At 44.5% G+C, this 1153433-nt stretch overlaps 1 protein-coding gene and 7 non-coding genes across 9 annotated transcripts; 2 read left to right on the forward strand and 6 right to left on the reverse strand.

The window, feature by feature from the left end:
* Positions 1 to 61015: 61015 nt before the first annotated feature.
* On the forward strand, positions 61016 to 903888 carry GRID1 (glutamate ionotropic receptor delta type subunit 1). Of its 2 annotated transcripts, XM_029061434.2 has the most exons (17): positions 61016 to 61436; positions 65840 to 65995; positions 357928 to 358212; positions 504336 to 504541; positions 700182 to 700235; positions 730851 to 731021; positions 749724 to 749885; positions 751016 to 751135; positions 811544 to 811645; positions 812453 to 812650; positions 815357 to 815681; positions 817047 to 817185; positions 851032 to 851227; positions 885376 to 885542; positions 891102 to 891342; positions 891577 to 891668; positions 903204 to 903292. In XM_029061434.2, the coding sequence occupies exons 1-16, from the start codon at positions 61358 to 61360 to the stop codon at positions 891664 to 891666; spliced, it is 2691 nt and encodes an 896-aa protein (XP_028917267.1). In that variant the 5' UTR covers positions 61016 to 61357; the 3' UTR covers positions 891667 to 891668; positions 903204 to 903292. The 2 variants fall into 2 exon arrangements, with proteins under 2 accessions (XP_028917267.1, XP_028917266.1); XM_029061433.1 differs by lacking the exon at positions 891577 to 891668 and having other exon boundaries at positions 903204 to 903888.
* Positions 161996 to 162133, reverse strand: LOC114810591. The gene has a single exon (XR_003758287.1). It is a non-coding gene; the product is annotated as a small nucleolar RNA SNORA7 (small nucleolar RNA).
* On the reverse strand, positions 218571 to 218708 carry LOC114810626. The gene has a single exon (XR_003758321.1). It is a non-coding gene; the product is annotated as a small nucleolar RNA SNORA7 (small nucleolar RNA).
* LOC114810945 lies at positions 292057 to 292194 on the reverse strand. The gene has a single exon (XR_003758634.1). It is a non-coding gene; the product is annotated as a small nucleolar RNA SNORA7 (small nucleolar RNA).
* LOC114810956 lies at positions 432629 to 432766 on the reverse strand. The gene has a single exon (XR_003758645.1). It is a non-coding gene; the product is annotated as a small nucleolar RNA SNORA7 (small nucleolar RNA).
* On the reverse strand, positions 447808 to 447945 carry LOC114810902. Its single transcript, XR_003758592.1, has one exon. It is a non-coding gene; the product is annotated as a small nucleolar RNA SNORA7 (small nucleolar RNA).
* On the reverse strand, positions 601553 to 601692 carry LOC114810758. Its single transcript, XR_003758453.1, has one exon. It is a non-coding gene; the product is annotated as a small nucleolar RNA SNORA7 (small nucleolar RNA).
* On the forward strand, positions 629443 to 629580 carry LOC114810583. Its single transcript, XR_003758279.1, has one exon. It is a non-coding gene; the product is annotated as a small nucleolar RNA SNORA7 (small nucleolar RNA).
* Positions 903889 to 1153433: the final 249545 nt, after the last annotated feature.

The following is a 1153433-nucleotide window of genomic DNA, read 5'->3' on the forward strand; positions in this document are numbered from 1 at the left end:
TGCCCACAAGGAGATAATGAAAGTAGTTTTGAAAGAGAGAGGATTTCCAGCTTGAGAACAGAATAAGAGAAACTGCATGTGCATTACTAATGATCAAAGCTTTTGTCTTAATGCAGGTACGGGAAGTAGTGTTTGGAGCAGATGCCCAAACTCAGTAAGTTGGGAGAGGTCAGCAGCCCATGGCCCCAGAGCCACAGCTGGCCCTTGGAGCCAAACTTGGCTATCAAAAAGGGTCTCTGGCTAAGTGGGACTCCGCTGAACACCCACCGTGAGAAAGGAGTCTGATCGTAAGTAAAAGTTTCTGATTGGGACCAAATGCACGCACCACTGCCCCCGCCTACCAGAAAGTTGCGTCAGCCGGGGCCGAACCAACTTCTAGAAGGCCACAGTCTCGTCTCCCAAGTAAGTGGTCACCATTCCGTTCACGCACCCTGCACTGTTCTGAGAGGGTAATGCTCACCCCCTTCTAACCCTGCCACTTCACCCCTGCTCAATGGTTTGTAAAAGCCAGGAAGGGAGGAGCAGGATCTCTCCTGCTCTCTTTTCCCCTTCTCTCCCCCCTCCTCTCTTCCCCCGTGCTGGCAGCAAGAGCTTTTGCTATGAAGCGGTCAAGTGGTCAAGTGATGTCATCATGTGCTGCGCCCAGCACGGCATAATGGGGTCATGTGTCGGGGAGGTCATCGGTTTTACCCCTGAACTGCGCAAGGCTTGCCAAACTTTGGGGTAGTGGTCGGCAGGCTCAATTGCTTAGTGAGCAGGAGAATGGCTGTTCTGGACCTTTCGACATGCTTTTCAGCATCTGTATGGAGAACAATTAAAATGAACCTGGAGAGTTAGTACAGATTAACTAGTAATTCTTACCTGTTTCTTTTTCCCAGCACTTAGTACAGTGCTTTGAATACCGTTTGTGCTTAATACTATTAATACATTAGAGCTAAAATAGAGTGGAAGAGAAGGAAAATTCCACTCTGCGGCATAAAAATCTTGTGGCAAGTGTGATCTCCTTGCATGACCTTCGCCAAAATGACTCCTGGGCCACTGACTTGCTCTTTGGAAGGAAGCTTAGCAAGACACACAGGCACTGCAGTAGGTAGGCTGCTTTTGCTAGCTGGGATTTGCAAAAAATGACAACTGTCGCAATTCTCAAGAGGAAATGTTAATCCTGCCAGTTAAGATCCCGAAATTGCATTTGCAATAGAATGGATTAGACAAAGTTGTACAGTAGCAAGTACTTTAAATGCATCTGAGGTCCATTTCCAGAGTATGGTACTAGGTGATGAAGCTATTAGAAAATGCATGGAAGAGGCCAATTTTTGGAAGGGAGTTTAAAAAGGCACAGGAGCATCCTTGCAGGGTGGCATTAGAAGAAGGAAAATAACCAGTGCTTAAATTGTTAGTGGGAGATATTAGAAATAAAAATAAAATACTTTTTTTAGGAGGCAGAAATCTAGACACCAGACTGACATCATCCACTACAACTTCATCCCCATTCTTTAATTCTGTCCTCTCATCTGCCTGGCAACATCCTTATTGATCCCCTCCTTGACTCCCCTGCTCATTGTGCAACAGCTGTTTTGGAATTTTAACTCTCTCCTCAAACACCTCTTTCCCCATCTCTTGGCCCTAATTACTTAGCCACACACTTCGTCAAAAATTGAAACCATTGGTAATGGTCTCCTAAAATCCCTGATCCTTTCCAGGCCCTCTTCCAGCCCATTATTCATTCATTCATTCATTCAATAGTATTTATTGAGCACTTACTATGTGCCGAGCACTGTACTAAGCGCTTGGAATGAACAAGTCGGCAACAGATAGAGACAGTCCCTGCCCTTTGGCGGGCTTACAGTCTAATCGGGGGAGACAGACAAGAACAATGGCAATAGATAGCGTCAGGGGGAAGAACATCTCATAAATTCTTCTCTCCTATCCTTCCTAGTAGTATCTCAAGGTTTCCCACCTCCTCTCAAATTCCCCTTCACCTGGGCTTCTGACCTCATTGCTTCTCACCTTATCAAAGCAATTGCTCCTTTCCTCCTTCCGTACTGTTTTCAAGCATGTCCAGGTATCCCCATCCTTAAAAAAAAACAAAAAACCACAGAAAGCTCCCTTGAAACCCACAGCTCCTACCATTCCTCTCCAAACTCCCTGAGGAAATTGTTTACCCTTGCTGCCTCTACTTCCTCTCCAAGTACTCAACACTCTGAAGTCTGGCTTCCTTTCTCTTCATTCCTCTGCACAACCATCTTTTGGGTCACCGTTGACCTCCTTGTTAAATCCAGTTGCCTCTACTCCATCCTAATCGTGCTTGACCTTTCTGTTGCCTTTGACATTATGGACCATCCCCTTCTCCTATATTAGCTAGTCTTGGCTTCACCGGCACTGTCTTCTGGTTTTCCTCCTGTCTCTCTGACCACACTTCAGTCTATTTTGCATGATCCTCATCTGCCTCTCACCTTCTAATTGTGCTATTGCCTCAGGGTTCAGGTCCCATTCCCCTTTTATTCTCCATCTACATCCACTCCCTTGAAGAACACATTCGCTCCCATGACTTCAACTACTGTCTCTAAGTGATTTATTTCCAAATCTGCCTCTCTCCACTGCAGTCTTGCATTTCCTCCTGACTTCAGGACATCATTAATTGGTTGTGCTCTTTGATCTGTCCAACTTAGCATGTCCAAAACCAAACTCATCTTTCCACCTAAACCTTATACCCATTGACTTTCCCATTGCTTTAGACAGCACCACTATCTTTCCCATCTCCCAAGCCCATAACCTTGGCATCTTATCCTTGACCCAGCTCATTCAATCCACTCATCCCATCTATCACAAGATCCTGTCAGTTCTATTTTCACAAGCCTGGAATCCACTCTTCTTTTATGGAACCTTGTGATGTGCTGATCCAAGCACTTATTTCCCACCTTGACTACAGAGACGCAGTGTGGCCCAGTGGAAAGAGCCCGGGCTTGGGAAGTAAGAGGTCATGAGTTTGAATTGCGGCTCTGCCACTTGTCAGCTGTGTGACTATGGGCAAGTCACTTAACTTCTCTGTGCCTCAGTTACCGCATCTGTAAAATGGGGATTAACTGTGAGCCTCATGTGGGACAACCTGATTACCCTGTATCTACCCCAGCTCTTAGAACAGTGCTCTGCACATAGTAAGTGCTTAACAAATACCAACATTATTATTACTATTATTATTATTACTGCTTCAGCCTCCTCGCTGACCTGCATGCTTTCAGTCTCTCCCCTCCAGTCTATACTTCATTCTGCTAACCAGATCATTTTTTCAAAAAAAAAACAAACATTCAGTTCATAATTTCCCACTCCTCAAAACCTCCAGTTGTTGTCCATTCACTCATCATCTCTAAGATACTCAATCAGCTCTCTCCCTACCTAACCTGGCCTAGCTACTACCACCCAACCCCTACACTCTCCTTTTTTAACACCAACCTACTTTCTGTACCTTGGTCTCCTCTATCCTGCCACAGACCCCTTGCCCACATTCACCCTGTGGCCTAAAACTTCCTCCCCACTTCATATCTGACAGTCCGCCACTCTCCCTGCCTTCAAAACCCTCCTAAAATCACAGCTCCAAGAGGCCTCTCAAGACTAAACCCTTTATTTGCCCTCTCCAGCCTCCCCTCTGCATAGACCATTTACTTGGCTACATTCCCTTTAAGCACTTGAAAGTGACCCTAGTCCTTCAGTACTTATGTAAATATTCTTATATTCTTCTATTTCCCTTATCCGTAATCTATTTTAATATGTCTCCCCATGTAGACTTTAAGCTCCTTGTTGGATAGGAATCGTGTCTATCAACTCTATTAAATTGTACTCTCCCTAATGCTCAGTGCAGTGCTCTGCACACCATAAACTCTCAATAAATACCATTGACTGTGGTGAATTTGTATGCTCAGCTCCTCTCAAGGAATAGTTAGGAAGATGAAGACTTGGAGCCACACACTGAACCTTTACGACCATAAATACTTTGAGGATCACTCCCTTTAGCTGGAACAGAATGTCACTTGCACTCAACTTATAACACCGATGGAGACAAGTCACTGAGGTGAGCCTGTGGCTTGAAATTGCCTCAACTTAATTTGTCCCAAGTACCTAATTATAGTAAAGGAGAAAATTTTTCAAGCTCAAGGAAACTAAGTAGTCTAAGTGACTGCACATAAACCTCATTTCATAACCAGTGAGAAGAACAGGGCATGTTCTCAGGGAATGAGATTTTCTCTTGACTGGGTAAAAGCCTTTCTCTAGAATTGTTGGAGAATGTCCGGGGAAGTTAGAGGCTGTGCCTTGATAGCTTTCCTACACACTGCAAGATGCATTTTCTTCATTTGGATTTTAGTTGCGTCTAGGATTATTTTGTCCACTTACAATTGTAATTGAAATTATACTTACAATTTAACTGCTGTTAGAGAGATCATCCAGTTCTCCATTGTTTATTGCCCCTGGGAGTATGTGTGTTTGTATGTGTTTCCCCGTGGCTGCTTTTAATCTGTATAAGTAGATAGACTCTACACTTTGCATTTTACAAATCTGTCACTACATCTTGAAAACTAAAGTGATCACCATAGCAGTTATGCAAAGGTTATTGTCCACCCATTATGTAAAGTCTGAGAAATTTATTTTAGCAAATAGATTTAAAATTATACTTTCTCTAGTACTTCTTCTGGGTTTGTCCATTTTAGAGGTTGAGAGTACACCCTGTTCTTCCATAATGCAAGTTCTTTGTACATGTTTTGCAAAGAAGGTTGTCGGGGCATCTGGTACAGTTCTGCTTGTAATATCTGTGTCTGGAGAGAATGTCTCCAAAGAAACAGTTGCATGTAAAGCCCATTAAGATACACTTAGTTAAACACAAACTTTCCCTTAATGTGGGATTTCCCAGGAACATAACCGCTGTTACAGGAGACCTAAATGTATCAGTAAGTGAAATAACCAGTTGGCCTATGTGATAGCAGAAACAGGAGCCAACTTCTCACTCTAAGTAGGGGTGAAAATAGGGGGCTGAAAAAGCTCATAGGCCAGGAAGCCTTTATTTGGGGTCTTTTTTTTTTCCTCCATTGGAAACAAGTTCTATCAGAGTCATGGGATGAGCAAATCAGAGAGTTTAGCTCAAAAAGCATATCCATCACTTCCACTGACCCCATTCCACAGGGGCCCCTGTGGGTGGGTGTCAGCATGACAGTGAAATGACACCCAGCTAGCAAAGAAACAAAACTCCTGAAGACTAAGATATTCTGGTGTGGCCCAAACTTTAACTATTCCTTATCAAAATGAATTTGAACTCTTCAAGTGAAACAGAATGTGGCCTTGAGGATTTGGGGCTGTGTGGCCCAAAAAAGGGGCAAGGTCCTGGAAAGTGTGTCTCATGTACACTCCCAGGCACTAAACACAGTTTTGTGCCCACACTAGGTACTCAATAAATAACCACTGATTGAGAAGTAACAAGATAGCTTACTATCAAGGAGGGACAAGAAGATTGTTGAGAACTGGGTTAATTTTATAGGCTTAGAAGGAGGTCTGTTTTGGAGGACAGGGTGATTTTCTGGTTCATGTGCCAGGTTGGGAGGGATAGACATACCATACCAGACAGTAGGGTCATGACCATCCATCCAGAGAGCCACACAACAGGGTCAGGTAATAGTGGAAGAGGCTGAATAATTAATAATGGTATTAAGCATGTATATGTCAAGCACTGTTTATAAGTGCTGGGGTAGATATTATTTAATCAGGTCAGATAGCCTGTCTCCCCACGGGGTGTAAGTAGGAGGGAAAACACAGGCTTTGAATCTCCATTTTACAGATGAGGAAGCTGAGGCACAGAGAGGTGACTTGCCCAAAATGACAAAGCAGGAAAGCAGCAGAGCTGGGATTAAAACCTGGGTCCTCTGATTTCCAGGCACATTCTCTTTCTACTAGGCCATGCTGCTGTTGAGTAATAATTACGATATTTGTTAAACACTTACTATGTGCCCGGCACTGTACTAAGTGCTGGGGTGGATACAAGTAAATTGGGTTGTACACAGGCCCAGTCCCACATGGGGCTCACAATCTCAATTCCCGTTTTGTAGATGAAGTAAGTGAGGCTCAGAGAAATGAAGTGATTTTCCCAAGGTCACACAGCAGACAAGGGGCAGAGCCAGGATTAGAACCCAGGCCCTTCTGACTCACAGATCCATGCTCTTTCCACTGTACCATGCTACTTCCCATGCTTTGCCATGCTGAGCGGACTCTCGCTCACTTCACTCTTCCACTTTTCCGCGGAAGGAGGTTGCCTTGTACCCTCCATTGAGTGGTTCTTATAATTTCAGGCCATAGCAAGGGTAGTCTTGATGCTTATTTATTTCCCTGTCCTTCTTATCCAACTGAGTGGTCTGATCCTCCCACGGGTGTCAAATCCCATTTTTAGCACAGTTCCAACCTCATGAGCCATCCTTAAAAATCAAGTAACAGGATGAGATTGCAAGTAGTGAAGCCTTTGATGAAAGTGATTAAAATGGCGATTAAGACTTTGAGACTTATGTGGGGCAGGGACTGCATCTAACCTAATTATCTTGTATCTACCCCAGTGTTTATTACAGTGATTAACACATAATAAGTGCTTAAGGAATACAATAGAAAAAAAAAGTCCACCAATATCGGGACTGTGCTCAGGGCTACCTTAACACTGTTCTGTGAGGAGCTGAAAGAAATGGGGTGGTCATAAACAGGACAGTCAGGGTAGTACTTTAAAAGTCCCTGTGCAGCAAATAATGTGGCCTACCAGTGGGCAGACAGAAACAAGCCCATCAAGTAGATCAGTCCGATCAAGGAGGCGGTCAGAAACGGGCTGTCTTGGAACGAAGCCTCCAGAGAAGTGGGACTCCAAAAGGAACTCCAGAATGGCACCAGGCACAAGGACTGCAGATGCACATGTAGCAAGGGGCACTCTTTGTCAGCAACCCCTGCAAGAGGGATTATCAATCAAGTGTCAAACTCAATAATCAATCAATTATATTTATTGAGTCCTTACTGTGTGCAGAACACTGTACTAAGTGCTTGGGAAGAGTATAATACAGCCAGGCCTGCAAACTGATAAAGTTGCACAGTCGGTTATATAGTCTTTGAATCTGAAAGACAGCTAGGTATGCCAGTACAGTTTATTTGGGGAAAAGAATGGGTTTTCTATTTGAGGCTTGGAAAAACTGGCAGCAGTTTGAATAAATGTTCTGTTAGAGCTCTACAGACTCATCATATGAACAGTGGGCTGCACACACGGCAGGGAAGTCAGGGGAAGAGAAGGTGGTGTATCTCATTATCGTCTGTCTCGCCGTCGACTCTGGCCTGGAACTCCCTCCCCCTTCATATACAACAGACCACCACTCTTCCCACCTTCCCACCTTTATTAAAATCACATCTCCTCCAAGAGGCCTTCTCCAATTAAGTCTTCATTGCCCTTACTCCATCTCCCTCTCCTGCATCACCTGTACATTTGGATGTGTGCATGAAGTGATGGTAGATTGATTTAAATCATAGGCCAAAATCTGCTTCTATCTTCAGTGACTATTACCATCAAGAAGCTGCCCTCGAGGCTCTTACAGTCTAGTTGGGAAAACAGGCATTAGTCAACCATTGGTATTTACTGAGTGCTTGCTGTGTGCAGAGCACTGTGCTAAGAGCTTGGGAGAGTACAGTAAAACAGAGTAGGTAGACATGTGCTTTAACCACAAGGAGCTTATAGTCTAGAGGAACTCTAAGACATTAAAATCAATTTCAGGCTTTGGAAGCAGCAAAGCATAAAGATGTGGACTTCAGTGTTGTGAGGGTGGGACGAGCATTAAAGTCCTTACGGGCTACTGACCCAAGTTCATAGATGACTCAGAAGGGTGAGAGGAAAGGGTGGGGAAATGAGGAATTAGTCAGGAAGGCTTCTTGGAAGACATAGGATTTTAGGCTTTGAGCTACTATGGACAATCAATTGTATATATTGAGTGCTTACTCTGGGTGGAGCATTGGGCTCAATGCTTGGGTGAATACCATGAAGTTAATAAAAATGAAAACAAGGAGTTTACTATCTTGGGAAGACAAACTCTAATATAAATTACAGGTGGAGGTAAGAAACAGTTTAGTGCTATGTTCATATGTGCTCCTGAGGCAGTACCCAAGGATTTAGGGGGTGATCACCTTAGTGAATAGGTTATAACTGAAGTGGCAGTAAGGGGTGGGTATATGAGTTAATTAAGGAAGGCCTATTGGTTGGAGGGGGTAAGGCCTGCAATTTTAGGAGGATTTGGAAGATGGGAGAGAAGTGGTCTACTGAATGTGAAAGGGGTGGGGGTTCAAAGCAGGAAGAAGGGTTTGAGTGAGATTTTGACAGAGAGAAAAACGAGGCACAGTAAGTAGGCTGACTTGAGAGGAGTGAACGTCAGCTGTGTGGGTGAACAAGGATAAGTTCTTTTGAGGGCTGTGGTAGGAGAGGAGCAAGGATAAGTAGTGGGGAGGAGAGAAGTGATTGCATAAAATTCAGTGGTCAGGAGTTCCTGCTCGGTGCAGAGGGAGATGGGTAACCTTTGGAGGAAATTGAGGGGGAGGCCAGTGCAAAATGATGCTTTAGGATGGTCATTAATCCCTCAACTCAGGGTTGTTGCATGCTGAGGGTTTATGTCCAACTTTATCTTCAACTGATTCAGAGCCAGACAGGCACAGCAGGGCCAGATCCGCTTCCCCACAAGTTGTTTTGCCCACACCTATGTTGGACATTTAAATCAATCAGTGGTATTGATTGAATGCTTACTGTGTGCAGACCACTATACGAAGTGCTTGGGAGAGCTCAATGTAAACAGAGTTGATAGACACATTCCCTGCCCACAACCTGAACTGGGAATTCTGCTTTTTTATTGATCATGGCAGGCAAAGGGGTGAGATGAGGTACACATTTAGATAATGACTGATGACTGGGATAGTGGAGAGTTCTGAGATCAAGCCCCAGGCTGGGGCATTCTGATAGTAGGCAGGGGAGGGTCCTGATTCAATAAGGTGAACAGAACACCCAGGACCAAAGGTGGGGATTGGGCTACTCCAGTCTCAGTGATCCCCGAGTGCAAAGTTCAAGATGGATCAATTGATTGTATCTCTTGAGTGTTTACTGTATGAGGAGCACTGTACGAAAGTCTGAGAGAGTACAATACAGCAGAATTACCAGACTTGTTCCCAGCCCAAAACAACATGTAGCAACATGTGGGGTGAGAAACTCTCTGGCTTCTGTCCCTGTGAGTAAAGTTCAAGGTTTGTAGGAAGCAAAATAGAGCATTCACAGTCTGCTCTAACATAATGAATCCTGAATCATGAGACCCAGTGGGCAAAAATCACAAATTACTCCTTCACCCTTTGTTTAGAGGTTGTGATTATGGGCAGATAATTCACTGAAAGCCCAGGGGAGAAGTGGGGAGTGCAGTGGGGAGTGCGGAGCCTCTTGACTAATTCTCAAGGACCTCAACAGTCTGAGGTTTAGTAGACTGTAAGCCCCTCCTGGTAGACTGTCAGCTTCTTGTGGACAAGGATCAGGTCTACTATTGTATTGCACTTCCCCAGTAATAGTGCAGTGTTCTGCACAGAGTAAGCACTCAATAAATACCACTGAGTGATTGACAGGGAAAGATCTATTGCCCCAGTTGTCTGCCTTGTGATGAAAGCCCAGTAGGTGAAGAGTGAGTTTGTGGAGATCAGAGATGGGAGGCAGTGGGTAGATGTGATTGGTTAAAACTGTTTATGGAGGAGACTGAATGGTACAGTAGAGACCTTCTTATCTATCCAGGAGGGTGGGGTCAGAGCTGGCCAGCAAGTTAAATGTAATCATTTAGCTGGCTCTCCATCAGAAATAAAGCCCCTTTAAGACCTGTTTAGCTCTGAGGGAAGAGAGTGGCTCTCCGACCATGTGAATCCTGCCTGAGTTATTGTGGTATTTGTTAAGTGCTTACTATATGGCAAGACTCTACACAGCACTGGAGTTGATGCGTGATTACCAGGCTGGACTCGAGCCGAGCTTTGGTTCAGGCATACAGAAGGCAGGGCCACCACAAGTTCTGATGCTGGTTAAGTCAATCGATCAATCATTTGGTGGTATTTATTGAGCACTTACTGTGTGCAGAGCACTGTACTAAGCACTTAAAGTCAGCCACTCCTGCTTGGTCTCTGGAGGTATTTCTCGGTGGGTCATCCCAAGGGGTCCTGGGAGCTCATGCAGCTGGTCTTTACCAGCCCCTTCCCATCTCCCCAAGGGGGCACCAGGGGGGCAATCCCCCCCACTGGTCTACAGGGACACCTCCATTCAGTGCCAGGGCCCACAGGGGTTTCCAGAGGGGCTGGTGACAGGAGTTCTCCAGTTGGTGGAGGTGCCTGCTGACCCAGCGCTCACTCTGTGCTGATTATTAACCGCAGATGCTCAAAACTGCTTGGAAACCCACGGTGAGCAAGGGAAAGCTTATTGTCCTCTGCTTTTTTCCTTGCTTTCTCTTGATGTTTAGGTTTTGAAAGACTAGAAGATGGAGTGGAGAGGCTTGGGTCAATCGGTAAGCTGAGGGACCATCTGGAGCATGAAAGGAGCCCCTCCTCCCGTTTGCCACCTTTGGGTTTCTCACTGGCCTAGTCCAACCTCATTTTGGAGAAGGGCAACTGCAAACCCGGTTTGCTCAGTTCTCCATGTCCTTCCCCCGTGGGAACTGGCTGAGGGCCCAGATCTAGGGAGGCCTGCATAGTTCTGCATGGTGGCAGGGCGGCTCCACTGGTGCCCACTGAAGTGGCTAATGAGGTGGGTGTGGCCAAAGTCTGGGTGCTGAGACTGGCTCTGAAACCAACAGGCATCACCCCCAACTCCAGGCAGCTGGATGCAACCCAGCTCTTTCAGTAGCTGGCAAAATTGCACTTTACCTAAAGCCAGAACTCTGCTGCAGCCTTTCTACGTGTCGATACCAGATAGAAGCAGCAGGAAAGGAATGCTGACTCGAGACAGATGCACGGCTCTCTTGGAATCTTAGAGTCTTTTCACGTCTCTGTTTCACCCAGGTTCCCTCCCACTCATAATCCCCAAATGGGTTTAGGGAGTGCCTGCTCGGGGCGGAGCTCTGAATCCAGTGCTGGGGCCAAGAGCCAGAGAAGGATAAAACATAATTCCTGCCCTCAAGGGGCTTAGAATCTAGTGGGGGGCGTGGCAAGCAAGAGCCAGGGGAGAGCATCAAGATGTTGCCTGTGTGTCCCTGTGTGTGTGCAGACTCAGATGTGCTCACAGATTAAAAAGGCTGAGAAGATGGTGGCTGAGAGGATGGGGCAACATTCGTGGGAGGATGGTATGAGGAGAGATGGGAGTCTAGTAAAATTAAATAAATAATGGTGGTATTTATTAAGCACTTACTATGTGCAAAGCACTGTTCTAAGCACTGGGGAATACAAGGTGATCAGGTTGTCCCACGTAGGGCTCACAGTTTGAATCCCCATTTTACAGATGAGGTAACTGAGGCACAGAGAAGTTAAGTAACTTGCCCAAAGTCACACAGCGGGCAAGCGGCAGAACGGGATTCGAACACATGACCTCGGACTCCCAAACTTGGGCTCTTTCCACTGAGCCACGCTGCTTCCCATAGTAACAATAATTCCCGTTAGTAATAATAATAATGGTACTTGTTAAGCGCTTACTATGTTGCCAAGTACTGTTCTAAGACCTGGGGAAGATACAAGTTAATCAGGATGGACACAGTCCCTGTCCCACATGGAGCTCACAGTCTTAATCCACAATTTACAGATGAGGTAACTGAGGCCCAGAGAAGTGAAGTGACTTGACCAAGGTTACACAGCAGACATGTGGCAGATCAGGATTAGAACCCAGGTCTCTGACTCCCAGACCCGTGCTCAAGCCACTAAACCACACTGCCTCCCTAGAGGGGAAGGTAAGGTAGGTGCTTGACAAGGCGGAGCTAAGGTTGAGACGGGTGTCTGAGATGAAAGACTGCAGAATGGGATGAGATGGGCTGGGGGATGGGGCATAGTGTGCACCGAGAAGGGTGTGCGACCTGAGATAGTGTTTCCCCAACTCTGATCCTGAATTCACCACAAGCACCAGACTCAAATTTGATTTCATTTCAGGGGTCACCTCCTCAGCTAACTGGGAACTCAATGGGTCATGTGAGTCGGTCCCTGGCTCAATCTTCCAGAGAGTGGGATTGGAAAGCACAGTGGCAAGCCCAGTGCTCCTAGCATTCCTGGGTGCTTCCAGTGCTTCCAATGCACCCTATATCCTTGGCTTCACCCTGGCCTCATCATTGATTAGCTGATGGGGACACCCCACTACCCCTGGCCTGGTCTTCTTTCCCAGAGTTGGCCTTGCCCAACTTCAAGAAACCCCCAAACACCCAGATGACATTGGTCTGGCACCTGGGAAGGCCTTGATTTGGGTGTGGGGCCTCATCTCTGCCCTGGGTGTTGCTTTGGTCTCCCTGCTTGAAAAATGGGCCTAACACCTGGGACCCAGGACAATGGGTTCCTTCCACAATCCTGCCCTTAGCATGGGACTCACAACTTAGACATCCTTAGCAGCCCTGTTGGAAGCAGCCCAACTTCTCCACTGTCTCTCTGTGACCACTCCCTGACCCCTGGTTTCAGGAGGGACTACAGGGGTTGGATCAGTGGTGACCGGGATGACTGTCGCTGGAGAGAATCCGTTAGCTGCCCAAGCCTATTGCCTGAGAACCCTTCCCGCTGAGGACAGTGGACGTGATCCTTGGGGAAAGATCGGCTGCCGGTGTAGGCGTCTTGAGACTCTTGCTTCCCTGAACTGGTGAACTGCCTTTCTGTTGGTTGGGGCCCTGTATCCCAAGGGAAATTCCAGGACTTGTTTGTCTGGGCCTGGGGACAGGCCAAGCTGATGGGCCGTGGTGCTGCCTCAGCTGGTTATGTGGAAAAATGGATTGCGGCTCCAGAGCCCTTTAGCTGCCGGCCTTGAAGGAAGAGCAAGGCCGTGTTTCTATTTCAAGAAATACTTAGTAGGCCATGGCAGGGGAAAAGGACTAGCAGTTACTAATCCCTCCCTAGTTCTCCCCTCTGTAACTCCTCTGAGTGGACCTGGCTCTCCATCCTCATGTGGACTCTCCGCCCCTTATTCATTCATTCAGTCATATGTATTGAACGCTTACAGTGTGCAGAGCACTGTACTAAGTGCTTAGAAAGTACAATACAGTGGACAAATCACTTAACTTCTCTGTGCCTCAGTTACCTCATCTGTAAAATGGGGATTAAGGCTGTGAGTCCCCATGTGGGACAACCTGATTCCCCTGTGTCTACCCCAGCACTTAGAACAGTGCTTTGCACATAGTAAGCGTTTAACAAATACCAACATCATTATTATTATTATTATTAAAGAGAGAAAATCCCTGCCCACAACTCTTATCTCAACTCTTCTCCCCCAAATCTTCCCCCAAACTGGTTGGTTTACTCCAATCAGCTGGGTTTCTCCAGGGACCAAGCAGGCAGATCCCAGCCCTCAAAGACAGCACCTCAGTTCTGCAGGCTGGAGGGTCTCAGACAGATAGACAGACAATGGAACTCTGAATCCAGTGCTGGGGCCAAATAGCCAGAGAAGGATTAAAACATAATTCCTGCTCTCTCAGGCCCATGGTTTCTCCACAAAGCCACACTGCTTCTCAAAAAGACAAAGGGTGGACGGAGTTAGGGTGGGAAGATGAGGCGTTCTTTTTTTGGACACTCATCAATCAATCAGTCGGTTAATCAGGGTATTTATTAAGAGCTTTTTGAGTGCAGAACACTGTACTAGGCACTTGGGGGAATACAGTATAACAGAGTTAGTAAACATGAGAAGCAGCATGGCTCAGTGGAAAGAGCGGACTTGGGAGTCAGAGGTCATGGGTTCGAATCCCACCGCTGCCACTTGTCAGCTCTGTGACTGTGGGCAAGTCACTTCACTTTTCGGTGCCTCAGTTACCTCATTTGTAAAATGGGGATTAAGACTGAGCCTCACGTGGGACAACCTGATGACCCTGTATCTACCCCAGCGCTTAGAACAGTGCTCTGCACATAGCGCTTAACAAATACCAACATTATTATTATTATTAGCTTACAGCCTAAAACCCTATTAAGGGAGAACATGTGAAGTTTGAGGTGTCAGTGGTACATCCATGTAGAGCTGTCCTGAAGGCAGGAGGAAATGTGAAACTGCAGAGAGATCAGGACTGGAAAGGTGGATTTGGGAATCATCCATGTAGAGGTGGTAGTTGAAGTCATGGGAGTGAATGAGTTCTCCAAGGGAGTAGTGGGTGAAGATGAAGAATGGAAGGGGACCCAGAAATGAAGCTTGAGGAACTCTCACAGTTAGGGGATGGGAGGCAGAGGAGGAGCATACAAAAGAGACTGAGAATGAACAGCCAAAGACAGAGGGAGAACCAGGAGAAGATGGTGTCAGTGAAGACAAGTTTAGATAATGTTTTCCAGAGGAGTCCACACTGTTGAAGGTAGATGAAGCCTCCTGTCTGGTGGTGGTGGAGTAGGATCCGGGACTCTTTGGGTAAGTCTGACTATTCCCCCATCCCATGGAAGCTTCCGGCCAGGAACTAGCAGATGGATGGGAAGTGAACCAAGGGAGCACTGGGCTGGTGTGGCCATCTGTCTACATTTCTGTAAGTAGGGAATATGGGTCTTGGGAGGGCCCAGATTGATGATCACAGAATCCCCAACTTGGGGAGGGCCATCCAGTGAACATGGATAGAGGTCGGGACAAACGGGGAAAGAGGAGACACTCCGAGGGGGCGCTTGGCATCCATTACCAAAACCTATGTAAGTGCAGGTTTATGTGTGAGTGTGTGTGTGTGACTGTGTGACCTGTGATTGTGAGTGCTGTGTGTGAGTGCTTGTGTGGCTTGGAGACTGGGGCACTGTGCCTATACCGGGGAAGAAGGGAAGTCAGAGGAGAGGCTGAAGTCTCTGGCTCCATCTCCCCTCACCCTGCCCTTGCCTGCCTGATGGGGCAGGGAGGGGCAGGGCTGACAGGGCAGGATGGGGCAAGGGAAGCTCTGGAGAACAAGCCTGGCAAGCATCTGTCCTGCGGGCCAGGGAGCCGGGGGCAGATTTAAAGGGTCCTTGCCTCTCTTGGTTGGCCCTGGCTCCAGCTGCACCACAGGTTGGGTGGGTCTCATTATGGGTTTCATTAGCCAGCCAACCTAAATAATGTTAATTGGGGTATTTGTTAAAGTGCTTACTATGTAGATACAAGCTAATCAGTATGGACCCAGTCCCTGCCCTACATGGAGCTCACAGTCTAAGAAGGTGAGAGAGCAGGTGTCAAGTGATTTTCCCCAAGTCACATGGCAGGGTAGAGGCCGGGCTGGAATGTGTCCAACCTGATTAGCTTGTATCTACCTCAGTGCTTAGTACAGTGCCCAGGACATAATGAGCACTTAAATAGCATAAAAAAAAAATAGAACCCAGGATCCTGATTCCCAGCCGTATGCTCTACCCACCGGACCATGCTGCTTTTCTCCAACCCCGACCCCGGAGAACAGTCAGAAGGAGATTGCCCCGGGGACTACAGGCTCAGAGAGATTATTCCCAGTCAGCGGCAGCTACAGGTATGAGAGAATTCCCCAAGGCCTCCCGGAATCTCTGGGTAGCGAGTCTCCTGGAGATCTAGGCACACAGGGTATTCAGGCTAAAGGAGACACTGGATACTGTCGAGACCCAGGAAACAAGTCTCAAAGTACTACCTCCCACCTCCAGGTGCCTTCCCTGGCCCATGCTTCTCACGCTGACCTGGCAATATCTAAAAAGGCCCAGAGAGGGTATGGTCTGCCCCCAGGTCACACAGCAGGTTGGTGGCAGAACTGGAATTAGAACTCCCATCTTAGGAGTTGGTTTATTTGCTCATGACTCCCTCACCCCAGGCTGCCACCAGGCTGCCCCAGCCTGGGACATGGAGGATACCTAGTTCCTCTGCCAACCTATGGGAAATAGGGCTAAATTAGGGCAGATGGTGCCATTTCTTCTGCAGGGTCATCACCCCCTGCTCAGTTCAGGAAAACAGCCTCGGCTGCCCAGACCCTCACAGATGTGAGCACCGGTCTTGGGGGACTTGTGTCCTTGAGGCAAACTCACCCAGGGATCCTCCTCCTTTAGCAACTCTGGGCTTCACTGAAAAGCTGGGGGGATCCACCCTGAACTGGGCTTTCCTGCCCTAAGGGGAGAGTGAGAGAGAGTGTTTGTGACCACTCGTACCCATATCAGTAAGGGAAGCAGTGTGGCCTGGTATGAGCCTGAGTCAGAGGACCTGGGTTCTTATCCCAGTTGTGCCACTGACTTGCTGTGTGGCCTTGGGCAAGTCACTTAACTTCTCCGTTCCTCAGTTACATTGTCTGTAAAATGGGGATTCTATACTTGTTCTCCCTCCTACTTAGACTGTGAGCCCCATGTGGGACCTGATTGTGTGGTATCTACCCCAGAGTAGAGTACAGTGCTTGGTAAATAGTAAGCACTTAACAAATACTACTATTAGGTAGTAATCGTAGTTTATGAATGTGTGTGTATATGTGTGTCTGTGTTTATTTGTGTGTGCTAGGGGTTCTCTCACTCCTGCCGGGTATTCTCCTCTTGGCTGAGTCTCACTAACTCACCCGCCGAGCCTGGACACTCTGGCTGCCAGTCCCTGTTGCTTCAACCCTGAAACTCTCGTTTCTTCTCCTAAGCCTCTGCCTTGTGGGCCTAAGCCTTCTGCAAAGACCAACTTCCCTTCCTGGCTGTTTGGCTCTCAGCGTTAGTCTGCAAATCCATTCTGCAGTATCAGTCTGACAAGGACCAGAGAGGCAACTATGACCTTCCTGCCACCCTCAACCTCTCCTTGCCCAACCGGGCCCAGCCTCACCCCATCCCTTGAGTACTTGGCAGGTTACAACCACATTCTTTTGCATCAGCAGTGAGGAAAAATCAGGAAAGGAGAGGGAGGTGCAGAGGAGGGGGCTGAGGGCAAAGGGTTGGGTGGGGTGACTCCTGGAGGAGCCCCAGTTGTCTTGGCATCCAGGAGGGGGATATCTGGGATGCTGCCCAGAGCCCTGAACCATCTCCCATGGTTGGGCGGGGTCAGGGATCCCGACCCCACCAGTAGGGCTGCAGATGGACACCTACCACAAGCGGCAAGAGTGGTGGGACTCTCAAGTCCTCATTCAGGGCCAGATCCTGTGTGACAGCTCCTAGGGAGCTCTGAATGCACATGCTCTGGGCATGTGATTCCAGTTTAGGGCTCCCCTCACAAATGAAGAGAGGAAAGACCTAGTAAGGATTGAGCACTAGAAGCTTATGCTGCAAGCCCCGGCCAGGGCAACCCATGTGGTTCAGGCACGGTTGATCTCTAAAAAGCCGCAATGTTCCCCAGGCCCCCATTGCTCTCGGTTCCAGCCAGCTCCCTGATAGAGCCCTGGTGTCACATCGATGAATGGTATTTATTGAGCACTTACAATGTGCAGAGCATGGTACTAAGCACTCTTACAATATAACAGAGTTGGCAGTCACATTCCCTACTCATACGAGTTAGCAATTTGGAGGAAGTGGTCCGGAGGACAGTCGGGCGAGTGGATCCCGGGTCCACCACTTGTCTGCTGTGTGACCTTGGGCAAGTCATTTCACTTCTCCGTGCCTCAGTTACCTCATCTGTAAAAAGGGGGTTGAGACTGTGAACCTCATATAGGACAAGCAAATCCTGTATGCACCCCAGTGTTTAGTCCAGTGCTTGGCACATAGTAAGTGCTTATCAAATGCAGTAATTGTTGTTATTGTTAAAGGGATGGAAGAGCGGGCTGTTTAGGAACAGGGAAAGTTTGGGGGAGAGCAGTGGCAAAGGGAGGGCTGAACCACCTACCACAGTATGAAGTCTGAGAAGCAGCATGGCCCAGTGGATAGAGCACGGCCTTGGGAGTCAGAAGGACCTGAGTTGTAGATTCAGTTCCGTCACTTGTCTGCAGTGTGACCTTGGGCAGGTCACTTAACTTATCTGTGCCTCAGTTATCTCATATGTAAAATGGGGATTAAGACTGTGAGCTCCATATGGGACATGGATTGTGTCCAGCCTTATTAGCTTGTTTCTACCCCCTACACTTAAGAGCTTGGCACAAAATGAGCACTTAACTAACATTATATTATTAAAAAAAAGATATGCGGGCCTGGCCTATATCTCCCAAGGACTTGTTGTGAGCAGGGAATATGTCTACGTACTGTTGTACTCTTCCACACAATGTTATTGTGTTGAGGGTGGCATAGGTGCTCAATAAATATCAGAGATAGAGGACTGCAAAGCGGCAGTAAGAGTTACTTGGGTTAGATCCCAGATGGAAGGACAGCAGTGGGACCAGGATCGACCATCAGGGTGAGGTACCATTGGAGTGCCACCATCTGAGCCACAGGCTGAGGATCAGAAAGGTGGCGTGCTGTTCTGGCACTGCCGTGTTACTTTAAACAAGCTGCTCAGCCCTTCCTCTGTGCCAATTTCATCCTCTATAACATGGAGACATGACTCCGCCCCCCATATTGCAGAGTGACCTGGGGAGAGTTGATGGGATGTGAAAATCTTCAAGGGCTGGAGCTTCTCAGAGGGCTATCTTTACCCCAGGAAATGCCAGGGTCATTGACTGTATAAAAATAGGCAGCAGTGCTGTGGCTCAGAATCACCCAAAGCTCCTTGCACCTGATCCATTTGGGGTTCCCCCAGACAGATCTGCCACCTACGAAGAAAGTCATTCCAGGAGCGTTGGGGATGGTGAGGGTGGTTGGAGGAGTGCCTCAAAATAAAACTGAGGGGAAAGATTGACTGAATCCCAGTCTCCAAGGCTGCCCATAGCAAGGCAGTTCACTAAACTGCCTTCCGTCCAGTGTAGAGTTTCTTTGGACTCTCTAATCACCGTGCTGCTTGGGGATGAGGGCCCCATTGCTGGGCCAGGTTGTCCTCTGTGCCCTGAGTGCCCCCCATATCTCTGAGAAGTGTGACAGTCCCTAATCCCCACCTCACTGCTCTACCTCAGCCAGGAAGGGACTTGAGCAGGGACCTGTCTCTTCAGAGGGGTTGGAGGGTGGGCCTCCCCTGGCGGGCTTCACCTGGTAGTCTAGGGCTGGGCCAGGATCTGATTGTTTAGAAGCCCAGTCTACTTCTGGGACCTCTTCCTCAGGCTGAGCCAATTCTTTGGGCATCTTCCTGCCGCCTCCATTAAATCTGGTCAGCCACCTCTCCATCGTCTGGTCTTTTCTCCCCTTTCCTTCTCCCATTTTTGGTCCTGGACAATTTCTCTTTGTGAGTTGGGAGAATTCATTCAGTCAGATTTATTGAGCCCTTACCGTATACAGAGCACTGTACTAAGCACCTGGGAAAGTATGATGCAGCAATAGAGTGACCATTCCTGCCCTCAACGAGCACACAGTCTAGAGGGAGAGTACCTGAGCACATGAAGTTTGTAGTGGCAGTAGTGGAAATGTATTTATTAAGGACCCACATAGCTGGTGCTTCAAGCATGCCACTGGCTGGGCAAAGGAACAGGATCCCCCCTCCTTCCAGGGGCTTGGTGAGCACCTCCCCTTTCTTTGACAGGTTTCAGCCTGACATGGTCCTGCCAAACCTCACCTCTGGCCCGGCTTTGTTCCATTCTGGGGGCAAGACTTGGTCAGAGCAAACTGAAGGGTCCTCACCCACAGACCTGGTTAGTGAATCAGTGACAAAGCTGCAGGGCTGAGCTCCCCTGCCCCTCCCCCTCTGTTTCAGGATGTTGTAATCGTAAATTCATGGTCAGATACTTATGGGGAGGCTGGAGGCTATTGGCCCTGTGGCACTCCAAAGGGGGAGGTGACCCAAGCACCCCAGAGAAGGAGGTGATCTTAGCTCCTTCCAGGTGGGGGGACGGCCCTAGCTCCTTGAGTGGAGAGTGGAGAGGAGAGGAGAGTGGCCACAGCTCCCTGGAGAGAGAGTTGGCCCTTAGCTCCCCAGAGACAGGTTTGGTAGTATTGGGAATTTCTCCATCTGCCAGCCTGGGAGCAGGGCCTTCCCTGGGACTGGGGGAAGCCTTAGATGACTCCCTTAAGATTCCTGCAGCTCCTGAGAGCCTATGACTCAATTTGGCAAGTCCTAGATTCCTGGGTAGGGGGCAGTTCAGGACACCCAGGAGCCTGGTTCGAGCCCTGCCTTGTCCCCGCCCAGCAGGAGACCCAGGTGAGCTCTCCTTGCTCCTCCCATCCTTGGGAAATTGGGTCAAGTCACCCCACCCCCATGCCCCACAGCTTCTTCATCACTGAGGCAGGCCAGGAACACTGAGTGCTCAGGCCCAGCCCCATCCAGAAGCTGATTAAACTGGAATTTCCAGCCAGGCTGGTTCCCCGGGGTATCACCGGGCGTTGGGCGTCTTCACTCCAGACACCTTTACCTCCCACTAAGCCAGCTTCCCGATTGGCTGGTTGTGGAGAGCAAACCCAGGGGGAACCCTCTAGCCCCCTGTCCTGCTTTTCCTGGAGCCCAGTTTCCCAGGGCCAGTCAGAGCTAGTAGGGGCACAGGGAGGACGCTGGGATCCTCTTCAGAGCCTTGACTGCAGCCTGAAAAGTCGCCAGCCTGCTCAGTCTCTCTTGGCTTTGCCCATACAGTAATTTCCTGCATGAGGCGTGCCGTTCACATTCCTGCGGGGGAAGCCAAGGCCGATGGGGGAGCTTGGAAATAGCAGCCCATGGCACTTGGCAACCACCTGGGGGGTAAGGGCAATATGGGGCTCTTGTCCTGGGAAATATTACACTCAATGCAATGCCTGGGAAAGCCAGTGTTCTGCCCTTAGGAAGCCAAGCAATAAGTCAATTAATGGTATTCAGTGAGCATTTACTGTCCAGGGGCACTATACTGAGTGCTTGGGAGAATACAATACAGTGGAGCTTGTAGACATGTTCCCTGCCCACCATTCATTCATTCAGTCGTATTTATTGAGTGCTTACTCTGTGCTGAGCACTGTACTGAGCGCTTGGAAAGTACAAAGTGCTTTGGGGGGGGGGTAGAGCAGAGGGAGGGAGTAGGAGCAATGGGAAAGGGAAGGCTCAGTATGGGAAGGCCTCCTGGAGGAGGTGAGCTCTCAGTAGGGCTTTGAAGAGGGGAAGAGAGTTTGAAGGATGTGAAAAGGGAGGGCATTCCAGGTCAGAGGTAGGACATGGGCCATGGGTCGATGGTGGGACAGGTGAGAACGAGGCCCAATGAGGAGGTTAGCGGCGACAGAGGAGCGGAGTGTGCGGGCTGGGCTGGAGAAGGAGAGATGGGAGGTGAGGTAGAAGGGGGCAAGGTGATGGAGAGCTTTGAAGCCAATAGTGAGAAGTTTTTGCTTCATACGAGGGTTGATGGGCAACCACTGGGGATTTATGAGGAGTGGAGTGATATGCCTAGAGCCTTTCTATAGAAAGATAATCCAGGCAGTGGAGTGAAGTATAGACTGAAGCAGGGAGAGACAGAAGGATGGGAGATCAGAAAGGAGGCTGATGCAATAATCCTGTTGGGTTATTATGAGAGACTATATCGGCAAGGTAGCAGTTTGGATGGAGAGGAAAGGGCAGTTCTTGGGGATATTGTGAAAGTGAGACCGGAAGGTTTTGGTGAAAGATTGGTTGTGTGGGGTGAATGAGAGAGCAGAGTCAAGGATGACACCAAGGTTGCGGGCTTGTGAGATGGGAAGGATGGTGGTGCCGTCCACAGTGATGGGAAAGTCAGGGAGAGGACAGGGTTCGGGAGGGAAGATAAGGAGCTCAGTCTTGGACATGTTGAGTTTTAGGTGGTGGGAGGACATCCAGGTGGAGATATCCTGCAGGCAGGAGGAGATACGAGCCTGGAGGGAGGGAGAGAGAAAAGGGGAGGAGATGTAGATTTGGGTGTCATCTGCGTAGAGATGATAGTTGAAGCCGTGGGAGTGAATGAGTTCATCAAGGGAGTGAGTATAGATGGAGAACAGAAGGGGACCAAGAACTGACCCTTGAGGAACCCCTACAGTTAGGGGATGGGAAGAGGAGGAGGAACTCACGAAGGAGACCGAGAATAAGCAGCCAGAAAGATATGAGGAGAACCAGGAGAGGATGGAGTCCATGAACAATAACAATGTTGGTATTTGTTAAGTGCTTACTATGTGCCGAGCACTGTTCTAAGCGCTGGGGCAGACACAGGGGAATCAGGTTGTCCCACGTGGGGCTCACAGTCTTAATCCCCATTTTACAGACGAGGGAACTGAGGCACAGAGAAGTTGAGTGACTTGCCCACAGTCACCCAGCTGACAAGTGGCAGAGCCAGGATTCGAACCCATGACCTCTGACTCCCAAGCCCGGGCTCTTTCCACTGAGCCATGCTGCTTCTCTAAGCACATGAAGCCAAGTGTGGAGGAGAAGGAGATGGTCGACAGTGTCAAAGGCAGCTAAGAGGTTGAGGAGGATAGGATAGAGGAGGAGCCATTGGATTTGGCAAGAAGGAGTTCATGTGTGACCTTCGAGAGGGCAGTTTCGGTGGAGTGGAGGGGAGGGAAGCCGGATTGGAGGGGGTCCAGAAGAGAGTTGGAGTTGGTATTTGTTAAGCGCTTACTATGTGCAGAGCACTGTTCTAAGTGCTGGCTGAGATACAGGGTAATCAGGTTGTCCCACATGAGGCTCACAGTCTTATTCCCCATTTTACAGATGAGATAACTGAGGCACAGAGAAGTGAAGTGTCTAGCTGGGGTAGATACAGCTAATCAGGTTGGACACAGTCCCTGTCCCACATGGGGCTCACAGTCTAAATTCCCATTTTACAGATGAGGTAAATGAGGCACAGAGAAGTTAAGTGACTTGCCCAAGGTCACACAGCAGACAAGTGGAGGAGCAGGAATTAGAACCTGAGTCCTTCTGACTCCCAGGCCCATGCTCGGTCCCCTAGGTCATGCTGCTTCTCTGAAACTACTCATCTTGCCCGCTAGATTCAATCTAGGAATTTCCACATTTCATCAGTAGCATCGCAAGTTTCCTTAAAGTCCACAACTTCGGTGGCAACCTCAACTCCTTGCTTTCTTTCAACTCTCCCATTCAATCTATTGTCAAATCTGGCCAGCTCTTCCTCCATGACCTCTCCTAGATCCAACACTGTTGCCTGTCACGCGGGGATGGTTTCGAAGACTGGCGGGGCGAGAGTGAGAGACCGGAGTCAGAAAGGCTGAACCATGCGAAATTTATTCTGTGTGGTGAATTGAACTTCCCTTTTGGGAGGAATACATTTATTTTTAGTTAGTCGTAAGTGGCAAATTGAACTTCCCTCTTGGGTGGAATACACTTTTGCGTTACTCGCAGGTAGTGAAGCACCAAGCTCCAGCCCACGAATGATTTCCACTCAGGAGGAATTCACTTATGCATTATTCACGTGTGGTGAAGCATCAAGCTCCCAACCATGAACTCTTCCCACTTAGAAGGTATTCACTTATGTGTTACTTGCACGTGGTGAAGTACCTAGTTCCTGCCCACGAACGCTTCCCACTTGGGAGGGATTCACTTATGTGTTACTCGCACGTGGTGTAGAATGTAGCTCCCACCCACAAACGTTTCCCACTCAGGAGGAAATCACTTATGCACTTCACGGATGTGATGAAGTGCCCTAGCTTCCAGCCCCATGAGTGTTCAGCAGGATGGTGCCCTGGCTTCCAGCCCCATGAGCGTTCAGTGTGGGATGCTCACCTATCCCACGGCTCCTCACTCGGCTCAGACAGAGTACACATCCACATTCTGGGCAGAGGCAACACACAGTCAGCTGCTGCAAGTCTTGATCTGCTACACTGAACTTCTGAAGCAGCAGGCATTTATTACCTGTCTGGGCCGTTCGGGCTTCTGGTTACTGCTTGTCCAATCTTTGACTCTCCCCCACAACCTCCTCCATATCTTATTTGGTTGGCAAGGGGATGAGGGACAACTTCTGTATTACTGGCCTTGGATGTCCAGGGGTTTCGCTTGCGGGAGTGGTGTTCCACCTGCATTTCTGAGTTCCGCTTTGTTAGCTTGAGCGGTCACAAGTTGACATTTGACTTTGAGATGGTGGTTGCCCTGGTTCACTTTGGAATAACCCTTTCCTCCCCACCCAAAGAGCTATCACCTTGGTCCACACTCTCACTGTAGCATGGCTAGACTGCTAGGAGCCTCTTTGCTGATCTCCTTGACCTTATCTTCTCCCCCACCCCTTCAATCTACCCTGTACAGTACTGCACGGATCAACTTCTTGAAGCAATGCTCAGCCCACAACTCTTCGCTGCTCAAAACGCCTCCACTGGCTTCCTGTTTCCCTCCATAGCAAACAGGAAGTTGCTCACAGGTATTTAAGTGCTTACTATACACCAGCCACTATACTAAGCGTTGGGATAGATACAAGCTAATCAGTTTGCACACAGTCTATATCCCAAGTGGGACTCATGGTCTTAATCCCCATTTTACAGATGAGGCAACTGAGTCACAGAGAAGTTAAGTGACTTGACCAAGGTCTCACAGCAGGTGAGTGGCAGGGCTGGGATTAGGACCCAGGTCCTCTGACGCCCAGGGCTGTGCTCTTTCCACTACGACATCCTACTTCTCGATTCTCCACCAACTCTCCCCATCTTATGTATCAGCCCTCTTTACCCACTACTCTCCAGCTCACACTCGTCATTCTACCCAAGCTAACCCAGCTGTACTTTGTTTTTGATTATCCCGTCTCCATCCCCTTGCTCACACTTTTCCACCTGTCCGGGACTCTCCCACCAACCCTCTCGATCTGATTGACTCCAGCTTCAAGGCTCTCTTAAAAACCCTCCAAGAAGAAGGATTTCCAATCTCCACTTTCTCCAACAAGCCCTCTCCAATTAACTGCCAACCCCCCAGACCATATCAACCCATCAGTCACCTGTAGCACTTCCATAATGATTCATTTATACCCACACTCACCACTTAAGTATAATCGGTTGTCCTGTCTATGCTACTAAATAGTTTCTTGTCTTTCTTTCCCGTTAGAATGTAAGCTCCTCATGGGCAGAATACAAGTCTCACGTGTCTGTGGTACTTTCCCAAGCACATAGTACAGTGCCTTGCAGCCAGCTCTATTGTATTATATTCTTTCAAATACTTCACGTAGTGCTCTGTTCAAGTAAGTACTCAAGAAATACCAATGGTTGATTGATTGGTGCTGTCAGCTGGACAGGCAGCCAGAGGTTGGAGCCCAGGCCACATTCTGCCTGCCTTCCCCTTTTCCACCCCGGTGGAAGGGCAGATAGAATTAGCACTAATCTCAGTTGAGAAAGGAGACCCAAGAGTTGGGAACAAAGGGCTCTGTCCATTTGCCTCAGCAGGCGGGGAAGACCTCCTTGGAGGGTATCGCTGTCAAGTGCTGGACTCTGGTTTCCCTCTGCCAGCCTAGCTCTGTCCCTGCTCTGGCCCTCACATGGACTCATTCATTCATTCATTCAATTGTATTTATTGAGTGCTTACTGTGTGCAGAGCACTGTACTAAGTGCTTGGAAAGTACAATTTGGCAATAGAGGCAATCCCTACCCAACAATGGGCTCACTGTCTAGAAGGGAGGAGACAGACAACAAAACAAAACAAATAGACAGGCATCAATAGGAGAATGGCTCAGTGGAAAGAGCACGGGTTTGGAATCAAAGGTCATGGGTTCTAATCCCAGCTCTTCCGTTTGTCAGCTGTGTGACTTTGTGCAAGTCACTTAACTTCTCTGGGCCTCACTGACCTCATCTGTAAAATGGGGATGAAGACTCTGAGCCCCACGTGGGACAACCTGATGACCTTGTTCCCCCCCACCAGCGCTTAGTAAGCGCTTAACAAATACCACCATTATTATTATCATCAGTAGCATAATTCCAGGCTATTGACTGTGGGAGGCGGCTGGTGGAGGGGTCAGATGCATTGGGGTGGGTGGGTGCGTGAGTACTACCATGAAGGGGCAGGCTGAGGGTGGGAGGAGGAGGAGCAGTGGGTCTGGGATGAGGGGAGCTGGAGGTCCAGGAATGGTGGGGAGAGGAGCAGCTTGGCCAGGAGAGAACTGTCTGTGGTTTTGATTGGCCCAGACAGGGCCAGGATAACAGGGAGAGGTTGATGTTCTTTGATCATTAGCAATGACTGGGACTGAGAGTGATTTAGGTCCTTCTGGGGGTGAGGACCAGTGTTCCAAATTCCCCAAGCCTGGGAGGAGAGGGAGACCGGGTGGTCCAGGGGACAGTGCTCAGATCTATTCAGTGGACCTCACTGCTCATTCCTCTTCTGCCACTAGGTTGCTGGGTGATCTTGAGCTAGTCACTTGACCTTTTTGGACCTAATTCCTCAACTGTAAAATGGTGAAAATATCTGTCCTTGCTTAATAATCATGATAATAATGATAATGGTATTGTCAGTCAGTCAATCATATTTATTGAGTGCTTGCTGTGTGCAGAGCACTGTACTGGCTTAGTGGAAAGAGCATGGGCTTGGGAGTCAGAGGTTATGGGTTCTAATCCCAGCTCTGCCGTTTGTCTGCTGTGTGACCTTGGGCAATCCCTTTAGCTTCTCTGTGCCTCAGTTACCTTATCTGTAAAATGGTGATTAAAACTATGAGCCCCATATGGGACAACCTGATTACCTTGTATCTACCCCCAGTGCTTAGAACAATGCTGGGCATTTAGTAAGTGCTTAACAAATACCATCATCATTATTATTAAGTGCTTGGGAGAATACAGTATGACAATATAACAGGCATATTCCCTGCCCCAAACCCACAGTCTATTGGTAAGTGCTTATTACGTGCTAAGCATTGTGCTAAGTGCTGGGGTAAGTGGAAAGCACCAGTTACAGTCCCTGTCTCACATGAGGCTCATAACCTAAGTAGAAGGGAGAAGAGGTGTTGAATCCCCATTTTACAGATGAGGAAACTGAGACAAAGAGAAATTAGGTGATTTACTCAAGATTACATAGCAGGCAAGAGCAGGGATGGGTTTAGAACTTGGACCTCTGACTCCTAGTCCTGTGCTCTTTCCACAAGGCCACAGTGCTTCCCTTGATGAGAATGTGTTTGAAAAGTGAAAGGGCTTGATCCATTCAAGGTGTGGTGGAGGTGGTGATTATTAGTAAAACTCAGGTGATAAATTCTGCCCCCTGTAGAGGAGATGTTCTTTGATGGTCTCCCTTCTAGCCTTGTAAGCTCCTTGTGTGCAGGGAACATGTCTACCAACTGTGTATTGTACTCTTCTCAAGTACCTAGTATAGTGCTCTGCATTCAGTAAGCACTCAGTAAATATCGACTGATGCTTTCCTGGGAGTTTCCACCCCAAATAAGTCAATCAGTGGTATTTATTGAGCACCTACTTTATGCATAGGAAAGAACAATAGAAAGAGAAAGTGTGGCCTGGGGAGAGAAAAATGAATTGGGGAAGGCTGCCTCCTGGAGGAGGGGGTTTCCGAAGGGTTTTGAAGATGAGAAGAGCTGTGTCCTGGAGGATTTGAAGGGGAGGGAGTTCCATGTTGGAAGAAGGGTGTGAGCCAGGGCTCAGAGGTGGGTGAGTCCAGAAGCCAGGTGAGAATAATAATGTTGGTATTTGTTAAGCACTTACTATGTGCAGAGCACTGTTCTAAGCGCTGGGGTAGATACAGGGTAATCAGGTTGTCCCACGTGAGGCTCACAGTCTTCATCCCCATTTTACAGATAAGGGAATTGAGGCATAGAGAAGTTAAGTGACGCCCACAGTCACACAGCTGACAAGTGGCGGATCTGGGATTCGAACCCATGACCTGTGACTCCCAAGCCCGGGCTCTTCCCACTGTAAAGAATGAATGAATGAGTAGGTGAGCTGAGGTTTAGTAGGAGAAGAGAGTGATTGTGAAAGAGTGAGATTGCTGGAGTGCCTAAAACGCAAAGGTCAGGCAGGACTCTGTTTGATATGCAGATGAATGGCTGACCCATCCCCCAACATGGTAGCCAAAACCAGTTTGTGGTACTTAAAAGGAATCTGAAGGCAGGAGAGAGGCTGACCCCTTCTGGGGATCTCTCCTTGGGCACCAACTCTCTCCCCTTTCTGGAATCTGCCTAGCCTGGGGGGGGCGGGACAAAGAGGAACACCAGCCCAGGCGGCAGGAGAGAGCCCAATAAATCAGTAAATTAGTTTTAATGTGGTAAGAGTTTGCCCCTTTCTTCCCTCCACCCAGATTCTCAGAGTCAGAAGGGTAAGTTTTAATAATATTGTTGGTATTTGTTAAGTGCTTACTATGTGCAGAGCACTGTTCTAAGCGCAGGGGTATACAGGGTAATCAGGTTGTCCCACATGAGGCTCACAGTCTTAATCCCCCCTTTTACAGATGGGGTAACTGAGGCACAGAGAAGTTAAGTGACTTGCCCACAGTCACACAGCTAAGTGGCAAAGCTGGGATTCGAACCCATGACCTCTGACTCCGAAGCCTGTGCTCTTTCCACTGAGCCACACTGCTTCCCTTTAATAGTGACAGTCTCAGAGCTGCCTCTCAATCAATAAATCGATCTTATTTATTGGGTGTTTACTGTGTGCAGAGCACTGTAACTAAGCACTTACAGCCCTCCTCTACTCCATCTACTGGTTCAAGGAACCGATGGCCCCGGGCCCCCCAACCAGTCGTCCAGAGCACAATGCGAGCACGACACCGGCCGGGATGGAACCTGTGGCAGTGGGAATGTGGAACCCTTGTCGTGAGAGTCGCCCTGGTACGGGAGCGGGGATGGGGATAGGGATGGGGAGGAAGCCAACCCAGACTTCCCTCCTCAGGCGGCCTCCAGGACCCAAGGAGAGACAACCACGGTCGGGCCTCTCACAGGATGCTTAATAGGGCAGGGCTCACCGAGCCTCCTTTTGGTAGCGCTGCTGGGCATTAGCTAGGGAAGTCAGCCTGGCCCCACGGAGAAGGCCAGGCAGGAGAGCTGAGAGATGTGGTGGGCCACGCAGGATGGGACTAGGCAAGGCTGACTAGGGCAGGGGAAGGCTTGGCAGGGCTGAGCCAGGCAGAGCATGACAGGACATGGCTGGGCAGGTCAGGCCCAGGACCAGGCAGGGAAGAGCGGGCCCGAGCCAGGCAGAGAAGGACAGGCCAGGGCAGGGTGGGACAGAAAAGGGCTGGGCAGGGCTGGATAAGGCTGGGCAGGACTGAGCAAGGCGGAGCAGGACAGGAAAGGGCCGGGAAGGACTGGATGGGGTTGGGCAGGGATAGATGGGGCTGGGCAGGGCTGGATGGGGCCAGGCCAGGCTGGGCAGGTCAGGGCACTCTGCTCACAGTGCCAGAGAAACTGAATCAATACCACTCTCCAGGCTTGCAAAGTGCAGGTCAGGATAACCTCGCTGCCTGAAATACACGCTTTGCCAAATGCGGGACAAAGGGCCCTTGTGTGCAGTTGGGGACGCACAGAGCCAGGCCGGGGCCGAAACCCGGATTTCCTTCCTGGCCGGTGGCCCTGCTTACCGTCTCCCAGCTCCGCCCCCGGGGGCCCCGGCCCTCAGCCTCCCGCCCCTCCCCCCAGTTGCCTTTCTCGAGGGGCAGGAGCAGGTGGGACACACCCTGAGGCTGGCCCTGGTTAGTCCAATTCTCCTCCCAGAGTCCCAGGCGAGGAAGGGTGGACCTGGTTGGGCCAGGTCGTCCCAGACCGTGGGAGAGAAGCTACGTGACTTAGGGGAAAGAGCCTGGGCTTGGAAATCAGAGGTCGTGGGTTCTAATCCCTGCTCTGCCATTTGTCAGCTGTGTGACTTTGGGGAAGTCACTTAACTTCTCTGTGCCTCCATTCCCTCATCTGTGAAATGGGGATTGAGACCGTGAGCCTCACGTGGGACAAACTGATTACCCCGTAATAATAATAATAATAATGTTGGTATTTGTTAAGCGCTTACTATGTGCAGAGCACTGTTCTAAGCGCTGGGGGAGGTAGAGAGTCATCAGGTCATCCCACGTGAGGCTCACAGTTAATCCCCATTTTACAGATGAGGTAACTGAGGCACAGAGAAGTTAAGTGACTTGCCCACAGTCACACAGCTGACAAGTGGCAGAGCCGGAAATCGAACCCATGACCTCTGACTCCGAAGTCCAGGCTCTTTCCACTGAGCCACCCCAGAGCTTAGAATAGTGCTTAGCACATAGTAAGTGCTTAACAAATACCATCATTATTATTTGCGAGGAGGAGGAGGAGGAGACCAGGTGATGGCTACTGAAGGTTCAGTCTGTAGGGATGACTGGACTGGGAATGTGCCTACCAATTCTTTTTTGTTTTTATGGATTTGTTAAGGGAATACTACATACCAAGCACTATACTAAGTGCTGGGGTAGATACAAGATAATCAAGTTGGACACAGTCCCTGTCACCTATGGCGCTCACAGTCTTAATCCCCAATTTACAGATGAAGGAACTGAGGCACAGAGAAGTTCAGTGACCTAACCAAGGTCATGCAGCAGACAAGTGGCGGAAGCGAGTTTAGAACCCAGGTCCTTCTGACTCTCAGGCCTGTGCTCTATCCACTAGACCATGCTGCTTCTCAATATAATTCTCCTATAATGAACTTTCCCAAGTGCTTAATATGCTCTGTCCAAAATAAGCACTCAGTAAATATGATTGATTGATTAATTGACTGCATTGCGCTCCCCATCTAGTTTAGATAGGAAAGCACTCTATGGGATCAGGGTTCCAGCCTCCACCCGTAGGTGACAGCGGGGACATGACAGCGGGGACTTCTCCCTGACCTGGGAATGCAGGCATCCATTGGGGTTGGGTTGGGGAGACCAGAAACTTCGGAGACCAGATGTCCTGGGAATCCCTGCTGGGCTCCGGCTGCGCCATCCAGGCCTTTCCTCGGATCAGTCATTCAATCTATCAGTGCTCTTTATTGAGATGCTCCTGTGGGCAGAACAGTCTACTTAGTGCTTGGGAAAACACAAGTGTTGGTAGACCTGATTCCTGCCCTCAAGGAGTTTGCAGTCCGGTAATGCCCTGGACCTGGGGATTATTTGGTGCTGGGGTTGAGGGCGACCTGGGCTAGCTATGGCTGCACTGATGCACTGAGATTTTAGAGCCTCAGGAAGGCTTTGGTTGGGAGTGGACCCTGGGTGACCTCGGCGGCCACACCCTGAATCTCCCACGGGTCCCCTCTGCCCCCTGGGGTTATGAGACCCTGACCTTTGTCTCTCTTCCATGTTGTTTGTGTTTTTGGGCTTCTGTTGTTTTCATCCTTCCAACATGGGGTAGTAGAGGAGCAGCATGGTGTAGTGGATAGAGCATAGGCCTGGGAGTCAGAAAGTCATGGGTTCTAATCCTAGTTCCACCATTTGTTGACTGTGTGACCTTGGAGAAGCCACTTCACTCATCTGGGCCTCAGTTAGCTCATCTGGAAATGGGGATGAAGACTGGGAGCCTTGTGCAGATAGGGACTGTGTCCAACCCGACTTGCTTGTATCCACCTCGGCGCCTGGCACAGAGTAAGCGCTTAACAAATAGCATAATTATTATAATTATTATTATAATTATAGGTCGGTCCTCAAGCCATTTCCCCACCTATCCCTAGACAGTGAGTCCTGTCTAATTTTCTCTTTAATCTTTTTCTAAGAGTTTAATACAGTGCTTAGCACCCGGTAGGTGTTCAATAAATACTCTTGCCATTATTAAAATTGTTCATTGTGTAACCCTCTTTGGTCTAACAGACCCCTGGCAGGGAAGAGGGTGCTGTAATAAGAATCAGTAAAAATCCTGGGTGATTCAGGAATTAGGCCTATTTTGTGCTTCGGGCGGGACAGAGGTTGGTTGGCTGGGGGAGCTCTGCAGGGCACCCAAACCACTGCTCTGCAGTGGAGCCAAAATGGGATAATAGTAGAAAGGGCGGATACTATAAATGCTTTACGTAGATAATTACTGTTCTTATTCAGTGTTTACTATGTGCTAATTCCCCCCCCCCCCAACAGATTCTGGCCCATGCCTCATTGCAGTATGGGAGTGCGAAGAGCCAAAAGTAGGCAGTAGGGAGGCAGCACGGCCTAGTGGAAAGAGCATGAGAGGGTGGGAGACAGAAACCCCTGGGTTCTAGTTCCTGATCTGCCACCTTCCTTCTATGTGACTTTACCACCCTGTGCTGCAGTGAAACTGTGATAGACTGTGATTCTGGGGTGGGACGGCGACTGTGTCCGATCCGATTACCCTCTACCGACCCCAGTGCTCAGCCCGTAGTCATTTCTTAATAAATGCTGTTCTTGAGAAGGGGAGTGGATGCTGAGGCTGAGCCATTGGAGAGTTTCTAATGGACCAATCACCTAGGGCATCTAGCAGGGTGCAGGAATCCTGACAATATGTGGCAAATGCGCGCAGCGAAAACTGCAGCAGCTTCCGAGGGGGTTCATTCATTCAATAGTATTTATTGAGTGCTTACTATGTGCAGAGCACTGTACTAAGCGCTTGGAATGTACAAATGGGCAACAGATAGAGACAGTCCCTGCCCTTTGACAGGCTTAAAGTCTAATAGGGGGAGACGGGCAGACAAGAACAATGGCAATAAATAGAGTCAAGGGGAAGAACATCTCATAAAAACAGTGGCAACTAAATAGAATCAGAACGATGTACATCTCATTAAACAAAATAAATAGGGTGATGAAGATATGTACTGATGAGCGGACAAGTACAGTGCTGAGGGGGTGGGACGGGAGAGGGGGAGGAGGAGAGGGAAAGGGGGGAGAAGAGGGTTTGGCTGTGGAGAGGTGAAGGGAGGGGGTAGAGGGAACAGAGGGAAAAAAGGGGGGAGCTCAGTCTGGAAAGGCCTCTTAGAGGAGGTGAGCTTTAAATAGGGATTTGAAGAGGGGAAGAGAATTAGATTGTCGGAGGTGAGGAGGGAGGGCATTTCAGGACCGCGGGAGGACGTGGCCCAGGGGTCGACGGCAGGATAGGCGAGACCGAGGGACGGTGAGGAGGTGGGCGGCAGAGGACCGGAGTCTGCGGGGTGGGCAGTAGAAAGAGAGAAGGGAGGAGAGGTAGGAAGGGGCAAAGTGATGGAGAGCCTCGAAGCCTAGAGTGAGGAGTTTTTGTTTTGAGCGGAGGTTGATAGGCAACCACTGGAGGTTTTTAAGAAGGGCAGTGACATGCCCAGAGTGTTTCTGCGGGAAGATGAGCCGGGCAGCGGAGTGAAGAATAGACTGGAGTGGGGAGAGACAGGAGGAAGGGAGATCAGAGAGAAGGCTGACAAAGTAGTCTAGCCGGGATATTACGAGAGCCCGTAGCAGTAAGATAGCTGTTTGGGTGGAGAAGAAAGAGCGGATCTTGGCGATATTATAAAGGTGAGACCGGCAGGTCTTGGTAACGGATCGGATGTGTGGGGTGAACGAGAGAGATGAGTCATAGATGACACTGAGGTTGCGGGCCTGAGAGACGGGAAGGATGGTCGTACCATCCACGGTGATAGGGAAGTCTGGGAGAGGACCGGGCCTGGGAGGGAAGATGAGGTTGTACTCATTCATTCAATCGTATTTACTGAGCGCTTGCTATGTGCAGAGCACTGTACTAAGTGCTTGGAATGTACAATTCAGCAACAGATAGAGACACTCCATGCCCAACAACGGGCTCATAATTAATGTTTGTATTTGTTAAGCGCTTACTATGTGCCAAGCACTGTTTTAAGCGCTGGGGTAGACATAGGGGAATCAGGTTGTCCCACGTGGGGCTCACAGTCTTAATCCCCATTTTACAGATGAGGGAACTGAGGCACAGAGAAGTTAAGTAACTTGCCCACAGTCACACAGCCGACAAGTGGCAGAGCTGGGATTCAAACTCATGAGCCCTGACTCCAAAGCCCATGCTCTTTCCACTGAGCCACGCTGGCTCATAGTCTAAACAGGGGAGACAGACAAACAAAACAAAACAAGTTGTACCCATAAACACTTTGCTGTTCACCCCAACCCAATCCTCACAGCACTGATGTCTATATCCTTACACTCTGCTACTTGCCCTACCTATCATTTAGATTAATGTGTGTCTCCCCTCACTAGACTATAAGCTCCTTATGAACAGAGGGATGTTGTCTACCAACTCCACTGTATTGTACTCTCCCAAGAGCTTAGTACAGTGCTTTGCACAAAGTAATCATATGGGCGGGGGTTGTGTCTGCTAATTCTGTTGCATTAATAATGATGGTATTTGCTAAACACTTACTATGTGCCAAGCACTGTTTTAAGCCCTTGGGTAGATACAAGGTAATCAGGTGGTCCCATGTGGGGCTTACAGCCTTAATCCCCATTTTACAGATGAAGTAACTGAGGCACAGAGAAGTTAAGCGACTGGCCCAAAGTCACACAGCTGACAAGTGGTGGAGCCGGAATTAGATCCCATGACCTCCGACTTCCAAGCCTGTGCTCTTGCCACTAAGCCACACTGCTTCTCCCAAATGCTTAGTATAGTGCTCTGCAGACAGTAAGTGCATTATAATAATACTAATAATAATAATGGTACTTATTAAGCACTTACTATGTGCCAGGCACTGTACTGGGGTGGATACAAGCAGTCCCTGTCCCATGCGGGGCTTACAGTCTCTATCCCCACTTGACAGATGAGGTAACTGAGGCCCAGAGAAGTGAAGTGACTTGTCCAAGGTCACACAGCAGAGAAGTGTTGGAGCGGGGCTTAGAACCTATGACCTTCTGACTCAATAATTACCATTGATTGATTAATTAAATACCATCTGTTGATGAATGTGAGGGGGCCAGCCAGACGTATAGGCAGACCTCTGAGTGGCCAGCAGGAGACCCCAGGAACCCTCAATCTTGCAGGAGGAAAGCCTTTTGTCACAGAATGGCCGGTTTGGTTGACTATCTTACTGTAGTTGTGTGTCTCCCCCACTGCCCCCCAAATGCTCAAAACTTTGGAGCAGGCTCATTCATTCATTCGTGTTTATTGAGCACTTACTATGTGCAGAGCACTGTACTAAGTGCTTGAAATGTACAATTCAGCAACAGAGACAATCCCTGCCCAATGATGGGCTCACAATCTAATTGGGGGAGACGGGCCTCTTGGCCCTTTGGCTGTCCATTCTCCAGCCACAATGATTGCCCCTCTGAATCCCAGACAATTGGGACAGATCAGTCAGTCAATCTACAGTACTTACTCATTCAATCGTATTTATTGAGTGCTCACTGTGTGCAGAGCACTGTACTAAGCTCTTGGAATGTACAATCAAATGGAGAAGCAGCGTGGCCTGGCAGATAGAGAGTAGGCCTGGGAGTCAGAAGGATCTGGGTTCTAATTCTGGCTCTGCCACTTGTCTGCTGTGTGAGCTTGGGTAAGTTACTTCACTTCTCTGTGCCTCAGTTGCCACAACTGTAAAATGGGGATTAAGGCTGTGAGCCCCATGTGGGACAGACTGTGTCCAACCCGATTATCTTATATCTACCCCAGTACTTAGAACAGTGCCTGGCACATAATGAGCACTTAACAAATACCATCCTCATTCATCGGTATTTATTGAGCACATACTGTGTGCAAAGCACTGTACTAAGTGTCAAGCACTGTTGTTTCTCCCACTTAGAACTGTGAGCCCCAGAAGGGACAGGGATTTTCCATGCTTAGTACAGTGATTGGCACACAGTAAGAGCTTAACAAATCCATCATTATTGTTACTATTATTACTAAGTGCTATATATTCGCATATTCAACCAAACATTATGTTTTAACTCTTCTGATTTTACTGCTTGCTTATTTCTAGGTCTCTCTCCTCCATTAGCGGGTAAGCTCCCTGTGGACCTTTGTACTCCCCTAGGGTGTAATACAAGACGTGCTTTCAGTAGGTGCTCAGTAAATTCCAATATGTTTACGTCTACCACTACTTTGCTCCTCCCAAGCCCAACTCCTGACTGTAGCCCTTAATCATGTTGTCCTCAGGGCCTGCAGCTTCCTTCTCCCCTGAATGGTCATTATCAACATCATCATAAAGCCCTTCTAAAATCCCAGCTCCCTCTTCCAACAATAATAATAACAATGATGGTATTTGTTAAGCGCTTACTATGTGCCAAGCACTGTTCTAAGTGCTGGGGTAGATACAAGGTAATTAGGTTGTCCCCCGTGGGGCTCACTGTCTTAATCCCCATTTTACAGATGTGGTAACTGAGGCACAGAGAAGTTAAGTGACTTGCCCAAAGTCACACAGCTGACAAGCGGTGGAGCCGGGATTAGAAACCACAACCTCTGACTCCCAAGCCTGTGCTCTTTCCACTAAGCCATGCTGCTTCCCCGACCTAATCAACAGGACCTCAGATCATCTCCTCTTGCACTTACGTATTTATTTATACCCATCCTTAGCCCTTGTGTTTGTATATTTTTTTGAGCATTCAACTGTATTTGTTCTGATTCCACCATTTGTGAGTACTTCTATCTTTTCATTTTTTAGTGGTATTCTTAAGCACTTACCTTTTATGGTATTTGTTAAGCATTTACTGTGTACTAGGCACTGGGTTACATACAAGATAATCAGATTAGACGCAGTCCATGTCCCATATGGTGTTCACTGTCTTAATCCCCATTTTACATATGAGGTAGAGTCACAGAGAAATGAAATGACCTTCCCAGGGTCACGTAGCAGAAAAATTCAAAACTGGGATTAGATTGTATTCTCTTTCCACTAGGCCACACTGCTTCCCTATCTCTCTCTCATGTTAGAGTGTAAACTCCTTGAGGGTACGGAACCTGTCTCACGCTTCTTTTACACTTCCCAACCTCTTAGTACGGGGGCTCAATAAATACCCACACACTTGGCTCCTCTAATGCTAACCTTCTCACAGTACCTCCATCTGGTCCATCTTGCCACCGACCCCTCGCCCACTTCCCGCCTCTGGCCCTGGAAACCCTTCCTCCTCAAATTTGACTGACAATTACTCTCCCCCTGTTCAAAGCCTTATTGAAGGCACGTCTCCTCCAAGAGGCCTTCCCTGTCTAACCCCTTATCTTCTTCTCCCACTCCTTTCTGCACCATCTGACTTGCTCCCTTTATTCACCCCTGTCCCAGTCCCACAGCACTTAATAATAATAATGTTGGTATTTGTTAAGCGCTTACTATGTGCCAAGCACTGTTCTAAGCGCTGGGGTAGACACAAGGGAATCAGGTTGTTCCACGTGGGGCTCACAGTCTTAATCCCCATTTTACAGATGAAGCAACTGAGGCACCGAGAAGTTAAGTGACTTGCCCAAAGTCACACAGCTGACAAATGGCCTAGCCAGGATTCGAACCCATGACTTCTGACTCCATGCCCGTCTCTCCTCTAGGCTGTAAGCTCATTGTGGGCAGGAAATGTGTCTGGTTATTGTTGTTTTGTACTCTCCCAGGGGCTTAGTACTGTCTTCTGCACACAGTAAACGCCCAATTCAAATGAATGAATGAATGAAGGAAGGAAGGAATGAATGAATACCCTGAGCTCTACTATTACTATTGTCCTGCTCAGGACCATTTTGCGTTAGGGATCTGCGAGCTGTAGTTCCCTCTAGTGGAGAACCGGCTCCGACAACTTTAAACAATAGCATTTCCTCCAGCCCACGTTAATCAATCAATCAATCAGTCAATCGCATTTATTGGGCACTTACTGTGTGCAGTGCATTCTACTAGACGCTTGGGAGAGTACAGTATAACAATAAAAAGACGCATTCCCTACCCACAACGAGCTTACAGTCTAGAGGAGGAGACAGACATTAATATAAATAAATAAATCACAGATATGTAATAATAGTGATGGTATTTGTTAAGCGCTTACTATGTGCCGAGCGCTGTTCTAAGCACTGGTATAGATACAGGGTAATCAGAGGCTCACAGTCTTAATCCCCATTTTACAGACGAGGTAACTGAGGCACCGAGAAGTTAAGTGACTTGTCCGAAGTCACACAGCTGACAGGTGACGGAGCCGGGATTAGAGCCCATGACCCCTGACTCCTAAGCCCGTGCTCTTTCCACTGAACCACACTGCTTCTCTAAATACATAAGTGCTGTGGGACTGGGATGGAGGGGTAAATAAGGGGAGCAAGTCAGGGCAAGACAGAAGAGAGTGGAGGAAGAGGAAAAGAGGGCTTATTCAGGAAAGATTTCTTGGTGGAGATGTGTCTTCAATAAAGCTTTGAAATGGTGGAGAGTGACTGTAGTTACTTGGCTATGAAGAGGGAAGGCATTCCAGGCCAGCAGAGGGATGTGGGCGAGGGGTAAGCGGCGAGACAGACAGTGAGTAGGTTGGCATTAGAGGAGCGAAGTGTGCAGGCTGAGTTGTAGTAGGAAAGTACCGAGATGAGGTATGAGGGAGCAAAGTGATTGAGTGCTTTAAAGATAGCCCAGGTAGGCAGGTTTGGGTTGGGGGAAGGGAAAAGGCAGATCTAGGACTCAGTGGCTCTCCCTGAAGATAGGCACTTCCTGGTCCCCACAGAAGGGAGCTCAGGTTTGAGAAGGTTGCTTTGTCCACTGGAAATCACTGCCACGGCAGTCAGCAAATTCCCTTTCTCTCTCTCTCTGCAGTTAGCCCCAGAACTAGGGTGGACATGGTATTCTTGTCTGCAGGTTCTTATGTGCTTCCTTTATGTGACCATATGAGTGGGGAAAGAAGGGGTTCTCACTATTCTTCAGGGTTCTGAGGTTTACAGACCGCAAGTCCCAGAATCCCTGGGAGCCAAAACTGAATGTGAAATGAGCATATACCAGCCCCCACAGGGACATGGAGCAATTACAATAAGCACGATCAATCGTTCAATCAGTAATGCTTGGTGAGCACCTTCTATAAGCAGAACACTGTACTTAGCAATTGGGAGAGTACAGCAGAGTTAGCAGACATGATTCTTGCCCTCCAGAAGCTTGTGATCTAGCAGCAGAGACCTGGAAATAATTTACAGATAGGAGGAAGAAGTGGAAAGTCACGTGAATAGTCCTTAAATAATAAGGTAAGTTAGTTGACATGTCTGGAAGCATTGAGGGAAGTTTTTTTTTACGGTAGTTGTTAATATTGGTATTTGTTAAGCACTTACTATGTGCAGAGCACTGTTCTAAGTGCTGGGGTAGATACAGGGTCATCAGGTTGTCCCACATGAGGCTCACAGTCTTAATCCCCATTTTACAGATGAGGTAACTGAGGCACAGAGAAGTGAAGTGACTTGCCCACAGTCACACAGCTGACAGGTGGCAGAGCCAGGATTCGAACCCATGACCTCTGACTCCCAAGCCCAGGCTCTTTCCACTGAGCCATGCTGTTAAGCACTTACTGTTTGCCGGGCATTGGTTGAAGGCAGTTGTGAGTACAGGTTGCAAACTTAATGCATGAGACAAGCAGACAAAAGAGAAAGCAGCACTGGGCCCATGAATCCCTGCAAACAGTAAGCATTCTATAAGGGACATCTTTTCTGTGTGCACAGTGAGGCCTGCATTGGGGTCCCACAATGGCCTATCCAGCCACACATGCACTTATAGGTGAACTTCATCTTCGGTGCTGGCATCTTTTAACGTGAAGGACAATCATGCATGTTAGTTGTTACAGAAGTGCTGAAGTGGTAGTTGGGATGCAACCTGGGAGTGGGGGAGAGAAATAAATTGGGGAAGGCTTCCTGGAGGAGAGGAGGTTTTAGACCATGGGGAGAGTAGTGGTTTGGGGTGTGACAGGAGAGGGAGTTCCAAGCTGGAGGAAGAGCATGGGACACTGTCCCTGTCTCTTCTCCTGCTCTGTTCTGTCCTCACAGAACTGATCTGAGATCAAAGGAAGCAATGTGGCCTGGTGGGAAGAGCACAGGCCTGGGGCTCAGAGGACCTAGGTGCTAATCCTCGCCCCTCATTTATCTGCCTTTTGACCTTGGGGAAGTCACTTCACTTCTCTGTGCCTCAATTACCTCATCGGTAAAATGGAGATTTAGATTGTGAACCTCATTTGGGACGCGCATGGACTGTTCTATTTGATTAGCTTGTATGTACCCCAGAGCTTAGTACGGTGCCTGGCCCTTAGGAATCGCTTGGCAAATACCTGGCCCTTAGGAATCGCTTGGCAAATACCATAAAACAATCAGACAAACCAGATCTTTCTGTGCTGAAGACCCTCCTCTTTTGAAAGGGGATTTTCAGCCCTAACCATTGGGGCAGGATCTCACTGTTTCTTCCTATCTGGGCCACGCCTATTCCAGAGCTTTGCCTCAGCCTCTGCCACCCTGACGAGGGGACCCCCAACTTGGCCTCATTAATTAATTAATTAATTCATTCATTCATTCATTTATTCAATCGTATTCATTGAGTGCTTAATCTGTGCAGAGCACTGTACTAAGCAATTGGGAAAGTAAAATACAACAATAAAGCGTGACAATCTCTGCCTGCAATGAGCTCACAGTCTCGGGGACAGATATCAATACAAATAGACATCACTATAAATAAATAAAATTACAGATATTAATTCATTCAGTCGTATTTATTGAGCAACTACTGCGTGCAGAGCACTGTACTAAGCGCTTGGAATGTACAATTTGACAACAGATAGAGACAATCCCTGCTCAACAATGGGCTCACGGTCTGTAATGGAGTGGGGGTTGTATACAGAAGTAGTGTGGGGCGGGGAGAGGGGGGGAGAGCAAAGGTGTCTCCCTACACACAGGGAAACGCCAACGATTCTGGGCAGCGTCGGGGCCTGAGGTGGGTCTGGCCTGACTGAGCTTCCCCTTTTCCCTCTGCTTCCTCTGCTCCTTCTCTGCTCCCCCTTCACCTCCCCTCAGCTAAGCCCCCTTTCCCCCCTTTCCCTCTGCTCCTCCCCCACTCCATTCCCCTCCCCTCAGCACTGTGCTCATTTGTATAGATTTTTATTACCCTATTCATTTTGTTAATGAGGTGTACATCTCCTTGAATCTATTTATCGTGATGATGTTGTCTTGTTTTTGTCCGTCTGTGTCCCCCAGTTAGACTGTAAGCCTGTCAATGGACAAGGATGGTCTCTATCTGTTGCTGAATTGTCCATTCCAAACGCTTAGTACAGTGCTCTACACACAGTAAGCGCTCAATAAATACTATTGAATGAATAAATGAATGGGCTTGAAAGGGGCATGAGTCAGGCTGCAGTTGGTTCTGAGCATTACCCTATTTATTTATTTTGTTAATAAGGTGTACATCCCCTTGATTCTATTTACTGCGATTAAGTTGTCTTGTTTTTGTCCGTCTGTCTCTCCTCCGATTAGATTGTAAACCCGTCAATGGGCAAGGATTGTCTCTATCTGTTGCCGAATTATCCATTCCAAACGCTTAGTACAGTGCTCTGCACATAGTAAGTGCTCAATAAATATTATTGAATGAATGAATGAATGAATGAATGAATGAATGAATGAATGGGCTTGAAAGGGGCATGAGCCAGGCTGCAGTTGGTTCTGAGCATTACCCTATTTATTTATTTTGTTAATGAGGTGTACATCCCCTTGATTCTATTTATTGTGACTAACTTGTCTTGTTTCTGTCCATCTGCCTCCCCCGATTAGACTGTAAGCCCGTCAATGGGCAAGGATGGTCAGTTGTCTTGTTTTTGTCCATCTGTTTCCCCTGATTAGACTCTAAGCCCGTCACTGGGCAAGGATGGTCTCTATCTGTTGCCGAATTGTCCATTCCAAGCGCTTAGTACAGTGCTCTGCACATAGTAAGCACTCAGTAAATGCTACTGAATGAATGTATGGGCTTGAAAGGGGAATGAGCCAGGCTGCAGTGAGTTCTGAGTATTACCCTATTTATTTATTTTGTTAATGAGGTGTACATCCCCTTGATTCTATTCACTGCGATTAAGAGAAGCAGCGTGGCTCAGTGGAAAGAGCACGGGCTTTGGAGTCAGAGGTCATGAGTTCGAATCCCGACTCTGCCACTTGGCAGCTGTGTGACTGTGGGTGAGTCACTGAATTTCTCTGTGCCTCAGCTGCCTCATCTGCAAAACGGGGATTAAGACTGTGAGCCCCACGTGGGACAACCTGATTCCCCTGTGTCTCCCCCAGCGCTTAGAACAGTGCTCTGCACATAGTAAGCGCTTAACAAATACCAACATTATTAAGTTGTCTTGTTTTTGTCCGTCTCCCCTGTAAGCTGGTCAGTGGGCACGGATTTTCGCTATCTGTTGCCGAATTGTCCATTCCAAGCGCTTAGTACAGTGCTCTGCACCTAGTAAGCGCTCGGGGAATGCTACCGAATGAATGTATGGGCTTGAAATGGGAATGAGCCAGGCTGCAGTGGGCTCTGAGTTGGTCCCGAGCGGGGTCTGAGGCCCGGGCTGGGAAGGGGAGGCAGAGGACGGAGCGGGCGCAGTGCTGCGGAGCGGCCAGGCGGGGGCAGCATTGCCTCGCGGAAGCTGCCCGGACCGGGCAACGAACGGCTCCTTTGGCCGGGGAGGCCTGGGCCGAGCCCGGGGTCACCCGCACCCCACCCCGCGCCGTTCTGTACCCTCCTAATAACCATAATCAGAGCAACAACAATAAATAATGATAATAATGGTGTTTGTTAATCGCTTCCTAAGGGCCAAGCACTGTTCTTAGCGCTCAGGGAGCTACAAGGTTGTGTCCCCCTTGGGGCTCACCGTCTCAACCCCCCAATTTACAGATGAGGGCACGGAGAGGTGAAGGGACTTGCCCAAGGTCACACAGCAGACAAGCCAAGCAGCGTTGGCTCAGTGGAAAGAGCACGGACTTTGGAGTCAGAGGTCATGAGTCCCAATCCCAGCTCTGCCACTTGTCAGCTGTGTGAGTGTGGGCAAGTCACTTAACTTCTCTGGGCCTCAGTTACCTCATCTGTAAAATGGGGATGAAGACTGTGAGCCCCACATAGGGCAACCTGATTCCCCTGTGTCTCCCCCAGCGCTTAGAACAGTGCTCTGCACATAGTAAGCGCTTAACAAATACCAACATTAACATTATAAGTGGCCGAGGGGGATTAGAACCCACATCCTCTGACTCCCAAATCTGTGCTCTTGTCGCTAAGTGACGCTGCTTGCTCTGCATTGCAGCGGGGAGCGTCTATCACGGCGCCCCCAGGGGAGCCGGGAACCCAGGTGTCCCCGAGCTCCGGCTCAGCCCCAGACCCCCTTCCCTGTCTGATCTCCCCTGGAGGCAGCAGGGGCCCCCTCGGTCTCTCTGTCCCTTCTCCCCCTCACCCTGCAGCGCAGAGACGCTCCAACTCTTGGGACGGGGGGACGGGAGACCTGGGTTCTAAGCCCAGCTCTGCCTCTTGCCTGCTGTGAGACCTTGGGCAAGTCATTTCCCTTCCCTCTGTGCCTCAGTTTCTTCATCTGTGAAACGGGGATTCTTCCTCTCCCTTAGGCTATGAGTCCCACGTGGGGCAGGGACTGTGGCTGATATGATTATCTTCTTTCTATCAAAGAGCTTAATACAGTGCTTAGTACATAGTGAGTGCTCAACAAACATTCGAATTGTTATCATTTTAAGCCCAGCAGGAACTCAGCAGAAGCTGGGCCTCATGAATGGTTCCAGGAGCCCCACCGAAGCTCATCTCTTTGGGGCCCAGCGGGCCCGGAGGAGCAGCCCCCACCACAAGATGCAAGGTTTCAGTTCCCTTCTCTAGGACTCCGTCTGGCAGGGACACTGGACCCCTGAGCCCCCAGACCCAGGTCTGGGGGTGGTGGTTTAGGGGAGGGGACAGGCCATTGCCTGAATCTGAATTAGTCGTCATGGCCCTTCCTCTGTCCCCACCTCTGCCCCTGCCCCTCTAGATTGTAAACTCATTGTGGTCAGGGAATATGTCTATTATAGTGCTATATTGTGCTCTTCCAAAAGCTTAGTACAGTGCTCTGCACACACTAAGCACTTGAGAAATGCAATTGACTGACTGTCTGACTGAGTGTCCCTGCGCTGTCTGTACCTGATCTTGACCCTGGCCCTCCCCCAGCCTTGCCCTATTTCTGCTTTGGCTCTCTGGCCTTGCCCTACACTATCCTTGCCCTGACACAGTCCTTACACTGGCCTTGCCCTGGCCCTGGTCCTGGCCCTGGCCCTGGTCCTGGTCCTGTTCCTGACCCTGGCCCTGAGGATTTTGAGGGCTGCCTCTCTAGAAGGAGATGGGCTGCAGATCCCTGGGTGTCCCTGTGGTGCCAGCCCAGCAGGTCCTTGTACCACATACCCATTCGGCCTCCAGGAGCTGGGCAGCATCCCAGCCCCCGACTGCCCCAGTGTGTCCAGGCTGTCACAACTGGCCAGCTATGTCACCAACAGAAAGTAGCTGGACATGGTAGGTGCTATTTAACTCCTCCTCATTCAGCTGCCACCCATGACAATGACAGAGCCCTGGTGGCAGGTTAAATAGCCCCCTTTCCCCACCCCCACGACCCCCTCAAGGGCTTTCCAGTCTAGTAATGTAGGCCCAGTGGACATACACACAAGCCCATAATGATGGCACAAATGCAAAGTCTTTAAATGGTATTAAATGTAGTGTTGGCTGATATCTTTAATGGTCTCACTCTTTCGGTGATACTCTTTTGTTTCAAATCCTTGCCTTAAGGATATGCCCATGGTGGAAGAGAAGGTTAGTTGTGTGCTAGGATTAGCAGAATTCAAGTTAATACTTAAAGCAGGGAGAAAAACTTTCATCTCTACTGCCGTAAAAGTTTAGGTTTGGTGTTTTTATGTATGTTCATATCAAGTTTGAAGTTGCCTGGGGACTTTCCAGACCCCCTGGTGATAGACACATGGATAGGATAAAGAGAAGGATACAATGACAAGGAGAAACAGGTTGGGAAATAAACAGGGTGATCTGGGAAGACTTCCTGGAGGACTTGGGGGCTGGATACAGTCTCCAGAAGGACAAGTCTCTTAGGGATTTTGAGGTCAGTGAAGGTGCCGGTTTACCTGGTGGTTCTTGCAGGCAGCTGTGGACAGGGAATGAATGTGTCTACCAGCTCTGTTGTATTGAACTCTCCTAAGCACTTAGCACAGTGCACTGAACACAGGAAGCACTCAATAAATGTGACTGATTGATTGATAAAGTACACAGAGGTGGGAAGGAGGGAGGAGTGGTGAAAGGCCCCCTGAGGGTATGCAAGTGGGAAGAGCAGGAGAAAGAGGGACATACACACTGTGTGACCTAGAGCAAGTCACTTAGCCTCTTTCTACCTCAGGCTCCTCCTCTGTAAAATGGGGCTGCTAACCCACCCTGGTCTCTCAAGAATAGTGTTATTTTTTTTTTTTCTGATATCTGTTAAGCACGCACTATCTGCCAGGCACTATACTAATCAGGTCGGACACACTCCCTGTCGTACATAGGGCTCACAGCTTTAATCCCCATTTTACAGATGAAGTAACTGAGACACAGAGAAGTTAAGTGACTTGCCCAAGGTCACACAGCAGAAAGTGGTGGAGCAAGAATTCTGTGTCTCAGGCCCATATTCTACCTACTAGGCCACACTGCTTCTTATGTGGGGAAGATCAAGAGGTCTTCCCTGATTAAGCTTTCTTTTCCCCAACTTCCTCACCCTTCTCTGTCATCGCTGTACTTGGATCTCTACCCTTTGGACCCTCGATATTCACCCCACCCTCACAGTATTTATGCCCACATCTGTAATTTATTTTTATTAATGTCAGTCTCCTCTTCTAGATGACAAGCTCACTGTGGGCAGGGATCATGTCTACCAACTCTGTCCTATGGTACTTTTCCAAGCACTTAGTACTGTCTCTGCATACAGTAAGTGTTCAATAAATACCTCTGATTGATAGGGAAGAGAGAGGGGAAGGAGAAAGACTCTAGAGGCAATGCAGAGGAGGAGTCACTGTAGATCTGAGAGAGGTTGGCTTGACCTTTTAGCACTCTAGGGAATCTTAGGTTGTGATTGGATTCTGGATGATCTGGGTAGCCACACACCTTGAGGCCCTGCCGGTCCCCTTGACCACTAGACCTGATGGACTCTTGAGCTTTGACTTTTATGCTCTTTTTGTGTTTCTCTTGTTTTCATCCTTCCTTAGGTGTCTAGCACCAAGCCCCACCCCACCTTATTGTTAGGGTGGGAGCTCCTGGAGGGCCAGGGACCAGTCTAACTCTCTCCCATAGATTTTTTTCCCCCAGTGCTTAGTACAGCACTTTGCACTCAGTAGATGCTTAATAAGTACTATTATTAAGACCAAAGACAGATAGGTGCTTTGGACTGCTGAATAGCTTCAAAAGGAGCCAGGTAATTACTTGAAGCTTTGAAGGGGATGGAATAGGAAGAAAGCTTGGAATGGAGACATTGGATGTGGGAGAGAATTCCTTTTAATCAATCGTATTTATTGAACACTTATTGTGTGCAGAGCACTGTACTAAGCACTTAGGAGAGTGCAATATAACAGAATTGGTAGTCACTTCACTTCTCCATGTCTCAGTTTCTTCATCTGTAAACTGTTCTCCATCCTACGTAGACTGTGAGCTCTAAGTGAGAACTAATTAACTTTCATCTACCCCAGTGCTTAGTACAGTGCTTTGCACATAGTACTTAACAAATGTCATAAAGAAAAAGAAGAAGAGCCATTAAGCTGTGGGTCAGCTCAGGGGCTGTGCTTCCAAACCAGTGGCCTCATAGCAAGGGGGGGGGGTGTCCATCCAACTGGGCCATTGGACAAGAATGGACATAGACTCTCTCCTGGTGGGGAGAGAGAAGCTGCAGGCCAGCTGAGCGGTAGGGAATCCGAGGCACAGGACCATTGGCAGTGCAGGAAGTCTGACCAGTAGCAGGGGGTCTGCAGCAGCATTAGCAGTAGGGGCTCAGTAGCAGGGGGTCAGAAGCACAGGATTAATGGTAGGGGGTCAGTGGCACAAGGCCAGTGGCAGGGAGTCAGTGGGAACGGGAGTGAGAGAGGGTCAGGGACACAGGGTCAGTGTTATTAGTGGTAGGGGGTCAGCAGCATAGGACTAGTGATGGGGAATCAGCGGCATAGGGCCAATGGGAGGGAGTCAGTGGCAGGAGGAATTAGGACAGGAGTTAGAGGCCTGAGGTGAGCACAAAGGGTCAGCAGCAGGGAAATGGGCTCCCAGGCCCCTGGAAATAGAGGAACAGTCAGTCGGTCTTCACAGGGAAAGAGTGGTGGTGGCTTGGAACGGCCCTGACCCCCGGGGCCGATGGGCAGCTTCCGGCTCCGAGGGCTGGGTGGGGTGGTGTGGGATGCAGAGCGCGGTCCAACCTTCTGGCGGTGTATGTCTGTGACTGTGTATGTCTGTGACTTCTGAGGAATGCTAGTCCAGTTGCCGTGATCCATTATTGAGATGTCCAACTCCTAGTTATGTCACAGGCCTTGGGTCTACCGCACTCAGACCGTGGATTCTGAATTCCCGGCACTTCAGGACACCTGGCCCTGATCTCTGGAAAAGTCTCATCTGTGCAGAATGGCCCTTCCAGGGGGAGTCCGTGTAGAACGGCCCATTCAGGGAGAGCCTATATAGAACAGCTCATCCAGGGAGAGCCTGTGCAGAAAAACCAGTCCCGGAAGAGCCCACTCCTCTCCAAGGTGACAGGGGGCCGAGAATTGTCAAGGGGTTGTGGTGGCTCTCATTTTCAATTGTAACTTATTGTTGGTAACTCACTTTCATTGTTCTTCCTGTCTGTGACCTACTTAAGATCAGGCAAATGGTGGAGCTGGCATTAGAACCCAGATCTCCAGACTCCCAACCCTGTGCTCTTTCCCTTAGGCCACACTGCTTCTCACCATCTCTCACAGCACCTATAATAACAGCAATAGCAATAGTCTAGGAACTGGGTCACTGGGTCCTCCTTCCTTTCATACTGGGGGATGGAGGCCTAAGGCCTTAGGCCCCTCAGACTAGGGTGAGATATCTTAGGCCCCTCTGCTTCTTCCAGGTTTGCTCTCTGCTGCTACCCCTTTCCCTCCTGGCCTCCAGGGGAGGACTCGGGCCCGCACTCGGGCCCTCAGGACTCTAGGGATGATGCCACCCCTGACAGCCCAGTTGGGACTCCTTGTGTCCATTCCTCAGGTTGTCCACAGTCCCCCAAACGTACGAAGGCAGTTGGGAAATTATATTTATTGAACACTTACTGTGTGTGGAGCATTGAACTAAGCACTTGGGAGAGTCCAATATAATATAACAGATACATTCCCTGCCCACAAGGTGCTTATGGTCCAGAGGAGCTACTTAGCTGCTGTAGGTTGGGAGAGCTTCCCTTTTCTTCCAGAATGTCCAGGTAGCAGGAGCAGGGGGTACCTCTGGGGCCCGAGTGGCCCGGATGATTGGCTGCTGGAGGATCTGCTGAGGGAGACTAGACTCAGTTGTATTTCGACCTCATCAGTGGGGGGATGAAGGCTTTCCCTTCCCCTTAGTCTATGAGTTCCGGGTGGGACAGGGACTCTGTCAGGTCTGCTAACAGTGCATCTATCCCAGCACAGTGCTTGGTCCGTAGAAGACACTTAAAACAAACCATAATGAAAGAGCAAGAGGACAGACAGCAGGAGCTGGGGTGATGTCTACAGTGCGCCTGGCTCTTTGGTGTCCTCAGCTCCTGGCAGGTTCACACTTAGCCTCGCGGGTCTGGCAAGGGCCTTGAGAGATCATTGAGTCCATCTCCCTACCCCTGGGCAGAGTGATGCCAAACAGTCTCAGATGAGGGATCCCCAAGGGGGCAGCCCTGCCATCCGTGTCCAAAGGACAGAGGGTCCCCAGGGCAAGAGCCTGGATGACTTTGGCCGGTCTGTACCTGGAGGTTTTGAGGAAGAGCTAAAAAGCCTCCCATGGCCTGTGCCTGTTCAGGTCCCGGGACCCCACGGATCTTGGGGCTGGAAGGTTGGGCACAGTGGCCAGAGACTCACCTTGGCCCCAGTGGCTGAAATCTTGCTCCTTTCGCATGGTGAGATCAGGAATCCAGAGTGAGGCTTAAAAAAAAAAATCAATCACCATTTAATTTCATTGCTGTATCAAAAGAGCAGTTTATATTACAGAAAAAAGACCCAGCCCTTGGAAATAGGCTCATTCTGTGGAATTAATTAAGGATTGCAGTCAATAGCAATTAATCCATTCGATCTGAAGCCTTTCGACATTAACCCGTTGGGTCCAGGATGCTGAGAGAAGAGTTGCTGGGCCCAGAGCATAATGGGAAGGGGGGATGGTAGCCTACTACTCTGGAGACTCTCAGCTCTAGTCTGTAAGCTTGCTGTGGGTAGGGAATGTGTCTGTTATATTGATATATTGTACTCTCCCAAGTGCTTAGTACAGTGCTCCACACACAGTAAGTTCTCAATAAATATGATTGGCTGTCTGATTGACTTGAGGGTGGCATTAAATGAGGAGGATGGTCGACTGTTGGCTGTATGGGCTGTGGCTGTACTTACTGATCCTTGACCACAGAACAAACCCACCCCTTGCCTGAAAGCACGGTGGATGCCACAGTGGTGAAGGCCACAATGTGGAGGCTGTGGTAGTGGAGGCCATGGAACCAGAAGCCACAATTCAGAGGCCAAAATCTGGAGACTGTGGTGCTGGACGCCACAGTGGCTGAGGCCATGGTGGCTGTTTCTGAGCCACTGGCAGTGAGACTCCCAGGTGGCAGGACACCGAGTTCAAAGAAGAGCCACTGCGGCAAAGAACTTTGAGAGGAAAGGGGATCCAGAGGTCCTGTCAACTTTTTGGCCTAGCTTGGGAGACAGGAAAGGCTACTAGCCCCAACAATGTGGCTGGATGCCGGTTACCCGGAGTTGGACTCTCAAGGCATTTCATCTTTGCACCGCATCCTCATCCGCCCACTTGGAAAAGAAACCACCAGATGGTATTTTATAGCCTTCATGATACCTCGGCCTATAAATAGATAGGATCAGGTGCGTAACAACCACACTGAAAGAATAGTAAATAATTCTACTCCTCCAGCCCCAAGTATTAATCAGCAGAGCCCACACACTGGACTGATGGCCCACCTGGCCTGGCAGTGAGGTCCCCCTGCAGAGGACCATCCCAGATGCAGGCACTAGCCAGGTCACTTCGTGCTGCTGATTCCATCGCCACTAAGGAATAATAATAGTGGTATTTACTATATGCCAAGCTCTGTGCTTGTCCCCTGTGAATCTGGGAGCAGGAACCATCAGGGGGAGAGAAACTGGGGAAAGAGGTTTTTTTTTTTTTGGATGGTATTTGTTAAGTGCTTTCTATATGCCAAGCATGATTCCATGCAAGAGAAGCAGCATGACCTAGTGGAAAGAGCACAGGCCTGGGAGTCAGAGAATCTGAGTTCTAATCCTGGTTTTTTCACTTGCATGTTATGTGACCTGAGCAAGTCACTTAACTTCTTTGGGCTTTAGTTTCCTCATCTGTAGAATGAGGGTTAAATTTCTGTTCTCCCTTCCACTTAGACTCTGTGCTTCATGTGGGATGGGGACTGAACTGATTATCTTGTCCCTACTTCAGCACTTCTTACAATGCTTAGCATGTAGTAAGCACTTAACAAATACCATAATTTATTATTATTTCTATGAATATGGGGCAAATTGGGTTGGAAATCCTTTCTGACCATCTTGCTGTGAACTTGGAATATGTACCTGCTGCCTGCTAGCCTGGGCAGGCTACTTCCACTCCTACTTTAGCAGACACACCTGAGAGTCCAACTCTTCCCCCAAATCACCAACCTGGCAGGCCACCCTGCCCCCAAGCTGGTTTGGGGGAAACAGTGGCTCAGTGGAAAGTAGAAGGGAGGAGGAAACAATAGAAGCCCAGCAGAGGAGAATGAAAGCCCCAGCCCCTTTCTTAAGCTCAGCCTCCTCACCCCAACAAGTCTTCAGGGCCCAGGAGATGTGGGGTGGGGTGGTCCCACATCTCCCTGCTCCTTGGGGATGGGACCGAGATGGGGAAAGGGGAGATGGTCTCCGGTCCCGAAACAGGACTTATTTTCCTCCTCCCTCCTTGACCTCAGAGCAGGACACCCGAGGACAGGGCAGGCCTGTTCAAAGCGATTGATGAGGTACAGACCTCTGATGTCTACTGAGGGCTAGGTGCCCCACGGGAAGGGAGTTGCCCTCCCAAAGTGCCAGACTGGTCTGCCCAGGGCAGGGCAAGAGGGGCTGGGGGTGGCCCTCTGCTGTTGGGAGTGGCTCTTTTTGTAGTCCCAGGGAGTGGAGGGGCAGGTAGGGACAGTTGGGCCTGGTGGAGGCAGACTTCTGTCCCAGGAAGCTAGAGTTGGACAGACCCTAGAGCTCAGCCCCTCCTTAAACCACTAACCCTGCCCCACAGGTCTGTCCCCCTTCCCTCCCCCAACAGAATTAGAATCATGTTGGATTGGAGGCACGTTTCCAGCTAACCAGCCAGGCAGGGCCTGTTCTGGGACTTTGAACCCACCCGGACTCCTGAGCACAGATCTTCTAAAGGCCTCAGGGGAAGGAAATGGTACCACTTGGTCTGATTTTCATATCTGCAGTGGTACATTACGGTCAATTTCTGTCCCCCTCTCCCTCAGCTTCCCAGTATCTGTTCACCTCAAATCAGCATGGTCTAAATAATAACTACTCTGGTATTTGTTAAACACCTACTAGGTGACCAACACTGTATTAAGCACTGGGGTAGATACAAGATAATCAGATATAGTCCTTGTCCCACATGGGGCTCACCACAACAGATATTGAATCCCTATTTTACAGATGAAGAAACCGAAGCCCAGAGAAGTAAAATGATTTGCCTGAGGTCACACATCAGGTAGGGTGATTTGCCTGAGGTCAGACATCAGGCAGGTGACAGAGCTGGGGATTAGAACCCAAGTCCCCTAACTTCCAGGCCCTTCACTTTCCACAAGGCTTTGCTTCTTTTCTTGGTAAAGCCCCTGAAATCTGGGCAGGGAGTGTCGCTATTAATGGGGTCCATGAAATTGGGGGTGCAGGTACAGGCAGGGAGCCGCTGTTCTTCACTAGCCAGTTTGTGTCTCCATCTCTGTCTCCCAGTCTCTTTCTGTCTTTGTCTCTTTGTCTTTCAGTCTTTTTGTCTTTTCCTGATTTTCCTTCTCCCTCCCTCCCTTTCTGTCTCTTTCTCTCATCCCCCTCTCTCTGTTCCTCCCCCTTCTCTCTTTCTATTCCTCTCTCCATCTGACTCAGTCTGCCTCTCTTGCCTTCTCTCCCTCTCCAACCCCCACCCCAATCTCCCTCTCCTGGCTTGGCTGCTCAGCCCCAACAGCTAAGCAGGTCCTTGGGCTCCTCTGAAGGGCAGAGGGAAGACGGCCGGTGACACCCACTCACCCAACCTTGGAGAGCCAGAGCCAGCTGGCAAAGGTCAAGTGGGAATGGTTCAGAAAGGGTAGGTCCATCAGTAGTAAAAGGGATGAATGTGAACCTCATCAGCATGAGCTGTTGCTCGGAGCCAGGGTCGAGCGGAGGTGAAGTTTACTAGTTTGGGGGATGCTGAAGGTCATGGTGTTCTGAAGGGTTTCCCTGTGGGAAAGGCTGGAGATCATGAGCAGTGTGGGCGTGTGCGTGCACTCGCTGCGGGTGGAAGGAGCCGGGCAATCCCTGGGCCAGGAGACCAGTGGACAAAGGAAAGAACAGAGAAGCAGTGTTGTCTAACAGTTGGAACATGGGCCTGGGAGTCAGTAGAACCTGAGTTCTAATCCCAGCTCCTCCGCTTGTCTGCTGTGTGATCTTGGTCAAATCACTTTACTTCTCTATGCCTCAGTTACCTCATCTGTCAAATGGGGATTAAGACTATGGGCCTTATGTGGGACAAGACTTTGTCCAACTTAATTAGCTTGTATCTAACCCGGTGCTTAGAACAGTGCCTGGCACATAGTAAGCGCTTAACAAATGCCAGTTGTTGAGAGGCAGGAGAGAAGGATTCCAGCCCCAACTGCTCCTGATATACTGGCTGAGGCAAGTGTAACTTTTTAGGGGCCCTTTCCCACCTGGGAATTTCTCTGACAGATAGGAATCTGCCTAGGGCAACCTAATCTGCAGTGCCTCTCCAGTGTAGTTGGGGCAAAAGCCAGACAGCCATTTTGGAACGACCTTCAAAGCCAACCTTTCCAACTGAGATGGCAGCTCATTCCTCTAAATGGTAGATTGCACTGGGGGCTTTACCTGCCCCAAGTCTTGTCATTTTGCCCTGCTGCTCCTGCTGCTGCTGCTGCTGTCAGCCAGTCAATCTTGTTTATTGAGCACTTACTGTGTGCAGAGCACTGTACTAAGTGCTTGGGAGAGTACAATATAACAATATTGCTGCTGCGGCCCTGAGTCATCCTGGTAGATCCCAAGGCCCAGGCAGCCTGGCAGCAGGGTGAGAGGAGCAACAGAGTTGCCAGCAGTCCAACTGGCCTGAGCTGTCAATCAGACAGTCTCCTAGACCAGTCAGGAGAACCATGGGAGATCCTAACCCCACAGTCATTTAAAACCCTGATTGCACTGGCTGAAATGAATGGCTGCCAGCCAATTAAAAAAACAAAACCAGTAAGCATTAATTGAAATATCCCTTCTGCTTGTAGATAGTAATAGTGGTGTTAGTTAAGCACTTACTAAGTGCCAAGCTCTGGGATAGATACAGGACAATCAGATTAGGCACAACCTCTGCCCCACAGGGTACTCAGAGTTTCAGGAAGAGGGACAACAGGTATTAAATCTCCATTTTACAGATGAGGAAACTGAGGCACAGAGAAGTTAAGTGATTAGCCTGAGGTCACACAGCAGGTAAGTGGCAGAGTGGAAACTAGAACCCAGGTCTCCTGACTTCCAGGTCGGTGCTATTTCAAGCAGGTCCTGGCTAGTTGGATGTTTTGTTTTCACCATTTAGAAACATGTGGGTTTGGGAGTTTTTGTTCAGATAAATCTGGAATTTGCCCAATGTAGCCCCAGAAATTGACTCTGGGCTTGCTATTTCAAGTCTTCCTTGGGTGGGTTTCTCCACTCCAGCCTGTGAACGGGTCACAGGCAGGTCCTCACTCTAGTCTGTGGCATTACCATTCTCATTTCCTACCCAGTTCCCCAGCCTGGCACAAGGAGAAGCTCCACAGACCCCCTCAGTGGTTCCCATAAAAAACTCCAGACCATAGCAGGTTAAAAATAGGGTTGCTCTCAATTTGGGGATTTCCTCCAAACTAAATGCAGGTAAATGGAATCCTTAGATGGCACCAAAGCTGTATTGCACCTTTTGCCTACTGCTTGACTGGGATTTGCATTCACCGCCAAAGACCGCAGCCAGTACGCCACCAGTTTTCAGCTTAAAAGGCTGCTACTGCTCCCCTAAAGAGTCACACTTTGAATTTGTACAGTGCTTTTATTTTTTCCAAGTGGGATCACATCAAACGACCTCATTTTATCTCTTCATCAGCCCAGTGAAGATTGTATAGATGGGAACACTGAAGCACAAGTCACAGAGTCAGTCAGTCACATTTATTGAGAGTTTACCCTATGTAGAGCATTGTACAAAGCACTTGGGAGAGGATGATATAACGATAAACAGGTGCATTCCCTGCCCGTAACAAGCTCACAGAGGGAGGTACAGTCTAGAAAGTGTGACTGGAGCCAGGACAAGAATCCCAGGCTCCTGACACTTGCTAAACCTTACTGCTTCTCCTAGAGCTGTATTCCCTCTGACTGCACTGCTCAGATGGCAGAGACAGAAGCACTCTAGGAGAGAAGAGACAGGGGAAATGGGAGGTGATATAGGGCTCTAGGCCCCCCCAGTTACACACAACCTGATTTTCAAACAGGCTGGACAGCCAAAGAGTGCAACAGGTTGTATGTGTGTGTACATGTGTGGGTGCACACACGTGCACACACGTATGGACAAGCAGAGCAATGGTGTTGTTTCTTCTCTTGCAGCTGTTTGGAATTCAACCCCTCTCCTGATGTTTCTATTATAAAGTCATCAAGGTGTGCAATATTGGGAGTAAAGCTCTGTTGCCAAGAAAACAGGAGGAAGAAATTCCCATCCCTCAGGATGTACTCTCTTCCAGGTGCATGAGGGGAATAATGGGAGACAGCATGTGTGGACCTCAAGTTCACAAATGAGCCACAGCATTCTTTCTATTGTTGGCTGAGTGTCCCAAATTTGCTGTAACATCTATATCTTCTTCATCTGGGTTCCTAGAGCAAAGAGCTTCCCATTTTCCCAAAGACCCCCAGGTTCACATAGGGCATGAACTCTGCCTAAGTAACAGAAGAAGCAATGCAACCCCAAGATGACAAATATATTAGTTATTATCCTACCAGTAATGCTTGTCATATCAAAGCATGGGGAGGAGAGAAAGTAAACCAGATCCTCTAGTTCTGTTTGACAGCAGAGAAACTGAGGCCGTAAACATTAAACCTCTCTCTATTCCTATCAAGGACTTGGGAAACTAGCCTGCTTAATTCATTAGTCTGCTCATGGCTACTGGGCAAGGAAGATACATATTTACCAGAAGAGAAATCTGAGGCCCAAAGAGAGCAAGTTACTGATCTCAGGGCATCCAGCAAGACTGGAGCGGAGTCAAAAGTGGATGAGGTGACCTATACTCCCTTCTGATTAAACCCCTACTTTGGAAGAGCTCCCAAGGGAATTTGTCAACCCTTCATCTCACAAGGCAGGCACTCTCTGAAGAGCCACTTGAGTAAGGCAGCCCTGATTCATCAGTCAATCAATCAATGGTATTTATTGAACACTTACTGTGGGGAGAGCACTGTACTGTCTGATTCTGTAAGGTGCTCCTGCACTATGGGTTTGTAACAGCTGTTTCTCCCACTTCAGGCTCATTCTGTTCATTCCACCCTACAGACCAGGACATTTCCTCTCTCTGTCTCCCCTCAAAATTCTGCCATTTCCGTTTGGTTTATGGCCAACTGGAATTCTGCAGAAACAATTTATGGAAGGACATTACACCAAACTAAAATGTAGAAAAAGTGCCCTGTAAGAGGAAAACCTCTTAATTTCCTCCGAGTCTTCCATTACAATTAGGATTAATGCAAAGTCTTTATTAGCAGGAGATTATTAATAGACCAGAAATGATGTAGCTTTTATTTTATGATGTAGTTTAAGCTTGGGATGACTTAAACAGCCAGAGAACACTCTTCTGCACACACACACACCCACACACACACCTCTCTCTCTCTCTCTCTGTCTTTTGCTTTTAGTTCTTAGTCACTGACCAGTTCATCTATAAACATTCCTAGCCTAAAAGAGGAGTGATTTGCAGTTTAGTGTCAATAGCTTACCATTCCCTAGGTAAATTTGGAACGCCGTTGTACCCCGAAACCTTTTTTTCATTATAAAATTGGTCATTCTGCATCAAATAAAAAGAAAGTTTTTCCCTAAGAAGATTCCTAGACCCAAGCCCTACCAGATCATTATCCAAATTGACCTGCTCCCTTGAGGAGCCTTATGTCAGACAGTGTCCATTTTAGGAGGACACGGCCAATCCATCAGGTTAGTCGAGTATTCCAGAGGGGCCGTGATGGTTAGAGAGTTGACATGGGGCTGCAAAGGAAGAGTCAGGTAGAGTCCCTGCCCTCCGGGGGTTCCAGTCAGAGATCATTTCTCCCAGGGTTTAACTACCTACTCCCCCATGGGCAATTCCTTCAGGTTATGGAGATTGCACATGCTATTGTGATTACACCAAGGCCGTCATCTGCACTAAAACACTTTGGCGTCTTTCGAGCTGCTGCTTCTTCCCAAGATGCTGGACTTACCAAAATCTGGATAAATGATCTGTATGTTTCCATGGGGCTGGGTGGGTTAATGGCATCATCAGGGCCCATGAGCATTCATGCTGTCTCCTTCCCTCTCCCTGGATGTTCCTGCAGAAAGCCCAGAAGCATCAGTTCAGGTGATGCTTCAGCATCAGCCCAGTGAAGATTGTATAGATGGGAACACTGAAGCACAAGTCACAGAGTCAGTCAGTCACATTTATTGAGAGCTTACTCTATGTAGAGCATTGTACAAAGCACTTGGGAGAGGATGATATAACGAACCCATCAGGGCTCATTTGGGGAGAAGGATCTGTTCTTCAAGCAGGAGATGCTGTCCATAGAAGGCCCAGCTCTTCTTGCTCTTGGCTCCTGGCAGTCATTCATCTCCCTCAGCACCCATATTCTGACTTCAAGGGCTTAAGCAGCATGGCTTAATGGATAGAGCATGGGTCTGGGAGTCAGAAGGACCTGGGTTCTAATGCCGGCTCTGCCACGAGTCTGCTGAGTGACCTTGCATGAGTGACTTAACTTCTCTGTGCCTCAGTTGCCTTATCTGCAAAAGGGGGATTAAGATGTGACCTCCATGAGGGATAGGGACTGTGTAACCTGATAAACTTGTATGTACCCTGACACTTAGAACAGTGCTTGGTATGTAGTAAGTGCTTAGTGAGTACCATTATTATTATTATTATTAATAATGATAAAGTGCTTGGCATATAATAAGCACTCAATAAATACCACTGATAGATGGATTGAATGATTGATTCTCCTTTGTACCCAGAAAGAAGTTGGGCCACATTTCCCTAAAACTCCTCAATGTGTTGGTTGCATCACAATCCCAGCACACTCTTGCTTGCTAGTAACAGTTGCCCCATAACAATTTGGCCCTGAATATGCCAGTCATAAAAAAAAAGCTGAGTCACAATATTCTCACTATGCAAAATGACAGCGAAGGGGTGGATTGGAGCACACAGCCCCTGAACCTCTATTATGTGCATTCCCAGCAAAACAGGAGGGTGCCTTGTTATCCACTGCCAGTCAGCAGCTCTGTCCAGATGAGGCCCAGAGGCCCCACAGTTCTGGAAATGTCGGGGTAAGGTCCCTAGATTTTCTTTATAATAAAGGAAACCTCTAAGAGTAGGGCGGGGAGGGGAGTTGAAGCAAATGAAATCGAGAAAAGTCAGGATTAATACTAGCACTGGGATAGAGTAGCAAGAGTAGTCCTAGCAGGACTGTGAGCCCCTTCTAGACTGTGAGCCTGTTGTTGAGTAGGGATTGTCTCTATCAGATGCAGAATTGTACTTTCCAAGTGCTTAGTACAGTGCTCTGCACACAGTAAGCACTCAATAAATATGACTGAATAAATGAGTGTAGGCTGGGAATTCCCCTCAAGCTAGAGGGATTTCAAATCAGGAATTTTGCCCAGATACTGCTGCACCTGTTATCCCAGAAACTCTAGGTGAAAGCTCTCGGCTCCTCTCCTGTACCTATCTTACAGGGGCCTGGAAGTCTTCTCCAGCTACCTCCTGACTTCTTACAAATTTACACCGAATGAGTAAAGAGTAGAGTCTAAGAGGGAGAAATGAAAACAGTGCCAGATACTAACAGGAGCAAATCTGGCAGTCCAGCAAGGGGCAATCTTTACCTGTAAATGATGGGGAGGGAATTGTGAGTCACCCACTACCCCGGGACACCCCCATAAGCATCTCGCTGTATCTTTAGCAACAGTAGCATTATCTTCGACCCCCAGGGATGGCTAGATGAGAAATAGTAGTTGGAAAGAAATCATCAACTTTGAGGGGATGCTTCACCCTCTAGTTGGTAACTCACGCCTGGGGAGATTCTGAGGTACCACAAATAGGGGTAGAAGTGAGTGTAATCCCGGGGAGGATCAATCAATCAACCATTCAATCATATTTATTGAGCGATTACTGTGGGGAGAGCACTTTAAGAAGCAGATTTGCACTTCCCGATGCCTATCAGGGGCAAGGCAATTTCCTTTCTACCCAGGACTTTCCATGAAGAGCTAAGGGGAGGTGTGCCTGCTAACCATTGTTTTCATTACTTATTACCAGTAATTCAGCATCGGCCTTTTGGGATCCTGCTGACATCTCTCCTCTGGCTCTGCGGTTAGGCACTTGGTGCAGAAGTCAGTCAATAGAATATTTAACTTGGGGGAGCCGGGTAAATAGAAACCAATGACCTTCCTCTTCAAAGCATCAATCGGAGAGCACATTGACTTGAAATAAATGAAAAATAGGATGAATTTTTACTTGTTAGAGGAGTCAAAAAAGTAAGTTTTCATCGATCTTCATCTCAGAAGCCAATGATTTGGATTAAGTGTTTTTATTATGTGAAATCCAACATATGGTACATTAATTGTTTGGCATTGATCCTTGAAGGGTCCAAGTGTAAAAATACAAGGAATAGTTAGGCCACTGATTTACTTGGAAAGAGGACACAGATCTGAATCTCCTCCTCCTCCTCCCCACCTCCCCTCAACAGTAAGGAGTTTAACTCTTAGTTTCCCTAGTTGTTGGGGGGGAGGGGGGTTGTGTGTGTGTGTGTGTGTGTGTGTGTTGGGGATGGAGGGAACCATCTGAGCAGAGACTTACTGGGCCTCCCCCGCCCTTCCAGGGTGCTTGGCCCCAGTCTAAAGGGTTTCCCCCAACCCAGAGTCCCTTCCCACCCACCTCGGGAAAACACCACCTCTATTTGCTGGTCTTCCCCGAGGCACCGGAGGGAAACTATCCCTTAAAAGTCATCTGGGGTGAACTTCAGAGTTCAACCTCTGAAAGGTCCAACAGGGTCAGGGCGTGAGGAAAGCAAGAAAGGGGAGGAAGAGGAGGAGCAGGAGGAGGGAGAGGAAAAGGAGGGTGGAGAGAAGGAAGGAGAGGAATGGGGGAGGGAATGGTTGGAAGGGGGGGGATGAGGAGGAGGGGATGGAGTTTCGTCCGGGGGAGGCGAGGACTGAAGGAAGGAAAGAGCCGATGGCCGGCACCGCTGAGGCCGGGCCCAGGGACCCCGCGGACCGACGGCTCGAAGCCGGCCTAGTGCCCCCGCCCCCCGCCAGTCCTCTCCCTCTCCCTCGCCAGCTCCCCGCCAGGATGACATTAGGCGGACATTTTGCTCAATAAGTCCATTCTTCGGCCCAGCTCCGCGCTCCCAGAAGAGTCCCGCTCTCGACTCAGTTCCCTGGCAGGAGTTTTAATTACGTTTCGGCCCCTTGAATGAATGTGTTTTCTCCGGGTCCGCGGCGTTATTTAAACGCTCCTCACGTCTGGATGCCTGCAATCACTGATGCGTTTGTTTTCGGGCATGAATTAGGCTTCTGAGGCCCGAGCACGCCCCATTCATGAATTAGATTTCAGTGAAAAGGCGGGAGGGGGGGAAGATGGGGGGCGCACAGGGGGAAGAGGGGGCAGAGGGACGGGGAGGGCGGGCGGGCTAAAAGGCAGCTTTGATGTGTGTGTGTATGTGTGTGTCCCCCCCCAAAAAGCCTCCCCGGCCGCGGGAGGTTCTAACTCCTCCGCTCGCCCCCTCCCCTCGGGATGGTGGGTGGGACCATGGAGCAAAGCCCAAGTTGGGAAGAGGGATGTCGAGGTGGTACCTCGGCTCCTTCCTCTGATGCTCCCTGCCCCCTGCCCACCCCCATCCCCCCGGACCGCCCCCTGCCCATCCATCCCCCGTCCCCCAGCTCCAGGCCCCCGGGCCGGGGGATAGACCAGGCTGGCCGGAGTGGGGTGGCCACTCCAGCCTGAGCAGGGGTGGGTTGCCCGGAGGGCAATAGGATGTTCTGCCTGCGCCTGAGAGCTGGGACCCCTCCATGGCCGCAGGGCAGGACAGGGCAGGGGAGGGGAGGGGCGTCCTTCTGCCACAAACTTTCTGCGGGGCACAGGCAAGGTGGGCATCGCCCCTGCCTCACCACCCTCAAGTCGGGGGCGAGGGTCGGGGGTGAGGGGGAGGGGGAGAGAGGGTTGTCTGGCTTTCCAGCCCCCTTTCCGTCCCCGCCGCCCCGCGCTCGGGCGGGCACCACGGTGCTGTCTGGCCAGGCGGCCACCCAGCGGATGCCACTTTGTGCCTCTCTCCCTCTCGGTCTAAGACGTCGACGTTGCTCCTGGGGCTCCTTCCCCGTTGCCACAGCCGTGCTCCTTCCCTCCACGGGATGCCCCTCTTCACCGTCTCCCCATCCCTCCGGGGGCGCCCCGCGCCCTGCGCTCCGCGCTCCGCGCCCTGCGCTCTGCGCCCTCGCCCCGCACGGAGTGGCGAGGCTCTGCAATCACGTGGCCCGGGCTGGGGGGGTGGGGGGAGAGGAGGATGGAAAGGAGGGAAGGGGAGGGAGGAGAGGGGAGGGGAGAAAGGGGAGGGGAAGGGAAAGGAAGGGGGAGGGGGCATCCTCCGCAGTTGGCTGTGTGCTGGGGCTCAGACACACACGGAGCCGCTGCCGCTCAGACAGCCCGGGGAAGGGGCATCGCTTGGTTCCAAAGCCCCTACCTCGTCCCTCCCTCTTCCTCCTCCTCCTCCTCTCCTCCTCCTCCTCCTCCTCCTCCTCCTCCCCGCCGGGTGCCCCCTCTTCCTCTCCAAGCCCCGGGCACCTCGGCTCCAGGACTGCGCTGCGGGCACCGCTAGCGGGGGGCACCGGTGCCTGGGGGAGGGGGGGTCCGCTGTCGGATCCTTTTTTCTTTTTTTTCTTTTTTCTTTTTTTCCTTCTCCCCTCGGTCTCGCCACCCACCCGGGCTGATGTGCTGTGCGAGAGGGGGGACATGGAAGTGTTGATGCTGTGGCTCTTTCCCTGGATGTTTCAGTGCGTCTCGGTGCGGGCGGACTCCATCATCCACATCGGTAAGAGAGGACAGCGAGAGACCCCCCCCCCGACAGAGACAGAGACAGAGACCGAGGGGCTGCCAGGCGGAGACAGAGACCGGAGAGGCAGTGAGACTGAGACCGAGAGCCTGGGAGCCAGAGACCAAAAGACCAAGAGATGAGAGACAGAGGCTAGAAGAGGGAGAGTCAGAGAGATTGAGAACCAGATTGAGAGAAGAGAGACAGAGAGAAAGGGGGAGGGGGAAGAGACAGAGAAAGAGAGGGTGTGTGTGTGTGTGTGTGTGGTGGTGGTGGGGGGGGGGAGACGTGGGAGACAGAGAGGGAGACAGATACTCAGCCTCCCTCTGAAAGGGGCCGATTCTCATCCAAATCCCGATCATGTCAGAGGAAGCAGAGACAGCAGGAGAGATGAACTCTGGAGGAGGAAAAAGAATTACAGCTAAGGGCGGCAGGTCCCTCCCCCACACTCCCCCCAGTCCCTTGCCCCTTCCAGATTGGCAAAGTTGGCACAGAGGTTGGTGGGGAGGGAGGGGGAGGACGACCCTAGTAGAGGGAGGGGCGGGGGTCTCCTTGACCCGGGGGTGGGGGTGGAGAGGAATGACCCCTCGCTCGTCCCGGCTCGCCCTGGGCCGGCCCCATCGCAGGGAAGAGGGTCTGACCAGCCCAGGGTCGCCAGTCCTCCCCCAAAGAGAGGATCCGGCAAAGGGCGGGGGGTGGGGGAGAGGAGAACCCAGGGGACCCCCGCCCACACTCTCCCCCGACTCCCAACCCCGGCACCGCCGAAAAACAGACATTCATCCATTCAATCGTCTTTATTGAGCGCTTACTGTGTGCAGAGCACTGGACTCAGCGTTTAGCACTGGACTAAGCCTGAGATCAAGTTGGCTAGGCAAGGCGTGGGGGGGAGAGCTAGACAAGAGCTGGGTGGCTGTGTGTGACTGCGTGTGTGTGACTGGGGGTGCGGCTGTGGGGGACTGGGTGTGTGTATGTGTGTGACCGGGTGTCTGTGACCGGGTGCAGCTGTGGAGGCTGCAGCCAGGGTCGCTGACAGGAGTGATTCTTCGAGGCTCGACGGCCTCCGACAGGGACGGCAGGGCTCGCCTTTGGGGCCGGGGAGGGGGTCCGAGGGAGAGGAGGAGGAGGAGGAAGAGAAAGGTCGGGGGGAGAGGAGGAGGAGGGTTCGGGGGGAGCCCCAGCGTGGGCGTCCCCGGGGGGCGCAGAATCCAGGCGGCATCTTCAACTAGCATTAAGTTGGAAGGGCCCGGGAGAGGGACGGATCGGTCGGCTGGTGCAGGGTAAGGGGATTCGCCATCACCTTCCTGGAAGTTGGGAAATTCAACTGGAGAATTGGAAGAGGGGGCTCCTCGCTGCCCTGGAGAGAGTGTCGGGTGCAGTAGCCTTGGGGGGGGGCGAATTGTCATGTATATACCCAAGGGCTTAGTACAGTGCCCGGCAGATGGGAAGCTCTTAAAAAATACCATTAAATAATAACAAGCCCCCCCGCCCCCCAAAAACACAACAACCAAAAGACAATGGAGTCTCCCATTAGGGACGAGGGAGGAACCTCGTCTAGGAGTTTACAGACCACCACTCACACCACTGCCAGCAGTGAAGCCAAGGCGAGGATAAGGAGCGACGGAAGAAACTTCCCATCTCTGTCCTCTGTCCGGGGCCCAGGGGAGGAAAAGAGGGAACGGGCCGCGCTGAGAGGGAGCACTGCAGGTCCTCTTCGAGAGCCGGGCACAGGGAGAGGGGTTGTGTCCACGGAGGGACCCGGGATGGCTCCCTTCCTCCCTCCCTCTCTCCCTCCTTCCCCCTGGGGGCCCGTGGAGAGAGGCTCATCCTGCCTTCCTCCTTCCCTCTCTGCCTCCCTCCTTCTCCCATGGGATCCCAGCCTCTTCTTGCGGGGAAGAAGGGCCATTCTCTTGTAGGGTCCGTGGCCGGACGGCTTTGGTGTGTGCGTGGTGAGTGCGTTGGGAGCAAAGACCGGGAAGCGATCTGTCCCTCTCAGGCTTTCCAGGGACCTGCAGATCGGATCTGCTGCTCCTGAGAAGGAGGAGGCGGCTTCTTCCTCGGTCCCACCCCCGCCCCAGGACCGGACCGGACCGGACCGGACCGGACAGGACCCTTGGGGCGGAGGCAGAGAGACAGAGCTGGTCTGTCCAGAGGCTGGTTCCGACCCGCGGGCGGCGCTCGGGTCCAGCGCTCCCCGTTCCTGCAGAGATGCTCAACCGCCCCCTGCCGTGAGCAGTATATCTCTCTCTCCGTCTCCATCTCCCTCCTCCGTCTCTGGGTCTCTGTCTACCTCTGACTCTGTCCCTCGGCCTCTGTCCCTCCCAGGAGGGCTGAGGTTACGCAAACCCCTGCGTTCCGCCCTCCCCAGTGTTCGAGGTGCTGCCTTGGTGCGCCCAGCATAAACTCTCCTCCCCACCAGTCGAAGCCCCTGCGTTCCCCTCTGGGGTGGAGGAGAGCGGCCGGATCGGACTGGCCCGGCTCCCTCAAGCCCTGTGCCCCCAGGCCCTGCACCCCCAGGCCCTGCGCCCCCAGGCCCTGAACTTGGAGGAGCTGTGCCCCCAGACTCCGCGCTCCGAGGCCTTGGGCTCCGAGGCCCTGCGCCCCCAAGCCTGTGCCCAGGTCCTGCGCCCCCAGGCCCTGAACTCCGAGGCCCTGCGCCCCCAGGCCCCGTGCTCCGAGTCCTTAGGCTCCGAGGCCCTGCTCCCCCAAGCCCTGTGCCCCCAGGCCCTGTGCCCCCAGGCCTTGACCGCCGAGGCCCTGCGCCCCCAGACCCTGAGCTCCGAGGCCTAAGGCTCCGAGGTCTTACATCTCCAGGCCCTGCGCCCTCAGGCCCTGCACTCCGAGGCCCTGCACTCCCGGGCCCTGTGCCCTCAGGCCCTGCGCCCCTCGTCCCGGCCTCCCTGACGATGCTCTTGCCCTCAGCCGTCCGGACCCCGGCGCCTCAACAACCGCCCGCCGCCCCGACGGCCGGGAAGGCGCCCGATGCTCCGAGGAAATTTCGATCCAGAAAGCCAGAGTGATGGCCGGCTCGAACCCGGGAGGTCCGGGGCCTCTCCGTTGCTGCGCCTCTTCGCTGCAGCCGGCACATGGGGGGACGCCGTGCCCTCCCTGTGCCCGCCCTGTGTCTCCCTGCGCGGAGGGTGTGAGATTTTGCGCACGAGGGACTGGGGACGCTTAGGCTGTGCTAACCTATGTGCACATGTTCCCTGGAAGCCCCCGCCGCGATTCCCCCGGCCAGGCCGGGCAGCCGGAGCTGTCCAGGCTTGTGGGGTGACCCCTGCCTGCTCTGCCTTAGGCGAGGAGACACCAGAAGCCCCCGCCCCGCAGATAACAACGCCCCACAACGACCCCCAGCAGGAATGGGGGCCCTGCTTCCAGCACGCTGACGGTGAAACGAGCACCAACATTTCATCCATTCGTCCCATCGTATTTATTGAGCCCTTACTGTGTGCAGAGCAAGCACTGTACTAAGCGCTTGGAAAGTACAATTCGGCAACAAATAGAGACAAACCCTACCCAACAACGGGCTCGCAGTCTAGAAGGGGGGAGACAGACAACAAAACAAGTAAACGGGCAACGGTAGCATCCATATAAATAAATAGAATCGTAAATATGTACACCAACACCAACAGGCTGTCGGATTCCGACGCCGGCAGTGACGGTGACACATCGCACGGGCAGCGGCACCGACATTGATACTGACACCAATACATTCATTCTTTCATCAACATATTTATTGAGCGCTTACTTTGTGCAGAGCACTGTACTAAGCGGTTGGAAAGTACAATTCGGTAGCAGAGACCATCCCTGCCCAACAACGGGCTCACCGTCTAGAAGGCCGGGGGAGGGGGGAGACAGGCAACAAAACAAAGCAAGTAGACAGGCATCAATAGCATCAATGTAAATAAATAGAATTACCCGGACCTTGGCCCTGACCCGGACCCTGACACCAATTTACCGCCACTCTCAGTGGCACGGCCACTCCCGCTCATCCTGACTCCGAAGATAATACTCGCACACTAACACTATGATACTGCTAATGGTTCGCAGACATTAACGTTGATACTGACACTAAAACACTGACTTTGATACCCTCCCTGACACCAACCCAGTAAGCGCTCGATAAATACGATTGAATGAATGAATGAACACACCGACAGTGCTATTTATACAAACAGACCCTGACAAGGACGCCGACATTGGCACTGTCATTGGCTTAAGACTGCGAGCTGGTGGTGACACCGATAGTCTGGAGGAAAGGGGTGGACGCTCAGCAGTAGTCCCAGGATTTGGGGAGAAGGGAGGCCTTTGAACTGTGACCTCTCTGACCCTTTAGCTGGAGTCCCAGTATTTTGGGGGAAGGGAGGCCTTTGACCTGTGACCTCTCTGACCCTTTCATCCTGCAGGTGCCATCTTCGAGGAGAATGCGGCCAAGGACGACGAGGTTTTCCAGCTGGCCGTGTCCGACCTGAGTCTCAACGATGACATCCTGCAAAGCGAGAAGATCACCTACTCCATCAAGTTCATCGAAGCCAACAACCCTTTCCAGGCTGTGCAGGAAGGTAGGTGTGGCAGATGGCCGGAGCCAGGCTGGGCCAGGGGTGGGGTGGTGGGGGTTCCTGCTCCCCACCGTCATCTCCGGCTCGGGGGTAGGAGTCCGGGGCAAGGCCGGGGAAGAGGGCGGCTGGACGCGCGCTGTTGTAGGTGATTGGCGTTTTATCCGGGCCCTGTGCGCCATTGCAGATGACGTGTGACCTGCCCAGGCCCTGCGCACTGTTGTAGGTGATGGGCATTCTGCCCGGGGCCCTGCGCGCCGTTGTGGATGATGCGCGGTCTGTCCGGGCCCCTGCGCGCTGTTGTGGATGATGAGTGTTCTGCCCAGCCCCTGCGCCCTGTTGTAGGTGATGTGCGTTCTGCCCAGCCCCTCTGCGCTGTTGGAGGTGATGCGCTTTCTGCCCAACCCCTGCACCCTGTTGTGGATGATGCACGTTCTGCCCAGTCCCTGAGCCCTGTTGTAGGTGATGTGCGTTCTGCCCAGCCCCTCTGCGCTGTTGTAGATGATGCGCTTTCTGCCCAACCCCTGTGCCTGTTGTAGGTGACGCGCGTTCTGCCCAGCCCCTGCACTCTATTGTAGGTGATGCGCGTTCTGCCCAGCCCCTGCGCTATTGTAGAGGATGAGCGTTCCGCCCAGGCCCAGTGCCCTGTTGTAGGTGGTGTACGTTTGCCCAGCCCCTGCGCGCTGTTGTAAGACGATGCACCTTCTGCCCAGCTCCTGCGCGCTGTTGTAAATGATGTGCGTTCCGCCCAGGCTCAGCGCCCCGTTGTAGGTGATGGGCCTTCTGCCCGGCCCCTGAGCGCTGTTGTAAATTGTTGTGCTTTCTGCCCAACCCTTGCACCCTGTTGTAGGTGACGTGTGTTCTGTCCGGTCCCTGCGCGTTGTTGTAAATGATGTGGGTTCCGCCCAGGTTCAGCGCCCTGTTGCAGATGATGCGCGTTCTGCCCAGCCCCTGCGCACTGTTGTAGATGATGCGCGTTCCGCCCAGGCCTAGCGTCCTGCTGTAGGTGATGTGCGTTCTGCCCAGCCCCCGCGCGTCTTTGTAGATGATTTGCGCTTTGCCCGGGCCGTTTGTTTCTGGCCCGGCCTCGGGGAGGCACGGGTGTTGCAAGAAGATGGTTCGAAGCGGTAAAGCGCCGTGGGCACGCACCCCTCGCTAAAAGAGAGGTTGCGTAGTTGTGTTGGAGAGGTTCTGTAAGGGAGATGGCGTTGGGAGGCTGTGAAGGAGAAGGTTGTGTAGGAGAGGTTGTGTCGGGGAAATTGGAGACGGAGAAAGCTGCTTCTGCTCCCTCCTTTCTCCCCATCCTCTGGTACGGAGGAAGCTTCTCCCTTCGGAAAAGAAGGGGTGATGGTGCCCAGGGTGCGTGAGCGGGTGCGGAGGGCTGAGGGGCTGGCTCGGGGTTGGCACAGCTGCCCGTGGGCCAGCGGTTGGCGCTGTTTCTCCAGGAAAGGAGCGGGTGGCTCGGGTGGTAATGGGGGGAAGGGAGGATGGGAGCGGGGGTGGCCGGGTGGCCTGATGGGCAGCCTGGCCGGAGCGCGGGGACCACCCAGGCAGCCCCGTGGCGAGGACCCGCCCGGCCGGTTGGCCGGAGCCCCTGCTTCCCCGGGCTGCGCGCCCCCGGGAAGGGCAGGGGAGCAGGGCGAACCCTGGGCATCCCCGGGGCAACCCTGGGCCTCGGGAACCTGACTTGGGTCGGACCCGTGCCACCCCCTGTTTATTGGACTCTCTGGTTTTCTGGACTGAAGTGAGTGAAAGCCTCAGGAACGGGCTCCCCCGTCTCTTTAACCTCCCCATCGCCCCCTCCCCTTCCCAGCGACGGGGCGCAGGGGCAGGAGAAGGCTAGGGGGGCTCTCGGATGGGCGGAGTTGGCACCACGGGGCACCGGGCTTCAAGGTCACGAGGAAGGGACTCCGGGCAGACAAGGTGCGCGGCCCCCGTCCGACAGAAGCATCTCTCTGCCGGGCTCCATAATTCGGAGGGGGCACGGCAGCAGCGATCCTAAAGAGTGCCAGCCTCCCAGCTGACAGTCGGACCAGGCTCAGGGCTTGGTGGGGGGCGGGGCGGGACCCTGCAGAGGAAGAGGGCTGGGGGAGGGGTGTGGTAGCACTGGACCGAACCAAAGTCCTTCCCTCCCTCCCTTCCCTTTTTCCTCCCCGCCAATCCCGCAGGCGGGCCACCTGAGGGAGAAGGCAGCCGTGCCAACCGAGAGGGGTGGGTGCCCCATCCCACCCAAAGGGGAGATCCCCTCCCTCTCCTCCCCTCTCCCTCCCGGCTGCCTCCACTCTGTCCCCACCCCCCTTCCAGCGCCTTCATTTCCCAGGCAGGCCCCTCGCAGAGCTTGAGTGGGTATTTCTGGCAGAACATTTTCCTGGAGTTTACAACAGCCGACAAGTGGCTCCTTAGGTGGATCCTTCCCGTTAGAAGGTTTGGGCAGAGGAAAAATGTCAGCGAGCGCTCGGCTGGCTCTGCCAGAAAGGATTTAACGTGATTTCTTGTGTGACTGGGCTGGGGGTGGGGAGGGGGATGGGGAAGGAGGGGAAAGAAGGCTTGCAAATCTTGGGAAACGATGTCTTACAGCAGCAGTGATCTGTCTTCAAAACAAGTGAGCAAGAGAGAGTGGCTCCCATCCTCGTGAGGAGATTTAGAGAATGAACTTCTCAACGGCCCCATCCTGTAACCAAACCAGAGAAAAATCCTTCCTGTGAGATACGTTCCAAACCCCTGTGATCCTGAAAGGTCAGTGCAGGGTGATCCCTGGTGTGAAGGGAGAGGCGTGAATGGACACAAGCTTCAGCCACTCTTTAGAGCTCCGCTCTTCACTGTCTCCGTGCTGTGGACACTAAGTGACCCGGCACCTCCATCTTCTGGGAGCATGAAGCTGCCGGGCCCTCTACCACCAGACCCAGGGGTCCCAGGTGGGCAGAATCAGCCAGGGCTGGATCCAGGACTGCAATCCGGCTCCAGGCTCCAGGGGCCGTCTGGGATATAGAAAGGCCGCTGCTGGGGGTGAGAAGAGCTGGCTCCCAGCTGCAGCCCTCAGCTCCCAGAGGTTGAGGAAACTGCAGGCAGATCCTATGTCCTGAGAGTCTTGATGTTCATGGCAGGATGATGGTACCCAGAAAGGAGCAGGAATGCCTATCCCTTAGAGGAGTTAAAGTTTCCCCATCTTTTCATCCTCTTTCCTTGGGATCAAGGCAGAGGAATTCCTACAGCTAGCATCTCCATATCTGACATGACCTATTCATTTGGTACAGTCCTCGTCCTCATCATGTCTCTCCCAGGGAGTTTCAACATCCCATGGGCATCAGCAGGAAGTTACCGCTCCTTGGCCCTGGCCCTGCCCCCTCTTCCTCCCGCCTCCCAAACTTTCAGACTCCACAAATGACTGACCCTGTTCCTCTCTGCGACATCAGAGAGATTCCCTGAGCTGTCTTTAGACATCACCACTGCAGTTGCCTCCTTCTCCCCCTCCTCATGGGTTTGGGGGAGCTTAAGGTCCTCAAGACTGTAATGTTGTTGAGGGAAGGGAATGTGTCTGTTAAACTGTGCTCTCCTAAGTGCTTAGAAGAATGCTTTGAGATGGAGACTGGACCTGTTCTCCCCAAGCTGCAGGGCCTTGCCCATATTCTCTCTCTCTCTCTCTCTCTCTCTCTCTGTTTGGTTTGACCCTGGAAAGGACAGTCTTGGCCAAGGCTGCTACAGCTGTCCCTGGAGGAACCTGGGCGAGGCAGGTTTTCTGGATGGCTATGAATCTCAGGAAACAGTAAGACTACTCGCTTCCACTTAGAGACCACGAGTATAGCCCCTCCTGTCTCCTACCTGCTGCTTCCTGCTTCCTTGTTCCCAGCTCCAGCTGCAGTCCCAGCTCCAACTTGGCCCCAGCCTCAGCACCATCACTTCAATCCTGGTAGCCCCTGCCACCTCGGGGGTCCAGGCGGTGGGGTAGCAGAAAGGTGTCTGCATTGTGCTGCCCTGGACCTCAGCCTGGATTATTTCCACATCTCCCCTGGCCCTAAACCTGCAGAAGAAGAGTGACCTACTGGAAAGAGCACGGGCCTGTGAGTCAGGGGACCTGAGTTCTACTCCTTGCCCCATCAGTTGTCTGCTGTGTGACTTTGGGCAAGTTACTTCTCTGTGCCTCACTTTCCTCTCATCTATACAATGGGGATCCTATACCTGTTCTCCCTCCCATTATCTTGTCTCTATTCCAGTACTTAGTAAAGTGCTTGACACATAGTAAGTGCATAACAAATACCACAATCATCATCACCCCAGTAACCTCTATGCAGCCAAATTCTCTCTCAGTACACTGCCCTCTTTTCCTCCTTGTAATCCATAATACATTGGTAAGAGGGTGCCTGGGTTGAGAAAATGTTGTTGAAGTTTCCTGGTTTACTATTGTGTGGAAGGCTCCCCTGGGGCACTGTTTTCTCTTTTTGAGGTGGGGAGCAGAGAGGGCATAACCAGATGCCCAAATCACAAAACCTCTTTGAAGCTAGACACCTTTTCTGTGCAAAGCCTGCAGCACCTAGGCCAGTGGCTTAAGTGTTGTGTGAAGTTAGTGACCTGATTCTGAAGAGACGACCCGATTCCCAACCTCTGCCCCTTTTGCAAAATGCAAAAAAGGATCAAGGACATTTCATATTTCTCTGGAGTCCCTGGATGTCTTGTGCCAGAAAAGTCCACCTTGTAGATAGTTGCTGGCCCCCTGCTTGGGATCAGTGACACGCGATGGAGGGCTAGTCTGGGCTCCCATTGATTTTATGAACTGTGGACTACCAGACTACAGGAATGGCATGATGGTTGAGGGTTTGTTAATTTTTTCTGTGTGTGTGTATGAGCTGATAAATGTTTTTATACTTTTCTCCTAGGTAGGGAAAAATGACATATTATGATCCATTTTCCCTGCCCCCTTTCATGTCCTGTGGTGGCTTTGTATAGTGGATTTTAGCTGATTGCTTGTTCTAAATCCTGTTGGATTTGCCGGTGCTGGGAGACAGTCTGCTTTGACAGGATTGGCGTAATCAGGGAAACCCAGGGCCCTTCAGCTGCCCAAGCTCTGCCCTGTCCCGTACCATGAATGGTCTCAATCAGTCAATCATTGGCATTTATTGAGCACTTACTGTGTGCAGAGCACTGTACTAAGTGATTAAGTGCTTGGGAGAACCCATTAATCCTTTTGTGCACTCTTTCTGGGTAAGCTGTGTGTGGCAGAAAGCTGGGTTGCAATCACTGGCTTCCTTACATCCAGGCTCTGAGTAGAAAAACTGATCCTCAGGCCTGGTGTGATTCCCAAATCCGTTGGCTGCTGGTGAGCTAGCTGGACAGAGGACAGGGAGGGTTCTTGGCTTGAAGGGGCTGGAGTGGAGTATGGGCAGGCTGGTCATAGCTTACCAGAAGCCACACCTGGTTTGAGGAGTGACTTTGCCGCCAGGTTCTGTGGGAAACCTTTAAGAATTCTGTCTGACAAGAATATGGGGATGAGAAGGGGGAGGAAGGGAAGTCTGAGTTCAGTCCAGGGTTGGCACAAGGTGTGTGGCATTGGGTATGTCATTTAGTTGCTCTGTGTCTCAGTTCCCTTATCTGTGAATTACTTGATCTTCCTCTTCCTCGAACTGTGAGTCCCATGAAGGACAGGGACTGTATCTGGTTGTACTGAAGGTGACACAACACTTAGCATAGTGCTTGGCACATAATTGGTGCCAAAAAATACCACAATTACTATAATTTCTTCATAGTAGTAACCCATAATAATAATAATAATGTTGGTATTTAAGCGCTTACTATGTGCAGAGCACTGTTTTAAGCGCTGAGGGAGATGCAGGGTAATTAGGTTGTCCCACGTGAGGCTCACAGTCTTCACCCCCATTTTGCAGATAAGGTAACCGAGGCACAGAGAAGTTAAGTGATTTCCCCACAGTCACACAGCTGACAAGTGGCGGAGCCGGGATTCAAACCCATGACTTCTGACTTCTAAGCCTGGGCTCTTTCCACTGAGCCACGCTGCTTCTCTGCACCATTGAGTGGTGAGTGCTTTTAACCTAAGGAGGCTAAGAATATGCTCCTCTCTCAGCCCAGCGCCCAGATTGGGGAGAGCATTTCAGGCCTCATGGTAGGAGCCTCTCTGGGGAAATGAACTGTGGGACAACTTTAAGGATAAGGGGCCCATCTCTTCTGGTTTCTTCTCTAATTGTTGTTATATTTGTTAAGTGCTTATGATGCATCAAGCACTGTTCTAGACAAAATCAGGGTGGACACGGTCCTTGGCCCTCATGAGGCTCACAGTCTAGAAGGAGGGAGAAACAGATGCTTAATCCTCACTTTGCAAATGAGGAAACTGAGGCACAGAGAAGTTGAGTGACTTGCCCAAGGTCACAGCAGGTAACTGGCAGGGTTGGGTTTTTAACCCAGTTCCACTGACTCCCAGGTCTATACTTTTTCCACTGGACCATACTGCTTCTTGTCCCTAAAAATCATAACTCTCACCAATGGTCAATGGTGGAGAGATGAGATCTTTCAAGAACCACCAGCAGAATTAGAGGAGGCCTTGAGCTCCAAGATAGCCAAGCTCCTCTTGGTCACCTGCCCAATAGTGGAGAGGGACTAAGCATGCCTGCTTCCCTCCCTCCAAAAACCATTGCACACCTGGAGTTTTTGCTCAGCCTGACATGGAGGCTGGAGTCTGGAGGCTGTCTCCTTTGAGACCAGGGAAGGAATGGCTCTCCTTTAAAGAGTGGGCATCAGTGATGGGTAGTGGGGAGTGGCAGCGTCTGGATCTCAGACAGCTGTGCTCTCTGCAGGCACATAGGCCGAAGTGCAACTTTCCAGCTGCTGAAGTTAGGCCCAGGATCTGGCAAGAGGTTTCTCTCCAACTGGGAAAAGAAAAGTCTCAAGGGGGAAACAGTCCAGCATGGTAGAGACAGGATTTTTCCCTGTCCACGTAATGCCAGCCACTGAGAAATGGAGAGGAGTCTTCTCCCCTGGCACAGCACCTGCTTCTTGGCAGTTTTCCTGTCGAGAGTCTTGGGTCACCCACTCTGGGAGTACACCTACATTGTCTGGGAGGCTGATGCCAGAGCTCTCCATCAGTCAGTCAATCAATGATATTTGTTGAGTGTGTAATGCAAGCAGAACACTGCACTAAACCCTTGGGAGAGTACAGTAGAAAACAGCGGGTAGACACGATCCCTGCCCAAAAGGAGTGTGGCCTAATGGAAAGAGTATGGGCCTGGGAGTCAGAGGACCTGGCTTCTAATCCCGGCTCCACCACTCGCCTGCTGTGTGACTTTGGGCAAATCACTTACTTTCTCTTTGCCTCAGTTACCTTACCTGTAAAAGAGAAGCAGCGAGGCTCAGTGGAAAGAGCCCGGGCTTTGGAGTTAGAGGTCATGAGTTCAAATCCCGGCTCTGCCACTTGCCAGCTGTGTGACTGTGGGCAAGTTGCTTCACTTCTCTGTGCCTCAGTTACCTCATCTGTAAAATGGGGATGAAGTCTGTGAGCCCCACGTGGGACAACCTGATTCCCCTGTGTCTACCCCAGCGATTAGAACAGTGCTCTGCACATAGTAAGCGCTTAACAAATACCATCATTATAAATACCATCATTATTAAAATGGGGATTAAGACTATGAACACTATGAGGGACAGGGATGGTGTCCAACTTGATTATCTTGTGTCTATCCCAGCGCTTAGTATAGAACCTGGCACACAATAAGTGCTTAAAAGATACCATTAAAAACAGGAGCTTACAGTCTAAGGAAGGAGACAGACATGGAAATAAATTAGAGATAGTGGAAATGGCAGCATCAGTGTGTTTGACTCCTGGCTCCCTCTGTAGACCATGATGTAGTTCTCTGCCCCTCCTGAAAATTTTTCCCTGACTTCATTTCTATCAAACTCCTGTCATGAGCTTGACTCAGCCTGGGTTTCTTGGGCCTGGATCAGGCTGGCAGCCCAAGGCCCTGACCAGGGCAGGGCAGGATGGTTCATCCCCTTGATTCTATTTATTGCTATTGTTTATGTCTGTCTGTCTCCCACGATTAGACTGTAAGCCCATCAATGGGCAGGGACTGTCTCTATCTGTTGCCGATTTGTACATTCCAAGTGCTTAGTACTCTGCACATAGTAAGTGCTCAATAAATACTGTTGAATGAATGAATGAATAACTTCTCCAACTGGCACCCACCTGACCCAGACTCTACCTAGGCCCAGGCTGAAAGCAGCTCACAGAGCTGTACTCACCAGTAGATATTTCAGAGCAAACATTCATTTTCACCAACCATCATCCTCAATGTTATTTACTCAGTGCTTACGGTGTGCAGAGCACTGCACTAAGTATTTGGGAGATTACAATGCAACATTCCCTGCCCACAGTGAGTTCCCTTGTGAAGAGTCTTGCACACCTGTGCCCACATCCCCAACACACACCTTCTGCACTTCTGCTTCTGGTTGCTTCTCAGCCAACTTCCCATGTATGTACAGGCTTTGTCTCTATTGCCTCAACAAGACCAAAGCAGCATCGGTGGGATGTTCTGTTTTCTTTGAAGGATTTTGAGGAACCCAGATCCACCGGCCCTCTTTCGACCCCTTCACTTGAACACGCTGCCCAAGCCGGTGGTGGAACATATTGGTAGTCACATCTCGCTGCTTTAACCTGGGCTTCTGTCCCCTTCCAGCTCCAGTCCAAGCAAGAAGGAGTGATGGAACCACAGATTTCCAAACAGCTTGCTGTGGTTCAAAGCCGCTGCACCATGGGGATATGCTCAACATCGTTCCCTCCCCAGGCCCCCCAGGTCGAACCAAGAGCTGCATATCAACACCACAGGGATGCCCATGGCCTTGTCATTTCCTTCTGAGGCAGTGGGTTTTCAGGATTCTGGAGCTTGGGATCGATCCCTTCCCCCCCCACCCTTGGAAAAGGGAACAGCTCCCAGACAGGGTGGCAAGGGTTGTGGGCTGGGGTTCTATCCTGTCCCTGACTCTCCTGGGAAAGGGAAATCACCTTCTCCTGCTGGAATCTTGTCCATCTGCTGCAGGGCTGTAGACAAGCAGTAGGAAGGCTAGGTAGGAGGTTGAGCTGGGATCTGCAAGGTGAGTCCTTATTGGCGGTCTCCCCTCCTCTGGATTTCTCAGCCCCCATCCCACTGCCTAACTACACCATGTGGCTTCAGCTTTTCCAGGATCTGCTGGGCAGGCTGCTCAAAGAGACACAACTTTCAAGCTTCCCTGCTCTCAAATCTCTTAAATAATCCAGTTTATTTTGGCTGGTGGATTAGAGGCTTTCTGTTCCTCTAGCTGGAGAATCAGGTGGGGAGAAACGAGTTTGTATTTGGACACGATTGATCATTTTGAGGTGGAGCCAGCTTGCTATGTGGGCTCAATTTATGGAGCTTGGAGCTGGTAGACTATTATCCTGCGTTATTAAAATCACGCATGACTTCCTATTTATTCAGCTGCATGACATAGATCAGAAGAAAACAAAGTACCCTGATGAGTCCTCTGGGAAGAAGCCTTTCTGAGCTCCTGGCGTGATGTTCACGGGGTCTGGAACACGCCAATTTGTGCTACTTTGCGCTGCTCCCCTCCCTCCCCACCGCCCCCGCCAGCAGCTTTTCCATGAGCTCTCAAGCCAACCAGTTCCTCTGCCTGGTGTGGGATGACCCCAAACTCGGGAATGAAGTAGTGACTGTGGGATACCAGTTTGGTCAGCATTGGATCACATCCTGAGCTTTCTTTGGGTACCACTCTGCTGCCCATCATCCTACCTCTAGAGCTTTCCGGAGCCGCTGAAGCAAATCCTGAGTGAGATTCCTGCTGGGCTCTATTTTCCCCCTTGCTGGCTGGACTGAAGGGGGTCAGTTTGCTATTTAAGTGTTATTTAAAGGGGTTGCTCTTTTTGGTCCCCCCAGGTCTTCTGTGGAGCGGCAGCGTGATTTCTGAAGGGACTCTGACTATTGAGGAGGGGGAGGGGGCAGCATACGACATCTGAGTCCTCCCAGAAGCACCGGTCTCCTTTGCTGGGGAATCGGGTGTGTTTCCATAAGGATAGGCCAGAGTCATGTTCCTTTCTGTAACAGCAGGCCCGCCCAGCTCCCCTTATGCCTTACAGGCTTCCCCTCTCACCCTCTCCTGCTCCTGCCCCCATCCCAGGTCTCCCTAAGTGCTCAATAAATATGATTGACTGACTGACTGACTAACTCTGGCCCAGACAGTCTCTGTCGATGCCAAGAGGGACAAAAGCACCCCAGTGGTCCTCAGAGCCAAGCCCCCCACCAGGGACCCCTCAGGGCATGAGGATGTCAGCAGAATATGAACAGGACCTGTGACTCCTGAGGCTCCTCCTGCCTGGGCCTCTGGGCTAGACAACTGTACCCAAAGAATGAAGTGCCAGTGTTACTCTCTGGGATCCACACACCAACAAGCATGAATTCTTGAACAGAAACCGCAGAGTGACTACTATTCAAACCGCCCCCAAAATATAGATTTTTTCCCGAATACCAATTTGTATCTTTGCTGTAGGGAGCAAGAGATAGGCAGTGGTTTTCTTTCACCCCCGGATACATTGATAAGCATATTTCTGTGAGAGGTGAACCCATGCTTTTTCCAGACACGGCCTTATCCAGGATGGATTCTGACGTGAACCAACAGCAGCCCTAAATCTGGTTCTAGCTGCGGGCGATTCCTTTATTTATTTTGTCTCACTAACCAAGCAGAGGGTGCTTTCTCACCCAGGTGGGTTGAGCTAAATGACAGCTGAACAGTTGCAGCTTTGTATCTGGCTTGGGGAGAGTCGGAAGATTCCAAGCCTAACTGAACTAGCGATTTCTCCTGAACAATCCCCCGTTAGCAGCCCTCTGATGGGAAGACCGAGGAGAGATGAAAGGGAGGTGGCTGAGAAAAATACCTGCTCCCTGCTGGCGGAAGCATCAGTCTGGCGGTATTTCATAAGGCACCTAGTTGGGGGGCAGAGTGAAACTGGGGCAATGAGCATGGTGGTTTTGGGGGAGATATGGAGATTTGTGTTACCTTTCAGGACCCTGCCAATCCTCAGGAACTGCTGCACTAGAAACTCCTTCCAGGGGTTGTTAATCCATCAATCCAACAGTCAAGCAAGCAATCAATGGTAATTGTGGGCAGGGAACATCCTACCAACTCTGTTGTACTGTACACTCCCCAGTGCTTAGGACAGAGCTCTGCACCCAGGAAGTGCTCAATAAATAGCATCGATTGATTGGTGAATTGATTTGTTGAATGCTTACCATGTTCAGACCACACAGCTTGGCCTAAGAGGTAAGCGGCAAGGCCTAGTGAATAGATCATGGGCCTGGAAGTCAGAAGTACCTGTGTTTTAGGCCTGGGAGTCAGATGGACCTGGGTTCTATCCACAACTCCATCACTTGTCTGCTGTGTGAACTTGGGGAAGTCACTTAACTTCTCTGTGCCTCAGTTACCTCATTTGTAACATGGGGATGAAGACTGTGAGCCCCAAGTGGGACAGGAACTGTATCTAACCTAATTAACTTGCATCCACCCCAGTGGTTAGAACAGTGCTTGACATATAGTAAGCGCTTAACAAATACTATTGTTATTGTAATTATTATTTCTAAGCCTTTGGGAGAGTACAATACAATAGAGAGGGTAGACATGGTCCCTGCCTTCATGGAGTATGCAGCCTACTGACTCTGGGAGTTTTCTGCCTGCTGGGAGAGGAAGTCCTATTCAGCTAATAGGAGTCTTAGGTGAGGGAGTTTCCTTCCCATCCTCCCTTTCTCAGCCACCAGGCCCCTGGCAAGGGGGGAGGCAACAGTGTCTCCCTCAGCTTGGCCCTCTATATCTCACTGGGTGAAGGACTCGGGCAGGTAGGGAAGGGTACACTCTCAGATTTCACTTTGCTGTGTAGTTCATTTTTCTAAGAACCTCCAGTGGTTGCCCATCCATCTTCACATCAAATAGCAGTTCTTTACTATCAGCTTTAAGGCATTCAATCAGCTATCTTCTTCCTATTTGACCTTGCTGATCTCCTAGTACAAGCCAACCCGCACACTCAGTTACTCTAACGCCAAGCTTCTCTCTTTACCTTGGTCCCATCTATCTTGCCACCCACCCCTTGCCCACATTCTCCCTCATCCTGGAACTCCCTCCTCCTTCATATCTGACAGACCACCGTTCTCCCCACTTTCCCTCCTAAAATCACACTTTCAAGGGGCCTTCCCTGACTAAGCCCTCATTTTCCCTCCCCACCCTCCCCTTTGCATCGCCTATATTCTTGGACCTTTACCCCTTAAACACTTGATATTCACCTCACCCTCAGCCCCACAACACTTATGTCCATGTCCTTTCACTGTGGGCAAGGAATATGTCTACCAATTTTGTTATTCTGTATACTCCCAAGCATTTAATACAATGCTCTGCACACAGTAAATGCTCAATAAAGACGATCAATCTACTCACTGCCCTAGGTGGCAGCTTGGAGAAGGTTCAATAGACAGGGAGAACTGGTTAAAGATGAGCTCCTGTTAAAGATGGAGATCTCACTTCATATTCTCTCCCAGTGGCTGTTTAAACAGGAAACAAAGGATAAGAGTCAGGGAGGTGACACAAGATTTCCCCCTCTATACCCTGATGAGGACTGTCAGAGAACAGTCGAGACCGAGGGTCTGCACAACCCTGGTTTTTCCTATCCCAGCTTTCCCGGATTGCAGAAATTTCTTCTTTGAGGTGACTCAGATGAGACAAAGGGCTGACCTCTAGCTAGGAGAATAGATGTGGGTGGACTTCTCTTGCTTTTGTTTCCCCTGCATCTCCTCAGTCTATCAATCAATCAATCAATCAGTGGTATTTATTGAGCGCTTACTCTATGTGGGGCAGTGTAGTAAGTGCTTGGGCAAGTGTCTCGATCTCTTGCTCCTGCCACCCCCAGGACCAGCTACTATCTTTTATGTCTTGGACTGAGAGCTTGTCTTTCCCTCTCTTCCTTGCCACTCACCCTGGATTCTACAAGATGAGGGGAGGATGATGGTGATTGGAGGGAAGAGGGGAGGGGTCTCCTCTTCCTTGAAGGGCCCCTTCCTCCTGATTCCATGCCAGGTTAGGAGACTGGGCCTAAGTCTCAGCAGTGGCTGGAAGCCCTGCTCCCCTTCAGTTGGGAGGAGGCACTTTGGGATTCCCAGAGAGCCCCCAATAATCAGCCTGGGAAAGGCCACTTTGGGGCAAGAAAAGGGGTAGAGTTGATGACTTGCAACGGGAAGCCAAACTGCCAACACAGTGGGGCCTGCAGAGCCTCCCAGAGGGCCAAGTTGGAGGATGATAGAAGCCTTTGGAAGCCAAATGGGTGTGTTCCCCCAACTCCCAGAGAGGACAGCCCATGGTTGCTGTCTGAGCCTGGAAACTGCACTGGCCAAAGAGTGTGGGAAGAACACTGGCCTGTGAGTCAGAGGCCCTGGGTTCTAATCTCGACTTCATCTGCCTGCTTTGTGACCTTGGGCAAGTCACTTAACTTCTCAGGACTTCAATTTCCTCATCTGTAAAATGGAGATTCAATGCCTGTTCTCCCTCCCGCTTAGTCTGTGAGCCCAATATAGGACAGGTACTGTGTCTGACCTGATTATATTCTTTCTACCCCAGACCTTAGAATGGTGCTTGACATATACCAAGCACTTAACAAATACCGCCATTACTATTATTATTGAATTTACTTACAACTTGGATGTTTGACTTGGTGGCTTTGCCTTTTTTAAAAAAATGATATTTGTTAAGCACTTACTATGTGACAAACACTATTTTAAGGGCTGGGGTAGATACAAGTTTTTCACGTTGGACATAGTCCCTGTCCCATATGGGGCTCACAGTCCAAGTTGGAGAGAGGAGGATTTAATCCTCATTTTACAGATGAGGTAACTGAGGCACAGAGAAGTTTAGTGCCTTGTTCCAGGTCACACTGGGAGAGCTGGGATTAGAACCCAGGTCCTCTGACTCCCAGGCCCGTACTCTTCCCACTAGGTTATGCTGCTTTTCTTGCCCCTTCTCTGTCAACGTCTCCCTTAGTCTCCCTCCTCTCTGCTTTTCTCTGCCTCCTTGTCTCCAATTCCCTCCTGTGTTTTGGATCCCCCTTTCTCCTCCCTTCTCCCCCAGTTCCCATAGCAGATGCAGGCGGATTATGAATATGCTCCTTTTATGGTCCCCAGGATAATTCTACTTCCGCTGCATTTTCATCATCATTACAGCAACATCTGCTGGACCCGGCACCCAGATGTTGAGGGGGAAACAGCTTCAAGGTTGGGAACATGGCTGCGTCTTTGCTCGGGGAAAGCCGAGCCTTCTCACTGCTGCTTCCCGGGCCCTTCCTGGCTACCACAGCCTGAGGCCCTTCTCGTGTTCTCAGGATATGGCATTTGGAGGGAGGTGTCCCTCCCAGTAGCTGGTTCACCGGCTAGTTAGCTAGGATTGGCTGAGTCTTACCTGACATTTAACTCCTTCTCCCTCCCTGGCTGAGGGCTGGGGAGGGAGAAATTGGGGTAGAAGAGTCTCGTGAAAGAGGAAACCCAGTCCTTGGCCTCAAGGAGCTTCCAAAAGGGGTTCAGCATGGGCAGGGCCCAAAAAGAAAGACTCCTTTTGCTTCTCAGACAGGGCAAGACACTGTATTTTGTGTTATACCCACACACACACACACACACACACACAGAGTCTCTCTCTCCCCTCTCTCCTCCACCTATTCCCCCCACTCTTCAAAGCAGGATTTCCCAAGGAATGCTCCTGTTACAGGACAGAAGTGTGTTTACTAAGGAAAGAAGGACTTTATATCTCTGAAATAGCAGAGGTAGTGAATGATTGGCCTTGTTTCTCAGAAACCTAGGAAAACCACCATTTTGTTTCAGTCTCATGGGATCACGGGCTGTCCACTAATCCCTTCCCCCAAACACTGTCATTCGTCTCAGACAGGGCCAATGCCAGACCTCTCCAGAATGAATGCCAGCTGGAAGGCATTTTGCCATGTACATGTTTCTTGAGGTGCTCCATGTTAGGAGGATTAGGCACAGTAGTTCTCAAGAGTGTTGTTGAGGTCATGCATCATGGGGCATTGGTGCTAAGAGTTTGTGGGCTTATTTGTGCCTTTTAATTGATCCAGGGGACCTTCTGAATGACAGTTGCAGCCTGTGGTTGCTGGAGACTTTGGGTTATGCACCTTTCCTGTTCACTGTCAGGGCTGGACTTGAGGGCTGGCCCGGCTTGGTTGGGGCTGGTATGGCTGACTTCCCATTGGAATTCGTTCTTCTTTCCAGAACCAACTTTCCTTCTGGAGGTTCTGGTTTTGCTCAGTCTTACACTGTAGAAGGCTGACCTCTGGGGAAGGGCTAGGGATCTGGAGAAACTGGGTTGTGGTCTCCTGCTCATCCATTAACTCATCTCTTGCTTCTAACCTGAGGCCACACCTGTTCTCCCAGCTAATAATAATAATAATGTTGGTATTTGTTAAGCGCTTACTATGTGCCGAGCACTGTTCTAAGCGCTGGGGTAGACACAAGGGAATCAGGTTGTCCCCACGTGGGGCTCACAGTCTTAATCTCCATTTTACAGATGAGGTAACTGAGGCACCGAGAAGTTAAGTGACTTGCCCAAAGTCACACAGCTGACAAATGGCCGAGCTGGAATTTTAACCCATGACCTCTGACTCCAAAGCCCTTGCTCTTGCCACTGAGCCACACTGCTTCTCTGTGTGCTTCTCTGCTTCCCTAAGTGGCCACTCAATTTGTCCTACCTGTCTCAGTGCCTGTTTGGGCCCCTACACATAATAATAATAATAATGTTGGTAATTGTTAAGTGCTCACTATGTGCCAAGCACTGGTGATGAACTTCACCTTTCAATCAATCAATCATATTTATTGATCACTTACAGTGTTCAGAACACTGTACTAAGTGCTTAGGAGAGTACAATACAATTACATAACAGGGTTGGTAGACATATTCCATGCCCATTCCATGCCCACAACAAGTTTGCAGTCTAGAGGGGAACATCTTCCAATACCTCCAGTCCCTTGTATTGCATAACTTCTTTCTTTTTAATCTCAGTTCAAGGTAGATTTCCCCAATTAAATCTGCTCTTTTTTTTAATCCACCAACATACGCCCTTCCCCTCACTTCTCCTGTATTTATTCTGATTATGTGTTGATATTTTTACTGTGTCCGCTATTGGATTGTAAACTCCTTGAGAAGGTGAGAGACATGTCTTTTGTTCAACGGGATCCAAAATCCCAGGAGAGAGCTGTGCCCTTTGGAAATGTGTGTGTGTGTGTGTGTGTGTGTGTGTGTGTTGCTGTCCATTTTTGAAGATGAGGAGATCCTGTTCATGTATGAAACAAACACACTCCCTTTTTTTCTCATAAAGACAAGTCTTTGCTTATAAAGATCATTTCTTGCTTGTACTAATTCATCTGCTCCATCCAGGACCCTTCTCTTTTCGAGCCTGCCTCCTGACCCCCAATCTTTCCAAAGCCTCTGCTCAAAAAGAGCAACTCTGTTTCCAGTTGCTGTCTCCCAGACTGATCCGGCTATTGTGGCTTCCAACAGTCCACCGATGGGTCGCAGCATTTGAGGCTGGGCTTCACTGGGTTTTTAAGTCATTTATTTTGCTTCTCCAGCTTGGGTGTTTTCCCTTTCAGTTCCCCACACAACAACTGCTAGGGTGTACTGCTTACATCCAGTCTCTTCTCATGTTCCACTCAACAAAGCTGTGTTGCTGTAAAGATTGCTTCAAAGATGGTAAGCAACACTCTTTCATTGCCAGTAATCCTGACCTGCCCTTTGATCCTGGCTATTTTTTAATGGTATTTTTTAAGTGCTTATTATGTGCCAGGTACTGTCGTAAGCACTGGAGAAGATTCAAGGTAATCAGGTATCAGGTTGAACACAGTTCAGGTCCCACATGGAACTCACAGTCTTAATCCTCATTTAACAGATGGGGTAACTGAAGCATGGAGAAGTGAAGTGATTTGCCCAAGGTCACACAGCACACAAACGTCAGAGCTGGCACTAGAACCCAGGTCCTTCTGTCTCCCAGGACTGTGCTCTATCCACTAGGCCACAATGCTTCTCCTGGCCATGGCTTGTAGGTGAGGCTGGCTGTATCGCTCAAGAAGCAGGTTGTGACTTTTGTAGTAGGTCCAGGCCACGTAGCCATAGAGAAGACACAACAGTCGAGGAGACCTTCAACTTGCCCACTGATGGGCAGTCCAAGGTATGTTATTAGAGGGAAAGTCAGGCCTGTGGAAAGTCAGGGGGTATTAGATGGGTGCCCAGGAGCGTAACCAGCAATCGTCACTTAGTGGTATTCATTGAGTGTCTACTATGTGTCTAGACTGGAATAAATGCTAGTACTGAAGCACTTTCACACAATTAAAAAAAAAAATTAATGGTACTTGTTAAGCGCTTACTGTGTGTCAAGCGCTGTTCTAAGTGCTGGGTAGGTACAAGGTAATGGGGTCGGACATAGACCCTGTAAGTAGTGGAACTGTGATTAGAACCCATGTCCTCTGACTCCTGTGCCCGTCATCTTTCCCCTAGGTCATGCTGCTTCTCCAAGCACCCTGATGCTGCTCTCAGAGGACAGAGTCCTGGGCTGGATGGGCCATTGGTTTGTCTGAAACTGGTCAGCCTATTATGTGTTCTCCCCAGTACATTTCCCAGAGTACCCGACTGGAGAGAATTCAGATTTGGGGAAAATAAGATTCAATGCAATGTATGTGGTAGTTTCTTTTCTTTTCCAAGAAGCCCACTGATTTCAGTGTTGGCCCTTTCAGCCCAGCTAAGCAAAGCAAAGTGGTACTGCCATAATGCAGGTGAAAAAAAAAAAGAATTCTTTGACAGATCCACTTTAATGCTCATAAACCAGTAAGAGATTATTTCAGCTCCTGCTTATTCCGCTCATCAAAGAACTCTGTGTTGACAAGCCCTCAGTGGGTCTCTAGAGCTGATGCCGCTCCTGTGGCCTACTACAATGAAAAAGTTCTGTCACACTAATAACATCTACTAGGACTCCCTATAATACCATGGGTTATATCTGTGCTAATTTTGTTGAATTCCAGCCAATCCATCCTTTTTTCCTTCCCTTCCACATTTTCCTGAAATGGTTGTAGCAAAATTCCTTGAAGCTCTTCATTTTACTATGCATCCCACTCGAGCATTTTAAGGAAGGGGTATGGGGAAGAGATATAAAAGCCACCAGGTGTTTCAGCGTTTCTGCAAAAACTTAGGTCATTTACTTTTTTAAAAAGGAAAGTAAACTCCAGTGCAGTCTTCCCACTAGGATCTGAAAATACCCTATACAATGCCATGCGATGGCCAAGTATGAATACATTTCAGACCCCAGGCTCCCAGTAGATGACAAACCAGACTCCATAATGAGAACATTCCCGCATTTTTTTTGTTTTTTTTTATAAATTTCTCTTTCCTCTGAGAAGTCATTTAAGGGATTTCAGAGAGGAGACCCTTGGAAGCCAGGGGATAATAATGATTGTAAAAGAACGTTCCAGAATCTGTCTTTTTTATAAACTTTTCTTTCCTCTGAGAGGGCATTTGAGTAACTTCAGAAAGGTGAGCCATGGAAACCAAGGGATAATAATGATTGTGGCACTTGTTAAGCATTTAATATGTGCTAAGTACAATACTAAGAGCTGGTATAATTATATTATATTATATAATTACATTGTAATATAAAAAGATAATTATATTATAATCTCTGTCCCATATGGAGTCTAAGTAGGAGGTATGGAGTCCCCATTTTACAGATGAGGAAACTGAGGCACAAAGAAGTGAGCCAGGATTCAAATCCAAGTTCTCTGCTTTCCGGGCCTGGGTTCCAGCGCTTAGAACAGTGCTCGGCACATAGTAAGCGCTTAACAAATACCAACATTATTATTATTATTCTTTCCAATAGGCCATGTGACTTCAACAAAGAACTTTTCCTGTGGTGGAAAGGACGTTTGACGCCCATGTCCTAGGCAAGTGAGTGGTTTCTTGGACAAACTTCCAGTGGAGATGAGGGATTTGTTACAGGTTTGGGAAGAAGTTGCCCATCTCTCTCAGATCACTCCTGAAAAGGATTAGGCAGTGGGAACTATTTCAGAGAAATTACAACCAATTCTCGGATCAGGGCTCAAAATGGACTCAGCTGGGTAGAGGCATAGCTGGTGGAACTGCTAGGTGGCCAGCCATTTTGTTTTCCAATGGAGAGTCCATTTTTCAGATGGCCTGTCCCTATCCATTTCTGATCCAGTACTAAATGCTTTTATGTCCAAAATGAAAAGGGTTTCAACATCGAGCCTTCCTCCATCTTACTTCCATCCCTGAGTTCTACCATTCAGAAGCAGTGGCTGAGTCCATATCAACCTGGAAGGGGGACCCAGAGGCATTGAAGGAAGGGTGAGGTTCAGGGATACCTATGAAAAAACACTCTAGAGATTCTACAGAAAGGAGGTTTTGATGGGATCACATCACTCTGCCTGGCGGATGTCCCACGTGTGAGCTCGTTGTGGGCGGGGAATGTGTCTGTTTATTTTTATAGTGTCCTCTCCCAAGTGCTTAGTACAGTACTCTGTACACAGAAAGCACTCAATAAATACAACTGAATTGAATTGAAAGTGCCTCCTCGCCCAGCATTCAGGAGGGTTGCTAGTGGTTCCCCTAGGTCCCGCCCACAGCACCCCTTTGCCCCACCTCCAGGTTGGACACAGTGGGGTCGAGCAGAGGTCCGCAGAAAGCCCATTTAGCTCTCAGGGGATCCCTGTTGCTCACAGCCCTTATCCCCCCCAGCATCTGGGGTCTCAAAAGCTCCATCGGAGTGCCAAAACCAGTACTCTACTCCCAGCCCTGCCAGACAGCTCTAGGAAGGAAATAGAAACTCAGATGCAGCTCAACCCATATCACTGTAGTGTGATCACAAAAGCTCATTGAAGCCCACATGCTCAGAACTGGGCCTGGTTCTCTCAGCTTTATCAATAACCGGATAAAATGGAGGTGACGTTCTCGCCGATTTTTAATTTATTAGCTCATTTTCTGGTTATGACTTTTTCTTCCTCTCTGCAGCTCATTTGTTATGGGTGGATGGGGCCAGGGTAGGACCACCCATCATGGGGGTAAGCTGGTCTTAGGCACCAGTTTCGAGCTTGGTTCTGGTAGAGACAATCCAATCTGATTGTCTTCGTTGTTGGGATTCCTCATCTGGACAGTGTTCCTACATACTGTTGGTCCTTGAGAAAGTTCCTTGCCCTCTTGGGGCTCCAGCTTCCTCATCTACTGTGGTATAATGGCATCTTCAGCTTCTCTTGGCTGGATCCTTTGTGTCTTGAGCACAACTCAAGGAAATGGCTCTTCTCTGAATAGACACTTTCCCTCGCTTCTCAGATCGATCCTTTGGGGTAATGCAGAAATGTGCAATTTCCGGGACAGGATCCATGGTCCTTCTCCACTTGCTTAATGCCCTGTTTGGGGTAAAGGATGGATATGTGTTTGTGTGTGTGTGTGCATGTGTGTGTATGACAAACTCATATCTGGACCAAATGTCCAGCTGGGTGCTACGCTGCCCATCACAGGCAGGTGAGATCAATCTTTATCCCAAGCCCACTTGAGCCCTAGGTAATCCTGTGATCCCCCTGCTACCTGATTCTCCTGAAAGGTGGGTTCCAACAGTACCTATTGATCCCTAGCAAGCAGGAACAGGGACTGTGTTCTACCTAATTAACTTGTATCTACCCCAGCACTTAGACTCGTGCTTGACACATAGCAAGAATTTAACATAGTAATTACATAATGATAATAAAAATTGTTATAATAATGATAACAACAACAACAACACACACCATGCTGTCATCTCCCCTCTGCGCCCACACCCAACCCAGATCTCGGTGAGCCATAGTGGCCCCGTTGCTCTGTCTGAGTTTTGGACCCCGGGGGAATCCAGTTCTGGGTTTAGATGGAGGGTGAAGATCCTGAAAGAGGAAATCAATCAAGAAGGAAAGATCTAAGCCCCCTGCCCCAGAGGGGAGATTACAGAGGGGGAGAACCCACATCAACTGTATTGAAAAAAATCCCCTAATTTCACGTTCATTACGGGAATTACTTAAAACTACGGGAATTACTTAAAACCAAGTCAAGGGCAACAGATCATGAGGGATTTGACATTGTCTAAGGAAGAAAATGGATGCTTTTGTCATGCATAATGTTTGGCTAAGCGCTCTCTGGATTTTGCATTGTGCAGCTCATCTTGTGAATATCGCAGGCTGCTATCATAACCTATTTAACATAAATAGATCAGTAAAGATCCTTGAGTTTCTTTATAAGACCTCCTGATGTTTATGGAGAGAGGCTGTTGCCATGGAGTCGGTGGGGAATTAATGTTGCTTTAATTAAAACCACTTTTTTAAAATAGAATGTCTATTTGTAATTAGGGTGCGCCATATATGTGTGTTTGCCTTATTAGAATTTAGGAAAAGCAAAACCATATTTAAGTGGGGACTTTTCAACCCAGTTATTTACAATGACAATCTCAGCGTCGCAAAGATACACAGCTAAAGGGCCGGTCGAAGACGATGATGGTAAACACAGATGACAGTTGATTCACTAGAGGTAATTCTCTCCTGGTTGAATCTGGGTCTCAGTGACAGCGACTCCATTGTTGATTTCATTGATCACCCTCAAGTCTTTGTCAAAGAGGGATCCAAAACTCACCCTCCACCTCCATCCCCTCCAAACTGTAAGCTCACTGTGGGAAGGGTATGTGTTTGTTCCACTGTTGAGTTGTACTCTCTCAAGTGCTTGGTACAGTTCTCTGTGCTCAGTAATCGCTCAATAAATATGATTGATTGATTGAAGGATTGCTCTTGCCACACATTCCAGGGCCCTGACTGGGATGCTTTCACAGACTGGAGGGTTTTCTTAGTGATTCAGGACTCTCTCAGCAGGAAGGAGCCACCCTGTCTCGCTATGTTTCTGCTGGGCTCATCTTTTCCCCAGAGTCTGTGTGAGCTGGAACATACCTGTGCCCGCACACCCACCTAAGCTTAATAGGGGTTTCCATTTCCCACTGAACTCAAAGTGGGTGGTCAGGGCAGGAAATGAGGGAGGAAATCTGGCATGTGCAAAACTACCGAGGGGGTGTGAGGCTCCTCCTGGCCCCCCAGGGAGAGGAGGCTAGGTGCCTGCAATGCCCACCTTCCACCTCACCAGAATTTGCTGTGCTGAACTTGCCTGCACCACGTTGAAACAATGTGAATGAGAAGCAGCATCGCCTAGGGGATAAAGCACGGGCTTGGGAGTCAGAGGACCTGGATTCTAATCCTGGCTCTGCCATTTGCCTGCAGTGTAACCTTGGACAACTCACTTAACTTCTCTGTGCCTCAGTTTCCTCAGTTGTAAAATGAAGATGAAATCATGCTCCCTCCTATTGGGCTTTGAGTCCCATGTGGGACAGGGACTGTGTCCAACCTGATAAACTTGCATTTATCCCAGCACTTAGAAAAGTGTTTGACACATAGTAAGTGCTTAACAAATACTGTAAAAAAAATGGGGAATTTTGGCTTTCCTGACTTTATGCCAAAGGCCATTTTTAGTTTGTGAGTCCTGAAAGGGGCAGAGACTGTGACTAATTCCCACCTGTGTATTCTTTTCCAGCACTTAGTACAGTGCTCTGCACACAGTAAGTACTTAATAAATACTATTACTATTAAAGGCCAACATCAGATACGATGGTGGAGGGAAGACTTTAGCCTAGGTAAGGAGGTCAGTGTCACAGAGAAAGGAGAGAACTGGAACCATCATTGATCTTTGCTTTCAGTCCAGTGGTGGGTCAGACTGATCCCAGGGTCCTGGCGTTGGTCCTGAGACCTTCCCAGGCAGGTTTGCAGGATGGACACGAGGTGTATGTACCATCTGGTTCCTGTTCCTGCCTCGGACACAGATAAAGAATAACAGGATTTTTCCCATTGTTAATGACAAAGAAATAAAACATGTGATCCATGCCCCTGAAAATTTATAAGTGAATTGGGGCGAGACTATACATACATTAAAGAATATTAATAGTAATCAATCGATCAATCATATTTATTGAACATTTACTGTATTCAGAGCACTATACTAAATGCTTGGGAGAGTATGATATAATAGAGGTGGTAGACACATTCCTGATTAATCTAAATCATAGACATGAGTGAATAGAAAAATAATTGGAGGTAAAAAGGCACGATGGACTGGCATGACCAGGAGGGAGGGAGAGAGATTATTCAGGGAATGCCCCCTGGAGGAGGTGAGTTTTGAGTCAAATGCATCACTGTCATTTCCTTTCACAATATTCTTGGAGTGAGGGTATTGAAGGAGACTTTCATTAGTGTGCCAGCATCTGAAGGAAAGGCGATGGGGCAGCCTGCTGATTTCCCGTGTCCTCTCTGTCATCCCAGCAATGTCAAAACCTGTTAGAGTAAAAATTCTTCTGAGAGATGGGGAGAAATATGTAAATGCATCGATGACTTAAGTGTGCTTATGAGTTTCAAACTTGTCAGGGACAGTTTAAAATAAAATCAATCTCCCTCCAAAGTGAGTCGGCTACTCAGAACTCTTTCCTGTCAGTCAGCCACTCTTAAAATGAGGCTCACTGGATTTCAGTGGTGATTAAATGTACTTCATATTCCCCAGCACCCAGAAGCCAATAGCACTCCATCCCATGGTCGTTATATCACTCTCATCTTACCGCAGTGTTCTGAAGAGAGAGAAGTGCTCCAGGTATGAGCCAACCCATTCATAGAGAGAGACCATTGACATTATCACTTGGGGGGTTTAATTTTGGAAACGACACTCCTGACTCCTGTCTGGCTCCAAAGAAGGCATGGGGATAGGCCATGATGGGCTGTTGCTTGATTCTTGGTCTATTGCTCATTCTATAATTCAAATAATCTAGCTGAATGGCTTTGGATGTACAATTTGGTATTCTCAGATCATTGTGGAATTCTAGGGGCCTTAACAAGAATGACACTATGGTGCTTTTCTTTTTCCAAAATGCTTTCACATAAATGACCTCAACGCATCCTCACAACATTCTTGTAAGGCAGCATGAGACAGATATTATCATCTCCATTTCACACATGAGGAAATTGAGACCCTTTAGATTGTAAGCTGTGTAAACTCACTGTAGGCAGAGAATATGCTGTTTACTGTTATATTGTTCACTCCCAAACATTTAGTACAGTAAAGTAAGCGCTCAATAAATATGATTGGCTGACTGATGGACTGAGGGTGGAGTACATGTGTCTTGCTTCTGTTGTACTCTCTCAAGTGCTTAGTACAGTATTTCTTACTCAGTGCCTGCTCAAAAAATGTTAATGACTGACTGATGTGACTAGCTCAGGATTACCCAGCAGTGAGATGGAACAATGGGTCTCCAATTCCTCCGGGGTCAGGAAAAGAGGAATGAACCTGTAGATCCTTGGAGGATCTTTTGTGGCTTGAAAGATTCAGAGAGGGGCTGCCGAAACTTGGAGTCTTCTGCCCTGTAGGTTGTGAAGAACAAAGCCAACAGACACCTCACAATCAATGAATCCATCAATCAGTGAGATTCAGTGAGTGACCTCTGAATGAAAAGCATGAGTGACCTGTGAATGAACAGTACCACACTGAGCATTTGGGAGAATTCAGTAGAAGCAAGCCACCCATTTCCTGCCCTCAATGGACTTTACAGTCTAATGAGGGCAGACAAGCTGGCCAAAATGATTTACAAGTAGTGGTAGCAGGAGAAAGGACAAGGATATAATGGGAAGGAGGACAAATAGGTCAGGATGAAGTTGCTGATTTAATAATTGGATATACAAACATCCCCATAAATCTACATAGGAAGAGAAGTGCTGAGGAGGGAAATTAGATGCGTTAGCATGAAGCATGGCCAAAGTTGGCAGGACTCGGGGAGGCTGGAAGAGGGCCATTGGATATCAACTGGACATCCCTTCCTGCCCTGAGTCTGTGGGGCCCCGGGAGTGGCTGTAAGGCGAAAGCACCGGAGCCTCGGAATGGAATTCTTTGGCTGATGAAGAAGAGGAAGGATAACTGGAGGCAGAGTTGACCAGAGCAGAAATTGTGTAAGACAAAACTGGTGAAAGAAGAAGGCAGGTGGTAGTGATGGTGACAGCAATGACAGCAGCGAAAAAAGGGTTGACCGGGCTGGCCGGGTGATGGTGTTTCTGAAGGTGTTGCTCATGCCCTCTATTTGCCTGACTGCAGCTCATCTGTCCCTTAGCTCTCTCCATGCCACCCGTGTGTCGGAGACTACCAGTTCCTCAAAAACCTTCAGGTGCTGTGTGGGTGCCAGCTGGCGTGGGTTAGGTTTCTGTTGCCTGTAGCCCTTTGTTTCTCCTCCCGGAGTCCAGATGTGGCCTTCAAAGGATGTTATCCTCTCTGTTGTCCTCTGGCCTGGCCCTATGACTTCCAACTTTTCCTTCCTGAGTTGCAATGAAATGTGTCAGTCAGTCAATCCTATTTATTGAGCACTTATTGTGTGCAGAGCTTGGGAGAGTACAATGTAACACTACGACAGACACATTCCCTGCCCACCACGAGCTTACAGTCTAGTGTGTGTGTGTATATGTGTGTTTGTGTGTCTCTGCCTCCTTTCATCTCTGTCACGCTCTAATGTCTCAATTAATCATATATATTGATTTATGATCGATGTATTGATTTATTTATTGATCAATACAATAGATTTGGTGAATGTGATCCCTGACCAGAAGGACTTTCCTTTTTTAAGGGGTTTGTTAAGTGCTTGAAATGTGCCAGGCACTGTACTGAGCTCTGGGGCAGATACAAGAAAATTAGATTGGACACAGTCCCTCTCCCACATAGGGCACACGGCCTGAATCCTCATTTCACAGATGAGGTAACTGAGGTACAGAGAATTTAAGTGACTTGCTGAAGGTCACACAGCCGACAAGTGGCAGACCCCAGGTCCTCTGACTCCCAAGCCCATGTTCTTTCCACTAGGTCATGCTGCTTATCAGCGTGTTTCTCTGCTTCTAAGAATTTACAGTTTCTTCTGCTCTCCCTGCTCTTCCCCACCACCCCCAATTTCAGTTTTCCTGCTAGATGACTTTGTTGGCTGTGTGTCTGTCAGATGGAAGGCCCTGTCAGTGCTTTCAGCCCCTCAGGCTTTCCTCCCTCTAGATTTCTTCCCTCATGGGCTGAGCCCCCACATCCCAAGAAGTGAGTCGGTTTGCCCCGACGTGGTTCTTCTTTCCCCAGCTTCTCTGCTCTAGAATCTTCTGTCTCGCCATCCCACTCATGTCTCCCCATCCCACTCATGTCTCCCCAATCCACTCATCATCACATATTTGCTAGAACTTTTCTTCTGTGCTCTTGGTAGCAGACTCAGTGGTCGGGAGGCTCAGCAGCTACCCAGTTCGGCGAGACGGATGAAGAGATGAACTCTGTGGCTACAAGCCTGGGGTTTGGGGGACCTGGGGTCTGGGGGACCTGAGGTCTGGATGCTAGGTGGCTCCCCTCCCCATCTTGGCTTCCCTGACCAAGCTGCTTTGGATGGCACCTCATCGGATGGGCAAGAGGAGGAATGAGCAACAAAACAAGGAAATGAAATGAATCCCAGTGTTGACCGACACATTTTGGAGGCACGATGAAGGTGAAACCTAGGTTTCCGGAGCAACACTGATCACTAAGTGGCCTGTGCATAGGTGGCATGTGGGGGCATGAAGAGAAATGAATAAAGGATGCTGAAGATTGGGAAATTTCAGAGCATTCATTTTAACATCTTTGTGTAAACTGTAAACTCCCTGAGGGCAGGGATCATGCCTACCAACTCCATTTTCCCAAATGCTTAATACAGTGCCCTGCACACAGTAAGCACTCAATGAATACCACTCATTATTTGGTCCAAACTAGCATGGGGTCAAATAGCTCCAGCAGCATGAGCCCACAATTACACCCCACCCCATGGCCCAGGGACTCCCACCAGCCCCCCTCCAGCCCCGGAAGAATCCACCTGGTGGCAACTTTTAGACCACTGAGAAGGCCACCACTCTGGCCACAGCAGTGATGTCTGTGACTGGTTGTTTGAGCTTTGAGGAGTCTGAAATCCTGCTGCTCCTTTCCCATTTATTGTCATCCTCAGCTTTTATATTTCTGTTTCAATATTCCTTATGTGTCTGTTACCAGTTCCCTCCCCGCCTCACTCTTAGATTGGGAACCCCTTGGGAGCCAGGGACCAGCATGCCACTTAATGTCTCTGGGCCTCAGTTACCTCAGCTGTAAAATGGGGATTAAGATTGTGAGACCCATGTGGGCCAGGGACTGTGTTCACCCCAATTTGCTTGCATCCACCCCAGTATTTAGTACAGTTCCTGGCAGATATTAAATGCTAAACTTAACTTAAAGAGAAGCAGCGTGGCTCAGTGGAAAGACCCCGGGCTTGGGAGTCAGATGTCGTGGGTTTGAATCCCGGCTCTTCCATTTGTCAGCTGTGTGACTCTGGGCAAGTCACTTCACTTCTCTGTGCCTCAGTTACCTCATCTGTCAAATGGGGATTAACTGTGAACCTCAAGTGGGGCAATCTGATTATCCTGTATCTACCCCAGCGCTTAGAACAGTGCTCTGCACATAGTAAGCCCTTAACAAATACCAACATTATTAAACAAATACCATTATTAATAATATTATTATATCTCACCTGTGTACTTCTTTCCCCATGCTTAGTATAGTGCTTTGCGTATAGTAAGCGCTTAATGCTGTTACTACTACTTTGTTTGGCCAAGGGAGGCATCTACTCTCTGCCTTCCCCATCTCCAGCAGGCAGTGCTGGGTTTATTCCTCCAAATCATGCCAAGCCCCTGCACAATCAGTCAATCAGTGGTATTTATTGAGTGCTTACTGTATGCAGAGCCCTGTACTCAGCACTTGGGAGAGTACAGTGAAACAGTACTGGTAGAAATGTTCCCTGGGCAGAGAAACCAGTAATACTAATTGCTGCCCCTAGTCTTCAGAGGACATGGGTGCTCAGGAGCCAAGCTGAGGATCAGGGTGGTTTATTAGTCTCCACAGGATTTCTGGGGTGCACGCACACCGCCAGACCCCAGCCATCATCACAGTAGAGTCGGTCAGTCATATTTACTGAACCCTTACTGTGTGCAGAACACTGTACTAAACGATTGGGAGTAAACAATATAAAAATAAACAGAGTCACTCAATCCTGCCCATAAACCGTTAGTTTCTGGCCAGGGAGCAGGATTTCCTGGCAACAGCTGCAGGTAGTTCTGGACATGTTGGTTATGGGCTCGTGCAGAGACAGCAGCCAGCCCTGCAAGGGATGCCAGTCTCCAATGCGGTTCCCAGTGCCTACTGGAACGGCAAGCCCACCCCAAGGGGAGCTGATTAGGGTTTCAGTTCCAATCAATCAATTGTAGCTATGGAGCATTTACTGTGCACAGAAAACTGTATTAAGTGCTTGGGAGAGTACAACATAAAAGTCGGCATGTAGGTACCCTGTCCACAACGAGCTTACAGTTGACTCTCTCTCTGTGACACTAGAGTTCTAGCAAACCTCCACCAGGCATCCTCAATGTCTACCCACCTACTCAGAAGCAGTGTGGCCTAATGGAAAGAGCACAGGCCTAGAAGTCAGAGGACCCGGGTTCTAATCCCCCTCTGTACCACTTGTCTGCTGCGTGACCTTGGGCAAGTCACTTAACTTCTCTGTGCCTCAGTTCCCTAATCAGATTTAATTCCTCTGGCCCCTCCTACTTGGACCGTGAGCTCCATGTGGGACCCAGTTACCTCATATCTACCCCAGTGCTTGACACATAGTAAACACTTAGCAAATACCCCAATTAATATTCCTTTTCTCCAGTATTCTGGTTTGCTGGTGGTGATTCATTCATTCATTGGTATTTATTGAGCGCTTACTATGTGCAGAGCACTGTACTAAGCGCTTGGCATATACAATTCGGCAACAGAGAGAATCCCCGCCCAATGATGGGCTTACAGTCTAATGGGGGGAGACAGACGGACAAAAGCAAGACAACATAATCAGTGATCCTTTCCCCCCGCATCAGCTATAGTTTCCTTTTTAATCCATGCACTACTTGGTAACACACTCGGGGGGAGAGGTCCAGCTCATCCTCATGGGCAATCTGATGGCCCTGACTTCTTACCCAGAGCCCCAAAGAGACAGTTATGCAAATCAGGGACCCTAAAGAGCAGTCATCTGGTGGCACTGTTCAACCACAGGATGGCAGCAAAAGCCCCTGGGCAAGCAAACTCCCTTAGTTACGGAGGATTGATTTTTTTTTTTCTTTTCTTCATGGTATTTTGTTCAATGCTTACTATGTGCCAGGCACTGGTCTAAACCTTGCAGTAGATACAAGGTAATCAGTTCATGTCCCACATGGGATTCACAGCCTTAATCCCCATTTTACAGATAAGGTTACTGAGGCGCAGAGAAGTCACGTGACTGTCTGAGGTCGCACCCAGCAGACGTGTGGCAAAGCCATGATTAGAACCCAGTAATATTAATTGGGGTATTTGTTAAGTGTTTACTGTGCTAATTATGAGTCAGGCATAGTAGTCACAAGATAATCGGGTCCCACATGGAGCTCACAGTCCAAGTAGGAGGGACAAAAGGAATTAAATCTGATTAGGGAACTGAGGCACAGAGAAGTTAAGTGGCTTGCCCAAGGTCGCACAGCAGACAAGTGGCCCAGAGGGGCATTAGAACTCAGGTCCTCTGACTCCCAGGCCCATGCTCTTTCCACTAGGCCCTGCTGCTTCTCTGGGGTTCCAGCAAATCTCAAAAATTAGCTGTCTTAATCAATCAATCAATCAGTCAATCAATCAATAAATAAAAGGCCTTGACCATTGAGGCTTGAACCTGGCTTTGTGGATCTTGCTAATAATAATGATAATAACGATAACGATAATAAGTATTATTATTTTTAATAATATTATATTTGTTAAGCACTAACTCTGTGCCAAGCGTTGCAGTAGATACAGGATAATCAAACTGGACCCAGTGCCTGACTCCCATATGGCTGAAAATCTAAGGGTGAGGGAGAATAGGTCTTTAATCACCATTTTACAGATGATGAAAATGAGGCTCACAGAAGTTAAGTGACTTGCCCAAGGTCACACAGCAGGCATTTGGCAGAGGCGAGATTAGAACCCAGGTCTTTAGTTCTGTGATCTTTCCACTAGGGATCGCTGCTTCTCGTATTAACCCCACCCTGGCTGCCCTGTTTGGTCTTGGGATCATGGGCACCCCCGACAAGGCCAGCTCTTAGAAGCTGGGGCAAAGGAGTGGGGCACATCTGTGAGGGCCAGGTCCTGGTCCCTTCCTCGAGAGCAGGTGCAGGTCAGCTTGGCAGGAGTGCGGTAGCCTATTGGACCAGCAAAGGGAGCCAATTCATCCTCTTGACTCAACATCCTCCCTCCAACCCCTGCTGGGGCCTGCGCAACTGGTAAATGATCTTAGCATTGATTATTGACATCAGATCCCAGATGCAGAAACTCAGCGAAAGGAGAACATATCCTTTCAGTGTGCCACGCACAACGGTTGTGATTTATAGACTTTGTCCTGTATATTTTACATCCAACAGCCCCAAGTCCCTAGGCTGAACTGGTTTCAATAGCTAAATTAATAATGGGTAAGCGAGCACAAGGTAACAGGTAATCCCCAGCCTGGCTCCATCTGCACAGCGTAATTTGATGTTCTAATGGGTCGTCTGGAGAGAGGGCACTTGCTTCCCTTCCGAACATCATTCTTTACCAGCTCTCCGTTCCCTCCCCGTCATCCCCTGGGAGAGGATGCTTTAACCACTCCCCTCCTGGAATTCTTCGAGCTGTTGAAACCCTGACAGGGAAGGATGCAGGCTAACCCTGACTCTCCCGTTTGCCCAGAGGAAATGGTCCTTCCCCAAACCTCCTTTCAGAGGGCTTTTAGTCTGATCCCTTGAACAGGGATTTGAGAGTCCTTCCCCCTGCCTCTGGACAGGGTCACCTTGAATCTGGCTCCTACAGTTGGAGAACTCCTGGGTCTTAATGCCTTCAGAGACAGAATTCCAACAGCTTCCCTTCGTCAGGAACGTTAGGGTTCTTCTCGGCTCTTCGCTTGACGGCCTCTGGAGTCTCCCTATCAATAGGAGATTATGAGACTAGTGAGAAGGTTGCAGTAGGAAGCACCTAAGGATTGAAAGACTGAAAGTGGTAGAAACCAATTGACCACACTCCCCCGACCCCTCTTTCTTTGCATGTCAATATCCAGAATTCTCTTCTGGCACAGATCCTCTTTCTGAGCCATCTGGCTTGAGGGTGGAGTTGTGGGAGGTCAGACCCACATTCTGTCTAATGAAAGCAGATGTCCAGCAAACAAGCCCCTGATGGAGTAGTTAGGGAGGTGAGCAGGAAGTCTTCCCTTTGCCCACTTTTTGGGGTGGAACAAGGGCTCCACTGTGGTAGTGCATTTACCTGAGGCTGAAGATGGTTAAAGGGATGGCTTCTGGCACAGGGCTGCCAGAGATTCGGTTTCAAATCCAACCAACCCATGCAGCCCTGAATGCTTTTGAGCTGCTGCTTCTCACTTTGATTGCCTTTCCTGGGAATGACCTGACTCACCCACGGCAGAACCGGATTTGGTGTGGGCAGAAGGGCCATGGAACCAGTGGTCAGGCCTTCCAACTTTGTGATGTGACATTTCCCGCCTGCTGTGGGGTGGATGTCCTCCCACTTCTTCACTTTTGGCACAGAAGAGGTGTGAGGACTTCAGCGTGTCTGTTTATTATTGTATTGTATTCTCCCAAGCACTTAGTATAGTTTTCCACACAAAATAAGCACTCAGTAAATACCATTAGTGATTGACTGACTGAATGGGTATAGCAGCACAGAGAGACTTTGGGTCTGGGTTTTCCCAGGCTAGGAGCAAGGCATGCCAGATGCAGAAGCAGTGGGACCTGCAATCCACCCATCAATCAGTCAATCAATAATATTAATTGAGCATTTACTGTGTGCAGAGCACTGTACTAAGCACTTGGGAGAGTACAGTGAAATAGAGTTTGTAGATACATTCCCTGCCCTCAAGGAGCCTAATGTTTAGTGGAGGAGACATATGCTAAAGCATATTCTAGGTAGATGGAAGCAAAAAAGTATAAATATATGTACATGGGTGTGGTCCTGGGTGTATAAGTGTACCCAGGTGTTGCAGAATTGCTGAACTGGCATTAAGGGTAGGGAATAGCATGTGGAAATGGGAGCTTAATCAGTAAGTGGTATTTATTGGGTGCTCACTATGTCCAGAGCACTGTACTAAGTGCTTGGGAGAGTACAATATAACAAAATTAGGAGATGAGTCAGGGAATGCCTCTTGGAGGAGTTGTGATTTCAGAAGGCCCTTGAAGGAGGGGTAAGCAAAGTTGGTTTGAGCCTGGGGATAAGGATGGGGGTGGCTAGGACTTGATCTTTGTGCCCATCTGCCTCTGCAAAGACCACATGGGACTGGACAGGGACTGGGGCTTCTGGAGATTTCCCATGGACAGTGTGGCCTAGAGGAAAGAGCATGGGCCTGCAAGTTGGAGGATTTGGATTCTAATCTCGGCTTCGCCACTGCTGTGTGATTGTTAGCAAGTCACTTCGCTTCTCTGTGCTTCAGTTAGAGAAGCAGCATAGCTTACCGGTAAGAGCACGGGCCCGTGAGTGAGAGGATCTATGTTCTAATCCCAGCTCTACCACTTTTCTGCTATGTGACCTTGGGGAAGTCACTCAATTTCTCTTTGCCTCAGTTCCTTCATCTGCAAAATGGGGATTCAATATGTGTTCTCCCTTCAATGTACACTGTGAGACTTATTTGAGAACTGATTGATTATTTAGTATCTACCACAGCACTTAGTACAATGCTTGATGTATTAGTGCTTAACAAACACTCCAACTATTATTATTATTTCTTTCATCCCCCAAAGGGGGATTAAATATCAATTCTCCCTCCCTCTTAGACTGTGAACCCCATCTTGGACTGGAACTGTGTCTGATCTGTGTCTGGAACTGTGTCTGATCAGGGAAGCAGCATGGCTCAGTGGAAAGAGCCTGGGCTTTGGAGTCAGAGGACATGGGTTTGACTCCCGGCTCTGCCACTTGTCAGCTGTGTGACTGTGGGCAAGTCACTTCACTTCTCTGTGCCTCGGTTACCTCATCTGTAAAATGGGGATTAACTGTGAGCCTCACGTGGGACGACCTGATTACCCTGTATCTCCCCCAGCACTGAGAACAATGGTCTGCACATAGTAAGCGCATAATAAATACCAACATTATTATTATTATTATTATCTACTTATCTTTGGTCTACCCCATTGCTTAGTGCCGTGCTGACACATAGTAAGCACTTAACAATGACCATAATTACTTTTATTATTATGGAGCTCCTGGACTGTAGCTGAGCAGGAGCCCAAGAAGGTGCTGGGTGGGTGTAGAGTCCCCAGGCAGGTGGGTCTTTGCTCTTTGAATGCCTGGTTGGGTGAGAGGGGTCCCAGGCTAGAAAAGGAGACAGAGGAGGCATTTGCTCCAGACGAAGAAAAAAGACAGCCCACCCTGAGGTCCCATTCAGCAGAAACCAGCCTGACAGAGATGAGCTCCTCCCTCAACTCCCCAGCACGTATGTCCACATCCATAATTTATTTATTCATATCAATGTCTTTCTCCCCCTGTAGACTGTAAACTTACTGTGAGCAGGGAACATGTCTACCAACTCTTGTTATATTGCACTCTCCCAAGCATTTAGTACAGTGCTCTGCATACAATAAGTGCTCAGTAAATATGACTAACTACCGAGCTTGAGTTTCCCAGGAATGGGCAAGATTTGAGGTGTTTCAGGGTTTGGGACTCCTTGAGGGAATTTACAATCTTTGGAGAACTCCGAGCTGGTTTTCTGTCTCCAATTCATTCATTCATTCATTCATTCAATCATATTTGTTAAGTACTTATTGTGTGCAGAGCACTGTACTAAATGCTTGGGAAAGTATAATACAACAATAAAGAGTGATAATCCCTGCCCACAGTGAGCTCACAGTCTAGAGGGACAATTCAGAGCAACAGTTGCTTCAGGAAGGTCGTGGAGTTCTTCCCCTCTCAGCCTGCTGGGAGCCCCTCCAAATCCTTGCCTCCTTTCCATTCCTGGGGATCTGGGACCCTGAAGGCAGTGCCCTGCTTCCTCTCAAGTTCAGACAGGGCCTGATCTTCTGAGAAGGTAGAGGGGAAAGTATGACACTGTTGGGTTTCTCCTCCTCCCTTTCCTCCTCCTCCTCCTTCTTCTCCTCTTCCTCCTCTTCCTGATCCTCCTCCTTCTTCCTCGTCATTGTCATCCTCCTCCTCCTCTGCCTCTTCCTCGTCCCTCGTTTCTTTTTCTCCTTGTTTCTCCACTCCCTTCCCTCTTTCCTACCTTCCTTTCTCCCATTCCATGCTCAGAAACTGTGTAGAATACAATTTAGCTGGTGACCAGGCAGCTTTGTGCTGGTCTAACCTCTCATCCTGAGTCATTCTCTAGGATGACTGCTGTTGCAGAGCCAAGATTTGCATTCAAGCATTCCCTTTCATCTGAGCATCCTCTAGGCCGGCTCTATATCTGCTCGGAACACACCTGGGGGAAGAGCACAAAGGAAGTACTCCAGGTCCATGCTCATAGGCCAAGCCCTCACACCCCCGGGCCTTCGAGCCTGGACGTCTCACCGGCAGTTGTCCATCCTCTAGCCCAAACCTCCTGATCTGATTTGTGCAGAAAAAGCTGGTTCTGGCAAGTGCTTTCACAGTGGATCTGCTGCATGAGTGAGTTACACTCCCCTTCCATCCCCCCAGCTCAGTCTCCCTAGACGGCCTCCAGGGCTGGAGATACAATTTGTGTGTAAGGTCCTGGGAGAAAGGGTCGAGCCAGTTCACTCACTTTATTTAACACCTAGAACAGTGTCACATGTAGGCAAGGGTTTAATCAACTAATCCTAGGACTCATGGCAGTGCCCGGGAATGATGAAAATGACAGTGGAGAAGTTAGTTAATAATGTTAATAGCGGTGGTGTTGATGGTAGCAATGACTACTAATCCTGCCTCCACCACTAGCCTGCTGGCTGACCTTGGGCAAGTCATCATCATCGTCACCATCATCAGTGGTATTTATTGAGCCCTTACTATGTGCAGCGCACTGAACTGAGCTTTTGGGAGAGTAGGATACAAGAGTTGGCCGACACTTTCCCTGCCCACAGTGAAGTCACTTAGCTTCTCTGTGCCTCAGTTTCCTGATCTGCAAAATACAGATTCAACACCTGTTCTCTCCCCTCCTTAGACGATGAGCCCCGTGTGGGACAACGACTGTGTTTACCCTGATTATCTTGTATCTACTCCAGCAGTTAGTACAGTGCTGGACATCTCGTAAGGGCTGAGAAAATACCACAGTTATTAATAACGATGTTAATGTGGTGGTATTCATGATGATGATAGTGGTAGAGGCTACGTGGGGATGCTGCTATTGAGGAGAATGATGATGTTGACCCGGGATGATGCTCAGTCTCTTTACTGGGAAGAGTAGAGTTAGGTGAAAGACATGCCTCCTCAGATGAAAATGCTCATCTCACACAACATGGTACTGTCCATAAAGGAGGGGAAATGGGCTGTGGAAGAGGCAATTAAGACTTCTCCATCCTCCCTCTTCACCCCAGGCTGGGCTTTGTACCTTCTGGGGCTGCCTGGTTTGAATTGATGAAGGTTCAGTTCAGAGTCTTACCTATGTCACTGTCACATAGAATTCAATCCTATGTGTGAAGGGAGGAATTTAAAGGACGTCTGCAATATGGGCCTTCTCTAAGTCTGGAATGGGGTGACTAGCGCTAGCCACTGACCATCCAGTGCATTGCTGAGCCCATCAAATGGGAACAAGTTCAATAGATCCTGGGCCCGAATGATGATGATGGTGGAATTTGTTAAGTGCTTATTATGTGCCAGGCACTGTTTGAAGTGTCATGGTAGATACAAGCTAATCAGGTTGTAAACAGTCCCTGTCCTACATGGGTCTCACAGCCCTAATCCCCATTTTACAGATGAGGTAACTGAGGCCCAGAGAAGTGAAGTGATTTGCCCAAGGTTACACAGCAGACAAGTGGTGGAGCTGGGATTTGAACCCAGGGCCTTCTGACTCCCAGACCCATGCTTTATCCACCAGGCAAATGTGCTCCCACCTTCATCCTTCTCCACCGCCCTGCTCCCACTTACACGTGATCCAGTATTTTCATCCACCAGAGGGCTGAGGGGGAGGGACAGTCCCAAGCTTCTCAGTAAGGAAGCCCCAGAAAGGGTCTCACTGCCTCTGTAACTAGACTGGTAATGACCCAGAGTCACCTAATGCCCAAAATACCATTTCCTCCAATGGAAGCATTTGTACTGTCCCAGATTAGCCTCCCCTTTTATCTCCAGAGAGTCTGCAAACATGGCAGGATGGCCTGTGGGGCTCCAATATTAGCCAACAAGAGACCTTCCTGCCCAGCAAGTGGTCTGAACCGCACAATCGTTAATGATCAGAATCGGAGGAGATTCAGTCAGCCCCAGATTGGCTCTCACAGCAAAAAGGGTCGAGGCACTTAGCTGGCACTAACAAAATTAAATTCATTAAAGGGAGGGAATCCAAGTTTGCAACGAATACAAGCATTCACCTTATCAGTGGGGCAGGGGTGAAGGGAAGGGGCAGAGCTGCCTGGAATGCCGATGGCCAGATGCCTGCTCGAGCGTGGCCGGGAGTGAGCGAGCTGTTCTGTGCTGCGTCACGGCTCCTTAAATGCCCATAGTCCTGACAGGTGCAGCACATAACCTGGTTCCTGGGTTCGCCCACTCCCACACTCCCACACACCAATCGCACCAATCACGAAGACCGCTCCTGTGCCCAACACGCACAAGTACCTTGCCTTCTTCTTTTATATTGCTTTCAGTTTTATTGTCTCACTTTTTCCTTTTAGTCAGTAGTACTTATTGAGCAGTGAACTGTACTAAGCACTCATGGGAGTTCAGTACAACAGAATAGGTGGGTATGATCCCTGTCCACAGTGAATTTTCAGTTTACATCTGTCGCCAGCACCCTCTCCCTGCCTTTATTCTTAAGTTGTAAGTAAATGTTCTGCCCATCTTCAAAGTCCTTCTAAAATCATATCTCCTCCAGGAAGCCTTCCGTGACTAACCTCTCATCTCCACCCATTCTTCCTCTCTCTTGCATCACCTGTGCACTAAAGTCCCCACCCCCGAGAAATTTGATACTCACCCCACAGCACTTTTTATGGTATTGTTCAGTGATTATTATGTGCCAGACACTTTTCTAAATGCTGGGATAGATACAAAGTTGAACACAGTTCATGTCCTACACTGGGCACACAGTCTTAATCTCCATTTTACAGATGAGGTAACTGAGGCACAGAGAAATTAAGTAACTCGCCCAAGGTCACACAAGAGACAAGTGGCAGAGCTGGGATTAGAAATCAGGTCCTTCTGACTCCCAGGCCCATGATCTATCCATTAGGGCACTCTATGTATATATCCTTATACTCTTCGGCTTTCCCTGTCTGTAATGTATTTTAATGTTTGCTCTCCCTCCCCTGCTCTCCCTCCCCCCCAATAGATTGTAAACTCCTTAAGGGTAGGGAGCATGTATACCCACTCTATTGTATTATATTTTACTAAGAGTTTAGCACAGTGTTCTTCACGCAATGAGTACTCAATAAACACCATCGATTGATAGATTGAGACCTTTAGGGGAATCATGTCTCATTCTCACCCGTGTATTTTTTCCATCCCTTATCATGGTGATTTGCCTACAGTAGGCCCTTAATAAATACTACTATAGTTATCCAAATGCACACACTTACATAATGGAACTTCCAGTGTAAATAACAGAACAGCCTCATTTCAGTTAAGTGAGCTTGGGGCTATGAATCTGCATGAAGGAACTGGTTACAGTCTTACTGATTCATTTGGGCAGAGCCACCTGCACTTTCTGGCCCCTGACAGTCACGTTCCCACTGAAGCAGTGGATGCAACAAGTGAGCCGGTTCATTCATTCATTCATCAATTCAGTCACATTTATTAAGCGCTTACTGTGTGCAGAGCACTATACTCAGTGCTTGGGAAAAGACAATACAACAGTAAATGGTGACATGCCCTACCCACAATGAGTTCACAGTCTAGAGGAGATGAAACGGATATCAATACAAATAAATAAAATTGCAGATATATGCATAGGTGAGGAGGGGCTGGGGGGGATGGGGAAGAGCAAAGGGAGCAAGTCAGGGTGAGGTAGAAGGGAGTGGGAGATGAGAAAAAGCGGGACTTAGTTTGAGAAGGTCTCTTGGAGCCTCATAATAAACCGCACAATAAACTGCATAATAAACAGCTCATCATAAACTGGACATACATATACAGGCATACACACGTACGTGACCAGATAGACAGACACCTGCACTTATACACACAGCTATACCAAGGATGGACCCCATCATACTGGTGTGGGAGAAGAATGTCTGGAGATGGGGTCTCCTGGAAACAGCCTGAGGGAGCAGAGCTCCAAATCTCCAGAAGGGAGAGCATTTTTCCCCCTCACTAGCCCTCAAGGAGCCCTCACTAGTGGATGGGATTTCAGGAAGGCATCCTGGTTTGTGATCCATGTCCAAGGGACAATTCTGGGCCACCAAGAATGTGAGCTGAGTCTCCAGCCCAAACCTGGCTCTAGGAGCCAGTTTCCAAAGCCTGTAGGAACCTGGCTCTGGGCAGATAGCTAACAAAACCCTTAACAAAAAGTGGTGATTCTAGACTGGGACTTGAGGGAAGAGGAAGGTTCTTCCTCTGCTTTGATTCTTCCTGGGTGAAATAGCCAGGGTTGGTGCCAGGCTGTTTCACCCTTGGAATCGCTGCTGTGCCAGGTATTCTGGCACCAATTGCCATCCCAGGGGCACTGTGGACCCTCTGAGGAAGCAGCTCTGGGCTTCCAAGGGTGACATTGATATTGATGCCTGTCTACTTGTTTTGCTTTGTTTTGATGTCTGTCTCCCCTCGTGTAGACTGTGAGCCCGTTGTTAGGTAGGGATTGTCTCTGTTGCCGAGTTGTACTTTCCAAGCACTTAGTACAGTGCTCTGCACAGAGTAAGTGCTCAATAAAAACGAATGAATGAATGAATGAACATTGGACCATGTCCAGCATATTGCCGCAAGGGGAACCATATGGGCTGAGGGTGGTAGTGCCTCTAGCTGGACTTTCCTCCCCACAGAAGATGTATCTTAGTTAGCTAGCCCCGATCCTTCCCCACCAGGAGGTAGGAGGCTTAGTGGATTGTCTCACCTGTATTTTAGCTGTTCATCCCAGTGACCTAGTGAATACAGCACAGACCTGGGAGGCAGAAGGACCTGAGTTCTAATACCAGATCCATCATGGATCTGCTGTGGGGCCTTGGTCAAGTCACTTCACTTTTCCGTGCTTCAGTTACCTCATCTGAAAAATGGGGATTAAGACTCTGAGCTCCATGTGGGACATGGACTGTGTTCAACCTTTTATCTACTCTGGCACTTAGTACAGTGCCTGCCACATAGTAAGCACTTAACAAATATCATAACCCCCCCCTCCCCCCACCAAACTCAGCCTTTGGCCAGGGATGCTGCTAAATAGCATCAGTATGAGCCAGGCTGAATGCCCCATCCTCTCTGGCCTGCCCTCCTACTTAGGTGCTCATGGGAGTGTGCAAGTCCAGAGATAGGTCATGGGAAGGAGAAGACACAACAGAGAGTCTGGATAATTCCCAGTGCCCAGTTGAGCAAGACGACTGGGCTGAACAAGCCCTCAAGCAGACATAGGCCAAGTCTGTACCAGCTGGATCCACCTAGCAACCTTACAGCTCCTTGTACACACTGGCTCCTAACCATGCTACCATGCACTCAGGCGGCCATGTAGGAGGGGAGGGACATTCATCCCTTTGCACACTTACTCAGCCCATCCTGTTTCTTCACAGCAGTACATTTGGGCTCTTCTCTCCAGAATCATTTTCCGCTCATCACACAACTGGGATCCCTGGCTTGCTCAGGGTCCTCCAGACTATCAGTGGTTGAGTTGGGTGATGGCCACTCCTGATTCACTGCTTTTTTTTTAAGGTATTGTTAAGCACTTACTAAGCACTAAGTGCTGAGATAGATACAAGCTAATCAGGTTGGACACAATCCATGTCCCACATGGGGCTCACAGTCTTAATCCCCATTTTATGAATGAGATAACTGAGGCATAGAGAAGTGACGTGACTTGCTCAAGGTCACACAGCAGACAAGTGGCCGAGGCTGGATTAGAACCCAAGTCTTTCTGACTCCCAGACCCCATGCTCTATCCTCTAGAACACACTGCTTCACTTGGTGATGGATTATCCTTTTTCCACTCCCCAGAGTATATTATTTGCCTCCAAAAAATGGGTATTTCAGGCTTAGCCAATACCAACAGCCTTTTCGGGGCCATCCGTGCTGAGTTCAGTCCCGCTGGCTCTCCCTGGCCCGGGTCTTATCAGAGGAAGCACCCGAACTGCTCTGGACGGAGTTCGACAGAAGGACTAATTGAATCTAAATCCTTTCCCCGCAACTGTTGCGACTGCAACACTGTTGCTTCTGGGGCCTCTACTAATCTCGTTAAAAAGTCTCCTGACAGCCCTCATTAGCCCGGCTTGCTGGTTTATGCTGTGCGTGAACATGTGAGGCGTTTATCTTTGTCAGAGATACTGGAAAGCCCCTAAATAGCTTTTTCTGCCCCTCACATATTTTCTGTTCTCCAGTGTTTCTCCCTTGCTCCACTGTCCACAGCAAGAGACGGGCCAGAGGAGACTGCCGACACCTCGCCTGCCTTAGTTAGTTCTTATTTAATCTGTTACGGTTTATTGAATTTAATTATTTTAAATTATTAACTTAAGCTGAGCAATGCTAGAGGGACGTAGCGGCCCTGGAAGGAGAACTGAGTGGAGCGGCTGGAATCAGCCACACACTTTTTTTTGTGGAGATTGTGGAGGGTGGGGGTGTGACTGATTGCCTGCCAGGTGGGATGAACACAGGAGGGGAAGTGGGAGCATTCATCATGATGTTCTGCGCTCCCCTTGTCCCTTCAATATCCTCCTGGAAATCCACCATGATGCCGGGGCCATCTTTTTAAAGCAGACTTGGCTTCTTGAACATAGCTAATCCAATCAATCAATCAATCTAGCCAATTTGTTGAGTACTTACTATGTGCAGAGCACTGCACAAGTGCTTGGAAGAGTACAAAACAACGACATGACAGACCCGTTCCCTGCCCTCAACAAGCTTAGTTTCGAAGATCAAATTTAGAGGTATGAAGAATTCTACTGGGAGGTCATTCATGGGCTGGAAAAGAAAACTTGGACAATTGAGAAATCCCAGTGGTTGGTGTGTGCCTCATTTAGGTTTTAATGGACTGGGTTAATGATCCCCAAAGTCCACTGAAGGCCAGCCAGGAAACACTTGAAGGCCAGGTAACACTTAATAATCATCATCATAATAAGTGTATTTGTTAAGTGCTTACTGTGTGCCAAGCACTGTTCTAAGCACTGGGGTAGATACAAGATAATCAGGTTGTCCCACATGGGACTCACAGTCTTAATCCCCATTTTACAGATGAGGTAACTGAGTCACAGAGAGATTAAGTGACTTGCTCAAAGTCACCCAGCTGACAAGTGCGTGGCTCAGTGGAAAGAGCATGGGCTTTGGAGTCAGGGCTCATGAGTTCGAATCCCAGCTCTGCCACTTGTCAGCTGTGTGACTGTGGGCAAGTCACTTAACTTCTCTGTGCCTCAGTTCCCTCATCTGTAAAATGGGGATTAAGACTGTGAGCCCCACGTGGGACAAGCTGATTCCCCTCTGTCTATCCCAGCGCTTAGAACAGTGCTCGGCACATAGTAAGCGCTTAACAAATACCAACATTATTAAGTGACAAAACTGGGATTAGAACCTATGTCCTCTGACTCCTAAACCTGGGCTCTTGCCACTGACCCACACTGCTTCTCCTTTGGCAGTTCTACTGGCTGCTTTCCTTTCAAGACTTTTACCTGGGTAGACTGAAGGGACCCCTTGCTCTGAGGCAGGTAATAAAAGCTAGTGTGTGTGTGTGTGTGTGTGTGTGTGTGTGTGTGGTTTGGGGGAAGGGCAGTCAGAGGGGATTGATCCACGAGAGAATGGCCAGTCGGCACTGTGCCAAACCTCAAGGGTGGTTGGGATTTGGCCAGTCTATTCCGGGGTGGTGGTTGAGGGAGGGACTGGGGCTGCCCATGAGTCCTGGGTTGACATAGAGCAGCCCTGGATGCCCCGCCACCAGGCTGACCCAGAAATGATCCTTCCTACTGCTGGCCCTCTGATCCAAAGCTAGGCCAATCGTGTCCTCGCTGGCTGGCCAAGATCTCTGGAAGGGGTGAATCTGGGGATGCGGAGAGGTGGCGTCAAGCTCCTAGAATCTGAGAATCCTGAGTGATATGTGACCATTTCATCCATCCCCCTACCTCCAGAATGGACCACTTACAGATATGTCCGGCAGGCTGCTGGCTGCCCTTTGGTGAAAGTTGTTGTCTGCACAATCCCAGAGTCTGGAGGACATTGTCTAGTCCCCCCTCCTGGGGCTACCTTGGTCCAGTGAACAGAGATGATCAGATGGTAAAGTTTGTTGTGGGAATAAGGATCACCAGACCCCTAGGGCTTGTCTTTTCTTAACATTTATGGGGAGGATGGAGATCTGGACCTAGGGACTGGGGAAGAGGAAAGGGGGTGCCTCAGGGCTGGTCTGCCTGCAGAAAGACACTCGTTTCACTTTCCACATAGGCCAACCAGCCTTTCTTCCAGACCTGGACTTGGTGCTTCTCTGTCTGTAAGAGCTACCCCAGCTCTCTTGGGGCTAGTGAGGTGAAAGAAATCTTAGCATTCAGCTTGACCTGCTGAATGACCAGGGTCCCCAGAAAAGTTTTCTTTCTCAGGCTTAAGAAACAGGGTTGATAAAGCCAGCTGTATGCTCCCCATCTGATTCACGAGTTTAATTTCTTAAACTCCTTCCATTAGCAAGATGATGGTGGTCTATAAAGCCTCCTGTGTTTTTATAATCTGATTTCAATTGTTTTAATTATACAGCTTGTATTATACTAGTAACATATCCACCAAAGCTAATGATCTTTGAAATCTTCCTTTGTTCCTTACACTATAGATACAGGTTTTTTTTTTTTGGTTTATGAGATTTATGTTATATATGGAAAACCAGCAAGGTGGCGGCAAGTAGCTTGGATGCTCTGGTGTGTCAGGATGACAAAAGCAAACAAATGTCTGCTGTAAACCCTAACACTGAATTATCTGACTTTTTCTCGAGTGCCTGAATGCTCCTCTGACAAGGTTTAAGCACACAAGATGTAAGACCACAATCTGCATTATTCTAGATTGCAAGCACTGGGCATTAAGGCACAAAAGAACAACACAGAAAGTGGTTCATGTGGCTTGGAGGTTATTTTTAACTCCCCTATTTTCCCCTGGCAGCTTCCAGAGGGCAAAAAGCATATAATTATTTTTGATTAAAAACTGGTTAGAAGATGTAATACTTCCGCTGGAAGCACAAAATCCCAAAAGATAACCGTCATATCTCCCTTCGCCTGGCCCCAGAGTGCCCACTTAGTGATGACAGGCAGGAGCAGCAGGCCCTCCTCCTATCTCTTCTGAGATGGCATAATGAGCACATACTTTGATCGACCGCTGCTTGCTGTAAATAAGTAGGGGGAGGAAGAGCCCAAGCATAAACTGGTTTCCTGTCTGGGGCAGCCCAGACCCCAGGAAGAGACCTGGGGAATAGCAGGATCCCAAACGCACACCCAGGAGTTCTCAGAAAGACAGCTCATGGGTGATGCGAGCATGAAGCTGAATGGATCACAGCCGTCAGTCCAGGGAACCAGAAGGCAGACAGGAGGCGGGAAGGGGGATGTATTTCTTAGGCACCAACTGTAGGCATGCTAAGGGGAAGAGAGGAGGACAGGGGCCATGTTTCCTAGGCACCCATGGTGGGCATGTCCAGGGGAAGGGAGGCGGGCAGGAGTGTTTCCTAGGCACCCATGGTGGGCACATCCAGGGTGACAGGCTGCCAGGAAGCTGGAAGATAGGCTGCAACATGGGAACTGGCCAAGGAGAGATCTGCAGGTGGAGTAAAGTGCGAAACAAAGTCGGATCAGAATTGTGTCCTCTGCCAAAGCAATTGCAGTCAGGGGGAGTAGGTGGGAATGGGAACGTTTCTGGGGTGCGGTGCTGGCTTGAGAACCAGAGGATGAGTGGGAAAAAGTGGCCTATTTTCAAAGGCAGCTGGAAAGACCCTGATAAAGGGGATCTCCTGGGGAGTGGAGGAACCCAAGCAGTGAAAGAGAAGCCCTGAGGTGCAAAGCCCTTGGGTCAACTCTGCCCCAACCGGGCTGGACTGATTGAATTGGCCAGACCCCTCAAGGCAGGGGAGAGAGGAGAAGTGGGAGTGGGAAGGGATGGTGGAATGGGGAAGCCGCTGATCCAGAGGATGGTGCTAGTCCTTTGGGAGAGCTCACCGTGGGCAGAGAATTTGTGTCTACAAACTCTCTTATATCGTATGTACATACTGAAGAGCTTAACTCAATACTCTGCACACAGGAAGCATTCAGTAAATATCACTGATTGATGGGGTGATTGATTTTAGCTGTTCCAAAGGGGGTGTCAGTTTTAGACAGTGTCAGTAGCCCCCCAGGAGTACCCCCCCACAACCCTTGCATCACAGCCTGTGCCTCAGCGACAGCAGCCCCTTCCCCGCAATCAACCCTCACTCCAGCCCAGGTTGACCATTTGGATCAGGATGGGGAGAGGCTGGGCCAGGAGCTGAGGCCAGTGGAAGGTTGTCTTGGGGCTGGGGAGTCCTGAGGCAAGTTCCTCTCCTTGATCAGACTGAGGACTTGAGGCCGCATTCCCTGCAGGATGGCTGAGGGAGGGGCCAGACCCAGCACTAGGTTGGCAGTGCATCCTGGCCCCCTTGATGTTCTGTAGTGCCTTCGCCCTCTTGCTTCTTTCTCAGTTCACCCAGGCTCCTGGGAGCACTAAGCCCCATCCCAGACTGCCCCGGAGAGGAGGAAACCACCCATTTCCCCATTTATCCCAGACCTAGGCGCCTCTGTCCACTCAAGAGCCTCTTGCTTTGGTCTCTCAGGAAATTTAAGGTCTATTAATCAGCTCCTCTGCTTTTTAAACTGTAATAAAATTCCTGCTGGATGCCAAAGTGTAGGGTGACTCTCTGCACAGTGATGTTAGTAGGTGCAGACAATGCCGTCTGCACCCCAGACCCCAGGCCTCCAGCTATCCTCTTCAGACCCAGAAGGTACCCCCCAGTGATCTCTCCTCACCTCACCCTTCCCATCTTTTCTTGACTTTCCACCTGGTCCACCCAGTCATTCTCCCCAGGGCCCAGTGGATTAAGGGGGTTAATGATGGGGAAAAGTAAAGTCTAACTCTGGCTTCAGTATTGGACCCTGGATCCCTTGACTAATAATAATGATAATAATAATAATGTTGGTATTTGTTAAGCGCTTACTATGTGCAGAGCACTGTTCTAAGCGCTGGGGTAGACACAGGGGAATCAGGTTGTCCCACGTGGGGCTCACAGTCTTAATCCCCATTTTACAGATGAGGGAACTGAGGCACAGAGAAGTTAAGTGACTTGCCCACAGTCACACAGCTGACAAGTGGCAGAGCTGGGATTCGAACTCATGAGCCCTGACTCCAAAGCCCGTGCTCTTTCCACTGCGCCACGCTGCTTCTCTAATGATGGTAATCATTATAATGATGGTATTTGTTGAGCACTTACTATGTGCCAAGCACTGTTCTAAGTGCTGGGATAGATGCAAGGTAATCAGCTTGTCTCAAGTGGGGTTTACAGCCTTAATCTCCATTTTAAAGATGAGGTTAATGAGGCACAGAGCAGTTAAATGACTTGCCCAAAGTCACACAGCTGAGAAGAGGCAGAGCTGGAATTAGAACCCATGACCTCTGACTCCCAAGCCCGTGCTCTTTCCACTGAGCCACCCTGCTTCTCCAGTCACACTAGTGGTCAGGTGATTCTGGACAATCCAGGCTGCCACTGGGCATTGTTGGGAAGGAGTGTGGCCCCATTTGCATCTGGGGCCCAGTCTGCTACAGTGGCTGAGAACTGGACACAACCAGGATGGGTTCCAGGCTGGGCTGACTCCACCTGCACAAGCAGGATGTGGCCTGGGAACTGGGGCCATCAGCTGCATCTTGTCACAGTGTTGTGAAGGAAAGCAGTTCATACCATCCTGCCCTTGTGCTTCCTGCAAGCTCCTTTCTGGTACTCTTAAGCGCTGACTGCTGCTGGGTGGAGCAAGCAGGCAGAGAAGCTGTGTTGTCCTGTGGAAAAAGCATGGGCTTTAGAGTCAGAGGGCTCCTGAAGCTTGCCTGCTGGGTGGGCAGCATGGCCTAGTAGATAGACCATGGGCCTGGGTAGTCAGAAGGTTCTGGGTTCTAATCCCACCTCTGCCACTTGTTTGTTGTGTGACCTTGGCCAAATCACTTAAATTCTACCCCCAAAAAACTTCTCTGTGCCTCTGTTTCCTCCTCTGTAATATGAGGATAAGATACCCATTCTCCTTAGACTGTGAATTGATCTACTATGTCTGATCTACTTACCCTATACCTTCTATGGTGCCTGGCACATAGTGCTTAACAAATATTTTATTATTGTTATTATTATTATTATTATTATTATTCAGGGACCTCAGTCCCTCCAATGGGCTGGCCTGGGCCCAGGATTTGCAGACCAGAGTTAGGTCTTGATAAAGCCACTGCTTTAAACATCGCCTGCTATTTCAGGCATACATTGACTCAATTTGGGCCAGGAGATTGGTGCACAGGGCAGAGAAGCCATTCCTTGCTCCATTGAGATAGAATTCTCCACAAATGGAATGCCTTCCCATTAGAGCACAATGGGAGAAAAGAGGTTTTCTGATTTTTTTTTGCTACCGTTTAGGAGAGAATGTGGGAGATGTAGTGTGTGAATGGGTGTGGAAGAGACTATTGAGAGACAGTGGATTAGAAGGTCAGATGTATCACAGAGACTGCCATACAAGCCCTGCTCCCCAAAAGTAGTCCCTCAGCCCATGCTGGAAGCCAACTCCCAGAAGTCATGCACCTATATGTCCCATCCCTGAACACGCCAACCTCTGGAAGCCCCTTCCATTTGAAGTTGCACCTGCCTGGGGTGGGGTGGGGAGATTTGCCCAATCTACTCTGACTCTCCGAATGCCTGCAATGAAAGCGTGAATTTCTCCTACATTCCATTAAGAGTTTGGATTCAAACCCCTGAGCTCCTCTTCTGGTATTGTGGCCCTGGAGTAATTATTTTGCCTTGCTATGTCCCAGCTTTCCCATTTAAAAATTGGGAACTATTCCTAACCTGCATGGCAGGGCCATCAGGCAGGGTAATTAATGTTTGAAGAGCACAGCTAAAAGGCCTAAAGTGCCAGGTGTCATCCTGATCGTTATTGAATTGTATATCATAAACTCAGGGAAATATTCCATTTAGAAACTACTTAGACTTTTGCATTGCTTAATTATCCCACATCACGTCTCGTCCTTTCTCACTGAGGGCTTTTATTGGAAAGCAGGGTCTGTGGTTCTTATAAATTCACCTAGTTTCTCTTCCAGGAGCATGTCATGATCCAGTATTTATGGCTTCCCAGTGGGTTGCTATGGAAATGATTGATTACATCATCTGCAGCAGGTGATTCACTCAACAAAGGATCAACTGGAGAGACAATTGCAATGGTACCTCGGATTACACCTTCCATAGAAAACAGGGAAAGCCCAGATATTTCTAGAACAGGGAATCTTCTCATTGCTACCCGTAATTTATTTTAGTGTCTGTCTCCCCATTAGACTGTAAATGCTGTGGGGGATAGGGGTTGTGTCCACTAATTCTCCTCTGCATATTGTTAGGGCTATATAAATGCTATTAATGATTAATTGAAAACTGGTTTGCAAAGACTGTCAATCACTCATCTAAGGACATCAACTGGAGCACAGCCAATGGCAGGGGAGGAATTGGGCAAGAAAAAGGGGGTTAGGGAGGTGGGGAAAAGTCAAGAGTGATGAGAAGAGGTAGTTCCTGCTAGGCTGCTGATGGGAGAAGGAATTATGAACTAATGTTTGCCAGGAAGATTGAGGATTGGCAGGGTGTGCTATCAGAGAAGGGGTTGTGGAGAATGTCCTATAGAAGAGTTGCTAAGGTAAGTAGAGTGGTACATTCAGGGGTACAGAAACTCCTGGGTTGAAGTGCAGAATAGATGCCAGATCAAGAATAGACAGGTATCACTGGATTTAGTTTAAGATTGGATTGTACAGCTGTTTTTACTGCTGGAACAATTTGCAAAGTAAAGACTAGATAATCTGGGAGGCCTAGTGGAAAGAGCACAGGACTGGGAGTCTAGAGTCCTGGGTTCTACTCCTGCCTCTGCCACTTGCAGTGTGACCCTGGGAAAATCACTTAATTTCTCTCTGCCTCAGTTTCCTCATATGTAAAATGGGTATTAAGTATCTCTTCTCCAACCTGGGAGCCTCATGTGGGACTGGGACTATGTCTGATTTACTTCTATTGTATCTACCCCAGTGCTTAGTATGGTGCTCTTTACAGAGTGAATGCTTACTACCATAATTACTATTGCTATTATCATTATTTCTAACTAAAGAGTGGGTCTGTATGATCTATGTATGAAACCCGCAGTATCAGAGAGCCATATTAAAGCAAGGGTCAGTAGGGCATTGTCTCAGATGCGTCAATCGATTGTGTTAGCTGAGTGCTTATACTGTATGCAGAACACTGTACTAAGAGCTTGGAAGAGTACACTACAACAGAGTAGGTAGACATATTCCCTGCCCACAACAAGCTCACAATCTGTGCCTTTGGGAACAACCAAAGCTAAGAGTAATAGTGTGATGGCAGCAACCACCTGACACAATCTAACCCCCCCCAAAAATTCCTAACTAGGCTATAAATTGCTGTGAGTTCTAGGACCTTGGGCTTAAAAGTGGAAGCAGCTTAGAAATTTAGAGAAGCAACGTGGCTCAGTGGAAAGAACTAGGGCTTGGGAATCAGAGGTCATGGGTTAGAATCCGAGCTCTGCCACTTGTCAGCTGTGTGACTGTGGGCAAGTCACTTAACTTCTCGGTGCCTCGGTTACCTCATCTGTAAAATGGGGATTAAGACGGTGAGCCTCACGTGGGACAACCTGATTACCCTGTATCTTCCCCTGCACTTAGAACAGTGCTCTGCACATAGTAAGTGCTTAACAAATACCAACATTATTGTTATTATTATTATAAGTGCAGCCTCAAAAGAAACTGGATGAAGAGGTGAAGGTGTTGGGAACTGAGGGCACACCAGTACTGAATGATGAAGGAAGTGTCTTATCATTAGAGAGAGGAGGATTTGATAAACACTACTCCTGTTGCAGACATCTTTCTTGAACTTTCTAGGAAAAGGTTTGTTGCTGAATTGTACTTTCCAAGCACTTAGTACAGTGCTCTGCACATCCAGTAAGTGCTCAATAAATACGATTGATTAAATGAATGAATGAACCTGCAGGGGTGGGAGAAATGTAGGCCTGTTGATGGGGGTACTTGGCTGGCTAAGAAGCATCATGACCTAGTGGATGGAGCAAGGGCCTGGGAGTCAGAAGAACCTGGGTTATAATCCTGGCTCTGTTACTAATCTGCTATAACCTTGGGCAAATCACTTTGTCTGTGCCTCAGTTTCCTCATCTGTAAAATTGGGATTAAGACTGTGAGACTTATGTAAGACAGGGAATATGTCCAACTTGATTATCTTGTATCTACCCTAGCAATTAGAACAATGCCTGGCACATAGTAAGTGCATATACTGTTATTATTATCAATAATAAGGATGATCATTTCACTCATACTCTCAGAGAAGAAAATTTGGCCCATTTGGGATGTGGTCCATTTGTTATGTCTTTGATTTATCTAAGAAAACCACACTCCCATCTATCTCAGCTAGCTCTTTGTTCCAGGAATATTAAATGGAGCTGGTTTCCCACACAGCTGGATGCCCCTCCTAACCTCTCCCCACCACAGACATTCCCAAAAGTTCTTTTGTTTTGAGGGTAATAAATGGGTGCTCAAAGCTTACTTTTACCTTATCTCAATGATTTATTTAATGATGCTGTTCTCCGTAAATGGCCTAAAGTCAAATACTGTCCTCAGTTTAGGAAGATCATTGTGTTGGGGGTGGTGACCCGAGATTTCACTCAACTAGGAATTAAGCTTCCAATTGTTCAACTCCAGAAGTGGAGTAGGTAAATTTTTCCTAATAGATAAATTTCCCCTAAGACCATAAACAATGTCTTCACTGGATTAGACCAGTGACTCTTTCAGCCTACGACAGTAACACCAGGAGGCTACTGTGCAATGGTTGCTCTCTTGGTTAGGGAAGGGTTATCCAGTGTCCCTGACTTCTTCCTCTACTATCCCTTATTTTCTCTAGTAATACATTCCGACCACTTGTCCATGAATTTATCCGAACCCCTCTTGAGGCTGCTGATATTTCTGACCTGGATAAGCAATTCGATTCCGTTCTATTGCTGATGATCACTCATTCGCATAACAACTTCTGTTAGGGAAGGTTTCCATGATGCCTCTCCACTGGATGGAGGCTGTCTTTCTTGGGATTGGCAGGGTGAAGTTAACCTGCTTTTTTTCCTAAGGACTACCACCAGACAAGCTCCTCAGTACTCTTTCAGGGGTGGACTGATGGATCCTGGTGTAATAACTAAAGCAATGCCCCTTTTCTCCCCAATGAAAAGCCTCCATTCTCCATTATCTTCGGAGAGGGGAAGTGTTTTCAGCTGAGTTTGTAGTCCCTATCTTTAAGAAGATATTGGGCTGTTTGCTCTGCCTGGCAAACTTTCCAAAGTGACAGAAAACCCATAGTTCAAAATGTCTATCATTCTTAGGCAAGACTCTGGACTTCCTAGAAATACTAATGGCAAAATGGGTGTCAGAATCCATTGCAGGAAGAGATGATATGCAGCAAAATTACTGTCAGAAGCAATTTGCAGATACTTCCACAAGTTGGGGAATTGGTTGGATTAGGAAATGTTCCCTTGTTTGCTGATGTCAACTTCTGGAGGACTGTATTTGTAAACTGGTCTGAATTCATTAATGTCTATTACAAGAGCCATGACTGTAGTTGGCTTGAATGCTACAGGGCTAGGTCCTCAAGTGGAATCTGATGACAGGAACAGATGGAGGAAGAGAGAGCATGGAGGGAATCTGCCAGTCTTGGGAATAGTAATCCCGCTGCCCCAATCTGATAGGATGTAATGGTCCCTAATTTTGTGGTGTGGACCTCCTCAGATCTCTTCATTCTGTGATCCAGCCAGATTTAGGGGGGGAAAAAAAAAGGTTGGTTTTTGCTACTTCTATTTAGTATGATTGAAGTACCTGATTGGAGACAGGAAACTGAGTGCAAGACCTCTGGAGGTCATTTTAGGTTGGGGTTCTCAAATGCTAATTAAAGTGGGGCAAACGAAACAAACATGTCTCTTCCCATCATTTTACTACCTGGGTCCCTTTGAGAGTGCAGATAGGCTGTTCATATTTGATGCTGAAGATGATAGGGATGTTACTAATGATCATGTCCACTAGATTGCAAGTTCTTTGTGGGCAGAAATCAGGTATTTCAACTCAACTGTACTCTCCCAAGCTCTTAGGACAGTGCCGTGTACACAGTAACCACTCTAAGAGCTGTTGATTGACGATAATAATAATAATAATTATTATTTTGGTGTTTGTATACTATGTGCCAGGTACTGTATTAAGCACTGGACAATAATGATATTAATGATGATGAGGATGGAGATAATGATATTACTTGTGATGATGGTGATGGAGGTGATGTTGCTGTCTTGGACCTTTCTCCTCAGGGAATGACCCAGTGGAGTTAACATGTTTGTTTTCCTCCTAATTAGCTGTGAGTATATCTCCTGATTATTCTCTACCTTTCTTGCCTTAGGTGTGAGTTGAGGGCTCACACTAATAATCCTTGACCACCCCAACACATTGTTTTACCCAGGTGCTGCCCACCATATTAGTTGAAGGAAAAGCACTTTGGCATGGACTGTAGAGATAAATAACTGAATTACAGCATATTGTCATTGGTCAGAAAATATTGCTTTGTGCCTCAAATCCCCCCACTATCTTTTAGTATTAACGAGAAAATGGAGGTTGTCGGTTCAGATACAAATCAATTGGGTTTTTTTGACAACAGTAAACACACTCGTGTTTTAATGGTTTGTACAACCAAAGTCAAAGCTTTCTATTTTAGCAAAAAAAGTAATTTCCCCAGTGCTTTGCCAAAATGTAACTTCATAAATATTGTAGTATTTTTGTATAGTCTCACAAATAACACAGCTCCGTTTAGGTTAAAGACTCCACAAAGAAAGGGTCAATAAAAAGAAACGACTCTGAAGCAGCTTTTATTTTCCTGTTTTAAAAAGACACCTTGGCCTAGCAGATTTATTCCCCAAAGGTACCTTGCTGGCTAGATTACATCAAGCAGATTTACCGGGCTCCAGGCACTCTCAAATACAACCTGGAGCTACCGTTTAGTCGCTCGATAAGTGGAGGGGAGCGGTGGTGGTATCTGGGAGCAGCTCAGTCCAGCGAACCAGGAACATTCGGTGATCTCTCTCTCTCTCTCTCTCTCTCTCTCTCTCTCTCTCTCTCTCTGATGGGAAGCAAGAATCCGCAGTTCAAGGTCAAAGGGAGCCTGACAATGATTTTGGATTCCCTGGGGAGCTCCCCAGACCTGCTCTCCACCCAGGCCCATGAGAGCCTCAGGCTGGAACTCTGCTGGGAAATGGGAGGGAGGGCCCAGCCACTTTGCAACTGCTGTTGCCCAGTTTCTTCCCACTCAGGGCAGGTTTAATGATCTCGCCAAGTTCTGATAATGTGTGCCAATTTGTTTTTGGTGGCTTTGGGCTGGGGACATGTCTGACAACTCTGTTGTACTCTCCCAAGTACTTAGTAAGTACTCAATAAATGCCAAGGAATTCAGTCCTCTGTCACCCCCCTGCCCCAAATCATTTGAGAACCAGCATGGCCTAGTGGATAGAGCACAGGCCTGGGAATCAGAATAACCTGGGTTCTAATTCTATCTCTACCGCTTGTCTGCTGTATGAACTGGGGCAAGTCACTTCACTTCTCTGGGCCTCAGTTACCTCAGCCGTAAAATGGGGATTAAGACTGTGAAACCCATGTGGGACAGGGACTGTGTCCAACCTGAGTAGCATGTAACCACCCAATGCTTACTTTGTGTGCATATTGTGAGCATTTAATGAATACCATTAAAAAATAATAAAAACCCCATATTTCTAATCGGAGTTGATGCTGGACCAAACCTAGAATCACAACAGGGACTAAGGTATTGGATGTTTTACACAGAAATTAGTTTTTAGTTCCAATGGGCAGATTCACTCGCCTACTGAGGAGTGCCTATATCCAAACATTTCTTTCATTTTAGTAACTGGAATAACTTTGCTTTTGGAGGGAAAGTTGGCATTGTTGGTCTGACTCAGTAGCATTAATAGGGCTGAATTGAGAACAGGTGGGTCAGAGTTGTCATTGGTCTAAATGAGGGAATGGCAGAGGCCTGAGCACTTCCCCAGGAAAAGGAAATGAGGAGTGTAAAGACCTGGGGAAGGGGAATCAGAATCCATCAGTCAATCAATGGTATTTGAGCACTTACTGTGTGCAGAACAGTTTACTAAGTGCTTGAGAGAATACAATACAACACAGTTGGTAGACATGTCCCCTGCCCACAGTAAGTTTACAGGCAAGAAGGGAAGACAGGCATTTTATATAAAGGAATTGATAATATATAGTTTTTACATGGGAACATAAGTGCTTGAGGGTGAGGAAACTGCACTGATCAGATGATGAAGATACTTCTATTGGAATAAATAATAATGGTATTTGTCAAGCACTGTTCTAAGCGCTGGGGTAGAAATGTGCTAATCAGGTTGGGCACAGTCCCTATCCTATGTGGGACTCACAGTCTTAATCCTCATTTTACAGATGAGGTAACTGAGGCTCAGAGAAGTTAAATAACTTGCTCAAGGTCACACAGCAGAAAAGTGGGGGAGCTGGGATTGGAACCCTTCTGATTCCCAGGTCTGTGCTGTATCCATAAGCCACATTAGACTGAAAAGAGAGGCTGGGGAGATGTAGGCTCAGCAAGAACAAGATTGAACTTTACCAAATCAGAAGGGCCTGGGCAGGGCAAACACAGTACTATTTTTCTCCAAATCCCTCAGAACTAGGACAAGTGGCAGCCACTGTAACTTGAAGGTAGGACATTCTCTAGACTTTAATCTGAATTGGGTATGGTGATATCCAAATCTATATCTCCCCCCCCCATTCTCTCTCCCCCGTCCAAGCTCTCATCTCCTCCTGCCTGCAGGATATCTCCACCTGGATGTCCTCCCACCATCTAAAACTCAACATATCCAAGACTTAGCTCCTTATCTTCCCTCCCAAACTCTGCTCTCCCTCCAACTTTCCCACCACTGTGGATGGCACTACCATCCTCCCCCTATAACAAGCCCACAACCTTGGCATCATCCTTGACTCTGCTCTCTCATTCTCCCCACACATCCAAAGGCTGCCAGCCTCACCTTCACAACATCATCAAGACCCACCATTTCCTCTCCATCCAAACCACTACCACCCTAGTACAATCATTTATCCTATCCCAACTGGATTACTGCATCAGCATCCTTTCTGTTCTCCCAACCTCCTGTTTCTCCCCACTTCAGTCTATACTTCACTCTGCTTCCCGGATTATCGTTCCTCAGAAACGTTCTGGGCATGTCATCTCCCTCATCAAAAATCTCCAGTTGTTGCCTGTCAACCTCCGTATCAAGCAAAAACCTCTCACTCTTGGCTTCAAAGCTCTCCATCACCTTGCCCCCTCCTACCTCACCTCCCTTCTCTCCTTCTACACCCCTACATCTATAATTCTACTTATTCTGATTTGTGTATATATCCATAATTCTATTTATTTATATTGATGCCTGTCTACTTGTTTGGATGTCTATTCCCTCCCACCCACTGTAGACTGTGAGCTGGTTGTGGGCAGGGGTTGTCTCTCTTTGTTACTGAATTGTACTTTCCAAGCGCTTAGTACAGTGTACATAGTACTTACTGTACTGTACCCAGTAAGCGCTCAGTAAATACAATTGAATGAATGAATAATCTCCTTATGGGCAGGGAATGTGACTACCATCTCTGTTGTATTGCACTCTTCCAAGCACTTAGTGGAGTGCTCTGTACACAATAAGCACTCAATAATGCCAGTGACTAAATCACTTTTTCACAAAGCAGCCAAACACTTAGGCTTTGGTCTATATTGAGTTAGTTGGGAGTAAATTAAGGCTATAAAGGGGAAAATTTAGGGACGCCAGTCAGCACTGGAAAAGTATGTTGCAAGTGTAAAGTGCATCTCAGTCATTCTAGTCTCATGCTCAGTAGGAGAGGGCATTTAAGTTGTCACCCTTCCTTGACAATGGAAGAAACCAAGTCCCAGGTAACACATCCAGTTAATTCAGCAGGGGTCTACTGAGCCCCAACAACAGGTGGAGTGTCAGGAACGTGTCTACCAACTCAGTTGAACTGTGCTTACTACAATGCTCCACACACAATAAGTGCTCCGTAAATACCATTGGTTGATTTGGGAGATTGATCAGAGTTAGACCTGGTCCCTGACCAGGTGGAACCCTCCAACTAAGGTAGGAGCCATCTCACTGCATTTTACCACCTTCAATTCCAACTCTTTTTGCCTCCTCTCAAATGTGTCAATGGTAATGGTATTTCTGGGGAGGGGTGGGTGTTCAGGAAGGATATGGATAATTGAGATTGTCAGTGCCAGCTTTTAGGCCCTACCCTGGGCATGGGAGAGTTACTCAGGACAGGGAAGAGTGGGCCCAAGTGGTGCATGGGCATTTGGAAAGAAAATAATAATAATAATGTTGGTATTTGTTAAGCGCTTACTATGTGCAGAGCACTGTTCTAAGCGCTGGGGTAGACACAGGAGAATTGGGTTGTCCCACGTGGGGCTCACAGTCTTAAGCCCCATTTTACAGATGAGGTAACTGAGGCCCAGAGAAGTGAAGTGACTTGCCCACAGTCACACAGCTGACAAGTGGCAGAGCCGGAATTCGAACCCATGACCTCTGACTCCAAAGCCCGTGCTCTTTCCACTGAGCCATGTGAGCAGGGAGCATCAAACCAATCTCTAGTTTTTACTGAGAGCTTACTGTTTGCAGAGCACTATACTAAGTGCTTGGGAGAGTACATTATAATAGAGTTGGTAGGCATGCTGCACAAATGTTCTACAGAGAGACATTGACCTTTTTCCTGCCCATCTTACCGACATTTTTGGCCAGGACTGCCATCATTCACTGGTAGAATTAGCTCTAATCCTTAGCGCCCTGGAGGGCAGTGGAATAACCCCCAGTGAGGAGGATGGGTGGTGAGTGGAGAAGCCAGCATCAAGAAAACCACTCTGGAGGGACCGGAAAGAAATTGGGACTGGATTTTTTTTTTCCTCCCCTTCCACTGTGCCATTTTGTCGGGCCCTACTTTACGACCTCACCTAGCACCTCACATCCATGCTGGCTATTTTCAGCCATGCTCGATGGGAGAGATGAAACATGGTATTTTAATTATATACCCTTGCCACCTAATTATAATTTTAATTGATATGTGAACAGGTGTTCTATTCTTTAAAGCATTTCACATGGGCCTGCTCTTCTGGAAAAATAGCACAGGTTGTTCTTCTCGTAAACCAAACAGATGGCTGAGTGCTGGCCGGACTGTTGCAGGAGAGGATCATGACGGTGCCAGCAATATTTTGCCGAGTGTGAAGTATTTAGGAATCAATAAAAGATGAAACACTCACGTAGGAGCATTGGTTTGGAGACCAGAAGGGCTCAGCAGATCTAGGAGCAGAAACCAGCCATTTCCGAGGCTGGGGCAACTGGAGAAGGTGAGGCCTCATGTTGGGGTCCTGGACTGCTGAAGGAAAAGAGAAGATGCTGGTTGGTGTTTCCATGCCCTTGGCACTTGGGTGCTTGGAGGGGACTTCAATAGAAGTGCCCAGCTCTGAGAGAGGTTAGCACCATCGTACTGAATTGTAAGCTCCTCACTAGACCTTAGGCTCCTTGGGGGTAGGGATCGTGTCTGTTGTACTGTACTCTCCCAAACTCTTAGTACAGTGCTCAGCATGCAGTAAGCACTCAAATACCACTGATTTATTGATTGGATTGATTATTCAATAGTATTTATTGACCGCTTACTATGTGCAGAGCACTGTACTAAGCGCTTGGAATGAACAAGTCGGCAACAGATAGAGACAGTCTCTGCCGTTTGACGGGCTTACAGTCTAATCGGGGGAGACAGACAGACAAGAACAATGGCAATAAATGGAGTCAAGGGGAAGAACATCTCGTAAAAACAATGGCAACTAAATAGAATCGAGACGATGTACATTTCATTAACAAAATAAATAGGGTAATGAAAATATATACAGTTGAACAGACGAGTACAGTGCTGAGGGGATGGGAAGGGAGAGGGGGAGGAACAGAGGGAAATGGGGGGAAAAGAGGGTTAAGCTGCGGAGAGGTGAAGGGGGGGCGGTAGAGGGAGTAGAGGGAGAAGGGGAGCTCAGTCTGGGAAGGCCTCTTGGAGGAGGTGAGTTTTAAGTAGGGTTTTGAAGAGGGGAAGAGAATCAGTTTGGCGGAGGTGAGGAAGGAGGGCGTTCCAGGACCGCGGGAGGACGTGGCCCAGGGGTCGACGGCGGGATAGGCGAGACCGAGGGACGGTGAGGAGGTGGGAAGCAGAGGAGCAGAGCGTGCGGGGTGAGCAGTAGAAAGAGAGAAGGGAGGAGAGGTAGGAAGGGGCAAGGTGATGGAGAGCCTTGAAGCCTAGAGTGAGGAGTTTTTGTTTGGAGCGGAGGTTGATAGGCAACCACTGGAGGTGTTTAAGAAGGGGAGTGACATGCCCAGAGCGTTTCTGCGGGAAGTTGAGCCGGGCAGCAGAGTGAAGAATAGACTGGAGCGGGGCGAGAGAGGAGGAAGGGAGATCAGAGAGAAGGCTGACACAGTAGTCTAGCCGGGATATAACAAGAGTCCGTAGCAGTAAGGTAGCCATTTGGGTGGAGAGGAAAGGGCGGATCTTGGCAATATTGTAAAGGTGAAACAGGCAGGTCTTGGTAATGGATAGGATGCGTGGGGTGAACGAGAGAGACGAGTCAAGGATGACACCGAGATTGCGGGCCTGAGAGACAGGAAGGATGGTCGTGCCATCCACAGTGTTAGGGAAGTCTGGGAGAGGACCGGGCTTGGGAGGGAAGATGAGGAGCTCAGTCTTGCTCATGTTGAGTTTTAGGTGGCGGGACAACATCCAGGTGGAGACATCCTGGAGGCAGGAGGAGATCCGAGCCTGAAGGGAGGGGGAGAGGACACGGGCAGAGATGTAGATCTGTGTGTCATCTGCGTAGAGATGGTAGTCAAAGCTGTGAGAGCGAATGAGTTCACCAAGGGAGTGAGTGTAAATGGAAAACAGAAGAGGGCCAAGAACTGACCCTTGAGGAACTCCAACAGTTAAAGGATGGGAGGGGGAGGAGGTGCCTGCGAAGGAGACCGAGAATGATCGGCCAGAGAGATAAGAGGAGAACCGGGAGAGGACGGAGTCCGTGAAGCCAAGGTGAGATAAGGTATGTAGGAGGAAGGGATGGTCGACAGTGTCAAAGGCGGCAGAAAGGTCAAGGAGGATTAGAATGGAGTAGGAGCCATTGGATTTGGCAAGAAGGAGGTCATGGGTGACCTTAGAGAGAGCAGTCTCGGTAGAGTGGAGGGGACAGAAGCCAGATTGGAGGGGGTCCAGGAGAGAATGGGAGTTAAGGAATTGTAAGCAGCGATTGTAGAAGACTCGTTCTAGGATTTTGGAAAGGAAGGGTAGTAGGGAGATAGGGCGATAACTGGAAGGGGAAGTGGGGTCAAGAGCGGGTTTTTTTAGGATGGGGGAGACATGGGCATGTTTGAAGGCAGAGGGGAAGGAGCCATTGGAGATTGAGTGGTTAAAAATAGAAGTTAAGGAAGGGAGGAGGGCAGGGGTGATGTTTTTAATAAGGTGAGAGGGAATGGGGTCCGAGGCGCAGGTGGAGGGGGTGGCACTTGCTAGAAGGGAGGAGATGTCCTCTGAGGATACTGCAGGGAAGGATGGAAAAGTAGGGGAGAGGATTGGTGGGGGGAGGGGAGAGGCGGAGGGGTGACTTTGGGGAGCTCAGTCCTGATTGTGTTGATTTTTGTGATGAAGTAGGTGGCCAGATCATTGGGGGTGAGAGATGGGGGCCTTGGTAGCCTCTGGGTGGGACTGTCAATCGGGTGGAAGGTAGGTGGACATGAGGAGGAATGAAAGTACTAGTGAGGTAAGTTCATTTCTTCTACAGTTCCCCTCCTGGACTGAGCCTTTGGGAGATTGGTTCCAGGGTCTGACTGGTTGTTGTGATAGAGGGGTCATTTGATCTGGTAGAGACATGGAGCCCAAGGGAATTGCCCTGAGTTACCCTACTCTTGTCACAGCCCCGGATTAGACCAAACCACTTCCTTTCTCACATGATCTTTATTTTCCTGGTTGTGTCCTAACTGCTGTCCAACAAGCTGAGGCACACAGGAGCTTGGGGTAGGCAGGGCTCTGCCTTGTTGGAGTTCCCTCCCCCTTCCTTCCCCCACCCTTTTGCCCTTGTGTCTGCCAGCTCACTTCTCTCCCACCTCTGGAGGCCCTGCTGCGGCCAAGCAATTGAGGTCAAGAGCCGAAACCATCCCCTGCAGGCAGCAGGCCCTGAAAGGTTGATGTCGATAAACAGATGCCACAAATTCATGTCTTGACTTTTGTCAGTGAAAGAGGAGCCCCCGTTTCTCCCCTTCCAATAAAGGCCTAAGCAATTAAACTCAAAATGAGCTGTTTCAGTCACAGTACAATGGATGGCACATTTTTCTAGAACCCTCACTACAAATCATTCTATCGTCAAACCAGCATCGCTTAGTCTTCCAAAGGGGACTATTGCTCTGGCAACCAAGTGTATCAGCTACTTCATTCCCAACATCCCCAAGCCCTCTCCTCTGGTCCCAAACAGCTGTGGGAACCAGCTCTTCTGGCTTAGAGGTGAAGGGAGACCAAGGGGTGAAGAGTGCTCAGGTCCAGAGTTCTTCTCTGTGCAGTTCTCCCCTGAGCTGTGTGTTATGATCCTGCCTGCCCTGTGCTTGGGAGTAGCTGGGGCGTCTCCACTGCTGCTACTGAGGCAAGACAAGAAAGGGTGAGAAGATAGATGGTCCCTTTCAGGCCTGGTGGTGAGGCAGCCCTGGAGTTCTTATGATTTGCCCGCTGAGAGGGAGGAGAAGGCATTTTGGGGCTTTGAAATGGGAGGGATGGCAGATGAAAGCTAACATTCTCAGAGTTAATAATCTTTATCTTCCAGCATAATAATAATAATGTTGGTATTTGTTAAGCACTTACTATGTCCAGAGCACTGTTCTAAGCGCTGGGGTAGATACAGGGTCATCAGGTTGGCCCATGTGAGGCTCACAGTCTTAATCCCCATTTTACAGATGAGGGAACTGAGGCACAGAGAAGTGAAGTGACTTGCCCACAGTCACACAGCTGACAAGTGGCAGAGCCAGGATTCGAACCCATGACCTCTGACTCCAAAGTCCGGGCTCTTTCCACTGAGCCAAGCTGCTTCCAGTATAAATAAATCCTCTCCTAGAGCTGGAAGCTAATACATTCCTATCCAGATCTTCTAGGCATTATCTGGGGGAGGGAAGCCTCAGGACTTCTGCTGCAGCTACAATGTGGGGATCGGCTATTTCTTTATCATCATTATTAGTGTTTGTAATAGCCATAACAAAATGTCCTTGTATTTTATTTTATGGTTATTTTCTTGTCTTTGATCAGCCCCTCTGTATTTCTTAGAGGCAGTAGATTTTTTTTTTTTACCCTCTCCATTTTCCTTCCTGCCTCTCTCCTGTAGGCCGTGGATCAATTTCTCTGTCCCTCATGCTTGTTACCAGCTCAGTTACCCGGGTCCTTTGACCTATGCTCCGAAACAATGATAGCAAAACAAAATGCAAAAGTAAACCTCTGCACGATTCAAGACCAAAGCCTAATTTATTAACCCAGTGAACTGAAAGCCAGACCTCAGTTATCCAGAGAGTTACTTCAGATGTTCACTTTGCTCTGACTGTTGAGGCCAGCCCGCACAGGGAACAGACTACCCGGATAAAAGGATGGTTGGGGAGGAGGTTGGGGGGGGGTGGGTATTGTGGTAAAGGAAATAGTTCATATCGAGGACCTGCATGACTGCCTGCGGGAACCTGTGACATTCAATCCCTAGAAGAATCATTAGAATTTGTATCTCTGGTCATTACTCTTTCCAACTACTCTGCAAGATGGACTGGCTTTGATAGTGGTAATGATAATAATAATAATTGCGGTGTTTTTTAAATAATTACTATGTGCAAGGTACTGTAATAACCTCTGGGGTGGATACAAGTAAATCGGGTTGGACAAAGTCTCTGTCCCATTTGGGGCTCACAGTCTCAATTCCCATTTTACTGATGAGGTAACTGAAGCACAGAGAAGTGAAGTGAATTTCCTAAGCCCACACAGGAGACAGAGGAGCCAGTATTAAAACCCATGATCTTGTGACTCAGACTTCTCATACTAAACCCTACCTTTTCCTCTGTTCCCCCTTCCCGCCCCAAAGCACTTGTGTATATAGGTATATATTTATAATAATTCTATTTATTTTTATTAATGATGTGTATATATCTATAACTCTTTTTATTTATAATAATGCTACTAATGCCTGTTTACTTGTTTTGATGTCTTCCCCCTTCTAGACTGTGAGCCTGTTGTGGGCAGGGATTATCTCTATTTGTTGCTGAATTGTACTTCCCAAGTGCTTACTACAGTGCTCTGCACATAGTAAGCACTCAATATATACGAATGAATGAATGAATGGCTCCCAGGCCCATGCTCTATCCACTGGGCCATGCTAGTCATTATCATCATCATCATCATCATCATCATCATCAGTGTATTAATTGAGCCCTTACTCTGTGGCTTCCTTGAGACCAGCAATCTAGTAGGTATTGGGGATATTACTTAGTAAAGTGCGTGACCAGAGTAATAATTATAATAGTGGTCTTTGTTAAGTGATTACTATGTGCCAGACACTGTATTAAGCGCTAGGGTTGATAGAAGCAAATAAGAGAGTTGGCAGACTTGTTCCCTGCCCACAGAAGCTAACAGTCCTACATTGGGAGATGTTCAGAAGCTGGTCAATCTAGCCCATCCTCTACTTCCAGCCAGAACTGCACCCTTTCATCCCAGAAGGACAATCAACCATCGATGAGCAAACATCACCGGAGAGAGACTCTCACCACACCTATGGCCGCAGGTTCTGCGCTCTCCCAGGCTTTATAAGTAGGAAGCTTTGTCTCTTCCATTAGATTGTAAACTCTCTGTGGGGAGGGTACCAGGTCTTCTATTCTTATTGTACTCTCCTAAGTGCTTAGTACAGTGTTCACTATGAGTACCAGTGATGGATTGAGTGATTGATTCATCATTGTTGAAATGGATTCTTCCAAGACACCAATTTTTCCCTATCTACTAGGAGCCGTGTTGGGAGAGAATAATCTCTCTCTGACCATCGATGTTCTGGGGATTGGTATGTAGGAGTAATGGACTAAAATGAGCTTCCTTGGATGGTTCTGGACTGCAGTGCTTAGCACATCCTAAGCACTTAACCGATGCTGCTACTAGCTTCTCACTACACCCAGTCCATAGATACCAAGGTCCTTCCTTTCTTCTCTTCTGGTTCAATTTTCACATTCCAGGGAGCAGCCAACATGGCTCCAACCAAGGATTGAGCCTGCTGGGGCAGGGTTCGAGTTGTTGCGCTGTCTCCTGTTTGCCAAGCAATGGATGGTCCATCTGAAAGGGACAGCTATGACCTTTGGGAATTCTCTGGCTTATATCTCACTCTTGCTAGAATGTCTGTCCATGCCCGCCTCCAGCTGAACAAAGTGAGCTGTTGGCACAGAGAAACTCGGGGCTGGGGAAGGGCCTTGGAGGGGCTGGAGAGGAGCCAGGGTTGTAGGGTTGGGGGGAAACTGGAGTCAAGAGCATCACTGAATCAGTAACCTGATTTTCTCAGCACTCCCCAGAAGACTTGTTCTGCAGAGGATGTGAGGCATGTTTTGGAGCTTACTAGCAGTTTAGGGTTGGAAAATATATTTCCTGGGAATTTATAGAGTCGATATTCTAGAAGCCAGGGCAAACTTTTTTTATTGTATTTAATTAAGCGCTTCCAATGTTCCAGGCTCTGTACTAAGTGCTAGGGTAGATACAAGCTAACCAAATTGGACACAGTTCATATCTCACATGGGACTCTCAGTCTAAATCCCATAGATGAGGTAACTGAAGCATAGAGAAGTTAAGAGACTTGCCTAAGGTCACCTAGCAGACAAGTGGCGGAGCTGGGATTAGAACCCAGGTCTTCGGACACCCAGTCCGGTGCGCTAGCTGCTAGGTCAGCTGATCAGAAAGCCCCACCTCCCACTGGGCTGAGACACGGCCTAAGGAAATTTATTTTTGCTGAAGACTTTGGTGGGAGGAGGGTTATTGCCTGATCGAGGGAGGCATGATCTGGGCTATGCAGCAATGAACTTCATTTAGTGACCTCAACCTTTGTGGCTTCCTTGAGACCAGAATCTAGCAGGTATCAGGGATATCACTCATATTAGGGTGAATTAGCTCCCCCTTGTAGATGTCAAAGACAAAGAATCAGCTTCTTTTCATATACCAATACCAGTACCAACTCCAAACCATGTGGTATAACCTCACCATTAAGTCAGTGTTGGTGCATGAGCTGTAGTCCGATATGTAGGTTGCATATAAGGCCTCAGAGAGAGAGAGTTCCAAGGAAATAATCAGTCCATCAGTAGTCCTTATTGACCACTTCCTGAATGCAAAGAACTGTACTAAGTGCTTGGGAAAGTACAGAAGAAGCTCAAGATACTTTCTCTTACCTCAAGGACCTCACAATCTAATGCCATTGCTTAAAAGCTATTTCTGATAGACTCCTCTGCTCCCTACCCTACCCTCACTTCTTGCTAAATCGTTTCTTTATAAAGGCTACTGGGTGTAGCATAACTGGCCTAATGGCTAAAGCATGGGCCTGGTAGTCAGAAGGACTTGGGTTCTAATCCCAGCTCCACCACTTGTCTGCTGTGTGACCTTGGGCAAGTCACATCTCTGTTCTCGAGTTACCTCACATGTAAAGTGGGGATTGAGACTGTGAGCCCCACATGGAAAAGGGACTGTGCTCAATTTGCTTGCATCCACCCCAGTGCTTCGTATGGTGCCTGGCACATAGGAAGCACTTAACAAATACCACAATTTTTGTTATTATTGCCTTTAGCAAGTGTGGCTCAGGATGTGGACTCTAAATGAATAGGACTTTTCTTCTGCTCCAGCGAGCCCATTCTCAGAAGCTAGAAGAAGTTGGACCAACTTTACAGTGGTGTTCTGTGTCTCTGAATTAAGTGTACCAAATGCACATTCAATAAATACTGTGATTGCAAAGTCACAAGTGGAGTTAACCAGACTAGTTATCCCTGGATAGATAATCAGCTGATAAAAAAAAAAATTCTGGTAGCTAGGAATTGTGTGACTTATGTTTGCCATATGAATAGCTGTAAAATTTCATTAAACACAGGTTTAATATTTAATTTTCTTATAATTAACAGCTAATGATATTCAATTCATGGAGAATTTACATCTGTGGATCCTTCACAGATCCTATTGTTAGATCCAGATTTATTTCTTGGCGATACCCTGATAGGCTCAGTTGTCTAATTAGACCTGATGTTGATCAAAATGATATAACATTTGTTAAGAGCTTTACTGGGTGCCAAGCACTATGGTAAGCACTAGGGGAGATGCAGTACAGTGGAAAAATTTGTTCCCCTTATAAAAACCAGGTAAGGTCAGCAAAAAATAATTTTAGAGTTGATTCATTCAATCGTATTTGAGCGCTTACTGGATGAAGAGCACTGTACTAGGTGCTTGAGTCTCATGAGGGGAGACTATCTGGTTAATTTGTGGAAAACACATGCCTTTCCCTGAAACATGACTATACCTAGGATAAAATATTTTTGTAGTCTTTATCCAGATATCCATCACAGTTCTACATTTATAAATAAATATTTGTAAAGTGCTTTCTATGTGCTAAGCACTGTACTAAGTATTGTAGTAGTTTCAAGAAGATTGGAGAAGCAATGTAGCCTAGTGGACAGAGCATGGGGCTGGGAGTCAGAAGAACCTGGGTTCTGATCCTGGCTTCACTTGTCTGTTCTGTGACCTTGGGCAAGTCACCTAATTTCTCTGTGCCTCAATTATCTTATCCATAAAATGAGGATTAAGACTGAGCTCCGTGTGAGACATGAACTGTGTCCAACTTGATTAACTCAGATCTACCCTAGTACTTAGTTCAGTGCCTGGCACATAGTAAGCACTTAACAAATACCAAACAAAAGAGTCATCAGGATAATCAGGGCAGAATAGTCCCTGTATCATATCATGTGGGGCTCACACTCTAAAAAGGAGGGAGAACAGGCAACAAATCTCCACTTTACAGATGATGAAATTTAGGTACAGAGAAATGAATGTGATTTACCCAAGGTCCAAAAGCAGACACACCCCCTAGCAAATTTAGAGCTGGCTCTGGGGTGTCTGGATGACCCTTCCTCCAGAACAGGGACATGGTGAAGTGAGAGGCAGAGTTGCATTTTGCTGGGGAATTGAGTGAATGAAGACAGCTCACTCAGATACTCCTATTTCTCCTCCACAATTTTTGCTTCTTCTTGCAGTTTGTCCACACAGCCCTGTTGCTCTACCAATCACAATGATTTTCAAGGATTTACTTGTTTATTGGTGAATGATTTATTTATTCATGTCTGTCTATATCTATTCTCATCTTATTTGCCAATGTATGTTTCCTGTCTCCCCCACATTAGACTGTATGCTCCTTGAAGGCAAGGATTGCCTTTTTAGCTTCTTTTGTGTGTTCCCCCAAGCACCTAATACAATGTTTTATCTGCAGTAGATATCCATTATGATATTCTGTCCAGTGCTCAGGGCAGTGTTTTGCACACAGTAGATGTTCAATAAGGTATTCATCAGGGACCCAGCTGATCTCTTTCCCCTTAAACTAACCCTACCCCTGCCCCTCTGATCCTCTCTGCTTCCTGAATTCTGCTGCCTTTCTCCCCATTCCTCCCTTGCCCTCATGTAATTTTTTTCTACAGCTCCAATCTTGCTGACTCCTACTGGAGACATTGCTGTTGTACAGCTGTCTTTGTCCCTTCCCCATTCCCTGATGATTCCACGACTTCTAGGCCCTGTCTTCTGGGACTGAAAAGTTGAGGGCATGACCAGGAAGGGGTGGGACTGGGGGAGAACCGGCAACAATGGAGAAGGAGGATGTGATGAAGAAGGAACCCAAGGAGAAGCTTAGAAGTTGAGGCTCAAGCAGCAGTCCCAGAGAGGAAGTGATTCCTTCCATATAGTGATGTAAAACCATTCACTCTAGTAATTTGCTCACAGTAGACACTCAGTACAGTGCTCTGCATAAAATCAATGTTCAATATAGTGCATACACAATATGTCCCTAGTACTCTGTTCTGCACACAGTAGGCTTAGATCGTGAGCTCTTTGTGAGACAGGGACAGTTTCGGACCTGATAAACTTGATCTACCCCAGTGCTTAGAACAGTGGTTGACACATAGTAAGCACTTAACGAATACCATTATGATTATCAGGCACCCAGAACAGTGTGCTTCACCTATCAGATTACTCAGCAAGCACAGCTGCTACTGATGCTGCCATTGATTCTGTAGGCAGCAAGACAAAGAGAAAGCAACCGAGAGCCCGCAGATTGTGTCTGCCTCTTTGAGGGGAGGTGGAATTGGCACATTTTCAATCCAGTGGACTGGGGATTGGTCCCGGAGATATTCCTTGCATCCAAGCCCTGTTTGCCTTAAGGCTCAGTTGGACCTTGATATTACTCAATCTTCTGGCTTTCAGATTAGGGTGGAAATCGGCATGATTGACTGAGGCTGAAGCCTGGGAGGGATGGCCTTTCCTTCTACTCCCCGCCATCCTGTAGGCAATCTGGCACTTACCCATTTGCCAATGCCCATTTCTGCTTTACTTCGATCTCTGGTGTGGACACTCTGTGAGTCTTTTCAGGAAAAGCGTTCTAGGAAATTCTCTCCTTTTCCCTGAGCTTCCCATGGGCCTAACGGAGCATGAGGGAGGCAGCAGAATGGAGGCCGTTTTCACTTTGCTCTGCCCACTAGTTTCCTATTTCCAGGTCGGATCCAGCTTCACACATAGTGGTTCTCTCTGGGATTTCTCCTTAGTGTGGTAACCCCACTTGTGCATTTTCCACATCCTACCTCTGTCCTGGAATGCCCTCCCTCTTCACGTCTGCCAAACTAGCTCACTTCCCCCCTTCAAAGCCCTACTGAAAGCTCACCTCCTTCAGGAGGCTTTTCCAGACTGAGCCCCCCCACTTTTCCTCTGCCCCTCTTCCCCTTCCCATCACCCCTACTCCCTCCCTCTGCTCTACTCCCCTCTCCACCCCACAGCACTTGTATATATGTACATCTTTATTATTTTATTTATTTTTTTAATGTGTATATATCTATAATTTTATTTATTTATATTGATGCTATTGATGCCTGTCTACTTGTTTTGTTGTCTGTCTACCCTCTTCTAGACTGTGAGCCTGTTGTTGGGTAGGGATTGTCTCTATTTGTTGCCGAATTGTACTTTCCAAGCACTTAGTACCGTGCTCTGCACATAGTAAGCACTCAAATACAATTGAATGAATGAAATGAATGAGACTCCCCCCACCTGATGCTGTCACTCTCCACCCTTTATCAATATTTTTCTCCCCACTTTCTCTACTTCATTCAGGTGACCAGAAAGGTCTTTCTGAATGCACCTGATGCTCCCGTTTTTATTTATTTAATGATTCATCTCTGGACTCGTTCAAAATGAAATGGAATTTCATTCCCAGCAGGGTTGACCTAAAAGTTTTTCCTCATAAATTTGTTTTACGGAGAATCTATAAATTGAGTTTTCGCACTTTGCCCAGTTGGCCATATCCGCCCTCCGCAACACACGCCCCCTCCCGCCTTCAACAGACACAGAGAGGTTGGCTGATGAATTGGTTCTTGACACAAATGCTTTGCAGTTATTGAAAAGAAATTGCTTATGGGTGCATTGCGTGGGGTAAGAACGTGCATGTGTGTGGAGAAGGGAGCTGGGGAGCAGTTTCAGCTTGGCTATGCCTCAGTGTTGTTAGGGTTTAGGGCCTAATTCCAAGTAAATGAGAAAAGGAGGAGGGAGAAGGGCAAAGGAGAGACATTTCTAGGCTTCTTGGGTGTCTCTCCAGGTCTGGTGGAGGGCAGTCTTGAAGCATGGCTGAAGGAGCGAAAAGACTTGAAGACTGGCCACATGCAGGCTAGCAGTGCAACATGGACTTTGTTCAGCTTATTTCCAGGGAAAAAGAATCCACTAGCTTCCATCATCTAGCTTTTTTTCAGGGGAAATGGCGGTTCCAAATTGTCATATATATTATTCTCTTCACTTTCATAATGTCAACGTGGTCAAGTATTGTGTTTGCCAGAGGCAAATTGCCTGGAATTGAAGGGGGGAGGGGGGGGGGAAGAAAGGATCCGAGTAAATGGGTAGTGCTGAATGGCTGTTGTGGTCCATACAGTGAGAGAATGTTTTTTGGTTGCTACTTAGGGTGTTCCACCTTCAGAATGGCAGGTTGGGCTCATGGAGCCAAGGCAGTATGTCTGTGTCATAGTTTCTTTGTGACTGCTCTATGATTGGCTAGGAAGATTGTTTGATTGACAGCTGATGACCATAGGGGTCTACTTTTTCCTACTTTCTCACCATGGATAAGGACTGTGTCTACCAACTCTGTAATACTGTACACTCCCAATTGCTTAGTACAGTGCTCTTCACACAGTAAGTATTCATTAAACGCCTCGATGTTAATGATGATATGACTAGCGACCCAGTGACATCAGGATTCTGGACATGGTTTAGAGAAGGGATCAGTGTTGCATGACTGGAGGCAGTGTTGCCTAGTGGAAATCAGTAAGTGGTATTTTAGTGAGTGCTTCATTCATTCAATAGTATTTATTGAGTGCTTACTATGTGCAGAGCACTGTACTAAGCGCTCTGATAGACAGTGCCTGCCGTTTGACGGGCTTATAGTCTAATCGGGGGAGACAGACAGACAAGAACAATGGCAATAAATAGAGTCAATAAATAGAGTGCTTCCTGTGTGCAGAGCTCTATACTAAGCATTTGGGAGAGTGTAATATAACAGAGTTGGTAGATCCGATCCCTGCCTACAGTGAGCTTACTATATAGAGAGGGAGACAGAGAGATAGATTAATCAATCATTTATTGAGCACTTCCTGTGTGCAGAGCACTATACTAAGCACTTAGGAGAGTACAATGCAACAGAATTAATTATAAATATGTATGTAAGTGCTGTGGGGCTGAGGATGGGGTGAATACCAGATGCCCAAAGGTCACAGATCCAAGTTCAAGGGAATACATGGGACTGAGAATCAGGAACCTGAGCTGATAATAATCTTCTGGGTCACTTATCAATGTCTCTGTGCCTCAGTTTCCTTTATAAAATTAGGATAAAATATCACCACACACAAAACACTCAAACACCACTGATTGATTGATTGTTCTCCCTGCCGCTTAGCTAGTGGTATAGGGACAGTGTCTTAGCTCAGTATCTTGTTTCTACCCCAGTGCTTGGCACTTAGTAAGTTCCTGATAAAAAATATAATTATTATTACACAGTCAAGCACTGGAAGTGGTACCTGGGTTTGGGGATTAAGCTAATCAGAAGAGTGGAAAATCCGATAATGGAGTGCTCCTCCATCCTTTTATGGTCTCCAGCTATCAGACCTGACCTATTGTCAGGGGAACAATCACCTTCTTTGTCATGACATCACAAACGGTATTGTCAAGCATTATTTTGCTTGACTATTTTGCTCAGAGCGCTGCACTGAGAACTTGGGAACATACAACAGAAGTAAAAGTCCTTGCCCTTGGGGGAGACAAGAGGACATAAATAGCCAAGTACACAATAGGTAAAAGAGTGAAAGAATCCCCATAAAAAACAGGCCCATGTACATCTATCATAATTAGCAAATGGCTAAGTATACAAGAGCTAAGGTGACTGACATGACATGTCCAGAAAGGGTGGATGTGTGTGTATGTGTGGCAGAAGAAGGGGGTTAGTTTGGAAAGACCTCCTGGAGGAAGGTGCTTTGAAGGCGGGAAAGATGTCCCAGACTTGGACATTTTTCAGAGTAGAGGATTCTAGCAGTGCAGGAAAGGGATATGTGAATCTCCAGAGAGGAGATTGATTTTTGTTCTGGCAAAAGCACTGCTCTAATGAATTGCACAAATGCACTGTTCTCATGAATTGCAGATGCCCCCTCTCCAACCTAAAGACCTAGCCAGATCCTTTCCTGACTCCTCTCCCAAGGTAGAGTTCACTTTTCCCACAAGCTGATTTGCATTTCAGACCCACCAAGATGAATGTTAGCACCACCTATTAGCCCGTGGAAGAGCTGAGTGAATAATATTAATAATTGTGGTATTTAAGTGCCTTCTAAATATCTGGCACTGTAGTAAGCTATGGAATAGATAAAAGATAATCAAGTTGGACATAGGCCCTATCCCACATTAGGCTCACAGTCGAAGGGTGAGGGAGAACAGGTATTTAATCCCCATTTTTCAGATGAGAAAGGTTAAGTGACTTGCCCAAGGTCACACAGCAGAGAAAAGGCAGGTCTGGGATTAGAATTCACATCCCCATGCTCTTTCCACTAAGCCACATTGCTTCTCACAAAGCTTGAGGATGAAGTCACTGACTTCTAGCTCTTCTTCCTCCCCAGCCCTGGACTCTGGGGGGAGCAGAATCACCCTGGGCAAACTGGAATTTGGACAACATTCCCAGGGCTGATTCCACCACTCGTCTGCTCTGTGACCTTGGCCAAATGACTACTTCTCTGTACCTCAGTTACCTCATCTTTAAATTGGGGATTGAGACTCTGAGCCGCATGTGGGACAGAGACTGTGTCCAATCCGACTTGCTTGTGTCTACCCCAGCATTTAGTACAGTGCCTGGCACATAGTAAGCATTTAACAAATACCATCATTATTACTAGTATTATTATTATTATGAGAGGAAAACATGATCAACCAACTAGGGGTATTTCTCTGCTAGGGTCTCCTGGAAATCCAGATTAAGGGTTTGGGGTTTGTTTGTGTGATGGCTGGGGGGTGGGCAGGGAGGGTGTCTATGGCAGTCTGGGCAGAGGGTCTGTCCACTGCCCCAACATGTGAGGTGGCTCCATTCTGCCTGCAAGTCCTCATTCAAGGCCACGCAGGCCAGAGACAGTTTGGGAGAGGGAAATGGCCCCATTCAGAGGGTTTTCAACACTTAGTACAGTGCCTGACACATAGTAAGTACTTAACAAGTACCATTATTATTTTCCTGGGCCCCTCTCTGAGAAAACAGCTGCCTATCAACTCACAGCAGCCAGGCCACCCTCCAGCCAAAAAGAACTTTTGTATGATGCCCTGTGCCCTTCCTGTGGTATTGCAGGCCTCTCTGACAAAATGTTCTAGGGGAATGTTGAATTTTTGATGCGCCCGCTGAAAATAGCATGTCAAAGTTATTTTGTGGGGGCGCTGACAGTTGCTGCCGCTGACAGTCGCTGGAGTTGGCCTGTAGCTGAAATTGGCTCCTGGGTGTGTCTGTGTGTCTGGATGATGAGAGGTGGGGGGATGGGCATCTGTGTTCCTGGCCCCCTCACTGAGGGCTGCGTTTGGGGAGCTGGCAGTGTGCTGAGTCCAGCAGACCTTCCGTTGGCAGTGGGGAGGCATTCTGCCTCTGCTTGGCACCAAACTGCTTCTTAGGACCCGGCAAGATGTCCCTGATGGTCTGTTCCTTATGCCCTGCCTCCAATCCAGAGTCTTCCAAGCTCTCCCAGGCTCCACTCCCAAGCTCGTTGTGGGCAGAGAATGTGTGTGTTTATTGTTATATTGTACTCTGCCATGCTCTGCACACAGTAAATACTCAATAAATACGACTGACTGAAAGAATAAATGCACAGGACTTTGTGCGGATCACAGCTTCTCCTTTCAACTAGTGCCCCGGCCTTCATTTTTGTGCCCTCAGTCTTCCAGAAGGCAGGTCGACATAGAGTGGCCACTGATCTGATTTTTATCTGACAGTCTGGTTTTCAACTGGGTTGTTCCCAGTCAGTTATGGAAGTGTAACCAGACACTTTAACGTCTAGTGTATACATCTTCAGCACTGATCCTCCCTCCACCACCTGCCTGCCATGTGATCTTGAACAAGTCACTTCTCTATGTCTATTTCCTCAATTGCAAAATGATGATTCAAGACCCACTCTCCCTCCTACTTATACCGTGAGCCCCATATGGGACAAGGTCTATGTTTGACCTGATTAACTTGCATCTACCCCAGTGCCTGACAGTGCTTAAATACAATGAAAAAAGTATAAAGATATACATAAGTGCTATGGGAAATTGTGAGTATTTAAGTAGTTAAGTGGTTTGGAATTGCTGAAATTGCTGATTGGGGAGAATAGAAGTCAACTGGAGAAGGCCTCCTGGAGGAGATGTGATTTCAAAAGGCTTTGGAAATGGGCACATTTGAGGCCTGACACGTGAAGAGGATGGCATAAGCAAGAGGTTGACTGCAGGAGAAATGAAAATGAGGCCCACTGAGTAGGTGGTCTTGAAAGGAGTGAAGAGTGTGAACTGGGCTGCAGTGAGAGAAGGAAATGGACAAATAGGAGGGAGATAGTGTAATCCTGGCAAACTGTTTAGAATACCGTGATTAGACACCCCAAGTAATAATAGATTCATCGCCTCTCCTCCAAACTGTATCCATGCCCCCATTTGAACAGAATATTAAGACTGGAACTTCACTAAGAAATGATTTGGATCATCCAGAACAAAACACATTTTCTTCTCCTTTGCTATCTTCTGCAAGCCTCATGGCATTCTGCTTCTCTGTTCTACTTTTTTTGTTTCCTCATTTGTCTCTTCCTCCTTCTCTTCTTTGCAACCCAAATCCTTCCAACTGAGCCAGGAGTGTCCATCCTGAACACACTGTACCTTTGTCTTTCTGCTATTTTTTTGGCCTAGATAATCAGGACAGGAATTGATTTGAAATGTTTCCTGCTGAAAGCCTGGGCCCTGGGATGAAGGTGTAATTTGAGGCTGGACAACCCCCTCTCCACAACCCCCCAGCTCTGCTCTGTGCCAGGGGATGGCCCAGGCTGGTGGATGGGTGAGCCCCAGATCGGGGGATTGAGTGGGATGTCCCAGGGTAGAGGGAGGGAACATGGGATCCATCCAGGGATGTGACCCAGCCCTGAATCTAGGATTTCACAGGATCTCAGATTGGGCTAAAGTAGTCCCACAAATTCTACAAATGAGAGAATTAGCATGGCCTAATGGATAGAGTGTGGACCTGGGATTCAGAAGGACTTGGATTCTAATCCCGGCTCTGCCACTTGTCTTCTGTGAGACTTTGGTCAAGTTGCTTAACTTCACTGGGCCTCGGTTACCTCTCCTGTCGAATGGCGATGAAGACTGTGAGCCTAATGTGGGCCAGGGACTGTGTCCAACTCTATTTGCTTGTATCCACTCCAGAACTTAGTACAGTGCCTGGCACATAATAAGCACTTAACAAATGCCACCATTATTATTATTAAATTCCCTGACGCTCCAGAGCTGAGAACCAGTCCCCGGAGACTTGAACTGAGAAAACTGCTAGTAGAGAGGGGCAGCCTGCCTGAGTGCCACCCTGCAGGCAGGTAGAATAGCCCTGCTGTTGCCTTTGGATGTAAGGCTGAAATGGCCAACAACACATATTGCTTGGGCAACCTATGACCGACCATAGCTGGGAAAAGCAAGGAGTACTGAGCCCATCGTTCCCCTCCCACCAGGGCTGTAGGATTCTCCTCAGCTTGCAAGATTGAGGGGTAACACTAGAGTCCCTGGAAAGGCTCTAGGAGTTAACTCCCCTCTAGTGTATTTCTCAAGCACTCAGCAGAGTGCTGCTCACCTTCAAAGCCTTACTGAAGGCACATCTCCAAGAGGCCTTCCCTGAATAGGCCCTCCATTTCCTATTTTCCCACTTCCTTCTTCATCATCTTGCACTTGGATTTGCAATCTTTATTCACCCCTCACTCAATCCCAGCATTTATGTACATATCCATAATTTATTTAATGTTTGTCCCCCCTTCTAGATTTTAAGCTTACTGTGGGCAGGGAACGTGTCTATCAGTGCTGTCATATTGTACTCTCCCAAGTGCTTATACAGCACTCTGCACACAGTAAGCACACAATAAATACAACTGATTGCTCTGGGTACACTAAGCACTCAGTGAATATCACTGATGTACTGATTGGCTGATTCCAACTGGGGATTCTGCCTTTGATGCTGATAGGTGATATTTGTGATTGTAGATAAGGCACCATATTTGCCTGTTCCCCAGTGTCTGTGTCCCAGGTATGCAACAACGTCTAGGTTTGCAGTGGAGTGACCCCCCTCGCAAACAAAAGGATTCTGGTCACCTTTCTTTATTCAGATTCCCCCCAAATAATCCAATGATTGAATGTCCGTCCATTAACCCAGCACCATAATCACTCTCTGGAAAGTTAACTCACCTCTGGTGGTACCTGCATCTCCTATGGAAGGACTGACACGCATCTCCCACGTGCTTAGTTCAGTAAGTGCTCAATAAATACTATTGATGGATTGATGTGTGCACCCCAGTGTCTACACTATGGATGGAACACCCCAGTGTCTACACTATGGATGGAACACCAAGGACTACCCATTTAATCAATTAGCCCTTCTAGATGTAAGCTCATTGTGGGCAAGGAACATGTCTACCAACTCTGTGTGTTGTACTCTCCCAACCTCTTAGTAAAGGACACTGCACACAGTAAGTATTCAATAAATAGCATTGGTTGGTGTTTATTGAGTCTTCCTGTGTGCAGACCACTTTACTATGTCATGTCAAACGCCAGCAGAGGGGAGACCAGCCCTTACCTGGATCAGCCTTTATTTGACTGTGAATGCTGAGTGCAATTATCATTACCTCAAAACTACTAATCAACTGTGCTGAGAGACTGTTTCATTTTCCTAGGTCTGCCTGAGTTGTCACTTTCCTCTTCAGGTTCCAACCCATCTCAGGAGACGAGTGTGTGTTTGTGTGTGTATGAGTGTTTTGTGTGTGTGTGCGCATGTGTGTGTGTGTGCGCATGTGTATGTATGTGTTAGGGGTGATAGTGTGATCTTGAATGTTCACCCCTGCGTTTTGCATGGTGGGGCCAGTAGCATTGGAAATTAGATTTTTAAAGGCTAATGTGTATGGTAATCCCAGCTTCTTGGGAAAACTTGTGTGGCTTAAAACCCAGGCCACCGGCGGGAGACCTGTGATCTCTGCTTCACTGCAGCAGAAGGAGCAGCTTCAAGGCGAAGCTGGACCCCAGTGTGGGAGGTTTGCTGTGATTTCCAGCCGCTTTGGCGCTGCTTTGTACGGTGGAAATGTGTAAACACAGTTTGCAAAATGAGAGACAGACTGTTTACATAATCACTTGGTGACAATATCATTTGGGAAAGAGGTTCTTTCCAAGGTGTAGCAAATAATATTTTGGTAAACAAGTTAAGGGACCAAGAAGCCGGCGTGGTTTTTCTTTTTGTCTTCTCTTATCTGCTCTACTTGGAAGGCCATTCTGTAGCCCCTCAATAGAGTTAATTGCCAGCAGAGACGTGGGTGTGCATTTTAATTTGGCGACAGGGAGGTGTGTGTGTGTGTGTGGGGGGGGTGCTGCCATGCGCACATCTTGACACATTTAGCGGCGACTCCATTGCTGTGCTAACTGCACTTGCAAAGAAGAATTATGTTCTAGACCAAACGAAGCTACTTTTTATTTTGCAGCTTAAACAATTGGCAGCCAAGAGAATAAAAGCTGGAGTTTTGAAAATACACAAATATATATATGCACTTGGAGTGTAGCCTTTTTCCTCTTTTGGAAATCTGTTAGCTCTCCAGCACTGGATTTAAATGTGGAAGATTGTCTTAGCAAGGCCTTCAGTCAGCCTCCAGTTTGCCTTCAGTCAGCCTCCACTCTGCCTTCAGTCTGCCAGCAGCAACAAAAGCACCCCAGCTCAAAACCACTTGTTTCTCTCCCTTCTTTTTTCAGACTGTGCTCCGAATGAGGGACAGGAACTTTGTCCTACCTGATTATGTTGCATCTACCCCAGTGTTTAGTCCAGTGCTTGGTACATAGTCTGATTATTATTATTACTAGGGGTGAGAGGACTTCAGAAAGTTTGTGTCCTTCACTGGTTTTTGGGGTTGGCTGCATCTTCTTAAAGTTGTAGCTGCGGTCATTTTCTAGGCCATCATGCAACACAACACACACACACACACACACATACACACACACCCCACCATCACCACACCATCACCTCTGGAAGCCTGCAGCCCTGCCTATGTGCCCTAGCAGAAGTGTGAGTCAAGAGACCTGGATTCCAGTCCCAGCTCTCCCTTTATCAATCTCAATTAGTTAATCAATAGCATTTATTGTGGGAAGAACACTATACTAGACACTTCAAGAGTACAGTAGAGTTTATGGAGGTGGTCCCTGCACTTGACAAGTTTACAATTTAGCAGGAGAAGCAGCCACTGAAATAATTTATGGGGAGGGGAAAGGAAAAGGGGTTATGAATAAGAGTTTGTACTTAAGTAATAGAGTATGTAAAATATGAATGTAAATACCACAGAGACTTGTGACTACACAAGTGTGTAGGGGACACAGAAGTGTTTGCTAATCAATCAACCAGTGGTGTTTATTGAGTGCTTACTCTGCAGAGCACTGTACTAAGCACTTGGGAGAATACACTATAGCAGAGCTGGTAGACGTGCTCCCTGCCCACAATGAGCTTAGAGCCAAGAGAGGGCATCAGACAATACTATAATTATTATATTATTATTAATTATTATTATTATGAAACACTCATTTGGGGGTATAATCTGGGGAAGTTAGAAATTTAAGTGGGGAAGGCCTCCTGGAGGTGGTATAAATTCACAAGGGCTTCTAAGAGGAGAAGAGCTATGGCTAGTAGGATTTGAGGGGGAAGGATGTTCCAGGAGTGGGAAGGGTGTGAGCAAGAAGAGTTGTGAGAGAGATGAGAATGAGGCACAATAAACAGGTTAGCTTGAGAAGTGAAGAGTGTGACCAGGGATGTGGCCTTGGCTCTCTGTATGCCTCAGTTTCCTCATATGACTACTGCTTTCCCTCCCTTTTATCTAGTGACTCCCATATAGGATAGGGATGATAGTTTAGCTGAATAACTTGTATCAACCCTAGTGCTTGACACACAGTAAGATCTTAATAAGTACCCTAATTATTACTGTAAAGGCTCTCTGTCCTCTGGGGAATTTTCTTCTTACCAAGGCCCTCAAATGTAGTTCATTTGACTGCCTGTGCCCTTTTGGGCAGAGCTGTTAGGAAGATACACTAAAGTCACATGAGCTGTGGAAACCTCAGATTTTTATCTCTCCTAGCATATTCTTTTGGAGGGTGTTATCCCTCCCCTCTAGAATATTCTCTTTTTTCTTAAACTGTCCAAAGATGAAACACCTATCCAACTTGGTTCTTACCCCCTATGCCCTTGGATACCCACCCCCACCATACTTAAGTACATATCCTTATACTTTGCTGCTTCCCCTATCTGTCATTTATGTTAAAGTCTGTCTTCCCCACTAGATTATAAAATCCTAGCTGGCAGAGATAATGTCTACCAAATTCACAGTATTATATTCTCCCAAGTGCTTAGTAGAGTGCTCTGCACATGGTAAGAACTCAGTGTCTGCCCCTGATTGCTTGCTTGCTTGATTGAAGTTGATTTATTTCTTTGGCCCAAACCCCTGCTGTTCCTAGAACAGCCAAGCTGGGGTTTTAACCTCAGCAGATCAAAGGCCCTGAACCTGGGAGAGATTGGTGCATTTCTGGAAAAAAAAAGTGGTATCTTGTTCAGATGCACCAGGAGAGCTGATCATATGTGTTTGTTTCCCAAAGGCTTTGGTCATCGCCTTCACTACTTTGAGATGCTTTCCAAAGATGGAGGCTACTACATAAATTCATCCCAATGAAAGAGCATTTGCCTACTGGCCCCTGTGCCTCAATTCAAAACTGCTCCATTGAATCATCTTTGGGTTTTCAAATAGAGGCAGAGACTGTCCTTCCTCCCAGCAGCAAGCAAATTCAGACGTTAATTTCATGAGCAGTTTAATCAGTATCAACCTAATTTGTTGGGAATCATTTCAGAAATAACCCAGACAATTTTTTGACATATTGATTTGGTGGTTAATCGTGGCTCATTTAATAGCATTCACCTATCACTCCAGGTTATTTCTGGCTTAAGACATTTTTGATTTATTTTCACACACTTTGACATCGGAGGGGCCCCAGGCCTCTCCCAATTTACAGCAGCAGGTGCTGCTTCTCTGAAGGAGGGAAGGTCGGTCTGGTGCATGTATAAAGAGGGTTTGTCGAGTTCGCTACGACCTACCCTTCTCTCAGGACTGACAGCCCCCTGAAGACATTCTGGGAAATAACCCAGGGGGAATTCTGGGTACTTTTGGTTCCAACTGAGTATGAGATGGGGAAGGGTGGAGCTGGGGGTGAGAGGAACATAAGAATCATATTAATCCTTCATTGTATTCTTCCCCTGGCCTGCAAAACCAGTCAACCAATTGTATTTATTAAGCACTTACTATGTGCAGAGGCAGTACTAAGCACCTGGGAGAGTACGATATGAGAGTTGGTAGACATGTTCCCACAATGAGCTTACAATGTAGACGGGGAGAAAATCTCTCCATTGAGCAGCTTGGATGATGGTGTCTCCTTGTCCTCACTATCAGAGGGACTGAAGGGATTGTGTGTGAGGGGCAAGCTGAAATCACGGAGGCTGGAATGGATGATCCATTGGTGACTGGCAAAGGCCTTGGACTCAGGAGTTCTGATGCATGACCTCCCCAGGTCTTTGAGGCAGCTTAGGACCGATCAATCGACAGTATTCATTGATCTCACAGAGTAGTGTACTAAGAGTTTGGGAGAATATGATAGAGTTGGTAGATTTCATCTCTGCCCTCGAGTAGCTTGCAATCTGGTGGGGTATGGGTGCTGCGGGTCAAAAGATCAAAGAAAGACAAAAAAAGCCTCTTAGATTCTCCACGTGTTACTCTGGGCAGACAGAGAAGGAAGCTCTCAACTGTGAAGTCACAGGTTGTAACAGGAGGGTGTTGTGAGGGCAGAAGAGGACTTGATTTGACTAGGAAGAAAGCAGTAAGAGCCAGAGGCCCTAGGGCTCTATATAGTTTGGGGTCCCTGGGTGAGAAAGGGAAGGAACTGGGGCCACATAAGGGAGGCTGTTAGAGCCTGAAGAAGCCAGGAGTGGAGGAGGGGGAGTTTTAAGGGCAGAGACTGTGGTGGTGGGGACAAACCTAGACAGAGGTATAGAAAGAGTGGTTTCTGGCAGCTTCTATCCCCAGTTCATTCATTCAATAGTATTTATTGAGCACTTACTATGTGCAGAGCACTGTACTAAGCGCTTGGAATGTACAATTCAACAACAGAGACAATCCCTGCCCATTGATGGGCTCACAGGCTAATCGGGGGAGACAAACAACAAAGTAAAATCGAACAAAACAAAAACAAGACAACATTATCACGATAAATAGAATCAAGGGGATGTACATCTCAACATAATAAATAAGGTAATAAATAATATATACAAAATAAGGACAGTGCTGAGGGGAGGGGGAAGGAGGAGGAGCAGAGGGTGGGGTGGGGAGGGGAGCAGAGGGGAAGGGGGGGTCTGCTGAGGGGAGGTGAAGGGGAAAGGGGGAGGAGCAGAGGGTGGAGGGGGAGCAGAGGGAGAAGGGGGGAGCTCAGTCTGGGAAGGCCTCTCGGAGGAGATGAGCTCTCCGTAAGGCTTTGAAGAGGGGAAGAGAGTTAGCTTGGCTCTGTCACTTCTCTTCCCTCACCATCTATTTCCCTACTTCGGAGAGTCTCCCGAGCTTCTCCCTTCCTCGTCAGGCCCTGCTTTGGCCTTTTCTGCCCAGCTAAATTCTGAGGAAACTTGTAAGCGGCAGCAGTATGCACTTGAAAGGCTGCTGGATACCTGTCTCACCCTGCGACAGGGCTAAGGGGGAGTGTGATGTCCTGTACACCGTCTGTCTTCAGCCTCTCCTCCCCTCCTCTGGATTCCACCACAACACTCTCCTTTCACTTCTGCCGAGAATGAAGCAGCACTTTGCTTGACTTCTGTGACCATTGCTGCGGCTACCTCTCAGCAGCCACCGTCTGGCCCAGGGCAGAAGCCAATTAGAAATAGCATACCCTAAAGCTGTCCGTGCCAGCTCCAAATGTCTCAGAAAAAAAACCTCGTTTCTCTGGGCAACTCTGCATTTGATTTTCCGGTCTGCTGACGGAAGGGAAGAAGAGATCAATTCCTTCACAGAAGCAGAAAACAATCTCTACTCCCCCTTTGGGACCCCCATCCCGAGTTCTGTTGTGATGAGCGGCCATTGGCTTGTGGGTCATCCAGACTGAAGGCAAATAACTCCTCCCCCCCCTCCCCCCAAAAGACACACTGCTGCATAAATAGTGACCTTGATTACTAACTCCTCAATAGGCATCTTTTTTTTAAATCCTGAGGAGGATTTCAGTTTGGGTTCGAAGACATCAAAGGTTTCTGGAAGCTGCTTAATCTAGGCCTTTTCAGGGTTTGCTGGATGGAAGTCTGGCAGAGTAAATGTCAAGGGAACCCCTGGCTTCAGATGAATGTCCCCTAGTCAGTGCTGATAACTAGAATGGGTAGGTCATCTAGCCTAAAGGGGGTGCTCTGAGCCCCACCAGCAGGTGGTATTGCCATTTCTCCTCTGTACCTCATTCAGATTGAGCAGAAATCACCATGCCCAAACAGGGCCAGCAGCCGGGAGACCATTCCAGTCTAGGGTTGTAGGAATAAGAGGGAAAAAGCAAAAGCAAAAAAACCCAACAAAACTCAGTTCATTAGATTAGTTAGCCTGTTTCCTTCAGATAGCAAAAGTTGTTATATGGGGACTGAATTTCTCTCAATTTTACTTTAGTTGCAGGGTTTTGTTAATGTCTCGTTGGGAATCCCTGTCATTATTACTTGTTACCAGTACGGATGCCCACATCATGAAACACCATCTTTAGCCTGACCATACCAAGCCATTCATCTCTCTGACTGGCCAAGGCCACTTGCTCTCTCCCACCCAGGATTCCCTGGGGATATAATTCTAAGCACCCAGTGCAATCTAAGCACAATATACAATCATTTTAGAACCCCAAAGGAGGCTCTATGGAGTATTCAGTTTAGTTTGGAAGAGTATCCTAAAATTAATTCTCAGATTTATGCATTGGAAACTTAAATTTTTCCTGAATTTCCTTTCTTCATTCCCTAGTAAGCAGACAGTGGTCTTTGGGATATTCTCCATAGCATCATGAGCAGCAGAGTTTATTGAGCACATTTGATTAAACTGCTCCCCTTGAGGTTTATTTTAGTCAATCTATAGTAATTATTGAGCACCTGCTGTGTACAGAGCACTGTCCTTACTGTGTGTTCGATCATTTGATTAATCTATAGTATTTACGGAGCACTTACTGTGTGTTCACCCACATCCTGCCAGTCACTGGCCTGGAACTTCTTCCCCCGTTATATTCGACAGTTGATCACTCTCCTCACCTTCAAACCCTAATTAAAAACACATCTTCTCCAAGAGGCCTTCCCCTACTAAGCCGTCATTTCTTCATCTTTCACTCCCTTTCCTGTCAACCTTGCATGTGGATTTGCACCCTTTATTCACCCACCCTCAGCCCCACAACACTTATGTGCATATCTATAATTTATTTATACTGGTATCTGGCTCCCCCTCTAGAGTGTAAGCTCCTGTGGACAATAATAATGTTGGTATTTGTTAAGCGCTTACTAGGTGCAGAGCACTGTTCTAAGCACTGGGATAGATACAGGGTAATCAGGTTGTCCCACGTGAGGCTCACAGTTAATCCCCATTTTACAGATGAGGTAACTGAGGTGCAGAGAAGTTAAGTGACTTGCCCACAGTCACACAGCTGAGAAGTGGCAGAGAGGGGATTCGAACCCATGACCCCTGACTCCCAAGACCGGGCTCTTTCCACTGAGCCCCACTGCTTCCCAAGATAGACAAGAAACATGTCTATCAACTCTATTTTACTGTACTCTCCTGGAAGGCCAGTTCCTTTCTTGAACTACTACTCTTTAGCCATATCCCCCAGAAATCTCTTCATCATCATCCTGTCTCTCTGTGGATATGCTGCCCATACAGTCTGCTCCTTGTCAGCAGAATCAGAATTCAGGATGTCATAAAGTAGCAAGAGAAGAGCTCTGATGTCGACTTTATCACCCCTGAGTCTATAAGATAGATGGACCCATAAATCCAGAAGGTGTCCAGGAGTCCAATGACACAGAATCACTCGGCCCCTCCCAGCATTCTGACAGCTCAAGGGTTTCCCGTGTATTTCTGGGACAGGCCTTAAAACTCTTTCCCAGCCCCCGCCTCCCCTCCCCAACTAGCTAGAGTGGAATATAAATAGCTTTCTATCCAGCACTGTCATCCGTCTGATGCAGTCACAGATCCCCATTTAACATCTGGGAGTGTCACAAGGATCTGCAGTTCGCAGTAATATATTCCAAACTGCTATGGGCTATCTTTGGATGGAATTTCTTACTAAGCCCGATTCAATTAGTAAATTCTGAGTTGCAGCCTTAAAGGGCAGCCTCTTTTCCTTCAGATACTGCTGCAGCAGGAACAAGGAGCTGTTTCTCTGTCACTTTCCAGGGGGCTCTTTGTTTCAGCAGGCAGGAATTTGTGGACCCAGGACCTGAAAACCCAATATCCAGAAAGGAAACCCCCTGAGTTATCAGGATCCATAGGCTCATTATTTTCAAACATATTTATTCCAACTTATTATTTCAACTTGCCTTTTTCAAATGATGGTTATAAGTTGTGAGTTGGGGACTGGTGTAGGGGCTCTTCCAAATGCCCCAAGCAGTGCAGGATCTGAACTCTTTCCCCAGAAGAACCCAACTCAATTCGTTCAGCAGATAGCCTCTCTTGAAATTAACAGATCTCCCCAAATGGGCAAATTATTTTCTGTTGGCTGGCCACCCGGCATTTGCTAATAGCAGCACAAATGATAATAATAATGACTACAAAAAAATGCACTGCCCCTACTTCCTCCACATGCTTCTTGATGGGGGAGCCAAACTTAAATTGGCATCTGCAGGGATAAGACATAATCATAATTTGAAAATGGCAAGTTGTAATGCAGTTGGGAAAGAATAAATATGTTTGGAAATAATTTACCAGTGGATCCTGAGAATTCAGGAATTTTCCTTCCTGAATATTGGGTTTTCAGGTGATGGGGTTTGAAGGTCTGGGCTACTGTTTGCTAATGGGCCGAAACCATAGATGGATTTATATATAAGATCTTTCTAATGTCCTTCATACTTGAAGGTGTTGTTGTGGATGGTGGCGATGACTAACGGGTGAAAGCGTGGCGGGAACGGTCAATGCCAGGCCAACATCTCTGACCCTCCTGTAGATTGTAAACTCATTATGGGCAGGCAACATGTCTAATTCTATTGTATTCTCCCAAACACTTAGTACAGTTCTCTGCATATAGTAAGCACTCAGTAAATATGTTTGATTGATTTACCACACTGGAGCAGCTTCTGGTATTACCTCTGCCTCACAGTCCCCTCAGAATTTCTGCTTTAAAAATGCCACTACTTTCTGGATTGTGGGGGCTGGGGGGAACAGGTGGTGTTCAGTCCTCTGACTTATTTCCCTGCTTTCAGCTGCGATACTGCATTATTCGTGCCTACACTTTACTGTGTCCTTGAATTGCTCCTTATGTCCCCCATTCTTTTGGCCTTTCCAATTCACTGTTTAATAATAATAATAATAATTTGGTAACAGCATTTTGGGTAGCCTACTGCCATCCACTCTGCGGTACCGAACTTGCACCTGTGTTGAGATGAGCACAGCTGTGATGCCAGGAGGTGGACTCTGTTCCCGGACTTCATTGGTGGTTTCAGTCCGGCCTAGCCAGTTGGTGGTCTGCGATGTGGACGTAACTGATCATGAAAAGTCTTGGGTGAAGAAAATTCTAAGAAACACCACTGCAGAGTAGGTTGGACAGCACCACTGCTCTGTATACTTCCAATTGGGCTGAAATTAAATCGGTTGGTGGTATTTATTGAGGGTTTACTATGTGCAGAGTCCTGTACTAAGAACATGGAAGAATACAATAGAATTAATAAACAAGATCCTTTCCTTCAGGGAGCTTACAATCTAGTGGCTTTTATGTAGTTTAAGCCCACAGAAGTTCAGGGAGCTTGGAGGGCCCAAGCTAGTGCTCTGAGACTTCTTTGGCAGTGCTCTTTCACACTCTGGCAGGACTAGATTATAGACTCTTTCCTCCATATACCCACAAGCATCATGCTCAAGAAGGATTTTTTTTGTTTGTTTTGCAGGGAAGAGAAGGGGGTCCCTGGACCAGAGGTTGGGAGGGAGTTGGATTCACCAGCTTGCTGACCCCTCCCAGCCCTAGAAGTGTAAGATTGGGACCAGAGTGGGGGGATTCATATTAACAATAATGATAGTATTTGTTAAGCATTTACTATGTGCCAGGCATTGTATTAAGCACTGAGGCACTGAAGACTCAGAGGAGACACCAGCCACCAATGACAGAGAGTGGAAGGGTTGTACAAGGGCCAGGCATTTATTCCTGCAGATAAAATCCCCAGAACAACGGAATTGATCCACTTGACTCTGCACACTGGCTAACTGGGAACATGTGGCCTTCGTTCCGCAGAAATGGAGCTGACCGTCTCTGCAGTTTTCTCCTCTGTCCTGGATAACGGGATTTACTCTCAGCACAGATGGCTTTCCGCGTGGGGGAGGGATGGTGCGTAATCCGAATTAGAAGCCGAGAACCCCTAGAGGCCCCTGTGGCTTGGGTCGTTTAGCCTGCCATCCGTGAAGCTCCATTTACATGAAAGCTTTGCTCCCGAGGTCAAGCATTTTAGACTCCTTGGCTCAGTCGAAGTGTTGACAGGAAGCATATCCCTAAATAAATAAATAATCCCTCCAAGAGATCCAAGGCATTTTAGAGGGCTTTTCAAAGACATTGGCCCTGATTCAGTGTGGATCAATTCTGAAAGCTCTTTCAGACAATAAATCTAATTAACCTCTTCTGCTCTGATCTCTCTGTTCCATGGCCCATGAAACAATAGCCTTGTCTTATGGTCACTTGGGGCAGCTGAGACGCTCACGACTCTGACACGGTGCTTGGTGGTTGGAGGGTGATGGCAGACCAGAAAGAAGGAAGAAACACTCTCTCTGGGAGTCTGGGGTTGATTTCTGAAAGTGGGGACTCCCTTGAGCAGGAGGGGAGCCCAAGCAATTTAAATGGTGAGGGGGAAGATGAATGTTTTTCTCATGTAGTGGGAGATTCTGCGTGGGCTACAGAAATGACCCTTAAGTTGGTTTGCACAGCACTTAGCTCATCTCTTGGCCCGACTCCCCTCATCCTAGAGCAGGGGGCTCTGAATCTGGTGTTTGGGAGGATTTGGGCTCTGGGATGGGGACTGCGTTTTGTTTGCCCTCCTGCAAGGTCAACATGAAAAGGGAAATTCGGGCTTAGATCTCAGACGACTGCTCAGGGTGGAACTCTGAGAGGAACTGATTCTCCGGAAGGGGCAGTGCTGCCGTGAGCTTTACTTCCTAGATATCATCCTCCCTGGTGTGATGGCCCCATTGGCACAGGTTCATGAGAGAGAAGGGTAAGGCAAAGGTGAGCAATGATGACCCAGGTCTCATGCCAACATGGGGGCCCCATTTCTGCTCAATTAAATTCCAGAAAGAATACGCAAAGCCAGGCTTTCCCAGTGGGCCTCTAGTCCAGACCAGAGGAGGAGGGTTTCCTCCCAGAGAAGGGGGCTGTTAAACTACAGTGAGTTTCTGAAGAATTTGGGAACTCTACTAAGTGAGTCACGAGTCCTATTTTCTTTATTCCCACCCCAAAAGAAGCAGCATGGCCTGGTGGAAAAAGCATAGCCCTGGGAGTCAGAGGACCTGGGTTCTAAGCCTAGCTCTGTCAATTACTTGCTGTGTGACCTTGGGATAGTCACAATTTCTCTGTGGCTCAGTTTCCTCAACTGTAAAATGGGGATTAAATCATATTAAAGCACTTAACCAATGCCATCAAAAACTGCCAAAGACAACTTCCCACAGTGCTCCACAGCTCCTCCACCCTACATCACTCCCCAACTCAAGAAACCAAACCACAAGGACTGGTACTTCAAGGGGAGAGAGGTGGGACATCAGGTTTTTGAACTCAGAGACCCCCAGCACTAAGCCAAGACCTTCATCCAATTGTCCCATCATAGTAGGGGGTTTGGAGTGGATTGTCTGCTCTTTTGCCTCCCAACTAGAGTGGCATTAGCATCTTCATACCAACCCACCAAGTATGTGTCTGTTGAAGATTCCCTTAGCAGTCTTCAACGTCTCTCTTTATATAACCTCAGATGAATGAACTATCAGTGAACTCTCAGTGTCATATCCACATCACCAGCTGTAATCCCTGCCCACAAGGAGCTCATGACCTAGTAGGGAAGATAAACTGGTAAAAGTTAATGACAACATTTAGGAAAGTAGATGAGAATGATTAGAAACATGCAGAAGAATGTTAATAAATGAAAAAGATAAATATATGAAAGTTCTGAGAGGATGGCCTGGGAATAGTGGGATATTAATCAGGGAAGTCTTCCAGGAGAAAGTGGCTTTCAAGAAGGTTTGAAAGGAAGGGAGAGACTTGGTTTGGAGAAGCCAAAGAGGTAGGGTGTTTGAGCTTTAATAATAATAATAATAATAATAATAATAATAATGTTGGTATTTGTTAAGCGCTTACTATGCGCAGAGCACTGTTCTAAGCACTGGGGTAGATACAGGGTAATCAGGTTGTCCCACATGAGGCTCACAGTCTTAATCTCCATTTTACAGATGAGGGAACTGAGACCCAGAGAAGTTAAGTGACTTGCCCACAGTCACACAGCTGACAAGTGGTAGAGGCAGGATTTGAACACATGACCTCTGACTCCCAAGCCCGGGCTCTTTCCACTGAGCCACGCTGGGAGCCAAGAGCTATAGGTCTGAGATGAAATTGTTGAGATTGGTGAGGAAATCTGTTTAGAAGGAGCAAAGAAAGACTTGTGATGGTGGGTGGGGATGATGATTCTCTTTCCTTTCTTCCGAGGCTAGACCACAGAGCTGAACTTCCCACAGTCAATCTTCTCCCCTTTTTCTCTGCCCCCAAAGCCAAACAATCCTCAGCAGATGAGTGCAGAGAGGAAAAACTTCGGGTCCTATTTCTGTGCTGATGAGCCACATGTTACCCCTCTGACAACCGCCCCTCCTCCCACCAACCCAGTCAGCCCCCGTCAGCCCTCAGATTTCAGGGGTGCCCATCTGACTGGACGATTTCAGAGTCACCCTTGGTAGCTCTGGGCAGCAGGAGAACAAAGCTTCCTGAGATAATTAATAAGCAAGGTGGGGAAAAAGTTAGATATTACAGACAAGACAACCCATCTAACATGCAATGGCAGGACAATATAACCCCTTCTTCTCAAGCCTGGAGTTTTCAACAATAGGTGTGAGATAAAGGACAGGCTTCTGCCCATTACTAATTAATTTGGCTGTTATGGAAGGGAAGAAAAATTTTTTTTTCTGTGTGATATAAGTGATAGGGTGCAAAGGACTCATGCCTCCTTTCTGTCCCCCACTCTGCCCCCGGTTGGCTTGGGACTTGGGGTTCCCTGAGTTCGCATTTTCTTCCCTCCCCAGCACTGGTCCCCTGTGTCACCTTAAACAAATTACCCCAGGAGGGTATAATGTCCAACCCCTATACCATTAAAACAGAAACAATGCCCAACAACTATACCATTAAAATAAAAACAGAAAAAAAAAACCCCTCTGAGGGTATTTCCTCCCATGGGCAGAGGAGAGTAACCAGAGAAGAATCAGGTCCTCTATTCTCCACTATGAACACGTTTCCAAAGCAATCTGACAGCATTAAGGGTCCGTTTTTCTACAAGAGAAAATGCAATTTCACGATATTGAAAACACAGTCAGAGTATTGGCCATAATCTTTACAAGTGCCAGAAACTTGCAAATAATCTGAGCTGCCTTATCAAATTCCCTCTGTCAGTCATACACTGGATTGTTTTTCCTGGGGCTGCTTTCATGTCCAGGGGCTGCACAAAAAAGACAGTGTCACCAGAGACACAGACCTGTCTAATAACCACAAGAAAAACAAGCCGATGAAGGGATTCCTGCCTGTGTGTGATCCATTTAAATAGAGATTTTTAGCAACAGGCATAGGTCGGCCTAGCTGAACAGCTTCCCTTGACAGCTGTTAAGAAGAAAATTTCCTCCATTAGGAATAATGGCTTTCAAGTGCTCAGTAACATTATGGTCCAAACATGGACAGTATCTATGTTTAATGGCTGCAACCTAGCCAACACGTTGAAACAGATTCACTGGCTTCAGCAGAGCACATTGCCTATAGAGGTGATTCGGTCACAACATCAAGACACATCACCCTTATCCTCCCTGGAATGGTCTGTGGGCTGGGCCCACCCAATACTAGGTACTTAAGGGTACCAGGGACCCAGGAAGCGTAAGTGCATGCTCTTACCAATTGATTAATCGGTCAGTGATTATTGAGTGCTGAATCGGTGAGAAGCAGCATGGCTCAGTGGAAAGAGCCTGGGCTTCGGAGTCAGAGGTCATGGGTTTGACTCCCGGCTCTGCCACTTGGCAGCTGTGTGACTGTGGGCAAGTCACTTAACTTCTCTGTGCCTCAGTTACCTCATCTGTAAAATAGGGATTAACTGTGAGCCTCACGTGGGACAACCTGATTACCCTGTATCTACCTCAGCGCTTAGAACAGTGCTCTGCACATAGTAAGCGCTTAACAAATGCCAAGATTATTATTATTATCGGTGCAGAGCAATGTTCTAAGCATTTAAAAAAGGGAAAATTAGTTAGGAGTCACAATCCCTGACAGCTAGGATTTTACAATCTAGCAAGGGTAGAAAGACATTAAAATAAATTACAGGATTGGGGAAGCAACCATTTTAAATATATCATCATCATCAATGGTATTTATTGAGTGCTTACTATGTGCAGAGCACTGTACTAAGTGCTTGGGAGAGTACAATATAGCAGAGTTGGCAGTCATGTTCTCTGCTTACAGTCTAGAGGGAGAGACAGACATTAATATAAATAAATAATTTATAATACATGATTTAACAATATGTAATACATGATTTAATAATATGTACATGACTGCTGTGAGGGAGGGAAGGGAGGGTGAGTACGTTAAATACTTTATGGGTTAAGAGCTTAATTCATAGGTGACACAGAGGGAAAAGTAGGATAGGAAAATATTAGTCAGAGAAGTCTTCCTGGAGGTGATGGGGTTTTAGTAGGGCTTCGAAGATGGGGAAAGTAGTGGTCTGCGGAATGCGAAGAGGGAAGGAGTTCCAAATAGTGGAGGAAGGGGATTAACTAGAGTATGATGGTGAGAGGGACAAGAGTGAGGCCCAGTGAGTAGGTTGGCCGAGTAGATTGGCATCAGAGAACCCAAGTCTATGGAGTGGGTTGTTGTGGGAGAGGAGTGAGGACAGGGAATGAGAAGAGAATTGGTTGTCTCAAAGCTGATGGCGAGGAGTTTCCATGTGTTGCAGAGTGGCATGAACAACTTCTGGAGGTTTCTCAGGAGTGTAGCACACCTAGTGAATAGAACACAGGCCTGGGAGTCAGAAGGAGCTGGGTTCTAATCTTGGCTCCACCACTTCTCTGCTATATTACCTTGGGCAAGTTATTTAACTTTTCTGTGCCTCAGGATCCTCATCTGCCAAATGGGGCTGAAGACTTTGAGCCCAACGTGGAACAGGGATTTTGTCCAACCTGATTAGCATGTATGTACCCCAGTGCTTATTACACTGCCTGGCACATAGTAAGTATTTTAAAAGTACCACCACCAGAAGAGTGGGTACGTGTGCTCCAAATGAGGTTTTAGGAAAATGATCCAGAGTGAAATTTGGACTGGAGAGGGCAGCCTCCTTCCGAATTTCCAGATGTGGAAGAAGCCATTGTTTCACTCCAAGCTATTTTGTTTGGGCTTCCACCAAGCTCAATCCACATCACTGATCAGACCTGTGAATTTTCAAACTGGTCTTTCTGACTTTTCAGCTCTTTGCAACCTCCCTCCCTCCCGAGCCCCAACTCACTTGTTTCCCCTCAAAGGCCCTACTCCTTTTCCACCCCTCCCTCTGGATAAAAAATCATCACTCCAGTACAGGAGAAGGAAAGACACAGACCGTGTCTCTGAGGAGCTTACTTGTAAATGGGAAGACAAGGAAGCCTAAGACAAAGAAACCACACTTGAAAGAGGGGGAGAATAGATACACATTTCAAATGCATGTGTATAAATAAATCAGTATCAAATACCAGGAAAGAGAGTGGTGCTGAGGTGGAGGTCCTTGATCTCCCATCCATGTTGGAGATGGGTATCTAGGCTACAGGATCACTGAACCCTAAGATCCAGGTGTTTGGAGGACTGTGGGTTTGGAAACTCACTCTGATAGGCTATTATCTAAATTGTCTTTGTCGTACTTTTGGAAGGCAACTCACCCTTCTTCTCCCCCATCTCCTGTTCCCACCCACACCCTGCCATTCTCTGCTGGTGAGAATTCCCCTGGAATTTTCTGGGAGATTGATAAATTCACTAGAGGCCCACTAATGAAATCTGAGGCCACACTGATTCCTTAAGTGGTCCTTTGTGGGGCACTTCAATCAATCAGCCAACCAACTAGCTAACCAATCAATCAATCGTCTTCTTTCTTTCCCCTTTTGTTTAATTTCAAATGGTTCAGTGTAGCCTGTTGACATTTATTTTTCTCTATGGGTCTTCCCCCCCAGCTCTAGAGTGTAGACTAGGAAATGTGTCTGAATTAATTGTCCATGTATTCTCCCCAGTGCTCTGTATGGTGTCTTAGGAATTACTGAGTGATTAACTGGTGTGTTTTGTGCATTCACAGTGAGTTTAAAGCTGGGTTAGGACCCTGTCCATACCCTGGAGAATATTCAGGACTTGCCTGCTTTATAGGATCTCACCAGCATTATTCAGGACATAGGATGAAGCAGCACTGAATTATTCCCTTGTTAAGGTGGTTTTGTTTAGTATTATGATTTTCTCTTTGGCACAGGGCCGGAAGAATGGAGGCACCTTTTTGGTAGTGCTGAGGAATGAGGAGTCTCTATTGCAAGTCTCAAAATAAGAAGAGACTCTATAGGGGGAGAAACAGCATGGCCTAGTGGAAAGAGCACAGGCCTGGAGTCAGAGGACCTGGGTTCTAATCCTAGCTCTGCCAAATGCTTGCTGTGTGACTGTGGGCAAGTCACTTAACTTCTGCATGCCTCAGTTTCCTCAGCAGTAAAATGGGGTTTCAATTCTCCTCACTATTGGCTTCAAAACTCTCCATCACCTTGTCCCCTCCTATCTCACCTCCTTTCTCTCCTTCTACAGCCCAGTCTGCACACCCTGCTCCTCTGCCGCTAACCTCCTCACTGTGCCTTGTTCTTGCCTGTCCCGCCTTCAATCCCTGGCTCATGTCCTACTGATGTCCTGGAATGCCCTCCCTCCTCACATCCTACAAACTAGCTCTCTTCCTCCCTTCAAAGCCCTACTGAGAGCTCGCCTCCTCCAGGAGGCCTTCACAGACTGAGTCCCCCTTTTCCTCTGCTCCTCCTCCCCTCCCCATCGCCCCTACTCCCTCCCTCTGCCCTACCCCATTCCCCGGCCCACAGAACTTGTGTATATTTGTGCGTATTTATTATTCTATTTATTTTATTGATGTTGTGTATATAGCTATAATTCTATTTATATATTTTGATGGTATTGATGCCTGTCTACTTGTTTTGTGATCTGTCTCTCCCTTCTAGACTGTGAGCCCATTGTTGGGTAGAGATTGTCTCTATCTGTTGTTGAAGTGTACTTTCCAAGTGTTTAATACAGTGCTTTGCACACAGTAAGTGCTCAATAAATATGATTGAATGAATGAATGAACAGATATTCCCTCAGTGCCAGCCCTGAGAACTGAGCAGTTTTTTTAATGGTATTTATGAAGTGCTTACTATGTGCCAGGTACTGTACTGAGCACTGAGATAGTTATGAGTTAAGATACAAGTTGTAAACCGACTGTCAGGTTGGACACAGTCCATGTCCCAGCTGGGGCTCCCAGTCTTAATTCCCATTTACAGATGAAGTAACTGAGGCCCAGAAAACCAAAGTGACTTGCCCAAGGTCATACAGCAGACAAGTGGTAGAGCCAGCATTAGAACCCAGGTCCTTCTGATTCCCAGGCCTGTTCTCTGTCCACTAAGCCACATTTTTGTGTTTTGAACCCAAAGTCCAGTGGGATATAGTGAAGTGTAGCACAAGGGATAGAGAGCCACAATGGCATGGAGGTCCAGAGTGGGATTGATGCCACATCCCCAACCTTGTTACCCATATTCTGTGCTATCATGCCATTTCCATGTCCTATAAACTCATACTTTACAGGATTCTCGAATCCCTGTGCAGAACATTTGGTATTAAAAAATCTTAGGTCTGATTTGCTTAATTGCTTTACCCCTTGAGCCAGAGTCATATCTTTGGTTTTCATCAATCAATCAATTGGTTGTGTTTATTGAGCACTCACTCGGCACAGAACACCGTACTTAGTACTAGGGAGAGCTCAGTAGAATCAATAGACATGATCCCTGGCCTCAAAGAGTTTAGAGTTTAGCCGGTGGGAAACAGAGAGTAAAATAAATTACAGGTAGGGGAAACAACTGAGTATAGAAACATGTGCCTGGGTGCTGAGCTGGAGACTGGGGCAGGAGCCAACATGCTTAGTGGGTATACACTCGAGGGCAATTTTCACTGTCTGGTTCCTGGCTCCAAACCCCACTGATGCTAAATGTCCTCCAAATGGTAATGACTAGGCACAGATGGTAGATGAGTGTAATCCATAGACCCTAGACTGTAAACTCACTGTGGTCAGGGAACGTGTCTACAAACTTATTACTGCACTGTGTATGTTGATCTGCACACAGTAAGTGTTCAATAAGCACAACTGATTGATAATCGCAATGTTACTGAGTGACTGAGACTTTACTTGTAAACAGTGGGTTTTTAATGGTATTTCATTCATTCATTCACTCATTCAATCATTTATTGAGCACTTACTGTGTGCAGAGTGCTGTACTAAGCACTTGAGAGACCACTTGGGAGAGTAAGTTGTTAAACGCTTATAATGTGCCAAGCACTGTTCTAAGATCTGGGGTAGATACCAGCTGATCAGGTTGGACGCAGTCCATGTCTCACATAGTCTTAATCCCCATTTTACAGATGAGGTAGTTTGAGGCACAGAGAAGTGAAGTGACTTGCCGAGGATCATACAGCCGACAAGTGGTGGAGCTGGGTTTAGAACTCAGCTCCTTCTGACTCCCGGGCCCGTGCTCTATCCATTAGGCCATTCCGCTTCTTACTAGGCCATGCTGCTTACTAAGCCTTGGTTCCTTGCTTTCCTACATGCTGTTGAAATTGTTCACGGAATCCCTCTTGGTTAGTGGGGATTTTTTGATTAATAATTAAATACATCCATTATAACTGGGTCCCCCCTACGCTCTATTTTACATGCTCAGAGATTTGGTGTTTATTGCCTGTTATGGTGGTAGACTCTCCTTCCATACTATATTAAGCACTGGTGGGATAATTCATTCAAAAGTGTTTTTACGGAATTGCACTATCAGTGTCTATTTCTATCTAATTCAGGTGAAGGAAAGGAGCTGTGAAGGCAAGATGTGGATTTCCTGGTAACGTTTCTTTCAGCTGTGGCTGCAACAGAGAGCTGGTGGCCCCTAATGGTTGCTCCGTAGGTTCCACACACTGTCTCAGGGACGTGGTATCTCCACCCACCCTAGGCCACTCTTTGATGCAGAGAATCATCATGACTGAGAAGCAGTGTGGTCTCCTGGAAAGAGCACAGGCCCAGGAGTCAGAGGACCTGGGTTCAAATCCTGACTCTGCCACTTGCCTGCTGTGCAACCTAGAGCAGGTCATTTAGCTTCTCTGTGCCTTGGTTTCCTCATCTTAAAATGGGGATGAAATCAATCAATCAGTGGTATTTATTGAGTGCTGACTGTATCCTGAGAACTGTTCTAGGCAGTTGAGAGAGAACAATACAGTAAAGTTGGTAGGCACAATCCCTGCCCACAGAGGGAGGCAGACACTAAGCAGTTAAGTACAATATGTGTAAAATAATGTACACATAAAGGAAATGAGACAGTATAAGGAATACGTATATAAATGTTGTGGAGCTGGGGGTGAGGCGAAATACATGTTCGCCCTTCCCCTTAGGTCATGTGTCTGACCTGGTTATTTTGCATCTCCCCCGGCGCTTAGCACATAGTAAGTACTTAACAAATACCACTATTATTATTATTATTTAGGAAATTTCCAGTGGTTTCAGTGGAGTTCTTGTGTCAAAGGGAAGTGCAATTGGTGAAAAGGGGCTGGAACTGATAAGGACCAGTTGACCTAGTGGAAAGAGCTTAGGCCTGGGCTTTAATCACAGCTCCACCACCGATCTGAAGTGTGACCTTGGGCAAGTCACTTTGTTTCTCTGTGCCTCAGTTCCCTCATCCATAAAATGGGGATTAAATCCCACTCCCTCCTTCTTAGATTGTGAGCCCCATGTGGGACAGGGACTGTGTCCAACCTGATTATTTTGCATCCATCCCAGCTTAAAACAGTGTTTGGCATACAGTAAGCACTTAAGTACAATAATAATAATGATAATTATTATCAGGGTTGGTGTCTGATCTGATTATTTCTATCTAGCCCAGTGCTTAGTATAGAGCGTGACACATAGTAAGCACTTAAAAAAAATTCCACATTACTATTATTTAGTAGTTATTCTAGGTATTTCCACTTTTATGCCCATAGAAAGTTGTGTTTCCTGTAGAGTTTTTATGAAGCAATCAAACTAACCAGTGTTAACCCAAGACCAGGCTCTTCTCTTCTAAACCCAGAAAACTCTCACTGGCTCCAATCTATTTAGTATTCTTGGGCTCGGTCTGTTCAGAAATGAGGATGTGGGTGCCAGGCCTCGTCTTATGCTGTAGAGTCATCTATAGCGACTCCATGGACACATCTCTCCCAAAACACCTCACTTCATCTGCAACTGTTCTGGTAGTGTATCTGTAGGGTTTTTTTGGTAAAAACACAGAAATGGTTTACCATTGCCTTCTTCTGCACAGTAAAATTGAGTCTCTGCCCTCAACTCTCTCCCATACCACTGCTGCCCAGCACAGGGGAGTTTTGACCTGTTGCAGATGGCCTTCCATTCACTAGCCACTGCCCAAGCTAGGAATGGAAAGGTTATACTTCTGCTTGTCTCTCCCTCCCATAGTCGAGTCTGGTAGAGTACTGGAAACTCTCCAGGTGCAATCTTGAGAGGGATTGGTGAGTATAGCAGTGGTAATAACTAACATTTATGGAGCCCCCCTAGGTGTATTGCAATAAGCACTAGGGACGTACGAAACAAGCAAGGGATACATTCCCTACTCACAAGGAGCATACAGTCTAAAGGGAAAGACTGTCATAAACCTTTTCTAGTGGAGTCAAAATAAATATTTGCATCTACGGTTGAGAAGCAGTGTGGTCTATTGGAAAGAGCACAGGCCCGGAGAGTCAGAGGATCTGGGTTCTAATCCTGGATCTGCCAGAATTGATTAATGATTGAGTGATTGATTGACAGAGAGAATGGTGGTGTTATTACCTGAAATAGGAAAGTTAGGAGGGGGAGGAGATTTTGGAGGGATGGATCCATCAATCAGTGGTATTTATCGAGTGCTTACCAAGTGCTTGGGAGAACACAACACAACAGAGTTGGTAGACCTGTTTTTTGCCCATGGTGAGAAGCAGCATAGCCCAATGGAAAGAGAATAGACATGGGAGAGAGAGACCCTGAGTTCTTATCCTGCCTCTGCCACTTGCTTGCAGGGTGACCTTGGGCAAGTCACTTCATTCCTCTGTGCCTCAGTTTCCTCAACTGTACAATGGGGATTCAATACCTATTCTCCCTCCTACTTAGACTGTGAGTCCCAGGTGGGGTAGGGACTGGGTCCAACCTGATTAAATTGTATCTATCTCAGTGCTTAGAACAGAGCTTGACACACAGTAAGTGCTGAACAAAACCCATAAAAACTGTGGTGAGCCCACAGCAAGCTGCCTTTTTAATGACTATATGTATTTCCTGTGAAAAACAACAAGGAAGAGACTTTGCAAAGGCACTGATGCATCTACCTGAGGCAGGTGATTGCTGGCCTGTGGGGGTTGGAGCATGGAGGGAGGCGGGGCTTTCTCTCCATGTTCTAATCAGTAATGGGCCTGGAACAATCAATGACTGCCCCTTGGAATCACAGCTGCCATGCCTAAGACAGATAAAAGGTGGTTGCTTTGAGGTGTGCATGGGGGTATCTGGAGGTATGGGAGCAAGTTGGAGAGCAATATTTGGAAGTGGGAAGAAGAAGAAGCATTGGCAGAACAAGCTCCTTTGACCACAGACTGATATTGGACCCTTGGGTGGTGGAGTGAGTGAGTGAGTGAGTGTGTATATATATGTATATATATATATATATATATATGTATATATATATATATATATATGTCAGTCCCTTGTATGCTGGTAAAACTAAGGAAAAAGCTTTGCACATTAACCTTGGCGGTCAGAGGTGTGGATTGAACTCTACTAGGTGTCACTGAGGCTCCCTCAGCCAAGGAAGGTCGTGGTTGGTACAAACTGGGGGGCTCATGACAAAAACAAAAAACACAAGAACAAAATGAACTTAGTCTAGAGGGGGATGATGAGCAGTTTGAATTTAGACATGTTAAGTTTGAGGGCTTGTAGGACATCTAAGTGGAGATATCCTGGATACCTGAGGTGATGCAGGAGTGTAGTTTAAGTGAGAGGTCAAGGCTGGAGAGGCAGATCTGGCATTTGACCACAAAGTGGGAGTAGCAGAAGCCACGAGGGTGGATTAGCTCCTTGAGAGAGTCATGTAGTGAGGAGGAGAGGACCTATAACAGACTCTTGGAGGACACTCACAGTTTAAGGATGAGAAGCAGAAGAGGAGCCAGTGAATGAAACTGAGAAGAGGAGGAGTGGGTTAGTACCAGGCCAGGTAAACTGAGGCCTGATTGTGTTTTTGAGTGCCTAGTACAGTGTTCTGCCTGCAGTAAGTGCTCAATAAGTACTATTGAGTCACTGATTGAGGAGGAGGGAATGAATGGTTCACAGTGTCAAAGGTAGCTGAGAGAGGTCTAGGAAAATAAGGGCATCTCTGGGATTCTGAGGCAGGACCAAAGCCCCAGGAAAATGGGTAGGAAGCCCTCCACTCTCCTGTTAGGAACCCACATGCCTTTCCCCTTGCTCCTTAGTAACAGCAGTAATTGTGTTATTTGTTAAGCACTTACTATGTACTAAGCACTATGTTAACCACTGGGGTAACTTCATGATGATTAGATCAGGCACAGTCCCTGTCCCACAGGAGGCTCACAATCTAAGTAGGCGGGAGAACAGCTTTTGTATCCCCATCTTACAGAAGAGGAAAATGAATCACAGAGAACTTGTGACTTGTCTGAGGTCAATAGAGAAGCAGCGTGGCTCAGTGGAAAGAGCACGGGCTTTGGAGTCAGAGGTCATGGGTTTGAATCCCTGCTCGGCCACTTGTCAGCTGTGTGACTTTGGGCAAGTCACTTAAGTTCTCGGTGCCTCAGTTACCTCATCTGTAAAATGGGGATTAAGATTGTGAGCCCCACGTGGGACAACTTGATTCCCCTGTGTCTACCCCAGCGCTTAGAACAGTGCTCGGCACATAGTAAGCGCTTAACAAATACCAACATAGCAGGCAAGAGCCAGAGCCAGGATTTGTTCCCAGGTTCCTTGAGTCCCAAGCCCACGTTCTTTTCCAGTAGGCCATGCTGCTTTTCACTTTCCTTCCGAGGAAGGGCAGTAAGTGTTCTGGGACTCAGGGGCAGCCAACCATGGTAGAGCCCCTCCAAGGGTCAGACCCAGATGGACAGTCGTGTTCTCAGGGGAGAAGTGAATGAGACTCTCTCTCCCTGTTCACAGCCAACATCCCTTCTAGAACAGGATTCAGAAGAAACCTGGATGTGGGGAGCCTTGGGAAGCCTGAACCAGGCCGAGGAATCCAGCTGGTCAGAGTTCCATCTGGTCAGAGTCTGCAGAAACCTCCCCATGAATGCTGAGAAGCAAATTCCATCAGAAAACGCCCCTGTTCTTTCAATTCCAGGAACCCGAGTGGGAAGACGATCCTGCTCCCTGCTCCTTTATGGAGGAGGCACACCACGCAGTCAGTTAAGTTTGATTTGTTTCAAAGTTCCCTAGCGCTTGGTTCTAGGTAGGAGCTGAAAAAGAGATGGGGGAGACTGCTCTGCTTCGCCTTGAGATCATTTCCATTTCCTACTTGTAATAAGACCCAATTAGGATCAGCTCGGTCCCTCAGTGTTCATAAATGCAGGTATCGGCATGCTAAAACATGGAGAGAAGACGGAAGAAAGCTCTAATTGTCTTGTTTGTCCTGACCGCTTAAACAGCCAGCAGCTTCGGTGTGTATTTAAGAAGGACTCTGTATATAGAACTAACTCGGCTTCTCTTCACACGGGTGCCATGCGACCGCCTAGTTATGCTGATGAAGCCGCTTGGAGAGTCAGTAACAATTTCTGTCACTGAGTCCTCGAAGCCTGGGAAGAGAACACGAATCAAGGGGAGGAGATGGTGGATGGAGCCCTGCCTTGTAAGTTTGTTGAACTGAAGAATCCATTTTCCACTAGTATCCTGTTGGTTAACTGAAAATCAGAGAAGCAGTGAGGGCTAGTGGAAAGACCATGAGTGGAGAGTCAGAGGGCAGGATGGCTTAGTGGAAAGATCACAGGCCTGGGAGTCAGGGGACCTGGGTTCGAATCCTGGACCTGCCAATTGACTGCTGTGTGACCTTGGGCAAGTCACTGCTCTGTGCTCAGTTACCTCACCTATAAAATTGTGGTTAAGACTGTGAGCCTCATGTGGGACGGGGACTGTGTCCAACCTGGTTATCTTGTATCTACCCCAGCACTTAGTACAGTGTTTGACACACAGTGAGCACTTAACAAATGCCACAGTTATTATTATTATTATTATTATTATTATTATTGATAATCCCATCCTTGCCACTTGCCTGTTCCGTGATCCTGGGCAAGTCAGTTGACTTCTCAGTGCCTCACTTTGCTCATCTGTAAAATGGGGATTAGGACTCTGAGCTCCATGTGGGACAGAGACTGTGACTGGTCTGATTATCTTGTATCTACTCCAATGTTTAATACAGAACTTGGTACATATTAAATGCTTATCAAGTATTTATTATTATTATTATTATCACAGCCAATGAATAATCCACAGCCTGAACCAGAGTCCAGAGGCCTTCCCAGACTAAGTCCCCCTTTTCCTTAGCTCCCCTTCCCCCCATAGCCTTGACCCTCTCCCTTTGCTCTACCCCCCTGCCCCACAGCACTTATGTATATTTGTAAATATCTATAATTCTATTTATATTAACGCTTGTTTACTTCTGATGTGCATATATATCTATAATTCCATTTATTTATATTGATACTATTGATGCCTGTTTACTTGTTTTAATGTCTTTTTCCCCTCCTTCTAGACAGTGAGCCTGTTGTGGACAGGGATTGTCTCTCTTTCTTGCTGAATTGTACTTTCCAAGTGCTTAGTACAGTGCTCTGCATACAGTAAGTGCTCAATAAATATGACAATGAATAAATGAAACCTAGTGTGTCGTTCAGTCTCACACAAATATGTTGTTAGCAAAGCATCAACAATATCAGTGCTCCCAATATGTAATTAAGTGCTTGTGCTGTGAAAAGCACTTTTCTAAGTGCCTGATGTGTTCAGAGCACTGTAATAATACAACTGAATGAATAATAATAATAGTATATTTAAGCATGTACTATGACTCAAGCACTGGGCTAGGTATAGTTCAATCAGATTGGACACAATCCTTGTCCCACAGGGGACTCCCAGTCTAAAAGGAAAGGAGAACGAGTATTTAATCACTATTTTATAGAGCGGGAAACTGAAGCACAGAGAAATTCAGTGACTTACCCAAGTTACATGAGGCAAATAGCAGTGGTGGATTGGAATTCAGGCCTTCTGACTCCTACTCTTTCCAATAGGCTTCCACTAGGTCATGCTGCTTCTGTACTGAACACTTACTGTGTGCTGAGTACCTACTCTGTTCACATCACTGTACTTCAATCTATGAATCATATTTATTGAGCATTTACTTCAGGTTGAACACAGTATTAAATTCTTGCGAGAGTACAATATAACAGAATTGTTAGATGCATTCCCTGCCCACAGTGAGCTTATAACGTAGAGGGAAAGACAGACATATAAATAAATGAAATACGGATATGTACATAAATGCCATGGGACTGAGATTAGAGTGAATAAAATGTGCAAATCCAAGTTTAAGGGTGATGGAGAAGAGGAAATGGGGGCTTAGTTGAGGCAGGCCTTTTGAAAGAGATGTGATTTTAATAAACCTATGAATAATAATAATAATGTTGGTATTTGTTAAGCATTTACTATGTGACAACACTGTTCTAAGTGCTGGGTTAGATACAAGGTCATCAGGTTGTCCCACGTAGGGCTCACAGTCTTCATCCCCATTTTACAGATGAGGGAACTGAAGCAACAGAGAAGTTAAGTGACTTGCCCAAGGTCACACAGCTGACAAGCAGCAGAGCCAGAATTAGAACCCATGACCTCTGACTCCCAAGCCCATGCTCTTTCCACTAAGCCACTGGAGAATGAATATTGAATGTGAAAAGGAAGCTAGGCCAGAGTGGCGATGAGGAATCGGTGGTGAGAGGGTTGGCATTAGAGGAGCAAAGTATGCAGGCTGGGTTGTAGTAGGTGATTGAGTGTTTTAAAGCCAGTGGTTAAGGTTTTTCCATTTGAGGAGGTGGATGGGCAACCACTGGAGGTTCCTGAGGAGTGGGGAAACAGACTGGCAGCAAAGTGAAGAATGGACTGGATTGGAGAGAGACAGGAGGTGGGGAGGTCAGCAAGGAGGCTGATGCAGTAGTAAAGGCAGGGTAGGATACCTGTTTGGATTAACGTGATAAGTTTGGATGGAGAGGAAAGGGTAGATTTTAGTGATGTGAAGGTTGAACTGATAGGATTTGGTGACAGAATGTAGGTTGAATGAGAGGGCTGAGTTGAGGATAATGCCCAGGTTATGGTTTCATGACATAGGGAGGGTGGTGGTGCTGTTTCCAAAGATGATAAAATCAAGAGGAGGACAGGGTTTGAGTGGGAAGATGAGGGGCTCAGTTTTGGACATAATTTGTACTTGTGTGCAGAACACTACCAGATGCCAGTTGAACAAAAGAGTACTATACTATGTTGCCTACTTAATGCAGAGTAATAATAATAATAATGTTGGTATTTAAGTGCTTACTATGTGCAGAGCACTGTTGTAAGCACTGTGCTGTAGATACAGGGTAATCAGATTGTCCCACGTGAGGCTCTCGGTTAATCCCCATTTTTCAGATGAGGTAACTGAGGCACAGAGAAGTGAAGTGACTTGCCCACAGTCACACAGCTAACAGGTGGCAGAGCTGGGATTCGAACCCATGACCTCTGACTCCCAAGCCCGTGCTCTTTCCACTGAGCCACGCTTGAGTACTGTATTGAGCAACTGGGAACCATTTAGAAGAGCTGTTGATACAGGCCTTTCCCTCAAGGAGCTCACAGTTTAATGGGGGAAAATCCCTGAGCAAGGGGGGAATCTCATTCTGGTCGAAACACACCCTGATTCTAGAGGGAAGGCTGTCCCTGGTGGATGGATTCAGAGTTGGATTTTAAAATCCCGGGGGCTGGATTAAACTCAAACTCCAACACAAAGCTGTCACAGAGATGGAGCCTACAATGTGGCAGTGTGACGTCAGAGACCTTCCTTTTCTATGATGCTTGACTCTCCTTCCTAAGAGAAGAACATCCCTAGTCCACTCCGCTAGCCTTCAGAAAGCTCTGAAACAGCAGCAGGTTCCCTCCTCAGAGTCTACCTGAGGGTCCTCCAAGCTTCAGGGATCTGTGTGACTCGAGGCCTCTGGGGGGCTGTGTGTGTGTGTTTCTGTATGTGTGTGTGTGAGTGGGAGGTGTCCAGCCTCTGGGGGTCTGTTAGCCGGGGGACCTCCAGGATCAGGGGTCTATGTGCGTGACTGGGTGGGCCTCCATCTTCCAGAGATATGTGTGTGTGTGTGTGTGTGTGTGTGTGTGTGTGTGTGAGAGAGAAAGAGAGAGAGAGAGAGGGGCCACTAGCACCCGGGGATCCGTGTGTGTGACCGACGGATGTGCTTTCAGACTCTGAGGGACCATGAACGTGACCAGGGGCCACCAGTCCACATGTGTGACCGGGGAGTTTCGAGCCTCTGGGGGTCCATGTGGTGACTGGGAAGCTTCCAGCCTTTGGGGGTCCATGTGTGTGACCAGGAGGCTTCCAGCTTCTGGGGGTCCAGGTGCGTGATTGAGGAGGCTTCCAGCCTCTGGGGATCCATGCGTGTGACTGTGGGGCCTCCGGCTCCAGAAGAGGGACAGCAATCCAAAGGCAAGGCCACAGTTCTCCGGGCTGACAGAACATCTTGATGTGCAGGAGGAGTGCCAGTGAAGTGCTCCAAGGGACAACGCTTGCTAGACTTGGCCAATGACCTGGCCGTAGGAGCGGGAGTCCTGTGATGACTCTGCTTTGGCTCCAACTGAATCTGCTCCTAACTCTGGGGCATGCAATAGAGGAGTCTGAAGTGGAGATTGGGAAATTGACTTGAAGTCCAGAGGGTGGAAAGGGAGCAGGGATTCTATTGGAAGTGGAGTAAGGACTAGGAGTGGTGGACTTCAAAGAGCTACTAGGCTGGAAAGCCTCCATTTGGAGTCTTCTCAGACCTGACTGGAGACTCCTGAAGCCTGGGGTGAGTGAGACTGGTTGTTCAGTTCACACAGCTATAGGGGTCTTCGCTCCCATCACCCCTATGGGCCTGAAAGCCAAGCCCTATGGGGGTCAGAGTACAGAAGGGAGGATGGTGACATAGAAAAAGGGGCATCAGGGAGGAAAGGGAGCAGACCAGTTCTGGGGAGTTCGCAATGCTACACTCCCCTCCTTTCCATCGGCATGGTCAGCAGAACCTCAATCTGTTACCTGCTTGCAAGTGAGTTGCCATGACAACTTCAACTGGCCCCCACCTGGGTCACTGCTTTGGTCCAGCCACAGATGGCAGGAAAGTCAGTCAGGCGCCATGGACCTGATGCCTCTCTCATCTAAGGGCTTTTGGGCCTCCATCCATAGGAGGGCAAAGGTTCCTCGGGCCCTGGAGTGGCTCAGGCAGAGGTCTGGGCATTGGGCGCTGGGGGTAATGAGGCTGTAAGCCCAAAGGCAGTGTTCTGGGATTGATTGGCGACTACCGGGCAAAGGAAGTGGAGTCATTAGGAGGAATGAGGGGAGAGAGACCAACTCTCTGGGAAAGGAGGAGGAGGGAAGAAGATGAGCACTGTCATTAGAAGGAAAAGACAAAGCAGGGAAAAAACAGAAAAGTAATTTTCGTGCATTAGGCAAGAGATGGGAAATGGTTTACGGATCATTTAGTTTACGGATGGGGATAGGTTAGGAGTTAGATTATCAGGCAGAAAGTCAGTGCAGGGAAAAGGGAATTAATTTGTGAGATTGTAAAGAGGAAAATTGTTTGCAAGAAATACAGGGTTTTTATTGGAATGGTGTCTGGTTTAGCAGAAACAAGTGACTAGAAGCACAGCTGTCCATCAGGGAGCAAATGGCTCTGATAAAATCAACATCTTTAAGCACAGAGGCACCTTTCTACTCCCTGGGTGGTACAATAATCTCTCAGAGTCTCTGGCAGGGGAAAAGGCCCAGGAATGGGAGTTAGGAAATCCCAGCTCCACCGCTTGTCTGCTATGTGAACTTGGACAAGTTACATGACTTCTGCTTCCTCATCTGTGAAATGGGGATTATATACTTGTGCTCCCTCCCTCTTAGACTGTGAACCCTGTGAGGGACAGGAACTGTGTCCAATATGATTATCTTGTATCCACCCCAGAGCTTAATATAATGCTTGGCACATAGTACTGAACAAAAATCATGGATTGTCATTATTATTTATTAGCAGCACAGGCACCTGAAGTCTGGAAGGAGAGAGGCCCTCTGCCTCACTTTCAAGTCCCTAGAGGCTCAGGACCCAGTGTGGGTCACATCACCTCCTTCCTGGTACCCAACATTTTGGTAGGCTTGTCCCAAGTCAACCTTTGGGGTCACAGTGATATTGAAGGTGTGAGTCAGAGAGCCACTAGAGAATTCCGAGAGAAGCTGGAGTTGGGTTTTTTGTCAGGAAAATAAGAGCCATCAATTAAATGAAATCCAGGGATTAAAGTCTTGATAACCATGGGCAGGGCAGATAATGCCACTGGCACTCTCCACAGGAAGTCTATTCTCAGCATGTTTCTCTCTCCTTTCTGACTCCCTGAGAGGGGATCTGAATGTTGGAATACCATCCAGCCAAAGCTTTCAGGGTGTTTCTAGGAGACTTAGGCTCAAGCAATCCATGCCCTGTTGGTTCCACTTCCTCTGAACATGAAGGAAGTCCAATTCACTGGCTGGGAAAGCCCCAAGAATCCCTGCCTGTGGCAGAGTTGCCACCCACTTTCATCAGGAGCCAATGGAGATTCAGCCAATTGTGACCTGGTTTCCCTGCACTAAGGGAGACACTTATGAAACAAGACAATCTCATTGACAAAACAGCAAGGAGACCCAAAAGGCAAATATGGTCAACTGAGGATTAGAGCACGTGGGTGGAGAAAATGGGCAGGAGGCGAGAAATCATGGCTGGAGGAATCACATTGAAGGGCACAGATATTTAAATGGGCCTTGAAGATGGAAATCAGAGCCAGGCTGCTTATTACTGGCTTTCACACATGGTGGAAGCCCAGGAATACACTGATTTTAAGGAGACTGCACTGAGTGTCATTCCGAAAGAGTTTACAGATGCAGAAACTTGCCGTCTAGAACCAGGGAGAGAGTTTGTAAACTCTGGGAGAGGAGTCTGGCTGTTTGAAAGAAGATCAGTTCTTGTGAACTCTAAAGTCCCCCTCCTCCATATGTGTTTGTGATGATGTGGGTGCCAGGGCCCTGTCAGCAGATTGGGTGTCCTGTGTATGTCCTTGGAGTCTGTGATTATTTTTACAGGGAAGGAGAAGAGTTGGAACAGGCTCTTCTGCCAACAAGCATCAGCAGGAAAGAACCAAGGCTAAATATCTCCCTTCCCTCCCCCCACAGGGTGCAAGCAAGGTGGGCTTTCAGCTCTCAGTGGAAGAACAGGACAGAGAGAAAAGAACCCAGCCTGTCTCTATTGTTTTGTACCCTCCTAATCACTTAGAAAAGTGCTTTGCAGACAATAAGTGCTCAATAAATATCACTGACCAACCAGCCCTTGGCAGTCCCTACTGAGGTCTTGGGTACATCAGGAGGATAAGCTGCATTTGGGGGTGTTGGGTTCAGCCTCTCAGACTCCCAGGGCAGTACTTGGCTGCAGCTGTCTTCCCATGTTGCTCTCCCAGTCCTTTCCACATTCCCTCTGGCTCAAGGTCTGTCTCCATCTTGCTTTGCTCCAACTCCAGGACCTTGTCTCATTCACTCAGTAGATCCTCTGGAGGCTGCCTGGAGGCTTTAGGACTACTGGGCTTGGGTAGAGGCCACCAGATTCCCAATAGCCTCTCCATGAAACTCTGTGGTCACCCCCACACTTGCTCCAAGATTGTGTTTGTTTGTTCATCCCTCCTCTGCCTGCTGGTTGGACTGGCTTTGCCCTCCCCTCTCCCTTTTTATTTTATGGCCTTTCCAAGAGAACGAGGCCAGTGATGCAGACCTGACTCCCAGCTTTCACTTTCAATGGGGCAGTGTTTCTTGGGGGTTTCCAAAGAGGTCCTGATCTTCTGAGGGGAACTACTGGCATATTTCATGGTATAGTCGATAGAGCACAGGCTCGAGAGTCAGAAGATCATGGGTTCTAATCCTCGCTCTGTCACTTGTCTGCTGTGTGGCCTTGGGCAAATCACTTCACTTCTCTGTACCTCAATTACTTCATCTGTAAAATGAGGATTAAGACTGTGAGCCCGGTGAGGGACAGGGACTATATCTATCCCAGGGATGTTGTATCTATCCCAGTGCTTAGAACAGTGCTTGGCACATAGTATGTGCTTAACAAATACCATCATCATTATTATTTCATTTCAGAGCAAATTCACAGAACCGACCCTGACAAGAGGCAGCCTCATCAATTGTAACTTATAGGAACCTGACATCTCTCAAGGGGGCTGGTTGGTTCTCAGGCGGCAGCTCACAGAGCGGGGGTCACCAAATTTTGTGGATTCTGAGGACTAACCCTGCCTTGGGTCGATGATTCTTTGTGTGAATCTGGCTCCAAAGCAAATCCAGAAGCCATGTCGGACTCTGCTTGCTCCCATCTGGACTGTTGGGCTGAGGGAAGCTGAAGCTGTGTACAACAATCCTTCTTCTCCCTTTTCTCAGAGGCAGCAGGACCCTGGGGTCTCCAATGTTTGGTTGGAGTTGCTCAGTGCCCTTGTCCTGAGCTAATCTTGGGTTGGCTGGCCTGTCCTTATTTTCCTGACACCCTGTCTTGGGCCTCTGTTTCCTCTTCAGTGAAGTGGGGATAAGACTAACCCACTGAGAAGAGCAGTTTGGAAGATAAATGGCTTGGGAAGTGGTTACATAACCTGGCCCCTTCTTGACTTAGCCTAACCTTCCCAATGCCTCCTCCACCTGAAATTTTCAGCCCCTCAGTCCTTGCTGAGAACACTCACCTAACTTGGGGTACTCTCCCCTCCCCTCTCTGTTTCACCAAAATTAGTCTCTTCCCTCATTCCAATCGTTCTCTCAACACCTTTCCCTAACAAGCCCTGAGAGAATATGGGCCTGGGAGTCAGGAACCCTGAATTTAATCCTAGCTTTGCCACTTGCCAGCTGTTTGACCTTGGTCCTGTCAATCAATCTATGTGTGGTATTTACTGATCCATTTACTGTGTGCAGATCACTGTACTAAGTGCTTGTGAGAGAATAATGTAATAGAGTTGGTAGACACATTCTCTGCCCACAAGGAGCTTACAGTTTTGAGGGGGATCCAGTGATTACAATAAATAAATGAATTATGGTATATGTGCAGTGAGGCCAAAGGTGGGGTGAATACCAAATGTCCAGAATCAATCAATCAATTCTATTTATTGAGCAATTACATTAAGCAGAGTACTGTACTGTACTGTACTGTACTTGGGAGAGTACAATATAACAGATTGGTATATACATTCCCTGCCCACAGCAAGCTTACACTTTAGAGTGGGGAAGCAGACATTAATATAAATAAATAGATTATGGATGTGTACATAAGTGTTGTGGGGCTTAATGGAGGGGGGGTGTATATAGGGAGCAAATCAGGGTGACTAGAAAGAAGTGGGAAAAGAGGAAATGAAGGCTTAGGGAAGGACTCTTGGAGGAGATGCACCATCATAAGGCTTTGAAGATGGGGAGACTAATTAATTGTCAGTTATGAAGGGGGAGGGTATTCCAGAGCTGAGGAAGGAAATGGGTGAGAGATCGGCAGGGAGATAGACAACACTGAGGTATAGTGAGTAGGTTGGCATTGGAAGAGTTAAGTATGGAGGCTGGGTTGTAATAGGAGAGTAGTGAGGTGAGGTAGGAGCGGGAAAGGTGATTGAATGCTTTAGAGCCTAGACTACGGAGTTTCTGTTCAATGTGGAGGTGGGTGAGCAGCCACTAGAGGTTCTCAAGGAGTGGAGAAACATGGACTGAATGTTTTTTGTAGGAAAATGATCTGGGCAGCAGAGTGAAATATGGACTGGAGTAGAGAGAGAGAGGAAGCGGGAGTTCAGCAAGGAGGCTGATGCAGTTATCAAGATAGGATAAAATAAGTGTTTGGATTAACATGGTGGCTGTTTGGAAGAAGAGGAGAGGGTAGATTTTAGCGATGTTGTGAAGGTCGGACTAACAGAATTTAGTGATAGATTGAATATATAGGTTGAATGAGAGAGATTAGTCAAGGATAATGCCGAGGTCCCAGGCTTGTGAGACAGGAAGAATGGTGGTGCTGTCTATAGAAAGTCAAGGGAAAGACAGTGTGTGGGTAGGAAGATAGGAGTTCTGTTTTGGAAATGGGTAAAGGATAAAGATCCAAATGCACAGATGACACACAGGGAAAGGGAGACAGGGAAAAGAGAGATTAATTGTGGAAGTGATCTTGGAGGAAATGTGACCTTAATAAGGCTTTTAAGGTGGGGCAAGTTGTGGTCTGACATATATGGAGGGGGAGGGAGTTCCAGGCCAGAAGAAGGATGTGGAAAAGGGTTTGGGGGCAAGGTAGACTAGATTGGCGCACACTGAGCAAGCTGGGACTACTGGAATGACGTGTGCTGTAGTAGATCATTGAGGTAAGACAGGAGGGGGTGATCTGATTGATTCTTTAAAGCCAATGGTATGAGGTTTCTGTTTAATGTGGAGGTGGATGGGCAACTCCTGGAGAATCTTGAGGAGTAGGGTGATGTGGGCTGAACGGTTTTTTAGAAAAACGATCCCAGCAGCAGAGTGAAGTATGGACTGGAGTATGGGAGACAGAAGACAAAGATGTCAGTGAGGAGGCTGATGAAATAATAATGATAATAATTGTGGCATTTATTAAGTGCTTACTGTATGCCAGGCACTGTACTAAGCACTGGGTTGAAAACCATGAGGTATATAAATGGGGATTTAGAACCGTGAGCCCCATGTGGGGCAACCTGATTACCTTGTATCTACCCCAGCACTTAGAGCAGTGCTTGGCACATAGTAAGCGCTTAACAAACACCATAATTATTAGTATTATTATTATTACAAGCAAATTGGTTTTGACACAGTTCCTGTTCCACGTGGGGCTCACAGTCTCAATCTCCATTTTACATATGAGGTAACTGAGGCACACAGAAGTGAAATGACTTGCCCAAGATCACACAGCAGAGTGAAGGAGCAGGATTAGAACCCATGACCTTCTGACTCCCTGGCCCGTGCTCCATCCACTATGCCATGCTGCTTAGTCAAGGCAGGATATGATGTGTGCATAATTGTGTATAAGAAGTTGCTTAACTTCTCTGTGTCTCAAATTTCTTCATCTGTAGAATAGGGGTCAAATACCGGTTCACTGTCTGCCTTAGATAGTAAGCCCCATGGGGGATAGGGACTGTATCTGATTTTTCTTTTATTTTATTAATGGTATTTGTTGAGCTTACTATATGCCAGGCACTGTACTCAGATGCAAGCATATACAAGCTAATCAGGTTGGACGTAGTCCATGTCCCACTTGGGGCTTACAGTATTAATCCCCATTTTACAGATGAGGTAACTGAGACCTAGGGAAGTGAAGTGATTTGCCCAAGGTCACACAGCAGCAGACAGGGGGCAGACCCAGGTTTAGAACCCAGGTCCTTCTGACTCCCAGGGCAGTGTTCTGATTGTATTGTATCTACTCTACCACTTAGCCTAGTGCCTGGCACATAATAAACACTTAAAAATAGCACAAGTATCTTTATTAACCGTCTGTTACCCTAGATCAAGCCACCCCAGATCACATTTAGGTTTTTCTTCTCTCTAACTGACTGTAAGCTTGTTGAGGGCAGGAAGCTGATCTAATACTTTTTTTCTAATTCTTCTCACTACACAAAGAAGCCACGGAGTGGTCACTAAACCAATATTACTGCATTACTATTATTTTACCGCTATTTCTTCTTTAATGATGAGTTTCCAATCTTCCTTCAGATTCACACCCTCTGCTATTTTGTGTGTGACCAGTTGACCTCCCCTAGCGAACACAATGGAAACAAGAAAACCCAGAGAATGAAGAACCATCTGTAGCTTGTTTAGGGAGGTTTTTTTGAGTTATCTTCATCCACCAAAATGTGATGCATTTGCATAAAGCACCCTTGTTGAAGAAAAGTACCAATTAGCACCCAGGAATGAAACAAAAGCAATTGTTTCTCTTTTGCTAACTAATGAAGGGTAATTTCAATACTCTAGAGAAGAATGATGGCTCTTTTTATTAGATACAGCAGAGGCATAAACAGAATTGGGCATCATAAGCCCAAACTTGATGTGCTTTTTTTTATCATTTTTCACTGCCATTATTAAAACGTAAATTTTTATCGAAATGGAATCTCTACTCAAAAGGCAACCTATTTTGGAGCTTCCAAGATTTGAAGAAAACTTAAAGCACCAGAAAATATTCTCAGAAGGGGAAACACCACTCTGTGTTTTCTTTTATCCCCATGATCAAACTCTCTTTGGTTTTTAACGTGCACCTTTCAGCAGGAAAAAATACCAAGGATTTCAGATGAAAAGGGATTTTGCAAAACATTTGAACTCCTGAAAACAGGGGCGTGTAAAAATGAAGGCAATTTATCCCCAAGCAGTGACTACCTTAAGTCGGTTAGTGGGATTTTTCAGAGAAGATCTAGATTGCTCCTTGTGGGCAGGGAATGTGTCTACCAATTTTGTTGCATTATACTCTCCTAAGTGCTTACTACCTTGCTGTACACACAACATGCGCTTAATACCTTTGCCTGATTAATTGATTACTTAGGGCTCTCTAGATCAGGGTTCTGTGTTGCTGAACTACTTAGATTACTTTCCTTGAAAGTGAACTCAAAGGATCCAGTTATTTCAATCAGTCAATCAGTGATATTTATTGAATGCTTGCTTTGGTGGTAGACACATTCCCTGCCCAGAATGAGCTTGCAATCTAGAGAATTGCAAGTATATTTAGATCTTCATTTGGACAAATAGATGGGAACCTCTCTGATTTTTGAAGCCCTCTATGGGGCCTAGGGGAGTGGGAGGAAGGAGTCCCTGGCTTGGAAATCTTCTCCAGTGCCTCTCATCTCCCATCTACTCTTTCATCTAACCTGAATCCCTCATTCTGTAGTTTCAGTTCACCACTCTGTTCTCTTTTCAGAGGAGTTGGAGAATAATTGACTATTGTTCACCTAACCAGGTCGAATGATACAAGTTTATCCCATCCTATAGAAGTAGAGTCCTTCATCCTATCTGGAAAAGAGTTGGTAGCTTGTAGTTTTGTTTATCACAACTGTATCCATTTGCCCAGAAAAATCTAGGGTAGGTTTGTAGAGGTTAGACAGCGGGCCCATGGGGGTGCCCTCCTGATTAGGCTGGGCTGCTCCCTGATTGACAGCTGATGTCTGAATGTTCTCCTCTCCCATTTTCTCCCACGTCCTTGGCTCTGCTTGAACCCTGTGAAAGGCTCTGAGGGACCCCTGCCTGCTTGGAGCATGGGGAAGTGAGGGCAGGAATGGCCATCTCTTTTGGGATGATGCTCTGATTCCCCGGCAGAGATAGGAGATGGAGTGACTAGGGACATGGAGTGAAGTCTACATTACCCAAAAGACCTTTAGAAGGAGGTGAGCAAGAGGTACCAGTCTTGTCCTTTAGAGAATGGTAGATGGAAAGCTTATTATGGACAGGGGGCATGTCTGCTAATTCTGTTGTACTGTACTCTCTCAAGTCTTAGTACAGTGCTCTGCAACATACTAAGTGCTCAATGAATACAATTGATTGACTGAATGGCGGCTAAAATGAATGTTTCTGTTGGAATTCACCCCAGTGGCCTCCCTAGTAGTTTTTTTGTGGCAGGTGACAGGGTCCAGTGGAAGGCAAGGCTGGAAATAAATATCCCCCTCTTCAACTTGCCTTTAGATAAGATCACCAGCCAGGGATGGACCAGGGTCTGGATCCGAGCCTGGACCAGGTTGGGCCTCCAGGGGCCCAGTGATGTGAGGACATGAAATAATGACTTAAGTCATTCAGGCCCCAAATACATACACCCATGCTATTCTTTTTTTATTAAAATTCCGTATGATGCAGAGGGCTTCCCCAGGAAACTTGACCCCACAACTTTTCACATCTTTCTCCCTTCCTGCATTCAGAGCTGATTCTCAGACTCTAATTAGACAAGAAGCAGGTTGTTCTGAACATTTTGTCCCCAAGCTTGCTGGAGTAGAATCAGGGGGACATTCAACTAGTGGGAGCTCCCAGATGTGGTTCTGGTTGAGCAGAGTGGATTGGGACATGTGCAGGTGGGGGATGGAGGACAAGGAAACCAGATCCTAGTGGAGGGGAAGTATAGGTCCAGACAACCTATCATCAAGCTTGTCATCATTCTAGAAAGCCAGCCTCTCTTCCCAGCAACCCCCCAATCGGACTTCTCCTCCTTACTCTCTCCACTCACAGCTCCTGTCCAGGGCCTCAGTCAGACTATGCTCTCTCAAAGAGATCCTTGTGTGAGGGGATCTGGGAAGGTTACCTTTGGTAGCTCACACTAAGGAAGATTATTCAAGACCTGCTCCAGATTTAAGACCTTCAAGACTCCCTGGCTCCAGATTTAAGACTTTTGCCAGCTCTCAACAGACTGGGGATGTGATATTCGCAGGCAGACCAGCCACGAAAGGGTTGGTGAGGTGAACGTTGCTTCCAGTTTTATTTTGTTGAAACTCCTAGATTAGGCAAGGAGAAATTTCCCACACATCCTATCCACGTGGCAAACTCAAGAATAGGCCCATAGGTCATTGTGTAGGATATCTGCCTTCTCTCATCCCCCTTGAGGTCTCCATATACAAAAGGAAACTTTAGCTATATTGCAAAAGAAGCAAATCCCAGCCAGAGGGCTCAGTCCTGGGAGAGCCTCGAGGAATGACTAGGTGAAAAATGAAAGACATCGAGGCCTCCAACATAAACATATCGATTATGTTTCCCAGGGAATGATTTTATCACTGAATAAGCATCTCATGATCCTGCAGTCCTCATCAGGCAGGTAACACCTCCAGCCACGGGACACAAACAGCATAAAACCGGAGCCCTCCCTGCCAAAATGAGGGAAAGGGGTGCTGTCCCTTTAAGAATGTAGTGATTCAGAGTCATTTTTATTTATAGAGTTTTGTTATGATGGATAACAAATTTTTATCAAACCTCAGCAGGCTGGAAAGATTAGATGCAAGAAGCTGGGATGTGAGCACAGGGACTTCGAAGAACTGCGGAGCAGGGCCATCCTGGGGGAGGAAGAGTAAACTGGCAGTGAGCTAGCTGATGCTGTGGAGCAAGGAAGCGATGTTCTAGCTGGTCTGGGTTACAGGGAGACCCATGGGGGTTAAGGGAAGCAGATCACATGGAGGAGAGAAAGATGGGTGAGGGAGAAGCAGGATCAAAGATGCACTTGAGTTCTGAGTGGTCAGGAGATCATGCAAGTATCTCTTTCCTAAAGTGTTAGGTAAACTCACATCAAGGTAGGAATGGGGTCCACTGTCGACCTGGGATCTCCTTGGGTCCCAGAAAAGGCTTCCCTGCCCCATCTGGAAATACCTGATTCCCATAGACAGTATTTCAAAATCCATTCAATTAGGAAAGCAGCCAGGCCTAGAGGGAAGAGAGCTGGGCTGGGACTCAGAAGTCCTGGGTTCTCATCCAGCTCCTCCACCTGCCTGCTCTCTGACTTTGGGCAAGTTACTTACCTTCTCTGTGCCTCAGCTTCCTCATCTGTAAAATGATGATGATGGAATTTAAGGGCCTACTTTGTGCCAAGCTCGGTACTGAGTGCTGAGATAGATACAAGATTATCATCAGGTCAGACACAGTCCTTGTCCCTCATGGGGCTCACAGACTAAGGGGCAAGGAAAACAGGAAATAAATCTCCATTTTACTGATGGAGAAATTGAGGGACAGTGAAGTTAAGTAGTTGCATGAGGTTACACAGTAGGCCAGTTGGCAGAGACAAGATTAGAATCCAAGTTCTGGGATTCCCAGGCCCGTTTTCCCTTTCTTTAGCTGGTGAGCTCCATGTGGGACAGTGGCTGTTCCCCTGTATCTATCCTAGTGCTTAGCACAATACTTAACACATAGTAAGAACTCAACAATAGTAATGATAATAATAATTGTGGCATCTGTTAAGTTCTTCCCATGTGCCAAGCAGTGTTTTAAATGCTGGGGAAAATACAAGATATTCAGGTCGGACACAGTCCTTGTCTCACACAGAGCTCACAGTCTAAGTAGGAAGGAGAGTAGGTATTAAATTTCCATATTAGGAGGTAAGTGAGGCACAGAGAAGTTAAGTGACTAGCCCAAGGTCACACAGCAGGCACATGGCAGAGTTGGGATTAGAACTCAAGTCCTTCAGACTCAGGCCGGTGCTCTTTCCAGTAGGCCACACTGCTCTCTAACAAATACCACCATTATCATTATTACTGAATTGGCTTCATCCAGGACTTCGTATAGAGGAATAGCGTTTAGGGGCTGATCTGGGAAGGGGAAGGAGCAAGGAGAAGGGGCGGTGTCTAAGGAAGGAGTGATTCTCCCAACCAGAACTTTAGCAGTTAACTGACCAAAGCCTAACATTCCAGTTGGAATCACAGATCTCAGACCTTGGCTCCCCTATCCCCCCGATCCTTTGTCCCTTTCCTACCACATGAGCCCTCTGGTGAACATTATCAGCAACCCTTCTCCCTCAGCCTCTAACCCATTTTCTTAACTCCTTTCCCCTCTTGGAGTGAAAGTCAACCTTCACTAGAAGCAGTGTGGTCTAATAATAATAATAATAATGTTGGTATTTGTTAAGTGCTTACTATGTGCAGACCACTGTTCTAAGCACTGGGGTAGACACAGGGGAACCAGGTTGTCCCACGTGGGGCTCACAGTCTTAATCCCCATTTTACAGATGAGGTAACTGAGGCACAGAGAAGTTAAGTGACTTGCCCACAGTCACACAGCTGACAAGTGGCCAAGCTGGGATTTGAACTCATGACCTCTGACTCCAAAGCCCATGCTCTTTCCACTGAGCCACGCTGCTTCTCATAGCAGACAGAGCACGGGCCTGGGAGTCAAAAGGACCTGGGTTCTAATTCCAGCTCCACCACAGGTCTGCTGTGTGATCTTGGGTAAATCACTTCACTTCCCTGTGCCTGGCATGGCTCAATGGACAGAGCCCGGGCTTGGGAGTCAGAGGTCATGGGTTCAAATCCCAGCTCTGCCACTTGTCAGCTGTGTGACTGTGGGCAAGTCACTTAACTTCTCTCTGCCTCACTTACCTCATCTGTAAAATGGGGATGAAGACTGTGAGCCCCACGTGGGACAACCTGATTACCCTATGTCTACCCCAGCGCTTAGAACAGTGCTCTGCACATAGTAAGCATTTAACAAATACCAACATTATTATTATTATCTGTAAAATAGGGATTAAGAGCATGAGTGCCATATGGGACATGGACTGGGTGCTACCTGATTAGTTTGTATCTACTCCAGCGCTTAGTAAAGTGCCTGGGAAATACTATTTAAAAAAGTCTGAGGTGGGGGTCTTCCTTCATCTGCAGTTGGATTGGCTGATGGGCAAGAGAGTCCCCGCCTCCCATGGGGCCCATTCATCAGGCTGGGGTCTTCCTTGATAAAGCCACTGGGATCCACCTTTCCACCTCCTGATTTCCTTCCTCAAGAGTCTGAACAAAACTGAAATGCTACTGTGGGGGACATGTTCTAGAAGCAGTGTGGCATATTGATTAGAGCATGGGTCTGGGAGTCAGAGGACTTGGGTTCTAATCTTAGCTTTGCCACTTGTCTGCTGTGTGACCTTGGACAAATCACTTAACTTCTCTCTGCCTCAGTTTCCTCATCTGTAAAATGGGAATTAAGACTGTGAGCCCCGTTTGGGATAGGGATTTTGTCCAATCCAATTATCTTGATTGTATCTACCCCAGAATTAGTATAGTACCTGGCCCATAGTTAGTGCTTAACAAATACCACAGTTATTATTTTTATTGTCGTTATTATTATTCTGGAGATTGTCCTGAGGGGCAGTGAACTCAGACTGTGAATAATGGGTTTAAATCAGGGGTATTCCCTCTGAGTTTTATACAATCATATAGGCAGGATCAATTCTTAGCTATCATACTCCAGGTACTCCCAACAATTGAAAGCAAATCAATAAATGCCCTGTGAGTGGCAGAATATAGCCACTGGGACTGCTCAGAAGGAAGAGCTTTCATTAGAGGTCAGAAGGGCTGCTGGTGGGATCTAGTCCATAATGAACTGGAGTTAAAGGTTACAGTTCAATATTTGCTAAGGTATACAGGGTTTGTCGGGGCCCCGCTCATCGTCTACCACTTCGCCTACTGCCTTTGAGTGTCGGTGAGGTCCTTGAGCTGTGGAGCCTGGCAGAGGTAGGGATTCAGTGGTCCTGCTTCCTGGGAGCAGATGGGGAGAGAAAGGGCTGGAAGATGGCTTCAGGACAAGTCCATAGGGCAGATAGGCTGAGGGAAGGCTAGAGACTTCATGGCAAAGGATGGGTTTCACCCTCCAGGGGTTTCCAGCTTCTAGGAGACGGGGAGGCTTGTGTGGTGCCAATTCCTCAGAGCTGGGTTCATTCATACTGAAAATCCTCCTCTGCAGGTCTCTGTGCTAACTTGGTACTGCAGGGCAGCATCCTGGGCTCCCTCCACAGGAGCCTTTTTCATTGTTTGTTGAGTGTGAATTGCCTTCCAAAAGAAGTGTAGTGAGGAAAATGGACTTCTTTCTCCACTAGAGAACTGGAAACAATGCATCAGGTTCTACCTCACATCCCACTAATGCTCCTCCAATAGACATTGTACAGGGCAGAGGAGCAGGGCATGGCCATTGAGCTGAGCTCTGCCCCATGCCCAAGAGAGCTGGATGGAGCTTTCTGCTCTCCTCATAGCCATGCTTGCAGACCCAAGATGACCCAGCTAATGGGTTGTCGCCCCATATCACGGAAGACTGCATCAGCCTCCTTGCCTACAGTCCAAAATTCATTCTCCTGGCCAAATCATGGAAACATATGATGTAGAAAGATTTCCTGTATTTCATTCGTTAAGTGCTTACCGTTTGTCAAGCGCTATACTAAGCTCTGGGGTCTATATGAGATAACAAGGTCCCACAAGAGACTCACAACCTAAGTAGGAGGGAGAATAGGTATTGAATCCCTATTTTGAATATGAGGAAACTGAGACACAGAGAATAATAATAATAATTGTTGTATTTGTTAATCGCTTACTATGTGCCAAGCACTGTTCTAAGCGCTGGGGTAAATACAGGGTAATCAAGTTGTCCCATGTGGTGCTCACACTTTGAATTCCCATTTCACAGATGAGGTACCTAAGGCACAGAGAACTAGGTGACTTACCCAAGGCTCACAGCAGGCCATGTGGTGGAGCTGGGATTAGAACCCAGGTCTTCTGACTCCCAGGACTGTGCTTTCTATTGGACCAGGCTGCTTCTCCTTGCTGTAGGAAGAAGTGGGACATGTAGATGGGGCTAATGCAAATTTGGAAAGGCCAACTGAACTAAAGTGAGCTGTTATCTATTTACAAGGCTGATGAATAAGGTAGGTCTACCTGTAGAGTAGGGTTACCTGGTTAGAGCTGTTTATAAGGCAGGATTATCAGGGCAACATGGAACCAAAGCCTCATGGGTGGGGTTTTGGGAAAGTCAGCTGGAGAATTTGACTGCCCTTTGCTGGGTTGTTTTGTCCTTTCCTCATTACAGAGCTCAAAACTCTAGGTAAAACTGAAGTGAATCTCCACTAAGACGATAAAGGGATTGAAGGCCGTGACCCAGGAAGAAAGATTAAAAACCTTAATACCCACATCTAATGGAAGACTGTGGGGACGTAACGATCTATGAAAAGTCAAAAGAAATGACAAAAGGGAGAGGAATTATTGACAGTGGTAAAGGAAAGTGTAACTAGGTGTAATGATCTGAAACTAAATAGGGAAATTTGTTGTATTGATACGGTTGACGAGCATGGGGTCAGTTAGACTGTAGAATTCCTAGCCAGGACCAGCCAGAAAGAGTTGGTCCCCAACTGTGATCTGTCTCTCCCCACTTATGTCCAAAGTTCACTCTGCTACCCGGGTCATTTTTCTACAAAAACATTCAGTCCATGTTTCCTCTCTCCTCAAGAACCTCCAGGGGTTGCCCATTTACCTCCGCATCCAACAGACACTCCTTACTTTAAAGCACTCAATCACCTTGTACCTCTCCTCTCTACTCTCCTGCTACAACACAGTCTGCACACTTTGCTCCTCTAATGCCAAAATACTCTCTGCTGACCTCTAGCCCATGTCCTGCCTCTAGCTGGAAAGCCGTCCTTCTTCATATACGACATTTACTCTCCCCACGTTTAAAGACTTACTGAAGGCACATCTCCTCCAAGAGGTCTTTCCTAACTAAGCCCTTCTTTCCTTTTTTCCCACTCCCTTCTGTATCACCCTGACTTGTTTCCTTAATTCACCACCCTTATGGACATATCTATAATTTATTTCTTTATATTAATGTCTGTCTCCCATTCTAGAATGTAAACTCACTATGGGAAGGGAATGTGTCTGTTATATTGTTGTGATGTCCTCTCCCAAGTGCTTAGTGCAATGGTTTGTACAGAGTAAGCTTTCAATAAATACTATCAATTGATTGATTGATTCACCTGAGGTGGACAAACGAGTGGGATTTAATTCAGAGGCCAGCTATTCTGTGACTGGTCATGAACTGCTCACCTAAGAAATTCTTATCCCACATAGTTTCAGAGCAAGATTCCATTTCAGGAGCTATTGGCATCTAAGAGAGGACATGGGGGTTTTAATTTGAATTTCTACTACCTCCCAGCAATCCATGGATGTCATACTCAAAGACATCTGGGAACTTCCTTGTGTATGTACATGGAAACATATTATTCTTCTGCTCTTACCAACTGCTCAGCTGAGACAATTAATGAAGTTCAGAAAAAAGCAATGTCCAAGGGATAGTCCCTCCTGGAATTTCTCTGAATTTCTCCTGGAACACCTATCCAGTCTATTCCCCTCCTTCTCAATCTGATGTCCTCTCTGGTTAACGGAAAAGCCAACCAAGTTGATTACCTTGGCTAATCCAGAGTTGATTGGAAGGTCTGTGGAGAACAACACTTGATATATGTGATATTGATAAGGCCCTGCTGAAATCAGTGGAGGCAGTGTCGTCTAGTGGAAAGGCCATGAGACTGGGAGTCAGGAGACTTGGCTCCAACACTTACCTGCTGAGTGACCTTGGCCAGGTCACTCATTTCTCTGGGCCTCCTTTTTCTTATTTGTAAAATGGGGATAAGATTCCTGCTGTCCCTCATTCTTAAACTGTGAGTCCTGGCTCGGTCAGGGAAGGTGATTATTCTGATTTTCTTTCATCTAACAGTACTTGGCACATAGTAGTACTTAATAATTGCAATCAGGAATGCTTTTCAGTTGATAAGATCTGTCAGAAATGGGGACAGGCCAGAGTTTGCCTGGAGAGGATAGGAAACTTTCTTTCCAGGGTGTCAAGGATAGGGCATCATTCAGTCCCCCTATAGGCTGTAAGCTCCTCATGGGTGGGAAACATGGCTACCACCTCTATTCTATTGTACTCCCCCAAATGCTTAGTACAGTGTTCATCACACAGTAAGTTCTCAATAAAAACCATTAATTAATTGATTTTTGGAGGTACCTTGAGACAGAGGAATGGTCCAAGTAAACTTTGGATCACAGATGCTTCCAGCATAGTCAGTGATTCCAACTCCTATTATTTACTCTGGCCTACCTGAAGTGACCAGATTGGCTTTAAAAGGAAGGAAACAGTTAATTCTTCCCAAATGGTCTGCCCCAATTAAGCAGGTGAGAGAGGTAGGAAGCAGGAGGAGGGTTTATCATGTGGTTCTCGGTTATGCATTCTGGTACTGTGCTGGAAACAACATTTCCACGATTGAGTCCATCTTATCAGCAGGGTACTGTTTTGTCCCTGACCTTGATGTGTCTCTGAGCCCATCCTCTTCTCTCCTGAAGCAGTTTATCTCAACAACGATAGCCTGTTTGGGACTGATTTGGTTTTTTTTTTTAATTGAAAGGAGGCGTTCAGGTGCCCAGATGGTGCCCCAGCACGCAGCAATTGATTTCCCATTAGGAAGACCTCTGAATTCATTTGGAATATTTTTGAACTCCGAGCCCAAGGATGAGTCCTTATTGAGTTTAATTGAATGGTGTCCCAGGGCATGGGGCAAGTCTGGCGGATAATATAGGTCGAAGAGTGGAGGGCAGTAGAATTGTCCTTCCAGTTTAGCTGGCAGCAGCAGGAGGGAATCTGTGACTGTGGCTGTCAAAACTAGGCACCAGAACCCACAGCTGAATTTGCCTTTCTCTGGTTTTTTGAGTCCTGTTTCCTCTGTTTGGGAACTGTTTCCATAATTACAGTCTTCTTTCCTTTCTAGCACTTTTACAGGACTCGGTAACTTTTTTCTGCCTCTGTCTCTCTCCTTCCATTGCTCATTCACTGCTGCCTCTGTCTCTGCCTGATACTACTCTCTCCTCAGTAACGTCCTCTAAGCAGGCCATATTGGACCAACCCAGGGCTGCATCTATTTCTCTGACTGACAAAGGGATTAGTCATCTTTCCATTTGCAGCCTTTCTAGAAGACAGAAGAGACTCTGTGCCCCCAGAGAGAGTCCCTAGGACAGACCAACCCAGGCAATGCTTGGGAGGTCCCTGTGACTTCCTCTGCCCCAGTTACTTCTCTCTGCCTGAGCAAGTTAGAAGAAAGTGACCAGTAATCTGCTGTTCTTCAACTCTGGGGATGACCAGATAAGAAGATGTAAGGAAGAAGCGTGCCTAGAGGAATTAGCATAGGCCAAGGAATCAGAGTACCTAGTTTCTAATCTTTTTTCTATCATATTGCTGTGTGGCCTTGGACCAGTCACTTAACTTCTGTATTCTTCAATTACCTCATCTGTAAAATGGGTATTAAATCATACTCTCTTCTATTTAGACTGTGAGTCCCATGTTGGATAGGGACTGTGTCCAACCTGATTGACTTCTATCTACCCCAGTGCTTAGAACAGTGCTTGGTACATAGTAAGCATTTAATAAGTATAATTATTATCAATAATAATGAATTGCAGTGGGATGGATTGAGATTAGTGGGTTTTAAGAGAGAGGTGGAATTCAGCATCTCACGCCAAAAAACCTCAGTCTGGACAGGGCCACTTCCTGCTTTGAGTGTGAGGACAGGAAGAGTAGCTTTGGGAGGAGCAGACAGGGGCCTGGCTTGATCATGAAATCAATCAGTGGTATTTGTTGAGTGCTTACTATATGCAGAGCACTGTACTATGTGCTTGGGAGAGTGCAATACAACAGACTTAGTAGATCTGTTCCCTGCCTAAAAGGAGCTCACAGTCTAGAGGGGAGGACAGACATTAAACAAATGTATTACAAACATGTGCTAAAGTACCGTGGGACAGGGTGGGGTGAATATCAAGTGCTTAAAAGGTACAGATCCAAGTGCATAGGTGACACAGAAGGGAGTGGGAGTAGAGGAAAATAAAGGCTTAGTTGGAAGAGGCCTCTTGGAGAAGATGTGATTTTAATAAAGCTTTGAAGGTGGGGTGGTGATCTATAGGTAATAGGGAGAGAGAGAAGGAGTTCCAGGTCAGGGAGAGGATGTGGTCAAGGAGCCAGTAGTGAGAAAAAGGAGATAGAAGTACAGTGAGTAAGTTAGCATTAGAGGAGTGAAGTCTGTGGCCTGGGTTTTGTAGGAAATCAGTGAGGGAAGGAGTCAAGCTGATTGAGTGCTTCAAAGCCAATGGCAAAGAGTTTGATATGGAGGTGGATGGGCAACCATTGGAGGTTCTTGAGGAGTGGGGAGATGTAGACTGAGAGTTCTTTTAGGAAAAATGATCCAGGAAGCAGATTGACTGATGACTGGAGTGGGGAGAGACAGGAGACAGAGAGGTCAACATGGAAGCTGATGTAGTGGTCACGGTGGGATATGACAAGTACTTGGATCAGTGCAATCAGAGTTTGGAAGGAGAGAATGGGTGGATTTTAGTGATGCTGTGAAGGTTGAACTGGTAGGATTTAATGACAGATTGAATATGTGGGTTAAATGACAGAGTCAAAGTTGGTTAAGGCCGAGGTTATGGGCTTGTGAGACAGGGTGGATAGAGGTGTTATCTAAAGTGATGGGAAAGGTAGAGTGAGGACAGGATTTGGGTGACAAGATGAGTTCTGTTTTGGACATGTTTGAGGTGTTGGTGGTTCATCCCTGTAGAGATGTCCTGAAGGCAGGAAGAAATGCAAGGCTGCAGAGAAGGAGAGAAGTCAGGGTTGGAGAAGTAAATTTGGGACTCTCCCATGTAGAATTGGTAGATAGAGGATCAGAACACTTGTCCTTTTAGACCAGAGCTCCATCTCCATCAGCAGCAGCAGAAGGCTTGGAGAAACCGTGTGCTGGTAGCCCTTCCTGAACTTATAGCCCTTCCTGAACTTACACCCTTATTCAGTTTGAACCAGGTGCAACATGTAAGTCTTCCCTCTAATTGTCCTTAACTGTCCCTCCAGTAAACTAGCATGGACCTCCCCATCCATGGCTCTGGCTAAACCTCTGTGACCTGACAGAGGTCTTCACAGGTTCCAGGGGAATTAATTTCACATGTTCACCACCAACCACTTGAAGTGTTTCCTTCACAGCTGGCCTTCACAGCTTCCAGGGGACTGAATTTCACATGTTCACTACCAACTGATTGAAGTGTTTCCTTTAGATGGGTTTAAACCTGCCATCCTCTGGCTCCAGGGATTTTCCATGGTGCACTCTGCACTCTGGTGATGTGGGATATGGGAAGAACAATGTGTTCACCAGACCCATGCTCTCTGAGAGGCAGGAAGCCCAATTCATCCTGGTTGGGCTGGAAAAAATGGTAAAATTTTGGGATCATCATGCCAAGACTGAGTGAGGGAAGAGACGTCCAGTTATCAAGGGTCATGCAGCCCAGAAGAGATAATGCTGATGAAATCAGGAAAAAGGGTGTAGAGGGGCAGAACAGAGAGGACTCACACTGGATCTTGAGCTTGACTGTAGGAAGCCGTGGACGTCACTTGGGGTAAAGCAGACTGTAAACTCCTTATTGCACTCCACTTTTTTTTAATGGCATTTATTAAATACTATGTGCTAGGCACAGTACAAAGCACTAGAGTAGATATAATCTAACCAGGATGGACACAGTCCATGTCCCACCTGGAGTCACAGTCTAAATTCCCATTTTTCAGTTGAGGTAACTGAGGCACAGAAAAGTTAAGTGACTTACTCAAGGTCACATAGCAGACAAGTGATGGAGCTGGGATTAGAACCTAGGTCCTTCTGACTCCTAGACCTGTGATCTACCAGTAGCCAACACTGCTTCTCTGTTTTGTCTGCTTCTCACGCTTTGTCACTATCGCTGGTATGTTCCTTACCATTTTTGGTTCCTCATACATATGCAGGGAGCCCAGATCTGCCTCCTCCTGGACAGGGCTTGGTTTGACTGGGTTGGAAAGAGGAGGTCAGAATTTCCTAACAGTTAGAGTTGTGAAACACTGGAATGTGTGTTACAGCACTTTCTTTGCAGACACTCTTTAGAAAAACAGTGCAGTCTCCTTTGTTGATACAGATTTCAGTGAGGCCTAGGGAAGCAGGGTGGGGGGACTATTTTAACACCTGGAGACCCAGACCTGCTCCAAATGTTTTGGATTCTCTGCTTTAAATGGAAGGATCAAGGTGGATGGACAAGCATATGTTAAAATTCTGAAGGCTCCCCACCCCAGTTCAATAAATTAATCAATGGTATTTATTGAGTGTTTACTGTGTGCAGAACACTGTATTAAGCTCTTGAGAAAGTACAGTATAACAGAGTCAGTAGGCACGATTCCTGCCCACAGGTAACTTACAAGCTAGAGTGAGAGAAAGACATTAAAACAGATTAGTGTTAGGGGAAATGGTAGAGTAGGGTGAGGGCAATTGTGAATTTGGGCAAATTTGGAATGGATATAGTGTGATGTTGTACCTTTAAAGAATTATAGCCAGAATAGAAGGAATACCTATGCATTCTCAAGGGAAGAGTGAAGTTATATAATTTTATATCTTCTTTTGTGCTATGGATGAGTCTTTAGCTACAGACCATTAGCACAACAGAAATGAAAATGAATTGAAATGAGGGATTGCCCCAGAGGCTGGGACAGATAGATGGGGCTAATTGATTCCAGGTTTTTCTTTGCCTGCCGCCTTAAACAGGAAGTCAATAGTCCATCCTTAGCAGATGCTGAGTTTTGCTTGCCCCTAATATTAGTTCTAAGAGTCCTGCTTATACTAGAAAACAAGATGAATCACACTATGCCTTGAAATTGGATCATTCCTCCTAAGTGCCTAAAGTTAAAATGTGAACCTTGGCATTTGTTAATGGGATAAATTAGAAATTTTGTTTTATCACTTTGCAGTCTCTCCCCTGCTGTGGCTCTGCTTTCTCTTCCCTGGGCCACTGTTACCCTATATGGGGGGGGGGGCAAAACTTGGGTGACCCTCTGGCCCACTTCTCTTTGCCTTTGGCTCCAGAATCCCTCTCCTCCGAGTCTCTCCTAGCCACTCTCCTCTCTGACCCCCATTCTCACCTCCTTTGCCTGGAGATGCCCATCCTCCTTCCCTGGATAGTGGGTGGTCAGTGTGGGCAGGGCTGGTGTGGCTCAGTGGAAAGAGCACCAGTTTAGGAGTCGGGGTCATGTGTTCTAATCCCGGCTCCACCACCTGTCAGCTGTGTGACTTTGGGTAAGTCCTTTAACATCTCGGTGCCTCAGTTACCTCATCTGTAAAGTGGGGATTAAGACTGTGAGCCTCCTGTGGGATAACCTGATAACCTTGTATCTATCCCAGTGCTTAGAACAGTGCTCAGCACATAGTAAGAGCTTAACAAATACCAACGTTATTTTGAGGAGCAGCGTGACTTAGCGGAAAGAGCCCGGGCTTGGGAGTCAGAGGTCACGAATTCTAATCCCGGCTCTGCCACTTGTCAGCTGTGTGACTTTGGGCAAGACACTTCACTTCTCTGTGCCTCAGTTACCTCATCTGTAAAATGGGGATTAAGACTGTGAGCCCCACATGGAACAACCTGATTACCTTATATCTACCTCAGCCCTTAGAATACTGCTTGGCACATAGTAAGCACTTAACAAATACCAGCATTGTTATTATTATTAGTGCAGAAGGGGAGTCAAGTTGGCAGCTTCCAGCATCCTTGGTAGGCTGGGACCCTGCAGAAGAGGAACTTCCCATCCCCTTGAAGTGGGTTGAGGGGGGAGGGCAGGAGGGGCTTTCTAGCCATAAGTCTTTCAGAGCTATTTCCTCCAAGCTTGGATCTCCAGCCTTTCTCAGCCCTTTCCAACCCTCTCCTTCCTGGGCCACCACACTTGGCCCAGGTGTGATCTCTGGCCATCCTGGACATGCCTGCTTCACAGCCTGGGGATGGTTTCTTGGGAGCAGCTCTTCCTCCACATCCAGCCATCCTGGCCTCTTCCGTCCCCAAGAAACTCCCTGGCTCTGAGCTCCTTAGAATGACCCATCTGGCCCAGTCAGCGGGCAATCCTAGCACAGGGACTGTGTCTCCTGATTCAAAGGTCAGACTTTACATCAAGAACTGCATAGTAGTCCTTCCTGCCCTAGTGTGGGCCAATCAAGTCTCCCATTCCATGATTGCCCAGGGTGCCTCAGAAAATGGAAAGCCCTGGGAAGTGTTAGAGGATGTCTAAAGCTGTTGACCTCTTAGAGACCAGGGAGCCCATCTTTCATCAGGTGAAGGTTTTAACTCAAGGTGAGCACTCTTGAGGAGTGTGTGGTTAAACTCCAGGCACCTTCTGTGAATCGCTGGCTGTGCCCAGCCACTTTGGGGAAACAGAAATCGGTGCCCTGGACCTCTGGCCAGAGCAATACACCCCAGCACTGGGTTCACCTCTGGGGCAGGATGGCACTTTGAGTCTGCTCCGCATCATGGGAGGGAATGACTCGACAGACAGTTTCCAAGTGCTTTCTTCCCCCGGGGGGGAGGTTTTTATTGTGTTTTAATATTTTAATGAATAAGCAGTTGCAATTGCCTTTTCCCTTGAAGCTCTGTGAAATTGCAGGTTGGAAGGTTAGGAACTGAAATAAATATAGAGGTTAATGAAGTGCCTTTCCCTACTTTCTATGAGAAATGCTTTCTAGAGCCCTCCCACCTACTTGCCAACCTGTGATAGACTCTGGGTTGGAAGGGACCTCCTGGAAAGGGGGTCATGTGATCCATGCCCCTGGCTTTGGGCTGAGCTCCAACCACAATCACAACCACTAGTTGTACTTTCCTGCGCTGTGATGCCATCAACTCCAGAGAGCTTAGTGGGGCACATCTGGATTTTTTATCGTCTATTTTTTAACATCATATCTCCTCCAGGAAGCCTTCCCTGGCATCACCTGTGCACTTTGCACTTTGCACAAGTCTGTTCCTCCAAGCACTTTGATATTCATCTTTCCCGCATCTCCCCAGTACTACTTGTGTACACAGCCGTATACTCTGTCGCCTCCATTGCCTGTTATTTATTTTAATATTTGTCTCCCTTGCTGTATTGGAAACTACGGAGGGCAAGGATTGTGTTCATCTACTCTATTGAATCCTCCCATTTACGACAGGGTACTGCACCCAGTAAGCACTCAGTAAATAGAAATGATTGCTGGAGTGGTTTTTTAGCACTGCTCTACTGAAGGGGGAATGCTGGAAGCTTTCCAGGCCCATTGAATCTGGGCATGCCCCACTGAGCTCTCAGAAGTTGATGGCATCACAGTGCAGGATAGCACAACTAGAGGCCTGGAGTGCCCTGCACCAACCACTGAAGCCAAGAAGTAATTTGCAACTGGCTGCCCTCTCCCTACCTGCCACATTTTTAGATTATTGATGTATCTATTCTGTTTGGTGGATTATAAAATGCTTTTGATGGCATTTCAAAAGATAAATAGCAGATGGAACACAGCTCCTTACCCGCTTCCTTCATTTGAAGAATAGCCACATACCGTTTCGCCAAGATCTGTGTTTTGAGAAAGAAATTTGTTTACCCAATGAAGTAAGCATCATCGTGCTGGTCAGAGAAACATGGAGCTCCCAGAGATGGGCTGACTTGATTGACTTTGTCTGAGTGGTGATGTCCTTAACGATAATAATGAAAGAATCCCTTTTCTTTGAAAATGGCTCTTAGAAGATGTAATCAATTCCAAGATGTTCTCCTTGGTACCTTTTTGCCAGGCTGGGAATTCCAACATGTTCTCCAACAAGCAGGAGATGTGCAGGTTGAATCCCTGCTAGTTTGAAGCTCCTTGAGGCAAGGGATAGGGTCTGCGTACTCTATTGTACTTTTCCAAGTGCTTAATACAGAGTTTTGGACAAATCTTACTTATAGGTTGATTGGTGTGCCCCCACAGCCTTGGGCACTGACCAGAATGTGCAATGGGCAGTGTGGTGGCCCCTGGGCATCATCTAGGAAGCAGCATGGACTAGTGGATAGACCACGGGCCTGGGAATCAGAAGGTCATAGGTTCTGATCCTGGCTCTGCCATTTGTCTGCTGTGTGGCCTTGGGCAAGTCCCCTCACTTCGCTGGGCTCAGTTATCACATCTGTAAAATGGGGATTGAGACCGTGAGCCCCAAGTAGTACAGGGACTGTGTCTAACCTGATTCACCTATAGCCAACCCAGTGCTTAGTACAGTGCCTGGCACATAATAAATGCTTAACAAATACCATAATTACTATTATTATTATCATCTAAAATGAACATCCAGATGGTTCTGGGAAAGAAAGAAGCCTTCCTCTTCTCTGGTGGCAGGTTCAGCTTCCAGGTTTGAATGAACAAGGGAAGGGGGAAGCACAGGAGCCCCTCCAGGGAGGTAAAACTAGCACTGAATTGTGGGACTGGGGCTTGGCTCAAGGGAAAGAGGGACCAGGGGAGGGATTGAAGGCCAATCCCTGCGAATATGCTGGCTCACTCTCCTGATCTATCCCTGTTCCCCCTCCCTTTGGAAAACCACACACATTAGGCAGATTAAAACATCCCCAGCAAATGAGAAGTCATAATAGTTTAAAATTTTGCTCCATTTAGAAGTCTGCATCATTAGCCTCCATCCTAATTATGATTGATAATAGCCTAGTTCTGATGTTTACAATATTTTTTCAGCAGGGGGTGAGGGGGAGAGGTATAAGCCCACACTCTCAGGCTCATGCCTACTTAATGAGTTCACTCTCTTCCCATCATGCTAGATTTGTACCACTGAGAGCTAACCAAGCCTCCTTCTGAACAGCCACTGCCTGTCTGCTGTGGCCCCTTTAGGTTGGACTGACGGAGTGCAGCTGTAGTCTGGTTCGTGGACCTTGGTTTTCATTGATGGTGAATCCCATCCCTGTCTGCTCGTGGGACTGAAGAGACCAATGTTGGGCCCATCCCTTCTTCTATGTGGGATGCTGGAAGGATTGTCTGCTGTTGCTCGCAGGGCTTGTCCCTGTTTTCCGATCTGCCTCTTGGCATCCTGATCTCCCAGAGGCCTCTACTCACATATAGCAATGTCCCTCCTGATTGCTGTCCACCAGCCTTGTCTGTCTGCTGCTGCAGTCTGCCAGCAATATGCTGCTGCAACTTGCTGCTTCCTAATTATGACTGTGGCATTTGTTAAATGCTTACAATGTGCAAAGCACTACATTAAGCTCTGGGATAGATTCAAGTTAATCAGGCTGGACTCAGTCCCTGTCCCTCATGGGGCTCACAGTCTAAGTAGGAGTGAGAACAGGTATTAAATCCTCATTTTACAGCTTCAGCAGTAGAGGCACCAAGAAATTAAATGACTTACCCAAGGTTACACAGCAGACAGGTGGCAGAGCTGGAATTAGAACCCAGGTTCTCTGACTTCCCAGCCCCTGCTCTTTCCCCTAGGTCACACTTATTCTCTGTGATAATAATGGTACTTATTATCTGGTACTTATTACCTCTAGATTGTGAGTTCACTGTGGTCAGGGAATGTGTCTACCAACTCTTTGTATTGTACTATCCCTAGTGCTTAACACAGTGCTCTGCAATCAATGAATATGACTAAGTGCTTACTATGTGTTTGGTATTGTACTAAGCACTGGAGTAGATACAAGAGAATTGAGGTTGAACACAGTCCCTGTCTTCCCTGTGGCTCAGTCTAAGTTTGAGGGAGTAGGATTTAATCCCCATTTTACAGGTGAGGAAACTGAAGCACAAAACGTTTATTGACTTGCGTGGGTTATACATCAGACAAAGGGTGGAACCTGGATTGGAACCTGGGCCTTGTGACAACCAGGCCCTTCTGACACCCAGACACCCATGCTGCTTTTCTGTATCTTTAAACTTTAAAAGTCTGCCCTCACTGCTAGCAGTATCCCCTTTCAATTGGTTTCCCAGCAGCTGCTTGAGAATATGCTGTCTGTCAATCATCAATCAATCAATTGCACTTATTGTCTGCAGAACATGGTATTTAGTGCTTAGGAGGGTACAATATCAAAGAGTCAGTAGAACCCTTCCTTGCCCACAATGAGAAATCAAGAGTATGTATTAAGCACCTACTGAGTGCAGGGCAAGGCACTAAATCCTGGGAGAAGTACAACAGAAATTAGTAGGTATGATTCCTCCCTTTAGAGAGTTTGCAATCTTTTGGAGGGATGGGGGGAGCAGTGAGTAGATGCAAAAGTAAATTAAAGATAGGAGGAAATACCCCAGTAGAGCATTTAAGTAAAATATGTTTGGAAATTCTTCCTGGTTGTGAGTACTTTAGAGGCATGCACAAACTGACTTGGAAATTGGGCGACATTCAGTGGGGAGGTTAGAAATGGATGGGAAAGCATCCTGAGGGTATTTCATAAAGACTTTGGAGATGGGGAACGCTGTGGCCTGGTGGATATAATAATAATAATAGTGGTATTTGCTAAACTCTTACTATGTGCCCAGCACTGATCTAAGCACTGGAGTAGATACAGGGTTACCAGGTTGTCCCACATGAGGCTCACAGTCTTAATCCCCATTTTACAGATGAGGTAACTGAGTCACAGAAAAGTTATGTGAATTGCCCAAAGTCACACAGCAGACAAGTGACAGAGCTGGGATTCGAACCCATGGCCTCTGACTTCCAAGCCTGTGCTTTCCCCACTAAACCATGCTGCTTCTCTGAAGGAGAGAAGATATGAAGGAGAAAGGGTCCCAGGCAGAGGGTAGAGCAGAAGCGAGTTGCTTTACTCTTTCTTACCTCACCTTGCTGCTCTCTTACTACAACCCAATTCCCATACTTTGCTCCTCTAATGCCAACCTACTTTACCTTGATCTCGTTTATCTCACCTTCAACCTCTTGCCCACATCCTGCCTTTGGTATGGAATGCTCTCTGTCTTCATATCTGACAATTACTCTCCCCACCCTGAAAACCTTATTGAAGACTCATCTCCAAGACTAAAACTAAGCCCTTATTTCCTCTTCTCCCATGCCCTTCTTCCCTTCCCTGATTTGCTGCCTCTATTCATCGACCCCTCAGCCCCACAGCATTTATGTCCTTATCCATAATTCATTCATTTATATTACTGCCTGTCTTCCCTTCTATACTGGAAACTTCTTGTGGGCAGGAAATATATCTTACCAGCTCTGTTATATTGTACTCTCCCAAGTGCTTAGTACAGTGATGTGAACATAGTAAGTGCTCAATAAATATGACTGATTGATGTGGAGAGGAATGGGCAGCCATTGACAAATTTTGAGATGTGGTGTACAGTTTAAGAAAATGCAAAGAGATAGGGGATGGGAGACAGAATTTCCAGAAAAGGTGTTGATAACTTGAATTACTTTTGGAAAGAGTTCCACACCAACACAATAGAGAAGAAAGAGGAAGGGAGGGGTTAGGTACTAACTACACTCATGGTGAACTAGTTCATTTAAATCCTAGAGAAAGGAAAGTGGTTTGTTTATTTTGATTTAAACAACTACCTATCTCTGGGATAATGCAATTAGAAGTGGGGTGGGGGTGGGGGTGAAGCTGCAGGAGAGGTAATTTAGCTTTCCCCTGTGTCTACCCCAGCGCTTAGAACAGTGCTGTGCACATAGTAAGCGCTTAACAAATACCAACATTATTATTATTATTATTATAGATGTGCAGCCCCCTCCCCCCCCAGCAATTAAGCCAGGTGGGTTAATTATGAGTCTGTTGAACCCCACCTGTATAATAAGGAAGAACCAATCATCTGAGGATTTGGAAACAAGGGAGTAGATTATGAAGAAGTTTAAAAGATGGAAAGATGAGCTCTTGAGGGTTGTTGAAAGAAAGCAACTCCTCTTTCATCCTTATGGTAAGGTCTTGAGGCTGCAGGGGAAGGTTAGAGATCTGCTTGGAAAGTAAGAGGGGAAGCCCTGTTGGTTAGTGAGCTTGTGTGGATTGTGGGATTAGTTAAGTGCCAAGCACTGCAAATTGGGCTGGACACAGTCCCTAACCCACTTTGGGTTCAGTCTTGCAAAATTAGGCATTGTCTTGTTAATTACTTAAGAATTTTGTACCCTTGTTAGATTAAGCTTTCTTTTACTCACTTCCTGCTGATCTGTTTTGGGAGGAGAGAGGGGACTGGCACCTAAACTCTTGAGAGAGAGAAAGAGACTCTCTCACATTCTCACCAAGAGAGGGTGATGCTTTGATATATTTAGTTAAGTAATGGTGACCAAAAAGGGAGCTGTGTGGGAGAGATCCTATACCTCACCCCACCTCTTGCATAAGGAGAAATCTCAGTGGGGGTTGATGGTGGGAGGAAGGGAGGGGTTAGGCATCTAACACTTGCCTAGGTAACTGGATTCCACAAAAATGACCCAAGAAGCTTCCCACAAGATGGGGATATCAAACAGGTCATTGGAGGTGAGATATGTGCAAAAAAGTGATCTAGGCAGCAGAGTAAACTATGGACTGAAAAGAGGAAGGACTGGAGACAGGTAGTCATTAATGAGGCTGACGCAGTAGCCAAGCCAGGAGGTGACAGATATCTAGACTAGTATGATGGCCATTTAATGGAGAGGGAGGGGATGATTCTGGTACTGAGAGGAAGAACTAATGGTATTTGACAACAGACTGAATATGGGGATTGAAAAAGATGGAAGAGTTAAAGATAACAGCCAATGTTGTGGGTTTCAGAGATTGGGAGGATGGGGATGTTGTCAACTGTGATTCATTCATCCATTCAATTGCATGTATTGAGTGCTTACTGTGTGTAGAGCACTGTACTAAGCACTTTAATGAGGAAGTGTAGGAAAAGATATGGGAGGGAAGATGAAGAGTGCAGTTTGGGACATAATTTTTTTTAAAATGGTATTTGTTAAGCATTTGCTGTATGCCAGGCACTGTACTAGGCACTGGGGTAGAGTCAAGCTAATTAGGTTGGATACATTCCATGTCCCACATAGGGTTCACAGTCTTAATCCCCATTTTAAAGATGAGGGACCTGAGGCACAGGGAAATGAAGTGACTTGCCCAAGGTCACATAGTAGACAAGTGTCTGAAGTGTTGGTGGGTCATCCATGTAGTGATGTCGTGGAGAGACATTAAGGCTCTAGAGCATTGGTGAGGCCAGGGTTAATGAGGCAGATTTGGGAGTAATAGCCACACAAGGGGCTTTCAAAGTCTTGGAAACAGTTGAGCTCCCCTAGAGAGTAAATGGGTATGGAGAAGAGAAGGGGATCTAAAGCAAAGCCTTGAGGGGTGGTGGACAGAGGAAGAGCTGGTAGAAAAAGTTTGAGGATTGGCCAGAGGGGTATTAGGAAAATCAGGGTAAAACTGTATTGGAAAAAACATTAAATGGTGTTTCCAGATGCTATTCACAAAGTTGAAGGCAGCCAAAAGGTTGAGGTGGATTAGGATAGATGACCCTTTAACATTTCAAACACTTGCCCAAGGTCATGCAACAGACAAGTCATTTCTCTGGGTTTCACTAATGTCTTCTATGGACTCTCAACACAAATGGCAGCCAGGCTCAACAGTCATGAAATGTTGGGACACAGTCTGTTCACAAGCCTTGAGGTGCTGCTCCCAAGATTAGGATGAATAGTTACCTCAATCAATCAAAGCTTATCATCAATCGTCATATTTATTGAGTGCTTTCTGTGTGCAGAACACTCCACTAGGCACTTGGGAGAGTACTCCTGCTGAGTAAATTATTTTGTGCAGTTGCTTCTTGGAGCCTGCCCCTTCTCTGCCACATTAGAAGGGTGGGGGCATTTAGGCTGTGCGGTTCCTGTCCCCATCCCTGACAACTGCTTCAAACAGGTGCCAGTTGGAAAAGATAGGAGCTGGTGAGTAGAGAGAGCCCCTTAATTGGACATGGGGCAGGCAAGGAGTGGTGAGAGGAGGACTGAAATTAGGGTGAAATCAGGTCAGCATGGGCTGATTGGCGCTTCTTATGCAAAGATAAGTCCCAGAACAGGGTTCTGGTGTGGATTCTATAGAGGGACTGAACCCAATAAATACAATTGATTGATTGAGGCTCTCTTGGCCACTCTAGGAGGGAACACAAAAGCCCCAGAGGTTAATGGGGTGCAGACATACCCTTGGCCAGACTCGAGTGGCCTGGGCCTAGGCTGTCTGTGGCAGCAGCAGTGGAAGGTCTGAGTCTGACAGGGCTGTGGAGTGGGAGGGGGCCCTCCTCAGTGGGATGTGGGGCAAGCAACCTGCTGCACCAGCCTTTTGTCTGGCTGGAGGGGTTGGGGGGGCGCTGATCCCTGGCCTCCGCGCCCACCCACTGCAGGGGTTCATGGTGGCAATGGGAACGTAGAGGGTCAGGGGGTTTGTACCTATTCCAGGGTCCTGGTCTGTACCTGGACCCCGAGACAGGAGCCGGTAGCGGGCCCCTGTGTCAGGCGTCGCAAGCCACAATGACATCGGGTGGGCTGCGTGATAGGCATTAAAGCCCATCCGCTGTCCTGAAGGAACCTGATGCCCACTGCCAGGCTGCGGACATCTTAAATGCCTGGAAATTCTGGAACAAAATAATTTCTACTTTCACCCCAGGCTGTGGAGGATTATTGCCAGGAACCTGTCAAGGCAGAGTGTGGGTAAGGAGGGGATGGGAAGCAAGGCTGACTGGGTGGCAGGGCATGTGCCAGCTCATGGGGAATCTGAGAAGCCAAGGAGTTGGAGGACTAGAGTCCCTCCTGGAAGAGTTAGGGGGGCATGTATGGCCCCCCACCCCAAACCCCTATCCAGTAGATCCACATCTCTTCTCTGGGCTCAATCTGCATCTCTGGCTCTTTCCCTTGTTTAGTTTGTAGGGGAGAAAGAGAAGGGAAAAATGTCAGACCTACATGCTATTTGTTACAGGAAACTGAGGCCAAGTTGAGCTGAGTTGCTTACCAAGCACTAACTTTTCCAGGAGGAATAAATACTAATTCCAAAAAAAACCCAAAAAACAAACTGCAGAATTATTTGCTCTTTCCCCCCTGGAATTGAGCTATGTTTTACAGATGAAATTCAGCAACACAAATGAAATTTTTATATTACCTGTATGCTGCAGGTTTATGTTGGAATTCATTCCTCCATCGTACGATACATCTAGGTTTGCTATTAAGGCTGAGTAACTCCAGAAATGGAGTTAGAAGATGAACATATAGACAGTTCGCTGCAATTTAGGGGGCATGATTGATTCACAAGGTCTTTCCTGTAATGCTTATGTTTGATGCAGGTAATGCAGGCTTATTTTGCCTTATTTAATTTTATTTTTTGAAATTCCAAGCCAGGTTACAAGCTTAGGATGTATGTTTCCCTCTTCATTGGGAGCAGAAAAACAGGTCGGCACACTTTGGTTCAGAGCTGAGCAATGTCTTTGAAGACCTTTTGCAGCTGCTGTCAGAGTGGTGTTTCAGGGTGTGCTACCCTGCAAAGTGACTTTAGCTGCTGAAAAATACAATTTAGGGCTTAATCAAAGGGATGTTTATAAACAGAGCTTGCCTTTATGAACAGGGCAGTTCCTGGCTATGCTCATGTCTCTGGAGTCAGTTATTCAATCAATTGTATTTGAGAGCTTTCTGTGTGCAGAGCATTCCACTAAGTGCTTGGCAGAGAACAGTATAACAGAGTTAGTAGATACCTTCCCTGCCCACAAGGAGTTTATAATCCAGAGGGTGACAGATATTTACATAAATTATGGATATGTTCATAAGGGCTATGGGGCTGGGGTGGGGGTGAATAAAGACTGAAAATCCAAGTACAAGGGTGATACAGTAGAGAGTGGGAGAAGAGGAAATGAGGGCTTGGGGAAGGCTTCTTGGCGGAGGTGTGCTTTTTAATAAGGCTTTGAAGGTGGAGAGAGTGATTGTCCATTATGAAGGGAGAGGGAGTTCCAGGCTAGAATGGGACATAGGTGAGGGGACAGTGGTGAGATAGGTGAGCTCGAGGTGCAATGAGTAGGTGGGCATTTAGAGGAGGGAGTGTGCCCCCATTTTGACCTTGTGACCCCAGTACTTCCCACTGCTCCTTGTCATTGCAGTCCAGCTGGGTAGTGGCAGTGGGGACTTGGCTGGGGTTGCTGGTTGTAAGTGGACTTCTGCCTCCCAACCTCCTTCCTATTTTGGGTACAGGATTGGAAATGCCAGTTCTGGACTCCAGAGTTATGGTTCTTGTCTTATGCTGTTGAGTCGTCCCTGACCCATAGAGATTTCATGGACACATCTTTCCCAGAATTCCCCACCTCTATCTGCCATTGTTTGGGTACTGTATCCATAGAATTTTCTTGGTAAAAATAAGGAAGTAGTTTACCACTGCCTCTTTCCATGCAGTCAACTTGACTCTCCACCCTTGACTGTCTCCCATGCCACATAGCACAGGTGAGTTTTGATTTGTAGCAGATTACCTTCCACTCACTAGTCTCTGCCCAAGCTAGGAATGGAATAGTTATGCCTCTGTTTGACTCTCCCTCCCATAGTTGAGATTGGTAGAGTACTGAAAACTCTCCAGGTGTGACCCTGAGAGGGGGTTATGAGTGACCCTGAGAGGGGGTTATGATTCTGGGTTAGACAAATCTTTAAATTGGCCTCAGATTGTTCTTCCCCACTCCCTGCAGACCTCTCTCGGGCTGTTTCCAGTTCACTTTTTGGCAGTGTTGGGGAGTTGCCAGTTAGGTGTGTCCTAGATTCCAGAAGAACTATCTTCCCCACTTACCCTTGCCCCAGATGCTGCCCACACTACCCACCCTGCCCTAGAAGGGGTCCAGTAGCAATTGGCCAAGACTAGCCACTGCTGTTTCCCAGTCCCCATATGCTTGGGTCCTGATTTGGCTGATTTGAGTGGCAAAATCTTCTGATGCACCTGATCCTAGTAGAGGGAGGGGTGAGAAGGAGCACGTCGACAGCTGGGTGATGTGGAGAGGGTGGAATAGGGTTGGATTGAGCCTCCTATTCATTTTGTATGTTTTCAAAACTTCAGTGACCTACTTGCTCTCCTTCCCTGCTCCCATCCCAGGAAGGAGATACTCTCTTTCTTTCTATTGGCTGTGCCCCTCCTCCCCAGCTCAGGCTATTGGCCCAGGGAGCCACAAACACGCAGATCTTAATAAGCACATCATGCATTTGCCCATGCCCATGTGTGTGTGTGTGACTGTATTGTGCTGCCTGATGCGTCACCAGATGCCAATTCTCTAGTTTTGGTGAAATGGTTGTTGAGGGTGCAAGGGGTCATTATACCAAATGCTGATTCTTGCTGATTCTTTTCTGCTAGTCTATAAGGGTTACTCTGCTTATATCCCAGAGAATCTTATTTGAAGGAGATTGTTTTCCAAGTTTGGTGGGCCATTTTCTAATGAAAAGCCATTTCCCCCTCTGATGTAAGTGAGAATTGATCCACACTCAGCCCCTTCTAAGTAGCTGTAAGCAGTCTCTCTTAATCCTTTCTCAGCATGGCTTGAGACCTTTATCTGTCTTTGGGACTTGTTAGCCAATGTTTGTCACTGTTGGGCCATTTCGAACTGCTCTCTGGAGGGCTTGCCCTGCTGAGAAATGGTGAGATTTTGCACTAGGCTCTTCCCTTCCAAGTCTCATCAAAGCAGATTTATTATTATTATTCTTATTATCATTAATAATAACAATAATTGTGATTTTTTTGTTCCGAACACTGTTCTAAGGGCTACGGTAGGTACATGGTAATCAGGTTGGTCATAGTCTATCCCACATGGGGCTCACAGTCTTAACCTCCACTTTTCAGGTGAGGTATCTGAGGCCCAGAGAAGTGAAGTGATTTGTCCAAGGTCTCACAGCAGACATGTGGCAGAGTGGGATTAGAACCCACATCCTCTGACTCACAAGCCCATGTGTTCATTGCACTATGCCATGTTGCTTCTTAGTGGTTAGTTTCACCATTTCAAGCTGGTTAGCCACCTCAAGAAGCTCCCTTCTCACAGTGTTTATCAATCAGTGGTGTTTATTAATAATAATGACGGTATTTATTAAGCACTTACTATGTGCCAAGCACTGTTCTAAGCACTGAGGTAGATATAAGGTAGTCAGACTGTCTCATGTGGGGCTCACAGTCTTAATCCTCATTATTCAGATGAGGTAACTGAGGCACAGAGAAGTTGTGACTTGCCCAAAGTCACACAGCTGGTAAGTGGTAGAGCTGGAATTAGAACCCACAACCTCTGACTCTCAAGCCCGTGCACTTTTCACTAAGCCATGCTGCATCAAATGCCTACCGTTTGCAGTACACTGTATTAAGTACTTGGGTTGTTGCCGACTTGTTCATCCCAAGCGCTTAGTACCGTGCTCTGCACATAGTAAGCGCTCAATAAATACTATTGAATGAATGAATGAATGAACAATACAACAGAGTCGATAGATATGTTCTCTGCCTGCAAGGAATGAGAGAAATTGGAGTTTTTTAGTCTGTCAGACCGAGGGCTGGCCCAAACCCGTCTCTCTTCTTCCTCTCCCTCCCTCTGTAGAGCCAGCAGGGAGGCTTCTCAGACCCTGTGAGTCGAAGCATGCAGACTCTCCTGTCACTGCTCTGGGTGGTTGATCCAGGATCCTGTATCCTGCAGAAGGGGAATTGCCATGGTGATGTTACCTTTCCTAGCTGTGCCCCCATCCCGTCCCAGTGCTTTACTTTTCATGCTATGTGGGCCTCAGCCAGTCAGAGCAAGAAATCCCTGATAACAAGTAGGCAAGGGAGGACCCAGATCAGCCATAATAATGGGTCGTTGGGCATGGAGGGGACAAGTTGCCTCGTTCTTTTTCCCGTTCCCTGTGAGCCTCTGTTTTACCCACCTCCTGCAATGAGAGGAGCAGGTGTGAGGGTGTTTGACTATTATCTAATTTTTTGTTGAAAGGAGGAGCAGATAAGGAAGCAACAGATAGCTCTCTTTACCTTTAACCTGTCACTGTTGGGTCTCACTGTTCCCTTAAGTCTCACTGTTCCCTTAAGCCTTCAGATTCAGTCATTCAACTGTATATATTGAGCACTTACTGTGTGAAGAGCACTATACTAAGCATTTGGGAAAGTACAATACAACAATAAAGTGGTATTCCCAGCCCACAAGGAAGATGTTAGTCCTCTTCTCCTTCCTGGCCAGAGGGGGGACTGACTTCTCAGGTGGAGCTTCAGAAGCTGCCCACTGTAGAAAACCACATTTAAAATGGTTCCAGAGTCAGTCCCCTCAGAACTCTAACCCTTCAGACCCTCAATCAATTATAGTTTGTGAACATTTACTCCATGCAGAGCACTGGACTAAGATAAGAATTATAGATATGATCTCTGCCCTTAAGGAGTTTTTAATTTAGTGGGGGAGGCAGAAACTAAAATTACAAGAAGGGGAAACAGTACAGTTTAAAGATGTATATAGTTGTGCTGGGGTTGAGAACTCAAATGCATAGGTGATGCAGTATTACGGTGAAAGGAGAGATTAGTCAGAGAAGGCTTCCGGAGGATGTGATTTTTCTTTTTGGAGGGCTTTGAAGGTGAAGGAGGTCTGCCAGGTGTGGAGGGGCAAAGAGGTCCAGGCAGTGGGTCGGAGGCAGGAGAGATAAGGTTGGCATTGGAGGAGTGAAATGTGCGGACTGGGTTATAGTGGTAAAGTAGTGAAGATAAGGAGGGTTCTTATTCAGTACCTAAGTGATTTGGACAGAGCTCTGTTGATCCAAGGACTCAGCCATGCATAGAATAAAAATAATAATAATGATCATGATATTTATGTGTTTACTGTGTGCCAGACACTGTTCTAAGTGCTAGGGTGGATACAAGCAAAACAGGTTGGGCTCACACAGAACCATCAGCTCCCAGCCTCTGATCCATGGCAATACCTCTGTTGGACCCTGGAAAACCCAGAGCCTTTTCCCCAGCCCTAAAATTCAGGGGGTGGCAGAAACCCCACCCTATAGATGCTGTAATGCCTTCCTTAGGGGCTCTGCAGGTGCTTTGGGCTGGCAAAACCCCACTGAGGGAACTCTATAATTTTTAGTGAGTCTGGCACTCATGAGGAGGGAGAGTGGCTGATTCTCACAATTTTAGTATGTGTAACCTCAGGGAAGAATCGTTAGAAAGGTTACAGATTATGGCAGAAGACAGGAAGTTCTGGAGAAAATATATCCACAGAGTCACTATGAATGGGAAATGACTCGATAATAATAATAACCTCAGGGGGAAATTCCCTTGCATTTCTCTCCGTTTTCAGGCACAGTCGTTGTTTCTCTTCCTAAGTTTTCACTTACTCAAAGGAGGGAAATATGAGGAGAAAACATATGAGGTATTCTGCAGGACCTCCACCAGTTGTGAAAATAATCTTGATCTTTGTGGGGGAAACAAAGCAGGAAGTGTTGAGGATAGAGTGGTTAAGACTCTTTAGTTCTATTTCCAGCTCTCTAGTTGATATGCTGCCTGACCTTGGACAAGTTCCTTAACTTTTCTGGTCTTTAGCTTCTCCTTGCTATGTGACCCACGATAAGTTGCTTAACCCCTCTCCACCTTAGTTTCCCCTTGCCCCAAATCAAGAAGAAAGGTAGGGGGAGGCATGGTGATGGACATAACATGATATGAACATGAAAACAACATAAAAGATGAGGATAATGATAAATCTAATGAATAGGAGAGTAAGTCATACTGATATCAAGAGAAACTGAGCCACTGGTCCATATTCCTCCTCCATCTTTTGTAGTCTATGGTTTTAGCCTAGCAATCATCTTCTCTTCCCTTTAATGCTGAAAAATTGATCAATTGAAAAATGATCAGCAAGACTCCACCCATTTACAGATGTGTTCCATTTGTTCCTATGGCTCTAAAGCCCTGACTCCTACTCTACATTTCTGGATTTGGCTCAGCTCAATCTCCACTCAAATTCCAGAACCCCTTGAGCCAATACCATCTCAGCCTGGAAGAGGTCAGCAGGGCCACCCCAGTTCAGGGTATTGGGACCTGTAAGTTTATCATCGAAAAACTCCCTCTGGAAGCCCTCAATCCAGTTCTGTCAAGGCCTTTGCTCCACTTCTTCTCTGAGTCCTTTTAGGGCTGGTTCAAGGCAGAGATGGAGTGACGTGCTGGATCAGACCTGGCAGGGAGATAGGTTCCCGGTGAAGTTCAGTAAATCAATCAATCAGTCAGTGGTATTCACTGAGCGCTTACTATGTGCAAAGCAGTGTATTAAGCATTTGGGAAAGTACAATCCAACAGAATTAGCAGACAAGTTCCCTGCCCATACGAGTTTACAGTCTAGAAGGGGGAAAAGACATTAATATGAATAAGTAATGCACAATATATAATTTAAAGATATGAACGTGAGTGCTGTGGGGAGGCAAATGTCAAATACCCAAAGGTCCTAGATCCAAGTGCATAGATGAAGCAGAAGGGAGAAGCACTGTGGTGTAGTGGATAGAACCCAGGCCTGGGAGCCAAAAAGCACCTGGGTTCTAATCCCGGCTCTGCCACTTGTCTGCTGTGTGACCTTGGGTAAGTCACTTCACTTCTCTGTGCCTCAATTCCCTCATCTGTAAAATGGGGAGGGAACTGTGAGCCCCATGTGGGACAGGGACTGGGTCCACCCTCAGAGCCTTGTATCTGCCCCAGCACTTAGAAGGGTGTCTGGCTCATAATAAGCGCTTAACAGATATCATTATTGTTATTATTATTATTAGAACAAGCCACAGGAAAGAAGTCTTAATCAGGGAAGGCCTCTTGAAGGAGAAGTGACCTTAATAATGTTTTAAAGGTGGAGAGAATGGTGGTCTGGCATATATGGAGGGGGAGGATGTGTGAAAGGGGGTGGTGGTGAGGTAGTTGAGATAGGGGCATAGTGAGTAAGCTGGAGCTAGAGGAGCAAAATGTGAGGGCTGGGCTGTACTAGATCAGTGAGGTAGGATGGGGCAAGCTGATGGTTTTAAAGCCAATGGCAATGAGTTTCTGTTTGATGTGGAAGTGGATGGGCAGCCATTGGAGGTTCTTGAAGAGTGGGGAGAAATGGACTGAATTTTTTTTTTGTGTGTGTGTTTTTTTTTTTTCGGTTGAAAAATAACCTATGTAGTAGTGGTAAGTATGGACTAGTGTGGGGAGAGACAAGAGACTGTTGGGGGCTTCCAATCTGGGAACACACAGAGTTTTCTCTTCTGGTAAGAGAGTGTCTCTGGAAAGACTTCTGTCCAGAAATGGGTCACAGCAGGCACGTTTACCATCTTTGTGTCCCCATTGCTGACTTGCTGAAGGGGCTGTTCCCTTGTCAATCTGGCTCATGCTGGGCATTGCCCATGGCCTGCTGAGCCAAGGGGACATGCCATGGGCAGCTTGGCTGGTTACAGAGGAACTTGGAAGATCTGAGCAAAGCTCCCCAGATTGAGCAGTAAGTAAAACTAGGTCTTCATGATTAAAGGCAGAAATGACCATGCAGGAATGCAATGTTAAATATAAAAAAAAATGAAAAGCAGGAGTGTTTAAGGAATACTCATATTTATCTTTTAACCTCCTCCTCCTCTTCTCTTCCAATTTTCCTCCTCACCAAGCCCTATACATCAGCTTTTTTAAAGAGCTGCCAGCCTGCCTCGTTGAGCTAAATGCGAAGAGTGGCTTCTCATGGGTTTTCCTGCATTTTCAAAATTTGGCAGGTAAATGGAAAAGGTTATTTGCACAAGCCTGAGATGAGCATGTCATGACCAGTTTAGGGTTTTTGCTTCTCCCAAGCTGACCTCTTAACTGTCCCTCCCTTACAATTTGCCAACATCTAGCCCCCTGCTCACCTCCTCCTCTTGATCAACCCATTGATCTTTATTGAGCCCCTGCTGCATGCAGAGTATTGAATTAAGCCTTCCTCCTGCTCCTTCAAATCTGCCTTCAAAATCCTCCTAAAGAACCAACTCTTCACAGAGATCTTCCCTGATTCACCCTCACTTGGATGATTAGGCCATTTGGACCATTTTCCACTTGACTGTGTGTGTGGGTTTTTTTTTTTTGGTTTACATAAGTAATTATCTCTATTTTTATAGCTCCCCTTGTTTATTCCTATTGTACATTTGACAACTTGTTTCCTCTTATCATCCATATTCAACTGTAAACTTCTTGAGAGCAGAGGATGTAGTTTTTACTACTGGTTCTGGGGGTAATGTTTATTAAGTGCTTACAGTGTGTAAAGCACTGTATTAAGTATTGGGAAAGCGGGTAGGCTATACACACCCTCCTTCTACCATACTTTCCCAAGTGCTTAATACAGTGCACTGCAGCTAGTGGGAACTCAATGAAAATTTTTACAACTACTTTCTGTGTGACCTTGGGCAAATCACTTCTCTGCACCCCAATTTTCTCATCAGTGAAATGGGGATAAGATACATGTTCTTTCTGTTACTTAAATTACGAGCCACTTGGACACAGAGATTGTGTCCGACCTGATTATTTTGTATCTACACAAACACTTAGTACATTACTGGGCACATAAGTAAGTGCTTAATAAATATTATTTTCATTGTTGTTAGTACTTTTATTCTTACTTAGTTTCTACTACTGCTAATGTATGTTCCCCACAGCTCAGTCCAGGAATGTTCTCCCAGGAGGCAACCAGTACATCACTCTTTACATGGTAGATGTTCAGTAATAGTCACAATTATGGTATTTAATCACTTACTATATCATTCATTAAATCGTATTTATTGAGCGCTTACTGGGTGCAGAGCACTGTACTAAGTGCTTGGAAAGTACAATTCAGCAACAGAGACAATCTCTACCCAACAACAGGTTGAAGGTCTAGAAGGGAAGAGACAGACAACAAAACAAATAGAGAGGCATCAGTAGTATCAATATAAATAAATAGAATTACAGATATATTCACATCATTAAAATAGATAGAATAATAAATACATACATACACAAGTGATGTGGGTTGGGGAGGTGGATAGAGCAGAGGAAGGGCATAGGGGCGATGGGGAGGGGAGCAGCATAGGAAAAAGGGGCTCAGTCTGGGAAGGCCTCCTGGAGGAGGTGAACTTTTAGTAGAGCTTGAAGGGGGGAAGTGTGCAAGCTTGGTGGATGTGAGGAGGGAGGGCATTCCAGGCCGGAGGTAGGACGTGGACCGGGGTCAATGGCAGGACAGGTGAGAATGAGGCACAGTGAGGAAGTTAGCGGCAAAAGAATGGAGTGTGTGGGCTGGGCTGCAGAAGGAGAGAAGGGAGGTGAGGTAAGAGTGATCAAGGTGATGGAAGGCTTTGATGCCAAAAGTGAGGAGTTGAAATGTCGCAAGCATTGTTCTAAGCGCTGTGGTAGATACAAGGTAATCAGGTTGAACACAGTCCCTGTCTCTCATGGGGCTCACACTCTTAATCTCCATTTTACAGATGAGGTAACTGAGGCCCATTGAAGTGATTGCCCAAGGTCACACAGCAGATAAGTGGAGTACCCAGCATTAGAACCCACGTTCTCTGACTCCCAAGCCCATGCTCTTGCCACTAAGCCATGCTGCTTTTCAGCACACATAAAGCTCTCAATCAGTGCTCTTGATGATGATGATAATGAAACAAAATTAAATCCCATGTTCATCTTTCAAAGAGGTGGAAGTTGAAACTCTTGGAGTAGAAAAGCTCCCCAAGGGAGTGAGTGTAGATTGAGAAGGGGACCCAGAGCAAAGCCTTGAAAGGATACCTAGAGTTAAGGAGTGTGAGGCAGAGGAAGCGCCAGTGGAAGAGACTGAGAAATATCAACCAGAGAAATAGAATGAGAACCGGGAGAGAAGTGTCAGAAAATCCAAGGGTAAATAATTTTTCTAGGAGAAGAAGGTGGTCTACAGTTTTGAAGTCACCAGAGCAATAGAGGAGAATTAGGACAGAGTAGAGAACGGTGGATTTGGCAAGAAGGAGGCTGTTGCAGACCTACGAGAGATGGTCTCAGTGGAGCCAAGGGCTCTACTGTGATGCAGAGCACTTACTGCATTTCTGCTATATTGAGAGCACTGTACTGCATTTTAAATCTTAATTAAGCACATGTTAATATACCTTATTAAAGCACATCTGTTCCAAGAGCCCTTCACCGACTAAGCCCTCATTTCCTCTTCTCCCCCCAACTTCTGTCTCTCTTGGACTTGGATTTGCCCCCTTTATTCACCCCTCCCTTAGTCCCACATCATTTAGGTACATATCTATAATTTATTTATATCTACTAATGTCTATATTCCTCTTTAGACTGTAAACTCACTGAGGGTAAGGAATGTGCCTACCAACTCTGTTATACCATACTCTCCCAAGTGCTTAGTTCAGTGCTCTGCACAAAGTAAGTGCTCAAAAAATACAACTGATTGATTAATCTACATAGAGAGCTGTACTGATCACCTACTAGGAGCAGATCACTGTACTAAGGGTCTAATACAATGCAGGTGAATTACATTTGAATCTCTGCTATGTGCAGAATACTGTACTCTTTACTTAGAGTACAATTGTATTAGAATAGTAATTATGGGAGTATTATGTGTTTAATGCATGATACATATTGCGATAGATAATCAGATTTAAGTCAGTCAACATCCCACACAAGGTAGAATAGTAATAATAATAATAATAATAATGATGATATTTGATAACCACTTACTATATGTCAAGCACTGTTTTAAGCGCTGGGGGAGATTCAAGGTTATCAGGTTGTCCCGGGTGGGGCACACAGTCTTAATCCCCATTTTACAGATGAGGTAAATGAGGCACAAAGAAGTCAAGTGACTTGCCCAAAGCCACACAGCTGACAAGTGACACCGTTGGGATTAGAACCCATGACCCATAGAACCCATAGAAGACATGAGCTCTGCACTTAGGGAGCAGTATACTGATCACCTGCTTTGTAGAGCACTGTACTGCACCCCTCCTAGGCAACTGTGCATTAAGCAACAAGAATGAAAAGCATGGAGCAGTGGAAAGACCAGGGACCTGGGAGTTAGGACCTGGGTTCTAAACCAAGCTGGGTTATAAACCTTGTCTGCTGTGTGACCCTGTGCAAGTCACTTCACTTCTCTGCCTCAGTTACCTCATATGGAAAATGGGGATTGAGACTGTGAGGGACTGTGTTCAACCTGATTAACTTGTATCTACCACAGTGCTTGGCACTTAGTATCGCTTAACAAGTATCATAATAATAATTATGATTATAAGAAGAGGTTGGCTCTGCTTCTCTGAATCCCTAAGACTTCCACCCAACCCTGAAGAAGCAAGGAAGGAGGTGGCGTGGGAGACAGAGGGGAGGGGGAAGTTAAGCAGTTATTCAATCATTTTTACTGAGCACTTACTGTGTGCAGAGCACTGAACTAAGCACTATGGAAGTACAATTCAGAACATGATGACTCCTGGTTTGTGGACCTCACTTTCACTGTACATTTCCCAGCCAGGTGTCAAGAGAGTTAGCTTTTAGGCCTTACTGGGAGTGGTTGGGGGCGTGAATTGCTGATCACTGAGGGAATCTGCTTTTCAGGTAGCTAGTGAGTCACTTTCCTGAGACCCTGAGGCTCCTTGCCTGTTTTGGCTGCCAGGACCATAGTGAGAATTAGAGCAGTGGGTCCCCCAGCAGGAAGTCTGGTCTTTGTCAGGAGGAGAGGAGGAAGGGAGCATCATTGGAGAACTCAGTCCTTCCCATTGGTTCTATAAGCAAGGTTTTTATGGAGACAACTGATAAATAGGGAGAAGGAGTGTTTAATGGACAATGAGGTGGGAACTAGATTGATATGCCTACTGGAACCATAGCAAAGAAACTTCCAAAGTTCTTTTAGGTCACCCCCATGCTTTCAAGCAAAGGAGAGGCATGGGAGGAGAAGGCAGAGGAAACTCCTTGTTTGCAAGCTGATGGTTTGGTTTCAATCTTCACTGCTGCAGTTGCAACTTGTTTTTTCTTGAGATGATCTTGGTTTGTGGGGGATGTTAAATTTGTTCCCTGCGTTGAGAAATGTTGTTTGCATTCCCAGTTCGGAGTCTCCTTGTCATTCCCTAGTTATGGGCTGGGTTGACTGTGCTTCATTTGTCTGCTGCAGGGCTGGTTGCCTTTAGAAACTGCTCTCTTTCTTTCCCGACCAAGCTTGAAAAGCAGTGGGTTTGAACCGTCTTGAACAAACTTTTCAAAATGCTAAGGCAGGGTGCCTCATGTTTTTTTAAATACTGCTCTGCTGCCTTTCCCAAGCTTGAAAGTAACAGAGTATTCTTTAATTCTCTTCCCCCCAGCCCTCATATATTAGACCAAGATTCTGCCTTTAATATCCTTCCCATTAGTTTTATTTCTCAAAGCACTGACGACAAACTGGGCTCTGACTCACTCATCCGTGTGAGGCCTGGAATATCTATATGGAAGTTCCTCAGGTCTCTTAAGGGGGAAGAATCCAGCCCTGTTGATGCCTGCCACTGCTCCATCTGGCTTTGATATGCTAAATTTGTAGGCTCCTCTCTTTGACAAATTTATCCTCCAAATTCCAGGGTGCTTCAGCGAAGCAAAGCTTGATTAGTAGGCTGTTTTGACTGATAAAGCTATCCATTGGTAATTGAAAATGTAATTCACTAATCAGACAGGAAGAGTGCTGGTGTGTATGTGTGTGTCTATATATCTGCAGTCTGTTGAGCTGGAAGAGGTTCCCAGAAGACAGGAAATGTATTCTGACACTGGGATCCAAGCTCCTGGCTGTGTCTGAAAGTCTAATGGCATAAGGGAGATTATAGGAAATGCACTGATTCTAGAATCCTGCTGGCCCTGAGGTGCCATTAGAAATAACCTGATCAGTTCCATCATTTTGGAATCAAAAGATGATATGGTTGAGCATCTCAGGTTAATGGAGCTCTTTTTTCAAATGGTATCTGATAAGCACGTTTGTGCCCCAACACTGTATTAAGCAGTAGAGTAGCTATATACTAGTCAGGTTGGAGATGAGGTAACTGAGGGACAGAGTAGTTAAGTGAGCTGCCCAAGGTCACATAGCAAAAAAGTGGCAGAGCTGGGATTAGAACTCAGGTATTCTGACTCCCAGGCTCTTGCTCTATCCACTAAGGCCATGCTACTTCTCAACTCAACAATAGCTGTAAAGGTCCTTGCCTCATGGATGGTGTTGAGGGGCAGTGAGGGAGATGTTGGGGAGCATGAAGTGATTGGGGAGATGGGAGGCATTTGGGGTGAGTGCTGGGGACATTGGAGTGGCTGTTAATGTACTGGGGAGATAGCTGGGGTACTTGGAAGAGGAGTGGAGGAATTGGAATGACCAAAGTGTTGTTTTTTCATGCCCTCCTCCTGCAAACAAATTCTACTGTGTTGTAGTTCAAGCCCTGTGGTTTTCTAGAAGCTCAAAGTTGATGATTGTAGTGTCTGATGGGTAAACTAAATGGCCAGTTTGCTGAAGTGTCATGCCCCCCACTCAGATCATCCTGGTCCTAGCCATATCTCACAGGCTAGCCAGCCAACAGCTGAACCCCAGGGGACACTCTTTCAGGGCTTCCGGATTGAGAAAAGAACCCCATGTGGCCTAAGTGTCCCCTTTCTTCTTCCTTTTGCTCAAGACTTGGCAGGTGTGTAGTTAGGCCCAGGACTCTGACCTCAGTGAAAGTTGAGGCCAAGACCTCTGTAATTTGGACATTTTTTAGGATTGTTATTTTCATTCGTTTCTAACGTCAGTTAAACACAAAGTTTGCACTGAACATTGAACAGACACTGGGGAAAGGAATGAGAATAGCGAATCTGAAAAGGTCTCCCTATCTCAGAGGGAAGCCTCGTGATCTGAAAGGTTGGTAGAAGTACAGACTTACTAGGAACTAAATTATCAATGAGGTTCAGTTATAAACCACCCACAAAATTTCTCCAGCACCAAGAACAACAGCAGGAGAACCAATGGGACATCCCCACTAGGAGGAAACAATCCTCGGGTTCCTGCCCGCTCCACTCGCCACAGGGCTATACCCATTCTACATCCCATCCCCACAGCACTGTACCCGTCCGCTCAACTGTATATATTTTCGTTACCCTATTTATTTTGTTAATGAATTGTACATCGCCTTGATTCTATTTAGTTGCCATTGTTTTTATGAGATGTTCTTCCCCTTGACGCTGTTTAGTGCCATTGTTCTTGTCTGTCCGTCTCCCCCGATTAGACTGTAAGCCCGTCAAACGGCAGGGACTGTCTCTATCTGTTGCCGACTTGTTCATTCCAAGCGCTTAGTACAGTGCTCTGCACATAGTAAGCGCTCAATAAATAAATACTATTGAATGAATTCAGATCCTTCCCACTGTCCTAACTGTTATTACAGAATATTCCACCCTCCTGCATCTCCCAGATGGGAATTCTCCAACACCAGTGATGCTGGGAGGGAGGAGAAGAGAGGGAAGCAGCATGGCTTAATGGAAAGAGCACGGGCCTGTGTATCAGAGCACCTGGGTTCTAATCCCAGCTCTGCCATTTGTCTTCTGGGTGACCTTGGGAAACTTCTCAGTGCCTTATCTGTGAAATGGGGATTAAGACCTGTGTCCTACCAGATTAGTTTATATCTACCTGTGCTCAGTACAGTTCCTGGCAGACAGCAAATGCTTTACAAATACCGTTATTTATTTATTTTTTTTAAAAAAAGGCCTTGGTCTCAGACATTGCCTTGGAGCACCAGAATCCCACTGGGAGGGAGCTCCAGATAGCATGGTGGCAACCAACGACTGCTGGTGCCACACTCCAGGATGCTGAGGTGAGTGTCTCAATGGCCATGGAGAAAAACTAACCAGTGCAGACCCACCAGAAGAGTATCCTTCCTTAGATGGACTGCAATGTGACTGACCCCTCTGCTTGACTGTTTCGGTGCCCTTATTGGATGGTGCTGGTTTTCAGGGTTGCATGGCCCTCCTCTGAATTGCACATTTCTTTGCCTCTCCCAGTTGAAGATCAAGTCCCTGAAAGTTACTTTATCAGAGATAGGCCTAACTCCCATGACATGGAAATTTAATGCTCTAGATGTCCAAATGTCTACGCTGTGCAGGGGGAGAGAACACCCAATATGGAAACTTGAATGTATCCATAACCCTGGGCCTCCCAGTAGTCATTGCTCCTCCCACCCCACAGCCCCAAATTCAACTTTGAAATGTCTGAAAGAGTGGCAGACTCCTTGGCTTCCCCATCTTCTACAAAATGGAAGTAATCCTAAACAGTGAAATGTGGCATGGCCTGGTGGAAAGAGCGCAGGCCTGGGAGTCTGAGGGGACCTGAGTTCTAATCCAGGCTCTGCCAGTTGCTTTCTGTGTGACCCTGTGCAAGTCACTTAACTTTTCTGTGCTTCAGTTGCCTCATCTGTAAAATGGGGATTAAATGCTCCTCCCTCCAACCTAGACTATGAGCCCCATGTGGGACAGGGACTAGGGTCAGTCTGATAAACTTGTATACTCAGTGCTCAGAACAGTTCTTGATACATAGTAAACACTTGGTAAATATAAAAAAATGGCTGCAAAGGAATGAGGAAGACAGGGACACAGACAGTCGTGTAATCCAAAGTGGATGTTTTATGTATAGATGCCCTGCCCCAGACAGCCATTTAAACATACCTTTGAATAAGTACACATACATATACAGCTATTTGTATTGCATTCTCGTAATATATAATGTTCTCCAAAGGGATATACTATGCTCTGGTAGTAATACAGATGTGTCTTGTAAGGCGGAGAAACTTTTCAAGTCCCTAATAAGGAGTCGCCAGCTAAATGGTGCCCTGCTGGCATGAGAAAGTTAATACAGCTTCTAGAGTGCCTAGCTCATTCCCAGAGCGCTCACTGCACTGGTGATTAATTTGCAATGAAGGAGGGACTGAGCTTCTAGTGATTAAGTACTTTAGGTTTTAAATATGTAATGATTTGAGGCATCCACCTCAGGCCAAATCTGCAAAGATTTCTTAGAACAACCCCTTGTGTTTTCTCTGCAGGGATCTGGGAGGCCAAGTCTTTCCTTGTCCTGCTTTGGGAGTAGTGGATGGGGAGAGGGGGCAGTGGGGAGGGATCTACTCTCAATATTCCTTTCTCCTTCCTGGGCCTAGGATCAGCCCCCAGGCCAAGTGTGGGGTTTGGGAAAAGCACAGGACTTTTATGGACAGTGATTGTCTTGGTTCCTGGGATTACATTGCTGTGCCGGCTGAGTTAAATGCAGGAGAAATTTGGATAAGATGGGAGCAGGTCTTGGAACCTAGGAGACAGTCTGATATTCAGACCTCGGCGAGTCCTCTATTAGTATGTATGTCAGAAGAATCATCCTCCCTGAGAGGTGATGTGATAATAATTCAATTTTTCCAGACAGGAAATAAACCTTTATTTTGGCAGCCTTCTCTTTCAGTCTGAAATTTTCCTATTGCGGGCAGGTGATTCCCCCGCCACAACTCTCCTGACCTCTCTCGACAGAATATGGGAGGAGAGGAGGTGAAGGATGGGTGGAGTTAGTACAGTGCTAAATTTTAGTACAGTGTTCTGCACCATCATCATTACGGTGATGTTGGAATTGCCGAAATGATTGCCAGCCCATGCAGGCTCCCATTGCCTCCCCTTCCTTGCGACTGCTCTCTGAGCCTCTAGCAAAGCCCCCACCTACCACCAGAACCCCAACTTTTCCTCCTGCCCCCTCGAGGTTCCTTATCTCGAGAAATTCTGCCGAAGGGCGAGCAAAACCTTGTTTAATTCCTCTGAGCCACCTGCCTAATTCTCGGGCAGGGACCTCTGTTAATTTATTCAATCTTATTTATTGAGTGCTTACTGTGTGCAAAGCACTATACTAAGCACTTAGCACTGTACTATGGCATATTTGTGGGAGTCAGCTGACATCTGACTCACTTGAATCAGGTGCTCTGCTGGGGAGGGGGCAATGGCTTTCACAGGATCAGATCTGAGCCAGTTGCATCGAGCATGTTAATGGAAGATGCAGCAGAATGGACTGGATTCAGGACAGCTTCTTCCACTGGGTGGAGGGAAGTACTTTATCTGCTTCTGCTGAGGGCAAGAAGGCAATACAGGGGCTGTTTGGGCCCTTCAGTTCTCCTTAACTTTTCTCTTCATTGAGACAAGAGCCTTTGGGATTTCATAGATCTTTTTTCTGAGAAGTCCCAAAGCTCTTTCTCTACTGTAATTTTTTCCCCCCTTCCATGTGCAGCAATAAGCCTCAAACCCATTTCTTAATGTCATTGGATCATCTTCAATCCATAGCCATACCATGGACACATCTCTCCCAGAATGCCCCACCTCCATCTGAAATCATTCTGATAGTGTATCAGTAGAGTTTTCTTGGTGAAAATATGGATGTGGTTTACCACTGCCTCCTTCCGCGCAGTAAACTTGAGTCTTCACCCTTGATTCTCTCCCATTACGTTGCTGCTCAACACAGGTGAGTTTTGACTTGTAGCAGATTGTCTTCCACTCGCTAGCCACTGCCCAAGCTAGGAATGGAGTGGATATGCCTCTGCCTGACTCTCCCTCCTGTAGTCGAGACTGGTAGAGTACTGGGAACTCACCAGGTGTGACCCTGAGAGGGGCAAGCCCATTTAGGAGAGGAGAAACTGAGACAAGAAGAATACCCTCTGGGCCCTGCCATCTCTCTTGGGAGATTCTGTTTGCATGGTTGAGTGGAAAACAGTTCCTTTGTCCATGTCAGCTATAGACGGAGGTGGGAAAGGCATGGGGTGAGGTAGAAGCATATTTGCTGAGATTCACCAGATGATGATGGGAAAAAGACTGTGGAACCAAAGGATTTGATTGACGCTGCAAGTCAAGTGGACCCTGGGGTTCCCCCAAGACACACTAGACACCCAGCTACAACAGCAAAAAAAAATCATAAAAAGAGAGACAGATGAGTCCAAAAGGTTAATTACTTCCATTTTTCACCCTTACGTATTTGTTTCATAATATGCTCTCCTGTGGCAGACCCTGGAGGTGCCCAATTAATCTTATGTACTTTCTTTCCTGCCAAGGCAGGGATGTTACAGCACACCTGATTGTTCTTTCTAGTAGTGTGAGCAAGTTTGGGGGAGGAAAAGAATGCTAAGAAGGTCTCAGTGCTCCTTGTCTTGAAAGCACCTTCCCTGGTTTTTTTGCTTCCTTGCTTTTGGATCAAGTGCAGGCCAGTAAGATATTAGAGCTTTAGTCAAGAAACTGGAAAATTGAGCTCTGCTTCATTTCCCTATAAGCTAATATTAAGCACCTTCAAGTGGTGCCACCCAGAGCAATTCAATCAACTAATATTTATTGAGCACTTACTATGTGCAGAGCACTGTACTAAGAGTACAATGCAACAGAATTAGCAGACACATTTAAGTCCCTGTGGTCTCTGTGAGCTTATTTGGTAGTCCCATTCAGTGAAATTCCTGACTTTGGGCACTGTCATATTGAGAGAGGTGGGCTTTGGAAAGGGCCACTGTCAGCTGGCTGCTCTACTGACTCACCGGAGTCCACCACACCCTCCACCCCAATCCTACTGCTCTGCATTCTGTCCCTCTTCACCCCACTTGGCTGATGTGGTGGCAGGCTGTATGTGAAAATCTGTGGAATTTGCATACCCTGGTTGGGAATGACCCTTGTAAGAGCTTTCTCTCTTTCCCAACTATGTACCAAGAAGGCTTACAGGATTTCAGGTCTATTCCCTCATTATGTACAGTATAGTGAATAAATGCCGTACAGTATAGTGAATAAATGCCTCTGATTGATGATATGTTAAGGCCCAGAAGTCACAGCCCTGTTGAATGAATAATGGATAAGAGGGCACACCCATTTGCAATTCAGCCATTTTGTGATTTCATCCTTCCCCCTAAAGGGGACTCTGGGCAGGTTAGATCTAAACTCTCAGCTCACTGTGGGCAGGTAATTTGTCTATTGTACTCTCCCGGTTGCTTAGTATGGTGTGTTGTGCACAGTAAGAGCTCAATAAATACAGCTGACTGACTAGTCACAGGCATTCCTAGTTCTTGGATGGGATATTGCTTTGGCACCAAAAGCCATCTTTACTGAGGGATCCAAGTTGCACGTGGAATTGAGATGTCTCCACTGATCACCATCTTGCTGCTATTAAACGTCTGCTTTGCAGTCTTCCCCCACCTCTGGACACCCCATCATGCAGTCAGCCACGTTTAGGAGGAGCTCCCCAGGCTCCACACAGAGAGGAGGTGCAATCTCGGCTATCAATCCAGGCTAGCCCCTAGGTTGCCTTTGGCTTCAGAGCCTGGCTTCTTACCATTTCATAATTTCCTTAGTCCCATCTGGTCAACCCTTACAGGGTTCCAGAGTGAGCTACCCATTGGCCATCTCTCTCCCTATCAAGTGATATGCCAGATTCTTTTTTTAAGGAATGGGTTGAGTGAGATACCTTAAGGGAGCAGGAGCTGCAGTGCATGAGGTAATGGAGTCTAGTGGAAAGAGTGAGGTTCTGGGAGTCAGGAAACTGAGGCTCCTTCCCCTTGTTGGACAAGTCACTTGACCTTTAAAGGTCTCAGTTTCCTCATCTGCAAAATGGGGAAAATAATATCTGCCTTTCCCTACTTCATAGGGGTTTTGAAAGGACCAAATGAGATAATGTGAAAGTGCTTTGGAAAAAAAATGGCTATACAAAGAAACTAAGTTTTTTATCATTATTAATTTGGGAAGGCCTGGGAAATGTTCATTTCCTCCAAGGAGGTAGGGCATTTAAGTCTTTTCCCATTGTTGATTGAATCTTGCTTGCCGGGAACCAAGGAAGCAAGTTCTTGTCCAGGAAAGGGGTGCCAGGAGTGGTGAGAGGATCTGGACCCCAATTTCACTTCCCATCCATCTGATTTCTGCTGCCAGGGCCCCCCTCAACATATGCAGCACTAATTTCTGGGCTGGCGACAGGTACTGAATGACTCTGATTGGACTCTTGGCCCGCAGCAGGGTCTCACATTAATGAGAGTTGAGCACTCCTCATTCTGCTCATCAGAGGACCAACCATGATGAAGGCCCCTCGAACCTCTCGGATGTCATGGCAGGGGGGCTGGCTCTGGCTGTCAGGCAGCTGCTTTGGCAGCCCTGGTTTCCTCCAGGGAACACAACAATCTCAGAGACCCTGTGGATTAGCTTCTGCCCTCACTTTGCAAACAAGTTGCCAAGTGGGGTGCTCTGTTTTCAGAAGCCATTTCCTGTCAGGAGCCCTTATCCCAGGGTTGGCCCTCCAATCAGTACCACAGCTCCAGAGCCATGTCGGGAAGGTGACCTCTAGAAACCTATCGACATCATCCACTTTGCTCTCGTTCTTGTATCGGTGACAACCCAAGGATGTCGTGTTGGCAGGGGAAATTACTCCTGGCAACGAGGCCAGTCCTTAAGTACGGGCCTTCATTACTGGACAGCTGGGTTTTTTTTGTTTCTTTGTTTTGTTTGTTTCTTTCCTATAGTCTACCTCTGGTTTCCCCCTCAAACTCATTTTCTTGAATGAGCTCTCACTCTGATGCTCTCCCTTTAGAACTTTTTCTCCTGCTATTGGCTATTCACTCTCTAACTAGAGATCCTGGTGACAGAGACCCTGGTGTGTCCTAGCTGAAACATCCCAAGCCAGTCACCGCAGCCCCTGCATGGAAGTTCCTGCTGACCCTATCCCCTGCCAAAGCTTCTGCACTCAAGCAGTGAGCTACAGACAGCTAGACTATACTAGAGAGCCACCGATATTCCATACAAACCCTGTATATCGCCTCCCAGGAACACAGCCACTGGAGTGGGAGTTACCACCCTTCTTGGTAGGCAAGGAATTTTTGAAGGAAGAATGGAAGGGAAGAGAGATTGAAGAGGGAGCCTGTTAAGGAAGAGAAGGAAGAAAGCAAGATGAAAAGAAGAAACAAAAGGATTTCCTCAAAGAAAAGGAGATTTTTCAGGGGTGACCCCCTCCCCCTCGAACACACACACATTTAGCTTGAATGTCCAGAAAGTTGAAGTTAATTCTGCAGAGTGCCCAAGGGGACACCAGCTGCTCCTGACATTCTGTAGGGAGGAGGAAGAGAAACGGAGGGCTACATTTCCCACACTTGGCTTGGAAATGGCCTTTTGCTTTTGTGATTTTTCACTCAAAGCCTCTCTGTTTCTCCTGAATGACAAGCAGTGCCTCCTTGGCCTTCCTGGCCTCTTAAGTAATTGTGACTTTCGACTGTGACACTGTTTTCCTGCTCTGAGGGATGTAAGGAGGAACGGATGGACAAGGAGGAATCATAACTCCTTTGGAGGCAGGTGGCCTCATGGCAAATCGAGGGCCAGGGCTGAAGCCATGGGGGCCAAATAAGCAAATTCTTGCAGAAATGATCCGGAAGCCCCATTTTTCTTACTGGTGGAAATGCCTGCAGCCTGATTTTCAGTACATGGAGCTGGGGATTTGCAATGGTGAAGTGCTTTCACTGTATGTGGTGATCAGCTGAACTCTATTTAAGCAGATGGATTTTTTTTATTTTCTCAAAGGATTGTGCCCTCGGCCATTGGACATTTGGTCCTAATCCAAGATGCTGGCAGGATTGACCCTCTGCTTGGGCATACTAATTCTGTTCTGATTTCTGAGTGGCTAATGGACTAACTCTTTTCATCTGCTTCCTTTTCTCTACCCCCAAGAAGGGATGAGCTTGGTTTGCTTGGTCAACTCCTCCCCCACAGCCAACTCCACTGGTTCTACTTTATCTTATTTATTATAATGATACTAGTATCTGTTAAGCATTATGTGCCAAACATTCTTCTAAATGACGGGGGTTTGATACAGCATACACAGATCAGACACTGGCCCTGTACCCTGTGGGACTCAAGGTCTAAGGAGGAGAGAGAACAGGTATTTAATAACCATTTTACAAATGGGAAAACTGAAGTACAGGGAAGTTAAGTGGCTTGCCCAAGTCACCCTGCAGGCAAGTGGTGGAGCCAGGATTAGAACCCAGGTCTTCTGACTCTGACTCCTGTGTTCTTTTTCACTAGGGCACACTACTGGGTTTAGATAATTCTTTCAAGAATAGGCAGAAGTACTCTGACAAGACAAATAGAGAAAGAGTGTGCCTTAGTGAAGAGTGTATGGACCTTGGTTCTAATCCTGGGTCCACCCACTTACCTGCTCTGTGATCTAGGGCAAGTCTCTTAAGTTCTCTGTGCCTCAGTTTCCTCATCTGTAAGATGGGTATTCGGTACTTTTTCTCCCTCCTACTTAGAATGTGAGCCCCATATGGGATCTTGTATCTATCCCAGCACTTAGTACATTGTTTGGTTTATACTAGGTACTTAACAAAAACATTATGATAATAATATATATTAGCAGCATTGCCTAGTGGTAGAGCATAGGCCTGGGAGTCAAAAGGACCTGCCTTCTAATCTTGGCTCTGCCACTTGTCTGCTGCGTGGCCTTGGGAAGTCACTTAACTTTTCTGTGTCTCAGTTCCCTCATCTGTAAAATGGGGATTGAGACTGTGAGCTCTATGTGAGTCAGGAACTGTGTCCAACCTAATTAGCTGATATCTACCCCAGCACTTAGAACAGTGCCTGTCACATAGTAAGGTGTTAGCAAATACTATAAAAATATTAATAATGGTAATTATAATTCAAATACTTTTTTCCTAGTTGTACATGATCAGTTTGACTAGATTTTGGTCTTCTCAGAGTTTCAGCTGGACTGGGGATGGATGGAAAGCCCTGAAAGACAATATGTCGAGTAAACAGTAATATTGACATTAGGATTCCCTTCAGAAAATTACTGTATTGTAATTCCAAATATGGTCCAGATGTTTGGCCCCAGAGGTTCTCAGATTTCTACTGGAAATAGCCATGAAAAATAGGCATGTGCTAAGTGTACTCTCTTCCTAGAATGGGATGGCTCGGGTTTGGGGGTGCACCTGTGAGATGAGTATCATTCCCTTAATGGGTTCCCAGAGTGAAAGAATCCCTTGGAAACACTGAACCACTGTTCACATATTTTTGTGGCACCTTGCACCTAGGGAACTCAAGTGCTCTCCAGGGATCCCTTGTGAAAAGTGGAACTCTCCTATTAAAGAATGGATAGCAACTGGGTGGACTGCTCTGAGGTCATTTGAGGATACCTGGCTGATGGAGGGGAGGGATGAGATGCGGGCCTGGGGGGCAGATTCATTCATTCATTCACATTTATTGAGGACTTACCGTATGCAAAGCACTGTAGTAAGTGCTTGGGAGAGTACAATATAACAACAAACAGATATATTCCTGCCCACAACATGCTCACAGTCTTGGGAGACTGCTACTTGGAGGGGCTGACTCTTCCTGCTGAAGCCTCCACCTTCACACTTCATCAGCCCCCTCACTTCTGTGGATTGTATTAGGGGCAGACTGTCCCTTAAAAATGGGGGAATGGTAGGATGTTAGTTTTTATGCCCATGTGGCAGGGAGATCAGTGAGTATGGGCAGAGAGTAAATGAAGCAACACGACTTTGTGAACCATGGGGGGTGGGTGTGAGGATGAGAATGGCCGGGATGGGGCTGGGGATCCTTTTTGTCGTGAGACATTAATACCAGGAACTAGATCTTTCCCTTTGTGTTGTTGCCTGTAAGAAATTCTCTAACTGAGTTAAATTGGGATTGACTGAAGACTTGGCTGTTCCCACATTCCTCAATCAATTCATGGAATTTGAGCACTTACTCTGTGCAAAGCCCTTTACTAAGCACTTGGGAAAATATAATATAATAGAGTGTGTTGAAACGATCCCCGCCCTCAAGGAGCTTAGACTCTAGTAAGAGCAATAGGAAAAACAACTCCTCCTCCATTTGAAAAGTTGCCCCTCTGCCAACTCAGAAATGGAGGGTGAGGGAGGATTTAGGGGTGGGGGGAAGTGGGCACCTGCTGGCTCACTTCCCTGGAGCAGCCAGGATCTACCCAATAGTACCGTTGAAAGGATGTCCACATCAATCAATAAATCATATTTATTAAACACTTAAAGTGTGCAGAGCATTGTACCATGAGCTAGAGAGAGTACAATAGAATAAATAGACTATCTCTCCCCTCAAAGAGTTAAAGTTTAGAAGGGCAGGTAGTGGCTAAAATATATTACAGGTAGTCAAAGAAACCAAGTATAAGAATATGTACACAAGGGCTGGGAAGCGGGGGGTGAGTACCCAAATGTTTAGTGGGTATGGACTCGAGAGTAGCAGCATGGTCTAGTGAACAGTGCACGGGCCTGGGACCACAGAAGGGTTCCAATCCAGGCATTGCCAGTTGCTTGGTATGTGATCTTGGGCAAGTCACTTAACTTCTTTGTGCCTCAGTCTCTTCAACTGTAAAATGGGGATACTTCTCCCTCCTACTTAGACTGAGCCCCGTGCAGCACAGATACTGTGTCCAACCTAATTAACTTTTACCTATCCCCGTTCTTGACATAAAGTAAGTGCTTAACAAATACCATTATCATAAAAAGAGCACGAGTGACTCATTAAGCAGGAAAATAAGGTGGGGAGATGAGAGGTGGGAGCTCCTGACATTTTTTTATGGTATTTGTTAAGGACTTACTTTGTGCCAGGCACCATATTAAGCTCAGAGCTAGGTACAAAATAATCAGGTTGGATGAAGTTGTTGTCCCACATGGGGCTCACAGTTTTAATCCTCATTTTACAGATGTGGTAACTGAGGCACAGAGAAGTTGTGACTTGCCCAAGGGCACACAACAGACAAGTGGTGGAGCTGGCATTAGGATACTGGTCTTTCTGACTCCCAGGTCTGTGCTCTGTCCACTAGGCCACACTGCTTCTCTGACTTGTGATTTGAAGTCTTCCCCTGACAGGTTGAAAGGCTTGAGTGAGGCCCAGGCACTGTGCCCACTCTCACCCAGTGGCCTATCACTGAGCTGAAAGCTTCATCCCCTCCCCCAGTCCAGGCTATTTGAAAGCAAATGGCTGAACTGGGCAGCATGGCCTAATGGAAAAATCATGGGACTGGGAAACAGGGGACCCATATTCTAATCCTGGCTCTGTCACTTCCCTGTGGTGTGACCTTGGGCAAGTCACTTAACTTCTCTGTTCCTCAGTCTCCTCACCTAAGAATTCATAATGATAACTGTAATACTTGTTAAGCACTTATTAGGTGCTAAGCCCTGGGTGCTTAGCAGAAATAATCAGGTGCCACTTGTATGCTGTGTGATCTTGGGCAAGCCACTTAACTTCTCTGTGCCTCAGTTACCTCATTTGTAAAATGGGGATTAAGATTGTGAGCACCACATGGGACAACCTGATTACCCTCTATTCTAGTACTTAGAACAGTGCTTAGCACATAGTTAAGTGTTTAACAAATACCATTATTATTATTATTATTATTATTATTATTATTATTAGATCAGACACAGTCCCTGTCCTACATGGACATGTCACAGTCTAAGTAGAGGATTCACCTGTTTTCTATATGCCCCTGCCATGGAGCAGTTAATTCAGTTAAATGAGAAGGCAGGAATACCTCTTCCTCTTCCACTTTCTTTTGTTAGTCTCCCTGGAGTCATCTCAGGGATGAGGTTCTTTCCCCAGGTCCAAGCTTGGCCTCCAAGGCCCCTGGGATAAGGCTGAAACTTTCCCCAGATTCCTCAGATGAACTGTTTCTCTCTATCAGTCAGCATCTGTAGCAACAGTCATATCATTCATTCAATATTATTTATTGAGCACTTACTATGTGCAGAGCACTGTACTAAGTGCTTGGAATGTTGATTCCCCTATGTCTACCCCAGCGCTTAGAACAGTGCTCGGCACATAGTAAGCGCTTAACAAATACCAACATTATTATTATTATTATTACAATTCGGCAACAGATAGAGACAATCCCTGCCCAATGACGGGCTCAATATCCTGAACCCCTACTGAGTGCAGAAACTATACTGAGCACAAAACAATGTGCAGTCACTTCTCCCAGGGAATATGTCTGTTTATGGTTATATTGTACTCTCCCAAGTGCTTAGTACATTCCTCTGCACACAGTAAGTGCTCAAAATATACAATGGACTGATTGACTGTGATATGGGGTTATGCCCTTTAAAGAATTTTGCATTAAGAAAAGTCATGTTTTAATTCTCACCCCTTGCCTGATGTCTCATACAACACACACACTGTGTTCTACTCTGATAGGTATGCAGTGGGAGAAAAGCATTCCCTAATTCTACCATTAGGTCCTAATAATAATAAGAATTATAGCATTTGTTAAGTACTTACTGTGTACCACACACTGTACTAAACCCTGGGGAGGATACAGTCCCTGTCCCACATAGGGCTCACAATCTTAAACCCCATTTTACAGATGAGGTAACTGAGGCCCAGAGAAGTGAAGTGACTTGCCCAAGGCCACACAGCAGACAAGTGGCAGGCCAGGATTAGAACCCATGACTTTCTGACCCGTCCTGTTACATTATGCCATGCTGCTTCTCCTATCCAAAATGCCTAGTAGAATCACACGTCATGGCAGAATTGACTATACCAGGAACTTGAAAAATATATAGAGAGGTTAAATGCCAGTTTTCCTCCCCTTAATCAATCAATAGAATTTGAGTTCTTGTGTGCAGAGCACTGTACTAAGCAACTGGGAGAGTACAATAAAATAGAGGGGTAGGCACGTTCCCTGCTCACAGTGAGTTTACAGTCTAGGGGGGAGTCAGACATTAATATAAATAAATATTTATATTTATATTAAGGAATTTACAATCTGAGGGAGATGGTCATAATTAGTGGCATTTATTATTGTTCAAAGTGAGAAAATATAGATTACAGGCTTAAATCAGTAAACAAATTAATCTGTGTGTGCTGAGGTGGCTGGGCATGATAATCAATCAGTGATATTTAATGAGTGCTCGTGTGTGCAGAGCCCTGTACTGAGCACTGGGGAGAGCACTATATAACAGAATCGGTAGACTTGTTCCCTGCCCACAAAGAACTTTCAGTCTCTAGGACAGGGAAAGTGAGGATTGAATCCAGGAATGCCTCCTGAAGGAAGTAGGTTTATAGGAGGGCTTTGGAGGAGACTCATGTTGTTCCAGGGATCTGGTAGTGGTAGGGGAGTAGCATACAGCGATTGCCTACTTGATGGGGTATGCTGGACTAGGCACTTGGGAAATTCAGAATAAAGAAATGATGTTTCCTTCCCACAAGAGCTTATACTCTTAAAGGGGAGGCAACATATAGATTTTTAAAACTGTAGGGGTCCAAATAAATACACTGAATGGGCATACATGGGTGAGTGCTAAGGATGCTATAAATAATTCGTAAGTACTAATGTTGGTTGAAGGGTTGATATGGCTTAAGGTGCTAGGAAATCAATCAGGGCAAGCTTGATGGAGTTGGGATTTTAGGAGAAGTTTGAATGTTGAGAAGAGCTGTGAGTGAGAGAGAGTTGCAAGTCAGGGGAACAGCGTGAATGAGGGGCATCCCCCCTCTCAGCTCCACAGTGCTTAGGTATTTATCTGTAATTTATTTATATTAATTGTCTGTCTCCCCCTCTAGACTGTAAGGTCCTTGTGGGCAGGGAATGTATCCATTTATTGTTCTATTGTACTCTCCCAAGTGCTCAGTACAGTGCTCTGCACACATTAAGTGCTCAATAAATACAATTGAATGAATGAATGAGGGTGGGGAGGGGGTTCTAAGTGTGGGGAAAAGGTTGAAGATGGGAGAGTGAGGGATCTTTCTCTGATGTAAGAGAGGGCTGTCATCAGAGTCCAGAAGTATTCTCATTGTAGGATGAGGAGGAAAGACCCTCTTCTCTCCTACCCATGCCCTGCCCACTTCCTACCTACAGCAGTGCCTATGTGGTGTTGGGGATGGGGAATCATTGCTATTTCAGCACATGTTGCTACTGCCGCTCAGCCTGGCCCAGGGTTTCCCCCTTGGGCCCGAAGGTTTTCCAGTGCTCCCACCCCCTGGGCACCCGAGGAAGACAGCCCAGCTCCCCTTGGGTGTATCGCCAATGCTCAGCTTGCTGCTGCTGGTTCAGAGCCAGGAACTGACAGGACTCTTCCATGCATCCCTAAACAATAAAGCCCCTGAAATCTCTGGCTGCTGGACCCACGGCCCCAAGGAATGGAGTCCCCAGAGAAACTCATGCCTCCCTGCTCCAACAGCTCAGGTCAGTGCTAACCCTCTGCTGGGACTGGCAGCAGCCCAGACTGGCACTTACTCTCTGCTAGGATTGGCCACAGCAGTTCCCTCTCCTTGGGGGCATGGTGAGCTTTGGCTTTGGGCCTGGGGCCTGGGGTGGAGGGCATTTTGCTAGGCACCGCTCATTACCACCACTGTTCAGCACCCAGCATACTCTTTATATTCATTTTTAATGAAAACAAAAAAAAAAACTATGTAAGACAACCCCTCCCCTGCCAGCTGCTCTTGTCCCTGAAGTCCTAGGTCCAACCTCCCCATGGACAGAAGGGGAAAAACATTCCTTCTCACCTTCACCTTGAGTTTCATTTGGCAGGAGGGAGTCAGAGTCTTTGAGAGGTCATGCACTTTTTTTTTCCAATAGTATTTATTCAGCACTTACTATGTGCCAGGCATTGTTCTAAACACTGCCCTTATATCTCCAGAGATTCAATTCCTCTGCCACCTCCCCAGGGGGCTAGCATGCCCCAGGGCTCAGGAAGGAAAAGTCCCCTCTTTTCCTTTCATTCATTCATTCAATAGTATTATTGAGCGCTTACTATGTGCAGAGCACTGTACTAAGCGCTTGGGATGAACAAGTCGGCAACAGATAGAGACAGTCCCTGCCGTTTGACGGGCTTACAGTCTAATCGGGGGAGACGGACAGACAAGAACAATGGCACTAAACAGCGTCAAGGGGAAGAACATCTCGTAAAAACAATGGCAACTAAATAGAATCAAGGCGATGTACAATTCATTAACAAAATAAATAGGGTAACGAAAATATATACAGTTGAGCGGACGAGTACAGTGCTGTGGGGATGGGAAGGGAGAGGTGGAGGAGCAGAGGGAAAAGGGGAAAATGAGGCTTTAGCTGCGGAGAGGTAAAGGGGGGATGGCAGAGGGAGTAGAGGGGAAAGAGGAGCTCAGTCTGGGAACGCCTCTTGGAGGAGGTGATTTTTAAGTAGGGTTTTGAAGAGGGAAAGAGAATCAGTTTGGCGGAGGTGAGGAGGGAGGGCGTTCCAGGACCACGGGAGGACGTGACCCAGGGGTCGACGGCGAGATAGGCGAGACCGAGGGACGGTGAGGAGGTGGGCGGCAGAGGAGCGGAGCGTGCGGGGTGGGCGGTAGAAAGAGAGAAGGGAGGAGAGGTAGGAAGGGGCAAGGTGATGGAGAGCCTTGAAGCCTAGAGTGAGGAGTTTTTGTTTGGAGCGGAGTCGATAGGCAACCACTGGAGTTGTTTAAGAAGGGGAGTGACATGCCCAGATCGTTTCTGCAGGAAGATGAGCCGGGCAGCGGAGTGAAGAATGCTATAATGAGAGCCCGTAATAGTAAGGTAGCCGTTTGGGTGGAGAGGAAAGGGCGGATCTTGGCGATATTGTAGAGGTGAAACCGGCAGGTCTTGGTAACGGTTAGGATGTGTGGGGTGAACGAGAGGGACGAGTCAAGGATGACACCGAGATTGCGGGCCTGAGAGACGGGAAGGATGGTCGTGCCATCCACGGTGATAGAGAAGTCTGGGAGAGGACCGGGTTTGGGAGGGAAGACGAGGAGCTCAGTCTTGCTCATGTTGAGTTTTAGGTGGCGGGCCGACATCCAGGTGGAGACGTCCCGGAGGCAGGAGGAGATGCGAGCCTGAAGGGAGGGGGAGAGGACAGGGGCGGAGATGTAGATCTGCGTGTCATCTGCGTAGAGATGGTAGTCAAAGCCGTGAGAGCGGATGAGTTCACCGAGGGAGTGAGTGTAAATGGAGAACAGAAGAGGGCCAAGAACTGACCCTTGAGGAACTCCAACAGTTAAAGGATGGGAGGGGGAGGAGGCTCCAGCGAAGGAGACCGAGAATGATCGGCCAGAGAGGTAAGAGGAGAACCAGGAGAGGACAGAGTCCGTGAAGCCAAGGTGAGATAAGGTATGGAGGAGGAGGGGATGGTCGACAGTGTCAAAGGCAGCAGAGAGGTCATCACTCTCTCCCTCCCATCCCCATCCCGGGAAAACAGAAAGAAAAGAGACCAGGAGGTAGAACAATACTCCTTGGAAAACGAGACAAGGTCATATGCTGGTGGAAGAAGTTGTCCAGGAAGACAGGGAGGTTTCAGAACCACTGCAGAGGCGTGATGAGAACCGGAGGAAATGAAACAGAAAGAATGTCAGCTAAGGCAAAGACAATGAGAAACCAAATTGGGAAACCAATTGGTCTCTAAGTTCATTATGCCCAGTGAGAAGAGAATACATTGTAAATTACACGGTGCGTCCTGTGGACTGTAGGAAAGCCGCGTGACGAAACTTCTCGCTGGACGCGCTCTTCAGGCCCAGAAGAAATCCATCTGCCTCAGCCTCTGTCCTGCAGGGAAGGCTAGAAATGGTTTTGTCAAAGGTGGAGGCTTTGGCTGGAGTTAGCTGGCATCTAGGTAAAGGTCAGGGAAGGAAAAGCACTTCATCTTCCTCAAGAATGTAGGCTAATTGTAATAATTGTGGTATTTAAGCACCTACTACATGCCGTGCACTGTACTAAGTGCTGGGATGGATACAAGCAAATTGGGTTGGACAGCAGTCCCTGTCCCAAGAAGGGCTCACAGTCTCAATCCCCATTTTATACATGAGGTAACTGAGGGCCTGAGAAGTGACATGCCCAAGGTCTCACAGCAGACATATGGGAGATCTGGATTAGAACCCATAACCTTCTGACTTCCAGACCCAGGCTGTATTCACTGCACCATACTGGCCCAACAATTTCCCTAGGTCTGATTAGTCCATAGTGGGGTTCATTTTCTGAGTGGAGACAGTGTGGTTTAAACCAAATGGCATCTGGCCAGAGATGCCTTAGGGTTTTTGTGATGATTGATAGTTTATTGGGATTGACACCAAGTCGTGTGGGGTGGGGCCCTGAAGCAGACATGGAGTGATAGTGGTGGTCAGTGGAGGGGGAGAGTCGGGGAGCAGCAGGAAGGTTGGATGGGTTCAGTGGGACAGCACAACATCCTCAACTGTCCTAACTTTGCTGGACTTCCAGCTCTCCGAGTTTGGCTACGGCAAGAACAGCAGGTCAGGGACCTCAGGGGGTCAAAGGCCTTCTTTTCAACATCTCCATTCTAAAACAAGAGGATGAATCGGTCTCGTACTGAGGTGAAAAGATGAGCTCCGTTGCCATAGAGATTGGATTTGTGCTGAAAGCATATATGGATGATGGGGGCGTATTACCTGCCCAGCGACATGATGCTCCTGCCTGCTTCCTTTTTCTAAGCATCAGGTGTTTGCTCAGAGAGGAAAAGAAGAAAATGGTGGCCCATGCCATGGGTGTTGAATGGACTAATTCTAAATGAGACAAGCCCAGTGTTTCTCCTGGTGGCATGAATTTAGAGAAACAGCATGGCCTAGTGGAAAGAACCTGAGCCTGGGATCAGAAGACCTGGGTGGTTATTTTATTATTATTATGTTATTTGTTAAGCGCTTATTATGTGCCGAGCACTTTCTAAGTGCTGGGGTAGATACAAGGTAATCAGTTTGTCCCACCTGGGGCTTACAGTCTTAATCCTCATTTTACAGATGAGGTAACTGAGGCACAGAGAAGTTAAGTGGCTTGCCCAAGGTCACACAGCAGACAAGTGGAGGAGCTGCAATTAGAACTCATGTCCTCTGACTCCCAAGCCTGTGCTCTTTTCACTGAGCCACACTGCTTCCATTCTAATCCTAGCTCTGCTACTTGTCTGCTTTGTGACCTTAGGCAGGTCATTTCACTTCTCTGTGCCTCAGTTACCTTGTCTATGAAATTGGGATTAAGACTGTGAGCTCCATTTGGGACATGGACTGTGTCCAATCTGATTAGTTTGTATCTACCCTAGCGCTTAGTACAGTTCCTGGCAAATAGTAAGCACTTAACAAATGCCATAAAAAAATTCTCAGGCTCCCTGAAAGTCTCCTGGTGGCTGTGAGGTTCTGTCATACCGGTTCAGAGGAAGGATCAGCTCTGACGCTTGGTGGATTTCCCTGGATAAACAACATCAAGACTCAGGCATGCTCCCCAGTGCAAAGAACATCAGAGTACAGAATGTCCAGCAATCTGTCAAACAGGAGCATGAAAGAAAGCGAGGGAAATGGTTAAGACATTTTTTAGTGTGCAGAATGCACTCTTCTCAGATTAAGATGTAGCCCACAGTTGGCTTTACCTAGAAGTCTGTGGACTACAGAAATCCTTAGCAAAATTCTGACTTTGCAGCTAGCTGACTTTCTAAAGAAAAGTTGAGTGGAGGAAAGAGCTGAATTATGTAACCTTGTGGAAATGGCCCCCCAGAGGTTGGAATTGATTGAGACATGGGGATTGTGGAAAGAAGTGTGTCTGGGTGGGGTCTGTTAATGTCCAGGGAGGGAGTTGTGGGAGGAAACTGATCCTATTAAAAAGTGGAGAATCTCTGTTTGTATCAGCATGTGCTTGCCAGGACAGGTGAAATTTGGCTATGGGTTGTCACTCACTGTGGCTGTTCCCAGTGTGGCATCTGGTACCCACTGCAGACTGTGGGTTTTGGCAGAGTGGGGACGTTTGAGGCATTGTTGAAGACATTATAACGCCTAGCAGATGGGGCTATCTCAGAATAAATCACTGAGATTCTCTCCTGAATGGAGCAGCCATTGAAACTGGGATGTGATCATGTGCAGAACATCTGCCCCAAATCCTGAGGGTTGCCCCCTAAGAGTGGATGAGTCAAAGTCCCAGGTTTTCCAATAGGATTGGAAAGAAAAGTTTGGATTCTGGAGCTGGACTGGTATTTCTTGACTGTGAGGAGCAGCATGATCCAGTGGAAAGAGCCCAGGGCTGGAAGTTAAAGGACCTGACTTCTAATCCCTGTTCTGCCAGTTGCCTGCTGTGTGATCTTGGGCAACTCACTTTACTTCTCTATGCCTCAGTTTCTTCATCTATAAAATGGGGACTTAATGCCTATTCTCCCTCCTCTTTAGATAGTGAGCTTCATGTGGGGCAGGCATTGTGTCCAACTTGATAAACTTGTATCTATCCCAGCACTTAACAATGTATAATAATTAATGATAATTATTATTATAATGTTGGTATTTGTTAAGCACTTACTATATGCAGAGCACCATTCTAAGAGCTGGGGTAGATGCAGGGTAATCAGATTGTCCCACGTGAGGCTCACAGTCTTTGTCCCCATTTTACAGATGAGGTAACTGAGGCACAGAGAAGTTAAGTAACTTGCCCACAGTCACACAGTTGACAAGTGGCAGAGCTGGGATTCGAACCCACGACCTCTGACTACCAAGCCTGGGCTCTTTCCACTAAGCCATGCTGCTTCCCAGGAATTCAGGAATAATTTCCCGAAGGCTTCTTCTGTGAACTATCCTAAACACTTAGGAGAGTTTAATAGAGTTAGTAGACATGTTCCTACCCTCAAGGATCTTACAATCTAGTGGGAGAGACATACATTAAAGTAGATTAGATGTAGAGGAAGCAATCATTTATGAAGACATGTACATAAATCCTGTGGTGGAGGGTGGGGAAAGTGCTTAGAGAGTAAGAGAAGCAGCATGGCCTACTGGCAAGAGCAGGGGCTTGGGAGTCAGAGGATGTGGTTCTAATCTCACTCCACCATTTGCTGTGTGACCTTGGGCAAGTCACAACTTCTCTATGCATAGTTACTCCATCTGTAAAATGGGGATTAAGACTGTGAGCCCCACATGGGACAACCTGATTACCTTGTATCTACCCCAGTGCTTAGAACAGTGCTTGGCAGATAGTAAGTGCTTAACAAATACTGTGATAACAATAATAATAATAATACAGACTCAAATGCAGAATTGATCCAGTTTAGGCTGTAAACCCATCAAAGGGCAGGGACTGTCTCTATCTGTTACCGATTTGTACATTCCAAGCGCTTAGTACAGTGCTCTGCACATAGTAAGCGCTCAATAAATACTATTGAATGAATGAATGAATGAATGCAGTAGAGAGAAAAGAGGAAGGGGAGATGAGAGATTAGTCAAGGAAGGATTTCCGGAAGAGATATTATTTTAGTAGGGCCTCGTTTTGATTGTGATCAAGATTTTAGAAGATCCAGAGAAGGAGTAGAAACCAGCCTCTCGGAAAGAGGTTAGAGGAATAGAGATGATGTTGACTGCTGTGGTCTGATAAAGGCAGACTGCCAGTTTCACGGTGGACTGAATGTTGGGATGGATCTGTGAACCAGTATAAACCCTGTAACCTCTCTAATCTCATTCCAGGGAGGGAAAGCCAAACCCAACTTCAGTGCCTGCCTGGGCTTTGCTCCATGCTTCCTGTATCATCAGTCTGTGGCCTGAGAATCAATCAGTGGAATTTATTAGTGCTTACAATGTGTAGGCATTGTACTAACCACTTTGGAGAGTACCGAATAGGAAGAACAATGAAATGAGAAATGAGCTCATGCCCAGGTGAAGCCTTTGCCAGCCTCAAACTCAAGCTGAGGCCCAGGGCTGCTTCTCAAGTGAGCATCTGGGCAGCGGGCAAGTGGGTAGCCACCTTTTCTCCTCATCACCCCTTCTGCTCCACTGCTGGGTCCACCTGCTCTTTTGGAGGACAGGGAGTGGGGGCCAGATGGGGGACAGCCTGCCTCTGGAGACTTGGCCAGGATCCTGCTGGGGCGAAGCCTGACCCCCTACTTTTCTCTCGGAGACAAATGGCAGTGTGGGAAGCTCAGTTCAGCCTCTCGGAAATCCTCCTCGCTGGATGCTTAATAGCCGGAGGAATGTATTGGTTTGGAAGAAGGCTGAGAGAGTTTAATGACATAATGAAAACCAGCTAATGAAATCATTTGAGTGGAAAAATATAGCTTACAGATGAAATAAAAATGTGATTGCATGAACTCTCTCAATGATTAATGGTCAAAAGCAGGGGCTCAATGGAGACGTTTTTTATGGGATGGGAAACTGGCAGCTTCCTAGAACCTAAAAGAAAGCATCCATCAGGTGGCCTCCCTGAAACTTAGTTGGGTGGTGATGGTGGTGGAAGTAGTAATCCTGTATCGACTGTAAGCTTGTTGTGGGAAGGGAATGTGTCTGCCAAATCTATTGTATTGTATTCTCCCAAGTGCTAAGTACAGTGGTCTGCACATACTGCTCAATAAATACCATTGATTGGTAGTAATAGTAGCAGCAGCATTTACTGAGTATCCACTAAGTGGAGGACACTGTACTAGATGTTAAGAAAGTGAAGTGAAACATTCCCTGCTCTCGCACTCTCTCGGTAGAGGCAAATATAAAGATATTTGCAAGTGGAGTGGTCAAAATAAATAGAGGGCATGCATATATGAGTCTCAAGGAAGCTGTTAATGAGTTCATAAGTGCTGGATTTGTAAATGGGGGTGATATGACTCAGAGTGCTGGGAAATTAATCCAGGAAGATGGGGTGTTAGGTAGGATTTGGATGTGGGGAGAGCTGTGGTCTGTCTGATTTGGGGAGGGATCCCTGACACGACGCAGGGTGGAAGGGGCATAATAATAATAATAATAATAATGTTGGTATTTATTAAGCGCTTACTATGTGCCGAGCACTGTTCTAAGCGCTGGGGGAGACACAGGGGAATCAGGTTGTCCCACGTGGGGCTCACAGTCTTAATCCCCATTTTACAGACGAGGTAACTGAGGCACCGAGAAGTTAAGTGACTTGCCCAAAGTCACACAGCTGACAAGTAGCCGAGCTGGGATTCGAACCCATGACCTCTGACTCCAAAGCCCGTGCTCTTTCCACTGAGCCGTGCTGCTTCCTCAGGGCATGAGGTCCCCTGCCTGCCTTCCTGCCTCTAGTCCAGCTCAGGGTCCTATTGTTACCTCCGGGCAAGTGTGGAGGGGATTCTGAGCCTAAGCAGGTGCTAGTAGGGATCATGTTCTCAGATGCTTCCATAACTCCAGCCTGGCCTTTGCCCTTGTGAGGTAGGGCCAGTTTTTCACTGACTCAGTTGAAAGCACCAATGGAAAGGGAAAGAGAGGCAGATTGCAAGCCCTGTCTTGTCTCTGGGGCCATTCTTTGGGAAGGAGGAATTCAGTGACTCCCAACTGCACACACCGAAGAGAGAAAGAGCAGGGCCGATCTTCAGTGGATGGAACTTAAAGTGCCTGAAAAGGGGCGGTTTAGTCAAAGTAACCAGCATTGGTATCATTTATCCTGGCTTAATGACACTTTTATCAATCAATCATATTTACTGAGCGCTTACCATGTGCAGAGCACTGTACTAAGCGCTTGGGAGAGTACAATATAACAACAGTGGTAAAAACTTTCCCTGCCCTCAACGAGCTTACAGTCTAGAGGAATCACTGGAGAAGTAGCATGTCTTAGCGGATAGAGCATGGGCCTGGGGGTCAGAAGGTCATAGGTTCTAATCCTGCCTCCAGCACATTTCTTCTGTGTGACCTTGGGCAAGCCACTTCACTCTATTGGGCCTCAGTTACCTCATCTGTAAAATGGAGATTAAGACTGTGAGCCCTGTGTGGGACAGGGACTGTGTCCAACCTGACTACCTTGTATCTACCCTAGAGCTTAGAACAATGCTTGGCACATAGTAAGTGCTTAATGAGCTCCATAATTATTATTACTATTATTATTAGCATCCTCATCCTAATCATCATTAGTTTTTATATGGTGCCTACTCAATGTGGAATGGAGTGTGATCAGAGTGTTGTCCTGGGGACCTGCTGTCCCAAGAAAACTATACTGAGGTGGAAAGCACTACTGCGTATCTACTGAGAGTAGAGTGCTGTACTAGGTGCCTACAGTGCTTGGAGCATTGTGCTGGATGCAAACTGTATGCTAAGTACTAAAGCACTATACTGGGCCCCACCTAAGAGCAGAGTTCTGGACTAGGTGCCTACCATTTCCAGAACACTACTTTGGCTGCCTACTTTATGCAAACCACTGTACAAGGCACTTGGGAGTATACAATAAAAGAAGACCCAATCTACCCCCTGAGGAGTTCAGTCCATCTGCTCCAGAGCAAATTCTCCTTGACTTTCTGTGAGATGGAAGGTTGGGCAATGACACCTTAGCCCTTTTCCCTGGGTGGGTAAACTGAGGTCCGGATTGGAGGCAAATGTCACCTATTTGGACTTCAGGCTTGCAACTCCTACATTTGGCAAACACTGTCTTGCTTTCCAAATGGCAGCTCTTTCTCTTTACCACATAAACACTTTATTCACTTGGATCTTAACCTGGGCCCTTACAGGAATAAGTGGAGTTTCCACTGAGGAAATGAGAGACTGGGAAATAGTCTCTGATCATTTTAGTGCTCTGACCTGCCCTCAGCCCCCAAATGGTGGCCTTGACCCCCCACAGAAAGACCCCCTGAGGCAGAACCAACTGTAGTTTCTTTATTTTTGAGAGTTGGTGACTCAGGGTTAATGCACTTAAACCTGTTGATGGTGGGTCTTGGCTCAGATGCTGTTGGAGGGGGAAGGTGCTCTGTGGATTCCTTCCACAGAGAAAGATCATGGCAACCTCTCTCCTCTGGAAACAAAATGGGCTGAGTCTCTGTCGCACTGCCGGAGAGGCCTCTCTGGGAGCCTGGTGGCTGATTTTTCTTCTTGTAGGTTTCTGGTTTTGTTGAGTTATGTTCTAAGGGCATAGGGCTCTACAATGAGGAGGATTTACAAGGGGTGAAATTGCACTGGGGTTTTGGCAGTTTCTGAAGCACCAGGTTTTTCCAGACATGGAGGTCACAGCAGAGCAAACCATGGTGTTACAGAACGATCACTGGCTCTTCGGTTCTGGTGAAGGCAGGAAAGACATCTCTCTGATTAGTTGAGCTGCAGACTGGGATGGCCCAGTGAGGACAGCCCTACACATTGATTTCTCACTTGAGAAAAACCTAGAAATTTTTAGAACAAAGGAGCAAGATACTTCTCAAGATTTCCGCTGACTCTCCCCAGTGTCAGTCACTCGCCCAGTGACATCAGCTGGTCACCAATTAATCAATCATATTCATTGAGAGCACTGTGTACAGAGCACTTTATTTAAGCACTTGGGAGAGTACATCTAGGAGAGTGGTGGGGAAACCCTAGTCATGAGGAGAATCAAACCAAAAATTAATGGTATTTATTGATGGTATTAGTACCTTTGCAGAGCACTGTACTAAACACCCGGGAAAGTATAGTAATAATAATATTGGTATTTGTTAAGTGCTTACTATTTGCAGAGCACTGTTCTAAGCGCTGGAGTAGATACAGGGTAATCAGGTTGTCCCACATGAGGCTCACAGTCTTAATCTCCATTTTACAGATGAGGTAACTGAGGCCCAGAGAGGTTAAGTGACTTGCCCACAGTCACACAGCTGACAAGTGGCAGAGTCGGGATTCAAGCCCATGACCTCTGACTCCCAAGCCCGTGCTCTTTCCACTGAGCCACGCTGCTTCTAGAGTAGGCAGACATGATCCCTGCTCTCAGAGAGTTCACGATCAAAAAGTTTGTGATAATCAAGTGAGGAGAAGGGAGTAGGTTAGGTTTCCCAAGGAAGTGCTATAATAGTAATAATAATGATAGTGGTATTTCTTATGCACTTGTGTACAGAGGCCATGTCTACCAACTATGCTATATTGTACTCTCCCAAGTGTTTAGTTCAGTGTTCTGCACAGAGTAAGCAATCAATAAATATGAATTATTGATTGATTTGATCGATGGGCCAAGCACTGTACTAAACACTGGAATAGATACAAAATAATCAGGTCAGAAACAGTCCCTGTCCCACATGGGGCTCACAGGCTAAGAGGAAGGGAGAACAAGTCTTAAATCAAAATTTTACAGATGAGGAAACTGAGACACAGAGAAATGAAGTGATCTGCCAAAGTGACATTAGGCATGTAGAGGAGCCAGGATTAGAACCTCAATTCTTTGACTCCCAGGCCCATGCTCTTTCCACCTGGCCACGGGGATTTTCAATGTGGAAAGCTGGAGTTGGGCAAGAAGACTGCTCAGCAGAGTGAACTGCCAGAGGAGGAACACCTGGAGACAGTGTGCCCAGAGAGAAACTCCACAGAGATGGATAATAGGGGTTCAGAAGTGTCCAGAAAGCTTTTCTGCTCCATTTTGGATGGAACTTTGCTGTGGTCTGAAGGCTCTTTAGTCATCTGACACAAGCTGCTTGGGATAGAGTGAGCATGTGTGTATTTATGGGAGTTTGTAAATGTGATGTGCACTGATCTCTGGGCCTACCCAGTGGCGGAGGATGGGGCCCTGCTGGGATCTCTCAGCCACTGGGTTTTGGAGTTTCTCCTCATAGCAGGTGTGTCAGTCTCTTCAGAGGAGGCAGCTCAGACAGACAGGTCATACCCAGGCCTCACACTTTCTGTTGGGGCTTGGGACCTAGGATCACCACACAGGCTGGGTGACCCTCCCAGGATATAGGAGGGCTTTGGTGTAAACGACTGGGGAAAGATGTATGGCTTTGGGAGGGCTTGCAAAAAACACAGGAGGGCAGGTGGAAAGCAGCCCCAATGGAAAGGCTAAATGAAAGGCAGCCCTGGCTACCATTTCCCTAGGGCCGTTGCCACAGAATGACATCATCTGCCACGTTGCAGGCCACAGCACCAACTGCTTATTGGGTGGGGATGGTTAGAGTAAGTTGCCTGTTGGAGGGGGCAAGGAGCAAAATGGGGGCAGGGAACTGAGTGACTTCTATTGCCTGGCACTCAGCTCCCACTTCTCCTTAGGTTTCCACTGACTGGATCAGTCAAGGTTGGTTGGCACAAATTCCTCTTTCCTGTGTGTTTAAAATATCAATCACTCTAATGGTTTCCTCCCTCTTCCCCCATCCCCTCAAAATTTAATCACTCAAGGAAATATTGGGCTTTTCACTGGCGGTTCACAGAAAATAAAAATAACATTTATCTCTAACCTCCCTAACTTTCCCTTCCTCCTCTCCAATTTTCCCTCTATGCTCATTCATGGATTGATCTCCAGGCCTCTTAATAAAGATACCAGATTTGTATTGAAAATGGGCAATATTGCCCATTTTACAGATGGGAAAATTGAGACTCTGACAGATTTCAAAACTTGATTATGGCAACAGTGCCCCTGTTGAAGGGCAGGAAATTGAATGTGGCATTTCTTTGTCATAGGACCAAGTTCCCAAGTTCCAACCACTGAATTTATTTAAACAGATAAAACTCAAGGGATGAAATGTCAGATTAATGGATAAATAACAGCTCCTTTTTTTTTTTGGCTCGATGGCAAAAACAACAGTGAGAGGTCTCATTATGAGCTACGCTTCCCCAAAGAAGCACGCATAATGCATAAATGGCAGAACCCAGAGATTGAGAGCAGAGAAGTAAGTTGTTGAAACGGTTCCCCTTCAATCTAAGAACAAAGATGTTGTCTATAGAATAAATTTATTCTTTCCCAGGGAGCAGAAGCCTCATTTTCCTCAGATAGATGCACTCTAGAAGTTCAGTAAAACACAGGCACTGGGGTGGCACAGAGAGAGGTGGGGGAAAGAGAGTACGGGCTCTCGTTATATCCCGGCTAGACTACTGTGTCAGCCTTCTCTCTGACCTCCCTTCCTCCTCTCTCGCCCCGCTCCGGTCTATTCTTCACTCCGCTGCCCGGCTCATCTTCCTGCAGAAACGATCTGGGCATGTCACTCCCCTTCTTAAACAACTCCAGTGGTTGCCTATCGACCTCCGCGCCAAACAAAAACTCCTCACTCTAGGCTTCAAGGCTCTCCATCACCTTGCCCCTTCCTACCTCTCCTCCCTTCTCTCTTTCTACCGCCCACCCCGCACGCTCCGCTCCTCTGCCGCCCACCTCCTCGCCGTCCCTCGGTCTCGCCTATCCCGCCGTCGACCCCTGGGTCACGTCCTCCTGCGGTCCTGGAACGCCCTCCCTCCTCACCTCCGCCAAACTGATTCTCTTTCCCTCTTCAAAACCTTACTTAAAAATCACCTCCTCCAAGAGGCGTTCCCAGACTGAGCTCCTCTTCCCCCTCTACTCCCTCTGCCATCCCCCCTTTACCTCTCCGCAGCTAAAGCCTCATTTTCCCCTTTTCCCTCTGCTCCTCCACCTCTCCCTTCCCATCCCCACAGCACTGTACCCGTCCGCTCAACTGTATATATTTTCGTTACCCTATTTATTTTGTTAATGAATTGTACATCGCCTTGATTCTATTTAGTTGCCATTGTTTTTATGAGATGTTCTTCCCCTTGACGCTGTTTAGTGCCATTGTTCTTGTCTGTCCGTCTCCCCCGATTAGACTGTAAGCCCGTCAAACGGCAGGGACTGTCTCTATCTGTTGCCGACTTGTTCATCCCAAGCGCTTAGTACAGTGCTCTGCACATAGTAAGCGCTCAATAAATACTATTGAATGAATGAATGAATGAATGAGAGAAAAGTGGAGAGAAGGAAGTACAGAGAGAGAGGTGGAGAGAGGGAAAGGAAGAGGAAGAGAGTCCAATTTGCTGATAAAGATTGGAGGCCTCTGGCCTTAGTATCAAGGGATTTGAGGAATAGAGTATCTCCATATCACACCTGCACAACTATGGGGCCAGGTCTCTGGGAATCTGGGAGCATGTGACACTTCTTCCTGGTTTTCCGAGGAGGATTTGTCCATCCAAACCACCAAACTCAAATCCAGTGAACCTTGAAGGAGTTGCAACGGATAGGCCCAATGAGGATTGAAATTTAGATCAAGAGCAGCCTAAATTAAACCTGTTTAGCCTCTAATTTATTTTAATGTCTGTCTCTGCCCACTAGACTAATGATAATAGTAATTATAATAATACGTGTGGTATTTGTTAAGTGTTTACTGTGTGCCAAGCACTGTTGAAAGCATTGGGGTAGATACAAGGTAGTTAACTTGGACACAGTCCCTGTCCTACATGGGGCTCACAGTCTTAATCCCCATTTTGCAGATGAGGAACGGAGGCACAGAGAAGTGAAGTGACTTGCTCAAGGTCACACAGCAGATGTGTGGCAGAGCTGGGATTAGAACTCACATCCTCTGACTCCCAGGCCCATGTTCTTTCCATTAGACCAACTCCTTGAGGTCCAAGATGGTATCTACCAGGTCTATTGCACTCTCCCAAGCACTTAGTATAGCACTTTACCCACAGTTACCACTAAATAATTACTACTGATTGATTGGCCCCACCTACCAGCACTTCACCTCTCCCCATATTCCCCCTGGATATTCAACTGCTTTGATTTCCTGGGAAAGCAGAGACTGATTGTCTCCCTGTGTGCTTGGCACAGAGCAGATCCTGCTGTGAGATCCCAATAAAAACTCAGTGTCTTGCCAGTCGACTGGCTTTAGATAAGAGATCTCTGAGTCTCTGCTCTACTGGGGAGAAAATCGGTACCGTTAGGCCCGATCTACCCTCACCAAGTCTGAAATCCCCCTATTTAATCTAAACCTCCTCACCTACTTTCTCTTCTACACAGCTCCTCCCTGAAAAACTGTGCAGTTGCCCCACAGAGACCTCCGATCTTTTCATCTCACCTAATTTTCTCAGGTCCCTCTGTCTCCCCCATCTCTTGCCCCTAATAGTCTGGCCACCTACTTTATTAAGAAAATTGAAACAATCAGGTGTGATCTCCCTAAAATCTCCTCTGCTCCTCTCCTTCCCTGATCCTGCCCTTTCTTCAACTCTCCCATCCTTCTCAGGAGTATCTCAAGAGGAGATCTTCTGCCTCCTTTTAAAATCTACCCACTCCACCTGCACATCAGACCCCATTTATTCTCCATATCCAAACTACCTTCCCTTGTTGACCAAATAAATACCTTCAACACCACCTCTCTACTGAACTTAACTCACTCCCTTTTCTCTTTGTCACTCTTGTGCCACCAACCCACAGCCCCGGATCACCTCCAAAGCCTTCTTCCTCTGCTCCTGTGTACAAACCACGGAGTGCTGCCGGTGGAAATCTAGATATCAGGCCAACCTTGACCAAGCTCACTGTGAGCAAGGAATGTGTCTGCTTCTTGTTGTACTCTCCCAAGCACTTAGTACAGTGCTCTGTACAGAGTAAGTGCTCAATAAATACGATTGAATGAGTGAACTTAAAGTTCTTCCTTGGGTGCTTTAACTCTGCGGGCAAAATTATTTCTACACCCTTATTGACACCCATGGCCCATTGCCAGTTTTTCAAGATTTTTAATCCCTTCCTCAAACCCCTGTCCCTCTGTCTCCCCCATCTCTTGCCCCTAATAGCCTGGCCACCTACTTTATTAAGAAAATTGAAACAATCAGGTGTGATCTCCCTAAAATCTCCTCTGCTCCTCTCCTTCCCTGATCCTGCCCTTTCTTCAACTCTCCCATCCTTCTCAGGAGTATCTCAAGAGGAGATCTTCTGCCTCCTTTTAAAATCTACCCACTCCACCTGCACATCAGACCCCATCCCTTCACACCTTATTAGAACACTTGCCCCTCCCTTCTTCTCTTCCTGACCACAATCTTCAAATGTCTGCTCTTCAGCGGTTTCTTCCCCACTGCTTTCAAACATGCTCATTTCTTCTCTATCCTAGAAAAACCCTCCCTTGACCGCCCGGCTTCCTCTAGTTATCACTCCATCTCCCTTCTACCGTTCCTCTCCAAACTCCTTGAGCAAGTTGTCTACACATGCTGACTCAAGTTCCTCTCCTCCAATTCTCTCCTTGACCTCTTCTTATCTGACTTTTGTCCTCTTAATGCCCCAGAAACTGCCCTCTCAAAGGTCACATATGATCTCCTTACCAAATCCAATGGCTCCTACTCCATCCTAATCTTCCTAGTTCTCTCAGTTGCCTTTGACATTGTTGCCCTTGACATTGACCACTTCCCTCTTCTGGAAACATTATCTAACCTCAGCTTCTCTGACATTGCCCTCCCCTGGTTCTTCTCCTATCCCTCTGGTTGTCATTCTAGGTTTCTGCTTTGGGCTTCTCCTCTGTCTCCCACCCCCTAGACATAGGAGTTTTTCAAGGTTCAATTTTGGATGCCCACCTACTCTCCCACCTACACCCATTTCCTTGGAGAACTCATTCACTCCCATGGCTTCAATGACACCTAAATGCTGATGATTCCCAAATCTACATCTCCAGCCCTGATCTCTCTCCCTCTCTGCAGTCTCACATTTCCTCCTGCCTTTAAGACACCTCTCCAGGATGTCCTGCTGACTCCTCAAATTTAACAGGTCCAAAACAGAACTCCTTATATTCCTACCCAAACCCTATCTTCCCCAGGATTTTCCCATCCTTATAGACAACACTACCATCCTTCCTGACTCAAATCTGTAACCTTCATGTTATCCTTGAATCGCTCTCATTCAACCCACATATTCAATCTCTCACTAGCTCTTTCCAGTTCAACCTTCACAACACTGCTAAAAAAAATCTGGCTTTTCCTTTGCACCCAAATTGCTGTCGTGTTAATCCAAACACTTATCCTATCCTTCCTCGACGATTATATCAGTCTCCTTGATGACCTTCCTGCCTCCTGTCTCTCCCCACTCCAGTCCATTCTTCATTCTGCTGCCCAGATCATTTTTCTACAAAAATATTCGATCCATGTTTCTCCACTCCTCAAATATCTCCCATGGTTGCCCATCCACCGCGACCATCAAACAAAAACTCCTAATCATTGGCTTTAAAGCTCTCAATTGCTTGCTCCCTCCTACTTACCTCACTGCTCTCCTACTACAACCCAGCTCACACACGCCTATCCTCTAATGACAACCTACTCACTGTACCTTGATCTCGACTGTCTCACTGCTGACCTCTCACCCACTTCCTTTCCTTCCTCTGGCCTGGAAAGCCCTCCCTCTTCATATCCACCAAACAGTTCTCTTCCCACCTTCAAAGCCTTATTGAAGGCACATCTCCTCCAAGAGGCCTTCCCTGATTAAGCCCTCATTTCCTCTTCTCCCACTCCCTTCTGTGTCACCCTTGCACTTGGATTTGCTCCCTCTATTCACCCCTCCATCAGCCATATTCATAATTTATTTAGATTAATGTCTGTCTTTCCTTCTAGACTGTAAGATCACAATAAGTGCTTAATAAATATGATTGATTGACAATTATATCGATAATTTAGGCCAAAGGATCAGATAATTGAAGAAGATGTGTCTGTCTGTCTCAGCGTGCTCTGTATGATCCAGATTGTCTATCTGCCTACTTGCTGAGTAATCATACCCTCTCAGTGCCTCCAGGTATAGCAAAGAGCTGAGGTCTGATTGGGAAAAAGGGAACAGGTGTAGAGGGATCCAATTCCCCAGCCTGATGTCCCTATCCCTTTCTCAGAAAAGCTGGACATCTCCTCCCCTGGAGCCCACAGGAATACTGTGCCAGAAGGAGGTGACTCTGAGGAGCTGGTGAAAACTGGGAGGAGGAAGCAGTGTGGACTAGTGGAAAGAGCACGGGGCCTGAGAGTCAGAAGACCTGGGCTCTACACCTGGCTCTGCTATTTTCCTTCTGTGAGTCCTTGGGCAAGTCAATTCTCTTCTTTGCACTTCAGTTTCTTCACCTGTAAAATTTGGATTCAATATCTGTTCTCCCTCCCAACTAGACTTGTAAGCCATTATGGTACAGGGTCTGTGCCCACCCTGATAATCTCATATCTACCTCACCTCTTAGCATCTAGTAGGTGCTTGACAAATACTCTATCTTTATTGTGATAAATCAATCAATAGAATACACTGAGCACTTACTATGTGCGCAGTACCTTATTAAGCAATACAACAGAATTAGCAGCCACGCTCATGCCCATAACGAGCGATTAATAAAGTCCACCTCAAGGGATTCAGGGACAGGAATGGAAAAGTCCAACCATCCCATGGTTCCAGAAGGTTGGGAACAAGTTTCCTTCAAAACAAGGTCAAGGTCCTCACTTCTCAGCTGACTCTCCCAAGCTCTTAGTACAGTGCTCTGCACACAGTAAGGGCTCAATAAGATTGATTGAATGAATCTCCAGCCCTGCCCACCAGCAAGAGAAAGCTCCACTCTCCCTGCTGGCTAAACTTAAAAGACAAACCAACCCGCTATTTTAGCTCCAGAAGTAATTATATTGATAACCCCTGCACCCTTCTGAATCAGGCAGCAGAACAGGTATAAACAACATAGATTTTTATCCCCCTGAGGAGCTCCTGTCTTCTGCAGCTCCCAGAATGTTGTGCTTTTTTTCCTCTCCAGTAACTGGTTCATGAATTTCTGGTCCCAGAAGATTCCCTTTTCCTTCAATTTGTAAATAATACCAACTTCGGCTGACAGAGGAGTTCTCCTTCAGTCCTTTGTCTCTTACTTTTTTCTTCTCATGTCAATCAGAGCAGGACTGGGATTCAGGGAAATCAATCTTTCTCCCCTTCAACCTTTACTCCTTTCCCGTACTTGTTTTTGGTATATAATTTTTTTCTGTCCCACTTTCTTATTGCCAGTTATCCCTTCTTTCTTAATAGTCTACACTTCTCTCCTAGCATCTACACAGGCCAAGTCACAAACCAGGTCAAGAGGGAACAAGAGATCCTAGCAACAAATTTAGAGTCCTTGAAAAAGTTTTATCTGTAGATGCCAAGTTTTCCATTTTGGGCAAGTAATTTGTCTGTTTATTGTTAACACTGTACTCTCCCAAGCACTTAGTTTGTACACAGAAAGTGCTCAATAAATATGATTGAATGAATATAGGGGCAGAAAGGGAATGAGACTTTTAGCAGTGGGAGACAGTGGGTTAAGGTCTGGGGTTGACAGGCATGCCTTGATGAGCTAAATATCAGAAAGTTGATTTTGGGTCATTGTAGTCCTATTCAGAAGCTCTTAGATTTTGTTAGAAAGCTGTGGCTTTACCTCCTCAGCTGGAGCCCCCTGATGTCAATGACTCCCAACATCCATGGGAGTGGGCATTTTTGGTTTTCTCTGGGGTTGTCCTTGGATGAAGCAGTTTGCTGAGTTCACGGGGTCACTAAGTGTGTCATTGCCTTGCACTTCCCATGGCTTTTTCACTGGAAGGCAGGCTGCTACTTAATGCCACTGCCAGTTTGGCAGGGGGCACTGGGGTCCAGATCGGTGCAGTCTGGGGTCTCTATGTGGCAGCAGCCCTCCTGCCACCACCTCTGCCGGTGCCATGGGCTTCCTGCTCCCCTCTCTGAGTCCAGCTTCTGCCCCCTGATTCCTGGAGCTCAGAATCTTGCCCACTGCCAGCTGATCAGCAGAGGTACCTGCTTGTCACCAGTTTGGTCTGTGCCAAGTAACCTGCCTGCACTTGGGGGACACTCTCTATGCAATTTCCTCTCCAAAGACTCCTGAAGATTTCCTCAGGGTTACCTCTGGCTGAGCAGAGACTGAGGCCAGAGATCCAGCAGTCTTAGGGGCGGGGGGAGGTGGTGATGAGCCCGGGTCACAAGGCAAGGCGATTCTTACCTCCTGGGGCCAGCAAGGGACAGGGCCGTCCCAGACTCCCTCCACGTGAAGACGTTCCTCTCATTTTGAAAACATGCGGTTCTGAAGCATCTCTGCAGGAAGGAACTCCAGCTCTTGCCAAGATCCATCTCCCACCTACCGACTTCTTGTTTTGTTCCAAATGAAGTCTGGAAACAGAAAATGTATTTCTGAAAACATGGAGGGAGTGAGAGATCTTTGTTCAGGTTCAAACAAAGAATACAAGTGGTGGTAATTGTGGAGAGGCTGTTTGTGAGGACTGCTTCCTCCGGGGACCTGGAGTTTTTTACCCTCATCAATGTCTGTTATCGCTGTGAAGACATTCTCACCCAGAAACACGAGGAGTCAGATCAGACAGTTATTTTCCATTTTGCAGAGACTCACATCTTCTCTCCATTATCCTATCGAGTCCCTCGATGCTTCCCGGTGACAGGTTCTGTGTGTGGGCTCGTTTTCTCCAAAGTATTATCTCCGTCCAAAAGGCAGCAATATCTTTCAAGTAGGATCCTAATCATCCTCAACCTTACCCCAGTCTCCGTACTTCCTCTGTTTAGGGGCGGACTGACCCCTGATTATGCTTGTCGAGAACACCCCTTTGACAATCCCTCTCCCTTTGCCCCTCCCCTCCCCAGGACCTGACAGAGGCTGGACCAAATGAAAACTAGGTTGTCCAGTATAAATCCAGATGAATGAGAAGCAGCTTGGCCTAGCGGATAGATCACTGGCCTGGAAGCCAGAGAACCTGCATTCTAATTGCAGCTCTGCCACTTGCTTGCTGTGTGACCCTGGTCAAGTCATTTAACTTCTCCATGCCTCAGATTCTTCAAATGCAAAATGGGGATTTGATACCTTCCTACTTAGACTGTGAATCCCTTGAGGGATGGAACTGTATTTGGCTTGATTTACTTGTGTTTTCCCCAGCGCTCAGAACAGTGCTTGACACATAGTAAGCACTTAAATGCCATAAAAAATGGCCACCTGGGAGGTATGACTCCTCAACCCTACCTTACATATAGTGTCTTCTTCATTTTCCTTTTAAACAAACCCTCAATCTTTGGTGGAAACAGGAGGCTACCTTATATGTCTCTCTTTATATGTCTGTCTCCGGTCCCCTCAGCCCCTCTTTATTTTCAGATTGTGAGGTTTCCCACCAAGGGACAGGGATTATATGTAATTCCTACCTGCACATTCATTCCCAGTGCTTAGTACAGGGCTCAGCACACTCTAAGTGTTCAATAAATGCTATTATTGCCACTGCTACTTTGGGTGCATTGGAATCGATCAGGGAATTTGAAGCCATTCTTGTGCCTGACCCCTGATTTAGACATATTTGAAGCAGGATATTGATCAGCTCAAGCAACTCAATCAATCAACCAACCAATGGAATTTTTGACTGCTTAATGTGTGCAGAGCATTGTACTATGTGCTTCTAAACAGATGTGACTTGAAATCTGATTGATCCATCTTGCACAAAGATCAGTGAGAGTTTCCCACTTACAAATAAGTTATGAGAATGAATTTGTCTCTCCTTTTCTTATTCTGCCCTGGTCCCTTCCCTACCACTTGCCACTTTCAGGTCAAATTTACTTGTGATGAGGTGGAGGTGAGAGTGCATGGAGATACTTCCAGGGTCTATGAGGGACCCTGTCATAGGGGAAGGGCTAGAAGAACAGGTGCCCTCAATATTGCTTGTTTCATCAAACTCAAACCTGGCTCTTCAGAGGCTTCCCTTTAAGTCTTTAATATGCCAAGTGGATAAGATCTTACCATCTGCAGCATCATCTTTGCAAGCAGAGGACAGCTGTCTATATGAAGGGGGAATTCTCAGTCTCCCGATTCTACTGCTGTCACCCTGACAATTCCCTAGGCCAGGGATAGAGTCCAAGTCACTTCTGACTCCTCTTTGTCTTCCTTGAATGCTCCCTCTGGTACTTCATCCATCACATCTCTGGTGTCATAGATCTGCTACTTCCTCTCCATCCCAGAAATTCCCCCTGGGAGCATGTCTCGGTCCTCTGTGGTCCCATTAGAGCCTCCTGTCCACAGATTTCCTTGTCTCTGGTCTCCTGCCATATCAATCATTCAAAAATGCAATCAGACCCCATTTGGACTGATCATCTCACCTTTGATACTCTCCTAGGACTCTCCAACATGGTCCTCTGCTCCAACTCTTGGAATGAGAGTTTTTCTCTACTGCCTCACTTCTCTCCTCTCTGGGGCTTGTGCTGACTGACTTCAGTTTCCTTCATTTCCACCAAACAGACATGCTCTCAGGGTCCTTCCTCTGCTGTCCACCCCAGATCAGACTTCACTTCCTCATCCTCCTTCCACCACAGCACACCATAACTCACCAAAGCTCACCTCTCACATCGTCCAGGAAGTCTTCCCTGATGAAGCCCCTGCTGAGGCTGTGTGAAAATCAAGGTCTACTTGGGGCTGAGAATTAGGATCTTTTCTCAGCAGAGGATAGAAATCCAGACTTGAAGGAGACAATGAGGGCAGCTAAGGTGCAGTTGTATCCTTCTAATATTGTTTTGACCAGTCTCTCCTTGCTCTTTCCAGATTGTTCCTGAGACCCCTTTCTCTCAAATCCATTCATACTGACCCTGGGAGTGACTGCTCCCCCTCCAGCCTGCAGAGGAACCGACTAGTTAGTCAGTCAATCATATTTATTGAGTGCTTACTGTATGAAGACCACTGCACTAAGCACTTGGGAGAGAACAATATAACAGACACATTCATGGCTTAGTGGAAAGAGCTCAGGCTTGGGAGTCAGAGGTCGAAGTTCCTAATACCAGCTCAACTGTGTGACTTTGAGCAAGTCACTTAACTTCTCCGTGCCTCAATAGCCTCATCTGTAAAATGGGGATTAAGACTATGAGCCCCACGTGGGACAACGTGATTACCTTGTATCTACCCCAGTGCTTAGAACAGTTTTTGGTACATAGTAAGTGGTTAACAAATGCCATCATTATTATTCTCTGCCCATAATGAACTTAGATTCTAGAGGGAGCTTACAATCTAGAGTTTATGGGCTAGTTGTGGTCAGGAGCAATTATAGACCCCTCCTGTGGTCTAAAATGGGAATTCTGAGCTGTTAAAAAAAAAGAGGGGAACATGAGAACCAGTGAGTTAAGACGATTAACCTGCTGCACACAATTGTTTAATATTCTGTTGGTATTTTTTTATGATATTTGTTAAGCGCTTACTAGGTCTCAAACATTGTTCTAAACACTGGGGCAGATACAAGTCAAGTTGGACACAGTCCCTGCCCCACATCGGTTTCACAGTCTAAGTAGGAAGGGAAAGAACTTGTATGTATAATAGCAGAGTGAATTATATAACTTCTTGGATGTGTTTTGCTTAACCAGACAAAAACAACAGTCCTGGCTAAGAGGACTCCTGTCCACTACTGCCCTTCCCTACCCCTTGCCACACAAAGTTCCCCACTTCCTCCCTCCTCAGGAATAGGTTCAGGCCCATGAAACTTTAAACCCTAGGAGGCAGGAGGAGTGCTTCCATCAGAACACAAGAGGAGAAATAGGAGAAAAAGTCTCTCTCAGAGTGAGGCACTATTGCAGGACTGCTAGTCAAGAGACCCAGGTTTGAGACTGAGTCTCAGGTCCATTAATGGCCTACTGTGTGACCTTGGGCAAGTCATGCAACCTCTCTGGGCTTTAGTTTCCTTATTTGTAAAATGGGGTTAAGATACCTATCTGCTCTCCAACCGCTTAAGAATGTGAATCCCATGTGGGACAGGGACTGTGTCCAATACCATAGCCTTGTATTTGCCCCAGTGCTTAATAGGTAATAAGCAATTAACAAATACCATAATTATTGTTCCCCCCCAGGAGACATTTGGGAGATGTGGTGGGTTATAGCTCAAGTCTCTAAGCTTGTAACAGCCTTCAATCCGACTCCCTTGTTTAGGCTGGGAGGGTTTTAGGGAAAAGTCTATGGATCCTCTATTGGTCATTTCAACCCTGCTCTCCCTGAAGCCAGAGACAATATTGATGGACCTGTCCCAGCAACTGGATGAACAGCAAATGAAAGCAATCAAAAAGCAATTTGCAAACCCTAAAGGACCCTATATATAATGTCTAGGAATCAGAAGAAAGAGCCCAGTAACTTTTATGCCCAACTCTCTGAGGTGCATTTCAGTGGAAAAATTCAGGCCCGGCTTTAATCAGTCAATCAGTGGTATTTACTGAGCTCTTACTAAGTGCAGAATACTGTACTAAGCACTTGGGAGAATAGAGTACAATGGAATAGAGAGACATGATCCCGATCCACAAGGAGGGTACAGACTAAATTTATTCTTTTATCAATTTCACCATGAAAATTCTAATTTCTCATTTGGAGGGAATCAATCAATCATTTATTGAGCACTTACTGTGTGCAGAGCACTAAGCAGTAAGAATACTAAGCACTCGGGAGAATACAATATAAGAGTTGGTAGATACATTCCCTGCCCACAGCAAGCTTACGGTCTAGAGGTGAAGGAAAAAAAATGCCTACAAAGTGTTGGACAGAAGGTGGGCAGCCATCTGCTTTCTGAGATTTTGCCTGGAGTCAACTTAGGCGGCAAAGCAGCGATAAGACAGCCAAGGGAGAAAAGGCAGAGTTGCCACACAAAACGGAACTGTATGTTACTTGGTTTCTATAGCTACAGTAAAAGTAATTACCAAAGTATAACCCTTTGGAAATTTCATCATAACCTCAGATAGCTAATGACATTTACCATTTTTTTTTAGTTATCTGGGACAAAATGCTCATTTCGGATTTAACATGAGTAATGCCATTTTCCATCTTCGTTAAGTATTTTGTGTCATAAAAGACTTATCTCCCCAGAGCCCGAGGTTCTGTCAGTAAACATATTACAAATATTATTACCACTTATTTTCTGGATGAAAGATGCAGTGTGGATCCAGAGAAGATGTTCTCCTTTACGCTGAAGGCTCTGCTTGGTACCGCCAGAAATTCAGCATGAAATCTCTGAAGAGAGCTTTCAGACTTTGAGCTCTTCAATACAACCAGTTAAACGGGAGGGCCCTCGGAGACCAGGATCCCCATCTCAGGACTACCGGCTGAGCAAATGAAGCTTTCCAACTCAGGGTAGTGTGTAATTGGGTTAACACTAAAAGGTGAGAAATGCCAATTATCTCTGGTCTGGAATAATTTAAATGGTTTCTTGGTTTTTGTTAAATTAGGAGATGTGTTTCTCATTCTGCTTTTTTCTGAAGATTCTCTTGACCAAGAACGACAGACTCTCAAATTGCTTGGATTAGGCAGTGGCCGCGAATCAGTGGTATTTATTGAGCACTTACTGTGTGCACAACACTGTAATAAGTTCTCAGGAGAGTACAATACAATAGAGCTGGTAAACACAGTCCCTGCCCTCAAAGAGCTAACAATCTAGCAAGGCAGACAAACATTAAAATAAATTACAGATTGGAGAAGCTACTAAGTGTAAGGAAGCAGCATGGCCTAGTGGATACAGCATGGACCTGGGAGTCAGAAGGACCTGGATTCTAATCCTGACTCTGCCACTTGTCTGCTATGCGACCTTGGGCAAGTCACTTAACTTCTCTGTGCCTCAGTTATCTCATCTGTAAAGTGAGATTAAGTTTGTGAGCCCAGTGTGGTACAGGGACTGTGCCCAACCCAATTAGCTTGCATCTACCCCCGCACTTAGTACAGTGCTTGACACATAGTGAATGCTTAACAAATGCCACTTAAAAAATTAAAAGAGAAAAGATTTATGTGTAAATTCTGGGTTGGTGGTGAGAAGGGTTGAGTACCTAAATCCTTGGGGATACAGATTCAAGATGCAGAAAGGAGGGAAAATAGTGTGGGAAGATGTGAGATTGATCAGAGAAGGCTTCCTGGAGAAGATGCTGGAATTCCAGGTTAATTCTGTATATCTGGGGCCCAGTCGTAACAATAATCATGATTGTAGTATTTGTTATGTATTTACTAGCTGCCAAGGGCTGGACTAGATAAAGGAAAATCAGTCCCTGTCCAAGATGGGGCTCACAGAATATTGGAGAGGAAGATTTAATCCCCAAATCAAGGCACAGAGAAGTTAATTGACTTGCCCACAGTCACACAACAGGCAAGTGACAGAGTCAGGATTGGAACACAGATTTCCTGAACATTAAAGTCTGGAAGCTTCTTGACGGAATCAGCAACGAGGCCATTTTTGAGGGCTCACAGTTATATCTCTCCACCCAGAGGTCTCAAGCCAACGTGGACCATTGCCCAAGGCAGAGACTTGCCCAAGGACACTGAGATCACTCTGCCAACAGGCCACAAACCAGCACAGACCATCAAACATTGCCTTACCATTCATCCACCAAGACTCTGTCATTTCATTCCCAAACTGCTGCTGCCAAGGCATGACCATTTCTTCATCTTCCCTTTGACCCTGCATCCCGGCCTTAATCACCAGTGGAGAACCTAGAGCAGGTGTGGCTGTCTGACACACAGGTGACAAGACCCAAATTTGTATATACCAACAGCTGCCTACCTGCACATCAACCCAGCCTCAGATTTACTCCCCAATTCTCACCTATTCACTCTGGAGGACCCAAGGACCTGCATACAATTGAGCAATTTACTTAGGAAACCACAGGATTAACAGTTATTACTGTTGATTTTCTCACCTAGGACCCTTAAACTTCTCTAAGGTCACCAAGACCACTCAATCCTCACCCTTCAGCCACCCCATCCCTGTCCCTCCTTATCAGCACCATCTCTCCTCCCCTTCCATCCAGCCCCTCCCCTCACCTTGCGTTGCTCCCCACCCTATCCTTGTTATCTTGTTCCAGCAGTACCCCTCACCCCCCTCCCTCAGCACCCATCTCCATCAACTCACTCCCATTCAACCCCTCCCCACCCTTCACTTTGTCCCCTCTCCCAGAAGCCCTGTCCCACCTCCCCCCTGCCCTCTCAACCAGCCTCAGCCAAGGCTGCCTGTGGAACCCCTGCCCTGTGATAGGAAAGCCTTTCCTTCATCCTGACTCAATCGTTGCTGCTCCTCTCCATCACTGAAACCTAGCTTTCCCCAGATGACCCCTTCTCCCCTGATGTTCTCTCTAAAGGGGGCCTCATCTTCACCCACTCGCCAAGACTCACTGAGAAAGGGGGAGGAGTTGGGTTCCTTCTCACTCCCCAGTGCCAGTTTCGCACCATGCCACCACCCTGCCCATCCCTCTCTTTCCCATTCTTTGAAGCCCATATCATTCTCCTCTACAAAAGAGCAGCAGCAGCATGCCGAGAAACAACTTGTCCTAGTGGATAGAGCATGGGCCTGGGAGTCACCCTCCCATTTGATCCTTTTCTCACATTTCTTCTCTCTTTCTCCATCCCTACATCAAGCCTTTGGGACTTCAATATCCACGTAGTTGTTCCTGATGACATTTCTGCTATCTGCTTTCTCTACCATATAATTTTGAGAAAATTTACTCTACCCTCTCCTCTGTCTGACAGAATTGTTTCTCCATTCTTGTTGACACCCATGCCCATTGCCCTCAACAGTTGTTCCAGACATTTAACTCCCTACCCAAACCCCCTGTCCAACTGCCTCCCCCATCCCTTGTCCCAATGACCTGGCCATCTACTTCCTTGAAAAAGATGGAAACTATCAGGTATCTTCTCCCTAAAATCTTCCCTGCTCCTCTCCAGTCCTTCTCTCCACCTGCCTCTTCTTCAGTTCGCCCATCTTTCTCAGCAGTATCTCAAGAGGAGATCTCCTGCTTTCTCTTAAAATCCACCCCCTCCCCCTCCACCTGCTTTGCATCTTAACAAAACACTTGCCCCCTTCCTTCCCTCCCTGACCGCTATCTTAAACTGTATGCTGTCCAGTGGCTTCTTCCCCACTGCTTTCAAACATACTCATGTCTCTTTTATCCTAAAGAAGCCCTCCCTTGACCACCAGGCCCCCCCCCCAGATATCCTCCCATCTCCCTCCTACCATTCCTTTCCAGATTTCAACTACTACCTCTATAAAGATGATTCCCAAATCTATATCTTCTTCAGTCTTACATTTCCTCTTGCCTTCAAGACATCTCTATTTGGATGTCCTGCAGTCACCTCAAACCTATATGTCCCAAACAGAACTCCTTATCATTCCACCCAAACCCCGCCCTCCCCCGAATTTCCCATCTCTGTAGACAGTACTGACATCCTTCCTGTCTTGCAAGCCTGTAACCTCGGCATTATCCTTGATTCCTCTCTCATTCAACCTCCTTTCAAGCCATCACTAAATCTTGTTGGTTCAGCTTTCACAACACTGCTAAAATCTGTCCTTTCCTCTCCATCCAAACTGCTTTCATGTTTAACCAAGCTCTTATCCTATCCCTCCTTGATTACTCTATCAGCCTCCATGCTGACCTCCCTGCCTCCTGTCCCTCCCACTCCAGTCCATAGTTCATTCTGCTGCTGAATCATTTTTCTACAAAAAACATTGAGTCTGCATTTCCCCACTCCTCAAGAACCTCCAGTGGTTGCTCATCCACCTCTGCATCCAACAACAGAAACTCCTTACTGTTGGCTTTAAAGGACTTAATCACCTTACCCCCTCTTACCTCACCTCCCTATTCTCCTACTACAACTCAACCCACACACTTCAGTCTTCGAATGTCAACCTACTCACTGTACCTTGTTTTAATCTATTTTGCCACCAGTCTCTCGCCCATGTCCTGCCTCTGGCCTGGAATGCCCTCCCTTTTCATATTGACAGACAATTGCTCTCTAGTCCTTCAAAGGCTTATTGAAGGCATATCCCTCCAAAAGGCCTTCCCTGAATAAGTCCTCATTTCCTCTTTTCCTACTCTCTTCTGCATCACCCCCTCTTGCTCCCTTTATTCACCTCCCCCTCCCACCACCAGCCCCATAGCACCTATGTACATATCTGTAATTTATTTATTTACATTTATGTCTATCTCCCCCTCTAGACTGTAAGCTTGTGGGCAGAGAAAGTGTCTGTTATACTGTCATGTTGTATTCTCCCAAGCACTTTGTATAGTGCCCTGCACACAGTAAGCATTCCATAAATACCACTGTTTGATTCTAAACCACCATCAGAAATGGGTCCATTACATTTAGAAAGAGAACAGATGGAGGAGAGCCTAGGCATATCTGGGTTCTCCTGCTGCTAGCAGATTTTTCACTTTAGGAGTGGAGATTGACAAGGAAACATGAAACATTGTGCAAGTGACTTTCTTTCCCAGTAATACAATGGTACCTTGGGCTCCCCAGTTATACATTGTCATCATTATTAACAGCTTTCTTTAGAAGGTTCTAGAGAAAGTTCAACTAACAAATATGCATCTAAATCTATAAATAGTGGCTTTCATAGTTGAAGGTGACACTACTGACAGCACAGTCTCCTGGGACCGAAAGTCTAACTGTCTGAGCACTGACTAAATGCTTATTTCAGTGCTCTTCATATAGTAGGCACTCAGTAAATTACATTAAGTGTGATTGACTCTCCATTTTATATTGTGTTCCTTGAACATTATCCTCTACATTGTCCTGATGTATTTGGAACTTGTGGGACCTTAGAGAAGTAGTGTAGTCTAGTGGAAGGAACCTGGGACTGTCAGAAGACCTGGATTTTAATTCCAGTTCCACCATTTTAATCAATCAATGAATTAATTGTATTTATTGAGCACTTACTGTGCAGAGCACTATACTAACTATACTCATTGCATCATTTGACTGCTGCAGGACCTTTGGACAAGTCCCTTGACATCTCTCTGCATCAATTTCCTCATTCTTGACATGGAGGATCCCCTTGCTTGATAGTGTACTGCATAGGGATTACATGATAGCTTGGCGACTTTCATGCCCATTCAAAGTAAATTTGTCATGATTCATTGCACTGATTCTCTGAGTGGAGACCAGGTAAGCTGACTTAGACCCCGTTCCCACCATTCTTTCTTTCCTGCTGCTGGGAGAGAAAGAAGATTCTTTCTTTCATTTTCCCTGTCTCCTCCTACTCCCACTGAAGTTTAAAAAATGTATCTCCTTGCAACTCCTGTGTGACCTGACACTCAGTGTTTCTGAATCCACTCCCACCCCCCCCACCATTTCTCCCTCCCACTCCTGCCACCACCTTATGCCCCTTTCCTTGTTTTGCCTTGTTCCATGGCCACAGCTGCTCCTAGCCTAGTTGCATACCCCTCCTCCAGGACCACCAAAGTCCTGGGAATTAGGCCAGACTGGAGTGTGGTGAGCCAGGGAAGAGGCCAGATGTGACATGAAACAAAATTCTAAAATAAAAAAAGTAGTGTGGAGCAGTGGTGGGAGAGGTAGGGGAGGGAAACTATTGGGGGAGGGCAGATTGTAGGGCACAAGCAGGGAAGCTTGAGAGCTGTGGGGAAATGGGGGAAATTGTTGAGTGGTGCGGAGCAATTAATGCAGTGCTTGGAATACAGTAAATGCTTAAATACCACAATTATTATTTTTATCATCATCATCATCTTCATTAATGTCAGCTCAAAGCACAGTGTGGAATCTGTAACACAGTTTATCAATCCCTACAGGTTGATTAACAGTATTTATTAAGCGCTTACTGTGTGCACAGCACTGTACTAAGCGCTTGGGAAAGTACAACAATCAAAAGTGACATTCCCCGCCCACGACGAGCTCACAGCCCAGAGGGCGGATGTCCGTCCGATCGGAAACTGTCAGTTCCAGTCAGAGTCCCGGCATGTCTGAGACAAGAAGTCCAGCCCAGATGGCTTTTGGGGGCTTTTGGCCCCTTGCAATGGGCTTCTTCACAGTTTAGAGTCCCCACCACCTCACCGAAAACCAACCACGCAGAAGACTAAAACTCTAAAAAGATATACTGATCTCTGAATTAGCTTCATTGTGATTTCGAACCTCAAAGCCTAGAGTCAGGACCTCATGGTTCATTTCTGAAAAAGGAAGCTCTTCATCGTCAAATAAACCATCCAGAAAATGAAGCTGCAGATTTTCCACATCTGGAGAATCAGTCTTAGATTCATCCAGAAGATCCATCTTACTCTGTTGAGAAGAAACTGCACTAGGAGAGCAGAGCAGAAGAAGTGACCGTTCAGTCCTTATGAATGGACTTCTGGGAAGCTCTCCAGGGCATCCAAGCAGGGTCTTGTTCATTCTTTCATTCATGCCGACTTGTTCATTCCAAGTGCTTAGTACAGTGCTCTGCACATAGTAAGCGCTCAATAAATACTATTGAATGAATGAAAGGGTCAGTCACCCTAAACGGGGACAGTCGGGATTCCCTGAAGTGGAGGAAAATGACTCAAGTTACAGGTCAAAGAACTGTAAGAACTCCAAAGAGATAACGTTGTCTCCCCCTACTCTACATTTAGGTTGGATTGTTCTAGATCATTTCAAATGGAAGTACGATTTTTGAGCCCTCCAGAGGCTATATAGAAATCACCTGATTACGTTTCATTCATTCAATAGTATTTATTGAGCGCTTACTATTTGCAGAGCACTGTACTAAGCACTTGGAATGTACAAATCGGCAACAGATAGAGACAGTCCCTGCCCACTGACGGGCTTACAGTCTAATTGGGAGGGACAGACAGACAAAAACAATAGCAATAAATAGAATCAAGTGGATGAACATCTCATTAAAACAATAGCAATAAATAGGATCAAGGTTTCATCTTTTCAGAAGCATCTTCAGGCCATTTAGATGGTTCTAGTCAAGGAAATAGAGAACTGAATAAGGAAAGCCAGGCTTTGGGAAACTGTTAGAGTGTGGCAGCAGAGTGGATTAGGCTTTAGGCCAAATTGAAGGGCTACAAAACTATTGCCATTGTTCTTGTCTGTCTGTCTCCCCCGATTAGACTGTAAGCTCGTCAAATGGCAGGGACTCTATCTGTTGCCGACTTGTTCATTCCAAGCCCTTAGTACAGTGCTCTGCACATAGTAAGTGCTCAATAAATACTATTGAATGAATGAATGAATTAATTGGCTGTTCCACATCCAATTCCTTGAGCAGTTCCATCAGGATCACATATGGGCTGTTTTCAACATCAGATGGCAAGACAGGATCACAATCAACAGAGTTGTGGAACCAGGTCCTTGAGCAGTTCCAGCAGGATCACATATGGGCTGTACTCTATGTCAAATAGCAAGACAGGATCACAATTAATAATTAACATTGTCTCCTAGCACTGAAGCTCTGCCCATCTCAACACAGCTGTTCTGAGTAGGACACGTGAGGAGAAAGCATGACAATAGGACACTCAAACAAGTGCTGTAGGATGGAACTGGAAGACCGATTGCAAAGAGGATAGAGGAAACACTTTGAAGATTCAGTAAAACAAAGTGTCTGATCATATGAAGACTCGGAGACAGTTTGGCCTAGTGGAAAGAGCAGTAGGCTTCCTCATCTGTAAAATGGAGATTCAGTACCTGTTCTTCCTCCTATGGGACCTGATCATCTTGTATCTTCCCCAGCACTTAGTACAGTGCTTGGCTCATAGTCAGCGCTTAAGGCATACTGCAGCAATTCATTGCAGTGAAGAAAAAAAAGTGGCTTTTTTGAGCAGAAGCTTTCAGAGGATCGTGAACTAAAGAGGCAAAATCAAAGTATAAGCTCTGTTAGTGTTAGTACAGCAAACAACAAAGGATAATCTATGCGTGGACAGTTTGGTCAGGACTGTGGGTGTCTTACATTGGTCTTTTCAGTTACACATGCACCAAGGGTGAATTTTGTAATCCCTGACATTTTTTTTAAATACGAAGGGCAACTAGGTATAATAGATGGGCCATAATCCTTGGAATGGCAGGGTGAGAGTTGACTGTGTAAACGCAATCTAGTTTTCACCCCTTCACACCACTGAGGCAGCATTCTCTAAGATAACCTTCATATAATCAAGTTGAATGGACTCTAATGTCTTATTCCTAAAAAACAATAATAATAAGAATAATAATACTATTTGTTAAGCACTTATTTTGTGTCAGGCACTGTACTAAACTCTGGGGAAGATACAAGATAATTAGGTGGGACATAATCCCTCTCCCAGTTAGGGCTCACAATCTAAGTAGGAGGGAGAACAGATATTGAATCCCCATTTTCAGATAAGGAAACTGAGGCACAGAGGAGTTGAGGGAGTTGCCCAAGGTTTTGCCACAGGCAAGCAGCAGAGCCAGGATTAGAAATCAGGTCCTCTAATTCCCACACTTGTGCACTTTCCACTAGATCAAGCTGCTCCTCTTTGACCTCTCAGCTACTTTTGACCCTGTTGGCCACTCATCTTTTTTGAAATATTGTCAGACCTTGGTATGACTGGTTCTCTTCTCTGACTTCTCCTTCTCATTAATTGCTATTCTTCTCCCTCTTTTGACCTAACATACTGTTCCTTGTCCCCTACTCTTTCCACTTCATATTCCTTCACACAGGGCTCATTCCCTAAGATGTCTTCAGCTACCATCTCTATGCAGATCATCCCAAATCTAACTCACTAACCCTGAGGTTTTCTCATCTTTATAATCCCCTTTCTCCAGAAAGAAGCTTTCTTCCCTTCAGGAATCTCCTTGTTCCCCTGGCACCCAACTAAATGTCTCATCTTCTCTCCTAAACTCACCATCTCTTAACTTGCCTATCTCTGTGGGTAATAGAGAAGCATCATGGCATAGAGAATAGAGCATGGTCCTGGGAGTCAGAAGGTCACGGGTTCTAATTCTGGCTCTGCCACTTGTGTGCTCTGTGACCTTGGGCAAATCACTTCACTTCTCTGTGCCTCAATTACCTTATCTGAGAATTGAGAGTGTGAGCCCAATGTGGGGCAAGGGACTGTGTCCAACCTGATTTGTTTGTTTTCACCCCAGCGCTTAGCATTGTGCGTGGCACATAGTAAGAGCTTAACAAATAACACAATTATTATCATTATCATTAGTATTAATACCATCCTCCCTGCCCATGGAGTCAACCCCCTTGGTGTCATCTTCAACCTCTTACAGTCTTCTAGCTCTTGCATTCAGTCAACTGCTAAATCCTGCTGGTTCTTCTTTGTTCCACGCATTTCTCTACACCACAGCAATCACCACCCTGCTTCAAACTCCTGTCTGAGCATGGCTAGAATTCTGTACCAGCCTCCTTACTGGTCTCCCTGCCTCCAGCCTCTCTCCCATTCAGTCTACATTAGTAGTAATAGTAATAATAATTAAATGCTTTCTCTGTGTTGAACACTATATTAATGTACTGGGAGAAAATATGCAGGTAGTAATTAAATACTGCTTCATGGATCACCTTCCTAAAATGCCACCCAGTAGACATCTTCCTACTCCTCAAACACCTCCAATGGCTGCTTATCTCCCTCCACATCAAGCAGATCCTCCTTACCATTTGCTTCCATGCTCTCCATCCTTTTTCCCCATCTTCACCCACTGCTCCCTAGTTCAACCTCTTCACTCCTCCAAGCTCTGGGACTAGCTGTACCCTGCTCTTGACTCTCGGACTTCTGGGTCACACTGTTCCCTCAGCCTGGAACTCCCTCTTTCTTCAAATCCACTAGACTCTAACCCTCCCTATCTTCAAAGCCCTAAAATCCTACATTCTCCAGGAAGTCTTTTCTTACCAATGCCCAATATCCCAAAGTGTATCAGCCCCACAGTTACCTTTGCATGCCTGTGTTTGTACTCATCCTCAACATTTGTGTTTAGCAATCAATCAATCAATCATGGTATTTATTAAGTACTGACTAAAACCAAACACTGTGCCAACCACTGGGGTAGATACAGGATTACCAAATTGAACACAATCCCTGTCCAACATGGATCATAAAATTTCCAAATTACTGAGTGATTACTGTATGCAGAGCACTGTACTAAGTACTTGGGAGAGTACAGTAAATAAAGTTGGAAGAAACAGTCCCTGCCCAAAGTGATCTTGCAGTCTAGAGGACTTTCCTAGCCAACACAGGTCCTAGACTTTTCATCCACAGATACAGGGCTTGGGTAATGACCTGCCCCCAAGCCCCAAACAGGAAGCTATTCAATGTGCAGAAGTGGCATTATTTGAAGCAGACAAATGGAGGATAAAGACTTAATTAGGAAACTTGTCTTGTCTGAAAGCTGGCTTTATTGGATCTGTTTGCTCCCCTTTGTGGAAGGCATGAAAAATGGGAGCCACTGATGAGCAGAGCAGGTTGTAGTGATATTAGAAAGGAATTTAATAAGCAAGCAAAGTGGCTCAGCAAATGCCATTGTAAAGTGGGGGCATATTTTAGCTGGGTTGACAGCACTTTCTGTGACTGGTAACCTTCTAGGGATTGAAAATTCCTTTATGTTGCAAAACAATGAAAGGGCAGAATGGAAGGAAGGAGCTGCATTTGGAAAAACTGTTTCCCACTCACAGCAAATCCCAGGCAGAGAAAGGTCCTCAGCTCTTCTTCTTCCCATGGCTTGGGAAGGGGCAAGCTTATCCTCTCCATACACGCTTCTGAAGAGGGCTTTCAGATTGGGAAGACTTCAAACTAGGCTGATGTGTGGTTTGAACCTATAGACTGGAAGAACAGGATCCCTATTCTGTTCTAGACCTCCTAGGCTCTGAGAAGCGAAAGTAACCTACTCCCCAGCCTTTCTGGAAATAGTGATGGTGATTCTGATCTTTCCAGCCCCCCTTCCTTCCTTTAGTCATCTCTTCCTTTATGTTTACTGGGACTTGTAGAGGACTCTCCTCTCCCAAGGAGGTTTCACAGTAATCATCTCATTTGGTGCTCATAACATCCCTGTGAAGGTAGGAGAGATAAGGGGTATTATCCTCATTTCACAGATGAGGAAACTGAGGCACCTAGAAGGTAAGGTACTTAACTGAGGTCACACAGAAGGCCAGTGTCAGAGACAGGACTAGAGCCCAGGTCTCATAACAACAATAATAAATTATAATACTAATTAAGTGCTTGGTATATGCCAAGCACTGTTATGGGTATAAGACAATCCGATGGGACCCAGTCCCTGTTCCAGAGAGGGCTCACAATCTAAGAGTAAAGAGAACAGGCATTGTAGTCCCCCTTTACAGATATGGAGACTGAGGCAGAGAAGTTCAGTGATTTGCTCAGGTTAACACAGCTGGAAAGTGGCAGAGCTGGGACGAGAAGATGGGTTACCTTACTCTCAGGCTAGTGGATTTCCCTCCCTTTACCTTCCTTTCTTCACCTATGGGGTCCATTGCCTTTCGACAAAAGAATGGTTACTGAACCAGTAAAGGTTCCAGCCCCTACATCCCCTTACCCCCACCCACTGAGGCTGGGCTGGTCACCCAGATTTTCCAGAAACCTGAGAATACTTCTGATGGAGTAGGTATTTCCGAAACTTTCCATCCTATGGCTTTTTGTCCTCTCTGGCCAGATCTTCTATCAGCTAATCCATGGCTACCTGTGGTAATGACCTCGGGGTTGGATTAAGCTAGGAGTGAAAGGAGTCCAGGGCCCCTAGCCTGACATCTCCAGGGCAACAGGATACCTGGGTTCTCATCTGAGCTCTTTCCTTTGCCTGTTGTATGATCTGTGCCTTAGTATCTCCTTTTAAATGGATGGGAACAATAATACCAGCCTCTTTTTACCTAGCAGGAATTTTTGGTGGGTGGATCCAATTAGGTTATTGTCAAAGTGCTTTGGGAAAAAAAAATCCTGTACAATTTTAAGGTGAGATGATGATTATGATGGTGATGATGATAATTATGCTATGCTAATTCTCATACCAGGCTTCAAGCTCATTATAGGCGGGGAGCATGTCTACCAACTCTGTTGAATTGTATTATTCCAAGCGCTTAGGGATTGGTATTTGTTCCTGGACCTACTTTAATCTAGTAAACACTAGTTGTTGGTTCATAACCAGAGTAAGTGCCTGAGTCACCTATTTGCAATCAGCATTCCCTTCAAGCCCCAGCAGCTGCTCTGCTGAGACTAGGACCAGGACTGGTCAGTTAAATCCCAAATCCCTCCTGTGCCTTCCTGTATACCAAAGGGAAGAGATCCCAGGAATGTGGCAGCAAATTATTGGTAATTGTGGTATTTACAAAGTACTTACTATGTGCCAAGCACTGAACTAAGATCAGGGATACATTCAAGATAAGCAGCTCAGACACAGTCCCTGTCCCACATGGGGCTCTCAGGCTAAGGGGCAATCTTGGTGTGCATTAGTGTGGAGTCTCAAGAGAGTCAAAGAATCAGTCATATTTGTTGAGCACTCACTGAGGGCAGAGCACTGTTCTAAGCACAAGGAAGGAGCAGAATGGAGTAGTGGATAGAACAAGGTCTTGGGAGTCAGAAGATCGTGGGTTCTAATCTCTGCTCTGCCACTTGTCTGCTGTGTGAGATTGGACAAGTCACTTCACTTCTCTGGGCCTCAGTTACCTCATCTGTAAAATGGGGATTAAGACTGTGAGTCCCATGGGGGACAGGGACTTTGTCCAACTCGATTTGCTTGTGTCCACCCCAGTGCTTAGCACAGTGCCTGGCACAGAGTAAGCACTTAACAAATACCATTATTATTATTATTATTGTTATTGGAGAAGCAGCTTGGCTCAGTGGAAAAAGCCCGGGCTTGGGAGTCAGAAGATCATGGGTTCTACTCCCAACTCCTGCACTTGTCAGCTGTGTGACCTTGGGCAAGTCACTTAACTTCTCTGTGCTTCAGTTACCTCCACATGAGACAACCTGATTACCTTGTATCTACCCTCCGCTTAGAACAGTGTTTGGCACATAGTAAACACTTAATAAATACCAATTATTATTATTATTATTGTTACAGTATAAAAGAGTTGGTAGACAAATTCCCTGCCCACAATAAGCTTAGAGTCTGGAGTGTACCACATACATGATCACCAGGACCCTGGGATTAAAATTGGCACCTGATCTCAAAGAGGGACCGGAATTGTTCCAGGAAGAACAGTCATGACACCATTCTGAGCCCCATCCATCCCTGGACTCACTGGTTTGGGAGCATAGGAATCTCCTGCTAACATGGAAGACTCAGAGTCGAACGGCCTCCTTTTTGTGGGATAGCTGGGAGGAATCGGCAGAAGGTGAGAGCCCCCTGCCCGAGGAGGATCAGGAGTGCCCTGGCTGGTCCTTGGGTCTGAGCCCCCTACCTTGGCTTTCCCCTCGACCCCACCTCCAGAGGAGGAGGTTAAAAATGAACACAGTGAATCAAGGAGACAGGGGCCTAATTACAGCGGAGAGAACCATGCTTCCAATTTTGGGCCCTGCTGCTCCCTCTAATTTGGGGTATTTAAATATTTACCTGAAATGGAGGAGAAAAATCACCAGCGCTCTAAGGCTATTTCAGTGGCGATTGATGGTGGCATTCATTAAAGCACAGTTAATTAGAGGATGAAAGATACATACATAGCTCATTAGTTCAACCCACATAATTTACATCTCTGAGAGGATCCAAGCACTGTCCTGTCTCGGTCTCCTGAAAATCATCTCCTGAAATGAGGCACGATGGAATTATGGGCAGGACTGGGCCATCGGTCTTACGACGAGGGGAGAGTGGGCAGAGCTGGGCTCCAGGCCCAGTTTCTAAAAGCTGGCAGAGTTCTTCACGCTGTCCTCTCTGCCCCTCTTTCAGTTGAGGGGCCTAGATTGAGGACACAGGGCCGGGTGAGATTTATGATGAATGTTTGACCAGATCGGGGCAATATTGTCTCGGTTAGCAAAATAGCCAGATGTCATAGCAGATTTCAAGCTGCACAAAATATGGCCTTTTGTTCAGAGAAGTTCCCCAATTGAATCTCTATCTGTTGAAGCAGTCTGGAGTAGAACATGTAAATCATCATGGCTCCTAAAAGTCAATTCCTTTCCTGCTGGTTCTTGCCTCAGGAATTTGGTGCTATGGGCACTTTTTTTAGTTCTCCATCCCCCTGTGGGAGTCAAAATTGCATGGACTTTTTCACTTAATAATGATGGTGTTCGTTAAGGGCTTACTCTCTGCCAAGCACTGTACTTAGCACTGGCATAGGTACAACATATTCAGATCCCACAGGGGACTCACAGTCTAAGTAGGAGGGAGCACATGTATTGAATCCCCATTTTGCCGGTGAGGGAAATGAGGCATGGAAAAGTGAAGTGACTTGTCCAAGGTCACACAGCAGACAAGTGGCAGAGCAGGGATTAGAACCGAGGTCCTCTGACTCACATGACTGGGCTGTGTTCACTAAACTGAACTGCTTTCCGAGTAAGGAAACCTATAAGTTTTTTCAGCTTCCTAGTAGGGAAACTTCTGGATTTTCCCTGCTTGTTGTTTCCACCGACCTGGATTGGAAAACTGCAGCAGCTTCATTCTCTGCCACTCTTTCCGTCAGGCCTTTATGTTCATTTTTTCCTGCCTAAAGGAGAACCGGATAGTCCCAGCCCATGGACGCTCTCGCAACCTCCCCATTAAAATTTCCTGTGCCTCCTCTCCTACTCACCAGGTGGCCAAGTTCTACAGAGTGGGAACTTGAGAGAGATTGGAGTTCCCTTCTTTAAAATTATTAAAACTAGAACAGTAGCTTAAATTCAGTCTTGCCCGGGGGCAAGGGGATTGAGTGGATGACTTTTCAAGGTTCTTGCCCTCCAAGAGAGTCACCCTTCTCTCCTTAAGTTGAAAAATCAGATCAGAGCAATTTGGCTGGGCAGGCACAACCAGTGGTGAACATCATTCATTCATTCATTCATTCATTCATTCATTCATTCATTCATTCATTCAATTGTATTTATCAAGCACTTACTGTGTGTAGAGCACTATAGTAAGTGCTTGGAGAGTACAAATCGGCAACAGAGACAATCCCTACGCAACAGTGGGTTCACAGTCTAGAAGAGGAGAGGCAGATAACAAAACAAAGCAAAACAAGTAGACAGGAATCAATAACATCAATATAAATAAATAAAATTATATATATACATCATTAATAAAATAAATAGAATAATACATATGTACATATATACGTGGAGGGGGCTGTGGGGTCAAGGAAGGGCTTTTTAGGATGGGGAAGATGTGGGCATGTTTGAAGGCAGTGGGGAAGAAGTCATTGGAGAGTGAGCATGCTTTCTGTGCTCAGGGAGCTTACAATCTAATAATAATAATAATGTAGGTATTTGTTAAGCGCTTATTATATGCAGAGCACTGTTCTAAGCACTGGGGTAGATACAGGGTAATCAGGTTGTCCCAAGTGTGGCTCACAGTCTTAATCCCCATTTTACAGATGAGGTAACTGAGGCACAGTGAAGTGAAGTGACTTGCCCACAGTCACACAGCTGACAAGTGGCAGAGCAGGGATTCGAACCCATGACCTCTGACTCCCAAGCCTGTGCTCTTTCCACTCAGCCTCGAGTCTAGTGGAAGGAGAAAATCAGGAAGGAGAACAGAATGGTGGAAAAAGCTGTGTCTTTCAGATTTCTGATTTCTTCTGCTTTCGGCCACCGTGAGAGCTAGAACATGAGAAGGAGGCTGTAGAGGGGATGGGGGAAGGGGAAATTCTAAGAAGCACCATCAAGGAGTCTCCAGAGAGGGAAGCTGAGTGTTAGGGCCCGCCTTTCTGTGCATGGCTCTGAGGCCCTCTGCTCTGCTCCCTCCACAGCCTCTCCTGGCACCCACGGCAGGCAGCACACAGCATGCCAGATCTCCTCGGGTTCATGCATCCTCACACGCTAAGACAGGGTTCATCCCACAAGCTCTGTGGTGAAGAACTTATACCTGAAAGCTCATTACTAATCAATTTTATTGTGGCTACAGCTTCACGCCGGTTATTCACTGATGGAAAAGTGAAAGCTTTAATTAATAATTAATAATTAATGCAATAATTAATAGGACCTCCCCAAAAGGCAAAATGCTTGGCAACTGAAGCCTGTCTCTCCCTTGGAGGAAAATGTAATATTACCAGGACAGGCAAGTCTCTGGGAAGTTGACTTTTGAATTATGACATCTCTACTGGACATTCTAAAGATAGAAGGGACTTCATCGATATTTGCTGCTAATCAATCAATCAATGATATTTATTGAGCAATTACTGTGTGAAGAGCACTACACTAAGAACCTGGGAGAATGCAACACAACAGGGTTGGTAGACACATTCCTTCACACAGTGAGCTCACAGTCTTAGTCTGGAGGCTATGGATGTAGCAGTGGATCAGTGGATAGGATCCTGTACCCATTTGCTCTGGGATCTCAATAATAATGATAATAATAATAATCATAATTGTGATACTTGTTTTGCACATATTATGTTCTAACTGCTGGGGTTAGCTTACAGTCCTCCAGACTGTAGAGATGGGTAGGGATTGTCTCTATTTGTTGCCGAATTGTACAGTCCTCCAGACTGTAAGCTAGCTGTGGTTAGGGAACGTGTCTTTTACACTGTTACATTTTACTCTCCTAAATGCTTAGCACAGTGCTCTGCACACAGTAAGCGCTCAATGAATATGATTGACTGGAGTAGCTTCAAGTTAATCAGATCAGAGAGGATTCCTTCCTGTACTATATGGGGCTCTCAGTGTAAGCGGAAAGGAGAACAGGCTTTGAACTTCCATTTTACAGATGAGGAATCTGAGGCACAGGAGAGTTAAATGACTTGCTCAAGGTTACACAGCAGGCAAGTGGTAGAGCTGTAATTAGAACCCAGCCTTCTTATTCACAGTCCTGTAGGTTATGTTGCTTCTCAGGACGTCCCTTTGCTTCTCTGGGTCTCTGCTTCCCTAGGTGTCCCTGATACCCCTCAGAGGTACTGGGGAGGTAAGGTGGGCAAAAGAACTTTAAGCCGTTCAGAGGAATGGCACCGGATACTTTTCATCTAAGGAATCCTTTCCCATTAACACTTAATTCAGTCAAGTATTTTACAAACCCAAAGTCAGTGTTTGTGGTGTTCTTTAAAATAACTTGTTCTTCTGTTACCGATTTGTACATTCCAAGCGCTTAGTACAGTGCTCTGCACATAGTAAGCGCTCAATAAATACTATTGAATGAATGAATGAAAAGAAGACTGTACCAACTGCGCCACTGGGGTTCGAGGAATGGGTAGGGGCTTGTTAATTAAGGGATCCTCTGGACTGTAAGCTCACTGTGGGCAGGGAACTTGTCTACCAACTCTGTTGTACTCTCCCGAGCACAGAGTACAATGCTCGGTGACACAGAAAGTGCTCAATCATTGTGGATGATGAGTTTCAGGAGTGGCTTAGCCCAAATAAAAGTATGATTTAGTCCACTGTGAGCTTCTAGGAATTCCAGCTCCTCTCCCAGAAGTCTCCCATGAGGAGCAAGCTTGATTCACATCTCCCAGTCCTTCAGGTTTGGAGATGATGTCTCTAGTGACAATATTGTATTCATGCATGTGTGTGTGTGTGTGTGTGTGTGTGTGTGTGCATGTGTGTCTGAAAAGAGCCATGCTTATGGACACATTCTTCCACACTGTGTGTGTCGAGCTATAGCTTTGTCCTTCAGTTCAAAAATGACACTTTTGCCAGGGAGGATCTGCCCAGGGTTGTGAGGGTCCTTAAGAAAATCATCTACCTGCTTGCCCATTTTGTCCATGAAAACACAATAGTCCTCTTTCTCTGGCTCCCTTCCATTTAGGCGAGTTTCTTCCTGAACTAATGAGATTGTTCCATAATTGGGAAGCAGCATGCCCTAGTCAGAAATGCACAGGCCTGAGAGTCAGGAGACCTGGGTTCTAATCCCAGATCTGCCACTTCTCTGTTGTGGGACCTTGGGCAAATCACTTTACATCTCTGTGCCCTAGTTATCTCATCTGTAAAATGCAGATTAGGACTGTGAGACATGTGGGACCTGGACTGTATCCAACCCGATTAACTTATCTACTCCAATGCTTAGTACATGCCTGGCATGTAGTAAATGCTTAACTAATACCATAAAAAGTGGTTTTTTGCTCTTTTCAGACCTGCCTCTTGGGACTCTTTTGCCAGTGGTCTGAAAGCGCATTTCTTGTTGGTTTTCCCTAATTACTTTCCTCTCTAGCCACCTTGTATACCCCACCCTCTGCCACTTCAGCACTTCCATGTCACCCAAATCCTGAGGTATTCACAGTCTCTTCACTCTGAACAATTTATGTATAAATCTTTATATTCTATTTCTGCCTTCTACCTTTAATTTATTTTAGTGTCTATGTCCTCCCTAGAGTGTAAGCTCCTTGAGGGCAGGGATCCTGTCTACTAATTCCATTATATGCTCCCAAGCACTTAGTACAGTTTTCTGCACACAGTAGGTACTCAATAACTACAGTTAACTGTTTGCTGGGCAGGACAGTATGCTGCAGAGGCCTCCATAAAACTCACTGCCATGTTATCTTTAAAGAGCCCAGGTTTCACTGCATCTTCACATTATTGCAAGATTTAAAAAGTTCATCAGATACTGGGGGGGCCAGTTTTGAGGTTGGTGAGATGGACAATGTTTCAGGCACTTTTTCTACTCTCTCCCCCATTCAGGATGAAATGTGCTCCTTAATAGGCTTATTCAGACACTTCCTTGCGCCTCATCATTGATACAAAGATGATACCTGTCCGCTTGCTTTGTTTTGTTTTGTTATCTGTCTTCCCCCTTCTAGACCGTGAGCCCGTTGGGTAGGGATTGTCTCTATTTGTTGCTGAATTGTACAAGGTCACAAGGTACAGTGTTTCCTTGAGTGCTCTGCACACAGTAAGCACTCAATAAAAACGATTGAATGAATGAATATCACCAGCTGTGTACTTGATGAGGACATTTTCTAAGGGTGAAAAAAGGGAATCCCACAATCAGCAGGGTTGCACTTGAATTATTTTCTAGTAGTGTTGACGGTTTGTGCTGAGCCAGTTACTACCCCTGCAACCCACCCCTCTTTCACCTGACAATAACAATAATAATAATAATAATATAGTAGTATTTAAGTGCTTACTGTGTGCCAGACATTGTATTAAGTGCAGGGGTGGATTCAAGCAAATTGGGTTGGACACAGTCCCTGTCCCAAATGGGGCTCACAGCCTTCATCCCCATTTTAGAGATGAGGTACCTGAGGCACAGAGAAGTAAAGTGACTTGCCCAAGGTCACACAGAAGACAAGTGGAGGAGGCAGGATTGGAACCCATGACCTTCTGACTCCCAGGCCCGTGCTACTACACCATGCTGCTTTCCCAGTTGACCTCCAGTTAGCATTGTGAGACAGCTATTATTCAAGGTTAAGGGTGAGGCCTATGGACAATAAAGATAACAATAATAATTTTAACTATTGTATTTGTTATGCACTCACTGTGCTCAGCACTGGCATAGATTTAAGATAATCAAGTCAGGCATGGACCTACATAGTAGAAGACACTACTATACCTTCATAAATTGTTACACTGCTGTTGAATGTGGCAAGTCAACTACCCTATACAAATTGTTGAAGCCTTTATTATAATAATTAAGATTGATTAACATTCAGTGCATTATGATCACTATTGCAGGGTGCCTCTCCCACATAAACCTCCCGCATCAGATCCTGTCCACTTCACAGCAAGAAATTCCAGTTTTTATCTTTCCGTATGGGTTCTAGGACCAGCTGTTTCACAAAATAACTGTTTACTCTGGCCAGAATCTCACTTCCACTTCTCCTCTTGAGGAAGTATTCAACCTCCCTCAGGGAGGATAATTGAAGTCTCTAATTATTGTTATCAACTCAGTTTCCGATCTCTGGATCCAGGCATCTGCCTATATTTTTGGAGTCTCACTATGAAATTTCGACCCAAAGAGACTCCCAATCCTCCTCTTGTTGTACGATTTTTTTTTTTCAGTTATTCCCATTCATGGTGTTCCTCACCTTCAGTGCCTTACTACCACCAGGCCTATTTGAATTCATAACAGAATCTTCTCTCTGCAGAGACTCCTTCCCCCCATACCTTGCAAAAATTTGTTTGGAGAAGGTGTATCATTTCCCATAACTCTGCAAGGACATCATTTTCAAGCAGTGATAATTACCTAATCCATTTATATAATAGCATTAAAATGCCTTAGTGACTCCACATTACTGTACCTCAATGATTTTACTGGGTGTGTATCTCCTCTGCAAGAAACCGAGCTATGGCTGTTGCCAAGGAGAGGGAACTGATAACGACTAGGAAATACGAACCATATCCCAGAGTAAATTAAATTAAATTTTTAAAAATGATGTTTAAAAGCTCTGTTGAAATGCACAGAATCCTGAGTGTCATAGGAGAGAATGTGGGCTAGGGTCAAAACCTTGCTGTTCAAGTCTTTTTGCAGTGGTGCTATGTTTTCTCCCAGTTTTCCAATCACTAATGACAGAGGGGACCTTCCCACAAAACCTGAGGATGTGGGATCAATCAATCAATCAATCAACAAATAGTATTTATTGAGTGCTTATTGTGTGCAGAGCACTGTAGTAAGTCCTTGAGAGAGTATAGTACAACAGAGTTGGTAGACACATTCCCTGTCCATAAGCGAGCTAATAGTCTAGAACCAATCAATTAATCAATGGCAAAGCACTGTACTAAGGGCTTGGGAGAATAAAATACATCTAAAGGAAAGAACACTTAGGGCCAGACATCAGGAAATCTGGATTCTAGGTCTCCAGGAAATTATACCCTCTCCCTGCCTCAAGGTCCCCATCCGTAAAATGGGGAAGTAATGATTTCCTCTCCCTAGCCCCCCAGAGTATGTAGTGAGGCTGTGAGATCATCAATTTGAAGGTTCTCTGACCTTGGTTGTTTGTATGAACTCTCCTTGGATCCTAAAGGGAAGGCATGTGGGCAACTTCTTTCAGGACTAAGGCCTTTTCCTGGCACAAAAGTGTTTGGTAGAGGCATTAGTCATAATTATGTAACTCTCTTGCCTTCCATATTATCTATATGTGGACCAAGCCGGGGCCTTTGTTAGCTAGGTAACTCTTAGTTAACAGGAATGTTTGGCTAACCAGAACTCCCTATTCCCCAGCAAGTTCTTGCTATTGCCCTGCCTGGAATGTTCCATCGATTCACAAAGATTCTTACTCAAGTTACCCAGTTATCCAGAGGACCTGGATTCTAATCTCTGCCCTGTCACTTTTCTGCTGTGTAACCTTGGGCAAGTCACTTAATGTCTCTGTTCCTCTGTTCCCTAATCTGGGCTGGAAACTGAGATGAATTACACAGGAAAAATAAGACCTGGTCCAGCCCTCAGGGGTCTTAGAATCCTCTAGGGGAGTCAGGAATAAGTCTCAATCAATATGCAGGTAGATAAGCATGGCGTAAGATATGAGACAAAAATGGCAGAGAAGCAGAAGCTCTCTGGAGGGGGTCTATACACAGTTTTTTCTGGAACACAAGTGCTGGTGACACTGTTGTGTTTGGGAGGCTCAAACAGATTAGGTTAATCCTGGTGGGCTCTGAGGAGTGGGTGCCCCTCCCCACCTCCAGAGGTTACTAAATGCAGAGGGATGTGAACTGATGGAACATTCCAGACAGGGCAATAGCAATAACAATAGCAGTGGTACACTCTCCCCTGGGCCTGGGGAGAGAAGAGTTAGGGGCAAGTGCTGGTCAGTGAAAACAAGTCACTGAATTTCTCTGTTCCTCTGTTCCCTAATCTGTAAAATGGAGAATAAGCCTTTGAGCTCCAAGTGGAACATGGACTGTGTCCAACCTGATTGATATATCAATCCCACCCTTAGTATAGTGCCTGACACATAATAAGAATTTAAAATACCATTTTTTAAAACTATATTATCTTGGCTGAAGCAGAGAGTGTGAGCATGTGTATGGAGGGGGTGAGGACACATAGAGCAGGAGAAGGATTGGTCAGTGCAGAGATGCAGCATGGCCTAGTAGAAAGAGTATGGGCCGGGTAGTCAGGAGGAACATGGGTTCTAATCCCGACTCTGCCACTAGTCCGCAGGGTCCCTCTGGGCAAGTAACTTACCTTCTCTGTGCCCCTGTTACCTCATCTGTAAAATGGAGATTAAGGATCGTGAGCCCCTTGTGGGACAAGAACTGTGTTCAACTCAATTATCTTGTATTTACCTCAGCACTTAGTACAGTGTCTGACACATAGTAAGCGCTAAACAAATACTATAAACATAAAGCCCAGGGCAATGATTTTGTTTTTGATTTGAGGGTCATCACAGGCATGATATGATAAGACTGGTGTCTACCAAAGTTAGTTCTGGCTGTTCTGGGAGGGATGGGATGGAGCTGGAAGCCAATGAGAGTGAGAGTGCCATGGGATTCCAGAGACATGATGGTAAGGCTTCAGAAGAGCAGAAGGTCCTAGGGTAGAGGAGATAGTGAAAGGAACATCTTGAGAGTGTTGAGGAGAACCAGAGAGGGAGATGAAGCGAAGGGCAGAAGGCTTTCCAAATTGAGAGGTCTGAAATGACTGAAGGAATGAAGATGGGTATTGTACTCTCCCAAATGCTTAGTACAGTGCTGTGCAAGCAGTTAGCACTCAATAAATGCAATCAATTGATTGGAGAAAGGACCTCAGGATCTGGCCAGTTGGAACCCTTCACTGGAGTGGGTCCAGGGGTGTTGAGGGCACATGCTTGACTGTCAAGGAGAGAGATGGGAGAGAGAGGAAGTGGGGTCAGAGGCAGGCAGCAGAATGTGCTTGGAGGTTTCAACCCAGCCACCAGTAAACAATACAGTCAATCTGACAGGAGGCAGTGTGAGCTACGCCTCGGTGTGGAGCTACTGCTCTGTCTCTAGTTGAAAGATGGGGAAAACTTTGAGAAAACAACACAGAGGTCTGACCACTGGGTGTGTGTGTTGCGGGAAGAGTGTGGCTCCATCCCCTCAAGCCTGCTCCGTGTGGTGCTGCCTTGGCTCCTCTTTAAGTTTATGTGTTTCCTGGATGATGACCTGGAGAAGCCTTAGCCCCACTACACATCTGGCTTTGTGCCCAAAGCATTACTGGTAGGCCTCCACTCCTCCCCACCTCTTTGAAGTCATCTTGGAATAAGGGTATTTGTGCTAGGGCGAAATTCCAAGATTCACACCAGGTGTGTCCATGGGCCCCAGAGGCAAAACTATCAAAGGGCACTTGAAAGACATGGTTAATCCAGCTTTCTCAGAGCAGTCTGACAGGCCTTTGATTCCTTCACGAGGAAGTCTATCTGTATGCACTGCGGTCTCATTTTTGCCCCTTTCCTTCAGCCTAAGGCTTTCCTACCACTGTGGATTTTGCGTTTGTTACGGCATTAATGTAGACTCAGGTGGTGATAGCCACCATTTCCCTCATCCCGCATCTCACCTCATTAAGGCACTCAACGGTTCCCGGGGTCCCTGGGACGACGGTTTTAATTCCAGTCAACATGACAGGTGCCAGGAGGAGGGTGACATATCTGGTGCCGTAACCCAGTTCTGCTCCGCCAGCTCCCTCGCCGTCCATCCCCTCAGTGGACATTAGTATTCCAAACTGCAAAGCAAGCTGGGTGGAAGCTGCCTAAATATTTATGGAATACTGCTGGGGTCAGGGGAACAAGAGCAGCAAATGAAATTAAAGATTTAGGCTGTGAAGCAAGCTGATGGATCTATCAGGACATAGCGAGTTGCTTGAAACCAAGATTCTTTTTTGTTTCCCCAGAAACTTTCTTTTCATGGATTGTTAAGGGCACAAAATTCAGCACCCTCACTTCCCCCTGCTGCTGCAGAGCAGCTTCCTGTCAGGTAAGTGGGTTGCAGAAGTTGCTGAGCCCTGAGCAGGTCTAGATTCCACCGACCTGCTCTCTCCCACCCCTCAAGCTTCACGTATTGATTCTGTATGGTCATCTCCACTCTTCTGGCCATCACCATTTGGAAGATTATGGCCAGTCATCTCCCATACAGTTTGGTTAATTATAGGCTCAAGGCATATGTGATTCCATCTAGGTCTCCTAATCAGTCAGCCAATCAATAGTATTTATTGAGGGTCTAGTCTGTGCAGAACACTGGAGTGTACTTCTTTGAACAAAGCTTTGTATGGAAAGAGAGATAAGGAGACAAAGGAGAAAATAGCTACAGGCATCTCAGATATTAAGTACAACAACACAACACAAAACAGGACAACCTTGCCAGTGTAACTGGAACTGTGATCCCACATTGGCCTTCCCAGTCATGCTTGCACTCGTAAAAGAAAACTGCATTACAAGTGGTGTCTGGTTTCAAAGGACCACCGTATATAATATACACACTCATACATATATATATATATATATATATATGTAGATAGGTAAAGATATAGTACTAATTTACATGGGAGAGAACAGTAGATTAGGAGATTAGTTGATTAGTTGAGGACCCCTGCCCTCAAGGAGTTTATAGTCTAGCAGGGGAAACAGACACTAAAATAAATTAAATATAGGAAGAAGAAATTTATATAAGGATGCATTCTATCTATATATAGATGCATCTCATATGTATGAGTTTGTGCTTTAGTAATATGATATGTAGTGGGAGATTGGGGAGGAGGATATAAACATGGTAGGCTAGAAATTAAGGCCCCCTGGAGGAGATGAGATTTCAGAGAGGTTCTGAAAATGGGAAAAACTACTGTCTGTCAGATTTGTAGGAAGTTGTTCCAGGCAGTGGAATGGGAGCACAGCATCAGGAGGGAATGAGGCACATTGAGTTAGCTGGCTTGAGAAGAAGGAAGAGGGCAAACTGGGGTGTAATAAGACAAGAGAGTGGGTATGTGGGAGAGAGAGACCTGATTGAATGCCTTAAAACCAGGAGTCAGGAGTTTCTGCTTGCTGCTTGTTATGGGCAGGGAAGGTGTCTGTTAATTCTGTAGTCTTGTACTTCCTTAGCATTTAGCACAGTGCTCTGCACATAATAAGTGCTCAGTAAATACCACTGATTGATTGACTGATGCAGAGAGGAATGAGAAGTCACTGGAGGTTTCTATGGAGTAGGGAGATGTGTGCAAATACTAAATTAGAAGAATATTCCAGACAGAGTGAAGTATTAACTGGAGAGGGGAGAAACTGGAGTCAAACTGGAGGTATTCATTTATTCATTCAATCATATTTATGGAACAGTTACTGTGTGCAGAGCACTTTACCAAGCACTTGGAGAAGTACAATACAGCAATAAAGAGTGACAATCCCTGCCATCAAGAGCTCACACTCTAGAGGGAGAAAGGTGAGGTGATTGATGCCATAATCAAGCTAGAGTATATGTTCCTGGACCAGCATGTTAGCTGTTTGGATTGTCAGGGAAGGCAGATCCTGGAAATGTTGCATAGGAACCTAGCATTTTGGGGCAGACTGAATATGAAAGTCAAATGAGAGGGAGAAGTCAAGGATAATGCCAAGATTGTCGGCTTCAGAGATGAGGAGGATAGTGGTGTTCTCAACTGTGATGGGATAGGTGAAAGTATCTCTATTAGACTCTAAGCATCTTGAGGGCAGAGATTCCATATTTTACTTTTTTGGTATATCACTAAGTCCCTAAAACAGTACCCTCTCAGGGTAGCTCCTGGAGAGTTTCCAGTACTCTTCCAGTCTCGACTATGGGAGGAAGAGTCAAGCAGAGGCATACCCATTCCATTCCTAACTTGGCCAGTGACTAGCGAGAGGCAGGCAATCTGCTACAAATCAAGACTCCCCTGTGCTGGGCAGCAGCAGCATGGGAGAAAGTCAAAGGTGGAGGCTCAAGTTTACTGTGTGAAAGGAGGTAATGATAAATCACTTCTGTATTTTTACTAAGAAAACTCTATGAATATGCTAACAGAGCGAATGCAGATGGAGGTGGGGGGTTCTGGGAGAGATGAGTCCATGGTGTCGCTATGGGTCGGATAGGACTTGACAAGATAAGACAAGACAACACCTAAAACAGTGCTTTGAACACAGTAGGTTTTTAATACAGTGCTATGCACATAATAGGCACTTGGAACAGGACTCTGATAGTGTAGGTACTCAGTATAGAGTTCTGTATGGAAATAGGTGCTTAGTATATGAGTGCTTAGTACAGTGCTCTTTTCCCAGGAGATACTCAATCTGTTGAATTTGATAATGCTACTAGTTTTGACATCAGACTTGTGGCCCAATTAAGCTTAGTTTTGGCAGGCTGCTCTAATCCCCCTGTGCGAGCTTGGTATGGGCAGGGATTGTCTTTCTTTATTGCTCTATTGTACTTTCCCAAGTGCTCAGTTCAGTGCTCTGCATACAGTAAGCACTCAATAAATACGATTGAATGAAATAAGAAGGGCAATTATAAAATCCCCTGGTAACTACCTTTGAAGTTGAAGCCTGAAAAACCTGCCTGCTCATATTGTGGTGGTCAGTACATTGTTTCTGGCTGAAGGGCAGATTGGAGGGCAGATAGTAGTTATTGCTGTATTATAGGAGAAATATCAGTTGGATAGACAGAATTCTGATCACGAGGATTTAGTTTAGTAGCTGCTCCCCCACTAGATTGTAGAATAGGGATTGTGTCTACTAACTTCGTTGTATTGTATTTTCCCATGCTCAGCACACAGTAGGCTCTCCATAAATACCATTGATTGATGATTTAGTTCTTCCAGGCTTATGACATGAGATTGGGGTTGCCCACTGTATCTGGCCAATGAGAGGCCTGAGCTTCTGGGGCCTGTGCCACTTCTTCCTACCTTAAACCTCTCCCAGACATTAAAAAGACTCCCCTCGTTCAATGGCGTGATTTTCTCTTCCCTGACAGAGAAATAATGTGCAACTTGGAAAGCCTCCGGTTACCCTGAAAAATGGTCTCCAGAGGTCCTCTGAGTTTCGAATTTTAGATGAAGGTATTTATCATTGCCGAACATTAATAATAAATGCAGCATAATTTTTTTTATTGAAGGAGCCACATAAGTGGAGTTGCTTCAACTTTGTAACTCTCGGGAAATCTAGGAGTTGTGTGCTGCACAGTAAGGAATGCAGCTAGATAATCAGCCCCCATTCATATGCAAAAATATTCGCCTAGTTTAGTGTTCATCAAAATGCAGTCATTTAAAGGAAAGATTCACAGACATGCCCTCACCATATACTGCCACGAGAAGTATGAAGAGTATGAGTGTGTTCAGGATACAAATTGTTAATGCTTGTAAAAGGCAGACTCCATTTCACCAAGATCAACAAAGCACTTCCAATTCTTTATGTAAAAGTAAAAGGTGGGCATTGATACTCAGGATGTCTTTTTCTTTCAACCTGTTCCCTTATTTGAAAGCGCTCTTAAAAATACCACCTCTTTCATGGAGCCTTCCTGATTGGAGATGTTGTCCGGACAGGGGAAAGTTAGGGATGTGGGGCAGAGGAAGAGCCAATCAATGAGACTGAGAAAGACTGTCCAGAGAGGTAAGAGAGCTAAGAGGAGAACAAGGAGACGACTGGGTCCGAAAAACCAAAGTTTAAAAACTTTTCCATGAGAAAGGAGTTGAAGGCTGTCTAGGGATCCAGGGGGAATAAGACAGAGTAGGATCCAATAGATTTGCCAAGAAGGGCTTCACTGGTGACCCATGAGAGAGTGATCTCAGTGGAGTGATGGGTCGGAAGCTGGATTGTAGAGGGCCGAGGGGAAGTGGAGGTATTTGTCAAGCACTTACTATGTGCCAAGCACTGAACTAAACACTGGGGTAGATACAAGATAATCAGGTCAGATGCAGTCCTTGTCCCACATAGGGCACGCAGTATAAGTAGGAAGGAGAACAGGTGGAGAAGCAGCATGGTTTAGTGGACAGAGCACGGTTTGGGAGTCAGAGGACAGGGGCTCTAATCCCGGGTCTGCCACCTGTCTGCTCTGTGACCTTGGGCACAGTTACCTCAGTTGTAAAGGAAGATTAAGACTGTGAGCCCCATGTGGGATAACCTGATTACCTTGCACCTGCCCAGTGGTTAGAACAGTGCTTGGCACACAGTAAGCACTTAACAAATATCATAATAATAATTATTATTAATAAGTGTTTAGTCCTCATTTTATAGATGAGGAAACGGAGGCCCAGAGAAGTTAAGTGATTTGTTCAAGATCGCACAGCAAATCAGTGGTGGAGCTGGAATTAGAACCTAGGTCTGAAGGGAGCTGTGAAGGGGTGATTTTGGGGTGCTAATTCATTCATTCATTCAGTGATATCTATCACTGAAAATGCAAAGCGCTATACTAAGCACTTGGGAGAGTACAATATAACAATAAACAGACACATTCCCTGCCCACTACAGCTTACAGTCTAGAAAGACTCATAGTTTCAACACTGTCAATAAAACTGTTGGCAAAGTAAGCTGGGACAAGATAGAGGCAAGGTAGGAGAACAGGAACTTTGAGGAAGGTATAAAGGTCTGGAATAGAAGGTTTTTTTTATGGTACTTATTAAGCACTTACTATGTGTTAAACACTGTTTTAAGCACTGGCGTAAGTACAAGTTAATTAGGTCAGATTGCTCCCTGGTGGGAGCAATGAGTATGGGAATTAATGAAGAATGAGCTGTAATGTTGCTGAGAAGAACGGAGTACAGAGTTATAGCAGGTGGGAATGTTTGAGGGAGCTTTTTGGGTTAATGTGAGATTAAGAGAGGGATAGAGGGGCAAGGGAGAATCCAAATGATAGTCTGGTATAAATGGCGGATGTAGATAATGGGGTTAGAAGTCAGAGGAGTTAGGTTCCAATACCAGCTCTGCCACTTAGGTGCTGTGTGACCTTGGGCAAGTCACTTAATTTCTCTGTGCCTCAGTTTCTTCATCTGTAAAATGGAGATTAAATACCTGATCTCATCCCTACTTAAACTGTAAGACCCCGGTGGACAGTATCCAAACTATCTTCAATCTACCTCAACACTTAATACAATGATTAACACTTAATTAACACAGAACAAATACATAATGATTATTATTAATGTTACCTTAAACTGAAATTCAATTGTAAAGACCCTTGAGAAGCAGCATTGCCTAGTGGGTAGAGCACAGATCTCGGAGTCAGAAGTACCTGGGTTCTAATTCTGACTCTACCACTTGGCTGCTTTGTGATCTTTGGCAAGTAACCTAATTTCTCTGTGCCTCAGGACCTCATCTGTAAAATGGGAATTAAGACAGTGTGCCCCATGTGGGTCATGGACTGTAGCTAACCTGATTAGCTTGTATCAACCCCAGTGCTTAGCACAGGGACTGGCACATAGTAGGTTCTTAAAAGATACCATAAAAAAGGGCTTGGGGCCATGGGTGTGCATACTGTCTCCCTTTCAGGACTGCTGGGTGGTGGGTGAATCAGAATTTGTTGTTGTTGATGTGACCCCAGGGCACTAGTGACTCCAAAGTTCTCTGACAAGTCTCTGACACATCTCAGAATGATTCTGCCCTTAGTGGGACATCTGAGCGGCTTAATAAGCTAAGATAAAAGATGGTGTCTTCTCTCTCTAGGGCACCAAGCCTGGGGTAGGGTATCTTTAGTACAGAGCAAGGGCTTAGCAAAGCACACAGCACTCAATAAATATGATTGAATGAATGAATGGATCAGAGGCAAACTCCCCTGCTCATCATGCTGCCACTAAGAACATGGCATATCTGCACCAGCAGACTGCTGGCAGGGGAAATCAGGCAGAGGATAATCTTGGGGGTTGTCATAGGTTTCAGAGAGCACTCATCATCTTTTTTTTCCTCTTGTATTTATTAAATGCTTACTATGGCTGAACATTGTGGAAGATACGAGATAATCAGGTTGGACACAGTTCCTGTCCCACGTGGGACTCACAGTCATCTTCATTGTCACCTTCAGCTCTGAGTTTATCCACTGGACCAGACATTAGATGAGTCTGCAGCTATGTCCTCAGACCTCTCTCATTAGCTGCTGAGGTAGCTTCATCCAAGTGCCTTATGCCTTAGGGGTGGATTTTAAGATTTTTGTCCTACACATCTTGATTTCGGCCCCCTTGAGCCATCTTTAAAAATCAGGGTTGGACCCAAACAGTTTGGCAAAGTAAAGTCTTCCTGAACCCTTTAAGAGCCTGAAATGGAATGAAGTAGATTTACGGCTCTGTCAACATTCTTCCACTCTAGGCCTTAGTCAACTTAATGTATTTGTGAGAGAAATTGTCAATATCTCCTTTGACGCCAATAGAATCATCACCCATGTGGGACTGGTTTCTCTGGATGGTTGGTTGTTTTAGATGGAACATAAATATGTTTTTCCTGAGATTGAGCTGTTGATCTATCTCTCTTTCTCCCTGTTTCTTCACTACTGATCTGTCCCAATCTCTGACCCTGTCTTCCTGCCTCCTACCTTCCTCCCCAAATCCCTTTGTCTTTCATGACCCTTCATCCTTTCAATCCTCTCACTCCTCCCCTTTTCCTCCCTCTGACACTCTTTGCTCCTCAATGTCAATCCCTCTCTGGCTCCCTCTCCTCTGTAGTTCTGTTCATTGTTCTGCTGTCTTTATCCAGTTTCATATTCCTTTTGCCCCTGGCATTGTTCCTCTGTGTCCTTCCAGTCTGTCCCTTTCTTTACCCTTTCCTTTTTCAGCTACTCACTGGTATCCTTTTTCTTTTCTTACTTTTTGCCTCTTTATTTCCTTGCCTCCCCACCTCCAACCAATTTTCTCTGGTCCTTATTGTTCTCCTAACTTCTCTTCCTAAGAGAGCTTACCCTCCCCAGAAGTTACTGGGAGTTCCACTCCAGCAGTGGGTAGGATTTTTTTGGTCATCAGTTACCCATCAGTGTCTAGGATGATGCTGACTGCCACAGCACTTCCCTACCGGGCACTTTATATTTTAATATTGATAAGACAAGGGCCAACTGTGGCTGATAGGGGAGGAGAGCACTTGAAGGAAATTTAACCATTTGATGTCTCAACTATTTGCCATCTGCTACAGAGAATTGTGGAAATGAGGAAGGGCCTGCTCCAAGAGTTCACGAGAGAGTAGAACTGCCTCACCTGAAGGTTTTTCACCAAAGTATCTCCAAGACCTTTATAGGAAAGGTCACTCCCTGCACAAATCTCTCAGAACAATGGGCAGCATTGTTGTTCAGTGTCTCCCCAGGTGGGCCAGCTCTCTTATCCAGTGGTATTTCAGATTTTGTCTTTCCTTGCACTCCCGTCTTTAGAGGCCACTATCTGGAAGTGAGTAGCGAGAGAATAGGCTGCTTAACCTGGAAGTGCAGTGAGCTGGCAAGGGATGGGGGCTGGGGAATGGAGGGAGAGAGGGGAAGGCAGGGTAGAGGGAGGACAATGAGGGCATGCTGTTCCTTCTCTGTCCTGTGTGCTGTTCCAGGGAGATCCCTATTGATATGGGTTCGATTCTTGGATAGTTCCTGGAGTGTCAGAGGGGCCTTCTTCCTAGAGCTCCTGGTTGAGTTTGTTCTGTAATTCAAGTGCTTGGCATCAGTTGCCAGAGGGAGCTAGCCTGGAAATGGGGGCTCACTTGCCTGGAATCAATCAATCAATCAATCATATTGTTTGAGGACTTACTGTGAGCACAGCACTGAACTAAACATTTGGGAGAGTACATTGTAACAGAGTTGTAAGATACATTCCCTGTGCACCAAGAGCTTATGGTCCAGAGGGGGAGACAGACATTAAGATAAATGATGGATATGTACATAAATGCTGAGGCTGGGGATTCAGATGTGACCAAACACAGAGGGTTAGCAGAAAAGAATTTTTTCATAGTATCGTCCAGCCTATTTTTCAGTTCCTAGTAAGTTCAATATTTACTTCCTTATGTTTCCATTTGGGACAGCTTCAGCTTGCTCTCTTCCTTTCTCTCTCTCTCCCGTTCCCCCAATGTCCCGCTTCTGTCTGTCTCCATATCCTGATAAGGATACCAAGAGCCTGACCTAAAAATTAGACACAGGCCTGGTATAAGATAAACATAACAGCACAACAAGGGACTATCCTTAGTGAAATTTATTTCTATTAATGATTGTGGTATTAAGAATTTCTAATAGACCACAGGCCTGTGAGTCAGAAGGTAGTGAGTTCTAATCTCGGCTCCACCATTTGTCTGCTGTGTGACCTTGAGCAAGTCACTCAACTTCTCTGTGCCTCAGTTCCCTCATCTGTAAAATGGGGATTGAGATGGTGAGTCCCAGTAGACAAGGGACTGTGTACCCACCCCAGCGCTTAGTACAGTGTGTGGTACACAGTAAGCACTTAACAAATACCACAGATATTATTATTCTACTAGTGTCTCTCTTCCCCACTAGTCTGTAAGCTCACTGTGGACAGGGAATGGGTCTGTTATTCTATTATACTGTACTCTCCCAAGCACTTAGTACAGTTCTCCGTACACAGTAAGCACTCAGTAAATATGACTGACTGACTCACTGACTAACAAAGCCCCAGAGAGTCTCCCAAGCAGTCTTTTCAGCTACACCTGCCATATTAGATACAATCATACCACCAGTACTGTTCTCTTGGAAAAAAGAGACCTAGATAATCTTTAGAAGTGACTAGTGAGAGATGTGTTCATTTTGAATGAACTATCAAATCAAGAGCCATCTTTTTCTTTTAACTAGACTCATAATTAGACCTGGGGGCAAGTCTAAAACTCCCTGATATTCAGGGGTAGATCTCAAATCCTCAATGACAACAGCCCAAGAAAGAGAATGTTGTGTGGAGGTGGCCTCTGATGCTGTTGGTTTTTTATTTATTTATTATTATTATTTTTATTTACTTATTCTTGTTTTTAAATGGTATTTGTTAAGAGCTTACTATGTGCCAGACACATAGTCATATAGTCTGGGGTGGATATAAGGTTGGACACAATCCATATCCCACATGGGGCTCTCAGTCTTAATCCTGATTTTACAGATGAGGTAAATGAGGCACAGAGAAGTTAACTGTCTTGCCCAAGGTCACACAGCAGATAAGTGGTGGGACTGGGATTAAATCTCAGGTTCTCTGACTCCCAGGCCCATGTTTTTCCACTAGTTCTGAATGGATGTTTGGAACCACTATTATACTCAGAATTGTAATAGTTACGGCACTTGTTAAGCACTTACTATGTGCCAGGCACTGTTCTAAACTCTGGGGTAGATACAAGTTAATCAGGTTGGACATAGTCCCTGTCCCACACTGGGCTCACACTCTTAATCCACATTTTTTACAAATGAGGTAACTGAGGCACAGAGAAGTGAAGTGACATGCCTAAGATCACACAGCAGACAGGTGGTGGAGACAAAATTAGAACTCATGACCTTCTGATTCCCAGGCCCATGCTCTGTCTGCTACTCCCTGCTGTTTCATTTCAAGGTCAATTGAGACTTTTTGGAAAAACACACATATTGATTACATTTCAAATTTAAAAATCATATCAGGCAGTTTGGGGATACCCTGTCTATTTTGATTCTATATTGAAAGACCCATTGTCATTCTGATCCCTTTGGAAGTTTGAAAATCAAAGGCTGTTCATTTTTCTCTCTGCTCTGTTCAAGGTGCTTCGCTGGACTTGAGCTCCTCTTGAGCTCTGTGTTACTACTGCAGAGGCTTTTATTGTTCAAATGAAGAAAAAGTGACCCTTGAAACCCCACAGGTCTCTAAATGGAGGGTTCTAAAGTGACTGTCTCTGTCCTCATTATAAACCACTCTGTGAGCCTAGGGCTGGACCATATGGATGTTATTCTCCAGCGACAAGCAAATCGATTTGGGCAACTTGGCCCGGGTTATGGTTGGCTATCCGATGTTCCAAAAATCAAGTGCAAATGAGAATCTAAAGCACAGATCTGAACGGTGGCTTTCCCTGTGTCACATGAGATAAACTTGGAAATATGTACTTTTGTAGAGTAAGGCATCATCGGGGAATCATGATTGGAAAGGGCTGTGTCAGTGAGCCTGAGTGAGCTAGATGGAGTGGGGGTGTTTCTCCAAACAACAGTGCCACTGCCCATCATGGCTTCCAGAGGTCTTAGGCCTCCACCCTGCATTCAGCCCCACAAGGGGCCCCCTATATGGTACTAAACCTCATTTGGAGAGGCTGATTAGTTACATAGACGGGAAACACTGCTTGCCTGCCCCAGGCCTCAACTGCTGCTCTTTGCTACCACTGTTCCTTCAGTTAGATCTGAAAGACTTCTCGTGTTAGCTGCCAAACTGGGAGTCAAATTAATCAATCCATGGCATTTATTGAGTGCTTTCGGTGTGCAGAGTAATAATAATTGTGGTATTTGTTAAACACTTATGTGCCAAGCACAGTTCTAAGCACTGGGGTAGATATAAGGTAATCCGGTGGGATACAGTCCTGGTCCCTCTTGGGGTTCACAATCTTGATCCCTATTTTACAGATGAGGTAACTGAGGCACAGAGAAATTAAGTGACTTGCCCAAGGTCACACAGCAGACATGTGGCAGAGCCAGGATTAGAACCCACGCCCTCTTACTCCCAGACCCATGCTTTTTCCACTAGGCCATGCTGCTTGTCTGAACTAAGTGCTTAGGAGAGTACAGTATACCAGAGTTGGTCTGGGAGTCAGAGGTTGTCCCAGAGTCCCAGCCCCGAGGGAAAATGTGGGCAAAGGGGCTGGTGGCAGGATAGAGAAGATTGAGGTACAATCAGTCAATTGTATTTATTGAGCACCTACTGTGTGCAGAACACTGTATTGAGCACCTGGGAGATTACAGTATAACAGGATGGACACATTCCCTGCCCAAAGGGAAGCTTACAGTCTTACAGAGCAGAGGAGTGGAGTTCAAGGGCTGGGTTCTATTAGAAAATCAGTGAAGTAAAGTAGGAGGGGATGAGTTGATTGAGCACCTTAAAGAGTAAAATATGGACTGGATAGAGGAGTTGCAGGAGGCAGGGAGGTCAGGAAGAAAGCTGATGCAGTAGTAAAGGTGGAAAATGATGGGTCCTTGAATCAACATGGTAACAGTTTGGATGGATGTCGTGAAGGTACAACTGATAGGATTCCAGAGTGAAGGGCTGATCCCTGCTTGGGTCTGTCCCATTCCTAGAAGAGACTACTGAGGCATAGGCACCTTGACCTAGGAGACTCCAATTCCTAGGGGAAAGAGGACTCTTCCTCAGGGGAGAAAGGGCAGGGGTTTTACCATCTGGGGTAACATCTTTGCTATTCAAATGGAGAAGCAGCATTGTTTAGTGGAAAGAGCACAGGCTTGAGAGTCAGAGGTTGTGGGTTCTAATTCTACCTCTGCCTCTTGTCAGCTGAGTGACTTTGGGCTGGTCATTTAACTTCTCTGTGCTTCAGTTACTTCATCTGTAAAATGGGGATTAAGACTGTGAGCCCTACATGGGACAACCTGATAACCTTGTATATACCCCAACGTTTAGAACAGTGCTTGGCACATAGTAAGCGCTTAACAAATACCATTGTTATTATTATATAATACCAGGAAATGCTGAGCTTTCCTGCTGCCCACTGAATCAACAAGTGGTTCTTAACGTCCTTCTAGAGGCTGCAGCATAGTGGCTGCAGCATGAACCAGTTGCCTTTGTTCCCTGTTGAGAGCCCAAGATTCTGGGCCTTTTGATGGTAAAGCATCCAAGGAGAAGTGAGGCCTTCTGCCCCACTTTCCTTCCCCAACTCACCTAATGCAGTAAATCATGATGTTTAGAATTAGGAACTCCTCATTCAGTAATTCATTTGGGCAGTTAAGAGAAAAGTACCATGGGCTGCTTATCAGTATTTAAAGACAGCTGAGAAAGAAATCCTCAAATCTCTGAAATCTGGAATAGGAGCCCTTAGGAGGAAACAGCATGGCCTAATGAAAGAACAAGGGCCAGGGAGTCAGAGTTCCTGGATCCTAATACTGGGTCTGTCACTGGCCTGCCATGTGACCTTGGTCAAGTCACTTAATTTCTATGTGCCTCAGTTCCCTCAACTAAAATGGGGGTTCAAACCTTGCTCTCCTTCTTATTTAGACTGTGAGCCACATGTGGACCAGGAACTGTGTCCAACCTGCTTAACTTGTATCTACCCTGCACTTAGTAATAATAATAATAATGTTGGTATTTGTTAAATGCTTACTATGTGCTGAGCACTGTTCTAAGCACTGGGGTAGATAGAGGGTAATCAGGTTGTCCCACGTGAGGCTCACAGTCTTAATCCCCATTCTACAGATGAGGTAACTGAGGCACTGAGAAGTGATTTGCTCTAAGTCACACAACTGACAGGTGGCAGAGCCAGGATTAGAACCCCTGACCTCTGACTCCTAAACCCGTGCTCTTTCCACTGAGCCACACTGCTTCTCAGTGCTTGACACATAGTAAGCACTTAACATATACCATAATGATTAGTCATTAGTTTCTGGAGGACTGGTTGAGTGAAGAGGGGATGGTTTAGGAAGACCTAGGAGGGTCAGGGGAAGAGTGTTCCTTGCACAGGCAGCATCTGGATACAGAGCCTGTCTGCAATTTGCAGTTTCATCTGGCTCTGTCTCACACTGCAGCTGCCTTATGCAGGACACATCTGCTGGCTTCCCTATCTTCCTTTGTGCTGTTCCCAGCCCGGATGACCCGGTTCTGCCTTCCTACATTGTGACCAGACAGCAGGACCAGCAGTGTTCTGCGTTTGGGTAGGGAAGGGGGCAGGGATGTCTGCTGCCTGCAGTCTGCCCCTTTGTCAAGCCCCTTGCAAGCCTGTAGAGGTGAAGCTTGAGAAACAGCTGATTTGAGGATCTAATTGTCATTTCCTGGGAGAATCATCAGTTCCAGGGCAGACGTGAGGTGAGGTGGAGCTGCCCGCAGTGGTGGCTGTTTTGTGAAAGGGAACATTTTTGGACAAACACCGATTACATGGCAAACTACCGTTTTAAAGCCCATGAAATCTGCCACGGTCCAATAATCTCATAAAGGCCTGATACTTTAGAGCTGCAAACACTGGGGATGGTCATGAGAAACAGCTAAGGGGTTGGGGCACAAAGGGAGATTTTCCTTCCTCCCTTCACTCTTTCCCTCCTCTTCTCATGGGGCAGGGCCTTAGAGAGCTAGGGAAAGTACTGGGAATTTTGGGGATATTGTTGGGATTCCCCAGTCTCCAAATTGGGGCCTGCTCTGTGCTTTTTTTCTGTGGTATCTTTTAAAGCACTTGTTATTTACTATGCACTGTTCTAACTGCTGGGGTAGAAAAAGGTTTTCAGGTTAGACGCAGTCCCTGTCCTGCTTGGGGCTCACAATCTAGATAGGAGGGAGTAGAATTTAATTCCCATTCACATGAGGAAACCGAGGTACAGATAATTGACTTGCCCAAGGTCACAGAGCAGACAAGTGCAGAGTTGGGATTATAACCCAAGTCCTCTGATTCCCAGGTCCAAGCTCTTTCCACTAGGCTATGCTGCTTCCCAGCTGAGGATCTACTCCATTGGTCCCAGAGGCTGGACTCGTGAATGCTCAGAGCGATGGTGTCAGCACTTTTGATTGTAAATTTTGATTGTAAATGCAATAGGGGAGGTGAGGAGGCTGCCACAAGAAGGACATTTGTCAGTTGAAAAGCTTCTGAATGTTTCAGATTGTTGATATGGAAGCTCTTTGAATTTAAACCTCTGACATGGTTGTCCGAGAATTGGGTGGTGGGCAGTTTTCCTTGAAACAGAAATCAGAACAATGTCCTAAGGAGAGGAAAGTAGTCACTTGGTGGTGTCACCTGTCAGTTTCCTCTCACTTTCCATCCAAACCTCTCCAGGTCTCTCTCTCGGTCATCAGTGCAAATCTTCTTTGGATTTTCCGAGAAATCACTGATGTGTGCTGAAGGATAGTATCAGAATGGCGTTGTGGAAAGTGCATGAGTCAGAAGACTTGTGTTCTAATCTCAGTTTTGCCCCATGCCTGCTATGTGACTTTAGGTAGGAGGCTGGTGAGAAAACTCAAAGAGGTAAAGTGGTAAAGTGACTTACCTAAAGTCACCAGCCTCACCAACCTCCTAGTGAAAATGGCCTTTATTTTCCATCTCCTGAGTTTTTTAGAGGTTTTCTATCTCCTGCCTTTTTGCACAATTTCTTGGAATTGGCCATGCTGCAGCTGATGTCATCAGGTAAAGGATTGACATGTAAGCAAATAGCTTTCCCTCTGGGAGGAGTTCTGTTCTCCCTCCTACTTAGACTGTGAGCTCCATGTGGGACCTGATTATCATGTATCTTCCCCTTTCTTTAGTATAGTGTTTGACACATGCGAGGCACTTAACAAATACCATAATAATAGTAATAATAATAATTTTACTATTATTATTAAAGGAGCAAGTGAACCACTTGTTCACTTGTTCTAAGATCTCTCAGACACTTCTACCTTTGAGAGACCTTATCTGGCCTGAGTCCACCACAAGTTTGATGGGCTCATAGAATTGGAAGGGTTTTGGGAGACATTAGATTCAGGAAGATTGCATTCCCTCCATCTTGTCTTATGCTGTCAAGTTGTCCCCGACCCACAGCCACTCATGGACATATCTCTCCCAGAATGACCCACTCTCCATCTGTAACTGTTCTGGAAGTGAATCCATAGAGTTTTCTTGGTAAAAATACAGAAATGGTTTACCACTGCCTTCTTTTGCTCAGTAGAGTCTCCACCGTTGATTCTCTCCCATGCCGCTGCTACCCAGCACAGGTGAGTTTTGACTTGTAGCAGATTGCCTTCCACCTGCTAGCCACTGCCCAAGCTAAAAATAGAATGGGTATACCTCTGTTTGACTCTCCCTCCCATAGTCAAGACTGGTAGAGTACTGGAAACTCTCCAGGTGCGATCCTGAGAGTGGTCCCTCCATCTCAGAGAGATTGAATCTCAGGGCTGGAAATCCTATAATCTCCCTTAGCATCCTCATTGGCCTGACCAGTGCCCCCTTGTAGCTAACAGATTTGCTTCAGATTTGGCCCTTTCTTCCTTGTTTGCCCTTTGAAAATAGAGGCAGATAATTCTTGGGCCACTTAGTGCTGTGCCACCGGGAACCAGTTGGTAAACTGTGTTTGTCGCTGACCCTTGTCTTGACTTTTAAGGATGTGAGCTTTTTCAGGGAGGATACTAGTGATGAAACGATAGCAATGATACCAATACTGACTGAGTAGCCCCACTGCTGCTTGAGATAAGCTATGGTGAGGCGGGTCTAATGAATCAGCACTTATTGAGAGCACTTTAAATGAATGATAAGGATGTTTTCTCCAGACAAATGGTTTAGATGAAAAAAAATCATGGCTTGCTTCTAAGCCTCCCTTAGACCCCATACAATTAAAACGGAGACAGGAAAATGATGTGAATTAAAATAGCATTGGGTAAAACTTAAAAGATTTGGTTTGGCTGATAGTATTCTGCACTTTCTTAATGCTTATTATCCAAGGAATTCAAAATTCTGTACAGTAACAAACATTACTGAAGAATTAAGGCTCCCATACTCCCAGTGCAGTCAGTGCTAGAACTGTCCATTCATTGATGTTGTTTATGGTGGTCCGCTTAGGCCTTCCCAACTTCTTCCGAGGCCTTCACAAGCTCCTTCAGGCAATTGAGTGGCCAAGTTGGGCTGGTGGTTGAGTAGGAAAGCTTTCATTGCTCCTGATCCAGGGGGACTTAAGAGACTTAATGCACTGGCATTCTTCTACCATTTCAATGAAGCTGCTGCCCATCTCCTAGGTCTGGGTGGAGCAGAAGGTGTGTTGTTGGGGCATGTTGGGTAAGGGCCACATATAGGCTCCTGGGGCATTTCCTAATAGCCAGTCACTCCACTGGTCAGCACTAAGATGAAGGCTCAGTTCCTAATAGCCAGTCACTCTACTGGTCAGCACTAAACTGAAGGCTCAGTTGAATGACAGAAGCTCTAGACATCCCAGCTCTGAAATCCCTCTCTCTGACCATAACCTTCTCACCTGCCTCATCTCTCACACTCCCTCCCCCTGCAAATCTTCGCTACTGCCCCACAGAGACCTCCGCTCTCTCGATCCCATCCGTCTTTCCAGTAGCATCTCTCCTCACCTTGCCACCCTGTCCTCTCTTCCCACTCTCGACGATCAGGTCTCTGCTCTCAACTCCACCCTCTCTACTCATCTCGACTCTCTCGCCCCCCTTTCCCTCCGCCGCTCTCGCTCCACTAACCCACAGCCCTGGATCACCTCCTCCGTCCGCCTCCTACGCTCCTATGCTCGAGCTGCCGAGCACTGCTGGCGAAAGTCCAAGCACCAAGCCGAACTCACACACTTCAAATTTATCCTTTCCTGCCTTAACTCTGCCCTCTCCTCCGCCAGGCAAAGCTTCTTCTCCTCCCTCATCGACACCCATGCCCGTCACCCCCGCCGATTGTTCCGGACCTTTAACTCTTTCCTTAGGCCCCCTGTTCCTCCCCCTCCCCCATCTCTCACCCCCAATGATCTGGCCACCTATTTCCTCACGAAAATCAACACGATCAGGTCTGAGCTCTCCAAAGTCACCCCTCCGCCTCTCCCCTCCCCCCCACCAACCCCCTCCCCTACTTTCCCATCTTTCCCTGCAGTATCCTCAGAGGAGATCTCCTCCCTCCTCGCAAGTGCCACCCCCTCCACCTGCGCCTTGGACCCCATTCCCTCTCACCTTCTTAAAACCGTCGCCCCTGCCCTCCTACCTTCCTTAACTTCTATTTTTAACCACTCAATCTCCAAGGGCTCCTTCCCCTCTGCCTTCAAACATGCCCACGTCTCCCCCATCCTAAAAAAACCCGCTCTTGACCCCACTTCCCCCTCCAGTTATCGCCCTATCTCCCTACTACCCTTCCTTTCCAAAATCCTAGAACGAGTCATCTACAATCGATGCTTAGAATTCCTTAACTCCCATTCTCTCCTAGACCCCCTCCAATCTGGCTTCCGTCCCCTCCACTCTACCGAGATTGCTCTCTCTAAGGTCACCCATGACCTCCTTCTTGCCAGATCCAATGGCTCCTACTCCATTCTAATCCTCCTTGACCTCTCTGCTGCCTTTGACACTGTCGACCATCCCCTCCTCCTCCATACCTTATCTCACCTTGGCTTCACGGACTCCGTCCTCTCCTGGTTCTCCTCTTACCTCTCTGGCCGGTCATTCTCGGTCTCCTTCGCTGTAGCCTCCTCCCCCTCCCATCCTTTAACTGTTGGAGTTCCTCAAGGGTCAGTTCTTGGCCCTCTTCTGTTCTCCATTTACACTCACTCCCTCGGTGAACTCATTCGCTCTCACAGCTTTGACTACCATCTCTACGCAGATGACATGCAGATCTACATCTCCGCCCCTGTCCTCTCCCCCTCCCTTCAGGCTCGCATCTCCTCCTGCCTCCAGGATGTCTCCACCTGGATGTCGGCCCGCCACCTAAAACTCAACATGAGCAAGACTGAGCTCCTCATCTTCCCTCCCAAACCCGGTCCTCTCCCAGACTTCTCTATCACCGTGGATGGCACGACCATCCTTCCCGTCTCTCAGGCCCGCAATTTCGGTGTCATCCTTGACTCGTCTCTCTCGTTCACCCCACACATCCTATCCGTTACCAAGACCTGCCGGTTTCACCTCTACAATATCGCCAAGATCCGCCCTTTCCTCTCCACCCAAATGGCTACCTTACTGTTACGGGCTCTCGTTATATCCCGGCTAGACTACTGTGTCAGCCTTCTCTCTGACCTCCCTTCCTCCTCTCTCACCCCGCTCCAGTCTATTCTTCACTCCGCTGCCCGGCTCATCTTCCTGCAGAAACGATCTGGGCATGTCACTCCCTTTCTTAAACAACTCCAGTGGTTGCCTATCAACCTCCGCTCCAAACAAAACTCCTCACTCTAGGCTTCAAGGCTCTCCATCACCTTGCCCCTTCCTACCTCTCCTCCCTTCTCTCTTTCTACCACCCACCCCGCACGCTCCGCTACTCCGCCGCCCATCTCCTCACCGTCCCTCGGTCTCGCCTATCCCGCCGTTGACCCCTGGGTCACGTCCTCCCGCGGTCCTGGAACGCCCTCCCTCCTCACCTCCGCCAAACTGATTCTCTTTCCCTCTTCAAAACCCTACTTAAAACTCACCTCCTCCAAGAGGCGTTCCCAGACTGAGCTCCTCTTCTCCCTCTACTCCCTCTGCCATCCCCCCTTTACCTCTCCGCAGCTTAACCCTCTTTTTCCCCTTTTCCCTCTGCTCCTCCACCTCTCCCTTCCCATCCCCACAGCACTGTACTCGTCCGCTCAACTGTATATATTTTCGTTACCCTATTTATTTTGTTAATGAATTGTACATCGCCTTGATTCTATTTAGTTGCCATTGTTTTTACGAGATGTTCTTCCCCTTGACTCTATTTATTGCCATTGTTCTTGTCTGTCCGTCTCCCCCGATTAGACTGTAAGCCCGTCAAACAGCAGGGACTGTATCTGTTGCCGACTTGTTCATCCCAAGCGCTTAGTACAGTGCTCTGCACATAGTAAGCGCTCAATAAATACTATTGAATGAATGAATGAATAGACATAGAAGTAAGAGACCAGCTGGGACTCCTGGATTCACCCATCTTTTTCTCCCCAAATCTTCTCTGAAGCCTCAACCAGAGTCCATTGGCCAAAGGGCCAATGAGTTTGGAAACGGAGTCCTTGTTCCCTGATGAACATGGTGGTGAACAAAGACAGGCAGGGTGGGAGGTAGACATGACTTGCAACAGGTAGTGGAGATGAGGGCTTGTGGGAGAGGAGAGGTATCAGGGGGATTGCTCAGGGTGGGCAACATGAGTTCCTGGCATGAGTCTGAAAGAAGACTGGGGGGAAGAAAGGAAGCCAGTAAGCCTAGGTTTTTAAGCACCTGCTCTACGCCAGGCACTACACTAAGCACTATGGTAGGCATAAGTTTGTCAGGTTGGACACAGTCCCTGTCCCTCTTAGGGCTTGAAGTCTTAATCCCATTTTACAGATAAGATAACTGAGGCATAGGGAAGTGAAGTGACTTGCTCAAGATCACACAGCAAGTAAGTGGTGGAGGCGGGATTAGAACCTAGATCCTTCCGACTCCCAGGCTCGTGTTCTATCCACTAGGTCACGATGCTTCTCCAATTTTCAACCACTGGGCTGACTCTTTAAGACTTTGGTGTTGGTTTGGTTTCTCCAAAGGTTTGGTGTTGGAGTGAAGGTTAGGATGATTTTTCCATTCATCTAAATCAGTTGTCCCTCACTGCTGAGTGCCTCCAGGTACCCAACTCTGCTAACTTGGGCTCTTTTTTTCAAGGAGATGCCAGTCTTCTGTTGAACCCATGAAAGGCCTTGACATTGTCCTGGGGGGATTTAGGGGGCTTTACCAATCTGATCGATGTGGCAGGTCTGCAGCAGCCTCACTGAAACATTCATCCTGGTTAGTAAACTCCAATGGGCTCCAAACTCCAGATTTCCATCTACCACATGCCTGCGATAACTACTTCAGGGAGCACCAGAACATTTCATTCTGCCAACCGCATAACAATCAGCAGTGCAATTCATTACACTGGTGACCTCTGGAAAAAGGAGAATTTCCAAGAAGGAGAATTTATGTACCATGACAGATTCCAGCCTTACATCTGAGCCTACCAATGTTCCCTTGTTCCCCCTCTCAGGACTCCTATCCTGTTCCTGATGGAGTCTTGCAAAGATCCAGAAAATACTAAAAGGCTCTGGCAGCCTTTGATCTTTGAGAAGATCTGCTCCCTGCTAATAATAATAATAATAACAATAATTGTGATATGTCTTAAGCACCGACTATGTGCCAAGCACTGTTCTAAGCACTGGGGTAGATTCCAGATAATCATGTCTGACACAGTCCTTGTCCTATATGGTCCTCACACTCCTAATTAGGAGGGGGAACAGGCCTAATTAGGAGGGGAACAGGGATTGAATAGCCATTTTACAAATGAGAAAATTGAGGTACGAAGAAGTTAAGTGACTTGACCAAGGTCATGCAGCCGGTGAGTGATGGAGTCGGGATTAGAACCCAAGTCCTCCGACTCCCAAGCCCATGCATTTTCCATTAGGCAACACTGCTCCTCGCCATTGGTGAGAGATGAGACCAACCCCATGCCTCCACCCACAATTTACTTCATTCATTCATTCAATAGTATTTATTGAGCGCTTACTATGTGCAGAGCACTGTACTAAGCACTTGGAATGTACAAATCGGTAACAGATAGAGACAGTCCCTGCCCTTTGATGGGCTTACAGTGTAATTAGGGGAGATGGACAGACAAGAACAATGGCAATAAATAGAATCAAGGGGAAGAACATCAATAAAATAATAGCAAATAAATAGAATCAAGGTGATTTACATCTCATTATCAAAATAAATAAGGTGATAAAGATATATACAGTTGAGCGGACGAATACAGTGCTGAGGGGATGGGATGGGAGTGGGGAGGAGCAGAGGGAAAGTGGGGAGAAGAGGGTTTAGCTGCGGAGAGGTGAAGGGGGGGGTAGAGGGAGCAGAGGGAAAAGGAGAGCTCAGTCTGGGAAGGCCTCTTGGAGGAAGTGAGCTTTAAGTAGGGTTTTGAAGAGGGGAAGAGAATTAGTTTGGTGAGGAGGGAGGGCATTCCAGGACCACGGGAGGACATGACCCAGGGGTCGACGGCAGGATAGGCGAGAACGAGGGAGGTGAGGAGGTGGGCGGCAGAGGAGCGGAGCTTGCGGGGTGGGCAGAAGAAAGAGAGAAGGGAGGAGAGGTAGGAAGGGGCAAGGTGATGGAGACCCTTGAAGCCTAGAGTGAGAAGTTTTTGTTTTGTGCGAAGGTTGATAGGCAACCACTGGAGGTTTTTAAGGGGAGTGACATGCCCAGAGCGTTTCTGTGAGAAGATGAGCCGGGCAGCGGAGTGAAGAATAGACTGGAGTGGGGAGAGAGAGGGGAGGAAGGGAGATCAGAAAGCAGGCTGACACAGTAATCTAGCCGGGATATTAAGAGAGCCTGTAGCAGTAAGATAGCCCTTTGCGTGGAAAAGAAAGGGCGGATCTTGGCGATATTATAAAGGTGAGACCGGCAGGTTTTGGTAATGGATCAGGTGTGTGGGGTGAACGAGAGAGCCGAGTCAAAGATGACACCGAGGTTGCGGGCCTGAGAGATGGGAAGGATGGTCGTACCATCCACGGTGATAGGGAAGTCAGGGAGAGGACCGGGCTTGGGAGGGAAGATGAAGAGCTCAGTTTTGGTCATGTTGAGTTTTAGGTGGTGGACCGACATCCAGGTAGAGACGTCTTGGAGGCAGGAGGAGATACGAGCCTGAAGGGAGGGGGAGAGGACAGGGGCAGAGATGTAGATCTGTGTGTCATCTGCATAGAGATGATAGTTGAAGCCGTGAGAGCGGATGAGTTCACCGAGGGAGTGAGTGTATATGGAGAACAGAAGAGGGCCAAGAACTGACCCTTGAGGAACTCCAACAGTTAGAGGATGGGAGAGGGAGGAGGAGCCTGCGAAGGAGATAATAATGTTGGTGCTGGTTAAGCGCTTACTATGAGCAGAGCCCTGTTCTAAACGCTGGGGTAGATACAGGGTCATCAGGTTGTCCCACGTGAGGCTCACACTCTAAATGCCCATTTTACAGATGAGGTAATCCTAGCTCCCCAATTAGCCTATTGGGTGACCTGGAGCAAGACACTTGGAGAAGCAGCATGGCTCAGTGGAAGGAGCCTGGGCTTGGAGTCAGAGGTCATGGGTTCGAATTCCGCCTCTGCCACTTGGCATCTGTGTGACTGTGGGCAAATCACTTAACTTCTCTGGGCTTCAGTTACCTCATCTGTAAAATGAGGATGAAGATTGTGAGCCTCATGTGGGACAACCTGATGACCCTGTATCTACCCAGTGCTTAGAACAGTGCTCTGCACATAGTAAGCGCTTAACAAATACCGACATTATTACTTAACCTCTCTGGCCCTCACTTTCCTCATCTTTAAAATGGTAATAAGATATCCTAGATCTTAGATTGTGAACCCTGGGTGAGTCAAGCCCTGCCTGATCTGATTAAATCAAATTTACCTGAGTAGCATGATGCCTGACACATAGTTACAAGCTAAATAGATACTGTCATTATTGTTTTAAATTGTTTCCCTAGAGTAAATGTCACTTGGGACCAATATTGGCTGATTTTCCTCAAGTTTTTCTCCTCAAATAATCATCTTTCCAGAGTTTGCCCCAAATCTTCTAGACTTTACCAGTCTCCAGTGAAAGTCCTGGTCTCAAAGGATGATGGCACCACGATCTCCATTTTGGGCAGGGAATGTGTCTGTTTATTGTTGTACTGTACTCCCCTAAGCACTTAGTACAGTGCTCTGCACACAGTAAGTGCTTAATAAATACCACTGAATTGAACTGAATGAATGAATCTGACCCAGAGTACTGACCTGCCCTCCTTTGACATGAAGGCTTGTGCAGGGGCTTATTGACTAGAGTCACCAAAATCATTGGTTTGGCTTGCTGGGTTGCCATTTTATCCATGACCTGTGACAATCTTCCATGTATTCACTGCCACCCAGGTTTTGGGAAATTGGGAGCAAGATTCCCATCTGCTGGATCCATGAGGGCAAATCCTGATGGGATTGGTTGAATAGGCACCTCTATATGCAGAGTCCTGTATGAGACCCCAAAGGGAGAGAAGGGAGTAACAGAAGACACCATTCCTGTCTTTGTGGAAGACTATCCAGGCTATGGAGATAGAAAACCAACAATTTGTTGAAATGCTCTTGAGCAATTGAGAAAAATGAGTTCATAATTTTCTTTTTTTCAAGTTCTGAGTTTGAAGTTAGAGGCCTATGGATAAAGTGTTCCAAGAGCCAGTCAGGATAGCCCCATTCAGGGCTCACAGCTTCTTCTGCACCGATGGTTTGGGAAACTTTTTTGCTTCTATGGCAAGCTCAAGGAAACATGGGAGAGTAAATGCCCGCCTTGAACCACTCATCCTCAGGTGAGGGAACAGATCACCTTTCACCAGGGCCCAACAATGCTCCCTGAACATACCCATGAATGAATGAATCAATCAGTCGAATTTATTGAGCATTTAATGTGTGCAGAGCACTGTACTAAGTACTTGGGGTCACCCACTCATCACCCATCTGCTCGAGAGTTAGGTCAATCTTTTCTCTTTTAGATTCAACTCCTTGTTCCCAAAGGGAGTTACCTGTGGCAGAATGGGAAGGGAAGGAAAGGAGCAGCTGGGTGAGAGGGGTGGGTACTGAAAAGGGCATAAATCTAGCTCACAGTTTGACTGTTCAGAGGGAGGCTAAGTGTCCTGGAGGACTGCAAACAGCAGAGGAGGGGGTTTGGCCTGCCATGCTAAGATGTCTAAGATAAATAATTTTTTCCCCAGTTTTACCCTGAGGTCAACAGGGTCAGAGGTGAGGTAGTAGTAGTAGTAGGAGGAGAAACAGAATGAGGCAGTGGATAGAGCATTGGTCTGGGAGTCAGAAGTTAGAGGATGGGAGGGGGAGGAGGAGACTGCGAAGGAGATCGAGAATGACCGGCCAGAGAGATAAGAGGAGAACTGGGAGAGGACGGAGTCCGTGAAGCCAAGGTGAGATAAGGTATGGAGGAGAAGGGGATGGTTGACAATGTCAAAGGCAGCTGAGAGGTCAAGAAGGATTAGAGTAGAGTAGAAGCCATTGTATTTGGCAAGAAGGAGGTCATAGGTGACCTTAGAGAGAGCAGTCTCAGTAGAGTGGAGGGGACGGAAGCCAGATTGGAGGGGGTCCAGGAGAGACTGCTTGACTCTCCCTCCCATGGTTGAGACTGGTAGAGTAGTGGAAACTCTAAAAGTGTGATCCTGAGAGGGGTCTCCCTGCCTGGAGGGCATTTTTCTTCCATCTCTTCCTTTCAGCCACACTCAATCTGCGTACTAATTACTGGACAAACACAAGCATTGGGAGCTGACTTAGCTCTGGGGGAAAAACCTAGCTCTCTGGCACAGGGAACTAATGCAATAGAACCCACTGCAGATCTCCACAGGAAATGATAAATAACACTGTATGGCCAATTCCCTTGGTTGGTGTTAAAGCTCACAATTTAGAGAGATCTCAACCAGGCTGGTTAAAGAAACTAGTGATTTTTTCCTCTGGATGATTATGATGATGGAAACTGCTGTAATATTGCCCCTTGGCTGGGTCGACTGACGTGGCTTCAGCACGTGAACACTGAAGTCGTGAAGTGCAGGACCAGGATTTTACTAGATGGGAATTTGCCCAAGGGAAATTTTATATTTCTTTGGCTGCTATGTCATCTATCCAAGGCACTGAAAATCATTGAAGGTGTCCTGCCATGGGTCATTAATAAGGGACAAAATTAGATTGGTCAGGCTATTGTTGGTAAAAAACTGGAAGATCAGGGCAGCAGTCCATCCTTAACACACCTTTCTCTTCCCTCTGCTGAATGAAGGAGAAGGGAGGGAAGAGGGCAAAAGTGAGTGAAGGGTTCAGACAACTATCATTCAGGGACATCTGTGCTTCAAGTCTCAGCATGCCACAGGAACTGGACTGAGCATGCTCCAATCTAAATGAGTTGCCCAAACATTTCCATAAGCCTCTGGTTAAACTGATCAGTTGAGCCAGGACAGTTCCATTCCAGGACGTTTGACTACTTTTTTGACATTGCCCAGGACAGCCTAAACCAATCTGGGATTCTCTGGCTTAATTGGGACACATGGTCAGTCTATGCTAAGGTTCTGGGACTAACACAAAGGAACCAGAAATGAAAGACGAGGGAAAATATGTCTTTGAACCATTTATCTAGGAGCTTTCTAAACCAGTAACTATCAACTGAATCCTGAAAACACAAGGTGGTATGACAATGATTATGAACCATTTTGCAGAATCAGCAAAGTCCCACAGGTTAGCAGTGCACCTGAAGAGGATCAAGAGAGTGTAACAGTAAAAGCCTACAACTCTCTACTCACAACCCAAAATACAGAGCTCTATCCTGCCTACGAAGAACCTAGGAAGAACCCAGTTAAATAAGAAATAGAAAAGTCAATCCAGAAATTAAACTAATAGTTTGGTGACAAACAGCATGGCCTAGTGGAAAGAGCACAGGCCTGGGAGTCAGAGGACCTGAGTTCTAATTCCAGCTCTGCCACTTCCCCGCTGTGTGACCTTGGGCAAATCATTTAACTTCTCTGTGCCACAGCTTCCTTGTCTGTAAAAAGGGGGATACAATACTTGTTCTCCCTCCCACTTTGACTGTAAGTCGCATGTAGGATAAGGACTGTGTTTGATCAATCAATCAATTGTATTTATTCAGAGAAATGCAGCGTGGTTTAGTGGGTAGAACATGAGCCTGGGAGTCAGATGGTCATGGGTTCTAATCCTGGCTCAGCCATTTGTATGCTATGTGGCCTTGAGTAAATCACTTCACTTCTCTGTACCCCAATTACCTCATCTGGAAAACGGGGATTGAGTCTGTGAGTCCCATGTGGGATAGGAACTGTGTCCAACCCAATTAGTTGTATCCACCCCAGCGTTTAGTACAGCACGTGGCACTTAGTAAGTGCTTAACAAATACCACAATTATTATTATTATTATTATTACTGAGCACTTGGGAAAGCACAATGCAACAGAATTAGCAGACATGTTCCCTGCCCACAACAAGCTTACAGTCTAGAGGGGGAGACAGACATTAATATGAATAAAAAAGTAATTTATAATGTATGATTTAAAAATGGCTGAGGAGTAGCAGTAACAGACCAGCTGGTGTGCCTCAAATGAAGAGTAGCTCCTCTAGAGTGCTAAGACTTGGGCACTCTAAGCTCATTGTGGACAGAGAACACGTTATTTTGGACTCACCCAAGCTCTTAGTTAAATGTTCTGCACCAAGTAAATGCTCAATAAGTAACATTGATAAACTGATGAAAAGGTGAAAAGAGAGAAGTGAAAAGAGTGTCCCACATTGCCACGTCACAGCAAAGGATGATGGCTTTGTGCGGAAGGGCTTTTCAATGGCACAATGATGTTTTCAGGCACACTTGAGCTAGGGAATACAGTTCAGTCAGTAGCACTGTCTCTAAGACAATGGATGGGAAGAGGAGAAATACACATGTGCACATGCATGCATAAATACACATACAGAGACCTCCGCTCTCTCGATCCCATCCGTCTTTCCAATAGCATCTCGCCTCACCTTGCCGCCCTGTCCTCTCTTCCCACTCTCGACGAGCGGGTCTCCGCTCTCAACTCCACCCTCTCTACTCATCTCGACTCTCTCTCCCCCCTTTCCCTCCGCCGCTCTCGCTCCACTAACCCACAGCCCTGGATCACCTCCTCCGTCCGCCTCCTACACTCCTATGCTCGAGCTGCTGAGCGCTGCTGGCGAAAGTCCAAGCACCAAGCCGACCTCACACACTTCAAATTTATCCTTTCCTGCCTTAACTCTGCCCTCTCCTCCGCCAGGCAAAGCTTCTTCTCCTCCCTCATCGACACCCATGCCCGTCACCCCCGCCGATTGTTCCGGACCTTTAACTCTCTCCTTAGGCCCCCTGTTCCTCCCCCTCCCCCATCTCTCACCCCTAATGATCTGGCCACCTATTTCCTCACGAAAATCAACACGATCAGGTCTGAGCTCCCCAAAGTCACCCCTCCGCCTCTCCCCTCCCCCCCCAACAACCCCCTCCCCTACTTTCCCATCCTTCCCTGCAGTATCCTCAGAGGAGATCTCCTCCCTCCTCGCAAGTGCCACCCCCTCCACCTGCGCCTCGGACCCCATTCCCTCTCACCTTCTTAAAACCATCGCCCCTGCCCTCCTCCCTTCCTTAACTTCTATTTTTAACCACTCAATCTCCAAGGGCTCCTTCCCCTCTGCCTTCAAACATGCCCACGTCTCCCCCATCCTAAAAAAACCCTCTCTTGACCCCACTTCCCCCTCCAGTTATCGTCCTATCTCCCTACTACCCTTCCTTTCCAAAATCTTAGAACGAGTCGTCTACAATCGATGCCTAGAATTCCTTAACTCCCATTCTCTCCTAGACCCCCTCCAATCTGGCTTCCGTCCCCTCCACTCTACCGAGACTGCTCTCTCTAAGGTCACCCGTGACCTCCTTCTTGCCAAATCCAATGGCTCCTACTCCATTCTGATCCTCCTTGACCTCTCTGCTGCCTTTGACACTGTCGACCATCCCCTCCTCCTCCATACCTTATCTCACCTTGGCTTCACGGACTCTGTCCTCTCCTGGTTCTCCTCTTACCTCTCTGGCCGATCATTCTCGGTCTCCTACGCTGGAGCCTCCTCCCCCTCCCATCCTTTAACTGTTGGAGTTCCTCAAGGGTCAGTTCTTGGCCCTCTTCTGTTCTCCATTTACACTCACTCCCTCGGTGAACTCATCCGCTCTCACGGCTTTGACTACCATCTCTACGCAGATGACACGCAGATCTACATCTCCGCCCCTGTCCTCTCCCCCTCCCTTCAGGCTCGCATCTCCTCCTGCCTCCGGGACGTCTCCACCCGGATGTCGGCCCGCCACCTAAAACTCAACATGAGCAAGACTGAGCTCCTCATCTTCCCTCCCAAGCCCGGTCCGCTCCCAGACTTCTCCGTCACCGTGGATGGCACGACCATCCTTCCCGTCCCGCAGGCCCGCAATCTCGGTGTCATCCTTGACTCGTCCCTCTCGTTCACCCCACACATCCTATCCGTTACCAAGACCTGCCGGTTTCACCTCTACAATATCGCCAAGATCCACCCTTTCCTCTCCACCCAAACGGCTACCTTACTATTACGGGCTCTCGTTATATCCCGGCTAGACTACTGTGTCAGCCTTCTCTCTGACCTCCCTTCCTCCTCTCTCGCCCCGCTCCGGTCTATTCTTCACTCCGCTGCCCGGCTCATCTTCCTGCAGAAACGATCTGGGCATGTCACTCCCCTTCTTAAACAACTCCAGTGGTTGCCTATCGACCTCCGCTCCAAACAAAAACTCCTCACTCTAGGCTTCAAGGCTCTCCATCACCTTGCCCCTTCCTACCTCTCCTCCCTTCTCTCTTTCTACCGCCCACCCCGCACGCTCCGCTCCTCTGCCGCCCACCTCCTCGCCGTCCCTCGGTCTCGCCTATCCCGCCGTCGACCCCTGGGTCACGTCCTCCCGCGGTCCTGGAACGCCCTCCCTCCTCACCTCCGCCAAACTGATTCTCTTTCCCTCTTCAAAACCTTACTTAAAAATCACCTCCTCCAAGAGGCCTTCCCAGACTGAGCTCCTCTTCCCCCTTTACTCCCTCTGCCATCCCCCCTTTACCTCTCCGCAGCTAAAGCCTCATTTTCCCCTTTTCCCTCTGCTCCTCCACCTCTCCCTTCCCATTCCCACAGCACTGTACCCGTCCGCTCAACTGTATATATTTTCGTTACCCTATTTATTTTGTTAATGAATTGTACATCGCCTTGATTCTATTTAGTTGCCATTGTTTTTACGAGATGTTCTTCCCCTTGACGCTGTTTAGTGCCATTGTTCTTGTCTGTCCGTCTCCCCCGATTAGACTGTAAGCCCGTCAAACGGCAGGGACTGTCTCTATCTGTTGCCGACTTGTTCATCCCAAGCGCTTAGTACAGTGCTCTGCACATAGTAAGCGCTCAATAAATACTATTGAATGAATGAACACACACGAGCACTCCACCAAGGGTCAGTCTTTCCCAGAATCCAGAGCCCCAGTAACAGTGAAAGTATTTAAGATGGCTATTCAGCATTAATGATCTCATCTCCCCATTACTGGGGAACAAGTCAACGGCAAAGGCCAGCCACAGGAGCTCTTCCAAAAAATGGCTCCTCGGTGGATCATGTGTTCACAGCCTGCACTTGTATGCTCGCTTGCTCCCTTTTCCCCAAGCACTCTCTGGGTCTTCTGGGTGTCCTGACTTGGAAGCTCTTCTGGATTTTTACCCTGCCTCAGGCAGGATGAGAAGGTAGAACTGAAACAAAGCAACTTGCTTCTCTTTCTTTGGAGACTGAAACCTGGAATGGAGACTTCAAAGGGTTAGTCTACTTTCCCTACTGGGGAGAATTTCTCCCTACCTGCCACCTGAACCTAGAGGGTTGTTGCTCATTTAGCCCCTTTTCAGGGACCTTCTAGACTGTAAGCTTGTTGTGGGCAGAGGAATGAGCACTGCCGTTGATTGATTGACCAGTGGGAGCTGGGCTGACATCAACCCGAAGTCTTCTCCTGCCTCTCCTCTCCCACCCTCTCCTCTCCTCACTGTATGTCTCACAGAGTTCTGGGAATGAACTTTGTTGCAGTAGAGTTCTGCTTTACTGTTCTCCTGATTGAGAATTTCTCCATGGGGCAGCTGCCTACACTCCCATCCCACACATGAAGCTTCCGTGGACCTTGCTGAGCATTTGTGCTTGGTAGTGGCCAGCATCTAGGTCAGCCTGTTCCAGTGTGGGTTCATCTTTCCCCTTATCAGAGCTCTGATCTGAGCTTCTTTCCCCCTAGCAAAGACCTGGTATGACCAGTAGAGTCCGAGGAGGGGGTTCTGGGGCTCTATCCCACCAACGAGTCCAGTATCATTGACTTCTTTTTGGGTGGATCAAAGAAAAAGCCAAGCTGGGTACCGCTCTCTGAGGCACTTCTAATCAAGAGGAGACATTGGATCTGTCTTCCTCCCAACATCAGTGGATGGGCCTAGGAAGAAGAGGAGGGGCTGGACAGCGGGTGTAACCTTCAAAGGTCAGATAGCATAAGGCCACTTTAGCCAGGGATCCTGGTCGATGCTCCACAAGGTTGTGGGGTAAGAAGCTGTCGATCATCTTCCCCATGGACACCAGTTGTGGTTGCTTTGGATTTTCAGAAGAGAGCAGAGGGTGGAAGAGGATGTGTCATTTAAATCAAAGCCGGAGACAGGTTTTAGGAGGAGGGAGCAGTCAACCCTGTCTAAGGCAGCTGAGAGGCTGAGGAGGATTAGGGCAGAGGAGAGCCTGCTGCTTTTGGCTGAGAGGAGACCACTGGAGGCTTGGATGAATTCAGTCTTAGGAAAGGGAAAGCATTAAATCCCGGTTGCAGGGTCAAGAAGAGAGCTGGGAGAAATTTGAGGCAGTGGATTCATTTAAGGAAGCAGCCCATTCAAGGAGTTTGGATAGGAATGGGAGCAGAGTTTAGGGGAGATTCAGGGGGAGGTGCAGTTGGGTCAAAGGTTGACATGTTTAATATGGGAGGGGCTTGAGCTTGTTTAAAGGTTGAGGTAAACAGGCAGAGAAGATTGGAAAGTTAAAAATAACAGTGAAGGGGGAGAAAGGTGGGAGTGAATATTTTTAAAAAGTGAGAGGGGATGGAGTCCTGGGTACTGGTAGAAACAAAAGCCCTAAGTAACTGCCAGCTTTTTCCAGAGTGACTCCCCCAACCCAGATGAGTAAGGTCTGTTGTGAGCAGTGAAGTTTCTGGTCTGGTTTGGTCTTTGCACAATGCTCCTCCACCAATGACATTCAAGGATTCCACCCCTGAATATCTCTGATTCTGAGTCATTTTAACAATACAACCACCTCGGGGTTACCAGATGTCTCCGTATTTACACTGCTGTGCCCAACGCTGCTTTAGCTATCTAACCACTCCTTCTCAGTTCCATTTACTGGCTCCCCTTTTACTTCTCATCCCCAAACTGGTAGTGTCGCCTAGATTTCTTATATCAGTCCTTTTCTTTCCACCCAAATAGTCATCACCCTGGTTTAAGCTCTTGTTATATCATGCTAGACTACCGATTCAACCACTTCTTATTGGCTTCAGGGCTCTCCTCTAAGCCTCCTCAATTTATGTGTAGTTCCCTTTACTCAATCCCCTCTACTCACTTTGTTTGTTCTTCCTAAGATCACCATCTAGCTGTTTCTTGTTTCCAATTTTTCTGTCTCTATCCCCTCAACATAAATCCAACCTTCTCACTCTGTCCTAAATCTACCAGATACCAGTTCTTTCCATCTTCAAAGCCCTACTAAAATCCTGCATCCATCAAGAAGTCTCCCCTCAATAATATGACAACCCGCTAGTTGTATCAAGCCAACTTAGCTATTTTATTTTATTTCTATATTCAGTACTTCTCTATGTAATTATGAATGTTTTATTTGCATGTTAAATGACTCATTCCGCTGTTTCATCCTGATATTCTTGAACTTCTCCTATGATATCCTCCTAAACACACAGGTAGCATCATGGCCTACTGGAGGGAACACAGGCCTGGGAGTCATAAAGACCTGGGCTCTAATCCCATTATGCACTTATCTGCTTGGACCTTGGACAAGTCACTTCACTTCTCTGTGTTTCAGTTACCTCATCTGTGAAATGGGGATTAAGACTGTGAGCCCCATGTGGAACAGGAACTGTGTCCAACCAGATTAATTTGTGTCTACCTCAGCGTTTAGTACAGTGCCTGGCATATAGTAAAAGCTTCACAGATATCATGAAAAAAAGATAGCAAACAATTTTGTCCATTGGCTTCTCCTTTAGACTGTGAGTTCCATTAGTACAAAGAAGGTATTCTCCTAAGTGTTTAGAATAGTGCTTAACATTCAGTAGGGGCTTAATAATAATAATAATATTAATGATAATTATGGTATTTGTTAAGTACTTACTGTGTGCCAGGCACCATACAAAGTGCTGGGTTGGGTACAAGCAAATCAAGATGGACACAGTCCCTGTCCTACATGGGGCTCACAATCCCAATCCTCATTTTACAGATGAGGTAACTGAGGCCCAGAGAAGTAAAGTGACTTGCCCAAGGTCACACCGCAGACAGTTGGCTGAGACAAGTTTAGAACCCATGACATTCTGACTCCCAGGCCCATACTTTATCCACTACATCACATTCCGTAATAAATACTACTGATTGATTGGTGTTTAATCTTAAACATTGAGCAATTCCAAGCTCTACTCTCTGACAACCATCTAAAGGACCATTAGTTTATACTTTTTACACCTTAACTCTTCCCTAGCTGAGAGGGAATCATGCAAGGTCTAGGACCAGGGCACTAGGGGCCAGAAGTAGTGGAGGCTTTAGTCCTACAAGCAGCCTCTCAGATGCCTCGTCTTGCAGCCTGAAGGCAAGGATAGAGACATGAATTCAGATCACTGACCAGTTAAACCCGTAAGAGATGCTGCATTAGTTCAGGATCTCAGCATCTCTTCAGTCAGGGGAAGGACATTGAAATGCCTGGGTATCTCCCCTCTCCAGAGCCAGGCCTGATGGATGTGGTGACCTCCCGGTTTTATGAACTTTCTCTCCAGGGAGAAGACGACAGTACTCCCTCCCCAGGTCGTAAAGGACTCGAAGGAAGGAGTCGTCATTATGGCTCAGTCCGGCATCCCTCCTGATTGCAGCATTCAGGAGTCACCTCTCAAGACCTAGGGGTCCTCTGTGCCCTGTCTGTACCCCTCTTGACTATGCTAATTGTGAGCAGAGACTGTGTCTGTATACTGTTATATTGTACTCTCCTAAGCACTTAGTACAGTGCTTTGCACACAGTAAGTGTTCAATGAATACAATTGACTGACTGACTGCAGCCAGGATACTCTGTTTCAGGGAAGCAGCATGGCATGGTGAATAGTGCATGGACTTATGAATCAGAAGGTCATGGGTTCTAATCCTGGCTCTCCCACTTGTCTGCTGTGTGACCTTGGGCAAGTCACTTCACTTCTCAGTGCCTCAAGTACCTCATTTGTAAAATGGGGATTGAGACTATGAAACCCATGTGGGACAGGAAATGTGTCTGACCCGATTTGCTTGTACACACCCCAGCACTTAGTACAGTCCCTGGCACATAGAAAGTGCTTAACATATTGTTATTGTTATTATTAAGGACTGGGCAGCAGACACAGTTTAATTGTCAAAAGGGCTGCTCCCATTTCCCTGTCCCCAGGGCCCTGGCTCTCCCCAGAAGTGGCCAACGTCATCGATCTCTCTTTATTGAAAGAGATTTGAACGTCATTGCAGCAGCAAGCTGGTACAGCACCAGGTGGACGTTGATTGAGATGGACTGCTGGACGCCTGGGATTTGGGAAGTTTGCTCTGAATAGCTCAAATTGAATCAAAGATGGTTTAATGCTCATATAGTCATCTGCACTTAAGAAAATTTGCAGGGCCTGGGTCAGCCATCTGAAAACCAGAACTCTAACTCCACTGAAGAGAAAATCAGCCAGGAGGGGCCCGGATCTTCTAATATTTGATTTGGTGACATTGATGGTTTCACACTTCGCAAGCCAAATGTGAGAAATGTGTTTCTCACAGGAAACGGGCCAGTTAAAAATACATCCAGAAAATTGTTACCCACCACAAGTTGTGCTGCTACCCCTTGCAGATGGATATCCATGTTTTATATCCTTTCCTCCACAGTTCACTGCCCTGGGATGCGTCAAAAACCATGAGGAATTTGGATCATCCACAGCCCCATGTAAAGTGAAAAAGAATTATAAATGGGAAAAAGAAAGGGAGGGTCCAGGGGGGCTTCACCCATTTGTTCAGGTTTTGAATTCAATTGATTCCATTTTGGTTTGATAGACAACCCCGTCTCTCCCTTTCTCCAGCCAGGCAGCAATCAGAAAGAGCTGTGAATCATCTGGCCTGGGTGACTGCTAGTTTGACCTAGGATCCAGCCGAATCCGTTAGGGATACACAGCAGGAAAGAGTAGAAGGGTGGGGAGAGGGGGTTTGAAGCACCAGAGCTCTGGCAAGATCGATCCCTCTCCAAAGGTCCAAGCTTTAGAAGGAGCTCTAAACTGTAAGCTCCTCTAGACTGTAAACTCCTTGAGGGTAGGAATTTGATCTACCAACTATATGGTACTCTTCCAAGCACTGAGCAGAGTAGCCTAGTGGAAAGAGCATGGACCTGGGAGTTAGAAGACCTGGGTTCTCTTCCCAGCTCCATCTCCTCCTCTACCAACTGCTAGCGGTGTGATTTTAGGCAAGTCACTTAACTTCTCTGTGCTTCAGTTTTTTCAACTCTAAAATGGGGATTAATTACCTGTTCTCCTTCTCACTTAAGACTGTGAGCCCCATGGGGGACTGGGACTGTGGTCGACCTAATTAACTTATACCTACCCCAGTTCTTAGAACAATGTTTGACACACTGTAAATGCTTAACAAATAACATCAGAAAAACTATCAAACACGAAGTACAGTGCTCTACACACAGTATGCACTCAATAAATACCACTGATTACTGATTGAGGCACAATAAGAAGGCCACAGGGAGCCACAGAACCCTTTGCTGATTGTCTTTTGGTAGCTTCTTTCCAAGCAGAAAGATAATGTTCCTTATCAACGTCCCTGGCCCAATGGCTAAACTGTCCCGTAGGCTTTCCAGCCACCAAGTTTTTAAAGTAAGTCCACGAGTCAGGGGCTGATTAACCCCACCTGGATTTAGGCCTCCTGACATCAGTCTGGCCCTTCTTGTTGGTGGCCATCATGGGATCTGTCAGTGGGTTGGGCATTTGAGGCTTTGGGCTCCAGAGCTTGGCCATTTTAATGGGCTTCACTGCCCTGTTGACCCATGGGTGTCCAGAGTTGGTGGCATTGTTCTGTCTTGCCGGCAGCTTCCCTTATCTTCCGTCAGGATGAAGACTCTGGCCTGAGTGAGTTCATCATTCCCTGATGCTTTATTAATTCATATTAATGTATTCATATTAATGTCTGTTTCCCCCTCTAGAATGTAAGCTCGTTACAGACAGGGAACGTGTCTGTTAATTATTTTGGATTGTACTCTCCCAAGCACTTAGTACAGTGCTCTGCATATAGTGAGCATTCAATCAATACCATTGATTGATTGCTGTCCCCATCCTGCCAAGAGAACCCAGAATGAGGGCCTGTAGTAGAGGTCTCCAAAACTGGGATCTCTCCCCAGCCTGGTCTTCTCTGCCTGTTCCAGCTGTGAGGTGAGGAGCTGTCTGGCTTCCCTGTTGCACCCCTTGAACTGCAAGAGGACCCTTTGCCTAATTTAGCTGATTGAAGAGTCTAGCTTCCCTAGTTTTGGCACCTGGGCTGGACTCTGCTACCAAAATGGTGTGATGAAAATGTTCTAAGGTATTACTCATCCCACATCCCTCCAACAGTCAAGATTTTAATGGCCCACTTGGCTGCCAATCAGTCCAGGGGTGGGGCATAAGCAGAATGCCCTTTTGATTGGTGAAAGGGCTTCTGGGAATCTTTGGTAACCAACTCTCCAGTGGCCTTTCCCCTTCTTCCAGCCCCCTCTTCCCTGCACTTACCTCTTGGCCTAATCAGCTTAATGATAGCAGCGGGTGCACTGGGATATCTGCCCTCAGACGCCGAGACAAAATGGGGACTGAAGCGTCTTCGGTCTGAAAGAGAGAATTCAGCATGCAAAACAGTCTTGTTTTTCTCTCCATCTGAATAAATGCATCTTGGGATTAGCACTCTTTCTCTCAGAGATGTTTGACAAAGTGAATAGGAATAAAATGCAAAGTATTAAAGCTCCTCCTGGCAGGGTACACATAATCAAATCAAAGAAAATGGCAAGAACATGGTATATTAATTCTCTTTGTATTATCTGGTGTTGACCTTTTGCAGCACAGTTTCCTAATTAGTATATGCAATCCTGCTGAGCTCTGAAAATAAATGGCAGGCATGTTACAGCCGGGGACAAGGGTGTCAGCTGCTTTTTGAGCTCAGATTGCCATGGCCACTGCCTAGCTCTGAAGCTTATTTTCTAAACATGCCACTAAAGGGGAGAATCCATTGCCCAACTCTCCTCTTGTCCCCGCCCCCCACCCCAAGAAGTCCAGGTTTGAATGACGAAGCTCCAAGTGGCAGTGACTTCCACAATCCTGTCCTGGGGGAGATTCAGGGGGTACTTTAATAATTATGGTATTTGCTAAGTGCTTACTACATGCCAAGCACTGTTCTAAGTGCTGGATAGATACAAGGTCATCAGGTTATCCCACTTGGGGCTCACAGTCTAAATCCCCATTTTACAGATGAGGTAACTGAGGTACCAAGAAGTTAAGTGACTTGCCCAAGGTCACATGGCAGACAAGTGGCGGAGTCGCGTTTAGAACCCATGTCGTCTGACTCCCAAGCCCGTGCTCTTTCCACTAAGCCACACTGCTTCACTTTGGGTGTGAGCTCGTTGAGGGCAGGAAAGATGTCTCTTTAGTTATATTGTACTCTCCCAAGTGCTTAGTGCAGTGCTGTGTACAGAGTAAGTGCTCAGTGAATATGAATGAATGAATGATAAGAAAGTGACGAGCAGCCACCTGCTGGGAAGATCTGCTTTCTCTGTGTCCCTGTTCTGCCTTTTTCTTTTCCTACAACCCCCTCTCTAAGATTCAGCAACAAGGTCATGGCTTCAGCACTGTGGTTTGTGATTTAAATGCAGAACATCCTAGCCTCAACCCTAGGTTAAGGTGGCCCTGGTTCCCCAGGTCAGACCGGCAACTTCTCAAGCTAATGGAGCCTTCATTCTAGGCACCAAGGGTTGGCTGCTGTGGCATCCCTGGTACAGGGCTTTGGGGACAGTTTGTCAGTCTTCCCTTGGTAGTGTGGTGGTGAGGAACTCCTGTTAGGGCAGGGGAAAAGAAACCTGGTTTGGGAACCATGATAGTCTGAAGCTGTTTGCTGAAGGAGGAGAACTCTTCTTCCCTCCTTGACATATCTCTTGTCCTCAGGTGACCATTTTTGTTTTTGGTAACAGGGTGGGGCAAGCAGTATGGCTTCCAGTGGTCAGTACCTCTTTGGGGACGGGTGAGATCGAAAAGTAGGGAAAAAGACAGAAATGAAGAAACAGAGAGAAGGAGAGCGAGGGGGAGGGAGAGCAAAAAAGAGGGAGAGATAGAGAATGAGTCGGATCCACAGAGACAGAACTAGAGAGACACATTTGGGCTGGATGGCATTGTCACATACACAAGCACAGGTCACACAGATGCAGACCCACGGTCCTCACTAGATGGCGTCTTCAATAATAATGCTGGCCACTCCCTTTATGGCAGCATTTAGTTACAGCAGTCCAGCCTTAGGCTTTTTGGATGGCTGTCAGAGTCCCTGGAAGCATGACTACCCTGTATATTTCAGGTTATCTGGTCACCTTAGCTGGTATCAATTAGATAGACTGATGGCTAGATAACCAAATAAGCAAAATCTTCCTCCTTCCTTTTAGGTTCCAATGAAATCTCTCTTTATTCCTATTTCTGTCTCTGTATTTTCCCAGTCGGACAATAGCCTCCTAAACTGCGCTTAGCAGAGCATACACGATGCTATTTAGCCAAATGATTGGCACATTGATTGTTCTCTCTCAGAACATGTTCAGTCCAAAATAATTCAAACAAGTTTAGTTCAAACAAGTTCAGTCCAAAACTCAGAACTGTTCAGTTCGTACATTCCCACTCTTCAAAAACTCCAGTGGTTGCCCACCCACCTCTGCATCAAACAGAAATTCTTTACCATTGGCTTTAAAGCTCTCAATCAGCTCTCCCCTTCCTACCTTAGTAGGAGTACAAATTCAACTCAACTACAGCTCAATCTGCACAGTTTGCTCCTATAATGACCATTTACTCTCTTAACTTCAGTCTCATTTATCTTGACACCAACCCCTTGCCCACATCCTCCATCAATCTTGGAACTCTCTCCCCTTTTTGTTCTGAAAGACCACCACTCTTTTCACTTTCAAAACTCTTCTAATATTACATCTCTTCCAAGAGGTCTTCCTGGACTAAGCCCTCATTCCCCCTACCACCCTACCCTGTGCAGCATCTATGGAATTGGCTGTGTACCCTTTAAAGCACTTTGATACCCATCACGGCCTCATGACATTTATGTACATATCCTTATAATCTACAATTTTCCTGCTCTGTGTCTGTCTCCTCCTGTAGACTGTAAGCTCCTTGTGGACAGAGATTGTGTTGACCAACTCTATTGTATTGTACTTTCCCAAATGTTTAATGCAGTGCTCTATATACGGTAAGTACTCATTAAAAATCATTGACTGGTTGGTTGATTTCCTCAGGCAGTGAGGTCCAGCTAGGACAGGGACTGTGTTTGATTTCATTTTCTTGTATTTACTCCAACGAGTAACACAGTGCTTAATACATTATTATTATTATTAACATTATTAATAATCAAGTGGAAGATCTCCCTTGGGAAACTGGAAAAGAGTTGGGAGTCCCGCCCTTCCTGATGCTAGCTCCATCCTACACCTCTTTCATCCATCCATCAATTAGTCAATCACATTTATTGAGCACTTACTGTGTGCAGAGCACTGTACTAAGTGCTTGGAAAGTACAATTCAGCAACAAATAGAGACAATCTCTGCCCAACAATGGTCTCGCAGTCTAGAAGATCCCTGCCCACACGGAACTTGCAATCTGGCAGTCCAAGGGACTACCCACGTTCTCTCTCTCCTCCTTCTCCCTCTCTCTGTCTCTCTCCCTTCTTTCCCTCACCACCCCCACTCTCTTTCCCTCCTTCCTTTCTTCCTTCCATCTTTCCATCCCTCTCTCTCTTTCTCCACACATTGCATCCCTCTGGAGTTAGTTGTTCTTGATCTCCCTTACATTAACACCCAGTGTCTCAAACTACCCCTCCCTGCCACCTCAGTTAATTGGGCAATCTATTTCTCAGTGCTGCTGTCTTCAGGCCATGGAAATTTCCACCCTCACAGACAACACCAGTGGCATCCGGAGCAATCCAGTGGCACAAGAAATCCATCTAGAGTCCTTGCAGAGCAGTTCTGAGGGGGAGAGAGAGTGCTAGGCTTGGGACCTGGGCCAAGCACTGGCAGCTTTTCCAAGCACAGTGTTCGAATGCCTGTGTTCTAATGTGTTAGTCAAGAATGCTCAAATCGAGCCATGGGAACAAAGGGAAGAGTGAAGAACCAGGGTCCCTGAATTTGTTGCTGAAAAAATCTCTCTGAACTGAGCGGGACATAATCAATCCAGTCATATTTATTGAGTGCTTACTGTGTGCAGAGCACTGTATTAAGCATGTGGGAGGTACAAATCAACAATATGTAACAGTCACATTCCCTGCCCACAACAAGCTTAAAATCTAGAGGGGGAGACAGACATTAATATAAATCAATGAATTATGGATATGTATGTAAGTGCTGTGGGGCTGGAGGAGGTGGGCAAAGTGAATAAAGGGAGTAAGTCAGGGAGATGCTGAAGGGAGTGGGAAAAAAAGAAGAGGAAGTCCTCTTGGAGGAGATGTGCCTTCATTTAGGCTTTGAAGGTGGGGAGAGTAATTGTCGGATATGAAAAGGGAGGGTGTGAAAAAGGAGGGTGTTCCAGGCCAGAGACATGATGTGGGCAAGACAAGTGTGAGAAGCAGCATTTCCTAGTGGATAGAGCACAACCTGAGAGTCAGAAGGACCTGGGTTCTAATCCTGGCTCTGCCACTTATCTGCTGTGTGACCAAGGGCAAGTCACTTCTCTGTGCCTCAACTGCAAAAGGGGGATTAAGACAGTGTACCTCATCTGGGGACAGGGACTGTGTCCACCCCGATTTGCTGGTATCCATCCCAGCACTTTATACAGTACCTGGCATGTAGTAAGCACTTAACAAATTCCAAAATTATTATAATTATTATTAGGTTTCTGGCAAGATAGATGAGATTGAGGTATAGTGAGTCAGCTGGCATTAGAGGAGCCAAGTGTGTGGGTTGGGTTTTAATAGAAGAGTAGCGAGGTGAGGTAGGAGGGTTAAAGGTGATTGGGTACTTTAAAGCCTATGTTGGGAAGTTTTTGTTGATGCAGAGGGGGATGGACAATCACTGGAGGTTCTTGAGGAGTGGGGAAGCATGGCCTGAACATTTTTGTAGAAAAATGACCCAGGCAGCAGAGTGAAGTATGGATGAAGTAGGGAGAGATAGGAGACAGGGAAGGCATCAAGGAGGCTGTTACAATAAAAGTGGGATAGGATAAATTCTTGGATTAACACGGTAGCAATTTGGATGGAAAAGATAGGATGGATTTTAGAGATGTTGTGAAGTTTGAACCAATAAGATTTATTGATAGATGTGGGTTGAATGAAAGATGATTTGAGGATAACACCAAGGTTGGGAATCATCTGTGTAAACGTGGTAGTTGAAGCCATGGATGTGAATGAGTTCTTCAAGAGAGTAGGTGTAGATGGAGAATAGAAGGAGTTCCAGAACTGAATCTTGAGGAACGCCCAAAGTTAGGAAGTGGGAGGCAAAGGGGCAACCTGTGAAAGAGACTGAAGAGACTGAGAATGAGTGGCCAGAGAGATAAGAGGAGAACCAGGAGAGGACAGTGTCAGTGAAGTCAAAGTTGGTTAACATTTTCAAGAGAAGGGGGTGGTAGACAGTATCGAAGGCAGCTGAGCAACCAAAGAGGATTAGGATGGACTAGAGGCCATTAGATTTGGCAACAAGGAGATCAATGGTAACCTTTGAGAGGGCAATTTCTCTGCAGTGAAGGGGATTGAAACCATATTGGAAGGAGTCAAAAAGAGAATTCAAGGAGAGGAGTTTGAGATAACAGGTATTGACAACTTGCTCAAGGAGTTTAGGGAGGAATGGTAGAAGGGAGATGTGATGTTAACTGAAGGGAGTCATGGGGTAAAGGGAGGGGTTTTTTTAGGACAAGGGAGTCATGAGCATGTTTGAAAGCAGTGGGGAAGAAGCCACTTGTAGAGCCAACAGTTGATGATGGCAGTCAGGGAGAGAAGAAACAAGAGGGCAAGTGTTTTGATAAGGTGTGAAGGGATAATAACAATAATAATAATGATGGTATTTGTCAAGCTCTTACTATGTGCCAAGTACTGTTCTAAGCTCTGGGGTAGATACAGGGTAATTAGGTTGTCCCACAAGGGGTTCAAAGTCATAATCCCCTTTTTATGGATGAGGTAACTGAGGCACAGAGAAGTGAAGTGACTTGTCCAAAGTCACACAGCTGATAAGTGGCAGATCCAGTTTTAGAATCCACGACCTCTGACTCCCAAACCTGTGCTCTTTCCACTAAGCCATGCTGTTCCTCTGGGGTTGCATCCCTGGGGATGGGGTCGGATGCATAGATGGAGGAGGTAGATTTTGAGAGAAGGCAGGAGAAATCCTCTTGAGATATTGCTAGGAAGAATGGGAGCGGTGAAGAAGGGGCAGAGCAGGGAAGATTTTAGGGAGATCATGTCTGATAGTTTCAATTTTCTCAATGGAGTAGGTAGCCAGATCATTAGGGGCAAGGGATAGGGTTTGAGGAGGGAGTTAAACATTTGGAACAACTAGTGAGGGCAATGGACCTGGGTGTCAATAAAGATGGAGAAATAATTTGTCAGGCTGAGGAGAGGGCATGAAACTGGCCTGATATGTAGATTTCCACCAGCGGTGCTCTGTGATTCAAGCACAGGAGAAGAGGAAGTGGATTGTGGAGGTGATCCAGAGCTGTGGGTTAGTGGTACGAGATCAATGAAGGTAGAGGGGAGAGAGAGACTTGTGTTCAGAAGAGAGCATGGAGTTGAGATTGCCACTTGGGTCATCAAGGGAAGGTAGTTTGGGAATGGAGGTTAAATGGCCTAAATGGGTATGAGGCTAAATAAACATTATAGATTCACAAATGTCCATATATAGATTCAAGGATAATCCCCTTTCTACCAGAATATTCCTGATTTGAAGTTTTGATTTTCTAAATTATCTAAAATTATATTATTAGTGAAACAGCCTTCTTCTCTCCTCCTGTCATTTAACGGATGGGAAAACTGAGGCTCAGAGCCATTCTGAACCTCCTTTCATGTCAGCCATTAGGAATAAAACAAATTTGGGCCTAGTTCCTAGTGGAAAGAGCACAGGCCTGTGAGTCAGGTGACTTGGGTTCTAATCCTGGATCCAACATTTGTCTGCTGTTTGACTTTGGGAAAGTCACTGAAGTACCCAGTGCCTCAGTTTCCTGTTCTGTAAAGTGATGTTCTCCCGCCCCTTTAGACTGTGAGTCCCATGTGGAACAGGGACTATGACTGACCTGATAATTCTGTCTCTACCCCAGTGCTTAGTAGAGTGTTTGGCAAATAAATAATAATAATGATTATTTTTATCATCATCATCATCATCATCTGTTCCTTAGGGGCCCCATCCTATTTAGGGACTGTTTCAGCACTGCTAATGTTTCTCCAGGATTTATCACCCCCTAAAGTAGTTTTAAATCATAAATCCTGTTTTTTCCAACTGAAAATGTATAGTCATGTATGTGTATGTGAAAAAACTGATCTGATATATATCCCTCAGATCTTATAAATACTGTTAATTCTCATAAGTACTATATTCCTAGATATTGTCTTTAAAACCCCACAGTTTAGTAATGTGCAATTTAAATGAAATGCAACTTGTTATTAATGTGCTTTCTTAACTGATTTCTAAACCAGAGAGAGGAGAGCAGCATCTGAGAAAAAAATATGTAACTCTTTCATACTTCCCTCAATCAGCCTTTTGAGGTGGTTTGATTAGCTGATGACGAAGTATGAAAATTGCCTCTTATTCGAACCCACTTCAATCACTAATTCTTGGCTTCTCATTTTATCTCCCTGATCTGCCAGAATATTTTTGCATTATGGAGTTGATCATTTTCTTTCTGCTAAAAATTATGGCAGCTAAACCCATATTAAGACCCATTTCTCCCTATTAGATTGTAAATTCCTTAAGGGGAGGGAGGAGTCAAGTACAGTGTTCTGCATAAGGTAGAAGGACAGTACAGTGCTTTGTCCCCAGTAGGTGCTCAGTACAGTATTCTGCCCACAGTAGGTGCTCCTTCAGTGCTACTGAGACTGATACATTAGACTGGTGAGATATTAATCACATTTGTCTGCAGTTCACAAGTGACGAGTGTAAAGCCCTTCAGCCGGTAATCCCTGCAGAAATGACATATTCTGAAGGGTTCAATTGGAGTTTTTCAGGGTTCTCGTCTTCATCTCCACAGAGTTCTTATATATCCCTGCAGAATTGAGGTGTTCTGAGAGGTTCACTTGGAGTTTTACGGGGTTCTTGTCTCCATCATCACAGAGCTGTTCTGTATAGAACACTGTAATAAGTGTTTGGGAGGATACAATAGAGTTGGTAAATGCGATCTCTGCCCTCAAGGAGCTTACAGTCCAGAGAAGGAGAAAGACATTAAAGTACTAACAGGAGAATTGAGAAAGTATAAGGACATGTTCATAAATCCTATGGGTGAGTATCAAATGTTTAAGAGGTACAGATCCTATAAATTCAAGGGCATAGATGATACAGAAGGGAGGGCAGGGAGGGGAAATGAGAGTTCTGTGGGGAAAGTCTCTTGGAGGAGGTATGATTTTAGGAGGACTTTAAAGGTGGGGATGGTGAACAGGAATATGAAGAGAAAGGGAATTCCCAGTCAGAGGGAGGATGTGGGCAAGGGGTTGGCCACAAGATGAGGTTGAGGTACAGTGAGTAAGTTGGCATAAGAGGAGCTAAATGTGCAGGCTGGGTTGTAGTAGGAAATCTGGGAGGTAAGTCAGGAGGGTGCAAACTGAAGGAATGCTTTAAAGCTAATGGTAAGGAATTTCTGTTTGATGAGGAGATGGATGGGCAACGACTGAAGATTTTTGAATAGTCGAGAGATATGGACTAAACTGTGTTTTTAAAAGAATGATCTGGAGAGCAAAGTGAAATGTGAACTGGAGTAGGGGGAGACAGAAAGCTGGGAGATCAGCTAGGAGGGTGATGCAGTTTCAAAATGAGTATCTGAACTGTCCTTGAATTTTGACTTCGACATTACTGACAGTAAAACCTTATCCATGCGTGTGAACACGGCAGAAAAGAATTATGTGGGATGGGGCCATCTACTCTATGTAAGAATTGCTCTTTTCAGCTCTGTCGAGTTTGTAGGCCTGACACTGTTTCAGAATCTGCCTCTTGATATCCCAATCTTCCAGAGGAGTCAGGTTAACCCCTATCCTGATTGCTGCTGCTGTTGTCTCTCAACAATCCTCTCCTCTAGCATATTTTTTGAAAATGTGCTTACTGACAGAAACCAAAAATCTCCTTAGCTCTTCTCCTGAACTGATCTCATGGGGGAACTCTACAACTTCAACCAAGTTCTTGGTGTGGAGTAGGCTGAGAAGGGGTAGAATTGATGTCTACAATATTATGAAGACTGTGGACATGATAAACACAGTTTTTTTTTAACGGTACTTGTTAAGCTCTGTGCCAAGCACTGTGCTAACCACTGGGGTAGAATCGAGATCAATAGGTTGGACCACAGTCCCTGTTCCACATGGGTTTCACAGTCTAAGTAGGAGGGAGTAGGATTGGATCCCCATTTTACAGATGATGAAATGGAGGTCCAGATAAGTGACTTGCCCAAGATTACACAGCGGGCAAGTGGTGGAGCCGGAATTAGAACTCAGGTCCTCTGACTCCCAGGACTATGCAATTTCTTTTAGGCAACCTGATTGATTTTTCACCAAACCCCACTTCACTAAGGCAAAGGGCCAACACTGGAGCTTAGAGAGAACTGAGCCCATGGGACTAATTCCCTTCAGAAGCTGTGCAGGCAGCAAGCATCCCCTGGTCCTAGAGGGGTTTGGATGTAAGCAGTTCATGCTGTATTACTCGGGGTGAGATTTGGGTTGAAGAGAGAGAAGTGGCATGGTCTAGTGGCAAGATCAGGGACCCTGGAGTCAGAGGATATGGGTTCTAATCCCGGCTCTGCCATTTGTCTGCTGTGTGACCTTGGGCAAGTCACTTAACTTCTCTGCGTCTCAGTTCCCTCATCTGGAAAATGGGGATTAAGACTATGAGCCCTATGTGGAACAGGGATTGTGTCCAACTCAATTACCTTGTTTCTACCCCAGTGCTTAGTACAGTGCCTGGCATATGGTAAGTGCTTAGCAAATACCAAAATTATTATTATTATTATTATTTTCCCCCCAAAAGACCATAGTTCATCAACCTCTCCTTGTTATTCATCCTGCCCATTATCCCTCAAATCCCTCAATTAGCCCCAGATGGGAGTGAAAAGAACCAGGCCCAGGGTAGAAAATACCATGTAGAGTAATTGCTGCAGGCTGGAGTAAACCACGTGCACCAGGAAGTTTGTAAACTCGATCAAGGAGCAGAATGGAATGATGAACGCTTGCATCAGAACCACTGTCTGGAAGAGCCCAAACTGATTGCCTAGAGGATGTTCCCGAGCGTGGAGGAAGTCTCCACGGAGGGAACATTGATCAGTCAGGTGCAAAGGACAGAATGCCTGGATAATCAGAAAGCACAAATAGAAAATCCAGGGAGGAAATGGCTTGCTGGGCCTCATAATATGCTGTTGATTTCCCTGACACTAGTGAAGATTAGTTGTTCACCGGGAATGCTGATAAATGTGGACACCTTGTGAGGGTTGTAATTTTAAATGTATCTGAGAGGGAGCCGATGGGCATTCGAGATAGTAAGTCTCTCTGGAGTTTCTTGGCTCATTCCCCTCCAGTGAGAGAGAGAGAGAGAGAGAGAGAGAGAGAGAAAGAGAGAGAGAGAGTGTTTGTTTCTGTGTGTGAATGGTGCTGCATCTTCTCAGAATCTTCCTCAGTTTTCCTGGGATTGTGGAGGTGTCATGCTGCTGGTACATTAGAACAGGTATAGAAAGGATTTATGTTCGTCAGTCTGCACAGCACCTTCCAATAGAATGTATGTTTTAGTCTTGTAGCTCTCAGAAACTAATTCTCCTCTTCAGGTGAATGGTTTCAGGAAGCATCGGACAAGAGTGCTGCTTTGGATTAACTAACAGCAGGACCTTTCTTTGTGGCTTTTCCAACAGGAACGTTGGAGTGTTTATTTTGTTTATGAATGTTGACCTGTTCTGAATTGGCCCGCCCAATCCTTATGCCCTGTGGCCCCGGCTAGACACATCTGATGAGTTTGGGCTTGTGGCTTAAAGATTCCAATGCCCAGGGTTTCACTTTGATGTACACTTAAAGGGGAGTATGGTGATGAGCCACAAGACATCCTGCCCAGGGTCCCTGTTGTTCTGCTGGGCCACTTTATTCTCAATTGGAAGAAAGGAATGAAGTCTTCACATCTGGCAGTGTGCAGTCAGGAACGTTCACCTAAGAGAAAGACTCTGACCTCCCCTTCCCTTTCTTTCCACTGTGGTCAGCAGACCTCTCAGTGAGTTTCTGAGGAACCTACCCCCTGAGTACTCATTCACAGATAGGAATCAGCCTTATGAGTCTTCTTTTTGGCTTTGAAAATTGGAGTCAAGGATCAGAGTCTTAGGGAAGATGTGACTGGAAGAAAGAACATGAGCCTGGGAATCAGAGAACCTGGGATCTAATCCTAGCTTAGCCACTGGCTTTCTGTGTGACCCTGGGAAAGTCACTTACCTTCTCTGGTTCTCAGTTTCACCATCTTTTTTTTTAAATAGTCATTGTTAAGCACTTACTACATGCCAGACACTGTACTAAGCCCTGGGGAAGATACAATACACATGGACACAGTCCATGTCCCACATGAGGCTCACAGTCTTAATCCCCATTTTACAGATGAGGTAACTGAGGTACAGACAAGTTAAGTGACTTGCCCAAGGTCACCAAGCAGACAAGTGGCAAATCCTGGATTAGAACTCAGGTCCTTCTGACTTCTAGGCCCGTGTTCTATCCACTAGGCCCTGCTGCTTCTCCATCTGTAAAATGGGGATTCAACACTTCTTCTCCTTCCTACTTAGACTGTTAGACTCATGTGGGACAGGGTCTGTGTTTGACCTGTTTATCTTGCGTCTACCTCAGCACTTTCTACAGTGCTTGGCACATAATAAATTATTACCAAACATTATTATTATTACTACTGTTGTTGTGATTATGACTGTTATTCCTCCAAGCATCTCAGTGTCACTTTTGGAGAGTCCTAGGTAGGCTAGGCCATGGATCTCTACTGCAGTTGTGTTCCTGTTGGCCTCAACCTGAGGGGCTATATGGAGACAAACTCTGCTGAGTTTTTCTGTAGACTAATACATGTTTATGGATTGGTGGAGCACCTGAATCTCACTCTCTTATGGTGACTGGTGGTTTTTATTTGGTTTCTTAAAAATGTTCTTTCAGCCTCAATGGTGAAACGTGGATGGCATCAGGAAGAGCATTGAGCAGTCAATCAGTGGCCTTATTGAGTGTTTTTCAGTGTGCAGAACACTCTATTAAGCACCTGGGAGAGTACAGTACAATGGAGTTGGTAGACAAGTTCCCTGCCCATAACGAGCAACAAGCAAAAGGCAGAGTTTCACCCCTAAAAAAATGAAGGTATCTTCAGTCTGAAATATCAAATGGTATTCCAATCTTAAAAAGTGCCAAGTAGAGCAGGAGATGATGCAGAGAAAGGCAATGAGGTTGATACAGAGGATGTAGTAGCTTTTTTATGGTATTTGATAAGCACTTGCAATGTACCAGACATTGTACTATAAGCCCTGGTGAAGCCCTGGGGTAGAAACAAGATAATCAGGTTGGGCACAATCCATGTCTTATATGGGGCTCACAGTCTTGATTCCCTTTATACAGATGAGTTACCTGAGGCACAGAGAAGTTAAATGATTTGCCTGAGGTCATACAGCAGACAAATGGCAGATCCAGGTTAAGAACCCAGGTCTTTCTGACCCAGACCCATGCTCTAATCATTAGGTCATACTGCTTCTCAATGAATGAAACACTTCTGAATTAAAAGACTCAGATGTGACACAGGCTGAGAAGAGACATGATTGAAGTCTATGAAATAATTTAGGGTATGGATAGGGAGGACATGGAATTGATGTTTTAGAAATTCCACAGCACCAAGATGGCTGGCACCCAGTGAAGTTTGGAGGAGGCAGTTTCAATAAAATGACAGGAAACACTCTTTACTCAGTGGGGTTAATATATGAAATCTGTTTCAACAAGAAACTGTGCAGCCAAAATGGTTAGCGGATTCCAGAGAGGAGTTTGGATGGATTCATGGAAGTGGTTCATGCTGACTCCCTAGAAGGAAAACTAAACATAGAGAGAGGAGAGGTAGAGGTGTTGTGATTATGATGTTACCAGGGATTCTCAGACCTCAATCCCCACCCCCCAAAAGCCCATAGAGTCATTTTAAAAGCACCCTGACCCCCAACCCCCTCACTGGGTCTGTTCTTTTTCTTTTAATTTTTCTTTGGGGAGGTGGTGGTATTTGTTAAACACTTACTATGTGCCAGACACTGTACTAAGTGCTGGGATAGATACAAGCTAATCAGGGTGGGTACAGTCCATGTCCCATGTGGGGCTACCAGTCTTATTTCCCTTTTTACAGCAGAGGTAACTGAGGCACAGATAATTTAAGTAACTTGCCCGAGGTCGGACAGCAGACAAGCAGCATAGCTGGGATTAGAACCCAAGTCCTTCTGACTCCCAGTCTCATGCTCTATCCACTAGGCCACGCTGCTTCTCGGTGGGATCCTTAAGTCCTTTCACTCCATTGCTGCCACCATCTTATGACCGAAGCCTAGACATCTCCTTGAAAGTGAAGGGGTCATCGGGTACTATTTTACCACTTCCTTCCTGGCACTGGCTACAGGAACCTTGTGTTGAAAGAACTCCCTACTGTACCTGTGGCTCCTCAAGGACCACATATCTCCCTAGCTCCCAGAATTTCTCCTCTAGCCCTACCACAGGCAGACACACCAAATTCTGAAATTTCAACGTTTTTTAATGATTTCTTAACAAGGTAACATTGAAAATGAATCCAGTTCAAACTGCCTTTCCCTGGATCTACTACTTTTCTCCCCATGACCCTCCCCATGATCCTCTGATCTTTCCGGAAGGTATCCGGGGCCCATGTTCCTCTGGTCCTTCCCTGTCTTCTCTCAAGGCATTTTAAGTTCCAATCTTTCTTTCTCCAAGTCGTTCAGGCATGGGGGGGTCCTTTATGTCCCTCAGGGGCAGAAGCATCACTCCTCTGTGTCATCTGCTAGGATTACTAGCCTCAAACCTCCAGGGTATCCCAACCCTAATCCAGAATCCTCTTTATGCCTCCATGCCCTGAGTCAGTTCAGAGTCATAGCACACACTCTCCCCATGCCCTACTCTCCCAAGCACTCAGCTAGCTATCCTTTGCCTCAAGATGGATGAGGGTCTTCTCTTTGACAACATAACCCCTTTACTTCTTCCTCAATCCTCTCTGTTTGGCTCATCTAAATCATGGAGGGGCTCCAGGGAGTGACTCCTATGGCAGCTTCCTTACCATCCTAAGTCTGGGATCCTGAAGGAACTGGTCATCTTAGTGGTCCATCTTTAACCACAGGAGTGTCCAGGAGGGATCCATCATACGGTAACTCCCAAGCATCCTGGGCTGGCCTGCTCTCAGAGGTGGACCCTTGGCTCATTGCCTTATGTTTGTTTGCATGATTGAGGATGTAGAATCTTCTGCATTTCTTTTTTTCCACCCACCTGGACCACATTTGGTGGGTGGTGAGGTACCCCGGGGATTTGGCCAGAAAGTTTGTGATTGATCAGTTCTCCAAGATTGGCAGGTACTGCTTTATGGGGGAGCTGCTCCTCATGACCAGTGGAGGGTCATTTTCACCTCACTGCACTGTGTATGCCTTCTCCATTAGGCCTGAGCAGTGGATCCTGTAGTCTAAATCAACTCTAAATAGCCAGGGTACTGTCCTTAGGCTAAAGAGATGACCCCAGGAAGCAGCATTTAGTTAGGCCAGTACTGGTTTTATACGGTAAAGAGTGAAGTGACCATTTCAGGACCCAGTGACCCAAGGGGATGGTAGCAGCAGCTAAATATTTCAAAACTCCATGCTCTAGTAGGACATGGCACCAAAGCAAACAGGAACCTGAGAGGGGAGCACAATGGCATAGGAGCAAGGGAGGGATTCCAAGCAGCTCTGGAGAAATGTTCTCTGTCTGGGAGTTCAAACTAACTTCAGTATCATATCAATACACTACACTGCTTGCATAAGCAACATCATGTAATGTTATCATACAGAATTTGGGTCAGGGTGTGGCCAATTTTCCCATCTCTGGGTAGCCAAATGTCTGAAGTCAGCCCTGTCTCTAGTGATTACTTCAGTCTACCTGTTTATAGGAAATAAATGAACCTCTTCCAATAGCAAGTATTTGGTCCATCTAGACCATGGAAAAGATTAAAAAACAAATCACTTCAGGCAAGTTAAAGCTTGAAGACAATAAGGAGAGGGAGCACACAGTGAGATAGGCTGTCTTCTCTGAAAGACAGGCCTAAGCCCTGAAGAAATGTTGGAAGGAAAGCTCAGGACTCACCTACCACATCTTTCATAAGTTCATCAGTGATTTGAGGATTTTGTTTCCTTTTTCAATTTTCTCCAAGCTGCAGCTACTGTGAAAGTTTTCATTAACACTAGCAAAGATAGCCTTTCCTCCCCAGCAGAACCACCCCCAAATCTGTTGCCAAAGAGGTATGTTTTTATTTCTCTATCTTTTCAAAAGCCCCAGGAGGTGAGGGTGCTTCATAAGACTTGGTATTGGCCTAACACCTTTCTTTCAATCATAAATGGGGAATTTAATTCCTCCAATTTAGACTGAGCTTCATGTGGGATAGGGATTGTATCCAACTTAATTTTCTTGTATCTGCCCTAGCGCTTACAACAATGTTTGACACTTAGTAAACACTTAACAAGATGCCATAATTGGTAATTATTATTATTTCACAAGGATGGGGAAAGGGACCCCCTGGAAAGATAGTGAGCTGGCTGGGTATCTGAGGTAGAACTAAACACTGAGGTCTGTTGAATGGGCACTTACCAAATACCCTGCCTCCAGGAAGGGCTGCCTCTTTCCCAAGCAAGGAATCCTGCCTAAAAAGCAGCAAGGCCTCATGGATAAAGCACAGTCCTGGAAATCAAAGGACCTGGCTTCTAATCCAGCTCTATCAATTGTATGCTGTGTGGTCTTGGGCAAATCCCTTCACTTATCTTTTATCTATCCCAGGACTTAGTACAGTCTTTGGCACATAGTAAAAGCTCAAGGTATTTTTTAACATTATTATTATTAAAAAGGTGCTAGAAGAAGATGTGATCAGCTCCCTTGGTAACTGGACTGGTATGGTCCTCATGGGTTTGTGGGGCTTTTCTTCCACCTCATTAACTTTCCTTTCATGAAGGGGCAATGTTTGACATACTCTGTTTACCCCTTTGGGATCATCCCAGTGCTCTGGGCAGCCCCCAAATTGATTCCAGCTCAGAGGGGAGGGGAGTCAACTAGGGAAATGCTGAGCTCTGGTATTTGTTTGGGTGGAGCATAGTGTTTATTTGCAAAAGATGAGCAAAGACGAGTGTGATTCAACACCACCAAAATGACTTTATTTTGGTTTGGCCAATATTTGATGGATGGCAGTGCAGTAGAACTATGAACTATTCATTGGTTCCTCTGTGGAAATGCTGAATTTTCTCTGGCTTGGGGAAATACCATGGAACACGATAAGCCAAGGTGAGTCCTTAATGTGTAGTTTATTTAGAAATAAGTTCTAGAGGCACTAGAATTAACCTTCCACATTGACAGGGATAGACAAGCAGTTGTCTCATGCAGCAATGAGGGACCTATTTCTGAAAAACTGACAATCTACTGGGGGAGACTGGCAGACACACCTTGTATACAAACATTGTGAACAAGAGAGGAAACCCAATTCATAGATAAAGATATATGAGTACTATATAGAGCAATACTAGATAGACATTATATGACCAGATATATGTACATATAGGAGTACTAAATGTGTAATCCTATAATACAGATTTGGATTCTTGCAAAACCCCATATTAAGGAAAAATCAGGTGTCGTACTCATTGTGTCCATCACCACATATACAAATGCCCACAAGTGTTCACATGCATTAAGTACAAACCATTTTTTTCTGGCAATATTATGTGCTGAATCCAAACAGGCTTGCAATGTTAAATTAGTGCTCCCTGATTCCCTAACAATGTTCTAAACAAAATACTTAGGGGAAACATGTATTATAGCACAACTGAGTAGGTATACACACACAAACTTATACACTCATACACATACACACATCTACCATTCATTATTGAAGATGCCATTACTGAAGGTACAACCTTAGCCATACATGTAAGTGTGACAGTAAGACAGAATTACTCAGAGTAGCTGATGAGATGATATGTCAGAGGAAGGTGGGAATCACTGGGGAATGCCTCTTGAAAGAACTGAAATTTCAGGAGGCTTTGGAGGTGGGGAGAGGTGTGATTTGGAAGATTTGAAAAGCAAGGGAGGAAAGTTGTGCACACTGGATCAGAGACAGAAGAGTCAAAAGCAGGGTACAGTAAGGAGGTTACACAAAGATTAAATTACTCTGTGTTTTGCAGATTCTGATTTTGGAACAGAAGCAGGTATTGATGAATGTCTAAACCAGAAGCTTTGCCATTTCAAAATATAGAGTCAGGTGGTTTGCCCACCTCCACATAGGTGGGGGGAAATGAAAAGTGTACATTATGTCCAGATTTTTCTTAGTCATTGGTTTTATCATTCAACTGGGTCCCAGCTCCCATCAGCATCAATCCCATCTTTAGCCATTGCTTTATGTCTAAATGACTTCGGCAAGGGTTAGAACAGCAAGGAACCCTCACTTGAAAATGCTTCTTCCTTTGGAATTGGAATTGTCCCTGCTTTGCAGTGTATTAGCACATTGCTGGGCACAAATGGGCCACTTAGCTGCTTATCTCATACAAAGCACTGAATGTGTTCATGGTCACTGATGTCGCTAGGAGACAGGATTGGCCAATCCTGTGCTCGGACTTTAGTGAGATCTGTACGGTTGTCTCTGGAACATGAGCTGATAATATCCACTTGGTGGGGAGAGGTTTTCTTTAAGTAGCCTGAATTGGGGGTGACAGGGGACACTGGACAGTGATATGCAGGCCATACTATCCACACTAGCCACATATTGGCCATGCTTCAACATATGGATCCAGAGAGGTTTTCAAACTAAGCAGGCTGCTGCTTCCAGCACTGTGACTTTCTCAGTTGCTTCTTTCTGAAGCTGCCCATAATTCTCACTCTGATTTTGAAAGAAAATGGGGTCCCAGATGAGAAATTAACAGATGCCAGATTGACAAGGGTTAGGCACTTAAGTCCCTCCACCCTACCCCCCCTTCGCTCCTCTTCCACTTCATCCCAACTAGATCACCTTGCTCCTCTCAACCAACCAGCTCACTGTTGCTCTTATTCTCACCTCTCTCGCCATCAAACTCATGCTCAGGCCCTCCCTTTGGCCTGAACTCCCTCCCCGTTCATATCTGGCAGATCACTGCTCTCCACAACTTCAAAGCCCTCTTAAAATTCTTTCTCCTTCAAGTGACTTTCCCTAATTAACTCTGATCTTCCCACCTCACTCAATAAATCTGTAGTATTTATTGAACTTTACCTATGTGCAGTGCACGGTGCTAAGCTCTTGAGAGACTACAACAGAATTAGCAGACATATTCCCTGCCCACAGTGAGTTTACAGTCTACACCTCCTACTTCCAATTCAGAACTCTGGCATCACCTAAGGATGAGGGTACTCATCCCCTTAGCACTTTGGAACTCTCCCCTGTTGACTACCTTTAAATTCTGTTGCTACTCACTCTAGTGTACTCTCCCAGCTGCTTAATATAGTACTCAGCAAAGACTAAGCACTCAGTAAATACTATTGGTTGATTGATTAAGCATAGCATGGAAATATAGCATGGCCTAGGGGAAAGAACACATGCCTGAGAGTCAGATGACTTAGGTTCTAATCCCTCTCCTCCACTTGCCAGGCTTGCGACTTGGGGCAAGTCACTTGGCTTCTCTATGCTTCAGTTCCCTCCTCTGCAAAATGGGGATTTAATACCTGTTCTCCCTCCAACTTAAGCTCGCTGTAGGCAGGGAATGAGCCTGTTAATTGTTATATTGTACTCTCCCAAGTGCTTACTACAGTGCTTTGCAAACAGTAAGCGCTCAGTAAATTTGATTGAATAATGAATGATTGAATGAAAGAAATAAAGTGTGAACCCCATGTGGGACTTGATGATCTTACATCTACCCCAAGCTTGCTACAGTGCTTGGCACATAGTAAGCACCTAATACATATCACAATTATTATTAATTGGGGAGGGCCTTGCATGGTTTCAGATAGCTCTTCTAGCACTCAAGACAATGGCTCCATCCTTCACACTGGGAGGAGTGAAGAGTTGAATTTTTCTCTAAAGGAGAGATGAAGGATTGGGCAGAAGAGGATGGGAGTGTGTGACGGTGAGCTGGAGAATGCACTCTCGGCCTGCTCCCTGGACCCGAGTTTATTGATCTCCTTTAGCGTTGGTGGCCAGGATTATTCTGTCTGGCAGATGGAGGCAGAGAGCCCCTGTCGATGCCTCTGAACTCTGAGCGCTGAATGTGTGGGAGGTGGACAGATTTGGATTGATTGTTAGTGAGATGGGTTGCAGCATTTTTTCAATTCCACCATCAATGCCTTGTATTTCATAATGAGAATCAATGGCCCTCCGGAGACCCAGATGTTAATACCTGAGATTGCTGGCGGTTCTAGATAGGATCTTAGAGGAAGGCCCCTCATCTGGGAACAGAGCAGCCTATGTTGACATTTTCTTGAAATAGTTTCTACTGGAAGCTGGGACTTGGTAAGTTTTCTTGGGTTCAGTAGCAGCCCTGCCTTTCCCTAAAGAACTCAGAAGTACCAGCGGTGGATTCAATTACCACCACGTATCCTACTTGGTGGTAGTAATTATGGCATTTATTAAGTGCTTACAGTGTGCTAAGAAAACACCTACTAGGTCCATTTGACTTTGATCTCCATTTGATTGCACTGGTTCAATGGGACAACAAGGCTATTGGTGATAATAATAATAATAATGTTGGCATTTGTTAAGTGCTTATTATGTGAAAAGCACTGTTCTAAGCGCTGGGGGGATACAAGTTGATTAGGTTGTCCCACATGGGGCTCACAGTCTTAATCCCCATTTTGCAGGTGAGGTAACTGAGGCACAGAGAAGTTAAATGACTTGCCCAAAGTCACACAGCTGACAAGCGGTGGAGCCGGTATTCGAAACCCATGATCTCTGACTTCCTAGCCCGTGCTCTTTCCACTGAGCCATGCTGCTTGTCCCAAGAATACGGTAGGAGGTCTCTTTCCCACGAGGACTAAAGAAGAAGGTGGTCCCCACAGCTATAGCAAGATAGGAGGAAAGTAAAAGAGAAGCAGCATGGCTTAATGGAAAGAGCCCAGGCTGGGGAGTTAGAGGTTGCAGGTTCAAATCCTGGCTCCGCCACTTGTCTGCTGTGACCTTGGGTGAGTCACTTCACTTCTCTGTGCCTCAGTTCCCTCATCTGTAAAATGGGGATGAAGACTGTGAGCTCTATGTGGAACAACCTGGTGACCTTATATCTACCCCAGATCTTAGAACAGTGCTTGGCACATAGTAAGCACTTAACAAATACCATTATTATTATTATTATTATTATTAATAATAATAATAAAATAATCTTTCCAGTAGGCCAAGAGAGGCAGCATGGTCTAGAGGAAAGAGCACAAGCCTGGGAGTCAGAGGACCTGGGTTCTGATCCCAGCTGAAGTCACTTAGCTTCTATGTGCCTCAATCATCAGCAAATGGGGTTTCAATACCTGTTCTCCCTCCTATTTAAATTATAAGCCCTATGTTAGACTTGATGATCTAGTATCTATACCAGTGCTTAATACGATACTTGGCACATAGTAAACACTTTACAAATACCACAGTTATTATTATTATTAGCAGTAGTTGGTTGTGCTACGCTTGGTTTCATGAGGTTGAGGAGGAGAAGATGCATGGGGTTACGTGCAATGGGGCTATCACCCTGTCAGCAGGACTCTGGAAATCACCAGTAAGAGCCTAATGGAGCCCTGCAGAATTATCCTGACTCTAAAATCATCTCCCAACCCTCATCATAGTTAGACTTTCAAGAGCAACAGTAAGGTGTTATTAGAAATCAATCAATCAATCACTGGTATTTATAGAACACTTACTGTGTTTATGGCATTGTGCTAAGCACTTGGAAGTGTACAGTATAACAAAGTTGGTAAACACATTCCCTGCCCACAAAGAGATTACAAGATAGAGGGGAAGACAGTCATTACTAGATATAAATAAATAATAGATATACACATACTTGCTGTGGGGCTAGGAGTGGAATGAATATCAAGTACTCAGAGGGCACAGATCCAAGTGCATGGGTGAGGCAGAAGGGAGACCTTAACTAGGGAAGTCCTCTTGGATGAGATGTGACTTTAATAAGGCTTTGAATGTGTGGAGCTTAGTGGTCTGATATATATGGATGGGGAGAGAATTCCAGACTAGACAGAGGATGTGGAAAAGGGGTCGGTAGTTTGATAGATGAGATTGAGGCACAGTGAGAAAATTGGCATTAGAAGAGCAAAATGAACGTGCTGGGTTTAGTAGGAAATCAAAGAGGTAAGGTAGGAGGAGGCAAGGTGATTGAGAACTTAAAACTAATGGTAAGGAGTTTCTGTTTGATGCAGAGGTGAATAAGCAACCACTGGAGGTTCTCAAGGAGTAGGGAGACTTCTTTAAGAAAAATGATCTGGGAAACAGAGTGAAGTAAGGACTGGAGTGGGAAGAGAGGGATTGGAGTGGGGAGGATGACTGGACTGATCCAAAATGTTCTATGGACATATTGGGTATTTTGCAGGGGATTCCAAAGCCTGGAAAGGTAGATGATTTAGAAAACATGTATCCCTGTTTTGATGGAATCATTATAGCTTCTGAATACACGATCATTCTGTAATGAATTCTAGGGGCCCAAAATCTAGTAGGCCATTAGAAGTGCCATAAAATTCATGAATGAGGAACCAGTAAGCTATAAATTAATAAATGAAAATACCACTTCTAATGATTCCTCTGATTACAATTCATATTCCTTGTGCATCATTTTTCATTCATTAATTGGAGAGAGTGTTTTGGAATCCTGGAGTTCATTTTAGTGCCTATTTGCTGCCTTTGTGTCCGTGTGTGTGTGTGTGTGTGTATGTGTTTGAGAGAGAGAGAGAGAGAGAGAGAGAGAGAGAGAGAGAAAGAGAGAAAGGGTTTTCTCCTTTGCTTCCAATAATCTTCCTGTATATTGTGGGTTGAGTGGTTTCATATTAGTGTTTTGGCTTTCCTCAAGAGGAGACCCTATGGGCCACCAAAATTTGGGCATTTATCCTCCACCCGTGTGGAACATCTTCTACCAACAGCGAGACTGTTGGATAGCTGTAGTAGAACAAATTGATGAAATGGTTAAATTGATACCTGACATTTTGGGTCTTCGTGAATCCCCTGCTGGTTCCATCTGAAATCAGGTCCAAGAATTGAGGGTCCCAGATGGGTGGGAAGTTTTAAAATGGCCAGGAGTCAAGGGTTTGATTTTATGAACTAGTGAGATAATGACGAATATTAGTGTTTGGCCAGAGGAAGCAAATTCAACCAATGTAGAAATGCACCTGCCATGATTGAAGAGTGATTGAAAAGTACTTGCTCTAAGATTTTACAAGAGAAGCTTTTGTAAACTGAATCTATTAATTATTATTCTTGTTCTGGCCAGTTAGATTACCAGACAGAATCATTCACTCCTCTAAATCATCATCACCCCCTAGTCACTGGGGACGAGGCACCGGACCGGAGGCTACCACCTGAGGATCATTTGGTCTCTGCTGAGTTTTCCAAGTCTTTTGCTGATGATCCGTCTATTAATGCAGCAAGGTTATTGGCTGGTAATCAAAGACTCCTACTCATGGGACTGTGGTTTCTGACCAATCAACATCAGCCCCGTCCCCTATCAACCAATTATTGAGTGCTTACTATGGGCAGAGTATTGGGAGAATACAGTGCAAGAGTTGGAAGATACATTTCCTGCTCATAAGGAGCTTACTGTTTAGTTGGGGGAGACAGACATTGATATAAATAAATAAATAAATTATGGACAATCATTCATTCACTCATTCAGTTGTACTTATTGATGCTTACTGTGTGCAAAGCACTGTACTAAGCACTTGGGAGAATGCAATATAACAATAACCAGGCACATACCTGCCCACAAGGAGCTCACAGTCTAGAGGGGGAGATAGACATTAATATAAACAAATAGATAAATAAGTCAATAAATTACAGATGTATACGCATGTGCTGTGGGGGTGGGAGGGAGGGTGTTTGAAGGAGCAAGTAAGATTGACAGAAGGGAGTGAGAGAAGAGGAGAGGAGGGCTTATTCAGGGAAGGCTTCTTGAAGGAGATGTGAAGTTGGGGAGAGCAATTATCTGCCTGATATAAGGAGGGAGGGGGTTCCAGGCCAGAGGTAGGATGTGGGCAAGAGGTTGGCGGTGAGATAGACGAGATCAAGGTACAGTGAGAAGGTTAGTGTTACATAAGGCCCTGGGGTCGAGGGTGGAGTGAATACCAAGTGCCCAAGGGCTGCAGGAGGAGCAACAGGGGGATGGGCGGCTAGTAGTGGGGAACTGAGTCTCTCCCTGGCTCAGCCAAGGAACTGGTGCAGTTGGGTTCTCCATGGCTGCCTTCCTCACTGGTCCTTCTTCCTCTCCTTCCCCCAAGTCCACTGGACAGATTTCTCCTATTTCTTCAATTGCTACACACTCCATCATCCCAACAGCTGCCCATGATTTGATGTCCTCCTATGGCTACTAAAATCTGAATACTGGCTCTGAACTAACAGAAAGAAATTGCCCATGCCCATTCCAACTCGATTAGAAGCTTTGGGAGGCAAATGCTTATCAGAAGGCAGCAACCAGAAAGCCATTCTGAGAATAGAGAAGCAGCGTGGCTCAGTGGAAAGAGCCCGGACTTGGGAGTCAGAGGTCATGAGCTCTAATCCCAGATCCGCTGCTTGCCAGCTGTGTGACTTCTCTGTGCCTCAGTTACCTCATCTGTAAAATGGGGATTAAAGCTGTGAGCCCCACGTGGGACAACCTGATCACCTTGTATCCCCCAGCACTTAGAACAGTGCTTTGCACATAGTAAGCGCTTACAAATACCACCATTTATTTATTTATTTAACTCTCACAATAGGCAATCTCTAGCAATTGACCCTTTAACCTGATGGTCAGAGGTGGATCAAGCTTTCTGAGGTGCATAAATAACCACGGGATCAATCAATTAATGATATTTATTGAGTGCTTACTCTACTAAGCACTTGGGAGGGTACAATACAACAGAGTTGGTAGCCATATTCCTTGCCCACTGCGAGCTTGGATCTTCCCTTTTATTTATGGAACCATAGGTATCTCCTGCTAAAATACTGAGTTTTCATCGTTAGCTTCTGGGTGCTCCATCTGGTCCCATTATACTTGCATTTTTCTTAACGTTTTTCAATTCTCCACCAATTTTTCCATTTTATGGTTTTGTTTACCTCTAAAATTGCTTAATAAAACATGAAACATGAAAAATATTTATACTGTGCAGATAAATAATTTACTCTAAATTCTGACAATACCCATCCACTTAATTATTCATTAACAATAAAGTATTTATAAATGCTACCTTAATTTAAGGTGTTGCCCATTGGAATTCAAATATTAATAAGTTCTGGGCTATTTCAATGGAGGAGGAGGAGGATTAAAAGAGAGGGATAAGGAAGAGGTGGAGGAAGATAAGGAGGAGGGGGAGGAGAAGAATGAATTGGAGGAAGCAAGAATAAAGATCGAGGAGTAATTTGGGGGTAATTTGGTTTACGAATGAGTGTGGCCATTAGGCATGTGTTGAGTTAGTAAATTAAATCTTATGTCCTGTTCTGATAACTTCAGGTTATGGTGGTGCTAGAGCCGTGAAAACCCAGAAGCTCCGAGGTCTGAAGCTTTCCTCTCTCTAGGGCATATATGTTCTCCCTTCTTCAAGTGCATGCCCACCCAGGCACTGCTGAGACTGTTTCCTCTGGTGGGACCATGGCTAAGACCAGAGCCTCACGAGGGCGGGGAGTACCGTTGGAATGGCTGTGGTCTATGGTGATGGTTGAAGTTTATCTTGTCTATCTCACCGCTGACCTCCCACCCACCTCCTGCCTCGGACCTGGAATGCCCTCCCTTTCATATCTGACAGGTGATCGCTCTCCCTACCTACAAAGCCTTATTAAAAACACATCTCCTCCAAGAGGCCTATCCTGACTAACCCCTTGTTTCCGCTTCTCCCATTCCCTTCTGTGTCACCCTTGCACTTAGATTTGCATACTTTATTCAATCTCCCTCAGCCCCACAGCACTTACATATATGTCCATAACTTACTATTGATATTAATGTCTGTCTCCCTCTCTAGACTGTAAACTCATTGTGAGCAGGAAATGTGTCTATCAACTCTGTTATATTGAACACTCCCAAGAACTCAGTACAGTGCTCTGAACACAACAGTGCTCAATGAATTTGATAGATTGATTGATGTTTGACTATTTGCCTTGGGAGCTCCACAGCTGTATCCTCAGAAAGGGCTTGCTGACTGACAGGGCCTTGGGGGAAAATGGAATTTTCTAATCCTGCTCTTTTGATCAAGATTTCCAAACATCACTTACCCCTCCACTTGTCCCTGCTTACATAGACATAACCTAGAATATTGTCTGTATTAACAACCAGTGTTAGAAGTGCCTTGGTTAGAATAATGAAGATTGAGATTTACTAGCCTCTAATGAACATCTTGGAGAAAATAAAAATGATTATCCCATTTGTTCATGTGAAGACTTTTGGCCAAATCCAGGTCACATAGTTGAACTCTAGATAGCCAAAGGAGAGTGAACGGGAAAAGAATTTAACGGAGTCCCAGCTGGGAGAAGATTAATGACCAAACGAGGAGAAACTCTTGATGGTCATGAGTCAAATACAAATTCTATTTCTGGGGCTACGATAATAAAGACAGGTCAGGAGTTCCTCCAAAGTAGCCAGTGCAAGGAGTGGCTATTCTGGGGTAGGAGATTGGTGATGCTGGCCAAAAAGAATTGCCTTTCCTTGAAATCTGATCTCTTGCAGATGCTGCTAATTAATTCCAGAGGAATAATGGGTATTTAAGGGGAACATCTCTTTAGAGTGAGAGGTCAAAATCGATCAATCATATTTACTGAGCACTTACTGTGTGCAGACCACTCAACTAAGCATTTGGGAGAGGATGATATAACAGAGTTAGTAGACATATTCCCTGCCCACAAGGAGCTTACAATCTGGAGGAGAGAATCAGGTTGGAGACAGTCCCTGATCCACATGAGGCTCACAGTCTAAGTGGGAAAGAATAAGATTTGATCCCCATTTTACCGATGAGGAAACTGAGGCACAGATAAGTTAAATGTCTTGCCCAAGGTCACACAGCATACAAAAGGCAGAGCTGAGATTAGAACTCAGGTCCTCTGACTCCCAGGCCCATGTTTATCCCAAATCCCCCAAAAGGCTCACGCATGCCATCACAGACTCTCCTTGACTCCCTGTTTGTCTTTCTCTCTGGAAGGGTTTGAAGAGGAAGCAGTCATTGTCGATTTGGCTGAGAGCTCTGGGCCCCTGAGGATGGCAGGAATCACTAGGTGTTTGGGGCAGCTGTATGGCAGGGATGACTGTTGATGCTGGACAGCAGCCAGGCCAGAGTGGGTAATCCCTTCATCAAGGAAGAAGCCCTGATGAGGTTCCTGGAAAATAGCAATAATATTGTGATATTTGTTAAATGCATACCATGTGCCAAGCACTGCAGTAAACGCTGGGGTATATAGAAGAAAGTCAGGTCGGGTCCAGTCCCCATCCCACAAGGGACTAAGTGAATGGATGAGGAGACCCCTCGCCTGGCCTGGCCCAGAAAGGGGAGAAATAGAGAAGAAGTGTGGCCTAGTGGAGAGAGCATGGGCTGGGAGTCAGAAAGACCTGGGTTCTAATCCCAGCTCTTCCACTTGCTTGCTGTGTGACCTTGGGCAAGTTACTTCTTCAAGTAACTTCTCTATACCTCAGTTACTTCATTTATAAAATGGGGATTCACTTATTCATTCATTCAATTGTACTTATTTTACGATGTGCAGAGTAAAATAGTAAACTTACGTTTACTATGTGCAGAGCACTGTACTAAGTGCTTGGAATGTCCAATTTGGCAACAGATAGAGACAATCCCTGCCCAAAAATGGGCTCACAGTCTAAAAGGGGGAGGGAAGACCGTGAGCCCCACGTGGGACAGGGACTGCGTCCAACCTGATTAGCTTGTATCTCCCCCATCATGCCTGGCTCTCAGTAAGCACTGAACAAATACCATAAAAAAAAGAGCCTGAATTTACTGCTTTCCAACCTCTAGGCTGGTTTCTGAGTAGAATACTTTAAAAGAGAGGCTTAGATCAGTCTGCTGTGAGAAAAGAAAACAGGAAATCTCTGTCTCTGAGATGGTCATTGTCAATTACAGTCTGCCCTGCTATTACTCTGTTCACATTCCCAAACCAACCTTCTTACATGCTTATGGTTCACCCCAACAGCCACAGCTAGCACTTATGTAACAATAATAATAAAATGATAATAATAACCACGAGTGCCGAATTGAAGGGAGAAGTCAGGGCTTCAGGTGTGCCTTCCTCTGTGTTTGAGGCGATTTTTGATCTCCTAAATATTTACTCTGGGCCAGGTCGTGGAGTGGGTACAAGTTAACCAGAATGGACTCAATCCCTTTCCCACATGGTGCCTTAAATCCAAGAAAAGTAAGAATGGAGATTTTAGACCTTGTCGAAACCGAGGTTTCACCCAGCAGGAAGGGAGCCAGTATCTCGGCGATCCCACGGGAGGATAGGGGAGACCAGAGCAGGCCACACCAAACTGTAGAAACCAGGGGCAACATATGAACCTCGTTTTGGGGTCAGGAGATATTGCCTAAAGTGGGGTGGAAGGAGAGTCTATTGGCAGGAAGGTACGTGCAGGATCCGGGGCCTGTGTGGGTACTTAAAGCGTCGTGAGCTTCGTGGAAATGGGAAAATGTTCCTTCGGCAACGCTCTCCAATGGCTACGGTGCCTGAAGCTTCCACGAGATGGCAGCACTGGGCCAGCCAGACAGCTTGGCTCAACCGCTCCGTGTGTTTTTGTTGTTACTCTTTTTCTGGATTTGGTGGGAGAGTGTTTTCAAATTCTGTTTTCAAGTATTAACGAGAGAAGGGGAGCTATTTACATGCTTCAGGAAATGGAATGAAAGGCACAGCCCTGGCTTTATCGCCTTGCCTCTGTTCTGTATGGTACAGTTCTTAATCATCTTAGTTTTATTTAGCTGCAATAAAGTCAGCCCGTCAGAGGACGAGAAGAGAATTTCCTCCCACCATCTTCCTTCTAGAACCTGGCCTTGACCATTGCTATCCTTCACTGTTGGTGCAAAGGTTAATCTAGCCAACATGGCTTTCTTGTTCTAACATGTGGCCCCTGCTTATTTGGGAGGCAGATGCGGAAAAGGCATGTCTTTGGTCATGGGATGGTTGTGGCTGTCAGAGTAACATCAGCTCTTCTATACCTCTTCTAGATTGTGGGACCGAGAGAGCGGGCATGGTGGCTTGAATGGACAGAGAGGTGCCAGTTGCAGGGCATGACAGATTTTTCCCTTTGTAAAAAATTTATACCTTCTAAAAGACAAAGTCATTGTTCACAGCAGCTTCTCGGGAGCATTAAATCACTGTCTATTTCCTCAATCTGGCTTTTTCCTTGGCCCCCTCTGCCCTGTGTGGTTCAGATGCTCAGGGCCAGAGGTGCTCATCCTCAGGGAAACCTTGGGGGCTGAGGTGAAGGGAGAAGTCAGAGCTTCAGTGTGTCTCCCTCTGTGTTTGAGGCATTTTTTGATCCCCAGCATGCAAAATGGCACCAGTACCTCAAAATGACCGGCAGACACCCCCAAAAATACTGATTCCAGAACTGTTGGGCAGTGGCTAAGGTATTAACCATTGGACTCTGGAGAAAGGGAGGCACATTTTTGTAGCAGATTGGGTTTGAATGAAAGCGCTGGACCTTTAGCAGTGAGTTTGGACTGTAAGCTCCTTGTGGACAGTGAGCATGACTAGCAAAACTGTAATATTGTGAACTCTCCCAAGCCTTTAGTTCAGTGCTCTGCATACAGTAAGCACTCAGTAAATATAATTGCTTGAATGATTGATTGTTTGGGAATGTGAGAATGTCCCACATTCAGAGGCCCTGAATAATAATAATAATAATAACAATAATAGTAATAATAATAATGATGTTGGTATTTGTTAAGCACTTATTATGTGCAAAACACTGTTCTAAGCACTGGGGGAGATACAGGGTGATCGGGTTGTCCCACGTGAGGCTCACTGTCTTAATCCCCATTTTACAGATGAGGTCACTGAGGCACAGAGAAGTTAAGTGACTTGCCCACATCACCCAGCTGAAAAGTGGCAGAGCTGGGATTCAAACCCATGAACTCTGGCTCCCAAGCCTGGGCTCTTTCCACTGAGCCACGCAGAATTTGCTCATCAGTTATCTGTGGAAGCATCTGGGTTTCCCAGGATTCCATTTCTCCTCCTGTCTCTGCGGGAGTGACAGCCAGCATGTGCTCAGGGGATTATCTGATTGACTGGCACAGCCCAGCCCAGATATGAAGCTAGATTTGGTATGATGTCTGCTTGGGGTGGAGCTGGAAGTGTGATGTTGGCAGAGTTGACTTCCTCTGTGAAATGACACAGTCCTGTCATGGAGTGCTGCTGAGGTCATAACTATCAGCTTCCAGCTTGGAATGAGCTAGAAGAACTCGTTCCCAAGATCCTTTTCTTAGCTTTGAGGAGTTGGGTTTGGCTGGGTCATTTTGAGTCTCAAAACGCCAGAGATGCATAAGAAAAGCAGCCCTGTCCGAGACAAATTCCTTTTCAGTCAATCAGTTAACCAATTGATTATTGAGAATTTATTCTACTCAGGGAACTGAACTAAGCACCTGGGTGAGTACAGTAGAGTTAAGAGGTACAATCTCTACCCTCTGGCAGTTTATAATCTAGCAAGGGAGGCAGACATTGAAATCAGCTGGAGAAAGGGAGAAGCATCAGAGCTTGGCCCATTCCTTTTCCACTAGTTAATGTACAATAGTGGTAGAGGGGAAAATAGATTTCAATCTTGGAGATTGAAACTGGCACCTTCTGTGGCTTGTCCTCTAGACTGTAAGCTCCTTGTGAGTAGGCATCATGTCTACCAACTCTATTGTATTGTACTCACCCAAGTGCTTAGTACAGTGGTCTGCATGAAGTGAGTAATCAGTAAATACCACCAATTGATTGAAATTGTAGACGGGGATCAGGAGAGGCCAAAGGTTCAAGGAGCAGTCTCCACACCCAACCAATGAATCAGGACAATGATATAATTTCCATTGGACTGAATCCCTGAAAAAGGAGGGATTCAGCTGCCATTCAGCAGTTGGCTGCCTTAAGGGATAGAAGGGGACAGGTTGGGATGCAGGGACTTTAAGCTCATTATGGGCAGGGAATGTGTCTATTTTTGTACTGTACTTTCTAGTGGAAAGAGCACGAGTTTGGAAGTCAGACGTCATGTGTTCTAATCCCAGATCTGCCACTTGTCAGCTGTGTGACTTTGGGCAAGTCACTTAACTTCTCGGTGCCTCAGTTACCTCATCTGTAAAATGGGGATTAAGACTGTGAGCCCAACGTGGGACAACCTGATTACCTTGTATCAACCCCAATGCTTAAAACAGTGCTTTGCACATAGAAAGCGCTTAACAAATACCATAATTATTATTATTATTATTATTATCCCGCCGTCGACCCCTGGGCCACGTCCTCCTGTGGTCCTGGAATGCCCTCCCTCCTCTCCTCCGCCAAGCTAATTCTCTTCCCCTCTTCAAAACCCTACTTAAAGCTCACCTCCTCCAAGAGGCCTTCCCAGACTGAGCTCTCCTTTTTCCTCTGCTCCCTCTACCCCCCCTTCACCTCTCCTCAGCTAAGCCCTCTTTCCCTCCTTCCCTCTGCTCCTCCCCCTCTCCTTTCCCATCCCCTCATCACTGTACTCATCCGCTCAACTGTATGTATTTTCATTACCCTATTTATTTTGTTAATGAGATGTATATCACCTTGTTTCTATTTATTTGCTATTGTTTTCATGAGATGTTCATCCCCTTGATCCTGTTTATTGCTATTGTTCTTGTCTGTCCGTCTCTTCCCCGATTAATAATAATGTTGGTATTTGTTAAGCGCTTACTATGTGCCGAGCACTGTTCTAAGCGCTGGGGTAGACACAGGGGAATCAGGTTGTCCCACGTGGGGCTCACAGTCTTAATCCCCATTTTACAGATGAGGTAACTGAGGCACCGAGAAGTTAAGTGACTTGCCCAAAGTCACACAGCTGACAAGTGGTAGAGCCGGGGTTCGAACCCATGACCTCTGACGCCAAAGCCCGTGCTCTTTCCAGTGAGCCACGCTGCTTCTCATTAGACTGTAAGCCTGTCAAAGGGCAGGGACTGGTCTCTATCTGTTACCGATTTGTACATTCCAAGTGCTTAATACAGTGCTCTGCACATAGTAAGCGCTCAATAAATACTATTGAATGAATATGTGCTTAGTATAGTGCTCTGCACACAGCATTCAATAAATGCGTTTGAATGAATAACCTACATCCCTTTCCCCAAATCATGCCCCTTGCCACAGCCCTGGCCACAGGTCGTCCCACATTTAGCGTGAGAAGCCGCATGGCTTAGTGGATAGAGCATAGGTCTGGGAGTTACAAAGACCTGGGTTCTAATCCCAGCTCTGCCACCTGTCTGCTGTGTGACTTTGGGCAAATCACTTCACTTCTCTGGGCCTCAGTTAGCTCATCTGTAAAATGGGGGTTGTGTGAACTCATGTGGGACAAGGACTGTGTCCAAACTGATTGACTTGTATCTACCCCAATATTTAGAATAGTGCTTGGCATGAAATAAGTGCTTAACAAGTACCATAATTATTATTTAGCACATCTTTGAAATAAATCCTGTGGACACTGCATTCCGAGTGCCCGGCTCACAGAGCCTTTCCAAAGGGTGCCAGGGATGTTGTTTTCCTATTTTCCCTCCCATTTGAGAAAGCAGTGTGGCCTACTGGATAGAGCCTGGACTAGAGAGTTTGAAGGATCTGAATCCTAATCCCTGCTCCTCCACTTGTCTGCAGTGTGACCTTGGGCAAGTCACTTAACTTCTCTGTGCCTCAGTTCCCTCATCTGTAAAATGGAGAGTAATACTGTGAGCCCCATGTGGGACCTGGACTGTGTCTAACATGATTAGCTTGTATTTATCCCAGTACTTAGAGCAGTGCCTGGCATATAGTAAGCGCCAACAAATACCATTTTTTAAAAAAGAATTAGAATGAGGACTGCATCTTTTGAACAGAAGGAGCGGAATCAATCCAGAAAGAAATGGTTCTCTTGGAGGCGTGTTGTTTGGTCACTCTCCAAAACAGCAGATCTTAGGTTTTCTTCAAGCGGGCTATTAGCAGAGAAACCTCCTGAATATCTAATGCTCTGTCCCTTGAAAGAGTCCAAAACCTTGATTAAGCTAACAGTTGATTTGGCTTTGATCTGATATATTTTGATCTTATTATTTTTATTTTAAGAGCCGCAAATAACCATCACTTTAATGTGCTCCAATTAGCAAACCGTTCAAAATGGATTTGGAATTGACTGATTCTCAGGCCTGTGGCATTAGCGGCCCAGGGGACGTGTTCGGAGCTTTAATTATTTCTGGCGGCCATGGGATAGCCCTGCCCCTGGGGCCTCAAAAAAACAAGTCTTCTGTGTTTGCACAAAGGAATATTGTGTTTGCTGAGCTCCGGGGAGAGGGAACTCTTCCTCTTTCACTTCTAACCAGGTCTGCCAGGGCAAATGAGACCATCACAGCAAAAAGGCTTGGGGCTCTCGGAAGGGAAGGGGAGGAATCCAAGATGGTGGCGGTGTTGGGATGGGATGGCAGAGAGTATTGTCCTGATCATTCAGAGATGATGCCATCTGCAAATTCGACTCTTTGGTGTAGGTATGGCTGACACGTCCCAACATCACTGGCCCACACAGACTGGTCTCTCTATAGTTAACCCGACTGCTGTTGGCTGTTTCTTGTCACCACTTCCAGGGTGATGGAGCATAGAGAGATTCAAACCAACAGCTGACCCCAGCTTTATTTTCACTCTCCTGCCCTCTCCCTGGAGGTTTTAGCACTTGTCTGCAGGCTCATGGTGCTAAGCACGTGTAGCGTATGTTTTGGGGATTTTTGTGGCTTGCCCATATACACGTTTCCACCCCAACTTCCCCTTTAACCTATACAGTCAACCTCCCTTTTCCTCCCTCAGTCTCCCCAGTGCAAAACATATAATAATATTAATAATAATAATAGTGGTATTCGTTAAGCGTTTAGATTTGTCCAAAGGTTCAAGGAGCAGTCTCCACACCCAAGCACTGTACTAAGTGCTGGGTAGATATAAGGAAGTTGAATTGGACACAGTCCCTGTCCCACAGAAGGCTTTGTGGTCTGTCATTAGTCACCGGCCGTCTGTCCGCTTCTGCAACCCATCACGGATTATTGGACCCTTTGGTCTCTGGAGCGACATGTGCCTGGTTCCTGATCCTTCTTAGAATGCTCCACTGGCCCAAAGACTTCTGCGGAGCACCCTTCAGTGACATCATCAAAGTCCTCTTCTTAATCTCCTCCTGGCTCGACCCGCCTTCTTTTCATTCATTCAATAGTATTTATTGAGCGCTTACTATGTGCAGAGCACTGTACTAAGCGCTTGGGATGAACAAGTCGGCAACAGATAGAGACAGTCCCTGCCGTTTGACGGGCTTACAGTCTAATCGGGGGAGACAGACAGACAAGAGCAATGGCAATAAATAGAGTCAAGGGGAAGAACATCTCGTAAAAACAATGGCAACTAAATAGAATCAAGGTGATGTACAATTCATTAACAAAATAAATAGGGTAACGAAAATATATACAGTTGAGCGGAGGAGTACAGTGCTGTGGGGATGGGAAGGGAGAGGTGGAGGAGCAGAGGGAAAAGGGGAAAAGAGGGTTTAGCTGCGGAGAGGTAAAGCGGGGGTGGCAGAGGGAGTAGAGGGAGAAGAGGAGCTCAGTCTGGGAACGCCTCTTGGAGGAGGTGAGTTTTAAGTAGGATTTTGAAGAGGGAAAGAGAATCAGTTTGGCAGAGGTGAGGAGGGAGGGCGTTCCAGGACTGCGGGAGGACGTGACCCAGGGGTTGACGGCGGGATAGGCGAGAACGAGGGGCGGTGAGGAGGTGGGCGGCAGAGGAGCGGAGCGTGCGGAGTGGGTGGTAGAAAGAGAGAAGGGAGGAGAGGTAGGAAGGGGCAAGGTGATGGAGAGCCTTGAAGCCTAGAGTGAGGAGTTTTTGTTTGGAGCGGAGGTTGATAGGCAACCACTGGAGTTGTTTAAGAAGGGGAGTGACATGCCCAGATCGTTTCTGCAGGAAGATGAGCCGGGCAGTGGAGTGAAGAATAGACTGGAGCGGGGCGAGAGAGGAGGAAGGGAGGTCAGAGAGAAGGCTGACACAGTAGTCTAGCCGGGATATAACAAGAGCCCGTAACAGTAAGGTAGCCGTTTGGGTGGAGAGGAAAGGGCGGATCTTGGCGATATTGTAGAGGTGAAACCGGCAGGTCTTGGTAACGGATAGGATGTGTGGGGTGAACGAGAGAGACGAGTCAAGGATGACACCGAGATTGCGGGCCTGAGAGACGGGAAGGATGGTCGTGCCATCCACGGTGATAGAGAAGTCTGGGAGAGGCCTGGGTTTGGGAGGGAAGATAAGGAGCTCAGTCTTGCTCATGTTGAGTTTTAGGTGGCGGGCCGACATCCAGGTGGAGACGTCCTGGAGGCGGGAGGAGATGCGAGCCTGAAGGGAGGGGGAGAGGACAGGGGCGGAGATGTAGATCTGCGTGTCATCTGCGTAGAGATGGTAGTCAAAGCCGTGAGAGCGAATGAGTTCACCGAGGGAGTGAGTGTAAGTTCTTGATGTCACCACTGCTGCCTGGCTCAACTCCAGGCCCAAGATGCTAAAAATCTTTTATGGGTCGGAGGGAAATGGTAACTAGTTCTGTATGGGAGTATGTTGCTGGAGAAGAGAGCCTGATTCCAGGGTTGGGCGCCCAGGGGCAGCAGGTCAGACTCCACAGTCCTGAATGGCCCGTCAAGTGGGAGGAGAGGGATTGCGTTCATGGTGAAGGAGGTTCAGTTCTCCTCTTGGTGCCTTTCTCTGGGGCTGAGAGAACTGGGATCATCACTTTAGCTGAGAAGGTTCCTGGAAAAATCCCAGCTTTCTGGGTACCAGCCTTGTTTTCAGTTTTTCCCCTAATGGTCTTGAACCTTTAAAGGCTTCTGCTCTAATAGCACCTCTCCTTTCTGAACCACAGTGCACTAGACTGGTCTGCCTGCTGCAGCTGTCTCCCAGCCTTCAGCTTTAATGCGGCATTGTCTGTATCTCTCTTCACTGTGTCCTTAAAGTGTTTCCTCTGCTCTCTTTGCCTTCGTTCACACCTTTCCAGCTTTCCCTTCAATAGCTGTTCTGATAGCTGACATTCTTCTCACATGTTCCATCAGTGGATCTGTGTTGAGGTTCTAGGAATTAAACTCTCACATAGTTTAGAGTTGTACTCACAAAGGGGAAACTGAGAAGGAAAAGAAGGAAGAAAAAAGGAAGGTATGTATATATAGAGTTGTTCTTCATGATACTCCTGAAGATGAGATTTGCCTTCAAGTCCATATGTGGCTTAAAAGGCCAGTGAGGGACCCGCAAAAGACTGTAAGCTCATCGTGCGCAGGGACTGTGTCCATTTATTGTTGTATCGTGCTTTCTCAAGCACTTAGTACAGTGCTTTGCACAATTGAATGAAAAGACAGTCCCTTGCAGTGGGGTTAATGTTTAATGTTTAAGAGTGCCTGGCACTGCTGTCTTTTTTTCCTCCCTAACTCTCACATAGGTCAGAGAAGGCATCATAAAGTAATAGTAGTAATAGTAATAGTGGTATTTATTGAATGCCCATGGGCCTCAATCAATCAATCAATCAGTCATTCTTTCTGAGAAGCAGCGGGCCTAGTGGAAAGATCATGGACCCGGGAGTTGGAGGATCTGAGTTCTAATCCCGACTTTACTAATTGCTCGCCGTGTGACCTTGGGCAATTCACTTAAATGCTCTGTGCCTCAGTTTCCTTAACTGTAAAATGAGGATTAAATACCTGTTCTCCCTCTGACAGATTGTGGGTCTCATGTGGCACAGGGACTGTGTCCAACTTAATTAACATGTATGTACCCTAGCGCTTAGAACAGTCTTTGACACAAAGTAAGTGCTTAACAAATACCATTAGGAAAATCAGTCAGTCCGTGGTATTTACTAAGCACTTACTGTGTGCAGAGCACTTTACTAAGTGTTTGAGAGAATAAAGACATGCATCAAACTAAGTACAACAGATGCCTAAACAGGATCCCTGTCCCAAAGGATCTTACACTCTAAAGGAGGAGACTAGAACTATATGCGAATAGTGTCTGAATCATTAAATGTCCAGTAGAATAAAAATGTACATAAGTAGTGAGGATGTTTATGAATAAACCAGAAGTGAGTGGAATACAGTGGAGACCGCAATTACAGAGGCCCTCTTGTTTATGCTGCTTTAGGTTTAGAGAGGGGTCTGGAGCTGAGTTTGGAGTTTGACAAGAGGGAGGCAGCATGGCAGAGTGAAAACACCCTCAGGCAGGGAGTTAGAAGATTTGGGTTCCCGTCCCAGTGCCGCCATTTGCCTGCTGTGTGACCTTAAGCAAGTCACTTAATTTCTCTGTGCCTCAGTTATGGGGATTAAGACTGTGAGCCCCATGCAGAACATGTTGTTTAGCCTCTCTGTGCCTCAGAATCCTAATAAGTAAAGTGAGGGTAATATTATCTGCCTTTCTCTAGCTCCCAAGGATGTGGGGTAGGGAAAAATGAAATATGTAAGGGGATAGCACTTTGGAAAATTGAAGTGTTTCATGAATTTCAAATTTTTATCATTATTATTTTTATTGCTGTTCTCATTATTGTTGGCAAAATGGGCAGCAGGCTGGGGTAGACGGGGAAGGCAATCATCTAAATTATTCTGACCCCAGCAGGGCCGAGCAGGGGCAAAGCAAGGGATTGGGTCTCTTAGAAGGCAAACATTGAGCTAGAAAACAGACAGGCTTCCTCTCGCGGACAGTGAGGGGATGGGGCCAGAAGTTCAGGATGTCTACCGGAAATAGAAGGCATTAAATCAAAGGACTTCCTAGATGAGGTTATTCAAGGACGATTTTAATCTGAATTAATGGGATTTTGGCACCAGGAACTATGGGAGGGATGGAGGGAAGGAGAAAGGGAGGAAGAGAGAGAAAGAGAGAGAGAGAGAGATATTGCTTAATTTGAGTTTGAAGACAAATATCGTTTGACTGAGTGTAATAAACCAAGGAACAGCATCATTTTGGGAATCATTGAAAAGCAGAAATTAATGACATTAAAAATACTTTGCACTGGAGTTTGTTTTGTTCTAGAATCTCCAAGAGGGGAGTCAATGCCAATTCTAAGAGTCCCTTGAACTCCCGGGAATATGGAAGCTGTTGTAGCCATTTTAGAGATGCAGAGGCTGAAGGCAAGGGAAATCATGCAGTCACCCCTCTTGGAGAAATGAGGCAGAGAAAGGAAAAAGCAGAGACAATTTGCAATCTTCTCCGGGCCTCTCCACCCATGATCTGCTAATAAAATGCACACGGAAGAAAAAAGTTCTCCATATGAAAAGGATGATTGCTGTAAACTAGCTTCTTTGATCCCCTCCTTTCTTTGAAATCAGCTCCGGCAAGCTAGAGTCAGGACAGAAAACCTTATAACCAGGTCTGCCTCAATATCAATATTGAGAAGAAACATGATCTAGTGGGTGGAGCATGGGCTTGAGAGTCAGAAGGACATGGGTTCTAATTCCAGCTCCTGTGTGTTTCTGCTGTTTGATTTTGAGCAAGTCACTTAACTTTTCTGTGGGACAGGGATTGTGTCCAACCTGATAAGCTTGAATCTACCCATTGCTTAGTACAGTGCCTGGCACATAGCATGCACTTAACAAATGCCATAAAAAACAAAAATATTGGCGCTTCAGAGCACTCTCCCACTTCACAACCTGTGCATGTCAGGTGGATATAGCTGTTTAAATAGCAGGAGTTTGGAAAGGGATTAAATCAGAAAGCAAAAAGTGGCATGCAAAAATCTGCAGCCGGATGACCCAAATACTGAAGGAGGAAGATGGAGGATTAAGCAATGATGGAGATCTTGAAGACTTCTATACCAGCAGCCCCAGGAGAGGCTCTCGGCCAGGCTCGGGAGCTGTTTGTTAAACATTCATGGGACATCCTGACCCAGACTGAGGGCTGGTGAGGGTACACTACTGAGGAGGCTACCAAGTGGGTATGAACTCTTCCATAGCAGTATCTTTGGTCAGGGGAATTGTATTTGAGTGATGAGGTACCATTCCTTTGAGGAATTCCAAGCACTCTGCACAAGGCCTTATTTTCACCCACAGGCTCCCTACCATCACAGCTAAAAGACAAACATTAAGATTGGGTTGAATGCATAAAAGAGACCCCTGGTGATCCTTTACTTATCTTAGACTGCGAGCTCCATGTGGGACATGGACAGTGTATATATACCCCAGCACTTTCTCTAATTTTTATGATATTTGGGTTTTTGTTTTTTAATGGTATTTCATTCAATAGTATTTATTGAGCGCTTACTATGTGCAGAGCACTGTACTAAGCGCTTGGGATGAACAAGTCGGCAACAGATAGAGACAGTCCCTGCCGTTTGACGGGCTTACAGTCTAATCGGGATATACACTTGTATGTACAAGGCATTGTATTAACCTCTGGAGTAGATACTCTTGGCTCCTCTAATACTAACCTACTCACTGTACCTCGACTAGGGCTATCTAGTTTCTGACCTCTCACCCACATCCTACTTCTGGACTGGAAAGCCCTCCTTCTTCATATCTAATAGACAATTACTCTTCCCATGTTCAAAGCCTGATTGAAGGCACATTTCCTCCAAGAGGCCTTCCCTAACTAAGCCCTCATTTCCTATTCTCCCACTCCTTTCTGCTCCCTTTATTTCCCTCCCCACAACCCCGCACACTGCAGCCCCACAGCATTTATGTACATAATTTATTTATTTACATTAATGTCTGTTTCCCCCTCTAGACTTTAACCTCAGTGTGGGCAGGGAATGTATCTGTTGTAGTGTTTCATTTATTCTCCCAAGTGCTTATACAGTGCTCTGCATAGGGTAAGTGCTCAAAAATACAACTGATTGATTGATTAATTGACACAAGCTAATCAAGCTGGGCCCAGTCCATGTCCCACTTGGGGCTCACAGTCTCAATCCCCATTTTACATATGAGGTAATTGAGGCACAGAGAAGTTAAGTAACCTACCCAAATTCACACAGCAGACAGGTGGTGGAGCCAGAATGAGAACCCAAGTTTTCTGACTCACAGGACCACACTCTTACCACTAGGCCACTCTGCTTCTCAAGAACTTACTGTATGTTGAGCACTATTCTAAACTCTGGGGGGAGATACAAGCTTATTAAGTTACAATATAGGGCTTAGTACAGTGCTTGGCCCATAGCAAGTGCCTAACAAATACCATAATTATAATTATGATTGTAGACTTGGTGGGTGAATTCAGTATCAATGATGACATGCCCTGGGGTCTAGTGACCATTTTTACAACTGGTTCATAGATTCAGGGGTCTCTATTGGGCCACGCTGGTTCTTAATGTGCATGATGCAGAGAATTACATTGAGGGGAGGAGGGGGGTTCTGGCAGTTCCATGGGCAGTGAACCACGGAAATGCCAGAACCCCCCTCCTCCCCTCAATGTAATTGAGGTTCTGGCAGTTCTGTGGTTCACTGCTTGGGAACAATGGCTGCTGATGAAGAAGCTGGGGGATGGAGATGCGATCGAATACATTAGATGTGTTGAGAGAGTGCTCCCGTTGATTCACTGGCAGAACATTCAGGAGGAATGGAGAACAGGCTGTGTGTTTGCTGGAAAGGGAATATGTCCATTGAGTTTTCTTTTTCCTCATAGCAACTAAACCAAAGGCCCATCCAAGTGGAAGCGTTAGCCTTCATCATCACCAACATCATCATCAGCATCGTCAGCATCGTCATTATCTTCAGTGTCATTACTATGAGCCCCATGTGGGACAGTGGCTGTTTCCAACCTGATTGTCTTGTGTCTACCTTAGCCTTTAACACAGGACTTGGCACATAGTAAGCACTGAGCAAAAACCACAGTTATTGTTCTTATGAGTGGAGGGTCTACTGAGGGCAAAGCACTGTTCTGAGTGCCTAACTGTGTATAGGACACCATTCTGAGTGTCCGTTTTGTGCAAAATACTGTAATGGGCATACTTCTTCAGAGCAGTAAACATGTATTTCACAAGTGTTTATTGCCGTGAAAATGTGCTCAGTGAGTTCTCAATAAATAGCATTGATTGACTGAGTGAGTGATTACTGTGGCCAGAGCACTCTATTGGATGAGTACTGTGTCCAGAGCACTGTACTGGGTTCCAACTGGGTGCAGAACATAACACTGAGGGCCTACTGTGGCAGAATTTTGTAGGAATGCTTATTGCGTGCTATTCTAAGCCCTTGGGATCTTATACTACAAGTCACAACCTATCTCACTCTCCTGAAGAGCTTGCGGTCCAATGGGAAAGACAATGACACAAATTGCCAGTTAAAAGCATGATTCATAGATTGAAAAGCAAAATTAAGTCAGAAAAGTTTTTTGGATGGTATTGGTTAAACACTTACTATGTTTCAGGCACTGTACCAAGTGATGATAAAGATACAACCTAATCAGGTTGGACACAGTCCATGTCGATATGGGGGTCACAGTATTAACCCCCGTTTTACAGATGAGGCACAGAGAAGTTAAATGACTTGGCCAAGGTCACACAGCAGACAAATGGCAGAGCTGGGATTAGAACCCAGGTCCTTTGTTTAAAATAGTTTTTATAAAGTCCTTACTGTATTCCAGGCACTGCACTCTACAAGCAGCCTGCATGGATATTCAAATGGCTGGGATGGGCTAAAGGAGTGTTTTGTGGTGGGGGTGTGTGGGGGTGAGCCAAGGTGTGGTTCTTGGAGGAGGCAACTCCATCAGGAGAGTTTGGAAGATGGGGAGGGAGTTACATGTGAGAGAAAAACATGTGGAAGGACTTGCACAAGGTTGAGTCCCAAGTGAGATGCAGTTAGAAGACCTACTTGGCAGGAAGGAAGAGGATGAGCTGGGTGTGGTGGGTTGGTTGGTGGGAGACAGCTGGTGGAGAGCCTTGAAGCTGGTGGTTGGGAGTTTCTTTTTGATGCAAGAGGAATTGGGGTACTTGGAAGTTTGAAACCCATGTTAATACAATCACTCATCCTATCCCGCCTAGATCACTGCATCAGCTTCCTTGCTGACCTCCCAACCTCCTGTCTCTCCCCACTCCAGTCAACATTTCACTCCATTTCCTGATCATCATTTTACAAACTTTCAGGATATGTCATCCATCTCCTCAAATATCTCCTGTGGTTGCCTATCCACCTATGTATCAAACAAAAACTCTGCACCATTGGTTTTAAAGCACTCCATCACCTTGCCCCCTCCTACCTCACCTCACTTCTCTCCTTCTACAACCTAGCATGCATACTTCACTATTCTAGTACTAACCTTCTCACCATGCCTCACTGCTGACCCTGGGCCACATCCTGCCTCTGGCCTGTAACGCCCTCCCTCCTCAAATCCGACAGACAATTACTCTCCCCCACCTTCAAAGCCTTACTGAAGGCACATCTCTTCCAAGAAGCCTTCCCAGACTGAGCCCCACTTTTCCTCATCTCCCACTCCCTTCTGTGTTGCCCTGACTTGCTCCCCACTCTCAGGGCCACAGTACTTATATACATATCTGTAATTTTATTTATTTGTATTATTGTCTGTCTCCCCTTCTCTAGACTGTGAGCTTGTTTTGGGCAGGGAATGTCGCTGTTTATTGCTGTATTGTACTTTCCCAAGTGTTTAGCACAGTGCTCTGCACACAGTAATAATACTTAATAAATACGATTGAATGAATGAATGAGAGCCAGGAAATTTCAGGGAAGCCATATTCTAACACCTGCAGGGCTCAGCTTGCTTGGATTAAGGGCTATAGGAGGATAAAAGAGGATTTGGGAAGACTAGTAAACCAGCTAAGGGCACATGGCTCAGGCCTTCTTTAGTCTCTGCTCTCCAGCTCTGTCCTTTCTAAAGCAAAGACAGGCTGGACTGCTGTCTGGGCTGACTCAGGGAAGTGTGGCAAGGTTAGGGAAGTCCCATTGAGGATGTGGGAAATAAAGAGAGATTTTGCAGAAGGGAAAAATCAACAGCAATTACATCACATTCCTTTGTGTTCTGACTGCATTGATGGTGAGCTCCTATCTGTGTATGTGCTTGTGGTTGAGAAGGCCACTGTGAGACCGACACTGCCTCCTTTATGGCTTGCATGTAAAAATAAGTCCTTTTTGTGCAACTGGGTCTGTCCCATGCTGCACCTCTGGCTGTTTTTGAGACTGCCTCCTGACACTCCCATCTTCTCAAAGCCTTTGCTCCAAGGTGAGCAAACCCTCTCCCAATTACCCACCCTGGCACTGCTTCGATAGGGGTAGCCCAGAGGGTGAGAAGACCTCAGATATCCCCCAAATTGATTATTGCTGGTTGGAAGGGACAGAACACTGCATGGAAAAACAAGCCTGCATCTGAAAGGGACGATCAATGCTTACTGGGGAAATGCACTCAGTGCTTTGCTGTCCCCTGAGGGAAGCCCTGTGCTAAACACCAAGAATCATGAAAACGAATGGGTGATTAGGGAGTAAGAAGACAAGTGGATGAGGTTGCTGGTAAAATCCAATCTCTGGATAATGATGGGTCAGGCAGATTTGGGGAGTCTTAAGAGAATTAACTAGCAAAGTTGCCGAGCAACTGGCTACTTTGGGAAGGATTGGAGAAATCCAGCTGTAATTGAAGGATTGCGGAGGAGGAGAATGGCGACTGGCACTGGCCTTCCAAGATGGAAAATCTGAATCAGAAGAAGAATTTAAAAAAATTAATCCTTCCTTTTGAGTCAACTGAGAAAAAGATTAATAGTAATAATGGTATTTGTTTAGTAGTTACTATGTATCAAGCACTGTATTAAGCTCTGGTGTAGATACACTATATGCGGATAAGACAGTCCCTGTTCCACGTGGGACTCATAGACTAAAATGGAGGGGAACAGGTATTCAATCTGCATTTTACAGATGAGGAAACTGAGTTACAGAGAAATTAAGTGGCTTTTTTTCTAAGTGCTTAATATGGGACAGACACTTTACTAAGTTCTGAGTTGGATACAATTTAATCAGATTGGGCACAGTCCCTGTCCCACCCAGGGCTTACAGTCTCATTTTACAGATGAGGTAACTGAGACACAGAGAGAGAATTTAAGTAACTTGTCCACAGGCACACAACAGGAAAGTGGCTGAGCTGAGGTGAAGTGGCACACAGCACCAGGAACTTGGGGATGCATAATCAGAACAGAATAATGTGTGCAGAGAGAGTTTGCTGGAGATCAAAAAGTAAGGCTTAGTAGGTTGGGCAGGGACAGGACAGAGTTCAGGTCTGGCCCTGTTATTAATGGGCTGGGTCTCCTTTCACCTCTCCGAGCCACAGTCTTCCCATCTGAAAAATTGGGGTGAGGGTGCTAATTATTGACCCAGGACTGATGGGTGAAAGACTGACAGGGAACCTTGGTGCTGTTCCAAAGGTGGCAGGACACTTGTGATCCACCGAGGGAAGAGTCTAGCTTTTGGTAGATGATTTGTTTGGAAATCAGTTAATCGGTCTATCAGTGTGTATTTATTGAGTGCTTACTTTGTGCACAGTACTACCCTAAGTTCTTGGGACTGTATAGATAAGATAATAATAATACTAATAATAATGGCATTTGTTAAGCACTTACTATGTGCAAAGCACTGTTTTAAGGGCTGTGGAAGATGCAAGGTGATCAACCTGATTACCCTGTATCTACCCCAGAGCTTAGAACAATGCTCTACACATAGTAAGCGCTTAACAAATACCAACATTATTATTATTTTTATTATTATCAGGTTGTCCCACGTGGGTCTCACAGTCTCAATCCCCATTTTACAGTTGAGGGAACTGAGGCCCAGAGAAGTTAAATGACTTGCCCAAAGTCACACAGCTGACAACAGCGGAGCCAGGATTTGAACCCATGACCTCTATCTAACTCCCCAGCCCGTGCTCTTTCCACTGAGTCATGGTGCTTCTCTAATCCCTGGTCTCAAAGAGCTTACAGTCTAGTGGGGGAGGCAGTCCCTAAAATGAATTATTGATAGGGAGTATAAGGAGGTGCACAAAATTGGGTGGGGTGTATACCTGATTGCTTAGGAGGAGAGGACTTGAGTGTGTAGGTCATGCAAAATGGAGGTAAAAGAGGGAGGGGAGAGTTTAGTCTGGGAAGGTTACCAGGAGATGCGAATTCAGTTGGTCTTTAAAGATGGGAAGCGTGGTGGCCTGTCAGATATGAAGGGAGAGGGAGTTCTAGGAAGGAGGGAGGGTGGGAGCTAAGTGTCGATGGTGACAGAGATGAGAGCGTGGCACAGTGAGTAGGCAAGTGTTAGAGGAGCTAAGCATGTCAACTGGAATGTAGTGGAAGAGAAGCAGTAGGCAGTAGGGGGAAGAAAAGAAAGAAAGTTCTAAAGAGAAATACAGAAAAAACTCCATGGTGGCTTAGATGGGGTAAAGGTCAGTCTCAGGATCAGCAGGTGGCTATTTACTTGGGGGATGGGGAGTGGGTTGGAAGGTGGGATCCTTCTCCCAACTGCCGTGAGTATACCGAGAAGATGCAGTATATGCCACGTTCTGAAAGCTTGGACACTGCGTGTGCTCATCGCTGCAACCAGCTAAGATAGGTCTCTGGGAGCTTTTAAGTCTTGGTTGCAGCAACATTTTCGAAATGAATGTTTATATTGCCTCTCAAGAGTCCTTTCAATTTCAGCTAATATGCAGGAAATGAAAGGCACCTAGGGGAACATTTTGTCCGTTTCTAGGTGAGGCAGACATGTTAAAATGGAACATTTTAATAACTACCCCATGTCCCTGTATCATTAACTGATTTTTCTCTGTTTTACTCTTCCCCCCTTCATCTTCTCCCTTTCTCTATTCCATTCCCTGCCTCCCCCAACGATAAATTCCCTTATAAAAATTTAAATCCTGTTACTGCCTTTTCAAAATTGTTGTTCGAAAACCTGCTTTCTGAGGCAGATGACTGGGTATTCTGGTGCTAGGTTTCAATCAAACAGTGGATCAATCGATCAGTCAATCATATTTATTGACTGCTTACTGTGCACATGTGCCCACAGTGAGCTTACAGTCTAGATGTTTGGAAATTACATCTGCTTTCTCAGATTCTGGAAGCCACATTAAATATTATTAATGAATATTTCATCATTATCATCATCATCATCATCAGGGATGACTACCAGTCACACACTACCGCCTTAGATATCTTTTACTTTTAGGTGAGTTTTGTCGCTTGACCCTTGGTGCTCTGATATCTACCTCTCTTTCTCTCTCCTCAGCCTGCGACCTGATGACCCAAGGTATCTTAGCCTTAGTCACATCCACTGGTTGTGCCTCTGCAAATGCCCTCCAGTCCCTCACGGATGCCATGCACATCCCACACCTCTATGTCCAGCGCAACACAGGAGGCTCCCCTCGCACCGCCTGCCATCTGAACCCCAGCTTGGATGGAGAGGAGTACACCCTGGCCTCGCGGCCCCCCGTCCGCCTCAACGATGTGATGCTCAAGTTGGTCACGGAGCTGCGGTGGCAGAAGTTCATCGTCTTCTATGACAGTGAATATGGTGAGTGAAAATGGTGTCCAAGGAAGCCAAGGACGTCATGCTGACTTAATTTGATCTGAACATCCGTTAAGTCCAGAGAGCTTTTGATTATCCTTGGTCATGATTTTAGAGAAGAGAGAGTGAGAAAGGGAGAATAATTAGAATTCACACATAATCCATATACTCTGCTTTAATAAGGACAAAGTTAAACCCGTGTGAGGTTTCCTCTCCTTGCCTTTCTCCTATGAGCCTCCTTCTCTCTGAGCTGGTAAAGTGAGCATAAAGAGTTGGGCAGGGTGGGAAAGGAATTATCAGGGACCTGGGAGAATCACCGATAAATAACTAAGGCAATTTCCATGCTCATATGTGACTACTTTCTTGGTTTATGTGCATTAGAGATGGGTAGAGTCTGTTCTTGAGGATCCCTCACTCTTGGTGTCTGAGTGGAAAGGAGCTGAGAAAAATCAATCACCAGAAAGCCCATAAAGTTGCTAAGCAACATAGCTTTGTCATGACAGATGAAGTTTGAGTCATTTCTGAGGTTTTCAATAAAATATTAATAAACTGCTGACATTGATGGGCAGGAATTCACTTGGACGTGCACTAGATGGAGACCCGGATTCTCAAGGGATCATGGGTAATCTCACTGTTACCACATATATCTCGTAGTGATTCCTTTCTGTCCAAAGGGGAATCATCCATATTCCTAGGACTCTTCTTTCCTGTCTCTCCCTTCCTGCTACCTGTTGTGACCTGTAGCTTTTTATCTTTAGTACTGTGGCAACTTTCACTTTTCAAGGGAAGGGTTGCGATCTGACTTTCTGGCTTTCTGCGAAATATATTTCAGTCAATAGTGACTCAGTGGATGGAAAGATGACACCATGCCTTCAGCTGACTACATTCTGCTTGTTGTGGAAGGCAGGATTTTGTTTTAAACATGCTACTTATTTGGCTTTCATAACATTGTTGCTAAACTTCAGTTATTCACCCAAAGTTGTGCATATTCCTGTTGCACAGCTGCAGCTTCCTGTCCGTAATGTGGCCACTCTCTGGAGGGAGGAAGCTGCAGCATGATCCTCTCTGAAATTTGCTTTACTTCTTCTGAGCAGTCACAAAAGAGAGTCAGTGCGGTGTCCGGTGGTGGGATTAGCACTGGCGAAAGCAGTTGAGTGGGAAGACACAGACGATGAAGTTTAAACATTCCATTATCCCTCAGTCAAATAGTCCTCGTTGTGTCAGTGCTCCCGTTCCAGCTTCTTGGCAACTGCCCTGTTTGCTGCAAATTCCTCAGGATGTCCCAGGATCATTTGGCTGGGCCTTTGGCATGCATAAGCCATCCTCCTAAGTATTTAGAAGCAGAAAGAACTAAGTGTGTGTTTGCATATGCCTGAATACTTTGCTTTCCTAAGACCTAATGTTGTTCTGATCTCTTGAGTAAATATGCCTTGTGGAGCCTTCTCTAAAGGATTGAAAGAATAAATAGAGGAACTGGGATGAAATGAAGATGAACTTGTGTGACCTTAACAAGGCAGGCCCTCATTTGGACAAAGCTTTCTTGGAAATGGAAAGCCCTCAGTAGGTTTCCCTGGCTACTGAAAGAACCTGCTGGCACAGTCCTGGGGTTTGCTATTTGCTTTGAGGCCAGTGTCATCACAATATGTATGGAGTAGCAGACACATTCTCTCTCATTACCCCCTACCTGATATTGTCTCAGTGGCCTAGGTCCTTGGGGTGGGTGGGGTCTACTGTTAGCCCTGCCTCCCACTGGGAAGAAGCACCAGGAGATATAGGGGAAGCTTGTGTGATTGAATGGAGATGCCTTTGGTGGGAAGACCATAACACCTGGCTTCTCCCTCTGTGTCTGCCCCTTATCTGCTAAATATCCTGGAGCAAGTTGCTTCCCTTCTAAGAGCTGATCCTAACCACCTCTACCTCTCAGTTTTGAGTTCTTAGAAAGAAGCGTGGATTTCCTACTTCATAATAATGGTAATAGTGGAACTGGTGGTTCATAACATGGAGGGATTATTTTGAAAAGCAGAACAGCTGTGTATCTGGGATTTAAAAAAAAATCACAACAGTAGATGATTGTGATGCATTTGCAATGATGTCAAAGTAAGTATTGGTTTTGAAGCGTTCTTGACCATGCAAGGAGGCATTGTCTAGTCCGTTGTCTTACAGTGAACAACTTTTTTTCTGCTAAAAGAGGATTGCATGAGGAGAGTGGTGAAACTGTAGCAAACGTCATTTCCCCCGCCATGGAAACATTTACCGTAACTGCAGCAGTCTTCACTCAAATTGATCAATCTTTCCTCTTTTTTTTCTTTTTTTAATGGTATTTGTTCAGAGCTTACTATGTGTCAAGCACTGTTCTAAACACTGGGGTCGATACAAATCAATTAATTTGGACAGAATACCTATCCTGCAAGGGATTCATGGTCTAAGTAGGAGGGAGAACAGTTATCCCCACTTTACAGTTGAGAAAAATGAGGCACAGAGTAGTTAAGTGACTTGCCCTTGGTAACACAGCTAGCAATTGGCAGAGCTTAGAACTGAGGTCTAGGATTAGAACCCAGGTTATCCCCATGGAAAGAAAAGTCATCACAAGCAGTAGGGACTGCCTGGTTGCAGAACTGGATAAAGGCAGGATTCATGTGGGCCAGTCTTGTCAGGCTTTTAACCCACAGTTGGGGCAGCAGTGATAGAGAACAAGCCAATGGCAGCAGAGACCTGGGGGTTGGGGAGTAGGGGGTCCATCAAACCCCCACAGGTCCTGCTTGAAATCTCATTTTATTAGCCAAGACGCCTTACTCTGGCTCCCCTTGAGCCTTGACCACCATTAAGAAGGAGCTGATAGGCTGGACCCCACCATCAGTGGGCATGATAAGGACAGACACCAACACCAAAACCTATCTAAACAGAAAGTGGCTGGCTCTCCTTTCCCAGAAGCCTTTACTCTTAGGTGCACTCTGGCATTACAGATGAAGCAGCAGTAATTGGGATTTGCATCCATTGGTGCCTACCTCTTGGTCCTCTGGTAGTGCTCAGGGGCAAATTTCCTAATAGGCAATATGGCCCCAGCCTCTAGTAGAACACTTTGAAGGTGGAGGGCAGGGGGTGGGACATATTTTCAAGGAAAGGAAATTTAAAAAAGCATTAAATCTACATCATGGCCTAGTGGAAAGAGCACAGGACTGGATGTCAGGAGCTTTGTATTCTAAGGGGAATACTACTATTACTGCTATTACTATTACCGCTTCTTTGGGGAAGCGGCGTGGCTCAGTGGAAAGAGGTCGGGCTTGGGAGTCAGAGTTCATGGGTTTGAATCCCGGCTCTGCCACTTGTCAGCTGTGTGACTGTGGGCAAGTCACTTCACTTCTCTGGGCCTCAGTTACCTCATCTGTCAAATGGGGATTAAGACTGCGAGCCTCATGTGGGACAATATGATGACCCTGTATCTACCCCAGCGCTTAGAACAGTGCTCTGCACATAGTAAGCGCTTAACAAATACCAACATTATTATTCTAATTTTGGCCCCTTGCCAGCTGTGTGACCTTGGGCAAGTCACTTAACCTCCCTGTGCCTCAGGTTCCTCTATGAAAAATGGGAATTAAATACCTGTTCTCACTGTCCCTTAGACTGTGAGTTGATGTGGGACGGGGACTGTGTATGACCTGATTATCTTGTTTCTACCCCAGTGCTTAATACAGTACTTGCCATATAGTAAGTGCTTAATAAATGCCATTGCTATTATTGTTATTATTTTTTTTTACCACCAATACAAAGCACCTAAGTATATTTTTAAAACTTCAATTTGTCCCTTAGAAATGATTAAGCCAGTTGTCCCCCAGTTAGTACTATGGTGGGGTTTCCCATCCCACATGGAGGCTCAGTTTGGTGCAGGGTGAACAGAAACAGAGTGTGGCCATAGGGTGGGTGGGTGGGGAAGAGCTAGAGCTGTTGTTGATTTTAATATGAGGGTTGGGAGAGAAAGGTTGTGTGACAGGCGCTTAGTGATGAAACAAGCCAGTGAAAACAGCGCTAGGGAAACGTGCCGAAATCATGCCATCGGCCTCCCCCGGAGTGTTGAGTCTTGGCAGAGAGGAGAGATAGGAATTTGTATGCACATAATTTGCAAGGTGCAAGATGTCCCTTTTGGTAAATGCTGTCAATACACATTTCCAAGCTTGTTGTGACAGGGAAGGGAAAAATAGAAGAAAAGCTGGCATGGTGGAGAGAAGATTTAAGTGAAAATACCAAAAGCTTGGATCAAGCTGAGAAACCAAGCTTTTATAGGATGGAGTGGAGGGGAGGGGATGGGGGGTGGGTGTTGAAAGGAGAGGAAAGGAGAATGATGGAGAACAACAGTTCCTCACTTTTGTCTTTTAAGTCAACAAAGATATTTCCAAGAGGCCTCAGAATGGCACCTTCAGCCATAAAAACTCTGTCCATCGACACAAAATCCTAGTCAAGTTGGGAGGATGAGGAGCTGTTTTGTGGAGGGTAAGCTCTTTCAAACCATTCCTAACCAGCAAATAAGCCTTTTTACCTCTACTATTAGTAATAATAAATGACATTTGTTAAGTGCTTACTATATATCAGCATTGTACTAAGTCCTGGGATAGATTCAAGCAAATTTGGTTGGACACAGTCTCTGTCCCACATGGGGCTCACCATCTTAATCCCCATTGCCGAGATGAGGTAACTGAGGCACAGAGAAGTGAAGTAACTTGCCCAAGGTCACACAGCAGACAAGTGGCAGAGCCTGGTACCCACTAGGCCCCATTGCTTCTCTAAGAGTCCATACCAGCTCTGGGTTAGGGTTGTATAGCCCCCAATTCCCAGGACTCTGCATACTGGCCCCTCTCAATAAAAGGACCAGATGGATTTCCGGCGGACCACAACTTTCTGAATCTTCAAAGCTTTTCTACAGCTACAACTCCTTTAGGAAGCCTTCCCTGACTAATCTTTCATCTCCCCACCCTATCTTCCCTTTCTACTGTATCACCTAGGCACTGGAGGCAATTCCACCTAAGCACTTAGGCTGAGGGTTGACTCGGAAGCAGAGAGAGAGAAAAAGAGATGCAGAAACAGAGCTAGAAAGGCAGCGAAATGTCACTGATCACCCTCCTACTTATTCATTCATTCACTCACTCATTCATTCGTATATATTGAGCATTTACTGTGCACAAGCACTGTACTAAGAGCTTGGGGGAGTACAATATAACAACAGACACATTCCCTGCTCACAGTGAACTCACAGTCTAGAGGGGGAGATAGACATTAATATACATAAATAAATAAATTAGAGATATATACATATTGCTATGGGGATGGGAGGGAGGATGAATGAAGGGAGCAAGTCAGGGTGATGCAGATAGAGTGGGAATATAGGAGAGGAGGTCTTAGTCAGGGAGGGCTTCTTGGAGTAGATGTACCTTCAATAAGGCTTTGAAGTGGGGGAGAGCAATTATCTGTCTGATATGAAGTGGGAGGGCATTCCAGGCCAGAGGTAGGATGTGGGTGAGAAGTCAGAGATGAGATAGATGAGACTGAGGTACAGTGAGAAGGTTAACATTAGAGGAGCGAAGCGCCTGGGCTGGATTGTATAGGAGAGTAGTGAGCTGAGGTGAGAGGGAGGCAAGGTGATTGAGTGCTTTAAAGCCAATAGTGAGGAGTTTTTGTTTGATGCAGAGGCAGAGGGGAAACCACTGAAGTTTCTTGAGGAGTGGGGAAGCATGGTCTGAATGTTTTGGAAAGAAAATGATCTGGGCAGCAGAGTGGAATATGGAGTGGGAGAGACAGGAGGCAGGGAGGTCAGCAAGGAGCCTGAAACAGTTAGACTGTGAGCCCTATGTGGGACTGTGTCCAACCTGATTAACTTGTATCTTCTTCAGTGCTTAGAACAGTTCTTGACACACAGTGAACACTTATCAAATATGATGATAATAATAGTAATAATAATAATGCCATCCTGATTAACTACAGAGGAGCTCAGAATCTATGAGCAGAAGCAATTCCTGATGTTTGGCTAAGGAACAAAGGTTTGGATGGTGCTAGGCCTAACCCAGTGCTTAACATATTTCTCTGCACATGGTAAGAGCTTGATAAATACCATTGATTGATGATTTGATCAATTGTTTGATCAATCGATAGCCTTCACCCATTCTGCCCAGCTGCAGACTTAAGGAGCAAATCAAGCCTCTTTCGAGCCAGGATACCAGCTGGAAAGTTTGGCATCTGCAAGCTGGATGTAAGAATGCAATATTTAGGTGTTTACTAGGAAGTCAGAAAGGTATAAAGAGTGGGGACCCTTTGGTTCCTAACTGTGGTCCTCACCTGATTTCATTAGACCTGACCTGTTTGGGGAAAGGCTGGTGTGATAGGCAAGTGCAGATTTATTTTAACAGATCTGTTCACTTTTCCCTACACACACTGCAAAACATGCTAAGGAAAACACTTGCAAATTGAGTAGACAGACAAGCAAGTTTAATATTGGTCCTCCCTCTATGCCATTGAATTGCTTTTGTGTAGGCCAGATACTAACATTTTTGAAAGGACTTACTACAGAGCTTTTCAGATAGTAAGCCCTCAGTAAATATGACTGAATGAAGAACGGTCTTTCCCCCATTTCCTGTCCCTACTACATTGCCTACACACTTGAATCTGTGAGCTTTAAGCTCTTAAGCAGCAGAATGGCCTAGTGGCCATGGATCTGGGAGTCAGAGGACCTGGGTTCTAATTCTGGCTCTGCCCATTGTTCTGCCAGTTGCTTGCTGTGTGACCTTGAGTAAGTCACTTAATAACTCTGTGCCTCAGTTTCCTCGACTGCAAAATGGGGATTAAGACCGTGAGCCTCATGTGGGACAGGAACTGTGTCTGACCTAATTAACTTTTACCTGCCCCAGCACTTAGGACAGTGTTTGTCACATAGTAAGTCCTTAATGATACCATAAAACAAACAAAATAAAATGAACGAAACCCACCCTCAGCCCCACATCAGTTATGTACATATCCATAATTTACTTAGTCTGTCTTGCCCTCTAGACTGTCAGATCATTTTGAACAGGGAAAGTATCTACTGTCTCTGTTGAATTATACTCTCCAAAGAGCTTAGGATAATGCTCTGCACAGTGTAAATGCTCAATAAATACTACTGATTGATTGGTTGGTTGAAGAGGAGGTAAGTGTTCACAAAGGCGAGGGTAAAGACACAGAAGGAGGAAGAGGCAAGAGTTTTTCCATATTATAAGCCATCTACAAAGTAATAATAATAATACTGGCAATAATTATGGTATTTGTTAAGTACTTACTATGCCAGGCACTGTGCTAAACACTGGGGCGGATACAAACAAATTGGGTTGAATACAGTCCCGATTCCGCTTAGGGCTCACAGTCCTAATCCCCATTTTACAGATGAAATAATTGATAAGTGACTTGCCCAAGGCCACACAGCAGACAAATGGCTGGGCCGGAACCAGAATCCATGACCTTCTGACTCTCAGGTTCATGCTCTATCCATTAGGACAAGCTGCTTCCTGTAGTAATTTAGATTGCAAATGTGGGCTCCCTGAAGACATTAAACTGAGGGAGATAAAGCAGAATGACCTATTGGAAAGAGGAAGGGCCAGGGAGTTAGAAGGCCTTGCTTTTAATCCATCCCAGCGCCTCCATTTGCTTGCTGTGTTGCCTTGAGCATGATGCTTAACTTCTCTGTGCTTCAGTTTCCTCATCTACAAAATGGGGATTAAATAAATGCTTTCCCTACACCTTAGACTTTGAGTCCTATGTGGGGCAAGGACTGTGTTCAACTTGATTATCTTGAAAATACCTCAGTGCTTAGTACAGTGTTTGGCACTGAGTTTATCAAATAGCACAACTTTTATTGTTAGGTAAAGAGGGGGAAATGGGAGGTCTGATCTGGAGTTTCACCATCTCATGCCTTTGTGAGGGAGGAGATGTGTTTTGGAAGTCACTAGGTAAATTAGAGCAGAAACGCTCCTCACTTACTCTGAGTCATTTTTTTCCAACCAGCCCTGCTCTACTTTAAATAAATTGAGCTCTTCTCCATAAGTAGGGATTTTCTCACATGAACTAGTCCATTTGTATTTATTAATAAAGTAAAAGAAAGCCTATTTGTGGTTACAGATGAGTCACTCATCTCCTAGTTGCCTTGAGTTCTGAATATGGATAGCTTCATTCCTAACAGTGTAGTCTTTAGAGCTCTTTGGGAGCAGAGCAGATCATAGCAACCTAGATTTGGGAGTCTTTGGGGAGAGCTTTTAGATTCACATCTCTCCCAGGGGCGTCATAAGGGCCGTCTCTCCCAGAAGAGAAGAATCAGAGCATGTTCCACAAAGACTGATTATCCATATTTGGAGGGAGCAGTAGGCAGGGCAGGCATCCAAAATTCAATCAATCAATCAATCAACCAATCCATCAACAGTGGCGTTGATTAATTACTTACTGTATGAGGTCAGGGAGAATAAAGAGTCCCAGGTGAGTGGGAAGTCTAAGGGTGGGATGGGAAGGAGGGAACAATCACACAGGGAAAAGAGGAGCATGTGAGAGACGAAAAAGGATAAAATAAAAGTAAAATGACAACAGGAGTGATAGCTGCTCATCACCGCTTGGAGGAAATGGGTGTCAGTACCCCAGCTCTTCCCAGTTCCAGGAAGAACCAAACCCCCCAGACCATCCCAATGCTCAAAATGTTGCCAGAAAGCATCCTGTGGTAGTGGGCAGATGGGTGGAGGGGGGTGCTTTCCCTCAGGATGCCCCTCTCCAACAGGGACCCCTAACCACCAGTAATGGATGCAGAGATGCTGGGCTTTGGATGCCCTGGGCAGGATGGACCAGGTAGAGGGCTTGGTGAAATCCCAAATGATAAATGGTATTTGTGGAGTGCTTACTGCGTGCAGGGCACTGTACTAAGTGCTTGGGAAAGTACAGTATAACAGAGTTGGTAGACAAGTTCCTTGCCCACAATGAGGTTACAGTCTAGAGTTTAGAAGAAGCGTGCCTTAGTGAAAAGAGCATGGGCTTGGGAGTCAGAGGTCATAGCTTCTAATCCCAGCTCTGTCACTTGTCTGCAGTGTGACCTTGGGCAAGTCACTTAACTTCTCTGTGCCTAGTTACCTCATCTGTAAAATGGGGATTAAGACTGTAAGCCCCAGGTGGGACAACCTAATTGCCTTGTATCTACCAGAGTTCTTAGAATGGTGCTTGGCACATAGTCAGCATTTAACAAATGCCACCATTATTATTACTGCTCAGCTCATGACCTTATAGGTCAGGGAGAGGCTGGGCAGCTCCTTCTTGGTGTCCATTGATCCCTGCCCTGCGGGGCCTCTGAAGATGTTCTGCAGTAATCCTAGTGGAAGGCTGTCCTGGACAGGCACAGGTGTCTGCTAAGAGCATGATGTCATATTGCCTAGAGACCTGGTGGTTCAAAAAGTCTTCCAGGTCACCCACCAGCGGCATCCACTCCCTAGAAAGAGCATTTTAAAATCCTAGAAGTCAGAAGAGAACATTGGTCTTTCAAAATTACCTCAAGGGGTACTGTAACATACCCTGCTTAATTTAAGTAATATTCTGCAGGGAGCAGTAGTGCTTAGCTCTTCAAGGATGGGAATCTGCCAATTGTAGTAAACTGGAAAGGGGTTACAGGAAGTGGAACCAGAATGTCAGAAGCCAGAAAACAATCAGCAGTATCATTTTGGTTCAGGCTTTTGGCCCACTTAGACCAGGACTTTGGTACAGTCGTCCAGACTGTAAGCTCGTCATGGGTGGAGAACATGTCTACTAACTCTCCCAGCTCTTCCAAGTGCTAAATACAGTGCTCAGTGCCCAGTAAGAACTAAATAAATACCACTGTTTATTGGTTGCCTGATTGACTCAGGGCTGGGTAGTGGCATGAAGGTGCTTGCAGGAATCGGATCATGGTTTCCCTCTTGAGGACATCCAACCTCACTTTTAAAGACAGGACATCCCACGGCAGTGACTTTCCCTTTTCCAACCCTCATGGATCTCTCAGCCAGGAATGTGCCCCAACCCTTCTTCATTGTACTCTCCCTTGGTTAGAATTGTAAACCCCATAGGGGACAGGGACTATGGCCAAATTTACGATCTTGTATGTAGCCCAGCGCTTAGTTCAGTAGTTGGCATATAATAAGCTTCTGACCTCTCTTGCAGAAGATGCAGAGTAATAAGCTTTCCATTGCTCATGGAACGTAGGTCTCATCTAGAATCCATGGTTCTTCTCTGCTATTTAACTTGGCTCAGCCTTGGAGGGGAAAATAGGTATCTGGGAGTGGGATTGCCTGGCTCAAGTGGTCTGTACAGAGCTCTGTACATAGTAAGCACTCAATAAATACTCAGAGAAGCAGCGTGGCTCAGCGGAAAGAGCACGGGATTGGGAGTCAGAGGTCATGGGTTCCAAGCCTGCCTCAGCCGCTTGTCAGCTATGTGACTTTGGGCAAGTCACTTAACTTCTCTGTGCCTCAGCTACCTCATCTGTAAAATGGGGATTGACTGTGAGCCCCATGTGGGACAACCTGATCACCTTGTATCCTCCCCAGCGCTTAGAACAGTGCTATGCACATAGTAAGCACTTAACAAATGCCATTATTATTATTATTGTTATTGAATACCATTGACTGATTGATTGAGGAAGGCTTTTCATTCTTCCTTCCTTCTCTGGGGGTTCTATAGCCTTATTAAAATCACAACTCCTCCCAAGGGACCTTTCCTGACTAAGCCTTCATTTCCCCAACTCCATCTGCCTTCTGCGTCACCCTTGCTCTAGGATTTGTACCCTTTATTCACCCCACCCTCAGCCCCACTGCACTTATATCATCCTAATTTATTTATATTAATGTCTGTCTCCCCATCCAGATCGTAAACTCTCTGTGGGCAGAAAACATTTCTACCAACCCAACTGTATTGTACTCTTCCAACTACTTAGGACAGTGTCCTGCCCTCAATAATGGATCAATAAATACAATTGAGTGATTGATTGATTGACATGGGAGACTCATGCAGGGTTCAGATGCCATTCTCCACCTTGGCAAGGAAGGTTGGCTTCCTCTGGGGATGCCAAAGCGGCAACAATGGTCCAATCTCTTGTTTTAGTGGGCCTCTGTTCCCTTCCCGCGCACTAGCACAAACTTCCTCAGAGACACATTGTTCCTGCAAGCCGTAGTGTGGCGACCCTCTGCCCTAGGACCCCAGCTCTACCATGAGCCAAATGCCCCTTCCAGGAGAGGGAGCAGAGATCCAAGGAAGTTCTGGTCGAACACTGTTTAGCATTCCCAGCCCTGGCATCACCTGCCAAGAGTATCCTTCAGCAGGAAGAGACTCAGAGAAGACTGTAACCTTGCTGTAGGCAGGGAATGTATCTGCCAACTCTGTTATATTGTATTCTCCCAAGAGCTTAGTACCGTACTTAATACTTAAATACTATTGACTGAAGCAAAAAACACCCCACCCAATGTCCCTCTTTCACAAACGTCTCCCACAGTCTATTGTATTTCAATCAATCATATTTATTGAGGCTTAATATGTGCAAAACACTGGACTAAGAACTGGTCTAAGCACTTGAGAAGGTACAATACAGCAGAGCTGGTAGACATGTTCCCTGCCTACAACAAGCTTACAGTCTAGAGGGGTAGACATTTGACATGAATTAGACATGAATGTATACATTAGTGTTATGGGGTTAAGGAAGGGGAAAATAAAGTGTGTAAATCTAAATGCAGAATGGTGCAGAAGGGAGTGGGTGAAAGGAAGTGAGGGCTTAGTTGGAAAATGACACTGGAGAAGCTATGCCTTCATAAGATTTTGAACTCAAAGCCAGATGAACTCAAACAAACTCATAAAATCTCAGTGAGAAATGGATGCATGAGTGTGGAAGAATTCTAGCCAATAGCAGAGCACCTCGATTTCCCAAGCACAGAGGCGGTCACTCATCTTTCAGAATCTGTTGCAGAGATTAGATCCGTTGCTTAGGAACCTTCCAAAAATATAATTTTCCTAAAGTGATAGAATTATCAGGGCTGATGTTATTTTAATCAATTCCACACTCCCTGAACACTTCCGATTTCCAGGCCCCTGGCAAACCAGTCTGAATGACTGAGTTTCATTGGAGGGGGATCTAATTAATAATGTACACAAGGTGATTATGGAATTAGTTTAAGTGGAAATAATAAATACTTTTTTTCCAGATGAAATGAGTAAGTGACTTTAATTGCTAGGAAACCATCAAGAAACCCTGCCAGATAACTTTCCTTGACTGCTGCTTTGGGTTTCGTTCCTCTATTTAATGACCAAGCAACAGTGCTTTGGAGGGCAGTATTGTAACATCTGCTGGAACACGCAAGTTTGTTCAACTTTGAAATCCATTGACCCCTCAGTTCTCTTTCAGAACTCTCTCTTCTGTTGAAGGAACTGCCAAGTGAAGCCAGGGTTTAGAGAGGGGTGAGAAACAACATGGCCTAGTGGATAGGGCACAGACCTGGGAGTCAGAAGAACCTGGATTTTAATCCCAGTTCTACCACTTGTCTACTGTGTAAACTTGGACAAGTCACTTAACTTCTCTGTGCCTTGGTAACCTCATCTATAAAATGGGGACTGAGACTATGAGCCCCAACTGGGACTTGGACTGTGTCCAATCTGATTAATTTGCATCTACCCCAGCACTTAATACAGTGCCTGGTACATAGTAAATGTTCAACAAATATCTTATAAAAAGTGGGTTGAGGGGGATGGGGAAAGCAGAGGGTCCGGTGGAGACCAGAAGTGCTCACAATTATTTTTGCTGACTTTCCTGTCAATGGCAAAGTAACTGGATCCTTATAAGACAGGACAGAGCCATGTCAAGGGATTTTTCTCCTTCACACAGTGCCCTATGCCATAACAGATAGGATCTCATGGTTGTGGAGTGTGGACAATTTCACAGTCTCTCCATGGCACATGACATAGGTGGGAAATGTATCTGTTATATTGTTCTGTTGTACTTTCCCAAGCACTTAGTACAGTGCCAGGAACGCAGTAAATACTCATAAATAAGGGCGACCCCTCCACCTCTGTCGACTGCCGAGATGAAGACCCCAGAGGGCTCAGTGATATCAACCTCAAGGATCTTCTGGGAAATCTTCATTGAATGTGCTGACTTTGAAATGAGGCACCTAACTAGTTTCCGGGCTAGACATATTGATCCCAATTATGTTTCTTTTTAGTGGAGATTTTTTAAAAGAGGGTAGTGTTTTACATTAAGTACAGTTTTTTTTTCAAATATTTCTTGCCCTTCCTCCTTTCTGCTTGGGTGAGCTGTAGATGGTTAATCATCGCCAATACTAATGAATGTGCATCTTTGCACAGCATGGCATTATTAATTAGTTATAGACTCTGGTCCATTAAGATCCAGGGGGTGGTTATTCTTTTCGAAGCGTGACTTAGACATTCCTTCTCTTTGAAGAACTTTCTGTTGCCATCATAGTTTAATAGACTTATAAGGTGTTTTCTCTCATATCTTCCCAGATCTTCCTATTTACAGATCATTTTAGTACTGTCACAATATGGGGAGTTTATGGGCTAGGTGGAGAAAAGGTAGCCTTGACAGTTCCTGGAAACAGGAAGCTGAGAGGATGTGGGTTCTAATCTGGGCTCTGGCACTTGTGTGCTGTATGACTCTGCCACTTGTGTGCTGTGTGACCTTGGGCGAGTCACTTAACTTCTCTGTGCCTCAGTTACCTCATCTGTAAACTGGGAATTAAGACTGTGAGCCCCAAGTGGGATAGGAACTGTGTCCAACGTGAATACCTTGTAACCAACCCAGTGCTTAGAACACATAGTAAGCACTTAACAAATGCCATTATTATTATTATTATTATTGTTACTCGGGAAGAGGAAAGGTAAGGGCGACAGATCAAGGCTACCACTGAATAGAGGATTTCTCTTCTTGCCTGGGCCCCAGTTCAAGCTATTTTGTGGAAGTTAAAAAGAGACGAAATCTTTTGGGTTCCGGTGCAGTCAGTTTCCCTCTGCTCTGCTAGACGTCCAACAGCGGGGAAATATTCATAACTAAATGCCTTAGATGTAAATCTGACTCACTGACCTTGCTAAAGTTGAGTTGACAACAAATTACATGTGAAGAGAAGCCCTAGGAGGCCCAGTAAGATGGGATTCTCAGGGCTTTTGATTTGCTTTAATAGTGTTGGGGGAATTTATAAAGTAGCTGAATTTAAAACCTGCATTGTCCCATCTGCAATCCAGGAGAGTTGTAGTATAGATTCATTCTGGGATTCTGGGATGCATTTGAATTTAATGATAATACTAATTATAGTATTTGTTAAGTGCTTACCGTGTGTCAAGCACTGGGGAAGATACAAGATCATCAGGTCCCACATGGAGCTCTCAGTCTAAGGAGGAGGAAAAACAGGTATCTGTGGTGAGTGCATAAACTGCCTTTTTAGTGACTGCTTGTGATCCTGTGAACAACAATAAGAGAGAGATTTTGCTAAGGCACTAATAGGCTCTATCTGAAACAGGTGATTGTGGGCCTGTGGGGGTGGAGCAGGGAGGGAGGCGGAGCTTTCTGTCCCTGTTCTACCTGGTAATGGCCCTGGACCAATCAAAGACTGCCAAGTAGAGTCACAGCTGCCCCACCTAAGCCAGATAAAAAGGAGGTTGCTTTGAGGTACCTAAAGGTGTGGGGAAGATGTGTCTGTAGGCAGTACATGGAGGAGTAGAAACATGTAGAGAAGCAAGCTGACAGTAGTATTTGGAAGCAGAAAGAAGAAGCATTGGCAAAAAGGGCTCCTTTGACCACAGACTGGTAATGGACCCTTGGGTGGTGGATTGAGTGAGTGTATGTATGTGTTACTCCTTTGCATGTTGGTAAAACTAAGTAAAAAGCTTTTCACAGTAACCTTGGTGATCAGAGGTGGGTTCTGTCTTTTATTATCTGTCACTGAGGCTCCCCTGATCCAGGAAGGTCCTGGTTGATATGAACTGGGGGCTTGCAACAGTATTGAATCTCCATTTTGCCGCTGAGGGAATTTAGGCATAGAGAAGTGAAATGACTTGCCCAAAGTCACATAGCAGACATGTAATAGAACCAGGATTAGAACCCAGGTCCTCTGGCTCTCAGGCCCAGGTTTATCCATTAGACCCCACTGCTGATTCTTGAAGATGTCATCTGATTCCAGGAAGGGGCCATGTTTGCCATTTTTCACAAACAGCTCAGATTAGGAGTCCTGATTTCTCACTCCCCACTGTGGAGAGTGACTGGCTGGGTCTACCTGAGGCACACTTATTGGAAGGTTGAACTAAAGAATTGCAAAATTGTCTGGGCTTTAAAACTGCTGTCACTGAGTCATGGGGCACTGAAATTAGAATTGTTGCTGAAATTAAGCCTACTAGGACTGAAAAACTTTGTCAAGCTGGTGCAGTGAGGTATTTTTGTTGTGAGATTGAAGCAATCAGTGCTATTTCTTGAACACTTTCTTGCAGAGCATTGTACTAAGTGCTTGGGAGAGTTCAGTGCAATAGAGTTGGTAGACACAGTCTTTGTCCACAAGGATTTTACAGTCCAGAGGAGGAGCTTCCTTATATGTACCTCCTGATGGGCCCAAGAGTGTGTATGATTTACAACAGCTGCCTTAGGGTTCAGGAATCCTGCCTGGCTGCCATCTCACTTCCAGTCTATTTCCTGCTATTGCAGGAGGAGATGGGGTATATTTAGAACATTTCTACTGGATACACATATAAGAGATAAGGCTTCCTGGTTTATGACTAAAAATGTCTTTAGGGTTCATTGATCACTATCACTGAGGTGATGCTAAGCTTGCCTGATGAAGATTTGGTTCTCAATTCTATAGAAAAGGGATCTACTAAAAACATTCTTATCCTGAGTAGACATCACTGAAGTCAGATGGTGATGTCACTATGACCTCTAGAATTTTTTTGGCCATGTTATTGGACCCTCTCCCTCCCACTGTCTCCCCAACCATTTCATTTCTGAGCACTTCTCCATTTACTTTTAAATTTAAACCCCTCACTCCCCTGAAATCAACTACTGAGTCAGTAGTATTTTTGAGCACTTGTAGAGCACTGTAGTGAGCACTTGGGAGAGTGCAATACAATATTGAGGGTACAGAAGCAGCGTGGTAGTGAGCTACCTACCTGAAATGCCAGTGTTTTGAATTGCTTAACCCAGACTTGTCAGTGGTATGAAGTGCTCAAACCAGAGGTACTGGGGCTATGAACTTCCCAGGCCAGAAGTGCCAGGGCAGCCCTGGGTTGCCAGAATTGATCGATGGCAAAATTGGCACTGTAGTAGGTAGGGAACATGTCTACCAACTCTGCTATATTGTACTCTTCCCAAATGCTTAGTTCAGTGCCCTGCATATTATAAGGGCTCAATATATATGATTACTTGATTGAAATTAAACCCCACCTGGAGTCAATGAGATATTCAGATTCAATTTCCACGGCTCTGAAATGGAGCTGGAGGTGCCTTCGATAACTCTGGAACAGATATCTCTGGGAAATGATGTCCTGTTTCTGGCTCTGTTGGCTCAGGAGACTGTAAAGATGACATTGCAGCTACGTGAGGTGACTAAAGCCTTTATGTCCACAGTGAGCAAGGCAGAGGCAAAACAATTAACTTGAAAACTGTCTGTTGAATAAATCTTTGGTGACTTGGCTTGGAAGGGTTAAACTGATTGGAGACATCTAGATTCATTACTCTGGCATCATTCAATCTCACATAATGACCGGAGACAGTGTGGGGGAAAGGGGATCATGCCAAACTCAGATGTGACTAGCAAATAACACTTTTGCTTGGATACTGCACTATTCCTACTTATGAGCTCAAATCACATACTCAAATGAAGAAGGGACTTGGTTTCACTTCAGCAGTTTTTGGTTCACATCTAGAGGATACACTAGATTGAAAGAAGGACAAAATGGGCCCTAGGAGACAGAGGGCTGTTCTCTTCTTTTTTTTTTTTTCTGATGTATCAGGAGAGTGGTAGGAGGTCGAGCTTCTTGGGAATGTGCAATCAGCCCCTGAAAATCCTAAAATTCCATCCTTACACGTTTCTAGTGATGAATCTTTAAGCAAACAGCATAACCCTCCTGAAGGGATCCCACTCTACCCACCTGAGGCCCCAGAGACTAAGCTGTTTTGAACCCAGTGCAGATAATGATGGCATTTTTTTAAGCACTTTGAGCTAGAGACAGTACTAAGCTCTAAGGTGGATACAATCTAATCGGGTTGGACACAGTCCCTGTCCCATGTGGGTCTCAGTCTCAATTCCCATTTTACAGATGAGGGAACTGAGGCCCAGAGAAGTCAAGGTCCAAGGTCACACAGCAGACATGTGGCAGAGCTGGGACTGGAACCCATGGCCTTCTGACTCCCAGGCCCATGTTTTATCCGCTATGCTACCTCCCAAGAGTTAAGAGACCTCTAAGGTTAAGGAGGAGGCAATGAGAGTAGGGAGGGGTTTTAGGGTGAAAGGGTTGGGGTCTGTTGGTAATTAAGTGTTTAAATTTAGAGTCGGTTTTGTGTGCTGGGAATACCAGCTGGCTAAGTTTGGAGTCCTTGCACTGCGATGTTTGGTATGTATTGGATAGTTGGCCTCGTAGAAAGAGCACTGGCTTAGGTGTCAGAAGGACCTGGGTTCCAGTCCCAGCTCTACCACTTCTCTGCTATGTGAGTTTGGGCAAGTCACTTTATTCTCTTGCTCAGTTCCCTCATCTGTTAAATGGGGATTAAGACTGTGAGCTTCTTGTAGGACCTGACTATCTTGTATCTTCTGAAGCATTTAGGACAGTGCCTACACATGGAAATCAATTACCATAAGAAGGGAGTCAGGGGTATTAGGTTCTAATCCTAGCTTCAACACTTGCCTGTTTGTGACCTCAGAAAAGTTAGTTAGCTTCTCTGAGCCTCAGTTTCCTTATCTGCAAAATGGAGATTAAAATGTCCATTCTCCCTCCTCCCTTAGACTGTGAGCCCCACATAAATCAGGGACAGTGTCTGCCCTAATTATCCTGTGTCTACCCCTGTGCTTAGACAGTGCTTAATGTGGCTTAGTGGAAAAAGCCTGGGCTTGGGAGTCAAAGGTTGTGGGTTCTAATCCTGGCTCCGCCACTTGCTAACTGTGTGACTTTGGGCAAGTCACTTAACTTCTGTGCCAGAATTCTCTCGTCTGTAAAATGGGGATTAAGACTGTGAGCCTCATGTGAGACAACCTGCCATGTATCTACCCTGGTGCTTAGAACAGTGCTTGGCACAGTAATCGCTTAACCAATACCATCGTCATCATCATCAAGCTAGAATATTTTTTCTTTCAGCCAGATCATAGGGAGTTAGTAGCCATGTGTGGGGAGCAAAACCTCTTGTGGTATTCCCAGCCTGGGCCCCTCACATTCTATTTACTAACTCATATTTCCATCTGGAAAATGGGAACATTCCCTTACCACCGGCTCCAATCGGCCAGCGTTTTGTCCGGTTGGTGAAAAGTCCCCTGAGAATTTCCAGATACTAAGTACAAAGCATGGCAGACACACATTTCTTTTCCCATTCTATCGCCACAGGCGGAAGGCTTGTTTACAGCCCATCCGTTTACAGTAGATGATGGTACAGTTCATCAACTCCTTTCCCAATTCTCTAGTGTTTCTTACTTAGCATCCTTGCAGCTAATGATAACACAGTGAAACTTCAGCGTGCTAAGAGTCACAGTTTCCCAGTGCATTGAGCTGGTAATGAGACAAATCTACCGTTTAAATAGGAGTCAGCCAGCTTCGTTTTGGAAAGGGAGGAGTGGTTCTACTCACTAGTTTCTGATCCCTCCTGAAATGAAGGTTTTCATCCTGACTGTGTCAGCTGAGACAGTTAGGTGAAGAGCTTTTGTGCTCACAGCCAGAGCTCAGTGAGGAATTGGGGGTGTTCATCGTACAGGCAATCTATTTGGAGGAGCCAGCTGTGCAGAAAAAAGAAAAGCCTTAGGCAGCCTACATCAATCAAGTTCCCCAAATAAATGCCCAGCCCTTCATTTCTCTGGGCCAAAGTCATGATAACAGTAATAATAATAATGATAAAATGATTGTGACATTTAAGCACTGTGTGCCAAGTACTATACTGAGCACTATACTGAGCACAGCATGGCTCAGTGGAAAGAGCACAGGCCTTGGAGTCAGAAGTCATGGGTTCGAATCCCAGCTAGGCCACTTGTCAGCTGTGTGACTGGGGGCAAGTCACTTCACTTCTCTGCACCTCAGTTCCCTCATCTGTAAAATGAGGATGAAGACTGAGCCCCACGTGGGACAACCTGATTCCCCTGTGTCTACCTCAGCGCTTAGAACAGTGCTCGGTACATAGTAAGCATTTAACAAATGCCAACATTATTATCACTATACTGACCAGTTGGACACAGTCTGTCCAACTAATTCACACAGGGGGTTAACAGTCTTACTCATCATCTTACAGATGAGGTAACTGAGGCACAGAGAAGGAAAGCGACTTGCCCAAAATCTCATAGCAGCCTCACAGGTCCGTGCTTTATGCTCTAGACTGTAGTTTTGTTGTGGGCAGGAAATGTCTGTTTATCCCAAGAGCTTAGCACAGTGCTCTGTACACAGTAAGCATTCAATAAATACAGTTGACTATCTGCTGGCCATCTTTAGATTTTCCTCCTCCCCACCACTTCCCCTACCTTCTTGCTCACCAGATTAACAGAAGAATAAGGATTAATTGTCAGAAAATTCACCTCTTGTCTCCACCCCCCGCTGCAAGTGCTTATTCATTTAGGTCTGTATTTGCGACTGGCTGGGAAGGACTCTAATTTATTTTCCAGTAAAAAAAGATCAGGAAAAGGTACCGGTAACCATTTATAGACAGCCTAAATGGATGTCAAAGAGATTGTGGGAATGTGTGGAGCGCGTGGGTATGAGACTATGTTAACAGTAATTATCTTTGAATATCCTCCATCTGAAACAGTGAAAATGTTCTGTTGAGGGACGTGCAAAAGAGGAGCCAGTGTTTTGATGTAGAAATGTGCAACCCAAATAGATGATTCTCTTGATTTCTCTTCCTTTTTTGGGTTGCTTTAAAGGGTTTGTCTTCCAATGTTCTTTTTGCAACTAACTTATGTAAAAGGAGACACTTGGGTAACACATGCAAGGAAGGTGTTTGGTGAGAAAGATAGATGAAAACCTTCAAAATTGAATCTGATTATGTGGCTGCCCATCTCAATTCTGACACAACAGGGGCCCAGAAACTACAGAGGCTTTGTGGCTTGTGCGTTATGTCAGAAGCTTTGGTTTCCCACTCTTGCTCTGGAGTTGGAGAGTTGAGTTACTGAACAGGCCTTGAAATGTGCCCTATATCTTTTTCTTTTTTAAATGATATTTCATAAGTGCTTACTATGTGTCAGGCAGTGTACTAAGCCCTGGGGTAGATACAAGCTAATCAGGTTGGACAGTCCATGTCCCACATGGGGCTCCCAGTTGTTACTTGTCATTTTACAGGTGAAGTAAATGGGCAAGTCACTTAACTTCTCCGTGTCTCAAAGTCACACAGCAGATCAGTGGCAGAGCTGGCATTAAAACCCAGTACTTCTGACTCCCAGGCCCATGCTTCATCCACTAAGCCACACTGCTTCCAAGAGAAAGCTTACATATAACCCTTCGGGGGGGCTTAATCCACCCCTTTTAATGATGACCCTTTTTACCAATTTATATACTGCTCCCAAGGTCCTTTGATATTTGTTAAGCGCTTACTATGTGCCGAGCACTGTTCTAAGCACTGGGGTAGACATAGGGGAATCAGGTTGTCCCACATGGGGCTCACAGTCTTAATCCCCATTTTACAGATGAGGTAACTGAGGCCCAGAGAAGTTAAGTGACTTGCCCACAGTCACACAGCTGACAAGTGGCAGAGCCAGGATTCGAACTCATGACCTCTGACTCCAAAGCCCGTGCTCTTTCCACTGAGCCATGCTGCTTCTCTTTGGGGAAGAATGCCTGTCTCTTGTGTCATAATGGTTGAATTGGGTATCAGGTACCCACCCATCACCCCAGGAGCCTCTGGATGTGCCAGACTGGGAAAGCAGTCCTAGAACTCTGCTTGCTCTGGGACTCAGTTTATTTAGCTAGTAAAACTGGTCCCTCAGAAAAAACATCCTCAGGACAGGGGGAAATAGTGTGAACGATGCCGCCTTGAATCAGACCAACTGTACATCCAGCCCAAGATTCTGTCTCCAACAGTGGAAGACCAGATGCCCTTGATTTGACTTCCTCTGTTGTCTTTCATGGCCTAGTGAAAAGACGATGGGCCTGGGAGCAGAGTTCTAAGCCTGACTCTGCCACTTACCTGCTCTGTGACCTTGAGCTAGTCAGTTCACTTCTCTGGGCCACGGTTTCCTCTTCTGTAAAATGGGGATTCAGTACTTCTTCTCACTTCCCCTTAAACTCTGAGCCCCATGTGTGACAGGAACTACATGCAACCTGATTGTCTTGAATTTACCCCAGTGCTAAGTACAGTGCTTGGCACACTTAACACATTGTATTTAACACAAAGTACAATTCTTACTAAATACTAATTTCTAGAGACGCAACCCTCCCCCACTTTCCATTTCAAACATCCAGTTGCTCTGAGATGAAATTCTTGGTGTCCAAATCTGACGTGGCTCAACTGTGGAGGAGTCCTTAAAAAGGGAAATGAAAAGTATTCCAGAGAAGAAGTCCTGGATACTCCAACTACTACAGCCAAGAGTTAATATCTCAAAATTGAAGATATGGATCCCCTGTGGCCTGTATAGTTCTGTGTTTCAAAGATAATGCCATTGATGAGGAATTTTTCCTTTACCCCTTCGTGCACGTGTGGTGGGAAGGCCAATACAAGACCTAAAGTCTCTAACACCATGTGTATATGTAGAGACTGTTGTATGTACATCATTCTGCCTCACTGGGCACTGTCAGTAAAGTGATGCATTATCCATTAGTGGGTATGATATATGGGAGGCTACCTATAATAATAATGATAATTGTGGTATTTGTTAAGCACTATGTACTAAGCACTGTATTCAGCAATGGGGTAGATACAAAAACATTGGGTCGCACAAGGGACTCAGTCTAATTACGAGGGAGACTAGGCATTGAATCCCCATTTTGTAGATGAACAGAGAAGTTATTTGCCCAAGGCCACACAGCAGGTAAGTATACTCTCCCCTAGTACTTAGAACAGTGCTCTGCACACAGTAAATGCTCAATAAATGTCATTGATGATGAAGTGGCATATTTGGGATTAGAATCTAGGTCCCCTGACACCCAGGTCTGTTCTCTTTTCACAAGACCACACTGCCTCTGTACTATCCAATATATAATATATGCAATCTTAAAACCTACCACTGCCTGTGTGTCCACATTCAGATCCTCAGGCCCTGCAGTGATTCAAGTCAAAGTAGCAGATAAAGGAAAGTCACTGCTGGGTTATGAAGACTGATAATTGCCACCTGGAGAAATTAAATAAATATGACTCCTTCTCGCTTGGGATTTTAATGAGGGTCATTGTGGCTCTCGGTGAAATGATTCCCAGAGATCTTAATCTACATCTTACCCTTTTTGGCAAGGCAAGTATGGCATGGTGGAAAGGAAACATTTGAGTTCTATCCCCGTATGATCTCTCTCCAGTGTGTGATCTGGAAGACAAAGCCCCTGGGAATTGTTGCCACATTTTTTTTTTAATACTGTGACTGTGAGGCAGGAAGATTGCCAACTACCTGTACTGCAAAGTGTTTGCTGCCATAGCAGAGACAGCTGACAAAACATGTCTGGTCTAGAAATGAGGTAAGCATCTTCCCCACTCCAAACTTCTCAGTGCCTCTGGAAAAGATAAATAGAAGCACACTTATTACACTTCGGCCCATAAAGATCCCAGACACCAGATCTTTTGTGGATTGCTGAGAATGGTGTCTAGTCGTTGTATTTATTGAGCACTTACTGGATGTGGAGCACTGTGCTAAGTGCTTGGAAGAGTATATAATATAATAATATAAAGATGTATTCCCTGCCCACAATGAACTTAGTCTAGAGTGGGAGATAGACATTAAAATAAATAAATTAGATGTGTACATAAGTGTGGAAGAAGAGGAAAGGAGGGCTTTTTCAGGGAGCTGTGCCTTCATTAAGGCTTCGAAGTGGGGAGGAGTAATTCTGTGGGATATGAGGAGGGAGGGCGCTCCAGGCCAGAAGAGGGAAGTGAGAGAGAGGTCAGCAGCATGACAGTTGAGTTTGAGGTACAGTGAGAAGATTAGTATTAGAGGAGCAAAGTGTGCAGGTTGTATTGTAGTAGGTGAGTAGGTAGGTGAGGTAGGAGGGGCTAGGCGACTGAATGGTTTAAAGCCAATGGTGAGGAGTTTCTGTTTGATGTGGAATTGGATGGGCAATTACTTGAGGTTCTTGAGGAGTGGGGAAACTTGCCCTGAACTTTCCCTGAATAGCATTTTCCTTTCTGAGGGGTCCACACCAGCTAATCTAGCCTAGTATCTGACAGGCACAGAGGTCCCAGCTTTTCTTAATCTAATTCCAGTGCACCCTCAGTTACTGAGTCCTCTCTCCCCACAATAGGGGCTCTAGACATTACCTCATAATTCCAGTGCATCCTCAGCTACCAAGACCTCTCTTCCCACACTATGGGCTCTAGACATTACCTCATCTTGCAATGCTCTCTCATCCCATCCTGACCCCCAGGGACCACTCAAACACATCCCCCAAGAAAGAGGCAGAACTGGACTCCGGGATTTTTCCGTGATGCTTAGAGTGGCCTATCGGGTGGGGAGGGGGTGGGAAGCCCCTGGTAATGCGGACCCAGAGATCTAAGCACAGTCTGACTGGAACCCCCTCCCAATTCTGTAGCTTGTGGCCCTCACCAGTCTGTTAGATGCCCTGCAGTACCCCGAGGGCTGCCACCCTGGAGAGGAGAGCCAGCCACTGGAGGGAGCAACTCCTTCACTGTCTAGAGAAAAGAACAGAAATGTGGGTAAAGTTCTGCCTCTATTTAAGGTCATGAGAATTTGAGAAGTTTGCAGTGGGGATGGGTGTGACCTAAAGGGGGAGGCCTTGGGAGTGCATGCCTAGTGGTTGGACCTTAGAGGAGGCAGGGTCTAAAGAGTTAAGGCAAAAGAGGGCCAGAGATAGAGAGGGATGATGTAGGAAAAAAAAATAGGGAGAGAGAGAAAATAAGGGGAAAAGAGGGAAATAGATGAATTGAGAGGATTTTTCTCTTCCTTCTCTTTGAATTCCCCTCTATTCACCTTATGCCATCCTCTTCTACTGTTCATGGCCCTTCTCTCAAATCCATGCACTTGATTTTCCTGTCCTGGGAGTGAGAAGTGCAGAAGGGTGGCAGCAGGCAACTCTGGCCTCCAGACCACTTGACCATATCCAAACTGGATCTCCTGGGCTGGTGATGGGTCCTGACTGGGCCCAGTGACACTGTTGTGTCTACCAGGCACTCTCAAGTCCTCATCACCCCATTCCTCCCCATCCCCATCATTTCCAGCTGAAGACAGTTAAGTGGTGGCCTCTGGCCCATCACCTGGTCCAAAAGCAGAACCCATAGCCTTTTTGGGGGTCCCAGTGCAAGACTGTCCTACATAAAGCAGTCCATCCAGTCACCTCCCTTCCACTTCTCCAAATGTATCAGTAAATCTTTCCCAATGTAATTTCTCTTTTTTATTCACTCTCTTTTCACTACCCTCATCCCCTGTTCATGGGAGTGAGAGTCTTAATCAGGATGGGGCTACTCTCCAAAAAGGGCATATCAAAGACTTGGGTCTGACGAACGAACGACCACTGTTCTTTCCTCTGGGGTGTGATGGTGCAATTATTATGCCTCTGCCCATGGACTAGCCCAATTGTGATTTTTTAATTGCCCAAACGTACTTTCAATGCTGTTTCGGTTTGTCGCTGGCCATTTTGGCCGGAATCAAGGAGAAAGCAGCCAAGTTCCTTTGGAACCCAGACCTCTCTTTGGATAATGGAAACCTGATTCTGCCCAGGGAAGGAAATAAAGGCCAGAATAATGGGGGCGGGCAGCCCTGCTGTATCCATTTGCACATTGGTATTATTATCACTGTTCCTAATGATGGGGGTGTTCACATTAACACGGCTTGGTGTTTTAAAAAATTGCACTTTATTGAGCAAAAAGAAACGTTCAAAATACCAGGGCAGTATGAGAGATTTAAGTGAGCTGGAAGAATTTACTTAGAAAAAGCAGGGGCCTGGGAGTCAGAGGACCTGGGTTCTAATTCTGCCTATACCACTTGTTTGCTGTGATCTTGGGCAAATAATCTAACTTGTCTGTGAGCCCAAAGGTGGGGCTTTGACTATGTCCAACCTGATTATATATACTCCAGCACTTAGTACAGTGCTTGGAACATAGTAAGCACTTAACAAATACAATGAAAAAACAGACAAAAAACTAGTTTTCTGGGTGGGGGGCAGGGGTGGGAGAAGAATGGTTGAGGGAGGTGCTGCCCCTGGAGCTCTTGCAAATAAACAACTCCCTGGAGAGGGGATGAAGGAGAGGCAGCAGCTTCTTCATTATCCCCCTCTAGACTATATGCTCATTATGGACAGGGAATATGTATACTAATTGTTGTATTGTACTTCCCAAGCACTTAGTACAGTGGTCTGCACATAGTAAGCCCTCAAAGACCAATGATTGATTGACCAATTGATAGGAATGGTCCATCTCCCTGTGAGAGGGAGGAGGAAGGAGAAGGTGAGGTAGTGGCCCAGCTGGAGTCCAGCACTGATGTCCTAGAGGCAGGCTGACTTGAGAAAGTTGACACTCTCTTTCCCCCACCCCTTCACCCCATCTCAGGGCTCAATCATCCCACCACAGTCACGAGATGGCAGCTTAGCCTAGTGGAAAGAGCACGGGCCTGGGAGTCAGAGGAACCAGGTACTATTCCTGGTTCTTCCACTTACTGGCTGTGTGACCATGAGCAAGTAACTTAACCTCTCTAGGATTCAGTCTCCTGCCAGTTGTGACCTTGAGCAAGTAACTCAACTTCTCTGGGAACTCAGTTTCCTCATCTGTAAAGTGGGGATTCAATACCTGTTCTCTCTCCACCTTAGACTGTGAGCCTTGTGTGGGACAGAGACTGTGTCCTATCTGATTATTTAATCTCTACCCCAGCACTTAATATGGTGCTAGACATGTAGTAAATGCTTAAATACCACAGCTATAGTTTTAAAACTTTCCCCTGGTAGGGAAACTTTTGCATGCAGTTGGCTATCAGCTGAGCAGAGCAGCACTTTGACTTAGAACTCTCCACTTCCACCTGCCTCACTAAACAAATATGGTGAGAACCCACAGAGAGATGGAAGTGAAGAATCTTGAGCTCATGGGTTGGCCGGTCTATAGGGATTCAAGGGCTGTTCAGAGCACATTATGTATATCTTCCTGCATTTTTAGAGCAGGTGGTCTCTCTTCAAATATGAAGCTGTCAAAAGTGGAGCAGTGTGGCCCTGCTATTGGAAAACTCAAGACAGTCAAGAGAGCTGTTCTTGGGATAGATCAATTTGAATGGTATCTTCAAGACAGAGTTTGTGTTGCCAGGGTCGGCCCGAGATTGCCTTGGGCCCAGAGCCGTGCCACAGTGTTACACTAGCACAGTCTCATGTTACAGTATCATAGAGGCTCCATGTCCTGTTGTCACAATATCATGCTACCCCAGAGTCATAATGTCAGTGTCACTATATCCTGGGATCCTGATGTCAAAATGTCCTGACATCCCACTGTCATGATTCATATTAGAATTGTTCTCATTGAGAGCAATGGACTTTAGTCAAAGGTCCTGAGACTTTTGCCTAGGACCTGTGAGATAGAATTGATTATAGTGACAGTGATTTTTCACAGTGCCACTCACTGTCTGTCCTGCCAGTCTTGTTGCCACTGGGGCATGGACTGTTACCATCCAGGAAGTGGGCAGAAGTGCAGCACATTGCAGTGTGCACAACTTTTTTTTAACATGCAAAATCCATTGACAGTCAGTGATCAATCAATCATACTTTTTGAGCGCTTACTATGTGGAGATCACTGTACTAAGCACTTAGGAGAGTACAATAAACAGAGTTGGTAGACATTCCCCCAGTGGGTTTACAATCTATACAGGGAGACAGACCTTATTATAAATAAATATTACAGATATGTACATAAGTGTTGTGGGGCTGAGGGAGGGTTGAATAAAGGGAGCAAATCAAAGTGTAAGGGTGACTCAAAGGAGTGGGAGAGTGGGAGCATTATTCTGATGCTCTGTTTTAGCAGCTCAGCCCAGCAGGCAGTTAATTACCTTGGAGCCACTGTGATCTTCCCCACTCATGTTAGGCAGCTATTTTTCAAAATTCTTGCTGGACCTATCCACCTTGCTGATGCCTTAGATGGTTCTTTGGTCAGAATCCTTCACCTCTGATGGCATAGTCCCAGTGGACATTTCCCCAGGCCTTCCAATTCCCCAATTCCAACTCTTTCCACTGGACCGATACCAGGGCTGATAATGTCATGGTGTTGGGATGATATGATGTCATGATGCCATGATGTCAGATATCACAGCATCCTGATGATGCACCTGTGTTTGAGAGTGGATGAATTCCTCTTCTACTGCCTTACCATGTTGTAGACTGTTCCTTGTGGGCAGGGATTGCATCTACCAACTCTATTATATAATAATAATTTTGGTATTTGTTAAGTGCTTACTATGTGCCAAGCACTGTTCTTAGCACTGGGTAGATACAAGGTAATTAAGTTGTCCCACATGGGGCTCAAAGTCTTAATCCCCATTTTAACAGATGAGGTAACTGAGGCACAGAGAAGTTAAGTGACATGCCCATGGTCACAGTTGACAAGCGGGGGAGCCGGAATTCGAACCCATGACCTCTGACTCTCAAGCCTGTGCTCTTTCCACTGAGCCACGCTGCTTCTCTAAAAACAATAATGGTATTTAAGTGCTTACTCTGTGCCAGACACTGTGCATGGCTCAGTGCAAAGCGCACGGGCTTGGGAGTCAAAGGTCATGGGTTCAAATCCCGGCTCCCTCACTTGTCAACTGTGACCATGGGTGAGTCACTTAACTTCTCTGTGCCTGTTACCTCATCTGTAAAATGGGGATTGAGACTGTGAGACCCACATGGGACAACCTGATTACCCTGTATCTACCCCAGTGCTTAGAACAGTGCTCTTCACATAGTAAGCGCTTAACAAATACCAACATTATTATTATATTGAACTTTCCCAATCACTTAGTACAGTGCTCTGCATGCAGTAAGTGCTAGGTTAAGACTGTTGATTGATTGGCTGGTGGGCCACACCAGCCTTCTGATGTGAGGTCCCATCTGGAGGCAGTGATGCCCCCTGTTGGCCCCCTACTATACTGCCTCTAGGGCTGGTGACATTTAACTAGCTGCAGCCTGACCCTGGGATGGGGGTGGGAGGGGCTGAGCAGCTGTAGACTCTTCAGATAGCAGGGACCTTGTTGGGTTCATTCTCAGTCTCCTTCGTGGGCTCCTCCTCCCCCTCCCATCCCCTAACTGTAGGGGTTCCTCAAGGGTCAGGTCTTGGTCCCCTTCTGTTCTCCATCTATACTCACTCCCTTGGTGAACTCATTCACTTCCATGGCTTCAGTGATGATCTCTATGCAGATGACACCCAAATCTACATCTCCTCCCATGTTCTTTCTCCCTCCCTTCAGGCTCATATCTCCTCCTGCCTTCAGGACATCTCCACCTGGATGTCTATCCGCCACCTAAAACTTAACATGTCCAAGACTGATCTCCTTATCTTCCCTCCCAAACCCTGTCGTCTCCCTGACTTTCTCATCACTACCATCCTTCCCGTCTCTCAAGCCCGCAACCTTGGTGTCATCCTTGACTCTGCTCTCTCATTCCCCTCATTTCATCTAATTCATCACCAAAACCTGCCAAGTCTCACCTTCATAATATCAGCAAGATCCGCCCTTTCCTCTCCATCCAAACTGCTACCTTGTTGATACAATCCCTCATCATAACCTGACTGGGTTACTGCATCAGCCTCCTTTCTGATCTCCCATCCTCCCGACTCTACCCGCTTCAGTCTATACTTTGCTGCCCGGATAATCTTTCTACAGAAATACTCTGGGCATGTCACTACCCTTCTCAAAAATCCCCAGTGGTTGCCTATCAACCTTCACATGAAGCAAAAACTCCTCACTATTGGCTTTAAAGCTCTCCATGACTTTGCCCCCTCCTACCTCACTTCCCTTTTCTCCTCCTACAGCCCAGCCTGCACACTCCACTCCTCTGCTGCTAACCTCACAATGCCTTGTTCTCTCCTGTCCCACCGTTGACCCCTGGCCCATGTCCTACCTCTGGCCTGGAATGCCCTCTCTTCTCACCTCCGCCAAACTGGCTCTCTTCCCCTCTTCAAAGCCCTACTGAGAGCTCACCTCTTCCAGGAGGCCTTCCCAGACTGAGCCTCCCTTTTCCTCTGCTCCTCCTCCCCTCCCCATCCCCCCATTCCCTCCCTCTACTCTACCTCTTTCCTTGCCCCACAGCAATTGTGTATTTTTATTACTCTATTTTATTAGTGATGTGTATATATCTATAATTCTAATTATCTATTTTAATGCTATCGATGCCTGTCTACTTGTTTTGTTGTTGTTTTGTTGTCTGTCTCCCCCTTCTAGACTGTAAACCTGTTGTTGGCTAGGGATTGTCTGTTACAGGATTGTACTTTCCAAGCACTTAATACAGTGCTCTGCACACAGTAAGAGCTCAATAAATGATCAAATGAATGAATGGTTCAGGGCCTGGGGCAGGTGACCTGGTTACTCCTTGACCTGGCCTTGGGTTCTGGAAGGACCTGGGGAAAGGACCTAACAGTAATAATAATAATAATGGTATTTGTTAAGCACTTTATGTCAATCACTGTTCTAAATCCAGGGGTAGATGCAATCTAATCTGGTTGGACACATTCTCTGTCCCACATGGGGTTCACAGCCTTAATCCCCATTTTGCAGATGAGGTAACTAAGGCATAGGGAAGTTAAAGGACTTGCCCAAGGTCAGACAGCAGACAAGCGGCTTTTCTGGGGTTAGAACCCAGGTCGTGCTGACTCCCGGGCCTGTGCTTTATCCACTAAGCCATGGTGCTTCCCAGAGGTGGGGAGGGAGCGAGGGAGAGAAGGGCTGGTGATTCCTTTGGGCTTAATCAGCCCCTTGCACCACAATTCTATTTTCACACCTACCCTGCCCTGTTTCATTTGACATGTTCTACCACATCTTGGGCCTTTCCTAGGCTAGCACGCAGCAGGCTTTTATGCACTGAGCTGCATAGTTGTCTTCAGGCCGGGACTGTGATTTCCCTGGAAACTAGGTCATGGTAATCTAGCCTGTCATAGGCGCTTATGGGAAAGTCTTGGGGATGGCGTGACGGCTGCAAAATAGATGCCGGTGGTTTCTGATAGCTTCATTTCCTTTGTTTCTTCCTTGCTGGTTTGAGAGGAAGAAACCTTTTGCTGGAGTGAATAAAGATGAAAAATCTGAAGCTCACTTGGGTTTGTTAAAATAAGCAACTCACTGGGTAGACTCGAGGCAGTCTAAAGAGCTCTGTCCATTGTGGGAAAGAATTGGAAGAATGCAGTGCCAGCCTTGATCACTTATTAGGGGACCTAATTCTGTACTAGCCCTTGGTATAATAATTATTCAGTTCCAGTTCTCCATTAGACTGTAACCTGCTTGAGGGCAGGAGCTGTGCCTTCTAAATCTATTGTATTGTATTCTCCTAAGTGCTTAATATAGTGCTCTGCACATAGTAGGATCTTAATAAATACCACTGATTGACTGTGACTACATACTGTACCCATTCTCCCAATCAGCCATCGGGTAACATATGCCACTCTCACTGGGGATTGTGAGAGTGTGGATGGTTCAGTACAAACCATCACCACAGTTCCTAAAGCAATTCAAACACATGTCCTCCTTGCTTAACTAGTGGTCTCTGAGCAAAGCTTACCCAATCGGTGAACTATTTGTATTTTCATGGACAAAGTGTACAGGTGTGCAAGAGGGTCTCAAAGTCATTTACAATCATGGATGCAGAGTCACCACCACCAGTTTTGTCTTTGAACAGAAAGGGAACTCTATTAGTGACTGACAGCCTTTGGTTGCTACTGCTTTCCTTTCTGGTGTCCCATTTCAGAGTTGCCTCATTTCAGATGGCTGTTGCCCGCTTAGATGATCTGACTGACACCTGGAGCAGCTCTATCAGTACAACTGCAGCACTGGGGAGCTTGGAGGAATAATGATGATGGTGATAATAATAATGAGATGCAGCATGGCTTAATGGGTAGAGCATGGGTCTGGGAGTCTGAAAACCTGGTTCTAATACAGGCTCCACCACATGTCTGCTGTGTGACTCTGGGCAAGTCACTTCACTTCTCCGTGCCTTGGTTACCTCATCTGTAAAATGGGGATGAGTGTGAGCCGCATGTGGCTCAGGGACTGTGTCCAACCTGATTAACTTGTATCTACCCCAGCACTTAGAACAGTGGTTGACAAACAGTAAGCAGTTAACAAGGATCAAAATTGTTCTTTTCATTATTATCATCATTAATAATAATCATGGTGTTTCTTAAGCACTTACACTAGACCAACTGCTGGGATAGATACGAGATAATTATGATGGATAGAGTTCCTGCCCTTCATAGGGTTTACAATCTAAATTTTTTATGGTATTTGTTAATCGCTTCCTATGTGTCAAACACTGTTCTAAGATCTCGGACTGAGACAAGTTAATTAGGTTGTAAACAATCTCTATCGTGCAAGAGGCTCACAGTCTAAGTAGGAGGGAAAACAGGAGAACTGAGGCACAGAGAAGTTGAGCAAATTGCCCAACATAACCCAGTGAGCAGTTGGCAGGTCCTCTGACTCCCAGGCCCAAGCTCTTTCCACTAGTCTATGCTGCTTTTCCAAGGAAAAGGGAGAGTGGAGTCTTCCGGCAACCTCTAGAATGCCGAAAAGTTTGTGCCCATTGGTAACCGGGCACTGGCCCGAGAGAGAGTCTGTGGACTGCCTGCTCTGAGCCTTGTTTGAGCTGCTTACTTTAATGATGGTAATTTGATTTGTTGTATCTTTAATTTATTCTCATTATGTCACATATTGTTCGTGATTCATTCTCACCATTCTATATGTCTGTTCTCCCCTACTCAGACTCTAAGAACCTGTGGGATAGGAGGGATCAGTCAGTCAATCATATTTATTGGGCACTTACTGTGTGCAGAGCACTGTACAAAGCTCTTAGGAGAGTATGATATAGCAGAGTGGTAGACATGTTCCCTTCCTATAAAGAGCTTACAGTCTAGTGAGGCCAGACTTGATCTGCTTATCCTCTATTCACCCCAGCATTTAACTGAATGTTTGATCCAGAGTAGCCACTTAATATAGTGACAAAAATGTTTTTTAATTCCCACCTCTGCATTCTTTACTAGTGCTATGTATAGTGCTGTGCACTCAAATGCATAGCAAATATAGATAAAAGTTTACAGAATGAAACCATACCTCTAGCCCTCCTTGTTACTCCCTGCCAAACCCCATCTCCTAGTGAAGCTCCATGAAGTCAGGTTCTGAACAGAGAAACCAAGATGGTCTGGGGTCAGAAATGGAGCTCTGACGGGGAGGTCCATTTAGCTGACCATGCCCACATTCCACCATCCTTCTCAAAATACAGGGCTTTGTGGGCCCACCCTATTAGCATGGCCCCACTGAAAGAAGGTGGAAAACCCCACACTGATTTTAGTCAGGCCTGCTGGAAAGAGCCCGGGTCTGGGTTCTAATCCTGACTTTGCCACTTGTCTGCTGTGTTAACCTAGGACAAATCACTTATATGTGCCTCAGTTCCCTCATCTGCAAATGCACATTCAGTACCTGTTCTCCCTTCTATTTAGACTGTGAGCCCAATGTGGGATTCATTTTGTAACTACCCCAGTGCTTAGAACTGTGCTTGGCACATAATAAGCACTTAACAAATACCCCAATTACTATTATTAATATTGTTAGGACCTACAAATTGCCTTTACAGCCTCATTTTTCTAAAGTAGCTGCTCAATCACTGGGTCAGACAGGCAACTGGTGGTCAAGACCCAAGATGAGGAAGAGATGCTAGGTCCCTCCTCTGAACTGCATCTGCCTCTCCAGGCTTAGATCCCTGGGCTTACCCTGACCTGATTACTCTACTCTCCCATGGGGAGAGGCAAGAGCAGCTTTGAACTGAGGTTTCCAATTCAGTATGTCATTACCAATGGTATTTATTGAGTGCTTACTATGTGCAGAGCACTATACTAAGCACTTGCGAGAGTATAATACAACAACGTTAGACACGTTCCCCGCCCACAAGGAGCTTGTACTCAAGGGGGGAAAACACCAGCAAGGCTGAGAGGCCATCCCCTCTCAATACCTCTCTTACTCTACCAAGGATTTGGACCATATTTTCTGGAATGAAGAGGGGCCCTTGGATGGGGCCTCTGAGGGCAAGGATCCTTGGGAAAAGGCTCCCAGGGGATGCAACTTCCATGGGGTTAAGGGCTTTGTGTGCAGAATAGTAGTGGGAGGGAAATATGAAAGGAAGACAAAATCAAGATACAGGGAGATATAGTAAGAAGAGAGACAGAGTGATAAGGAAATGGACTGTGTCCAATCTGTTTTCTATCTACCCTGGTAATAATAATAATATAATTATGGCATTTAAGTGCTTACTATGTGCCAGGCACCGTACTAAGTGCTGGGATAGCTGGGATAGATACAAGCAAGTTAAGTTGGACTCAGTCCCTGTCCCACATGGGGCTCACTGTCTCAATCTCTATTTGACAGTTGAAATAACTGAGGCAGAGAGAAGTGCCCAAGGTCATACAGCAGGCTAGTGGGGGAGTGGGGATTAAAACTCATGACCTTCTGACTCCCTGGCCTGTTCTCTTTCCACTACACCATGCTGCTTCTATGTTGTACCATACCGTGCCATGCTACTTGGTAGCACGGAGTTTGGGGCTTAACAAATACAACAGTCATTCTAACCACTTGTTAATAATGGAGAGAGACACAGAGAAATGAGAGGGAGAGAGAATTTATAGGGAGAAAATGAGGAGGACAAACATACATACAGAGGTAGAGACACACAGACATTGTCCATCTTCTGCACAAGGCAGTAGAAGCCACGGGTCAGCTGTCCCATACCCAAAGCTACTGTTGCCATCATCAGTGCCCTAAACTGCTAGATCTGCTCCTGGAGAATTCCCAGTTCAGCTGCCCTGCTCCTAGGTTGATCCCTCCCTGCCAGGTTGGAATTTCCCAAGAAGCAGACTGCAGAATAATAATGTTGGTATTTGGTAAGTGCTTACTATGTGCAGAGCACTGTTCTAAGTGTTGGGGTAGATACAGGGTAATCAGACTGTCCTACGTGAGGCTCACAGTCTTAATCCCCATTTTACAGATGAGGTAACTGAGGCACAGAAGTTCAGTGACTTGCCCACAGTCACACAACTGACAAATGGCAGAGTTGGGATTCAAACCCATGACCTCTGACTCCCAAGCCTGTGCTCTTTCCACTGTCACGCTGCAGAAGTGACAGAGGTTAGAGCAGTGGGGCAGCGAGCACGGTGGCAGGGGGATGGGTAATATGGATTGCCTCTCACTGTCTCCTCAGACTTGCTTTCTGCCATCACTAGCCCCCATTCTTCCTGCCTCCTCCATCAGAGCTTGAGGAGTAGGAGTCCCAGTGGCCATTCTGGGAGAGACAGGAGAGTTCACCATGTTATGGAAACCAGTGGTCAGAAGGCCTAGATCTTAACCCTCTGCGACAAGTTAGTTCAACCTCACTCTGCCTCACTTTTTTCCATCTGCAAACTGGGACAGTGTTTTCAGTGGTATTTTTTGAGACCTTGCTGTGTGCAGATAATGCACTAAGCATTTGGGAAAGTACACTAGAGAAACTGTGTGGCTTAGTGGAAAGAGCACCTGCTTGAGAGTCAGAGGTTGTGGATTCTAATCCCGGTTCTGCCACTTGTCTGCTGTGTGACCTTGGGCAAGTGACTTTACTTCTCTGGCCTCAGTTACCTCTTGTGTAAAATGGGGATTAAGATTGAGCCCCCAGTGGGACAACCTGATTACCTTGTATCTACCTCAGTGCTTAGAAACAGTGCTTGGCACATTGTTAAGCACATACTAATACCATTATCATTAATATTGAGCTCTTACTATGCGCAGAGCACTAAACTAAGCACTTGGGAGAGTACAATATAACAGATTTGGCAGACATGTTCTCTGCCCACAGTGAGCTTCAGAAGAGTGATATCTGCCCACAGGGAACTTATACTCTACAGGGGGAGGCAGACATTAAAATGAATTAGGGATAGGGGCAATAGTAAAGTATAAGACCATGTTATGGTAAAGTATATGTTATGTAGAGTAACAGAGTAGTATTGTATGTAAAGGGAAATAGTTAAGCATAAGAACACAAGTGTTTTTTTCCTAGCCCCATTTCAAAAGGACATATGTGGGACAATATAAATGAAGTCACCCAAGTCTCTTAGAATAATAATTATGGCATTTGTTAAGCACTTACTCTGTGTCAAGCACTGTTCTAAGCACTGGATAATAATGATTATAGTATTTGTCAAGCACTGTTCTGAGTGTTGGGGTAGATACAAGGAAATCAGGTTGTCCCACGTGGGGCTCACAGTCTTAATCCCCATTTTACTAGATGAGGTCACTGAGGCACAGAAAAGTTAAATGACTTGCCCAAAATCACACAACAGACAAGTGACGGAGCTGGGATTAGAACTCACAACCCATGACTCCCAAGCCTGGGCTCTTTCCACTAAACCACACAGTTTAACAATGAAATAATAGATTTGTGATTCCTCTGGGTAAAAGGGTGTATAGAATCACCTTGGGAGATATCATGGGAGAAGGGTGAACAGAAGGGAGATTTGTAAGAAAATTAGGATTTAGCATAAAAATTAGAGGTTGGAAGAAAAGCTAGGTGTTCCCTGAGGGAGGGATTAGGTAGACACCCTTATACTAAGACAATAGAAAGAAGAATCCTATCTAAAGGACTGGGACAAATAGGAACTGATGAAATATAAAGGGTCATTCTTCTTCCTTCGAGGCAACACCCCATCTTTTGTAAAGTCCTTGAAGCTAGGGATTATATCTACTGGACTCTCCACAGGGCTTGGGGCAGGGCTCTTTCATTCATTCATTCAATAGTATTTATTGAGCGCTTACTATGTGCAGAGAACTGTACTAAGCGCTTGGGATGAACAAGTCGGCAACAGATAGAGACAGTCCCTGCCGTTTGACGGGCTTACAATCTAATCGGGGGAGACGGACAGACAAGAACAATGGCACTAAACAGCGTCAAGGGGAAGAACATCTCGTAAAAACAATGGCAACTAAATAGAATCAAGGCGATGTACAATTCATTAACAAAATAAATAGGGTAACGAAAATATATACAGTTGAGCGGACGAGTACAGTGCTGTGGGGATGGGAAGGGAGAGGTGGAGGAGCAGAGGGAAAAGGGGAAAATGAGGCTTTAGCTGCGGAGAGGTAAAGGGGGGATGGCAGAGGAAGTAGAGGGGGAAGAGGAGCTCAGTCTGGGAACGCCTCTTGGAGGAGGTGATTTTTAAGTAAGGTTTTGAAGAGGGAAAGAGAATCAGTTTGGCGGAGGTGAGGAGGGAGGGCGTTCCAGGACCGCGGGAGGACGTGACCCAGGGGTCGACGGCGGGATAGGCGAGACCGAGGGACGGTGAGGAGGTGGGCGGCAGAGGAGCGGAGCGTGCGGGGTGGGCGGTAGAAAGAGAGAAGGGAGGAGAGGTAGGAAGGGGCAAGGTGATGGAGAGCCTTGAAGCCTAGAGTGAGGAGTTTTTGTTTGGAGCGGAGGTCGATAGGCAACCACTGGAGTTGTTTAAGAAGGGGAGTGACATGCCCAGATCGTTTCTGCAGGAAGATGAGCCGGGCAGCGGAGTGAAGAATAGACCGGAGCGGGGCGAGAGAGGAGGAAGGGAGGTCAGAGAGAAGGCTGACACAGTAGTCTAGCCGGGATATAACGAGAGCCCGTAATAGTAAGGTAGCCGTTTGGGTGGAGAGGAAAGGGCGGATCTTGGCGATATTGTAGAGGTGAAACCGGCAGGTCTTGGTAACGGATAGGATGTGTGGGGTGAACGAGAGAGACGAGTCAAGGATGACACCGAGATTGCGGGCCTGCGGGACGGGAAGGATGGTCGTGCCATCCACGGTGATAGAGAAGTCTGGGAGCGGACCGGGTTTGGGAGGGAAGATGAGGAGCTCAGTCTTGCTCATGTTGAGTTTTAGGTGGCGGGCCGACATCCAGGTGGAGACGTCCCGGAGGCAGGAGGAGATGCGAGCCTGAAGGGAGGGGGAGAGGACAGGGGCGGAGATGTAGATCTGCGTGTCATCTGCGTAGAGATGGTAGTCAAAGCCGTGAGAGCGGATGAGTTCACCGAGGGAGTGAGTGTAAATGGAGAACAGAAGAGGGCCAAGAACTGACCCTTGAGGAACTCCAACAGTTAAAGGATGGGAGGGGGAGGAGGCTCCAGCGTAGGAGACCGAGAATGATCGGCCAGAGAGGTAAGAGGAGAACCAGGAGAGGACAGAGTCCGTGAAGCCAAGGTGAGATAAGGTATGGAGGAGGAGGGGATGGTCGACAGTGTCAAAGGCAGCAGAGAGGTCAAGGAGGATCAGAATGGAGTAGGAGCCATTGGATTTGGCAAGAAGGTCATGGGTGACCTTAGAGAGAGCAGTCTCGGTAGAGTGGAGGGGACGGAAGCCAGATTGGAGGGGGTCTAGGAGAGAATGGGAGTTAAGGAATTCTAGGCATCGATTGTAGATGACTCGTTCTAGGATTTTGGAAAGGAAGGGTAGTAGGGAGATAGGACGATAACTGGAGGGGGAAGTGGGGTCAAGAGCGGGTTTTTTTAGGATGGGGGAGACGTGGGCATGTTTGAAGGCAGAGGGGAAGGAGCCCTTGGAGATTGAGTGGTTAAAAATAGAAGTTAAGGAAGGGAGGAGGGCAGGGGCGATGGTTTTAATAAGGTGAGAGGGAATGGGGTCCGAGGCGCAGGTGGAGGGGGTGGCACTTGCGAGGAGGGAGGAGATCTCCTCTGAGGATACTGCAGGGAAAGATGGGAAAGTAGGGGAGGGGGTTGTTGGGGGGGAGGGGAGAGGCGGAGGGGCTCTTCATTCAGTGAGTGTTCAGGGCATGCTATTGGTTAATTAAATTCTCATTGAGAGAAGCTGGCTAAGAACAAAGAAGGAATGCACGTGGGACTGACTTGGCAGGTGTTAATCGTTATCTAAAGCCCTCCTGAATTGGGAAGGGAAACTCAGAGGAGAGATTCAGGAGGAAGAGGTGTGTATAAAACAGACAGGAGGGAAAGGAAATGTGTGAAAAGGTTTTTTTGAGAAGCCCAAGGTTGGGGAAAGGAGATTTGGGGTCCAAAAGAGGAAAGGTAGATCTTTTTGTTGGCTTTGGCTATGGAGAATTTGGAGGTCATGCTCGGTTTCTGAAGAAAGAGCTTAGAACCCAGTCAGGAGGAGTGCAGTTGACCTCAGAACTGGTAAATTGAAATGAACCCATATCACAGGCTGGGGGAATCCCAGGAGAATACTTAGGAGGAGAACTGAAAGTGGAATAGGGTAACTAAGTGAGGGAGGTAAAACATTTGCATCAGGCTTTTGTTCTGTTTGCTAGCTGTGCACGAATAATACATAGTATTTAGCCTAAGTACATAATACTAAAGCTGGTTTAACTCACAACGGTGTGAAGGTGCTTTTAGAGAGATGAAAAGGATCCAGGCTTGCTAGGGAAAGGCATAATGCTGAGGAAAGGGGGAGAGAAAGCTAGAAAAAAACTTGCACAAACTAGCATTCGTTCTCTACTAATAATAACGGTTATCAAGTGTTTGTAATGTGCCAACCACTGTATAGAATACGGAGGTAAAATGAAAGATAATCAGGTCAGATTCAGTCTCTGTGTGGACTTGTCACAGGCCGTTGCTGATCAGAACAACGTGGCTTTGTGGAAAGAGCATGGGTCTGGAATTTAGAGGACCTGATTTCTAATCTATGCCATTTACCTTGGGCAAGTCACTTAACTTTTCTGTGTCTGTTACCTCATCTGGGGATTCAATCCTTCTCCCTCCCACTTTAATCTGAGCCCCATATGGGACAGGGACTGTGTCCAAGCTGCTGCTCTTAATAGAATTTAGTATAGTGCTTTAGCACATAGTGAGTGCTTCGTAAGTACCACTTTAAAAAAAACTGTTCTCTGCTTCTCCATACCCTCTGCATGAAACAGAAATTCCTTAGTATCTGCTTTAAAGCACTTAATCCCTTTGCCCCCTCCTATCTTATTGCCCTGATTTCCAACTGCAACCCAGGCTGCACACTTTGATCCTCTAATGCCAACCTACTCACTGTACCTTGATCTCATCTATTTAACTTCTGACCTCTTGCCTGCAACCTGCCTCTGTTCTGTAACTCCCTCTTTCCTATTTGAAAATCACTCTCCCCAGCTTCAGAGCCTTGTTGAAAACACGTTTCCTCCTAGAGGCCTTCCCTGACTAGACCCTTGTTTGCTCTTTTCCCACTCCCTTCTATAGTGGCCTCGTTCTTGGACTTGCACCATTTATTCACTCCTCTCTCAGCCCCACAGCATTTATGTACACATCTGTAACTTATTTATGTTCAGGTCTGTCTTCCTCTGTAGACTTTAAAATGCTCCGTGGGTGTCTACCAACTCTGCTATATTGTACTTTCCCAGGAGCTTAATATAATGCTCTGCACACAGTAAGCACACTTGATTCTTAACCCTTTCTAGAAAGGGGTGAGACGATGCATGGGGAATGGAGGAGGGAGAATTTACCATCAATCACTTGGACAAAGGCTTCTACTACTAGAAAAAGCAAGTCTGTTGCAAAGATTGAGGTGGAGGGGAAATATTGAGGAGCCTTAAAGTGTTATTTCAGAAAATCTAATAGGCCTCCAGAAATCGGTCAAGGCTACCAAGGCCTCTGCAATCCTCTGGAAGCACATCCCAGCCCTGGCCTGAGACCTACCTTTTGTAAACTGATGCTTATATAACAATAATGATGACATTTGTTAAGTGTTTTCTTTGTGCTAAGGTGGGGCGGGGGGGGTAGATAGAAGGTTATGAGAGCAGATAGCAGATGTAGTCCCATCCTACACAGATCATGATCTCAGCACCACTTTACCAAGGAGGAAACTGAGGCCCAGAGAGGTTAAATGACTTAGCCTAGGTCACACAGTAGGTCAGTGGCCAAGCAGAGACTCCAACCAGGATCTTCTGACTCCCTGTGCCAGCTCTTTCTTCCGAGCCCAACTGCCAGTTCTTGTTAATAAGTCAACTTTCAGGTCAATTTCGGACCTGACGGTTAGAGATTGAAATTTCCTTCTGGGAGAGGTGGGGGAGTTGCATCGAATCTGCAATCAGGAGAACTTACTCTCCACGTTAATTAGGCTTCCCGATTCATCCGTACAGTGTACTTGGGTACGCCCTGAAGATTTTCATGACAGGCAATTGTTTCTTTTTCCTGGAAAGATTAATTAACGAAGAATAATTGAAAACTGTGACCCAGTGCCTTCTCCTGCGTGCAAGATGCCAGTCTGCTGCCTTCTATGGGATGGATCTGGGAGTTGAGGCACTTAGCACCTGCAATTTCCAACTGCTCGTCCTGGGTTATAACCATCAAGCCTCACTGCCCAAATCCGATGGGAATTCCTTCTGAATTCTAGCCTCCAGTAACCTTTGTGAGTTGTAGTTTGGTAATATGGTGAACTCTGTCTCTCCCTCCCTCCTGTCTCTCCCTGTGTTTTGCATGCGTAGAATTGATATATGATATTAGGGAGTTGTGTCAACAGCCAATCGCTGGAACAGTCACGAGAAGAGAAATATTGCTTTATTGCATGCATGGATAGTTATCCTGGTGGTATCCATTATCTGGCCCAAGATGATGTATAGAGGAGGTAGGTTTTAGATGTGTATATAACAAACAGCTATTGTAATAGCTTCAGGCAGAATGTTCTATAATTAAATGCCATACAGTACAAATGTCCCACAAGCCATTAATATGTGTCTACCTGAGCGGGTTCCTCTCCTGGGTAATGAGGTAGAAATTAAAGGGTTCATCCCAAAAGGTCAGTTGATCATTTGAAATCAAGCTGTTGGGGCAATTTCCGGGTGACTTTTCTAGTCAGAGACTGCGGCTTTGTTTTGCTGATTCCTCCGCCTTGCCTCTCGCTCCAGACAGAAGCAGGCGGTGCCTCTTCATCTTACTGCAGCTTATAGTAAAACCTGTCATCTCGCCAAGGATTTAATCAAATGTGAATGATTATCAGAGCAGCGAAAGACTCTTACAAAAGTGGCAGAAATAAGAAATGAGCATCCAGGGTGCCTGTAGGTCTTGCCTTTTTTTTTCCCCCTTAGAAAGGATCAGGGACAGGGAAGGGTGGGTATCAAGTGTGCTGACTATTTCATGTCCTCCCCATGGAGTAGGGGTTATCAATCTGTACTGCCCCCAAAGCAAGGAAAGAAATCAATGTGTCCTTACTGCACTTTAGTTCTTCCTGACAGCAGGAAGGGGGAGGAATCTGGAGTATTCATCACTGAGTCCTCAAACGTATTTATTGCATGCTTACTATGTATAGAGCACCATACTAAGCTCTTGGGAGAGTACAGTACAACAGAGTTGGAAGACATTCCCTTCCCACAACAAACTAATTGTGCTATGTGTTGTTCTCTTACTATAATGATGATAATGTGGTATTTAAGTGCTTACTATGTGCCAAGCACTGCATTAAATGATGGAGTAGTTACAAGCAAATCGGGTTGGACAAAGTCCCTGTCCCACCTGGGATTCACAGTATTAATCCCCATTTTACATATGAGGTAACTGAGGGGCAAAGAAGTGAAGTGATTTGCCCGAGGTCACACAGCAGACAAGTGACAGCGGTGGGATTAGAATCCAGGTCCTTTCATTCATTCATTCAATAGTATTTATTGAGCGCTTACTATGTGCAGAGCACTGTACTAAGCACTTGGGATGAACAGGTCGGCAACAGATAGAGACAGTCCCTGCCGTTTGACGGGCTTACAGTCTAATCGGGGGAGATGGACAGACAAGAACAATGGCAATAAATAGTCGAGGGGAAGAACATCTCGTAAAAACAATGGCAACTAAATAGAATCGAGGCGATGTACAATTCATTAACAAAATAAATAGGGTAATGGAAATATATACTGTTGAGCGGACGAGTACAGTGCTGTGGGGAGGGGAAGGGAGAGGTGGAGGAGCAGAGGAAAAGGGGGAAAAGAGGGTTTAGCTGCGGAGAGGTGAAGGGGGGGTGGTAGAGGGAGTAGAGGGAGAAGGGAGCTCAGTCTGGGAAGGCCTCTTGGAGAAGGTGAGTTTTAAGTAGGGTTTTGAAGAGGGGAAGAGAATCAGTTTGGCGGAGGTGAGGAGGGAGGGCGTTCCAGGACCGCGGGAGGACGTGGCCCAGGGGTCGACGGCGGGATAGGCGAGACTGAGGGACAGTGAGGAGGTGGGCGGCAGAGGAGCGGAGCGTGCAGGGTGGGTGGTAGAAAGAGAGAAGGGAGGAGAGGTAGGAAGGGGCAAGGTGATGGAGAGCCTTGAAGCCTAGAGTGAGGAGTTTTTGTTTGGAGCGGAGGTTGATAGGCAACCACTGGAGTTGTGTAAGAAGGGGAGTGACATGCCCAGATCGTTTCTGCAGGAAGATGAGTCGGGCAGTGGAGTGAAGAATAGACTGGAGCGGGGCGAGAGAGGAGGAAGGGAGGTCAGAGAGAAGGCTGACACAGTCTAGCCGGGATATAACGAGAGCCTGTAGCAGTAAGGTAGCCGTTTGGGTGGAGAGGAAAGGGCGGATCTTGGCGATATTGTATAGGTGAAACCGGCAGGTCTTGGTAACGGATAGGATGTGTGGGGTGAACGAGAGAGACGAGTCAAGGATGACACCGAGATTGCGGGCCTGAGAGATGGGAAGGATGGTCGTGCCATCCACGGTGATAGAGAAGTCTGGGAGAGGACCGGGTTTGGGAGGGAAGATGAGGAGCTCAGTCCTGCTCATGTTGAGTTTTAGGTGGCGGGCCGACACCCAGGTGGAGACATCCTGGAGGCAGGAGGAGATGCAAGCCTGAAGGGAGGGGGAGAGGACAGGGGCGGAGATGTAGATCTGCGTGTCATCTGCGTAGAGATGGTAGTCAAAGCCATAAGAGTGAATGAGTTCACCGAGGGAGTGAGGTCCTTCTAACCGCCAGGTTCAGTAAGCACTGGGGTAGATACGAGATAGGTTGGATACAGTCTCTAACATCCCAAGTTTCATTAAATATTAACTCCTACGCTCAGCAATAAGTAGGAAAACAAGTGAAGCCTGGTGGATAAATGGAAGCAGTTCATCCCCTTTTGTTGGTGAAGCAGTGTTCTCCTGGGTAAAATGCGGGGGGACATTAGCTAAAATCACCAGGTGGTCTGCCAGTCTCTTTCTTGACTCTTGGGCTAAATATGCTCTATTTTGGCAGATTCCATATCTTCCAAAACACACTGTCCTTCTCTGTGCTGACACAGCCTCTGTGAGAATCAATTCACAATATTTATTGAGCGATTTACTGAGAACTATACTAAGTATTTGAAATTATGCAATCAATTTAGTTGATTGTCTCAGTCAATGGTATTGAGTGCTTACATGCAGAGCACTGTACTAAGCACTTGGGAGAGTACAATACAACAGAATTAGCAGACATGTTCCCTGCCCATAACAAGTTTGTGGTCCTCAAAGAGAGTACAAACACGATCCCTGTCCACCTTGAGCATATAATTTAGCTGGGGACATTGTTACAGATGGGAGAAGCAACAAGATATAAAGATATGTACAAAAACAGCTTGGGGGTAGTGATGAATACCGAAGTGCTTAGGGGATATAGAATTTAGTGCATAGGTGATGTAAAAGGGAAGGAAAATAAGGTGGAAAGATGAGACCAATCAGGAAGGCTTCCTGGAGGAGATATAGTTTTAGCAGGACTCTAAAAATGGGAAGAGAGGTGGTTTGTCTGATTTGAAAGGGAAAGAAATTCCATGTATCTGGGGCTGGGCTGGGTCCAGACGTCCTGGACAATCTGGTAAGACTTGAGACTGGCCACAGGGCCGAGGGAGTCTGAGGAGAGAAGCCCCTTGACAACTTCCTGCTGCTGGCTTCTAACTGGTCCAAGTAGCTTTTTCCAAACTAGGAACCCTGAGGAGCCAGCTGGAAGGATGGCACAATAGGGTGTAGCCTCTGAGAGTGCCTCAGAGGCAGCTCTGGCACCCTGCACCCCATGTGCGCTCCGACTCGGGTATTTTCCCAGTGCTGGAGGCTACTGTTGCAGTCGAAGCACCTAATAGCAAGCACTTTGGATTCCAGTCACTGGCTCCTCTAATATGCAGGAAAACAAGAGCAGAAGAGATTGATGGAAGAAAATGGGAGAACCATGTCCTCTCGAACTAGTGAAATGAACATGACTTCCAGGGATCCTTCCCAGACCTGACAATCCCTGGAGAAAGATCATGGACTGCAGTGACTGGGAATGCAAGGTGGGGGCAACTGGTGAGAAGGGGATGGTGGGGAGGAGGCCAAGCTGACCTTTCCCATCTGGGATAATGCTACAACCTTGACTTTCATGGTGGCTTCTCAGTTCTGTCACTGCTGTGCCTTCTATGGGCTAATACCCGAGTCTTCCTGGTGGGCTAGGACCCTGGAGGTTTCTATAGGTTGCCCCAACAACCACCAGTTCTGAAGGTCCCTAAGACTACACTCAGAGAAATGTAGCATGGAGAAGGCTGGGACAACAGATCACTCCATGTCAGGCACCTTTAATCCCACTCCTTTCCAGAAGAGTTCTTAGCACATAGTCCCCAGGCAGGATGCTGAGTGCCGGCCACTTAGTTGTATAAGGTTTTAACTTGCCAGTTACTTGCATAATCCAACCCCAAACTGACAGTCAGCTCTCCTTGTCCCACTCAAAGAAGGTCTCCTCTCCTTCTACCCCCTTTGCGATTCCTCATTAGTCCCCATGCTGTCAGTTGGGTTTTGTGGCTTCTTATGGGTAGTTGAGCAGGAAGTCAGCATCCCTCAATGTCCAATTGCCCATTTATCGTTTGTGGTCCCTCCAACGGTCCTGTTGATCTCCACCTAGAAGCAGAGCCCTGTGATATGGGTATTGGGTGGACATCCCCAAAATGCCAAGTTGTGGAGGAACATAGAAAGCTCGGGTTGCTCCCAAAATGCAATGGAGTGGGAGTTGGAGGTATCCTGTGGCAGCATGGAGATGCTATGGCCTGCCCTCTGCAGCAGAAGTTCGGGGGGATGCACAGTGAAAAGACAACAGGGTGTGTGGGGGAAGGGGGTGGCAGGCTTGGGCTGCCAGAGCTGGCAAGACAGTGGAGCCGGGCTCCAAGACTGGTAGGGGGTTGGCGAGTGCTGTTTGTGGGCATGGAGGCTCCAGAGTGCCGTGGAAGTGGTACGGAATGGTTGCGGTTCGGGCCATCAAGGCACACTCTGAGTAAGAGGGTGACAGGGGAGTTGAGTAGGGGTAGCGGTGTGCTGGTTCCTTGATGGAGACATCTTTGTGCTGCATGTAGGCCCCAGACCACAGCACTGAGTTGATGAAGTGGCCCGGATCTTTCTCTCCACCCCAGGGAACCGAAGAAGCGACTTGGAGCTCCTCCATATCACAGATTCAACTCAGAACACGGTTTGAAATTAGGAAGGGGAAGGAAGAGCAGAGTGGCAGCCTGGGGATGGCTGCAGCAGCACAGGGTTTTACTTGTGGGGCTCTGAGGCATGGAGGAAGGTAGGGATGGGGGAGGGGGTATATTGCAGACAAGAAGGTGAGGGACAGGACCATGGTGGAAGCAGATAGGGCCTCGCCCTCTTCCATGGAAGAGATGGAGGGAGAGAGTGAGATATAGACATTAACTTTTCCTATCCCTGTCTTGCTATTCTGGAACCATGTGCCTTTACCTCCAATTACCTTCCTTTATCCCACTTTCAGATCCAGAAAATATAGATGTCTTATTTTTCACTCAGTCCATTTTCCATCAGGAAAGTGTGGCTGGCCTAGTGGACAGAACAAGGACCTGGCTTTTAAACCCACATCTGCCACTTGCCTACTGTGTGACCTTGGGCAAATCACTTAATTTTTCTGTGCTTCAATTCCCTCATCTACTAAATGGTGATTGTCTTATACTCTGAACACAGTAAATGCTCAAACATTACTAATTGATATCTAGACTAAGCTCCTTTTAGCCAGGGAATGTCTGCCAACTCTGATATATTCTTCCAAGCACTTAGTACAGAGCTCTGCACACAGTAAGTGCTCTGTAAATATCATTAATATCTAGATTGTGAGCTCCTTCTGGTCAGGGAATGTCTACCAACTCTGTATTCTTCCAAGGACATAGTACAGTTCTCTGCACTCAGTAAGTGCTCAATGTATACGATTGATTGATATTCCTTTCTAGTTAAACTGTGAGCCCCAAGTGGCACAGGGACTGTTTGGTCTGATTATCTTGTATCTACTGCAGTGGTTAGTACAGTGCTTGGCATATGGTAAGCACTTGGCAAATACCATTATTATTAATAAGTGATAAAATCCTTGGAAGCAAGGTCCATGCTTTAAGATCATGGCACAGACTTTGAAGTTCATTGCCTTTTGATTTCCTTCCCCTTGACTCCCAAGTGGAAGAAAACAAAGATTGTCTTCCTGTCTCGGGAATGACGTTTCTTTAGGCAGAGTTGACATATCATGGAGTTTTGCAGTGGTCCTTTAATCAAATTGTCACTATTCATTTTTTATGAGCTGGCTCCCCTCTTTAGTCAATTTACTGTGATTCCAGGGTGTATATTTAGATATCTATTAGTGTGTGGTTTTGCCCTGCTTTCCTGAGAAGTGTTCCCACAGGAGGCAAATGGTAGCACAGTGATGTTTGTATTGTTGTTGTTTGTGTGGGAAGGCAGCAGGGCCTTTTTTGCCTCTCCCCCGGGCCTAAGCTGCCCTCACAGGAACACACTGCTCTCCCCAAATGCACTTAGGGCTAGAAAGGAGCATGCTGTAGGCATGGGTTTCTAGAGGGGTGAGAGAGAGACTGTCTTTGGGCCATGAATTTCTCTGTCAACCCTGCCTTCAGATGCAATTCACACTCTAATCTAGTTACAGAATAAGCCATGCTATGCCTGGAGTTAGGGTAACAATCACACATACCCCCACACACAAGTATGCACACATCCTCCTCACCCACACAGTGACGTGCATTCCCCCACCAAGGGAATGCCCTGAGGGAGTGGACTGGAGCCTCCTTAGTTGTCGCCACCAGTGCGCCTTCCACAAACTTCTCTACAGCCTCACTTTTGCCTCCAGATTCTGGTTGTTTTGGCGGTGGAGACAGGAGTTTTTGATTTTTTTTTATCTCTCCTGCTGCTGGAGCTGGTCTTTCTTCTCGAGCTCCTCGTGGAGGTGCTAACTCCAGAAAGTAAGCTGTTGTGGCAGCGTTTCTAGTCTCACCTACCACTGCTGCTCCCTTGCTTTCTGGGCTTTCCAAAGTTCTTCCCATGTTGTCTACCAACTCTGTTATATTGTGCTCTTCACACAGTAATCGCTCAGTAAATGCCACTGATAATCATCATACTCTGAATTACATAAAATTGCTGAGCGCTTTTACTTTCCCAAACTCTTTCACATCAATGATTTCATTCTTCTCTCAGCTCATTATGAGGAAGATAGTGATCATTTTTCCATTTTATCAATGAGGAACTCAGGGCACAGAGAAGTTAAGTGATTCATTCAATTGCATTTATTGAGTGCTTACTGAGTGCAGAGCACTGTACTGTAGCAGTGAGGCTTAATGGGAAGAACATGGGCTTGGGAGTCAGGACATAGGTTCTAATCCTGGCTCTGCCACTTGTCTGCTGTGTGACCTCGGGCAAGCCACTTAACTTCTCTGTGCCTCAGTTACCTCACAACCTGGTTATCTTGTATCTACCCCAGTGCTTAGAACAGTGCTTGGCACATAGTAAGCGCTTAACAAATACCATCATTGTTATACTAAGTGCTTGGGAAAGTACAGTACAACAGTAAATGGACACATCTCTCTCCACGAGCTCACAGTCTAGAGAAAAATGGGGGGAGAAAAATGAATACAAATACATAAAATTACAGATATATAAGTGCTGTGGGGCTGGGGGTGGGGGGAGAGCAAAGGGAAAAAGTCAGAAGGACACAGAAGGGAGTGGGAAACGAGGAAATTTGGGACTTAGTCTGGGAAGGCTTACAGGAGATATACCTTCAATAAGGCTTTGAAGGAAGGGAGAATAACTGTCTATTGGACTTGAGGAGGAAGGCATTCCAGGCCAGAAGCAGAATGTGGACTGGGGTCAGCAGCATGATAGGCAAGATCGAGGCACCGTGAGAAGGCGCTAGAGGAAAGTGTGCTGGCTGGGTTGTAGGAGAGAAGTAAGGTGAGGTAGGAGCAGGCAAAGTGGTGGAGTGTTTTAAAGCCAATGGTGAGGAGATTGTTTTATGAGGAGATGAATGAGCAACCACTGGAGGTTTTTGAGGAGTGGGGTGACATGTCCTGAACGTTTTGTGGAAAAATGATGCGGGCAGCAGAGTGAAGTAGGGATTGGGGTGGGGAGAAGCAGGAGGCTAGGAGATCAGCAAGGAGGCTGATGCAGTAATCCAGGCAGGATAGGATAAGTGATTGTATAAACATGGTAGCAGTTTGGATGGAGAGGAAAGGGTGGATTTTAGCTTTGTTGTGAAAGTGGGACGAACAGGATTTAGTGATGGATTGAATATGTGGGTTGACTGAGGAGTTAAGGATAACACCAAGGTTATGGGCTTGTGAGATAGGAAGGATGGTGCCATGTACAGGGATGGGAATATCAGGGAGAGGACAGGGTTTGGGTGGGAAGATGAGTTCTGATTTGGACATATTTGAGATGATGGGAGGACATCCAAGTAGAAATGTCTTGAAGGCAGGAAGAAACGTGAAACTGCAGAGAGGGATAGAGATCAGGACTGGAGATGTAGATATGGGTATCTTCTGCATAGAGGTGGTGGTTGAAGCCATGGGAACAAATGAGTTCTCCAAGGGAGTGGTTGTAGATGGAGAATATAAGGGGACCCAGAACTGAATCTGGAGGGACCCACACAGGGGGTGGGAGGCAGAAGAGGACCCCGCGAAGGAGACTGAGAATGAACAACAAAATCACGTAAGTCTAGTTGTAGGGCTAAAGATTTTTAAGGAGGCAACAGTCCTTGCAGTCTCTTTTCTACCATTTCACAGCATCAACAGTCTGAGTCTGTTCAGATACAGGTCACTGTGGGGTTGAGAGAGAGGACTTGTGGACACACGCCCGAGACATTCAATGCTACAACACATTTTCCTTAGTGTTGGGTTTTGCACTCTACCATTAAGATTGAATGAATAGATATAAATAGATGCACAGGTAAATAGGTATATAAATAATGCATCAAAATAAGTAATGTCCCTGAAAAGCTTACTTGTTGTCCCTAATATTGGCACAGATTGTAAAGTCTAACAACAGAAGGAGATGAGGTCTGTACCAAGGCATTTGCTATTTGATTTTTGGTTCTGAAGCTATTACACATATTGAGTTTCTATGCTTACTCTAGGACATTTTGGGAGCCAAGTTTCTGATTACTGTGCTCTAGCCTCTTAACTGTGGCTATGAAAATAGTGTATTGAGAGTGAGTAGAGAGCACTAATGCATTCCAAAAACACCTCCAAAATGAGCAAATGCATACAAATCAGTCAGTTGTATTTGAGTCCCTGTTGTGTATAGAAGCATTTAAAGCTTAGGAAAGTATGATATAATTAAGAGACATGACCTCTGCCCTTAAGGAACTTGCAATACAATGGAGAAGAGGCATCAAAATAGATTACAGGTAGTGGGAAGCAGTAGAGTATGATATATGCCACAGAGGAAGGAAGCGGTGTGAGTGCCCACAGAAACGCTGATGTGGCAGTATGGGTTGGGGGGGATGTGGAGTGGGGAGATCGATTAATCAGAGAAAGCCTCTTGGAGGAGATGGGATTTTAGAAGGGCCTTGAAAATGGGGCGAGTTGTGGTGTGGTGGATGTGAAAGCAGAGGGAGGTCCAAACAGTAAGGAGGAGTGTGACAGGTTGGCAGTGGGAGAGATAACAAGGCACAGTGAGTAGGCTGGCATGAGGAACAAAGTGTGTGGGCTGAGATGTAGTGGGAGAGGAGTGAGGATAAATGCAGGAAAGAGATGATTGAGGACACTAAAGCCTTGGGCAGTGAGGAACAGGCAGATGGATGATTTTGAGGAGTGGGGAGATGCATAGAGCAGTGATTTTTTAGCAAAATGGTTTGTGCAGCAGAATGAAGTATGGACTAGCAAAGAGAGAAACAGGAATCAAGAAAATGAGTGAGAATGCAGTGAAATCAGACCAGCGAAGTGGGAGTTTGAATGGAGAAGGGGCAGTTTCTGGAAATGTGGTGGAGGAAGAATGACAGGATTTGGTGGCAAACTGAATGTGGGGGTTGAAGAAGTCAAATATGATAATTTAAAGAATTATATCGTTATAAGATCAAATAGGAATATATACATCAATAATACACTTTGCATTATTTATATACATATATATACCTTTCAAAGTCATCTTTTTTGCATCCTATTTGGCCAAACGTTTTCTTTTGCTAACATTAGTGATCTATCATCATCTAATGTTCAAATAAGTTCATTTTGATATAAAGTTAATTAAATTTGAAGAACAGCATGGCCCGTGGAAAGAGTGTGGGCCTGGGAGTCAGAGGACCTGGGTTCTACTCCCAGCCCTGCCACTTGTGTACTGTGAGATGGCTTCACAGACTCCATCCTCTCCTGGTTCTCCTCTTATCTTTCTGGCTATTCATTCTCAGTCTCCTTCTCAGGCTCCTCCTCCCCCTCCCATCCTCTAACTGTAGGGGTTCCTCAAGGGTCAGTTCTTGGCCCTCTTCTGTTCTCCATCTACACTCACTCCCTTGGTGAACTCATTCGCTCCCACGGCTTTAACTATCATCTCTGTGCAGATGACACAAATCTACATCTCCTCCCCTGTTCTCTCCCACTCCCTTCAGACTCGTATCTCCTCCTGCCTCCAGGACGTCACCACCTGGATGTTTGCCCACCACCTAAAACTCAACATGTCCAAAACTGAGCTCCTTATGTTCCCTCCCAAGCCTTGTCATCTTCCTGGCTTCCCTGTCACTGGGGATGGTACGACCATCCTTCCCGTCCCTCAAGCCCGCAACCTCGATGTCATCCTTGATTCAGCTTTCTCATTCACCTTACATATCCAATCAGTCACCAAGGCCTGCCGGTATCACCTTTACAATATCGCCAAGATCCGCCCTTTCCTCTCCACCCAAACGGCTATCTTACTGGTACAGGCTCTCATAATATTCCGACTGGATTATTGTCAGCCTTCTCTCTGATCTCCCTTCCTCCTGTCTCTCCCAGCTCCAGTCTATTCTTCGCTCCGCTTCCTAGATCATCTTCCTGCAGAAACGCTGTGGGCATGTCACTCCCCTCCTTAAAAACCTCCAGTGTTTGCCTATCAACCTTGGCACAAAACAAAAACTTCTCACTCTGGGCTTCAAGGCTCTATATCACCTTGCCCCCTTCTACCTGTCCTCCCTTCTCTCTTTCTACTGCCCACCCCACATGCTTCGCTCCTCTGCCACTCACCTCCTCACCGACCCCATTCACGCCTATCCCGCCATCGACCCCTGGCCCACATCCTCCCGCTGTCCTGGAATGCCCTCCCTCCTCATCTCCGCCAAACTAACTCTCTTCCCCTCTTCAAAGCCCTACTGAGAGCTCATCTCCTCCAAGAGACCTTCCCAGACTGAGCTTCCCCTTTTCCCTCTGCTCCTTCTGCTGCACCTCTGCCTCCCCACCTTCACCTCCCCTCAGCTAAGCCCCTTTTCCCCCCTTTCCCTCTGCTCCTCCCCATCTCCCTTCCCCTCCCCTCAGCACTGTGCTCATTTGTATATATTACCCTATTTATTTTGTTAATGAGTTGTACATCCCCTTGATTCTATTTATTGCGATTAAGTTGTCTTGTTTTTGTCCGTCTCCCCCGATTAGAGTGGAAGCCTGTCAGGGATTGTCTCTCCTTTGCCGAATTGTACATTCCAAGTGCTTAGTACAGTGCTCTGCACATAGTGCTCAAATACTATTGAATGAATGAGATCTTGGGGAAGTCACTTAACTTCTTTGTGCCTCAGTTCCCCATCTGCAAAATGGGGATTCATGATCTATTCTCCCTCCTACTTAGACTGTGAACCCCATGTAGGAAAGGTACTACACCCAAACTGATTATCTTGGCTCTATCCCAGCGTTTAGTTCAGAGCATGGCACATACCAAATATTATTATTATTGTTATAATACTTCCCAGATTAAGGAGAAAGGAGTTAAGTTGTGATGAACTTTCCAATGGCTTCAAAAACTAGGGCATTATCTGTGAGAGCATTAGAAGAAATACCAGCATTAAAATTCAAAAGGCCTATTGTGAAAGATCATTATAATAGGGAAGCCCTGTAGAGAATAGCATTAGCTGTTTAGCTTAGGTCCTGGGATGAGAACAGTAGTCTTGCCATTTGTAGTTAAAACATGCTGAAGGCTATTGCTTTTTGACTGGCACATTAGTTAATGTACTAGCTGTTATTGGTGGATTCAATATTTTTGATGGATTACATTTCATTTTATTTGGGCACTATTTGTTGTCATGTTTAATACTACTGATCTATTATCTATTTGTGGAATTTGTGTAGTTCATGTAAATTTAGTGTTCATATTAGTCTGGATTATTAACCTATTTGGGGCTGTTATCGAGTTCTTATAAGGTACACTAGAAGTACCTTGAGTAGATAGAGTTGTCACAGATGGATTCAGGAATGATTCCTGCAATAGGAAATAAGAGGCTGTATTCCCCCCTACATGGAGTTTATGCATGCTTTTGGGGGTGCTACTCTTTGGGGTGCAAAATACTGAAATACAGGGCCAACCCATGGTACAAGAGGGTCAGGTTCCCCCCAGATAAGCTGTATCGGAGGGTTTGTTTTCCCAAAGACTTATGCATTAGAAATCAGGATCAATTCCAGAACCTCAGGAGAAGGAATATGAAATTGCTCTACACCTTCTACCCCAGAGGTGGCCAAGTCTCAGAAACAGAAGAGCCGCAAACCACAGATATGATATGGCTGAGAGGCATAGACCTCAATCAATTCCTGCAACCAGATAAGGGAGCAGGTATGGTCGGGTGGAAGTGTGGTGGCACTGGTTGGGAGAGGTGGCCAATTGGTGACTGTGAAGGAAGAAGGGTCTGGGAGAGGGACTGAATGTGATGTTCCTCCTGCACCCAAGCTTGCATGGGAGGGGAGATAGCAACTAAAGGGCTGAGGTAGTAGCCCATGGCAGCCTGATATTGTAATCCCCACAGAAAAATAATTTTCAAGTCCGAACGGCTGTTTAGGCCAGGATACATTATGCCTTCCTCCTCACTGCGAATCACCCAGCAAGTGAATACGAGTAGCATGTGACTCTCAAGAACCCTCTCAAACACTTAGTACAGTGCTCTGCACTGAGACTCAAGGTGCCCAATTCTGAGAGGAACCATAATGGGAAGCCTCACTATGCTATTGTTTACTCTTTCTTTTAAGGTAGCTCAAAGCGTGACATCACCATTTTAAATAGGAAGTTTGTGGCGTGAATTACCTCGGGCCTACCAGGAGTGAAATGAGAAGGAAAAAGCTGGGAAGTGAAGACCGGGAGATTAGAATGTGGCCCCTCGAAGTCAGGGATCACTTCCACGCACTCTATTATACTGTTCTCTCCTAAGTGCTTAGTATGGTGTGCTGTATCCAGTAGGTAAGCAAGACTCTTGAGTCAGCTTTAGAAATTGAGAAATGAAAGTTCTGATGACCATGGTAGTGTGGCTTTGTGTTTTTTTTTCCAACTCAAGTCCCACTAAGAGCTTTTCCAGTTTATTCTGAAGTGCAACCTCATACTGTGCACTGTACCAAATGTGCTTTCAGGGGTAGAATCAAGATTATGAAATTGGACACAGTCCTTACCCCATAAAGGACTGCCCATTTAGGTTGTCCCCATTATACAGATGAGGAACTTAAGACCCAGAGAAACTAAGTGACTTTCCCAAGGTCACAATGTAGGCCAGTGGCAGAGCTGGAATTTGAACCTAGGCTTCCTGACTCAATCCCGTGCCCTTTCCATGATGCTCCCCCCCCCATCCTTTTATTAAGTAACAGGCTCGCTCCTTCTGAATGCCTTTGAGCTCTTCTCTCCATTAGGGTTGTCTTCTCTGATTTTTACTGCATCTGGATTGTTGAAAATTAATGCAGGAAATTTTAATCCCAATATTTTAACAGGTGGTAGAGAAACCCTAACTACTTCACCTGTTTTGGTGCTGGACTGTGGAAGTTCAGTGAAGTACCTGATAGAAATGATTCCTCTGAATAAGATGCAATGAACTCAACACCTGCACCATATATTTCTGAATCAAGTCATCATTCCCATTCAGAAGTCTCTCTAACTGCTCAGGGGTCTCTTCGAAGCTTTGAAAGTGAGACAAAAAGCATGGGCTGAGCATCCTCTAAAATAGATTCATTATTAGTGCTTTATCTCAGCCCAGCTGGAGAATGGGCAGAAAGATTTGTTTACCTGTAATATTTAGTTGGAATGTTGGGATTAGCAGCTGTGTGCCGTCAATTAATCAAAAGTAGGTATTGAGAGCTTACTTTGTGTAGAGCCCTGGGCTAAGCACTTGAGGGCATGCAATAAAGTTGGTATAAACGATCCCTGACCTCTGAGTTTACGGTCAAGAGGGGGAGACACAATGAAAGGAATTACAAATTGGGGAAGCAGCAAAATATAAGGAAATGGACATAGAGTGCTTTGGAAGCATACAGGTGTTTCCCCTGGATGTTTGGATTGTGGAGTGTTTGTACCCTGGGGTAAGGCATCAAATAATAGCTGAACTCTACCTCACAGGGGTGTTATGGGGGGTAAAAAAAAATAACTAATAAAGGTGCTTTGGCAATAAAAGCACCAAATAGAAACCCTGTTTTAGGGAAAGCAGTGTGGCCAAGTGGATACAGCACAGGCCTGGCAGTCAGAAGTACCTGAGTTCTAATCCTGGTTCCATCACTTGTTTGGTCTATGACCTTGGGCAAGTCCCTTAACTTCACTGTACTTCAGTTACCTCACCTGTAAAATAGGGATTAGGATCGTAAGCCCCATGTGTAACATGGACTGAGTCCAATCTGATTAGCTTGTATCTACCCCAGGGTTTAGTACAGTGCCTGGCACATAATGAGCACTTAACAAATACCATTAACAACAACAAAAAAGTACAATCACATCTCTGGGTTGGCTTTAACCCAAGATATATCTGTACTGCAAATCAAACAGAATTATCCAAGCAGCACACAGTTACTGGTGTTTTCACTTTTCAGGCAGGTATCTCTGGCTGACTTGCCTTGGAAACAGATGCAGTAATTTAACAAGTGGCTGTCCTGATAGTGGCCAAAGTATGAGATGTGCACAGCCACAATCCTACAGTTCACTGTGGATTTTTTTAAACCCTATCCTTTTGGTTTACCCATCCTTTCACATGTGAAAACTCACTGGTATTCTGTGGTTCATAAGGTATGAAGCCAACCATATGGGGATGGGTGTTTTTTCTTTTAAAGTTCTGCCATGCTATGTAGCTCTATTACTGAGGGCTAGGCCAGGGGCCATGAAGATTACATTGAATGACAGATTCTCTACTGGGAAAGACTGCCCTCTGTCCCGTCACAGTGTTCTGGGTGTCAAAATTCCTTCATTTCCCAGGGCTTCAATCTCCCTTCTTTCCATATAAATAATTTGTAAATACTCTTTGTGTAGCTCTATAGTAGAACTAAAGGACAAGGCCCTTGCCCTCAGGAACAAAGAATCTATGAAAATCTTCCCAAACACCTATTACAGTGATCGTAACATAATAGGTACTCAATAAATGCAGTTGATTGTTTAAGAGCTGTATAGATTCCCATCTCTAAACTCCTAGATTTTCTGAGATATATTTCCGTGTGAAAGGTCCTTAAAACACTAAATGTAATGGAAATTGTCCAAAGGACCAAGCTTTTCCTTTACCCTTAAAAAAAGTCATCAAGCTTTTATCTTGAAACTTCAAAATGTTTTGAAAGCTTCCTACAGGTTTTTAAATCTTTGAGAGAGCTCCTGAAATAGATCTTAAGTCTGGGGTGAGTGATTCATCTGAATCTGGGAGCATCCTTGAAGATAACCTTGGTTCTGTTTTGAGACGCCCCTGCCGGCAGCTCTATCTCCGTTCCAAAATTCCATAAGTGAGACCGTTTCTGACAGTCTTGGGAGGGGTGGGAGAATCTCCCAAGTGCAAAGCTTCATCTTTCCCGTAAAAGATTTCCTCAAAACCTAAGGTAATATGTCTCTCTCACTAGACTGTAAGCTCCTTGAGGGAAGGAATCATGTCTATCAATCAGTTGTATTTTATTGAACACTTACTACATGCAGCGTTTGGGAGAGTGCAATGAAACGGAGTTGGCAGTCACAGTCCCTGACTGTAATGACCTTACAGTCTAACAAATGTGTGCCAACCAAATTATACTCTCCCAAGCTCTTAATACGTTGGTCTGTCCTCAGTAAATGCTCAGTAAATACTAGTGATTGATTGGATGTTCTTAGCAGAGAGGGTGAGGGGCCAGCAATCATTTCCCATTTCCACCCCGGATAGAGAAGGTAGATCTCGATGGCCTGCCAACTGAATGGGGGAAAGACTGACTAGCCCTCATCAGGGGTTGATGATGTCAGTCAGGGGCTTTCTTTTCCTTGGAAGTGGGTTCTTTGAGTGCCTCTTCCCTTGAGTTTCTTCAAAAAGAAGTGGGCTGGGAGCCTTTTTCTGTTTTTAAGGAAGAGACAGTGAGTGTGGACCTGAAGAGCAGGATAATGAACCTGCTGAAAAGGGAGTGGGTAGAATTTTGGTGAGAGGGGGCTCCTAGCCTTCCAAGGAAGGTGAGTTTGCTTGAAAACAAAGGACAAACTATGAATAATAAACCCAGGTTCCCAATGGAGCCTGAGCCTGTGTGTGTATCTGCATATGTTTATTAAAATGTTTCCAATGGAGAAATACAGCCCAGGCGCTTGGCCATGCTGCAGTGAATTCCAAATCAAACACTGGTTTCTGGAGGGATTGCAGTAGCGGTGGGGTAGGAAGGCACTGCTTTTGATGTTAATCAGTCTGAAAGATGTCCCTGCTTGGGTACTACTGTGTATGTTCCTTCACACCCACCTTAAGATTCAATCCTGCAATTAATTGCTGGAAATGCTGCTGCTACTGCTCTGAACATTCTCCCTTAACCCTTAAATTGCTCTGACCTCACCATGTTCCTTCAATCCCTTCTGTAATTATCCCCTTCCTGTTTTTAGGAATCACCACCTCCCTCCACGCCCGTCAGCTCACTCCCATGCTATGTGACCTTGAGCAATTCTCAATTTCTCCCAGCCTCAGCTTCCTCATTTGTAAAATAGGGATTCTGATAACTCACAGCCTTGGAGCACCTCCACACTGTTTCTTCTCCTGTGCTTGAGACTTGGAAGACAGCTGGTTGAAAAACAGACACCAGGCTGACCCCATCCATTTAAAACTCATCTTCACCTTCACCTTATGAGTCTTCCCTCTCCTCCACCCAGAAATTCCCCCTCCCTAATTGACTCCCATGCCTATTATCTGTACCAGTCGTTTCATACTTTTAACTCCCTCTTTAAATCTCATGTTTCCCCACCTCCACAATCTCTTGCCCCAGTGACCCTGCCACCTATTTCTTTAAAAAAAAAATAAATTGAAACCATCAGGCACAACTTTTCTAAAGTCACCCCTCCATTCTCTAGTCCCACCACCTCTTAAAATGTCTCCCCTCCACCCACACCTCCTGGCCCCATCCCTTTGCACCCTGTAGAAACCACTTGCCCCCATCCCTTCTTCCTTCCCTGATCACCATCTTCAATGGCTCACTTTCTAATGGTTCATTCATTGCTTTCAAAAAAAAACAAACCCTGCCTTGACCCCATGGCCCACTCCAATTATCACTCCATCTTCCTCCTACCATTTAATTCCAAACTCCTGGAGCGAGTTGTTCACACTCACTGCCTCTACTTCCTCTCCTCCAATTTTCTCCTTGAGCCTGTCCAATCTGGCTTTCTCCAGTTCCATTCCATGGACACTGCCCTCTCTAAGATTTAAGAGATTTGATCTCATCAATCTCGCCAAAGACACCTTGCCCATGTCTTCCTTCTAATCTGGAATTCCCTCCCTGTTCACTTCCAAGAGACCACAACTCTCCACCTGCAAGGCCTTATTAAAATCACATCTCCTCCAAAACCCCTTTCTTGACTAAACCCTCATTCCCCCAACTATTCACTCTCCCTTCTGCATTCACCTAGGCTTGGGTCTGTATTCATAAGCACACTGATTCTCTCCACATCCCAGCATTACATCACCTTTAAGCACTTTGATTCTTTCCCCTTACCATTTATGTAAATATCCTTTATTTTAATGTCTGTCTCCCTCACTAGACTGTTGGCTCCTTGAGGGTAGGAATCATATCTACCAACTCCCTTGCACTGTACATTCCCAAGTGCTCACCCAGAAGGGGTAAAGCTTGTATTACTCTCCCAAACTCAGCCCCCTGGCCCCACCCGGTCAGCCTCCTCCTATCCCTTCTCGTATCCCAGGAAGAATCTCATCACCCACTCCCTCTCCCTCCCCTTCTTTGTTACTCACTCTCCTCTATCAGTATGTGTGCCTCACTGGGGAGCAGAGGAGCAAAGCTAACTGTGGTTAGAAGACTGTCTTTTGGGAAGATGTTTCATGACAAACATATATACATTTCAAAGCCTCCTGATTAACTTTCTACTTCATTGCTCATCTTTTGAAGCCACCAAAAATATGCTTTTGTCACCCCCACAGCACGGTTTAAGATTTCAGAACCAAGCAGGCATGCAGGCACAGGACTCAAAACATATATTTGGAGGGCTGGGTCATTAACCTCTAATCTTCCATACATGGAGGTGCAACAGATGGTACTGTGATGCTGGTAGAAAGATAAAAATAAATCAGCCTCCACTCCCTCAGTTGCTGGATTTCCTTCCTCCCCCTTGCATTGGGCCTTAAAGACCTGGAGACTCCCGTTTTAGCAAGCCTTGAGTGTCTTGTGGGGACAGACATTCACCCTCAGATCCTATATTCTTATTTACTTATCCAGATGGCTGCTCAAATGTATTTCTGATTCCTAACTGTTCTTGCCCCAAATAGCAGAAACTCCTGTCTTCAAGGCTATTGGCCTGCTCTCTCTCTTTCTCTTTTATATCATCTCTCTTCTCTTCTGTTACTCCTCAGCTCGCACTCTTCCCTGGTCCCCAAATCCCCTTCTCTCTGCATTCTACTGTCCACTCTCCCCTTGCTCAAGCCGGTCTTAGACCTGGAGCTCCCTCCCCTTCAAATCTGCCAGGCCACAGCTTTCCCCATCTTAAACACCCTTCCTGATTCATTCTCACCATCTCAAGGACCATCATCCTCAACAGCCATTTTAGCACATATATTCTCAGCAATGCTTAGCACTTGTGTGTGTGTATATTTATTATAATATATAAGTGGTGTGTATAGATAGGCCTATGGTTGCTATTCATTTGTTCAATTATTCACTCATTTTTATTCTGAGTCAATAGTATTTAATGAGCACCTATTGCGTGCAGAGCACTGTACTAAGTAGACAACTTCAGTAGCGGTTAAAGACCCAATCCGTACACTCAAGGAGGATATAATCTAATGGGAAGCTAAGCCCCAAATATTTTATAGATAAGAGAAAAGGAAAAAAGGAAATGGGAAGAGATGTCTTTTGTTTCCCTTTTAGGTTCCTGAGAGCTCGGTCCTCAGTGAGTACTTGATAAGTATCTCAGATTAAATAATTGATGGATCTTAGTGACTGTGGAGACAATCACTCGCAGACTCTTCCTCGTGGAATGGCAAGTTGTAATTATCCTGATAGGGGACCAAGGGGCACCATTCCATATGTCCTGAGGGCCATGGACAGGCAAGGAGAGTCCTATAGAACTGGCCATTAGGGCAGGGGCAAGCCTGCCTCGTTGGCAAAGTGGCTGACTGGTGTGAGCATTACACTGGCAGCGAGTTTGTATTGTAATTGCAATCAGGACCCAACCTAGGGGTGGCTTGGAATCTCACTGGTCCTGGTGCCCACCAGAGGCCAGGAATGACCAGCTGAGTGGCCACAAGGAGCAGGTGAGGACAGGTTTCTGGTCCTGGCTCTCAAGCACAGACAGGCACCAACACACCGTGTTCTTCCAATAATCATAGAGAAGAAGCAACATGGCCTAGTAGAGCATGGGCCTGGGGGACAGAAGGACCTGGATTTTAACACTGGCTATGCCACTTGTCTGCTTTGTGACCTTGGACAAGTCCCTTAACTTCTCTGGGCCTTAGTTTCCTCACCTGTAAAATGGGAATTTAGACTGGGCGTCCCATTATGGGATATGGACTGTGTCCAAATTGATTAGCTTAATAATAATGGTCAGTGGTATTAAGCACTTACTATGTGCAGAGCACTGTTCTAAGCGCTGGGGGAGATACAGGGTCATTGGGTTATCCCACATGAGGCTCACAGTTAATCCCCATTTTACAGATGAGGTAACTGAGACACAGAAGTGAAGTGACTTGCCCACAGTCACACAGCTGACAAGTGGCAGAGCCGGGAGTCAAACCCATGACCTATGACTCCGAAGCCCAGGCTCTTTCCACTGAGCCATGCTACTTCCCTATCCCAGCACTTAGAGTATCTGGCACAGAGTAGGTGCTTAATAAATACAATAAAAAGGTGTGGAGAGCATTAAGCAGTGACCTGGTCTGTCACTGCTGAGCATGCTCCCACTCCATGCAGCCAGGAATGTTGTGCAGATGAAAGGAGATTACTGAAGCAAAGAACTTTACACATTTGAAAATGCCCTACCAATTCCTCTGCCCCTCCTCCTTGAGAGCTCATTTCCTGTGCGAAGCACTGGGTCGAGTTCTCACATATCTTCTCTTCCCTTCCACCTCCCTCTTCCGACCCATCTTGCTGAGGAGATGGGCGGCTGCGGATGAAGAAGCAAACCTTCCCTTCGGTCCATAGCATGTCTGGCTCCGTGACCACAGTTGGTATCCATCAGGAGGCCCAGCCTGAGCTGCCCCTGGACCAGGGCCAGCCATGTCTGTCTCTGCCAGCCCTGCACACTTCCCAAACGAGATCCGTTTAGCAGCCCATCGAGAGAAACAGAGCCAGGAAAATGTTTTTTTTCTGCAAAGGAGAGAGCTTTGTCTACCCCCCAAGGCTGCTCGTTAGGCCTAATGGGCAAGGTTCCCACACGCTCTGAGTGCAATCTGTGGAGAGGGGCCTGTGACTGGTGTTTAGCTGGAGCGCCTCCGGTCACCTCCTTCTCCCCTCCCCTTCCCTGCAGACTCCTAGCTAATGAAAGTGATTATGATGAAATGGTGGTTTCATAAGGGGTCATTCCGTCAGGGAGGACTCACAGGAATTTCCCATTTCCTTCTAAGCCTGAGCAGAGAAGACTATCGATCCTCATGGAAATATCCTCAACTCGGCCCGGGATGAAGCTCGGGGCTGCAGGAAGATCTTTTGTTGGAGGGCACAATGTTGTTCTGGGCTGTGAAGGTTGGGGAAGAGAGAATGCAACCAGAAAATTAAAAATCAGCTGACTGGTTGCCTCCCTTGACTTTGAATTCTCTGATGGATGCATTGAGGCCCATAGTATTCAGCTGTAGCTGAGCACTATGCTGAGTGTCTGTTAATTAGTTGTGGTATTTGTTTAGAGTTTACTGTGTGCCATATAGTCATTCAATAGTATTTACTGAGCGCTTACTATGTGCAGAGCACTGTACTAAGCACTTGGAATGTACAAATCGTTAACAGATGGAGACAGTATAATCAAGTAAGACACAGTTCTTGTCTCATATGGGTCGCACAGTCTGTCAGAGGGAAAACAGCTCTTGACCCCCCCCCCACCCCACCCCATTTTACAGAGGAGGAAATAGGGAAATTAAGTGACTGGCCCAAGGACACACACACTAGGACAGTGGTGGAGGCAGGATTAGAACCCCGGTGTTGCTTTTGGTAGACAGGCTGTGGACTTGACTGCTCACAAAAGAGACTCAGAAGGATCTGGGTTCTAAGCCCAGTTCTGCTGCTTCTCTGCTGTGTGGCATGGAGCAAGTAATTTGATTTTGTGATTGCTACCACATCTATAAAATGGGGATGAAGACTGTGAGTCCCATGTGGGTCAGAAACTGTGTCCAACCATGTTACCTTGTATCTACCCCAGTGTTTAGTACAGTGTTTGGCACACAGTAAGTGCTTAACAAATACCACAATCATTATCATTTTGCTTCAGGGCAGCAGCCGGTGTGATGAAAAATCCAAATAGGACTTTGTGTAATTGGATTCCTTTGAGCTACATTTGTTTTCAAGAAATATGTAAGTTTTAGGTGTTAAACTTAGTTTTGCCCTGAAAACTCCTATGTTTTACTATGTAGTGCTCTGCTACTTCTAGGTTATCTCTTCTTATTTCTTGTCGAGAGAGTTGTGAGGTCAAGGAAGATGACTGGCTCTGGGTTTCTGGAAATCAAGCAAACCATGGCATTTATTGAACGAGTGCTCATCGTGTGCAGAGCACTGTACTAAGTTACACTGTACTTAGTACAGTGCTTGGAAGAGTACGATATTACAGAATTAGCAGACATGCCATCTGCCCACAAGGAGCTTATAGTCTAGAGGAGAGCCACAAATGCTAGAAAAAGTGAAATCCTAATCATTCCCCAGGCCATTGGAAGTTTGGTAGTTAAAATCTCTCCCGACTCTACAACCATCTCTGTGCTTAGTTAAGCGTCTTAGATGGAGAGAGAAGTTTCTGCTACCAGCACATGGAGATGATCAGCAGAATTGGCTTCTGAAACCTTGGAAAGAAATGACTGGTTCATGATTCAGTATTGCTATGGTGCTATTCTTGTCGAGAGAAGAAAGTCAACCATTTACCTATGGAATTCTGATGCTCTATTAAAGTTGGCTTTTGGTGGGGCATTTTTCCCTCTGGATCAGAAATACCTTTATTGAAGAATTAGCAGTATCTCAGTCAAAGCCAAATCAGTTGTAGTGGAAGGGGGGAAGAAGTCTAGGTTTGATGTTACTCTTGAAACCTACAGTTTGGACTCCTTTCCTTTGGTCTAAAGCCAGCATTGAACTAACTTTCTGTAGCTGGGCAACTGCCTTCAGGATCAAGCACATTCTACAGTTATTTTTGCTTCAATTTTATTCTCGGTATCCCATAGGTGAATTTTACCAAAATGGTGTCGTCTTCAAATATTTTCTTCCACTTGCTTGCTTTGTGATCGTGGGCAAGTCATTTAACTTTGTTGTGTTTCAGGCTCCTCATCTACAAAAATGGGGCCTTATATGCCTACTTTTCCTTCCATTTAAACTGTGAGCCCAATGTGGGACAGGGACTGTGTCCAATCTGTTTATCCTGTACCTACCCCAGTGCTTGACACAATGCTTGGCATTTAGGAAGTGCTTAAAAATACCACAGTTGTTATTCTGTATGAAGGAGATATACATTATATATATATATATGTATATATATGCACATAAATTTAATTAGAAATGGGTGGGTGGGCAATACAAGGGAAGGAGGGTGGCCATTTGTCCAGTTTCATAATATAGTTTAACTGGCCTTGCCCCTGCCCAGTACTGTATGTGGGGTGGTTGGCAAAAGGAAGTCCAGTCTTTAGTGTCTTCAGCAGCCACCCTTGGGGAAGGGAGGAGGCCTAGAGAATCACCATTTAAAAAAAAAATGGAGAGACACAAATTTGTCAAGGGATATTATTTTCTTACTAGGGGGAAATAAATTCTGGAGCCAGAGATCAAAATGGAAAAAAAAATTGTGGAAAATGGAGTAACAATTCTCTTTATTAGAAGATTGGTAAAGAGTTAAAATAAAATTCGGTTCTATGATTCCAGCACTTCTTAGATATAGATGACTATATCAAGTAAGGTGCCAAATACAATAATTTTGTCTTCCCTTTGGAAATGTGGGGTCAGTAGTTTTGGGGGCAGAACATAAGGGGACATGAATAGGCAGCCAGTCAGGTAGCATTAAAGCCAGGCAACCATTTTAAATGGGCACAGAAGCCCTGACCTGAGTGGAGAGAAAAGTGCAGACCGAGAGAGCTCAGAGTGAGAAATTAATTATTGAGGCAGTCAGCTCTGGCTGAATATAAAACTTGCAGAGCTCAAATCTCTAGGGGGATTGAGGTTAGAGGATATGTGATTGCTGCCATGGAAGAACAAGTGAACAAAAAACACCTTGATTTTTAATCAAGAAGCACAAGAATGAGCAGGGAGTAAGTTGTGGCTTCACAAAACTAATAAAATCAGAGAATGCAAGCTGACTCCACCAGACTAATAAGAAGCACTGAGTCTTCAGGGAGGTTGGGGAATGAAGTCTCTTCCTGGCCCAGGAGACCAGTGCTACCCTGTGTGTGGTTATTGCTTCTGATGCACAGCCGTGTTCCATTGTGTCAGCCCAAAGGTGTCACTTTCAATTGGGCTGCCACATATCTTGCATCTCTGTTTCTCCTGCCTCCTTTTGACTCTGGTGTGTGAGGCACTGGGCTCGAGGGGCTGCGGTGGCAGGATCGAGGACCAGGACATGTGCCAGTCCCATCAGGCAAGCAGGAATCAGTCTGAGGCATGACTTCCCAACAAGAAGCATATAGTCGGGCTCCTGGGACATTCTCCTTGAGGACTGGAGTGTCCAGGTTTGGGTGCCTAGCATAAGTGTTCCTTCTACTGGCGTGGGGAAGGAATTGTGTTTGTGTTCCTGGAGAGACGAGGGCTCCCTGCATTCCTAGGCTTTGAGGATTGCCCCTGTGGAAGGAAGAGCGTTTTCCTCAGTCCAACCCTGATAAAAATCCCCATTAAGAATCTAGCAGGATCCCACTCCTCTGGCTTGCTCCATCCTGCTTTGGGGAGGGGGGAACACACCATGCTGTTCACCCCTCCTTTGGGATTCTGGGCAGCAGCACAGAGAGCCTTCTAGTCAAAGGGAGCAGAGTGGCCTTGTGCCCCTGGCCCATGTCCTACCACTGTCCTGGAATGCCCTTCCTCCTCATGTCCGCCAAACGAACACTCTTCCCCTTTTCAAAACCCTACTGAGAGGTCACCTCCTCCAAGAGGCCTTCCCAGACTGAGCTCCCCCCCTTCTCCCTCTGCTACCCCTCCACCCTCTGCTCCGCCCTCTTCCCCTCTGCTCCCCCTCCCCTCCCCACCCCACCTTCTGCCCCTCCCTCTCTCCCCTTCCCCTCAGCACTGTTTTCATTTGTATATATTATTTATTACCCTATTTATTCTGTTAATGAGATGTACATCCCCTTGATTCTATTTATTGTGATAATGTTGTCTTGTTTTTCTTTTGTTCTGTTTTGCTGTGCTGTCTATCTCCCCCGATTAGACTGTGAGCCCATCATTTGGCAGGGTTTGTCTCTATCTGTTGCCGAATTGTACATTACAAGCACTTAGTACAGTGCTCTGCACATAGTAAGCGTTCAATAAATACTATTGAATAAATGAATGAATAGCATCTCAGCTATAGAAGTTAGGAGACCCAGGTTCTAATCCCAGCTCTGCTACTTTGCCTGCTATGTGACCTTGGGCAAACTGCTTAATCTTGCTCTCCCTTAGTTTCCTCACCTGTAAAAGAAGGATCAAATACCTGTTGTTCTTTCCTCTTAGACCGTGAGCCTTGCAGGGGTCAGGGATTTTATCCAATGTGATCATATTCTATCAGTCCCAGTTTCACATAGTAAGCATTTAAGAAATACCATCATTAATAAAATTATTAAAGGACACCAGGACACATCCATCTCTCCTAGGCAGTGCTGACACTGGTTTCTGGAGGCAGTCGAAGAGCATCCTGTGGCTGAACTGTGATTTTTATGTAAAATGAGGAATTGGGTGTCTCTGCCGTGTACTCTCTGTTTCAGTGCAGAGATGAGAATCAATCAATGTTGTTATTGATTGAGCATTTGCTATTTACAGTGCACTCTACTAAGCTCTTGAGAGAGAATACAATGGAGTTAGTAGACACAAGGAGCTTCCCACGAGGAGCTTACAATCTATGGGAGAAGACAGATATTAAAATTAATTACAGATAAGTAAATAATATACAGAGCAATGCACTTAAGTTTAATTGTGCAAAAAATACAGATAGAAATGGTGTTTGCCAATGGTTTGTTCATTTTAAAAGCACAAATTAGAGCAGTCTTTATTAAGCACAATGATCCTAATTTTCCCAGTGCCTAAAGCAATCCTCTATTAGTTAATCATTTTGGTAAGGGCAATAATTCTTAATGATGCTGAGGCTTGGGTACGTAATGAGCCAGGAGTTCAGTGTTTAATAGATGCATCCTCTGGGCAAAGTCCCCACGAGAGGTGATGGCTGAGGAGGGGGTGGGTGGATGGAGGAGCCATTAGAACAGTGGGGAGGAGGAGAAGGTGTGTGTCCACCGAAGTTTCCCTACCCCACGCGCACACTCCCCCAACCAGAGTTCTCCTTCTGCCTGATCCTGGGAGGGACGACTATCCACGAGGAAGGAATGGAGTTTGCTTAGGGAATCAGTCAGTCAATCTTTATTATTATTATTATTGTTATTATGGTATTTGTGAAGCTGTTACTATTTTCCAGGCACTGTACTAAATGCTGGGGCAGATGCTAGCAAATCGGGTTGGTCATAGTCACCATCCCAAGTGGGGCTCACAGTCTCAATCCCCATTTTACAGGAGAGGTAAGTAAGGCCCAGAAAAGAGAAGTCACTTATCCAAGGTCACACAGCAGACAAATGGCAGAGCTGGGATTAGAACCCATGACCACCTGACTCCCAGGCCTGTGCTCTTTCCACTACACCTTGCTGCTTCTCTATCATTTGAGCAGTTACTGTGTGCAGAGCACTGTATTAAGTAGTTGGGAGAGTACAATACAACAATCTAAGACACATTCCCTGTCCACAATGAAGGTGCAACCCCCAGGCTGCCTAGTGCATTTGCTGAGAAGCAGCATAGCATAGTGGATAGACCACGGGCTTGGGAGTCATAAGGTCATGGGTTCTGCCTCTTGTCTGCTGTGTGACCTGGGGCAAGGCACTCTACTTCTGTGCCTCAGTTCCCTCATCTGTAAAATGGGGATTGAGACACATATGACATTTGCTGTGTCTAACCCAATTTGCTTGTATCCATCCTCATGCTTAGTACAGTGCCTGGCACATAGTAAGTACTTAACAAATACCATAATCACTATTATTGTTGTTTGTAATCCTTGGAGGGGGAAAAAGCAGGTCTTGGTGACCCAGCAGCTCTGCAGCCCAGAGGAGCTTGAAAATCCTGAGCAGCCTGATGAGGAAGCATTATTCTTTCTAGGCCTTGGTGACTTAGCAGATGCTCTCAATGGGGGAGGGCAACCCAACTTGATGTCCTCAGCATTTGATTGCCCATGCTTGACTCTCCGGTCTTGGGAACATTTAGAGGCAGAGTCCAAACACCCAACGTAATCAGTCATATTTATTGAGCACTTACTGTGTGTAGAGCACTGTAGTAACCGCTTGGGAGAGAACAAAATAACGATATGATAGGCACATTCCCTACGTACAGTAAGTTTACAGTCTAGATGGGGACATAGGATTACTATCCTATCCAGTAGCTTACCCTGTCAAGTTGACAGCCTAAGAGCTCGTCTGTAAACCACTGCCCTCTTCAGCTGACCTAATATTCTTGAGACCAGAATGCAAGGATTGTGTTTTTAACTTATCCCTAGCATCAAAATGGCACAAGCTGTCTTGTACCAGCCAGTGTAGCAAGGGCTTATATTTCCGCTATCAGATCCTTCTTGGGAAGAGCCAGGGAATGCCAGTCTTCATGCTACAAATTGATTATCCAGTTCAATTATTTTATCTAACAATGACATTTGTATTATAAAAGTCAGCCCCCAAATCAATGAGTTTTAAAGGACAAAATCAGTGGTAGACACAGACCACTGAATTAAAAAACGTGCTTCAACAGCCAGAAACTGAGTTAGTGCAGGATAGATAGGTGGGGCACTTCAGATAATCTCTTAGTTTTCTTAAAATGAGAGGTTTTCTTCAGGACCTCCAATCAGGTGAAAATTGAGTAGCAATAGGCTCAGAGCACAGATTTCCTTTCGGGCTGGTTGAAGAGCCCGATGGATTGTCGGAGGGCGTTTTTTTACTCTGGGCGGGAGTTGCATAGTTGGGGGTATTTCCTGGGAGAGGGGTTTACCATAACTGAAGATGTTGTTGGGGACAGAAATGGGACTGTCAAGGATAAAGGGGATCATGGCCTTCTAGGTCACTAAAATATAATCTAAGAGTGAGAAGAGATCTCACAAGTGTCCTTTATCTGGACCAGCCTACTGCTTTGAAGCAACTGAATGCCTAAACCACCACCTAAACCACCTAGGACATGCAGTTGTCCTCAGCTACCTCATCTCTAAAATAGGGTTTGAGAATGTGAACCCCATGTGGGACAGGGACTGTGTCCAACCCGATTTGTTTGCATCCACCCCAATGCTTAGTACAGTGCATGACACAAAGTAAGTGCTTAACAGATAGCATTATTATTATTATTTCTTTTAATTGCTACTCAAATACTGTTTGGATCTCTACTAATTAATTGCTTTTACCATGTGCCGGGTTGAGTGGCTTGGGAGGTACTAATAAAAGTGTAGTTTTAATATATTATTGTCCACTGAGTCAAATGCATCACTGGAGGTGAAATTCAATCAATCATATTTGAGTGCTTACTGTTTGCAGAGCACTGTACTAAGCGCCTGGGAGAGTACAATGTAACAGAGGTTGGCGACATGTTCCCTGCCCACAGTGAGCCTACAAGTCTAGAGCGGGAGACAGACATCACTATAAATGAATAAATCTTGTGTATGTATACATAAGTTCTGTGGAGATGAGGGCGGGGCACATAAAATCCATATGCAAGGTCAAAAATGGTGGTAATAATAATTATGGTGTCAAAGCATCATGCTTGCCACTGGTGGTAATTACAAGATACTGGTAGGATAAGTAGGCATCCAGGTTGAGTGTGGGGATGATGAGGGGGCTGGCATGGATAGAGCGTGAGGCACAGACCATGTTTGGTCCAGAGCAGATCATCACTTAGCTGTTGGAGGATGATGTGGCCGAGAGTTGAATTCTGAGGGGAGGAGCAGTTGGCAGACTTTTGAGGAGGGGAGTGTGGTAATGGAGTTGGCATTTCAGAAGGATGATTTGTGGGGATACCCACTGGAGGTTCTAAAAAGGGAGAGATGGGAGGTAGGAAGGCCAGCAAAGAGTCTTTACAGTAGCACTGTGAAACAGCCATCTGTCAATTGATGGCAATTTTTGAGCATTTACTGTGGGCAGAGCACTCTTCTAAGGGTTTGGAGAGTATAACACTGTAGGGTTGGTAGACATAATCCCTGCCAACAAGGAGCCTATGTGTTAAGGGTTTGTTTGAGGTGAGTGATATTATTAATATCGTTATTATTTCTGACATTTAAGGCTGCCTTCAATCAGTAGTATTTATTGAAGGATCGTGAGTGGTTTTTGGAAGGCCAAATAATTCTATGTAGATTAGCATATTATGGACTCACAATCAGGAGGACTAATTCTCTGGAGAAGACACTAATGCTAGGAAAAGTCTAGGGAAAATGTGGAAGAGGCAGATAGAGATGGATAGAGACCATAACAACGATAAGGGAAGAACCGTTATAAAGGTTGCAGATTATAACAGAAGACAGGACATTCTGGAGAAAGTGTATCCATGGAGTCTCTATGAATGAGAAACAACTCTATGGCACTTAATAAATAATGATAATGTGATATGTTGCACACTATACTAAACACTTTGGAGAGTACAATACAACAGAATGAGGAGATACATTCCCTGCCTATAGCGAGCCTTTAGTCTAGAGGCTGTAGAAGGAGACAGACATTAATATGATTAAGTGATTTACAATATGTAATTTAAAGATACATAAGTGCTGTGGGGCTGGGGGTGGAGCAGATATCAAGCATCCACAAATGCCTTTGTGTCAAACACTTTACTTAGCAATGGGCATAAGTCCAAGTATATTGAAACAAGTACCATGTCTGGCTCAAAAGGGGCTCACAGTCTAAATGAGAGAGGACAGAAAGAGGAAAATTCAATAAAAAAACCCAAAACCTTATGATATCAAATAGCATTAAAAAAAAGGCAGGAAATCACTATTGGGAGGAAACAGGCCTTGGACTCTTCACTGCTTGAGCAGAGTTGGGCTTTAGTCTCAAGTCACCCCCTTCCCAGCATTCCACCAGCTTTGCTTTTGAGGCCTGGGGCTTCTCATTAATAACATGTCCCCACTGCAAGTCCCAATCAGTACCTCACTCCTGCGTGCCCACACTGCAGAAAGGACCAGGGTTTGGAACACACAGAACAGAATTTTGGAAATCTCTGGCTGTTTAATAGCAAGCATGCAAGGGGAGAAAAGTTTCTATGTCTTCACTCCCAGTGAGTATTCTTCATGGGCATCTATGGAGCATGTAGTGATATTGGCCAGAAGATCATTTTGGATGGATGCTTCTCCAGGAACATCAAAGACAGGAAATTCTTCCCCACTGAAGAGTCTGTAACAAACTCAAAAAGCATCCTTTGCTAGAAATATGCAGAGGGCCGGTTAATTGTGCATCAAGTCAGCCTTGTCCACCAGTGTGGATCTTCCCCTTCTGAAGACTTTGGTTATAGAAGATCTGAGGTGGGTGTGGTTGGATTGCAGATTTTTCATTTGCTTTGGGAAAATGTTAGTCCTAGACTTATCCCATGAAATTGCGGGCCCTTTTCATGACCCACTGCCTAAGTGAATGGTTCCAGATCTTGGTAAAAGGTAATTTTTGAAGTCCATGGATGTCAGTTATCACTAAATGTCTCTTGCTGTTCTGGGTCTTCCTTGGTCTACTGAATAGAGCATTAGACAGAGCCCAGAGGTTGTAAGGGCGGGGGTGGGGGGGTGAGTGGAAGGAGAAAAGAGAAGGCTTCACTGCCTTAGAGGGAAAAAAAAAGTGTATTAAAAACAAGGAGGAACCCTGGATGGAGACCAACATCACTTGTTCTTTGTGGTAAGATTCCTGGGAGTAGTCTCAGCCCAAATCAGTCTCTAATTCTCAATTTTTCAAGAGCCAGTGCACATTTAGAAGGAATTTAATTTGTTTGAGACTAACTTGCATCCAATTTTTAGGAACACCTGCATAAATAGCACTTAAATGAGTAGCAGGTGGGTTGATCAGGCTTCCTAGGTGTGCATTAATTGATTTTATTTGTACTTTGGAAGAGGAGGATATCTTATCTGCATCTAGCCCATCATGATGATGGGTAGTTGGGGGAGAGAGACTCCGGCTGATGTTTCAAGGAGGAAGAAGAGCTTCCACTGGAATAGCAGAGATTTTAGTTGTTCAAGACTTTCAAAGTCTTTCAGAGACAGGGGTTTGTGTCCATAATCTTAAAAATACTCTACAAATAAAGTATCTGGGACTAAATTAACTTTGTAAATAATTTCCCAGCATCATCTATTTACCCCATAAAATTGACATTAGCCCCAACCTTTATTTCCTGACTTAAGGGTGGTGAGATACCAGGCTTTAGCTGCCAAAATAGCCCTCCTAGCTGCAGTCATTCCCAGTTATGGCTGTAGTTCTTCCCCCTCCTTGGCATCTCCTCTCCTTGGGTGCTCCCTCTTTGTCACCTCCCAGCACCTCAGAGGTCAAGAGCCTCGATAGAGCCTCACGGCCAAGGTTGGAAAGATGATAGCAGGGCCCTGTAAAGACAGTGATGATGGCTGCTTCTAGTTTCCCTCTCTAGGTACTGTTTTCCACCTAGCGGGGGTCAAAGTGTTTGATCCCATATTCCCATCATGTTTGTTGGAGCTTTGCTGGCAGGTCCCACAGGGTCTAGAGTGAGTCAATCATTTATTGAGTACTTACTGTGTGCAGAGCACTGTACTAAACACTTAGGAGGTTACAATAAAACAATAGATGCATTCCCTGCCCACAACAAGCTTACAGTCCAGACGGGGAGACAGATGTTAAATAAATTACAGATATGTTCATAAGTGCTGTGGGGCAATTGTACCACTCTACCTGTTTCCATTTAGCCAACTGCCTTCAACCTCTATCCACCTCATTTCCTCTTCCAAGAATCTTACTCTAGCTAACACATTTTGAATCCCATGTTGGGGTGGGGGGTGGGGGTAGGGTGTGTTTGTGTGTGTGTGTGAGAGAGAGAGAGAGAGAGAGAGAATGTGAGCATGCACACAGGGATGAAAGTTGGGTTGCCTCTGACAGGCCTCACTTATTCTGAACAAGAAGTCTACATGATTTATGCGCTATCATGGGCACAGTGTAGCATTATGATGCCAATTTTGCATGACCCTAGGCATTTCTCTGGGGAGCCCCTGAACCCCTCATTTGCTTCTGAGACTTTGCATTAATCTTCCATGACAGGACAAACCCTGGTGCCCTGTCGGAACTGTAAAGTGTTGCAGAAGGAGCTGTGACAGAGGGAGGCTCAAGCGGAAAGTATAAAGACTAGACATTAAAAACATCTGATTCTTTACTGGTGCTGGTTAGGGGGACAGAACAGTGGAAAATCAACTACCTGGTTTGAAACTAGACAACTAGCCCGTATGTGGGGTGCATGTGTATGTATGCTCCATCAGAGAACATTTTTTCTCACCTCACAAATCAATCAGTTGTGTTATTGATGGCTTACTATGTGCAGAGCACCATACTAAATGCTTGGGAGAGTACAATATAACAGAATCAACAGTCCTGTTCTCAGTCCATAATGAGTTTGCGGTATAGAGGATGGGACATAAATCTCCTTGATTCTATTTATCTTGATGATGATATCTTGTTTTTGTTTTGTTCTCTTTTCTTTTGCTATCGGTCTCCCCTGTTTAGATTGTGAGCCCGTCATTGGGCAGGGATTGTCTCTATCTGTTGCCGAATTGTACATTACAAGCACTTAGTACAGTGCTCTGCACATAGTACGCACTGTAAATACTATTGAATGAATGAGTAAACAAATAACTACAAAGCAGCTCAGAAATGGCAGTTAAGTCCCTTTTCTGTCTCATAGGAGGTTGGTGAGCACTGTGGTCTATGGTAGTGGATGCCATGGAGATAGCATGGATTGGTAGAGAGCACTTCCTGCAATCTTCCCGCGGAGACTCTGGACACTTGAGGAGAGCAGTCTTTCTTCACAGGAAAAGGATGGCTGTTAACAGGAATGGTTGGGGACAATGGGTCTGTTCCCTGAAGCCAAGTGATATGCTTATCCAAAGGCTGGGTGGGAGCTGAATCCACAACTCTGGGAGAGAGACTGAACATGATTGGGTAAGAGTGACTTAAGGATGTAGTCTTTTCCCCCTTTCAAAATGGGGGAGAAACACTCCAGTTTTCTTAAACTGAGCAGTGGTGCACTGCCCTGGGAGAGGCAGTTGGGCTAAGGTTTCTGTGCACATAAAGCAGTATATTGGGCTGGAAGGCCACTCTATTTTAGGTTATAAACTAAGTAGTCATGGATTGCAATACCAATCAATAACAGTGCTTGCGACACTTGTTGTAGTTAGAGCCCTTCATTTCATCCACCCAAAATTACAATCCTACTCCTACAATCCCCCTCCTACTTAGACTCTGAGCCCTGCACTGGACAGGAACTGTATCTGACCCAATTATCTTGTGTCTTCCTCAGTCCTTAGAACAGTGCTTGACACATGGTAAACACAACACTTAGCAAATCTTGTCTTATGCCTTCGAGTCGTTTCCGACCCATAGCGACACAATGGACACATCTCTTCCAGAATGCCCAGCTCTCCATCAGCAATCATTCTGGTACTGTATCCATAGTTTTCTTGGTAAAAATGCAGAAGTGGTTTACCATTGCCACTTTCCATGCAGTAAACTCGAATCTCTGCCCTCGACTCTGTCCTGTGCCGCTGCTGCCCAGCACAGGTGAGTTTTGACTTGTAACAGATTGCCTTCCACTCGCTAGTCACTGGCCAAGCTAGGAATGGAATGGTTAGGCCTCTGCTTGACTCTCCCTCTCGTAGCTGAGATTGGTAGAGTACTGGAAACTCTCCAGGGGAGACCCTGAGAGGGGACTTAGCAAGTACTATTATTATTATTACCAATAATAATAATCCATGCAAATAGACTCCATCCAACCTGCCTATTGCTTCTCTCTACAGTATATAACAAAACATAATTATTATAGTGATGATAATAGTGATCTTTGTTAAGCACTTAACTGTGCTGTACTAAGCACTGGGGTACATACAAGGTAATCAGATCAGACACAGTCCCTGCCTCATCAGGGTTACAGTCTAAGTATGAGGGAGAACAAGCATTGAAACCCCATTTTATAGATGAGGAAACTGAGTCAGAAGTTGTGATTTGTCCAGGTCATAGCAGGCAGGTGGCAGAGTTGGGATTAGAACTCAGGTCCTCCAACTCCAAGGTTTGTGTTTTTCTGCTAGGCCTTGCTGCTTCTCAATAGCCAATGCTGCTTCTTTATTCCTTTCTAGAGCTTTGCCATGAGTAAATTGTTCTTCTAATGCTGAGAAGATCCAAGGTCAGGAACTTTGACCTAATAATAATATATGTTCAGCACTTACTTTGTAGTAATAATAATAATTATGGTACTTGTTAAGCACTTATTATGTGCCAGGCACTGTACTAAGCTCTGGTTGGATACAAGGAAATCGGGTTGGACACAGTCTCTGTCCCACGTGGGGCTCACAGTCTCAAACCCCATTTTACAGATGAGATAACTGAGGCCCAGAGAAATTAAGTGACTCACCCAAGGTCACACAGCAGACAAGTGGCAGAGCTAGGGTTTGAACCCATGATCTTCTGACTCCCAGGCCTGTGTTCTTATCCACTATGCCCTGCTGCTTCACTAAGTACTAAGTACTGGAGTAGTTTGAAGATAATCAAGCTGAAAGAGTCTCTTTCCCACATGGGGCTCACAGTCTAAGAGGGAAGACAGGTCTTGAATGCCTATTTTACAGATGAGGAAACTGAAGCACAGAGATGTTAAGTGACTTGACCTTGGACACCCAGGAGGCAAGCAGCAGAATCAGGGTAGGGAATGTCTGTTTATTGTTATACTGTACCCTCCCAAATGCTTTGTGCAGTGCTTGGCACACGGGAAGTGTTCAATAAATACAATTGAATGAATAAATGAATGATGAGCTCTTGAAGAATGCCTGGGGCTTTCTCCGAACAAGGAACCCCCTTGCCCATTTTGTGGGAAGGCTCCTATCTGGTGTCTGGCTCCCATCCTATGACAGTTGTAGAAAAGGAGAGGGATTTAAGTCAGCAATCCCCAACTAGAAAAGAGTAGGATTGCTTCTTTAACCTAGATCTTGGTTTGGCTTTCAATGGAACCTGTTTGCACTTGCTCTAATTACCTTGGTCTCATTTTGGATGGTACAGGTCTCTGCATAAAATATTTACCTAAAGCATTTGAAAAATGCATGCTTAACTGTTGAGGATTCTGCGCCTGGTAACACTCAACCCAGTTTGCTGTACCTGACCCTGAAGTCGCACATGGGACTGACGTCAGCAGACTCAGTGGCTGAGATCACACAGGGCAAAGCCAAGGCTTTTTTTGCCAAAAATAGCCCCAAGTCCCCAGCTTTCTCACGGTCCCATGGGTCCCAGGTCTGTTTTTATTTCAAGCTTGAAGGAGATGGGCAAAAAGATTTCTCATCTTTTTTGGGGAGCCTTCGAAGACGATTACAAAACTATAGTTTGCTCATGTCTTCCCCACTCATAAACCTACAGTCTTTGCTTTATTCCTCTCTGCATCAAGTGATAACTCCTGATTGTTGACTTTAAGGCCTTCAAACAACAATCTTTTCCTTCCCATCACTACCCCGCCTCAGGCCACTTGCCCCTGCTCCTCTTCAGCTCACGCATTTCACACCTCATTTCACTGTGCCTTCCTCTCTCCTCTTTCATGGTCAACCTCTTGCTCACACCCGCCTTCACAGCAGATAGACCACTGCTCTCCCCATCTTCAAGGCCCTTCTGAAATCACCACTTCTCCAGGGGGCTATCCCTGATTAATTTCTCATCACCTCACTCTACCCAACCCCCATCCCCATTCTGAGAAGCAATCCTACTCTTTTTTAGTTGGGGATGCTGACTTAAATTCCTCTCCCTTTCTACAACTGTCATAGGATGGGAGCCAGACACTGGACAGGAGCCTTCCCACAGAGTGGGAAGGGGTTCCTTGTTCAGAGAAAGCCCCAGGCATTCTTTAAGAGCTCATCATTCACTCCACTCCAAAACTTCTATATCACCAAAGCATTTTGCTGCTCACTCTCCCACTCCCTGAGTTAGCACTTAAGTACATGTCTTGAAACTCTCTTATTTTCTCTTACGCATACTGTATTTGTGTACAAACTCCTTGAAGGCAGGGGTTGTATCTACTTACTCTTCTCTCCCAAGTGCTTAGGGCAGTGTTCTATACAAAAGTGTTCAATAAATATCACTGAATACCAGTTCATTCAAGCTGGAGGGTTTTGCCACATGACTTATCAAGCGAGCACATATCAAGCAAAAACTCCTCAGTACTGGCGTTAAAGCTCTGCATTGCCTTGCCCCTTCCTACCTCACCTCCCTTCTCTCCTTCTCCATCCCAACCCACATACTCCGCTCCTTTGGTGCTAACTTCTCAATGTGCCTTTTTCTCACCTGTCCCGCTGTCTAGCATACTTTCCCACTTCAAAGTCCTACTGAAAGCTTACCTCTTCCAGGAGACCTTCCCGGACTGAGTCCCCTTTTCCTCTGCTCCCACTCCCATCCTCATTACCCCCCTTCACTCCCTCTGCTCTACTCTCCTCCCCTTCCCCACGCACTTGTGTGTATATATGTACGTATTTATAATTCTATTTATTTTTAATGAGTCATTCCAAAGCAGTATGGCTCAGTGGAAAGAGCACGGGCTTGGGAGTCAGAGGTCGTGGGTTCGAATACCGGCTCTGCCACTTGTCAGCTGTGTGACTGTGAGCAAGTCACTTTACTTCTCTGTGCCTCAGTTACCTCATCTGTAAAATGGGGATTAAGACTGTGAGCCTCACGTGGGACAACCTGATTACCATGTATCTCCCCCAGCGCTTAGAACAGTGCTCTGCACTTAGTAAGCGCTTAACAAATACCAACATTTAATCATATTTATTGAGTGCTTACTGTGTGCAGAGCACTGTACTAAGCACTTGGAAAGTACAATTTGGCAACAAATGAGACAATCCCTACTCAACAACAGGATGTGTATATATCTATAATTCTATTTATGTTGATGCTACTGATGCCTGTTTATTTGTTTTGATGTCTGTCTCCCGCATTCTAGACTATGAGCCCGGTGTGGTATTTGTTAAGCACTTACTATGTGCAGAGCACTGTTCTAAGCGCTGGGGGAGACACGGGGGAATCAGGTTGTCCCACATGGGGCTCACAATCTTAATCCCCATTTTACAGATGAGATAACTGAGGCCCAGAGAAGTTAAGTGACTTGCCTACAGTCACACAGCTGACAAGTGGCAGAGCTGGGAATCGAACTCATAACCTCTGACTCCAAAGCCCATGCTCTTTCCACTGAGCCACGCTGCTGTGGGCAGGGACTGTCTCTATTTGTTGCTGAACTGTACTTTCCAAGCACTTGGTACAGTGCTCTGCACACCGTAAGCGCTCAGTAACTTCAATTGAATGAATGACTTTACTATCGACTGAGATATGTCTGACAGCTGCTGCATAAGTTAACCAGCCTGCCAAGAGTCTCCCAGGACAGCAGTAGGGTTGGGGGCTAGAAGAGTCTGAAGTGTTCTCCATTAGGCTATTCCATCATGCTGAGTCAAGAATAAGGTCTCTATGATAAGGCTTCAAAAAAAAACCGTTGAGGGCTTTGGAGAGGCAAGGATGTATATCTAGCCTCATCAGAGTCACCAAAAAGATGTAACCCTCATGAAGAATTGCCACTTCGAGTCACCATGTTCAGTAGACTGATTTTTGTCTGAACTGAAGAATGAAGGAAATAGAAAGTCCAAAATGTGGAAAGACACTTAATCCAACTTTCTGCCTCCTGTTACTCCCCAAACATTCAACATCATAACCCTTACAAAGCTTAGTTATTAAATCTAATGAACTTATCCAGTGTTTTAATGGACAAATACATTCAGCCCTGTGGAATTAAATGGGAAAATAGTATAATCATGCAGAAATTAGAGCAGTGTTCTCGTTAACGATAATATTGGTGGTATTTATTAAGTACTTATGTGCCAAGTACTCTGCTAATCACTGGGGTAAAACCTCACAAATAAAGATTTACCTATCTTCAAAGTAAAGGAGAATCTCAATTAAAATACTTCAGCTCAGTGATTCAGGGTGACTTCTTGGTGACCTGATTGGCAACAGTGATGGTAATCACAGAGTCATTCATTCAATAGTATTTATTGAGGGCTTACTATGTGCAGAGCACTGTACTAAGTGCTTGGAATGTACAATTCGGCAACAGAGACAATCCCTGCCCAGTAACGGGCTCACAGTCTAAACGAGGGAGGCAGACAGCAAAGCAAAACAGAACAAAACAAGACAATATCAAGATAAATAGAATCAAGGAGATATACACCTCATTAACAAAATAAATAGGCTGCTAATATATACAAATGAGCACAGTTCTGAGGGGAGGGGAAGAGGGAATAGCAGAGGGAGGGGAGGAGGAGCAGAGGGAAAGGGGGGGCTCAGTCTGGGAAGGCCTCCTGGAGGAGGTGAGCTCTCTCAGTAGGGCTTTGAAGAGGGGAAGAGAGTTGGTTTGGTGGATGTGAGGAGGGAGGGCATTCCAGGACAGCAGTAGGACCTGGGCCAGAGGTCGATGGTGGGATGGGTGTGAACGGGGGACCGTGAGAAGGTGAGCGGCAGAGGAGCAGAGTGTGTGGTGTGGACAGTAGAAAGAAGAGAAAAGAGAGGTGAGGTAGGAGGGGTCAAGGTGATGGAGAGATTTGAAGCCAAGGCTAAGGAGTTTTTCTTTCATGTGAAGGAGGGGGCTTTGAGTCTTCTCTGTTGGACATGTCCAGGTTTTGGGGTCTCTTCATGCACACTAGCTGTAAAGAGACAAATACATTCAGATCCCATTGATCCAAACCACAGGTTATTTGAACTTGGCCAGGGTAGTTCAGATGACTGGTTGGGATAATTGAAGGTGCACTGGTCCAAGGAACCTGAACTTTGTTATCTGACCTGGACTTGCTCCCATTGTGTTTGTAAAATTGGCTTTCTGCTGAGAAGTTATACCTACTTCTGACATCTTTGGAGTTTGCCTGTAGAGGCAGTGAACCACCAGCTCATTGTCCATCAGAGTTTGAAATTCACAAGAGCACTAAGCTGCATTTTGGTTGGTTTCCTGGCTTGAAAATGTGTTGCCAATTTTTCCTCAATTAAATCCATTTGAGATGGTAACTTGCTTACGTCAGTCTAACCATTTGCTATTTCACTCCCTTTTCCATTTTGTCACATTTCCTATATGTGGAGTTTATTACCACAAGGAGTCATGGAGGCCAAAAATGTCACTATGCTCCAGAGGAGTTTGAATAGATCGATGACTGAATGGCATATTTTGTGTCAAAGAAGAGATAGGGGATGGAGAACAGAGAATCAGAAATGTTGGAAGGTCCATCTCGAGCAATGAAGAAGCAGAGCAAGGGGGCAAACTGGTGCCTTTATCAGAGACAGAATGTTGGGCTGAAAGGCCTGTGATCTATCCTGATAGGATTCAGGATGAAAGCTCCAGCTTAAATTTTGAATTTGTTTTTTGTTTTTTCTAATTTTTAAAATGAAATGAATTTTAGAATTGATTCATTTTAATTTTCCTCTCAGCTCCTACGCCTTAGCAACCGATGTTACAGATTCTTTTCTAACAAATCTTTGTTTGACGAAGATGTTGTCCCCCAGATCTGAAATGCCCTGAAGATCCAATGCAGTCGGGCTTGTTGGTTTTCCATAAAAAGAAACAGATCGTTGGGGTTGCCCAAATACACTTGATGGGCAAGTGGGGATGTGGTTAAGGGCAGTTTGTGCTAAGATGTGCAGAAGCCAAGCCTGAGAGGAGGGAAGAAAGCTTTGAATTTACAGGATCTAATCTATACTAACTTAATCCAGTTCCTTTCTGCATTGTACAAAACCAAATCTTTGCTCACTGGGCACAGTAGCTAGTTTCTGGGGAAGAGATTTAAGTTCAGAACTTCTAGATAGGAACAACAAGAAATGAACAAGGTATCTACCCCAGTACTAAGAACAGTGTTTAGCACTTGTAAGCATTTAATAAGTACTTAGAAAAAAAAAATCAGAGCCAGGAATTCAAGCCCCCTTCATTCTGCTTTATGAGGAACATTTGCTAATATCTAGATCTTAAAATCAATTAGAGGAGGATGGTAATCCTTCTCCAATTCTTTCTCCTGTGGTTTGTTTTGGTTTTCAAGGAAACTTTTCTCATGGGGAGCTGCCAGTCTGCCCCAAGGCAAAGCTTTGGTTCTTTGATCCCATTGTGTGTTTTTTAATGTTTTTGTCAATAACAGTAATAATTATAAGTGCTAAATTTAAGTGCTTACTGTGTGCCAAGTACTGTACTAAGCTTTTGGAGTAGAGAAAAGCAAACTGGGTTGGACACAGTACCTGTCCCACCAGGGGCTCACAGCCTTAATTTCCAATTTACAGATGAGGTATCGGAGACACAGAGAAATTAAATAATAATAATAATGATGGCATTTGTTAAGCCCTTACTATGTGCCAAACACTGTTCTAAGAAATGACTTTCCCAAAGTTACACAACAAATAAGTGGTGAAGCTGGGATTAGAACCCAGGTCCTTCTGACTCCCAGGCACATGCTCACTATGTTCCAGGCACTGTACTAAGTACTGGTATAGATATAGATAAAAGGTAATCAAGTTAGACATAATCCATGTCCCTCATGGGCTTATAATATTAATCCCCATTTTACAGATGAGATAACTGAGGCTCGGAGAACTGAAGTGACTTGCCCATGGTCACACACCAAACAAGTGGCAGAGCAGAATTAGAACCCAGGTCTTTCTGAATTTCAGGTTTGTGCTTTATCCATTAGGTCTTGCTGCTTCTCATTTTGGAGTCAACAGAGGTGAAGAGGACCTGAGAAATAAGAGGGTGTCATAACAGACTTGGTGGCCTGAAAATAATATTTCTGGATGAAATGACATTTCAAAACTATTATTACAGTACTTCGAAAAATATATGTGTATCTAGGTATGTGTGTACATGTATCATTCTGTGGGTTCTAGATGGATTGAAATCAATTGTGTGTGTGCAAAGCACTGTACTAAGTGCTTGGGAGAGTACACTACTATAGAAGTGGTAGACACATTCCCTGCCCACAAGGAGCTCACTATCTAAAGGGGTAGCTGTCCATTTAAAGAATGGATAGCTAGTTTACAATATAAGTGCTATGGTTTTCACGACTATTTTCTTTTCTGTAAGCACACTATTATAAAGAGTTATTTGTTGCAAACAGCCCAAGGAGTTCACTTGATTAGCAGGGGATGTGGGTAGGGGAAGCTTCAAGAGCCCTTTCTGTATCTTCCAGCATGGCAGAAGAATAGTTTGAATGGACCTGGATCCACTACACAGCACTGCTTTACTCCTGGGGATAGCAGGAAGGGTCAGATAGTAAATCTTGAATTTTCACGAAACTGACTGGCCAAGGTCATCGACTAGGCCAAGGGATATTGGTTAACATAAGCTTGTCCTCTAGACTGTAAGTTCACTTTGAGCAGAGAATGAGTCTGTTTATTTTTATATTCTCCCAAGCACTTAGTCTGTATCTACCTCAGCACTTAGAACAGTGCTCTGCACATAGTAAGTGCTTAACAAACACCAACATCATTATTTAAAAAAGAGAAGCAGCGTAGCTCAGTGGAAAGAGCCCGGGCTTGGGAGTCAGAGGTCATGGGTTCAAATCCCAGCTCTGCCACTTGTCAGCTGTGTGACTGTGGGCAAGTGACAACTTCTCTGGACCTCAGTTCCCTCACCTGTACAATGGGGATTAACTGTGAGCCTCACATGGGACAACCTGATTACCCTGTATCTACCCCAGTGCTTAGAACAGTGCTGTGCACATAATAAGCGCTTAACAAATACCAACATTATTATTATTAGTCCAGTGTTCTGCACACAGTTAAGTGCTCAATAAATACGATTGAATGAATGATGTACATATCCATAACTTATTTTAAAATCTGCCTCCCCCTGTAGACTGGAGACCCCTTGGGAACATGTCCATCAACTCTATTACACTCTACTCTCCCAAATGCTTAGTACAGTACTCTTTATAAAGTAACCACCCAAATACAATTGATCAATTGTTTACTGTGTGCCAAACATTATACTGAGCACTATGGTAGGTACAGATCAGACACAGTCCCTGTCTCTCACAGTGCTCCTAGTCTGGGAGGGGGGAGAGAAGCTATCTTATCCCAGTTTTTAGGGGAGCAAAATATGTTTAGTGATTGTCAGACCTTGCAATCTTCTGGATGATGTCAAAATGCTTTGGAAAAGTTAGTGAAAAAGATAAATAGCAGAGGTCTTGGTGCTGCTCTCTGCATTTTTTCTTTATCAGATGTGCTAAAGCTATACTGGAATGGAGGTAATACCTTGTTGATGCTCTACTTTGCTATCCAGAAGGATTTTGACCAGAATCTTGATAGCAATAGAAAGCATTGAGGTATCTCAACTTTTTACCATTGGCCCTCTCCACCAAGTTGATAAGTGTAGCCACATCTTTGATGTCTTGTGGTATTTCCTTGGAATTATTAATGAACCTCGTGAAAAGAGCTGGAACTATCCCAAAGGAGAGATCTGGTTGGCTGTTTGGCAGGGAGAGAAGCTACCTTTCACTTTTCTTATGTCAGACCTTGCCAGATCCAGAACTCCATACAGTTGCTTGCAAGGAATAATCATTGAATCCTCTTTTTCAAATAGTAAATAGGGGTGTTCCCAAGATCTTTCCTTTTCATTTCAGTGTGTAGCCACCAAACAACTAGGCTCTACTTTGCTTTCTGTGATTAATGCCATGATCACATCGAGCTCCATGTGAACTGTGGGAAAGGAAATCGATTTATTAATGGAAGACAGTTCCTATACACTGGGATTTTAAGTAGATTACCTTCTCAGGTGGCTTAGAGATGCCTTTACTCTCTGACTTCTCCCTAGAAAGATGTTGGATTTTTTTCTTCCTTCCTGATGAACTTTAACCTTGGCAGAAGATGAGGCAGACAGTGCAAAGGAGCTCGAGGCCACTGGTGAGGTTGTAATTAGGAACCTGCACCTCCAAAGGGAGAGCAACTCAAGAAAGCAGACAGATGTATCGGAGACAATGCCTCCCTAGCCTAGTGGAGTTTTTGTAACATCTGTTCTCCCCTTGCAACAGTGGAGGAAGATTCCATTTCCAAGGCATGATAAAGATGTTTTGCTGTAATCATAGTGGAAGGCTGTCCTGGGCAGGCACAGGTGTCTGCCAAGAGCATGCTGTCATTGCCTTGGGATCTGTGGGATTCAAAAAGTCTACCAGGCTTTAGTACCAGTGACATCCACTACCTAGAAAAAGCACTGCTAAATGCCCGGAGTCAGAAGGGAACATTGCTCTTTCAAAATTGCCTCAAGGGGTAGTATAGACATGCTCTGCTTATTTCAAGTAATCTTTCACAGGGAACAGTATTTCTTAGCTGTTCAGGGATGGGAATCTGTCAATTGACGTGAAATCAGAAAGAAGATACCTGTGGAATAGAATGCTTAAAATCATAAGACAATCAGCGTTCTTGATTCAGCCCAATGGTTCATTTGGACCAGTATTCTGTTACAGTCCTCTAGACTCTATGCTCACTGTGGGCAGGGAACGTGTTTACCAACTCTGATGTATTATACTCTCCCAAGTGCTTAGTACAATGCTCTGCACAAAGTAAGCACCGAATAAGTACTACTGATTGAGTGACTCTGGGCTGGGCAGTGGCACAAAGGTGTTTGGAGGAATTGTAGAGTGATTTCCCTTAAGGATATTCAACCTCATTGTTAGGGATGGGACACCCTACAACAGTGACTTTTGCTTTTAGAACCATCAGTGATCTCTCAGCCATGAATGTATTCTATCCCTACTTGAATGTACGCTTCCTTCATTACACCGTAAGCTCCATGTGGGACAGGAACCACATCTGATCTATTCCATTGCTTAGTCGCTTACATGGCATATTGTAAGCGTTAGAGAAATACCATTATTATTTTTATTTTAAAGTGGGTCTTCAAGCCTCTCGATTGAGACAGTGGGGTACAGTTCATAGGTTAGGTTGGCTTTTTCCTCCAGGGTCAAGCAGATTCTGGAGCCAATCAGAGTGGTTGGGTTAAGCTTAGTGTGAGGACATATGCTATCAACTCCAAAGACATTAGCCTAAATCCATGGGAGAATAAAGATGACAGGAAAGAGGAATTAGAACCAATGCTGGAATCTTGGGCAAAATGAATATTCAAAAGGAACTGTAATATGGGTCCAAAGGGAATCCATATATATGTCTTTGCCTGGGAAGATTCCACCAAAGAACCCATTGAATATTTCTTTGTTATCACCATGTTGGAATTAGAGGAAATTTATCAGAGCCTTTCCCTATCACCATCCAAGTAAAGCAGGGTTGTGTACTAAATCCAGCCCTGTTCAACTTTATTGATGAAGCTGGGCTCAAGGATATAACAAGAGATCTGGAACTTGAGGTTAGAATATAAATCTAGGCTTCGGGGAAACTCTTTCAACTTATCAGGCTGAGAGCATGGTCCGGAGTCCTTGAATCACTCGGCAGGAGTTCCAAACTGCTGCTGATTGAGTTTAGAAGCACACGGACAAGAAGACATAAAGATGATTAGAAACCACTTTTCAGAATCAGCAAAATTAGGTGGATTGACAATTAGTCTGAAGAAGACCGATGTTAGGGACTTGTTCAAATTTGGCAAACCTACAGACAACCAAGAATCAACATTAAGGACATAGAATTGAATCTTGTCACTGAATTCTGTTTCCAGGCTAGCTTATTTATTGTCCAGTGATGCAAGGATGGAGAAAGAAGGTGAGTTTCCTTTGGGAAACTTGGCACCAGAAAGGGGCATCAACATGACATAATTTAGATAAAATTTAAAATTAACCCGTGGTGGGAAATAGACTGCCAAACTGTCAATTGTATTTGAGTGCCTATTGAGAGCAGAGCACTCTAGTAAGTGCTTAGGAGAGTACAATATAACAGAATTGGTAGGAGTGTTCCCTGCCCACAATAAGCTTACAGTCTAAAGGGGGATACAGAGATTAATATGAATAAATACAATAATGGATTTGTACAGGGGCTGAGAGAGGGGTAAAGGTGCAAATCCTAGTGCAAGAGTGACAGAGAAGGGAGAGGGAAGAGAGAAAGTGTTGGCTTAGTTGGGGATGGCTTCTTAAAGGAGGTACATTTTTAATAAGGCTTTGAAGGTGGGGAGATTGGTGGTCTGTCAGCTATGAAGGATGGAGAAATAATGTTGCTGGGCAGGGTAAATGGTAGAGTTAAAACAGGCAAGGATGAACTTGTAGTGGACGAGGTTGGCCTGATACCTGGATTTCCACCAGCAATGTTTGTGACTCATGCACAGGTGCAACAGAAGTGGACTGTGGAGATGACCCAGGGTTGTGGGTTAGTGGTATGAGATGGGTGAAGGGGTAGGAGAGTGAGTTGAGTTCAATAGAGAAGATAGTATTGAATGTGTCAGTTTAGCCATCAAAGGAAGGTAGTTCGGGTATGGAATCTAAATGAAGCATGATGACTTGAGAAAATTGGATGGGGTCAAAACATCAGAGGTCTCTGTGGGGGCACATGACAGATTTGCTGTGAGTGATGTGTGCGGGAGAGATGGCAGGTGAAGTTGTAGAGGCATTTCAGAGTTATTGGTAGAGATTGAACAGTGACTAGAGATTATGAGATCAAGTGTATGTCCAAGTTGGTGATTGGGTGAATGGATAGAGCCCACATGGATCTATCTTCTAATCCCTGAATGGTTTAAGTAGTGGCATTGTCATCTTTTTAGATTTAGCTTTAATGTTGCACATATCTTGAAAACCTCAATTTCCTCTTCCTTGTGTGATTGGGAGAAACAAGGCCAAAAGGCTCATCACAGCATTTAGTCTTCACTCCTCCCTCACCTTAGGTTTTGATGTAATTGTAGTGCCCCTCTCTGAACTTGTCTTTTGTTGGTTTTTTTATGCTATTAAGCAATTACTATATGTAAAACACCGTTGTAAGCACTGGGGCAGATTAAGTTAATCAAGATAGACACAGTCCCTGTCCCTCATGGGGCTCACAGTCTAAGTAGAAGGGAGAACAGGTGTTAAATATTGACTCTTCATTTTGCAATTGAGGAAACTGAGGTACGGAGAAGTTGTTTGCCCAAGGTCATGCATCAGGCAATTCACAAAACCTCTTCCTCCAGACTTGTGTTTTAACATTTATTCAATCATTCAATTATCTTTACTGAGCACTTACTTTGTGCAAAGCACTATACGTGGCTCAGTGGAAAGAGCATGGGCTTTGGAGTCAGAGGTCATGGGTTCAAATCCCAGGTCTGCCACTTGTCAGCTGTGTGACTGTGGGCAGGTCACTTAACTTCTTTGTGCCTCAGTTATCTCATCTGTAAAATAGGGATTAAGACTGTGAGCCCCACGTGGGACAACCTGATTTCCCTGTGTCTACCCCAGCGCTTAGAACAGTGCTCTGCACATAGCACTTAACAAATACCAGCATTATTATACTAAGTGCTTATCCTTGAAAGGAAGACTGTATGGGGAAGAAAGGCAATCCAATTCTCTTCCAAATCTCATGCTAATACTTCAGTGTGCAGAGAAAAGGAAAAAGACTCAGAAATTTCTAGAGTAGAGAAATCAATCAGGACCCCTTCCAAAAGGAAGATTTTTTTAATAAGATGTCATTGTCATGACTGTGACCCCTATGTCCAACCTGATTAACCTGTATCTACCCCACTGCTTAATCTATGTCTGGCACCTAGTAAGTGCTTAATAAATACCACAGTTATCATTATTAATCACTCATCTAGTGACATCAGCTGGAGTCCAACCCATTACAGGGAAGCAATTGAGCAAGGAGGAGGGTACTAGGAAATTGAGTCAGAAGGACCTGGATTCTAATCCCTACTCTGCCACTTTGCTGTGTGACCTTGGGTAAGTCACTTAACTTATCTGTGCTTCAGTTATCTCTTCTGTAAAATGGGGATTAAGATTGTGAGCCCCACGTGGGACAGGGAGAGCCCCTCGTGGGACAGAGACTATGTCCAACCTGATTAGCTTGTATCTACCCCAATGCATAGAACAATGCCTAGCACATAATAAGCACTTAAATACTGCTTAAAAAAAGGAAGAAAATTTCAGAGCAGTGTGAAGTAATCCATTTCCAAGAGGAAAGGGTGAGGGAGCTAGTATTTGCCAGAAAGGCTGGGGATCAGGAGGGTGGCAGAAAAGGAAATGTAGCAGTGGGTTCCGAGGGGCAGTTAGCTCTGGGTTTGTTGGGAATAAATACCAGACAGGGATATGAAATTATATTATAAACTATTGAAACCCTTAAACTGCCATTGGTTATCTGTTTCTGATCCAAGAGTGTCTGGATCTGTAATCTGGGCGTGGGGAAACTACTTCTTAATAGAGCTATCCCAGCAGGGAGTGGAGTACCTGACGGGCCTTGAAACCTCAGGATCCAACCCATAGGAAGCAGGTCTGGCTGGGAGAACCACGGAAGTTTTCCAAGCTTCCTGGGAATGCCAAATCTGAGTCATGGGATAATAACACTAGTGAAGACCTCCCCGAAAAATCCTAAACCTGGGGGTAAGCAACCTCAAGGACTAGTAACCTGGTGCTATCCCTTGGTGCCGGACCTCAAAGAGTGACTGAAATATCACCCTCTGAACATCTGGAGGAGAGTAAAAAGGACTCAATACATGACCATCATTACCCCCAGAACTGCACTCCCTGTGGAGGAAAGCAGCCAAAACAACACCGGAAGTAAAGAATTCAGTCAAAGGATTTGATACCCTAGCTTACCCTGGGAGCCCCTGCCAAATAAACAGACAATTGTATCCTTTTCTTCCTCCTGATGACAGGATTTGCAATGGAATAATCACATTTCTTTCCTAAATGAATTTTATTGCTCCTTCAGAAGGGGATTAATCCTGAATGGTTTCTAGGGTATTCATTTCCTTCTAAACTGGAAATCACTGTAATCAAAATGAAAACTCTGACACTGATTTCAAATTTGCATCTGCTATTTCTTTGAGAAAGTTGGTTTCAAAGGCAGCTGCAGTTAATGAGAGTAAGCCCATTGGATACTCTGCAAGAAATGGGAAAACTGGCTAATTCATTCTGAACATTATCTCCCAGCAGAGGCAAGATTTTGGGATGGGCCACTGGAGGATGAATTGGGAGCGGTGTGCTTTGCTTCCTCATCCATCTGATTACCTCCCAAACTTTTTCAACGGTTGGTTATGACAGCACTAGAAAGGATAATAGTTTTCAAAGAGCCTGGTGGAATTTTGCTAATCTCGTTCCCTTAAAGGACTCTAATAACCCAATCCCTTTTCCTCATAGCATTTTAGCCAGAGATGTCAATCATAGGGTCCCATCTGTTTGCATCCTGTGTTTTGTACTGGAAGGAAGTAGATATAGACCGTTAACTTGTGTGGACGGGGAACATGTCTTCCACTTCTGAGGACTGTACTCTCCCAAGCTCTTAGTACAGCGCTCTGTTCGTGGTAAGTTCTCAATAAATACCATTGATTGCTCACTTGGGGAAAGAGCAGGGGATTGATCATGGGATGACTAGTCATATGCTGTCGAGTCCTCTCTTACCCAAAGTGACTCCATGGACACATCTCTCACAGAATACCCCACTCTCCATCTGCCATCTTTCTGGTAGTGTATCCGTAGGGTTTTCTTGGTAAAAATGCAAAGGTGGTTTACCATTGCCTACCTCTGTGCAGTATACTTGTCTACACCCTCGACTCTCTCCCATGCTGCTGCTGCCCAGCACAGGTCAGTTTTGACTTGTAGCAAATTGCCTTCCACTCGCTAGCCACTGGCCAAGGTAGGAACGGAATGTGTATGCCTCTGCTTGATTCTCCCCCTTATAACCGAAACTGGTAGAGTACTGGAAACTCTCCAGGTTTGATCCTGAGAGGGGGGATCATGGGATACTGTTCAACTAATTCCTTTTAATGAGTAGAGCTGCCTGTTATGGTTTTCTCATTCTTCCTAGAATTGCTTCTAGTGTACCTTAGGATTTCTCATTCAGCAGTTCAGAGATTGCTGTGAGTGATTGTCCCAGGCTATTTTTGAAGACACTCCAACGATGGAAGGGAGACATGGATCCCTGAAGAAATGTTCTTAGATGAACAAAGAGAAGCAGCATGGCCTAGTGGAAAGAGCACGGGCTTTGGAGTCAGAGGTCATGGGTTCAAACCCTGGCTCTGCCACTTGTCAGCTGTGTGACTTTGGGCAAGTCACTTAACTTCTCAGTGCCTCAGTTACCTCATCTGTAAAATGGGGATGAAGACTGTGAGCCCCACGTGGGACAACCTGATTCCCCTGTGTCTACCCCAGCGCTTAGAACAGTGCTCGGCACATAGTAAGCGCTTAACAAATACCAACATTATTAGTGGATAGAGCATGGGCCTGGAAGTTAGAAGGACCTGGGTTCTAGTTCTGACTCTGTCACTTGCTGCTATGTGACCTTAAACAAAAAGTCATTTCACTTCTCTGGGATCATTTACCTCTTCTGTAAAATGGAGATGAAGACTGTGAGACCCATATGGGACATGGACTGTGTCCAACTTCTTTACCTGTGTCAACACCAGGACTTAGAGTGTCTGGCACATAGTAAGCACTTAACAAATAACTTGAATAAAATGATGTTTCAGGACATCTCTTCATATTTGTTGGGAGCACACATTGTGACCCCTTAGAGACATAAAAGACTATCGTCTGCATTACCAGCCCAGAAAGTGCAGAAATTGAGGCTGACAGTGCCTCCTTCTGCCCATTCTATTTCCAATTTGTACTTGTAGTTCTATGTTATTGTGGATGAAGATGTTTGGCTGTCTGTAGATCTACAAGGTCTATCCATTTGGCCTATTCAAGGATGGGTGGGAGCAGAAGAAATGACTCATGATATGCTACTTCTCGAAGAAGTTGCTCAATCTCATATGCCTCCATTTACCCATCTGCAAAATATGTCAAAGCTTGCCTCCTGTTTATTTCACTGGATCTTTGTAAAGATCAGTAGAATACTCTGCTTCATACTTTTGAAGTACAAGGTTGTGATTGTTTTTTAACATTTTTCTCTATTGGGGCCATTTCCAATCACATTTGCTAAATCATAACGCAGTCTCTAGGTTAAAACTGGCAAGGCAGTGGGTCTGGGAGAGGTGGGAGAGAGCTGCGGTCTTCCCTCCCCATTGGCTCTGCCCTTATTTCTGGCCCTAATGATTTTCCTGAAGCTGGTCATTCTCAATCTGCAGAACAGCCAGTTGCCTATGCAAATGTTCCAAGGTCACCGGCTCCCATGTGAAAACTTACACATACACATGGAGATGTTGGAAATGGGTTGGGCGAGCAAGCTTCCGGGAGACACCGTTAATTTGCAAACTGTAAACAATGACTACATCCCGGACTATTTCAACCCACCTCGCTTGCTTCAATGAAGGCACTTGATTGCCTCTATTGGGGTTTTTGTTGGTTTTGATTAGCTGTTTTGTGCGATCCTATTAGTACTTGATATTCGGCTACTGTCGGGCTGCATTTATCATTTCATTATGGGCGGAATGGCTGCATAATCTGCAATGCATGAGCCCAGAAAACCATTTCTCCTTCCTGCCCTGGGTGATTGATGAGGGCCTGTAGACCGGGGCCCTAATTTATCGCTGGTTCGGGCCGTGAGGGTGGGTGATGGATCAGAGTTGGTCATGGTATTTCAGAAGGAAAGTTCAAATTATATTTCAAAATAATTCCCCCTCCAGCCCCCCCACCCCATATCTCATTTGTAATCTTCTCAAGAGGTTATGGAGGGGCATGATTAAGTTATGATTGATAGCCTGGTTGTCCCATTAGACGAGCGGCATTTGACAGTATGGCTTTTTAATTAATATATATGTTTAATTTCGTGATTTAGAATTGATTTTTTTTTAAGCCACAACGGGAGTGTTTTCTGAGAGTTTCTGACTGCCTGGTCTTCAATCCTGAAATGTATTGGATTCAACTGCTCAGGCGGTAAGCGGCATCTCAGGGCGTGAAACGTAGCAAAATGCAAACGACTTTCATCGAGCGAGAAACTCGATTATGAATCGTGTTTTTTTTTCCCCATCTTCCATTCTAATTATATAGTGAAGGAGCAGGCTGGACTGCCCAGGAAGCATCAGAGCTGTAAGCCCTACATCGACATCCACTGACAAGGCTGTAGGGATGGGGAAGGGAAGTTTTCCAGAAACAGATTGAACCAATGGATCTGGATGCCAATCAATCTAGCAGTGGTTTTTATTAAGTACTTTAGCTGTGCAGAACACTGTACTAATAATAATGATGGTATTTGTTAAGTGCTTACGATGTGGCATGCACTGTTCTAAGCAGTGGGGTAGATCCAAGGTAATCAGGTTGTCCCACATGGAGCTCACTGTTCTTAATCCCCATTTTACAGATGAGGTAACTGAAGCACAGAGAAGTGAAGTGACATGTCCAAGGTCACACAGCAGACAAGTGGCAGAGCTGGGATTAGAACCCACACCCCCTGACTCCAAGGCCTGGGCTCTTGCCACTAAGCCACACTGCTTCTCTGCACTTGGGAGATGAAAATAGAGACATGATCCATGCCTTCAGGAAGTTTTTTTTTGTGGGGGGAGGGCTGGGAGGGACATTTAAGAACTTACTGTGTGCCCAGACACTGTTGTAAATGCTGGAGTAGCTACAAGCTAATTACAGTGGACACGGTCCATGTTCCACAAGGAGCTCTTAGTTTTAATCCCCATTTTATAGATGAGGTAACTGAAGCACAGAGAAGTTAGGTGACTTGCCCAGGGTCATACAACAGAAAGTGGCAGAACTGGGATTAGGAGCTAGTTGCTTCTGACTCCCAGGCCTATGGTCTATTCTCTAGGCCAAGCTGATTCTCACAATCTAGAGAGGAAGAGAGGCACAAATAACAGGTAAGGGAAGGGTCAGAGTATAAGGATATTGTACAGAGTGCTGTGGGAGTACTCAAGTGCCTAGGGGATACACACTTAAGTGTCTAGGTGATGCAGTAGGGAAGAAGAATCGGATATGAGATGAGAGATTAGTCAGGGAAGGCTTCCTGGAGAGGATGTGGTTTGAGAAGAGCTTTGAAGACTGAGAGAGTCATGGGTTTTGATGTAAAGGGAGGGAGTTTCAGGCAGAGAGAGGACATTAGCAAGGGGTCAGCAATAGGAGAGTTGAAATCGAGGTACAGTGAATACATTAGTGTTAGAGGAGAGAAACGAGTGAGCTGAGGTGTAATTGGAGAGAAGCAGAAATAGATATGGTGGAGTGAACTGATTGAATTCCTTAAAAGTGAGGTAAAATTGCATCTCATGCCTGGGGAGAAACTTGGAATGGGATTTAATGGGAATGGGATTCCAAGATTTATCCCAGCTATGGTGGAGTTAGGAGGCCAGTTTGTCCAAACCTTGGAAAGCCATGACCCCCTCTCCCGACCATGCCCCAACCTCAACACTTCCCTTAGCTGGGAACTGATTTTTATGGTTTTCAGATTTAATCGCTAGAACTGGTGGCTTGGATTGGGAAACTCTCGCCAAATCAAAGAGGTGGCCAAATTGATTCAATCAAGAATGAGTGTTCTTCAAATACAATCCTGTGGTTGCTCTGCTAAGTAGAGCCTATAATCCTGGCCATGTCCTGCCTCCTATCAAGATTATAAATTGTGTACCCCAGTCCAGGTTTGGGGAAAAGAGTGACTTTGCTGGCATCCTGGTTGGGTCGGCCATCTGCTGGCAGGCATATGTGCGTGGGCTCCTCTATGGCAGTCTGACAGCAAGAACCCTGTTCTACTTTTCATTTCTTCTTCAAAGGCAATTTTCACAGGAAACACTTTAAAGTTGGGTAAATATCCAAAAGTCATTAAATAAATGAAGGGATGTTTATCGTTCAGTAAGAAAGATTTTATTCATTTTCATGTCATGATCTTTGGGTCTCAACGACAACTCAGGTAGAGCTGCTGCCCAGAAGGCATAGAGCTGAGAGCGTGATGGTTCCCACAATAAGCCAAGGACTAGGAAATCACCTTTCACACTTCGTTCATCCTTCTTCCTCCCTTTCTTCTCGAAATACAGAAGTTGAAATTGTTTTGGGGAGCTCAGAGCTGAACAGTGAATTGGACTTTTATGTAGTAGGCTCAAAAAGGAAGAAAAGAGAAACAAAGTTAGGTGGGGTTCAGGGTTGGGGGGAGTAGTGCAGGGAGAGAAGCATTTGTACAGCAGGGAACGGCACAGGTGACAGACAACTTGCTTAAAGAAGCAGCATTCTACTTTCCTACCCCTTCAAAGTCTTTTTGAAGATGCCTCTCCTCTAATAAGCCTTCCCTGACTGAGCCCTCCTTTCCTCTTTTCCCATTCCCTTCTGCCTCACCTTGGCCTGCTCACTTTATTTATCCCCCCACTTCCAGCCCCATAGCACATACATACATGTCTGTAATTTATTTATATTAATATCTGTCTCCCCATCTTAGACTATAAACTCATTGTGAGCAGGGAATGTGTCTATTGTTATATTGTACTTTCCCAAGCACTTAGTAATAATAATAATAATGTTGGCATTTGTTAAGTGCTTACTATGTGCAGAACACTGTTCTAATTGCTGGGGTAGATAAAGGTAAATCAGGTTGTCCCACGTGAGGCTCACAGTCTTAATCCCCATTTTACAGATGAGGTAACTGAGTCACAGAGAAGTTAAGTGACTTGCCCACAGTCACACAGCTGACAAGTGGTAGAGCCGGGATTTGAACCCATGACCTCTGACTCCCAAGCCCGTGCTCTTTTCACTGATCCACGCTGCTTCTACAGTACTCTGCACACAGCAAGCACTCCAATATGATTGATTGAATGAGTGAATGAATAGGGGGGACTTCTTGTTACTCAGGATTAGCCTCTCCCCTATGGGCATCAACCCAGGGATGCAGGCTTTGTCTCCACAGGATTGGAAGCTGGGAATACCTCTCAGAAAACTGGATGTGAAATTTTGGAAGCAAAGCCGGGTGCCAATAGTGAGGCACTTCCAGGTTTTCAGGATCTATTTGTGACCTTCATTTTTCATGGTTGAATTTTAGAGCTGGGTTCAAATCCCAGGTCTGCCACTTGTCTGCTGTGTGACCTTGGGCAAGTCACTTAACTTCTCTGTGCCTGTTACCTCAGCTGTAAAATTGGAATTAAGACTGCAAACCCCAGTCATGGACTGAATCCAAACTAATAATAATGTTGTTTAAGTGCTTACTATGTGTCAAGCACTGTTCTGAGTGCTGGGGTAGATACAAATTAGGTTTGACACAGACCCTGTCCCACATGGGGCTCATACTCCTATCTCCATTTTACAGATGTGGTAACTGAAGCACAGAGAAGTTAAGTAACTTGCTCCAGATCACACAGCAGACATGGCATGAGAAAATATTGGAGTTGGTACTAATGAACCCTGCCCTCAAGGAGCTTACTATAAGGTCAAACTGGAGTATTTTTATGTGGTAGAGCAGGGTCCCAAAGTTTATGTCCTTACTATTGTGGAATGTTTTCATCACTTTTAAGTCTAGATCTTCTGGCATATGGCTGTCAACTGGGTTCACATCTCTATGGATTGGGGTTTTCTAGAGCCTTTTGGACCGTCCTACTAACTGGAATTGTCCTGCTTTTTTCATGGAAGTTCAGGGAAATCAAGTGGCCCTGAGAGAGCCCATGGTTGACCATCATCAGCCTGGTCTGTTGACCCCAGGAGAAGCTCTCTGCTGCGTGGAAGGTGCAGCACTGTAAATTTGACAAATGCCCCTGCTATGGTACTGTGCTGTGTTATGATGCTTTACAGAAACCCACCTCAGGATGCAATGCAGTGATATATTTCACTGCAGGGTGAACCCCGGCCTTAACTCATCTCAGGAACAATCCAGCTGGGTCCTTGCAAAGCTTATACCAGGAGCTTAGCCTGGAGTATGAACTAAAAATTGTAGCTAGCAATTCATCACTAAAACTACAGATACAGAACTTCTCACCTGCCTTCCCAAATGTGGCAAATTTTTTGGCATTTGCAATTACTCTCCTGGATTCTCTTCTGAAGGATGAGAGCTGTTTCCTCGTGAGTGTGGGTCCTGGACCTGTAGATGCCATTTTGTGCTTTCTAACTTTGGGTCCCTTTTGGGTTGTTTGAATGACTTGATCGGTGATTACAATTTGGTGGGAGTAAGGGCGTCTCCCTTCTCAAACATTCAGTCCTACTCAACTTAGCCTGAGGGTCTCTTACCACACCCCTTCCTATTAGTTGTGAGTAGCTTTCTGATCTCTTGGGAGGTAGTCGTGTAGACATTCAAGGTGAAGATGGTATCAACTTTTACCTAACAAGTGGCCTGAGATATCTGTGAAAGTGGTATCCTTTGGACATTGATCCCATTCTCTTTCACTTTCAGTGTGCCTTTGATGGCCCGTTCCAATCAGTCAATCCATGGTATTTACTGAGAGCCCGAGCCGGACACTGAACTATTAAGTCTGAACTGCATCAAATAGTGATAATAGTATTTGTGGTATTTAAGTGGTTACTGTGTGTTAAATGCTGCAGTAAGTGCCGGGGTAGATGCAAGATAAGATAATGCCCAGATTATTTTTCTACAAAACTGTTCAGTCCACATTTCCCCAGTTCTCAAGAACCTCCAGTGACAATCAACTTACCCCCTCCTACCTTATGTCCCTCATTGCGTACTATCATCCAGACTGCTGCACACTTCACCACTTCACTCCTCTGTTAACCTATTCAATCTTCCTAGATCTCATGTATTTCTCCACAGGCCCCTTGCCCACATCCTGCCTCTGGTCTGGAACACCATCCCTCTTCATATTCCTCACACTATCACCTTCCCCACCATCAAAGCCTTATCAAAGGTACATTTCCAAGAGGCCTGCTCTGACTAAGCCCTCATTTCCTCTTCTCCCAACCCCTTCTGTTTTGCTCTATCATTTGGATTTACACCCTTTATTGCTTTTTTTTTTGTTTTTTTTATTTTTATGGTATTTAAGTGCTTACTGCAAGGAACTGTACTAAGCACTGGGGTAGATACAAGTTAATCGGGTGAGACACGGCCCTGTTCCACATGGGGCTCACAGCCTTAATCCCCACTTTACACATGGTAACTGAGGTACAGAGAAGTGAAGTGATTTGCCTAAGGTCACAATGCAGACAAGTGGTGGAGTCAGAATTAGAACCCAGTGTGTCTGACTCCCAGGTCCATCCTCTATCCATTAGGCACACTATTTCACTCCACCCCTTCAGCCCCACAACACTCATGTTTATATCCTTAATTCTTTTATTCGTATTTGTTTCCCATCTAGTCTGTAAGTTCACTGTGGGCAAGGGACATGTGTACCAACTTTGTTATATTTTACTGTCCCAGCTGCTTGGTATAGTGCTCTGCACAAAGTAAGCACTCAAATATGATTGACTGGGCGAGTACAATACAACAGAATTGGTAGACATGGTTCCTGCTCCTAAGGCCTTACCATCTAGACAGATATTAAAATAAATTACCCATATGTCCAATAAGTGCTATGTAGCTAAGGGCAGTGTGAATATCAAGTGCTTAAAGGGTTCAAACCTAAGTTCATAGGAGATACAGAAGGGAGAGGGAGTAGGGGAAAATAAGGACTTAGTTGGGGTAGTCCTCTGTGGAGGAGATGTGATTTTGATAACTCTGAAGGAGGGAAAAGTGATCATCTGTCAGATGAGGGGGAAGGAGTTGCAGGACGTGGGCTGGGGGTAGGTGGTGAGATATTTGAAATCAAGATACAGCGAGTAGGTTGGCATTGGAGGAGTGAAATGTGTAGGCAGAATTGCATAGGAAATGTGAGGTAATATAGGAGTGGGCAAGGTGATGGTAAGAAGTTTCTTTTTGCAGAGGTGGATGGGCAACCTCTGGTGGTTTGTGAGGAGTGGGGAAACACAGACTGAACTTTTTTTTAGAAAAGAGGCAGGGAGATCAGCAAAGTGGCTGATGCAGTAGTAAAGAGGAAAAGAATAATGATAATGTTGGTATTTGTTAAGCGCTTACTATGTGCAGAGCACTGTTTTAAGCGCTGGGGTAGATACAGGATAATCAGGTTGTCCCACATGAGGCTCACAGTTAATCCCCATTTTACAGATGAGGGAACTGAGACCCAGAGAAGTGAAGTGACTTGCCCACAGTCACACAGCTGACAAGTGGCGGAGCCGGGATTCGAACCCATGACTGCTGACTCCCAAGCCCGGACTCTTTCCACTGAGCCACGCTGAATAAGAGCTTCGGTCAGCATAACAGCAGTTTGGATGGAGAGAAAAGGGTGGGTTTTAGTGATGTTGTGAAGCTTGAACCAACAGGATTGGCTGACAGAATGTGTGAGTTGAATAAGAGAGATGCATCGAGGGTAATGCCAAGATTACAGATTTGATAGATGGAGGACCACGGTTTTGTCTTCAGCGATGGGGAAGCCAGCAAAGAGAATAGAGTATGGGCTGAAAGATGAGGACTTCTGTTTAGGACATGTTAAGTCTTAGATGTCAGCAAGGCAAGAGGAAATGTGAGACTGCACAAAAGGAGGAAAGGTCAGGGGTAAAGATGCAGATTTGAGAATCATCCACAAAGAGATGGTAGTTGAAGCCATGGGAGTGAATGAATTCTCTCCAAAGGAGTGGGTTTAGATGGAGAATAGAATAAAGAATAGAACCGTTTTAAGGGAACCCCACAGTTATAGGGTGTCAGACATAGGAGGAGCCTGCAAAAGAGACTGAGAAGGAGCAGCCAGTGAGATAGGAGAACCCAGAGAGGACAATTCATTCACTCATTTGCTTAATCATGTTTATTGAACACTTACTGTATGCAGAGCACTTTACTAAGCACTTGTGATGTCAGTGAACCTTGCCCCCATAGTTAGGAGGGGAAGGAGAAAGAGAGAAGACTCGTTCCATGGTTCATTTCCCTGAGGGAAGTATAAATACTAAGCCAAACCGATTAGAGAGGAAAAATTAGGGAGGCAGTAGGGGTGCCAGGAAGCTGTGAATGTCTCCTAGACAGTGAGCCCACTGAGGGCAGAGATTGTCTCTGTTGCTGGATTGTACTTCCCAAGTGCTTAGTACAGTGCTTTGCACACATTAAGTGTTCAATAAATACAATTGAATGAATGACTGATGGTGAAGGAGACCCTTGGTCATCCAGAGCTGAGAGATTGCAAGCTGGGAAAACAGGATACAAAGAAAGTTCATGATGTGACATAGGGAGGGGTCAAAGATAATCCTGGAGAAAAGTGAGGGTACTTAAAGTTAAGATATCCTGGAAGTTCGGGTTCGAGTTAGGACTCAGGAGCTTGAGTGAGTATCCTGACCCTGAAATGGGGAAAGGACACTAAGAGACCCTGCTTCTGAACAGACTTGGAGAGAGTGACTTCAGAAAAGTACAGAGGAGTGATGAGGATATAAATTCTAGGGAAAGGCAGTTTGAGCAATATTTTTTTTTTAAAAGATTTTTTTTTTTTCAGATAAGCACTGAACTAAGCACCGGGTAGATTCCAGATAATGAGGTTGGACACAGTCACTGTCCTACATGTGCCTCACAGGAGTGATAGGAAGGAAAAGAGTTATTTAACCCCCATTTTACAAATGAGGTAACAAGCATAGAGAAGTTAAGTGACTTTCCCAAGGTCAGACAGAGGCCAGGTGGCGGAGCCAGGATTAAAATCCTGGGTTCCTGACTCCCAAACTGGTACTCTTTTCACTAAACCACACTGCTTCCCCATTGTTACTAACATAAAGTATTAAATATTATTGAGCTTTCAGATCTTGGTGTCTGCTTGTAGTAGGGGCTGGAGGAGAAGCTCCAGATGCTGTGGAGATGGTTGAAATGGGGAGTTGGGGAGGTGTGATGGTCCCTTATAACCCTTAAAGGAAACAGCTAGACTTCAGTCATAGGATGAAAGCAACAATACACATGTGGTCTTGGGGTACACTGAGCAGAAAAGTCGCCCAAACTGGCATTACAAGAATGGAAGAACTAGATGGCTTTCGGACCTAACAGAGGCTGACCGGAATCAGTTATTTATGACTCAGGAGTCTCTGCTGGGGTTTAGGGCTGACAATCAGTAGCAGTGGCACAGTGCCAAAACCCTGACTGTCTGGTGTCTTATGGTAAGGAATGGTATTTTGTTAAAAGGTGAATCAGTGAAGTCAGGAATGTTCATTTGAGATAGTTTGGGCATGGGTAGATTGGTGGCTTTAGACAGCATCTCTGATTATCTGAAGGACCTAAGGAGGCTTGTAAATCTATGATTATAATTAGGAATGGCATCCCTTAATAATCCAAAGGTTTGAACCTTAAGCATTTTCTAAACGAGCTGAGTTGGGGTTGCCAGCTCCTTCTTCTCAGTGTCTTGTGGAAGCAATGGATTTTTCCTGAGAGTGTAATAATCATATGTTCATTTACCAAGATAATGAAGACACTACACTTCATTTTATAATGCCAGTTATTTATACTGATTAAAAATTAATAGTTGCTAATGACACACATCACATTTTAATACTGTTTGTCTTTGTGCATTACAAACAATGCTCTAGCAAATGACCCAAATATTTAAATCTGTCTACCACTGGTATTAGTATATCGCTGATTCGTGGGCCATAATCTTTTTCAATGGGTTTTAACTTGGACCACATTTTCTCACTCTTCCTAGGCCCTGGGCTGGGCATTCAAGTGTTATCTTCTGCTTGGGGTGGATCTTACATCCTCATCCCTCCCAAGGAGTTCTGGAAGATAGCAGTTCTGTCAGTTATCTAGAGAAAACCAGGATAGAGAGGTTCCCTCTTCTATTTATCTTTTATTGCATCTCATTGCTGCTAAATATGCACGTTCTGGTTGGTTGTCTTGATTCTCAGATTCATTTGTACTATGTGCATCAATTAATGAGCCCTTAGAAGGAAAGGGACCAGATCTCATTCCCAACTATGTATTCTTTCCCACTGTTGAGTACAGTGCTCTGCACACAGTAAGTGCTTAATAAATGCTATCACTACTTCAGATTAATGTTTCATACAGCTGGCAATTGAATAATGTGAAAGAGTGAATGGAGTTTACCCTGAGCCACCCTGGGGAATCTTGGAGCTAGAATAGTCCTTTTTTTTTTTTGTTTTTTTAAACTGTTACTTGCTAAGCACTTACTATGTGCCAAGCACTGGGGTAGATACAGCAAGGTCAACAGAAAAGCAGCAGAGGAGCTTAGGGAAAGAACATAGGCCTAGGAGTCAGGAGACCTGTGTTCTAATCCTGGCTCCACCATTTGCCTGCTGTGTAACCTTGAGAAAGTAACTTCACTTCTCTGTGCCTCAGTTACCTCATCTGTAAAATGGGGATTGACTATCAGTTGTATTTACTGAGCACTTACTATGTGCAGAGCATTGTACTAAGCACTTGGGAGAACACAGTACAACAATCAACAGACACATTCCCTCCCCACAATGAACTTACAGTTTAGAGGGGGGAGACAGATTTTAATATGAATAAATAAATTACAGATATATACATAAGTGCTGTGGGGCTGGAGCAGGGATGAATAAAGGGAGCAAGTCAGGGTGACAGGGAGAAGAGAAACGAGGTCTTAGGGAAGTCTGTTGGCCCCATGTGGGACACGGGCAGTGTCCAACCTGATTAGCATGTATATACTCCAGCGCATAAGTGCCTGGCCTATAGGAAGTGCTTAACAAATACCATAAAAATAAATTAATTCTATCCCAGAAACTGCTTCATTTTTTATATCCAACAGTTGAAGCTCAGGAAGGAGGGGAGCACAAAATCAATTTCAGTCAATCACTTTGAAGCAGTGTGGCTTAGTGGAGAGAGCACAGGCCTTGGATTCAGACGGACTTGGCTTCTAATCCTGGCTCCGCCACTGTGTCTGCTGTGTGACCTTGGGCAAGTCATGTCACTTCTCTGGGCCTCAGTTCCCTCATCTATAAAATGGAGATGAAGAGTTGAGCCCCATGTGGGATGGAGACAGTGTCCAACCTGGTTAACTGTATCTAGAATAGTGATTGACACATAGTAAGCGTTTAACAAGTACCATAATTACTATTATAATTAACTTCCCAAATATGGCCAGTTAGAATATAGAGTGGATTCCAGAACTTCTATGGTGTCATCATATACAATCAATTGAAATGATTCTTTGAAAGCAGAGTTTTAAGAAGATGGAAATACCAAGAGGAAGAGTCAGAAACAGTGTCAAACACAGAGTCTTAGCAAATGATAATAATGTCTGTCAGTGTGGTTTGGCAACCACACCCTCAATCATGGATAATGTCTCAAGCATGAAATATGGCTCTGAATAAGTATGGTTAATAGTAGTGGTATCTACCAACTCTGCTATAGCGTATTCTCCCAAGTGCTTAGTACACTGTTCTACACACGGTAAGTGCTCAATACATTTGATTTCTTGATTGATATTTATTGACTGTCCACTAAGTGCAAAGCACTGTTCTAAGTGCTCAGCAAAGTCCATCAGATTTACAAGACACATTCCCTGCCAACCCAAATTTATATTCTTGGAGTGAAAGACTGGACTTGTCTTGGCCTGGCAGTTTTCTTGTGGATGTTTAGAATTTCATGTACTTTCATGGGCAGACTTGAAGCCACACTGGGTATTCAGGTCTGAGAACAAGCAGAGCTGTGTTTGCACCTAGGAAACTCCCAGTCCTAATGAGAAGGGCTAGAAATTGAACAAAGGCATAGAAAGTCAAACCTATTGTCCATCTGAAATCTCCAAGAGTGGCAACAGGTCACTTGGAAAACCTACATGTTGGAGAGTGAGGACTGCTGTGGATAGTAGGGTTTGTTTCTTTTTTCACTAACCCATCTATAACATTGAAGACACTGAAGCATTGTGGCCTAGTGGATAAAGCACAGGCCTAGAAGTCAGAAGGACCTGGGTCCTAATGCCGGCTCCGTCACTTGTCTGCTGTGTGACTTTGGGTAAGTCACTTCACTTCTCTGTGCCTCAATTACCTCATCTGTAAAATGGGGATGAAGATTGTGAGCTACATGTGGGATAGGGTCTGTGTCTATCCTGATGAGCTTGTATCTACCCAGAACATAATAAGCGCTTAAACACCATTTAAAAACAAACAAAAAAAGAATACTGGCCCCTGCTTCAGGGTAAGCAAAGTAAAAATCAGTTGGTGGGGTCCACCTTCTAGTTCTAATTAGCTTATTTGTGCATGTAGACCTATCTTTAGCATTCTGAGTAATTGCTTCCCGTGAAGATTGTTTACTTCCACAGTCAAAGTTTTTAGACCTCAAACAGGGAAGGGTAAAGTGGTCCTTTGTCAAACACCATAAAGTGGTCCTTTGTAACAAAGATAGTGTTTGCCTTCAAAAGGATCCCAAGATCTCAACTACAAATTTTACCCCAGTGGCACTCTAATGTAATATGAAATTATCCATGAGAACATTCTTTTTTCAGACAGGGTTTCAGGTATTTCATTGAAGAAAACTATTAGGGTTTTGTTTCAAAAGTTTCTCCAATTCTACCCTTCAGATCAGCCTGTGGGTACAGCTGCGTCTTAAAATGAGATTACCCACTATTGCCCAGTTCCCTGCAGGCCAAATTTTAGTTGTTCTGGAAGTGTATATTTGTGGGACAAATTCTGAAAGCTCTTAGCCCACAACTTGGGGAAGGAGAAGGCCCTATCCAGTGGGGCAGAGTGTGGCCTTGGGAAATTGGGGAAGAGTTAATATACGTTTTATGGATTGGGTAGAATTATATATAATGACAGAAGCCTCAGCATCTCTTTGGCGCAAACTAGAGTCCTGTGTGCTCCATCCCAAAGTCAGGAGGCAAAAGATGAGAAGGGATCCACTATCAATCAATCACATTTATTGAGTGCTTACCTTGTGCAGAGCACTGTACTAAGCATTTGGGAGAGTACAACCTAACAGTATCACTGACACATTCCTTGCCCACAGTGAGCTTACAGTCTCTGCTGTAAACTGCTTGAGGGCAGGGATCCTGTAAATCAATCAATTGTATTTAAGGGCTTACTGTGTGCAGAGCTGGTAGACATTTTTCCTGCAGAGAAGGAGCTTAAAATATACCAAATCTAGTATACCGTACTCTCCCAAACCCTTAGTACAGTGCATTGCACACAATAAGTGGTTAGTGATTAACCCTGCTTAACCTCAGAATATGCTGTCTGGGGGTGTGAAGACAGCTCCAGTTGAAACTTTGCTCCTTTGGAGACTTTATTTTTAAGAATTTTCTATTCAGGACTTTTGAAGCATGGCTATTTTGAGGTAATTGTGAGATGAAAATAGATTACATTTATCATTCTTTGCTATTATTATTCTTGACATTTTGATGATTTATTATTTAGATATTTTCCTTTAATGTGGAGTATTTTCAATTTAAACACCCCGCCTCCCTCTGCCTTGGATCCTGCTCTCTGCCTAGGCACCACCAGGCTGCAGGAGACCAGCTGATCTTCCTGTCTCATGGATACTAAAGTCCTATTGTTCTGACATTCAGGAGCCAACATTTCAGGCTGGGAAAGTTGTTCCTGTGAGAAATCTGTATCTTTCCCTTTGACCAAACTGAGTTTTTTTTTTGCAGGAACCCTTGTTGTGTCCCTGGTTCTCTTCCACACTGGGGCTAGACATAATTGCATTTGAATCATATGCCTGCCCCTATCATGGGAGAACAGATCTCTCAGCTTGACAACCTTGTGCCTCCGTATCATCAAAAGGGCTCTCCTGTTGCATTTTCCCGATTTTGAGATCCAGTTTCTGCTCCACTTCCAATAGGATGTTTCCTGGTGTTGAATTGAAAATCTGTGCTACCTCTCTTGGATCTGAATAAGGCTCGTTCTGTTCTTAAAATTTAGGGGCAGCAGAGAGGCTTTTCCCCTCTTTTGCCCTGATTCATCCAGGGAGACATGAGGGAGTCTGGCCATGGAGAGCTTGCTATACTGACTCTGCTGGTGGGGCTGTAGGCTGAGCTCCAAGCATCCCTGCTAACCCAACAGTACTTTTTAGTATTATTAGTATTACTATTATTGTGTTTGAGAAGCAGCATGGCATAATAATGTTGGTATTTGTTAAGCGCTTACTATGTGCAGAGCACTGTTCTAAGCGCTGGGGTAGACACAGGGGAATCAGGTTGTCCCACGTGGGGCTCACAGTCTTAATCCCCATTTTACAGATGAGGGAACTGAGGCACAGAGAAGTTAAGTGACTTGCCCACGGTCACACAGCTGACAAGTGGCAGAGCTGGGATTCGAACTCATGAGCCCTGACTCCAAAGCCCGTGCTCTTTCCACTGCGCCACGCTGCTTCTCGCGCCACGCTGCTTCTCATAATGGTTAGAGCACAAGTCTGGGATTCCAAAGGATCTGGGTTCTATTCCCAGCTCTGCCAGCTGTCTGCTGTGTGTTCTTAAGCAAGTCACTTAACTTCTCTGTACTTCAATTTCCTCATCTGTAAAGTGGGGATTAAGACTTTGAGTCCCCTGTAGAATGGTGTTTGGTATATAGTGAGTGCTTAACAAATACCACAATTTATTATTATTATTATTGTTAATAATGAAATTGCTAAGCACTCACTATGTGTGAAGCACTATTCTAAGGGCTTGGGAAGATACAAAATTTAACAGGTTGGATGCAGTCCCTGTTCTACATGGGGCTCAAGAGCCAATGGCTCCTTGTGGGGACCCTGGAGCTTAGGGCAGCATGGAAAAGCTGGCAGCCAACTCCAGGGGTGCTGTGTCTGAGCCAGAGTGGTTCGTGCTCTTGGGTAGTGGAGAGAGGAGGCCAAGTAGGCTTCCCTTGAAGAATCTACTGACCCAAGACCCCGTCAGTGTTTCTTGTGAGCAGGAACCTTTGCAGCTCAGCTTAATAATAATTATAATAATAATAATATGAATTTGTATTTTATAAACATTTACTGTATATCAAGCACTGGTGTAGATACTTGTTGATCAGATTGGACACAGCTGTTGTCCCACAGAGGGCTCACAGATAAAGAAGCGGCATGGATTAATTATTCTCAATTCCAAAGCCTAGAACAGTGCTTGAGACATAGTAAGTGCCTAACAATACCATTTTTTTAAAAAAAGCATAAGCCTGGGAGTCTTCTGACTTGGGAGAATACTAGATAAATTTCCTACCCATAAGGAGCTTAGAGTCAATAAATACGATTGATTGTGGTCGAAGAACCGAGGCTATCCTGACTTTGAACTGCCCGTGGCTCTTCTCCTAAGTGGTGCTGTCTTCCCTCAGGGGCACTGAGGAGCAGGCTGCATGTGAGGAGGGCATTTGGAGGCTTTTGCCAGTGAAAACCTATGGAGGGAAGAAGCTGGAGGGTAGGGTTCGCTGAAGCTACTTCGACTTCCTGAGACTTAAAAGCCTGACTTTAGAAACTTATTCTCTGATCTTGGTTTCAGTAGGTCACTTGAAAGAACCCAGGGCAGGCTTGGCTTTGAAAGGCAATAGCCAGGTGATCTGATTTTGGTCTTCATATCTGACAATCACTCTCCCCATCTTCAGAGCCTCAATGAAGGCTCATCTCTTCCAAGAGGCTTTCCCGACTAAGTCCTCGTTTCATCTTCTCCCACTCCCTTCTGCATCACCCTTGCACTCAAATTTGCTCCCTATATTTACTCCTCCCTCAGCCCCACAACACTTATGTTCATATTCATAATTTATTTGTAGTAATGTCTGTCTGTCTAGGCTGTAAGCTCGTTGTGGACAGGGAACATCTTTACCAACTCTTTTGCATTTTACTCTCCCAAGCACTTGGTACAGTGCTCTGCACATAGTAAATGCTCAATAAATATGATTAATTGATTCTGTTCATCAGGGAAACTGCAGCAGGAGGCTTAGACCCTCTAGGCCTGCTGGTCCTGCTGGAAGATAGACACCTGGACTGGGTGGACTATGGGCCCAGCCCGGGAATGTTGCTGCTTGTGATCCGTCTAATGTTGAAAGGTTCTGCCTCTGCAGGGTAGTACGTAGTGACTATTTGTCCAGTGGAAATGGCCAAGGGTCAGCTATCAGAGATGGCAGGGGTCAAGGGGGTCTCCACTGATTTCTACAGTACCAGATGAGAGTCAGGAGATGCAGAAGAAACTGAGAATCTGTTTTGGTCAGGCAGAAACCAAACTTTGGAAGGGTTTTTCTCCATTAAGCATGTTAATCTCCACCACACGATTGTGCTTAAGTCAGTACTAAATTCCCCTTAAGTAGTGAGGTGATGAGAGCATAAAACTTGGTTATTTTTGAAAATTCTGTGAAACATTAGCATAGTACTGATTTTTTTTTTTTAATACAATCCTGCTTGGTTGACTGAAGGGAATTGCAAATCAAAGTGACTATTTATTGCAGTGGGAATAAGGGACCAGCTAGCTTAAAAAAAATGAAAGCAAAGAAGCTGAAGATTTGAAACATAAAAACACTTGCTGAAAAACATCATACAATTTTCCCGAATACTGAATACTGACACCAGGCTGGAACAGAAGTCAGTGAAGAATTATTTTATAAATCCATTTTCATCATAACATGTGTAAAATGCAAATTCTGATCATTATGTAAATTGTTTAGTTGATGTAATTTGCTTAATTCAAAGCACTTAATGCAGCGTGGTGTGTGTGTTTTTTTTCCAAAATGCCAGGGTAGACATTTATTTTAAATTGTTTTTAATCTAGATCTTCCAGCCTAACTGATTATTTTAACCATGTTTTTTTCTGTGTGTGTGTGTTTGTTTTTAAACCTGGGAAGACCAGATCTGGGTGAGAAATGCAAGATATTATCATCTAAAGCTGGCCTTTTCACGGTGAAGGATGAAAGAAAGAAAATGAATATGTGAAAATACAAATATTAGCTCTGTTTTCCTTTTTGTTGGATACCAATTTTGGACCATTTTGTGCCTGATTCTAAAACCAGTTTGTGGGTTCCAATGACATTTTGAACTAGTCCCAGTGAATAATATAATAATAATGTTGGTATTTAAGCGCTTACTATGTGCAGAGCACTGTTCTAAGCGCTGGGGTAGATGCAGGGTAATCAGGTTGTCCCACGTGGGGCTCACAGTTAATCTTCATTTTACAGATGAGGTAACTGAGGCACAGAGAAGTGAAGTGACTTGCCCACAGTCACACAGCTGACAAGTGGTGGAGCTGGAATTCGAACCCAGGACCTCTGACTTCCAAGCCCGGGCTCTTTCCACTGAGCCATGCTGCTTCTCTAATATATAATTCTTTAATATATAAAGTAATGGCTGAATATTTGCCCTATGGCCACGAGTGGTGCTTCCCATTAATAGTAATAATAATAATAATGTTGGTACTTGTTAAGCGCTTACTATGTGCTGAGCACTGTTCTAAGCACTGGGGTAGATGCAGGGTAATCAGGTTGTCCCAGGTGGGGATCACAGTCTTAATCCCCATTTTACAGATGAGGTAACTCTGGCACCGAGAAGTTAAGTGACTTGCCCAAAGTCACATAGCTGACAAGTGGCGGAGCCGGAATTAGAACCCATGACCTCTTACTTCTAAGCCCATGCTCTGTCCACTAAGCCACGCTGCTTCATTTTAGTGGTTTGTTAGCCTTAATTTGAATAATAGAATAATCACGGTGGCAATTTCCCTCAGTCATTCAATCATATTTGAGCCCTTATTGAGTAAAGAGCACTGTTCTAAAAGCTTGGGAGAGTACAATACAACAGAGTTGGTAGACACACTCCTTGCCCACAATGAGCTTGCAGTCTAGAGGGAGAAACAACGTGCCAAAAAGCCCTCATGATGATGATATTAAAATGCTTTAGAAAATTTTTTAGGATTTTATGTCCCTTTGCAATTAGTGGTGGTGATGAGCATTTCTTGTGCTTGACAGGTTTCCCTGAAAGAACAAAGAGGGGATATTGTAGTGAGTTGCTAGTCTTTCCTTCAATATCACCTCTGAATTATAATTTCTTACCCATAGGGTCGCACTCAACTGCTTCTTAACTGTTCCGATCAAGAAGATGTCATAATTCCTGGTAGAAGTTATTGCCTAGTGAAAAGAGCATGGACCTGAGGGTCAGAGGACCTGGGTTCCAATTCTGGCTCTGCCACTTTCCTACTATGTTATTTTGGGCAAGTCATTTAACTTCTCTGTGTTTGAATCCTCTCATTTATAAAATGGGCATCTGGTACCTGTTCTCTATCTTTCTTAGGCTGAGAGCCCTTTGTAGGACAGAGACTATGTCCAAGCTGGCTATTTGGATTTTGCTCCAGTGCTTAGCACATTACTTGGTACATAGTAAAATTCTTTGTGGTTAGGGACCATGCCCACCAACCCTCTGAGAAGCAATGTGTCTAGTGGAAAGAGCATGGGTCTGGGAGTCAGAGGACCTGAGTTCTAATCCTAGTTCTGCCCCTCGATTGCTGTGTAACCTTGGGCAAATCATTTACCTTCCCTGTGCCTCAGTTAACTCACCTGTAAAATGGGGATTAAGACTGTGAACCCCACATGGAACATGGACTGTGTCCAAGCTAATTAGCTTGTAAAATACCCCAGTTCAGTTAGTGCTTAGCAAATAGCATATAAAAGACAAAAAAAATTCCCCAGCATTTAATACAGGGTTCTGGACATGCCATAAGTGCTCAAAAAATGCTACTAACAGATAAACAATTATTATTAGAAGAAAATGGGGTCCTAAAAATGATCATGACATTCTCATGAGCTTGGGTGGTGGCATAGTTTCTGGGCAATGATTTTCAGAATCTCTTACAGATGAAAATGGGGTCTGAGACCAAGCCCTAATCTTGGTGGTGACTGTGCAGTTTTCACTGAACCTAGGATAAGGGCTTGGATTTGGATGTCATGGGAGATAGGATGCAGTATTGTTTTATTACAACAGCAAACACAGACTGTCACCCCAGGGTCCAAAATGCAACCCTCCCTCTTAAAGAGTGACCACCTTACCATATGGAGAAGCCTGGGGTGGGACAGTAGTAGTAAAACTATTTACTGAGCACCCAGGGGGTGCAGTGCACTGTACGAGGAACTTGGGAAGTACAAAACAGACAGGACAGCTTCCCTGCTCACAGAGTGTTTACAGTCGTAACAGAGAATAAGTTGGGAGAGACTTAGTTGGGGTTACAAGAAACCTGCTAAAGTGCATCCTTTTTACAAAATACCAGCAGCAGCACCATTTTTGGGGCAGATAGATGGTCTAGACTGTGACTCTGGCAGGGCCATCAGAATGCTTGCCCTCCGGCACCTCCTCATAGTTAGGAGGGGCCATCCAACACCTCAGATGGACCTACTGTAATCTACTTTCCATGACCCAGCCTGGACTGTTCATCCCTGAATCTCTCCAATTTCCTTTGGAGCCCGCTTCTATTTCTGAATTCCTGAGGGAATAAATTCCATGTTCTCACTCCTTGCTGAATAAAGAATGATTTATGCTAGAACCAGGACATCCATGAGCACCACAAACTAGTGGAAAGAGCATGGGATTGGGAATCAGGAGATCTGGGCTCTAGTGCTTGCTTTAGTACCTTCCTGCTTTATGACCTTGGGTGAATCACTTAACTGCTCAGTTACTTAGTTTCTTCATCTGAAAAATGGGAAATAAAATAACTGTTCTCCCTTTTAGGCTGTGAGCCCCCATGTGGGACAAGGATTCTTGTATCTACCCCAGAATCTATGACAGTACTTGACACATAGCACTTAAAAAATTTATTATTATGATCATTAAAAGCTAACATTGATAATAATAGAGTTTGAATGCCCAAATAGAGCAGAGCTTGGGATCAGAGCAAGCAACCTTGGTGCAAGAAGAAAGAGTAGTTTGTTTTACCTGCTGAGCACTAGGAAGCTATTATCCTGAGTAAGTTGGGTGACACTGAAATAAGTACTTCAACCTCATTTACGCCCGAGACCCAAAGCAAAACATTTTCATGTCAAAGCCCCCTCTGGTTTTTGATAGAGAGCAAGTGAAATAAGACAAGGGGCTTGACCGAACCTACTTTTATGAAGGGTTGATAACAAGGGTGTTGTTTCAAGGGTACAAGGTTCCTCCATGTGAGATTTCTTGTTCCTCCTTGGAGAAGTAAGATCTTTCAGGTCGGAAGAGAAGGGCTGTATAACCACTTGCTGACCACACAGGTTAAGTGCTGGTGACCCAGACTCTTTGACAATACAATGTTTGGGTGGGTAGCTGTTAATCTGAAAACTCTAAGAGAAGCTTGAGGTTTGTCTGTTTTTGTTCAGATTGGCTTCAACATCTGGAAACAAAACAGTATCTCTCTGTAGAGCTTCCTATCCACAAACCCTGACTTCTGGCTGTCCATCAAATCATATGGGCTTGGGGTTTTCAGAACAGGGAAAATAACTCCTTGGGACCAAAGAAGGGCAGAAGTAGACATCTTTGACTGGTGTCATCCTTGACTCCACTCTTTCATTCACCCCACATCCTTAAATCCATCAAACAATCACTCTTTCCCCCCTTCAAAGCCCTACTAAAGCCTCACCTCCTCTAAGAGGCCTTCCCCGTCAAAACCCCCCTTTTCCTCAGCTCCCCATCCCTTCCACATCACCTCGACTGCCTCCCTTTTGCTCTCCCCCTCCCTAGAGCACTTATGTGTATATGTATATATCTAGAATTCTATTTATATTGATGCCGGTTTACTTGTTTTGATGTCTCTCTTCCCCCTTCTAGACTGTAAGCCCGATGTGGGTAAGGGTTGTCTCTCTTTACTGCTGAATTGTACTTTCCAAGTGCTTAGAGTGCTCTGCACACAGTAAGTGATCAATAAATATGATAGAATGAATGAATGGACAGGGAGATCTGCCTTCACTTGTTTGGTGGCCAGCCTTCAAGATTAAGTGGTCTAGGTCTATGGGGCAGAGTCAATCAATTATATTTATTAAGCGCTTACTGTGTGCAGAACACTATGCTCAGAACTTGGGAGAGTACAGTATAGCAGAGTTGGTAGACATGTTCCCTGCCTACAATGAACTTAGAGTCTAGATGGGGAGGAAGCCATAGATATAAATAAATAAGAGATATGTGCATAAATGCTGTGGGGCTGAAGGAGGGGTAGATAAAGGGTGCAAATCCAACTGCAACGCCTGATCCTTCTTCAAAGAGAATGGTGTGAACCAAAGCAGGAACTGGTGAATTGAAGGGACATCTCTGGTTGGGAAGAACCAGTTGGTTTTCCTCAGGTGAGGAATCTTTACCTCTCAAGCAGGAAATTGTCATCAAATTCTATATATTAAATGATCAAGTGAGCCCAAAGGCAGCCTCGATGTGGTTCTGAAACATGGAAATGAATGGGTGGTGGTATTTATTAAGCACTTACTATGTGCCAAGCACTGGGGTAGATACAAAGTAATCAGGTTATTCCACGTGGAGCTCAGAATTCTTAATCCCCATTTTACAGATGTTAACTGTGGCACAGAAGTGAAGTGACTTCCCCAAAGTCACACAGCTGATGAGTGGCTGCAATGGGATTAGAATCCACAACCTCTGACTCCCAAGCCCATGCTCTTTCCACTAAGCCACGAGCCTCAATTAGCAGGAGGAACTTAAAGGAGCCAAGAGAATCCTTTTGGGAACAGGTGATTAGAGTAAGAAGATTTTTAGGTTGGCTATAAATTTCACCCTGTAGAATTTGCCCATTAAAAGCAGTCCTGACACTTAAGCACATTAAGGAAAACTCACACTATAGTACTCTCATCTTGATCAGTGGACACAACCATGTCTTCTGAAATCACATTGTGTTCTACCTAGGCAGATACACATTCTTGGAAGAGCGTTCCATAGTAGTAGTAATTAAACTCTCTCTATGTCCAGAGCACTATACTAAGCATATACAGAAGGAATATAAAGGTGGGAATTAGACACAGTCCTTGTCCCTCTTGGGGCTAGCAACCTAAAAGTTTAAGTGGAGAGAAGGGATTGGAGACAGACACACATCAGGAATGACAAAACATTAAAACACAGACAGACAAAATAAGCTCTAAGTTTCTGCAGCCATGAAGGAGTCCAAGAGCCTGTGTTGGCATGCCAAAAGCAGAGCCCCTCTGTGGCAGGAGTCAGTCAGTCGTACTTATTGAGCACTTACTGTCTGCAGGACATTGTATTAAGCTCTTGGGAGAGTACAGAATAACAATATAACAGACACATGCCCTGCCCACAACAAGCGTACAGTCTAGAGGGAGAGACAGACATTAATATAAATAAATAAAATTACACATATGTACATAAATGCTATGGGACTGGGAGTGGGGATGAATTAAAAGGATCAAATCAGGGTGAAACAGAAGGGAGTGAGAAAAGAGGAAAGGAGGGCTTAGTCAGGGAAGGCCTCTTGGGGAAGATGTGCCTTTATTGAAGCTTTGAAGTTGGGGAAAGTAATTGTCTGTCAGATATGAAGAGGGAGGTGTTCCAGGCCAGAGGCAGGACATCGAGGAGAGGTTGGTGGCGAGATAGATGAGAGTGAGGTACAGCGTGAAGTTTAGCATTAGAAGAGGGAAGGTGACAGTTACCTCTGCATTCCCCAACAGCGTTCTATCCAAAACATGTAGTGAAAACCTGGATACATTGATGAGACTTGTCAATGCTGGAAGTTGAAGACATTTGAACATATGCATCTTTCTTTACAAGTCCCATCTGAGGCTACCTTTTACCTAGAAATTGAAAGTACTGAGGGAAGTAATTTGAAAGGTGTTGCTGTAGCTCATTTTTCTCTTTTGTAAAGGTATTTAACATGCCTGTCTCTGATAATTTTCTTCTTCTTGGTGATTTAACACCACAGGGAACTGGGGGGATATTAATAACATCTTTCACTTTTTGATTTTGAGAACTTGTACAAAGCCGTGGTATCTAGTGATCCGCTGCTGAGTTTTGTCTTCAGATGGTACAACTTTACCCCAGAGGAATGGGAGATATTGTGATTTTGCTCTACAGAGGCACATGATGCTGGCAATGGAGTTGAAAGTAGAGGTTTTCAAGCCTGCTGCTTGAAAAGTCTTTCAAGTCTCATTTCAGTGGAGGTAGAGTTGGGGTTGAGGGATTTTTTGAGTCCTAGCTGCCATCTTGCTATGTTGTTAGGGTCCAGCTAGTAGGACAATAACTCAGTTGTGAAATAGTCTTTGTGGGGCCCTCAGACATACATGTTACTTTCCTATCAAGTGGTCAAAATTCCCTGAATGGTATTGAAGGTCATGGAATCAGGGCTATTTTCACAACTTTGAGGTTTTTAGATATACATATATTGTATCTTATACTGTAAAGTATATTCTTTTTTTTGAGGCTGGGACTTTTTTCAGAACATTCCAGCTCTACTGAGAAATACTATGTGAGGTCATTTACTACAGGAGTGGTCGGAAGGAATTGATGCTTCTCTTGAGTAGGAAATCATTTTCTTTTTCCCTTACCAGAGGGAGACTCAGGCTGACTATATTTGATGGGCCTGATTAATAAGTTACACATGAGCACACCCACAGAGATTAAAAATTTAATCAAAATGATTTGAATGTCTTTTCTCTTGTTAGATATACATGCCACTGAACCACTGAGATTTAAGGCCAAATGGGACATGAATCTAGCCATCCACATCCATACTCCTCTTCAGCCACAGTGTTGGATTTGATGAGCCTGTCTGTAATTTAATTTTTCAGATGAACTTGGTAGGGGTTTGAAGATTTCTATGTCCAATGTTTCCCTTGTGTATTTCCAGTGGAAAGGCTATAAGAATGAAGAGAGGGAGGGGTTTTGCTAAGGGGGCCAAGAAAGGTTAGAGAGGGACATGTATTCTGAGAGAAAAATAAACATTCTTAATTATATTTCTACTATTTACACCTCATTTATGCTGTATAAATTATTAAGGACAGAGAGGTAATCTCCCTTTTTATTCAGTTATAAAAATGTATGGTGTCAAGGGTGGATTGTTCTGCTAATTCCTCTTCAGTAATAATTATCACTACAAATAATCCTTCACAATAGTAGGGTGAAGAAGAATATAAGATATATTTACCATTACATTCTGGCATTCAAGTGAATTTGAGAAGTAAACACAGCTGTAGAGGATTGCTAAGAATCCTGTATGTGCTCCATTTTGTGTTTCTTACTTTATTAATATATGTAACACAGACTTCTTTGATACCATCACTTAACCTAAACTGGGAACATTTTGGAAGAGACAAGCATAGCTTAGTGGATAGACCTGGGTTCTAATCTCCGGTGTGCCACATGTCTGCTGAGTGACCTTGGGCAAGTCACTTAATTTCTCTGGGCTTCATTACCTCATCTGTGAAAATGGGGAGTATGGGCCTCCTATTGGTCAGGGATTGTGTCCAACCTGATTGACTTGAATCTACTCCAGCATTTAGAACAGTGCTTGGCATATAGTAACTGATTAAGAAGTAGGATTATTATTATTATCATTAGGAGAAAGTCTATTATGCAATGGTGTTTATTGGGCGTCTACTATGGACAGAGTATTGTTAAGCATTAGGGAGAGTAGGAATTAGTACTCGCATCCTTGTCTTCCAGGAGCTTATGATCTAGCAGGGGAGACAGATTTTATTACAAATTACAGATGAGAGAGATCAATGAAATTTATTGAGTACAGTACTAGTGTTTGGGAGAGTACAATACAAGAGAGTTGATAGACATGTTCCCTGACCACAATGATCTTACTAGAGGGAGAAACAGACATTAATATAAATGAATTACAGATATGTCCATACGAACTATGGAGCTGAGAAAGAAGGGACAAGGAGGATATCTATGTGAGTTGGTACTAAATAAAGGGTTGCATAAGGTACATACATTTCTACAGAGGTTGAGAGCATCTAGGTGACTATATGGTATGGAAGTATAAAGTGGCAGTTGCAGGGGGCTATAACATGGGAAGATTTGAAATTAATTGAGGAAAGCCTCCTGGAAGAGGTGTGATTTCTTAGAGTCTATTGACTGTTAGATATGACAGGGGGAGGAAGGACCAGTCCTGTAGGGGACATGAGTAAGAGGTCAGTGCAAGAAAGATGAAAATTAGGCTCAGTGAGTTGGTTAGCTTGAGAGGAATGAAGAGTAAGAACTTGAGGTGTAGTGGGAGAAGGGAGTTGATAAGCAGGAAGGAGAGCGAGCCAAATAAGCGGCTTAAAGTTGATGGCTGGGAATCTCTTCTCAATGAGAAGAAGGATGGGTAGTTGTCTCATGAATAGGGAGATGTGTGCAGAATAAGGATTTAAGAAAATGATTTGGGCAGCAGAAAGAAGTGTGGTTTGGAGAGGGGAGGGATTGGAGGCAGAGAAATCAGTGAGGAGGCAGATGCAGTAGTCAAGCTGGGATTTAAGTGTGTAGACTAGCATGGTGGCTATGTAGACAGAAAGAAGAGGACAGATCCTGGAAACATTGAGCAGGAATTGCCATTAGGATTTGGTGGTGGATTGAACATTTAGGGGTTGAAAGAGGGAGGAGTCAAGGATAATGTCAAGGTTTTGGGTTGGAGGAAGAGCAGTGAATATTTTAGGATGAGATTAAGAATGAAGTAGAGTTTGCCCACGGTGCAATCACTTCTAAATAGATTCTTCTCTAGCATGGAACACTAAGCAAATGTGATGGCTTTCATCCATCCTTATGGTCATGGAAAGTGGTGGCATTGAAAATGTAACTGTGGCCAAGGCTTCTGGTTTTCTTGCAAATAAACTTTCTCAGAATCCCAGGGGAGGGTGACTTACCCTTCAAGGTTTCCCTGTCCTTGTCTCACCAATAATTAGTCCCTGTAGTCAAGATGATCCCTTTTGGACTGACTGGCCAAGACTCCTAAAAGCCCATTGATTATCCCTCGATCGCTCCATCAGACAATGAAATGAATGAAAGGTTAAGGTCAAAAATCTCCAGTGGTTGCCTATCAACCTCAGTATCAAGCAAAAATGCCTCACTATTGGCTTCTAAGCTCTCCATCACCTTGCGCCCTCCTGTCAGTGTCGCTCCATCAGACAATACCCTGAGCACATCAAGTGGTGTAAGAAGAACTAAGTGGAACTCAAAACCAGGAAGAACCTGAATAGATGCCTTTCTCTGTCCACTACCAGATTCCTTCAACAGCAGGAACTCCCAGTTTCTCCAGCATTTATGATAGCTGACATCCAGACTCAACAGCCAGGATTTCAGAATATTTTCCCTATCTCTTCATCCTTTCTCTTTCCCTTCTGCTGCCCAGTCCCTGGACTCCCTCACTGTCAGCATCAGCCTCTATATCTCATTCCTTCCCTATGACGTCACTCCCCATTTCCTGTTGATGCTTCACCTGATGGGAAGTACTTTCTGAGAGTGAACCTCCTGAGAACCCACTTTAGAGAACCTCAGTTGCTCAAGTTGCTCAGGCTGTAGGTAGCAACGGACACCTCTCCCTCCTCCTGGGTTCCCTTGCCCCAGGTGGTTGAATTTCTGCACTTCCTACTTTCTTCTCACTGCTGACTGAGCTACTTAATAATAATAGTTGTGGTATTTAAGTGCTTACTATGTGCCAGTACTGCTCTGGAGTAGATAATCAGGTCCCGCATAGGGCTCATCATCTAAGCAAGAGAGCAGTTATTGAAACTCCATTTTGCAGATGAGAAACTGAGGAACAGAGAAGTTGTGACTTGCTCTAGGTTATCCAGCAGACATGTGTTGGGACTAGGATCGGAATCTAGGTCCTCTGACTCCAAAGCCCAAGCTCTTTCCACTAAGCCATGCTGCTTCTGTACTTCAATCAGAGAGAGACATTTCTCTCTGTTCTGCCTTGAGGTGCTAAGGAGCCAATCCTTCCCCCCCTCTCCCCCCCCCCCCCTCCCCCCCCCCCATCTCCCCCATCCTGCCCATTGATTAGCAGGGATGGAAGGTTTACTGTCATTTCTAGGGCAAAGGAAATGGTCAAGTTGCTTTCTTGACTAGTTCCTAAAGAATGTGAATTTAACCAAAGAATGGCCTTTGTGATCACATTGCTGTTACTCAAGGGAAATGAGTTGGACAGAGGGTGACATGTACAGAGAAGCAGCGTGGCTCAGTGGAAAGAGCCCGGGCTTTGGAGTCAGAGGTCATGAGTTCAAATTCCGGCTCTGCCACTTGCCAGCTGTGTGACTGTGGGCAAGTCGCTTCACTTCTCTGTGCCTCAGTTACCTCATCTGTAAAATGGGGATGAAGTCTGTGAGCCCCATGTGGGACAACCTGATTCCCCTGTGTCTACCCCAGCGCTTAGAACAGTGCTCTGCACATAGTAAGGGCTTAACAAGTACCATCATTATTATTACTCAGGGGACTTGTCTACCAAATCTGTTATATTTTACACTCCCAAATGCTTAGTACAGTGCTCTACACACAGTAAGTGTTCAATTAATATGGTTGACTGACTGGCTGGGAGTTCCCAGAACTTCTTAAGTTGGGAACTAAGATTTGTCTCAGATACCAGCAGCTGACTTCCCATATTCATTCACTCATTCATTCTGTGTGCAGAGCACTGTACTAAGCACTTGGAAAGCACAATTCAGCAACAAATAGAGAAAATCCCTACCCAATGACAGGCTCAAAATCTAGAAAGGGGGAGAGAAACATCAAAGCAAGTAAACAGGCATAGCATCAATATAAATAGAATTATAGATATATACACATTGTGAATTAAATAAATAGAATAATGAATATGTAGATATACACACAAGTGCTGTGGGGCAGGGAGGGGCGTAGAGCAGAGGGAGGGAGTCAGGGCAATGGAGAGGGGAGGAGGAGCAGAGGAAAAGAGAGGCTTAGTCTGGGAAGGCCTCCTGGAGGAGGTGAGCTTTCAGTAGGGCTTTGAAGGGGGGATGTTTGACAGATGTAAGGAGGGAGGGCATTCCAGGCCAGAGGTGGGAGTTGGGCTAGGGGAGAGAATGAGGCCCAGTGAGGAAGTTAGTGGCAGAGGAGCGGAGTGTGTGGGCGGGGCTGTAGCAGGAGAGAAGGGAGGTGAGTAGGAGGGGGCAAGATGATGGAGAGCTTTGAAGCCAATAGTGAGGAGTTTGTGCTTGATACGGAGGTTGAGGGGCAACCACTGGAGATTTTGGTCCTTAACCTTTCATTCATTCATTCATTCATTCATTCATTCATTCATTCATTCATTCATTCAGCGCTTACTATGTACAGAACACTGTACTAAGCGCTTGGAATGTCCAATTTGGCAACAGAAAGAGACAATCTCTGCCCAACAACGGGCTCACAGTGTAAACAGGGGAGGCAGACAACAAAACAAAACGAGCTCCCCTATCCTAAAAAAACCCGCTCTCGACCCCACTTCCCCTTCCAGTTATCGCCCTATCTCCCTACTACCCTTCCCTTCCAAAATCCTAGAACGAGTCATTTACATTCGCTGCTTAGAATTCCTTAACTCCCATTCTCTCCTGGACCCCCTCCAATCTGGCTTCCGTCCCCTCCACTCTACCGAGACTGCTCTCTCTAAGGTCACCCATGACCTCCTTTTTGCCAAATCCAATGGCTCCTACTCCATTCTAATCCTCCTTGACCTCTCAGCTGCCTTTGACACTGTCGACCATCCCTTCCTCCTCCACACCTTATCTCACCTTGGCTTCACGGACTCCGTCCTCTCCTGGTTCTCCTCTTATCTCTCTGGCTGGTCATTCTTGGTCTCCTTCGCAGGTGCCTCCGCCACCTCCCATCCATTAACTGTTGGAGTTCCTCAAGGGTCAGTTCTTGGCCCTCTTCTGTTCTCCATTTACACTCACTCCCTTGGTGAACTCATTCGCTCTCACGTCTTTGACTACCATCTCTACGCAGATGACACGCAGATCTACATCTCTGCCCCGTCCTCTCCCCCTCCCTTTAGACTCGCATCTCCTCCTGCCTCCAGGATGTCTCCACCTGGATGTCGCCCCGCCACCTAAAACTCAACATGAGCAAGACTGAGCTCCTCATCTTCCCTCCCAAGCCCGGTCCTCTCCCAGACTAACCTATCATCGTGGGTGGCACGAACTTCCCTATCACCGTGGATGGCACGACCATCCTGCCCGTCTCTCAGGCCCGCAATCTCGGTGTCATCTTTGACTCGTCTCTCTCATTCACCCCACACATCCTATCCCTTACCAAGACCTGCCGGTTTCACCTTTACAATATCGCCAAGATCCACCCTTTCCTCTCCACCCAAACGGCTACCTTACTGCTACGGGCTCTCGTTATATCCCGGCTAGACTACTGTGTCAGCCTTCTCTCTGATCTCCCTTCCTCCTCTCTCGCCCTGCTCCAGTCTATTCTTCATTCCGCTGCCCGGCTTATCTTCCTGCAGAAACGATCTGGGCGTGTCACTCCCCTTCTTAAACACCTCCAGTGGTTGCCTATCAACCTCCGCTCCAAACAAAAGCTCCTCACTCTAGGCTTCAAGGCTATCCATCACCTTGCCCCTTCCTACCTCTCCTCCCTTCTCTCTTTCTACTGCCCACCCTGCACGCTCTGCTCCTCTGCCACCCACCTCCTCACCGTCCCTCGGTCTCGCCTGTCCCGCCGTCGACCCCTGGGCCACGTCCTCCCGCGGTCCTGGAACGCCCTCCCTCCTCACCTCCGCCAAACTGATTCTCTTCCCCTCTTCAAAACCCTACTTAAAACTCACCTCCTCCAAGAGGCCTTCCCAGACTGAGCTCCCTTTCTCCCTCTACTCCCTCTACCGCCCCCCCTTCACCTCTCCGCAGCTTAACCCTCTTTTCCCCCCATTTCCCTCTGCTCCTCCCCCTCTCCCTTCCCATCCCCTCAGCACTGTACTCGTCTGCTCAACTGTATATATTTTCATTATCCTATTTATTTTGTTAATGAAATGTACATCGCCTTGATTCTATTTAGCTGCCATTGTTTTTATGAGATGTTCTTCCCCTCGACTCTATTTATTGCCATTGTTCTCGTCTGTCCGTCTCCCCCGATTAGACCGTAAGTCCGTCAAACGGCAGGGACTGTCTCTATCTGTTGCCGACTTGTTCATTCCAAGCGCTTAGTACAGTGCTCTGCACATAGTAAGCGCTCAATAAATACTATTGAATGAATGCATCAATACCATCAAGATAAATAGAATCATACATATATACACATTAATAAAATAGAGTAATATATACAAATATGCACAAGTGCAGTGGGGAGGGGAAGGGGGAAGAGCAGAAGGAGGGAGTAGGGGGAATGGGGAGGGGAGGAGGGGCAGAGGGAAAGGGAGGGCTCAATGTGGGAAGGCCTCCTGGAGGAGCGAGTCTGGACCAGATTGAAACATGGACTCCTCCCTTTAATAAGGCAAGGTCATCAGATTGTCACCTTGTTGTGGGAAGGAGACGTATCTGCCAACTCTGTTGTATTCATTCAATTGTATTTATTGAGTGCTTACTGTGTGCAAAGCACTGTACTAAGTGCTTGGGAGAGTACAGTATAACAATTATTCTTGCCTCATGGTCCACAAACCAATTTGTAGCTTTCGCTTCAAGCCTTAAAGTGGCCATACATGACAGTCACATACACCTTTTTTTTTTCTTTTTGTTTTTTCAGTGGAATTTGTTAAACACTTATTGTGTGCTAGGAATTGAACAAATAGCTGGTATAAGCAAATTACAGTCCAAATCTAACATGAGGCTCTCAATCTTAATCCCCATTTTTCAGATAGGGTAACTGAGCCACAGAGAAGTTAAGTGACTTGCCCAAGATCACCCAGCAGATAAGTGGAATTAGAACCCAGGTCCTTCTGACTCCCAGGCCCAATCTCTGTTCATTAGACCTTGTTGCTTCTCTGTAATTAAGATCCTTAAACTGTGATTTTTATGAATGTATGCAGACCACGGGAAGAATGCAGCAAACCAATGTAAACAAAACATTTGATAAATAAAAAACAGCAAATGGCTACAAACCTGAAGTAGTTAATTAACGGATGATTACACTAATGTCAGCACAAAGAAGCAGCAGTCTAGTGGATAGAGCTTGGATCTGGGAGTCAGAAGGACCTGTGTTCTATTCCTGCCCTGTGACCTGGGGCAGGTCACTTCACTTCTCTGTAGCTCAGTTACTTCATCTGTAAAATGGGGTTTGACTGTGAGCCCCATGTGGGACAGGGACTGTGTCCAACCCATTTTGCTGTATCCATCCCACTGCTTAATATAGTGCTTGTCACATTTTAAGTCCTTATAAAATACCAAATTATTATTATTAAGCAGCAAATTAATAAGCATTGTGTACTTCCTCAAGCCATGACCAGATAGTTACTGGTACATCCACGGAGCCTGATACCAAAATGTGTTTGAAGCTTTATTTTTATTAGCATGATAAGCAGACCAATGTAGGAAAACAGAAGAATATCTAGCCACTTGAATCGGAAGATCTATCCCTCCAGATAGCTACCTATGTTCCACTCTTGAACCCTGAGAGATATTTGGAAATGTTCAACTCCCTTAATTCTGGAAAAATTCCCCCCCAAATCGGTGTGAACATTCCAACTATGGCTGCTCAGAGGTTTGAGTTGGAACTTTATTTCTCATTAATATAAGCAAACCATATAAACAAGTGCTATATTATGATGATACCCTCTATTAATAACTACTGGGAGGAAGACTGAATTGTGCAGTTAGTTGAATTGCCAAGAGAGTCGCTTTGCTTTCTCTTTGCCAAATAATAGCTTCTTGTAGTGAACCTTCCTGCTGGAGTTTTTTTCAAAGTAAAAGCAGCCCCTCTATTGAAAATGAATAACATATCACTTATTTATTTTATAAATCAGGGACTTGGCCCCCTACTGCCAGGCTATCTAATAGATGCTTATTCCAGATGACATTTTGGACTTAATTTTGACTTTCATATTTTTTGAAACTGTTAGCAAGATTCTAGCCAAGGAAGGGAAGCACTTTTTCCTTTATACTTCAGTTAAATTCCTGTGCTGTTGTGGGTTATGGGGAAACTTGATGCTACTTGTGATTTTGTTTCTGGAAACCACTAAGAACATTTTAATGTGTGGACTGTTGTTTTGTGATTATTGTCAAAACATAAAAATGCATTTTTGTTAATGCTTATAATAGTATTGGTATCAAATGCTTACTATATCGCGAGCACTATACTAAATGCTGAGGTAAATACAAGAAAATCAGACTGGACAACTTTCTGTCTCACATGAGGGTCACAATCAGAGAGTGAGAACAGGTATTTTATCCTCATTTTACAGATGAGGACAGTGAGGCATGGAGAAGTTAAGTAACTTCCCAGGTTCTCACAGCAGACAAGTGAGAAAGTCAGGGTTAGAACCGAGGTGTCCGAAATACCAGTCCTGGGCTTTTTCCATAAGGCCACATTGCCTCACTGCCTAGTGGTCTCCTGGTTCTCCTCTTACCTCTCTGGCCGGTCATTCTCAGTCTCCTTCTCTGGCGCCTCCTCCCCCTCCCATCCTTTAACTGTTGGAGTTCCTCAAGGGTCAGTTCTTGGCCCTCTTCTGTTCTCCATTTACACTCACTCCCTCGGTGAACTCATTCGCTCTCACGGTTTTGACTACCATCTCTACGCAGATGACACGCAGATCTACATCTCCGCGCCGTCCTCTCCCCCTCCCTTCAGGCTCGCATCTCCTCCTGTCTCCAGAATGTCTCCACCTGGATGTCGGCCCGCCACCTAAAACTCAACATGAGCGAGACTGAGCTCCTCATCTTCCCTCCCAAACCCGGTCCTCTCCCAATCTTCTCTATCACCGTGGATGGCACGACCATCCTTCCCGTCTCTCAGACCCGCGATCTCGGTGTCATCCTTGACTCGTCTCTCTCGTTCACCCCACACATCCTATCCCTTACCAAGACCTGCCGGTTTCACCTTTACAATATCGCCAAGATCCACCCTTTCCTCTCCACCCAAACGGCTACCTTACTGCTACGGGCTCTCGTTATATCCCGGCTAGACTACTGTGTCAGCCTTCTCTCTGACCTCCCTTCCTCCTCTCTCGCCCCGCTCCAGTCTATTCTTCACTCCGCTGCCCGGCTCATCTTCCTGCAGAAACGATCTGGGCATGTCACTCCCCTTCTTAAACAACTCCAGTGGTTGCCTATCAACCTCCGCTCCAAACAAAAACTCCTCACCCTAGGCTTCAAGGCTCTACATCACCTTGCCCCTTCCTACCTCTCCTCCCTTCTCTCTTTCTACCACCCACCCCGCACGCTCCGCTCCTCCGCCGCCCACCTCCTCACCGTCCCTCGGTCTCGCCTATCCCGCCATTGACCCCTGGGCCACGTCCTCCCGCGGTCCTGGAATGCCCTCCCTCCTCGCCTCCGCCAAACTGATTCTCTTCCCCTCTTCAAAACCCTACTTAAAACTCACCTCCTCCAAGAGGCCTTCCCAGACTGAGCTTCTCTTCTCCCTCTACTCCCTCTACCACCCCCCTTCACCTCTCCGCAGCTAAACCCTCTTTTCCCCCCTTTCCCTCTGCTCCGCCCCCTCTCCCTTCCCATCCCCTCAGCACTGTACTCGTCTGCCCAACTGTATATATTTTCATTACCCTATTTATTTTGTTAATGAAATGTACATCGCCTTGATTCTATTTAGTTGCCATTGTTTTTATGAGATGTTCTTCCCCTTGACTCTATTTATTGCCATTGTTCTTGTCTGTCCATCTCCCCCGATTAGACTGTAAACCCGTCAAACGGCAGGGACTGTCTCTATCTGTTGCCGACTTGTTCATTCCAAGCGCTTAGTACAGTGCTCTGCATATAGTAAGCGCTCAACAAATACTATTGAATGAATAGTGGTCTCATGCAAGGGGCCTCTCTGAGTATTCAGGACATTCACATTTTGTCTTTGGAGGTTGGGGTGGAAATTCTGTTTTGCAGAAAGTTGATTCTAAAAGACATTCCTGGAGATAAACTGGGCCAGGATTCCAAATATAATCGTAATAATAATATTAATGATAATAATGATATACTGGTTATATAGTGCTTTTATTTCTAAAAAACCTCCTTACTACTTTGGTCAGTTGTGCCCTCAGATCATCCCTGGGATGTAGGGATAGGCCGGTACTATTATCCCCCTTTTGCAGATGAAGGAACTGAGGGTCAGAGAAGTCACACAGCTGCTAAGTGGCAGAATTGGGACTAGAATCTGAGTTCTTCTACTTCTAGGGCTATACTCCTTCCTGTGCCTCTCCTCCAATTTGGTGGATCCTCAGAAAAATAATAATGATTAATAGTAATAAAGATATTTGTTAAGCGCTTTCTATGTGCCAGGCACTGTACTAAGTGCTGGGATGGATGCAAGCAAATCAGGTTGGACACAGTCCCTTTTCCCACGTGGGGCTCAGTCTCAATCCCCATTTTATAGATGAGGTAACTGAGGCACAGATAAGTGAAGTGACTTGCCTGAGGCCACACTGCAGACAAGTGGCGGAGGTGGGATCAGAGCCCATGATCCTCTGACTCCCAGGCCAGTGCTCTATTCAATTCATTTCAATAGTATTTATTGAGCACTTCCTATGTGCAGAGTACTGTACTAAGCGCTTGGAAAGTTCAGTTTGGTAACAGAGACAATCCCTATCCACTACACCATTCTACTTAGAGAAGCAGCGTGGCTCAGTGGAAAGAGCCTGGGCTTGGGAGTCAGAGGTCATGGGTTCGAATTCCGACTCTGCCACTTGTCAGCTGTGTGACTGTGGGCAAGTCACTTAACTTCTTGGTGCCTCAGTTACCTCATCTGTAAAATGGGGATTAACTGTGAGCCTCACGTGGGACAACCTGATTACCCTGTATCTACCCCAGTGCTTAGAACAGTGTTAGGCACATAGTAACCGCTTAACAAGTACCAACATTATTATTATAATTACTTCTCCATACCCCTATCTTCATAAATATCCCAAAATGATGGTTTTAGCTCAGATGGATCAAACAGTATTAATAAAGAATTATTGGTGGGCTGTGTGTTTGTGTGTAAAACTGGTGTGTGGATGGCTGAAGTGGCATTGTTTGTGACTGTGTTGTGTATGTATGTTAGTGTTTATATAGCCTTGAAAATAACTACTCATCCAGAGGTGAGTAATTATTTTCACTGGGAAAGCAGTACAGACTGTCAATTTAACTTATTTTGAACCTAATGTTAAACTATTATGGACTACTAAACGTTTATCCTTTATATAAGACACGTATGTGCCTATATCGTCATGGATGCACATATAAGCACACACAATATAACATTACGGCACCACCGTTACCAGTAACATCTTCCCAGCTCTCCTATTCATTTTTGGTGGTCTAGTCAAAACCTTATAAAGGAACTTTTTTACTTCCACTTTGCTTCTTTTAAAAAGAAGACACACTGCAGCCGTACTGTTCATAATACAGGCTTTGTTGTTAAAAATAGAGATGCATGTTCTCCTAGGGAGATTCTGCCCAGGCTCTTCCCCTCCCTACTCCACACCCGGAATTCCTCTCCTATCTTAATAACTGGAGGGGGCGTGTTGGAGGGAGGAGGGAGGAGAGAGAGGGTGACAATGCACTTGTGGGTATTGCTTAATAAACATTTCAATCATCTAAACATGGGGTCGCTTCAGAGAGGTGAGCTGCAGTTTTCCTCATGCCAGCAGGCTATTTAAGGCAAAAGGAGAATTAAAGATGCATAGTGCATCACTAAAAGGTTGTTCAGACATCTGCCCCCTACAGCCAACAAGTTTTTTATACTATATGCATGCTGGAATGAAAAGAAGCAAAATTGTGTTCGATCTCTAGTTTTGGTAAATTCAGGAATATCATATCTATTTAGCTCCTGCTTCCCTGCATCACAGCCATACCTTGTTTCCTCAGAGAAAACAAAAGTGGGATTGGGAACCCTAGATGGCCCTGAAACCCAAAGCTACTGGGGAAAAATGTAAATGAAAAGCTGGACCTAAGAAGGAGATCCCCCAAGATTCTCTGCACTGCTGCTGTGTGACCTTGGAAGTGTATCAAGCCCTCTCTGTGCCTTCACTTCATCTGTACCATTTTCTTAGGGGACAAATTGGTCAACAGTGCATTCAGGGGGTGGCAGGCTGGTAGAGTCAGAGTGCCAAATTAAGGCAGTGCCATTATGGAAAAAAAATAAGGCATGGATGGATCCTGCCTTTGGAGAGCTTGAAATCTCATCAGATGTTGTAAGAAAAGGTTCAGACAAATTGCTTGCAGCATATTGGTCTCAAGCAGTCATGTCATTTTGAATATGTTGGCCTTGCCCACTGTTGCTGTCATTTATTTTCTAGATAAAGTTGCAGGCTCTTCACCTTTGCGGACCAATTTTTTAGCCTCTTTGCTCCTAACACACATGATGACTTTCCTCCTTGAAAAGCCCCTCAAACAGATGAAAAGAAATCTCTACTGAAGTCACTTGCCCCCAAGTCATTGAAAGTTGTGGGAAATCAATGGCTTCTTTGTGATTGGAACATTTTCCTGGAGGCTAAGGCCCAGTCAGCTATGAAGGGAAGATGGACATTTTATCCCCTCAGCTCAGCTGACCCCGGACAAGTCTTTTAATACCTTTATCTCAGCAAAGTGATGGTGATAGTGGCTGCTATGATAATGGCTGAAATGGTGAATGACCAATCAAATGAGCTCTTTACACTAAAGGATTTGGATGTCCAATAAATATTGATAAACCCCAGGGTGCAGCGCAGAAGGAAGACTGTTTCCTCCAGGTCTGCAGATGAGACTTGATTTTTTCTCCCTGGAAATTCTCTAGCTACTCAATCTTAAAGGTGGCAGATGGTTCCAATGGATAAATACCTCTTTTATCATCATTTCTCCGAGCCCAGAGCTGAGACATTCTTTATTTTATATAGTATTTAAGCATTTACTATGTGTTCAAAGTAAGGGAGTAGATAAAGTTAATTAGGTTGGACACAGCCCCTGTCCAGCATGGGTTTCTAAGTCCAAGTAGGAGGGAGAACAGGAGAACTGAGGCACAGAGAAGTTGTGATGTGTCACTCAGCAAGCAATTGGAAGAGCTGGGATTAGAACCCAGGTATATTAACTCCCAGGCCCATGCTCTTTCCAGTAGGACAAGCTGCTGCCTTTCGTTCTTTGATTCCTCCTTCTATTTTCCCCAACCAGTAGCATGCCGGTTTGGAAAATTCAGTCCTGTACAAATCAGATAAGCCCCCCATGTTTGTCTGTCTTTTAGGGAAGCAGCGTGGCTCAGTGGAAAGAGTCTGGGCTTGGGAGTCAGAGGTCATGGGTTTGAATCCCAGATCTCCCACTTGTCAGCTGTGTGACTGGGCAAGTCACTTCACTTCTCTGTGCCTCGGTGACCTCATCTGTCAAATGGGGATTAAGACTGTGAGCCTCAGTTGGGACAACCAGATTACCCTGTATCTACCCCCAGCGCTTAGAACAGTGCTCGGCACATAGTAAGCACTTAACAAATACCAACATCATCATCATCATTTAATTTGATGTATTTGTCCTGTCTGGAAGGGAGTCACTTCAATTAGAGGCCATTTGCATACAGGTTGAAGTTGGCTCCCTGTTGGAGTGGGCTGTGTCACAATCATTTGCTCAGATCAAACTGAAATAGAAACATCACTTGGGAAACAGCCCAGAGTAAAAAGACCTCTTGATAACAAATACAATTCTTCAGGGTGAAGGAATGCAGACCCTAGAAGAAGGAAACATGACTGGTATTTTGGGAAAGAGATACTTTTCATGAGCTTGTAGCTGCAGTAAGGGAGAAGGACGTCTGCTGAATGACATGGGTGATTTATTGCGGAGAAACAAGTGGCCAGAGATTGCGACCGGCAGAAATATTGAATGGGAGGTTTGACCTTCCAGCAACATTCCATCTCCTGATCATTGGAGTCATTGTGTGTTTCAGTGTGTATAGGAAGGTGCGTATCTTGGCAATATCCATCTGAATAGAACATACTGAAAATCCTGCAGAAGAGTCCTAGATTAAATATGAAAAAAAAAGAATGGTTACTACCTCAAGAGGCTTTGTGTGGCAGCTAGGATATTTGGGAGAGAGCAGTCTTCAAACTGGATCAGCCATTTCCAAAAGAGAATGGCTGCTCCTGACAAGGAACTGAAATGATTAAAGATGTTTTCCTGCCTGTGATCTCAGGAGGAAGGAAGCCAGGGAGAGAAAGTGGGTATGTGAACAAGAAGTAGTCGGGCACCTTTTCCCTCTCTACATCATTCAGGAAATGAAAATGATGAAGTGAGGCTCTCCAGCAGTTGTGCTTCCCATACCTATATGCTCTCTTCTCATTTCTCTCTTCTAATACCAACCTATTTACTGATTCTCGATCTTATCTATCTTGCTGCCGATCCCTTGCCCATGTTTTGCCTCTGGTCTGTAACGCCCTCTCCCTTTATATCTGACAGACCATAACTTTCCCGACCTTCAAAGCCTTATTAAAATCTCATCTCTTCCAAGAAGCTTTCCTCGATTAAGCCTCCATTTTCCCTTTTGCCTCTCCCTTCTGCATCACCCTTGCACTTGGATTTGTACCATTTATCCACCCTAACCTCAGCCTCACAGCACTTATGTACATATCTATAATTTATTTCAATGCCTGTCTCCCCTCTAGAGCATTAGCTTCTTGTGAGCAGAGAACTTATCTACCAACTCTGTTATAATGTTGTTTCCCAAATGCTTAGTATAGTGCTCTGAACACAGTAAGTGCTCAATAAATAGGTTTGATTCCTTGATTGTGATTCCCCTGTTCACTCTTTCCTCTCAAGATCACTATCTAATTGTATTTGAACCACAAGTCTTCCATCGCCAACCCATTGTTTACACATATTCCCCTGCATGGAACTCCCTTCCAAATTCAAATCCGCCACACAATGATCCCCGCAAAGTTTAAATTCTCCTAAAAAAACCACCTTCTTCAGGCCTTCCCTGATTTATCACCATCACCTCTTCACCTCTAGACTCTAAGTTCACTGGAGGCAAAGAATGTGTGTACCAATTCTGTTGTATTCTCCCAAGTGCTTAGTACAGTGCTCTACGAAGAGTAAATAATAAATACAATTAATGATGCCCTCCACATTAGCCATCACAGCTCTATTTGTTATTTTTTGTTAAATTACTTTTGCTTTTTATCATTTGTATTTACACCTACCCATTTAAGAATTGAATATATAACTCTATTTTTTGCCTGTGCCTCCATTTTATGGTTTTCAAGTGCTGAGAGTGTATCTTTAGTTTCTATTATACATTACCTAGCACAAGTAAGCCCCCGACCAATAATAATGATGATCGATCAATCATAGTGCTCAATAAATATGATTGAATGAATGAATATTGAGTACTTCTGTGTACGGAACACTGTACTAAGCACTTGGGAGAGTACAATATATAAAAGAGTTGGTAGGTTCCTTGCCCACAACTAGCTCACAGTCTAAAGAGGGAGACAGACATTAATAAATATATTATGGATATGTACTTAAGCTTGTGGGGCTGAGGGAGGGGTGAATGAAGGATGCAAATCCAAGTACAAGGTCTATGATGAAAATGAGTGAGCAGTGGAGAGGATTATTTTGATGTAATAAAAGAAGATTCAGAAGAAGCAGCATGGCCTAATGGATAGAGCAGGGGTCTGAGAGTCAGAAGGACCCGAGTTCTAATTCTGGCTCTACCACTTGACTGCTATATGACTTTGAGCAAGTCATTTAACTTCTCTATGCCTCAGTTACCTCATCTGTAAAATGGGGATTCATACTATGTCAGAGGAGTCACCTTGGGCAAGGGTCACTTAACTTCTCTGTGCCTCAGTTACCTCATCTGTAAAATGGGGATTCATACTATGTCAGAGGAGTCACCTTGGGCAAGGGTCACTAAACTTCTCTGTGCCTCAGTTACCTCATCTGTAAAATGGGGATTAAGACTGTGAGCCCCACGTGGGACAACCTGATTACCTTGTATCCACCCCAGTGCTTCAAACAGTGCTTGGCATATAGTAAGTGCTTTACAAATACCATAATTATTATAACTGTTATTGTTATTATTGCTATGAGCCTGATATGGAACAGGACTATGTCTGACCTGAGTATTATGTATCTATCCTAGTGCTTAGTACAGAGCCTGGCACAGAGCAAGCGCTTAATAAATATGATTTTTTTAAAAAAAGGCAGGGTCTGAGGCTTTTCTTTATTGTCACAGGATCATGAATAGTTTCTCTCACACAGCAAGCCCCAGAAGAATGCTGGTCAGACCCTTTCTGCCCAAGTGCATATTGAGACATTTAAGATGAGTGGATTAGCAGATTCAATTGTATTTATTGAGCACTTACTCTGTGCAGATCACTGTACTAAAGGCTTGGGAGAGTTCAATACAACAATAAACAGACACATTCCCTGCTCAGAATGAGTTTACAACCTAGGGGGCACGGGGTGACAAACATTAATATAAATATATAGATTAGTTGTTATGTTAGTCAAACCTCTTAGCCCTTGAGGATTTGCCAGTCCTTTCTCACTCGACTTTATTATGAGTGGTAGCATAGCCTAGGGTAGAGAGCATAGGACAGAGATTCAGGCAACCTGAGTTCTCAACTATCAGCTAAACTGATCAATCCAACAATAGAATTGGTTGAGCACTTACCGTGTACAAAGCACTAAGTACTAAGCACTTAAAAATAATGTTATTGAGCACTGACTGTGTGCAGAGCACTGTACTAAGGGTTTGAAAGAGTACAATAGTATTAGTGGACATGATCCTTGGCCTCAGGGAACTTACAGTTTTGATGAGAGAAGACAGACATTAAATTATATTATAGCTAGTAATAGAATGTATAAACTATGTGAGATAGAGAACTCAAATGCTAAAGTGGCATGAAAGTGATAGCGTAAGAGTTGGGGTGCATACAAATGGAGGGATTAATAATTAATAGGGGAAGGCCTCCTGAAGGATATGTACTTTCAGATGGGCTTTGAAGCTAGGGAGAGCTAATGCTTGTTGGATGTAAAGGGGAAGGCAGTCCTTCAGGGGAGGGAGAATACGAGAAGAGGTTGTTAGTGGGAGAGGTGAGAACAAGACATGCTGAGAAGGTAAATTTGCTCAATCAAGCACTCAGGCAGTGGTATTTACTTGAGTGCTCACTGTGTGCAGAGAACTAGGAAAATACAGTTTTTTATGATATTTAAGTGCTTACTATATCCCAAGAACTGTTCTAAGCAATGGTGTAGATACAAGGTAGTCAGGTTGTCCCAAGTGGGCCTCACAGTCCTAATCCCCATTTTACAGATGAGGAAACTGAGACACAGGGAAGTTAAGCGACTTGCCCAAGGTCACACAGCAGAAAAATGGCAGAGCTGGGATTAGAACCCAACTCCTTCTGACTCCCAGACCCATGCTCTATCCACTTGGCTTTGCTGCTTCTTGGTAGATGTGATCCTTGCCTACAAGGGAGCGTGAAGTCTACGGGGGGAATCCCAACATTAAAATTAATTACAGGTAGGGGAAATAGGATATCAGGATGTTTAAATAAGTGCTGTGAGGCTGGGGTGAGTATCAAAGTGCTAAAGCGGGACGCATTCAGGTGCCACCTGTCAGCTGTGTGACTATGGGGAAGTCACTTCACTTCTCTGTGCCTCAGTGACCTCATCTGTAAAATGGGGATGACGACTGTGAGCCCCACGTGGGACAACTTGATTCTCCTGTGTCTACCCCAGCGCTTAGAACAGTGCTCTGCACATAGAAAGCGCTTAACTAATACCAACATTATTATTATCATAGTTGACACAAGGGAGGTGTGTAGGGGAAATGAGGGTTTAAGGGATGAAGAGAGTGAGCTGGGATGTGGGGAGAGTGGATAAGTAGGAGAGGGAGAGCAGAATCAATGTCATCAAACCAATTGTCAGTAATTTTTGTTTGTAGAGAGGAGTGGGAAACTATTGGAAATTTTTGAGGAGCGAGGAGATGTGAGCTGAACAGTGGTTTAGAAATCTGATTCAGGCAGCACAGTGAAGTATGGACTGAAGAGGGGCTTGACTGGAGACAGGGAGTGGCTTTTAGTGGAAAGAGCATGGGCTTGGGAGTCAGAGATTGTGGGTTCTGATCCCAGCTCTGCCACTTGTCACCTGTGTGACTTTGGGCAAGTCACTTAACTTCTCTGTGCCTCAGTTACCTCATCTGTAAAATGGTGATGGACTGTGAGCCCCACGAGGGACAACCTAATAGCCTTGTTTCTATCCCAGCACTTAAAACAGTGCTTGGCACATAGTAACAGCTTAACAAATACCATTATTATTATTATCAGTATGGAGGACTGAAGAGGGGAGTGACTGGAGGCAGGGAGATCAGTGAGTAGACTAATGCAGTAGTGTAGCTGGGATATAAGTGCTTGGACCAGGATGGGGACCGTCTTGACAGAGAGGAAGGGGTGGATCCTGAAAATATGATCATTCTACCACATTATCAATCAAATAACAAATAGCCAGCCATTAACAGAGGACCTTGGCTGAGAGTCAAGTAGGTGGGTACCGTACCAGCAGCAGCAGATGTCCAGAAGTAGTGATGGGTCACTCAAGGCCATCCACACTCTTTCACTTGGTCCCTGAGTGAGCAGCAGCAGACCTTGCCAGCCAGCTGATGAGGCTTGGGGTGTAGCCAGTGTAGTGGGATAGGACATCTCTGTGTGCCTTTGGCTGTAGCAGACATTGTTCTGTCACTATGGGTGAGGGTGGCACTCACTTTCCCTGTGAAAATTGTTGGGTCTTTTTGTTTCTATCAAGACACTGTGTTTAGAGATTACTAGTTGAGTCTGTACTTCCTCAGATATGAATTGATCTATTTAAGGAAGCTGTGGAAGATAAAAGGGGAGAAAGAAGGGAGTTAGATGACAAAATCAGTTTTTGGCCTGAGAACTTGCTCTCAGAATATTGTTTTAAAGAAGTATTCTTACTCTTCACCTTCTCTGTTCTCAAGCGGCTCTACCTAGATCAATCCATCAATGACATTTATTGCATGCTTATTGTGTGCAGAATACTGTACTACGCACATGGGACAGCACAGTATAATGGAGGTGGTAGACACTGTCCCTGACCATAAGGAGTTTACAATCTATAAGTAGAGACAGGTATTAATATAAATGTTACAAATGCATACAGCGATGTGGGGATGAGGGTGGGGTGAATATCAAGTTTTCAAAGGTCACAGATCCAGGTGCAAGGAATGCACAGAAAGGAGAAGGAGTTGGGGGAAAGAAAGGCTTGATCAGCATAGGCTTTGAAGGTGGAGAGAGCAGTGGCCTGCCTTATGTGGAGGAAGAGGCAGTTCAGGCCAGAGGGAGGATGTGGGAAAGAGGTTGGCGGCAAGATAGAAGAGATCGGGGCAAGGTGAGCAAGCTGATGTTAAAGAAATGAAGTGTATGGGTTGGGCTGTAGTAAAACAAAAGTGAGTAAAGATAGGATGGGGCAAAGTGATGGCTTCAAAGCGGATGGAAAGGAGTTTCTGTTTGATGGGGAGGTAGATAGGCAAATACCAGAGGCTCTTGAAGAGTTGGGAGACATGGATTTTTTTCTTTTTATTTTTAGAAAAATGACCTGGGGAGCTGAGTGAAGTATGGACTGAAATGGAGAGAGATACGAGGCAGGGAGCCCAGCAAGGAGGTAGATGCAGTAGTCGGGGCAGGATAGGTTAAGTGCTGGATCAGCATACTAGCAGTTTGGATGGAGAGGCAAGAACAGATTTGAGTAATGTTGTGAAGGTTGAACCCTGACAGATTGAATATGTGGGTTGAATGAGAGAGAGGAATTGAAGATAATGCCAAAGTTAGGGGTTTGTGAGACAGGGAGGATGGTGGTCCTGTCTATAGTGATGGAAAAGTCAAGGAGAGGGCAGGGTTTGTGTGGGAAGATGAGGCATTCTGTTTTGGACATGTTAAGTTTGAGGTGTTGGCAAGACACACAAATAGAGATGTCCTGAAGACAGGAGAATATGAGACTGCATACCAGAGAGGTGAAAGAGAAGGCAACAAGACTAATCAAGTAGACAGGAGGCCATTTCTGCTGGGAAACTTCAGAGGGTTTCCCAGTAGCTTACTTTAACCTTCTCACCTAGCTCCTTTTAACATGTCTGCCCTCTTCACCTGCTACTTTTCACTCGGGCTCTACACTCCTCCCAAACAAACCTGCTCACAACCCTTGATCTCACCTCTCTTGCTTCTGGTTCTTGGCTTCTGCACTCTCCCCTGCCTGCCTCTACCCATTCTCAAAGCCTTATGAAATCCTATCTCTTCCAGGAGACCTCCAATTAATTTCTATCTCCCCTGGTCATATCCTTCTAAGTGCCACCTTTGCACTTTTGCACCCAACTCACTGCACTAGTCTGGCTGAGTGGGACAAATCAGGAAAATGGAAGATAATAGGTTCCCTAATAGGCACTGTACAGTGAATGCATATGGGAGCTGAGAAGACCGAACAGAGAATTTAAAGATAGAGTGAAGCCCAGTTGCAAACAATGTGAGAGACCCAAGAGGTTGCTGGGAGAACAATCACAGCAGACAGAACAATCTGGCATGAACAGATCGAAAGAGAGCAACCTCTTTTCTAGCAAAGGCTTCCAGAAGATGGAGTTATTAAGAGACAGGCTTGAAAAGAGAAATAGACCTTGTAGGGCTAACTGCATTTTTGTAGCAAGGATCCACATTTCCATGCACAAAATGGGAAACAGTGTCAGGCATCACTTATTTCAGCCCGACACAAAATAGGATTCTACATTAGTACTGTTATCTGTGAAAGCCAAGGATAACTCTACATAGAGAATTTATCCAAAAAACTACCTTGGTGCTTTTTCAAACTCTCTTTAGAGATTCAGGTGTTACCTAATTCCAACGATGGCCATCGTTTGATAGGGAGGTACAGCCTGTGAATTCAGTTTCTTAGAGTGCGGTTGAAAGAATAGTTACTCAAAAGTCATCTGATACACTTTATTCATTCAGTCATATTTACTGAGTGCTTATTGTGTGCAGAGCACAGTACTAAGTGCTTGGGAAGTACAGTTCAGCAACTAAGAGAGACAATCCCTGCCCACAATGGGCTTACAGTCTAGAAGGGGGAGACAGGCATCAAAACAAGTAGACAGGCATTGATAGCATCAATTTAAATAGAATTAGAGATATATATTTACACACATCAAAACAAGTGATGTGGGGAAGGGAGTAGAGTAAAGGGAGAGAGTTGGAGCGATGGGGAGGGTAGGGGGAGCTGAGGAAAAGGGGGGCTTAGTCTGGGAAGGCCTCCTGGAGGAGGTGAGTCTTCAGTAGGGCTTTGAAGAGGGGAAGTGTGATTCGTAGATTTGAGGAGGAAGGGCATTCCAGGCCTGAGGTAGGACATGGGCCAGGGTTTGATGGTGGGACAGGCGAGGTTAGCTGCAGGGGAGCATAGTGTGCAGGCTAGGCTGTAGAAGGAGAGAAGGGAGGTGAAGTAGGAGGGGGCAAGGTGATGGAGAGCTTTGAAGCCAATAGTGAGGAGTTTTTGCTTGATACTGGGTTGATAGGCAACCACTGGAGATTTTTGAGGAGGGGTTTGCGTGTGACTAGTGGGGAGTTAATTTTTAAGGCTTTCCTTTTTCAGACACTGGACTTTTCTAAGAACCAGAATTGAGCAGAGGGGGAGACGCTAATGTAGCACTTTCCAAAGTGAAGCATTCCATTCTGTTGGTTGCCCACATGCACCTCTAAAAAGCACACAGGGCAGAGCTAAGGCCACAAATATCTGGACCAGAGTAGGAGGCAGGATGCTTCAGCCTCAACCACATAAACTGTCCCAGCATAGTGAATTAATTGCAGTGCTGGCAGGCACTGAGATCCTGGACACCAAACTCAAGTCTGTGAGTCTAGAGACCTGAATGAGAATTCCCAGTCCTTTTCCTACCCTGCGTAGTGATGTTAGGCAAGTCACCTAACTTCTCTGTGCCTCAGTTTTTTTATCTGTAATACAGACATAATAATGAGATCATTGATGTGAAAGCCCTTTGGAGGAATAAAAGCCTTGTATAAATTCTAGGCTTTTTCATTGTTTACCCCAGGAAGCTGTAGAAGCTTCTGAGAATGAGGAAACAGCCCTAAGAAGCAGCTAAGCTTAGTAGCCAACTTAGAGAAAACAGTGCAAAAAACGTTCTTACCAATGAGTCTAAGGGGATTGGAGAGAAAGATGTGAAGTTCCACTCCCATGTCCCACTCCCTCTGAACCCAGTGACCATCTGGTTTCGTTCCTTCCAACCGAGTTATAGACAGTTATGAATTGGGACAACAAGGGGGAGTTGGGGAGGAAGACATTTAATAAGAGTTTTGATATTTATTAAGGACTTACCATGTACCAAGCACTGTAGTGAGCGGTAGGGTAGATACAAGATAATCAGGTCCCACATGGAGCTCACAGTCTTAAGAAGGAGGGAGGCCAGGCATTGAATCCCCATTTTTGTAGATAAGGGAACTGAGGCACAGAGAAATAAAGTGACCTGCCCAAGTTCACACAGCAAAGAAGTGGTGGAGCTTGGATTAGAATCTAGGACCTTCTGACTCCCAAGTCCATACTTTTTCCACTACTCCATGCTGCTTCCCAACCTTCACCCCCTAGCTCTAAAGCTCTTCTCTGAGGGAAATCCTCTGTAGTTCTCTAGTTAGTAGGTCTGCTGACATTTGGGAGTTACACACACGCCTGGTAGTAGCTCAGCTTTCTGAAGCTCAGAGAGGTGCTTGAGTCTGAGCAGGTTGGCTTTCAGAGTTTCTGCAGTGGGAGGCCAAGTGAATTCTGCTCTCTTTGGATTCTGTGGCAAAAGTCAGAAGCAGCAGCAGCCATTTTAAAGAGAGACTTCTCTTGCACAGGAAACCTTGAAATCCAGGATCCCGAGTTCATCTACTGAGTCTGCTTTGGTGTTTCCAGGACCCACTGGGTCAGAATAGTAGTCATAACTACTATTAGTAGTGGTATCTATTGCTTTCTTTGCTCTTCCCTGCTCCAAGCCCCACAGCACATAAGTACATATCTTTAACTTTATTTTTTATTGATGTCAGTCTCTGCCCCACCTCAGACTGTAAGCTTGTTGTTGACAGGGACTATCACTGTTTATTGTTGTATCGTACTTTTCCCAAGCACTTGGTAAAGTGCTCTACACACAGTGAGCCCTCAATAAATGCGAATAGATGAATAAATGAATGAGTGCCCACTGGATGCAGTGAAATGTACTAGGTGTTTGGTAAGTACAGAATAAGGAAATGACCTGTTTTCTGCAATCAAGGAGCTTATATTCAACATAGGAACTTCACCATTTCCTTCAGTTGTTGGGTCACAGTACTGACAGGTGGGCTCTGGGTTGGATGGTTTAAATGGATATTTCCAGGAGAATCTGAAGTGTTCCGGCACCATCTCAGCTCCCATCTTTCCATCTTTCCTGCTTCTCCATGTTCCAACTTGCCTTTTGAACTCTAAAGTCCCTAGATGGGTTGCCCATCTTTTCGCCTGTCCTCAGGCAATCAGAAGAAAATCGGTGGTCCCTGAATAAATTTATATTTTCCAGGGCAATTGGTTTGAGTGATTATTGCTTCAAAAAACAGAATTAAATTACTTCTGCTGTAGGTGACCGATTGGCTGATTTTTTTTCCTGAAGGGTAATTATTGCTGTTTTCTGAATATCAATTAATCATACTTATCTATCAGTGCAGCTTGAGAATGGAGGAGGCAGATCATTCTGGGTAAATCTAAACACAAAAAAAGACATTTTCTTGTCTTCCCTCGAGACTGGAGCTTATCTAATAGGATCATAATATTTGCTGCTTCCCTTTTGCCCCTATCATTTTATTTGACATGTCTTATTTTCTGCTGCCATTCTGTTTCTATTTGTAGAGTTGACTAGTGTTTAGACTGTTGTCCTCTGCCTTCTCTAAATGCTCCCCTTTTCTGGGTGACCTTGTTACTAAATCATTCCCTGCTTAATGCTATCAATCAATCAATGGCATTTATTGAGCAACTATTGTGTGCAGAGCTCTGTACTAGGCATTGGGAAAGTACAGTGCAATAGAGTTGGTAGATACAATCCCTGCCCATAAAGAGCTTACAGTCTACAGGATGCCAGGCACTAAAATAAAAAACAGATAAAGGAAATTATAAAGTATAAGGGTATGTGTCTAGGTGCTGTGGAGCTGAATGACTAACAAAGTACATAAGTGCATAGTACACGAAGAGACAATCAGTCATTTGAAGATATTTGAGCACTTACTGGGTGCAGAGAACCGTACTAAGCACTAGTATGGGATCTTAGGAGCTTAGAGTCTAGAGGAGAAGTCAGATATTAAAATAAGTTATGGATATAAATGTAAATGCTGAGTGTGGTGTGAATATCAATTGCTAAATGAGTACAAATCCAAGTACAAGAGTAACAAAGAAGGTAGAGGGAGTAAGGGAAATGAAGGTTTAGTCAGAGAAGACTTCCTGGAGGAGATGTGATTTTAATAAGGATTTGAAGACAGAGAGAATGATGTTCTGTCATAGATGAAGGGGGAGGGTGTTCCAGACTGTGTTCCAGGAAGGCTGTAGGTAAGGGATCAGCAGTGAGATAGATGAGATCAAGGTACCTTAAGTAATTTGGCATTAGATTGCTATTGTTTTTTGTCTGTGTCCCCTGATTAGACTGTAAGCCCGTCAAAGGGCAGGGACTGTCTCTATCTGTTACTGATTTGTACATTCCAAGCGCTTAGTACAGTGCTCTGCACATAGTAAGCGCTTAATAAATACTATTGAATGAATTGAATGAATGAATTAGATGAGAGAAGTGAGTGGATTGGGTTGTAGTAGGAAATCAGCAGGGTAAGATAAAAGGGGCATGGAGACTGAGTTCTTTTTTATGGTATTTGTTAAGTGCTTACTATGTATCAAGAACTGTTCTAAGCACTGAAGATACAAGTTTATCAGGTTGGTCCCAGTCCCTGGCTCATAGGGATTAACAGTCTAAATTCAAGGAAGGAGTATTTCATATAGAAACAGCATGGTGTAGTGGATGGAGCATGGTCCTGGGAGTCAGAAGGTCATAGGTTCTAATCCCAGATCCTCCACTTTTCTGCTGTATGACCTTGGGGAAGTCACTTCACTTCCCTGGGCCTCAGTTACCTCATCTGTAAAATGGAGATTAAGAATGTAAGCCCCACGTGGGACAACCTGATTACCTTGTATCTACCCCAGTGCTTAGAACAGTGCTTGGCACATAGTAAGCACTTAACAAATACCATCATCACTATTATTATCCACCCTAGAGCATAGTAGTGTGCCTGGCACATAGTAAGTGCTTAACAAATACCATAATTATTATTACACATGGTCCTTGTCCTCAAGGACCCTACAGTCTGAAATGTACTGGAATGGGTGGTCTGGTCTGTGGAGGTAGTGGTAGGGGGTGGGGCATAATTATTCATTATTATTATTAATTCTTATTTTACGGAAGAGGTGACTGAGGCCAGAAGAGTTAAATACCTTAACCAAGGTCACAAAGTGAGCAATTGGCAGACCTGGGATTAGAACCCAGGTCCTCTGATTCCCAACCATGTGCTCTTTGCATTAGACCATGCTGCTTTAAAGCCAATGCTAAGGCATTTCTGTTTGATGTGGAGTTAGGTGGGCAACCACTGGAGGTTCTTAAGGAGTGGGAAAACATGGACTGAATGGTTTTATAGAAAAATGATATCCAGGAGCAGAATGAAATATGGACTAGAGTAGAGAGAGATAGGAGGAAGGGAGGTCAGTGAGGAGGCTGATGCAGAAGTCTAAGTGGAATATAAGGATGAATGTTGTAGCAGAATGAAGGGGGAAGGTGCAGATTTTAGCAATGTTATGAAGGTAAAACCAACAGGATTTGATGGCATTGAATATGTGGCTTGAATGAGAGATGAGTCTGATAATTCTGAAGTTATGGGAGTCTGAGACAGGGCTGATGGTGGTGCTGTTTACAGTGACGGGAAAGACGAGGGGGGAACAGAATTTGGGTGTGAAGATGAGGAATTCTGATTTGGACATACTAAATTTGAGGTATCAGTGAGACACCCAAGTAGACATATCCTGAAGGCAGGAGAAAATTTGAGACTGCAGAGAAGGAGAGAAGTCAGGGTTAGAAATATATATTTGAGAATAAACTGAATGGAGATGGTAGTTGAAATCATGGGTGCAAATGAGTTCTGAGGGTGTGGGTGTAGTTTGAGCACAGAAGACGATCCAAAACTGAGCCCTGAGGGACTTCCACAGTTAGAGGATGGGAAGCAGAGAGGAGTCCATGAAAGGGACAGAGGGTAGATAGGGGAAAATGAGACCTCAGTCAGAGAAGCCCTATTGGAGGAGATGTGATTTTACTATATTCATGGCACGTAGTCAGCACTTAACAAATATCATTACAACAAAGAAATAGGGTCTTTGAAGTGGGGAGAGTGGTGGATTGTCATATTTGAACAGGGAGGGAGTTCCAGGCCCAAGGGAGGACATGAGGAAGCAATGGGTGGCAGGATAGTTGAGATAGAGATTTAGGGAGCAGGTTGGTGTTAGAGGAGTGAGGAGTGCAGATTGGGTTTTATGCAGATGGAAGACAATACTGCTTCAGAACAGAGCTGGTGTACAATCGGTGCATAATGTGGGTAGGGAGGAGGTAGCTCACTATGGAGCACTGTCAGCAGAAGGCATTTTTCTTCACCCAAGTGTTCCAAGTTATCCTTCCAGAATCATCTGGAATAGCCCCAGACCCATTTGGGTGTGAATGGCCATAGGTCCAGAGGTTTTTGGCCTTTTCTGTTATATATCAATTAACTTGTGTTTACTGAATGCTTACTGTGTTGAATGCTTAGGAAAGTACACTGCAGTAGGGTTGGTAGACTAGATTCCTGCCCACAAGGAGCTTACAGTTCAGAGGGAAAATGAGGGTTTATGGGAATTTAAGATGAAGGATAGGGGCTTTTGCTTCTGGGTGAAGAACATTAGCTCTTATGAAATTCTTTTGCCTCTTGGGTTTGCTTTCAATTTTCTTTTCTCGTGATGTTGGCCTAGAAAAATGTGCTTTCATCTTGTGGGCTGTCTTCTACTGTCCTCTATCTGTCCTTCCCAGCTTTTCCATCACTGTGGACGGCACCACCATCCTATCCATCTCACGAGCCCGCAACCTTGGTGTCATCCTTGACTTCTCTCTCTCATTCACCCCACATATCCAATTTGTCACCAAAGCCTGCCAGTCTCACCTTCACAACATCACCAAAATCCACCCTATCCTCTCCATCCAAACCACTACCACGGTAGTACAATTTTTCATCCAATCCCAACTGGATTACTGCATCAGCCTCCTTTCTGACCTCCCAACCTCCTGTCTCCCCACTTCAGTCCAAACCTCTCTGCTGCCCAGATTATCTTTCTATAGAAATATTCTGGGCATTCACCCCCCCTCTTGAAAAATCTTCAGTGGTTGCCTATCAACCTCCATAAAAAGCAAAAACTCCTCACTATTGGCTTCAAAGCTCTCCATCAGCTTGCCCCCTCTTACCTCACCCTCCCTTCTTCCTTCTACATCCCAGCCCACACACTCCGCCCCTCTGGTGCTAACCTTCTCACTGTGCTTGGCTCTCGCCTGCCCCGCAGTCGACCCTGGCCCATGTCCTACTTTTGGCCTTGAACGCCCTCCCTCCTCAAATCACACTTCCCTCTTTCAAAGTCCTACCAAAGGCTCACCTCCTCCAAGAGGCCTTCCCAGACTAAGCCTCCCTTTTCTTCAGCTCCCCTCCCCTCTGTGTTGCCCCGACTCACTCCCTTTACTCTACCCCTCTTTCTACCCCACTAAACTTGTGTATATATGTATGTATCTATAGTTCTATTTATTTAAAAGCCTGTTTACTTGTTTTGATGTGTATACAGCTATAATTCTATTTATTTTATGCCTGTTTACTTGTTTTGATGTGTGTCTCCTCCCTTCTAGACTGTAAGCCCGGTGTGGGCAGGGATTGTCTCTGTTGATGAATTGTACTTTCCAAGCACTTAATACAGTGCTCTGCACACAGTAAGTACTCAATAACTATGATTGAATGAATGAATACTAAATTCTGGGATAGATACAAGATAATCTGACTAGATATGGTCACTGCCCCACCTAGGGTTCACAGTTTAAGTAGAAGGGAGAACAAGCATTGAGTCCCTATCTACAGATGAGAAAACTGAGGGCCAGAGAAATTAAGGGACTTGCCCAAGGTCACACAGCAAGAAAGTGACTGAGTTGGGATTAGAACCCAGATCCTGTGATTCCCAGACCTGTGCTCGTTCTATTAAGCCTCACTGCATCTTTCTACCCGGTTCTTCCCTTGTTCCCTTGGGTCTTCTAGTAGGCCCTCTTCACTGTAGGGGTCCAAACAGCAAGTAGATACAGCATGGACCGGGGATTTAGGAGGACCTGGGTTCTAATCCTGATTCTGCCTCTTGTCTGTTGTGTGACCTTGGGCAAGTATCTTCTCTGTGCCTCAGTTACCTCACCTTCAAAATGGGGAATAAGATTGTTAGCCCCATGTGGGACAGGGTCTGTGTCCAACCTGATTAGCTTGAATCAGGGTGTGTGTGTGTGTGTGTGTTTGTGTACATGCACACACGTTTGAAGCTAGTAGTTCCAACTGCATCTCATCCTCCTCTATCTTTCTATTAATCGACATCCATGTTCCAGGACTGTGAAATGTGGTTTCTCATAATGAAAACTGAGGCCTTTAGATTACAATATGAAAAATGATTCAACTCACATAGAAACCCAGGGAAGCTGTGTATTGGAACAGCTCAAGATGTGGCTAATAACAACTTTTATCTTTGGATTCACTCGGGTTTATGTTAGCCTGGCAAAAGTCAGACCTTTCCTGAGCATTCATCCATCCCCATTAGATATAAACTCTACCTATTCTTGCTCCTGGCACAGACTTTGACCCACCTCTTCCCTCAACATACTGCTGTTGATTATTCTGTTTATCCTTACAGATTTATGGAGATTTACACATTTGTCCAGCCACCCATAATTGCAAGTTCCTCATGGGGGAAAAAAATACTCTTATTCTCTAAAATGAATTTTATTTGACTGTGCTTTGCCCTTTGAAGGTGTACAATAAATTCTTGGTGACTTTTTTTGGAATTCCTTAAATGGGCCATTTATTTTTGGGGCACAGCGACCCAACTGGAAATAAGATACCTGACTGATGTGTCAGAAACTCCCACTAACTCCCTGTGCAATTTTCAGGCAGCCACTTAATAATTTACTAGAGCAGTAGGAGCCAGAGCTGTCCTGAGCTGCTGTTGGCTGCCTGGGAATTAAAGGGACTCTTGAGATGGTAGTAAACTAAAAGCAATCGATAACCAGTAGTTCTGCATTGACTCATCTGTTTATCAATGGCTACAACATTTGTAAGCTCGTCTGTAGACACGCTCCCTGCCCACAACTTTGTTGAACTGTGTTCTCCCAAGAGTTTAGTACAGTGATATGCATACGCGATTGATTGATTCTTCAGCCATCAAAACCTGGTCCTCGTCTTCACCCTAACCCATTATGCATCCCTTGCCCAAGACCAAATTCTAGCTAATCCCAAGGCATTTTTTGTTGACCTGTGACTGTAGATTTTTGATTTTGGAAAGTGACTGAAAAATCAATCAGTAAAATGTATTGAATTTATTGAATACCTATTGTTTGTAGATGTCAGTACTTCATCATTGGTGCATGATTTAGCACCAGTCGAGAGAGACTTTATTCTCATCAATTTCGTTTCTGTAGCTGCCTTTTTTGTCTCTATCCCATTCCCATCACAAGCCCAGTGAGGGTTAAGTAAGACGTTTTAGGTGGAAAGAGCTGAGAAGCAAGAAGATGCCATGGTGAAGGTCAGAAACTGGGTAAATACTGAGACAGGATCAGGACAGTATACTTTCTAGTTATAGAGAGGAACTTTTCTCCAAAAGATCCCCAGCTTTGCCTGCCTGATGAAACTCCCCAAACCACCTTGGGCTACACAGAGGACATGAACCATAATTCTTCATTTACAAAAAGGGACAGTGAGGTCCTGGAGGACCAGAGACTGGCCCTGGTCACCAATATATCAGTAGCTGGACCAGGCATTCCTCCCATGTCGTAGACGGTTCAGCAGATGGCCTAACTGGCACTTCCAGCATCTCCGTCTCTAATTGGGATATTGAGACCAGATCAACCCCACCCTTGGCAATACTATGGCAAGAACCCCCCAGTCATTGTTTAGAGACTTAAGAAAAAAGATGGGTTGTGGGCAAAGCTAGGGGCAGGAAAATTTTGTTTCTCACCCTCCCTTCTCTCCTCATATCCATTTGCCTTTTTGTCATCCTCTTGGAAAGATGATCCCATTTTAGAGGTGAGGGTTGTCCCACTATCTGTCCCAAACACCTGCAGGTGCACATTCTGTGGAACAGAGGGTTGTTCTTCATCAGGTCATGGGTTCTCATTCTGCCTCAGCCACTTCTGTGATGTATGATCTTGGGCAAATCACTTATCTTCTCTGTGCCTCAGTTACCTCATCTGGACATTAAGACCCTGAGCCACATGTGACACAGGGACTGTATCCAACCTGATTAGCTTGTACCTACCCCCAGCTTAGAACAGTACCTGACACATAGCACATAACAAATACTATTATTATTATTATCATCATGAAAAAGCGGCACGGCGTAGTGGATAGAGCACAGGTCTAGGAGTCAGAAAGTCATGGGTTCTAATATCGACTCTGCCACTTACCTGCTGTGTGATCTTGGGTGAGTCATTTTACTTCTCTGGGCTGCAGTTCACTCACCTGTAAAATGGGGAGACTGTGAGCCCCACTTGGGACAGGGGACTGTGTCCCACCTGATTGGCTTGTATCCACCCCAGCACTTGGTAAAGTGCCTTGGGACATAGTAAGCACTTAACAAATACCATCAGTAGTAGTAGTATTAGTTTAACCCTAGTTATATCTTCACTTTCTTCTTCCCCTCACTGTGAAACATTTCTTTCTCTCCTGTCTTCCCCAGGAGATTGCAAGGACCTTGAGGGCAAAGGACAATATCTACCTTTTAGTGCCCTCTCAGGCAGGCAATATAATACTTAGCATACAGTAGGTACTCAGTAAATATGTTTAGTTAATGGGAAGTATTGGCTAGCTCCTGTGTTATGCTTTTTTGGTTGTTATACCCCTTCTTTAACTGTAAGCTCCTTGAGGGCAGGGATCATGTCTACCAACTGTATTGCATTCTCCCAAGCACTTAATACTGGACTCTGCACGAAGTTCCTCTGCAATAAACATCATTAATTGCTTGACTGATCTCTCTTTCTCTCTTAATGGATGACAGATATCCGTGGGCTTCAGAGTTTTCTGGACCAAGCCTCAAGGTTGGGGCTGGACGTCTCCCTGCAAAAGGTGGACAGAAACATCAGCAGAGTGTTCACTAGCCTGTTTACCACCATGAGGACGGAAGAGCTGAATCGCTATCGGGACACATTACGGAGAGCCATCCTTCTGCTCAGCCCCCGGGGAGCCCAAACGTTCATCAATGAGGTCAGTGGCTCTGGTTTCTTCTGTTGGTACCACACAATGACAATATTTTGTGTGGGATTGTGATATCTATGATGATCTCAGGCTGGTGTCAGGTTTCTGTCGCTATTTGGCTGAGTTGTGTGCAGAGTAGTACATCATGGACCAACGCATCATCTCTGAGTCTGAAACTAGATATTTTATGCACCCTTGTTTTCATATTGAAACTCTGTACATTTGGGGTGAAACTGTTTTGGTCCACAGAAGAGTGCGGTGAAGCCTGAGGAAGAATGTCTTCAGGACATGGGAGAAATGGTGAAGTTTTTGTGATGACTGCTCTTCTGAGAGGGACCGAAACAGGTCATCTGGGTTGGTGGCCGAATGAGGACTGTCAGTGGAGGATATAGGCTAACCTTTGGCAGGAGAGAAGTGTTGGAAAGGCTGTCTGTTTGGCTTAGTGCCTTTGGCTTTAAAGTCTTCCTCCTGCGCTGTTTTTTTAACAGCCTTATGGAAGAATATTAATTTCAAAGTGGCTTTTGCAGTCAGTGCACATATATCAGAGAGTATGTCTGAAATGAGCTCAATAATTACTTAACTGGTCTTGGGCTTGGGTCAAGAGATTTATTAATAAACAAGGACAAAAGGTTGACCTCTTCCCATGAAGGAAATACATTTTTAACACTGCCTGAATGCAGGATCAAATGATGAGGGTCAGTTTTTTGGGGCCTGTGCTGCCTCTTCACCCTGACTAATGATAACAGGCTGCTTTGGGATCATACCTGTTATTCTGATTGAACTAAATATGGCACCCTACTGATGAGGACTATGCTTGCCTGCTATACCTCTCCATGAGTGTCCCATCACATGCTGAGGTGACGATCCCAGAAACCAGAGTGTTGAGAAGCAGAGTGGCTTAGTGGAAAGAGCCCGGGCTTGGGAGTCTGAGGACATAGGTTCTAATCCCGGCTCCACCACTTGTCTGCTGTGTGACCTTGAGCAAGTCACTTCACTTCTCTGGACCTCAGTTACCTCATCTGTAAAATGGGGTATTAAGACTGTGAGCCCCATGTGGGACAACCTGATTGCCTTGTATCTTACCCAGCTCCTAGAGCAGTGCTTGGCACATAGTAAACACTTAAATACCATTATTATTATTATTATCTTGTTGAGACTGATGGGAACTAAGACTTGACCTAAGAGGACAGGAACCCCCTAGGAGCTTCTGTCATGATGGAATGCTGATAGAATTCAATGACCACTCCCTGAATTCCCTTGATGGAATTCAGAAGAGCGTGACCTCATGGATTCAGGAATGAGCTTCAGTTTTCCCAAGCGGACTCTTTCGAAAAAACTGCAACTCTGTAACTGAATACGTGGCTCTAAGAGGAGTGTGTTGTCTTCCTCAATTCGTAGATGAGAATAATACCTATGTGAATCATATCTTCCCATTAAGGAAAAAACAACTCATTTGCAAAGAGTAATAATAGTGGAAACACAAATGAAAGCTTAATAAAGTTCAAGGTAGTAATTATGTGGTGTTTGGGGACAGTAAGGCCTGTTAACAGAATTTCCTAAGCAGCCCAAAATGTTTTTCCCTTACTGTAGGCCATTAGGTGATTTCGGGCATAAGTGATTGTAATTACAAGCTAAAAAATTGCGCTCTATACCTCTCTCAAATAAGACAAGCCCAAAAGAAGTAATTGGTGGCTGAGCCCATGAAGACTAATTCCTCTTCTCAATTAGTCATCCCTCTACTACAGGTCCAAGTGTGCTGAAACTGAATCATTTGGTTCCATCAATTACCAGACTTATTGGAGAAATAGCATGGCCTAATAGATAGAGCACAGGCCTGGGAGTCAGAGGTCCCAAATCTGCCACTTGTCTGCTGTGTAGACTTGGGCAAATCACTTCACTTCTCTGGGCCTCAGTTACCTCATCTGTAAAATGGGGATTAATATAGTGAGCCCCATGTGGGACAGGGACTTTGTACAACTGGTTTTACTTGTAATCACCCCAACGCTTGGTTCAGTGCCTGGCCTATAGTAAGTGCTTAGCAAATGCAATTTTTGTTATCATTATTCTTGGATGTTGAAGACCAGCATGGCATTCTGGGAGGCCAGTCAAGGCCTGGTCCACAAAGGTAAATCCTCCCATTTAGAAAGAATCTCCAGTCTATAAATTTACTACATCATGGAAATCAACATCAGTTTTGTTTAGCCTGCAACTAATTTCCCATTCCCAGCTTCCACTTGCTAAAACCCTACAGCCTTAAGGCTGGCTGAATCATGTTGCAAATTCTAATTAATTGGTGCAGTGAGACCCTGACCCGATGTATTCCCTCAACAACCCGCAACATAGCAGACTTTACTTCCTTTATTCCCCTGCATCCTTAGCGCATACCCTATTTGTCTTACCCACCAGTAGCTTCCACCTCCTTGCCCCTCTCCCTGACTGGGGCCCTGTCAAAAAAAAAGAGCTGATGCTACTTTACGGAAAGGCTGATTGGTTGCTCTGGAGAGGTGGGACTCACTATCCCCACTCTTCTTTAGTAGTCCTGGCCTACACAGGCAGGGCCCAAGGTCTTGAGAAGCATAATCATCATCATCATCATTGGTATTTATTGAGCACTTACTGTGAGCAAAGCACCATACTAAGTGCTTGGGAGAGTACATGTTCCTTGCCTACAAGCTCATGTTTTAGAGAAACAGCATAGCTTAGTGGACAGAGCCTGGGCTTGAGAGTCAGAAGACCTGAGATCTAATTCTAGCTCTGCCATTTTCCTACAGTGTGACCCTGGTTATGTCACTTAACTTCTCTGAGCCTAAGTTTTCTCATCTATAAAATGGGGATTCAATACCTGTTCTTCCTCCTACTTAGAGTGTGAGCCCCATGTGGGTCAAGGACTGTGTCCAACCTGATTAATTTGTATCTACCCCAGGGCTTAGAACAATCTTGACATATAGTAAGCAATAAACACATATTATTATTGTTATATCCTTTTTCTGTCCCAGAGGGCTCCAAGGTGGGTATGCAGAGGTCAATGCCTACATACAGTATTGAAAGGCTGTTTTTTTATGGTATTTGCTAAACACTTACTATGTGCCAGGCACTGTACTAAGCATTGGAATAGGTACAAGCTCATCAAGTTGGGCACAGTCCATGTCACTACTGGGGCTCACAGTCTATTTAGGAGGAAGAACTGGTATTGAATCCCCATTTTACAGATGAGGACACTGAGGCTCAGATAAGTGACTTGCCCAGGGTCACACAGTAGATATGTGACAGAGGCATTTGTGGCTGCTGTGGCTTATACCCTCTCTTGGTCCTGAGGGATCTTGGAGAGTTTGTAGAAATGAGACTGAGCTTTTGTGCAATGCAATGGAGAGCTGAGATCAGGTGCTCTCCACCTTTCCTGAAATTTGATTTTTCTTTCCGTCCAAGAACGTCTTTCCAATTAAAATGAATTCTCATCTGGATGCACGGTTGTAAGCAGAGACTTGCTTGGAGTCAAGGGGATGGAATTGAGAACCTCAGGAAGTCCATTGAAACCCCAGGAGCCTACAAATGGTTGAATGGGCTCAGGCAACAGTAAGCAGTGTGTTGCTGCTTCTGATGGAAAGTAAAACGAAATAATTTACTGAAGCAGAGGAATTATGCTCATTTGAAGTTCTCACCTTGCTTTCCCTGCTTTAACTCCTTCAATTAAGTTTTACAAGAAATAATGTGACCAGAATTAGACCCAAGCACAAAGTACATAATCCTACATAGCTTGAACAACTGACTGGTTGATTTTGTAAAATTACCCAGTAACCCTGAAGCATATTTTTCAGTGGCTACTAAGATCGTTTCAAAGGTTCAGGTTGTGATGTCCTGATCATTTCATGAGTAGGTTTTATAGCATTTTGTGCCAGAAGATATTTTCCCATTTAAAATTAGGTGGCATTGTAATGGTTTGAATAGCAGTATTAACATTAATATTTCTCAGAATCTTTCCATAAGGCTAACCAGGTTACCATTTTTTCAGGGATAACCTCTCTTCTATGCCATATCAACCCAAAAGGAACTACTTGTTTAGTCCATAACAAACTTTTTATCGCTTGCATTCCCTCTTCAATTTTAGAATATTTCTCTTCAGATTGATTATGATTCATATTTCCTTTCCCCTGGCCTAGTCCCAGGCACCACTAGGGATTTAGTAAATTGTGGGGATTGATAGCTACAGAAGGCATTATTTCCAAATGGTTAACTCGGAAAACTCTTTCATTGCTTTACTAGCATTTGCACATGGTTGGTTACAGACAAGAAATAATTTTGGCCAAATAACTCTTCAGAATCTAACAGACCCTGTTTTGACAAGTGTTTGTCATGCTAAGTATTGAATAACAGTAAAGTACTAGGAATATTTACTTTTAATGCTTTCCAACACATTTGGCAAAAGGAACAGCTGGGAAGCCCTGTCGTCGCCTGGCTAGAACAAGTTCCCAAAATTCAGGGACAACCAGTCCTCTGGTGGACCCTTCTGACCCCGGCCCCCAGGAGGGGAGCAGGCTTTCTGTGGGGAGAGAGGAGTTAGCAGTGAGCGAGCTTACTTTCCTGGGGTGAGTGATCAGGGAGAGAGCCAGCAAGCCATGAGCTTACAGTCTTCTAGACTGTTCTAAGAGCTGGGGGGAATTCAAGGTAATCAGGGGCTCACATGGGGCTCACAGTCTTAATCTCCATTTTACAGATGAGTTAACTGAGGCACAGAGAAGTTAAGTGACTTGCCCAAAGTCACACAGCAGACATGTGGCAGAGCTGGGATAAGAACCCATGACCTCTGACTCCCAAGCCCTTGCTCTGAGCCACGCTGCTTCATTCCCACGATGCACCTCTTTTCAAGTCATATTTACAAACATTTTCAGATCTCCCAAAGAACCAATTCAGATGGATCTGACCCATAAGCCGGATTTATAACATTGGACCCCGGGCTCTGAACTCTTTCGGATCATGCCTACACCACCCGCGATAGTCATTCAACAGTATTTATTGAGCGCTTACTATGTGCAGAGCACTGTACTAAGTGCTTGGAATGTACAAATTGGCAACAGATACAGTCCCTGCCCATTGCAGGGCTTACAGTCTAATCGGGGGTGACAGATAAAAACAATAGCAATAAATAGAAACGAGGGGATGTGCATCTCATTAAAACAATAGCAATAAATAGAATCAAGGTGATGGACATCTCATTAAGAAAATAAATAGGGTAATAAAAATATATACAAGTGAGCGAATGAGCACAGTGCTGAGGGGAGGGGAAGGGAGAGGGGGAGGAGCAGAGGGAAAGGGGGGAAAAGGGGCTTAGCTGAGGGAAGGTGAAGGGGGGGGTAGAGAGGCAGCAGAGGGAAAAGGGGAAGCTCAGTCTGGGAAGGCCTCTTGGAGGAGGTGAGCTCTCAGTAGGGCTTTGAAGAGGGGAAGAGAATTAGTTTGGTGGAGGTGAGGAGGGAGGGCATTCCAGGACCGTGGGAGGACGTGGCCCAGGGGTCGACGGTGGGATAGGCAAGAACGGGGGACAGTGAGGAGGTAGGCGGCAGAGGAGCGGAGCATGCGGGGTGGGCAGTAGAAAGAGAGAAGAGAGGAGAGGTAGGAGGGGGCAAGGTGATGGAGAGCCTTGAAGCCTAGAGTGAGAAGTTTCTGTTTCATGAGGAGGTTGATAGGCAACTACTGGAGTTTTTTAAGAAGGAGAGTGACATGCCCAGAGCATGTCAGATATGGAGAGACTCAGGACAGATTTTAGAGGTAGCAATCACTTCCCAGTCCTCAAAGCACATTTCATTCCAATAATGTCACTTTGATCCTTTGGGTGGAGAATAAAGGGCACATATAAGAAGCACATGAGAAGCAGCGTGGCTCAGTGGAAGGAGCCCGGGCTTGGGTGTCACAGGTCATGGGTTCTAATCCCAGCTGACCACTTGTCAGCTGTGTGACTTTGGGCAAGTCACTTAACTTCTCTGGGCCTCAGTTACTTCATCTGTAAAATGGGGATTCAGACTGTGAGCCCCACGTGGAACAACCTGATCCCCTTGTATCCCCCTAGCGCTTAAAACAGTGCTTTGCACATAGTAAGTGCTTAACAAATACCATCATCATCATCATATAAATTTGTCATCTGTGCTTAGTACAGTGCTCTGCACACAGTAAGTGCTTAATAAATATGGTTGAATGAATCTAAAAGACACCGCATCTGAATTGATCTAAATTCAGCTCAGATCCTGTTCTACCTCTTACTTGGACTGTTAGCCCCATGTGGGAGCTGATTATTTTTTATCTTCCCCAGTGTTTAGTACTGTGCTTGGCACATAATAAGCACTTAATGAATACCACAATTATTATTATGGAGGATTTCTTAAGTTTGGCTTGTATACATAATAAAATATGTAGAGCCTGTGGGGCATGTATAGAACTGAAGAATTCTTGAATGAGAGAAAGTATTTACCTCTGTTGTATTCTGGACAGTGCCAGTTCTTGAGAAAAGGATTTGTTCTCCTGAATGTCCCAAGACAGAGGAAAATCACATGAAGAGCAGGTTTCAATTTGATGGATCTCCCACAGTGGATGGAAAGTTGTAGTCACCTTCAAATTTTTGGAGGTGGTGGGGGAATCATATTTATCTATATCTTTCTCTGAATCACTTCGCTATCAGAGTGAGCATTGCCTGGAAGTGGAAGTTTGACAGCCTGTGTTTCTGCAGTTGACACAGTGTTTGGAGGATTAAAAGGGGGGAAAAGCCGAAGTTCTAGAACAGAAAAAGAAGGGGCAGAAGAAGTTTATGTAACTGTGGATTAGGGAACTTGTCTTGTTAGACTGTGGGCCTTAGAGCTGTCTTGCAATATTAGTGATGTCAGTTGGAGAAAACCTCTGGCTGGTGTTAATGAGTGGATATGCCCTCTGATTGCAATCCTACATGTGATTGCATAGGAGATTTTTATCCTCTGATTTCCTCAGAGGTCAAATGTCAGGCATTCAAGCACACAGAACCATAAAGGGAATGTGGGTATATTCTCCTATTCATGATTGTTTCCTAGTCTTGTGCTTGAAACCAAGGTCTGTTGAACTCAATTAAATCAGTGCAATTGGAAGAGTTGATTACTTATTGTTCTGCCCCTAGAACTTTGCTTTAGAAAATTCAAGCCCAGTTATCTTTGCATTCTGAGAGAAGAAACTCTCAGTTGTAGGCTGTCAGCCAAGAAGAGAAAATTGTCCTTTGCAGTAAGATAGATCTCAGTGAGAAAGTTTTAAAGGAAAAGTAGGGAGGGGGTGGGGGAGATGGAGTCTTTATTGGAGAAAAAATTAAAACCTTCGTCAGAGTTGGCTCTGACTTTAGCTGTTGCTGCTCCGAGTGGGTGGATGTCAGGGGTGCTGAGGCTGGCTGGGTAATGTAGCAGCGTTCCTCTCTCTGGATGGTTTATCCCGAGAAGCATAAGGGGAGAGGAGCCAATCTGATCCCTAATAGATGCACAGGTTTAGGTTCATTTTTCTGGGTCTAAATCAGTTCCGGCTTGTAGTTTGCTGCAGTGACTGAGCCCCTGGCAATTTAAAAATAAAATTTATGCTCCTTAATGCATTATTGAGCCCAGGTAAATGAAGTAATCTGAATTCTGTGCTGTTACACAAAATATATGCAAATATTCCTTTTGTCAACACAGTGAATCTTTGGTCGATGACTCTACCATTTATAGCTAGGATAATTTTGTGCAATTTCAGTATCATTTACCAGAATATTTTAAATTACCAATTAATTATGGAAGATTAATTTTCAAATATGGCTCTGTTTGCATTTAATTATATCCCATCGTTTACTGATTTTAAGGTGTAATGAAAGGGCTGCAATTTTTTTGCTCTTGGAAAATCTCAGAAATCTAATGATAAAAGCAGAATTTTTCCACAGATCTATGAGGAAGGCTCAGCATTAATCTGATTCTGGAATTAGTTGTAGACACAGAACATGAATTCACAGAAAGTCAGTAGAGAGAAAATTTGTCAAATGTCATGCCACTGGAATAGAAAACCAGAAACTCCTCACTTCCTATCATGCTTTTGGGCTGTCTCCACCCTTACGAAGCAGAATGGAATTGCCAGGTGTTGATGGAGGTAATTTAGTAAAATTTGAAAATTCTGCTGCTGAGGAAATGAAAGTTCTTTTGGCTTGATTTTTCCAACTTGCTTTCTAGGCATCCTGAGTTCACCAAATGCTTGTTTCCCACCATCCACAAAGACCCCCCACTCCCCACCTTTAGTTCCATGAATCCATAGTGAGAAAAGGCAAATACAGGGTTTCATCTCTGGGAAATGTTGCTGCCTCTGGGCCATAAACATTTAACATCTCTTGAAATTCTACAAGTGTCACCTTCCAGAAACTCATTCTGAACCAAAGAGTGTGGCTCACTTTAATAAACCCGGTTGTAATAAAAAGAAAATAATAATAATGATGTTGGCATTTGTTAAGCACTTACTATGTGCAAAGCACTGGTCTAAGCACTGGGGGGATTCAAGGTGATCAGGCTATCCCTCATGGGGCTCACAGTCTTCATCCCCATTTTACTGATGAGGTAACTGAAGGCCAGAGAAGTGAAGTGACTTGCCCAAAGTCACATAGCTGACAAGTGTTGGGCTGGGATTAGAACCCATGACCTCTGACTCCCAAGCCCGTGCTCTTTCCACTGAGCCAGAAAAATAAGCCTTTTCCTTTTCCTGATGGATTCTGAAGAACTGTGAACCCATTCAGTGAGTTTTCTGGATGAAAGTTTGTTGATTATTAGGTAGCAATCCCTTTGACTCTTTAGGAAAGAGACCTGGGAATTAGGTTCAGGCATACTATACCATTGAGGAGTAATAAGTTTCTTAAAAATGTGGATGTACCATGATTGCTGATATCATGGGGTAGGTTTTCCCTTAGAGTTGCTGTTATTGGAATCTATTCTAACACCTCTGGAAAAATCAATCAATGGATGTACTTATCGAGTGCTCTCTTTATCCAGGGCAGTGTACTAAGCTTTTGTGAGAGTACCCTACAACAGAATTGGTAGGCATGTTCCATGCCCATAATGAGCTTACAGTCTAGAGGTAATATGAAATTCCCTTTACATGCAATATTCTGCAATATTAAACATCACTAAAGCATAATATTACAACATTAAGCAAATAAGGAGCTGTAATATGACCATTTTTCTTGATAGGCTGCAAAAATAGAAACTTGCTTTGCTAACTTGCAATAGTTTTTCAACTTTAGTTGAAAAATGTATCCAGTGTAGTTTCAACAATAATTATCATCTTTTTGCAGTAGGCTAAATCCTTCTGAAGATCTCTGCATCCGTTTAACTCCTCTTTCTATTAGTGACCTTGTTCAGTCATTTTTAAAAGTTCCTCTGCTTTCTTGAAAATTGATGCAAGACATTGTGTCACTTTACTTTGTACCTCACTTCCCTCATCTGGAAAATAGGGATTAAATATCTGTTCTCCCTTCTGTTTAGACTGTGAGCCCCTTGTGTCTGATCTGGTTAGCTTATATCTAACCCAGCATTTTGTAAAGTGGTAAACAAATACCCCAGTTCTTGTTATTATAGTTATTTGAATATAAAATTCTTAGCTGGTGTAGACCTAATATTCCAGCCTTAATGGCAGGATTAAAGCCTCCTCCTCCACTCCTGGGAAGCAGGGTGTCTTCACTTTATCCAAAAGCATCACAGAATTGGGGTGAGGAAAAAGGGTAGGGATTTTAGACAGATTAAGTAACCTTGTCTATGGTATCCCAGGTCTCTTATGCTTTCAGGTAGAGAAGAGAAGATAGCTTTCAGGTGGTATTCAGGGAGGAGCAGGGAGAGTGGAAGGTCACAGAGCCTGAATGGGGACTTCCTCCGTTTCACTTTAAACCAGCAAAGTACCAGAATGAGGAAGAAGGTAGAGCTTTTAGAGCAAAGGGCTCAACTTTCAATTTGTTCTTGGGGTGGGGCAGGATTGGACATTTCTATGGAAGGGACTTATGAATCCCGGGTATGTCGGCAGGATATGTATGACATATCTTCTATTATTGTGTATATCCTCATTTGGAATAAAGGGTATACATATTTAGTGGACAGAGCATGGGCCTGGGAGTAAGAAGATCAAGGGTTCTAATCCTGGCCCTGCTAGTTGTCTGCTGAGTGACCTTAGGCAATCATTTCACTTCTTTATGCCTCAGTTACCTCATCTATACAATGAGGATTGACATTGTGATCCCCATGTGGGATAGGAACTGTGTTCAACCTGATTTGCTTGTATCCATCCCAGTGCTTAGTACAGTGCCTGACACATAGTAAGTACTGAACAAATACTGCAACTATTATTATTATTGCCAACAACTTTCACCTGTCAGCACTATACAGGGCTTCCTATAAGAGAATACTCTGAAAAAAGGAAAGAACCCACTTGTAGTCTCGGTATATTAACCAACCTGGGAATGATATGACACATCAAGAGGTCCACAACAAGGCAGTTTACTAGCTCGCCTTTACACTGGTTTAGGGACCAGTGATTTCTGGCCCTCAGAGCCAAGACCATTGTTCCTAGGTTCCTTTTATACCCTCTAACACTCCATTTCCCCCCCCCAGTCCTGTCCTAAAGGTGAGCCTCCTCACTTCTGACATCAATGGATGATCTGGGGCATTCCTGAGGTATGTCAGCATGTTTTGGGATGTCTCCTGATTTGGGATCTGCCCAGTTCTTGCCACAGGGTCATGATTGTGTATGCTAATATGATCTTCTTGTGCTGATTATCTGGGAAATGTTTCCCATTCCCCTTCAATACTGCCAATCTCAATAGCTTTCCTGGTGCTGATGGGATTATCTGTTCTTTGTTATAACTCCTTAGTCCCTTCTCTAGTGTGTTGGTAACTGTCCTGATCCCATCATTCTTCTGTATTCTATGAACTATTGTGTGGTTCTTGATACCTGCCTTTGGGTTACCTCCAGGAACTTCCTGTTCCTCCCATTCACCGGCTCTTTTCAGTATTCCCTATACATACAGTTTTAGTAGCCCATCAGCAGCCATAGGACCCCTCAACTTCAATGACTAGCCTCTTTAACATGTATTACAAAAGGTCACCCGATTAGAGTGACAAACTTAACCTGTGTGCCCAAGCCACCTGATGGTGTTTCCATTTTAGGAAGTGCTGCATATCTGAGGAAAGGGTGGGAAGGAGATGCAGGATGGGCAACAGAGGTGAAACCAAGTTTCAGGTGGGATTATGGGAGAGACTGGAGGGATGAGTATACAGTTTGTCATGTAAAGTAGAGGTTAGCGAATGAATTCATGAACTACTGAACTGCATGTGGTACAGTACCAGCTGCTTAGGTCATAGGTTTTACGAAACTTTCTCCTACAGTGAAGTGTTCAGAGTTCAATTCTCTACTGTAAAGAATGGAAGAAAGGAGGATAAAAAAGAGCAGTATATGATCGCTTTTTTCATGTTAGACAATGATGAGGCTTCAGGCCCCTGATAGGAGAATGGAAGGGGTGTTGGGTGGACCAGGCAGAAGTTTTCAGTAGCCAAACATCCCAAAACACAAGTTGCAAGCCACCTGAAACCAATTTGATCATTTCAAAATTTCTCCATCCGTACAACCAAAAAAAGGTGGGTGGTAAGGCCGAGAAGAAAGTTAGTGAAATTAATTTCCATTTTTAGTCATCTTAGATCACTACAAAATACAACTTATTGAAAGATCAATGGAGACGCACCAGTGATTAAATAAGACACTAATGGTGGTGGTGGTGGTCCCTGTCTTCCAGAAGCTTAGCTTGTAAAAGGCCTATATAGCTGTTATTGCAAATTATTATTATTAAATTATTATTATTATTATGATTTACTTGTGTTCTATGTGCAAATCACTGTGCTAAGTACTGGGATAGATACAATGGAATCAGCTCAGAGACAATTTCTGTTAACATAGAGTTAATGGTGGAGGGAGAACAGGTATTTAATCCCCATTTTACAGAGTATGGAAACCGAGGAACCTAGAAGCTTGTCCAAGTTCACACAGAAGTTGAGGATTAGAACCCATGCTTTTCACTCCTTAGCCTGTGCTCTTTCCACTAGGCCACAGTTTCTCTGCCCCAGAGATGAAGCTCTGCACTCCTCTGGTCCACATAATTTGTGTTTAAATCTCTTTCACTGATGTATGGAAGGACACCCAGTTGACCATGGTAAAAGCAGTCAGTGTGGAGAAGAATGTCCTCCATTTTCTATACTATAAGCCTGGTGTGGACAGGAATTGTCTCTCTCTCTTGCCGAATTGTACTTTCCAAGTGCTTAATACAGTGGTCTGCACACAGTAAGTGCTCAATAAATACAATTGAATGAATAAATGAATTTTCTCAGTGAGCTAGTGGCCAGGTTTGCAAGGGGCAAAGGTGATTGAAAAAGTTTCCCAGATTCTGACACTTTTACAACAGCACTATCAAAACACGCAATTTTGTATAGCCGGCATTTGGGGATTTCGTTATTATTATTATAGTAAAAGCTTTGTGCACTGAACTAAGTGCTGGAGTAGACACAAGATAGGTTGAACACAGTTCCTGTACAACTTGGGGCTCACTGTCAAGGTAGAGTATGGTTTAATCGCCATTTTACGGAGGAGGAAACTGAGGCAGACAAAGGTTAAGTGACTTGCTCAGGTCACAAAGCAGACAACTGGAAGAGTTGGCAATAAAACACAGATCCTCTGACTCCTGGGTCCATGCTCTTTCTAGAACCAGCTGCTTCTTTAATGTATCATAGGGCTGAGATTGGGTCAGTGCAGATAGAATGTTTTTTCTTTGAGATTATAGAATCTTATTTCTCTGTTAACTGGTTTAGGCCACTACCTGATTGAAAGCTGCTCTCTCTGGTGGGTCTGATTTCCCCTCTATCCTCACCCTACTGGAAGCCTCCTTGGGCTCTGCCAGCCTCCCTGTTATCTGACCCTGTCCCTTGAGGCCCAACACTGGGAAGGAAAATCCAGAAACTCTGCCTATTAAACAGGGATGCTGGCCTCAAAGTTCCTAATACAGTTCAGAGATGGAATTAGATTTGTGTGGCTTCAAACATGCCAGACTCGTGTATATGGCACAATCACTACCAACATTTATGTGGCCATAGTCTGATCAAAAATGGAATGCTCTAAAGGGGAAAAATAAACTCTTCCAAATTTGGCCATGCAGCCCCAGCCATTCTATAGAAGGCACAGGGAAAAGACCATTTTAATCAAGATGGGACAAAACTGAGGATAAAATCTTGGGATGCATGGGCCATCTTTATGTCTGATTTGGAAATACACTGTTGGTGTGATACTGAGGACTTTATTGACCGACATGGCTGTGTCCACCTATCCCTCTTCCTGGTGCCTGCAGAGGACCTTTTTGTCAGTCCTTTATCCTGTACCCAGAGAGAAGACTCAGGATATAGTCAACCAACCAATGGTATTTACTTAGTGCTTGCTGTGTGCAGAACACTGTACTAAGCACTTGGGGCATACACAATAATAACAGACACATTTCCTGCCCATAACGAGTTTACGTCTAGAAATGGAGACAAACATTAATAAATCTATTGTGGATAACCTAGGATCTAAGAGTCCATAGTTTAAAGCTTGGGGGATCAAATGCTGGAGCATAATGACAAGGTTATGTATGCTTGAGATGGATGGTTGGATGGGGAGAGAAAATGGTATGGTGAAATGTGAAACTTTCTAGAACTTGACACTCTGCTTAAAGTGCCAATCACAGCCTGTAGAAAGTGAAGCTTACAATGCCACTGGTTTGGAAAAAGAATCCTTTGGTAAAGCCTGGGGAAGAAAGACAGACAAGATCTCACCGACTCCATGTATGATCAGTGATTTTATTTTTGAAGAAAAATTTTCCAGAACAGGTTATCTGAGGAAAAATTGAAACTGGCAGAGGAAGCTAAGACACTGGATGTTTTAGTTTGAAATGAAATGGAAAGACTTTTCTTTTTGGATCCAAATGAACTTGGAAGTGGATTCAGGCTGAGATAATTGCCCTGAGAAACTGGCAAGAGAGAAATTGAGTATAAAATAATTGTTTGAGCAAAGAGAAAGGCTGCTCCCTTGGCTAGAGGACAGGTGATGAGGTGGCTTTGATTTGGTTTCTGGCTTGGAGCACAGATCTGAAGAAGACAAGGCAGGGAACGTGTCTGCCAACTCTGTTGTATTGTACTCTACCAACTGCTTGATACAGTGCTCTGCAAATAGCAAGTATTCAATGAATACAGTTGATTGATTGATTGACAAGGTGGCATAAGACATGGAGGAAGAGGCCTGGATACCCTCTTAGGGTGGCACCTGGAGAGTTTCCAGTGCTCTACGAGTCTCGTCTGTGGGAGGGAGAGTCAAGCAGAGGCATATCCATTCCATTCCTAACTTGGAAAGTGGCTAGCAAGTGGAAGGCAATCTGCTACTAGACAAAACTCGCCTGTGCTGGGCAACAGCGGTATGGGAGAGAGTCGAGGGCAGAGACTCAGGTTTACCGCGCGAAAGGAGACAATGGTAAATCGCTTCCGTATTTTTACCAAGAAAACTCTATGGATACACTGCCAGAATGATTGCAGATGGAGGTGAGGTTTTCTGGGAGAGATGTGTCCGTGGTGTCGCTATGGGTCGGACACACTCGACAGCATAAGACAGCAACGAAAGGCGTGGAATACCTCGGGCAAATAATGACTTGGGAAATTGATGGGGATAGTCCAGATGAAAGCATATGTGGGACTAGGAAGATGAAAGTTGCATCTCAAGCCAATAATAATAATAATAACAATGGTATTTGTTTAGATCTTACTATGTGCCAGGCACTGCCTTTGCCCTAGGTGTGCTGGGATGGATGAGGCAGCTGATGATGATGGATCCTTGGAAGAGGGACATGTGACATGGCCACTTATTTGTCTAGGTGCCTACCAGGGTAATGCCATTGCAGGTGTGTGTGGAGTCAATCTATCCATCACTATTGCTTACTGAGCACACACTTTGTGCAGTCCTTGGGAGAATCCCATATTAGTAATCATGATCTTTCCCCTCAGGATCTCATAATCTAATGTGGGAGACAGACATTAAATTACAGATAGGAAGAAGAACAGAATATAAAAATATATTCATAAGTGAGCAGCAGCGTACCTGGTGAATAGAGCCCAGGCCTGGGAATCAGAGGGACCTGGGTTCTAAACTTGATTCTTCCACTTGTCTGATGTGTGATGTTGAGCAAGTCACTTAACTACTATGTGACTGTTACGTCATTTGTAAAATGGGGATCAAGACTGTGAACCCCATGTGGGACATGGACTATGTCCAATTTGATTAGCTTGAATCTACCCCAGTGTTTAGTACAGTGTCTGACATGCAATATGCACTTAACAAATAACATAAAAAGGGTTCTGCAAGGGTCAGGTGACTGCTCGAGTGTTTGGGTGACATACAAGTGCTGAAGTGGCAATTTTTAGGGGGATACAGGGTAGGGAGATTGATAAATTAATCAGGAAAGGTCTCCTATGATTTCAGAAGGCCTTTGGAGATGGGGAAAGCTGCTGTGATGGGGGAGTATGTACAGGCAGAAGGAAGGCTAGGTGCAAAGAATTGGCAGTTAAGGAGGTAAGACCAAAACACAATGAGTAGGTACCTTTGAGAAGAGTGAAACGTGAGTTGGGGTGTAGTTGGAAGAAAGAAGAAAAATGGCCTGGAGGATGTGAGCAGAGAGGAGGATTGGAGTAGCAGCGTGTCTGATTCATTCATTCAATAGTATTTATTGAGCGCTTACTATGTGCAGAGCACTGTACTAAGCACTTGGAATGTACAAATCGGTAACAGAGACAGTCCCTGCCCTTTGAAGGGGTTACAGTCTAATCAGGGGAGACAGACAGACAAGAACAATGGCAATAAATAGAATCAAGGGGATGAACATCTCATTAAAACAACAACCAATAAATAGAATCAAGGTGATGTACATCTCATTAACAAAATAAATAGGGTAATGAAAATATATACAGTTGAGCGGACGAGTACAGTGCTGAGGGGAGGGGAAAGGAGTGGGGAGGAGCAGAGGGAAAGGGGGGAAAAGAGGGCTTAGCTGAGGGGAGGTGAAGGGGGGGTAGAGGGGGAGCAGAGGGAGCAGAGGGAAAAGGGGGAGCTCAGTCTGGGAAGGCCTCTTGGAGGAGGTGAGCTCTAAGTAAGGCTTTGAAGAGGGGAAGAGAATTAGTTTGGCGGAGGTGAGGAGGGAGGGCATTCCGGGACCACAGAAGGACGTGGCCCAGGGGTCGACGGCAGGATAGGCGAGAAAGGGGAACTGTGAGGAGGTGGGCGGCAGAGGAGCGGAGTGTGCGGGGTGGTCAATGGAAAGAGAGAAGAGAGGAGAGGTAGAAGAGGGCAAGGTGATAGAGAGCCTTGAAGCCTAGAGTAAGAAGTTTTTGTTTTGTGCGGAGGTTGATAGGCAACCACTGGAGGTTTTTAAGAAGGGGAGTGACATGCCCAGAGCGTTTCTGCAGGAAGATGATCCGGGCAGCGGAGTGATAGTAGTTTGGGGAAGCAGAATGGTCTAATGGATAGACCATGGGCCTGGGAGCTAGAAGGTCCTGGGTTCTAATCCCAGCTCTGCCAATTTTCTGCTGTTTGCTATGTGACATTAGGCAAGCCACTTCACTTCTCTGTGCCTGTTACCTCATCTGTAAAATGGGGATGAAAACTGTGAGCCCAGTGTGGGTCAGAGGCTGTGTCCAATCTAATTAACCTTGTATCCACTCCAGCGCTTAGTACAGTGCCTGGTGCATAGTAAGTGCTTAAAAAATACGACAATTGTTATTTTTGTTGTTTGATTTCTTAAAGCTCTATATATCACACCTCTGCTAGATGGGTCATGTGATGAGAATGCTTACAGCAGGTTCCCCGAAGATCTACTTTAGGATGAGCTGAAATGGGGAAATCTGTAAACTCAGAAGAAAAAAAGAGCAACTTAAAGATTCCCATGGACTAACACCTCGAAAATGGGCCACAGTCATGGACGGTTGTGAGGAAGGAGCAGATAGAGACTAGCCTGGCATGTAGCAAGGAATGGAATAATAACCCTAGAGCAGAGGCTTCGGGAAAAAGCTGACCCTAAAAGTAAAAAGCAAAAGAGAAGTCAGGCATTGTAAGTAATAAATGCCACAGAACACCATGGGACAAACTTTTCACCATAGGCTTTAGAAGAGGCAGTAGGTCCCTTGTCAGTTTTACCAGTTCCAGTCAAGCATGTAGATTTAAAAATCTCACCATTTTTGAATACAAACGAGGTTCATTTATACACGCACAAACACACCCACCTCCCTAAATTCATATTGATAACAATTCCCAGATGAAATGCTCAGAGAGAAAATTTATTCCCCTTGTAGCCATCTTATTTGCACAGCCAAGAAAACAGTCCCTGGTTTCCAGCCCCAGGTCTAACAGACATCAGACTGAGAGTTTAATGACACTCCAGCTACAGAATTGTAATCTACTCACTTTTTCCAAGTTGCCCCTTTCTTTCTGTTTTCAAGTGGTATCTGCTCATGTGCAGAATTGGAATTCTGGCCTGAATGCTGACTGGTCATGGAGAAGGGAAGTAGCTTCTTAATCCTTTTGGTAATTTAGATCTTAATTTAGATCTTCTCTTGACAGGAGAGGCTTTGGAGAAGGGTTATTAACACCCTGTTTTAGGAACAAAACAAAACACTTGACCAGGATTTCTCTTCCTCCTTCTTCCAGTGTGCATTATACATCTTACCACTGCAGGATCTGTCTGGCACTCTGGTATGCTAGTTTCCTGGTGTCCAGCTGGATGCCTATAGATTAGCATGCTTTTTCTTGGGTATTTCAAAAGAGGTGGCACATTGGGAAATGCAAGACCTGCTGAATTTCTCCTGGAGGGAACAAGAATGCCCTATGACATTCTGGGAAGCTCTTCAGACCAACTCTCTTAAAGAAATGCGTGGTGTTATTGAGATGGGGTTGGATCTAAAACCCTCCAGGTTTCTCCATCTGCCCAGCTCCTCCTTAAACCAGCACTTCCTCTCCTCTCTTGTCCCTCTTCCTCATCCCTCTTCCTCTCCCCTCTTGCCCCTCTTCTTCTCCCCTCATCCTTTCCTCTTTCACCTCTGGTTTTCTCCCATCTTTCACCTCTACCACTACCCTCTTCCTTTTCCCTCTCACCCCTTTTCCTTTCTCCTAATCTCTCTTCTTTTTTCCTCTCACTCTTCTTCCTTTCCTTTCTCACCCCTATTCCTTCCCATTCTCCTACTTCTTCCTCTCCCTTGTCAGCCCTCTTCCTTTCCCAGAGTAATACTCCATCCTCTCCCTGTAGCCAATTCAACCCCTCCTAAGCTTCTCCTCCCTTGCTCTATGCTGTTACCAATGGGTTGATGCAAATTAAGGAATGTCCCACCTTTTTCAGATGGCTGTTGTTCCTCTAGACAGATGAACAAGTGCCAAAGTGGTATCCAAAGTGGCAGGAAGGAGTTCTTCCCAAATGCAGAGAAACAACATGGCCTAGTGGAAAGAGCACAGATCTAGGAGTCAGAGTACCTGGGTTATAATCCTGACTCATCCAACCGCTTGCTGGGAGACCTTGAGTAGGTCATTTAACTCTGTGTGCCTCAGTTTCCTCACCGGCAAAGGAGGATTAAATACCTGTTCTCCCTTATGTGAGTCAGAGATTCGGTCCAAACCTAATAAATTTGTATCTGCACCAGAACCTAGAACAATGCTCGACACAGAGTAAGCACTTGACAAATGCCATTATAAAAAATAGTGCAGAGGGGACAGTAAAGAAACCTGTAACTGGTGGGACCCTGAGGTGCTATCTGGATTCCTTGGGGAGGAGAAACCCAGATGCAGGTACCTATTGTTAAGGTCCAGAAGTTTCAGGTGTGTGATAGTAGTGGGTGGTTGAGAAGAGGAATGTTCAATAAATTGTATTTATTGAGCACTTACTGTGTGCAGGTCACTGTACTAAGCACTTGGAAAAGTATATTATAGTAGAGTTGGTGGACACGTTCAGAGCCAAAGGACATGGTAGCTGTGGAACATGGAAACACTCCTAAAAATTTACCAAATCAGGGTTTTCAATCAATCAATAACTCATTGTACAAAACACTATGCTGAGCCCTTGGGTGAGTAGAATAGAGTAAGAAGACATTATCTCTGCCCTCAAGAAGCTGAAAACTAGTGGCGGGGTTGCTAAGAGTTTTCTCATCAACATCAGCGATTGAGAATCAAGACTCTTTGTAAATCGACTGTACTGAAAGCCAACTGTACAGACCTCAACACTTTAGATCTGCAAAAAGTCTCCAGACCCTCGATCAGAAAGAGGAAACCCGGCTCCTTTCTCTCGAAAGCAAGCTAAGCAATGTGGTGGATCAGTTGCTCTGGCACAGTCTCATTTGGCAAACTTGGAGCAATCAGCTTAAAAAGCTTTACACTTTACTGATGGAAGGGAAATGTAGCCTGTCCTGATTCAAGGACACTCTTTATGGCAGCACCTTGTGCCATTAATCTAGGTTTTCAATTCTTATTTTGCGTTCCATTGAGTTTTTTTTATGGAAAGATCTTGTACAAATGATGTTTGATTGAGGGCTGAGGTGTTCGTTGGGCTGGTTAATGAAACCATCCTGAGTCTCAGGGGTTACTAATCGTGAAGAAGCATGGCCTATAGGAAAGAGCCAGACCTGGGATTCAGAGAATCTGGGTTCTAATTCTGACTCTGCCAGTTGCCTTCTGGGTGACCCTGGGCAAGTCACTTCACTTCTCTGTGCCTCAGTTCTCTCATTTGCAATAAGGGGATTCAATATCTAGGTTCCCTTCTACTGAGACTATAAGCCCATATGGGATTTAATTATCTCGTACCTTCCCAAGTGCTTAGTACAATGCTTAGCACATAGTAAGCACCTGATAAGTGCCACAATTATTTTTACTCTTATTCTTGTGTCAAATGTTTAAGTGCATACTATGTGCTGAGCACTGAACTAAGCTCTGGGGTAAATACAAGGTAATCAAGTCAGACATATTCATTCTCCAACATGGGGTTCACAGTATAATTAAAAGGGAGAATGTATTGCAGCAGAGAAGCAGCGGGGCTCAATGGAAAGAGCATGGAACGCCCTCCTTCTTCAAATTCATTCATTCAATCACATTTATCTAAATAAATTATCTTACTAAATAAATAAATAAATATCTTACTGTGTGCAGAGCATTGTACTAAGCTCTGGGAAAGTGCTATTTGGCAACAGATAGAAACAATCTCTACCCAGTGACAGGCTCACGATCTAGAACGGGGGAGACAGACAACAAAACAAAATAAGTAGAGAGGCGTCAACAGCATCAAAATAGATAAATAGAATTAGATACATACACATCATTAATAAAATAAATATAATAATAAATATGTACAAATATACACAAGTGCTGTGGGGCAGGGAGGGGGAAGAACAGGAGAGAGTAGGAGTGATGGGGAGAGGAGGAGGAGAAGAGGAAAAGGGGGGCTCAGTCTGGGAATCTGATAGACAATTACTTTCCCCTACTTCAAAGCTTTATTGAAGGCACATCTCCTCACCAAGCCTCCCTTTCCTCTTTCCTGTCACCCTGACTTGCTCCCTTTGTACTTCTGCCCTCCCAGCCCCACAGCACTCATGTGCATATCTGTAATTTATTTATATTAATGTCTGTCTCCCGTTCTTCCGCCCTCCCCGGACCACAGACTGTAAGCTCCTTGCGGGCAAGAAATTTCTCTGTTTATTGTTGTATTGTATTTTCCAGCACTTATTAAAGTGCTCTGTACACAGTAATGGATCAATAAATGATTTGGTGACTGAAATGGCAGATCCACAATTAGAATCCAAGCCCACCGACTCCCAGTCACATCCTCTTTCCACTAGATCACACTGTTTTTCATGGCTGGTGACCCCCCAAAAATTGTAGTACTCTCCTGGTCAGCCCAAGCTTGCGTTGTTTGAGGTTCATTTGAAAATGCATGTGCAGCCTTGTAAAGACGAGGCTTTCTTCTTTCCTAATCAGTTTGTGTTCTGAGTGCCACTTGATTTGGAGTCAAAAACAGTTTAGCCAGAGCAGAACAGAGGATACAAATATGAGTCAATTTTAATATTTTGCTCAACCCCACTCAGGTAAGGCCGATGGATGGGCTTCAACCCTATCGGGTCTAAAATCCAATCTCATGCTCTCCTTCAGAGGATGAAAAGATATTGGGAAAGAGGGTTGCGTAAGCTCACGTGAATGTCCCCAAACCCGGAAAGGTAAATGGTTTCTAAGAATGATTGGTACCTGGGCGGATCCCAATGAGACATGGGCCACTGGGTAGCCGAAACTTTGCTGTGGCTCTCTGGCACTAAGTTCTCGGTCCCAGGGGAGAGATGAAGAGATGAGCATTGTTGAATGGAAGAGAGCCAGGGAAAAATGCCATTTTGTTCTGAGGTGAGACATTTCATCTCCTCCACAAATAGGAGGCAGATAAAATGCCACCACATTTATCATTCCAGGAAAGTCAGTGTCCTTCCACTGGTGGCTAAATTTAACTTCTAAAGGAAATGAGTTCAAAGAAAGTTGCATAATGAGTTCACGGCAATGCAGGGAGCTGGGGATGAAGTGGGGAGGAGGATTTGGATTATGAGAGATGTTCTTTCTCTGGGTTTTTGGTCGCCTGTCTCCTCCCCCTTCACCAACCGATTGGGACCTCTCTGGACTTTTTTGGCCAATGGATAGAAAGGGAAATGATTCTTAAGCTAATAATGATGACTCTGGAATTTAAGTGCTTACTATGTGGCAAGCACTGTGCTAAACACAGGGGCAGATTCAATCAAATCAGACACCCACATGGGGTTCACAATCTAAAGGAGGAAAAGTATTTAATTCTTATTTTACAGGTGAGAAAACTGAGGCACAGAGAAGTTAAGTTATTTGCCCAAGGTCACACCGCAAACAAGTGGGGAAGCTTGGATCTGACTGCCCCTCTAGACTATAAGCTTGTTGTGAGCAGAGAATGTATGTTACATTGTTAGAGAATCAGCCTGGCTGAGTGGAAAGAGGCTGGGCTTAGGAGTCAGAGGTCATGGGTTCTAATCCTGGCTCCACCCCCTGTCAGCTGTGTGACTTGGGCAAGTCACTTAACTTCTTGGTGCCTCAGTTACCTCATCTGTAAAATGGGAATTAAGACTGTGAGCCTCACGTGGGACAACCTGATTACCCTGTATCTACCCCAGCCCTTAGAACAGTGCTCAGCACATAGTAAGTGCTTAACAAATACCAACATTATTATTATTATTATTATATACTGTACTCTCCCAAATGCTTTGTGTAGTGCTCTGTATGCAGTATGTGCTCGATAAATTCAACTGACTGATGGACTGACTCTGCTGTTCCCACTAGGCCATGTTACCACTTTCAACTAATTTATTTTTATTGCAAGTCATAGAATGGATTTTAGCTGATGACCTGAGAAAATCACCTCTATTTTCTTTTTGTTCTTAGTAAAATCATTTTTGTCAGAAAAAAAACAAAACACATTAGTTTGGGTAGGAGGGCACAATTTAAGCAAGGATTGTATTGGTCTGACGCACACAGAATCATTATTGTAAGGCTTCCCCTCATACACACAGCAAATGCTGAAGTTGACTTTCTCCAGCGGCCTAGTAGACCCATTTCCCAGGCTTTCTTGCTACTGTCTGATGAAAATTTATTCTCTAAAGGATTATATGAGGCTGGTATCTTCAAAGGAAACTCCAGTGGTTATTCAGAACCCATATTATCTGGGTATCCTGAAAATTAAAATGGCAGTTGTCTTTCAGGAAGAGAACTATTCCCTCTATTTTCAATGTCTTTTAATCAACAGTGCTACCGTTCCTTTGCAGATAAGATAGGGCATACACAGAGAAGTTTATTCAGGATCACAGAGTCATGGAAGGGTTAGTAGAAAAACTCAAAACTCAATGCTCTCAAGGTGTTTAGTCACTCAAGTACCCTTGCAGTTCCCCACCTACTGGATCAATTACTGAATGGTATTTATTGAGCACTTACTGGGTGCAGAGTACTGTACTAAATGTCTTCTAGACTATGATTTAACTGTGGGCAGGGAACCAGCTTACCAACTCTAGAAGCAGTGTGGCTTAATGGAAAGAGCACGGGCTTGGGAGACAGAGGTCGTGAGTTCTAATCCCGACTCCGCCACTTATCAGCTCTGAGACTTTAGGCAAGTCACTTCACTTCTCTGTGCCTCAGTTACCTCATCTGGGGATTAAAATGGGGATTAAGACTGTGAGCCCCACATGGGACAACTTGTTAACCTTGTATCTATCCCAGTGCTTAGAACATTGCCTGGCACATAGTAAGTGCTTAACAAATACTGTCATTTTTTATTATTTATTACAAGATAATAATAATAATGATGGTATTTGTTAAGTGCTTACTACGTGCCAGGCACCGTGCTAAACGCTGGGGTGGATACAAGCAAATCGAGTTGAACATAGTTCCTGTAATAATAATAATAATGATGTTGGTATTTGTTAAGCGATTGGGCTCACACTCTTAATCCCCATTTTTTACAGATGAGGTAACTGAGGCCCAGAGAAGTGGTGACTTGTCCACAGTCACACAGCACTCTCAGGGGCTTAATAAAATGTTCTGCAGTAAGTGCTCAATAAGTATGATGGAAATATGATTAAGAATGGGAAAGTACAGTGTGATAGAGTTAGTGGATATAAACCTTGCCCATAAGGAACTCCCGGAGATGCCTAGTAGGAATTTCCCTTCAAGGGTCACTTTTCTTGATCTCCATTATTGGCTGGGAGATAGTCTATTGGATTTGGATTTCTTTTGAAAGTTTGGTTTCTGGGTACATTTTGCAGCAGACATCCCTAGCATAACTAGGGCAAAGTTTCTGACCCCGTGGATGGGAAGACTCAGGGTCCTTCCTTCTCCACGAAGGTTTAGTTTTTCCACTGTGGAATGATAATAATAATTGTGGTATTTAAGCACTTACTATGTGCTAGACACTGTATTAAGCGGTGGAATGGATACAGGTTAATCAGGTTGGATACAGTCCATGTCCCACATGGGGTTCACAGTCTTCATCCCCACTTTACAGATGAGGTAACTGAGACATCTCCAAAGTCACACAACAAACAAGTGGCAGAGCTGGGATTAGAACCCAAGTCCTGCTAGCTCCCAGGCCTGTGATCTATCCCCTGTGCCATGCTTCTTCTATAATAATCAGAGTTTCAGGCAGGTAAAATTTAAGAATAGTTTGGAAAGACAAAAGTAGCTCCCTCTAAACCTGGTCTCCAGGACATCATACTGGGGGCGAGAATCAAAGCCTCTCTCAGAAGCACACAGATGACTCTGACATGGATGAGGCAGTGGGACTTAGGATGTATTTTTTGGTGGCCAGAGTTCAAATCAATCAGTGGTTTATTGAACACTTTTTATGTGCAGAGCACACCGTACCAAGTGTTTGGGAGAGTACGTTAAAACAATGTTGATAGGCGTGATGTTGGGCTTAGCTTCTGCAGCTTTAGGTAACCTTTCATTGCCCATCTGTCCTTGTCCATTTCTCCTGGCCTTGGTTCATTACCTAGACAGAAGACAGTGTCAGCATTTGATCATCTCACCACTCCAGGGGCCTTTTGTCAGCACAAACTGAGGATTAAAAACCTGGGGGAAGGTTTGGACCTGCTCCCTCGTATAGAGATGAAGGTGACTCAGGATGACCCCGGCCAGACGCGGGGGAAAGTAGCTGCAGGCATGTTGAGCTACAACCAAATTTGTTCCGTCACTATGAGTGCGTAATAACTTAAGCTTTATCCCAGGAGTGTGGGCTTTGAAGGATTGAACCCACCAGTGGCCACGAGTCATTTTTGATCTTTCTTGTGGAATTTTTGTGGTCTGAAAATTAGTCAACAATTCCTCAGTCTCTCTCAGTTGTCCCTATTAAACAAGTCAGTGGCATTTATTGAATACCTACTGAGTGCTAAACACTTCACTAAATGCTTGGGAGGCTGCAACTGAAGCAAGACAAGTGTTTACTGCTCATATGAAGCTTACGGTCTGCTAGGGGAGACCGACATAAAGTATTTACAAACCGTGTGAGGAGCAGGAAGAACAAGGCTGTAGAAGTAAGTAGTGTAAATTCTTTGCTCAGGATGAAATAAGTGGAAAAAAAATCACTGAATGTACAGGCATATGCAGAATGCACAAATAGACATGAGTGCAGAGGATAAGGGCTGCTCCTTTGATTCCAACCACCAAGAAGCTTATATCGATGCCTACCTGAGTTATGAAGATTAGTCAATCAGTGGTATTTACTGAGCACTTACTGTATGCAGAACACTGCAGTAAGCACTCACACTGTACTAAGTGCTCATCTAGACTGTCCTAGGGTCCTCAGATAAGGTTGACAGTAACTTCACCCATTTGTGTGTACAAACTCTACTGTACTCTCCCAAGTGCTTAGTTCAGTCCTCTGCACATAACGCTTAATAAATATTATTGATTGATTGGTTTGGTAACTCTCCTGTTCTGAAAGATCCCAAGAAAGAAGGTGACAAACCTACTTTGGTTTTCCAACTCTTTCCAGGTTGCCTTTCTATCTGGGTTTGGAATCCATTTTTGCATGTGTGTACAGAGTAGCACATGCCTATGTACGTGTGTGTGTATATATATAAATGCATATATATATATATATATATATATGTATATAGATAAACACACACACATGAATGAGTGTGAAAGATCCTGGATCACTCATAGTGATTTAACATATGGGGAGAAGCACAGGTGGTCCTCATCTTGTGATAACCACGCATTCACTTGAGAGAGCTGGAAGGGATCCCAGTAGTTGTCTATTCTTATCTTTAGGATTTCTAATGATGAAGACTTCTCCACCTCCTGTTGGGTCCCATTCCAGTGTTTCAGCTGTCTGATATTTGAGCCCTTCCTTACATCTAACCAATTTCATTCCTGCAGTTTAAGTCCATTAAAGATGGTATTTTTTAAGCACTTTTACTAAGTGTCAAGCACTGTTCTAAGTGCTGGGGTAGATAAAGTTAATCAGGCCAGACGTAGTCCCCGTCCCACATGGAGCTCACAGTCTAAGTAGCCATTAACTCCTATTTGATTCTCTCTGGACACAGAGAACAGTTGGTCAGTGTCTCTGCTACACATAAACACTCCCCCCTTGCTCTGGGTGCACAATTAATCACCATGGCCTTTCCTTGTAAGAACGATTTTCCATCCCGCTCATCATTTTTATGGCTCTTCTGTAGACCTTCTCCACTGTAATATTATTATTATTGTTATTGTTAATATATTAAGCACTTACTATGTGTCAAGCACTGTTCTAAGTCCTGAGACAAATACAAGTTAATTAGGTCAGAGTCCCTGCCCACCTAGGGCTTTCTGTAATTTTAAGATATTCGAACCAAAACAGGAGACATGACTCTAACAGGATCTGACCAGTGCAGAAACAGTGCTTTCTGCTTCTTGCAGATCTTACTCCAGTCAATATATTCCAGGCCCAGAATGGAGTCTTTGACCATGATTCCCCATCGCAAACTCCTGCTCATTTTGGAGTTGAAACTTAGTCTCTGTTTTCATTTTTTCCCAGCTCATATTTGTGTTGCTTATCATTTTCCCTAAAATGTTCACCCTGGCATTTGGCCTTTTGGAATATTGTTCTGTTTTTCCAGAACAAGTTTACTTAGTTTATCAAAGGCCCGCTGGACCATAGTCTTGCCTCTCAAAGCATTAAACCAGTGTAGAGTGTTCTGCCAACTCCATGTTGATTTTGCAGTTCTCAAGCATTAAGAAGTCTTTCTGGGAGAGGGGGTCTCAGTCTACCTACACAGCTTGACATGGGAGGGTGCTCTATTCCAAGGGGAAGCAGAAGTTTAATTTCTTTCACCTTCATGGAGATAAAAAAAAAAAGGGGTGGTGGTGGTTGTGACAACAGAATGAGTTGTGCCAAGAGATAAACTTCCAGAACTACTGAAGCTTTGGTTCCAACTGTTGTAATTAAAAGTGAGTGTTATGTCCCATCTGTTTACCACTCGGCTAAAACTGTGAACGCTGTCAGTGGCCGTGGGCGAACAGATAAATCAACAGGGTAGTGGGTTGCTCTGCTATGTAATGGCACCCACTGATTTCTTGTTCAACTCATTGATATTGATTTGCAAACCAGGCCGCCTGGTTGTTTATGGGAGCCGCATCGGTGCTTCAGGCCAAGTGCTGCAATCTTACTGCAGAGCCATTATCTGGTCCTTGGTTCCCCATTGACACAGGTCACGTTCTCCACTTTTTCATGCAACTCCCTTCTGCCAGGTGGACCCCCAGATTCTAGACTCCACATTGGACATTAACGGGTTGCAGCTGGATTAGAGAGAAGCAGGATAATGTTGGGGCAGGAGTCGCTCTTACACTATATCTCTTCCACCCCTTCCCTGTTCCCAGTGGGACTAGAATAGATTTGGGGCTCAGAAAGAAGAGAATGGATCCATTTGGGCTGGGTGGAGGAGGAGAGACTTGTTGTTCAGAGGCTTAGAACTCTGACTGGGGAAGGCCCAGTTGAGGGCAGTGGACTTGAGCAGTGACCCCCTCACTTCTGCTGGCTGCATGAGGAAGGGATAGAGGAGAGAACGAGCAGGAAACATGTTCATGAGGCTCTACTTGGTAGGCGATGGAGTACCTTTCTTGCTCTTAAAAAAATGGCATGTAATTTTTTAAATGTGCTGCTGCACTGGGGAAATAGGACCACCATATTTTCCACTGTGCAGTATAGGCCAGGAAGGGCTTGGTAAGATCACTTTGTACCACCCAACTCCTGCCTATTCAGAACTCAGAAAATGCACTGGGAGGTATCTCACCACCCTGACATGGTGGAGCTTTGCCTCCCTCAGACCTCTTACATTCCAGTTTCTGGATAGACTGACTGTGCCAGAGCTTCCCAGTCTTGGCATTTTCTCTGATAGGGAGCTGTGCCTCACTCCTGCCAAGCTGGTAGCACTACATTGATCCTCAGAAATTCAGCCCATAAACTCGATTTGAAACCTTTCAGTCCCATCCCCAAGGGCCCCCCAAACACCCCAACTATCTTGTTTTTGCAGCTGGAGTTCTTGAAGGCCCAGTCTGGCTCTGGATCATGTGTCCGATGAGTTCCTAAATTATTTAGGGATAATCCCCCCCCCTCAGCATTTCCCGATGGGATGAGTGGTTGCTGAGATTGAATGATAACCAGAGTGAAGCCGAGGAATGTAATTAATTGTGAAAGGCATTTACTGGAGCCAGGTTCAGAGCATCAAGGGAGTATCATTATTGTACTCTTAGAGGAGTATAGGCAATGAGGTTTTACTGGGCTTCTGAACTTCTTGGTGAACCCCTGAGAAGGTGGTGAGGCTTCCACATTTGAGGAACCCTCAGGGAAAAGTCTGCAAAAGGGGCATGTTTAGGGTTGGAGGCTTTATAACAGCTTCAATAGGATTGTTTGATTGTCTACTGGGTTTACTCCCTCTAGTTGTAAGCTCCCTGTGGGTAGGCATTCTGTCTACCAACCCTGTTGTTTCATACTCTCAAGTGCTTAGCACAGTGCTTTGCCCAGAGTAAGTGCTCAATAGAGACCATTGATTGAGTGAGCTTCAGTCTACTACACATTAAAAAGGAAACTGTAGTTTTAAGGGGAATTTACAATTGAATGGGGAAGGCAGTATATATACAGTGAGGAATGTCCCAACGTTAAAAATCATAAAAATGTTCCCTCTGAAGTATTTATTGACAGCCTTCTGTGTATAGAGCACTATACTCAATCAACGCTAAGACGAATGCAAAAGATATGCCTAGTGGAAAGAGCTTGGGCCTGGGAGTCAGAGGACCTGTATGACCTTGTGCAAGTCACTTAACTTCTCTGTTTCTCAGTTTCCTCTTCTGTTAAATGGGATTCAGTACCTATTCTCCCCCTTAAACTGTGAACACTATGTCAGACAGGGACAGTTCGATTTCATTATCTTTCCTAACCCAGTGCTTTACCATGCTTAGCATGTAGTAAGTGCTTCATAAAGGCCACTATCATTATTGTTATGATGATGACGATGATTAGACGACATAATCCCTACCCACAAGGATCTTACAATTTAATGCACTGTAAAATAGACAAAGACAGTAGTCATAGAATATAGATATATAATAATGATGATATTTATATATATGGGAAAGACCCTGGGCCAAAAGCTATTGTAAGATATAGGATGATCAGATTGGACATGGACCCTGTCTCATTTGGAGCTCAAATCTAAGAATACAATCTCATATGTTAAAAATGATAATGTATAATATGATAATGTATAATATTTATGTAATGGTAAATTGGTACAGAAAAAAAGCAGGGAAATAAATTTTTCGATAGCTAATACATGGACCAATAAGTGTTTGAGAGTTAAAGTGGTTGACAGGATTGGGATAGACGAAAGACTGCTGCTTTAGAGATCCATACCATAAATCTGTTGGGTGAATCTCCTTACATCAGCAGCATTCCACCCTCTCTCCAATTCAGTAATAATAATCATTATTTTTTTATTATTGTGGTATTTGTGAAGCTCTCACTATGGTTCCAACATTGTACAAAGCGCCAGAGTAGATAATTAGGTCAGGCAAGTCCCGATCCCACATGGAGCTTACAATCTAAGTAGGAAGAACAGGTATTTATTTCAGTCCCCTATTACAGTGGTGGAAACTAAGTCCCAGAGAAGTTAAATAACTTGCTAAAGGTCGTCACACATGGCAGGCGAGTGGCAGAGCTGGGATTAGAGCCCAGGTGCTCTGACTTCTCATCTGTAAAATGGGGATTAATTGTGAGCCTCACGTGGGACAACCTGATTACCCTGTATCTACCCTAGTGCTTAGAACAGTGCTCTGCACATAATAAGCTCTTAACAAATACCAACATTATTATTATTATTATTATTTCAGGTAGGCCATGCTACTTATTTGTGAAGTGCTTACTTTCACTCATTCAATAGTATTGAGCGCTTAGTATGTGCAGAGCACTGTACTAAGCGCTTGGAATGTACAAATCGGCAGTGCTAAACACTGTAATAAAGACTGGGATACATACAAGGTAATCAGCTCAGCCATAGTCCCTGTCCCACCTGGGGCTCACAGTCTAAGGGAGAGGAAGAATTCCAAACATGGGGATGGTGTCTGGTGCAATGAGACTTTTACGTTTGAGAGTTTGGTTCAAAGGTAAAATGTGCGAGTAAAGAGCCATCATCCTAACTAGTGCAAGTAACCACAGTAAAGTAATTTAATGTCCCCACAAGACAAAGGGAACTGCTGTCTTCTATTAGCAGACCACAGGTTTGACCCAAATTGGCCACTATAGCTCTTCACTGCCACGTAAGGTGCAAGCAGTGAGCAGTCAGTCACCTGCTGTACTTACCAATTCTTTACTTTTGAATGGGATCTTCTTAGAAGTGATAATACTTTTGAAGCTCCAACTGGGTGCAAAACACTACTAAACCCCGAGAAATAATACATGAGTGAAAATTAGACATGGTACCTGGCCCTGAAGGGGCTCACAATCTAAGAATAAAGAGGGAGAAGGGAATGGCAAGATTAGTAAGGAAAGATGAAGCAATAAAAATATTAAAACAATGAAGACGACAAGGGTAAATACACAAAATACAAAACAAAAAAGCAATTGGGTGTACTCTGGCTCAGCCACAGTGACTGCCACAGCTATAGCATCCACCATGGCCTTCCCAGCATTCCATGTTCTGAGGTGGGCCTGCATTGCGGCTCCATCTGTCTTTCTCCGGTTGGAGAAAGGAGGAACAGACTCAGGACCCCAGGGGATTGTGAAGGGGGCCACCACTGATTACAGTCGATCATTGGTATTTCAATCAATTACAGGTTAGGTCGACTTGCTTTCTGGTAGATTGGAGACTGAGGGCTTGAGGCAGCTAATGGAATGATAACTACCCTACTGTGACACAAATCAGTTATCCAGAAGATCCTCCATTCCAGATTGGTCTCGCTCTTACATATCTTTAAATAATTTAATTTTTCTTGTAGTGTCACTTTACAGTTCTTTCCTTTCCTGCTTCATTTTCCCCTCAGCCCCTAGAGCAGTAAGCAGGTGATCTCTGTTCTGACTCAGGACCTGAGAGATTAAAGGATTCTGCCCTAATCTGCTGTGGAACCTGGTCCCCTGTTCAGAGATTTTTCTGAGCATGGAATTGGTGTATGTACTGCATTCAGCAACATTGTTGGGTTTACTGGGTTGTCCATTCACTCTCAGGAGATTTCTGCATCTTTGTTTGGAGGATAATGGACCTCTCGGACGGGCGGTAGTATAACCCTCTTCCAGTGGAAATCCTGTGATGAGGTACAGAGCTCCCATTAATACGCTTACCCACAATTGATCCCATCATGTTATCTACGGGACGAACACACTTCCACTACTTCTGAAATAAAGAGGATAAGAAGAGAAAGGATAGGTGAGGATCAGAGAGAAGTTTACTGTAATTCATTGAATGCCAATTGCACAGAACATGGGAGAGCGAAAAAGAATTAAGTTCTCTCTTACCTCTCACTTTCTTTCCATCTTGTTTTTCTTCTTTTTCCCCTTGGTCTCCTTATTGCTAGAATGAATTCCCTACATACTATCTTCTCCCTTGCTTTGGATTGCAAAAATTATGCTAATAAATGGGAAAATTATGTATTATTCAGCAAATGATATTTATCGAGTGCTTACTCTACGAAGAACACTGTACCAAGTACATGTGGTATGAAAATTTCCAGGGCTGGGTGACATCTGCCTTGGAGTTCTAAAGCAATTTTGATGTGACATTGAGGACCGTTCATTGCAAACAGTCTGTATTCTACAAGACTGACAGATACCAGTGTAGCTCCCATCTATGTAAAAGTTTCCAGAGAGGTTCCTGTGACTCATAGATCAAGTCTCACTTCTTTACCTGGCATATTAGTAGGATCCATAATTCAGTATAGGATCAGTAAGCACTGAAAAAAATCCAAAATCTGTGAGGAAAAGATATTTTGTAAAGGCAAATTTTCTCAATAGACACGATAGATTTTTGGTTTAAGGCCTTTCACAGAAGAGGGTTGGAGGAAATGTATCTAAGGAAATAAAAGTAAGGGTAAATTATACTTCCCTATCCTGAAAATGGTCATATTTCAGGATAGAGAAGTATAATTAGTGGGATTCTCCAGAAATTGATACTAGGACTGGTTTTGTATAAGCTTGTTGTGGGCAGGGAATATGTCTGCCAATTCTGTTGTAGGGTACACTCACAAATCCTTAGTACAGTGCTTTGCACAGAGTAGCATTCATTGAGTACCACTGTGGATGATAAATGATCTGGAAAGAGGGTAGTAGTAGAAATAATAATATTAAGTGCTTTCTGCAGGTACAGAACTGTACTGAACTCTAGGATGGAATACACCGGAGTGAAATAGACACAGTCCCTGTCCCTCGGGGAGCAGTGAAATCTCAGTGTTTAAAGAAAACACCTTCTCGGTCCAGAGTTAAAATGGGGTTAGCAAATGGATTTAAACTGAGGGATGACTTTCGAAACCTAATGGAGTGAACTGAAAAATGGGAGAAAAACATCACCCTGAGCAAATGCCAGGTAATGCACCTAAGGAAAACTAATCCAAATTTCAACCACATCATGTTAATAATAATACCGATATTTAAGAGTTTACTATGTGCCAAACTCTATGAAGCACAGGATAAATACAATATAATTAGGTTGGACACAGTCCCTGCCCCACCATGGGGTTCACAGTCTGAAAGAGGAGGGAGAAGAGATATTGAATCCCCATTTTACAGATGAGGAAACTGAGGAAAGGAGAAGATAAGTCACTTGCCATAGGTTGTCACCCACAACAGATAAGTGATGGGGCTGGGATTAGAACCCAGGTTCTCTCATTCCCAGGCCCTCGCTCTTTCCACTAAGCCATGCTACTTCTCAGTTTGAAGATTTCAGACACTACTTAAGAAAGAGATCATTGTTGTCTAGCCATTTGAATCATAAACACAAAATTCATTGGTCACCATAGAGTAGTATTAGTATTTATTAAACATCTACTGTGTGCAGAGCACAGTTCTAAGCATAGGAAAAGAGTATAAAGGTGACACATAATAAGCATGTAGCAAATAAAATTATTATTCCCCCTCTAGACTCTAAGCTCTGTGTGGGAAGGTGATACATCTACCACCCCTGTTATATCATATTCTCCCTAGCACTTAGCACCATGCTATGTACTCAGTGAAAACTCAATAGATACGACTGATTGAATGAATTAGACAAAGACCCTATTCTCTGAGACATAGGTTAATGTCCCGTAGGGAATAGGAAACAAATAAGCCTCATTCTACCTCTACATTGAACCCCACTGAACTCCATCTTTATGGAACTCTTCTTATGGGTCTGTTGGTCATACCTCATAGAGGACAGAATATAATTGGTTTGACTATAAATTCCCCTATCGTAACATGGTATAATCCCAGCGTGGCTTAGTGGAAAGAGCCTGGGCTTGGGAGTCACAAGAACCTGGGTTCTAATCTTGGCTCCACCACATGTCAGCTGTGTATCTTTGGGTAAGTCACTTGACTTCTCTGTGCCTTGGTTACCTCATCTGAAAAATGGGAGTTAAGATGGTGAGCCCCAAGTGGGACAACCTGATAACCTTATCCAGTGCTTAGAACAGTGCTTGGCACGTAGTAAGCACTTAGTAGATAATACATTAACCCCTTAAGGACAGCGATATGTGCATTCCTTTGAGTGTATTCTCCCAGGCATTCAGTACAGTGCTCTGCACTCAGCAAAAGGTCAGTGAATGCCATTCATTACCGGAAGGGAGAGAGAACACCCACCAGGATGATCAGGAGAATGTTGAGGCTTCTATCAGCATAGATTGAAAGAATTAAGGCTGGTTACTATGGGAAGACACAGGCTGAGTGGTGGCATTCTTGATGTTTACAGAAGCGTGATGAGGTGAACAGGGTGAAAGCTGAAATGATGGCCCCCAAATCCCCCCACGCCAGGCTGAGAGAGCAGTCAATGAGGCTTGAAGGTGGCAGTTTCCAAACAGAAAGAAACACAACTTCACTCAGCAGGGGTAAAGCCTATGGAATTAATTACCATCAGAGTTATGTAGATGGAAATATCACCAGGGTGCAAATGCATTCATGGATGAGAGGACCATGCTAGATCTCTTGAGGAAAAGTTAAGGATGGAACAGGAAAGGTTATTGGTATTAGATGATCTATTTTTAATGAGGAAGGCAATCCGGATTCTAAGGCTACTTGCTGAAGACAGTGTTCTGGACCGGATTTTCCTATATTGTTAAGTCCTTTCACAGCTTTCCTTTCCCTTCTACCAGGTTGTGTGATGAGTTACCAGTTGGATCTCACACCCTGCTCTCCAGGTGGGCTTTGGACCTTCCATGGAAGGAAGGAGAGAATCATGGGATCCAAGAGAGAAAGATAAAATCTCCTCCATTGTTTCCCATATGCAGTTGCTTTTAATAGGGGAGAGTGATGATCCAGAGTCTGAAGTGAAGGGGAATTTCAGGCGAAACAGAACATGTCCCAAGAGATAGAGTGTGTCTCAGAAGCACAAGCAATGTCTGTGCTTCTGGAAAAGCACAAACCATTTTCCTTTTAATGTATGCACTGTTATTAGTGACATTTTAAACTCAAAGAATGCATTTGGATTGCATTCATCACTGGGAATATTACTCATTTTGAGGGGGAGGGTTGCTTTTTAAAATATAGAAAAATTAACTTTATTCTTTCCAGTTTCATTTCCATTTCCTGAGAGGAGTAGAGGGGCTGGTTTTGAGGGGATGAGAGGCCATTTATACTCAGTATTTTTGCTTTGAGGATCAAAGATATGAGCCAAGAAGTCAATGAAATTATCCTGAAGTATCTAGATTAACAACAAGAGCCCATTAGAACTCAGTATAGGCTGGGATTGGATGAAAAAATTATGGAAACACATTATTCTGTCCTAGAAAATCGGAGGTCGACTGGGATTCCATCATTAAAGTAACGGGTCATAATCTATTTTCAGCAGTATTGATTTCATAAACAGAGTCCTAATTCTCAAACCACAGAATATTGCATTTAAAAACTATATAGAAAAAGGAGAATAGAAATCTGTGTTTCTAGTTAACATTATGAACAAGAATGCTAACTCTGCAATTTCTCTAGTAGTCAAATTAGCTGAAAATTAATTTCAGAGGTAAACTAGTTCATCAGTTACACTGAAGATTAATGGTATTATGAGAAAAATGATTTCAGGAAATGGTGTAAAGGCAAGGCAATTCAGCGAATTGATCTGGGGATAGCACCTCTTACCCACTGATCATGGCCTCAGATCTAGTTGAATCTTTGATGCAGTAATATTGAATCAATTGATCAAAGCTGACTTTATCCCTTATTGTTGGGGAAAAAAAACTGTCTGATCTGTTAGCAAATTTCCAAAGTGCCAAAATCCTTTGCAGAAAAGGAGGAGCATTTGGAACTAAGGAGGGAGTCCCTCTTTTCAAGGTCTTCAATAACCTTCTTCACAAATGTAGAGAACTCTTCTCTCTTTAGCCTCCTTGACATCTTGGAAGCCTTTGATATTGTGGAGACTCCTAATCTATCAATGATATTAAGTGAATGTGTGCATGTGCAGAATGTACAGATGGGAAAGTACAGAAAAATAGAGTTGGTAAACACAGTCCTTGCCCTTGAGGAGTTTACAGTCAGAAAACACTATTCAACCTTGTTGTTTTTTTTGGTCACCATCTCTTCCTGGATCTCCCCCATCCACCACCCCAAATCTTCATTAGGTATTCCTATTACTCCCACTCTATTAACTGTGACAGGCCAACCAGCCCCCTCCAGTCTCTCTTCTCTCCAGTCCAGATTTCTCTCAGCTGCCCAGATCATTTTTCTAAGACATATTCCTCCTAATCATTCAATCAATGGTATTTACTGAGCACTTACTACATGCAGGTTACTATACTAAGCACTTCGGTGAATACATTACAATAGTGTTGGTGGCTTGCTCACAATGAACTTCCTTGCTCACAATGAACTTACACATGTCTTGTCATTCCTTAAAAACCTCCAGTGGTTGACCATTGCTCTCTGCTTCAAATATGGGTTTTTTCAACTCTAAACTCCCACAGTAACATTATCTAAAAGATTGATTTCAACTTGCTCAGAAATTGCCCATGCTTCATTGGATGCAAGCAGGCCAATAATAACAATTAAGGTGTTTGTTAAGCCCCCTTTTTAATGTTATTTGTCAAGCACTTATGTGCCAAGCACTGTACTAAATGCTGGGGCATAATCAATATAATCAGGTTGGATACAATTCTTGCCCTGCATGGGGTGATTCAGAAACCCAGTCCTTTTTTTGGTAAACTTTTTTGGAGTTTTAGCTTCAGTATTTCCATCACAGGTGGAATTCCTTTATTGACCTACTCAGAATTTAGTATAGTTGACCGTAAACTCATTCTCTACACTGTAAGCTCTTTATGAGCAGGGAGAGTGTCATTAATTGTTTTACACTGTACTCTTTCAAGTGCTTAGTACAGAGGTCTGCACTTAGTAAGTGCTCAAATAACATTGATTAATTTATTAATTGAACACATGTTAAATAGGGAAGCAGCATGGCTTAATGAAAAAAGCACAGACTTAGGAGTCAGAGGACATGGGTTCTAATTCTTGCTCTGTGACCTGGGCAAGCCACTTAACTTCTCTGTGCCTCAGTTTACTCCATTTGGATAATGGGGATTAAGACTGTAAACCCCAATGGGACAACCTGATTGTGTTGTATCTACCCCAGCGCTTAGAACAGTGCTTGGTAGATAGTATGCACTTAAACGCAATTATTATTATTATGTAAGTGGGACTTGATTGGCAGAGGGCAAAGAATCCATCCTGACCATCGTTTCTGTTTTGTCTGTTAACGAATATAATTTAGCACTGTTTTCCTCCAAACTCATCAGGGAACTGATAAAAGATCATCTCAGTTTCATCTCTGGCAAAGTCAGAGGTGTGTGCTGCAGCCAGAGCACTGTTAGAAAAGGTTCAAGGAAGCGTATCGATCAGAGGTCTGCTCTTGCTCATTATCTCAACCTTGAGTCCAGCCAGATATAATGAACAAGGTTATTAGATACATTTATCTCTGAACATTTTTATGATATGGGTTGTCATAATACCCATATACCTAAGTAAAGGCAGTGCTTTGGAGAGTGTTTGAGCATGTGTGTGTGTGTGTGTTCTGAACACTTCACTAATGTGGGCTAGAAGAGATCCAACTGGAAAGTCAGAATCAGTTAAAATCTGAACTACAAATATTTTTTCAATGAGTTTTACTAACGTACTGTGAGTGTAGGTCTCCCTGTATCTCAGTGGGTATGTTTTAGTTAGTTTTGGCTTACTGATTTCTGCTAGTCTGCTTCTTTCCCTGACTCAGGCATTCTTTCTCCCCCATTAGTCCTCAAACCTACTACTTTTGCACACATCTTTTAACAAACGGTGTGACCATTATTATTATTGAGGTTTTAGTTAACCATGGGTTAGCTCCAAAAGGTCCACCAAATCATGGATTTCAATTTCGCCTTAACAGGAGAGGGCCGGGGGTGAACATGATTGGGAAGGCAGATGCAGTTTCCCTTCCCCTCCCCCAGCTGTGAGCATGAAAGAGTGATGGGAGCTTGAGCTGCAGCAATTTTTTTGTGGAGAAGAGGGCTGTCATCCTAGGATCTGGATCTCTTCAAACCCAGAATTGTTGCCTTGGGCTCAACTGTCTGGGATTTCCAGACAACTGATGGGAAGCAACAGGGAAGATGAATGCCTACAACAGCCTTGGTACTCCTTCCCCCAGTCCAGTCTCTAGACTACTGCTTACCTTGCCCATCCCTGATACCAGCCCTTGGCCTCCTATAGTGATGATCTTCCCAAAGTCCCGGCTATAGTAGAGAGCCTGCATTCCAGAATTACCTAGGAACTTTGGAGCCAAGGTAAAGCAGGTGGACCCATTGCTTAGAAGACTGTAGGTTGATGCCAGTGTTATAAAGCTGTTTTTGTATCATGGAGAGATTTGGCCTTTTTGCATTGTAGAAGTATATATTGTCAGGTAGATTCTATTTCCAGGAGTACAATTATTATTGTTATTATTTGACATTTGTTAAGCTCTGACTTTGTGACAAAAACTATACTAAGTCCTGGGGGAAGGGTCAAGAATATTGAATCAGTCACAGACCCTAGCCCCCAAGGGACTCACGATCTTAACAGACAGGAATCACACCCATCATCTAATCTTAAATGGATTTGGTGGATCTTAGCAGGTGATGGTGAAAGTGGCTTTTGATCATTACAGATCTGATATTGGCTTCTTCTCTCACCTCTGCCAGTAGTTCCCGGTAATGGAGCAACTAGGAACCAGATCCTGGTGTGCTCTTCATACCCTCCACAACCATTATTGCCATATGGGGTTCATTGACGACTGGCTCAGCTTGGTAGGTGGGTCTCTCTTGAAGATGAACTTTCTCATCTCTCCACCCGTGTAGCCTACAGAGCCTTGGCTGTTTTATTGGAGTGTCCTTTCCCTAGATTCTCCTTCTGGGAAAATAGTTGAGATCAGACCAGCTGCTCCAGGGATGTTGACTGTCATGTATTCCACGCTGAGAGAGTAATACCTGCCTACGATCCAGAGGTCCTGATATGATACCCCTCCTATCCTTACACTTATTATTGGGTGATAAATAATATAAAGAACAAAATCACTGTGCATTATCTAATGCTTTGAGGTCAGTGATTTCCAAATGGAAAAAGTAACTTTGGCTGTAAATGGAAAATTTCCACTATTATTCATCGTTTAATTTTTCATGCCTGCTGTTGCTCTTATAGAGCCAACAATGAGGTTCGGATATTTTATTCCATTCAGATCCCTTGAAGCAAAATAACGGTTGAAGGTGCTTACCTTCTGGCTCCGTTTGTCTCAGTTAATGGCAGAAAGGGACCCTAAATAGTCCCTTTCCATGCTCCAGAGGAGGTACTGAGAGCAAACAGCTTCTTGCATCTCAAATGAAATGACTGCCTTTCAAATGAAAGATTTGTTGTCAATACTTTAAAGGTGTTCTGCATAAAACCAACCTGTCTTTGCTTCCCCAGGATTTCTTAGAACACATTGAGGTCCCAGTCCAGCCCCGTTTCCCGCCTTGTTAAAAAAAAAAAAGGCTATCCATTGTAAATTGAGGATTTCAGTTGCAATTTAGTAGATTTACAAAGCACTGTCAATGTAAGAATAACTCACAACACTTCCTGGCTCAAGGAGAGGAATACTGTGCAAATAATATATCAGTCAATGGCATATATTGAGTGCTTACCAACAGCTTCCATGTCCACAATGAAGAATCGACTTTAAAATGTCAAGGAAGGTATGTTGGGCATGTATAAACTACCATTTATATCCCTTTCTGGGAGAGAGGTGAGGAAAATTATTCTTTATAGTGCATTCTGACAGCTGCATTTTTTCACACTATTATTATTATCATTTTAATTATTGTATTTGTTAAGCGCTTACTATATGCCGAGCACTCTTCTAATCTCCGGGGTAGTTACAAGGTAATCAGGTTGTCCCACTTGGGGCTCATAATCTTAATCCCTATTTTACAGATGAGGTAACTGAGGCACAGAGTAGTTAAGTGGCTTGCCCAAGGTCACACAGCAGACCAGTGTTGGAGTCTGTGTTAGAACACACGTCCTCTGACTCCTAAACCTGTGTTCTTTCCACTGTTGTGCTGTTTCTCTACACTATAAGATTGAAATGCATACAGTTATCCAGACCCCCATCTTACAGATAGACTTAATGATTCCACTATCTTTAGATTACTGTATTGTACATACAGTAAATCATGGACATGGTCCCTGCATCGTAAAAATGATGTGAAATGATTTGAAATTGGATCCTAACAAGGAACAGTGGACAGGCACAGGGGTGTGGAAGAAGAGGAGAGGGCAGGATTTTACTGTCAATCACTGCCCAGGGAGCCACATGTCTTAGGGTAAAATGAATATGCTTCAAAACATGCATATATTTTCATAGCTCAAACAGTGGTCTTCTTTTTAAATCAGCATCTGGAAATTCACAACAGGGTTTTGGTCACTTTTCAAATAGTCACCCGAAATGGATCTTTACTCTGTAACTATTTCTGGGAACTTGCATTCTTGATTGTGGGTCCTTGGCACCTGGTTTAGCCCAGTTCCCTGTCTTGAAAATTCTAAGCTCCAATCGTGTCTGTAATTTAGAAGCAACTGGGCAAGGAGAGTTTGTGTCACATCTTCAAGAGGCCTTCCCTGGCTAAGCCCTCATTTCCCCTACTTCCTCTCTATTCTGCAATCCCTTGCACTGAGATATTTATCCTTTATTCAACCCCACCCTAAGGCACAGAGCACTTACGTACATGCCTGTAATCTATGTTAAAGTCTGTCTCCCCCTCTAGACTGTACACTCTTTGTAGGCAGGGAATATATCTATTGATTCTCTTATATTTTGCTGTCTAGAGTGATGAGTACAGTGCTCTGCACACAGTAAGCATTCAATAAATAATGTTGTTTGTTAAGCGCTTACTATGTGCCAGGCACTATTCTAAGTGCTGGGGTAGATAAAAGCTAATCAAGTTGGATATAATCCCTTTCCCACGTGGGACCCACAGTCTTAATCTTCAGTTTACAGATAAGGTAACTGAGGGACAGAAAAGTTCAATTTTTTGCCCAAAATCACCCAGCCGACAAGTGGCGGAGCTGGGATTAGAGACCAAGTCCTTCTGACTTCCAGGCCCGTACTCTACCCATTAGGCCATGCTGCTTCCCTCCCTACATCAGACAGCCACAGCTCTTCGCACATTTTAATTTCTCCTAAGACCCCACCTCCTCTAGCAAAGTTTCCCCAAATGATAATAATAATGATGGTAATTGTTAAGCACTTACTATGTGCCAAGCACCGTATCTGCAAGGTAATCAGGTTGTCCCTCATGGGGCTCATAATCTTAATCCCCAATTTAAAGATGAGGTAACTGTGGCACAGACAAGTGAAGTGACTTGCTCAAGGTCACACAGAAGACAAGTGGTGAAGTCAGGATTAGAACCCACGACCTCTGACACCTAAGCCCGTGCTCTTTCCATTAAGCCACACTGCTTCTCTACAACATTTTCCCTGTATCCTGATTCACAGTATCCCTTCAGCATCAATAATGATCTTATTTTCACCCTCCATAACACTTAGGTATATATCATTTTAGTTTATTTATTTTGAACACTCCAGTTTTAAATATCTTTATACTTGTCTCCCTCATCAGAGGGTAAGTTGCTTGGAAGCAGGGGGCATATCACTTGGTTATTCTGTACTTCCTAAGTCACCTAATAGAGTATACCACTCCAACAGTGGATACTCATTAAACACTCTTCCATTACACTGTCAGAGGACTGCAAGGAGTATAGGTTTGCTCTCAGCGAGCTTCCTATATCACAGTCAGATTCCACACTGATGCAGTATCCTCCTGATTTTGCTGTTTCCCCTGCTGCTGTGATTAATCTATATTTCCCTTCTACTTTCATCATTCATTTTCTATTTGCCTTTTTGTCTGCATGCTGTATTAGCACATTTAAAAACCTATTTCATTTGGGAGAGGGAACAGGGCACAGTTTCATCCCAAACTAATTATACTTCCAATATACTAATGCTAAATAAAACCAAGGGGAGTTTAATTTGAAAATTTTAATGTGACATCCTCAGCTCTGAGGGAAACAGATGTTCAGCTGAGGATCTAGAAGGAAGATCACATCCCAGACTAGTCACTTCATTGGCCAGTGGGAATAGTTTAGGATGTGATAGTTTTAGGGCTGCACCATGACACAAACTTCTGACAGAGCCTTTTGCTCTGATCTCATCAGTTCATCCTCGATAATCATCCCAGTACATTGTAATGACTGAAGATCTCACTTTTGATCTGCACATAGCTGTGTCCCCATTTTTTGAGCAATACTTCTTGTCTTACAGTTGAGATGATCTTCAGCGGGCCTGGATCATGGAGTTGGCAGAGTTAGTGAACTTGAATCCTGAACCCTTCAGTCTGGATTTTTTTAATGGTATTTAAGTGCTTACTTACTTTGGGCCAGGCAGTGTACTAAGTACTGGGGCTGAGACAAGATAATCAGGTTGGACACAGTCCATGTCCCACATGGGCCTCAGAGCTTTAATCCCTATTTGATAGATGAGGTAACTCCAGAGATGTTAAGCCACTTGCTCAAGATCATACAGCAAAAATTGGCCTAGTGGATAGAGCGTGGGCCTGCGAGTAGGAAGGTTCTGCTGCTTGTCTGCTGTGAGACCTCAGGGAAGTCACTTAACTTCTCTGTACCTCAGTTACATCATCATCATAATAATAATAATGATGGTATTTGTTAAGCACTTACTATGTGCCAAGCACTGTTCTAAGCTCTGGGGTAGATACAAGGTAATTAGGTTGTCCCACATGGGGCTCACAGTCTCAATCCTCATTTTACAGATGAGGTTACTGAGGCACAGAGAAATGAAGTGAGTAGCCCGAGTTCATAAAGCAGACAAGTGGCAGAGCAGGGATTAGAACCCACCACCTCTGACTCCCAAATCCGGGCTCTTGCCACTAAGCCACGCTCCTGTGCAATGCGGATTGAGACTTTAAGCCCCCTATAGAATGTGAAATGTGTCAAACCTGACTAGCTTGTTTCTGCCCCAATGTTCACTAAAGTGTCTGGCACACAGTGCTTAACAAATACCACCCTCCCCCCCAGAACTAGTTCCCTGAACTAAAATTAATGTGTTCTGACTCCCAGGCCTGTGCTTTCTCCACTAGGCCTTGTTACTTCTGTATTTTTACATACCGCTAGAACTAGGTAACATGGTAAACATATTCAATATAACTGTGCACATGGTAATAGCGGGCACACTGCCATTACATTTGTTAAGTGCTTACTATGTGCCAAGCACTGTTCTAAGCAGTGGGGAAGATACAAGTTAATCAGTTTGAACACAGTACCTGTCCCACATGGGGTTCACAGTCTAAGTTGGGGGAGAACAGGAAGTAATAATAATAATGGTATTTAAGCGCTTATTACATGCCAAGCACTGTTCTAAGTGATGGGTTAGATACAGGGTATCTTCAAATGAGGTAACTAAGGCACAGATAAGTTAGCCAGCTTGCTCAAAGTCACACAGCTGATGAGTAGTGGAGCCAGGATTATAACCCATGACCTCTGACTCCCAAGCCCCTGCTCTTTCCACTAAGCTATGCTGCTTCTCATATTTTACAGTTGAGGAAACTGAGGCACAGAGAGGTTAACTGGTTTGCTCAAGGTAGCCCAGCAACCACTTGGTAGAGCTGGGATTAAAACCCAAGCTCTCTGACTCCCGGGCCCCTGCTCTTTCCACTAGACCATGTTTGTGTGTTTATTAGGTTCCAAGACCTGTGCTAAGCCCTTGGGTAGATACAGAAGAATCTGAGGAGACGAAGTCAAAGAGAATGGATATTTAATCCCCATTTTGCAGATGAGGAAACTGAGACACAGATCAATAAAGTGATTTGCCCAAGCAGGTGTCCGAGATGGGATTAGAACACAGGTTTCCTGATCCCTAGCCCTGTGCCCTTTCTTCTAGGTCACATAACTTGGTGGTTAACTGAAAAGCTGTAGAAACTGACATTTCCGATAGCTCCAATAAATGAACAATTTGTCATTGATCCTTGAGGAGAATGCCTATATCCCATGGGAAATGTCTGTAATGATATTATGTATGAATGCTCAAGAGATGGTAGGTAAGGGGTGGCAAAATCAAGATGACTTCATTTCTCTCTCAAGAAATCCACATAAGCCCTCCCCAAAAGTCCTTGCAGAGCTGGCTTGAGTGGTGTGGAATAAGCAAACTCTAAAATATCTCCTAATTTGATTAGCCCAAGGAATCTTCCTGCCCCTGTTTTTATCTATGGAAAACTCTCTTCTGGGATCATAAATAGAATAATTGGAGCAGAAGTAAAAGAGAAGGAGGGTGGGAGAAGGGAGAAAATATGAGAGGATATGAGAGGTTTCTGCTTTTTAAATACTCAGATTTTAGCTAAACTTTTCAACTCCTCCCTTTCAAATATATCTCTCTTTCCTAGAAACTAAGACTTTGGAAATGACTGTGTACCCGGCTGTGTGAACACAAGTAGTGCTAGGATATTTTGTTTACGATTGTCTTTTTATAGTTTGCAAAAATAATTCAGACTCTTACCCATTTCACCCTAAATGACATGGAAGTGAGACAAATAGACCCAGAAATCCATATCTTAAGCAATATTTTTAAGTCAACATCCTTAACTGATGATTGAAAGGATAATGGAGCAGGCAAAATCTGTTTGTGGATCTGTGTGTGTGTAAGTGATAAAACCACTTCATGAGTGAATGTTCTGGGAAGAGTCTAGCATTAATAAATCAATCACCAAACCATATTTATTGAGCTCTTGAGAGAGTTCAGTCTAACGGAATCGGTAGTCATGTTCTCAGACTATAAAGAGCATATAGTCAAGAGGGAGCTTACAGTCTAGAGGTTTAACAGTCCATATGTTCAAGGATAGCAATGCTTCTGTGGTGACTATCCATAGAGGTATAGAGGGAGACTAAAAACTGACTTAGATTCCTGATCAAACAGCTTTTGTCTGTGATAGCTTTGGCCAAGATTTATTTGTCCATTTCCACAGCTCTTGAATATGCAGAATCAGTCCAAATTCAAGAGGAGCTGAGAAAGAGGCAGGTTTAGAGGCAAGTGTCAGTTTGTCAGTGTTCCCCTCTGGGTGAAACAAGGCCAGAGCAGAATGCTCTGTTTGTTTTCTTTCTGCCTGCAACGGAGTTTTGCCACCAGCATCTTTCATTCACAACTCCCTGGTCCCTCATTAGGCTGAAGAAATAGAAAGCAAACAGGCAATGGATATTTTGGCTAAGAAAAAGAGAGAGAAATCTTGGTAAGCTAAAAGCAGGAAGAAATGCATTCCGTGCCATCAAAGCACAGTTCACTTTTTAGCTTTTGCTGGAAGGACTCTGCTCAGGGAAGGGTCAATAGAAAAAGAGGGAGATGATGAAAGGAAACATGAAATGAATATTCGGATTCCATATAAATGGAAAACAAGGCTGCTTGTGTGTTAAGGAGAACAAAGGTATGACAGGGTGAGGAGAGGAGGGGGAGGGACTGCGCTATTCAGGATATGAGAAATACCAAATCTGATAAAAGAAAACAGCAGCAGGAGGCAACCAGAAAACAACTTGAGGGACTAAAAGTATCAAAACAACATTACACGCACACACACAAACACCAGAAAATCAAATGTTCAATCTCGAGCATCCTACTCAGAGATTTATGCCTTCTAAAGCGATGGAGAGGGAGAGAAGAGCTGCTGACAGGGAATTTGGCAGTGATCAAAGATAGACCCAATAAAACAAGAAGCCACACAAATCTAAAAATATTGAAAAAAAAATGAAAGCAAAGGAAACAGGGAAATCAAACTGGGGTGAGAGATGAGAACAGTACTGAGGAGACAGAAATCCAGATGCTTAAATGTTGTGGATGGAAAGGATTATACCGAGTGCCTTCAGGAGGATTGGTTTAATAGTGGGCTTTCAAACACTATATTAAAGGGGGAACCTCAGTGTATGGTTTGGTATTCAGCACGTCATCTGGACAATCAGCTTGGGCTGTTCCAGGCAGTAGTTCCGATGCGAGCATTCATCATTCCCTTCTGCTCCTTGATTGAGTTTACCAACTTGTTGGTACATGTGATTTGCCCCATCCCAGAGCAATTACTCTACAGAGTATTTTCTACACTGGGCCTGGTTCTTTCCACAACTATCTGGGATATGAGGGATAATGGGATAGGATGAATGACAAGGAAAGGTTGATGAATTATTGGGGTATTAAGCTTATTATGTGCCAGATACTGTACTAGTGTAGAAACAAGGTAATTGGATTGGATAGAGTCCCTGTCCCACCTAAGGCTCACAGTCTTAATCCCCATTTTCCCGATGAGATAATTGAGGCACAGAGAAGTGAAGTGACTTGCCCAAGGTCGCACGACAAACAAGTGGTGGAAGGGGGATTAGAACCCATGACCTTCTGACTCCCAGGCCCGTGCTCTATCCACTGTGCCGTGCTGAAACACAATCAGAACCATATCTCACTTGGGGTTCCCAGTCTAGGAGGAGTAACAATCCCCATTTCACAGATGAGAAAGCAGATTTGGAGCAGTTAAGTAACTCGTCCAAGGACACCCAGTAGGCAAATGAGAAGCAGCATGGTCTAGTGGAAAGAGCACAGGCCTGGGAGTCAGAGGACCTGAGTTCTATTCCCGGCTCCAATGCTTGTCTGCTGTGTGACTTTGAGCAAGTCGCTTAATTTTTCTGGGCCTTAATTACCTCATCTGTAAAATGGGTATTACGACTCTGAGCCCCATGTGCGACATGGACTATATCTGTAATTTATTAATGTCTATCTCTGCCTCTAGACAGTAAACTCATTATGGACAGTGATTGTATCTGTTTAATTCATTCAGTCAATCGTATTGAGCGCTTACTGTGTGCAGAACACTGTACTAAACACTTGGAAAGTACAATTTGGCAACAGATAGAGACAGTCCCTACCCCAAAATGGGCTTGTACTCTAACAAGTGCTCAGTAGAGTGCTTCGAACAAGGTAAGTGCTCAATAAATATGATTGAATGAATGAATGACAAACCTGATTAGCTTGTATCTACCCCAGCACTTAGCACAGTGCCTGGCACATAATGAGCACTTAACCGGGTGGTCAGGGCTAATTAAACTTCTATCTTGAGGCTGAAAGTTCCCAAGCCAGTGGGAAACCCTTGGACACAGTTTGGAACAATGGCTCGTCTCAAATGTCAAAGGTGGGAACAAATCAGGTAAAGGACCAGCTAACTCAGTTTTGACAATCTTGGTGGTTTGGCACTCAGCAGTTAGATGGGCTGTGATGATGATTGTTCTTATATTGTACTCTCCCAAGGCACTTAGTACAGTGCTTTTCACACAGTAAGTGCTCAATAAATATAATTGAATGAATCTACTCCTGTGACAGGGCAATGCCTTTCAGGCAGACAGGCAGATGGGTTTTTTTCTTTATTAAAGCAGTTCTGATTTTTGCTTCTCTTCTATTTGGTGGACTGAAGTGGCTGGTTTCACTGCCTTTGGAGTTGAGCTGAAAAGCCCTAATAATGTAATTGGAAACAGTCAATCAATCACTTAATCAAAGGTATTTATTGAGTGCTTACTGTGGGCAGAGCACTGGAGTAAACATTTTAGAAACGGTTATAACTCATCCAACTGAGTTCAACCACCTCTTCCTCACAGGATATGAAACTCAGATCCTCAGAATCTTTCCTTGGGGCCGATCTCAAAACGCAGTAGGAGAATTAGTCCCCTAGAGTATAGTCTCTTGACAGGGCTAACCAGATATTTGGTCTCCCTGAGGCAAGGAAAGGTTAACTCCCCTCCCATTCTCAATGACGTCTTGACATTGTTCTGGGTACACATGCAGCATAGTATCATGGCATCAGGAAGAAGTTCATTTGAACCCCAAATCTGGAATGTGTCTACCGGGGGACCTCTAACTCCCCTTCTTGCTCCAGAGCCACTCTGTTCCTATTAAAACATGTTGCTTCTGACGAATGGGTGTTTTGAACCACTGCTATTCCAGTGCCCTGTGTTCTCTGTCCTCTGACATGGCTTCCAAGCCATTGTGCTCCCTCATGCTGCTCGCTTAGGCCTCGCCTCATTCGCCTAACTGTCCCACTGTCTGAATCTGGCCCTGCCTCTTGGCACTGCAGCAGCTTCACATCTGACTGCTCTGATTCAGGAACCTGCCAGCTAAGAGTACATTAAGCAAATATTAACACAAAGGCGCAGGAGGGTGCAGGTAAGAAATACAATATCGAATGATGCAAGTTATAATTACAGCCACACAGTGGGTAACTAAATCAAGTATGGAGGGGGCAGAGCCAGTTACTTGCCTTGGAAGTCTTTATCTTTATCCTTAATAAAACACATTTAAATTCTGAAAACAAACACAAAAAACCGGAAAAGAGGAAATATGAAATTGTTCTCTAGGATTGTATTCCTACATATACTACTATCCCAAATGCCCAGAAGAAGTAATGTCAGGTAGTAGAAATAAAGTAGAATCTAGGGAGTTTTGGTTACATAATACTAAAAGTAATAATAATGATATTAGTTAAGCACTTACTATGTGCCAAGCACTGTTCTAAGCGCTGCATATAAGTCTTTTCAGCCTGACTTACAGGGATAAGATGTCCCTGTCAGTAATGTCTTCTCTGAATTCAGAGGGTATTGTGTATGTGTATATATGTATACATGAGAAGCAGCATGGCTCAGTGGAAAGAGCCTGGGCTTGGGAGTCAGAGGTCATGGGTTCGAATGCTGGCTCCGCTGCTTGTCAACTGTGTGACTGTGGGCAAGTCACTTCACTTCTCTGTGCCTCAGTGACCTCATCTGTAAAATGGGGATTAACTGTGAGCCTCACGTGGGACAACCTGATGACCCTGTATCCACCCCAGCGCTTAGAACAGTGCTCTACACATAGTAAGCGCTTAACAAATACCAACATTATTATTATAAATATATATATATAGAAGTAGACACTAAAGGCTGAAGTCTAAACAGTGTCACCTTATAGACCATTTACTCTTCTGTCAGAAAGCAGCTTGTCCTGGTGAATGAAGCACAGGCCTGGGAGTCAGAAGAATCTGGGTTCTAATCCCAGCTTCAACTCATATTTGCTGTGTGACCTTGGGCAAGTCACTTAACTCTCAGGGCTCCAGCTAGCTCATCTGTAAAATGGGGATTAACACTGAGCCCCACATGGGACATGGACTGTGTCCAACCTAATTATCTTGTATCTACCCCAGCACTTAGAACAGTGCCTGGCACAGAGTAAGTGCTTAACAAATGCCATTAAAAAAAGGTGTAAGGATTCCTGAAGCCATGCAAGGTCCAGGTGCTGGACTGATCACCAACCTTTATATTCTCAATTGGAGTTATTGGTACAAGTAATGCATACTATAAGCCCCCTGTGGGCAGGTATGGGTCACCAACTCTATTATATTGTACTCCCAAGATCTTAGTGTTCTACATGCAATAGGAACAAAGTAAATACAATTGATTGATTGACCAAACAGCAGCATCCACACCTTCAAGGAGGCTAAATATCAGATGCTCAGCAGTAACATCACAGAGCCCCCCTGGAGCCAGAAACTACAGCCAAAAGGCTATGGGAACAGCAAGGAAACATTTCTCTCCAACACCATCTCTAAGGCTTCAGTGAGAACTGTGGTTACGCCAGGAGAGACACCATCAAGATTTTTTTTAAAAGAAAGCAACGCAGACAACAGCATAAAAAAAAAAGATGGCAAAAGAAAAGAATGATCTGCAGACCCTTTTAGTTCCTCATCATTATAACAAAATGGAGGATGCAAAATGGTGATTGAATTAAGGAACACATGGGGCTAATGGTAGGAAGCAAAGGTTCGAGGAACAAGGATATGCGGACTGACAAAAAAAACCCCAAAAAACCACCAAGGTCTTTTATTCAACTCTAACGAAGCTCTATGACTCTAGACACACAACGTCAGCACTGCTGAAGGGTACAGAGGGAATCACTTTGTCACAGACAGAGAGAATCTTATACTGATGGCAAGACCCCTATAGTAAACCCCTATACATGACTTTCATCTTCAAGAGTAAAAACAAAGTGAGTTTCAACAACTCGAAAATATCAGATATTGAGGTGTCTGTTTGTGAATACTCGACAGGAGGCAGACCAGCTGAAAACTTGATTATCCAGGATAAAATCGGATAACTGATCATCCTCATTGCAAGGGGAGGAGACAGATGCTCCAGGGACAGTTGAATTGATCTTTGTGGTTCTAAAATGAGGTGGTCTACTTACATACATAGCATTTCCCTCAGTTGCAATTGGATGCTGGATTTTGGCCTCCCTAGGGGTTTTAGGCCTTTCTGAGATAACTAGTAAGGTGGCAAAGCAACCCAGGCTGAAATTTTAATTTAATTCAAGAATCATGGCTAAAGAAAATCAAGGTATATATTGGGGCAGATTATAAGGCAAAGTGTGAGATGGTTTGACTTTTATCCAGTCAGGCAGAGGCATGGGCTTCTATATTGATACCAGTTTCACTGTTATCTGCTCACTTTCTGTTTCAAGAATGTAACGGCTCAGATCACGTCCCTAGGTTTTCTGTTTTTTTCCCCACACACCACAGCTGGTTTGGGAAAATTCCCAAGTTTCCAACACGATTTCTGAGTCAAAGTGGTAAGGAAGAATGTATTCTTATTTTCAACCCAAACCCCTGTCATTAGAGCTGGGCAGGTGGCAAGCCAGACATGGAAATTAGTGTTTGGCATTTGTGATTTTGGTTCAGTCTTGGACCTGTTATGGAGTCCTCCTTTGGGGTGTTCAGGGAAGGGGGGGGCAGTGTAGAAGATTAATTATCCTTAGTGTGTTTACTGACCTGATATTTATTATTCTTTTTTTTTCCCAGCAAATTATATTCATTGAGCACCTTGTGAAGGGCACTGTACCAAATGCTTGGGAGAGTACAATACAGTTGCTAGACACCATCCCTGTCCTCAAGAATTAGTGTTATTATTATTATCAGAGGCTGCATCAAAATTATCCAAAAAGAAAATGATATTTATTCCAGGGAGAAGGCTATAGTTAGGGTAGCAATCTTGTTTCAACTTATATAATTCAGGGCTTTTAAAATGGGCTCTGAACGGAGAACGGAGCCCAAACCAGTCCACACAAGGTAACAAAAGACCCTATTCCAACCTCCCAGAGAACTCCACATCCCCCAAGTGCCTTTATTTGGTGAACAAGCAGCAATATCCTCATCAGACACTGGGGTTGCAGTCAACTCCTGATCAATCTGGGTCAAGCAAGTGCCCTTCCAAATTTCTCTGTACTTCAAACTTTTAAAACATGTTTCAAATAGAGCCATCCTTTAATGACCAGGAAAATGTAGACTTTGGCCACACCCATGTCAAATCATGTTCAGCTTGATCCATTCAGGAAGCATCCCTTAGAGTAGGAAAGAAAGACAGACACTTGAGAGAATTCCCAGCCTTAAGTTATGTATTTTTAGATTACGAGCCCCAAGAGGGACAGGGATTGTGCTGTGTGTTTTCTCCCATGTCTAGCACCCAGTAAGCACTTAATAAATACTATTTCTACTATTATAAGCATCAGGTGATAATATCTTGTACCACGTGCCTAGTTCAGAAACCCTCGTCCTCTGTTTTTTTGGGTGTTTTTTTTTCCCCAAGATGCTGCTCTGTAGGGATTTCCCTTTTACCACTCTATCCAAAAACTGTCACACAGTCAAACCTGACTCTGGAAATCTTACCTAGTGTGAACTGTCTCAGATGCTGATGCTGACACTCAGTGCACCTGGGACATTAGCTCATTCAAACCCAAACAGCGAAACAGGCCCATGATGCTTGTACATATCCAAAAGCTTTGGAGTATCATCTGATGGAGATTCAGCTTTCTGTCACCGCCATCATCTGTAGAGTCTTGTCAGTATAAAATTCAGGAAATAGAAATGCAGGCAAAAACTCTACCATAATCTCTGATTGAAACAATCTTTGGAGCTGATCTTCCTTCCATTTCCTGAGCCATGGATGGGAAGGAGGGGAAGAGAAACACAGAGACAGTCGGTCAGAGAGAAAGTTTAACTCCAATCACACATGCTGATTGGTTCAATCATGGCTGGAAACTTTTTCAGTTCTCTCTATCCCTCACATTTTGAAGATTGCTTATGAGGGTCGCTCAAGGCTCAGATCGAAGGATGAAACTTGTTTGACAATAAATAACAGATTCCTCTCTTTCACCTTTCTGCTTCTGTGCCTCTCCAGCACATGTTCAGGTCTGTCAATGTTGATCACAGGGAAATGACATTGCTGAACTCTGATCTTGCTGCATGTTCCAACCGTCATCATACTCCCAACTCCTCCCATTCCTAACTAAACTGCTTAAATGGGTGGGTTTTATGTCTATTATTCTCCAATGTCTCAGCTGCCTTGAGAAACATGATCTCAAGCTTGTTTGAATGACCCTGTTCCATCCTGATTCCACCTTCACATGTGAGGTAAATAATAATAATTATGACATTTGTTAAGCACTTACCTTATGCCAAGCACTGTTCTAAGCTCTGGGGTTGCTACAAGGTAATCAGGTTGTCCCACATGGGGCTTAGAGTCTTAATCCCCATTTTACAGATGAGGTAACTGAAATACAGAGAAGTTAAGTGGCCTACCCAAGGTCACACACCAGATGAGTGTTGGAGCTAAGATTAGAACCCATGCCTTCTGACTCCCAAGCCCGTGCTCTTTCCACTAAGCCATGCTGTTCCTCAGTGTGAAACTTCCAGTCTCTTTCATCGGCTCTTCCTCTGCTTCCCATTGAAGACTCCATTTGCCTTCTATATTAGGGCTTGCACACTTCACTCCTCTCAAACTAATCTACTTTCTGAGACTCTTTTTCATCTCTTTCTTTTTGTCTCTCTCACCACCGACAGCTTGCTTATTCCCTTTCCCCTGCTTGGAACCTCCTTCCCCTTCAAATCTGTCAGACCATATCTCTCCCCTTATTCAAAGCCCCTCTGAAATCTCACCTCCTCTATGGAGACTCCCCCAGTTCATTTCTAATTTCCTCAGGTTATATTCCCCACTACTGCCATTTGATCAATTAATCATGATTATTGAGCTGTACAATGCAACACATTTGGTAGACATGTTCCTGTACTAAATGACCTTACAGTCTAGTGTGAGCTGCAGATATTAATATGGATAAATTACATGTATGTACATAAGTGCTGTGAGGTATGTGGAGGGAGGGGAGAAAAAGCTTTTTCCATATTTAATCTACCCTACTACTTAAGGACTCATTCATGAACATACCCTCTTCTTCCTACTTTCTGTAAATTATTTTAGTGTCTGTCTCCCGAGTTACATTATAAACTTCTTGAGGGCATAGATTTTGTCTACTATCTTATTCAACTCTCCCCACTGTTTAATATTGTGCATCGCACCCAATAGGTGTTCTGTAAATATTTCTGATTTTCCTGATTTATTTTGATCTACGTGGTGCAAAGGGGCAGAAATAAGAAGCAGCATGGCCTAGTGGAAAGAGCGTGGGCCTAAGAGTTAGGGGAACTGGGATCCTAGGTCAGCAGTACCACTGACCTGTGTGACCTTGGGCAAGTCACTTAGCTGCTCTGTGCCTCAGTTTCCTCATCCGCAGAATGGGGATTCAATACCTGTACTCCCTCCTACTTAGATCGTGAATACCATGTGGGACCTGATTCTCTTGAATCTACCTCAGCAGTTAGTACAGTGGTTGGCACGTAGTCAGTGCTTAGCAAATATCACAATTACTTTTATTAAGGAAGGAGGAGTTTGAACCATGGAGGGGGAAAGGTAGGGGCAGTTGAGGGGAGTGATTCCTGAGCCTTTAGGTAAGCTAGTCTATGCTCATTCTAGGTTCCTATCTGAAGCTTTGAAAAGCTTGGTTTGAATTGTCCAGTAGCTGCAGTGGCTACACCCCACAATGGCTTTATTTTAGTGGCAGGACTGTGTGTGCCAAATTAATTATTCAGGCCTGGGAAAAACGGTTAGGGCGATTCTGGAAAACTTTGGACACATCGGACATGAGGTCCCTATGCCATCAGGCTTTCCCTCCTTAGAAATGAATTTGGACTTCTCTGCAAACTGCTCTATTGTCACTCTGATCCATCATCTTGGAAATGCAGAGGAGTGCTTGACAGTAGACTGCATGGTATCAGGAAATAGGCCCCAATTTCAACACTGGATTTCCAAATCATATCGTGTTCAAGGCTCTTGCAGTAGACTCCACCTCTCTCACATCGGGTGAGAGCAGACGTAGACGATATTGGTTCCATGTCATTTTTTATTACATGGACTCCTTTAGGGAAAAGGGCAGGCTGATGATAAACGTTTGTGATCTCCGATACCTTTTATACTTTATTTGCAAGGGTGATACGGTCTGGAAACTACAGTACCTCTCGCTGCAGTGAATGAAAGTTCTCATTATTCTCTACCATCAATGGCAGAAAAGAATTGTCTGAGTCATGAAAGGCAGATGAGAGGACTTTGAAATGAACCATTTATGAATGATTACAAGAAAATGAAGTGGGAAGCCAGCAAGAGATGTGTCCGGCATCCTTCATTGCGATGATTAATTTACTTCCCTAGTCTGCGAACAAGACCTAGTCAATGTTTAATAACTCAGTATCTTCCCTCAAGATAAAGGGAAAGGCAGACAGACTGGGGCATGGAGTTTGGAAGGGCAGAGTTCCAGCTTATGCTACACCAAAATTTAGCTTCAAACTGATAAAAAGTGAATCCATCAGAATATATATTGTTTTAAATAAGGAAGTGGAGTCCTCTCTTATGATAGCCTGTAGATCAAAATCCATTTGAATCGAGGGACTCCCCAGTATTTCCAAAGTTCCACTCTTACTCTTTTTCACTTTCAGAGGCAAATACAACTAGATTCAATATGATAAAAGACAGGGCTCTGGAAAAAACCCAGGGAAGAATATTCCCATCTCTGAGGCATTTGTTAGATTACATGAATAAGGTTTGATGCCTTATTGCACCCTATTCATCAAATGCCATTTTTTATCCCTTTGCAGAAATCAGGAGGTTGGGGTTAGGTGCCTAAAATCAAAGATCTCCTCTGAAGTATACACAAAGGTCGAGGGAATGCCATGTCACATTGCTTTATGTTGAAATGCTGCCAAGTAAATGTCATATACGAAGAGAAATCATGTATCATGCTCCACCAAATGATGTTGCTTATTATTGGTGAATGCTAACAGCAGTAAAGGTTCTGGGTGAAACATGCAAAGAAACACTGGCTGAATTGAAGGTTGATACCCTTTTCTCAAGGCAGCTCATTTCAGGTGTTGCAGAAATGGTTCAATCATCAGGATTTCCTTTACTGGACTCACATAAGAAGTAATGCATCTTCTCCGCAGTAATGTTGAAAAGGAGGATAAACAAGTTGTATGAATTCTTTACCAGAAGTCATTCAATTAAATTAGATTACTGGCTCACCATATTAGGCCATTGAATAGAATGAGGCACAGTTGCCTTCTGTCAATGAACACACAGCGCATTCTTGAAAATAGACTAGTCAAGAGAGGATGCTTGATCAGAAAATGGGAGCTTCTTTGGGTGTAGAGGAGAGTATCTGTCTCAGCCTTTATTCCTGGCTTTCCATCAGCTCTTTCCTTCCTATATTATTGTGCTCTTCACCTGCTACTCCTGAGTTTAGGCTAATCACTACCCCCAAGATAACCTCTTTTTGTCTCACACTCATTTCTTTGTGTGCTCTCTGTCTCTCCCCCCCTCCCTCCTACTTGACCACTTCTGGCCCATTGCTTATACCCTTCATCCCTCCTGTAACTCTCTTCCCCATCAAATCCACCCAACCACATTTCTTCCTATCTTTAAAGCCCTCCTGAAATTATATCTTCTTCAGGGAGATCCTTATTTGGAATTAAACCTGATGCTCTGATGTCAACAGTTCTTGTCACCAAACCCTGCCTCGGAATCTCCCAAACACCATGTTAGCCTTCTTTACTGTTGTCTATTTCTTTGTCTATAGTTAGAAATAATTGAAGGGTGAACTTGCCAAGAGATCAGAATTTGGGGACATCATATTCTTTTTTGCAAACGAAAATCTTTCTTTGTGTTCAGGGCTTCCCAGGTGAAGGCTGGTTCATAGCATTGGTTTTCTTCAGACTTGTTGGTCCATAGTGCTGTTTTCAACTTTGTGAAGGGTGAAGGGATTTATGATCATATGCATGTCTTTGTGTGTGTGTATGTGTGTGCGCGCATATGCACATGTGTAAGAACACAGGCATCAGCTTCCAAAGTCCATGGAGAAGTTTATTAAAGACCTTTGATGGTGTCATAGCCTGCCAAGTCAGATGAATTTCCAAGAAGTTGTTTTGGGTTTTTTTGTTATTTATTAAGCGCTTACTATGTGCAGAGCACTGTTCTAAGTGCTGGGGTATACAGGGTAATTAGGTTGTCCCACATGGGGCTCACACTTTTAATCCCCATTTTACAGATGAGGTAACTGAGGCACAGAGAAGTGAAGTGACTTACCCACAGTCACACAGCTGACAAGTGGCAGAGCCGGGATTCGAACCCATGACCTCTGACTCCCAATCCCATGCTCTTTCCACTGAGCCATGCTGCTTCTCTATCAGAATCAGTAAGTCAGTAGCATATTGAGTACCTAATATTGGTGGCACATTGTACTAAGTTGATTGTGACTAGTTCGCAGAGGCAAAAGAACACAATGCCTTCCCTCAAGAAGTATGAAAACCTATGGGGCAACAAACATAAAATGATTTATAGTTAGGAAGAAAAAGAAAGGAAAGATGGATAGGTCTAAATAGAGTTTGGACTGCAGGTGGCTTTGAGTTCATAAATGCTGAGGTAGCAATTATGAAGATATCACCTGCAGAAGAAGAAAATTAATTGGGGAAGGTCTCCTGTAGTGGGGTTGGATTTCAGGAGGGCTTCTAAAAAGAGAAGAGCGATGGATTTGAGTGAAATGAGAGTACCAGGCAGGGGAGGACAGGAGCAAGGGGCTCACAAGTGGGAGACAGAAATGAAACTCCCTTAGAGGATTTTGAGCAGGAGAGAGATGTGTGCAGACTGATGTTTTAGGGATATGAGCTGAGTTACAGGGCTTAGTATCGATTAAAGCAAGTAAGGGTTGGAGCCAGGGAGACCAGAGAGCAGGCTGGTCCAAGAAATTAATCGGGGGCTGTCCATTTGGGTGGAAAGGAAAGGGAAGAATAGGTAAAGAACGAGTAAGATTTATTGACAGACAATCTTATAGTTATAAGAAGTGTATTTTAACCACAGATTCCACATCCCTCAGTGCATCCTGGGACCTAGAGCAGGTTGAACAGAACAAGGCAAATGATTTAGCTGTGCTTCATTGTGATGGTGAAGGGCAAAAAGGCCTTATAATGCACCACCCCATTGGACTCAACTGACAATACCACTGTAGAATAGCGTAAGGAACCTGGTACATTTCTTAGGATGGTAGAATTTCCTCAGCAACTGTCAAGAGCCCTTATTTGTGGATGATATTCAGTGCTTTTGCAAAGTCACTCAAAGCAACATATTCTGCTCCTTGTTCTTTTCCTTTCTCTGTCATAATGCTTCAGTAATATTATGTCATCAAAAGCTTGCTGAATTTTCTTTTTTAGTGGTATCTGTTTAATGCTTACGTTGTGCCAGGTACTCTACTAAGATGTGGGTTAGAAACCAGATAATCAGGTTGGACACAGTCCATATCCCACATGGGGCTCAGCAGTCTTATCCCCATTTTACAGATGAGGTAAGTGAGCCCCAGAGAAGTTAAGTGACTTGCCTAAAGTCACAAGGCAGACAAATGGCAGATCCTTTTGACTCCCAGGTCCATGCTTTATCCAATAGGTCACACTGCTTCTCATGTTGCTGATGCTATATGGGAGCCTTGAAAAACATTTCTATTCTCAGAATTCTACAGTTTTTTCTTGTATTCTGGGGTCAAAGGTCCTGGTCTTGGAGATGTGACTAATTGTTCTGCTAAGCTTCTACCGCCTGTTCATTCTGTTTGTTCTTCCAATCTGTGTATGACATCATATTTGTATCCCTGGCAGCAAATTATCATGTCATAGAGGAATATGACTTCAGACAAGAAATAAACAGCAGATGGAACTTATGTTTTCCTGCTAAAGTCCTTCATGACAGAAAAAAGTAAAACCTCAGAAAATACATGGTAGGGAGCAGAACCATTGCCTAATAACAGGTTTTCCCAAAGAGTTCTTTGAGATATGTCAGCTGCTTTTTAAACAAGGAACTTGAAATTAGTCAAAACACAGTTGTTCTTTTTTCAGATATGTTTAATGACTGAATTCATTTGCATGTTAAACAAGCATATTTGAAATCTCAAGAGGAAGGCAATTTTTTAAATCAATTAACAATTGCAACACTTTTTTGCCTTTTGTTTCATTGTTGTCTTTTGATTGAACCCTTCCTGAACAGGATGTTCTTATAGTGAGAATATTAAAGATATAAACACATCTTCATCAAATCCTCAGCTGTATACATTTTAAATTTGGCTCTGGGGAAATTTAAAAAATGCATTTGAGAAGGTACATTCTTTATTAATTGGTTGCACAAGACTTTAAGGAGAAGAAAAGCATTCCTCTCAAAAGCATGTGCTCTGTGTAAAACACCAAGTGGTACATGAAAAAGCATGCAGAAAGTTAAGTGCTATGAAGTTTACTGGAATCCTATCTGGGCTTTGGAAAGAAGATAGGTGTTTCTGTACCAGAGAGTCTAGGAGAGTGAACTCAAATAACTTGAAAAATGAAGGGGACCCTGAATTTCAACTTTGTTCCCATAAACTGACTCTATGCAGCCCCAAAGAGCGGTTTGAAAAACATAGGTCTGGCTACACCCATTTGGGAAGTTATCTGTTCTTCCAGGAGAATGAGAAATCCTCCTCAAAACTGTAAGCGCCTCAAGGGCAGGAATTGTGTCCATGAATTCTACTCTATGCTCCCAGAGTAACATTCAATAGTGTTGATTGGTTGCAGCCCAGGAAGGTATACTTATAACTCATAGTGCAGTTGTGGAATGTTTGGGGTACAGAGGGAATTTCAAGCCCGTGGAGACCGGTGGCTGGATATTCTCTCTGATCTACATCTCAGTGGCAAAATCAAAGCTTTGAAAATCGAGTCTCCTAGCAATCTCTTCCATCCGTGCAGCTGCATCCCGGTTTGTACATCTGGATACGTGCAGTGGAAGACTAAATTGTCTGCACTTATCTTTTTTACTTTAGATTCCAATGGCTTTGTGGGGACTGTCCCACAGGGGAGCAGAATGGACGAGGATGAGTTAATTAGAAGTAAGAGGCCTTAAATCAACACCCTCCAAAAAGGACTTTTTTTTTCTTATTGAGGTTTCTAATCTGACAGGGAGAACTGTGTTCTTCAGAAGTGGCAACAGCTAAAGCTACCATTTGTAGATAATTTCCTCCTAATTCTTCATTATGCCTTTTGGCTCAGAGAAGCATGTGCATGCCACATGCAGGCCCAAAGGGAAAGCAATCCACTCAAGCTACGTATGTTGCCAAAATCCGGACGGCTTTGCCAGTCAGGTTGGATACCTACCACGTGACCCCTTCCTGTTGCTGAGATTGATGGAAGTTTAACTCCTGCCATCAATAAGCACAGCTGCTGGCTCCAGAAGCATGTGATGCCCATGGAAAGAGCGTGGGCTTTGGAGTCAGGGCTCATGAGTTCGAATCCCAGCTCTGCCACTTGCCAGCTGTGTGACTGTGGGCGAGTCACTTCACTTCTCTGTGCCTCAGTTCCCTCATCTGTAAAATGGGGATTAAGACTGTGAGCCTCACGTGGGACAACCTGATTCCCCTGTGTTTACCCCAGCGCTTAGAACAGTGCTCTGCACATAGTAAGCGCTTAACAAATACAAATACCAACATTATTATTATTTTCAACCAACAAACCAATACAGATGAAAAATTAAATTGAATAAATACAAGGAAGAAACAACTGCAAACATTAGTGTCCAAATTATATATTTGCTTTTGCAAGTCTTAAAGCAGACAGTATGTTGACTGTTCTTGCTTATTTCTTTCGATTTCAGTGTTCACTGATCATCTTTTCAAGCACTCATTCCAAGCTCTTAGTACAGTGCTCTACACACAGTAAGCGCTCAAAAAATACGTTTGAATGAATGAATGAATCTTTTGTATGCAGAGCCCTGTTCTAGGTATTTGGGGAGCATTCAAGAGAAGTGAAAAATGTGTTCCCTGCCTATTTGAGCAACTTACAGTCTAATGGAAATGGCAGTAGAAGTAAATCAAAGACTAGGCCACTGGTAAGAATGAGAAGATAGATGCAAATAATGGACACAAGTGAATAAAGAATAAGCATATGCATAAACATGCCAGTGTATGAGAACTGAGATCGATCAATCATTCAGTGATAGGGCAAAAGGAATTTCCATGATCAGGAAGATGTGATGAATAGTGAGAGAGGCCTCCTGGAGGAGGAAACTTTTTAAGAGGACTATGAGGAGGGGAGGCACATACTCTGCCCAAAGTACTCAGTAAATACCACTGCTTGACTGGTTAATATTAGAGTGGAGGACTCTCTAAGCGATGAAACTGTGGAAACAGTAGGTCAGATGAGGAGAGTCAAGAGTGAGGGACAGTTAGGAGTTTTCTTCTGATAGGTACTGTGTAATTCTTATTGGCTCTCTGTTTCTAATTCAGTTTTCATTTTGATTGTATTTATTGAACACTTATGTGTGCAAAGCACTGTATGAAGTGCTTCAACAACAGACACATTCCCTGCACACAACGAGCTCAAAGTCTAGAGAGGGTGACAGACATTAAAGTACATAGATAAATGTATAACTTTTATTTTATTTTCCCTAACTTTTCCCACATAAAAGAGAAATATAAAAACAGCAGGACATTAGTACTGAATAAATAATAATTATGGTGTTTTTTAAGCACTTACTATATGCCTTGCACTGCATTAACCACTGGGGTAGCTACAAGTTAATCAGGTTGGATGTAGTCCCTGTAATGACTTGGGGGCTCAGTTTAAGAGGGAGGGAGAAGAGGAATCAGAGGCAGAGAGGAGTTAAGTGGCTTGCACTTAATACAGTACTATTCACTTAATATGCACTCAGTAAATATCATTGATTGATGCACAAGCTCACTCCACAAGGATGTGGCAGAGCTTAGATCATTGAAGGTAGGAAATGTCTGTTTATTGTTGTATTGTACCCACCCAAGAGCTTAGTACAGTGTTCCCATAACAATAAGCAGCATAGGAAGCAGCATGGCTCAGTGGAAAGAGCCTGGGCTTTGGAGTCTGAGGTCATGGGTTCGAATTTCAGCTCTGCCACTTGTCAGCTGTGTGACTGTGGGCAAGTCACTTAACTTCTCTGTGCCTCAGTTACCTCATCTGTAAAATGGGGATTAACTGTGAGCCTCACGTGGGGCAACCCAATTACCCTGTATCTACCCCAGCGCTTAGAACAGTGCTCTGCACATAGTAAGCGCTTAACAAATACCAACACTATTGTTATTAATAAGCGCTCAATAAATACTACTGAATGAATTATAACCGAGGCCCTCTGAATCCCAGGCTCATGCTCTTTTCATGAGGCCATGCTGCTTCCCACGATTTGCCCCCGGCAGAGGTGTAGGCATGATGTACCTTTTCAGGAATTCTATCTTGATAAGTTTACAGCTGGGAATGTTTTGGGTTTTTTTCAATAAATTTCTAATGAAAAATTCACCTTTCAACCACTCTCCCCTGGAAACAAACTAGCTTTTAGTGACAAAGTAGATGTTTCAGGATCATGAGTCCTTCTTTCAAGCAAACTCCAGGTACATTTATGACTGTTCCATCCTCTCTCCAAAACTGATTATAATATTTATGAAGGGCTTCCTCATTGCCACAAGCTGTGCTAAACACTGGGGTATTCATTCATTCATTCAATAGTATTTATTGAGCGCTTACTATGTGCAGAGCACTGTACTAAGCGCTTGGGATGAACAAGTCGGCAACAGATAGAGACAGTCCCTGCCGTTTGACGGGCTTACAGTCTAATCGGGGGAGACGGACGGACAAGAACAATGGCACTAAACAGCGTCAAGGGGAAGAACATCTCATAAAAACAATGGCAACTAAATAGAATCAAGGCGATGTACAATTCATTAACAAAATAAATAGGGTAACGAAAATATATACAGTTGAGCGGACGGGTACAGTGCTGTGGGGATGGGAAGGGAGAGGTGGAGGAGCAGAGGGAAAAGGGGAAAATGAGGCTTTAGCTGCGGAGAGGTAAAGGGGGGATGGCAGAGGGAGTAGAGGGGGAAGAGGAGCTCAGTCTGGGAAGGCCTCTTGGAGGAGGTGATTTTTAAGTAAGGTTTTGAAGAGGGAAAGAGAATCAGTAGACACAAGATACTCAGGTCAGAGTCCCTGTTCCATTTGGAGCTCGTAATATGAGGGAAGGAGAGCAGGGATCTTATCCCCATTTCATATATGAGGAAACTGTGGCCCAGAGAAAGTGACAGACCCCAGGTCACACAACAGGCAAATTACAGGAAGCAAGTCTCCTGTCTCCTCAGGTCCATGATCTTTCCACTATTAATCAGTGGTCTTTATTGATTGCATAATGAGAGTGACACATGAACTAAGCACTTGGGAAATAGTATAACACAACCGAGTTGGCAGACATGATCCCTGCCCATAATGATTAGCCTGCAGGACTGACCACTAGGCCAAGCTGTTACCACCCTCAGAGTGATTCCAGGCAACAGGATTGATTCAGGAAAGGCCCTTGCTCCTGGATCCAAGACTAAGGAAGAACAGGACAGATGGAAGGCTCAGATGTTGCCTGAGGTGCTGTAGTTGCTGTTGCTGCAACTGTCCACATAGGAGAGAAAATTCTGGCTCCTAGGACAGACAGTAGTTTAAATTATCTATATGGAGAATCTTTGATAAAGAAATAGTGTCCCCAGGGAACAGCTGTCCATCAGCTCTAGTCCTGCTTCAGTCAGGATACAAACTATAGTATTCAGTCTTCAATCAATCAATCAATCATATTTAGTGAGTGCTTACTGTATGCAGATCACTGTACTAAGTGCTTGGGAGAGTACAGTATAACAATACAACAGACACATTCCCTGTCCAAAGTGAGCTTATAGTCTAAAGTCTTACAGGGAAAAGTCTGATTGCACGACCCAGGCTGACAGTCTTAGAGACTTTTCCTTTTCAGGTAACACGCTTGTATAGCTGCTGAGTTGATTTAGTGTATTGACTGGTAGGCTGGACTCAGAGCTCAACATTCTTTTAGATCAGTTAGTCTCCATTCATTCATTCAGTCGTATTTATTGAGCACTTATTTTGTGCAGAGCACTGTACTAAGTGTTTGGGAAAGCACAACACAAAAGTAAACGGTGGCATTCCCTGTCCACAGTGAGTTTACAGCCCAGAGAGGGAAAACAGACATGAATACAAATAAAATTACGGATACGTACATGAGTGCTTGGGGTGGCAGAGGAAGAGCAAAGGGAGCAAGTCAGGGAAATGTAGAAGGGAGTGGGAGATGAGGAAAAGAGGGGCTTAGGGAAGGCCTCTTGGAGGAGATGCACCTTCAATAAGGTTTTGAAGGGGGGAGAGTAAATGACTGTCAGATTTGAGGAGGGAGGGCATTCCAGACAATGGCAGTGTGGCTCAGTGGAAAGAGCTTGGGCTTCGGAGTCAGAGGTCATGAGTTCAAATCCCAGATCTGCCACTTGTCAGTTGTGTGACTGTGGGCAAGTCACTTAACTTCTCTGGGCCTCAGTTACCTCATCTGTAAAATGGGGATTAACTGTGAGCCTCACGTGGGACAACCTGATTACCCTGTATCTACCCCAGTGCTTAGAACAGTGCTCTGCACATAGTAAGTGCTTAACAAATACCAACATTATTATCTATTATGTGGGCTAGGGGTTGGCAGTGAGACAGGTGAGATCGAGGCACAGTGAGAAGGTTTGCACTAGAGGAGTGAAGTGTGTGGACTGGGTTGTAGAAGGAGATAAAACAAAGTGAGGTAGGAGGCAAGGTGATGGGGTGCTTTAAAGCCTATGGTGAGGAGTTTTTATTTGATAAGGAGGTGGATGGGTAACCATTAGAGTTTTTGAAGGAGTGGGGTGACATGTCCTGACTGGAGTGGGAAGAGAAAGGAGGCTGGGAAGTCTTGAAGGAGGCTGATGCAGTAATCCAGGCAGGATAGGTTGATTGTATTAACGTAATGGCAATTTGGATGGAGAGGATTGGGCAGGTTTTAGTAGTAGTGAAGATGGGACTGACAGGATTTGGTGACAGACTGGATTAGAGCATCACGTAGAGAGGCAAAATCTTCTTGCAACTTAGCTCAGAACAAAGGGGTCAGGTCTTGTTGAAAGTTTTCAAGCTCCTTCACTTGGTTCTCTTGGGCAGTTTACTCCACCTGCACACCCCACTTCTACTTCCCACCATGTTGCTCATTCATTTAGACCCATTTGGCTGACTCTATACATTGGAGGAGATGAGTTAAATGATAGAAGAAACTGCTTGTGGTTTCAAATCATCAATAGTATATATCTGTTCAGAGTAACCCAATAGACACCCTCCCTTCCCCTCTCCCCCTATCCCCCATCACCTTCCACCCAAGTTCAACTTTAGCAATCAAACCTACGACCAGGGAAAATGAGTTTGATAATAAACCCCCACCCCACATCCCCCATCACCTTCCACCCAAGTTCAGCTTCAGCAATCAACCTTAGCACAAGGGAAAATGAGTTTAATAATAAAACTACTTTGGGGGAGTCTTGTTGGGTGGGTAATGAACTACCTTCCCCCCAATTTGATAGAATGGAGAAACGAGGAGCTCTTTACTGCTCTCCATTTGACTCTAATTCTGGCTGACATATTGAGGAGGGAAATATCTTTTACCAGACTTGCCAAAGACTCTCCTGCTTCTCCGTGTTTGTCAGACCCTATTTCATTCAGGAGAAGCTGGAGAACTGAAGGAAGTAACATTTGTTTGGAATTTAAAAGTACAGTGCCCTACCTGATGCCAATATCGGATACCTTTCAGACTTTTTTTTTTTATGATAAGGTGTTTGCTAGAGAGATCTTTCACTGTCCTTATTTCCATTTCATTGATTTCATGAGTTCGTTGGATTTAATTGTAATACACGTTGCCAGTCAATGCTGGAAACATCATTTTGGATGTACTGTGCTTTTAATCAAGGTTCTGGAGCCAAGGAATGTGGATTGTGTCATCTGTTCAAGGAGTTAGACTGAGGAGGGGTGGCTGCCAGACATACAGTGGGCTGTCTCAGGTAACTGCAGCTCATTTTTTGCCTTGAAATAACGATCGACACCTTTGTGGCCCAGACTGTGGTACATGGAGAGAGACATCATTTCAGGCAGCAGTGACATCCTGCTCTCAATTCTGACCAATTGCCTCATTCAACTCACCCTCGAAACTTCAGGAATGACACATTTGGAATTATTTTCCAGGTCTGCAAGATGCATTTCTGAGAATGAAGGCAATCTAGTGATTGATTTAAGACAGAGGGAGAGGGAAAGAAACACACATTAGAAAAGTCACACCTTTTCAACCAATAAAACACTTCATTTTCATCTAGTAAAGTTATTTCTGCTTTGGACTCAGCCATGGAAAGCCAGTAGGGCATTTAGCAAAAGTTAAAGGAAGAAAAGGGGAAAAAGACAAGGAGTCTTATCCATTCTACACCATCAAGTCCCTCTCCCCATCTCAACTGAAATTCCAATACATCTCCGAGTATCTTATCATAGTTGTAGCCATTTCAAGACAATGAGGGAGAAGCAGTGCAGCCTCGTGGAAAGAACACAGCCTAGGAGTCAGAGGACTTAAGTTCCAGTCCTGATTCTGCCACATGTCTGGCTATGTGACCTTGGGCAAGTTACTTAACTTCTCTGTAGCTCAGTTACCTCATCTGTAAAATGGAGATAGCGACTGTGTTCAAACTGATTATCTTGTACTTAATACAGTGCCTGGCACATAGTGAACACTTAACAAATACCGTGGAAAAAAAGTGCTTAATTTCCAGGTAGAAATTAGTCACTGAAAATCAATGCTGGGATGATTCCTGAGAAAGCCCAAATCTATGTCCCAAGACCAGGACTAAGGCCTCAGGAATCAATAATATAAATCCCACAGTGAGTGGTGTTTTGGAGAAAAAAAAAGAAGCAGATGCAAAATCATCATGAATCCACTTAAAAGTTAGTCAGATATTGAATTTGTTTTAATCACAATTGGTAGATCAGGGAATGTCATTCCAGCAATTCCTTTGCTCCTTTGATGTGGAAGTTGGAAAAATGCCTGAAATGAAAAAGATCTAAGTGGAGAAATCCCTGCCTGCATTTTTGCATTTGTCCCACGGGACTGGCGAGTACGTGCTCTGCTTCCCGGCCATTGTTTCTGAAATCCTTGGATCCTGCCTCTCTTCCCCTGACAGTACAGTGCTCTGCACACAGTAAGCGCTCAATAAATACAATTGAATGAATGTTCAGAGAGACTGATAGAGATCAGTTTTTCTCTCTCCATAAGAGGCATGTGGCTGAGTTGCCATCACACACCACTCCATAACTACAGCTACAATTCTAGGAGCAGTTTCTCAAAAGATGACATAATTGACACTCTGAGTCCATCTCTGTGTGTGGTTGAGACAAAAAGATGGGTAAACATATGCCATTCCAAACCAGACTTTCTGCATAGATTGTCATTTTCGTCGGCTGGTGCGATAGCCAGATGCAATGCCATCGTGGTTTTGAAATCTGCCTCCTGACTTGTTCCTGAATAGTAATGTCAATAAATAACGGTGATATTTGGTAAATGCTTTCTATGTGCCAAGCACCTGTACTTAATGCTGGATTAGGTAAAAGCTAATCTGGTCTGTCACAGTCTCTCTCTCACACGGGTCTTATCATCTTTGGAGGAGGAAGAGCAAGGCATTTAATCCCCATTTTATAGATGAGGAAACTGAAGCACAGAAAACTTGTTGCAGGTAGAGAATGTGTCAGTTTATTGTTATGTTGTACTCTCCCAAGAGCTTAGTTCAGTGCTTTGCACACAGTAAGCACTCAATAAAGATGATTAAATGAATGAATGGACTTGCCCGAAGTTGCAAGCAAATGGCACGGCTGGAATTAGAACCCTGATTTGCTAGCTCCCAGGCCTGTGCTCTTTCTACTAGGCCATGTTGCTTGAGGAAAGCAACCTGATTTCTACCTATCAGAGGGGTCCATCTGCTGCAGTGGTCTCATCACCTACTGTGATACTTCATTATATGCGGCCGGGCTTCATCATGTCTTCAAAGCATTTGTTCTGTCCTCCCTGCATGGTACATTCTTTCCATTTATCCTATAGTTGCTGTAGACCTCCAGTCTCCTTGTGTAGGCCTCTCAATGAAACTGAATTGCAGTGAACATTCATGTTATCAGTGGTGTTCTTTTTATCCTCTTTTCATCTCTTGGCCAAGCCGATAGTATCTGGCCCTTTTCCAGTTCTAACTAGACCCATCTTGGGTCCCAGTTGTCAGCAGTGAGCATGCACAATTTTTCTGTCTCCTCTGACAGTCTGGGTATTTCTCAAAGTTCTAATCCTTTCTCCTAGGCTTGTCTTTTCCAAATTCCAGTTGGCTTTTTTAATGTCATATTGCTTTGGCAGATTGTTCTTCTACCTAACTGGCCAATCACATCCTATGTTTGTCTCCCAGTGCAACTTCATTAATTCTTCTTTCTTGGCCTTAGGCTAGCAGGAGAAATTTTTTGGATTGCTCTCTCTCTCCAAAGCAGGACTTGCTTTAATGCAGGGGTCTTGGGGACTGCAGCTGCAGCTTCCGGGCTAAGGAGGAGCCACGGGTCAATGCCCAGAGAGGTGCTATTTAAACCAGTCATTCAATAGTATTTATTGAGCATTTACTATATGCAGAGCACTGTACTAAGCACTTGGAATGTACAGTTTGGCAACAGATAGAGACAATCCCTGCCCAATGATGGGCTCACCACTGCTTCTGATGGTACCAAGATGTTGCCTGAAATGGGCCTTTTCAGGATAACTGCTACAAATGCCTAGCAGCTGAGTGGTAAGGCTGGTGTGGTGCTAGAACTGATCTGCAGTTCTCCAATTGCCTAACTCCCTGCTTCCTATCAATCAGTCAATCAATCAATTGTATTTATTCAGCAATTAATGTATGCTGAGCACTTTACTAAGCCCTTTGGAGAGTACAGTGCAATAGAGTTAGAAGTGTTCCCTACCCACAAGGAGTTTACAGTCTAGACAAAGTTCAAGCTATAGTCAACCAATCACTGGTATTTATTGGGCACTTACTGTGTGCTGAGCACTGAATGAAGTGCTTGGGAGAGTACAATTCAATAGATTTGATAGACATGTTTCCTACCCACAAGGAGCTTACAGTCTACAGAAAGTTCAAGCTATAATAAATCAATCAATGGTATTTATTGAGCACTGATGTTGACCAGACCCAGACTCTGTCTCTGTTTCCTTCTACTATTCTCCACTCCATGAAGAAAAGGGCATCTAATGAAGGAGCAGGGAGTGGTGGCCTACAGGCACTGCTTGGAAACCCGCTCCTACCCTTGCCTGGCTCTGGTTCTCTCTCCCCAACCTGCAGCCCCTATCCCATCTCTGTCCAGGAGAGGACAGCTCCAAGGGACTAAACAGGGCATCTAATCTGAGCTGGCCAGCCTTCTATCCGCTCCGGGCCCAGAGGTGGCATGGCTGACTCTTAAAGGGGGATGCTACTTTAAGCATCTTAAAGAACTTAGCATCTGGAAGCAGGAAGTTGGAAGCAGGGGCTGAGCATGTCTTGAGTGGAAGCTGTTAGCAGATTTGGTATCGCTGCAGTCCCACTGTCTTCTCTCGTCACTTAAGGTTCGAGTAAAATCTGTCAGCATGGCCTAGTGGACAGAGCACAGGCTTAGGAGTCAAAAGGACCTGGGTTCTAATCTCAGTTCCACACTTGTCTGCTGCATGATCTTGGGGAAGTCACTTTACTTATCTGTACTTTAGTTACCTCATCTGTAAAATGAGGATACATAATGACAATAATAATGATAATAATGGGATTTGTTAAGCAGTTACTTAGTGCCAGGCATTGTAGTAAGCACTGGGGTGGATACGAGCAAATCAAGTTGGACACAGTCCCTGTCCTATGTGGGGCTCACAGTTTTAATCCCCATTTTATACATGAGGTAACCGAAGCACAGAGAAGTGAGGTGACTTGCTCAAGGTCACACAGCAGACAAGTGGCGGAGCTAGCATTAGAACCCAGGTCCTTCTGACTCCCAAGCCTGTGCTCTATTTGTGCTCATGTTGTTTCTCTGAAGTCTGTGAGCCCCATGTGGGACAGGGACTGTGTCCAACCTGGTTAGCTTGTATCTACCCCAGAGCTTAGTACAGTGCCTCGTACATAGTAAGTGCTTAGTAAATACCATTTAAGAAAAAGTGAGGCTATGGGGACAGAGAGGGATCCTGCATGTTTTGAGGGAGCGCCTATTCACCTGAATGAGTAGGGTCTAGGGGCAAGTATGCCAAACTTGACTTTTATTATTACTATTGTTATAAAATTATATAATAATAACTGTGGAATTTATTAAATGCTTACTATGTACCAAGCAGTGGCTCCTTTGCTCATTAGTCTAATGGTGTGTATCTGTCCCCATCCCTGGAGATAGGGGTTTGATTCCCTGATGGGGCAGAATTAAAGTTTTCAGGTACCTAGTAGAGTGCTCTCCACACAGTAAGTGCTCAATAAACACCACCGATTGACTGATTGAAAGCATTGTACTAAATACAGTATAGAAACAATATAAGATCTGATGCACTCTCTCATGTATGGTGTTCACAGTTTGAGGGAGAAGATTATGTATTTAATACCCATTCTACATATGGGGAAACTAAGATGCAGAAAAAATAATTCAGGATTAGAATCCTAGGCTCCTGGCTCCTCGGCCTGTACTCTTTCAACTAGGTATTGCTGTTTTCAGTAGTGGAGATTGATATTCTGTGCCTGCATATCTCATTGTCTCACTCTCACTGTGCATTTGTAATAATAATAATAATAATAATAATGGTATTTGTTAAGCGCTTACTATGTGCCAAGCTGTTCTAAGCTCTGGGGTAGATACAAGGTAATCAGGTTGTCCCATGTGGGGCTCACAGTCTTAATCCCCTGTTTTACAGATGAGATAACTGAGGCACAGAGAAATGAAGTGACTTGCCCAAAGTCACACAGCTGACAAGTGTCAGAGCCGGGATTAGAACCCATGACCTCTGGCTCTCAAACACGTGCTCTTTCCATTAAGCCACGCTGCCTCTCAAAGCCACGCTGCTTCTTCATCTACTTGCCTGCTCTCCCTCACATATACCCACTCTCCCTCAAGCTTGTCCACTCTCGCTAACACTTTCGTGCACTCTCCTGGAATTCATGCACTTTCTCTTACCCACTCACCCACTCCCCCTCATGCTAGCCCCAGTCCCTCACCTGCTGTCCTTTGTGCTTGCCTGCACTCCTTTGAACTCACCCACTCTTCCTCACATTCTTCTGCTCAATACCAATGCCCAAGGTTGAAGCAGAGCCCTCTGCTGCAGTGAGCGGGTGTGAGGGAGAGAATGAGAAGTACAGATCTAAATTCACCGGGGACAAGGCAAGTCTAAGGGAAGCACAGGAAGAGTTCTCTCTGGTGGGTAGAGACTCAATTTTTCTGCTGGGTAGAAGGCATTCCAATTCTTGGCTGGATTCTGGTCCTGGGGCCCCTTTTCCAATTGCTGCCAGGAGGGAAGTCTGGAAGAGACAAGAGGCAGCTTCTGTGCATCAGGGAACAATTTGAGGAAATTTTCTATGCTGAATAAAATAACAATATAAAAACTTTAAAAAGCCAAGGTGAGAAGATGCATGTTTTGGGGAAACAGATTAAACAGGCTTTTAAAAAATCATTCTCCAATAATATGATGATCCTTCATCCCAATCCAAGTGAGACATTGACCGCTGGATGATTTCCCAGAAAGATGATAGTAATAATTACGGTACTTGTTAAAGGCTTACTTTGTGCACTAAGCCCTGGGGTGGATACAGGCAAGTCGGGTTGGACACAGTACCTGTCCCACATGGGGCTCCCGGTCTCAATCTTCATTTTACAGATGAGGTTACTGAGGCACAGAGAACTGATGTGACTTGCTTAAGGTCACAGAACAGAAAAGTGGCATAGCTGGAATTAGAACCCATGACCTTCTGATTCGCAGGCCTATGCTCTATCCACTATGATTAAAATCAGGATAGATTCTGAAGATGCAATAGAGAATGGTCCTCATCATGATCTGGAGATCTTTTAATGGCATCCTGGAAACAGAAAACTTACTTAAAACCCTGAACTTTAGACATTCTGTTGCCCCCTCATTCCTATGTATGAATCTGTAAACTCCGCTGCTTCTCTAATCTGTAATTTAATTTATAGTCTGTCTCCCCCTCTAGATTGTAAACTACTTGGCAGGAGTGTGTCTGTTTTACTCTCCCACTGCTTAGTAGTGTGCTCTGTACAGAGTAAGTACTCAGTAAGTGGTATTAATTGATTAACTGTTTAGAGAGTCTCTGGCTGCAACTTCAGGGAGGAGAGGAAGGAGAAGCATGGTGGAATGAAGTCAGTACGCTGCATTATTTATTGCAGCCTGATGTAATGAAGTCACGTGACTCCTTCCCTCCCTCCACCCTCCAAGATCAAATATCCCCAAGGCTATTAATCCACTCTTGCTTCAAGGAATTATATTTTCTCGCACCTTGTTTCTTTGGTTCACTAGGTTCTCCTAACCAAGCTCTTTAAGTCTTTGTGGTCTGAGATTGCCCTGAGCAGGTACTTAATATGCCTGCTGAAAATGAAAATTTATTGTTATTGTCATTACTCCTGGAAATAACTTTTCTACCCTGTTGCAAACATTCAATGACTTCTTCGCTGAGCAGAGACATTTTGTATAGAATGCTGTGCTGTGAAATGGTTGGATTCCGGTATTGTGTCCATTTTATAGGGGCCGAAACAAATTCAGTTTGGCAAAGTGACAGGGTAAAATAACCTTGGTGAATTCAATTACTGCATCTCTGTGGTGTGACTAATCAAGGTGCCCTGCTTATTTGGTCACCCACCATCGTCATTATCATCTTCATTATTGCCAGCCAATATTATTCAGTGCCACGTGTGAATGACACTGTGCTTGGCACTGCTCAGAATAAATTGTTTTCAGGTTCAACTGACTGTAGAGCAGATTTAGTATTCCACCTTCTATACAGCTGTGAGATTTGGGCTTACCCCAGTAGCACATTCGACTTCTAGAGCAGTTTCATCAGTCTCACTTACATACCCCGGACTAGTGGAGAGAACACAGGACTATGAGTCAGGAGACTGAATTCCGATCCCAGCTCCGCAATTTGCCTGCTGCATGACCTTGGGCAAATCATTTGACTTCTCTATGACTTAATTTCCTCAGCTGTAAAATAGGGATTAATTACTTGTTCCCTCTCCCCCTTAGATCATGACCCCTATAAGGGGCAGAGACTTTGATCTGATTTTACTGTACTTTACTCCTGAGCCTGGCATGTAGTAAACGCTTAACAAATATCACAATTATTATACCATACTTTACTACATCAAATGCCAGGGCTGAATTACGAGCAATTCAGTTCTGTAACAGCCATCCACGTGCATTATCGTGATGCCTAAGGCATCATACTTTCACTGGGTGGAACATGTGCAGAGAATGGAACCACTTTTGTAGAAGCAGTAATAATTAAGGACTCACTGTGTTCAGAGCACTGGATTAAGGACTGGAAAAGTATGCAGAGATCGGAATGGCCAGCAAGCTCTACAGCAGCCAACAGTCTCCCCAAGGTTTTGTGGAGCCCTTATGCAATGACTGCTTTTGCATTTCCAGCCAGGTTACTTGAAGACAGAGCTGTATGGAGCCTATTCAGCGGGGTGGAGGAGAGCCAGCATGGGTACCCAGGGAGGTAACATGGCAGCTGTCTGATGCAGGGGACCAGAGCAATGTTAAGCCCAGCGTATGGCCTAGCGGGCACAGGACAATTTGGAAGTAGTTGCCCTTGGTGGCAGAAGTGAAGGTAGCATGCAGAGAACCAGCATTGCCTTTTGGATAGAGCACAGGCCTGGGAGTCATCCCAGCTCTGCCACTTGTCTTCTGTGTGACCCAGTTCTCCTGCAAGTCATTTCACTCCTCCTGTGGGGATTAAGACTGTGAGCCCCACAGCAGACCAACCTGATTAGCTTGTGTCTACTCCAGCGCCTAGTACAGTACCTGGCACATAGTAAGCACTTAAATACCATTTGAAAAAAAACCCGCTGTCTTCTCTATTCTTTCACTCAGGCATGGTGGAGCAAAGCTGAGAATGTGTAGGGAGGTGAGGCTTTAGTTAGTGATTGTTTCTTTTGGCTGTGGTGAAAACAAATATGGCATCTATGGTAAGATGATATCAGTATGGTATCATAAGCATCTTCAGATTTGGCTTTGCCCGAAGGACTCTGGAGAATTAAATGAGTAGTTCTGTCTTGTTAGGAAGGGACAAGGCAATGTAAAAAAAATAGGCAGAGGAAAGGGAAATAATTCAGCAAACTCATTTCTGCTCCATCCCTCCACTCCCCACTCCCGCTCTTTCAACCATACCATAATGGAGAGGGGAAGGTGAGATATGAAAATACAAATTGGTCTCTGAATGGCTGTTTACACTGTAAAACACTCTTCTGACTTAGATTCCATCATTTCACCCAGTACTTTTCTCTTAACACCGGGGCATGTTTCGGCTTCTTTCCCTTAATGCTCCTAAATGAGAGAAGACATGAAGTTGAAAGTGAAAATCAAACTGTTGCTATCTGAAAATACAAAGTAAAAGCTGTTCTCTCACATCATCAATCCATTCTTTGGTCCTAATATCTTTCAAAGAAGTCACATTAGTGTTTGAGTATCCATTATATTAAAGGAATGTTTCTGATTGCAGGGTTAAAATGTGTGCAGCCTCATCCCTCCCTGAATGAAAGTTGAGTGCATTCAGTCATTTTTATTGAGTGCTTATGGTGTGCAAGGCATTGTACTAAGTGCTTGGGAGAGTACAATATAAAGCAATAAACATACATATTTCCTGCCCGCAATGAGCTTATAGTTTAGAGGGGAAAACATATTAAAAAAAAAATTACAGTTACATACATAAGTGCATAGATGAGGACATTAGAAATCTATATTTTGGGGGTATTTCTAGGCATGATCTAGCTTCAGGAAGCCCTAAAGGGGAAGTCTAAAGGAAAATTAAAGTGCTGAGTAATGTGTGTGGGCTAACTTCTTGGCCTCTGGAAAGAGAAACTGTAACTTTAGGATAGGTGAGTTGATTTAGAACGCTTGGGTTCTTCAGTCAGAGTGCTGCAATTTCCCCTCTAGCAGCTTTGGCATCTTCATGGGCCACCTTGATTAATTCAGAATCAATCAATCAATCATTTATTAAATGTTTACTATGTACAGAGCACTGTACTAAGTGCTTAGGAGAGTACAGTATAACAGAGTTGGTAAACAAGTTCTCTGCCCACAATGAGCTTACAGTTTAGAGGGATGCAGAAAACAGAAGCGTTGACTCCAAGTGTCTCTGCATTGGCTCTAGTTTGAAAAAATCAAACTAAATATTATCCCACATTTCCTGAAACCTTTCTCTTTTGGACAGTATGTTGACACGGGGTTGGAGGGAGAGGATATGTGTATATTGGGGAGGGTGGACAGAAGAGGAACAAAGACCCATATCGAAGCCTTGTTCTAGTTCACAGAATGAGGAGGAAAAAGCACACAGGACGTCCTGAATGAATTGCAGCAGTGAAGAGCAAGAGAGCAAATCCCTAGGCTAGGAAGATTTACTTGGAAGGAAATGGGTGCTGGCTCTCACCCAACCACTGTTTAGAGTTCCAGGGGGAAAGAGCACCAAGAAATCCAATTGGGATGGTGGGAGAGGGTATGCACTGGGAGAGGGAGGGAAGAAGAGAGCAATGGGATTGGTGGTGGAGGGCACAGAGTGCTTTTCCCATCAACACCATCCTCTACAATTCTGGGGTCTCCCTATTTGCAAAATATTATTATATTATTACTATTAGGAGTAATAATAATTAATTGTTGTATTTGAGTGGTTACTATGTGCCAAGCACTGTATTGAGTGCTGAAGCAGACACAATGATCAGGTCCCACATGGAGCTAACATTCTAAGTAGGAGGGAGAAGAGGTATTGAATTCCCATGTGCAGATGAGGAAACTGAAGCTTGGAGAAGTTAGGTGACGTGCCCAAGATCATAGAGCAGGTAAGTGCAAGAGAAAGGATTAGAAACCAGGTTCTCTGATTCTCTGACCCATGCTCTTTCCACTAGGACATGCTGCTTCTCTAGATCATTGGGTGTTTGGATGTATGGACCTTGTTTCTTGAAAGGGCAAAAATGGGGAAGAGAGGGAGAGATGAAGTTCAAGTCTTTAGAGAACGAGTGGAGAGACAGGAGTTATGTCTACCAACTCTCTCATACTCTCCTCTTAATATAATACTCTGCAAACAGTAAGTGTTAAGGAAACACCATGGATTTATTGATTAATGATGAGTGATTAATGGCCTCTAGTCCTGAAGGAAATCAATGCTTCCTAAAGGACCAAACAATACTAAATTGTAGGTCCTTGCCCTGGCAGGTGCTGAGCCCAGACTGAAGGAAGGCTTTAGGGTTGACCTGCCCTTCTCCTCAGATCCTTTTTCCCCCACTCCCAACCACTCCAGCATGGGTGAGACTGTTTGATCATCCAGAACAATTTCTCTTTGCATCAGGTTGGATCCCTGGGAAGATTCTGCTTCACTGTGAACAAAATCCATCTTGAATCCTTTGCTAACATCAGTTGGGTTGGCAGTGGGGGTGGAAATCTTGAAAGCCCAGGAGGTCCCTTCCCAGGATCCAGGATCCAGCCAAGTGACGACCAAGGAGGGTTGGGATGGATGTTTCCAGAAAACCCCGAGGAGACAGCCATACCTAAGAGAAAGTGACACCACTGGCCCAATCCTCTTGGAGGGAGGCTGAAGCCCTCCCACACTTTCTCTTCAGGCCTGTCCTAGAACTGAAGCTCATCTCAGGTGGCTCCAGCCAGGGTCAAAATATAGAGCTGAAGTTATGTAGGCCAGGTATGAGCCTCTCCAGAACCTGAGGGAGGGAAGAAGAGAAGCAAAAGGGGAAATGAAGGAATGGGCACTAGGACTGAAAGTGAAAGGAGGCAGCAGAAAGCAGGAAGGAAGAAGGTTAGAGTGGGGGATGGATATCCGAGGACAGAAACCAGAGGAATCTGATGAATTCCAGAGTGACCAGGTGAACCTGAAGCTGAACTGGTTCATTTTCAGCCATGAGTGAATTATATGCTGAATTTGTTCTTTCTTCTTCTGCTCGGTAAAGATAATGCATTATTGAAAACAAAGGGGAAAGATGATTTAGTCTAAAGTTAATTGTTTGAGTCATACTAACATTCTAAGTGCCTCAGTGACAAGGACTTTTTTTCTTTCTGCTGAAGAATCCCAGCAGCCCAAGTATAACATTCTTTACACAGTAAGCACCCATTAATAACAATAATAATAATGATAAATGTGATATTTCTGAAGCAGTTCTATGTGCCAAGCACAGGTAGGTACAAGAGAATAATAATAATTGTAGTAATTACAATATTATTATATAATAATAATCAGGTTCCACATGGGACTCTAAGTTGGAGGAGCAGTCATTGAAGCTCCGTATTACAGATGAGGGAACTGAGGAACAGAGAAGTGATGTGACTTGCTCAAGGTCACATAGCAGATGAGTGGTGGAGCTGAGATTAAAACCCAGATCCTCTGACTCCTAGTAGCCCAAGCTGCTTTGTCATTACAGCATTCTGTGCACAATAGGCATTCAGCCACAGGACTCTGGATACAGAAGATAATAATTGTAGCAAATGTAGTTACTGAGTGCCTACTCTGTGCAATGCACTGTTTAAGTGCTTGGAGAAGCACAGCAGAAGCATAAGGCTTGTTCCTTGGCCACAGGGAACTTACACTCTAATGGGGAAGACAGGCATAAACATATTTGTAAGTGGTAATCCAAATAAATTAATTGTACAAGTGATATTGTACAGTTGATCCTACTGATAAAAATCTTAAGGAAGGATACTGATAAAATGTTATTGAATGAGCTAGAGGTGGCTGATGAACTGAGGTAACTTGGGTTTGGTGAATTAATCAGGGAAAGCTTGATGGAAGAGATGAGAGTTCGCCAAACTAACTCTCTTCCCCTCTTCAAAACCCTACTGAGAGCTCACCTCCTCCAGGAGGCCTTCCCAGATGGAGCCCTCCCTTTCCCTCTGCTCCCCCTCCCCTCCCTTCCCTCTTCCACCCCCTGCTCTTCCCCCTTCCTCTCCCCTCAGCACTGTGCTCATTTATATATATATAATTTATTACCCTATTTATTTTGTTAATGAGGTGTATATCCCCTTGATTCTATTTATCTTGATGATGTTGTCTTGATTTTGTTTTGTTCTGTTTTGCTTTGCTGTCTGTCTCCCCCATTTAGACTGTGAGCCTGTCATTGGGCAGGGAGTCTTTATCTGTTGCCAAATTGTACATTCCAAGCGCTTAGTACAATGCTTTGAACATAGTAAATGCTCAATAAATATTATTGAATGAATGAAAGAATGAGTTTAACGGGTCTTTGAAGGCAAACAGAGATGTGGCCTTTTGGATTGGACAGGGGATAGAGTTTCAGGCTGGGGTACAAAGTGAGTGAAAAGATGGAAGTGAGAGAGTTGAGAGAAATAAAATGCTTTTGTTGATGATAATGGCAGACACTAATTTGAAGCCAAGACATTATCTGGATTTGTTCATCGCGACTGAGGTGGGAGATCACATTCCCCAAAGTGGAGAAGATATAGGCTCGGTAAGATAAGGGGGAAAATTCCCCTTATTTACCCTTTGTTCAATATTATATGGGGCCCAACTTGGCCCCGCTCCCCTTTCCTTCTGACTTCTGCCCCGTGTTTGCCATGTTACCCTGGTCAGAAAGAGCTCCTGCTAGACTGTAAGCTCGCTGTGGGAAGGGAATGTATCCATTGTTATATTGTACTCTCCCAAGTGCTTAATACAGTGCTCTGCCCAGAGTAAGTGCTCAATAAATATGATTGAATGAAATGAAAGAGCTGGTGGATATAGGGCTCTATTTGGACAAAAAGAGATGCTCTGGCCACTGATGGGAGAGGGAGAGATGGTCAAAAGCGTTCTAGTGCTTTTGTAAGAGCAGGGCTAAGGTATCTCACCCCCAATGCTGGAAAATGTTTCAGATTGACCCTTGGATGATTTTACATGAATGACACATTTGTGGCTCCAACCATGAGCCCAGCAGACCAAGAGAGGCAAATCCTCAAACAATCAGTGCTATTTTTTGAGCACTTTCTCTATTTAGAGCACTTCCCTGAGCACTCAAGAGATAGGTAGATATATCCCCTACCCCCAGGGAGCTTACAGTTATTTCCCACCTCACCAAGGAGACCTTTTGGAGGGGCTGAGGGATACAGTGGTTTTTGGGCAGTCACTCTCTCAGGGGCCAAGCCAGATTTTCCGGGTCCTCCCCTAGCAGTTCTTCCAAATTGATTTATTTTTCCTACTCGTAAAATCCCTTAACACTGCTTAGCCTGCAATGTCAACTTGGATATGGGCAATGTTTTTCTGCAAAACAAGCTGGGCTTCTCAGACAAGACCAAACCTGTCTTCTCCCAGGGGGTTTAACGAAGACACACAGCAGAGAGAGGTAGAGAGTTCCTGAAGAAGGTCAGAGGTTAAGTGATAGCTCAAGGAATGACTGCCTCATAAAGAACAGGCGATGCTCAATAATTGCGAGTTAGTGCTAGCGACTGAAAAGCATAACCTTCCGGCAACTGTTTGGTGTTTCAAAGAAGGCAGAGATTTCCAACCAGGAGCCTATGGCCACTGAGGCAGTTAGAGTGGCAGTAATGGAAAGCAGTTTTTCTTTTTGCCCACTTGGGCTGCTGGGCTCCACCGCCTTGGCCTTGTATTATAGTGCTCTGCACACAGCAAGCTCTCAATAAATATGATTGACTTGGCTCTGACTCTGGTGATTGCTCGCTGGATGTGAGAGAAACAGTAGACATGTAAGCTAACCAGGGACAGGGGAATGAGGCCAGGGGGTCTCAGATGAAATGACACAAATGTGGAAGCGTAATGTCTAAGAAAGTTTGAAACGCATGATGTGCCTGTTCAGTTAGTTCCAGGCCTTTTCCCTGTGTAGATGCATTTCTTAATCTTCCCTTACTTTCACCTATCCACCTCCATATCAGAAAGATACTCCTTATGATCGGCTTTAAAGCACTCATTCACCTTGCCCCCTCCTACCATATCTCCATGATTTTCTACTACAACCCATTCTGCACACTTAACTCCTCTAATGCCAACCTACTCACTGTACTTCAATCTCATCTACTTGCCACCAATCCCTCACCACATCCTGCCTTTGGCTTTAAATTCCCTCCTTCTTCAAATCCGACAGATGATCACTCTCCACATCCTCAAAGCCTTATTAAAAGTAAATCTCCTCCACGAGGCCTTCCCGGATTAAGATCTCATTTCCTCTTCTCTCACTCCCTTGTGTGTCACCTTTGCATTTGGATTTGGATTCTCACTTTAGTCACCCCTACCTCAGTCCCACGATACATATATTTCTGTAATTTATTTATATTCATATCTGTCTCCTGCTATAGACTGTAAGCTTGCTGTGGTCAGGGAACATGTCTACCAATTCTTGTATGCTGTAGTCTCCCAAGCACTTAATATTGTGCTCTGCACAAACTATGTGCTAGATAAATACAACTGTTATTCTTATTGCTTTTGTTAAGCTCTATGTGCCAAAAACTGTCGTAAGAGCGGGGGTAGGTACAGTGAATTAGGTCAGACACAGTGCCTGTCCTGAACTGGGTTCACAGTTTAAGTAGGAGCGAGAACAGATTGATTTCTCCCAGAGCCAGATCCTGCTGGGGGAGAGGTGCCTTTGAGACATTGAGACATCTCAATGTGTGCTGAAGCACCAGAGTATATAGAGTACTGGATTAGGTACCTGGGGGACACTTGGAAACAGTGATTTGTACAGTTGCACTTTTGCTTTACGTACACAATCACCTAATATAAGGTGCTACAATCACTCAGAGGTATTTACTGAGTGCTTACCTTCTTCACAGCACTGTATTAAGTGCTTGAAAATGTACAATCCAGTTGGAAGACATATTTTCTGCCCTCAAGGAGCTTACAGGCTAACTGCACCCAAGAGGGGCTCAGTATTTACTGATGATGATGCTGTTGATAGGGTGCTGTGACTGAGAGGGTGGATGATTCGTCAGGAGAGGTTTCAAGCAGTTAGGTTTTTAGATGGATTTGGAGGGAGTGAAAGGAAGAAGTTTGGTAAAGAGGAGATGGAGAAGGACAAACCAGTTGGGGATATTCCAGCGGGATACCCAAACAACGGGCCTCGATCTACCTTCTTTTAGGACCCTAAGGATGCCTGTTGCTAGTTGTCTGTGAGTGGGACTGAAGCTTTTCTATTGCGGGGTTGGCCCAGGAAGTAGTTTACCTGCACAAAATTTGGCTCAGAGAATTACTATAACATGGAGAGCTGAAACTGGGAAACTGAAAATGAGGAGAGAAATGAAGTATTATAAAGATCCAATAAAACAAAGCCTCAAACAATGCTATGTCCCAGCTGAAAACTGGGAGCCAGTTGCTAAGAATAGAACAGCATGACATAATGCTGTCCCAAAAGGAGTGGCTCTTTTTAAGCAGTGCTTTGTACTGACAAGAGGAAAAGAGGTAGATGGGAAAAGACTGCAAATATTAAATATAGCTGGTCAACCTTTTTTGTGCACACAGTGTGGCCATGTAAGCACTCACAGGTGAATGCAAATAAAAACTTTATATTCCATTACGGTAATGCACAAAAGGGGGAATGATTAAGAGGTTTGCTTGGTAGAAGTGAAGGGCTTCAGCTGGGGTATGGCAGAAGAAAATTGCTGATTTGCCACAGAAAGCTGACTGATGGAGAGACCAGGCATTTGACACTTTGAGGCCTGGATCTACCTTCTTTTAGGACCCCAAGGATGCCTGTTGCTAGTTGTCTGTGAGTGGGACTGAAGCTTTTCTATTGCTGGGTTGGCCCAGGAAGTAGTTTACCTGCACAAAATTTGGCTCAGAGAATTACTATAACATGGATATGTGGCCCTTTCTTGATAGGGTGGACAGAAGCCATCCCACTGGTTGAGATAGAGATTTTATAGAAAGTCACTTATTTCAGTGAAAAGAGAATAATTTCTGGTAGAATAAGGCCATAAAATTCTTAGATTTTAAAAGATCCTAATTTTTAAAGTCTTACTCTACAGAAATACATTGGCCACATTTCAGCCCTGGTAAATTGGCAAAACTCTCATTTACAAAATGATTGCTGGAAATAGTGGTCGAACCCCTATAATGAAAATGAGCCAATAATAAATGCCTCCAGTATTTGATCACCTAAATACTACCAGGACACACAATGACCAAGTTAAAAGACAAATATAAAGACAAAAGGCAAAGACTGAGAGCAGGATGGCCAAGAGCAGGCCGGCCCAGGGTGGGGTGGGTGGGGTGAAACTAGGGCTCCCAGGAGAGGCTGGGTAGGTCCAGAAGGTAAACGAGGCAGGAAGGAGGATCTCCCTCTTTTTCCCATGTAATTTACATGTGGATGGGAGGTAGCCCTGCCCTAGCACTAGAGTCATTGGGATGCAGGACCTGGGGTTTGGCTCAGCTACTGGAAAGAGCATGGGCCTGGGAGGCAAAAGGACCTTGGTTCTAATTCCGGTTCCAACACTTGTCTGCTGGGTGACATTAGATTAGTCACTTAATTTATCTGTGCCTCAGTTACCTTATCTGTAAAATGGGGTAACTGAGCCACAAAGAAGTTAAGTGACTAATCTGTAAAATGGGGATTAAGACTGTGAATTCTGAGTGGGACATGGACTGCATCCAACCTTATTGTAATAATAATAATAGTAGCATTTGTTATATGCATGCTATGTGCCAAGCACAGTTCTAAGCTCTGGGACTGATACAAGGTAATCAGGTTGGACATAATCCCTGTCCCCCATGGGGCTCACAGTCTTAATACCCATTTTGCAGATGAGGTAACTGAGGTATAGAGAAGTTAAGTGACATGCCCAAGGTCACTCAGCAGACAGGTGGCAGAGCTGGCATTAGAACCCATATCCTCTGACTGCCAGGCCCTTGCTCTTTCCACTAGGCCATGGTGCTTCTCATTCGAGCCCTTAGTACAGAGCCTGGAACATAGTGAGTGCTTAACAAATACCATTAAAAAAAAAAAGAAAAAATCCTTCCCTAGAGGAGCCCTAGAAGAGCAGATGAGGGAAGGAAGTGTTCAAGGATCCAGACTATTCAGCAGGGTCAGACTCCGATAGGGCTCACTTAGCATTCTGCTGCTCATGCTAAATTGCCCCACTCTGCAACCATCATGCAGCATGGTTCATCCTGCAATCATCATGCAGCATAGAGAAGCAGCATGGCTCAGCGGAAAGAGCCCGGGCTTGGGAGTCAGAGGTCATGAGTTCGAATCCTGGCTCTGCCACTTGTCTGCTGTGTGACTGTGGGCAAGTCACTGCACTTCTCTGTGCCTCAGTTACCTCATCTGTAAAATGGGGATTAACCCGATTACCCTGTATCTACCCCAGTGCTTAGAACAGTGCTCTGTACATAGTAAGCACTTAACAAATACCAACATTATTATCATGCAGTCTGCAGAGCTGTCACAACTACTAATTGTTTCAGGGAACAGCAGGTCAGCCCCTGACCTGGGAGACTTCTTCCACCTATTGGATGGATTGAAAATAAATACAGGCCTTCCTGCAACCCCCGGCTCCCCAGGAAGAGCATGGCTCAGTGGAAAGAGCACGGGCTTTGGAGTCAGGGCTCATGAGTTCAAATCCCAGCTCTGCCACTTGTCGGCTGTGTGACTGTGGGCAAGTCACTTAACTTCTCTGTGCCTCAGTTCCCTCATCTGTAAAATGGGGATTAAGACTGTGAGCCCCACGTGGGACAACCTGATTCCCCTATGTCTACCCCAGCGCTTAGAACAGTGCTCGGCACATAGTAAGCGCTTAACAAATACCAACATTATTATCCCCTTGTTTGTTGGGATCTATGTTCCCGGTATCTGGGAAACTGTTAAAGGAAAACCATCGGGAATACGAAGGGGGAGCCAGGAGTTCAGCATCTCCACTCTATCTGCACTTAGAGGCAGTCCTGCTACCTGTTGCTCCTGCTGCCACTGCTGTTTGGATTCCTAATCATTTGCAGGGTGGAATTAGGGTTTTTCTCCTGCCCAAAGGTGAAGAGTCTTCAGTTACTTAAAACACAAGTGAATCCTGCTACCTGGGTTTGGCCTGATTGATCTATCAGAGTTATTTATTGAGTACTTACAGTGTGCGGAGCACTATACTAAGCACGTGGGAGAGTACAAAGCAAAATAGTTGGTAGAAACTATCCCGGCCCACAGTTAACTTGCAGTTTACGTAAGGGGACAGACATTAAAATTAAATACAAATAGGGAAAATCTGCTGACAAACTCCAGGCTCCTTGGGATGGTGAGGCAAGCATCTCTACTGACTTTGGCTCTGATTACCTGCTTGGTAAACAAAGGTTTCCTTGAATAGCAATAATAACTGTGGTATTTAAGTGCTTACTATGTGCCGAGCACTGTACTAAGTGCTAGGGCAAATGCAGTACAATCAGATCTCATATGGTCCTTGTCTCATAAGGGAGGTAGAACAGGTGTTGAATACCTGTTTTGTAAGTGAGGAAACTGAGGCATAGGCACATTAAGTGTTTTGTCCAAGGTCACACAGCAGGCAAACAGCAGAGCCAAGATTAGAACCCAGGTCTTCTGGTTTCTAGCGTAGAGAAGTCTTTCCACGGCCACTTTCCTTTTTACAGTTTTAATATCATGTCCCTGAACTTTTCCATGACACAGCTTGTCTAGTATTTTTCCTGTGGAGGAGAGAGTCTGTAGAAGGAAGGTGATTTGTCCTACATTTGGAAAGCGTCATGTCATAGTGGATAGAGCCCAGGCCTGGGAGTTGGAAGGTCATGGGTTCTAATCCTGGCTTTGCCACTTGTCTGCTGTGTGACCTTAGGCAAGTCACTTCACTTCTCTGGACCTCAGTTATCTCATCTGGAAAATGGGGATTAAGACTGTGAGCCCCAAGTGAGACAGGGACTGTGTTCAATCTAATTTGCTTCTCTCCACCCCAGTGCTTAATACAGTGCCTCGCACAAGCTAAGCACTTAATAAATACCATTATTATTATTATTGTTATTAAAATCAGTTTCAGCAGCAGTGGATGAAAAATCACATATCCCTGCTATTGACATTCTAGACTTCCTTCTTCTGCTTTTTCCTCTGGGTGTATCTTCAATCTTATAAACCCCATGAGCATTTTTTTTCTTCCTCTCACCTTTGGTAGATTTTATAGCCTCCTGCAGTGATTGCTGTTGAGATTCTGCCTTTGCAAATTTACCAGGAAGTGATCTCTTACCCACGTCTGAGCCCTGTCCAGATCAGCCCCTGATGGATAAATATCTGGGAAGAGTTTAGTTCCTAGAGACAGGGTGGAGAATAATGGTAATAGTAATAATAGTAACTGTGGTATTTAAGAGCTTACAATGTGCCAAGCACTGTACTAAGTGCTGAGGTGAATACAAGCAAATCAGGTTGGACATAGTCCCTGTCCAACATGGGGCTCACAGTTTCAATTCCCATTTTACAGATGAAGCAACTGAGACCCAGTGAAGTGATTTGCCCAAGGTCACACAGCAGATAAGTGGCAGAGGTGGGATTAAAACCTGTCTTTCTATTCCCAGGCCCCTGTTCTATCCAGTAGATATGTAAAAGATATGTATGTAAAAGAGTCTATCCTTCAGGTAGTATTTCAACCAGGGGGCACATGGAGTATTTCTGGTAAATTCTCCTAAGTGAAATGTCGGAACAACAGACACACTATAGGGAAAACATCAGATACAAAGGATCACAGGAGGTTTCTCGGGTATTGTTTTGATTCTAAATTCCATTCAGGAGCAAGAGAGGAATCTCTTGTAGGCAGTTGTGCTGTTGTAACATAGCAATACTATTTATTGAGTGTCCATTGTATTCAGTACACCTAGTGCTAAGTGATTAGAGAATCAATCAATGATATTTATTAAGCATTTACTATGTGCAGCGCACTGTACTAAATGCTTGGGAGAGTACAATACAACAGAATTAGCAGATATGTTCGTTCCCTGCCCATAGCGAGCAGACAGTCTAGAGGTGGTGACAGACATTTATATGAATAAGCAGCATGGCCCAGTGGATAGAATACTGAACTGGAAGTCAGAAGGACCTGGGTTCTAATCCCAGCTCTGCCATTTGTCTGCTGTGTGACCTAGGACAAGTCATGTAATGACTCTGTGCCTCAGTTCCCTTATCTGTGAAATGGGGATTAAGACTGTGTGCCCCATACGGGACAGGGACAATATCCAAACCGTTTTGCTTGTATCCACCCCAGCACATAGTACAGTGCCGGGCACAGAGTAAGAACTTAACAAATGCCAGTTATTATTTGGAGAGTTCAACACAGAGGCATTTTCCCTGCCCACAAGGATCTCACACTCTAATGGGGGAGATTGACACAAACGTGTTTGCAAATGTTTGCACAAAGACAGTTGTACAGTTGTGGAGTCAAAATGAGGTATAATCAGGAGATTAGTGTAGGAGGAACAAAGAGAATGAGGTGGCAAATAGGGGTGGCAGCATGATATAGTGGAAAGAATTAGAAGTCTAAAGACCCTGGTTCAAGTCCCAGCTCTGCCACTCCCCTATCTTGTGGCCTCGGTCAACTCACTTAACCTCTCTGGGCCTCAGTTAAGTCATCTGTAAAATGGGGATAAATTAGATTGTAAATCCTGGGTGGCAAAGGGACTGAGTCCAAATCTCAAACCTTGTATCCACTCTAGAGCCTATTACATAACAAGCACTTAATACATGCCATAAAAATTAAGAGCAAATATGTAGGAAGGGGAGAGGTGGTAGCCTTGAAGCCAGTGGAAAGAGATTTTACTTGATGCAGAAGGGAGTAGGAAGCTTAAAGTTGGGTTTTGAAGGATGGAAATGTGTGCTCTGAGGAGATGATCTATGATATAGGAGGCAGTATAGATGATAAAGGGAAAAGTTTGGAGCTTAGTACAGTGTTCTGCGATAGTAATCGTTCAATAAATGCCATTGATTGATTGATCAATTGGAGACAGGCACTAGTTTGATAGATACAACAGGAACTTTAGCCAGGGTGGTAGCTGTTTGGGTGGAGAGGAGGGAGGGAGGGAGTGAGAAAAGCTGGCAGGATTTGATGGGAGATTGAATATGGGAGTTGAAAGACTGTGAGGAATCAAGAGTAACTCCAAGGGTTTAAGTTTCTGGGTCAGAGAGGAGAGTGATGTTATTGACAGAGATGGGAAAATTTAAGAGGAAATGTGGGTTTAGGGGAGAAGATGAGTAGTATTTTGAGCTGCTTGGCAGATTAATGGAGTGGAGATGTCCTAGCTGCCTATCTTACCTCAGTGATTTTCTACTACCACTCAGCACACTCACTTTACTCCTCTAATGCCAACCTATTCATTGTACCACAATCTTGTCTATCTCACTGCTGACCCCTTGCCCACATAATAATTATAATTAATAATTATGGTACTTGTTAAGCGCTTACTATATGACAAGTACTTTTCTCCTGCCACTGGCCTGAAATTACCTACCCCTTGAAATACAACATCCCACCAGTCTCCCCACCTTCAAAGCTGTATTAAAATTATATGCCATTCATTCATTCAATCATATTTATTAAGGGCTTAATGTGTGCAGAGCACTGTACTAAGTGTTTGGGAAAGTACAATACAATAGTAAAGAATGACAACCCCTGCCCACAGTGAGTTCAAATTCTAGAGGGGGTGAGACAGACATCAATGCAAATAAAGAGACACTAATGCAAATAAATAAAATTACAGATTATATGCATAAATGCTGTGGGGCTGGAAGAGGGAGGAAGAGCAAAGGGAGCAAGTCCGGACAAAGTAGAAGAGAGTGGGAGATGAGGAAAAGTAGGGCTTAGTCTGGGAAGGCCTCTTGGAGGAGATGTCCTTCAAGAGGTCTTCCCCACCTATGCCCCCATTTCCCCTTCTTCCTCTCACTTCTGTATCACCTTTGCACTGGAATTTGTACCCTTAATTCACCCTACCCACAACTCTGTGGTAGTGTACTCTCCCGAGTGCTTAGTACAGTGCTCTGCACGGAGTTATCACTAAATTCCATTTGATTAATCAGTTGAGATGCAGGAAGTTATAGATTAGATGAGAGGGCAGGGCTAGAGAGATTAGGAAGTCATGCACTTAGAGGTGATAGCTGAAGCTCTGTGAGCCCCCTGAGAGAGTGGGTGTAGTTAGAATAGTCCCAATTTCTAATTTGCAGGTCAAAGTGGAAAGCATCCGGGCAAACTCTAACCCTCATAAGTTACTCCCTAGAAATTCACTGGACAGACTTAGGGATGTGAGGGCATCTCAGCCATCTAGGGAACCTGGGAAATCCATGGAATCAAAATGCCTTCCACACTTTTAATTTTGGGGATTAACTGTCAATTTCATTGGCCCCTCCACTACTTGCCCCAGGAATTTCAATAATCCACTCACTCCTAGTAATGCACTCTGAACTTCTCTGACCTCCTGAACCTTTGACCTTCCCAGTGATCTGGTACCCACAGAACATGAAGATTAAAAAGAAAAAGGACAGAGCAGAGAACAAGAAAGCTAGCAGGAGAAGAATTTTGAAGCCAAACTATACTACAGATCCACAGAGCTACATTTAGAGTTAAGAAATGCTGCCTGTGGATTTTGGGGACTTGTTGCTCTCCATTCAGGTAACAGCTAAATTTGAATTTAGCCCCCTGCAAGCTTCAATTTACAAACCCTGATGTTGGTGGAAAATGCAACACTGTTTATAACCAGACATCCCTAACAGAATTTGCTAAGGTTTATTAACATCTTATCAGAGCTTTGCAAGGTTGGGTGTACACTCAATCTTCATTCACATTATCTCACTTCATGAAATTTGAAAACAGTCTAAGATGAGCACCCCACACAGCTCATTAGCTTTCCAATGCCTCAGCGGTCAGAGTACCATCAGGGAGATAGATCAGTGCCATGTAATATTTTTAAAAGGAGTGATTAATATATTATTTATGTTAGGAGATTCTCACTTTAATTACAAAGTTGTATTCACCAGAGTTGCTGAACAAAGCTCTCCCGGCATACATGTTTCAATTAGAAGACACAGGGAAATTCTATTAAGGTCTGGATATTTGTCGACTTCCGTGCAATGCTATCTTTATTTTGCTGCATTTATGATTTGGAGTAAATGGTTATGCCAATGCCGCCATTTTTAACTTGACTCTAAATCCAAGACCGTGATTTTCTGGAAGAAAGGGTATTTGTTGAGTAGGGTATTAGATTGAGGGTCAGAAAACCGACTTCAATTCATGGCTCTGCATACTGTGCAGTACAACCTTTTTAAAACTCATTCTCTCTAAGTCAGGATATTCCCCCAAATTGACATGGCCAATACCTCATCCCACAAATGGAAAGCATGGTTTTCATGTCACTAACTTTTCTTCTTAATCTTGTAGTCTGAAAAACTGGGCAATTTTAATATATCCCCCTACTCTTATCTGCCTATTCAAAATGCTCTGTCAATTAGAAAATGCTTGTCAGATGAAATGATTGTTCAAGAAAAACAACCTACGTGACTTCTCTAACACTTGAACAATTTAAAATAATGGGAGAAAATTAATTTGCCGAAGCAGCTATTGTTTAAAGGAAAGTCTGCTATTCTGAATTCTCATGCAGTATATATAGTTTCATTAATGATACCTTTCATTTGATAGCCCTTTACATCTAGAAGGATCTTGAAGGATTAACAGACTCCAAATAGAATTTGCTTCATCCTCTTCCAATTTTTTATGATTTGTCAGAAAACATTCATCTTCTTCTGAAGGGTAAAGGCAGCATGGCCAAGAGGAATGAGCGCAGGAATTGGAGTCAGGAGACCTGGGTTCGAGTACTAACTGTACCTCTGACTTAGTGTGTGATCTTGGGCAAGTCGCAACCGCTCTGGGCCTCAGATTACTCATCTGTTAAATGGAGATAATATAGACTCTGAGCCCTAAGTGGAACAGTGACTGCCTCCAATCCCACAGACTTGTACCTACCCCAGCATATGGTACATAGCAAGGGCACAGAGTCATCATTATTGTTATTAAATGAGGTTCTATCTAGAACTACTGGATGTTGTCTGAGCAGCACTGGTTATATCATGGAGCTTCCAGCATTATCATATTACCAGACTTCGATGGTAGAGTCAGCAAACTCGGGATTTGTTCGATTTCTGGAATGTCAGTCACATATCCCATTTTTCAGCTATCTTCACTAGCATGAATAATGCCTTGTCATCAGTAGTGTCCTCTTCAAAAGTGAAGAAAAGCTATAAATATAAACTCATGACTTGGGCTTCCTCCAAAAATGGCTGGTTTAGCCAGCAGGCAGGGCCTGACCCCACCGCCTCTAGATATTTGGGACACCGAAGTAAAAGGTGATGACTCCTTTTCCCTATAAACTGTAAGGTTCTGGAGGGCAGGGAATAAGTCTACCAGATTTGTTATATTGTACTCTCCCTAGTGCTTAGTACAGTGTTCTGCACACAGTATGCACTGAATAGATACACTTGATTGATTTCTATAATCAATATATCAGTAGTATTTAATGATAAAGCACAGGCCTGGGAGAAAGAAGGATCTGGGTTCTAATCTTGCCTTCTCCATTTGTCTGCTCTGTGACCTTGGGCAAGTCACTTAAATTCTCTGTTTCAGTTCCCTCATCTGTAAAATGGAGATTAAGAGTGTGATCCCTGGGTTGGAACTCTGTCCAACCCAATTAGCATGTATATACCCCAGCACTTAGAACAGTGCCTGACACATAGTAAGCTCATAACAAATGCCACAGTTAATAGATTAGAAAAGGAGCAATAGTAATGGGAACCCTAGGAGTAAAGAGACAAGAACTAGCATTCATTGGAAAGAACATGGATCATGTTTGGGTGCAATGACTTATTTTCTCTGACTCGCTAGCTTGTCAAGGTGTAAGGCTAAAATTGGAGACCCCCAAAGAGGTAGTCAGAATGTATTAGAGTGCAAACTCAACTAGGCTAGGGATCATCTACCTACTCTGTTCTACTCTCCCAAGAATTTAGTAGAGTGTTCTGCGCACAAAAAACACTCAATAAATACAATTGATTGTTGCATGGACAGTGCATGCACAGTGTGGCTTACTAAGAGTTAGTGGGGATCTTTTCCATAATCTTGTGACAACTAGCTGTAAAGCAATAAATCAATCATTTATTGAGCATCAGCTTTGTGCACAGTACTAAGTGTTTGGGAGATACAGTATGAGAGTTAGTATAAATCAATCAACCCACATTTCAACCTGTCACCAAATCCTGTTGGTTCTACCTTAACATCTCTAGAATCTGCCCTTTCCTCTCCATTCACTACTACTACACTGATCTAAGCACTTATTCTATCCCACTTTGATTACCTCATCAGCCTCTTTGTGACCTCACTGCCTCCCTTCTCTTTCTGCTCCAGTATGTACTTGACTCTGCTTCCCAGATGATTTTTCTGGAAAAAAAGTTGAATCCACATCTCCCCACTCCTCAAGAAGCCCCGGTGGTTGCCCTTCCACCTCTGCAACAAACAGAAACTGCTTACCATTGGCTTTAAAACACTCAATCACTTTGCCCCCTCCCATCTTACCTCACTGATTTTGTACTACAGCCCAGCCCACACACTTAGCTCTTCTAACACCAACATATTTACTCTACCTCGATCTCGTCTATCACACCACCAACTCCTCGCCCAAATCCTACCTCTGACTTGGAACTCCCTCCGCCTTCATATCTGACAGATCATCAGTCTCCCTCCCTTCAAAGTCTTATTAAAATTTTCTCTCTCAAGAAGCCTTCACAAACTAAGCCCTTACTTCCCCTTTCTCTCACCCCCTTCTGTGTCACTCGTGCACTTGGATTTCTGCCCCTTATTCACCGCACCCTCAGCACTTATGGACGTATTCCAAAATTTACTTTGGCTGTCCCCCTTTCCTCTCCCCCCTGCCCCCGCCCCAGATTTTAAGCTCCTTGCAGGCTGGAAACACTACTCTGTTGTATTGTACTCACCCAAGTGCTTAGTACAGTGTTCTGCACACTGTAAGAATTTAAAAAATATGAGTAATTGATTGAATGAGTAATGGTAGTTATTTAGCGTTCATTGAATGTAGGGCATGGTACTAAGCACTTGGGAAAGTACTATATGACAGAGTTGGTAGAGGTGATCCCTGCCCACAAGAAGCTTATAGGGGAAGGTAGACAATAATAATAATAATAATAATAATGTTGGTATTTGTTAAGCACTTACTATATGCCCAGCACTGTTCTAAGCACTGGGGTAGATACAAAGGAATTAGGTTGTCCCACGTGGGGCTCACAGTCTTCATCCCCATTTTACAGATGAGTTAACTGAGGCCCAGAGAAGTTAAGTGATTTACTCAGGTTCACACAGCTGACAACTGGTGGAGCCAGGATTAGAACTCACTACTTTTGACTCCCAAGCCCAGGCTCTTTCCATTAAGATAGATTACAGATAATGGAAATAATAGACAAGATCCCTGCTCTCAAGGATTTTAATAAAAAAAAAAAACAAGAAACCAAAGGACAAAGGACAACAACAACAAAATACACAATTGTCCTCCACACAAATTTAACAGACCTATGGAGGAAGAAAGCAGACACATCTGTGCAGATAAGGGCTAAGATGGTTATTTTAGAGGCCAACTCAATGTCGCCAGACAGCACTTCTGCCTCTAGACAGATTGGAAGACCTGATCCCAGCAATTTTCTGCCCTCTACTAAACTCTAAGCCCTTGCTTTCAGGAATTAGTTTACTAACTCTATTGTATTTTCTCATGTGCTTACTACAGTGCTCTGCACACAATAAACACTACCGATTGTTTGATTTAAAGCCATCCCCTGTCAGATACTGTTCTGATGAGGAAAGAGCACTCTGAAATATTTATCCAGATCCCATCTCCATGAACCAGTCTTCATGAGGTCTTGCAGCCTTCTTCCACATCCCACTAGTCCATGGACTACGTGAGATATTATACTTTCTGGGCAATTGACTGTCTTTGTCATGAAGTAACCAGTTAGAGTACAATATGTAAGTGGGTCTTGTAGATAGTGAAGGAGTATGGTGACAAAAGTTTAAAAACACACCTTCGGCACTGCACCAATATGGTAAATGCTCAGTCATTTTTGTCGATGTTAACAGATCCCTTCTGCCAGGTGGGAGGTGCTTTGAGCAATTAAGGTGAAGAAAATAGTCTTTTAAGAAAACTCTGCTATGTCGTTTGAATATGTCTTTTGAAAGCCTGAGTTCTAGTCTTCCCTGAATATACAGGCACACCCACCTATGTGTGTTCGTTAGACTAGCTGGATTTCCTTGTCACCTGCAGACAGAAGCTTAACTGACCAACTAGCCCATGGTAGACCAAAGATCCCTGAATGTGTGAAATAAGAAAAATAGACAGACACTGGTCAACAAGTAAGAGATACTCTGTTCCTTAATCAGTTGGGGAAAGCAGAGAACACTTGGCATTACTGAAGAGTGGGCAATTGGGGAGAAGAATGGAGTTTCTAACTTTTTTAGGATGGAAAGAAGAACTAAAAATGGAGGTCTTTGTTTCCATCCCTCCTGCCAGGGTGTTGAGACTGCCTCTGATTTGGAAGCCATCTGAAACAGATGCAGGGCTAGAAGGCACATGACCACAGAGGATCATTCTCTTACAGCCCACAACCTCACAAGCTGTTCTCCCAACATCGTTCCCGGTAGTTTGGCCAACAACCTTTTCTTGCTATGTGGAATTGGAGCAGAATCCATCACCAATGCCTTTGTTCGACTCCTGCTTCTTTCACTTCAGAAATGTTCTCTTCATCTTCTTGGTTTGCTCCTCCAGAAATGCCTTCAGAACAAGAACTGCCTTCCACAACCCCAAGAGTGCAGGGCACCACAAGGTAGATCCCGCTGAAAGAGGAACGATCTGGAGGACCTTCTCCCGACAGGATGTAAGCAGCTGTCAAGTTAAAGGGCTTATCAGTGGGTGGATGACTTCTCTCCTCAGGACCAGAGGACTTGGATAATGATTTTATCTGTAATTCATTTTAATGTCTGTCTCCCCCTGTAGACTTTAAGCTCTTTGTGGGTAGGGATCATATCTCCCAACTCTACTGTATTCTCTCTAGTACTTAGTACAGTACTCTGCTCACAGTAACCATTCCCTAAATACCATTGATTAATATGTCTATTCATCAGTGATAAGAGCAACAGTTTTTTCTCTCTCCTCTTAAGACTGTGAGCCTCATGTGGGACAGGTTGTGTATCTGACCTGACTATCTTGTATCTACCCCAGTGCTTTGAACAGTGCTTGACACATAATAGGCACTTAACTAATAACATTAGAAAAGTCTTATTAGAAGGCCCTGTCTTGCTAGATAAAATAATACTGAGTTTCTCAGCTTCCTGTAGACAGATTAGCAGGAGATTCCTGCTCCTTATTAGCAGGAATCACATCTACCAATTCTGTTCTAATGTATTTTCTCAATTGCTTAGTACAGTGCCCTGCACACAGCAAGTGCTCAGTAAATACCATTTTCAGCTTCTCCTACTGCACTTTTTGTTTCTGAGTAGAGAGTACGTACGTGACATGGCATGCTTTTAGTAAAAGGATTTTGCAAGTTTAGCGTTAAGAAATTAAGCAAGGACTGATTCGTCACTGACTGTGTAATTTCCATTTCTGACTGGCAGTTGCCCTGCAAGTGAATGACAAGGTCTATAACAGGGTAAGATTTTAGTCCTCTCCAGAGCAGACTTCCTATCGGCTAACCCTAAGAACAAATTTTGGCAATAATCGCTCATAGAGAGAGTAGGGCTGTTTCCTTCACAATCTGCTTTTGAATCATCTCATCAGATTTATTTTTGTACCAGCAGCAACCAAGCCCCTGCAAAGCGGCAATGTATCAGTCAGTAGATTAACCCAGTTTCTGCACCCGTCGTAATATGTTTCATCAAGATAGCGCCGTTATTCTAAGGGCCTCGAAGTGGTTTCCTGTATAAAGCTGTCATCCTATTTTTATAGATGGGGAAAGAGGTGGACAGAGAGTTCAAGTGACTTTCTCAGACTTGCTGAGGTCAAGTCTGGGCAGGCAAACTTGAGCTCTGGTTTTCTGCCTTGGGTTTGTACCATCAGCCAGGCATCCCTGCTGGGGGAGCCAATTTATTTTCTCCACTCCTCCTATTAGTCGTGAAAATGGACTTTTAAGCAGAAAGTGTAGAAATATAATTGTTGTCAAGAAGAAGAGCTGTATACAATACATACTGGCCTTCAGTTTCCAAGCCCTGTAATTGGAATGCCTCCTCCCTTGACATCTGGAGGCTATCCCCATTAATAGCAGTATAAATATATCAAGCCCATTTGTAGACAGTCGGGAAACTCATCAGTGGGGCAGAGTGGAAATGGAGAAAAGGGGATAGCAGGCAGAATAGTGGGACTGCCTTCCTTGCCAAAATTATGAGAAGCCTCATGCCTAATGAAAAGAGCCCAGGTTTGGGAGCCCGAGAACCTGGTCTGTGCCACCTGCCTGCTGTGGGATCCTAGGCAAGTCACTTCATTTCTCTGTGCCTCAGTTTTCTCATATGTAAAATGGGGATTCAGTGCCTGTCCTCCCTTTTACTTAGATGCGAATCCCATGTGGGACAGGAAGTGTGTCCGATTCATTCATTCATTCAATAGTATTTATTGAGCGCTTACTATGTGCAGAGCACTGTACTAAGCGCTTGGGATGAACAAGTCGGCAACAGATAGAGACAGTCCCTGCCGTTTGACGGGCTTACAGTCTAATCGGGGGAGACGGACAGACAAGAACAATGGCACTAAACAGCGTCAAGGGGAAGAACATCTCGTAAAAACAATGGCAACTAAATAGAACCAAGGCGATGTACAATTCATTAACAAAATAAATAGGGTAACGAAAATATATACAGTTGAGCGGACGAGTACAGTGCTGTGGGGATGGGAAGGGAGAGGTGGAGGAGCAGAGGGAAAAGGGGAAAATGAGGCTTTAGCTGCGGAGAGGTAAAGGGGGGATGGCAGAGGGAGTAGAGGGGGAAGAGGAGCTCAGTCTGGGAACGCCTCTTGGAGGAGGTGATTTTTAAGTAAGGTTTTGAAGAGGGAAAGAGAATCAGTTTGGCGGAGGTGAGGAGGGAGGGCGTTCCAGGACCGCGGGAGGACGTGACCCAGGGGTCGACGGCGGGATAGGCGAGACCGAGGGACGGTGAGGAGGTGGGCGGCAGAGGAGCGGAGCGTGCGGGGTGGGCGGTAGAAAGAGAGAAGGGAGGAGAGGTAGGAAGGGGCAAGGTGATGGAGAGCCTTGAAGCCTAGAGTGAGGAGTTTTTGTTTGGAGCGGAGGTCGATAGGCAACCACTGGAGTTGTTTAAGAAGGGGAGTGACATGCCCAGATCGTTTCTGCAGGAAGATGAGCCGGGCAGCGGAGTGAAGAATAGACCGGAGCGGGGCGAGAGAGGAGGAAGGGAGGTCAGAGAGAAGGCTGACACAGTAGTCTAGCCGGGATATAACGAGAGCCCGTAATAGTAAGGTAGCCGTTTGGGTGGAGAGGAAAGGGCGGATCTTGGCGATATTGTAGAGGTGAAACCGGCAGGTCTTGGTAACGGATAGGATGTGTGGGGTGAACGAGAGGGACGAGTCAAGGATGACACCGAGATTGCGGGCCTGCGGGACGGGAAGGATGGTCGTGCCATCCACGGTGACGGAGAAGTCTGGGAGCGGACCGGGCTTGGGAGGGAAGATGAGGAGCTCAGTCTTGCTCATGTTGAGTTTTAGGTGGCGGGCCGACATCCAGGTGGAGACGTCCCGGAGGCAGGAGGAGATGCGAGCCTGAAGGGAGGGGGAGAGGACAGGGGCGGAGATGTAGATCTGCGTGTCATCTGCGTAGAGATGGTAGTCAAAGCCGTGAGAGCGGATGAGTTCACCGAGGGAGTGAGTGTAAATGGAGAACAGAAGAGGGCCAAGAACTGACCCTTGAGGAACTCCAACAGTTAAAGGATGGGAGGGGGAGGAGGCTCCAGCGTAGGAGACCGAGAATGATCGGCCAGAGAGGTAAGAGGAGAACCAGGAGAGGACAGAGTCCATGAAGCCAAGGTGAGATAAGGTATGGAGGAGGAGGGGATGGTCGACAGTGTCAAAGGCAGCAGAGAGGTCAAGGAGGATCAGAATGGAGTAGGAGCCATTGGATTTGGCAAGAAGGAGGTCATGGGTGACCTTAGAGAGAGCAGTCTCGGTAGAGTGGAGGGGACGGAAGCCAGATTGGAGGGGGTCTAGGAGAGAATGGGAGTTAAGGAATTCTAGGCATCGATTGTAGACGACTCGTTCTAAGATTTTGGAAAGGAAGGGAAGTAGGGAGATAGGACGATAACTGGAGGGGGATCTGATTATCCTGTATCTACCCTAGCACTTAAAGCAGTGCTTGACACATAGTAAGTACTTAAAAAATGTCTTACGCTGTCGAGTCGTTTCTGACCCGTGGAGACATCTCTCCCATAATGCCACGTCTCTATCTGCAATCATTCTGGTGGTGGATCCATTGAGTTTTCTTGGTGAAAATACAGAAGTGGTTTATCATTACCTCCTTCTGAACAGTAAACTTGAATCTAAACTTGAATCTCTGCCCTTGACTTTCTCCCATGCCACTGCTGACCAGCACAGATGAGTTTTGACTTGTAGCAGATTACCTTCCACTTGCTAGCCACTGCCCAAGCTAGGAATGGAATGGGTATGCCTCTGCTTGACTCTGCCTCCTGTAGCCGAGCCTGGTAGAGTCCTGGTGAAACTCTCCAGGTGCAGTCTTGAGAGGGGAGGCTTAAGAAATACCATTATGATTATTACCGTTATTTTGTTGGGTTTCCTATTAAGGAAAAACATTCATCGTTTCCCAGTAGATTCTCATCAGTAAGAGAACTGTAATCTTAAAAACCCACATTAATATGGCAACATCTAAGCTGAAGCAACTGCTAGACAGCTGAACAGACCTGTGAGATACTGGGAAAATCCTGGAGGGACCAGAGCCCATAAGGATCAGGAGAGGATGATCTGGGCTGGGATGGATTCTAAGCAACTCCAGACTTGCTTGGGGCTAGAGCAAGCATGTTTCTTTTTGGAGCCAAATGGGAGAAAGGCAGATGGGAATGGAGGAGATTCCCCCCCTGCTCATGAGCATTCTGACCAGAATTTCCAGGGAATAATTTTGAGCCAGGCTGCCCTGTCTAAGAGACATGGCATATTACCTCTGGGTTTTAGGTTGTTGATAATTGTGGCTCTCTAATTGTATCTATTCTTTTACCTCTTTCCTCTTGGGAACTCTGTGTTATACTCTCCCAAGCACTTGGAGTGGTGCTCTGCAAATAGTAAGCTCTCAGTAAATACCACTGTGGTCCTTTGGCATGCCAGCAGCCGCTGGATTGGAGAACGTTCAGTGTACAGAAATCGAGGGGTCAGAGGGTGGGCAAAGTTGAGGGCTGATTGGGCCAGGAATGCAGCAAAAGTCACCTCCACTCATGACAGCTGGCTACTAACGAACATACAATGAGCTGTTTGATTCATTCCTTGTAATTTACTTCACAATAATGAGAAGATAGGGAGAGTGACAGGGTTAGGAACTATGTTTAGTCTGGCTAATGTACCAGCTGCAAAAAAAAGTCCCAATTAACCATGAAATTGTACACACCACCCTTTAGTAACAAGTCTTAAGTTTTCTATTCAAAAGGAGTAATTGCATCATTTCTCAGCACCACTGCAATGTCGTAACAAAGGGCCAACATCATTAATCATGCTGATGTGGAATAAGTGATTTTAAGCTTATGTTTTAATAATGTGGGCCTGGCTCATAGAATAGTCAACTAGCTCTTTGTTTGCATTATAACCCCACTTATTGGCAAAGACTTGCTGGTTCCAATGTATCTTGCTGAATCAAGAAGGGTAGTCCTTTTGTGGCTTTCTCTGATTTATTTAGATTCGGTGTTTCCTGCTGGCAGCCTCCTTTTGATGATGAACTGAGGTTTTTGTATTTTTCATCACTTAAAGGGACGCTTCAGTGTACTTAACCAAGATCAATTGGTGTTGAGTATGAACAGCTAATTAGTTTTAAAGTCAATCGTTTGTTTTGATGTTCAAAGATTGCGAAGCCAAGTGGTATGTGGGTTCTTTCACCACCTGTGTTGATACAGTTGCACCCGCCTTTGGAGCTCGATCGATTTCCAAGCTATAAACATTTTTTTTTTCCGCTAAAAAGCCCAAATCCTGGCATGAAGAATATGACTCAAGTAGGGAAACATCCCTTTTCTGGTCCTTTGTTCCTTAAATGTTGCATTTTGGAAAAAAAAACCCAGTGGTGTTTGATTGCACGGACACCACAATAGGAAGGTAGGAGATGCCCTACACGGATTTTAAAGTGGGAATGGATCCAACAATTCATTTCCTCTGCTTGGAAAGCTTAACACGACTCTTACAGTCACTTTATTGATCCGGACACCTTCCTCTTCCAAAGATCTGGAGGTTGGGGGTGGTCCCTGAGGACTAACTTGCCAGGCCCCATGACTAAAGCCACAGAAGCAATGTGGCCTAATGAATAGAGCATGGGACTGGGAGTCAGATGGGCCTGGTTTCTAATTCCAACTCTGCCACTACTTGTCTTCTGTGTGACCTTGGGCAAACTATTTCACTTCTCTGTGCCCCAGTGTCCTCAACTGTAAAATGGAGAGTAATATTTTGAGCCCTATGAGCTCGTTGGGAACAGGGAATCTTTGTGCTTATTGTTGTAGTGTATGCTTCCAAGTGCTTAGTACAGTGCTCTGCACACAGTAAGCGCTTAATAAATACAATTGAATGAATGAATGACATGCACTGGGTCCAACCAGATTACCTGGTATCTACCCCAGCACTTCAAACAGTGCCTGGCACATAATAAGTGCTTAACAAATACCATAAAAAGGGAGGGCCCACAAGGTCAATGCAATTAGGAGCCCAGTTACCCCCGGGATTTCTATTTGTCAAAAAATAACTTATGCCTGGACTGATGTCAAATCTTATTTATGGAACTTAAAAATCAAGCATTGGTGCTTAGCAGAGCAAATTCTTCTTGATCTCAGTGGCACCGATCAGTCTATCATATTTATTGAGTTCTTTACTGTGTGCAGAGCACTAAGATCTAGAGAGAGTGGAGTATAAGAGTTGATAGATACATTTCCTTCCCACAGTGAGCTTACAGCATACAGGGGGAGATGAGGAACATGCATGCGTGATGCTCTTCCTCATGAGTGACATTGGAAAGACTCCCAGTCGAAGATTCCCCCCAGCTTTGGTTGAGACACCTCTGCCCTTTAGGTTAGGCAATGAAGTTTTGCAGGCGTTTGGTGATGGACCTGAAACAAGGCCAAGAGTTTGGCCACGACAGTGATGTCTGTAACACGTACAGTGGAGCTTTTATCGAGAGAAGAATAGGGATGGATAACAGATTTAGTTCTCTAGGATATGAGACAAAACCTAAGCAATGTCATTCCTGGAGCAGACCTATAGCCCAGCTTCCTAGACTCTGTCTTCGACAGAGGCAACAAACAGAATGCTTGCAGGATGCATGTGAAATCTGTCTCTCTGGACACCCATCCTTGGTGTTAGGGATGGATAATCCAACACCTCTACCACTCCTTTCTCCATTCCTGACTTTCACTCCACTGACCCATGATGGGCCCCTCAGGCAGGTGCGCATGTATCCAAACCTTTCTTGATGCTATTGACATTTTCAGCTTGCACCACTTCCAGTAATAGCAAATTCTGTATTTTTACCATCCACTGTGGGGAAAGGATTTTTTTTTTAATCGATTTGTATCTACCACCTGCAAGCATCAAGGTGTACTCCCTCTTTCTATCCATAATCCTTCAAGATGTGGTAGGCTTCTATCCTGTCCCCTCTCAGCTTCTCTCTTTCCAGACAGAAGAGTCCTCACCTTCTCAGTCTGTCTTCATGCAGACGATGAACCAGTGGTCTCCTTTATTCTATTTGCTTTGGGGAGAATGGAAAATGTATCCTTGGAATTGATGGAGGAAGGGAATCTCATCCTTTTTAATCATCTGTCTTTCTATCATCTGTCTTGCTTAGGTCTGTAACCTTCCATTTCATTATGTATTCTGGCTAGGTGGCGGGATCGACAACTGTAATAGGGCTAGTGTTAAAATAACCCATCGGGAATGTCAAAGACAATTAGAGTGACATTCCTTTATACTTCTTTAACAAAAGCTAGATGGAATAATTTATGCAATAAGGTGGAAGAAATTGTATTTGATGGACCTCTGTGAGAAACTTTAAATTTAACATTCTAACATAGGAGTCCCTGAAATGAGGAGGGATTGTTAAAAAGCGAGTCACCACTGGTCTGATCAAAAATATTCATTTGGCTATTTATCATGCCCAGCAATGTTTCCTCAACTTTTTTCAGTATATTTAATAAAGATGTGAATTCACCAGAGATCAAATTAAGTCTTAAGCTAAATCTATAGCTGAGATAGGTCACGCATAGCCTGCAGCCACCCCATGTTGGGTTTTGTCACCCTCTCTCCCAGGCTAAGAGGGACTGGTAATTGGATGAGAGATTTCCATGGAAACCCTATGTGGCTCCGCCATAGAGAAGCTGTGGGTTTCCTCTACAAGTCATCTGGGACCCCATCTTCCCCTGAATTCGCTGGGGAAAGCATCCAGGCCGGACGGCATCCCGAGGGATTGCTGACAGAATTCAGGAAGATAAAGTCAGAGATTGTGCTTCCCTGCCTTGAAGCATCCAATCCATCTCAGACTGAGTGTCTTTTTTTATTTCTAGTGTGAGTTCTCATCCTCACCTGGGAGCCCACTCAGGATCCAAAGTAGAATATTATATCCTCCTCCTATATATCAGGTCAACTTCTTTCTAGACTGTAAACTTATGGGCAGGGAACATGTCAGCTAATTATGTTGTATTCTACTCTCCCAAGATCTTAGTACAGTGAGAAGCAGCATGGCTCAGTGGAAAGAGCACGGGCTTTGGAGTCAGGGGTTATGAGTTCGAATCCCAGCTCTGCCACTTGTCGGCTGTGTGACTGTGGGCAAGTCACTTAACTTCTCCGTGCCTTAGTTCCCTCATCTGTAAAATGGGGATTAAGACTGTGAGCCCCACGTGGAACAACCTGATTCCCCTATGTCTACCCCAGCGCTTAGAACAGTGCTCGGCACATAGCAAGCGCTTAACAAATACCAACATTATTATTATTATTATTATTATTACAGTGCTCTGCACATAACAAGCACTCAGTAAGTACTGTTGATTGATTCCCTCATTCTCTCTAGGTGTAGATCATAAAGGTGATAATGTGTGGTATTTGATAAGTGTTTATTTTGAGTCAAGCACTGAAATAAGTGCTGGGATAAATAAAGATAGACAGGTTGGACTCAGTCTCTGTCTCACACAGGCTCACTGTCTAAATAAGAGCTGATCTTGAATTTCCATTTTACAGAAGAGGAAACTGAACCCCTGGAAAGTTAAATGACTCACTCGAACAGAAGGCAGGTGGTGGATTCAGAATTGGAACCCAGATTCTCTGACCTTCCAGACCCAGGATCGTTCTATTAGGCCATTCTGCTTCCCACTATCATCCTCCTGGCTCCAGTCCTTCAGAAGGTGGGGACAGTAGGGAAGAGGAGCAGGGAGCCAGGGAGGTAAGAGTGCTAGGAGCCGAGGAGCTGGATCTGGCTGTACAGTCAGTCAGTCAGTCAATCATATTTACTGAGTGCTTACTATGTGCAGAGCACTGTACTAAGAGCTTGGAAAGTACAATTCAGCAACAAATAGAGACAATCCCTACCCAACAATGGGCATTAGAGGAGTGACGTGTTTGGGCTGAATTGTAGTAGAAGAGTAACAAGTTGAGGTAGGAGAGGGCAAAGTGATTGAATGCTGAAAAGCCAATAGTAGGAGTTTCTGTTGGATTTGGAAGTGGATGGATGACCACTGGAGGTTATTAGGGAGTGGAGAAACATGGCCTGAACATTTCTGTAGAAAAATGATCCGAGTAGCAAAGTGAAGTATGGACTGGAGTGGGGAGAGATAGGAGGTTGGGAGGTCAGCGAGGAGGCTGATACACTAATCAAGTCAGGATAGGATAAGTGCTTGGATTAATGTGGTGCTAGCTGTGGGAATAAGAGGAGCCAAGTTTGCCATGAGGAATTCATCCAGTTGCAGGGGGAGTGGGACAGGAATAGGAGCTGCTCCTGGAGCACTGACAAGGAGAAAGATGTTAGCTCCATGTGGGCTGGGAACATGTCTACCAAATCTGTTATACTGTACTCTCCCAAGCACTTAGTACAGTGCTCTGCATATAGTAAGTGTTCAATAAATATGGTGAAAGGAGCAGGAGCCAAGGCCAGAGATATTGATTTTTGAAATTAAAAAAAAATCCTCGCCTAAAAGGCAATCAGCACATGATCCTGCCATGTGCTTTCATGTGCTTTGGGTCACTTCTGCAGGGAGAGACAAGAGCGGAAGCTCATTATAGCTACAATCATAGATAATAGCTCGCAGGTGGGAAAACGAATATTATTAACATCAGCCACATTTCTGGGAAGTTGATTCTTTCCTTGATGAAAGTAGTATATTGGCAACCAAAGCCCTGTGGTTGACCTAAGAATCAGCCCTGTAGCAAATAGGGCCATGTTTTATTACCTTCTTGCCTGTAAAATTCTGTTTTCTATAGTATAATCTATGGTGATTAAGCTCATGCTTCTCCTTCTGAAGTTGGGGAAACTGAGATGCACAGTGAGTTCCTCAGCCAGTCTAGAATGAGAAGTCAGCTCTTCCAGGCTGGAAAAACAAATTCTGGTAGAAAATTCTATTTTTTTGGCTAGAGCTCCATAGGGCTACTTACAAGAGACCCCTCTGTAAAGTTGAAAAGTATTAAGGAATTACAGAGAGCTGGACGACTAATATGTTTAGATTCAAATACTCATAGTTCTACTTCCCAGCCTGCTCTGTGAACACTGAAACAGGAGCAGAAGGGTCTTTTTTTATTTTTATTTTTCATTCTCTTCATTCTCCCTTCAGTGGTACCAGTCCTAAAGCTCAAGTGGATTGTGGTGTGGGACAGAGAGCAACTGACCTTGGGCACCCCTGCACCCCATCCTCAGGAAATAGCTGTCAATCAGGTGGGCCCTGGGACCCTTAAGGCTTTCAAGAACACGTTTTCAAGGGTACTCTGTCGACGCTAGCTCAAGCTCTGTCAGCACTAGCACAATCTAACACATTCTTCCAGGCTTTCTATCTAAATCACAACAGAAAGAGCAGTGAATGTGCCTAACCTTTACTAACTGAAGAGTCAAGTATCATGAGCTCTGTTAAGATCCAAGCATGTTCTATCATACATTTTCATGGGTATATTTCAGCTGGCTCCTTGATTTTTCCCTGGGAAGACTCAGATGTTGGATGAGATTGTCTCTGCACCTCTACCCCTCCTTGGTGAAACCTTGGAAAGTTACATCACCTCTTTCAAGCTAGGAGGGAATTAATTTGGAACTCATTGACTAGAACTCGGTCAATGAAGTTTATTTGGAGTAGGAAGTGACGTACAGCCTGGAACAATATGGTTCCATGAAACTCTGTACCTGGTCATTTTCCCTTCCCTGGAAAACATGGACTTTTCCTTAAGCATGGGTTGAACATATACAGCAAGCATTTTAAACTCTTAAATTTTCCTGAACCTCCACTTTTTTTGATACAATAAACTCCTCAGCACAACCCATCCAGTGTACTCTACCCTAATAGAGTTTAATCTGCTAAAGACCACACACAGTGTTTGATCCTTTCTACAGAGTTCCATATTCAGCAATGTTTCCTGGAGTGAACTGGACCCTAATACTGCCTTGAGGAGAATGGTTGACAGATGCAGAAGCAGCTACTGAATGATGAGTTGAAGCTGGGAAATAATAGAAAATAGGGTATACCGATGAAACATTTTAAGGGAACAGTTTTCCTTCCTTCCTTCAGTCATATTGAGCATTAACTGTGTGCAAAGCACTGTACTAAGTGCTTGGGAGAGTATAATATAACAACAGACATGTAATAATAATAATAATAATGTTGGTATTTTTTAAGCGCTTACTATGTGCCAAGCACTGTTCTTAGTGGTGGGGTAGATGCAGGATAATCAAGTTGTCCCACGTGAGGCTCACAGTCTTAATCCCCAATTTACAGATGAGGGAACTGAGGCCCAGAGAAGTTAAGTGACTTGTCCAAAGTCACACAGCTGACATGTGAGGGAGCTGGGATTAGAACCCATAATACTAATAATAATGTTGGTATTTGTTAAGCGCTTACTATGTGCAGAGCACTGTTCTAAGCGCTGGGATAGATACAGGGTAATCAGGTTGTCCCTTGTGAGGCTTACAGTCTTAATCCCCATTTTACAGATGAGGTAACTGAGGCATAGAGAAGTTAAGTGACTTGCCCACAGTCACACAGTTGACAAGTGGCAGAACTGGGATTCGAACCCATGACCTCTGACTCCCAAGCCCGTGCTCTTTCCACTGAGCCATGCTGCTTCTCATAACCCATAACCTCTGACTCCCAAGCCTGGACTCTTTCCACTAAGACATGCTGGTTCTCTAAGGACACATTCTCTGCCCTTAAGACTCTCACCGTCTAGAGGGGAGACTAAGCACTAATATACGTACATAAATTAAGATATATACATATGTTCTGTGGGGCTGGGAGGGAAGATGAATAAGGGAGCAAGTCAGGGCAAGGCAGAAGGGAGTGGGAGAGAGAGAAGGGCTTCTAGGAGGAGATGTGACTTGAATAAGGCTTTGAAGGGCAGGGGGAGAGTAATTGTCTGTCATCAATTTCCTCATCATCAACAGCATTTTCTGAGATCCTTCTGAGTGCAAAGAACTTGGGTAGTGTAAAAGCAGCAGTCCCTGCAGCGTGGTTTAGTGGAAAGAACACGGGTTTGGAAGTCAGAGGTCGTGTGTTCTAATCCCTGCTCTGCCACTTGTCAGCTGTGTGACTTTAGCCAAGTGACTTAATTTCTCTGTGCCCCAGTTACCTCATCTGTAAAATGGGGATTAAGACTGTGAGCCCTGCAGGGGACAAACTGATTACCTTGTAACTACCCCAGTGTTTAGAACAGTGCTTGGCACATAGTAAGCACTTAACAAATACCATCATTATTTATGCATTACCAGTATCTTACAATCAAATGAGGAGGGAGAACAGACCAAAATATTTATTGTGGTCTTTGTGCAATCCTCAGATTCATCCAGTCATTGCTTGATTATGTACTGTAGTATCCATAACCCATTCCTAATGTTAATTTCAATCCCTGCTGCTATATCAGTTCCCACACTACCTCCTCCTCCCCTCAACCTGTTCCCTTCCCAGTGTCTCCTGTTCTAAATAGTTTTCCCAAGTCTCCGTTCCTTCAGGCCAGCACAAGTCACAAATGTGAGCACAAGTCACAAATGTGGCCACAAGCCACAGTATTAGGAGGAATACTCGCTTTACTAGGCTCATTCTCAGAGTGAGATGATCAATCCAATTGGTGTCCCAGTGCAGTGTTAGACTTATGTTTCAGTCAAGAAAACTGTCCTGTTCTTTAACTTTATAGAGTCCGTTAATAAGTGCTGCACTGCCCATATCTGCCTTCTGTCTGCCAAGCCGTGTATCCTCTTTGTAGTCTAGCTGGTCTACCCACTCAGTAGACAAAATGAGAAAGTTGTCAACGGTAGACATTATTTATGATAACTAGGGTTTCAACATAGAAGTCGTTGCCTCTTGAAAGGCAATGTAGCCCCTCTATTCAACTTCTGGCATTTTATTCTTAATTTTTATGATCGTTGTGTCTTGTAACTCAAATAAATTTTACTCAACTTCCAACAGCAGCTGTTGAGGATAATAAAATCCTAAACTTCCTTTAGGGACAAACTGCAAGCTCTTTTCCCATCAAGTTTATACCTCTAGTTAATCAGAAGGAGTAATCTCTGTCCTTGCATCATATGAAGTGTGACCCATGAGATGATTGCAGAAGGATAAAAGGGAAGAGCTGGTTTATCTTTCCAAGATGTTTATTTTTCCTCATTCTCTTTTTCCTAACAATGGAGATGTTTACTTTGTTGACCACCAGCCGAACTTCAGGCTCTATATTGAGATGTAAATGAAGTGTGATCAAGAAAAAACACAACCGTCTCATTAGCAGAAGACTGTACCATCATCCTCAGAAATTAGTTTATAGCCCTTTTCTAGGAGGTTAGTCATGTTCTTGCTTCTTTATCTCTCTTCTGGTGGAGCTGTTGAGAATGCCGAATTGTACATTCCAAGAGCTTAGTACAGTGCTCTGCACATAGTAAGTGCTCAATGAATACTATTGAATGAATGAATGAGTTGGACAACTTCAACAGTTGTTGAAGGGGGAGGGCAGAGATGCTTCCTCTTTATTCAGGAGTGAATCTAGAGAAAAAAAAAATGGTCCCTGAAAATACAACAGTATCACATTGGCCCTTTCAATGATACATCTAAGACTGCCTCCTGCATTCTCAAAGCAGTATATAGAAAAGAGTGTTTCTTAGAACGCACGGTGTGCTGTTGTCCTGATTGTACTGAACTCTCCCAAGCACTTAGTTCAGTGCTCTGCACATGGTAAGCATACAGTGAATATGATGGTCAAAGTTACTGCTCATTATTAAATGCAATCTCACATATTTTTAGTTTGGCTGGAGTGTGTGTTGTTTCAGCTCCTAAATGGGATGATTCAGGCTTCACATCAAGTTTGGAGCCAGGTTAATAATGGCCTAGTGATTTGGGTGTTAAGTGATGTCTCCAGAGACTGATGAACTACTTCATTGGCAGTGGAGCATCAACTGCAAACTCCAAACTTCATAGTTGGGCGGGGGTGCTTTCCTAGCAAAATGCTCTTGCCTTGTTGAACCTTTCTTCAAAGGGTGGATTACCAAATGTTGTGGTGCAGATGGAAGGAAAGTCACTAACCCAATAACACGGGGTCATTAATGGCAGGCACAAATAGAATGATGTGGTCAAAGATTAATTCTTGTAGGGAAGCACCTCTCTAGTGACCATCCTAAACTTCTTTGCAGACTTCTAATAATAACAATAATAATAATTGTGGCATTCATTAAGTGTTTACTATGAGAAGCTGTATGGCTGTGAGGAAAAAGAACATTCTTGGGTGTCAGAGGATCTGGATTGTAATCTAGGCTCTGTCACTTGTCAGCTGTGTGATCTTGGGAAAATCACTTAACTTCTCTGGACCTCTGTTTCCTCATCTGCAAATCCTACACATTAAATCCTATTCCCTCCTACTTAAACTGCTAACGCCAAGTGGAGAACAGGGATTGTGTCCAACCTAATTATTTTGTGTTTTCCCAACCCTCATTATAGTGCTTGGCACATAGTAAGTCCTTAGCGAGTACAATAATGTTAATATTAATGATAATGAATTAAGCACTGTAAAGTTAATGAAGCCAGATACAGTTCCTGTCCCAGACGTGTCTCACAATCACAATCTCACAAAGGGACAACAGATAATAAATCTCCTTTTCACAAATGAGGAAACCAAGTTGCAGAGAGGATAGCACCTTGCCCAAGTTCCCACATCAGGCATGCCGAGATTAGACTCCCTCTGTTTTCCAGTCCTGTTCTCTTTCCACTAGGCCATGTCACTTCCTTTCTAGGTCTGGTTCATGTGCAGAAATGGCAGTGTTGAGAGAAGTCCAGCTACATCATGCAGGACATTGTTACAGCCCACCTTGTTGGTTTCATATTTCTAGCTCACAAAACTATCCTTTCCTTTCATTCTTGCCTCCCTCCATCTCCCACCAACAACCTTGAGGTTCCTGGAGAAACCAAGGAGCATCACCAGTCAGTTAGAAACTGGGGCTAGTGGTCACCTAAGAGATGAGGTAGACCACCCTTCTCTGCCTGGAGAAGGGGGAATCCCCATCCATCTTGGATCTCCCCTGGGACACCCTTTGCTCAGGTCTGAAACCCTCAGGTATTCTAAAGTTCACTCTCTAGTCGTTCCCCATATTCCAAAGCCATGGTCTGTGTGGTCCAGCCACATCTTTTCATCAGCCGGTGACCTCAGTCCTTCACATCTCCAGTACTGGGGAAGTGTAGCAGCTGTGTGGATTGGCAATGTACTGAGACGTTCTTGTCAAAGTGTGGTCAGCCCCATCTTCCATCAAAGCGATTTTTTTCCTAACCGGACCCCTAGTGAACCAAAAGCCCTAATGTCCCTCCTAAGAGATCTGCATTGCTTCTGAGGCTTCTCCCAGATGCTGGGAAACTCTGACTCGGGCACAGACCAATTCTCCTCTCTAACTGGTTACTTCCTCCATCTGGGGTTCCCACGTCACATGATTTGGCACGGGAAACAATTTGCCACCATCTGTAATTTACAGACAAGAGGGCACTCAAAATTAAAAGGCCACACATTTTAAATAGATAAATGGAAATCCTTTATTTTGGCAACATATAATTAATCAACCTTTGGAACTCACTACTGCAGGATATCATTGAGGCAAATAATTCAGCATGATTAAGGAGGGGATTAAAGAGCCGTATGAATTAGAATAGCATCTGTTATTGCTCGGCGAAGACTGCTGGAGATATCGGCCCTCCTGCTCTAGGGTAAAAGCAAATCACCAGCTGTGATGAAGAAATGATTTACCCCTTGTTAAAGAATCATATGTAGAAGAAGTTGCACCATTAACGGGGGGCCGAGGATTGATGCCCCGGGTTAGAGGCAGGTGATATATGATCACTGTATGGTAATTCCTGTTCTTTTTTTTAGTGATATTTGGTATGGTTGTATGTGCCAGGCACTATACTAAATGCCCGGGCAGCTACAAGCTAATCAGGTTGGACATAGTCCATGTCCCATGTGGACCTTACAGTCTAAATCCCCATTTTACAGATGAGATAACTGAGGAACAGATAAGTTACGTGACTTATCCAATGTCACACATAGCAGACGAGTGGCAGACCTGGGATTAGAATACAGGTCCTTCTGACTCAAAGCCCCATGCCCTATCCACTAGGTAACACTGCTTCTGCTTAGCTCTGGGATTCTGCTCCTCGCTGAAAAGATGAACCCTGAATCTGCTGTATTTTTGGGTCCCCTTCAAGGGTGAGTCATTAGAGCTCTTAGGTGCTGAGCCAGCCAGGCCGTTTCTAGCATTACCTTCTGAACGTCAAATTAAATCTCCAATAAACTATGGCTTTTGATGATTAATGGTGATCCCTGACATTCCATAGTTGGGAGGAGGAGCAGATTTAAGAGGAAAGATTCAGAGTAATTTGATTTTAGACATGTTTACCTGGACGGGGTCACTAGGATATCTAAGGAGAGTTGTCCTGGAGGTGAGAGGAAATGTGGGATTGAAGATTAGATGGTCAGTCAGATAGGTAGATTTGGGAGTCGTCTGTATGGAGATAGTAATTGAAAATATGTGAGTGGATGAGTGCCCTAGGTGAGTGAATGTCGAGTGAGAGAAGTAGGATATCCAGAATAGAGCCAATTATGGGAAGATAGGAGAGGAACCAGGGAAAGAAACTCAGGAGCAGTCAAGTAGGTAAGAGGAGAACCAGATTAGTAAAATGTAAGGAAACCCAAGGCCTGATAAGGGTTTTGAGGAAGAGAGAGTGGTCCACAGTGTCAAAGGTAGCTGAGGGGCCAGGGGGATTAAGATGGAGTATAGCCTTTTGGAGTTGGCTACATTGATGTTTTTAGAGAGTGCGGTCACAGTGGAGGAAAGACATGAGAAGCTTAACTGTAATGGGACAAAGAGAGAGTTGGTAGAAAGCAAATGAAGGCAGTGGGTTTGTAGAACCTGTACCAGGTGCTTGGATGACAATGGGAGCCAGGAGGTGGTAGCTTAGATGGTGCCTTGGGATTGAAAGAAGGGTTTTTTTTTTAGGATGGGGAAGATAAGCATTTTGAAAACAGAGAACATGAGAGGATAGAGCCAGATAGAGGCTTAGGTAGAGGGGTTAGGTTCAGAGGGCAGGAAAGAGACCGTCACTTGAGAAGCACCTGAGAAGCTGGAGAAGGCTGAAGGGTGGTAGAGTGATGAGAAAATGATCAGGAGACTTGGAAGAGTTCACACATGATGACTTCAATTTAACAAAATAGTAGGGTGATGGGGCATTTGGGAGGGAAGCCGTGGGAGGACGGTAGTTTCAAGAGCAAGTTAAAAGTTGATTAATATTGGTGGGGGTTGTGGGCGATAGGTTCAGGGAGGTAGGACTGCTCCTCATTCCCCACTCTTTGTTCCTTCCCTCTTCTCTCTCTCACCTGAAACCTCTTCTTCTTTTCAATTTTTCTCTTCCTCACCTTCCCTTGTAGGAGGAGCCAATTGGAGTGACTCCGCACCAGGGAAGAGAAAGAAAAAGAGGGTCTATGGGACAGAGAAATAGAGAATCTCTGCTCTTCTAGTGAGCAGGGACTGTGCCTAACAACTCCCTGGTATTGTATTCTCCTATGCAGTGCTCTACTCACAGTATGCGTTCAAAAAATACCACTGATTGATTGTAAAGCTCCCATTCAACCATGTGAGAAGTTTCACCCACTAAGCACTTCCACACTCTGCCTCTTCAGGCACAAAAGTGCGGTAAACTGATGGGTAGTTCAACAAAGTCCTGTCAAGAATGGTGCTGCAGCACTTGATGGAATTCAGTAACAGACACAAGGTGAGAGACTGAGAAGTCCCTGGTAACAATAATAATAATAATTATGGTTTTTGTCAAAGGCTTATTATGTGCCAAGCACTATTCTAAGCCCTGGGGTAGATTCAAAGCAATCAAGTTGGACATAGTCCCTTTCCTACATGGGGTGCACAGTCTTTATCTCCATTTTACTATTGAGGTAACTGAGGCACAGGGAAGATAAGTGGCTTGTCCAAGGTCACACAGCAGACCTATGGCAGAGCCAAGATTAGAACCCACAGCCACTGACTACCAAGCCCTTGCTCTTGCCACTAGGCCATGCTATCTTTCCTAGTACTAACTCTGCTTTCTCCAACCACTCTTCCCAGCATCTCCCTCCTCCCTAGAGACTTCATCTATGCTCTGCTCTGATTGACTTCATCCATTCATGCTGCTAGGAATATCAGCAGGGTGCTGTAATGTCAAGGGCTCATTTAGCCTTTGTGACATTTACCTACCAGAAAGGGGTCACACTTAATGAAGACATTTGCCATGCTAATGCCACTGAATGTGAATAGTACAAAGCAACCCCCAAGGTGTTGAAATTTTTAAAATTTAATCTCAATTTATAACCAAATTAAAACATACATGCAATCCTAGAATGACTCCTCTAAGTACAGACATCCCAAATGTCTTGGCATTATAGAGAAGCCCCAGTCGTTTTCTGGAGGTCATCAGAAATTATGTGGTATACTATCATTTGATGGTTAATTGCTTCTTGCATTGAAGACATTGTTCATCCCAATCAATAGGACTGCCATTCAGGCATCCTAAAATATCTGGAATGAAGATTTCTCCACTGAACTATTATGTTTCGGAATGTGGGCACTGTGAGCTCCATGTGGGATATGGACTATGTCCAACCTGAATATATTGATTCCACCCCAGTGTTTAGTACAGTACCTGGCACATAAAACAAATGAACAAATACCGTTAAAAAAAACCAAAACTGCGGGGGTCCGTCGAGGCTCCGAGGCTCCGTTCTGGGTTTCTTTCTCTGCTCAATTTACAATCAGTCCTTTAGAAAGAGCAATGGCTCCCATGGTTTCAACTACCACAATCCTAAAGATGACTCCAAATCTATCTCCTGGGTCCTGACTTCTCTCCTTCTCTGCAACATCACATTTCCTCCTGCCTCCAGGATATCACTACATAGGTGTCCCAGAAGTACCTCAAGCTCATTTTGTACAAAACAGAACTCTTTTTCATCCTTCCCCAATCCTCTATTTCACCTAACTGTCCCACACAATTAACATCATCACTATCCTCCTCTTCTCTCAAGTCACATAACCATAGAATTATTCAAAAGTTCTCCATCTTTTCAACTCCCATATTCAGTCCGTTACCAGTTCCTGTCAGTATTTCTTTTACGATACTTCTAGAATCTGCCTCTTCCTCTAAATCCAAATGGCCATCAGGCTATCTTAATAATAATTATTATTATAATTCTAATAATTATAGTATTTTTAAGCTATAATACTATAGCTACAAGCAAATCTGATTGGACCCAGTCGCTGTCCCACGTAGGGCTCATCCTTCTTGATCCTCATTTTATAGATGAAGTAACATAGGCACAGAGAAGTTAAGGGACATGCACAAGGTCACACAGAAGACAAGTAGCAGAGTCAGGATTAGACCCCATGACCTTCTGATTCCCAGGCCCATGTTCTGTCCACTACGTCATGCCACTAGACTGGCTTATCCTGTCTTCACTATTACATCAACCTCCTTATTGATGTTTCTGCCTCCAGCCCCTTCTTGGTCTGCTGACCAGATCATTTTTCTAAAATGTCATTCTGCCCATCAATCAATGGTTTATTAATTGCTTACAGTGTGCAAAACACTGCACTAGCACCTGGGAGAATATGATACATTAGAGTTGGAATGATTCCTGCCTTCAAGAACCTTATGGCCTGATAGGGAGGACAGCCATTAAAATAAATTTCAAATAGGGGAAAGGATCGAGTATTAAGAGGCCTAATGAAAAGAGCATGGGTCTAGGAGTCAGAGGACTTGGATTCTAATCCTGGTTCCGTCACTTACTTGCCATGTAACCTTGGGCAAGTCACTTAACCTATCTGTGCCTCAGTTCCCTCATCTGCAAAATGGAGATTGAATGCCTGTTCTCCTTCCTACTTAGACTGTGACTCCTATGTGGGACCTGATTATCTTGTATCTAGCCCACTACTTAGTACATTGCTTGTCACATAGTAAATCTTTAATGAATACCACAATTATTATTACTATATACATGAGGCTGTGATGTTGATTTGGGGTGAATATCAAAGTACTTAAGGATGATGGAGTTCGGAGGAGGAGAGAGAATCAAAGTGCTTAATGTGTGCAGAAACAAAGTAGAGGGAGGACAAATAGTTGGAGAAATGAGGATTTAGTCAGGGAAGGCCTCTTGGAGGAGAATTTAGTAAAGCTTTGAAGATGGAGACTGTAGTGGCTCACCAGATATTTAAGGAAAGTGAGTTCCAAGCTATAGGGAAGACTTGGGCTAGGGATCAGCTGGGCAAGACAGTTGAGGTCAGGGTTGGTGTTGGAGAGGCAAAATATGCATATTGGGTTGTAGTGTGGGGAATTAGCAAAGTTAGATAGGAAGGGGAGAGTTGACTCAGTACATTAAAATCAGTGGTAAGGAGTTTCTATTTGATGCGGAGATGGATAGGCAACCACTGGAGGTTTGGGACGGGGGGAGACTTGAAAGACAAGGAAGATGTGTAAGGAGTAGGATAGCTTTAGAGGAGCGAGGATAAGTTGGGAGAAAATTGTTGATTGAGAACCTTAAAATCAATAGTCAGAAGTTTCTGTTTGATGCTGAGGGGAATGGGCAACCACAGGAGGGTTTTGAGGAGTGGGGAGAGGTGTGAAATAATGTTCAGGAAAATGATCCACTCAACAAAATGAATTATGGACTGGAGAGAGTTGAAGGAAATTCATTCAATCATATTCAGTGCTTACTGTGTGCAGAGCTCTGTACTAAGCACTTGGAAAGTACAATTCGGCAACAGATAGAGACAATCTCTACCCAACAGTGGGCTCTGGGAGGAGTCTGCTGCAGTAGTTGAGGGGAGCATAAAGAGTGCTTGAACTCCTCTGGCATTTATACACCCTTATCTGAGAGTGACTGCTGGGAGGTCTGAAGCCCAAACCTGCCTTGGACTTTTCTTGTCTCCCTATTACCAATGCCACTACTCAAGTAGCAGAACAGTTGCACTGGGTGCTATTGCATTTTTTCTGGATGTGTGGTGTTCTCACAACATCCACTGCTTTGTAACATTTGTTTGACTGGGCTTACCCTCAGGCCTTAAGTCAATCAAAGGTATATGTTGAATGCTTACAATGTGCAGAGCACTGTAATAATAATAATTATGGTATTTGTTAAGTGTTTACTATGTTCTAAGCAGTGTTCCAAGTGCTGTTCTAAGCGCTGGGGTAGATACAGGGTAATCAGGTTGTCCCATGTGGGGCTCACACTTTTAATCCCCATTTTACAGATCAAGTAACCGAGGTTCAGAGAAGTTAAGTGATTTGCCCAAGGTCACACAGCAGACAAGTGGCAGAGCCAGGGTTAGAACCCATGTCCTCTGACTCCCAAACCCATGCTCTTTCCACTAAAAGCACTTTGGAGAGTAGAATTCAACAGAAATAGCAGACATATTCCCTGCCCACAATGAGTTTACCTTAGAGTGTTTTGTCTGCACACCCTACCTTGTATGATCCCTGGTTCGTACCACCAGCATATATGGATAAAGCATGTTTTCAGGGGCAACATCGTTGAAGACAAGCATGTCTCTGTGTACTATGATATACAGGTAATCTGGAACAATGTGTTCTAGTAGAAAGGACCATAGACTAAAAGGAAACCTGGGTTCTAATACCAACACTGTCATTGGACTGCTATGTGACCTTAGGCAAATCATTCAACATCTCTGATCCTTGGTTTCCTTAGCTATAAAATGGGTATGAAATTCCTGCTCCTCTAACTCTATAGCTTTAGTCCCATGTCAGGCAGGGAGTTGTTCCTTATCTATGTACCCTGTATCTACTCTAGCACTTAACATAGTTCTCTTGACATAGGAGGAATTTAATACAATCACTCATCCTAACCCTCCTGGATTACTGCATCAGCCTCCTTGCTGACATCGCAACCTCCTGCCTCTCCCCTCTCCAGTTCATACTTCACCCCACTGCCCATTTCTTTCTACAGAAACATTCAGGACATGTCACTCTCCTCAAAAATCTCCAGTGGCTGCCTAACCACCTCCTTATCCAGAAAAAACTCCTCACCATTGACTTTAAAGCAGTCCATCACCTTACCTCCTCCTACCTCACCTCACTTCTCTCCTTTTACAATGAAGCCCACATACCTAACTCCTCTGGTGCTAACCTTGTCAATGTGCCTTGATCTCACCTGTCTCACCGCCAACCCCTGGCCCACGTCTTGCTTCTGGCCTGGAACACCCTCCCTCCTCAAATCTGCCAGAAAATTACTCTCCCCCTGTCAAAGTCTTCCTGAAGGCACGTCTCCTTCAAGAGGCTTTCCCAGACTAAGCCCCACTTTTCCTCATCTCCCACTCCCTTCTGCGTCACCCTGCCTTGTTCCCTTTGCTCTTCCCCTCATCCCAGCCCCATGACAATTATGTATATATCTGTAATAATATTTATTTATATTGATGTCTGTTTATTTGTGTTGATTCAATAGTATTTATAGTATTTACTGAGCGCTTACTATGTGCAGAGCACTGTACTAAGCGCTTGGGGTGAACAAGTCGGCAACAGATAGAGACAGTCCCTGCCGTTTGATGGGCTTACAGTCTAATCAGGGGAGACAGACAGACAAGAACAATGGCAATAAATAGAGTCAAGGGGAAGAACATCTCGTAAAAACAATGGCAACTAAATAGAATCAAGGCGATGTACAATTCATTAACAAAATAAATAGGGTAACGAAAATATATACAGTTGAGCAGACGAGTACAGTGCTGTGGGGATGGGAAGGGAGAGGTGGAGGAGCAGAGGGAAAAGGGGAAAAAGAGGGTTAAGCTGCGGAGAGGTAAAGGGGGGATGGCAGAGGGAGTAGAGGGGGAAGAGGAGCTCAGTCTGGGAACGCCTCTTGGAGGAGGTGAGTTTTAAGTAGGGTTTTGAAGAGGGAAAAAGAATCAGTTTGGCGGAGGTGAGGAGGGAGGGCGTTCCAGGACTGCGGGAGAACGTGACCCAGGGGTCGATTGCGGGTTAGGCGAGACCGAGGGACGGTGAGGAGGTGGGTGGCAGAGGAGCGGAGCGTGCGGGGTGGGTGGTAGAAAGAGAGAAGCCCCCGCCTCCACCTCCCCAGACTGAGCTTGTTTTGGGCAGGGATTGTAACTCTTTCATATCACGTCGGGGTCAGGATCGGTTTCTTTCTCCCCGATAAGACTGTAAGCCCGTTAAAGGGCAGGGACGGTCTCTATCTGTTACCGAATTATACATTCCAGGCGCTTAGTTCAGTGCTCTGCACATAGTAAGTGCTCAATAAATGCTATTGAATGAATGAATTATTGTATTGTCCTTTCCCAACTGCTTAGTACGGTGTTCTGCACACAGTAAGCGCTTAATAAATACGATTGAATGAATAAACTTAATAAATGCCATAACTAAATAACCTACTCTTTTAACCTAAGGTTAGAATGCCCAGACAAGTTTTGCAACTCTGGGAATGAGTGGCTTGCTAGCCAATTCCTCCATTTAAGGTGAATGGGTAGTCACAGAAGAAGAAGGTTTGGAAGGCCTCAAGGGTAGACGTCCAGCAGTATAGCTTTCTAGCCACAAACGTGACCATTTTGTCCTGTTTTTCTCCCTTGTCTCAGGAATTAGGCTGAGACTGCTTCCTCCTTGAACCCAATAGGAACACAGGGAAGACTGACTTAGTCCATTTCGAGTGTGTTCTGAAGATGAGACATGCACATCCTAATCATTATTATGCAAATCATTAAATATTTATCTCATACTTCACGGGAAAAAAGCCCTAATTCATCATCAAAACTTTCCATTGTTATTTCAGCCACAGACAACATCTGCTACATAGATGCTATTAACATCTTGGCACATGGATTAGTACCTAGTTAAAAACAACACTCTTACATATTAAAGCACATAGCAGGAGCTCTGGGCTTTATATTTGATTACTCCAAAGCATTTTTTTTTTACCTAATAGAAGCTGATGTGTAATTCTGAAGATGTGAATTTGAATAATTTTCTACCCTAAAGACTTTTAATATTGATTTGAGACTATAATCAGTATCAAGTTTGGCTGTAGAATAAAAATGGGAAATAATGAGAGCTAAGACAATACTATGGATCTCTAAAGATTCACCGTTCACTCTCACTTTCTCTCAGTGTTATCTCTCCCTCGCCTCCCTGAAGTTCTTCCTCATAGCTTCTCTGCAGGGTGTCCAGGTATTAGAAGCAGTGTGGCCCAGTGGATAGAGCACAGGCCTGGAAGTAAGAAAGACTGACTGCCACTCATCTGATGTGTGACCTTGGGCAAGTTACTTCATTTCTTTTTGCCTCGGTTACCTCATATGTGAAGTGGCGATTAATACCGTGATTCCCATGTGGCACCTGGACTGTGTCCTACCTGATTAGCTTGTATCTACCCTAGTGCTTAGAACAGTGCCTAGCACAAGTTAAGTGCTTAACAAGCACCATAAAAAAATTAGAAAGTCCTAGTTCTTGTGCCAGGGGTATCGGCGCATTAAACACAGCCTTGCTGCATTGATACTCAGGATGATATTGAGACTGTAGGATGAATGATAATAATAATAATGTTGGTATTTGTTAAGCGCTTACTATGTGCAGAGTACTGTTCTAAGCGCTGGGGTAGATACAGGGTAATCAGGTTGTCCAACATGAGGCTCACAGTCTTAATCCCCATTTTACAGATGAGGTAACTGAGGCACAGAGAAGTAAAGTGACTTGCCCACAGTCACACAGCTAACAAGTGGCGGAGCCGGGATCCGAACCCATGACCCCTGACTCCCAAGCCCCTGCTCTTTCCACTGAACCACGCTGCTTCTCTTGTAATAGTAATGGCATTTGTTAAGCACTTACTGTGTTCTGAGCACTGTTCTAAGCACTGGGATAGATACAAGGTAATCAGGTCCCACATGGGGCTTACAGTCTTAGTCTCCATTTTACAGATGAGGTAACTGAGGCACAGAGAAGTGAAGTGACTTGCCCAAGATCACACAGAAGACAAGAGGCAGAACCTGAATTAGAACCCATGAACTCGGACTTCCAGACCCTGCAGGCAGCTGGCAGATACAACAGAACTTGTTCATTCAGCGGTAGCAACTGCACTGGTTTTACAACTGAGGGTTTTCTGTAGATGGGCTAATTGAGTTGGCATTTGATTAAAACATCACATCTTGAAAGCCTCCTTTATATAAGCATGCCATTACTGAAGAAGGAAGGGCAGGACTCTGGTTGCCTGTGAGGGACGACTTGGGATAATAAAAAAAATGCCACCATCATTTAAATCATCTTTAAGTGCTTATTCTGCACCAAGGACTATGCTAGGTGTTGAAGTAAATATAAGACCAGACACAGGCCCCTCCTACCCAAGGTTCACATTGTAAGAGATGTCCAAGCATCTGAACTGTGCCCAAGCAAATGTCAGTTTTGCCAGCTGACTTCCACTTAAGGGTTTGTAGGGCTAAATCATTCTGACCTGACCTCTCTACTGTATTCTTATGTGCAGGGAACGTGACTAAAAACCCTGTCGCACTCTCCCAAGCTATTAATATGGTGCTTTCGCACAAAGTAATTGTTCAATAAATGCTACTGATTGATTGATGAAAACCATTGAGGATGATGATGATCTATTGTGAGGATTGAGGCTTAGGACTGATGCCTTTCTTCTATAGAATTCAAAAAGCTCTTTTCCAAAAAAAACCTCCAAACTCTCAGTGCTATAGGCTTGGGTTAAATGATATTCCATTCATTTGTATTTGGGAAAATTGATGCAGAGATCAATTAGGTTAGGTTGGGGAGTCAGTAGGACCTGAACGTAGAAGGGCTTCCTATATAGAGGGTGGTATGTGTGTTTGTGTGTATGTTTCTGTGTGTGCACATGTGAGAGAGGTAGAGAGAGAGCATGCACAAAGGTACATTCAGGCTTGTGATTCATGGTTTCATATTCACTCCTTAGCACTCATTAGGTGCTTCAATTGGGCACTAAAAGAGTAAGCTCAAATGTTCTTTGAACAGCACTGAGCCTGATTTTGTCCCAACTTAGTGGCACAGCCAGGCAAGGATGAGAATGCTTTCTCCTACCAGAGTTTAGTATAAGAATGACAAAATGAGTCCTTTAGAGTGCAGTGGGGGATTGGTCAGGGTCAGAGTACCAAGTGGGCCGTCCCCACCAATCTGCCATCTATGTAGGTACTGCTTCTTCATTTCTCTGTCAGTGTTTCCTCACTAGGTGAGGTGGGAAGGATAAGGGATCATCATCCCCATTTTACAGATGGAGGAAAAAAGGCTCAGAAAGATTAGTTGATGACTCCTCAGTCAACCAACCAACTCATCAGTGACCAAGCCAGGACTTGAACCCAGATATTATTTTTCCCATCCCTTCTTTAACAGAGCTTTTTCCTCTTAACCCAGCCCTCAAAGATCTTCTCTACATCTGCTTGGACGTATTGTGAAAGGAGATGTCATATCCTGGAGACGGGTTGAGAATGGAGTGGAAGTCCCCTAAATTCTCATGCAGCAGAAGGTGAAGGATGTTTGCCTGGTGTGTGACCTTGAGTAAGGCACTTAACTTATTTGTGCCTGAGTTTACTCATTTGTAAAATGGGCATTCAGTACCAGTTTTCCTTCCCCCTTAGACTGTGTGCCCCATATGGGGCATGAACTGTGTCTGACCTGATAATCTTATAATAATAATAATAATAATGTTGGTATTTGTTAAGCACTTACTATGGGGCAAGCACTGGGGTAGATACAGGGTAATCAGGTTGTCTCACATAGGGCTCACAGTCTTCATTCCCATTTTACAGATCAAATAACTGAGGCACAGAGAAGCTAAGTGACTTGCCCAAGGTCACACAGCTGACAAGCAGCAGAGTTGGGATGACCTCTGACTCCCAAGCCTGTGCTCTTTCCACTAAGCCATGCTGCTTCACTTATTTCCCACAGTGCTTAGTACAATACTTGGCATGTAGTAAACTCTTCATTATTGTAGTGTTTGTTATATTTTTGCATGGTAAACACCCTGACCCAAGGTATCTTTAATGGGAGTGTAAAACCAGGAGTTAAATTAAGGAGTTAAGGACTGATGTGGTATTCTAGGCTGGAATACAAGAGATTCAAGAATGGAACTCCTCTCAGGAGCAGCTGTGCTGCCCTGACATTGATTCTCCTTCCCCCTCCTTGAGGAAGCTGTAATCATTGGTTCCTAGGTAAATTTGGTCCTGCACAGGGACCACTTGCCAGGAGGCATACAGCCCCTCAGGATGTGGAGCCAAGCCAATTGCCCTCCCCCCCTCAGCTAAACAAGCAGCATGGAGTAGTGGATAGATCACAGGCCTGGAAGTCAGAAGGTCATAGGTTCCAATCCCTGCTCCACCATTTGTCTGCTGTCTGACCTGGCCAAGTCACTTCACTTCTCTGTGCCTCAGTTACCTCATCTCTAAAATGGGGATTGAGACTGAGAGTCCCACATGGGACAGGGACTGTGTCCAACCTGAGTTTCTTGAATCCAACCCAGAGCTTAGTACAGTGCCTGACACATAGTAAGCATTTAACAAATAACATGGTGATGATGATTATCAAACATCATCCACTGCCTCTCAGGACAATAGTCTAAAGTAGAGGGGGTAGATACATGATAATGAGGGTGGACACAGTCCCTGTCCCTCATAGGGTTCACAGTATAAGGGAGAATGAGAACAGGTATTTAATCCCCATTTTACATGTGAGGAAGCTGAGGCCCAGAGAAGTTAAAAGCCTTGCCCAATGTCTCACAGCAAGCAAATGGCAGGATTTAGATTAGAACTCAGGTCTCCTGACCCTCAGGCCCATGCTCTTTCCATTAGGCCATGCTGCTTCTCAGTGCTTCTCAGCTGCTCCTCCGGAACCTTAAAGCACCACCCTGTAGAGGAATTTAATAGCCTTCATTCTGATAAATAGACATTCTGCAATGGCCAGTTTAAAAATTAACAAACTGTTCAAGAATCGTGCCGTTCCAGGCATGGCAAAATGTAGAATTTGGGCTTTAGCTGAGGCAATATACATATATTCTAAATATCACCAATAAAAAAAAGCACATGTCGGGAAATATTTCATTTATATGCAAATATTTTGGAACGTGGTGCATATATTTCCTGCCTATAGTGTGAAATCTGTATGAATTATGCAACCAATATAGATCTTTTTGCATATGTTAGCTTAAGCTAATTGCCAGAGGGATTCTGAGAGATATAGAGAATAAAAAGTGTTTGGAAACAGATTATGACCTGGGTATGGAGAATTTATGAGAGATGGCACTAGTGAGATTAGAATGGGCAAGGTCCCCGTTGTTACCCTGTGGTAGGTTTGAACACAAAGGGAACGGCTATAAATGGCTTATAATTAACAGGACTAAGATATAAGGAGGAGGGTGGAAAAGTGAAGATGAGCTTTCAAGGTTAGAGTGGACTTGAAAAGGTGGTAAAGGGAATCGATTCTTTGTAACTACTGGGGCAGAGAAGACTGCTGTGTGAGCCCAACCCCTTGACACCTCCAGAGGGGCAGTGTAGCCTGGGGGCAGTGCCTGGGGAAAATGCCAACTTGGAGAAAGGATGCAAAGCATGCTGAAGGAACAGGCCAGGGCAATTTGAGAAACTCCAGGAGCCTGGTTTGACTCTATTAGACTTTGCCAAGGGGAAATCTTTCCCCAAGGTGGGGCTGTAGTGAGCGGTGGAACACGGTGGTAAAGTTATCTCGCGTGCAGTATTTAGCCTTAATAATAGTAACTCTGGTATTTAAGCACATATTATATGCCAGGCACGGTACTATACCCAGGGTGGATACAAGCAAATCGGGTTGAAAACAGTCCCTGTCCCACATGAGGCTCACAGTCTTAATCCCCATTTACAGATGAAGTAACCGAGGCACAGAGAAGTGAAGTGACTTGCCTAAGGTCACATAGCAGACAGGTTTAGAACCCAGGACCTTCTGATTCCAGGCTTGTGCTCTATTCAGTAGGCCACACTGTTTCCCCTTGTAGATTAGGGTCTGATTGAGGTTTTAGATGGATAAGGTAGTTGGGGTAGGTTTGATAATAATTGTGGTCTTAATTGCATACTATGTGCCAAGCACTGTGCTCGGCACTGGACTAAATACAAGGTACTTGGCTCAAACACAGTCCCTGTCTGATATGGGGCTCACAGTTTAACGAGGAAGAGCAGGGATTTGATCCTCATTTTACAGATGAGGAAACTGAGGGACAGAAAGATAAAATGACTTGCCCAAGGTCATACATCAAACAAATGGTGGAGCCAGATTTAAAACCTGGGTCTCCTGCCTTTCAGCCCTGTGTGCTCTTTCTACCTGACCACAATTTAAGTCAGATGAGAATGAATGAGAACCTTCCTCAAAATACTCTGGATGATATCCTGAGTGTTGAAAGGAATTTTCACACCTGATTTCATATCCTCTAAGACACCTCTCCCAATTAAGCCATTTCCCCCACTCCATATCCCTTCTGCATCATCTTTGTGCTCAACTCTGTACCCTGTAAACACTTGATATTCACCCCTCCATCGGCCCCATAGCACTTATTTATCCATACATATATGTAATTTATTTATTTTTATTAATGTCTGTCTCCCCCTCTAGATTGCAAGCTTGATGAGGGCAGGGAAAGCATATCTCCCAACTCTTCCAAGTGGTTAGTACAGTGTTCTGCACATAGTAAACACTCAATTCCACCGATTGTACTAACTATAAGTGGTTTTCCCTGCTGGGATAAGGATAGATCTTTCCATGCAAAGGGACAAAGGGGTGGCATAGGCTGGCCTGCTCTCCGTTCCTTTGCTCCCTGGCTCAGGGTGGGAGGATGTTCCATGAGAGGCAGACTCCAGTTCTTTGAGTTGGCCTTTGAATTGCCTCCTGGAGTTAATTGCCTGAACCGGGTATTGTCCTTCTCCTCCTGCTGTGACAGCGTGAGAGTTAGGAGAGGGCAAAGACTCTAATAATAACAACAATTCTTTGAATGTTCATAGCAGTCTTATTTTTCAAAGCACTTTCCCATCACTGATGCCTTTTATGCCTCACGATATCCCTGTGAGGTACGGAAAGGGATTATCATTACAGGTAATGAATTGGAGGTTCAGAGAGGTTAAGTGACTTGCCTCAGGTCAACCTGGTTCTCCTGACTCCATGCATGTGTTTTTTCCACTAGGCTATGCTGTCTCTTGTTTTGGTCAGGGGAGGGTTGGGATTGGTAGGTTTTGCTATTTTTTAACCCCAGATACTAATCTATCATTTATTATAAGGAAGCTACCCCTGTCAAATAATTGAGTTGCTGTGAAAATGTTAGTCTGATGTGTGCCATATCTTCCCTTATTTCTCCCCTGATTGTAGACCTAACCTTTCCTCTCCCTCACTACTCTTCTTATTTGGAAAATCCTTATGGTGGTATCTTTATCATTAGGGGTGACACAATCAATCTCAAAAGCGGATTGGCAGCTGATAGATGGAAAGGGTCGGGAAATGTGTCACTGAATCCAGCGCCTTTCACTTCTAGGTCAGTGACTAGGTCAGGCCAATTCCGGCCACAGCAGCAACAGAAAGTCACGATTCTCCCAAGAGCCAGGGGTAGCCAGAATTAACTGTGTTTGTGCGCCTGGCTGCCGCGCAGTGGATCGATGCCCAACCCCCTCTTTGGGCCAAGCTGCCCCCATATGTTGGTTTGGGCTGAAAGGCCAAGGAGCACATGGGATCTTGGAGCTGCTGACATCCCTTATCCTGAGAGTGCCAGGGCGGTGTCCAGGAGGCAGCAACCACTGACAAGATGTGGCTCGAGCAGATTGAACTGCCTCAGCCCATCCTGTACCTCCTCCTCATACTAATGGAGGTTTTATCATCTGCCTATGTCAATCCTGTTCTCTTTAAAGTGTTGGATTGCCTTTAAGAAGAAAGGAAAATCCCAGTGTGCTTCAGTATGGCTCCTTGGGGTTTGTTTGTTAAGGGAAATTATGAAGAACGGAGATTCAAGTAATGGAGGGAAGCTTTGCTGGTTTTAACAATGGGCCCTGCACCATTCCATTAATTCTTTCTGAAAGAAGCTCACTCAATTAATACCTGCTAGCTGTGAAAGGTATCTGCATATCAAAGCTGAATATCATAAAAGGATTTTTTTAAACCAGGTATGGTGGCTAGGTGGCTAAGCTGTGATTGGGGGTTAGCTATTACAGGCTCTCTCCTGAGCTCTTCACAATTACCCACTAAATAAGGAACCATAATAATAATACTAATAAAAAACAGCCTCTTTCCTGTTCTTTGGCCTCAGTTTTGGAGATCAAAGTCCAGGAATTAGAATGAGGGATTACCACAGGTGAATAAAGATCTTTGCGTTTATGAAAATTGCATGGCCCTCTGAAGATTCTGAATGATGGATTGGATGAGTGAAATCAGAGTGGGACAGAAAGTGTTCTTTAACTGGCCTCAGGGCAGGTAGTCTTCTCAGACCAATCTCTCATTTGCTACCCTATTTTGTCTCCCTCCTGCATCAATCAGCAATATTTATTTAAGCTTCCTGTGTTCACAGCACTGTGGAAAGCCCTTTCCCCTCTCAGGGTCAGATCTGGAGAGTTTCCAGTACTCTTCCAGTCTTGACTGTGGGAGGGAGAGTCAAGCAGAGGCCTACCCATTCCATTCCTAGCTTGGACAGTGGCTAGCGAGTGGAAGGCAATCTGATACAAGCAAAACTCACCTATGCCCGCAGCAGCTGCATGGGAGAGAGTCAAGGGCGGAGACTGAAGTTGACTGCATGGAAGGAGGCAATGTTAAACCACTTCTGTATTTTTACCAAGGAAACTCTTATGGATACACTACCAGAATGATTGCAGGTGGATGTGAGACACTCTGGGAGAGATGTGTCCATGACGTCGCTATGGGTCAGAAACGACTTGATGGCATAAAACAAGATTAAGTACTTAGGAGAGGATATTAAACTAATAAGAATGGTGTTTTTTGTTTAGCGCTTACTATGTGCTAGACACTGTACTAACTGCTGGGCTGGATAAAAGCAAATTGGGTTGGAGAGAGACCCTGTCCCCACTGGGGCTCACAGTCTTTAATCCCCATTTTAGAGATTGTTAACTGAGGCACAGAGAAGTAAAGTGACTTCCTCAAGATCACACAGAAGAAAAGTGGCAGAGTTGGGATAAGAACCCATGCCCTTCTGACTCCACTAGGCCATGCTGCGGTAGACACAATCCCTGCCCTCAAGGACTTTAATGAAGGAGACAGACATAAGAAATCTCTCCATAACCACTTAGGTACTTACCCCCATCACTTCTCCCAAACAACATTTATACTTGGTTGTCTCTCTTGCTGGATTGTAAGCTCCTCAAGGCAGGGATTCTGATTACTTAATTTTTAACATTTCCTGCGTTTCAAGGGCTGTTCTAAGCACAGGGCTCACCACTCTATTGTACTCTCCAAAGTGCTTAGTACAGTACTCTGCACAGAGTAAGCACTCAGTAAACAGTGTCGATTGATTGCCAGCAAGTGAGTGGCTGAGCCTAACCCAGGACCTAACTCAACAGACTGAGTTTCCTTTCCTCATCTTCCCTGCTTTCCCATTCATTGGCTTCACTGCTGTGGATGGGATTCCCTTTTTGGTTTTCACCTGCATCAAGCCCTAAGGCTATTGTGGGAAGAGAAAAGAGCAAGACTGTTGACTGGTTCTCTAGATATTCCGGCCCTAGCTTTAGTGTGGCGAAAGAGAACAAGACTCAGAGTTGGTAAGCGAAGTTGGGCTTTGAAATGGGAAGTCAGGTTTGCCAGAGAGGTCACCTGGCAAAGTGTGAGCTGAAATGTTGCCTCTAAATTGAGTTGGACACAGCAGTGCCACGCACACTGGGCCCAGCTTCCCCTGGTATTCTCTCTCAAGTCGTGGGCAAGTCACTTAACTTATCTGGGCCTCAGTTCCCTCATCTGTAAAATGGGGATTAACTGTGAGCCTCATGTGGGACAACCTGATTACCCTGTATCTCCCCCAGTGCTTAGAACAGTGCTCTGCACAGTAAGCACTTAACAAATACCAACATTATTATTATTATTATTTTGTGATGGAGATTTGTCCTGCACCTTGAACGCTCAGTGTTACCGGAGTGTATTAAAACTTAGCAATTTCAGGCCCCATTGGATAGGCCTTCTCTTATTCACAAAGCTGGTATTTTGTCTTTGCCAGCACTTTATAAATATGTGAAGGTTGATTCTTTTGGTCCATTTAAAGTAAACTCATTTTTCTCACCCATCCAGATGAGTTTGCTTGTATCTAGGAATGCTCAGTCCTTTTCAAATACTGCTTAGCCAGCTATCTCTTGCCAAAGTGATGTCCATATGAGCATAAAGAATGCTAAATGATACCTTTTTATGTTACACTTGAGACATATTTTTGTTATAAATGGGAATAAATTGAATTTGGTTTGTGTGATGTATGAGCCTCAGGCTTGCTGCTCCAATGTTGGAGGACAGTTAGAGGAGAGTTAATTTATTTTCTGATGTATAATTTCTTTGCTGGCATTTTTCTGAAGATGGAAGCAGATTGGCTGCTGTTAACTTTTGGTTGCTGCTCTGAGGTGTATTCCAGTCTGTCTCTGAATCTGATTCACTCTTTCTTTCTTTCTTTCTCTCTCTCTCTCTCTCTCTGAGTAGGCAGTCAACTCTCCTTCCTAGGAGAGCCCTGAAGAAAACCAAGAACAAAGGTTGAAGGGGAGGTCAACCTTCCTTGTGAAGCAGAGTGGTGCAACTGTAATGAGAAAAAGGTCCCTTTTCTTCAGGGCTGTGTTGCAACTGGCTATAGATTCACTGGCCACATTTAGAAAATTTCTGGGAAATCTTTAGATCAAATTCCACCCCCACCAAATGAATATGTGATAAGAAGGTTATCTGAGACATGATTTCCCCTCCCAAGGGAAAACCCCAACCAGCCCTTAGAATGGTACCTAATAAAAGGCTGAGAGTAACCACACTACACTTTCCTCCAACAGTTTTTTTTAGTGGTGTTTAAGTGCTTACTATGAATAAAGCACTGTACTAAGCAATGGGGTAGATACAAGTTTATCAGGCCTGTACAGCCCCTGCCCCATACCGCAGTTAAGAAGGAGGGAGAACTACTACTGAATCCCCATTTTGCAGCTAAGGAAATTGAGGCACAGATACATTGACTTGCCCAAGATCACTCAGCAGGTGACAGAGACTAGATTAGAACTAAGGTCCTTTGTTTCCCAGGCCCCTGCTTTTTGGGGGGCTCCTACTAGCAGGCACTTGCTGAGAGAGTGAGAGCAGTAGTTAGAGGTTGGTCTAGAGGAAAGACATAGGATTAGGAGTGAGGGGACCTGGGTTATAATCCTGCCTCCACCACTTGCCTTCTGTGTCCCTGGAATTGTCACTTGGCTTCTCTCTGCCTCAGTTTCCTCATCAAAAAATGGGGATTAAATATTTGTTCTCCCTCCCCCTTGGACTGTGAGCTCCATGTTGGATAGGGACTGTGATTGTATTATACTTACCCTAGCACTTAGCACAGTGTCTGGTCCATAGTAGCCACTTAACATATGTCACTATTACTACTTTTTCATGGTATTTGCTAAATGCTCGCTTTGTGCCAGGCACTCTACTAGGTGCTGGGGTAGATACAAGATAATCAGATCAGACACAGTCGATGCCCCACATGAGGGTCACAGTTTTACTCCCTATTTTACAGATGAAGTAATCGAGGCACAGAGAAGTGAGGTGATTGCTCAAGGTTGCACAGCAGACAAGTGGTGAAACCGAAATTAGAACCCAAGTCCTTTTGACTCCCCGGCTTGCGTTTTATCCACTAAACCATGCTGCTTCTCATTATCAAGGGGAAAAGGAGACCCCATGTTAGGTCCTCACCTGAAGGTCCCATGTCACCCTCCCCACATCCACACTGAGTGCAGTGATTGCCCGTCAAGGATCACCTAGAAAGAGGGGAAGAGAATTGAAGTTGTTGTGTCACTTTGCAATCTTGGCAGTGGTTTCCAATGGCAGATGAGCAGTTTTCGATGCTGAAAAGATCAAATGCTCTCAGTCTCTCTCATTAGTGGGGTAGGGTGAGAAGATGGTCTAACTAGGGCCCACAAGCTTGCTTTGAGACAGCTCAACCTATCCCACTGCAGTAGGCAAATCAAAAAACCTGTGGCAGTGTCTCTGAGAGAATGAGATAGGCATGGGGGGTGGAGGTGTGAAAGACTTGTGGTGTGTTCCTCAGTGTCTTCTTGTTAGATCTTCTTGTTAGATCCACCCACAAGACCACCTTTGGGACTAAGGACCCTGAGAATCTTCTGTCTTCTTGCTAGATCCACCCACAAGACCCCCTTCGGGACTGAGGACCCTGAGAATCTTACTCTTTCCAGTGGAATCTAATTCAGTTTTTGGCTCAACTAGGGAAGATGTTTTTTCCCCCTCTTCAGCTATCCAGTAATGGTTGAACTCGTTGCACTGAAAAAACAGTGTAAGTGAAGCTGAGGAGACTCAAACACTGGGTTTGATTAGAGAGTAGGGTGAGCTCCTTGAAGGTAATAATAATAAATGTGATTTTTGTTAAGTTCCTCTGAGCTAAGTGGCTTCTTTGACTAGATAGAAGATAACAGATCAGACACAGTCCCTGTCCCACATAGGTCTCATGATAAGAAATGAGGACATTGAGGTTATTAATCAACTAAATTAATTAAAGAAATTAAATGACATATTCAAGGTCAAGTGACAGAGCTGGGATTATTGAACCTAGGGTTTCTGGCTCCAAGTCCTGATAGTAATCTTATTAAATGCTTACTATGTGCCAAGTACTGTACTTTGCATTGGAGGTGAAATCAAAATAATCATATAGACATAGTATTTATGAAGTGTTACCGAGTGCAGAGCACTGAACTAAATGATGATCACCATACCAAGTCCCTGTATTTCGTCAGGCTCACAGTCCACAGAAGAGATATTTAATCCCCATTTGACAGATGTGGAAACCGAGGCACAGAGATGTTAAGTGATTTGCCCAAGGTGACAGCAGACAAGTGGTAGAGGCAGGACTAGAACCCAGTCCTGTGCCCTCTCCATTAGACCATGCTGCTTCTCAGTACAAAATCTTGGTGAATCACCAGTACTTAGTATTTTGACCCAAAGTGGATAGGACATTTAAATTTAGGCCTCTTAAACCCAATTCAGTCACCATCTATATATAGCTTGACCTTCATTTTCAAAGGAGATGATTCTGATGACAAGATCAGAGAAGCAGCATGGCCTAGTGGCGAGAGCATGGGCTTGGGAGACAGAGGACATTGGTTCTAATCCTGGCTCCGCCACTTCTCTGCTGTGTGACCTTGGGCAAGTCACTTAACCTCTCTGTGCCTCAGTTACCTCATCTGTAATGGAGATTAAGACTGTAAGCCCCACATGGGACAATCCAATTATCTTGTAGATACCCCGGCGCTTAGAAAAGTGTTTGGCACATAGTAAGCTCTTAACCAATACTATTATTATTATTACTCTTATCTATGTGTGCATGGGTGGCTAAAATGGCTGATGAGCTTAATTTATTTGAGCAAATAGGTCCTCACTATGCAGATGGGTTTTGTCCATTCGGGTCCTGTCTGTTTTTGAGTCTGCCTTTTGAAATGTTGATCTTTGTTATGTTGAGAAGCAGTATGGCCTAGTGGATAAAGCATGGGCCTGGCAGTCAGAGTACCTGGGTTCTAATCCTGGCTCTGCATCTTTCCTGCTGTGTAACCTTGGGCAAATCACTTAACCTCTCTGGGCCTCAGTGTCCTCAACTGGAAAAATATGGATTCAGTACCTTTCTCCCTCCTATTTAGACAATGAGTTCCAAATGGAACAGGGACTGTATTTGGCCTAACACTTTTATCAACCCCAGTGCTTAGAACAGTGCTTGACCCATAATAAGCGCTTAACAAATATCATAAAAAAGTATGCTAGAGAAGAGCAACCCCCCAACAGTGCCTGATGGGGGGCAATGCCTCTCCTCCCCCTGATTTTCCCATCACCGTAGATGGCACCACCATCCTTTCTGTTTCACAAGCCCCTAACCTTGGTCTTATCCTTGACTCCTCTGTCTTACTCGACCCACATATTCAATCCAACACAAGATGCTGTCGGAGCCACCTTCACAACATCGCTAAAATACACCCTTTCCTCTCCATCCAAATTGCTACCACGTTAATACAATTACTCATCCTTTCCCGCCTGGATTACAGCATCAGCCTCTTTCTGGCCTCCCAGCCTCTTGTCTCTCCCCACTCCAAGCAATACTTCACTCTGATGTCTGGATATTTTTTCTACAAGACTGGCAGGAAATGTTTTCCCACTCCTCAAAAAACTCCATGGTTGCCCATCCACCTCTGTATCAAACAAAACTCCTCACCATTGGCATCAAATCACTCAATCATCTTGCCCCCTCCTATGTCACCTTGCTGCTCTCTTATTACAACCCAGCCCACACACTTCGCTCCTCTGATTCTAAACTTCTCACTGGGTCTTGATCTCATCTATCTCACCTCCAGCCCTTAGCCCATGTCTTGCCTCTGGCCTGCATCATCCTCCCTCTTCAAATCTGACAGACAATTGCTTTCCCCCTCTTCAAAGCCTTATTGAAGGCACATCTCCTCCAAAAGGCCTTCCCTAAATGAGCCTTCCTTTCCTCTTCTCTCACTCCCTTCTGCATCACCCTGACTTGCTCCCTTTGTTATTCCCCACTCCCACCCCCACAGCACTTATTTATGTACATGCCTGTAATTGATTTATATTAATATGCATCTTCCCACCACTAGATTGTAAGCTCACTGTGGACAGGAGATGTGTCTGTTATTATTGTATTGTACTCTCCCAAGCACTTAGATCAGTGCTCTGCACACAGTAAGCATTTATAAATACAATTGAATGAATGAATGAATGATGGTTTGTGCCTGTGCTTTATTGTTTCAATGAATTGCTTCTTCTGCTCTCCTGGTTGGCATGTGTCCCTTTCAGTTCACTGTACAGCAGCTGCTCAAAAATCCTGCTGTCCTCCTCTCTCCTTCCAAATCCTACCCATTGGAGCTGTCCTGCTGTGAGCACAATGATGTGTTTCTGCCTGTTGTCTTTGGAACATGGGTGAGCTAGGCAGATGACACCTATGGATTTCAAAACCAGGTACACTGCTGCTTGTGGCCATGGCTATCCAAAACAAATCTAATAGCAGTTTTAGAAAGAACATTTCTAGAAATGGTCTGCATCTAAGCATCTATATTGTCACGGTTTGGCACAGTAGGGCCCAGAAGCATGAAGGGGAATTAACTTCAGGCAGGGTTTTCCAGGAGACTGAGTCCTTGTGTGCACTTCCTGATTATGTGATCAATCTGTTTGATTGACAGCTGCTCCCGGGGGTTGTTGGCAGTTCTGAGCTCCCAAACCATGCCTCCAAGTTATCCTCCCAAACTCTATTCAGGGCAGAGTTGGGTGGAGATAGGCCATCTGAATGGGAATAATAAAAAAAATTAAAGTTTAATCCATCAAATCTATTTGTGCTGGGGACCTATAGATGTCATACACTGATCAATGGCCATCTGTGGGCAAAGATTTCTTTCAGTCGCATTTTTCTGATGTTTCATACAACAGTAGAGAGTTAAGGTTTTTCACCAAAAGTGTCCCCAGGTTTTTACTACAAGAAATGTGGTTGCCTTTTTCATTTCAATGTGGATTCGAATGTTGGTCCTATATGGAGGCTGTCAGGGTGGCCAAAGTCTAGTCAGAGTTTGTAGCAGATGGGAAACAGAACGGAATGGAACATGTTCTCTGAAATGTTCATTCATCCTGGGAGGATCCTGATGAACATTAGCATCGTGCCAAATGATATTTTGCCCAGTGCACATCAGGCCCTCAAAATGGAAATTTTTATATGAAAAAATATATTCACCCTATTCGGACATGTTCAACGTGCTGGGACAGACAGAAACACTGCAGGGTGCAAGCAATTTCAATAGCAGTGCTTCTGGGCTCTGGGCTCAGAATAGGTACTCTGAAGAGAACTGCCAGGCCAGTGCTCATCTCGGGGTTGAACAGCAGGAGATTTCAAAACTGTGGTGGTTAGACCCCGCAATGCAACTGCTAAGAGTTCTGGAGTCAGGTTACACAATTTCAGTAACATTGCTTCTGTGCTCTGGGCCTAGAATAGGTACTCTAATAGGAACTGCCAGTCCAGTGCTCATCTGGGTGTCCAACAGCAGGAGATTTCTAAATGGTGGAGTAGGTAGACCTCACAATGGAGCAGCTAAGAGTTCAGGAGTCTTTGTACATCAAAGGGAACACAAGCCAGGCATCTGAACAAGTGCCTGACAAACGGCACAGACAGAAAGCCAGGGACAGAGAAAATGATCACATGTTCTTCTAGCTGCTCAGAGAATAGAATGAGCTAGAATTGCAGTAGGTGAAATAGATATAGGTTGTAAACTCCTTGAGGGCAGAAATTGTATATGTGAATTGTATTGCACTCTCTCAAGTCCTCAGTTCCAGTAGGTTCTCAGTGAATATGGAATGATTGGAATTTAATTTCAGCTTAGAAATCTGTTCTATAATGAAAGAGAGGGTTTGGAAAAGGTTCTTTGAGGGTGCCCGAGTGCTATGACTTTGGTGGAGACCTATCAGCAGCAGGATAGATTGATTTACCTCTGGAAGGTTCAGACTTGGGTCTGATTCAGTATGGATAAGTATTCAGAGTGAACTTAAGGCATTCTTTTAGAGCAGGGGAGTCAGGAGACCTGGGTCTAAATCCCAACTCTTCCAATCAATCAGTCAATCAATCAGTGATATTTATTGAGTGCTTACTGTTTGCAGAGCATTGTACTTTCACTTGCCTATTGTGTCACCTTGGGCAAGTCACTTAAAATCTCTGTGGTTCAGGTTTGTCATCTGTGAAATGGGGCAAGATACCTCTTCTCCCTTTACCTTAGACCTGGAGCCCCATGGCCCAGAGACTATGTCAGATCTGTTTATGATCTGTATACCACATAGTTTAATGCAGTGCTGGGCCACTAAGAAGTGGAACACAGACCTGGGAGTCAGAAGGTCATAAATTCTAATCCCAGCTCTGCCATTTGTTTGCTATGTGACCTTGGGTGAGTCAATTCTACGCAGATGACACGCAGATCTACATCTCCGCCCCTGTCCTCTCCCCCTCCCTTCAGGCTCGCATCTCCTCCTGCCTCCGGGACGTCTCCACCTGGATGTCGGCCCGCCACCTAAAACTCAACATGAGCAAGACTGAGCTCCTCATCTTCCCTCCCAAGCCCGGTCCGTTCCCAGACTTCTCCATCACCGTGGATGGCACGACCATCCTTCCCGTCCCGCAGGCCCGCAATCTCGGTGTCATCCTTGACTCGTCCCTCTCGTTCACCCCACACATCCTATCCGTTACCAAGACCTGCCGGTTTCACCTCTACAATATCGCCAAGATCCGCCCTTTCCTCTCCACCCAAACGGCTACCTTACTATTACGGGCTCTCGTTATATCCCGGCTAGACTACTGTGTCAGCCTTCTCTCTGACCTCCCTTCCTCCTCTCTCGCCCCGCTCCGGTCTATTCTTCACTCCGCTGCCCGGCTCATCTTCCTGCAGAAACGATCTGGGCATGTCACTCCCCTTCTTAAACAACTCCAGTGGTTGCCTATCGACCTCCGCTCCAAACAAAAACTCCTCACTCTAGGCTTCAAGGCTCTCCATCACCTTGCCCCTTCCTACCTCTCCTCCCTTCTCTCTTTCTACCGCCCACCCCGCACGCTCCGCTCCTCTGCCGCCCACCTCCTCGCCGTCCCTCGGTCTCGCCTATCCCGCCGTCGACCCCTGGGTCACGTCCTCCCGCGGTCCTGGAACGCCCTCCCTCCTCACCTCCGCCAAACTGATTCTCTTTCCCTCTTCAAAACCTTACTTAAAAATCACCTCCTCCAAGAGGCCTTCCCAGACTGAGCTCCTCTTCCCCCTCTACTCCCTCTGCCATCCCCCCTTTACCTCTCCGCAGCTAAAGCCTCATTTTCCCCTTTTCCCTCTGCTCCTCCACCTCTCCCTTCCCATCCCCACAGCACTGTACCCGTCCGCTCAACTGTATATATTTTCGTTACCCTATTTATTTTGTTAATGAATTGTACATCGCCTTGATTCTATTTAGTTGCCATTGTTTTTACGAGATGTTCTTCCCCTTGACGCTGTTTAGTGCCATTGTTTTTGTCTGCCCGTCTCCCCCGATTAGACTGTAAGCCCGTCAAACGGCAGGGACTGTCTCTATCTGTTGCCGACTTGTTCATCCCAAGCGCTTAGTACAGTGCTCTGCACATAGTAAGCGCTCAATAAATACTATTGAATGAATGAATGAATTCACTTCTCTGTGCCACAGTTACCTCATCTGTAAAATGGGGATTGAGACTATGAGCCCCATGTGGGACAGGGACTGTGTCCAACCCAATTTAGTTGTATCCACCCAGCATTTAGTACAGTGCTTGGCACAAGTTAAGTGCTCAACAAATACTACAATTATTATTACAACTTAATAAATACCCCAATTATTAGCAGGAAATTTTAACCTTTCCTAGAAAGTCTATCCTTCAAGATTTCTCATGAAATACTTTCCATTACATATCTTCCTCTCACCCCTCTGCCTCTTCACATCTCCCATTCCCATTCAGAAAACCCCTCACCTTCTTTACCTTCCCTCACCTCTACTTACTTAAAATTATTCCCCTAGAGCGGAGCAGTCTCTGTGGTGGAGCAGAGAATGGTGATGGTGACCTGGAGGACTGAAGCAGTACAAACTCTTATCAAGCTGCTCTTGCAACTAAATAAAGGCTGAGGGCCTATCCTCTGTCCCTATTGTTGGCCATAATGACCATGACCCTTATAGTGCCTTGAGGTATTCCTAGAAATGGAAACTCATTGACAACTTCTTCTACAGAGAGCAGCCTTGGGGATTAGTGCATAGAAACCCAAAAGTTAAATGTTCAGTAAATATATAAAGCTTTACTGTTATTTTTATTTACTCCTTTCCTACAGATGACAACACCTTTATATACCCCCATTTCATTTGCCTAATAAAGCCTCAGTTATTGAACACCACCACCCAAGATCATTTTTATCACCCACGATCAAGTGCATCTCAGCTTTTAGGAGACAGGCTGATTAGCTGCCTTTCCTTTCAGAGATCCCAGGGCTGGATGCTCCTGTTAACTTTTACCACCCGACTTGATTTCTAGCATGTCTCACTCTTCTCATGGAGCAAGCGAATGCATAAATAAAAAATGGCTCAGGCTCCACTGCTCTCTGCCATTTAAATCCCCATTTATCTCCCTCTGGGATGCCAGCAAGGAAACTTAATGCTGAGTTTTGGTTCAATAACTGTCAGGAAGGGCAAGTTGTTCATGACCTCCTTTGCAATAAACATCCGGTCCTCCCAACAATTCTGACATCACAGCACTGGCGGTCAAGGACCGGTTGGGGGGTGGGGAAAGTGTGCGATGGCACAGGGCCAGATTTACAAGAAGCCCCTCTGAGAAAACATGCCGGCAAAGTTCCTCTCTTATTAGAAATCATTTGTTACTGCCTCCAGTTGAATGTTTCTCAGCACCAGAAATGCATGACTGGGGCACAAAGTGAAGTGGAAACGTGGAAGCTTTCCAGCTAATCGGATCAGTAAAGAGAGTCCCATCCATTCACTGTGATCCCAAAGTGGTTTTGCAGGCTGGTTTCCCCAGAACAAATGGAAGTTGAGCTTGGGAAACGATCAGTTCATCTGATCTATGTAGCTGACCAATTCAGTCCTCTAAGGCCATTTTAGTTTCTCCTGAATGATCTGGTTTGGCCATCTACCTCAGTCAAATGGACTGGATAATTCAATCAGTGGTATTTCAGTCAATCAATAAATCATATTTATTAAGCAGTTACTGTGTGCAGAGAACTGAACTAAATGCTTGGGAGAGTATTTATTGAGGCCTTTTTGTGTGCAGTGTACTGAACTCAGTGCTTGACAGTACAGTACAACAGAGTTGGTAGATGGGTAACCGCAAACCTTTCCCCAATGCTCTGGTTGAACATTTTCCAGAGTCAGTGATTGTTTTAGAGCTGGAACTAGAGGACAATAATTTAATTTTGAGAAATGGACAGGGTAGGTCAAGACATATTACTCCAAGACTTAGAAATCTGATGTTCTATACAAAATGCTTTCAAGCTGTTTCAAGGAAATACGATCCCTGTAGTTTCTTGAGATTGGCCCTGGTCTACATTTTTGGGTTAGCTCAGCCTGCTTGGTGGTCATTACAGTGGACAGCTACTCCTAGCTGTTGGTCCAGTGGAAAGATGATTGTAAGCCCTCTGAAGGACAGGGACCGTGTCTAATTCCTACCTGTGTATTCTCTTCCAGAGCTCAGTACCCTGCTCTGTCCACAATAAATTCTTAATAAATGCTAGTATTACTACCCTGGAAATAAGGAGTTCTAGGTTCTAATGCTTTCTCAGTACAAAAGGAATGTTGAGGCTATGTCATCAGTGGTGAAGGTTCTTGACCAAATAACCAGCTAAGGCATTCTGTTATTCCAGTAGGAATCTTGAAAAATGTCTGAACAACATGGGTAGCAGAGATTGTGGCAGTAAATGAGGCAACTTCCAGGATGTTTGGGCACTTTGACCATAAGTGAGTCCTGCATATAACCTTTATAATGTTCTAGGACCCTGCCCTTTTAGTCTAGGGAAGCAGGATGGTCTAAGGGAAAGAGTGCGGGCCTAGGAGTTATAGGACATGGGTTCTAATCTCGGCTCTGCCACGTGCCTGCTGTGTGACCTTGGGCAAGTCATTTCACTTCTCTGTGCCTCATCTACCTCATCTTGCAGAATGAGGATTAAAACTGTGAGCCCCATGTGGGACAGGGACAACCTGATTACCTCGTATCTACTTCATGGCTTAGAACAATGCTTATAACATAGGTTCCTAACAAATACCAAAATTATATTATCTTGTTTCGTCACATGCCCCAGAAAGGGCAGGGAAGAGAGAATAGTCATGTCCTGCACAAATAACATCATTTTAATCAATCTCTTTATGTAGGTTTTGGGTGCTGGAGTCTAAGAACCAAGCCTGGATGGGAAACTCTATCTGTCCCTTTCATCACAATGAATAACAATTACAAGCATTCTTTGGCCACTTATTTAATTCATGAGTAAAACTGAAGTCTTAAAACCCAGGCTAGCTAGCTAGATATGTTTGGAATGATCGTTTTTTATGGCATTTGTTAAGCACTTACTATGTGTCAAACACTGTACTAAGCACTGAGAAGCAGTGTAGTCTAGCGGATAAAGCATGGGTCTGGATGTCAGAAGGACCTGGGTTCTAATCTCCACTCCACCACTTCTCTGCTGCGTGACCGTGGTCAAGTCACTTTGCTTCTCTGTGCCTTAATTACCTCCTCTGTAAAATGAGGAAAAAGACTGTGAGCCCCATGTAGGACCTGGACAGTGCCCAATTTGATTAGTTTTTATCTACCCCAGTGCTTAGTGCAATATCTGCCACAATGTAAGTACTGAACAAATACCAGACAAAAAAAAGTTCTGGGGTATATACAAGTTAATTAATTCAGACATAGTCTGTAGCCCACATGGGGCTCTTTAAGTAAGAGGAAGAACAGGTATTTAATCCCCAATTTACAGTTGAGGAAACTGAGGCACAGGGAAATTAAGTGAGTTGCCCAAGGTCACACAACAAGCAGTTGGCAGAGCAGGGATTAGAACCCAAATCCTTTGACTCACAGTCCTGTGCACTTTCCACCAGACCACACTGCTTCTTCTTTGAGATTCTTGCAACTCGTGGAAGCAGAATTGAGGATTTTCTTTCTGTGTAGCTCTGAGTCTGAATATATGGTCTAATTTGCTCATAAATCAGGATACAGAATGAGAGAGGAATAATAGGAGGTTGAATGCAAGCAACTCCTGCAAGAAATGCATTTTCTTCTTTTAGCTAATTCCTTGGTCTATCTCCTGGCAAGGCCCCTGGGTGTGTCAAGAGATCTTAAGAAGAGAGCCCAGAAGAATTGGTTCATAATCTTAGCTTTCAGAGATACATAGAATCTTTGACAAGCTTCATCACCTCTCATCTTCAGTTTTGCAATTGAGAATGCTGTTGTTGTTTTTTCTTTTCTGAGGGATTAGCAAGTGTCTTGTGCAAAATATGCTGCATATAAGTCTTTGTACTGCCAATTATCACAGTTATTTCAGCCTTGAGGTTGAGTGGCGAAACCTATCACCCCACAAAACTTATCACCTCTTAAAGAATAATTCTTACCTAATTTTTACTTTATACTTGTCGAATGTTTGTATTTTGGAAGCATCCCAAGACTTTTTGCCTAGGATAATATCCAAGGTTGGTGTGTTGATTTTCTTGATCATTTCCAGTCTTAGGAATGGTTTCTCTGCTGCATGATGATGATTGATGATGATGCAGTTTTGCAGAAATTGACATCTGTCCAAGTAGATCATGGAGAAAATTTACTTTTCTCATAGACCATCTATTTGTATTGACACTAGAAACATCCAAACTAGCTTTATTGAAACTCATATTCCATAGTCTCTCTAATTTACTGCTCCAAGAAGTTCCTGTCTCTGGTGTATGCAGGCTTCATAAAAAAAGCTCTCTTTGTAGAAGAGGAAAGGTGGGTTCCATCCATTCAAATTTAGTGAGCGTTTCTTGTGGCCCCCATGAGAACACTGGAAATTGCTAAGAATACTTCTGCTTGATGTTTTTAGCACTTTAGTTTATTGCCCCAGTGTCACCCTAAAGTAGAACCCAGCACTCTTTTCTATTACAAACTCAATTTAAAGATATATGCTCAGTGGCCCTGGCAGGTTATTGCCCAGCAAGGTTAAAAACAATGAAAATAGGCCACTGGCATGTAATTACGAAAGGCTAGTGTTCTCCACAGGAATGGGGCAGGGCAATTTGTCAACCCACTGGACAAGAAGTTGTTGCTCCTATAAATTAAAAAAGTGATTATGTTCTCGACAAACACAACAGGCAGGTTCCACTGCCAAGTACTTTCCCCTGGATCCCTCGTGGAGACTGCCAGGTTTTGTAGCTGGGGAAGAAGGTGGAGGTGGGGAAGTGACTAGGATCTGCAGAGAGGATCACTGAGGCCCCTCCCAGTTGCCTTTGCAATGTCTGGAATTTTTCAAAATACATCTCCCAATGGGGATGTCCCTTGAGCTTATTCAAAATCTACTTTTTACTCAAACACAGTTCAGTACATCTTCTGGAACCATAGAAGCTAAAGGAAGGACTCAGAAGCATTTTCATTTTAGTTCTATTTTTGTAACACTTGAAACGAATGCTCTCCATAATTTGGTTAGCCCATAGCCAAACTGACAAGCATTAGACACAGAAAGAAAACAAGAAGATATCCCTAAAGGTAGCGTGATAGTGAGGGAACTTGAGAAATCCTGTGAGGGAACTTGAGAAATCCCTAAAGGGGACTTTTATGGCATGAACTGTCAGAGTATCCAAACACATTTTTGCTGAGGTGATCCTGTGATTCTATCTTGCTCTATAGGAGTTGTGCTATGGACTTTGGTCTCAAAGCCCCTCTTCCCCTTTCTGGAGAACACTGGGAATAAACTGTCTTAGATGATGATGATGATGGTATTTGTTAAACACTTACTATGTGCCAAGCACTGTTCTAAGCACTGGGGGTGAGGGGATACAAGGTAATCAGGTTGTACCACGTGGGGCTCACAGTCTTAATCCCCATTTTGCAGATGAGGGAATTGAGGTACAGAGAAGTTAAGTGACTTGCCCAAAGTCACACAGCTGTTAAATTGCAGAGCCAGGATTAGAACCCATGATCTCTGACTCCCAAGCTCGTGCTCTTTCCCATTGAGCCACACTGCTACTCTATAATTATGGTATTTGTTAAGTGTTTACTATGTGCTAAGCACTGTTGTAAGCACTGGGGTAGGTACAAGGTAATCAGGCTATCCCATGTGAGGCTCACAGTCTTAATCCCCATTTTACAGATGTGATAACCGAGGCACAGAGAAGTTAAGTGATTTGCCCAGGGTCATACAGCTAAGTGGCAAAATTGGGATTAGAAGCCATGATCTCTGACTCCCAAGCCTGTGCTCTTGCCACTAGGCCATGCCACCATACCCCTGGTAGGACTACCGTATAGAACTGGGGTTGTAAATTTTTGCTCAGGAGAGCTAAACCAAATGAAATCCTTAAGCAGGCAATGTGCCCAGGGCCAATCAATCACCTATTATATTTATTTAGTGCTTATTGTGTGTAGAACATTGTGCTCAGCTCTTGGAAGAGTATCTCTGCTTTCAAGCATCTTATAGTCTTATAATCTAGCTGGGGAGACAGGTTGGAGGGCACAGTAGACTATAAGGACATATATAATATATATAATCTGTAACATATACATGTCTGTAATTTACTTATTTACATTAATGTCTGCTTCCCCCTCTATACTGTAAGCTTGTTGTAGGCAGGGAATGTGTCCAATTATTGTTATATTGTATTCTCCCAAACAGTTAATGCAGTGCTCTGAACATAGTAAGTGCTCAATAAATATGACCAAATGAATAAATAAAAATGCTATGAGAGTGGGGAGATGAGAGAGATTACTGAAAGAAGACGTCCTTTAATAATTTTTAAAAATGGTATTTGTTAAATGGTTTCTGTGTGCCAAGTACTATATCAAGTGCTGGGGTAGATACAAGATAATCACATTGGACAATGTCCCTTTCCCACATGGGGCTCGTGGTCTAAATAGGAGGGAAAACAGGTCTTGAATCTTCATTTTTCAGATGAGTAAACTGAGGCACAGAGAAGTTAAGTGGCTTGCCCAAGGTCATGCAATGGACAAGTGTCAGAGCTGGGTTTAGAACCCAGGTTCCTTTGACTCTCAGGCCTGTGCTCTTTCCACTAGCTCACATTGCTTCTCTACAGAGATGTGATTTAGAAGGGCTAATTATTATGATAATTATTTATTATTAAGGAATTTGTTAAGTGCTCTATATGTTACTAAAACTGTTCTAAGTTCTCAGGTAGATAAAAGTTAATCAGGATGGGCACAGTCCCTGTCCCATATGGGGCTCACATTGTAAGTAGGAGGGAGAACAGGTATTTTATTAATTTATTTATTTTACAGTTGAGGAAACTGAGGTACAGAGAAGTTAATCGACTTGCCCAAGGTCTCACAGCCAGCAATTGGTGGAGCTGGAATTAGAGTGCAGGAATTCTGTCTCCCAGGCCCGGGCTCTTTCCACTAGGCTATGCAGCTATTAATCCAGAAGACTTCAAACAAATTTGTGAGACATACAATTTTAAACATACATGAACTTTATTGTGACTCGTCTAGCTGTTTAAAATTTTCTGTATCTCATCCTGCAAGGTGACAGCTACAGCTGAAAGTGCCTCATTCCTCAGCCCGGTCCTGCAAGATGCCTCCTCAACTGTGGCTGAGCTGAATATACCCTCACCACTTCCAGGGGGCCCAGGGTACTAACCATAGCCTAGCTGGTGGGAGGAGGAAAGAAAGGGGTGATTTGAGACTATTTTCACCTGCCTAATTCCTTCATACTTCCTCTGAAATGCAGACCCCTTGTCCCCTAGGCTGCCCAAGACTCTGCTACCTCTGGACAATCTGAACCATATCACTTTTTATTTTTTATGGTATATGTTAAGTGCCTAGTATATGTCGAGGACTGAGTCCCACATGGGATAGGGACTGTGTCCACCCCATTTGCTTGTATCCACCCCAGAATTTAGTGCAGTGCCTGGTGCAAAATAAGCGCCTAACAAATACAGTTATTAGTATTATGAAATCAATCCAGTTGGACATAGCCCTTGTCCCACATGGACTTCACAGTCTAAATGGGAGGGAGAAGAATCCTCATTCTACAGTTGAAGAAACCGAGGCATAGTAAAGTTGTGATTTGCCCCAAGATCACACAGCAGACAAGTGTTGGAGCTGAAATTAGAACCCAGGTCTTTCTGACTCCATTGGCCCATGCTCTATCCACTCAGCCATGCTGATTGCCTTCTTTCCTTTCCCTTTTTATTTTTATTGTTTTATGGTATTTGTTAAGCACTTACTATGTGTCAGGCACTGTTCTAATTGCTGTCTAACTGCTGGAGTAGATACAAATCAATGAGATGGGACAAAGTCCTTGTCTCACGGGGCACACAGTCTAAGTAGAAAGGAGACCAGGTATTGAATCCGCATTTTACACCTGAGGAAACTTAGGCATAGAGAAGTTGTGACTTTCCTAGCTAGGGTCCTAAGCAGACAAATGGTGGAGCCAGAATTAGAACCCAGGTCCCCTGACTGCCAGGCCAGTGCTCTTCCTCTTTTTACTTCCTCTGTCTTCTCTCCTCCACCTTACACCCAAGCGCCACTGTCTCTGGGCCTGAATCTTGCAGAAAAAGCAAACTCCAGGACTAGCCAAGCTCTCCTTCCGGTCCTTCCCTCAGGGGGCTCTCCTTGGTTATCATACCATGCTTAAAAATTGCAAGACTGCTGGCAGGACCTTAGAAAGAAATTCTCAGAATTGGTATGGGTTGTGTGTAAGGTGGGATGGGAGCTTGGGCGGTGATGGAAGTGGGAAAATTTGCTTGTTTCAACCTAATTGCCATTTTCTAAGTTGTCGTCTGGAGCTGGAATAACTTTGTGGAGATAAGCTTGGAGAGATTGCATCTGAAATGTGTTCTCAAAATGATCTGTTCTCTCGAGAGCTCCCCCTCACGAGGAATGTAAACTAATTGTGGGTAACTAACTCTCCCAAACACCTAGTACAGTGCTCTGCATACAGTAAGTGTTCAATAAATATGAATGATTGATTAATAGCATGGAATGGGTTATACCAGGAGTTGATGGCAGATCCATCCTGATAGTAGAACCACCTTTGGTCAAAAATGTCCCTGATCTCAAATCTAGGGAATCTCTGTCTCCATTTGAATTCTCAGGATCCGAGAGCTCAGGAATTGGAATTTCCAGAAGGAGCTCACGTTTACCCCCAAACTCTATTTTATTTTTTATTTTTTGTATGGCATTTGTCAAGCACTTACTACGTGTACTAAGGGCTGAGTTAGAAACAAGATTATCAACGTGAACACAGTCTGTGGGGTTCTCAGTCTTAAGCCCCATTTTAGAGATGAGACAACTGAGGCACAGAGAATTTAAGTGACTTGCCCAAGGTCACACAGCAGACAAGTGGCAGAGCTGGGAGTAGACTCAGGTCTTCTGACATCCCAGGCCTGTGATCTTTCTACTAGGCTATGCTGCTCCCCTTTCTTCCTTGTTGTCCTGCTGCATCTTTACACTGTGCCCAGCCCAAAGGACCAGAATATCTGGGACTTTCTCTAGGTCTCAGAACACCCTCCTGTCACAGCTTCTGTCCAACCAAATGGACATAAAAAAAGCAAAAGGAATTTCATTTCCTCGGCAGCTTTAATCAGTTCCTTTTTTAATGGTATTTGTTGAACACTTACTATGTGCCAGGCACTGCATTAAGTGCTGGAACTGTACTGTGTGGAAGATGGGGTGGGGACCCATTGCCAGACAAATTGGGGGAGGGAAATCTACTGAACAGACATTCCCCATTCCATCTGGAGAAATTTAATGGCCAATTTGAGATTCGACAGCGATAATGCATTTCAGAGCCCTATCATAGTGTTTGGAAACCCAATCTTGGGCACTCTTGGGAAAAATTTTATAAACTCTGGGTCTCTAGGTCAGAGAGTAGAGAATATTTTGGACTACCATGACTAGATATTCAAAGATCCAAGCACATCTCACAACCCCGATCTACCTTATTATGATCGCAGACCTTTCAAATCCCCTAAGCATTCACCTTCCGTTGACATTTGGTAGAAAGGATGAAGAGAAGAAAGAATTCTGCTGTTGGCATACGAACTTGCTCAGATATGTGGTGCTGAAGAATGCAAACATCGAAAGGTAGCAAGGAAACCATCTTGGGGGCTTTTTCTCCTTTCTCTTGAAATGGCTTGACCTTTAAATGGAAGCTGAAGAAATACCCACTGTGACACTTGGAAAGAATTCTCGACTTGACTTTCTTAGATGGGCATATTTCCCTTTTATGAAACTGTGCTGGATCCCCTTCCCCATTGCTGAGCTGAATGGGTGCTCTGAAGCTTTGACTGTCCTCTGGTATCTCCACCTTCCATGGCAAAATCACCCCTGCCTGTCTCAGGAACAGAAGGCAGACGGAGGAGGAATAATCCTGGGAAATTCAGCATGCGGGTGCACTAGTACTATTGAATGGATTCTGGCAAGGGAGGGGATCAAAAGGGAAACAGGGTTAATTGCACCACATTTAGGAGGAAGCAGGCACAAATAATAGTAGTGTGTCTTAGTGGTTAGAAAATGGGTCTCTAAGAAGGAACTGGGTTCTAATCCCAGCTCTGCTACTTGTCTGTTGTGTGACCTTGGGCAAGTCACTTAACTTCTCTGTGATTCAGTTGCTTCATCTGTAAAATGGGGATTAAGACTGTGAGTCCCTTTTGGGACGTGATATGTGTCCAACCTGATTAACTTGTATTTACCCAGTACAGGGCCTGGACCATTAACAAATACCTATATATATATATATATATATATGTGTGTGTGTGTGTGTGTGTATGTGTGTATGTATATGATTTTACATGTGTATATATGAATAAAATGTATATTATATATGTGTTGTATTTACCACAGTACTAAGCGCTGGGATCGATACTACGCAATCAGATCAGATACCGTCCCTGTCGTACAGAGAACTCTCAATATAAGGGGGAGGGAGAACAGATATTAAATCTCCATTTTTTACAGTTGAGGAAACTGAGGCACAGAGTGACTTGCTCAACATCCTAAAGCAGGGAAGTGGCCAGCTGAAATTGGAACCCAGCTGTCCTGACTCCCAGTCCTTTGTGCTCTTTCCATGAGGCTATCCCATTTTATAAGTGAGGAAATCCTGAAGGTAAATCTATAATGTTGTGTTAATTACTTCTGTGTTTGTCTCCCACACCCTGGTGGGCAGAGATGGCTGCTAATGAAATTTTCTCTAGGCATCTCCTACTACTCTGCAGAATGTATGTAGTTGGCAAATGTTTCCAATGATGATGATAATCATATGCATTTTATCAGTTCTTGCAATTTTAATATCCGTTTTTCACCTTTCAGATATGTCAAAGGTGCAAAATCAGTCAAGAACAGGGATTGGTAACTTTTTTATGAAGAAGAACAAAACGAAAGCTGGTGTGCACGGAGCCAATTGATGTTATTTACTGAGTGCTTACTGTATGCAGAACACTATACTAAGCACTTGGGAGCATACAGTAAAGTAGATGTGATCCATACCTTCATGGAGCACACAGTATTGAATGAAATCACCAATCCTTCCTTCTTGCTGGAGGGCAATAGTTTCTTATCAGAATTACACTGTGTGGAATTAGGGATCTGGCAAAGTGGGTTCATCTGGGTGCCTTGATTCTTGAGCGTGGATTCCCCATAACTTTTCTTTCTTGTGACAAGTCTGGTCTTCATCTCTCTGTCTATGCATCAGCCACTGAAGCTTTGGCTTCATCTATCATCTGGTGATTGAGCCTCTGTGTTTTTGCTTTATCTGAATCAGATAAAAAGGCTGTACCATTGGTTTTGAGACACTCAATCAGCTGTCCCCTTCCTACCTTACCTCACTGATCTCCTCCCACCCAGGCCACACACTTCACTCCTCTAATGCCAGCTACTTCCTGTACTTTGATCTTGTCTCAGTTGCCGCCTGCCCTCCTCCTCTCTTGGGCCTTGAACTCTATCCCCCTTGTATCCAATAGATAACTAAAATTGCATCCCTTTCAAGAGGACTTTAGTGACTTAAGCCCTCATTTCCCCATTCTATTCACCTTCCCCTGAATATCACCTCTACTCTTGCTTGTGTACCCTTTAACATTTTGATATTCAGTCATCTGCAGAATGGGGAGTTCATACCTGTTCTCTCTTGTAGAACCGGGCTTGTGTCTACACCAGAGCTTAGTAGAGTGCTTTGCACATAATAAGTGCTTAGCAAATAGCACAATTATTCTTATTATACGCAGCCTAGCCCCACAGCACTTAAATTCATGTTGTTCTAACTCTGCCATTTTTCCTAAATGTACCTTATTTCAATATCTTTTTTCCCCTCAATCAGTCAATCAATGGCATTTATTGAGCACGTACTCTGTGCAGAACACTGTACTAAGTACTTGGGAAAGTACAGTACTACAGAGCCAGCAGACATGTTCCTTGCTCACAAGGAGTTTACAGTCTAGAAGGGGAGACAAACATTGATATAAATGAAGTATGATATGGAAATGTGCTGAGGGCTGAGCCCGGGGTGACTATCAAGTACTTATAGGGTACAGATCCAGATCCCCCTAGACTGTAAGCTCCTTTTGGAGAGGGATTATATCAACTCTATTGTACTGTACTCTCCCAAGAGCTTACTACAGTCCTCTGCACACAGTAAGCACTCATAGCTTGTAGTTTTGCAATCCTGATAGATAGTTTGATTTTGGGATATGCATTCATTCACTGTATTTATTGAACACTTACTTTGTGCAGTCCTGGCACTCCCTCTAGGCACCATCTAAATATTTTAAAAAGAAAAAAGAGCCTAATGGGGAGAGCATGTCACTGGGAGTATGGAGACCTCAGCCCGGCTGGTAGAAATGACCTTGGGTAAGTCACTTAACTTTTCTGCCCTTCAGTTTCCTCATCTGCATAATGTGAGTAAAATATCTGTTCTATTTTCCTTCCTTTGTAGACTATGGGCCTAGTGTCCAATATGATTATCTTTTAGCTACCCCAGAGCTTTGACATATAGCAAGCACTTAATAAATATGATAATTCTTAATATTATTATTAATTGTTATTCTAGCTGACTTAACCATGTACCTGTTTGGATCTAGGGGAATGCCCTTTTGACGTCTTGAGATCCTTCCTATTTTGTGATTCTCAGAAGGCTAATAATCTTGTGCAGGGAGGTAATAATAATGATAGCAATAATAATAATGATAATCCTTCATCTGGGAGGCAGGCTATCAATATCTGGGTGAGCCAGCTAGACTTCAGTGTAGACTAGCATGGTTGAGCCTATTTGATTTCATGTTCGGGAATTTTTTGTGATTGACTTTCATAAAGCTCCTAAGTATCCTGTTCAATAATCTTTAGGTGCAGGATTGTTGTTTTTCATGCTCCTTTAGAAGCTCAGTCTCCTCTGTTGTCAGAGCTGGTTATTAAAGCTGCACAAAAATGCCAAGACTGCAGTATCCCAGTGACCCAGTAGTTTTGCATATGCCTTTCACTCTAGTAAATTCTGCTTCATCAGAAGCAGATGGCACTTGGACCATTTGGGGGTGTTTGGATAAATCAGCTCAGCTGATTAGTAGTGATTTTATAATTTTAAGAGGGAGGGAAGTTGGGGAGGACTTGAAAGTACTACCCATAGTGGCCTGAAATAGTCACTGGATCTGGCAGGTGAACTGGCTTCACTGACACTGTCCTATCCTGGTTCCTGTCCTATCCTTCTGACCACTCCTTCTTAGGCTCTTTTGCTGGCTCCTCCTTTGCTTCCCACCTCCTGACAGTGGGACTCTCAAGGCTTAGTTCTGGGTCCCCTTTTTTTCTCCATCTATACCCACTCCCTTGGAGAACTCATTCTCTTCCATGGCTTCAGCTACCAGCTTTACGCAGATGATTTCCAAATTTATCTCTCCAGCCCTGACCTCGCTTCTTCTCTGCAGTCTCTCATTTCCTCCTGTTTTCCAGACTTCCCTATCTGGATGTCCCCCCAACACCTCAAGCTAAACATACCCCAAACAGAGATCCTTATCTTCCCACCAAACACCTCTCCTACCTCTGTCTTTCCCGTCTCTGTAGACAAAACCACTCTCCTCCTTATCTCACAAGGTCATAATCTTGGCGTAATCCTCACTCATCTCACTCATTCAACGCATATATTCAATCTGTCACCAAATCTTGTTGGTTCTACTTTCACAGTATCATTAGACACCCCCCTTTCCTCTCCATCCAAGCTGCTACCACCCTGTTCCAAGGACTTGTGTTATCCCTCTCTGACTACTGCATATGGCTCCTCACTGATCTCCCTCCCTCCCAATTCTCCCCACTCCAGTCCATATTTCACACTGCTGCCCCGATCATTTCTCTACAAAAGTCTTCAGTCCCATCATTCCACTCCTCAAGAACCTCCAAATGGTTACCCATCCACCTCCACATCAAACAGAAACTCCTCACCATTGGCTTTAAAACAATCATCTATGTTCTCTTCTATTTTACGTCACTAATCCATCTTAGATCTGTATGCTTTTTGACACTTTGCATTCATCCCATCCCCAGCCCCACAGCATTTATCTACATATCCATAATTCATTTATATTAACGTCCATCTCCCCCTCTAGACTGTAAGCTCATTATGCGTTGGAAACATGCCTACCAATTTTGTTGTGTTGTACTCTCCCAGGCATGGTTTTTTATTGTATTTGTTAAATGCTTATTAATTTGTTAAGTACTTAATTTGTTAAGTACTGTACTAAGCACTGGGTACTGTAAGCACTTAAACACCAACATTATTATTAGTAGTAGAGTGCTCTGCACACAGTAAGCACTCAATATATACCATTGACTGATTGAGAGATAGAGGGACCTTAAGCGCCAACCTTAGTACTCAACATCAATAGTTCTAAATTTCCCTAGGCATTAAATGAGACTCTTACATTGAATTATGCCCAAGTTTCTCTCTCTGGGCCCAGAAGAAACCAAGCCATTTCCTGAAGTGACTCTCCTACTCCCAAGGCCCAAGGAATAGACACAGAAGACACAGGCAAGAGTCATTTAGGAGTAGAACTCAGCAGTGGGTGAGCCCTGGGTGACTGGACATAGTTTTGGCCTTCTCTCATTTACCTGCACTTTCATCAAGCTTTTTTTGAGTTTATGTGCCTCAGTGCTTCCAGGTTGATGCTCCCAAGGTAGAGGTGAGCATTTCATCATCAATGGCATTTATTGAGTGCTTACTATGTGCAGAGCACTGTACTAAATGCTTGGGAGAATACAATACAAAGAGTTGGCAGACACATTCCACAGCGACTAATGACTGATCATTTTCCCAACATTGACAAGGATGTGGGGTGGACAAAATCAATGCATAATGGATATTTTTCCAGATTCACTTTCAGGAGTACCCATTGAGGTGGCCTGTGAGTGCTGACAGCTGATTTTTGCTTTTCTGATGCATCCTGGGGCAACATCCAGTGCTTGAGTCGTGGAGAGATTCCTTAGGTTTGCCTTTCTTGGTGCTTTAGTGATTCTGCTGCTCAAAATTAATTTCCCAGAATCCCCAGCTCATATATGTAGACCCAGGCTTGGTGAGCTGATAAGGCCCATGCCAAAGGGTATTTCTGCCTCCTTCATGGGAAATATTTGTTGGTCTTTGCATTAGGTCATAAAACAGAGGGCACTTGAAAGCAAGCAATGTACTGATGGCTTTTTGGAAAGTCTGGTGCTCTGGTTACCAGAGCAGAGAAGGACTCAAACCCATGTTGGGCTGAGATATGATTCAGAGCATAAGTTTGGGATCCTATCCCTGTCTGCTCAACAGACTCTCGGCCATTCTGGCGCTAAATTTTAGGAACAGGATTGGCAACTTCTCTCCTTGTCTACTTCCCTTCCTGCTTCTAGGGCACTGAATCACTGGCTTCAAGTTTTCCACCAACTCTGAGTTTCCACCGACTCTGAATTGTACTTTCCAAGCGCTTAGTACAGTACTCTGCAAACAGTAAGTGCTCAATAAATACAATTGAATGAATGAATTTGGCTCAATGGAAAGAGCACGGACTTGGGAGTCAGAGGTCATGGGTTCAAATTCCGGCTCTGCCACTTGTCAGATGTGTGACTGTGGGCAAGTCACTCAACTTCTCTGTGCCTCAGTTACTCATCTGTAAAATGAGGATTAAGACTGTGAGCCTCACGTGGGACAACCTGATTACCCTGTATCTACCCCAGAGCTTAGAACAATGCTCTGCACATAGTAAGCGCGTAACAAATACCAACATTATGATCCATCTTGCTTAGCCAAAGCTGTCCCTCTTCACTCCTTCCAGACTCATTACACCCCTCTCAACTCTTCCACAGCCAACCCTGTGCTCATTCCATTTCTCTTCCTGTAGGACACCCTTGTCAAATGTACCAGACCACAATCATCCACAACTTCAAAAGCTCTTCTAAAAAAAAAAAAAAATCCCACCTCCTCCCAGAAGCCTTCCCCTGATTAATTTCCTAAACTCCTAAGACAACGTCCCTCCAGCAAGCACCCCTAACATTGGAACCCTGTCTGGTTAGAGTCTGTGTCTAATGCAATTTTTACTGGCAATTTACCCAAGTACCTAGAACCTGTACGAGCCAAGTGCCTGTGGCTTCGCACGTAGAAAGTGCTCATTTACTATAATTATTACTTCTCTTCATGATATAGTCATTGCTTATTCAGTCCATTTCATCTGCAATTATCCTGCTATACGCAGTTATATTCTTGTTCACCCCGCAGCCCCCCAATTTGTAAATTGTTTAGCTGCTTGCCATCCCAATTAGAAGGTGAGTTAGAGTAGTTATATAGGTGGTAGTAGCAATAATAATACGACTTATTGAGTACTTCATGTAATGCACTGTTGTAGATGCTTGGTAACACATTAGAACACATTAGAACACATTAGAACAAAGTAACACATTAGAAGCAGCATGGTGTAGTGGATAGAGCTTGGAAGTCAGAAGGTCATGGGTTCTAATTCCCGATCTGCCACATGTCTGCCATGTGACCTTGGGCAAGTCATTTAACTTCTCTGGGCTTCAGTTCCCTCATCTGTAAAATGGAGATTAAATCATGTGGGACAGGGGACTCTGTCCAACCTAAATAACCTGCATCAACTCCAGCACTTAGATCAGTGCTTGGCACATAGTAAGCACTTAGCAAGTGTTATTTTTTTCCCACAATGTACTTGTAATGAGGGAAAAAAAACCCCAAAAAATTACAAATAGTCAAAGTAAATAGAGTAGGGCATATTTGCCCAAGTGCTAAGGGGTTCATAAGTGCTAGAATTAGGAAACATGTTTGAGAAGCACTGTGACCTTAGAAAGTCCTGGGTTCTAATTCCGGCCCTGCCACATGCCTGCTGTGTGACCTTGAACAAGTCACAGCTTCTCTGGGCCTTTGTTACCTAATCTGTAAAATGTCGATTAAGATGGTGAGCCCCATGTGGGACAGGGGACTGGGTTGTAGTGGATAGAGCACAGGTCTCAGGGTCAGAGGTTATGGGGATCTTCAATCCAGCTTCCCCACTTATTTGCTGGGTGACCTTGGGCAAGTCACTTCACTTATCTGTGCCTCAGTTCCCTCATCTGTAAAATGGGGATTGAGACTGTGAGTCCCATGTGGAACAGGGACTGTGTCCAACCCAATTTGCTTCTGTCTACCCCAGCACTTAGTACAGTCCCTGGCACATAGTAAGCACTTAACAAATACCATAATTATATAATTATTCTATACAGGGAGATTACAGACATTATTATAAATGAATAAATTTAAGATATGTACATAAGTTGATGTGATGACTAAGGGAGGGGTGAATAAAAGATGCAAAGACAATGAAGAAGTGAGTGGAGAAGAGGAAATGAGGGCTTAAATGGCAAAAGGCCTTGTGGCAAGAGAAGGACCTTTAATAAGCTTTTGAAAATAGAGAGAAGGATCGTCTCTCAGATATGAAGAGGGAGGGTCTTCCAGGCCAGAGATAGGGTGTGGGTGAGAGGTCAGCAGCGAGATAAATGATATGACATTACAGTGAATAAATTGGCATTAAGAGAGCTAAGTGGGTGGGCTGGGTTGTAGTAGGTAGGAGGGGGCAAGGTGATTTAATGCTTTAAAGCCTATCGTAGGCAGTTTCTGTTTGATGTGGAGTTGGATTGGAATCCTCTGGAGGGTCTCGAGGAATGGGAAAACATGAACTGGACATTTTTATAGAAAAATGATCCGGGCTGCAGAGCGAAGTATGGTCTGGAGTGGGGAGAGACAGAAGACAGGAATCAAGGTAGGATAGGATAAGTGCTTAAATAAAAGTGGTAGCAGTTTGCAGAGGAAAGGGCAGATTTTAGGCCATGTTGGTGAAGGTTGAAGTGACAAGATTTACTGATAGATTGGATATTTGATAGGTTGAATGAAAGAGGTGAATCAAGCATAATACCAAGGTTACGGGCTTGTGAGACAGGAAGGATGGTGATGATGTCTGGTAATGGCCAGACCCCTGCCCAAACCTCCGACCGCAGAAGGAAGGGGAGATGGGGAGAGAGAAAGTTGAGGGGAACCAGGTTGGTTTTGGAATTTTATGTCCATTCAGTCATATTATTATTGATCACTTACTGTGTGCAGAGCACTGTACTAAGTGCTTGGGAGATACAAAATAATAATAAACGGACACATTCCCTGCTCACAGTGAACTTACAGTTTAGAGGAGAGACAGACATGAATATAAATAAATTACAGATATGCACCTTTAAGTGCTTTGGAGCAAGTTGTATGGATTGAAGAGGATAAACTCATGGGCGAGAGGGCCATTGCTTTTCACTAAGAGGGAGAGGTAGGGTTATTATATGGTCCATCCTTAATCAGGAAGTCAAGCTGCCATCACACGATTCTCCTCAGCAATCTGGTGCCACTGCCATTGTCAGAATTCTGGAATAGAAAGATCAAAATAGCTCTCTTCCATTTGTGTGACTTCTGTGGGCTCATAGAATGTCCTTGCAATCATGCTTTTGTCTGAGTTGCATTACTGGCCCTTCTTCCCCATCTCCACGCAACCTTTCTCCTGCCTGACTAGCTTGACTGTGCCCACTTTCATATCCCAGCAACTCCAATTACTATGATAATTGGTACCACCAGCCTCCCGGCTAATTACAGTTACCATCACAACTGCTAATCTCTACACTCATCCCATCCAACTTACATTACATCAGGAGAAATTTAAGTTGGATGTTAATGTCAGTTGTATTTATTCGTTACCATCACAACTGCTAATCTCTACACTCATCCCATCCAATTTACATTACATCAGGAGAAATTTAAGTTGGATGTTAATGTCAGTTGTATTTATTGAGCAATTACTGTGTGCAAAGCTCTGTATTAAGTGCTTGGGAGAGTAAAATATAGCAATAAACAGACAAATTTCCTGCCCACAATGAGCTTACAGTCTAGAGGGGAAGACAGAAACAAATAAAAATCAGTAAATTACAAATACATGCAAAAGTTCTGTGGGGCTGGGTGTGGGGATGAATAAAGAAAGCAAGTCAGGGTGATGCAGAAGGGAGTGGCAGAAGAGGAAAGGAGAGCTTAGTCAGGGAAGTTCCCTTGGAGGAGATGCATCTTCAATAAGGCTTTGAAGGAGGGGATAATAATTGTCTGTCAGATATGAGGAGAGAGGGCATTCCAGGCCAGTGACAGGATATAGGCAAGAGATTGGTGGTGAGATAGGTGAGATCCAGGTACAGTGAGGTTAGCTTAAGAGAAGTGAAGTATGCAGGCTGGGTTGTAGTAGGAGAGTAGCAAGACAAGGTAGGAGGGGCAAGGTGAATGAGTGTTTTAAAACCAGTGGTGAGGAGTTTCTCTTTGATATGGAGGTAGATGGGAACCACTGGAGTTTCCTGAGAGATGGGGAAACATATCCTGGATGTTTTTGAAGAAAAAAACAGCAGGGTGAAGTATGGACTGGAGCGGGGAGAGACAGGAGGCTGGGAGGTCAGCAAGGAGGCTGATACAGTAAGCAAGATGGGAGAGGATAAGTAACTGTGTTAAAGTCATAGCAGTTTGTTTGGAGAGGAAAGGTTGGATTTTAGTGACACTGTGAAGGTCGAACCATCAGGGTTGAATGAGAGAGAGTCAAGAATAAAACCAAGGTTATGGGTTTGTGGGACAGGAAGAATGGTGGTGCCATCTACAGATATGGGGAAATCAGTGGGAGGCAAGGGTGTGGGTGGGGAGATAAGTTCTGTTTTAGACGTGTTAAGTTTGAGGTGATGGGAGGACATCCAAGTAGAGGTGTTAGTTGGAACTGCCGGAAAAGGGAGATGGTAAGATTTTCCACTCTAGCAGGTTTTTAGGACAAAAGATGGGTAAATTGGGCAGTCCAGGGGAATTCCAGCTAAGAGATGGAGAAATGTCTTTGGTAAAACATCTTGGGAATCTCAGGCTGAGCTAGTGCAGTGAGAGGATTTGCCAAATTTGGACTAGAGTCCCATCCTCCTCTTAACATGGTGTTCGTTAACATCAATGACCAACACAAACTCCCTTTTGCCCACAGATTCCTGAGTCCTATTTCTCATACTGCCTCCTTTTCTCCACCATTTACCTCCTGTGTGACCCTGGGCAAGTTACCAATCATCTCAGTGCCTCAGTTTCCTCGGCTGGAAATCCGAGATTAAATGCTTGTTCTACTTCCCCACTGGATTGTTAGCCCCATGAGGGACAGGGACTGGGCCTGACCTGATTACCTTGTATCTACTCCAGCATGTAGTGCAATATTTGGAATGTAGTAAGCACTTGTCTTATGCCGTTGATTTGCCTCTGACCCATAGAGACCCCATAGACACATCTCTCCCAGAACATCCCACCTCCATCTGCAGTAGCTGAGGTAGTGGATCCATGGACTTTTCTTGGTAAAAATATGGAAGCGGTTTACCGTTGCTTCCTTCTGCATAGTAAACTCGAGTCTCCACCTTCGACTCTCCCCCATGCTGCTGTTGCCCAGCACTGGGGAGCTTTGACTTGTAGCAGATTGCCTTCCACTCGCTAGCCAATGCCGAAGCTAGCAATGTAATGGCTAGGCTTCTGCTTGACTCTCCCTCCCATAGTCAAGACTGGTAGACCACTGGAAACTCTCCAGATGCGACCCCCAGAGGGTCAGTAAGCACCTAACAGATACCATTATCATCATTTCCTTTCTATTTTCAGCACACACTGCTTCCAAGTTGATCTGATTAACAATTATGGTATTTTAAGTGCTAATTATGTGCCAGGCACTGTTCTAAATGCTGGGATAGATACAAGCTAATCAGGTTGGACACAGTCCTTATCTCATATGGGGTTCACAGTCTCAATCTTACAGTGAGGTAACTGAGGCACAGAGAAGTGAAGTGACTTGCCCAAGGTCACACAGCAGATGAGTGACGGAGTCAGGATTAGAATCCAGGTCCTTCTGATTCCCAGGCTGATGCTCTATCTACTAGTCCAGGCTGGAGCTTGGGGACTGGTATGGGATGCCTGGATTTGGACTAGGGACTTCTTGATCTTCAGTCAAATGTTCTTTCCCTAAGCTATATTCCCAGCACAACTAAGGCTTCTAATTAGCTGCTCCTCCCAGTGTAGGCATGTCTCATACTGATGCAACTGACCAGATCCACCTCATTTCTCTCAGTGTGTATCTCTGGCCCTGCTTCTCCATTCAGTCAGCCAGCTAATATTGGGTGGGCACCCCAAAGGGCAAAGGACAGTGTTAGATACCATCGATTAGACTGTAAGCCCGTCATTGGGCAGGGACTGTCTCTATCTGTTGCAGATTTGTATGTTCCAAGCGCTTAGTACAGTGCTCTGCACATAGTAAGCACTCAATAAATCCTATTGAATGAATCCCTGCAGTCCACATCCTGGGTTCTAATTCCGGTTTTGCAATTTGCCTGCTATAGGATGCTTAGGACAGTACTCTGCACACAATAAGCTCTCAATAAATACGTCTGACTGAATGAATGAATAACTTCAGGCAACTCACATGACATCTCTGTATCTATGTTTCCTCATCTGCAAAATGAGGATTGAATGCCTGTTCTCCCTCTTTCCCAGGGGCCAGGTACTGTGTTCTACCTGATTATCTTACATCTACCCCATTATTACTTTAGACAGCGCTTGGCATATAATAATAGCTTAACAAATACCAACATCATTACAATCATTGCCTTCCTGAATTTGTCTCTTGCTTCCTATAAGAAGTACTTTCTACATGGGTATGCTAGAAGAATATTTGACTACCCTAAAGGACTTTTTTATTAGTATTTGTTAAGCACTTACTATCTGTCAAACACTGTTTGAAGCACTTGGTCAGGTACAAGTTCATCAGGTTGGATACCATCCCTGTCCCACATGGGGCTCATAGTCTAAGTAGAAGGGAGAACAGGTTCCACAGAATTCCACAGGAGCAAGTGGTTCCAACATCCTGCACATCCCATTTAGGCCATATTGTTGGGTTAGGACTTTGCTGCTAGTTTCCCATCCCTTGTCAGGGCCCCAATCTCCATTGCTAATTCTGTGTCCTAAGCAGATGGAAAAGGTAAACCTCTCTGAGACTCAGTGCTTTCCGGGACTGGATCACTATGAAGCCTAGAAAGGAATCTTTCCCAGCATGCCTCTTTAAAAAATACCCCAGCCTTGATATTTGTAAACCTTTGCCTTGAAGGCACACTGTATGGTCTGGAACATCTTCATCATCTCTCTGGTCTTTTCCAAGCACCATGGTTATGGATTGTCATGTGATTTTATTTTAGAATTTTGAACAGCTCACTAAGGCAGAATTTACCTTTGCCTTGAAGGCACACTGTATGATCTGGAACATCTTCATTGTCTCTCTCATCTTTTCCAAGCACCATGGTTGTGGATTGTCATGTGATTTTATTTTAGAATCTTGGGCAGCTCATTAAGGCATAATTTTCAGTTTACAGCTTTTACAACCATTCTCCAGGAAGATAAAAAGATCTGTCACACACTGGCTATCTCTTTTCACAGATCTTAAGGGTTTTCTATACAGCAGGCAATGGATTCTCCCAACATCCCAAGTGGGAAGTTTGTGGCAGCTACTAGGCTGGGTGTTACAACTGGGGAAACTGGGCAAATAATAGTTGTCCATATCCGTAGAGTCACTATGAACCAGAAATGGCTCGATGGCACTTGAAAATAGTAATAATAGTAGCTAAGTGTCAAACACTGACATATTAGAAAGGTTGAAAATGGAATCTGATTTTTCATGAACAGCAAATTTTCAACTCTAATGTGGATGGACTAGGGGAAATGGGATTCAATTGCAGGATAACAGATTCCAGTTCGACATACAGAAGAACCACACATACAGAAGAACCACAGGAGAGGGTTATGGAATCCTGGGTTCATTTACCAAAGGTGGTTGTAAAATTTCTTGTGCCCTGAGAGCTTTCAGAACAGATTGGTCAGACAGCTGAGAAAAACTGCTGTGATAAAGGCTTATCTGGATGCAGGAAGGTGGACTGAATTGGTATTGCAAATAGTTTTAGCAAGTAAAGAGCTACACAGATTCTACTTGTTTCTAAAAAACTTGCATCATCTCCCCACTCCATCCTCACCTCCTTCTCCTTCCCTTTTTCCCTTGTTGCTCTTCCTCCTCCTCCTCCTCATTCCCCTCTTGTTCCTCTTATTCATTCTCCTCCTCATCAGCATTATTAACAGTGCCTACTGATTTCTTATAGATCCTCCTGTTAACTTTGGGTATGCAGGCCAGTTCTTATTTTTGCAACTGGATAAAATAATCTCTCCTTGTCCCCTTTTTTACAATATTCGTTAAGCGCTTACCATGTGCCAGTTTCTCTACTAAGCTCTCGGGTAGATACAAGCAAGTCAGTTTGGACATAGTCCATGTCCCACGTGGGGGTCACAGTTTTAAGCCCCATTTTACAGTTGAGGTAGCTTAGGGCCAGAGAGATGTAGTAACTTGCCCCAGGTCACACAGAATACGAGAGCCGGAATTAGAACCCAGGTCTTCTGACTCCCAGATCTGTGTACTTTCCACTAGGCCATGCTGCTTCTGATTCACAGTCCTGGGCTCTTTCCACTAGGACCCTGTCTAATATGAAGCCAATGGCAGTGGGTCAATCATTCATTGAGGGCTTACAGTGTACAGAGTACTGTGTACAAAGCTATTTGGAGAGTAACATAATAGAGTTGGTAGACAGGTTCCTTGCCCACAAAGAGCTTACAGTCTAGAGGGGGAGACAGTAATTAAAATCAGTTACAGATATGTACATAAGCACTGTGAGCGTCCTGGATCCATTCAGCAGACCAAGCCACTTCTTAGGAATGCCTTGAAAGGAATCCTCTTTCTGGTTCTAAATGAGGAAGCCCAGTCATTTCTACGGCTGCCACAAAGGACAGGAAGCTAGAGCCTAGGCTGTCTGGAGGCTTAAGCCAAGAACCCACAGTTAAGGGGTGGGAGTCAGAGGAACAGCTGGAAAAAAAAATTGAGGAGGATGTGCCAGCGTTGTAATAGTTCTCTAGGGAGACGTCTATCAGGAGACAAGGTTATATAGTGTGTCAGTCAATTAATCAGTGGTATGTACTGAGCACTTATCATGTACAGAGGACTGTATAAAGCATTTAGGAAAGTACAGTACGATAGATTTGGTAGACCCAATCCCTCTACCCATGGAGTTTGCAGTCTACAGGGGAAAACAGGATGATCCATGATATCAAAGACAGACAAGAGGTTGAGGAGGATTAGGACAGAGTAAAATCCATTAGATTTGGCAAGAAGAGGACAATAGAGATGTGCAAAAAACATCTGCAATAAAAAGGGAGGAAACTAGATTGTAGATGGTTCAGAAGCAAATTGGAGAAGGGTAGGTTGGAACAATGGTATATACAGTCTGAGGAGTTTGGAGAGGAATGCAGGGTGGGAGATGGATGTAGTTGTGAGGCCTGAGAAGGACTTTTTTAGGATAGGGAAGATGTAGAAGAGCTTTAAGGAAGCAGAGAAGGAGACATCAGAGAGTGAGTGAAGATGATAGGAAGGAAAAAAGAGTGGGTGCAAGTATTTTTAGAAGATGAGAGGGGATGGAATGAGAAAGAGGTGGAGGGTATCAATTTTGAAAGCAGAGGGAGATCTCTTAAGAGATGGCTTAGAAGGTTGAGAGAGCAGTTATGGGTGTTTGCAGGGAGCTGGAGTAGTGAGGGGAAAATTAGGGGAAGCTCACATCTTATGGTTTTGATTTTGTTGACCTGTTGCCTGGATTTCTACCAAAAGCACCGCATACCAAAAGCACCGCATGTCCTGAGTGCAGGAGCAGAGGAAGTGTATTGTGGAGGTTATGCAGAGCTGGGAGTTGGTGGTGTGAAATTGCCAGAGGGATTGAAGGGTGAGGGAAGTGAGTGTGAAAGAGAGGACCACAAGGGTGTGTGGATTTGTTCATTAAGAGAGGAGGCTGAATAGCAGTCCCAAATGGTCATGATGGCCTGGAAATAGAGAAAGCTGTCTAGAAGAGAAAGCTGTCTAGACCAGGAGGTCTGTATGGAGAGAGAACAGTTTTGAGGAGATTGTGGAAGAAAAGGCAGGTTAGAAGTTTCCTGTCAGAAAGACAAGTATCCCAGTGGGTGAGGTTAGTAATTACACCACATCTAGTGAAGGCGAGATCCAGATTGTGTCCACATTAGTATGTGGGTGAGGTGGGGGTCGAGTAGGAAATCAGTGGAATTGAAGAGTGCGGGGAAGTTGGGATCAGGAAAATCGTCGGGAACATCCATCCAGATACTGAAGTCCTTGAGGATCAGTTTAGAGGAGGAAATGGAGAGATGTAAGATGAGAAAGATGTCAGAGAGGTTCAGTAGGTTGGAATTGGGACCAGTGAGTAGTGGATGACTGTAAATGGTAGAGGTGGATGATATGTATTTCAAAGAAATCTGGTGTGTCTGTGCACTGCCCAGTGGGAAATGCTCCTGATGCAGATCCCTGAGCACTGTAGCCAAAAGACTGTCCAGAGCAATTGGATCTTTAGGAGTAGCCAGAGACTTCCCCAAACCTTCTGACAATCCCACATAATTGAAAATGCCAGAGCACGGCATAGTGGATATTAGGCTCCATGAGTTCCACAGTGGGTTGGTGCACTTTGCTCTATAAAATATAATTCAGGCAAAATTCAGGCAAAATGTGACAAGCAGGTGTTTTTTTTTAATGGCTGCTTGTCAGTCTGCCTCATTATTTGAATTACTATGTTGCCCGATCTTCTGAGCAGGGGGTGGCATTGGGGAAGAGCAAGGTGGGACTTTCCATGAAACTCAGGAGGAAGGAACACAGGCTGACCATGGACCCACACTTGATTTCCTCTGAAACCAAAATGTGCAGGTGAACCTGGAGTTGACCCCTATGGAGGAAGGGGGGTACCCTCTTCTGGGCTACCACAGCCAGGGCTCTTCCAGCAACTTGGGAGAGCTCATGCTGCCACAGGTTCATCTCCCCACTGGTCAGCCCAAAGTATGGAAAGCACTGAGACTGGAGGGAGGGAGTCGGAGGTTGGGGAGAGGTCCAGTGTGACCTCAGGCAGTACGTACCCTCCCGAGAAGCTACTACAAAGCCACTTAGGTTTGCATCACTTTCCTGCTTAGCATTCTCCTAACCACAGACATGGATTCATCTCCCATTACCCATCACAGCCTGTCAGTGGTGGCGATAGCATCAGCAGCTACCACCAGGTTGCAGACACGAGGCCAGCATCAGATTGGGTCACATGCCTGGCTGGCAGAAGTGACGTCATGAACAGAGCTGCGTGTGTGGGGTGGGCACTGAGCCAGCTTCAGTTTGCATCAAAATAATAATAACAGTAATACAACTATAGTACTTGTTAAGCATTTACTATGTGCCAAGCCCCGTTCTACCCATTGGAGTAGATACAAGTTAGAGAAGCAGTGTGGCTCAGTGGAAAGAACCCGGACTTGGGAGTCAGAGGTCATGGGTTCGAATCCAGATCTGCCACTTGTCAGCTGTGTGACTGTGGGCAAGTCACTTAACTTCTCTGTGCCTCAGTTACCTCATCTGTAAAATGGGGATTAACTGTGAGCCTCACATGGGACAACCTGATTACCCTTTATCTACCCCAGTGCTTAGAACAGTGCTCTGCACATAGTAAGTGCTTAACAAATACCAACATCATTATTATTATTACAAGTCAATCAGATTGGACACAGTCCCTGTTTCCACATGAGGCTTACATTCTTAATCCCCATTTTTACAGAGGAGGTAAGTGAGGCCCAGAGTTCTGCACCCAGTAAGCGCATAATGAATACTACTGAATGAAAGTTAAATGACTTGGCCAAGGTCACACATGTGTTGGAACTGGGATTTAGACCCCAGTTCCTTCTGACTCCAAGGCCGATACTCTATCCACTAAGCTACATTGCTTCTCTGGGAGGGGGAGGTGGCTCCATGTTGGATCGTAGTTCAACCCCTTTGCCTCAGGATTGATAGAATCGATAGGATTCCCAGACAACATCATATAAGTCAATCAAATACCTATTATGCAAATTGCTTCCCCATCATGGACTTGCTCCGTGAGAAGGGTACATTGATACCTTCTTCAGAAAATCATCATGCTTAAGCATCTTCTGGTGACTGTTTTCATGTCTCAGCTTTAGCCCTGACACATTTTCCTCTCCTTTCTAGAGGACACAAGAGTGGTGTGTTAGATGGATCTGTACCACTTCTCATTTCTAGTAGGCAGAAAGGGGCATCATTGCAGCTGAACAACCGATGGGGTTTGGAATATTTTTTGGCACCATGGGGATGGTAGTTTGCAAGTATTTTATGAATTAGATTATGATAAATGGGATCATTACTACTGACACTGAGAAACATTCTCATTTGTTCAGTCATATTTCTTGAGCACATTCTGTGGGTAGAGGGCAGGTTCCCCCAAGGAGTAATGCTGTCCTACACCTCAATCAAGTCCTGTATGCCCTCCCACCCTGGAATCTCTCTGTTTCTTGGAAATTTGGCAGGTGGCCAATTCTCAATGGGGCAGAGGTCTCTGGGCAGTGTCTCTTGTCTAGTATAGAGGTAGGTGGAGAGCTCTGAGAAATGATGGATTGCTTTTGAGGACAAGCGTTGGATAGTCTTATAGTCCCTGGTACTTAAAGCAGAAGAGTGACCCCTCTTTCCAGAGTCTTGGGGTTGTCCTGGGCCAGTGGCCTAATTAACCCCTGTCACATATTTGTCGCTGTTCCATCAAAGCAGTGTCACATTTTCTACCAGAAAGCAGCAGTCCCCACCTAGCCAGGTCTGTGGGGTTCAGATGCTGTTGCCTCCGATTCTATTCAGAAGCACGCGATTGCTCTATGCCATCAATAATGGTGTTTGCTTGAAGAGCCAGTTCCAGGGAGGGAAACTAGTTGAGTGGTCCCAGTCCTGCTCCTCAAGAGGATACAGGTGCCTGGTGCAGTGTGGGTGGATGGAGGGAAAGTTCTTCTTAGGAAACAAGATTAGAGAAATACACTATTGGGAATCATTAGTTAAATTGGGGAAAGCTCCTAGAAGGGGTTGTGAAAGCAGTAAAAAAATGAACTCAAGCAGCTTACGAAACAGCATGCCAGACCATCTCATCCTGTTATCCTTCCCAGTGTGTGTCGTTTCACTCAATATTGTAATCAGTGAATCAGTGGTATATATTGAGCACTTACTGTGTGCAGAGCATTGTACTTAGTAATGGGGAAACTACAGTACAACAGAGCTGGTGCCTTCAGTGAGCTGTTAGTCTAGAGGGGATAAGATCAGACAAAGACCCTGGCCCACACAGAACTGAAAGTCTAAGAGGTAGAGAGAAACGAGGAGACTGAGACCCAGAGTGGTTAAGTGACTTCCCAAGGTCACTAGCAGGCCAGTGGCAGAGCTGGGTCTAGAAGCCAGAGGCTGCCTAGCCCACACTGATGATGTTGGGACTGAAGGGTAGTCTGTAAACTTGTCCACTAGACTGTAAGCTCATTGTGAGCAGGGAGTGTGTGTGTTTATTGTTATATTGTACTCTCCCAAGCACTTAATACAGTGCTCTGCACACATAAAGCACTCAATAAGTATGAGTGAATGAATGAAAGGGTAAGATGACAAACTCTACTGGACCAGAGTGGGGGTTCCTGTCACCAGCCCCATCCTGTTTCCTCACTGTAATTAAGAATGAAATTCACCTTTCCAGTCTACTTATACATCATTACTGTACTACTTTAGGGTTGCAAATAGAACTCATTAATGCCTTGGGAGAGTGGTTGGAACCCCCTATCTGAAGAACTGGCATGGATCCCAAAGTATTCCAATCACTTTCAGTGTTTCCAAAAGGAATACTTGAAGAATTTATTTTTAACTGCTGCAGATATGGCATTAATAGCCAGGCCACTTATTCTTTCTCAACAGGGGATTTTTTTTCTATTTCTATTGCTGTTGAATTTAGGCTTGCTGTTTACAAAGGACCAAATTCACTCTGCAGATTTTTAGCACAAGGTTTCCAATTTAGGTTAGAACAAAGTGTCTGGGAAGAGAGAGGATGACAGGGGCCCTGTTGTGCAGTATCCAAGCCTCTTACATGAGGATGGATTCAGCATTGTATACCTCAGTTTCCACACTCCCTAGTCCCATCCATTGCTAAGAGAGTTAATATATGGGGCCTCGAGGCAGACCTTCATCTTAGTGGTGAATAACTAAGAAAATGGGATCAAGCACTTCAAAAACATGAGGCCTTAAGAGGGTGTTATCTGGTGAAAATGGAATGAGCCGAGAAATTCTAATGAAGTGTGTCTGGATAGATCTTCTGGAGCTGACCATCTGGTGTCCTTCAGGACTATAGGTTCCTCAGGATGTCTCCCATTCTGTCAGCTACTGATGGATGCCATTCTTGGTTGAAGAGATGATGGTCACCTCTGTGTTTTGTTCCTTGCCCAACAATGGTCAGCTCAGGAGGGTTTTCCTGAGAGCAGCAAATGGAGTTTGGCAACACCTTGACCAGTATGGCCTAGTGGATAGAACACGGGCCTGGGAGTTAAAAGGACCTGGGTTCTAATATTCGCTTTGCCACTTGTCTGCTGTGTGACCTGGACAAGTCTCTTCACTTCTCTGTGCCTCAATTCCCTGATCTGTAAAATGAGGATTGACTTTGAGCCTTATGAGGGACAGGGACAGTGTCCAACCTAATTAGTTTGTATTTATCCCAGTGTTTAGAACAGTGCTTGACACATAGTAAGCGCTTTACAAATACCATCATTGCTATTGTTGTTATTATTATTATAATCACTTAAATAAAATCCATGGAAAACCAAGCATTACAGTCCAGCAGGCAAATGCTGACGTACCCTCTTGGCACTTGAAAAAAATGTGCATCAGATCAGTTATGCACCAAATGATAAATACTCCAAACAGGCCATTTAGCGGTAAGATCAAGATCACTATGTTTATATTTTGTGGGTTATGTTCATAAGGAGACATGGATTTATATTATTTGTTCTGAATATTATACTTACTCCCCCAACACAGTAATAATCAGAAAAATTTGAATAGATTTTGTTTTATAATGGTTTGGATTTTTTTTCAACAGGACCCAGAGCATAGATGGGAGAGAATTCAGAGCCAGGGACCCTCAGATGAACTGGGAAATTAACCATTAAGAGAGGAGGTCTGGGATCAGGAAGGAGGGTAGGATCCAATCCCAACCAATACCATGGGAGCAATTTCCTATTTCTTATCTTAAATTTAATTCAAATTGGCTCCATCCTATGGCCCAGTCATTCCAATCATGACAGCCAGCAGATTTCAGCAAACAAGACTGCATTTGATGGGGCAAGAAAACTGCTCTCACAGTGAAGAAGTTTAGAAGTTCCGTAGATAGTTGATATTTATGATATGCTTTCTATGTGCTAAACACTGCATTAAGTGCCAGGACAGATGTGAGCTAATCATGTCAGATATTGTTCTTGCCTCAGTCTTCATGGACTGAGGGATGCAAAGATAAAGGAGAAGGAATAGAGCAGTGAGTTACAAATTCAAGCTGCACTCCCTACTTTTTTAGGACTCTACAGTTAACAGAAAGAAAGAGGATGCCTCTTCTTTAACATTCCTCCTGTGCCTGCTGGATTATCCACACTCTGCTGTGTTATTCCCACAAGATAACTTCTGGCAGGGACTGGTCAGTCGGGATCACTTGAGAGTTTTACCTGGATCAGCAAGGTGTGCTTGATGGGAGATTTCCTATAGAAATTGCTGTGTCTTTAGCAGTTCTGTCTCTCAAGCTTAAGGAGAAGCAAGAGAAGTAGGAACAGCATATATTGCATTGCACTGAGAAGTGGCACATTCCATACCCTCAGGGAACTTCTATTCAAATGACAAATTTGGAGCTGGATCCCTTTTGCCCCACCTTCCCCTTTTCACCTTCCATCTTCTTTTCACTTTCCATTTTCCACTTTCCATCTTCCACCTTCCCTCCTTCCACCTTTTTCCATTTCCCACTCTGGCATCTGGCAGTCCTACATCTTGGACTTTTTGATCCTCAACTCTGACTCTAACCAACTTCTGCCCTGGGGGACCACAGGACAATTTTCAGATTCCTGGCAGGCAGGCTGTAGGATAACAATCACTATATCTTCTGGACAGGAGAAGTCAGTCAAAAGACCTCCTGTCCCAATCAGGAGGCATGAACAAACACTTAATCTGATGATAAAAATATCCTGCAGGCTTCACCTCCACCTTGAGGGTATGAATCCTATTGTGTTGAACTGTGGCCTCAAAAATATGCACACATATAGACCCAATATTTGTATTTGTGGTTGTGGGCAGGAAATGTTTCTACCATCTCCATTAGATTGTACCCTCCCAAGCACTTAGTGCAGATTTCCGCACACAGTGAACATTCAGTAGATGCAATTGATCGATTAATGATGCTACTGATGGTTAGATTTTTATTAGGTCGAGAAGGTGTCACTGATAAACCCAAATGTGGTCCAACAATTCCAGCCTCTTCATTGAATTCAGAATATAAAACGTGGGTATGCAAAGCAGCTGTTGGTAAAACCATGATTGGTGAGGGAAACGTTGTAAATTCTAGTGTCGACAAAGGAAAGTTGCTTAGTAAGAGCTCTGCTGATTATGTTAACAAACACCAGGGAAGCACTGTATTAATAAGCGCATTGAGGCAACAGATGGCTTTCCACTGGGATCCTGGAGACTCTCTGTATGTGCAATCATGCCCTTCAGGAACTGAACATCTCCTGAAGGTAATGCTTCCGTATTTACCCTGCTAATAGAAGTAGATCCTGAAAATGCGTATTGTGGTATGTTCTTGCCTCTCTTTGTGTAGTTTTTTTCTTAATCTTCCCTCTCTCTTTTCATCTCAAACAAATTGAGAAAATTAAATAATAGCTCTGGAAAGAATAGGCCATTAAGACTGCAGATTTAAATCCATAAAAACTTGACAATAAGGTTCTTAGGCAAATGCAGAGTTGCACAGAATTCATAATTTGCTTCCCAGGTCGCTACTGCATCTTGATTGTGTGCGTGTGTGTGTGTGCGTGTGTGTGCGCGCACATGTACATGCATATGTGTGTGTAATAATAATGAATGTGGTACTTCTTAAGCACTTACTATGTGCCAGGCACTGTACTAAGTGCTGGGGTGGATATAAGCAAATCGGGTTATACCCAGTCTCTGTCTCACATAGATCTTAGAGTCTTAATCCCCATTTTACAGATGAAGTGATTTGAAGCCCAGAGAAGTGGAGTGACTTGCCCAAGGTTATGCCAGAGACAAGTTTTGGATCCAGGATTAGAACCCAGGTTCTCTATCCAGCAGGTCACACTGTAGGAGAGGGGGAATGACCCAAACTCTCAGGTAGTTTAACTATTCCTTGGGTGAACCTTAGCTTCTTTGGGAATGCAATCCTTAACTGACAATCCCTTACCCATCAGCAGCAGGTGAAGCTTGCCTCTTAGTGCCCATAATACCCTGCCTTGCTTTCATTTCTCCTTCTTGGGGCCATGATCATCCCAAATTTTCAGCTCCAAGAGCATCAACCTATTTCTAATGGCTGCTTGTCAGACTGACTGATTTCTGCAGCTGTATCTCTCCAGTTGTCAGCTGTGTCACCCCATCTAAATTTTGCTTCCTTATGTCTTTAAGCTCTTCAGTCCATGCTGTCTATCATTACCTCACTTCAGCTCAACTTAGACTTCCTGTTTGAGTCACCACCAGTCAATTGTCACACACGCCCCAGCCAATGAACGTGGCTTCCAGTGAGCATTGTATCAGCGCTGGTGGACTGATGTTTTTGTAGGAGATCCTGTTTTGCCATTCAATCTTATATTTGGCTCATGAGTGATATTGATTGAACAGCTCCAAGTCAGTTGAGGCACTGGTGATGATCACCTAAACCAGCCCTCCCTCTTCTGAAAGAGTCAAAGCACCTCCCCAAATTCCTAATTTCAATTCTGTCTCCTCATGCAGCAACATCTGGCCCAGGAGGGTATGTTGTGGGACCACAAGACTTGGGTAGAAATGTTGCCAAAATACAAACAGGGCACATTCAGAATCCCTGAACCACTCTCTCACTAATAGAGAGTGCATTTTCCAAAGTAGTTGAGAATAGCCTTCCTTGAATTCTTAAAATCAATCTCAATCTGTATCATCGCTCTGTCTCTAAACATGTATCGGGCAGCAATTTGGGCATTGCAAATGTGTTTTTCCTGGGCTAATACCTTTCATACTTAAAAGCTATAAAGTCTTTTCAAAATGTCTTTCTAGTGCTTGCAGTCACTGTTGCATGAAGAGATCATTTATAATTCTCCTCCTATTAATGCTGTGAGTATTCATGTACTCTGGAGTTCCGTGAATTTCCTGTTATTGTAAATTAATTTCAAGTCATTTGCTGAATCGGGTGCAACCTGGGGCCTAATGTCATTTGGAAGAGCAGGGAATGTGTAGGAATGACTGTAAACTTGTTGTGGACAGGGGGTGTGCCTGCCAACTCTGCTGCTTTGTACTCTCCCAAGTGCTTAGTACAGTCCCTGCCCACAATGAGTTTGCAGTCTAGAGAGGGAGACAGTCATTAATATAAATGAATAAATTACAGGTATGTACATAAGTGCTATGGGGCTGGGATGGAGTAATTAATAAAGGGAGCAAGTCAGGGCAATACAGAAGGGAGTGAGAAAAGAGGAAATGGGGGCTTAGTCAGGGAAGGCCTCTTGGAAGAGATGTACCCTCAATACGACTTTGAATGGGGAGAAAGTAATTGTGTCTCGGATTTATGGAAGAAAGGTGTTCCAGGCCAGAGGGAGGATGTGAGTAAGGAGTCAGTGGTGAGATAGATCAAATCGAGGTACAGTGACAAGGTTAGCATTAGAGGAGTGAAGTGTGTGGGCTGGGTAGTAATGGGAGAGTAGCAAGGGCAGGTAGGAAGAGGGGATAAGGTGATTGAGTACTTTAAAACCAATGGTGAGGAGTTTTTGTTTGATGAAGAGGTGGATGGATAACCACTGGAGTTCCTTGAGCAGTTGGGAAACATGCCCTGAATGTTTTTGTATAAAAATGATCCAGAAGTGAAGTATGGACTGGAGTGGAGAGAGACAGGAGGCTGGGAGGTCATCAAGGAGGCTGATTCACTAATCAGGGTGGGAGAGGATAAGTGATTTTGTTAACATAGTAGCAGTTTGGATGGAGATCAAGGGGCAGATTTTAGTGATGTGCAGGTGGAACCATCAGGATTTAATGATGAATTGATTATGTGGGTAGAATGAAAGAGAGGAGTCAACGATAACGTCTTGTGAGACAGGAAGGATGGTGGTACTATCTACAGTGATGAGAAGATCAAGGGGAGGACAAAGTTTCTTCTGGCAGTCTCAGGAGTGGAAGTTCATTGTGGGCAGGGAATGTGTCTTTTCCCAAATTCTTAGTTTAGTGCTCTGCCCACAGTAAGTGCTCAATAAGTAAAACTGACGGACTGACTGTTAGATTTGTGAAGTTATTAGCCCTGCCCCTTCATGAGTAGCTCTGTTTACACCTGATAGAATTATCATCTATAAAAAACATGTCACGGCTTGGAGTTCTGATTCAGTCCTTCCTCCTCCCCCAGCTATTCAGCTATCAGGATCCCCTCGCTACTATTATGTGTTTGTCAATTCCCAATCTATTTTAGCTATTTAGAATCATCTGTTGGGCCTCCCCTCCTCTGTCTGTGTGACTGAGCTTAGAAGAGCTAAATAGAAAGTTCAGAGGGATTTATTATTTGGAGATTATTTTGTCCGTTCTTGTAAATTAATTTCCGTTCCCATTAAGATAGTGAAAGCATCAGAGTAGTTTCTCGCCACTGAGAAGTAATGAGCCTGAGATGAAAATACTTAATAGGAAAAACAGTTTCATGCTGAGGGTGAGAATCTGAAGGAAGAAAATGGTCTATAAGAGAAAATGCTATAGGACCTGGGGCTTATGTGAAGGTGTGTGTTTGTGGGGGGTCTATGAATGTGATGGGAGTCCATAATAATGATGGTATTTGTTAAGCGCTTACTTTGTGCCAAGCACTGTACTTAGTCCTGGGGTAGATATAAGGCAATCAGGTTGCACACAGTCCATGGAGCTCACAATCTAAGTAGGAAGGGAGTAGGATTTAATCTCCATTTTACAGATGAACATAGTGAATCACAGAGAAGCTGAGAGACTTGTCCACGTTCTCACAGCAGGAAAGTGGCAGAATTGGGATTAGAACCTCAGGCCTCTATCAGGCTGGTGCTCTTTCCACTAAGCAACACTGCTTCCTGAAAAAGATGCATAATTCCCAGAGGGCGAATAAAGCTCCAATAAATCCATAATGTTCTGCATCCTGAAGTTGTCATCAATTATCTCCAAGTAAATATTAGTAGTCATAGTAGAAGTAAAATAGTATTTAAGTGCTTACTCTGTGCAGGGCACTGTACTAAGCACTGAGAATTAATCCTTGTTTCAGAAGCCCACAAACTTAGTGTCATCTTGGACTCCTCCTTATCTTTCTACCCTCCTATTCAGTCTGTTACTAAATCCCGCTGGTTCCTTTCTCTTAATTTTTGTCAGACTTGCCCCTTCCTTTCCATTAGTAATAATAACAATAATGATAATGATAAGTGAGGTATTTGTTAAGTGCTTACTATGTATCAGGCACTGTACTAAGCACTAGGGTGGATACAAGCAAATCAGGTTGGACACAGTTCCTGTTCTACATGGGGCTCATAGACTTCATCCCTATTTTACAGATGAGGTAACTGAGGCACAGAGAAGTGAAGTAACTTGCCTAAGACCACACAGCAGACAAGTGGCGAGGCCAGGATTGGAACAGGATAGAGAAGCAGCGTGGTTCAGTGGAAAGAGCCTGGGCTTGGGAGTCAGAGGTAATGGGTTCGTATCCCTGCTCTGCCACTTGTCAGCTATGTGACTGTGGGCAAGTCACTTCACTTCTCTGTGCCTCACTTACCTCATCTGTAAAATGGGGGTTAAGACTGTGAGCCTCATGTGGGACAATCTAATTACCCTGTATCTACCCCAGCGCTTAGAACAGTGCTCTGCACATAGTAAGCACTTAACAAATACCGACATTATTATTATTATTATTATTATTAACTGTGACCTTCTGACTCCCAGGCCCGTGCTCTATCCACTTCACCAAGCTTCTTCCCTTTCCACCGAAGCGACCACCATTCTGACTCAAGCTCTGATCATCTCCTAACTAGATTACTCTATTAGCTTCTGTGGAGGTCTCCCCACCATCAGTTTCTCCCCACGTTAGTCCATAGTGCCCTCTTCAACCCTGGTCATTCAGCTCGGAACTTTCTCCTCCTTCTTGCCTAGACTTCCAAAGGCCACACATTTCTCACAGCACCAAGGAAAACCCCCAAATCACTCCTCCTTATCTACACACCGTGTTCACCCATTACTCCCTCGCTGGAAGTCTTTGCTCCTTCTAATCTGACCTTCTCCCAGCCCCTTGTTTTGTCACCTCTCTTGTCTTTGGCCATTTGCTTGTGTCAAACAATCAACTAGTGGTACATATTGAGCACTTGCTAAATGTAGACACTGTATGAAGTGCAGTGTATGTAAGTGTATGTAGACACTTGCTAAATGTAGCACTGTATGAAGTGCTTGGGAGAGTACAATGTAGTGTGGCTTAGGGGAAAGAGCCCGGGTTTGGGAATCAGAGGTCGTGTGTTCTAATCCCGACTCTGCCACTTGGCAGCTGTGTGACTTTGGGCAAGTCACTTCACTTCTCTGTGCCTCAGTTACCTCATCTTTAAAATGTGTATTAAGACTGTGGGCCTCACGTGAGACAACCGGATAACCTTGTATCTACCCCAGCACTTAGGTCAGTGCTTGGCACATAGTAAGCACTTAACAAATACCATCATTCAAGTGATTAGTACAGTGCTTTGCACACAGTAAGCTCTCAATAAATACGATTAAATGAATGAATAGATCTGATACTGGTACTCAAAGAGTTTACAGTTTGGTGGAGTTTAGAATTCCCCACCCCTTCCTAACCAGGAACAACCTCCTTCAAATCTGCCAGGCTCCAGCTTTCTCTTTCTTCATAGTTTTTCTGAAATCCTTCCTTCATTCCCTGATTAATTTCCTTCTTTTCCAGCCTTCCAAACACATCTCAGCACTTAGATATTCACAGCCACTAGTGGCATTTATGTACATATTTAACACTTAGATACTCCTCTATATCTGTTCCCTGCATTCATATATCTATAGTTATTCGGTTATTTATTTTGAATACCCTACTTGTAAATATTTTTATGCCTGCCTTCCCCATTAAAGTCTAAGTTCCTAGCGGGTCAGGAACATATCACGAGTCAGTTTTAGACTTAGTAAGTGCTGAGTATAGTGCATTGTAACTTCCTGGTGCTTAATTCATTCAATCGTATTTATTGAGTGCTTAGTATGTGCAGAGCACTGGACTAAGCACTTAGAATGTATAATTTGGCAACAGATAGAGACAATCCCTGCCCAGCAATGGGCTGACAGTCTAAACAATCAGAACTGTTACTCTACTAGAATAGTATTAGTCCTCTAGCAATGATTACTGAATCAATTTACAAACTAACACAGTTTTATACAGCCTAGTCAACATAGAGGGGAGAATGGGCTCCTCAAAGGCAAGGAACTGTAGCTTGAGCAGTGAGTAGTGCCCTTCACAGAGTGAGTCAGTCAGGCAATCATATATTTTGAGCACTTACTGTGTGCAGAGCACTGTATTAAGTGCTTGGAAGAGTACAATTTAACAGACACATTCCCTGCCTGCAGTGAGCTTACAGTCTAGAGGGGGAGACAGACATGAAAATAAATAAATTACGGGTATGTACATAAGTGCAGAGGGGCTGGGGGTGGTGATGTATAATGGGAGCAACTCAGGGCAATGCAGAAGGGAGTGGAAGAAAGGGAAAAGAGGGCTTAATCAGGGAAGGTTCCCGGAGGAGATGTGCCTTCAGTAAGGATTTAAAGGAGGGGAAAGTGATTGCTAGATATGAGAAGGGAGGGCATCTCAGGCCAGCTGCTGGATTTGGGCGAGAGGTCGGTGGCAAGATAGAAGAGAGAATTCCATGGATACTATTACTTGATTTTCTGATTAAATGAAAAAGAAATAGAGATGAGTGTTTGCACAACTCCACCCCCTCACTCTCCTTCACAAACATGCTGTATTGCAACTTTGGAGGCAATTTCCAAAAAGCCTGAATCAGATGTTTTTACCTGAGCCTGCCCGCACTTATCAGGAAACACCTGACCTCTTTTATCCATCTTACCCTCTCAGTCCAAAAAGCTCAACAAACTAACACAAACTTAAATTCCCATAAATCTTCTTCAGAGGCAGAGCATATTATACACCTGCTCCCCACTTACTTTTCCTGTAGGCTAGCAGTCGGTAGACGGTAGCTATTCCAATGGCTAAATCTATGTGGATGAATATTTTCTATGCTGTGTGTATGTGTCATCCTTATTCTTACTGGGACACTGAACAAAATTCAAGCTTTCTGTAATCAGAGTAAATAAGAGGCTAATCTGTGACTTTACAATCTTCTATGTGATGCCTAAGATTTGGTATTATTTTTACTGGTGTCTGCCTGGCTATATCACTGAAGCTGCATCTGGTGTGATTTAGAGGGTAGAGAAATGGGGTGGAAGTTAGAAAGTTTGGTTTCTCTTTCGGGGCATTATGAATGACTCCCCTTTGACGTTCAGGATGGTGTAGTAATGGCAAGGCTGAAAGACCTCAGCACCACCCACCCTCCCTTCCCCAGTGTTCCCATAAAGAGTCTTTTGCCAACCAGATGTTGTCAGCATGTTCTATCTCTGCTTTCAATTCCACTCCCTAGTTTACTGATCTGTGCTTAAAGAGAGGAACTTCTCTGCAGATGCACCCAGCCAGCCTGGTCTGTCTGCTACTTCCATCCCAACAGTTCACTACAATAATTGATTGTTTAAGACTGTGCTTTGCTGGGTCTTTAAAACATTGCTCAAATCTGGTCAAGCTTAACGCCGGTCACTTCAGCTCCTTATGCTCTTCCTTTCCAACTGGAAAATAGGAATGGGATTCATCCCAAAGGGGTAGATATTGTTATTGGTAATGAGATCATGTTAGTACAATATTTGGTCTTCCTCCCATGCTCTCCATTTTTATGAGGAAGTTGTCATAGCTGCTTCTCTTAGAAAACTGCAAGCAGAAATATTCCACATAGCTACTTTTCTGAACACATTCTAATTTTCAGGACATCCGCTTCTTCAGAATGATGATTGGCATGGCACTGAATTTGAAACTCTCTACTTCTTTTCTGCCCCAAAGTAAATGGGAGCAATGGTGGTGGCCAGTTCCAGGTCAGCCTAATGACTCCAGAAAAGGGGCAAGCCCTTCCTCTTCAGCACATATTCCACTTAGCTCCAATCTTGGTCAAATTTATTCAGCATTTCCCTTTTACTAAGTACTGGGATAGATTCAAGATTGAGTCCCTATTTCACATGGGGCTCCAACTTAGAGGTGGGAAGAGAAAATATCTTATGCCCATTGTACAGATGTGGAAACCAAGGTCCAGAAAAGTTAAATGATTTTCCCATGGTCACAGAGTAGCAGAGCTGGGTCTAGGACCTGGGCCTTCTGACTCCAGGTTCTATGACCTTTCCATTAAACCATGACATCCTGTGTTATACAGAGGAGGAAAGGACAAAAATTAAAGATACAATCCCTGCCCTTGAGAAGCTTACACTGTACTGGGAGAGACAGGAAGGTATAGGTTGCCTGCAAGCAGTGGGAGCAAGAGGAAAAAAAAACACATATATATACCTGGCAGTAAAAGAAAAAAAGATAAATCAATTAATGAAATGAATGAAGTGGATATTTGTCTAAAAAAGATGGCTTTGGGATGATAAAACCTGGGAGGTGTGGATTAGTGAGGGACAACCATTCTGGCAAAAATGGGTTTTCAGGAGGGCTCTGAGGGTAGATTGGGAAGGAGTAGTTGCATGGATTTGAGGGAAGAGAGGGAGTTTCATGCAGGATTGAGCACATGTGAAATGGATTAGGGACAGGAGAGTTGAGAGTGTGGCATGGTGGGAAGATTAGTTTGGGAGGAGTGTGAGTTGAGGTGAAGTGTGTGCAGAGTGGAAATTCAAGAACAGAACTAATGTAGGAAAGCTTTGAATCTGATGGTTAGGAGTTTCTGGTGCATATCAATCAATCGTGGATATTGAGTGCTAACTGCTACTGTACAAATTGCTTGGGAGGAAAAAAACACAATGATATACTAGACACATTCCCTGCCCCCAGTTAGCTGAAGGGAAATGAGTAGCTATTGGAGCCATTCTAAATGGCATTTTAGGAATATGATCCGGGCAGCAGAGTGAAGAAGGAAGAGGCCAGAGATGCTGAAGGAAAGAATGGGTTGTGCAGGCTGCTTTCATTGGGTTTCCTCTGAGTGGGGTGGCCCTCGAGATATTGCTTGTCCATCTTGGGGACTATTACTGAGCTACCTGTTTTCTGTAAGAACAGTCACAGGTTGGATGGTTAATTGGAGATGATTGCAATGTGTTTATGATTATTTGTTAAGCACTTTGTCAAGCATTGTTCTAAGCACTGGGATAGGTACAAGATGCAGAGGAGAGTGGGAAAAGAGGAAATGAGGGCTTTAGTTGGGAGATGCCTCTTGGAGATGTGCTTTTAATAAGGCTTTGAAGGTGGAAAGAGTGTTGGAAATGAAGAGGGAGATTGTTCCAGGACTGAAGCAGGTTGTAGGTGAGAGGTCAGTGGCGAGTTAGACAAGATTGAGATCAAGGATCAAATCTGGATCTCCTTGTGCATCTTCAAAACTGGGTAATGCCAAGTAGAGAAAACAGTGAGTCTGTTGACAATGTGATCAAGGCTCTAGAGAGGCCAGCGGCAGGAAGTGAGGTGCAGTACCCGGGGTCTTCAGTCAATCAGTAGTATTTATTGAGTGCTTACTTTGTGAAGAATGCTGTACTATTTGAGAGAATACAATGCAACAGAGTTTTGTAAAAACATCCCCTGCCCACAATGATTTTTTAGTTTTAATCTGCGGAGAGTTTATCAAGCCCATGTTGAATCTCCACAGATTCCAGCTGACAGTCAATCTCCCTGAGTTTCCAAAAGTTTGGCTAACTGTGTGTGTTGGGGGGGAGGTATGTGTGTGCATGAGCTTGTGTGTGTCTGTAAGTGTGTGAGACTGGGTGCTTTCATTTCCCCATTTCTTTTAAAACAAATTGCAGGCAGCATATTTGAATCCAAGCTGCTGCCACTGCTTGCACTGCAGCAATCGTATCTGTGTTTCTGGGAAGTTGGTCTTTGTGTGGTTCTTGTTTTTGAAACATTATCATTTGGCAGCTGCCCCAAGCTGGTCTGTGTGATCCTTTGTTCCACGGTTGGCACAACGCACACATCCTTCATATCCCACCCACAGAGCAAGTTCCAGTGGGGAGCTAGTCTCCCCGAGTGCAGGGACAAAACTTTCTGAGCCTTGCCTCATTATTAGCTGCTTTTGTTTGCTGATTGCAGTGTAAATGGGGATGCTAATTGATGTAAACTATCCCTCCTGGGTTGTAGGCAAGAAATAAACCCCCTCAGAATGGCTTTTCTTTCTTTCTTCTTCCTCCTCCCCCTCCTCCCTTTTCCATTTCTTCCTCCTCCTCTCCCTTCCTTTTCCTCTCCCTTCACTTTCTCATTTTCTTCATCTTTGCTTTTCCTCCTTTTCGTCTTGTCCTCTTCCAGTTCCTCTTCTCCTTTTCACTTCCTCATTTTACTCCCTTTCCTCTTTCTTCCTGCTCATTTCTCCCCTTCCTTCTCCTCCTCCTCTCCTTCCCTTTTCTTCTTTCTCCTTTTCCCTTCCTCTCTTTCTTCTTTTTCCTTTCCTATTCCTTCCTCCTTTTCCCTTCCTCTCTTTCTTCTTTTTCCTTTCCTATTCCTTCCTCCTTTTCCCCTCCCCCATTTGGTTTTCCTCCCTTTCCCTCTTCCTCCTCCTCGCTCCTCCTTCTTCTCTTTCTCCATTTCTCTCTTCATTCTTTTTCTACCTTTCCTGCTTCCCCTTCCTCCTTCTCTTCCCCTTCCTTCCTCTTCTGTAACAATAGCAACACAGGTGCCTCCAACTGCTAAGCGCTATTTTCCCTTCATACCACTTCCGATATAATGTTGGTATTTGTTAAGCACTTACTATGTGCAGATTACTATTCTAAGTGCTGGGGTAGATACAGGGTAATCGGGTTGCCCCATGTGAGCCTCACAGCTAATCCCCATTTTACAGATGAGGTAACTGAGGCACAGAGAAGTTAAGTGACTTGCCCATAGTTACACAGCTGATAAGTGACAGAGCCGGAAATCGAACCCATGACCTTAGACTCCCAAGCCCGGGCTCTTTCCACTGAACCACGCTGCCTAGTCTAAGATCAAAAATATGCTCACCTGACTTTTGTAAATTAAGGAGACTGGAATTCTGTTGGGAGACAGACCAAGTAAATGCAGCTGAACTGGAAAAGTTGAGAACTCTATCATGCCTAGGCTACTCGATAGCAACATGGCCTAGTAGAAAGATCACAGCTCTACCCCTTGCCTGTTGCATCTTGGACCTGTCACTTCATTTCTCTGCACCTCAGTTTCCTCATTTGTAAAATGTAGATTAAAGATTTGTGTTCTCTCCTACTTAAGCTGTGTTACCCATGAGGGAAAAGGACTGTGTCCAATCTTGTATTTAGCCCAGTGCTTTGTACCTAACACATAGTAAGTACTTACCAAATACCACAATTATTAATATTATCACTGTCTCAGCTGTCTCACTGGTCTTACTGCCTCCAGCCTCTCCCCCTTTAGTCTAAACTAGATGCTACCCCACATATCAGCCCCTTTGTGAATCATCAGTCAATCAGTGGTATTATCCATTGAGCACTGGATTAAGTGCTTGGGATAGTTCAGTGGAGTTGGTAGATATGATCCCTGCCCACAGAGAGCTTACAATCTACAGAAAGTGTCATTTGATACACGTCTCCTCTCTTCATGAATCTCTAATGTCTACTCATCTCTCTCCACATCAAGCAAAATCTGCTTACAATAGACAGTAAATAGCCAGATCTTAAATATGAGCTCTCTTCAACAGTTTCTCCCGTTCTCTTCATTCCTCCTAAGCTCAGCTTCTACATGGACCTTGCTCTTGAGGTTCCCTGCTCCCTATCCTTCACTCACACTTTTTCTCCAACCTGGAATACTTTCTTCCTCAAAATCTGACAGTGCCCCTCTCCCTCACTACTAAAATTCCACTCCCGTTGGACAGTGATTTATTTATAAGACTCCTAATCAAGTCAAGTCAACACCACCCTCACGATTTACAGATTTTATTCCTGGTCACAGCACTTATGTTCGTATGTATGTTTTCATTTTTATTGGATATTGAACATCTTAACCTTACATATTTGTACTACTTCCTGCTATATCCTAATTCTTCCTTCTGCTCCCAGTAATTGTGAATAATATTTTTCTGTCTAGCCATTCATCCCATTAGATTTGAAGCTCCTGGAGGGCAGTAAACATATACCTGGCTCCAGCTACACTCTCCCAAGAGCTCAGTATAGTGTTTCTCCCTCTGAAGATATTTAATAAGCACCACTGATGATGGTTGTACAAGTTCTCATATACAAGCAACTGAGAAAATGGAGAATCAAAATGTAAGGTGAACACCCTATACGTTGGCCCAAGGTTTGTAATAATAATAGTTATTGATTCTCATGAGTCTGTAAGCTCCTCCCTCTAATCTGAAAACTCCCCGTAGGCAGGGATCATGTCTACCAACTCTACTGTAATTTACTCTTCCAAATGGTTAGTACACAGACAGCACTGATAAAATACCTTTGGTTTAAATATCTATTATCTATCTGTTGCATTATTGCAAGAGAATATGAGAGTGTATGTGAGCACTATTGAGTCTTCGAACAGAGTGAGAAGGAAGGGCATGGAGATGGGGTTCTGTATTTTTAGTGTGGAATGGTTCAGAGCTGTTTGGTTACTGATTGATCCAAAGTTAACTCATGAACAATCAATCTATCTATTGTATTTATTAAGCACTTACTATGTGCAGAGCACTGTACTAAGCACTTATGAAGGTACAATATAACAGAGATGGTAGACACGTTCGCTGTCCACAGTGAGCTTACAGCCTAGAGGAACCGCAAGATACTTTACTAGTAATGGGCTTCCCTTGTCCCCAGGCAGGGTCAAACATGGGAACCTCACACTTAGTCATGACGGGCATAATATGGGGAGGTAGAGGAGAAGGGTCATATAGTGAACACCTAGTGGGGCTGTATGACCATACAAACAGTACCCCTCATAACCCATTTAAGAATGGAAGTTTGGGAAGTGTGAAACCTGAAAAGCTCCTGTTAGTTCACAAAACATCAATGAAGAATAGGTAGCATTTGTCTTTGATCCATGTTAAATTTGACTTGCAGATCTAACATCAAGGAAGAGTTTCTTCCTTTTGGAATTGAACAGAAATGATAGTGGAGGACAGCATGATGACTATGACTCAATGGCATTGATTGGTGTTGAGCACTCACTAAGTGCAAAGTTTCATACTAAGCATTTGAGAGAGTCCTGACCTCATCATCGAATTTCAACAACTGCTTTAATTCTGCCCTCTCCTCCACCTGGCAACAACACTTCTCCATCCTTCTTGACTCCCATACCCATGACTGTTCCAGCTGTTCTAGATATTTAATTCTCTCCCCAAATTCCCTATTCCATTCTACCCCACTCCACCGTATTTTCCCCCTAATGACCTGGTCACACTGATAAAATTGAAAGATTCAGGAGTGATCTTCAAATCTCTTCCCCTCCTTCCCAGGATCTCTCTCCACCTGCCCCCTCTTTGACTCACCTATCTTTCCTAGCAGTAGCTCAAGAGACGATATCCTGCCTTCTCTCAAAATCTGTCCCATTTTGCACCTTATCAAAACAGTCATCACCGTCCTTCTTCCCTCCCTGACCACTATCTTCAACTGTTCCTTTTCCAATGGCTTCTTCACCACTGCTTTCAAAGTGGCTCATTTATTCCCTATTCCAAAAGAAACAAACCAAAACCCTTCCTTGAGCCCCTGCCTCCCTCCAGTTATCTCATCTCCCTCCTACGATTCCTCCACAAACTCCTTGACTAAGTTGCCTATACCCATCGTCTCCACTTCCTCTCCTTCAGACCTCTCCCTGACCCCTTCCAATCTGGATTCCACCCCTTCGCTCCATGCATGCTGCTCTCTCAAAGGCCACCAGTTAATTTTTTCTTGCTAAATCCAATGGTTCCTACTCCATCATAATCCTCCTCAACCTTTCAGCTGTTTTCAACTCTGTCAACAATCCCCTTCTCCTGGAAACATTATCCAATCTTGTCTTCACTGATACTGTCATCTCCTTATTCTCCTATCTCTGTGACTGCTCCTTCTCAGTCTTTTTCACTGACTTCTCTCTGCCTCCCACCCCTTAACTGTAGAAGTCAGTTCTCGGTTCCCTTCCATTCTCCATCTACACCCACTCCCTGTGATCTACACCCACTCCCTGTGAGAACTCATTTACCCCCACAGCTTCAACTGCCATCTCTATGTGGATGACTCCCAAGTCTACCTCTCCAGCCCTGCCATCTGTCCTCTGCAGTCTCGTATTTCCTGCTAATTTCAGGACATCTCTACTTGGGTGTCCTGCCGGCACCTCAGACTAAATATGCCCAAATCAGAACCCCTCACCTTCCCTCCCAAAACCTGTCCACCACCTGTCTTTTCCATCACTGTAAATAACACTACTTAACCTCCCCATCTCACATGGCTGTAATCTTGGTATTATCCTCAACACATCCCTCTCACTCAACCCATATATTAAATCTGTCACCAGATCCTGTCAGTTCTACCTCCACAGTGTCAGTGAAATCTGCCCTTTCCTCTCCATCCGAACTGCTATTATGCTGATGCAAGCATTTATTATATCCAACCTTGACTAATTGCATCAACCTCCTCTCTGACCTCCCAACCTCCTGTCTCTCCTCTCTCCTATCCACACTTTACTCAGCTGCCTAGATCTTTTTTTTTATAAAAAGTCAGGCTACATTCCTCCCCATGCCCCACCCCTCCCAAGAGCCTCCAGTGATTCTACATCCACCTCTGCGTCAAACAGAAACTCCTTATCATTTGCTTTAAAGTACTTTGCCCCCTCATACCTTATTCATTTACTACTACTTATTATTTATTTACTACTACTACTAGTATTGAGTGGTTACTGTGTGCAAAGAACTGTACTAAAGTGCTTGGAACAGTACACTGCAACAACAGACACATTCCCTGCCTACAGTGGGCTCACAGACTAGAGGTGGAGACAGATATTAATATACACAAATAAAAAAATTAAATAAGTAAATACATTAATTAAAGATATATGAATTATGTGCTGTGGGAATGGGAGGGAGGATGAATGAAAGGAGCACATCAGAGTGATGCAGAAGAGAATGGGAGAAGAGGAGAGGAGAGCTGTCAGAGAAGGCCTCCTGGAAGGCCTCTCTATATCCCCAACCTTCTGTCTTAAAGATCCACCTACCAATGAATGTACCTAAATCCTTCTTGAGTTCTTTGCTATTTTCTGCCTGCACAGCTTCCTGCATGATCCTTATTTTTTTTGGAGGAATACTTTACCAGGGAATGTCCACATTGAAGGATCTCAGAATTTTAGAAGATTGATTCCAAAATAATTCTTCTACACTCTTAGTTTCAAGTCAATCCTAATGGGAAAGGGAATATTACATTCATGGATCTCCAGGTTCACTTAAGGCAAACACTATAGAAAGAGTTGATCCACTTGCCAATTCAAGTTGACTAGGAAGGCGAAGTAGCATTTTAGAGAAAGGGCCGGGGCACTGGCATTATTAGAGGTCCAAGTTCCTGGCCCTGTATAAAATTTCTGCTCAGTAAAGGCACTTTCACAAAGGTGGGAGAGCTATTTCTTTTCTATAAATCTGGAGAAATGGACTTTTCTTTTTGCTAGGATTGCATGTTTTTTTCCCTTCACTAGTACAACAGACCCCTGACTCAATTCCATATTGGTTGCCACACTGAGTTATTATCATCTTTGAAGACCAAGACCTGTGCCTTAGAGGGGAGAGGCTACAGTTCCCATTTCTCTCCCTCAGATCACATGAGTCTTCACTGATTTCTTGCCTATGAAAGTCAGCAGCATCGCTATTTCGTCAAACAATTCTTGATCCAAGAAGCTCTTTTGTAGCACTTGGTGAATAAAAAAAGGCAAAAGTCTCAAATTGAAAAGAAGGTATTTTTCATTCTGTTCTAGCGTCAAAAAAGTCAGGTTCATAAAAAAGAATACAGATTACCCTCGACAGTCCTTATCAGACTAGTAAAGGATTGCTACTTTCATCTGTATTGCTTTAAAAGGAACTAAAACACCTTAATCTTTTTAAAACAATTTAGGTTTGAAGAAGGAATTGGATTTGTGCTGACAAGTTGCTTGCCAAGCTGCAGCCAATGTGATTTGAAACTGTTGAGGTATTAGACCCAATGTCAAAATTTCTAATAGAAGCCACAGCTTTATATTAACTCGAGGAAGCTTAATGTGGTTTCCAGTGCTGTAGCGAAACATCGACTTGTCTTGTCTTCCAGGATTACAATTCCCTGAGGCTGTCGGTCATCATCGCTTGATGAATTAATCCCCCCATGTGATATTGTTGACTTTCAATGCCTTTCTTGTTTGTTTTCTTTAATGTTCATTTCCTTATCTGGGCTAACCTGTTGTAGGAATCTTACTGCTACATGGCTTTTCCCATTAAAAAAAATACAGAATAGAATATTTTTATAATAATAATTAATAATGATGGCATTTAAGCACTTAACAAATACCACCATTATTATTATTAATAAGTGCTTACTATATTGGCCAAGCATTGTTCTAAGCACTGGGGTAGATACAAGGTAGTGGGGTTGTCCCAGTGGGGCTCACAGTCTTAATACCCATTTTTTAGAGGAGCAAAATGAGGCCCAGAGAAGTGAAGTGACTTGCCCAAGGTCACACCGCAGACACGTGACAGAGCCGCAATTAGAACTCGCAACCTCTGACTCCCAAGCCCATGATCTTTCCACCAAGCCATGCTGCTTCTCTGTAGACCTGTAGTCCTGAAAGGCTACAGAAACAGTGGGCCTAGTGGATGGAACATGGGCTTGGGAGTTAGGACTGGGGTTCTAATCCTGACTCTGCCACTTCTGTGACCTTGGGCAAGTCACTTTACTTCTCTTTGTATCAGTTACCTCACTTGTAGAATGGAGATTAAGACATCAGCCCTATGTGAGAAAGACACTGTGTCCAACTTGATTGGCTTGTATCTACCGCAGCACTTAGTATAGTGCTTGACACACAGTAAATGCTTAACAAATTCCATAAAAAAGTGGGGTGAGAACAAGAGTTAAGTTTTGGATACGTTAAGTTTGGTGTTGGTGGAACATTCAGGGAAAGAAGTCATGAAGGTAAGAAGGAAATGCGAGTCTGTAGAGAAGAAGAAAGTTCAGGATTAGAGATGTAGATTTGGGAATTATCTGCATAGAGATGGCAGTTGAAACCATGGGAGTGAATGAGTTCTCCATGAGAGTGGGGGTAGGTGAAGACTAAAAGAAGACCTAGAATTGAGCCTTGAGGGACCCTTATTGTCAGAGGGTGGGAGGCAGAGGAGGAACCTGCAAGAGAGACTGCAAAAGTACAATCAGAGAGCTAAGAAGAGAATCAAGAGGGGACAATGTAAGTGAAGCTAAGGTTGGATAAAATTTCAAGGAGAAGGGAGTGATTTGCAGTGTTGCAGACAGCTGAGTGGTCTAGGAGGATTAGGATAGAATAGAGTCTGTCAGATTCAGTGAGAAGATGATAAATGATTACCTCCATGAGGGCTGTTTCTGGGGAGCGAAGGGGGGAAAAGCCAGATTGAAGGGAATCAGGAGATAATTAGAGGAGGTAGAAGCAGAGGGTGTAAACAACTCTCAAAAGGTTTGGAGAGGAATGATAGGAGGGAAATGGGGCAATAACTGGAGGGGGCTGTGGGGTCAAGGGAGGGTATTTTTAGGCTAGGGGATGCATAAGCATGTTTGAAAACAGTGGGACAGTGACTATGATATTGCTGCCTGACTACTTGTTTTGTTTTGTTTTCTGTCTCCCCCTTTTAGACTGTGAGCCCGTTGTTGGGCAGGGATTGTCTCTCTCTGTTGCCGAATTGTACATTCCAAGCACTTAGTACAGTGCTCTGCACACAGTAAGTGCTCCGTAAATACGAATAAATGAATGAATGAATGAATGAAGCCATTTCACTGTGAATAGTTGAAGATGGCAGTTAAGTAGGGAAGAAGGGAGGAGATGAGTGTTTAAATGGCATAAGGTGCTGGAAAATTCATCACGGAAGGCTTGTTAAAGGAGGTAGGGTGTTTCTTAGGTTGGGAATGGGGTGAGAGCTATGATCTGACAGATTTGGGAAGAGAGGTAGTTCCAAGCCAGCGACAACAGTGTTTGTGAGGCGACAGAGAGAGGAGACTGGAGATCAAGAAAGATTGGCTTGGAAGGAGGGTGATCTGATTTTCCTTGCGCTTGGGACACTTGTGATATAATTTGAATTTCAGTTCACTTTGGCAAAAGCAACTGAAGAGAACTTTCAAATCCAGTGCCACCAGAGCTAAATGGAGATCTGATTGAAGCACAATGGTGATCAATTAAGTTTGGAGTAAATTGATTTTTATAGTATATTTCAGACCTCCAAAAAGGAATGGCACTTCTGTACAGGTTGAGAAGAGAGCTGAAAATTTTATTTCTTTCTGAGAGAGAAAGGTAGATTTGGGGCCAAGAGTTCTGTTCCCTTCCATTTAATGGGCAGGCAGGACTCCACTGGTGATAATTCACGTGGAGAAGGAATCAGGAGAAGAGACCCTACAAAATGAAGCCGACATTATTTTGTCTCCACCTCCGGAGTGCGTTTCATTTTTCAACACTGATTGTATAAAAAGATTGTGCCTGCAATCTGACTCCATTTCATTTTGAACTAATGTGAACAAATCTTTTGTATAAATTGTCTGCAAGTAGCATAATTTTACTTTTTATTATAGAAAGTCACGGTTCCTTAAGGTCTCCGAGACAGGTTCCAATTTCCTGAGAAGAATCCAAAAATAATAGTAGTGAATCTTCATTTTCATAAAACCAGTGAGCTAGTATTTCTCTGAGATATGGCCGAGACATTATTTTTGAAAGGCTTTTTCTTTATAACTTCTTGTTGCAATGATTGAGATTGTGAAGGTTAGATGGACTGGAAACTGTTTGGGTGCATTGGATTTTCAAACAAATACTTTGATCCTTGTCTTCTCGGGAGTACCACCATTCTGATTATCTTGGGGAAATGTCAGTGACAGGCCACTGTTAACAAAGAGAGCTTTTTCTGCAGTGCCACTTGAATAACTTTTCAAATGCCATCTTATCGATCAGACTATTCAAAAGGTTACCCCCTTGTTTTAGCTGATTGTACTATGGCTCATTTGCAAAAGTTCAATTCTTAACTCAACTTTAAAAATATATATGTAAACTATCAGGAGGAAAAGGGTCAGGAGTTCCATTGTATTTCAAAGGATAGAACGGCTTCCATTTTGTCCCCATCTTTGTTTCTTTCCTATCTGCCTTTCAGTTACAGGGATAAGACATTTTGAGATACACTAAGGTCCTGCCTGCTTCATAACCAGGTCCTACTCAGCCCCCTCTGAGTGAAGGGTGATTGGGTTCAGGTATCACAATCTGATTGCTAGTGATTTGGGGGTTCCTAAACAGCTTATCAGTTAGTACAATATTCTGAAAGTTATTAGCAAACCCACTGAGTTTCACCTTTACTTTGTCCCTCCCTTCTTCACCCATCAACACAGCTTTTCGTTCATTCAGTCGTATTTATTGAGCACTTACTGTGTGCGGAGCAGTGTACTAAGAGCTTGGAAAATACAATTTGGCAACAAATTCCCCATGGGTCTCATGCACCCATGACCAACCACACCTCTATACCTAGTGCAGTAAAAAGAAGCTAGATTTTGAGATTGTAAGCCCCCTAAGAGACTGGAACTGTGTCTAATTTCCCAGTGCTTACTTCAGTGCTCTGCACGCAGTAAACCCTCAAAAAATTCCATTGTTACCACTATTTTAAAGCTGAAACAGGGAGCACATTGTATGAGTTTTTCATCTTAACTTGAAAAATGTTTATAAAATTTGAGGCTCAGGTACCTCATCATCAATAGTATTTATTCAGACCTTACTGTGTGCAGAACACTGCACAAAGCATTTGGGAGAGTACAGTACAATGGAGTTGGTAGACACATCCCTGTTCAGTCAGTTGTATACACTGAGTGCTTACTGTGTGCAGAGCACTGTACTAAGCACTTGGGAGTAAACAATATAACAGACACATTCCTTGCCCATAATGAGTTTACAGGATAGAGGGGGAGACACAAGTTAAAGTAAGTAAATAATATATAGTGCCTAGCTCACATTTTCCTAAAGAGAAACAGCATGGCGTAGTGGATAGAGCATGGGCCTGGCAGTCAGAAGATTATGGGTTCTAATCCTGATTTTGCTGTGTAAACTTAAGCAAATCACTTCACTTCTTTATGCCTCAGTTTCCTCATCCGTAAAATAGGGATTGAGATTGTGAGCCCCACGTGGGACAGGGACTTTGTCCAACCTGATTTGCTTCTGTCTACCCCAGTGCTTAGTACGGGGCTTGGCACAGAATAAGCACTTAACAAATTCCCTTATTATTATTACAGTCTGCCTTGTTCCTGAGGATGATGGAATGAACCATTATAAAGGACAGATTAATCCTGGTCCAGTCACAAAGATTTGGGGACCAAGAACCTACGGAAAAAGATAGATTATAGAGTTAGCGGCTTGCCCAGTCCACCCATCTCTCTTTCTCATACCTGCCAGACTAAGTGGTGTAAAAAGATGCCTGGATTCTATGCACCAAACCCATTGATGGGCAAAGTGAATGCTGCATATTTCTGATGTCATGCCGTAACATTATAGATAAGCGGGCGGTGGGTAGGGTAGCTGCTTCTGTAATCACTGTGGTCTTACCACTCTGCCCTGAAGCACCACAGTTTCACCCATTCTCCTGGGAGGGTGGTGGGTTCTAATCCCCCGACCCCTGAATGCTTGAGTTAAAATCTTCCTATTCTATTACTTCCCTCTGGCTGTAACTCTTTTTAGTGTGTGACTCCCCCATGAGACTGTGAATTCTTTGAGGACAGAGTTCTTGTCTCCTTAAACTATTGCACTCTCCCAAGTGCTTAGAGCAGTGCTCTGCACAAAGTAAGAGCTGAGTAAATACTTTAGATTGGGTGATTGTCTCTCAAGTTAGCTGGTTATGCTCAAAGCTCTCGTTGAGCCTGTCCAACAGATGAGATAGCCTTGGGGTGTTTTGCATTTATTTGATGGCATTTGTTAAGGGCTTATTATGTGCCAGGAACTGTACTAAGCACTGGGAAAGATACCAGCTAATCCGGTTGCACTTAGTCCCTGTTCTACATGGGGCTCACTGTCTTAATCCCCATTTTACAGAGGTAACTGAGGCATAGAGAAGTTAAGTGATTTGCCCACGGTCACACTGCAAACATGTGATGGAATGGGGATTAGAACCCAAGTCCTTCTGACTTGCAGGGCCATGCTCTATTCACTAGGCCATGCTGGTTCTTCAGTTAGAAATATTCCCTGCTAATATTATGGCCCCAGGAGGCATTCTCTTAGTTCTGGAAGCTCTTCCTCTCCACCATCCTCCATCAGATAGTTGTGGGACGCTTTCTTTTCTGTCTTGCTCTGCACTCCCTCGCTCTATTAGTGGCTTCTCCGAGGCTGACTCCTCCATCCTCTCCCTTCCCAGTTGGCAGGATCCCTGTCAACTTCTCAGAAGCCTTGCATAGACAGTGTCAGGAGGGGGCCAGCCCCCCTGACTACTGTGTCGGTTTTCCATCCTGCCTGTTCCCCCAAGGGGATGGCATTATCCCAAGGGACTGTTTCCAAATCAGGGTTTGCAGAGACCACAGGTGGTCTCTAGCAACTATGCAGTTTCTCGTTGGGCAGATTCCAAGCCTAAGGCTCAAGGACTTAAGTTCTTTAATGTTCCAGTAGTGGTTTTCAAGAAACGTTAATTCCTGACAGCCCTTCATTAAAATCACATCTTATTCCAGTAGATCACTTAATGGTCAACAATTAACATGGGCATAAATAATACGTGACATTTGTGCTTTGTAAAATAAATCCTTAATGATGCCATTGGAAAAATTTCCATCTGCAGGAGTTTTCTTTTATTTCCTCTTCAGCTAGCTCGAGGAGAAATGAAATAGGCTTGCACCTGTGGAAAACAGGCTTCGGTTCTGCAATAATTATATTGAGTTGAAAAGCTCAAGAAGCACAGTTCTTGGCTGAACCTCACTGAGATTGACCAATCAATCAATCAAGGGTATTTATTAAGTGTTTACTGTGTGAAGAACACTACACAGTGCTTGGGAAAGTATAAAACGAAGACAAACTAAGCTCTCTTACACACTTGCAGCATGGCTTAGTGGAAAGAGCCTGGGCTTGAGAGTCTGAGATCATGGTTCTAATCCCAGCTCCGCCACTTGTCAGCTGAATGACTTTGGACAATGCTTAGAACGGTGCTTGGCACATAGTAAGCTCTTAACAAATACTATCATTAATAGAGAAGCAGCGTGGCTCAGTGGAAAGAGGCCGAGCTTGGGAGTCAGAGGTCATGGGTTAGAATCCCAGCTCCACCGCATGTCAGCTGTGTGACTTTGGGGAAGTCACTTAACTTCTCTGTGCCTCAGTTACCTCATCTGTAAAATGGGGATTAAAGCTGTGAGCCCCATGTGGGACAACCTGATCACTTTGTATCCCCCCAGCACTTAGAACAGTGCTTTGCACATAGTAAGCACTTAACAAATGCCATCATTATTATTTCCTGCAAAAATGATGACTGCTCACTCAGTATCTCTTGGAGGGGTTTAAGTGAGATATCTAGAAGAACTTTTGGACACTAAAAGTTCAGAGAGAGATGCAGTAGGAGCATGGCATAGTGGGAAGGAGCCTGGCATAGTGGGTAGAGCACAAGCCTGGGAGTCAGAAGGTCATGGGTTCTAATCCTGGCTCTGCCACTTGTCTGCTGTGTGATCTTGGGCAAGGCACTTCACTTCTCTGTGCCTCAGGTCCCTCATCTGTAAAATTGGGTTGAGATGTGAGCCCCATGTGGCACAGGGACTGTGTTCAACCTGATAAATGTATACCTCTACCTGTGCTTAGTACAGTGTCTGGCACATAGTAAGCACTTAACAAATATCACACTTACTATTATTATTGTTGTTTTTAGAATGTGAGGCATTATCAGGCATTGTTTTTAAGTACAGGATAAGGAGCTGAGTTTGTCTCCAAAGGTAGCGGAATTAACTTGATGACCAGTGGCTTACCCTTCCAGCCCGTGATAGTTTAGTCTCACTTGGGAAACTGTGACATCTCTTTCAGAGTATCTTTGTCATACAAAAGCCGTAGTTTACTGAACATTATCCTGATGGTCTGCTTGAGCCCTTGGTCAATGATTAGTCCCATGGTAATGAAGCTAACTTTTGTTTAAACAACCTCTGAGAGAGACTACTTTTTCATTTGTTAATCTATTATCAGAGCAGTGATCTAATGACAAGCAGTGTGTCCTAGTGGAATGAGCTTGGGCCTGGAAGTCAGGGGACCTGGGTTCTAAATCTGGCTCTGCCACTGGACTGCTGGTTAACCTTGGGCAAATCTTAATGGTTCTGTGCCTTGATTTCCTCATCTGTAAAAATGGGAGTTCACTGCCTTTCTCCTCCCTTTTTAGACCGTCAGCCCCATATAAGGCAGGGACTATATCTGACCGAATTATCCTGTATCTACTCCAGCTCTTAGCAAATATAGTGTTAGGCTCATAGTAGTGCATAGTAAGCTTGAAAGACAGTTGGCTTTTCAGTACAAGTGAAAGGAAGAACTCTCGGGTGTCGTTGCTGCATATTACTAATCTTTGGCACAGTTCTGAAAGAGTCATTTACTGTGCAGTTAACAGAAAATGGACACGGTTGTCAACTATTTAGAAGGCAAGAATGAAGGTGGGGGGCAAAATTCAATAGGAAAAAAGGTCAGAGAGTGTACTGGGGGTGAAAATAAATCCCATAAATATAGGTTACAAAAAGAGGAAGGTTTTTGCCAAGGTCCACATTGAATAGAGAAAGGCCTGGGGATCAAAATCAACCAGATGTTCGAGGAGAGCCTACCGAGAACTAAACCAGGTTGAAAATAGGTGTAATTAAAGCAGAAGAGATTTCAGTAAGACATCGGGCAGAATTTTCTGTCTTTGGAATGGACTGAGAGTCTCCCGCTCTGGAAGTCTGTAAGGAAAGAGCAGACTCCCATATCTCCTGGATTCTCCAGACTAGCAGCAGAGGCCTGGGTGATTTCACTTTCCCTGACTCTGGGATCCAATGACTTTGTGATTTCAGGGAGTGAACTTGATTCCCAGAGAGCCATGCAACTATGTTGGATACATCATTTGTTACTTCAGGAATTGCTCTCTGCCAACATCAACAGGAAGCTGGACTACCTGTGACACAACTCATTTTGGATTTTTGACACAGCAGTATTGAAATGGGCCTCTGCCAGAATTAATATATTCTGCCATCTCCCAGGGAGAGTCCATTTTTCTTGCAGAGGGAGGGTGTGGTTTTCTGGACCTCTTTCTGGACCAAATGATTCTTTCAAAATGATGTTTTTAGAAGTAAAAAGAAAATGACTTGCAAACACACTGTATTTCCATCTCTGTCCCTGCATATGCTGTTTAAAGACAAAAATTGGAAGGTGTTCCCAAGTGTGGTAAAACTTTAGGCCCAAATTTGAAAAGCAGGTGGCTTTCCCTTCTCTTTCCCTTCATTTTCCTTTTTCCCCATGAGCTAGGCATATATATTCACATTTTAAAACTGACCAAGAATGTTCCCCCATTGCATCCTTAAGGCACTCCAGAGAAGCACTAAATACAGACCTACGTTTATCTGGCTGAAATTTCATTCACACCAGAGGAGTGTGTAGCAGTTAGAATAATAAAAATAATAATGGTATTTGTTAAGTGCTTTCTATGTGACAAGCATTGTGCCAAATACTGGGATAAGTGCAATACAGACACAGCAGACACAATTTCCAGTCTCTCAGTCTAAGGGTAAGAGAGAACATGTATTTAATCCCCATTTTACAGATGGGGAAATTGAGGCACAGAGAAGTTAAAAGCCTTGTCCATGGTCGCACAGCAGAAAAGTTGAGTAGCCTGAATATAACATAGGTGTCCTTAATCCCAGTCCTGAGGTCTGTACATAATAAATCATTGGTATTTACAGACCATTAGCACTACTTTGTACAAAACACTGTACTGAGACTTTCAGGGGAATACAGTGGAATAGTTAGACAGGTACTCTCTCCTGATGGAGTTTATATTCTAGTCGGGGGTTTGATGGGCATTTAAATCAGATATAGAGGAAGCACCAGGTACATAAGTGCTCTTCAGGTGGGAGTATGATGAGTGTCAGAGTATTATTGGGGTGTGAGTGTGGCAAACACTTCATTTTACTATCTACCTCCCACTCTAGCCTCTAAGCTCTCTTTTGGTGGGGATCGTATCTACCAACTCAGTTGTATTTTGCTCTCCCAAGTGCTTAGCACAGTGCTCTGCACACAGTAAGCACTCGACAAATACTGTTCATTGTTGGATGGATTTAGGGAGTATGGATTTAGGTGTCTAAGTGGTAAAAGGGAAAGGGGATTAGGGAGGGTAGATTAGAGGTAAGGGAAAGTTTCCTGGAGGAGAAAAAACATAATCAGGTTTTGAAGATAGGGAGAGTGGTGGTCCGTTGAATAGGAATAGGGAGGGAGTTCCAGGAGGGAGAGAAGATACGGCAGGAGAGAGAGGTGTTCAAGAGATCAACTGCAAGAGAATGAGAGGGAAGCACAATGAATAGATTGGGTATTAGAGAAGGGAAGCGTGCAGGCTGGGATGCATTGGGGAGGATTGAGGATATGTAGGAGGGAAAGAGCAGATTAAGTGCCTTAAAACTGATGGAGAGGAGTTTCAGTTTGGTGCAGAACTTTTTGGTCGACATTTGGAAGTTGTTAAAGACTGGGGAGATGTGCACAGAATGAATTTTTAGAAAAATGATAAAGGCAAAAGAGAGAAGTATTAAATTCATTTTTGAGGATCCCACCTGCACTTTAATTGCTATAGCAGTCCCTGCCTCATTTTAAATCCAAAGAGAAGGTAGATTTTGTGCAATTTGGCATAGTTTACTTGGAAAATTCTATATTGGGTTCATAGAGCTAAAGTCTGTCACCCAGATCCTCAGTGGAGTGTGGGGACCGGGACAAGTAGGGAATAAAAGTCTGTTATACTTGTCAGTCTAGTCCATGTGTTGACATCAAGATTCCTGAAGTAGTCTTGAAGGTGGGACTAGTTGTCCCCACTTCAGTTATGGTCTGTAACATTTTAAAGCCCACGCACCCCGTGTATTAATTGGATGCTGAGCACTAGACATTGTGGCTGACATGACTTGATGCTGAGTAATTACTTTAAGGAAAGCATGAGAAGTGTTATAAACCTGATAAGAGCAAAGTGGGAATATGGCAATTATCCAGACAACTTTATAGAAGCAGCCAATATCCTAAAATAGATGTTTCTGGTTTTGCGGCTCCATGGCCTAAGCTTTCAGACAGTTGTCAACTTTCCAATCAACAAGCTTCTGTGTGGACCCAGCTTCCCATGCTATTCACAGCATACTCCAGGAGCTTACAATAATAGTGCCTTGTATTTATATAACACCGTTTATTTTCCCACAAACGATGATCTCATTTTATCCTTATTGCATCTTTATGAAGTAGAGCAGGAATTATTCTCTTCATATCTCAAGAAAGAACCAAGGATGAGAGATTGACCTAAAGTTATACAGTAGGCAACTGACAAAAACAGAACTGGAATCCAGCCACTCTGACAACCAGGCACATGTATTTTCTTTGGTTCTAAACCTTGTGTTTGTGTGACCTAGACCAGTTTATGTAAACTGTCTGGATCTTAGTTTTCTTCCAATACAATGGAGACAGTCCCATTTCCCCTCCTTCACCTCCATGGGTGAAAGGATTCACTCCAGTGATCTCGTAGACATAGAAGAGCATGGAGTTCTTCAAGAAGTATAGAGAGGTGGAGTAGAAATCTGGGGCTTCATTATTCCACCTGATTTTCCCATATGAGTAAAGGGAGAAGAAAGTAGCCAAGTGCCCAAAGAGAAGTTGAGGCCCTGAGCTCACCCCAACAACATCTTTGGCAGTTTATGTTTTTAATGGTATTTGTTAAACATATTCTATCTGCCAGTGCAGGGAGGCTGCTGGGTTTCATCAGCAATTTAACCCTTTGGCACTCCAGTCATCTAGTCAGTCCCTTAGACCACTTTCTCAATGACAACCTCCTTGAGTGTCCAGTTCAGGTAGGAAAAGAGCAGACACCAGGGTAGGTTACCCTCCCTATGGTTAATTTAAAACAGTAAATAGATGCCCAATCCTTTATCTTCTTTATCAATGCATCGGAGACTGACCCTCTTTGCAGTTTAAGATCTTTACTTCCCTTTTATTGGTCCCCAAGTGGTGGAGAGGATTGCTCAGCTATAAAGCTATAAAGCTGAACTCTGATACCCTCTTTGCATTGCTCTGAAAACAAAATGGTTCTGCAATCAAGATGACATCCTAAAATCTGATGAGGAAGAATGGAAAATAATTTCACCTAGCAAAACCTACTCGTTTATGCTGCATCTTTTCTCTCCATCGCTCATCCTTTCTGTCTCTCTCTCTCTCTGGCCCTCTCTCTGCTGTGCTCTGTGTCTGTGAGTGCATCCTGTCTCTGTGTGTTTGTATGCCCACAGTGTGGGTGACTGATGATTGACTGACTGACTTGTCCTCCCTATATCGTGAACAGAGTCTTCAGTTCCAGAGGTTTAGCTCTTCAAGGTTTCTCCAAGTCCATTTATACAGTGCCCTGAACACAGGGACACTCGGTGTAGTGCTTAGGTTCCAGTAGATGGTGTAGTATAGTGCTCGGCACATATTAGGTGCTCAGTGGTGTGCTGTGCATCCAGAGATTGGTTGAAACAGTGCTATTCACACCAAAGACTGTCAATCAATATTGTTGATGCTTGATACCGAAGGGAAATTAGGAATAGCTGTCACATTCATCTCCCCTTCCATCTACTTTCAAACACACAATTGTTTCCATAGTTTCCTTCAGAAACTGGTCCGTTTAGCTGATTCCTAGTTCATATTTCGGGAAAATGACAAGAGATGCTTTATTGGTACAGAAACCCATCTGTTTCCAGCTCACTGAAAATATTCTCAGCTGGGCTCTGGGATTTCTGATTTTTCACAAAATCCTCACCATTACTTTCTTCTCCCTAAACAGAGCTTCCCCTGTTCCTGGGATTGTTTTGGGACTGATGTTCTGACAAGATTGTAAACTCCTCCACTAGAGTGTAAGCTTCTCGAGGGCAAGCACCAAGTTTACCATCTCTAATCTGGTTCTATCCTTTGCCCGCTGTGTGACCTTGGGCATGTCACATCTTCTGTTTCTCAGTTACGTCATCTGTGAAATGGGAATTAAATACCTCTAAGACTATGACCACCATGTGGGACCAAGACTTAAGAAATAGCAACCGCCACCGTAAAAGCTATTCGGGTCCCATAGCTAAGCAAAAAACTGGAAGGGAAGCAGTTGTCATTCCTCACAGCCCAGCACTCTTCCATCAGGACTGTACTACCAGTTGCTCACTCTAGTTAAATGCAAACTGAATAATCAATCAGTAATATTTATTGAGGGCTCACAGTGCAGAATACTGTACTATGGTGTAAGCTTTTGTGGGCAGGGAATGTGTCTACCAACTCTGTTATATTATACTCTGCCAAGCACTTATTAGAGTGCTCTGCACACAGAAAGCCCTCAATAAATACCACTTATTGATTGTGATAGTACAATAGAGACAATAACAATGATAATGGTGGAGTAATAATGACGATAAGAAGGTATTTGTCAAGCCCAAGGACTAGACTAAGCACTGGGTAAACTAAGAAAATCATGTCAAGCACAAACCCGCTTCCAGATGGAACTCTCAGACTAAGTAGAAAGGAGAACTGGTATTTAATTCTCAGATGAGGAAATTTAGGCACAAAGAAGTTAAATGATTTGCCCAAGGTCACACAGCTGGCAAGTGGAGAAGCTAGGAGAAAATGGTGAAGTACTTAAGGACTTTCCATAGGAATACAATATATACATTTTCAGAGTGGCTTTGCGTTGATGCGAGTAAGGTGCTGTGAATTCTTAGAGAAAGCTTTCAGAAGAGGATAGAACTTCAGCCATTCACCTCTTCCTCAATTGAGAGATCAGTCTCTTAGAGAAAAGAAGGGCTAGCTGAATTCTACAGTGCCTTACTTGTGTACCAATGCTCATATTTTGATGTCAGTTCTTGGAATCAAGGGACCATAAGCTTTTGTGTTCCCCTATAGCTTCCAAACAGGAGTGGACACTGGGTTTCTATGTCCACCACCTGTCTGGGTACCAGACGGTCAAAACAAAGCAATGGAACGAAGGGGAAAAGCTTTAGCACGAATCTGAGGGCTTTACGTCTTGAGAAAAATGCTCCACTTGGAAAACGTGTTTCTGGAAAAAATGCTTCTGGAAAACGCGTTGCTTATTTTCTCCCTCTTTTTCTTTCTTTCCACAGGCAGTGGAAACCAACCTGGCTTCAAAGGATAGTCACTGGGTCTTTGTTAATGAGGTAAGGAGAGTCACAAGAACAATTTTCAGCTTGGGTTAATGGCTTTTATCTCTAATTATTCCTCTAAACCCACCCATTTATGCATCACAGACCACAGTACATTCTTTGGTTTTGTTTCCTTAGGTATTTCAGACAAGAACATGAATTTACTGTGTACCAGAGCTGTATCATAAAAATTGCTACAGGCTCTCCAAAATCAAATTCGGGTCCATAGTGTAGATGTTTGTAATTGAATGTGAAGATATGTTTTTGGTCTACCTAATTCTCTAATTAAAGAAAGGGACATTAAATTCCGCAGATTAACCACATCAAAAAGCCAACTTGGAGGTTTAGAAGGAGAGAAGATATAGACGAAACCTCATCAATAACCCTTGGTGGGAAATTTTAAGCATGCACTCACTGCCAAACACTATGCTAAGTACTGGGGAAGATACAAGATAAATCAGATTAGACATAACCCACTAACATCAGACTTCAGAATTGCTTAACTCTAATCTTTTCATTGGTTATCACTAAGAAAGGGAAAATGCAGTGACAAGGCATAAATATTTCTTGTTCTCTCCCTCAGTCAGTCAGTGACATTTTTAAGCAACTTCCTCTGTGCAGAGCACTATACTCTGTGCAGAGCACTTCAGAGAAGCAGCATGGCTCAGTGGAAAGAGCCTGAGCTTGGGAGTCAGCGGTCATGGGTTCGAATCCCGGTTCTGCCACTTAGCTGTGTGACCTTGGGCAAGTCACTTAACTTCTCTGTGCCTCAGTTACCTCATCTGTAAAATGGGGATTAAGACTGTGAGCCTCACATGGGGCAACCTGATTACCCTGTATCTACCCCAGCACTTAGAACAGTGCTCTGCACATAGTAAGGGCTTCACAAATACCAACATTATTATTATTATTATTCTACTAAATGCTTGGCAGAGTACAATGCAGTAGAGATGATACACTTGTTCCCTGCCCACAGGAACCTTACAGACTAAGTCGTCTTATAGATTCTCATCTCTACTATACAGTTCTTGCCTTTTCTGCATAATCAATCAACAGTATTTATTGAGCACTTACTATGACAAGTAGTGGAGTGGCTTAGTGGAAAGAGCACGGGTTTGAGAGTCAGAGGTTGTGGGTTCTAATTCCGGCTCCACCACTTGTCAGTTGTGTGACCCTGGGCAAGTCACTTAACTTCTCTGGGCCTCAGTTACCTCATCTGTAAAATGGAGATTAAGACTGTGAGCCCCACGTGGGATAACCTGATAACCTTGTATCCCCCCAGTGCTTAGAACAGTGCTTGCCACAGTAGTAAGCACTTAACAAATACCAGCATTATTATTGTTATTATTATTATTATGTGCAGAGTACTGTACTAGTGCTTGGGAGAGTACATTACAGCAGAATTACCAGACACATTTCCTGCCCATAATGAGCTTTCAGTCTAGAGGGGGAGATGGACATTAATATGAATAAATAAGTAGTTTATAATAGATAATATATAATTTAAAGATATATGCATAAGTGACGTGGGGTTGGCCTGGGGCGAATATCAAATGTCCAAAGGTCATGGATCCAAGTGCATAGGTGATGCAGAAGGGAGAGAAAGCCAGGGAAAAGAGTGCTTAAGCAGGAAGGCATCTTGAAGGAGTTGAGACCTTAATAATGCTTTGAAGGTGAAGAAAATGGTGGACAGATGTACATGGAAGGGGAAGGAGTTACAGGCTAGGGGAAGGAAGTGGATAAGGGATAACTGAGATGATCTGAAGCCCCTAGAATAATTGACACATTCCAAGTCCTCCTATTTTGCAAAAATAAAACTTTATTATCTGGAATGCATTTTTTTTAATGCTGTAGTTTTCTGACCTAATTGTGAATTGCAAATATAGCGATTGCAGTCATTGTCTTATTTTAATGATTACCCAGGTAGTATGAAATAGCTGCTATTTCCATGTCCCACTTTTCACTTTTCCTACATCAATTCACATATTATTAGCTTTCTATTTTATCTACACCAGTGCAAGGCAGTTACAGTAACTATCCATCCACCTTATGGCACTTACAGTAACATTCTCTAATTAAAGAAAGGGACATTAAATTCCGCAGATTAACCACATCATAAAGCCACCTTGATCTTCCTGCCCTATGCTTAGTCAGCTTCTGTAGAAGACCAGAAGGAAAGCGTTGCATTCATTTGTAAACATGGAACACATAGCCTGTCACAATGCAGATGGCTCTTGGCTTTCAGTCTGGAGCATTTCTGGTGTTCCAACTCAGGTTGTTACAATTGAAAAATCCCATAAGACATTTGTAACAATTTGCCCCTTCCTCTCAATCCAAACTGATGCCACACCTATCTGAGCACTTGTTATATCCTGTCTTGACTACTGCATTAGCCTCCTCACTGATCTCCCTGCCTCCTGCCTCCCCAATCTCCAGTTCATATTTCACTCAGTTGATTTTTCTAAAAAAAAAAAAAAAAAGCTCAGTCTTCACCTCCCCTCTCCTCTCACATACCTCCAATTATTACCTATCCAACTCCTCATCAAACATAACCTCGTTACCATTATCTTTAAGGTTCACAATCAGTTCTCCCCCTACCTTACCTTACTGATCTCCTACTACATCCCTAACTGTGCATTTCTTTCCTTTGACACCAATCTACACACTTGGACCTTGATCGTGTTTTTCTTGCTGCCAACTCCTTCCCACATCCTCTCTCTTGCTTGGACCTCTCCCCTTACTCAACTCCAACTGACCACCACTCTCCCCATCTTTAAGGCCCAACTAAAATTGTAACTCCTCCAAGAGATCTTCCCTGACTAAGCCCTCACTTCTCCTATATGCTCTCCCTTCTGTCACTTATGCACATAGATCTGTACGCCTTAAGGACTTTGATTTTCACCCCACCCCCACAGCACTAATGTACTATTCAACTGTAACTTATTTTAATGTCTGTCTTCCTCTCTCACCTGTAAACTCCTTGTGGGTAGGGACCGTATCTACCTACTTTATTGTATTTTGCTCTCCTAAGTACTTAGTGTGGTGGTCTACACACAGTATGCACTCAATAAATACCATTGATTGATTGATTGACATCCAACAGTAAGCTGTAGTTTTATAACAGAAGCCTCTTTCTTTCCTAAATAATTTCGCTTGATGGTGACTGGTGATTATGCCAATGGAAGGTTTCCACTGAGATTTCATGATAGAAGAGATTTTAGCAATTAGCTCACCGGCCAACCTGCAAGTGTATGATTCTCAAAAACATGGAACAAATGATAATATAATGCTCTTTCAATGGCAGGCACTGAGGTACTAACAGGTACGCTCCCTACATGGAATTGAGTTAAAACATATAGTGAGGCAACTGCTTGAATCAGAATTTTTGTGTAATTTAAAAAAATGAAAATTTGATTCAGTTCCCAGACTTGCCCACATAAGAAAGTTGGAGCAGTCTTAAGTGGAGGTGAGAGCTAAGGATGAGGAGGAGCTGTGTGGAAGGAGGCTTGCTAAGGAAAATGGTCAGTGCCATGGGGGGGTGGGGCTATAAAGGTGATAACCAACTCTTCTCCATTTTCACAGAAAACCAAACCAGAGAAGAGAGGCTTAAATTAGAGTAGGAGGGATTTCAGTAAGAATCAAGGGGAAAAGTCTTGGTTATCAGGCTGATGAAACACTGTAATGGGCTACCTAAGGGAGTCTGTGGAACCTCCTGCTGCAGGTTTTGAAGATGAGAACAGACACTGCCTTCCTTCCCTGGATGGCTGAATCAATCCCTCCTGGGGGATGGGGACTAGACTAAATGACCTCCAGATCTAAGGTTCTAAGATGAATAATGCTGATTAGTGTCACTTAGGGCTTCAGCTTCCATGTAGAACAGTTACCAATCAATCAATGGTATTTATTGATTTTAGACTTTAAATTCCTTGTAGGCAGTGATTGCATCTACTAACTCTGTTTTATAGTACTTTTTCAAATGCTTAGTACAGAAAGTGTTCAATAAATACCACTGATTGGCTGTGCACTTACAGTATGCCCAACACTGTACTAAACACTAGAGAGTATGATTTATCATAATTGAAGTGGGAGGGAGTTCCAGACCAGAGGGAAAATGTGTGCAAGGATGTCAGCAGTGAGATCAAGGTACAGTGAGTAGGTTGGCACCAGAGGAGCAATGAGTGAAGGCTGGACTGTAGTAGGAAATCAGCAAAGCAAGGTAGGAAGGGGAGAGAATTGATCGAATGCTTTAAAACCGATGGAAGGGGTTTCTGTGTGACACAGAGGTAGATGGGCAACCATTGAAAAGAGGAGTGGAGAGATGTGGACTTCATTGCTTCTAGAAAAATGATCTGGACAGTAAAGTAAGGAGAGCAGTGGTGAGAGACAGAAGGCATGTTGGTCAGTGAGAAGGCTGATGCAGTAGTCAAAGCAGGGTATGATAAGTGCTTGGATATGCATAGGAGCAGTTTGGGTGGAGAGAAAAGGACAGATTTTAGCAGTGTCATAAAGGTAGAACCACAGGATTTGGTGACAGATTTAAAATGTGGGTTGAATGAGAGAGATGAGTCAAGACTACTGGCAGGGTTTCAGGCTTGTGATAGAGGGAGGAGATTGGTGTTGTCTGCAGTGGCGGGAAGGACGGAGGGAGGACAGGGTTTGAGTGGGAAGAGGAGTTTGACATAAACTTAAAGGTATGGAATTCAGTACCTTTTTGAGTGGTCAACCTCTTTTTTTCCTTTGGCTTGGCTTCATTTCAGTAGATATTTTTCTTCTGTGAACTAGGCAGAGATGCTTTTTATTTATTTGTGAATTAATGAATGTGCTTCCATCCATAATGCAAATTAATTTTTTTGGTGGCTGGGACTATCATCTTGAATATTATTTATACCTAGATATATTCTAAAAGCACTCGACACATTTTATATTATTCTACTACCACCATGGAACTCTGAGGAATTATCCTGCAAAAGCATTGTGGAATTTGGCCATATTTTTGTGCCTTTAAATGACCTTAGCATTACCATTTTATTTTAACATCCAGGATTTCAGTAGTGTAATCATTCTCTCCAGGTGCAAACTCATCTTCTGGAGCTGAATCACTATTTTCCTCTTACTTAAGAGGAACTTATCAAATAATAATGATAATACAATCATAATAATGAAAATATTATTGATTTTGATTTACTAGCAAAATCAAATTCTGAGCCAAGGGTGATTCAGTGAAAAATAATTTACTGTGTTTAATAACTTTGTTGGATGTTGTTGGATGAGTTAGACTTGAAGATGCCCTATTACCCCTTCCCTATGAACGTCAGAGAGAAGCGAAGTAGGGTGGTAAATGCACTCTATTCTGTTTTCTGCTTCCAGATTAGAGAATGTAATGAAGGATTTTTATTTGGAGGGAGGGAAAGAATATGCTTCTGAGCCAACTGGGAAAGTTTTCCAGCTCAAACTCTTTCAAGCATCATTAAAAGTCTTCAAAATATTATCAAAACCCTTGAGAACTGCAATATGCAGTTAATACTACTAATAATTATTATAGTACTTGTTAAGTGCTTACTATGTGCTAGACACTTTACTAAGCACTGGGGGGATACAAGCAAATAGAGTTGGACACAGTCCCTGTCACACATGGGGCTCTCAGTCTGAATCCTCATTTTACAGATGAGGGAGCTGAGGCACAGAGAAGTGAAGTGACTTGTCCAGGGTCACACAGAAGACAAGTGGTGGAACCCATGACCTTCTGACTCCCATGCTCGTGCTCCATCCACTATGCCATGCTGCTTCTTTGTAACTTTGCTCTTTTAACCCACACAAAAGACATGTAAATTATTGTACATTACTTTGGAGGTTCAGTACAGTTCTGTGGACTGTCTCAAGCCATAAATCTCAAGAAAATCCAAGATAGGTAGCTAGTTATGTACGTAAATCCAAGAAACTCTACAAAAACCACATCATTTCATTAGAAACACTGAACGTGTTGCTGTCATCAACCTTTGCCATCAGTAGTTGTCCCTTGGATCAAAAATGTGGGGGCGGCTGTTGAGACTGTAGCCATGAGTGTCGATGTCTGAGAGAGAATGTCTTGCATGCTTGAACACTTTGTTCATGAAATTCAGTGTGACACCCTCCTTGATCTCTTCTTTACAGACTGTAAACTCATTGTGGGCAGGAAATGTGTCCTGTTTATTGAATACTCTCCCAAGGGCTTAGTACAGTGCTCTGCACACAATAAGTGCTCAATAAATATGATTGAATGAATGAATGTGAGCATGACTCAGACACAAAGGGAGAAGAGGAAAAAGGTGTGCTGTAACATCAGAAGACATGCATTAATGGTGCTGGTTTAAGCTGAGCCATCCCCACCTCTTTCCTCATCCCCCTATGTCAACTGAACACACTCCATGATGGCTGATATAGAAGATAAGTGTAGCATCTAGTCAAAAAGCAGAATATCTCTAAGACCTCAATAGTATCAGACCCCACCATATCCCTACCCATGTGGTAAACAGGTGATACTCAGATAGTATGATATTCAGATTAGATAGTATGATACTCAGGGTGCACACTAGGGTAGTATGATACTCAAAAAACCCCCCACAAGAGCAACAGCAGCACCAAAAAAAAGAAGATATGGTCATCATTTACACCTCTGGAAAACAGCAGGATCATCACAGAGGGCAGTTATTTCAGGGGACAACACAACGTCACCAGAGTCTTACCTCTAAGCAAAATTGAAGCCCCATTACCAGCTGTTGTCAGCTACTGCTTTGTGGAGAAAGGATTACTCTAAAGCAAGGTGCATCCAGATCCCATGGTGTAGTGAATAAAGCATGGGCCTGGGAGTCAGAAGGTCATGGGTTCTAATCCTGGATCCACCACTTGTTTACTGTGTGACCTTGGGCAAGCCACCTAATTCTCTGTGCCTCAGTTAACTCATTAGTAAAATGAGGATTACAATTTTGAACCCTATATGGGACATGGGCTGTGTCCAACCTGATTACCTTGTATCTACCCCAGTGCTTAGAACAGTGCCTAGTGCATAGTAAGCACTTTACGAATACCATTAAAAGCAAAATTAGTAGAGCTCTGAAGATGGGGAGAGTGTGGTCTGTTGGATATGAAAGGAGAGGGAGGCCAGAAGGAGGATGTGGGCAAGAGGATGACAGTGAGAAAGAAGAGATCAAGTCATGGTGAGTATGGTTGGTATTAGAGAAGCAAAGTGTGTTCGTTGTGTTGTAATAGATGAGCAAGTTAAGGTAGGATGGGGAGAGCTGATTAAGTGACGTAGAGCTAATAATAAGAAGTTTCTACTTGAATTAGAAATGGATGGAGATTTTAGAGGAGTTGGGAATGTGGACTAAACTTTTTTGGATAAATGATCTGCACAGCAGAGTGAAGTATTGACTGGAGAGGGAAGAAGCGGGAAGCACAGAGGTCACTGAGGAGACCGATCAGTTGGTAATAGTTGAGCAATTAGGGTGTGCAGACCACTGTACTAAGCACTTGGGAAAATACAGTACAACTGAATTAGTAGAGGGAGATAGAAAAAAAAAATTATGAATAGGTACCTAAGTGCTTTGGGGATGAGGATGGGGCTTGAAGTGTTCAGATCTAAGTGCATTGGCTAACAGATGGGAGAGTGAGTAGTGGGGAAATAGGGGGCTTAATCAGGAAAAGCATCTTGGAGGAGATGTAATTTCAATAAGATTTAAAAGGTGGGGAGTGTGATGGTACGTTGTACATGGAGATAGAGGGAGTAACAGTTAAGAAGAAGGTAGTGGGAAAGGGTTTGGTGGGTGAGATAGACAAGCTTGAGGAACAGTGAGCAAGATGGTGCTATAGGAGAGAAGTGTGCAGACTAAACTGTAATAGGAAATCAGTGAGGTAAGGATTAAGTACTTTAAGCCAAAAATAAGACATTTTTGTTTCATATAGAGGTGGATGGACAACCCCTTGAGGTTCTTGAGTGGGGAGACTTGGACTGAATGTGTTTTAGAAAAATGATCTGGACAGCAGCATGTAGTATGGACTGGATTGGGGAGAGACAGGAGGCAGGGAGGTCAGCAAGGAGGCTGATGTAGCAATTAAGGTGGGATAGGATTAATGATTGGATTAACGTGATAGCAGTTTGGATGGAGAGGAATAGGCATGTTCTAGTGATGTCATGATCCTCCTCTCTCGCCCCGCTCCAGTCTATTCTTCACTCTGCTGCCCGGCTCATCTTCCTGCAGAAATGATCTGGGCATGTCACTCCCCTTCTTAAACAACTCCAGTGGTTGCCTATCAACCTCCGCTCCAAACAAAAACTCCTCACTCTAGACTTCAAGGCTCTACATCACCTTGCCCCTTCCTACCTCTCCTCCCTTCTCTCTTTCTACCGCCCACCCCGCACGCTCCGCTCCTCTGCTGCCCACCTCCTCACTGTCCCTCGATCTCGCCTATCCCGCCGTCGACCCCTGGGCCACGTCCTCCCGCATTCCTGGAACGCCCTCCCTCCTCACCTCCGCCAAACTGATTCTCTTCCCCTCTTCAAAACCCTACTTAAAACTCACCTCCACCAAGAGGACTGAGCTCCTCTTCTCCCTCTACTCCCTCTACCACCCCCCCTTCACCTCTCCGCAGCTAAATCCTCTTTTCCCCCCTTTCCCTCTGCTCCTCCCCCTCTCCCCATCCCCTCAGCACTGTACTCGTCCACTCAACTGTATATATTTATTACCCTATTTATTTTGTTAATGAAATGTACATCGCCTTGATTCTATTTAGTTGCCATTGTTTTTATGAGATGTTCTTCCCCTTGACTCTATTTATTGCCATTGTTCTTGTCTGTCCGTCTCCCCCGATTAGACTGTAAGCCCGTCAAACGGCAGGAACTGTCTCTATCTGTTGCCGGCTTGTTCATTCCAAGCGCTTAGTACAGTGCTCTGCACACAGTAAGCGCTCAATAAATACTATTGAATTGAATGAAAGGATTTGGTGACAAATTAAATATGTGGGTTAAATGAAAGAGATCAGTTGAGAATAATGCCAAAGATATGGATTTGTGAGACAAGGATGATGGTGGTGATGTCTGCAGTGATGGTAAAATCTCAGGGAGAGGAGGGTTCAGGGTTAAGATTAGGAATTCCATTTTGGACATCACTTCCATTATCGAGACATCCAAGAAGAGATGTCTAGAATGCAGGACTAAATATGAGACTACAGGGGGAGAGATTGGGGTAGGAGAGGTATTTTAGGAAATGATCACAGTGGAGGTGGTAGGTGAAGCCATGGGAGCAAAAGAGTTCAGTGGAAAGAGCACGGGCTTTGGAGTCAGAGGTCATGAGTTCGAATCCCGGCTCGGCCACTTGTCAGCTGTGTGACTTCGGGCAAGTCACTTCACTTGTCGGTGCCTCAGTTACCTCATCTATAAAATGAGGATTAAGACTGTGAGCCCCACGTGGGACAACCTGATTCTCCTGTGTCTACCCCAGCGCTTAGAACAGTGCTTGGCACATAGGCGCTTAACAAATACCAACATTATTAAGAGTTCTCTTAGAAAGTGACTGTAAATGAAGATTAGAAGGGGACCCAGAACAGAACCTTTAGTGACGCCTACAGTTAGATGGTGGGAGGCAGAGGAGGAGCCAACAAAAGAGACTGAGAAGGAGCAGCCAGAGAGATAGGAAGAGAACTAGGATAGGGTACTATAAGGGAAGCCAAGGTTAGATAGTATTTCCAGTATGTCTGCCCTACCATGTCAAAGGTAGCTGAGAGGTCAAGAAGGGTTAGGGTGAGATAGATGCTATTTAATTTGTCCAGAAGTTCACAAATGACCTCAGGGAGGTCAGTTTCTGTGGAGTGGAGGAAGCAGAAGCCAGATTGCAGATGTCAAGGATAGAATTGAAGAGAAAGTCGAGGCTGTGGGTGTAAACAACTTGCTCAAGTAATTTGGAAAGGAATAATTGGAGGGAAATAAGTTGATAATTGGAGGGCATCATAGAGTTGAGGGAGGCTTTTTTTTAGGATGGGTGACAGTTGGCATAATACATGGGCAACAGATTCTTTCCTTTTCTGCAATGTGCAAGGATCATGTTTGCTGACACTATTTTATTCTCCAAAGGACTTAGTACAGCACTCTCTGCAGACTAAGTGTTCAGTAAGTTCCACTAACTGACTGTGCTGCTTCCTCTGGTAAGGCATTAGGGTTTGATGAAAACGATGATAATGATATTTGTTAAGCACTTACTATGCACGGGACACTGTACTAAGCACCGGGGCAGATACAAGATAGTCTAATCTGTGACAGTCCCTGTCCCACATGGGGCTCAAAGCCTAAGGAAGAGGGACTACAGGTATGGAATCCCCATTTTACAGATGAAGAAACTGAGCCACAGATAAGTTAAGTGGCTTGTCAAGGTCACCCAGCAGGCACCTGGCAAAGCCAGAATTAGAACTCAGGTCCTCTCACTTCCAGACCCATGTTTTTTTTTAGTAGATCACTCTGCTTTCCCCTTATGGGATATTAAGTCCTTGCCATTGTTAGGTCAGATTGTACTACATACAAGATTAAATGCAAATGCCAGACTATATTTTGAGCAATAGGTCTGGGAACTCTAAAATACATTTTCAAGAAAATTGTTGTATATATGGTTCCTCCCCAAGCACCTCCTTCATTTTACTGGGATGGACATAATCTCTAAGATTCTGGACCAAAAACTTGAGTCTGTCACCAAAGATCCAAATTGCTAACTTGATTCCCAACGTTATTCAAGGAAGGATCGGTCAGATTAGAACAATCCATTACTCTTGTATGTGCTTTAGACCTCATGTTTTTAGACATGAGTCAATTGCACTAGCAAAATACATTGTCATTTTACAGAGTTTTGACAGAACGGTGCTCAGCAAATGGATCCTGACACTTTCTACACCTTAAAAATAGATTTAATTACAATCTGCGATGAACAAGCCTGAAAACGAAAAGTTTGCTTCCCTAGCTGACTGTGATTTTATCCGCTGCACTTCCATGAAATAGAATCCAGCTGATTCTGTCAAACCAGAATCCAATAAGATATCCGGGGAGGACTGTGGTATAACCTGTTTTTTTCCCCCACACTTTCTTTCCTCATCTAAATAATCACTGCCCAGAAAAACTTTGAGTTAAAGCTCAAAGTTGATTTCAATGATCTTCTCAGGGAGCAATCTAATAATAATAATATTGGTATTTGTTAAGTGCTTACTATGTACAGAGCACTGTTCTAAGCGCTGGGGTAGATACAGGGTAATCAGGTTGTCCCACATGAGGCTCACAGTTAATTCCCATTTTACAGATGAGGTAACTGAGGCACAGAGAAGTTAAGTGACTTGCCCACAGTCACACAGCTGAGAAGTGGCAGAGCCGGGAGTCAAACTCATGACCTCTTACTCCGAAGCCCAGGCTCTTTCCAGTGAGCCACATATTGTTTGCCTGTTGTAGCTATTTTGGTTTGTATTGATGATCAGTGCTGGAAGAAAGGTAGGATGGGCTGGAAGTCAGCTCAGGTTATACCCAGGAAAAGCCCAGAACCCCAACACTGGTTATGAAAATTTTGGGCAGCAGCAAAACTAAACTATCATCATTTTTTATGAGATTGCTTTGTACTTAGGAGCTGATAAAGGATTCCCAAGTGAAAATCACAGATTCCCAGAGGGAAAAAAACTTGGCACAAAATAGGGGCTCATTTAATGCCATTGATTTGTTGATTGATTGAGTGGCTATCCTTTCCGTAAAGCACTGCAAACAATTGTGTTCTGAGTGTAATTTCCAGAACTTCCAGGTTGGTGAGCTGCAACAGGGCATAGTGGATAAAGTGTGGGCCTGGGAGTCAGAAGGTCATGGGTTCTAATCCCAGATCTGCCACTTGTCTGCTGTGTGATCTTGGGCAAATCACTTAACTTTTCTGTGCTGACCTGCCTTTGCTCCTTTGTTAGTTTCTAAATTGTGGTGTTTTGGGGATTCCATTGTGTAGCTACTCTTCTCTTCGTATTGACACTCCCTTTCCAGATGACAATTACTTCCAACTTGGTAATCACCCTAAGACTGGATGCTTTCAGTGGGACTTCGGGCACTACTTCAGCATTGTCTCTGGAAAATATAGGCCGCTCCCAGCTGGCTTAGGTAGATGAAGAGCAATGCTAAGTCTGCAGGGGCTAGACAACTTCTGTCAAGTCGAATAACCTAACGCAGAGTCAACATGCTTCTTCTAACCCTAATGAATATACCTTGCTAGCCAGCTAATGATACAGGGATTTGCTCCTGGAACTTTGAATTCAATTCAGTAATGAAAGTACTGAGCTGCCCTGGTCTGAGATCATGTGCATGGGTGTCATTTTTTTTTGCCTTGCAAGACTGATTTTACAACTCTATGTATGCTTCCTTATTGACGGAAGGAAATGACAGCAATATGCTACATTTCCACATCCCATTACCAGCCTGCCTAGATCATGGATATTGTTCTGAGGTGGAAGCAAGCTAAGAGTGTCAGGCTGGAGGCAGAAAAGTTCCAAAATTTCTCTGAGAATCTGGAAGTTGTGCTGATTCCTGGGCTCTTGTGGCAAGACTATAGTTTGAGGTTCCAAAATCATTAGCCCCTTCTATTGGCCGATATCGTCACCGAAAGTTAGCTTTTCCCTATGCAGAATTAGGCAAAAAATAAGATTTTCTAGTGGAAAATTCCTTTCAACAAATAAACCCAGCATCCTGCCGACTCAGAGGGTACAGTGGCTCTAGAAATGTTCTCAGGGGAGTGATTTGTTCAGGCCTTGCTTACTCCCAGGAAGAAGCCAGAATATCTGATAAACCATTAAGAAGAGAAAGGGTTCCCCAAGAATCATTAGATAGAAAATAGAAACCGTAGGGGAAGTTTCTTCAGCCCTAATGGGTGGTTTCTGGCTGGTCCATTTTCTAACCAAACTGTTCATCAGGGTGCTGCTGACTTTGTTAACTCTATTTCTGAGTACGAATATTTTGTTGGACTGCTTAATATAGAAGATGATCAACATAAATGCAGACCTCTAAATACCCTGGGGATCAGTTTATTACAGACACAAATCTAAGTTTGCAGTAATAAAATTAGAAATGAATGATTCAGTCCTGGTAGCTAGCTGGTAGCATAGCTACCCTGTCACTGTTACCCTTTCCTAGAGTAACAAATCAGTAATCCTATCCATAGTTAGGGAGTCAAAGAAAGAACAATGATGCTAGAAGATACCTGGATAAATATGGTGTGAAGGAACTCTGAGTTATAGTGATGGACTCTTCCCTAGGGAAATCTCTAGGTTGAAGTGCCAAACTGAACAGTAAGTAGACAGAGAATAGGCCCTAATATTCTTAGATATGTGGGAGCATCACCTTATCATAGTTGACATTTGATAGCAAATCAGGGAGAGGTGATTTTATGGTCATCTAAGAATCCAGGAATCCTTTTTGTTCAAATGTGCCAGTTTCTAGTGTAAGGCCCCTTCAGTCACCAGTCAGTCATCAGGTATGATTGTGTGTAAGCTCTATGTGGGCGAGGAATGTGGCTACCAACTCTCTTGTATTTTAATTTCCCAGATACTTAGTCTGGTGCTTTGCATATAGTAAGCACGCAATAAATACCACTGATTATTTGATTGAAAGCCATAGGTATATTGCTCTGTGCTAACCTGAGAGACCTAGTAAATAACTGTTACAGTCTAATGGCCAATGAAGTTGCATATATATGTGTATATATACACATATACATATATATGTAGCATATTCATTTAATCGTATTAAGCGCTTACTGTGTGCAAAACACTGTATTAAGTGCTTGGATAGTACAATACAGCAATAAAGAGAGGCAGTACGATCTATTACATATATTGGGTATATCTATTTTTCGATAGATTTATCAAAATATCCATCCTATCTAAAGGTATATCAATGTGTAGATATGTGTTTATACTTCTAATTTTTATATATCTATATCTAGCTATGTGAATATGTTTATATAGTATTAGAAGAAGAGTGAATTGTGTTTGTGAGTTGAATGTGTCAGGTTAAGTGGGGAAAGGTCTTTGGTGGGGCAGGATCTTGAACTGCAATTTAAAAGAAGGAGGGGTCTGAATCTGGTCTGTAGGATAATTTGCAAAATGCTCTTTCCTCGGTTATTTGCTACTCTCATTTTATATGCTTTTTAATTCCAGTAACACTCCCACAGGGGCATTTGTTCCTTTAAAATGCCTGCTCTGCTGGATAAATCCCTCCCCTGACCTCAACTAAAAGGATTAAACCCAACTCTCATTTTCTTGACTTCGCTGGACTCCCAGCAGAGTTTCCGAACTTGAGGGCAACTCATCTGTGTTGGGGATTCAGACATTTTTAAAACCAAACCAGCCTATCTGGGTTGGTAGTCTCATCCTTCCCAAACACATTTCTTGGTTTAAAATGATTTAGCTGCTCTGGACCAATCTCTCTCCCATCTACTTGCTTCCCTCTCCATTGAGCAGAAGAGAAGAACTGAGAGCTGAGGGAGAGAAAGGAGATAGGTGGGGAGGTGGGAAGTCCATCCAGTAGTGGTACTTACCAGCTTCAACTTCAGATTGGCCCCTAACAGGGCTGAGAGAGCTTCAGTAGGATGAAACACCTACATGGCTTAGTGGGAAGAGAATGGGCCTGGGAGCTGGAGGGCTGGGATCTAACCCCAGCTTTGCTTTTTGATTGCTGTGTGACTTTGGGCAAGACACTGAACTTCTCTGTGCCTCAGTTTCCTCATTGGAAAATGGGGATTCAAAACCTGTTCTCCCTCCTGCTTAAACTGTGAGCCTCCTGTGGGTTAGCGACTGTGTCCAATCAAATTAATTTTATCTATTCCAGCTTTTAGAAGAGTACTGGTCACATAGTAATTACTTATCAAATACCAAGATAAATAAAATAAATAATCCAGGAGGTTAGTGTCAATCTAACAAACTGGATGAAAGCAGAAGGGCAGGGGAAGAAGAGTGGCATCTCTAGGAGAAGAAGCGTGGCTCAGTGGAAAGAGCATGGGCTCTGGAGTCAGGGCTCATGAGTTCGAATCCCAGCTCTGCCACTTGTCGGCTGTGTGACTGTGGGCAAGTCACTTAACTTCTCCGTGCCTCAGTTCCCTCATCTGTAAAATGGGGATTAAGACTGTGAGCCCCACGTGGGACAACCTGATTCCCCTATGTCTACCCCAGCGCTTAGAACAGTGCTCGGCACATAGTAAGCGCTTAACAAATACCAACATTATTATTATTATTATTATTAGGAGAGCCTTTCTGGAGATGGCATGCCAGTTCAATAGTTGGTCCAGGTTTTAGCAATACCCTGGGCTGGATGATTGATGTTGGAGCTTTAGCTTAATTCTACAAATTCATTACTGAGAGCCCAGATGGTTCTGTGAAACCAAACAATTTTGGCTCCTTTTCCTGTGATTTTCTTCATCCAGGCTGCTCCCAGAGATGGTGTCGCAATTGCCTTAAATGTAGCCGAGACTATGCACTTTGGTGTCGATGTCCAGGAAGGGGCATTTTTTCCACTTAGACTATACTTAGGTATTTCTTTGGAGTCCAAATGCTTGACAAAGCATTATGAAGTCCACTTTTCTCCTAACTTTGTATCTAGGGTACTCTGCCTTAATATATGATCAGTGGAAATCATGTTAGCTTTTATCTGCTGAGTGGCTTGTGTCTAAATCAATCAAAGGTATTCATTGAAAGTTTATTCTGTGCAGAACACTATATGAAGCACCTGGGAGAGTACAATACAGTAGAATTGGCAAACACTTTCCCTACCCAAATGATCTTACAGTCTAAATCTTCTAATCATTAATTTGTAAATTGTTGATGCTACTGATGGGAAGATTTCATCCACATGAGCAGGCATGGTTCTAAATTCTAATACATGACTGATACTCTCTGACCCTTCTTTCATTAGTAACCAGTGACAGTGGTTTCCTGGGGTTCTACAATAGTACTTATTGGGCACATACTGTGTACAGAGTATGTACTGAGCACTTACGAGAGTGGAAGAAAAAACCCCAAATCCAAAGATATGGGAGCTTAACATCTATTCTGTATTAATATGAAAAGTCACATTTCCCATGTCTGGGGAAACTAAGCTGGACAGGACCTCTAGCCAAGTAAATGCCTGCTCCCAATCAAGACATTTCAGGAACAAGAAGTGATATTGAAGAATTACTACGTGGTGCCAGGAAAGTATACTTAAGGTGCCTTCATTGAATTCAGAAGTAATAATAATAATAATGATGGTATTTGTTAAATGTTTACAATATGCCAGACACTGTTCTAAGCACTAGGATAGATACAAGCCCATGTGGGGCTCACAGTCTTAATCCCCATTTTACAGATGAGAAACTGAGTCACAGAGAAGTTTAGTGACTTGCCCAAAGTCACACAGCTGACAATTGGAGGAGCTGGGATCAGAATCTACCACCTCTGACTCCTAAGCCCGTGCTCGTTCCACTAAGCCACGCAGCTTCACATTTTAGCAATTGCAGCTGCACACATCAATCCATTTGAGCACCATCACCTTTCATTTTAACCCTTCCTTAAACTTTGCTCTCTAGTTGAGCTTCAAATTTCCTACCCTACTTGCTAGTCCCTGGGCTGATAGGTTCTCTTACTGAGAGGTTCCTGAAGATAGTAGCGGGCCACCCAGGACAGGAGGCAATCCTAGGCCCTTCCATCCCCTCCCATTGGCAGGTGCCATCCAGTCCTTGGGCCACTCAAGGCCTACTGGGGAGGGGAAGGGGACACGTCACGATGGCAGCTCTCTGAGACAAGTCTGAACTCCCTTTTCCTCTGCCTCAAAGATGAAGAGGGTATGGAAACCCTCCACTTCAGAGACCAAAGGTGCTACACCCTCTTTATCCGAGAAAGAAGTATGAGATAGCACCACTCCATCTGCAGCAGAGAGCTGGAGCCAACAGGTAGCAGGCTGGGTTCCCCTGGGGCCTCTACTCATTTTGAGGGGGCACTTATGTGCTCACCCTATGGACCCCATTACTCAAGCTTTAATTCCTGTAACTATGTTTGTTTCCTAGAGAAGCAGCATGGCCTAGTGGAAAGACCATGGTCCTGAATGTTGGTTTCTAATCCTGCCTCTGCGCTTGTCTGCTGGGTTACTTTGGACAAACCACTTAACTTCTCTTTGCCTCAGTTTACTCATTTGTAAAATGGGAACCCAAAGCCTGTTCTTCCTCCTACTTCTCTCCAATGACTCCAACTACCACCTCTATGTGGACAATTCCACAGCCCTTATCTCTCTCCCTTGCTGCTGTCTCTCCCTTTCTCCTGCCTTCAAAAGATCTCTACTTGGAAGTCCTGCTAATGCCTCAATTTTAGCATGCCCAAAACATGTTATCTTATTTGATCTTATCCTTATTTTTCGACCCAGTCCTTGTCTTCCCCCTGATTCCCCCATCAAAGTAGACAGCACCAGCACCTCCATCCTTTCTTTCTCACAAGCCTGTAACCTTGGAGTTATCCTTGACTCCTCTCTCATTCAACACACATATTCAATCTATCACTAAATTCTACCAGTTCAAATTTGACAGCAGTGCTAAAATCCACCCTTTTCTCTCCATTCAATCTGCTACCATATTAATCCAAGCACTTACTCTATCCCACCTTGATTGCTGTATCAGTCTCCTTACTGACCTTCCTGCCTCCTGTTTCTCCCCACTCCTGTCTATACTTCACATTGCTGCCTGGATCACCTTTCTACAAAAGCATTTAATCCATGTCTCCCCACTCCTCAAGACCCTCCAGTGGTTCATTCATTCATTCATTCATTCATTCATTCAATCCTATTTATTGAGCGCTTACTGTGTGCAGAACACTGTACTAAGTGTTGGGGAAAGTACAGTACAACAGTAAACAGTGACATTCCCTGGCCACAAGAGCTTACAGTGTAGAACTATCCACCTGTGCATCAAACTGAAACTTCTTACCATCAGCTTTAAAACATTCAATCACCTTTCCCCCTTCTACCCACACACTTCAGTCCTCTAATGCCAACCTACTCACTGTAGCTCGATCTTGTCTCTCTTGCTGCCGACATCCTGCCTCTGGCCTGGAACTCCCTCCCTCTTCAATCCCACTGACAATTATTGTCCCCAACTTCAAAGCCTAATTGAAGGCCCACCTCCTCCAAGAGGCCTTCCCTGACCAAGCCCTCCTTTCCTCTTTTCCCACTCCCTTCTCCATCACCCTGATTTGCTCCATTTATGCATCCCTCCCTCAGCCCCATAGTACTTACATACATATCTGTAATTTAATTATTTAAACTAATGCCTGTCTCTCCCTCTAGACGGTGAGTTCACTGTGGGCGGGAAGCATGTCTATCAGTCAGTCAATTGTGTTTATTGACTACTTACTATATGCAGAGCACTGTACTAAACACCTGGGAGAGTACAATCTAACAATATAACCGGCATATTCCCTGCCCACAGTGATCTTACAGTCTAGAAGGGGAGGAAGACATCAAAATTAATAAAAATTAGTAAGTATAGAAATGTACGTAAGTGCTGTGGGGCTGGGATGCGGGATGAATATAAAGAGAGTGAGGTCGAAGGGAGTGGAGAAAAAGCAGAGATGGCTTAATCAGGGAAGGCCTTTTGGCGGAGATGTGCCTTCAATAAGGCTTTGAAGGTGGGGAGAGTAACTGTCTTGGATTTGAAGAGAGAAGGCGTTCCAAGCCGGAGGCAGGATGTGGGCCAGAGGTCAGTGGTGAGATAGATGAGATGGACAGTTAGAAGGTTAGCGCTGGTGTGTTGAGTGAAGTGTGTTGGCTGGTTTGTTGTGGGAGAGGAGCCAGGGGAGGGAGAAGGGGCAAGGTGATTGAATGCTTTAAAGCAGTCAATAGAAGTTCTAGTGTTCCAACACTTAGTATGGCACTTGCCCCATAGTAAGTGCTTAATAATAATAATAATAATGATAATAATAGTAACAATAAGTGTCTGTAGTTGACCAGGAGAGAGCCAATGATGTTCCAAAGGCCCTCACTCTTTCTCAGAAAGAAGTTGGGGAATCTTCCCATTGTGCCAGGGAACAGATGTATTAATTCTTGTTAGTGTGAAGAGAAGTTATTGGGCCCCCATACTATTTTTAGTGCTAAATACCATAGACAATGGGAAAGTTGAAGAGCAAAACAGGGAAGAGGAAATTATTGCATTTTTTAAATAATACAATATCAAAAGCATTATGTTTATAGAAACCCCTTTCTCCCTCCTCTGGTAAATACACACAGAAGTTTTCAAAGGTTAATGATGTCTGAACAATTTTATTTTATAGAAGCTTTCAGCTATGTGCCCAAGAGTCCATGCCATCTTGAACCTCATGGCCCCACAGTTTCATCTTCATGTTTTCTATGGTATAAACTTTCTGGAAATATTCTTAGGTCTTTAAATTATAAATGCAATTAAGAATCGTAATTTCCTGTAATTTCCTCTAGGGAGAAAAAAGATGAGGTGTTAATATGAAACCCAACCATCTAATTTTGCAAGTGGTGGAGAGAGTTGAGTACAAATAAAAGTAGATTTAAATATTCCCCAGAGCAAAGCAGCTAGGTATTCCAAACAAAATAATTAAAGTTGTTTGTAACAAGTGAGGAAATAAATGCCATGAGTGATCAGTTCTTTTTATGTTTATTTTACATCTGAATCTCAGTTTGGAGAAAGAGCAAAGCTCAATTTAAAGGGCCTAACTGCTCTTTCATTTTAATGCAGCAAAATAAGAGCAAAGAGCTTAAATGACAGAAGTGGGGATTTAGGTTAGAGGAAGTACTTCTAGTGGAAAGGACTGCAAGATATTGAAAAGGATTCCCAAGGGAGCTTATGAAATTTCTGTCCCTGAGTGTGCAGAGAAAAAATAGTGTAAATCATAAACACCATAAAACCTTTAGTAATTTAAAGGGGATTTATGGTCTAATAGCAATGGCAAAAACAACAATGAATGAATAGAAAGTGCATCCCATATTTTACACCGAACAGTAAAGCAAAATATTGTGGTTTTGGCAAAGGTATCAATCAATCAATTATATTTATTGAGCCCTTACTGTATACAGAGTACTGTAATAAGCACTTGGGAAAGTATAGTATGTCAGAGTGGGTAGACACATTTCCGGCCCACAGTGAGTTTACAGTCTGGAGGGGAGGCAGGGAATTACAGAGAAGTATTGTAATAACAGATATGTACATGAGAACTGAAGGGCTGAGGATGGGTGAATAAAGGGTATAAATTCAAGTGCAAAAGCAAAGCAGAAAGGAGTGGGAGAAGATGAAAACAGGGCTTAGTCATAGAGATGTACTTTAAAAAAGGCTTTAAAGATGAGGAGAGTGTCACATATGAAGGGGAGAAATTTCAAGGTGGTGGATAGGAGTTGGGGGTGAAATAGACAAAATTGAGGTATAGTGAGGAGGTGAGGAGTGAAGTTTGAAGGCTGGATTAAGGTAGGAAAGCAGAGAGGTAAGGTAGATGGGGACAAGGTGATTGAATGCTTTAAAGCCAGTGGTAAGGAAATTCTGGTACTGATTTGATACCCACCTGGTGCCAATACAATGTGGTAAGTTTTGGGGAAAGTATAATAGAAGCAGAAAGAGCTCTCACATTCTGTTTCCACAAGGAATTTATACTCTAATGGATAAGTTAAAGTTTCTTCACCAAGGGCGCATGCTGGAAGAGTGGTTGAGACTCCCAGCTTGGTTCACACAGAGGGAGCGAGACCATTATTCTCGCCTTGGAAATCTCATCCTCACTAGAAGATTTAGGATTTTACTTTAAAGATAGGACAGTCATGAGCTATTCTGAAACCTTACAGAATGCTAAATCTTCCATTCTTAATATAAAGCATTCTTAATATAAATTGAGGGGGGTTTTCTGAGATTTGTCTCATGTACATGATTGATCATTTATTTAATTGCTTTCCGGAGCCATTTGACTTGACATGTTTGATAACTATTTCATACAAATTGCCAATGTCTCCCTTGTTCCTTTAGCAGGGCCTAGGTAATGTAAGCTTCAGTTTGTTTTCACACAATATCTTTAATTTTTCTTTCTGTTCCATAGAATATCCATTGGTTCCCCATATCCAAAAATAACCCTGCTTTTGTCTTCTACAACTAACTTGGTTGTTTTGTCCTATATCATCTCCTGGGAATCCTAATACCCTGGATTCCTGTTCGGTGTCTATCAAGATTATGGTTCTTTTTACCCTTTCTCAAGTCTTCAGCACTTCAGTGTCCTTGCCAAGATTTGCGGTTGTGATAGTGGTGGTAGTCGTGATAAAAATAATTGTGTTATTTGTTAAGTGCTTACTGTGTCCGTCTTTCCAATAGCATCTCTCCTCACCTTGCCACCCTGTCCTCTCTTCCCACTCTCGACAAGCGGGTCTCCGCTCTCAACTCCACCCTCTCTACTCATCTCGACTCTCTCGCCCCCCTTTCCCTCCGCCGCTCTCGATCCACTAACCCACAGCCCTGGATCACCTCCTCCGTCCGCCTCCTACGCTCCTATGCTCGAGCTGCTGAGCGCTGCTGGCGAAAGTCCAAGCACCAAGCTGACCTCACACACTTCAAATTTATCCTTTCCTGCCTTAACTCTGCCCTCTCCTCCGCCAGGCAAAGCTTCTTCTCCTCCCTCATCGATACCCATGCCCGTCACCCCCGCCAATTGTTCCGGACCTTTAACTCTCTCCTTAGGCCCCCTGTTCCTCCCCCTCCCCCATCTCTCACCCCCAATGATCTGGCCACCTATTTCCTCACGAAAATCAACACGATCAGGTCTGAGCTCCCCAAAGTCACCCCTCCGCCTCTCCCCTCCCCCCCACCAACCCCCTCCCCTACTTTCCCATCCTTCCCTGCAGTATCCTCAGAGGAGATCTCCTCCCTCCTCACAAGTGCCACCCCCTCCACCTGCGCCTCGGACCCGATTCCCTCTCACCTTTTTAAAACCATCGCCCCTGCCCTCCTCCCTTCCTTAACTTCTATTTTTAACCACTCAATCTCCAAGGGCTCCTTCCCCTCTGCCTTCAAACATGCCCACGTCTCCCCCATCCTAAAAAAACCCGCTCTTGACCCCACTTCCCCCTCCAGTTATCGTCCTATCTCCCTACTACCCTTCCTTTCCAAAATCCTAGAACGAGTCGTCTACAATCGATGCCTAGAATTCCTTAACTCCCATTCTCTCCTAGACCCCCTCCAATCTGGCTTCCGTCCCCTCCACTCTACCGAGACTGCTCTCTCTAAGGTCACCCATGACCTCCTTCTTGCCAAATCCAATGGCTCCTACTCCATTCTGATCCTCCTTGACCTCTCTGCTGCCTTTGACACTGTCGACCATCCCCTCCTCCTCCATACCTTATCTCACCTTGGCTTCACGGACTCTGTCCTCTCCTGGTTCTCCTCTTACCTCTCTGGCCGATCATTCTCGGTCTCCTACGCTGGAGCCTCCTCCCCCTCCCATCCTTTAACTGTTGGAGTTCCTCAAGGGTCAGTTCTTGGCCCTCTTCTGTTCTCCATTTACATTCACTCCCTCGGTGAACTCATCCGCTCTCACGGCTTTGACTACCATCTCTACGCAGATGACACGCAGATCTACATCTCCGCCCCTGTCCTCTCCCCCTCCCTTCAGGCTCGCATCTCCTCCTGCCTCCGGGACGTCTCCACCTGGATGTCGGCCCGCCACCTAAAACTCAACATGAGCAAGACTGAGCTCCTCATCTTCCCTCCCAAACCCGGTCCGCTCCCAGACTTCTCTATCACCGTGGATGGCACGACCATCCTTCCCGTCCCGCAGGCCCGCAATCTCGGTGTCATCCTTGACTCGTCCCTCTCGTTCACCCCACACATCCTATCCGTTACCAAGACCTGCCGGTTTCACCTCTACAATATCACCAAGATCCGCCCTTTCCTCTCCACCCAAACGGCTACCTTACTATTACGGGCTCTCGTTATATCCCGGCTAGACTACTATGTCAGCCTTCTCTCTGACCTCCCTTCCTCCTCTCTCGCCCCGCTCCGGTCTATTCTTCACTCCGCTGCCCGGCTCATCTTCCTGCAGAAACGATCTGGGCATGTCACTCCCCTTCTTAAACAACTCCAGTGGTTGCCTATCGACCTCCGCTCCAAACAAAAACTCCTCACTCTAGGCTTCAAGGCTCTCCATCACCTTGCCCCTTCCTACCTCTCCTCCCTTCTCTCTTTCTACCGCCCACCCCGCACGCTCCGCTCCTCTGCCGCCCACCTCCTCACCGTCCCTCGGTCTCGCCTATCCCGCCGTCGACCCCTGGGTCACGTCCTCCCGCGGTCCTGGAACGCCCTCCCTCCTCACCTCCGCCAAACTGATTCTCTTTCCCTCTTCAAAACCCTACTTAAAAATCACCTCCTCCAAGAGGCGTTCCCAGACTGAGCTCCTCTTCCCCCTCTACTCCCTCTGCCATCCCCCCTTTACCTCTCCGCAGCTAAAGCCTCATTTTCCCCTTTTCCCTCTGCTCCTCCACCTCTCCCTTCCCATCCCCACAGCACTGTACTCATCCGCTCAACTGTATATATTTTCGTTACCCTATTTATTTTGTTAATGAATTGTACATCGCCTTGATTCTATTTAGTTGCCATTGTTTTTACGAGATGTTCTTCCCCTTGACGCTGTTTAGTGCCATTGTTCTTGTCTGTCCGTCTCCCCCAATTAGACTGTAAGCCCGTCAAACGGCAGGGACTGTCTCTATCTGTTGCTGACTTGTTCATCCCAAGCGCTTAGTACAGTGCTCTGCACATAGTAAGCGCTCAATAAATACTATTGAATGAATGAATGAACCATTGTTCTAAGTGCTGGGGCAGATACAGGGTAATCAGGTTGTCCCACATGGGGCTCACAGTCTTAGTTTCCATTTTACAGATGAGGTAACTGAGGCCTAGAGAAGTTAAGCAACTTGCCCAAAGTCACCCAGCTGACAGGTGGCGGAGGCAGGATTAGAACCCATGACCTCTGACTCCCAAGCCTGCGCTCTTGCCACTAAGCCACATTGCTTCTCTAGTGGTTGTAATAGTAGAAGTGATAGTAGTATTTATTGAGTTCTGATTGGGTGCAGTGCACTATATGATCTTCCATGCAATTCATTCACGTGGATCAGTTATGGGACTTAGATTCATTCATTCATTCAGTCATATTTATTGAGAGCTTCTCGTATTGAGCACTTACTGTGTGCAGAGCACTGTACTAACTTAGATTCCATCTTGACTGGGGGTAGGGGAGGAACAAAGTGAATTCTGGATATCTAAGTGCTAACTTCTGTTTGAAGACAGTCTAATAAAAGAGAGCCTTTTTGTTTGCGGGTGCTTAGGGATAAGTAGGGTGAGGCTTGGGGTGGCAAGCAGGCTGTGAAGAGCTGATGTGGCAGAAAGACCTGATTTGGGTATCATCTCTGCTCAGTCCAGTTCTGTTCAGAAGTTTCCTGGCCAATCCCAAAATCTGGAATGAGGGAGACAAGGAATTCTAAGGCAAAATGTGTTACTGCCATGAATGATGGATTTGATCTCATAGCTTTGCATTTAGACAAAAATCATTGGCTTAGAGGAAAAGGAATAATTTCCAGAGTAGGCCTATGTGAAATCAGAACAACTGGGCTTTTCAAAGAGAAACCTTGGCTTTAAGTTGACAGAGGAGCTCAACTTATTACCACAAGTTGAAGTTCAGAACCTGCACCTCCTTAATGGAGGTTAAACAGAACTATCCTTTTATGTGGTAATAGTCCAACCTCTATGCTTATCTGTCTGGTGAGGTGTAAAGCTAAGGGCCCTGAGATTTCACTAAATGACCCCTGAGAGCCCCTTATGGTCTCTTTCATTGTTGATTCTCACTTCCTCAAGCAATTCACATCTTTGACAATTTCAGCCCAAAATCTGGATCCTGGCTAGGAGTGTGATTGCATAGCATCAAGCTGAACAACTGAACCCTTCATTTGAAGGGTTTGCTTTTTCCACATTTCTGTAAAATAAAAACCCAAAAAGCAGGATGTGTCAATTTTATAAATGAGTCAGAAGGTATTTCAGAGATGTGAAATGTGGAAAAAACATAAGAGCAACATCTATGGCCTATAACAAATTCCTGGAAAAAAAGATCACCCAAACTTGGAGTCAGTTTTGACCCAGTTTGGCCTTGTTAAATCTGAAATGAATAAAAGTCCTGACTGAGCAATACAGTTTGATCAGGTGGCTGGGGAACTGCAGACTTGGCTTTTGGCTACAGTCAAATGTCAAAGAACACTCCAAACCATTTAACCAAAAAACATAAAAAAGGCAATAAAATCACTTGGGACTTCTATTTATGTGACTCTAAAAAATGGGGTGAGTTACTTAAAACAAAGGCTTTGAGAAGATGGAGTAACAAAATGAGGAGAAACAAAAATTGTGCTAGGAACCTTTGAAACAATGGTGAGTCTTTACAGACACAAACTGTAGAATCAATTAATCAATCAGTGGTATTTATTAAGCACCTACTGTGTGCAGAGCACTATACCAAGTACTTGGGAGAGTACAGGTTAAATGTTGGTGGACACAGTCTCTTCCCTCAAAGATCTTACAGTCAGGTGGAAAGGGATTGCTAATCTCACATCAGTTTAACTGCGACACTCTCTCTGAAGAAGTTTCATCATGAGGTGGGGCCAAACTGTCTCTGAGAATGGCTCTAGGACACTGGAGCCACAATTTACTTAATACTTCCATGGATATCCGTCGTTATGATTAGAGATGTGCCCCTAACTTTCCCTTTACATCCTTACCTTTCCCTATCATAAACTATTATAAAGCAATATTTTTTTAATTGAATCAAATCCCTCTTAAATCTGATGATGTCTTTGCCCTGAATTCCATATGGTATTCAGTGACTCTGTCACTTGCCTGCTGTGTGATCTTTAACAAGTCACATAATTTCTCTGTGCCTCAGTTTCCTCATTTGTAAAATGGGGATCAAATAGCTGTTCTCCCCTCCCTTTAGACAGTGATACCCATATGGGACAAGGATTGTGTTTGCAGAGCACTGTACTAAATGCTTGGGCGAGTACAGTACAATAAAGTTGGTAGGCATGTTCTGTGCCCATATAGAGAAGCAGCGTGGCTTAGTGGAAAGAGCTTGGGCATGGGAGTCAGGGGTCATGGGTTCTAATCCCGGCTCCGCCACTCATCAGCTGTGTGACTTTCTGCAAGTCACTTAACTTCTCTGTGCCTCAGTTACCTCATCTGTAAAATGGGGATTAACACCGTGAGCCCCACTTGGGATAGCCTGATTACCTTGTATCTACCCCAGCGCTTACACCAATGCTTGGCACATAGCAAAAGCTTAACAAATACAATCATCATCAACAAGAATAAGGTCTAGAGCTTACAGTGCCCAACCTGATTACCATGTATCAACCCAATGCTTAGCATAGTGCTTGGCAAACGGTAAGCATTTAACAAATCCTACAGTTATTACTATTGTCATATACTCTCCAGTCTCTGGGTGAAGAAGTGTTTCCTTATGTTTGTTTTTGATACTGCCATCCATAGGGTCTTAGGTTAGGGTTAGAGATTTCTATTCATGATCGTCTTGTGAGCAGCCTTTATATACTTTAACTCCTCTTATCCCAACCTACTCCTGTACTTCAATCTTGTCTATCTCGCTGCTGATCCCTTGCTCATGTCTTCCCTCTGGCCTAGAACTCTCTCCCCTTCCATATCTGACAGACAGTTACTCTCCCCACCTTCAAAGCCTTTTTGAAATCACATCTCCTCCAAGAGGCCTTCCCTGATTAAATGCTCAGTTCCCCTACTCTGTCTCCCTTCTTTATCAATCCTGCACTTGGCTTTGTAACCTTTACTCATAACCCACAGCACTTATGTACATATCTATAATTTATTTTAATGTCTGTCTCCCCCTCTAGACTGTACGTTCTTTGTGGGCAGGGAGCATGCCTGCCAAATCTGTTATATTGTACTCTCTGAATCCTTTAGTACTGTACTCTGCACACAGTAAATAATAAGCATAAATATTTTTCAAATGAGGAAACTAAGGCACAGAGAAATTATGTGACTTGCTTAAGGTCACACAGCAGGCCAGTTCCCTGACTGAACAGGGAACGTGCCTACTATCTCTGTTATATTGTACTCTCTGAATCATTTAGTACAGTGCTCTGCAAGCAGTAAGCTCTCAATAAATACCATTGGTTGACTGATTGTTTTAATGTCTTTCTTCCTTACTAGACTGTAAGCTTCTTGAGAGCCTGGATAATAATGTCTACTAACTCTATTTTACTCCTATACATGCTTTGTACAGTGCTCTTGTAAAGTGTTCAATAAAAAAAAACTTGACTTGTTGATGATAAACAGCTCTCCACTCATCCCTCTAAGTCATTTTATTCCTGTTTCTTTCAGTTTTTGGTGTGAGTCTGAGTTCTGACATTCAGAAACTGCTTGTTGGCTTCAGTGGAAGTTATCTTTAGAGAGTGGACCCAACATTTTTTCCTGTTTGTTCCATTCTCCCAAAGCCAATGCTTCTCCATAAATTCATTCATGAAAATTTGCTTTAGCCCTCTAGTAGCTACAAGTTTAAGGTGGAGAATGTATTTAATTTTGTTTCCAGAGATGGCAAGAAACTAATTTCATAAAAAAGTCTGTTAGATCTAGGTATGCCTGTAAGGAAAAGCAGAGAATAACTAGTAAATATTTGCAAGGCTTAAGGTACTTTTAGAAAGTTGTCTGAATATTAAATAACAGCTTTTACTGATGCCAATAGATTCTGAAACTTTAGTGCTACTTTTCCTACGACTCACCTTTCCCATTTTATTCCTCCAAGTGAATTTTTCCTCCCCAGAAGCCCACCCTATACATGTATTAAATCTAAGATCTTCTCTCTTCATCTCCAACTGGTGATAGAAACTGGCAGGGAAAGACTGTGAAGCAGTGTGGCCTAATGAATAGAGCATGGGCCTGGGAGCCAGAAGAACCTGGGTTCTAATCCCAACTCCAGCACGTCTGTTGTGTGATCTTGGGCAAGCCACTTCACTTCTCTGTGTTTCAGTTACCTCATCTGTTAAATGGGGGTTAAAACTCTGAATCCCCCATGTGGGACATGGATGGTGTCCAACCTAAATACTGTGTATCTACCCCAGAGTTTAGAACAGTGCCTGGCACATAGTAAGCACTTAACAAATACAATTTTAAAAAAAGCATTTCTGGTTTATCTCTGTTGACGAACTCTTGGATGCCAGATCCCCTATTCTGGAGTCAGCCTGGACCCTCAGTTTTGATTCAGTCTCTAGCAAGTAGAAGAGTAAAGATTTCCTAAGGGAGGAGGTGTGTGTGTGCTTGTGTGTTTAGAAATTGTTTAGATACAGAATGCAACCAAGTTTTGCTATGCAGATGCATACAGTTATATGGATTTTTTATTTCTACTTCATAAAATGCAGCAAGAGGAAGGCTCTGATACAAAGTTAAAAATTCAATATTTCTTCAAGGGATTGAATCTTAAATCTCAGGACTAGTCAAACCCAACATGGAGCTATGATAAGGCCCTAGTCATATATCCCACATCCTCATACGTATGTGGTACATGAATGGTTCCTTTACCTTTTCAAAATAGAAGGTTTCCATAATTCTTTTCCCCTGAAAGGCCCTCAAATGAAACAAAATTCCAGGATGGATGACAAAAATAAGAAATTGAGAAAACAGTTCAGAGGAACAAAGCAAACTTATTTGGTAGTGATGTTGCAGATCCATCAATCAATCAACCAGGGCTATTTATTGAGTGTTTACTGTGTGCAGAGCAAATGGTTACATAAAGCTCTTTAGGTGACTGACCACAAGTTTAAAGCACCATTTTCCCACATGAATCTGTGCCGTAACCAATAGATGTCATTTGTGGGACTGATGAATTGTGAATTCATTTGATGATATATAATCAGTGTATAGTCTGACAAAGAACTGCATTGTGTGCTGGGAACAAATACAAAGAGGAGAATTAGACTTGATACCAGCCCCACATGAGGGTCACAATCTAAGAGTAGGGGGAAGGAAAGGGTTGATGATGGATTTGTAAAAATAGATTAAAATATAAAAAAGCAGTAGTAGTAATCCATGAAAGCTTTTATTGAGTGACTATTGGTCACTAAGGACTTGGGAAAATACAATGGAATTTTCCCTACCTATAAGGAGTTTCCACACTAACTGAGGGGAGGCAGGCATGAATGTATTTAAAAACAGAGAAATCAGAATCAACAAATTGACTATACAATTGATTATATGTACGTAAGTGCTGAGGGAGGGTCGAAGTAAATATGTAAGTGTGAAAGTTATGTTAATGTGACTAGCTGTTGAAAGTTAATCAGGGAAGGCTTTTTTGGAGGTAAGATTCTATGAGGTCTTTGAAGGTGGGGAGACCTGTGTGATGTGATCACTCCTGTGGGGTGTGATCTGTCAGTTTGTGTGAGTAGGAAGTTCCAGACTGGTGAAATATTGTGAATGAGGAATTTCAGCCTCTGCACCACTGAGTCGGAGCTGTTCAAAGTATATCAGTTACAATAGCCACAGTCATCCAAATGTTTTCATAGATGGGAAGGCATATTGCCATTTTATCCTCACCCTGCATGTCTGGAGTCTGATATTAAGGGAGTCCCTGATGGCCCAGAGACTGGGAAGCCTCTTTTGGGCCACCTTCCTCGAAGTTCTGATATTGGAATGGCCAGATCGGTATTGCCGGTCCTAACTGAGAATGCTCCATTTCTTTGAACTGCTTGACTTGGTGTTAGAGGCTCAAAAAGAGGAAAACAAACCTGAGTGCACACTGGACTTGCTAGCAACATAAATTGTTTTCTGAATATGTAAATGGGAATCCAAGTGTTGGAGTCCCAGGAGAAGGTTCACGCTAGTTCACTTATTTTTATCCATTGCCAATCATATGAGTACTGTTAATGCATTCACTAATTAATATCGGGTGAACTCTGGGATGAAATGAATCTCATAACCCAAATTAGAGTCCTTTTTCCAATGTAGGACAAAATATCTTCAGTTCTTAAGAATAAATCAACCAACCAAGCAGTATAAATTTGACTCCCCCTCCATTTTGAATTGTCTAATGAATCAATTTTTGCTAGGCGGGACTGCCATTTTTTTAATTGATATTTGTTAAGGGCTTACTATGTGCCAGGCACTGTTCTAAGCACTGGGGTAAATACAAGGTAATTATGTGGGACACCATCCATATTCCACATGGGGCTCACAGTATTGATCCCCATTTTACAGATGAAATAACTGAAGCCCAGAGAAGTTGAGTGACTTGCCCAAGGTCACACAGCAGACAAGTGGTGGAGCTAGGATTAAAACCCAGGTCTTTCTGACTCCCAGGCCTGTGCATATCCACTAGACAATGCTGCTTCAGGGAAAGATCTTGCAAGCACAAGCCACTTTCCAATCGTTGCTCAGCTCTCCACCTCCCCTTCTTCCCTAGGGACACGAATTCACACTCTGGCCAAAATAGGGGAGAATCTAACCGATTTGGAATTGAGTGAAACATTTTTCATTTGTACCTTAGATGTTAGAAGTCCCTAAGAATGTTCAAAGATTTCCCTTTCCTTCCTAGGAAATCAGTGACCCAGAGATCCTGGAGCTGGTGCACAGTGCTCTGGGCAGAATGACTGTGGTCCGCCAGATCTTTCCCTCGGCAAAGGACAGCCAGAAATGTACAAGGAATAACCATCGGATCTCGTCACTGCTGTGTGACCCTCAAGAAGGTTATCTGCAAATGCTGCAGGTAGGTAATGGGGCCATGGTCAAGCCTCTTCCTTGGGAAGAGGGTGGGAGAGTGTTGCCTGCCTCTGGATATCTTCATGGGAAGAGGAAAGGAAGAACTGATGGGGCAGTATTTAAATCTCAGCATGTTCCACAGGGGGAGGGGCATTGCTGACTAACCTTAATTCCGGGGAATGTTTATCATTTCCCCAGACTGAATTGTGGAGCGATAATATTGCCTGCATAAAGCATTAACAGGCCGTTGTGCCGACTCTTAGCTGATCCGGGAATACCAGCCCACTGGGGGCCTATTTTATTTTAAAGTAACACAGTTTGGGGTTGTACAGTTTTTAGCTCTGCTCATATCTTTTTCCTTGTTAGCCATTTTCTGGAAGGGGAGAAAAAGATTCACAGGGGAGTCCTAGGGAATGGAAGCTTTGTTCTCCAGGATGGTAGTTTAAGACCCTTCCAGTGTCTTAAGATGAGAAGAAATTACCATCTGAATGACTTCTAGGAAATAAATTGGGGAGTGTTCTTTCCCTTGGTGCATTTTACTGAAACCAAACCATCAGAAAGCCTGGAGCTAAAAACCATTTACTTGGCAATAGGGTGCAGCTAAGCCATGAACTGGCACACTAGATGCCCACCTGCCAATTATATCCCTCCTAAGTAAATGGCACTGGAAAATGAGAGGTAAAGGCTTTCCACTGTCATCTCTGCTACTTTCTCCTGGACTCTAGGGAAGCCATGAGGCCTAGTGGAAAGAGCGTGGGCCTGGAAGTCAGATGACTTTTGTTCTAATCCTGCCTCTGCCACTTACCTGCTGTGTGATCTTGAATAAATCACTTAACTTATCTGTACCTCAGTTCCCTCATCTGCAAAATGGGGATTCACTGCCCATTCTCCCTCCTATTTAGAGTGTGAGCCCCATGAGGGACCTGATTATCTTGTATCTACCCTAGGGCTTAGTAAAGTGCTTGACAAATAGTAAGAGGTTAACAAATACCAGGGTTATTCACATCTACCTAAGTGGGTTCTTGTTTTTAGCCCACAGTTCAACAGAAGCGATTACACAATACATAATTACACAGTACTGTGGATCCTGGCATCCTGCTTTCATTTGGAAGTTGCAAAAGAAAGAAACAGGAAAATCTCCATTTAGGAATGAGGTCAAATCAGGGTAGGCTGGACCCTGAATCTCCTGACTCCTCTCCTTCTGCTCTTCTGGTAATCAGTCTCCTCAGGAGAGCATAACCAAAGTTCCTAAACTTATGTCTATAGATAGACCTACATTTCCACATGCTGCAAAGGCCTTGTGGGGATGGTTGGGTTAGATTTATTCACTTTGCTTGTTCACAGCCACTTGAGCATGTAGTAGATTAATCCAGTTTCCAAGTTGTTCCCTAGCAATTTCCTCAAGAGTGATTATTGGGGGTTTTTTGTTTTGTTTTTTAATGACTATGTCGAAAACTAACAAATTTCTGCTGGACTCTAGCTGGATGACATATTGGGCAGATTAACATATTTAGAGCACCCTCTCAAAAACAACATTTAAGTCATGGATTGTTAACTCTGTCCTCCTCAAAGAAATGAAAATCCTTTGGGGATGTAATTCTCACCACCTCTGCTACCTATCCCAGGATGCAGCTTTTTTTCTAAAGGCAATGATTTCATTTTGGAAGGCTCATGAAGATCAGTAGATTCTAAAATCAGCCACCCTCCATGTCTCTGCAGAGTGGGATGTAGTGGTGCCAACTGAATGGCAGCCTGTGGCCAAATTGTTTTTTTCTCTGCTCTGTTAAGCAAGCCAAATGAGCATGGTTTTACCTGTTCATTTGGGCACCTGTATAGAGAAGAGAAAGGCTTTTAAGGAAAATACATCTAGTGGGATGGTTTCTAATAATAATAATAATGATGGCATTTGTTAAGTGCTTACTATGTGCCGAGCACTGTTCTAAGCACTGGGGTAGATATAAGGTAATCAGGTTGTCCCAAATGGGGCTCACAGTCTTAATCCCCATTTTATAGATGAGTTAACTGAGGCACAGAGAAGTCAAGTGACTTGCCCAAAGTCACATAGCTGATCAGTGGTGGGGCCGGGATTAGAACCCACAACCTCCGACTCCCAAGCCTGGGCTCTTTCCACTATGCCACGCTCCTTCTCTTAACACTAGGTTATGTCTATTCTCATTCCATAACTTGATACATACATACTCACACACACACACACCAGTAAGCGAGTTTTACATATACATATAACCATGCATTCGTCATATATATGTGTATATGTAAAACTCGCTTACTGATGTGTGTGTAAATATATACATATTACCATGCATTTGTCATATATGTGTGTGTGTGTATGTGTGAAATACAAGTTATTTACGTGCAAAGAATGTCTTTTATGCTTCTTTTAAATGTGTTCAAACCCAGGAGGAGTTTGACATATACCTTTTCTACTAGTAATACTTCATTTTTGAAAATGACACTAATGGCAGTAAGATCTACATCTTTGAGATGGTAGTCTAAGGGTGGATTTATGTGAGCCCCATTTAGAACATGGATTGGGTCTAACCTGATTATCTTGTATCCACCCCAGCAATTAGTACAGTGCTTGGCACAAAGTAAGTGCTTAACAAATACCACTATCATTATTATTATTATTAGATGTTTCACTCATTCAGTTGTATTTATTGAGCACATGCTATATGCAGAGCATTGTACAAAACACTTGGGAGGGTACAATACAACAATAAACAGACATATTTCCTGCCCACAATGAGCTTACAGTCTATAGACTGTGTGTTTGTCTTAACATAATCAAGAAGACATGCAAAAGGCTATACATGACTTTAATAGTGCAAAACTGCACTGTGGGCTGACAGTAAGTCTGAAAAAAGCCTGAATTCCATGCCAGCCCACACCCAGAAAAACCTCTACACAATCAAGGGTATAGCTGCCCCGGAATTTGGCTCCCCTCTCAGGATCGCACTTGGTAGCAGTCTTGGCTATGGGGAGGAGAGGTCAAGCAGAGGCATGACTCTGCCTCACTCACTTTTTTTACAAGTGAGTGGAAGGCAATCTGCTACAAGTCAAAACTCACCTGTTCTGGGCAACAGAGGCACGGGAGAGGGTCAAGGGTGGAGAATCAAATTTACTGCATGGAAGGAAGCAATGGTAAACCACTTCCACATTTTTGCCAAGAAAACTATGGATACAGTAACAGAACGATTGCAGATCTAGAGTGGGGCATTCTGGAGAGATGTGTCCGTGGTGTCGCTATGGGTCGGAAACAACTCACTGGCGTAAGACAAGACAAGAATTTGGCTATCGAAGAAACACAATCCCAATTGAAGCTAGGTAGTTTAGAGAATGGGACAATCTCCCTTCAGAAATGGCTTATGGGCCCCAAGATTTTTATGATCCTCTCGATATTATAGACCTATTCAAAAGCAACATGGAGAATCCTCTGAATCACTGCAATGACATTGTACAATAGAAACAAGGGTGAAAAATACAATCACCCAACTTACCTTTTCTCCCTTTCCAGATGCATATTTCTGAAAAATGCACTCATATATGTATCTGGCTTTCCTATTTGAAGGTCCTGGTGGTAGGATTTCTTCCATGTGAAAGAATAAGCAATCAGTTGTATTTGAGTGTGTCTTAAGTCCAGAGGACTTGATGAAGTACTTGGCAGAGGACAATAGAGGTAGAAGTTATGATCCCTTGTAGTGGAGGAGACAGACAGTATAATCCATTACAGATATAGCATAGGACATATCCCTTACCCCTGGGGTGAGCAGACAGCAACTCTGCTGCCAGTAGCACTTCTGAGAGATCATTTGTATGAGATGACTTACTCATCCCATGATAGTCCAATTGCCTGGATTTGATTTTCCCAATTTGAACAAGGGCTATCCAAGTCACTGACTGCCTCTGATAAAGAAGATAGCAATGGAGAACCCTTTCCTTGCACAAAAGAAGCAGTGTGACTCAATGGAAAGAGGGCTTGGGAGTCAGAGGACATGGGTTCTAATCGCAGCTCTGCCACTTGTCAGCTGTGTGACTTTGGGCAAGTCACTTAACTTCTCTGTGCCTCAGTTCCATCATCTGGAAAATGGGGATTAAGACAGTGAACCCCATGTGGGACAACCTTATTACCTTGTATCCCCTACAGCGCTTAGAACAGTGCTTGGTACATAGTAAGCACTTAACCAATATCATCATTATAGAGAAGCAACGAGGCTTAGTGGAAAGAGCCGGGGCTTGGGAGTCAGAGGTCATGAGTAATAATCCTGACTATCAGCTATGTGACTTTGGGCAAATCACTTAACTTCTCTGTGCCTCAATTCCTTACCTGTAAAATGGGGATTATGACTGTGAGCCCCATGTGGGACACCCTGATTGCCTTGTATCCACCCCAGTGCTAAGAACAGTTCTTGGCACATAGTAAGAGCTTAGCAAATACCATCATCATCATCATTATTATTATTAAAAGAGACAGATGAGTCACTTCCTTTTCTGGATACAGATGGATGCAATGGTGAGCTGGAGCTAGTCCCTTCTTAGTCATAGTAAATTCAGTCAGACATTGGGTTCTTTTGGCCCCCCCAGTGAAAAATAATGATTGGCATGCATGCCACCTGCTTGGAGGGAAAATGTTGCATTCACTGGCAAGACTCTGGTCCATTTTGTCCTCCACTTCTATCTGCTCCCTCCTTTGGACTGCACTCTCAGGGTGAGTTTGGCAGGTGTATGAGGCAGCTACTCTATTTAGGAGTGGATATTTGAATCATTGGCATCTGGGCATCAGCTGGCCTTCCCAGCTGGTCCCTTCACTGGCCTTTGAGGTGGCATGGCTGGCAGCTCTCAACTGACATGTGGGCTTGGTAGAGGGTCAGAACTCTGCAGGGCAGGACCAACTTTCTGGATGTTCAATATTGCATGATTAATTCTGGGATGGAAAATTCACCTTGATCTCTGGCACACATATAATGCTTGGCCCTTGAAAAGGGAAATACTGGATGCACAGACACCTCTCCACCAAAGAGCTTATTTTTCCTTTTTCTTGGATGAGAAAGAACACTCGATTCACTTGCCCAGATCTCCATTTCTGCTCCCTCTTTCCCAAAACACCTGACTTCCACATCCCTAGGCATTGTGCCTTCCTTTTTCCAAGGGTGCCATCCTAAAGTGAATGCCCTCTTGGATGGCAAACGTTTGCCTGTCTCTGAACCTTTTTTCTGAGATGTTGAGTTCTTTTATTTGTGCAAAATTTTGTAAACTCAATATTACTGTCAGGTAAGGGAGAAATTTGAATTAACTGAAACCTGTTACTGGTTCCTTTCCATAAAGTGTCATCCTTCTCTCCACCTACCAAATCCAGGGCAGTCCACTGGAACTTACCTGGCCTACACAGGCAGTAGTGTGGGAAGGTGAATTTTTATTTCCCACTATGATTCACTCACCCAAAAAGAATCACTGTCTCTTAATTCTTTCTCTACCCTGCAGAACCAGTCTTTTTCATAGAGCTAAGAAGAAAACTTGAGGTTTTGGTTGGTTGGTAATTTTTTTTTCTTTAATATGGTATTAAGCACTTACTGTATACTAGGCCCTGGACTAAGGTAAAAATATATGATAATAGGGTTGGACACAGTCCCTGTACCATATAGGGGTCATGGTCTTAATCCCCATTTTACAGATGAAGTAATTGAGGCACAGAGAAATTGTGACTTGCCCAAGGTCACACAACAGACAAGTGGCAGAGCCAGAAACAGTGTGGCCTAGTGGATAGAGCACAGGCCTGGGAATCAGAAGAACCTAGGTTTAGTGCCAGCTCTGCCTCTGGTCTGCGGTGACCTTGGGCAAGTCACTTTACTTCTCTGTGCTTCACTTACCTTATCTGTAAAATGGAGATTAAGACTGTGAACTCCATGTGGGACATAGACTTGTTCAACCTGATTACCTTAATCTACCCCAGTGCTTAGAACAGTGCTTGGCACATCATAAGCACTTAACAAAAACCATAAAAGCAAACAAAGAAACCCCAGTCCTCTGACTCACAGGCCTGCAGTCTTTCCAGTAGTCCATGCTACTTCTCACTGAAGCATTGCACAATCCAGGAGAATGATTCTGTAAGAAAGAAATAAGCACATTGTTCTCTTCTCTCCACTTCCCCAGCTCCTTCCCTCCCCAGCTAGTCACACAGAAAGCCAGACACCTAGTCAGCAGTCAGCCGATAGAAATTCATGAGGATATCTCTATTGGAAAACTTCTTCCTCAGAAAGACCAACTTGATAGACTTGTTTAATCTGACTTAAATTCACTGGGGTTTCAACAAACAGGAAAGATTGGACGCTTTGAGCTGGGCCTGTGAGATCACTGGGTTTTGATTCAGAAACCAAGAAGAGTCAATAAATTCATCCCGTATTCTATATCAGAAGGAACATTATGGAGATGGCCTTCCTCACTGAATACCGAGTTGAGGATCCTGAAACTTCCCATGGATGGCAACATCAGGACTGACAAAACCAAAAGCTCCTGGGTCAAATGAAGTGAAGAATAGGCAATCTGTCACTCTGAGTATCTTCACTGTATATAGAGGCAATCATTTTAACAAAGATGGGAACCCACAGATGCCACATTTTTCGTACTCGCATGTTCTAAGTGAACTAATCATTTCACTTTCTTATCCAGAGTCATTCCTAGTCTCTTCACAGGTAAGTCTGTTTTCACTTAGAGGCCATGGTTATAAACAGTTAGACACGAAGAAATATGCAGAGCGCTGAGCCGGATTGTGATGGGGTGAAACACTACATGATGGAAGGATTTCATCAAAGCACAACACCTTTCTGAGCAGTGATTTTATTATTTGGAAAATCCCTTAAAGTTTGTCAGTGATGAGGCCAGCATAGCAAGCTGACTGGACGGGTGGGGAACAAGGCTTCCCTAACACAGTTCAGATGCAAACCTCGGTCCTGGGGGGTAAAGCTGCCATGGCAGCCACAGCTCATATTTCGTACTTTAAAATGCCCTAGAACAAGAATGAATTGTTGTTCAAATGTGCAGGGTGAAAACTCTACAGTCCAGTTGGGTCTGGGTGGGGAACTAACACAGTTTGGATTCAAAGCTTTTTCCCGACAGAGCCACATGGCTGCAGTCGTACTTTAGCAAGGCACAAACTTGGCATGTACCCTACGGGAGCACTGGGATGATGAGGGGGGGAATGCAGGTGATGAGACATGACAGGGCCAGAATGAGGGCTTCCATCAAAAACTATAACACAAAACTGCATCAGAATCGCATCCAGAATATTAAGTGTGGAAATGTGAGTCATGGCTGACAAGGTCAACTTGTACAGAACTAGAGCTACAACAGTCAATCCCATGACTGACTCACACCTCTGCTGTGCTGAAGTCACTGAATGGAGAAACTCCAGAGAGGATCCAGAAAGGGGTCATTATCAGTTCTCTCCCCATTACTTATCCTTGTTCCTCTCTCACATTTAGCATGCTTTGTTCCTCTAATACTAACATATTCAGTGTGCTTCAGTCTTCTCTCCTTTGCCATCGGCCTCTTGCTTGTGCCTTCCCCCTTCACATCTGGCAGAACACTACTCTCCCCATCTTCAAAAGCCTTTGAAAATCACATCTCTTCTAAGGGGGTTGCCTGATTAAACTGTCATCTCCCCATCTGGTTCCCCCAACTACTGCATCAGTTATGCATTTAAGACCTCATCCTCTAAGCCCTTAGCACCCCCCCACACACACCCTATTTCCTCCCTGCCACAGCACTTAAAATACAGATCTTTAAACTCTCTTGCTTCCCCCTACCTATAATTTATTTTAGTGTCTGCCTCTCTATTAGATCGTAAACTCCATGAAGCAGAAGCTTATCCATTCCTTAATGTGTATCTGTGGGATAACTAAAGACAGGGAATCATTCCAATGCCAGGTCTCTCAGGGAAAAAGGAAGGATGGAGTGTAAGAGGTAGTTTTTATTGCCCAAGGAGGGTCAGATCATGAACATCTCACAATTCAACTGGCTTATTTTCATCCCTGACCTTCTCCTGCATGATACATGAATGTTTCAGGGCACTTGTCAGCATGCTGTGAGCTCATTGTGGGCAGGGAATGTGTCTGATGTTGTACAGTACTCTCCCAAGTGCTTAGTACAGTACTTTGCACACAGAAAGTGCTCAATAAATATGATTAATAATGATGATGTTGCGGTCTGGAAGAGTTAATACAGCTTCCAGAGGGGCCTCATTTTCCCGGAGAGAGGAGCCAGTCCTGCAGGCTTGATACTGATCTTGGAGGGTTCTGGTTCTGGCTGATTTTCACGGGTTGCTTTGATCATTTCTTTTGTTGTAAAGAACATACCTCTCAGACAATTGGCAGGAACAAAAAGTGGGTTTTGTTTTCTTGTATTGGAGATCTTCAGTAAAGACTGGGTCAGGGGGATCCCACTTAATTGACACCCTAGGGTACCCAGGAACTCATGGCCTTACCTGCCTTACCAGTTCAGAGAGGACAAACCCTCTGCCTGAGCCAGGGCTGTTCCCTGCCCCATAGCACACTGGGAGAATTTGGGGCCATTGATTTATTTAATTGATTGGACCCAGAGGCTGAAATATCAAGCTACTACTTATCAACAAAGGTGGGTTGGCTAGGTGATGAAGCTTCATGTGCTTCATTTAAAAAAAGGAAACACTGAAAAGTCTTTTTTTTTTTCAAAAAGCAGTTTCCCTGAACTACTCAGTTTATGAAGTATTAGTGAGATTTTTGTTGTGCAGAAAGAGACCTGATCATAGGTCTCTGACATTGCGCCAACCCCACCACCCTTCCTTTCCACTGCCTCTGATGGCCACCCAGCGAGGTTAAGAATGCCAGGAAAAGATACAGGTCTCTGGATCCCACTGCCTCCACCCAGTCCAAATCCATGGAGTTTGTCAGGGACCCCTGGGCCTTGGCTTTTGGTCTCAGATGATGCCTGACCTCTCTGCCCTAGGAAAAGTAGAGCAGGCTTAGGGGGCTCCCAGGGAGTCACCATGTGAAGAGAGTCACTCAACCCCTCCAGCCTATATCGTACAGTTTGATTTCATAGGTAACGGTGTTCCAGTGAAAACGAGGGCCAGGCCTGCAAGCTAGAATAACCAGATTTGTAAACCTTGGAGAATATGAACAGAGGGATCCACTGACCACTTGCTAGCTCCTCAGAAAGATCAAAAGTCACAATCCGGCCCTTGACCTGTGAAGACGGACAGCATTGGGGTTGGGTACTTTTGCCTAAGAAGAAACCAGACCTGCCCTTGCAAAATAGAATAGAAAAAGTTTATAGTGTCAGCATCTTCATTAATGCTGATAGAGAACTTGCTAAACTAGATATCTGGGATCTTTGCAGAAGGCTAATCGGACTTCCGTCTCAGCTCTTAGGGATTGTACAGCCTTGTGGGAGAAGAACAACCAATATAAATGGAGGAAACCTTGGATAAAAAGAGTGTGAAAAGATATAAATAATCCATTTGAATATGTGGCAACCGTCATGAAAGTGATTGTGGAAGAGGAGGGTGGGAAGAGAGTCCAGAACCACTTCTAATCCAGAGCTCATCTTTCTATTGATCATAATCTGTCAGAGAGGGGAATATTCTTTCAAGGGCAAAGAATGTTTCTTCTGCATGCACTTCAGATAATGAAAAAAATGGGAGTATCCTTATATACTAGCCTAGTTAATAAATACAAAATAAAAAAGGAACATACTGTATAAAGTGACAGATATAATCTAATTTTTGCTCTGAAGCTTTTACTAGCAAGAAAGAAATATGATTTTAAGCAGGAAACTAGCATTTTCCAGACATTAAAGGAAATAGTTCTCCATGGTGGGGGAGGGGAGCACAGTGTCTTTCTCCTGCTAGAGTTGTTCCAAAGGGACCATCCTAGTCTTGTCAGGGATACAAGGAGCATGGAGAACAAGCAGTGTGATGGAAGTGGAAAAAGCATAAGAAGGTAACAGGAGAAGAGAGAGGTTTGCAATGAAGAATGGTAAAAATTATTCTTGATTCAGTTGAGACAGTCACTATCTGCGGGACTTAGCAACAGTTTCTCTGTATTCATATTGGACTCTTCTCAAATCCCCAAATCTCTAAGAGATTGTTCCAGTCCTGATTGCCACAAGACAGGCTGATCTGTCTTATGCTTTCCACAATTCTGCCATATCTTAGGTCTTAACTTACTGTGTCTTTATAGCATTTCTTCTGGCCTCCCTCCACTAGTACTGCTTGGAGGTCTATTCTAGATCATTCTCCTCTCATGTCCCATCGAACAAAAACGGGATTGCTTTGATGCCACTGATGCCATATTCTGGGACCTTACTTTTCACAGACCTTATTGCCAATTATTGTTCTATATAACCTATGGCTTTTTCTAAATGTGGCTTCTCAGCTAAATCCATGCTTTCCATTCATATAAATGAATGGATAATATATTTCTCTTTAGAGTTTGATCTGAATCTAGATCCATGTTGGCATCACAGTTGTTGATCTTTCAAAGGATTGTCTTTTTTGACATCATTGGTTACGATGTTCCCCAAGTAGCAGAATTCAATGGAACTCTTCATCTGTGTGTCAAAGTGGAGATTTTTGATTGGGCATAGGAATTTCCATGTATAGGCTAGTAGAGAACCTCAACCTACTTCTGCTCTGCAATGGCTGATTCAAGGACTTTCAAGGATGCTCTTAGCAGTTTGTGTTGGAAGAATTTCTCACAGAATTAGATACGGAGCTTAAGTGTTTATTCTGTGTCCAATACTGGACTAAGCACTGGGGTAGCTAAACAGGTCCTACATTGGGCTAACATTCTAAGTACAAACAAGAAATGCCACTGAATCCCTACTTTGCCGATGAAGAAGTTAATTTACTTGCCCAAGGTCATATAGAAGGTAAATGGCAGAGCTGTGATTAGAACTCAGGCCTGTGCTGTTTCCACTAGGTCACGCTACTTCCTACTCTTATATTAAGATTTATATAAACTAAAAAAAGCAAGAAGCTATGTGCATACACACACACACACACATGCACACAAATTTGTTTTCACCAGAACTGAAGCCTGATGTTAACCCTGATTTCTGGTTTGTGTGGGCAGGGAATGTATCTGTTTATTGTTATATTACACTCTCCCAAGTGCTTAGTGCACATAGTAAGTGCTCAATAAATACGATTGAGTGAGTGAATTAGATTACACTGCAGGACCTCACTCATGAGAGAAGTTCCATAAGGGAAACTCCAGAATATAAATTTCTTTTAAATGAAATGCTTTAATGTTTGTCATATGAGGAACTTAGAGGGCAGAGGCTTAGTCACGTCTTTCCCTGCCTTCCTCTCTTGAAATTGGAGGTCTTTCTTCACTCATATATTTTTAAGTCCTGATTATGGCTGGAAAAATCTAATCCATTTTTGAAGAGCTTCAGTAAATTTGTCTTGCCGAAATTCAATTTGGTCTTGATCTTTATAGGATCCCTGTTTTATTGTCAGACTATATTACTCTATGAAGTGATTGGGTACAAAGATTAGATAAATAAATCAATAATTAAGATAAACGGTGGAAAGGATGCTGTGCAAAAACTAGCAAAGAAAAAACATCTTCAGTTCATCTGTCAAGGACGATCCTCCTCAAAATGTATACTTTTTAAGAGAATAAAGCTAAAGCAACTTCATTTCCCACACAACACGCAGGATTGGCAAGTCAGATCTTTATTCGAGAGCAGTAAAAATATTATGAATTATTTAGCAGTTCGTGCTGTTGGGAGCTGTTAGGCTGACAGTCAAGGCTTCTTTTAGAATGCTGAGGAGGCAGGGAAGCCCTCCTGTCCATTTCTCCTTCATGCCTCTCTCCCCCGCCCCCATTCCGTAAAGAGTCATGGAAGACACAACAGCCAGACCTGGTTTCTGGGGAGAGTTCCCTTTAATGATGGTATCTGTTCAGTGCTTACCATGTGTCAAGCACTGTTCTAAATGCTGGGGTAGATATAAGTTAAACAGATTGATCACAGTCCATGTCCCACATAGGGCTCACATTCTTAATCCCCATTTTACAGATGATATAATTGAGGCCCAGATAAATTAAGTGACTTGCCCAAGGTCACACCACAGACAAGTGGCGTAGCCAGGATTAGAACCCAATTCCTTCTGACTCCAGGTCTGTGCTCTATTCACTTTGCCAAGGTTCTTCTTTTAGGTTGAGTGATGTTGTCTATACATGGGGTAGATGATGGCCAACTGGATGTTAATAACAATGATTAATACGGTATCTGTTAAGCACTTACAATGTAACAAGGAAGCAGCATGGTGTAGTGGAACTCCTTACTATTAGCTTCAACACTCTCCATCACCTTGCCCCTTCTTACTTCACCTCCCTTCTCTCCTCCTACAGCCCAGCCCACACATTCCACTCCTCTGGTGTTAACCTTCTCACTGTGCCTTGTTCTCTCCTGTTCTGCCGTCGACCCCTGACCCATATCCTACCTCTGGCCTGCAATGCCCTCCCTCCTCAAATCTGCCAAACTAGCATACTTCCCCGCTTTAAAGCTCTACTGAATGCTCACCTCCTCCAGGAGGCCTTCCCACACTAACACCCTTTTCCTTCGCTCCCTCCCCACCTCCCCATTGCCCCGACCCGCTCCCTTTGCTGTGCCGCCTCCTCCCCACCCCACAGCACTTGTGTATCTAGGTATATATTTATAATTATAATTCTATTTATTTTTATTAATGATTTGTATATATCTATAATTCTATTTTCTCATAATGATGATACTGATGCCTACTTACTTGTTTTGATGTCTATCTCGCCCCTTCTAGACTGTGAGCCCGTTGTGGGTGGGGATGAGAAGCAGCGTGGCTTAGTGGAAAGAGCATGGGTTTGGGCATCAGAGGTTGTGGGTTCTAATCCCCTCTCTGCCACTTGTCAGCTCTGTGACTTTGGGCAAATCACTTCACTTTTCTGTGCCTCAGTTCCCTCATCAGTCAAATGGGGATTAAAAGACTATGAGCCCTATATGGGGCAACCTGATCACCTTGTATCTACCCCAATGCTTAGAAGAGTGCTTGGCACATAGTAAGTGCATAATAAATACCATCATCATCACTGTCTCTACTTGTTGTTGAACTGTACTTTCCAAGTGCTTAGTACAATGCTCTGCACACAGTAAACGATCAATAAATACCATTGAATGAATGAATGGATAGAGCAAGGGCTTGGGAGTCAGAGGTCATAGTCCCATCTCTGCTACTTGTCTGCTGTGTGGCCTTGGGCAAGTCACTTCACTTTTCTGTGCCTCATTTCCCTCATCAGTAAAATGGGGATTAAGACTGCGAGCCCCCATGGGACAGGGACTGTGTCCAACCTGAGTACCTTTTACCTACCCTAGCACTTAGAACAGTGCTTGGTACAAAGTAAGTGCTTAAAATAAACCATTACTATTATTACCAAGCACTGTGATAGATACAGTATAATCAGGCTAGACACTGACCCTATCCTACGTGGTGCTCCGAGTCTGAAGGGACGGGAGAAGGGATATTCAAACCTCATTTTACAGATGAGAAAATGAAGGGCCAGAAAAGCTAAGTGACTTGTTCAAACTCACACAGTAGGTAAGTGGTGAAGTCAGGGTTAGAACCCTGTCTTTCTGACTCCCAGGCTCTTGTGCTTTCCACTATGCCAGACTGCTTTTCAGGAGCTGGCAGAAAAGGAGCCTGCAGAGTATCAGGTAAAATCTGGGGAATGGAAAGAGTGAGGGAAAAGATATAGAAGCACTGCTTTCTTCATTCAGTGTAGTGAAAGTTACTACATCTCACAAAAAACCCAACAAAACAAAGCCCAAAGTATTGACCTCAGATTAAAATTCTGGCAGGTCAGTTTTTAGAGTACTCTTTGCTTTGTCTGGTCAATATATAGAAGCAGCATGGCTTAGGGAAAAGAGTATGGGTCTGGGAGTCAGAAGACCCTAGTTCTAATCCCATCTTCACCACATCTCTGCTGTGTGACCTTAGCCAAGTCACTTGAGTTCTCTGTTCCTCAGTTTCCTCATTTGCAAAATGGGGATTGAATATCTGTTCTCCCTCCTGCTTAGACTGTTAGTCCCACATGGAACAGAAACTGGGCCTAATCTACTTTTTTTTGTATCTACTCCAGTGCTTAGTAGAGTGGTTCACACATAGTAAGCACTAAACAAATATCATTATTATTGTTGTTAACAACAGACATAATCAGCAGGTGGTGGAGCTTCCTTTATAATCTGAAAAGTGACATGATGGAACTCTTCAGGCCAAACACAGAATTGCTCTTCTCCCAAATCCCATAACGACGGGATGTTGGAGCATCCACTGAAGCTTAAAAGTGATAGGTTCAAAACAAACAAGCAGACGGAAAGTCTTTTTCCCACAACAGATGGGAAACAGATGGAATTTGTTCCCACAGGAAGTCATGCAGGCCAAAATTTAAGTTTATTAGGTTCACAAGGAGCTAGGTAAAGCAATAGGCAAGTGGTCCATATTGGGTCATAGCAAGGAAAGCTAGGGATGTAGAGGGGACACACAAGAACATATTGAGTGGACTATATCTAAACCTAACATAGATTATTGAAAGAAGATTTCTCTAAGCATCTTCTTACCTCTATTGGAGACAAGATAAGAAGCTTTATGGGCCATTGGTATGGCCCTCTAATGACAGTTTTTAATGTTTCTTATTTTACATTCAGTGTATCTACACGTATATATTCACAAACATTTTATATATAATGTGTGAGTGTCCGTGAATATGTATTCAGGAATATATATCAGGAGAGAGTCAAGTGATTGCTCAGTGTGAAATTGCATATGCTGTTTCTTAAAACATTTGTTTCTTAGGTGTCTTGATAAAAATGGGCCTAAATATTTTAATTATTTGTCACTTGCCTGTCTGAGACGTTTGTAAAACTCTAGCTGGAATTTTTCATAGTGGTCATTTTTAAAAAAACACCCATTTTCACCTCATTAGATGGTGGTTGCTAGTGTTACTAATGATATGAAAGTAGGTCAGAATCCCCACGCAATCATGGCCCTGAAATCTGCCAACCCTTCATAGATCAGTATTGCTATTCCTGGGGTTTTTGTTTGAATCGCCTATTTTCATTCATTGAATGCTTCCCCAATAGAAGTCTAATGACCCATAATTGGTTGCCTTTACTACTTGGCTTCTCTGTATTGAGAATCGATTAATGGTATTTACTGAGTGCTTACTATGTGTAGACCAGTGTACTAAATTCTTGGGAGAGTACAATACAACAGAGTTAGCAAACACGTTCCCTGCACATAACGAGTTTACAGTCTAGAGGACCAGCCAGCCTGTCGGAAAGCATCTGTTTAATGAGATTATCAGTACCAACAGGGTTTTAGTGAGTGCCTCCTGTGTGTAAAATACTGTAGCAGATGCCAAGGAATATGCCAAAATCGATTAAATGTGATTCTTGCCCTCAAGGTGCTTTCATTCTAAGGGCAGAGATGAGCAAACATGAATGGACAGCTAGCCTAATGAAAAGATGTTCAAACTGGGAGCTAGGAGAATTGGGTTCTAACCCCAGTTTTACCACTGGCCTGCTCTGTGACCTTAGGCAAATCACTAACCAGTCAATTCAATTCATTTCAATCATATTTACTGAGTGCTTACTATGTGCAGAGCACTGTACTAAATGCCTGAGAGAGTACAATACAGCAATAAGCAGACACATTCCCTGCTCATTCACCAAATTTACAGCCTAGAGCTGGAGAGATAGACATTAATATAAATACATTACAGATATGTACCTAAGTGCTATGGGGTTGGGACCAGGGGGGAATTAATTAATTCATTCATTCAATAGTATTTATTGAGCGCTTACTATGTGCAGAGCACTGTACTAAGCACTTGGGATGAACAAGTCGGCAACAGATAGAGACAGTCCCTGCCGTTTGACGGGCTTACAGTCTAATCGGGGGAGACGGACAGACAAGAACAATGGCAATAAATAGAGTCAAGGGGAAGAACATCTCGTAAAAACAATGGCAACTAAATAGAATCAAGGCGATGTACAATTCATTAACCAAATAAATAGGGTAATGAAAATATATACAGTTGAGCGGACGAGTACAGTGCTGTGGGGATGGGAAGGGAGAGGTGGAGGAGCAGAGGGAAAAGGGGAAAAAGAGGGTTTAGCTGCGGAGAGGTAAAGGGGGGGTGGCAGAGGGAGTAGAGGGAGAAGAGGAGCTCAGTCTGGGAAGGCCTCTTGGAGGAGGTGATTTTTAAGTAAGGTTTTGAAGAGGGAAAGAGAATCAGTTTGGCGGAGGTGAGGAGGGAGGGCGTTCCAGGACCGCGGGAGGACGTGGCCCAGGGGTCGATGGCGGGATAGGCGAGACCGAGGGACGGTGAGGAGGTGGGCGGCAGAGGAGCGGAGCGTGCGGGGTGGGTGGTAGAAAGAGAGAAGGGAGGAGAAGTAGGAAGGGGCAAGGTGATGGAGAGCCTTGAAGCCTAGAGTGAGGAGTTTTTGTTTGGAGCGGAGGTTGATAGGCAACCACTGGAGGTGTTTAAGAAGGGGAGTGACATGCCCAGATCGTTTCTGCAGGAAGATGAGCCGGGCAGCAGAGTGAAGAATAGACTGGAGCGGGGCGAGAGAGGAGGAAGGGAGATCAGAGAGAAGGCTGACACAGTAGTCTAGCTGGGATATAACGAGAGCCCGTAGCAGTAAGGTAGCCATTTGGGTGGAGAGGAAAGGGCGGATCTTGGCGATATTGTAAAGGTGAAACCGGCAGGTCTTGGTAACGGATAGGATGTGTGGGGTGAACGAGAGAGACGAGTCAAGGATGACAACGAGATCGCGGGCCCGAGAGACGGGAAGGATGGTCGTGCCATCCACGGTGATAGAGAAGTCTGGGAGAGGACCGGGTTTGGGAGGGAAGATGAGGAGCTCAGTCTTGCTCATGTTGAGTTTTAGGTGGCGGGCCGACATCCAGGTGGAGACGTCCCGGAGGCAGGAGGAGATGCGAGCCTGAAGGGAGGGGGAGAGGACGGGGCGGAGATGTAGATCTGCGTGTCATCTGCTTAGAACAAAGGGTGCAAGTCAGGGTGATGCAAAAGGAAGTGGGAGAAGAGGAAAGGAAGGCTTAGTCAGGGAAAGTCTCTTGGAGGAGATGTGCCTTTGATAAGGCTTTGAAGGAGGGGAGAGTAATTTTCTGTTGGATTTGAGGAGGAAGGGTGTTCCAGATCAGAGGCAGGGTGTGGGTGAGGGTTTGGTGGTGCGATAGATGAGATTAAGTCACAGTGATAAGGTGAGCATTAGAGGAGCGAAGAGTGTGGGCTGGGTTGTAGTAGGAGAGTAGAGACGTGAGGTAAGAGAGGGCAATCAATCATATTTACTGAGTGCTTACTAAGTGCGGGGCACTGCACTAAAAATTTTGGGAGAGTACAACCCGTCGATTAGACTGTAAGCCTGTTGATTAGACTGTAAGCCCATCAATGGGCAGGGACTGTCTGTATCTGTTGCCGATTTGTACATTCCAAGCACTCAGTACAGTGCTCTGCACATAGTAAGTGCTCAATAAATACTCAATACTACTACTACAACATAACAATATAACAGACACGTTTCCTACCCACAATGGGCATGCAGTTCTTCTACTCTAGAATGGGGATAAGATATTTTCCTTTTCTGGCTCTTAGACTGTGGGACAGGGACAATGTCCAAACTAATAATCTTCTATCAACACCAGTTGTTAACATAGTGCTTGGCATCTAGTAAGCACTTAATGAGTAAATAGCCCAATTTTGGAATGTGTTACTGTTAAAAATGAGAATATACCATTGTTTAGAATGAGAAAATAGGTGTAAAAGCCACAAAAAAAATTAATCAGTAAATAGATAAACAGTTAAACGCATGAAAGGTCTGAGGTAGCTAATAAATTGGCATGGCCATGAAAGTGTGTGTGTGTGTGTGTGTTTGGGGGTGGGGTGGGTTAGTCATGGGATGCTATCATTTAGGAAGGATTTGAAAAAGGTATAAGGTATATTTTGATGAAGCTGAGAGTGGAGAGGGAGGAAGTTTCAGGTAGGAGGAATAATTCTATTTATTTATATTGTTGCTACTGATGCCTGTTTACTTGTTTTGATGTCTGTCCCCCTTCTTCAAGACTGTGAGCCCATTATAGGGAAGGAATGTCTCTATTTGATACGGGAATTGTATTTTCCAAGCACTTAATACAGTGCTCTGCACAGAGTAAATGCTCAATAAATATGACTGAATGAAGAAACAATACTGATCATGGTATTCATTAAGCCCCAGCTGGGTGCAGAGTACTGTACTAAGCACTGGGACTTGAGGACTAATTAATGGATCAGGGACTGGAGAAAGAGTTTAGGGTAAGAAAGTGGAGATTTACCTGAGAAGAGCAGGAATGTAATAATTACCACCTGTTGGGCTATTAAGGCTCATCAACTGTATCCACCACCACAATGGGGATTAGAGTTCATCCTTCTCCCAGATCACCTAGCCATTGGACTAGAAACCCATTGAGAATAGCAACTGTGCTTCACCTTTCCTCTGTAACTGTCCATGCCCCACTGGAAACTCCTGACCCTGAGACTGGACTGACTAGCATCTGTACCATTTTCACTTGGTTGGAACCCCTTAAGGTTAACCATTTCACTCTGTGTGTTCCTTGCAGGTCTCCAACCTCTACCTGTATGATAGTGTGCTGATGCTAGCCAACGCCTTCCACAGAAAACTAGAGGACAGGAAATGGCACAGCATGGCCAGCTTGAACTGCATGAGGAAGTCCACCAAGCCATGGAATGGAGGGAGATCCATGCTGGAGACCATAAAGAAGGTGCAAATACCCAAACTGACAGACTCACCACTAGTGACATACCAGGCTCTGGGAGATGGCAATATCTGTGAGCTTCCCATAGTTTGGTGCCAGGGCTGCCTGGCCTTGGGATTGGTGCGGAAGACAGCAACTGTCTCAAACCCATGGCTCTCAAGAGGTACCTCAGCTGCATGGGGTCAACCAGGACCTCCCTTGAAAGTCTCCTCCTGTTCCTCTGACCTCAAGTATAGAATAATTCCAGGGAGGTTGCAAAAGGGGGAGGGTAGGAAGGGGAGGTCAGAAGAAGGTTGACATGGGAGTCCTTTGAATTTGCCAGAGAAAGAGGCCGCCTCTCCCTTAGCCTGGTCTGAGTACTGGAAGCCTTCTTGGGAGGCTGGAAGATGGATTGTCCCGTCATTGAAACCAGAGATCATGTCTGCTGTTTCTATTGAATGCCCCCCAGCATTTAGTACAGTGCTCTGCTCACAGGAGATACTCGTTAAATACTCTGGATTAATTAATGGGTGAGGGGGCCTCCTTAGATTTTTGTGATGTTCCGTATAGAAATTCAACCCAAACAATATATAAAAAAGCATTTTATTTTAAATAATGTGGAAATCATGAATGCTGTACCTCACATGTAGCACCCCCGAGCAAGACCTGAATTTTGGGGTGAGAAGATTCATGCTGTTCTTTATCTGCAATATTGTTTCAAGAGCCCATATATCTTATGAATTTCAGATGGATGTGAGCTTTGCAGCCTAGGATTTTAAGTGGATCGAGGAATCCGCAGAAGACTTGTTAAAAAGAATTGGCCTTTAGAAGCCATGAAAGAGCATTTAGGGAAATCTATGGTATTTGGACTTTTATTTGCAGCAAATTGCTTGGGGTTTCAATAACAATGAAAATGCACTGGTATCTGTCTGCATCACCTGGCAGCGTGCTGATGGATACTGAATGTTCAGAAAGGTGATGGAACCCAGTGGATCGAGATAAAGCCCATTCCTCAGCACTGTCAAGATCATGTCCATGATAGGAGCCTCCTGCTTTTCATGTCTTTGGAGCTGAGAGGGGAAAAAGTAGAGTTTTAGGGGCTTCTCTGTCTGCTTCCTCCAGAATTCTCCAATTGCATATCCTCCTTCTTCCCTCAGGGTCACATTACTGGGCTCACTGGAGTGATGGAATTCCGAGAAGACAGCTCTAATCCTTATGTCCAATTTGAAATCCTTGGCACCACCTACAGTGAGACGTTCGGCAAAGATATGCGCAAGGTAAAGGGGCAGCCCGGTGATCCTTCCATTTTCAGGGGGCAGCAGTCTGTCTAAGGAGGTTGAGGGGGTGTGAAGGGATCATGTCTTCCCCTATTGTTCTCTCCCAAGTAAATGTCTGCACAGTGAAGGAACTCACTGACTACCATTGATCAATGGACAAAATGCTGTTCTTCTGCAACGTGTGGAAAGCAATCTGTGCAAAATTAAAATGCAGTTTGATTAGAAGTATTTTTTTCTAATATCTCACTCAATTTTCCCAAGGCAATGTGGTAGTGTCACTAAGGAGTTTGGAAAATTGTTCTCCAATGGGTTTGTATATTTTAATGAATTTTTTTCTGTATTCAGAGAGCTCTATTTATCAACTCTAGAGCTGGGCTTGTTTTCAAGAGCCATGGGGAGGAATTGTTGCAGAAGGGACATTTCAAGCCAGAAAATGAATTTTAGTATTAAATAAGCACTAAGCACACATACATATTAAATGACCCAACAAGCATGTAACCTTGTGTATATGCATATGCACGGCTACACACACATACTTTTATCCAAAGTCTATTTCTCCTGGTGTTCGGAGGACAAGCAGAGATGAAAGAGACTGTATATTACAGCAGTCCTTCATAAAAAATCCAAAAATCTGTCTTTATGTGATAGGTTTCACACCTGAAGAGTTTACTCTCTGACACCAAAGATTCACACATCTTGAGAAGGATTTGCCCATAAACATTTTTGTAAATCAAAACCAAGAAAAAGTAATAAAACTCATGGGAAAAAAAATGTGGGTTTACGTCTTAGTGCATCATGCACTTTGGCTGCATTTGAGAGGGTCCGCATGATTTCTACCGTTGTTTCTAAAGCCTGGAAAAGTGAATCTCTGAGAAGTATATGAAATGTGAACTTCTGCTAACAGTGTACTGCTGAACATAGGATGTTTTTTAGGAGATTGAGCTAATTTTGCAGTCAATTACTGTATTATTTGCCTACTGAACCCTTAATGGCAGCACTGGGACATCCAAAAAGCGTGCATGAAAGCTATGAGCATGCAGACCTTGATTGGGAGCATTAGAGAGTTTAATGATGGGGGTTGGAATATGCCTCATATTTCCCGTTGAAACAATTGTTCCCAAATGCTAATTTAACCAATAATGACCACTCAGGAGCACATCTGAATGCAGTGGAAAGGCCCAACTGTATGTTAAGGGCTATTGAAATTGTCTTGAAGAGGCAGAGCTAGTTTTGGATGGAAGTAGAGACAAAACTGGTAATATGACAAAAACTAATATTAAAGTGCCAAGTCTCTGAGGAAGAATAAAAGGTGGATTAATTGAGAGATTTGGTTTGGTACCTGATAAAGAGTGTCTTGTTCATGAAAGTCCTCAATTTGGGAGGATTTGTGTACATTTGTATACAATTGTGTACATTGGGAGGATTTGGGTAAACATTTTCATTTTTGTCTCATGGGTCATGAAACTCTCAGCCAATGACAACTTTTCAACCCTGCAAAATGCATGTATTTTCCAAATCTAGTGCACTAGTTGGTTTTAAAAAAATTAGGACAATCAGAAGGGGAAACTGAGATCACTTGAATTCTTATATGGCCACTTCTGGCTGTGCTGTCATTTTTTTTCTTTCAGGTTTCTTCTGGTGTATCTAAACTTGATTATTAATGAGAGAGCAATTTCCATGGGCTCGGTTGGGATTATCAATTGAAAAACAGATCCTCTTTGATCTTGCAAATAAACTTAGAAATAGAGATTTCATGTTGAAAGTTCCTAAAGGGGAATGGGCCATCCCCGTGGCTGCTTTCAAAAATGGCCTAGATAACCTAAAACATCAGTCCATAAGCACTGCCATTATTGGGTCAGACCACTGGTCCATCCAACCCAATGTTCTGTCTTTCAAAGTAGAACCAAGAAAGCTCCCCTTTCACCATTCTCAATATTAGAGAACCTTTAGGAGAGGATTGAAGTATATCTGCTGTCTGTGATATTCAAATCACATCACTGTCCTGTCCCCACTTTTGCCTGCTCTGGGCTCAACAGGACAGGTATAAAAGCTGCTCCCACCCACTCTTGGACTCCTCCAATCCTGCTGAGAAAAGCACTGTGGTAACTGGCTTTTTCTCCTGCCATTGAGGACCCCCACTCTCAGCATGCACATCAGGCCAAAGAGAAAATTTCTCCCACATGGTCTCAGACTCCTCCTTCACCACTGAGTCTATTTTGTATATTTGCTGGAATTGTGTTTTTATGTTTCATCACTCCTGTGTCTGTTTCCAATCCCTTCTCCCCAAGTAAACTCTTTAAATGTGAGACCCCAAGGAGACAGAGACTGTATCTAATTTCCATTTGTGAATTTGTCCTAATGCTTAGTACTGTGCTCTGCACACAGTAACTGCTAAATACTTGAGCAACTGTTATTTCTGCTATTACTCCTACGGAAAGGGTCCGTGTGAGTTCTCTTGCCTTTTATCTGTCTTTGGTACCAATTTCCTCAGTGGTGCATGAAGGTGCCTCAGATTAGGAAAATGGACTTTTGTCCACGCTTCCCGACCTAGGTCCAAGGACAGGGCTGTGCAGAGACTCTCCCCCACAACCGTTGAAACCTTCAGGTGTGGAGACTCTATAATATATTCTGAACCAGTAGCCCTGGATTTAATTGAGGTAAAGAGAAGCTTAATATTGAGGAGTTTGCAAGTGTGCTCTTTTTGTCGTACTAGCATCTTCCCAGAACAGTACATTCTGCTTGTTATTTGAGGACTCAGCTGGCTTATCAATTTTCTGATGATGCTATCAGGGGAGGCGAGAACAGGATTCACACCCAACAAACGTTTATCATTCAAGCCAAGAATATATTCAAAAGGAGTGTAAATCATTTCAAGGGAAGTGATTGGGATCTAATAGAGTGTAGAGACTCTATTGGGAAGGGGCTGGTGTTCCTGAAGAGCTTTTGGGGGGATAAGATCTGAATTCATCCCACTAAATGGCAACCACAATCACAAGAAAGAGGAACTGTCCTGGAAAGAAAGAATCCCTCCAATGGAAAGAAAGTGGGAGGGTGGGATGAATAGTGGAAAAAGAGGTATTAAGACACTGGAAGAACAAAGAGAAATGGAAAATAATCAGTCCTCTTAATGATAGAGATGAAATCACAAATTATAAAGAACTCAAGACTCCAACTGAGAAGTCTCAGAAGAGGTATGTGAGTACAGTGTGAGGATTCCCTGCAATTATTTTTCTTAATTTTTTTTAATATATTTTCTAAAAGTACATTGTGGAGGGGGATTCATTTAAATCAAATAGTCTAATTGTCGTGGGGGAAAGAGGTTGGGAGGCTGACTCATATGATCCATTTTTGACTAAGTGGCACCAAGAGATTTTCTGTTTGCCAATGCAATCTCGGTCAGAGGATGGAGGAGGGAGAGGAATACCCCTCTCAGCTGAAATGACAGAGTCAGACAAATTAGGTGACCTCATTAAGGAAGCAAGAACTTGCTGGGAGAACACTGTCTGGGGAATGAGAGGTCAAGGGTGGGATTTAATAATTATGACATTTATTAAGCACTTACTCTGTACCGATTACTGGGACAGTAAGGGTATTTCTTCAGTGGATCCTGATCTGCCCCTTCCTCTGCACCCAAACCACTACCATCATGGTACAAGGTCTGGTCCTGCTACAGCTAGACTATTGCATTCATCACCTCATTGGTTTTCCAGCTTTCAGGCTCCTCTGCCTCTATTTTATGTTACATGGTGCTGCTCAGACCATCTTCCTGAAGCCAAGCTTGACCAACATCAAGCATTGTTCAAAACCTTCCACTTGCTCCCTATGTCAAATAAAACTCTGAAGCTTCCGAGGCCTCCACCATCTGGTCTCACTTTGCCTCTCTGCTCTCTTCACCCACTATTCCCCAACTCACTGTCTTTGCTCCTCCTAAGGTAACCAGCTAGCTGTAACTCATTCTCAACTCTCCTGCTTTGATAACTTGCTCTTGCTGTATCCCTCTTGGGATTTCTTTCCTCCCAAAACCTGGCCTACTGGATAGAGCATGGGCCTGAGAGTCAGAAGGACCTGGCGTCTAATCCCGGCTCCATCATTTGTCTGCTGTGCGACCTTGGGCAAGTCACTAAATATCTCTGTGCCTCAGTTATCTCATCTGTAAAATGGGGATTAAGACAGTGAGCCCCATGTGGGACAGGGACTGTATCCAACCTGATTAGCTTGTATCTACCCCTGTGCTTAGCACAGTAAGTGCTAAACAAATTCAATCATTATTATTATTATCATTACAAACACTTAGAACAGTGTTCTGACCACAGTAAGCACTCAATACCACTGATTGAACAGACAAGCCACAGCTCTTCCCCAAGCCCCAACTTTGAGTGACATGAAGAAGGTCACACAGCAAGCTAGTGATAAAGTGATGAGTAGAACCTAGATATCTTGATGCTCAGTCTTGTGCTCTTTCCATTAAACCACACTGCCTCCAGGAACCTGTCATCATTGTGCTGTGAAACCTGAGAGATGAGTTGATCTATATCACTCAGCCCTAGGAAAGACCAACTTCAGTCAGAATCACTTTGGGGCTGGAAGCTACCTAAGGGTCTTTTGTTCAAGTTAGTGATCAATTTATATTTTCCCATAGCCTGTGATTGCCAAAGAGGGTTGAGGGAAATCTATGTACTGCTGGTCTCCTGGAGGAAAGAACTTGGCAGTTTTAAGGCTGCTTTTCTGAAATTTCGGAAGATGGGCAGCAGCAGGCAGAGTCCATTTTCCTGTTGCAGTGGGAAACATAAGCCATCAGTTCCTTTAAATAAGCTATGGAGGCAGGCCTTTTGGTGAGCCAGCCTCACTGCTGTGATCGCTTAAACCAAGAAAGCAGAGATGGTATAGGCGATAGGCCAGTGATCACTGCAGAATGAAGGGACCAGAGTTATTGGACAAGTCAAGAAGGCAATATGTGTTTCAAAATTGTACTTTGACGGTTTCAATGGCTGTCACTTTGGACTCAGCCTACTGGAGAAAAATGTTCCTTTTTCACTTGTTTCTGCCAGTATGTTTGGCCTGAACGTAATGCCAGCAGAATAATCAACTGAGTTATTTGAACATTCATTCTGCACTTAAATTTTTTGTCACGGTCTTCTTACCGACACTTTGCCCAAGACCCAAATGTTTGTGTGAAGCCATCCATCTTTTTTCTGCTGTGTTATGTTCATTGCTACCATTTGCACATTTTTCCTCTTGAACATCATTATCTAAAAGCACTCTCCCAGGCAGTGTCATTTTGCAGATTGAATGCAGGTCCACTTACTCCCTTAATATGATGGAGAGGAGAGAGGAGAGAAGGAGAAGAAAGGGGAAATGTAGAGGCAGAGAGAAAGGGATAGAGAAAGGGAGAGGGGTTTTCAATCAAGCAATCAATATTATTTACTGAGTGCTTACTGAATGTGGAGTACTGTAGTAAGCACTGGGGAAAGAACAATACAACAGAGCTGGTTGATGTGATCTTTGCCCACAAGGAGGAGAGTTACAGTAAAATAGATTAGGTGTAGGGGAAATAATGGACTATAAGGGGCTGGAGTAAGCATCAAAGTGCTCAAAGGGTACACAGCAAAGTTCATAGTTAACCCAGAGGGACTGGTGGATACAAGAAAGAGCTTAGTCTGGGAAGGCCTCTTGGAGTAGATATGATTTTAGGAGGGTTTTGAAAATGGGGAGAGTGGTGGACTGTCAAGTGTGAAGGGGTAACATTTTACAGATGAGGTAGCTGAGGCACAGAGAAGTTAAATGGCTTGCCAAAGGACACACAGTAGACAAGTGGCAGAGCCGGAATTGGAACCCACATTCTCTGACTCCCAAGCCTGTGCTCTTTCCACTGAGCCATGCTGCTTCTCCAACCCTCTGCTGATTCAACTGGCTTTGGAACAGCCTCAAGAGTCCAGACTGCCTGGCGGCAGAGTGTCACTCCCCCATGGATAGTGTCTGCCAGCTGGGGAAATTCTGCAGCACATAGAAAGTCCTCAAAGATGCAGTCTCCCTGCCAGAGGCAAAATTGGGCCCCTTGGAATGCCCCAAGTTGGTGCACTTCAGCTCTTCCATTCTGAATCAAAGACAACTGTGCAAATTGCATATTTCAGTAAGGTGCACTGGTAGAGTCAGACGCGAAGCGAGCTGTTAGGCCAAAGGTTGAGCTGAGCAGTGATTTCATGCCATAGTCAGGTTTTTCCCTTGCCAGTCCCTCATCTGGCTTTTCAGTGGTGGAGGATTTCTGTCACTCATTTTGGGCCTGATTTAATATTAGCAGAATGGGGGTGTGAGGATAAGCTTCCTTCCACCTTCAGCCTACATTCATGGCTCAGCTAGCCACTCTACTCCTAGTTACTTGGATCCCTTTAGATTGTAAGCTCATTATAGGCAGGGAACATGCCTACAAACTCTGTTGCATTCTACGCGTCCTTACTACAGTGCTCTGCACATATCAAGCATTACTTGCTTTTTGGGTTGATTGATTCCCCCCCCACACACCTTTTTTCAAATAAAAGTGCCATGTTAAAAAACCAGCCTATATCTTAGTACATCATAGATGACTTAGATAATCTTTTTTTAGTAGGGTAAAATTAATAGGGAAGAGTAATAAGTGAGGACCTGTAACTGAATATTTAGGTGTAAATTTTTATATATACATTTGTATAAATGTACATCTTTCTGAATGTCATTTTAAAAGATGACACTATTGGTGTATGGAAATAGCTAAAAGGATTGTGTGATGGCTAATAGGGGTGTGACCTCACACATTTAGTTGCCATTGTTTTTACGAGATGTTCTTCCCCTTGACTCTATTTATTGCCATTGTTCTTGTCTGTCCGTCTCCCCCAATTAGACTGTAAGCCCATCAAACGGCAGGGACTGTCTCTATCTGTTGCCGACTTGTTCATTCCAAGCACTTAGTACAGTGCTCTGCACATAGTAAGCGCTCAATAAATACTATTGAATGAATGAACATTCCTTGCAAATAAGAATAGTTCCCCACTAGATTGTGAGCTCTTCAAGGACAGAGACTGTGCTTTCCTACTCTCCAAGTACTTAGAGTGTTCAAAAAATATGTGCTGAAATATACCATTGATTTATTCATAGTTCCTTGCTGTGCTAAAGTAGTACTCCCAGACAGGGTCTGTCTCTATTTTCAAGTCCTCAACTTGGGCTCCCAATTGTTGTGAAGTCACTGCTCTCTTTTCCAATTGCTGTCAGTCTATTCTGACTTCTGCAGTGGTCTATGTATATGGAATATATACATATCTCTCTCTCTATATATAGATAGTTATATACTTATCCTGGGAGGGAGGATGAATGAAGGGAGCAATTCAGGGAGATACAAAAAGGAACGGGGGAAAAGGAGATGAGGACTTAGTTAGGGAAGGCTCCTTGGAGGAGATGTACCTTCAGTAAGGCTTTGAAGTGGGGGAAAGCAATTATCTGTCCGATAAGAAGGGAGAGGGTGTACCAGGCCAGAGGCAGGATGTGGGTGAGAGGTCAGCAGCGAGATAGACTAGGTAGAGTTACAGTGCAGGAAGGAAGTGTGTGGACTGGGTCATAGTAGGAGAGGAGCAAGAAAAAATAGAAGGGGGCAAGGTGATGGAGTGCTTTAAACCCATGGTGAGGAGTTTTTGTTTGATGGAGAGGTGGGTGAGCAACCACTGGAGTTTCTCGAGGAGTGGGGAAACATGATCTGAATGTTTTTGAAGGAAAATGATCCAGGCAGCAGTGTGGAATATGGACTGGGGTTGGAGAGAGTCAGGAGTCAAGGAGGTCAGCAGGAGGTTAATACAATAATCAAGGTGGAATAGGATAAGTGCTTGCATTAATATGATAGCAGTTTAGATGGAGAGGAAGGGGCCGAATTTAGCGATGTTGTGAAGGTAGAACTGACAGGATTTAGTGATGGCTTGAAAATGTGGATTGAATGACAGAGAGGAGTTGAGGATAATGCCAAGGTTACAGGCTTGTGAGACAGGAAAGATGGTGGTGCCATCTAGAGTGATGGGAAAGTGAGCGGGAGGACAGGTTTTGGGTGGGAAAATAAGTTTGATTTTAACCATATTAAGTTGTAATAATAATAATAATGTTGGTATTTGTTAAGCGCTTACTATGTGCAGAGCACTGTTCTAAGTGCTGGGGTAGATACAGAGTAATCAAGTTGTCCCATGTGAGGCTCACAGTTAATCCCCATTTTACAGATGAGGTAGCTAAGGCACAGAGAAGTTAAGTGACTCGCCCACAGTCACACAGCTGACAAGTGACAGAGCCAGGATTCGAACCCATGACCTCTGACTCCCAAGCCCGTGCTCTTTCCACTGAGCCACGTTGGGTGGACATCCAAGTAGAGATGTCTTAAAGGCAGGAGGAAATGCGAGACTGCAGAGAGGGAGAGATGTCAGGGCTGGAGAGGTAGATTTGAGTATCAAATTGTTGTCATTCAGTACTGGTGAGTATTCCAGGACCTAGTTGTTGGTAATCTTATTCTGCTATTTGATGTTGAGTATGGTTTATAGGGGGCACCCAGTAATTACTTTAGGAACTGTATATATCTTTCTGAAGTAGGTCTATGTCACTCACCCATATAGAAGGATGGGGGTCATGACAGCCTTATAAAACTTGAACCTGGTATTAGCTTGAGGACCCATTCTCACCAACCTCATTCTTACAATCTTCTGGAAGCCATGCTGACCTTTTAAATTTTGTTCTATCTCTTGTTCTAGCCCTACTTAGTCATATCCATCTCGTTTGTTGTATCTCTATCTCTGCCTACATCACTAGTTTATTGCCTTTGAAGCGAAATTTGGAAAATACTTTTAATTCTGCATTACTGTTGAAAATATTTGGGTTTCCTTTGTGAGGAATAGTCCATAACTCCTTTTTTTTCCAGATTTACTGTCATTTTGTACAGCCAGCCTGAATTGAGTAGCAATAATAACTCTATTATTTTATATAGTATTTGTAAGCGCTATGTGCCAGGCACCGCTCTAAACACTGGGATGGATACAAGCAAATCAGGATAGACACAGTCCCTATCCCATGCTGGGCTCACAATTTCAGTCCTCATTTTACAGATCAGGTAACTGAGGCCCAGAGAAGTGAAATGATTTGCTCATGGTCAAACAGCAGACAAGTGGTGGAACCGGGTTTAGGACCCGTGACCTTCTGATTCCCAGGTCCATGCTCTATTCAGTATGCCATGCTCCTAAATGAAGTGTTTCATCATCCCTACAAGACATCTTGTCTATGTAGTTCTAGAGTAAAGTTATCGGCACAAAGTCCATGGTAAAACAACTCTGCCACTTACCTGCTGTGTGACCTTGGGCAAGTCATTTAATTTTCTGTGCCTCGGTTTCCTCATCCAGAAAATGGGGATTAAATACCTGTTTTCCCTCCTTCTTAGACTTACTTGAGCCCAATGTAGGACAGGGTCTATGTCAGGCATGATTATCTTGTATCTCCTCCAGTGTTCAATACAATTCTTGGCATATAGTAAGTGCTTAACAAATACCATAGTTGCTATTAATATCATCATCACCACTGTTAGCAACAGTTCTTGAACCACCATCTCAAACACTTTCAATGATGCTCATAGCCTGTTGAGTGGGAACAGTTTCTCAGTGGATCGGACTTGAGAGTACGGATTTCTCATCGCATCCTCAAACATGGCATTCATTGATTCTTTCAGTCATATTTATTGACTGCTTACCGTGTTCAGAGCACTGTACTAAGCACTTGGGGGGGTACAGTATAACAATAAACAGATACATTCCATGCCCACAGCAAGCTCACAGTCTAGAGAGGGAGATGGACATTAATATAAATAAATAAATTACCTATGTGTACATAAGTGCTGTGGAGCTGGAGCAGGGATGAATAAAGGGAGCAAGACATAGAAGGGAGTGGGAGAAGAGGAAAGGGGGCACTTAGGGAAATCCTCTTGGAGGAGATGTGCCTTTAATAAGACTTTATACCAGAGTGGAGAGTAATTGTCAGATTTAAGGCCGGGGGGGGGGGGGGGGGGGGAGTTCCAGACCAGAAGAAGGTTGTGAGCAAGGGGTCGGTGGTGAAATAGTCAAGTTCGAGGTACAAGTGAGAAGCTTGGCATTAGAGGAGCAAAGTGTGTGGGCTGACTTGTAGTAGGAGAGTAGCAAGGTGAGTTAGGAGGGGACAAGCTGATTAAATACTTTAAAAACAGTGGTGAGGAGTTTATGTTTGATGCGGAGGTGGATGGGCAACCACTAGAGTTGTCCACTGGAGTTTCTTGAGGATTTTTTTTGATATATTTATCACTCTCCCAGTTGTCTGGGCTATGAAGACCCAAAAGGGAAATCAAATCTAGGGTTTGTGGCATGGAGCTAGTTCTCCCTTTTTCCACCCCAAGATTTCAACTGTTCTTCCCAGCAGGTGGGCCACGAAGACCCAAATGGAAAGATTAAAGTCAGCCCCCTTTCTAAGTCATTCTCCCCAATGACCAGGCCCTGAAGGCTCATAGTGTCAGGCAGGTGAAATATCCCTAGTGGCCCTTCCCTGGGGGGTGGGGCAGAGTTGGGGAGCAGGGGGTATTCAAACTCAGAGAGCCCTCAGGGGACTCACAATGTGGCCCTGCCCATATGGTGAATGGGACTGGATTTACTGCACAGCCCTTCTTCCCTCCAATGAATGGAGAGGGGGATTATGGCTCACCTTCAGTTTATACAGCATAATCAGCACAAGCAACATGGTCTAGTGGAAAGAGCACTGACTAGGGAATCAAAAGACCCGTGTTCTAATCCTAGTTCTGCCACTTGCCTGCTAGGTGACCTTGGACAGGTCCCTTAACTTCTCTGTGCCTCAGTCTTCTATCTGTAAATTGGGGATTAATTACTTGTTTCCTTTCCTACTTTGATGGTGAGCTCCAGGTGGGACAGGGACTGAGTCTGACATGATTTTACTTCATCTTCCCTAGCATTTAAAACAGTTTTCAGCACATTGTTAGCATTTAACAGTTATTATTATTAGTTTTATTACCATTCTGTTATGAAGAAGCCCAAGGATGGATGTGTTTCCATCTTGATAGCTGTAGGTAATATTCTACATGCATTCCTTTTGCACACATCTCATGAGGAGGACTAATTTTCTCTTTATGGGATCTCATCAATCCCCCGACATTCTAAAATGTGCTCCAGTATCTTAAAAAGAGCAAACACACTCCATATCCCTGATTCTAAATTTCTCAAGGTATCCAGCACTCCCTACCATGAGGTGCATCATCAACTAATACTATCAAGTGTGGAAACAATTGGGTCAATGTTAAGATCCTAAGAATTATAAAACAGCACCTTTGGGGAGACAGAACCAAGCAGAGTAAATTCCAGATTAGAGGTGAACTTCCAAGGTGTTTCTCGATTAATATTCTTCCAGCATATTTCACAAATGAAATGTCAACTGCTCATGGACTTTCATGCGGAACCTGTTTTGACAAAACTGAGGGCTAAAACAAATGGGGAAGCCTAGTACCTCGAATTCTCCATCTCATTTTCATTAAGAAAAAAAAGAGAAGAACAGTTAGATGTGATTTTTCTTTTCTGTCATTTGGGGTCATGGAAAAGAAATGGGGCTGTCTCGAGAAGCATCTGGGTTTTTATATCTTTTCCAGAATGTGCTGGGTACTTAGAGTCATTTTGAATTTGCAGTTGGAAATGATTGTGATTCTAGTTAGAGGACTTCATGCCGAGATGGGCTGTTTAGTCTGCTTTATACTCTTGGAGGAATTATTTAACCCAACTGTGGTTGTATTCCTTTAGTAAAATATGCAAATAGTAATGCAAGTAGTGTTCCAAGGATCCCAAGAAATGAGAAGATGAAGGGGCTTACATAAAGCTGGAGTAATAGCATTTGTCGAATGCTCACTGCCTGCAGGGCACTGTACTAAGGCTTTATGAAATACCATACTATTTCTGCTAGATTATAATTTCCTTGAGGGCAGGGGGCCATGTCTACTAGCTCTATTGTACTTTCCTAAATTCTGCTGAGAGTAAACACTCACTGAATATTATCAACTGCTTGAAGTAAAAGAAGTGGCACATTCCCTGCCTACAGAGAGCCTGCACTCTTTTCAAAAATGCTCTAGAGGGGTGTAAGTCATGAGAAAGACTGGGGACTAGTGGAAAGAGCACAGGCCTGGTCATCAGAGGACCTGGGTTCGAATCCCAGCTGTGACACATGTGTATTATGTGACCTTGGGCAAGTAATTAAACTTTTCTGTTTCAGTTACCTCAAAGTAAAATGGGGATTGAGACTGAGCCCCATGTGGGACATGGGCTATATCCAGTTTGATTATCTTGTATCTACTCAGTGCTTTGTACAGTGACTGGAACATAGAAAGCATTTCACAAATGTAATAAAAAAAGAAAAATGATGAGGCCATAGCTATATGAAATGAGTAACCAAAAGCTTCTGGCAAATGTTTAAGACTGTGAACCCCACATGGGACAACCTGATTACCTTGTATCTACCCCAATGCATAGAACAGTGCTTGGCACATAGTAAGCTCTAAACAAATACCATCATCCTCATCATGTTTAGAGGAAGTGTGAGTAGCATCATGGCACAGTGGATAGAGCACAGGTCTGAGAGTCAGAAGGTCATGGGTTCTAATCCCGGCTCCTCCACTTTTCTATTGTGTGTCCTCAAGCAAGTCACTTCATTTCTCTGGGTCTCAGTTACCTCATATGTAAAATGGGGACCAGGACTGTGAGCCCCACATAGGATAGGGACTGTGTCTAACCTAATTTGTTTGTATCCACCCCAGAGCTTAGATTAGTTCCTGGAACATAGTATGTACTTAACAAATAATATCATTATTATTTTTATTATTATTAACATTAGGAAATGGTTTGAATTTCAGAATTCAATTGGCCTGGCTCTGGGTAGTTTAATTCCATCTTGCCACCTTCGTAGTCACCAGCTGAGGGTTCCTGAGTTCAGTTCATCAGTTGGGATGGCCAACAATGGCTTCCATGGTGCTGAGGTGTTTGTTGTCTGGAAGAATTTCCACTAATGTCATGGTGGAAATGTACTATTACTATTATTTTTATAATTAAATTGTCTAGGTCTTCCTCTGTGAACTTAATGATATCATCAATGCAGTTATCTGTTTTTTAAAAATTTTCCATAGTAATAAAAATGATGGTATTTATTAAGCACTTACTATGTGCCAAGCACTGTCCTAAACACTGGGGTAGATACAAGGTAATCAGGTTGTCCCATATGAGGCTCACAGACAATCCCCATTTTACAGATGAGGTAACTGAGGCACAGAGAAGTTAAGTGGGTTGCCCAAGGTCACCCAGAAGACAAGAGATGGAGCTGGGATTAGAACCCACATCCTCTGACTCCCAGGTCTGGGCTCTTTCCACTAATCCACGCTGCTTCTCTTTTCTAAATTCTTTCCTGCTACAGTTAAACCTTCTTCTGACCTGGAACCTGTAGACCCTAGCAGAGCTCTCTCCTTTCAGTTAGTCAATAATGTTTATTGAGCACTTACTGTTCGCAGAACACTGAATCAAGCATTTGGGAACATACAATACAGTAGAGTAATTATACATGATCACTGCCCTCTAGGAACTTGCAGGTTAGTTGGGGCAACAGACACTAAATCCCAGGTAGGAGAAGTTTGTTGTTCTCTGAATGTGCTGGCTGTACTGACCCAGAAGCTCCTCTTCTCCCTTTCCCTGCTGTTCTTGTATCTCATCTAATTTGCATTATCCACTGTGATGCCTTATCTGCAATATTAATAATAATGATGATGGTAATTGTTAAGTGCTTACTATGTGCCAAATACTGTTCTCAGTGCTGGGGTAGATATAAGGTAATGAGGTTGTCCCATATGAGGCTCACAGACTTAATCCCCATTTTACAGATGAGGTAACTGAGGCACAGAGAAGATAAGTGACTTGCCCAAAGTCACACAGCTGATAAGTGGCGGAGCTGGGATTAGATCCTGCAACCTCTTGACTCCCAAGCCCGTGGTTTTTCCACTAAGCTATGCTGCTTCTCCTACTTGTAAATTACTCCTCTCCATATGTGGAAGTAACCCATAGAGGACTATAAAGTACAGAAGCATAGAGTAAGTTTCATCATATGCTGGTTAAGCGACATAAACTGGGGAAGGAATTACCTTAGGCACATCCTATACCAATGTAATCAGTTTTATCCCCTAAGCTGTCAGAGCTCAGTTCCAACCCAGGTGTCTGCTTGCTTGCTTGAGAGTTTATAAACATGCATTTGGGAGCAGTAATTCAGGTTAATCTGTGTTAGGGCACTGCCGTTCAGGGAAGGTGGGAAGTGAGTGTCCTGATTTCTTGTGCTTTCAGTGGTTAAATAGCCACTGGCTTCCCCTGGAGCTCAGCCTGAACAGCTTCTGCTTCTGACTGGATTCTGGGCATTATAGATGTTGTCTTAGGCGTCTCCATGGCACCACTTGACACAGACCCCCAACCTCCCCACTGATGCAAGCATAATGGTGAGGACAGCTGAGTTGGTGGGGTGAGCAGTATTGGATCTCCTTATTGTTATGTTATAACTGGATAGTGAAAAAACAGGATGGAAAGAGGATCAATTCTTTTGAAACGTGGCTTTGGAGAATACTTTCACAAATACCATGTACCATCTGAAAAACAAAGAAATGGGTTTTGGAGCAAATTAAGCCAGTGTGGTCTTTGGAAGACCAAATGACTCAGATTAGCATATTTTGAACACATCATCAGGAGAACTAATTCTCTGAAGAAAACACTATTAATAGAAAAAATCCAAGGAAAACGTGGAAAGGGCAGACCAGCGGCTAGATGGATAGAAACTGTAACCACAATAACGGAAGAAAAGTTAGCAAGGTTACAGATTATGGCAGGAGATAGGACATTCTGGAGAAAATATATCCATAGAGTTGCTATGAATCGGAAATGACTTGAACACATTTGATAATATTAATAACAACTCAAGCACTCAGTACAGTGCTCTGCACATAGTAAGCTCTTAATAAATACAATTGACTGACCCTGCGGAGCTACACTGCTGGGCAACCTAAGCCCAAGGCTAGGCTACTCTTGTGATTTATTCATTCATTCATTCATTCAATAGTATTTATTGAGCACCTACTTTGTGCAGAGCACTGTACCAAGTGCTTGGAATGTACAATTCAGCAACAGATAGAGGCAATCCCTGCCCAATAACGAGCTCACAGTTTAAACGGGGCTGGGCCACTGAAATCCAACGAGTGTTCAAACAGGCATTGCAAATTAGGACTGGCAAGCAAGAAAGGGCAGCTAGGGAGGGTTATTTTAACTTGTATAACAAAAAGTTTTGGTGCAAAATGCAAGGGGGGTAGGACAGTGTCCTTGAGCTGAACCCTTGAGGCAGGGCTCATGCATGGATCTTGGCCACAGAGAGGAAAAAAGTGAGTTCCATGGCTCCCTCAATCAGCATGCTGAAGAGAGGGACCTGAGATGTCGAGGGATTTCAAACTCCATTTCTAAAAGAAATCAATGGCATCACTGAGTTGCGACTGCAGTGTTCCATTGTAATAAACACTGTCTCAGTGGAGTACAAATCATTTCAACAAAGACAGGGATTTGGGTTTCCCGTTCTGAGGACTTACTGTAAAGTACAGAATGAAGGAAAAACCTTTTTAAAAAATATTGGAAAGCACCTCATTCTTACCCCTTAAAAATATCAATACCAATCTCATTGGCTATGTCAGGTCACATGGTAGCCATCAGGCACAAAGGCAATAAGCCATGGATTTCAGATTTAAAATGACACTGTATCTTCTTTCTCTCTTTCAGTGATTTCTAGCTGAAGCATCTTTTCGAGTTGAGATATTGCAGAACTTGGCAGAATAGTTAGGCTGGCACTAGATGCGCTTTTGTCAAACAGAATGACAAACTTGCCCGAATGGACTGATGTTGGTTTGCTGGTTATCACTATTATTAAAAAGCAACCCAGTGTATTTTCTTTTCATTGGGAAATACATTTTTATTACCATGAATATCATCTGCTTTTTAAAAACGTTTTCTTGGTGCCAAGCCCTGCACCAAATGTTGGGGAAAGGTACAATGTGCGTCATTCAGACACGATCCCTGGCCTACAAGAGCTTGACACACATGGACAGAAAGATATGACTGATCCAGCAGAAACACTAAATTGAGAAGAACAACCATAATACAGGGTAGAGATAGTGTCTATTTTAATTTATCATGCTCTCCCAAGTTCTTGGTCACTGCTGTGCACCAAATTACCTGTCAATTCATTCAATTCATTCAGTCATGTTCACCAAGTACTTATTGTGTGCAGAGTACTGTACTAAGGTTGGGAGAGTACAATATAAAAATAAACAGATCCATTCTCTGCACAAAACAAGCTTACAGTCTAGAGGGGGAGACAGACATTAATATGAATAAATGAATTGCAGATATGTATGTAAGTGCTGTGGGGCTGGCATGGGGGATGAACAAAGGGAGCGTCAGTGTGAAGCAGAAGGGAGTGGGAGGTAGAGGAAAGAGGGGTTTAGTCAGGGAAGGCCTCTTGGAGGAAATGTGCCTTTAATAAGGCTTTGAAGGTTGGGTGAGTAATTGTCTATTGGATATGAGAAGGGACGGTGTTCCAGGCCAGAGGCAGGATGTGGGTGAGGGGTTGGCAGCAAGATGGATGAGGAGCGAGAACCTGTAGTGTTGTAATCAATCAATCAGTGGTAATTTAGTGCTTACTGTGTGCAGAGCAAGTACTAAGCGCTTGGGAGAGTTGCAGCCAGGTGCCTTTCCTTGGTGAGTCTCAGAGATACCCTTATGGCCTGTGGGAGGCAGGGCATGAGGGGGCTACCATTTGGGTCTATTTCCTTGGTGATTTACTTGTTTGTACAAGCAATTTTGCTTAGTGGATAGACCACGGGCCTGGAGCCAGAAGGACCTATTTTTCTGCTGTGTCACCTTGGGCAAATCACTGAACTTCTCTGTACCTCAGTTCCCTCATTGTAAAATGGGGATGAAGACTGTGAGCCCCACGTGGAGACAACCTGATTACCTTGTATTCACCCAAGCATTTAGAACAGTGCTTGGCACAAAGTAAGAACTTAACAAATACTATTATTATCATTATGTGGGACATGGACTGTGTCAACCTAATTACTTGGAAGCTGCCCTAACACTTATAACAGTGCCTGGCATTTAGTAAATGCTTAACAAATACCTCAGTGGGGGGAAAAAAGACAGCAGTGGCCTGAGTATGGTATCGGATTAATGGAATTAGAATTTCTGTCAGCAAGTTTTTAAACTACTGTCCAAAGGCACTAATTCCATGGGGGAGGGTTGGGGATACCCACCTCAACCCGACCCTCTGGATCCAAGGTATGATGATGAAGCCTTTGCCTTTGATTAGCTTTTGAGACTCCACTCCAGCTTCCCATAACCCAAGGCTTCAGTCAGACCTCGGACAGATTGAAAAGAGCAAAGGGTTTCTAAGCAGGGTTGAGAAGACCCCAAATCAGATCTTTCTGACCCCTTAGCTCTTTAAAGACTGCAGTTTTCTCCAAAGCTTCATCTTACTTCTCCTCATCTAAAAATTCTGCCTTCCCTTTTCCTTCATGCTCAAAACAAAAAGTTTGCATCAGCATATCTCAGTACAGGGAAATATGCTGGGGAGAAAAACGTGCATTTCTTGATTTTCACCCCATAATGGAACATGGCTCTGAGGAAGAGTGTATTTCCTGACCTAGGAATTTGTGGGGATTTCTTGCATTTGCAATAGTGAAAGGCACATTCACCTGCCTCCCGCCCCCCCACCACACCCTAATGATGTGTGTCTCTCTTTTTCTCACACACACGCATACCCCACACCCTCCTCCTCTCTCTCTCTCTCTCACCTGTTACTCCTCCATAAGTTTGCTTAGCAGGACATCTGGCAACATTTAGGAAGCAATTTACGGCAGCCTAGAAAAAGCCCTCCATATGTCCACTAGAACAGAGATGGTAATTCAGCTTTTAAAGAGTACATCAGCATTATACACAAAAACAGAAACACATGCCAGTGATGTAGTGATTACTAAAATTAGCACATGTTGTGTTAGAGGATGTTCCTTTGCAGCTAAAAAATACTGAATCTGTTTATTCCTGCTTGGCAGCCTAAAGGCTTGTTCCTGTAACAAAGAAGAAGGTGTGGTATATTTTTCCTGTCACAACTGTTGTTTGGTATGCACACTGTTTTTAGTATGAACTAACAGATTTTGGGCATATGAATGTATTGGGAGTAATACACAAGCATCCACATACAACCGAACAAAGAAATCTTTGCTTAGAAATAAATAGGCGATGGGTGAAAGAAGGTTGAGAATCTTTCACTTGGAAATGGGGAGTAGAGATTAGGAAATATTAACCTCACTGAAACAAACACATGGATTTTGGAGCAAATTAAACCAAACTGGTCTTTGGAAGGCCAAATGACTCGACTTAGATTAGCATATTTTGGACAGATAATCAGGAGGACTAATTCTCTGGAGACAACATTAATACTAGGAAAAGTCCAGGAAAAACGTGGAAGAGGCAGACCAGCAGCTAGATGGATAGAGACCATAACAATGATAATGGAAGAACAATTAGAAAGGTTGTGGATTATGGCAGAGGACAGGCCATTCTGGAGAAAGTATATCCATAGAGTCACCATGAATTGGAAATGAACAACTCGACGGCACTTGATAAAGTAACTCTCACAGAAGGGAGATATCAATTTCCTTCTCCCCTACCCTGGATTTCCCTTTTTCTCCCCCATATCTTTCTGAAGCACTAGGAAAGAAGTACTCCCAATTCTATTACATTGTGCTCTCCCAAGCACGCAGTCCTGTGCTCTGCACAAGGTAAACGCTTAATAGATGCCATCGTTTGATCGATTGAGAGCTGTGTGCTTTCTGGGACTATAGGGAGCAGATTCTAACTGAGGCTCCCTGAGAGGAGGCAGTGCAAGAACTGTTTCAATGCCAATAAACAGACCCAAACGGAGAGGTCCTGATTAGCTCAGATGTTCTGTCTCTGGCCTGGTACCCCCTCCCTCTTCATTTACAACAGACTATCATTTTCCTCACCTTCAAAATCTTATTAAAAAAAACATCTCCTCCAAGGGGTCTTCCCTGACTAAGCCCTCATTTCTTCTTCTTCCACTCCCTTCCTTGAATTTGCACCCTTCATTCACCTCCTCTCAGCCTCACAGCACTTATTTACATATCTGTAATATATTTATATTAATGACTCTATCACCTTCTTGACTGTAAGCTCATTGTGGGCAGGGGACATGTCTACCTAACCCTAGGACGTGTCGGGAAGCAGCATGGCTCAGTGGAAAGAGCCTGGTCTTCGGAGTCAGAGGTCATGGGTTCGACTCCCGGCTCTGCCACTTGTCAGCTGTGAGACTGTGGGCAAGTCACTTAACTTCTCTGTGCCTCAGTTACCTCATCTGTAAAATGGGGATTAACTGTCAGCCTCATGTGGGGCAACCTGATTACCCTGTATCTACCCCAGTGCTTAGAACAGTACTCTGCACATAGTAAGCGCTCAACAAATACCAACATTATTATTATTATTATTATTACCTAATCTGTTATATTGTACTTCCCCGAGTGCTTAGAAGAGTGCTCTGCACACAGTAAGTGCTCAATAAATACTATTAATTGATTGATACTGATCTTTCCCCCACCATCCAGGTAGCAATTCTCTCTAATTGTAGACATCCAAGTGGGTTGCAGGGCATTCACTTGACCTGAGGTTATTCAGTGCCTACTAGATACTGTAAGGGTTTGCTGAAGAAACACAGGCTTCTCTAGCTCCAGGCCAGAAAATGTCCCATCCTTCCATCACTCACACAGTCCTCAAGCTAAGCAAAATCCTCCTGTTTCACCTTGGAAAGACAGATCCCAACCAAGATCTCATGTGGGCAACTCAGGGGTATAACAAGGAAACTGCCTTGCATCACAATGCCCAGTTCTTGAGTGAAGGCTGAAAGGAGTTCTGGACTCGATTCCTGATGAGACACACTGAGGTCCCAGTGCTGGTGTTTATTTGTGGGTAGTTCTGTGCCACCATCTCACTAGCATCAATTCAACTTGTGGGTCTCCAGCACATCCATTTTGGTGGTCTTAGTGTTGCAAGGGGAAGATTATGATAAGTTCCTCCAGGGCCCAGGCTGTCTCACTTCCAGTACACTCTTCCATGTGTCCAGTACAGAGGTCAGCACCCACTTGACACTCAGAACAGTGGTCTGCAAAAAATAGGCAGTCAATCAATACTTTTGAATGGCGGATCCAGGTTCGACTTCTAGGAGCTTAGAGCAAATGTTCCTATATATTGGAGGCTCTAGCTGTAAGAACTGGTAAGAGTTGGGGTGGGGGGGCCTGGGCAGATTAGGGGCAAACTCCCAAAATTCTATGTTGCTTTTTTTCTTAGGGATGGCTTTTATAGCTCGGGCAATGAGAATTTATTATTTTGTAATTGAATGCAGAAAACCAAATACAGATAGAAATAGTGGGAAAAAATTAAAAGTCTTTTGTGGGGCAGAAGGGAATTCTCCTGACTATATTATTTATGAATACGATTAAATATTTACTTTGTGTGTTTGAGGTACACCATCCTTTTACAAAAAAGCAATGCTTAGTTCTAAGTAAACAAAGTAAGAGCTGGTCTCTCTTGGAGTTTGCAGCTAGAAGGCACAGTGGGTAATGTCCAGAGGTGCTGCCTTCCATCTGGAGGGTGGGAATGACTGGGAGATAAGACTTTGAGGTTGGCACACTGAGTGGCCAAGAGGACATGATCTGAGGTCTTTTCAGTCTCACGTGCAAACTCTCAGGTTTTGTCAGCTAATTGTGGGCAGGGAATTTGTTTATTGTTGTATTGTACTCTCCCAAGTGTTTTACTCTGCAAACAGTAAGCCCTCAATAAATGCGATTGAATGAATGAAAGAATAAATTCCTAAGGTAAGCTAATCTGAACTTCAGCGCAAACTGCTAGTGGTTGAAATAATGGCTCTTCTCCCACAACTGGAAACCTGGTGTATGTTTGGGGAGCAGACTTAGCCCACTGCCCCCATAGATATGGCACCTGTAGAGGCAACAGGTGTAATCAGTCTGTGGGGTGGAAGAGCAGCTGCCACCCTTATAGACTGGGTGGACCATGTAGGTTAATGAGCTAACGTGATGAAGAGGAAGGTGGAAGGAAGGGTGGCCATCAGCTGATGAGGATGGAAGAAGGTGTTGGTGGCCAAGTCATAAGGAAATGGAAAAGAGGAAGGGAAGAGAGGTAGAAGGAATAATATGAAATTGGAAAGATACCTATGGAATAGCTTTCGTGGGAGGACCAGTTGAAAGGGAAAGGATGGAGATCAAGCAGAGATAAGGTTGAAGTTCATCATGATGGGGAAGAATTTGTGAATACAACAGTTCTGTGTTTGCCTAGGGCACAACAAAATCCTAGACAAGCTCAGACAGTGTGACCTAAGGTTTGTTTTTCCCCAAACTCCAGATGGGGAATTCTTTAGAACTTGAAAGTAATAGGCTCAAAAGAATTACCATATAAATGCTTCTTCACACAACCAGAGGCAAATTTGTGAACCCTGTTCACACAGGAAGCCATGCAGATGGAAATACCAGCAGATTAAAGAGGAGTTTGGAGAGATTCAAGGATGGGCAGTCCATTCTGGGTATCAGGATGGAAGAGAAAGATAGTAGTGTTGGATGGTTCATCCTAAACAAGGATAGATATACAGGAGCGTGACATCATACAGTTCATCCAAGAGTGTGGGTGCTGCTCTGGAGAGTGAATCCTGGCCTGGATAGGCCTTGGTAATGGCAGAGCTGATGTTTAATTGATTTCCTTTGTACCCAACCTGATTTAATTTAGGCTCACGGCCTGAAGGGCTGGGCTCATTTTCATGACCGATATTCAAATCCTGGGTTTCAGTTCCTGACACACTAGTGTACCTAGGTGTCCCAGACTGGTACAAGAAGGAAGGAGGGAGGTAAGGACAGTCAGGAAGTGTGGCTAAGGCTGAAGGACAAAGTCTCCAGGGTCCAGGAGGATGCCAAGGTGTCCAAGAAGAGGAAAATAAATAAGAAATTAAGTCATCTGCCTCTCCTGCCACCACCAGTTCATTAGAGAAAACTTTCCCTTTGTAATGTGGATATTAGATGGTACAGTAGGAAATCAGGTTCATTTTGCTGTCATCTGGATTGAACACTTTGCAGATATTGGATTGTGTTGAGTGAAGGAGCAATGGAAAAGGGAAGTGAGAATCTGCTGAGTCTCTGTGGAGAGGTTTGTAATGATTCAATCTTCCCAGCCGGGCAGAGGCGGGGGGAAGTGGGGAGGAGGGAAGTCTATCTTCATCTAACATGGCTGATGATAAAGTCAGAGGCAGTGGTGACATGCCAGCACATTGCAAACTCTCCTATTGAGATGCTTTGTTTGATTTGGCTGACAGAGTCTCTTGCCTGTTATTTAAAAGGTAGTAGCTGTTATCTAGATGTGGCTAGAGAGGAAGAATGAACAGACAGGTCCAGGTCCATGTCCACGAGGTGGGTGAGGGCTTCCTTGCTGCAGAGGTCAGGATGGGAAAGGATGTCTGTGCAGAATAAAGTATTTAGTCCCTGAAGACCAGCAACCCCAACAAAGCTTACCCCATCATAAAAAGAAGCAGCAGAAGGTCATGGGTTCTAATTTTGCCTCCTCCACATGTCTGCTGTGTAACCTTGGGCAAGTCACTTCTTTCCTCTGGACTTCAGTTACCTCATCTGAAAAAGGGGGATAGAGACTGTGAACCACAGGTGGGTTTGGGTCCAACCTGATTTGCTTGTATCCACCCCAGCGCTTGGTCCAGTGTTTGGCACAGAGAATTTAATAAATACCATTGGAGAGTGCTTGAAAGGCCATTTTGATTCAAATCCAGAGGAGGTTTCAGTGAGCTGACTCAAGACCAGGTTTAGAGGTGTTAGAGAAGCAGTGTGGGCTAATGGAAAGAGCAAGAATCTGGGAGTCAAAGAACCGGGTTCTAATCCTACCTCTGATACTTATCTGCTGGGTGACTGGGCAAGACACTATTAACTTCTCTGAGCCTCGGTTTCCTCATAGGTAAAATACCTCTTCTCCTGTCCACTTGGACTGTGAGCCTTCCTGTCTAGACTGCATGCTCATTATAGGCAGGGAACATGCCCAATAATTCTGTTGTTTTGTACTCTCCAAAGTGCTCAATATAGTACTTTCCACATAGTAAGTCCTCAATAAATACCATTGATTGATCTACCACAGTGCTTAGTACAGTCCTTGACTTATAGTAAGCGCTTAACTAGTATTGCCATTATTATTACTATTACATTTGAGGAGGAGAGATGTGCACACAAAGACATTTTAGAAAAATGATCTCAGCAATATTCTGAGGGGGAAAAACAGCAGGTCCTACTGTGACAAAAGACATTATGAGTGGATGCACCTTGGACATCTGAAGGCAGGGGTTGTCCACTTTCTGGCCCCTTGTCTGCATACCATTCCTTTTCTGCCACTGAAACTGGCATTTCAATAACCTTCTGACTCTGGCCTCACGTCCCACAGCTTTCCTGGACACAACATTGCCAACTTCTAGCTCCAAGAACCCACAGTTTTCTCCTTGGAATTGCAAATAATTGAACCTCCTTTCTATAACAGGAAAACCTGCACTCTTGAATAACCTGGCACTCTTGAATAACCTGGCACTTGCTTTTCAAAGTGTCAAGATGGACAGTAACTGATGACTGGGCCTCTTCCCTTTCCCTGGAAACACCCTGAACCTTGAGAGAAAACTGCTTAGTAGCGAGAAGAAGCATGATCAAGTGGAAAGAGCCCCGGTCTAGGAGTCAAGAGATCTGGCTTTTAACCCCAGCTCTACCGCTGGATGATCTTGGACAATCACTTAACTTCACTTGGCCTCAGTTTCTTTATCCGTAGACTGTGAGCCCCATATGCTATGGGGACTGCATCCAGGCTGATGATCTTGTATCTACTCCAGCTCATAATACAGTGCTTAGCACATCATAAAAGCTTAAAAATACCAGGATGATGATTATTATTGACACACTGGGTCATGCTCCCCTTTTAGCATCATAGCTGATGGGGATGAGGAGAGAGGGGGCAAAGTTTTCTCTGTATAACTCAACAGCCTTTAACCTTTCAGTCTTATAGTTCAGGCTCCAGTTGTTTGAGTGCACTGATAAGGTCTAGGTTAGGTTCTTAATGACAGTTTTCATTTTAAACTAAAAACAGAAACAAAATAAGCGCACAAATCCTCAGCATCCTTTGTCCTGTCTTGATTTCCTTGTAATTCATTAATTTCCTTAACCTCTGCCTTTCTCATGCATCTCTTGCAAATGATTTTCTCTCCTGATCATAAATCAATCGGTGGTATTTATTGAGTGCCTAATGAACACAAAACACTGTACTGAGAAAAATCCTTCTACTAAGGACACCAGCCCAGTGGTTCTGGAATGCCTGAGAAGAGTTGATTTCCCGTTGATATCCATGGGCACTCAGAAAGAAGAACTTGACCCTTGGAACATTTGGAGGACTGTTCAGATCTGTCACAAGTGTAACATGCTCTGGTGTGAGTTTTATAGCATTTATGGCATTGTAAGTTTCATGACTCATTTTAAATCCCAATTCACCTGGAGTCCAGGATGCCTGCTGAGCCTTATGAGCTAGAAGGAAAAGTTGACTCTTAATCCACCATTTATTTTGGAGTCTGAATGCATCCCTCCCCTGACATTTTTTTTCTCCACTGCTGGGCGTGCTGTCCTTGCTGGAAGTCTTTGTTTGGCTCTGAAAGGGTCCCAGTCCTGCCCAAGATGCTCAGCAGGTTGTGTGATCAAGCCATAAATCTTGAAAATATAAATAAATTCCTGGTAGGGGGTTGGACTTGATAATCTAATAGGCCTTTTCCCTCTCTGTAATTACTGTGATCTGTAACAATAATTACAATCCATTTTATTTTACTGCCACTTATCTAAATGTGGATTTGCGAGGCTGAGATTTCCTGTAGAAAAACCAGATGATGAGCTTAGAGAAAGAAGGAGGAGGCAATAATATTGCATTTCAAAAAAATGGTGCTTTGGAACTCAGAGTCAGAGGACCTAGCTCATACAAGAATCCCTCTATAGTTCTACAAAGGAGATTCAACCTTCTATTTTTGTTGGAATTTCCATAACTAGAAAGAGCACTTCTGGAGACTTGAGCCCAAATTAGGGCTGCTAACCTATCAATCAATCAATCCATGGCATGTATTGAGCCCTTACTGTGTACTAAGTACTTGGAAAATTACAATAGCATGATTATATATGATCCCTGCCCTGAAGGGGTTTACAGTCTAGTAGGGGAGAGAGACAGTGAAATAAGTTACAAGTGGGAGAAGAAACAGAAAATAAGGACATAACATAAGCTGTACATAACAGCTGTGAGGTGGGATGAGTACCTATGTATTTAAGGAATAGAGCTGTGTGTAGGTGATATAGCAGGAAGGGAGAATAGAGTAGGGAGATTAGTTGGGGGAGGCTTCCTGGAGGTAATGTGAATTCAGTAGGCCATTACTGGTCCAGTCTTCTCCATATCTTTGCATTTATTTCTCATGACTGTCTTCTTCTTGGGTCAGACAGATTCCATTACCCCTAAGCATACACATACTCTTGTTTACACACTACTTGGGTCCTCGTTTTTTTCAGTCTTTCCCTGAAATTCACATTTATACCCACATACATATACAAACTCTCATGCAAGTGATAAATCTCATACATGTGATAAAATCTCTGCCCCAGTGTTACATGTTTCCCCACCAAACTGAAGTGGAAGATTCGGTAAAATCCAGAGCCTTTCTACTGGAAAGGAAACTTAATTGTTTTCTCCTGTCAACTGAAATGAATCTCATTTGGTTCTGTGTTAGAGTCATATATAATGAGTATTTAGTCAGCAGGCCATTAAGGTCCTTACGGATTCCATGTGGCTGTGTGGGTGTGCATTTATGTGTGTGTATGTGTCTGTGTGTATCTCTTTCAGATAATAAATCCTCTCTTGATTAAATATTTGCTCCTCTTAAATATTTACTTCCCTTCTCAGCAAATACAATGGAATCCACAGACATGATAGTTGTGGTAATATTATGGAAATTGTAAGCTTCTTAAATGTTTCAGCAGTGTTAGTGTTTGCTGCTGCTGTTTCAAAGAGTATTTCTTTGTGCTTTATTCAACAATTTCACTGATGTTGTCTCCTCTTTTCTGAGATGATCTTCCCTCAGATTTATCTATTAGGAAATTCTCTCCCCTTAGAAGTGAATTATGACAAACTCCCAGAAAGACCTATGCTTTGTACTGGCCTAAAGCTTGTCAGCAAAACAGCCAAAGAGAAAAAGAAAGAGTCAGAGGTGGAGATTGGTAGACAGATAGAGATGGAGAATAAGGGATCCTGTCAGGCATCCATAGGAGGAAAGAAAGCTTAAGGAACAGCTGGGAGTTGGAATTGCTGAAGGAGACAGACACATATGGATAGAGAAGATGTGGCCATCATGGTCACTGTCCAAAATGAACAGTCTGGTCCCTAGTCTGCTGGTGACTGGGTTGAAGCTATGAGATGGTGGTTAAGAAGCAGTGGTGCAGTAGGCCTGAGCCCCAGCACTCCTAGCCTGTCATGATTTAGAACTTCCTCTGAGCAAATTAGAAGCGTTCATACCTCTGAACTAATTGGAAGAACCAGGACCCAGTTGGAGAGACTTAATCATCTGTATAGAATACAATATTTGGCTTCAGTATAACCTTGATACCATAGAGATACCCTGTGGGGCTCATCTGTTCCCACTAAAGGAAAAATGTAAGCCTAATTCCATAAGTTTAGGTGTGTGGAAAAATCTTTGGCTTATAAAATGTGGTTAGATTAAATCTAGGGAGAAAAGTGCAATCAAAATAAACAGTGATGTCTATATTAAATGGTTAAACATCTCATTCTTTCAGGGAATAGACCTAGGGCTGAGGCAGCCTCTTCCAAAGAGTATTTCAGTAGAGAGTTTAAGGTTCCCAGTGGGAAAGATATGATGATAGAAAACTTTTCACTGCCACATAAATGCAACTTTAACATAAAGTTCATACAACTCCAGATCAATAAAAATCTTTGCCTCTCCTGGAGAGGCCCAGCTTTTAGCTAAAAAACAGGCACACTATTTTAGGGCTATAAATCTATGTAGAATTTAAGGCCACTTACCAAATTTCTCCTTCCCCAATTTCCAGTCATAGATAGATCAACCTGGAGTATAAGGTGAGGTGATACACATTCCTCCCTCATAGCTGATCCTGAGACTGAAGGGACATTAGCTATCTGGCTTAAGAAAAAGTTAACAGCTCAATCAGGAGTCTCCAGTCAGGTCTGAAAGGGTCAGTGTTTATGTTGAGGCTGTTCGTTGTTCAGAATAGGAGATAGTGTATTACTAAAAAAAAGTATTCAACTCCTTTAAGACTCTGGAGAAATTTTGGGGAAGATTTAAACTGGCCTTTATCCCCTAACGTGGTCCCCACCACCAAATCCACTGAGAAATAGACTTGAGGTATAAGTGGAGGTTTAGACTTCCGGAAGAGCAAGGTTCATTTCATATGCTTGAAAATACAGCCTCTAGGAAGTCCTGAGAGACACAAAAGCACCTCTGCCCTCCCTGCCTATCCAGCCTTTAATTAAATAGTACATCACCAAAGGGGTCCCAGGGTTGACAAATCCCCACTGTTGTGGTTCAGCAAGGTGCTGCCCTATTTATCAGGAGAGGATTTTTGTTTACACTAAAGAGATTGGTTCAGTTTCATTCAGAAAGGGTCTAAGGGAGAGTGGTTTGATCCTTGCATAAATGTCAAACAGATGATGGAAAAGCACTGTATGAGAACTGTAGTCAGTTCCCTGCATCCTGAGGACACAGATATTGCTTTCTAAAGACACTATTTACAGATTTCAATTCCTTTGCCTCAGTCTTTGTTTCCTGATCATGCCTTCCATGGACCTGATCCTAAACACCCACAAAAAATTCAGGCACCAGGCATTTACATTTGGTTGTGTTTTATATAATGTTAATAGTCTACTGCAAAATCTTTCATCTCTTAATATGAAACAGCTTTTTGATTGTTGGTTCAAATTTGGCAAGATAAGTGACTTCATGAGAATATTTGGCTCCTTGAGAGGAGTATGTATTTAATTAATGATATTTATTGAATGCTTATTTTGGGCATTAATATTTTGCAAAGTTGGCAAGATGTGATCTCATGAGAATATTTGGCTCCTTGGGAGGAGCCTGCATTTAATTAAATATATTTATTAAGTACTTTGGGCAGAGCACTGTATTAACACACTTGGAAGAATAGTATACATGGTATACCCTGTCCTTGCCCTCAAGGAGATTACAGTTTTACAGGGGAATTTACGTCTAATGGGAGAGCTTACAGATCTCTGGGGGAGCATAAAGTTCCCCAAGGGATCTTAAAATATAGTGGAGGAGCATACAGTCAAACAGGAGATCTTACAGTCTAGCAAGGGGGCTTACAGTCTAGCAGGGTTGTTTAAAGTCTAGCCAAGGAGTTGACAATCTAATGGGAGAGTTTTACAGTTCTCTTGGGGAGCATACAGTTCCCCAACAAGAGCCCATGGGCTAGCAGGGGAGTCTAGCAGAGGAGCTTACAGTCTAGTAGGGGAGCTTATAGCCTAAGGGATTTTCTCTGGTCCTTATGGAAGCATTTGGAGCTCTATATATACCCAGTTAGGACTCCCTTCCTAAAGAGGATTATCTCATTGACTCTTCCACCTGACTGGCTAAGATGGGAGGAAAGAATGTTGACAGTGGGGAAATTAAAATCCTAGAATTATGCTTCCTCAGTTCTGCTATTCTCACTTCTCCCTCTTTCTATGCTCCATCATGTCCCCCTTTGTAATGCAACAGTAGGAAATTTTAATTGCAATTTGAATAATGAAGCAGACAAGCCTAACCTTTAGAAATAGAATGGACGACCAGGTTGCAGATGAGAAGGCTCAAGCTTCCAAAGACAGGAATACTTCATCTTGTCAAAAGGTTCCATTCATTGTTGATACATAGCTTTCCTGTTGACCAAGAATAGCTGCAAGGGGAGCAGAGGCTTTTCCCCCACGACCCATGAAGAACTCTTTCTGACCTGCCAGGTGGGAGAGGAAGATGGGTCTGGAAAAGGAGAAGAAAGAGGTGGGGGTTGGCAGGTCCTAGATTCAAATTCTTACTCTCTCTTTTACAGAGCTCCACCCTGCTTATAATGAAAATATAAACTCCCAAAATGTACTGAAATAAAAGGTTTAGTAGTTGCTTGAGCTATTGCTAAACCTCGGGAAATTGCTTTCCCGACATATATGGCCATACCCACATATTTTAAAGTTTCCGCCTAAGTAAGTGTTCTCATTAGCCAAGTGGGAGCCAAGTCAACTTCCAGAGCTGTCAAAATACACCTCTGTGAAGCATTTTGAGTTCCTGAGAAGAATTCTAGGCATTATCTTTCCATTTTCTAAAACAGCCTTTTTTTGTTTTTAATGGGTACTTGTTAAACACTTACTATTCATTCATTCATTCAATAGTATTTATTGAGCGCATACTATGTGCAGAGCACTGTACTAAGCACTTGGAATGAACAAGTCGGCAACAGATAGAGATAGTCCCTGCCGTTTGACGGGCTTACAGTCTAATCGGGGGAGACAGACAGACAAGAACAATGGCAATAAATAGAGTCGAGGGGAAGAACATCTCGTAAAAACAATGGCAACTAAACAGAATCAAGGCGATGTACATTTCATTAACAAAATAAATAGGATGATGAAAATATATACAGTTGAGCAGACGAGTACAGTGCTGAGGGGATGGGAAGGGAGAGGGGGAGGAGCAGAGGGAAAGGGGGGAAAAGAGGGTATAGCTGCGGAGAGGTGAAGAGGGGTGGTAGAGGGAGTAGAGGGAGAAGAGGAGCTCAGTCTGGGAAGGCCTGTACTAAGCGCTGGAGTAGGTACAGGATAATCAGGTTGGACACAGTCCACGTTCCACAAGGTCTCAAAATCTTAATCCCCTTTTTAATGATGAGATAATGAGGTACAGAGAAGGTAAGTGACTTGTCGAATATCACACAGCAGTAAAAAGGCAGAGCCAGAATGAAATCACAGACCAGTGTTCATTCCACTATGCCACGTTTCTTCTCCGTGCATACTTCACCTAGCTCAGGAGATGAGGGTGCTTTAGTTACAGAAGCTTTGTTTAGGTTACTGAAAATGAATCTGATAGTCAATCACCAGCCAATAAAAGATTAAAAAATAACTCTTCACTTTATAAAACCGTGAGTATTCATTTATCAGAGGCATCATTTAAAGGTAAATAACAGTATAGATTCCTGGGGTCAAAAGATGCATTTTGAGTGGCTTGAAGAGTGATTCTGTGGAACAAAATGAAGCATATATTGCTTGTCTCAATTTTGGAAGGGAAATGTTCTTCACCAAATGATGTTATGACTCAGGGGTTCAGGGGAATTAGCTTTTGTTTCTTTCCGGCTGAGGAAAAATTATACTTGATTTGTTATTGATTTTTTTAAATTGGGTTTTGTAGCCTTCTGAGAACAGAGATTCAAATGCAGTAAAATTAAGAATGCCAGCCTTCTAATCTAGGCTACATGCTCAGGTAACTGGGCAAGTCTCAATAACAGCAAGTAGAATGGACATTCACCCAGTTTTATCCCGGATGATCTGCTATTCAGCTGGTCTGACCCTGACCTGAATGGGTATTGAATCAGACACCTCTGTGTCTCATATTTTTATTTTTAGTGCTCCAGTCTCCTTCTGCTGTGACTCCTGCCCTGGGTCTCACAGCTCAGGAACCTGAGAGGGGAAGACACTGGCTCTTGAGAAATCACTGGGGTCTACCAGGCAATATTCTCAGCCACTGTATATGTTCTACAAATTTCCACAAAGAACCTTAGGACACCATTGCATTATGTTATGACATATTAAAGGGTTGCCAAAGTAGTGTCCGCATTTCTTTAGTGCTGTCAGTGAGAGACAGGCTAAACTGAAATTGGAAAAATGATTACAATGCTCTGTGTAGGTGCAGGGGCTCAGGAATGCTTGTTTGTCCATGAAAAGGCAAGGTTAATTGATAAATTAATGGATATTTATTGAGTGTTTATTATCTGCAGAGAACTGTATTAAACACTTGGGAGAATATGATCCAGCAAAGTTAAAATTTGCAGCAGTAAGAAGAACCAGAGCAGTACCTTTCCCAAACCCTTGATTCAAAGAAACTGAGGAGGTCCTGTGGAAGAAGATGAGTGAAACACCTCCCAGATAGATAAATGCTAATTTCTCAGGGATTGCTTCCCTAGAGTTCACCAAGTAAAATGATGACTATGTTTAGTATAGCGCTCTTCCCACAGTAAGTGCTCCATAAATAGGATTGACTGACTCCCTCTCTTCCTCCTTTCCCAGCCCCTTCCAGAGTCTTTACCTATAACCAGATAATCAATCAATTGTATTTATGGAGCATTTACTGTGTGCAGAGCACTGTACTAAGCACTTGGTAGAGTACAATATAACAGGCACATTCCCTTTCCATAATGAGTTTACAGTCTAAAGGGGGAGCCAGACATTAATATAAATAAATTATGGATATGTACACTTAGACATTCACTCTTAGTTACTCTCCCCTGTTACGCAGACCCACCTTTGGAGAAAGGCCCAGTCACACCAGGTAATCACTGAAATAATCTCTGCTCCTTGCAGACACATTTATATTAAGTTTCCATTTCCTTTTCATCAGCATCGTAATAAATTGGCCTGTGGTAGGAGATTAGGAGGAATTATCGACTGTCCGTTCACAGGCAAGCTGATAGGAGCTGATGCCTGAAAGGGGAAGTTAGACTCTTTCTTAAACTGAATGATTAACCTTGTCATATTCCCCCGTGTGCTGGGGATAATAATGTCAAATGCCATGCAAACCATCAGGTAGTCCATAAGCAGTAATTCATGGAAGCAGGGAATACGTCGGAGGAAGGGGAACAGTTGATTTACTGTTTGTAATTATCCACAGATACTGTCGTCATCACAAAATCAGAAACCAAGTAACCCATTGCACAGGACATTTTCCCTGGGTAGAATTTACAAAACCAAAGGATCATGGGAGACTCTTCCTCTCTCTCTTGAGTTAAATCCATAAGACAATACCCAGACTTAAATTGCCCCGAATTGCTTTGTGGTTTAGGTCTCTGAGTTTTGGTTCTCACTCCCAATATATTAATCGATCAGTGGTATTCATCGAACACCTACTGAGACCTAGGTACCCTACTAAGCACTTCGGTGTGTACAACAGAAGCAAGACACATTTCCTCCCTCAGGGAACCTTATGATCTAATAGTGGTGACAGACACACATAAATCATTTTCAGTTAGTGAGAGCAGGAAAACAAGGGACTAGCATAAGCACAAATATGTCTAGTTGAAATAGTTGAATACATGATTGACTATAAAAATAAATTTATTTAAGTATATAAGTGCTGGGAACAGGACTTAATTATATGAGCCAAGTGCCACTTTAAGGATGACCTGACTATTGTGTTGTGAATTAATTGGAAAAGACTGGAAAATTTGGGATTTCAGGACGTTTCTGAAGATGGGAAGGGTTGCAGTCTAGCACATTTTGACTGGGGAAAGATCAGAGATGGGAGAGACAAAAAGGAGATACCATTAGAAAGTGAGCTTGGGAGAAGTGAGTTGTGCAAGCTGGAAAGTTGTGAATGAAGAGAGCCAATAAGCAAAGTGGAGAAAGCTGTGGAAGTTTGTAGCCAAAAGTAAGAAGTTTTTACATGATGTCGAGGAATGTGGGAAGTAATTGGAGAGTTTTGACAGTGGAAGGATGTGTACTAAGTAATGTTTCAAGAAGATCAAGGCAGAAGTAGAATAGTCAGAAGGGAGGTGATGCTAGAGGTATGAAGACCAGTGAAAAGGCTGATTCAGCTATCTAACCACAGTATTACTGTGACAAGAACTTGGGCACCCACAGTTAGGGAGTGGTAGATGAAAGAGGAACCAGTGAAGGATCAGACAGTGAGGTAGAAGAAGAACTTCTGAGAGTGGTGTCTGTGAAACCAAGGTTTGAAAGTAACTCAGGAAGGAGGTAATGGTCCACAGTGTCAAAGTTGGACAGGGCATCGAGGATTAGGTTAGAATAATTAGGTTAGAAGTCACCCCTTCTAGATTTCGGGGCCGTTGTTGGGTAGGGATGGTCTCTCTCTGTTGTTGAATTGTACTTTCCAAGTGCTTAGTACAGTGCTCTGCACACAGTAAGTCCTCAATAAATATGATTGAATAAATGAATGAAGTCCAATGGAGGCATCATTTGTGGGGGGTTGCTTTTGGCATGAGATAAAACTGTCTCAGGAGAGTGAAGGGAGCAGAAACCTGACTTTGAGGATCAAGAAGCATTGAAGGCAGCAGGTGCATACAACCCATTTCTAAAGTGGAGGAAGTTAATTCCATGAAAATGATGAAATTTTGGTGAAATCTGTATTTCTCTTTTAAAATAATAATTTTGCACAGTAGCTGCTGGCACAGTCAAATGACATAATATCACGCTCATTTTTAAATGGTCCAGAACTCTGGCTTGGAATGGATTTATTAGGCATGCCAATCAACCTGAGCCCATCACTGAGCAGGGATTGTCTCTATCGTACATTCCAAGTGCTTAGTATAGTGCTCTGCACATAGTAAGTGCTCAATAAATACTATCGAATGAATGAACCTAGCGTCAACTTCTCCCATAATCCCTTTGTAATGAAGAGAACTTACTGTGCTCTTCTGGAAAAAAAAAATGGTGCTTCCACTGGCCAAAAACAAGTTTGCTAAACTTTTATTAAGAACTAATTTTTTAGCCTCTGGAAATCTCCAGAGGAAATCTCCCTTCCCCTGGCCCCTGCATTCATCTGGAACAATCTCACAGACAATTTTCAGAATTTCCCCCTTCCAACCGATTTCCCATTCAGAGTTGAAATTCTTCCTTGTACTTCCTGGATCACAAATTGGATGCCTTTTGAAAATGAAATGATAATGGCATTTATGTATGAACATGAGAGAATCTCTTCACTTTTCTGCTGTGATGCTGATTAAATTGAAATGTCAGAGCTAATGTTATCACTATTAAGTGTGTTATACATATTCAAAATTGCCTAAGTAATGCAAGTCTTAGGTAATGCTAGGGTAGATGTTAAATTAGAAAAATAGCAGAATCATGGGGCATGGACCTTTTAGAAAATCTATTTTGTGATGATCAACTCAGATTGCACATTATCAATCAGGACCACGTCAGAGAGGCTCATGTGTGATGTTTTATCATTTGGAACAGTGCATAAACTGATTACAAGACATTATTGTGTTAAAAAATGGACCTAGTCTTTAGGAAATAATATATGAGATTAGTTAAGCTATGTAAATGAGAGGGGAGTGGAAAACGGGGGCATTTAAGAAGGTTATTTGTTGAAAGCCAGTTGTTCCCCAAGTGCTCCAGATACTATGCGACTTCAGCAGTATGAGCTGACTTTTTGAAAGCATAAATAACTGTGATAACAACTCCTCCCCTCCCCCAGCCCTTCAAAACTTGGTGAATTAGTCAGCATAGACATGCTGAGGAATCTATACTGCCTCCCCAGCTATGTGATACAATTATTTTTTCATGAAAGACATAATTCTTTATCTGACATGGATCTTCCTTGATCCTGTGCCTTCCTCTCGATTCACTTTTGCAATTATTGGACCTGTCTCAGCGTGTGCTGCTCACTGTCATTTTCCACAATTAGAAGCACTTTGAGGACAGGCTTGTACACTCCAGTAACCTCCCAGGATATTATGTACCTCTCCAAGGGAGGTTAGCAATCTCATTTCCACAGATGCTTGTCAGGTGAGGAAGAAGAACCTGGGCCTCCCTGTGGAGATATCTATTCATGAAGATAACAACAGTAATAATAATAATAACAATTGTGGAATAGGTTAAGCCCTTACTATGTGCCAAGCACTGTACTAAGCACTGGGGTAGATACGATATAAGCAGATCAGTCGTTGTCTCTGTCCTATATGAGGTGGTGTTCTAAGTGGCCTAATTTATAGATTTAGAAGGGTGTTAGCAAAAGCAGAGAAGTGGAGCCATCTTTCTTTCACAAATGGCAATGTAAGTGCATTACATTTGAAAGCTCCTCCCCACCCATAATGGGTAACCAAGTAAGATGTCTAAATTGAGGGGAAACATGAGTCATGTGACTCATGCTGCACGAATATGGATTTTGAGAAGGTTCAAAAATGGATGTTACAAAGAGCCCATATTAAATTTCTGCAGTGGTTCAGGTGGCCCCATGCAGTACAGGTAACACATTACCTCAGGAGGATTCTAATTCAGATGGATTTTACCAGCACACTATTCTAACAAAGAAAGGATATATTAAAGTGTGCATTAGGGACTTTGGTTATTATGAATTACATTCTTTGAAATCTCATTTAGAACCAGGAACTAAAATGTGCTGGATAGGCCCCGAGGATTAATTCTCTCTGAACAATAGACTGTCAGTGATCATTCGGAAAAGTAATTATGCCAAATTTAATTATCCTACAAGCACATTGCATCAGAGTTGTCGTGGGCCCAAAAGACAGTTTGAAAAAATGCCACACCAGTACATGGACCCAGCTCTGGGAGCAAGATAGCAAATTACCCATAGTGTAATTGAGCACAACTTAATACTAGGCTTGGTTAATTAAAGGTTTCGGGGATGCGGTGTGGTGGGGAGGGGGTGTTTGGTGCACACTGCAGATGTTTTGATATTTAGAAGCACTCTGTAGCAGAATGAAAGTTAACAAACTTTATTTACTCTACAATGAGTGCCAGTGGATCAATATCTTCCCAGATTCAAGTAGTTTCCTTGTTTGACATGAAACCTGTACAATGATGGTGTCACCCTCTCCATTGTATGGGATGATCAGAACTATCAACAGTGCCTTCTGAGTGTGAAGACTGGTTTTCACCTGACCACTGATAGAGCTATGAGGAATCAATTAATCAATCATATTTATTGAGTGCTTATTATGTGCAGAACACTGGACTAAGTTCTTGGGAGAGCACAGTACAACGGACTTATCAGACACGTTCTCTGCCCACAATGAGGTTAGTCTAGAGGAATGACAAATCATCTAAATCTGATGGTAATCAATCAATTAATGGTATTTACTGAGCACTCACTCTGGATAAGGATACCTAGATGTGCAAATTTCATTGGACAACCCAAATTCAACTGTTTAGAGTCATCCATTTGTTTCTCTCGCAAGAAGCGTATGACTTCGTTTTGGGACAGGGACATTCTTTTTGTATAATGAAGGCAAAGCAACTTGGTTCTGGATGAAGATTTTTATTTAGTGCACACTGTTTGCCAAACACCATGCTGAGCATTGGGAAAATATATATAAACAGTTCAGGCATGGTCCCCGTCCCAAAGGGGGCTTAACATCTAACTGAGGGAGGGGACATTTTTCATGCTTACAGTGCTGAGAATAAAATATTTAACTCCATGTATCAGTTGCCTTTAATTGCATACATCCCCCCCCCGGACTGTAAGCTCACTGTGGATGGTGACATGTCTACCAATTCTGTTGCATTTATACTCTCCAAAGCAGTCAATAAGAAAGCACTCGATAAATACCATTAATTGATTGTAAGCTGGATGTGGCCAGGGAATGTGTCTGTTTATTGTTATATTGTATTCTCCCAAGCACTTAGTGCAATGCTCTGCACATGATAAGTGCTCAGTAAATGCAAATGAATGAATGAATGAAACATCTCTGGAACCAAGTGAATCCCCTTTACTTTCTGTTGACCTCTTGACAAATCTTGGGTAGTGTCTACCTCATGAAAGCCTTACACAGGTTTACAGCAATGCTAAATCTTCTGTTTTCCATGATCCAATCTCTCTTAATATTAACAATAATAATGATGGTATTTGTTAAGCACTTACTATGTGCCAAGCACTGTTCAGAGCACTGAGGTAGATACAAGGTAATCAGGTTGTCCCACGTGGGGCTCAGAGTCTTAATTCCCATTTTACAGATAGGTAATTGAGGCACAGAGAAGTTAAACGACTTGCCCAAAGTCACACAGCTTAAAAGTGGTGGAGCTGGGATTAGAACCCATGACCTCCAGCTCCCAAGCCCGTGCTCTTTTCACTAAGGCACGCTGCTTCTTTTCCCCTTCTGAATAGGATTTAGCATTCTGGTTGACCTTCAGGGCTTCTCCAGTTTGTCCATATCTTTTTAAAAAAACTTTTATCACATTCCAGTGATTTTTGTTTTAGCTTTCGTTATGAGATCCCGCTGGAACACAAGGAGGAATAGGGGAGCATAGTTCTCAAAATGTGGCTGGGAATTGGTTATGCCAGGATGAGCCCTGCCAGAAGTGTTGTTTTAAGCAGTTGACAGATCACGTGGAAATCTATCAGTACTTATTATTATTGCAGGGGAACCAATTAACGGATTTAAAATTCACTGTTTACTAGAAACCAATTTTAAGCAGTGCAGATTGTTTTCCCATGCGATCCTAATGAGAAGTGTCATAGAAATGTCAGGGAAGTAGGTGAAGTTCAATAGTTCACTTCAGGTTTTAGCCTTATAAGGCTTGAAACACGATGATAAAGCTTTTTTTCCTCTCCCACGATCTTCTTGAATTTCTCCTGTATGACAGCTGGAGCATGTAGCATCCATGTTTTTGCAGGGATTGGTGATGGAACTGCAAGACTAGGGAAAAGGGAAGTGGAGACTGTAGACTGTAAATTTCTTATGGGCAGGGACCACATCTTCCAACTCTGCCGTATTATTCTTTCCCAAGTGTTTAGTATAATGCTCTGCACACAGTAGCCACTCAATAAATCCCATTGATTGAGGCAGGAGTTTCTCATCCAACCTGAAGGAATGCCAGAGAAATGGGAAATGGGAATAGGTAATGGCAGGAAATGTACATTGGTGGGAGGTGCAGACTTAACACAAGGCAACAGGGAGGACAATGTGAGAAAGAAAGTAACATCTCTGCATCAAACAAAACTTCTGGCCACTAGTTGCAAGCCTCCTCTTACCTTCTTCCTTAACAGCTTTCTTTACTAGATTATAAATTCTCTGTGGGTAGATATTGTGCCTTCCAACTCATCTGCACTCTCCCAACACAGAGTAAACTAACAGTAAATATGATTGACTGATCTGCTACATCCCAGGTCGCAATCTTCACTCCTCCCATGGTCACCTTCTCCCTGTTCCTCAATCTCAATTCTTCCATCTCCGCTCCTTGCTCCTGCCCTTTCTCTTACCTGGAACTCCTTTCCCTTCAAATATGCCAGACTACAACTCTCTCCATTGTCAAACCCAGATTCTCTAAAGGGCATTCTTCAGTTAAAATCCATTTTCCTGGGTCCTGTCAACCCAACATCCTTAAAACTTATATTTTGGTGCACTTGACAGTGCTAGCAGTTGTAATAGTCCAAGTAGGAGTAGCAGTTATTGAGCACCTTCTTAATGCAGTGAACTGCACTAGATTCTTGGAGAATATAGAATAAAGGAGTGACATGCTCTCTTACATTCTAAAGGGAGAGACCAACAAAAATAATTTACAACTGAAGTGGTCAAACTGAATGATTGAATAAACACGTATGTATTAATGCTGAGGATAAGTATATCTTAAAACCTAGGTATATTTTGACATGTTAGTTATTTACCTTATCATACTTGCACTATCAGCAGTTGTAATGTTCCTGCTCCCCCTATTTGGGTCAGCCTGGCTCCCCTAGTATATTATCAGCTCCTTGAGGGCAGGGGCTGTGTCCCTTACTTTTGTTGGATTCTTTCAAGTGTTTAGTACATGCTCTTCCCACAGGTGATGCCCAGTAATTGTTATTGACTGAGAAACAAGAAATACACAAGAGAGCAGGACAACAGTAAAGGGGAAGAAGGGAGAAGACCAGAGAAGAAAGAGCAAGAGAGAAGAGGTATCAGAAGAACCAGACAGATGGTCAGAAACATTTGGGAGATAGCATGGGGATTAATTAGGTGAGCCAGTGACACACAAGAAGAAGTACATAGGTACATAAGTCAAAAAATTGCGGTTTAATGGGAAACCATATGTCTTTCCAGTGGAAGGGTGAGAGTGGCTTTCTCTGAGTTTGGGATCCTTCCAGTCAATCAGTCAATGATATTTATTGAGTGCTTACTGTTTGCAGAACTATGTACTAAGCACTTGGGAGAGTACAATATCACAGAAACGGTAACCATTTTCCCTGCTCCCAATGAACCATCAGATTAATTTGGATATCAACCCTGCTATGAAGATCCTCTCCTCTTCAGAAATCCAGTCATTGGCCCGACTTCAGATGACTTGCAGAGTTTTTTCCTCCCAGATATAAAGCGCCAGTTCCTGGAGCCCTCAGTGACAGCCTTCTTTTCCTGGCCAAGGGCCTTTCAAATGAGAGCGCTTTGGTGTGGAAGCAATTTTGCAGAGGTATTTCACCCTTCATGAGTCTGCTAATGCCAAATACATTTCTGAGTTCCCACTGCAGTCTGAAGCAAATGTTCAGCTTGCAGGCACTATGTGGAAGAAAGCGGGAATGCTTAATCAAGTGTGCTATTGGAGAAGCGTTCTCCTGATGTGTTCTGACAGTGTCATCAGCTGGCTGATACCTCCCGAATGAGGGATCCTCAAGTTGTTCCAGCTCAGAGAAAGGATTCCTGACTAGGCAGAACTCAGAGCAATGAGGTGCTGAGATTTCTTTGCTGGGTGACTCCTTGCCAGGATAGTGAGGGTAGAGGATAGTGGGTTGGGGCTTTCTGAGGCAGTCCCAGTCTCATGCCAAAGCAGTCACATGAAATGACCCCCAACCTCAAACAACAAGAGAAAGAGTAGCACCTCAACCTCTGATTTGAATCAGTGTTGCTTGATGGAAAGAGCACAGGCCTAAGTGTCTGAGATCCTAATTCTAGTTCAGCCATTAATCTGTTGTGTGACTTTGGACAAGCCACTTCAGTTCTCTGGGCCTTGATTTCCTCATTTTTTAAATAAGGATTCAGTACCTGTTGCCCCTCTTACTTAGACTGTGAGCCTGGTGTGGGACAGGGACTGTGTCTGGCCTGATAATCTTGTTTCTACCCCACCACTTAGTACAGAGATGATTAACAAATACTATTATTATTAATGTTATCATTATTGTTGTTATTTTTATTATTATAAGCTATGGCACACTTAGGCTTCATTTGCATACCAGCAGAGAGCAGAAAATTTTCTAGTACCAGCACGCGCCCAAGTCTGTGATGGCTGGCAAGTTTCTCAAGCTGCTACAGATTTAGGTTATTAAGGAGAACGTCCTCTAGGGTCCTGCTCCAAGCTGCCTCCTTGTGAAAGAAGATTGGACTGTTCTGACAGGAACTTCCAGGGATTTGGGGTACTCTCAGGATGCCAGAAGTTAGGGGAAGTGGGCTGTGCCACCCATCCACTGGGCAAGAACCAGGTTTGAGTGCCCCTCTAGCCCTGGAGTAGCTAGTTGGAATGCCTCTCCCTTGGCAAATCTTAGGCTTTGGGTGTGGGAAATGCCAAGCCTCCACAACATCTGCAGAGACAGTACCCTCAGAGAGCAACTTCTCCAGAGTTGGGAGAAAGAAAGGGACGGTGAATCCATTGACTTGTGCCTGGTGGTCCCCCTGCTAGAGCCTCCCTCCTCTCCTGAGATAACAGGCATCATTAAGCGATATGGACCTCTACACCCCTAGTTCTGCTCCGGTCCCACTTCCCTCTTACATGCTGGGAGGACTGCAACGGGGCCAGTGTGGGAGGAGGGGGCACTGCTAAGAAAGCTATGTCATTCTTCTTGTTGAGTAGCAGCAAGCATTCTAACTAGGAAAGGAAAGGAAATTCCGAATAACAAGGAAAGAACAAAGAGAAAGCATGATGGAAAGAAATCAGGGGAAAGTGAAGAGATGCATTTCCATTAACAGTGAGATTTTATGCATTTCTGTGGAGGGGCTTACTGCATTTTCTGGTGACGCTATCAATCTAAACCATGTAACAGTGTGGCACTAAGATGGAGAGAGACCAGAAGACCCATTATTTAGTCCTGCTAGTGTCAGGCAGGTATTTTACCAGTTGCTTGCCACCAACACCAGCAGTTTATTCTTTCCTCCTGGATATCAAGTGCTGATATGGAGCTGGGGGGAAGATTTCCCAGCAAGAAAAATGAAGAATGCTACTGTAGCAGAGGAGAAGGTATTTGCCAGTTTGTTGACAGGCAGGGCAAAGCAGTGCTGGAAAAAGACACAACACAAAGGCTGGGAGACAAAGGGTAATGACCAGAATCACTGCCATATTCCTGTGTCCTCTCCCTATCTGCAACAATTCATCGTCTTCCCTCCTTCTCTCTCCATCTTCCCTCTTCTCTCCCTCTTTCTCTCTCTTATTCTCTTGATCTCTCTCTTCCCCCGCATCTTTCCTCCCTCCTCTATTCTCAACCTCCCTTCTATCCTCTCCTTTCTCCTTCTCCCTCCTTCCCCTTCCTCTCTCTTCCTCCTCCTTCCCCCTCCTTCTCCCTTAACCCTCCTATCTCTCCATATTCCTTCCCACCTTTATTATTGCATCTGTCTCCTCACTGACATCCTGGCCTCCTGTCTCTCCCCACTTCAGTCCTTACTTCCCTCCACTGCATGGATTATTTTTCATCAAAAATGTTCAGTCCATATCTCCCCAGAAACTGCCAAAGGCTGCCCATCCATCCCTGAATCAAACAGAAGCTTGTTACCATTGGCTTTAAAGCACTCAATAAGCTCACCCCATCCTACCTCACCTCACATGTCTTACTACAGCCCCGACTACACACTCTGCTCTTCTAGATCCAGCTTACTCACTATGCCCCAATCTCATCTGTCTCACCCCCAACCCCTTTCCCATGTCCTCCCAATAGCCTGGAAGTCCCTCTCTGTCCATAAATGCCAGAACACCACTCTCTCCACCTTCAAAACATTATTAAGGTCATATATCCTCCGAGAGGCCTTCCCTAATTAAGTCGTCTTTTCCCCAACTCACTCTCCTTTCTGTGTCATCTCTGCACTTGGATCTGTGACCTTTAGATATTTGATATTCACCCTAACCCCACAGCATTTAGGTACATATCTTTTAATTATATATTATTAATCATTTATTCATATCAATGTTTCTTCCCCTCTAAACTTTAAACTTGATATGGGCAGGGAATGTGTCAGCTAATTCTGTTGTATTGTACTCTCTCCAATGCTTAGTACATTGTTCTGCACCTACTAAGCACTCAATAAATACAACTGATTGATCTTCCCTCCTCTTTCCTCCTCTCCTTTCTCCTTCTCCCTTCTTCTTCCTCCTCTCTCTCACTCCTCCTCCTTTCTGCTCCCTCTCCCTCTTTGTTCTTCCTCCTTCCTCTTCCTCCTTCCCTCTTCCTCCTATATCTCCATCTTTCCTGTATATCCCTTTTCCTCTTCCCTTCTCTGCACTCCTGCTTCCTTCTTCCTTTTCCCCCCTCCTACTTTTCATTCTCTTTCTTCTCCAACCGCCCCATCAACAGCACTGTCAGATGTTTATTTATATAGTGCTAAATTTTGTTTTACAAGGTGACCCAACTGACTGTGAAATCCTATCTGTGCATATGAATGTGACATCGTGGCATTCTCTCTCACATTGGGTGCCTGGGTATATGGAGAGATATATGTTGGGTGCTCAGTCCTTGCCTGCCAGGTTCTTACACTTGAATGAGGGATATAATAGAACATCGTATGCCAAGGGTACAATAAATATTTTCCAATGCATCAGAGATGAAATAAAAATGAATTATAATAAAAAACCGATATTCATGTGCATATTGTGCACATGTGCATGTTGTTGTTGACAGAACAAGAACAAACTGATATTACAGGAAGATGAGGATTGATTGGAGAAGGTAGGGTTAGTGGATCTGAGGAATAAGCTCCTTGAGGGTAGAGATCCGGCACTGTACTCTCCTAAATGCTTAGTACCGTGTTCTGCACACAGTAAGCATTCAGTAAATACCATTGATTGATAGGTGGGAGGTAATCCCATTGCAGGGAGAACGGGTGAATAGGGATTCAGAGACAGGTAAGTCATGAGCAAGGTGCAGTTTGAATGGTTGCTTTGGAGGAGCAGGGAGTGTGTGCTCTGGTGAAGCAGGAGGGAAGACTGATTAGGAAAGATGGAGACAGCTAGTGGAGAACCTTGGAGTCAATGGTTAAGTGTCATGTGTAATGTGGAAAGAAACAGATAGCTATTGCAAGTTTTGATGTGGGGTTGATGTGATCTGATGATGATATGGGCTGCTGTTGGTAGCATAGGATGAAAATGGGATTTCATTGGCAAATGGGCTTTTATGAGATGAATTGTCACTTTGACTTTCCTACTCCATTCATCCATGAGGAGAAGAGACACGTTTAAATTCAGAGGGAAAAAAAGACTACTAGGACACAGGCAGGCTGCAGTCCGAATACTATTTATTAAGAAACCACAGGCACAAACCATTGTGCTCTCTAGCTGCCCTCTGGGTGGAAGAGTAGGCTACTGATTTTGAGATTGTATCCAAGTAAGTGAGAATGCTGAAAACACCAGTGCCTAATTTACAATCCCTTGCACTTCACATAGAAAAAGAAAGATTGTCTTGTGATCAGGGATTGTCTACCAACCCTGTTGTATTCCACTTATCCAAGTGCTTAGTACAATACTCTGAAAATGCTAAATGGTCAATAAATTCCAATGATTGACTGATTGAACTTTGACAGTGCATTTCATATTTGTGCTGCCTGATGCTTTCATGCCTAAGTTCTTTCATTATGTCCTTCCCAAAACTCAGGATGTAAAAGAAACTACACCACAACATACACACACACACACACACACAGTTCCTGTTAACTGAACAACCTTATGAGTCTGCTCTGATGATCATAAGAAGCAGTGTGGCTCAATGGAAAGAGCCTGGGCTTGGGAGTCAGAGGTCATGAGTTCTAATGTTGGCTCCGCCACTTGTCAGCTGTGTGACTTTGAGCAAGTCACTTAACTTCTCTGAGCCTCAGTTACCTCATCTGAAAAATGGGGATTAGGACCGTGACCCCTACAAGGGACAACCTGATTACTTTATATTACCTTAGCAGTGCTTAGAACAGGGCTTGGCACATAGTAAGTGCTTACAAATGCCATCATTATATTATTATTATTATCTCTCAGTGGCCCTCAGGCAACGTTCATCATCCAAGAGCATGTCTGGCAGTGTCTGAGGAATTTCATCAGCCACGCTTGTTTACTGCCCCCCATTTCCGAACACCAGAGAGTAGCTGCCTGGGTCACTCTATAGCAATTCCTTCTCTGGTCTTGTGCCACCCAGTTAAAGTGTGTAGTAAAATGCTCAGTGACTGTACACTAAAGCTTCATTGTTTGTGATCTCGTTGTGATCAAGGAGGCACAGGTGTGCTGTTTATGAAACTGTTTAGGAAATCTGATGTATTGCAATTCTGGGGGGGCATAATTAATGGTATTCTTCTTGAGTCATCCCTGAAAAACTCTGGTAGGGTGTTGTTAGGTAAAAAGAACAGTGAGATGCCACAACAGTGACCCATGTCAATGTTTTTGACATTCTTTGGGAAGACAGTGAAGATCTCCCCCGTTTGGACTGTGAGCCTGTCATTGGGCAGGGATTGTCTCTATCTCTTGCCAGATTGTACATTCCAAGTGCTTAGTACAGTGCTCTGCACATAGTGAGTGCTCAGTAAATACTACTGAATGAATGAATGAATGAATGATGGTAGATGATGGTTTCATCTGTAAAATTGGGATTAAGACTGTGAGTCCCACTTGGGACATGGACTGTGTTCAACTTTATCATATTGTATCTACCTCAGAATTTAAAACTGTACCTGACACATAGTAAGCACTTAACAAATACCATTTAAAATAATCTAGATATAGAACTAAAATTCACTGCTTTCACCAGCCTCTTAAAAGTAAGCAAAAAAAAAAACAAACCTGAAACTGTCCAGATGTGGAAAAATTTGCATCTACCAATATGTAAATAAGCAGGGATACTTTGATATTTAAGAATTAGTGACTATGTCTTTCAGTAAAGGAATATATAATCTCTATTTGTCTTTGAACACCCTGCAGGGAGAGAAATAATAGGTGATAAACTCCTAAAATGACCATCACTCAAAATTTATCTCCCTAGTCAGCATTTCTTTCACACTCCAGCAGAAACAGAGAAGCAGCATGACCTAGTGGATAAAGCATGGGCCTGGGAATCAGAAGGACCTGGGTTCTAATCCTGGCTCCACCACCTGTCTGCTGTGTGACCTAGGGCAAGTTACTTAACTTCTCTGTGGCTCAGTTACCTTATCTGTAAAATGGGATTAAAACTGTAAGCCCCATCTAAGACAGAGATTGTGTTCAACCTGATAAATTGTATCTACCCCAGTGTTTAACATTGTGCCTTGCACATAGTAGGTGCTTAACAAATACTATAACAAAGCCATCATCGATCGACCTTGGCTTTTAGTACCACCATTTTCAGCTGTACTCTCCCTTAGTGCAGTGCTGTGCACATAGTAAACACTCAGTAAATACCACTGATGATGATTATGGTATTTTTATCAATCTCTTTAGGTCCTTTCTCGTGGAGTTATTTGCTCTGGCTCCTCTTTCCACCTCCATTCATGTAAATGGTTTTGCCCAGTTGGGTTTACCCAGGGAGCCCATTAGGTTTGTACTATTTCCAGGCACATGAGGGTTGTGGGGGATGAGGAAGGAGAGTGAGAATGAAGGGGCTATGTTGACCACTCACAATTCCAATTATTCTAATCAACATCTGCTCCACACTTCCAGTGGCTACAGACCACAAGTCAAGGAAGGAAGGTACAAGCAGTACGTCAACCCTAAGCAGTTTCATAGAAATTTCAAAACAGCTAAAAGCCCATAAAAGATTTAAAAAATCCCACGCATTTTCCTCTGTACTAGGGTAAGAGAATACCTCCAGCCTCCTCAAAACACTGTTTATTCATTTGTTATTCACTGATTGATCAATTTACTTCTTTAGATCTATCTTCTCATTCTTAACTGCAACACCTTCATTGACTCATGTCTACTGAATACTAATAATAATAATGATAATAATAGTGGTGTTTGTTAAACACTATGTGCTAAGCACTGTACTAAGTACTGGGAAAATATAAGATAATCAGTTCCCACATGGGACTCAAATCTAAGTAGCAGGGAGATCAAGTATTGAATCCCCATTTTGCAGAGGAGGGAACAAGAAGTGAAGTGACTTGCCCAAGGTCATATAGCAGGTAAGTGTCAGAGCTCTCCCTTTAGACTGTATCTGCCTGTAAGCTCTTTAAGGGCCAAGATCCATCTTTTGCTTATATTTAATGTTCTCCAAGTACCTAGAACAGCACTCTGCACTCTAGATTATCCATCCCTCCTGGTTACACTGAGACTTGTAATACCTCCAGTGCAAAAGTGCAGCCACATTGAAAATATACCTGTGATTGAAAGGAGTTTTTCTTCTATTGAGAAAAAGATAGTAGTCAAGGGTGTTTCAAGGCAATGTACTTCAATTCCACAGGAAGGGCAAAGTAACCAAAAAAACCAAAATCAATACATTGTCAGGATAGCAAGAGCCAGAGCTTATTTCATGCCTTGTGGGACTGATCTCTTCAAACAGTCATATTTACTGATCACTTACTGTGTGCAGAACACTGTATGAAGACCTTGGGAAAGTACAATGTAACAGAATTAGTAGATACATTCCCTACCCACAATAAACGTACAATTACACTTTTAAGCATATGGGCATATTCCATCCTGAAGATTAGTAAAGGACAAATCACAACCCCATCCTAGAAAACTAAGATATTTTATTGTGTTTAATTTCCATGCAAATTAGTCAGTCCCCAGGGTCTACAAGAAAACAGGTTTCAATAGCATCAGGCAGGTTCTCCCTTATCTTTAGACCAGATTTGACTGGATCGCAATTACAGAATGACATCTGTGGTCTATGAGCCAGTGATTATGAAGAGGAGCACCCAGAGGGAGGATGGAAGGAAGGAGGAAGATGTCACTGGGAAATGTGGACCGGATAAGGGTCATTTTTCAGATTGGTAAAAAGGTCCCAAGCTAGATGGTTTGGAAGGAGGCTTGTCCACAAGCTTGAGTTAAGAAGCCGAGATTCCTTCCGCTACATCATTTTAAAACAATTTTGACAAATCAGTATGGTGTGTAGACATTGCTGTACTAGGCCTGGGGGTTACACTTTCTATTCATATAACAGAAGAGAAAAACACATTTTCAAAATCTGTTTTTTAAGTGGTTTTCCTTATAAATGGAAACCATTGACTCTACGTCATTATGCAGATGAGCATTTCTGTTGGGTTTTTTTAATAATATTGTCTGCATTTCATTTGGTTTTCCAAAACCTAATTATCCACTAGGGAAAGAATGATCTTCTGCTACTTTTGTAGAGATCTCAAACTCTGTCTCCCCCCTCACCACTTCCCCAACAGTGAAGGAAAAAAACCCACTAACAGCTTTATGGCTTTTGTTTCCATAATAAAAACAGTGGGATAATCAGGAATAGGAATACATTACCACCAGAAAGTAGACAGGTTGGAGTCAAAGGTTACCCTAGAATAACCTTTAATTCCACAGGAATTGTAGGTAGCCTCAGAATAACCTGGAAGCGGAACATTGTTAATTGCAGTGGGTGAGGTTTTGACTAGTCCGAAAGGAGTAAGGGGGACTGGGAGGGTGAGAGAGATGTCTGGGATCAATCAATGATATTTATTCAGCATCTACTGTGGGCAGAGCATTGTTCTAAGCACCTGGGAGTGTACAATATAACATAGTTGGAGACACGTCTTGCCACATCAACCTTACAGTCTAGAGAATGTAGATATGTAGGATATGTCAAGAATATGACAATATGACATTCTTGATATGAGTCAAGAATATGGGAGATAGGGAACACTCCATCCACTGAGGTCTTCAAAAACATGATCATCTCCCTAGTATACTTGAAGAACCTGGCAGACTTGTGACAAGGAGTGGTAGGGGAGTTTATTGATGTGCTTCTGTAACCCATTGATTGCAATTTTTGTTCTTCCTTGACCCTCTACACTATGCTCCTAGAAGTGAATGATTTTTGTTTCTTTTTCCTTTTTGCTGGTAGCATAGGCAGATTCTACTCTGGTAGAATCTTTTCTTTCTTCAGTGATGATTACCAGAAATTGGACAGAGAGACCCCTCTGCACCAAGAGAAATATCTTTCCCAGATCCTGCATTTTCAACATGTCAGCTGGACAGTTCATTAGGGCTGAACAATAATATCTCAAATTTGAAGGACGCTCTAATTTTCCCAAAGTGCTTTGTCATCAGTGATCTCATTTTATCTTCACTGCAGAAGAGACACAAATTATTCTTCCCATTGTACAAATGAAGAAATGGGGGCACAGAAAGCTTATTATTATTAATGATAATGATGGTATTTGCTAAGTGCTTACTATGTACCAAGCACTGTTCTAAGCACTGAGGTAGATACAAGGTCATCAAGTTGTTCCACGTGGGGCTCACACTCTTAATCCCCATTTACATATTAGGGAATTGAGGCCACAGAGAATTGAAGTGACTTGCTCAAGGTCACAAAGCCAACAAGTGGAAGAGCCAGGATTAGAGCCCACATCCTCTGACTCCCAAGCCCATGCTCTTGCCACTAGGCCACTGCAAGGTCACACAGCAAGGGAGTGACAAAGCAGGGATTAGAGTCCAGATCTCCTGACTCCCAGGCCTGTGCTGCTTCCAAGATGGCCCTGACCCTGGCTTTGGGATTTAGGGCTTCAGCTTCACTTCCTTGCAGGAAAATCCACCAAGGGCTTCTTTGTTTTATTCCTTAAAGAATGGTGGGGAAGACCTATTCTCGCCACCTTCAGGATTCTGGCAGGGTGAATGAAGCTAATACTAATGAAAATTAATTAATAATGAATGTGGTACCTGTTGATCACTTACTGTGGACCAAGCTCTGTACTAAACCTTGGGATAGAAACAAGATAATGAGGTCAGGCACAGTCCCTGCCCCACATCAATCAATGGTATTTATTGAATGCTTATTATGTACAGAGCACTGTACTAAGTCCTTGGGAGAATATAATACAACAGAATTGGCACATTCCCTGTCCATAACAAGTTTACAGTCTAGAGGGGCTCACAGTCTAAGGGAGAGGGAGAACAGGTATTTCATCACCATTTTACAGATGAGGGAACTGAGGCCCAAAGAAGTTAAAAGTGCCTTTCCAAAGGTCATACAGCAGGCAAGTGGCAGAACTAGGTCTGGAACCCAGGACTCCTGAATCCCAATTCTGTGTTGTTTCTATTGAATGGGGAAGAAAAAAAAAGTTAATTGAGGAGGGACTTTATAGTTTATTCTGCCTCAATTCTTCCCTTGCTAATCAAGCTAACTTCCTCCTCACCACAAACTCGGCAGCCTCTTACACCTAAAGAAGCTATCAGAATTTGGGGTGTTTTCCCTGAATGAGTCAACAGTAGGAGGTTGCAAAGGTGCACTGTAATAACCTACTTAGGTTACTCTCAATTTCAAAAGGAAACATAGTGATCTTTTTTGCATCCTGTTTTCCTGGTTATTATGATTGCTTCATTAAGTACTGCGTCTTACTTGGTACCTGCAAAACTCAGGTAACCAATCTACCCTTCTAATGGGCTCTATTTCAATATCCCCCACCAGTTACTGTCCCTGCTCCTTCAGACAGCGGCATTAATTGAAGCAATTTATCCTCATCGGGGTGGAGGTGACACATTTATGTATTTATCTACCCAGAGGGAGCAAGTTCCAGTTAACTCGCTGCCTCCATTTGGCTTGCCCTCCCATTTAATGCTCCACCCAGTACCTCAACTCAGTCTCCGCCTGGGCCTGGCACACTGGGATATTACTGTGGATATCTTCCGTGGGGACCAGTGTTAGAGAGCTCAAAGATGACTGGTGGCAGGCTGGTTATGCTCTTTTTACTGGAGCCGTCACAGAGGTCATAAAGGGACATAAGGTTGGCAATGAATGTGCTTTGGGGCTGTACCAATTTCAAGGTTCATAAAGAGAAACTCAGGTGGGACCTTGGCTATTTCTGTGGTGTGTCAATTACAAGGTCTATAAAGGACTGTGGTTTTAGAACAAGGCTATTTCACAAAGCACAGATGGACAGCTGGCGTGATTAGCTAGCCTTCCATTGTATGGGTCTCTAAGATGAGCATCAGTTTTGACCGTAGGTAATATAAGAATCAACTAATTGAATGATATTTAGCCATATATGTGTGGACCTAAATTTAGTTTGAATCAATCTAAACCCTGTCTCTTGCACCCTGAAATATGTTGCTGAGGTCAGAGGAATAGAAGAATTCACAGTAAATGATGGAAGACACCTAGTAATCTCTCCATTACCAAGCACCCCACTAGTCTGATGAATAGATGAATATGGGTATAAACCCCTGCATGGATTCTAAAGATGCCATAATTTGTAACACAGAGTCTATCTTTGCCATAGCTATCCTTGCTATTTCAAATTGAGTGCCTGCCCTGTATTAATTCATCTTTTCATAATTCATCTTTTCAGTAAAAATTTATAATCTACTTACTCCCTCACTCTATTTTAAGCTTCTTGAGGGCAGCAATTGCATTGTTTATTCTTGTATGATCCCCTGATCCTTACCTGGTGGGTGTTCATTTCATTCAATAGTATTTATTGAGCATTTACTATGTACAGAGCACTGTAATAAGCACTTGGAATGTACAGTTCAGCCACAGATAGAGACAATCCCTGCCCAATAATGGGCTCATGGTCTAAACGGGGGAGAGAGACAGCAAAACAAAACAGAACAAAACAAAACATCATCAAGATAAATAGAATCATAGTAATATACACATCATTAACAAAACAAATAGGGTAATAAATAATATATACAAATATGCACAGTGCTGAGGGGAGGGAAAGGGGGAAGAGCAGAGGGCGGGAGAGGGGGAATGGGAAGGGGAGGAGGAGCAGAGGGAAGGGGGGGAGCTCAGTCTGGGAAAGCCTGCTGGAGGAGGTGAGCTCACAGGAGGGCTTTGAAGAGGGGAAGAGAATTAGTTTGGGTGTTCATTTGATATTACTGTCACAGACTAAGGCTTTAAGTGTGAAATACTTTGTAAATGATATACACTTACAAACAACTTCAGCCCACTTTTTGTTGGCAGCTCAGTGGAAGAAAGATTCAGGTCCTTTTGGAAGCAGAACTGAGGTCATTATGGACTGAAAGGGAATAAGGAAGCAACAAGACTCCTCTGGGAATGTGATTCCGTCAATAAGCCAGGCAGGGTTTCAAGAAGGGAAGCGATCCTCATTCAAGTAGTAGAAGTATGGAAAGTAGGGAAAACCTTCTCTCTCCTGATGATCAAATTTTCTTCAGTCTCCATGTCCTTCCACTACTCTGCTCCAGGAAAAGAGCCTCATGAGGAAGTGTGGTTCCTCTGTCCTAGCCCAGAAAATGGAGGCATCGAAGAATGGCTGATTGAGGAGTCAAGCTTTTGTAAAGAAAATGAAAGTCCTTGCACTTTGTCATATCCTGGCTTAACTAATGAACTCAGTCTCCTCACTGATCTCCGTGTCTCCAGTTTCTCCTCTCCCCAGTCCATATTTGATTCTGCTGCCCATCATTTTTCTAAAATATAATTCTGTTCCCAACTCCCTACTCCACAGAAACTTCCAATGTGTGCCCTTTCCTTTCTACATCAAGCAGAAACTTCTGATCATCTGTTTTAAGTACTCAGTCAACTCTATCCCTCCTACTTATCCACTCTTTTCTCCCACTGTAACCCAGCTCACAATAATGTTCCTCTCAAGTCTTCCTTCTAGCTGGGGCTTTTTCTCATCTGTCTTCTTGCTGGTCTGTTGCTCAAACCCATATCTCTGCCTGGAACTCTCTCCTTTGTATCTGACAGGCCATGGTTCTCTCCATCTTCAAAGTCCTTCTGAAATAATGTCTCTTCCTGGCATCCTTACCCGATTCATTTTTATTCTCCCTGTCTTCCTACCCCAACTATCACATCAGCATTTTCTTATGCGCTAAGCAGTTACATACTGACAATCCCCTCATAGTACTTAAGTATTCATCCTATATACTGTATCATTTATTTTAGCATCTGTAATGTATTTTGATATATCTGCCCTGCTAGATTGTAAGCTCCATTAGGGCAGGGTAGTGTTTAATTTACCCCCCCAAGCTCTGCCCGTGGTAGGATCAAATATATCTATTTATTTATTTATTTATTTTTTATTTTGATTCTTCCCTGCCTGAAAGTATTTCTGGAAGATATTTGGGGTTTGGGCAGTCTACATGGCCACTGTAGGCTGATCATTCTGAATACTGCCAATCCACTTTTTCTCTAAACTTTTCTCCCTTGACTGCAAATCAGAAAGGGAAATAGTCTCTCAAAGTTCTTCCCAGAGGTTGTCAGTGTGCTACGTTTATTTTACAAGAGTGCTCAGCTAAGTCCAGTCTGTTTGATCTACCACTTGAGAGAAAGGTTCTGCCTTTAAAAAAATGGTGAATCAGCATGATTTAGTGTAAAGAACATGGGTTTGGAAGTCATAGGACTTGGATTCTAATCCTGACTGCCATTTGCTTTCTGTGTGATTTGGGGCAAGTCCCTTGTCTGTATCCTGGTTTCCTCATCTGTAAAATGGGGATAGAATACTTGTTCTCCTTTCCCCTTCTACCGTGAGCCCATTGTGGAACAAGACTCTCTGACTTGATCGTATAGTTTCTACCTCAGTGCTTAGTACAGTGCTTGGCATGTAGTAAACACTTAAAAATATACCACATAAAATTACCAGCAACAAAATCTTGAGCATATAAATAGAAAGCCTAGATTCATTTTATGAAACAGGCTATTTTCTTTCCCAGAACAAGAGGATTGACTTAGTGGATTTTTTTCTTTCTGGAGAGGGAAGTGTCATTTCAAATCTAGCTTAGATTATGGTTACCATTAACATGAGTTGACTCCAAAAGATAGTCTATCTTTAAGGTTTAAAGTCTAAGTTTGATTATAGAAAGCAAAAGGAAAGCCCAAATCCCTATACATCACAACTTGCCAACTTGAGCACCAAACCTGCTCTGATTGACTCAAGAAATGTATTTTTCAGAGCCCAGTGGTTTATGAAATTTATTCTACAATTGGTTGATCCTGCAAATGGTTGTTTGTCATCATCAGATTTCCAAGTCATATATCTCCTATCAAGTGATGATTGTGCTGAAAGCTCTAACTTCGAATTCTGGTGGGGCCATGCGGAGTTCCACTGCAAAAGAAAACCGTGACGGTCTTATCAAACAATGCTCTGCCCATTTTGTTTAATGGTACTGGAAATTAGTTTTTCAGGCACTGATCTTGACAGGTCAGCTGTCAAAAATCAGTGTAGATGTCTGTAAATGCACTGATCCCGTAAACAAAATCCTGTCTGCAAGAACAAGTAGAAGTGAAAACTGACACACTTAGGTGTAAATGAAATGGTCTGGAGCTAGGCGATGCAGAGACCAAATCCCTTTTAGTAAAAGGTTTTCCTCACATGCCATTTATCAACCTTATCTGCATCATTTCAATTTTATAGACTGAAAAGTTAGCTAGGCATGCACAGCAGCATTCAGTGACAGCCTGAAGTGAGAGAGACAGACTCCGACAGCACCCAGGTGGGCTATTTGGAGGGAGAGAAGCCATTTTGGAAAACGTTAGTATCCTCTCACAGAAAGCAGCCTGTCTTTGTGCTAGGCAGATGTCCAACTTCCCTTAAGAGCTTGCAACCTCTAAATTGATTTAGAGCTAAATTCCCCTTTTCTTAAATTTGGGGCCAGAGTGCAAGGGTTTTTGAGCTTGTGGGGACATTTTCCCCCACCTCAGGAAGATCAGTACTGATTTCTGATCTAGGTTAAACAATAAACCTTGAGTCAAGTCAGGATGAGTTTTGAAGGGACAAGATGTTTAAGCTTTAGTGAGATTTTTTCCTTCTCTGAACTAAAAATATAGGAGGAACTCTGCTAGATTTTTTTTCTTATAAAATTCCACTTTGAATCAAACTCTCTAGCCCTATTCTGGTTATATGGATATTAAAATGATTCAAGCCCTCTCCCACCAGAGTGAGAGTCCCTATCTTTCTCACTCTGACTGCCACTCTTTAGCTCATCTACGGGAGGTAATCAATCAAGCCATAATATGTATTGCAGATTTACCCTGTGCAGAGCACTGTACTAAAATGCACGGCCCTACAAAATTGCATCTCTTCTAGGAAACTTTCCCTGATTAATCTCTCATCTCTCCCATTGACCTGATTCTGAGCCCCAGAGCCTTTAGATTTTCACCCCCACTTCCCACAACACATGTATATATGCATATATTATATTGCTTCCACTATCTACAGTTTATTTTAATATTTTCCTTCCGCAGTAGAATTTAAGGTCCTTGAGGGCAGGGATTGTGTCTATTTATTGTACTGTCCTAAGTGCTGAGAACTGTGCTTGACAGAGAGTAATCATTTTATAAGTACCATAGATTGGAGAGTCCAACTGACTAATCATGATTCCCGCTGTCAAGGAGTTTTAAGTCTGACAGTGGTCCTTCAGTAGTGAAAAATAAAGAAGACAGGTCAGTTCCCTTCAGGGACTTCACTGAGGGGTCCCCTACCCCGACCATATCTAGACCATTTTCCTGTCCTGATTCAGGTTGAGTCAATCCAGGACAGAACCAGCAAGAAGAAAAAGGGATATATGACTAAGTGGAAACAGCAGGCTGGGCCAGGCTAGTCCTTGGCAACCAGTCCTTGGCTGGGAAGTAGCATGGAGAGAGCATGGGCCTGGGAGTCAGATGACCTAGGTTCTAATCCTGACTTTGCCAATTGCTTGTTGTATCTTGAACAAGTCATTTAACTTCTCTGTTGCCTCCATTACCTCATGTGTAAAATAGGGGTAAGATCATCTTCCCTCCAGCTTAGACTATAAGCCCCCATGTGGGAGAGGAACTGTTTCCAACTTGATAACTTATATCCACCCCCAGAACTTCTTAACACATATTAAGTGCTTAATAAATAAAGTAAGTGCTTTTCATTCCACTGCTCTTTGAAAAAAGACCTCCCCCCAAACAAATCAAGATTCAACATTGCATCAGATCAAGCCCTGGGAGATGCAGAGCTAAGATCCCAAGGACTCCCTGGGCCACCCTTCCTGAAACTGTATCTTTTACGCCCTGAAAGATTCACTTCTGAATCTTCTGGTTCACTAGTCAACCAGACTTTTCCTGACTTGAACTCCTGAACTTGAACTTCTTAGGTCTCCCTTCCCACAGAAAACTAGAATTAATGTCACTGCTGGTTGACAGCAAAGATCCCAACAGCAGACCAGGACAGTATGACTTAGTAGGAAGACCATAGAACAGGGAGACAAGAAATTTGGATGTAAACCCAGCTCTGTCATTTCCCTCCTGTGAGCTCTTGGGCAGGTCTCTTAACTTCTGTGTAGGTCAGTTTCCTCTTGTGTTAAATGGGGGTGACATGTTCCCTCCCTAGTCTCCAGTCTGATTGTTTTGTATCTACTCAGGGGTTATCAAAGTGCTTTGACGTGTAATAAGCATTTAATAAATGCTTAGTACAGTGCTCTACACACAGTAAGTTCTCAATAAACACCATTGATTTGATAAATATGGTCATTATTTTTAAACATATAGGATTTGTGGAAGAACCCTGCACTGCTTGTCTTCCTGGTCTCATCCGCATACTTAGGACCACCCAAAATCCCTAACTCTGACCTCTCCATGCCTAATTTTCCCTCCAGAAGCAACATAAGCTAGTGGGAAGAGCTAGGGCCTGGGCACATGGGCCTGAGAGTTAGAGAATGCCTGGGTTTTAATTCCAGCTCTGCCACTTGTCAGCTGTGTGACCTTGGAGAATTCATTTCTTTATGCCTCAGTTACCTCATCTGTAAAATGGGGATTAAGATTGTGAGCCCTATGTGAGACAGGGACTGTGTCCATCTTGGATTATATTGTACCTATCCCAGTGCTTAGTACAGTGCCTGGCACATAGTAAGTGCTTAACAAATACCATTACATTACAAAAAAACCCCACCATGACCAATGTTCATGACTATATCCAAACTCCAATGGAGACTGCTGATGTTTCCGGTTTCTCCTTGAAAATGCCATATGCTTACCAACTGCTCGCTGAGTGGGATTTGGGGAAAACTAATTTTATGTTCCTCCTGTTCACCCACTTCATCATTCTGTGAACTGCAATCATGTCCACTCTCACCCTGCATTTTACCAGATGGAAGAGTCATTTCTTTCAATCTGTCCTGATAAAGCAGCTTCTCTCTCTCCCTGATCATCCTGATCACACATCTTTGCGTATTCTCCAACCCTTTTATGTTCTTTCTGAGAGGTGGTAGCCACTAGACACAATATTCTAGGTGCGTCTAGATGTACCTTGGTATTATCGTGGCAAAATTCTGCCTTAGGTTTTGCTGCTCTTCCTGCCCTGACAACATGCAACATTTCATATGCCATTTTGACTACTTCCTGGTCTTGCCACCTCCAGGGTTTTGGCATGGGTTGACTTGCTTGAATCTTTGCATTGATACCTTGGTCAACTCGAGTTCAGAGATTCATCAATATTAAGCTGTCAATAGTTCTATTAGGTGTCCACATCATTCAGGTTTGGGACAGGTAGTTGGAATGTGGTTAGGTTTGCCCCCTAATATGGTTAGAGAATTCATGTTTCTCTGCTGCTACTATTTCTGTCTGGATACGCCAGTGGATGGAGATCTAAATTTCTGAGTACTCAGGCTGTGCCTAACTCTGAAATGTGGGTAAGCCTTCCTTTTTCTTGGAAACTGGAGAGACAGCCCTTTTCATCTTACCATCTCTGCTTCTTCCACCAATTTCACCACTGTACCAGGCACTTGGGAACTACAGAGCTTATTTTATTTATGTTTATTTTATGATAAGCACTTACTATGTTTCAAGCAGTGTTTTAAGCACTAGGATAAGATACATGTTAATCGGGTCAGACATAGTCCCTTTCCCACATGGAGCTTACAGTCTAAGTAATAGGGAGAACAGATTTTGAATCCCTATTATACAGTTGAGGAAACTGAGGCACAAAGAAGTTAAGTGACTTGCCTAAGATCATGCAGCAGGCATCTGTCAGAGCTGGGATTAGAACCCAGGTCCTCTGAGTCCCAGACCTGTGCTCTTTCCACTAGGCCACACTGCTTCCCAGAATCACAAAGTAACACTTTCCTTGTTCACAAAAAGCTTGTAATGTATACAACTAGAGAGGTCAAGAAAAATTAAAGAAAGCAGGCTTATATATCTGAGTGCAAAGGAGGGTGTAAATAAGTTCATACAAGGGATAGCTTTATTGTGTGCATAGTGTGGGCAGGACCACATGTTCCACACTTTTCTTTTTAGCTACACACACCCTCTGTAGGTGAAATTCACTGCCAGTGGTTTCTTCTTCAAATAGATGTGACAACTATATGAATAAGGTTATAAGTAGAAGAGTTGGCTGAAGGGATGTTACAGCTCAGGGGGCTCCAAAATTAATCAAGGAAAACTTATTGGAGAAGGTAGGGTTTAAAGAGGGATTTGAATTTAGAGAAATCTGAGGTTTGTCTAATGAGGAGAGCAAGGAAGTTCCAAGACGAAACAACAGGTGAGCAAGAGGATGGAGGTGGGAGAGTTGAGAGTGAGCTATGGCTAGAAGGTTGGCTTGGGAGGAAGGTTGACTTGGGAGCAACCAAGAGAATAAGCTGAGGAATAGCAGGAGAAGAGAGCAGATAGATAAGGTGGAGCCAAGTGGTGGAGGGACTTGAGTTGAATGAAGCAGAGAGAATGAGGTAAGAGGACAACTAAAAAAGAACAGTGTGGGCAAAACTGAGGCCTGATATAAGGAGGATAATGTGGTCCCTGATATCAAAACCAACAGAGAAATCAAAGAGGTTAGGGTCAGCTCTGTTTCAGTACAGTTATACATTTTAAAGCTCATCACAGCCATCTTAGATGATGAGTCTCTAGGCAGAGGGATTTGGCTTGAAAATGGATTCCTCCCAGAAAGTTTTTGATCGAGAACATAAATGACATATACAAAGATCACTGCCCTAAGCTCCATCTCCTTTCTCTATTGGTGGACCACATAGAGTCCATTCATTATCTCTTATTGAAGAATTGACGAGGCTTGCACGAACTAGGCCTTGGATTCTCCTTCTTTCTCGCTCCTAGGTAAAATTTCCTCAACAGATTTGGTTCTAGTTTAATGAGGGCAATTTCTTAACAGTGTCTGAGAGAATCAGGTGAATATCCAATGGTTTTCTTGAGGCTGGCTCCCCATAGAATCATCTTGTCTGAAAATACCTTGCCATTCAGTACAAGGTAGTTCAGTATCTTCTATTAAGCAATAAGGCAATTAGAAGTACCATCTCCAAAGATAAGCCATAGCAGTACACTGGATGCAGTGTAGGGATACCCCACCTTAGAGTTAGGGAATATCAATTTCAGGAAATTTGGAAGAATTACCCTCTAGTGTACAAAAGGTTTAAGCAACGCAACATGGTCTGGTGGAAGGAACATGGGCCTGGGAGTCAGAAGGCCTGGGTTCTAATCCCAGCTCTGCCAATTGCTTGCTGTGTGACCTTGGACCAGTCATTTATCATCAGAGAAGCAGCATGGTGCAGTGGATAGAGCACAGACCTGTGAGTCAGAAGGTCATGGGTTCTAATCCTGGCTCCACAACATATCTGCTGTGTGAGCTTGGACAATTGATTTCACTTCTTTGTGACTCATTTACCTCATCTGTAAATTGGGGATTGAGACTGTGAGCCCCATATGGAACAGGAGCTGTGTCCAACTTGAGTTGTTTGTATCCACCACAATGCTTAGTACAGTGCTTGGCACATAGTAGGGGCTTAACAAATAACATTATTATTATTATCTCTGTCCCTCAATTACCTCATCTGTAAAAAACAGATTAAATCCTCCTCCTTCCAATTTAGACTGTGAGTCCTGTGTTAGGAGAGGGACTGTATCTAACCTGACAAACGTGTATCTACCCCAGAACTTAGAACAGTGCTTGAAACAGAGTGAGCATGTAATGAATAACTTTAAAAAATAAGTTTAAATGGTGTTAGCTCATGAATGAGGTAATTGTCTTGCTTGGAATTTAAACATGTTTAAGGAAAACATTATGCTTTTTGACGTTTGATGTGTGAGTCTGTGCTGTATATTTTGTAAAGAAAGGACCCCAGGGCTTTATGACATGGTATGTGGGAACCCCAGGATGGCAGGACCTGTTACCCAAAGTCTGTCTCTAGAATTATGTAGGGATTTTCTCTGGAGTTAGGAAAGGGAGATAAGGCTCCTCCTCATGGGAAGGGTCAGGATAACAAGGTCTGCAAAACACCACTGGGGGGCAGGAGGGGCATATATTGGGGAATTAGGACCACCCCACAATCAGATAGTCTGGGTTCTAAACCACCAAAGAATAGACATTTCTACTGATGTGCTTCAGTACAACACCAAGCTCATTATTGAGGTGTCTTGCAAAACATCAAATGACAATCAGATCATCCAAGAAAGTGCATTTGGAATCTCTGCACATATTTGCCCCTCATCGTAGGACTTTAGGTGATCATTGGGAGGTTCTGGAACAATGGGGAAGAAAAAATACTCTGGAAACGGGGAAGATCAGGTCAGAGAGGTGGCGGTAGAGGGCCAAGGCTGGTTTTGAGCAGAAGATCATGCAATCCGCAGAGCAAACCTTTGCATGGGGCGAAGGCGGCGGGGGGAGGGGAAATCATAATAATAATGTTGGTATTTGTTAAGCGCTTACTCTGTGCAGAGCACTGTTCTAAGCGCTGGAATGGCCACGTGATTTCATTTCAGTGGTGTGACAGGTTGCTGAAGAGCAAGCAGAGCTGTTTAGGAAAATGTTTTTCTCTGCTTACGTTCATTCTGTTTCCCGGACCAAGGAAAAGCCCAGTGACTTCCATGCCCTCACCCACAGCGTCCAGCTTCAGCCCTCATCCACAGGCATACAGCCTACACTTGGGTTTCCAGAGATTCCATCAAAACAAATGTGAAAGTGAACTGGGTGACGCTCCAGATTTCACACTCCTGCTGTTTTCTCCTCTGCAGCTGGCAACATGGGATTCTGAGAAAGGACTGAACGGCAGCCTGCAGGAGAGACATACGGGCAATGACTTACAAGGACTGACCCTGAAAGTGGTGACTGTCTTGGTAGGATCATGTTCAAGTTTGGGAAACCAAATGCTCAAGACCTCTGTGTCCCCGAACTTTTATGTTAGGGCTGATGCTAAGTTGAAGTGTAGAGTCTCTCTCTAAATAGACCACCATGATAGTTTGACCTGGGTCCCCCGACCACAACTCTTGGTCAGAGTGGGAGAAATGGAAAGGATATGGGGAAGAAAAATGGGCTGAATCGGGGTGCTTGTTTTGTCAGGTGAGGGTGGAGGTAACTCTTCGAAGGCACTGAATTATTTCTAAATTGCAAATTCCCTTTCCCTGAAGGGCTACATATACTGTATTAAGGCATAGAATTGAAATTACGTCTCCACCTGCCCAGAGGAAATGTCTGGCCAACATCTCCACTTCTGTTGTATGGTACTCTCCCAAGAGCTTAGTACATTACACTGCACACAGTAGCGCTTAATAAATACCATCGATTGATTGACAAGGACTATGTCTAATCTATCCTATATCTGCCCTGGTGTTTAGCACAGTGCTTAGCCCAGTAAATGCTTAATAAATGTTATTATTATCATCATCATAATTATTATCCTTATCATCATTATTAGAATGCAGTAAGTAGTCTTCATGGAAACTGCCTGATATGCAACAATATTAGATATATACAAATTGGTTGAAAAATGGATTGAGATCCTTGCATAACAAGGCAAGCACCAGAAAATTCAAATCATTTTTTTCATAACTATAAAAAATGACAGGAATCAGAACCATAGTTTGAAAAATCCTAAAAAGAACCAAAGTTGCTTTAATGTCAGCCTAACCTTGTTTTGTTCTCAGGAAGAACCTTTTGTGATGGTGGCAGAGAACATTCTTGGGCAGCCTAAACGTTATAAGGGGTTCTCCATTGATGTCTTGGATGCACTATCCAAAACACTGGGTTTCAAATATGAGATTTATCAAGCTCCTGATGGCAAATATGGACACCAACTCCACAATACATCTTGGAATGGAATGATTGGAGAACTCATCAACAAGGTAGGCCCTTCCAATGGGGTGTGGAGAGTGAGTATGCTCAATGAGGGCAAGAATACTGCTTCTAATGAAGTCACTCACCCGACATTGCTTGTTTCTCTTTAATCATAGTTGGTTTTCAGAGGAGGTTTGGGAGGAACACACCAGATGCATCCTTTACGAACTGGAAGAGTACAGTGGTAGTTCAAAGTTTATCAGTTAAAAAACTATAGAGATAAAAAAAGCACCAGTAAAATCATTCTTTAGGTAGCAATGGCCTTCCACAAATGACATCTTTGAATTCGGTATTGATGAGTCAGTCAACTGCTCTCTGGGTGTACATTGGGACTCCTGGGACTCTGAAAATCCAGGGGATAAGTTAATGTACTCGAGGAATATTTTGCTAAAAGCTATTCCTGGGGACTGAAAAAATTTGTGGGCCTCAAAAGTACACTGTGACCTTTTAGGAATTAAAGGTCATTGGAGTAGCTGTTCCATTATAACGGGAAATCAACTTGTCTCCAAGAAATGAGGCGCTGGGTAGTAGTTTGTGCCATGTAATAATGGCTATACACAATGACTCTGTCCCACCACCTACATTAGGGTGCTCTTTGGAAAACTTTGTCCCATTTTGACATGGACTGCAGGCTTTTGTGCCTTGACAGAAAGATATTTTAAATTCTCTAGGAGATGCTATTAAAACTCTTTCTAAGAAAACCTTGATGCTTCTCAAAGAACAAGTTGTAAAGAAGAAAGTGTGAGTCAGGAGGAGGCCACTGAAGAAAGGAAATTCTTAAAGTGTGGATCCAGGAGTCTGGAAGACTGAGATATGAATGCAATGTGAGGTTGCTTTTAAAACTCTTTCCAAGAAAACCTTGCTGACTCTCAAAGAATAAGTGGTAAAGAAGAAAATGTGTGTCAGAAGGAGGCCACTGAAGAAAGGAAATCCTGGAAGTGTGGATCCAGGAGTCTGGAAGACTGAGATATGAATGCAATGTGGGGTAGGCTCAGGTAGAAAGGCAGGGGAATAGGATTATTACTGTAACTTTCAGAGGAGCTAGTTGTCTTTGTCTAGTTGGAAAACTACTACTTCTAGAGCAAATAAAAAGATGTTTGGCAACATCTGGGTTGGCATGAGTCAGAAATAATAGAGATAAAATGAGACAGGTCAGGTAGCTGTAAAAGTGAAGGAAATACATCTGGAGAGGTTTATTTGGTAGTTCTATAAACTTTCATCCATTTGGTTCAGAAAAGTGCTTAACATCTCCGCATGACCCTGTGGAAAGAGCCAGGAGATCTAGGTTATAATCCTAGTTCCACTCTTCACTTGTTATGGGACCTTGAACAAGTCATTTAACTTCTATGTGCCTCAGTTTCCTCATCAGTAAAATGGGATTCAGTACCTGTTCTCCCCACACTTCCCATGAGCCCCATGTGTGATAGGTTCTGGGTCCTATCTGATTATTTTCTATCTCTCCCACTGCTGACCACAGTACTTGGAACAAAGTAAGCACTTAACAAATAAGACTACTCTTACTGTTAGAACTGGATCAAACCACTCTAACACTGGATTTCCAAGAAGATGTAGCCCTGGCAGGAATATCCTCATATTTTTTCTGGATTTGGTTCAGCTAGAGACAATGGGAGAGAATCCTGATATAGGATTCTGTATCTTAAACAGCAAAGTCCAGGTCTAAAGTCTGTGATACCTCCAAAGTTCAGATGCAGATCTTTCAAGAAAGGCGCTTAAAACCAAAGGGCATCGAACTTTTCCCATCTTGTCTGGAAGTTTTATTCTCTTCAGTGAATAACTTGCCTTGGAATGTGGCTGAGAGTTTTGACTGGGGGCTCTGTTCTGATATCCAGACAGGTATAGTAGCTCTTCTTGTAATTTGGAGTGATTCAGAACTACATGTCTATCAGCAGTTTCTCCTTTCCTGCAAAAATATATTTTCTCCTCTTTCCTTAGGCAACTTGAATTAAAAATTCAAATCAAATCCTTTAAAGCATTTTATCTTTCAAAGGGCAGCCAACTAAAATTAAACCTTCCTTGAAAAGAGAATTTGGGGAAATTTTGTGCTGAGTGGCGATTATTTCCATTCTAAAAGCACGTAGACACAATTCACTTTAGATGCAGAACTATAAATTGTAGGTTTTTCTCCCAAAAGAAGAGATTCAGGGCTGGAATTCAATTAGTGAAGATCCATGGGGCAATAGTGAAGAATTTTTCAAACCTGGCATTGGCTGACCTTAGTCATGTCTTCATGTCAGTAATGAGATTCCCTTGCTTCCTTTGGGCCATTCTCATCAACTTCTTCTTCCTTTACCTCCCCAGGCTGTAGAACTGCAGGCACCCTCCTGATTCCACCTCTTCCTTGAAGTGGGCAGTCCCCAGTTCCCAGCACTAACAGGACAGACTCATTGGTGGTGGCTCCAGTTAGAGCCTGGCCTGTTGCCTCACCTTCTGCTACTGCCCACCACCCTGACTTTAACAGTTATCACCAGTTCTAAGACCTAAGGAGAGGATCATGGCATGTCCTTCAGGAAGAAATAGTTGGATGTTAATTGCCCACTGTGGCCAAATTTTCCTTCTGATATTTTGATCTGGTTAAACTAGGCTTAAATTCTCCACCAGTCTAATAGGTGCTGAGGAACGTGACTTGACTTTCAGCTCAGATGATCCGATCTGCATGTAGGACTCTAACCTCTTGGCTTTTATATTCCTTTCAGAGAGCAGACATGGCCATCTCGGCTATCACTATAACTCCTGAACGTGAAAGTGTGGTGGATTTTAGCAAGCGGTACATGGACTATTCGGTGGGAATTCTCATCAAGAAGCCAGAGGAGAAAATCAACATCTTCTCTCTCTTTGCTCCCTTTGATTTTGCCGTCTGGGCCTGCATCGCGGCTGCTATCCCTGTGGTTGGTGTCTTGATATTTGTACTAAACCGGATCCAGGCAGTCAGAGCCCAGAATTCTTCCCAGCCCAACCCATCTGCATCCTCCACGCTTCACAGCGCCATATGGATTGTGTATGGAGCCTTTGTCCAGCAAGGTACTTTTCAGGGAATCTCGATCAATGCCACAAACTGAGTTCATTTTTGGCTTCTCCACTCTTAGCAGTTTCATTCTAGAAACCTCAAAAAAAAAACAAACCTGAAGGACTATCTGCTCCCCATTTCAGAACATGCTGCACTAGAATGAGCAGAATAAAATGTGAACTACTGCAAGCAGGGAAAACCATGATAGTTTCCCCTCAAAGAAGTTTGGTTTTTGTTTTTCCTACTCATCTTTCTGAATTTGATCATTTTCCCCTTCCCCTATATCAGTTGAAAACCTTTCCTTCTGGGAAAAACTTTTCTTTAATTTTTCCTTCAAATAGCAAGAGCACTGGCTTGAGAGTGAGAGAACGGGGGTTCTAACACAGACACCACCACTTGTCTGCTGTGCGACCTTGGGCAAGCCACTTCTCTGTGCCTCAGTTACCTCATCTGTAAAATGAGGATTAAGACTGTGAGTCCCACGTGGGACAACCTGATTAGCTTGTATATGCCTCACATATAGAACAGTGCCTGGCATGTAGTAAGCCCTTAACAAATACAATTATTACTATTATCATTGTAAGTAAAGATATTTTGCAATAATATAAAAGGTAGATCTAACATTCTGGAGATGTTGCAGGTTGTGCTCATGCATTTGGAGAGTCTTTTGGGGGTACCCGTTGGGTTGTAGACTCATAAAACATTGGCTGAAAATAAATTGCCATGCTGCTAATGTAAAACTTGGCCCCTTGCCTGGTCAAGGTGGAGACTCAGTGGGTTACAGAAAAGGAAAATGCTGTGAAAACCTTTCTTAAACTGCCTCCTCAGGGACCCAGGTGAAGTAATTGACCTCCTAGCGGTGGCATTTGACTAAAAGTCAAGCAAAATAGTTTGAGAAAAACCTAAAAAGAATAATCAAGCGCAGATTGACTTAATAAAGTAATACATGCATAAAATGCTATCATGCTTGAAAAGTCCAAAAAAACTCCAAAACCACACAAACCATAGTCTATGTGGTAATCCAATACTTGCACAAGTTCCGAAATTCAAATTGTCAGTGCCAAAATTTGATAATGTGAAGTCAACTTGTAAAGTTCCAAACACTGGTTTTGTTTTCCTTCTACCAATCTGAGGCTGTTGTCCAAGAACGTATTTTCATTTTAGTGGCATTTTATGGGAAAATGTCTCAAGTAGCTTTGTTCCCGGTTGGGTGCCCACCCCTCTCTAGAAAATAGAGCCGTGTGATATTAGGGTATCAGCTCCCTTTTAAGTATTTGAGCAATGCCAATGGAATAGCCAGTGGCAACATTTCTGGTTGTTCAAACTGGAGCGGGTCCAGCTGAAAATATCTAAGACTTCAGTTTCTGTGCATCTCTTAGGAGACGAGTCATCTTCAAATTCCGTTGCTATGCGAATTGTGATGGGGAGTTGGTGGCTCTTCACGCTGATTGTGTGTTCATCCTACACGGCTAACCTCGCTGCCTTTCTCACGGTGTCCCGGATGGATAATCCTATAAGGTAAGGACATGTCCTCTGCCCAAGCATGACTTTGGGATTGCAGATTTTCTCACCTTTGGGCCCCAAGCATGACAGACCTGCATGCGCAGACACAGACACACACTCTGTCCCTCCCCCGTGACCCTCCCACTGGGCAGGCCTAGGCGACTGAATGTTTTTGTGTCTTTGTGTTTGCTGGCCCAAAGTCAGGGGCCAGCAGAGCCCCAGGCAAGTGGCAGAGCTGAGAGAATAATCATTCCACTAGGCCACACTGCCTCTCTCAGGGAGAGATTTCCATCCTGCACACAAGGTAGTGAGTCTTGGCCACCAAAGGTCTCTGCTCTCAGCATGCTCAGAGCTCATCTGCCAGGGGATAAAAGCTGCTCCCACAGGCATCCACAGCATGAGTAAGATCATTGTGGGGAGGGAATGTGTCTGTTTATTGTACCCTCCCAAGCACTTAGTACAGTCACATTTTCCAAAATTCTCACTATTTTTGTTCCCAAATTTTAAGGGGATTTGATTAGGCAGACTCCTTTTGTGGGGCTGGAATAGAAGAGAATCTTGTCCTTAGGGGAAGAAAAAACAAGTCTTCTGATTTTAGGAAGTGTCCACCCTTCACAACTAACTCATTTGCATTAATCAGCATTCTTAACTTTCTAACATGGAAGCTGAAGCTGGGTCTGCTTGGGTATGCCTATGGATAATTCTACAAAAGACCTTAGCTAAAAGAGCTCTATGAAAAGTTGAGGGGCTTTTCTACCTTGGAGAAGCAGCATGGTTCAGTGGAAAGAGCCCGGGTTTGGGAGTCAGAGGTCATGGGTTCTAATCCTGGCTCCGCCACTTGTTTGCTGTATGACTTTGGGCAAGTCACTTCACTTCTCTGTGCCTCAGGTACCTCATCTGTAAAATGGGGAGTAGGACTGTGAGCTCCATGTGGAACAACCTGATCAATTTGTATCCCTCTCAGCACTTAGAACAGTGCTTTGCACATAGTAAGCGCTTAACAAATACTAGCATTACTATTATCCTGATTATTTTCCAACCCAACACTAATTCACCAATTACTTGACTCTTTCCTACAGTTGGTACAAACTGTGGCATTTGGAAGGGAGATTTTCTACTAAAATTATGTTATATTAATTATTCTGGAACCACATAACCCGGTATCATCCCAGACCTGCCTGAATCCTGTCATCAGCACATCTGCCTTCCAGACAGATTTAGTTCCAGGTGTTTGCACCTCCCTCCTGTGCTATCCTATTACTAATTGCTGCCCTGGTCATCTTGGGGAGAAACAAAACAAAACAAGAAAACAAAGATTCAGCCAAACCAGTAAGAAAATAGAAGGAATAGTTTCAGGTAGCACCTACAGTGATATTAATATGAGAGCTTTTGCCTACAAGTTTGACTAGCATAGTAAGGCAAAAAGTTCAAGTCAGTCAATCAGGGGCATTCACTGAGCACTTACTGTGTGCAGAGCATTGTACTAAGTTCTTGGGGGAGTACAATGCAATAGAGTTAGCAGTCAAGTTCCTTGCACACAGTGAGCTTTCAGTCTAGAGTGAAGAGCAAGAGGGAGAAGAGTGACCAGTGTGAGAAATTGTCCACATGCTAAAAAGAATAACCCCCCAAACCTGTTCTCTAATTAGGACTTTAGCATATCATAAATAGAATAATAATAATTATTATTACTGTATTTGTTAAGCACTTACTTTGGGCCAGACACTGTAATAAGCACTGGGGTGGATGTAAGCAAATTTGGTTGGACACAGTCCCTGTCCCATGTGGGGCTCAGGGCTCACAGTCTCAAACCCCATTTTACAGATGAGGGAACAGAGGCACAGAGAAGTGACTTGCCCAAGGTCACATAGCAGACAAGTGGTAGAGCTGGGATTAGAACTCACAGTCTTCTGACTCCCAGGCCCGTGCTCTGTCCACTGTGCCAAGCTGCTTCCCAATGTCCAGTATTATTTGTTCAATTTCCTCCCAATCCAGATGGATTCAAGCTTGCCTCTAGACTGTAAGCTCCTCCTCTAAACTATAGGTTTGTTGTGGGCTGGGTATGTGGCTACCACCTCTGTTATACTGTACTCTCTCAAGTGTTATACTGTACTCTCTCAAGTGCTTAGTACAGTGATAGGCACATAGTAAGTACTCAGTAAATATGATTGATTGACTTAATGAAGATACTGTCTCATAAAATAATGTTGGCATTTTTGACCTCAAACAAACCGGGTTTGTTGCTTTATATAAAAGAAAAGGTCTAATTCAAGTCACACCTTCACTTACATTATGGTGGTTCAAGATTTTTATTTCAAATAAATGATGATTTGAGCCTGTTAACAACTCTAAGGAATCAAGCATTTATTGGACATATTCATTTTTCTTTCTTTCTGGGTGTTTCATCCATCAGATAAATGGCTAACAACTTAACTGGGCTCTTTATTTTCCAGGCTTGTGAATTGAATCAGTAAGGTTGGTATGTTGTCAGTTTCAGCGGTAGAAAGCAAAGGCAAATGGTGCTGTAATTAGTTAACCTAGTTTTATAGGCAAAGAAAAATGGTTTCCTTGCAGTCTTCCCATTTATTTCAACAGAAATGTTAGTTATTTCTTTGATAGCCCAAGTTGAATTAAAAGTCACTGCAAAGCCTCTTAAATTGTGAAAAAATGTAAAACAATCATTTTCCCAGACTAAAATGAACAACAGAGTTTGTTTTCAGGCTTTAATATTCACATTCATGTTCTTTTCCTTAGTGATAGATTGATATTTTACTCATCTTCAGAAATGCTGAATAAAATCCAGTAACACTGGAAAGAGCGGGTAATGGATTGAAATAGGATGAAGGCAGTTGAGGGGCTTTGACAACTGTAGCTCAGTGTATACTAGGGTATATTTGAGCACAGATCTGATAGTACAGTACAAAATGCTTCAATCAAGTACCTGCCCAATTAGAATCTGATTGGAACAAAATGCCTTAGAGTGATAAATCTTTTACAGAAAGCTATGTTGTCCAATGTAATAAATAGATGCTCCAAGCCATCACCTTCCCTAAGGCCAACCACCCATGAAGTAATATTAGTAGCATTTACTGAGGAGTTACTATGTATGGATCACTATACTAAGCACTGAGAAAGATGAAATTTTCCACCTAGACCTTCAACATAGGAACAGCCACGTGTACTCTGTATGGGATAGGGACTGTGTCTAATAATAATAATTATGGTGTTTGTTAAGTGCGTACTGTGGGCCAAGTAAGACACAATTCCTGTCCCACATGAGACTCACAGTCTAAATTTAATCCCCACTTTATAGATGTGGAGGTGATTTAGTAGTAAGGTGACTTGCCCAGGGTCACACAAAAAGCAAATGGCAGAGTCCCCACTAGACTGTGAGCCCTTTGTGGGCAGGTATTGTCTCTCTTTATTGCTGTATTGTACTTTCCAAGCACTTACTACAGTGCTCTGCACACAGTATGCACGCAATAAATATGACAATGAATCAATGAAGCATTAGGATTAAAATCTAGGTCCTCTGATTCCTAGGCCCAGGCTCTTTCCACTAGGCCCCTCTTTCCCATATGATTAGTTTATATTTTCCACAGAGCTTAGCAAAATGCCTGACACAGTTAATTGCTTAATAAATAGCATAATTAATAAAAATAACAATGAATTGGAGTCCTGATGCAGCCAGTTAAAATTAGTGATAGAGTCATGGTACAAGTCTGATTAGATGGGACAGAGAAACTCCTAGGCTTTGGGATGCGGAACAGGGCTTCAGATCTGAAAGGTCCAAGTCCCCTCTTGAAGAGAAAAATCCAGGGAGCAGGAAAAAAAGGGAATCCATATGGAAGAGCATCTAGAGGGAGAAAGGCAGATGGGTTGGTAATAGAAGAGGAATGGGGGAGAATTGGGGATACAGTGTAAGGATAGCCCCAGGTCCGCAAAGGACTTGCAACTTGGAAATCCCAGTTTCACATAAAAAACTATGAAATTCTTGACCCACTGGCCATCCACTGCATCAAGACTTCTCCCATGAGTTACTTTAACTGTTGCTGAGAAACAAGTTGGACAGTTTCCCTCCTTTATCCTCCCTTCCTCTCTTGTTTCTGTTTCCCTCTCTCTGTTCAGTACCTCTTGATAAAACCCCCAGGACATGGAATGAAAGGTTGCCTGCAGCGTTGTCTTGCATGTGAATCGTAAAGCTTTACGAAATGAGAAATCTACCAAACTCCTAGCAATGTGAAGTCAACCATGCTCCACAGCTGTGGCATTCTAGATCATCATGCAGGTGTACAAATAGCAACTGCACTGTGAGAGTCATCAGTTCATGAAATCTGAGGTCACAGAAAGGGCAAGGCTGTTCGCAGTCTAGTCTGATGATGATGGCCGACTCAGAGGCCAGGTCTGTCAGGACCAAGCATGTCTTGGGTGGTCAGTTTTTGAGGACGAACCTAATGTTCAGTCCCAGCTCAATCAATCAATCAATCAACTTTTTCTGAGTGTTTACTGTGTGCAGAGCACTTTACTAAGCACTGGGGAGAATATAATACAATAGAGCTGGTAGTCACGATCCCTGCCCACAAGGTGCTTATATCCTGCCGGGGAAGACAGATATTAATGGGACAGTGGGGACTGTGCAGGCCCAATCCAAAGTAACCCCGTTGAGCTCAAGACTTGGAGTCCTGTCTCCATTCCTTCTCTATGAATCAAATATTAGTTCCTCTGGCCCAATTATCAGAGAGATTTTAAGCATTTCCACCTTGAATACCTCACCGAGGCTGGCATCAGAGAAGACTTTAGGGGCCAGTCAGATGAGCAGCAGGGTGAGGGTAGAGAGCTGAACACCCAACCAGTGGGTTTCTGCAGCCAGTTTGCAGGTTGGGCGGGAGTCAGAGCAGCCACCACAACTGCCCAGACCCCCAGGGTAAGTAAGGGCGGGGAGTCACCTGCAACCCACTCCCTCTTCTCCGTTTTGTTCCAGTCTCTTCGGCCAACCCAAATCCCATCCATCTCTTCCTGTATTAACCCTGTCCTGCATCACTATCACAGGATGGGCAAGGGGACTGACTATGTACTCCTCTGCCTGTATATAGGCAGCCACCATGATGAGTCCCCCAATTCCCTCAGTTTATCAGAGCTGACCTTTAGGTGTCACCAGGTATCAGCATCAAAGTTATGGTTCTGACGAGGTAAGAGGCACAGCAGATCAGACATGGGGTGGGTAGGACATGGGGTGGGTAGGGGTGGATGGTCTTTGTTTTTCAGGCTGATATAGTAGTCGTGCAGGTCTTTGGCTGAGGCACAGTGAGCTCGGACAGTCACTGCACCCCAGTCCTACTGAAAGAAGAAACCTAAGAGGGTTACATTTTCCAATTAAATGACCCTAGCTGTAACAGCCTCCTTAATGACCTTCTTAGTTCTAGTTTCTCTGTTCTGCAGCCTCTCTTACATCCAGCTACCTATGCCAAATTTCTAAAATACCCACCGAAAACAATTCTCTCCTCTTTCCCATGTTGCCTCCTTAATTAAAGCAAAAAATCTCTTTATCTTCAGCTTCAGGACTCTCTATCACCTATCTCCCTCTTACCCATCCTCTCTTCTCCTGTTACAATGCAGCTTTTTCATTTTGCTTCTCCCAAGCAATCTTCTATTCCTCAGTTTCAACTCTCCCTCTTTCAACCCATTCCTCTTTCCCCCACTCCTGATTCTTTTAAAGTTCTTTAGAGTGCATCTTTTCCTCTCCTTCAAAACCCTCCAAGAATAATTTCCCCTCAGGTTCCAAATCATGCCATCAAACAGCCACTTTGTCACTCATATAGCTATAGCTATATTCATTTGTTATTGATATTCACTTACTTGTGGTTTATCACTGGATTCTAATGTTTCACAAACAATTTGCTCCTGCAATTCTTCCCCATGAATTTATGAGCCCTTTGAGGACAGAGATTGTGTCCATTACTTCTGAACACAGTAAGCACTCAATGAATTCCATTGATTTATTGATTGACTGAGGAAAGAGGGGGCTAGATTACTTTCCAGGCAAATTTTCAAAAGTAGAAACCCTAATGCAATCATTATGCCTGTATGGGCTAATGTGAGACCAAGGTCACTGCTCTGCACAAAGTAGTTGTTCAGTACAGTACTTGGCACCCAATAGGCACTCAATAAAATGCAGTGCGCATAAACCCTTGGTAAAGCACTTTTTACAACAAAGGTACTCAGTACAGCACTCTCTGTACAGTAGACCACAGTGTCAAGCTGTGCACACTTTAGGGGCTCAATTAACACTGGTGATGATGATAATGGTGATGATAACTTAAATGGACTGAATTGTTGAAAAGAGTATTAATAGCAAATCCCTGTATACTTAACTGGTAATTAAGTGAAATATCTTTAGCCTCAATAAGTGGAACTGAGCATTTTTTTTAAAAAAATTTCTATGAAGTTGCCCCTTGCAGACTGACCCCTGAGGCATAGAAGTTTGGAACCAAAACACATCTCCAGGGTGCTGGGATAGTGCAAACACTTTTAATTAAGAGTTAGAGTTTAGGAGCAGACAGGATGGGCTGGAGGAAAGGGCAAGAAAAGAGCAGCAGAGAAGCAGATAGTTTCAATCATAGTAATATCCTTGTAATCGGTCCTTTTACAAAATCTGTGCTGCCTGACTCAATTCTCAAAGAAGTAAAATTTAAATCACAATGTCTCCAAACCATTTGAATATTTGGAAAAATATTCAGGGGTGGAGATTTTCTTCTATGTTTCTCCCTCTCCCTCTCTGTTGGGAGTCTACTACACCAATGAAACCCCTTAGGTCTAACCTGATTTATTTTGCTGTTTATCTAGTTCTGTGTTCTTTGGAAGTGGAGAAAATGGTGATCATTTCCCACCTTATAATAGCCCTTCAAACGTTCGAAGGTAGTTATTAAATCATCCCTTTCAGCCTTTGCTTTTCTAGACTAAATAATCCTTTCATCTGTAATGTCTTTTCATACATCCCCTTTACAAAAGAGGAAAGAAACAGATGCCTCGTCTCGCCTTCCCACTAATTAAGAGTATGAAAAATGAAGACCTCATTTACTGGCTCTATTTCTAAATCAGGGAAGGTTTTCCTCCTGTTTTCCTCACATCTTCTTAAGAGCCTTGGAATCAGTGCAAATGCAGATACTGCCGCTGGAAAGACAGATACTACCTTGGACCTTGACCTCTTCATCAGCCAGCCAATCAACTGGAGCACATTATCATCATCAGCAACAGTATTGACAGAATACCAACTGTGTGCAGAGCACTGTACTAGGGACATTGGGTGCAGTCAGTCTAAGGTAGAAGATATGATCCTGGCTCTCAAGGACTTTACAATCCAATGAGTACCACAAGGCAGTATCAATCGACAAAAATAACACTTGAGAGAGTGAGAATGGCAATACATTATAAACGAGAGAAATAGCAGGGTGTAGTGGAAAGAGTATGGTTTGGGGAGCTGAAGGACCTCATTCTACTCCCAGATATGGCACTGGCTTGCTGTGTGATTTTGGGCAATCCATCAATCAATTATGTTTACTGAGCACTTGCTGAATGCAGAGCACCATACTAAGTGTTTGGGAGAGTACAACAGAGTTGGTAGACCTGTTCCCTGCTCACAAGGAGCTTACCGTCTAGAGGGGGAGGCAAACATTGATATAAATAAATTTTGGATATGTACCTAAGTGCTGCGGGGCTAAGGATGGGGTGAATATTAAATGCCCAAAGGGAACAGATCCAAATGCAGAAGGGAGAGGGAGTTGGGGAAAGAGGGCTTAATCGAGGATGGCCTTGGAAAGTTACCTAACCTTTTGTGCCTCAGTTTCCCCATTGCAAAAGGAGGGTAATATACCTGCTTTTCCCTACCTCATAAGGATGTTGTAAAAAGAAGGAAAAAAAAGGTTTAACTGATGTGAAAGAAATAAAAGTTCTATTTTAAATCAAAGTTGAATTTACTAATATCATTACCAATAACAAATACATGAAAAGAACTAATAGGCAAGTACTAAAGCGAATGATCAGATGGCATGACTGGGAAATTGGTGAATTAATCTGGAAAGGCCACGTGGAGGAGAGGGATTATTAGAAGGACTTTGAACAGGAGAGAGAGAGGTGGTTTAACAAAGAAATGAAGAGGTTCACAGCACACTGCCCTGGGTTCTTGAGCTGCACAACTCTGAAAGGATAGGCAGATCTCATGGAGAAATATCCAGGGAATTGCAATTGTTGGCCATCATAGCAACTGGAGAGAGTTGGGCCAAAGCAAAAAATCTATCTTCTTAATTGGCCGGGAGACCGGAGGCAACTTTTAGTGGATGTGTGATTATGGCATAATAACAAATAGATGACCAGAAAATCCCAAAGGTGAATTACTTGATTGAGGTGGAAGAGTCTAGTTACAACCAATTACTATACATGAAATGATTTGGGTAACAGTTCTTATTTGTCATCTTGAGTTCCTTTGGGCTGTGGCAAAGTGCAATAGTATAAATATTTTTCACACTCAGAAAAGATGCCTCTGACACTGAAATTTACTGGATGGTCTTGGTGGGTCTGAAGAGCCCAATGGGAGACCCATAGACTCTACTACCTCATAAATACTCAGACATCGTTTGAATCCTTTGTTGTGCTGCCTTGTTGTGCATTAGTAACCAGAAATGAGGAATATATTTGCCTGCTCTGCTGTGGGGTAGATAATGTAGAATATAGCCAGTGGGAAAGCAATGTCATTATGATCTAGAGTAAATGGCATTGTGGGTCTAAATTATGAATTGGGCAACTTACTGGGACCACTAGCATTCTGGGGAATGAGAAGCAAGGATGAAGTGGGCTGTTTGACTTGAGGCAAATAAGGATCAATCTAGTATCTGTCCCACTAGGCAACATGGATGGCCATCTCTAGAGCTGCTGGTTCTGAGAAAACAAGCAGTTACTAAAGGAACAAAAAGCCATAGTAATAATATTTTCATCCTTTCCTTTTTTTCATTTCAAATTGTGTGGGCACCAGAATATAAAGAGTTTTGCTTGCCAAGACTCTATTTTATCAAAATAATTTCGACCTTTCAAAGACAGAAATGCTTACCTGAGTTGAACAAATAATGAGTGGGACTGTGCTTCTATTAGAACTCTAAATATAATTTATCTTTCCATCCTTTACGCCTCCACACCTACAGGAATCTGCATAAAGAATTCACGTGACTTTCCAAGATAGACCTCTTGAATTATAGAAAATTCTAAGTCCCATATATGTCACCAACCCTAATTCCTTGTAGTGGCATGGGAGATAGTATTTTTCACACATTTAATGTCTTCTTTGGGAGATATTGCATTCTCTTTGTAAACCACATGCCTAGAGTGTAAAGTGATGACTTTTAAAAATCAAGATATCGATTGTCCCCTTTAGCCAGAAGTTCATAGGTGACTTCTCTTCCTCCCAATTGTACAAACAGACTCTGATTGTTTGGAATGGGGCCATAGCAGTTAGAACCAGCAAGAGCAGAGGTGTATGGCAGGGAGGCAGGTTGATTTATAAATGTATGGACTTGAAACATCAGGAGAAATCTGCTGATGAGTATGTTTAGATATTTGACTTTGAGCAAAGTTGGAATTTGCGAGCAATGGACTTTTAGTAGTTAATTTTGAAAATTTGTTTCTCAGCTGTTTGTAACAGCTATTTGTCATTAGTTAAATATATTTGAATATGGTGAACAGGCCAAAGTAATTGTATTCACATAGTTTTGTCCCCCTGGATTTGTGAAGGCTGAAGTTAGGTATGAAAAAAGACAGTCCTTTGAATACATGGAACATTTTGTTAGGATAATTTCTGAAAGTGTTTTTCTTCTTGTTTGTTCTCGTGCATGCTTTTCTGTGTGACTCAGGAGAAATGATAGAAAAGAGCAGAAAAGAGACATGCCCAGTGGAATATGTTATAGCTCTATTTGTCTAGCTGTACAGCTGCTGTTATAATCCTCCATTTGAGTCCACTGAAAATATTTTTTTAAAAAGACAAGTGATGATTATGGCAGCAGTTCAAGCAGAACAACCTTTAAAGTTTCAAGGGTCTCATATCTAAGGTGAGTCCCAGGATTTATTTTGTCTGGCAAGGAATAATCCACCCCAGGTACTCAGTAACAAAAATTAATCTGATCTTGGTCATGATGGAGCAAAACAGCCAGATCAACAAATTCACCTGAGGTTTAATTATACTGACCATAAACTATTACAATCTGTGAACTGTGAGGAGTTTTTCTGCCTGCCTCTTTCAGCTTCCTGATAAAATGGAAGTATTCATTTTAGACTGGATGTTTTTGCCTTGGGCAGCCAGAGTATCCAGAAATCAAAGAAAAGTAGTAGTGCCTTCCCAAAGTTATTACCACGAGTTGAGTACCAGAAAACCTTCTGAATAGTAGCATTCACCTTTCACTCTTGTGGAGCTGCTGCCAGTTGTAGAAAGTTTATCTTTCAAAGAACAAAGAGCAATCTAATTTTGGAAAATCCCTTATAGATTCTACTCCTTAACAGAGCATATTACAAATACACTATTGCACATATTATTATCATTATTATTTTATTTGTTAATCACTTACTATGTTTCGAGGAATGGTTCTAAGCACTGGGGTAGAAGCAAGTTAATCAGGTGGGACACAGTCCTTGTCTACGAAGGAGAGAGAACAGGTATTGAATCCCCATTTTACAGTTAAGGAAACTGAGGAACAAGGAAGTTAAGTGATTTGCCCATGGTCACGCAGCAAGCAATTGGCAGAGTTAGGATTAGAACTCAGGTCCCCTGCTTCCCAGGCCCATGCTCTTTCCACTAGGCTATGGTGCTATGTAACTGCCGGTATTCTCTCAGTGACCTCTCATCATTTGGTTTGATTATAGAATTTTAGAGCTAGAGGAGAAATGAGAGAGCACCTGGTCCTCAGGCAAGAGAGTAGCTAATCCATGGAGAGCTGAGCTTCCATTCTTTCACTGAAAATTTCCAAGAGTGGTGACTGAGTATCGCCTCTTTCTTTATGGTGTCCTTCCTTCCAGAGAGCCACAGAGCCAGAAGCCAACCTCAACTATGGTGTGTGATCACCAAGATTCTACCTCTTGCCCTTCCTCTTGGAAATAATGCTCTGCAGATGCTCCTCAGAACACTCTAATAGCCTCTTCTTGTTCCACATTTTGCCTACATCATTTTCCTTTTAAAACTCTAATTTAATTGGAGTCGGTTGCTCCCATCTGCCCATTATTGTGGGCGGAATTAGTTTGGTGCAGCTACTGAATGCATCTTATGCAAATACAAAGAGAAGGAGTGGCTACTTCCCCCTTACAGAGATGAGATAGAAAATACAGGCATATATTGGATGATTTATAACCTTACACATCTTCCTGACACTTGTGGATATGTTAATCACCTCCAAAACCTTCTAATGGAAAGAGAATACACACTAAATTCCATTCAAGGCAGGAAAGAACATACCATAGCCTTTGCAATGTGGAAGTGTGGAAGCTAAAGCGAAATAATATGTGATGCTGTGGCAAGTGATGGTGAGAATGTAACCCTTCAGGCTGGACCTCCCAGGAAGGAGCAAAATCAGGCTCTTGTTCTGAAATCAGAGATTCTGGAAAGCTGTGAGAACAATAGTTCTGTTTCAGTCAAGGGGAAAATATATTATTCCTACTAATTTACTAATAGGAATAGAAGATTTTCCCTTGAGACCCCAAGGAGAGGACACTATGCAGAAATCTCCTCTCCCAAATTTTACCTCATTTAGACACAGATGAACATTTGTGGGTGTACAGACCTACAGGCCATCCCTCTCACCACCTATGGAAAGAAAGGGAAAAGACACCGATTCCTTCCTCAGTTTTCTCTTCTTCTGTCTTTAAGCTGAAGGAGGAGGGATACATCTGGTGCTCAAAGAACCTGAGGCCTCAGCCTTGCTCTGTGGACTGATATTGATACCCAAGAAAGGATGAATGATGGATGAAGGAACTGAGCTGAATTCAGGACTGTCCCAACTGGACTCTCTTAATGAATAGGGTAGTAGACTGCCATTTAGAAAGCTTAGATTCACCTTTATGTGGAACTGAATCAAGCTTTAGGCAAGTCACAAAGTAACGATGGAAGATGTAGAATCGCTGGGCCTGTACCATCGGACCCCCGCCAGGAGCTCATGCCACATGTATCTCATAGTTGAGGAAAGATGGTGGGCCAAACTAATGTCCATTGAAACAGACAAAGACCCGAGGGAGGACTTCCCAGTGTTATGACTAATATATCAACCTGGCATTTCTGGAACAACCTGTGCAATCACACTGGATGCTCAGAGCTCAATATGATCCAGTGTGGCAACTGTGGTCTTGATGCCAGCTTCCTGGGGAGACCAGTTGCCAGAAGGACCCCATGCCAGGAACGGGCAGGTGCATTGATCATGTTCAATGTTGGAATAACACGTTGATGCTGGGAAGGAACACAAGCTAAATGGTTCATTTACTCAGCGAGGCAGTGGCCCTAATTTTGGGTACCAAGCACCTGGCATATATACTGGGGCGATGCATCTATCCAACTGTAAGATAGGTAAGGTAAGGTCAGAGAGGACAGAAACCTGTGGAGGAGAAGCTCCAAAACGTCATCTGATCTTGTTTGATGTTGATCTGGATTTGGGATTAATCCAGACTGGGGCCTTAGGGTCCTTCTAGCCTTTGAGGTTTGAGTGGAAGTGTTCAGAAAAGTCATCCTAGAGGTATCTTGGACTGGCCAAGCAGTCAGAATGAGTTGTTTGGATTCTTAGAGCAGAGGAAAGGTGGTGTTGCCTGGTTCCCTCTAGTTATACATAAATTTATTTTGCCTTCTCTAAGGTAATCATTAACCTCCTTTTTGCTAATTCCAGTAAGCTTCTATTTTATCCTAATCCTCTTTGATCTCTCACCTTCCTTCAACACTGTGGATCACCCGCTTCTCCTGGAAACACTATCTAACCTTGACTCCATTGACACTGGCCTCCCTTGTTTCTCCTTCTTTTTTCCCTGTATTTGTTAAGCACCGATTATGTGCCAGGCACTATACTAGGTGCTGGGGTAGATACAAGCTAATCAGATTGGACACAGACCGTGTCCTGAATGGGGATCACAGTCTCTGTCCCCATTTTACAGATGAGGTAACTGAGGCACAGAGAAGTTAAGTGACTTGTCCAAGGTCACACAGGAGACAGGTGACAGAGCTGGTATTAGAACCCAGGTCCTCCTGACTCCCAGGCTCATGATCTATCTATTAGGTCATGCTCCTTCTCCTCCTATCTCTCTGGTCATTTCTTCTCAGCATCTTTTGTGGGCTTCTCCTTTGCCTCCCACCTTCTAACTGTGAGAGTCCCTAGGCAGATAATTCATAAATTTACATTTCCAGTCCCACATTTCCTCCTGCTTTCAGGACACCTCTGCTTGGTTGTCCCATCAATCCCTCATACTTAACAGGCAAAAATAGAACTCCTCTTTTTCCCACCCAAACCCAGTCTTCCTATCACTTTAGTTAACTCCACAATCTTCCGTGTCTCACAAGCCCATAATCTTGGCATCATCCTTGTTATTAGTAGTAATATTAATAATAATAACTGTGGTATTTGTTCAGCGCTATGTGCCAGGCACTGTACTAATCCTTGGGGTGAATACAAGCATATCAGGTTGGACAATTAGTCCCTGTCCCACATGGAAAACAGCATGGTGCAGTGGATAGAGCATGGGCCTGGGAGTCAGGAGGTCATGGGTCCTAATTCCGGCTCCTCCATTTGTCTGCTGTGTGACCTTAGGCAAGTCACTTAACTTCTCTGAGCCTCAGTTACCTCATCTATAAAATGGGGATTAGGACTGTGAGCCCCATGTGGGACATCCTGACTACCTTGTATCTACCCCAGTGCTTAGAGTAGTGCTTGACACATAGTAAGCGCTTAACAAATACAATAATTATTATCATCATTATTATTAATTCCCATTTTATAAATGAAGGAACTGAGGCATAGATAATTTAATTGACTTGCCCAGAGTCACACAGCAGACAAGTGGTGGAGCTTGGTTTAGAATCCAGGTCCTTCTGACTCCCAAGCCCTTGCTCTATCCACTAAGCCATCCTATCTTATCTCCTTGTTTTCCTACAGTAACCCAACCTGCACACTTCACATTTCTAACACCATAGCTCACTATACCTCTATCCTTAGCTCATCCCTGTCCTCAGCCCCACAGCACTAATGTATACATCAGTAATTCATGTTGACATCAGTAATTCATGTTGACATGTCTTCCCTTCTAGATTCTAAACTCCTAGTGGGCAGAAAACGGGTCTCCGAACTCTTTTGTAATGTACTGCCACAAGCATTTAGTACAGTGCTCTGGATACAGAAAGAATTCAATAAATGCCATTGATTAATTAATTGATTGATTTACAAAGGGGAGAAAATAGAATTACTAATCCCAGAATCCCTTTTTCCTTCACAGCCCTCCTTCATTAAAATAATGGTATTTGTTAAGCACTTACTATGTGCAAGGCACTGTACTAAGCGCTGTGGGAGATACAAGCAAGTTGGGTTGGATGCAGTCCCTGTCCTGCATAGGGCTCATAGTCTCATACTCCATTTTACAGATTTTACATTTTACATTATACAGATTTTAGAGAAGCAGTGTGGCTCAGTGGAAAGAGCCCGGGCCTGGGAGTCAGAGGTCATGAGTTCGAATCCTGGATCTGCCACTTGTCTGGTGTGTGACTGTGGGCAAGTCACTTCACTTCTCTGTGCCTCAGTTACCTCATCTGTCAAATGGGCATTAACTGTGAGCCTCACGTGCGACAACCTGATTACCTTGTATCTACCCCAGTGCTTAGAACAGTGCTCTGCACATAGTAAGCGCTTAACAAATACCGACATTATTATTTTAAAGATGAGGTAACTGAGGCACAGAGAAGTGAAGTGGCTTATCTAAGGTCACACAACAGACAAATGGAGGAGCGGGGATTAGAACTCATGACCTGATTCCCAGGCCCATGTTCTATCCACTACACCATGCTGCTTCCCCTTCATTATCCAATCTGAGCACAATCGGGAGGAAAAATAAAAACTGTAATGAAAAGAAAAGAGCAATGACAATATTCTAAGACATCTAGTTGAGTTTATCTGGATGAGTAGGGCAAGGAGACAGGGAACAGAGACGACTTGGGACTCAATTCATTTACCTTCAGACATTTTACCTAGACTTCTGCTCCAAGTGTCTTTCCCATCCACTCTCTGTTCCACTCTCACTTTCTCCCCTGACACTAGACCTTGTATCTTCAACTTTCTTGGCCCCACCTGTGGCCCTAGTCCATAGAAAAATCCAGCTTCTATTCTTGATGCTGCTGCTCCATGTCTCTGGCTACTAAGATGCCAGGGGCTAGTGGAAAGAATGGTTTCTCTGTTTCAATGTTGATTATATAAATACAGATGCAATGGGATCCAGATGACCAACAAGGAGGAGGAAGGCAGAGCACAACAGTGCAGCATGATTCAGCTGGATCTGCTTTCTACCTACAGGAGCATGCATTTTCCCATAAGACAAAGATGAGACTTTTGTCCAGGCAGGTTTACCTAGTATATTTAGGTGGGTTCCTAGACAAGCAGCCTCTGCATCCATTGGCCGGACAAGACCCCCACCAATCAGGTCCTGTCATGCAGTCAGTTCATCAGTATTTAGGAAATACTCTAGCAGAGCACACCAGAGGAATGAACTACAGCAAGATATCCAAGCAGCTGCTCTATGGTCAGCTGAAAATCACAAATTGGGAGCTGGCAAGGCTACAGCAACAGCCTATGTGGTACTCTGAAGAGGAGTTGCTTTCCTTGAATGGAGCTGTGGGATGATCAGAACACTCAGAAACAGTCTCTATACAATGACAGGCCTTACAAGCAGCATGTGCTCAGTGCACACACACACACATGCACACACACACACACACACACACACACACACAGTCCTCTAGACTGTAAGCTCATTGTGGACAGGGAATGTGTCTGTTTATTGTTGTATTATACTCTCCCAAACACCTAGAACAGTGTTCTGAACACAGTAAGTGCTAAATAAATAAATACGATTGAATGAAAACAAATCTTCATTCATGGAAATTTTGGAATGGAACACTGGCCTGAATTCATCTTTTTGGCTCTTCCCCCTCCCAACCTACATCTTCCTCATCTCTCTCCAACCCATGTTCATTCATTCATTCAGTCATATTTATTAAGCACGTACTGTGTGCTGAGCCCTGTACAAAGTGTTTGGAAGAGTACAATACAACAATAAACAGACACATTCCCTGCCCCAAACAAGCTTACAGTCTAGAGGGACCCATGTGGATATGGTCTCACTTTTCAAAGCCCTCAATATCTTACCTTCAGATGTGCCCCTTTCAAAATCAAACACAAGCACGTATGCATATGTGTTTTGCATATATGTGACTATTAAAGATCTCTTTGAAAGTTTTTTTCACTTTTAAAAGAAAAGAAAGGAAAATGGAATTGAAAAAAAAATTAATTTCCCCAATTTGTGGGACTTTTACAAAAAACAAAGCTTTAAACCATGTGCCAGTCACCCAGGCATACCTCATCTCTCTTGCCCTAGTTGGTGCTTGTGATATACATTTCCATCTAGTCTAGCAGAAAGGTGTGTTTTTGCATTTCAGACATCGTCTTGAGAACTCACAATTTCCTGCTCTCTGTGCCAGTTTCATTAACATCCTCTGGGGTCAGTTATGACAAAATGAGGTCACCGGGTGACAGGCATCTACACATGAAAGGAGTAAAAAAGGTGTTCTATGCCATTTTTCTTCTTGAATTTATTATTAATCTTGTCATTGGATAATCCCTGTGCCCTGGGCTCCAGGAGGCTTATGGGAGATAGCTGGAGGGAAGGTGTTGAAAGGAAGTTCAGCAGAGAGTTTAAAATCACATCTGCATAAATAATAGAGATGACTTGTTATTTTTATTATAGGTGAGAGCATGTGAAAGCCACCAGGTGTGTTTGACTCTGACTTATAATCTTCATTCCAACTTTAGGATATGTTTGATTTAGGTAAAGTGACTGAACCCTGCTGCTGGGATTGGGTTGTTGAGAAGCAGCATCTGCAGTTTTTCCTTTAATTAATATTGCATGGATTAGAATCTCTTCCTTTAATTAACACATTAACCTTTGGGGACCGGTGAGGAGGAAGCAAAATAGAATGACTCTTTTAAAACACAGTCCAGAGTGGCTCTTCCAGGCCTACTAAGATGCTTTGGTGGGATCCCAATCTGGCAGGAGACTGGGGACTGCTGGTTTACCAGGACATTCCACTCCAGAATTTAGCTGTGCCTGACCTTCTTCCAGAAGGAAATCCAGAATGCTGAAGGGAAAACTCCTCCTGCCATTACCTGCCATTTAGTGCTCTGTTGTTTTAGGAGAAACTTGGGTGTGCCTACACAGGGGAGAGTGAACAAGAGTAGGCCTATCCTTCCTCTGGGGAAGACTCTGGGGACTATCCTGAATCCCCCATGATGACAGAGTAGAGAGGCAGGGGCTGGTCTGGAGAATAGAAGCCAATCCCATCTGCCAATAAGGAAACCATGCAGCCTCCAGAGTTCTTGAAAGAGGAGATGAGGTGGGATGGATAGTTTACTGAGTCCAAAATTTGTGGATCGTAATTACACGGAGCACTCCTCATGAGCATTAGGTTGGCACTCATAATAGCTTTAACTGAGACAAACTCAGGCCAAAAAAAGGGGGATTTACTCTAGAAAAATTCCTTTCACAAATAATCCTGCCTGCTTCTAGTTTAGTTAATATGCCCAATCGGGTAATCCCAGCAAGCACTGAAACTGTTCATCAGTGTTCATCATTGTTAAAGAACAAGACAAGCCTAGCTGGCTTCCCAGGAAGACTGAATGGTTGCATTATTGCTCTCCAATGCTAAACAGTTACTACAAGTTTGAATGGCATAGACAAATAATACGTTCTTGAGTGTTTCTGAAAACTGAATATCAGCATAGATAGTCACTCTGTATCCTTTGGTTTAGGATTGTAGCTCTAAAGGAAGGAAAGGCCTAGGTTTAGCATGCTAAAAGATGCATGTTTGATGCGGAGGTGGATGGTCAACCACTGGAGGTTCTTGAGGATGACCAGCATAGCACGTTGCTATCCAAAAGGAAGTGGATCCCTGAACAAAAGCTTCAGGAGGTACGAGAGACAAGGCAAAAAAAGGAGGTAGAACCAGGAGCTGCGGGTACTAAACATAACAATACATTTATTATGTGTACATTGTGTCTGGGACTGTGGCTCCTGTTTTTCTTTTTCAGTCACAAATGAACTCATAGGTGAACTTCCACATCAGGAGTCTCTTCAAATATGAAGGACAACTACAAGATCACTGTGGGCAGGGAAAATGGCTACCAACTCATTAGAGTATACTCTTCCAAGAGTTTAGTACTGTGATCTGCACACAATAAATGTTCAATAAATACGATTGATTAATTGATTGATATAGTTAAATGGCAGCCAGTGGGTTGAAATCCTTATCGTTTCTTATCTTATCTTTTCTTCCTTCAAATTACCCAAGCAGCAGAGAAGGAATAGTGGGGCAAAGAGGAAGGATGTTCATTCATTCATTCAATCATTCAATTATATTTATTGAGCACTTACTATGAGCACAGAACTGTATTAAGCACTTGGGAAAGTACAACAGCAAACAGACACATTTCCTGCCCACAACAAGCTCACAGTTCAACCATTTTCCTGTGGCCAATCCAGGAGGATTTGCTGAGAAAATGATATATTTTGCCTTATTATTGCCAGAAGAGGATTGTGATGTTACTACCATGGCCAGGCCATTTCTGGTTTCTTTGGTTAGCGGGACTAAAACCACAGAGGGGTAAAGTTTTCAACAAGAACTCATTTCCTAACAAATGTGCCTGTAAATAGATAGGAAAGTGGCAAGGAATTGGCATATACATATAGGACTATCTTTAAATAAAACTCAGGAAAACTCAGTTCCTCTAACTAGACAGGTAGCTTTTTCTGTAAATGCCTTCTTTGGCCAGACTTGTTTTAAATCCCCTATCTTTCAGCTATAATAAGGATGCTTATTTGATTTGGGGATTTTCATTATGGCCTTTTATCCCAGAGCTATGGGGTGGGGAAATGTACAACCTCTGGACATGCATAGATATTTATTCACTTTTGTTTAAAAGGCTATTAATTATTGGGGCCTGCCTTACTCAGACCTGAGTCTCCTAGCATCCTGTTTCCTGCTTCCTTGGTATCAAAGCCTCAAGGGTCTCTGTTGCCTAAGCTGCTGGCATTTAGACCAGTGGGCTTTTAATTGATTGAGGTTTGCTCTTTACAAACGCTACATCAAGCCAGCTGAAAGGCCCATCGGGTATCACAAAATGAGATTCTTTTTCTTGGGAAACAGACGTGCAGAATTTGACAATATGGCTTTGCTGAGGCTTGAAGGACTCGACAGATTAAGTTAGCTACTGCTGGTCTAGTCCCCCAAACAACTGCCAGCTGCCTAATTCCACAAAGCAGTGATTCCCCAGACCCTGTGCATTATAAGTCTGCCTTGCTCACCGATCCTGCTGGTAGTAGACTAACCTGAAGCTGCATTCCATTTTCACAGGTGTTGTGGCTCACCTTCTCTGCTGCTAATTCAGTGAGGCGGGAGACACCTCGAACACTGGATTTCCATCACTGGGTTTACCTAATGGCTGGACAGAGTGTGGCTCAGTGGAAAGAGCACAGGCTTTGGGGTCAGAGATCATGAGTTTGAATCCCGGCTCTGCCACTTGTCAGCTGTGTGACTGTGGGCAAGTCACTTCACTTCTCTGTGCCTCAGTTACCTCATCTGTAAAATGGGGATTAAGACTGTGAGCCCCATGTGGGACAACCTGATTCCCCTATGTCTACCCCAGCGCTTAGAACAGTGCTCTGCACATAGTAAGCACTTAACAAATACCAACATTATTATTAGAGACCAGCCAGTACCATCAGGGAGATCTTCTGCATCCCCATTATGATTCCAGGGTTTACTGGGGCTTCTGCAGGAAATACAGGGGCAAAAAGCCTAGCCTAGGTTTTGCTTCTTGTTCAGGATCACTTTCTTTTGTGGGGTTGGATCAACTCTTTGGTCCTCCAAGAGTTTTACCGTGATCTAGGTATAACTCTTCCCCCACTGGGACTCCAAGGCCAGAGAAACCATATAGCTTAGTGGAAAGACCACAGAACTAGGACTGAGGACACTTGGATTCCAATCCTGGTTTCCCCCCTTGCCTGCTGCGTGAAACGTGAGCAAATCACTTAATTCAGTTCCCTCATCAGTAAAATAGGGATTAATAATAGTAATAATAATGTTGGTATTTGTTAAGTGCTCACTATGTGTCAAGAACTGTTCTAAGCACTGGGGTAGAGTCAAGGTAAAGAAGTTGTCCCATGTGAGGCTCACAATCTTCATCCCCATTTTACAGATGAGCTACCTGTGGCATAGAGAAGTTAAGTGACTTGCCCAAGGTCACACAACTGACAACTGACAGAGGTGGGATTAGAACCCACGACCTCTGACTCCCATGTCTGTACTCTTTCCACTAAGCTATGCTGCTTCTCCCATTAAACACCTGGCCTTCCTCTTCCTTAGACCATGTACTTCAACTGGGATAGGAACTGCATTATATCTTCCCTAGCACTTAGCACAGTGTTTGGCACAGAGTAAGCACTTCATGCCATATTCATTATTATCATTACAACTATTATTGTTATTATTATCATCACTAGATTAGGGATTAAAACAATTGCTCAGCCTGCAGGGAATAGATATAACCTCTTCCCACTAAGTGGGAAGTGAGTTCCCATTTCATCACTTTTACTGTTACTGTCACTGTGTGCTGGAGGTATTTTGGGGACAGAGGATCCACAGATTGGGTAACTCATCTCTGCACGATTAAGACTTGACCACTTTTTCTGACCCATAAGAGAAAATGTCCAGTGGGGGCAAGATCAATAGAAACTTGAGAACAGAAAAGAATGTAAAGTTGTTGGTATGGCAGACATTTTCACCACCTCCCTTAAGGTGACTTTGATGATTCAAATGTTAGTCATATTTCAGGCAGTCCCCTAATGGATTAGGGCCCTAGCACTTAGATATTAGGGGTTAATGGTGCATCCTGTTTTTCTATTGATTTGCAGTATAGCAAGTATTTGCTGACATTATGTGCTTGAAACCATTCCCTTGGAATGGTGGCGCAATGTCCGTGGCTGTTGAGGCTGATGGTAATGAATGGATGTTTACAAAAGGAACTAAAACAGAGCGTGGAGGTGGCCTGCTTCCTAGGAGACAAACAGCCTGAGTTCCAATCAGCTTCTGTGCTGCAATTAGAGCAGCCTCGACTGGGAGCGAGCGACTTATGGGCCAGCTCTACCACTGGAAACATAATGGCAGATTAAAAGCATTTCACGGATTTCACCGGTATCTTCCCGGCAATACCGCTGACACATTAGGTGCTTACTATCGGGGAGTCAGGGAAGGATTTCCTCATTGCACTTTCTGCAGTCATTAACACCACTGGGCTTAAAAGTGCTAGTTTGTGCTCCTGTTACTGGTGTACTTTCGTCCTGCGTTGGCCCTTTGTCCAAGTTTCTTAATTGGCCAGAGGTCACCTGATTGACAGCTACTGCCTGGGAATGCTGGCAGGTCTGCTCCATTTTCCATCTTTCCTATCCACTCCTCTCCCCCACCGATAGCCTGCCTGGACTCTGAGGATGGATCGGAAAGTCCCCAGGCTAATAGGGTAATCAAGGGCTGGGTCTCAAGAGTAGAAATCCTGAAATTCTGATGTCAGGATTCTCAGGATTGGTTTGAAGGTTGGCCCAGGGTCTTCAATTCCAAAATACTTGGCCCATATCATAATCTGGCTAATGCATAATCCACCCCAAATGAGGATTCTCCATGGAACATGTGTTAGTGATAATGATAGAAGTCATAGAATTCATGAAGCATTTGCAATATGCAAAGTACTGTACTAAGCACTGGGAAAGAAATATTTGGGTGAAGTGTAGACTCAGCCCCAGGGCCCCACGGGGTTCATAATCTAAGGATTAGGAGTGGGGTTTGGCAACAGACATATAAGGAAAGATAAAAAAAATTCAAAGGACAAACAAGAGGACAAACATGGAGTAGTCATTTGTCAAGGGGATAGCATTTTACAACACTACAGAATTTTCAGCAGGAGAAGGCAGAATACCAGACTGCTATCATTCTTGCTAATTTAGCATACAGGCGATGGACATGCTTTATGTGCCCTGGTGCAGGCCTGCACATTTATTGTAGAGATGATGTACGTACTGAGTACGCCCCACTGCATACTTGCTAATAGGTATACAGGTGATGTATAGAATGTCTGGACCCTGTTGCAGGCCTCCTCACTTAAGGAAGTGGTGGATGTACACGCTGTAGGTGACCTGATGTGTACCTTGCTTCCAGGCCGGATTTGGTCCAGGCAGCTGTATTTTACACTGGCTTAACATTAACTAGGACTGTTCATTTCAATCACTGAGAGACAATTTTCTAGCCTTGTCTTTCCTTTGAGAAGAAATGATCACCTTGAATATGGGTATTATCAGTCACAGTTAGCTTCTAGCCCCTAAAATGCAGCCAGGTTCCCTGGTCCTAAAGAGAAAAGCAGGTTTATTGTTGGCCACAGAGAGACAAGCTACGCACAGCACCTGATTGGGAAAACAGGCAGAGAAGTTCGGACTCCTTCTACTCCTCCTCCTTCCCCCCCCCCCCCCTTCCTTCTCCTCTTTCCCCTCCTCATCATCCTCTTCCTCCTTGTCCTTTTCCTCCTTCTCCTCCTCCTTTCCCCATCTCTCCCCCTCCCCCCTGCAAGGTGGCAGGGACCTTCTGAAAAGAGGAGGAGCAAAGGTTGGCTGAAGATAAATAGTTCTTGACTGATTGATGGAGTGAGAGACCTCAATTTTCCCAGGTTTTTCTAAACAATAGTAATTTCTGGCAAAGACAACCTCAGTTCTGTCCTCTCAAACAGCTACTTAGTCAACATCATCTCCGAGACCAAAAGACTGAATTACGGCCCTTTGGATGAGTGGGTAGCAAATTTAGTGGAATGAGCATGAGCCTGGGATTCAGAGAACCTGAGTTCTAATCCTGGCTCTGCCACTTGCCTACTCTGTGACCTTTAGCAAGTCACTTAACTTTTACATCTGTGCACTCTATGTGATACAGGGACTCTGATTTGCATATACTGTTTCTACCACAATGTTTAGTACAGGCCTTGGCACATAAGCAGGGCTTAACAAATATTACAATTATTGCTATGATATGAGAGAGTGAGAAGGGAGAAATGAAAAAGAAGATGAACAAAGAATAGGAGAAGGGGAGAGGGAGAAGAGACAGAGGGAAATCCCGCTGCTCACCCTATTTGAGGTAACGACTGATGGAGAGACACTGGAAGCAGAGAGGCCTAGCAGCGTCATCAAGTGCTGGATTCTGTGAGTTAGGTTTCTGTCTCTACCTCAGCCCCTGATTGTATGTATGGTTTCATCGGTGAATTTCTTTGTGTGATTCTTTTTCTCATCAGCTAACTGTAGTGACTCTCTACTTTACAACCAGGAGTACTAAGGGGCCAAAATGTTTCCTGGTCTGCTTGGGAAATAGACTCACACAGGCACACATACACACACACATGGACACATTCATTGCTGCCCTTTAAATTCAAAAATGAGATTACTGGTCTGTTTTTTCCTATCCAAAAAGGCAGAAAGAGAGACTTGGTGTCAGGAAGAGAAGACTTTGATTCTCTATATTAGTTTGGGGCATCAGCAAGAAATCCTTCATGTTTTTTTTCCTCATATTCTGAGTTATGCCATGATTTTATTGGGACCTGAAAATGATATGGTCTCAATACACTCTCCTGAGGACGGTATCCCAGGGGAAAAGGATAAATGTTCAGCAGAATGCAGGGAGAGGTCATAGAATTTGGGCAACCCTCTCAGTACTAGAAAGGAAACTAACTGGCGCTGGAAGCCGAGCAAGGGTTAAAGAAGAGTCTGTGCAGGGAGAAGTAATGGGGAGAGAGTTCCCCAGATAGTGCATGCAATCTTCCGGACCCTGGAGGGAGATGGGGAGAAGGACAGAAAGAAATTTGGTATTTGAGCAGGAAATGTACAAAGGAACTGAGAATGATTTGTTTGCATCATCTTTGGCACAGTCAATCTCCCAAGTAGCCCCCAATCCCAAAGTGAGAAATGAGGATGTTTGACTAACTGTAAAAGCATTTATAGGCTTTATTCCCTCTATCTAGACACAAGGAAGCACAATTGTTTCCTGCTCCTGCATGCTTTTCTGGCCTCCCTGTCTATTCTGTGCTCTTTAAGGAAGAATAATATGGCTTTATAGCTCAGATTGATAGGAACTATGATTGCTGCATCTTCCCAGTTGTTGAGATCCATTTTACACCTACTGAATATTGATTCTTTTCTGACTGAAAGAGTATTTATCTCCATTGCTAATGTAAATATTTCGGTAACATGCAAAGGTGCAATTTCAAAAACGGTATATTGATTTCTATCCTGTCGCAGACCCATTTGTCTCCATTTTAAATCAAATCCATCTAGAAAATACTAAGATTGATTTATTGAGACCAGAAGGGGAAGGGACTGATGCATTTAGAATAAGGTAAGTTTGAATCTGAAAGGCAAACAGAAAAGTTTTTTCTTCAAAATATTAATCCAATAGGTGGCAACAGCCAAAAAGGTCAATGACGTGCTGGAATGTTAAGAATAGAAAGCAGAAGGTCCAGTTTTGCCTCCCTATAAAACCGTGATTCACCAGCTCCTGGAATACTGTGTGCACTCCTTGGTGAACCTGAGGAAAGTTGTGATAGGCAAGAGACTGCATGAAGCAGCGATGACCTAGAGGAAATCAATCAATCTACCCAGCAATTGTATTTATTGAGCACTTACTGTGTGCAGAGCACTGTACTAAGTTCTTGGGAAGAGTACATTATAACAGAGTTGATAGGCATATTCCCTGACCACAAGGAGCTTACAGTCTAGAAGGGGAAGCAGACTTTAATATAAATAAATAAATTACAGATCTGAAAATAAGAACTGTGAGGGTGAGAGAGGGATAAATAAAGGATGCAAATCTAAGTGCAAGGTTAATGCAAAAGAGAGTGAGAGATGAAGAAATGAGGGCTTAGTCAGGGAAGATCTCATAGAGTTGATGTCCTTTAAACATGGCTTTGAAGATAGGGTGTTTGTCTCTTGGATTTGAAAGGGGAGGGAGTTCCAGCCCAGAGGTAGGATGTGGGCAAGGGGTCATCAGAGAGGAGGATGAGATTGAAGTACACTGACTAGGGTGGCATTAGAGGCGTAAAGTGTGTGGACAAGATTGTAGTGGGAGAGTAGGGAGGCAAGGTGATTGAGTGCTTTAAAGCCAATGATGAGGAGTTTCTGTTTGATGTGGAGGTGGATGGACAACCAGTGATAGTTCTTGAGGAGTGAGGAAACATGGACTGAACTGTTTGTTGAAAAATGAGTTGGGCAGCAGAGTGAAGTATGTAAATTTGTTGTGGGCAGGGAATGTTTCTACCAACTCTGTAATATTGTTACCCAAGTTCTTTGTACAGTGCTCTGCATACAGTAAGTGTAGAGGGAAGTGCAGATTTAGCTGTGTTGTGAACATAGAACGAACAAGATTTGGTGACAGGCTGTGGGTTGAATGAAAGGATAATGCCAAAGTTACAGATCTATGAGATGGAGGATGGCAGTGCTGTCTACAGTGATGGTAAAGCCCGAGAAAGGGCAGGGCTTGGGTAGGAAGATGAGGAATTGTGTTTTTGACATGTTAAGTTTGAGGTGTTGGAGGGATAGCCAAGTAGAGATGTCCTGAAGGAAAGAGGAAATATGAAACTGAAGAGAAGGAGAAAGATCAGGGGTAGAGATGGAGATTTGGGAATTGTCTGCATAGAGATATTATATGAAGCTATGGAAGTGAATGCATTCTCCAAGGAAGTGAGTGTAAATGGAGAACATTAGGATGACCCACGGGCTTGGGAATCAGAGGACCTGACCTGTCTTCTAATCCCGGCTCTGCCACTTGCCTGCTGTGACACCTTGAGCAAGTCACTTACTACTCTGTGCCTCAGTTTCCTCATTTGCAAAATGGGGGCTCAAAATGTGTTCTCCCTCCTACTTAGACTGTGACCCCCAAATGGGACCTCATTTTCTTGTGTCTACCCCAACAATTAGTACAGTGCTTGGCTCCCAGGAAGCACTTAACAAAACTTGTTATTATCATCATTATTATTATTATGAGACAGTACAGAGAAAGTACAACAAGATAATCAGGGGATTTTTTTATGGTATTTGTTAAGCACTTTTTGTGTCAAACATGGTTCTAAGTTCTGGGGTAGTTACAAGTTAATTAGGTCAGGCACAGCTCCTGTCCCATTTGGGGCTTACAGTCTAAGCGGGAGGGAGTACAGGTATTAAATCTCTGTTTTACAGTTGAGGGAACTGTGACACAGAGAAGTTAAGTGACTCTCCCAAGGTCACACAGCAAGCAATTGTCAAAGTCAGGATTAGAACGTAGGTCCTCTGATTCCCAGGCCTGTGCTCCTTCCACTAGGCCTTGTTGCTTCTCATTGAGCCATTTCCATATGAAGATAGATGGACTCACAGTTTTTCTGTCTGTCAAAACAAAGGCTGAGACAGAACAAGATTGAAGTCCATATAAATCATAAAGGGAGTAAACAGGGTGAACTCAAAATCATCGTACACCAAACTCCAAGGCCCCTGATGAAGGGCATCCATCGAAGCTTGAAGGGAACAGTTTCAAAGAAATGAAAGCTGACCTTTTATCTGGTGAGTGAGAAGTAGATGGGTTCTGTTACCATAGGAAATCGTGCAGGCAAAAATATTAGCAGGTCCAAGAGAGTTTGGGATAAATCCATGGATGAGAGGAACAACATGGATTTCAGGGATGTTCAAAGAACCTGTAAGTAGCTGCCAAGGGGGACAGCCATCACACAGCATCTCCAAGCATCTTGTCACTAGTGACAGTAAAATATAGGACAGGAAGACAAATCAGTTTGACAAGTGAAATAATTTCTTATGTCCATGCTTTGTGTGTATCTAAAGACAGAGGCATGTGATGGGGACATGTGCTTTGATTTGCTAGCTTTCATAAAAATGGGAAGTTTGCCATGTTTGCCAGGCAGTTCAATATATGGAAGACAGAAATGAAATCACAATTCAACCTTTGACCAGCCTAGATGAGCTAATGGCCAGAAAGACATTTGTCAGGCAATTTAAGATGATTGTCAGAAAGCAAAGTCAGAACTTTTGAGGAAATGCATTTTCATTTTCAGGTGTCTGGCTCAGGGTAAAGGTGATTCCTTCCAAAGAACTGTTTTTGCAATGTTTTTGCAATGTTGAATGGAAAAACAAGAGATTTTTGAGTCAAATGGTCAGGGATGAAAATTCATTCATTCATTCATTCATTCATTCAATAGTATTTATTGAGCGCTTACTATGTGCAGATCACTGTACTAAGCGCTTGGAATGAACAAGTCGGCAACAGATAGAGACAGTCCCTGCCGTTTGACAGGCTTACAGTCTAATCGGGGGAGACAGACAAGAACAATGGCAATAAATAGAGTCAAGGGGAAGAACATCTCATAAAAACAATGGCAACTAAATAGAATAGAATGGCAACTAAATAGAATGAAAAGGTATAGGATTTATTCAATTTCATTTATAATTGCATATATTATAGTAGAGTGATCTATAGTGTGTCAGATAATAGGCAGGGATAGGTGACATATACCTACTAATACCCTCATCACTGATGACAACAGGAAGGCCTCCTGCAGCCAGAAATAGTAAGCAGAATCTAACTCTTTAAAGCGACATTTCCCCCCATCCCCAGTTTCAGCAATGATGTCTGTAGGACCTGCTCACACTGGTTAGAAAGAAGGTATAGTGAAAGTTTTGTAAGGTAGTTGGGATTTGAGCAGGCAGGCTCATTTCCTCATCCCTGTTGACATGGACCAGAGGCCCAGGATCCAAAACCTTGCTTACTGGAGTCTCCTGAACTGAAGGGAGTGGGGAGGATGATGAAGGAAGTGGGAGATATGATGGGAGACAGGAAGGAACACACAGTTCCTCCACACAGTTCCTCCACACAGTTAAACCTGGGTTCACCGCTGAAATCAGTAGATGGAATCAGGAATCAGGGAGATTTGGATTTTCCTGGAGGATTGACTATGGTTTGAATATATAACGAAGGAAATGATGAGGCTCAAGGAAGGAAAACCACAGTCATTTGGATTGTTCTCTCTCCCACTTTGACTGTGAGCCCCATGAGGGATCAGGGACTGTCTGACCTGATTATCTTATTAACTCTGCAATTTGTATTGTGCTTAGCACATAGTAAGCACTTAACAAAAATCATCATCATCAATATTATTATTATTAGCTTCTCCCAGGGAATCTTATCTGTCTTTCCTGGATCCTGGAAACCCAGAGAACAAGTGCTAATAGGAAAGAGGAAATTACCATATCTGATGTTGGCTGTAAGCCTAAGATTGGGTCATTCTGACAGTTGTATATCTGTTTTACATTGGTGGGAACTACAGTCATTTAGAGCCATGCACTATTTAGAATCACTGTGTAATTCATCCTGATGTTTCCCATTCATCAAAGCTTTGTGTTTGTTTTCATTACCATGAGGAAAATAAAAAGTGTGAATTCTTTTTTCTTTCATTAGAAGAAAATTACAACAGAGTAACAACCCTTGGGGCCCTCCAAGCAATGGAACATCTTGCTTCAATTAAATATAAATGATGAACAATAATTAGAAAGATTTCTTCACTGGATTTGTTATATCATGTTTTCCTTCATCTTTTGTGCAAAGTGAACACTGCTGTTCACTGTTGATGTGTGTGAATTTGGCTGGTACCCCATCTTGTATGGGCAATTGATGGACATCACAAAGGTAGAAAAGGAACTGCGAAGGCTAACCAGGATGATCAGAGGGATGGAACTGCTTCCAGTGTTAGAGGAGGCTGAATAGATTAATGATGCTTCAGTCTAGAAAGAAGCAGGCTGAGAAGGGATAGGATTAAAAGTGACTAAAAATAAGGTGGATAGATTGGGCAAACACTGAGTTAGTCACAATATCTGACAGCCCAAGGAGGCACCCAAAGAAGCTTGAATATTATAGTTTCAAAGCAAACAAAAGAAAACGTGTGTCCATTCTACAAGGGGTAAGGGGTTGGAAGATGGAATTCATCCCCATGGGAAGTGCTTTAGGTCAAAACAAGAGGTTCATAACGGATTACTAAGGAGAAGGGCTAGAAGGTACATCTCTAATAGTTATTAGGATGACTAGGAGAAAGACCAACACTTGGTTCCTTTAGATGTCCTGTGTCGTCTGTCAAAGTCTGAATACTGGACCCAATAAAAGCTAGGAGAATGGATTTATCCATACAGTAATGGATACTCAGAAACATATGATCATGAGGGGTTTTGTCTCTGCCCATAAATATATCCATTTCTGTGCTTTGTGTTAATGTTTATATACATCTGGGAGGTGAAATGTGTGATTGTGTGAAGCCCAGTAGAAAGAGGAAGGATATTCCCCAGGATTCCATTCCAGATCATATCAGTCCTGTGAATGTGGGCCAAATTTCAAAACTATAAAATATGTTCCCTAGCCATTTTAAACAGAAAATTGATGATTCATTAATTTAGAGCTCCTGTAAGTCCTTTGAGCATTTTGGGATTCCATAAATATAATGCCCTATCATTTTTTTTTCCATTGTGTAGTTACCAATGAGATGTTTTCTCCTTTATATCATTTAAGCTCCTTGTGGGCAGGGAACACATCTGGCAACTCTCTTGTATTGTATTCTCCCAAGTGCTTAGTAAGTGCCCTGCACAGAGTAAGCACTCAATAAATACAAATCGTTGATTGACTGGTATAAAATTTTCATTCCTGCCATGGAACAATATTCAGAAGGTCAGAGATGTGTTCCTGTGTCCACTGTTCTTCTGCAAAGGCACATGGAATAGCTCCAATAAGCATCAGGGTCACTGAGGGGGGTAGAGCAAAGGGAGAGAGTTGGGGCAATAGGAAGGGGAGAGGGAGCAGAGGAAAAAGGGGGCTTATTCTGGGAAAGTCTCCTGGAGAAGGTGAGCTTTGAGTAGGACTTTGAAAAGGGGAAGTGTGCTAGCTTGGCGGATTTGAGAAGGGAGGGCATTCCAGGCCAGAGGTAGAACTTGTGCCAGGGGTTGACAGTGGGACAGGTGAGAACAAGGCACAGTGAGAAGGTTAGCGGCAAAGGAGGAGAATGTGTAGATTGGGATGTAGAAAGAGAGAAGGGAAGTGAGGTAAGAAGGCGGAAGGTGATGGAAAGCTTTAAAGCCAATAGTGAGGAGTTTTTGCTTGATATGGAGGTTGATAGGCAACCAGTGGAGATTTTTGAGGAGGGAGGTGACATGCCCAGCACCCCTACTCGCTTCCTTTGCTCTACCCCCTTTCCTGCCCCACAGCACTTGTGTATATATGTACATATTTATTATTATAATTCTGTTAATTTTTATTAATGATTTGTATATAGCTCTTTTTATTTATAATAATGCTACTGATTCCTCTTTGCTTGTTTTGATGTCTTTCTCCTCCCTCTAGACTGTAAGCCTGTTGTGGGCAGGGACTTCTATTTGTTGCTGAATTGTACTTCCCAAGCTCTTAGTACAGTGCCCTGCCCAAGTAAATGTTCAATAAATATGAATGAATGAATGAGCAATAGCACTTTGTTTAGGGAAAGATTAAGTCTGGCAATAGCTTCATGTCCTGCTCAGATTCACTGCGCTATTCCCTCAAAGAGAGAATCAGTTAATCAGTGGTACTGAGTGCTTACAGTGCAGAATATTTTACCAGACATTTTGGGAAGGAAATAGAATTGGGGACATAAGATGGGAAAATTTAAAATTAATCAGGGCAAGTCTCCAGGAGGAGATGTGATTTCAGAAAGTCTTTAAAGTTTTCAAGAGCAATGGTCTGTTGGAGGGAGTTCCAGAAAGTTGGGGGATTGTGAGCAAGAGGTCAGTAGCAGGGGAAATAAGAGCAAACATAGTGAGTTGTTTATATTGAGGATGGAAGAGGGCCAAATAGGTGTAGTGGGAGGAGAGAGTGGATAAATCCTGGGTAGAGAGTTGATTGAGTGCCTTAAAGCCAAGCCAATGTCCAGGAGTATCTGCTTGATACGGGAGAGAAATGGGCAACCACTGGACATATTTGAGGAGTGGGGAGATGTTTGCAGGCTGATGTTTTAGAAAGATGATCTAGGCAGCAGAATAAAACATGGGTTTGAAAGGGGATTGATTGGAGACAGGTAGATCAGCAAGGATGCCGATCAATTGTCAAGCCTAGACATGATAAGTGTCTGGACCAGGATGATGGCTGTTAGGAGAGACAGATTCTGGAAATGTTGTGATGAAAAAAACCACCAGAATTTATCAGGAGACTGAAAAATACATCTCCTTCAAGGCGCCTTGGCCCCAACTAAGTTCTTATTTTCCCTTCTCCCATTCCTTTCTGCATCACTCTTGCATTTGAATTTACACCCTTAATTCACCCCACAGCACTTTTGTGCATATCTATAATTTATTTACACAGATGTCTATTTCCCTCTACATAATAAGCTCGTTCGGGGCAGGGAATGTGTCTACCAACTCTGTACTGTACTCTCCCAAGCAGTTAGTACAGTGCTCTGCACACAATAAGATATTGTTGATTGATATGGGGTCAAAAAAGAGGGTGAAGTCACAGACTGGAACAAGGATGCAAGCTTCAGAGCATGGGAAAATGGTATTCTTGCAAACTGTTAAGGGAAAGATAGCAGCATGGCCAAGTGGAAAGAACACAAGTCAGGGAGTCAGGTGACCTGGGTTCTAATCCTGGCTCTGCCAAGTTCTTAATGTGTTAACTTGGACAAGTCACTTAACTTCTCCGTGCATTAGTTACTTGTAAAATGGGGATTATAATCCTCCTCCCTCAAACTTAGACTGTGAGTCCCATATAGAACAGGGAATGTGTTCAATCTAATAAACTTGTATCTTTTCAGTGCTTAGAACTGCTTGACACATAGTATTTAACAAATATCGATTGGTACAGTCCAAGCGCTTAGTACAGTGCTCTGCACATAGTAAGCGCTCAATAAATACTATTGAATGAATGAATGAAATACCTTTAAGAAAAAAAAAGATAGGCAGTGGAGTGGATTTGGAAGGGACGATGTTGGGACTCAGTTCTGTTCTAGACATACTAATGGGCCAGCAGGACCTCCAGATAGAGATGGGCTGAAGGCAGAAGGAAACGTAAGATTTCAGAGGAGGATAAAGGTCATGGAAAGTCGGGCAGATGTGGAAATCATCCACATAGAGAAGGTATTTGAGCCCATGGGATTGGATGAGCTACCCAAGGGATTGAATATAATGATCAGAGAAGAGGAGAACCAGAAGAGAGCCTTGAGAGACACAGGTAGGGCATTAGGAGGTAGAGGATGAGCTTGCATAAGAGACTGAGAAGTCCTCTGAAATTTGAAAGTTGCCTGCCTAGGTTTATCTTCCCTCTTCTGGCCTTTTGCAGTTTGTCAGGAGCATTTGCATTGTGGCTTCCTTTGCTTCTTCAGGATGCATGCTTAGTTAGATATCACTAGAAGACACTTTTCTCCCTTCTCCAAAGTGAATTGTCCATATCTGAGCTCAGTTCACAAACTGGGCTTGAGGAAGACAGTTTCTGTGGTCTGAGAGATGGATAGTTGAGCTCTCTCCTTGTTCAGGAAAAGTTGTCTTCTTGATTGAATTTGAATGGCATTAGAAAGCTTTCTTGGGAAACATCTTTGTGAAGGACATGGCACAGAGTTATTTGTTGAGAAGCAACATGGCTTAGTGGCTTAGAAGATAGAGCATGTGTCTGGGAGTCAGAAGAACCTGGGTTCTAAGCCTGTCACATGTCTGCTGTGTGACTTTGGGCAACTCACTTAACTTCTCTGGGCCTCAGTTACCTCATCTGTAAAGTGGAGATTAAGACTTTGAGTCCCATGTGGGACAGCGACTGTGTTCAACCTGATTGACTTGTAATAATAATAATAATTATGGTATTTGTTAAGTGCTTACTATGTGCCAGCCACTGTTCTAAGCACTGGGGTAGTTATAAGATGTTAGAGTTGGACACAGTCCCTGTCCTACAAAGGGCTTACAGTCTTAATCCCCATTTTACAGATGAGGGAACTGAGGCCCAGAGATGTTGAGTGACTTGCCCTAGGTCACACAGCAGACAAGAGGCAGAGCCAGCATTAGAACCCATGACCTTCTGACTCCCAGGCCTGTGCTCTATCTAGTAGACCTCACTGCTTGTTTCCACCCCAGTGCTTAGAACAGTGCTTGGCATATAACGCTCACCAAGTACCATAATAATAATGATAATAATGGAACAGGGACTGTGTTCAACCTAATAAACTCGTATCTTCTCAGTGCTTAGAACAGTACTTGACATAGTAAGTGTTTAACAAATACCATTAAGAAAAACAAAAAAATAGGCAGAGGAGTGAATTTGGAAGGGAAGTTATTGAGACTCAGTTCTGTTCTGGATATGCTGCTATTTAGGGGCCAGCAGGACCTGCAGTGGTGTGGTTGATTGGAGCATGCTCTGTTTCTCTTTGGAGACCTAATCCAAATCTCTGCAACAGGCCTCACAATGTTAACATCTCAACTCCCTTTTTTGGATTTCAGAACATTTCAGGATCTCTCCAAACAAATGGATCTGTCTTACGGCACAGTCAAGGATTCTGCAGTCTACGAATACTTTAAAGCCAAAGGCACCAATCCACTGGAGCAGGATAACACATTTGCGGAGCTCTGGAGGACCATTAGTAAGAACAACGGGGCCGACAATTGCGTCTCCAATCCATCTGAAGGCATCAGGAAGGTAAGGGGGTGTTGCAGGGAGGCTGTACGTTGCGTTTGCTGCATATTTCATGACCTCATCTTAGCTTGTGTGGAAAGGAGAATTAGAGAGGTCTGAATGGACGCCTCTAGACTGGCCTTATGGAGTCCCTCTCTGTCCCACTCCTCCATACCTAACCAGACCAGCTTCTTGAGGTCAGAGATCGTGTCTTCCAATTCTGCTGTACCATACTCTCCAAAATGCTTAGTATGGTGCTCTGCACACGGTAAGTACTCAATAAGGACCATTGATTGATTCATCGAATGATGAAATTACCAGTAGGTTTTGATATCTGACAAAAGCTTTCAAGGTGTTAATTAACTTCTGGTCTGGTTCTGCTTGGTACCCTAAATTTGTGCTTTGACTTCTTTTCTGGAATGCCCTCCCTTCTTAGCTTCACCAAAACATGAAGATCCTTTCCTTCAAAGCCCTAGTAAAATGTCTCCTCCCTCAGGAGGACTTTCTCATTAAACCCCCATTGCCTTTGGGGCAATGACACTATTATATACTTATCCACTTATTCATTTTATCATGTATCAAAAATAAATAAAAATAAATAAATAAAATATATATATTATATATAATATATATCATGGTACACTGTACCTCTGCCTACACACTTGCTCATTGTACACCAAACCCCAGTAGGAACATGACTGAAAGGGGTCAAGGCAGGGTGAGTGGTGCTGCTCAAACTACTGTCATTATAACCCATATCTTCTCACAAGTTCTCAGCCCAGAGACAGGAGACTCCATAAGCAGCAGCATCACCATCTAGGGGCCCCAAATCTAGAGGAGCTGACTCTTGTGGAAGGGAGAGTAGTTATGTCACTGGAGGAAAGGAGAGGAGAAGGATTCTCGGTTGTTTAAGGAGATGTGAATTTAGTTTTCCAAGACTTCACAGATTTCCTGTGTGATATTTGTCCACTTAGTCTACCTCCCTGTACCTCATTTTCAGCATCTGAAAAATATCCCCCAAAATAAGAAGGCAGGGCCTCCCTCTGTGCTTTGTGGGGAGTAAAGACTTTTTTTAACATTTTGTAAATAGGATCTTTGGGTTGGTATTAGGAAATCAAAATGCTTGAAATCTACCATTTGGTCTGGATCTTTTCTTGTTGACCTATATTATGTTTCCACATGAATAGGGATAACCTGGGTTAAATTCCTCACCTCCAGTCAGTCTTATTTATTGAGTGCTTAAAGTGTGCAGAGCACTATACTCAGCACTTGGGAGTGTACAATATAACAATATAGCAGACACATCCCCTGCACACAGCGAATGTACAGCCCAGACAATCCTTTCCTTAGAGAAGTATCCACACTGAGATACCACTAATAATGCAAATTCTCTCTGAGTTGGCCAAGGAAAGGGAAGTTGTTGCCCCAAGGAAAATGCTGAACCATGAACCCAGGACTCACAAATCCTGTTGTTGGGTAGGGATTTTCTCTAGTTGTTGCTGAATTGTACTTTCCAAGCGCTTAGTACAGTGCTCTGCACACAGTAAGTGCTCAATAAATATGACTGAATGAATGAACAAAGAGAGAGAGCCTGGTGGTGCTGCTAAACTGACAGTACCATTGAAGGGTATAAGAGCTTGTATTTTATGGTATGCCAAAACCTGAGAAGAATGCAATCTGTTTGGTGATATCCAACAAAGGCTTTTTTCTTGAAACAGAAGAACAATCAAACTTGCAATATTTCAGCTGCTCTGAGGTGGCTTGGTTTCATTTTCAGCTAACGCTTGCTAGTGGGGCTGTATCTAATTGATACTAAAACCAAATGTGCTGGCTTGGCATGCAGGATAACCTTGAATAGCTGCTGATTTTTTTTTCCCTGGGAGTGCTACAGGATTTTAATGACTTGAAACCACTTTAAGTGGGGAAGTGAAATTGCTTATGAGACTGTACTCTCACTTTGCTCAGCCTTAGTGATTACCCGGCTCCTTTACACAGACCTTCAGTCAGGCTGAGGCCACGTGCTGTGACCCAGTAACTCCCAGAGAATGGGAGCACTGGCCATGGTGAGTGAACCAGTTTCATGTGGAACCAGTGCTAGCGGAAGAGTCGATCCCTGTTGGGGGCAAAAAACGTACTCCCTTTACCCAAAGCGGAGTGGAGGCTTAGTGAATGATCAGTGAATGCAATCAATTAGTTGTATTTATTGAGTGCTTACTGTGTATCTTTATTAAGTGCTTGGGAGAGGACAATATAACAGTTGATAGACATGTTCCTAGCCCACAACAAGCTTAGTCAAGATTAATCATTCTCTTGGGGTTGGATAATCCTGAGTCTCCTCTTTTCATTGTTTTAATATCTAGAATTTGCTTGAATTCAGAAAATTTCAGGAAGAAAAAAATCCTCAAAACCTTTGCTGGGAGGATCTGATAGCCTTTGCTTTCTTGCCACCCTTTCAGGGAAAATGCTGGCCACTATTGGAAAGTTCTTATATCCCACGATTTATGCTTTGGGGAAGCTTTGCATCTTACTGGAGAGAAGACAGGCCTGTGAGTCAGAGGACCTAGGTTCTAATCCCATCTCCACCGCTTGTCCGGAGAGTGACCTGGGGCATGTCACTTCCCTTTTCTCTGCCTCAGTTACCTCATCTGTGAAATGGGGATTTAGGACTTGTGAGCCCTATGGGGGACAAGGACAGTGTCCAAACTTATTAGCTTGTATCCACCCCAGTGACTAGCACAGTACTTGCAACATAGCACTTAACAAATACCATAAAAATAAATAATAAATGAAAAAAAGCAAGATTTACTGAGAGCAAAAACTTTCTATAATACTGACCTCCTACATAGGAAAGCAGTGACCTGGTACCTGAGGGAATGGATTTCTTCTCTTTGGGCCCCATGAGTTTTACCTCATCCTCTTGGAACCAGGGCAAACTGAAAAAGCCAAAGGGGTGTTCAGAGAATGACAACAGTCAAAGATACACAAGAAAATCCAGACTCCCTCAGTCTTTGGAAGAGCTGAAACGTCTCCACTCTTCTTTGGAAAAAGGAACAAGTGTGTATGTCAGGTCATCTGTTTGGAAGAATAGTCTTAACTGCAAAGTTGACTCAGCTTGGTTCTACAAGTCAACTTTTATTCGTAATCTTTTCCTAGTACGACTTTGTCCAAGGGCTCAGACCTCTGGAGACAAAGTGCCCTCACTGAAAAACTCTTCCTTGATATGGGTCAATATTTAACTGGGCACCCTTCATTCCAAGAGACACACATACCCCAAGTATGTCACTTAGATTGTGAGCCCCATGTGGGACAGGGACTGTGTCCTGGCTCTGTCACTTGTCAGCTGTGTGACTGTGGGCAAGTCACTAAACTTCTCTGTGCCTTAGTTACCTCATCTGTAAAATGGCGATTAACTGTGAACCTCATGTGGGACAACCTGATTACCCTGTATCTACCCCAGCGCTTAGTACAGTGCTCTGCACATAGTAAGCACTTAACAAATACCAACATTATTATTATTATATCTATCCAAGTGCTTAGAACAGTACTTGACATAGTAAGCACTGAAATATAATAATATTAATACTATGAAAATTAACCCTCTTGAAAATCAGACTTTGACCTGACCCTCAGGTAGGATTTCACTGTTAAAAACTAAATGACTTGAATGCTACAGAGATCACTCTAATTTTTTTGGTTTGGAGAGAGGTTATTGAAATATTCTAGATAGTGTCAAATGGTCTTCTTCTTCCAACACTACTTTCCCCATTCTATTTTGCTTCATTGTGACTTCCTACATTTTATTAAGCCTCTTTTCTGCTGAGCTTTTTAGTTTAAGAAAGGTGGACAGCATTTGACCCAGGAGCAGAGGAGATTATTGGCCTTTTCTAATTGGGGAAAAAAACTGGGACTGTGAAGGCAGGGGAAAGGATTGAAGCAATAGAACTAAGGGCAAAGCTGTGTGAAACTTTGGCCAAAATGGGGAACTGACCCCCATCCCATCCCCCCACCCTCTGCCTCCACCCCATGCAGCCATTTGGATAGGTAACCTTCCCCTGTGCTGTTCCTGCATTACACTTGCTGTTGAGCTTAAAAATAACCTCACTGAGCTGGGGAGAATGCCAGCAGATGTTTAAGGAATTAGAAGCATCTACATACTCCATAAAGGGTTGAATTCTGAATGAGGGATCTTGATCCACCAGAACCTCATTCTGACTCTGATATAAAGGAAGAGGGGGGACTGGCTGGGTTCTGTTGATTATGATATCAGAGTAGGAGGAAATAAGATTCAAAATGTGGTAGAGCAGGGTTAGCTTTGATGATTGGAAGACTCATGATTGTAGAAGATCTCATGATTGTAAGGGAACTTAGGCTCTAGAAAGGGATTAGTAATAGAGGGCTTTCAAATCCATCTCTCCTCATTCTTAGAATGAGAGAAACAACTGTCTGTCTGGGGACATATAAGTTTAATGTGATCTGCAACGAGAGATTAGATGAGATGACCCATGGAAGCTCTTTTCAATCCTAAGATTCTGTGTTTCAGCTCTCCTTGTTGCCTTGCACAGTTTGTTTTGCATTTCAAATTTCCCATCTTAATTGAAAAACCTATTTTCCCCCACCTGAAAGTATATTGTCTTTGCCTCTGTTGTTTTAAATCCCTTACCCATTCAATCTTCAGAGTATCAAGATGAATGCAAACACCGATATTTTAAAAGGCCACTAAGAGCTTCTGTCCTCTGAAGCCGGCTTTATTTAAGACTGTGTTTTCTCTTTGCGTTTTCAAACTGTTAAGAAAATCAATTAGAGAAACTTTAGGATATGGTGCTGTGCTTGCAAGTGGTTCAAATTTATATGATAATAACTTTGTCAAGTGAAGTCAGATATTAATGTGACTGTTGGGATTTTTCTTTTCTTAGCTTGATCAACGCAATCAAATGATTGCCAACATAACCCAATTGCTGTGCGGGGCTGCAGCTGACCTGAGCTGCCATTTGATTAAACTTTTACATAAATCAGACTTAATATTTAATAACATTGTCAAATAAAATGCGACTTTAATGGTTTAAATGTCAATCTTCGCAGCTCATTGACTCCTTTGAATAAATAGACAAGTTGCTTGTTTCAGAGATCGTATTTTTCTGGGAGGAAAGAACCTTGGAGGATACAATCACGATTGAGTTTTTTTCCACTCAGTGGATAACTGGGATTGTAAAGGGAGAACACAGACTCCAAATTGCTAATGACTCTACGTGTCTTGCTTATTTTGGATACTGATCTAGCTCTTGTGTAGCTCCCGTGAATATAATCTAGTGTTGCCTTTCAGAGTTGGCAATGTTTCCACCTAAATTCACTCTGAGCTGCCTTCCAACATCTTTCCCAACCCTTAAGTATACATTTGCATTACTCCCTTGTAGTTTTCACTGGGGAACTTTCCTCTTCAAACCAAATGGTCAAGATCTTACCCGAGGAGAAATCTTCTCAGGAAGCGTCTCCTATTGCTAGAGGTTCATGAGTCATTTTGGGCTCCAGGAGACGGTCAAGGCGATCGGATTTATTGAGCACTTCCTGTGTGCGGAGAACTGCAATAAGAAACTTGGGCAAGTACAGTCTATCAATATAACAGACATACTCCCTATTATGCAATGAGCTTACAATCTAGAGGACAATCGTATACCTGAAAATATCTTCTCCCCAAGATTATTAATGCTTCTAGCTAGCTTAACAAGGAAGAAAATGATTTAATCAACTTTTCTATCAGTAACACAGAATCTAGTATTGTCACGTAATTCTGCTAAATAATCAACATGCTGTTAGACAAAGAGGAGAAACAGCATGGCCTAGTGGATAGAGCATGGGCCCGGGACTCAGAAGGACATGGGTTCTAATCCTGGCTACGCCATGTGTCAGCTATGTGACCTTGGGTAAGTCATTTCACTTCTCTTGCCTCAGTTACCTCATCTGTAAAAATGGGGATTAAGACTTTGAGCCCCTTCTGAAGCATAGACTGTGTCCAGCGTGTTTAGCATGTATTTACCCAGTGCTTAGAACAGTGCCTGAGTGCTTAACAAATACCTTAAAAAATGCCAAAAAAAAAAAGGTAGATAAAGAGGGAGAAAGTCGGTTTGCCATTTGGGAGATTGTCGGATAAAGGGTGACAAAAATGTAGCATCATGTTCCACACTGAAGTATCTACATGGTTTCAGTGCAGCAGTCTTGTCATGCCTTATGCTGTCAAGTTGTCTCTGAGCCATAACGACGTCATAGACACATCTCTCCCAGAATGCCCCGCCTCCATCTGCAATCGATCTGGTAGTGGATCCATAGAAAACTCTATAGCCTATAGCATATAGCTATAGCATATATAGCATATAGCATATAGTATAGCATAAACCTATATAGCATATAGGTCAAAATATGGAAGTGATTTACCATTGCCTCCTTCCGCGCAGTCGATTTGAGTCTCCACCCTTGACTCTCTCCCATGCAGCTGCTGCCCAGCACAGGGGCATTCTTGCCAACCTTCTATTTGAAAGTAAGATCTGGATCCAACCCAGGCAACTCATCTAGTTTTTAGAGCAATTCCATTACCAGGCCCCTTAGGTCACACTCAACATCAAGTGGCAAGACAGAATCAAAATTGCAAACTAGTTATGAGCAGCGAATGTATCTGCTAATTCTGTTATATTGTACTCTCCCAAACACTCTGCACAGAGTAAGCGCTTAACATATACCATGGATTGACTGACTGAAAAAGGTCTAGCAACAGAGTCAGGTCACCAGCATTGAAAGTCTGCTTAACATCTCTTCTCTGGATGAGACATGTGAAGAAACTGGATGATACTTTCATACCTTAAGAAATGCCGTATGGTAAATTGAAATAGGACAACTGAAAAGTGGGAAAAGTGGGCAGTGGAAACTTTTAAGGATGAGGTAAAATGCAGCTGGTTGTAAGGATTCAACAGAAATAGATAGGCCTTTAGAGTGTGCCGAAATCAAGAAAAGAACATTAGTTTGGGAGCAGAACATCCAAGGGGGATCATGGAACTAGTGAAGAAAATTCAAAAACAGCATCAGGCCCAGCACATAGTGGAAGCGTGTGCATGACAGAGGATAAACTTTTTATTTCCATGATGTCCAACAGTCAGTGGTATTTTTTGAGCACTACTCTCTGCAGAGTATTGTACTAAGTGCTTGGGAGAGTACAGTTGAGAGGCATAATGATAATAATAACAATTATGGTATATTTGTTAAGCACTTACTATGTGCCCAGCACTGTTCTAAGTGCTGGTCACTGTTCTAAGATCTGGGCATGATTATTGCTCTTAAGAGGCTTACGATCTAGTCGATTTGGGACTTGTCTTTTCATTTCACTGCCAGCAGCCTCATCTATAATAATAATAGTGATGGTATTTATTGAGTGCTAACTACATGACAAGCACTGTTCTGAGAGCTGGAGTAGACACAAGTTAATCAGGTTGTCCCTGACTGTGGGGCTCACAGTCGTTATATAAAGATCAGCAACCATTTTTACCACAACCACCAAACTGAGAGTTGAGGGGAAGGCTATTTTTTTAAAAGGACTTTGGGGTATCATTGTAAAGGTGATGGTCTATTTCTTCCATCTCAGCCCCCCAAGAAGGGAACTTAAGGAATTGGACTTCAGTGACTTTGAAACTATTATTTCACTTCTGGACATCTCTGGCCCATAGACCCAAAGACACCTGGTTCTGTGTGAGTGTCTGGGGTTTGTTTTTCGACATGACTGTTGCCTTTGCTTTTCTGAGATTATCAGCTCTTCTCTAAAATTCTTGTTCATCCACTTGTTCATAATATCCAATATAGAGTGGATATTATGCCCTATCCACTAGGCAGCATGGCCTAGTGGATAGAGCATAATAGGCCTGGGAATCAGGAGAGCCTGGGTTCTAATCTTGGCTTCACCACTTGTCTGCTGAATGATCTTGGATAAGTCTCTTCACTTCTCTGTGTCTCCCCTTCCCCTTTCACGTCCCCTCAGATGAGCCCCCTTTCCCCCTGCTCCCCCTCCCCTCCCCTCAGCACTGTTCTCATTTGAATATATTATTTATTACCCTATTTATTTTGTTAATGAGGTGTACATCCCCTTGATTCTATTTATCGTGAATGTCTTGTTTTTGTTTCATACTGTTTTGCTCTGCCATCTGTCTCCCCCAGTTAGACTGTGAGCCCGTCTTTGGGCAGGGATTGTCTCTGTCTGTTGCCAAATTGTACATTCCAACAGTGCCCTGCACATAGTAAGAGCTCAATAAATACTACTGAATGAATGAATGTTACCTCATCTGTAAAATGGGGACAAAGACTATGAGCCCCATGAGGTACAGGTATAATGTCCAACCTCATTAGCTTTATCTACCCCAGTGCTTAGTACAGTACCTGGCACATAGTAATCACTTAAAAAGTACCATAAAAAGAGGTGCCCATTAAAGCCTAAGGGTGATAGGGCGAAAAACAAACACAACACATCGTCATTTTGGTGGGGAAAGCATAGACTCAAGAGGGGATAACATAATGGTATGAGTGATGGATTGGAGTTGAGAGTAAGGAAAATTTTGTTAAAAGCACCGAAGGCTGTAATTGAGGTGGGGAGGGAGAAGAGAGTAGTTATAAGGAAGAGGGAATTGGGAGGATTTTTTATTTTTAAAGGGGCCTATTTTTCTAATGCACAAATTATTGGGATAGGGCTATTAACAGTTCATAAATATCCCCTGAGGCTTTAACTAGATTTCAGAAGAGAACTGAATTAAGACAAGGTAAAACATGGGGTTTTCCATCCCACCACTAATTGATGACCAGACATGATACGACTACAGATGTTTCTTCCAAATATCTATTTTCCTACGGCAAACTGACAATTTTAGATGTTTAGTATTTTCCTTTGTCCTTTTGAAGAATAAAGAAGAACATAAATGATGAAAAGCAGCTAATGCTATGTATTTTTTACTCCTTTCCCTCCAGATTTGGGGAATGAGACTGTGACCCCCATGTGGGACAGGGACTGTGGCCAGCCCGATTTGCTTGTATCCACCCCATTGTTTAGTACAGTGCCTGGCATATAGTAAACGCTTAATAAATACCATAGTTAATGGAGGTTAATTTAGGTAGGACCTAAAGGAAAGTACAGTCATAGATAATCTTCCAGAGACACTTTATCCATGAATTCTTGGAAGAGTAATTTTCTTCCAGCAAATTAATGGAAAAGAGCCATCTTATTCTACTTTTACTTGGGATTGGTTTATATTTTTTCTTTAAGCTGGTTTGATAATGGTTTGTATCTTCAGGGACATCCCTAAAGTAGGGGAAAAGTGGCCCGCATTTATGTTTGAATCTTTCATGTCCAGACTTTTGGTTTTGAACTTTACCAAGGAAATTGTAATGTGAATTCCTCAATTATTATGATGTACCGTGTTTGTGTCTCAAAGGACTGAATGTTGGAATCCAGCCAGCACTCCTGCCATTATGCTCATTTTGATTATTTTCAGGTTTCCCATTAGATCGAGTGGGAGGACATTTATTCCCTTTAAATCTTATTTTATTTTCATAAAGTAATGTTTTCCTCCTACTTTGCTTTCTGCATGGGTCTGATTTTCTTTCCCCTAGTGCTATCTATAAATACATGCTGATTCCTTTCCAATTAAAACATTTATTCTAAACAACATTAATGCTTCTAGTTTTACGACATCAATCTCTGTGTTATGCAATTGAACTGGTTTGTTTTATACTTTTCAGTGGGAACATTCTGCCAGGACTGGCCTCAGGAGCTCAGACCAGTTCTCATATGGTCTTCATTCATTAATTCATTCAATTGTATTTATTAAGCACTTATTGTGTGCGGAGCACTGTGCTAAGTGCTTGGGAAAGTGCAATACAACAGTAAACAGTGACATTCCTTGTCCATGACAAGCTCACAGTCTATAGGTTTCTTCCTCACCCAGTTTCTTTAGAAACACTGTTATTACAATAATAATAATAATGATACTTTTTAAGTGTTCACTATGTACCAAGCACTATTCTAAGCACTAGAGTAGATACGAGTTAATCACGTTGAACACAGTTCCTGTACCACATGTGGCTCACAGTCTAAGTAGGAGGGAATAGTATTTAATACCCCTTTTAGAAGTGAGGTAACTGAGGCACAGAGAAGTGAAGTAACTTACCCAAGGTCACATAGCAGACAAGTGGAAGAGCTGAGATTAGAACACAGGTCTTCTGACTCCCAGGCCACTTCCACTTCCACTGTTGCCAGCTCCACTGGGAGAAATGAGGACAGATCCCCTTTAGTCTCTAAGCTCCCTATGGCCAGGGATCATCTATACCTACTCATTTGTAGTGTACTCTCCCAAGGCCTTGGTACAGTGCTTTGCACACAACAAGTGGTCAATAAATATCACTGATTGATTGAATTGCTCCCCTGGGTTTTCCGCTGGTGGTGGTGGGGAGGGGAGAGAGTCGGAGTCATTGTTTTCTCCACAGCAGTTCGAGCTTCTGAGGAAGGCCAGAAAGACCCCAAACTGGGTCTTCCAGACCTAATAGCTCTTCAAAATCTGCCCACCACTTTCCTGCTATCCCCCTTACTTGTCCCTGAAAACCCTCCATCCCATTTGCAGTCCTGGACTCGCAATGCAAAGTAGTCACCTCTGCTTAGACCGCAAACTCAGGGGACTTCAAACTCCCCTGAGGGGACTATGAAATTTGGAGGTTGATGAGGGAGGAATTCCATGGAGGCAGGTGAGACATTTGGAGTGGCTCTAAAGAATCTGAACTTGGAGGTAAATGAAGGGCTGATTGGCTCACTGGAAAGAGCACGGGCTTTGGAGTCAGAGGTCATGGGTTCGAACCCCGGCTCTGCCACTTGCCAGCTGTGTGACTTTGGGCAAGTCACTTAACTTCTCGGTGCCTCAGTTCCCTCATCTGTAAAATGGGGATTAAGACTGTGAGCCCCACGTGGGACAACCTGATTCCCCTGTGTCTACCCCAGCGCTTAGAACAGTGCTAGGCACATAGTAAGTGCTTAACAAATACCAACATTATTATTATTATTATTATTATCCTGAACCAGTAATGATTGGATTAGGGCTTTGGCAACCTGTTGAAGTTCCTCTTCCTGACAAATAAAGGCGTGAATTGTAACCATGAATCCTGACAAGAATCTGGATTTAGTACCTTCCAAGGCATTCCAACGGAAAGGCCAATCTTTGTCACAGGAAGGGAAACAGGGATGATTTCTCTCAGCCTGTGAAAACCTTTTCAGCTGTGAGATGAGGGTATGTTGCTTTCCAAGCGCTTAGTATAGTGCTCTGCACACAGTAAGCACTCTATAAATATGACTGAACGTTACTTAGATCTCTCTTTTTTTTAATCTTTGACACTTTGAACGTTTCCTTGAGGTTCTCTGTGACTCTTGGGCGAGCTTTTCAGTCTATGTATGGCAACTGTTCCACTGTTTCAATCTTTGAATTAGTACATTCAAAGGATCAAGGTATGGCTCTAAGCAATTTTAAAGTACCAACATGCTAGAAGTTAAGGTCTCTAAAGGCAAAACCCTACCTTCCACATTTTCCATTCTGAACCATAACAGTAAATAAACCAGATGATTTTGTACTACTTCTAGAAATAGCAGTAGCATCTATTGAAGATGCAGTTCCTCACTTCGAAGCAATCTATTCTAACACATTTTCCTAATCATTCTTTCCTAATACATTATTTAATAATAATAACAATTGTGACATTCATTAAGCACTTACTGAACTAATCACTGGGGGAGGAAATCAGGTGCAAGCAATTCAGGTTGGACACAGCCCCTGTCCCACAACCGGCTCACAGCACTGATCCCCATTTTACAAGTGAGGTAACTGAGGCCCAGAAAAGTGAAGTGACTTGTCCAAGGTCACATAGCAGACCAGCAGCAGAGCCAAGATTAGAACCCATGACCTTCTGAGTACCAGGCCCATGCTCTATACACTACACCATGCTGCTTCCAGTTGATGCTCCCTGGCAAAGGTAAATCCCAAAACATCTCTGGCTAATTATAATAGTATTTGTTATAGAGAAGCAGCGTGGCTCAGTGGAAAGAGCACGGGCTTTGGAGTCAGAGGTCATGGGTGCAAATCCCGGCTCTGCCACTTGTCAGCTGTGTGACTGTGGGCAAGTCACTTAACTTCTCTGTGCCTCAGTTACCTCATCTGTAAAATGGGGATTAAGACTGTGAGCCCCACATGGGACAACCTGACTCCCCTGTGTCTACCCCAGTGCTTAGAACAGTGCTCGGCACATAGTAAGTGCTTAACAAATACCAACATTATTATTATTATTATTATTATTATTCTCCGTTTGAAACCCAAAGAGTTTTTGCTATCTGGATATTTCCATTTTATACCAGAGCAGTTTTGGGCCCTAAAATACCTCAGCACATTCAGGAGAATTCCAAACAATTTAATTGTAAAAGACTGGTCTCAATCTAGGCTTGCTCTGTAATAGGTTTTGGAGTGCTAACTTGACTTTTTTTTTCATCTGACCATGTATTTAAGCAATTTTATTGTTCCTATTTGATTTTCATTTAGTCCTGAAATTGTGGTTTAATTATTTAAGCATCCCTTTCATGCTTTTACCATTGTCTTGATTAGTCCAGGCCTCACTCCTATGCAGTGTTTAGTCCCAAGTGAAGGTATGCTGCTCTTCTATTTTCAATTTCCATCTTAATCTCTTGATATTTAGGGGGTTTTATTTTGGCAAACACTGTAGGAGTTTACGGCTTTCTCTAATGAGATGCTAACATTGTACTAGCTTTGTTACCATTGTTTTGAGTAGATTATTTACCAAATCCACAGCATTCTACGAGGGTTTAGTAATTTTGATGGCTTGTTTATTATCCTTCCTCTGAGTTCATACACTGTTTTACTGCTCATTCACAGAGAGATACTATTCTCTTGTTGTTTTTTTCCTTCTCTCTAGTAGGTTGCCTAATCTAAACTATTTTCTGTTAAGGAGAAAAAAATGATCTCACCTCTTAGCCATGGTCCTTAATCTGCCCATTGAATCCCTCAAATTAGGTAGTTTGGGTTATTGTTTTGGATTGTAATCAGTTGAAAATCAATGGGCCTCTTGGTGTGGAATTGTTTATTTTCCATTGTTTCATTGTTGGCATGTCATGCTAGACAGCAATCCTGTTATAGCTGATAAAGATCGCCTATCTACCACTTAGCATTCCTTTGGCCTCCTAGTACAAGGAGTTTCAAATTTTGCTGATAACTATACCCTAGCAGTCTCACTTCATTCAATTGTATTTATTGAGCGCTTACTGTGTGCAGAGCACTGTACTAAGCGCTTGGGAAGTACAATTCAGCAACAAATAGAGATGGAGATGATCCCTGCCCACAAGGAGCTCACAATCTAAACACCCTTCATCTCCAATATCTATTTCCCTGTTTCTATCCACTCTAATATTTAGCCACAGTTTATCTTCACACCCTTCTCTAAATGCACCCCAACCTCCCTCCCAAAACGCACACAAACTCACTGAGTGTTTGAACCATCTGTCTTATGGAACCAGGGGTATTAGCAGTCAGAGCGGGTGAGGAGAAAATAGCTCCTGCTCTTCCTACAGAGCGAGACATGCCCTTATCACCTGCCCCTGTGTTGTGCCATTACTTTTTGCTGGGAAGCCCAAAATTCCCATTCAGTCCCCACATCTTCTACAGTGGTGGCTATACCCATTTAGTGCTTTCATGTACCCCAATGTAAATCTCTTCTCGGTAGTACCCACAGTGGAAATTGAGGCATTCATCAAGGGAACATTAATTAAATGATAAATTAATTTGTTAATTTCATTAACTATTAATTAAATTAGACCCTAATTAAATAAGAAACAGCATAGTGTAGAACACGAATCTAAAAGTCAGAACGTCATGGGTTCGAATCTCGGCTTCTGCCACTTGTCTGCTGTGTGACCTTGGGCAAATCACTTCACTTCTCAGTGCCTCAGTTGTATCATCTATAAAATGGAGATTGAGACTGTGAGCCCCACATGGGTTAGGGACTGTGTCCAGCTTGATTTGCCTGTATCCACCCAGGCACTAGTACAGTCTCTGGCACATAGCAAGCACTTAACAAATACTATTATTATTGATAAATTTCCTCTGGTGACTCAAAAGAGCTAACAGAGCTATCCCAGTGAGCATAGGGTCATGGGCAGTGAGCCTGGAAGAACTAGGAATGTTTTAAAAGAAATTTGGCACTAGAAAGTACCCATCTGAGAGAGAATTAAAAGGCCAGAGGCTTCAGTCTAGCACTCATCCACCAACACCCCCTTTCATCGGGTTCTCAATGCCACAGTAGCTCAGAGACGAGATCCCTTGACTGAGACTTTCCCAACTGAGATCTAGTTAGGTCTCTTTGAGCAGATTCTCTATTTTGGCCTTGAGTGAAGAGACTTGCTGTACAATTTTCTTATTTGCCAGGTAGGTATAATCATCCTAGATTTCTCAACTGGGGCTTTGTGAGGCTCTAATGTCTCAGCAATGTAATACAGAGTAATTGTGGATGAGATAAAAGGCTTACACGAATGTGAAGTAGGAATAATGGACCTAATCGCTGATTCTATTTGGCAGTCTGGATAAGTCCCTCACACAGTCTTCAGAAAAAGTATCTGTGAGCATTGTCTTAGTATATATTGAGGACTTACATAGTACTAGTTCCGCATAGACCTCAAGGCAGGTCTTTGCATAACATTTGGGGAGACAAAGTCCTATACATGTTTACTAATTGTCTTAGGAAAAGCTAGCAGATCACATGGAGCTTTTAATGGGCTGAGCCTGGATGCTGGATCTTAGGTTACTGAAGGTTGAGAGGCCGAGTTGTGCCAGGGTAGACTGAACCTAAAAAGGTTGAATGAGACTGGACAGACTGCTCCTCCTTGTTTGCCAGGGCTCCGCAATAAGTGGTGCTGATAGGGAAAGTGAATTAACTTACATTCAAATGTTATCTTTTGTTCTGGCTTTCTCTCTCAGATAAAATCATAAGGAGAGAACTGTGAAATCAGAATTTCCTTTCTTGGTGAAGCCTTCTGTTGCCACTGCTATGTTGGCTGTATATGGAACCAGAGCCAGGAAGTGGCTTTTGATGGAAAGGCACCCCATTAAACAGGTTGCTCTTCTGGGTAAATTTGGTGTTTGGGCCAGCCAGACCCTGTAGATTTTAATGCCTATTGGAGAAGGTCAGGCTGAGACGAAGTGGGTGAGATCCTAAAAAAATCAGGTTGGACAGAGCACTATTTCCACTTCCATGATGCCAACTGAATCCAAATCCTTTCCAGATTTATGCCAAGTGAAATATGTCCTGCTGACACCTTTTTTCCTTAGAGCTCTCCCTTCTGTATTTACAAGAGGTCCCATGGAAAAGTCGCTGTCTTCTTGAGAATTTGAATCTAAGTCACTGTTCCAGGACCCAAACTTCTTCTACTACTTCTGTCCCAGGACCTTGGAAGACTGAATAGACTCTCTTCTACCCAAGGAGGCAGTTTCTCACCTCCCTCTCCTTAATTGTGAATTATCTTCTCACCCCAAGGGAAGGGACATAGAGATGTGTTGGTTTAACCATTTTACATATAGACATCAGTAGGACTAGAGACACTTCTGAATAAAGACAGATGGAAAAGATTAGGGCTGGCTTTTTAGTTTGGTAGGACAGAGGACATAAAGAGGGCATGCTTGCCCTTTGCAAATCATGTAGTGGGCTTGCAAGATTACTGTTATTATTTTTTTGGTATTAAGCACTTACTATGTGCCAGGCATCGTACTAAGTTACTAAGTGCCAAGATAAATGCAAGCTAATTAGATTGGACACAGTCCATGTCCCATGTGGGACTTGCAGTCTTAATCCCCATTTTAGAGATGAGGTAACTGAGGCACAGAGCACTGAAGTGACTTGCCCAAAATTCCACAGCAGATAAGTGCCAGATTCAGTATTAGAACCTAGGTCCTCTGACTCCCTCATTCCATGAGGCCATGCTGTCTTTTGTTCACCAAAGCCCTGTCATTCATTAACAGTTGCAGGTGAGATTCCAAACAGCAGGAAATGCTACTTCAACTAGGTGAGGGTAAACTCAGGGAATATGTTTATAATAATAATAATGCTGGTATTTGTTAAGTGCTTACTATGTGCAAAGCACTGTTCTAAGCAGTGCATGGGATACAAGATGATCAGGTTGTCCCACATGGAGCTCACGGTCTTAATCCCCATTTTACAGATGAAGTAACTGAGGCACAGAGAAGTGAAGTGACTTGCCCAAAGTCACACAGCAGACAAGTGGCAGAGCCGGGATTAGAACCCATGACCTCTGACTCCCAAACCCGGGCTCTTTCCACCGAGCCACGCTGCTTCTCCATCATCATCATCATCTTCCCACAGGAGGTTGCACAAGAGTCAGTTGGATTCGAATAGTTCATAATGATTTACTCAAAGTTAAATTAGAGCTGTAAAGATGAAAGTTAGGGATATTGAGAGGAAAGTTAGATGATCTAACCCTAAACAAGGGAATATATGTTAGTGAAGGCGACCTTCACGTGGTTTCTTCCACTCTCATTCTGCTGCCACTGTCAGAGTTAGAAGCCTGTGCTGTCTGGACCTTGACTTTAATGGCACTGTTAATGGCTTTGACAGAAACTGGCACAGTACTATTAAGAGATCAATTTAAAATCATTCAGGTCAGAAGAGGAGCAAATATAAGAGTTCTCATTGTCACTGCTAGTATCTGGACTCTATAACATAATGGCCTGAGATTTTTAGGATAGATTCTATTGCCTTTTACAGTGCTCTCATAACATCTTATTCTCTTCTTTGGCTAGTGCTGCTCAGTGAGTCAATCTCTTCACTGAGGAGCCCCCAGTGGTTCAGTAGTCTTTTTCCTGAGACTTACAGTGAATGCGTAGCCTGTTAAGGTTCATGAATAGTAGAAATTGTCCCTTCTGAAGTGTACTGCCTTGCTGGCTTTGATTTTTCTATCACTGTGCTGCCCAATTACCTTGTTTTGAATGAACCTTATGGATGTCCCTCCTATCCTCTCTGGTCTGAACTAATAAAATTAATTTGGTACCACAAGGAGGGCTGGTGGGGTCCTTGTCAGGCCACACCAGTTCTATTACGTTCCCCAAACACCCAACTATTAACCTTTCTCTAGGTTGCAAAGGGGACATTTATTCTGTTCTTTGCTCCCTATCTCATAACCAGCGTCTAATCCGAGTGGCAGGATTTTATCTCTGATCGGGTGGTTACCAAGTTTTCTTAACAGCTTCTCATGAAGGACTTTATCAAAATCTTCTTAAAAATAAATTATCTTTTCCCATCCTCTATTTAATCCTCTATTTTGTTAACTCTTTCAAATAATTCCAGGAGGATAAAGAAGCACAATTTACCCTGCCAGTGGCAGTCTTGTTCCAACCTTATCACATTTTATTTATCAGGGCACTTAATAACTCTTATCTTAAATCCATCCTAACCTGATAGGGAAGAAAAGCTCAGTTGGGAACAACCACAGGTATGAAACTCTGTTATCCTTCTAGCTCTATTGGGAAATTGGACATGTAATAATAATATTGTTGGTATTTGTTAAGTGCTTACTGTGTGCAGAGCACTGTTCTAAGAGCTGGGGTAGATACAGGGTAATCAGATTGTCCCATGTGAGGCTCACAGTTAATCCCCATTTTACAGATGAGGGAACTGAGGCACAGAGAAGTGAAATGACTTGACCACAGTCACACAGCTGACAAGTACTAGAGCCGGGATTCGAACCCATGACTCCTGACTCCCGAGCCCATGCTCTTTCCACTGAGCCAAGCTGTACATACCTACAATTTATTTTAACGTCTGTTTCTCTCTTTAGACTGTAAGCGCCTTGTGGGCAGGAAACATGTCTGCCAACTTTGTCATATTGTACTCTCTTTCTTTAAAATGGTATTTATGAAGCTCTTACTATGCACCAGACACTATTCTAAGTGCTGGGGTAAATACAAGTTAATTGGATTGTACACAGTTCCTGTTCCACACAGAGCTCCCAGTCTTAATCCCCATTTTTACAGATAAGGGAACTGAGGCACAGTGAAGTTAAGTGACTTGTCCAAGGTCACACAGCAAACAAGTGGGAGTGTACTCTCCCAAGTGCTTAGTACAGAGCTCTGCACACAGTAAGTTGTCAATAAGTACCATTGATTGATTGTCCCGAATTTAAAAGCATCTCTTGTTTAAAAGCTTTAACAATAAATCAATTAATGGTATTTACTGAGCACTTCATTAATTCAATAGTATTACTAAGCGATTGGGAGTGTACAACAGAGATGGTAGACAAGTTCCAGGCCCTCAAGGAGCTTACAGTCTCCTTTTATTAGCCTGAAAGCTCCTTGAGGGCAGGAAACCAGAGTTCTTTATCAGGGTGAACATTCAACGGTGCCCATTGATTGGTGGATTGTCATTTTCAGTTGAGAATTACCACTCACCATGAGAATTTTGTCCAGTACCATTTTCTAAGGCCTAATCACCAAATTCCCTGAAGTTCTGCCCAAGGAGTGTAACATAGCTCAGAGAAGCTATTAAAACATCATCTCCAGTGAGGAGGGGGTGAAATCTTACCCAATCACTTTTCAGAGTTTTAGGGGGTCTGACCCCATCTTCACTTTATTCATTAATTCAGTCGTATTTATTGAGCTTACTCTGTGTGGAGCACTGTACTAAGCACTTGGGAGAGTACAATACAACAATGAACAGACACATTCTCTGCCCACAACGAGCTTAAACTCTAGTTTATCCTTTCTGGTTTCCATTTTACTGCTTACTAACACCTTGGGTTTATGCTAGGTTGGGACAAAGGGACGTTCTGTAGTGCCACATCCCACCCATTCCATTCTGCTATCATGAAAGAGCTCGATAAATACTATTGATCGATTCTCAGTCTTGTTCTCTGACACTTTCTCCTTCCAGTCCCTAGCTATAGGTGCCCTGCAGGGCTCTATTCTGGGCCCCCTACTATTTTTGTTCTAAGCCTACTCTCTCAGGAAGTTCACCTACTTGCATGGCTTCAGCTATCAGCTCTATGCAGATGACTCCCAAATCTATTTTTTCAACCCCTTCCTCATTTGACCTGCAATCTTGCCTCTCCTGTAGAGCTGTCCCACTGGCAACTCAGACTTAACATGTCTAAAACCATACTACTCTCATCAGGGAAGCAGCATGACTCAGTAGAACGAGCACATGTTTGGGAGACAGAGGTCATGGATTCTAATCCTGGCTCCGCCACTTGTCAGCTGTGTGACTTTGGGCAAGTCACTTAACTTCTCTGTGCCTCAGTTACCTCATGTGGAAAATGGGGATTAAACTGTGAGCCCCATGTGGGACAACCTGATTACCTTGTATCCCCCGTCCCCAGTGGGGGAAGAGTGCTTGGCACATAGTAAGTGCTTAACAAGTGCCAGTATTATTATTTTTATCATTATTGTTATTATCTCCCCTCCTCAACCCAAATGGCCTCTCAGCTTTCTATTCTTTCTATGACATCATCATCCTCCATGTTCCAGAAGCCCCCCACCTTGGTGTCACCTTCAATTCCTCACTGCTTTTCACTGCTCATATTCATCCTACTGCAAAATCATTCTTATTTTTCCTATACAACATTTTCTAAATCCAGTCATTCCTTAAAACCCAAAATGCTACCACCTTGGTCCAATCTCTTGTCATATCATGGCTGGACTATTGTATCAACCTCTTCATTGATCTCCCTGCCTCCTTGCCACTCTCTCTACTTGACAATCTATTCTACAAAATGATGTGAGGATTATTTTCTTGAACCATTACTCATTACACAACTTTCCCTTTCATTCATTCATTCAAAAGTATTTATTGAGTGCTTACTATGTGCAGATCACTGTACTAAGCACTTGAATGTACTCCTCAGAACCCTTCAATGGCTTCCCATTGCCTTCTCCATGAAGCAAAATCTCACAGTAGACTTCAAGGCTTTCCATCCGCTCTCCACAAATTACATATCAGGTCCCCTAACCCACTATTACCCTGCTTGTTCTCTCCATTCCTCTCCATTCCCTGCAATCCTCCATTCCTTCTAACTGTGTCTTAGCGTTGACTCATCGACCAATGTCCATGCACTCAAACTGAAACTCCTTACCATTGGCTTTAAAGCACTCAATCACCTTGCCCTCTCCTACCTCACGTCGCTATTCGCCTACTGCAGTCCAGCCAACAAACTTCATTCCTCTAATGCCAACCTACTCCCTGTACCTCTATCTCGCCTATCTCTCCATAGAACTCTTGCCCACATTTTTCCTCTGGCCTGAAACATCCTCCTTATTTATATCCCACAGACAATTATTCCCCCCACCTTCAAAACCTTATTGAGGGCACATCTCCACCAAGAGGCTTCTCCTGACTAAGCCCTCATTTCCTCTCTTTCTCACTCCCTTCTGCTACTTGGTTATTTTGTTACTTTTGTTACTGTTACTTCGATTTGTTCCCTTTATTCACCCCCTCAGTGGAAAGAGCACGGGCTTTGAAGTCAGAGGTCATGAGTTCGAATCCCAGCTCTGCCACTTGTCAGGTGTGTGACTATGGGCAAGTCACTTAACTTCTCTGTGCCTCAGTTACCTCATCTGTAAAATGGGGATTAAGACTGTGAGCCCCACGTGGGGCAACCTGATTCCCCTGTGTCTACCCCAGCACTTATAACAGTGCTCTGCACATAGTAAGCGCTTAACAAATCCCAACATTTACATTTACATCTTCACAGCAATTATGTACATATTCATAATTTATTTATATGAATGTCTGTCTCCCCCTCTAGACTGTGAGCTCCTTGTGGGTAAGGATTGAGTCCACTAAATCTGCTGTACTGTACTCTCCCAAGCACTTAGTGCAGTGCTCTGCACACAGCAAGTGTTCAACAAATACGATTGATGATTTCCCCCAGCCTGGAACTCCCTCCCTGCCCTAAACCAACAAACCAACAATGTTCTCCCCCCATTCAAAGCCCTCTCAAAATCACACTTCTTCCAGTAACTCTTCTCTGATTAACTCCCCCCACTCTAAGCCTTAGCAACCTATCAAACACCTCTAATGCTTACATATTTACATTATAATAATCACGACTGTGGTACTTGTTATTCTTTTATTATGTGTCAAGTACTATACAAAGTGCTAGAGTAGATGGAAGATTCATTCATTCATTCAATAGTATTTATTGAGCGCTTATTATGTGCAGAGCACTGTACTAAGCGCTTGGAATGAACAAGTCAGCAACAGATAGAGACAGTCCCTGCCCTGTGACGGGCTTACAGTCTAATCGGGGGAGACAGACAGACAAGAACAATGGCAATAAATAGAGTCAAGGGGAAGAACATCTCGTAAAAACAATGGAAACTAAATAGAATCAAGGCGATGTACATTTCATTAACAAAATAAATAGGGTAATGAAAATATATACAGTTGAGCGGACGAGTACAGTGCTGACGGGATGGGAAGGGAGAGGGGGAGGAGCAGAGGGAAATGGGGGGAAAAGAGGGTTAAGCTGTGGAGAGGTGAAGGGGGGTCGGTAGAGGGAGTAGAGGGAGAAGGGGAGCTCAGTCTGGGAAGGCCTCTTGGAGGAGGTGAGTTTTAAGTAAGGTTTTGAAGAGGGGAAGAGAATTAGTTTGGCGGAGGTGAGGAGGGAGGGTGTTCCAGGACCAAGGGAGGACGTGGCCCAGGAGTCGACGGCAGGATAGGCGAGACCGAGGGATGGTGAGGAGGTGGGCGGCAGAGGAGCGGAGCATACGGGGTGGGCGGTAGAAAGAGAGAAGGGAGGAGAGGTAGGAAGGGGCAAGGTGATGTAGAGTCTCGAAGCCTAGAGTGAGGAGTTTTTGTTTGGAGCGGAGGTTGATAGGCAACCACTGGAGGTGTTTAAGAAGGGGGGTGACATGCCCAGATCGTTTCTGCAGGAAGATGAGCCGGGCAGCAGAGTGAAGAATAGACTGGAGCGGGGCGAGAGAGGAGGAAGGGAGATCAGAGAGAAGGCTGACACAGTAGTCTAGCCGGGATATAACGAGAGCCCGTAGCAGTAAGGTAGCCGTTTGGGTGGAGAGGAAAGGGCGGATCTTGGCGATATTGTAAAGGTGAAACCGGCAGGTCTTGGTAACGGATAGGATGTGTGGGGTGAACAAGAGAGACGAGTCAAGCATGACACCGAGATTGCGGGCCTGAGAGACAGGAAGGATGGTCGTGCCATCCACGGTTATAGAGAAGTCTGGGAGAGGACCGGGCTTGGGAGGGAAGATGAGGAGCTCAGTCTTGCTCATGTTGAGTTTTAGGTGGCAGGCCGACATCCAGGTGGAGACATCCTTGAAGCAGGAGGAGATGCGAGCCCGAAGGGAGGGGGAGAGGACAGGGGCAGAGATGTAGATCTGTGTGTCATCTGCGTAGAGATGGTAGTCAAAGCCGTGAGAGCGAATGAGTTCACCAAGGGAGTGAGTGTAAATGGAGAACCGAAGAGGGCCAAGAACTGACCCGTGAGGAACTCCAACAGTTAGAGGATGGGAGGGGGAGGAGGTGCCTGTGAAGGAGACTGAGAATGACCGGCCAGAGAGATAAGAGGAGAACCAGGAGAGGACGGAGTCCATGAAGCTGATGTGAGATAAGGTATGGAGGAGGAGGGGATGGTCGACAGTGTCAAAGGCAGCAGAGAGGTCAAGAAGGATTAGAATGGAGTAGGAGCCATTGGATTTGGCAAGAAGGAGGTCATGGGTGACCTTAGAGAGAGCAGTCTCGGTAGAGTGGAGGGGACGGAAGCCAGATCGGAGGGGGTCTAGGAGAGAATGGGAGTTAAGGAATTCTAAGCATCGATTGTAGACGACTCGTTCAAGGATTTTGGAAAGGAAGGGTAGTAGGGAGATAGGGCGATAACTGGAGAGGGAAGTGGGGTCAGGAGCGGGTTTTTTTAGGATGGGGGAGATGTGGGCATGTTTGAAGGCAGCAGGGAAAGAGCCATTGGAGATTGAGTGGTTAAAAATAGAAGTTAAGGAAGGGAGGAGGGCAGGGGCGATGGTTTTAAAAAGGTGAGAGGGAATGGGGTCCGAGGCGCAGGTGGAGGGGGTGGCACTTGCGAGGAGGGAGGAGATCTCCTCTGAGGATACTGCAGGGAAGGATGGGAAAGTAGGGGAGAGGGTTGGTGGGGGGGAGGGGAGAGGCAGAGGAGTGACTTTGGGGAGCTCAGACCTGATTGTGTTGATTTTTGTGATGAAGTAGGTGGCCAGATAGATCATTGGGGGTGAGAGATGGGGGAGGGGGAGGAACAGGGGGCCTAAGGAGAGAGTTAAAGGTCTGGAACAATTGGCGGGGGTGATGGGCATGGGTGTCGATGAGGGAGGAGAAGAAGTTTTGCCTGGCGGAGGAGAGGGCAGAGTTAAGGCAGGAAAGGATAAATTTGAAGTGTGTGAGGCTGGCTTGGTGCTTGGACTTTCACCAGCAGCGCTCGGCAGCTCGAGCATAGGAGCGTAGGAGGCGGAAAGAGGAGGTGATCCAGAGCTGTGGGTTAGTGGAGCGAGAGCGGCAGAGGGAAAGGGGGGCCAGAGAGTCGAGATGAGTAGAGAGGGTGGAGTTGAGAGCGGAGATCATCGAGAGTGGGAAGTGAGGACAGGGCGGCAAGGTGAGGAGAGATGCTTTTGGCAAGACGGATGGGATCAAGAGAGCGGAGGTGTCTGTGGGGCAGTAGCAAAGATTTGCAGGGGGAGGGAGTGTGAGAGATGAGGCAGGTGAGGTTATGGTCAGAGAGAGGGATTTCAGAGTTGGTGAGGGAGGAGATAGTGCAGTGGTAGGAGATGACGAGATCGAGGGTGTGACCGAGTCGGTGAGTGGGCGCAATATAGTGGAGCAGGAGGTCGGCAGAGTCGAGGAGGGATAGCACGTGGGCAGCAGAGGAGTCATCGGGTACATCCATATGGATGTTGAAGTCTCCGAGGATCAGAGTGGGCAGGGAGAAGGAGAGAAGGAAGGTGAGAAAGGGGTCTAGGTGGTTGAAGAAGTCGGAAATGTGCCTTCAGTAAGCCTTGAAGTGAGGGACAGTCTATAAGATATAACAATAATAATAATTATGGTATTTGTTTGGCACTTACTATGGTCCAGGCTCTCTACTAAGCGCTGAGGTGAATACAAGCAAATCAGGTTGGACATGTCCAACGTGCGGCTTAAGTCTCAATTCCCATTTTGTGGATAAGGTAACTGAGACACAGAGAAGTAAACTGATTTGCCCAAGTTCACATAGCAGATAAGTGGTGGAGCTGGAATTAGAACCCATGACCCTCTGATTCCCTGGCCCCTGCTCTATCCACTACACCATGCTGCTTCTATGCCATGAGGAGGGGACATATTGTAGGCCAGAGGCCGACCGTGGGCAAGATGTTGGCCCTGAGCTAGACAAGATCAAGGTACACTGAGAAGGTTAGCATTGGAGAAGATATCTCTCTCTCTCTCTCTCTGTGTAAATATGTATATACACATATATTTATATATACATACATATATATATAATTTAATATACTTATATATTTATATAAATATATGGGTAAATCACTTCACTTTTCTGGGACTCAGTTCCCTCATCAGTAAAATGGGGAGGAAGACTGTGAGCACTTTGTGGGACAGGGACTTTGCCCATTGTATCTACTCCAGTGCTTAGAACTGTGCTTGGCACATAATAAGCGCTTAACAAGTATCATAATTGTGCACTCAATTATTCATTCCGTTTACCTTGCCTGTGAATATTTTTATGTTTGGCTAAAGCTCACATGGGCGGGAGGCCTCGCTCAATTCTTTTTTTGTATTTTCCCAAGTAATTTGTATGGTGCAGTTCACCTGTGGGCTCAATACAGACCGCTGCTGCTGCTGTTACTACCAGTTCTTCTACCAACTTGTCCAGGATGGCAAACAATCAATTAATAGCATTTATTAACCATCAACTATATGATGAGAACTTTACTAGGCAACTGGGAGAAGACAGTAGGTTAGAAGACATGACTAGACATACAAATAGCAGTGGTGAGAGGAATTTTGCCAGTGAATACCTTAGTATGTAATAATAACAATAATGTTGGTATTTGTTAAGCGCTTACTATGTGCCGAGCACTGTTCTAAGCGCTGGGGTAGATACAAGGTTATCAGATTGTCCCGTGTGAGGCTCACAGTCTTAATCCCCATTTTACAGATGAGGTAATTGAGGCACCGAGAAGTGAAGTGACTTGCCCAAAGTCACCCAGCTGACAGGTGGTGGAGCCCGGATTAGAACCCATGACCCTGACTCCTAAACCCGTGCTCTTTCCACTGAGCCAAGCTGCTATGTATGGTCTCACTAGTAGACAATGTTTACATTTTCCCTCTAGAATGGGAATTAGAACATATGGGGAGAGGGCAAGGAAGTCATTGTCAGAGGAGCTGAACTCTCAGAAAGTCTAGGCAGTACAATGGTTCTGGGAAATCGCTCATGCATTTAGAAACAATGTAATCTCATTTCATTACCAGTACAAAACTGTGGAGAGTAAGGCCTCTGATATTTCAGCTTACTACTGGTTTTGTTTATGGCCCCCAACCTTTATATGGCAATAAAACTAGACAATGTTCTCTTTAAATTCTTATTAGGATGAGCTTCTCCAGATGCCACTGGGGGCTTAGAGCAGTAACTCAACCGCTATTTCCATTTCCTATCCAGAGAGCAGAGGGGTGGTATCTTTAGGAGATTTAAAGGCCTGACCTAGATTCTGTTCAACGTACCCCCATCTCTGGAACAAAGACCTGCCTAATTTTAGTTATATATCTGCAGTAGATAAACTAGAGTTTGCCAGATGTGAAGAATTTCTGTGTCCTCGTTGTTTCTCTCATAAGAGGAGAAGTGTGTTAGAGCACAGTCGTTTTAGGGGCCGTGTTCCCCTGAAGAGGCATCTTCCAAAGCAGGTGTCAGCTCCCTGTTCCTAGCTCTGACCTGCAGAGCTTCCTTGGAAAATGCAGGAGAGAGCCTGAGACCTGGGCTTAAAAAGTGGCTTTGGAGAGCAATTGACCAGGTAGGTTATTTGACACACAATTTCAGTCTCCTTCCTGGGTGGGCTGGGTTCCTGTAATCTGCTTGGTTGGCAGATTACCCACCTTTTATTGCAGGAGGAAGGGTTTTCTCCCTATAGCCAGCTCCTCTTTCCCTGTCTTTTTTTAGTTAATAATTATCATGATTTCCGTAGTTTGATGTGCTGGCAACCTAACAGTAGACTCGGGGTGCTGAACTGATTTTGTTTCTGTACTTCTTCTCGCAGGGACTGAAGATACATATGTTCTGAGGAACTGTTTTCCTATCCCACAGCTAAATTTCTCCCTTTGACAGATTAGGCAGTAACGATCCTCTGTTTGTGACATTCCATGGGTGATAGCCACACAGCCAGCCTCCTGTCTTTGTTACTCAGTCAAAGCAAGGGAAAGAGGAACGAGTTTGCTTTGGGCGTAGAAGGAAATCTGGTTTCAAATCCCAAATGCATCTGGCAGTGAAGAAGGATTAGTGGATTAGTAGTAGTAATTAGTATTTATTGAGCACCTACTGTGTGCAAAGCAAATTAATACATTCATCAACTGATGGTATTCATTTAGCAGTTACTGTTTGAAGAGCACTGTACTAAGAGTTGGGTGAGTACTATGCAAGAGAGTTTGTATATTCATTCAATCGTTCATTCAGTCGATTTATTTAGTTATTAGTACTGTGTAGAGCACTGTGCTAAGCGCTTGGAAAGTACAATTCAGCAATAGAGACAATCCCTGCCCATAACGGACTCACAGTCTAGAAGGGGGGAAACAGACATCAAAACAAGTAAACAGGCATCAATAGCATCAATATGAGTAGAATTTTAGCTATATGCACATCATTAACAAAAATAAATAGAATTATAAATGCATACATATACACACACAAATGCTGTGCGGCAGGGAGGGAGGATAGAGCAGAGGGAGTAAGTGGCGGTGATGGGGAGGGAGGACAGCAGAGGAAAAGGGGGGCTTATACATTCCCTGCTCAAAGGAAGCTTTCAGTCTAGTGGGGGAGACAAACATTAATATGAATAAATAAATTACGGATATGTACTTAAGAGCTGAGGGTTCAAGGGTGAAGCAAATCCCGAGCATCTAAAGGGCATGGCTCAAAGTACATAGATGACACAGAAGGAGAGGGAGTCTGGAAAAAGAGGCCTTAATTGGGGAAGACCTCTTGGGGGGATGTGATTTTTACTAAGATTTCAAAGGTGGGGAGAGTGGTCGTCTGGCATATGTGGAGAAGGAGGTAGTTCCAGATCCGAAGGAGGATGTTGGAAACTGGTCAGCAGCAAGCTAGCCAAAATTGAGGCACAGTGAGGAAGCTGGCCTAGAGGAGCAAAGCTTGAGGGCTGGGCTGCAGTAAGAAATCCGTGAGGTGTAGGAGGAGGGGATGAGCTAATTGAATGCTTTAAAGCTGATGGTAAGGAGTTTCTGTTCGATGTGGAGGTGGTTGAGCAACCACTGGAGGTTCTTGAGGAGTGATGAGCTCTGGAATGAATTGTTTTTAAGAAAAATGATCTAGGCAGCAGAGTGAAGTATGGATTGGAGTGGTAAGAAGCAGGGAGGTCAGCAAGGGGGCTCATGCAGTAGTCAGGTGGAATATGTTAAGTGCTTGGATCATCGTAGTAGGAATTTGGATGGAGAGGAATGGATGGATTTTAGCGATGGTGTGAAGGCAGAACTGACAGAATTTGGTGACAGACTATGTACATTATACCAAGTGTGGAGAAAGAAGTGATCAGATGAGATATAGACACGATCCCTGCCCCCCAAACAGCTCCCAGTATAAGAGTAAGTAGGGGAGGAAGTCGGAGGCCAAGGAAAAATGAAACAAGACAAGATGATGGAAAATATTACAGAAACAGCAGGGCTTCAGGCTTCTCTGATATCTGAGACCAAGAGTCACAGAAGTCCCAGCTGCAGGAGGACTAAGTCTAGAGACTCTGAAGAGGTAAACCATTTTGGAGCTCCAGGGCTATGGGTGTGTTTAGTCCTAATGGAGAACTTCCTGGGAGGGAGGGGCTTGTGGTCATGAATCAGTTAGGTAAGGTTGAAGAAGCGTTCCTAGAATCCTGCCAGAATGTGGAGTGAGAGGCACAAGACAGAGCCTTGAGTGAAGACGGGGCAGTGTGTGGGCAGGATGGTTTCCACAGAGACTTTTAGACTCGAGATTCCATGAGAAATCCACGAGAGGGGTTTTGTCAATTATTCCTCCAAAACCTCCCTTAAGAGAATAAGACTTGTGCCTATCCTCGTGGGGCTGAGGGGCCTGGGAAGGAGGGAAACTAACTGACCTTCCCAAGTTCACAGAGCCAGTCAGGGACAGAGCCAGAACAGGAAGTTCCCTTTCCTCCCCCACTAGGCAAAGCTTCATTGCCCTCCCAGCGAGGCAGATGACCCAGAGGAGGGAAAGGAGGGAAATCATTACAAAAGATCTTTTAACAACATTTATGACCCTCCCCACTTTTTCTTGGATCAGCAGGGCTATAAACACTGTTTTCTTCATGACAGTTTTGCTTTTCCACCCCTGAGTCTGTCTAGAAGCAATAAGCACAGAGGCATGAGGCTATAAAATGGAATAAAATGGAGTTTATTTCACTATGCCGGAATGAGGGTTTGGCTTGTCCGGAGGGCTGGGATTTGCTTTTACTTGGTTTGTGCTGTTCGTGTTTCCAGGGTGAATGTCCCATAAAAAAAGGGAATGAGAACTGGACCTCATTTTCTTTTCCACCATGGCTTGCCCCATTTCAGTCCCTGGTGATTCTATTTGATTGCCATGCTATGTTGAAGCATGGCTTTGAAATGGGCTCAGCGCTGAGCTCAGGTGATCATCGAAGCTCAGATTGCTTTGGCACAACTGAGCTCCAAGATAAATTTAGGGGAAATCGGGATTGGCATGACAAGTTACTTTGATCCCTCGTACTAGGTTAATTATTTCCATTCCCATCAATTTGCATTCCAGGCAATTAAGGCAGTTCAGTGTAAAATATAGTAGACCCATAATGTCTCCTCAAAGAACATCACCATCATTATCGATATTTACTGGGCATTTACAGAGTATAGAAAACTATATGAGTCAGTCAATTAGTGGTATTTATTGAGCGCCTGCTGTGGCCAGAGTACTGTGTAAGTACTTCGAAAAGTACGATAGTGTCCGTAATAATAATAATAATTTTCTTGTTTGTTAAGTGCTTATTATATGCTAGGCACTGTTTTAAGTGCTGGGGTGATGTGATGTCAGAAGAAATGGGTCTGTGTATATGTATGGCTTCAGACACAAATTAATCAGGTTGGACACAGTCCCTGTTCCATATGGGGCACACAGTCTTAATCCCCACTTTATTGATGACCTGACTGAGGCACAGAGAAGTGAAGTGACTTGCGCAAGATCAAACTGCAGACAAGTGGCGGATCTGGGATTAGAACCCAGGTCCTTCTGATTCCTGGGTCCATTCTCTATCCACTAGGCCTAGACACCATCCCTCCTCTCAAGGAGCATGCGATATAGTGAAAGACCTTACAATCTATTAGGTGCTTGGAAACAGATCATTACTAATATTATTGATTATTATGGCTATTTGTTGAGCGTCTGATACAGGGGAGTTCAGGCTGCAGCCAACGAGCTGTTCTTCACTTGCTGTGTGGCTCACACCTGGATTCTCTATCATTCATTCTTTCACGGTGACAGTAAACTGCATGAAGCTGTTGCTAAGGGTCTCTTGATGATGCCAGAGGTGGGAGCCCCTTCCCATGTGGACTCAGGCCAGGGAAAGGTGAGGCTTCTGGCCCCATCCCCAATCACTGGGCTGGCTGTCTCTGACATGTAGCCAGCCCTTGTTGCTAAACCCCCTTTCACCTCTACTAATGCCACCTCTCAGCCACTCACCATCACCCCTCGCCCTGAAGCTCCTATCCACCATTCCAGTAAAAGGCATTTGTTCTGTTCTGCAGCTCTCGGTGATACCATGCTTTTAGTTTGTGACTTTTCAGTCCATGAGGCTGACCACCCAACTCTATTTCACGTTAACACTGGAAGGGGGACATGGGAACATAGAAAATATCAACTAAAGATAGCCCCCAGCCATTAGGAGCTTAAAATCAAGGGAAAACCCAGACACTGAATGGTAACTAAATTTTAAACATGAAAATGAATATGTTTCCCTCCCATTTTTGATCTGCCCAGGTCCAAAATGACAAAGCTCCCAACATTCCTTCCCTGCTTTACCTACCATCTTCTATAGCAGAGGGGCAGAGCTTAGGCACCCATGATGGGGTCAGCACTTTTAAGTAGGGGTCTGAGACCTTGAGGGCCAAATAACCTGGCCCCAATGCAGAACTCAGGGGGCAAGATCAGTTTCAACTGCCACTGACTCCAGCATTCGTATACAGGTCCAATGCTGGTATTTCAGAGCTTTCTGATAAGGCTGCGTTGATCAGGGGACCGCCAAAATATTGAAATATAGTAGAAGGAAAAGACACAGTCCCCAGGCTCTAGGGGTTTAAAATGTGCAATCTAGATGGGCTTAACTGGGAGTCAGTTCCCAGAACCCAGACTGTTATAGAAATAATTGTTTTGTTGTGTTTAGTTTTCTTCCAAGAAGAAGTAATGCAAAGAAAAGCCTCCTCTCATAGCATCCCTATGACCCAGTCAGGAGCGAGTGTTATGATGCACAGTTTACCACTTGTTAACGCCATGCGGCCCAGAGAGTTCATGTGATTCATCCAAGGCTACACCTCACTAGTCTGGGTTGACTTCATGCTTCATTACTGGAGGTGCTTTAGCCCAAGAGCCTTGACTTTCTTTCTTAAAGAGAAGACTCCCTCACCATAATGGGGTGGTGCTTGCCATGAATGAGAAGTCTTTGGAGGAAATTATTTGGGTTCAACTTTCCAAGAGAATAATGTCAATGACCTATAAGTGTCCCACCTGGACAGACGGTACAGTCCCTTAAAGATTGGTTTAGAAGGGGGATTGCTCAAAATGCCTAGTGTATTTATGTTGGGCATATTACCATCAGAAGCACTGAAACGTGTTTTCATTTATTCATTCAATCGTATTTATTGAGCGCTTACTGTGTGAAGAGCACTCTACTAAGTGCTTGGAAAGTACACTTCAGCAACTAAGACAATTGCTACCCAATAATGGGCTCTCAGTCTAGAAGGGGGGGACAGACAACAAAGCAAAACAAGTAGACAGGCATCAATAGCTTCAAAATAGATAAATAGAAGTATAGATATATACACATCATTAAAATAAATAGAATAATAAGTTTGTACAAATATGCACAAGTGTTGTGTGGCCGGAAATGGGGTAGAGCAGAGGGAGGGAGTAGGGGCGATGGAGAGGGGAGGAGGAGCAGAGGAAATGGGGGGCTCAGGCTGGGAAGGCCTCCTGGAGGAGGTGAGCTCTCCTTAGGGCTTTGAAGAGGGGAAGAGAGCTAGTTTGGCAGATGTGAAGAGGGAGGGCATTCCATGCCAGAGGTAGGACATGGGCCAGGGGTCGACGGTGGAACAGGCGAGAATGAGGCACAGTGAGGCGGTTAGCAGCAGAGGAGCGGAGTGTGCAGGCTGGGCTGTAGAAGGAGAGAAGGGAGGTGAGATAGGAGGAGGCAAGTTGATAGCTTTAAAGCCAATAGTGAGGAGTTTTTGCTTCATGCAAAGGTTGGTAGGCAACCACTGGAGATTTTTGAGGAGGGGGGTGACATGCCCAGAGTGTTTCTGTAGAAAGATAATCCGGGCAGCAGAGTGAAGTGTAGACTGAAGCAGTGAGTGACAGGAGATTGGGAGATCAGAAAGGATGCTGATGATGTTTGGTATAATTATGAGATTTTTATGGGATTAAGTACTTTTTATATGCCAAAGCACTGTGCTCAGCCCTGTGATTGATACAGATAATAAAACTGGACAACAGTCTCTGCCCTACAAAGGGCTCACAATCTAACAGTTAAGGGGAGTGGATATCAAATTCCCATTTTACAGGTGAAGAAACTGAGATACTTTCTGGTCTGTGCACATCTTGCACTACAGTGCAGGTCTTCTGACTCCCAGTTCCATCTTTTTCCCACTGGATTATGCTGCCTCTTCACCCTCCATCTCTTCCCACACATACCCACACCCCTACTCCTCCAAGGTTTGGACAGACACTTTTGTAAAATTTGAAGGTTCTTTCATCAATGTATACCTGCCTGGATGCAGGTGATTTGATGTCAGAATAAATGGTGTTCTGTATATGCCTGGCTTCAGACCCAGAGCAACTGCTAAAACACTTGTTTACGTGAACACTGGGTGCTTCAGAAACTCAAACCCTGTTTGGGAAGAATGATTATATTTATTTGCCTGGGGTATGTCCTGTCAGGGCAAGGTTCATGGAGGCAGTGTCTATGCCTAATCCTTTCTGGGTACCTGGGTGTCTGGTCTAGGTCTGTGGTGTTCAATGAGTATGTGTTTCTGTCACTCTGTGCTTTCTCTAGGTCCTTGGGTCCTTGTTCTGTAAAGGGTTTTATTCCAATCAGTTGTCAGGAAGATGGGAAAAATAATGGGAAAAAAAGCCTTTAACTTCACCTCTGATCCAGTCTCTTTCCCTCATGGAAAAGCTTCAATCACCCACATTTCCCAAAATACCCACTCCCAAGCCTGGGTCCTGGATTTTCAGTGGACCTGGTAGTCTATCCCACTCTGCTCGGTGTGATTACTGAAGACTACTTCCATGCATTAGGAAGGCAAGGGTGACTTTAACCCCAGTAAAGTGATGATTTCTTGTTTCAATTTCTAACCAGAGTAGTTTTTCACTCCTGATGTTAAATAAATTGATTTGCATTCACCGTGCACAGTGCACAGGCGCCAACTTGAATCTTAATTAAGGCTGACATTTGAGTCCAGCTGCGTAGGTGTGCACTAAAATAAGTCAATATTGGCCGCAAACAAAGCCGGCGGGAGAATCCAGAGCCTCTGCTCTCCTGGGCCCGGGAAGAAACAGATGCCTAAATACTGGGCTGGCACCTCAGGCTCCTCCCAGCTGTGGCTCACATCAGCAGGCTCTCCACGCTGCAGATTGAGTACCGACTCTCTGCTCCCTATCTCGAACACCCACTCTCACATCTCTTCCAAAGCTCTCTCTGTTCCTTCCCTTCCATCCATCTCCAGAGGTAGAAAAATGAGAAAAGGGGAAATGTAAGGAGAAAGTAAGCATCTGGGGACCATCTGGCATGTGCTCATTCTGCGGTGTGTTGACAGTGTGTTGGTGTGTCTATGTGTATATGAATGCCTTGTTCATTTTAGTCTACCAATTCCTTAAAGGCCCAGATTCGTTCAGGCCAGTACTCACATTTATTGAATGCATACAGTAACAATACATAACAATAAAACAATAAACAGACAAATTCCCGGACCACAACAAGCTTACAATCTAGAGATCAAGTCCTTTCCTCTCTCCTCGAAGATAGTCACCTTGTAATTTGCATTAAAAAGCAATTTCAAGGAAATGGCCACTGTGGCTATTGGGCGGTCAGACTGATGGTCCATCTATTTGCATTAAATAGTATCAACTCCAAGGCAATGTCCTCTGTAGTCTGTGATTATTAAAGATGGCAAATTGTCAAACTAAAGGCCTAACCGGCCCAGTCATCTCTCTACCAAGGTCATCTCTCTACGAAGGCAACAGGACCCCAGGAGGAATAGCATGATGAGTGTTTTCTTTATATCTGTTCTTGTGGTTAGGATCGGGATATTTAGTTTCCCTAACATTCCCCTCCAGTTTTCATCACTAATATTTTCCAACACATTCAAATCCTTCTCGAACTTCTTTATATTTCCCTCTAGCCCAATTTCCTGTGAGCAGAAATTCCATCTGGGTGCAGAAGGGTTTGCTTTCATTTGTTTTGAATCTCCAGCTCCAGTAGGTGAACTTCATCCCAATACGTCAGATGTGAGGAATGACAAGTCCGTGTTGACCCTCTCCAATCCTTTGATCCTGTAGGCTTCAGTTCTATCCCCTCTCATTCACCCAGCTTATAAGGCTGGTCACTCTCTAACTAGGTTTCCTGGTGGATTTGGTTTTCCAGGCAAAGAAAGGGAGCTACGCTTTTCTCTGGGACCTCGCAGTGGTGGAGTACGCAGCCCTGACAGACGATGACTGTGCAGTGACCGTCATTGGGAACAGCATCAGCAGTAAGGGCTACGGGATCGCGCTCCAACATGGCAGCCCCTACAGGGACCTCTTCTCCCAAAGGTAATGTTGGTGTTGCCTAGGGCAACTCCCAGAATTCCCCCAACTCTCCCCAGGGGATCTTATGAGGCCATCTTTTATTTATGGTTTTTGTTAAGGGCTTATTCATTCAATCATATTTATTGAGCACTTATTGTATGCAGAGCACTGTACTAAGCACTTGGAAAGTTACATGCCAGGCACTGTACTAAGCGCTTGGGTAGATACAAGGTAATCGGGTTGGACACAGTCCCTGTCGCACATAGGATTCACAGTCTTAATCCCCAATGTACAGATGAGGTAACTGAAGTACAGAGAAGTTGGGTGACTTTCCTTAGGTCCAGATAAGTGCTGGAACCAACATTAGAACCTAGATCCCCTGACTCCCAGTTCATGCTAATTCAACTAGGCCATGCCACTTCTTACAGGGGGCTCTTTTAATGAAAACCTTTCTCTCCGGAAGGGATGATATTTCTTTCCCTGGAGTAACATGAGCAATAGGTAGACATCCACCACTTAATCCGTTCAAGGCCTTAATTTAGGCAGGGCAATTGTGAAGTTGAAGGGAGAATCTAGGTGGGTAGGTTTGAGGGAGTCTCATCCTTTTGCCTGGAGAAGGACTTGGGGGTAAGGGAAGGATAGGGAGAAGAGGAATGAAAGTGGAGGAGGAGTGTTTAAAAAGTTAAACTACTTGCCAGGGAAGTAGGGGAAGGTCAAATTAAGTGATTTAAAAGGTTTTTGAAGATTATATGTGGATTTCAGTTTTCTACATCGTTCTTGCCACTCACTACAGAGAGCTGAGTATTAGCATTCAACTGAGTAAATAAGGCTCTCTAGTATTTGCTCATCTTTAGAGAAATTTGGTTGTATTTGGATGAGACCCGATGATAGTATGGTGTGTCCTTGGATTTCTATTAGCAAATAGCTCAGATCATGCCAGTGAGATGAAAAAGATTCTCTTCCTTGTTGGAACTGGCTTAATTTCATTTGGCTCCTGGAGCCCTGGAAGAAATGATTTACTCAGCAGACCCCTGGTCCGTGAAAAATTAATCAAGCACTTAACAGTATCTGCTAGATAGATTGTACTTCACATGCATAGAAACAGCTTGTTTGAGGAAGCTGCAGTGTTGCATTCTGGGCTATTCCGGATGAAAGGTAACTGGAATGATTAAAAAAAGGAGATGTTCATATTGGTAAGAGTTTTTTTTGCTAACATAGACACAGCTGTTTTCAAACCAAAACTAGTTAGGATGTGTCTGTGACTGCTGGGAATCTTGCTTGGCGAGTGACCAGTTGTAAAGAGGATTGATTAATTAATTGATTGTAATATTTATTATGCCCTGCTTTTGTGTTGAGTGCTGTGCCGGGGAAAGTACAAATGGAACAGATCAGATGCTGTCACTGTCCCACAAGGGGTTAAGTGGGATTAGCTGTGTGGGAGAGCAAAGATACACGGGAGAAGGAAAAGTTACAAACAATGAGAGCTAATAAAAAACCTCCGGCTCAGAAATGAGAACATTTCAGGGGAGAAATATGACTAATTTGTCAGGAATGCCAGACATTTTGTGCAAAGTGACATCCTAGTTCAGGCAACACAACAGAACTGTTTGCTTCAACTCCAAGTGGATGGACTATGCCAGTAGCCATCTGCCAGAGGTTAGAGCTTCTCCTTAGGGGATCTCTTGGGCCACTTGGGAAATACAGGCTAATCCTGGACCCTAAAAGAAATCAGATTTGCCAGAATGCTGGTGTACTCCTTCCTCTTTCCCAGCCAATTCAATAGTATTTATTGAGCACTTACTATGTGCAGAGCACTGTACTAAGCGCTTGGAATGAACAAGTCGGCAACAGATAACCTTTGGTTAGGCTGTATGGGCTTTATACTTCTGAGGATGAGCTGACCGCAACAGAGGAATAAGGGGAAGACAGCAAAGGGAGAGGTAGAGGAGAGGGGACAGGGATGGAATGGTAATGCCATTCCATGAGTAATGGAATTACATGAGGAATTACATGAGTAATGTGGGCTATGTCATTGTCCAATAAGCTGGCTGGGACAAATTTTAGGCTAGGCTTGAGGATTCTTTGAGACCATCTGCCAATTGTTCCCCTCTGAAGGTTTCATCTGGAACACTGTGTTCCAGATACGTTGTATTCCAGATACATTGTGTTCCAGAAGCAGCATTGCATAGTGTATAGATTCTGGGCCTGGAGGTTAGAAGGTCATGGGTTCTAATCATCACTCTGCCACTTGTCTGCTTTGTGATAATGGGCAAGTCAGTTCACTTCTCCATGCCTCAGTTAACTCATCTGTAAAATGGGGATTTAGACTGTGAGCCCCACATGGGACTGGGACTGTTTCCAACTGGATTTGCATGTATCCACCCCAGTGCTTAGTGCAGTGATTGGTACATAGTAAGCGCTTAGCAAAAACTATTATTATTGTTGTCATTATTATTATTGTGTTCCTGGACTAATAACCCAGAGCAGATGTGAAGAGACCAGAGATCATTCCCAGCCTCCTAATTCCTTGCTCTTTACCATGTGAGGGGCAGCTTTCCACCTGCATTTTGTGGGGATCATGAATTCTTCACTTCAGTCTCCCAGAATGGTTCTGAAAATCCAGCGTACTTTGGAAACAATTTTCCCAGTACAGAATCCGTCAATCATCAGTGGCATTTATTGAGCATTTACTATGCAGAGCACTGTACTAAGTGCTTGGGAGAGTAGAGTAGAACAGAGTGCAATAAAACAGAATTGGTCGTCATGGAGTTTGCAGTCTAGAGGGGAGAGAGACATAAAATAAATTATAGATATGCACATAAGTGATATGGGGTGAATATTGAGAGCTTAAAGGGTACAGATCCAATTGCATAGGCAACACAGAAGGGAGGGAGAGAAGGCGAAATGAGAACTTTCACCTGGGCAGAGCTAAGTTTTCCCATTGCATAGGCTAGGACCCTGAGTTCTAATCCCGGTTCTGCCACTGGTCTGCTGTGTGGCCTTGGGCAAATCACTTGACTTCTCTGTGCCTCAGTTACCTCATCTGTAAAATGGAGATTGAGACTGTGAGCCACAAGTGGGACGGGCACTACGTCCAACCTGATTTGCTTGTATCCACCCCAGTGCTTAGTACAGTGCCTGGCATATAATAAGCGCTGAACAAATACCATAATTATTATGATAAACCAATCTATTGCATTTAGTGACCACTTACTGTGCACGGAACTCTGTATTAAATGCTTAAGATAGTACCGTGTAGCAGTTGGTAGATGTATTCTCTGCCCCTAAATGTCTTCGTGGAAGACACAAATCTTGAAATCTGGCTAGAACTACAAAACCACGATCGTGCCCATATTGCAGTTTCTTGTTGCTGTACCAGATTACATGATGGTCACTCGCCAAGCACTGATCAAGAGTCCTGCAGGTATATGGAACTGTACCAGACTCCAGCATCAAGTACGTCCGGTTGTAGGATCTAAATGTCAATAGAGAAAATCAAATCTGCATGGGAGTGATCCTGATAAAGTTAGTCTATGGATTGACTTTGAAAAGAATGTTGGCGTTGGAGGAAGTAACTCTGTCATTTTGAGATGTACATGTGGGTATATATCAGTTCCCACAAAGGAGTTTATGAGCATCTTTTGTACAATGCATTATTAAAGCTGCAAGCTTAATCCTATTAATCCCACATGGGAGAGACATGTTTATAATCACAACACGAGGCCAGCCATAGAGAGAACGTGTAAATCATGAATTTCAACATAAAGTCTTTGAGCCAAACACAGCTTTGCCTCAATACACATCGCCTTTACAATGCACACACGTCAGCATTGCCGTGGCCAATATTCCCATGGGTAAGAATGAGGGAATATGGAATCGATCATGTTTTCATTTTCAGATTGTCTTTGTCTTACAAGAACTGTTTTGGTTTTTATCAAATTTTCAGCTGACAGAGTTCCTCGAGGTAGGTTTTGCCAGCAGGATTTGGGAGAGGGAAATGGAGGATGGAGAGGCTATCAAAGAAATCCCTGGTTACAGGCCTCAGTTTTACAGCACTGACTGACCTCTAAAGGACTGAATGTTGGGTGTGGGACATGCAGAAATACTGGGCAAAATCATTCTCTCATTTTCAGCATCGTCTCCGTTTTACCTAACTCTTAATTCTGCCTGCAACCTCTTCCTTAATCACAAAATTGCCTATATGCAGGCCACATAAATCCCCGTTCCCCCCAGTTATATAGATACAAATGGTAACAGGGACTCGATCAATCAATTGTATTTATTCAGTGCGCTTACTTTGTGCAGAGGACTGTACTAAGTACTTGGTGAGTACTATATAATAGAGTTGGTAGATACTTTCCCTGCCCACGATGTCCTTACAGTCCAGAGGGAAGACAGACATTAATAGAAATGAATAAATTATGGATATGAACACAAATGCTGTGGGGCTGAAGGAAGGGTGAATAAAGGGAGCAAATCCAAGTGCAAGGTCAATGCGGAAGAGAGTGGGATAAAAGGAAATGAGGGCTTAGACAGGGAAGGCCTCTTAGAGGAGATGTGCCTTCAATTAGATTTTGCAGCGGGGGAGAGTAACTGTCTATTAGATATGAAGAGGGAAGGCATTTCAGGCCAGAGGCAGGACATGGACAAGAGGTCAGTGGTGGAATAGATGAACTGAGGTACAGTGAATAAGTTGGCATTACTGGTGTTAGTGTGCAGGCTAGGTTGTAATAGGAGAGCAGCGAGGTAAGGTAGAAGGGGACAAGGTGATCGAGTGCTTTAAAGCACTCAAGAAGTGAATGCCACCTGAAGTGATTACCTGCATAATTTTCCCATATGAAGAAGGGATTATCTGGTTCCAAATTGGGCCCCTACTTTGGTTCAATCTAGCTACCCCAAGGCTTTAAGGTCATTGAGGAAAAGGGCTCCATCTCAAAACCATAGCAGAAAAATTAATTTGAGCTTTCCAATTGAGGGAGGATTTGGGTTGGACTTTATGGGGAATGCTTTGACCTCACAACATCTCAAATAAGAAATGTTGACGGGGCTTTGGATGGCTTCTTGTCTCTGGAGTAGAGTGACTGTCTAGATAGATGCTCAGAGACTGCAGGGTCTTGTATGCTGTCTTTTTCACTCTGGCCAAGGTTTTCCACTTTTTTGTCCTTAGGTTTCCTCAGTTATAAATAATGAAAATAATAATGATGATGAATTTGTTAAGCACTCACTATGTGCTGAAAGCACTGGGGTTGATACAAGATAATCATGCCCCACATGGACTCACAGTCTAAGTAGGAGGAAGAACAGGCATTGAATCTCCATTTTAAAATAAGGACACTGAGGCCCATAGAAGTTGTGACTTGCCTAGGTCACGCATGAGGCAAATGGTGGAACAGAGAATAGAACCCAGGTCCTCTGCCTCCCAAACCCGAGCTCTTTTGACTTCACCATGCTGCTTCTCTGTAAAGTGGGTTCTGGAGCCCCACAGCCCCTCATCGGGTTGTGATGGAAAATGAAGCACCCACGATGGGAAGGGCCAGGGCCCGCTCTGTGACCGTGCTGTTCATTCTTGAACGTATTCCACAGGATCCTGGAATTGCAGGACACGGGAGACCTGGACGTCCTGAAGCAGAAGTGGTGGCCGCGGATGGGGCGCTGCGATCTGAATGGCCACGCCGGCGCCCAGACCGACGGGAAGTCCCTGAAGCTCCACAGCTTTGCCGGCGTCTTCTGCATTTTAGCCGTCGGCCTCCTCCTTGCCTGCTTGGTGGCAGCCCTCGAGTTGTGGTGGAACAGCAACCGTTGCCGCCAGGAAACGCCGAAAGAGGTCCATCCCTTTTATTCTTCTAACCTTTAAGGAAGTCGAAAATAAAGAAAGTGAAGCTGTAGGCCTTTTAGGTGTTTTTCTTACCAAATAATTTTAATCAGTCGGTTAAGTGGGAGACTTAATAGAGTCTGACAGTGTTTACCTTTTTATTTGCATCAAAGTGACTTTTGTTAGTGCTTGTGAAAGGTGCTTCCCGGACATCCCTGGAGACTAAAGTCCTTTATTTATCTATAGAGCAGATACAGCATGGGCAACATCAGTGCACCCTACCCCACCCTGCCCCGCCAATGTGCCTCAACCTTGACCTGGAGAGACCAACTTTAGGGGTAAGAGAGTAGTCCGGACTCCATGCCCTTTTGACATTGGGCCTCACTGAGTCTGCCAGTCACGGACTCGGCGGGTGTCGACGGCCATGTTGCGTGTGTCCTTTTGGGGGTGATGGGAACACCTGCTCTCCCACTAGATCGGAGGCAGAGCTCACCACCTTCCTTCTCTGAGGTCTCCCCTGGGAGAAACCATGGTAGTCCTAGATGACTTAACTACTTTTACCCCCACCAAGTGTGCTGTCTTGGCCCAGGGGTTGGCCCGGATGCCTCTGCTGATGGCTCTATTTTTACCTTTGATCTGAAAATGAAGCCCTCCCCGACATCCCGACCCTGGGCGAGTCACTTCACTTCTCTACGCCTCCATTCCCTCATCTGTAAAATGGGGATTATGAGTGTGAGCTCCGTGTGGGAGAGGGGGAATGTGTCCAACCTGATTAACTTGTATGTCCACCAGTGGCACGTACTAAGCACTTAACAAGTACCATAATTATTATTATTATCTCTAGTAGAAAATAGTTTCCAAAGGCAATGGGAGGAGACATGTTGAAGCAGGATGGCCTATTCAGTCAGTCAGTTATGTTTAGTGAGCGCTTACTGTGTGCAGAGCACTGTGCAGTATAGAGCACTGTAGAATATAGTGCAATATAGTACAATATAACATTAAACAGGCACATTCCCTGCCCACATTGACCTTAATGTCTAGATGAGTTTACAGACTAAAATGAAAAGAGCATGGGTCCGGGAGTCAGATGACCTGGTTTCTAAACACGGTTCTGCCATTTGCCTGCTGTGTGACCTTGGCCAAGTCACTTAACTTCTCTGGGCCTTAGTTCCCTCATCTGCAAAATGGGGATTCAATACAAGTTCTCCCTCCTACTTGGACGTGGGTGGGACCTGATAATCTTTTATCTACCCCAGCTCTTAGTACAAAATGCTTGGTGCACAGTAAGCCCTAGACAAAAAACACAATTATAATAGGTTTGAGGTAGCCCCCTGATAATTGGACAGAGCTGTAAGCAGTCCTCTCCGCAACACCCGCCAACAAATACTAGACTCATTCACAGAGCAGTCTAGATGAAAGCTGGGATCCATTTACATCAATTCAGATGCTTATCAAGCTAACCTCTCATAATTATGGAAGCAAGAAGACTGTTGCAGATTACTTGAGCTCAAACCGATGTTAGTTCCAAGTGAGAAGCAGCGGTCGCTATGCCCTAGCTGGAAGAGCATAGAAATCCCATTAATCTCCACCTCACGAGGGATCGTTGAAGGGGGTAGGCACCGCTGGCAATTCCTAACAGGTCTGTTGAAAGAGGTGTGTTGCAGTGCAGAAGCCTGGGTTTGTTTTGCCTGACAAAAATCACAAAAACTCAGTGAATGTCGGCATTGTTTTAGATTGTTTTCTAATCGTCGATTCAGCTGAAGTACTGGGGCTTCATGCTTGCTTGTCCTGAAAGTCCAGGCCAACCAGACTCCGAACTGCCTTTTTGACTAGAGCAGTGGAGATGTCCTAGGAAGCCGTAGTCATTCCAAAAACTCTCTTTGAGAGAACAATCACTGAAATGCTCTGTGAGGAAATAAAGGACTCATAGCAATCCCAGCTCTCTGAAAACCTCAGGATCTGGGGAAATAGTCACTGTCTGGTACAGATGTAAGGCTAGGAGAGGGGGAGGCTTGAGAGCTAACTGGCTCAGAGTGTCTGAGAGAATGGGACCTGTTAAGCTGTCAGAGACACCCAGCCTACATTTTGCCCTGTTGCGAATGCTGGAGAGCTGGACGGGTTATTCCAAGAGCCTCAGAACTGCTCTTTCTCAGAGTATAGCCCAAATCAAACATCTGCTGACCCCAAATGGTCCACATTATGCAGAGGTCCAGGCTCTCTACGCTGGAGAGTTTTGCCAGACTCTGCGTATCTGCACTGGTGACTAACCTAAATAGGTTCACTGCAGAAATGCTTTGCTCTTTTGGTGGTGGCCTTCCTTTCTCAGGATTGGTTTTTAGTGGTTTTTCACTTGCTAAAAATCATTTTCAATAGAAGCATCCATCTGGGAATAGACTCTCCTTGAGACAACTCTAATGCACTCCCCAAGATCTGTGTATTTTGAGCCACAAACCACTAAACCCATTTTTGAACCCCATTCAGGGACTCTGACTTCTGCTCAACCCCCAAATTGGTAGAGCCCATTTTGGCTTTTCCACCCTTAACTTATCGCTCTGCTGCCCCCTGGGTAAATTCCCCCAACCCCTGGCCCCTATATGTCAAATGAGTTGATAAGAAGGCCTGAGGAGGAAAACTGTGGGGTCACCAGCAGCCTCACATGGGAGCTGTCAGTGAAAGAAACTCCAACCTACTGAGAAGTCAAACACACATGAGGATAAAATATCGCTCCAATTACCTAGACTGCACCACTCCATCCTGACATCTTCCAGGATGACCCTGCCGAATTGCAGGAAACAGCTCTCAGAAAATCCCTGTACCATTAACTAACCAACTCATCAGGCCCACATGAGCACAAGAAGGATTTCCCCCAACTTTTGCTTAATAATAATAATAATAATGATGATGGTATTTGTTAAGCACTTACTATGTGCCCAGCACTCTTCTAAGCACTGGGTTAGAATCAAGGTAATCAGGTTGTTCCAGATGGGGCTCACAGTGTTAATCCCCATTTTACAGATGAGGTAACTGAGGCACAGAGAAGTTAAATGACTTGCCCAAAGTCACACAGCTGACAAGTGGCAGCGTCGGGATTGATTGGAACCCGTGACCTCTGACTCCAAGCGCGTGCTCGTTCCTCTAAGCTATGCTGCCCAAAGTCACACAGCTGACAAGTGGCAGCGTCGGGATTGATTGGAACCCATGACCTCTGACTCCAAGCGCGTGCTCGTTCCTCTAAGCTATGCTGCTTCTCTTGACCTGTTGATGGTTTCCCCCTTTAAAGCCTTGAAAAGATCAAAATCTTGCCCATGGTACTATCAAGGTTAATATCAAGAGCAGCATTTTGGAGGTGTAGTCTTTTCTGCCTATGATTTCATGCTGACTCCAGGAATGTAAGTTTTCAAATAACATTCTATGCCTTTATATCTACTTGGATTTTCATCTGTCATTTTTCCTGGAGAAATACATGATTATGTAGATTTATAGCTCTCCAACTTCGGTTTATTCTTCAAGTGCAGTGACAGTGTTCTTTGATATGATAAAGATCTGAGGGTTTGGTGGAAGCCGTGCATTTTTCTTACCATAAAATATTCCTAAAAGAAGATAAATAGCCCAAAAGAGAAAGTGTTTGGAGCAGGGTAAAGTAGAAGCAGTTAGAATTGTCATGGACTCACTCTGATGATTCTTTTTGTTGTCCCTTAGTCTCTTTCCTGTTTTTTTCTGAATAAGGCAAGTGAGGAGGCTGAACTTGACAGCCGTGGGGAGACACTGCTTCGCCATTCTCAAAAGCCCCCGTTTTTCTGCTTCCTATAAAGATCATCATTTTTTGGCTCAGTAATATTCCTCTCTTTGTCCTCCTGGTGCCTTCTCTGACCCTGAACACCCTCTCCCGTACTATTTCATTATATATGATATTTGTTAAGCACTTACTATGTGCTAGGCACTCTTCTAAGCACTGGGGTAGGTACAAGTTAATTAGGTGGGACAGAGTCCATGTCCCTCATGGGGTCTTAATCTGCATTTTACAGATGAGGTAATTGAGGCCCAGATAAGTGAAGTGATTTGCCTAAGGTCACACAGCAGACAAGTGGAGGAGCCAGGATTAGAATTCAGGTCTGAGATTGAGGCGCCAGATAATTCCCTTTCCTTCCCCCCAGCAAACTTCCCTGGCTAAACTCTCTCTCCCGCAGTAACAATAATAACTGTGGTATTTGTTAAACACTTACTATGCACCAAGAACTGTTCTAAGCACTGGGGTAGATGCAAGATCATCAGATCGGACACAGTCCATGCCCTTCATGGGGCTCATGGTCTAAGTAGTAGGAAGAATGAGTATGTGATCCCCATTGAGAAGCAGCGTGGCTCAGTGGAAAGAGCACGGGCTTTGGAGTCAGGGCTCATGAGTTCGAATCCCAGCTCTGCCACTTGTCAGCTGTGTGACTGTGGGCAAGTCACTTAACTTCTCTGTGCCTCAGTTCCCTCGTCTGTAAAATGGGGATTAAGACTGTGAGCCCCGTGGGACAACCTGATTCCCCTGTGTCTACCCTAGCACTTAGAACAGTGCTCCGCACATAGTAAGCGCTTAACAAATACCAACATTATTATTTTATAGATGAGGAAAATGAGGAACAGAGAAGAGAAAGAGGCTTGCCCAAAGTCACACAACAGGCAGGTGCCCAAACCAGGACTACCACCCAGGTCCTCTGACTCCCCGGCCTGTGCTTTTTCTACTAGGTCACACTGCTTTCCACATTTCCTTTCTCTGTTTGGTCTTCCCCAAAGGCCTTGCCATGGGCCTATGAAAACACTTCCATGTTTTCCCCCCTGTTGGAACATGCTTTGAGGCAGCTTCTGTTCTTGCCCTTGAGACCACCACAGTTCTAACAGAACTTTGACTCAAATAGAAGCATCGTGGCTCAGTGGAAAAAACACGGGCTTGGGAGTTAGAGGTCATGGGTTTTAATCCCGGCTCTGCCGTTTGTCAGCTGTGTGACTCTGGGAAAGTCACTTAACTTCTCTGTGCCTCAGTTACCTCATCTGTAAAATGGGGATTAAGACTGTGAGCCCCATGTGGGACAACCTGATTACTTTGTATCCCCCCAGTGCTTAGAACAGTACTTGGCACATAGTAAGTGCTTAACAAATGCCATCATCATTATTATTATTATTAGACACCTTTATTTCAGACCCCTTGAATAATCCATGCACATGTGTTTTTTCACTTGTCTTCACTACATCTCTAGTGTGCTGGCAGTGAAGATGACAGGGTATAGGACTTATTATTCTCCTTTTCAAGAGGCAGCAACTGGGTCATCAAGAGGCAAAACAATAAATCAACATGTCAATGGGGAAACCGGGACTGAAATTCACATCTCCTGACCCCCATCCCATGCCCACTCCCTAGGCTGCATGTCACCCACAAATCCCTTTGCTTCTCTGGAAGAAGTCCTTGTTCTACTGGCTAAAAAGCAAGTGCATAAAGCATAAGGAAACTCCACGTCTCTGCCCAAAGCAGCTCACTCAACTGCTTTGCTATTTGGTGATCCCAGGCTTTCTTCAATGGGCGGCTGAGGTCCCTTGCTGATGGAAATTATGTCTTGAATCATAGCTTAAGGTCAAGAGCTAGTGAACCTCACTCCCAACTTGGCATTCCTCTTCGGTCTCTTCGGCTCCTTTGGTGGGAGTCTATTTAAGCGAAGTACTTGCTACCTAAGAGAAAGCACTTAGCCAGGTCTCAGTTCAAGCGTGCTATCCCAATTGCATTGGATAATTCTGGCAAGGAGAAACCAGTTCTGGAAGGGGCCCAGACCCGGCCATAAAATTCTGCCTCTGTTTATCTCTTCCTGTCTCTCGTTATCCCTGTCTCTTTTCCCTGCCCCATCCACCCCATTTCTGGACAAGAAAAGCCGCTTTGAGGAGTGTCAAATTTTTCTTCCTTTCCAACTTGAATCAGTGGCCGTGGTGGACCTCAACCAATGTCAGCCCTAATGAGTTCCACTTGTAACAGCTGTTGTAGCGATGAGGGCTTAGTTAATTACCATTTTAAAATACATTGTATTGTTTCCACTTAACTGAACAGCAGCTCGATTCTGGAGCAGTGTCTATTTATCAGGGTTTGCGTATGTCAGTGCCAAAGTAGGCTTTCTGCTTGCATCTGGAGTCATATTTAATAACCAACAGGAGCTGTCGGGCCCAAATCAGGCCAAATTCACTGCACATGCAGTGAGTGGATTTTATCTAACGTTAAGTGATGTTTGAGTAGGTCACTTGCTCACAGTAAATTAATGGCAGAACTAGCAAGTCTCAAAGCCTCTCTCCACATCTGCCTCCATATCATTACCTGGCCGATCGCTGAATCCCCAGGATGATTAGGAGGGGAACCAAAGTAATTCATATTAAGAAGGCTATTATTGGAATTTGCATAACGTAATGGAATGCACTGCTTTTACTAAAATTTAGCTAATCATGCAAATCACTCCCACATCCTTTCTTGGATAGCCAATCATTCCCTGCTCCCCAAACCTTAGTTACAAGTGATGAAAAGGAAGGAGGAGAAGGATTGAAATGCTGTGGGATTTTGGAATTGCTCTTCCTTTGACCCCTGTTCATTGCCAGAATCCCAGACTTATATGTGGTGTGTGTTCTTTCATACTCAGAGCTGAGTGGACCATTCACATTTCAGAATGGAAGAAGTATTAGCCTTGCCACTGCCTCAAGGTTTTCTGATTCCAGTCCTTGCCCCTTTGATTGCAAAAGTCCTGTAGTTCAAGCCCTCGAACTTAGGTTGTCTTTTATATTTCTTTGATTTTTATTTCCATAGGCCTCTACTCCTCCCTTAAACTAAAAATGGAATTTAACAAGATTCATTGAAAAGGGTCCGGTTAAATAGTTGTGAGAACCTAACCTTCTTCAGAACAGTGAGAGTATAATATGAGTTTAACAATTGTGCTCCCCTTAATATATTTAAGGAAAGAGACTTGGGACTCTGGGATTAGTGACAGTGATTGAATTGACAAAAGTTGACTAAATTTGATCTATTTCCCTCCTTCCACTAAATTTTCAGTCCAGACAAGTCTCAGGAAGACTTCACTTTTCACTCTTAAATTCTGGAGAAGTCAACCAAAAGTATGCTGTTGGGCTTTGAAGAAAATGTCAAAGCAAGGAACAGTGTGGCCCAGTGGAAGGAGCACTGGCCTGGGAGTCAGAAGACCTGGGTTCTAAATCTGGCCCTACCATTTGCCTGCTTGGTGACCATGGTCAAGACACTTAGTTTCTCTGGAACTCAGGTCCCTCTTCTGTAAAATGCGGATTCAGTACTTGTTCATTCATTCAATCAATTGTATTTATTAAGCACTTACTATGTGCAGAGCTCTGTACTAAGCACTTGGGGAAGTATAATACAGCAATAAACAGTGACAATCCCTGCCAACTAAGAGCTCACAGTCCAGGGTTGGGGAGGCAGACAACAATACAAATAAATAAAATTACAAAGAAATACATTAGTGCTGTGGGGCTGGGAAGGTGAACCAATGGAGCAAGTCAGGGTGACGCAGATGGGAGTGGGAGATGAGGAAAAGTGGAACTTAAGGAAGGCCTCTTGGAGGAGATGTGCCTTCAATAAAGCTTAGAAAGTTGGGAGAGTAATTATCTATTGGATTTGAGGAAGAAGGGTGTTCCAGACCAGAGGCAGGACATGAGCCAGAGGTCGGCAATGAGACAGGCGAGATTGAGGCATGGTGAGAGGGTTAGCACTAGAGATGTGAAGTATGTGGGCTGGGATGTAGAAGGAGAGAAGTGAAGTGAGGTAGGAAGGGGCAAGGTGATGGAGTGCTTTAAAGAGAATGGTGAGGAGTTTTTGTTCGATACGGAAATGGATAAGCAACCACTGGAGAATTTTCAAGCACAATATAAACATTGACAAGGCTATATACCTAAAGGTTCAGGTACAGAAACTAAGCTTCACATCCTCCTATTAATCAGTCACCCCCACGTAACTATGCATCACCAGAGATAACTGTTGATACGTATTGGGAGGTACGGTCTTCCCTCTCTAAAGTAGGGATGGATATCAGCAGTGCCACCTTTGAGTCAAAGTAATTGCCAACCAATCTTGTATTTGGGGAAGGTGTGATATTACCCAAATGTTCAGGTACATAGATATGCCTAAATTTCTCTTCTTTCCCTTTATCCCGCTTGTGACCTACTTTGAGTTTACATTATGGCCACAGGAAACTTCATGGCAATCTCCTCTACCCCACTTTGAATCTCCAAACTCTTTTGTAATAGCTGCAAACTGTGGAGAGCAGCAAGTTGACGGGGCATTGACCTCTCTTTAAATAATAATGATTGTGATATTTGATTTGCACTTACTATGGACCAGGTACTGTGTGCTGGAATAGATACACTCCAATCAAATCAGACACGTCCCTGTCCCATAAGGGGCTCACAGTCTAACAGGGAGGGAGAATATATTTAATTATCATTTTACAGATGGGGCAAATGAAGCGTGGGGAAGTTGTGACTTTTCCAAAGTCACATAGTAGTCAATGGGGGAGCTGGGATTAGAATTTATTTTAAAGAAAAAAGTTTGATCTTTGGAGTACAGTCCCTCTCTGTTCCTGCAGTATTATTCCAGAACATATCCTTTCCTTGGACCAAATGGCTATTTTCAGTGACGATGGGCATACTAGTGTGAATATGTAATAGAGAACACTGTAATAGAGAACATGAAATAGAGAACACTGTACTGTCTGGGAAAATTCAATAGAATTAAAAAATAATACTTAGTCCCTTCCTTCAGAAGTGTATAACCTAAGAATCTGAGCCCTGTGTGGGATAGATACTGTAGCCAACCCAACTGTCTTCTATCTACTCCAGTACTTAGTAGAATCCTTGGTAAATAATAAGTGCTTAACAAATACTATTTTAAAAAATCTAATAAGGAATTTACAATTGAATACAAACAAGGAAGCCTGGATTCTCTCTTGAAATCTCTAAAGAATTGACCTTGTAATCTCCTGACTCCTTCAGAACATTATGCCAAATAATTCTAATATTGGAGCTATGAAGGCAAAGTGAAGTGAGAACAATTATCTGCACAATTTAGTTAATAAAGATAACTCACCTAATCAATCTATCTCCTTCCCTTTGCCCATGCGGAACTCCACTTAAAACATAGCCATCTGAGCACAATCCTCAACAATCTGGACAAGTGGAGACCACTAAGGATACTGCATTTTAAGTTCTGCATTTCCAGATTTTTCCATCTTCTGTCAAGACATATATTTTTTTCAATCTCCTTCTTGTAAGCTTTGGAATCCTAAAACCTTCTAACTGATAAAGGCAGGCCCACCACTATGTGGTCTGAAAAATCAATATACCTGACATTGACGTTTTAAAGTCTGAAATAATGTGCTGAATATCTGCTCCACCTACCCATATGCACCTTCCGCACAAAATTGATTGTCCCCAAAGGAATGCTTGGATATTGCATCTCCCTTGCACATCTTTGGACATAGAACTGGTAATTCTGTATAAAGACCAGAAGTATGATTAGAATATTGTTTTCTCTCAGCCCAAGCTTTCTTATATTTACCTGCAAGAACATATTACAGAATGGGATTTAGAGATTCAGTCAAAGAAACAGTTCTGTTTTTCCCTTGGATCAAAGATGGGGCTCTTAAGGTCTCATGAAACAAATATGTTCCCATTTTCTGGATCTGTATGGGAAAATCATTCAAAAAGGGGGCCCAACCACACAGGGAGAAGGACATGGGGAGATGTCCTTGCCTTCTGCCAGTGTTGGGGTGCCGGAACTCCAAACAAGCTGATGTTGATGAGAAAGTCACTCATACCCAGTGATATCCAGAGTCTCTTCAAAGGGGCTTATGGATGCTGGGGTGTAGTCCTACATGTTCTACTAAAATACAGCATGTATAATACTAAAATAGAGAAGCAGCATGGTGTAGTGGATAGAGCATGGGCCTGGGAGTCAGGAGGTCATGGGTTCTAATCCTGGATCTGCCCCTTGTCTGCTGTGTGATGTTGGGCAAGCCACTTAACTTCTCCATGCCTCATTTACCTCATCTGTAAAATGGGGATTGATACTGTGAGCCCCATGTGGGACAGGGACTGTGTCCAGTGCGATTTGCTTGTATCCAGCCCAGTGTTTAGTACAGTGCCTGAGACACAGTACACACTTAACAAATACCATTGCTACTATTATTATTATTATTATAGTTGCACATATTCTCCTTGTATAGCACCTACAAACTCATTTCCACATTTCCAGTGCTTTTCTCCCCTCTTGATCTCACTGATACTCTTAATCTTGCATGATAGGTTTGAAGAGGTGGAGATGAGAGTAGAGGGAGGGTTTTGGTTTAGCTTGAATAATTGAGAAAGCCCTCTGCTTATGGCATTCCTGGAAGGAATATGTGGACACTTGGGTCTGATATGAAACCTGGAATTAATTCCCAGAGTATGGCTATCAACAATATTGCCTTTCTACCTGGAAAGAAAACAATATTCAATAAGTCACATTTACTGAGCACTTACTGTGTGAGGAGCACTGTAGTAAATGCTTGGGGGAGTACAGTATAACAGGGTTGCTAGACATGTTCCCTGACCACGGGAGCTTACAGACAGTCTAGAGGGGAAGGTGAAACATGAATAAATTATGAATGTGTGTGTAAATGCTGTAGGGTTTAGTGTGTTGTGCATAAAGGGAACAGCTCCAAGTGCAAGCATTACACAGAAGGTAGAGGGAGTAGGGGAAATGAGCTCTTAGTTGGGGAAGGCTGCCAAAGGCAGCTGAAGAGTTGAGGAGGATTGGGATGCATTAGAGGCTGTTGGCTGTGGCAAGAAGAAGATCATCGGTGATCTTTGAGAGGACAGTTTCCATGGAGTGAGGGGGCAGAGGGGTTTGCATTCATTTTCATAATGTTTCCAAAAGTGATCATACATGGGAATAGCCATCATAGAATCTCAAGAGATTTTTGGTCCTTTGACAGAAGTGCCTGTCTTGGTCAGGATCTCTTTCCCGGATGTTGTAGTGACGGAAGAGAGGCTCTCTTGTAGTTACCAGATCCGCTAGCTCTAGTGATGTGGCAATCACTTTTTCACTGCCAGCTTAGCTGGGGCATCATCAAGATTCTGAACCCAAAGGAGTTCAGGGATTGTGACATAATGCATAATTCAGTTATTCAAGAGGGGCTTTATCCCATTTGTTGATGATCTTTCCTTTCTTCTCTTCCCATTTCTGTCTTTCCTCCCATTCTTCTCCGCCCCCTCCTCTTTCTTCCCACCTCTTCTCCTCTTTCTCCCCCTTTCCTCCGATAAATTGCTCCTTTCCCTATTTCCTCTGTCTCCTCTTTCTTCTTCCCCATCTCTCCTTCTCCCTGTTCCCTATTCCACCCTCCCATCTCTCAACATCCCTCTGATGGAATGTCTAATGAAAGGGGGAGAAATGCAAACCTCAGAATAGTTTGTTTCTTATTAGAAGTTCTAGGAAATAGTTTAAGTGGGTGGGGGGCTAAAACCAACAATTAAAATTATGTTTTTCAATTAAATGCAGATTTCAATTTTCTGTCACCGCTGTCCACCATGTGCATGGGTATTTGAGAGCTGGCTGTAATTCAAAACCAGGGAGAATGGGAAATGCAGGGCTAAATGGTTTTCGATACAGAGCAGCTAGAGTATTATTACTTCAATCACCCAGTATAATTCCATCCACCCTGTGGGAGGGTTATAAGTGGGTTGAGGGGTGGGCATGGTGGAGGGGGTGAAATGTGAGTCATATCCATCCAATTGCACAAGTTGAGGACAGACAGACAGAGCATCTTGTTGGGACTGATCATTCACTGCTTTCTTACCAGGATAAAGAAGTCAACTTGGAGCAGGTCCACAGACGTATGAACAGCTTAATCGATGAAGACATCGCCCACAAGCAGATTTCCCCCGCGTCCATTGAGATCTCGGCTCTGGAGATCGGGGGCATGCCATCCAGTCAGACCTTAGAACCCGTGCGCGAATACCAGAACACTCAGCTCTCGGTCACCACGTTTTTGCCAGAACAGACAGGCCATGGACCCAGCAGGACACTCACATCTGCCTCCGGCAGTAACCTACCGCTGCCCCTCAGCAGCTCAGCTACCATGCCCTCGATACAATGTAAACACAGGTCACCGAATGGAGGACTATTTCGTCAAAGCCCCGTAAAAACCCCCATCCCAATGTCTTTTCAGGCTGTGCCCGGGGGGGTCATTCCAGAAGTCATGGAGCCTTCCCATGGAACATCCATATGATCCTGACAAACCGATCGTCCAAGCAACCAACCAGCAGAGCTTTTTAATACAATTAAAAAAAAAAAAAGAAAAAAAAGAAAAAACTCTTACCTTTTTCTTGTACATATCTGTAAATAACGGAAGAATGAAGTGGGGTAAAAGTGTATTTTGAATATTCCCAATTTTCGAAGTCAGTAAAAAAAAAACAAAAACAAAAAATGTATGAATGACTTTGTAAATTTTGTTCTATATGAATAAAAAGGCAAATTCCTTGTGATCGTTCTGCAGTGCCAAAGAAGACGTGTTACTGGGATTGAGGGCAGGAAGCCTTTTTCAGAGATTTTAACCCATTCCCTTTTTGGTGGGTAGAGGAGTATGGAGTAAAAGGGGAAGTTTCCATTTTCCTTAAGCTCAACATTTTCTCTTCCCGAGGCCTTCCTGGGCCTTCTATTACCCCCAGTCCAATCGATCGATCAGTGTATTTATCGAGTGCTTAGTGCGTGCAGAGCACTGTAGTAAACACCGGGGAAAGTATACTACAACAGAGTTAATCCCTGCCCACAAGGAGCTTACAGTCTAGGAATGAGCAGACCTTTGCCTAGTCCAATCATTTGTTTCCAAAATCACACAAAACAAAATAGCAAAAAAACACCCCAATAATCCACACATCAAAGCAATTGCATTCTGCTAACAAGAACAGCCACCCCTTCAAAAGGACTCGTTCCAGCGTGCCGAGTGTCTCGGGCATATGACATGCTGCTTACCTTTGAAGTGATTTAGTCATGTTCCCATCACCCACTGGTCTCACTTTTCTTTTGGATATCTCTGTTTGAACCCAGGTCATGGAAAGAGCGGGGGGAAAGCTATAGGTCACAGCTTTTGGAGTCCGCTGTATTCCTAAAGGCATGTTTGGGTAAGAGAAGGGCCCAGATGGATAGGAATAAAAGCCTTAGTGGGAGAGGCTATGCTGTTGATTCCAGCCCAGGGGAGGACTCTGTTTTGTAGCTCTCTGGGAGGGGGAGGATAAATGTTATTTCCTGGTGGAGACCCCATCCCTAAATGATCCAGCTGAATTGGATCAACCATGAAGCAGGGCTGTGGGTGGAGGGTGACTTTTGCTTTCACTTTTCTCTAATTTCATGACTTTTTAGAGAATAGGTTCCTCCCCTGTATGGCTTTTTAAAATTCTTTTTTATCATCGCAGGGGGGATCTAACTGAGAATGGCCCCAGTGCACTTCAAAAGAACAATACCATTTCCACAAAGCAACCCTTCCGGACTCCACAGCCAGTGCCTGCAGATGACCTTAATTGTATTTGATTTGGGATCAAAGACAGTCTTCCCCCTCGTCCTTCCCATCACCATCCCCATCTCCAGGATCATCCTAGGCCACAGTGTGGGCCGAGCCCTGTCCAACTATTACCATCTGGATCTGCTCGATTCAAGTGATCTGGTCCTAGGATAGAAAGCAGTGACTACCAGGACCTTTCCTCTTGCCGCTAATGACAGCTCCAGGCTTTGTAACCCATTGGCCTGGAAAATGTAAGTCTTTCTTCCAGAAGCAGCAAAGTTACCCACTGGATGAAGAAAAAGCAGAAATGGGCTGGGGCTCCCACCCCACCAAAAGTAATTAGGTGACCAGAGAGCGTAGGATTGTGTTCCTGGAGAAATAAAAAGTCCAATTGATTGCCTCTTATATTGCCTTGTATAGTTACTTGCAAGATGTATTTATGGGGTGATAACTAGCCTGGCATTGATTTCTTTTCTGCAGTCCCCAGGGAAATGATTGAGCAGTAAGGGGAAGCTAAATCTAATAGTTGGCTAAAAACACCCCAGGGAAAAGGTGTTTATAATTATATTATTTATCTGTGAATGCTGATAATTGGCCAATATTAGTGTGGTCAAGGTGATTAATTTCCATTTCTCCAATCAAGTTTGATTTGGGATGAAGATGATACAGTTCATGGTTACAGCACTAGGTGGGCTTCCTGCTGGAAATGCATTATAGATGATCTGCAGGTTGGAAGACAATTAGTCAAAGTTAAAGGAGATGAATCATTGAACCACATAGTTTTTTCATCTGCAAGTACAGGGCCCTGATCCAGGGGGTTTCATTTTTCATCATTTATTAAATATCCACCTAAGGTCTCAGAGTTTTTCCTGTTCTTGAAACTGACACTTGTTCCCTGCCCAATCATATTTTTCCTCCTTCAAGACATACTGAGGTAGTCCCTATTGAATGGTGTTGCACATTGGTTTTCTAGCAGAGAAGATAGGGGTTGGTGGAGGGGAAGAGAGAGAGAGAGACAGAATAGAGAGAGAAGAAGAAGGAGAAATGTAATTCACATATGAGTATTTGTGGAGAAAAGAAGTCTCCCTTAAAATGCAATGTCCAGATTAAGGTTCTTCACCCAGTATTATTTTTCACTTATATTCCCCTAATTCATTTAACTAATTAAAATACTTCAGTGAGTACCCCAGAAGAGAAAAACTGCAATTCTTGCCCCTCCTAATTAAGACTTATTGTATGTGAATATTCCAAATGTATAGTTTGCGTACTCCTGTCTCTGGTTTTGGATTTATAAATCTGTTTGACTATCCCATGCATTTTAGGTATATTTTGTGCCTTCAGAAGCTGCTGCTAATAATAATCAGCATTTGGATTAAAGATTTGTTTAATAATAAAACCTACATATGCTCCATACACTGTTATTCACAAAAACGAAGCAGAGCTTTAAAAATGTTAATCCATTCAAAGGACAAAATATTGAATTGCCTCAAATATGTGCTTATAAAGCAGAAAATGGAGGTCCCTGAACTGCGAGTTTCCTCAGGCTGACTGGGAGACATAGACTAATAGAGATCCGGAAGGCAGCCTTAGCAGAATGTTTAAGCCTCTCATTCTTCTGACCAAATGCAACTTAGCAAAAAAAGTTAGTTTCTGGATGGATCCTAGAAGGTGTTGGGTCTGATGTCATTTCTGAACTTGGTTTCAGTTTCTTGCTGGCTGCCTTATTTAAATATCTTGTGAAATTTGAAGTTCCGAGTGAGCTCTGTTGAATAATTTGGACCATTTCCACACGCACAATTGTTTCCCTCCTGGTTTATTGTTGGTTCTATTGGCTATGTGGTTTATCAGGTGTCATTCTCACCCAACTGCCTAGTTTACACTCTTCCATGGTTGTAAAGTCTTAGGGAACAGCTTGTAGGGGACTTCCCTACTTCAAGGGCTTTCTTCTCGAATAATCCTGATTCATTTCTTGAGTGACCCAGAAGTGGATGTGGACCCTTTTCCATTTTGAAAAGATCCTAATATGAATTTGGGAGGTTGAAACTGGAACTCCAGTCTTGGGCCTGGATTGGGGCAGGAAAATGTATCTTCCAAAGTGAAGAACTAAAATTAGAATAATGGAAGCCTTCAGTGCATTGAAACTAAACTAAATTAAGAATAGAAATTTTGGTGTTTAAGTGTCTACAATGTGAAAGCACTCTGATAACCCCTAAGGTAGATGCCATATAGTCAGATTGGATACAGTTCCTGTTCCACTTGGGGCCCACAAAGGCTAACTAGGGAGGGAGAACAGGTATTGAATCCCCATTTTACATATAAGGAAGCTGAGGACCACAGAGGTTAAGTGATTTGCTCAAGGTCACACAGACGACAGGTGGCAGAGCTGCAATAGGACTGACGACTCCTGAATCCCAGTCCACTGCTCTTTTCACTAGGTCATTCTGCTTCTAAATTCCACACCTATTTCCCCTTAGACTATGTTTCCGGCCTGGAGAAACACAATTCTAAAAAGGCAGACACTTGGGAAGTGAGACATTGGAGAACAGATTCAAAAAGCCAATTGTTTTTCAACAGAGCCATGGCCAGAATGCTGAAGGGAGATGCATTTCTGTCCTGACTGGGAATGTCTGATCAAACTAAGTTTGACTTCCAGTAAATGGGATGGGAAAGAGAAGTCTCAAAGGAAGGAATGAGTCACAGGTAAGAATGACAGTCTGGGTTTTGTTGACATTTGATTCCAAGATCTCTCCTACTTAGACTGTGAGCCACTTGCCGGACAGGGACTGTGTCTGACCTAATTAACTCGTACTTACCTCAGCTTTTAGAGCAGTAATTTACACAGAGTAAATGCTTAACAGATACCATTAATAAAAAGGGTTTAGACCTTAGACCTGCTAATGGTTGGGAGACCACTGAGGCAGGCAGACCAGCCTGGCAAGCAGCAATCAGGTTGCTCTCTTTGAGCAATGGTTTCTCAATGGGCAGGAATGCCAAGTGGCTGGCTCAATGACAAAAACTGGACCTGAATTCGACAAAATGACAAAATAATAATAATAATAATAATAATAATGTTGGTATTTGTTAAGCACTTACTATTTGCAGAGCACTGTTCTAAGCTCTGGGGTAGACACAGGGGAATCAGATTGTCCCACGTGGGGCTCACAGTCTTAATCCCCATTTTACAGATGAGGTAACTGAGGCACAGAGAAGTGAAGTGACTTGCCCACGGTCACACAGCTGACAAGTGGCAGACCCAGGATTCAAACCCATGACCTCTGACTCCAAAGCCCGTGCTCTTTCCACTGAGCCACGCTGCTTCTCTAACATCTCCCCTCCAGGATCATCTTTAAAAATGGACAGCTATATCCTTGAATGTCTATAGTCCTTTCATTTTTCAAGGCACTTTCACTTACCTATGCCATTTTTGTCCTCATGATATTCTGGTAAGGTAAGGAATGGCAAATATTAATATTCTAATTTTACAATGAGGAAACCAAGGCACTGAAAGTTTACATGAATTGACGTAGCAGGTCATTTAGTGAGCTGCATCTAAATTCCAAGTCTTCTGGCTCTGAGACAGAGCAGGAATCCCAAAAAATGATTGTCATGAGTGGAAAATTTGGTGATACTGATAATAGCTTTGGTTGAGCACTTACTATATACTAAGTAGTTTACCAAGGGCTGGTGTAGATAAAAGATAATCAGGTCTCACATGGGGCTCGCAGTTTAAGTAGGAGGGAGAGCAAGTACTGAATCACCATTTCGCAGATGAGGGCCGTGAGGCCCAGAGAAGTTAAGTGACTTGCTCAAGGTTACACAGCAGGTAAGTGGCCGAGTGCGAGTTAGAACCAAGACCCTCTGACTCCCAGGTCTGTGACCTTTCCACTAGGCCATGTTGCTTCTTTACCAAGGAAATCCCTGCTATACTGAGGTGCTATGCGTCAGCATTATTCTATGGTCACTTGAGTTATAAAGTGGGTCCTGCATTTAAAAAGAAATAGAACCCTTTTTATGCACTTTGCTGCACCCATGTTCCCTTACCTGTCACACTAAATGCCTCAACAGGAAAGTAACTGAAGGAAAGAAAGCCACTGGCACTGTAATCGATTCCTCCTCACAGGTTCTCATTTCAGGTCAGAGCCTCATCCATTTGTCCAGACTTCTAACTCCATCATATTTACATTAGCTATCCACAGTGCCTTGAGTTGTTTGTATTTCCCTTCTTGGTGTCAGGATTTTTATGAAGCCTCTGCTTTATGCATGAGCCCCCTTATATGCGTGATAAATAGTGGTGTGTACACGTGTGTGTAGATGCATCTGTTTGTGTGTATGTGAATGTGTGTGTACAATGCTTGAGGAAGAATGAGAAAGATAAATAGATCTGCTTTAAGTTCATTCAGGTTTGCTGGACTGCTTCAGGAGGGCTTTGTTCTCCACATAGTGAATATGAAACCTCCAACTAGTACAAGCTATTACAAATTCCGTCCCAGCCTATTGACTACATATTTATAGACGTAATCATCAGGAGCATCATTTGAGCACCCGTTGTCTCAGAACACTACACTAGATGCTTGGAAATCTACAAGAGAGTAAATGATACAGCCCCCGCCCTTAAAGAGCTTACCATCTACTGGGGGATATGGTAGACTTACATTGACCAAATGTACCCTAGCTAAGAATGAGAGAGGACAGTTAGAAATAATGGATCTGAACTAATCAATCATTAAAAATATGCCAATAAGGTCTATAAATAAATAGATAAATCATAGCCTGAAGGACACAGTGCTTCATGTGAATGGTTCCAGCCACTAACCAATTGCTGCAGGGAGGAAGAGATCATTTTACCAGCAAGTGACCTGACTCTTCACTTTTGGAACCAACCTGAGGGAAGGACCTTGTATTTTAGAAGGTAAGTGTTCCATAAAGAGTCAGTAATTGTTTGTTGTTACAAGGTTGTTTTGTCTGCACCTCCCCAGAGTTTTTCTCAGGCTTTGGCAATAAACGACCACACCCTCCAGTCCTGTGCATTCATTCCAAAGAGCAGGGGCAAGCCAGATGGCCTCTGAAATTAAATCATCAGCTGTACATCCAATAGACCAAATGAAGGGTTTTGAAATGTTGCTGGGGAGATACCTTTCCTTCCTACTGTTGTGTCATGGTTTCATCTCATTTATCCATGGTTTCTTATCTCAGGGTTTTTTTTATGGTATTTGTTAAGCAGTCATTCATTCACTCATTCAATTATATTTATTGAGCGTATACTGTGTGCAGAGCACTGTACTAGGCACTTGGAGAGTACAATTCGGCAACAAAGGAAGACAATCTCTGCCTACACCGGGCTTACGGTCTAGAAGGGGGTAGACAGACGTCCAAACAAGTAAACAGGCATCAATATAAATAAATAGAAATATATATGTATATATATATATACTCATAAAAACAAATGAACAAGCATGAATATAAATAAATAGAATTATAGATATTTACATGTATACACAAATGATGTGGAGTGGTGGGGTAGAGTAGAAGGAAGGAGTTGGGGCAACAAGGAGAGGAGAGGGAGCAGAGGAAAATGGGGACTTACTCTGGGAAGGCCTCTTGGAGGAGGTAAGCCTTCAATAAGGCTTTGAAGGGGGGAAGTGTGGTTGTTTGGCGTTTTGAGGAGGGAGGGTATTCCAGGCTAGAGGTAGGACATGGGCCAGGGGTTGAGGTAGGACATGGGCCAGGGGTTGACGGTGGGACAGGCAAGAACAAGGCATGGTGAGAAAGTTAACACCAGAGGAGCAGAGTGTGCAGCCTGGGATGTAGAAGGAGAGAAGGGAGAAGAGGTAGGAGGGGGCAAGGTGATGGAAAACTTTGAAGCCAATAGTGAGGAGTTTTGCTTGATACAGAGGTTGATAGACAACCACTTGAGATTTTTGAGGAAGGGGTGACATGCCCAGAACGTTTCTGAAGAATGATAATCTGGGCAGCAGAGTGAAGTATGGACTGAAGTGGAGAGAGACAAGAGGTTGGGAGCTCCAGAAAGGAGACTGACGCAGTAATCCAGTCAGGACAGAAAGAGTGATCGTCCTTGTGTTGTAGTGCTTCGGATGGAGAGGAAAGGGTGGATTCTGGTGATGTTGTGAAGTTGAGACCGGCAGGCATTGGTGACGGATTGGATATGTGGGGTGAATGAGAGAGCGGAGTCAAGGATGATACCAAAGTTGAGGGCTTGTGAGATGGGGAGGAGCACTTATTATGTGCTAAACACTGTTCTAAGCCCTACGGTAAATATGTTAGGTTGGACACAGTCCCTGACCTGCATGGGTTTTACTAAGTAAGAGGGAGATTAGGAGAACTGAGGCACAGTGAAGTGACTTGCCCCAGACCACTCAGCAAGCAAGTGGGAAAGCCAACTTAGAACCTGACTCCCAGGCCCGTGTTCTTTCCACTAGGCCATGCTGCTTCTCTTTTATCCACAGCTTTTAATTGCACTTGTCCAATACTGGGGAGGGGACTGTTCCAGTCCAGGGATATGGGTTGGGCCTGGAGAGACAGGGAAGGAGCAGGAAGGGAGGCAGGTCAGTTGGTGTAGGTCAATTCTTGGACTGATTAACTGTGGTGAATAGACATCCTTGATCCTCAGAGGATCTTGGAATTCCACTGAATCATCTAGGGGAGACATTGCCAGTTTCTCTTCTTATTGATCTGCCCTTGCCACAGACAAACATCTTCTTTCCAAGGCTGATAGGACTGTTTGCAAGATGATCCCTAAGTTGCCAATAGCATCTTAAAGAATTCTGGAGGCCTCCCGTAGCCTGGAAGAACTGGCCTATCCTCAGAACTGAAATAGAAAAGGAAACAATTTACAGTTAAGTTCCGCTCCCCAACTCACCCTTCCCTCCCTCAAGCCTGGTCCTCCCTTTCTTCTCCTGCCACAATGAAGGGGAATTCTCCTTGCCATTCTCCATTTTCTCCTTCTCCACCAAGTCTACCTGCTAATAACTGTCCCAAGACCTTTTCACTCTTTAGTGGGCCCAGAGTTCAGATCCTGCAGTGACAAAGCAGCTTCCTCCTCTTTCAGCACCGCTCTTCCTGTCCAACACTCTGAATCAGTTCTAGTTCCTCAGTGCAGGAACAACATGGGGTGTCTGAATTCTGTCTTGACCAGGAACCCAGCAATTTCAAGCAAAATATCCAGTTGAGGGTCCATCACTCCTAGATCCATCTCCAAGCTGGCTCCACTTTCAATAGCTAGGGAGGCGCCTTGGATAGGTAGGGGCAGGACTGCTGGGAGGCAGGAGATTATAGTCAGACAGTCAATCACTCAGATTTATTGAAAACTTACTCTGTGCAGAGCACTGTACTAAGTGCTTGGAAGAGTAAAACATAGCAATATAACAGACACATTCCCTGCCCACAGTGAGCTTACAGTCTAGAGGACTAAACCCCTAGACCTTTGAAGTTTCCTTCCTGAGTGTTTTATGGCTCTAATGTCTTCATCCATTTACTAACCATGGTTTCAGCTTCCTGGGGGGAGGAGAGGGGAATGGGTGTGGAAGGCATGGCTACTGAGGGAGACACTGGCCAGGAGTAAAATGGTTTTACTCAGTAGAGAGTGGCTGGGGCAGTGAGCCTGGATCTGGATTACTTGTTCCTTTCTTGTATTTATAATAATAATAGTGGTGACACTTGTTGAGCAATTACTATGTGCCCAACACTGTACTGAATGCTGGGGTAGAAAAAGATGCTCAAGTCCCTCATAAAACTCACATTCAAAGTAATAATAATGTTGGTATTTGTCAAGCGCTTACTATGTGCAGAGCACTGTTCTAAACACTGGGGTAGTTACAGGGTAATCAGATTGTCCCACATGAGGCTCACAGTCTTCATCCCCATTTTACAGATGAGGTAACTGAGGCACCGATAAGCTAAGTGACTTGCCCACAGTCACACAGTTGACAAGTGGCGGAGCAGGGATTCGAACCCATGACCTCTGACTCCCAAGCCCGGGCCCTTTCCACTGAGCCACGCTGCTTCTCTAGGAGGGATCACAAGTATCGAATCCCTATTTTGCAGATGAGGAAACTGAAGCACAGCAAAGTTAAGTGAGTTGTCCAAGGTCTCACAGCACGTAAGTGGTGGAGCAGCATTAGAACCCAGGTCTTCTGAGTCCCAGGCCTGGACTTTTTCGACAGCTGTAATCTCTTCCTTGACTGTCCTTCAGCCTAGTCACTTGGCTCTTTTCTCTTCCTCATCGACCCTTTCCCTATTCTGGTCACCCTCTCATTCCTTAGCTTCAACATGCATTTCTGGGTTCCTGTTTCAATGTAACCCAAGCAATTATCAAATACCAACATGCGGGGAGGGGTTGTCACTGTTAGTGAAGTTAAGCCTTGTTTGCACAGGGTAATCCTAGGACAGAGTTCCATTTGCATGGATAAACTGCCTAAGTTCCAAATGACCTTTTTAATTGTTTGGTTTCTACACATAATTTGGTTCGGTGTCATCCAGCTATTACCTTAATTAGGAAACAATATTCAGACTGGCACGTTATGTTTCCATTAACTTATTTAAATAGTCTACTGATTTGGAGTTAAGCCATATTGATTCAGAGAAAGTTTTATTCAATTACTGCCACATATTAATCCTACGTCATTTATTCACTTGACACAGGAACGAGTTTAACGGGACTTCTGATTCAGCCCTTGGGGCTCTAATTAAAAAGGACCTCAGACAGTACTGGTTCTTCCTTTGGGTTGGTAATGGACAGCTACTTTCATGTAAAATTGTCCTTGGTAAAATTCACCTATGAGTGCATGTGTTGCTAAATCAGTTAATCAGTGAGCACTTACTATGAGCATTTACTATGTGCAGAGCACTGTACTAAGCACTTGAGAGAATACGACACAACAGAATAAACAGACATGAAAGGGTCAGTGAGGGACCCACAGTTCCATCCACGAAGTGTACACAAAAAGGTTGTCATTTTAGGTTGTTGTCATTTTGGATGTTTTATTGCCTGGTGAAGTTTCTTTCAAAGCTTTTGCTGGAATACAGTCACACCTTTTATGGTGTCTATGATGGTCTATCTTCAGCAACCAACTCCCTGTAGATTGTAAGCTTGTTAGCATGGACTATGTCTGTTTATTGTTATACTGTCCTCTCCCAAGTGTTTAATACAGTGCCCTGCACACAGCAAGCGCTCAATAAATGAGATTGAATGAATAAATGAACTCCTAGTTTTCAGCTAGGATGCAGCATTGCTTGAGATTTGTTTTACCTTGACCTCAAGATGTTATTTTGGTCTTCCTTGCTTTCACTCTCCTTATTTCAGCTCTCCAAACACAAGTGTTGGGATATTCTACTGTAGTTCATTCTCCTCATGTGTCCCAATGAGTGCAGCTGTGTTAAGGTAAGTGTGGCTTCTATGGTAGGAGACCAACTCAGTTTCAGAGATTCATTGTGCTTGCTCTTGTCTTACTGATGGGAATTGCTAGTCTAGAGGCTGCCCAGAGAATCTGTACCATCAAGACTTTTTCTTTGCCAGAGGAAACTGCCGTTTTGGGTTGATGTTCCAGTGACTCCTGGAAAGTGGATGCTCACTGGCTTCTTGAATTAATAAGGAGGCTGGACTTCAAAAGAGATCCACTGAGTCTGAAATGATGATGTCCCGGTGTCCTGGGTCTGAGACACACAAAGGATTCACTCTGCTTAGAAACAATAAAGCCAACAGGGGCACTTCAAGTGAAAAAAGCAACATAGAAATGAAGTACAGGGCTGCGGGAGATAGTGTATGAGGGTTGAAGGGTTTGGATGAAGCCACAGATGAATGGGCTATAATGGGATACTAAAGGGAAAGTTATGGATGGAGAGTGAACAATTAAGGGTTTGGGGTGGTCCACCCCTTTCCATGATTCCATGGTTCTTTGATCAACTTTCCCATGTAACCATGTTCTCCCACATGCTTCCATTGTATTTACCAAGTACTTAAAATATGCCAAGCCCTGTACAATGTGATGTGGGAAATACAAGAAAATCCATTAAATCATGGTCCCAGATCCTGGTCCCTGAGGGGCTCTAATTTAAGTGGAGGAGGGTAGATATTTAGGATCATTTGAATGTAATGAATGTAAAATGATTTCAAATTCATCAATTACAAAAAATTCCAATAAAAACAGACAGACTAAACAGTGCTTCGGGAAGGCAGTCTTATGAAAACTCACCACACTAGGCCAAACTGTAATATTGATAATAATAATAATAATGTTATTTGGTAAGTGCTTGTTAAGCATGTCAAAAACTGTAGTAAGCTTTGGTATAGTTACAAAACCATTAGTTCAGACAGTCCCTGGCCACTTGGAACTCACAGTCTAAGAAGGAGGGAGCAGGATTTGAGCTCCATTTTGCCAATGAGGAAATGGAGGCACAGAGCAGTTAACTGATTTGCCCAAGGTCACACAGCTGGCAAGTAAGAACCTGTCCAATCTTCTAAAAATTAGGAATACAGATGTCTACACACCCACAGCTCTTAGTGGCGTGCTGGTTGTAGTTGGGTTTCAATTCCTCGGTGTTCAGGGGGAGGAGGGAGACTGGACAGCAGAAACCCCTGTCCAATTACACACCCACCTTTAGAGAGAAGAAATGATGCTGAATTTGCTGAGCAATGCTTCCACATCCCCGCAGAGAAGTGAATCGATGAGATCAAATAGATCGGCAAAGTCTTCTGCCTGATTCCCAGCACAAACATCTCCAAAGCCAAGTCAGGCTTCAGTCAAACAGAATTGCTGAAACATACCAAGAAGTGCTCTTCAAGCCCCAGAGACTTGTAACTAGGGAATCACACAATTGAGTTAGCACACTGGGGCACAGCCTTGTAACTTACTCAACAGGAGAATTTCTCTTTAGCAAGGTGAATTTCTCTCCTCCTGGTTCAAGAAAGTCATCTGACTTTGTTGGGCTATAACATCCAGGGACAGTGAACATGACTCAGGGAGTTAACTTGGTGGATTTCACAGTATGGAGTACATCCAACTTCCCAAAATATACCATTGAGAATCAAGAAGGAGCACTAGAAACGGAGAGTCAAGATTAGTGTCAAGATCAGGGTAAGAGTCAGAGGTGAGTGAGGATCAGGGGTCAGGGTAAAGGTCAGAGTCAGAGTCTTGCTGAGGTTCAAAAGTCAGAATAGTCATGGGTCAGGGTCAGGACTCAAGTTTGGGGGACAGGGTAGGGAGCCTCCTTAGTCCACAAAAATCTCCAGCCTAGAATTGGCCCCCTGAAACTCTTCGGGTCTTTAAATGCATTTAAATGTATTTGTGAAGTTCTTACTATGAGTTAGGCACTGTACTAGGTGCTGAGATAGCTATAAAGCAGTCAGATTGGACCCAATCCATGTCCCACATGGGTTCCAGAGTATTAACCCCCATTTTACAGATGAGGTAACTGAGGCACAGAGAAGTTAAGTGACTTGCATAAGGTCACCCAGCAGATAAGTGGAAAAGCTGGGTTTAGAATCCAGGTCCTTCTGACTCCCAGGATTGTGCTCTATCTAATAGGCCACACTGCTTCCTATCACTTGACTCTTCTACGGTGTTTTATCACTTCCTTAAAGAGGCAGTGGTTCAGATGCTTGTCATGGTGGTCATCCAGCTGAGCAACCATCAGTGCCGGCCTAGATAGAACCTCCAGAAACCCTGAGTGCAAGAGCCCCCAAGACACGGCTTTGACCAGCTTGAAATCCTCTTTATCCATGCCACTCAGAAAGCGTTTCCTGCAGGTTAATCTTATCCCCAACAAATATTGATCCACCAAATTACTTTTCGAAGTCGCTATGGTGAACAAAACATTACACTGGAGATAAGGATTGCCTCCTTCACGGATGAAGTAATGCAAAAAACAGAGCGGAGACCAGGCATCCCAGCAGCTCTGGCTTGAGGCTCTTTGTTTTAGGAGCACAGCCTCTGTTATAGTGCCGGGGAATGCTCAAACTGGCCTCCCTCTGGAGATATCCATATTTCTCTGGATTTTTACCAGAATTTGCCTGCTAGCACAGCATAAGAAAGCTTGATTTTCTCTCCAGTCAGCCTATCCAGCCCTGAGCAAAGATTACATTCCCATAAAATGATGAAATTCCTTGATCCAAGTAGAAATTTCGAATTGTTCTTTTCCTCGCCTTTATTTCAAGATCTTGAGTTAATAAGGAGGTTTGAATTTGGCCTTTGTGTTTTCATCCATAGCTGCAATCAGTCAACTGTAGGTATTTACTGAACACTGTACTAAGCACCTGGGAGAGTATAATATAACAGAGTTGGTAAACACATTCCATACCCACAAGGAGCTTGCAGTATAGATGGGGAGAGAGCGACTAAAATAAATTGCAGATAGGAACATAAGTTCTGTGGGGCTTCAGATGGGGCAAATATCAAGAGCAAGGGCAAACAGAAGGGAGAGAGAGACAGGGAAATGAGGGCTTAATCGGGGAAGGCATTGTGGAGGATATAAGGAGCATACAGGATCCCCAGCATTCTAAAGGTTGTGATGGCAGGAAATAGGACTTGCATTCTTGAAATTTCTGCAGTGATAGGAGGTGTGTTTGGGTAAGAGCCAGCCATGTTTCATTTTGCTTCTTTGTCTGTGCCATTCAATTTCCTCCCTGGACTAGCTTCACTTTTGCTTTTATGACAATTTCACTTCTTGTTCCCACTGCACTTGTAAAAAATCAGGGTGTCTGGGGGCACAATTACTAAAACAAAAAATGAAAAGGCAAAAATCCTGGACAGAACCATCACCTATCTTTGGCTCTTGAAACTCTGAGGAATCCGTCCGACCAGATATTTTTAGAGTGTTTTTGTTGGTGAGTCAAGTTGGAAGATGTTCTTCAAACAAAAAAAAAGAAAGGCAGAGGAGCCCACTTGGTAGCTGGCCTTCTACATTTGGAATACATGAAACGCTTTCTCAGTGTGCCATGATGAGTTCATCTTGAAAGCCCTCAAGATCAGAGTTCTCAAATTAATTGAAAAACAGACGGTGATTCAGGTCTGGAGTACAGGGACTCAGTCAAGAAGCACTTTTGTAGGCAGCACCTCATGTTCCTGCCAATCTTTCTAGCCTGAATCTCTGCATTTCTCGTAGCTGAGCACTTAAAATCTCATCACGAGAAACTGAGGAATGTGTAACTCAGGACAAAAGTGTTTTCCAAAGACACAAAGGCCCAATCCCCAAATCCCCATGGAAAAGATAATATGGCTTAATGGATAGAGCATGAGATTTGGAGACAAAAGCACCTGTGTTCTAATTCCTTCTCTGCCACTTGTGTGCTGTGTGACCTTGGGCAAGTCACTTCATTTTTTTGGTCCTCATTTACCTCGTCTGTGAAATAGGGATGAAGGCCGTGAGCCCTATGTGGGTTAGGGAGTGTATTCTATTCATTCATTCATTCAATAGTATTTATTGAGCGCTTACTATGTGCAGAGCACTGTACTAAGCGCTTGGGATGAACAAGTCGGCAACAGATAGAGACAGTCCCTGCCGTTTGACGGGTTTACAGTCTAATCGGGGGAGATGGACAGACAAGAACAATGGCAATAAACAAGAACAATGGCAATAAATACCTGATTCGTATCTACTCCAGTGCTTAGTACAGTACCTGGCACATAGTGCTTAACAAATATCATTTTAAAAAGGGCTGTTTGGAAACATCAGTGGGGGTCAAGTCAAAGAGGAACTGTTGAGGAACCTGAGGAGCACCAGGTGGGCTTCAGGGAACCATGAGTGACTCTTTAATGGATGGCTTCCATTAAAATGTTTGCTTCACTTTGCTAATGTCATGCACTGGTGAGAGGGGGAATGGGGCTTTGGGCAGGGAAGAAGGGCTCTTGGTAGGGAATTGCAGAAAAGTAGTACTAATAGTATTTATTAAGTATTTACTTTGTGCAAAACACTGAACTAAGCACTGGGAATGAGTATTCAGGCAGGAATTAAGACATGTTCCCTGTTCTTTGAGAGGCTCACAGTCTTTGCCCAGCAGCTTGGTGGAGTTCATCTCCCTTCCTCTCCAAGCCTTGGCTTGGGAATGGAGAGGGTAAGGGGGCTCTTAAAATGGAGATGAAGGCTTTGACTCAGTGGCCTTTACTGGTCTTCAAAAAAATCCAGGACAGAGGTCAGGAAACCACAGGGTGAGAAAAAAAGTTGGTTAGCCTCCCCCCGCATTCCAGCCCTCTGTCCATGGATGGGTTCTCTGCCTTTTCATTCACTTCAAGAAAAGAAAGCTGAGACCTAAAAATCATATCATAATAATAATGTTAATGTTGGTATTTGTTAAGCGTTTACTATGTGCCAAGCACTGTCCTAAACACTGGGGTAGATACAAGGTAATCAGGTTGTCCCACCAAGGGGTCACAGTCTTCATCCCCATTTTACAGATGAGGGAACTGAGGCAAAGAGAAGTTAAGTGACTCACCCAGGGTCACACAGCTGACAAGTGGCAGAGCTGGAATTAGAACCCATGACCTCTGACTCCCAAGCCCAGGCTCTTTCCACTGAGACACACGCTGCTTCTCTAACAGCATCACCGGGTCAGCCCCACAGTCCATCCAGCCCAAGATATGGTCTCCAACAGTGGCATCAGGACCCTTGGAGGAACTTTTCCCAGATGCCCTTCTGAGGCGCCACCCTTTTTGGTTGGGGATGGACCATCCATCACCCTTAACTTTCCCTCCAGTGACCCAGACCAGGATGCTCACTCCTAGATATTTTCCCTTGCCCCCTGGAACCAGCTGATATTTTGGGGCAAACTCTGTCCTTAATATTTAATGGGAGAGGACCCAAGCAAAGAAGTCTAGGAACTTCTCCCATGGCTAAACAAGAGCACTGGGTCAGAACTCTTGAAAGATGGAAGTTACTCTCTTTCCTGTCTCTCGTGACTCCGCCACAGTGGCTGCTGACCGCAGATAGAAGGTATCTTCATGCAGTAATCTTGCATGGACTTGGATCTGCCAAATTAGCAGATAACTCAACTGCTGTTACATGCATGACATTACCTCTTGGGGATCTGAACATAAGGAGCCGGCCAACAGAAAACACCCACCTATTGTGACTCTCCACATCATGGCCTCTGGGTTCACTCCACAGGGGTCAGGGCACAGACCTATACTCTAGGCACTTCTCACAGTCCAGCCCCAGCAGTGATGAAGCACGAATAGCATTTCTGGATTAAGACCCAGAGCCTAACCAGAAACCATGTGGCCTGGGAATCAGAAGTACCTGGGTTCAAATTCCAGCTCAGTCATTTGTCAGCTGTGTGATCCTAGGCAAGTCACTTCTCTTTGCCTCAGTTACCTCATCTGTAAAATGGGATTTAAGAATGTGAGCCCCATGTGGCACAGGGACTGTGTCCAACCTGACAATCTTGTATCTACTCCAGTGCTTAGAACAGTGCTTGGCACATACTAATCGCTTAACAAATACCATTAAAAAAATTGCTATCAGCAAGATTATTTGACTGGAAGAGAGATCATTCCAGGCACGTTCACCTTATTGCCCCTCCTTTCATCCACCAAGGTGACTTCTGGGTAGATGTCAGACCCCAAAGGGGATGGTAATAGCAAGAAGGGCAAGTGTAGTATTGCTGATATTTCTATCAGTTGGCGAAGTCTTGTCCCAATCAGGAAATGCATCTGGGGTCTAATCCTGTGTCATTCTCCATCCCACCCACCCTTCTGTGCATAAACTCAATCCAAATGTAGCCCATACTCAATTATTTCATCCTGATATAGTTACAGTACTGGACTCAAAATACTCTATTTGGCCAATCTGGGGAAAGCAGAATGACCTTCCACCCAAAAGGTGGAGTGTTTTAAAATGGACAGGATTGAGTCCTGGGACTTGCTTGAGGGTTTGGAGCACTGATGGTCATTTCTGGGTCTTGATCGGAAGGGTTGGTCTAGACTCACCTAGCACCTAGTGTTGGCACCTGAAAAGAAAGGAGGTGATGGATGATTGGCATCTCCCATTAGGCCATTGAGTAGCCTTGATCCCTGGGTCTTTCTGTAGTGTGACTTTGGACAAGTTACTGACTTCTCTGTGCCTCAATTTCCTCATCTGTAAAATGGGAATTCAATGCCTGTCCTCCATCCCACTTAGACTGTGAATAAGCCCACTCCATGGCTGGCTGAAGTCAAGCCCCGTCCAGCTTCTAAGTAACATGTCGATTCCAGATACTGTTATAAACCTGCTATCAGATGTGCACTGGGTTAAGAGCTGCAAATTCCTCCTGCACCATCCAAAAGTATCCTCTGTCCATCTCTTTCCCCTCTTCCCAATTTCTCTGCTACTGCTGGAGGGAAAAGATGGTTTATTTATAGTTTAATTATGTTCAGGCCCAGAACAGCAGTCCGGATGCTTCATAAATACTCTTCCAATCCGGGTGCTGGCCTATTTGAAAATCATGGGCGGGGGGCTGGGATGGCAGTATGTTGCTTTGCACTCCGCTGATGAATTTTCTCCAGGAAAAGCACTCTCCTGGGGGGCCTCTTGGACACAGATGATGCCACGTTCTCTCATTCCTCACTTGTGTGTGAGCCTGCTCCCAGTGTCCCACCTTCATCAAGACTGAAGGGCCTATTGACGTCAGCCAGAGACAGAGGGAGTGGGTTCACTTCCCTTCCTCCCTCCCTAATTGGAGTTTGCTGTAAACTCTGGGCAGTTCTTCTGCTCACTGAAGCGGTAAGGCGAGGGCACAGATGGAGGTCAGGAACCAAGTTGCCCAGCCAAGAGATCAGAGGCGTTTTTCACAGGAAACAGAAACTTTGGATTAACTGTAGCCTAAAAGCAATGAGCCCAATGAAGACAGCCAGGTGCATCTATAGAAGAATGACAGCAATGGACTTGAAATACTTTATTTGACCATTCTGGGGAAAGCCGAATGATCTTCCACCCAACGGTGAAATGTTGTAACAATAATAATAATAATGCTGGTATTGGTTAAGTGCTTACTATATGCCGGGCACTGTTCTAAGCTCTGGGGTAGGCACAAGGTAATCAGGTTGTCCCAAGTGAGTCTCACAGTCTTAATCCCCATTTTACTGATGAGATAACTGAGGCCCAGAGAAGTTAAGTGACTTGCCCAAAGTTACACAGCTGACAGGTGGTGGAGTCTGGATTAGAACCCATGACCTCTGACTCCTAAATCTGGTCTCTTTCCACTGAGCCAAGCTGCTTCAGGACTGAGCTGCTGGCCAAGCTTGAGGGTTTGGAGTGCTGACGGTCACTTCTCGGTCTTGACCCGAAGAGTTGATCCTACCTACCACCCAGTGAGTTGCACCTGACTAGAAAGGAGGTGATGGAAGATTGGCACCTCCCATCCAGGCCTTTGAGTTGCCTTGATCCCTGGGTCCTTCTGCTTTGTGACCTTGGGCAAATCACTCAACATCTCTGTGCCTTAGTTTCCTCTTCTGTAAAATGGAGATTCACTTAGACTGCAAGCCTCACACAGGACAGGGACTGTACCTGACTTGATTTTCTTGTACCTATCCCAGTAGTTAGCTCAGTGGTTGGTACATAGTAAGCACTTAACAAATACCACAATTATTATTATCATCATTAATTAGTAGTAGTATTATTGTTTTTATTGAGATCCTGCCTCCACAGCATTTTGTCCCTTGCTGCCAGTGTTTTCTTTTCAGAGAATCATTGTCCATCAGAGTGAAGGGTCACCTATGGTGTGGGGATTGAGCTGGACATCTTTTTCGGGCTCTCTCTTTGGGTAACTGACACATGTCCACTGCCTTCTCGACGCTCTTCTGCTGGGTGAGGCCCAGCTTGGGGAGCCCACTGGGACAGTGGCAGGGAATTTAACTGATAAATTCCTCATTCTCAACCCAGGGGACCAAACCCTGATAATCTCCATACTCTTCAAATCGAGTTGGTCGGAACAGAAAGAGAGGAGCAGTCTCACTGGGCAATAAGGTCATTGGAAGCAGACCCCTGCTTGATCATGGGTTGAATTGGGCGTTTGCTCCAACATTTATCCCTGTGAGTTCTGCTACAGTCACAGAAGCAGGATTTGGGCATAAAGTCTTCAGAGAATGGGTCACTTCCAAACAGAACTGTAAATCTTATGCTGATAATATTGTTTTAAATTTCCATGGCATACATCTTCTAGGGACATGACCTACATAACCTCATTAGTTCTCCCAGTGTCTCCGTGTGCTTGAGAGGCAGTAGGCATTACTAGCAGCATTTTTTAGTGTAGTGCTCTGCACACAGTAAGTGCTCAAAACATTTCACTGATTGATTGATTGATTGATTGATTGATTTTCAGATTGGCAAACTGATACCCAGGGTGGGCAGACAGGGAAGCCGCAAGTCCACGTACTACAGTCTTTTCAGGCACGCCTAAAAATAGGAAGGGAAAATGATGCATAGTACTCCAGATCCCCTCAGATGATGAACACCAAAGACACCCCAGTGATATATTAGGGAACTTTGGGAGCTGCATTCAGCCTTTAATTCAGCAAAGCAGTAAGTTTCTAAGAGGGAAGAAGGGGAAGGAGTAGAAAGCTGGAAAGAGGAACAGAGAGGGGAAGCAGCCAATAGAAGCAGCCAAATTTGAGCAGAGGTACAAATTGCCCTGGAGTAGAGAGATGCTTTTCAAGTTTTCTTGTGTAAAAATAACCAGTACGTTCTTCCACTGGTTGCCCTCCTTGCTTTTCATGTCAGAGTCCTGATGTTCTATTCAATGACCTCAATCAGTAAATAAATGAGATTTATTGAGTGTTTCTTGTATGCAGAACACTACACTGAGAGCTTGGGCAAATATAATATAATCAAGTTGGTAGACAGAAGTCCCTGTCCTGAAGGAGCTCAGAAAGTTCCTCTTGACACCAGTTGTGCCCCTATGGGAAGCTTGGGGACACTGAGGGCCTGTACCATCATAGGCAAGCTCCCTCATTCCATGAAATTTCAAAGCCCATTTGGGGCATGAAGGGTAGAATCAAAATTGTATCCGCAAGGAGGGAGGACCAAACCCAGACAATGCCATTTGAGAGAGCTGGTCTGTGGGAATTTAAACTGCTGAGATTTCAAGGTGAACTGAAATATTTGGGACACGGGAGGTTGTTCTTGCCAGAACAATGTGACTCTTCCGCTTTGCGGGAAAACAAGCGTTTAAAAGGATTTAGACCAAAAGCTGACTTTTTACGGCATCACGGTCATCAAATCTTTCTTCCCAAGGAGCTTGCTGCTGAATTGAGCATAAATGAATCAGAAACTCAGGGATTACTTTTCCTTTATAATGCAAATGGACCTACAAATTAAGAAGCAAAGCAAATTCACTTTGGCTTTAACAGTCCTAGAACCTCTAGAAAATGAAACTAGAAAACAAGTTCAGTGGTGCTTAAATGAACCTACAATGCATTTTGGTAACATGGAGTGTCCTTAAATTCTCAATTAAGACTGCAACTAAGCAGTGATTGAGCATGGTTTTGTTAACGTTCAACTGCAAAGGCTGAGGAAAACAACTCATATTATCAGTCCAGTCCCACTGAGGATCAGTTGAATATCAGTTTCATTAACCAAAATAACATGAATTCTCCTTCAGTGTCCTGTTCCTCAAAGATTTCAAAGCCCTAATCCACATTCAAGACATTATCATTTTCTCTTTATTACCAAGGTTAACTGACACCAACCACAGAGGTATGAAATGCTTGGCAGAGCAGAAGGATCTATGTGAGATCTATCTTACATACAGTGAGATCTTACAATCTTACAGTGAGATCTATCAATCGATAAGATTGACTGAATGTCTTTTGAGTATAGAGCACTGTACTGAGCTTTTGGGAGTGTATAGTAGGTACAATTTCTGCCCCAAGGAACCTCCAATCTAACAAGGAAAAAAATGCACCCCTTGCTCACACTGTTGCCCTGTCCTTAAACTCCCTGGCCAGCCAAATCTGCCTGGGCACAGATTTGCTCATTTTTAAAGTCCTCCAAAATCCCACTCTTCCAGGGAGGCTTCCTTGATTAATTTGCAACATCTTAGATATGTGACACCAAGATATGTATTTTATTCCTATCCTCAGCATTTACATTCATTTCTATGTTTCTATTTACATACTTATTCCTTCAATTATTTTATCCTTAGTTCCACTATTTATTATGGTGTCCTTGTCTTTTTCTCCTGCTCCCACTATTTGTAAATTATTTTTAGCTGTCTGTTCTTCCTGATATATTGTGAGCAGGGAACCGGCATATTACTCCTGTGGTATTCTTCCAAGTACCTTAATCAGTGTTTTGCACTAAGTAGGTGCTCAACATACCACTGATTGATTTATTGGTGATGGTTCAGGAGTGAAAGTCCAGGGGAAAATGGGTTTGGGGGGCTTTCCTTCTCTTTCCCCACGAAACTAGAAACTCAGCTACCTAGATCCCAAATGCATTCTCTCCATCGGTAGAAAGTAGAAAGGAATTTTTTTGCACACCTGCCAACCCAGCCAAACTCAGACCAGAGCCCCAGAGATGCATCCAATCCACAGTCAGGGACAAAGAGTATCAGCCATTTCCCAACCAGGACCACAGACACCTGGGTCACGCTGACAGCTAGCTTGTAGTTTTCTAAACATAGATGGAATGAAGGTTTAACTGGGAGTGAAGAAACATGAGTTTCCTATTCCCCGCTCTCCCCTCAAGCACTCTAGCACAATAGACAGATCTCTTCATTTCTCTGCCTCAGTGAACCATACTGTCACCCGAAGGTAGTAATAGCAGTGGTAAGAGATAATGACTGCACTTCCCAGTTAGCTCCCGGAATGACAGGTCCTGGGCAAATGAAAGGAGAGCTTAGCACGTCACGTTTCTTCAACACACTGTTCCAACCTCTGATGAAACTGTGTTCATTTCTTGATGTATTTTAGGAGCAGCAAAACAAATTCTTTATTTACTTTCCTATTTTATTCGTAGATATTACTTCTCCCTGAATGGCTCTTCATAGCCATAGTTGTAATATAATCAACATACAACAAATTACAGTTTATTATTTATAGAATATTTTAAAAGCCCACTAGGCTTGTCAAACACATGTGATATCACAGGACCAGTGCTGAGGACCTTACAAGTTATGATAATATGGATGGAATTGTAGGGAGGGGAAGGATGGAGAGCAGATACCTAGAGGAGTGAGATCTGTCCTTAGGGACTTGGATCCAGGGGATAGGCTTATTGTAAGGAGGCCCTAGGAAGAGTTCCAGGGAATAGAGGAGGAAAGCAAATGACCAGAAAATTCCCCAAGCAAGGGAAGGAGAGAAAAGGGATTATGATGTGGTATTCAAGAGAGACTTTTCTGCAGTTAGGGTATAATCTGCTCTTAATACAACCCATGTCTGGATACTGGAAGTGGTAGAAATCAACATGATGGATTTTAGGCTAATTTTGTTTCTTTAGAATCATTTATCAGACAGATAAATGGGGATACTGGGAGGAGTCTTCATCCTAAAATCCCCCAATCCTGCACATACCTTCTCCTCCCCTTGCATCCTTGCCCATTTCTCATTCTATCACTAGAATGTACTGTACTCTCCCAACTGCTTAGAACAGTGCTCTGCACACAGTAAGTGCTCAATAAATATGAGTGAATGGGTACTGAAGGCTCCTTATTCAGTGTGTATAATTTTGAGGTAAATTCTGAAATACTTCTACTAATTCCTGGTCTATGTATCACAGCAAGAAAAGTGGCATGGCCTAGTGGAAAGAGCAAGGACCTGGGAATCAGAGAACCTGTGTTTTAATCCTGGCTCTGCAAATTGCCTGCTATGTGACCTCGGGCAAGTCACTAAACTTCTTTGTGCTTCAGTTCCCTAATCTGGAAAATGGGGATTTAGTACCTAATCTCCCTCCTACTGTGAGCTGGAGACTGTGAGCCCCAAATTGGACCCAATTACCTTGTATCTACCCCAGTGCTTAGTAGAGTGCTTGGCAAATAGTAAGCACTTTACAGATACCACAATTATTATTTGGTCCCTTCTTCGGTGATCCTCTGTAGATGTAAAGCCCATTCCATTGGCCCAAACCTGGGCCTACTAAATTGTAAACTGTTTAAGTATCTATTAACTCTATTGTACTCTGCCAAGTAGTTACTACAGCACTCTGCTCAGATTAACCACTCAGTCAATACTATTGATCGTTTGACTTTCAGTGAATGTGAATATTTGCTAACAGGGTATTGGGTCCCTCTAGACTGTCAGATCATTGTGGGGAGGGAGCGTGTCTGTTTATTGTTGGGTGGAACTCTCCCAAGCTCTTAGTACAATGCTCTGCACACAGTAAACTCTCAATAAATATGATTGAATGAATGAATGAATGAATGAATGAATAAATGAATAGAGGAGAGTCTCCTACTGGCCAGCAGGCTCCAGCTCCCAGGGGTTGTTGCTATCTGATACTAGGTTTGCAAAGTTATTGTCTCGATTAATTCGTGCTAATTCTAGCTTTCCAGCTCAATAAGGAACAAATGATAAACTGATAAATGTTTGGAAAGACCTCCCACCGGGGTGATCTCTGTTCCAGCTCCAAGTGGGACAGGGAAAGAAAAGTCTGTCTCACCAGAATTTTTTTTTAAAAAAAAAAGTATATGTAGCCTCGTTCTAAAACTGAATTGGTGTCACATCTTTGAATAGTCTTTGTTTTCTGGTAGAGATTGAATTACTGCCACAGTAAATAACTGACATTTTAATTCTCAACTCTGTGGTTCTTTTTATGAAGTCAAGGAGAAAGAGACACCGATTTTCACCTCTCATTCTATGTCCTAATTTGGGAGTTCTAAAGGATAGACTCCCCCCACCCTCCAATTTATTATCAGCTCGAGAGGGAATTCAGTGTTCTTGCTAGCTTAATCTCCATCTCTGAGACTACCAACTATGGTAGGCTCTGACCAAAAATGCTTTGTCAAGTGCAATCTCAAGGTTAGGCACCAATAAGGAATGGCCATTCTACTCCTGCTGGCCTTGCCAGAAATCTCAGCCAAAATTCTGTCTTTCAACCAATTTTCACCATTAGAGGGGCAGTGTGGCCTAGGAGTTGGAGGGTCTGAGTTCTAATTCCAGTTCTGCCACTTGCCTATGTGATTTTGGGCAAGTCACTTAATTTCTCTGTGCCTCAGTTTCCTCACCTGCAAAATCAATCATGTTTATTGAGCAATTACGTTGTGCAGAGCTTTATACAAAGAGCTTGGGAGAGTACAATGTAACTGAGTAGAGACTAATGTTCCCTGCCCACAACAGGCTTACAGTCCAGAGGGGGATACAGATATTAAGGAAAATAAATACATTTAGGATATGTCCATAAGCGCTGTGGGGCTGAGGGAGGGCCAAATAAAGGGTGCAAATCCAAGTGCAAAGGGGACACAGAAGGAAGTTGGAGAAGAGGAAAAGAGGGATTAATTGGGGAAGGTCTCTTGGAGGAGATGTGTTTTTAATAAAGCTTATTATTATGAAATGGGAATTCAGTGACTGGTCTCTCTCCCACTTAGACTGTGAATCCCATGTGGTACAGGGACTATATGTGACCTAATTAACTTGTATTTATCTCAGGACTTAGAATGGTGTTTGACACATAGTAAATGCTTAACAAATATCATGATAATTATATTAAATAATAGGAGAAAGAAGCAGCATGGCCTAGTGGATAGAGCATAGGCCCCAGGGTCGGAAGGGCCTGGGTTTTAATCCCGCCTCCACCACTTATATGCTATGTGACCTTGGGCAATCCACTTAACTTCTCTGTGCCTTAGTTACCTCTTCAGTAAAATGGAGATTAAGCCTTTGAGCCCCAGGTGGAACAGGGACTGTGTCCAACCTGATTACGTTGCATCTACTCCAGGGCTCTGTACAGTGTCTTGTACATAGTAAGCACTTAACAAGTACCATAAGAAGTCAGGATTCAGTGAAATATCATGTAAAATCTCTTTCCCATTCATTTTATCCTGAATCTTGAATCTCTCATAGGCCAGTGGGTTCATACTAAATAAGTAACAGTTTTTAAACCAAGCCATGTGGGGAGGGGATTCTATCCCAAGCCACCCATATTGACAGCTCCAAGCACTCAATGTACTCTGATGAAAATTTCTCCATAAACCCAGTTCTTGAAATTGATAATTCCAGTTCTTTCATCCTGATTTGTAGTAAATTGGAAACAACCAGCTTAATGGTTACATTGGGTTGCAGACTCTTGTCTTGAGGGAGAGAGACTACCCCCACCCCACCTCTTCCCCAGCCCTCCCACCAGGACTCCAATTATTTCCTTGATCTCCAGCTGTGATGGTGAGGAAGTAATGGAATCTTGGAGCATAACCAACTCTCAGAAGGTTGGGAAGGCCTCGATTCTGGCAGTTGGACACTGAGATTTAATAAGCTTGAAATTCTCCTTCTCTAGCCACAGTGCCCTAGCCTGGTTTTTGTATACACCACTGTGAGGCACAGCCTCAGACAGTGTGATGGCCATGGGTTGTTGGAAGACCTTTGTCCCTCTCAGGAAAAGGATTACCATCACTAAACAAAGCACTTGTGAAAATCAGGACACTCAGAAGCAGGTTCAAATGCGGAAACCACTGCATTGATGTAGCAAAGCAGAGTGGCTTCAGCCTGGCTCAGTGGAAAGAGCACGGGCTTGGGAGTCAGAGGACGTGAGTTCTAATCCCGTCTTCGCCACTTGTCTACTGTGTGACCGTGGACAAGTCACTTAACTTCTCTGGGCCTCAGTTACCTCATCTGTAAAATGGGGATTAAGACTGTGAGCCCTGTGTGGGACAACCTGATTAGCTTGTCTCTACTCCAGTGCTCAGAATAGTGCTTGGCACATAGTAAGGGCTTAACAAATAATGTCAGTATTTGTTAAGCACTTACTTTGTGCAGAGTACTGTTCTAAGCGCTGGGGGGAGATACAAGGTAATCAGGTAGTCCCATGTGAGGCTCACAGTTAATCCTCATTTTACAGATGAGGTAAATGAGGCACAGAGAAGTGAAGTGACTTGCCCACAGTCACACAGCTGACAAGTGGTGGAGCCAGGATTCGAACCCATGACCTCTGACTCCCAAGCCCGGGCTCTTTCCACTGAGCCACAGAACTATCTTTATAAGCAAACAACATAGAAGAGTCCATCAGTCACTCACAGGTTTTTCTAGCACACTTTCACTCAGAAATAGGGCCTCATGAAGGACCGTTTAACACACATATTACCAAAAACAAATTTCTAAAATAATTTCAGTCCCCTGCAGCCTCTGTGCCTCCTCTTCCTCACAGTCTTCCCTCAGGGCCTCCATCCATCTTCGAGGTAGCAGGCAAGCCACCAGGATTGTATCCTCACCTCCTGCTGGTTACCCAATGAAATATCACGGGTCTGACGAGCTTCCTCTGAGGAATTAGGCCTTTGGAAAATTTCCCTGTAGGCCTGGTCTGCCCAGGCAGCTAGCGCTCGAACTAGGTTCTGATTAAGCCCAATCCCTCAATAAAAGCAGTAATTATTTCTGTCCTCCACCTCCTCGAGACTCTCTAATTTCCTGTGGCTCAGTACAGTATATGCATAGCTCGTGCTCCAGGGGCACATGCATTTGACTTGAAAAAGATAAGAGTTATAACTTGGTTTCTTTATCTTGCCGGCTCCAGCCATCGCTGTACACAGTGACCAGTGTTACTGGTTGCAGGATAATTGCAAAAAATAAATTGGGAGTTGGGTGGATTGTGTGTGGGGGGGGGCAGAACGGGAGGCGGGCAGGGCAGGGGAGGCAGCATGTTGATGCCTTTAGCCAAGGCTAAAAAGCCACATTAACTCCCAAAGCCCAGACAGCAGCTTGGGGATAAAGTCTGAAGCATATTTGGGTTTGCGGTTGAGTTATTTTTTTCTTTCTTTTTTTTTTTAAGGGGTGATAGAGGGGAAGAGAGGGAAGAAATAGAATAGGTTTCATTTACTAAAAAGTGGTGTCTCAAATTGCTTCTCTAGAAGCCAAAACAATATTTATTTTCCTAAAATTTTCATGTTTTTGACACTTTGCAAAGGTTATTTCACCATGTCTTCTAGGGTGACTAAGTTGCTTTAGTAGTGATGCCTCAATAGGATAAGAAACTTCTCCCTGACCTGCTGAATCCTGGAAGGTTGCCTGCACATGTGGTCCTAAGGAGAGAGGTAGGAAATCACTGGGAGGGGAGTAACAAAGTCATCTGCCTTCACAGCCTGGGCATCTGAGTCTCTTGGTTACCCCCTCTCCATCATTATCAGATTCCTGGGTTTTCCTTCAGTACTAGGAAAGGGGAGGAAGGAGAAGGAATTCATTCCAGTAGCAGTATCTCCCTTTAGCCCCTGGTCTTTCCTGGAGAACAGATCCAGAGACCTTTCTTTGGTTTCTGGTCTTCAAATGTATCACTCCTTAAGGACTGTTATAATAACAATAATTGTGGTATTTGTTAGGTGCTTACTATGTGCCATGCACTGTAGTATGTGCTGGGGCAGATACAAAATGATCACTTCCCACAAGAGGCTTACAATCCCCATCTTGCATATGAGGGAACTGAGGCACAGAAAAGTTAAGTGACTTGCCCAACTCACATGGTAGAGGCACATTAGAACCCAGATCCGCGGACTCCCAGGCCCGTGCTCTTTCCGTTAGGCCATGCTCCTTCTTTATTGCCATCTTTTCAAAGTAGGGCTAGCTAGTTGAGGCTAAACTGTAAACCTCTTGTGGACAGGGAACGTATCTACAAACTCTGTTATACTGTACTCTCTCAAATGTTTAGTACAGTGCTCTTCACACAGTAAGATGTCAATGAATAGCATTTACTAGTGAGATAGCATTGGAGTAGAACTCTGAGTGGGATAAGTGCCTTGGGATCGCTGTCTCTGGATCAGATGGGACTCATCACCCTCAATCCACTCATCACCTTGGAATTCTCCAGGGGAAAGAGGGCTCAGAACATCCTTAACTGGTAGCCATTTTACCTATTAACAGCCTAAAGTGTCATCAAAGCTGCAGAGGTGGGTAAAATATAGAGAAGCCAGAAGAGCAAGGATGAGGTGTTTCTGATCAGTGTGGTCCTCTCCCATGACCCTGTCTGATTCTCCAGAGGTCTCCCACCACGTTGAAAAATTAGGCAGAAGTAGCATTTTTCTTACAAGCCCTGACAAAACCAACCTTGCTAGCCAGCAATAAGGAGATATATTTTTCCAGTGTCACAGTTTAGCAGGCTTGAAAAGTACTGGTTTCAGGTTGGCAGACGGGATTTTTTTTCTGCAAATGACATCCTCATGGGTCTCCCTAAATGGCTTGGGAGATCCTTTGATTATCTTCTTCATCACCTTATCAGCATTTATTAGATGCTTACTAGTACAGAGCACAACACTGCGCACCTATCTGATGGGGAGAGGTTTTGCAGTCCCGCAATTGACAGTAGCAGGAATTTCAAGCCTTGAGTTAGAACTTCTACCTTGGAACCACAATCTTCACCTGTGTATAAGTACTGCTCTGGAACTTCTGACACTTTTCTGATTCTAGTTTGTTTAGTTATATGAAGGATATCTGTACTTTAATTCTTGGTTGTGAATGCCTTTTGTTTTATTTTTCATTTTACTTTTGGCAAAAATCAGTAAATCAGTGGTTTTTACTGAACGCTTAATGTACTTACTGTGGGCAGAGCACTATACTAAGTGTTTGGGAGAGTACAATACAAAAGGATTGGTAGATGTAATCTTGACCCAAAAGGAGTTCACAGTCTGCAGATGTGGAAAAGAACCATCCCCATCACCCTTGGTGCTTTGAACTCAATGTACCCAGTGGTAACATACCAGTGGGTGGGTACAGTGGTGCCTGCCACTGTTGAGATTTGTTCTGTGCCCATAGATTGCACCCTTTCTCCCTACCAGCTGTCCCACAGTGCATGCTGCTGAGTCCAGGGAGACCAGATGAGAGAGTGTGGATGGCTCCCTACAAACTATCACCACTCTGCAAAAACAACTCAAGTGCACATCCTGCTCACTTGATACACTTAATACAGTGGGTGGCTGTATCTTCCCCCTAGTCTGTGGGTTGGGAACATGTCTACCAACTCTGCTATACTCTATTCTCCCAAGCACTTTGTACAGATTAAGGGTTTGTGAGACAGGGGTGGTGGTGCTATTGTTACTAATGGGAAAGTAGGTAGGGGACCAAGCTTTAGACTGGAAGATGAGTTCTCTTTTCAACACTTTTAAGTTTGAGGAGATGTTCTAAAGGCAGGAGGACAGGTAACTTCAGAGATGGATAGGTGTCCGGGATGGAGAGGTCAATTTGGGAGTCAACTCTTCATGGCCTGTTGTTAAGCTCATGGTCTGCCATGAAGTCCATGAGAGTTATCAATAGTATTCACTGAGTGCTCACTCTGGGCAGAACACTGTAGTAGAGACTAGGATAAGTAGATCTGATCCCTTCTCTCAAGGAATTTATAATCTAACAGGGGAGACAGACACTAAAATCAATTACAGGTAGGGGAAAGAGCAGAGAATAAAGATATGTTCATCTGTGCTATGGGGAACAGGGGTGAGTTGAGTATCTGAGTGCTCAGGGGTACATATTCACCTGCATAAGTGATGCAGAAAGGAGGGACATGGGTTCAAGAGGTGAGTGTTAGGGAAGACTTCCTGGAGGAGATGTAATTTTATAAGGGTCTTGAAGTTGAGAAGAACGATAATTGGTAATGGAGCGGGAAAGAGGTCCAGGCAGGAGGAGGGAAGGAGTGAGTGAGGGGACACTGTGAGAGTGATGAGAGCAAGCCCCAGTGACTGGGCTGGCATTAAAGGAGTGAACTGTCTGTCCTGGGGTGTAGTGGGAGAGGAGTGAGGAGAAGAAGTGGGGAGAGAGCTGATTGAGGGCCTTAAAGATAATGGTCAGGAGATTTTGCTTGAGGGATGGGCAACCACTTGAGGTAAAGAGCCCCATTTGTGTTTAAAAGGTGCAGGTGAGCATTACTTACCATGCCTCTGGCAGTTCACGGACAGGATGATCCCTAGTTAATGGTATTCCTTTCTTGAGAGTTATAAAACATGAGAACTGGCTGGAGTGTAGCCAGGATAACCCCCAAATAAAAGAAAATACATAGAGAGTTACTTGGGAATGTGAATTGAGTGAGAGGTCCATTCGATCCTCAATTCCACCTACTTGTTAGGAATAAAAAGCTAAGGCTGTTTCCCAATTGTCAATTCCTGGAGGGGTTCCCTTGTGTGGGTGGATGTCACCTCTTCCAAGGGCCCTCCAGGAGATGGATTTGTGCTGGACAGCTTGAAATCCGAAGATCACTCTTGTCTCCCTGCTGGTTTGTTATGGTAGGATATGTGCTAGGGTGAGGGCTAATGAAACCACCCTGGCTTTCTGCTTTGTATCTGAAAAACTCCAAGCACATAAACAAATGCTGAGGCTTTGCAAGGCACTCCAAGGAAGGTTATATGACTTGTTCTGGGTAGTGCCATGCCGTTAAAGCAGGTTCACAATAAAGACACCCCACCATCAAAAAGCAGAGGTGCAGGGCAATTGAAAGGTGAATATATTGAGGGAGTTGCCACTGGGAGCTGAGCGAGATGCCCCCAGGAGCTGGAGTTCTCTAATAATAATGATAACGATACCTGTAAACTGCTTATTATGTGCCAAGCACTGTTCTAAACACAAGGGGAGATAGAAGTTAATCAGGTTGGGCACAATCCCTGTCTCACATGGGACTCACATTCTTAATCCCCATTTTTGCAGATGAGGTAACTGAGACCCAGAGATGTGAAGCAACTTTCTCAAGGTCACACAGCAGTCATGTGACAGAGTCAGAATTAGAATCCATGTCCTTCCGACTCTCAGGCCTGGGCTCTATCTACTAACCCACACTGCTTCTCTAAATCCCTACTTCACTTTCTCCCCCTTTGCTGCAAGTGGGCAGGTCAGCAGATCTGCAAGAGTGAGAGGAGGCAGGACATAATAGGAACCGCAACAGCCCAATTCCCAAACCTTAGCGAGTCTTCTTTTTTTTAATGGTATCTGTTAAGTGTTTACTATGTGCCAGGCATTGTCCTAAGAGCAGGGGTAGATACAAGTTAATCAGTTTGGACAGAATCCCTCTCCCACATGGGGCTCACAATCTTAATTCCCATTTTTCAGATGAGGTAACTGAGACGCAAAGAAGTTAAGTGACTTGACCAAGGTCACACAGCAGACAAGTGGAGAAGTTGGGATTAGAATCCAGGTCCTTCTGACTACCAGGTCCGTGTTCTGTCTACTAGGCCATGCTGCTTTTTGGAGTCTTGTTTTTATATGTATATATATACAGAAGCAGCATGGCTCAGTGTAAAGAGGCCGGACTTGGGAGTCAGAGGTCATGGGTTCTAATCCCGGCGCCACCACTTGTCAGCTGTGTGACTCTGGGCAAGTCACTTAACTTCTCTGTGCCTCAGTTCTGGACTAAGAGCCCCATGTGGGACAAACTGTTTACCCTGTATTCCCCCCCCGCCAGCACTTAGAACAGTGCTTGGCACAGAGTAAGTGCCTAACCAATGCCATAATCGTTATTATATACATATTTTTATTCTATTTATTTTATTAATGTGAATATATCTATAATTCCATTTATTTATACTGATGACTGTTTACTTATTTTGCTTGTTTTGTTGTCTGTCTCCCCCCTTGTAGACTGAGAGCCTGTTGTTGGGTAGGGATTGACTCTGTTGCTGAATTGTACTTTCCAAGCGCTTAGTACAGTGCTCTGCACACAGTAAACACTCAGCAAATACGACTGAATGAATGAGTCTTGGAAGCCACCCTCCAAACCCTCTCCCTAAGTTGTGATTCTCCAACTTAGTGATCCTCCTTCGCCCTCCTTTTCAGAGAGGTCTGTCCCCTGCTGGAGCTCAGACACCCTGAAGTGCAGTTTGAATGGGGACAGATCAATGTCATCATTGCTGTTCTTTAAACCCTTCAAAATGCCACCAGTAAACAGCAAGGGTACTGCTCCTCATTATTCATGTCAGACTGCCCCGCCCCCTTCAAAAGGTGAGAGTCTGGCCTGGGGTGTAATTAAGAAAGAAGAGCTTTAGAGACCAGAGTGCATATTCCCCTGTCTCAATAGGGGCTCTATGCAAAAGCATCAAGCCAGACACAGTCCTTGGCAGAGCCAAGCAGATCAAGATGAATTGCCAAATATTTGCAGACGATCTCAAGTAGAACAGGAACTTCATCTTTAAAAAATTGCTGTGTTAATGCTCCATGACACAGGCTCACTGACAGGAATGTTAATGCTTTGGAGAAGGTGGGACTGGGAGGAGGAAAATGGGGTAGGGAGGGGGAGCTACTGGGGTAATATCTTTACCCAGGAATCCCCCGACTCAGATTTGGGATTGGGAGGTGATGAGAACGATTCTGTCCCGTTCTATGTATTTTAGGGTTGAGGGTATATCGCTGGCGGGAATACGGTGGTTCTAGGCTCAAGTGGCCATCGTGCCACATTAGGCGAGACAGCCACGGATCCTGGGAGACATTCTGCTTTTTGATAAAGTGCCTGTCAGAACCCTGGAAGTCACACTTTGAGCTGACTGTGACGGTGGCACTGTTGCCAGTGGTGAAGCAGCAGGTTTGCCAAGGAGGGGAGGAGAGGCAGCCAATGCCACCCACCCTCTCGTCTTCCTCCGCCTCCTACTTCTCCTCTATGGCCACCCATGTCCCTCCTGTGGCAACTTTCATGGGTTGTTCCGTGTAGGTTCCTGATGAGGCTGGGACTGCGTGAGGACCAACCAGCCTGGGAACTTCTACATAACATCCTGCGGCCTAAAGCCTACAGTAATTGAAGCAGGGTAGGCAGAGATCGATCAACCAATCAATTGCAATTACTGAGAACACTGTATTAAGCTCTTGGGAGAGCACAATATAACAGTATAACAGAGGTGGTAGACACATTCCCCGCCTACCATAAGTTTACAGTCTAGAGTTCTTAACTCACTGTCCAGGCTCTGCACACAGTGAGCGCTCAATAAATACGATTGAATGAATAGAACATAAACTTAGATTCTAGAAGAAGAACTTCGGTGAAGGTGGGTTACTTGAAAGTTAACAGTTAACAACAGCAGCAAGAGATGGTCAGGGCAGAGGCAGCGGGAATAGACTGGTTAGCCTTGGCTGGGAGGGTACATGTGGGTAAGATTGAACATGTGGGCATGTGCGTATACATGAGTGTATGTAGACTGCAAGCTTCTTGTGGGCAGGAATGACGTCTACCAACTCTTGTACTTTCCCAAGTGCTTAGTACAGGGCTCTGCACAAGCAGCTTGGCTCAGTGGAAAGAGCACGGGCTTGGGAGTCAGAGATCATGGGTTCAAATCCCGGCTCCGCCACTTGTCAGCTGTGTGACTTTGGGCAAGTCACTTAACATCTCTGGGCCTCAGTTCCCTCATCTGTAAAATGGGGATTAAGACTGTGAGCCCTACGTGGGACAACCTGATCCCCTTGTAGCCCTCCAGAGCTTAGAACAGTGCTTTGCACATAGTCAGCGCTTAACAAATACCATCATTATTATTATTATTACTCAATAAATACCACTGATTGATTGATACGCATATGCATGTATGTCTGAATGGGGATGCCTAATCTAGGAATGCAGGGGTGGATGTATGTATGCACCTCTACATGTCCGTGGACTTATATATGTATGTGTGCACAAATATATGTATGCTCATTGTTTGTATGCCTGTGGTCATGGATGTATATACATCTTGAGTGTGTATACAAGAATGTGTGCAGCATGCCTCTATGTATATTAATTTATGTTGGTGCATTTGCATTTGAAATCATGTGGATGCATAAAAACAAACTCACTGTCTCCATGCCCTCTCCCCCCTTTCTTTCTAATCTCTTTCCCTCTCTTCTACCTTTTTTGTGCTGTTTCATTCACTTTGTTTTTTTCAATTTTTCTTTGTTTTTTCTCTCCTGCCACTAAGACCATACCTCTTCCCACACCAGGGCCTTGCACTTTGGAAGTCTTAGAGAAGCACTTAGAGAAGCAACGTGGCTCAGTGGACAGAGCACGGGCTTGGAAGTCAGAGCTCATGGGTTCGAATCCCGCCTCCGCTGCTTGTCAGCTGTGTGACTGTGGGCAAGTCACTTCACTTCTCTGGGCCTCAGTTACCTCATCTGTAAAATGGGGATTAAGACTGTGAGCCTCACGTGGGACAACCTGATTACCCTGTATACCCCAGTACTTAGAACAGTGGTCTGCACATAGTAAGCGCTTAACAAATACCAACATTATTATTATTATTAAGTCCCACCCAACCCCCAAGTTGCAATCCCCAAAATAGGGTCACATCAGCTTCAGTACTGGGGTTTGAACACCACTTGTCAGGGCGCAGGGTGCATTTCTCTAATGGTGGTCACAGCTTTGTCTGCTTCTGATTCCCTAGGCCCTCCCTTTTTCATAAGAAGGCTATGGGATCATTTGGGTAAGACTCCCTCCAGGGAGGGGTTAAGACACTGATGTCCCTTAATTTCAGAGTTTTCTACCCCAGGCCTCCTTTAGAACTGAGGAAAAGGGACCAGGAGAGACAAAATTCACTTCCCCTTTCCCCTGTTTGCACAGTGCCTTGCTTTCCTTTCCCTGGCTCTTCCCTAATAGATAACTTATTACCTCATTAAGTGTTTTTGCATCTCTTGACTTCCCCTTCTCTGCAGCACAAAGCAAAGTCCACCAGAGAGCATTAAGCCAGCAGACAGCAGGGAAGCCGGGCTCCTGCTGAATTGTTTATGCAGGACATTGTTATCTCTGCTGAAAGGATGAGCGGGAGAGGGAACTGCTTGCTTCTTGACCTTGCACGGCAGTGTCTCAACCAAATTAACCTCCGGGAACCTGAAGGAACAAAGATCAGAATCATTGGCAGTTTAGGACTCGTAAACTATCCCAGCTATAGTCAGCCGAGAGTCTGCAGATCCATAGAGGGGCTGGAGTTGTTTGTGGGGACATGTTGATGCTGCCCATCAATCTCAAGCTAAGCCCCTTTTCCCCCCAACCCCTCCTCTGGGGAGGACACTGGGACAAATCCTTGCTGCTGCTTTCTGTTCCTCACCAGCCAGGCCTGTGAGGCTTTGCTGAATGGCTGATTTGGGATCACAGCACAAAATGCAGCAGAGAGCTATATGCAATGGGGATAGGAGAGCCGTTGTCTGGTTTTACATCAGAAAGTCTTGTTTTCAGCAAGTCCGCCATCTGACGGGTGCTAATAAGACCTTTGTTTATGTTAATGGTTTTTCTTGTGGTATTTGTTAAGCACTTACTATGTGTCAAGGACTGGCTTAAGCGCAAGGGTAGATACAAGTTAATCAAGTTGGACCCAGACCTTGTTCCACATGAGGCTCACAGTTTGAGCAGGAGAGAGAACAGGTATTGAATCTCCATTTTACATTGAGGAAACAGGTACAGAGAAGTTAGGTGATTTGTCTGCGGTCACACAGCAGGCAATTGGCAGAGCTGGGATTGGAACCCAGGTCCTCTAACTTCTGGGCCCGGGGTTTTCCCACTTGGCCACCCTGCTTCCCAATTTTGCTTTCAAATACCTCACCTCTTTCTGCCTTGACTCCTGCAGTCAAATGCTGTGACTCACAAATGGCATCCATGTCTCCAGGGTCTGGGAGAGGAGTGCAGTGGCTATGGAACAAGGGATAATAATAATATAATTAATAATATTTGTGGCATTTATTAAGTGCTTATTACATGCTGGGGTGGATACAAGGAAATCATGTTGGACGCAGTCTCTATCCCACCTGGCGCTCACTGGGGCTCACAGTCTCAATCCCCATTTTACAGGTGAGGTCATTGAGGCACAGAGGAGTGAAGTGATTGGCCAAGTTCAGGCAGCAGACAAGTGGCAGGGTCAGGATTAGAATTCACAGCCTACTGACTCCCAGGCCAGTGCTCTATCCTCTATCGGACTGGGAGGAAAGGGGACTGAGGAGGAGAGTGACATTGGGTCAGCAGTCCATCTGTCAACATGTTCTACTTTCTGTGCTTTTCCACAGAGAATCTTTTCATAGGTCTTCATGACATCAATACACTGTACTGTACAATGTATGTAACGTACTACACATCTATTGTCTCCAGATTGTTACTATTATTTTTGTTATTTTGGTATTTGTTAAGCACTTATTAAGTGTCAAGCACTGTTCCAAGCACTGGGGTAGACACAAGTTTATCTAGTAGGCCACAGACCTTGTCCCACAGGGAATAATAATAATAATAATGTTGGTATTTGTTAAGCGCTTACTATGTGCAGAGCACTGTTCTAAGCGCTGGGGTAGATACAGGGTAATCACATTGTCCCACATGAGGCTCACAGTCTTAATCCCCATTTTACAGATGAGGTAACTGAGGCACAGAGAGGTTAAGTGACTTGCCCACAGTCACACAGCTGACAAGTTGCAGAGCTAGAATCCAAACCCATGACCTCTGACTCCCAAGCCCATGCTCTTTCCACTGAGACACGCTGCTTCCCAGGCAAGTGGTAGAGCTGGGATTGGAAGCCAGGTCCTCTGATTCCCAGGCCTGTGTTCCTTCCCCTAGGCCATGCTGCTTATCATTAACACAATACTCTAAGTACCCTTCCTAAATTAGGAAAATGCCAGCAGCTGATAGGAAATGCCAGAGAGTAGCAAAGCAGTTTATCTGCGGGCAGTTGAATCAGAACAATAAGGTAATTATTTTGCCAATAAACTCTAGTTTCTAGTTTTAGCAGTCAGAGAAATAATCTGAGGATCTGGGTTTGTTAAAAAAGACTTCCCTTCCCTTCCCTTCCCTTCCCTTCCCTTCCCTTCCCTTCCCTTCCCTTCCCTTCCCTTCCCTTCCCTTCCCTTCCCTTCCCTTCCCTTCCCTTCCCTTCCCTTCCCTTCCCTTCCCTTCCCTTCCCTTCCCTTCCCTTTCCCCCCTGCTTTTTCCTCAGGCTTTGAGAAGCAGTGTGGCTGGAGAAGCAGTGTGGCTCGGTGGAAAGAGCATGGGCTTTGGAGTCAGAGGTCATGAGTTCGAATCCCAGCTCTGCCACTTCTCAGCTGTGTGAGTGTGGGCAAGTCACTTAACTTCTCTGTGCCTCAGTTACCTCATCTGTAAAATGGGGATTAAGACTGTGAGCCCCACGTGGGACAACCTGATTCCCCTGTGTCTACCCCAGCGCTTAGAACAGTGCTCGCACATAGTAAGCGCTTAACAAATACCAACATTATTATTATTATTATCCTATTCTAGGTGCCTCATTTTCTCCTCCTCTTCCCTCATTCCCCAGTCGGCATCTCTTTTTTCCCTTCCATCTTATTTCCAACAGCCCTTTCGTCCCCCTTCTCCCTGTTTACCAAAATGGAGGAGAAGAGGAAGGTACATCTGAATCGGCTCCTTTCCATCCAGTAGGTTAGAGATTATGATTGGCATTCACCGTGGCCAATAACAAAGGATCGTGTGGCATGTCCTGATAAAAATGGCTGCTGAAGAGCAGAGAAACTGTTCTTGTAATAATAATAATAATAATAATACTATTTGTTAAGCACTTACTATGTGCCAGACACTGTACTAAGCTCTGGAATCAACACAAGCAAATCAGGTTGCGCACAGTCCCATCAACTTGCTACTTGCCCAACAGAAGTACCTATATCAGTATTATAAAATACAACAAATATTCTCCGTATTCAACATACTGAGAATTTGCATTTATGCATTCAATGAGAGGTCCAATCCCTCGAGAAGCAGCGTGGCTCAGTGGAAAGAACCCCGGCTTGGGAGTCAGAGGTCATGGGTTCTAATTCCGGCTCCGCCACTTGGCAGCTGTGTGGCTTTGGACGTCACTTCACTTCTCTGGGCCCCAGTTCCCTCATCTGTAAAATGGGAATGAAGACTGTGACCCCCATGTGGGACAACCTGATTCCCTTGTGCCTATCCCAACGCTTAGAACAGTGTTTGGCACATAGTAAGCACTTAACAAATACCGGCATTATTATTATTATTATTATTCTGGTAGTATTTCCATAATCTATGAAGTGACTCTCTATTAAAGGGGAAACTGAGGCTTGCCATAAGCAGGGAATGTGTCTACCAATTCTAACGTACAGTCCCAAGTGCTTAGTACAGTGCTGTGCATCTGGAAAGTGCTCAATAAATACCATTGATTGATTACTGAAGCATGGGAAGTTCGTAGTCTTGACTCTAGTGACAACATCGGAGCTGAAATGGTAAAGAAAGTGGATGACAACTCATTCGGGAGGCTGAGTTCACATCATCATCTTTCTCTGATACCCATTCCTCTCTTCTCCCACCATAACTCTACTCCACTTCTCTTTGGCTAGGAGCCTCCAAAGAAGCTGCAAGTCTGAGCCTGGAATGCAATATAGAGGCAACCCCGTGAAGGGCTTTGAGAGCTTCATAAAGCCCATAATTGGATTGATGGCCCTATTCTGTTTGTGGTGTCAGATGAAATTGCTTATCTCCAAGACACTGGACAAAAGGGAGATGGATGATAAGAACAATGTGGCCTCCTAGAGAAAGCACAGGCCTGAGAGTCAGAAGGACCTGGCTTCTAATTCTGATTCCTTTGTCTGCTTTGTGTCCCAGGACAAATAGCTTAACTTCTCTGTGACTCAGTTACCTCATCTGTAAAATAGGGATTAAGTGTGTGAGCCCCATATGGGGCATGCACTGTGTCCACCCTGATTAGCTTGGTCAACCCCAGTACTTAGTACAATGCCTGGCATAGGCTGTAAAGTCACTATGGGCAGGGAATGTGTCTGCTTATTGCTATACTGTACTCTCACAAAATTTAGAACAGTGCTTTGCACATGATAAGCACTCAATAAATACGATTGAATGAATGAATGAGCAATACCATAAGAAAAAAAGGCAAGATGTTTTTCCAGTGTGATCACAAGGTGCATGTTAGCTTAAGGTAACTAACCCAGCCCAGAGTTAACTCATTCCTCCAGCAATAATGATGATGATGATGATAATGTTATATGTAAATGCTTACGATGTGCCAGCACTGTTCTAAGCTCTGGGATAGATAGAAGTTAATAAGGTCGGGCACAAGCTCTGTCTCATGTGGGGTCACCGTCTTAGTAGGAGGAAGAACTGGTATTGAATCCCCATTTTACAGTTGAGGAAACTGAAGGTCAGAGAAGTTAAGTGATTGCCCAAGATCACACAGCATGCAAATGGCAGAGCTGAGATACTGTGCTCAAAGGACAGAGCAGAGAAAATAAGATCATCAATTAAAAAAGCAGCCCTCCTCTTCCTTTCTCTTTCTCCCTTCCCACTTGTCACAATTATGATAATAATAATAGTGGGATTTGTTAAACAATTAATAGATGGCAAATTTTGTGCTAAACACTGGGGTAAATACAAGATAATCAGACCAAACATAGACCCTGATCCACATGGGCTCAGAGTCCAAGTGGGAAGGTAACAGGTACTGAATTCCTATTATACAGATGAGGAAACTGAGGCAGAGAGCCATTTAGTGATTTGACGAAGGTCACCCAACAAGCAAATGGCATACCTGGGATTAGAACCTAGGTTCTCTGACTCCCAGACTTATGCTCTTTCCTCTGGGATTTATGTCTGTCATATTGTTACATTGCACTCTCCCAAATGCTTAGTATAGTGCTCTAAGTGCTATATAAATAAGACTGACTGACCAACTGACTGACTGACGTTCCTCCTATACATGGGGAATGGGTAGGACAACTGGGCACTTAACATCCCTAATGATTCTGCTTTCTTTAGGAGTTTTTATTTATGCCCTTGTTGGGCATGGATTGAATTATTTGCCATTAAGAGACACTCACCACAGAACCAAAGACCTAGAGGTGGCAAAGAGCACATCAGTTAAAACTCCTCTCGAGTTTATCCTTCCAGCAGCCAACATTGATTTCTTTATGAATTTGGAAGAAATTTGTCAGTTCAGTGTCAGCGTGAGTGAGATTGATTTTCTTCCCTAAGGGAATGTTACATCATCAATATAATTATTACCATTATGCGTTTCCACAAGCCTTCTTGACATTTCTACTCCTGTGGTAAATTAATTCCATTTTGACCCTTTCCCTCCTTGCCCCGTCATCCAGAGTACCGAGATTGCTCGGTCTCCTCCAAAGAAGGATAAGTGATTATAATTACTCTAACTATGGAGGGTTACTACCTGGAAATGACATTGTAATTGGATCTATGCCTTTTGGGTAAGCATTTCTGCTGCTTTTCCTCCATTTGGCCCAGCAACTCAGTGTTGATCTGCAATGAGAAAAGGGATTTTAATGATGCCAGAATTCCACATTTTGTGTTGTGGGATTTGGGTGTTGCCCTAAGTAAATCAATCAGTGGTATTTATTGAGCCCCTAAAATAAAAAAAAATATATATTGTGGTATTTGTTAAGCACTTACTATGTGCAAAGCACTGTTCTAAGCGCTGGGGGATTGAAGGTTATCAGGTTGTCCCACGTGGGGCTCACAGTTTTAATCCCCATTTGACAGATGAGGTATCTGAGGCACAGAGAAGTGAAGTGACTTCCCAAGGTCACACGGCTGACTAGCGGCAGAGCCGGGATAGTGAGGGCAGACCCCTGTACTGAGTGCTTAGCTGAGTACAGTAAAAGTAGAAAAAATGGTTTCTGCACTCAAATAGGCTCTAGTCTAATGGAGGAGTTTACAGTCTAATCAAATAAAGAATAACAAGTATGTCTACAATCAAACAAAGAATAACAAGGACTTTTCATTGGAGGAATCCAAAGCACCTCTTTTGTGTGTGTCTACATATATATATATGCATATATACATATATACAAAATGGTATTTAAGTGCTTACTATGTGCCAGGGACTGTACTAAGGGTTGAGGGCTGGTATGAATACAAGTCAGTCAGATTGGACACAGTCCTTATGCTACATGGGGCTCACTGTCTTAATCCCCATTTTACAGATGGGGTAACTAAGACACTGAGAAGTTAAGTGACTTGCCTAAGGAAACACAGGAGACAAGTGGCATGAGAAACAGTGTGGTCTAATGGATAGAGTACAGGCCTGAGAGTCAGAAGGACCTGGGTTCTAATCCTGACTCCACCATAAGTCTGCTGCAGGTCCTAGGGCAAGTCACTTCACTTCTCTGTGTCTCAGTTACCTCATTTGAAAAATGGGGATTAAGACTGTAAGCCCCATGTGAGACATAGACTGTGTCCAATCTCATTAGCTTGAATCTACCCAAGTGTTTAGTACACTGTCTGGCCCAAAATAAATCCTTAACAACTACTGTTAGAAAAAAAAGAAGAGAAGTGTGTGTGCAGAGATGGTTGGACAACAATTTGAGGAGAATAAGCTCACAGTATATGGGGGTGGGGGAGGCAGACAGACATAAATAGAAATAAGTAAAATTACTGACATAAACACTAGTACTTCAATCGTATTTATTGAGCACTTACTATGTGCAGAGCATTGTACTAGTACTTAAATTCAAGACTGCAGAAAAAGCATGGGGCTGGAGAGGTAGGTTGGGAAATCAAGTGAATAGAGATGGTAGTTGAAGCCATTACCAGTGAATGAGTAATTTCCAAATCCCCTTTAGACTGTAAGCTCACTGTGGGCAGGGAATGTGTCTGTTTATTGTCATAATGTACTCTCCCAAGTGCTTAATACAGTGCTCTGCACATAGTAAGCGCTCCGTAAATATGATTGACTGACTGCCTCCAAGGAAGTTGGTGTAAATGGAGAACAGAGTAGGACCTATAGCTGAACACTGAAGGACTCCCACAGTTAAGAGGTGGGAGGCAGAGGAGGAACTGGTGAAGGAGATTGAGAAGAAGCAGCTAGAGAAGGAAGAGGAAATCCAGGAGCAGGCAGTGTCTGTGAAACCAAGGCTGGATAATGTTTCCAGGAAAAGGGAGAACTTGTGGATTTTACCGGTCACATCTCAACCCTAAGCTGGACTTGCTGATCCCTACTGAGGTAAAAAAATACTTCTGTTAGTACCAAATATTGAATCCCGGTACTGCTTTGTGAGATTTGTGAGGGATTTGGATTGACACAAGCATCTCTCCAGCATTAGTGATGTCTAATCAATAGGTGGATTGGCAGATGAAGCCCCGAGACTTGGTTTTACAATAAAATGAAAGTAAGATTCTGCCAAGCTGAAAAATTCAAGCGGTACTTGCTCTAGTCTTTTAATGTCTCCCATATATCCTGGCGGTGTACACCCACTCTCCCATGTGGTCCTAGGGAGACATTTTGTTTGCAGCAGTTGCTTTCCCTGCATCTTTAATGTTAATGTTAATGCTCACCTCCCAGAATGCTTTTAAAATAAAATGGACTGTCACTGTTGTCTAATCAGTGTGACTGACCGTCCAAGAGCTAACATCTATCCGAGAAACTAGCATCTGGAGGGTGATTCAGCAGGGCATATGCAGGTCTGGGGTGTCCCTGAAAGACAAGGAGTCATCTGAAGGCCTGACCTCAGTGGTCAGCTGATCCAGGTGAAAGAGGGGGAGCATTCTACCAGAGAGGCAGCCATAATGATGAAACACCAGCAAGAGTTGTGGGAACTCAGTGAATAATAATGTTGGTATTTGTTAAGCGCTTACTATGTGCCGAGCACTGTTCTAAGCGCTGGTAGCCCCTTGGTAGGGGAGCAAGCTGAAGGTTTAAAAGATTCTTTCCTTATCACCCTGCCTTTCTATCCTGAGCCCACTTGAGGTGGGCCCAATATAACTGTCCCCTTCAGAGAAGTTCCCTTTGATTAAGAACAGTTCAAGGCTCACCTATGGTGTTCTCTTGAGAAGAAAATACCATTTGCATTGATGATAGGTTGTACGGGTACATTTTGGTGTGGAGTTTTCTTTCTTTCCTTCACACTCACATCTTCCAAAGTGCATAATACACGTTCTGCATAAAGGAGGTAGTCAATAAGTACTATTGATGATGTTGATGGTGGCCTTCATGGTATAGAATGAAACAGGGAAAAATTTAAGCATAGAAAAATTCCAGGGATTTGCTCCAGATAGCTTAATAAGTTGGGGGCAGAGAAAAAAAAAACCAAAATTATTTTCACTCCCCTTAGATTAAGTACCAATCCTGTACGAGGAATGGAAAACATATCAAAATGGTACTGTCTTAAAAAATTATCACAGGCTTTTGGCCTGGATTGGGTTGCCTGACATGCCAAGTATGCTTTATTGACCCTAATTTCATGGCCTTGTCTTATCCCAGCCTAGATAGGTCAATCATGAGAATACTCATAACTGTCCTCGTTTTGAATGACATAAGTCTTCCCTCTCTTCAGATGCAGAGGATGAGAGAAGCTAGCCTGTAGTTGGTGGCTGGAACTGCAGAGTTGAACCTAAGACCTGAAAAAAAATCAGAAAGATTTGGGCAATGGCTCTTGTAGGAATATGAATCCTTTGGATTCATTGTCGGGTGGGATGCAAGGATGGAGAGAACACTCAAAATATGTTGCTTTGGGGTCATCCAGTCCAGGTGAAGCAGGAAGAAACAGAAGGAGAGGAGAACAAGGATGAATGGCATTAAATAAAGTGTGTGGGAGGAGGAGTGTGGATTTTGTTGTCCTAGCCTGGAGGTGGTGCCAATCCGATTAGGAAAATCATACATCTCCCCTGCTCCTTTGGTGTTTTCTATTGGACCAGGTTGTCATTGTTCCCTGGAGGTTCCTGAGGCAAAATACAAATAAGCCAGAAAGTTATTGTTTACTTTTAAGCTTATTGCATTTTGGTAACTGTAGTAGTACAGCTTCTAGACTCTGAGTTCATTGTTGGGTAGGGATTGTCTCTATTTGTTGCCGAATTGTACTTTCCAAGCACTCAGTACAGTGCTCTGCACACAGTAAGAGCTCAGTAAATCCGATTGAATGAGTGAATGAATGAATAAATATTTTAAAAGAAAGAATCTAAGGGACATTACAATGGAATTCATATTAATAGCTATTGTAACAAAGCAAAATAATTTTTATGCTTGTTTTACATCTGCAGCTCCCATTCCCATTTTAGAAATTTTCCAAAATTGCCAAATTATGACTTGTAGAATTCAGATTCTATTTCCTTTTCTAGGTCATCTTACCCCTTGCACAGAAGAAACCGAAGGCAAGGTGTAGGATTGCATAAGTAGTGAATTTAAAGGCAAAGGGTCAACAATTCTTTTGGCACTATATCTCAGTCTCATAGATGAGTATTGAAAATGATGAGCCTACAAGAATTTTGATCTGCTTTCCCCTACCTTAGCCTGCCTTACTCTGATAGAGGAACACAGTCCACATACTCCTTAATTAATCGTAATCAGTGGTGTCCATAGCACATGGATCCTTTCCAAGGATTCTGTATTCTTATTTCAAACATCAACATATGGGAAGCTAACTAGCTTGTCTCTTTCTACAAGGGGGTGTAACTTCCCATGAGGAGTAGGAATACCAATTGGTTAGGACATGGGTTTTTAGTAGCAGCACGGCTCAGTGGAAACAGCACGGGCTTCGGAGTCAGAGGTCATGGGTTCAAGTCCCGGCTCTGCCACTTGTCAGCTGTGTGACCTTGGGCAAGTCACTTCACTTCTCTGTGCCTCAGTTACCTCATCTGTAAAATGGGGATTAAGACTGTGAGCCTCACGTGGGACAACCTGATTACCCTGTATCTACCCCAGCGCTTAGAACAGTGCTCTGCATGTAGTAAGCACTTAATAAATACCAACAGTATTATTATTATTATTATTTAGTAGGGCAGAGCTCTATTAAGTTATAAACCCCTTGAGAATAGGCATTATGTCTTATGCTTCAATATGTCTAGACTCTAGACTGTAAGCTTGCTGTTGGCAGGGATTGTGTCTATCAACTCTTTTGTATTGGATTCTCCCATAAACTTATTACAGTGCACAGGGAATGTATTTTATATTGTTATATTCAATTGAGTTCAATTCAATCATATTTACTAGGCACTTACTGTGTGCAGAGCACTCTTCTAAGTACTTGGGAAAGTACAATGCAATAATAAACAGTGACATTCCCTGCTCATAACAAGTTCATAGTCTGGAGTGCGGGAGACAAACATCAATACAAATAAATAAAATTACAGGTATATACATAAGTGCTGTGGGGTTGGGAAGGGTGGAGATCAAAGGGAGCTAATCAGGGTGATGCAGAAGAGAATGGGAGGAGAGAAAAAGTGGGGTTTAGCCTGAGAAGGCCACTTGGAGGAGATGTGCCTTCAATTAAGCTTTGAAATGGAGGAAAGTAATTGTCGGATTTGAGGAGGCAGGATGTAGGCCAGGGGTCAATGGTGAGACAGGCTAGATGGAGGCACAATGAGAAGGTTAGCACTAGAGGAGCGAAGTATGCAGGCTGGATTGTAGAAGGAAAAAATCAAGATGAGGTAGGAGGGGGCGAGGTGAAGAAGTGCTTTAAAGTCAATGGTGAGGAGTTTTTGTTTTGATAGGGAGGTGGATGGGCAACTAATGAGATTTTTGAGAAGTGGGAGTGGCATGTCTTGAACATTGTTTTTGTAGAAAAATGATCCAGGCAGCAAAGTGAAGTATAGGCTGGATTGGGAACAGACAGGAGGTTGGGAGGTCAGGGAGGAGGCTGATACAGTAATCTAGGCGGGATAGGATGAGTGCTTGTATTAATGTGGCAGCAGTTTGGATGAAGAGGAAAGGGAGGATTTTAGCAATGTTGTGACAGTGAGACTGACAGGATTTGGTGATGGATTGAAAATGTGGGTTGAATGAGAGAGACTCAAGGATAACACCAAGGTTACGAGCTTGTGAGAGGGGAAGGATGGTGGTGCCGTCTACAGTTATATTGTACTCTCCAAGCACTTAGTACAGAGCTCTGCACTCAGTAAGCACTCAATAAATATGACTAACTACAGTGCTCTGCACATGGTAGACATTTAATAAATACCACTGATTGATTAATGAATGTTATCCAATTACCTTGAATAATATTCTGTAACCATTAGGAACTTAATCAATATTGTTCATGATGATCATGGTGATACTGGTAATAATAGTGGAAAAGATCCCAAGCCTATTACTAAAATAAACAATCCACCATGGAATGTAACAAAAATCTCATGGATCAGACTTGCCCAAATTGCTGTAAAAACCCCCAAAGAATAGACATATGAGGAAAACTAGAACTGCACTTTCATTGCTTAAATTCTAGTCTCTCTCAGTAGAACTTTGCCACAGTAAAAAAGCTACTTGAAATTGAAAACTAAAATTGCTGCCTATAAATTGGAGGGTGATGATTCAGCTTCATTCACTACCATACCATTTTAGGTGCCTAGCCCGAAGAGGCTTGGGATGTGGTGCTAAGTCTTGGGATTGAGGAACTTCCCAGCTAGCAGAGGACCACCTGTCACTTTAAAAACTCAAAACATTTATGTGTGTAACAGAAAGGCTTCCTTCTCTGCTGGAGGAAAATGTCAAATGGAAATTAGAAAATGCCAAGGGATTATAACCTCACTGCTTTGACAAGGTGGCCTGGCTTGTTGATGTAAGTGCAGCTTCTGCCTATTGTTTGAAGATTGTACAACTATAACACAGGAGAGAAGATGGGTTCCTGATGGCCAGCTTTCATGTGATTCTCATTTTCATGTTGATTTAGCTTCGTCCACGCCAGGACCCTAGGATTATATGGAGGAGGAATCAATTAATCAGTCAGTGGTATTTATTGAGTTCTTACTGTGTCCAGAACACTGTATTAAACACTTGGGAGTGTATCATACCATAGAATTGGAAGACACAATCCCTAACCACAAGTAGTTTACAGTCTAGATGGGGAGACAGAAGTTAAAATAGATTTTGAATATTTACATAGGTTCTGTGAGGTTGAAGGTGGGGGTAGATATCGAGTCTTAAAGGTACAGATCAAGTGAGGTGAATTTTCAGTGCTTAAAGGGTAAAGGGAAAAGGTACTCCCTCACCAGCCAAGGTTAGCTAATGATCACAGTAATCTCTAAACCCTTCCCGAGCACAAATAACAACAAGTAAATGTTTTCCCTAACCAGAATGCTGAGGTCACACAAAGCCTGAACCACCTATTTGGATCACCTAGTCAATCTTTTGCCTCCTTGTGATGTTGCTGGTGACTGCAGTCTCTTCTCTGACAGTGATGGGGGATGTTCACGCTTTTCCTCAGTTCTGAGCCAGAACAACTGGCAAATGTGAAGACTGGTCTCAGAGAGCAGCTCCTTGCAAATCCATAATAGACAATCTATCAGTGGTATTTATTGAGAACTCACTGTGCATTGTACAAGGTGTTGTGGAGAATATAATAGAGTTGGCAGGTGCAATCCATGCTGTCTACAGAACACATACACACTAACACACATATTATGTACACATACACACATATATATGTATATATGTATGTACATATATATATATATGGAAATGCATTATATCACCTTGTAGCATATCAATCATTGCCTTGCTGTGGCCCCTTCAACATCACCCAAGACAAAATGATTCAGAAGAGGTCCAGGGAATGTTTCTGGGTTATGGGGAAGAGTGATAATGGTGATGGGTTATGGGGAATGCCGTTGGGTTATGAGGAAGGTGCTGGGCAGGGCAAATGGTGCTGAATTATGGGAATGGTATTGAGTTGGGCAGTGGAGCTAGACTATGGGAAATAGTCCTGGGTTATAGAGAGCAGTGCTGGCTTATGGAGAATAATGTTAGCTTTGTGTAGCTTGGAAGCTGACAGCAGCAGAATTTCACCAGCACTCATATGTGGTCTCTCGCTCTCCTTCTCTAGCCCTTTGTTTCTGGACCATATCCACCAGACTGAGTAAAAGAGTTTCAGCAATCTTATGAGGTGTCATTTGGGGATCTGGTCATTGTTTCTTGGAGCTAGAGCCCTCCCAGGAATATTTTTTCTTGTACTGAGGACTCCAGTCCAGTGAAAATAGCTTCAAGTTCTCTTTGTGAAATAACCATGTATTTTCTTTCTCTCATTTGGTTGCAGTAGCCCAGGCCCTTGGTTGTCTCTTTTAAGATGGGTATTTAAGATTACACTGAAGGGTGTTAGAGGCTCCAAGCAAAATGCCTGAAGCAGATGGGCAGATGGAAGTAATAGAATGATCGATACACGACAGAATCATTTGGTCTTCAGAGTTAGGGAGAGGGGCAAAAACCTGAATTGGGTGAACTCTTAAGAGTCACTGGATGCTGGTATGGTGAAGATGTTAGAGAGTCTGGGTCCCCTGCCCCCCTCTATCAATCCGTCAATCAATAATATTAATTTAGTGCTTACTCTATGCACTGTAATAACTGACTGGGAGTTCCTATGTCCTTTCTGGGCATGGTCTAGTGGGAAGAGCATAGGCCTGGGAATCAGAAGACCTGGGTTTTAATCCAGTCTCCACCTCTTGCCTGCTGTTTGACATTGGAGAAAGCACTTAACTTCTCTGGGACTAAATTTCCTCCTCTGAAGAATGGGGATTTAATACCTGTTCTCTCTCTTGCATAAATTGAGAGCCCTTGTGAGGCAGGGACTGTAACTTGTTATCTTGTATCAACCTCAATGATTCAATAAAGTATTGTGTAGTGCTTGGCACATTGGAAAAGCTTAATAATTACACAATTTTTATTATTACTTCCTGCTTTTCCAGGATCAGTTTGTCCCCATTTCACATCCCATTCCCAAAGGACAACTCTATTCACAGCTTAATGAGCGAAGTATGCATAACAAATTATAACATACCATGGGAAAAGAAGGCAAAATATGAAAACCACTGTCAATAACAGAAACAAGGGACGTATTAATAAATAATTGGAAGAAATAAAATGATACAAATGTCTTACAACTGGATAATAGGATGACAGGATCAGGGATCCATCAATCAATCACTCAATCAGTGTTATTTATTAAGCACTAAGGTGCCAAGAATTGTACTAGGTGCTTGGGAGAGTGCAATAATAGACTTAGTAGACATGATCCCTGTCCACAAAGAGCTTAAGGTCTAAAGGGAGTTTACAGCCTACAGGGAATGAAGATAACTTGGGAGAGGCCCCCTTCTCCAGGAATCATCATCATCATCATCATTACCATCATTCACATCACTAGTGTCATGCATCAGCCTCATTATATGCTTCACCATTCTTCAATGCATCAATCAATCAATCAATCAATGGTAGTTATTAAGCATTTACTGTGTGCAGAACACTGTACTAAGAGCTTGGCAGAGTACAGTACAAAAGAGTTGGTGGGCACGTTCCTTGACCTCATGGAACTTACAGTCTAGAATATGGGATATGGGAGGAAATTCACTATGAGTACTTTTCAGACCTGCCAAACACGGTATCAGACACCCAGAAAATTAGCAGGTGGCATTCCCTGCCTTCTAGCACCTTTCATAGGTTAAAACAATCTTAAAGGATAGCAAATTCAGTTCTCCAAAATGACTCATACCCTCCATAGTGATTTATCTCTTATCTTTTATGAATATAGAATTCCTCTCCACACCTACCCAATATATTTCAACATTTATGCACTGTAATGCAAAGATTTATAAAGTGAATTTCATGGCAACAATACCGGTGTTCAAATCTCGCCTCTGCCACTGAACTCCTTGACCTCTTTTTACATTGGTTTCCTCACCTATAAACTATGATTTAAAATTCTGGTCTTCCCATCCCACTATCTCATGGGAATGAGACAGGATGAGTTAGAGGGGGAAGTTTTTTTTGAAAAGTAAAGTGTTTTATACATTTAACATATTATTATCCCTTTTTATTTCCATATTGACCTGCTTTTTAACTGTAGTAACAATGTGCATATTAGTTAAATTCATTTTCAGTATCCAGTGAGGGAATTAACTTCTCCTGGTCATGGGTCAAGTGTCCAACAGTACTTCATTTTATATCATTTTTCAAAAATCAGTCCATTTTCAGAATGTTTTATGGAACATGTAAGACCCTCTCTTGCTCAGGTATACTGTTTTTGATATCTGCTTTCTGCAGAACCCACCCCCACCTCTCTCTCTTTAAAGTTTAGCGCCCTATCATCACCAAAATTCAATGAATACTAAGCTCTAAACGGTGTTTTTAACTATTGTCTATAATTGGCTGTAATTCAGTCTTCTCATTTGTTCCAGCTGCTCTACCAAATTCAGAAAGGATATAATCCCTGCTGCAGAGATTCTTGCAGTATATTTGCTTAGCATATGCATAACTCACTCTTTTTTTTTGAAGATGCTGCTACTGACCAATGAAATCCTCTCCAGAAGAGCCAGTGAAGTTGGCAAAACAAAGGAGGATCAATACATCGTGTCGCTTTGTTTTGCTAAGATTTGATACCTGCTACCCTGAAGGTTTGTCCCCAGCAAAGCCTGTCCCTGTTTTTTTAACCTTTCTCCTGCTGTCCTGACCTTTAGGAAGCCTTTGCTTGAGGAGAGCCATCCATCTCACATCAGAGTGGGTGATCACACCATGTGATTAAGTTCACCTTTTTCCTTTGGAATTCCTATTTCTGCTCAGTAGGTCTAACGGATCCATTTTTTATCATACATTTTGAGCAGATGACTGCCTGATCTGTTGACCAGGATCTGATTCTGATTTGTAATCCTCTCAGTTGACTGTTCCAGCAGAGCCTAGAGGCAGGTATTTCCATGCCATTCTCGATGTTATATTTATAGCAGGAGGCTGATCTGCCTATTTGTTAACTTGCAATTGAAGGCTACCTAGAAATAGACATGGTTAGCACATGTATAATACTGGCTCCTAACTAACATTTAAGCATATAATGGATGTTTGATTATCTCACCAAGGAAACATGAGGACCCAAGTGTGAAAGAGTGATTTTCATTTTTTAACTTTTATTTTTAAGTTTATCCCATCTAATGGAGTTTTTACCAAGCAGAACTCTGCATTAGTTATGCCATTAGCTTTTGGTCATAGAAGCATGACCTTGTGGATAGAGCACGGGCCTGGAAATCAGAAGGACTTGGGCTCTAATTCCAGCTCCACCACGAATCTGCTGTGTGTCCTTGGGCAAATCTTTTAACTTCTCTGAGCCTCAGTTACCTCATCTGAAAAATGGGGAATTAAACTGTGAGTCCTACGTGAGAGAGGGACTGTATCCAACCTGGTTAGCTTGTAGCTAATCCTGGCTCTGCAGCTTATCAGCTGTGTGACTTTGGGCAAATCACTAAACTTCTCTGTTTCTCAGTTTCCTCAACTTTAAAATAGGAGTTCTCCCTCCTTCTTAGGCTGTGAGGCCCATACGAGCCCTAGACCTGGGAGTCAAAGCATCTGGGTTTTAATCCCAGCTCTGCCATTTGCCTGTTGGGTGACTTTGGACAAGTTGTTTAACTTCTCTGGGCCTGGGTTTTCTCATCTGTAAATTTCTGTTCTTCCTCCTATTAATATTGTGAGCCCTACATGGGAAAGTAACTCTGTCCAGCCTGATTACCTTTCATCTACTCCCCTGCTTAGTGCAGTGCTTGGCTCATAGCAAGCATTTAACAAATATCACAAATATGACTATTATAATAGTAATAATAATGATAATAATGAATAGAAGGAAGAATCTGTCCTCTGGGGTTAAATCATCTAAGAAAAGCAGTTGCTGCCTAGTGGACAGAGCATGAGCCTGGGAGTCAAAGGACCTGGGTTCTAGTGTCGTCTCTGCCACATATCTGCTGGGTGACACTGGGCAAATCACTTCTCTGTGCTTCAGTTCCTCGTCTAAAATGGGGATTCAATCCTACTCCCTTCTACTTAGACTGTGAACCCCATGTGAGGGAGGTACTGTGTCCAACTTGATTAACTTGTATCTACCCCAGTGCTTAGAGCAGTGCTTGGCATACAGTAAGCGCTGAATTACTATGATTGAGCCATTTTGCTTGGTGGACAGGTTCACCAGGAAGTGTGAAAATACCAGACCAGCATGGGCACTGAAGCCCACAGCAACCACCAAAGAAGCTGCCCTGGTAACTACCTTTCAGTCTGTGGTGCTATAGCTCACTGTCGGCACTCTGCCGCGCCGACCATTTGTGGTATTTGTTAAGTGCTTACTATGCGCAAAGCACTGTTCTAAGCACTGGGGGAAACAAGGTAATCAGGTTGTCCCACGTGGGGCTCACAGTTTTAATCCCCATTTTACAGATGAGGTAACTGAGGCACAGAGAAGTTAAGTGACTTGCCCAAAGTCACACAGCTGGCAAGCGGCAGATCCGGGATTCGAACCCATGAACTCTGACTCCCAAGCCCGGGCTCTTTCCACTGTGCCACGCTGCTGCTCTTGTGGGTTTTGTATGCAAAATTCTCACATGCCATTCACAATGTATGACACCCTTTCCCGCTTATTCACTTGTTGCATAGGGGAATATGACCGGGAAGGATAATAATCAATAATCAATTTCTTCACACATGTTCTCAGCCTTGATGTCTCCTCCACCAAAGTTTGTTTTTTGTTTATGGCAAGAGACTGTCTTTATCATCATCATCATCTCCATTGTGATAGTGCTATTAAGACTCTGGTGGGTTCTGTCAATTTCTTTCAACCACTGTTGGGATTTGCCCTGTGCAGACACACCACTGGCTCCCTCTGTGACTTTTGACAATTCATTTAACTTCTCTGAGCCTCAAATTTCTCCGGTGCAAAATGAAGGAAGTAAAACCTGCTAGAATCCACAGGGATGCTCTGAAGATGACTTATTAGATATCCTCTTTCAAGATTGCTAAATTCTTAGTAGGAAGTCACCATATCCCATCATTTCTTTTTTTATTCCCAAAAGGTTCTGAAGTTACTTCTCAACTTACATATAGACTCCTCTTCAAAGAATCTTCTACCATTTAAGATTTGTTTTCCAGGCCAGTTTTACCTACTTGAAGCATTTGGCTAATGTGAATAAAAAGAAAATACATTTTGACCTCAATTATCTGGATATCAGGTAAGAGGAATCTGGAACAATCTTCTTGGCTGAAATATCCAGTTCATGGAAATTATTGTATATTTTGCCCCATTTAGCTGGATAATTTGTTAGAATGGAATGGTGAAGCCATATCTGGATGGGACAGGCAATATTATTTAAAGGATATTAACATTACTATGCATAGGTCAGTTGTAACTTTCATCACCAGCTTAACAATAGCAAGGAGAGTGCCATCCAGGCAGACGAGAATCACATTTTGGTGTGGCATTCATTCATTCATTCATTCATTCATTCAATCATATTTATTGAGTGCTTACTATGTGCAGAGCACTGTACTAAGCGCTTGTAATGTACGATTTAGCAACAGAGATCCCTACCCAACAACGGGCTCACAATCTAAATGGGGGGGACAGACAAAACAAAACCAAACAAGTAGTCAGGCGACAACTATGTATCCCTATGTGTCTAAGTTGGCAGAGTGAATCCTGGTGTCACCATTCAGTCATTCATTCAATAGTATTTATTGAGCGCTTACTATGTGCAGAGCACTGTACTAAGCGCTTGGAATGAACAAGTCGGCAACAGATAGAGACAGTCCCTGCCGTTTGACGGGCTTACAGTCTAATCGAGGGAGACAGACAGACAAGAACAATGGCAATAAATAGAGTCAAGGGGAAGAACATCTCGTAAAAACAATGGCAACTAAATAGAATCGAGGCGATGTACATTTCATTAACAAAATAAATAGGGTAATGAAAATATATACAGTTGAGCAGATGAGTACAGTGCTGAGGGGATGGGAAGGGAGGGGGGAGGAGCAGAGGGAAATGGGGGGAAAATAGGGTTAAGCTGTGGAGAGGTGAAGGGGGGGCGGTACAGGCAGTAGAGGGAGAAGGGGAGCTCATTCTAGGAAGGCATCTTGGAGGAGGTGAGTTTTAAGTAGGATTTTGAAGAGGGGAAGGGAATTAGTTTGGCAGAGGTGAGGAGGGAGGGCATTCCAGGACCGCGGGAGGACGTGGCCCAGGGGTCGACGGTGGGATAGGCGAGACCGAGGGACGGTGAGGAGGTGGGTGGCAGAGGAGCGGAGCGTGCGGGGTGGGTGGTAGAAAGAGAGAAGGGAGGAGAGGTAGGAAGGGGCAAGGTGATGGAGACCCTTGAAGCCTAGAGTGAGGAGTTTTTGTTTAGAGTGGAGGTTGATAGGCAACCACTGGAGGTGTTTAAGAAGGGGAGTGACATGCCCAGAGCGTTTCTGCAGGAAAATGAGCCAGGCAGCGGAGTGAAGAATAGACTGGAGCGGGGCGAGAGAGGAGGAAGGGAGATCAGAGAGAAGGCTGACACAGTAGTCTAGCCGGGATATAATGAGAGCCCGTAGCAGTAAGATAGCCGTTTGGGTGGAGAGGAAAGGGCGGATCTTGGCGATATTGTAAAGGTGAAACAGGCAGGTCTTGGTAATGGATAGGATGTGTGGGGTGAACGAGAGAGACGAGTCAAGGATGACACCGAGATTGCGGGCCCGAGAGACGGGAAGGAGGGTCATGCCATCCACGGTGATAGGGAAGTCTGGGAGAGCACTGGGCTTGGGAGGGAAGATGAGGAGCTCAGTCTTGCTCATGTTGAGTTTTAGGTGGCGGGCCGACATCCAGGTGGAGACATCCTGGAAGCGGGAGGAGATGTGAGCCTGAAGGGAGGGGGAGAGGACAGGGGCAGAGATATAGATCTGTGTGTCATCTGTGTAGAGATGGTAGTCAAAGCCGTGAGAGCAAATGAGTTCACCAAGGGAGTGAGTGTAAATGGAGAACAGAAGAGTGCCAAGAACTGATCCTTGAGGAACTCCAACAGTTAGAGGATGGGAGGGGGAGGAGGCACCTGCGAAGGAGACTGAGAATGAGCGGCCAGAGAGATAAGAGGAGAACCAGGAGAGACTGGAGTCTGGACTCCGTGAAGCCAAGGTGAGATAAGGTGTGGAGGAGGAGGGGATGGTCGACAATGTCAAAGGCAGCACTTAACTACAGACTGCTTTTGAACTTTTTCTATCCACTCTCAGCTCCTTCTCCTTACCTTTCTGCCACCCTAGGGACCTCAAAAACAGAATTGTCAAATTATTTGAGTAATTCTACACCTAAAGAAAAAGTAAAGTTATGGAAAGGCTGTTTTGTTTGCAACCTTGTTTTAAAGAGTGTTTGCCTGCCAAAGACCATTGAGTTTGGAAGAATTTTTATTTTAACAAAACAGTGAGAATTAAATGATTAAGAAATTTTATTTGAATATGCACAGTAAAATTCTATTATGACATTTATTAATCGATTAGACTGTAAGCCCGTCAAACGGCAGGGACTGTCTCTATATGTTGCCGACTTGTTCATCCCAAGCGCTTAGTACAGTGCTCTGCACATAGTAAGCGCTCAATAAATACTATTGAATGAATGAATAATCCCTATTCTATGTCAAACACAGTGTTGGGATGGATACTAGATCTTTTTTTAATAGTATTTCTTAAGCACTTACTATGTGCCAGGCACTATTCTAAGCACTGGGATAGATACAAGGCATTCAGGTTGAACACAGTCCCTGACTTACATGGGGCTCTCAGTCTTAATCCCTCATTTTACAGATGAGGTAACTAAGGCACAGAGAAGTTAAGTGACTTGCCCAAGGTCACAAAGCAGACAATAGGAGGAACCGGAATTGAAACTCAAGTTCTTCTGACTCCCTGTCTGTGCTCTATCAACTAGGCCATGCTGCTTCTTGATAATCAGACTAGAAACAGTCCTTGTTCCATACAGGGCTCAGAATATTCACTATGAAGGTGTTAAAATCAGAATGTAGAAGGTAAGAAGGTGGGATTTGTTTCCTCCAGATGTTATGCAGGTGGAAAATATCAAAAGGATATTAGTTCAAAAAAGGTTAAATAGATACAATGATGGGGCATTAAGACTAACCGTTATTATTTTATGGCTTATGTTGTCACTTTCTGAATGTTTGCAACCAAAAGAATACGAAATATCTCCAGATGAAGAAAAAATTACTTCCCTTCAAAGAGGCAAAGCACATTTCTTTCATCTCCATATAGATTCCGTAGCCAGAGAAGAAATATAAATTATAGATTGAATCCTTAGCAGACGAGATTACATCAGAATGAACACCCTGGAACATAAGATGTCAATCAGGCAAATTCCTTAGTGGTCACACTTGAGCAGTGGTGAATTTCTGTAAGGGTCAACTTTCCCTTCCACCTCCACTGCCTGTATTGCTGCACCATGTGGATATCCTATCATGGGCTTCTGCCCTTCCATTCACTCTTCAATCCTTCCTTTCCTCTTCTCCCTTCTCAGGAAGAGGTTGGGTATGAAAGTGAGCATTTTGGATGTTGCAGGGTAATAGATTCTCTGTTCAGGGCAGCAGATGTCCTCTAATGCCAGCATATTTTAAAATCCCCATCTGCTCCCTAGATCTCAAGCTCATAGCCATAAGCCACTTCAACCTGACCCCCATTCAGATTTTCCATGTTTCCTATGACAAAACTAGTTGTCAGGGCCCCCATCCATGGGTTTGAAAGGGAGACTGCCAACTATCAGAAATGTATGAATTCTGATTTTATTTTTCAGATAGATCCTCATTAACTTCCTTCCATGCAGAGAGGGCCATTGTGCAGGGAAGAATATAGATTATCCCCAGAAATAGTATTTTTCACTATAGCTGACAACAATGAAGACTCCGCTTATTTTGGTTCTGAGTAGGAACGAATGTATCCCTATTGTGCTAAATGATGTGTGGTTATGATCATTTCCTCAATAAAGATGTAAACGTCCCTTTATTATTGGCTTTGTTCGCACAGCTAGCGCAATGCAGAGCTTATCCTACCTTCCTCCCTGGGCTGTGGATACAGTGCACCAGTCTAGAATGCTCCCAGCCTCGATCTAAAGCCTCCCAAACTGAAGGTTCTGGGGAACAGGCTTAACTCTGAGCCAGTGCTGGCCCAAGTTTTTGGGAGATGGCCTAACTGAGCCAATGCTGGTCCAGTGGGCTTGTTCACATTCAACATTCAATCATTCATATTTATTGACAGCTGGAGTTGCACAGGTAAAACTTTTTTTCTTTAATAGCACTTACTATGTGCCAGGCACTGTTCTAAGCCCTGGGGTAGGTACAAGATAATCAGGTGGGACAGAGTCTAAGAGGGAGGAGAATTTAATCCCCATAAGGTAACAGAGGCACAGAGAAGTTAAGTAACTTGCATAAGATCACACTGCAGACAAGTGGTAGAGCTGGGATTAGAACAAGATCCCCTGGGTCCCAGGCTCATGTTCTATCCACTAGATCATGCTGCTTCTCATAACTTGGCTTCTACAGCAGTGACCAAATATAAGAGCTTGCATTCTATTCTAAGGGATCAATGCTCCATCATTCTTAATGGACTATCAAGATGACTCTGCCCTAGATACCATCGTATATAATAATCGTGGTATTTGTTAAGTATTTATTTTGTGCCAGGCACTGTACTAAGCACTGTGGTGATAGAAGCAAATTTGTTTGGACACAGCCCCTGGGTGGGGCTCACAGTCTCAATCCCCAATTTACAAATGGGGTAACTGAGGCACAGAGTGTGAAGTCACTTGCCTAAGGTCCCACAGCAGACAAGCAGACAGCACACAAGACAGAAGCAGCTTGGCTTAGTGGCAAGAGCACAGACCTGGGAGTCAGAGGACATGGGTTCTAATCTCCCCTCCACCACTTGTCTGTTGTGTGACGTTGGGAAAGCCACTTAACTTCTCCTTGCCTCGGTTTCCTTGTCTGTAAAAGGGGGATTAAGATTGTGAGGCCCAAGTGGGACAACCTGATTTCTGTGTATTTACCCCAGAGCTTAGAACAGTGCTTGGCATATAGTAAGCATTTAACAAGTACCATAATAATAATAATGATAACGAAGTGGCAGAGCCAGAATTAGAACTTGTGACCTTCTGACTCCCAAACCCTTGGTCTATCCACTAAACCATGCACTTGCACTTTTCATTCCCAACCTAACCTTCCTCTTAATGCCCTAGTTGATCTTGTCTGTGACCTCTTGCTCACAACCTTCCTCTGCCTGAAATTCCTTTATATCCACCAAACCATGTCCACTCCCAGAAGCAGCATGGCTCAGTGGAAAGAGCACGGGCTGGGGAGTCAGAGCTCATGGGTTCAAATCCCAGCTCTGCCACTTGTAAGTTGTGTGACTTTGGGCAAATCACTTAACTTCTCTGCGCCTCAGTTACCTCATCTGTAAAATGGGCATTAAGACTGTGAGCCCCACATGGGACAACCTGATTACCTGTTATCCACACCCCCACCCCCAGCGCTTAGAATAGTGCTTGGCACATAGTAAGAGCTTAACAAATGCCATCATTATTATTATTATTATTATTTTCAAAGCCCTCCTGAAAACCCACTCTAGAAGACACACCCCAACTCCATCTACCGTTTCTGGGCAGAAAACCTGACTGTGCTTTATTGGACATTTTCATGAACTTAGAGTGTATTTGCATTTTCATTCATTCAGTCGTATTTATTGAGACCTTACTGTGTGTGGAACACTGTACTGGGAACTCGGGAGAATGCAATGAAACAATAAGCAAACACATTCCCTGCCCACAGTAAGCTTACAATCTAGGGGACAAGTTTGCCATCTAGAGTTCAAAGCAATCTCCATAGCATTGTTGCTATTTCTCTAGTTGCATCATTCCCATGGCCACCCTTAGCACTTGTGTTTATACTTGGTTCTGACCATATATCTTTCACAGTGCATTTCATCTAAAAAAATAGCAACTAAGAGAATTGAGGGGGTTATGTGGATAACTGAAGACAAAAAAAAAATCCCGGTAATCTAGGACCTTGGGAAATACAGAAAAAAAGAAGAGACATGCTCCCTGTCCATAAGCTTATACTATAATGAAGGAGATATGCATAAAAGTAATTACATCTAGAGTAGTCAAAATAAATAATTGAATACACATATATAGAAGCAGCATGCCATACTGGATAGAGCACTAACCTGGGAGTCAGAAGGTCATGGGTTCTAATCCCATCTCTGCCACTTGTCTGCTGTGTGACCTTGGGCAAGTCACTTCACTTCTCTGAACCTCAGTTACCTCACTTCACTTCTCTGAACCTCAGTTACCTCATCTGTAAAATAAGAAATGAGACTTTGAGCACCATGTGAGATAAGGACTGTGTCCAACCAGATTTGCTCGTATCCACCTCAGTGCTTAGTACAGTGCTTGGCCCATAATAATAATAATAATAATGTTGGTATTTGTTAAGCGCTTACTATGTGCCGAGCACTGTTCTAAGCGCTGGGGTAGACACAGAGGAATCAGGTTGTCCCACGTGGGGCCCACAGTCTTAATCCCCATTTTACAGATGAGGTAACTGAGGCACTGAGAAGTTAAGTGACCTGCCCAAAGTCACACACCTGACAAGTGGCCGAGCCGGGATACGAACCCATGACCTCTGACTCCAAAGCCCGTGCTCTTTCCACTGAGCCACGCTGCTTCTCTGGCACTTAACAAATTCCATTATGATTATTATTATTATTATAATATCCATGAGTGTAAGCTTGTAAGTTTATAGACTGTAAACTTCTTGAGGATGGGGTTTGTACCTACCAATTACATTATATTGTACTCTCCCAAGCATTTAGTACAGTATTATGCGTACAGTAAATGCTCCATAAATTCTATTAATTGATTGAGGGTATAAATTCATTTACAAGTGCTAAAGTTGGATGAAGGGATGATATGGATCAGAGTCCTGGGAAATTAACCAGGAAATGCTTGTTAAAGGAATGGGAATTTTAGGAGGGCTTTGAATATGGGGAAAGTTCTAGTGCATCTGATGTGGAGGAAGAGGTAATTCCAAGCCAGGGAAATAGTGTAAACAAGGGGGTAGAAATAGGAGAGTTGTGAGCCAAGAACAGTTAGAAGATTGGCTTGGGAGGAATGAACACAGGGATTTGGGGTCTAACAGGTGAAGAGAACAGATATGTAAAGTGGAGACAGATGATGGAGAGACTTGAAGACAATGGTGAGCTTTCATTTGATGAGGAGAGACTCAGGAAGCTTGTGGAGGATTTTAAGGGTTTCAATGAATGTAAAAGTTGAATTTTTTATGGGAGATGTATTCCAAAGATGAATTTCATCACAGGATTTTATAGAGCACAGGCCTTGTATTAACCTCCATAGTCTGGACATTGGAGATTGGCAATTATCTGATCTATTTAATTAAAATTGATAGTAAAACGGGATTATTCATGTTCAAAAGTGGATTTGGTGACATCGTTTATGGAGCTTAAACAATCTGATTTAACTGTTTAATTGAATCAGATTAACAGGGTTATTATCATTCTCAGCTTCACTTTGTCCTCCAGAGAACACATTTATTTGGTCCCATAACCGAGATCAAGCCTGGGCTGAAAATGACCATCCAGATTGTCAAGAAGTCCTGTCCTTGGGAAATGAAATTTAACTCAACATAGACCGCATATCTTTGAGCCTGGATGTTGGGTACCTTGGGCAAGGATATCTTTGAAAGATGACAGCATGTGGATTCACTCAAACTTCCGTCACTAAGGAAAGAAGCACTTTCTTCAAGAAAGATGGTTTTTCAATTATCCTTTGATCATTGTTCTTGAATTTCTTTTTTTTTTTCCAGTGGCATTTTTTAAGTGCTTACTGGGTTCCAGGCACTGTATAAAGTCCTGGGGTAGATACAATCTAAACATGTTGGACACAGTCTGTCCCATATGGGCCTCACAGATGAGGTAACTGAGGCACAGAGAAGTGTAAAATAGTTAAAATATGCACGGTTATTTTGGAGGTAGAGAAGAGAAGTTGGAAACTGTAATCAGAATTCAAATCTGATATTCAAATAGAGAAGCAGCATGGTGCAGTGGAAAGAGCACGGGCTTGGGAGTCAGAGGTCATGAGTTCGAATCCCAGCTCTACCACTTGTCAGCTGTGTGACTGTGGGCAAGTCGCTTAACTTCTCTGTGCCTTCGTTACCTTATCTGTCAAATGGGGGTTAACTGTGAGCCTCACGTGGGACAACCTGATTGCCCTGTATCTACCCCAGCGCTTAGAACAGTGCTCTGCACATAGTAAGCGCTTAACAAATACCAAATTATTAAATCTAGCCAATATCACATTGGCACTGTTATGTGCATGGCTGGCTGGACAGAGATTAGACTGTAGCTTTTGAGTACCGTTTTTTTAACACTCCCACAGTTCTTATCTAAATATCCTTCTACTCTACTATTTCCCCTATTCCTAATCCCCTCATTGATTGTAAGATCCTCATGGGCAGGGATCTTATCTCCCAACTCTGTTGTAATAATAATAATGATTCTAGTATTTGTTAAGCATTTACTGAATGCCAGGAACTGAACTAAGCACGGGGGTGGATATGAGCAAATGGGGTTGAACGCAGTCCCTGTCCTATATGGAGCTCACCATCTTAATCCCCATTTTACAAGTGAGGAAACTGAGACAAAGATAAGGAAAGTAACTTGCCCAAGGTCACACAGCAGACAAGTAGCAGAGACGGGATTAGAACCCATGACTCCCAGGCTTCTGATCTAGCCACTACGCCATGCCGGTTCCTTGTGCTGAACTTTCTCAAGTGTTCCATACAGCAGTCTGTGTACCTTAAGTACATAATATGCAGGTCTCTGCATACTGAATTGCCATTATCTTGAAAGGAGGAGGGAGTGGAACACAGGGTCAAAAAAGGCCAAGATTTCAAGGAGGATTTGGTCAGAGTTGAATACATTGAATTTGGCACTTTTCCAGCTCCTGCCACCATGAATATTGCTTCTTTCTGTCCATCTCTTCTACTTGAAACTTACCAGAAATCCCATGTGTTCATCAGGGGAGTTGAGCTTGGGATCGCCATCAGCAGCCAGAAACAAAGAGAAAGGGGAAGTTGGTGTTTTCCAGTTTTCCCTGTCACCACACTGCTGCGCATAGTACATGCTTAATAAATTATATTACTACTATTTTCACAGGAAACAACATGGTGTAATGGACAGAGCATTGGCCTGGGAGTCAGAAGGTCATAGATTCTAATCCCGGCTCTGCCATTTATCTGCTGCGTGGCCCTGGGCAATCACTTAACTTCTTGGGGCCTCAGTTGACCTCATCTGTGAAATGGGGACTAAGAGCGTGAACCCTGTGCTGGACAGGGACTGTGTCCAACCTGATTTGCTTGTATCCATCCTACCACTTAGTACAGTGCCTGGCACACAGTAAGCGCTTAATAAATACTACAATTATTATTATTATTGCCCTTTCCACCATTATATGCAGCATAACCACCATGGAAATCTCCCAGGAATAGGCTGCAGTGACATCAGTGAGAGCAGCAGAGAGTATGGAGCGGGTCGTGATGAAGGGACAGGTTAGATTGACACCTTTTAACTGTACTCTCCCAAGTTCTGCACGTGGTAAGTGTTCAACAAACACAACTGATGACTGATTGACTTTCCTCCTTTCTGCTGCCATGTTGGCTGCACTGGATGATAGAAATTACCTTGAGTGAATGCTTGGGTATGTGTGTGTGTGTGATTTGGATATCTATTTGTGTGTGCATGTCACCCTACCTCTGAGTCTTTCTAGTTATCTGTCTTTATCTTTCTCTCTCTTCCTCTGTTTTTCTGTCTGTGTCTGTTCCTTTCTTTCACTCCCTTTCTCTGCCTCCCTTTTTCATCTCCCGTTTTTCTTGGACCACTTTTCCAACCCCATAGAAGTTCTACCCTTATGAAAGACCTTCCCCCTCTCCCACTTCGAACTCAGAAATGGGGTCACACTTAATGTCTCATTGTTTTGACTTGGAGTCAATAAGAAATCATCTCTTCCTGTTCTGAATCGGGCCAGGAATTAACGGTTTGGGAGATTCACTAACTGCCTCAGCTTTACTTTCCTTGCAAATCCTATATGACAATGACTTGTTGCTTTGTGGATGATGGAGAGATGCAGACGGTATCCTGGATACCGCACACTTCCTTTTGGAGTACCATCAGGTCACCCACTAATAAGGCCTGCTATTTCGATACTGTGTGTGTGGGATCGAAACCTCACAGTAGCTACCACAATACTGCCCAGGCAGCCTATTCCCCTGCTGCCTCCTTCCTTTTGAGGCACTTTATACCAGCAGGAACTTTAAGTGTGATGTGAGATTAGATTAATTATCCAGCCTGTCCACACTTCTCTGGAACAACCTAAGGCCTTAGCCCTCACTCCCATAATGGAGCTGTGCTGCTTGGTGTATGCTATCACTCCCCAGGAGGAGTCTTGCTATCTTCTCTTTTTGCCATTAATTTCTTGCATTCAGTAAACACAACTTTAGAGGTTTTTTTATTATTGCTTTGAAACAAGGGACACACAAGATGGAGAAAGATGGAGATCTAATTATAACATCATCTTTTTTAAGCTGAAGAGCTGTTATGCTGGTGTCAACCCACACAGAAACACCTTCATGATGCAACTGTATACCAACCCACCCCAAAAGATACATGCATATACAGATATACACAATACAAGCCCACCCAGCTACCCACATCTATCCATAGACCTATAGTACAGAGTTAGACATACACACAAACACTCACTCACATCCCCTCTCAGACATGAGAATATAAAGAATTCTTAAAGGAGATAAGTCAGAAATCCTCCCCCCCAGGGAGGAGAAGCCAAGCTGCTGTTAACATCTCCTTGCAAGAGATGTTCTTCCTCCTCTGTGGGACTTCCATCCTTTGCTCTCCTTAGCGTCCCATTTACACACCCACCAGAAACCCTCCCTACTTCTGTTAGGTGTATGAGATTTAAAATAAATAAATTATTCAAAATATATCTAGTTCCCATGAGTCTTTGTGCCTCCTCCCATCCTTCCTCCCCTGTTCCCAAACTTACCCAAACCTTTGGTGTCACAACATTTCAGTAGTTGTTTGGTCCACTGCTCTGAACAAAGTAATAATAATAATAATAATGTTGGTATTTGTTAAGCACTTACTATGTGCCTAGCACTGTTCTAAGCCCTGGGGTAGATCCAAAACTATCAGGTTGTCCTACATGGGGCTCACAGTCTTCAGTCTACAGATGAGGTCACTGAGGCTCAGAGAAATTAAGTGACTTGTCCAAGGTCAAACACCTGACAAGTGTTAGAGCTTGGATTAGAACCCATAACCTTTGACTCCCAAGCCCATGTTCTTTCCACTAAGTCACTCTGCTTCTAGAGTAGACACTCAAAAGATACTATTCATTGATTGATTACTGCCAGGTTTTCACTCCGTGTCCCCTGCTAGTTACCTGATGAGGTAGCATGGACTGATTTGGCTTGTCACTGCCCTTTGCTTCCAACCCAGCAGAGAGTCCTAGACCTTGCCCAGTTCTCCAGTACTGATAAACATGGTACCTGTACAGTTTTGCAGGGGTAGTTTGGGAGTTCCCTGAAGATTCTCCAGGCTGGAAATCTGCTCGAGAAGCAGCCTGGCTTAGTGGATAGAGCACAGGCCTGGGAGTAAGAAAGACTTGGGTTCTAATCTGCCATATGTCTTTCTGTGACCTTGGGTGAGTCACTTAACTACTCTGGATCTCAGTTACCTCATCTGTAAAATGGGATTAAGAGTGAGAGCCCCATGGGGGACAGGGATTATGTCCAATCTGATTAGCGTATATAAACCCCAGCGCATAAAACAGTGCTTGGCACATAGTAAGCGCTTTACAGGAACCGTAATTATAATTATTATTGTTAATATCATTAGGGATCTACCCCATTGAGGAGCGGTTGTCTTTAAATTCCCTCATGAGAGTGATTCCTCCCTCCTCCATCCTTCTCTCCCTCCTCAGGGTAGGGACCTTGCTTTGTTCTCTTCTAATATATCCACCCGAGGCTCTCTTCTGGTGCTCTGCTCAAAGTAGGTCCTGAATAAGTGCCTGTATAATGATGATATGCACCTAGGTTTTTTATGAGGTTCATTGGTCTATTATTCTCTGCATTTGCCTCCTTGAAAGTTGATATTTGTTTATGCTTAACTGCTGCTCTGGCTTCCAAATCCCAATGCCCGTGAGGCTGTTGGCTGGCACTCTGATCCTGTTTCTTAAAGTGAACCGTGTGAGACAGAGAGAGGTTCCCTCTAAGCACTATTTCAGAATGCTTGAGCTGGAAGTGCTGATGGGTAAGCAGCCATCACTGACTTCGGGAGGTGACAAGCTTCAAGGGTGAAGTTGTGTGGGGGTTTAAGAGTGAGAGTCAATGGCCTAATTACTCCTGATATGTGTGTGGTAAGCCTAGAGCCTTGTACAGCCCGGCCACTTGTCAGCCAATCTCCAGTTGCCATAAACACCTATTTTCAAATGAATGGAGAGCATCTAATGCTGAAACTTTACTGACACTGCCATCCATCAGGCAAATAGCATATTAAAGGCTAATGTTGTACCGGTGGACGATTATGACTTTTGGCTTCTTTCCTCTGATCAAATGTGGAAACTATATTTCCTTGACTTAGATTAGATTCTACAGCCTAACACCTCACCAATTATAGTGTTGTTTAATTTCACATGCTTATCACTATTATTGTTATTACTCTGAACCACTCCTTCATCTAATGCAGCACTACTTTCTTATTGCTTTATTAATTAACATTTTTGTGATTATTGCCCAGAATGGTACACTTGAGAATTAACAACGCTTTAAGTCTTGGGTTGAACATTGTTATTACCCTGTGAGCTCTCCATATGAATTAGCCTGACACATTATTACACAATGGAATACACTTAGGGGAAAGAGAGAAACTATTTTACCCTTCAATTTCATCCCTAATGCAGATTTTTCTCAGCAGTTCTTCTTTCACTCATTGGCTAATCTGAGGCAGGAGGCTAAATCTGTCTGAATTATCCTAGATGTGAGCAAAGTGGTTGAAATGGCCTCATCTACTCTGGAACATATAAAATGTTCAGTACTGCAAACAAACACATTAGTCCAGAAGGTTTGAAAAGCCAAGCACTGGTTTCAAAATCAAATTTTTGTTTTGCAGGAAAGTGTTTTCAAGTAGATGCATTCATTTCAACACTGCACGAAAACCACTGTCAGCTTCTGGGCCAGTTGAGACAAACTCATGTAAATGCATCCTTGGGTCTGCTGCCCTGCCTCACACCTCTCAGAGTCTTAAAATCTTTCTTTTCTAATATCCAGAAACTCACATGGAATTTTGGCAGCTGCTTGACTAAAGCACTTGCAAAACCACTTGGACAGTTAGAATAGTTGAAACATTTTTGAACACAGTTGGCAAACATTTGAAAGCAACTAAATGAAACTTGGGTTTTGTTTTTTTTTTTTTTTGGTGGTGGGGGAGTGTTTTGCTCTCAATTCATGAATGTTCCTGCAGTTTTTCTGATATAGTTTTATTAACAATGCACTGATGGGCAGAAGTAACATTTTTCCTCCCTGATCAACTGATCAATGGTATTTTTTAAGCACTTTCTGAGTACAGAACACTGTACTAAGCACTAGGGAAAGTACAATACAATAGAGTTGCAGACACGATCCTGCCCACAAGGAGCTTACAGTCTACTGAGGGAAACAGACACAAAAATAAATTATCAATAGGGGTATAGTAGAGTCAAAGGATATGTACACAAGGGCTGTGGGGCTGGAGTGAGTAGCAAATTGTTCAAGGGGTATAAAACCATGTGCATAAGCAAAACAGAGGAGACAGTGGGTGTGGGAAATGAAGGCAAAGGGACAATCTCTTGGAGGAGATGTGATTTGGAGAGCGCTTTGAAGGTGCAGGGAATGGTGGACTGACAGATATGATAGGGGAGAGAATTGCAGGATGGAGGGAGGACATTGGAGGTCAGAAGTGGGATAGAAAAGTTCAAGGTTCAGAGAATAAGTTGGCATTAGTTTCCTGTGAGATGCTGGAAAGGCAGGGAGAGAGGGAAAAACGGGAGGGAGAAGAGCCTCCGTTGTCCCACTTTTCGTTTCTCTGTAGTGGTTGCTACCAGAAATCTGGGAAAACCCCAGGTTTAGTCTATTCTTGTTTTTGATGAGGGACATGATGGGATGTGTTGCTGTTTCCACTTTATGACTAGACATTAAAATCTACAGCATCCCACTGTCGGAGAAATACTGTCGGAGAGATGCTGCTGGAATTGCAAAGCTCTGAAGAGTTATTTGGTGTTGTCAGTAGCAAACTGCAGACCATATAAATGGGTCATCTGACCCCTGCTGATTCCTGAACCCTCCCTCTGCACTCCCTCCTACATTGCCAACCTTCCTAATTTTTAACTGTACTTTATTTTTTTCCTTGGAGGGAGCAAGGAGACAAAGAAACCATCAAAAAGGTCCCTGTTTGTTTATTCATTCACATAATTTATTGAGCCCTTATTGTGTTCAGAGCACTGTGCTAGGTAATAAAACTAAAGACTCAGTCCCTGCCCTAGAAGACCTAGCAAACTAATGAGGGAGAAAGGGTAGCATAAATTGATTATCTATAATAGGAGCAAAAGGAGCAGCAAACAAGTGGAAGCAGATAGGCTTTCTTGATGCCATCCTTGTGATTTCCACTGCACTCTCAACCCCAGAAAATACTTAGCCCTTGGCTTGGGCATTTCCAAATATGTCTCATGTTAAGGTACATTTCAGGAAGAAACGATTTGCAGACCACTGGCCTAGTTTGTTGCACCAATTTTATTTATTTGTATTGATGTCTGTCTCCCAGACTCTAGACTGTGAGCTCCTTGTGGATAGGGAATGTCACTGTTTATAGTTGCATTGTACTTTCCCAAGTGCTTAGTAAGCACTCTGCACACAGTAAGCACTTAATAAATACAATTGAATGAATTAATCTTAGCAACTCTTCAGCAATTGCCTGCTTCCTCCATGTTCTTGCAGGTTCAGGTATAACAAGGAGCGATGGGACAAAACTAGGGAGAAGAAAAAGGAGGATGGATGCTAGGGGAAATTTCTGTTCCTCTAAAACCCTGAAGTCATCCTGCCAATTAAATGGAGAGTCCAAATGATCACCCAATTGATTATTAAATAGGGAAGGGGTAGGAAGAAATTGTGCCAGCATCTGTCTTCTTGCTTTAATTGTATTCTCCCAAGTGCTTAGTACAAATACTCTGTGCACAGTAGGCTCTAAGTAAATACTATTGATTGATTGACTAATTGATTGCTTAAGTCTTCTCATCTATAATTCCTGTGATTTTGTGATTCCCTGTAATTGGACTAGCAACCAGCGAAATCAACCAAATGGGTCTTGATAAGTGTCTTTCCACAGAGAGGATATTTTGTCATCCCTGTGAATTCCTTCCAGAGTTTAATTGATCCCATTATACGTGTGATTGTTTTTCTGGGACTCTTTGCCTGACTAAGATGTCAATCAATCAATCAATGGCCTTATTAAGCCCCTGCTGAGTTCCGGGCACTAGACTAAGCACTTGAGAACATAGAAAAGTAGCAAGACAAATGTCCCTGACCCTCAAGGGACTTACAATCTTCTGGGGGACTGACAAAAATTATTTACCAATTTTAAAAGCCACAGGAAAAATAAACAAAAAGCAGGAAGGAGTACAAACACTTCAGGACAAAACATCTGAACAATGTGAGATAAATATGCCATTTAAACGATAGGTAAATGTATAACACATATAGAGGAATGCTGAGGGTAGGATTAAAGTGTTTTTAGTGGGGGTCTGACAAAGGTGATCTGAATTAATTGAGGAGGGATTTTTAGAGCAGGTGGTATCTGTAGGACATTTCCTAGGCAGGAAGGGCCGTAGCCTGAAGGACTGGGTGCTGGGGGAAGTGAGTTCCAGTCTTGGGGAGTAGCATGATCAAGGGGTCAGATATGAGAGAGTGGAGAGGGAGATAGAAGGTGAGTTTGAGAAGAGTGAAGAGTGCAAACTGGGAAATATGCCCATGAGTTTTTCCCTTATCTCTCTATTTGCCACAGCATATTAACTGGATCAGGGTGAATGATGTTTCCTCAGGAGATGTATCTTCCAGGTCAAGCCGAAGTCACCAAAGGGATGTAGAATAACAATTTGATGGGCTCTTCACCGGAACCACCGACCATAACGTTAGGCTCTGTTGAGTGGCTCTAGTGACAGATTCATTAAAATGCACCTATTCCCTCAGGATACCCAGAAACATGTTCAAAGAAACAACAGCTCTGGTTTGATTAATTCCAGCCGCTGAAAGTCCCTATAAAAAATTTCAGGGCTTTCTGCCTGAGAAGAAAGATGAACAACAATTCTCATTCTTGCCTTGAACTCTGCCTGAGAGGAAAGATGAGCAACAATTCTCATTCTTGCCTTGAGCTCTGGAGACCAAATAGCTGAGGCTCTGTTGTCAGGGCTGTTCCTACAGGGAGAATCAGGAAGCAGAGCAAATCCCTCAGTGTGGAACTGCAGTAGTTTCACCTTGCCTTTGCTCCTCATGGAAGAACCCCCACCCCCCAACCTGGTTCCAGGTTAGGTTTGGTCCCTCCTTGAAGCAGCAATTCCAGGTTCCACTAGGGCACGAAGCCCAGGTCAGTGGTCCCATCCAGTCTACCTTAGGAATGACCCTGCTTGTCAGAAAAAGTAGAAGAGGAAACATGAACAAGGACCATGGTCAAGAGTACTGCGGACCGGGCAGGAAAATAATAACTTGGCTATGGGCTCACAGTCTTGAAGAAAATGGGCTAATAGTAATAATAATGACATTTGTTAAGCACTTACTATGTGCAAAGCACTGTTCTAAGCGCTGGGGGGATACAAGGTGATCAGGTTGTCCCAAATGGGGTTCACAGTCTTAATCCCCATTTTACAGATGAGGTAACTGAGGCACAGAGAGTGAAGTGACTTGCCCAAAGTCACACAGCTAAGTGGCAGACCTGGGATTAGAACTCACGATCTCTGACTCCCAAGCCTGTGCTCTTTCCACTGAACTGCGAAATTAGGAAGCTGACTCTGAAAAAATGTCTATTTCCTGATAGCTGAGGAAGGTATAGAGAAGAGCAATCAAGGTAAGCAGCACTGCCTACTCAGTAGAGCACAGTCCACTGAGTCTGAAGGACCTGGATTCTAATCCTGGCTCTACCACTTGTCTGCTCTGTGACCTTGGACAAGTCACTTAATTTCTCTATATCTAAGTTTCCTCATCCATAAATTGGGAATGAAGACTGGGAGTCCCATGTGGGACATGGACTGTGTCCAACCTGAGTAGCTTGTAAGCAGTGCTTAGTACAGTGCCTAGTACACAGTGATTGTTTAACAAATGCCATTCAAAAAAAAAAATCAGGGGATGCCAAAGCTTCCATACATGAAAAGGCTGGAATGATAACATCTGAAAGAAGTAGTGGTCTAAAGTTGCAAAAACCAATCTGTCTTTGCCCTGGTGTAGTCAGAGATTTTCCCCAAATCCCCCAGCACCAAAATGAGGGATGCTCACTGAAACATGATGGTGATTGTGATGATGGTGATGGATGAAACAGCAAATGCATGGAAAAACTTTGCTATTCCTTTCCAAAGAAAATGGTGTGGCCTGAAAATACTGATTTAAAAACATGTGGATAATTTCATGGATCACTGATTAAGGGAAAATTGGAGTAAGTAGGGGAACTATTAGGGTTGTTAGATAGCCTGTCCCTAATTAGCAGGGTGGTTGTCAAGGAGAACACTCATCACCTGGTGCCACTGCTTGAGACAGAATCCTGGGCTGACTGGTTATGGATGTTTCTGACAACTCCTAGGGAAGCTACATGGCCCAGTTTCTGACCCTCCAACTCTCTGGACCTCATTTGTGTCCTCTCTTCAGTCATGCTGGAAGAAGCATCCTAGCTTTGACAGAAGCCACTGTCTTTATTCCCTGCTACTCAGGACTTTGTTTCTGTCTCAAACCCATGCTGACAGATGGGGCAAGACAACCCCGGAGGTTATATTATTCATAGATTATAATTTATATATATGTAGATATAAATATGCATGTGCAGATATATAATATATGAGAGAGACAGAGACAAAAGGGGAGAGAGAGAGATGGAGAAAGGGGACTTGCATTTCCTTGCAAGTGACCAACTAAGATATATTCCTGGTCTGAGGCCAGAAGCTCTCCGTCCTCCTTCTCACCCTGTTTTTTTTTTTTTGTTTGTAAGGCAGAAAGAAAACACCCTGAGCATTTGGAGTAGAATTTCCAGTGGAATTTTCTTTTTCTGCAGACATGCTCTGATGAGTTGATTTGGCTTTTCTGAGGAAATGGCTGCAGTTCCACTGGGGAGGAGATATCAGGAAAAAACATCAAAGCGACTCAGTCATTGGCACTGAGGTAAGTAGTCCTCTGGCAGACACAACTGCAACTGTTCCCTGCCTCTATGCGGGCCTCTGTCTAGGCAGAGAACATCTTTCCTTGGCCCTGGATCTGACCCTAGCAGAAACTTGCCTGGGGGAGCCAGTGAACTAGGGTGGGGGTGAGGGGCAGGGGTCAGAAAATTACTGAGTTTCATCTCCTGGAGAAGTCTGTCCTCTGCACCTAAAAGGAGATCCTAGTCCTCCTATGGGCTCTAGAAATGTAATAACAGAGATAATAATTAAAATAATTTTGGTACTCAAGTGTTTTTCTGTATGCCAACCACTGTCTTAAGCACTGAAGTAGATACAAGATAATCAGGTTTCACTTGGGGCTCACAGACTTAGTAGGACCATTGTGTCAAATAACCAACATGAAGTCTCAGAGACAGAATGTTCCAGGACCACAGCAACACTGACCTATTTGTTAAGCACTTACTCTGTGCCAAGTACTGGATATATACTGGATAGACACAGGATAATCAGACTGGACACAATCCTTAACCCATATGGGGCCCACAGTCTAAGGAGGAGGGAGAACAGGTATTGAATCCCATTTTACAGATGGGGAAACTGAAGGCCAGAGAAGTTGTGACTTTCCTAAGTTCACTCAAAAGTCAAGTGGAAGAGCTGGGCTTAGAACTCAGGTCCCCTGCTCCCAGGTCCATGCTCTTTCCTCTCAGCTAACTTTTCTGGACATTGCTTCATGTCTCTGGCAGCAAGCTTCTCTATATCTTTCTCTGTACCCTGCTCTTTCTCTCTGTCTCTTTGCTTCTCCCTCTATCTCTCTGTCTCTCCCCCCCCCCATCTCTCTCTCTCTTTCTCTGTCATGGAAGTTGCCTGTCCTGGGCCTAGACCCCTCAGTAAACATTATCCCTCCTGAATGCACCCCTCTGTGATCACAACCTCTCCTCCTAAGCCTAAGGGACCCAGCCCCCTCCCCTCCCTCATTAGGCAAAAATGGGCATGATTTTAAAGGTTTCCCTCTAGATTGTAAGCTTCCTCTAGACTGTAAACTCGTTGTGGGAAGGGAACGTGTCTGTTTATTGTTATATTGTACTCTCCCAAGCACTCATCCCCACTCTGGTTGGGATGAGGGGCAAAAACCCCCTCCTTGGGAGAAATGGGGAGAGGATCTCCTGGTCAAGTGTGTGAGTCCAGGCCCCAGGAATTCCCCCAACTTCTCTGACCCCTCAGGGACCCCCAAAGTGGGGGAATGGACCTGCGGCCTCCTGAAAGCCCATTATTGGGCATGGATTATCTCTATCTGTTGCCGAATTGTACATTCCAAGTGCTTAGTACAGTGCTCTGCACATAGTAAGAGCTCAATGAATACGATTGAATGAATGAATGAACTCACCCTCCCTGCCCTATTAAGGCCTCATATGGCCTACCTTCCTTCCTCCATCCTTCTCTTCCTTTCTATTCCCTCCTCTCACTCCACTTTTTCTTCTCTTCCCCTTCTCCTTCTCCCCTTCTATTCCTGGCTCTGCCACTGACCTGCTCTGTGACCTCTGGAGCTCAGATTCTTCATCTGCAAAATAGGAACAAAATACCCATTATCGCAACTTTTTGATTTGAGCCCCAGGACTTTATCTTAACTGAATGCATCATATCTACTCCAAAATTAGCACAGTTCTCCATATCTTGTAAACACTCAGTAAATGACATCATTATGATTTCTAATCCTCCTTCTCTTCCTCCCCCTCCTCAGCTTTAGAATGTTCAGGAGTTGGCCCTCTTAACACTGGAGACCACCTTTGTCTGAACTGCCCAGGTAACATGGGGGAATCCATTAGGGGCTAAGCTGTGGGTTGCAGCTGTGCCATGGACTCTGTGTGGAAGACAATCACTGTGACTTTTAATGTTGCCACTTGTTTCTAATCTAAAGGTCCTGCCTGTGTGATCATCCTTCCATGGACTCTAGAATTGGCTCAGATCCTCTTAGATTGGCATTAATACGTGGCTTTGCCCAGAACTAACTAACCAGAGAGCAAGCACCCAATCAAGGCAGGTCCCTCTGGGTCACCTCCAATCATTAGGTTCTGTTTTCTTTGCCTCATTCCCAACAAACCTCAGCCTCTCTCCTGCTGTCTCCAACAGTGACCAGGATATCCAACTGGGAGGTGGAGGTTCTGGTCGGCCTTTACGTTATCATGAAAATAGTCCTTTGGGGTCAGTACATCCCCTACTCTGTCCAACCCCCTGTCTGGCTGTCTTCAATTCAGTTCAATCATGTCTCAGGGAAAGATGCCATGGTCCTCAGGGAGCTTGAGTTCTGCTAGAATTTCACAGGAAACTTTCATGGAGGCCAAAGAAAGCACTGAAACCCTGCAGCTTACTAGCCCAGCTTGAGCCCATTTTTCTGCTCTGAGGAAGCTTTGCGAATTCAGGAGAAATAAATTCTGGAAATAGCACCCCAGGGAGCAGCTGGGTATAATAACACTGCTATCCTTTATTTTAAAACAAACACCATTTGGTGTGTGTATCTATGTGGATATGTAAATTGTGGGCAACACAGTAAAGAGCACAGGGTGGGGAAATAGAAAACGGAGTTAACGTGACACTGCTGTTTCTTTCCTGGGGAGGGACAGATCCTCATTCCAAATATCTGGCATAACTCAGGCACTTGCCAACAGTACACGGGAATGTTATCAGTATGCAAAGATATTGAGCTCAGAGCATGACAGCTAACAAGCTAGCCTCTGGCATGCAAATCTTTGTTTTTGAAAGCAGTGACGTGTTTTACCTCCAATTTATTTGTGGGGAGTAGCAGATACAATGGACCTTCACCACAGCATAGCTAATATTTCCACTTGCCTTTGGGACACCTCCTTCTGAGTGACCCAGTTACTTACTTAAACTCAATTTGCCCCAAAGTGGACTTCTCATTTTCTCAACACCCTTTCCTTTCTCTCCCTTTCCCATCACTGTAGGTAAGACCACCATCTCCCCATCCCACTAACTTATAAATACAGTGTCATCTTTGACTCCTGTCATTTACCTCCTATATTCAGTTTGTCTCTAATATCCTTCCAGTTTTTCCTCTCTGATATTCATAGATCATAGATATTTCATAGATTACTTTGAGATATTTCCTCTCTACCTAAGTTTCAACCACTATAATAATGTTGGTATTTGTTAAGCGCTTACTATGTGCAGAGCACTGTTCTAAGCGCTGGGGTAGATACAGGGTAATCAGGATGTCCCACGTAAGGCTCACAGTTTTAATCCCTATTTTACAGATGAGGTAACTGAGGCTCAGGGAAGTTAAGTGACTTGCCCACAGTCACACAACTGACAAGTGGCAGAGCAGGGATTTGAACCTGTGATCTCTGACTCCCAACCCATGCCCTTTCCACTGAGCCATGCTGCTTCTCTAGGTTTACTATCTAGGTTTAAACCCTCCTCATTTATAAATTTCTCGCTACAGCAGCCTCTTTATGGGTTTCTCCACCTGAAACCTCTTCTCTTTTCGGTCTAGCCTACAAACTGCTTGCAAGCATTATCTTTCAATCATGACAATGGGAACACAATGCTCCCACTCACAGAATGCTCCAACGGTGCCTTTTTGTTTTTCAAATGAAACAAAAACTCCTGGCTACCAATCTTAAAGTTCTCATTAGCTGGCTCCCACTCATCAGTCTGCCCTGGTCTCCCACCTTGAACTCTGCACTTCACTCCTTTCAAATGAGTCACCTAACTGGTCACTGGTCTTGACTCTCCCACCTGTAACCCATCACTCATGCCTTTTCCTGTGTCCAGAATGTCCCTTTTAATCGTCATCATAATAATATTAGTGGTATTTGTTAAGTGCTTAGTATGTGCTAAGCACTGGAGTAAGTACAATACAATCAGCTCAGACACTGTCCCAAATGGGACTCCCAGTCTAAGTGGCTTTATAGAACCACTTCCTCCAGAAGGCCTTCCAAGATTAATCTGAAACAGTGTTGCCCAGTTAAAAGAGCACAGGCCTGTAAATCAGGGTACTGGGCTTCTAATTCCACCGCTGCCATTTATCTCCCATGTGACCTTGGGCAAATCACTTTTTTGTCCCCCAGCTTCCTTATCTGCAAAATGGATATTCAGTATCTGTGCTCCCTCCTGCACCATGTGGGATCTGATTATCTTGTATCTACCCAAGCACTTAGTACAGTTCTTAGCACATAGTAAGTGCTTAACAAATACAATTATTGTTATTATTATTAGAAGGGACATTCTGGGCAGGGGAAAAGGTATGAGCGATGGGTTACAGGTTGGAGAGTCAAGATCAATGAACAGTTAGGTGATTTGTTTGGAAGGAGTGAAAAGCAGAGTTTGAGATGGGAGACCAGGGCAGATTGATGAGTGGGAGTCTGCTGATGGAGACCTTTAAGACTGGTAGCCAGGAGGGGTTTTTTTTTTTTTAATTTGATAATAAAAATAAAAATAATCCCTTGACTTTCCCGATGATGCAGTCATCATTCAGGTTAATACTCACATTTTAATTCACTCACACCTATTATTTTTTAAGTGATCCTGTCTTGTCACTTGAAGTTTAGTCCATATACATATCTCAGCAAACTGCTCTAATAGTTGAATGAGGTATATTTAGTGCCCAAAAGACCCCAAATGAGATCTTTCTGACCTGTTTGATTTTTAAGTTCTGTTTGCCATTCCCAGGTCCCTTCCCACTCTACTTCTTCACAGAGTCTTCATGCCTATGCCACCCCCCACCTCAAAAGGAAAAGTCAGAACCTAGGATTAAGATGTAGAAAGTCTAGGCCTTTACTCTATCTTTGCTCTTTTAAATAAGATGGAGATGCAAACTCTGTATTCAGCATGAAAACACTCTTCTTTCATTCCTTCCTCAAGAAAGAGGATCCAAGAATCACCAGGCTTACAATTTCAATGTTGGTTCTATGTGAAGGTGACAGACACATAGGTTCCAAAGGATGTTGGGTTTGACCTTTTCGTCATTGGTTCACGAGTCTGTGGATGAAAGAAAAGTGCTTATTAATCTTTGTCCCTGGATTCTTTCTTCTCCTCTCCAAATCTTTTATCCATCTGATGAGCAGGAGAACAGTAAGTCTTGTAGAACAAAGAGTCTGAGGAACCTGGCCTCCTTCTCTGACCTCTGAAGGTGTTCTGGAGGGGTTGCTTTAATATAGTGGGACGTGAACTAGATATGGAGAGGAAATTTTTGCTAGCTGTTCCTCCGTGGAATACTTCATGGCAAATCAAGGTTGACACCGTCCCCTATTCTTAGCTGCCTTTACTGTAACAAGATTCACTATCCTCAGGCTAACTGCTTCCACAAAAGACGGAGACACCCACCTTTAGAAATCAAACATAACCTGATTTATGACCTGATGGGAGGACATAAAAGACGGGCATGTTTTGACATGGTTATGATTCGCTGGCTTTCCTAGCTCTAGTCACACTCATGAGACCAGCCAATGGCCACAGAAAGGGAAGCGAGAAAATGCAAACTGTGGGATTCTTGGAACAATGAAGTGTATGTAGTCTTTCTTTGTTTTGCAGATTCATTTTCAATGATAAATCAGGGACCTGACCCTTCCCCTCCACCCTCTCAACCACCATTAGGGTCCAACCTTCACTGCTTCCCGATTGAAGGTCTATCTCCCACTGGTAGGTCGGTCAGGGTCCCCCGAGGACTGATTGGTCCCATGGTTTGGAGGTTCCTTAGGGTACTGTTAATGCTGCCAGCTGAAAGCCATATGGCCAAAATGCCTCAGTCTCCACCTTTGATAACTTTGGCCCTATAATTTAACTACTCTGTGATTCCGTTTCCTCATTGATAAAATGGGGATTAAATATCAGCCTCCTTGTGACCTCCTGGTCTTCTGCCTGTCTCTACTCCAGTCCATACTTAATAATAATGATGATGATGATGATGGTATTTGGTAACCACTTACTATGTGCCAGGCACTGTTTTAAGTCCTGGGGTAGATACAAGGTAATCAGGTTGGACACAGTCCCTGTCCACATGGGGCTCACAGTCTTAATCCCCATTTTATAGATGAGATAACTGAGGCCCAGAGAAGTGAAGAGACTTGCCCAAGGTCACACAGCAGATAAGTGGCAGGGCTAGAATTAAAACTCATGACCTTCTGATTCCCAGGCCCGTGCTCTATCCACTAGACCATACTTCACTCTGCTACTTGGATCATTTTTCTTCAAAAACGTTCAGGACATGTTTCCCCACTTCTCGAGAAACTCCAGTGTTTTTCCTTCCACCTCTGCATCAAACAAAACCTCCTCACCATTGGCTTTAAAGCACTCCATCACCTTGCTCCCTCTTGCCTCACCTTGCTACTCTCCTTCTTCAACCCAGCCCATACACATCACTCCTCCAGTGTTAACCTTCTCACTGTACCTAGATCTCATCTTTCTCAATGCTGACTTCTCGTCCACGTCCTGCCTCTGACATAGAACGTCCTCCCTTCTCAAATCCTACAGACAATTAATCTCCCCACCTTCAAAGTCTTACTCAAGGTCCAACTCCTCCAAGAGGCCTTTCCTAAGTCCCCCTTTTCTCTTACCTCACTCTTTTCTGCTTTGCCCTGACTTGTTCCCCTTCTTCATACCCCCTTCCAGCCTCACAGCACCTATGTGCATATCTATAAAGTATTTGTATTAATGTCTGTCTCCCCCGCTAGATTATAAGCTTGTTGTGGGTGGGGAAGGTACCTTAAGGTATATTATTGTATCGTACTCTCCAAGTGCTTTAGTACAGTGCTCTGCACACAGAAGGCATTCAATAAATATAATTGAATGAATGAATTGCCTGTACTCCTTCCCCCTTAAACTGTGATTCTCATGGGGGACAGGTATTGGTCTGACCGGATTGTATTGACTCTATCCCACGCATATAGCTCAAGACTTGATACATAGTAAGCATTTAACAGACACTACACTTCAGCCATATCCTTCTGCAGTGCTAGTCCAGTAAGTCTACATGTGGGACAAACTCAAGGTTGAGGTGTGGCTGCGGACAGCTGAGAACTCCTTCAGCTTCTTCAAAACCACCTGTGTTCTCTCTTCCTGGAAACACTTCAGAAATAAATGTAACTTCCTTGGACTAAGTACCTCTCAATCTGTTACACATTGGCTCCCTCCCCTTCTTATGCACAATTCAATATGTTTCTACAAATGGTTAACTCTATATTCTATCAAGGCTATGATCCCATCTTCAGTATTCCAGCCTGGTCCCTTTATCTTCCATTGGCTAAGTCAAATATGGGATAGCTCATGGGCCTAGGAGTCAGAAGGAGCTGAGTTCTAATCTTGACCCTGCCGCTTACCGAATGTGTGACCTTGAGCAAGTCACTTCACTTTGCTGTGCCTCAGTTCCTTATCTGTAAAATGGGAATTAAGACTGTGAGCCTTACCCCAGACAAGGACTGTGTCCAACCCGATTATTTTGTATCTCCCCCAGTGCTTTGAACTGTGTCTGGCATCTAGTAAGTGCTTAACAAAGTACCAATGTCCTGTACTCTTGTCTATCCTGACTTCTCATTATTTGCTTTACCATTACTTAGCACTTGAGGATCTAGTTATGAGACTTGAAACAATTGTGTTATTATCATCATTATTATTCATAATATTGATAATAATAATTGTATATGTTAAGTATTTACTACACCAAGCATTGTACTAAGTACCAGGGTAGAATCCAGATAATCAATTTGTACCTTGGGCTGGTTTAAAATGGAAGAGAATGGATCTACTTCATTCAATTTTAATTCTTGAAATTGATCCCTACATTCATTAACCATTTATCTATGAAGGATTATTCTCCTTGCATTCTTTGTACTTTAGGTTTTCAAATTAACACTATGAGCTTATGCTTTTGCTATCCTAAGTGATACCAGATTGCCCCTTCTATCTTACAATCACCCACAATCAATCAATCAATTGTATTTACTGGGAGCTTACAGTTTGGATGGTGAGACAGATATCAAGATATGGATAGGTGCATAAGTGCTGCAGGGCTGAGGTGGGAATAAATATTAAATGCTTAAAGTGCATAGGTGATACAGAAGGGAGAGGGAGTAGGGGAAACAAGGGCTTAGTGGAGTAAGACCTCTAGGAAGAGATGTGATTTTAATAAGGCTTTGAAGGTGGGGAGAGTTGTGGTCTGTTGGGTATGGAGTGAGAAGGAGATCCAGGTCAGAAGGTGCAAGTGGGCAAGAGGTCAGTGTGGAGATAGATGAGATTAAGGTACAAGTACACATTGGCAATTGGAGAAGCAAAAGTGTGCAGGCTGGGTTGTAGTACAAAATCAGTGAGGTGAGGTAGGATGGGTCCAGATGACTGAGTGCTTTTAAGCTAATGGTAAGGAGTTTCTATTTGATGTAAAGGTGAATGGTAAATAATTGGAGGTATTTGAGGAATGGGGAAATGCGAACTGAGCTTCTTTTTCAGTAAAATGATCTGAGTAGCAGAGTGAATTAAGGACTGGAGGAGAGAGAAAAGAGGAAGGTAAGTCAATAAAAGGGCTGATGGAGTAGTCAAGATGGGATATGACAAGTGCTTGGATCAACAAAGTAGCAGTTTAGAGAGGAAAGGGTGATTTTTTGCGGTGTTGCGAAGGTAGAACCGACAGGATTTGGTGACTGATAGAATATGTGGATTGAACGAGAGAGATGAAGCAGAGACAATGCCAAGATTATGGGCTTGTGAGACAGGAGAAGTGGTTTTGTCTATATAGCACTTTTCATCTTTTGAAAAACCTGATCAGTGATCATCGCTCCCCCCCTCAAAATTCTCTAAAGCCTCGTTCTTCTAACAAAAGCTCCCTCACAACTGTTGAGTTCAAGACTCTCTACCACTGGTTTCCCTTTCCCTTTTTACTTTCATCTCCTGCTACAACCCAACTCAATATCATACCTCCTTCCAAGCAAACCTCCTAGCCATTCCTTACTCTTGATTCTCACACCCCTGAACAATCAATCAATCAGTCACTTGTAATTATTGAGCACTTACTGTGATCAGAGCACTGTACTAAGAACTTGGGGAATACACTGTGAACTGTAAACCTTAGTGATCCCAGACTGTCCCTTCTATCTAACCATCACCCACAATCAATCAATTAATTGTATTTATTGGGAGCTTAGAGTTTGGATGGTGAAACAGATATTAAAATATGGATGTGTACATAAGTGCTACAGGGCTGAAGTGGAGATAAATATCGAGTGCTTAAAGTGCAGAGGTGACAGAGATGGGAGAAGGATTAGGGCAAATAAGGGCTTAGTGGGGGAAGACCACCACTCATAGAGTTGGTAGATATCTTCCCTGCCCACAGGAAGCTTAGAGTCTAAAGCGAGAGGGAGGCATTAAAATAAATTATGAGTATGTACAATAAGTGTGGTGGGATTGAAGGTGGGATGAATAAAAGGTACAAATCCAAGTGAGAGGATGTTGCCGTAGGGAGAGAGAGTAGAAGAAATGCAGGTTTAGTTGATGCAGACCTCTTGGAGGTGATATGATTTTAATTAAGCTGAGAATGTTGGCCTCCCACCCCATTCTTAAACAAGTAGGGAAGGGGGAGAGAGAGCAGGAGGAATTGATCCACTGACTAAGTGTTTTCCCTGTCTGAAACTACCTTTTCTTATAACGTTGTCAACCTCTGTCCCTCTGTTTTTTAAATATTCTTCTAAATGGTCAGTGATTCCAAGGTGATTATTGCCCCCATCTTCCCAGTCAGACTAAGCAGTTATCCATCTCAGACCTCAGGCAACACCTTTGCTATTCATTTGCTACTCTTTATCTAAGCACGTTCACTTGTAACTCTTATGTGTAAGTGCTAAAGCAATAATGGCAGAGAAAGAGATGATGGTAAGTTCATGGTGGTCTGCTATTCCTAGTCCATTTACATCTATCACTAGCATTTATTGAGTGCAACTTTGGGCAAGTCACTTAATTTATCTGTGCCTCAGGCACCTTATTTGTAAAATGGGGATTGACTATGAGCCTCATGTTCCATTCCATTTATTCATTCAATAGCATTTATTGAGTGCTGCCATGTGCAGAGCACTATACTAAGCACTTGGAATGTACAATTTGGCAACAGATAGAGACAATCTCTGTCCAGTAATGGGCTGACAGTCTAAACGGGGGAGACAGACAACAAAGCAAAACAGAACAAAACAAAACAGCATCATCATGATAGAGTGATTGAGATACATACATCATTAACAAAATAAATAGGGTAATAAATAATATATACAAATATGCACAGTGTTGAGGGGAGGGGAAGGGGGAAGAGCAGAAGGCAGTAGAGGGGGCAATGGGAAGGGGAGGAGGAGCAGAGAGAAAGGGGGGGCTCAGTCTGGGCAGGCCTCCTGGAGGAGGTGAGCTCTCTGGAGGGCTTTGAAGAGGGGGAAAGAGTTAGTTTGGCAGATGGGAGGAGATGGGAAGAGGGAGGGCATTGCAGGACAGTGGTAGGACATGGGCCAGGGATCAACGGTGGAACAGGCGCGAACCAGGGACTGTGAGGAGGTGAGCGGCAGAGGAGTGGAGTGTATGGGGTGGGCAGTAGAAAGAGGAAAGGGAGATAAGGTAGGAAGGGGCAAGGTGATGGAGAGCTTTGAAGCCAAGAGTGAGGAGTTTTTGTTTCGTGGGAAGGTTGATAGGCAACCACTGGAGGTTTCTGAGGAGGGGAGTGACATACCCAGAGCATTTCTGTAGGAAGACGATCTGGGCAGCAGAATGAAGAATGGAGTGGGGAGAGAGAGGAGGAAGGGAGATCAGAGAGGAGGCTGACACAATAATCCAGTCAGGATATTATGAGAGCTTGTACCAGCATGGTAGCAATTTGGATGGAGAAGAAAGGGCAGATCTTGGCAGTATTGTGAAGGTGAGACCGGCAGGTGTTGGTGACAGATTGGATGTGTGGGGTGAATGAGAGAGCAGAGTCAAGGATGACACCAAGACTGCAGGCCTGTGAGACGGGAAGGATGGTAGTGCCATGCACAGTGACAGGGAAGTCAGAGAGAGGACAGGGTTTGGGAGGGAAGATAAGGAGGACAGGTTTAGACATGCTGAGTTTTAGGTGGCAGGCAGACATCCAGGTGGAGACGTCCTGGAGGCAGGAGGAGATATGAGCCTGGACGGAGGGGGAGAGAGCAGGGGAGGAGATGTAGATTTGGATGTCATCTGCATAGAGATGATAGTTAAAGCAGTGGGAGCTAATGAGTTCACCAAGGGAGTGAGTGTAGATGGAGAATAGAAGAGGGCCAAGAACTCACCCTTGAGGAACCCCTACATTTAGTGGATGGGAGGGGGAGGAGGAGCCCGTGAAGGAGACCGAGAATGAACGGCCAGAGAGATAAGAGGACAACCAGGAGAGGACAGAGTCCGTGAAGCCAAGGTGAGATAAAGTGTGGAGGAGAAGGGGATGGGCGACAGTGTCAAAGGCAGCTGAGAGGTGGAATGTGTCCAACCCAATAAAATGTTTCTATCCCAGTTCTTAGTATGGTGCCTGGCATATGGTAAGCGCTTAACAAATACCATTAAAAAAAAGCCCTACTGTCTGCAGAAAACTGAGCTAGGTGATTGGAAGCTTTCAGTAACAATAGGACACAGTATTGTTGATGCAAAAGTCCTGAAATGGTAGTTGGGAGAAAACCAGGGAAGAAAGGAAGCAAAGTGGGGAAGGCTTCCTGGGAAATCAGTGGGCACGTGAAGATGGAGAGAGGTGGAGAGCTATAGGAGAGCCTCCATACTAAAACCTGTTTGTTCCATGATCTGAATTCTGGCTTTTTCTCTCCTTACCTTAATCATATATGGACCTATTTATCTCCAAAACTCTTCATGGTGGATTGATCAATGGAACCATTTACCCTGTTCTCCTAACTCTGTTCTCACATACCCTTCACACTCCAAAATGTCCAAAAATATCCAGAAGCAAGATGGACAAAGGAGAGACTTGGGCTCAAGTGAATTCTGAATTCTACTGAATTCTATTGTGAATTCTGAACTCTTCTCCTAGGCTGGAAATCTGGCTTCTAGCCCTTACCTATTCCAAGTGACTTGTGCAGGTCAAATGACTACGAAGAAATGATATCCTCCCAGACAGGGAGAATCACTGTACTACTGGCAACTCCCTGAAGAATGAGTTAAAGCTCTGGGATTTTGTGTCTTCTCAACCTCCACTCCCTGGCCAGATGTCGACTAACTCCCTCCTGGAGGCCTCTATCTAATGAAAAGGACAAACAGGATGGGCGCAAGCTCAATTTGCTTCTGATCTGGCTCCACCACTTTAATTTGTCCAGGGAAGAGAGACATTATTTTAATAACGGCTTAATGTTTTGTGGCATGGACAGGCCTGGCTAAATGGATTGTGTAACGGTTTGGGGAGTCATTTGCTCTGAGGCTAATTGCTCCTTGTTAGTGCCAGATTTATGATGAAGGGCAGGGCAGAGGGCAGCCAATATCTGAAGGGGGAGAGGGAGTGTGGGGCTGTGCCAAAATGACTTGGGGGCCAGGAGAAAGTGTCTCCTGCTCAACTCCATTTGCGTGTCCACTCTACTTTAAGTCATTAATGGACTCCACTTCAGAACATTATAATTTTCTCCATCTCCATCTCCCCACCTGACATCATGCCCCTACTGTAGGCTGCCGGGACTCATGAGGTAGAAGGAAGAGAAATGTAAGGATTAATTTTTTTGCAGGTAAAACTGGTTTGGCTGATTAACCGTGGAAGTTAATTATTCTCTTCTTTTCAGATGGGCAGCTAAATCAGCTGCTGTTCAGTCAGAGCTGTTGACTCACTCTGGCTTGATATGGGGTTTAGCATTTAACAAGGAGGACCCTGGATCTCCCTACGTCACCCATCCACCCACTACTGGCCTGGAAATCAGAGATGCCAGCTGTGACCTGATCCTGATTCCTTAGACCCCTTTCAGAGTCTGTTGAATGAAGAAAGAGAAGAGAAGTGGGCCAGCATCATTCAATAAAAGAAAACCAGGTCTGGAGGTAGAGAGGCCTTAGTGATGTTTGATCTGGCCATGAGGGGAATATTTATAATCATAAGAATAATAATAATACTGATGAGAATATTCCTTACGTGCTTACCAACTGCCAAGCACTATTCTAAGCACTGGGGTAGATGCAAGGTAATCAGGTTGGACACCGTCCCTGTCCCACGTGGGGCTCACAGTCTTAATCCCCATTTTACAGATGAGGTAACTGGGCTATAGAGAAGCCAAGTAACCTGCCCAAAGTCACACAGAGGACAAGTGGCGGAGCCAGGATTAGAACCCATGTCCTCTGACTCTCAAGCCTGTGGCCTTGCCACTAGGCCAAAATAAGGACCAGCATGGCCTAGTGGAAAGAACACAGGCCTGGGAATCAGAAGGACATGGGTTCTTATCTTGGCTCTGCCACTTGTCTGCTGCCTGACCTTGGGCAAGTCACTTAACTTCTATGCACCTCAGTTACCTTATCTATAAAATGGGGATTTAGATTGTGAGCCCACATGGGACATGGACTACCTCCAACCAGATTAGCTTTATCTAACCCAGCACTTAGTACAGTAAGCAATTAACAAATACCATAAAAAAGAGACCTGGGTTCTAATCCCAGCTCGTCTAGTTGCCTGTTGTGTGAACTTGGGCAAGTCACTTAACTTCTCTGTACCTCAGTTTCCACATCTGTAAAATGGAGATTCAAACTTCTCCACCCCCCTCCCCCCCATTTAAACTATGAGCCCCCTAGGGGACAGGGACTGTGTTTGACCTGATTAACTTGTATCTACCCCAGTGCTAAGAATAGAGCATGATGCATAGTAAGAACTTAAAAAATATAATAACAATGATAATTGTACAGTAAATACTCAGGATTTCTTCTCATAGGAAGTTGGACAAGGCAAAAATATCAACAGGCTTGAGGGCACTTTCACTCAGGTGCTCCAAGTCTCCTACTGCTTCTGTCAGAGACTAGTCCTGGGCTAGGATTGCCTTTAGTCTGACCCAATAATGATGTTGTGCGATCCTATGTTCCTTGGGAGGCAATAGGTCGGTGCAGGCTAGTCTTGATAAGAAATGAAACTCAAATTTACCTGCCTCTGGGGCTTAAGTGTGCACAAAACCTAATCTCCCATGGGCAGAATTTTTCCTCCATAAACTCTGCAAATGCAGAAGCCTGAACAAGTGTGTTTATAGTTGTAGCAGTCTCTAAAAGGCCAATTTATTTGTTCTGAAAGTTATTACTGAAACTGTTGTACGGGAAATGGATTTGCAACCGCAGAAGGGAAGGGATGCAGCAAAAAGTTTCATTGTATTAGGAAATTACTTTGGCGAACTGGGACTTGTTCGATTGATTTATTGATTGATTTTCAGATTCACATGGGGCATATGGGAGGAAAGGGGAGAGAGTCTACCAAGCTGCGGTAAGGTGAAGATAACTCCTAGATTCTTGAGTGATGTTATGGATCAAACCTGCCCTCTATTCCCTTTTCTCCTGCTGCAATACACACTGCACGAATCATGGTGGGTTGTCTACTGACTGAATTAGGACTCTGAATTTCCTGATGGGTAATATGTGCACCTGGCTCTTAATCTGTTTTGGGATCTTTAATTCTCAGGGACTAGTAGGAAACCCAAAAACCTGAGATTGAACAGGCCCCAGCCAAGAAGCAAATGGATGAAGAACAGGGTTTTTTGTTCTTTCCTCTCTTTTCCTTTTGCCCATTTAGTTTCCTTGTTCCCAGCAATCTGAAATGGAGATGTCTCAGAGCCTTGAAATGGATCCTGAGCAGAATAAATATTCTTCTTCTTCTGACTTCTCAGACTTGCCCAAGGTCCCTTCCTGGATTCAGAGAATTTATGGAACTGATTTATCATTTTTATTTCTGATAGAAATTAGTATTTTCACACTGAGGTCCTTTTCAGAATGACATGATAATGAGGTCATGAGATCCTCCCCTCGAGAGGCTCAACTATCTGATGGGAAAATCTCTCCTCTCCCTCAAGGCCTAGCTGGTGATAAGATTTCTACCATTTGGCATGGAAGGGCTAATCCAACCTATTCTTCCCATCACAAGGAGAAGGAAATCTGTCCTAGGAAATAGCTGTCTCCCCACCAGCTCCATGTTCCTAAAGAATCAAGCTTCTCCTAGCTCGGAGCACAAAGAGTATCTCATATCATGAGCCACCTTGTCACCAAGGGCAGTTTCTGGCATTATCTGTTAGGGGAAGCTAAGTTTCCAGCCCCAGCACCATCCCTTGCAGGGAGACGAACAGAAATGTGGGCATTAGGCTAATTAATGAGTCCCCTTAACCTGATGATCAACAATTGATCAGTCTCTGCCCAGTCACAAGGACTTGAGGAGCCAGAATCTGCACAGTGGAATAGATTATAGTGATAGTGATTTGTCAATACTACTCACACTCCGTCACACCTGTGAATCACATTCCCACCAGAGCACAGAGTGCAACAAGCGAGAAGATTAGGAGAACAGGGCCAGACAAAAGTATGGTGGAGAAAGGAAGAGGTGGACAGACAAAACAAGAGCTGAGAGCCACAGGGAGGGTGATCCCTGATAGAAAAGGAGAGAGGCAGAAAGAATAACAGAAAAAGGGAAAGGGAAAAGAGATAGGGAGAGGGGGCGGAGAAGTCGAGCACATTTAACACAGTCATTTCTGCTAGTTCAAAACACAGATACCGTCCCTTCTATCTGACAACCATAACTGAGGATACCTCCTAGAATCTGGATATCAACCCAAGATCCAGTGCAGTTTTGAATACCAAAAAAAAACCCCAAAAAACAACATTCGATCTTCAATTTATATGAATGTAATACAAATAAATATACAAATAAATGAATCTCTGCACAATTAATTTGCTAAACAAATTGAATTAGAGAAATTAAGGATAGAATACAAAGCATCTCTCCCTCAGTCTTGACAATGGACTCCCCATAACGTGAAGTTTTATTGAGATTATGTAGCACCATTACCAATTCACACTGTAGGCTTGAGGACTGTGCCTCTCATTCCTTTGATATTTACCCTGATGCTAATTACATTGCAAGTCCTTAAAGCAGGGATAATCTCTTTTATTTATGTTGTACTCTCTGAGGTGTTAAGTCTTGTGTTTGGCACCCTGTAGGTGCTACAGGGTTCTGCACAGAGTAAGCATTTAGTACAGGGGCTCTACACACAATAGATGCTCAATAAATACCTATTAGATGAATGAGGTTCCTTCATGTGCTGTATAAGATGTATTTAGTGTACTTGTAACAGGCTAAATAAACTTTCCCTATCTTAAAGGGCCTCCGCCACCAGTGAAATATTGCTTTTCCAGTCCTGCTGTAGAATATAATAACCCTGCCACGTTCATTTGTTATGTGCCCACTGAATTGGTTTTTTTTCAATGAGAAAGTAGGAAGGGAATCTTAAGAAACACATTTTTTGGTTGGCAGTTTTGCTTTCACCGATTATGTGTAATTGTCTCCAGTGTGTGTTTTCCCTCTCTCAGGGTCATACCTTGAGAGTTTCCAGTACTCCACCAGTCTCAGCTATGGGAGGAAGAGTCAAGCAGAGGCATACCCATTCCATTCCTAGCCTGGGCAATGGCTAAAGCAGACAATCTGCCACAGTCAGAACTCACCAGTGCTGGGCAGCAGCGGCATAAGAGAGAGTTGAGGGCAGAGACTCAAGTTTACTGGACAGAAGGAAGCAATGGTAAACCACTTCTGTATTTTTACCAAGAAAATAGATAGATCCACTATCAGAAGGCTTGCGGATGGAGAGTAGGGCATTCTGGGAGAGCTATGTCCATGGTGTCACTATGGGTTGGAAATGACTCGATGGTATAAGACAAAATGGGTTTTCCAGAGTTTAGTACAGTGATGTGCACATTGTAGATGCCTATTACAGTTACAGGACAATTCAGTGTCCTTTAGAGTTGGTGTAAATTATAATAATAATAATTGTGGTGTTTATTAAGGGCTCACTATATGCCAGGCACTATACTAAGGTCTGGGTAGATACAAGATAATCAGGTTGGACACAGTTTCTGTCCCACTTGGGGCTCACAATCTGTGTAGGAGTGAGAACAGGTGCTTAATCCCCATTGTAAAACTGGCAAGTTAATTGACTTGTCCAAGGTCACACAGCAGACAGGGGAAGCAGATCGTCCTAATGGAAAGAACCCTGACCCTGAGAATCAGAGTATCTGGGTTCTCACCTGACTGCCACTTGTCTTCTGTGTGACCTTGGTCAAGTCACTAAACTTCTCTGAACCTCAATTCATCTGTAAAATGAGAATTAAGTCCTTCTGCCTCATATGTAAACTGTGAGCCTCATGAGGGACAGGGACTGAGTCCAACCTAATTGTCTTATTTCTACCCCAACAGTTAGCATTGGAACATAGTAGGCACTTAACTAGTGCCATTAAAAATAAGTAGCAGAGCCAGGTTTAGAGCCCAGGTGCTCCAATTCCCAGGCCCATACTCTTTCCAGGCCAAACTTCTTCCCCATGGACAAGTTGGAAAAGGAAGGAATGAGAATTAGGGACATATTTCTAGCCAAGATGACTTGCAGGGACAGCTTTTCCCTTTTCCAGTAAAACAGGTTTATTTATCTTCACCCATGCTTCTACCCTCTAAGGTGAACATTGAGACGAGGTGTCTGGGAGCAGCTGATAGCCCAGATGGAAGGACAAAAGTTGGTTTCAACCCATTGTAGTTTGGGCTGAATGTATGGGGCTCTGCATATATCACAAATGCCATTGTCCATGCTACATTAAAATGCCTCTTCAACCCCTAGGGGAGCAGACTTCTAATCCCTGCTCCTCCACTTGTGTGCTATGTGACCTTGAGCAAGTCTCTTAAGTTCTCTGGGCCTCAGTTACCTCATCTGTAAAATGGGGATTAAGACTGTGAGCCCTCCATGGGACAGGAACTGTGTCCAACCCAATTTGCTTGTACCCCTCACCCCAGTGCTAAATTCAGAGCCTGGCACACAATGAGCGCTCAACAAATACCAAAATTATTATTTATAATTATTATTAGCAACACTTTTGCGGTAAAGGACAAGGTTCATCTGACCTAGGCTGGCAGTACAGTGGCTGGGGTGGAGAAACTAATTTGACTCTGGCTTAAACTGCCTCTGATGGATAGAGTTCATATTGTTCCAAACACATCCCACTTTGAAATAAAGCACTTCACAATTGTTAAGTGGCTGTCACGATCCCTTTTCTCACTTTTGAAGGTGAAATCATGGGGCTTCTTAGTCTGGAAACAGTCCCACTGGTTTTTTTAATATGCTGTTGTATTCACACAGGGCCTGGATTACATGGGGACACATCGGGCAGGGTGAGCAGCTGGACCTGGCTTTGCTCTCCTTCAGAAAGTAACTAGTCTTGGGGAACTTTGGAAGTGCACCTTCAAATTTGGAAAATGACAGAGAAGGAAAAAGAGCAAATATTGAACGAGCAATGTTCCACGTGCCCCCTTTAATACCAAATGTCACTGAGCCAAAGAAAACTTTGAAAGAAGTTAGTCACAGTAATGGGTTATCATAATTGTTCCTGAAATATTATTTGTTCACCCATTGCAATTCTCTGCTTGTAAAGTAATTAAATTTTGTTCAATTTTGGAGCCCCCATAGATCTCCTTAGAAAGCCACAGAGCTTGGTTCAGCCTTCATTTAAAGTCAGTTTCATATCCACATGATATTCTGGCTGTGGCAGAAATGAGAGTCTCCGAAAGTATTTTTCAAAGTGCAAATTAACCAGACACAGGTCCTGGGTGTACACATGCACAATAGAGGACTCACTGCTGCTTCCAGACACTGTGAAACTGTCTAGTACCTGGGGGTACACATGCTTCCATAAAACAATTAATACGAGCAATTTGGTTCCCAACACCTCCTGTCTTATAAGCCACCGGATCATTAACCTCAAAAATGTCAACATGTCAGCGTCAATTTGAATTGAGTTACTAGCCAAGGTAACACTGCGTAGTACATTTTAGTTATTGACATTCTGCATTACATTCAGTCCCATTTGTAGGTGTCCCTTAGCAGGAGAACTAGATCAGAAAGTTGAGGAGAGAGAGGAAGAGAGGGAAAGAAAGAGTGGTGGATTAGTTACCCTTCCCCACCCCCTGCCCACCACCACCACCCAATATAGACATCCAATTAATATTGAACAGGACCATTTGGTCAACAGCTTCCAAAAAGGGAATGTATAACAAAAGGGTGATCAAGCACCAACCTTTCATTTCTTTACCAGTTGGCAAGGGGGAGAGAGTCAATCCTGGCTCTGCCCCTACCCCAGTCCTCACTGCTTTACTGTACTTTCCCAAGAGCTTCATACAGTGCTCTGCACACAGTAAGTGCTAAATAAATGTATGAATGGGAACCGGAGAATAAATTCAGGGACAGATTCTCCAAGAGTTCAGGGTTGTAGTTACTGGAATGATCTCTACCTAGTCGGCAGTATGGGACATAGGATTTACAGTAGAGGGTGGTGATAACTAGGACTGCTGCAGGGAAGCCTGATCCAAGGCAACCTGAACCTCTTCAGAATTCTCCTCTCCAGGTACTCCGGTCCCTGGTGAAATGTCACCTCCATAGTTGGCGTGACGGAGGTCGGAACCAGTTGGATGAGGAGGAATCACAAGATAGTTTTTGTCCTCAGTATCAACAAAGTTATGTGCTATTTAAAGAAAGGAGCTAGTGTTGTTCTGGGCAATAATCTACTGGTAATAATATTTATAATAATAATGATAGTATTTGCTAAACTCATCATATGTGAAAGACTGTTGTAGAGACAAGATGTTCAAGTCAGATGCAGTCCCTGTCCTCCAGAAGTTGAAGATCTAAGTGAGAGAGAGAAAAGGCATTTCATCCCCATTGTATTGATGAGAAAATTAAACCCAAAGAAGTTAAATGGCTTGCCCAAAGTCACACAGCAGGCAACCGGCAGAATTAGGATTAGAACCTGGTTCTCTGATTACCCAGGTGACCTTCTTTACAGCAGGTCAAGCTGCACCTGGCATACTCAGCAGCAGGTGGAGACCTGTCCTTTCATCACCCTTCTCTCTCTAAATAGAAGTAACGTTTATTGAGCATCCACTTGGTGTGGTACACTGTACTAATTAATCATTAATTATGATATTTGTTCAACACACTATGTGTCAAGCACTGTACTAAATGCTGGGGTAGAGACAACATCATCAGATCAAACGTAATCCCTTGGGCAAATCCCTTCACATTTTGTACCTCAGTTTCCTCATCTGTAAAATGAGGGTAAAATACTTCTTCTCCCTCTGTGAGCCCCAGATAGGTAAGGAACTATCCATTCTGATTCTCTTGAACTTCGCCCATCACTTAACACATAATAAGCACTTAATAAGCATCATCAACCTCATCATGGTTATTATTATTTAAAAGGACACCTCAAAACACACCATCCCTCCTTGAGTAAAGAGAGGGACAGGAGAAAAAGAGGATGAGGCAATCCCAAAAGTTCTACATTCTGTAGCTGAAAAGAAAAGCACTTACATAGAAACTGGATGTGTAGATAGCTGTGTCATGCTGCTTATGCCAAGCCAAGTTACTAAATATCATTTCCCTAGGCAACAAAGAATCTCAGAATGTCTGGACTGGGTGGCAGAAAGCACACTGGCCATTAAAACTTTCTAAAACATATCAGTGTTGGATCCTATGAATGAACTTACTTTCTGAAAGTAGATAATAGGAAGCCTGGAGTCTGGGTCTTTCTTAAAGTTCCTTCTTTTCTCTAGATTCTCTAGAGGAAACTCTTCTGAATGAAAATGTGGTAATAGAAACTCCAACCATGGGTGACTTTGTTAAATATTGGCTATTAAATTAAAACCCAGGCTGTCATATTCCAGAGCTAAGGCCTAAGGAAAATACGTTTTCCATTGGCCCAAAGGCAGGGCTTTCTCACAAGTGCTAAATTTTATGCCATCAACATCATCATTATCATTGCTTTGCAATTTGCTCTGGACTCCGGATCCAGTGAAATCAGTAGAAACACCCAAGTGTCAGAAGCCTGTGAAATGACCAATTTTCTCCTTGGTATTAATTTTTATTATTTTAAAATTGTCAAGCATAAACCTGGCCTGTCAGTCCTGTGATTGTATACCAAGCGGCACTAAAGTTTAATGGTGTTGTAATGTGTCTCGCAGGGCCCAGGCACAATTCCCCACTGTAATCAGAGGCATCTATCCTCTTTGCCAGCAGAAGCCATCCATTTCTTGAAACTTAGCACCCAACTCTACAGAGTTGATTCTTTCCAGTTCATCTACTTCTGCTGCCTCTCTGATGATAAAGTATCTCTATTAGACTCCTCAGGTTCTCTTTAACCCTCCTTTCCTCGACCTTCATGGTCTACATGCCTCACACCATTGCCTGAGATGAGGTCACCAGCTTTCCTTCATCTGTCTTTGGTTTTTCTGGTAACTATGGGTAGAACCATTTCAATATACTATAGATGTCTTCCTTTACACGCTCCCTCTCTCTGTCTCTGTCTCTGTCTCTCTTTACCACCCACCCCCAACCCTCACTTAACTTGTTCCTCCCCTATCAGTGTGTTCTAGTGGAAAGAGCACAGGCCTGGGAGTCAGAGGATCTGGGTTCTAATCCCACCACTCCACTTTTTTATGGTATTTGCTTAGCACTTACTATGTGCCAGTCATTGTAGTGAGAGCAGGGGTGGGTACAAGCAAATGAAGTTGGACACAGTCCCTGTCCCAAGTGGGTTTCACAGTCTTAATCCTCATTTTACAAATGAGGAAACTGAGACAAAGAGAAGTTAAGTGTCGTGACCAAGGTCACACAGCAGACAAGTGGCAGAACCAGAATTAGAATGCAGTTCTTCTGATTCCCTGGCCCGTGCTCTACCCATTAGGCTATAACTCTGTTATATTGTACCCACCCAACCACTTAGTACAGTGCTCTACACTCGGTAAGTGTTCCATAAATGTGATTAATTGATTCATGTCTGATCTTTTCATTCAATCATTCATTCATTCAATCGTATTTATTGAGTACTTACTGTGTGCAGAGCACTGTACTAAGCTCTTGGGAGAGTACAGTGCAACAATAAACAGACACTTTCTCTGCCCACAATGAGTTTACAGTCTAGAGGGCGAGGAGACAGACTTGCAGAGTGAGGTTAGCATTAGAGTAGCGAAGTGTGCTGGCTGGGTTGTAGTAGGAGAGTTGAGAGGTAAAGTAGGAGGTGGTAAGATGATTAATTGATGGGATTCTTTTATCCATCCCAGTGCTTAATAAAATGCTTGGCACATTGTAAGTGCTTAACAAATTCCACAATTATTATCATTACTTTGCCAAGTATCAAATTTACCAAACATGGTGACCTCACAAGGCCTATAGCAGTAGCCTTGTTTAGATTTTAAGGTGTTCTGGGAAATCCTTTAATGCCTGCTGTTAAGCTGCTATATTTAGTTTATGCCCCAAAGCCCCGTCCATTGCACATTAGCATATGAATCCAAGGTTCATCTGTCATCATTGCCAAAGTTGTTCTCCCATAGTCCACGAGAGTAAGCACATTTGTTTCCAACTGCTCTGGTGAACTGCCTCTCAACAAAGTGTTTCCTTCTGTTTCGATTTCCTTTTGGAAGCCAGTTCAGAATCTGATTTCAGGCACATCATCCACTCTCTTCTCCAGAAATGGAGACCCTGGGTTTTTAATTAATTCATAGTGCTTGGCACAGAGTAAGCACTTAAATACCATCATTATTATTATTTATATAATAATAAAAAGTATCATTTATATTATCTGTCTCCCCCTCTAGACTGAAAGCTCATTTTGGGCAGAGAACATGCCTACCAACTCTATTGTTTTCTCCCAAGTGCTTAGTACAGTGCACTGCACACATTAAATGCTCAATAAATGTGATTAATTGATTGCTTGCTTGATTGATTGATTGATTTGCAAGCCTTGTACCAGAGCTGCTTCTACAGCACTGCCTATCTTATGTGACACTACTTGCTGGATGAGTTAGTCAACTTTGTCTGGGTTATCTATTGTTCTACTGACCACTGAAGCTGAGCCTAAAATTAATCAATCTATTGCATTTAATGAGTGCTTAATGGGTGCAGAGCACTGTATCAAGCACTTTTGGAAAGTGCAATATAGCAGAGTTGGTAAGACACATTCCCTGCTCACAGCAAGACTGATATTCCACTCTATCCCAAAAACTCATTGGAAATTAGAGGCTCTAGAGTATCACTGTGGTACGTAGCTATCTTGTGTATTTGGAAAATGATGCTACTAATGGTGAGATGTTATCTATGCGTACTTGTGTGGTTTCAAGCCCTGATGTGTGAACAACTTGCAATGTTTGCATATAAACTTAGAGCTTTTCTGACTTTAAGGGTTTGTCCCATATGAGGCCTGCCTCTGTTTTGAAACCTGCCTCTTCATAGCCCGATTTTTGCAAAACCTTTGTTCAGTAAGGGTAACCCCTCTCCTGACTGCTGTCTCCCTGGTCTGTCTGCATCTGTAATTTCCCGGAAATCCATTGCTGGGTCACGTTGTTTGATTCTGGGCTTTGCTGTGTGTAGCACCATGGGACAAGATAGATTCTGTGGCTTGGATCTATAAAAGGATGAATGTTTTCTGGACCACCAGTTGTGATAAGGAGTCTTGCTCATGCGGCTGGTAGGAAATTACAATTTTCAAGGCTTTGGCTGGCTTAAATTTCATCCAGTTATACTCTGTGTGGGAATGGTGGATTTTACACTATATTTTATGCTATGCATTAAATGCTTACTATGTGCCAGACACTGGGTAGATACAAGCTAATCAGGTTGGACACAGGCCATGTCCCATATAGAGCTCATAATCTTAAACCCCATTTTACAGTTGAGGTGCCTGAGGCACAGATAAGTTAAATGACTTACCCCAGGTCATACAGAAGACAAATGGTGGAGCTCGAATTAGAACCCATTTCCTCTGATTCCTAGCCTGTGGTTTTTTGACTAGGCATATGCCATGCTCCTTCCCAGCTTCCAAGAAAGACTTTCAAGGCTTTTTGAGCGAGGTGAAGGGAAAACCAATACAATGATCATAACTTGCCCTCAGGTGAAACTTTTCAGTGTATTAGGGGGCTTTCCCAAAGCAATGGGTTTAAGGCAAAGACTGAGCTAATCTTCTGATTACTGATGAATCTAAAACATTCTTGGAAACTCAACAGTAAGTTAGAATATTCTAGAACGGTCAACAGATTATAAGAATAGTTGCTGTTGCAGCTGCCAATGAGCAAACAATCATGAGAACTGACTTCTCTCCCTTACTTGCTTGATGTCTGTTACTCCCTTGTATGGAGAATGGTAACTTCACCTGTGTTGGTTAGTGAATCTCTTCTTGGTCCTAGTCTCCAGGTTGCAGTGACAGAACTCACACTCAATGCTCCTGCCAATCAGATGACTGCTGGCGTGCACTACGAAACAGATGTTTGTGAGAGGGATGGGTTTGCTGCCATCAAATTTTAAAGGGTGAGGCGGGGAGAAGGAATCTTTTGATCCAACAAATATATGGATTCAATAATCACTGCCATTTCAGACAGCAGGGATCCCTGGAGATTTTCTTTTTGACTGTGTGTGCTTATGTAGCAGAGAGGGAGAGACAAATGCTAAATATGCTGCAGTATTTATGAAATGTCAAATGTGCTTCTCAGAGTAATTACATGAATATTGAATAGAGTAGTTGAAATTTACAATGCTCTAGAATGAGTCTAAACCTTCGCAATGAAGCTTGCCAGTTCCCCTCCCATTGACGGCGGGGCAATCCTGATGAAAGAGGGTGATTACGCGGTGGAACTTATGAGCCCCTAATCAACTTGGCACTGGCCAGAACCACCCCAGAATCACAGCTGTAATCACAGCTGGCTCTAACGCAGTCCTTTGTAGAAAACTGTTCATCTGAATTGTCTGCGGTTGGCTGGGCTGACCAAGACAACAGATTTGTCGAAGCTATGAAATCATTAACCATCCCCAGAAGCTTTTGTTAAGAGCAGTGTTTACCCCTCAACCAATCCAATGAGGCCTTATTTAGGATCTAGACCCAGGGTTGGGAACCTATGGTCCGTAAGCTCATGAGCATAAGTGCCCAACTATAGATTCAACACCAAGAGGGTGACTCCATTAACTTTGCTTCCACAGCAAAAAAACTATGCAGGGAGCAGCCGGGCTGCCCCATTCTTTTGAGATGGAAAGAGTGTGGGGGGAAGCCAAGATGGTGGCACCGTACGTCACTGGACAGCAGTGAGAGACGAAGGTGCTCTCCATCCTCCCCCCTTCCCTGCATGCATCTCCCCATCAATCAGTAGCATTTACTAACTCCTTACTGTGTGTGCAGACCACTGCTCTAAGCATTTGGCCCGCCCATCCATCTATTGCCACCAGCAGCACCAAGGCTGACCGGACAAATTTGGAGGGAAGGGGACACCCTCCATGCACACAGGGGCCCAGAGCCACTCATGCAGGGCACTGGGAACCACGTGCACCGTGATAGTAGCTGTTGATGGTGGGTGGGCTAAAGAACTCAGCAGGAAAGAACTGGCATAAGGGGAGAGATCTGATGTGGTGTGAGAAAAATGAACACTTATCACTAGACCCTCTGTGCTCTGCATGGCAGAGAGAAGCAGTGTGGCTTAGTGACTAGAGTACGGGCCTGGGAGTTGGAAGGACCTGGGTTCTAGTCTGGCTCCCCCACGTGTCTGCTGTGTGACCTTGGTCAAGTCACTTCACTCTCTGGGTCTCAGTTATCTCATCTGTAAAAAACGGGGATAAGAGTGTGAGTCCCATGTGGGATTAAGTTGTATCTACCTCAGTGCTTAGAACAGTGCTTGGCACATAGTAAGCACTTAACAAGTACCATAATGATGATGATGATGGTGGACCTGGGAGTCAGAAGGTCATGGGTTCTAATCCCAGCTCCACCACTTTTCATGCTATGTGACCTTGAAGTCACTTCACTTCTCTGTGCCTCAGTTACCTCAGAGCTGGGATGAGAACACAGGTCCTTTGACTCCAAACTCAAGCTCCTTCCACCAGGCCACACTGCTTCCCAGTACCTCGTGTTCATCCAATATCCTTACAGGTCTCTTTGGGTCACCTACCAGGTTATCTTCTCTCTGAGGGACACACTTGGAGAGTTTCCAGTACTCTACAAGTCTTGGTTATGGGAGAGAGAGTCAAGGAGAGGTATATCCATTCCATTTCTAGATTGCCCAGTGACTAGCGAGTGGGAGTCAATCTGCTACAAATCAAAATTCACCCATGCTGCACAGCAGCATCATAGGAGAGAGTCAAGGATGGAGACTCAAGTTTACTGTGCGGAAGGAGGAAATGGTAAACCACTTCCATATTTTTACCAAGAAAACTCTATGGTTCTATTACCAAAACAATTGCAGGTGGAGAGCGGGGCATTCTGGAAAAGATGTGTCCGTGGTGTAGCTATGGGTCGGAAACAACTCGACGGCATAAGACAAGTCCAGGCAATCATAAAGGAATGATTTCACTGGAACGACTTGGAGTTGAAAGATTTAGTCTGAACAATAGAAACAATGCATGGTCAGCAACTTGCAGATCTCCAGACCCTGATAAAACAGATGTGTACCACTCTTTCTATTGTAGCTCTCAGAACAATTTAAAAACACACAAGGCAAGTGGTGGGATGCCAAGTTTGAAAAGATTCAGGGCTCTACAACCTCGGCCCAAACCAAGACTTTAAATGAATTGTTGGAGTGGGGGTGGGGGGTGTGCAAGCACATATTCATTCAATCTTATTTATTGAATGCTTACTGTGTACATGACTGTTCACTCTATGTAGATCACCTCCTAAGCACTTGGGAGAGAACTATACAAAAGAGTTGGCAGATACATTCCCTGCCCAAACATTCTTACAGTCTAGAGAGAGAGACAGACATTAATATGAAGAAATAAATTACGGATATGTACATAAGGGCCGAGAGTGGGGAGAATACATAGTGTCCAAAGCGTATAGCTCCAGGTGCATAGATGACACAGAGGGAGGGAAAGCAGGAAAACCTGGTTTAATTGGAGAAGACCTCCTGGAGGATCAGTTATTTTTAATTAGGCTTTGAAGGAGGGGGAGAGTTCTCATCTGGCATCTATGGAGGGGGAGGGAGTTCCAGGTCAGAGGGAGGAGGTGGGAAAGGGGTCAGCAGCAAGATAGGCACAGTGAGCAAACTGATACTAGAGGAGCTTGTGTTTGGGCTGAACTGTACTGTCTGATGCAGAGGTGGATGTGCAATAATTGGAGGTTTTTGAGGAATGGGAAGACATGGACTGAATGTTGTTTTAGAAATATAATCCATGCAGCAGGGTGGAGTATGGACTTGATTGGGGAGAGACAGGAGGCAGGGAGGGCATCAAGCTGGCAGATGCAATAGTTGAGGTAAGTAGGATAAGATAAGTGCTTGGATCAGCATAGTAGTAGTTTGGATGGAGAGGAAAGAATAGATTTTAGCAATCTATTCAATGATAGACCTTTTGCCACTAAGGATGGAACCCTTGCTGATTTGAAAAAGTGGCTTTCAGTACAGCATATTTAAAGTAATCACTACATATTGGAGCCATTAAGAATGCCCAAGTTCCCAGTTCTGATGATTCACTTCATTCAGTAGTATTTACTGAGCATGTTCTGTGTGTTAAGCACTGTTATAATCCCTGGGTAGGAGTATAGTAAGGGATAAATAAGGTGGCTTCCCTAGCTCTCAGGGGACTAACAATCTCAAAGAGGAGCCTGGGAGATTGGAGATTGAAGGGATAGCAGTAGACAACATAAAAATACAATGACAACTATGAGCATTGTGGTTGAAGATGCTATTTTCAGGCTTCTAAGTATTCTAAGGGACAATCCAGTGACCAACAGAGAGGACAACCCCAGCCCTAGTCTTCCCAGCATTCCCTAGTTGGTGAAGTCCCTACCATCCCTGGAGTCTCCCCAACCCTACCTCAAGCGTGGCAAGCCAGGACTCCCCAGGTGGAATGGGCAAGGGTAATGTGCGTCTCTCATTATCTCTCCATTCCTGAAAGAGATTTAACTAATCTTCACTTTTTCCCCCAAGACCTGACATATCCAACAAATTTACATTGACAGTAATTCTCCCAGTTGTCTTCTATTTAATCAGGTGTGATGATAATACATTTGACTACATCCAGCTGATACCATATTCCCACATCCTAAAAAAAGATTTTCATTTGGAACCACTCCAGAAGCAGTGTTTCCTAGTGAATAAAGCACAGGCCTGTTAGAAGGACCTGGATTCTGATTCTGGCTCTGTCACTTGTCTCTGTGTGTCCTTGCGCAACTCACTTAACTTCTTTGTGCCACAGTTACCTCATCTGTAAAATGTGGGTGAAGACTGTGAGCCCATGTGGAACATGGACTGTGTCCAATCTGATTAGTGTATATCTACCCCAGAGATTAGAACAAAGTCTGGCATACAGTAAGGGCTTAACAAATACCATAAAAAAAAACTGCCAATGCTGCTGAACTGGGGTGTCCAGTTAGTCTGGGGGAGGCAGAGGGATTTTGTAAAATGAAATTTCTCCTACCCTGCTAACTTGGGGAAGAATGGGAGAGAGACAGAATGGGATAAAAGTCAAAGATAGAGAAACAACATCTAGTTGTTTTCATCCACCAAAACTGGGAAGCAGCATAGCCTAGTGGATATAGCATGGGCCTGGGAGTCAGAGGACCTGGGTTCTAATCCCAGATCTTCCCCTTGTCTGCTGCAAGACCTTGGGCAAGTCACTTAATTTCTCTAGGACTCAGTTACCTCATCTGTAAAATGGGGATTAAAGCTGTGAACCCCATGTGGGACATGGACTGTGTCTAACCTGATTAGCTTATATCTACCTCAGTGCTTAAAAGTGCTGGGCATACAGTAACTGGCAAATACTATATATATATAACATTGAACAGTGGTCCCACAGGATATTCCCTCTAAAAATCTCCCATCTGAGGAATCATTTGCTTACATCATCTTTTTCTGTGTGGATATAAACCAGAGAGGGTAGCACATTCAATTTCAAAACCCAAATCCTTTTCTCCAGGGTTCAATCCAGCAATGTCTTCAGAGCAGGTGACTGTGGGCACTACCTCTCTGGCAGTGAATCACTCACCTAATATCAGAATAATATTGATGGGGGCTCCCTGGGCATTTCAAGGAAATTAATACCCAACATCAAAGTCAAGAGCAATTCACCTGCAGCCCTGGATTTCTGAATTATTGGTTCTGTGTAAATACAGGCACATTTTATTGTTGTGTCACAGATTTATGAGCTTATTACAATGTTTCTTGGGTGGGGAGTAGGGGAAGAGAGTCAGAAAGAGGAAGAAATAGAGATAGAGCTATAAAAGGAGAGGCAACCAGAGAGACAGATATAAAGAGAGACAAAGATAGACACACAGGGAAATAGAGGTGCCAAGAGCAAAAAGAAATGAAGAGATAGAGAGATAGAAATATAGAGAGGTAGCGAGAAATACCCAGAGAGACAGAAATGTAAAAGAGATAAAGAGACAAAAGGAGATAAAGAGAGCTATGTTATGAGGTTAATAAAGTGTGTGTTTCTGTGCTTACAAGCCCTGTTAGTAACCAGTGAACCACTATCCTCTGCGCTCCAGAAAGTAAAACTTCCCTCATGTGTGTGTCCTGGATAATTGGTTTTTAGAAATTGTCTAGAGCCTCCTGGACCAAGAAGAACGGAGAACAAGTCCTGGGCCTAGGTTACATTGTTTCCCAGACGATGTAAATGTAAATGTAAATTGAATCTGCCTGCAGCATGCTAGAAAGCTGCAATTCAGTGGCACAAACAATTGTAGTGTCGGAGTGAGCTATTGAACTGCAATCTCAAAGGTGATTTAGCACCAGGCCAGAGTGTGGGGAGGTCGGGAGGTCGGGGGGGGGGGGGGGAGTGTTAGGTTGGGCAGGGTGGTTCTTAGTAACTTTGGGTGTGAAGGGAGCATTCTTGGAAGGCAAATGGAAAATAGCATTTCAGCGGGTGAAAAGGGCAAGGCAATATTCTGTGAGTGGCTTGACTCTGCTCTGAAGATTGGGGTGGATTTGTTCCCCTGGGAGGCAAAACCATGTAGGCTATGTTCCCTGGGCTTTTCAATGTATGAGTCACCATGAAGCGTTCTGAAAAAGGGGACCAGCTTCTGTTAGAAACTCCAAAGGAAGGCACAATCCTTCCCATCCTTCTCCCACCTCCAACTATGGCTGGTGTTCAAAGGAGCCACTCAATCTGAAATGTCTAAGGGCTGTATATTGAGCTTAACCAGAATCATCCTGATTCTAGAATGGTCAGGGAATCTCTGTCCTTGAGGAGTTTTAAGAGTTGAAAATATGCCCATCCCTCTGGTTTAGGTATACAAGAAGAGAGGAAGGATGGTTTGCTTAACTTTGGCAGCTTAACCTTGGGCAAATGGCTTGCCCAATGTTACACAACCAGGTTTTTTTTGTTTTTTGTGGTATTTAATAATAATAATGATGGTGGTATTTGTTAAGTGCTTAGTATGTACAAAGCACTGTTCTAAGTGCTGGGGGATACAAGGTGATCAGGTTTCCCTCGTGGGACTCACAGTTTTAATCTCCATTTTACAGATGAGGTAACGAGGCACAAGCAGAAGTTAAGTGACTTGCCCAAAGTCACACAGCTTGTAAGCGGCAAAGCCGAGATTAGAACCCACGACCACTGACTCCCAAGCCCAGGCTCTTTCCACTGAGCCATGCTGCTTCTGTGCCAGGCACTGTACTAAGCGCTGGGGTAGATACAAGCTAATCAGGTTGGACACAGTCCATGTCTCACATGGGGCTCACAGCATTAATCACCATTAGTACAGATGAGGATATTTTCGTTACCCTATTTATTTTGTTAATGAATTGTACATCGCCTTGATTCTATTTAGTTGCCATTGTTTTTACGAGATGTTCTTCCCCTTGACACTGTTTAGTGCCATTGTTCTTGTCTGTCCGTCTCCCCCGATTAAACTGTAAAACCGTCAAATGGCAGGGACTGTCTCTATCTGTTGCCGACTTGTTCATCCCAAGCGCTTAGTACAGTGCTCTGCACATAGTAAGTGCTCAATAAATACTATTGCATGAATGAATGAATGAACAAGGGGCTCACAGCAGACAAGTGACAGAGCTGGGATTGGAACACAGGTCCTCCTGACTTCCAGACTCATGCTCTATCCACTAAGCCACAACTGCTTCTCAGATTTAGGAGACTTCTCTGTCGCTCAGATTCTACATCAGTATAGTGGGAATACCTCGTCTTCCTTCCTCTTAGTCTGCAAGCCCCACATAGAATAGGAACTGCAGCCGATCTGATTATCTTGTATTTGCCCCTGCAGTTGGCATAGTGCCTGCAATCCTGACTGCTAAATAAATACCATTTTAGCAGAGATTCCCAAAGGTTTTAAACCTGTAAAGAGCACCCACTGGAATAGAAGATCTGTAAAAAACAGGGACTAGTGGATGCTGCATGGGCCTGGAAGTCAGAAGGACTTGGTATCTGAATCCCATACCCACCACTTCTCTGTTGTGTGACCGTGGGAAAGTTACTTCACCTTTTCTGTGCCTGAGTTCACTCATCTGTAAAATGGGATTAAGACTGTGAGCACTGTGTGGGGACAGGAACTGTGTGGAATCCAATTATATTGTATCTACCCCAGTGTTTAGAACAGTACTTGGCACATATAAGCGCTTAACAAATACCACAATCATTACTATTATTATGTTACTTCTGAGACTATCCCTAATATTAATAATGAGTGGTACTTGTTAAGCACTTTCCTATGGTCCGCCAAGCACTGTACTGGATACAAGATAATTCAGTCTAAATCTAAGTGTAAGTAGGGAGGAAGAAAAGGTATTGAATTCCATTTTTCAACTTCTCTGAAGCACAGAGAAGTTATGTGACTGCCCAAGGTCACAGAGCAGACAAGTGGTGGAGCTGGATTAGAACCCAGGTCTCTGACTCTGAGCTGGATCTTTCTGTTTGGCCATACTGTTTCTGTGCTAGTGTTTAGTTGAGTTGCTCTGCACATAGTAGTTGCTTAGTCAATATGTTACTGTTGAGCAGCTTTAAAATGCCATGTGTAAGTCAGTGACTGGCCAACAAGCATTTAATCAGTATTCACAGGTGCAGGGGAGTGCATATCATACAAGAATGTTGGCAACTGCCCCCAAATACATCTTACAGCATATGAAGTGAAGCCAAACAGAATAAGATCCAAAGAGCATGGGTTTGGGATCAGAGGACATGGGTTCTAATCCCAGCTCCACCACTTGTCTGCTTTGTGACCTGGGCAAGACCACTTAACTTTTCTGTGCCTCAGTTATCTCATCTTTAAAATAATGGGACTAAGACTTCTTGAGCCCACTGTGAGACAACCTGTATTACCTTTGTATTTACCTCATGCTTAGACCATTGTCTTGGTATATAAGCAGCACATGAACAAATACCATAATTATTATTATTTATTACATATTACGATTCAGAACGCATAAAGTGCTGGGTAGACGAAAAATTGGGTATGGATTCCAGCATCCTCTTAGCAGGATGATGTACATCTTCAAAATTATTTATCTCTTGATTAATATCTGTCCCTCCTCCCTTCCTAGACGTTAGCTCATATGTGGCAGGGAATGTCTGTTATATTGTTAAAATTGTACTATCCCGAAGTCATTTAGTACTGTATTTTGTACTATTTATTATTAATTATTTACTTATTATTTATTATCAAGTCACTTAACTTCTCTGGGCCTCAGTTACCCCATCTGTAAAATGGGGATTAAGACTGTGAGCCCACATGGGACAAACTGATCACCTTGTCTCCTCCCAGCACTTAGAACAGTGCTTTGCACACAGTAAGTGCTAATGAATGCCATTATTATTATTATGATATTATCAATATTATTTTGCACACAGTTAAATACTCAACAAATCTGACTGATCAATTGATTGATAAGATGGCTGGAAAACCTAGGTGATAATCCAATTTTAATCTTGTAAATGGACAAAGAAACTGACCATTGTAATGGTCTGAAGTTTGATACATGAAAATTGTTTTGACAAATTTTCAGCAGCTAAATGTCTTTGCTTCCAGTCTGTTTCCCAGACAGGACTAAGAGAGTCATACCTTTAGCTCTTAGCTAAAGTGGGGATGAGCAGAAAAGGCCCTTCACAATGCCACAGTCCTGGAAGGGTCCGGAGTGTTGTGAGGATCTACTCATGCTGCCACTGAACCTCATTCATCTTCTTCCACCTTGAGAGGGCAGGATAATTCTTCTCACCCTGGACTGGATCTTAGAAATTGAAAGTTTTCCTCTGGGCAGTTGGGAAAGGGGAAGGAACCAGATGGTAGGGCTGGAAAAGCTTGCCAGCTTTGTCAAGTGGATGTCTCAGCAGAAATAAAACCCAGGCACTAGCAGCCTGGGAACTGGACAAGCCAGTGCAGAGCTCACTTGATAATTTCTAATGCCTGTAGAAATTCCAACTGGACCCAATTAAGGATGTTTCTGAAGGACAGGAACAGAAGCTTCTATTCCTGTCTCCAGAGAGACCCCCACTTTATTCCATGGTGCCAAATTTTCATCTCTCGTTTATAGGGTCTGCAGTGGTTGGGTGTGTGTGTGGGGGGAGGGGGGCGGAATCCTCTGATGACATGGGCAGCCCCTTCCTCCATACCCATCTGCACCAGGAGGGTGCGAGAGGGAAAGGAGGGAAGGTAGTGGCTGTCTGGGAAGGAGATGCCAGAAATTGTAAGAATCCTGAAGTGTGTCCCACAAGCAGTGAGGAAATGCTATTTTTCTTACTACAGCTTTTGTAGACTTAAGCTCCCTTCCTTTAGGCCACAAGCCTCCTCTGAGAGAGACCAGAGCTGAATCTGTGTCAATATATCTCTCCCCCCAACCCCAAGCATTCTCTGTACAATGCTTTGCATATTGTCCATTCAAAAAAAATTCTCACTATTGCCATAATCCCTGTAGCTACACGGAGCAGGTCTTGATAACTTTGAAAGACGGTGAGTTTTTAAGAAACTTTTATACAGAAGACTCTGGAAGGAAGGATTGAAGATGATGTTTATACTGGCTTAGTTCATTATACAGAGAAGTAACAGATTATTGATTCTCCTGAAACTCTGTTCAGAGGGCTGAAGAGCTGGTTTGGGTAACCAAACCCAAATCTTCAAGCCTGGTCAAAATGGCTCCTCATGTGTAGAACTGGGTTGGCAGCTCATGGATAGGAGGGATTTAGTGGGAAAGTCCCCATCAAAAACCATAAGGTTCAGAAGGAAAGTGTCTGGAAAATACAGTGGCCTGGAACTCAAAAAGAAGCCCTCCCAAATCCCAACCCACGCCTAGGTATTCAGTGAGCCTTAGTTTAAATTTAGATTGGAAACTCCCTGAGGGCAAGGACTGCCTTCCCGCCATTGCTTTGCCACTCATCTGATAGCCTTCTCCTACATTTTGCCCACAGTAAGGACTCCAGAAATATCTGAAATCAGTGGAAGAGGCTTTCTAAGAGGTCACATTTGTCCTATCAAAACCAGCGGACTTTGAAGGAATGATCAATTGGTTCATTCCCTTCTGGTGGATCATATTTCAATGCATTCCTCCTTATAGTGGTAGACTGGGCAAAATCGAACCATTAATGGTATTTATTGAGCACTTACTTTTGTCGAGCATCATACTTTGCACTTGGAAGTGTACAATACAGTTGGACAGTATCCTCCCCTCAAAAAGCTCACTGTCTACTAGGGGAGATAGACATTAAAATAAATTACTGGTAAGGGAAGCTACCAAGTACAAGGATATATATTGTACTGTATATATGTACTTTGGAGGAGAGATTAAGTTCATAGTTCAGGCAGAAGAGAAGGAAAATAGGGTGGGGAAAGAAAGACCTTAGTCTTGGAAGGATTCCTGGAATAAATATGAGTTCAGTGGGGCTTTGAAGATGGGAAGAGTGCTGGTCTGTCAAATGTGAAGTGGGAAGGGGTTCTGGGCAGGAAGGAGGGCCTGAGGAATGGTTTAAAGAGAGATGAAGTGAAAACATGTGGCAGCATGTAGGCTGGTATTAGAGGAGCAAAGTGTGTGGTAGAGGAACAAGCATTAATAATGGTTGTGAAAAGCAGCATGGCCTACTGGAAAGAACATGGGCCTGGAAGTCAGAGGACTTGGGTTCTAATTCTAGCTCTGCCAATTGCTTGCTCTGTGACCTTGGGCAAGAAATTTAACTTCTTTTTGCCTCAGTTCCCTTAACTGTAAAATGGGAATTAAATACCTGTTTTCCCTCATACTTAGTCTGTGATCCTCTTGTAGGAAAAGCACTGTGTCTGACCTAATCAACTTGTACCTACCCCAGAGCTTAGAACAGTTTGTGACACATAGTAAGTGTTTAACAAATACCATTGAAAAATAAATAATTAAAAATAATGGGGAAAGAGATGATTGAGTGTCTTGAATCAGATGATGAGGAGTTTCTGCTTTATGTAGAGATGAATTGGCAACCATAGGAAACATTTCAGGAGTAGGGAGTAGTAAGCATTATTATTTTTTAGAAAAATGATCTGAGCAGTAGAATTAATAATAATTGTGGCATTCATTTGTTAAGTGCTTACTGTGTACCAGGCACTGTACTAAGCACTGGGGTGGACACAAGCAAATGGGGTTGGACACAGTTCCTGTTCCACATGGGGCTTACAGTCTTAATCCCCATTTTACAGATGAGGTAATTGAGGCCCAGAGAAGTGAAGTTACTTGCCCAAGATCACAGAGCAGATATCTGGGAGAGCTGGGATTATAACCCATGACCTTCTGACTCCCAGGACCATGTTAAATATGGATAGGAGAAGTGAGAGGCTGGAGGCAGCGAGGTCAGTGAGAAGGTTGATGGGATATGACAAATGTTTGAACCAGTGTGATACCAGTATGAATGGAAGGAAAGGAGAAATTTCTGGAGATGTTGTGGAAATAGTGACTGATGGAATATTAGTGTTGAAGGAGAGAAATGTCAAGGACAAAGCTAAAGTCAAAAGCTGGTGAAACAGGTGGTGGTGTTGTCTACAATGATGGGAAAATCATGGAGGAAGACAGAGTTTGGGAAGGAAGACTAGGAATTCAGGTTTGGGTGTGGAGATTTTGAGGTAACACCAGGACATCCAGATAAAGATGTACTGAAGGCAGGAGGAAACATGAGTTTGCAGAGAAGGGAGAGTTTCGGGCTAGAGATGTAGATTTGGGTGTCATCAGCTAAGCTGGTAATTGAAGCTGGGAGAGTGGATGAGCTCCTTAAGAGACTGGGCATAGATGGAGAATTGAAAGGGAGACAGATCTGAACCCTGAGGGACCTTCACATTTAGGGGATTCAAGGCCAAGGAGGAACTGGTGATAGAGAAAGAGTGGCCAGAGATATAGGAGAACCACTGGAAGAGAACAGTGCTAGTAAAGCCAAGGTTTCCAAGAGATGGGAGTGGTCCACAAGGTCAAAGGCAACTAAGAGATCAAGGAGAATTAGAATAGAGCATGGAGTCACTGAATTTGGGATTGGAGTTGAATTTGGTGACTTGGAAAAAGCAGCTTCACTAGAGAGGAGAGGGTGGAAGCGAGGTTACAAGACAAAGATGTTTCTTTCATCCCTTCAATAGCTATATGATCAGCATTTCTTGACTTTGTCTTTTTATTGGGAAAAGTCAGTAATAACTTTTTGCAGTTTAGAGAATCTCTTTGAAGCACTTCCCACTCCGTTGCTACTAACTTGTCTAGGGAAATTTAGTTGGGAAAGACAGGAGCGCATGATTTTCCCTCAGGATGTTTATTTCAAATTCTGATGTGTACACTTACTGTTATTTTCTGGATGCCTGTCACCCCCAACTCGGCTCTGAATTTGTGAGTTTCTTATGGAAAGGAATCATGCCTGCATTCTCTTATTTTATGTTCAGTACAGAGCCCAACATAAAATCAGTGCTCAATAAATGTCCTTTCAGTTACTGGACTCCCTGCCCCCAATTTTACTTTACTAGGCTCTGCAGACCTCAGAACATTCCAATGGCTCCTCTTTTCCCTCCACATCCATCAGTAATATTTAGGGAATGCCTGTTGTATGCAGAGCATTTGGGAGAGTACATTAGAAATTATCAATCAATCAGTGGTATTTACAGAGTACTTACTGTGTGCAGAGCACTGTACTAAGTGCTTGGAAAAGTGCATCAGAGGTGGAAAACATGTTCCCTGCCCGCAAGGAACTTGCAGACTAAAGGGAGAGACAGATATTGATATAAATTAATAATTTATAAGAATGGTTGCAGATGGAGAGACAGATATTAATATAAATGAATAATTTATGAGAATGGTTGCAGGTGGTAAGTGGTGCATTCTGGGAGAGATGTGTCACTGGTGTCCCTATGGGTCGGAGAGACAAGACATGAGGCAAGACAATGTATAGAATTAGAAGGCAAGATCCCTGCCATCAAGGAGATTACAATCTAACTGGGGAGAAAAATAGTAATGACAGGTAAGAGAAAACTGATCACGGATGAGTAAGTGCTTCAGTAATTGGGTTTGTAACTCTAAATATACACAGACGTGCCAAAAGTGGTTGTGAGTGCATAAATGTGGAGATGGTGCAGAAGTGTCGAAGTGGTAGTTGGGAGGATGGGTCTTATAGAGAAGAAAAATGAATCAGAGAAAGCCTGTGGGAGGAGGTGGGATTCCAGAAGGGTTTAGAATATGAGAAGAGCTGGGGTCTGTCAGATTTGAAAGGGGAAGGAGTTCTAGGCAGGTGACAGATAAAAGCCAGAGGTCAGGAAATGAAGAGTTGAGAATGAGGGCCAATGAAAAGGTGACCTCGATAGGAAAGGAGAGCATTAGCTGGTTCTAGTGGGAAAACAGAGTGGATACAGTAAAAGAGAGAAAATTTATAGAGTGCTTTAAAGCCAGTGGCCAGGAGTTTCTATTGGCTGTGAAGATGAATGGGTAAGCGTTGGATGAAGAGATACACTGGAAAGATGATTCAGGCCAATCAGAAAGTCCATGCCAGGGTGCAAACCTACCACAGTCCTGTTCTGTCTGCACAAGTCTACCACATCTTTTTTCCACCCTGCACAGCTGAATTCCAGCAAAAAGTTATAGCAGCAACTCTCTTGTTTGTTCTTTGACCAAAGAATCAGGGGGCATCCACGCTGGAACAGGCAGACACTGTGGGCTTTCTTCAACCTAATGGCAGACTGGCCCCAAAGGGATACTGTTCAAACTGTCAGCTGGGGCTTCAGATACAGATGAACTTATCCATTTACATACCCGTTATTCATTTATCCACCTGTTTGTCATTTTTATTTCCTCTAATGCTCTTATAATCATGACAGCTTTAGCTTTTATGTTGGACTCCAAATTCCTTAAGGGCAGGGATCGTGACTTTTCCATCTTCTGCATGGGAATCAGGCTCTTTAGTGAGACACTCTGTATCCAGCAAGGGCTCTTTCAGAACTCATACTATTGCTGGTGATGGGTGAAGGCAGAGAGCGGAGTTTGGCCAAGAGTTTGCTGGCAAAAGCAACGTCATTATACGCCCATCAGTCATATAGCACAGTTGCTTGAGCCATCCTTTTCGTGAGGATTTCTCAGCACACCCTACTGGAAATAGCATGGAATTAGGAGTCAAGAGACCTAGGTTCTAGTCCCTGTTGTGGGATTTGGCAAGTCACTTAAATTCTCTGTGCCTCCGTTTCCTCATCTGTAAAATGGGGATAATGCTCTCCCTCCCTCTGAGACTGTGAGTTCCTGGTGGAACTGGGACTAGGAATGATTTACCTCGTATTGACCCCAGCACTAGCACGGTGCTTGGCATATAATAAGCATTTAATCAGTATCACCTTATTATTCATTATTATAGAGAAGCAGCATGGCTCAGTGGCAAGAGCCCAGGCTTAGGAGTCAAAGGTCAGGGGTTCTAATTCCGACTCCTATTGTCAGCTGTGTGTCCTTCGGCAAGTCACTTAACTTCTCTGTGCCTCAGTTACCTCATCTGTAAAATGGGGATGAAGACTATGAGCCCTGTGTGGGACAACCTGATTACCTTATATCTACCCCAGGGCTTAGTTCAGTGCCTGGCACATAGTTAAGTGCTTAACAAATACCATAATTATTAATTATTATTATTAGAACAGTGCTTGGCATATAGCAAGTGCTTAACAAATATCAACATTATTATTATTATTTCAAATAATAATAATGATAATGATGGTATTTGTTAAGTACTTCCTATGTGCAGGCACTGTTCAAAGCATTTGGGGTAGATACAAATTAATCAGGTTGGACACAGTCCCTTCCCCTTCTCTTCCCATTTTACAGATGAGGGAACTGAAGTTCAGAGAAGTGAAGTGACTTGCCCAAGGTCACACAACAGACATTTGGTGGAGCTAGAATTAAAACCCAGGTCCTTCTGACTTCCAGGCTCATGCCCTATCCCCTAAGCCACTCTGCAAAGCCCCAGTTTCTTTTCTGTTCTACTCATTAAGATCTGCAGTGGATCTATCTAAGCACGTCTACTGAGCTGGGAGCAAAATGATGATGCTAATTGCAAGGGGCCAGTTGGCAGCCCTTGTGACTGTGATTTGTGGAAGTGAAGATCCTTCACAGATCCCCATTGGGATTTGGAATCCTCTGAATGTGGTCATAGAGATCCAATCTGGGGAGGAGAACGTGGTCATTATTACCTGTCAACATTCCTAAGTCTGTCCAGCCGTCCCAAGCCCTGTCCCAATTTCTCCCTCCCTAAAGATCTAGCACCCTTTACGCCCCTGACCTCAAATAGAAAACTAGGCACTTATCTTCTCAAACTTAGAAATTGCCCACATGAATAGCTATTCTTCCAAGCCTAAGAATGTATCTTTTTCTTTATGGAGCTTAGTCAGGAGATGATTTAGATCTCACGGGCCATGAACTTTTGGCCCCAAATGAAACGAAAGGAGAACTCTCTGAATGTCGGACTCGCTGTCATTATTGTTATTTATGCCATTACTGGGAGTGCATGCCACATACACGGGAGGTAATGGAGAAAACAGAGCTTGGGTGAAATTCACATTACTGTGGTTCGAGATGGGAGCAAGCAGCTATTGCCCTGCAAGACGGAAGGAAGGGAATGAGAGTCCCAGTGCCCAAGGCTGTGGGCTGCAGGCATGAACGGCCCATGGGGATTACTTTCAAATCAAGGGGTGGAGGCTTCCCATTACAACCCGAGAAAACTATACAATGAATTTTCGACGACATATATTTTATTAAACAGTCCGGGAGCCAACCCGTAGGCAAGTGGGATGGATTTTTAGGTTATGTGCCATCTTGGATTAATATCCTGGTGGTGCTTTCCTGCTACTTCCACCTCAGGGAGGTGGGGAAGGGGAGAGACATGAATTTCTTGAGCTATTTCCAATTGGCTAACATTTTTCTGTCCCCACAGATTGTCCCGGGACCCCTCCCCTGGGCCGATTTCCCTAAAAAGCAACTGAAATACCAGGCTCAGCAGTTTCTCTGAGGCCAGGTCCTACACCTTTGTCAATTACCTTTTTCTTTTATAGTAGTTGTTAAGCCCTTACTACTTGCCAGACTCTATACTAAGTGTGGGGGTAGATTTGAGGTTCAACACAGTCTGTGTTCCAAATGGACCTACATTCTTAATGCCCATTTTACAGATGAGGTAACAGAGGCAGAGAAGTGAAGCGACATGGCATAGCAGACAAGTGGTGGAGTTGGAATTAGAAACCAGGTCCTTCTGACTCTCAGGCTCATGCTCTATACGCTAAGCCGTACTACTTCAAGTTGCCCCTGTGATCTGTGGAAGTGCAGACACTTCATCACAGATCCCCATCAGACTTTTGCCTCTGAAGAGATTGCATTCTATGCACCCTCTCCCACCTGTCCTAGATGATGTAGTTTTGCCACTGTTCCGTTTCCTCGGGGAACAGATGTGATGGCAAGGCAGGAGAGGGAGCTTGAAGTGGGTTGCAACTGCTCCCTCCAGGAGAGAATCAGGGGCCAGACTGTACCATCATTATCCACAGACAGTCCACACCAGGCAACTCTGATCTAGGCCCTGACTGGGTTATTGACATCTGGGTTCAGGTGTTTATTGACAGGTAGGTTCAGGGATATAGCTCAAACAACAGTGCTGCATTGTTAAACCCATGCTCATCCCACTAAGCCATGAGAATCCTGTCCATCACTGTTCCTGTTTCTGCCATGACTCTGATTTGGGAAGTTCAGAAGTTCTACTAGATTTTTGGGGTAGGAGAATGGGACCTTAAATTGCATTACCCATTAGCCTGGTTGCCAGATGTCTGGTTCCACTGAATATTCCTTTATGGATTCAGACATTAATATTTACATTAATGTCTTTCTCACCCTCTAGACTGTAAGCTCACTGTGAGAAGGGAAGGTGTCTACCAAATCTGCTATATTGTACTCTCCCAAGTGCTTATATAGTGCTCTGCACACAGTAAGAGCTCAATAAATATGATTGAAAGATTGACTGAATGGGAGTCAGTCGCCAATAGCCCAAACTTATGAATTATCTGAATACTTGGCACACCCAGCTTAAGTAAATCAGGGGTTTAACTTAAAGTGATCAAGACTGAGGTGTTATATACTGTTCTTCCTCTCTTTGACTGTGGCTCAGTTCTGCAAAGATTATTCTGACTGCAGAGAGTGAGATGTATTTCTTTCTTTCTTTCTTTTTTGTTACATTGTAACAATAAGGAACTATTTGAAAAGAGAAATAAAAGAGCCAGATTCTGGCAGAGCAAAACGTCATTGTAAATAAAATAATTTGTACTTTGGTTCAAGGAGCCCTGTGGCTCTGTTACAATCAGGAACTACTCAATACCTAGTCAAAGGCTCTGAGAAAAGTAAGTGGTCCACTTGTTAGCCCAATTTCCCCAACAGTGAACTGAGATTCAGGTAAGAAGGAAATTCAAGATCTTCTTTCTCTCTCACTCCACAGAGTGAGATCATTTTTGAGACAGATATTTGATCTGCTGGAGTAGCAGGGCAATGTAGTGGAAAGAACATAGGCCTGGGAATCAGAGGACCCGAGTTCTAATCCCAGGTCTGCCACTAATCTGCTGAGTGACTTTGGACAAGTCACTTAACTTAGTGCTGCAATTTTCTCTGCACAATGGGGATTCAGTACCTGTTCTCCCTCCTACTTAGACTATTATTTTCTGGGGCTCACAATCTGCTACCTATATGCAAGCTTCCATAAAACCCAACAGGCACTCTCCAGAGTGAAAGAGCAAACTCTTCATTATTCAGATGGGTCCACAGTGTGCTCTCCATTCTCAGAAATGAGGTGCTCCCTCTGATATTTAGGAATCATTTCCCAAGTCCCATTTCACAAACTCAAGCCCCCTTTAAGGGAGTCTCTCTAAATATTAATTTCATTAAATAATAATTGTGGTATTTGTTAAGTTCATAAGTGCCAAGAACTGTACTAAACATTGGCGTAGATATAAGATAGTTAAGTTGGACACCATCTCTGTGCTCCATGGGGCTCACAGTCTTAGTAGGAGGGAGAACAGGTATCGAATCCCCATTTTACAGATGATGAACATAAGACACAGAGAAGTCAAGCGAACTTGTCCAAAGTCTTAGAGCAGGCAAATGCTTTTCAGAGCACCATACAGGACTTTCTGTAATCATTTAACACAGATCACATATAAATAATAATTACTTTACCTCCAAATAAACCCAGTTTATAGAATCTTTCAACTCTGTACAAAATGCACTACCAGGTACCACTCAGTTCTTTTCAGCATTCCCAAATTATGTTTTTCTAAGAACTTTAAGAAAAGCCCCTTTCCTTTAATGGAGTTTCAACTTCTGAGATTTTTCTCTGTCATTAATGATGCAATGGTCCAAAATTGATGCAGTCAGAATTTGTAAATCTGCCTTAAATTGACCAGAGTATATCACTGGTAAGAGCAATTATCTATAGACAAGTCATCATCATGTTAACCATTTTGCTATGATCATCAAAACTACTGACACCTCAAATGTTTCATAACAATCCTGTATCCTTCCCCATCTCCTTAGCTCCTTTTTCCTATTCTCTGTTTTCCTTTTTGTGGTCTGAGAATGACCAGATTGAGTAAGAGAATGGGGTCAGAGAGCACCATAAATTATAATTCTCACCTCCTTTCCCCTGCTGTTCCATGATCCATAAAAAAGGGTTAGGGAGATAGTCAAGAGCCCAGAGGTTGGAGGCTAAGGGAATCAGAATTTGGGGGCCACAAAGTGAAACATGGGTTGGGAATAGTGGGGTGGTACCGGAGAGATGGAATAAAGAGAGGAAAAGCAAGGGAGGAGATGCAAAGAAATGAGAAGAAAAGGGAGAAAAGGGCAATGGGAAAGGAAAGGGGGAAGATACGGGAGAAAATGGAAAGAGGGAAAGCAGGAAGAGAGAAGGGAGAGGTATAAAAGGGAAAAAGAAATAGAGGAAAGGAGGAGGAAGGGAAGATGAAATGGGGAAGAAGTTGGGTTGAAAAACACTTTTCTCCTTCAGACTGTGAGCTCACTGTGGGCAGGGTATGTGTTTGTTGTTGTATTGTACTCTCCAAAGGGCTTAGTACAGTGCTTTGCACACAGTAAGTGCTCAGTCAATATGACTGAATGAATGAATGCTGTTCACTAATTATCTTCACTGCTTATGTCCTTCATTTTAAATACTTTCATGTTTGCCTCCCTGATCAGAGTGTAAGATTCTTGGGCCGGGGTGGGAGTGGTTTCCCTACTAGGCCTACTGCTTGCTAATCTATGACTCCCATGACAACTGAAAGGCTTCCAGGAAACCTTTGTTGTTTGGATTCTTCCAATTTAAACATTAATTGTGCAAATCTACCTGTTGAGACCCCCACACAAGTGAGGCAATCCTTTCCTTTTTTTTTTTGCAGTATTTGTTAAACCCTTCTATGGGCCAGACATTATGCTGAACACTGGGGTAGATGTAAGTTAATCACACTGGACCCAATCCATGTCCCATATGGGGCTCCGTCTTAATTCCCATTTTACAGATAAGAGAACTGAGACACAGAGATGTTAAATGACTTGCCCAAGGTCACACAGCAGGCAAATGGCAGAGTCCTTCTGACTCCCGGGTCCATGTTCTATCAACTAGTACACACTGCTGCTCTTTCTAAGTGGTAGGTAATCAGCACCCTGCTTCTCAGATCTCTTGACTACCTTGTCCTAGTAAGTATAGCATAAGTCTTGGAGTCAAAAGGACCTGGGTTCTAGTCTCAGCTCCTCCATTTGTCTGCTGTGTGACCTTGGGCAAATCACTTTACTTCTTTGGGCCTCAGTTCCCTTATTTGTTAAATGGGAATTAAAACTGTGAGCCTCAGGTGGAACAGGGACTGTGTACAACCTAATTAGCTGTATCTACTCCAGGGCTTAGAATAGTGCTTGACACATAGTGTTTAATAAATGCCATTATTATTATTATTACCTTCCCCCTCTAGACTATCAGCTCGATGTGTGTGGGGAACATCTCTACCAACTCTGTTTTGTATTCCCAAGCTCTTAGCACAGAGCTCTGCACACAGTAAGTGCTCAATAAATACAATTGAATGATTGATTACCAGTCCCATGTTCTCTCTGAAGCAAAAGCAGAAATTGCAGAATGGCGGGGGGAGCACTTTGGGTGCAACAGGGAGGTTGTCTGAGCTGAGTCATGTTTACTGTCCCTTGTCCAGGGCCAAATTATTGTCTCTGTTCCCAGTCCCATGCGGGTCAAGAAAGGGAGAGAAGTAGGTCTGGATCCCAAGGGGGCATTTATGAAGGCTCCTCCAGAGAGGAGTAAGATCCCTGGGAAGTGCGGGGTGCACCATTCTGAAAACCCAACACCCACCCCTGGCCTGGCTGCAGAGGGAGTTCCCACCCTGATTCCTCTCCCCACCCCATCCCCTCTTTTCCAGCAAAGCCAAAACTAGCCTTAGTAATAAGGGTATTTATAAAGTACTTACAGTGTGCAGAACACTGCACTAATCAATCAGTTGCATTTATTGAGCACTTATTGTTTGCAGAGTACTTTGCTAAGCACTAGGAGAGATTAGACAAATGGAAATCAGACATGGTCCCTGTCCCTTGTGGGGGCTCACAATCTGAGTACACCAGAGAAAGGGAATGATCACTTTGGAAAGCCCCCTCCAAAATGACAAATCTTGGGGGAATTCCCCAAACTGGAGGATCTCTGACCCAAAAGTCGGAATGGCTCTTCACTCCCTTCTGTCTTGGGAAGACACCACAATAGAATGAATATTGAGATTCCTATGAGGAACAAAATGTAGAAAATGTGTGTTTTTGCCTTCATTCAAAATCAGCCAATTAACTTTAATTCTATTCATTCAGAAGACAGGCTTTTCAAATTCTATTTATGGATGGAGTGAAATTATTGGAAGTGTATCCCCAGAAGTGAATGTTGGAGAAAATTGTAAACTGTTAAAAATATGCATTTGATAGTGGAAGAGATGGAGTAATTTTAACATGGTTTCCCTATTTGAAATGAAGTTCTCTATTAAGAAGGTGACTATTGGGAGGAGACAGATAGATCTAGCTAGCCGTCTCTAATTACTTCAACTCCCATTTGTGATTAAGTAGCACTGGCAAAATTTTTGGATGGTGAGAAGAGAAATGCAATCTCAGTATGGCACTTCTGTCTTTTCTAAATAGCAGTAGACTGCCGCTGTCATTCCCGAATCAATCCAGAGTATGTCTCTGACCTATAATGAAAAGTTGAATAATTACTGGAAACTTTAAATTATTGGCTAAACCTAATGCTGACTGAAGCAACCCTTTCTTTGTCTGAGATGCAGTTTATGACTATCACAGTGATATCCTCTATCACTCTTACCTGAGAGGGGGAGCTGTCGGTCAAGACAAGAGGTGAAACCCATTTCAAGAGGAAGGTAAAGCCTGGAAAAAATGGTTGGGGGTAGGGGGAGAACATACAAAAGAATGGGAGAGAACTTTTCCATCTCAAACCAGCTTGCTTAATTGATTGTTCAGCAACAACAAAGTAATTGCAGCTGAAATGTCTGTAGAGTACTGGGTTTATGAAAGAAAGTATGAGGTAAGATTGAAGACACTTGCTAATGGGAAGAATTATACAGCAGAAAGAACCCCGAGTTTCCATTTAAAAACCTGAGAGTGACAACTTCTAAGAGGGGATTGCAAAATGAGTTGACAGTTCTAAAAGACAGAATGTCTTACTGCGAAAAGCTGTCAAACTTCTCCGTATATCCATTTCAAAACAAGCACTTATTACCTGTCCAACGACGACACCGCTTCCATAATTTCCTTGGGCCGATGTGTCTGTTAATCACCGACACTTGCATTTAAACCAAGCTAAACGAGTTAAATTTTGTTCCTTGTGCAGCTGCGTCTGAGAAGCTGCAGTCGTCTCCATGACAACAAAATGGGAGAGCTTGGTGCATCTCCATCCTTCCACCCCAACAGACACTCCAGACTCGTGATTCCTTTCCTTTCTCCCCGTCAGGTCGATTTGCTGAATTGTGGGGACCAGTTGGTCGTTGTCAAAGGCAATTCTGAAACCCAACACCCCTCCTGCTATGCTGGGAGGAGAAAAAAATCTCTTGTTAAAAGATCAAGTTTGGCTCCTGGCTTTCAAGGTACTGAGATCACTAAGGAAATGCCAGACAGCACTTTCCAGCTACAGAATTTTGTTTTGTCTTATGCTGCTGAGTTATCTCCAACCCATAATGATCCCATGGACACATATCTCCCAAAATTCATTCATTCATTCATTCAATTGTATTTATTGAGCGCTTACTGTGTACACAGCACTGTACTAAGCACTTGGAAAGTACAATTCGGCAACAGATAGAGACAATCCCTACCCAACAACAGGCTCACAGTCTAGAAAGGGGAGACAAACAAAACAAGTAGACAGGCATCACTACTATCAAAATAGATAAATAGAACCATAGATAAATGCACAGCATTAATCAAATATATAGAGCATTGAATATATACAAATATATACAAGTGTTGGGGGGAGGGGAAAGGGGTAGAGCAGAGGGTTGGAGGGTAGGGGCAATGGGGAGAGAAGAAGGAGCAGAGGGAAAGGGAGGGCTCAGTCTAGGAAGGCCTACTGGAGGACATGAGCTCTCAGAAGGGCTTTGAAGAGGGGGAAGGAGTTAGTTTGGCAGATATGAGGAGGGAGGGCAATCCGGTCAGAGGTAGGACGTGGGCCAGGGGTCAACCCTCTTTTTCCCCTTTTCCCTCTGCTCCTCCACCTCTCCATTCCCATCCCCACAGCACTGTACTCGTCTGCTCAACTGTATATATTTTCATTACCCTATTTATTTTGTTAATGAATTGTACATCGCCTTGATTCTATTTAGTTGCCATTGTTTTTACGAGATGTTCTTCCCCTTGACTCTATTTATTGCCATTGTTCTTGTCTGTCCATCTCCCCCGATTAGACTGTAAGCCCGTCAAACGGCAGGGACTGTCTCTATCTGTTGCCGACTTGTTCATCCCAAGCGCTTAGTGCAGTCCTCTGCACATAGTAAGCGCTCAATAAATACTAATGAATGAATGAATGAACAGCGGGACAGGTGGGAATGAGGCACAGTGAGAAGGTTAGCGGCAGCAGAGGAGTGGAGTGTATGTACTGGGCTTTAGGAGGAGAGAAATGAGGTGAGGTAGGAAGGGGCAAGGTGATGGAGAGCTTTAAGCCAATAATAAGAAGTTCTGCCCCACCTCCATCTGTAATCAGTCTGGTAGTGGATCCACAGAGTTTTCTTCGTAAAAATACAGAAGTAATTTACCACTGCCTCCTTCCATGTAGTAAACTTGAGTCTCTGCCCTTGACTCTCTCCCATGCTGCTGCCGCCCAGCACAGGTGAGTTTTGACTTGTTTTAGGTTTATTAATAGTCTTTTTTAAAGGGTTGGTGGTTCAAATTTTCCTGCTCTACTACTCTGCCCAAGTACCAATGGACACAACCTGCAGTGCAGTTTGGGGTTCTAGGTGGGACCCGTCCCTGGACCGGCCCTGCCAGAGGTGGGAAGTGGGAGGAGGTTTTGGAGAGCAGCAGGACCACCTCCCACCCCATGATTTTAGCTCTTTGAACCCAAGGTGCTCGGTTTCAGATTCAATGAGAGCCTAGGCTTGGTCATGGGTGTGAGCTATGAAAGGATTCAAAATCCTAAGCAGCAGGTCTTTCAGTTCTTTACCTCCCCCAGCCTGGGACTACAGGCTGGTGGCTTGCCCATGGCCACCAAACCCCCATGCCTTCAGAGCTGGGGCAGGGAGAACGGGTGAGTTCCCTCGGGGTCTCCATTCTCTGGGTCTCATAAGGGAGTTGGGGAAGAAAATGTTGGCTCTTTCTCATTTGTGGCCCGGAGATCATCTGTGTGGAGTGGTCAACTGGATCTTTTTGTGTCCATCACTGTATGTGGCTTTTGAAAATCATTCCATTGCCCCCCAAATCACCCTGGCCTAGATTTTGTCCAGATGTATAAACTCTTTTCCCTCACTCTTCTATGAATCTATATTTCACAAAGACACAAGCATCTACTTACAGCAAAAGCTCAAATCCCAATTCTCATGAAAAGCATACAAAAAAGTCTCCTCCCCAATCACATTCTCCAGTTTTCATTTCCACAACATTGATTATTTTAAAGTACAGCAATCAGGGCTTTCTTTCATAATATTCCTTCAGGGTCCAAAAGACCCCACTGCCCCATTCTAATACTTATTTGTTGCAGTGTGTCATTGATGGATTGTTCCTGGATCAAGATCCTGTCAGAAGGAATGAACACAAAGAAGGAAAATGGGCAGTGACTGGCTCAATTATGTCAATGCCCACTCCTGATTGTGGATATGGTTTACCTGCTATGATGAAAATACACTAACATCATCATCAATCAATCAATACTATTTGTTGAGCACTTTCTGTGTGCAGAGCACTGACTATGAGAAGCAGCATGGCATAGTGGATAGAGCACCAGCCTGGTAGTCAGAAGGTCATGTGTTATAATCCCAGTTCTGCCATTTGTCTGCTGTGTGACCTCGGGCAAGTCACTTCACTTCTCTAGGTCTCAGCTACCTATCTGTAAAATGGGGATTGAGACTGTGAGCCTCACTTGGGACTGGGACTATGTCCAACCTGATTTGCTTGTATATACCCCAGTGCATAGTGCCATTCCTGGAACATAGTAAGCACTTAACAAATACCATAATTATTATAATTATTATTATTACTAAGTGCTTGAGTGTGTAAAATACAACAGAGTTGGTACACATGTTCTCTGACCACAAGGGGTTTACAGTCTACAGGAGACAGATATTAATCTAATTAAATTATGGATGTATATGTAAGTGTTGTGGGACTGAATAACAAATGCCCATACGGTACAGATATAAGTGTGTAGGTGACACAGAAGGGAGAGGGAGTCAGGGAACAGAGGGCTTAATCGAGGAAGGCCTCTTGGAGGAGATGTGACCTTAATAAGGATTTGAAGGTTGGAAGAGTAGTGGTCTGGAATATATGGAGGTAGAGGGGAGCTCCAGGCAAGAGAGAGGAAGTGGGAAAGGGGTCGGGGGCAAGATAGGAGAAATTGAGGCACAGTGAATAAATTGGTGTTAGAGGAGAGAAGCCAGCAGAAAGATTTGTAGTAGAAGATGGGAGAGGTAAGGTAGGAGGGGTTGAGCTAATTGAGTGGTTCAAATCCAATAGTAAGGAATTTCTATTTGACGCGGAGCTGGTTGGGCAGTCACTGGAGGTTCTTGAGGAGTTGGGAGATGTGAACTGAACACTTTTCTGTAAAGATGATCTGGGCAGCCCAGTGGAGTGGGGAGATGCAGGAGGCAAGGAGGTCAGCGAGGAGCCTTATGTAGAAGTCAAGGTGGGATATGAAAAAGTGTTTGAATCAGTTTAGTAGTGGTTTAGGTGGAAAGGAAAGGGCAAACTTTAGCAGTATTTTGAAGGTAGAATCCACAGGAATTAGTAATGGATTGATTTTGTGGATTGAATGAGAGAGATGTTGAGGATCATGCCAAGGTTCTGGCTTTGTGCGCTAAGAAAGATAGTTGTGTTGCCTACAGTGTTGGGAAATATGAGGTTTGGGTAAGAAGATCATCGTCATCATAATAGTAATAATAATAATGGCATTTGTTAAGCATTTACTATGTGCCAAGCACTGTCCTAAGTGCTGGAGTAATTATGAGGTAATCAGGATGTCCTACATGGTGCTCACAGTCTCAATCCCCATTTTACAGATGAGGTAACTGAGGCACAGAGAAATTAAGTGATTTGCCCAAGGTCACACAGCCAACAGGCGGCGGAGCCGGGATTAGAATCTGTGTCCTCTGACTCCCAAACCCATGCCGTTTCCACTAATTCACACTGCTTCTCTCAATACCATTCCATCAATCAGTGGTATTGCGAGCTTAGGGCATGTAGAACACTGCACTAAATACTTAGGAGAGTCCATTAGATTTGGCAAGAAGGAAGCTTTAGTAACTTTGTTATGACTGTGAGGCTGGAGACAAGGACACTAGTAAATGAGTTGATTGGTGATAAGGGCTTGAACCAGAATAGAGATCACTCTGTCAGAGTATAAACCCCTTGTGGGCAAGAAATGGGTTTTTTTTTGTTTTTACTTCTCAACCACTTACTACAATGCATGGGAGCTCAATAAATGCTAATGTTACTTCTTCCACTGGGTAGCAAGGAAGGGATATATATGTGGAACACTGGAGGAAAAAAACCCCTGCAGGATGTATAAGTTGTCACTGTGGAGGGATGGAAAATGACAGAGGGCAGTCAGTGATGACCCCAACATCATTATTAAAGTGACTACCTGCTCTTTGTTTCCACAGAGGAGGAACAAGAGCAATTAGGCTCACTTTGAAGTTGGAGGGATGCTGGTTAGACCTTTGGAAGAAGTAAAATTAGTTAAATTAGATCAGGCTTTTTCCTAGGATTAAGGGATGGTAATGGTAATTATGGTATGTCTTAAGTACTTACTATGTGCCAAACACTGGTCTAAGTGCTGGGGTAGATACAGGTTAATCAGGTAGACACAGCCCCTGTCCCACATGGGCTCATAGTCTAAGTAGGAGGGAGGAGGAGAATTTAAAGGATGGATGACATGAGCTTGGTGCCGGCTCCCAGAAGATAATCCAGTCCTTCTGGGTTTATTTGGAGATGATAATAATAATAATGATTATGATATTTGATAAGCACTTACAATGTGCCAGGCACTGTTCTAACTGCAGGGATAGAGTCCCTGTCTCCCATGGGGCAGACACTCTTAATCCCCATTTTACTGATGAGGTAACTGAGGCCCAGAGAAATGAAGTGACTTGCCCAAGGTCACACAGCTTACAACTGGCAGAGTCAGGATTAGAACCCAGGTCCTTCTGACTATGAGGTCCTTGTTCTATTCATTAAGCCACGCTGGCATGAGCAGCAGAAACTGCTGCCAGGGTGATCAGGGAGAGATTGAGAGTCATTCAGATGACAGCAGAGAACATTTCCGTCTCGGCCAAATTGAGCCCCGTTCCCCATTCAGTCCCGTGACCTGCATCCTGGGGACAGGCCCTGAGGCAGCCAATTCCTTGGGGTGCCAGTTATTTTTTATGACCTCTGGAAGTGGAGCTTCAGAGCAGTTTCCCTTCACTGGAGTGGCTCCTAAAGCTTTCAAGTCATTGCCTCACCAGCCCAGGCAGGGGAGAAGTAGGCCTTCCTGGCCCTGCCCAAATCAAAGATCGCATGAAACGTCAGCTCAGGCGACAGTACGGATCAGAAGGTTTCCAGGAGACCCGGTCAACAAAATCAGTGGAATTCACTGAGCACTTCCTGTGTGCAGAACACTGTACTAAGTGCTTGGGAGAGAAAAATAGAAGTAGACATGATCTCTGCCCTCAAGGAGCTCACGATCTAACAGGGGAGATAGATATTAAAATATATGAAGGAAACAGGAAGCAACTGAATGTAAACAATATGTACAGAAGTGCTGTGGGGATCCTGATCTGAGGGAGAACCAGACACATGCCCTCTACCTGTCACTGAACCCTCCTCTTCCCGACTCACCCCCATGTGTCAGTTCTTTCCCTCCCCTGAGAAGGGCCTGATGTGAGAATCCCAATGTCTAGCCCCTGGGAAACTGTACATGACTTTGCGTATTTCTAAAACCTCTCGTTTGTCAGATTACAAAAGGTAATCTGATGCTTCTGAAAGTTCAGATGTAATTGCGTCTTGTAATTATGTTGCTTATTATCTTTACAGGGATTTCCATTAGATGCTCTGGTGCAAGCTTTCTGGGTAAAGCTGTATGTAGTTCAAGCGTCTCCATCGTTAATTCATTTGCTATTCGTTGTAATAAAAATTAAGCATTTAAATTTATTCACTATAATCGGGCATGTTATATACCCCCTTCCTTCAAGCCCAAATCCTGGGGAAATTGTGCAGGACAACAAAGGGAATAGCTTGGTTTGGCCAAGTTATGTACATAGGTCCCTACAGCCCTTCCTTCACTGGGCATCAGCTTCAGCTGGGATTTTTTTAAAATTAGTGTTTGTTAAGTGCTTACTATGTGTCAGGCATTGTACTAAGTGCTGAGGTAAATGCAAGCAAATTGGGTTGGACACAGTCCAACACAGTCTTAATCCCCATTTGTAAAATGGGGATTAAGCACAATCCTAATCCCCATTTTACAAATGAGGTAACTGAGGCCCAGAGAAGCTAAATGATTTGATCAAGGTCACACAGCAGATGTGGTGGAGCAGGGATTAGAACCCAGGTCCTTCTAACTCCCAGACCTATCTCTAGCCACCAGGCTACACTGCTTCTACAAAGGGATATGCTTTGTACCTGGTGCTAGGAGAAGTAATGATTGGAGAAAAGACTTGCATCAGACTCAGAGTAAGGAGCTGGGGCTGCTTGACTTGCAGATCTGCGGTTTTAAGAGCTTCTCTCCCTAGAGGCGAGGCTAGTACCGAAACCCTGCTGAGACCATGAGACACTTTTGTGAGGGGGGAAAGAAGAGAAAGGATAGAGAAAGAGGGGGAAGAGGGAGAGAGAGAGATCAGTTCCCCACTAATGTGACCTTCAGCTGCAGAGTTGCTGCAGGGATACAAGGAGAGGAAGGGAATTGAGTGCTTAAAGCTCATCTCATTCTTTCCCTGGAGCTACATTAACTCTTTCTTTTCAGAAAGTAGCATTCAGTAAATTACTGCTTTGGTGCATTTTTGGAGACCCTACCTAGTGAATGGGAACTCCAAAAGTGTCTTGTTTTTACACCTAATCCATATTTGATGATTATGATGATGATGGCATTTGTTCAGTGCTTACTATGTGCCAAGCACTGTTCTAAGCACTGGGGTGGGTACAAGGTCATCAGGTTGTCCCATGTGGGGCTCACAGTTTTAATCCCCATTTTACAGTTGAGGTCACTGAGGCACAGAGAAGTTAAGCGGCTTGCCCAAAGTCACACAGCTGACAACTGGGGGAGTTAGGATTAGAACCCACGATCTCTGACTCCCAAGCCTGTGATCTTTCCACTAAGCCACGCTGCTTCTGCTGATCAGTTCTGTCCCATTGAAACTGAGCATTCAGGAGTTGGGAAGGGAGAGGAGGGAGATAGAACTTCAGGGAAGCATCTAAACCCAGAGTGAGGGAAATAGCCAAGAATGTAGGACTGTCCCCAAGGAACCCAGAAAGAACCCAACAGTTGAGGGTAGGCAGGAGAAAGGTTGCCCTATGGCAAAAGGCAGGCTTTAAGCATGGCATAGTGGGTAGAGCCTGGGTCTGGGAGTCAGAAGGTCATGGGTCTAAATACCAGCTTGGCCACTAGTTTGCTCTGGTATTGGGTAAGTCATTTCACTTCTCGAGGCCTCAGTTCCTTCATCCACAAAATGGGGATGGAGACTGTGAGCCCTAAGAGGGACAACCTGCTTACTTTCTATCTACCCCAGCACTTAGAACAGTGTTTAGCATATAGTAAGAGTTTAACAAATACCATAATTATTATTACTATTATTATTATTCAGAAAGATAAAATGAACACTGTGGGCAGGGGGAGGGCTGCACCCCAGGAGCAGCTAGAAACCAGGCCTGGATGGTGTGGCTTCGTGGCAAAAGCCCAGGCTTGGAGTCAAAGGATGTGGGTTCTAATGTCAGCTCTGCCACTTGTCTGCTGTGTGACTTTGAGCAAGCCACTTAACTTCTCTGTGCCTCAGTTACCTCACCTGAAAAATGTGGATTAAGTATGTGAGCCCAGCATGGGACAACCTGATTACCTTATATCTACCCTAGAGCTTAGAACAGTGGTTGGCACATAGTAAGTGCTTAACTTAATAATAATTATTATTATTATTATTGGGTCTGGGGAAACAGAGATATGGAAGAGCCCAAAGCCTAGGATTGATGAGATTCTGCTAACTTGAATCAATTCTTAGAGAGGCCAAATTTGGGGTTCCCTTAACCTGATTTTACAGGTGGTAAAGTGGAGGAATTAAGGCACCTGCCAATGGTTTGACAGAAAACCAGGCATCTGACAAGAATCACATTCTGCCCCATCAAGCATGATTTCTCCCTCTCCTTCTCCTCCTTTCTCTCTTTCTCAGGCTCTCTGGACAGAATATTCCTACTGGACACTTCTCTTAGTAAACCAGGCAGTCAGGGGTGACTAATCTTTTATTTGTCAGGGTCTAAATAGGATCTGCCACTCTGGGATTTTAACCAAGAGTCCCCCAGGCTAGGATTTCAAAAGGCTAAACTAAGAGACCTCCACCTCAGCTGTTCTTAAGTGAAAGCACTTAGAGCAGGGATTTTGCTACTTGTTAGTAATTGAAAACTGTCCCAAGCTCTGCCTGGCCCCACTATCTCCCTGAAACTCTCTTTGCCAACTTCCCCACCCAGTAAGAAGCACTTCTGACTGGTGATGGTGAGCTTCTGTGAGACCAGGGAGCACAGTATGCAATCTGAACCATGTGGCTGGAACATTTTAGCACCTAAGGGAAGCCTAGTGGAAAGTGCAGGGGCTCGAGGCTGACAGGAGGTGTTTGGGGAGGATTTTTGTTTTTGTCTGCTTTTTGTTTGGTTTTGTCCTAAATTCTGCTTGGACAGTGAGAGATGAGTCTCTTTAGGGTAGGAGTGAACCGTACTAGTTTTGTGACTGTAGTATGGCCCATTGAGAGGTGACTCAGAAAATACTCTTAGGTGCCTGGGCAAATGATGAGAACACAGAAAGAGAATTCGGTTTAGACTTAAGGTTAGGGTTGTGTATTGTCATATGTCTTTTAATGTGCACAAGTCTCCCAGATGGTAAAATAGTCCTCTCTTAATTCCATAGTCCCCATCAGCAACCACCCTGGTCCCATTCTTCTCTTTTTAGGGTCTTCAATAAACACTTACTATGTGCCAGGCACTGTACAAAGCGTGGGGGTAGAGACAAGCTAATCAGGTTGAAACTTTTCCATGTCTCACGTGGGGCTCACATTCTTAATCCCCATTTTAGAGATGAGGTAACTGAAGCACAGAGAAGTTAAATGACTTGCCCACAATCACACAGCAGACAAGTGACAGAGCTGGGATTAGAACCCACATCTTCTGACTCCCAGGCCGGTGCTCTATCCACTAGGCTGCTAGCTGCTGTGCTATCATTCCTAACCAAACTCTCTAGAGCAGGTAATATGCCCTTGCATCCTTAATTTCCTTTAACTAACTCTCTTCTTGACTATTTGAAGTCTAGCTTTTGACCTTTTCACGCCACTGCAACTTCTCTAAGGGCTACAGTCAATCAATCAATCAATGGAATTTACTGAGCACTTAGTGTTTGCAAAGTACTTTACTAAGCACTTGGGAAAATACACTATAATTAAGTTGGTAAACACATGCTCATTGTTGCTCCCAGCCTCCAGCCTCTACCTACTCCAATATATACTATATGCTGCCACATGGATCATCTTCCAGAAGCATCAATCATCCCACATCTCTTCCCTCCTCACAACTGCACTTGCTTCCTGTGTTCATTCATTCATTCAATTGAGCACTCTATTCAGGCTTGGAAAGGACAATTCAGCAATAAAAAGAGGCAATCCTTGCTCACAACGGTCTCTCCACATCAAACAAAAACTCTGAATAATCAGTTTCAAGGCTTTCCACCATCTGGCCTTATCTGCTCTTTTCACTCACTGTTCCCCAGCTTGCTGTCTTCATTCCTGTCAAGCCAATCTCCTAGCTTTACCTTGCTCTAGACACTCCTGCCTAAATCCCCTCTCTCTCACTGTTTCCCCAGGTTTGAACTCTCACTGAACTCACAGCAGACAGATCATAGCTCTCTCCACATTCAAATCCCAGCTCCTACATGAGTTTCCCCAGTTAATTTCCCAGTCGCCTGAACCATATCATCCATTGAGCCAACTCTAGAACCTATGGACTTATTTAGACCTTCCTTAGCACTCAGGAATATATGTGTAATAATTTGTTCAATCAATCAAAGGTACTGAGTGCTTATTGTATGCAGAGCACTGTACTAAGCATTTGGGTGAGTAGAATATGATAGAGAAAGTAAGCACATTCCCGCCCACAAGGAGCTTACAGTCTAGAAGGGGAGACCATTCTAGTTGCAAATACTTGTATGTTTCTCTCCCTAATAAAAGTGTAGGCTTCTTATGGACAGGGAATATGTCACTTCTTTATTTTATACTTCCCAAATGCCTAGTACAGTTCACTGCACCAAGCAGATACTCAGTAAATGGAAAGCTACTACTATTAATAGTGGGACATGCCTAGGGATTGAATATGAGATTATCAATATACAAGTCAAACCCTAATTACCCCATTTGTGCTTCTAAGCCTATCTGCATTATGTTCCTTTATGATGAATTGTGAAAAAGTAGGAAAATGTAGGGCTTTCTTTCAGAAGTATTCCCACATTTGTTTCCTAAAACATGAGCAGAGCATTACCTTGAAGTTACTAATAGTTCCAGGGCCTAGAATCCTAAAGTAGATTTTCTGACTTGAATAGTTTTAAACTGTGGTGTGTTGGAGATCTGATTATTTGTCATTAAGGAGTGGAGGAGTAGGCTAAGCTTATGTAGAAGTTAATCGTTCCCACTTAGAATTGCAGTAAGGCTTCAGACCACAGCAGTACTCAGCAAACAAGATCTTTGCTGCATGTCAGATGCTGGAGAAATCCGGAGACCAAATCATCACCTGCATTCAGTTTAAGAAACTTCCCAAAATATTTGACATCATTAATATTACTGGTTTCTGGCAGGCAATAAACAATCCTGCAGAGGGCTGCAGAGGAGCAACTTTGATTTTGATCATGTGTTCAAAAGGGGGGGCAGAGATTTTAGAGAGGAAAGAAGATTGAGAGGGGACAGATTTCAAAGACCTAATTGTAGTAATAACAGCACACATTAAGTGGAAGCAACGTGGCTCATTGGAAAGAGCACAGGCTTGAGAGCGAGAGGTCGTGGGTTCTAATTGCAGCTCTGTCTTTTGCCTGCTGTGTGACCTTGGACAAATCACTTAACTTCTCTGTGCCTCAGTTACCTCATCTGTAACATGGGGATTAATGTGTCCCATGTGGGACAACTTGATTAGTTCGTATCTACCCCAGTGCTTAGAAAAGTGTTTGACACATAGTAAGCGCTTAACAAATACCACAATTATTATTATTATTGTTTGCAGAACACTAAATTTAGCACTAAGAAAAAATATACAGGCTCATTTGGGCATAGTCCCTTTCCTTTGAGAGCCAGAAAGCTGCCATTTGGGGTTTTTCACCCCAGACTGGAAACTCTCAGTACTTTTCAGAGACTTGAGATGAACAAATCCAGTTTAGACAATTTGGGGATTAATCACATCTGTGACCCCTCAGGGAGTGGGCACCTTTGCTTTGCTGCCCTGAAAAGTTAGGATGCTAAGACTAATAATAGTAATAATTATGGTATTTATTAGATGCTTACTAGGTGCCAAGCACTGTTCTAAGCATTGGGGTAGATACTAGGTAATCAGGTTGGACACAGTCTCTGTCCCACTTGGGACTTACAGTCTTAATCCCCGTTTTACAGATGAGGTAACTGAGGGACAGAGAAGTGAAATGACTTACCCAAAGTCACACAGCAAACAAGTGGCAGAAGTGGGATTAGAACCCACATCCTCTGACTCCCAGACTACTCCTTGGTGACATGGCTTGGTGAGAAGCAGTGTGGCTCAGTGGAAAGAGCCGGGGCTTGGGAGTTAGAGGTCATGGGTTTGAATCCCAGCTCTGCCACTTGACAGCTGTGTGACTGTGGGCAAAGCACTTAACTTCTCTGTACCTCAGTTCCCTCATCTGTAAAATGGGGATAAGACTGTGAGCCTCATGTGGGACAACCTGATTATCCTGTATCTATCCCTGTGCTTAGAACAGTGCTCTGCACATAGTAAATGCTTAACAAATACCAACATTATTATGGCCGGCTGAATCAGAATTGAGGGGTTCTACTAGTTTCTTTCCCCAGGGTCAACAGAGTGAAGCGGGGATGTGCACTAGGTCCAATCCTGTTCAAACTGTTCTCTGCAGTTGTATTCAAGAATGCAACAAGGGATCTGGAAGCTGGTGCAAGAATCTGAGCCTGATCTTCCAGGAAACTCAACTCAACAGAAGGGAAACATCATCAGGAGTCCTCGAATCACTCATGCAGGCACTCCTAAAAGCTGAGAAAGACGTGGATGATTATGAACTGCTCCTCAAAATCAGTAAAGCATTTGGATTGACAATTAATTTGAAGAGGATAGGTTATGTGCCAGTCCACACCTGGCTAGTCCTATACCAACCAAGAGTAAGTAGTAATTTTGGTACTCCAAAAATTAATAACTGTGGTAATTAAGTGCTCACTCTGTATCAAGCACTGTGGCATTAAGGGGGTTTTCTGCCCTAAATCCTGGCCTAAGGAGCCCCCAAAATCACTTTAGGAGCCTACAGACTCCAGTCAGCTTCCCTGGGCCCTAAAGCCCTCCACCTGTTTCATTCTTCAAAAACAGATTTGGGGACTTCTGCTCGGTGTACCCCAAATCCCTGCACCCCTATTGCTGCCACCAACCTTCGACTGAAACCCAGATGTCTTTCTGAAGGCTAAGTAATCATCTAGGACTAACCTACTATTCATTCATTCATTCAATAATATTTATTGAGTGCTTACTATGTGCAGAGCACCAGGGATAGCTACATGAATTTCACGGAGAAAGCTCTTCCTTCCCCACTCCCATGGTTTCCCAGATCCACATGTCTCCCCAACATCCAGAGCTTCTCTGATAACCTCTAACACAGGCATGACACCAAGAATCTGAGATCTCAACAGTGTTCAATGGGTTCTTCATTCAGTCACAGTGAAAATAATTTTGATTCAAACCACTTATCCTTGCATATAATATTCCTCCCCTGCAGGACTCTCTGTACTTCTCTGTAGGTGTTCTGGAGCTTAAGAACCTCTGGTCCTTGACTCTCTTTACTTGGGGTATCCCAGGTTCCAGTTTGAGCTCCCCTGAGTCATTTGGATGCAGATGCTGAATGCTGAACCTCCAGGGTGTCCTAACCCTCACCCAAGAGACAATTACTCTCCCCTTCTTTGAAGCCTTATTGAGGGCACGTCTCCTCCAGGAGGTCTTCCTTGATTAAGCCCTGCTATCCTCTTCTCCCACTCCCTTCTGTATTACCCTACTTGCTTCCTTTATTCATCCTCGCTCCCAGCCCCACAGCACTTATCTACATATCTGTAACTTATTCATTTATATGGGGCAGGGAAAGTGTCTTTTTATTGTTATATTCTACTCTCTCAAGTGCTTAGTACAGTGCTCTGCACACAATAAGCACTAAATAAATATAATTGACTTACTGACCAGGAGTCTATCTGATTCCTCCCTTTGTCCTGTGTCCATTCAGGGTCCACAGCACAAGCTTTCTCCTTACCTTCTCTCCTAGGAATATGTCTCACAACCTCTTGCTTCTAAAATAGCTGAGGGCCGTCTTCTCCAACTTTCTGGACCCTCTACTTCTTCCCCAGTCCTTCTCTCTGATTGGCTCAGCTAAATATTTACACTCCTTTAGGGAAGGACACCATGGAGTGACTCTCCTCACTTCCTCCTCCATCTCCTTAGTGTGAAGGCCAGTGCACATGGCCAACACAAGCACTATATTAAGTGGTGGGGTAGATACAAAATAATCAGATCAGGTTAGAGTCCCATAGAGGTACTTTTCCAGTAGTGGGCTAGTGAAAATCTCTTTTTACCTTTCTCAGCAGCAGACGCCAAGTTTGCTACTGATACCAATGTTGAATGTGGCATCACTTCTTCCATAAAACTGTTGAGGTGTTTGCAGGTGATGCTCTTCAGAATTTTGTGAGTCATCCCGGACTAGGGTCAGGACTGAACTCGGGAAGGAGGAATCAAGAAAATTGGGAGATTGTTAGGAAGAAAATCAGGATTCCAGTTGCTATGCCTTTTGAATGGGTTGTGTTCGATGTTCAGCTCAGTCCAGCCCAGTTATCCCATACTGGGAGACTCGGGGGAGGGGCCACTCACTGCTGTGTGACCTCCAGGTTTTATACTATTCTAAGAAAACTCTCTTTCCAACATGATTAGGTGGGGCTGAGCCACCACAGGACAGACTCCTTTCTTCCCTCACCCCTCGTACCCACATATCTTCCACCCTCTTCCGCCCTCACCTCTTCTACCCATATATCTTTTATCCTCCTCAAGCTTCACCTCTTCTTAATGGCTCACAACTTCCTTTAGCCCCACTCAGGTGCTCTCCATGGGATAAATGCTTAGTACAGTGCTTTGCACACAGTGAGTGCTCAATAAACCAGATTGAATGAATGAATGAATGAAGATGTGGAATAACAGCCTGGTGGGCTGAATTTCTGGTCCCTAATGTGATCAAATGAGGACTAAGGGTGGAAAAACTTTGAGAAAAAACTCCCAATTTCTTCAATATCACAGCCTGCTTCCCCTTGTACTTTGGCCGTGGCCAATATTCATTGTTCGGAAATGTCATCCCCATGAGCGATCCCCTGATTGTCATGTTTCCATGGAAACCATTGCCTCTTATCAAGAAGGATAATGCACTGAAAACAACATCTCTCTAAGATCTCATGTGATTCCAATCTGCACTGACAGTGATTTTTTGATCCAAACAAACAGGACTTTTCTGTTCCAATTTAATTAATCATTTAATGGTGTTTATTGAGTGCTTACAGTAGGCAAAGTGCTGTAATAAGTGCTTGGTAGAGTACAGTGTATCAGAGCTGGTAGTCACATTCCCTGCCCACATATGATGCTTTGGCTGTCTACAAATCATGCCACAGTTTTAGGGCATTATTTCTATCTGCGTGTCTTTGTGTCGTCAGTGAATCTGTCTTGGTCTTCCTCTGAATGGCTGAGTGTATCTCTCTCTGTGTTCTGTGTCTGAATCTTTGTAGGTTTGTATCACTGGCTCTCTCTATCTCTTTCTCTCTCTCTCTCTCTCTCTCTCTCTCTCTCTTTCCCTCCCTCTCTCTCTCTCTCTCTGTCTCTTTCTCTCTCTCTCTCTCTCTCTCACACACACACACACACACACACATAAACTCACATGGACTTGGACAGATATGCATAAAATCCAGACAGCGAAGCAGAATGCAGTGCCTAGGGTGTAGACTCCACCCTGAGCTTCACTTTCTCCCCTGAGACATTCCTACCCTACCCATCCCTCTCAAATCCCTCCCACTCCACCCTGGGGTCTTTGGAGGTGCCTAAGGGGAGGAAGTGGCAACGATTAGCTGGACCCCTGAATCACTCTCAGGGTTGACACAGAAATGCCCCGCTGCCTTGAATCTGCTCTTGTGAGCAGGAAATACGGAGTGCATCTTTTGCCAGCCTCATCACTGCCTGCCTTTAAAAAATTACACCAGTTTAACCTACCCCATACTGGTGGCTGCCAGGCCTATCCTTAGGATCTCTAGGAAAGGAGACCACAGTATCTCAATCAATCAATTGTATTTATTGAGCACTTACCATGTGCAGAAGATTGCATTAAGCTTATGGGAGAGTACAATATAGCAGGGTTGGTAGACATGGTTCCTGCCCACAGTAAGCTCAGAGTCTACAGGGGGTGTCAGACATGAAAATAATCTTTGGATATTATTATTATCATTAATAATAATCATATTTATTGAGCACTTACTGCATGCAAAGCACTGTACTGAGTGCTTGGGAGCGTATAACATCAGATACATTCCCTGCCCATAATAAGCTCACAGTGTAGAAGGGGAGACAGACCTTAAAATAAATAAATAGATAGATAACTAAATAAATTATAGATATATTCATATGTGCTGTGGGGGAGGGAGGATGAATGAAGGAGGAAGTATGAGTGGTGCAGAAGGAAGTGGGAGAAGAAGAGAGGAGGGTTCAGTCAAAGAAAGCTTCCTGGAGGATATGTGCCTTCAATAAGGCTTTGAAGTGGGGGAGAGCAATTTTCTGTCTCATATGAGGAGGGACTGTGTTCCAGGCCAGAGGTAGTTTGTGAGCAAGAGGTTGGCGGGGAGATAGACGAGTTGCACATACACGCTTTGGGACTGAGGGTGGGGTGAATATCAAGCTTTTACAAGGTACAAATCCAAGGGATCGCCTGAGAAGTTCCTGTGTTAAATTCAAGTCCTTCACCTCGAAGAAAACCCAATTCCTCTCTCATTCTAACTTCAGTGGAGCTGGAGAAAGGTTTAATTTTTAGGTCACCCCAAGAGATTCATGTGTGGACCAATATTGTCTCCTGAGCCCACTTTCCTACCCTAACACAGCCTGAGACTTACTCTCATACTTCTATGTTCTTTTTCTCTGTTTAGAGTGGGGCAAAAAGTACAAAGGTTCTACTGCACTTGAAAACAACCGAGTGTTTCTTCTACTCACACAAAAATTCCCTCACAATAGTCACTGTTAGTGGAAATCAGCAGGCAGGCAAAATATTTCTTCTCTCCCTTTCATGACTTTCAACAACTAGCACAACATCCTTGGGCCTCTCTCCTTGAGCCCCTCCACAATGTTGCCAAAGATGGATGAAAGAGTTGGCTCTAAGGGAACTCAGACTCTTTCCACTATCTCCCCAAAGCAGTTGTGACCTTCACTGCTTTTATTCCCTTCTCACAAGGATTCATTTTTCCCTGGGAAAATGATCAGAACTTTACCCCCAGGGACATCTCTTAAAGCTAATCTGGACAGAAGCAGAATAAAAGGAGAAGACAAAAGCAGGTAAACCCCAGAGGAGGAGAAACTGGAGAAAGACAGAATCCTTCTTAAGTGATTAATTGCAATGTGAGTTCCCAAGAGAAAAAGACAACTTAAAAGAAGCCAGAGTGTCAGATGAACCAGCCAGAGGGAAGACAGGTGAGGCTGAAGGTGGATCAAAACTGATGTGAAAGGTTCTGGGGGGGTCATATGCTAAGGAAGCATACACACACACAACAAACACATCCTGAATCTTGTTAGAATCATTAAGCAACATGCTTATTGTCAGTAAGCCAAAGCCATGTATATTGTTTCCCCTCTGCTTTCAAAAGCACTGGCTGGATTTCATAAATAGCTGTTTCTCTGTAACCAAATAGGCTCTTACTAGGAAACAGCAGGGTAGATTTTTCTCTTTCCTTCAGCCTCTGGCAAATATCGCTAAGATTCAGCTGCCCTTGAATTCACAGGGAAAACCCTGTACCAAAGGTGGAGAGACCTGTGGAAAGAAAGAATAAACAGAGAGTGTGGCCAGGGAGACTTGGCATGCACTTTCACACACCCAACTTCTCTCTTCCACTGGGAATGATTTCATGGAATTCAGTTGGATTTTGTGATCCATTTTAGTCCATGTAGTTGGTGAAAAATCAACAAATCAATCAAATTTATTGAGTGCTTATAGTGTGCAGAGTCCTGTATTAAGCACTTGGGAAGTAGAATACAACAGAGTTGGTGAACACATTCCCTGCTCATAAAGAGCTCACAATCTAGAGGATATGAAAAAGCAACAAAAATGATTCCTGTGTTTCACTTCACTTCAACCTAGAAGATGCTCTCATTATTCTGAGATATCAAAAGAGGAAAAACCACTGATGTCAATCATCACCAGTTTGAAATGTGGTTCCTATTCTGGGATTGTACCCCAGGCCCAAATGACTAAACATAAAGTTGGTAAAAGATTGAGAGAATAGCTACAAATGATAAATGTAAGTCAATAAATAAACACAACAGTCAGTAAGCATGTGGAATTAGTAGAATGGCATAAGAAGATTGAGTCAAGCAGTAAGTTCTCCTGGAAGAGATGGCCTCTTAGAAAACTTTGAAGGAAGGAATGGTACTGGCTTGGAGGAGCTGACTTGGGAAAGAGTTCCGTGTGAGGGGAAAGGTGAGAACAGTGAATTAAAGCCAGGGAAGTGTAGAATGAGGGATGATTAGAAGGTAAGTTTTGGATGAGTGATTTTGTGAAAACCATGCAATGGATTAGAGTGGTAGTGGTAGTGATGGTATTCATTGAATGCCTACTGAATACAACTGCATAAAGTGCTTGTTAGATTGTGAGTCACCTGAATGGCAGGGACTGTGTTTAATTCCCAGCTGTGTATTAATAATAATAATAATGATGGTATTTGTTAAGCTATGTGCCAAGAACTGTTCTAAGCACTGGGGTACATACAAGGTAATCAAGTTGTCCCACATGGGGCTAACAGTCTTAATTCTCATTTTACAGGTGAGGGAACTGAGGTACAGAGAAGTTAAAAGACTTGCCCAACGTCACACATCAGACAAGTGGCGGAACCAGGATTAGAACCCATGACCTCTGATTATCTTCCATCATTTAGTACGGTGCTCTGCACACACAGTAAGTGTATAATAAATACTATTACTACTATTACTAAAAAACAGAAGCATGAGACATGCTCCCCGCCAATAAGCATACACGATAATGGAGGAGACAGATATCGAAATCCTCCCGAGCATTGAAATCGGGAATAAATAAATTGAAAGTCTGGTCAAATTAGCATTAAATATAGGTGCTGAGAGTGGATGTTTAGTAAATGTCTACTTGAGACAGCTGAAGGGTTAAGATTGGTACTTGTCATTGCAAAGGTCTTATTGGATGAGGCGAGACTTTAGAAGAGCTTTGAAAGAGGGTAGGTTGAGATATGGAAGATCTGTGTGAGGGAGAGAGTTTCAGGCCCTGAGAGCAACATGAACAAAGGGAAAAGGGAGGTAATCAGTTGTATTTATTGAGCACTTACTTTGTGCAGAGCACTTTAATAAAACAGAGTTGGTAGCCATGTTCTCCTCCCACTGTGAGTTCACATTCTAAAGGGGCAGACAGACATTAATACAGATGAATAAATTTTAAATATATACATAGGTGCTGTGGGACTGAGGGGTGGGGAGTGAATAGAGGGAGCAAATCCAAGTGTAAGGGTGATACAGAAGGGAGTGGGAGAAGAGGAAATGAGAGCTTACTAAGGGAAGGCCTCTTGGAAATGTGCCTGCAATAAAGCTCTGAAGGTTGGGAGAGTAATTATCTGTCAGATATGAAGAGGGAGGGCATTTCAGACCAGAGGCAGGACCTAGGCAAGAGGTCAATGAGTAGGTTGGCATTAGATAAATGAACTGTGCAGGCTGGGTAGTAGTCAGAGAGCAGCGAGGTAAGATGGGGCAAGGTGGTTAAGCTCTTTAAAGCCAATACTGAGGAGTTTTTGTTTGATGCAGAGGTGGATGAGCAATCACTGGAGGTTCTTGAGGAGTGGAGATACATAGACTGAATGTTTTTTGCAGAAAAATGATCTGAGCAGAGCAGTGAAGTGTGAAGTGGAGTGGAGAGAGATGGAAATCAGTAATCGAGGTGGGATAGGAAGTGCTTAGTACAGTGCTCTGCACACAGTAAGCCCTCGATAAATACGATTGAATGAATGAATGAATGAATGAATAAGTGCTTGACAGGCTATCAGTTTGGAGTTGAGATGAAATCAGAATACAGCTAGGAGGTGGTCTTGAAAGGGATAAGGAGAGTCAGCTGGGGAATATAATGTTGGAGCAGGAGAGCAGGCCAGACAGACCAGAAAGAGCAAGCTGGGGAACAGTCTGGATACCAAAGATTAGGAAGGTTTATGATATAAACTTGGTAACGCTTCATTGTTTATCCTTGTTTATCCTTGGCCCTGGAGAGGTACTGAGTAGTCAGTCAGCTGGCCTATATCTGTTTGCCTTCTGGAAGGATAACATTTTAAACATCTCAAGGTTGAACACCCTCTTTCCTTGGCCCTTACTCCACCTTAAGTCTTTAGGTAAAATGAATCTTTGGGCTTGAAAATTTTGCACCAGCCAGAGAAGAAAGGGAGATCTTCACGCCAGTTCACATAGCACTTCTGCTGCTCCTATGTTAAATAAACTCTATTACTTGTCAAATCTCTGCTAACATGATTTTTGTGGAATAACAATCCACCTACACCTAGGATCTGAACTCTTGGGGAAGTAACAGTTCGACTCCCTATTCGTCATTGGCCTGCTTTGGGAATTTGGGCAAGTTATTTGACTTCTCTAGGCCATAATTTCTTCTTCAGTAAAATGTGAAAAATAATACCTAACTCACAGGTATGTTGTGAGGTTGAAATAAGATCATTGATGTCAAAGTACTTAGGGAAAAATAAAGTGCTCTTCAAATTCAAGGCAGTATAACTATTATTGTTATTTTCATTAATAATCAATAATTGATTGATTAATATTATTAATAATAATGTTGGTATTTGTTAAGCGCTTACTATGTGCAGAGCACTGTTCTAAGCGCTGGGGTAGACACAGGGGAATCAGGTTGTCCCATGTGGGGCTCACAGTCTTCATCCCCATTTTACAGATGAGGTAACTGAGGCACAGAGAAGTTAAGTGACTTGCCCACAGTCACACAGCTGACAAGTGGCAGAGCCGGAATTCGGACCCATGACCTCTGACTGAGCCACGCAGTGGAAAGAGCACGGGCTTTGGAGTCAGGGCTCATGAGTTCGAATCCCAGCTCTGCCACTTGTCAGCTGTGTGACTGTGGGCAACTCACTTAACTTCTCTGTGCCTCAGTTCCTCATCTGTAAAATGGGGATTAAGACTGTGAGCCCCACGTGGGACAACCTGACTCCCCTGTGTCTACCCCAGTGCTTAGAACAATGCTCGGCACATAGTAAGCGCTTAACAAATACCAACATTATTAATATTATTATCACAATTACTTCTAGTATTGCCTCAGACTAGTGGACGGCAGGAGAGAGAGCAGAGTTAAAACAAATCATTATGGGACTCAAATTTGGGGGAAACATAATTTAGATACCTAAGCTTGGATTAGCTGGGACCACCCTTTGCAGAGCGCACCTCTGTTTCTGTCCCCACAGGATTGCACAATTTGTCACTGAGATCCCCTGGCCCCTAATATCAGAGTGCCCCAAAGAGGTGGAAAGAAAGCAGCCCCCACCCCTTTCCCCAGAACTGCCCCTCTTTTTTTCCCAGAGTCCAGGTGAGGGGAATTGTATGAAAGCCCCATCACCCCAGGGACAGATGCTGTCCATCAGGCAGGGCCAACCGGGAAGGATGCATGAGGGGTCAAAGAAAAGATATTCTAACTCCCTGAGCTCAGCCTTCCTATCTGAAACAGTGACATTAAACACGTCAGGTATTAGCAGACCAGTATGGAGTGAGAGGATATCGCTAGCAGGAGTGAGATGAGGGAAGATTTGTGTTCTGATTTCAATTCATCCTGTGCAGACACAGCTCATCGCGTGACACTGGACCAATACTTGAACTCTCTGGGCCTGCATTTCACCATCTGCAAAGTGGCCCTAATAGAAACTTTCCAGAGATATCCTAGGATCAATTGTTTATCCAAAATGCATTGTGTTCCTTGAAAGAAATGTGCTTAGTGAACTTAGTTAATTTGGGCGTTGAAAGGAGAGAATCTGATTTATTGGGGAATGCCTAGATTTACTAGAGAAATAATACATTTTAGTAGTTCTCCGGTGAAAGTGGTATTGAATCAAAGGCACTGCACATTGCTAATGGAGTTCAGACTCTCAATTCCCAAGTCTCTCTGGAATTTTGGATAGTTTAGGCAGGGGAAAAATAGAGACCATCAGGCCATTAGATGATGCTTATCAGACAGGGAAGACTGCTCTATTTCCTGGGAACACATGGACCGGTAGGGGTCACAGAATCCAACTGAATTCTGCCTAGCCATGTCAGGTGAAACCTCAAATCCCTGAAAATGTCACTGTAGCATGAGGAAATATGGACAGTTATTGTACCATGTGATCAAATTCTTGTCTTTGGATATAGCCAGCCCACAGCACAACAAAAAGGGGGCTCATGTGAGCCAGGAAGGCAAAATAAAGAGTTTTAAAGACAGGGAAACAGTCTCAAACAGTCTAAACCTTGAATTAGGTCTAAAATGTTGACATACCAAAGATAGATGTGGGAATGTAGGGACTTCCTTCAGGAGAATTGAGACCTAAAATTTTCCCAGTACCTCACAGTCACTGTGGGGAGTTAGTCACTGGCTCTTTTCTTTAGGAGAACTACCCTACACTGAGTTCAGTTTCTAGAATTTCAGATGTAAATGACATGAAGCAGCATGTCCTAGTAGATGGAGCAGGGCCCTTGGAATCACGCTTTGGCTTGGACTTTTCCATTATGGGTAACCCTGAAGAGAGAGCTTAATGGCCTAGCTTTAAGCTTCATTGCTGTGTGTCCTTGGGCAAGTCACTTCACTTCTCTGTGCATCAGTTACCTCAACTGTAAAAGTGGAATTAATAACTGTGAGACATATGGGACAACCTGATTACCTTGTATCTACCCCAGAGTTTAGAACAGTGCTTGGCACATAGTAAGCACTTAACAAATATCATTATTATTATTATTATTATTATTATTATTATTATCAGCATACACAAACTCTCCTGCCAAGGAAAACAAGTGATTCATAGAGAGTCTTACAATGGCTAGAACATAGTAAGCACTTAACAAATACCACAGTTATTATTATTATTATCTACCCCAGTACTTGGTACAAAGCTTAGCACATAGGAAGTGCTTAACAAATACCACAGTTATTAATCTTTCAGTTTTGCTTTAAGATATAAGCGCAGATGGAGAAGTGACTGGTGCGGGGGACATCATGATTGAAAACCCCAAATCCCTAATAATTTCCCTCAACTGATACATTTGGAAAAATCTATGAAAAGAAAATGAATTGTTAATTTTAAAGAAGTCTTTAGGTTTTGACATTTTCCTTGCTAGATAAAAATCATCTTTGAAGGCTTCACAAGGTTTGAAAAAAAATCATGACAAAATAATTTGCTCATAAAGTGCTGACCATAAAGTCTTGTCTTCCATTTTACACCACAGAGTATCAACAGCTTGAAGGTAACTCCTGAATATTTCAATGGGCCACCCAGAATTTTAGTCTTTAAATATGAATATCATTAAAAACAATAGTCCGACATTGACAGCCATGCTCTCAGCAGGTCTAGGAGTTTGAGGTACCATTTTCAGCTTTCCAGCCCCACCTTGAGAAATGATGGAGTTGATACTTAGCTTTTCAACAGCTTGTTACGTTTTTCCTGCCTCACCTAAAACTACTTGAAAACTTTTGACAGTGGTGACCACTAATTACAGTTTCAGTCACATTTTCTTTTACTATTTCCAAGCAGATGGGGAGAGTCAAAATGAAAAGTAACTTTGCAGTCACCACAGGGTGCTTTTGAAAGCTCTAACCCTTTGGATGAGAGCCAATTTTTCTCTTGGGCTTCTCTCCTCCAACCTGATAGTTCAGAGTCTGCCTGAAGACAAAGTTAAGCCAAACTCCCATTCGTTTGCTCTGCATCCTCTTCTTCTGCACAATTGGCAAGTCTATCCCAAAGTAGGTTGATGATTTCATTGCACATTAAGTTCCAAATTAAAGCTTGAACTTTGTTGCAATTTTCTAGCTGTCAGCATTCATTCAGTAAAGAAGTTACTCAAAGGCATAAGTGGCCTTTAAAGGTAGGTTTAGCATATCTTTGCTTCTGATTCTGTCTCTCTCTGTTTACCCAGAGGAATCATTTTTTTATGAAGATTTTCAAATAAAAGGAACTCACAGGCATGAAAGGCCTTTTAGATTCTATTCTAATTCACACATGCTGTTCGCACCTTTGGCTAGTGTTAGTATTTTAAGGATTGTGCTCAAACAAACACACTGGGGAAAAAGCTCTCAAGTGGGCATTAGAACCTGCAGACAGAAATGATCAGGAGTTGTTGAAATACCAGCTAAGTGATGCAAAACCTCAGTACGCTCTGTGACAGGGGTTGCTACTGTGGTATTTGTAAAGCACTATATGCCACACATTATACTAAAAGCTAGGATGGATACAAGATAATCAGGTTTAAAACCATCCCTGTCGCACGTGGAGCTCAGAGTCCAAGTAGGAAGGAAAACAGGCAATTCATACCTGTTTTACAGATGAGGAAACTGAACTCAGATAAGTTAAGTGACTTTCCTAAAATCACACAACAGGCAAGTGGCCGAGTCTGGATTAGAATTCAGGTCATTTGATTCCCAGACCAGTACTCTAGGCCATGCTTCTTTTCCATTGTTCAGATGGATTTGCTACAGGGTTGTTAATGCTTGGTGACCCCACATGGAGAATTGAGAAGGAACATGGCTTAGTGTAAAGAGCACAGGCTTGGGAGTCAGGAGACCTGGTTTCTAATCCCAGCTCCACCACTAATCAGGTGTGTGACCTTGGGCAATTCACTTTACTTCTCTGTGCCTCACTTACCTCATCTGTAAAATAGGGATGTGAGCACCATGTGGGACATGGACTGTGTCCAACTGATTAGCTTATATGTACCTCAGCACTTAGCACTGCCTCGAACATAGCAAGCACTTAAGAAATACCATTAAAAACAAAAAATCAGTGTGTGTGTGTGTGTGTGTGTGTGTGTGTGTGTGTGTGTGTGTGTGTATTCTTGCTTATGTAGGAATCGCTTCATCCCAGTTGTCTTTGGTCCCCTTTTCTACTCCAGCTCTTCCTCATCTCTCAGAGCACTGTGGAGGCAGGTGGGCAGAAAGGAGAGGAACCTTGGCAAAACTCCTAAAATAACCTTCTCTGGAGGGCATAAGATGAAAGAGAAGATGAAGCTCTTATAGAAGTTGCGGATTCTTTCCCATATAAACCTTTAGCTATGGATCAGGTCCTACCACACAATCATAGGGACAAAAGACAATAAGCATTGTCATCACAGGGTCAGATCAATGTTTTTGTCTCTGACAGTGACACCAGGATTCTTGGAGAAACCAGATAATCTCTCTTCTCGGTTAAGCATCCAACAACATCCAACTTCTTTCCTCTACATCCTTGATTTTCCCTCTCTTAATCCATTATGGACCATTCCTCTATGGATCCACCTAAACATCTCATTAACATGCTGATATTTTTGGCCTTCTTGAAAAATATACCACCTCCTTTGTCAGCCTCTCTCCCCCTCTCTTGTGACTCCTCTATGAAAAACATTTTGGCAATAAGAATGTTGCTTTCGCTTCACTCCAAAAGTGATAGGGAAATAATAGAGAAAGAAAACTCTACCAAGCAGAACAAATCGCACTGCCAGTTAGGGAGAAGGTTTCTGGGGACTTCTTTTGTGAGCATCCTAATTCTCCCATCTGTAACATTAATGAAGCTCATGCTTTAAAAAAATCAGGGAAACTGAGAAGCTAATCCTCAATCTGGACAACTGCGTGTGACCTACTCGAAAAGATTTGCTCCAGAAATGAGGTAATTAGTAATGATCAAACTCGTTAACCTTTTCTGCTGTGTCAACTTGCTCTGGCAGCAATGATAGCGTGGACTAGTCATCCACAAATGTTACACCATGTGCTAGACATTTGGTGCCGTGTCTTTATGTGTGTCGGCACAACTATTGACATTTATGCCAACTACTGGCGTTCCATGAAGAGGAGGGAGGGACAGAACAGGAGTGGGTTGCTGGGAGAAAGAGAGGAAGATGATTTTTAAGGGGCATTTTTCCTGACCCTTTCAAGCAGGGCAATTAATTTTCTGTGGTCTGGATATTCAGTGTAAATGCTTTTGTCCTTTATTTGATATTGCTAAGGCAGAAATTCATTCTGGAATGAAAACTAAGAGTTTTAGTAAGGAAATATCAGGACACTTGAAAAATCTGATTTTTTTATCAGTTGTGAAAATTTATATCAAGAATGAGTGTGCAAAAAGAGTAATAAAAAACCAGAAACTATGCTGATTGAAGAGTAACAAGGGTCAATGAGAATTAGTCTAAAAGAAGAGAGAGCTTGATTTTGTTCAGTATTGCACAATCTCCACTCCATTAAGGTCTTCTTTAATTAAAAATCATCCACTGTCTTGAAATTTACTGCAAGATTTTTTTTAATCCTCAAATCAGTTTGTGACTTTTTAATACTTTATAAATCAGACAAGGCATGAGCGGAGTTTTCCCTAAGATTCATTCATTGCTAGTAGTAGTGTAGTAGAATTTATTGAGCCCACAGTGGGAACAGTACACTGAACTAAACACTAGGGAAGAACAGAATAACTAAGTGTCCCATCCCTTGCCCATAGGGAACTTACACTCCAATGGGAAAGACAATCTCAGCCTGGGAGAGGGGAAGGGAAGGAATGTTTTAATCTGTAGCAGTAGCCTGGACTGTTGGGATCAGCTGGGCCTATGGTTGGGGTAAAGTATTCCAAAGTATTGGTTCTAAAAGGTTGTACTGCCTTGTTGATTGTATTGTGGGATGTTCCTTCATAGTATTTCCTGGATCTTCCCTTTCCTCTCCACCCAAAGGACTATCAGTCTGGTCGAAGCTCTAGTTGTATCATGACTAGACTGTTGTATCAGCCTCCTCACTGGTCTCGTTACCCCTCGCCTCTCCACCCTCCAATCTACACAACATGCTTATGCGTGCATCATTTTCATCGTGGTATATATTCCTCCACTCCTCAGTCCTTCCATATCAAGCAAGAAATCGTCATGGTTGGCTTCAGAGCCATTTCCCAATTCTCACATATCAGCCCTTTTTACCTACTAATCATCAGCTTTCACTCTTCATTCCTCCTGAGCTCACCATCTAACTGGAACTCACTCTTGAACCTCTCCACTCCCTCACTCATGCTGATTCCCCAACCCATACTCCATCTCCTTCCAAATCAGCCAGACCACCATTCTCTCTTTATTCAAAACCCTCCTCAAATTCCATCTCCTCCGAGTCTTTTCCTTTTCATTCCCAAAACCCCAGGTCATGACATTCCAACAGCCACCTTTATTACTTTTGGATTTAGTTATGCTCATTTTCAGAATTTACTTATTCTAATTCTGCCATTTGAAATTGTTCTTTTTTTGGCTGTCTCCCCATTAGGAGCCCTTGTGGGCAGGGATTGTGACTTGACCTTCTCTTGTACTTTCCCCTGAGCTTAGTAAAAAAGCAATGCACCCATTTGTGCCCAGGCCATTGCCGTTATTATTATTACTATATTTCCAGGCTTAATGCTTATTTCTGAATCAGACCAGTGATTAAATCAGCTCAGCACTCTAGCTGCTAGAGTGACGTCAGAAAAATCAGAAGACCCATGTGCTGGTTGTCCTCTTAAATGTCAATCTTCATGGCTAGGGTTGAGCTAATCAACAACAGGGGGATAAAATCTAATTCATTCATTCGTTCAAAATCTAATGTCGCCTTGCCCCCTCCTACCTTTCCTCAATGCTCTCTCACTCCAACCCAGCCTGCACATGTGGCTCCTCTAATGCTAATCTTCTCCCTGTATCTCGATAGATCAATCAATCGTATTTATTGAGCTCTTACTCTGTGTAGAACACTGTACTACGTGCTTGGAAGAGTAGAATATAACAGATGCATTCCCTGACCATAAAGTTCTTGTCCATCTTACTGCCTATCTCTCATCCACATCCTGCCTCTGTCCTGGAATGCTCTCCCTCCTCATATCTGACTGACAGTTACTCTCTCGCCGACTGACAGTTACTCTCTCGCCCATTCAAAGCCTTATTCTTTCATTCAGTCATATTTATTGAGCACTTACTATGTGCAGAGCACTGTACTAAGTGCTTGGAATGTACAATTTGGCAACAGATAGAGACAATCCCTGCCCAACAATGGGCTCACAGTCTAAACATTGAAGGGACATCTCCTCCAAGAGGCCTTCCCTGATTAAGCCCTCCTTTTCTCCTCTCCCACTCTCTTCTGCATCTGACTTGCTCCCTTTCTTCATCTGCCCTCCCAGCCTCACAGCTCTCTTGTACATATCGGTAATTTATTTATATTATTGACTGTCTTCCTCTCTAGACTCTAACCTTATTGTGGACAGGGAATATGTCTACTACCAACTCTGTTATATTGTACTCACCCAAGCACTTAGTACAGTGCCTACGGTTAGCACTAAATAAATATGATTGATTTATTGATAATATGCTGTCACCATTAATCAAGATTCAAGGTCAGAAATGGCCGGCTTCTTGATTATAGTCTTCAGCAACCTGCAGTACTTTCCATACAAGCAAGAGAACCCTGACTTTGACAAACAGATGAAACATGATGAAGCAAACCTCATTCAGAATGAATGAAAGTATCAGGGAAAAATGTAGAGCTAGATCTCAGATCAGTCAATAGCAATTTGGCTAAGCGTTCATTCGAGCCTCTCCCAGCTCTGATTCACTCTTTCAAGCTCTGGCCTGAAATAAAATAGTTTGCCAACACCTGGTCCCTAAAATAATAAGAAAGTCCTTGATGCATATGACTGTTTTTTCTTGCCTCTAAGATGGCTTCAGATGCTTTGTTTTGAAGACGCTCATTCAGAGGCATACATTCTCATTTCTGCAGGATTGCCAGATTTTCAGCTACAGGATAGGGCAAGAGTTCCTTTTTTTTAATAGACAACTTCTTTTTCCTTTGGAAGGAGCTACAGAACCTAATCTTCATTTCTGCTTTCATAGTTACTCCAAATCCACCCTCATTTTCAAATATTTGCAACTTCTTTTGATAGCGAATCTGCAGGTCAAGTGGAAAGATGAGGTGCCTGGGAGCCAATCCTGGGTTCTAATCCGGTTCCGACACTCACCTGCTGTATGACCTTGGGCAAATCACTTAACTTCTCTGCATCTCAGTACTGTATAAAACATTGTAAAACCAAGAGTGGAATTAAAATTCACACTTTCTGACTACTCTAGCCCTTCATGACCTAGCACCAAAGTGAAAAAGAAAAGGAGTAGTTTAGAATTGTGAGTCCCTTCTGGTAAAGTGTGGAGACAAGGCTTACAAAATACAGCTCCCTAGAATTTTTCTTTCCTCCTTTTTTATGGTATTTGTTAAGTTCTTACTATGTGTTAAGCATCGTTGTAAGAGCTAAGGTAGTTATCAGTTAATCAGGTTGGACACGGAAGGCTCACAGTCTAAGTAGGAGGGAGAACGGGTACTGAAGCCCCATTTTACAGTTGAAGAACATGAGGCACAGAGAAGTTAAGTGACTTGTCACAGCAGATAAATGGCAGAGCTGGGATTAGAACCCAGCTCCTATAAATCCCAGTCCTCCTTTTTTTCCACTAGGCCTTGTTGCTTCTGCCTAAAGTGCTGTCTACCTCTTCGCCTGTACTTCTCAGTTGAATCTAGATGGCAGGCAGGCTAGGCAAACATTGAAGCATTCTGCTAATCTCATTAGCAAACAATTCCCTATACCAACATCTCCTTTCCATATTGACATCCATTCCTGTGACTAACAGAGGTATTATTCCTAATTATGCAGCTCTCTCTTGCTGTACCCCAAAGACTCTAGTGAACCACAATATTTGATTTTGGCCTCTCCCATTCCCCCATCATGACAAAAATCTTTATATGTGGTTAGCAGTTGTGTGCTGTGGTTTTTCTTGCAAGTCATACAGTGAAAACATCTTACAGCATTATTCTGTTGTTGTTCGCCTTCTGTGACACGAGGAGACTCCAGTTATATGTATTATTGAATGCGACCTCATTCAATCAAATTCATAAGGGCATAATGTGTGGGTTAACACCCTAATGAGAGTCCCCTACATTTTGGATGGAGTAATCCCAAACATTAATGCTATGCTATCTTGGACTGATGAAAAACCTTTCTCTTAAAGCAGGCTCAGTCCTCCACCTATGTGGCTTATGCAGTCAAACTTATGGAAGTGGGCCATAGTGATAAAGAGATGCAGATTCCAAATACATTTTTTGCTAATATTTAGCAACCTAATAACTTCCCCTTTTTTTAACTCCATCTACTGGGGATCTGTCCTAACCAGACGAAAAAGGAAGCCAAATGTTATCTGGTTTGGGTTGCTCCTTCACCGGAGCAGCCTCTTCTTCCCTGTGCCTCTGGGTGTGGGAAAAGAGGGGAGGTGGAGGGCCAAGGATGCCTCTGTGAGACTCTGACTCTGTTGTAGTAGTGTAGCATTCAAGAGTTGGGAAACTGTTCCCTTGGGAGTAACAGAACTCCTTATCTTCCCTCCTAAACCCTCCTAAATCACTGTAGATGGCACTACCAACCTTCCTGTCTAACAAACCCATAACTTTGGTGAAATCCTTGTCATTTCTTTCTCTCATTCAACCCACATATTCAAACCATCACTAAATCCTGTCTGTTCTACCTTCACAACATTGCTGAAATCCACCCTTTCCTCTCCATCCAAACTGCTACCTTGTTAAGTAGCATGGCTCGGTGGAAAGAGCACCGGCTCTGGAGTCAGAGGTCATGGGTTCTAACCCCTGCTCTGCTGCATCAGCTATGTGACTTTGGGCAAGTCACTTAACTTCTCGGTGCCTCAGTTACCTCATTTGTAAAATAGAGATAAAGACTGTGAGCCCCACGTGGGATAACCTGATTACCTTGTATTCCTCCCCCAGCACTTAGAACAGTGCTCAGCACATAGTAAGCTCTTAACAAATACCAACATTATTATTATTATTAATACAATCACTTACCTTCTTCCAACTTGATTACTGTGTCAGCCTCCTTGCTGATTTCCCTGCTCCTGCCTCTCCACACTTCATTTTTCTACAGAAATGTTCAGGATGTGTTTTCGCTCTTGAGAAACTACAGTGGTTGGCCTTCTACCTCTGCATCAAACAAAAACTCCTCATCATTGGCTTTAAAGCACTCCATCACCTTGCCCCCTCCTACCTCACCTCTTTACTCTCCTACTAGAACCAAGCCCGTGCACTTCTCTGCCCTAATGCTAACCTTCTCACTGTACCTTAATCTTGTCTACCTGCCTCCAACCCCTCACCCACATGCTGCATCTGGCCTGGAATGCCCTCCTTCCTCAAATCTGACAATTACTTTCCCCCCTTCATAGCCTTACTGAAAGCACATCTCTTCCAAGAAGACTTCCCTGGCTAAGCTCCCCTTCCTCTTCTCCCACTCCCTTCTGCGTCACCCTGACTTGCTCCCTTTATTCATTCCCCCAACCCCCAGCCCAGTACCACAGCACTTTCATTCATTCAATAGTATTTATTGAGTGCTTGCTATGTGCAGAGAACTGTACTAAGTACTTGGAATGTACAATTCAGCAACAGATAGAGACAATCCCTGCCCATTGACGGGCTTACAGTCTAATCGGGGGAGGCAGACGGACAAAAACAAGACAACTTTATCATGATAAATAGAATCAAGGGGATGGACACCTCATTAACAAAATAAATAGGGTAATAAAAATATATACAAATGAGCACAGTGCTGAGGGGAGGGGAAAGGAGGGGGGAGGAGCAGAGGGAAAGGGGGGAAAGGGGTCTTAGCTGAGGGGAGGTGAAGGAGGGGCAGAGAGGGAGCAGAGGGAGCAGAGGGAAAAGGAGAAGCTCAGTCTGGGAAGGCATCCTGGAGGAGGTGAGCTCTCAGTAGGGCTTTGAAGAGGGGAAGAGAGTTAGTTTGGCAGAGGTGAGGAGGGAGGGCATTCCAGGACAGCGGGAGGACGTGGGCCAGGGGTCGACGGTGGGATAGGCATGAATGGAAAATGGTGAGGAGGTGAGTGGCAGAGGAGCGGAGCCTCCGGGGTGGGCAGTAGAAAGAGAGAAGGGAGGAGAGGTAGGAGGGGGCAAGGTGATGGAGAGCCTTGAAGCCCAGAGTGAGAAGTTTTTGTTTCATGCAGAGGTTGATAGGCAACCACTGGAGGATTTTAAGGAGGGTAGTGACATGCCCAGAGCATTTCTGCAGGAAGATGATCCGGGCAGTGGAAGGAAGACTAGACTGGAGTGGGGAGAGACAGGAGGAAGGGAGATCCGAGAAGAGGCTGACACAATAATCCAGTCGGGATATTGTGAGAGCTTGTACCAGTAAAATAGCTGTTTGGATGGAGAGGAAAGGGTGGATCTTGGCAAAGCTTAGTGCTTAGCCCAAGGTCAGAGCAAGTAATTGACAGAGCAGGGATTAGAATCCAGTCCCCTGATTCCCAGGCCTGTATTCTTCCTCCTAGGCCATGCTGCTTCCTGGATGAATTGAGATGCAAGAACTCACAAGCCAAAATCACAAAGTGCTGCTTTTCTGCTTCTTAATCCCTTGTGTACCTATCTGTAATTTATTTATTTATATTAATGTCTGTCTTCCCCTCTAGACTGTAAGCTCAATATGGGAGGGAATGTGTCTGTTTATTGTTATTTTGTACTCTCCCAAGTGCTTAGTACAGTGCTCTGAACACAGTAAGCACTCAATAAATATGAATTGAATTGAACTTAGAGTAGCACTTCATGTTTTCATGTTTGTCCTTTTCATATGTTCTTTGACTCTTTGATTCTTTCTGTCTTTCATTATGTGCGGTCACCACCCTCTCCGTTGTCTCAGATTGGGATCATGTTGTAGGTCAGGTTTGGTGTCTAATTATTATCTTTGCACTCTGGCCTAGTCCTGAGAATTCTGCTCTGCAATCAGGAGGTGAGCAATAAGCAACACTGAGTGAATGAATACCATTCACCTCACCCTTGGCTCCATACCACCTATGTATACATCTGTAATTTATTTATTTATATTAATGCTTGTCTCCCCCTTTAGACTGTAAACTCTTAGTGAGCAGGGAATGTGTCTATCAGTCCTGTTGTATTGTACTCTTCCAAGCTCAAAGTACAGTGGTCTACACATATTAAGCACTCAATAAATACCATTGATCTATTGATTGATTGAATGAATGAATACATGAATAAATTTGTTTTATTGGACAAAAGCAAAGGACATTAATCAAGACTTTTGGTAAGAGCGGCAGTATGGCCTAGTAGAAAGAGCATAGGCCTGGTCTTCAAATCCTGCTTCCACCACTTGCCTTCTGTGTGACCTTGGGCAAATCATTTAACTTCACTGTGTCTCAGTTTCCTCATCTGTAAAATGGGGACTCAATACTTGTTCTTTCTCCTACTTAGAGATTGTGTCCTGACTGATTATCTGTATCTACACCAGCATTAGTAGATTGCTTGGCCCAAGGTAAGTGATGAACAAATACCACAATTTTTATGCTATTTTCCAATTTCTTGCAGATGCAGTCTTAGTGTCCAGGGCTTTTTATGAGAGTAGAGATAGTGGTTTAAGATTGGGGGAAGAGGTAGAGAGACAGGTACCCAGAGAGGTAAGGGACAGAAATACAGAGAGACAATAGAAAGAGCCAAAGAGAGAACGGACAATAATAATAAGAATTATGGTACTTATTAAGTGCTTACTATGTCCCGAGCACTGTTCTGAGCATGGGTAGATACAAGTTAATCAAGTTGAGCACAGTCCCTGTCCCACACTGGGCTCAAACTCATACTCCCCATTTCTAACAGTGAGGTAACTGAGGCACAGAGAAGTTGAGTGACTCGCTGACAGCAGACATGTGGGGAAGCTGGGATTAGAACCTAGGTCCTTCTAACTCCCAGGCTCATGTTCTATCCACTAAGCCGTGCTGCACATACATGCAAACACATACAACACTCGCACATGTTTGCACACATACACATACTTAGTACGATGTCTTTCTTCTTGTCACCTTATCCAGCAAGCAGGAGACAGGCAACGTCGATAGCATCAACCCCCACACGCAGGCTTGCTTCCCTGCTCAAAGCTGGGGGTGCCGCTGCTGCTGGGGCGGCTCTCTGGACATGGAACTGCATCTGCAGTTGGCTCCCTGCTTCCTAAGCCTGGAGGTCCCCAGTCTGCAGCCACCACAGCCACTGTAGCTCCTCCAGACTGAGGGAGGGCTCCAGCTGTCCCCCGGGAAAGAGGACTTCAGTTGGTTCCTCGATCCACAGCTGAGCATCTGGGAAGCAAAGTCCTCCATTCAGGTCACCAGTCCGGGCAGAGGAGTCTGCGCAGGCACAGAGATCCCTCGATGCATAAGCCATCCCTAAGGGGCTCCATGACAGATGGCTCACTGCACTCCCAGGCTCCTGTTTGCAGCAAAGGCGAATCCCATGCCCTCTGAGGATTGATCAAGTTTTGCATGAAAAGCATGCTCTTACTGCATGCGCTGTGTTTGGAGTGTGGAGTCGCACACACATACATATACACACACACACTCATTCAGTCATTCATTCAGTCATTTTTTTTGAGCACTTATTGGGTGCAAAGCCCAGTACTAAGTGCAGATCGGTCTTTCATTTTCAAAGTTAATGTCACTGATAGTGAGAGAGCGATCATGAGCCTGAGTGCCCTGACATGGATCAAACAAGGGTATTTATTAAGCAACTGCTATTTGCAGAGCACTGTACTAAGTGCTTGGGAGAGTCTGAGACAATAGAATTGGTAAAAGCAACTTCTATGGGACCTTACAGTCTAGTGGGGATGACAGGCATTAACATAAATTACAGATAAGGGACAAGGCAGAGTAAAGGGCTATGTACATGAATGCTGTGGGGTTGGAAGTGGAGTGAGTATCAAAGTGTCTAAAGGATTGGAGGAACAGGGGTGATGAGTGAAAAGTATATTTTGATGGAAAAAAAATAAAAGGATCTGAACAGATTTCAAGAAACAGAAGTCTGAGAGACGGTCTCGATTTGGAAGATTCCAAGCACTACATGCATGAAGACCCAGTGATATGTAGGCTCTTTAACTCCTGGGTAATTTGCCTTGCTTTCCTATAAGTCTGAAATGAATTTGCTCTATCCTCAACAGAGTATTGAGATTTCACACAGCATTTCTGTCTGGCTTCCATTTGATCCTTTTCTCTGTTCAGAGAAGCGTGGGGTGTGTTTTCATATTAACGTGCTTAAAAAATATACTGAACCATGAAATGCAATTCCACCACATTTCCAGATTCTCAGAAAAAATACTTCATGCATTCGGGAATGCCACAGTTGTGCTTTTAACCTTCAGGACTTCTGCAAAGATCTTGGCACTCAACTGATTTTGCCAAATAAGGGCAACATTCCCACACAAAAAGTTTGGTTTTTTTCTAGAAGAGTACCTAATTCAGATAAACTACCTATCCCTCTGACTAAAATATAATCTTCTAGCTTCAGGTGGGCCTGAGATGGTCTAGCCTCTCCTGAGAACTTTTAGAAAGTTGAGAAGGTTGGAAGAGTGTAGCTTGGTGGATACAACGTGAGCCTGGGAGTCAGAGGACCTGGGTTCTAATCCCAGCACCTAACTTCCCTTTGCCTCAATTATTTCATCTGTAAAATGAGGATTAAGACTGTGAGCCCTATGTGGGGCAGAGACAGTGCTCAATCTGATTAATTTGTATCAACCCCAGTGCTCAGTATGGTGCCTGGCACACAATAAGTACTTAACCAATACCATTAAAAATAAAAATGATAGGACACTACTAGTTCTGCAGCTAGATTTCTGGGTCTGCTGGTTGGGTCTGTCAGGGAACTGAATATCAACTGCTCTTTCTGTGTTCATTATTGTTCTTGTCATTTCTTGTCTTTCCTTATGCTTCTATTGCCAACCCCCCTTTTTCCTCCCTCTGATCTTAGATTATGATAGTATTAATAATAATGATAGTAATAATAATGGTAATGTTTGTTAAATGCTATGTGCCAAACACTGCACTAAGAACTGGAGTAGACACAAGATAATCAAGTCCTATGTGGGCCTCGCAGTCTAAGTAGGAGGGAGTATAAATATTGAATCTCCAATATTTCTCTGTACCTCAATTTTAATTTAAAATTTAGTCTTACCTTTAATTTATCTGTACCTCATTTGCTTTATCTACAATTTGCAGCTCTTTAATTTACAGAGAAATTAAGTGACTAACCCAAGGTCACCAAACAGGCAAGTGGCAAAGCTGGGATTAGAACACTTGACCTTCTGACTTGGGCTCTTTCCACTAGGTCACTCTGTATCTCGAAAGATGAACAACTTGGGGACCAGGGGCCCTGACTTTATCTCATCCATGTATTTCTTTCTCGGAACCTCATATACTCTTAGGTAATATCATTACCATCATTTCTACTATTACTACTATTTAGCCTTCACCATCAGCCATTTGCTTTCTGCTTTGCAGAGCTCCCAGGCAAAGCCTACATAGTTAAAATCCCAAAGACTTTTGGCCAATAGCTTCCAAAGCCTCTATCATGAAATCAGCTCCTGAAAGTCACCAACTCTTAGGGACATGAAACAAGGAATCTCCACAGAATCTCAAGCACATCCTATTTACTAACTCAGCACAAATCAAGTTATATTCCCTGTTTGTACCTCCCTATGCTAGGTCATTAAATTCACTCCTTCTCAGCCTCTTTCACGGGCTCTTCCTCTGCCTCCCACCCCCAAGCTATGGGAGTCCTTCGAGGCTCAGTTCTGGATCCCCTTCTGTGCTCCATCAACACCCACTCCCTCAAAGAACTCATTCACTACTGTGACTTCAACTACCATCTGTATGCAGATGATTCCCAAATCAACATCTCCAGCCCTGTTCTCTTTCCCTCTCTGCAGTCTCACGTTTCCTCCTGTCATCAGGGCATCTCTACTTGGATGTCCCACCAACACCTCAAACTTAACGTATCCAAAACAGAACTCCTGATTTTCCCACCCAAACCTTCTCCTCCCCATGATTTTCCTGTTACTGTAGACTGCAACACAAACCCACAACTTTGGCATTATCCATGACTCGTTTCTCTCGTTCAACCCACATATTCAATCAATCACTGTATTCTGTTGGTTCAAACTTCATAACATTGCTAAAATCTACCCTTTCCTCTCCATCCAAACTGCTACTATATTAATCCAAGCACATATCCTATCTCGTCTTGATTACTGCATCAGCCTCCTTGCTGACCTCCCTAACTTCTCTCTCCCCACTCCAGTCCATATTTCACTCTGCTGCCTGGATCATTTTTCTACAAAATTGTCCAATCCATGTTTCCTCACTCCTTAAGAACCTCCAGTGGTTGCCCATCCACCTTCACGTCACACAGACACTTCTTACCATCTGTTTTAAAGCTCTCGATCACCTTGCCCCCTCCTACCTGACCTCGCTGCTCTCCTCCTACAACCAAGGGAGCACACTTTGCTTTTCTAATGCCAACCTATTCCTTTTACCTGCGTGTCATCTGTCTCACCACTGACCTCTCACCCAAGTCCTGCCTCTGGCCTGCAATGCCCTCCCTTTTCAATCTGACAAATTATCACTCTTCCCACTTACAAAGCCTTATTGAAGGCACATCTCCTCCATGAGGCCTTCCCCAAATAGGCCCTCATTTCCTTTCTATATTGCCCTTGCACTTGGATTGGATTTGCACCCTTTATTCACCCTCCCCAGAGCCGCCCCCTTAGCTCCACAACACTTACATACATATCTGTAATGAATTTATTTATATTAATGCCTGCCTCCCCATCTCGACCATAAGCTCATTTTGGGCAGGAACCTTGTCTACTAATTCTGTTATACTGTACTCTCCCAAGCACTTAGTACAGTGCTCTGCACAACTTAAGCTCTCGATGAATACGATCGATTGATTGCTGCATTGATTGACTGATTGTGACCTGAGAACAGGATGTTGCTATTTGACTTATGTGACCTTCACATCTGCTTATCAAGGCCAGACCCTCCATAAAACAGAGAACTGGAAATAAACCCAGTGATGGTAACAGAACTTTATTAAAGAAACTATGACTGCATCAGACACATTAAGACAGTACTGACCAGAATCTACTTCCATTTCTTCCCCCTTCACTACCCCCCACCTTCACCGTTCTTTGAAACATGCTAATCATGATGCCCAAGAGGCTGGGTTAGGACAGGGACCATTTTCCACTGTTTAAAACCTCTCAGGTTTGCCATTTTGAACTGAATGCCTTAAAAGAAAAACAAACTCTCTTCCATCCATTAATCGATTATATCTATTGAGCCCTTAATGTGCATAGAGCACCATCCTAGGTGCTTGCGAGAGTTCATTAGAATAGGATCACGATTTCCACCCCCCTTTTTTTTAATGGTATTCGTTAAGTGTTTTCTATTTGCCGGGATCAGTACTGAGCTCTGGGGTAGGTTCAAACTAACCAAGCTGGACACAGACCATGTCTCACATGGGCCTCATAGTTTTTTAATCCCCATTTTAGAAAGAAGCAAAGAGAAGTTAAGTAATTTGCTAAGATTACAGAGCAGGCATGTGGCAGAGTTGGGATTAAAACGCAGCTCATCTTAATCTCAGGTCCGTGTTCTTTCCACTAGGCCATGCTGCTTCTCATCCCTTGAGTTTCAGAAGCATGTTTGTCCTTGCCAACTGATCCTGGAAAATGCACAGGCCATTGTATTAGAGTGGAATGGAGAAAAAATGCCAAGAGAATGAGAGAGTACCAAGTGACTCCATGTGCTGGAAAAGGGGTTCATGCTGGATACCAGTGCCACAATAATAAACCCCCAACAGCTCAATGTGATATAAAGTTATAGTTTAAGCAGGTTAGAATACTGACACCCCAGAATGTGCAGGGAAACCCAGGCCAAGCTTCATGGAGGAGCAGCCAGGAGGACCTAGGGCCACTCATCAAGTCACCCATGGTGGGTCTCAAATTCTTTGTTTGCAAGCCCCCAGATACATAGTGTGACATAAACAGGACTTTATATCATGCTGTGACACTGGTCAGAGGAGAGGGCATGACCACAAAATCTACACAGAACCAAAGGGCAACAACCGCTCATGTTCCATTGGCTCCTGTCTGCCATTCTTTCCAGCTGGTACATTCAATCGTATTTCAATCATATTTACTGAGCACTTTCTGTGTGCAAAGCACTGTACTAAGCTCATGGGAGAGTATTATCTAACAATAAACTGCCATATTCCCTGCCCACAACGAGCTTACGTTCCACCCTTATTGCTGGAAGCATCTCTCAGTAACTGGTACACGGGCCAAATGCTACCTGCCCGCCTCCACATGTGGGCAGGGAATGTCATTGTTTAATAATGTTAATAATAATGTTGGCATTTGTTAAGCGCTTACTATGTGCATAGCACTGTTCTAAGCGCTGGGGAGGACACAAGGTGATCAGGTTGTCCCACGTGGGGCTCACAGTCTTAATCCCCATTTTACAGATGAGGTAACTGAGGCCCAGAGAAGTTAAGTGACTTGCCCAAAGTCACACAGCTGACAAGCGGCTCAGCTGGGATTTGAACACATGATCTTTGACTCCCCAGCCCTTGCTCTTTCCACTGAGCCACGATGTACTTTCCTGAGTGCTTAGTATAGTGCTCTGCATACAGTAAGCACTCAATAAATAAGACAATGAATGAATGAATGAAATCTTCTCTGATAGACTCCATAACACTCCATCAATGTCCAAAAAGACGGTGTTCTTCGTAGTTATTTCTCCTCAAGAAGGCCAAGACAGAGTTGAACAAGGCACAACCTGACCCTGGTCTCTTCTAAAGAAAAGTGACATCCAGACTTGTTCTTCTCTCCCTGAAGGACTCAGGACTGAGATTCCAAGTGTCTTTTGAAGATGAACTTGAAAAGTGCTTTTGCCATTCATGGCTCTGTTAGTCACACAGGCAAGTAATTACCAAACGAAAAGTACTTTCCCCTCCTGTCCCTTTAACACAGATCACACAGTGAAAATACTTCCTGTTGGAGTAGAAAGGAGAGAAATTGCTAAAGTGAAGAGTGAGAAGGGTTGTAAAGAATGCTGCCTCTGTCCTGAAATAGATTTGTGCCCGGGAGGTTCTCGCAGGTTAATTTGGGCTGCTGGAGAACTGACCCTGATTAGCACTGATTTTCACTGACTTCCTATTGGCAAAACACCCGAAGAACTTATCCTGCAGATGGCTGCCTACAGGCTCTGCTCAGTTTTAGGATGGTACCTCTGGAGCAGAATGAATCCTGTTATAAAGTGGTTGGGGCCAACTCGGGGGTGGAATTGAGGCTGAGTTGAGGATTGAAGGAGCACTTTCTCCCAATGGACAGAAGAGCTTCATCCAACACCTAGTCCGTTCCAGTAAGTAAGTCAGACATATTTATTGAGCACTTAACGATATGCAGAGCACTGTAAAAAGAGCTTGGAAGAGTACACTATAACAGTATAACTGTATACTGGCTGGGAGAGGGGATGAATAACGGGAGCAAGTCAAGTTAGTTCTACACAGAAGGGAGTGGGAGAAGAGGAAAGGAGGGCTTAATCAGGAAAGGCCTCTTGGAGGAGATGTACCTTCAAGTAAGACTTTGAAGGTGGGGAGAGTCATTGTCGAATAAGAAGAGGGAGGGCATTTAAGGCCAGAGGCAGGATCTGGGTAAGGGGTCTACAGTGAGATAGATGAAATCGAAGTACAGTGAAATGGTTACTATTAAAGGAGTGAAGTGTGTGGCCTGGGTTGGAGTAGGAGAAATGAGGGGTGAGGTATGAGAGGGAAATGTGATCGAATGCTTTAAAGCCAATAGTAAGCCATTTCTGTTTGATGCAGATGTGGTGCTTTGACTGTGTTGTAATAAGAGGGGAAAATGATGGAATTCTGGTGGAAATTAAAGATGTCCTTCTGGTTAAATGGCAATGACTCTGATGGAGAGATTTTGGCCCTGCCCAGGCTGTGGCTGTGTGTCACGGTTGATTCTTACACTTTGGTCACACATGGGTGAAATGGAATAAGTCGTTGAAGAAAATGATAGCAGCATCTGGATTAGGGAAGAGGCCCTAATAGCTTCTTTTTTGTCTGTTTTGTTTTCTTTTGTTTCTTATGGTATTTGTTAAGTGCTTACTATGTGTCAAACAGTGTTCTAAACACTGGGATAGATCCTCCCCCTCTCTAGACCATAAGTCTGTTGTGGGCAGGGAATGTGACTGTTTATTGCTGCATTGTACTCTCCCAATCACTTAGTATAGTGTTCTGTACACAGTAAGATCTCAATAAATATGATTGAAAGATGAATGAATGAATGAACTACGTTGGACAGGGTCCTTGTCCCTCATGTGGCTCACAGTCTAAGTAGGAGGGAGAACAGAAGAAGTGGGTAACAGAGAAGTGAAGTGCCTTTCCCAAAGTCATCCAGCAAGCAACTGGCAAAGCCAGAATTAGAACGCAGGTCCTTATACTTTTGTTTTTTAGTGGCATTTGTTAAGCACTTACTATTTGCCAGGCACTGTACTAAGCGATGGGGTAGATACAAGTTAAGCACATTAGACACAGTCCATGTTAAACATGCAGCTCACAGTCATAATCCCCATTTTACAGATGAGGTAATTAAGGCCCAGAGAAGTTAAGGGACTTGCCCAGGGTCACACAGCAGACAATCAGCAGAGCCGGGAGTACAATTTAGATCCTTCTGACTCCTAATAATAATAATGATAGTATTTATTAAGCACTTACTATGTACAAGGCACTGTACTAAGGACCAGGGTAGAGACAAGATCATCAGGTTGGACTCAGCCCCTGTCCCACGTGGGGTTCACAGTCTCGATCCCCATTTTACAGATGAGGTAACTGAGGCACAGAGAAGTGAAGAAATTTGCCCAAGGTCACCCAGCAGATAAGTGCCTCAGTTAGCTCATCTATAAAATGGGGATTAAGACTGTGAGCCTCACGTGGGACAACCTGATTGCCCTGTATCTACCCCAGCACTTAGAACAGTGCTCGGCACATAGTAAGCGCTTAACAAATACCAACATTATTAATATTGAGTGTAGAGCTGGGATTAGAACCCATGACCTTCTGCCTCCCAGACTCATGCTCTTTCCACTAGGCCATGCTGCTTCCACCCCACTCAGGACCACTTATTTACCTATCTTCTATTTTTATTAAATGCTCCCAAGCGCCTAGTTCAGGACTCTGTATGCAGTAGTTGCTTAAGAACTACTGATGATGGTGAGGATAAGGGTATACAGTTATAAGGGTGTAAGTTATAACCTCTTCAAGAGTGTTTTTTTATCATTGGTGGTTCAGTGGTACAATTCTCGCCTGCCACGTGGAAGGCCTGGGTTCGATTCCTGGCCAATGCTTTGAAGCCTTAGAGAAGCAGCGTGGCTCAGTGGAAAGAGCCCGGGCTTGGAATTCAGAGGTCATGAGTTCGAATCACAGCTCCGCCACTTGTCAGCTGTGTGACTGTGGGCAAGTCACTTAACTTCTCTCTGCCTCAGTTACCTCATCTGCAAAATGGGGATTAACTGTGAGCCTCACGTGGGACAAACTGATTACCCTGTATCTAACCCAGTGCTTAGAACAGTGCTCTGCACATAATAAGTGCTTAAATACTAACATTATTATTTTTATTATTTTTCCTTCGGCACTGATGTTGATTACACAGCAAGTGAAGTGGTGGTAAAAAGGAAGCTGGTACCCTTAAGGCTATAAAGAGTTACTCAGGTGGTTCTTGTATTTTCCCATGCTCTTCCCATGACCTTCCTATGTTTTTCAGGTCAGGAGAATCTTAGGGGTAAAGCTGTGAGATCTATGCTGGTAAAGTGAGGAAGTGGCAACATTTTGAGAACATTACGTCATCTTTGGATGTCAGAGCAGTGGAAAAGAAGTTCAGGAGATTAGGCCTATGTATCCTGTTGCTAAACAATGGGCAAATGAATGCCAAATCTCTGTTGTTGTTAAGAAAGTGAATAACTAGTGTGAGTGTGAGTCACCATTTAGTGTAATCTGGCAGGAATACCAAATGGAGACCAACCAAACTCAAAATTGCACCAATCTTATCCAAATTGATCATCAGATTGGCAGCCCGGAGGAGAGTAATATCCGTAGATTGGGTTGGCTTAGGCAGTGGACCAGCTAATATACAACTCCCATATCAAGAGAGCCAGAACCCAAGGTGTCTATGGCCAACATATCCAGTTGTAATTTAATGATGTTAATGGAAATACTGACAAGACTCTCCATAGTGCTCAGGTTCTTTTCTTTTCAGACTTGCAGGAAAGTTTGAAAATTGGACAAAGATCACTGACATGCTGGTCATCTTTTCTGAAATCCAGATCCAGAAAATAATAATAATAATAATGGTATTTGTTAAGCACTTGCTATGTGCCAAGCACTGTTCTAATCACTGGAGTAGATACAAAGTAAGCAGGTTGTCCCACGTGGGTTTCACAGTCTTAATCATTTTGCAGATGAGGAAATTGAGGCCCAGAGAAGTGAAGTGGCTTGCCCAAGATCACACAGCAGACAAGTGGTGGAGGTGGGAATGGAACCCACAACTTCTGACTCCCAAGCCTGTGTTCTTTCTACTACGCCATGCTCCTTCTCCAATTCATCCCACCTGATAAGGTTTGGAGAGGTTTGTAGAAGGAATGAGTGAAAATTAAAGATACTTAATCATGGCTGAATATTGGATAAAATACCCTGTGCTCTAGCTTCCACCATCAGTCTTGAATTCATCTTCTTACTTCAGGTGTGGCTGTGTATATCTAGGTCCCATAAAACACTGGGATGTCTTCAGGCAGAATATAGTTCCCTAAGTAGAGAAGCAAATGAGGCAGAAGATAAATCAAGTGAGATATGACGAGGAGAAATCAAATGTTTGAGGGTGTGGGCTGAAGTCCACAAAACTGCCTTCTGCCTACACATGCTGGCCAAAGTATATGATGTGATGCTTTCTTCACTTCTTAGGGAGGATGCGAATGAAGAGTGATATTCAAGGAAGCTTCTCCATCCAAAATGTTACTATGCTGATCCAAGCACTTCTCATATCTCTCCTTGAGTACTGCATCAGCCCCTTCTCTGACTTTCCTCCCATCTGTCTCTCCCCCCTACTGTCCACACTTCATTCTGCTGCCTAGATCACTTTTCTGACTTTCCTGCCATCTGTCTCTCCCCCTTACCGTCCACACTTCATTCCCTGCCCAGATCACTTTTCTACAAAACCATTCAGTCCTTGTCTCCCCACTCCTGAAAATTATCCAGGGATTGCCCATCCACTCCTTATTACTGGCTTTAAAGTAGTCAATCAGCTCTCCCGTTCCTACCTTACTTTGCTGATTTCCTACTACAACCCAGCCTACACACTTTGCTCCTCTGATACCAAGCTACTCACTGTACCTCCATCTTGCCTATCTTGCTGCAGACTTCTTATCCACATCTTCCCTTTGTCCTGGAACGCCCTCCTCTATCATATATGACAGACCAAAATTCTCCCCACCCTCAAAGCCTTATTAAAATCACATCTCCAAGAGGCCTTCCCCATATTAAGGCCTCACAACTCTCTCTCCCTTCTGTGTCGACTACGCGCTTATAACTGTATACCCTTTAAGCCCTTGATATTCACCCTACCCTCAGCCCCACAACACATATATATAACTGCAAGTTATTTTAATGTTGTCTCCCTCTCTAGCCTGTGAGCTCCTGGTGGACAGAGAGCCAGTCTACTGACTCTGTCGTACTGTACTCTCCCAAGAGCTTAGTACAGTGCTCTGCACACAGTAAGTGCTCAATAAATACCATTGCATGGTGGACATGGATAGACTTTCTCCCTAGATGCTATGGCCAAAGGCATGGATGCTAATGAACAGAAATTATAAGAAAGAGAAGAAAGGAATTTGGGTTGAGTGGGAGAGAGATAACAACATATGCAAAAACTTGTTCATTCTTTCTCCTTTTCACCATTTTCATCATCATCATCCTCATCACTGCAAATTCCTTTAAGTCAGGATTTCAATTATAGGTTTGCAAGCACCCTGTAGGAGCAGAGGATGAGATGAAAATTTCAAGGACTCAATAAATATTCTTTAGATCAGAGGGGATGCTGCCCCAGTGGTAACGAAGGACTGTTACCTGGAACAATGAGAAGCCTGAGGAGACCCCCATATCTGTCATTCTTATTCCAAGAAGATGTCACTGATGGTGAAATTTATCACGCTGCCTCTAAAATGTAAGGTTCTGCAGTGCAAGGAGCATATGTTAAACTTCTTCTGTTGCCCTACAAGGATCTTGTACAGGGCTCTGTACATAACGAATGATCCTTGCCTAAACCACTTACTGAGCACTTACTATCTGCCAAGCACTCTAATAAATAGTAGCCATGGAACTCATTTAGGGCTTATGATGTGCTAAGAACCGGAATAAATACGGGAAAGTTAGATTAGGTAGGTTCTTGCCCCCCAAGATGCTCACATTCTAAATGGAGATAGATTTGAAAAACAACAGCAGTGAAGTTAAAGCAATAATAAGTTGAAGATAACAATATTAAAAAATTACATAGATCTGGAACTCAGGAAGCCTGGGTTCTTTTGAGAAGCAGCATGGAGTAGTGGATAGCGCACAAGTCTGGGAGTCAGAAGGTCATGGGTTTTAATCCTGGCTCTGCTATATTTCAGCTGTGTGACCTTGGGCAAGTCAATTCACTTCTCTGGGCCTCAGTTACCTTATCTGTAAAATGGGATTAAGACTGTGAGACCCACATGGGACAAGGACTGTGTCCAACTTGATTTGCTTGTATCTACCCCAGCACTTAATACAGGACTTAGCAAGTACATAGTAAGTGTTTACCAAATGCCATTCTCAATAATATTACTATTATTATTTTCATGACTCTGCCATTTACCTGCTGGGTGACCTTGGGCAAGTCATTTAACATCTGGATTTCAATATCCTCTTTGATAAAAGAAGGATAAAATACCTGTCCTCTTAGACTGTGAGTCCTGTGTGGAACAGGAATTGTGACTGATCTAATAATCATGCATCTGTCCCGATGCTTAGTATAATAAGCCCTTCATGAATATTATCATTTTTGTTATTATTATTATTCCTAATTGCCATTTTCTCTTACAGACCCTTGTCTCTCACTCTTCTCCCACTTTCCACACATTTTGCCGGGAAGATGAAGTGTCCAGGAGAAGGTAACTGCCATAATAATAATGGTGACATCCATTAAGCTCCTACTATGTACCAAGCACTGCTTTAAGCACTAGGTAGATATATGATAATCAGATCAGCAGAGAGCTCCACCATACCACTCCTTAACCGGTCCCTCAAAGAGCTGAAGAAGGTTCAGCACATCCCTCAGGATGGATTGTTTCAGCCCTGAATGATTCATCACTTTATCTCCCTTCCTGCCAAAAATGATTGACCATCTAAACTTTCTGCCTTAGTGATAACATAAAGCACAATAGGGGATGAGGAAAACTTGAGGAGATAGTTCTAGTCTGAAAGAGGAAAATGATTTGATGCTTGATGGGGGAAGGGTTTGTCAAACCCCAGAAATTTGTGTAGCTTAAAACTCGATTTTGTTTGAAAATTCCACTAATAAAGTCCATTCATCTTTCCCAAATCAAGGTTTATATAACTGTCAATGAGCACAGATGTGCACTATTGAAAATGAATCCCAGATTTCTTCTTGAAGTCGGGTATTTGAAGACTTTCTTAAGACTGCTGGGACTTAGCTTCTTTATTATAGTGAATTCATTTTCTTGATCATTGCTAATGGAACTGATTTTGCTGTTTTTATATTTAGGATACCAATATGTTTTTCCACTTTTCTCCATAAGAAAGGCTACTAATCTGTTTCCTGTAATATCAGTACATTATGCATTCAGTACAGTAATTTGTTCGTAGATTACTATAATTGGCCTTCGCATGGTCTAGCTAGTTCTGCTAGAGGAGTTGTATTATTTTGTAGTAATCTTGCATAAGAGTGAGTTTAAGCCCCACCACAAAAATCCTACTAATGAAACCTTTAACCAGGACTTCACACTACACTACACTACTACAGTGAACAAACCCTTTAGACTCCTAATAAGTCTGTCACAGTTCTGGGGAAGTCACCATTCCATGAGGACTTGTGAAAGAGGGGAGCATTGGAAGTAATCCTGAAAGCTATCATTTTTATGAAGGATGTTTTCCTTATCATTTCATAATTCTCCTTGCCTTCTTCTTCTAGGTTGGGGAGAAACCTACTGGTGTACAACACAGCAAGGAATGGAGTCAATGTGGCTAGGAGGCATAATATGATGCCATAATTTAGAGATCAAAAAGTAATTCAATTATCCAATATCATCTACAAATAGAGTGTTAAAATTAATGTCTGATATCGGGGGTTTTCTTCACCGAATAGCAATTAACCTCGAATTATCTGAGGATATTTTAATTATTTTTTTTAGGCAAGAGATAATTTAGGATATTAGACCTGCATCTATCCAAATATTCATTAAGATGCTTATTAAAGTCTTTATCAAAGATGATATTTCAAATGAATGTTCAGTGACTCACCAAAAGAAAACTGCTGAAAGTTTTAAAGGATCTTCCCATTTCTCTGAAGAGAATGGCAGTAATACAATTATTGGATATCCTTCAATTTTTCCTGAAATATCAACCCTTCTGGCAGTCGTCTCTGGATGGCTCTATTTGATAGGAATTCATTTGGGTATTTGCACTGCCACTGCACAAGACTTTGACTTGCCGGATGATAGAAAACCTCTACAGTGGCAGATGGGGTCAATTTTTGTCATTCATTAAGATTTATCAGAGTCTTCTGGGAGAGAACAGTGTCAGGATATCATTGTTAAATATCAGAAGGCGATTTTCTGCTTTTCAGACTTTACAAGTAAGGTTTCAATATAAAAACTTTGTAAACTGATCTCTTGAAAGTGTGTATGTGTGTATGTGCACAGTGCGGATGTGTCTGTGCAATTGTGCACACAAGTATCTATCTCTGGGGGCAATAAGGGAGCTTCGATTTTAACCAGACCTATTGACATGAAAGAGAATTCAATAATTATTTACAACAATTTACTTTTTCTTTTTTAGCAAGAGCTGCAGATGCAATTTTCTCCAGTTTTTACAGAGTTTATTACGGGAGATTGTTAAATCTTTCTACCTTAGGGGAGTGTGTCAATGACTGAAGATGTCAGAGGAATCAGAGCTTTGAATTTAAAAGTGATGAGATTATATCAGTATGGGGGGTAAAGTTTATAAAATGGATGTAATGCTCCTGTATTTTTCCCAATGGTTAGTACGGTTCTTTGAACATGGTAAGCAATTAATAAACACTATTGCTGCTGATCTCTCACCCATATCCTGCCTCTGGATTTCCCTCCCTCTTCATATCCAACAGACATTTATTCTCCCCATCTTCAAAGGCTTACTGAAGGCGCAGCTCCTCCAGAAAAGCCCTCTCTGACAAAGCCCTCCTTTCTTCTTCTCCCACTCTCTTCTGCATCACCCTGACTTGCTCCTTTTATTCATCCCCCCACCTCAGCCCCGTTTCCTCAGTTTCCTCATTTGTAAAATGGGGATTGAGCCCTCGTGGGACAGGGACTGTGTCCAACCTACTTTGATTGTATCCATCCTAGTCCTTAGTAATAATAATAATTATTTTGATGATGATGATGCTTGTTAAGCACTTTTATGTGCAAAGCATTGTTCTAAGCGCTGGGGAGGATAAAAAGTGATCAGGTTGTCCCACGTGGGGCTCACAGTCTTAATCCCCATTTTACAGATGAGATAACTGAGGCACAGAGAAGTTCAGTGACGTGCCCAAAGACACACAACTGACAAGCGACTGAGACGGAACATGAACCCATGACCTCTGACTCCCAAGCCCGTGCTCTTTCCACTGAACCACACTGCTTCTCTACTATGCCTGGCACACAGTAAGTACTTAACAAATACTGAGAAGCAGTGTAGCTCAGTGGAAAGAGCACAGGCTTGGGAGTCCGAGGACATGGGTTCTAATCCCGGCTCTGCCACTTGTCTGCTTTGTGACCTCGGGCAAGCCACTTCTCTGTGCCTCAATTCCTTCATCTATAAAATGGGGATTAAGACTGTGAGCCTCAAGTGGGACAACTTAATGACCTTGTATCTACCCCAGCACTCAGAACAGTGCTCAGCACTTAGTAAGCACTTAACAAATACCATCGTTATTATTAATAATAATAATAATATATACCGTTATTATTTCTGTAATTTTATGTATTCATATCAATGTCTGTCTCCCTCTCTAGACTGTAAGCTCACTGTGGGCAGAGAATGTGTCTGTTATATTGTACTTTCCTAAATGCTTAGAATAGTGCCCTGCACACAGTAAGTACTCAATAAATCGATTGACTGACAGACTACTACCGACCCACACATTCAAGCCCTCACTAAATCCACAGCAGCACTAAAATCCTCCCTTTCTTCTCCATTCCAACTGCTACCACATTAATGCAAGCACTTGTCCTATCCCAGCTTGATTATTGTATCAGCCTCTTTGCTGACCTCCCTGCCTCCTGTCTTTACCCACTGTAGTCTGTATTCCACTCTGCTGCCGGGGGCATTTTCCTTCAAAAACATTCAGACCATCTTTCCCCACTCCTCAAGAAACTCCAATGGTTTCCCATCCACCTCTTCATCAGACAGATACTCCTCACCCTTGGCTTTAAAGCACTCAATCACTTTGTCCCCTCCTACCTCACCTCGCTACTCTCCTACTACAACCCAGCCCGCACACTCTGCTTCTCTAATGCTAACCTTCTCACTGTACTTCGATCTTGTCTATCTTCCCTCTTACCTCTTGCCCACATCCTACCTCTGGCCTGAAACACTCTCCTACTTACTTACTACTTACTCACCCCACCCCAAAGTCTTACTGAGAAGCAGTGTGGCCTAGTGGCAAGAGACCGGGCTTGGGAGTCAGAGGTGGTGGGTTCTAATCCCGACTCCGCCGCTTGTCAGATGTGTGACTTTGGGCAAGTCACTTAGCTTCTCTGGGCCTCAGTTACCTCATCTGTAAAATGGGGATTAAGACTTGTGAGCCCCACGTGGGACAACCTGATTACCTTGTACCTACCCCAGCGCTTAGAACAGTGCTTGGCACATAGTAAGTGCTTAACAAATACCATCATTATTATTACTGAAGGCACCTCTCCACCAAGAAGACTTCCCTGGCTAAACCTTCCTCTTCTCCCACTCCCTGCTGCATCGCCCTGACTTGCTCCCTCCATTCATCCTCTCTCCCATCCCCACAGCGCATATGTATATATCCGTAATGTATATATTTAGGTATATTAGTGTCTGTCTCCCCCTCTAGACTGTGAGCTCATTGTGGGCAGGGACTGTGTCTGTTGGTTGTTGCATTGTCATTTTCCAAGCATTTATTATAGTGCTTTGCACACAGAAAGTGCTTAAAAAATGCGATCGAATGAATGAAAGAAAACTGCTAACTGCTTCTGCTGCTCCTGCTAATACTACTTACAAGTGCTCCTGTGTAAGTGATTCAAGAATTTTGATGTGGTATGCTCAGTCTGATGAGTTGACTGTTGTTTTTTTGACCTTAGTTTGCAGATTCCTTTCTGTGCCTTCGACCTGACTGCATAGGCTACACTGAACAGAACTGGCCCAGGGACATGGCTTTATTCTGTTTGGTGATGGTGAGAATATCTCCCGGAGCCCTCCAGGGCTGACACAGTCAGCCCTACCATCGTGGAATAGTTTTAAGATTAGGGTTTTCTTGGGATTAGGGTGAGTGATTTCTTGGAGAAGCTAAACTTTTTTGGTACTGTCCAGATTGCAGGCCTATCAACAGTCTATAGAGGTCTCTTTGTTCCCAGCATTTTTCTTGTATCATATGTGCAGCATGTCTACTTCTCAGTTGATCAATCAGTGACATTTACTGAGTACTTACCGGGTATAGAGCTCTGTACTATTAAGCACTTGGGAGCATTAAAAGGAATGGTATTTGTTAAGCACTTACTATGGGCCAAGCACTGTAACTAAGCATTGATGTTGATGCAAGCTCGTTAGGTTGGATCCAGTACATGCCCCAAATGGGGCTCACAGTCTTAATCCCCATTTTACAGATGAGGTAATGAAGCATAGAGAATTTAGGTGACTTACCCAAGGTCACCCAGCAGATAAGTGGAAGAACCGGGATTTTAACCCATGTCTGTCTTACTCCCAAGCCCATGCTCTATCCACCAGGCCAGGCTGCTGCTCTGCTACAATAAAATAGAGTAGGTAAACTTGATGCCTTCCCATAATGAGCTTATGGTTCAGCGGGAATCATATTCTAGAGGGATTTCAGAGGGGTGTTTAGTCTGGAGTCTCGTTCATTGTTAAGGTTCTCCAGTAATCAGTCCCATAAGGACTCTGGGTAGGATCCTGCCAGCAGTAGAGAGGAGTGAGACCCCATGACTGTTTCTGCAGTCAGCTCTCTCTCCTTTCTTCATGAAGATGGCAATAATTGTAACCTCCTTGAAATCTTATGGCATTTCCTCCAAATTCCACCTCCCTCTTTGTATCAAACAATCACTCTCTTCACTTTGAAAACCTTATTAAAATCACATCTCCTCCAAGAGTTCTTCTCTGACTAAGCCCTCATTTCCTCTTTTCCCACTTCGGTCTGAATCGCCCTTGCACTTGGATTCTCACTCTTTATTCACCCCTCCCTCAGCCCCACACCACTGTGTACATATCCATAATTCATTTATATTATCGTCTGTATCCACCTCTAGAATGTAAACTCGTTGTAGGCAGGGAATGTGTCTATCAATTCAGTTACACTGTACTCTCTCAAGTGCTTCGTACAGAGTTCTGCCCACAGTAAGCACTCAGGATTTATGATTCATTGGAAGCATAGAAATCCTTGGTTTGGTCTTGCTTTCCAGTTTGACATCTCTTTAGCCTTGATTTGCCTACACTTGTCACATCATATATATTTCTGAGCTGGCTTGGTTATCCACAGCATAGACTTCAGTTGGCATCCCTTTTGTCGGGGTTATGAGGATCTGTAAGGAGTATCTGATATACTTCTGACTTTTCTACAAGAAGCTCTTGATATGGGACTCATTGTCATCAAAGAGCTCTGGAGTTTTTATCTGGAAATGCTCCCGGTTTTTAAAGGCTGCCTGGTATTTAAATGGGATTTAAAGAGAAGGGACAGGCTGGTCAAAGAACATCTTCTCCTTAAAATTGGAAGTCCTTAATTGGCGAGGTTGAAATTTTTGATTTAGTTCATTAATAAGACTCAAAATGGAGGCTTTTCTCTGTAAGATGATGCTGGGATTGTGTGTTAATGGGGAAGGGGCTCAAGAAATGTCAATAACAAAGGAAAGAGTGAGAATAAATCCTGAGGCTATTAATATTAATTGAGATATTTGCCAAGTCCTCACTATGTGCCAAGTCCGGGATGATACAAGATAATCACGCCTGGCACTGTCCCTGTCCCATATGAGAAGAAACATGGCCTAGTGGCAAGAGCAAGGGCTTGGGAGTCAGAGGTAGTGGGTTCTAATCCCAGCTCTGCCACTGTCAGAGGTGTGACTTTGGGCAAGTCACTTAACTTCTCTATGGCTCAGTTACCTCTTCTGTAAAATGGGGATTAAAAGACTATGAGCCCTACGTGGGACAACCTGATTATCTAGTATCTATACCAATGCTTAGAACAGTGCTTGGTACATAGTAAGCGCTTAACAAATACCATCATTATTATTAATCCTCATTTTACAGATGAGGTAACTGAGGCACAGAGAAGTTAATGACCTATCCAAGGTCACACAGCAGACAAGTGGCAGAGCCAGGATTAGAACCCAGGTTCTTCTGACCCCTAGGCCTATGCTCTCTCCAGTAGGCCACTCCACTTCTCAAGAAGTGAGGATAAATGAGTGGTGAGCCCACAGCAAGCTGCTTTACTCTTTACGCTTTACTGCAGGAGGCAGCAGCACTTGGAAGCAGAAAGCGACTGTTTGTGATCCCATGAAGAAAAACGAAGAACAAAGAAGAAACTCGTGAAACTCACTGATGTGGTCTACTTTCATTCATTCATTCAATTGTATTTATTGAGAGCTTACTTGTGTGCAGACCACTGTACTAAGTGCTTGGAAAATACAGTTCAGCAACAAAGAGAGACAATCCCTGCCCACAACAGGGAGACAGACATCAAAACAAGTAAACAGGCATCAGTAGCATCAGTATAAATAAATAGAATTGTGGCTATATATATAATTCAAAACAAGTAAGCAGGCACTAATATAAATAAATAGAATTATAGATATGTACTTATACACAAGTGCTGTGGGGTGGGGAGGGGTAGAGCAAAGGGAGCGTGTCGGGAGGAGAGGGAGCTGAGGAAAAGGGGGGGCTTAGTCTGGGAAGACCTCCTGGAGGAGATGAACCTTCAGTAGGTCTTTGAAGACAGGTGTTTGCCAGCCCGCAGGGTAAGTTGGAGCATGGAGCGGGATATGGCCTTCTCTCCCTGCTCTACCATAAAGGGACAGGGCCAATCAATGACTGCCACGTGGAAGCACAGCTGTGTCACCTAACGCAGATAAAAGACGGTTGCTTTCAATCGTGAGAGAGCAGCAGAAACAGTGGGAAAGGAGTACTTTAAAGCAGCAGAAGGCAGCAGCACTTGGAAGCAGAAAGAAGAAGCATCGGCAGAATGGCTCTCTTGACCCGCAGATTGGTATTGGATCCTTGGTGGAGAGGAGTGAGTGTGTGTGTATGTGTCACTGCCTTGAACTTTTAAAACAGTAAAAAAAGCTTTCCACAGTAACTTTGGTAGTTGGTGGTGTCGTTTGACTACTACGTATCACCGAGGCTCCCCAGTCCAGGAAGGTCCTGGTTGGTACAAGCTGGGGACTCACGATAAAATGGATTGAACATTTCTGTAGAAAAATGATCCGGGCAGCAGAGTGAAGTAAGGATTGGAGTGGGAAGAAACAGGAAGCAGGGAGGTCAGCAAGGAAGCAGATGTAATAGTCAAGGTGGAACGGGATAAGCGAACAGGTTAGTTAGTAGCAGTGTGTATGAAGAGGAATGGAATGGGATTTCAGGCTTTGAAGTCCTCCCTGAAGTTAAATAAGAGCCCAAGGATAGGGAAAGATGAACTGTGTCAGCTGTTAAGCCATTACTTGAAAAACATTGTAAGGCATTGATTTCAAATAATTTCTGCATTGGAAACCACAGATAGCATTAATGTGGAGCAAAAAATTTCTCCTATAAGGTTGCCACCTAGCTCACTGGAGGGAAAACATCTTTTCACGTATCTTCAACCAATCAATCAATTATTGAGCGCTTATTACATGCAGAGCACTGTACTAAGTGCTTAGGAGAGTACCTCATTGTGATGCTGATATATTTACTGATGAAATGTCCTACTGAGAAGTACGGATGAGACTTGATCTAGAGCTTTAGGACCTAATCCCGTAGTGTATTGTACTTAATTGTATTGTACTCTCCCAAGTGCTTAGAACAGTGCTCTGCACACAGTAAGTGCTCAATAAATATGATTGAATGAATGGAATGAATAAGCCCTGAAAGAAAGAATTTATTAGAGGGACAGTGTCTATCAACTTCGTTGTAGTATACTCTTCCAAGTCCTTTTTCAGTACCCTCCACACTATAAGTGCTCAATAAATGTCATCGGTTGGTTGATTGATTGATCATTTGACAGCAGTTTGCACAGTGTCAGTCATACTCTCATTTCCTCCAGTCATGTTCCCAATATGAAGTTCACCTGTGAAGGAACTCCTGTGCCAGAAAGAAAGATTCCAGACACATTACCTTTAAACTCCAAGACCAAAAGAGAAAGGTAATTTTTTTGTTAAAGAAAACTACCTTCCAAAAGAAGTTATGCTATAATATGAAATGAAGGATTTAGGCAGGATTAATAGCCAGGTACTCTGACAGTCCCATGTTCTTTCCACTAGGCCGCGTTACTTCTCAACCAGGTGTTGATATTATGGTGAATAGAATGGAAGACAGAGAGAGAAGGAGAGAGAGTGCTGGCCTTAGTTTTCTAAGTTGATGCAGTGCTATGATAGTGAGATCCCAGCTCTGAGACCAGCTGACTGAAAAGTCCAATATGTTCGATTTCCGATCCACATCACTTGTCTGGAAAGGTTTACTTACCCAAATGATATATTTGCTTACCATCACCTTTAAAGCACTCAGTCACCTTGCCCGTTCCTATTTCCCTTCACTACTCTCCTCATACAACCCAGCCATCACACTTCGCTCCTCTATACCAACCTTCTCACGTGTACCTTGATCTCGTCTGTCTCACCACTGACCTCTCACTGACATCCTGCCTCTGGCCTGGAGTGCCCACTTTCTTCAAATCTGACAATTACTCTTCCCACCTTCAAAACCCTCCTGAAGGCTTATCTTCTCCAAGAGGATTTTAGACTTCTCTGACTAAGCCTTCTTTTCTTCTCTCACTCTCTTCTATGCCTCTTTGACTTGATCCCTCTATTCATCCCCTTCCGCACCACCCAGACCAACCACACTTATTTACATATCTGTAATTTTATTTATTTATATCAATGTCAGTCTCCCCCTCTAGACTTTAAGCTCATTGTAGGCAGGGTACGTGTCCATTATATTGTTATATTGTACTCTCCCAAAGGTTTAGTACAGTGCTCTGCACACAGTAAGTGCTCAGTAAACACAACTGACTGACTGACTGATTGATTGAAGGACACTGCTATTATCTGCTGAAGAAATGAGACTATTCCATTGTCCAAGAGAACTGTTTTTCACACTTTCCTGATTTCTTTAATCCCAGAATTGGAAAAGTGTCTCATTCTAGCAGAGATTTGTTTCTGCGGGGTGCTGTGCAGGTGGGGAGTCTTGCAAACTGGTTCTGAGAGTAGGGGTGTGTGGAGAGATTAGTGCTATTATGACACAGTGGGCTCTTTAATTAAGTCAGAATAAATTTCACCATCCATTCTCCTTCTCTCTAGGAATTCCAATCATTTACCAATTAGATTTGCTATGTCTCTTCTCTGAAACAGCCAATTTAGTTAAGTTGCTTTCCATTCCTTTGGCAGAGAATTTTCTAGCTGCATCCTTCATGTGCCTTTTGACCTGTGGTTCTTGCCAGAAAGAGTGATGGATATTTAGCTATTTTTAAATGTCTTTGGCTCTATGGCCAATTGTTTGTGAGCTCAGAATTCATCAGATCTGTAAAAAGATTCCGTAATCAGTCCCATTCTTCCCGCCAGTCTCTTTAGTAGACAGTCTTCACTGGATCCTTTGGTAGTGAAGAGAGCCTCTTGTCCTTAATTCAATAGGGTCCATTCACTCAGTCTAAATTGGAAGTTTTAGTGAACTCAGTCTTGAGTATTCTAATAATTAAAAATTATAGTTATGGTATCAATTAAGCACTTACTATGTGACAAGCACTGTTCTAAGCACTGGGGTAAATACAAGATACTCAGGTCAGATAGAGACCCTGTCCCACATGAGGCTCACAATCTGAGTAGCAGGGAGGACAGGTGTTGAATCCCCATTTTACAGTTTAGGAAACTGAGACACAGAGTAGTGAAGCAATTTGTTCAAGGCTTCACACAGCAAGGAAGCAGCAGAGCTGGGATTTGAACTGTGATGCTTTGACTTCCAGGACCGTGCTCTTTCCACTAGGTCATGATACTTCTCAACTAGGTGGTGATATTATGATGAATAGAGTGGAAGATAGAGAAGGAGAGACAGTACTGACCTTGTTTTCCAAAGATGGTGCAATGCTGTGTTAGTGAGATTCCCAGCTCTGAAGGTAGTGTGAGTAAAAAGACCGGTGTGTTCGATTGCCATTCCATGCTGTGTGGCTAGAAAGGATTCCTTACTCAAAATGATGCATTTGCTACTTTCAAGGCCATCCAACATAAGGAATAAAATATCTTTTAAAAACAAGCACAAAGCCCACTCACCCACTGGGATTGGGTTTGTCAGCTTCTGCTCATTTCCACTTTGTATTCCTTTCACCTGCTGATGGACATTTGAGAATTGGCTACTTTTCTTCCAACTCCTCCTTCTCCTCCTCCTCCATTAGTTCTCTTATTTTCTCGGGTATCTTATTGGGAAAGATTGCCTTCTGACCAGCAGGGGAGTCGGCAGAGGTGGAGAGTCTCCAAAGACTCCATTTTCCGCAGAAGATCGAATGTCTAGGAACGGAGAAGGGAGGAACATTTTCATTATTGCTTCATTGTTAAACGGTGAGAGATGTAGGCAACGCTGGAGGGAGCCATTGAATGGGAATTCTCCACACAATCACCTGCTGTTTCCTGCCGAAATGGAGTTCTGCTTTTGTAGAAATGGGCTCCCCCGATTTGCGGGACTGTCACCAAGACACAATGAGTCCCTTTCCCGTCTGAATGCTTTTCATAGGGAGAGACGTTTGGGAAGGCTCCTTGAAATGCTCGGCAAACAGACTGCACTGGAGCTGTCACATTAACTTCCTGTTTAACATTCCCACAAGCAGCTTCCTTCGGATTTCCTAGGTATCTTGTCATTTACGTCTAGATCACTTCATTAGCTTTTATTAGTTAAATGCCATGGGTACCCTCTTTGTCAAGGATAACGATGGCTTATAGTTAGTGTGCACTTGTCACTGTGGAGAAAGATCCTTACGAAAGTTCTGTTACTATCTAACGATCACTTGTCTCCAATGTGAACCGTTTTTTCCAGGTAAAGCGAAGTGACCATTTTGAAACGTTCAGTCAGCAGCTCTGCCCTGTGATAGGTAGGGCCAGTGCCATATTAAAGTCTTGGTGGATGCAGGCCAGAGGAAACTTGGTAAGCTGCCTTCCCCAAACCCAACGGTTCCTTTCCCACCCTCACCAGAGGATGGGCCCACAACCCTCCACATATGTACCGCTGCAGGTGACTCAGGGGACCTAGTGGCAATAGGCAGGAGGAGAGGGGCTGGGGAGCGAGAGGCAGAGAATTGTACCATAAGGATGATCAGAGAATGAACAAGATGAAAAAGTTGTACAAGATATTTGCTATGCTACTACCGTGGGTGTATATACAACTTTCTTCACCAGAACTCTGTGCACCTTGGGGCGTAGGTCATCATCTCCATTTTGTAGACCAGGAAGCTGAGATCTTAGCAATTTATCATGGGTCATTCATCCACAAATCCTTCCAAACCTTACTTGTCTCTACTGATGTTTTTGAATGAACCTGTGGAAATTATTTCCTTATTTGAGAGAAGCAGCATGGCTCATTGGAAAGAGCACGGGCTTTGGAGTCAGAGGTCATGAGTTGGAATCCCAGCTCTGCCACGTGTCAGCTGTGTGACTGTGGGCAAGTCACTTAACTTCTCTGTGCCTCAGTTACCTCATCTGTAAAATGGGCTTTAAGACTGTGAGCCCCACGTGGGACAACCTGATTCCCCTGTATCTACCCCAGCGCTTAGAACAGTGCTCTGCACATAGTAAGCGCTTAACAAATACCAACATTATTATTATTATTATACTCTCTTCCCCCTGGGTGACAAAGTGTTTTCTACTTTTATCCCTTCTGGATTTCTTTCATTGTCATGACCTGTCCACCTATGTGGACTTGAGCTGAGCATTCACTGGATGACTCTCCTTATCAGATAGCTGCTTGACTCTTCCTGGTACCTGCCACCCCATGGTGGCTCCCATGGCTCTGGGCATTCTCCTCTACCAGACTGCCACGCTGCCTCCAGGAATCCCTCACCTACTCTCCTCTGTGTCACCAAGGAACTCCCATCCCGACCTACTTTCTACCACCCCAGTGGGACAGAAAACAGAGTCTGGCACTGCCTCCAAAAACCCTGGGAAAACTGAGGGCTACTGCGTCGTGGTCACTGTCACCACAATGGTGACTGTGGACTCTGAGCTGTGAGGAGCTTGAAATTCTGCTCCTTTAGCTATAGTCTCCTACTGCTCTTTACTTTTGTATTTTTGTTGACTCAGTGTTTTGTTTCCTCTCTCCTTACGTTTCTGTTGTCAATTCTCTCTTCCTGTTTTCGTTTTTAGATTGTGATTTTTTAGATTAGATCGGAACTGTTTCTAAATCCCACCTGCATATTCTTCCCCAGCACTTAGCCCAGTGCTCTGCACATGGTAAGCAGAACTACTATGCTACTAGCCACTATGCTACTAGGTTTTGATAGGGAGGGATCTAGTGCTCTGGGATTTCTCAGCCTCAGAGGAAAATCGGGGCCACAGCTGCGCTATGGGCACCTGCCTTGCTTTTCCTCCACCCAACCTTGACAGTAGGAAAGAAAACTCCATTTGGAGTGGCCATCTATCTGATTTTATACAAAGGAATTCAGTTTTCAGTTCGACTGTCCTCTGACCGGTAAGGGGATGTGTGTGTGTTTATGTCTGTGTGTTTAGGGTGTGAGGGTGTGGAGGGTGTGGGGGTGTTGTAAAAAGGTGGGGGTCCAGTTTTCTTGAGGGCCATCCAATGACAACCTGATCAACCTCCCATATTGAGCTGGATAGATAAGAGGCCTCAGAGGTGGGAAGATGGGAGGACAGGTTGTCAAGTCACCTAGATAGATGCCTGCTACACTAACAAGGAAAGTAGGATTCTCACATTCATTCATTCATTCAATTGTATTTATTGAGTGCTTACTGTGTCTAGAGCACTGTACTGGCAAAGTACAGTTCAGCAATAGAGACTATCCCTGCCCAGATTCTCCCATCATCCCTTGTCATGAGTTTCAGTGCTGGAGAGGAGGAGATGGCGACAAGAGGTGGGCTGTGGTTGGTGTGAGTCTAAATGTGACAGCAGCCCCTTTTCATCAAGCATTTTTCTATTTGTAGGATGTCTTGCAACAGGCCTTAACCCTCACCCAGGAGGAGACACAGGAGATATTTTCCTGCTCCCTGACACTGTTTGGTGAGGCAGGGGGAACCAATCAGGCCTCTTCCCGCCATAGTCAGCCTGACTCCATTTAAAGCTGATCAGGAATTTTCCACCTGGGAACTGGAGGTTCAAGACATTAAATCATCAGGTAATTGGAGGAAAATATCTCTTTCTACAGCATCTGGCCCAGGCAGTATACACTGAAGAGAATTCAACAGGCTATAAATTCCTGCCCCTGAGCTTTAGTTTGTTGCTAGAAATTTACAGAAATGCCCACTATATTCATATACACATATCCTATAAATATATACATATATATATTTAGAGAGACAGAGAGAGAAAGAATATTTCCCTCGAAGCTAACATTTTTCCAGCAGGCCTTTTGGAAAACAAGGATGTCCTTTCAGGACCTCAGACATGCAGGTTTGAGACCAGGGGGATTATTTTGAGTTCCTGTTGATCCATGAACTTCTACCTGTTCCTAGATTCAAGAGTCCCCTAGCTCTTGGGGCCACTGTGCCCCTAGGGCAACTGTCCCTAGCCTCTGCCTTCAGAGGCTCACTGGGGCTTCCACACAAATGCCCCTCCCTCCCCAGCCCCATTCCCCCCGCTTGCTGTCCCTTTGTCCCCTGAAGCTACCTTGTGTGGAGGGATGTGGGCACATTCTTTGGTGAGGGTGAGGAAAGGATCATTGGCTTTGGGGAAGGCAGTTTACCAAGTTTCCTCTGGCCTGGGTCCACCAAGGCCAGTGATCTGGCACTGGCCCTACCTATCATGGGACAGAGCCGTTGACTAGTAATGTTTTAATAATGATATTAATAATGTGATGGTATTTGTTAAGCACTTACTGGGTGCCAAGAACTGCTCTACTTTCTTCCTATGACAACATATGACCCTGGGCAACCCAATCCTAGCCCAGGCCAGAGGTCAGGTCACTGACTCTGACTTCTGGCTGTGGTTGAACATCCAGCACCCCTCTATCTTCCCTCTTCCTCCCAAACTTTCCCTCTAAAAACCCCTCATAGACCTCCTCCAAGGGCCTATTGGAGTTCATCCCCCAGTGTGGGTTGTGTGCTTTCCCAAGATCAGGACCTTCACTGTCTGACTTTTTTTTAAAATGGTATTTGTTAAGCACTTCTTTTTATGGTATTTATGGTATGGTATTAAGAAGACGTATGGCTCAGTGGAAAGAGCCTGGGCTTCAGAGTCAGAGGTCATGGGTTCGAATCCTGGCTCTGCCACTTGTCAGCTGTGTGACTGTGGGCAAGTCACTTAACTTCTCTGTGCCTCAGTTACCTCATCTGTAAAATGGGGATTAACTGTGAGCCTCACGTGGGACAACCTGATTACCCTGTATCTACCCCAGCGCTTAGAACAGTGCTCTGCACATAGTAAGCGCTTAACAAATACCAACATTATTATTATTATTATTTGTTAAGTGCTTACTTTTTGCCAAGCACTGTATTAACCGCAGGGGTAGATACAAGATGATCAGGTTAGACACAGCCTCTACCCCAAATTGGGCTCACAATCTAAGTAGAAAGGAGGATGATTTAATCTCCATTTTACAGATGGGGTAACTGAGGCCCGGAATGTTGAGTGACTTGGTCAAGATCACACAGCAGACAAGTGGAAGAGCTGGGATTAGAACCCAAGTCCTCTGACTCCTAACCTGTGCTCTTTTCACTAGGCCATGTTATTATGTCTACGACCCAGAATTCAGTGTTGCAAAGATCTGGATTCTCAATTTACCTGGGTTCTAGGTCCATCTGTAATTTTATTCATTTGTATTGATCACTGTCTCCGCCGCTCTAGACTGTAAGCTTATTGTGGATGGGGAATGTCCACTTTTTATTGTTGTGTTGTACTTTCCTAAACATTTAGTACAGTGCTCTCCATACAGTAAGCTCTCAATAAATGATTGAATGAATGAATGAATCTAGGACTTGAGAAAAAGACCCTAGCAAAGATGGGACAGAGGGTCCCTGTCTCCCACTTACTTCTACAGGGACATTTTTTCTACTTACTTTATTGTTTTTTATTTGTTTTGAAAGATTTTGAATGTTTCTTGCTGTTTGCCATTCATTATTGCTTGCTATTCATTCTTAGGGCTCTATTGGGCAAGTCACAACTTCTCGGTGCCTCAGTTCCCTCATCTGTAAAATGGGGATTGAGACTGTGAGCCCCACGTGGGACAACCTGATTCCCCTGTGTCTACCCCAGCGCTTAGAACAGTGCTCGGCACATAGTAAGCGCTTAACAAATACCAACATTATTATTTACAACTTGCTTCTTCAGAGAAGCAGCGTGGCTCAGTGGAATAAGCTTGGGCTTGGGAGTCAGAGGGCATGGGTTTGAGTCCTGGCTCTGCCACTTGTCAGCTGTGTGACTGTGGACAAGTCACTTAACTTCTCTGTGCCTCAGTTCCCTCATCTGTAAAATGGGGATTAAGACTGTGAGCCTCACGAGGGACAACCTGATTACCCTGTATCTACTGCAGCGCTTAGAACAGTGATCTGCACATAGTAAGTGCTTAACAAATACCAACATTATTATTATTATTATTATTATTATGGTTCTATCTGCCTACTATTTGTCGCCTATTTAGTCTGAGGGCTGAGTTTGGGACAGGGACCAGGTCTGATTTGCTTGCCTTGTACCATCTCTGTTGGGTGGTACACGCCCAAGCACTTATTACAGTGCTCTGCACACAGTTAGCACTCAATAAATATCACTGATTGTTTGATCAAATAAATACCATTGATTGATTGTATTTACCCCAGTGCTTAACATCTAGTAAGCACTCAATTAAACCTAGAACAGACAATTATATGATCATTGCCAACTATTTCTCCTATAGACAATAGAGGAGCAGCATGGCCTAGTGGCAAGGGCACGGATTTAGGAGTCAGAGGACGTGGGTTCTAATCTCGGTTCTGCCATTTGTCTGCTGTGTGCTTGGGCAAGTTACTTAACTTTTCTGTGCCTCAGCTCCCTCATCTGTAAAATGGGGATTAAGACTGTGAGCCCCACGCGGGACAACCTGATTACCTTGTATCTACCCCAGTGCTTAGAGCAGTGCTCAGGATGTAGAAAGCGCTTAACAAGTACCATTATTATTATTATTATTAACTATAAGCTCCTTGTGGGAGGGGATAATGAGTACCAATGTGATTGTATTCTCCCAAGCACTTAGTACAGCGCTCTGCATATCGTAATTGATTTACTGCTCTTGTTTCTCTCCAAAATAACTCATTAAATGGTGAAGCTATTGCAAATGCTCACCCACAGATATAGCATTTGAAACAGGAAAGCCTTGGTGTGAATTGCTTAATGATTAAAATGAACCCAAGGTTTACCTGAGACAGTTTAGTCCTAAATCTTCCTTAGATGGAGCTTCTTTATATCCATCCAGAGGGATACAGGAATACAAACCCAGAAATCAGATTCTGTTTGACATAAGAAATTCTACTCTGCCTTGGGGCCTAGGGCAGCAACCCTCTTTGGTCACTGGAGAGGTCCTCTGCTCTGCACTTACACTCACCCTGACTGGTACTTTAGAGAGGGAACAAACTCATTCTTGCTCTAGGGCCCAACTGTTGTTTGTCTCCCTGAAATATGTGCCTACAAAGCAAAGTGATAGGAATAGAACAAGGGCACAGTAACAGAGAGCAATTTGAGTTATTAGAGCATCTTAAATGCTTGCTATAAATAATACAATGGGGTAGAGTTTATGATTAAAGGAGGCCTCCAGCCAGTCAGAGAGAAGGAATCACCAGCTGTATTCTGCAAGTCTTGCTACTGAACCTTTTAACCAAGCCCATATTAGAACCATCATAATAGACCAGATTGTCCCTGAGTATATACTTCTGATGAAGAAAAGTCTACTGACATGATTAGGGACACCCATAAATAATCATTCTGGAGGGAGGACATAATGCTCTCTTGACACCAGCCATTCCACTCACATTTAAACTGCAATATGAGGACCACAGAGGCTCTTGGGATTAGACAAACTCAACTCGCTTCCTGTTTCTAAACATGCTATCTGAGAGAATTCTCTCCGAACTCCTAAGCAATCCTATCTTTTCTGTGATAGGCCCAGTGGACTGTTAAAAGCTTTAGCCAAAAAATTGCTATTGCTCCTTCAATTTCCTGCCTTGCTAGGTTTGGTTGAGTTTTCTGCCTTTCCCTATGTAGCCAGCTGAACATAATTTTCTCAGAAATGGTACATCAATCAATCAGTGATATTTTTTGAGCTGTGGGCAGGGAGTGTGTCTACCGACTCTGTTATATTGTACTCGCCCAAGTGCTTAGTACGGTGCTCTGCACACAGTAAGTGCTCAAGAAATACAATTGATTGATGGAGCACTGAGTGCACAGCACTGTGCAAAGCACTTGGGAGAAAACAGTACATCTCCTCCTGCCTCCAGGATGTCTCCACCTGGATGTCGGCCCGCCACCTAAAACTCAACATGAGCAAAACTGAGCTCCTCATCTTCCCTCCCAAACCCGGTCCTCTCCCAGACTTCTCTATCACCGTGGATGGCACGACCATCCTTCCCGTCTCTCAGGCCCACAATCTCGGTGTCATCCTTGACTCGTCTCTCTCGTTCACCCCACACATCCTATCCGTTACCAAGTCCTGCTGGTTTCACCTTTTCAATATCGCCAAGATCTGCCCTTTCCTCTCCACCCAAACGGCTACCTTACTGCTACAGGCTCTCGTTATATCCCGGCTAGACTACTGTGTCAGCCTTCTCTCTGACCTCCCTTCCTCCTCTCTCGCCCCGCTCCAGTCTATTCTTCACTCCGCTGCCCGGCTCATCTTCCTGCAGAAACGATCTGGGCATGTCACTCCCCTTCTTAAACAACTCCAGTGGTTGCCTATCAACCTCCGCTCCAAACAAAAACTCCTCACTCTAGGCTTCAAGGGTCTCCATCACCTTGCCCCTTCCTACCTCTCCTCCCTTCTCTCTTTCTACCACCCACCCCGCACGCTCCGCTCCTCTGCCGCCCACCTCCTCACCGTCCCTCGGTCTCGCCTATCCCGCCGTCGACCCCTGGGTCACGTCCTCCCACGGTCCTGGAACGCCCTCCCTCCTCACCTCCGCCAAACTGATTCTCTTTCCCTCTTCAAAACCTTACTTAAAAATCACCTCCTCCAAGAGGCGTTCCCAGACTGAGCTCCTCTTCCCCCTCTACTCCCTCTGCCACCCCCCCTTTACCTCTCCGCAGCTAAACCCTCTTTTCCCCCTTTCCCTCTGCTCCTCCACCTCTCCCTTCCCCTCCCCACAGCACTGTACTTTCCGCTCAACTGTATATATTTCCATTACCCTATTTATTTTGTTAATGAATTGTACATCGCCTTGATTCTATTTAGTTGCCATTGTTTTTACGAGATGTTCTTCCCCTCGACTCTATTTATTGCCATTGTTCTTGTCTGTCCATCTCCCCCAATTAGACTGTAAGCCCGTCAAACGGCAGGGACTGTCTCTATCTGTTGCCGACTTGTTCATTCCAAGCAATTAGTACAGTGCTCTGCACATAGTAAGCGCTCAATAAATACTATTGAATGAATGAATGAAAGTACAGTACTGTTGGTAGACATGCTCGGAACCCACAAGGAGCCTACAGTCTCAAAGGGAAGGCAGACATTAAAATAAATTATGGATATGTGTGGAGAAGCAGCGTGGCTCAGTGGAAAGAGCATGGGCTTTGGAGTCAGGGCTCATGAGTTCGAATCCCGGCTCTGCCACTTGTCGGCTGTGTGACTGTGGGCAAGTCACTTAACTTCTCTGTGCCTCAGTTCCCTCATCTGTAAAATGGGGATTAAGACTGTGAGCCCCACGTGGGACAACCTGATTCCCCTATGTCTACCCCAGCGCTTAGAACAGTGCTCAGCACATAGTAAGCGCTTTACAAATACCAACATTATTACTTGTGCTATCAGTTGCCTATTTGGAAAAAGGGGATCAATACCTGTTCATATACTGTTCTAAGTGCTGGAGTAGATAGAAATTATTCAGTTAATCAGTTAATCAGATTAGGCATCAAATGACCTCTTTAGAGTCCTACCCTGCAGGGAACTCACTTAGCTTCCTGTCATTAAACAGGGAATAGTGAATCAGCACAGGGAAAGTCCAAGTCCATGAACCAGTCAACCTAGTTAGGAGTTTTTCTAATCACACTTTCAATGCAATGCTTTACCTTCATTTGGCAGACAAGATGGTTCATCTCTACACCAACTTCCTGAGCAATTGCCATCTCCCAGAGCACCAGTGTTGTTGTGAGTTTCAACCAGGAGTCAAGACTTCATTCAGTTGTATTTATTGAGCACTTACTGTGTGCAGAGCACTGTAATAAGTGCTAGGGAGAGTATAATACAACAATAAACAGACACATTCCTTGCACATAAGGAACTTACAGTGTGGAGTGGGGGAGATAGATATTAATATAAATAAATAAATTACAGATATTTACATAACTGTTATGGGCCTGGGGGTGGCAGGAAGAATAAAGGGAGCCAGTCAGTATGACGCAGAAGGAAGTGGGAGAAGAGGAAAGGGGGTTCTTAGTCAGAGAAGGACTCCTGGAGGAGATGTGCCTTCAATAAAAGGTTTGAAGGGGGACAGTGTAATTGTCTGTCAGATTTGAGGAGGGAGAGCGTTCCAAGCCAGAGGAAGTATGTGGGTGAGGGGTGAGTAGTAAGATAGGTGAGATCTAGGCACAGTGAGAAAGTTAGCTTTAGAGGAGCAAAGTGTGTGGGCTGGATTGTAGTAGGAGAGAAGTGAGGTGAGTTAGAAGGGGGCAAGGTGATGGAGACCTTTAATGGTGAGGTTTATTTTGATGCCGAGGTGGGTGGGCAACCCCTGGAGTTTTTTGAGAAGTGGGGTGACATGCTGAATTGTACTTTCCAAGTGCTTAGTACAGTGCACTGCACAAAGTAAGTGCTCAATAAATATGATTGAATGAATGAATGAATGAATGAACATGTCTTGAGAAGCAGTATGACTTAGTGGAATGAACATGGGCCTAGGAATCAGAGGACCTGGGTTCTACACTCAGGTCTGCCACTTGTGTGACATTGGGCAGATGGCTTAACTTCTCTGTGCCTCAGATATCTCCTCTGTAAAAAGGCAATTAAGACTGTGAGCCCCACATGGGACATGAAGATGATGATGATGGTATTTACTAATCACTCACTTTGTGTCAAGCACTGTTCTAAGTCCCTGTCCCCAGTTCCTGTCTCACAATCTTAATCCCCATTTTCCAGATAAAGTAACTGAGGCACACAAAACTGAAGTGTCTTACCCAAGGTCACACAGACAACAAGTGGAAGAGTCAGGATTAGAGCCCAGGTACTTCTGACTCCCAGGCCCATGCTCTATCCACTAGACCATGCTGCTAATCTGATTATTTTGTATCTACCCCAGTACTTAGCACAGTGCCTGCATTTGGTAAGCACTTAACAAATTCCATAAAAACAGGACTTTTGGAGACCAATCTTGGGGCACCATTCAATGTTGGCAGCTGAGAAGGCACTTGGGCCAATCTCTCCAAAACACTTCCCCAGGGAAGAGCCTGTGTCTCTGGCCCATCGCACCACATTGCCTGTTGGCCCTAATTTTAAGTCTCAAATCACCTTCTTCTCCTGAAAACCATTGTAATTATGGTACTTGTTAAACTCTTACTATGTGCCAAGCACTGTTCTAAGCACTGTGGTGGTTACAAGTTAATCTAAATGGACAGGGCCCCTGTCCCACACAGGCCTCATGGTCAAAGTAAGTGCTGAACAAGGCTCTGATTCCCAGGCCTATGCTTTTTCCATTAGACTATGTTGTTTAACAAATAATGATGTTGGTATTTGTTAAGCGCTTACTATGTGCAGAGCACTGTTCTAAGCGCTGGGGTAGATACAGGGTCATCAGGGTGTCCCACGTGAGGCTCACAGTTAATCCCTATTTTACAGATGAGGGAACTGAGGCCCAGAGAAGTGAAGTGACTTGCCCATAGTCGCACAGTTGACAAGTGGCAGACCCGAGTGTCGAACCCATGACCTATGACTCCCAAGCCCAGGCTCTTTCCACTGAGCCATGCTGCTTCTCTATAGAAGAAATAACAATAATAAAATAAAGAAATAGAATAACAATAATAATAATAATGATAAAAAACAATAATATCTCGATCCCTGCCTCCAGGAAGATAAGTTCCTAAACTCTCCAAAGCATAAAGTTGTCACAGTTTGGTAGAGGGTTACTAAAGAATCGACAGAGGGGTTTCAGGACTTTTACAAGGATCTTGAAACTGCAACTCCCTCAGCTTGTCGTGGCTCCGCACTATCAATGAGACTCAGTGTGAAGCGGTGTGGTTCAGTGGAAACAGCACGGACTTGGGAGTCTAATCCCAGCTCTGTGACTTATCAGCTGTGACACTTTGGGCAAGTCACTTAACTTCTATGTGTCTCAGTTACCTCACCGGTAGAATCGGAATTGGGACTGTGAGCCCCACGTGAGACAAGCTGATTACCTTATATTTCCCTCAGCGCTTCAAACAGTGGTTGGTACATAATAAGCTCTTTACAAATACTTCCCCCATTTAGACTGTGAGCCCGTTGTTGGGCAGGAATTGTCTCTATCTGTTGCCGAATTGTACATTCCAAGCGCTTAGTACAGTGCTCTGCACATAGTAAGCGCTCAATAAATATGAATGAATGAATGAATGAATGAATGACTCTTGGTTGATCATCTAACCTTCTCATTTTGTCTAATGGGGATCAGCATCCCTTCTTTCCCTTCCCTCAACAGAATATTAGGAAGAAAAGATGAGTCACAGGAATGACCTCATCAGTTGCTTGGGACAGTATTGCGGTAGAGGGGAGTCACACCCTGGAGCTGCTCGAAGTTTCCTGCTCCTTTGTTAGGACTGAATTTCTGCCTGAGTGTATGAAGGTGAGGAATGTGGCCACTGACTGTAGTATAAACTACTGATTGGCTCATTCTACAATAGCCCCATAGGAAATGAACTAATTAAAATGGCAGCTTGAATTCAGGAATAATCATACTTTGAAGTTAAGACCTATGTCCCTTCCCCACCATATTATAGTCTATTTTATCGGCAGCTCCATTTAGCCAAAATCAAGTTTCTCATTATCACTGAGGTTCTGAATGGACTTCCTAAAAATGCAGGTTAATAATCTGCATTTTCCAAATTGAAAACAAAGCAAGGATGGATTATGAGACTTTCCAACGATGGGTTTTGAAGCTTTACTACCTTATAAGGTGGCAGTATGTTCTAGTGGAAAGAGCACACACCATATGGAAGGGAAGGATTAAAGGCCTACCACACCCCACAGCACTTATTTACGAATATTTACACTCTGTTGCTTCTTCTCTCTAATTTATTTTAGTGTTTGTCTCCCCTGGGAAAAAATAAACTCTCTGAAGGCAGGGATTGTGTCAACAAATTGTTCTGTGCTCCTCCAAATGGTTGGTACAGAGCACAGTAGAAGTTCACTAAAAACCACCAATTGATTGAAAGCACATGGATTGGCAAAGCTGAGCAGGAAAGGAGCACAGGTTAGGGGGAAAGTTATGACCAATGGGTCAGAAATGAGCATTGAAAGAGCATAGGACAGTTAGAAGAAGCACAAAAGACACAAGCTGTTGTGTGGCAGAAAGAGAGAACCGGTAGGCAAGATGGTACGAGCTAATGGGGAGCTTTGGAGTTAATGACAGGAATATTTATAAAGTCAAGGTAGTATTATTATTATTATTGTTGCTATGCCAAGCCATTTAAATACTGCTTCAATATGCCACACTTCTGTATGTCTAGCACATGTTTTCAGTTCCATTTTCCTGAAAAAATCCTGGCTTCCCACAGTGGAATCTCATCCATTTTAGTGGAGAGTAGTGCAGGATTCTAATAGCCAGCTAAGAAAGCATTTACTGTGCCTGTGAATGTTTTGTTTATCCAAATCTCATCTTCAGAGACAGAGTCGTTTTGTGTGACATGCAACCTCTGTTCCATGCCTCCAGCTTGGAAAAAATCCACCATCCATTTGTCGATGGAGAAGTTCTGGGCTGGTTTCCAAGTTATCATCATTTGATTCCTCCCTGCTCCACTGGTAAGATGGACCAGGCAGGTGCTTCTTTGCCAAAGTGGAGACGCCGTCTCACTCCAAGCATGTGCACAGCTGGCGTACTCACATGTGTCATTACAGGGTGCTCCACAGGGAAAGCCTTCCCTTCCAATTAACTATCAATTTCCAAACTACCTAGAGCAGCCTCATTTTCCTGTGCAAGTCTAGATAAAACACATTCCTTGAGTAAAATAATCAATCATTTAATCAATCGATCGATCAGTCATATTGATCGAGCTCTTTCTGTGGGCGGAGTACTATACTGAGTGCTTGGGAGAGTACACTATAACAGAGTTGGTAGACATGTTCCCTGCCTACCATGAGCTTACAGTCTAGAAGAGGAGAGAGACATTAATATAAGTGAATAAATTATGGATATGTACATAAGTGCTGTGGGGTTGAGGGAGGGATGAATAAAGGGGGCAAGTGCAAGGGTGACACGGAAGCACCTGGGAGAAGAGGATTAGACTGTAAGCCCATCAATGGGCAGGGATTGTCTCTATCTGTTCCCGAACTGTACATTCCAAGCGCTTAGTACAGTGCTCTGCACATAGTAAATGCTCAATAAATACTATTGAATGAATGAATGAAGAGGAAATGAGGGACTAGATGGGGAAAGCCTTTTGGGGGAGATGTGCCTTCAGTAAGGGTTTGAAAGTGGGAGAGGGATAGTCTGTTGAAAATGAAGAGAGAGGGCATTCCAGGCCAGAGGCAGGATATGGGCAAAAGAATGGTGGTGAGATAGACGAGACTGAGGTTCAGTGAGTAGGTTAGCATTAAAAGAATGAAGTGTGTGGGTTGGATTTTAGGAGGAAAGCAGCGAGGTGACGTAGGAGAGGGCAAAACGATGGAGTCCTTTAAAATAGCAATCGTTTCTTAAATTGGGAGCCCTCTGTGAGTCAGGCACCACCTCCTATACCATATCCTTGTAACTTTTCCCAAAGCTGAATCCAGTGCTTGGCATAAAATTGGTGGTTAATGAATGTAAGAAAAAGTACTAATACTATATGGATATCAAAATCTTTCTAGATTTCACATAGGCAGTAGGATTAGATACAGAATACTTGCCTCCACTAACTTCTTCCCTTGCCTCTCTAGTATTGAAGAAACAGCTTTGTGACTACTTGGTATGAATACTGTGACATTCTCTACAGAGTTCATAGTATTATGTAGACATTTTAAATTTAACTTCACAAGGAGAGCTTTGAGGATTTTCTTCCATACTAAGAGGGTTTCTTTCCCCTCTCTAAAAGATAATTCTCTAATTGGTATCTGAGGAAATAATCTGGGGAATTTAGTGTTCAAATATTATCAATTAATGTGGGACTGTATAGTATTCATTTCTTCTTTTATCTGTATTCTGAGTCCTGATGCCAGTTCACAGCCAGGTCCCCGTTCACACTGTAGCGTAAAGATCTGATTACCCCAGGCTTTGTCTTGAATTTAAACAACTCTGTCTTTAAAAAAGGTCTTCATGGCAGAAAACATACACATAGGAAAATAGATCATAAAGTGCTCTTGAAGATAAACTACTGGCCCATTACATTTTCAGTAAGCCTGCTGACAATTGCAATTGTTACAGGTATGCATGTATGAATAATAAATAATTAGGGTATTTGTTAAGTGTTTATTATGTGCCAAGCACTGTTCTAAGTGCTGGGGTAGATACAGGGTAATCAGGTGGGCTTACACTTTTAATCCCCATTTTACAGATAAGGTACCTGAGGCACAGAGAAGTAAAATGAGTTGCCCAAGGTCACATAGCAGACAAGTGGCAGAGGTGGGATTAGAAGCCACGTCCTCTGACTTCCAAGCCTGTGCTCTTTCCACTAAGCCATGCTACCACTGCTGTTCTCCCTCCTACTTAAACTGAGCCCCATGTAAAACAGAATCTGTATCTGATCCACATATATTGTAGCTACTTCAGGGCTTGGGAAAAAGTGTGGCCTAGTGAAAAGATAACAGGCCTGGGAGTCAGTGGCTCTGGTTTCTGATCCCAGCTCTTCCACTTATCTGCTGTGTGACCTTGGGCAAGTCACTTCACTTCTCCTTGGCTCAGGTTTCTTATTTACAAAATGGGGATTCAGTACTGCTACGGAGACTATGCACTGAGGTTGATGGGTACCATGGCCATGTCTAATCCCGGCTCCGCCACTTGTCAGCTGTGTGACTTTGGGCAAGTTACTGAACTTCTCTGTGCCTCAGTTACCTCATCTGTAAATTGGGGATTAAGGCGGTGAGCCCCACATGGAACAACCTGATTATATTGCATCTACCCCAGTGCTTAGAACAGTGCTCAGCACATAGTAAGTGCTAAACAAATACCATCATCATTATTATTATTATATTGAGGTACTCAAAATGTGAGAATGGGGAATACTGGAAGGAGCAGTCGAATGGTGTGGAGCAGGCAGTTCTTGGCAGTAACACAAAGGTAGATATCAGGGGTCACACAACAGTTCATAGAACATTCATTCAATTCATTCAATAGTATTTATTGAGCACTTACTATGTGCAGAGCACTGTACTAATTGCTTGGAATGAACAAGTCGGCAACAGATAGAGACAGTCCCTGCCGTTTGACGGGCTTACGGTCTAATCGAGGGAGACGGACAGACGAGAACAATGGCAATAAATAGAGTCAAGGGGAAGAACATCTCGTAAAAACAATGGCAACTAAATAGAATCAAGGCGATGTACATTTCATTAACAAAATAAATAGGGTAATGAAAATATATACAGTTGAGCAGACGAGTACATTGCTGAGGGGATGGGAAGGGAGAGGGGGAGGAGCAGAGGGAAATGGGGGGAAAAGAGGGTTAAGCTGCGGAGAGGTGAAGGGGGGTGGTAGAGGGAGTAGAGGGAGAAGAGAAGCTCAGTCTGGGAAGGCCTCTTGGAGGAGGTGAGTTTTAAGTAGGGTTTTGAAGAGGGGAAGAGAATCAGTTTGGCGGAGGTGAGGAGGGAGGGCATTCCAGGACTGCGGGAGGACGTGGCCCAGGGGTCAACAGCGGGATAGGCGAGACCGAGGGACGGCGAGGAGGTGGGCGGCAGAGGAGCGGAGCATACGGGGTGGGCAGTAGAAAGAGAGAAGGGAGGAGAGGTAGGAAGGGGCAAGGTGATGGAGACCCTTGAAGCCCAGAGTGAGGAGTTTTTGTTTGGAGCGGAGGTTGATAGGCAACCACTGGAGTTGTTTAAGAAGGGGAGTGACATGCCCAGATCGTTTCTGCAGGAAGATGAGCCGGGAAGCGGAATGAAGAATAGACTGGAGCGGGGCGAGAGAGGAGGAAGGGAGATCAGAGACAAGGCTGACACAGTAGTCTAGCCGGGATATTACGAGAGCCTGTAGCAGTAAGGTAGCCGTTAGGGTGGAGAGGAAAGGGCGGATCTTGGCGATATTGTAAAGGTGAAACCGGCAGGTCTCGGTAACGGATAGGATGTGTGGGGTGAACGAGAGAGACGAGTCAAGGATGACACCGAGATTGCGGGCCCAAGAGACGGGAAGGATGGTCGTGCCATCCACGGTGATAGGGAAGTCTGGGAGAGGACCGGGTTTGGGAGGGAAGTCTTGCTCATGTTGAGTTTTAGGTGGCGGGCCGACATCCAGGTGGAGACATCCTGGAGGCAGGAGGAGATGCGAGCCTGAAGTGATGGGGAGAGGACAGGGGCGGAGATGTAGATCTGCGTGTCATCTGCGTAGAGATGGTAGTCAAAGCCGTGAGAGCGAATGAGTTCACCAAGGGAGTGAATGTAAATGGAGAACAGAAGAGGGCCAAGAACTGACCCTTGAGGAACTCCAACAGTTAAAGGATGGGAGGGGGAGGAGGCGCCAGCGAAGGAGACCGAGAATGACCGGCCAGAGAGGTAAGAGGAGAACACAGAAAAGATGATGGAATCGCGATAGTTTCCAGCCCATCAGAGAAGGGACAATTGGGCTACAACAAACGACAGGTAATCTCATCATCACCAGGAAAGTTATCATCTTGGTAGTAGTGAAGGTGCAGGAAAACATTCCCCTGATAATCAGCTCAAGAAGAAGACCATATTAGCAGGCCCAGGCATGACCCTTTTGCAAGAACTGCATAGACTACCTAGCAGGGAACACCCTGAATTATGCAGACACATCTCAGGAATGCCCCGGCCTACCGAGGCTGGTGTCAGAGGCGAGAAGGATCATATTCAGGGTAGAACTGGGGAGAGGAAAGGAGTTTTGGGAGGATAGAAAAGGGATCTAAGGGACAGTAGTCTTGGCTCTGCAGGGCAGAGTCCACAGGTCCTAAACCAGTACATGGGTGAGACGGTAAACTGCATTTTTGTGAATGTCTTGACATGTCATCTAGTTCTTGGATCGGTAATTATACCAGGGCAATGGATTTGTTCTTTCCCTTTTTCAGAGCTTCTCTTATAAGAAACCCTGTGCGATGAGGAGGAGGGATGAGGTTGTCAGCAACAAATACTTGCTCTCCCTCATAGGGAAGCAGCGTAGTTTTGTGACAAGAGCACACACTTAGGAGCCGGAGGTCTTGGTTTCAAATCCTGGCTCCACCACTTATCAGCTGAGTGACTTTGGGCAAGTCACTTTACTTCTCTGTGCCTCAGTTACCTCACTTGTAAAATGGGGATTAAGACTGTGAGCACCACATGGGACAACCTGACTACCTTGTATCTGCCCCGGTGCTTAGAACGGTGCTTGGCACATAATAAGTGCTTAACAAAATGCCATTATTTTTATTATTACTTAGATGGTGAGCTCCATATAAAACCTGATTATCTTATATATGCCCCAGTGCTTATATAGAGCTTGACATCATTGTGGGCAGGAAATATACCTGTCTATTGTTGTACTGCACTCTCCCAGGTGCTTACTACAGTTTCTGCACTCAGTAGGTGCTCAATAAATAGGATTAAATGAAGTAGTTCAGTATTTGGCATGTAGTACACTCATATAAAATGCCGTAATTGTTATTTTCTAGATTATAAAATCCTCTAGAGCAGAGATTTTGTCTACTTTATTGTACTCTCCCAAGCACTTAGTACAAAGCTCATCACACAGAAAGTGCTCAGTAAATACTATGAATTGATTGATTGCAAAGTTCTGGACAATATAGTGGTTGGAACTCAACAAATGCTATTGATGATGAAGGCAATATAGGGTACCGACAGCCAGTAGAATTATGTTTGAACATAGATTCCTTTAAATTTTGAACCCTTTGACCCTGTATCCACCAAGTTGGGTCTTTAGCTGCCACACCTATATATTTTGGGATGAATCAACTTTTGGGAATTCTGAAGGGAAGGGATGCCGAGAAATCTCTCTTAATTTTTCCACAAAGCCTTTTTCAGCCTGACCTAATTATTCTTTTCTCTACTGAAACGTCCAAAATTTGTACTCTAATCAAGAAAAAATAATAGAGGTAGTATAGAAGGCCAGGCTACATGAATTTGTGGGATAGTGACTAATTTGAAGTCATTTTCTTTAGGGAGTTAAATAATCATCACTTGAAGGTCGTGATGAAGATAATCTATAGAGCCATCCTTGTGAAAATGTTCATTTTTGTCCCAGTGGGAAATATCTTAAATCTAATCCATTTTTAATGTTTTAATCAGCAAATTAGTTATAAAAGAGACAAAACTTCAGCCCAATTCTGCCAATCTCCAGCTCAGAAAACCTGTACTAGGCTGGAAAGAAAGACTGCACAATACCATTACGACATTCATAAAGCTATTCATTCCTTGTTCAGAACAGCACCAATTTTGCCTGGCAGGATTGACCTAGGAGTCATCCTGATTGGCGGCTGCCACGTAAAATACAGTACAGTGCTTTTCTAAGCGCTTAGCACAGTAAGCACTGTGCACACATTAAGCACTCAAAAATACCATTGATTGGTAATCCTAACTCTGCCACTTGCCTGCTGGGTTAACTAACTTCTCTGTGCCTCTCAGTATCCTCATCTTTAAATGGGTATGAAATGCCTCTTCTCTCTTCCATTTAGATTGTGTGTCCATCTGAGACAGGGACTCGGTCTGCCCTAATTATCTTGCATATAACCTAGTGCTTAGTACAGTGCTTGGCACATAGTAAGGACATCGCAAATGCCGTCATTATAATCTCAGTTTTAACACTAAACATAAGAGAAGCAGTGTGGCTAAGAGAAGCAGTGTGGTTCAGTGGAAAGAGCATGGGCTTGGGAGCCAGAGGTCATGGGTTCGAATCCCAGCTCTGCCATTTGTCAGCTGTGTGACTGTGGGCAAGTCACTTCACTTCTCTGGGCCTCAGTTCCCTCATCTGTAAAATGGGGATTAAGACTGTGAGCCTCATGCGGGACAACTTGATTACCCTGTATCTACCCCAGCGCTTAGAACAGTGCTCTGCACATAGTAAGCGCTTAACAAATACCAACATTATGATGAATATAGTTCCTCCTCATCAGAGGTGAACAATTCATTTAAGCAGAGGGGCACTTATTAAATGTCCATGTGTGTGGCATAAGGAGTCCTCCCAACTATGAAGATGAAGAGTGGAGGGAGGGGAAAGGAGAGTCTTAAGGTGGAAGAAGCTGCACTTCATCTCTCAGAGACTCCTTCTGGCTCTGAGCTGGCCTCAGATGAAGTCAGAAACCCAGACTGGTAAATTTCCCAAGAGCAGTTACGTGTAATGGTGGCTGAATCTGAAGATACCTGGAGACACTACAGGCCAAAACAGAGCCTCTTTCCCCAGTTGACTGGGTGCCCACATCTGGCCGCATGAGATCTCACCTTCACAACATCGCCAAGATCCGCCCTTTCCTCTACCTCCAAACCCTACCACGTTAGTATGATCACTCATCCTATCCCTACTGGATTACTGCATCAGCATCCTTTCTGATCTCCCAACCTCCTGTCTCTCCCCACTTCAGTCTATACTACACTCTGCTACCGGATTATCTTTCTACAGAAACACTCTGGGCATGTCACCCCCCTCCTCATAAATCTCTGTACGAAGCAAAAGCTCCTTACTATTGGCTTCAAAGCTTTCCATCACCTTGACCCCTCCTACCTCACCTCTCTTCTCTTCTTCTCCAGCCCAGCCTGCACAATCTGCTCCTCTGCCGCCGCTAACCTCTTCACTGGGCCTCGTTCCCGCCTGTCCCGCCATCGACCCCTGTCCAAAGTCCTACCTCTGGCCTGGAATACTATTGATGCTATTGATGCCTGTCTGCTTGTTTTGCTTTGTTGTCTATCTCCCTTGTTCTAGACTGTGAGCCCACTGTTGTGTAGGGATTGTCTCTGTTGCTGAATTGTACTTTCCAAGCACTTAGTACAGTGCTCTGCACACAGTAAGCACTCAATAAATACGATTGATTGAATGAATGAATGGAATAAGTCAATGGGTAGAATTTGGCTCATCCCTGATAACAGTGTGTGAGTCTCTGGGTGGAAGTGGATAAAGCAAAGGGAATGGAGTCAGAGGACCTGGGTTCTAATCTTAACTTCATCACTTGTCTGTTGTGAGATCTTGGACATTATTCAACTCCTCCTAGTCTCAGTTACCTCATCTGTAAAATGTGGATAAGACTGTGAGCCCCATTCATTCACTCAGTTATATTTATTGAGCATTTACTGTGTGCAAAGCACTGTACTAAGTGCTTGTTTAGTGACATAGACTGTGTCTAGACTATAAGCTTGTTGTGGGCAGGGAATGTGTTTGTTTATTGTTATATTGTAATAATAATAATAATAATGTTGGTATTTGTTAAGCGCTTACTATGTGCCGAGCACTGTTCTAAGCGCTGGGGTAGACATAGGTGAATCAGGTTGTCCCACGTGGGGCTCACAGTCTTAATCCCCATTTTACAGATGAGGGAACTGAGGCACAGAGAAGTTAAGTGACTTGCCCACAGTCACACAGCCGACAAGTGGCAGAGCTGGGATTCGAACTCATGAGCCCTGACTCCAAAGCCCATGCTCTTTCCACTGAGCCACGCTGCTATTGTACTCTCTCAAGTGCTTAGTATGGTGCTCTGCACACAGTAAACTCTCAGTAAATACAAGTGAATGAATGAATGTCTAACCTGACTAGCTTGTATCTACCCCAGCCCTTAGTATGGTGCCTGGTATGTAGTAAATGCTTAACAAATACCATAAAAATTGAAAAAAATTAAAAAGACATTGTGTTCCCTTCTCTTTAGAACTGAAAATGGAGCATTATGGCCTAATGGAAAGAACATGGACCTGGGATTCAGAGGATGAATCCATATCTCAGTTCTGTTCGCCCTCCTACTTAGCCTGTGAGCCCCATTCAGGACAGGGACTGTGTCCAACTTAATTCACTTGAATCTACTCCAGTGCTTAGAACAGTGTTTGACACATAGTAAGCTCATAAATGTCATAAAAAAAATTGGCATATCCTTGGCTCCATATTGGAACCACTTTATGGGTGTCCTCTTCTAGGGCACCATTCTTCTAAAGCCCATGACCATCAGGGACTTTATCTCAAGAAATATGTTAGTTTGGTCAGTGTTCTAAATTGGATTGGGGACTATCAATTCATCCACCTCCTAGGTCAAAATATTAAGTTTCAGAAATTATACGAAGTTGCTCTGTATCGCTTCCCTGTTTAGGTTCTGTGGCAGGAAACTTAACTCTTGATAAAAATGGATAGACTCACATCTAATTTCCTTCAAGTTTGCTGTATTTTCACCTGGGTTCTTCTAAAAAGATTTCTGTCTTTGGTTAGTATGCAGTGAGACTCCTAGCCATGTTCATGAATTAATCACTTTTCATGAGTCTTTACATCCAAGTCCTAGAGTTAAGGATTTAACTTTGGCTTGAAAGTGTTTCCAGCATACTTCATGTTGGCTTAATCCAATTTTGTTTTTTTACATTTTTTCGTGCTTCCCTTGATTCCTTATGTTTCTTGGGCTGAAGCTTTGTCTCTGATCTACCCACTAGCTGAGGCTATAAACAGCTCTCTGGGTAATTCTGAATAAAATGAGTTGGGTTTCATTTCCTCAATGGAAGTTTTTAACAAAAGGATGTCTCTTCTGTATCTATCAACCAGTATATATTATAATCAAAGTATTTTATGGTCTGTTTCTTTAACAAAAAACAAATTCACCTCGATTCTGCCTGAATCTGCCATGAGGCATACAGAGTCTATAAAAATGATTAGTGAACAAGTCTGAATATCTCTCCCCGCTCCTATTTTGAAAAGCTCAACTCCTTTCCCTAAGAGCTTAGTTGCAGAGATGACTTCATTTTTTGTGGTACTTTAAAGTTCAGAGCCAGGAACTACTGAATCCTTAATTTCGATAGCTTTTCTGACTTTTCTATCACTGTGAACAGCAGCGCCATCCTCCCTGTCTCATAAGCCTGTAACAACTGGCATTATGCTTGACTCATGTCTCTAATTCAAAACACATATTCAATGTCACCAAATTCTGTTGATTCAAGCTTCACAACTTCACTAAAATCTGCCCTTTACTCTCCATCCAAACTGCTACCAAGTTAATCCAAGCTTTTATCCTAGTCTACCTTGATTACCATATCAGCCTCCTTCCTGACTTTTCTGCCTCCTATCTCTCTCCACTCCTGCCCATTCTTCACTCTGCTGTCCAGATCATTTTTCTGCAGAAACATTTGGCCCATGTTTCCCTACTCCTCGAGAACCTCCAGTGGTTGCCTATCCACCTCTGCATCAGATGGAAACTCCTTACCATCATCGACTTTAAGGCACTCCATCTCCTTGCCCCCTCTTACCTTACCTCCCTCATTTCCTACTACAACCCAGCCTGCACACTTTGCTCCTCTAATGAAGTATGAAGCAGCGTAGCTCAATGGAAAAAACACGGGCTTCAGAATCAGAGGTCATGGGTTCGAATCCCAGCTCTGCCACTTGTCTTCTGTGTGACTGTGGGCAAATCACTTCACTTCTCAGTTCCCTCATCTGTAAAATGGTGATTAAGACTGTGAGCCTGTGAGACGTGGGACAACCTGATTACTCTGTATCTCCCCCAGCACTTAGAACAGTTCTCTGCACATAGTAAGCGCTTAACAAATACCAACATTATTATTATTATTAATGCCAACCTACTCACTGTATCTCGATCTTCTCTATCTCACCACCGATCTCTCTCCCACTCCCAGCTTCTAGCCTGGAATGCCCTCCCTCTTAACATTTGACAATCACTATTCCCATCTTCAAAGCCTTATTGAAGGCACATCTCCTATAAGAGGCCCTCCCTTACTAGACTTCTATTTCCTCTTCTCCCTCCCCTTTATTCACATCCTTTATTTACACCTTTTATTCACCACTCCCTCAGCCCCAGAGCACTCTGTACATATTTATGTATAATTTATATAATTTATGTATTTAGATTAATGCCGGTCTCCTCCTCTAGACTGTAAGCTCGCTGTGGGCAGGGCATAGGTCTACCAACTTAGTTATATTGTTCTCTCCCAAGCATTTCGTATAGTACTCTGCACACAGTAAATATTCAACAAATATGATTGATTAGTTTGTCATTCCTTCATTAGTTTGTCATTCCCTCTTTCCTCGTTATCACTAGAAAAGCAGCATAGCCTAGAGGAAAGAGCCCGGGCCTGGGAGTCAGAGGACCTGGGTACTAACCCCCACTCTGCCATTTACCTGCTTTGTGACCTTGACCAAGTCTCTTCATTTCTCTGTCCTGTTTCCTCATCTGTAAAATGGGGATTCAGCACCTCCTTCCTAATTAGACTGTGAGTCCAATGTGGGAAAGGGACTGTGTCCAATCTGATTAACTTGTATCCACCCTACTGTTTAGAACGGTGCTTGACCTGTAAAAAGCACTTGAAAAATACATAATTTTAAAGTCGGGAAAAGATCACATAAAGTTATTGCTTCAGAAAGCTATTGTTTCATTCCTTAAAGATATTGATCCATTGCCTAACAGACCATGAATGCATGTTTTCATTTGGTGATGTGCATGTTTGCTTGTGATTTGATGAATGTCATATGTTGTTCTTTTATGGGATACGTATGCCCAAGTACCTTCTTGGTGAATGAGAAAGTATTTCATGGCATATCTAAGTGAGTTTCCTGAATGTGGGGAATTCCACCTTTTGACTAACTTCTACTTCTACTGCTGTAGAGCCAATCAGATTATTCCCTTTCCAGATAACCTGGCTGGTATGAGGTTTCTTGTTCTGAGCCCAGTCACAGCTAAGCTTTTTTCTTCTGTCTCTAGGTCTCGCAGTCATTTAGGGGCTCCACAGGAATGATCTACTGCTCAAAAGGAAATCCTACACCACATCAAGTGTGGTCTAGTGGAAAGAGCACAGGCCTTGGAGTCAGGGGACCTGGGTTCTAATCCCGGCTTTGCCACATGTGGGCTGCTTGACCCTGGGCAAGTCACTTAACTTTCTGTGCCCCAGTTTCCTCACCCATAAAATGGAGATTAAGCCCCACGCCCTCCTTTTTAGACTGTGAGTGCCATGTGGGTGAGGGACTGTGTCCAATCTGATAAACTTGTATCTACCCAGTACTTAGTACAATGCTTAGCACATAACAAGAACTTAACAAGTACCATTAAAAAAATCTCCTAACCACTGACTGTAAGGCTCTTTATCAGCTCTCTTTCCTTTCTACTTATTAACTCTCTTCTCCCACTAATACCAACATTATTATACCCCAGCTTGCACTCTGTTTTTCGCAAGCTCACCTTCTTACTGCGCCCTATTCCAAACTCTCTATCTCCTGACCCTTTGCTCACCCCTTCCGTCTTCCTAAACTTCTTCTCCTCAAATCCACCAGCTAAGAGTTGTCCCCATCTTCAAAGCCCTCCTGAATTCTACTGCCTCCAGGAGGAATTCCCGATTAATTTTCTTCTCCCTTTATCACATTTATGCACGCAGAACCATCTTTAGTACTTTTGAACACGTACTGTATATACTCTACTATTTATCCACTTATCTTCCTAACCATCTTTCTATTCTCTTTTTCTTGTTCTTATCTGTAAATATTTTTTGTCTTTCTCCTCATTAGATTGCTTGTATCTACCCCATTGCACAGTGCCTGACAAATAGTAAGTGCTTAACAAATACCATAGCTATTAGATTGTAAACTCCTTGAAGGGAGGAACTGTTCCAGGAGCAGCGTAGCTCAGTGGAAAGAGCCCAGGCTTGGGAGTCAGAGGTCATGGTTCTAATCCCGGGCTCTGCTGCTTGTCAACTGTGTGACTTTGGTCGAGTCACTTCACTTCTCTGTGCCTCAGTTACCTCTTCTGTAAAATGGGGATGAAGACTGTGAGCCCCATGTGGAACAACTTGATCATCTTCTATGCCCCCAGCGCTTAGAACAGTGTTTTTTTATGAGAAGCAGCATGGCTCAGTGGAAAGAGCCTGGGCTTGGGAGTCAGAGGTCATGGGTTCTAATCCTGGATCCGTTGCTTGTCAGCTGTGTGACTTTGGGCAAGTCACTTAACTTCTCTGGGACTCAGTTACCTCATCTGTAAAATGGGGATTAAGACTGTGAGCCCCATGTGGGACAACCCGATCACCTTGTATCCCCCAGCGCTTAGAACAGTGCTTTGCACATAGTAGGCATTTAACAAATACCATTATTATTATTAGACAAACTTCCCTCTAGTTTGTAAGCTCGTTGTGGGCAAGAAACATGTCTACCAACACTGTCATGTTGTACTCTCCCAAGTACTTTGAATAGTGCTCTACATTCATTCAATAGTATTTATTGAGCACTTACTGTGTGCCGAGCACTGAACTAAGCACTTGGGAGAGTACAGCATAACAATATAACAGATACATTCCCTGTACATAATGAGCTTACAGTTTAGAGGAAGTCAGGCTATAAAGTAACCGCTTATATATACTTTATATAAAGTATATAAAGTAAGAGCTCAATAAATATGATTGACTGATTGGTTGACTGCATCTTTAGTCTCTATTCATTCATTCATTCATTCAATAGTATTTATTGAGCGCTTACTATGTGCAGAGCACTGTACTAAGCGCTTGGGATGAACAAGTCGGCAACAGATAGAGACAGTCCCTGCCGTTTGACGGGCTTACAGTCTAATCGGGGGAGACGGACAGACAAGAACAATGGCACTAAACAGCGTCAAGGGGAAGAACATCTCGTAAAAACAATGGCAACTAAATAGAATCAAGGCGATGTACAATTCATTAACAAAATAAATAGGGTAACGAAAATATATACAGTTGAGCGGATAAGTACAGTGCTGTGGGGATGGGAAGGGAGAGGTGGAGGAGCAGAGGGAAAAGGGGAAAATGAGGCTTTAGCTGCGCAGAGGTAAAGGGGGGATGGCAGAGGGAGTAGAGGGGGAAGAGGAGCTCAGTCTGGGAAGGCCTCTTGGAGGAGGTGATTTTTAAGTAAGGTTTTGAAGAGGGAAAGAGAATCAGTTTGGCGGAGGTGAGGAGGGAGGGCGTTCCAGGACCGCGGGAGGACGTGACCCAGGGGTCGACGGCGGGATAGGCGAGACCGAGGGACGGCGAGGAGGTGGGCGGCAGAGGAGCGGAGCGTGCGGGGTGGGCGGTAGAAAGAGAGAAGGGAGGAGAGGTAGGAAGGGGCAAGGTGATGGAGAGCCTTGAAGCCTAGAGTGAGGAGTTTTTGTTTGGAGCGGAGGTCGATAGGCAACCACTGGAGTTGTTTAAGAAGGGGACTGACAGGCCCAGATCGTTTCTGCAGGAAGATGAGCCGGGCAGCGGAGTGAAGAATAGACCGGAGCGGGGCGAGAGAGGAGGAAGGGAGGTCAGAGAGAAGGCTGACACAGTAGTCTAGCCGGGATATAACGAGAGCCCGTAATAGTAAGGTAGCCGTTTGGGTGGAGAGGAAAGGGCGGATCTTGGCGATATTGTAGAGAACTAATAATAGAGATTATAGAGAACTCTATTACACTCAAGTGTTCAGTATTCATTCATTCATTCATTCATTCATATTTATTGAGTGTTTACTCTATGCAAAGCACTGTACTAAGTGTTTGGGAAAGTACAATACAACAAACAAACAACAAAGTACAATACAAGTACAATACAACAAACAGTGACATTCCTGCCCCCAGTGAGCTCACAGTCTGGGGTGGAAAGACAGACATCAATACAAATAAATCAAATGACAGGTATGTACATAAGTGCTTTGGGCCCAGGAAGGGGCAAGAGCAAAGGGAGCAAGTCAGGGCAATGCAGAAGGGAGTGGGAGTTGAGGAAAAGTGGAGCTTAGTCTGGGAAGTCCTCTTGGAAAAGATGGCTCTTCAATAAAGCTTTAAAGCAGGGAAGGGTGGATGTCTTTCAGATTAGAGACAGAACGGCATCCCAGGCCAGAAACAGGATGTGGGCAAGACATCCCCAGACAAGACAAGTCCGTTGGCAAGACAGGAGAAATGGAGGCCCAGTGAGAAGGTTAGCACTAGAGGAGTGAAGTGTAAGGGCTGGGTTGAAGAAGGAGAGAAGCTCTGCGTGCAATTGGCACCGATGGAGTCAGAAATGGATGTTGGGAGGAGGGAGGGAAGATTCCAGAGGAGCAGGCAGAGGGGTCCAATAACCAACGCCAGCAAGGCTGTCTGGGCTGCGTGGACCAGAGCACAAGTTTGAGAGTCAGAGGACATGGAATTAAATCCTGGCTCCACCACTTGTATGCTGGGTGACCTTGGGCAAGTCACTTTACATCTCTGTGCCTTGTTACCTCATCTGGAAAATGGGGAGTAAGACTGTGAGCTTCATGTGGGACAACCTGATTACCATATATCTACCCCAGAGCTTAGAACAGTGCTTAGCACATAGTAAGCGCTTAACAAATAGCATAATAATTATTAATCTACAATGTAACAATATAACAGGCATATTTCCTGCCCACAACGAGTGAACAGTCTAGAGGACCACTGCCCTAGATCTGGCATGACAGTGAGCCCTAAGTGAGGTGCTGCTCCTCAGGAGTCCTCTCACTGGGTTTGTGTGTCTACACCCTTCTAGACTGTGAGCCCGTTGTTGGCAGGGATTGTCTCTATCTGTTGCTGAATTGCACTTCCCAAGTGCTTAATACAGTGCTCTGCACACAGTAAGTGTTAAATAATACGATTGAATGAATGAATGAATCCTAAACCACTCCTACCAATTCATTAGCCACAGTGCTTGACAAGTAGTTAGCATTTAATGAATGCAGTAACATCAACAATCACAATAATCATCACTACCCTCTAGACTGTAAGTTTGTTGTGGACAGGGAATGTATGTTTTTTGTACTGTGCTCTCTCAAGCACTTAGTATGGTGCTCCGCACACAGTAAGCACTCAATAAATACAGTTGAATGAATGGAGTGTGAGATCACTGTAGGCAGGTAACCTGCCTACCAACTATTTTATATTGTACTCTCCCAAGGGTTTAGTACAGTGTCATGCACACAACACTCAAAAAATATGACTGATTGCAGTAAGAGTCCACCACTTTTCCTTCTTCAAAGACCTACTAAAATCATATATCCTTCAAGAAAGTTTCCATGACGTTTTTCCAGATTTTGTTCTACGATATTTTAAGAAGCAGCATGGCCTAATGGATTGAACATGGAACTGGGAATCAGAAGGACCTGGTTTCTAATCCTAGCTCTTACTTGTCTTGCTAGGCACACCTTAAGCACTCAACAAATACGATTGAATGAATGCTGCGTGGCCTCGGGCAAATCACGTAACTTTTCTGTACCTCAGCTACCTCATCTGTAAAATGGGAATTAAGACTGTGACCACCCCCTCGGCCCCCCCTTGCAGCCCCCCCCCCCAACTGGTGGGACACGGATTGGGTCCAACCTGATTAACTTATATCTACCCCAGCGCTTAGTTCAGTGCCTGGCACATAGTAACCCCTTAACAAATACCATTTGAAAAAAATGTTATTGGTGAGTGATGCTTTGAGATGATCCCATTAAGCATCTGATTGTTGAGTCGTCCACCTGATCTCTGTAAAATTTAAATTACAAGGTCTGCGGAATTTCCAAGGGGCGGGCAGAGGAAGAGGGAGGAGGGGCCTTTTGTTGAAAGTCAGGTGATGCTATTTTAAACCGACCCAGGCTCTAAGAGGAGGAAGGTCTTTTTCTTTTACAGCAGTCCTGGCATCAGCCCAAGTTGAGCAACGTGGAACTTGATGCTTGTGAGTTAGGCCATAAAGTTGGAGCAAGAGTTTTACTCCACAGGTAAGATGGAGAAATGGGGAGTGTGGGGGTGAGGGTGGGCAGGTGGAGAAGATAATTTACAAATGCTTGAATTTATGCTCTCTTAATGTGAACAAATATTTGGGAATGAATAAGAAGCTGCCTGCTTTGGACTCTTTCATCTCTCTTTCCCTGAAGCAGGAGTCAATCATCAGTTTGGGCTGAATATTGGTCTGGGCATTGGAGAAGTTGGCTGCAAATTATAACATCCTACTTAAAAAGTATGATTTAAAATAGTCATTTAAAAAAAATCTGTTTATTCTGACTCTGCACTATCTTGCCTGAGCTTCATTTGCATTTAAGCCAACTCTGGCTGCCCTAGATTTATTCCCTTTAAGAACTTGATACCCCAACCTCAGTCACACATTTGTAATTAACTTTAATATCTGTCTTCCTCTCTAAACTGTTGGTCAGGGAAAGGGCTACCAACTTTCCCAAGCCCTTAGTACAGTAAATTGAAACGATGCTATTACAAATAGGGTGAACCGATGAACAGTAAACACTCAGTAATCCCCGTTGATTGGCAGGAAACTCAGTGATTGTTTTATCAGTTTTGTTATTGAGAAAACCGAGACGCAAACAAGTTAAGTAATTTTCTCCTGGCTTTTGTCTCATTATACCCCAGCTAACAATCCTACTCCTGCCTCCACCTATCTCCTTCTCCCAAACACTTAATGCAGTGCTTCGCACTGTCAGTGCCCATTAACTGATTTATTGATCCACTAGCCCTAAACTTTCAGCAGGCAGCTGGAGAGATTTGAAAGTGGAGTGGGTGGAAGAAGGGTGTGGAAGTGTTAATTCAGGGATCCTCCTCCTCCTCTCTATTGTAGTTATGGTCAGGTACTTCACCCTGGGGAGCAAAGCAATTTCCATGAGTTTGAATAATAATAGTATTTGTTTAGCGCTTACTATGTGCCAGGCACTGTTCTAAGCGCTGGGATAGATACAAGGAAATCAGGTTGTCCCACGTGGAGCTCAGTCTTCATTGCTATTTTACAGATGAGGTAACTGAGACACAGAGAACTTAAGTGACTTGCCCAAGGTCACACAGCTGACAAGTGGCAGAGCCAGAATTAGAACCCACAATCTCTGACTCCCAAACCCGGGCTCTTTCCACTAACCCACGTTGTACCTTCCGTGCAAAGGGACACCTTTTTATTTACACTCCAGAATTTCTCAAACCCCCTCAAAATACTTTACAAAAAGTTTGAGAGAATTATTAACCACAGTGTTCCTTCTCAATGGTAAACTAAATGTCCTACCAGTGGTTGTGCTCTTCTGTAGAGCCAGGGAGTATTGGGTGCAAAAAAAAAAAAAAAAAACAACAAAAACAAACACCTTGCAGCTGATGAGAAGAAACTTTCAACAATTAGCATCCAACACCTCCGGCTATACAAAGGAGAATACATCTTAAGTATTTGGTGAATGGGAGTGGGGTTGCTAGTTGGGCTGTAGTAACAGAGTGGCAAGGTGCAAGTCACTTTGTTACTCAGTTTCCTCAACAGTGATCTCGTTGTAGACAGGGATTATCTCTCTGTTGCTGTATTGTACTTCCCAAGCGCTTAGTACAGTGCTCTGCACACAGTGCACAATAAATACGATTGAACAGTTGATAAAGCAGTCGCTGAATATCTTATCCATCAATGAGATGAGCTTCAGCTTGCCCCCTCCCCCCACGCCTACTGCAGGGAAAACACCCTGCAAATGAAAGACACTACCCAGCCGATCATTTCATTTGTACATTCCAAGCGTTTAGTACAGTGCTCTGCACATAGTAAGAGCTCAAATACTATTGAATGAATGAATTTCATCTAAATGTATTGTGGGAAAGGATCAGCTTAGACCCTAAAGGAGTGGGGGGGGGGGGGGGGGGCTCTGTTACCATCCCCCACATTTCTTCCATTGTTGCTGATGCTCTATATCACCTAGCAGCCCTTCTCCAAGGAGGAGTGAGGTAGGGTGAAGCTTTAGAGGAACAAGGAGATGCAAACAAAAATAAAGCCCCCCTCCTGTGAGAAGTGCAGAAAATAAATTTACACTTTAAAGAAATTATCAGGTAGTTAGGGTCTTGGCTTTCCAGGGTGCTTCCTCCACCCAACCGGCTTTCAATTTTCTCATTCTCTCCAGCTGCCTGCTAAAAGTTTCCGGGCCACTCAGCAATCAGTAAATTAATAGGATTTAATGAGCATTTCGGAAGTGCAGAGCACCGCACTGAATGCTTGGGAAAGTGCCGTGGGTGGGGATTGTGGGAGCAAGTCCCCACTTAACTTTTTTGTGCCTCAGTTTTCCTGTGATAAAACAATTGATAATTTCCAGAAGGCAAAGTTTAATTTGCAAAATCAGTGGGGCCTAGTGAAAAGAGCACAGTCGTGGGAGTCAGAGGACCTGTGTTGAAATCCCAGTCTGCCATTTGTCTGCTGTGTGATCTTGGGCAAATTACTTAACTTCTCTGTGCCTCAGTTCCCTCATCTGTAAATGGGGATTAAATGAGAAGCAGTGTGGTCTAGTTAAAGAAACACTGGCCTGGGAGTCGGATCTGGCTTCCAATTCTAACTCTGCCACTTACCTGCTGTGTGACTGTGGGCAAGTCACTTAACTTCTCTGTGCCACAGTTCCCTCATCTGCAAAATGGGGATTCAAAACCTATTCTCCCTCCTATTTTGACTGTGAGCCTCATGTGGGACCTGATCTTGAATCTACCTCACACCTAGTACAGTCTTTAACAATACACTTAGAACAGTGTCTGGCACATAGTAAGTGCTTAACAAATACTATTTAAATGTCCCCCACAAATACCACAGTTATTATCACAATCTTACTCCCTCCTACCTAGACTGAGAGTCCCATGTGGGAAAAGGACTGTGTCCCATCTGATAATCTTGTATCTACCCCAGTGCTTAGATCAGTGCTTGGCACATAGTGCTTAATAAATACAATTATTATAGTTATGGTATTTAAGTGCTTACTGTGCGCCAAACACTTCTGTGCATTGGGGTCATTACAAGTTAATCAGGTTGACCCATGTGGGGTTTACAGTCTTAATCCCCATTTACAGAGGAGGTGACTGAGGCACAGAGAAGTTAAGTGGCTTGCCCAAGGTCACACAGCAGAGAAGTGGCAGAGCCAGGATTAGAACCCATGTCCTCTGACTCCCAGGCTCCCCCTCTTTCCACTAAGCCGTGCTGCTTCTCTAATGTTGTTATTCCAGGGGTTGGGGAAGATGGTGGGGGTCCTAGATATTGCATAATATTGACTGGGGGAGGGGGGTGGAGGGAGAGAAGGGGTGGGGCACATGGGTCTGTACACTTTAAGCACTTTGATACTCATATTCCCTCCAACCCCACATGACTTATGTCCGTATTCTTATACTTTATGCTTTCCCTAGCTATAATTTATTTTCATGTTTGTCTTCCCCACTAGATTGTAAGCTCCTTGAAGAGAGGGATCATATCTGCCAATATTATCGTATTATAATAATACTGTTGGTATTTAAGCGCTTACTATGTGCTGAGCACTGTTCTAAGCACTGGGGTAGAGACAGAGTAATCAGGTTGTCCCACGTGAGGCTCACAGTCTTAATCCCCATTTTACAGATGAGGGAACTGAGGCCCAGAGAAGTGAAGTGACTTGCCCACAGTCACACAGCTGACAAATGGCAGAGCTGGGTTACGAACCCATGACTTCTGACTCCCAAGCCCGGGATCTTTCCACTGAGCCACGCCGCTTCCCCACTTGTACTCTCCCAAATGCTCAGTACAGTGCTCTGCATACAATAAGCACTCAAATACCACTGATTGAATTATTAGTAATTCTATCCCCAGGGTTTCTGGGACCCAGTGTCCATTTGCCAGACAGCATTTCTGGGACTTCCTCTCCCAAATGTCCCTTACCTCGCTCTCCCTCCTCTCATCAGTCCTGCTCTTCATCAACCTAATTTACATCCCCTTCATCTGTTTTTGTTTCTCTTCTCTGGTTCTGTTTAAGTGGTTCCATCTCCTTTTTAAAGTGTGTAAATTATAACAGGACATACCACTCCAACAGGGTTCTAAATGTAATATGCGACATTATCCAAACCCCTAGTACAGCACTTCATACACGGAGACTCTTTCAGTTCAGCTGCTATGAATCCTTGAGATAGCCTCTTTACTCTGCCACTTCTTCTCCCTGCCAGAATCCAATAATCGTGCCTTCGATTTGGTTTCAGGACTGTCATATACAAATGCTTTCTACCACTTGAAATTCTAAGGAATAAATAGTTGTTGCCTCCCCCAAACCGTGTGAACCCCAGCTCAATTTGGCTCAGTGCAGATGGGTGAAGACTCACCATCTCCAATCCATCTAAATCACCTAAAGTTAAATACAGGAAATAATTGGCGATAGGATTGTCTAGGTAGTGTAAGAGTCCTTGGTATAAGTAAAGGGAAATGAAAAATTATGAAGTACAGGAAATAATTGGTGATAGGATTGTCTAGGTAGTGTAAGAGTCTTTGGTACAAGTAAAGGGAAATTAAAAATTATGAAGTATTTTGCTGATATGCTTAGATGGAAAATTTTCACCTTTCAGTGGCATTTAGATTGTCAGGAGCTGACATCTTTCTTGATCGATTTCTTTTTTTTTTTCCTTCACTATGACTCTGCCTTTTTATTTCAACAAACTAAAACAAATTAGAAATAAATCCATCGTTCGATGCATTTCATTTCTCTTTGGATTAGGATGCAGCATGGGATTTTTCTAATGAATCTGAAAATTGCTTTCTGCTCTTTTAGGGCTATTTTCTGTGAATTTGGTAACACAGGATTCTTTGGAATCCACCATTACATCCAGATGTACCTCCTTTTCAGAGGGTACACTCAATTTCAACATTTTAACTCTGTCTCCTATCATGTGGGATGGTTTAGGTACAGAGCTGACAGGGAGATGGGAGTTCAGATCATTTTTGGTAACCCTTTCAACTGTCTCATTGTTTAATGGACCATTTCAAAGCAGCAAACTTAGTATTAACCTCTACCACTTACTGTCTTTCAGTTCTCACATTCAAACACCCAAATGGCTTTTGTTTTGTCCACAGTATTCCTTAAATCCTTCCTTCCTCTCTAACCAAATGTCCACCTCCCAGTACAAACACACATATCATGTTTCAGTGATTATAACAACCTACTCTCTGGGCTCTAGTCCCCTTCACCCTTCCAAGGCAGGATCATCTTAAAATATTTGCCACACGTTTCCAAAACTTAAAATCCTCCAGTGACTGCACATTCCCCTCTACATAGAGCAGAAATTGCTTTCCATTGACTTCAAGGGTCACCTTTCTCCATCTACATATTGGCTATCTTCCCTCAATATTTCCCAGCTCATACTCTTCTCTCCTTTCATGCTCACTTTCTAAAGCATCTTCCTCTCATCTCACCCGCTTCTGACACCTGATTCACTCCATTCTCCCTGCCTGTAACACTCCCCCTTCACCTTCTTCAAATCTTCCAGGAGACGCATCTCCTGTTCTACAAACCCTTTCTCAAATCCCTCTCCTCTAAAAAGCTTTCCAAAAACATCAAGCAAACAGTGGTATTTATTAAGTGTTTACTACATACTGAGCACTTTAATAGTTGGTGGAAACAGTTTCTGCCCTAAGGCATCTTACAGTTAATTTACAACACTCCCGTCGCATCAAACCAACAACCACCCATAGTATTTAAGTATTTTCCCCATATCCCGTACATGTTCAATTAAATATTCCATTGTTTATTTCCTCTATCTCCTCCTAATATATTTGTACTACTATCTGAGCCATCGTCTTATCTACATTCATAAATAATTAAAGTTGGCTGGTCTCATCCATTAGATTTCAAATCCTGAAGGGCAAGGACTGTGTCTTTTGCTTCTGGGAATACTTTTCCTAGGACTTAGTAGAGTACTCTGCACCGGATAGGCTCTTGATTAAAAACTAGTGATGACGGTAATGATGATGACGACAGCGATAAGATGAGATCTTTCCATAATGACTCACGTTCCCAGGCTGCTTTTCTATTAAGGGGTTCAAAACCTTTCACAGTCACTGAACAAGTTTGCCCAGACCAAGTATGTTTGCCATGCACTGCGAGAAACCAATGCAACATGTCATGATGTGTCCATGATGTGGTAGGGATTGTTGGTCACCCATTAGCCGTATTCTTTCATTCTGAAGAAAATCCTTCCATCAGTAGTATCATCTTTAAAATGACGGATAGCTAGAGAGTCAGAGAGAAACTGATTTTCCAGAGGATTTACCTGGTTTACAGCCAAATCTACTGAGGACAAACATCAGGGAAGACAAGGTTAACATTCCTACGTCTATAGGTTGTGCTCAGGCCTGCCAGAGAGAACGGTGGCATCAACCTCCCCACTTAACTAGTTGGCTGCGCTCACAGATGACCTGTTTCGATAAGATAAGGAACAGAGGGACATCTGGCATTACCTTCCAGCCTTTACTTTGTTTTGCTCCAGCTTTTTCTCTTTATTCTTCTGCTGTGGTGTCCCAGAAACTAGTCAGAGATTTGAAATAGGGGAACGGAGGGGAAAGGTAAGGGAAGTGGAGGAGGCAGCTGGTGTGTGAATGTCACCCTCTGCCCCAAAGCATGTCGAGGGAGCAAGTGGAGGTGACAACGTTAATGGAAGCACCAGTCTCTGTCTTCAAATTGCCTCTTGATGTATCCATCTACTGTACAAGGAGAATAGTTTCTCTCCTGTCTTATCCCAGGCTGAAAACAGTGCAGCCACTCCTGTCTCCTAACAGTCCAGTGGTACACAACAGAGAATGGGCCTGGGAGTCAGGTCATGAGTTCTAATTCTAGCTCCACTGTGTCTGCTGTGTGACCTTGCTCAAGTCACTTCACTTCTCTGTGCCTCAGTTACCTCATCTCTAAAATGGGGATTGAAGCTGTGAGCCCCATATGGGACAGGGACTGTCCAACCTGATTTACTTGTATCCACTCAAGTGCTTAGTATGGTGCCTGACAAATAGTAAGCGCTTAACAAATACCACAATTATTAAAATTTGACTGTCTCCCTTCATTTTGAAAATGTGATCTGACCTTCCAGCTTGTGTGCCATCCCTTTCAGGTCAGCATACTGCAGCTCCTTGGGGATCCTACTAATGTCCATTCTTATGGCGTGGCTCAGTGGAAAGAGCACGGGCTTTGGAGTCAGAGGTCATGGGTTCGAATCCCTGCTCGGCCACATGTCAGCTGTGTGACTTTGAGCAAGTCACTTAACTTCTCGGTGCCTCAGTTACCTCATCTGTAAAATGGGGATTAAGACTGTGAGCCCCACGTGGGACAACCTGATTCCCCTGTGTCTACCCCAGCGCTTAGAACAGTGCTCGGCACATAGTAAGCGCTTAACAAATACCAACATTATTATTATTATTATGGCAGGTCCCCCCCAGAAGAGCTGTGTTGAGATGTGTGTTACCTGAATGCATTCCAGACCTCGTTGTGCTCTATTTGATTTTTTTTTTTTTTAAAGGTATTAAGCGCTATGTGTCAGGCCTTGTACTAAGTGCTGGGGTAGATGCAAGATAAACAGGTTGGACACAGTCTATGTCCCACACTGGGCTCACAGTCCTTATCCCCATTTTACAGATGAGGTAACTGAGGCACAGATAAGTGAAATGACTTGCCCAAAGTCACACAGTAGACAAGTGGCAGAACCACCATTAGAACCCAGGTCCTTCTGAATCTCAGGCCTGTGCTCTTTCCACTATACCATACTGCTTCTCAGTACAACCTACCAATAACATTGATGAAATGTGCTCAAGAAATCCGGTGTACCTTTTATGGAGAACCATCATTCATTCAATTATATTTACTGAGTGATACTCTGTGCAGAGCACTGTACTAAGTTCTTGGGAGAGTACAATAGAACAATAAAGATGCATTCCCTGCCCACAGCAACCATCAGCCACACCACCGTTGGGTCAGATCAATGATTCAACCATTCCAGTATCTGTCTCTGACAGTGGCATCAAGATGCTCAGAAGAACTGGGTATTGGACTTTCTAACAAATCTTACTCTCCTTGACAATCTTTATTTTCTCCTTTGTGCATTATTAAAAAAAAATCCTGAATTCATATGGGCAAAAGCCAACATTCCAATAGGAGTTATTTTGGGGTTATGTATAGCTAGCCCAGCTGTCTTGAATTCCCTAATATCAAGCCACCCAACTCATTGTCATATCTTTCACTCTTTTCCAGCCCCTCAGGCTGCTGCTGCTGCCCTGAGAAACTCTGGACAGTATGAGAGAAGCAGTGTGGCTTAATGGAAAGAGCTCGGGCTTGGGAGTCAGAGGTCATGGGTTCTAATTCTGATTCTGCCACTTGTCAGCTGTGTGACTTTGGGCAAGTCAGTTAACTTCTTTGTGCTTCAGTGACATCATCTGTAAAATGGGGATTAAGACTGTGAGCCCCGCCTGGGATAACCTGATAACCTTGTATCTCCCCCAGTGCTTAGAACAGTGCTTGGCACACAGTGAGTGCTTGACAAATACCATTATTATTATTATTACCAGAGGCCAGGAAAGCTGGAAGCAGAATAGATTGGAAGATCATTATGGGCAGAAAATGTGTTTGTTAATTCTATTGTACTGTACTCTCCCAAGCACAGTGCTTTCAACAGAGTAAGCACTCAAATGATCGATTAAAGGAACTGGGGATAGGATAGTACTACTAGTGACTGCTGGCAGCAGATGTCACTCACTCGAGAGACTTGGTAGTTGAAATTTCACAGAAGAAAGCATTATTTTGCCAAAGTGTGATAAAAGCACACAATTGATTACATTTATTGAGCACTTACTGTGTGCATATCATTCATTCATTCAATAGTATTTATCGAGCACTTACTATGTGCAGAGCACTGTACTAAGCGCTTGGAATGAACAAGTTGACAACAGATAGAGACAGTCCCTGCCGTTTGACGGACTTACAGTCTAATCGGGGGAGACAGGCAGACAAGAACAATGGCAATAAATAGAGTCAAGGGGAAGAACATCTCGTAAAAACAATGGCAACTAAATAGAATCAAGGCGATGTACAATTCATTAACAAAATAAATAGGGTAATGAAAATATATACAGTTGAGCAGACGAGTACAGTGCTGAGGGGATGGGAAGGGAGAGGGGGAGGAGCAGAGGGAAATGGGGGGAAAAGAGAGTTTAGCTGCAGAGAGGTGAAGGGGGGCGGTAGAGGGAGAAGGGGAGCTCAGTCTGGGAAGGCCTCTTGGAGGAGGTGAGTTTTAAGTAGGGTTTTGAAGAGGGGAAGAGAATTAGTTTGGCAGAGGTGAGGAGGGAAGGCATTCCAGGACAATGGGAGGATGTGGCCCAGGGGTCAACGGTGGGATAGGCGAGACCGAGGGACAGTGAGGAGGTGGGCGGCAGAGAAGCGGAGCTTGCGGGGTGGGCGGTAGAAAGAGAGAAGGGAGGAGAGGTAGGAAGGGGCAAGGTGATGGAGAGCCTTGAAGCCTAGAGTGAGGAGTTTTTGTTTGGAGCGGAGGTCGATAGGCAACCACTGGAGTTGTTTAAGAAGGGGAGTGACATGCCCAGAGCACTTCTGCAGGAAGATGAGCTGGGCAGTGGAGTGAAGGATAGACTGGAGCGGGGCGAGAGAGGAAGAAGGGAGATCAGAGAGAAGGCTGAAACAGTAGTCTAGCTGGGATATAACAAGAGCCTGTAGCAGTAAGGTAGCCATTTGGGTGGAAAGGGCGGATCTTGGCGATATTGTAAAGTTGGAACCGGCAGGTCACGGTAACGGATAGGATGTGTGGGGTGAACGAGAGAGATGAGTCAAAGATGACACCGAGACTACGGGCCTGAGAGACGGGAAGGACGGTCGTGCCATCCATGGTGATAGGGAAGTCTGGGAGAGGACCGGGCTTGGGAGGGAAGATGAGTAGCTCAGTCTTACTCATGTTGAGTTTTAGGTAATAATGTTGGTATTTGTTAAGCGCTTACTATGTGCCGAGCACTGTTCTAAGCGCTGGGGTAGACACGGGCATCAGGTTGTCCCACGTGGGGCTCACAGTCTTAATCCCCATTTTACAGATGAGGGAACTGAGGCACAGAGAAGTTAAGTGACTTGCCCACAGTCATGGTGGGGCGACATCCAGGTGGAGACATCCTGGAGGCAGGAGGAGATGCGAGCCTGAAGGGAGGGGGAGATGACAGGGGCTGATCACTGTACTGAGCACCTGGGAGAGTACAAAATAAGAGTTGCTGGACACATTCCCTGCCCATAGTGAGTTTACAGTCTAGGAAGGGAGACCAACATTAATATACATTATTAAATTGGGGATTGTAGGGAAGCAGCTTGACCTAGTGGATAGAGAATGGCCTAGAAGCCGGAAGGACTTGAGGTCGAATCCTAGCTCCACCACTTGTCTGCTAGGGACTTTGGGCAAGTCACTTCACTTCTGTCCTCAGTTACCTCATCTGTAAATAGGAAATAAGACTGAGCTACATGTGGTACAGAGACGTTGTCCAACCTGATTAGCTTGTGTCTACTCCAGTGCTTGGATCAGTGCTTGAGATATAGTAAGTACTTTAATAATAATAATTATGGTATTTGTTATCAGGACATGAGTGAGGCTGAGGGGTGAATAAAGGGAACAAATCCAAGTTCAGGGATGACACAGAAGGGAGTAGGAGAAGAACTGAGGATTTAGGGACAAAACCACTTCATATTTAATATTCAGTTCAAGTTATCTGAAAAACATGTGGACTTTGGAAAATCTTTTCAATCTACTACTAGGTTTTAATTGCGAAGTGTTGACCAGAGGACCTGTTGGAAAGTAGTGGATTGGTGGAGTGGAGCAGCAATTAGGGAAAGTCATTTCACCCCTAAAATGAGTTACTCGGGCAAATCATTTCATTTTTCCTGACCTCTATTTCCATACTGAAAAACTGTCAGACGCTGCCTTATAAAAGCAGCGAGAGGCTGAACCAAACTAATTGTGTTAAGTGGCTTTGTGAGGAGAATATGGAGTGATGTTAATATTGGGTGCAATAGAGCTCAGTAAACTGACTCAACTGAAAATAAGGCATTTCTCCCCCACCCACCACTTGTCAAATCAATATATCCCCTCTCTATCCTCTAGAGAAGCAGGGTGGCCTAGTAGAAAGAGCACTGGTCTGGGAGTCACAGTCTTGCCATTGTAATATGTGCTCTGCCACTTGTCTGCTCTGTGATCGTGGGCAAGTTACTTCACTTTTCTGTGCCTCAGTTATCTTTAAAATGGGGATTGACTGAGTCCCATGTGGGACATGGACTGTGTGCAACTTGATTGCCTTGAACCTGCCCCAGTGCTTAGTACAGTAAAAAAAAAAAAATACCATTAAACCAAAATTAGGCCAAGAGACAAAAAGAGGTAATATAGCCCTCAAAGCCCCACCTTAATTGGACCTGTTTGTCAGAGACACCTCTAAGGAGGCAGAGGAAATGCATTTTGAGAATGTCCTTAGTACCACAGTCATTCATTATCATTGGTCAGGTAATCCTGTATACATCATCACAGGATAAACCAAGGAAAGAACAAATTATTCAAGCATTGGCCAGAAATAGTTCCCATCTCCAGTATTGTGAATCCAAGATGAAAATGAAGTGGTTTACAATCCATTCTTGGCTTTATTAAAACACACAGAGAATCTGTCTTCCTGGGGCTCACATGCCTTTGCTAACCCAGAGACATACTATGTTGAATCCATTATGACAGACAGGAGATGAATTTCTATTTGCTGCCTTCAGAAAATTGAAAATTATTTAGGTGGGTGCAAGCTGGGAGATGGAAGGCATTGATCATGGGAATGAATGTCAGTTTCTTTCTTTGCTGGTTTTCTCTTTCCTGTCTCTTGTTCACCTGCTGCCCTGGGAGATAATTTCCTATTGAAGAGAGACTAAACTCATTCTGAAGGACACTAAGAAGCCCAGAGTGAAGGGAATTAGCCTTGTTGAAGTTGGGGTAGTTTGTCAGTACCAAGTTCAACAGAGTAGTTCTCAGAGATAGTGAGGAATGTTTAACTTACATTCATTCTTTCAATCGTATTTGAGTGCTTACTGTATAAGGAGATTGTACTAAGTGTTTGGGAGAGTACAGTACAACAATAGACACATTCCCTGCTCTCAACAAGCTTATGTAACTGGGGATAGGACAGATTACTGCCTGAACATTGGGACTTGGCCTCCTTTTACCCCTAGGGGACAGCAACATCGGAGGGTAGAGAGGGGAAAAAAACTTCCTTGATTTCAGTTAATTAATCATATTTATTGAGTGCTTACTGTGTGCAGGGCACTATACTAAGTGATCAGAAGAACATATCTGTTGTTGTATTGTGCTTTCCCAAGCCCTTAGTCCAGCATCCTGCACCAGAAAGTGCTCAATAAATACCACTGAATGAATGAAGAGAGTACAGTACAGCAGAGTTGATAAGCACGTTCCCTGCCCCCAGCAAACTTACATTCTAGAAGGGGAGTGGTTTGTTTCTAAATTTGAAATGTGTTCTCAATAATTATCTCTGGGAGATTGTGGCTTTCATCACCCTCTCCATTGTCATCATCAAGCAGCAAAAGCATCATCATCAGAAGCACTCCCTGAGCTCCTTTATTTTGATGAACATTTTAAAGAGCATCTACTGTATTAATAATAATGAAAATGTTGGTATTTGTTTAGTGCTTACTATGTGCCAAACACTGTTCTAAGCGCTGGGGTAGATACAAGGTAATCAGGTTGTCCCATGTAGGGCTCACAGTCTTCATTTCCATTTTACAGATGAAGTAACTGAGGCACAGAGACATTAAGTGACTTGCCCAAGGTCACACAGCTGACAAGCGGTGGAGCTGGGATTAGAACCCAAGAACTCTGACTCCCAAGCCCGGGTTCTTTCCACTAAGCCATAGTACTGCAGTGCACTGTACTAAGAACCTACCACAAGCAAACCATTGTAATTAGCATCCACTGAGTACATAGCATGATATTCAATACCTGGAATTTTACAGTAGAAGTAAAGGATACAATTCATGCTCTGAAAGAGCTTTCTTTCCAGTCGGGTTGATGAGCAGATTTGTATGATCAGCCAAAGACGTAGGTAGCCCTGTGGGACAGGGACTATATCCAACCTGATTTTCTTGTATCTACCCCGGGGCTTAAAACAGTGAATAGTATGGGTTTAACAAACGTGATAACAACATGGCAAGCAGTGAAGTAAACACTGGGAAAGAAACAAGATGATCAAGTTGAATACAGTCCCTGTCCCATGTGGAGCTCACAATCTAAGTAGGAGGGAGAAATAGGTATTGAGTTCACATTTTGCAGATGAGGAAGCAGAGGCCCAGAGCAGTTGACTTGCTCAGGGTCACACAGCAGACAAGTGAAAGATATGGGATTAGAATCCAGGTTCTCTGATTCCCAGGCCCATGTTCTTTCCTCTAGGCCACACTGCAGAATATGAATAGTCAGGTGACATGAAGGGGAAGATGAAGGATTAGTCAGGAAATGTCTCAGATGAAAATCTCTGAGAATTAATTTGTGCTTGATGACATATGTAGAATGTTAGGTGTTTTATTGATTTGGGAGTGAAGCTGTGTCCACATTCTTTTTGGTACAGACTTATGGGACTTCTGAACTCTAACCCTTCCTGACTACATTGATAGCCCACAATAAAAAATAAAATTTTTTCCACAGATTACCAGCACCCCAACACTAAAGGTTTGCCGTAAAAAATGGGGTGAAGGTACCCCTCTGGGCCATGTGGTCTGACCAGGACGTGGGGCTTAGGAAGACCCTCACTGCTTGCTTTTATGGGAAATGTGAAAAGATTTCCTGGGAAAAAAAACCCCTCCACTTTTTTTCCCAGACTATCTTTAGCAGCATTCAACATATAGGTCACCAGGCTTAAATGGGTTTAAATTTAGAAACAGACCACAGGGAGCTGCCATCCACCAACTGAGTTGGCTGCCAGCTGGGACAGAATGATGGAGTAAAGGTCTCTGCTGGCTGTGTGGGATGATATGCCTGCAATTCCATTTGAGTGAAAGTGGATACTCACCTTTTTGTTTCTACACAGTCCTGTCTCATGGTCTTCCCACCCACAAAGGTCTGCTGAACGGTGGCAGTTTGTGGATCCCCCTACCTACCCCCTATTGATTTTTACAAGACATCTTTGAGGCTTCTTTCAGAGCTGGACCAGGTGCTTATTTCAGTGCTAGAGGACAACGCAGTGTGTGGGGCATCTGTCAGTCAGTTAATCAATGGTATTTACTGAGTACTCACCGTGTGCAGGGTACTGACTATGCGCTTGGGAAAGTACAATAAAATAAAGTTGGTAGATGTGAGCCTTGCCCACAGGATGCATACAGTCTATTGGGGAATAATGATAATGGCATTTAAGCGCTTACTATGTGCCAAGCACTGTTCTAAGCACTGAGGAAGATACAAGGTAATTAGTTTTGTCCCACAAAGGACTCACTGTCTTAATCCCCATATTACAGATGAAATCCACCCTTTCCTCTCTGTCCAAACAGCTATTGAGGTGGACACAAGCACTTATAGCCCTCCTTTATGACTACATATGGCTGACTTCCCAGCCTCCTTTTTCTCTCCACTCCAGTCCATGTTTCACTCTGCTGCTTAGATCATTCTTTTTAAAGTAAATTCAGTGCATGTCTTTCCACTACTCAAAAACGTCCAGTAGTTGCCCAACCACTTCTGCTTCAAACAGAAACTCCTTACTGTCGGCTTTAAAGCACTCAATCAGCTTGACCCCCTCCTACCTTAATTTATTGATTTCCTACTACAGCCTAGCCCACACACTTTGATCCTCTAGCTAGTGCCGGCTTGCTCACTGTCCCTTGATCTCATCTATATTGCTGTCGACCCCCTTTCCACGCTCTTCTCATTGGTCTGGAACTCTGGACACCACTCTTCCCACCTTCAAAGGCTTATTAAGATCGTATCATGTCCAGTGGATAGAGTATGGGCCTGGGAGTCAGAAGGTCATGGGTTCTAATCCTGACCCCATCACTTGTCTGCTGTGTGACCTTGGCAAGTCACTTAGCTTCTCCAGGCCTTACAGGCTGGTTACCTTGTATCTACTCCAGCACTTAGAACAGTGCCTGGCACATAGTAAGTGCTTAATACTATATTATTCTCTCCTTCAAGAGGTCTTCTCTGCTTTAAGCCCTCTTTCAAAACTCCATCTCCCTTCAGTATCATTTAGATCTGAACCCTTTGAGCACTTCATTTTTACCCTACCCTCAGCACCTACATACATAACATATTCATTTCTGTCTCCCCCTCTAGATTATAAGGTCCTTGTGGTCAGAGAATGTTTGCCAGCTCTGTTGCCATTTACTCTCCTGAGTTCTTGGTACAGTTCTCTGCACACAGTAAGTGCACAGTGAATACCACTGATTGATTCCCAAATCTAACTCCCCAGCTCAGATCTCTCTCCTCTGCTGTTTCACATTTCCTCTTGCGTTCAGGACACCTCTATTTGAATGCCCCACTGACACCTCAAACTTAACATGTCTAAAACAAAACTCCTCATCTTCCCACCCCTACCCTGTCCTTCCCCTGAATTTCCTTCCACTGTAGGTGGCACCACCACCCTCACTGTATAAGCCCCTCATTTGGGATTATCCTTGACTCAACCCTTTCATTCCACCCACACATTCAATCTGTCACGAAATCCTGTTGAAACTGCTACCACAATGACCCAAACACTCTTTCATTCAATTGTATTTATTGAGCGCTTACTGTGTGCAGAGTAATAATAATAATAATAATAATGTTGGTATTTGTTAAGTGCTTATTACGTGCCGAGCACTGTTCTAAGGGCTGGGGTAGAAACAGGGGAATGAGGTTGTCCCACGTGAGACTCACACTCTTCATCCCCATTTTACAGATGAAGGAACTGAGGCACAGAGAAGTGAAGTGACTTGCCCACAGTCATACAGCTGACAAGGGGCAGAGTCGGAATTTGAACCCATGACCTCTGACTCCCAAGCTCATGCTCTTTCCACTGAGCCACGCTGCTTCTCTGAGTACAGAGTACTGTACTGAGCACTTGGAAAATACAGTTCATCAGTTTCCACCTTGCATATGTCTACCAACTCTGTTATTTTATACTCAGATGCTCAGTACAGTGCTCTGTATACAGTAAGTGATCAATAAATGAGTGATTACTGCATAAATCTCCTCACTGACCTTGCTGTCTCCTAACCTTGAACTCCAATCCATACTTCACTCTGTTGCATGGATCACTTTTCTGGAAAAAAACACCTCAAAAACTATTGAATTTGTATTTCCCCACTCTTCAAAAACCTACAATGGTTGCCCATCCACCTGCAAATCAAACAGGGACTCATCATCATCTTCAAGGCATTATCAGATCTCTCCCTCCTCCTTAATCTTCCTGATTTCGTACTACAACCCAACATGCACACTCTGCTTTTCCAATACCAGCCTATTCTCTGTATCTCAATCTCATCTTTCCAATCACTAACTCCTTGCCCATCTTCTACCTCTGCCCGGTCCTCCCCAACTCTTCATAGCCTACAGTCCACCACTCCTCACCTTCAAAGCCCTCCTAAAATCATATCTCCTCCATAAAGCCGTCCCAGACTAAGTCCTTCTATTTCCTGTATCCGCCCTCCCCTCTGCAGCAACTATATGCTTGACTGTGTACCTTTTAAACACTTTAACACACCCCAGGACCTCAATACTCTTGTAAATATTCATGTGCTATACAATTTCCCTTATCCCTCATCTATTTTAATGTCTGTCATCTCTGTAGAATGAAAGCTCCTTGTGGGTACTGATTGCCTCTAACTATGCTGTATTGTATTTTCCCAAATATTTAATACAGTACTGTGCATTAAGTAAGCATTCAGTTTAATATCCATGGTTGATTCCAGTGATCTTGCATCTATACCAGTAGATGATATATAGAAAGAACTTAATTCATACCATCAATACGAATAATTTTTCAATCCGTGTCAATTGTCTTTCATGCTGAAGGAGCTGCACCTTAGCTGATCATTACTAGAAGCAGGGAAACATCATAAAATGAAACACAAAAAAAGTCTGAGCATGAAATCCATAGGTTTCCAGGAAATCTTCAGTAGAAACAAATAGCTCAAAGAGAAAATGGATAGTACCTCACCAAATAGCTTGGAACCATGCAGACAATCTAACAGTAAAAATGATCCATTCTTTCCATCATGAAATGAATTGTAGAGGGGGGAGGACTTTTAGCCAGTTAACCACCTGCTCCTTAAATATGGACTCTAAATTCATCCGGTGATTCATGGGATCGGGGGAGGTTTGAAAGAAGTTTTCACCAAGGTGATGTTAGTTGTGTTCTTGCCTACTCCAAACTTATTTGCTTCCCTTTCCTAGATCAGCAAAGTGGCAAATCCTTTAGGATGAGAAGGGTTGCTGAGTCATTGATCGGCGGAAGGTTGAAGACAACACAAATCATTCAGAATCCTCTTGCGAGACGGAAGGGTTTTGTCATGGGGTTCAATCCCTGCCCTTCTATTTCGTTGGATGACACTGACTGGGAGTAGAAGCACCGTTTCATAACCAGAGGTCATTTGATCATCAGAACATGTAAAACTAAACCCTCTTTCATTTACTCATCCAGTATTATTTAAGTGCTTCTTGTGTACTAAACACTTGGGAGAGTACAGTATAAAAATACAGACAAAATTCCCTGCCCATAGTGAGCTAACAGTCTGCAGGGGGCTAGACTATAACACTTTTTTGCCTCCAGAATCAAGGTTCAGTCCTCTTCTAAGAACCTAGGTTCAAGCGCTGTTAATCTTCCTTTCACTAGAGGTAAGAGCAATAATAATTGTGGCCTTCGTAAAGTCCTTCTAATGTGCAAACACTTTCCTAAGTGCTGGGGGAGGTTCAAGAAAATCATACTGGACACAGTCTGTCCCACTTGAAGTTCATAAATTGAAGTAGGGGGAGAATAGGTATTGGATCCCCATTTTACGGGAGTGGAAACTGAGGTCCCGAGATATTCAATGTACAGATCCAAGTGCATAGGCAACACAGAAGGGTGGGGGAGTCAGGGAAAAGAGGACTCAATCAGGGAAGGCCTCTTGGAAGAGATGTGATTCTAATAACTAAGGCTTTGAAATTGGGGAGAAGGGTGGTTTGGCATATATGGACAGGGAAGGATTTCCAGGTCAGAGGGAGGGCGGGGGAAAGAGTCGATTGTGTGATAGATGAGACTGAGGCATAGTAAGCAACCAGGCTGTAGAGGAGTGAAATGTGTGGGCTGGGCTGTAGTAGGAAATCGGTGAGGTAAAGTAGAAGGGGGTAAGTTGAGTATATCTCCTCAGGTATTTGAGGGTCATCTGTGACCTCTGTAATCCCACCCTAGGGCTGATATGGGTGGTTGGGAAGAGCACTCATTAAGCCCTTACTATGTTATTGATACAAGTTAGGTTGCAAACAGTCCCTGTCCAAAACAGAGCTCACACTCTTAATCCCCCTTTTAAAGATGAAGATAAAATAAACCCAGAGAAGTTAAGTGACTTGCCCAAGGTCATATAGCAGACAAGTGGCAGAGCCTGGATTAGAACTCAGGTTCTTCTGACTCCCTGGCCCATACTCTATCCACTAAGCCACACTGCTTCTCAAATCTCTTCCCGTGAAATATGAGGATGGCAAAGGAATTTGCTAATCTCCCCAGTGTCAGCAAACATGAGGTCATAAAGGGACTCCCTGAATCTCATGGAGGCTTAGAGCTGCCTAACCCAGGTTCCTTATAGAAACAGGTGGAGTGCAGGCTAAACTAGAAGGATGTGCTTACAAAAATTCCTTAAGAACAGGAGGGTTCGGGGATCTCTGGCAACACAATAGACCCTGGTGGTGAGGGAAGAGTGGAAGGGGACAGAACAAGAGGTGGTAGGACTCAGTTGTGCTATTAGATAGAGCCCTGGCTCAACCCATCATAAACCTGACTGGGATTCCATGGGAGGCCAGACTTCCCCAAGGATCCCACAAACCAAGCCCAGCCTAACTAACCACGAGAAGCAACGTGGCTCAGTGGAAAGAACATGGGCTTGGGAGTCAGAGATCATGGGTTTGAATCCCAGCTCTGCCACTTGTCAGCTGTGTGACTATGGGAAAGTCACAACTTCTCTGTACCTCAGTTACCTCATCTGTAAAATGGGGATGAAGACTGTGAGCCTCACATGGGACAACCTGATTACCCTCTCTACCCCAGTGCTTAGAACAGTGCTCTGCATATAGTAAATGCTTAACAAATACCGACATTATTATTATTATTATCAGAGGCCACCTCTTGAGATTGCACTGAATCCCCAGGGTAATCTGGTTGCACCCCAAACTGCCAATAGATTTGGAATGCTGGTTGGGGCATCCAACCACTAGAGGATTCAAAGACTGCTTGGTGCCTACTCGGCCGGAGAACCTCAACAACAATGCTGATTTAGGCATTTCATCAGGCTGCTGAACAAGGGAGAGAATGGATGGAGATTATTTTCCCCTCTATTGACCCTTGGGGAGCTCTGGATGGGATAATAAGCATCATTTTCTTCTCTCCTCTCACCACAGTAGTACTTAAAAGCACATAAGAGCATGATTATTCCCATTATTGGATCGGACCAATGGTCCATCCAACCAGCTTTTGGTCTCTAGCAGTGGCATTGTGAAGGTTGGAGGAATCATAGAATGGGCACCCTCCTTAACATCCATATTCATGGTTATGGTTGTGTGATCTGGTATTCCTAACATTTCTCACTAATTATCCCCAGTGGACCCATCCTCTGTCTGTCTATTTAACTCTTCATAGGCCTAACCTTTCTTCTACAGATGTAACTTTGGCTTTGACTTTCCATCTTTGAATCTATTTCCTGAAAGAACAGCCCTCTCCCATATATGCCCTATCCTCATGTTGCCACCATTTTCCAGTTCTATTCTGTCTGGGTGTGTGAGGAACTGTGGTATATTTTTGTTTTTGTTCTTGATTTTTATTTATTTCCCTGATTTTTGTAAGAAAGTGAACAAGACCCCCTTCCCACCCAGTGATCTCTTACTAAGTCACTCTGAATACCACACTTAACTTTTGAGGGCTTTTGAGGTCTCAAAGATATTCTGTATTTGCTTCCATGCCCATAGAGAAGCAGCGTGGCTCAGTGGAAAGAGCCCGGGCTTGGGAGTCAGAGGTCATGGGTTCGAATCCCGGATCTGCCACTTGTCAGCTGTGTGACTGTGGGCAAGTCACTTAACTTCTCTGTACCTCAGTTACCTCATCTATAGCTGTGAGCCTCACGTGGAGCAACCTGATTACCCTGTATCTATCCTAGTGCTTAGAACAGTGCTCTGCACATAGTAAGCACTTAAATACCAACATTACACAGACTACACCCTACTCCCTACCAGCCACCTCCCAATACATATCACTAGGACAGGGATCAGATCAGACAGTGTGGGTGATTGAACATCCACCTCGGGAGTGCTACGAAAACAACTCAAGTGCCTGACCTACTTTGATAGAATATACATTGCCCCTTTTATCCTCCCTATTCTGAAGTCCTTCATTTTAACTGTCAACAGGAGGCTACAATTCCAGTTGACAGCACCTCTTGTGTTCAACAGTGCTTTCCCTGAATGGCAGTGGGACAGAAAAAGTGTCCTGCCATATTTTTGTGGGTATAGTATGCGAGAAATTATTCTCTGTGACTGACCCTCCCAATCATGAATGCAACCTCTTCTTCTGCAGTGTATCATCTCAACTATTAACTCAAAGACATGGGAGTTATAAATTTTCCTTGTTGGAGGTTCCAGAGTTCCTACGGGCCCAGCCCCAGACAGCAACTCAGGTCTTTTTGTCCCTTTAGTTCGGATGCTTTTTCATTTCCCAAACCTTCGGGGCTGGAAAATCTTAGTGAGGCATAGAATCTAGTTGTTCTTATTGTGGGATTCATGAGGGAATAATTCATTTCTAACAAAGTGGGCTCTGCCTGGGGCCTGCATTTGATACAGAATTGCTTTCAGCAGCAAATGATCCGGTATTGACAACTGCTAGGGCTCCAAATTGAGCAGTGAAAACGCAATGCATATCATTGTTGATTCAGAAGGGTGAGATTGAATCAAATCAGACAGCGATCACAGGGGAACAGGATCCTGAAGTCTATAATGAAATTCCACTTCCGGGCATCCATAGGCAACCACATTTTCCATTCCATGTCTAAAGCAGATGATACTTTAGACCTCTCTGGATAATATTCAGTCAAACTCACTTAGAGCAACTGGGGAGGGGCCAGGCCCAAGGATTAGAGTCCTTGTCTTTTTCTTGCCTCCTGTCTTTTTCTGCACCACCTTGGTAGCCCTGTCCATAGTGGCTGTTGCTGCAGATGGACAATTATCACCTTCTTTCCTTACCCCAAGTCTTCTGTGGTTCTGGTAGTGCCGCCATGGAACTTGGAGGAGGAGGAGGATGGAAGTGTTTTATCACAGGCAATTGAGAGTACTGAGAACCTTTCTTCCATCAAAATATGGATTTATGGATTTATTGGTTTCAAATGTGGGAATCGAGGACCTTTTGTGGACACCATAAAAACCCTGTGCTATGTGATAAATTGCACTTGGATATGTGACCTTTGGGCATTTGATATTTGCCACAACCTCAACGCCACAGCACTCAAGTACATATCTTTAAATTATATTTTATATACTATGAATTTACTGGCTTATCCTAATGCCTCTCTCTCCCTATAGACTGTAAATTCACTATAGGCAAGAAAGGGTTTACTAATTCTGTGGTATTATACTCTCCCAAGTGCTTAGTATGGTGTTCTGCAAGTAGTAAGCATTCAGTAAGTAACACATTGCCCCTGGAAATGTTTCATTCTGGTTTCCACAAATTTTTCAAGTCTTATTCCCTTTCAGAAATTTGACAATCCACATTCTCTGTTTTGCATTCTGGGTTTTATAATTAGGTTGCTTAGTAAATATTACCACTACCCCTAGTCTTTCTGTGAGCTACCCTTCAGAAAGTCTTGTTTTAGTCAGTCCTGTGAGTGGACTGCCGAGGTCCATGCATCAGTACTCTTCTCTCCTTGGACTACTCCTGTTCTCATCATCACAAAGTATTCCACTGTTTCATGATGCAATTGTTGTTTTCTTCAAATTTTGGTAGCTTTGCACCTTTATGCTAATGCCCATCTGCCTAAGTCCTCTAGTAAACCGGATTTGTGTGTGGGTGAGACAGGTGATTTACAGAGTCAGTTCTCATTTGGGGGCAGTGTGCTGTTCAGATTACTATCATCCTACTTACAGACAATCCTTTATTCAGAATCAAGGGAAGAAGATTCAGAGGTTCTCACAAGACCCTTGCAATTCTCAGTAGGAGTAAACATGATGCCACAGTGGATTTTACAGTGCTTAACACATTTGTATGAGGCAAGTTTCAGCCATTTTCTCTTGATGGGAGAAAATAATATTATGCAATTCTATCTCTTTTGAATACTATTAAACCTTTGAGACACTAGAATTTCTGAACTGGAGCACTTAAGCTTTTTAGCCTTACCAGCTATTGTCCTTTAATTGGACCTTGAAGAACAATTATGTTATAAAACCTGACAGAAATTTGAGGGCAATTAGAGTACATCTTGGGTGGGTAGCTTTAATTGAAGAACTAGGCTAATCGCTCAGTGACTGAAACCATGTAACAAGTGCTATAATCATCCTGAAAAGCATTTCAATGATCCACAAGTACTGTCTTATTGCAATTGGAATCCTTTCCGTGCTGGCTTCCTGTGTCATTCGTAATAAACTTTTAAAACGTAGACTGTATAGATACCTGTAGATAAGCCTACCATTTAGGCTCCTTCATCAAACTGATCTTCATCTTGCTCATAATAATAATAATAATGTTGGTATTTGTTAAGTGCTTACTATGTGCCGAGCACTCTTCTAAGCGCTGGGGTAAACACGGGAATCAGGTTGTCCCACGTGGGGCTCAGTCTTAATCCCCATTTTACAGATGAGGGAACTGAGGCACAGAGAAGTGAAGTGACTTGCCCACAGTCACACAGCTGACAAGTGGCAGAGCTGGGATTCAAACTCATGAGCCCTGACTCCAAAGCCCGTGCTCTTTCCACTGCGCCACGCTGCTCATCAACATCAGCATCCTGAATTAATATATATTTTGAGTAGCTAGGTACATGGCATTGAGATATTTAATCAAATAGTAATAGATGCAGTCCCTGCTTTCCAGTGACTTCCACTTAAGCAGAATTCTGCTTCTTTTCTACTTCCTGGTACTAAAAGACTCTTAATGACAGAGAATCTATCTTCTAACTCTATTACACTCTCCCAAACATTTAGTACAGTAATTGGCACATAGCACTCAAAAATACTACTGGTTGAATGATGAGAGTCATTTTTGGTCTGAGTGGATCTGCCCAGGCACCACAAAGAGATGACTATCCACCAAATATCTGCCACTCATTTCGTTACTGAGGTGGAGTGGACATTGGGAAAACAATATACATTTTCTGATATTGTCGGTCAGATACTATTAGCCTCATGGAGTTTGGTCCTTAAAACTAATTCAAGATGTCAGTCTGTCAGACTCCCCTGTATTCCAAAATGGACATTAATCTGGGATTCTCAAATTAAATTAACAGGTTTCAGGTTCAAATGTAGTAGTGAGGAAGGATCCTATTACTCATAAAGGATTAAAAACTCTGAAATCCCAACATTCATTCATTCAATAGTATTTATTGAGCACTTACTATGTGCAGAGCACTGTACTAAGCGCTTGGAATGAACAAGTTGGCAACAGATAGAGACAGTCCCTGCCGTTTGACGGGCTTACAGTCTAATCGGGGGAGATGGACAGACAAGAACAATGACAATAAATAGAGTCAAGGGGAAGAACATCTCGTAAAAACAATGGCAACTAAATAGAATCAAGGCGATGTACATTTCATTAACAAATAGGGTAATGAAAATACATACAGTTGAGCGGACGAGTACAGTGCTGAGGGGATGGGAAGGGAGAGGGGGAGGAGCAGAGGGAAATGGGGGGAAAAGAGGGTTAAGCTGCGGAGAGGTGAAGGGGGGTGGTAGAGGGAGTAGAGGGAGAAAAGGAGCTCAGTCTGGGAAGGCCTCTTGGAGGAGGTGAGTTTTAAGTAGGGTTTTGAAGAGGGGAAGAGAATCAGTTTGGCGGAGGTGAGGAGGGAGGGTGTTCCGGGACCACGGGAGGACGTGGCCTGGGGGGTCGACGGGATAGGCGAGACCAGGGGACGGTGAGGAGGTGGGCAGCGGAGGAGCGGAGCGTGTGGAGTGGGCGGTAGAAAGAGAGAAGGGAGGAGAGGTAGGAAGGGGCAAGGTGATGTAGAGCCTTGAAGCCTAGAGTGAGGAGTGTTTGTTTGGAGCGGAGGTTGACAGGCAACCACTGGAGTTGTTTAAGAAGGGGAGTGACATGCCCAGATCGTTTCTGCAGGAAGATGAGCCGGGCAGCGGAGTGAAGAATAGACTGGAGCGGGACGAGAGGAAGAGGGGAGATCAGAGAGAAGGCTGACACAGTAGTCTAGCCAGGATATAACAAGAGCCTGTAGCAGTAAGGTAGCCGTTTGGGTGGAGAAGAAAGGGCGGATCTTGGCGGTATTGTAAAGGTGGAACCGGCAGGTCTTGGTAACGGATAGGATGTGTGGGGTGAACGAGAGAGACGAGTCAAGGATGACACCGAGATTGCGGGCCTGAGAGATGGGAAGGATGGTCGTGCCATCCATGGTGCTAGGGAAGTCTGGGAGAGGACCGGGTTTGGGAGGGAAGATGAGGAGCTCACTCTCAGTCTCAGTCTTGCTCATGTTGAGTTTTAGGTGGCGGGCCGACATCCAGGTGGAGACATCCTGGAGGCAGGAGGAGATGATGGGGAGTGATGGGGAGAAGACAGGGGCGGAGATGTAGATCTGCGTGTCATCTGCATAGAGATGGTAGTCAAAGCCGTGAGAGCGAATGAGTTCACCAAGGGAGTGAATGTAAATGGAGAACAGGCCAAGAACTGACCCTTGAGGAACTCCAACAGTTAAAGGATGGGAGGGGGAGGAGGCGCCAGTGAAGGAGACCGAGAATGACCGGCCAGAGAGGTAAGAGGAGAACCAGGAGAGGACGGAGTCCGTGAAGCCAAGATGAGATAAGGTATGGAGGAGGAGGGGATGGTTGACAGTGTCAAAGGCAGCAGAGAGGTCAAGGAGGATTAGAATGGAGTAGGAGCCATTGGATTTGGCAAGAAGGAGGTCACGGGTGACCTTAGAGAGAGCAGTCTCGGTAGAGTGGAGGGGACGGAAGCCAGATCAGAGGGGGTCTAGGAGAGAATGGGAGTTAAGGAATTCTAAGCATCGATTGTAGACGACTCGTTCTAGGATTTTGGAAAGGAAGGGTAGTAGGGAGATAGGGCGATAATGGAGGGGGAAGTGGGGTCAGGAGCGGGTTTTTTTAGGATGGGGGAGATGTGGGCATGTTTGAAGGCAGCAGGGAAGGAGCCATTGGAGATTGAGTGGTTAAAAATAGAAGTTAAGGAAGGGAGGAGGGCAGGGGCGATGGTTTTAATAAGGTGAGAGGGAATGGGGTTTGAGGTGCAGGTGGAGGGGGTGGCACTTGCGAGGAAGGAGGAGATCTCCTCTAAGGATACTGCAGGGAAGGATGGGAAAGTAGGGGAGAGGGTTGGTGGTGGGGAGGGGAGAGGCGGAGGGGTGACTTTGGGGAGCTCAGACCTGATCGTGTTGATTTTCGTGAGGAAATAGGTGGCCAGATCATTGAGGGTGAGAGATGGGGGAGGAACAGGGGGCCTAAGGAGAGAGTTAAAGGTCCGGAACAATCGGCGGGGGTGACGGGCATGGGTGTCGATGAGGGAGGAGAAGAAGCTTTGCCTGGCGGAGGAGAGGGCAGAGTTAAGGCAGGAAAGGATAAATTTGAAGTGTGTGAGGTCGCCTTGGTGTTTGGACTTTCACCAGCAGCGCTCGGCAGCTCGAGCATAGGAGCGTAGGAGGCAGACAGGAGGTGATCCAGGGCTGTGGGTTAGTGGAGCGAGAGCGGCGGAGGGAAAGGGGGGTGAGAGAGTCAAGATGAGTAGAGAGGGTGGAGTTGAGAGCGGAGACCTGATCATCGAGTGCGGCAAGGTGAGGAGAGATGCTTTTGGAAAGACGGATGGGATCGAGAGAGCGGAGGTCTCTGTGGGGCAGTAGCGAAGATTTGCAGGGGGAGGGAGTGTGAGAGATGAGGCAGGTGAGAAGGTTATGGTCAGAGAGAGGGATTTCAGAGTTGGTGAGGGAGGAGATAGTGCAGCGGTAGGAGATGACGAGATCAAGGGTGTGACCGAGTCGGTGAGTGGGCGCGGTATGGTGGAGGAGGAGGTCGGCAGAGGTGAGGAGGGATAGCAGACAGGTGGCAGAGGAGTCGTTGGGTACATCCATATGGATGTTGAAGTCTCCGAGGATCAGAGTGGGCAGAGAGAAGGAGAGAAGGAAGGTGAGAAAGGGGTCAAGGTGGTTGAAGTCGGAGGTGGGACCAGGAGAGCGGTAGATGACAGTGACAAGTATCTGGAGGGGGTGGTAGAGACGAATGATATGGGCTTCGAAGGAGGGGAAGGAGAGGGAGGGGGGAGGAGGGATAGTGCGGAAGCGGCAACGGGGAGAGAGGAAGCCGACGCCTCCTCCCTTACCGGTGAGTCTGGGGGAGTGGGAGAAGGAGAGGCCTCCGCTGGAGAGAGCGGCGGCGGAGACCGTGTCTTTGGGAGTGAGCCACGTTTCTGAAAGGGCGAGGAGGAGGAGAGAGCGGGAGAGGAAAAGGTCATGGATGAAAGGTAGTTTACCTGTAATAGAGCGGGGGTTCCAGAGGCCACACTTGAAAGTAGCTGTGGGTGCAACGGGGGGAGGGGGAAAGGGCGGGGGGAGGGGAGGATTTGGATGGGAAGGAGGTGGCGGGGCCCTGGACGGGGACAGGGGGATGAGGGGTAGCGGTGGGACAGGAGGACTGGGATGGGGCGCGGGTGGGGAAGAGAGAAGGGGGGAGGCGGTGAGGGGGTTTGGTGGGGGGGAGAGTAGGGGGAGGGGGAAGAGGGGTAGCGCTGGTAAAGTGGGGTTCTAGGGTGGGGGAGGGGACGGGGGGGAGGAGACAGAGGAGAGAGCGGGAAAGAGCTGAGCGAGAGGGGGGAAGGGGAGGATAGGAAGGGGCGGGAGGGAGGAGGGGGGGAGGAGGGACATGGCAAAGCCAGAGAGGTGGGTGGCAGCACTGACAACAATAAACAGTAACAAACGAAATCGGTAATATAGCAACATGATACAGTATGATACAATACAGTAGTGTTAATAAGGGGGCGATGACCAAGGTCGGGGGGTAGGCTCGATTAAGGGGAGACCTGATCAAACTCAAAGTCAGGCGGCTGTTGAGGCCAGAGAGGTGGGTGGCAGCACTGACGACAATAAACAATAACAAGCGAAATCACTAATATAGCAACATGGTACAGTAAGACACAATACAATAGTGTTAATAAGCGGGCGATGACCAGGGTCGGGGGATGACCCGACCCTACCCCCATCAGACTCAAAGTCAAGCGGCCAGCGGCTGAGAGTCCCAGAGCTCATGACCAAATATCCCTGTGGCGGGGGGGGGGCCCTGAGGTTGTCCAGGGTGGGTTGCGGCCGTAGGCGGTGGCTAAAGTGAGAACAAGGACATCGACGGGGGCGGGGGAAATGAATCACCTCAAGGGGGAAGAGGGAGTGAGGGCTTCCCAAAATGGCTGCCTCAGGCGGAGTGGGGGCTTCCCAAAATGGCTGCCTCGGGTGGAGTGGGGGAGCGGTTGGGGAGCACAATGTCCCCAGGCCCGAGCAGGGGGACACAATGTCCCCAGAGGACACAATGTCCCTAGGGCTGAGCAGGGGAGCACAATGTCCCCAGGGTCGAGAAGGGGAGTGCAATGTCCCCGGGGCCGAGTGGGGGGGCGGGGGCGTGGAATGGGAACTGGTGGCTGGGGGTCTGTGGGGGCGAAGATCCTTAGTGTCGGAGTTTCCGAGCGGGGGTGCGGAGGTCCAGGTTGCGAAAGGCTGAGGCAGGTGTGGGGCCGGGCGGTCTAAGGCTCAGCTCCCCGGGGAGGCGGAGGAGGCGCAGATGAGGCTCCTGGCGGCAGGCGGCAGGTGAAGGGGGTGCTTGTCGGGAATCGGGGCCGGGCGGGCCGAGGCTGTGCCTCAGGGGAGCAGAGATCCCGAGCCTACCTGGTAATGGCTCCAAGGGTCCAGGCGATGACAAGGCTCAGCTTCCCCGGAGAGAGGGGCGGTCTCGGCGTGGATGAGTCGGTCGGTGGCCAAAAAGCTGCTAAAGTTGGCTGTCGGCCAAAAAGCAGCTAAAGTCGGCGGTTGGTGGCCAAAAGGCTGCTAAAGAGCTAGCCTGGAAATGGGGGGCAGGCAGGCCAAGGAACCGCCGCGTGGGAGGAGAGCTCCCGAGTCCATGTGGTGGCCGATTCGGCTGGGAAGAGGGGGACAGTGGGTGCCTGTTTCAGGGGAATAGTCCACCAGGCTTTGGGAGAAAGTCCACCCAATTTTACTTCCCTCAGTCTTTTTTGTTCCAAAAAATATAAAAATGAATGGACTGGTTTGAACAAAAGACAAATTTGCCATTGACATTAAGCAGCATAAAAAAAATGCTTGGTGCCAAACTGCACAGTATAATAGAACAATGTTACTTGGACAATCTAAGAAGCTGAGAAGCAGCATGGCCTAGTGGATAGGGCATGGGCCTGGGAAGTCAGAAGGATCTGGGTTCTAGTGCCAGCTCTGCCATTTGTCTGCTGTGTGACTTGGGTCAAATCGCTTCACTTCTGTGCCTCATTTACCTCATCTGTAAAATGGAGATTGACTGTTAACCCCAAGTAGAACCAAGACTGTGTCCAACTTGATTACCTTGTATCTACCCCAGCACTTAGAACAGTATCTGGCACATAGTAAACCCTTAACAAATCCCACTTTGAAAAACAAAAACACAAAAAAAGCTTCCCTAGAGCCTTGACTGTAAAAACTAACAACTGGCTCCGAACTCCACCGAGAGCTTTTTGACTCCCAGAGAAGATTTGTCGTCATTCCTGCCAGCTTGGGAACAAGCAAGACATAGGGGTGTCAGACATCCTAATAGAGGGAGAACTGAGCTGGGATTCGGGGTCCCTGAGGGTCTATGCTATTTCCTGTATTGATCCACTTGTGACAACCCAAGCCACTTTGCCAAGGCCTCCAATTTCTCACTTGTCAAAGGGGGAGGATATGAATTATCCCCTAAAATAACTTAAAGGAACAAAGGTGTCAAGAAGGTGACTGGAACATCATTTGAACTGATGGAAGTGGAATAAATCACTAAAACCCAAATGTAAGTGTCAGTCACTGACCAATTAATTAGAGAAGCAGCATGGCCTAGTGACAAGAGCACGGGCTTGGGAGTCAGAGGACATGGATTCTAATTCTGGCTCTGCCACTTGTCTGCTGTGTGACCTTGGGCAAATCACTTCATTTCTCTGGGTCTGTTACCTCATCTGCAAAATGGGGGTAAGACTCTGAGCCCCACGTGGGACAATCTGATTACCTTGTATCTACCCTAGTGCTTAGAACAGTGCTTGGCACATAGTAAGTGCTTAACAAATACCATAATTACTAATCTTATGGAGTATCCAGCTGTCAACAAACCTAATGATAGGCCAACCATTAACCTCTGTAAACCAGCCTATTCCCCAACTCTAGTCCTAATTCTAAACCTAAAACTAACCAGTCCAACACATCCTTAATCCTATTAGTTGTTATAACATTAGCTCTGCCTCTAGTCCTATTCCTCAACTTAGCCTAAACTTTGACATAGTCCTAAACCTTGTCAAAATGCTAAACTTGGTCCAAAGTCCTGGTACTAGATCAAACGATAGTCCTAGTTATACCCTACTAAATGTCCAATTCTTTCTCCAAAACTAGGCCTAATTTGAATATTTGTTTCAAATGCTGCCTTCTCTCTCAGCATTCAGAAGGTTGTCTAGAAGTCCCAGATTTAAGCACATCTTTTTGTCAGTATCAGGTATCAATTTGTTGTTCTTCCTCAGCAGAGTAAAAGGTTGCCTCTGGATCCTGTCCCTTGGTATTATCTTAGGGAAAATTTATATCTTCCTATAAGTTGATCTGTTCTAACTTCTCATTTCCTGTAAAGTAGACTCTTTGGATTAAGATAAAGGTCCCGCTGAGGAGATGGGCAACCAGTTATCTAAGACAAGAGCTTAATGAATCTGAAGAAGTGTTATCATTGGCCAAAACTTTATCCCCTCTTCAGATATGGAAAAAAAAGTACAATGTTTTATAGTCATATGATATCTCTTCCATCTCTCAGATTCCCTCATTCTCCCTCAGTAAAGTATATGATGATCTTGAGTGCTCTTAAGTGCCATGTAACAAAGGAACAAACTCCAGGCAGGAGAGTATAAGAAAACAAAGACCACAAAATGTTAATTCCTTGTTGTCCACGACACAATGCTTTCTTCTTTCTTTTTTTAAATTTTGAATGGTATTTAAGTGCTTACTATGTGTGTGGTACTGCACTAAGTACTGGGATAGATACAAACTGATTAGATGGCAAAGTCTTTGTTCCATTAGGGGCTCACAATCTTAATCCCTATTTTATAGATGAGATAACTGACTCACAGAAAAGTGATTTTCAGAAATGAACTTCTCAAGTGTGCTGAGTTCCTTCTGATCTCCAAAGCAGTATATGTAGAACAGATAGAGGAAAATCACTTCCTTCAGCCACCCAATGGGCCAGGTAGATCTCCAGACAAAAAGAACACATGTCATCCTCAGGACATCTCTCCTTTAATGTCCTTTCAGCATCACAGTATCAATATATTGAAAAAAGAACTTCTATCTTCCCTCAAACTCACATCCTTCTAATTTTCCATCTGTCAATTACAATTGTTTTTTTGCTTGACTTCATACTCCTCTGGACTTCCAGAAAGATAAAATGATACTATTTTACTGTAAGCTTTTTGAGGGTAGAAATCACATCTCATCTTTCATCCCTATGTCCCCTAACCATCTGGCATTGTCTTGCACAAAATATGAAAAATGGCTTTACAGCCCTCTATTCAATAAATGCTACCTATGCTGTTCAGCACTCTTTTTCACTCAAGTACTTAAAACTTCCAGTAGGCACTTTTGTATATATTTTACATAACATACTACTGAAGAAGTAACTCTTGTACATATCCCCCTTCTCTTCTTCCTCCTCATTGTACTGTGTTTTAGTGTCTTGTAGATTGAAAGCTCCTTGAGGACAGGAATCCTGTCCACTGATTCTATTGTATTTTCCCAAGGGTTTAGTACAGTGCTGTGCACAGCAATCAATTGTATTAATTGAGAGTTTGGAGCTCATTAGAAAAAAGGTGCTACTTGCATTCATGGGGATATTGATATGTCACCTGGAGTTATTCTCATATGGCCTTGAATTGTCCCTGCCTGAAGTTTAACAGGCCAAAGTGTGGGTCTAATTAGTTTGAACAGACCAGATTCTGTGGATTTTCCTTGTTCCCAGTGACACAAGGTGGAGCTCTCAGTTTACGCTGATTGTTACAGGAGTCCATTCGGTGCTTGTCACAATTATTAAGAATTCAGTCGGCCAATGGTATTTGAGTGTTTACTGTGTGCAGAGCTCTGTACTAAGCTCCTGGAAGAGTACAACAGAGTTGGTAGACACATTCCCTGATCGCAAGGAGCTTTCAGTTTAGAGGGAGAGAAAGGCATAAAAATAAATTAGGGATCTGTTCATAAGTGTTGTGTTGCTATGGGTAGTGTGAATATCAAGGGTTGACCAGCCCTTCCTCCTCTTGATCCCCTTTTTTTCATTCAAATCAATGAATCAGTCGACCATATATATTGAATGCTTACTGTGTTCAGAGCATTGTCCTAAGAGCTTAAGAGAGTAAAATGCAACAGAGTTGGTAGACACATTCCCTGCCCACAATAGGAGAGCTGAAAAGTCGGTTTCCTCAGATTTCTTTTCTTTGTGAACCTTCCAGTGTAAATCATGTTAAAAAAAAAAAAAAGCTTGATGTTTGTTCTCCTTCTGAAACAATCATGTTTTTTCACCTCTACTAAAGGCAAAAAAGAATGGCAAAATTAATAAGTGAGCTATAGAGGGGCTTTCAACCCTAAAAACAGAGGCCATTTTTATTTTCCATTTGGGAAATGGCACTTGGTTTTATGTGGTGCCTTCCCCCCGCCTCCCGCCCCCCCCCCCCAACCACTTGACATTTGAGATTGACACTCTCTGGGAAAAATGAAAAAGAGAGGAAAAAGCCCTCATTCTCTACTCTGTCCCCAAGGACCACTCGGGGCTGAGTGAATTTGTGTGCCTCAGATTGGGAAATCAAAAACAAGGAAATTGAAGGTTAACTCCCCTAGCTCATCATAAAACAGTGAGACAGCTAAAAGGCGAAGTAGGTACTTGTAAAGAAAACCCTGGGGTGGTTTCCTTAAAAGCCACGTGGTTTAAAATTACAGGAAGCCTTTAATAGGTAATTAAAAAAGCACCCCTCACACACACCTTATAAGCGCTCTTCCTGAATCTGAGCAGAGAGTGGAATTCAAAGGAACATCGTGTGTCAGAGGCTCATCAGAAGCATTGTCATGGGAGAAATAGGAAGTGGGATTTTTCACGAAGAATAAGGAACTGGAATATAGGCCAGCCAATAGCGAGGTTTTTGACAGCCTATTAATTATCACGGTGATGTTTCTTTTGGGATTAAGTTACAGAAGAACACTCAGAGCTGGAAGCAGTGGGGATTAGCTACAGTCCGGTTTAAAAAGTGAAGGGACATTCATGGAGAATATAGCTGTCCCCCTTCACCTCTGAATGCGATCAGTGAATGCCCTATCTGGATGTGGAAATAAGCATGCTTCTGTCTTTCTGAAACCTGCCTTTTTGGGGAGAAAGTGTGACCAATTTTACAGATTGTTAATTATCATGAATAAATTAACAATTCTTTATGTTGTTGCCTTGGTTCCACCTAATGAGGGAAGAGAAGGTAGAATTTAAAATCAGCTTTGAAGCATGGAATGGAATTTTTCCATGCCCGAATTGAAATGGATCCCTTTAACTCTGTTTTCTCCTCCATTAGACTGTAAACCCCTGGAGGGCAGGGATCTTATCTATTTCTCCTATAGTGTGATTCCCCACACACCTAGTATAGTGCTCTGCACATAATGGGTGCTCAGCACAGTACTCTAAAAATGCTCTGAAGTGTTCAGTTCAATGTCCCGGGGAATAGTCAGCACACTGTCTTAAAGATGATGGCAAAATAGTGATAATGACTAGATTGCATTTCCCTAAATGAAGAATAAAATTTTTTTCTGATCTCAGTCTCCTTCCCAAATTTCAGTCTATCTTGTACTGCATTTTGTTAAACAGTGGGTGAGACAGTGGAGGTGATGGGTCCCCATTCTTAACCATTCCCAGAGATGGCAACTCCATAAACTCCTGGTGGCCTAGTTAATATGTTGGCAAACCATCCCTACATCCACCCCAAATCTCACCTACTATAGTTTAAGCTTATTTCTCCTATTCAGCCTTCAGGAGATGTGGAAAATGACTATTCTGTCACCTCCATCACTAAGTCCCTTCACTGGCTTGAATTCAATTAGAATAAAGCAACATGGCCTTGAAGAAAGAGCAAGGGCCTGGGAGTCTGAGGACTCAAGTTCTAATCTTGGCTCAGCCATTTGCCTTCTGTGTGACCTTAGGCAAGCCACTTCTCTGTGACCAGTTACCTCACCTGTAAAATGGGATTTAAACCCTCCTTCCAATTTAGACTGTGACCCCATATGAAATGGGGTCTGTGTCCAACCTAATTGTCTTGTATCTACCCCAGGGATTAGTTCAGTACCTGGAACTAAGTACTCAGTACTTACTCTACTCTAAACAAGTACCTTGGGAAAAAAAAAAAAAGAAGAAACAACTTTAAAAGAGAAAGCAATCATGTCTCATCATGGTCCTCTCTTCTCCAAATGGAATAGTCCCAAATCCTTCAACCTTTTCTCATAGCCCCAAAATGCTACACTATATTCTCATATTATGCTGAGTAGAGTAAGTGTTTTATCTTGACCTCTGAATGTAATACTTCAGTTAATTCTTTCTTACAGAGACCTAGCAGATCCACCCATTATCATCATAAATACATAATTTCTCTTCCTCATTATTACAGGGAAAGTTGGGGAGGTAGAGGGAGAGTTGGTGGGCACTGGATAGTTCAACCCTAATCATAAGAAAGGAGCCCTCTGGAGCCAGACACACAGTTCTTCCAAGTGTCCTGGTGCCCCTGTTGGAGACAGTCCTGGAAAGGATTGACTATGTGCCTAGCCCAGGATGGTGTCCTGATTATTTTATGGCTTTTTTTGCTCTCCTAGCAACTGATTTCTGACCAAAAAAAATAATAATCAAGCGAGTTTTATAAAGACTATTTCTATACCTATAACCCACGCCATGAGGTCTTTGACTCACACTGTTCATTTGCGTGGCTCAGTGGAAAGAGCATGGGCTTTGGAGTCAGGGCTCATGAGTTCAAATCCCAGCTCTGCCACTTGTCGGCTGTGTGACTGTGGGCAAGTCACTTAACTTCTCTGTGCCTCAGTTCCCTCATCTGTAAAATGGGGATTAAGACTGTGAGCCCCACGTGGGACAACCTAATTCCCCTATGTCTACCCCAGCGCTTAGAACAGTGCTCGGCACATAGTGAGCGCTTAACAAATACCAACATTATTATTATTATTAACCCTGTCCTCCATAACCAATCTGGTTTAAAGGGGACATGGGGGTGGGAGGGACCTCTCTGGCCAGGGGGAGACATTGGAGAAGAAAGACAGTAAGGATCCAGCCCAGGAAAACCATCCCCTAGCTATAACACTCCTGTCAAGATCAACTCAGATCAGCATTACCACTGAAGAGAATCCATGACAACTGACCTTGAGTTCTGATTTCCTAAAAAGTTAAAAATTTGACAAGACTTCCTCTCAAGTGTTTTGGTTTTTTTTTTTCCCATTTTTACCCCCTCCAAGGTGAAGAGGCAGTCGCCTTTCCACTTTTCAGGGACCCTCTAGATGTTAACTCAGGCTTAATCAGTGATGGGGTCCAGCCTAGCACCTGTGGAGGGGGGTTCCAGGGCACTTTGGCAGAGACTTGTGACTAGGGGCATGTTATGTTGACTGGGTCCACAGCTAGGTTCTATCAGAGGTGCTTGAGACACTTAAATACTATAAAAAATGTAGTTTGGAAGAACTGGGAATAGAGAAGCTCCAAATTAAACCATGAGGGTGTCTGGCTATTCATTTAAGTTCCAGCTCTTTTGTCCACCCATCCATCCATTTAACATTCTGAACCCTAGTTAGTCAACTCAACTCACTGAAATCTTTGAACTGTTCAAAAGTGTCTTGTGTTCCCTTATATGTAGCTAGATCTGCATCCTGCTCTATGAAAAGGAATATCCTGAACCCCATCACCCTATTCTCTCTCTCTCTCCTCTCTCTCTGGCGGGCACATGCACACACACACACAGCTTCTTAATATGGAAACACACATAAATAATATCTTATTCAATACATAAAGTTATTTGGCAATCATCTTCTCTCACCAAGGACTGCCTGGTTTAGTGATAAATCATTAATAATGTGCAACAGATTGTCCTTTAATACACATAAACAAGACTGGAAAAAAGGTCACTTTTTTCATTTTTAAGAACTGCTTGTCCTCTAAGAACTGGGATTCTTGGAAGCTGGATGGTTTGGAAAACAGTAGGGGTGGAGGGCAGAGGATGGTGGCAAGGCCTGGGGCTAAATGAGATAAACTGCTGAAATGAGTTTCAGGGGAAATGCTTTCTCACCTCCTTAAGCCTGTTCTGTAAACATTCCAGGATACATCCTCAAACCTGACTCTCTCCTGTGGTAAACATCGTTTTAGAAAACACAAGTTTACACAGGAGACTCTTTGGAAGGATTAAAAAAAAAAATCAACAAAGACTTATTTCACTGATGGAACATAAAAATGACAGAGACATGTGACCCCAGAGAATATACAATCAAGAAAAGGGCATTTCTTCTTCCTTTCATGACATTTTATCTGTTTAAAAAAAAGTGAACTTTTTTCCTGGTTTTTTGTCTACCTAGCTTGTAGGAAAATTATTTCTTTACTAAGGTAAGTTAATTTGTCTCATCTGTCTTGCTGCCAACTCTTTGTCCAAGTCCTCCCTGTGGCCTGGAAATCCCTCCCCATTTACAAATGACACAATATTGATCTTCCCATCTTCAAAGCTCTACTAAAATCATATCTCCTCCAAGAAGTCTTCCCTAACTAACCCCTCATTTGCCGATTCTTTTCAACCTCCCCTCTTCATCACCCCCCTCTTGGTGTGTATGCCCTTAACATTTTGACACTCGCCCTACCCCACAGCACTTATGCATAGATCCTTATACTCTGCCATTTCCCTTATCTGTAATTCATTTTAATGCCTGTTTCCCCTTCTGGACTGAAAGGTCAGGGATTTTATCTGTCAACTTTATTGTATTTCACTCTCCCAAGTGCTTAGTACATGATCTGCACAAGGAAATGCTCAGTAAATAACCATTGATTGAATTATATCTTTTAATTTCTTCCCTGACAGGGGACTCCTCGACTATAAGTTTCTTTTGGTCAGGGAATGTGTCTACCAACTCTGTTGTACTGAACTCTTGAAAGTGCTTAGCTGTGCTTAGTACCCAAGTGCTTAGGTCTGTGCATAATAAAACCCTCAATAAATATAACTGATTGTCTCCCTCAGGTGTTCAGCAAGTAAACCAGTGTTTCTATCTGAAGGGGCATTTATTGCAAAAGGGCAAGTCTGGTGAGCTGTTCAAACTCTGGGAGACTATTCAAACGCAGCAGTTCACCATTAGGTTTTGCATTTTGTCAACAAGATTACTGTCTACTTCATGCCCTTGGTGCATGTGCAACCTTGAATAAAGTCAGGGAAGGAGATGTGCCCCAGAAACATAATCAAAACATGATTTTGGTCTCCTAGAGAAAGATAATTTAGGCAATGGATTACTTCTACCGGTTGTGCTCACCTGGCCCATAAACCTGCAATCCCATCTAGTGCATGAACTGTTCCCTGTAACTTAGCAGCAACATAAAATAATTGGATACCTTACAAGTCTTTCTACTGCTGATTCACAATCCTGGCCTGTCTGATTAGCACTCAGATCCTCTTTCTCCCTTGTTCATACTCTTTGCACTAGGTCATGCTGCTTCTCCTCATGACAACTGGAAGGCTCCAATCTTTCACATGGGTATAAGCTCCTTGTGGGTAGGGAACTGGACTATAGACTCTATTGTATTGTACTTTAGGAATCATCATGTCCTGGTGAGTAGAAGATGTGCCTGGGAGTTGGAAGGACCTGGGGCCTAATCCGCCTCTGCCAGTTGTCTGCTGTGTGGCCTTAGGCAAGTCGCAACAGCATGGGATAGCGGATAGAGCATGGTCCTGGGAGTCAGAGGTCATGGGTTCTAATCCTGACTCTGCCACTTGTCTTCTGTGTGACCTAGGGAAAGTCATTTCACTGCTCTGTGCCTCAGTTACCTTATCTGTAAAATGAGGATTGAAGCTGAGCCCCACATGGGACAGGGAGTGTGTTCAGGCTGATTTGCTTGTATCCACCCCAGCGCTTAGTACAGTGCCTGGCAAATAGTAAGCCTTTAACAAATACCACTATTATGATTACCATTATTATTTTTAATGGCTCTGTGCCTCAGTTCTCTCATTGGCAAAATGAGGAACCAATACCTATTCTCCTTCCTACTTAAACTCTGAGCTCCAGGTGGGAACTGATTAGCTTGTATCTACTCCAGTGCTTAGTACAGTGCTTGGCTCATAGTAAGTGTTTAACATATTCCACCATCATTATTATTACTTTTCTAGTCACTTCAAATAAATTATAGGTAGATTCTTCAAGGATACAGATCCAAGTCCTTAGGTGACGCAAAAGGAAAAAGGAGTAGGATAATGAGGTCTTAATCCGGTAAGCCTTTTTTATGATATTTGTTAAGCACTTACTATATTCCAGGCACTGTACTAAGTGCTGGGGTATATACAAGGTAGTTGGGTAGGACACAGTTCCTGTCTCACATAGGACTCACTGCTTGAATCCCCATTTTCCAGATGAGATAGCTGAGACACAGTGAATTTAAGTGATTTGCCCAAGATCATACAGAAGACAAATAGTAGTACAGGGTTTAGAACCCAGGTCTTTTGGCTCCCTGGTCTCTGCTGTTTCCTCTAGGCCAAGCTTCTTCTCAAGCCTTCTTGGAAGAGATGTGATTTCTGGGGAATGAAGGGGCCAGAAGCCAGATTGCAAAGAGTCAAGGAGACAACTGGAGGAGAGGAAGTGGAAGCAGTGTGTGTAAACAACTCCCTCGAGGAGTTTGGAAATGGATGAATGGTAGGAGGTACATGGATGAAAATAACATTGCCCAGGCAATGGGATTGGACCTATAGGGTGTGCTGAAGGCTAACACTTGTCCTCACTTTGTATTCTGTAGAGTAGGCTCAGTCTTGACTAGCCTTCTATGGAAAGACATGTCTTAGAGTCAAAAAAAAAAACCAACAAAAACTTTTTTTAGCCATTGGAAAATAACTGTTATTATTTTCATCCCCTCGATTATTTGTTCAGCCCCTCTGCACAGTCTTTTCATCTACATCTCAAGCAGAACCCTTATAAACTCTTTTTCAGGTTATACATTGCAAACCTGGGGCATATACATTTTCCTTCATCCTCTTCTGGGTCCTCTAAGGAGCCTGAAATGTGACTGCCAACCTTAGCAGAGTTCAGAGTGCAGCTCCATTCAGAAGAGATAGCCAGAAATATGATAAAGCTATTTTTTGGGGGTCCATAAAATATTTTCTGCTGAACTGACATCCACACGGCAAAAAAATCGGCTTATGAAAAAGCAATCCTTTCACAGAAATACCACAGAGATGTCATCTATGATACTTGAGAAAACTGATGTCCCTCTGGTGTTGGAAATTCTTGTAGGTCAGTAATTCTATTTCTTTAAGTCTCAGAAAGTAGGATTGCCTACTGCATGTGTTTGGGAATGTTGTTCAGAGTATCCTTACAGACCCTCTACCTGAGCATTTGGGGGATATATATGAAGCTACTGGGTGGCAGTGGAAGCCACTGGGCCTCAATAAATAACAATACAGTGAAGCACAGTCTAAAGCAGTGCAACATAGAAGAGCTCATACTCTTCACTTCTCTTTTGAGAAGACAGGTCTCTCCCCCAGTCTTATTTTGTCCTCGTTGGCATGTGCTCATGGAGATGGTGGGGTGGCAGCTGAATACTCATAACATTGGCAATTTTGTGCCACATTTAAACCCTAAAAAAAAAATAGCAAAGTTATCTACAAGGCTTACAGACACTATACCTTAGGAAGTTCAAAGCTACACGTGTCTTTTATAATGAATATATAAAATCTCACTCATTAAGGTAATTTTTACTCCAGTTCAAGTAGAGTGGTCGCTGAGATTGAAAATGGTTAAAAAAAACAAAACAACTTGTTAAGCACTTACTTTGTGCCAGGAACTGTTCTAAGCGCTGGAGTAGATACAAGGTAATCAGGTTGGACACAGTCCCTGTCCCACATGGGGCTTATAGTCTTAATCCCCATTTTACAGATGAGGTAACTGAGGCACTGACACTTGAAATGATTTCTCCAAGGTCACAGAGCAGACAAGTGGAAGAGTTGGGATTAGAACCCAGGTCCTCTGACTCCCAAGCTCATGCTCTTGCCACTACGCCATGCTGCCCCCTGAAAGGAGAACCAGGAGCAGCAGTAGTAATTGAAAAATTCCCCCAGTACTAGTGGAACAAAGGCAGAAATGCTATCTCTTTGAACCCACTGGGTGCATTAAGGTACAATCAAAAGTGCCCTTGTTTAGCCCTCTAGATCAAGTGGTCCTGGGACAGGAGCTAGGGAAAAGCATCTGCTCTGTTGGGCAGGAGAAAAGGATGTTTCTGGGTACCAGGAAACCAATAGTTAAGTAGCAGTTGCCTCCTGCCTTTTTCCCTCTACCTCTTAAATCCATGGGACCTGTTGGGTTTGGGCCAAAGTTGTCCTGAAATCAGGCTTTCTCACTGACTCCTGACTCCAAGAACCTGAGAGAGGCAGGCTGGGGGTGGCCCATCAGCTTCTCACTGGGGCCCTCTTCTTCAGGAAAGTAGTTGTTGTCACAAGCTGAAGGATTGGGCCAGTCCAGGATCCTCTTCAGAAGTCCCTAGCACTGTACTGGAGAAGCAGTGTGGCTCAGTGGAAAGAGCATGGGCTTTGGAGTCAGGGCTCCTGAGTTTGAATCCCAGCTCTGCCACTTGTTGGCTGTGTGACTGTGGGCAAGTCACTTAACTTCTCTGGGCCTCAGTTCCCTCATCTGTAAAATGGGGATTAAGACTGTGAGCCCCACGTGGGACAACCTGATTCCCCTGTGTCTACCCCAGTGCTTAGAACAGTGCTCGGCACATAGTAAGCGCTTAACAAATACCAACATTATTATTATTATTACTGAGGGGTTGGGGCAGAACACATCTTTACCAGGCTAATGTCCATGGGAAAAGAGCAATGGATGGTGGTGGGCACTTCTGATTGAGAAGCAGCATGGTGTAGTGGATAGAGCATGGGCCTGGGAGTCAGAAGATTGTGAGTTGTAATCCAGGCTCCACCACTTGTCTGCTGTGACCTTGGGCAAGTCATTTCACTTCTCTTTGCCTCAGTTACCTGATCTGTAAAATGGAGATTGAGACTGAGCCCCAGGTGGGACAGGAACTGTGTTTTCCCTGATTTGCTTGTATCCACCCTTAGCGCCTGGCACACCATAAGCACTTAACAAATCACTGTTAGTAGTAGTAGTAGTAGTATGTTCAGACAATATTCATATCCAGCAGCTTTGGCACACATTCTGGCCTGTTACCCGCAAGGGGGGCTTGAGACCCTGGGGAGAAATGAACCAACCCCTTAGCAGGTGTGTGGGTGTGCGCTTTTGTATCTAAGTTTGTGATTGCTAGTATGCGTGTAGGTAATTACAGTTGTGTAACACACCCCCTGAGAGAGCACATGGTTAAGGCCTGGGGTAGCAGCACTTTTATAAATTAATCAGTAGTATTTAATGAGCACCTACAAGTGTGCAGACCATCATACTAAGCACTCGGAAAAGAATAGAATTAGTAGACATTGATCCCTGTCCTCAAGGAGTTTGCAGTCAAGTCATGAATTCTACCACATCCAAAGAGAAGAGTGAGGGACTCAAAAGACAGGCATCTGGCATGGATACAAGACAGTTTAGGAACTTGCTACAAATGAACAAATACCATTACTCAATAAATACCACTGGACGATTGGAAGACATTGGAACACAGACATTGGAAGAATCAAAGTCCAGTGTAGCCTCAGTAGCTCAGACCAGATTTGGAAGCATCAATCAATCACATTTGAGTGCTTACTGTGTGCAGAACACTGTACGAAGCCTTTGGGGGAATACAATATAGACATGTTCCCTGTGCATGATAATTCAGCTTGATAGGGGACGTGAACTGAGCAAGAAGCTAGAAGCCACTCTTTATCCTGGGCAGAGAGCTGAGGTTGTCCTTCAAGGACATTTCTTATATTTAGGCTCTTAGTATCTTGTTTACAACATCTTTCAACAAGAGGTTCCAGATGGCATCGGGTGATATAGGTGCTAATAAAAGTAGTTAGGGAACAATCGGGCCGTTTGGGAAATCCTTTTCCCAGTCATCAAGGACTGCTGACAAGTAATGGCTCCTGCCTGGGGAGAGGTAAGGGATCCTACCACATTTTCTCAGTGATTAAATTATTTGGGGAGCCTCCATTTGATCCTTAAACTATTAATCTGGCTAGGGAACATAGACCTTTAGGGATTCAAAGAGAAGATTTGGGATACAACTTCCATGGTCGGGGCAATGCCTGGAGCAGGGAGTAGAATTCAGAATTGTCCCTGGCCCCAAGAATCAAGTTGTTTCTGTTTTGAATTTCAACGGGCTCAATTGGAAGCACTAAATACTATTTCTTGCAAGTAGTCTTCCTCCATGAATTCACCCCAGTCACCCCAGCTCCACACCCAGCCTTCACACTTACATATTTTATACTTATCCTCAACACTTAATGCACACATGTGCATTTTTAGGTATTTGTATATTGATGTATTTTTTTGTACCTTGAAGTGTTTTCTCAGCTATTTAAATCTGCTATATTTGTCTACATCCTACTCTGTCCTTGGTCTGCCTCTCGCTCCCTGTTGTTTGTAGACAATTTTTGTCTATCGTGTCTTGCTTGTGTTGTAATCTCCCAGGTGTTTAATAAAGTGGTCGGTAATCAGTGAGGAGGAGGGAAAAGGGAGGAGAAGGAAGGGTTGAGAGGACAGGAGGGGAGGTGAAGGGCAGAGGGTGGGGAGGGAAGGACAGAAAGGATGGAAGGGGAAGCGAAGGGAAGGAAAAAAGGGAGGGGAGGAGAAGGAAATCAATTTATGATAAACCAGGATTGTCAGAGGTTGGTCTCTTGCCTCTCTTGAGCAGGATCATCACTCTTGAGATGACAGGAGAATGTGTATCAATCAATCAATTGTATTTATTGAGCACTTATGGTGTGCAGAGCACCATACTAAGTGCTTGGGAGAAAGCAATATAAGAGAGGTGGTAAACTCATTTGCTGCGCACAATGAGTTTACAGTCTAGAGGGGGAGACAGACATTAAATTATGGATATGGACATAAGTGCTGTGGGGCTAATGGGAAAGGCCAAGGATTTCTGTTCTCCACATGAGTCTACACCCAAATATAAGAGAGCCTCTTGGAGGAGATGTACCTTCAATAATAATAATGTTGGTATTTGTTAAGTGCTTACTATGTGCAGAGCACTGTTCTAAGCGCTGGGATAGATACAGGGTAATCAGGTTGTCCCACGTGAGGCTCACAGTCAATCTCCATTTTACAGATGAGGTAACTGAGGCACAGAGAAGTTAAGTGACTTGCCCACAGACACAAAGCTGATAAGTGGCAGAATCATGTTTCGAACCCATGATCTCTGACTCCCAAGCCCGGGGTCTTTCCACTGAGCCATGCTGCTTTTCTCAATAAGGCTTTGAAGGTGGGGAAAGTGATTGTCTAATATGAAGAGGGAGAGTGTTCCAGGCCAGAAGCAGGACATGGGCGAGAGGTTGGTGGTGAGATAGATGAGATTGCGGTAAAGTGAGTAGATTAGCATTAGAGCTGCAAAGTGTGCAGGCTGGGTTGTAGGAGGGGGCAAGGTTATTGAGAGCTTTAAAGCCTATGGTTAGGAGTTTCTGTTTGATGTGGAGGTGGATATTGTTAATGATAATAATTATGGTGTTTGTTAAGCACTTGCTATATGCCAAGCACTCTTCTAATTGCTGGGGTAGATATAAGGTAATCAAGTTGTCCCATGTGGTGCTCACAGTCTAAATCCCCATTTTACAGATGAGGTAACTGAGGCACAGAGAAGTGGCTTGCCCAAGGTCACAAAGCAGATAAGTGGCAAAACGATGATTAGAGTCCATGTCCTCTGACTTCCAAGCCCTTGCTCTTTCCACTAAGCCATATTGAGGAGTAGAGAATCACAGACTGAATATTTTTGTAGAAAAATCATCTGGCAGCAGAGCGAAGTAAATACTGGAGTGGGGGGAGAGAGGAGGCAGAGAGATCAGCAAGGAAGCAGATGCAGAAGTCAAGATGGGAATGGTTAAGTGCATAGATTAGCATGGTAGCAGTTTGGATGGAGAAGAAAGGGGGGATTTGAGTGTTGTGAAGGAAGGTTGAACCAACAGGATTTGGTGACAGATTAAATATTTGGGTTGAATGAGAGAAATGAGTCAAGGATAATGCTAAGGATATGGGCTTGTGAGACGGGGAGATCGGTATCAATCATCATCATTCCTTGTATCCTATTCTAGAAGACAAGTGATGAGAAAAGCCTCAGAGAAGAGGAGGGATGTGCAAAGACAATAGGAATGTCCATAGACAGATCTTGAATACTGGTCCCCAAAATGTAGACTGTAGGGATGGTGGTCCCCAATGCCCCCTTGATGTTGGCTCTCATGCAAGTCTTTCAAGGAGGAATTGAGATTTTAGTAGGGTTCTGAAGGTCTCAGAGCATGCACAGTGACACTATTGTTACTTTCTTCATCCTCGGGGCATCATGAGAAGAGATTGCTGGACACAGAGTGTTGTTCTCTTGGAAGGAGGGAAAACAGAAGACAGGTCACTTTCCCCAGATGATTGAAAAGATACCATACATATAATGCTGCTGATTATTTAATTCATTCAACTGTAATGGGCACTTCTGGTGTGCAGAACACTGTACTAAGTGCTTGGGAGAGTACAATAAAACTCAGAGGACAAATTCCCTGCCCACAGATGGAAGACCAGACTTCTTGAAAGTCACCTACTCTGTGCATCCAGGATCTTCTTTAAAAGCGGTGGCCCTAAATGAGCGATACATTGTTATCCAGTATTCCATAATAGAAAATGAATTTTTTTGCTCAAATCCGGCACTGGGAGGAGAGAGCATTGCTCATCTTGAACCCACAGGTTCCAATCAATCTTAATCTTTCCAGAAGATAATTGGGAAAAAGATAGTCTCTTAAGTTCATACTTCTCAGCAGGCTTCTCTCTTTCCCTCCCATCACTTCCACCCAGTAAGTTGTAATGAGACAGAATGATTATTTTTATTCATGAATGTGTCATCTTCACAATTATGTTAATCTACTTGCTTCCCAAAGGGATAAAGGTTTTCTAGCACAGGTGTGATAGATGGTTTCTTGACTCAAGGCTTGATTTTATGCTACTAATCCCATTTACCTACTGGTAACTCCAGATCTATATGGAATATAGATTGTATTCATATTTCAGCCAATGCTTTCAAATAGTCCATAAGCATCCTGAGGTCTGTACCACAGTGCATGAGGGTGCAGCTTCACTTCAAAATAAATGCTACCGGTATTCTCACCTCCTCACTGCATGTTCATTGCCTTTTGCTTTGCAATTAAATTTGGAGTTATGTCCTTGGATAACAAATGGATCAGAATTTACCCTCCCCAACCAGAAACATCATTAAAGTGTTACCGAAGATCTGGAAACAAATCCATCTTGACTGTATTGACTAGCCACCCCGAAAATCAGATGCATCACATCTGGATGCAAATTCAAATCCCTTTGGATGTATTTTCAGACAAAAGTCTGAAATATCTCTTTAATGTAGACAGTACACCATTAAGACAATGTAAAACCTACATTATTTTGCTGTGCATTCTTCCCACAGCCACAGGACACTTCTAGTCTTCCCAACCAGGAGATGCTTCAAGAATCCTCAAATGAACATCATTAACTCAGTCAGCTGTGATAGATGTCTGACTGCTTGGTATCCAGACTTTAATCTTTAAATAAAAGAGGTGTTCAACCATATTTGTATCTCTGCAGGAGGATATCCCACCTGATCTCCAGTACCTGTCTCTTGTAAGACTATTATGTGCATATGTACTCCAAAGAGCATTTAATGTAGTAGAAACAAATGCCATCTCTCAAAAAGGGATTTCACTGGGGACTATGGAGATAGGTCACTAATATGACTCAGATTAGCAGTCTTTTGAAATCATATCAAGTGGGAGATAACTTGTGTACAGAGAGGAAGAAGGGTGATCTCAATTTTTATGGCTTTGAGGATTTAGCTTAATTTAGATTAATTTAGATTAATTTAAATGA

The sequence above is a fragment of the Ornithorhynchus anatinus genome, chromosome 3 (genome assembly GCF_004115215.2).
Source record: "Ornithorhynchus anatinus isolate Pmale09 chromosome 3, mOrnAna1.pri.v4, whole genome shotgun sequence".
In the NCBI taxonomy this organism is placed as follows: domain Eukaryota; kingdom Metazoa; phylum Chordata; class Mammalia; order Monotremata; family Ornithorhynchidae; genus Ornithorhynchus; species Ornithorhynchus anatinus.

What these genes read in the sequence shown, in the direction of transcription:
- GRID1 (XM_029061433.1), top strand. Translation starts at nt 61,358, where the DNA reads ATGGAAGTGTTGATGCTGTGGCTCTTTCCCTGGATGTTTCAGTGCGTC. An exon ending in GTTATCTGCAAATGCTGCAG is followed by an intron (nt 731,022 to 749,723) that starts GTAGGTAATGGG and finishes TGTTCCTTGCAG; the next exon opens with GTCTCCAACCTCTACCTGTA. An exon ending in GCCAGGAAACGCCGAAAGAG is followed by an intron (nt 891,343 to 903,203) that starts GTCCATCCCTTT and finishes CTTTCTTACCAG; the next exon opens with GATAAAGAAGTCAACTTGGA.